This window comes from Pristiophorus japonicus, chromosome 9, assembly GCF_044704955.1.
Source record: "Pristiophorus japonicus isolate sPriJap1 chromosome 9, sPriJap1.hap1, whole genome shotgun sequence".
Lineage (NCBI taxonomy): Eukaryota > Metazoa > Chordata > Chondrichthyes > Pristiophoridae > Pristiophorus > Pristiophorus japonicus.
The window spans coordinates 41,842,798-42,861,980 of record NC_091985.1 but is presented as its reverse complement, the minus strand read 5'-3'; the positions used below and the strand labels follow the sequence as shown (position 1 = coordinate 42,861,980).

Sequence of the window (1,019,183 nt, the reverse complement as noted above, 5' to 3'; positions counted from 1 at the left end):
CCATCGATTTGCCCCAAAAGTCATTCTGCCTCAAAGGACCCTCTTCTAGTCCCTCTGCCTCATATTAGTCTGGTTGCAGGCTTCCTGCACATTCGAGCTAAATGGCCACTGAGATTGCAGTTTCTGCAGACAAACTGTTAAAATCTGCAAGATCTGGCTGAGTGTTTTCCCCCACACCTCCAGCATGAGTTAAAGTTTCCATTGTTGGGAACAAAGGGACTATGGCCAGGAATTCCGCACTAACTGTCCCTTTGACTGCTCTTACGTACCCTATTAGTGGGTGTCATTGGCCCCATCTCGGGCCACATTGTCCGCTGTGATTGCGTGAATGTCCGTTCAGCCTGCTATTGTCTCTGTTGGAGTCCTATTCTGGGGTCTATTGCTGCCTGGGGAATGTCGGACTGCCCCTGCCAGCCTGCGGGGCTGTGAGTCGCCTTGATGATGTTGACTCCCTGATCCTTGGTTTCAATTAATTTGCGGTAAATTCCCGCATGACCTATGCCCTCGATAAAGAAGTCCCTTAGCATCTCCCCCCTGCAGGCGTCTGTGAACTTAGAGGCTGGCCAAACGCCGGAGGTCCGCTACAAGGTCCGGTATGCTCTGTCCTTCACGACATCGGTGGGTGTAGAATCTGTGTCGGACCACATTATGCTACTCGCCGGTTTGATGTGCTCCCCGATCAGTTTGCTAAGTTCTTCAAAGGTTTTGTCCGACGGCTTTTCGAGTGCTAGTAAGTTCTTCATGAGCGCGTAAATCTTTGGTCCGCAGCTGGTCAAAAGATGAGCCCTTCGCTTGTCGGCCGCTGCATCCCCCAGCCATTCTTTCGTAATGAAGCTTTGCTGAAGCCTCTCGACAAAATCATCCCAGTCTTCCCCAACACAGTACCATTCCTCTGCACTCCCGGTGGCCATTCTCGTGAATTCCTGTTTCTCGTTGCCAATGTAAAGTCCTTACTCTACAGCATGAAACCACATGAGGCACATTCTGGGGACAAGGTCACTCTGTGACCTCCGCTCTTTATTCACAGCACTCCACAAGTGATGACCCTGCCGGGGACCTCCCTTTATAGGAGGGCAGGAAAAAGAGTGGGAGAGCAATAGTGATAGGGGATTCGATTGCAAGGGGAATAGATAGGCGTTTCTGCTTCCGCAACCAAGACTCCAGGATGGTATGTTGCCTCCCCGGTGCAAGGGTCAAGGATGTCTCGGAGCGGGTGCAGGACAGTACGAAAAGGGAGGGTGAACAGCCAGTTGTCGTGGTGCATATAGGTACCAACGACATAGGTAAAAAACGGGATGATGTCCTACGAGACAAATTTAGGGAGCTAGGAGTTAAATTAAAAAGTAGGACCTCAAAAGTAGTAATCTCAGGATTGCTACCAGTGCCACGTGCTAGTCAGAGTATGAATCGCAGGATAGCTCAGATGAATACGTGGCTTGAGCAGTGGTGCAGCAGGGAGGGATTCAAATTCCTGGGGCATTGGAACCGGTTCTGGGGGAGGTGGGATCAGTACAAACCGGACGGTCTGCACCTGGGCAGGACCGGAACCAATATCCTAGGGGGAGTGTTTGCTAGTGCTGTTGGGGAGGAGTTAAACTAATATGGCAGGGGGATGGGAACCAATGCAGGGAGACAGAGGGAAACAAAATGGAGACAGAAGCGAAAGACAAAAAAAAGAACAGTAAAAGTAGAGGGCAGAGAAACCCAAGGCAAAAAAGGGACACTTTACAGCAAAATTCTAAAGGGTCAAAGTGTATTACAAAGGCAAGCCTGAAGGCTCTGTGCCTCAATGAGAGGAGTATTCGGAATAAGGTGGACGAATTAACTGTGCAGATATCAGTTAACGGATACGAGATGGTAGGCATGATGAAGACATGGCCCCAGGGTGACCAAGGCTGGGAACTCAACATTTTAGGAAGGATAGACAGAAAGGAAAAAAAGAGACGGGGTGGCGTTGCTGGTTAAACAGGAAATTAATGCAATTGTAAGGAAAGACATTAGCTTGGATGATGTGGAATCGGTATGGGTGGAGCTACAGAATACCAAAGGGCAGAAAACGCTAGTGGGAGTTGTGTGCAGACCTCCAATCAGTAGTAGTGATGTTGGGGAGGGCATCAAACAGCAAATTAGGGGTGCATGCAATAAAGGTGCAGCAGTTATCATGGGTGACTTTAATATGCATATAGATTGGGCTAACCAAACTGGAAGCAATACGGTGGAGGGGGATTTCCTGGAGTGCATAAGGGATAGTTTTCTAGACCAATATGTCGAGGAACCAACTAGGGGGGCAGGCCATCTTAGACTGGGTGTTGTGTAATGAGAGGGGATTAATTAGCAATCTCATTGTGCGAGGCCCCTTGGGGAAGAGTGACCACAATAAAGTGGAATTCTACATTAGGATGGAGAATGAAACAGTTAATTCAGAGACCATGGTCCAGAACTTAAAGAAGGGTAACTTTGAAGGTATGAGGCGTGAATTGGCTAGGATAGATTGGCGAATGATACTTAAGGGGTTGACAGTGGATGGCAGACATTTAGAGACCGCATGGATGAACTACAACAATTGTACATCCCTGTCTGGCGTAAAAATAAAAAAGGGAAGGTGGCTCAACCGTGGCTATCAAGGGAAATCAGGGATAGTATTAAAGCCAAGGAAGTGGCATACAAATTGGCCAGAAATAGCAGCGAACCCAGGGACTGGGAGAAATTTAGAACTCAGCAGAGGAGGACAAAGGGTTTGATTAGGGCAGGGAAAATAGAGTACGAGAGGAAGCTTGCAGGGAACATTAAGACGGACTGCAAAAGCTTCGATAGATATGTAAAGAGAAAAAGGTTAGTAAAGACAAACGTAGGTCCCCTGCAGTCAGAATCAGGGGAAGTCATAACGGGGAACAAGGAAATGGCAGACCAATTGAACAAGTACTTTGGTTCGTTATTCACTAAGGAGGACACAAACAATCTTCCGGATATAAAAGGTGTCAGAGGGTCTAGTAAGAAGGAGGAACTGAGGGAAATCCTTATTAGTTAGGAAATTGTGTTGGGGAAATTGATGGGATTGAAGGGCGAAGGGCCAAATGACCTACTCCTGCACCTATTTTCTATGTTTCTATGAGAGAGAGAGAGAGAGAGAGAGAGAGAGAGAGAGAGAGAGAGAGAGAGAGAGAGAGAGAGAGAGAGAGAAATGGAGTGAGAGAGAGAGAGAGAGAGAGAGAGAGAAATGGAGGTGAGAGAGAGAGAGAGAGAGAGAAATGGAGGTGAGAGAGAGAGAGAGAGAGAGAAATGGAGGTGAGAGAGAGAGAGAGAGAGAGAGAGAGAGAGAGAGAGAGAGAGAGAGAGAGAGAGAGAGAGAGATTTTATATATCAAAAATCATAATATAATATAAATATAATGGGAATGCAGAAAAAATCAAAATGCAGGAACATCAAGGAGGGCGGGAGGTAGATGGTGCCCACCTTCGACAAGACAGCGCTATCTGCCCGTGTGAGTGTGAACCTATGTGTCTGCGATGTTAAATGGATTGAAGACTTTTTACTTTCATTTACTTCACTTTCTGTAGAAGACATCTGCAATAGCAGCGGATCAGCGGCGCATACGGGGGGAAGGAAAAAGAGGACCCCCCCCCACGCAAGAACCATTGAGGGAGATCCATGCCCGGTCGTTGGTCGGGATAGCAACCGTGCTACCATCGGCGTTGGAGCTGACCCACCCAAACTGGATGGTCAGTTCAAAACAATCCCCAGTCTGTGTTGCGGTCCTGTAATGTAACTGTAACCTTGGCCTCATGTAATGCAATGCAAGTTCATCACACTGTACTGTTGGGCTCGTGATGAACTGCAATGTTGGGAGCATGTAACGCAATGGATATGTATATATTGTCTGTCTGCGATATGTAAGGCAGTAATGCAGCAGTGGTGGACATTTAAGTAAGACTGTGCTACATCATTGTACTCATCATCATAGGCAGTCCCTCGAACTAAGGATGACTTGCTTCCACGCCAAAAAGTTCACAGGTGTTTCAATGATGGACCTAAAATTCCACGTCTGAACTAAATCTTGAAGGGTGGAAGATGCCTGTGCTTGGATTTTTTTTAAACATGTGGTGACCGTTGCTCACCAGCCACCACACGGACTTGACAGAGCTCGGTCTTGGTTCAGTAGCAAGGATTAACCAAGACGACTGGAGACCTGCTCTGCTGCACAGACCTCGTGCGCACACATAATCGCAGTGTGGGCTGGCCCGTGCTGCCCCTGGGGCCTCGCCTGTTCTGGGCCCTGAACTCTCGCCTCTCCTGGGCCCCAATCACGTCTCTCTGCGCTCCTTCGCCCTGATCTCACTGCTCCTGATGTAGCTGCCCATGCTCCAATCACCGACCTGGAGCTTGGTGACGTCCCTTTTCACTGCCGTTGCTCTCCTGCTCCAGCATGTGCTGCTCCCTGGAGTGGTATGCCTCCACGCAGCTCCTTCCACTCCCAGTCACTGTACTATGTTCTAATGTAACCCTGACCCCTCCCCTGGTGCCAAGCACTTTTAAATGTTGTTTTGTACTTCGACTCGGAGGATTCAGAACAGACCTCCGCAGAGAGACCAGACGACAGGCCCACTGCCTCCACCTCTGGTGTCACCGAGCCCTCTCCCGACTTCACCCCTGCCAGAGATGAAGAAGAGGAAGAGGAAGAGCAGCTGATCCTGGAGCCAGTGGAGGTGGAGGATACACCAGTTCCGTGTGGGCTAGCTGGAACATCCTCCACCACCGACTCTATATTCAGGGGATTCCCCCATGCCGCCTCTGATTCTGCGGGGCCAAGCAGTGCGCAGTAACACACCTCCAGCGTTGCAGTGCCTTTGCCGCAGCGAGAGATTGGTGCAGAAAAGGTCCGTTGCTGCAAGACAGATGGGCGCGTACCAGGACAGGGTGCGTCTATCACAGGCCAACATTGACAAGGCCATGGCAACAATAGCCAGAAACATCGCGGCGCTATCAAAACGTGTCGGAGGACATGTCACATCTGATCACTGCGATGCAGCAAACCGCCGACTCCGTTGATGCCCTGTGGTAATCAACGGGATTGGGACATGGCACGGAATCCCCCAGTGCCATAGAAGTCAGGTCAACAGCACCCAAGGGTGGGGAGCTGCCAGCAGCTTCCAGCCCTGAAGCCGTGCCTTCCGGATCACAAACTCCTCAAGGCCCCATTCATTGCGCCTTCAATGTCTCATCCCCAACGACAATAACAGCACTTGGGGTGCACTGCTGCACGCCGGCTTGGTACTACCACGGGGAGGTCCGGGCTCAGGGGCAATCGGAAAGGGAAGGGCGGGAGGGGGAAAATAAGAGTCCGAAGGGTGGTGGAGTACGTGGTCGAGGACAGTAAAGGGTGCTTTGTTGTAGTTAAGTGTTCATTTAAAATAGTTGAAATTTGATTTTTTTTAAAGTTTATTTCAAGTTGTTAAAGTTTTAGGGCCGAAATTGGTGAAAGCCAAGTTCCGCCCAAGAACCGTCCAAAAGGACCACTGAGATCCTGACAGTACTTCGGGGCGGATGTTTCATGAAAAAAATCTGGGAAAGACCAACCGGCAGTAAAAATGGGCTTTGCACACCGAATCTGGGCAGCAGCTCCCATTCTCAACGGCAAATGCGATCCTCGGCAAAGGACTAAGTTGGGCCCAGGGAGCTGGGGGGTGGAGGGGTGGCGGCAGGGTGAAACTGTTAAAACAAAAAAAATTCCAAAAACAAAAAGGCATAAATCCTTCAGGGGATCCCATCCATCAGAACATAAGAACATATGAATTAGGAACAGGAGTAGGCCATCTAGCCCCTCGAGCCTGCTCTCCCATTCAACAAGATCATGGCTGATCTGGCCGTGGACTCAGCTCCACTTACCCGCCCGCTCCCCATAACGCTTAATTTCCTTATTGGTTAAAAATCTATCTATCTGTGATTTGAATACATTCAATGAGCTAGCCTCAACTGCTTCCTTGGGCAGAGAATTCCACAGATTCACTACCCTCTGGGAGAAGAAATTCTTTCTCAGCTCGATTTGAAATTGGCTCCCTAGTTCTAGTCTCCCCGACCAGTGGAAACAACCTCTCTGCCTCTATCTTGTCTATCCCTTTCATTATTTTAAATGTTTCTATAAGATCACCCCTCATCCTTCTGAACTCCAATGAGTAAAGACCCGGTCTACTCAATCTATCATCATAAGGTAACCCCCCTCATCTCCGAAATCAGTCTAGTAAATCGTCTCTGTACCCCCTCCAAAGCTAGTATATCCTTCCTTAAGTAAGGTGACCAAAACTGCACGCAGTACTCCAGGTGCGGCCTCACCAATACCCTGTACAGTAGCAGCAGGACCTCCCTGCTTTTGTACTCCATCCCTCTCGCAATGAAGGCCAACATTCCATTTGCCTTCCTGATTACCTGCTGCACCTGTAAACTAACTTTTTGGGATTCATGCACAGGACCCCCAGGTCCCTCTGCACCGCAGCATGTTGTAATTTCTCCCCATTCAAATAATATTCCCTTTTATTGTTTTTTTTCCCCAAGGTGGATGACCTCACATTTTCCGACATTGTATTCCATCTGCCAAACCTTAGCCCATTCGCTTAACCTATCTAAATCTCTTTGCAACCTCTCTGTGTCCTCTACCCACTAACCTTTGTGTCATCTGCAAATTTTGTTACACTACACTCTGTCCCCTCTTCCAGGTCATCTATGTATATTGTAAACAGTTGTGGTCCCAGCACCGATCCCTGTGGCACACCACTAACCACCGATTTCCAACCTGAAAAGGACCCATTTATCCCGACTCTCTGCTTTCTGTTAGCCAGCCAATTCTCGATCCATGCTAATACATATCCTCTGACTCCGCGTACCTTTATCTTCTGCAGTAACCTTTTGTGTGGCACTTTATCGAATGCCACCTAAAGCCCTGCAAAAGAAATAAAGAAAAGTGGACTAACCTTTTTTTGCATGTCTTCATACTTACCATTGAGGTCAGACCTGCCTCCACGCGGCGGTCTTTTCCCCTGCTGGAGCGGAGAACCGCCCGGAACAAACTGCCAGCTTGGCGGGCGGAAGGACTCTTCTGGGTGTTGCACACCGGCACACAGTACCCAGCGGTCTTCTTTCCCCGCCTGCAGGAGGAATCGCTCGGAGGGGAGACCGCCCAGAAACCAGGGAGACCACCGAGAAAACTCGGCAGCAGCAAGCGGTAAGTCCACCAATTTTGGGCCCTTAAAGTTGTTAGTTGTTTAAAGTTAATTATAAGTTTTGCAAACTTTTACAATTGAGAGGTCATGCAATTTGTCAGAAAAAAAATCAAAAAAGAGCAAGTTATTATTTAAGTGGAGAGTGCCACAGTACAGCGGGACCTGAGGGTACTTGTGCATGAAACAAAGAAACGATAGTATGCAGGTGCAGCAAGTGATCAGGAAGGCCAATGGAATCTTGGCCTTTATTGCAAAGGTGATGAAGTATAAAACCAGGGACGTCTTGCTACAGTTGTACAGGGTATTGGTGAGGCCACACCTGGAATACTGCGTGCAGTTTTGGTTTCCATATTTACGAAAGGATGTATTTGCTTTGGAGGCAGTTCAAAGAAGGTTCACTAGGTTGATCCCGCGGATGAGGGGGTTGACTTATGAGGAAAGGTTGAGTAGGTTGGGCCTCTACTCATTGGAATTCAAAAGATTGAGGTGATCTTATTGTTATACATGTAGACTTGTATTTATTCTGTATAGCCACCAGAGGGCATATCCCCTGGAGTCCCAAGGGATTCCATAATCCCTTGGGAGCACAGGTATTTAAGGAGGCTTCACCGCTTGGAGAGGCACACTGGAGACCTGCAATAAAAGACTAATGTCACTGTGTTCAGTCTGACTCTTTCTCCATACACAACCACTAGCGACGAGATACAGATAGCGAACCCAAAGATGCAGAGAACAGTGGGTATCCAGGAGAAATTCTCGGAGGGAGATGATTGGGAAACTTTTGTGGAGTGACTCGACCAATACTTCGTGGCCAACGAGCTAGATGGGGAAGAGAGCGCTGCCAAACGAAGGGCGATTCTCTTCACCATCTGTGGGGCACCAACGTATGGTCTCATGATGAATCTGCTCACTCCAGCAAAACCCACAAAGAAATCATACGACGATTTGTGCACACTGGTCCGAGAGCATTTGAACCCAAAGGAAAGCGTTCTGATGGCGAGGTAACGGTTCTACACCTACAAAAGGTCTGAAGACCAGGAAGTGGCAAGTTATGTCGCTGAGCTAAGACGCCTTGCAGCACATTGCGAATTTGAAGGACATTTGGAGCACATGTTCAGAGACTTTTTCGTACTTGGCATTGGCCACGAAACCATACTTCGCAAACTTTTGACTGTAGACAACCCAACCTTGAGTAAGGCCATAGCGATAGCCAGACATTCATTGCCACCAGTGACAATACAAAGCAAATCTCTCAGCACACAAGTGCTGCTACAAGTACTGTGAACAAAGCAATGTTGTTTTCAAATCGTAACATAGAGGGCAGGTCACACGTACCGGCAGCTACACGTCCGCAGATGTCTCAGAGTCCACCATCAAGGGTGATGAATGCAAGGCCATTAACAGTTTGTTGGCATTGCGGGGGTGATCATCATTTCCATTCATGCCGATTCAAAGAGTACGTTTGCAAGGGCTGCTCTGGAACAATGGGACACCTCCAACGAGTGTGCAGGCGAGCTGCTAAGCCTGTTAATCCTGCAAACCACCATGTTGCAGAGGAGGACAGATCCACGGAGAATCACGACGAACCAGAGCCTCAGATAGAGGAGACAGAGGTATATGGGGTGCACATATTCACCACAAATTGTCCCTCGATAATGCTGAATGTTTAACTAAATGGACTCCCGGTGTCAATGGTGCAAGCCAGTCCATCATGGGCAAAAAGACTTTCGAAAGGTTGTGGTGCAACAAGGCCTCAAGGCCAGTCTTAACTCCAGTTCACATGAGATTAAGACCTTACACAAAAGAACTGATTCCTGTAATCGGCAGTGCTACCATAAAGGCCTCCTACGATGGAGCGGTGCACAAGCTACCACTCTGGGTGATACCGGGCGATGGTCCCACGCTGCTCGGCAGGAGCTGGCTGGGAAAGTTACGCTGGAACTGGGACAATGTCCGAACACTATCGCCCGCTGATGACACTTCGTGTGCCCAGGTCTTAAACAAATTTCCTTCGCTGTTCGAACCAGGCATCGGGAAATTTCAAGGAGCAAAAGTGCAGATCCACCTAATTCCGGGGGCGCGACTCATCCATCACAAGGCGAGAGCAGTACTGTACATGAGAGAAAGGGTAGAGATCGAGCTAGACCAGCTGCAAAGAGAGGGCAACATTTCACCGATCGAGTTCAGCGAATGGGCCAGTTCTATTGTCCCAGTCCTCAAGGGAGACGGCACTGTCAGAATCTGTGGCGATTATAAAGTAACTATCAATCGTTCCTTCCTGCAGGACCAATACCCACTACCAAAGGCCGACAACCTCTTTGCAATGCTGGCAGGAGGAAAGACGTTCACAAAACTGGATCTGACTTCAGCCTACATAACGCAGGAATTGGAGGAATCATCGAAGGCCCTCACCTGCATCATCACGCACAAAGGTCTTTTTGTTTATAACAGATGCCAGTTTGGAATCCGATCAGCGGTGGTGATATTCCAGAGAAAGATGAAAAATTTACTGAAGTCAGTCCCACACACCGTGGTCTTCCAGGACGACATCTTGGTCACAGGTCGGAACACAGTCGAGCACGTGCAGAACCTGGAGGAGGTTCTTAGTCGACTCAACTGGGTGGGGTTCAGGTTAAAATGCTCGAAGTGCATTTTCCTGGCACCTGAAGTGGAGTTCTTGGGAAGGAGGATTGCGGCAGATGGCACCAGGCCCACCAACGCGAAGACGGATGCAATCGAGAACGCACCCAGGCCACAGAACGTAACGGAGCTGTGGTCGTTTCTGGGACTTTTGAACCACTTTGGTAACTTCTTACTGGGTCTCAGCACACTGTTAGAACCACTGCATGTCTTACTATGAAAAGGGGGCGAATGGGTTTGGGGCAAAAGCCAAGAAAATGCCTTTGTAAAAGCGAGAAAATTGTTATGCTCAAACAAATTGCTTGTGTTGTACGATCCATGTAAGCGTTTGGTACTAGCATGTGATGCATTGTCATATGGCGTCGGGTGTGTATTGCAACAAGCTAATGATTTCGGGAAACTAAAACCGGTTGCTTGCTTATGCATCCAGGAGTCTGTCTAAGGCTGAGAGAGCCTATAGCATGATTGAAAAAGAAGCATTAGCGTGTGTCTATGGGGTAAAGAAAATGTATCAATACCTGTTTGGGCTAAAATTCGAATTGGAAACTGACCATAAGCCACTTATATCCTGGTTTTGCGAGAGTAAAAGGATAAATACCAACACATCGGCCCGCATCCAGAGATGGGCGCTCACGATGTCTGCATACAACTACGCCATCCACCACAGGCCAGGCACAGAAAACTGCGCTGATGCTCTCAGTAGGCTGCCATTGCCCACCACGGGGGTGGAAATGGCACAGCCCGCAGATCTAGCCATGGTTATGGAAGCATTTGAGAGTGAGCAAGCACCCGTCACTGACTGGCAGATCAAAACCTGGACAAGCCAGGACCCCTTATTATCTCTAGTGAAAAGGTGTGTGCTTCATGGGAGCTGGTCCAGTGTCCCATTGGAAATGCAGGAAGAGATAAAGCCGCTCCAGCGGCGCAAAGATGAAATGTCTATACAGGCAGACTGCCTTCTGTGGGGAAATCGAGTAGTGGTCCCCAAGAAGGGCAGAGACATCTTCATCAATGACCTCCACAGTACCAACCCAGGCATCGTAATGATGAAAGCGATAGCCAGATCCCACATGTGGTGGCCCGGTATCGATGCGGGCTTAGAGTCCTGCGTTCACAGATGTAATACATGCTCGCAGTTAAGCAATGTACCCATGGAGGCGCTGCTAAGTTTATGGTCTTGACCCTCCAAATGAGAGGTTATCCACTTTGGTGGCAAAAACACGAAGGCAGAATATTATCTGAATGGTGGCAGATTAGGAAAAGGGGAGGTGGAACGAGACCTGGGTGTCATGGTACATCAGTCATTGAAAGATGGCATACAGGTACAGCAGGCGGTGAAGGAGGCAAATGGTATGTTGGCCTTCATAGCTAGGGGATTTATGTATAGGAGCAGGGAGGTCTTACTGCAGTTGTACAGGGCCTTAGTGAGGCCTCACCTGGAATATTGTGTTCAGTTTTGGTCTCCTAATCTGAGGAAGGACATTCTTGCTATTGAGGGAGTGCAGCGAAGGTTCACCAGAATGATTCCCGGGATGGCAGGACTGACATATGAGGAGAGACTGGGTTGACTGGGCCTGTATTCACTGGAGTTTAAGGATGAGAGGGGATCTCATAGAAACATATTACATTCTGACAGGACTGGACAGGTTCGATGCGGGAAGAATGTTCCCGATGTTGAGGAAGTCCAGAACCAGGGGACATAGATAAGGGGTAGGCCATTTAGGACTGAGATGAGGAGAAACTTCTTCACTCAGGAGTTGTTAACCTGTGGAATTCCCTACTGCAGAGAGTTGTTGATGCCAGTTCATTGGATATATTCGAGAGAGTTAGATATGTCCCTTACGGCTAAAGGGATCAAGGGGTATGGAGAAAAAGCAGGAAAGGGGTACTGAGGTGAATGATCCATCATAATCTTATTAAATGGTGGTGCAGGCTCGAATGGCCTACTCCTGCACCTATTTTCTATGTTTCTAGGTTTCTAAACCGTGGTCTAGGGTACACGTTGACTATGCAGGCCCGTTCTTGGGTAAAATATTCCTTGTGGTTGTAGACGCGTACTCCAAGTAGGATGAATGTGAGATAGTGTCGGCTCACACGTCCACTGCCACTACTGAAAGCCTGCGGGCCATGTTTGCCACTCACAGCTTACCCGATGTCTTGGTGAGTGACAACGGGCCATGTTTTACCAGTGCTGAGTTCAAAGAATTCATGACCCATAACGGGATCAAACATGTCACATCTACCTGTTTAAACCAGAGTCCAATGGTCAGGCGGAGAGAGCAGTGCAAACCATCAAGCAAGGCTTGAAGAGGGTAACTGAAGGCTCACTGCAGACTCGCCTATCCCGAGTCCTGTTTAGCTACCGCACGAGACCCCACTCACTCACTGGGATCACACCTGCTGAACTGCTCATGAAAAGAGCACTTAAGACAAGGCTCTCGTTAGTTCACCCTGATCTACATGAACAGGTAGAGAGCAGGTGGCATCAACAAAGTGCATACCATGATAGCGCAAATCTGTCATGCGAGATTGAAATCAATGATCCTGTATTTGTATTAAATTATGGACAAGATCACAAGTGGCTTCCCGACACTGTCATGGCCAAAGAGGGGAGCAGGGTGTTTTGGGTCAAACTTTCAAATGGACTCATTCATCGGAAACACTTGGACCAAATCAAACTCAGATTCACGGACTATCCTGAGCAACCCACCTTGGACCCTACCTTTTGTGATCCCCCAACGTACACACCAGTGGCAATTGGCACCACGGTTGACCACGAAGCAGAACCCATCATCCACAGCAGCCCAGCACACCAGGCAGCCCAGTACGGCCAGCTGTACAGCAGCCCAGCGAGGACCCAACAAATGATTCAACAACACCAGCTTTCACACCGAGACGACCAACCAGGACAAGGGGGGCCCCAGATCGACTCACATTGTAAATAGTTACACTATTCACTTTTGGGGGGGGGGGGGGGAGGGGTGGAGTGTTATATATGTGGACTTGTATTTACTCTGTACAGCCACCAGAGGGCTCATCCCCTGGAGTCTGAAGGGATCCCATAATTCCTTGGGAGCACAGATATTTAAGGAGGCTTCACAGGTTGGAGAGGCACTCTGGAGACCTGCAATAAAAGACTACGGTCACATTTTACTTTGAGCTCACAGTGTTCAGTCTGACTCTTTCTTCATACCCAACAGGTGAAGGATACTCCATGTGCTCAAGTGCTGAGCAAGTTCTCTCGCTGTTTGAACCGGGCCTCGGCAATTTCACGGGAGCCAAGATGCAGATCCACGTGGACTCGGATGCAAGACCCATCCATCATAAAGCTCAGGCAGTTCCGTACATGATGAGAGAGAAGGTCGAAATTGAACTGGACGGATTCCAGCGTGAAGGGATCATATCAACGGTCGAATTTAACGAATGGGCCAGCTCCATTTTTCCCATGTTGAACTGAGATGAGGAGAAATTTCTTCGGAGGGTTGTGAATCTGTGGAATTCGCTGCCTCTGGAGAGCTGTGGAAGCTGGGTCATTAAATAAATTTAAGACTGAAATAGACAGTTTCTTGAGCGAATGGGGGTGGAAGTGGAGCTGAGTCCATGATCAGATCAGCCATGATCTTATTGAATGGCGGTGCAGACTCGAAGGGCCGAATGGCCTACTCCTGCACCTATTTTCTATGTTTCTATGTTTCTAATGGTGTAAATCATACTGGGTTCATCACCATCGGTGTTATCCACAGGTCGAATATGCTGCAATGAGCAACAGACACTAGCAAAATGGTTCATTTTACCACATGCAGAGCATGTCTTCCCATATGCAGGGCAGTTAGGACACTTTGCAGAGTATGATTTGTCCCCACAGTTAAAGCAGTGGAAGTTAAGCCCGTGATCCGTATTGGGTGGCTAATTACTAGCCCTGGGTCTCTGCTGTAATTTCTGCTTTGGACAAATGCCTTGCACGTGGGCTGTAGCTGCAGTCTGCTGCACAGGGGGAGCAGAGGATCTGATCACTTTTGTCAATTTGTCATCCTCCATCCGCAAGCGTCCCAGATGCAGGGATCGTGTTTTCTCAATAATTTGATCCCTGTTCATTTCCTCTGTAAGTGCTCCAAAGTTACACGTAGCAGCCAGTTCAGTTAATGAAATGATGCACTGTTTGATTGGTTCACCATTCTCTTGCCCCATTTGACGGAATTGCTATCTCTCCATTACGATACTTTTCTTTGGCCCAAAATAGTTCTCTATGGCGCTTTGTTGTAGGACTCCGTGTCTTTGATTTGGCCAAAGCTGCGTTGGCCTTCAGTGGGTAAGTACTGCACGGCGGCGAGCTGGTGTTACGTTGTCACCATCTAACCCACTCACCGGTGATGTATGTAAAAAAGCTTTTTATCCATCTCGGCCACGGAATTGGAGGGTCCCCGCATGTGAAGATGAAAGGTGGGGGTGGGGGGGGGGGGCGGGAAGGAAGGTTCATGTAAGTCATCCTCATCGCCATATTATGTTGTGTATGCGTAAATAACTAACAAACTGCACCAGGAGTAAAATAATTTAACTTAACTGTTTTTATACAACCCAAAATGGAAGCATGTGTAGAGCAACTGTGAATAGCTCCCACAGGGTCCGAAGTGAGCTGTAACAAATAAAGAATGTATGAACACAACACTTCTCCCCCTCATTTTCCTCCTCAGTCTCCTGCACTCTCTCCTCAGGTGGTCCCACAGTCCCCTGTGGCAATTCCTGTCACTGCATGATTGCTAAATTATGCAACATGCAGCACACCACTGTGAACTGAGCAACCTGCCCAGCGTGGTCCAAGCATCGAAAGCGCTGCTTCAGCACTCCAATTGTCTCTGATATTACGTGTGGCCACATGGCTCTTATTATATTGTTGCCCAGCTTCGGTCTGAGGGTTCCGCAGAAGTGTCAAGAGCCAGGGAGTGAGGCCGTGCCCTTTGTTCCCCAGCATTCAGCATTTACCTTGAGGCTCAGACTTGAATAGGTCAGACACAGTGCTTTCACGCAAGATATGCGCATCATGGATGCTCCCTGAAAAGTTGGCATTCACTGCCATTATGCACTGTGTATGGTCGCATACAAGCTGCACGTTGAGGGAGTGGAATCCCTTGCGGTTTCGGTATACCTCCGCCTCCTGTAATGGTGCTCGCAGGGCAATGTGAGTACAGTCAACAGCACCCTGCACCTTGGGGAAGCCGGCATTGCGTGTAAATCCCAAAGCCCTCTCACTCTGTGCCTCCCTGGTCATTGGGAAGTTTATAAATTCCATCCGGCGTGCATACAGTGCTTCAGCTACCTATCAAATGCAGCAATGAGTGGCGTGCTAAGAAATACAGCACGTGTCCCCAGCCGATGCCTGCAAAGAGCCGCATGCATAAAGTGCCGCAGTCATCGCGACAGAGAGTGCAGTAATGTTGGTGGTACTAGGTTGCAGGTCTGCCTTAATGAGCTGGCAAATCTCTTTTTGGAAGCGCAGCCTTCGAACGCACTGTCGATCGGTCAGGTCCAAGTATGAGCGCTTCTCCCTGAAAATCCTTTGGGAGCAAGGCATCCTCTTCAATTACCCTGATAACTCCGCTCAATAAACCTTCTCCCATCTGGATCCTACATTAGACAGGTAGTCAGCAATACAGGCTGAGATAGTACAGGCCCCATTCTTTTGAGATTCTGCAGATTTAAAATGATTGTTCAATGAAAAAAAATATATAACTTAAATGCCTTCCATCTTAATAATGTACTCAGCACCAATAAAAATACCTTTCCCACTATAAAGTCACTTCACCTCAAATACTGAGGTGCTGCTTTTGCTGACCTGAACTTAACAGGAACAAATAACTCCACGAGACTGTGACTGTGTTGTAAGCTCAAACCAGTGTGACCTTGGTCTCTTTAATATAACTCCAAAGTGAGGCAGCAGCATGGTGGACTGCCTTTTATACCTGCTTGCTCCAGGGTACACAGGTGACCTATCGATCTCCCACAGGTGTGCCCCCTACTGGCAAGTCTTACACATATAGGTTAGGTTCACATACATAACAGTTCCCAATTTCAAAATGGCATTACCGAGCACTACTGCCCACTTAAGATCGAATAAAACCTCCTTTTCCAGGACAGTATGCAGCTCTGGTAGTACGTCAAGAAACTTGTGTTAAGCGGGCAGTTCTACATGGCGGACGGTGCATACCGTTCGGGGGTATATCAATGATAAATCTTCCGCCAAGCGGTATGTACCTGTTTTTTGACAAAACTTGCATGTTTTGGTGGTAAGCAGGCGGTATGTCAATGAATTTCAGGCCCTATATGTGTACTCTCTGGGTAGTTGTGATTGAAGCTTGTGCAGAACGGTGTGGATAAAGACTAGCACCATGTGTGATGTGCTTAAAAGGGAACAGGCTTTGAAAGTTTAGTATTTTTTATTTTTTAAAGTAGTACTTTATCTTTATATTTACAATTGTTTCAATGTTTATATTAATATATCTATTGTTGAATTCAGATTTAGCTACATTACCAAATAATGGCTTCATCTCCATATTAAGACAGGGCAAGATTCTTGCCTCATCTTGTATTGCCTCAGTGTCTTTTTTAAAAAAAAAACTTTGATACTTCTTGTAAACCTTCTCCCAGGTCCTCAGTGTTCAACTCAGTTGTGTGCAATAGTGTCATTCTCTGTTTTTTGCATGCTTGTAGGCTGTTCCCATGGCCAAATATGTTCTCTGCACTTTTCTAAAATGCAGTCCATCACAAACTTCAGGTCAGTGAAACAAGCTTTTCTAACATTTTGGTTGACCATTTCTCTACATATTTGCCAGATAATTATATTGGTTAAATGTCTTGTTAGCTGTAGTGTAGAAGGAGCATTATGATTAGCTGACTTTCTTTACTTCCTAATATGGAATTCATGCAGCAGGAAATTGTTTGCATCTAAATTGCAAGAACCCACTATTTTAATCTTGGGTTTGGCACAATGTATACAAACAGGACATTTAGACCTAAAAATTCCATATTACCCACTTTGAGGCGGTGATGGCGCAGGGCGCTACCTTTAGCGCCGGCTGATGTCTACCGCCTCAACATGGGATGTTCAGGTGTATTGCCTCAAGAGGAGAGTGGAGTGCTAAGAAAAGTACTCTACTCCTCTTCGAGCGCTAATGGAGCGATAGCGCAGGAGGCCGACTCAAGCGTCAAAAGATGAAAAAAAAAACCATGTTGAAAAATTCAATAAACCTCACCCACACTTCCCCATTACTGCAAACTGTCAGCGCTGTCACTAAACCGTCACTGAAGTTCGCGGCAGGCGCAGACAGCGTGGTGCTCGGGCGGGAGTTACTTAATGCCCCAACTGAATTTCTAGCCCTTAATTTTTTATTTGAAATAAAAGAGGGAAATGTGCACCAGATTATTTATTTCTGTCAACTTCATGGGGAAATGGATAGATCCTCCATACCTGGTCTTCTATTCCAATAGCTTTTAGAGCCTGCCGTCCTCTGTGAGATAAAGCAAGATTGATGCTTCTTCCCTTTACATCTTTAGCAGTTCGAATATCTATCAAAAAGGTAATGGGAAATGTCAAATGTGTTTTGATATATTCTTCCCTTAAATACTTCATAGTCCATTAGCCACATCCAACCAGAAGTGCAAATTCCTCAAGCAATGCACTACCTGAAAAGGGTGGTGGAAGCAGATTCAATAGTAATTTCAAAAAAGAGAATTGGATATATTCATCAAAAAGGAGAATTTTTCAGGGCTGTGGGGAAAAGTAGGATTAATTGAATAGCTCTTTCAAAGAGCCAGCACATTACGATGGGCTGAATGGCTTCTTTCTGTGCTGTATCATTCCACGAATACCAGTGAGTTCAATAGCAGCAGTTAGGGTTTTATTTCCCTATTCTCTTCCAAACACTGGTGACTCGAGCTGGAGTTCGGTTCCATGATCCCTGGGAACCTTCCATCGCTTCATCTCAGATGATCATTTGTTATCTTTGAACTCAGACAGTGAGCATTGCTGGGCTATTCAACTGTGACAGTATCACTGCCAAGCCAAATTTCACCCTCATGGGATATGCAAACATGCACTTCCCTGGGATAGGAACCAAGGTTCATTTGTCTCCACCTTAGCACAGGGGCCATTGAGGCCAGTTGCAACATCCCCATTACTGGCTTGGTCATTCAATAAACGATTAGATTTGAATCTGGGACCTTTCTGCTATAATTCAGTACTATGAGGTAATACAAGCAATCAGTCTTGGGAGGTATTTATCAAAATTAGTCAGCATATTGCATTCCTTTTATAACCAAAAGATTTGATACCTATGCAGAATACCTCACGGTCTTCACTGCACAACATAAAAGTTCACGGGGTTGGGGGTAATATATTAGCATGGATAGAGGATTGGCTAACTAACAGAAAACAGAGAAATCGGGATAAATGGTTCATTAGTTGGCAACCAGTAACTAGTGGGGTGCCGGAGGGACCCCAACTATTTACAATCTATATTAACGACTTGGAAGGGGGGACGCAGTGTAACGTAGCCAAGTTTGCTGATGATACAAAGATGGGAGGAAAAGCAATGTGTGAGGAGGGCACAAAAAAATCTGCAAAACGACAGACAGGCTAAGTGAGTGGGCAAAAATTTGGCAGATGGAGTATAATGTTGGAAATAGAGAGGTCATGCACTTTGACAGAAAAAAAAATCAAAGAGCAAGTTATTAGTTAAATGGAGAAAGATTGCAAAGTGCCGCAGTACATTGGGACCTGGGGGTACTTGTGCATGAAACACAAAAGGATAGTATCCAGGTACAGCAAGTGGTCAGGAAGGCCAATGATAACTTGGCCTTTATTGCAAAGGGGATGGAGTATAAAAGCAGGGAAGTCTTGCTACAGCTATACAAGGTATTGGTTCAGGCCACAGCTGGAATACTGCATGCAGTTTTGGTTTCCATATTTACAAAAGGATATACTTGCTTTGGATGCAGTTCAGAACGTTCATGAGGTTGATCCCAGGGATGAGGGGGTTGACTTATGAGGAAAGGTTGAGTAGGTTGGTCCTCTACTCATTGGAATTCAGAAGAATGAGAGGTGATCTTATCGAAACGTATAAGATTGAGGGGGCTTGACAAGGTGGATGCAGAGAGGATGTTTCCGCTGATGGGGGAAGACTAGAACTAGGGGGCATGATCTTAGAATAAGGGGCCACCCATTTAAAACAGAGATGAGGAGGAATTTCTTCTCTCGGGGGTTGTAAATCTGTGGAATTTGCTGCCTCAGAAAGCTGTGGAAGCTGAGACATTGAACAAATTTAAGACAGAAATAGACAGTTTCTTGAGCGATGAGATAAGGGGTTATGGGAAGCGGGCGGGGAAGTGGAGCAGAGTTCATGAGCAGATCAGCAGTGATCTTATTGAATGGCGGAGCAGGCTCAAGGGGCCGTATGGCCTACTCCTGCTCCCATTTATGTTCTTATAATTGCATTCCTGATATTGTTTGGCATAAAAAGTACTTTTGTTTTTTAAAAAAAGTAAACATTTATTCCCCTAAAATGTATTGACTTTTGCTGACATGGAGATTCTCAAGCAGGGTCTTCTTCTTCCGAAGCCATTTGTGATGTAGTGATGTTAGTTATGGAGAGTGTCCCAGAGCAGTTCTATTTCAAAAAGTAGAATTGGGAATTTGAACCAACCTTAGAGTCACTCTGGTGACACCAAATGTGGAAACCACAGCAACAGTGCAAACTAGAACACAAATTTCCCAGCCTGGAGCACGGTTTCCAGCTCTGGGTGGCTCCAAAGTGGCACTCTTTAACTTCCTTCTCTTTGAAGGTATAGCAAGGTTCCATGTTATAACCTCTCCCATCAGCTTTCCATCCAAGCCATAGATCTGAATTAGTCATATCAAAAAAAAGGTACAAAAGGCATCCTCGAGGACTATGACTATGGTGCATTTTCCCTCCTGAGCCTCCTCAAACTCGCTATAGCTTCTGATATGGTCGCTTTCACCATCCTCTTCTAATGCCCTTGTTCCATTGTCCAGCTCAGCACCCTTGCTTGGTTTGCTCCATGGCTTCTCCTCTTAGATGTATTCTTGGCCCCCCTCCTCTTCAGCAACTACATGCTGCCCCTTGCCAGCATTGTCCAAAGATATGGGGTCAGCTTCTAAATGTGCACTGATGTCACCTAGCTCTAATCTTTCCACCACTTTTCTTGACCCTTCCACTGCCTGTGATGTCAGATGACTTGTCTGACATCCAGTCTAGAAATTGCAGTGATTCCCCCAAATTAAACATTGGGATACTGAAGACATTGTCCTCAGCACCACCGCAAACTCCATACCATTGCCACAGATACCATCCTGTCCCCAGCCACTTTCTCAGTTTGAACCAGAATGTGCACAACCTCAGTTTCCTACCCAACGGTGAGTGGAGATTCTGACCATATATTCTCTCCATCACAAAGACCACATACTTTCACCTCTTAATGTCTCCTGCCTCAGTTCATCTGCTACTAAAACTCTCATTCATGCCAGTGTCACTTCCAGACTTGACTATTCCAGGCCTCCCATCCTCCATAAATTACAGCTCATCCAAACTATCCTATCCCTCACCAAAACCTACTCATCCATCATCTGTCCTCTTTGACCGACCATGGCTACCAGTTACCAAACTTAAAATTCTTAATGTTTAAATTCCTTCATGGCCTTGCGCCCCCCTCCCCCACCCCCACCCCACCAGTCTCGGTCATCCCCTCAACCCCTGCAAATTCCCATTTCTCAGATTCTAGTTGCTTGTTCATCCCAATTTTTCCCCCCTACCAATGTGGGGCCGGGGGGGGGGGGGGGGGGGGGGAAGGGGAGGAAAGAACTTTTTGACTAAAATACTGACAATTTCTTCTGCTAAAAAAAAAGTATGTCAAGTACAAAAGTAGAAATATGTAAATGATTTTACATTTGGTTTGCATATGAATACACGTGGCCTATTAGATTTAAATGATTCACATGGGGCAGTTTTAACTATTGGGTGACTGCAGACAGGAGTTATCATTCGATCCCTATGCCGGGATGCCTGGTGAATTTTGAGGGCCAGGCCACAATACCATCCTGCCAGCAAACTGTGCGCCCTGAACAGTCCTCTCGCTGCAGCTCACTGGAAGGCAGCCCAGATGTCGGAATAGGTCCTGAGGGGGCGGCGATTGAGAAGTGGGGGCGTGCAGGACAGCAGAGGCCCATGTTATTCTTGTGGAGCCTAGAATAGTATTCTGGCTCCTCACAGTTCCACAGGAGGATTTTAGAGATTTACCTTTTGGGGCCTTTTCCCGCTCAACAACCAGGCTTTACTCAGCAGTGTGGTCAGGGGGCCTCCACCAAGCAGGTAGCAGTCCTATTGACATTATAGGACTCCTATTTGCATAGATTAATAGGGCTGGCGAGCAGAAGGCCCAACTTAAAACAGTACTAGAGCTGGAATGGGACAGTAAATCAGCCAATTTGATTTTAACTGCTACTCAAAAAAAATAATGTGGGAGTCATTGGCAAGGCCAGCATTTATTGCCCATCCCTAGTTGCCCTTGAGAAGGTGGTGGTGGTGAGCTGTCTTCTTGAATCGCTGCAGTCCGTATGGTGATAGTATTCCAACAGCGCTGTTTGGGTCAAAATTCTGGAACTCCCTGTGACAATAAAGGAACGGCGATGTATTTCCAAGTCAGGATGATGTGTGACTATGGGAGGGGAATGTGCAGGTGATGGTGTTACCATGCGTCTGCCGCCCTTGTCCTTCTAAGTGGTAGAGGTTTTGTTTTTGGGAGGTGCTGCCGAAGAAGCCTTGGCAAGTTGGTACAATGCAACTTGTAGATGGTACAGACTGTAGCCACGGTGTGCCGGTGATGGAGGGAGTGACTGTTGAAGGTGGCGGATGGGGTGCCAATCAAGCGGCTGCTTTGTCCTGGATGGTGTTGAGCTTTGAGTGTTGTTGGAGCAGCACTCATCCAGACAAGTGGAGAGTATTCCATCACACTCCTGACTTAGGCTTTGTAGATGGTGGAAAGGCTTTGGGGAGTCAGGAGGTAAGACACTCGCTGCAGAATACCCAGCCTCGGATTGTTCTTGTAGCCACAGTATGTCTGTGACTGGTCCATTTAAGTTTCTGGTCAATGGTGACCCCCCCACCTCAGGGTGTTGTTGATGGGGGAATTCGGTGATGGTAATGCCATTGAATGTCAAGGGGCAGTGGTTAGACTCTCGCTTGTTAGAGATAGTCATTGCCTGGCACTTAAGTGGCAAGTAACAAGTAACATTCACGCCACACATCAGCCCAAGCCTGAAATGTTGTCCAGGTCTTGCTGCATGTGGGCATGGACTGCTCCATTATCTGAAGAGTTGCGAATGGTGCTGAACACGATTGCACTCAGTGAACATCCCCACTTCTGACCTTATGGAGGGAAGGTCATTGATGAAGCAGCTGAAGATGATTGGGCCTAGGACACTGCCCTGATGAACTCCTGCAGCAATGTCCTGGGGCTGGGATGATTGACCTCCAATAACCTCAACCATCTTCCTTTGTGTTAGATATGACGCCAACCAATGGAGAGTTTTTCTCCCGATTCCCATTGACTTCAGTTTTACTAGGGCTCTTTGATGTCACACTCAGTCAAATGCTGCCTTGTTGTCAAGAGCAGTCACACTTACTTCTGGACTTCAGCTCTTTTGTCCACGTTCATTTCAGTGATTGAGCAAAGGAAATGTGTACATCTTGTAGATAGGATTTTCCAATGAATAATGTTAAATGTTCATATAAATAGTGTAACATAACACAGGAAGCAAGGTATGTTAACAGGAATTGCACAGCTTACCATTTTTTTTAATGCAATACAGTTAGATAAATTCAGGTACTTAGATCAAGTTTAACAATTGGAGTACCACATATACTCTTAACTACATGAGTAACTAAGGGCTAGACTTTCCACTAGGGGCCATCACCCCAAAAAATGGGCCTTGTTCCAGCGATGTAGGATGTCTCAGCCTTAATGATTGCTGGCCATTTTTTTGGTGCAATTTTCCACTCTGCCTTAGGCCGGCAATGTGATTGTCGGCAAAGTTGCATTTGCCCACCGAAAGAGGAAGTCAAAAAGCTTCCCTAGCAACAGGCTTTTGGAAGTGTGTGGGAGGTCAGGGGTCATCCACACATGGAGGGGAAGAGGAAGGGGAGGGCAGAGACAGAGGGGAAGAGAAGAGAGATCATTGTTAAAAATGTCCATAGTTGGGGGTGGGGAGGGTTTGAAAATAATTATGTTTGCAATAAATTTTGTTAATGATTGTAACAATTATGCATTCTGATAAGTTTAGTTAACTTAGGCATTTTGAATAATTTAACATCTTTATTCTCTTGTAACAACATTACTTAAGTTAAGCATCAATGCAAATGCTGCACTACAAAGGCCAGGCCAATGCAGGCAAGGCTAAAATGCAACTAAACCCATATGCAACTTTTGTATAAACGCAATTGATAATCTAAATGTAAATGTGACGATCCCCAAAGTAAGTTCATGCAAAGCGTTCCTTTATCAGCTGTTCACGCAACAGCTTTGCAGCCACGTAACTCCCATGGGGTACTGTTCTTCTGGGGGTGGGGGGGTGGTAGGACCATGGCTACAATCGCCAGGCTGGTCCTCACCAGCCTCTTCTTCCTCTTAATCGCCAGCTGGCTCTTCAGTCTCCCCTCCTTCTGGAGGTGGACCTGCAGCCCCATCTGACAATAGTTGTTCTCTCCTTATAGCTAGGTTTATGCAACATGCAATGCACTACAATAAACTCAGCGACCTGGTCAGGGTGGTACTGTAGGCTGCCACCAGAATGGTCCAGGCATCTGAAGTGCTGCTTTAGGACTCCAATTGTCTTTTTGATGATGTTGCGTGTTGCTATGTGGCTTTCATTGTAACGTTTATCTGCTTCAGTGATGGGATTACACAGTGGGGTCATCAACCAACTGGAAAGGCCATATCCCTTATCTCCCAGCATCCAACCATGACCTTCTGGCTTCAAAATGGGCAATAGAGATCAGTTTTGGGCAATATATATTGGCCATAGATGGGCGATATGAAGTGGAAAGTCTAGCCCGAAGAAGACTATAAATGCAAATTGAAAAAAAAAAGTGTTCATCTGAAAATGTCAAATCAGAAAAATAAATGACCGAACCCTACCTTCTCGTGCTTCATAAACCTCCACTTGAAAACCTCTCTTTGCGAAGAAGCATGCATTTAAAGCACCAACCTGGAGGACAGGAAAAAAAAAAAAAAAATTGATCTTCGGAAATTAAAGTGCACATTTATCCATCACCTATGCTCACTGACCTACACTGGCTCCCAGTTAAGCAACATCTCAATTTCAAAATACTCATCCTCGTTTTCAAATCCCTCCATGGCGTCACCCCTCCCCACCTCTAATCCCACAACCACCAGAGATATCTGCAATCCTCTAATTCTGCCGTCTTGAGCATCCCGGATTATAAAATCACTCAACCATTGGTGCCGTGCCTTCTGTTGCCTTGGTCCCAAGCTCTGAAATGCCCTGCCTAAACCTCTCTGCTTCTCTTTCCTCCTTTAAGACGGTCATGTATGTATGCTTGGGGTTACTAGCCACCAGGGGGCACCACTGTCGGAGGTCATTGGATTGTACGCACGTGTGGCGGGCCAGGTATATAAAGGAAGCCATCATGTAATGCGGGCACCTTGGGCCCGAATAAAGTTGAGCTAGGTTTGCACCTGAGTGAGTTTACAGTATTCAGTCTATTGTAACATTTGGCAACAAGGTAACTCAAGAATCGTTGCATGCAAAATGAGCACCATTGGAATTCTGGAGAGATTCGTGGAGGGAGAGGACTGGTCGGATTTTATCGATCGGATGGACCAGTACTTCGTGGCCAACAAAATGGAGGAAGCTACTGACGCAGTTAGGCTCAGGACAGTTTTCCTCACTGTTTGCGGTCCAAAAATCTATGGCCTTAAAGAATCTCCTCTCCTCGCGCCTGCACATCCAATGGACAAGGACTATGAGGAATTGTGTGCTCTGGTACGTGACCATCTCAAACCAAAAGGCGGCATCATCTCACACTATCTATTCTACACGCATGTTCGTTCTGAAGGGCCAAGATGTGTCGGAATTCGTCACCTACCAAAGACATCTGGCTGGGCCATGTAAGTTCGAAGACACGTTGGGAGACATGTTGCGAGATGTATTCATAATGGCAACCACGAGGTAATCCTCAGGAAGTTATTGACTGCAGAGACGCTGGATTTGAGCAAGGCAATCGTGATTCCCAGGCATGCATGACGACGGATGATAATTTAAGGCAGATATCAAAGAGTCGGAGCTCCACAACAAGTACTGTAAAGAAGATGGTGTCGTCGTCTGGCAGAGCAATTTATGGCAGGGCCTACTCGACTGCGTATGCGAAACCTGTACTTGCTCAAAGTCCGCCAACGGGTTTCACCCTGTTGGCATTGTGGGGGCAGTCATCGGCCTCATCAGTGTAGTTTTAAACAGTACATTTGTAAAGCCTGTTCGAAAGTGGGGCATCTTCAATGAATGTGTCCACAACTGAGTAAGCATGCTGCGACTCACCATGTGGAGGACGATGACCAGTCCAACGCAGACCTGGATACCAGAGGAAGCGTATGGACTGTATTTGTTCCTGACAAAGTCAACCCATAATAGTTAACGTGAAACTAAATAGTGTGCCGGTATCAATGGAATTGGACATGGGTGCGAGTCAGTTGATGAGTTAAAGGACATTTGACAAGCTTTGGAACACTAAGGCTGTGAAGCCTAAGCCAAGTCCAGTACGTAAACCAAAGAACTCATACCGGTGATTGGCAGTGCAGTAGTCAAGGTGTCGTATGATGTGGTTCATGATCTACCATTATGGATCGTTCCAGGAAATGGTTTGGCAGGAATTGGCCTGAAAAAAATATCAAATGGAATTGGAACGATATCAAAGCGTTGTCAATCGGTGGATGACACTTCGTGTGCTCAAGTGCTGGGCAAGTTTCCCCTCGCTGTTTGAACTGGGCATCGGCAATTTCATGGGAGCCAAGGTGCAGATTCACCTGGACTCGGGTGCAAGACCCATCCATCACAAAGCTCGGGCTGTTCCGTACATGAGGAAGAAGGTCGAAATCGAACTGGACAGACTCAAACGTGAAGGGGTCATATCACTGGTTGAATTTAATGAATGGGACTGGCCCATTGTTCCTGTGTTGAAGAGTGATGGCACTGTCAGGATTTGTGGAGTCTACAAGGTTACGATCAACCGATTTTTGAAACAGGATCAGTACCCATTACCGAAGGCTGATGACCTGTTTGCAACGCTAGCCAGTGGGAAGTCATTCACTAAACTGGATCGGACATCGGCCTATGTGACATAGGAGCTCGTCGATATGTCGAAGAAACTTACATGCGTCAACGAGCGAATTCTGAAAGGACTGTTTATCTACAACAGGTGTCCTTTCGGAATTCGCTCGGCTGCAGCCATATTTCAGAGGAACATGGAGAGTCTACTGAAGTCCGTCCCTAGAACTGTTGTGTTTCAAAATGACATCCTGGTCACAGGCCGTGACACTGCCGAACATCTGAACAACCTTGAAGAGGTTCTACATCGTCTGGACAAAGTGGGACTCAGTGCATCTTCATGGCACCGGAAGTTGAATTTCTGGGGAGGAAGATTGCTGCTGATGGCATCAGGCCTACGGACTTGAAAACCAAGGCCATCAAAAATGCACCCAAGCCTCAGAATGTGATGGAGCTGCGTTCGTTCCTTGAACTACTCAACTACTTCAGTAATTTCTTACCTAGATTGAGCACTTTATTAGAGCCACTGCACATGCTGCTCAGAAAAGGTGACAACTGAGTTTGGGGTGTGTTTCAAGATAGTGCTTTTGAGAAAGCTACAAATCTGCTTTGCTCTAACAAGTTGCTGATACATTATGATCCGTGCAAGCGTCTAGTATTGGCCTGTGACGCTTCATCATATGGGGTTGGCTGCGTGCTCCAACAAGCTAATGAGTCGGGTAAACTTCAACTTGTTGTGTATGCTTCGAAAAGTTTGTCAAAGGCGGAAAGAGCCTACAGCATAGTAGAAAAAGCTTTAGCCTGCGTGTATGGGGTTAAAAAGATGCATCAGTACCCGTTTGGTCTTCGGTTTGAACTCGAAATGGATCACAAGCCACTCATTTCATTTTGTTTTCCGAAAACAAGGCATCAATACCAATGTATCGTCCCGCATCCAGAGGTGGGTGCTGACATTATCTACCTATGATTGTGTCATTCGCCATAGACCTGGCACCGAGAATTATGCAGATGCACTGAGCCATCTGCCTTTGCCCTTGCTCACACCGGAGGTGGAGATGCCACAGCTTGCAGATCTACTATTAGTTGTGGATGCTTTTGAGAGTGAAGGAACCCATGTCACTGCTCAACAAGTTGGGACCTGGACCAGACAGGACCCGATTTTATCGGTTGTAAAACGTTGTGTCCTTAGTGGTGATTGGTCTGCTATACCTATGGAAATGTGTAACGAGACCAAACCTTACAACTGTCACAAAGACAAACTATCCATTCAGTCAGATTGTTTACTGCGGGGTAATCGTGTTATTATGCCTAAAAAAGGCAGAGAGAAATTTATACGTGATCTACACAGCACTCATCCTGGTATTGTCATGATGAAAGCCATCGCCAGTTCTCACGTATGGTGGCCTGGAATTAATTCTGTTCTGGAATCATGTGTGCATCAGTGAATCACATGCATGCAGTTAAGCAATATACCAGTAGAATTTCCAGAGGCTGTGATCATGGCAATCCAAACCATGGTCGAGGATCCACATCGACTTTGCGGGTCCTTTCCTATGCAAGATGTTTTTTGTCATGGTAGATGCAGATTCCAAGTGGATAGAGTGTATAATCATGTTATCCAGCACATCCACAGCTACCATTGAGCGCCTCCGTGTCATGTTTGCTACTCATGGTCTGCCTAACATCGTTGTGAGCGACAACAAATCTTGCCTCACAAGTCTGGAGTTACAAGAGTTCATGGGACTCAAATGGAATTAAACAACATGAGTTCAACACCATTCAAACCCACATCTAATGGTCAAGCAGAGCATGCTGTCCAATCAAGCAGGGTATGAAACGTGTAACTCAAGGTTCACTGCAGACTCGCTTGTCATGCATATTGCTTAGTTACAGGACAAGACCCCACATGCTTACCGGGGTCTCCCCTGCTGAACTATTGATGGCGAGGTCTCAAGACCAAGCTCTCTCTTGTCCATCCTGACTTGAACGATCGTGTTGAAAACAGACGTCAAAATCAGCAGTGATATCATGATCATGCTGCTGTGTCACGCAACATCTCTTAACGATCTTGTGTATGTGCTAAATTATGGTCAAGGTCCCAAGTGGGTCACTGGTACTGGTATGGCCAAGGATGTTTGTCAGGCTCAAGAACGGGCAAACATGTTGATCAGATAAAGCTGCAGCACACGGATGAACTGGAATAAGTTGAGGAAGATACGATCAATGACCAACCAACATTTATTCATCAGGAGGACTCCGCCATCAATGAATCTGGACTTTTAATCCGGGACATGGTCATTGCCACTCCCATCAGATCGGCTACCCAGCCTCCAGTCATAACTGACTCAGAACGCTCGCCCAGAACTAGAGCTGAACTGAGACGATCAATTAGTGAGCGGAAAGCCCCGGACCGTCTTAACTTGTAAAAAGACTGATAGTGAGATCAAGGGGAATGTCATCATGTATGTATGCTTGCGGTTACTAGCCATCAAGGGGCACCACTGGCGGAGGTCATTAGACTGTACGCACCTGTGGCGGGCCAGGTATAGAAAGGAAGCCATCATGTAATGCGGGCACTTTGGGCCCGAATAAAGTAGAGCCAGGTTTGTGCCCAAGTAAGTTTACAGTATTCAGTCTATCAAGTTGTTACATATGTAACAAAGATGCTCCTCAAAACCTACCTCTTTGGCTAAGCATTTGGTTTCCTGTCCTAATTTCTCCTTATGTGACTCACTGTCAATTTTGTTGTCTAACAATACTCCTGTGAAGTGCCTTGGGACTTAGTGGTTATTGTTGACATGAGTTTTCATTACCACTTTCCTTTGAAGGAGCAATGGATTTATGGGGAAAATAGTTAGTTTTCCACTGTATTTAGTTTTGAACAAAAAAAAAAAAAAAAAAGTGAAAAAATAAATGAGAACGCTAATTAAAATGACTTAAGTGACAGAGTACATCATCCAATGCATGATCCCTGGGAATAATGGAACTTGGAGTTTGAGTTTGGCTGTCCTTCGTGCCACTTCTAGATCTCAGCCATATTGTTAACTGATTGCACAGAGCCTGAACACTTCCCCACAGATGAGGGAATTTATATAAAAAGGAAGTCATTACTGGACTATTTTCAAATATCATCTATCAGGCAGTATGAAATGCTATTGACAAAAGCCAGGGACAGCTCACCTACCTGTGTTCTCACTACAGTTGGTATATGACATGGAGAGGGCGATATCAGGGAAAGCAATGGAAGAACATAAAACAGGAGCTTAGACTCGCTAAAAAACAAAACTTACATAGGATATATAGCACAGAAACAGGCCATTCGGCCCAACCAGTCCATGTCGACATTTATACTCCACTCTAGCCTCCTCCTGTCTTTCCTCATCTAAATCTATAAACCAAGCCCTCTATTCCCTTCTCCCTCATGTTTGTCTAGCCTCCCCTTAAAATGCATCTATACTATTCGCTTCAACCACTCCCTGTGGTAGCGAGTTCCACATTCTCACCACTCTTTGGGCAAATAATTTTCTTCTGAATTCCCTATTGGATTTCTTGGGGATTATCTTATATTGATGGCCTCCAATTATGCTCTTTTTTTCTCCCCCCCCCGCATAAGTGGAAACATTCTCTGTATCCACTATCAAAACCTTTCATAATTTTAATGACCTCTATTCGGTCACACCTCAGCTTTTAAAAAAAAAAAAAGAGACACCCCTAGTCTGATATTTTTACCCTTGCATTTCTGGTATAATCCAGGTAAATCTTCTCTACATCCTCTCCAGTGCCACTATATCCTCATTACAATATGGCGAGGAAGTACTCTCAAGTGTGATCTAACCAAGGTTCAATACAGTGCAAGATGGCTACTATTATTACACTGGAAAACTGTAGGAGCTAAACTAGACAAAAAAAATGCTTAGAAAAGCAAAAGATAAGAACCTTGCAAAACAAAGTTGTAAAACCTAAACAAGACAATGCAAGGCCACAACGCCCCCCAAGAACTGCTGTGGGGCAGACTGATTAAATGAGAGAATGTGCCTTGAGAGTTCTGTAAAAACAACAAGTGAGCTCTGGCCTGGAAGCCCACTGATCAAGCGAGATTAGCACACAATTGATCATCTGGTTGTAGCCACGGTAATTCAGTACATAAATAAATATGAGGGTAGAGAGAGATAAAGTTTTACTGCAGTCAAGAACGAGTCCTTGGTTTGATCACCAAGTTAAGGCACCCAGAGCAAGGCAAGCCTGACCAGCACTTGGGTCTGGATAGCATAAAAAAGGGGAGCCTGTACAGTATTTACTCTGTATATGTTGTGCTGAATTGTATTTAGTCAAGTATAATCATTGCCTCAGTGCAAGATTTAACTTTAGTTATACAAATAAAAGTCTTCAGTTAATCCGACATTGTGTGCATGTGTCTATAATTCCCGGAGTCACGCTGTAATGGAGGGTAAAGGCACATTCCTTTTATCTACAACAGGTTTAGCATAACTTCCCTACTTTTCAATTTTACACCTCTAGAAATAAACCCTAGTGCTTGGTTTGCTTTTTTTATGACCTTGCTAACCTGTGTCGCAACTTTTAGGTGATGTGTATCTGTACTCCAAGATCCATTTGTTCCTCTATCCCACCTAGATGCACACCCGCCATGTAATAAATGACCTCCCTATTCTTCCTACCAAAATGTAATACCTCACATTTATGTGTTGAATTTAATTTGCCAATTATATGCCCATTCTACAAGTTTATTAATGTCCACCTGGAGTTGTTGCAGTCCTTCTCAGTATTGACTATTGCCTCCAATTTGGTATCAGCAAATGTAGAAATTGTGTTTTTGATGCCAAATTCTAAATCGTTAATATAAATTGCAAATAGTGGTCCCAACACTGATCCTTGTGGAATACCACTGCCCACCTTCTGCCACAGTGAATAGCTACATTTTACCTCTATTCTCTGCTTTCTGTCTTGAAGCCAGCTAGCTATTCATTCTGCTCCTCTAACTCCTCATTCTCTGACCTGGTTCATCAGTCTATTATGGGGTACTTTATCAAAGGCCTTCTGAAAATCTAGATAAAATTACATCTACTACATTACTATTGTCTACACTCTAACCTCTTCAAAAAATTCAATTAAGTTGGTCAAGCAAGACTTTCCCTTTTGACTCTGGATCCGTTCCTATGGATATGAGGGTAGCTAATGTAACCTCTCTTTTTAAAAAAAGGAGGGAGAGAAAAAAGAAGGAATTATAGACTGGTTAGCCCGACATCGGTAGTGGGGAAAATGCTGGAATCAATTATTAAAGATGTAATAACAGCGCATTTGGAAAGCAGTAACCGGATCGGTCCAAGTCAGCATGGATTTATGAAAGGGAAATCATGCTTGACAAATCTTCTAGTTACACCCTCAAAAAAATTCTAGTAGAGTGGATAAGGGAGAATCAGTGGATGTGGTGTATTTGGACTTTCAAAAGGCTTTTGACAAGGTCCCACACAAGAGATTGGTGTGCAAAATTAAGGCACATGGATTGGGAGTAATGTATTGACGTGGATAGAGAACTGGTTGGCAGACAGGAAGCAAAGAGTGGGAATAAACAGGTCCTTTTCAGAATGGCAGGCAGTGACTAGTGGGGTACTGCAAGTTTCAGTGCTGGGACCCCAGCTATTTACAATATACATTAATGATTAAACAAAGGAATTGAATGTAATATCTCCAAGTTTGCAGATGACACTAAGCTGGGTGGCAGTGTGAGCTGTGAGGAAGATGGTAAGAGGCTGCAGGGTGACTTGGACAGGTTAGGTGAGTGGGCAAATGCATGGCAGATGCAGTATAATGTGGATAAATGTGAGGTTATCCACTTGTGGCAAAAACAGGAAGGCAGATTATCTGAATGGTGACTGACTGAGGTATCATGACACACAGCTCATTGCACCTCCCCTTTTACTAATCTTTGAAAGTAGGCATGCAAGTACAGCAGGCAGTAAAGAAAGCAAATGGCACGTTGGCCTTCATAGCGAGATGATTTGAGGTCTTGCTGCAGTTGTACAGGGCCTTGATGAGACCACATCTTGAGTATTGTGTGCAGTTTTGGTCTCGATCGGCGGAAGGACATTCTTGCTATTGAGGGTGTTCAGCAAAAGGTTCACTCGACTGATTTCTGGGATGGCAGGACTGACATATGAAGGAAGACTGAATCGACTAGGCTTATATTCACTGGAATTTAGATGAATGAGGGGATCTCAGAAGCATATCAAATTCTGATGAAATTGGACAGGTTAGATGCAGGAGGAATGTTCCCGACGTTGGGGAAGTCTGGAACCAGGAATCACAGTCCAAGGCTAAGGGGTAAGCCATCGAGGATGAAGATGAGAAAAAACTTTTTCACCCAGAGAGTGGTGAACCTATGGAATTCTCTACAACAGAAAGTTGGTGAGGCCAATTTGTTAGATATATTCAAAAGGCCCTTATGGCTGAAGGGATCAGAAGGTATGGAGAGAAGGCAAGAGTGGGGTACTGAAGTTGCATGATCAGCCTTGATCATATTGAATGATCGTGCAGGCTCAAAGGGCTGAAAGGCCTACTCCTGCACTTATTTTCTAGGTTTATGAAATCCATGCTAACTATTCATTATTATATTTTTGGTTTCTAGATAATCTATTTTCTTCTTTAGTAGGGAGTCCATTATTTTTCCTGCCACCGATGTTAAGCAGACTGGTCTATAATACCCTGGACATGTTCTAGCCCCCTTCTTAAAAATATAGGTATTATGTTAGCTATCCACCAGTCCTCTGGCACTACACCTTTTTCCAACAAATTATTAAATATGTGTAGTAATGCCTCAGCTATCTCTTCTCTGGATTCTTTTAAAATATGTGGATGCAATCCACCCGGACCAGGTGTTTTCTCAGAGTTGGATTAGTTTATTTAATATGAGAACACAAGAACTAGGAGCAGGAGCAGGACCACCTGGCCCCTCGAGCCTGCTCCACCATTTAATAAGATTGTCATGTATGCTTGGGGTTACTAGCCACCAGGTGGCACGACTGTCGGAGGTCATTGGGTTGTATGGATGTGTACGGCCCAAATATAAAAGGCAAGCCATCATGTAATGTAATCACTTTGGGCCTGAATAAAGCAGAGCCAGGTTCGTACATGTGTTAGTTTACAGTATTCAGTCTATCGAGTTATTACATGCATAACATTTGGCGACGAGGTAACTCAAGAACCTTCACATGAAAAAATGAGCACAATTGGAATTCTGGAGAAATTCGTGGAGGGAGGACTGGGCAGATTTTGTAGCTCACCTGGACCAGTATTTTGTGGCCAACAAAATGGATAAACCCACTGACGCAGTTAGGTGCAGGGCGGTCTAAAATTTATGGACTCATGGACTTGCAGGTGAGAAGATTCTAATGGACAAGGGCTATGAGGAATTGTGTGCTCTGGTACATGACCATCTCAAAACTAGAAGGCGGCATCATTATCTCACAATATCGATTCTACAAGCACGTTCGCGCCGAGGGCCAGGATGTGTCGGAATTCGTTGCCGACCGAAGACATCTAGCTGGACCGTGTAAGTTCAGAAACTCACTGGGAGGCATGCTGTGGGACTTTTGTAATTGGCATCAACCACGAGGTGATCCTGCGTAAGCTACTGACGGTGGAGACGTTGGATTTGAGCAAGGCTATCACGATTGCCCAGGCATGCATGACGACGGACAAACACTTAAAGCAGATATCATTGAAAAATCGGAACTCGGCAAATACTGTAAACAAGATTGTATCATCGTTTGGCAGAGCCTACTCGACTGCATATGCGAAACCTGTGGCTGCCCAAAGTCAGTCAACGGGAATGAATCCGATTTCACTGTGTTGACGTTGTGGGGGCAATCGGCCTCATTTGTGTCGGGTTAAACAGTACATTTGTAAAGGCTGTGCGAGACTGGGGCATCTCCAGCACATGTCCGCAACTGAGCAAGCGTGCTGCGACACACCACGTCGAGGATGATGACCAGTATAGCATGGATCCAGATATGCAATCCGAGATACCAGAGGAGGAAGTGCATAGACTGTATTCGTTCCTAACAAAGAGCCAACCGATAATGATTAATGTAAAACTGGTAAGTATAACTCTCTTTTAGACTGATTTAATTGGCAGCGAACGACAAAGTAGCTGTTTAAGTAAATTTTAGTAAGTAAATTAATTTAAGGGTTAAGTCATGGCAGGAGAGCTCGGACCCGTGTCATGCTCTTCCAGTGTCCCTGACTACTATGTGTGCGGGAAGTGTGTCCAGCTGCAGCTCCTGACAGACTGCATGATGGCACTGGAGCTGCGGATGGACTCACTCTGGAGCATGCGCGATGCTGAGAACGTTGTGGATAGCACATTTAGTGAGTTGGTCACACCACAGCTAAGGGTTAGGACAGATAGTGAATGGGTGACCAAGAGACAAGGCAAAAGCAGGAAGGTAGTGCAGGAGTCCCCTGCGGTCATCTCCCTCCAAAACAGATATACCATTCTGGATACTGTTGGGGGAGATGACTTACCAGGGGAAGGCACGAGCAGCCAGGTTCATGGCACCATGGGTGGCTCTGTTGCACAGAAGGGCGGGGAAAAAAAAAAAAAAAGTGGGAGAGCTATAGTGATAGGGGACACTATTGTAAGGGGAATAGATAGGAGTTTCTGCAGCCGCAACCGAGACTCCAGGATGGTATGTTGCCTCCCTGGTGCAAGGGTCAAGGATGTCTCGGAGCAGCTGCAGGGCATTCTGGAGAGAGAGGGTGAATAGCCAGTTTATTGTGGTACATGTAGGTACCAACAATATAGGTAAGAAGTCAGACAAGCTGAATTTAGGGAGCTAGGAGTTAAATTAAAAAGTAGGACCTCAAAAAAGGTAGTAATCTCTGGATTGCTACCAGTGCCATGTGCTAATCAGAGTAGAGGGAGCAGGATAGTTAGAATAAATACGTGGCTTCAGCAGTGGTGCAAGAGGGAGGGATTCAAATTCCTGGGACATTGGAACCAGTTCTGGGGGAAGTGGGACCTGTACAAAAGGGACAGTCTGCACTCGAGCAGGACTGGAACTGATGTCCTGGGGGTAACATTTGCTAATGCAGTTCAGGAGTGTTTAAACTAATATGGCAGGGGGATGGGAACCTATGCAGTGAGACAGGGCAAAGTAATATGGAGTCAGAAACAGATAGTAGAAAGGTAAAAAGCAGTAGTGGAAGGCCGAATAAACAAAGGCAAGAAACAAAAAGGGCCACACTACATCATAATTCTAAAAAGGACAAAGGGTGTTAAAAAAACACAAGCCTGAAGGCTTTGTGTCTTAATGAGAGTATCCATAATAAGGTGGATGAATTAACTGTGCAAATAGATGTTGCTAGATATGATGTGATTGGGATTACAGAGACGTGGCTTCAGGATGATCAGGGCTGGGAACTCAACATCCATTGGTATTCAACATTCAGAAAGGATAGAATAAAAAGGAAAAAGGTGGGGTAGCATTGCTGGTTAAAGGACGAGATTAATGCAATAGTTAGGAAGGACATTAGCTTGGATGATGTGGAATCTATATGGGTAGAGCTGCAGAACACCAAAGGGCAAAAAACATTAGTGGGAGTTGTGTACAGACCTCCAAACAGTGGTAGTGATGTTGGGAAGGGCAAACAGGAAATTAGGGGTGCATGCAATAAAGGTGCAGCAGTTATCATAGGTGACTTTAATATGCATATAGATTGGGCTAACCAAACTGGAAGCAATACGGTTGAGGAGGATTTCCTGGAGTGCATAATGAATGGTTTTCTAGACCAATATGTCGAGGAACCAACTAGCGGGGAGGCCATCTTAGACTGGGTGTTGTGTAATGAGAGAGGATTAATTAGCACTCTCGTTGTGCGAGGCCCCTTGGGGAAGAGTGACCATAATATAGTGGAATTCTACATTAGGATGGAGAATGAAAGTTAATTCAGAGACCATGGTCCAGAACTTAAAGAAGGGTAACTTTGAAGTTATGAGGCGTGAATTGGCTAGGATAGATTGGCAATAGATACTTAAAGGATTGACAGTGGATGGGCAATGGCAGAAATTTAGAGACCGTATGGATAAACTACAACAATTGTACATCCCTGTCTGGCGTAAAAATAAAAAAGGGAAGGTGGCTCAACCGTGGCTATCAAGGGAAATCAGGGATAGTATTATAGCCAAGGAAGTGGCATACAAATTGGCCAGAAATAGCAGTGAACCCAGGGACTGGGAGAAATTTAGAACTCCGCAGAGGAGGACAAAGGGTTTGATTAGGGCAGGGAAAATAGAGTACGAGAGAAAGCTTGCAGGGAACATTAAGACGGACTGCAAAAGCTTCGATAGATATGTAAAGAGAAAAAGGTTAGTAAAGATAAACGTAGGTCCCCTGCAGTCAGAATCAGGGGAAGTCATAACAGGGAACAAAGAAATGGCAGCCCAATTGAACAAGTACTTTGGTTCGGTATTCACTAAGGAGGACACAAACAACTTTCCAGATATAAAAGGGGTCAGAGGGTCTAGTAAGAAGGAGGAACTGAGGGAAATCCTTTAGTCAGGAAATTGTGTTGGGGAAATTGATGGGATTGAAGGCGGATAAATCCCTAGGGCCTGATGGTCTGCATCCCAGAATACTTGGAAATAGCGGATGCATTGACAGTCATTTTCCAACATTCCATAGACTCTGGATCAGTTCTTATGGAGTGGAGGGTAGCCAATGTAACCCCACTTTTTAAAAAAGGAGGGAGAGAAAACATGGAATTATAGACTGTCAGCCAGACATCAGTAGTGGGCAAAATGATGGAATCAATTAAGGATGTCATAGCAGCACATTTGGAAAGAGGTGACATGATAAGTCCAAGTTAGCATGGATTTGTGAAAGGGAAATCATGCTTGACAAATCTTCTGGAATTTTTTGAGTATGTTTCCAATAGAGTAGACAAGGGAGAGCCAGTTGATGTGGTGTATTTGGACTTTCAGAAGGCTTTCGACAAGGTCCCACACAAGAGATTAATGTGCAAAATTAAACCACATGGGATTGGGGGTAGTGTGCTGATGTGGATTGAGAACTGTTTGGCAGATAGGAAGCAAAGAATAGGAGTAAATGGGGACTTTTCAGAATGGCAGGCAGTGACTAGTGGGGTACCGCAAGGTTCTGTGGCTGGGGCCCCAGCTGTTTACACTGTACATTAATGATTTAGACAAGGGGATTAAATGTAATATCTCCAAATTTGCAGATGACACCAAGTTGGGTGGCAGTGTGAGCTGTGAGGAGGATGCTATGAGGCTGCAGAGTGACTTGGATAGGTTAGGTGAGTGGGCAAATGCATGGCAGATGAAGTATAATGTGGATAAATGTGAGGTTATCCACTTTGGTGGTTAAAAACAGAGAGACAGACTATTATCTGAATGGTGTCAGATTAGGAAAAGGGGAGGTGCAACGAGACCTGGGTGTCATGGTACATCAGTCATTGAAGGTTGGCATGCAGGTACAGCAGGTGGTTAAGAAAGCAAATGGCATGTTGGCCTTCATAGCGAGGGGATTGGAGTACAGGGGCAGGGAGGTGTTACTACAGTTGTACAGGGCCTTGGCGAGGCCTCACCTGGAGTATGGTGTACAGTTTTGGTCTCCTAACTGGAGGAAGGACATTCTTGCTATTGAGGGAGTGCGGCAAAGGTTCACCAGACTGATTCCCGGGATGGCGGGACTGACATCAAGAAAGACTGGATCAACTGGGCTTGTATTCACTGGAGTTCAGAAGAATGAGAGGGGATCTCATAGAAACGTTTAAAATTCTGACGGGTTTAAGACAAGTTCGATGCAGGAAGAATGTTTTCAATGTTGGGGAAGTCCAGAACCAGGGGTCACAATCTAAGGATAAGGGGTAAGCCATTTAGGACCGAGATGAGGAGAAACTTCACCCAGAGAGTGGTGAACCTGTGGAATTCTCTACCACAGAAAGTTGTTGAGGCTAATTCACTAAATATATTCAAAAAGGAGTTAGATGTAGTCCTTACTACTAGGGGGATCAAGGGGTATGGCGAGAAAGCAGGAATTGGGTACTGAAGTTGCATGTTCAGCCATGAACTCATTGAATGGCGGTGCAGGCTCGAAGGGCTGAATGGCTCCTGCACCTATTTTCTATGTTTCTATGTTTATGGTGTGCCAGTAATGATGGAATTGGACACGAGTGCGAGTCAATCAATAATGAGCCGGAGGCCATTCGACAAGCTGTGAGGCCTAAGCTGAGTTCAGTCAATGCCAAGTTGCATACGTACACTAAAGAACTCAATGGTGATTGGCAGTGCAGTAGTCAAGGTGTCATATGATGGTGCAGTTCATGATTTACCATTATGGATTGTTCCAAGCAATGGTCAAATGTTGTTCGGCAGGAATTGGCTAGAAATGAAAAATAAAATTGGAATTGGAATAATATCAAAGCATTGTCGTCGGAGGATGATACTCCATGTGCTCAAGTGTTGAGCAAGTTCCCCTCGCTGTTTGAACCAGGCATCAGCAATTTTACTGGAGCCAAGGTGCAGATCCACGTGGATTCGAATGAAAGACCCGTCCATCATAAAGCTCAGATGGTTCCATACATGATGAGGGAGGTGGTCAAAATCAAAATCAAACTGGACAGACTCCAGCATGAAGGGGTCATATCACTGGTCGAATTTAATGAATGGGCCAGCCACAGTGTTCCGGTGTTGAAGAATGATGGTGCTGTCAAGATTTGTGGAGATTACAAGGTTACGATCAACCAAGTTTCAAAACAGGATCAATACCCGTTACCGAAGGCTGATGACCTGTTTGCAACACTAGCCAGGGGTGAAATCATTCACTAAAATGGATCCAACATTGGCCTACATGACAAAGGAGCTGGTCGAGACGTCGAAGAAACTTATGTGCGTCAATACTCAAAGGACTGTTTATCTACAACAGGTGCCCTTTCGGAATTCGCTCGGCTGCAGCCATATTTCAGAGGAACATGGAGATTCTACTGAAGTCCGCCCCTAGAACTGTCATGTTCCAAGATGACATCCCGGTCACAGCTCGTGACATCGCCAAACATCTGAACAACCTGGAAGAGGTTCTACATTGTCTGGACAAAGTGGGATTCCGAACACTTCAGTCTAAGTGCATCTTCATGGAAGTCAAATTCCTGGGGAGGAAAATTGCTGCTGACGGCATCAGGCCTATGGACTCGAAAACCACGGCCATCAAAAATGCACCCAAGCCTCAAATGTGACGGAGCTGCGTTCGTTCCTGGGTCTACTCAACTACTTCGGTAATTTCCTTCCTAGATTGAGCACTTTTAGAGCCACTGGATATGCTGCTAAGAAAATGCGACAACTGGGTTTGGGGTGCGTCCCAAGACAGAGCTTTAGAGAAAGCTACAAATCTGCTTTGCTCTAACCAGCTGCTGGTACATTATGATCCGTGTAAGCATCTAGTATTGGCCTGTGATGCTTAGTCATATGGAGTTGGTTGCATGCTCCAACAAGCTAATGAGTCGGGTAAACTACAACCTGTTGCGTATGCTTCTAAAAGTTTGTCAAAGGTGGAAAGAGCCTGCGGCGTGGTAGGAAAAGCAGCATTAGCCTGTGTATGGTGTTAAAAAGATGCATCAGTACCTGTTTGGTCTTCGGTTTGACCTGGAAACAGATCACAAGCCACTCATTTCATTTTGTTTTCGGAAAACAAAAAAGGTTTCAATACCAATGCATTGTCCCGCATCTAGAGGGGAGTGCTGACATTATCTGCCTATGATGATGTCATTCGCCATAGACCTGGCACCGAGAATTGTGCCGATGCACTGAGCCGTCTGCCGTTGCCCACACCGGAGGTGGAGATGCCACAACCTGCAGACCTACTGTTAGTTATGGATGCTTTTGAAAGTGAAGGAACCCCTGTCACGGCTCAACAAGACAAGACCTGGACCATCCAGGACCCGATATTATCAGTTGCGAAATGCTGTGTCCTTAGTGGCGATTGGTCTGCCATACCCAAGCAAATGGGTGATGAGACCAAACCTTACAACTAGCGCAAAGACTAACTATCCATTCAATCAGATTGTTTACTGCAGGGTAATCGTGTTGTTATGCCCAAGAAAGGTAGAGAGAAATTTGTACATCATCTATATAGCACTCATCCCGCTATTGTCATAAAAGCCATTGCCAGGTCTCATGTATGGTGGCCTGGAATCGACTCGGATCTGGAATCGTGTGTGCATCAGTGTAACACTTGCATGTGCTAAGTAAAGTACCAGCGGAATCGCCACTGAGGCTGTGGTCGTGGCCATCTAAACCATGGTCCAGGATCCACATCGACTTTGCAGGTCCCTTCCTGGGAAAGATGTTTTTAGTTATGGTGGATGCATATTCCAAGTGGATAGAGTGTATAATCATGTCATCCAGTACATCCACAGCTACCATCGAGAGCCTTCATGTCATGTTTGCTACTCATGGTCTGCCCGACATCATTGTAAGCATCAACGGACCTTGCTTCACTAGTCTGGATTTTCAAGAGTTCATGAAACTTAATGGCATCAAACATGAGGTTAGCACCATTCAATCCCACATGTAATGGTCAAGCAGAGCATGATGTCCAAACCATCAAGCAGAGTATGAAACGTGTAACTCAAGGTTCACTGCAGACTCGCTTGTCATACATATTGCTTAGTTACAGGACAAGAACCCCAACGCTTACCGGGGACCCCCCCTTATGGAGAAGTATTGATGGAGAGGTCTGAAGGCCAGGCTCTCTATTGTCCACCCTGACTTGAACCATCATGTTGAATACAGACGTCAAAGTCAGCAGTGGTATCATGATCGCTTGCTGCGCCACGCAACATTTTTGTTAGCGATCCTGTGTATGTACTAAATTATGGTCAAGGTCCCAAGTGGATCACCAGTACTGTTACAGCCAAAGAGGGCAGCAGAGTGTTTATCGTCAAGCTCAAGAATGGGCAAGCATGCAGGAAACATGTTGATCAGATAAAGCTGTGGCATATAGATGAACTGGAACAGTCTGAGGAAGACACAATCAGTGACCAACCAACGTACCCACAGTCATCAGAGGACTCCGTTGAAATCAATGAATCTGGACTTTCAATCCCTGACATGGTCATTGCCACTCCCATCAGATCGGCTACCCAGCCCCCAGTCATAACAGAACGCTCGCCCAAAGCTGAAGTTGAACTGAGACAATCAACTCAGGAGCGGAAAGCCCCAGACCGTCTCAATTTGTAAAAACTGTTACTAATATCTTAAAAAGGGGGATATCGTCATGTATGTATGCTTGGAGTTACTAGCCACCAGGTGGTGTGACTGTCGGAGGTCATTGGGCTGTGCCCACGTGTGCAGCCCAGATATAAAAGGCAAGCCATCATGTAATGTATTCACTTTGGGCCCCCGAATAAAGCAGAGCCAGGATCGTACCTGTGTTAGTTTACAGTATTCAGTCTATCAAGTTATTACATACATAACAAAGATCATGGCTGATCTGATCATGGACTCAGCTCTACTTCCCTGCCCACTCCCCATGACCCCTTAAAATCACTCAAGAAACTGTCTATTTCTCACTCAAAAAGTTATTCAATGTCCCAGCTTGCACAGCTCGCCAAGGCAGCAAATTCCACAGATGAAATTCCTCCTCATCTGTTTTAAATGGGCGGCCCCTTATTTAACCTACAGTTACCTGTGGTATTATTCTCTCTGTACCTTAATGGCCTTATTCCCATCCCAACCTTCCTTTTTTTTTTTTTAAATTGATAAGCCTTTAAAATATTTTACTATTTTGCTTTATGTTCCTCAACGATTTAATTTCATAGTTCCTCTTTGCCTTCCCAATTGTTCTCTACTAATCTCTTCGTATTCTCCAGTATCAAATCCCTTAAATCCATGCTCAAGTACTCCGGTTAATTATTGCCAATAATGTAGATTATGGATGTCCTATTATCCAGCTCAGCTGGTCCTGCTAGATGTTGGTGAGTCAATGATTAGTCTGTCTGAGAGATGGCTGGAATTTTTCAGCGGCCTTCTGAGTTAATATAGTATAATGATACTCTAAATTTTCATGAAATGATAATTTTGACTGGAAAAACCAGTCCCATGGTCACTTAAAAACATGCGTACCTACCATAAATTTAGCTGAACTATGAGCTTTTTAAATTGAAGAAATCATTTTTTCAGCAACTTTATAAAAATGACTTATTGATACAAAGAAGTGAATCGCTGTGGTGGAATAAGAAAGCTGTGTGAAGTAATGTTTCCAAAATAACAGGAATGGCAAAATCAGGCATTGAGCAAATAAATGGAAATCAGTTTAAAAAAAACTGCAGCATTAAAAAAATTTTAAATCGTAACAAATTATTCTAGTTTTGGCTTGATTAAAAAGGAATGGGACAAAAGAAAGTGTATATGGTTGCCAACTCTGGTTGGACCTATTTCTTGAGGTATAGTCACCCGACAGTCGATCACACGGCAGTAAGCAGAATCTTAAAAATTAGAGCTAGCCCATTTTAGGAGGGACTTTTTCCACAAAGGGTAGTCGAGATTTGGAACTCTCGCCACAAAAGGCTGTGGATGCTGGGTCAATCACAATGTTCAAGACTGAGATTGATAAACTTTTGTCAGGTAAGTGTAACAAGGGATATGGAGAACAGGTGAATAAATGGAGTTAAGGCACAGATCAGCCACGATCTAATTGAATGGTGGAACAGGCTCGAGGGGCTGTTCCTATCTGTGTGGTCCCTCAGCTTCCAGTTAAAAAGGGGCAGGCAGCGCCTGGCCTGTGACAGCAGGTGCAAAGGAAAATAAGTCACAGGTCAGTCAGTAAGAGGTCACTGGGTCATGATATAAACAAGAATGTCTGACCCCACCACAGAAAGAACACAGGCAGTGCAATTGGTGCTGGGGTGGAAAATAGGCCTCCACCCATTTCCTCCTGCAATGCAGCCATGAATAGGTGCATATGCCAAGAAAACCAACTCAAACTGCACATTCAGCAGCACTTTGAGCATCTGAAGAAATAGCATGCCGCCCAGCACACCCGTTGGGGGCTAATCTTGCAAATCTGCTCCCCGTCCAACTCACTCCTCCAAGTGCTGACCCAGTGGACGCAGGCAGTGGGGCAGCCATCATCAACCCTCTCTGCATCTCCATCCAGAACGTCCGTTCATTTGCAAACATGGCCCTAGCCATCCACGAGCTTATTGTGGATGGTGGCATTGACATCATGGCCCTGACGAAACTTTGGCTGAGGGATGATGAAACTTTACCCTTAAAATGAAGCCTCCCCGCCCGGCTGTACCTTCCACCACTTAGACCACCGTGGCGGCAGTGCAGCTCTCATCACCAAACCACAACTTGTCTGTCCCCTTACTCTTCTGCCATTTATTCCTCCTTTGAGCATAGAAATCAGAGAAATTTACAGCATGGAAGGTGGTCATTTCAGCCCAACATGTCCGCGCCGGCCGACAAAGAGCTATCTATCCTAATCCCACTTTCTAGTCCTTGGTCCGTAGCCCTGTAGGTTATGGCACTAAGTGAACATCCAAATACTTTTTAAATGTGGTGAGGGTTTCTGCCTTTACCACCTTTTCAGGCAGCGAGTGCCAGACCCCACCATCCTCTGGGCGAAGGAATTCCGCCTCAACTCCCCTCCAAACCTTCTACCAATTACTTTAAATCTATGCCCCCTGGTTTTTGTCCCCTCTGCTAAGGGAAATAGGTATGTTCTATCCACTCTCTCGGCCCCTCATAATTTTATTCACCTCAGTATAAGGTCTCCCCTCAGCCTCCTCCATTGCAAAGCAAACCCAGCCTATCCAATCTTTCCTCATAGCTAATATTCTCAGTCCAGGCAACATCCTCGTAAGTCTCCTCTGCACCCGCTCTATTGCAATCACATCTTTCCTGTAATGTGGTGACTAGAATTGTACACAGTACTCTAGCTGTGGCCTAATGTTTTATACAGTTCAAGCATAACCTCCCTGCTCTTGTATTCTATGCATCAGCTAATAAAGGCAAGTATTCAGTATACCTTCCTAACCACTTTATCTTCCTGGCCTGCTACCTTCAGGGATCCATGGATGTGCACTCCAAGGTCCCTCTATGCTTCTCAGTGTCCTACCATTTATTGTGTATTCCCTTACCTTGTTAGTCTTCCCCAAATGCATTACCTCACACTTCTCTGGATTGAATTTCATTTACCACTGTTCTGCCCATCTGACCAATTCATCAATATCTTCCTGCAGTCGATAGTTTTCCTCTTCATTATCAACCACACAGCCGATTTTAGTGTTATCTGCAAATTTCTTAATCATACACAGTCATGTATGTACTTTTGGAATCACTAGCCACTAGATGGCGTCACTGTTGGATGCCATTGGGCTGGACGCACATGTGTGCAGCCCAAGTATAAAAGGCCAGTCATTTGTATATTAGTCACTTTGGGCCTTAATAAAACAGAGCCAAGGTCATACCTCTTGGAGTTAGTTATTGCATACACAACACATACCACCTACATTCAAGCCTTCTCCCCAATTGCAATGTCTGCATCGCCCCTCTCATGAAAACAGATGTAAAGTATTCATTAAGAACCATACCCACATCTTACGCATCCACACACAGATTACCTTATGGTCACTAATAGGCCCTACACGGTCTTATTCCCTGGTTCTTAAAATGCATTTATAAAACACCTTTAGTTTCCTTGCCAAAATGTTTTCATGCTCTCTTTGCTTTCCTAATTCCCTTTTTAATTTCACCCCTGCACTTTCTATATTTCTCTGCAGTATTTAGCCCTCAGTATCTGTCATAAGCCCCCCATTTTCTTTACCTACCTCGTATGTCCCTTGATACCAGGGGGCTCTAGATTGGTTAGTCCCACCCTTTTCTTTAAGGGAACATACATGCTCTGGATCCTCCACGAACATCTTCCACTGATTACCTTCAAGTAGCTGCTTCCAGTCCACTATGGCTAAAATCACCTCTCAGCTTATCAAAATTGTCTTTTCCCCAAATTGAGAACTTTTATTCCTGGTTTATTGTTCTTTTCCATAACTACCCTAAATCTAACTGAATTATGATCACTAGCACCAAAATGCTCTCCCACCGATACGTCTTCCACCTACCCAGCTTTATTCCCTGGAACAAAGCCCAGAACTACCGCTTCCCTTGCTACATACTGGCTAAAAAAAATTTCTCCTGAATGCATTTTTAGGAATTCCACATCCTCTATACCTTTCACACTAATTTTACCCCAGTTAATATTGGGGTAGTTGAAATCTCCTATTACTGCCTTATAGTTTTTGCACTTCGCAGAAATTTGCCCACATATTTGTTCATCTATCTCCCTCTGACTGTTTGGGGGTCTATAGTACACTACCCGCAGTGTGATCACCCCTTCGTTGTTCTTCAATTCAACCCATATGGCCTCATTTGATGATCCTTCCAACATGTCATCCCTCCTCACAGCTGTAATTGTTTCTTTAATCAATACTGCAACCCCCACCCCCCCCTGCTTTTGTACCCCCTTCTCTATCCTATCTGAAAACCCTGCAACTAGGAATGTTTAGCTGCCATACCTGCCCTTCTTTTAGCCAAATCTCAATATCATACTCCCAAATGTCTATCTGTGCTCAGCTCATTTCCCTTATTCCCTATACTCCTTGTATTGAAATATATAGCATTTGGCACTGCCAAACTTCCTTGTTGTCTATTTTCTAGCCCTGGTTTCCAGTCTTCCAAATTCACTTTTTACTTTATTGCTTTCCAATTCCAGATTTGCTTCTCTCCCTACTGAATCTATTCTCAGGTTCCTATTCCCCCTGCTAAGCTAGTTTAAACCCTCCCCAACAGCATTAGCAAACTCTACTGTGAGGATATTGGTCCCGGCTCTGTTGAGGTGCAACCCGTCTGGCTTGTACACGTCCCACCTCCCCCAGAAATAGTCCCAATGCCTCAGGAATCTAAAGCTGACCCTCCTGCACCATCCTTCCATCCACGCGTTCATTGGCCTACCCTATTTCTGTACTCAGTAGCACCTCACCTTAGTCCACCCCTCAAACCTATCAATTAAAATTCTCATTCTCTGCTGCCCATCCAAGTACTATAAAAGTTATATCACAATATATCCTCACTGCTTTCCTCCCTCAGCCTCTGTATGAAATGACTTCTCATCCTCAGTGATTTCAACCTTCATCTCAATTCATCATGTTCACCACCCTCCCTTAAATCGCTGCCTCCATTTCCCAACCCATATACACAGCCACCTCCTCAACCTGCTTCTCGCGTGACCTCATTATTCCAATTGTGTTAAATCGCAGATAAGGCCACCTCTGACCACTTTCTTGTATCGCTCTCCACCCACATCCCCCTCCTACTCCCCCACCCCCAACACTTGTCCACCCCGGAAAAAAACTTCCCAACTTTCTTACAATAACACAAGAACGTAAGAAATAGGAGTAGTAGTAGGCCATATGGCCCCTCGAGCCTGCTTTGGCATTTAATACGATCATGGCCGATCCGATCAGACTCAGCTCCACTTCCCTACCTGCTCCCCATAACCCCTTAATCCCTGCACTTATGAAATCTCAACTGTCCAGCCTTTAGCCCTCCATTCACCACAACATTTCCGCAGCTACCAATCTGCTCAATCACACCCTCACCGCTACCTTTGATGCCCTAGTCCCCATTAACTCTCTCGCTCACCTTGGCTGTTCCATCTGGTACAGCCCTCATCTTCGCTCCCTTAAGTCTAATTGATACAGACTTGAACAGATAAGGTGGACAACTGGTTTAGCCATTCACCACCAGATCCGACTGGGTCACAAAGCATGATCAGATCTTACTCTCATCTGCCAAAACTGCTCACTATTCCAGAATCAATCATTCTGGAATGCAAAGATAACCCCCCGGCTTCTATTCTCTACCGTTAGCAGTCTTCTTAAACCTCTCTCACCTGTCTCCTCCAGCAAGTGAGAGGAGCTCATGGACAACTTTGTCTCCAAGATTAAGACCATCCAATCAGCTGTCTCTGCCACTCTCCCCCAGACCATCAGGATCCCCCCTGCACTAGCCCTGAACTCGCATCTTTCTCCAGTTTCTTGTCGATCTCCCCACACATCTTGTCCATGAGACTCACTTCCTACTCCCTTGACCCTATTCCCAAACTGCTAACCACCCAATTTCCTTTTCGGTCTTCCATGTTAGCTGACATTGTTAACGGTTCTCTCTCTCTCCTCAGGTACCACCCCCACCCTTCAAAACTGCCATCATCAGCCCCTCAAAAAAAACAACCCTTGACCCAGCCGTTCCTGCAAACTACCACCTCATCTCCAACCTCCCTTTTCTCTCTAAAGTCCTTGAACATGTCACCTCCCGAATCTGTGCCCAACTTTGAATGCCTCCAATCAGGTTTGCGCCTCGCCACAGCACCGAAATGGCTCTCAGTCACAAATTACATCCTTTGTGACTGCAACAAAGGTAAACCATCCCTCCTCATTCTTCGACTTGTCTTCAGCCTATGACATGGTTGACCACTCCATCCTCCTCCAATACCTCGCCACTGTCATCCAGCTGGGTGGGACTGCACTCACCTGGTTCCATTCTTACCTATCCAATAGCCAGAGAATATCCTGTAATGGCTTCTCTTCCCACTCCCACATCATTACCTCTGATGTATCCTTGGCCCCCTCCTATTTCTCATCTACGTGCTGCCCCTTGGCAACATCATCTGAAAACACTATCAATTTCCACATGTACGCGAAAGACACCCAGCTCTACTTCACCGCCACTTCTCTCGACCCTCCATGGTCTCTAAATTGCCAGACTGCTTGTCCGACATCCAGTTCTGGATGAGCACAAATTTTCTCAAAATAAATATTAGGAAGACTGAAGCCATTGTTTTCAGGCCCCGCTACAAACTCCGTTCCTTAGCCACTGACTCCATCGCTGTCCCTCATCTGTCTGAGCCTGAATCACTGTTCACAACCTTGATGTCATATCTGACCCTGAAATGAACTTCCGACCACACATCCATGACATAACTAAGACTGCCTATTTCCACCTCCAATATCGCCCGTCTCCACCCCTGCCTTAGCTCTTCTGCTGAAACCCTTTGTTACCTCTATACTTGGACTATTCCCATGCACTCCTGGCTGGCCTCCCACTTTCTACCCTATGTAAACTGGAGGTCATCCAAATCTCAGATGCACGTATCCGAACTCACACCAAGTCCCACTCATCCATTACCCCTGTGCTTGCTGACTACATTGGCTCACGGTTAAGCAACACCTTGACCCTCTCTATCTCATCGAGCCCACAACCCTCTCCCCCCACACCAAGATATCCACGTTCCTCTATTTCTGCCCTCTTGAGCATCCCTGATATAATCATTCAACCATTGGCAGCCATGTCTTTTGTTGCACAGGCCCTAAGCCGAGTAATCTCAACTGCTCCACCTTCCTTTAAGACGCTCATTAAAACCTACCTTTTTGACAAAGCATCTGACCCAATATCTCCTCTGAGAACAGGGGTAGGCCATCTAGCCCCTCGAGCCCTCATCCTTCTGAACTCCAACGAGTAAAGACATAAGGTAACCCTCTCATCTCCGGAATCAGCCTAGTGAATCGTCTCTGTACCTCCTCCAAAGCTAGTATATCCTTCTTTAAGTAAGGTGATCAAAACTGCATGCAGTACTCCAGTTGCGTCCTCACCAATACCCTGTACAGTTGCAGCAGGACCTCCCTGCTTTTGTCCTCCATCCCTCTCGCAATGAAGGCCAACATTCCATTTGCCTTCCCGATTACCTGCTGCACCTGCAAACTAACTTTTTGGGATTCATGCACAAGCACCCCCAGGTCCCTCTGCACCACAGCATGTTGTAATTTCTCCCCATTCAAATAATATTCCCTTTTACTGTTTCCCCCCCCCCGCCCCCAGGTGGATGACCTCACATTTTCCGACATTGTATTCCATCTGCCAAACCTTAGCCCATTCACTTAACCTATCTAAAATCTCTTTGCAGCCTCTCGGTGTCCTCTACACAACCCGCTTTCCCACTAATCTTTGTGTCATCTGCAAATTTTGTTACACTACACTCTCTCCCCTCTTCCAGGTCATCTATTGTAAACAGTTGTGGTCACAGCACCGATCCCTGTGGCACACCACTCACCACCGATTTCCAACCTGAAAAAGGACCCATTTATCCCGACTCTCTGCTTTCTGTTAGCCAGCCAATTCTCGATCCATGCCAATACATTTCCTCTGACTCTGCCTACCTTTATCTTCTGCAGTAACCTTTTGTGTGGCACCTTATCGAATGCCTTTTGGAAATCTAAATACACCACATCCATCAGTACACCTCTATCCACCATGCTCGTTGTATCCTTAAAGAATTCTAGTAAATTACTTAAACATGATTTCGCCTTCATGAATCCATGTTGCATCGGCTTGATTGCACTATTCCCATCTAGATGTCCCGCTATTTCTTCCTTAATGATAGCTTCAAGCATTTTCCCCACTGCAGATGTTAAACTAACTGGCCTATAGTTACCTGCCTTTTGTCTGCCCCCTTTTTCTTTTAAAAAAAAAACAGAGGCATTACATTAGCTGCTTTCCAATCTGCTGGTACCTCCCCAGAGTCCAGAGAATTTTGGTAGATTATAACGAATGCATCTGTTATAACTTCCGCCATCTCTTAATACCCTGGGATGCATTTCATCAGGACCAGGGGACTCGTCTACCTCAAGTCCCATTAGCCTGTCCAGCACTACTCCCTTAGTGATAGCGATTATCTCAAAGTCCTCCCTTCCCACATTCCCGTGACCAGCAATTTTTGGCATGGTTTTTGTGTCTTCCACTGTGAAGACCGAAGCAAAATAATTGTTTAAGGTCTCAGCCATTTCCATCCCCCTTCTCTTCTAAAAAGGGACCAACATTTACTTGAGTCACTCTTTTCCGTTATAAAGCTTTTACTATCTGTTTTTATGTTTTGCGCAAGTTTACTTTCGTAATCTATCTTTCCTTTCTTTATTGATTTCTTGGTCATTCTTTGCTGTCGTTTAAAATTTTCCCAATCTTCTAGTTTCCCACTAACCTTGGCCACCTTATACGCATTGGTTTTTAATTTGATACTCTCCTTTATTTCCTTGGTTATCCACGGCTGGTTATCCCTTCTCTTACCGCCCTTCTTTTTCACTGGAATATATTTTTGTTGAGCACTATGAAAGAGCTCCTTAAAAGTCCTCCACTGTGCCACCGTTTAATCTGCGTTCCCATTCCACTTTAGCCAACTCTGCCCTCATCCCACTGTAGTCCCCTTTGTTTAAGCATAGTACACTCGTTTGAGACACTACTTCCTCACCCTCAATCTGTATTACAAATTCAACCATACGGTGATCACTCATTCCGAGAGGATCTTTTACTAGATCGTTTATTATTCCTGTCTCATTACACAGGACCAGATCCAAGATCGCTTGCTCCCTTGTAGGTTCTGTAACATACTGTTCTAAGAAACAATCCCATCTGCATTATATGAATTCCTCCTCAAGGCTACCCCGTGCGATTTGATCAATTGATATGTAGGTTAAAATCCCCCATGATTACTGCCAGTCCTTTTTCACATGCCTCCATTATTCCCTTGATTATTGCCCGCCCCACCGTGAAGTTATTATTTGGGGGCCTATAAACTGCACCCACCAGTGACTTTTTCCCCCACTTACTATCTTTAGTCTCCACCCACAGTGATTCAACATTTTGTTCATTTGAGCCAATATCGTGTCTCACAACTGCCCTGATATCATCCTTTATTAATAAAGCTACCCCACCTCGTTTCCCTTCTTGTCTATCTTTCCGAATTGTCAAATACCCTTGTATGTTTAATTCCCAGTCTTGGCCACCCTGCAAACACATTTCTGTAATGGCCACCAAATTATACTCATTTGTAATGATTTGTGCCGTCAAATTATTTACTTTATTTCGAATGCTGCGTGCGTTTAGGTAGAGTGTTTTAATACTAGTTTTTAAAACCATGATTTTTAGTTTTGACCCCTCCTGCAGCCCCTTTATATTCATACATATTGTCCCTTCCTATCACCTTGTGGTTTACCCTTACCCCAGTGCTACTCTGGTCTGTTGCCTCCTGCATTCTTTCTTGGGGTTCTGTTCATCTGAGCTCTCACCCACTCTAACTAGCTCAGAGCCCTCTCCTGGGTTCCAAATAATGCTTGCATTGAGGCACCAAGCTTTCATGCTTGCCTTTTTATTACACTTTGACCCCTTAGAATTTTGCTGTACAGTGGCCCTTTTTGTTTGTTGCCTTGGTTTCTCTGCCCTCCACTTTTACTCATCTCCTTTCTGTCTTTTGCTTTTGTCTCCATTTTGTTTCCCTCTGTCTCCTTGCATTGGTTCCCAACCCCCTGCAATATTAGTTTAACTCCCCCCCCCCCAACAGCACTAGCAAACACTCCCCCTACGACATTGGTTCCAGTCCTGCCCAGGTGCAGACCGTCCGCTTTGTACTGGTCCCACCTCCCCAGAAGCGGTTCCAATGCCCCAGGAATTTGAAGCCCTCCCTGCTGCACCACTGCTCAAGCCACGTATTCATCTGAGCTATCCTGCGATTCCTACTCTGACTAGCTCGTGGCACTGGTAGCAATCCCAAAATTACTACTTTTGAGGTCTTATGTTTTAATTTAGCTCCTAGCTCCTTAAATTCATCTCGTAGGACTTCATCCCTTTTTTTAAAACCGATATCATTGGTACCAATGTGCACCACATCAACTGGCTATTCATCCTCCCTTTTCAGAATGTCCTGCACCTGCTCCGAGAGATCCTCGACCCTTGTACTAGGGAGGCAACATACCATCCTGGAGTCTCGGTTGCAGCCGCAGAAACGCCTATCTATTCCCCTTACCATTGAATCCCCTATCACTATTGCTCTCCCACTCTTTTTCTGCCCTCCTGTGCAGCAGAGCCAGCCACAGTGCCTTGAACTTGGCTGCTGCTGCCCTCCCCTGATGAGTCATCCCCCTCAACAGTACTCAAAAGCAGTGTATCTGTTTTGCAGGGGGATGACCACAGGGGACCCCTACACTACCTTCCTTGCACTGCTCTTCCTGCTGGTCTTCCACTCCTTATCTGGCTGTGGACTCTTTACCTGCGGTAAGACCAACTCACTACACGTGCTACCCACGTCATTCTCAGCATCGTGGATGCTCCAGAGTAAATCCACCCTCAGTTCCAATTCCGCAACGCGGCCCGTCAGGAGCTAGAGGTAGATACAATTCCCACACACGTAGTCGTCAGGGACACTGGAAGTGTCCAAGTTCCCACATGGTACAGGAGGAGCATATCATGTGACCAAGCTCTCCTGCCATGACTTAACCCTTAGATTAACTTAAATTGGCAACATACATACATACATACATACATGACTAATAAGATATGACCTGTAACCACCAGCATACCTTATCACCAGGGGTGCACTTGCAAGAGACAGGTATATAAGGACAGGTCTCAGGCAAGTGCAGCATTCTAGAGCTGTGAAATAAAGGTGCAGGTCCAGAGTGACCTTGACTTCACTACATGCCTCGTGTGAATCTGTACTGAGGGGACAGGACTTTATACTATATAAAATATAAGTTGTTGTTGAAGCATGTCCATGTGGGTTCAAATCCAACTACTGGTAAAATTGTGATTGGGTGTGCGATTGCTATTAGTCCTGGTCCTGTGGTGCAGCATTTATCATACTCGACTCACAGGAGAAAGATTCCTAGTTTAAAAAACAGATAAGCAGTTCAGAATGCAGGCTTTCAATCACACATTTCAAACTGTTGTCTCTGCAACGCGTTATGCTTTAATCCTTTGAGACTGCAATAGCAGTTTGCAACATTTATAAGTTTTTCTCAAAGTACATACTTTAATTCTAAACAGTGGTCGGCTCTGAAGTACAAGATCGATTTCCACGGAGTTCAATCGGAGTTCATGTTTAGTGCTGTGTTGGTAGAGTTGAAGTTTGGCATTAAAGTTTTCATGTTCTTCAGCACTTAAATGCAGTTACACAACCCGCAGGAAATCATTTACTGACTGCAAGTAGATATTTTCATTTTTTTTAAAGTCGGAACCTTACCAAGCCACCGCCAACAATCGCCACTTTCTTCGCCTTTTCCCTATCGGAAGTGCTGGAAGTGGGTCGTGAGGTCATCTTGCAGACACAGAACGGATTTTATTTCCCTTACATTAATCGCACAGATCACTCTGAATCTGACTACGATTTACAACCCCGTCGCTTTTAATTGCGGAGGAGAGTGCGTAATCTCAAACTCCAAACGTCATTGGCTAAAAGTTGAATTCCCCAATCTTTCTCTTGGCAGGTGCTCGGTGTTTACCTTTAATGAGGTGCTGCATTCAAATAACTAAACAGAATGAAAAGTTAGGAACCAATGCACATCAATTCAGTCCTCACTCAAACAAACCTGCAGAGCTGGGTGCTCCTTTGCTATCCCAACTAGTGGGAGTTGTGTATAGACCACCAAACAGTAGTAGTGAGGTTGGGGACCGCATCAAACAAAAAATAAGGGATGTGTGCAATAAAGGTACAGCAGTAATCACAGGCGACTTTAATCTACATATTGATTGGGTGAACCAAACTGGTAGCAATGCGGTAGAGGAGGATTTCCTGGAGTGTATTAGGGATGGTTTTCTAGACCAATATGTCGAGGAACCAACTAGGGAGCTGGCCATCCTAGACTGGGTGATGTGTAATGAGAAGGGACTAATTAGCAATCTTGATGTGCGAGGCCCCTTGGGGAAAAGTGACCATAATATGGTAGAATTCCTTATTAAGATGGAGAGTGACAAAGTTAATTCGGAAACTAGGGTCCTGAACTTAAGGAAAGGTAACTTCGACGGTATGAGGTGTGAATTGGCTAGAATAGACTGTCAAAGGATACTCAAAGGGTTGGCGGTAGAAAAGCAGTGGCAAACATTTAAAGATCATATGGATGAACTTCAGCAATTGTTCAACCCTGCCTGAAGTAAAAATAAAACTAGGAAGGTGGCTCAACCATGGCTAACAAAGGAAATTAAGGATAGTGTTAAAGCCAAGGAAGAGGCATATAAATTGGCTCGAAAAAGCAACAAATCTGAGGACTGGGAGAAATTTAGAATTCAACAGAGAAGGACTAAGGGTTTAATTAGGAGGGGGAAAATAGAGTATGAGAGGAAGCTTGCAGGGAATATAAAAACTGATTGCAAAAGCTTCTATAAATATGTGAACAGAAAAAGATTAGTAAAGACAAATGTAGGTCCCTTGCAGTCAGATTCAGGTGAATTTATAGTGGGGATCAAAGAAATGGCAGACCAATTGAACCAATACTTTGGTTCTGTCTTCACGAAGGAAGATACAAATAACCTTCCGAAGGTACTAGGGGACAGTGGGTCTAGTGAGAAGGAGGAACTGAAGGATATCTTTATTAGGCGGGAAATTGTGTTGGGGAAATTGATGGGATTGAAGGCCGATAAATCCCCGGGGCCTGATAGTCTGCATCCCAGAGTACTCAAGGAAGTGGCCCTAGAAATAGTGGATGCATTGGTGATCATTTTCCAACAGTCTATCGACTCTGGATCAGTTCCTATGGACTGGAGGGTAGCTAATGTAACACCACTTTTTAAAAAAGAAGGGAGAGAGAAAACGGGTAATTATAGACCGGTTAGCCTGACATCAGTAGTGGGGAAAATGTTGGAATCAATCATTAAGGATGAAATAGCAGCGCATTTGGAAAGCAGTGACAGGATCGAACCAAGTCAGCAGGGATTTATGAAAGGGAAATCATGCTTGACGAATCTTCTGGAATTTTTTGAGGATGTAACTAGCAGAGTGGACAAGGGAGAACCAGTGGATGTGGTGTATTTGGACTTTCAAAAGGCTTTTGACAAGGTCCCGCAAAATCAAAGCACATGGTATTGGGGGTAATATACTGACGTGGATAGGGAACTGGTTGGCAGACAGGAAGCAGAGAGTCGGGATAAACGGGTCCTTTTCAGAATGGCAGGCAGTGACGAGTGGAGTGCCGCAGGGCTCAGTGCTGGGACCCCAGCTCTTTACAATGTACATTAACGATTTAAATGCAGGAATAGAGTGTAATATCTCCAAGTTTGCGGATGACACTAAACTGGGTGGTGGTGTGAGCTGTGAGGAGGACGCCAAGAGGCTACAAGTGACTTGGACAGGTTAGGTATAATGTGGGCAAATACATGGCAGATGCAGTATAATGTGGATAAATGGCCTACCCCTTAGCCTAAGACTGTGTCCCCTGGTTCTGGACTTCCCCATCATCGGGAACATTCTTCCCGCATCGAACCTGTCCAGTCCCGACAGAATCTTGTAAGTTTCTATGAGATCCCCTCTCATCCTTCTAAACTCCAGTACATAAAGGCCCAGTTGATACAGTCTCTCCTCATATGTCAGTCCTGCCATCCCGGGAATCAGTCTGGTGAACCTTCGCTCCACTCCCTTAATAGCAAGAATGTCCTTCCTCAGATTAGGAGACCAAAACTGAACACAATATTCCAGGTGAGGCCTCACTAAGACCCTGTACAACTGCAGTAAGACCTCGCTGCTCCTATACTCAAATCCCCTAGCTATGAAGGCCAACATACCATTTGCCTTCTTCACCGCCTGCTGTACCTGCATGCCAACTTTCAATGACTGATGAACCATGACACCCAGGTCTCGTTGCACCTCCCTCTTTCCGAATCTGCCGCCATTCAGCTAATATTCTGCCTTCGTGCTTTTGCCACCATAGTGGATAACCTCACATTTATCCACATTATACTGCATCTGCCATGCAGTTGCCCACTCACCTAACCTGTCCAAGTCACCCTGCAGCCTTTTAGCGTCCGCCTCACAGCTCACACTGCCACCCAGTTTAGTGTCATCTGCAAACTTGGAGATATTACACTCAATTCCTTCATCTGAATCAGAGTTAACGTTTCAGGTCGACGACAGTATTATATACTGTGAAATTGTGTTCATTATTGAGGAGAGTATTTCTTGTATCTACGTGGAACGGAAGCAAATGGTCAAAACTTCCATCTCCCAGAAGTTCACCTTGGATAAAACATTCTTATATTGAAGAAATAGCCCAGTATTGTTCAAACATGTCAACCTTCCTGAGCTTTGCTAAGCCTGAGAGAAATAATTAGTAAATGTGAGCACAATGCGAGGACAAATACACCTGTCATTTCAGGAATCAAAGGGTGGGAGGAGGCTGGTGTGGAACATAAACAGCGACATGGACCTGTTGGGCCGGATGGCCTGTCAATACTATGTCATATGTATGTAACGCTGTGGAAAAAAGTGTAACCCTGGTCTCATATCAAAAAAAACCTGAGTTCCATTGACATCAGCAGTATTTTGACTTTGTAAACTTTACTTTGGAGTTTTGTCAATACTGCAGTGAGGCAATATATCAAAGTTCGGGTTTCAACATGTAAACACACAATTGAGATTTCAACAAGAAAAAATAGATCATGTTTTAAACTTTATTTAAAAAAAAAGCAAATCTTCCGGTTTCCCTTAGAGACGTTGAATAAGACTGCCAGTACTAAGATGAATTGCGATTGTTGCGTGTGTTCTTGCCCCTGTCTACAGCTCCATCTGGCGGCCTCTCCCCAGCCTGCCCTTGGTCCCTCCCCAGCCCGGCCTCCACTTCACCATGTTCCGCTTTCTCCCGAACCTCCAGCGGTTCCACGGCAAACTCCAAGTGTCAACGACCTCGCAACTGTTCGGCAGAAGCCCGCAGCCGACCGCTGTTGCTGCAGTCAGCAGGAGGATGGTGAGTGCAACCACACAGACCCATGCACCGCGAGAGACACACACACATACCGAGCGGCCTCTCCCGCACTGCGGCTTGAGCTCCGCAATCAGCACACGGCCTGCTGCGGACACGCCGGCTCTCTGCTGGTAAAAAAAAGTTACTGGTCTTTCCAACTTTTCTTTTGCCACTTTATTGGTTCCTGCAACAGTGAGGCGCGCGCTGCCCGGGACACGTTCCATTGGGCAAGGTCACTGGAGCCGAGCCATCGGGGTCACTTTGAGGGCACTTTTTTCTCTCCTGCTTTTATTTTATATTTTCATGTTAATGCCCCAAATTATTTGGTCTCGCTGGCATTGCAGCCTTCCCCTGCTGTTGTTGTTCGTGTTTGCATTGCAGATTCCTTCCCCTGTTGTTGCTGCTCCTAGTGTTTGCTGTGTTCCCTGTTACTGGTGCACATAGATCAGGGAAGTATCCAGCACAGAGCAGGCCTCAGATCTGTTTATCTACGTTCTTTAAATAAGAACTGTACACAACAGAAACATCGGGTTAGCTTCCCCGCCCCACCGGTTGTGAGCAAATGTATTGCAGCTTTCGTTCTCCTGTTCATGGAAAAGGCTCCTTTGGAACCGGTGAAGGAGTTCATGTAGAAAGTACAGCAGGCAGACATCTTTCTTTTATAGTAGGTTTTCTGAAATTAGTGTCATTGTTAATAGATATTTGTAGAATTACAGGATATTATTATGGAGGAGTGAAGGATATTTACTATTTTTAAAATTCATGCTGAATCACAATTATACATTTATATAAAATTTTACAGAATTACAAAAAAGCCTTTTGTGCCCGTAGCTGCTCTTTGTAAGTGCTATCCACTTGAGTCTCATTCCCCAAACCATTAAACAAAATTAAAACACATTTACAACCTACAATATTTATTCACTTCCTGATTTAAAGTTATGGATTCTGTTTCCACCATTGCTCTTGGCAGGACATTCTGTGAAGGGATAACTGTCTTGAAACCAACGTTTTTATCCTGAGGATTGGAGCACCAAAATATTTGTAACATATTCCAATGTTTTACAAAATGGAGGCAGATAGTTTGAAAAAAAGTTAGAACTTGGTCAAGGAAAGGCAGGCGTTTGAATGGTGAAATGTGTTGCGAGACAGAAGGCAGGGCACAAAGGGTGGGACTCCTCCCAGGAGAAGATAAGTGACAGCCACAAATGCTGGAGAGTTGCCAGCTTGAACCAGTGTATATATAGTGGGCTCAAGACTGACTTCTGGAGCAGATCCAGGATCTGTGTTGCTACCACCAATCAGAAATGAAGAACTGATGACAGGTTATAAAATTAGTTCAAAAATCAATCTATCAGATTTGCATTGTCTGCTAAATGGTCATTTAACATAGTTAACTGCGGGAAAGGCTTTGAGTATTGCAGCTGCTTTTTCAGCTATTGTAGTGCAAACCTTTGCAACATGGATTTCTTATTTTGTCATTTTAACTTTACATAAAATTACAAAATGTTAATGGAACACTTGATTAACGATGCAATGCTAATCGCTTTGGTAGGAAGGATAGAAAAACAGAATATTTTTTAAATGGTGAGAAACTATTACATTTAGGTGTCCTCGTACAGAAAACACGGAGTTAGCATGCAAGTATAGCAAACAATTAGGAAGTCATATGGCATGTTTGCCTTTATTGCAAGGAGTTGGAGTACAAGAATAAGGAAGTCTTGTTATAATTGTACAGGGCCTTGGTGAGACCACACCTGGAGTACTGTGCACATTTTTGGCCTCCTTATCTGAGGAAGGACATAAATGCCTTCGAGGCGGTGCAACAAAGGTTCACTAGACTAATTCCTGCGATGAGAAGGTTGTCCTATGAGGAGAAATTGAATAAATTGGGCCTATAATCCGGAGTTTAGAAGAATCAGAGGTGATCTCATTGAAACATAAGATTCTGAGGGGAACTGACAGGGTAGGTGCTGAGAGGTTGTTTCCCCTGACTGGAGAGTCTAGAACTAGGGGGCTTAGTCTCAGGATAAGGGTTCCGGCATTTAAGACTGAGATGAGGAGAAATTTCTTCACTCAGAGGGTTGTGAATCTTTGGAATTATCTGCCCCATAGGGCTATGGATGCTGAGTTGTTGAGTACATTCAAGGCTGAGATAGATAGATTTTTGGGGCCCAAATTTTCCCCCATGCCTGGTGCGCCGACTTTTTAGAACAAAAATCGCGCCTAAAAGTTACCTTGCTATTCTCCCCGCAGCTGGAACGATGAAGCCCCTCGGCACGGCGCAGCACAAGGGACGGGGGCGGGTCATCGCCGGGACCTCTTCACATGCATGCTAGAGTGTGCGCCCACGTGCAGTAGCTCCTCACCACCGAATCTCTGCAGGTTGTGTGGGAGGGGCCCGAAGCACGCCATCCCTAGCCCTGGCCGAATGGGCTCCCCACCGCGACCTGCGCGAACAGTGCCTGCCGCGTTCAGCCGGGAGTAATATAAAGAACATAAAGTCTCGAATGAGAGAGGGCCATTTGAATCATCAAGCCTGCACCATCCAGAATCCATGCCTTATTATTGTATCATGTAACAAGGAGGGAAGTCAGTGAGCATTTATTTACACAAAGAGTAATGACGTTGTGGAAGAAGTTGCTCGAGAGAGAGAGAGAGAGCGCAATAGAGAGTAATAATATAAAGGAGTTTAAGGTAAGTTTCTGAAGAGAAAATGATTGAAGGGTATGGGGAAAAGCTGGGCTTCTGGGGTTGAGATTATTTAAAAAGGGATGGGCTTGTTCCTAAACATGTATCTGTTCTCGATCACCCCATGAAGTTGTGTGTTTTTGCATTAATTTCTGAAGAAGCAATTACAATGAGCTTTCTCATAGTGGCTCAGTTATTTGGGGGTTTACAAAGACAAAGTTAAAAATGTATTGTTGTGCAGACAGCTTGAAATAATTTGATAAATTATACAAAAATCACTTGAGCGTGTAAAGATCCTGTGTTACTGGATGTTTTAAAGTACTTTATGCAGCTTTTATCTCCACCTGCCTGTTGCGTGTAGATTTGTTAGTTTACCTAGGATTCTGTAAAAGCAATCAATATGGTAAAGGAGGGGCAGTTCCGAAACACGTCTGATTTAGCAACGCAGGAAGCAGTAAGCTTGTAATCCAAGACGTATTTTCGGAGGAACTGGCTGAGATAGTCGGTTTTGATTAGGCATGCCAACAGTTAATTAGCAGATTTACGACGTCAAAAAATAGTTATGGTGTGGGATGGTGTAATCATTTTCAAAACATTATAGTGATTGATTTATTTATCATTTATTATTGCTGATGGCTCTTTATTTGTAAAAGTGAAGTGTTTAATGCTTGTAAACTCTCCCCCCCGCCCACCCATCTCTCGTTCCCTGCGCCTAATTTATAAAGTGTAGGCAAGGTTTTTCTGAGCGTACAAAAATCTACACTTATTCCATTCTAAGTTAGTTTGGAGTAAGTTTTCGCTGCCTAAACTTACAAAACAGGCGTAAGTGGCTGGATATGCCCCCTTTTGAAAAAAAATTTGAAAACAAAACTATTCTAACTCAATAGAATTAGAGCAAACTAAATGCCGAGAATTGCAATTGCTAAGATACTCCATTCTAAACTAGTTGCTCCAAAAAAACAGGAGCAACTCGAGCCGAAACTTGAGCCCTTGGACTCTAGGGGAATCGAGGGATATGGGGATCGGGTTGGAAAATGGAGTTGCGTTTGAAGAGTGGCCACAAAAATGTCTGGTCACAAAAGTAAAAGCCCATGGGATCCAGGGCAAAGTGGCAAGTTGGATCCAAAATTGGCTCAGAGGCAGGAAGCAAATGGTAATGGTGGATGGGTGTTTTTGCGACTGGAAGGATGTTTCCAGTGGGGCTCCGCAGGGCTCAGTACTAGGTACCTTACTTTTTGTGATGTACATCAATGATCTAGACTTGAATATAGGGGGTATGATTAAGAAGTTTGCAGATGATACTAAAATAGGCTGTGTGCTTGATAATGAAGAAAGCTGCGAACTGCAGGAAGATATCAATCAACTGGTCAGGTGGGCAGAACAGTGGCAAATGGAATTTAATCCAGAGAAGTGTGAGGTAATGCATGGGGAGGGCTAACAAGGAAAGGGAATACACATTAAATGGTAGGATACTGAGAAGTGTAGAGGAACAAAGGGACCTTGGAGTGCATGTCCACAGATCCCTGAAAGTAGCAGGCTAGGTAGTTAAGGTGGTTAAGAAGGCAGACGGAAGGCTTGCCTTTACTAGCCGAGGCATAGAATACAAGAGCAGGTGGGTTATGCTTGAACTGTATAAAACACTGGTTGGGCCACAGCTGGAGTACTGCGTGCAGTTCTGGTCACCGCATTACAGGAGGGACGTGATTGCACTGGAGAGGGTACCGAGGAGATTTACGAGGATGTTGCCGGGAGTGGAGAATCTAAGCTATGAGGACAGATTAGATAGGCTGGATTTATTTTCCTTAGAACAGAGGAGGCTGAGAGGAGACCTCATTGAGGTGTTTAAAATGAGGAGGGGCCTAGATATAGTGGATATAAAGGGCTTATTTCCATTAACAAAAGGGTCAACAACCAGGGGGCATAAATTTCAGTAATTGATAGAAGGTTTAGAGGGGATTTGAGGGGAAATTTCTTCACGCAGAGGGTTGTGGGTATCTGGAACTCACTGCCTGAAAGGGTGTGGTAGAGGCAGAAACCTTCACCACATTTAAAAAGCACCTGAAGTGCTGTAACCTGCAGGGTTACAGGCCTAGAGCTGGAAAATGGGAATAGGCTGGATAGCCTCTTGTTGGCCGGCACAGACTCGATGGGCCGAAATGGCCTCCTTCCATGCTGCAAACCTCTATGATTCTATCGAGGGGCCATATGGTCAACTCCCCCTAATTCTTATGTTCTTATGTTGTCACTGTGTTCCTCTATGAACAAATCCAGTAAACAGATAATAGTCTCTTATTTTTCAGTTCTGATGAAGAGTACCCACTTGGAGCATTGATTGTTTGTTCTCCCCACAGATGCTGTCCCCTTAAGGGATGGTTTTTTGGTTTTATACACTTAAATTCCAATTAATAAATGAGTGAAATGCACAGAAATGCCCTTTTGCAACTGTTGTGGAAGTGAAAGGATGTTCAGTATTTATTTTTAAAATCTGCTATTCAACATATGTTACTCAAAAGGCACTGGCATTTGTTGCTTGTTATCCCAATAGATAACAACAATTATGCAATTTTGCATTAAGTTTTCAGAGTGTAGAATTTTCTGGGCATTAGAATATCTAATAATTAATAAAGGAGCCTTTGGTTGCTGCCTGTTTATACTAGGACCACCCTAGCCTGGAACCAGTGCGGTACAGTCTTCAGCACGTACGCCCCAACACTGGAAGCTACAGACGAGACCAAAGAGGAATTCTACTCCAGCTTCAAACAATACCTATCCCGAGTCCCAACCGACAACAAGCTGATCCTTCTGGATGACTTTAAGGGGAGAGTTAGAAAGGACACTGACCTCTGGTGAGGTGTGATCAGCAGAGAGGGGGTAGCCTCCTCCTGACTAAATGCTTAGAACATGGCCTTATCGTAACCAACACCCTGTTCCATCAGAAAGACACGTATAAGGCTTCATGGCAGCACCCTCGTTCCAAGCACTGGCATCTGCTAGACTATGTCATTGTCCGAGTTAGGGACCATAAGGACGTGCGCGTCACCCGTGCCATGACAGGAGCTGACGACTGCTGGACGGACCACCATCACTGCTCTGTCATCGGCATTAACGTAGTTCCAAAACAGCGACGGCAACAGAAACAATGCCGCAGGAAAATCAACATTGGAGCACTCGAAGAAGACCCTGTTCAGCCATCGCCTCGCTACCAACCTGACGACTCCCAGTGACCCAGAGACAGTGTCCTCAGTGACTGGTCTGCCCTCGAGGCCTCCATAATTAGCATCTGTCACTCGACCAAGAAACACCAAAACTGGTTCGACGTGAACGACCAGGAGCTAATAAGCCGCAAGCATAAGGCATTCTTGGACTGGAAACAGCAACACAACTCAAGAGCAAGAAAGCAGCTCTACAGACATCTGAAGGTCCAACAAAAATCATCAATCAATCAATCAATCATAGGCAGTCCCTCGAATCGAGAATGACTTGCTTTCACAGGTGTTTCAATGATGGACCTAAAATTCCAGGTCCGAACTAAATCTTGAAGGGTGGAAGATGCCTGTACTTGGATTTTTTTTAACCTGTGGTGACCATTGCACACCAGCCACCACACGGGCTTGACCGAGCTAAGTCTTGGCCCAGTAGCAAGGGTTAACCAAGACAACTGGAGACCTGCTCTGCTGCACGGACCTAGTGCGCACACCTATCGCAGTGTGGGCTGGCCCGTGCTGCCCCTGGGCGCTCGCCTCTTCTGGGCCCCGAACTCGCGCCTCTCCTGGGCTCAACAAAAAACTCGCGACCTAAAGAACAGATGGTGGGTGGAGAAAGGGTAGGAGATCCAGCGGCTAGCCAACAACCACGACGTGCGTGGATTATTTAGCGTAGTCAAGACCACCTACGGCCCAAGGTCCGACCCCACTGCTGACCAAGGACGGAGAGGTATTTATCAAGGAGAGAGATGCAGTCAGTGCTCGCTGGAAGGAGCACTTCGAAGATCCCCTCAACGGAGATTCTGTCTTCGATGTGAGTGTCCTCGACTTCACCCCACAGCATGCTACCCGCTAACCATCTCAGCACAACCCCAGCCCGGCACCATCTCAGCACAACCCCAGCCCGGCACGATAGAGAATTTCTTCTGAGGGTTGTAAATCTGTGGAATTCACTGTCTCAGAGAGCTGTGGAAACTGGGACAATGAATAAATTTAAGACAGAAATACAGTTTCTTAACCGCTAAGGGAATAAGGGTTTATGGGGAGCGGGCAGGGAAGTGGACCTGAGTCCATGATCAGATCAGCCATGATCATATTAAATGGTGGAGCAGGCTCGAGGGGATGTATGGCCTACTACTCCTCCTATTTCTTACGTTCTTATGAGGTAGAAAAGGCCATCCGACAACTGAAAAACAACAAGGCTTCAGGAACAGATGGAATCTCTGCCGAAGCACTAAAACATGGCGGAGAAGCACTTTTGGCGCGAATAGACAATCTCATTTCTCTCATCTGGAAGGAGGAGAGCATGCCATAGGACCTCAGATGCGAAATAGTGACCACCTTCAAGAAAGGCGACAAGTCCGATTGTGGTAACTACAGAGGAATTGCTCTGCTGTCTGCCACAGGGAAAGTCATCGCAAGAATCCTCCTCAATCGCCTTCTCCCAGTGGCGGAAGAGCTCCTCCCAGAGTCGCAATGCCGATTCCGCCCACTAAGGGGCAGAATGGACATGATCTTCACCGCACGGCAAATTCAAGAGAAATGCAGGAAATAGCACCAACCCCTGTACATGGCCTTCTTCACAAAGGCCTTCGACACTGTCAACTGTGAGGGATTATGGAGTGTCCCCCTTAAATTCGGCAGGCCCCAAAAGTTTGGTTGCCATTCTCCGCCTGCTGCACGATAACAGGCATGCCATGATCCTGTCCAACGCATCCCCCGCAGGCCCATTCCACGTTCGGACTGGGGTCAAGCAGGGCTCTGTCATTGCACCAACGCTCTTCTCGATCTTCCTTGCTGCAATGCTCCATCACACCCTCAGTAAGCTGGAGTGGAGCTAATCTACAGAACAAACGGAAAACCGTTCAACCTCCGTCGCCTCCAGGCCAGATCCAAGGCCGTCCCATCTTCTGTCATTGAATACTGTACACAGACGATGCCTGCCTCTGCGCACACTCAGAGGCCGAACTCCAAAGCATCGTTACCACCTTCACCGACGCGTATGAGAGCATAGACCGTACACTAAACATCCATGAGACAAAGGTCCTCTACCAACCTGCCCCCGCACGCAGCACTGCTTCCCAATGATCAAAATCCACGACGTGGCCTTGGACAACATGGACCATTTTCCATACCTTGGGAGCCTACTGTCAACAAGGGCAGATGTCGATGACTAAGTCCAACACCGCCTTCAGTGTGCCAGTGCAGCCTTCAGTTGCCTGAAGACCAGGACCTCAAACCCGGCACCAAGCTCATGGTATACAGAGCAGGAGTGATGCCCGCACTCCTATATGCTTCAGAGACATGGACTATGTACAGCAGGCACCTCAAAGCACTGGAGAAGTACCACCACCGCTGCCTCCACAAGATCCTACAGATCCATTGGCAGGATAGGCGCACCAACGCCGGTGTTCTCGTTCAGGCCAACATCCCCAGCATTGAAGCACTGACCATGCTCGGCCAACTCCGTTGGGCGGGCCATGTCGTCCACATGCCTGACATGAGACTCCCAAAACAAGCGCTCTACTCTGAGCTCCGACATGGCAAGCGAGTCCCAGGTGGGCAGAGGAAATGCTTCAAGGACACCCTCAAAGCCTCCTTGAAAAAGTGCAACATCCCCACCGATACCTGGGAATCCCTGGCCCAAGACTGCTCAAAGTGGAGGAAAAGCATTCGCGAAGGTGCCGAACACCTTGCTGAGAGCAAGCTGAAGCCAAGCGTAAACAGCGGAAGGAGCGAATGACAACCCAAGCACCCCACTCACCCGTTCCTTCAACCATCTTCTGCCCCACGTGTGACCGAAACTAGGTCCCACATAGGACTCATCAGTCACATGAGAGCTCATTTTTAGTGTGGAAGTAAGTCAACCTCGACTCTGAAGGACTGCCTAAGAAGGACTAGCAGTCATACCGTGAAGTGGAGATGTTGGATCTGGACATTGAGTTGGAACAATGGGTTCAACCTGTAAAGAAGAGCTTGAAGCTGATCCAAGCAAGTCAAAGACAACAGCTTTTGTGAGCCAGCAAGTGATTTTGTTTTTTTTCTGCAGTATGCTGTGGATTGAGGGAAATGGAGGGAATGTACAAGAGGATATTTATTTCCAGGACACAGAGATCATTGAAGGTTAGTCTTCAATGTTTTGAGTCATGCCTGTTCTGGAGATGGCAAAGAAAACCTAATAACTCCAGGACCTGCTGGACTATGAGCATCCAGTGTCATAGCTGACTTGGCTAGGGGAGCAGTTAGCTCTGGCACACAGGCTTCAGCCCTCCTGCCAGGATGTTGTCAGGCTCCACAGCCTGTCCAATGCACTCCGCTGTTTTTTAATGTCATGTGGAGCTAACCAAATTGGGGTTTTGGTTTGCATCGCACTGGAATTGGGTATATCTTTATGCAATACAGTGGCACTTTATTATCTGAACTGCGATGGGCATCCAGTTGTGCTGGGATTAATGCTTGACCGTGGGTCTGCATTTGATTCAAGATTGCAACATCCATATTTGAGAGCTACTTATTTACTATAATCATGCAGCAGGTCAGAAATTGGTCCAATAGATTTGCTTAGCACTGCTGTCATTGAACCATCTCAAAGGTTCAATTTCAGCAAAAAACATCATTCTGCTTGGTCAGCAGTCACACAATTCTACACCTATTCGTTTTAAGGTCATGATAAAGAACAGCAGGTGCCATGTTTTGCCCTTTAAAGCTCACACTGAAGCAGTTTGAAAAAGTTGTTTCCTCCAATCCATATGTATTTTTAATTTTTCAAATATTTAATTACGCATATGCCTATTTTCAGTGAAATATTTAAGTATTGTGATGTCACTGAAAAGCTCCAACTGATGTTTAGGAATTATTTATTTCACATAACAAGTGCTCATAAAGATCCAATTAAACCGTGGCAAAATGAGTACTGGTTCAGACACTCCAAAATGTTAGCGGGCACAGTAGTAATAATATTTAAACTCTTTGGGGGGAGGGAACGATTGAAAACGGCCATTCTAAGGTGCAATGTTACCCTAATTTTGTTAATTACTGCCAGACACGTCTGTACTGGAATTCCCTCCCCAAACCCCTCTACCTCTCTGCCTCATCTCCTTTAAAACACTCCTCCCTCTAACCAAGCCTTTGGTCACCTGTCCTAATATCAGCTTATGTGGCTCGGTGTCATATAACGCTCCTGTGAAGCGCCTTGGGGTGTCTTACTATGTTAAAGGCACTACATAAATGCAAGTTGTTGTTTGTGTGGAGAGGGAAACCACTTTCTCTAAACAGACAATGTTCGCAATCGATTGAAGATTTAAAAAGATTGTTTAATTTTTGTTCATGATTTCTAGGCCTGCTTCACCTCCTAATGGAGTTTTAGATTTAATTTGGAAATGGCACACAACATTTTTATGCGATTTACTGAAGAGACTGAAACAATTGACATTCTGTTTGTTTTCCCAGGAAAGCTCTGAAGGCTACAGAATTGAATATGATACCTTTGGTGAGCTGAAGGTGCCAAATAACAAGTACTATGGAGCTCAGACAGTCCGATCAATGATGAACTTTAAAATCGGAGGGGAATCTGAGAGGATGCCAGTAAGTAATTGGCAAAGTTTTAATTTTAAAGAATCAGATGACAACTGATTTTTTTAAGCGTCATAATTTTTCCCCACATTCCTTGTCCCACCTCCTATTGCAGTGAAATTTTATTTTATTTTTTTTTCTAATTCACTTGGTGAAAAGGTCAGGAAAATGGTTGCTTTGTTGTTCTCCTCTGGACGTGCACTAATTGGTCGGGATTATAACTGATTTAAAGAAAATAGCAGGATCGCGTCATTGCAGCTTCAGGCAAAAATCTTGGGAATTGAAACTGACATCTTGGTGAGACAATTTTTCCAACGACATAGTGGGCCAGAATTTGCGGCCCCTACGGGTGTGTACAATGTGCGCACGGGCGTGCATGTTCCGGGTTTTTGCGCACAAAGCGCATACGTGAAAACCCAGAACTTGATTGTACAAAGCCCCAGGAAAAGGGTATCCATGTGCGCAGAGTTGGGCTATTTGCCCTATCTGTGAAATTCACTGCTTTTACCAGCGTAAGAGTTTAAAAAAGCAGAAAAATAAAATTTATCAATAATTTATACATTAAAAAAACCTATGAAATAAGATGAGTTTATTTTTAGCCCCTTTAAAACATGTATATTTATTTTTCAAAAAATTAAATAAACTATTTATTTAAATGTCATTTTAATTAATTTTAAATATGTGATGGGTTTTATTTTGAAGTGCAGAGGTATTTTTGGGTTAATCCCATTCATACGGGATTCCGTTTCCCCATAAGCATGAATGGGGATTTCCTCCTTTTATTGGTTGGGCTGGTCCATGTGATCCCAAGGACGCTCGCGAGCTTTGTGCGCCGCTGGGATATATGGGCCTCTACCCGTGGGTACCCGGAGAGGCCCAGGGCTGCGAATCACCGTACCTTCCAGACCACCAGGTTCTCAGGAATTTTATTTGCGGATCAGAGGCATTTCTCCGCGGGAAGCCTCCGACTGCAAATTGAGGGTCACTGTAATTAAATGCCTTTTTTTTTTACAAAAAGAGAGGATTGTTGACCAGCATTTTTATCACTGATGCACCAAAGATAGTGATGTGGCACTGAAATTGACTTAGTTTTCATGGCGACTGTGCAGGCAAATCATTCCGCATAAGTGTTAATCAAAATACAGTTAGACCTCTCTGGTCAGGCACCCTTGGGACCTGACTGGTGCCGGATCAGAGAATTTTCCAAACCACGGGAGGTCAACTGATGACGACGCTGCTGACAACAACCCGTACATGTTCTGCACATGCGCTGCACAGAAACTTACTGTGCAGTATTTAGTCATCCAGAATCACACTTTTTAAAAAAAAATTCTCAGGCCCAGCTTCGGCGCCTCAGTCACTCACCTGCCCTTCCATTCTCTTTCCTTGCCCGGCCCGCTTAACTCAATGAACACCAACACCTCAAAAAAAACATACCTACACACAACAAAAATCGGAGATAAAGTGGAGGATAAAGTCAAGGAGACACGCTGACCTTTACCCATGATCCTACTCCCGGCGCCAGTTCGTGTAAGCCGTGAGCAGAGCCTGACTGGTGGAAGCGGCAGCCTCCTTGCACCAAGACACACACACACACGCGCGCACACAATAACCCCCCGGGGGAGGAGAAAATGTCGGCTCAGCCGGCGCTGCAGCCTTCAGAGCATGCGCGCCTGCCACCAATCAGGCAAGGAGAGGCGGCCTCAGCAGCGAGGAGTACGTGTCAAACTGCAGCACCAGCCAGTGTGTAAAACCTCCAGCTGGCCAGGGCAAGGCGGTCAGGATTTGTCATCCAAAATGCATCACACATACATTTAACACAATGGACGCCACCCAGGCCGGACCAGGGATGTTTCCGGACTAAAGAGTCCCGGACTGGAGAAGTATAACCTGTAATGCTGATTGAGAATCATTTTAATTTTTTTTTTAAATGCAAATAATTGTAGAATTTTCAAGAGATCTTGTATAACAATTTTCTTCCCACTAAAAAATAGATCACAAGATAAAACCCGTTTTACAGTATAAATGGTATTAGTGCATGACAGTCTGAAATAAAAATGCAGTGAAGCACACAGTATAAAATCTGCATAAATTGTACTTCACGTGTCCGAGATTGAGAACCCGGTGGTGCGAGGTTCCCCCGAAGGGACGCGGCTGCGCAGTAATTTCAAAAATCCCGTGCAGGCCGCTCACCTGCTTTTACATTGTAAATATTGCGCAGCGCAGAACTTTAAAGGAACCGTGCATTAAAATAAATAGGCTACACTGAACAAAGTGCAGCCTACAGGGAACATCGACCACAGGTACAGCCCCACGTCTCAGCACTCTGTGGTGCTTCACCGAATCCACTGCTCAGTACTGCAGTGGTAGGAAATTTAGGTTCATTCTGGATGGATGGGCTGAATTACCTTCCTTATCTGTAATTATCTTGAGGTACGAGGGCTGTTGTGCATTTCTTTTTCTTGCTGCTGAATTTGGTCCTTCAACTTGGAAATTCTGCCACATTTATTCTCGTGGCAGTGATGGTCCATGGTCCTTTTTTTGATCATCTACTCACAAGCAGCGCAGACGTGCACTGATTTGCAGCACTTCAAAGAAAGAAAGAATCTTCATTTCTCAGCATGTCCCAAAGTACTTGACGGCCAATGAATTACTTTTGAAGTCTAGTCACTGTTTTATAGGCACATGTGGAAGCCAATTTGCGCACAGAAATGGCCAAATAGCGTTTTAACCATGTTGGTTTAGGGGTGAATGTCGGCCAGGCCACCGGGAGAAATCCCCTGCTCTTTGAAGTGTATATTAGCTTTTTGAAATCATCTAAAACATAGAAAATAGGTGCAGAAGTAGGCCATTCGGCCCTTCAAGCCTGCACCACCATTCAATATGATCATGGCTGATCATGCAACTTAAGTACCCCATTCCTGCTTTCTCTCCACACCCCTTGATCCCTTTAGCCGTAAGGGCCACATCTAACTCCTTTTTGAATATATCTAACGAACTGGCCTCAACTTTCTGTGGTAGAGAATTCCACAGGTTCATAATTCTCTGAGTGAAGAAGTTTCTCCTCATCTTGGTCCTAAATGGCTTACCCCTTATCCTTAGATTGTGACCCCTGGTTCTGGACTTCCGCAACATCGGGAACATTCTTCCTGCATCTTACCTGTCCAATCCCGTCAGAATTTTACATGTTTTTATGAGCTCCCCTCTCATTCTTCTAAATTCCAGTGAATATAAGCCTAATCGATCCAGTCTTTCTTCATATGTCAGTCTTGCCATCCCGAGAATCAGTCTGGTGAACCTTCACTGCACTCCCTCAATAGCAAGAATGTCCTTCCTCAGATTAGGAGACCAAAACTGAACACAATATTCAAGGTGTGGCCTCACCAAGGCCCTGTACAACTGCCGTAAGACCTCCCTGCTCCTATACTCAAATCCTCTTGCTATGAAGACCAACATGCCATTTGCCGCCTTCACCGCCTGCTGAACCTGCATGCCAACTTTTAATGACTGATGTACCATGACACCCAGGTCTCGTTGCACCTCCCCTTTTCCTAATCTGTCACCATTCAGATAATCTGCCTTCCTGTTTTTGCCACCAAAATGGATAACGTCACATTTATCCACATTATACTGCATCTACTGTGCATTTACCCACTCATCTAACCTGTCCAAGTCACCCTGCAGCCTCTTAGCATCTTCCTCACAGCTCTCACTGCCACCCAGCTTAGTGTCATCTGCCAACATGGAGATATTACATTCAATTCTTGTTAAATCATCATTAATGTATATTGTAAGTAGCTGGGGTCCCAGCACTGAACCTTGCAGCACCCCACTAGTCATTGCCTGCCATTCTGAAAAGGACCCGTTTATTCCTGCTCTTTGCTTCCTGTCTGCCAACCAGTTCTCTATCCACGTCAATACATTACCCCCAATACCATGTGTTTTAATTTTGCACACTAATCTCTTGTGGGACCTTGTCAAAAGCCTTTTGAAAGTCCAAATACACCACATTCATTGGTTCTCTCTTGTCCACTCTACGAGTTACATCTTCAAAAAATTCTAGATTTGTCAAGCATGATTTCCCTTTCATAAATTAACCAGCAGATTTAAACTTGTTTAAATCTGGAAAACCCTTTAATTTTTTTTTAATGCTGTTCAATTTCTGACGACTGAAAAGAGCTGACTGTGCCATCAATGAATTGTTGGAAGTTTTACTAGTTGTTGGAGCCCAGCAGGTATGATTTTGTGTGTGATTCAGTAAGCACATTTGGACTCCGTCTTTCCCCAATGCACAGGGATGCAAGTGAGCAGTGTAATTGCAGTTCCCCCAACTGTAGCATTCAACTGGTTCTGTTTGAATAACAGCCATAAGTGAAATAGATAACAGATCATCTGTCACTAAACTAAAACTAAACCAGGAGGAAATTACATTCTTTACTAATCCAATCAACATGCACTTTCCAGGCACATTATTTTAATAAAAGCCTTCTGTGAAGGAGAGAGAGATGTTTCATGTTGCTTCATCTTTGTTTTTGTTCACAGATCCAAGTGATAAAAGCCTTTGGCATTCTGAAGCGAGCTGCTGCAGAAGTGAACGTGGAATATGGTTTGGATGCGAAGATTGCAGATAGTATTGCGAAGGCAGCAAACGAGGTATGAACAGCCTGAAGGGTAATGGTTTATAATTTGTGTCATGGTGCATTCTGAGGTATAAGCCAAGATAGCTGAATCAGGAGGCAGGGAGAAAAGACAGGAGCAGCTGGTTGGGATGAGAGAAAGCAGCCTTAATAGCCATGGTCAATGGCAGCTGCAGGATCGGGGGAATCTAAAATGTCCAGGGGAGAGGGGGAATGGCATTGTTGGAGCTCCAGGAAACTTATAAGGGGGAAAAACTTTAAAAATAGATTAAAAGGAAAAGTTAACCGTTAGTTCTTTCTTTGTTACTTACCTTTACCAAGATGGCTGACTTACCAGAGGCTGAGAAATTCAGCTGCTCTACAGTGATGCCCGTTGGTCAGATTGTGTAATTGCATACTGACTCAAAGCTGTTTATTTTAAACTATACTTTCACTATAAAACAACAGGTATTGTGTGATAGGAAATACTGGAAATACTCAGCAGGACAGGCAGCATCTGTGGAGCGAGAAACAGTTAAAGTTTCAGGTCGGCAGAACTAGGAAAAGTTAGAGATTTAACAGGTTTTTAAGCAAGTGGAGGGGCAGGGAAAGGGGGGAGAGGAGGAAAGGACACAAGGGAAGGTCTGTGATCGGGTGGGAGGCAGAAGAGATTAAGGGACAAAAGGGATTATGCTGTAAGGCTAAATGAGATGGTAATGGGACAAGTTAAGATGAAACACAAGAAGGGAAACAAAGCAAAAGAAACAAACAGAAATCCTGTCTAAGGGAAGAGCAGAACTTCTTCAAGGTGGGCATTCCTAGAAGAGAAGTGGCAGTGAATTAAACACAAAATACTGCAAATGCTGGAATCTGAAATAAAAACAGAAAATGCTGGAAATACTCAGCAGGTTGTGTATTATTAGGCATTATGTGACAGTGACGTTGTGATACCAGAAGAACTAGCAGCAAGAGTAGGCCATTTGACCCTTCGATCCTGCTCCGCCATTTAATAAGATCATGGCTGATCTGATCATGGACCCACTTCCCTGCCTGCTCCCCATAACCCTTTATTACCTAATCGCTCAAAAATCTGTCGATCTCCGCCTTAAATATATTCAATGACCCAGCCTCCACAGCTCTCTGGGGCAGAGAATTCCACAGATTTACAACCCTCTGAGAGAAGAAATTCCTCCTCATCTCAGTTTTAAATGGGCGGCCCCTTATTCTGAGATTTTGCCCCCTAGTTTTAGTTTCCCCCGTGAGTGGAAATTCCTCTCTGCATCCACCTTTACTTTTATAAATCCTACAGGTATAACTATTGCAGGTAAATGTGGATACTTTTATAATGGAATCTCTTCAGAGGAGGTTGACATAGAAGCTTTCAATGGAAAAAAAGAAAAAGAAAGACTTGCATTTATATAGCGCTTTTCACGACGACCGGACGTCTCGAAGCGTTTTACAGTGTAGTCACTGTTTTAACTTAATTGAACTGAATTTAATGTATAATAAATCTCAAATACATCATTTTAATAGTATGGGTGGGGTGGGGGGGGTGGGGTTATATGTGTTTCTACACCCATTTCCAATTTTGTTATGAATAGCAAATAGTGGTATCTTCACCTTCTCCCCACTCCCCCTCCCTCCACCAACAACCTCCTGTTGTGTGTGTGCATAGGTCCAATTTTCATTGTATTGGGGTGGGGAACCCTCACAGTGGGCTTAACCTGTAGTATTTATTGTTAGAAAGGAAATAGGCAAAGCACTTTCTGTTCAAAATACGGCTTCTATCCTTGAATAAAAAAATCTGAAGATCAATAAGTTATTACTTATTACAACAACTGTGATTTTTCCACCGCATGAAGGCCACTTTGTTTGTGCCTCCTTCCCTCAGAGAGGGGGGCCTTTTCGGAGCAGCTTGGTTTGTCGCTGTATATGATCAGATTAAATCAGACCGTTGATAATACAAATTATTTTTCATTGCCGTTCTGGCTCACTAAACATGAATTTCAGAAAATTACATTACCAAGAAAAGATACAGAACACAATTGCAACATAAGTTTTCATCCGTATCACAACTAATGTCAATGTAGTGCCTTGCTGGAGCCAAAGGACCGAGTAAAGAAAACATTGATTATATTATTCTGGCAAAAAGTGTTGATAATTCCACTCTTATTAAAAAGACCTTGAAATCTTTTGTGTTTAGGTGTTGTAATGCTAATCAAGTCACTCTGCAATCCTTGCGACAATATTTTCAGAAACACATGAATCACATTCCTTGAAAATATTAAATTTGTGTAATAGGTGTTTTGGAGTTTTGGGTTTATATTTCATTGGAAATTAGCCCCAGCATTCAGTGCACACTGGAAACTACTCGTACTGACTTCCAAGTCACTGGTCCAGATATTATAGTCTCAAAGAAGCAATGAATATGTCCATTTCCTGCTGCAATTGTGGAGCATAAACACATGGGTCCCGATGTTGGTGGCCTAACTGCCTGCTGCCGCCAGCTGACACCAAGTTTTGCTGCCGTTTTCTTCTCGCCATTTTCCACCTGGGCTGGAGCGGGTGGGTGGTGTGTACCGCCGGGAACCGCCCGCTGACGCCCTCTGGTGGCCAATAGCGCAAGTGGCCTTCCTCCCGCCGAGCTGCCAGATTGGTGCGGGCGGGAGTCGGCGCCAGCGGTGGGGGGGGAGGAGGTTCGCCACGAGGAGGCTGTTCTAACCCCGACGGTAAGTACGAAGAAGGGGGAAAAAAAGGTTAATGAAAATATTGAAACTTTTTTTTTTACAGCGACTTACTTGGATGGAGTCCCCTGAAGGTGTTCCGGTGTCTTTTTTTTGTTTCCTATGATTTTTATTTTCAGGTCTTCCACCCTCCCTGGACCCAACTCCATCCTCGGCGGCATTTGGGTGGCAAAAGCCTTTGCCGCCGAGATTGACAGCTCCCGCCTGCTGCCGCCCAGATTGACGGCATAAGCCGCCGGGCGGTATTGCCACCTCTTTTATAGGAATCTTCCAGGCAAAGTACCGCCCAGTCTCTCGGCCATCGGCGGTCCTTTGGGCAGGCCTTGGCCTTCACCAATTTCGGCCCCGAGGACTGGTTCTGCCTATAGGCCTATTTCTGTGTTGTAATTTTAATGTTATTCTATGCAATCTCTCGCCCCCGCCCCCCCCACCATTCTTTTTCTGCCTGCCCTCCCAAGAAAAATTCCCAATACTACAAATCTCATAGGAGAAGATAATAATTGGTTCATGGTAGCACAGCTAGAGCAAAATGTAGTATTTTAAGAATCAAAGATGAGTGTAATTATGAACATATTTTTTTTCCCCCTAAAATCTCAATTTTACTCCCTTTCCCCTCCCTTTTGGAAAATTCCCAGTAGTATTTGTTGTAATACTGTAATCTACACAACATAAGAACATAAAAATTAGGAACAGGAGTAGGCCATCTAGCCCCTCGAGCCTGCTCCGCCATTCAAAAAGATCATGGCTGATCTGGCCGTGGACTCAGCTCCACTTACCCGCCCGCTCCCCATAACCCTTAATTCCCTTATTGGTTAAAAATCTATCAATCTGTGATTTGAATACATTCAATGAGCTAGCCTCAACTGCTTCCTTGGGCAGAGAATTCCACAGATTCACAACCCTCTGGGAGAAGAAATTCCTTCTCAGCTCGGTTTTAAATTGGCTCCCCCGTATTTTGAGGCTGTGCCCCCTAGTTCTAGTCTCCCCGACCAGTGAAAACAACCACTCTGCCTCTATCTTGTCTATCCCTTTCATTATTTTAAATGTTTCTATGTCTCATCCTTCTGAACTCCCAACGAGTAAAGACCCGGTCTAATCAATCTATCATCATAAGGTAACCCCCATCATCTCCGGAATCAGCCTAGTGAATCGTCTCTGTACCCCCTCCAAGGCTAGTATATCCTTCCTTAAGTAAGGTGACCAAAACTGCACGCAGTACTCCAGGTGCGGCCTCACCAATACCCTGTACAGTTGTAGCAGGACCTCCCTGCTTTTATACTCCATCCCTCTCGCAATGAAGGCCAACATTGCATTCGCCTTCCTGATTACCTGCTGCACCTGCAAACTAACTTTTTGGGATTCATGCACAAGGACCCCCAGGTCCCTCTGCACTGCAGCATGTTGTAATTTCTCCCCATTCAAATAATATTCCCTTTTACTGTTTTTTTTTTTCCAAGGTGGATGACCTCACATTTTCCAACATTGTATCCCATCTGCCAAACCTTAGCCCATTCGCTTAACCTATCTCAATCTCTTTGCAGCCTCTCTGTGTCCTCTACACAACCCGCTTTCCCACTAATCTTTGTGTCATCTGCAAATTTTGTTACACTACACTCTGTCCCCTCTTCCAGGTCATCGATGTATATTGTAAACAGTTGTGGTCCCAGCACCGATCCCTGTGGCACACCACTAACCACCGATTTCCAACCTGAAAAGGACCCATTTATCCCGACTCTCTGCTTTCTGTTAGCCAGCCAATTCTCGACCCATGCTGATACATTTCCTCTGATTCCGCGTACCTTTATCTTCTGCAGTAACATTTTGTGTGGCACCTTATCGAATGCTTTTTGGAAATCTAAATACACCATATCCATCGGTACACCTCCATCCACCATGCTCGTTATATCCTCAAAGAATTCCAGTAAATTAGTTAAACATGACTTCCCCTTCATGAATCCATGTTGCTTCTGCTTGATTGCACTATTCCTATCTAGATGTCCCGCTATTTCTTCCTTAATGATAGCTTCAAGCATTTTCCCCACTACAGATGTTAAACTAACCGGTCTATAGTTACCTGCCTTTTGTCTGCCCCCTTTTTTAAACAGAGGCGTTACATTAGCTGCTTTCCAATCCGATGGCACCTCCCCAGAGTCCAGAGAATTTTGGTAGATTATAACGAATACATCTGCTATAACTTCCGCCATTTCTTTTAATACCCTGGGATGCATTTCATCAGGACCAGGGGACTTGTCTACCTTGAGTCCCATTAGCCTGTCCAGCACTACCTCCCTAGTGATAGTGATTGTCTTAAGGTCCTCCCTTCCCACATTCCCGTGACCAGCAATTTTTGGCATGGTTTTTGTGTCTTCCACTGTGAAGACCGAAGCAAAATAATTGTTTAAGGTCTCAGCCATTTCCACATTTCCCATTATTAAATCCCCCTTCTCACCTTCTGAAGGACCAACATTTACTTTAGTCACTCTCTTCCGTTTTATATATCGGTAAAAGCTTTTACTATCTGTTTTTATGTTTTGCGCAAGTTTACTTTCGTAATCTATCTTTCCTTTCTTTATTGCTTTCTTAGTCATTCTTTGCTGTCGTTTAAAATTTTCCCAATCTTCTAGTTTCCCACTAACCTTGGCCACCTTATACGCATTGGTTTTTAATTTGATACTCTCCTTTATTTCCTTGGTTATCCACGGCTGGTTATCCCTTCTCTTACCGCCCTTCTTTTTCACTGGAATATATTTTTGTTGAGCACTATGAAAGAGCTTCTTAAAAGTCCTCCACTGTTCCTCAATTGTGCCGCCGTTTAGTCTGTGTTCCCAGTCTACTTTAGCTAACTCTGCCCTCTAGCCAATGGGTGGTGTTTTGCTACTGTATAGCAGTACTTTGCAGTGCTGGTCCAGTGGAGTCAGTAAGTTACAATTGCATAACTTAGTTTATTAAAGAAGTTTGATTAATACCACGAAATATCAGTGTTCGATTATTATAGCACAACAAAACTTTACCATTCCACTTACCAACCCCAATATTCTTTGACTCGTGCATCATCCTATACGTTGTGTATTATTATCTCAAGAACTAATTTATTCTGTTTCTGTTTTTCTTTGACAGTAAAAGTGAATAAAAGTTGGTGCTGTCATGTCCGCGGTGCAAGGATTTGAAAATGAGGTTTGCTATGTGTTTATTGCGCAGGTGATTGCTGGGAAGTTGGATGATCACTTTCCGCTGGTGGTATGGCAGACAGGTTCTGGAACACAAACTAACATGAATGTGAATGAAGTGATCAGCAACAGGGCAATTCAGATTCTTGGAGGTAAACTGGGCAGCAAGGATCCTGTACATCCCAATGATCATGTAAACAAGAGCCAGGTACTGGTCTAGGCCTCAGTTCTGTCCCCTTGACGTTTAAAACCTCTTTTACCCTTTCATGGTCCAGGGAAAGAGCAATGGTGATTTGCAGTTTTATCTTTGTTCTGTGTGAACATCATTTGTTTTCTCGTACGTAACAGGAAATGTATATCTTTCAGAAATGCACTAAAAGGTTTAATTTTAATTTGATTTGCAGTTATTTAAAAACAAAGTTGAAATTTTGCATGTGGTCCATAGTTTTAAGTTGTTTTAAAATGCAGCTTGTAAAAAATAATTTTATATTGATGGTGCATTTATTGATTCTAAGTTCAGTACTGAGTCAGTTTTGATCTGTGGTTTCCCCTCTTTCCCTCATTTCCAGAGTTCCAATGATACCTTCCCAACCGCCATGCACATTGCTGCTGCAAAAGAGGTGCATGAGGTGCTGCTGCCCGGACTGCAGAAGCTCCATGATGCACTTGAGGCCAAGGCCAACGAGTTTGCTGACATCATTAAGATTGGCCGCACTCATACACAAGATGCTGTGCCTCTATCATTAGGGCAGGTGGGTTAAAAGAAAACTTCATCTATTGTGCCATGAAATATCATAATAATAATAATTTTAAAAAGATAAATAGAGGAAAAACGTGAATGTTTGAAATCTGTCCCAAAAAGGAGAAACTGCTTGAAATGCACAGTAGGGCATCTTAAAGGAGGACAGTGAGATGGAGAAGTTTAGGGAGGGAATGCCAGAGCTTAGGGCCAAGGCAGTTGAAGGCACGGTCGCCAATGGTGGAGCAATTAAAATCGCGGATGCTCAATGGCCAGAGTTGGAGGAGCGCACATATCTTGGAGGGTTGTGGGGCTGGAGGAGGCTACAGAGTTGGGGAGAGACGAGGCCACGGAAGGATTTGAATACAAGAATGAGAATTTTAAAATTGAGGCATTGCTTAATCAGGAGCCAGTGTGGATCAGCGAGCACAGGAGTGATGGGTGAATAGGACTTGATGTGAGTTAGGACACGGGCAGCAGAGTTTTAGATTACTTGAAGTTTCCGGAGGATTGAAGATGGGAGGCCGGCCAGGAGTGCTTTGGAATAGTTAAGTCTACAGGTAACTAAGACATGGAATTGGGTTTCGGCAGCAGATGAGCTGAGGTAGGGGCGGAGTTGGGCGATGTTACGGAGATGGAAATGAGAGGGCTTAGTGATGGCATGGATATGTGGTCGGAAGCTCATCTTTGGGTCACCAAGGTTACAAACCGTCTGGTTCAGCCTCAGACATTTGCCAGGGAGAAGGGATGGAGTCGGTGGCTAGGGAACGGAGTTTGTGGTGGGGACCAAAGACAATGGCTTCAGTCTTCCCAATATTTTTAGTTGGAGGAAATTCCAGTACTGGGTGTCAGACAAGCAGTGTGAAAATGTAGAGACAGTGGTGGGGTTACGAGAAGTGGTAGGAAGTGGTAGAGCTGGATGTCGTCAGCATACATGTGCTAACTGATCCTGTGTTTTCGGATGATGTCACGAAGGGGAAGAATGTAAATGAGAAATAGGAGGGGTCCAAGGATAGATCCTTGGAGGACTTCAGAGGTAATGGTGTGGAACCAGGAAGAGAGGCCATTGCAGGTGATTCTCTGGCTACGACTGAATATATAGGAATGGAACCAGGCGAGTGCAGTCCCACCCAGCTGAAGGAGTGTGTTGGAGGAGGATGGTGTGGTCATCTGTGCCAAAGGCTGCAGACAGGTCAAGAAGGGATAGTTTACCATCGTCATAGTCACATAAGATTTCATTTGTGACTTTGATAAGAGCCATTTCAGTACTGTGGCGGGGTGGAAACCTGATTGGAGGAATTCAAACATGGAGTTCCGGCCAAGATGGGCACGGATTTGGGAGCAGTTGTTGTTGAAGCTGCTCGTTATTGTTTGGGCTTATCTTCTGGCCTGGAGCAGTTATTCTGATTGATCAAGCTGGCCACGGTGACAGCACTCTTCTGCATATAATGTTGCTGATGTTTCCATGGTGCTGAAGTCTGGCATTTTAGCAGATAACCAATGAGCAGTAACCAAAGAAGTAAAGCACACAATGATCAAAATACTCTCTCACACACTGCTTTTTATTTTACCAACAAACACACAAAAGTCAAGCAAATGTGAGTATTACGATCACATGCCCAATAATGGTGTTCATTAATCATTTTTTATTTACTAATCAAAAGTGCTATTATCCATATCTGGATTCCCAATTAGCTACATGTGGCCAGTGGCTAGTTTGTTAGAGAACACTGCTCTGAAGTGAAATATGGCTATTGGTACCTACTTTTCATCCTAGCAAAATGATTTGATGCATGTGTTTATAGGTGTGGCTGCCACTGTAAAGCTACAAACTAAGTTTGTGTTGGAAAGAAAGTATTTGTAATTTTTTGTGTTCATCAAGCAAGGGATATTCGTGCTGGGGAATAGAACATCTTCCAATTCTACCACAGTGTCAGTATCAAACATTCACTCATGAGGTTTAGGTCAGGTATAAAACTCCCTCTACTCTAACATTGTGCAAGGGGGAGGGGGATTGTCCTATGAGGAGAGATTGAGTAGACTAGGCCTATAGTCTCTAGAGTTTAGAAGAATGAGAGGTGATCTCATTGTAACGTACAAAATTCTTATCAGGCTAGATCAGGTAGATGCAGGGAGGATGTTTCCCCAGGCTGAAGAGTCTAGAACCAGGGGTCACAGCCTCAGAATAAGGGGTCGGCCATTTAGAACGGAGATGAGAAGAAATTTCTTCACTTGGAGATTGGTGAATTTTTGGAATTCTCTATCCAAGAGGACTGGAGATTCAGTCATTGAGTATATTCAAGACAGATATCGATAGATTTTTGGATATTCAGAGAATCGAGGGATATGGGGAGAGTGCAGGAAAGTGGAGTTGAGGTAGAAGATCAGCCATAATCTTATTGAATGGTGGAGCAGGTTCTAGGGACTGAATGACCTCCTTCTGCTCCTAATTCTTATGCATTAGCTCTAAATTCAGGAGAGTTCTGCTATGGTAGCAGTGTTTTTTTCTCTCTTTCCCACACTAGCAGTTCTTGCAGCTTCCTCAAGCAAAATTGCTAATTCGTCAAAAGTTGTGCCCACTTTTGTGCAGTGTCCTATACCAAGAACTGGATTGAAATTGCCTAAGTGCAAGGAAATCTTCATCTCATCAATCTAGATTGATTTGGAACAAAGGTGTTCAAGATAAAAGGCTAGCTTGCTAACCTAGTCTCTGGAAAACCATTTTTTTTTAAAATACTGTGTCCACGGTATCCTGGTGTGAAATATTTTTTCAAATTCGCTGAGTTACATTGTATTAGGTTTTTGTTTTGAAGTATTGATTTGAAATTCACAGTCTGTTGTGTTTATTCCTGTGTAGGAATTTAGTGGCTATGTACAGCAGATAAAATATAGCATGGAACGAATTAAGGCTGCAATGCCAAGAATATATCAGCTCGCAGCTGGCGGGACGGCAGTGGGAACAGGATTGAACACGAGGATAGGGTTCGCCGAGAAGGTGGCTGCCAAAGTTTCCGAGCTGACAGGTCAGGCGAAGCATTAAACAGTATCTGTGCAACAGCTATTATTGGTGATAATTCAGTTCTGTCTTGGAAGTTTTCAAATGTTACCATCTTTTACTGATAAACACAGTCCCGTGAGGTGAACAAACCCAATGTGTACCATTGCACAGAAAAGAAAAAACAATAATGCTGGAGATCTGAAATCTGATCATGATTTTCCAAAACATTAAACCCTCTTTCTCTGTTTTGGATAGCGACTGACCTATGCATCTTGTATGAGGACTCCCTTCCTCCCTTGTACAGTACATATTGGGGAATATATGCCATAGCAATATAATTACTCATAGTAGGAACACTCTGCCACAGCACCTTGCCTCGTATATTTTGGAAATAATGGTGTTTAACAAGATTAGAAAAGCACGCTGAATTTTGGCTTGTTATTAGGCATCTCCTTTTTAGGGTATTCTAAGCAATCCCTTTTACTTGTCTTTTCTATTTTTCCCATTCCTTGTCTCCGGTAGTCTTGCATTTAAAAAAGAATCTAGCTCACAGCAGAACAAAACCAATCTTGCTTTGATTAGTGTATGGTATTCCTGAGTTCAGTGGGATTGAACTGTTAAATGCTGGGCAGGACCATCATTACCTTTTGCACAGAGAAATGTTTATATATTGGCAGTAGGTGGCATTCAGCACACACCAGAGCGTGCATCCACAGACCAACTGGGAGGTGAAAAGCTGCAGCAGATGCAGAGTGACCACAGGAAATAATGTTGCCTTTGTTTTCAGGTTTACCATTTGTAACCGCGCCTAATAAGTTTGAAGCCCTTGCTGCGCACGATGCCTTGGTGGAACTGAGTGGTGCCATGAATGTTGTTGCCTGCAGTCTGATGAAGGTGGCCAATGATATTCGTTTTCTGGGCTCTGGCCCTCGCTCTGGTTTGGGTGAGCTCATTTTGCCTGAAAATGAGCCAGGGAGCAGCATCATGCCAGGTAATCCTGCAATCTGTGTTCGAACTAAGTACAGAAAAGTGTCTGTTAGAAGTTGCTGTATGTTGCTACCCGGTCTTGTGGGATGGATGCATGCAATAGAAATCCATAACTTGTGGCTTAAACTTTATTACAACACATTTTCAGTTTTACAAAGTGATGCTATGGAGCAAAAGAGCAGATATACTCACAAGACCAAGCTTTCCCCTGCAAAGATCTTAGTTGGTTCACAGAATGTTTGTGGTTTAAAGCCCTTCAGTAGAACAATACTAGGAAAGTTAGACTGATGTATTCCTGTCGGGGAAAGGTACAGTATGTGCTGTAGGCCCATATTTCTGGGCTTTAAAAGAACTACTGCTTATGTTGGTATATAAATGCCTACCATCGTCACATAACATCTTTGCTATTTTAGTGGCGTCACTAATCCATTTAAATGTATTAATGCTTGCATTAAAGTAATAGATAAATATTTTGTGAATCTGCTAAAAACCTAGAAAATAGAGCTGCTGATATGGTGGTTTGCTGTTAAGAGTTTCCTGTTGTGAGTTTAACTGCTATTAATTAGGTTTAAATGTGATTTCCTCATCTTTGCAATAAATTGTTTAGCAAGTTAGTTAGAATTGTGTAGTGTATTTTGTTGTGCTTATTTTTAATTCCTGTTTTCTTTTCTCTCTCTCACGGCCCATTTACCATGTAACATTCCTCAACCAACAGCCCAGATAGGTGACCTACACTTGTGCTTCTGAGAGTTTCTTCTGTTTCTGATGTTAATCACTTTACTCTTTTATTGGTTCCTGGGGCAGTGGTGCTCAACCTCTCCATCATTTTCCCCTTTAGCTTTAGCTGGTGCTACAGTTTGTAATCGAGTCATGTTGGAGGCCAAAGAGTTGCAATTTCCAGGACTAAATTTGTGGTTATTTGACTCTGTGGGATTAGAGGTAAATGGAGCCATGACAGCAGCTCGCAAAATACATAAAAATTTGTCTCTCTGACACCATTGTGTCCTTTGCTTTCAATAGCACAAGTACCACAACTTGCACTTCTTCATGTAAAAGTTTGTTATGAGATGAGTGAGGACCAGCTGAAGTCAGCTGTACCCTGATTTTTTTTTTAAATATCCGGGTGAGTATTGACCCCACTGCCATGAGTTGGAGGCAGGGCAGGACATATGGCAGGGCTTGCAGCAAACAGTGTCTATTTTACAATAAACAAAGTCTATTTAAACACAGGTCTCTACGAATTACAGCAAGAAAGAAAGACTTGCATTTTATATAGCGCATTTCACGACCTCTGGACATCCCAAAATGCTTTACAGCCAATGACGTACTTTTGAATTGTAATCACTGTAGGAAACACGGCCAATTTGCACACAGCAAGCTCCCACAAAACAGTAATGATAACGACCAGATAATTTTTTTTAGTGATGTTGATTGAGGGATAAATATTGGCTAGGACACCAAGGAGAACTCCCCTGCTCTTCAAAATAATGCCATGGGATCTTTTACATCCACCTGAGTTGGTTTAACTTCTCATTTGAATGACAGCACCTCCAACAGTGCAACTGTCCCTCGGTGCGGCCCTGTAGTATCAGCCTAGATTTTGTGGTCAAGTCTCTGGAGTGGGACTTGAATCCACAACCTTCTGACTCAGGCGAGAGTGCTACCCACTGAGCCACGGCTGACAATGTCATGACAAACCAAACTCATGGCTGATAAAAGCAGGATTATCTCTCCAGCAAAATGCCGTGAGTGGAGTATAGTTATATTAATTATGTGTAAAATCAATTCCAGTCACTTACTGCAGTGATTGATGAGGAAATTACCCAATCATCTCCATTCTGGCCGGGACTTGTGTCGCTATGTGCAGCCGTTTTTATTTTCTTTTTTCCATCAGGAAGGGCTTAGCCCGAGCTCAGCACTCCCCTGATAAGCTGCTGTTTGGGAAACTGTGAATGTGAACCTGATTGTCCTTTGTGTTAGCACTCCCACGAAACTGCACTACCTGGTTTTAGGGACCCACAGCTGACTGAGACAATGTTAGGACTAGACAGGATAATTGCTAAACTTGGGGGAGGCAGTTTCACTTCTTTTAGTTGTTAAAAGCATTTTCTTTTGCTGTCGTGTTTTTGTAGTTTTAAAAAAAAAGTAAACATTTTAACTCAAATCACAATTTCTGTGAATATGTGATTTAATTGTCACACAGTACTAATTGCGTTTTCTGTGTTTTGAAAGGCAAGGTGAACCCCACCCAGTGTGAAGCTGTTACCATGGTAGCAGCGCAGGTCATGGGAAATCATGTTGCTGTTACTGTTGGAGGAAGTAATGGCCACTTTGAGCTGAATGTTTTCAAACCCATGATTGTAAGTACTAAGAAACCTGTTTTTTTTTAAAGGAATTAGTAGTGATAAGTGTATGTTCCTTGGCAGATTGCTACTTATAAAGTGGTATAACATTATGAAGAAATGCACTGAGTGGCTGTAAAATGTTCATGATTTTTTTCTAACTACAACTGTGTTTGATGCACGGACCTTCACAAACGTGTGTGTTTTAAATAATATATCAATCCTCAAACGTTATTGCCAGTTACATTGTAGTGTGAGTCTTGTATTGATTTCTGGAACTGTAGAGCATGATACATTGCTAATTCTAAGATGGTGCAGAGCAAGGCCAGCATTAACTTTTGATTGGGAGGGAGAGGAGGAGGCCACAATGCCAAACAGAAAGTTCAAATGGCGGCTGGTTGTCACCAGGACTTTATTAATAAAGCCAAATAGCTTTATTGTCTGATGCTTCCTGTCAGCCATCTCTCTCAGATGTTGAACTGAGGTCCCAGCTGCCCTCTGAGGTGCATGTAAAAGAGCTGTGGCAAAGAACAGCGAAGATTTCTCCCAGGGTCCTAGCCAACATTATCGTTCAACCAACATCACGGAAAGAAACAGTTTAACATCTGTAATGGGGAAAATGCTTGAGGCTATCATTAAGGAAGAAATAGCGGGACATCTAGGTAGGAATAATGCAATCAAGCAGACGCAACATGGATTCATGAAGGGGAAATCATGTTTAACTAATTTACTGGAATTCTTTGAGGATATAACGAGCATGGTGGATCGAGGTGTACCGATGGATGTGGTGTATTTAGATTTCCAAAAGGCATTCGATAAGGTGCCACACAAAAGGTTACTGCAGAAGATAAAGGTACGCGGGGTCAGGAAATGTATTAGCATGGATCGAGAATTGGCTGGCTAACAGGAAGCAGAGAGTCTGGATAAATGGGTCCTTTTCGGGTTGGAAATCGGTGGTTAGTGGTGTGCCACAGGGATCGGTGCTGGGATCACAACTGTTTACAATATACATAGATGACCTGGAAGAGGGGAGAGAGTGTAGTGTAACAAAATTTGCAGATGACACAAAGATTAGTGGGAAAGCGGGTTGTGTAGAGTACACAGAGAGGTGGCAAAGAGATTGAGATAGGTTAAGCGAATGGGCTAAGGTTTGGCAGATGGAATACAATGTTGGAAAATGTGAGGTCATCCACCTTGGAAAAAAAAAACAGTTAAAAAGGAATATTATTTGAATGGGGAGAAATTACAACATGCTGTGGTGCAGAGGGACCTGGGGGTCCTTGTGCATGAAAACTCTTTTGGAGTTTACCTGAAAAAACATAAACATTAAACCGTGCCACCCGCCCTGGATGACACACCATAAAACGTCGAGGATGGGTTTCGAACCCACGCGTGTAGAACACAATAGATTAGCAGTGCATCGCCTTAATCACTCGGCCAACGCGTGTCAGGCCTCCTTGTGCATGAATCCCAAAAAGTTAGTTTGCAGGTGCAGCAGGTAATCAGGAAGGCGAATGGAATGTTGGCCTTCATTGCGAGAGGGATGGAGTACAAAAGCAGGGAGGTCCTGCTGCAACTGTATAGGGTATTGGTGAGGCCGCACCTGGAGTACTGCGTGCAGTTTTGGTCACCGTACTTAAGGAAGGATATACCAGCCTTGGAGGGGGTACAGAGACGATTCACCAGGCTGATTCCGGAGATGAGGGGGTTACCTTATGATGATAGATTGAGTAGACTGGGTCTTTACTCATTGGAGTTCAGAAGGATGAGGGGTGAACTTATAGAAGCATTCAAAATAATGAAAAGGATAGACAAGATAGAGGCAGAGAGATTGTTTCCACTGGTCGGGGAGACTAGAACTAGGGGGCACAGCCTCAAAATACGGGGGAGCCAATTTAAAACCGAGCTGAGAAGGAATTTCTTCTCCCAGAGTTTTGTGAATCTGTGGAATTCTCTGCCCAAGGAAGCAGTTGAGGCTAGCTCATTGAATGTATTCAAATCGCAGATGGATAGATTTTTAACCAATAAGGGAATTAAGGGTAATGGGGAGCGGCCAGGTAAGTGGAGCTGAGTCCACGGCCAGATCAGCCATGATCTTTTTGAATGATGGAGCAGGCTCGAGGGGCTAGATGGCCTACTCCTGTTCCTAATTCTTATGTTCTTATCTCACAGCTGTATGTGGGACCTTGCATTTTCCTACATTACAACACTGACTACACTTCAGAAGTACTACTTTGGCTATGAAGTGTTTTGGGATGTTCTGAGGTCATAAATGCAAGTTCTTCCTTCCTTTCTTTATTTAATTTCCTCTTCATCTCCTGCCCTCAAAGTGTCTTCTATTAAAGGCGCTATATAAATGCAAGTTGTTGAGACTAGTTATTTGAAATGCAATAATGATGAAAAGATTTGTGTACTCACCCAAATTTGCCGATGTTAGAATTTGTTGTCTGCACAGCCCTTCTCACTTTTTGGAAAATAACCAATTCATAGAATTTACAGCACAGAAACAGGATATTTGATCTATGCTGCTATTTCTGCTTCACAAGAGCCTCCTCCCACGCTTCACCTCATCTCACTCCATTACTATATCCCTCATGTATTTATCTAGCTTCCCCTTAAATGCATCTATACTAATATTGGGAAGACCGAAGCCATTATCTTTGGATCCCGCCACAAACTGCGTTCCCTAACTACTGACTCCATCCCTCTCCCTAGCATCAATCTCAGGGTGAACAAGTCTGTTCGAAACCTAGGTGTCATATTTGACCCTGAAATGAGCTTCCAGCCACATATCCGCGGCATAACTAAAACCGTCTTTTTCTACCTCCGTAACATTGCCCGCCTCCGCCCTGCCTCAGCTCTTCTGCTACTGAAACCCTCATTTATGCCTTTGTTACCTCTAGACTTGACTGCTCCAACTCACTCCTGGCCAGCCTTCCACATTCTACACTACATAAAATTGAAGTCATCCAAAACTCAGCAGCCCATGTACTAACCTGCACCAAGTCACAATCACCCATCACCCCTGTGCTTTCTGACCGACATTGGCTCCCAGTTAAACAACACCTCGATTTCAAAATTCTCATCTTTGTTTACAAATCACTCCATGGACTTGCCCCTCCCTATCTCTGTAATCTTTTTCAGTCTCACAATCCCACAAGATGTCTGCGCTCCTCAAATTCTGGCCTCTTGAACATCCCTCATTATAACTGTTCAACCATCGGCGGACGTGCCTTCAGCTGCCTGGGTCTTAAGCTCTGGAACGCTCTCCCTAAATCTCTCCGTCTCTCTACCTCTCTTTCCTCATTTAAGATGCTTGTCAAAACCTACCTCTTCAAACAAGCTTTTGATTATCTGCCTTAATTTCTTCTGTGGCTCAGTGTCAAATTTATCTGTTTGTCTGTAACACTGTTGTGAAGCGCCTTGGGATGTTTTACTACGTTAAAGGCACTATATAAATAAAAGTTATTATTACGGGGAAGTTGGCGAACAAGAGAAATTAGGGATAGTGTTAAATCCAAGAAAGAAGCATCTAAATTGGCCAGAAAAAGCAGCAAACCTGAAGACTGGGAGAAATTTAGAATTCAGCAGAGGAGGACAAAGGGTTTAAGTAGGAGGGGGGAAATAGAGTATGAGAGGAAGCTTGCAGGGAACATAAAAGCTTCGAGAGATATGTGAAGAGTAATGTAGATCCCTTGCAGTCAGAATCAGGTGAATTCATAATGGGGAACAAGGAAATGGCAGACCAAATGAACAAATACCTTGGTTCTGTCTTCACTAAGGAAGTCACAAATAACCTCCGAAAATACTAGGGGACCAAGGGTCTAGCGAGAAGGGGGAACTGAGGGAAATCCTTATTAGTCAGGAAATGGTGTTAGGGAAATTGAAGGGACTGAAGGCCGATAAATCCCCAGGGCCTGATAGTCTGCATCCCAGAGTACTTAAGGAAGAAGCCCTAGAAATAGTAGATGCATTGGCGGTCATTTTCCAACATTCCATGGACTCTGGATCAGTTTCTATAGATTGGAGGGTAGCTAATGTAACCCCACTTTTTAAAAAAGGAGGAGAGAGAAAACTGGTAATTATAGACCAGTTAGCCTGACATCAGTAGTGGGGAAAATGCTAGAATCAGTTATGAAAGATGTAATAGCGCATATGGAAAGCAGTGACAGGATCGGTCCAAGTCAGCTTGGAATTTTGAAAGGGAAATCATGCTTGACAAATCTTCTAGAATTTTTTGAGGAAGTAACTAGTAGAGTGGACAAGGGAGAACCAGTGGATGTGGTGTATTTGGACTTTCAAAAGGCTATTGACATGGTCCCATACAAGAGATTAGTGTGCAAAATTAAGGCACATGGGATTGGGGTTAATGTATTGACGTGGATAGAGAACTGGTTGGCAGACAGGCAGCAAAGAGTGAGAATAAACGGGTTCTTTTCAGAATGACAGGCAGTGACTAGTGGGGTACAGCAAGGTTCAGTGCTGGAACCCCAACTATTTACTATATATATTAATGATTTAGACAAAGGAATTGAATGTAATATCTCCAAGTTTGCAGATGACACAAAGCTGGGTGGCAGTGTGAGCTGTGAGGAGGATGCTAAGAGGCTGCAGGGTGACTTGGACAGGTTAGGTGAGTGGGCAAATACATGACACATGCAGTATAATGTGGATGAGTGTGAGGTTATCCACTTTGGTGGCAAAAACAGGAAGGCAGATTATTATCTGAATGGTGACAGATTAGGAAAAGGGGAGGTGCAACGAGACCTGGGTGTCATGGTACATCAGTCATTGAAAGTAGGCGTGCAGGTATAGCAGGCAGTTAAGAAAGCAAATGGCATATTGGCCTTCATAGCGAGAGGATTTGAGTATAGGAGCAGGGAGGTCTTGCTGCAGTTGTACAGGGCCTTGGTGGGGCCACACCTTGAGTATTATGTGCAGATTTGGTTTCCTAATCTGAGGAAGGACATTCTTGCTATTGAGGGAGTGCAGCGAAGGTTCACCAGACTGATTCCCAGGATGGCAGGACTGACATATAAAGAAAGACTGGATCGACTAGGCTTATATTCACTGGAATTTAGAAGAATGAAAGGGGATCTCATAGAAGCATATAAAATTCTGACGGGATTAGACAGGTTAGATGCAGGAAGAATGTTCCCAATGTTGGGGAAGTCCAGAACCAGGGGTCAGTCTAAGGATAAGGGGTCAGCCATTTAGGACCGAGATGAGAAGAAACATTTTCACCCAGAGAATTGTGAACCTGTGGAATTCTCTACCACAGAAAGTTGTTGAGTCTAGTTCGTTGGATATATTCAAAAGGGAGTTAGATGTGGCCCTTACGGTTAAAGGGATCAGGGGGTATGGAGAGAAAGCAGGAATGGGGTACTGAAGCTGCATGATCAGCCATGATCATATTGAATGGTGGTGCAGGCTTGAAGGGCCGAATGGCCTGCTCCTGCACTTATTTTCTGTGTTTCTATTAATATTCTCCACAACCATTCCTTGTGGTAGCGAGTTGCACATTCTCACCATTCTCTGAATTGTATGTCTGGTTTTGTTATGGAGCTTTAAAAATGCACGAGGCCTACAATATTGAACAATTTTCAGGAAACTGTGTGCTGGAGTGGGTAACAAAACAATCTAACTTCGGTGGATCTTAAAGATCTTAATGAGAATGAGGCATGTTCTCCCCACACACATACTTGTTATTCCAATGCACAGCAACTTTGCAGTCAGCTGTTTTAGTTTATGAGAGGTCTGATATAAGGTTTGGTGAATGCTACAATTTCCTGATGCAGAAGAAAGCTTTTTTTAAAGACTGCAGTGATGGGCCATCATTAGGTTGGGGGAAAGAGGAGTTTACATTGCTATTAATCCTCATCATTCCTGATTTGGATACATTCGATATGATCATAAACATTGAGAAATGTTCAGCTTTTCATATTAACTGCATTTTCTAATCACCAACATGATTTAATGTATTTTGTTTTTCTCTTCCAGATTAAAAATGTGCTGAATTCTGCACAATTGATTGGAGATTCGTGTGTCTCCTTCACAGACAACTGTGCGGTTGGAATTCAGGCTAACACAGAAAGAATTAACAAGTTAATGAATGAGTCACTGATGCTGGTGACAGCACTTAACCCACATATTGGTAAGAGAGTAGACAGTAAATGGTGTATTTTATTGCTTTTTGAATTTACTTTGGGAAACCGCTGACTGCCAGTAGGAAGCAGAGCGATGAAATACTTGGGATCAATATTCCTACTGTGATTGACAATCACTGCATGATAAAATTCCTGCTGTATCCGAGTACTGATTTTTGAATGTTTTTTGCTCCTCTGTGCTTCTTTGTATAAAGATTCTATAAGTGCTTCCCCAAAACTTAGTGTGTCAGCATGTAATGATGAGTAAGACAAAACAAAAGACGAAGCCATCTCTTATCTTTGAACGGAAGCCCCTACCTTCACAGAAAACAACCTCTTATGGCTGGAATCAGGAGAGCTAGTGGAATATTGCTAACCGTTCCTGAATGGAATTGTTGACTCAAAAATACAAATGTTCAGTCTGCAGTGTGCAACACTTTCAGCGGAGGAACTATGACCTTGTGGGGACTGCTGTTGTGTCCAGCATAGTAAAAGAACAGATTGCTGATTCAGAAGAGGGCTCAAGACAGCTGACTTGGATGCTAAACCAGTTTGTTAACTGTAAAGTGAGTCTCGGAGGCTCCAGCTAGTACCAAATAAATCATTGAGTAAAACTTAGTGGATTGGGATAATTGGCAGTGCAGTGATTGGTGCTTCAGTGCCAGTTTGTTGACTTCTATACTGGTCAGTACTGCACTCTCCACTTCTCAGTCTAAAATAAAGGAATCCACAGCAGGTTAAGGTACTCGTTATCAAGTGACTTGGTACTTTGGAGCATCCATCACTGAATACGCACGAGTAGAGACGCAAGGAACTTGTGTGGCTGGCTACCAATGATTTGGATTGACTGCAATCGCAATACTTTGCATTTATATAGCAACTTTAACATAGTACAGCATCCCAAGTTGTAGCACAGAGGCGTGAGGAAGCTGGATGCTGAGCCAAGGAAGGAGAAATTAGGAGGGATGGCCCAAAAGCTTGGTCGAAGATGTAACTTTTAGGGAGGGTCTTAAGAGGAGCGAGATAGAGGGTTTAGGAAAAGATTCCAGACAGTGATCCCTAGATGGCTTCAGACATGGCTGCCAGTGTTGGAGCCAGGAGAGAAGGAATGGCCAAGTAATTAAACTCTGCTGAGGTGGATGGGACTGACCTTGGATGAGTTGAAGACTGGTGCTTGTGGACGTGTGTACTGCCCTGATAGTGGAATGCTCAGTGGCACTGGCACCAACTTATGCAGTATCCTTTGACCTTGACTTGAGTCATTGAGGAGAATCTGAAACATAACTGACCAGCATTCAGATCCTGCGCCAGTGACAAACACCTCGGGCATTTGCTGTGTCCACCAGAACAGGTGAAGACACTTCATTGTATTTAAAATGAAATAAGAAATGCGAAGTACATTTTTAAAAAATGATTATTTGTTTTTGGTATGCGGGGGTCGCTGGCAGCAGCGGCATTTAATAACCCGAGATGGTGGTGGTGGCTCCTCTTTTTGAACCACTGCAGTCTGTGTTGTGAACGTGCTCCCAAAATACTATTAGGCAGGGAGTTCCAAGATTTCGACCCAGCGATATATGTCCAAGTTAGTATGGTGTGTAATTTGGAGGGGAAGTGGAGGGCAGTAATTGGCCAGGTTGGAATTGTGCTGTTTGTGGACTGGGCGTACCTGAATAATTTTCCACAATGATAGTTAGATCTGTACTTAATTTAATCGCACTTAGCACGATGGTAATGCCAAATGGCAAGATGGAGGGTGTCCAAGGTATAAAGATGGGACTTGGTCTCCACGAGGACTGTGCGAAGGTCACTGCTACCAATGCTGTCATGGACAGATTTTAACACGACAGGCCCATTGGTTAGTGGGTTTTTCCCTCGTGTTGGTTCTCTCACCACCTGCTGCAGGCTCAGTCTGGCAGCTATGTCCTTCAGGACTCGGCCAGCTCAGTCAGTGGTGGTAAAACCGAGCCACTCAGTGATGGATATTGGCATCCTCCACTCAGAAAGTACATTCTGTGTCATTCATACCTTCAGTGCATCCTCCAAATGGTGCTCAACATGGAGGAGTTCTGATTCATCAGCTCAGAGAGGGCAATAGGTGGTAATCAGCAGGAGATTTCCTTGCCCAAGTTTGATCTGAAGCCATGAGACTTCATGGGGTCCGGAGTCACTGTTGAGAACTCCCAGGGCCACTCCACTGCCACCAACTGCATAATACTGTGCCAGCACCTTATGGTGGGTCTGCCCTGCTAGTGAGCCAGGATATACCCAGGGATGGTGAGAGAGGAGTCTGGAACTTTGATTAATTGGCATAATAAGGTGCGGCTAAGTCAGGCTGCTGTTTGACTAATCTGTACAACAGCTCTCCCAACTTTGGCATCAGTCCTCAGATGTTAGTGAGGAGGACTTTGCTAGGTTGATTGGGCTGGATGTGCCTTCTTCACGCCCTAATTCAGTGGTCTTGTTCTGCATGTGTATTGAGTAATACAGGTATTCTGTCAAGTTAGATTCATCCAGCAGATGCTAATGCACATTTTTGATCAATAATGGCACATCTAGTTTTTCATTGCCGTTTCAGCAGGCTTCATGTGCAGACAGCTGAGAATGAACTACAGTTACATGGATTGCTCTTGGAGTGATGTGAAACGCTACCTGCCATGAAATTGCTGGAAGCAGTCTGGGTTGTTTGTAACCAAGGAATGATGGTTTTTATTTCTCGTCATAAACAGGTTATGATAAAGCAGCGAAGATTGCCAAGACAGCTCACAAGGAAGGCACAACACTAAAAGAAATGGCCGTCAAGCTGGGATTTGTTACACCGGAGCAATTTGAAGAGTGGGTCAAACCCCATGAAATGTTGGGCCCCAAGTAACTTTTGACAGTACTTCAGCCCCAATTGTTCTACAATAATGGAAAATAAATGTTTTGTGAAACTGCTAACTGCAATCCTTCTGTGCAGTCTTTATTATTTAGCATGAAGAATACATTGGTAGTGCACAAAGTTTACACTCGCCAGTGTTCCGTTCTAAAGAGGAGGAACACAGCACTTGAGCTCATGAATAATGCTCTATATTTCTTTCTACCACTGCAATCTGTGCAGCTAAATGATTGGCTGCGCCTGAACTTGAGACTTTTGTCCATGTTTTTGAGACAAACTTGCAATGCATTTCATAACAGCCACAGTCCGATAACAACGAGGTGGTATTGTCCATGATTCACCTGATCAGAAAGAATCTGTTGCAGCCACCTAAACTTGTGATTTTTTTTCAGATTTTAATCTAACAGATTAAAATAGTTTTCGGAATATTTTGGGAGCAGCAAACCAAGCTGCCTAAAACTGGCTTTGTTGCAGCGAGCTGCGGATGGAGCACTCACGCACATGCTTGCAATGTCCTTGGAGTTTGGAGCGTGGAAAGAAGACCGCTGATGTTGAATATAATGTAGGATGATGCTAACTGGTACTTTTTATTTCTATAGCAATTTTCAATGTGCCTTGTACTTACCAAGATCATAGCAATGTTAAGAAAAAGAAAAAATACCCATTTTTTTTCCTTGCCTTGAGATAATCTGAAGAGGCTGTTGCCTCTCTTTTTTTAAAAAAAAAAAGGAGGGAGAAAGAAAACACGGGATTATAGACCAGCTAGCCTGACATCGGTAGTGGGGAAAATGTTGAAATCAATTATTAAAGATGTAATAGCAGCGCATTTGGAAAGCAGTGGCAGGATCAGTCCAAGTCAGCATGGATTTATGTAACTAGTAAAGTGGACAAGGGATGTGGTGTATTTGGACTTTCAAAAGGCTTTTGACAAGATCCCACACGAGATTAGTGTGCAAAATTAAAGCACATGTTATTGGGGGTAATGTATTGACGTGGCTAGAGAACTGGTTGGCAGCAAGGAAGCAAAAAGTAGGAATAAACGGGTCCTTTTCAGAATGGCAGGCAATGACTAGTGGGGTACCGCAAGGTTCAGTGCTGGGACCCCAGCTATTTACAATATACATTAATGATTTAGACAAAGGAATTGAATGTAATATCTCCAAGCTTGCAGATGCTAAGCTGGGTGGCAGTGTGAGCTGTGAGGAAGATGCTAGAAGGCTGCAGGGTAACTTGGACAGGTTAGCTGAGTGGGCAAATGCAGTATGATGTAGATAAATGTGAGGTTATCCACTTTGGTGGCAAAAACAGGAAGGCAGAATATTATCTGAATGGTGACAGATTAGGAAAAGGGGAGGTGCAATGAGACCTAGGTGTCATGGTACATCAGTCATTGAAAGTCATTGGCATGCGGTGAAGAAGGCAAATGGCATGTTGGCCTTCATAGTGAGAGGATTTGAGTATAGGAGCAGGGAGGTCTTACTGCAGTTGTACAGGGCCTTGGTGAGGCCACACTTGGAATATTGTGTACAGTTTTGGTCTCCTAATCTGAGGAAGGACATTCTTGCCATTGAGGGAGTGCAGCGAAGGATCACCAGACTGATTCCCGGGATGGCAGGACTGACATATGAAGAAAGACTGGATCGACTAGGCTTATATTCACTGGAATTTAGAAGAATGAGAGGGGATTTCATAGAAACATATAAAATTCTGACAGGATTGGACAGGTTAGAATGTTCCCGATGTTGGGGAAGTCCAGAATCAGGGGTCACAGTCTAAGGATAAGGGGTAAGCCATTTAGGACTGAGATGAGGAGAAACTTCTTCACTGAGAGTTGTGAACCTGTGGAACTCTCTACCACAGAAAGTTGTTGACGCCAGTTTGTTAGGTATATTCAAAAGGGAGTTAGATGTGGCCCTTACAGCTAAAGGGATCAAGGGGTACGGAGAGAAAGCAGGAATGGGGTACTGAAGTTGCACGATCAGCCTTGATCATATTGAATGGTGGTGCAGGCTCGAAGGGCCGAATGGCCTACTCCTGCACCTATTTTCTATGTATCTATACCAAGGACACTAGATAGTATTTATAAAATAAACACCATCATAGAATCATTTAGCACGGAAGGCGTGCCTGTGCCAATTCTATGAAAGAGCTGTCCAATTAGTTCCATTCTCTTTCTCCATTGTCCTGCAAAACCATCAAATAAAGTGTAAAGTGCTATAAACTGTTCATCCTTGCGGTCTGCCACCACATCTCGATCTCTTATCTCCCGTGTATTACTGATGTCTGCTTTCCACTTATTTCTGACTGGCTGCCACCTTGCTCTGTTCTTTCTGTTCTTTCTCTGACCACCCTTAACACCTAGTTTGCATCCTAAATGCCACAGCAACCACATACATGGCCTTTTTTTGGCTGCTGCTTCAGAACAATTTAACAGTTCTCCCAATCTCTCTCACACTTTCACAATTCAAAGACAATCTCTATAATCATGGGAATACTATACTGGTTCTGATGCAGTATGATACGTAACTGCTTGGTCTGACTGAACGTAACAGATTTGTGTTATGTGCTCAACCCTATGCGTTGCTGAATCATTCTGGGACTTCTGATATGCTCTATTCAGTGCTCTTGTGTGCTTAGGAATTGAATATTTTCCATCTATTATTATTAAATGTTCTATAATGGAGCTTAATGTAAAATATCATAGGCCAGTAATTATATAACTGATAAATTGTTATAACGGACCTTACTGAAAAACCTGGGTATATTCATTAAGTGAGTTTTTATTGACTTTTGGAAAGAAGTGTCCAATATATTTGCTGAAAATATTTATAAAACAGATTAGGCTATTTAAGAAAGTGTGCAAGAACTGAGACAGACTGGCATAGCAATGTGTCGTACACAGCATGTGCAAACAGTGTGATGACTGAATTTGATGGTTATCTTTAGAGAAATAAAGTTTTGATAAATTAGCTAGTTTGATTATGTTTCTCTGTTAGTTCCACACTTCCGCCCCCCCCCCCCCCAATCTCCCTGTGCTGTACACCTTACGTAGACGAGAGGGAGATTTGGTCCTAAAACTCTGAATGCCATTCTAGCTGATAACTAGAAGTGTAAGAGTGACTAAGATAACTAGCCATACAGTTTTTCACTCCCAAATGAGGAGCTCACAGTGTAGAAGGAACTCAACACATGAAGAAAATCATGGGTACGGACCAGTATCCTACCACACCATAGCATCCCATTCTGGAACTCCTACACACTGTGCCGCACCATCAAAATGGCATAATTTCAAGCTGCTTGCATTGCTTTTGCAGGACATAGTAATTTTGAACTAATATATGTATTTACAGACTGCAACCATAGCCGGGCCCCAGGGTTGTTCAGAGTCAGCGCAGAGTGATGGGAGTAGAGTTCATTCACTTAGTCTGTACAAATTATTGACCTATTTTTTTCACACTGGAATAATTATTAGGCTGTTATCCAAGTGGCTGAGTCATTTTTAAAAGAAAGCAATGATCGATTTCTCCATGAGAGATGTACGTCACAGTGCACTGCAGTGAAAAAGCATCACAAATCAGTGTGACAGCACAGTTCCATAGCAACAGGTAGCAATTTTGATAACATGATCGGACTGCTCTCTAGGAGATTGAGTATGCTTATTGCGTTTGCGTAAAACATACTGGGGTATAATATTTAATTTGGGGGAAATAAGGATGAATGGGCTGGATTTTAGACTTCTATTTTTGGGGCGAAAACGGAGGTGGGGCGGGAAAATTACCATCCGGGAATAGTCTGCACTTTGGAAAGGAATTTTTGCCATCTTGGCCCTACGTCAGGGGGCACAGTGCGAAGGGGGGCGTTGTACACTTTTGAGGCACAAAAATGGGAAACTCGTGAACTAAAGTGCCAGACTATGTGTGCTCTGAGAGGGGCCTGGGGAGGGGAGGGGTGGGGAATAAAACTTTAAAAGCACAAAAACATTCCCAAAACATTGCCCCCACTACCACAACACAAATCATTGAAAAAATTAAAAGAACAAACGCTCTCACTTACCTTCGGAGTATTTTACTTTCCTCACCACTGCCGGCATGGCTGGACCGCACTGATTTCCCAGGCGATCATTGCTGGCATACTTCCGGGCGAACGGATCGGGAAAATGGCCAAACTATTGCCTGTATCGCAACCAGAGGTGTTGCACACCCAGCGCAGCTCTTCCCGGCGGTGCTGCTGAGCGCTGCTGCATAAATGGACTGGAGGGTCGCGAAGGGGCATAGGAGACCTGAACGCCGCCTTCCACGTCGCTCTGCGGCGAAACCCGGACGCAAAGGACCGGAAAATCCAGCCCAATACTTTATATGTATTTGCTTTTCACTATCTTAGGACATTCCAGCCAATTAAGTACTTTTGAAGTGATACTGGTTGAGGGATAAATATTGGCCAGAACTCCCCTGCTCTTCAAATAGTTCCAAGGGATCTTGTACATCTACTGAGAGGGCTGTGGTCTAATGCCTGATCCAAAAGACAGCACATCCGTCAGTGCAGCATTACACTCATCCTTTCCTGGGTGCAGATATCACAATCGTGTGCTTCTATTTTTACAGGGGTAAGGCAGAGAGAGATAGAATAAATCAAATTAAATTGATTAGCTATGATTATACCATTAATATGATTAATTCGCTTCGAAGTGGCTCCATTTAGCACAGGTCTGGGAGCTATTGAAGACAGCATCATTAATATTTTTGAATTATTCAGCAACACTAACTTGATTTACAAAGGCGTCATTAATCACAGAATTAAAAAGCTGAAAACTGCATGCTATTGCTAAAATGACTCCAGCAACGGTGCTATATTAATTTTCTGCATTAGTTCTAGTGACTGAATAATTCAAAATATTTAACGTGATTTTGAGCTGCTTCTGAGTTTAAATCAGTGCTGTACAATTATGACAGTTATGACTGAATAATGTAATCCGGTATTAATTTAAATTTTCAAGTAGTGAATCTTTTCCACTATCAAAATTCAGGAGGCAGCTATGGGGATATAATCCGGCTTGTCAAAATTATTACCAATGTGATTCCCACCCACCACCCCAATACAGATAAATTTTAAATATTTGTACATTAAGTATCCTACTGTTTCCACCAGTTTAGGGAGTCATTGACGAACAATGTGAAGAAAGAGGTTGAGATTTTTTTTACACAATGTTGCTGGAGCACAGGCTGATTTACGACAGGGCGAGACCATTTCACCTTCAAAGGATCCGTGGATAAATATTTGAAACTGAGAACGACACAGGATTTGAGGAAAAAGCAGGGCGATGGATTAGTTTTCAATTATTCTAGCAAAGAGGTGGCACAGACATGTACTTATCAGCAGGAATCACCAAATTGTGATCAGGGTGGGAAGCATGAGTGATTTTGTGCCTTAACTGGGACAGAGATTAATTATGGTGTAGTACTCAGTCTGGCATTGACCAGTGGTGAAACCTGAAATGAGACTCAGTACCACACAAGTGGTACATTTTGCCACTAAGGAATTGTGAGAGCTCAAATTACATAAGTACTACGTAAGAAATAGGAGCAGGAATAGGCTATTTTACCCCTCGAGCCTACTCTGCCACGTAATAAGACCATGGCTAATCTGATCATGGACTCAGCTCCACTTCACTGCCCGCTCCCCATAACCTTTGCTCCCCATAACCCTTTACTCCCTTATCGCTCAAAAATCTGCCCATCTCTGCCTTAAACATATTCAATGTCTCAGCCTCCACAGCTCTCTGGGGCAGAGAATTCCATAGATTTATGACCCTCTGAGAAGAAATTCCTCCTCATCTCAGTTTTAAATGGGCGACCCTTTATTCTAAAACAATGCCCCCTAGTTCTAGATTCCCCCATGAGTGGAAACATCCTCTCTGCATCTATCTTGTCGAGCCCCCTCATTATCTTATATGTCTCAATAAGATCACCTCTCATTCTTTTCAACTCTAATGAGTACAGGTCTAACCTGCTCAACCTTGCTTCATAAGTCAACCCCTTCATCTCAGGAATCAACCGAGTGAACCTTCTCTGAACTGCCTCCAATGCAAGTATATCCCTCCTTAAATAAAGAGACCAAAACTATGCAGTACTCCAAGTGTGGCCTCACCAATACCCTGTACAGTTGTAGCAGGACTTCTCTGCTTTTATACTCTATCCCCCTTGCAATAAAGGCCATCATTCCATTTGCCTTCCTGATTACTTGCTGTACCTGCATACTAACTTTGTGTTTCATGCACAAGGACCCCCAGGTCTCTCTGTACTGCAGCACTTTGCAAATTTTCTCCATTTAAATTATAATTTGCTTTTCTGTTATTTCTGCCAAAGTGGATAACCTTACATTTTCCCACATTATACTCCATCTGCCAAATTTAGCTTATCTATATCCCTTTGCAGATTTTTTGTGTCCTCACAATTTGCTTTCCACCCATCTTTGTTTCATCACCAAATTTGGCTACATTACACTCGGTCCCTTCATCCAAATCATTAATGTAGATTGTAAATAGTTGAGGACCCAGCACCAATCCCTGCAGCACCCCACTAGTCACTGTTTGCCAACCGAAAAATAACCCATTTATCCTGACTCTCTGTTTTCTGTTAGTTAGTCAATTCTCTATCCATGCTAATATATTATCCCCAACCCCATGAGCTTTTATCTTGTGCAGTAACCTCTAATGTGGCACCCTATCGAATGCCTTCTGGAAATCCAAATACACCACATTCACTGGTTCCCCCTTATTCACCCTGCTCGTTGCATTCTCAAAGAACTCCAGAAAATTTATCAAACATGATTTCCCTTTCATAGTGGCACTCGATGAGGCCAGCATCGCGAGAGTGGAGCAGCACGGGAGGATAAAGGGCAGTGGCACCAGCTTAGAGCGGTGGCTGATTGGGAGGCCAGCATCACGAGAGCGGAGCGGCACGGGAGGATAAAGGGCGGCGGCAGCAGCTTGGAGCAGTCTGCAAGGCCAACATCACGAGAGCGGAGCGGCACGGGAGGATAAAGGGCAGTGGCACCAGCTTAGAGCGGTGGCTGATTGGGAGGCCAACATCACGAGAGCGGAGCGGCACGGGAGGATAAAGGGCAGTGGCACCAGCTTAGAGCGGTGGCTGATTGGGAGGCCAACATCACGAGAACGGAGCGGCGCGGGAGGATAAAGGGCAGTGGCAGCAGCTTGGAGCAGCGACAGTAGGAGAGGCTAGCTGGTACAGGGGGCAGAAAGTAAACAAAGAAGTAAAAATAAATTGGTGTGACCTCACAGCCAAGCGGGTAAGTGATTGGCTGGTGGATTGGTGAGTATTTTATCTTTTCCTTTTTCTTTTCTTATCAGTAGGTAACCTTTGGCATTGTTGCCAAATTATGTTTATTTAAGGGTTATGTCATGCCAGGAGAGCCCGTGTCATGCTCCTCCAGTGTCCCTAACTACTATGTGTGCAGGAAGTGTATCCAGCTGAAGCTCCTGACAGACCGCATTGCAGCACTGGAGCTGTGCATGGATTAACTCTGGAGCATCCGCAATGTTGAGGATGTCATGAATAGCACGTTTAGTGAGTTGTTCACACTGTGGGTAAAGGTTACACAGGCAGAGAGGGAATGGATGGCCATCAGGAATAGCAGTGGAAGGAAGGTCGTGCAGGGGTCCTCTGTGGGCCCCCCTCCATTTTGGGTACTGTTGGGGGAGATGGCCCATCAGGGGAAGGCAGCAGCAGTCAAGTTCATGGCACCATGGGGGGCTCTGCTGCACAGGAGGGCAAGAAAAAGAGTGGGAGAGCTATAGTGGTGGTGGATTCTATTGTAAGGGGAATAGATAGGCGTTTCTGCGGCCGCAATCGAGACTCCAGGATGGTATGTTGCCTCCCTGGTGCAAGGGTCAAGGATGTTTCAGAGCGGCTGCAGGGCATTCTGGAGGGAGAGGGTGAACAGCCAGTTGTCGTGGTGCATATAGGTACCAGCGATATAGGTAAAAAATGGGATGAGGTCCTACAAGCTGAATTTAGGGAGCGAGGAGTTAAATTTAAAAAGTAGGACCCCAAAGATAGTAATCTCAGGATTGCTACCAGTGCCACGTAATTGTCAGAGTAGAAATACCAGGATAGTTAAGATGAATACGTGGCTTGAGGAATGGTGCAAGAGGGAGGGATTCAAATTCCTGGGACTTTGGAACCATTTCTGGGGGAGGTGGGACCAGTACAAACCGAACGGTCTGCACCTGGGCAGGACCGGAACCAATGTCCTAGGGGGAGTGTTTGCTAGTTCTGATGGGAAGGGTTTAAACTAATATGGCAGGGGAATGGGAATCTATGCAGAGAGACAGAAGGAAGTAAAATGGGAGCAGAAGCATAAGGTAGAAAGGAGATAAGCAAAAGTGGAGGGCAGAGAAATCGAAGGCAAAAATCAAAAAGGGCCACATTACAGCATAATTCTAAAAGGACAAAGAGTGTTAAAAAAACAAGCCTGAGGCTCTGTGTCTCAATGCGAGGAGCATTCGTAATAAGGTGGATGAATTAACTGCGCAGATAACTGTTAATGGATATGATGTAATTGGGATTACGGAGGCATAGCTCCAGGGTGACCAAGGCTGGGAACTCAACATCCAGGGGTATTCAATATTCAGGAAAGATAGACAGAAAGGAAAAGGAGGTGAGGTAGCATTGCTGGTTAAAGAGGAGATTAACGCAATAGTAAGGAAGGACATTAGCATGGATGATGTGGAATCTGTATGGGTAGAGCTGTGAAACACTAAAGGGCAGAAAACGCTAGTACAGACCACCAACAGTAGTCGTGAGGTTGGGGATTGCATCAAACAGGAAATTAAGGATGCATGCAATCCCGGTACAGCAGTTATCATGGGTGACTTTAATCTACATATAGATTGGGCTAACCAAATTGGTAGCAATACGGTGGAGGAGGATTTCCTGGAGTGTATAAGGGATGGTTTTCTAGAGCAATATATCGAGGAACCAACTAGAGAGCTGGCCATCCTAGATAGGGTGTTGTGTAAGAAGAGAGGATTAGTTAGCAATCTTGTTGTGCGAGGCCCCTTGGGGAAGAGTGACCATAATATGATCGAATTCTTCATTAAGATGGAGAGTGACACAGTTAATTCAGAGACGAGGGGTCCTGAACTTAAAGAAAGGTAACTTCGATGATATGAGATGTGAATTGGCTAGGATAGACTGGCGAATGATACTTAAAGGGTTGACGGTGGATAGGTAATGGCAGACTTTTAAGGATCACATGGATGAACTGCAACAATTGTACATCCCTGTCTGGAGTAAAAATAAAACGGGAAGTTGGCTCAACCGTGGCTAACAAGGGAAATTAGGGATAGTGTTAACTCCAAGGAAGAGGCATATAAATTGGCCAGAAAAAGCAGCAAACCTGAGGACTGGGAGAAATTTAGAATTCTGCAGAGGAGGACAAAAGATTTAATTAGGAGGGGGAAAATAGAGTATGAGAATAAGCTTGCAGGGAACATAAAAACTGATTGTAAAAGCTTCTATAGATATGTGAAGAGAAAAAGATTAGTGAAGACAAATATAGGTCCCTTGCAGTCAGAATCAGGTGAATTTACAATGGGGAACAAAAACTTTGGTTCTGTCTTCACTAAGGAAGACACAAATAACCTTCCGGAAATACTAGGGGACAGAGGATTTAGCGAGAAGGAGGAACTGAAGGAAATCCTTATTGGTCAGGAAATTGTGTTAGGGAAATTGATGGGATTGAATGCCGATAAATCCCCATGGCCTGATAGTCTGCAACCCAGAGTTCTTAAGGAAGTGGCCCTAGAAATAGTGGATGCATTGGTAGTCATTTTCCAACATTCTATAGACTCTGGATCAGTTGCTATGAATTGGAGGGTAGCTAATGTGACCCCACTTGTTTAAAAAAGGAGGGAGAGAGAAAACAGGGACTTATAGACTGGTTAGCCTGACATCAGTCGTGGGGAAAATGTTGGAATCAATTATTAAAGATGTAATAATAGCGCATTTGGAAAGCAGTGACAGGATCGGTCCAAATCAGCATGGATTTATGAAGGGGAAATCATGCTTGACAAATCTTCTAGAATTTTTTGAGGATGTAACTAGCAGAGTGGACAAGAGAGAACCAGTGGATGTGGTGTATTTGGACTTTCAAAAGGCTTTTGACAAGGTCCCACATGAGATTAGTGTGCAAAATTAAAGCACATGGTATTGGGGGTAATGTATTGATGTGGATAGAGAACTGGTTGGCAGACAGGAAGCAAAGAGTAGGAATAAACGGGTCCTTTTCAGAATGGCAGGCAGTGACTAATGGGGGTACTGCAAGGTTCAGTGCTGGGACCCCAGCTATTTACAATATACATTAATGATTTAGACAAAGGAATTGAATGTAATATCTCCAAGTTTGCAGATGACACAAAGCTGGGTGGCAGTGTGAGCTGTGAGGAGGATGCTAAGAAGCTGCAGGGTGACTTGGACAGGTTAGGTGAGTGGGCAAATGCATCGTAGATGCAGTATAATGTAGACAAATGTGAGGTTATCCACTTTGGTGGTAAAAACAGGAAGGCAGAATATTATCTGAATGGTGACAGATTAGGAAAAGGCGAGGTGCAATGAGACCTGGGTGTCATGGTACATCAGTCATTGAAAGTTGGCATGCAGGTACAGCAGGCGATGAAGAAGGCAAATGGCATGTTGGCCTTCATAGCAAGAGGATTTGAGTATAGGAGCAGAGAGGTCTTACTGCAGTTCTACAGGGCCGTGGTGAGGCCACACCTTGAATGTTGTGTACAGTTTTGGTCTTCTAATCTGTGGAAGGACCTTCTTGCTATTGAGGGAGTGCAGCGTAGGTTCACCAGACTGATTCCCGGGATGGCAGGACTGACATATGAAGAAAGACTGGATCGACTAGGCTTATATTCACTGGAATTTAGAAGAATGAGCGGGGACCTCATAGAAACATATAAAATTCTGACGGGATTAGGCAGGTTAGATGCAGGAAGAATGTTCCCGATGTTGGGGACGTCCAGAATCAGGGATCACAGTCTAAGGATAAGGGGTAAGCCATTTTAGGACCAAGATGAGGAGAAACTTCTTCACTCAGAGAATTGTGAACCTGTGGAATTCTCTACCACAGAAAGTTGTTGAGGCTAGTTCGTTAGATATATCCAAAAAGGAGTTAAATTTGGCCATTACAACCAAAGGGATCAAGGGGTATGGAGAGAAAGCAGGAATGGGGTACTAAAGTTGCATGATCAGCCATGCTAATACTGAATGGTGGTGCAGGCTCGAAGCACCTATTTTCTATATTTCTATAAAACCTTGCTGACACTGCTTGAATTATGCTTTTCCAAATGTCCAGCTACTGCTTCCTTAGTCATGGATTCCAGCATTTTTCCAACGACAGATATTAGGCTAACTAGTGTATAGTTTCCTGCTTTTTGTCTGCCTCCTTTTTTAAATAGGGGCATTATATTTGTGGTTTTCCAATCTGCTGGGATCGCCCCAGAATCCAGGGAATTTTGATAGATTACAACCACTATCTCTGCAGCCACTGCTTTTAAGGATGTAAGGCATCAGGTCCAGGGGATTTGTCTGCCTTTAGTCCCATTATTTTACCTAGTACTACTACATAAATGATAGTGATAGTATTACGTTCCTACCTACCTATAGCCCCTTAATTATCCCAATGGGATGTTTTTAGTGTCTTCTACTGTGAAGACCGATACAAAATATTTGTTCAACATTTCTGCCATTTCCCTGTTTTCCATTATTAATTCCACAGTCTCATCCTCCAGGGGACCAACATTTACTTTAGTCACTCTTTTCCTTTTTATGTACCTGCAGAAACTCTTACTATCTGTTTTTATATTTTGTGCTAGTTTACTTTCATAATCTATCTTCCCTCTCTTAATCATTTCTTTAGTCGTTCTCTGCTGGCTTTTAAACATTTCCCAATCCTCTGGCCTCCCACTAGTTGCATTTAACTGCAGTTTAGAGAATTTCACTGGTTGTTAAACACTGGTACAAAATACTTTGCAATGTGAGCAGTTACAATCAAAAACATCAATTTAAAAAAAATACAAATCTTACAGAAGAAATAAAACCTCCTGTCAGTGAAGAAAATCCTAACTAAAAAATTGTATCAATTATTTCTGCCAATTCAAACCACTGTAAAAATAACTGAAAACATATACAACTGAATTCTGCTGTGCATTTTACAACCTGTTGTCCAAAATTATAGGGTAAAATGAATTGAGCAGAGCTACCTCAAACTGACATGCACATTACTGATTAGAGTTCCTTGCTGGTGATCAGTAAGTCACACCCTTAGTGATTAAGTACAACAAATACAAGTAACCCATAACTGGAAAACAGGAAGCGATTAAATAATTTAGCTTGAGTGACAGCAATTCTTACTCTAAACCTCGAATATGTTTTGCAGTTTATTTACTTAAAATAATAATAAAAAGTGTGGATAGTCAGAGTGAACAATGGTTTATGCAAAATAAACCACCAACAGGGGTGGCTGCATAATCCACAAGTAGTCGAATAACACTTTTTTTGGTGGTAGCAACTAAAGGTTTTTGAATAAACCCCTGTGTAAGCCCTCTATGTAAGCAACATGTTTAGGCCAAGATTTTACACTTTGGGTGCAATTGGTGATCCGAGCTAGTTTTGTAAACAGAATTTTTGGCTCAAACTCATTTCCATCTTGCCAAACTTGAATCATAGAATGGCTACAGCACAGAAAGGAGGTCATTTGGCCCGTCGAGTCTGTGCCGGCTCTCTGCAAGAGCACTTCAGCTAGTCCCACTCCCCTGCCCTTTTCCCCGTAGCCCTGCAAATCTTTTTCCTTCAGGTACTTATCCAATTCCCTTTTGAAAGCCACAATTGTTTCTGCCTCCATCAGGCAGATCCTAACCACTCGCTGTGTAAAAAGGTTTTCCCTCATGTTGCCTTTGGTTCTTCTGCTAATCATCTTAAATCCGTTTCCTCTGGTTCTCGACCGTTCAGCCGATGGGAACAGTTTCTCTCTACTCTGTCTACACCCCTCATGATTTTGAACATCTCTATCAAATCTCCTCTCAACCTTCTCTGCTCTAAGAAGAACAATCCAGTTTATCCAGTCTATCTACGTAGTTGAAGTCCCTCATTCCTGGAACCAATCTTGTAAATCTTTTCTGCACCCTCCCTAAGGCCTTCATATCCTTCCTAAAGTGCGATGCCCAGAATTGGACACAATACTCCAGTTGAGGCTGAACCAGTGTTTTATAAAGTTTCATCATAACTTCTTGCTTTTGTACTCTATAGCTCTATTTATGAAACCCAGGATCCCATGTGCTTTTTTAACGACTTTTTCAACCTGACCTGCCACCTTCAATGATTTGTCGAACATACCCACGCGTAGAGGTCTCGGTTCATGCATTCCCTATAGTTTATATTGCGCCTCCTTGTTCTTCCTACCCAAATTCCTACAACTTTGCACTTTTCTGCAATAAATTTCATCTGCCACGTGTCTGCCCACTCCACCAGCCAGTCTATGTCTTCTTGCTGTCTATTATAATCCTCCTCACTGTTCACTATACTTCCAAGTTTTGTGTCATCTGCAAATTTTGAAATTGTGCCCTGTACACCCAAGTCCAAGTCATTGATATACATCAAGAAAAGTAGTGGTTCTAGTACCGACCCCTGGGAAACATCACTGTATACCTTCCTCCAGTCCAAAAACAACCGTTCACCACTACTGTTTCCTGTCACTTAGCCAATTTTGTATTCATGTTGTCCCTTTTATTTCATGGGCTTCATCTTTGCTGGCAAGCCGATTATGTGGCACTTTATCAAACCCCTTTTGGAAATCCATCAACTGCATATCCCTTATCAACCCTCTCTGTTACCTCATCAAAAAACTCAATCCAATTAGTTAAACACGATTTGCCTTCAACAAATGAAAACAGAAAATGCTGGAAATACTCAGCAGCCCAGGCAGCATCTGTGGAGAGAGTCACAGAGTTAACGGTTCAAGTCCATGATCCTTTGTCGGAACTGGAAAAAGTTCGAGATGTAACAGGTTTATAAGCAATTGTAGGGGCATGTAAAGGGGGGAGGGGAGGAAAGAACAAAAGGGAAGATCTGTGATAGGGTGGAAGGCAGAAGAGGCAAAAGGGACGACGGTGCGAGGCAAAAGAAGATGGTAATGGGACAAGTTAAGAAACAAAAGATGAGTATAGATGGGATGTAAATGGAGATGGCAAAATTATCAACAGCTGCTGTGGGAAGAGAAAAAATCGGAGTGGAGGTTTCTCTGCAAATTTGTCCCTCTATACCCTTCCAATAGTTGGTGGCGTATAAAATAGGATGTGTTTATTTGCACTAGCAAAATGCTCTGATTGGCTCTCCATGATCACATGACCTGATTGGTCCCCTTGGAGGATAAGAGACACCCAGCAGTTTTTCTGGAATATATAATTAGAACCGCCCAACCCAAGTTCTGAGTGACTTTGCAAAGTGTAATTCGAGCCATTCTGACTGCCATCTCCAGACAGGATAGAGCTAACCCATCCCAGCCCAAGTTCCTGCACCCACAGCTCAAGTTCATGCCCCGCCCAGCCCAAGTTCCTGATCTTGCGCGTCTCCCCCCCACACCCACCCCCCCTCCCCCCCCCCACCTGCCTCCACCCACCATAAATGGCACATGGTGTTTGGGTCTCGGATTGTTAACATATTTATTGGGTATGAGGTGAATAGTGACAGTGTCGTGACTTCCGGATTTCAACCACTCCAATGATGTCCCTTGTTACACACGCACTGAGCTTTACAAGAAATCGGGAGTGGGTGTAAAGGGGGTGGGGTTGGAAGAACGTGATCCATCTTCCAAGAGTTCCCTCTCCTCCGATCCCCTTTCTCGCATCCCCTCTCTCTCCCTCAGCCTCTCTCACTCTCCTCCCAGTCTCTCTCTCTCTCTCTCTCTGTCCCACTCTCTCCCCACAGTCTCTCTCACTCTCCCCCCATCTCTCTCCCTCTCTCTTTCTCTCTCCCCACAGTCTCGCTCACTCTCTCCCCAGTCTCACTCCACCCCAGTCCCCCTCTCTCTCTCTCTCTCTCTCTCTCTCTCTCTCTCTCTCTCTCTCTCTCTCTCTCTCTCTCTCTCTCTCTCTCCCCCAGATTCTCTCACTCTCCCCCCAGTCTCTCTCTCCGCTATCTCTCTCTCCGCTATCTCTCTCTCGTGCTCTCTCTCACCAGTCTCTCTCTCTCCGGTCTCTCCCCCAGTCTCTCTCTCTCTTCCCCAGTCTTCTCTCTCTCTCTCTCTCTCTCTCTCTCTCTCTCTCTCTCTCTCTCTCTCTCTTCCCCCCCCTTCAAATTTCTCTCTCTCTTCCCCCTCTCTCTCTCTCTTTCCCCCCCCCTTCAAATTTCTCTCTCTTCCCCCTCCGTAGCCTCTATCTCTCTACCCCTCCCCAGTTCCTTCCTTCTCTCTTCCCCTCCCCCCGTCTCTCTCTACCCCCTAGTCTCTCTCCTCCCAGCCTCTTTCTCTCCCCCACCCCCCCTCTCTCTCTTTCTCTCTCTTTCTCTCTCTCTCTCTCTCTCTCTCTCTCTCTCTCTCTCTCTCTCTCTCTCTCTCTCTCTCTCTCTCTCCCTCCGCCCCAGTCTCTCTCTCCCAGTCTCTTTCTCTTCCCCCCCCACCCCATCTCTCTCCCCACCTCCCCTCGTCTCTCTCTCTCTTTCCCCCCCCCCCCCAGTCTCTAGCTCTCTCTCTCTCTTCCCCTTCCAGTCTCTCGCTCTCTCCCCCACCTCCAAGGTATCTCTCTCCCCCTCCCCCCTCAGTCTCTCTCCCCCGCCGCAGTCTCTCTCTTCCCCCGCCCCCAGTCTCTCTGGTTGTGTAATGGCTCCTGTATTGTTTCTCAACTCTAACCAAACATATTCTGTCGTTGACCCCTCCAGGACATCCTCTCTCTCTAGCACTGTAATATTATCCTTAATCAATACTGCCACCCCACCTCCTGTCCTCCCTTCCTATCTTTCCAGAACACTTGAATCCAGGAATATCTAGTACCTAATGCAGCCCTCTTTTGAGCCAGGTCTCCATTATCGCCATAACATCATATTCCCATGTGGCTATTTGTGCCTGCACCTCACCAAACTTATTTACCACACTTTGTGCATTTACACACATGCACTGCAAACCTATCTTAGACCTTCTTGTATTCTCTCTTAGTCTGACCCCACCTAATACCGTGAGCCAGCGCCATCGGGCAGCAATTTAGAACATAATTTTTAAAAAATCTGTAATAAAAAATATTCCTTGATATATCAAGCTGAAAATGGGTTTATCACAAAAAATAAGCATTTTAATCGGAGTGTTTAGTCCACCACCTGTGAGTAACCAATCTTAATTAACTGAAAATGACTTTAAAAAAAACTATTCAGAATCATTTACTAGTTACAATGTCACTAGTCAGTTTCTTAGAAGAAGTTCCCTAGTAAATTAAAATAAAAATTAAAAGCTTTTAAAAGGTGCCAATTAGAGCCGCTAGGGGCGAAATTGCTCCTTTTTATAGCCCCGTTAGCACCTCCGAGGGTGCAAGACACTTTTCACCCAGGGGAGGGGGGAGCTACCGACTCCCGTGAAATTGCCCGGGAGTTTGCGGAGGTGCTTTCATGGCAGTGCCGCGCCCCGCAGTTAGTGCCCCAGGCCACCGCGTAACCGTCAATGACGGACCCTCACCACCCCGCACCGATCCCTTAACGCCCCGTGAAGGAAATTGCACTGTGATCCGTGAGGCTGGCATCGGCGGATGTCAACGCCAGCTTCGTGGGTCGTGATCCTGGCGGACATCCGCTCTCGGGGTGCTCATTAAAGGGGAGGGTGCCATCTTTTTCTGTCAGCTGATTCTCGGGTATGTTCAGTGATGGTGGCCCGAACGTGGTCTGGGCCGCCATTGTGCAGCCCGGCACTCCGCCTTGGGTTGCAGGTCCGCTCACACGCTGTCCTGGTGGCCTAATGGAGGCCATCAGAGGCCGTGCAGATAGCGCAGCGGAACCTTCCCTTTAGCGTCCCAGTAGCCCCCCCCCCCCCCCCCGGTTACTGCCCCCGAGGAAGTGGCGCGCGAGATTACACTCCGCTGCCTTTGAGGGGCGGTAAGGGCAATTCTGCGGTGGGAGCAGGACGTCTGCACCGGACGCTAAATGCTCCGGCCCCAGAAGGTTACCGTCCCCAGTCGGTGCTCAGGGCAATTTCGCTTCCCTTGTGCCTAAAAACCAGCTTCATTTTAAGTTAGCGGAAGCTCACATGATGATTAATTCGATCTGGGGGCGCGGCCAGTTTTATGGGTGGGGCCGGCTTCCAACGGGATATTTTTTAAACCAGCGTAAAAATCGCAGAAACTCAATTTGCACTGAACATGATTTGTGCTTGAAATTCCTCGATCTTTTGTGTTGGTTTGGCCGATTCTGGACAAATTGCGCTGGAAATACCAGTGCAACATAATAGAAACTCCATATTTTTCTTTTGTTTGATAGTATGTGAAGTAGTTGAAATGAAGAAAAAAAATACTTAAAATTCTTTTTCAAAAATTCTAACAAATATATTAAAATACAGTAAACATCACAGTCAGTTGTTGATGAAAAATGAAAACACTCATGTCCTGAAGATTTGAAGAACAAAAAATGTTCTGCTGACAACTCAACGTAGGTAAAATCATTGAGGTAAGCCAAGAACCATAAAGGATGTGAGCTCTGGTTTAAGTTCCTTGGTATGCTCTGAAGAGGCTTTTTATGATTATATTTTCAAATGGAAATGCTGTTCATCCATATATTGTCGAGGCCACAAGTAGAAATCGATTTGGACAACATTGCTGTTAATTGATTTTACAGTTTGTTACCAATATGGTGCAAGTTCACTTTAGAACTGTAATTGAAGGATCATCGAGAGTGCATTGTTTATTTTGTAATCTCCTTTGAACTAATTGGGTTATATTCCAGAAATCTGATGCGTGATGTGTACCTTTTAGTGTATTTCTGCTACAACACACAAAAAATACTTAAGTGCTTTGAATAATTCAGAAGAATGCAGGAAGCTGTTGTCTGGATGTTGTTGCTGGTAGAGTAGAAATGAACTTGCCTTGTATAATTCAAATGAATCCCCATTGCTTACTATTATTAGCATTTTCCTTTTTATTCCTAGTTGGATTGCAAAAATGTCTAAGAGAATTTGCTCAGTGTTGGACTTCATGCTATTGCCATGCTAGTAAAGTACAGTGGATAAGATAGTTCATCAAGAACAGATTGCTTTCTCAATACCTTTCAATGCCTTCAATCTTCTATTAATGAAAACAGTACCACTTCCTGAAGGCCACTCTAATGGAGACATTTAGTTATTTTTTTTGTTGTTCAGTCTCATTCCCTTAAAGTACAAAATCAAGAAGCCTTTTGCTGCCTTTTTATAACCTGAAAGTGTTGTAAGAAATTTATTGATAAATGTGTTTCGAGTTAACAAAAAGTGGAAGTTGCACTGACCAGTTCATTTGGATGTAATTAACGACTAAAATTTCAGTCAATAATAACACTGTCGAACCTTGATCCAGCGACTGATTCTGAAATCTTCTTATCATGTCTGTTTGTTTAAAAAAAAGTTTGGACCAGCGGTTTTGTTTGTTATTTTTGTGCTATGTTAAATATAAAGCACAGTGTCATAAAACTATTTTGTAGGTGCACAAAGTTTGGATTCGATTTGTATAGATGTGTGCTTCCAGTACAAAATAACAGTATTCAGGGCTTTAAGGACATTGTAGATATCTGTTTGGTTCACAATACTCCGAATACTATCAGAATTTAAAAAAATGAACATGAGTAAGACCAATTTATGGCTCCACTATGATATATATATATATAGTGGTTGATTTCAAAACCGTGGGGCCGAAATTGCCCCTTTCATTAAGGCCTCTGGCCGCCGGAAAGCGCAGCCAGGGTTCGATGCAGAATGGCCGCCGATTTCTCGTAGAATGGCCGCCGTTCACGCAATTGCCCTCAAGCGTTTTTCTGGCGGCAACCATATCCGCCCCACTCCCCCACTTCCGCCCCGCTGCTACCGAAGCCTCCTAAGTGTGTCATCAGAGTGCGCAACGCCGATGTCCCACCTCGGAAGCAAAATTCAGCTGGAAAAGTCTTCCGGCCGCCGGCCGGTGCCCCTGACAGCTTTTTCTGTCAGTGCACTGTGCTTGAAATGGCAGTGCAACTGCCATTAAAGGGGAGGACACGCTGCTGCAGCCGGCATCTTATTTTTTTTGTGTCAGCCGACTGCCAGGTCGGCTCGACAAATATGCCCCCTTGTTCGGCCGGGCCGCCAACAGGCAGCCTGGCACCCCCTCTTGGGTGCCAGGCAGCTGGCCCGGCCGAAACCCTCCCTGGTGGCAATGTGGAGCAAACTAAATAAATGCAGAGTTTACAGCGGCCTTCCCCTTTAACTGAAGGGAAGAGACATTGTGACGTGCCAACGTGATGACGTCACCATCCCGGCACTGATGACTGACAGCGGCGGAGGCTTCATCCCACCCCCACTATGACCAACTTCTCCGTTCTGCCCCCATTTCTGCTCCCGTTATGACCGACTTCTCCGTTCTGCCCGCACTTCTGCTCCCATTATGACTGACTTCTCCATTCTGCCCCCACTTCTGCTCCCATTATGACTGACTTCTGCCCCAAAAAAACGACAAAGAGCTGAATTTCGCGAGGTAGCTCGCCCCATCCATCGCGGCGGCCAAAACATATCAAAAACGGCAGGTGCGCCCCGTTTCCAGCGGAGGTGAATTTCTGCCCCCTTGCCTCTTACAAAATCCTAATAACATGGATCAAATAGGTAGTGCTTTACTGGAGAGAATGATTTATTTTTCAAATTTTTCACCCACCAAAGAAACTGCAGCCACTGATTTCATTCTAGTGGAAGATATTTATGAGCAACAAATAGAAGCAGGCCACATGAGCTTGCCTGGGGATAGATTTAATTATATCTCCACTGATAGCCCATGAGACAAGATATAATTTCTAATGCACACTCACTTGATCTGTATTAATCACATGCGATTCTTCAGGCCTTGATAGATGCACAGTTACACACATACACACACGTACACTTGCACATTTACATAGAAACAAATCTATAGGGACAAATAGGGTTCCTATTCTCTGCAACATGACTTCCTTTACATTAAAGTACTTTATACAAGAACAAACCTATTAAAAATAAGGTCTCCGTTGTTCCTCAAATATGTCATCTTCCATATAACGTGAGATTGAACTCAGAAATGAGGAAAAATTATAGAACTAATATCCCTTTAGAAACATAGAAACATAGAAAATAGGTGCAGGAGTAGGCCATTCGGCCCCTTGAGCCTGCACCACCATTCAATGAGTTCATGGCTGATCATTCATCTCAGTACCCCTTTCCTGCTTTCTCTCCATACCCTTTGATCCATTTAGCTGTAAGGGCCATATCTAACTCCCTCTTTGTTGCACTAAACTGAGAAGCATCTAATGAACTGGCACCAACAACTGTCTGCGGTAGAGAATTACACAGGTTAACAACTCTCTGAGTGAAGAAGTTTCTCCTCATCTCGGTCCTAAATGGCTTACCCCTTATCCTTAGACTGTGACCCTTGGTTCTGGACTTCCCCAACATCGGGAACATTCTTTCTGCATCTAACCTGTTCAATCCCATCAAAATTTTATATGTTTCTATGAGATCCCCTCTCATTCATCTAAACTCCAGTGAATACAGGCCCAGTTGATCCAGTCTCTCCTCATATGTCAATCCTGCCATCCCTGGAATCAGTCTGGTGAACCTTCGCTGCACTCCCTCAATAGCAAGAATGTCCTTCCTCAGATTAGGAGACCAAAACTGAACACAATATTCCAGGTGAGGCCTCACCAAGGCCCTGTACAACTGCAGTAAGACCTCCATGCTCCTATATGCAAATCCCCTAGCTATGAAGGCCAACATGCCATTTGCCGCCTTCATCGCCTGCTGTACCTGCATGCCAACTTTCAATGACTGATGTACCATGACACCCAGGTCTCGTTGCAACTCCCCTTTTCCTAATCTACCGCCATTTAGATAATATACTGCCTTCATGTTTTTGCCACCAAAGTGGATAATTTCACATTTATCCACATTATACTGCATTTGCCATGCATTTGCTCACTCATCTAACCTGTCCGAGTCACCCTGCAGCCTCTTAGCATCCTCCTCACAGCTCACACCACCACCCAGCTTAGTGTCATCTGCAAACTTGGATATATTACACTCAATTCCTTCATCCAAATCATTGATGTATATTGTAAATAGCTGGGGTCCCAGCACTGAACCCTGCGGCACCTCAGTAGTCACTGCCTGCCATTCTGAAAAGGACGCGTTTGTCCCGACTCTCTGCTTCCTGTCTGCCAACCAGTTCTCTAGCCACATCAATACTTTACCCCCAATACCATGTGCTTCAATTTTGCACAACAATCTCTTGTGTGGGACCTTGTCAAAAGCCTTTTGAAAGTCCAAATACACCACATCCATTGGTTCTCCCTTGTCCACTCTGCTAGTTACATCCTCAAAAAATTCTCGAAGATTTGTCAAGCAGGATTTCCCTTTCATAAATTCATGCTGACTTGGACCGATCCTGTCACTGCTTTCCAAATGCGCTGCTATTTCATCTTTAATAATTGATTCCAACATTTTCCCCACTACTGATGTCAGGTTAACCGGTTTATAATTTCCCGTTTTCTCTCTCCCTCCTTTTTTAAAAAGTGGTGTTACATTAGCTACCCTCCAGTCCATAGGAACTGATCCAGAGCCGATAGACTGTTGGAACATGAACACCAATGCATCCACTATTTCTAGGGCCACTTCCTTAAGTACTCTGGGTTGCAGACTATCTGGCCCCGGGGATTTATCGGCCTTCAATCCCATCAATCTCCCGAACACAATTTCCTGACCAATAAGGATTTCCTTCAGTTCCTCATTCTCACTAGACCCTCGGTCCCCTAGTATTTCCGGAAGGTTACTTGAATCTTCGTTAGTGAAGACAGAATCAAAGTATTTGGTCAACTTGTCTGCCATTTCTGTGTTTCCCATTATAAATTCACCTGATTCTGACTGCAAGGGACCTACGTTTGTCTTCACTAATCTTTTTCTCTTCACATATCTATAGAAGCTTTTGCAGTCAGTTTTTATGTTCCCAGCAAGCTTCCTCTCATACTCTATTTTCCCCCTTCTAATTAAACCCTTTGTCTTCCTCTGCAGAATTCTAAATTTCTCCTCGACCTCAGGTTTGCTGCCTTTTCTGGCCAATTTATATGCCTCTTCCTTGGATTTAACGCTATCCCTAATTTCCCATGTTAGCCACGGTTGAGCCACCTTCCCCGTTTTATTTTTACTCCAGACAGGGATGTACAATTGTTGAAGTTCATCCATGTGATCTTTAAATATTTGCCATTGCCTATCCACCATCAACCCTTTAAGTATCATTTGCCAGTCTATTCTAGCTAATTCACAAAGTTCATACCATCGAAGTTACCTTTCCTTCAGTTCAGGACCCAATCTGTGAATTAACTGTGTCACTCTCCATCTTAATAAAGAATTCTACCATATTATGGTCACTCTTCCCCAAGGGGCCCCGCACGACCAGATTGCTAATTAATCCCCTCTCATTGCACAAGACCCAGTCTAGGATGGCCTGTTCTCTAGTTGGTTCCTCGACATATTAGTCTAGAAAATCATCCCTTATACACTCCAGGAAATCCTCTTCCACCGTATTGCTACCAGTTTAGTTAGCCAAATCTATATGTAGATTAAAGTCGCCCATGATAACTGCTGTACCTTTATTGCACGCATCCCTAATTTCTTGTTTGATGCTGTCCCCAACCTCACTACCACTGTTTAGTGATCTGTACACAACTCCCACGAGCGTTTTCTGTCCTTTGATATTCCGCAGCTTTATCCATACATATTCCACATCATCCAAGCTAATGTCCTTCCTTACTATTGCGTTAATTTCCTCTTTAACCAGCAACGCTACCCCACCTCCTTTTCCTTTCTGTCTATCCTTCCTGAATGTTGAATACCCCTGGATGTTGAGTATCTGGATGTTTAATATCAATAATATTCTAATTTTTTGTTGAATTCATTCTGGGATGTGGGCGTCGCTGGCAATGCCAACATTTATTGCCCATCCCTAACTGCCCTAGAGAAGGTGGTGCTCAGTCGCCTTCTTGAACCGCTACAGTCCGTGGGCTGAAGCTACTATCACGATGCTGCACTGCTTCATCTAACCTCCAACAAGCACCCCGCTGGAGTGGAGCTAATCTGCAGGATGAACGTGAAATTGTTCAACCTCCGTCGCCTCCAGTCGAGTATCAAGGTTGTCCCAACCTCTGCTTTTGAATTACAATATGCAGACGACGCTTACATTTGTGCACACTCAGGCCGAACTTCAAACCATCGTTGACATCTTCACTGAAGCGCACGAGAGTCTGGAACTTACATGAAACTTCCATAAGACAAAGGTTCTCTACCAAGCTGCCCTCGCCTCACAGTACTGTCCCATGATCATCACGATCCACGACAAGACCTTGGACAGCGTGGACTACTTTCCATACCTTGGTGTTATGTCTTGTATAAAGAATCAGACGAGATACTGCAAGCTGAAAGTAAGTGTGACCGTAGTCCTTTATTACAGATCTGAGTGTCTCTCCAGCCTGTGGGGCCTCCTTATATACAGGTGCTCCCAAGGGATTGTGGGATCCCTTGGGACTCCAGAGGATAAGCCCTCTAGTGGTTAGACATGGTAATTACAGGTTTACATACATAACAACACTTCCCCACCCCCCCCCCCCCCCCCAAAGTCAATAGTGTAACTATTTTTAATGTGTCAATCTGGGGCCTTCCTTTCCCTGGTTGATCATCTCGGGGCAAATACTGGTGTTGGTCAGTCGTTTGTTTGGCCTTCGCTGTGCTACTGCGCAGCCGGCCTTGCTGGGCTGCTGAGGGTGGTGAGTCTTGATGGGCTGCTGCGGGTGATGGGTTCTGCTTCGTGGTCAACCGCTGGGTCAGTTACCACTTGTGTGTGTGTTGGAGGGTCAATAAAGATAGAGCCTATTGTGGGTTGTTCTGGATAGTCCATAAATCTGAATTTGATTTGGTCCAAGTGTTTTCTGCAGGTGAGTCCATTTGCGAGCTTGACCACAAACACCCTACTCCCCTCTTTGGCCAAAACAGTGCCAGCAATCCACTTGTTACCTTGTCCATAGTTCAATACAAATACAGGATCTTTCACTTCAATTTCGCATGACACATTTTGGCAATCATGATATGTATTCTGTTGAAGCCGTCTGCTCTCTACCTGTTTATGTAGATCAGGGTGAACTAACGAGAGCTTTATCTTAAGTGCCGTTTTCATGAGCAGTTCAGCGGGTTGGACCCCGGTGAGCGAGTGGGGCCTTGTGCGGTAACTAAGCAGGACTCGGGATAAGCGAGTCTGCAGTGAGCTGTCAGTTACCCTTTTCAAGCTCTGCTTGATTGTTTGAACTGCTCGTTCTGCCTGACCATTCAACGCTGGCTTAAACGGGGCAGACATGACATGTTTGACCCCATTGTGGGTCATCAATTCCTTGAATTCGGCACTGGTAAAGCACGGCCCATTGTCACTTACAGGGATATCAGGCAGGCCGTGCGTGGCAAACGTGGCCCGCAGGCTTTCAATGGTGGCAGTGGACAAGCTTGCCGACATTATCACACATTCAATCCATTTGGAGTACGCACCTACAACCACTAAAAACATTTTTCACAAGAATAGGCCTGCATAGTCGACATGAACCCTAGACCACGGTTTGGAGGGTCAAGATCATAAACTTAGTGGCGCCTCCCTGGGTGCATTGGTTAACTGAGAACATGTATTACATTTGTGCACAGGACGCTAAGTCTGCATTGATACCGGACCACCACATGTGGGATCTGGCTATCGCTTTCATCATTACAATGCCTGGGTGTGTACTGTGGAGATCACTAATGAAAGTGTCCCTGCCCTTTTTTGGCACAACTACCCGATTACCCCATAGAAGGCAGTCTGCCTGTATAGACATTTCATCTTTGCGCCACTGGTACGACTTTATTTCTTCCTGCATCTCTAACGGGACACTAGACTAACTCCCGGTGGAGCGCACAGTTTTTTACTAAGGACAGTAAGGGGTCCTGGCTCGTCCAGGTTCTAATCTGTTGGGCGGAAACAGGTGATTGCTCACTCTTGAATGCTTCCATTACCATAACTAAATCTGCGGGCTGTGCCATCTCCACCCCGGTAGTGGGCAATGGCAGCCTACTGAGAGCATCGGCACAGTTTTCTGTGACTGGCCTGTGGCGGATGGCGTAGTTGTATGCGGACAACGTGAGCGCCCATCTCTGGATGCGGGCCGATGCATTCGTATTTATCCCCTTATTTTCAGAAAAGAGGAATATAAGCGGCTTATGGTCAGACTCCAATTCAAATTTGAGCCTGAACAGATATTGATGCATTTTCTTTACCCCGTAAACACACGCTAACGCTTCTTTTTCGATCATACTGTAGGCTCTCTTGGCCTTAGACAAACTTCTGGATGCATAAGCAACCGGTTGCAATTTCCCAAATTCATTAGCTTGTTGCAATACAAACCCGACTCCGTACGACGACGCATCACATGCTAGTACCAAACGTTTACATGGATCGTACAACACAAGCAATTTGTTTGAACATAACAGCTTCCTAGCTTTCTCAAAGGCATTTTCTTGGCTTTTACCCCATACCCATTCATCTCCTTTACGCAGTAAAGAGTGCAGGGGTTCTAACAATGTGCTAGGATCCAGTAAGAAGTTACCAAAATAGTTCAGGAGTCCTAAAAACACCGCAGCTCTGTCACGTTCTGTGGTCTCGGTGTGTTCTTGATTGCCTCCGTCTTCGAATCGGTGGGCCTGATGCCATCCGCCACGATTCTTCTTCCCAGGAACTCCACTTCAGGTGCCAGGAAAATACACCGAGCATTTTAGCCTGAGCCCCACACGATTAAGCCGACTAAAAACCTCCTACAGGTTCTGCAGGTGTCCCGACCTGTAACCAAGATGTTGTCCTGGAAGACCACGGTGCCCGGGACCAACTTCAGCAAGCTTTCCATGTTCCTCTGGAATATCACCGCGGCTGATCGAACCCCAAACGGGCATCTGTTGTAGACGAAAAGACCTTTGTGCGTGTTGATGCAGGTGAGGCCTTCAAAGATTCCTCCAGCTCCTGCGTCATGTAGGCCGAGGTCAAGTCCAGCTTCATGAACGTTTTCCCTTCTGTCAGCATCGCAAATAGGTTGTCTGCCTTTGGTCGTGGGTATTGATCCTGCAGCGAGAAACGATTGATAGTTACTTTGTAATCACCACAGATTCTGATGGTGCCGTCCCCCTTGAGGACTGGAACAAATTGGACTTGGCCCACTCATTGAATTCGATCGACGAAATGATGCTCTCTTGTTGCAGCCTGTCCAGCTCGATCTCCACCCTTTCTCTCATCACGTAAGGTACCACTCTCGCCTTGTGATGGATGGGTCACGTCCCCGGAATCAAATGGATCTGCACTTTTTTTCCTTGGAACTTCCTGATGCCTGGTTTGAACAGCAAGGGGAACTTGCTTAGGACCTGGGCAAATGAGGTGTCGTGATGGACGAAAGTACTCGGACATCGTCCCAGTTCCAGCGTATCTTTCCCAGCCAGCTCCTGCCGAACAGCGTGGGGCTATCACCCAGTACCACCTAGAATGGTAAATCATGCACCACTCCATCGTAGGAGACCTTTACAGTAGCACTGCCAATTAAGGGAATCAGTTCCTTTGTGTACGTTCTAAGTTTAGTACGAATGGGACTCGGGACTCTCCTTGAAGTCTTGTTGCACCACAACTTATCGAAAGTCTTTTTACTCATTATGGACTGGCTTGCGCCCATGTCCAGCTCCAAAGACACCGGGAGTCCATTTAATTCAACCTTCAGCATTATCGGGAGACACTTTGTGGTAAATGTGTGCACCCCATATAACTCTGCCTCCTCAGTCCGAGGCTCTGGTTCGTCATGATCCACCATGGATCTGTCCTCCTCTGCAACATGGTGGTTTGCAGGATTAGCAGGGTTGCAGCTTGCCTGCACATACGTTGGAGGTGTCCCATTGTTCAACAGCCCTTGCAAATGTATCCTTTGAAGCAGCATGAATGGAATCGATGATCACCCCCGCAGCGCCAACAAGGTGTTAATTGCCTTGTATTTACCATCCTTGATGGCGGACTCTGAGTCATCTGCGGATGTGCAACTACAGGCCTGCCATGTACATTTTGATTCGTTAAAACAACGTTACTTTGTTCACAGTACTTTCCGCAGTACTAGTGTGCTGGGAAATTTGTTTGGTATTGTCACTGGTGGAGATAAACGCCTGGGCTATCACTATGGCTTTACTCAAGGTTGGGGTCTCTACAGTCAAAAGTTTGCAAAGTACTAATTCATGGCCAATGCCAAGTACAAAGAAGTTCCTGAGCATATGCTCCAAGTGTCCTTCAAATTCGCAATGTCCTGCAAGGCGGTTTAGCTCGGCGACGTAGTTCGCCACTTCCTGGCCTTCAGACCTCTTGTACGTGTAGAGCCAATACCTTGCCATCAGAACACTTTCCTTCAGATTTAGGTGCTCCCGGACCAGTGTGCACAACTCATCATACGACTTGTCTGTGGGTTTTGCTGGAGCGAGCAGGTTTTTCATGAGGCCATACATTGATGCGCCGCAAATGGTGAGGAGGATCGCCCTTCATTTAGCAGCGTTCCCTTCTCCTTCTAGCTCGTTGGCCACAAAGTATTGGTCAAGTCACTCCACAAAGGTTTCCCAATCATCTCCCTCTGAAAATTTCTCCGGGATACCCACAGTTTTCTGCATTGTTGCGTTGGGGTTTGTCATCTGTATCTCGTCGCCAGTTGTTATGTCTTGGATATAGAATCAGACTAGATACTGCAAGCTGAAAGTAAGTGTGACTGTAGCCCTTTATTTCAGATCTCAGAGTGCCTCTCCAGCTTGTGAGGCCTCCTTATATACAGGTGCTCCCAAGGGATTGTGGGATCCCTTGGGACTCCAGGGGATAAGCCCTCTGGTGGTTAGACATGGTAATTACAGGTTTACATACATAACACTTGGGAGCCTCCTGTCAGCGAAGGCAGACATTGATGTCGAAACCCAGCACTGCCTTCAGTGTGCCAATGCAGCCTTCGGTCGTCTGAGGAAGAGGGTGTTCGAAGACCTGGATCTCAAACCCGGCACCAAGCTCATGGTCTACAGAGCAGTAGTGATTCCCACCCTCCTTTATGCTTCAGAGACATGGACAATGTACAGTAAACACCTCAAAACACTGGAGAAGTACCACCAATGCTGCCTCCACAAAATCTTGCAAACCCATTGGCAGGATAAGCGTACCAAGGTAAGTATTCTCTCTCAGGCCAACCTCCCCAGCATCAAAGCATTGGCCACATTGCATGCCTGATACAAGACTCCTGAAACAAGACTCCTGAAACAGGCTCTCTACTCCAAGTTCTGTCTCGGCAAGCAAGTACCAGGAGGGCAGACAAAACACATCATGGACACCCTTAAAGCCTCCTTGAAAAAATGTAACATCCCCACCGACTCTTGGGAATCCCTGGCCCATGACCGCTCAAAGTGGAGAAAAAGCATTCAGGAAGGCACAGAACACTCTGAGTCTCTTCGTCAGGAGCATGCAGTAGTCAAGTACGGCAAACCAAGAACTCTACCCACCCATCCCTTCAACCACCACCTGCCCCCACCTGTGACAGAGTCTGTACATTGGAATTATTGGCCACCTTAGAGCTCATGCTAGGGACTGCCTAAGAAGAAGAAGAAGGGAATTCCAGGATTTTGGCCCAGCGACATTGAAGGAACGGCAATATATTTCCAAGTCAGGATGGATTGTTGGAATGGTCATTGCCTGCCACTTGGGCGCAATTGGTGATCCGGGTGCAAATTGCGCTCAAAATTACACTAGTTTTGCAAACTGAATTTTCCGCTCAAACTCAGAACCACTGTTACAATAATATGAAAAGGAGAGTACTATTTTGCAATCATTTTAAAATTAGATGAATGGAAAATCTAAATTGGTGGATATTATGGCCAGGAATTTCTTTGGATATTTTCCTAATCGCTCACCGTAACTTTTGCGTAAGATTGGAATTTCTGCGATCGTCCGCCAAAGTTAGGGCGAGAGTTTGGGAGGACCTCCAGATGGAATTCGGGGCGATTATTTTTATGAAGAGCAACATTTAGATTATACGTACATGCCAATGGATAAGATTAAACTTCCAAGCTCCATGCATAAAATGTTAAGTTAAAGGATGGTACCCTGCAGAAGGATTGTCAATAGAAATGTGGTATATAATCAGCGGAGCTTTTATAATGCTGTCTGAACTTGAGTTTATACCTAGGTTTAGTGGGAATGATTTCCTCTTTTCACTCTGTGTGGTGCATTGTAAAACAAATTTGAGAATATGTCACACGTCAGTACTTCAGTGAAATTGTAAATACATCAAAAAAGAACCTACAATACCATCTTGCTGGAGATGATGTTGGTACTCCAGAAAGCGACTGGATGGCAGAAATAATCTGACCGTCAAAGTGAACTTTTATTTATTGTTATAAGCATTGTTCATGGAAGGTAAAGAAAGAACTTGATTTATATAGCACCTTATTATGTCCTCAGGATTCCCCAGTGGATTACTTTCAAAGTGCAGTACTGTTAAATGTGGAAGGTTATTTGTGCACAGAGAGGTCCACCAAATCGTAACTGAAGGAATGAATGAATGACCAGATAATGGAGGTAGCTAATAACTGGCGGGAGGTAGCTGGAGAAAGTGCAGCGAGGGGCTGGTGGGGGGCCATCCCAGTTTGCATAGTGGAGGTGAGCTGCCAGCACAAGCAGGAGGTGGAAAATCGGGAGCAGCTGCATGTTCTTAAGGGTCTGCAACAGCTTAAAGGGAAATGCTTTTTATGTGCAGAAGAGGGCAGCAATGTCATGGAGCTGCAGGAAGACATCTGTGCGCAACTTAAGTTCCAGCAGGGTCCCAAGGCTTTCGGATTCAGCCATGAGGATGATGGTGGAGCAACTGAACAACAGAAAGGAGGTGCTTTTCCCCATGGTCAAAAGACGGGTGCAACAACAACTTTGTGAGCAGCAGATTCAATATTAACTTTCAAAAAGGAATTGGATATATACTTGAAAAGGATTAATTTGCAGGGCTATGGGGAAAGAGTAGGGAAGTGGGACTAATTGGATAACTCTTTTAAAGAGCTGGCTCAAGCATGATTGGCCGAATGGCGGCCTCCTGTACTGTATGATTCTACGTAATGAGAGATAGCATTCATGTGTTGTGCTATCAGCATTTTTGCCAGGATCCGGCTGCAGTGCTGAAAAAAATTTAATAATCTTACTATTGGTGCCAAGATAAGATTCATACATTCTACACAGTCCATCAAGGACTCTGCCTTAGCCTCAACACAATAAGTAGCCATAAGTCAAAAGAAAGAAGAACTTGCATTTATATAGTACCTTTCATAACCTCAGAATGTCCCAAAATGCTTTACAGCCAATGAAACACTTTTGAAGTGTTGTCACTGTTTTAATGTAGGAAACATGGCAGCCAATTTGTGTGCAGCAAGGTCCCACAAACAGCAATAACATAAAGACCAGATAATATGTTTTCGTGATACAAAACCAAAATACTGCAGATTCTGGAAATCTGAAATAAAAACGGAAAATGCTGGCAATACTCAGCGGGTCAGGCAGCATCTGTGGAGAGAGAAACAGAGTTAACTTTTCAGGTAGCTGACCTTTCGTCAGAACTGGAAAAAGTTAGAGGTGTGCAAGGGAGTGACCCTCAGTTGCCTGAGACGCCACATTCAACAATACAGTGTTTGCAGCATACATTTATAGTACACAAGTTACTGTAACTTTTTGCGACAGTCATAAATCAGTACACACTATTTCAACACTTACATCACATGACGAGCTTCGCAACCCAGTTAATCAATGGAGTTATTTAGGTCCAGCAAGTGTCTCCCATTATTTTAACTCCTCCTAGCCTTGGGTCTCCCATTCCCATGGCAACTCCTTTTTGGCCTTCATTCTCCCTATCTTGTTCTGAACATAACAATGAGTAATTTTCCCAAGCTTTTAAATGAGCTAGCTATCTATAAAGGTACTCTTGGTCAAGTATCCCATCATGCCTAGTGAAGAACCATTACCATCTACAGTGTTTATTTCAAAGATGCACTTTACTAACAATTCAAGCATTGTTAGTATAATATTAGCCTAGCTCCACTTATCCCACTTCACATTCCACTTACACCTCATCTAGACTCATCTTTTGTTTCTTAATTTGTCCCGTTACCATCTTGTTTGCCTTGCACCATCACGCATTTTGCCTTTTAATCTCTCCTGCCTTCCACCTTATCACAGACTTCCCTTTTATTCTTTCTTCCCCTCCCCCGTTACTTGCCCCTACATCTCTCCACAGATGCTGCCTGGCCTGCAGAGCATTTCCAACATTCTCTGTCATCGAATTTAGTGATGTTGCTTGAGGGATAAATCCCCTGCTCTTCTTCGAATAGTGCCATGGGATCTTTTACATCCACCTGATAGGACAGACAGTTTAAGGTCTCATTGGAAAGGTGGCAACTTCAACAGTGCAGCACTCCCTTACTGCTGCACTAGAGTGTCAGCCGAGATCTTGTGCTCAAGTCTCTGGAGTAGGAATTGAACTGATAATTGTCTGACTTGAGGAGAGAATGCAAACACTGAACCACAGCTCAAACTGAGTCATCGGGGAAGGTTACACTGCATCTCCTTTCTCATTGCACTAACACCTTCAAAAGTTGCGATTGCCCTTGGAACTTCTTCTCCCTGTTGGCCACAGTGGCTATTTCCTCCTATCGATGTGCGATGGCTCAGACATGTTGCCATATTTATTCTTTTTCCAGGAGATGCTAGCACACACAGGAGGAGGTTCTGCTGCACTGCAAACATTGACATCTATGAAAGAGGATGCCATCAACCTCTTTAGAAAACGCACGGCAGTTGAGATCAGAGATGGTGAGGCAAGAGGTTTGACATAGTAGGATGCATTGGCATCTTCACTTCCTTTTCACTTTTACTTAACTCTTAGTCACTCATTCACCCAGTCACAAACTGAGCGTGACAACTTGCTGTATTTTGCTGCAACTGATCTTCTAATGCTTAGTCTCACAACTACATTCTAATCCTTTTTTCTAGTTTAATCAGACCACTCAATTGCTACTGCCAGATAGACTGATGAGGATAATCATTAGTCACGTTTAATACAAGCATGGACTGCGGACTAACTGATGTTGCGGATTGTTAGAAGAGGGGTCCTTATTTATAATTTACTCCTCAAATCAATAAGGTTCTTGTACATTGACTATTAGGTAACTCAATTTAATTAAGTATACAGCACATGTGATAGTGGTTAAACAGTCTTTCGAATGAAGATGTTAAACCGAGGCCCCGTCTGCCCTCTCAGGTGTACATAAAAGATCCCATGTCACTATTTCGAAGAAGAGCAGGGGAGTTATCCCTGGTGTCCTGGCCAATATTTATCCCTCAATGAACATAACATAAACAGAATTATCTGGTCATTATCACATTGCTGTTTGTGGGAGTTTAATGTGCGCAAGTTGACTGCCTTGTTTCCCACAGAACAGTGACTACACTCCAAAAGTACTTCATTGGCCGTAAAGCACTTTGAGACATCTGGTGGTCATGAAAGGTGCTATATAAATGCATGTCTTTCTTTTTTAAAAGCTAATACTTACAACCAGAACTAATGATGATCGGTTTGGGATTTAAACTTGCTCCATTTCTGAGCTCCGTATCTTAAGCTTTTGCGAATCTAAATATTAATTACAAACTGCTCGTTTTTATACATTTTTCTTGCTCCTTCCATCCATACAATTCTGTATTACATCATTATATAAAAGTTAAAAGACAACTCCATATAAGGAGAATTCAAATGACTTATCCCTTGTCAATAGTTTTTCTTACTAAACCATTTATTTTTCTGTCGACCGGTACAGCTCCCCAACTTTGTTATTTTATCGATAGTTTCACGCGTTGCATATAGAAAATAGGTGCACGAGTAGGCCATTCGGCCCTTCGAGCCTGCACCACCATTCAATATGATCATGGCTGATCATGCAACTTCAGTACCCCATTCCTGGTTTCCCTCCATATCCCTTGATCCCTTTAGCTGTAAGGGCCACATCTAACTCTCTTTTGAATATATCTAACGAACTAGCCTCAACAACTTTCTGTGGTAGACAATTCCACAGCTTCACAATTATCTGAGTGAAGAAGTTTCTCCTCATCTCGGTCCTAAATGGCTTTACCCTTATCCTTAGACTGTGACCCCTGGTTCTAGACTACCCCAACATCGGGAACATTCTTCCTGCATCTAACCTGTCCAATCCCGTCAGAATTTTATATGTTTCTCAGAGATCCCCTCTCATTCTTCTAAATTCCAGTGAATATAAGCCTAGTCGATCCAATCTTTCTTCATATGTCAGTCCTGCCATCTCGGGAATCAGTCTGGTGAACCTTCGCTGCACTCCCTCAATAGCAAGAATGTCCTTCCTCAGATTAGGAAACCAAAACAGTACACAATATTCAAGGTGTGGCCTCACCAAGGCCTTGTAGAACTGCAGTAAGACCTCCCTGCTCCTATACTTAAATCCTCTCGCTAAGAAGACCAACATGCTATTTGCCGCCTTCACCGCCTGCTGTGCCTGCATGCCAACTTTCAATGACTCTTGTACCATGACACCCAGGTCTCGTTGCACCTCCCCTTTTCCTAATCTGTCACCATTCAGATAATATTCTGTCTTTCTGTTTTTGCCACCAAAGTGGATAACCTCAAATTTATCTACATTATACTGCATCTGCCATGCATTTGCCCGCTCACATAACCTGTCCAAATCACCCTGCAGCCTCTTAGCATCCTCCTCACAACTCTCACTGTCTCCCAGCTTAGTGTCATCTGCAAACTTGGAGATATTACACTCAATTCCTTTGTCTAAATCATTAATGTATATTGTAAATAGTTGGGGTCCCAGCACTGAACCTTGCGGTACCCCACTAGTCACTGCCTGCCATTCTGAAAAGGACCCGTTTATTCCTACTCTTTGCTTCCTGTCTGTCAACCAGTTCTCTATCCACATCAGTACATTACCCCCAATACCATGTGCTTCAATTTTGCATACTAATCTCTTGTGTGGGACCTTGTCAAAAGCCTTTTGAAAGTCCAAATACACCACATCCACTGGTTCTTCTTTGTCCACTCTGCTAGTTACATCCTCAAAAAATTCTAGAAGATTTGTCAAGCATGATTTCCCTTTCATAAATCCATGCTGACTTGGACCGATCCTGTCACTGCTTTCCAAATGCGCTGCTATTATATCTTTAATAATTGATTCTAGCATTTTCCCCACGAGCGATGTCAGGCTAACCGGTCTATAATTCCCTGTTTTCTCTCTCCATCCTTTATAATTGCTATTCCACCAAGTGAAATTTTTAATTATAACTCTCTCTTTGATTCAGTACCATTTTGTACTAGTCAATCTCTTGCTTCTACATAATTCCCAATTAAAAAGGATGGTGTATACCCCAATGTTTCCTTTGCAGAGCTAACTGCTTTTCCTGCTCTTGTTATCAGTATGCACTGGTATGTCTTTTAATTAGGTTTACAGAAGTGACTAAACTGACTGTAGCTTTTCGTTCAACAGTTCAGTGGTCACTGCATCTAAATTGACTTATACTACTCTGCTTAATAGGCAAAGCTAAAGGTTACTATTACTACACTATAAAGAGAACACCAGCGGCAGGTTGGGGCCATAAAAGCAGCAGCGTGGAGGCATACTACTACAGGGAGCAGCGCGAGCTGGTGCAGGAGGGCGACGGCAGTGAAGGGTGACGTCATCAAGGTCCAGGTCGGTGATTGGAGCGTGGGCAGATGCAGCAGAGGGGTGAGACCGGGGCGAAGGAGCAGCGAGAGACTGTAGAGGGATGTGATCAGGGCCCAGGAGAGGTGTGAGTTCAGGGCCAGGGGCCCAGGGGCAGCACAGGCCAGCCCAGACTGCGATATGTGTGTGCACTCGGTCCATGCAGCAGAGCAGGTCTCCAGTCGTTTGGATAACCCTTGCCACTGGACCAAGACCCAGCTCTGTCAAGCATGTGTGGTAGCTGGTACATAACGGCCGCCACACATTAAAAAAACTAGGCATCGTATCGAGGATGACCCGCTTCCACACCAAAAAGAGATGAGTTCACAGGTGTTTTAATGAGGGACCTGACAATCTAGGCCCCGAACTACATATTGAAGGGTGGAAGATGCCTGTGCGTGGATTCTTTTAACGTGGGGTGGCCGTTGCACACCAGCCACCACATGGGCTTGACAGAGCTAGGTCTTGATCCAGTGGCGAGGATTAACCAAGACGACTGGAGACCAAGCTCTGCTGCATGGACCTAGTGCGCACACATGCTCCTACTATCCATAGATCGCAGTATGGGTTGGCCTGTGCTGCCCCTGGGCCCTTGCCTCAGGTAATTCTGTGCTAGCTGCAGCAATTGGTTACAGGTCTTCTTGTTTGATTTGGCAAAACTCACCATGTCCCCAGAGAATCAAAGCCTTCTTGTACAGTGGTCCTCAGAGAACTGCAGGGATGTTGTTCTGGGCCTAGATGCTCTTTTGGGAGCGAAAGGATTCATCTGAGCATTACTCCAGCTGCGACTGTTTGCTCCTTCCTCCTGCTTCTCCCCGCCCTGAGCGGGATAATAAGAAGGATCCTATTAAGAAATAACTGCAATGCCAGAATCCCCACAAGAGTTTGGAAAGTACAGCAGCAGCTACAAGCACTTTCAAATCCTCTGAGGTCAAAAAACCCCACAATCTACTGGAAGAAAAAGCATCTCCAGAAGCTCTATCCAGCTTTACCTGAGAGTAGTTGAGGATTCCTTTGAATAGCATTTGAAATGGGCACCTCAAGACATCTGCCGCTTATGATTGTGAGAAGGAACAGCAAATGGCATTAGTTCGGTGGTGAGGTTGGAAAAAGGCTTTTGGCATCATAATGACATCACTTGACCCCAATCTGAATTTATTCATGAGGCTTCCACCTGTTTCAAATGGGAGTGCTGGCCACCAGATTAACGTGTCCTTATTTTTTGAGTGCAAATGGCATAGTAAAGAGACAAAATTGCATCTTGTTTTTGGTGGTGTTGACTGAGCAGGGAATTTATGGCCAAGACACCAAGAGAATGCTCAAATAGTACTTTGTATCATTAACATCCACCTGCCAGACAGGGTTGTACTTCAATGGCCTAGATTGTTCTGTAATAATAATGGCAAGGTTATCGGCGCAAGCTGTTATTAAAGGATAAAACTGACAGCAATTTCTGGTGTCCCCACATGCACAGTTAAACACAGAAATCCAGAAGTTTCTGACAGAGATACCCTGCTCCTCCTCAGGGTGCGCTGTTACAGTCCTTGTCGACAAACTCTGCATTGAAATCAATGTAATGGCATGAACCTGTGGTACTTACTACTTCTGCACTAAAGAGGGCTGAAAAATTTAGTAATAGTGCATTCAGGAGAAAGTGAATTGCTAACGGCATAATAAGTGATAATTACTGCTGAACAACCTCTCTGGCCCTGAAAAATGAATTTTACAAGTGTGGAGTCTCATTCACTCAGAAGAAAATTAATGTTGCAAATTTTTTTAAATTGTTTTTTCTGTTTGTCCCTTTTATCTCTCTCCTTAAATCTATCTGTATGCCCCAATCTTTATTTTACTTCCTGTACATGGTTTAAATTTCATTTATATTTCCTGATTTTTACTTCCTGGTTTGCAGCCCGCATGTCTTGGTGAGGCTACTTCAATCTGACTGGTTGAAGAGTCTTGCTGTTACTTGACCTGCTCACAGATGCCACAGATCCCCTGAACAGGACACCGCACTGACACAGATGCCCGATTAGTAGAAATCCCCACTTACAAGCCTGCAAAAAGTCTCTGGGCAACTGTATGCAAGGTGAACAGTGAAAGCCATTCCTTTGCTGCTGAGAGCAAAATCCGGGCCATTGTTTCACCCAAAAGACAGCACTTCCAGCAATGCAGCCATCCCTCAGTACTGCACTGAAATGTTCGTCTAGATTATATGAAGAAATTTGTAGTAGGCTTTGAATTCATAACCTTCTGACTCAGAAGCAAGAGTGCTACCAACTGAGAAGAGCTGACATGTCATCAGGAACTTACAGCAGAAGATGGTACTGTATATCTTTAACTCTTATTCTATTTTAATAGATAAGTTCATAGGATATGGATACTAAAACTGGGACTGTCACCTGGGACATGAAATCCTTCGATAAATTCACCAAACCTTTGCTCCAAGTGGAGAACTCTTGAAGAAAGTGTGGGCGAAAGAATCAGTGCTACATTCCTGCTCTGATCCGCACTTCCTTCGAGAATGACTGCTCACTGTGAGCAACTGATTGGTAAATTTACCTTGCTATGCTGAGGAGGCATGGTCAATTGTAAAATGTTAGAAGATCAGAATAATCAGTATTGATGGAATCGATTTGGCTCTTCACTTGAATCTTCTGAAGAATCTGAGGAGTAACTCAAGTCAAATGTATTCCACTGGAGAAGTACCACTAATGCTGCCTCCGCAAGATCCTGCAAATCCATTGGCAGGATAGACGCACCAACGTCAGTGACCTCGCTCAGGCCAACATCCCCAGCATCGAAGCACTGACCGTGCTTGATCAGCTCTGTTGGACGAGCCACATCGTCCACATGCCTGACACGAGACTCCCAAACCACTCAGAGCTCCGACACGGCAAGCGCGCGCCCCAGGTGGGCAGAGGAAAGGCTTCAAAACCTCCTTGAAAAAGTGCAACATCCCATTGACACCTGAGAATCCCTGGCCCAAGACTGCTCGAAGTGGAGGAAAACCATCCGGGAAGGCACCGGACACCTCGAGTCTCTTCACCGGGAGAAAGCTGAAGCCAAGCGTAAACAGCGGAAGGAGTGCATGACAATCAAAGCACCCCACCCACCCGTTCCTTCAACCATCATCTGCTCCACCTGTGACAGAGACTGTAGGTCCCGCTTTGGACTCATCAGTCACCTGAGAGTTCATTTTTAATGTGGAAGCATGTCATCCTCGATTCCGAGGGACTGCCTAAGAAAAAGATTTCCTCTGTACTGTTGCCACAAGGTGATGGTTTTGAGCAAGTTACTTATCAGTAGAAAGACATTTCCCCAAATGGACCAAGGCAATGGACTAAATATGGATCGCTGACTTATGAGCCAGTCTTTTACAGTAAATTTGGTGACAAGCCATCTTCTTTTGAAATCTGTCCTTGGAGTCAACCAAGGAATCCAGCTGATGGAGGAAAAGGGATCTTATCCGAGAGAGGCAGTATGCTGTGTTTCTGCTGTATGTAGAAAACCACAGGAGTCTGCTCCTTGTGTTACAGAGGGTGAAGATAATCTGATTCAACTTGTAACCAAATGCCCTTCAAATGTATCCTAGTATTTGATTAGCCCAGTTGATAAGGGCTTCACACGGAATGATACTGTCATCGGTCAAGAACTGCAGCCAATTCCTTTTTCTTTCCCACCTTTGCTAATGAGGTATCCACGCAAAAATATAACCACGAGTTCTAAATACTATACTTGTGGAAAAATGTCTAGTGCAAGTCACAAGTAACAGTCAAAAGGGAGTTACCGAATGAACATAATCTAAACTTGAATAAGATTCATCATGTCAGATATTATCCAAATGCCTCGGTAACATTATCACTCCCTTCTATCTGTCAGGTTTAAATCTGGAAAAGATGTATATACTAGTGTCAGGATAAGAGTAGTGTTTTAATCGAATCGTTAAAACGAGGCAAGGTATGAATACTGAAATAGAACTAGCTCTTAGAAAGATGCATTCTGTGGAGCCTGTCCTACATTTGTCATTGCTGTAATAGTTCCTTCACAAATAGTTCAACTGATGGGATGTATTAAAACCATAAATCACAGTGGCTCAGTCAAAGCAGTCTTAATAATACATAGAATTCAAATTATGAAAAGCACATTCTGAGTCCCACAAGATATAGCAATAAAATATCCGTATAAAACAGTCAGACAGTTCAGGATCCAAGTGACACAATGAATAGCTTGAAATTTGTGTTAATTAAAACTATACAGAACCCGGGCTACCGAAGATCACTTTGACTGTCAGATAGTAGTAACCAACTGATAAGTTTGTATTCCATACAAATGTCAAATAAATCATAGCCACTGATTATGATGCAAAACTTGCAAGTTGGAAGTCATGAAATGACTTCTTTTTCAAAACGTCATTTACTGATTGCAGGGAAATTAATTAAGTAGCTCCGGCATACATTTGCAGGTCAAATAACAATGGCCTGGCCTAGAATTTCTCTGTTGTCACCAAGTATGCAAGCAATTTTCATTAACTGAGATCTATATTTCACAAAGATATAAAGCAACTGCATATCTAGAGACATTATTTATGGTTGACCTATTTGAACTTGAATTCAAGCATGATCATTGGCATAGTACAGTGAAACTCACATGTCTGGCAACTATGATTTAAATGGATGCCTGTTCTAAAGAGAGTCTGTTTAAAACTGAATGGATACCACCTGGATTAAACATCTACCTAATACCACATTCTTATAAAGCAATGGATGTTAAGTGCTTTGGGATATCCTGAGGATGTAGTAAGGTAGAGTAGAGTCTAGCTTCATCCAAGGAATAACCTGCAGAAAATTAAAAGGAAAAATTGATTTACAATGTATCCCCAAAATAATGGGGTCGATTTTACACAATGCCGTTTTTTAGCGTATTGCCCATTTTTTTTCTGGCCCCAACTATTCCAAAAAAATAAGTAGCAAGTTTTCCCATTCTATTTTTTGAAATTGGCACCATGCAGCCTGTCCTGTAGTTTCGAGGCTGGAGCCTAATGTCTGCACCGAAAAAAAAGATGCCACCCCCCCCCCCCTTCTACGCATGCGCAGAAAAAAAGGGACATTTTTGACGTTGCGATGGGTACATATGCCCAGTACAGCTCCAGGTCTGCATTCGGCCATTTTCAAAGAGCCAGTTGTGTGTGAAAACTTTAATTCTCATTGGAAAAATCAGAGCTGCAATACAAGATGCAACGTGGCTCAAGGACCAAGAATTTCTTACAGGATGAAGTGGAGACACTAGTTACTGTAATTGAGGCCAGGTGGCAGGAGCTGGTTACACAAAAGTTTCACCAAAAGAAATGAAGAAATGCTGGAACCAACTTGCAGAAGATCACTGTGCAATGGTGACCACCCCTTGGTCTGGAGGCCAGTGCAAAAAGAAGTGGCAGGACCTTGATCAAGTAGTTAGTGTAAGTAATATTTGCATTCATTCAATGGAAGTGCAATTGTAAATGTGACTGGCTATATATGTCCCACCCAGCAGAAAGACACCCTCTCTAAAAAGTTATATTTTCATCTTTGCAGAGGAAGGTGGCACACAACAAATGGGAAAGAACTCGAACAGGAGGAGGCCCGGCAAATCTGCACCCAATGACACCCTTGGAAGAGAGGGCCGCTGCTTTGATGGGTCCTGCCTGAAGAAAAGCAACCACCACTGCACAATCTGGGCCCACACTCGAGGGGGAGGGTAAGTCCTGCAAATTCCACAGTCTGGCTTTGCTCAATGTTAAGTATTGCGTGGGCCATGCTTCGGTTCATGGGGTTGTATTCATCAGCTACGCTTCAGTTGATACAATATGCTGTCATTCATCATGGTCCTTCAAATCAGCCTGCTGCCTGTGCTGTGTGAGTCAACTCATGCCACCCACCCTACCCCCTCCTCTGCTAACCATTTGTCTGTTCTGTTATATTTTGCAGAACTTGAGGCCAACCCTGATGATGCAGAAGAAGATTCAGATGCGGAAGAGCCTGAAGAGGAGAACATCTTCCAATTCCACCTTCCAGACCAATAGCATGGGGGTAACAGGGAGGGGGAGATGATGGATGAAGCCCCTACTATTATACTAACTTTGGAGGAGGTGTAGGTGTCGCCCATTGAGGTTCCAGCTCCTTTCCTGAGTGGTACGAATGCTGCTGGGACTTTCCATGGTTTCTCATAGTCCGGGCTTGGGATTCCAGTGGGGTGCAGCGAGGCACACCCAGGGCCCCACCGTCTGAGGCTGAAGGTCCCAGTGGGATGCAGCAAGCCACACCAAGGGTGAGGAGGGGAAGGAGAGCTCGAGATGCAGGATCTAACATAGATGGTTCAGATGATGGCAATGTGTGCGGAGAGAATTGACCTTACACGATCACTCCTGGACACTATCAGTAGGGTGGGGTGATGAGATATCGGGACTGTCGGGAGAAGTAACAACACACTCACGAGAAATGGGAATGATGTCCGGGAACATGAGGGAGAGAATGTCTCAGGCAGCGGATAAAATGACGAAACACATGAGGGAGGGAAAGTCGCAGATAGTTGACACACTGTTGCTCAATATGAGGGAGGGAATGTTGCAGGTAGCTAAGACACAGTCGGCGAACATGAGGTAGTTGTCACATTATCAGGCCACATGAGGGAGGGAATGTTGGAATTAGCTGTCTGCAATAAGGGAACACGCCCAGACCCCGCACTCATTGACAGAACCAACTGCCACTCCCACTTCAATCCCCAGACCAGCCCCTGAAGAGGCACAAGCCTGGCCCTCCACATTACCAGCTGCCCCCCACTCCCATCAAGAAGTGCGCATTACCCAAGATGTTTGAAAGAATAAGCTTAGTACCAACCCAAGATATGCTGTGCCACCGCCTGCGGGCAGGGGTGGAATCAACAAGACCAAGCGTAGTGGGCGGTCTGAGAATAAGATGGAGGAGAGATGGGTGCAGCCTTTGTTTGCTGCTGTTGTTGTTGTTATTATTGTTAATGTTGTAACTGTTCTCAAATTAAAAGTTTTTTGTAAGTTATGTAAATTTACAAGTTTAAAAGTTTTTAAGTGATCTTAGAGTTTGTAAGCTATGTTAAAGTTTGTAAGTGATCTTAACTGAAAATGTTAAAGTTTGATACATGAATTTTTTATTAAAGTTAAGTTAAGTACAAACAAATGTTAAACTTTTGAATAAAATGTATTTTAAATTATAACTGAATAATTTCCATTATTTGTTCCATTAACACAACACAACATTACGGAACAGGTCCAAACAGCAAAACGTGATCCATTTGGAATAGTTGTCGCTGAGCCTTCAGGCAGCAAAGCGTTCACAGATGAACTGCTGGCACAAGGCTCAAGCAATCGTTAAATGGGCACGACGGCCCGCCTTCCTCCGCCGTCGTGCTCCGGGTTCAGGTAGTTGCATGGCTTCCTCGTCCTCCTCCTCCTCCTCCTCATTTGCATCTATCTCCTCATCATCTGCCACTCCCACCTCCGGTGGGTCTTCTACTACCAGTGGCTGCTGCCTCATGATGGCTAATTTATGCAGCATGCGGCACACAACAGTGAACTGACCAACAATCTCAGGGGAGTATTGTAAGTCGCCTCCTGAATGGTCCAGACATTGGAAACGCTGTTTCAAGATGCCAATGGTCTTCTCTATTAAGCTGTGCTTCGCAATGTGTGAAATGTTTTATTCCCAGTCAGTTTCTATCTGGGTTACGCATCATCACACACTAGTTTCACATTATCGGAGTGGAAATCTTTTCTGTTCCTGTACATCTCGGAAACCTCCAAAGATGATCACAAGGTGATGTGGGTACAATCAATGCAGCCCTGTACCTTTGGGAAGCCAGCAATCCTGGAGAAGCCCACAACCCTTTCACGCATTGGCTGGGCGGTCATGGGGAACTTTATGTAGTCACCTGCCAAATGCAGATATGTGTTGCATGTTGAGAAATGGCACACACATCTCCAGTTGTGGCCTGGAATGATCCAGATGCACAAAATGAAAGTGCAGCTGTAACCTTCACTTCAACTGACAAAGCAGTCCTCCTGACGCTTCGCGGTTGCAGGTCTGCATTTACTAACTCACAGATCTCGGTTACAAATTCTTTGCAGAAATGCAGCCTTCTGACACAGTCTGCATCACTCAGATGCAGGTATGAATGCCTGTCTCGATATACCCGATGTGGGTAAGGCCTCCTGCCCATCATCGTATGTGCTTTGAGGTTCCTCATGCGATGACATGCAATGATTAAAAAGGGAAGATAGACTATGAAAGTAAACTAGCACGAAATATAAAAACAGATAGTAAGAGTTTCTATAAGTATATAAAAAGGAAAAGAGTGGTTAAAGTAAATGTTGGTCCCTTAGAGTAAGAGACCGGGGAATTCGTAATGGGGAACATGGAGATGGCAGAAACTTTGAACAAATATTTTCTATCAGTCTTTACGGTAGAGGACACTAACAATATCCCAACAGTGGATAGTCAAGGGGCTATAGACAATCACAATCACTAAGGAGGTGGTACTCAGTAAGATAATGAGACTAAAGGTGGATAACTCTCCTGGACCTGATGGCTTGCATCCTAGGGTCTTAAGTGAAGTAGCGACAGGGATAGTGGTTGTAATTTACCAAAATTCCCTGGATTCTGGGGAGGTCCCAGCAGATTGGAAAACTGCAAATATAACACCCCTATTTAAAAAAGGAGGCAGACAAAAAGCAGGAGACTATACACCAGTTAGCTTAACATCTATGGTTGGGAAAATGTTGGAGTCCATTATTAAAGAAGCAGTAGCAGGACATTTGGAAAAATGTAATTCAGTCAGACAGAGTCAGCATGGATTTATGAAAGGGAAGTCATGTTTGACAAATTTGCTGGAATTCTTTGAGGATGTAACGAGCAGGATGGATAAAGGGGAACCAGTGGATGTGGTGTATTTGGGCTTCCAGAAGGCATTTGACTAGGTGCCACATAAAAGGTTACTGCACAAGATAAAAGTTCGCAGGGTTGGGGGTAATATATTAACATGGATAGAGGATTGGCTAACTAACAGAAAACAGAGAGTTGGTATAAATGGTTCATTCTCGGGTTGGCAATCAATAACATGGGTTGCCACAGGGATCCGTGCTGGGGCCTCAACTTTTTATATTAATGACTAGGAAGAAGGGATTGAGTGTAACGTTGCCAAGTTTGCTGACGATACAAAGATGGGAGGAAAAGCAATGTGTGAGGAGGACACACAAAATCTGCAAAAGGACATAGACAGGCTAAGTGAGTGGGCAAAAATTTGGCAGATGGAGTATAATGTTGGAAAGTGTGAGGTTATGCACTTGGCAGAAAAAAAAATCAAAGAGCAAGTTATTATTTAAATGGAGAAAGATTGCAAAGTTCTACAGTACAGCGTGACCTGGGGGCACTTGTGCATGAAACACAAAATGTTAGTATGCAGGTACAGCAAGTGATAGAAACATAGAAACATAGAAAATAGGTGCACGAGTAGGCCATTCGGCCCTTCGAGCCTGCACCACCATTCAATAAGATCATGGCTGATCATTCACCTCAGTACCCCTTTCCTGCTTTCTCTCCATACCCCTTGATCCCTTTAGCCGTAAGGGCCATATCTAACTCCGTCTTGAATATATCCAATGAACTGGCATCAACAACTCTCTGCGGTAGGGAATTCCACAGGTTAACAACTCTCTGAGTGAAGAGGTTTCTCCTCATCTCAGTCCTAAATGGCTTACCCCTTATCTTTAGACTATGTCCCCTGATTCTGGACTTCCCCAACATCAGGAACATTCTTCATGCATCTAACCTGTCCAGTCCCATCAGAATTTTATATGTTTCTATGAGATCTCCTCTCATCCTTCTAGACTCCAGTGAATACAGGCCCAGTCGATCCAATCTCTCCTCATATATCAGTCCTGTCATTCCGGGAATCAGTCTGGTGAACTTTCGCTGCACTCCCTCAATAGCAAGAACGTCCTTCCTCAGATTAGGAGACCAAAACTGAACACAATATTCCAAGTGAGGTCTCACTAAGGCCCTGTACAACTGCTCCTATACTCAAATCCCCTAGCTATGAAGGCCAACATACCATTTGCCTTCTTCACCGCCTGCTGTACCTGCATGCCAGCTTTCAATGATTGATGTACCATGACACCCAGGCCTCGTTGTACCTCCCCTTTTCCTAATCTGCTGCCATTCAGATAATATTCTGCCTTCATGTTTTTGCCACCAAAGTGGATAACCTCACATTTATCCACATTATACTGCATCTGCCATGCATTTGCCCACTCACCTAACCTGTCCAAGTCACCCTGCAGCCTCTCAGCGTCCTCCTCACAGCTCACACCGCCACCCAGTTTAATGTCATCTGCAAACTTAGAGATATTACACTCAATTCCTTCATCTAAATCATTAATGTATATTGTAAAGAGCTGGGATCCCAGCACTGAGCCCTGCGGCACTCCACTAGTCACTGCCTGCCATTCTGAAAAGGACCTGTTTATCCCGACTCTCTGCTTCCTGTCTGCCAACCAGTTTCTATCCACGTCAGTACATTACCCCCAATACCATGTGCTTTAATTTTGCACACTAATCTCTTATGTGGGACCTTGTCAAAAGCTTTTTTAAAGTCCAAATACACCACATCCACTGGTTCTCCCTTGTCCACTCTACCAGTTACATTCTCAAAACATTCTAGAAGATTTGTCAAGCATGATTTCCCTTTCAATGACTTGGACCGATCCTGTCACTGCTTTTCAAATATGCTGCTATTTCATCTTTAATAATTGATTCCAACATTTTCCCCACTACTGATGTCTATAATTACCCATTTTCTCTCTCCCTCCTTTCTTAAAAAGTAGTATTACATTAGCTACCCTTCAGTCCATTGGAACTGATCGAGAGTCGATAGACTGTTGGAAAATAATCACCAATGCATCCACTATTTTTAGGGCTACTTCCTTAAGTACTCTGGGATGCAGACTATCGGGATTTATCGGCCTTCAATCCTATCAATTTCCCTAACACAATTGCCCACCTAATAAGGATTTCTTTCCGTTCCTCCTTCTCACTAGACCCTGGGTCCCCTAGTATTTCCAGAAGGTTATTTGTGTCTTCCTTCGTGAAAACAGAACCAAACTATTTGTTCAACTGGTCCACCATTTTTTTGTTCCCCATTATAAATTCACCTGAATCTGACTGCAAGGGACCTATGTTTGTCTTCACTAATCTTTTTATCTTCACATATCTATAGAAGCTTTTGCAGTTTTTATGTTCCCAGCAAGCTTCCTCTCATACTCTATTTTCCCCGTCCTAATTAAACCCTTTGTACTCCTCTGCTGAATTATAAAATTCTCCTAGTCCTCAGGTTTGCCGCTTTTTCTGGCCAGTTTACATGCCTCTTCCTTGGATTTAACACTATCCTTAATTTCCCTTGTTAGCCACGGTTGAGCCACCTTCCCTGTTTTATTTTTACTCATTCAGGAAGGCCAATGGAATCTTGGCCTTTATTGCAAAGGGAATGGAGTATAAAAGCAAGGAAGTCTTGCTGCAGTTATACAGGGTATTGGTGAGGCTACACCTGGAATACTGCATACAGTTTTGGTTTCCATATTGAAGAAAGGATATACTTGCTTTGGTGGCAGTTCAGAGAAGGTTCACTAGGTTGATTCCGGAGATGAGGGGGTTGACTTATGAGGAAAGGTTGAGTAGGTTGGGCCTCTACTCATTGGAATTCAGAAGAATGAAAGGTGATCTTATCGAAATGTATAAGATTATGAGGGGGCTTGACAAGGTGGATGCAGCGAGGATGTTTCCACTGATCGAGGGGACTAGAGCTAGGGGGCATAATCTTAGAGTAAGGGGCCACCCAGTTAAAACTGAGATGAGGAGAAATTTCTTCTCTCGGAGGGTTGTAAATCTGTGTATATTCGCTGCCTCAGAGAGCTGTGGATGCTGGGTCATTGAATAACTTTAAGACAGAAATAGACAGTTTCTTAACCGATAAGGGAATAAGGGGTTATGGGGAGCGGGCAGGGAAGTGGACCTGAGTCCATGATCGGATCAGCCATGATCTTATTAAATGGCGGAGCAGGCTCGAGGGACCGTATGGCTACTCCTATTCCTATTTCTTATGTTCTTATGTTCTTATGACGTCGAATCAATTGTCTTCTCCGCAGCACCAACATGCAGAAGGCTTGCGCAAGATATGACATTATTAGTATTGCCCCCATGATTAAATTGTACCTTTGCAAGAAGCTCAAAACGGCAGGCAGGACAAGCTTCTTTGTTGTCTCTCTCCTCAAGATCAACGCCCTACAATGGATCACATCCAGATCTGACCATGCGCAGTGGGCTTGCTTAGATCGGGAATTGCATGAAACTTCCATGTTCTGCGTTTTCAGTTGGAAAAATTTAAGCTTGATGATGCATATTTATGTGTTCTTGACTCCCTCCAAAACTTCACCTAAAAACAATGGCGTCTTTCTATGCTGATTTTTTGATGTGCACTTGTTTTTCTCAGTGCCCAGAAGTTTTTCTGGGAGTGGTCACATACGCCGTCCTAGGAGAATTGTAAGTTGGTCAGACTTATATAATTGTGAAAAACTCGCGCAGACATCAGGTTACACCCCCATGACGCAAAAAAAAAATTAACCTAAAAAAGTTGTAATTAACTGAGTTACGCTGGCTCACAATCTTTGGGGAAACTTGGATATTTTAATTTAATCCCAAAAAAGCAGTGCGCAACAAAAAAATGTTGCAAATCACTGGGGTAAATTGAGGAATAAATTGAAAGCTGTCAGATCAGAAGACATTTTGTGTGGCATGCAGTGTAGCTCCTGGAAAAAGATTTAAAAAGGGAGTAAGGCTTGGATCAAAACAAATACTTGTTATGTGGTGGCACCAAGTCTCCAAACTCACTCTCACCAATTCATTCCATAGCTTTTTAGCAAAACAAAGGCAAAGTCAAGGACAAGAGCTATCACAGAATCATAGAATGGTTGCAGCATGGAAGAAGGCCATTCGTCCCATTGAGCTTGTGCCGGTTCTCTGCAAGAGCACTTCAGCTAGTCCCACTCCACTACCCTTTCCCCGTAGCCCTGCAATTTTTTCCTTCAGGCATTTATCCAATTCCCTTTTGAAAGCCGTGATTGAGTCTGCCTCCACCATCCTTTCAGGCAGTGCATTCCAGATCCTATCCACTCGCTGCGTAAAAAAGTTTTTTCTTCTGTCGCCTTTGGTTCTTTTGCCAATCACCTTAAATCTCTGTCCTCTGGTTCTCGACCCTTCTACTAATCTCTTCTTAGTCAGTGAACTGCCCTCATCCTTTCTCTGTGATTCTGCGTACCCTTGGCCTGTAAGTAAGCACAAGACATTTAAGAAGATGATAGAGGCATGGTAGCATAGTGGTTATGTTACTGGAGTAATAATCCAGAAGCCTGGATCCAGAGATTGTGATATCAAGTCTCACTCATGGCAGTTGACAACTTGAATTCAGTTTAAAAAGATGAAAAGTAAATTTAGTCACTCAACATCCTTATTCCCATTGACAGAACACTACTGGAGTGCTCAGACTTGATCCTGAATATTATCTCGGTCACTAAATCACCATTCCATCATTCCTAATTTACAATAGAAAATGCTATAAATACACAGTTGGTTAGTCAGCATCTGAATGAGATCGACTAATGCTTCACATGGGATTCCATGAATTCCGTTGAGTGGTCCTGCCTAAATTGTTAGCCTATCTTTCTCTTTAAGGTTCTGTCTGTCTTGCTTTACATTTCTAGCTTTTTTTCTTTTTATTTCAGGTTTTAAGTTTCTGTTTTCTTCATTTCATCTTTCACAGAAATCTGAAATCGATCGAGAAGGATCAACATTTTTTTAAAGAAGGATTTATATTTTCAGCATGATTTATTACAAAGCATAAAGTGTCATAAAAGAATCTAAACCTACTGCTGTGTGATATGTGATTAAAGTAAGTACACCAATTTATCTTTGCCATCATGAAAGGGGAAGAGTGGTTTCATAAGTGCAGTGAGCATACTCCTTTTCCACCAGTCAATGACCTTCACTCTGTCTTCTTTCCTTCTCTCCACCATTGTAATTCGGACCCTGTATTTACCTAATTGTGTGATTGCATTTGGAACTGTAAAGGAAGGAGAAAAGCTGCATTTACATAGCACCATACCATGTCCTCAAGACCAATTAAAAAGTGTTGCATCCAATGAGTTACTAAAGTGCTGTGATTGTTGTTATGGTACCACAATCAGAAAGTGAGATGATCAGTCAGTCATTTTTTTTAATGATTTTGTCTTGGGGAAAAATTGTGGTCAAGACTCTGGAGAAGTTCTATGAATAGTCTGATGGGATCTTTTACATCTACAGGCAGATAGGGGTTTTATCCAACATCACATCTGAAAGACAATGGGGCCGAAATTACCCGCGCTGGGTTGGGGCAGTCATTTCGCTGAAAGTAATTTATTTGCGGCGGCCCTGTCTTGGATTTGGGCTCATTGATGAAAACAAATGTTGCCTGTGATAACGGAGCGTTCCCTGGGTGTTTGCACGGCGCTCGTGGGGCGCAGCGCTCAGCACATCAGCACTGCGTTCATTATGTCATCGCGACGCAGACATGCCACGTCACACTGACGCCTCACAATGTCCCTCCCCTTCTTTTAAAGAATGAAAAATTGGCCGACAGAAGAAATATGGCGGCCGCCACGCTACCATCTCCCCTTTAAGGGTGGCTGGGGCACCACAATCACCATAGCTTCTCGCACTGAGAAGCTGTCGGTGGCATTGCTCCTCACCATCCTCACGTCCTGCGAGTTAATTTCCTCCGAGGGGCACAAAGGGCTCGGCACAGGGTGATAAGAGGTTGCCGCGCATGTTGATGATGTCATCACCGTGCGTGCGCCGCACTGGTGCGGTAATCGTGGGTCACGGCACAAACCACTTTTCGCCGCCGGAGCTTCACGGGCAATTCCACGTGGGTCGATGTGACCACCGCGCCCACCGCTAACTCATTAGCGCTCCGTTAGCACCGGCAGGCAGCACTAACTGACCCTGCGCAAAGGGGCAATTTCGGCCCCAACATCTCCAACAAATCAATGTCTCTCAGTATTGTGTTGAAGTTTCAGCCTAGATCGTGACCTTGAATTTGTTTGGGTTGTAATTGCAGCATTAATGCCTATCGTGCCCTCCAGTACTGACCCCACCTGAATTAGCATGGTCCGTGGGAGAGCACCCGTTAACACAAGGTAGGTGGGCACAAGTGCCACTTTGGGTGCTCTCTTGTGCCTGTTGTCCCATGCTACTGGAAACTCAGGCCTTGTTTGCCTTTTGGATGGGGGCTGCACAGGTCTCCCATCCAATGCTGGAACTGGTCCAATCTGCCTCGTGAGTTAAAGCAGGAGACAGAGTGAGACCCTTACAGAATTCCAGGCACTATGGGCCCGAATTTGGTCAACCTACCGCCGCCTGCCGCCAAGTTTTCTCGGCAGTCTCCCTGTTTTTTCGGCGCTCTCCCCTCCGGGTGAGTTTGGTGAGGCCCTCACGCTGGCGGTCTGAAAGGACCGCTAGGGAGCGTCTGCTGGCGTGCAACGCCGAAAAAAGTCCTCCCGCCCAAGATTCATCTGAGCTGTCCTCCCCTCCAGCAAGAGAAAAGACTGCCACATGGAAGCAGGTCTTACCTGAACCATATGTATGAAGACCTGCAAGAAAAGGTTAGTGATATGTTTTGCTTTATTTCTTTTGCAGCGATTTTGTTTGAAAGGGTCCTCTGAAGGTTTCGTCATGTTTTGTTTTTTATTTGTTGAAGATTTTTTTTCATTGCCCCCTCCCTGGGCTTGATTCTATCCTCGCCGTTTATTTTGCCGGGGATTGCATTTGCTGCCCAGAATCTGATCCTCTGCCCGCTGCCACCCAGAATCGATGTGTAAGGCCCATTTTTTCAACGGCGTTTTTTTTCTCCATTTTTTCATCAAACTTCCACCCAAAGTACCATCAGGATCTTAGTGGTCCTTTCGACGGTACATGGGTGGAACTTAGGTTTGACCGAATTCGGGCCCCAGGTGTTTAAGTTCTGAAGTGCAGATTGGAGCTGTGACTTCCTGATTCAGTGGTGTTAAAGTGCTTCCAATTGAAGCAAGCGGACACAAGTCACTTTATGATGTTGACAACAAATTAAATGCATGGCTTTCTTTCAAAATTTAGACTTCATACAGAATAAATGTGATCGTTCTGGGCTTCATAATCCTTGAACCATGATCCTTGCAATTTTGCTGGTATTGCAGCAATGTTGATCTCCAGTGCTAACCCCATAGGAGTAGTTGGAGTTAATGGGAGACTGTTTCACTTAAGTAGGGGTGTCTAGCACCAGTGCCACCATGTGCCGATTATTGGTGGCCACCGACTGAGGATAGTTCAAAATATGGCCTTACTGTCCAGGTCGGGAGGTGTCAGGACTCCCCTGGAAATAGATATTGCTGGCCCTCAGTGGTTCTCTTTATAAGGGGATCACATTAAAATTGTACGTTAGATTCCCAATGACCCTGTTATTAGGGAGACTATGAGAACAAACATTGCAAGGGGGATAGAGTATAAAAACAATGAAGTCCTGCTACAACTGTACAGGGTATTGGTGCACACAGTTTTGGTCTCAGTATTTAAGGAAGGATATACTTGCATTGGAGGCTGTTCAGAGAAGGTTCACTAGGTTGATTCCAGAGATGAGGGGGTTGACTTATGAAGATAGGATGAGTAGGTTGGGCCTATACTCATTGGAGTTTTGAAGAATGAGAGGTGATCTTATCAAAACATATAGGATGATGAGGGGGCTTGACAAGGTAGATGCAGAGAAGATATTTCCACTCATAGGGGAAACTAAAACTAGGGGACATAGACTCAGAATAAGGGGCCGCCCATTTAAAACTGAGATGAGGAGGAATTTCTTCTCTCAGAGGGTTGTAAACCTATGGAATTCTCTGCCCCAGTGAGCTGTGGAGGCTGGGTCATTGAATATATTTAAGGCGGAGTGCAAGGGTTAACTTCAAACCACCACTCAGAGTCCATTTAGCCGTAAAGTAAATGCAGTTTAATACAAGTCGACAGGAGAGCTATTCCATAAAAGAATGCTCAATGAGGACTGGAGACATTGTCCTTTATACAGTTTCAGATTAAGTCATTACGTAATTATGCAAATTACAATTAATACATGATGATGATTGATTAGTACAGCGCTGGCCAATCTGGCTTCTACATGCCTTAAATGGTGATTCCGGATACAGTTACTGTAGTTCATTCTATTCTATGGTTCATTCTATTCTATCCTTATCTTGTTATTCAGTTTTTTATGTCTGACTGCACAACTTGTTATCTTGTCTGTGTCTTGCCTCCCAAGGACTTTAGTCTATAAATTGGAAGGTTTGCTGTTCCTGTGGAATGTTCCCACATTTTTGCCAATAGTATCCATTTTACAATAAGTTAGTGTGCTCAGTTTCAAAATGGCACAATGTTTTACTATTTTAAAGATTTGTAATTCCCTTCTTCACAGAGATAGACAGATTTTTGAGCGATAAGGGAATAAAGAGTTATGGGGAGCGGGCAGGGAAGAGGAGCTGAGTCCATGATCAGATCAGCCATGATCTTATTAAATGATGGGGCTGGCTCAAGGGGCCAGGTGGCCTACTCCTGCTCCTATTTCTTATGTTCTTATGTTCTTATTGCAACAATTTATTGGGATAAGCCTGGTACAAGATTCTGGTTTAGCTGGCTGCTAAATTCCCAAAGCACAATGACGGATTGATGACACAAAATCAAAACTTAGACAAAACACATAACTTTTGACATAGTAGGGTAATGGGAGCAAAAATCCCAGAATTGTTTCAGAAACAGTTGGATTCTGTGGTGGCTTTCTGGATGGTCCAAATGGCTTTCCTCATTTGTATCGATCTTGTGATATTGTGCATAGTGTTTGCAAATATACCTTGAGTATGAAACAGAATGTGCTACAATCATTTTCTTCGTACTTTATAGCACTGCAATTAATGTCCAGATACAATCTATGTCCTTCTCAATGAATGCAAGTGATGTATGTTTGTAAATGGGTTGTTCACCATGGCACATTTTATTCATCAAATGGATTTATGACGATGTTATACCAAATATGGGGAAAGATCAATGTTACACATAGCAAGTTCATCAATTGTTTCACACTTTCTAAAAAACACAAAGTGATTCAAAGTACTTTTACTTAAAAATCAATAATATAGATTCAATTAATTCATTCGGTTAGGTGTTTTGTGTTTTTTTTCCCTTTTAACGGTTTCTTTAACTGCGAAAAAATCCATAATTAAAATAGTTTGGATTTCCAATACTCCATTAATCATTTAGTCCAAAGAATATTGCTCTTCTCATCTAAACAGGAACCAAGTGGAGTTAAACAGAGAGGAAGGGAGGAATTTTACTTTTCAAATGCTAATGTTGTACACCTTCTAGTGACTGATTACAGGACAGATTTTAAAAAAAATTGTTCTTGGGATATGTGTGATATTGGCAAGACCACATTTATTGGTTGTCCTGAAAAAAATCTCTTTGGACCACTGCAGTTCTTGTGGTGACGGTGTTAGATAGGGAATTCTTGCCTTGCCCCACATCATTCATTCTGCACATAACCTGCCAGTGCTGAAAACATTCTAAGGAAAACAAATTTTTGTGCCTTCCGACTGTTCTTTTCTAACCACCTTGCCTCCCCTTGCCGCCTTTAATTGTGTGTCCTTTCATCCTAAATTTTTACTCTTTCTCTGCGTTCTCTCAGTGGCAGGAGTTTTTGAAGTGGTTGTCTGATGCTTTTCAGCAGAAGCTTTGGGACACTGAAGTGACACTCCCTTTCTTTGGTTATGGACTGTTATCCCCTTTATCAAGAAAGCAGAGAATGTGCAGGTAATCCATGTACCATCAAATGGAATGCAACGCACGTATCAGGGCGTATGCTTTAATAGGGGTGACAACAGGTGCAGGGAATGAGATAATACATGTTGTGTACGCGTAAATAACTGACAAACTGAGCCAGGAGTAACGTCACTTAACATAACTGTGCATTATACGACCCAAAATGGAGTCTCAAAACCGGCATGAACAGCAATTGTGAATAGCTCCCGCAGGGTCCTAATGCCCATCCTATGAGCTGTAACAAATAGAGTGTGAACACAACATATTCCCCCCCTTTTTAAAACCACATTCTATGTATAGACAAAGTCCTTGAGATAGCCAGGCCGTATTCTGATACGCTGAGACCGGCGTGGAGCTTGCGGTGTTTGATCGAGGTTATCGGTTGGGAAACAAAACGGTACCTCTGTTCCATCCTGCTGGTCTGTTGGCCTGTGAGTTGGGATCAGTCTACAAGCGTTCCATCGAGTTCCATCATTGAACTCGTAGGTGTGAGGGCTGAATTTTCGCCCGATCTGTTTTGGAGGCAAAAGTGAAGATGCGAGCTTATGACTACTGTTTGGGCGCTTAACTCTGACCCAATCTCCGTTCTTCAGTTGGGGCTTTTAAGCGCGTCGTTTTGTGTCAGTGTACAACTTCGCTTTTCATTGCCATTCCGAAATCTAGGATGCGAGTGTGGTTATCCTCACGCTAGGTTTGGCTGGGGGGATTTGAGAATGTCCAGTAGCCAGCGAAGATTCCTCCCAATCATGAGCTCAGAGGGTGTCTTACCCTTTAGCGGGTGCTTTGTTGAACGGTATGTGCGGAGAATGGTCTGAACTGCTTTGTCGAATGTTTGGCCTGCTGTGAGGTTGGCTTTCAAACCCTCTTTAATGATGCGGTTAAAATGTTCAACACCTCTATTGCTTTGAGGATTGTACCGAGCAGTAAGGTGAAGCTCGATAGCATGACGAGTGAGGAAATCTGCGAACTGTTCGGACACAAACTGTGGTCTATTGTCAGTGATTATGACCTCTGGGAGGCCCCACTTTGTGAACATAGGCTGCAGAATAGTGACGATGGTTGATGAGGTCAATGAACTTGTTGTAGCAATTTCTGGCCATTTGGAATGCAGGTCATGTACTAAAACAAGAATACGCTGGTGCTGTGGAGCTGCTTCAACTGGACCGAAGATATCCAACTGAAGTTGTTGCCATGGTCTTTGTGGCCATGGAATGGGCTTCAATGGCGTTGGTCGGATGTTTGTGGCCTTTTCGCTCAGACTGCATGCTTCGCAGTGTGAGATGAACTTCTCGATGCGAGTGTCAATCCCAGGCCACCATACTGAATCGCAACATCTCTGCTTCATGCGGACAATGCCAGGGTGTCCATCGTGTGCCAATGAGAGAATGCGCTGTTGAAGCGACTTGGGAATTACTGCTCTATCACCACGAGCTAGGCAGCCATCGTTCCAAACGGAAAATTCATCGCAAAGTCAGTGGAATGTTTTCAGCTTTCCGGAATTTGCTTCTGCCACTCAGTCTGGAGGAAGTGGCACATGAGCTGGAGTATAGCATCACTCTGTGATTCGGTTTTGAGTTCATCGCAGGAGATGAGGTTTCTGATGGACTGAGTGATGGTCAACGTGACATACGTGTCGTCATCTGTGAACAAGTCAGCACCAGAGTCTGAAACAGGTGTCGAGTGGCTGAACATGTCAGCTACGTGGTTGTGACTGCCAGCGATGTACTGTACATCAAAGTTATACTGATGAAGGCGATCTGACCATCGGCTGATTCGTGGTGGTCTTTGCCCAGATCCAGTTGTAGCGAGTAGCGTAGTTAGCGCTTGGTGATCCGTACGGAGGGTAAATTTCCTGCCATAGAGGTAGATGTGCCAGCGTTCACATGCGTAGATGCAAGCAAGTGCTTCACGTTCCCCTGTACAGTATTTATGTTCTGCAGATGAGTGTGTGCGAGAGGCGAGGGCGACTGGGCATTCCAGGACATCAATCCATTGCGAGAGCACAGCACACATGGCAGTGCCTGATGCATCCGTGGTGACGTACATAGTGGCATTCGGAACAAAATCTGCGAGGATAGGAGGGGATGTGATTTTCTCCTTAAGCATGGTGCATGCCTGAGCCTGGGAATCTGTCCATTCCCAAGGGACGTCCTTACGCAGCAACTTACGAAGTGGTTCGGCAATGTGCACATAGTGTGGGACGAACTTCAGATAGAAGTTGCAAGTGCCGAGGAATGATGAAAGTTCTTTGACGTTGGTACCCTCCTGCATTCGCTGCATCACGTCAATGTTGTCAAGCGTCAGGTTGACAACTTGTGCTGTGACTCTGCAGCCCAGAAAGTTTATTTCTCCAGCAGCGAATATACACTTATCGGCATTAAGTGTAATACAAACATAGAAACATAGAAAATAGGTGCAGGAGTAGGCCATTCGGCCCTTCGAGCCTGCAGCACCATTCAATAAGATCATGGCTGATCATCCACCTCAGTACCCCTTTTCTGCTTTCTCTTCATACCCCTCGATCCCTTTAGCCGTAAGGGCCATATCTAACTCCCTCTTGAATATATCCAATGAACTGGCATCAACAACTCTCTGCGGTAGAGAATTCCACAGGTTAACAACTCTCTGAATGAAGACGTTTCTCCTCATCTCAGTCCTAAATGGCTTACCCTTTCTCCTTGGGCTATGTCCCCTGATTCTGGACTTCCCCAACATCGGGAACTTTATTCCTGCATCTAACCTGTCCAGTCCCGTCATAATTTTATATGTCTCTATGAGATCCCCTCTCAGCCTTCTAAACTCCAGTGAATACAGGCCCAGTTGATCCAGTCTCTCATCATATGTCAGTCCTGCCATCCCGGGAATCAGTCTGGTGAACCTTCGCTGCACTCTCTCAATAGCAAGAGCGTTCTTCCTCAGATTAGGAGACCAAAACTAACACAATATTCCAGGTGAGGTCTCATTTAGGCCCTGTACAACTGCAGTAAGACCTCCCTGCTCCTATACTCAAATCCCCTAGCTATGAAGGCCAACAAATAGCATTTGCCTTCTTCACCACCTGCTGTACCTGCATGCCAACTTTCAATGATTGATGTACCATGACACTCAGGTCTCGTTGCACCTCCCCTTTTCCTAATCTGCCGCCATTCAGATAATATTCTGCCTTCGTGTTTTTGCTACCAAAGTGGATAACCTCACATTTATCCACATTATACTGCATCTGCCATGCGTTTGCCCATTCACCTAACCTATCCAAGTCCCACCCTGCAGCCTCTTAGCATCCTCCTCACAGCTCACACTGCCACCCAGCTTCGTGTCATCTGCAAACTTGAAGATATTACACTTAGTTCCTTCATCCAATCATTAATGTATATTGTAAAGAGCTGGGGTCCTAGCACTGAGCCCTGCGGCATCCCACTAGTCACTATCTGCTATCCTGAAAAGGACCTGTTTATCCCGACTCTCTGCTTCCTGTCTGCCAACCAGTTCTCTATCCACGTCAGCACATTACTCCCAATATCATGTGCTTTAATTTTGCACATAAATCTCTTGTGTGGGACCTTGTCAAAAGCCTTTTGAAAGTCCAAGTACACCACATCCACTGGTTCTCCCTTGTCCACTCTACCAGTTATATCCTCAAAAAAATTCTCGAAGATTTGTCAAGCATGATTTCCCTTTCATAAAGCCATGCTGACTTGGACCGATCCTGTCACTGCTTTCCAAATGCACTGCTATTTCATCTTTAATAATTGATTCCAATATTTTCCCCACTACTGATGTCAAGCTAACTGGTCTAAAATTACCGATTTTCTCTCTCACTCCTTTCTTAAAAAGTGGTGTTACATTAGCTACCTTCCAGTCCATAGGAACTGATCCAGAGTCGATAGATTGTTGGAAAATGATTACCAATGCATCCACTATTTCTAGGGCCACTTCCTTAAGTACTCTGGGATGCAGACGATCAGGCCCCGAGGATTTATTGGCCTTCAATCCCATCAATTTCCCTAATACAATTTCCTGACTAATAAGGATTTCCTTCAGTTCCTCCTTCTCACGAGACCCTCGGTCCCCTAGTATTTCCGGAAGGTTATTTGTATCTTCCTTCGTGAAGACAGAACCAAAGTATTTGTTCAATTGGGCTGCCATTTCTTTGATCCCCATTATAAATTCACCTGAATCTGACTGCAAGGGACCTACGTTTGTCTTCACTAATCTTTTTCTCTTCACATATCTATAGAAGTTTTTGCAGTCAGTTTTTATGATCCCAGCAAGCTTCCTCTCAAACTCTATTTCCCCCCTCCTAATTAAACCCTTTGTCCTCCTCTGCTGAATTACAAAATTCTCCCAGTCCTCAGGTTTGCTGCTTTTTCTGGCCAATTTATATGCCTCTTCCTTGAATTTAACACTATCTTTAATTTCCCTTGTTAGCCACGGTTGAGCCACCTTCCCCGTTTTATTTTTACTCTAGACAGGGATGTACAATTGTTGAAGTTCATCCATGTGATCTTTAAATGTTTGCCATTGCCTATCCACCGTCAACCCTTTAAGTATCATTCTCCAGTCTATTCTAGCCAATTCATGTCTCATACCATCGAAGTTACCTTTCCTTAAGTTCAGGACCCTAGTCTCTGAACTAACTCTGTCACTCTCTTAATAAAGAATTCTACCATATTATGGTCACTCTTCCCTAATGGGCCTCATACAACAAGATTGCTAATTAGTCCTTTCTCATTACACATCACCCAGTCTAGGATGGCCAGCCCTCTAGTTGGTTCCTCGACATATTGGTCTAGAAAACCATCCCTAATACAATTTAGGAAATCCTCCTTCACCGCATTGTCACCAGTTTGGTTAGAACAATCAATATGTCGATTAAAGTCGCCCATGATAACTGCTGTACCTTTATTGCACGCATCTCTAATTTCTTGTTTGATGATGTCCCCAACCTCTCTACTACTGTTTGGTGGTCTGTACACAACTGCCACTAGCGTTTTCTGCCCTTTGGAATTCCATAGCTCCACCCATAACCATTCCACATCATCCAAGCTGATGTCCTTCCTTACTATTGCGTTAATTTCCTCTTTAACCAGCTACACAACTCCACCTCCTTTTCCTTTCTGTCTATCCTTCTTGAATGTTGAATACCCCTGGACGTTGAGTTCCCAGCCTTGGTTATCCTGGAGCCATGTCTCCGTGATGCCAATTATATCATATTCATTACTTGCTGCCTGCGCAGTTAATTTGTCCACCTAATTATGAATACTCCTTGCATTGAGGCAATGTTATGTGTGGCAATTCTAGCCATAACTGCGTGACGTCGCTGGTCATGTTCTTCCATTGTCCGTCCATGGACAACGATATCATCAAGCAGATTGAGGGCTCCCTCTATGCCTGCTAGCATCGTAGTGACAATCTTCTGACATGCACTTGGTGCAAAAGATAGTCCGTAGGGCATGCGTCGATACTGATACAGACCATCATGCATTATGAATGCTGTGAGTTGTTTGCTGTCCTCTGCTAGAGGTATTTGCAGGTAACTGTGGCGCATGTCAAGTTTCGTAAAAACTGTTGAGCCGTGGAATTCTGAAGACGGCTCGTCGATGGTAGGAAGAGGGTACTTGTCGGGGATGATGGCCTTGTTGACCTCTTTCAGGTCGATGCATTGGCGGATCTCCCCATTTTTACGCCAAGCAATGGCTAAGTTTGATATCCATGGTGAGGAGTCGATGCTCTCAATGATTCCCTGAGATTCGAGTCGCATTAATTCTGCGGATACTTGGTTGCGAACTGCGAAGTCACTGCGTAATCGGTTTGATGGAAGGGTCAACGCGGGGATGATGGCAGATTTTGTTGTCACTCCAAACCTTGTGAAAATTGAGGGATACTGTTTGTCAAAGTCCACCATGTACACAGGTGTGCCAATTGGGTCAAAAACTTTGAACCCAAGCTTGTCAAAAAGGTCAACATCCATGAGGCTTCGTCCCTTCGCGACATAAAAGGAAAAGTTCTCTAGTGTTATGTCCTTGTGGTATATCGGGACAGATATGACCCCAATACCTCAATTTTGAAGTCGGAGTATGTATGTAGAGTGGAAGTTGCGGGCTGCAGTTAACAGTGCGTGAAGTGGGTTTTGTACTAAGCCTCACTCAACATGGAGACTTTGGCTCCAAGGTCAATGAGGAGGCAGCAGGGCACGCCGTCAATGTTTACCTCACAGTCCTTGAATTTGCCTGAACCAATGTGCAAAATGTCAACTAACGTTGTAAACCATACTGGGTTCATCACTATCAAATATGCTGTGATGAGCGACAGACACGAGCAAAATGGTTCATTTTACCACATGCAGAGCATTTCTTCCCACGTGTAGGGCAGTTAGGACTCTCTGCTGAGTGTGATTTGTTCCCACAAATAAAGCAGTGGAAGTTAAGCCCGTGATCCGTAGTGGGTGGCTTATTACTAGCCCTGGGTCTCTGCTGTGATTTCCACTTTGGGCGAACGCCTTGCACATGGGGAGCAGGGGATCTGATCGCTTTTGTATCGGAAGGCACTGATTGGATTTGGATGGCCAAATTAGTTGTTTTATCCAATGTCAATTTGTCATCCTCTATTAGCAAGCGTTCCTGAATGCAGGGATCATTGTTTCCTTAATCATTTGATCCCTGTTCATTTCCTCTGTAACTGCTCCAAAGTTACACGTAGTGGCCATTTCAGTTAGTGAAATGATGTACTGTTTGATTGGTTCACTGTTCCCTTGCCCCTTTTACAAACTTGGTATCTCTCCATCTCTAGGACGCTTACCGTTTTGTCATAGGACTCCGTGTCTTCGATTTCTCCAAAGATGCGTTGGCCTTCGGTGCCGAGGCAGTGGGTAAGTATTGCACGCCGGTGAGCTGGTGTTACATTGTCACCGTCTAACCCACTCGCCGTGATGTACGTAGAAAAACTTTTTATCCATCTCGGCCACGGAATTGGAGGGTCCTCAGGTGTGGAGAGGAAAGGTGGGGTGATAGGAAGGTTAATTTAAGTCATCCTCATCGCCACATTATGTTGTATATGCATAAATAACTGACAACCTGATCCAGGAGTAATGTAACTTAACTTAACTGTGCTTTGATACAATCCAAAATGGAGTCCCCAAACCGGCATGAACCAGCAGGAGTACAGCAACTGTGAAGAGCTCCCGCAGGGTCCTAATGCCTGTGCTGTGAGCTGAATATAAACACAACAATTCATATCATGCAAGTCTTCAATTGCTGCCACATGTTGGGTTAAGATTGAAGAAACACTTGCAGAAGAACAGGTGGCTTTCTCGCAGCTCTTCCAAATTCTAACATTTTTACATGTTGTCTATGCTTTCAGGAGAAGCCACAGCATAACTATCAGGAAAGAATATAGATTAGATAGAACTTTCCAACTAGAAACAGTTCACAATGGTTGAGGACACTTGGGGGCCAAAATTGCCCCTCTGAGAAAGGCCCGTTTGAACCTCAACCAGGCGACCATGCTGCCGAGTCCAGTGGGCGCCGAGGTTTCGTGAAATGGATGCCGCCATAGGTATTGCCCTGACGCGACTTAGCCGCCGTGTGCAGCACTGCACCTCTTCCCTCCCCACTTCCGCGGTGGTGATTGATAGCACTCTTAAGTGCGTCATCATGCCGCGCACTGCCAAGGTCTCGGACCGGAAGCGCAATTACCCTTCAAAAGTTGTCCGGCCGCACGGCGGTGCAAAGAGTTGGATTTTTGAAGTGGTACATCGTTGGAGATTCGGACCGCCGGAGTGGATTGAAGGGTTGGTGCTTTAGATAGATTTATTTTCGGCCACTTTGTTGCATTCTTTAAGTAGCAGTGTAAGGCCACTTCGAGGAGACTGCGTTTGTCGAGGGTCTTGAGCTGGGGGCAGTGCTTGCAGGCCAACGCCTCCTGTACATTGTGCATGCCACCGAGGCTTGGAGGGGAAGGCGGCGCCAGGGACAATGGCTGCAGAGTCAGCGGGCAAGGGCCGCAGACATCATAGCGGACAAGCGTGGAGACGGCCAGCGGGATGGCCACAGAGGGCAAGCAAGAGAGGTGCCACACGAAGGCCCTCAGCAAAGGCCTTCACCAAGAAGGAGAGTCCGTTCGACGACCCCCCCCCACCAGATAATTGGCAAGCAGCCCAGGAAACATCCTGCAGCGGAGACAAATGCTCGGCAGCCGCAGCCTGCAGAGGAACCAGATGCTGGGCAGCAGCAGCCTGTAGAGTTGGAGGAGGCACAACAGCAGCAAGGAGCAGTGAATGAGCCACCTCACATAGAAAGACGGCCACATAGAAGTGGGGGCAAGAGGGTATATCGCGAAAGGGTCTTCCGGCAGCAATTTGCATACACTCATATGAGTGATGATCAGTGCCTTCACAGACTGCGATTCCGGAAGGACGTCGTCACTGAGATCTGTACTCTCCTGCAGCCAGAATTGGAGCCACAGACATGGGTGAGGACACCCCTGAGTGTGGCATCAAAGGTCACCATAGCCCTCAACCTCAATGCCACAAGCTCGTTCCAAGCTGCCATTGCGGACATCTGCAACATTTCCCAGTTTGCAACCCACACAGCGATATGTGAGGTCACAGATGCTCTTTATGGGAGGAGGGCCGACTACATCTTCTTCTCCATGACCAGGGAGCAGCAGTTGGAGCGTCAGACTGGATTCATGCGCATTGCGTGCTTCCCCAGGGTCCAGGGGTGAATGACTGCACCCATGTAGCTCTCAGGGCACCACACCAGGCTGCTGAGCAATTCAGGAATTGCAAGGACTTCCTGTCCCTCAATGTGCAACTAGTTTGTGACCACAACCACAAGATAATGCCCAATAACCTTGCAGAGCTCACGACTCATTCATACTGTGCCAGAGTGGTGTGCCACGCGTCTTTACTGATCCCAATGAACATAGCGACTGGCTGCTGGGTGACAAGGGCTACGCGCTGAGCACTTGGCTCATGACTCCTCTGCACAACCCGAGAACTGATGGGCAGATCATCTACAATGAGAGTCTGATGGCCACCAGGGTCATAATCGAACACACTATAGGCATCCTGAAGCAGAGGTTCCGGTGCCTCGACCACTCAGGGGGTGTGCTGCAGTACTTGCCTGAGCATGTCTCCAGATTTGTGGTGGTCTGCTGCATGCTCCACAACCTCACCATCATGAGGGCACAGCCATTAGAGGACGACACAGCAGTGGCACCTGTGCAGGAGGAGGAGCAGGAGGAGGAGGAGCAGGAGGAGGAGCAGGAAGCGAGTTGGCAGCCATGCAGGAGGCGGCGTCCCCATCCTAACCCTGCAAAGGAAGCACAACACCGTCTCATAGCTGCCTGGTTCACGTAAATAAATGCTCACTTAAGCCTGCATCTGGCCATGTCCATGGACCAATCTGTGAGCCCTCTCACAAACCATTCCCACACACTGAAATGTCCCACACCTGATCACAAATTCCAAACACTAAATAAAGATTTATTACAACCCAAACAATGAGCCTCCAAAACACTCACATCATCCATTATCACCCTTGTCCAACTCCTTATTACCCCTCTTACGCAGACCTATCCTTACAGTACGCCGCAGTGTCTCCCCTGTGGCTGCCTCATGGCTTTGGGAAGACGGCTGTGTGTGTAGAGGAAGCTGCAGATGTCCTTCTCGGATGCCCTCGACCAGCTGTGGCCCTTGAAGGGCCAGATGAAGATTGGGCCGCATCCTCCTGTTCGCCTTCAGTGGGAAGTGGCTGGGGCGAAGCCATGGCTGGCAGCAATTGCGCACTGCCAGCTCTTGGCTCAGGGCTGATGTGAACTGGAGACAACATCAGTATTCTAGTCCGAGGAGCCAGCACCACTCCCCCGGGGCAGCTCCCCAGGTCCTCAGCAAGCTGCTGGAGCACAGATCGGCGGGGTGTGGTGGCACCGCTAGGCCCCCGGAGGACCCAGCCGCGATGGCAGCAGTAAGATGTTGCTTAGCCTCTAGCTGACACTGCATGACAGCAGCCACACTCTGTAAGCCATCAAAGATGAAAGCAGTCAGAGGCAATCAAAGAAATGAAGAAGTTCCAAGTAATGGGCTTGCGCTTGCAACCATTGGGGCCGAAATTCAGTAGCGCAAGAAAGTTGGCGCACCTGTGATTTTTTTTCTGTACTTACCACACGGATCCATGATGCGGTCGGAAAAGGGATTTTCAGGACTTTGAAAAAAAAAAAATCCCACGTCAGCAAAGTTTGCAGACAGGTTTCTGCTACATTCACTGGAACGGAAGTCCTCAGCAGAGTCCAGTTGACACGAGATGCTGTGCAACTGTATCACCACGTTCTCTCCCCTCCGTTGTAGGGGGGCGAATCAGTCATTTTGAAGGGTCGCTGTGCTGCCGGGTCGCACTCACTGGGGATAAGATACACCGACACAGAAAGCTGTCGGGGGCATCACGCGGCGGGGGATCAATTTTTCAACCAGAATTTCGGTCGGTACATTTTTAATGTGAGGGAAAGTGGTGGTCCACATTCTGATGACACGGGTCTCGGGTCCAGGCCAAAAAATCCCCGGCCTGAATTTGGGTCGGGGCGGCCAGTTGACCACAAAGCGGCGGCCACAGGATTCCGAAGCATGGCCACCACTAACGGACAGTAATGGGTCTTTCTGAGACCCTGAAGTTTGACCCCATTGACTTCTCTGGGGTGATGTCCATTATTGCAGGCCCAAATCATGATGCAGTCACCAGAGTGACAAGGCCACCTGCCTCCCACGCGGCCCTCATTGCACAATAGGAATCTACCACCAGATTTGCTTTGCCCCCCTCAGGAGGCACGTAGATGTACCACAATGTTAAGAAATAGAAGCTTGGTGGTTATCATTAATTTCACATGCTCATTGCATTAATAGGTTTATAGATTTGATGCACTTTATTCCATCATTCGCCAGAGTTTTTTTGGCGAAGGGCCATTTAAAGGTAACAGCAGATGCCAGGATGGACAACTATAGTACATAAGTCATAATAGATGGAAATAGATGGCATGGTGTGTATTGGGCCTTTGGTGCCATTGTTGGTTAGGACTTGTTCTGTGTGCCGCAGATGTACAAATTAATGAAAGCAGTTTTCAAGCCAGACAGAAAATCATCTACCCATTTTATATGGACGAGCACTGCTAGAGAGAAGGCGTTGGTGCAAACAACGTGAAATCCAGCACAGGATCTATGGAAATAAATATAATAACTATAATAATGCTAGTCCTGTGTTTCAGCACAATCTCCACAAACCAAAACATTTACCTCAATGCAAAATGTGCACTGGGTGCATGGATCTGTGCACCCCAATTTCATGACCAGTGTCCACATGGGATTAGGACTGTTTGTGTGGAGATTAAACACCAACATGGATTGGTTTAACTGTAGTCGGTTTCTCTGTTGTAATTTCTGTGTAAATCTCAAATGTTATTTAAGACTTATTAAGTTGGTACTCGACTTCTTCAATCTGTACTCACAATATAACTTAAATCAATTGCTGACATCTACATTATTCATGTTTTTCACCACATTGACTTCCATCATATTTCTTTTCAGTTCTGCAAGACTCTCTTCATAATGTACATCTCTAAATCACAGGAACATCCTTATTGTCCTTTTCTGGAAACATAGAAACATAGAAAATAGGTGCAGGAGTAGGCCATTCGGCCCTTCGAGCCTGCACCGCCATTCAATAAGATCATGGCTGATCATTCCCTCAGTACCCCTTTCCTGCTTTCTCTTCATACTCTTTGATCCCCTTAGCCATAAGGGCCATATCTAACTCCCTCTTGAATAGATCCAACGAACTGGCATCAACAACTCTCTGCGGCAGGGAATTCCATAGGTTAACAACTCTCTGAGTGAAGAAGTTTCTCCTCATCTCAGTCCTAAATGGCCTACCCCTTATCCTAAGACTATGTCCCCTGGTTCTGGACTTCCCCAACATCGGGAACATTCTTCCTGCATCTAACCTGTCCAGTCCCATCAGAATCTTAAACATTTCTATGAGATCCCCTCTCATCCTTCTAAACTCCAGTGAATAAAGGCCCAGTTGATCCAGTCTCTCCTCATATGACAGTCCCGCCATCCCCGGAATCAGTCTGGTGAACCTTCGCTGCAATCCCTCAATAGCAAGAACGTCCTTCCTCAGATTAGGAGACCAAAACTGTACACAATATTCCAGGTGAGGCCTCACTAAGGCCCTGTACAACTGCAGTAAGACCTCCCTGCTCCTATACTCAAATCCCCTAACTATAAAGGCCAACATACCATTTGCCTTCTTCACCGCCTGCTGTACCTGCATGCCAAACTTTCAATGACTGATGAACCATGACACCCAGGTCTCGTTGCACCTCCCCTTTTCCGAATCTGCCGCCATCCAGATAATATTCTGCCTTCGTGTTTTTGCCCCCAAAATAAATAACCTCACATTTATCCACATTATACTGCATCTGCCATGCATTTGCCCACTCACCTAATCTGTCCAAGTCATCCTGCAGCCTCTTAACGTCCTCCTCACAGCTCACACTGCCACACAGTTTAGTGTCATCTGCAAACTTGGAGATATTACACTCAATTCCTTCATCTAAATCGTTAATGTATATTGTAAAGAGCTGGGGTCCCAGCACTGAGCCCTGCGGCACTCCACTAGTCACTGCCTGCCATTCTGAAAAGGACCCATTTATCCCTACTCTCTGCTTCCTGTCTGCCAACCAGTTCTCTATCCACATCAGTATATTACCCCCAATACCATGTGCTTTGATTTTGCACACCAATCTCTGATGTGGGACCTTGTCAAAGGCCGTTTGAAAGTCCAAATACACCACATCCACTGGTTCTCCCTTGTCCACTCTATTAGTTACATCCTCAAAAAAGTCCAGAAGATTCGTCAAGCATGATTTCCCTGTCGTAAATCCATGCTGACTTGGACCGATCCTGTCACTGCTTTCCAAATGCGCTGCTATTTCACCCTTAATGATTGATTCCAACATTTTCCCCACTACTGATGTCAGGCTAACCCGCTTTCTCTCTCCCTCCCTTTTTAAAAAGTGGTGTTACATTAGCTACCCTCCAGTCTATAGGAACTGATCCAGAGTCGATAGACTGTTGGAAAATGATCACCAATGCATCCACTATTTCTAGGACCACTTGCTTAAGCACTCTGGGATGCAGACTATCAGGCCTCGGGGATTTATCGGCCTTCAATCCCATCAGTTTCCCTAACACAATTTCCCGCCTAATAAGGATATCCTTCAGTTCCTCCTTCTCACTAGACCTACTGTCCCCTAGTACAATCGGAAAGTTATTTGTATCTTCCTTCGTGGCTCTGCATCAATGTCCCCTTGAAAGCAATACTGCACATAATTATAGGATTAAACTAATCTTTCAATTCATAATGAAATGTCCTTGATAACCATTTCATACTAACTGGATATTCTCAGTGATCAATGTGTCATTCTAAATCCTTTACCTTTACTATCTTTGCGAATGGAATTTCAAAACAGGATCCATTCATTGAATATTCCTTTCCATTCCCAGTGTCCACTATGTTAAATATACAATTCAGAAAAACAAGAACAATGCTGGCAGTTGAAAATAAAAAAGATATTAGATAATTTAAAGATAAATCATATGTAGTACTGATACAGTGGTTAAATATTGTGCACATAGAATGCTTTTAACAAAGTGCAATTTGTGAAGTTTAATTTAGAGAAATAGATTCAGAACTTATTCTGAAAAGGAGTTATCATTTGGAAAGCAATTTTACTTCAATTATTTAGTATTATGAATGGTAAAAGTAGGTATGGGTATTCCTCCATTAATGAGTCCACATTATTCTAATGACATGCTCTGCAGATGGAAGTAAGTGTTATTGGTGATGGAAGGAAAGTAGGGTTTGAAGCTCAGTTTAGGATTCAATAGGATACAGAAGTTGTGCACTTGCCGGTTCAATCTGAGTGAGTGGAGTTAGCCCAGGTGCTGGTGCTGGGGGTGGGCAGGGGCGGGGTGGGGGCAGGAGCGATGGGATTGGCTCCTGATGCGTCACATTTTTGGTATAAGCTGAATGGGGTGGCTTCAGTCTTTCCGATGTTGAGCTGGACAACATTCTGGCTCATCTTGATGTCAAATCATACTCATATGTACAATAATTCATGCGATCTTATTTCTCCGTGATACATTTCAATAACAAAGCCCACAACATATTACATTTATTATCTTGATTTTTGATATAATTTACGCCCATTCCAAAGATCTCATGTCTTCTCTTTTCTTTGTCCATTGTCCACCCACCTAACCCAACTGAGACTGTGTTGTGTATGCAATAACTCAATCAACTGAGTACTCTAAACTCCGAACTCCGTACAAACCTGGATCTACTTTATTAGGTCCCAAAGTGATTACATTACAAGATGGCTGGCCTTTTATACCTGGGCCGCACACACGTGCGCACAGCCCAATGACCTCCAACAGTGGCGCCACCTGGTGGCTAGTTATCCCTAGCATACATACCTGACAATATCCCCCTTTAAGATATTAGTAACGATCTTTTTACAAATTGAGACGGTCCGGGGTTTTCCGCTCCCGAGTTGAACGTCTCAGTTTAACTCCAGCCTTAGGCAAGTGTTCTGAGTCTGTTGTGACTGATCTGATGGGAGTGGAAATGACCACGTCAGGAATTGAAAGTCCAGATTCATTGACCATGTCAGTGATTGAAAGTCCAGATTCATTGATGACAGCGGAGTCCTCTGATGACTGAGGGTAGGTCGGTTGGTCACTGGTTGTGTCTTCCTCTGACTATTCCGGTTCATTCATGTGCTGCAGCTTTATCTGATCGACATGTTTCCTGCATGTCTGCCCATTCTTGAGCTTAACAATAAACACTGTGTTACCCTCCTTGGCTGTAACAGTACCGGCGATCCATTTGGGACCTTGACTATAATTCAGTACATACACAGGATCATTGATAGAAATGACGCGTGACACAGTAGCGTGATCATGATACCCTTGCTGACTTTGATGTCTGTATTCAACACGATTATTCAAGTCAGGGTGGACAAGAGAGAGCCTGGTCTTGAGAACTCTCTTCATCAATAGTTCAGCAGGGGAGACCCCGGTAAGCGTATGGGTCTTGTCCTGTAACTAAGCAATATGCGTGACAAGCAAGTTTGCAGTGAACCTTGAGTTACACGTTTCATACTCTGCTTGATGGTTTGGACTGCACACTCTGCTTGTCCATTGGATGCGGGTTTGAATGGTGCTGATCTCACATGTTTGATACCATTGAGTTTCATGAACTCTTGAAACTCCATACTGGTGAAGCAAGATCCGTTGTCGCTTATAACGATGTCAGACAGACCATGCGTAGCAAACATGACACGAAGGCTCTCAATGGTAGCTGTGGATGCGCTGGATGACATGATTGTACACTCTATCCACTTGGAATAAGCATCCATCACAACTAAGAACGTCTTTCCCAGGAAGGGACCTGCAAAGTCGATGTGGATCCTGGACCATGGTTTAGATGGACACGACCACAGACTCAGTGGACATTCCGCTGGTGCTTTACTCAGCTGCATGCAAGTGTTACACTGATGCACACATGATTCCAGATCAGAGTCAATTCCAGGCCACCATACATGAGACCTGGCAATGGCTTTCATCATGACAATACCGGGATGCGTGCTTTGAAGATCATGCACAAATTTCTCTCTGCCTTTCTTGGGCATAACAACACGCTTACCCCACAGTATACAATCTGATTGAATGGATAGTTCATCTTTGCGACGGATTTGGTCTCCTCACACATTTGCTTGGGTATGGCAGACCAATCACCACTAAGGATACAATGTTTCACAACTGATAATATCGGGTTCTGGCTGATTCAGGTCTTAACTTGTTGGGCTGTGACACGGGTTCTTTCACTTTCAAAAGCATCCATGACTAACAGTAGGTCTGCCGGTTGTGGCGCTTCCACCTCCGGTGTGGGCAACGGCAGACGGCTCAATGCATCGGCACAATTCTCAATGCCAGGTCTATGGCGAAAGACAAAATCACTGGAAGATAATGTCAGCGCCCACCTCTGGATGCAGGACGATGCATTGGTATTGATACCTTTGTTTTCAGAAAACTATGAAATGAGTGGCTTGTGATCTGTTTCCAGTTCAAACCGAAGACCAAACAGGTACAGATACATCTTTTTAACCCCATACACACAGGCTAGTGCTTCTTTCTCTACCATGATGTAGCCTCTTTCCACCTTCGACAAACTTTTTGAAGCAGATGCAACTGGTTGTAATTTGCCCGATTCATTAGTTTGTTGGAGCACACAACCAACTCCATATGACGAAGCATCACAGGCCTATACTAGACGCTTGCACGGATCATAATGTACAAGCAGTTTGTTAGAGCAAAGCAGATTAGTAGCTTTCTCAAAAGCTCTATCTTGAGATGCACCCTAAACTCAGTTGTCGCCTTTTCTTAGCAGCATTTGCAGTGGCTCTAATAAGGTGCTCAATCTAGGTAAGAAATTACTGAAGTAGTTGAGTAGACCAAGGAATAAATCAGCTCCGTCACATTCTGAGGCTTGAGTGCATTTTTGATGACCTTGGTTTTCGAGTCGTAGGCCTGATACCGTCAGCAGCAATTTTCCTCACCAGGAATTTGACTTCCCGTGCCATGAAGACGCACTTCGAGCGTTTCAGTCCGAGTCCCACTTTGTCCAGACGATGTAGAACCTCTTCCAGGTTGTTCAGATGTTCGACGGAGTCATGACCAGTATGTCATCTTGGAACATGATGGTTCTGGGGACAGACTTCAGTAGACACTCCACATTCCTCTGAAATATGGCTGCTGCCTAGCGAATTCCAAAAGGGCACCTATTGTAGATGAACAGTCCTTTATGAGTGTTGATGCACGTAAGTTTCTTCGACGTGTTGACCAGCTCCTGTGTCATGTAGGCCGACGTCAGATCCAGTTTTGTGAACGACTTCCCCCTGGCTAGCGTTGCAAACAGGTCATCGGCCATGAGTAACGGGTATTGATCCTGTTACAAAACTCAGTTGAAAGTAACCTTGTAGTCTCCATAAATCATGGGAAAAATGGAGCTGGCCCATTCGTTAAATTCGACCGTTGATATGATTCCTTCACGCTGGAATCCGTCCAGTTCAATTTCAACCTTCTCCCTCATCATGTACGGAACTGCCCAAGCTTTATGATGGACGGGTCTTGCATCCGACTCCACGTGGATCTGCACCTTGGCTCCCATGAAATTGCCGAGGCCCGGTTCAAACAGCGAGAGAATTTGCTCAGCACTTGAGCACATGGAATATCCTCCACGCATTGGGTATGAAGAAAGAGTCAGACTGAACACTGAGCTCAAAGTAAAGTGTGAACTGAGTCTTTTATTGCAGGTCTCCAGAGTGCCTCTCCAACCTGTGAAGCCTCCTTAAATACCTGTGCTCCCATGGGATTATGGGATCCATTGTGACTCCAGGGGATGAGCCCTCTGGTGGCTGTACAGAGTAAAAGCAAGTATACATATATAACACTCCCCCCCCCCCCCAAAGTGTAACTATTTACAATGTGAGTCGAACTGGGGCACTTCTTGCCCTGGTTGATCGTCTCGGTGTGAAAGCTGGTGTTGTTGAATCATTTGTTGGGCCCTCGCTGGGCCGCTGTATAGCAAGCCTTGCTGGGCTGTCTGGTGTGTTGGGCCCTGCAGGGCTGCTGTGGATGATGGCTTCTGCTTTGTGGTCAATCGTGGTGCCGGTTGCCACTGGTGTGTATGTTGGGGGATCAAAAAAGGTAGGATCCAAGTTGGGTTGCTCAGGATAGTCCATGAATCTCAGTTTGATTTGGTCCAAGTGTTTCCGGTGAATGAGTCCATTTGAAAGTTTGACCTGAAACACCCTGCTCCCCTCTTTGGCCACGACAGTGTCAGGAAGCCATTTGGGACCTTGTCCATAATTTAAAACAAATACAGGATCGTTGATTTCAATCTCGCGTGACACATTTGCACTATTTTGGTATGCATTTTGTTGAAGCCGCCTGCTCTCTACCTGTTCATGTAGATCAGGGTGAACTAACGTGAGCCTTGTCTTGTGCCCTTTTCATGAGCAGTTCAGTAGGTGGGATCCCAGTGAGTGAGTGAGGTCTCGTGCGGTAGCTAAACAGGACTCGGGATAGGCGAGTCTGCAGTGAGCCTTCAGTTACCCTCTTCAAGCCATGCTTGATGGTTTGCACTGCACTCTCTGCCTGATCATTGGACGCTGGTTTAAATGGGGCAGATGTGACATGTTTGATCCCGTTACGGGTCATGGATTCTTTGAACTCAGCACAGGTAAAACATGGTCCGTTGTCGCTCATCAGGACATCGGGTAAGCCGTGTGTGGCAAACATGGGCCGCAGGCTTTCGGCAGCGGTAGCGGACGTGCTAGCCGACATTATCTCACATTCAATCCACGTGGAGTACGCGTTTACAACTACAAGGAACATTTTACCCAATAACGGGCCTGTATAGTTAACGTGTACCCTGGACCACGGTTTGGAGGGCCAAGACCATAAACTTAGCGCCGCCTCCCTGGGTGCATTGCTTAACTGCGAGCATGTATTACATCTGTGAACGCAGGACTCTAAGTCCGGATCGATACCAGGCCACCACACATGGGATCTGGCTATCGCTTTCATCATTACGATGCCTGGGTGGGTACTGTGGAGGTCATTGATGAAGGTGTCGCTGCCCTTCTTGGGGACCACTACTCGATTGCCCCACAGAAAGCAGTCTGCCTGTATAGACATTTCACCTTTCGCCGCTGGAATGGTTTTATCTCTTCCTGGGACACTGGACCAACTCCCGTGAAGCACACAGCTTTTGACTAGAAATAATAAGGGGTCCTGGCTTGTCCACGTTTTGATCTGCTGGGCACGGGTGAGTGCTCACTCTCAAATGCTTCCATAACCATGGCTAGATCAGCGGGCTGCGCCATTTCCACCCCTGTGGTGGGCAATGGCAGCCTACTGAGAGCACCGGCGCAGTTTTCTGTGCCTGGCCTGTGACGGATGGCGTAGTTATATGTGGACAACGTGAGCGCCCATCTTTGGATGCGGGCCGATGTGTTGGTATTTATCCCTTTACTCTTGGAAAACAGGGATATAAGTGGCTTATGGTCAGTTTCCAATTCGAGTTTTAGCCCAAACAGGTATTGATGCATTTTCTTTACCCCATAGACACACGCTAACGCTTCTTTTTCAATCATGCTGTAGGTTCTCTCAGCCTTAGACAGACTCCTGGATGCATAAGCAACCGGTTGCAGTTTCCCGAAATCATTAGCTTGTTGCAATACACACCCGACGCCATATGACGACGCATCACATGCTGGTACCAAACACTTACATGGATCACACAACACAAGCAATTTGTTTGAGCACAACAATTTTCTCGCTTTTACAAAGGCATTTTCTTGGCTTTTGCCCAAACCCATTTGCCCCTTTTCGTAGTAAGACATGTAGTGGTTCTGGCAGTGTGCTGAGACCTGGAAAGAAGTTATCAAAGTAGTTCAAGTGTCCCAGAAATGACCGCAGCTCCGTTACGTTCTATAGCCTCGGTGCATTCTCGACTGCCTCCGTCTTCGCGTTGGTGGGCCTGATGCCATCCGCCACAATCCTCCTTCCCAAGAAGTCCACTTCAGGCACCAGGAAAATGCACTTCGAGCATTTCAACCTGAGCCCCATGCGGTTGAGTCGACTAAGAACCTCCTCCTGCAGGTGCTCGACTGTATTCCGACCTGTGACCAAGATGTCGTCCTGGAAGTGCAGGACCGACTTCAGTAAACTTTCCATGTTTCTCTGGAATATCGCCACTGCTGATCAGATTTCAAACGGGCATCTGTTATAAACAAAAAGACCTTTGTGTGTGTTGATGGCCTTCGATGATTCCTCCAGTTCCTGCGTCATGTAGGCTGAAGTCAGATCCAGCTTCGTGAACGTCTTTCCTCCCGCCAGCGTTGCAAAGAGGTCGTCGGCTTTTGGTAGTGGGTATTGTTCCTGCAGGGAGAAATGATTGATATTTACTTTGTAGTCGCCACAGATTCTGACGGTGCCATCTCCCTTGAGGACTGGGACAATAGGACTGGCCCACTCGTTGAATTCAATCGGCGAAATGATGCCCTCTTGTTGCAGCCGGTCTAGCTCGATCTCTACCCTTTCTCTCATCATGTACGGTACTGCTCTCGCCTTGTGATGGATGGGCCACGCCCCCAGAATTAGGTGGATCTGCACTTTTGCTCCTTGGAATTTCCCGATGCCTGGTTCGAACAGCAAAGGAAATTTGTTTAAGACCTGGGCACACGAAGTGTCGTCAGCGGGCGATAGCGCTCGGACGTCGTCCCAGTTCCAGCGTATCTTTCCCAGCCAGCTCCTGCCGAGCAGCGTGGGACCATCGCCCGGTACCACCCAGAGTGGTAGCTTGTGCATCGCTCCATCGTAGGAGACCTTTATGGTAGCACTGCTGATTACAGGAATCAGTTCTTTTGTGTAAGTTCTTAGTTTCGTGCGAACTGAAGTTAAGACTGACCTTGAGGCCTTGTTGCACCACAACCTTTCAAAGGTCTTTTTTGCCCATGATGGACTGGCTCGCACCCATGTCCAGCTGCATTGACACTGGGAATCTATTTAGTTCAACATTCAGCATTATCGGGGGACAATTCGTGGTGAATGTGTGCACCCCATGTACCTCTGCCTCCTCTATCTGAGGCTCTGTTTCGTTGTGATCCTCCGTGGATCTATCCTCCTCTGCAACATGGTGGTTTGCAGGTTTAACAGGCTTAGCAGCTCGCTGGCTTCAGGTGGTCTCTTATTAGTGTGCTCAACTCCTCAAACGACTTGCTTGCTGGTTTCTCGGGTGCCAGCAGGTCCTTCATTAAGGTGTATGTTTTCGTGCTACAGCTGGTCAAGAGATGGGCTCTTCTCTTGACTGCCTTGTCGTCGCCTAACCAGTCTTTGGTTACGAAGCTTTGCTGGAGCCTTTCTATAAAGTCCTCCCAATTATCTCCAGCATTGTATTTTTCATCTGAACCGTTGGTCGCCATTCTGTGGATTCTGTAATCCCGTAACTCGTCACCACTGTAAAGTCCTGTCCCTGCAGTACAGACTCACACGAGGCACATATTGAAGTCAAGGTCACTCAGGACCTGCACCTTTATTGCACAGCTCTCGAATGCCACACTTGTCTGAGACCTGTTCTTATATACCTGTCTGGGACAGGTATCCAGTGTCTCCTGCAAGTGCACCCTTGGTGGTAAGGTAAGCTTGTAGTTACAGTCATGTATAGCATGGTAAGATACAGTTGTGTACAATAGTGTGAGATACATGACAAAAACAACATCATTTTGTTCACAGTACTTGTGGCAGCACTTGTATACTGAGAGATTTGCTTAGTATTGTTCACTGGTGGCAATGAACACCTGGGCTATTGCTGTGCCTTACTCAAGGTTGGGGACTCTACAATCAAAAGTTTGCGAATTATGGTTTCATGGCCAATGCCAAGTATGAAAAAGTTTCTGAGCATGTGCTCCAAATGTCCTTCAAATTCGCAATGTCCTGCAAGGCATCTTAGCTCGGTGACATAACTCACCACTTCCTGGCCTTCAGACCTTTTGTAGGTGTAGAACCGGTACCTCGCCATCAGAACGCTTTCCTTCAGGTTCAAATGCTCTCGGACAAGTGTGCACAAATCGTCATACGACTTCTCCGTGGGTTTCGCTGGAGTGAGCAGATTCTTCACGTGACTATACATTGTTGCCCCACAGACGGTGAGGAGGATTTCCCTTCGTTTGGCAGTGCTCTCTTCCCCATCTAGCTCATTGGCCACGAAGTATTGGTCGAGTCGCTCCACAAAAGTTTCCCAATCATCGCCCTCCGAAATTTCTCCAGGATGCCCACTGTTCTCTGCATCTTTGGGTTCACGATCTGTATCTTGTCGCCAGTTATTGGGTATGGAGAAAGAGTCAGACTGAACACTGTGAGCTAAAAATAAAGTGTGACGTTAGTCTTTTATTGCAGGTCTCCAGAGTGCCTCTCCAACCTGTGAAGCCTCCTTAAATACTTGTGTTCCCAAGGGATAATGGGATCCCTTGGGACTCCAGGGGATGAGCCCTCTGGTGGCTGTACAGAGTAAATGCAAGTATACATATATAACACCACCGACGACAACGCTTTGATCTCGTTCCAGTTCCATTTGATTTTTTCTAATCAATTCCTGCCGTACAGCGTTGGACCATTGTCTGGAACAATCCGTAACGGTAAATCGTGAACCGCACCATCATACGACACTTTGATTACTGCACTGCCAATCAACGTTATGAGTTCTTTAGTGTATGTACGCAACTTGGCATTGACTGGACTCAGCTTAGGCCTCACAGCCTTCGTATCCCACAGCCTGTCGAATGTCCTCTGGCTCATTATTGATTGACTCACACATGTGTCCAATTCCATCGATACCGGCACACCATTAAGAACATAAGAACATAAGAATTAGGAACAGGAGTAGGCCATCTAGCCCCTTGAGCCTGCTCCGCCATTCAACAAGATCATGGCTGATCTGGCCGTGGACTCAGCTCCACTTACCCGTCCGCTCCCCGTAACCCTTAATTCCCTTATTGGTTAAAAATCTATCTATCTGTGATTTGAATACATTCAATGAGCTAGCCTCAACTGCTTCCTTGGGCAGAGAATTTCACAGATTCACAACCCTCTGGGAGAAAAAATTACTTCTCAGCTCGGTTTTAAATTGGCTCCCCCGTATTTTGAGGCTGTGCCCCCTAGTTCGAGTCTCCCCGACCAGTGGAAACAACCTCTCTGCCTCTATCTTGTCTATCCCTTTCATTATCTTAAATGTTTCTATAAGATCACCCCTCATCCTTCTGAACTCCAACGAGTAAAGACCCAGTCTACTCAATCTATCATCATAAGGTAACCCCCTCATCTCCGAAATCAGCCTAGTGAATCGTCTCTGTACCCCCTCCAAAGCTAGTATATCCTTCCTTAAGTAAGGTGACCAAAACTGCACGCAGTCCTCCAGGTGCAGCCTCACCAATACCCTATACAGTTGCAGCAGGACCTCCCTGCTTTTGTACTCCATCCCTCTCGCAATGAAGGCCAACATTCCATTCGCCTTCCTGATTACCTGCTGCACCTGCAAACTAACTTTTTGGGATTCATGCACAAGGACCCCCAGGTCCCTCTGCACCACAGCATGTTGTAATTTCTCCCCATTCAAATAATATTCCCTTTTACTGGGTTTTTTTCCAAGGTGGATGTCCTCACACTTTCCGACATTGTATTCCATCTGCCAAACCTTAGCCCATTCGCTTAACCTATCTAAATCTCGTTGCCACCTCTCTGTGTCCTTTTGTGTGGCACCTTATCGAATGCCTTTTGGAAATCTAAATACACCACATCCATCGGTACACCTCTATCCACCATGCTCGTTATATCCTTAAAGAATTCCAGTAAATTAGTTAAACATGATTTCCCCTTCATGAATCCATGTTGCGTCTGCTTGATTTCACTATTCCTATCTAGATGTCCCGCTATTTCTTCCTTAATGATAGCTTCAAGCATTTTCCCCACTACAGATGTTAAACTAACTGGCCTATAGTTACCTGCCTTTTGTCTGCCCCCTTTTTTAAACAGAGACATTACATTAGCTGCTTTCCAATTCGCTGGTACCTCCCCAGAGTCCAGAGAATTTTGGTAGATTATAACGAATGCATCTGCTATAACTTCTCCTAACTTGAGGAAGGACATTCTTGCTATTGAGGGAGTGCAGCGAAGATTCACCAGACTGATTCCCGGGATGGCGGGACTGACCTATCAAGAAAGACTGGATCAACTGGGCTTGTATTCACTGGAGTTCAGAAGAATGAGAGGGGACCTCATAGAAACGTTTAAAATTCTGACGGGTTTAGACAGGTTAGATGCAGGAAGAATGTTCCCAATGTTGGGGAAGTCCAGAACCAGGGGTCACAGTCTAAGGATAAGGGGTAAGCCATTTAGGACCGAGATGAGGAGAAACTTCTTCACCCAGAGAGTGGTGAACCTGTGGAATTCTCTACCACAGAAAGTAGTTGAGGCCAATTCACTAAATATATTCAAAAGGGAGTTAGATGAAGTCCTTACTACTAGGGGGATCAAGGGGTATGGCGAGAAAGCAGGAAGTGGGTACTGAAGTTGCATGTTCAGCCATGAACTCATTGAATGGCGGTGCAGGCTAGAAGGGCTGAATGGCCTACTCTTGCACCTATTTTCTATGTTTCTATGTTTCTATGTTTCTACCATCTCTTTTAATACCCTGGGATGCATTTCATCAGGACCAGGGGACTTGTCTACCTTGAGTCCCATTAGCCTGTCCAGCACTATCCCCTTAGTGATAGTGATTGTCTCGAGGTCCTCCCTTCCCACATTCCTGTGACCAGCAATTTTTGGCATGGTTTTTGTGTCTTCCACTGTGAAGACCGAAGGAAAATAATTGTTTAAGGTCTCAGCCATTTCCACATCTCCCATTATTAAATCCCCCTTCTCATCTTCTAAGGGACCAATATTTACTTTCGTCACTCTTTTCCGTTTTATATATCGGTAAAAGCTTTTACTGTCTGTTTTTATGTTTTGCGCAAGTTTACTTTCGTAATCTATCTTTCCTTTCTTTATTGCTTTCTTCGTCATTCTTTGCTGTCGTTTAAAATTTTCCCAATCTTCTAGTTTCCCACTAACCTTGGCCACCTTATACGCATTGGTTTTTAATTTGATACTCTCCTTTATTTCCTTGGTTATCCACGGCTGGTTATCCCTTCTCTTACCGCCCTTTTACATTAATCATTATCAGTTGGCTCTTCGTTAGGAACGAATACAGTCCATATACTTTCTCCTCTGGTATCTCGGATTGCATATCTGAATCCACGCTAGTCTGGTCATCATCCTCCACGTGGTGCGTCACAGCATGCTTGCTCAGTTGCGGACACATATGCTGGAGATGCCCCACTCTCGAACAGCCTTTACAAATTTACTGTTTAAACCGACACCAATGATGCCGATGATTTACCCCACAATGTCAACACGGTGATATCGGATTCATTCCCGTTGGTGGACTTTGAGCAGCCACAGGTTTCATGTATGCAGTCGGGTAGGTCCTGCCATATGCAGCTCTGCCAAACGACGATACTGTCTTGTTTACAGTACTTGCCGAATTCTGATTTTTCAATGCTTTAAGCTTTTGCCCGTTGTCATGCATGATTGTGCAATCATGATGACCGTGCTCAAATCCAGCGCCTCTGCCGCCAGTAGCTTACGCAGGATCACCTCGTGGTTGATGCTGATTACAAAGAAGTCCTGCAGCATGTCTGGCAATGCAATTTTGAACTAATACAGTCCAGCTAGACATCTTAGGTCGGCAACGAATTCTGATACATCCTGGTCCTCAGAACGAACGTGCATATACCATCGCTATCTTGAGCTGATGATGCCTTCATCTGGTTTGAGATGGTCATGTACCAGAACACACAATGTTTCATAGTCATTGTCCGTTGGATTTAAGGGTGAGAGGAGATTCTTTATGGGTCCATAGATTTTCGGACCGCAAACTGTGAGGAGGGCCGCCCGGCGCCAAACTGCGTCTGCCTCTTTCTCCATTTTGTTGGCCACGAATTACTGGTTCAAGCGGGCTACAAAGTCTGCCCAATCTTCTCCCTCCACGAATCGCTCCAGAATTCCAATTGTGCTCATTTTTGCATGCCAAGGTTCTTGTTACCTCATCGCCAAATGTTGTGTATGCACTAACTCAATAGACTAAATACTGTAAACTCTGAACAGATACAAACCTGGCTCTACTTTATTGGGGCCCAAAGTGATTGCATTACAAGATGGCTGGCCTTTTATACCTGGGCTGCACACACGTGCGCACAGCCCAATGACCTCTGACAGTGGTGCCACCTGGTGGCTAGTAAACCCAAGCATACATACATGACAGACTGGTATGAGCAAGTTCATTTGATTCCCTTGTGAAGATCTGATAGTGGAATCAAATTCTGTGTCATATTTTGAGCTGAAATGGAGTCTCATATCATTTGTTATCTACTTCTAAAAATTAGAATCAGTTTCTCTACCTGGATTTGTTAAGCTACAGCCTACACATGAGAATGACCCTCTTCTTTCAGCAACAAATTATGTTTCATCCCCCAGCACAGATTTTAATTAAATAGAGAAAGAATCAGCAGGGATATCCTCTTTGGACAGCTGTTATGGACAGCAGAACGGTGGCTAAACCTGTTTGTTTTTGAGGTATCCAGTCTGTTTCTGGGTATGTGACTAATATATTGGGAAATAAAGATTTCAATAGCATCATGGGTGTGCTGTGCGACCTAAAAGAAAAAAATTAGACTCAGCCAATCAGGAGAGGTCTGAAGAAAAAATATAATTAAAAACTTTAACATTATACCAAAATAAACCTATAAAAATAGAATACAAAGTCATTATACAGTTAAAAATCTGAGCTACATGTTATATATGAAAACCTTAATTATGCTCATGTGCTCAGTGCAATAGAATTGTTCAGTATATTAATTATAGATTTTTATGGAAACAGGATGATATGAGTTGCTAATTAACAGATAGTGTTATTTTGGCAGACCTTCTGTTGTGTCTTTATTCATCATCATCATAGGCAGTCCCTCGAAATCGAGGAAGACTTGCTTCCACTCCAAAAGTGAGCTTTCAGGTGACTGTATAGTCCAATACGGGAATTATAGTCTCTGTCACAGGTAGGACAGATAGTTGTTGAAGGAAAAGGTGGGTGGGTAGTCTGGTTTGCCGCACGCTCCTTCCGCTGCCTGCGCTTGTTTTCTGCATGCTCTCAGCGACGAGACTCAAGGTGCTCAGAGCCCTCCCGGATGCACTTCCTCCATTTTGAGTGATCTTGGGCCAGGGATTCCCAGAAGCCGGTGGGGATGTTACACTTTATCAAGGAGGCTTTGAAGGTGTCCTTGAAACGTTTCCTCTGCCCACCTGGGGCTCGCTTTCTGTGTAGGAGATCCGAGTAGAGCACTTGCTTTGGGAGTCTCGTGTCGGGCATGCGGACGATGTGGCCTGCCCAACGGAGCTGGTCGAGCATGGTCAATGCTTCGATGCTGGGGATGTTGGTCTGATCGTTGGTGCGTCTATCCAGTGGATTTGCAGGATCTTGCGGAGGCAGCGCTGGTGGTATTTCTCCAGCGCTTTGAGGTATCTACTGTATATGCTCCATGTCTCTGAGCCATATTTTGTTGATAAATTTTATTCCCATTATGTCTCTATTATGGCGATATTGATAACATTTGGATTAACAAATTATTAAAAATATTAGCAGATCTACTGTGACATTGCTTACAGTGAGTTGGAGGTTTTATAAGAACAGGAATGTTATGTATTATAATGTATTATGTATTTTGCTGATAAATATTACTCCCATTTATAGGAAGGCTCTTCTAACTCTCCACTCCTGGACTGGATACAGGTCAAAGCTTGTTGTTAGATAGTTGACCCTTCTCTCACTAGCCTGCAAACTCTGTCTCCCTGTTGTTACTTTGCCTGCCACTATTTACTGAAACTGCTGCCATCAGTTCGCCATTGAACAGCCCCCTCTTGTTTTTTCTGAGTTTCCACAATAGAGCCAATGTTTTTTCTCCTACCTATATCCTCAAGACTCATTGCCCTGTCCTACTACAACCTATTCTTACTCAGGATCTCAGAACCCCTTACCACCTCCAGTTTTTTTACATCCAACAGTCATCGCTTGCTTATATACTTGCTTTGGAGGCAGTTCAGAGAAGGTTCACTAGGGTGATTCCAGAGATGAGGGGGTTGACTTATGGGGAAAGGTTGAGGAGGTTGGGCAGCTACTCATTAGAATTCAGAAGAATGAGAGGTAATCTTATCGAAACATATAAGATTATGAGAGGGCTTGACAAGGTGGATGCAGAGAGGATGTTTTCACTGATAGGGGAGACTAGAACCAGGGGGCATAATCTTTGAATAAGCGGCTGCCCATTTAAAACTGAGATGAGGAGGAATTTCTTCTCTCAGAGGGTTGTAAATCTGGAATTCGCTGCCTCAGAGAGCTGTGGAAGCTGGGACATTGAATAAATTTAAGACAGAGATAGACAGTTTCTTAACCGTTAAGGGATTAAGGGATTAAGGAATTATGGGGAGCAGGCAAGGAAGTGGAGCTGAGTTCATGATCGGATCAGCCATGATCGTATTAAATGGCGGAGCAGGCTCGAGGGGCTGTATAGTCTACTCCTCCTCCTATTCCTTATGTTCTTATGTTCTTATTAGGCTTTTACACTATTTTGTATGAAACAGTAAATCAAGTGCCCCCTTATTAAAGGGGCATTAAAACCAACAAATTAAACAAATTAAACTTTTGACGTTAATGGACCAAATTAAAATTTAGTTGCCGGGGGTGATGATGCACTCTAGTCCCTCCGGTGCCCAACTCTCGCGGAAGGCCGCACGCTCCATCTCCAGGGACACCCAGGCGCGAACGTAACCACGGAAGAAAGGCAGGCACGCGGGCTGAACGACCCCCTCAACCGTCCGCTGCCTGGACCGGTTAATGGCCACCTTGGCCATGCCCAGGAGCAGTCCTACGAGGAGGCCTTCCGACCTGCCCACTCCCCTCCGCACAGGAGACCCAAAGATCAGGAGTGAGACTGAAGTGCAACCAGAATTTGAGGAGCAGTCCCTTTAAATATTGGAACAGGGGCTGCAACCTGACACACTCCATATAAACATGGAATACAGACTCTTCCAGACCGCAGAAATTACAGGCGGCCTGTAATTTACAACCCAAGCTTGGTGTCACCTAACTGCTATTTGATTTATTTCATCTTTTCTTTTAATTTTTTCAACAATGGTGTTCCCTGAATTGGTTTTGGCCATTTACGCAGTTTTCTCAGTTAAAAATAACGGGCAAAGATAGAAGGTGCTGCAACTATGGAATGAAAATATTCATCATTGACTTCACAAAAGTGAAACAGAATACAAAAAAATCGTATGATCGATCACATGTGTGGTGTCCCTGCACCGTACTACAAACTCACACGAGGTATGTAGTGCAGACACAGTCACTATGTGACCTTAACCTTTATTCCCAGGACCAAGGAGTGCTGACCCTGGGTGTGACCTCCCCTTTTATACCTGGAAACCCAGGTGAGGAGTGTCTCCCACAAGTTCACCCTCTGTGGTCAGGGTGTGCATTTCTAGGGTATAAGTACAGTGTACAGGAGTTGCATGAAGGTTACAGTTACATGAAGATTACCGTTGCATGATGGTTACATACATGACAACATGGACAGCTACTGACCCTTCAATATGCAGCAGAGCATATAGGAGAAGGATAATGGGCGGATATCTCATGATATCCAAAATGTTGTAGTCTTGTAGAACTTCACTGTTCTGTAGATACCTCAGAATACTAATCTGCAGCATTGTCAGTTCACTATCAACTTTGATTATTGTGTTGAAGAAGACAGTGTCATGTATTAATTTACATAATGAATAATTACGGACACAGGAGATTACACCCATGTATTTAGAAGATTTTACTAAATATTGCTGGCATTCATATGAGAGAAGACTGCAGATACTGCTGTGCTGATATTTATTTGCAATTACAACAGATAACAGGCATTACTTACTTAGCAGTGAATTCTGATATTGAGGTTCTGTCATCCTCAATCTAGTGCTTGAACACTTTGGCTAAATCCTCGATTGTGAGAGATTATGTCCTAGTTGCAATGTTCTCCTGTTTCTCTAATGTTCTGGCCACTTTGGTATATTAATGGTCTTTTTTAACACTTTCTTTTGACAGCCTTTTGCAGTTGACAGTGTTGTTTCTTTACAATGAATAAAAACTTCATTGTGTACTGCATTTGCACCGTATGAACTCCCATTCCTCTGAATGTGTCATTATCCATTCTTTATTAAGTTAGGTAAAGGGGCTCATTTCAGCCATCAACATGGCAATATCCAATCATTTCAAATGAGCTCTGATTAAGTGGCTTATTTTAAAGTTGACAGTAAATAAAAATCCATTGCAGTTGAAAGTGGGCGTGACTGGTTTTCTTGTAAGCATGTACCACTGCAAATCTGTCGAAGGGTCTTTATGCCCAACAGTTAGGAATAGGGTCCGAATAATTATCTGTGCAGCTGCAGCAATTGCTTTTTTGACTCTATAATGCTTATGAAGTGCTTATACATGAATATCTTCAATACTTATAACTGATTAGCAAAAGCACTAGATCAGCCAATGTCATTGTTTGATTCTTGCCATGTGCTGGGTGTCTTCTATCATCAAAATAAATGAAGAGTGCTGCCTACCAAAACTCAGGAAAGGTCCAAGAAAGCAAATTTTATTGTGGTCTGAAAACTCTTACTGGGTAAGATATTCCAATAAGAGATATCAGATGGCTACCTTGTCCATGCATCGTGGATTACATTGTTATTCCTATTTCAATGTAATAGTCATCTATTTTCCCTAAAGTTGAAATGGGTTACATTGCAATTGTTATGTTCGGTATGTATTGTGTCATCCCACGTTTCTCCACACGGAATAAATGTAATTGATTCCATTTATTAACAGTCTCATGTACAAACATTGGGGGCGAAATTGCCCTGGGGGCGGTAACCATCTGGGGCCTGGATTTTTAGTGCCTGGCGCAGAAGTCCCGCCCCTGCCGCGGAATTGCCTTTACTGCCCCTCAAAGGAAGCAGAGCACAATCTCGTGCGCTCCACTTCCTTTGAGGGTGGTAATTGGGGTGCTACTGGGCCGCTGACGGAGGTGCTACGCGGATGGTCCACGTAGCGCTGATGCGCTTCAAGGTCCCTCCCCTTCAATTAAGCTGGCATTGACACCCGCCCACGCCAGCCTCGCGGCCTGCGGGGCAATTTCTCCCATGGGACATTAAGGGGTTGGCGCTGGGCGTTCAAGGGCCACCGCGCACGGCAATGACATCATCGGCAGTTGCGCAGCAGCTCTTGGCGCTAACCGTGGGGCATGGTGTTGCCAGTACAGCACATCCCAAAACTCCGGGGCAATTTCCCGGGAGGCGGTAGCGAAAATGTCCCCCCCTCCTCAGAGGTGCTCAACGGGGCTATAAAAAGGATCAATTTCACCCCCTAAGAGTCTCATCAGCATTGTTAAAATGTCTTAGTAGGAACTGTACCAAACAGATAGACTCAGAATATATTTTTGGCCGAGCATCTCATTGATTTATCTGCTCTCCACAATTGTGCTATTATGCCAGATGGGATGAAAGCAGCCTCTTGTCTTTCTCCATGAAGATTTACATTATTCTAATCATTTGAGCTGTGCGTTTCAATAACTAATTCAGTTTTTCTTTTCTTGATTTGAAAAAGTTTGTCAGTAACTGAGATTTTTTTTATTTTTTAAACATTCCTATTCACTTCTAACCTTAAACTACAGAGGGATCAGGACAAGATTTGGGAATTGAGAAAAGCCATGACACATTGGAAGATGAAATGGGGGACATACTTCCTCAATGTTGATGCCAGTTCATTGGATATATTCAAGAGGGAGTTAGATGTGGTCCTTATGGCTAAAGGGATCAAGGGATATGGAGAGAAAGCAGGAAGATGGTACTGAGGTGAATGATCAGCCATGATCTTATTGAATGGTGGTGCAGGCTCGAAGGGCCGAATGGCCTAATCCTGCAACTATTTTCTATGTTTCTAATGATGGTATTGAACGAGTTCAAGGAGAAGTTGGTAGAGTGGATTTTCTATGTTAAGTGCACTCGTTGTGGGAACGGAATGCAGTGAGTTATCTAACCTCCACACTCCATGCTCCACATAGCCATTCCCACCAAAACTTACAGAATCTTCCTAATTATCTTTTGATACTTCTGGCATCAAATCCAGCAATCATTGGGAACTCTCTCGTTCATAGGTGAACTTTCATGCTACTACAGCAATATGAAGTACTGTACTTTTGCAGCTATTTAAAGGTGAACAGTCACTTAAAGGGAAGTGGCTGAATGTGGAAGGCACACAATTTGATTGATAAAAATGGCTGACAAAAAGGTTTAACTGCCACAAATATTTGGATAGCAAAAATAAAAATAGAGGCAGGTAAGCAGCATCTCTGGGAAAGTGATGGGGTGCCATAAGATGCAAACTGCTTTTGGTGGAAGGCAAAGTGGAGATACTGCTTAATGGGATGCCTAGTAGAGGGTTGCCTCATTTCCCATTCCAGGGCACCCTTACCAAAGGAGAGCAGTGAAGCGTGCCTAGCAGGATGTGACACCTGGAGACAACACTGTGTACAATGCCTCTAGGACTAGAAACAGATGGAGACTTTAAGAAAACTGCTAAGATAAGGCTACCGACAGCATCGTATACCAAGCAGATACCGCAAGTATGCATGCCCTAGGGAAATCTTACAGCTCTATCGTTGCTCACATATCCTAGCTCCAGCAAGATACACACACATAGGGATGGAGGGTAGGTACTTGGGTGTCGCTGTATGTGCTCTTGAAACTTTCAACATTACAGCACTGTTTCTATGGGGCCATGTTTCCACCGACCCTTAGAACGCGCACCTCCATGAACAAAAGTGCGCCCAATCCTTACCGTGGTATTCTCCACGCTCCAGGCCTCCTTCGGACTCGGCGGAGCACAGCAGAACCAGCGGGGGGGTGGGGGGGGGCGGAGCCAGGCCCCGGTGCTGAAAACAGTGCCGGGACCTCTGCACATGCACGCTTGAGTGTACGCGCATGTGCAGTAGCTCCTCGCCCCCAGATTCTGTGTGCGTGTGCTGCAGGCTGTGTGGGAGGGGCCCAAAACACACCACCCCTAGTCCTGGCTGAAAGGGCTTCCCCGATGCCGCGTTCATGTGAGCAGGCCCCCAATGGCCCTAGCAGCATTATTTCAGTGGTTGTGCCTATGTGTGGGCACATGCTTTGATTTTAAAGTATTTTGAATATTTTATGACAAGATTGGGATCTTTACAGCATAACTTACCGAAGGCATTATTGTCAACCAGCAAGTCAAAGGCAGGAGATGCTTGGCAACAGGGCTAATGTGCGTGTGGGGCACATGAAGCATTCAGAGAGCGGGGACGGCTTCATGTAGCGTGTGAAAGCGAAGGAACAGGCCAAGAGGTGGTGAGGCAGATGGGGACCTGGCTCGAGCTGAATTACCAAGCTGGTTGAGGCCAGAAAATCAAACTTTGAACGAACCAAGGCAATAGCTGCTGGCACCAATCCAATATCGGTTCGTGGCATTATTTTGTTGACCAAATCGAATACATTTCGTGCATCTGTGTCCCTCTCTAACTCAAAAAATCCCCCCTCCCCCTCTCCCCCCCCACTCCCCTTCTTCCCTCTTCCCCCCCACACCCCCATCCCAACCACCCCCTCTCCCCACTCCTCACACAGAGAGACACTGACAGAGAGACACTGACAGAGACACTGACAGAAACATAAAGAGAGACATGGACAGAAACACAGAGAGAGGCTGACAGAAACATCTTCCCTTCACATAAAGATAAGACTTCTATTTTTTATTTGTTATTGATTAGTTGCTTATTACCTTGGTCTTGGTGCTTTAAATGCAGGGTTCCTTCTATTTTTTATTTGTTAATTAATTGCTCATTACTTTTTGTGCTTTGTTGAGTGCTTTGTAAGTCTTGGTGCTTTCCTTGTATTTTTTATATGTTATTGAATGCTTATTTTTGTGCTTTGTTTAGTGCTTGGTGCTTTAAATGTATTGCTTTGTTTAGTCCTTAGTGCTTTAAATGTACTTATGCTTCTTTAATGTTGTTGTGAAGGTGTTTAGTGCTTTGGAAAATCCACTAACTTCCCTTACCCGCCCCCTTCCCCGCCCTGCAATCTCTGGCTACCTGCTCCTGATTTCTAAAGTGGCCGCAAGATTTTTCTGAGCGTACAAAAGTGGACTCATACACTGGCCAAAGTTAGTTTGGAGTAACTATTGGCTGTCTAAACTTGCTTAAATGGCCAAAACAGACATAAGTGGCTGGTAACGCCCCCTTTTGAAAATCAACCGAACTAAAAAGAAATTGAACTAACTCACTGAAACTGGAGCAAACTAAATGTGGAGAATTGCAATTTTTAAGATACTCTAAAAAAAACTAGTTGCTCCAAAAATATAGGAGCAACTCCTGTGGAAACTTGGCCCCTATGTTTCCAGGATAAGTTCGCTCGTAACCTGATGGAGCAGATCTGCATGGAAAGAAAGCCTCATGATTACAAACCCTACAGTCCCGTTGAAAAAGCAATGCTGGACAGTACTCGTTATGCCAGCATACAGGGAATGGAGAAATAACTAGTCAGACAACTCTCCCTAAACTCTGGATTAGTATCTTCCTGCTCTTGTTCTCTTTGTTCGCACTCACTCACATACTCAATGTAAGCACTCAAGTGCAAAACCATTAAACACAATATAATGTCCTGGAAGTACTGTTTGAGGGGGTGTCTTGCGGGTAGCATTTCAACATGATCTTTTCAGTTTTTGAAGATCTTCAAGAATATCAGCGAATAGCACCTTTGGCAGAAAACAGAACAGCAGCCTACCTAGACCTTTTACTAAGGAAGCACTGAGAAGGTGTAGCAGAATAAGATAGAAATCATTAAGGGTAATTATCATTAAGGGTAAACAATGGGCCAAGAAACTCTCAACTCACATACACATACCAAAGATAGAGGAAAAAATGGTTGCACTTAATTTAAACTTTGCCCAGAGTTTCTCTGTGATGGTGCAGAATAAGGTAACAGCACAGTAAAGGATGGATATCGAGGTCATGTTGGAGATATTCTGGGCCACTTGATTATGTACATATGAACAGGATGGTTACTTGAAGGGAAAGCTCAGGTAATTAGATTGTGATCACTTAGATAAGCACATGACATACTACCTTTTCTGGCTACATTCTTGAACATGTTGCCTTCTCCCAAATCCATGCCCATCTTTTCCGCAATTCCATGTTTGAATCCCTCCAATCAGGTTTCCGCCCCATCGTGGTACTGAAATGGCCCTTATCAAAGTCACAAATGACATCCTATGTGACTGTGACCATGTTAAACTATCTCTCCTCATTCTTCTCGACCTGTCTGCCGCCTTTGACACGGTTGACCACACCATCTCCTCCAACGCCTCTGCTCCATCATCTAGGCATTGTCGGACTGCTGGGTAGGACTGCTCTTGCCTGGTTTCATTCTTATCTATCCAGTCTTAGCTAGAGAATCATCTCCCTGCTCCCAGACTGTTACCTCCGGACCTCTGTTCCCCTCCTTTTTCTCATCTACATTCTTCCCCTTGGCGATATCATCGGAAAACATATTAGGTTTCACATGTACTCTGATGACACCCAGCTCCACCTCACCACCTACTCTCTCGACCCCTCCACTATCTCTGATTTGTCGTCTGACATCCAGTACTGGATGGGGAGAAATTTCCTCCAACTAAATATTGGAAAAACAAAGCCATTGTCTAGCCACCGAGTCCATCCCTCTCCCTGGCTGAACCAGTCTGTTTGCAACCTTGTTGTCATATTTGAACTTGAGATGAGCTTCTGACCACATATCCACTCCATCACCAAAACCACTTACTTCCATCTCCATAATATTGCCTGACTCTGCCCCCTGCCTCAGTTCATCTGCTGCTTAAACCCTCATCCATGCCTTTGTTACCTCTAGACAAGACTATTCCAACGCTCTCCTGGCCAGCCTCCCATCTTCCATAAACTTGAATTCATCCAAACTTGCACCAACTCCTGTTCACTCTTGTGCTCAATGACCTACATTGGTTCCCGGTCTGGCAATACCTTGATTTTAAAATTATCATCCTTGTTTCCAAATCTCTCCATGGCCTGGCCTCTCCCTATCTCACATGGATGAACTTCAGCAATTGTACATCCCTGTCTGGAGTAAAAATAAAACGGGGAAGGTGGCTCAACCGTGGCTAACAAGAGAAATTAAGGATAGTGTTAAAACCAAGGAAGAGGTATATAAATTGGCTCGAAAAAGTAACAAACCTGAGGACTGGGAGAAATTTAGAATTCAACAGAGGAGGACTAAGGGTTTAATTAAGAGGGGGAAAATAGAGTACGAGAGGAAGCTTTCATGGAACATAAAAACTGACTGCAAAAGCTTCTATGAATATGTGAAGAGAAAAAGATTAGTGAAGACAAATGTAGATCCCTTGCAGTCGGATTCAGGTGAATTTATAATGGGGAACAAAGAAATGGCAGACCAATTGAACAAATACTTTGGTTCTGTCTTCACAAAGGAAGACACGAATAACCTTCCGAATGTAGTAGGGGATAGTTGGTCTAGTGAGAAGGAGGAACTGAGGGATATCCTGATTAGGCAGGAAATTGTGTTAGCAAAATTGATGGGATTGAAGGCCAATAAATTCCCGGGACCTGATAGTCTGCATCCCAGAGTACTTAAGGAAGTGGCCCTAGAAATAGTGGATGCATTGGTGATCATTTTCCAACAGTCTATCAAGTCTGGATCAGTTCCTATGAACTGGAGGGTAGCTAATGTACACCACTTTTTAAAAAAGGAGGGAGAAAAAACGGGTAATTATAGATTGGTTAGCCTGACATCAGTAGTGGGGAAAATGTTGGAATCAATCATTAAGGATGAAATAGCAGTGCATTTGGAAAGCAGTGACAGGATCGATCCAAGTCAGCATGGATTTATGAAAGGGAAATCATGCTTGACGAATCTTCTGGAATTTTTGAGAATGTAACTAGCAGAGTGGACAAGGGAGAACTAGTGGATGTGGTGTATTTGGACTTTCAAAAGGCTTTTGACGAGGTCCCGCACAAGAGATTGGTGTGCAAAGCCAAAGTGCATGGTATTGGGGGTAATGTACTGATGTGGATAGAGAACTGGTTGGCAGACAGGAAGCAGAGAGTCGGGATAAATGGGTCCTTTTCAGAATGGCAGGCAGTGACTAGTGGAGTGCCGCAGTGTTCAGTGCTGGGACCCCAGCTCTTTACAATATACATTAAGGATTTGGATGAAGGAATTGAGTGTAATATCTCCAAGTTTGCAGGTGACACTAAACTGGGTGGCAGTGTGAGTTATGAGGGGGATGCTAAGAGGCTGCAGGGTGACTTGGACAGGTTAGGTGAGTGGGTAAATGCATGGCCGATGAAGTATAATGTGGATAAATGTGAGGTTATCCATTTTGGGGCAAAAACACGAAGGCAGAATATTATCTGAATAGCGGTAGTTTAGGAAAAGGGGAGGTGCAATGAGACCTGGGTGTCATGGTTCATCAGTCATTAAAGGTTGGCATGCAGGTACAACAGGCGGTGAAGAAGGCAAATGGTATGTTGGCCTTCAAAGCTAGGGGATTTGAGTATAGGAGCAGGGAGGTCTTACTGCAGTTGTACAGGGCCTTAGTGAGGCCTCACCTGGAATATTGTGTTCAGTTTTGGTCTCCTAATCTGAGGAAGGACGTTCTTGTTATTGAGGGAGTGGAGCGAAGGTTCACCAACTAATTCCAGGGATGGCTGGACTGTCATATGAGGAGAGTCTGGATCAACTGGGCCTTTATTCACTGGAGTTTAGAAGGATGAGAGGGGATCTCATAGAAACGTATAAGATTCTGACGGGATTGGACTGATTCGATGCGGGAAGAATGTTCCTGATGTTGGGGAGGTCCAGAACCAGGGGACATAGTCTTAGGATAAGGGTAGGCCATTTAGGACTGAGATGAGGAGAAACTTCTTCACTCAGAGAGTTGTTAACCTGTGGAATTCCCTGCTGCAGAGAGTTGTTGATGCCAGTTCATTGGATATATTAAAGAGGGAGTTAGATCTGGCCCTTACGGCTAAGGGGATCAAGGGGTATGGAGAGAAAGCAGGAAAGGGGTACTGAGGGAATGATCAGCCATGATCTTATTGAATGGTGGTGCATGCTCGAAGGGCCGAATGGCCTACTCCAGCACCTATTTTCTATGTTTCTATGTTTCTATGTTAACCTCCCCCAGTTCTACAACCCTTCAAGATCTCTGTACTCCTCCAATTCTTGCCTCTTGTGCATCCCCGGTTTTAACTGCTCCATGATTGGCGGCTGTTCCTTCAGCTACCTAGGCACTAAGCTCCGGAATTCCCTTCCTAAACCTTGCCACCTCGCTACCTCGCTCTCCTCCTTTAAGACGCTCCTTAAAACCTACCTCTGACCAAGCTTTAGGTCATCTATCCTAATAACTTCTTACATGGCTCGGTGTCAGATTTTGTTTGATAATGGTCCTGCAAAGTGCCTTGGAAGGTTTTAGTCCATTAAAGGTGCTTTCTGGTCATATAGACAATGGCTTTTACCTAGTAGCCTGCATGGTCCAATCGATGACCCTGGGTTTTGCTGAAACTAGGCAGCCATATCATGCTGCTGTTGCTCTTCAGTTGGAAAGTAACTCTCTAAGTGCTTTGCCTAGTTAACAATAAATCAATCACTTGGTTGATACATCACTGGTCAGAAAATTGGCTGAGATTATAGATCAACCCTACTGTGATATATTCACAGAGCACAGCACACACAACTTTCTATAATGGCAGACAGCATCTCAGAAGTTCCGGAAGCTTCATTTATTCACCTTTAGTGGCAGTAACACAATACGTCCACATCCACAGTGTGGAGCTACAACATTACAAGCTTACAGACATTACACTTCTCCCTCCTTAGTGAAGAATTTCTTATAACAAATATCATACATAACTTGCATGTTTATACATAACAAAGGATATGGACTTATTTTGCCATATTTACAAATTTAACTTAACCACTTGTTTTCTGTTTCCAAGAGGATACCTTCGCTCTTGAACCTTCCAAACATGGTGTCAAATTTAAACTCATTCGAGGCTCATCCTGAGGAATGTTTTCCTCCAAGGGATGCCCTTGATTTTCATTTGAACTCACTCTAACTTCAGACTGTTTGTTTCCCTGACTCGGACTCAGAACTTAAATTCTGATTTTCTCTTGGATATGTTTCCAGTGCATTAGATGTAGCATATGCTACTGGTGTATCAAAACTCTGATGAGTCAGAAATAATTGAATCATTCCCACCTTCAATTCCTTCCTTGTCCGTAGGTAAAATATGATCAATATGAACAACCTAACCTGTCCATGATCAAACATCTTGACCAAATATGTGTGAGGACCACATATCTTCACCACTCTACCGAGTAACCACTTTACCCATTTATGGTGATGGTTCTTCACTCTCACCTTCTGATTTAATTTCACACTTCTCTCTTTTACTCTATTTCTATCATGATTCTCTTTCTGTCTTAATTGTGTCTCTTCTACGGACTGTGCCAAATTTGGTTTTAACAACGAGAATCTGGTTCGTGGCTGTCGTTTTAGGAACAACTCTGCTGGTGTTCTACCAGTAGTTGTGTGAGGAGTATTACGATACATAATTAGAAAATTAGCCAATTTGTGATCCAATGACAACTGTTGTTCCTTTGGATTTGGATCTAACATTTGTTTTATGAGGGCACGTTTTACAATTTGTACAGTGCGCTCTGCTGCACCATTCGAAGCAGGGTGGTACGGTGGAACATTGATATGTTTCAGACCATTTTTGCTCGTGAACTGCAAATTCTTCTGAATGAAATTGTGGTCCATTATCCGAAACAATTTCTTCTGGGAGGCCAAATGAAGAAAATAAACTTTGCAAAATGTCTAATGTTTTACTTGTTGTTATTTTCCACATTGGGAACACCTCGACCCAATTCGAATGGCTATCAATCGCAATGAACAATTGTTGTCTTTCTAGCTCAGCAAAATTGATATGCAGCCTTTGCCACACCCTGGGAGGCCATTTCCATGGCTGTAATGGTACTGATGGTGGTTGCTTGCTTACCGATTGACATGTCGTACACTGACTCACGATGTACTCTATATCTTCATCAAGACCTGGCCACCATAAGTAACTACGTGCAAAACTCTTGGTCAAGCACATTCCCAGGTGCTGGTCATGGAGGTCTCCAAATAATTTGGACCTGAATTTATTTGGTATAACCACTCTTGCACCCCACATGATACAATCTTTATTGACTGATAATTCATTCCTACGAATGAAGAATGGATGAATATTTTTGTCTGTTACCTGGTTTGGCCATCCATTTGCAATATAATCATACACCTTTGACATCACTGGGTCACATTTGGTTGCTCTACCAATCTCTTCAGCTGTGACTGGCAGTTCATCAATGTATGAAAAATAAAGCACTTCTTCCCTATCCGGTGTAACTTGTGAAGGCAATCTAGACATTGCATCAGCATTACTGTGATCTGCTGATCGTCTGTATTCAATATCATATGTATATGCTGACAAAATCAAAGCCCATCTCTGCATTCGGGCTGCAGCTAATGTTGGAACTAGGGACTTTGGATGGAGGATTGATGTTAGGGGCTTTTGGTCCATAACTAAAAAGGCAGATTATAAATCGTAATTACAATTAATAGTAATTGGGATGTTTTAAAATGGAGTTAACAGGTTTTTAAAATGGATCCCACAGCCTGTTTTTCAGACTGTAGGAAGCATGTGTGGGATGCCTTTCACAAAGAAGCAGATGTTCCAATTCATAGACCAAAGGCCTTGGGAGCCGGGCACAGACACAGATAACATAGAATTTGAATTGTACAACAAGATAAGAGTTAAATAAAAAGAATCATGACAACATATATCTAGAATTACCAATTAAGTCATATAGATGCCAGATTGGAGGAAGCACCCTACCAATCAATCATGTATTAATCAATCAGCATGTATTAATTGTAACTTGCGTAATTACGTAATGCTATAATCTGAAACTGTATAAAATAAGATGTCTCTGGCAGTTTCTTTGAGCATTCCTTCAAGGATAGCTCCCCTGCCCAGCTTGAATCTTTTATTAATAAAAACTGCATTTACTTTAAGGCCAACGGACTCCGATTGGTGGTTTGAAGTTAACCCTAACAGTAACAATGGTAAACTTGCGACCATACAAGTATTTGTGAAACGTCTTGACCCCAAATATTAATGCCAAAGCTTCCCTTTCGATTTGCACATAATTACTCTCACTGACACTGAGAGTGTGTGAAGCAAAAGCAATTCGTCTCTCCTCCCTACTACATAATACATGAGAGATTACTGCCCCAACTCCATATGGAGAGGCATCACATGCTAGCTTAATCTCCTTAGATATGTCATAGTGAACTAACACGGTGCTCTCTACCAATTCGCTTTTACACTCCTTGAATGCTGTGTCGCATTCTTTTGACCACTTCCAATGGACCTGTTTTTTCAAAAGTTAATTCAGTGGATGTAATACTGTAGCCAAATTTGGTAGCAACTTCCCATAATAGTTCAAAAGATCCAAGAATGAACGAAGTTCAGTGACATTCCTGAGAGTGGGTGCATTTCTGATTGCATCCAATTTTTCCATGGTTGGATGTAAACCATCTTTGTCTACTCTGTACACTAAGTACTCCACTGAGTTTTGAAATAACTCACACTTACGAGCAGACACTCGTACTCTGTGCTTCTCTAGCCGTTTGAGGACTTCATTCAATATGTTATTATGAATTTGCCTATTTGGTGCTGAAATTAGTATTTCATCCAAATAACATACTACCCCTTCAATACCTTGCAAAATCTGGTTCATCACCCCTTGGAACATGGCAGGGGCGGAAGACACTCCAAACAGTAGCTTATTAAATTGATATAGGCCTAGATGAGTATTTATAGTCAAACATGTCTTGGACTCCTCATCTAGTTCAAGCTATAAGTAGGCATTTGTAAGATCCAGTTTGAGAAAATCTGACCACCTGTCAGTGTTGTGAACAAATCTTCTATATTTGGCAATGTATTGGGAATATTACCCTCTAGAACCTGGTTTACGGTTACTTTATAATCACCACACAATCTTACCTTACAATCGGACTTAGGTACAACAGCAATGGGTGTAGCTCAATTACATCGATCTATCTTAGAAATAATGTTCTCAGTCTCTAGATTTTTAAATTCTTGCTCAACTTTCTCCTTGAGTGCATATAGTATGGAATGTGGCTTGCAGTAAACATAGAAACATAGAAACATAGAAAATAGGTGCAGGAGCAGGCCATTCAGCCCTTCTAGCCTGCACCGCCATTCAATGAGTTCATGGCTGAACATGAAACTTCAGTACCCCCTTCCTGCTTTCTCGCCATAACCCTTGATCCCCCTAGTAGTAAGGACTTCATCTAACTCCCTTTTGAATATATTTAGTGAATTGGCCTCAACTACTTTCTGTGGTAGAGAATTCCACAGGTTCACCACTCTCTGGGTGAAGAAGTTTCTCCTCATCTCGGTCCTAAATGGCTTACCCCTTATCCTCAGACTGTGACCCCTGGTTCTGGACTTCCCCAACATTGGGAACATTCTTCCTGCATCTAACCTGTCTAAACCCATCAGAATTTTAAACGTTTCCATGAGGTCCCCTCTCATTCTTCTGAACTCCAGTGAATACAAGCCCAGTTGATCCAGTCTTTCTTGATAGGTCAGTCCCGCCATCCCGGGAATCAGTCTGGTGAATCTTCGCTGCACTCCCTCAATAGCAAGAATGTTCTTCCTCAAGTTAGGAGACCAAAACTGTACACAATACTCCAGGTGTGGCCTCACCAAGGCCCTGTACAACTGTAGCAACACCTCCCTGCCCCTGTATTCAAATCCCCTCGCTATGAAGGCCAACATACCATTTGCTTTCTTAACCGCCTGCTGTACCTGCATGCTAACCTTCAATGACTGATGTACCATGACACCCAGGTCTCGTTGCACCTTCCCTTTTCCTAATCTGTCACCATTCAGATAATAGTCTGTCTCTCTGTTTTTACCACCAAAGTGGATAACCTCACATTTATCCACATTATACTTCATCTGCCATGCATTTGCCCACTCACCTAACCTATCCAAGTCACTCTGCAGCCTAATAACATCCTCCTCGCAGCTCACACTGCCACCCAACTTAGTGTCATCCGCAAATTTGGAGATACTGCATTTAATCCCCTCGTCTAAATCATTAATGTACAATGTAAACAGCTGGGGCCCCAGCACAGAACCTTGCGGCACCCCACTAGTCACTGCCTGCCATTCTGAAAAGTACCCGTTTACTCCTACTCTTTGCTTCCTGTCTGACAACCAGTTCTCAACCGATCTAGCATCCTTCTGTACCCTGACACTCGCCTTGAAGCCTTGGATCGGACTGCCCGTTTCACAGAACACCTTCGGATAACTCTTGATAACATCATCCATTGATGCAAATCTCATTTCAACATGAAAAATCTCACTCCAATCCAGCTTCAGTGACCTCAACCAATTTCTTCCTAGTAAGGCAGGCTTGTCTCCTTTCACTACTATTAGAGGCAAGTTCTGAAGTTGATCCTTGTATTTCACCAGTACGGTGATACGACCTACCATATCTCCCAAGTATCCTCGCAGCTCCAGCTTGGACTTCTCCAATGGGAAATCACGCAATTTGTCGAGGTACAGCGACTCCGGTACTACACTCACAGATGCACCAGTGTCGATTTCCATTGGTATCTTGAATCCCACATCATCTATGTGGATGTTGATACTTTTCGAATTGCTGTCCGTTAACCTCGTGTTCCTGATGATGTGTAACTCTAACATCTCCTCGTCCTGTTGTTGTTCTTCCATGCTATGTAGTCTCTTGGGATTTCTACTCATAGTTTTTAAAGCTGAACTCATAGCTTTTAAAGCTGGTTTACTCTTCAGTCGGCATGCCTTCGCAAGATGCCCAGTCTTTCTGCAGAAGAAACACTCTGTCATGATCTTATTGAATGGTGGTGCAGGCTCGAAGGGCCAAATGGCATACTCCTGCACCTATTTTCTATGTTTCTATGTTTCTATGTTTCACATATGGACAACTTTGAGCAATGTGTTGTCCCAGGCACAGACTTTGGGCCCCCACCACCTTTTACTTTGAATCTGCAGGCGATTCATCTCAGTTGACTGATGACCGTAATTATTCTGAAATTCTCGGGAATATTGATCGGCCATGCCCATCGACCTCGCTGTCTGACAAGCAATCTCAAAAGTCAAGTCATCCGTCGTCAATAACTTCTGATTGCATCATTTTTCACCCCTCAAACAAAACGGTCCCGCAATGCTCGGTTTTGAAAGTTTCCAAAATTATAGTGAATAGATAGCTCTTTTAATGCTACAATGTACTCACTGATATTTTCATCAGTCTTTTGATTTCGTATACCGAAACAATAGCTTTCAGCAATTTCTAACGGTTTGGGGTTGTAGTGCTGCTCCAGCTTCACTAAAATCACTTTAAGCATTATGTCCTTTGGCTCGTCGGGCACAAGCAGATTTATTAAGGTTTCGTACAATTCAGGACCCGCTTCCGATAAGTAGATAGCTCACTTCCATTCTAACACAGCACGGTTCTGATCTGCATTCTCTGCAACTTCGATTATATTATTTACAGTGAAATACATTTCTAGTCGGTCCACATACGCCTTAAACCTTTTCTGGTTGCGTTTATATTCACCTAAGTGTCCCATTACTGCTATGGGTGCCGCCATTTTGTCTCTTCAGTTTAAACTAGTGTGCTCATTCTTTTTTACTCAGATTTTGTAGCTTTTTCCAAAGACAGAGAAGCTTCCAACATCTCTCTGTCAGCTGGCTGAATCCTTCACCAACAAAATTTCAGCTTTAAATCCTCCGAAAAATCCCATCTCGTCGCCAAATGTTATATACTCATAGAGCACAGTTCACACACCTTTCTGTAATGGCAGACAGCATCTCAGAAGTTCCGGAAGCTTCTGGTCAGCTGACTCATTTATTCACCTTTAGTTGCAGTAACACAATACATCCATATCCACAGTGTGGAGCTACAACATTATAAGCTTACAGACATTACACCTACGTTAGCTTAGAAGTAGGCATAGGCATAGCAGTTCATAGCAGTGATGAGCTTGACTGAAATTGACAGTGCATTCCTGTGGTGAATTATATACTGGGACTTACAGATAATGTAGGGTGTAGGCAATCCAATTTCTGCTAGTTGATTCCCCCAGTATGCGCTCTTTCATCTTGTATCAATTCAATCATTTAATACTGTGACTGGGACGTTTTAAAAGTCAACCCATCATTAATGAAAAATGGACTTGGCAAAAGATGTCTGTTCCCATTCAGAGCTCTTTCTGCATACATTTTACATTTAATTCTCATTGTGAATAGGCAGAATTATCACGAGGCAGAAGGCTTTCCAAAGATCAGGAAATTGTGATTTTAAGATAAAGGCGGAATGCAAGCTTAATGAAACTCTGTGTGACAATACTAGCATGGAATGATGAACGGAAGTTTGCACGGAGAAAGTTCCAAGCAGAATCTCAGCAAGATCCTTGTCCTGTTCTCACTAAACAGAAATTCTGCCCCACCATATCTTATTTATACTGGCCTTTATATCTAGAGGACTAGAATACAAGATAGAAGTTATGCTGTAGCTATACAAAGCCCTAGTTAGATCACACCTAGTATACTGTGTTCAGTTCTGGGCACCACACCTCAGGAAGGATATACTAGCCTTGGAGCATCGGTTTACCAAAATGATACCTGAACTCCAAGGGCTAAATTACGAGGAGAGACAACACAAACTAAGGTTGTATTTGTTGTGTATGGAGAAAGAGTCAGACTGAATACTGTGAGCTCAAAGTAAAGTGTGACCATAGTTTTTTATTGCAGGTCTCCAGAGCGCCTCTCTAACCTGTGAATACCTCCTTAAATACCTGTGCTCCCAAGGGATTATGGGATCCCTTGGGACTCCGGGGAATGAGCAGGGTGGCTGTACAGAGTAAATACAAGTCCACATATATAACAACATTCCCCCCCAAAGTCAATAGTGTAACTATTTACAATGTGAGTCGATCTGGGGCCCTTCTTGCCCTGGTTGATCGTCTCGGTGTGAATGCTGGTGATGTTGAATCATTTGTTGGGCACTCGCTGGGTTGCTGTGCAGCTGGCCTCGCTGGGCCGCCTAGTGTGCTGGGCCCTGCAGGGCTGCTGTGGATGATGGGTTCTGCTTCATGGCCAACCATGATGTCAGTTGCCACTGGTGTGTGTGTTGGGGGATTAAAAAAAGTAGGGTCCAAGGTGGGTTGCTCGGGGTAGTCCATGAATCTGAGTTTGATTTGGTCCAAGTGTTTCCGGTGAATGAGTCCATTTGAAAGTTTGACCTGAAACACCCTGCTCCCCTCTTTGGCCAAGACAGTGACAAGCCACTTGGGACCTTGTCCATAATTTAATGCAAATACAGGATCATTGACTTCAATCTTGCGCGACACATTTGCACTATCATGGTATGCACTTAGTTGAAGTGGCCTGCTCGCCACCTGTTCATGTAGATCAGGGTGAACTAACGAGAGCCTTGTCTTCGTGCTCTTTTCATGAGCAGTTCAGCAGGTGGGATCCCAGTGAGTGAGTGTGGTCTCGTGCGGTAACTAAGCAGGACTCGGGAGAGGCGAGTCGAGAGTGAGCCTTCAGTTACCCTCTTCAAGCCTTGCTTGATGGTTTGCACTGCTCTCTCTGCCTGACCATTGGATGCTGGTTTAAATGAGCAGATGTGACATGTTTAATACCGTTACGGGTCATGAATTCTTTGTAATCAGCACTGGTAAAACATGGCCCGTTGTCGCTCACCAGGACATCGGGTAAGCCATGTGTGGGAAACATGGCCCGCAGGCTTTCGGTAGTGGCAGCGGACGTGCTAGCCGCCATTATCTCACATTCAATCCACTTGGAGTACGCGTCTACAACCACAAGGAACATTTTACCCAAGAACGGGCCTGCATAGTCGACGTGTACCCTAGACCACGGTTTTGAGGGCCAAGACCATAAACCAAGATCATAGCGGCGCCTCCCTGGGGACATTGCTTAATTGCGAGCATGTATTACATCTGTGAACGCAGGACTCTAAGTCCGCATCGATACCGGGCCACCACATGTGGGATCTGGCTATCGCTTTCATCATTACGATGCGTGAGTGCGTATTGTGGCGGTCATTGATGAAGGTATCTCTCCCCTTCTTGGGGACCACTACTCGATTGCCCCACAGAAGGCAGTCTGCCTGTATAGACATTTCATCTTTGCGCCACTGGAACGGCTTTATCTCTTCCTGCATTTCCACTGGGACAATGGACCAGCTCCCGTGAAGCACACAACTTTTGACTAGGGATAATAAGGGGTTCTGGCTTGTCCAGGTTTTGATCTGCCGGGCAGTGATGGATGACTGCTCACTCTCAAATGCTTCCATAACCATGGCTAGATCTGCGGGCTGCGCCATTTCCACCTCCGTGGTGGGCAATGGCAGCCTACTGAGAGCATCAGCGCAGTTTTCTGTGCCTGGCCTATGGCGGATGGTGTAGTTGTATGCGGACAATGTGAGCGCTCATCTCTGGATGCGGGCCGATGTGTTGATATTTATCCCTTTACTCTTGGAAAACAGGGATATAAGTGCTTATGGTCAGTTTCTAATTCGAATTTTACCCAAACAGGTATTGATGCATTTTCTTTACCCCATAGACACACGCTAATGCTTCTTTCTCAATCATGCTGTAGGCTCTCTCAGCCTTAGACAGACGCCTGGATGCAAAAGTAACCGGTTGCAGTTTCCCGAAATCATTAGCTTGTTGCAATACACACCCGATGCCATATGACGACGCATCACATGCTAGTACCAAACGCTTACATGGATCATACAACACAAGCAATTTGTTTGAGCATAATAATTTTCTCGCTTTTACAAAGGCATTTTCTTGGCTTTTGCCCCAACCCATTTGCCCCCTTTTCGTAGTAAGACATGTAGTGGTTCTAGCAGTATGCTGAGACCCGGTAAGAAGTTACCAAAGTAGTTCAAGAGTCCCAGAAACGACCGCAGCTCCGTCACGTTCTGTGGCCTCGGTGCATTCTCGATTGCCTCCATCTTCGCGTTGGTGGGTCTGATGCCGCCCGTCGCAATCCTCCTTCCCAGGAACTCCACTTCAGGCACCAGAAAAATGCACTTCGAGCGTTTTAATCTGAGCCCCATGCGGTTGAGTCGACTAAGAACCTCCTCCAGGTTCTGCAGGTGCTCGACTGTGTTCCGACCTGTGACCAAGATATTGTCCTGGAAGAACACGGTGTGCGGGGCCGACTTCAGTAAACTTTCCATGTTTCTCTGCAATATCGCCGCCACTGATCAGATTCCAAACGGGCATCTGTTACAAACAAAAAGACCTTTGTGCGTGTTGATGCAGGTGAAGGCCTTCGATGATTCCTCCAGTTCCTGCGTCATGTAGGCTGAAGTCAGATCCAGCTTTGTAAACGTCTTTCCTCCCACCAGCGTTGCAAAGAGGTTGTCGGCTTTTGGTAATGGGTATTGTTCCTGCAGGGAGAAACGATTAATAGTTACTTTGTAGTCGCCACAGATTCTGACGGTGCCATCTCCCTTGAGGACTGGGACAATAGGACTTGCCCACTCGCTGAACTCGATCGGTGAAATGATGCCCTCTTGTTGCCGCAGGTCTAGCTCGATCTCTACCCTTTCTCTCATCATGTACGGTACTGCTCTCGTCTTGTGATGGATGGGTCGTGCCCCCGGAATTAGGTGGATCTGCACTTTTGCTCCTTGGAATTTCCCGATGCCTGGTTTGAACAGCGAAGGAAATTTGTTTAAGACCTGGGCACACGAAGTGTCGTCAGCAGGCGATAGCACTCGGACGTCGTCCCAGTTCCAAGGTATCTTTCTCAGCCAACTCCTGCCAAGCAGCGTGGAACCATCGCCCGGTACCACCCAGAGTGGTAGCTTGTGCACCGCTCCATCGTAGGAGACCTTTACGGTAGCACTGCTGATGACAGGAATCAGTTCTTTAGTGTAAGTTCTTAGTCTCGTGTGAACTGGAGTTAAGACTGGCCTTGAGGCCTTGTTGCACCACAACCTTTTGAAGTCCTTTTGTCCATGATGGACTGGCTCGCGCCCGTGACCAGTTCCATTGACACCGGGAGTCCATTTAGTTCAACATTCAGCATTATCGGGGGACAATTCGTGGTGAATGTGTGCACCACCTCATGTACCTCTGCCTCCTCTATCTGAGGCTCTGGTTCGTAGTGATCCTCCGTGGTTCTGTCCTCCTCTGCAATGTGGTGGTTTGTAGGTTTAACAGGCTTAGCAGCTCGCTTGCACACTCGTTGGAGGTGTCCCATTGTTTCACAGCCCTTGCAAACGTATCCCTTGAATCGGCATGAATGGAAATGATGATCACCCCCGCAGCGCCAACAAGGTGTTACTGGCCTTGCATTCATCATCCTTGATGGTGGACTCTGAGACATCTGCGGACATGTAGCTGCAAAATATGTGTGACCTGCTCTGTACGTTACAATTCGAAAACAACATCACTTTGTTCACAGTACTTGTAGCAGCACTTGAGAGATTTGCTTCGTATTGTCATTTGTGGCAATGAACGCCTGGGCTATCGCTATGGCCTTACTCAAGTTTGGGGTCTCTACAGTCAAAAGCTTGCGAAGTATGGTTTCGTGGCCAATGCCAAGTACGAAAAAGTCTCTGAGCATGTGCTCCAAATGTCCTTCAAATTCGCAATGTCCTGCAAGGCGTCTCAGCTCAGCGACATAACTCGCCACTTCCTGGCCTTCAGATGTTTTGTAGGTATAGAACCGGTACCTCGCCATCAGAACGCTTTCCTTCGGGTTCAATTGCTCTTGGACCAGTCTGTACAAATCGTCGTACTATTTCTCTGTGGGTTTCGCTGGAGTGAGCAGATTCTTCATGAGGCCATACGTCGGTGCCCCACAGACGGTGAGGAGGATCGCTCTACGTTTGGAAGCGCTCTCTTCCCCATCTAGCTTGTTGGCCACGAAGTATTGGTCGAGTCGCTCCACAAAGGTTTCCCAATCATCTCCTTCCGAAAATTTCTCCAGGATGCCCACTGTTCTCTGCATCTTTCGGTTCGCTATCTGTATCTCATTGCCAGTTGTAGTGTATGGAGAAAGAGTCAGACTGAACACTGTGAGCTCAAAGTAAAGTGTGACTTTAGTCTTTTATTGCAGGTGTCCAGACTGCCTCTCCAACCTGTGAAACCTTCTTAAATACCTGTGCTCCTAAGGGATTATGGGATCCCTTGGGACTCTGGGGAATGAGCCCTCTGGTGGCTGTACAGAGTAAATACAAGTCCACATGTATAACAGTATTCCCTGGAATTTAGAAGGTTAAGGGGTGATTTGATCTATGTTTTCAAGATATTAAAGGGAACAGATAGGGTATAATGAGAGAAACTATTTCTGCTGTTTGGTGAGTCTAAGATTAGGGGGCCAAAATTCACCGCCCGCTGCCGCTGACTGCCGCCCACTGCCGCCGACATTGCTCTTCTTGATCTGCTCAGTGCCACTTTTGAGGTGGGCTGGAGCAGGCGGGAGGGGAGAGCTGCCGGGAACCACCCGCCGATGTCAGTGGACGGCCGAGTAGCGCAACTGAGCTCCCACCTGGCGAGCTCCCAGATTCTTGCGGGCAGGAGTTGGCGGGACTCGGCGGCAGAACGGGGGGTGGACCGCTGGCTGGAGGCTGGTCTGTCTCCGACGGTGAGTATGAAGAACCTGAAAAAAAGGTAAGTGTACATTTTTTTTAAAAATGCTCACAGCGACTTACCTGCATGGGGTCCCCGGAGGGCTTCCGATAATTTTAAAATTTTTATTGCTGCATTTTTTTTCCAGTTCTTCGACCCTCCGTGGGTCCTACTCTATCCTCGGCGGCACTAGGGCAGCAAGCGCCTCTGCTGCCGAGAATGAGACCTCCTGCCTACTGCTGCCCAGATTGGCTGCGTACGTCATCCATTTTCTGAACCTCGAGGGACCTCGGTGATGAATATCCCGCCGAAAGTATCGTCTGGTACATTGCCGGCCATCGGCGGCACTTTGGGTAACACTTGGGCGGGCGGAGGCCTTGATGAAAATCGGCTCCCTAGGGGACAAGGCCTAAAATTTAGAGCCAGATCTTTCAGGAGTGAAGTTAGGAAGTTTGGAACTCTCTTCCACAATGCTACGTCAATTGTTAATTTTAAATCTGAGATTGATAGATTTTTGTTAACAAAAGATTTTAAGGGATATGGGCCAAAAGCCGGTATATGGAGTTAGGTCACAGATCAACCATGATCTCATTGAATGGCGGAACAGGCTCGAGGGACTAAATAGCATAATCCAGTTCCTACGTTTTTAATTGTTGTGGACCATCACTGAACAGAGGATACAGAATGGTGAACTATGTTGCCAGCTAAGTCTCACACTGCAATGCTGAAGCTGTAGGATGCGCTGGTCACTGAGGCACAACAACAAAAACTTGTATTTATATAGCGCTTTTAACATAGTGAAACATCCCAAGGCGCTTCACAGGAGTATTATGAGATAAAAACGATTTGACCCCAAGTTGCATTAGTAGAAATTAGCACAGGTGACGAAAAGCTTGGTCAAAGAGGTATGTTTTTCAGGAGCGTCTTGAAGGAGCAAAGAGGTAGAGAGGTGGAAAGGTTTTGGCAGGGAGTTCCAGAGCTTGGGCCCTAGGCAACAGAAGGCACAGCCACCAATGGTTGAGCAATTATAATTAGGGATGCTCAAGAGGGCCGAATTAGAGGAGCACAGACATCTGGGGGGGTTGTGGGGCTGGAGGAGATTACAAAGATAGGGAGGGGCAAGGCCATGGAGGGTTTTGAAAATAAGGATGAGAATTTTGAAATTGAGGCGAAGCTTAACAGGAAGCCAATGTAGGTCTCTGAGCACAGGGGTGATGGGTGAGCAGGACTTGGTGTGAGTTAGGACATGGGCAGCTGAGTTTTGGATCACCTCCAGTTTACGTAGGGTAGAATGTGGGAGGCCAGCCAGGAATATGTGGGAATAGTCAAGTCTAGAGATAATAAAGGCATGGATGAGGGTTTCAGCAGCGGATGAGCTGAGGCAGGGGCAGAGACGGGCAATGTTACCGAGGTGGAAATAGGTGGTCTTCGTTATGCTGCGGAAATGTGGTCGAAAGTTCATTTCAGGGTTAAATGTGACACCAAGGTTGCGAACAGCCTGGTTCAGCCTCAGACAGAAGTTGGGGAGAGGGATGGAGTCAGTGGCTAGGGAACGGAAACAATGGCTTCGGTCTTCCCAATATTCAATTGGACAAAATTTCTGCTCATCCAGAACTGGATGTCGGACAAGCAGTCTGACAATTTAGAAACCGTGGAGGAGTCGAGAGAAGTGGTATTGAGGTAGGGCTGAGTGTCAAGGTACATGTGGAAACTGTCTGTGTTTTCGGATGATGTCGCCAAGGGGCAACATGTAGATGAGAAATAGGAAGGGGCCAAGGACAGATCCTTGGAGGACACCAGAGATAACGATGCAGGGGTGGGAAGAGAAGCCATTGCAAGTGATTCTCTGGCTACAATTAGATAGGTAAGAATGGAACCAGGCATGTGCAGTCCCACCCAGCTGGACGACGGTGGAGAGGTGAAGAAGAGGGATAGAGTGGTCAACCATGTCAAAGGCTGCAGACAAGTCAAGAAGGACAAGGAGGGATAGTTTGGCCTTTGTCACAGTCACAAAGGATGTCATTTGTGACTTTGATAAGAGCCGTTTTGGTACTGTGGCAGGCATGGAATCCGGATAGGAGGGATTTGAACATGGAAATGCGGGAAAGATGGGCACGGATTTGGGAGTTGACCACATGTTCAAGGACTTTGGAGAGGAAAAGGAGGTTTGAGATGGGGCCGTAGATTGCAAGGACGGAGAGGTCGAGGGTTGGTTTTTCGAAGAGAAGAGTGATGACAGCATATTTGAGGGAGAGAGGGATAGTCCCTGAGGAGAGAGAACCATTAACAATGTCAGCTAACATGGGAGCCAGAATAGGAAGTTGGGCAGTCAGCAGTTTGGTGGGAATAGGATCAAGGGAGCAGGAAGTGGGTCTCATGGACAGGATGAGCTTGGAAAGGTCATGAGGGGAGATTGGAGAGAAGCGGGAGAAGGCTGTGAGGTCAGGGCTAGAGCAGGGGGGATCCTTAGAGGAAGTTTGGGTGGAGAACGATATGAGGAAGTAGTCAGAGATGGCCTTATCTGTGATTGACACGATGGGAGTAGCAACACCACGATCAAGGGCGGTCATGAATATGGGTTGGTGAGTTTACATGGAGGGAGAGATAAAAGGAGGATAGGGGGCTAGTGAAAGAGGAGAGAGAGCATGATGAATCGAGATGGAGGTTGAAATCACCAAGGATGAGAAGTCGTTCGGTGCAGAGGCAGAGGGAGGAAAGTAGTGAAGAAATATCAGTAATAACATTTTTATGGTACTTGGGTGGGTAGTAAGAGAATGAGAATTTTAAATGAGAGGTGAGAGGGGTGGAATAAAGTGAGATTCTGAAAGGAGGAGAAAGTACCGGAGGAGTAGAAGGACAGATCAAGGTGTGATTTGCTGATGAGAGCCACACCGCCACCATGGCAGTCTGAGCGGGGCAAGTGGTGGAAGGTATGGCCAGGCTGGGAGGCTTCATTTAAAGGTAAGGTGTCATTGCCCTTCAACCAGGTTTCTGTCAGGGCCATGATGTTGATGCCATCATCCACGATAAGCTCATGGATAGGAAAGGCCTTGTTCGCAAGTGAATGGACGTTCTGGAGGGAGATGCGGAAAGGGTCGGTGATGGCTGCCCCACTGCCTGCGTCCATTGGGTCAGTACAGCGGGGGAGTGGGGGAGATGCCCGGGGAGGTGATTGACAAGATTAGCCCCCAGTAGGCGCACTGGGTGGAAAGGTCAATGAGAGAGTAGGATGGGACAGTTGGGGTTGCTGCTCATAAGGAGGCAGCGATGAGCTCCTTGATGTGCGCTTCGTAGGATGCCAAGAGAGGCTCAAAGGTAAGCTGTGGGTTTATCTAAGAGGGAGTCAAGCCTAGGACGGCAGCAGGAGAGTAGGAAGGTCAAAGAGTAATGAAGGATTGGGGTAGAGATTTGGGAGGGCAGAGTATCCGAGAGATGAAAGAAGACACGATGACTGGGGAGAACATCAGGGAGGGAGAAAGAGAAAAGGAAAGAGGGGGAAAAGTGGAAAAGTATTGAATGGCTTGGGTCCGGAGCGGCAGCCAAAGTGCACATGAAAATGGACAGGGGAAAAGCTCGGGCCTGTTTACACTTCCGACATAATCCTTGCCCCCTTGCAGCCGTGTTGTCACCTGGGAAAAGCACAAAACCAGAAAAAACACATGTTTCGAATGGATCAAAAAATTGCTACATCCAGTACATTCGGTACCCAAATGTTACAATAAAAAGTTACAATATATATAATTCGCTAACTGTCAGCCCAGAGGTGCAAACTTAAATGGAACAAGCTGACCGCCTCAAAACAAGTACCATCAAACCAACAAAAACTGTTCTTCTATTTAAGTGGTTGTCCCTTCACAGGTTCAGTGAGCATAGGCACTGAACCCCTGGTCTCTTGATTCCCAGAACGTTTACAGGATTAGGGCATCTCGGTGTGTAGATCCCTCCCTCTCTTTCCCTCATTTGGTGTAGCTCTCGTTGACAAGTAGCAAGATGAAGGTTCTCTTCAACTCTGCCCGCTCCAAAGCTTTGTTTTAAAGTCAAAAACAAAGGGTAACAAAGGGCTGAAATGGCACTTAAAAGGCTGCTGGCCAGGCCCAGGAGGTTGGCTGGTTATTGGCAAGATTAAATACCCTTCTTCCACCAAGGTACTCAATGTTTTATCAACTATACTATGCCTTTAACTACAACAGAAATGATTACGGATTGCCGTTTATGGTACAAGGGAAATAGCCAAGCCCTGGAAGTGTTTTTTTTTGCTATGATTTTTATTTTCTGGTCTTCCACCCTCCCTGGGCCTGACTCAATCCTCGACGACACTTGGGCAGCAAGTGCATTTGCCGGCGAGATTGAGAACTCCTGCCTGCTGCCGCCCAGATTGATGGCGTAAACCGTTGTTTGGCCGCCGGGCGGTATTACCACCTCTTTTAGAGGAATCTTCCAGGTAAAGTACCACCCAGTCTCTCGGCGGCCATTGGCGGTCCCTTGGCGGCAGCAGATGGGAGCTCTCAATCTCGCCGGCAAATGCGCTTGCTGCCCAAGTGCCGCCGAGGATTGAGTCAGGCCTAGGGAGGGTGGAAGACCTGAAAATAAAAATCATAGCAAAAAAAACCACTTCCAGGGCTTGGATATTTCCCTTGTACCATAAACGGCAATCCGTAATCATTTCTGTTGTAGTAAAAGGCATAGTATAGAAACATAGAAACATAGAAAATAGGTGCAGGAGCAGGCCATTCAGCCCTTCTAGCCTGCACCGCCATTCAACGAGTTCATGGCTGAACATGAAACTTCAGCACCCACTTCCTGCTTTCACGCCATACCCCTTGATCCCCCGAGTAGTAAGGACTTCATCTAACTCCCTTTTGAATATATTTAGTGAATTGGCCTCAACTACTTCCTGTGGTAGAGAATTCCACAGGTTCACCACTCTCTGGGTGAAGAAGTTTCTCCTTATCTCGGTCCTAAATGGCTTACCCCTTATCCTTAGACTGTGACCCCTGGTTCTGGACTTCCCCAACATTGGGAACATTCTTCCTGCATCCAACCTGTCCAAACCCGTCAGAATTTTAAACGTTTCTATGAGGTCCCCTCTCACTCTTCTGAACTCCAGTGAATACAAGCCCAGTTGATTCAGTCTTTCTTGATAGGTCAGTCCCACCATCCCGGGAATCAGTCTGGTGAATCTTCGCTGCACTCCCTCAACAGCAAGTATGTCCTTCCTCAAGTTAGGAGACCAAAACTGTACACAATACTCCAGGTGTGGCCTCACCAAGGCCCTGTACAACTGTAGCAACACCTCCCTGCCCCTGTACTCAAATCCCCTCGCTATGAAGGCCAACATGCCATTTGCTTTCTTAACCGCCTGCTGTACCTGCATGCCAACCTTCAATGACTGATGTACCATGACACCCAGGTCTCGTTGCACCTTCCCTTTTCCTAATCTGTCACCATTCAGATAATAGTCTGTCTCTCTGTTTTTACCACCAAAGTGGATAACCTCACATTTATCCACATTATACTTCATCTGCCACGCATTTGCCCACTCACCTAATCTATCCAAGTCACTCTGTAGCCTCATAGCATCCTCCTCGCAGCTCACACTGCCACCCAACTTAGTGTCATCCGCAAATTTGGAGATACTACATTTAATCCCCTCGTCTAAATCATTAATGTACAATGTAAACAGCTGGGGCCCCAGCACAGAACCCTGCGGTACCCCACTAGTCACTGCCTGCCATTCCGAAAAGTACCCATTTACTCCTACTCTTTGCTTCCTGTCTGACAACCAGTTCTCAATCCACGTCAGCACACTACCCCCAATCCCATGTGCTTTAACTTTGCACATTAATCTCCTGTGTGGGACCTTGTCGAAAGCCTTCTGAAAGTCCAAATATACCACATCAACTGGTACTCCTTTGTCCACTTTATTGGAAACATCCTCAAAAAATTCCAGAAGATTTGTCAAGCATGATCTCCCTTTTACAAATCCATGCTGACTTGGACCTATCATGTCACCATTTTCCAAATGCGCTGCTATGACATCCTTAATAATTGATTCCATCATTTTACCCACTACTGAGGTCAGGCTGACCGGTCTATAATTCCCTGCTTTCTCTCTCCCTCCTTTTTTAAAAAGTGGGGTTACATTGGCTACCCTCCACTCGATAGGAACTGATCCAGAGTGCATGGAATGTTGGAAAATGACTGTCAATGCATCCGCTATTTCCAAGGCCACCTCCTTAAGTACTCTGGGATGCAGTCCATCAGGCCCTGGGGATTTATCGGCCTTCAATCCCATCAATTTCCCCAACACAATTTCCCGACTAATAAAGATTTCCCTCAGTTCCTCCTCCTTAATAGACCCTCTGACCACTTTTATATCCGGAAGGTTGTTTGTGTCCTCCTTAGTGAATACTGAACCAAAGTACTTGTTCAATTGGTCTGCCATTTCTTTGTTCCCCGTTATGACTTCCCCTGATTCTGACTGCAGGGGACCTACGTTTGTCTTTACTAACCTCTTTCTCTTTACATACCTATAGAAACTTTTGCAATCCGCCTTAATGTTCCCTGCAAGCTTCTTCTCGTACTCCATTTTCCCTACCCTAATCAAACCCTTTGTCCTCCTCTGCTGAGTTCTAAATTTCTCCCAGTCCCCAGGTTCGCTGCTATTTCTGGCCAATTTGTATGCCACTTCCTTGGCTTTAATACTATCCCTGATTTCCCTAGATAGCCACGGTTGAGCCACCTTCCCTTTTTTATTTTTACGCCAGACAGGAATGTACAATTGTTGTAATTCATCCATGCGTTCTCTAAATGTCTGCCATTGCCCATCCACAGTCAACCCCTTAAGTATCATTAGCCAATCTATCTTAGCCAATTCATGCCTCATACCTTCAAAGTTACCCTTCTTTAAGTTCTGGACCATGGTCTCTGAATTAACTGTTTCATTCTCCATCCTAATGCAGAATTCCACCATATTATGGTCACTCTTCCCCAAGGGGCCTCGCACAATGAGATTGCTAATTAATCCTCTCTCATTACACAACACCCAGTCTAAGATGGCCTCCCCCCTAGTTGGTACCTCGACATATTGGTCTAGAAAACCATCCCTTATGCATTCCAGGAAATCCTCCTCCACCGTATTGCTTCCAGTTTGGCTAGCCCAATCTATGTGCATATTAAAGTCACCCATTATAACTGCTGCACCTTTATTGCATGCACTCCTAATTTCCTGTTTGATGCCCTCCCCAACATCACTACTACTGTTTGGAGGTCTGCACACAACTCCCACTAACGATTTTTGCCCTTTAGTGTTCTGCAGCTCTACCCATATAGATTCCACATCATCCAAGCTAATGTCTTTCCTAACTATTGCATTAATCTCCTCTTTAACCAGCAATGCTACCCCACCTCCTTTTCCTTTTATTCTATCCTTCCTGAATGTTGAATACCCCTGGATGTTGAGTTCCCAGCCCTGATCATCCTGGAGCCACGTCTCCGTAATCCCAATCACATCATATTTGTTAACATCTATTTGCACAATTAATTCATCCACCTTATTGCGGATACTCCTTGCATTAAGACACAAAGCCTTCAGGCTTGCTTTTTTAACACCCTTTGTCCTTTTAGAATTTTGCTGTACAGTGGCCCTTTTTGTTCTTTGCCTTGGGTTTCTCTGCCCTCCACTTTTCCTCATCTCCTTTCTGTCTTTTGCTTTTGCCTCCTTTTTGTCTCCCTCTGTCTCCCTGTATAGGTTCCCATCCCCCTGCAATATTAGTTTAACTCCTCCCCAACAGCACTAGCAAACACTCCCCCTAGGACACAAACAATATCCCAACAGTGGATAGTCAAGGGGCTATGGGGGGGGGGGGGGGGGCGGGGGAGGAACTTAACACAATCATAATCACTAAAGAGGTGGTACTCAGTAAGATAATGGGACTAAAGTCTGATAAATCCCCTGGACCTGATGGCTTGCATTCTAGGGTCTTAAGAGAAGTAACAGCAGGGATTGTGGATGCATTGGTTGTAATTTACCAAAATTCCCTGGATTCTGGGGAGGTTCCAGCAGATTGGAAAACTGCAAATGTAATGCCCCTATTTAAAAAAGGAGGCAGACAAAAAGCAGGAAACTATAGACCAGTCAGCCTAACATCTGTGGTTGGGAAAATGTTGGAGTCCATTATTAAAGAAGCAGTAGCAGGACATTTGGAAAAGCATAATTCGGTCAGGCAGAGTCAGCATGGATTTATGAAGGGGAAGTCATATTTGACAAATTTGCTGGAATTCTTTGAGGATGTAACAAACAGGGTGGATAAAGGGGAACCAGTGGATGCGGTGTATTTGGACTTCCAGAAGGCAAGGTGCCACATAAAAGGTTACTGCACAAGATAAAAGTTCACGGGGTTGGAAGTAATATATTAGCATGGATAGACGATTGACTAACTAACAGAAAACAGTTAGGATAAATGGTTCATTCTCCGGTTGGCAATCAGTAACTGGTGGGGTGCTGCAGGGATCAGTGCTGGGACCCCAACTATTTACAATCCATATTAACGATGTGGAAGAATGGACCGAGTGTAAAGTAGCCAAGTTTGCTGTCGATACAAAGATGGGAGGAAAAGCAATGTGTGAGGAGGACAGAAAAAATCTGCAAAAGGACATAGACAGGCTCAGTGATTGGGCAAAAATTTGCCAGATGGAGTATAATGTTGGAAATTGTGAGGTAATGCACTTTGGCAGAAAAAATCAAGAGCAAATTGTTATTTAAATGGAGAAAAATTGCAAAGTGCTGCAGTACAGCGGGACCTGGGGGTACTTGTGCATGAAACACAAAAGGTTAGTATGCAGGTACAGGAAGTGATCAGGAAGGCCAATGGAATCTTGCCTTTATTGCAAAGGGGATGGAGTTTAAAGGCAGGGAAGTCTTGCTACAGTTATACAGGGTATTGGTGAGGCCACACCTGGAATACCATGTACAGTTTTGGTTTCTATATTTACGAAAGGATATACTTGCTTTGGAGGCAGTTCAGAGAAGGTTCACTAGGTTGATTCCGGAGATTAGGGGGTTGACTTATGAGGAAAGGTTGAGTAGGTTGGGCCTCTACTCATTGGAATTCAGAAGAATGAGAGGTGATCTTATCAAAATGTATAAGATTATGAGGGGGCTTGACAAGGTGGATGCAGAGAGGATGTTTCCACTGATAGGGGAGACTAGAACTAGGGGGCATGATGTTAGAATAAGGGGCTGCCCATTTAAAACTGAGATGAGGAGGAATTTCTTCTCTGAGGGTTATAAATCTGTGGAATTCACTGCCTCAGAGAGCTGTGGAAGCCGGGACATTGAATAAATTTAAGACCGAGATGAACAGTTTCTTAACCGATAAAGGATTAAGGGGTTATGGGGAGCGGGCAGGGAAGTGGACCTGAGTCCATGATCGGATCAGCCATGATTGTATTAAATGACGGAGCAGGCTCGAGGGGTCGTATGGCCTACTCCTGCTCCTATTTCTTATGTTCTTATGAAGGACAAAAAAGAGAAAGCAGAATTGCAAGCCCTGATATAGAGGGCCAATAAAAATGATAAACCTTTTAGAATTGTTCCACTTGCTTTATCTTGTATAATTGTGAATTCTTCTCGAATATAAATCCTATAAATGGGAAAATTTATAGTTGGGCGGGCCTTGGCTTCAACCAAGTTCGGGCCCAATGTAAGATACAAATTAAAAATAAAGATGAACCAGAGCTCTGGTTCAGGTTAAATCAGAAGGAAAGACTACATAGTAAAAGGCAAGTTCAGAACTGATGTCAGGAAGAACTTCCTGCAAAGAGTGATTAATACCTGACATGGGCCTAGAAATTGGATTACCCTGAGTTGGTTTTACAAGTTTAAAACAAGCATCTAAGGGCCCAATATGGTGGTTGCCGATCCAATTGGGTGAAATCCAGTTTCGAGGTCATGATCTTTGGTAGGGTAGTGGACATAAAAACTTTGGAATCCTTCAGAATGCAGTCAGATACTGTGATGCGTGCATTGAAAGGGATAGATTTTGATTAAATTTGGTCAGGCCTTGGACTACTTCCATCATCATCATCATCATCATCATCATAGGCAGTCCCTCGGAATCGAGAAAGACTTGCTTCCACTCTTAAAATGAGTCCTTAGGTGGCTGAACAGTCCAATACGAGAGCCACAGTCCCTGTCACAGGTGGGACAGACAATCGTTGAGGGAAAGGATGGGTGATGACTACTTCCATCGAGTGGACGGCAGACTCACTCCTCCCGCCTCCCACCTGATGCAAACGGTCACACAAATATCTACACCACTGTGTATGGAATTATGTGAATTTAACACGTCTGTTACAATATATTGCACTCTGCTGACACCAGTTCAACTCTGAATGTCATTATGGTGCATATACATTGGGATCGACATCAGGAACAGCAGTGGAAGCTTTTCAATACAAGAATTTTAAAACACATTGAATGCGCAGTGTTGACATCATAATAAGATTTGCACTTATTTTGTCAATTCCTTGTTTTTCCATTTTCACGTCAATTTAAATAGCTCAATTTTGATGTTTTGGTCTGAAGGAAATTGATTAAAAAGGGGCAATGAAAATCAGATACAAAACAGCTAATGCGATATAAACAATTTCTCCCTTTCCTCATACCCTGTTTTTCTGTATGATATCTGTGTCCAATGAAAGAAATAAGAGAGGCTAGAATCATCCAATTCAACATAATCAAACATTCATTACAAACAAGAATCTAGAGTGTGGCCTGAACCCTTGAAGAAAAATAGCTTTAAAAAAATGATTGTAAAGTGACCCCCTTACTAAGGGACACTGGGACACCTTTTACATTTTTTCTAGGGGTGAGACCTGGCACCTTCCCCGGAACCGTTAAATTGTATGTTGAGGCAGGTGGGTGACCTAAATGCACCCCTAGCATCACAGTCATCTGCCATTCACATGCAAAATATCGGGCCTCCCAATATCTATGCAGCTTTGCTATTGAACACCACACAATTATGTACAACTTTTCCAATGAGTTATCTGTCAATTACCTATTAAAGATTGCTGTAATGTTTTAAAAGTTGCAAGACTATGGAGCCGATTTGTTCTTCTGGCAATGCATATTGGGAAATCGCAAATATGCTCCTAATGGTTTTCCACTCACTAATTTCTTTTGGTATAATTTTGCAAAATTATCTCTATATATTTATATGCGCAAATCTTTGAAGGTGACAGGACACGTTAACAAAGGATGTGGGATCCTGGGCTTTATAAGTAGAGGCATAGAGTACAAAAGCCAAGAAGTTATGCTAAGTCTATATAAAACACTAGTTTGTCCCCAGCTGGAGTATTGTGTCCAATTCTGGGCACTGCACTTTAGGAAGGACTTGAAGGTTTTGGAGAGGGTACAGAAGAGATTTACAAGAATGGTTTCAGGGTTGAGCGATTGCAGTTATGTGGCTAGACTAGAGAAGCTGGGGTTGTTCTCCTTGGAGCAGAGAAAGCTAAAAGAAGATTTGATAGAGATGTTTAAAATCATGAAGAATTTAGATAAGGTAAATAACAAGAAACTGTTTCCAATGGCTGAAGGGTCAATAACGAGAGGGCATATAGATTTAAGGTGATTGGCAAAAGAACCAGAGGCGACATGAGGGAAATCTTTTTTATGCAACAAGTGTTAGGATTTGGAATGCACTGCCTGATAGGTTAGGGTTGTGGATATAGATTCAATAGTAGCCTTCAAAAGGGAATTAGATAAATACTTGAAGGAGAATAAATTGCAGGGATATGGAAGAGGACGGGGGAATGGGACTAACTGGATTGCTCTTCGAAAGAGCTGACACAGACTTGAAAGACCGAATGGCCTCCTTCTGTGGTGTAAAACATAGAAAATAGGTGCAGGAGTAGGAAATTCAACCCTTCGAGCCTGCACCACCATTCAATATGATCTTGGCTGATCATGCAACTTCAGTATCCCATTCCTGCTTTCTCTCCGTATCCCTTGATCCCTTTAGCTGTGAGGGACACATCTAACTTCCTTTTGAATATATCTAACGAACTGGCCTCAACAACGTTCTGTGGTAGAGAATTCCACAGGTTCACAACTCTCTGAGTGAAGAAGTTTCTCCTCATCTCGGTCCTAAATAGCTTAACCCTTATCCTTAGACTGTGATCCCTAGTTCTGGACTTCCCCAACATCAGGAACATTCTTCCTGCATTTAACCTATCCAATCCTGTCAGAATTTTATATGTTTCTATGAGATTCCCTCTCATTCTTCAAAATTCCAGTGAATATAAGCCTAGTCGATCCAATCTTTCTTCATATGTCAGTCCTGCCATCCCGGGAATCAATCTGGCGAACCTTCGCTGCACTCCCTCAATAGCAAGAATGTCCTTCCTCAGATTAGGAGACCAAAACTGTACACAATATTCAAGGTGTGGCCTCACCAAGGCCCTGTACAACTGTAGTAAGACCTCCCTGCTCCTATACGCAAATCCTCTCGCTATGAAGGCCAACATGCCATTTGCCTTCTTCACCGTCTGCTGTACCTGCATGCCAACTTTCAATGACTGATGTACCATGACTCGTTGAACCTCCCTTTTTCCTAATCTGTCACCATTCAGATAATATTTTGCCTTCCTGTTTTTTCCCCCAAAGTGGATAACGTCATAGTTATCTACATTATACTGCATCTGCCATGCATTTGCCCACTCACCTAACCTGTCCAAGTCACCCTGCAGCCTCTTAGCATCCTACTCACCGCTCACACTGCCATCCAGCTTAGTGCCATCTGCAAACTTGGAGATATTACATTCAATTCCTTTGTCTAAATCATTAATGTATATTGTAAATAGCTGGGGTCCCAGCACTGAACCTTGTCATGCCCCACTAGTCACTACCTGCCATTCTGAAAAGGTCCCGTTTATTCCCACTCTTTGCTTCCTGTCTGCCAACCAGTTCTCTATCCACATCAATACATTATCCCCAATACCATGTGCTTTAATTTTGCACACTAATCTCTTGTGTGGGACCTTGTCAAAAGCCTTTTGAAAGTCCAAATACACCACATCCACTGGTTCTCCCTTGTCTACTCTATTAGTTACATCCTCAAAAAATTCTAAAAGATTTGTCAAGCATGATATCCCTATCATAAATCCATGCTGACTTGGACCAATCCTGTCACTGCTTTCCAAATGTGCTGCTACTACATCTTTAATAATTGATTCCAACATTTTCCCCACTACCAATGTCAGGCTAACTGGTCTATAATTCCCTGTTTTCTCTCTCCCTCCTTTTTAAAAAAATGGGGTGACATTAGCTACCCTCCAATCCATAGGAACTGATCCAGAGTCTATAGAATGTTGGAAAATGACTACCAATGCATCCACTATTTCTAGGGCCTATTCTATGTAGGTACTATTCTATGATTTTGTTGCCTATGTTTCCTATATCCAAATCCAAATTTACTATATATACCGAGAACAAAAGTGGACACAGCCCTGACCCCTGGGTACTCCACTTCCAACCGTTCTCCAATCAAAGCGACTATCCTGTTTCTTTCCTATCCATCAATCAACTTTCTAGCCATGCTGCTACATTTCCTAATATAACATGAATTTTCCCAACAAAACTCTTTTGGACTCATCAATGCTTCTGAAAATCTCTATACATTTCATTTCATAAAAGGACAAAGGGTTTTAAAAAAACAAGCCTGAAGGCTTTGTGTCTTAATGCAAGGGGTATCTGTAATAAGGTGGATGAATTAACTGTGCAAATAGATGTTAAGAATATGATGTGATTGGGATTACGGAGACATGGCTCCAGGATGATCAGGGCTGGGAACTCCACATCCATGGGTATTCAAAAGTCAGGAAGGATAGAATAAAAGGAAAAGGAGGTGGGGTAGCATTGCTGGTTAAAGAGGAGATTAATGCAGTAGAGAGGAAGGACATTAGCTTGGATGATGTGGAATCTATATGGGGAGAGCTGCAGAACACCAAAGGGCAAAAAACGTTAGTGGGAGTTCTGTACAGACCTCCAGACAGTAGTAGTGATGTTGGGGAGGGCATCAAACAGGAAATTAGGGGTGCATGCAATAAAGGTGCAGCAGTTATCATGGGTGACTTTAATATGCTAACCAAACTGGAAGCAATACGGTGGAGGAGGATTTCCTGGAGTGCATAAGGGATGGTTTTCTAGACCAATATGTCGAGGAACCAACTAGGGGGGAGGCCATCTTAGACTGGGTGTTGTGTAACGAGAGAGAATTAATTAGCAATCTCGTTGTGCGAGGCCCCTTGGGGAAGAGTGACCATAATATGGTGGAATTCTACATTAGGATGGAGAATGAAACAGTTAGTTCAGAGACCATGGTCCAGAACTTAAAGAAGGGTAACTTTGAAGGTATGAGGCGTGAATTGGCTAGGATAGATTGGCGAATGATACTTAAGGGATTGACAGTGGATGGGCAATGGCAGACATTTAGAGACCGCATGGATGAACTACAACAATTGTACATCCCTGTCTGGCGTAAAAATAAAAAAGGGAAGGTGGCTCAACCGTGGCTATCAAGGGAAATCAGGGATAGTATTAAAGCCAAGGAAGTGGCATACAAATTGGCCAGAAATAGCAGTGAACCTGAGGACTGGGAGAAATTTAGAACTCAGCAGAGGAGGACAAAGGGTTTGATTAGGGCAGGGAAAATAAAGTACGAGAGGAAGCTTGTAGGGAACATTAAGACGGACTGCAAAAGTTTCTATAGATATGTAAAGAGAAAAAGGTTAGTAAAGACAAACATAGGTCCCCTGAAGTCAGAATCAGGGGAAGTCATAATGGGGAACAAAGAAATGGCAGACCAATTGAACAAGTACTTTGGTTCGGTATTCACTAAGGAGGACACAAACAACCTTCCGGATATAAAAGGGGTCAGAGGGTCTAGTAAGAAGGAAGAACTGAGGGAAATCCTTATTAGTCGGGAAATTGTGTTGGGGAAACTGATGGGATTGAAGGCCGATAAATCCACAGGGCCTGATGGACTGCACCCAGAGTACTTAAGGAGCTGGCCTTGGAAATAGCGGATGCATTGACAGTCATTTTCCAACATTCCATGCACTCTGGATCAGTTCCTATCGAGTGGAGGGTAGCCAATGTAACTCCACTTTTTAAAAAAGGAGGGAGAGAGAAAACAGGGAATTATAGGCCGGTCAGCCTGACATCAGTAGTGGGTAAAATGATGGAATCAATTATTAAGGATGTAATAGCAGCGCATTTGGGAAGAGCTGACATGATAGGTCCAAGTCAGCATGGATTTGTGAAAGGGAAATCATGCTTGACAAATCTTCTGGAATTTTTTGAGAATGTTTCCAGTGGAGTGGACAAGGGAGAACCAGTTGATGTGGTGTATTTGGACTTTCAGAAGGCTTTCGACAAGGTCCCACACAAGAGATTAATGTGCAAAGTTAAAGCACATGGGATTGGGGGTAGTGTGCTGACATGGATTGAGAACTGGTTGGCAGACAGGAAGCAAAGAGTAGGAGTAAATGGATACTTTTCAGAATGGCAGGCAGTGACTAGTGGGGTACCGCAAGGTTCTGTGCTGGGGCCCCAGCTGTTTATATTGTACATTAATGATTTGGACGAGGGGATTAAATGTAGTATCTCCAAAGTTGGGTGGCAGTGTGAGCTGCGAGGAGGATGCTATGAGGCTGCAGAGTGACTTGGATAGGTTAGGTGAGTGGGCAAATGCATGGCAGCTGAAGTATAATGTGGATAAATGTGAGGTTATCCACTTTGGTGGTAAAAACAGAGAGACAGACTATTATCTGAACGGTGACAGATTAGGAAAAGGGGAGGTGCAATGAGACCTGGGTGTCATGGTACATCAGACATTGAAGGTTGGCATGCAGGTACAGCAGGCGGTTAAGAAGGCAAATGGCATGTTGGCATTCATAGCGAGGGGATTTGAGTACAGGGGCAGGGAGGTGTTGCTGCAGTTTTACAGGGCCTTGGTGAGGCCACACCTGGAGTATTGTGTACAGTTTTGGTCTCCTAACTTGAGGAAGGACATTCTTGCTATTGAGGGAGTGCAGCGAAGGTTCACCAGACTGATTCCCGGGATGGCGGGACTGACATATCAAGAAAGACTGGATCAACTGGGCTTGTATTCACTGGAGTTCAGAAGAATGAGAGGGGATCTCATGGAAAAGTTTAAAATTCTTACGGGTTTAGACAGGTTAGATGCAGGAAGAATGTTCCCAATGTTGGGGAAGTCCAGAACCAGGGGTCACAGTCTAAGGATAAGGGGTAAGCCATTTAGGACCGAGATGAGGAGAAACTTCTTCACCCAGAGAGTGGTGAACCTGTGGAATTCTCTACCACAGAAAGTTGTTGAGGCCAATTCACTAAATATATTCAAAAGGGAGATAGATGTAGTCCTTACTACTAGGGGGATCAAGGTGTATGGCAAGAAAGCAGGAATGGGGTACTGAAGTTGCATGTTCAGCCATGAATTCATTGAATGGCGGTACAGGCTCGAAGGCACTTATTTTCTATGTTTCTATGTTTCTATTTACTGCATGCCCTTTGCTATCTAATCAGTCACTTCATCAGTCACCCTGTGCTGGCTGCGTTCAGGGCAACCCGCTTTCAGGAAGGAGGCCTCAAATAGGCGTTGGGACCCCTATTTACATATGTTTCAGGTGTGAGCCCGGGACACAGATTCTGCACCCTTTACCAATATGACAGGCGGCACACGTCTGGTGTGGAATGTGTGCGTGCACACCAACAGCCATATTGGATGCTTGGCTGTCTGTTTTATGCCTGTAAAAGGGGCATGGCATCAATGGATTTCTAGGCCATGACTTTTCATTATTGATGGGTATGGAAGAGAACAAGATCTTTTGTTTCAACCAACACACTGTGAGAAGGTGGAGATAGTTTGCACTAAGAACATGTAATTTGAGGAAGTTATTGACTGTAGAATGAAGTAATCAGCAAAAGGAGTGGATGGGGTTGAATTGTGATTGGAGGAAGTCATTGATTTGAAGCTTTAGAACTCCAGGGACCCTCTGAAATAATGGAAAACAAGTTACAGGATAAGCCATTAACTACAGCCCACAGGGACCAATTAAAGGGAAAACTACATAAGTCATGCATCATCATAGACATCGAGGAAGCTTCCACTCCAAAAATGAGTTTTTACGTGACTGAACAGTCCAATACGAGAATTATAGTCTCTGTCACAGGTGGGACAGACAGTCGTTGAGGGAAAGGGTGGGTGGGACTGGTTTGTCGCTGCCTGCCACTGCTTGCGCTTGGTTTTTGCATACTTTCGGCGATAAGACTCGAGGTGCTCAGCTCCCTCCCGGATGCACTTCTTCCACTTAGGACGGTCTTTGGCCAGGGACTCCCAGGTGTCGGTAGGGATGTTGCATTTTATCTCGGAGGCTTTGAGGGTGTCCTTGAAACGTTTCCTTTGCCCACCTTGGGCTCGTTTGCCGTGAAGGAGTTCCGAGTAAGTGCTTGCTTTGGGAGTCTTGTGTCAGGCATGCGAACAATGTGGCCCGCCCAGCAGAGCTGATCGAGTGTGGTCAGTGTTTCAATGCTGGGGATATTGGCCTGGTCGAGGACGTTAACATTGGTGCGTCTGTCCTCCCAGGGGATTGGCAGGATCTTGTGAAGACATTGTTGGTGGTATTTCTCCAGCGATTTGAGGTGTCTACTGCATATGGTCCATGTCTCTGAGCTATACAGGAGGGCGGGTATCACTACAGCCCTGTAGACCATGAGCTTGGCGACAGATTTGAGGGCCTAATCTTTGAACACTCTTTTTCTGAGGCGGCCAAAAGCTGCACTGGAGGCAGTGTTGAACCTTGTCGTCAATGTCTGCCCTTGTTGATAAGAGGCTTCCGGGGGATGTCATGCATATAGCTTCAGTGGCTGACCATGTGATGGAAACTGGTTTAGAAGTGCACAAAGTAGATTATAAATAAAGCAACAGAGAACAATAAGTTATTTCAGACAACTGAAGTGATTTCAGACAAAATCTAACCTCATGGATGGTTGTAAATTGCTATAGTGTGTGTACCTTATGATATTATCTGAATTCTCAGATGTGAGGTATCCCAGGTTTCTATTATTCTGTATGCTTTTCTTTAATATTTACAAAATGTTCCATTTAAACACAAGTTGATTGAGAACAATTTAACACGTTATCAAGTTTTGGATCAATTGGTATAATCAGATTTTTGATTTAATTAAATTAATCTTAGTTCAAGGAGCATTCCTTCATAATTTCATATAATCAGTAGTATAACACTTGGGTAGGAAATTATAAATATAACTTAGAAGTAATGCTTTTCCTGCAAGGTATTAGTTCCTCTCTGTACCAGCAGTTCCATCATTCTAAGTAAACCATCATGGGCTGGGAGTATAAATGAGAAAATGCTGAAACATTATTCACCAAATGACAGAAAAAAGATTTGAGATGTATCATATATGAATTGTTTTTTTAATTATATTAATATATACATTTTTTCATACTTTCTCCTGTGGTGGTATTTATGGTAATGACATACTGTTTTATAAGTAGAGTAGTATTATATCATTTCATGTACAATGCATTAGTAACTGCTACTAATGTGAATCAGTCTATAACTTGGTTTGTCTCTTTATTGCTACAAGATCTAATTGCTGAACGTAGATACAGCTTGAGATCAGTTAGAAAACAACCGTTTCTCTGTAGACTGTCAGCTGCTTGTAAATCACTAGTTTCTCCCTAAGGTTAAATGGTTGTTGTACTCACCCTTGCTACTCTTGTGAGATCATTTAAGCACTTCTTCACTGCATCCAGGTCCTGAGAAGTCCTGGAACTGACAATCTCAGCAAACTCTCTCCATGCCTGGCTCACTAGGCGCTTAGGTGTCCTACGCCCACTGGCTGGGAAGAGAACTTCCCTCCTTACCCTGACCTCCTCCAGCAAGACTTCCAGGGTGGCTTCAGAGAATCTGAGGGCTTGTTTGTGACTTATGCTGAATCAGTTTCTTGCTCCACCATTCCAACTGTGAAATCTGGCAGAAAGGAATGCAACCTTGTTTTAAGAGGTGCATTCCTACTTTAAATAGGCTTCTGGCAAAGTATTGGGAAATGTGCCTGCGATTCCAGGAGCTAAAATACCCTGGGCCTGTTTTCTGGGCCAGCGGATAAGTTTTCAACTCACCCTGCTACCCAACTGCCCAAAACCCACCTGGAATTAAAATCGGGGTCCATGTTTCTTTTTTTCCTTTCTATCTGTTACATTCCTGGTGCATTTCTGGAATGCACTACCTGAAAGGATGCTGGAAGCAGATTCAATAGTAACTTGGATATAGACTTGAAAAGGAAAAATTTGCAGGGCAATGAAGAAAGAGCAGACAAGTGGGATTAATTGGATACTCTTTCAAAGAGCCGGCACAGGAAGAATGGGCCAAATAGCCCCCTTTGTACTGTATGATTCTATGATTCCTGTGATGCAAAAATGACTTCAGCTCTGTTGGCATTTCTCTGGCTCACTCCCTCTCATAGCACTTAGCCGCTTCAGTTCCCTCTCCAATCCAGGTCTAAGAGGGAGTCAAAGCAAATTACAATGTTAAAAATAAAAACTGCTCCATCCTGTCACTACTGTATATGGCTGCAATTCAACACCACACACCTACTCATTCCAGATATTCTTTGCTTCTATCTCATCCCATTTTTTTTATGAGCACTAGAAAACTGATAGATTAAAGAATCTCAGGAATTTCTTGCTCATATCTGTATTCTCATTGGGAATCCATAATCACTGGAGAGATGTCTGATGTCAATGGCACATTGAGCAAATAATGGGGTAGCTTTTGTAAATCAGTGCCCTCAACACAAAACTTTCCAGGAATTTGGGCTGGGAGACCAGCGAGTCCTGCATAATTTTCTATCCATTACTATTCTAAATGCATCCTTAGACATAAGGGGTAAAATTTCTGTGGCGGTTCTCTCACTGTGCCACTGTAACTTCGGTAAGAAGATTGGCAGGAACAGCATAAATGTCCATTTTGGTGTTTCTGCAGATCCTCCAGCAGACTTATGGTGGGAGATCGGAAGAATCCCTCTAGAAACTACAGGTGCATAATCATCACTGCATCATATTGTACATGGGCAACTCTTGAGTCAGAATCCTATATCTAACATGCTTTTGGATATACTAGCCTTTAGCAACTCTTTCTCTCTTTATTGTACAAATATATCTATTGTCTTGTATTAATCATATAAATGCAAAAATTATACTAATTATACAATGCATCAACTTGGTTATGAAGAGATTATTTGTTTATTTGTGAAGCTCTCATTTATTTAGAAAACCTCATTGCTGTTTGTCAAATAATGGAGAGACTCAAAAACTGTATATTTGATTCCGTCACACCTACCAGTTTATTTTGGAAACAGTTGAATAATTCATACATTATTAAACTGATTATGTAACATCAACATGCAAGCATAGAAAAAAGGACATAAAAATATCAGATGTTGGTAGGGTTCTTAACGAATACTTTGCATCTGTTTTCACAAAGGAAAGGGGTATTGCAGATACTGCTATCGAGGAGGAGTGTGATATTCTGGATGAAATAAATATAGTGAGAGAGGAAGTATTAAGGGGTTTAGCAGCTTTGAAAGTAGATAAGTCCCCAGACCCGGATGAAATGCATCCCAGGCTGTTGAGCAAAGTAAAGGAGGAAATAGCAGAGGCCTTGACCATCATTTTCCAGTCCTCTTTGGATCTGGGCATGGTGCCAGAGGATTCGAGGACTGTTAATGTAATACCCTTGTTTAAGAAGGGAAAAAGGGATAGGCCAAATAATTACAGGCCTGTCAGCCTAACCTCAGTGGTGGGAAAATTATTGGAAAAAATCCTGAAAGACAGGATCAATCTGCATTTGGAAAGGCAAGGATTAATTAGGGACAGCCAGCACGGATTTGTTAAGGGAAGATAGTGTTTGACTAGCCTGATTGAGGAGGTAACTAAGAGGATCGATGAGGGTAGTGCATATGATGTAGTATATATGGACTTTAGCAAGGCTTTTGATAAGGTCCCACATGGTAGACTGGTCATGAAGGTTAAAGCCCATGGGATACAGGGCAAAGTGGCAAGTTGGATCCAAAATTAGCATGGAGGTAGGAAGCAAAGGGTAATGATTGATGGATGTTTTTCTGACTGGAAGGATGTTTCCAGTGGGGTTCCGCAGGGCTCAGTATTGGGTCCCTTGCTTTTTGTGGTATATATCAACAATTTAGTTTTGAATATAGGGAGTATGATTAAGAAGTTTGCAGACAACATTAAAATTGGCTCTGTGGTTGATAATGAAGAGGAAAGTCATGGGCTGCAGGGGGATATCAATCTACTGGTCAGGTGGGCAGAGCAGTGGCAAATGGAATTTAATTCAAGAAGTGTGAGGTGATGCACTTTGGGAGGGCTAATCAGGAAAAGGTATACACATTAAGCGGTAGGCCACTTAATAGTGTAGATGAACAAAGGGACCTTGAAGTGCTTGTCCACAGATCCCTGAAAGTAGTAGGCCAAGTGGATAAGGTGGTTAAGAAGGCATGCGGAATGCTTGCCTTTATTGGCCGAGGCATAGAATATAAGAGTAGGGAGGTTATGTTTAAATTGTATAATACTTTGGTTGGGCCACAGCTAGAGTATTGCGTGCAGTTCTGGTCGCCGTGTTATAGGAAGGACGTGATTGCACTCGAGAGAGTGCAGAGGAGATTTACTAGGATGCTGCCTGGAATGGAGAATCTTAGCTATGAGGACAGATTGGATAGGCTGGATTTGTTCTCATTGGAACAGAGGAGGTTGAGAGGAACCTCATCGAGGTGTACAAAATATTGAAGGGCCTGGACATAGTGGATAGTAAGGGTCTATTTCCATTGGTGGAGGGGGTCTATTATGAGGGGACATAGTTTTAAGATGGTTGGTGGAAGGTTTAGAGGGGATTTGGGGGCAGGGGTTGCTTTATTTGGGGGCAGAGGGTTGTGGGGAATCCTGAACTCGCTGCCTGGAAGAGTGGTGGATGCAGAAACCCTCACCACTTTTAAGAGATGGTTGGATGGGCACTTAAAGTGCAGTAACCTGCAGAGTTACGGACCTAGAGCTGGTAATTGGGATTAGACTGGATGACCTTTTGTTGGAAGGCGCAGATATAATGGTAAGTACTGCAGGGAATAGAATACAGCCAGGGTGATCTCCTGGACTAATGTCGATCGCCTGGATGGGTCGGAGAGAAATTTTTCCACATTTTTTCTCCTTAAATTCGCCTGGGTTTTTATCTGTTTTTTGCCTCTCCCAGGCGATCACATGGCTCCGGTTGGGGTGGATTGTAGAATGTTTCATTATAAGGGATGTCGCAGTTGTGTGAGGTGGACTGGTTGCGCTGGGTGCTCTTTGCCTTTCCGTCATTGTTCATAGGTTTATATGTAACCTTTAGGATTGCTGACCAAGGGCCGTACAGCTCTTTGTCGGCCGGCGTGGACACAATCGGCCAAAATTGGCTCCTTCTGCGCTATAAATTTCTATGTTTCTATGGTCTATTAGCCTGTCCAATCAGACATGGTGTAGCCTGCATGCACCATTAATCCCCCCTCCCACCCCGAGTCATGCACTTTCTTTGGTGAGGCAAAGGAAAGAGAAAAAACACAAGGTCAATTTAAGATAAGTCTCTGGGAAGTTTATCTCGAACCCTCGAAGACAATCAAGCAAGCTGCAAGTGATTGATATAACCAGCCATAGCTAACCACAACTACGTTCTATAACCCGAGATGTCTTTCATACACACAAACTTGGCAGTTCCCTTTTTGAATGCCCATAGTGAATCCATACTCATGACATGTTCTGGCACTCTATTCTGACTCTCTGTGAAGTATCATAGAAGTTCTGACATGATGAATCCTGCATCAGTATAGTTTTAAGCAATCATGACCTTTAATTTAATCATTTAATCCCTTTTCATTTAGTAATATCTCTATGGCCCATTTTCACTCTTTTCTTTTCATTTTTAAAGTTATTTTTCTATCAGTAATAATAAATACAATAGAAAAATAAATAAAGCAATATTTAACATAAATGTCATATTTTGAATAATATCAATTTGACTGGCAAAGTTAAAAATCATATTGCAGACTCCACTAGAGGCAACAGTCATTATATAAATTAAAGTATTAAGAACTATTTAATCTTGATGCAGTCAGAATTTGTGAAGGGGCAGAGAATGATTTGCAATAAATTAACAAAAGTGTATCATTTATTGCTAATCTTGCATTGAAATCCGATGATTCTTGGCATGAGATGTATTACAAGTGAGAAAACACCTAGCTGTTTTACACGAATGGACAATAGTCTTCAGTACTTTATGTTGAAGGTGCCCACTATCGCCTGTACAAAGTAAGTGAGAAACATAAACAAAATTTAAATACAAGGGCAAAATAATAATGGCAATTGTCAGGAATGAACTGAAAACATAAAAAACAAGATTTTCCAAAGGCAAAATCCCAAAAACTAAAGGGTAAATTCACTTGCGCCACATGTTCTCAGTGGGGAGCCATGCACAAAGATAATACAGGTCAGAGATAGAGATGCAACACTGTAATAGTGATTCTCCCACACACACACACACGCTTCCAGTGCGGCTCCCAACCAGAACTGTGGGATTGGTGAATTTAACCTTCTAGCTATATATTTATTAAAGATTTTGCATATAGCATTAACTTACTATCCACAAAAGTTATTTCCTATTGTCATGTGATACTTTTCATCTTAACATTTACAATATCAATTCCCTATGTAAATATTTAAAATGGGAGTTCCTTTATAAACATGTATAATATGAAAATATTTCATCATTACAGTTTGTTAATGAACTGATCAAAACACTCACAATACTTTTTTTAAAAATTGCATTTTTTTCTATATTACTAATATCTCAAATAAGGCCTTAATTCAAAAAAAGTTGCATCTTTCACAACAATGTGATTGCATATATCCATGTTCACTTCAAGGTCTATCAAAAGCCTATGCTTGAACTTGATGTTTTTGCTCAAAGCAATGATCTGTCAGCTGAAGGCATACCCTGTAGTCAGAGCATGTACTAGTGCAGTTCCCCATGAATATCAATAGAATTTAGCTAGCCAAATGATAGAATACAAAAGCAAAATACTGCAGATACTGGAAATCTGAAATAAAAACAGAAAATGCTGGTAATACTCAGCAGGTCAGGCACCATTTGTGGAAAACAGAGCTAGCATTTCAGGTCGATGACCTTTCGTCAGATAGAATATTTCTCTTTCAGTCTTTAAAAGAAAAGCTATTTTACTGTTTTATAATGACATAAAGAAAAGCTAGTGGATAAATGCTAAAAGCTTTATTCAGGAAAATGTAAATTGATTTTTTTATTAACTAATCTCTATATGTGTATGTGTGTGTAAGCAAGAGAGGGACACAGAATCATGGACTGTACTTATTAGATACCTATTACTGCTTATGTTGCATTTCAATTCTGAATACCTGTACTCTAAAACTTCAGTAAATGTATTAAGCTGAGAGAATAACAATGGGGGTGAAATTGGTCTTCACCAGTAGCACCAAATGGGCTAATAGTGTTTCAGCAGCCTGTTTTACATCATGCCCAATTTTATTTTCTATTGATTTCCATTTCACCCATCTTTTATTTGCCAATCAAATGTAAATGAGACCGGCCTCAAAATGGCACCATCTGCCGCCCGCCTGATACCCACACAAAGTAAAAGTCAAGTCCCGGCATATCATCCAACTTACCATGAGTCACGTTAGGGGAGATCCGCTAGTCTCATTAATATTTTACAACAGGTTGTTTTAATTACATTAGAGGCCCTTTTGGCTTGGCCTTAACTGGCCTCCTGAAAGCCAGAAATGTTGTTGATTGAATATATCAATTTATGTTTTGTTAGAAGGAGTTCTGGTTCATGACCTCTGCTGATGAATAGTCATTTCTAAGCATTACAACTCTTTCACCAAAACAAATTCTACATCATCGCATTCTATCAAAATAATTATCAGAGATATAACTACCATGACAGTTTTTCACCCATCTCATGTTATATTCTTAAAATTAAATGACATATAAATTAACAAAAATGACAAGCTTAACCATAAACTTGGCTCCAATTTCCCCCTTTGTTCCACAAACACCACCAGGATAAATCACGTCTGTCCTCTAAGCAAATAGGTACCCTCCCCAGGATAGCTGATGAGCCATGTTCAGAGGGCCAATGTAGTATGTGCAGGGATCCATCTCTGATGTAAAAGACTACTGTTATCAGAGGCTATATTTTGGCCCAGACTCTAATGCATGTACATTCTTCATGTTATCAAGACAGCCCTATTGCATGTGCAGGAGGAGTCCATCGCCAATGAGCAATCTCCCAACTTCATTCATTTCAGCAGTATTAAGCCCTGGAAATGGGGAGATAAGAGAGGGGGAGATGATGTAGGTAGGGGAAGAGAGACATACTTTGACGAGGGAAAGATCAGACACCATCTTGAAGAAGGGCAGGATGCAGTCCGCTTGGGGAGCTGATGGAGGTAGAGAGAGACCTGATGAGGAGGGGGAGAAAGACATCTTGTTAAGCAACGCCTCGATTTCAAAATTCTCATCTTTGTTTTCAAATCCCTCCATGGCCTCACCCCTTCCTATCTCTGTAATCTCCTCTAGCCCCACAACCCCCTGAGATGTCTGTGCTCATCTAATTCTGCCCTCTTGAGCATCCCTGATTATAATCGCTCAGCCATTGGTGGCCGTGCCTTCTGTTGCCTCGGCCCGAAGCTCTGGAACTCCCTGCCTAAACCTCTCTGCCTCTCTTTTCTCCTTCAAGACGCTCCTTAAAACCTATCTCTTTGACCAAGCTTTTGGCCACCTGCGCTAATTTTTCCTTATGCGACTTGGTATCAATTTTTTTTGTCTCATAATACTCCTGTAAAGCGCATAGGGACGTTTCACCAAAAGGCACTATATAAATAAAAGTTGATTCTTTTGTAATGTGGAGTGGGTGGTGGTGGGGGGGGGGGGTGGGAAATCTCTGGCTTGTTTGCGATCAGCCTTACTGGGCCCACCTTACAAAACACATCGTCTGTATATCACCGCCAGAAATGCCACCAGAAGATTAAAAATATGTATTTTTTTAAACAAGAAACATTATTTGCAGGTTTTCCATGAACAACAGCAACTTGCATTTATATGGCGCCTTCAACAGTCATTGCCTCGAAGCTGAGTGACTGCAGCTTTAAGCAATGCGACGCAAGTCAGTGCCTGCCCTTTTGCAAGCCTTGACGTCTGATGTGTGAAGCTTGGGGCTGTTGCTGAGTCCGAGTTCCTGGAGCGCGCATGCGCGTCAGTCGGCGGTTGGAGCACCGCGCGCGCCCGAACACGCGGCCCTCGTGTCTTCCACAGAACGCGCGCGAGGGAGGAAGGGGGGGGGGGGCGCGCGTGGGAGAGGGGGAGCGAGCGCGAGAGCAACTGCCAAGGAGCGCGAGCTGGAGCTGGCTCTGCAACACATTCCCAGGAACACAGAGAGAGGGAGAGAGGAAGAAAGCTCAGGCCCGCTGCACAGCCGCAAGCCTCTCTCTCAATGAATTATCTGAGGCCAGGACCTGGAACGGACAAAAACACTGCAGAAATCACAACCTTTCGCTCTTGTCGTGCAGTGCGCCGTGCTTGAGGTAAATGGAAGTGGTTGAAAGCTTGCAACCCCCCGGCCACCCTCCCCAAAAAAAGGAGGACGAGAGAGGGAAGCAAAGCTTTTTTGCGAGGCGCGCTGCTGTATTTGCCGGGGCTCGGTCGCTGTCCGTGGTGCTGAGCGTGTTTCAAACGGCTCGGGGCTGGCTGCGGTTCGAAGCCACCGCTCTCTGTGTGTGTGTGCAAAGAACCAGCCCCAAGTGCCTCCTTGTTACTGCACTCGGAGAGAGCACCCGAAGGCAAACGACGGGCTGCATCCGCAACCTTTACTGGAAAATCCTGTCCCGAGGACCAGTGTGGGCACTGGGCGGCACGCACTGAGGCAGTGTGAACGGCAGCACTCGCAGCATTGCAAAAAGGCACAACGACAACACGGGGCACCGTGCATGGACACTTAACAGGGCGAGTTGGACGGATATTTTGCTTCTGTTACCGTGCATGTTTGTACGGCTCTGATGGCGAATCCCCTCGCGTTTTCCATCCCTGCCAGCAAGCAGTGCCACTCTCACGGGCATTCTGGCATGAAGCGGGGCAAAGATCGTCTGCTTTCGCGCGCTGGTATAATCTTCTCAATCCGCGGTCATAAAATCAGAAATGATTTGGGATCGAAGTTTATCTAAAGTGGTGTGTCTCCCCGCCCTTGTGTTGGTACGCACACATTGCCCCGCGCGGTGTCTGGATTTGACATCTGCTGCTACATCATTTATTTTCTGGCGCCTCACTTAATGATTTTTAAAAACATTTCTCCTCCTCCACCCCCTTTAGTGAAAATTCAGGAATCCGAGAGCAGCTGGGGCAGATCCTGCTATGGCGCAAGGAAATAATTATGGACAGAACGCCAGTAACAACGGTACGGCGGACGAATCGCCCAACATGCTGGTGTACAGGAAGGTAGGCAAGTGTGTGTGACTTGTGGCGGAAGATGCAACGCCTTCCTTAAAGCTGCGACGTCCAGCGCAGTTGCTTGGGTCCGAGGATGTGTCTTGTTTCTGACACTGCCTATCATTTAGATTGTAGCTGGGAGACAAGGGGTGGGAATGCAGCCGAGGGCAATGAGATTCCTGCCTGCATTCCCAGCATGTGCCGGTGCTTCATGGATCAGTTTAAGCTGCATGCCAATTATTGTCATTCTGGACAGCTGCAGAGAACCTTTTTTTTTAAAAAAAGAGGCTATTTATAGGTACGCCGCTGTGTGTGCAGAGGTTTGTGAGCGTGGATCGGTGGCTGCAGCCCTGGGGTCAAAAATGGACCACTTTCTGGTGACATTATTGGAGTGACAGGTGGCCACTCTGCAAAGCCAGTCTGAGTCAGATCTGAGCTGGCATGGCATACCTGTCCCAACCTCGCCATATGCCCAAAAGTAGTGGCCGATTTCATGTGTGCTGCTGAAATAAACGGTGAGCTTGGACAAGTGTTGCTTTAATCGAGAATTGAACTGATGGAAGCTTGTGATAAAGGAATTGCTTTTTTTGTGCTGGTGAATTACATAGTCTGATGTACAGTTACATTTTTGGAGCAAGGTTATGCACAACTGCCGTTTCTGCCACAGGCTTACTGTTAGGATGAATAGAAACATCTCCTCTATCATTGGCAAGATACTCTGCCTAGGTGTTTTAAAGTAGAAAAGGGACTTATATTCCCCACTGCGCATTTTTATTTGATTAACTTACATTTCTGAGCTTTAGATTTTAAGTACCAACTGAGGGAAATCATTTGTAGATGACTTAAATGAACTGAAATGTAATTTTAACAACTTACATTTACATAGACAAATGCCCCAGAGCTACGGGGAAGAGTTGGATGCTAGGAAATGAAGGAATTGGGGAAGGAAGGACTAAAGAGCAATATTTTTTAGAAAGCTTTTAAATACAGGGAGAGATGTAGCAAAGTGAAGTAAGTTTTGGAAAAGAATTTTAGAAGGCAGTGGCTGAAAGATCAGCCTCCCAGGGAGAAGCATAGAACAAGTAGTTTCCCAACATGTCAAATATTATGCTTCATTACTGTAATTGTGCTTCTGTTGTCTTAAAACTTATCAATAATTAGGCTTAAGCCCCAATTTTGCGGGGCCCATTTTGCCGTGTGTTGAGTGCAGACAGTCTTGAGAATCAACTACCTGTCCTGGTGGAGTGGCAGTCTTCCCAAGGCCAAAGTGCTCACCGGTTAATTGACCAGAAATTATGCAGAATTGAGCTGCAAATCATAAGTAAATCATAGGAAAAATGTCAGTGCCGCTTTAGAAAGAAAACACTCACTAGTGAACACAGCTGTTATGTGGCTTTTTGCATTTCTTTATAAAATGAGTTGCACTCATTTATTGATGTGTAGTTTGCATTCATCTGTAAAGGCAATAGAAACAGAAATATTTGTATCTCAAAAGAGCACTGTACTGCATAATTTGCCAAGTGCTTCTGTTTTAACATGTGACTGTACTAATGATTCTCTAGTGACGAATACAGAGTGACATTCCACTAAACAGAAACCAGGTTTCCACATATCAATCACTAAAATAAAACCCAATATCCCTGCTTGCAATACCAGGTGACTCATTTGTAGCTATGCTGCCTGTCGATGACTGGCATGAAACCTGTGTTGATAAAAACAGAGAACATTAAGAGGGATATTTTCTTTTGATAAGTCATTAATAACACTTTCTTTGTAGAATTTCATGACTGTCAACCAAAAAGGTGCGTTCCTGCAATTTTCCTGCCAATGGTTTTGAGAAGCCTAATATCATTAGCAATAACACTAGAAAAGAGGCAAATCACAATGCATGTGTAATACTGCTTTTACACTTCTCAAGCAGTTGAAAAGCTGCTTAACTGGTGTAAATGACTAACGTTTTGCTAATCCAGCTGTGACGTGCATAAAACTACACTGTTTACAATTGGATAAAATATTTGGAAAGCCCACTTTCCTGCCAGGACCATGGAGGTCCCAGCAGATGGCATCATGGAGATGCTGTAGTCATACTGAGGATCAAATGAATGAATTTTCGTGACTGACAAATAACCTTCATGACTCACAAATAACCTTATTTCATAGTGAAATGGTCATATATGGGAATGTATCTGTGTTTGTTGTTGGAGCTTTTTATAATACATCTTTAAATATTTATGTTTATAATTCTCGAATTACAATTTCAAATATGCATACAGTGAAAGGTGTTAATAATACATTAGAATTGAAACTGATAATTCATCAGTAGTTTCCTGTAGATCTGTGTGTAGTGTAGCTATTGGTATTCAGGTAAACCATGTGATATTTTCAATTTAACAACATTTACTAAATGATGTAATCAAATGAAAGTATACATAATTGAAACAATGTAAGTCAATGAGAATTTCAAGTAGGACACTAATGTTTATTTTTTAATACTGTACAATACTTCCCATATTATAAGTAGTGTAAAGTATCCGGTGCACTTTCCTGTTAGCACTGATTTAACACAGCTCATCCTCTCTTCTTCTGAAGGTATTGACACATGCTCATTTCTAAGAGCACTCAAATTGAGAAATGATGAATTAACTTTGAAATGTTTTTTGGGGACATCCAGTGAGAGAGTTGTAGGAGAACTTTCCTAAGGATTGTTTTAAATGTGTCCTCAAAAGGGAGCTTGTAGTCAAATTGAATGCTAGGAGGAGAACGGGCAAATGCTAATTAAACCACAAAGGCTTAAATAAACAAAACATTCCTTAACAGGGATAGAAAACAAACCATTAAAACAGAGGCCCAAAGATGGCATGTTAAAAGGGGCATAAAGATGTCTTACCTTATCCTACCTGTATGCAACCAATTGTTAGCAAAGACCCGAGATGGTAGGCAGTAAATAAGTGACTGGTATGTCTAGGTGCCAGTGCTTCATTCATTTGGAGGTCATCAAGCATACCAACAAGGCTGTGTGAGATGATTGACAACAGAAAGGCTGAATTATCCAATACATGTCTCATTCAGGTTATTCAATAGAATTGAGTCGGTTTCTTTGGAAATGAATGATATACAGGATAGTATTTTTGACACTAAAGTTCAGTCTTCAGTGCTCCGTCTTCAATCCTTAGTTCTTAGTTTAGCTCTAGTTCTTTTAGTAGTTCTTATAGTAGACTTTGTAGCAGAAGTCACAGGAGACTTTGTCTAGTATATGTAGAAGGGTGTCTGTAAAGTCAAAAAGTGCATCTCCATTACAGAGAGAGAAAGGTTACAGAAGTTAAAGTTGTACAGTTATACCAGCCAGTTAGAGGCAGATATAAGTGTGTTACTTAGATGTACAAGTTTCCTTGAGGGAGGAGAGGTTTAAATCACCTAGTCCAGATACAGCTACCAGCAGGGAAGGTGAATTTACTTGGGTGAAACCGATTCCACCTCTACTAATGGAGGTTAATCACTCTGACATCTCAGAAGAAGATGAGGTAATCAGCTCTCCCACATCAGCTCATAAGGCTGAGATCAAATAAGTTCAAGAAACATAGCTAACTACAAGCAAATAGATTTTAATATACTTGATAGACAATATATAATGTTGTTAACCTGTCTTCTATCTAATGAATCTAATCCTAAATTAATCTGAGCACTTTATAGCAATCTCAGACATTGATCTCAACTGTAAATTTATAGTCAGCAACCAGTTAATGTTGAATAACTGAACTGTGTCGTAACTTCTGTTATTTATTTCATTTATTAACCCTATCTACTAGCTATTTGCAAATTCAGTGGTTAAGTTCTGCTAACTTTGATTCTAAGATTAATAAACAATTGTTAGTTCATCATTTTGTTGTCTGATTTAATGTTGATAGTTGCAAGAAAGGGTTAATTCATTCACTCAGTAGCTTGTGTAAATCCTGATGGGTGGCTAATAGTGTAAATGCTAATAGAATCTGAATTGATTGATGTAAAACAGTTTGGTGAACCAAACTTGGGCATCATTAAATCCTAGGCATAGACTGAGCGATATAACCACAACGGTTCCTGGGCACGGAGTTATGGTGAAGGAGTTCAGGATGCCCTTGGTGAATATTTTTGTTACGGTATCGAGCTCACTTACAGTTAGGTTGGGACTTCTAGCAAGAGTCAGTTCGGTGCTGCTGGCAGGATTCAGATTGGAGTTACCAGCAGGAGCCAAAGGTGGCTGCATCCTGCAATCCCCTTCAATCTTCCACTAAGCATTTTCAATGATTGCTACTAGCTGTGTAGACTTTGGCCTTCCTTTCAGTGACTAATCCCTGTTCTGAATGAAAGGACACACTTTTCATTTCTATTCTTCAGTCTCAAAACTGTACAACCAGATAATGATTGGCCTTTAAGAAGATTTTCACAATCCTCAATCATTTCTCAACAAGTAAATGTTTCTTCTTTTTCACCATTTCCCTTTCATTAATTTCTGGCTACGAAGCAGACTTCAGAGTAACAGTAATAATGATCAAAAAGGTCTGTTACCACTTTCCACTAGTCTTTATGCGCATCATATTTTTCAGGAAAATTAGCATCCAAATACAATATCAATTATCCACCCCTCCCACAGATATATTCATTTGATTCTTTAGCAATTCCTATCACACCACAGGCTAAATGTCCTCCAGCATTTCCTGTTCGAGAGCTCTCATCAGAGGAAAATATATCCCAACTTCTATAAGTTATGCAGGATTACACATCATGAAGGAAATAATAACTCCACATTGAGGTGACATTAGTAATCTGCTAATGTTCAATTCCATGGATTTTGGTTTTCTCTCAGCCCCTCAATGTGTTGTTGCCTGGTAACACACAGCAGGCTATGCATTACTCTACATATACACCAGAGTCACAATAAATTATCTGCTGAAACAACAACCATTTTTATTTCTTGGAAAACAATTTAAACATTTTTCCCTTAACACTAGATACTTGCACCTTGTAACCTAAAGATGACCTCAGTCAGGCTATGGTTCTGTTCAAGATGTCAATGCTTTAACAACAATGAATTGATTTTTTTATAACATATACTTGGGTGAAATATAGCAGTTCATAAATATCTGTTACAGTTTGGACATACTACATACTGTGTGGTACTCTTGTGTGCAAAGTATATTGACGCTGTAAGCTGTATGTCCATCTGAACAGGGAAGTTGTTAAATGAGATTTGTTCAAACTGTCTTGGTAGAGCAATAGATAAAAGAGAGAGATATATTACTTTCACGATGAAGGAGCGAGTATTTTACTCATGTTCCTGATCAATTAAAGCAGCTATTTAAACTATTGTTGGTTGTGCAGTGTCAAGTCTGGGTCCAAGTATGTGTCCAGACTCACTTCCACCCCATTGTGTCTCACCGTGTATGTATTCAACGAATATCTATATTAACTGCTACACTGTGTAAACTATTATGAGTAAGTCTGTTGCCATCAGGGCAGGGGGATAGGGCTTGTGCACCCCAGTTACACTGCACTCTGTTCTTGGTAGCCTCCCTTTTATCAACTCAGAACAGTGCAGTTAATATCAAATCCTGCTGTTACATTATGCTATGTCTCGCATTGACCACTAGGAGACCTCTTCCCTCAGTGATGCAAGACGATTATCGGTCAAGTACTTTCTCATTAATTTGTCTCACAAACCATGCAGTGCAGCCAGCATACAGTTTAGTCCTTTCATCAATTCCTAGTCAGTAGCTCTGTTCCTGTTTTCTCATCTTCATTTTGTGGTTCAGACATCCTCTGTCAAACTCATTCAGTCTCCTGTTAGAAGCCTTCTAAACATCAAGATTTCATCCAGCATCACTGTGAATTAGTATTGAAGTAAAGATTTTAACAAAACACTTGGCACGAAAGCAAAATTTATATTAAATCAGTTTTTTGCAGTTTTGCTACTTTATTGTAATTGAGGTTTGTTGCATAAAAACTGGGCTCCGAAAATTAAAACTTAGCGAAGTGGACTTTGAACATAAGAAAAAGGAGCAGGAGTAGGCCACACAGCCCCTCAAGCCTGCTCTGTCATTCAGTAAGATCATGGCTGATCTGATCTGACCCGATATAAATTTTCAGGTTTAAAATGTTTAAGCAAGAGCACAGCTGTGAAAGAAAAACTTGCATTTGTGAAGCACCTTTCGCAACCTTAGGACGTCCCAAAACGCTTTACAGCCAATGAAGTACTTTTGAAGTGTAGTCACTGTTGTAATGTAGGAAAGGTGACAGCCAATTTGGGCACAGCAAGCTCCTTCAAACAGCGATGTGATAATGAGCAGATAATCTGTATTTTTTAGTGACGTTGATTGAGGGATAAATATTAGCCAGGACACCAGGGATTACTTCCCTACACTTCTCTGAAATAGTGCCATGGGATCTTTTACGCCCCACTGGTTCTATAACCTGATCAGACTTGTGTTGTCCAACAGGAATCACTGACCAGCTACAGGGGTGGCCACATTTCTTTTTAGCCATAAACACTAATTTTAGTGGAAAATGTCCGACGGAATAAAGGTAAATGTGTGTATATTTACTTAACAAATATCCACCAGCATTCATTGTAAAACTTTGCAGTCTTTCCTTTTCAATAAAATTTGGAATTCTGGAATAAATTTATCAGGCACAGCACATCTTAGTGCAGCTTCTAGGTTTGGTCCAGCAGTTGCAAGTGCTGGTTGGATTTTGTTAGATAAATTGGTAAGAATGTTAACTCCCACAACGAGACATCCCAGACCCACTCCTGCTCTCCATACGCGGTTGGATGCTGCTTGCGCTTTGACATGACATGCCCTGTTGGAGCAGCGTGTTATTGGTTGGGCTTGCCTTCTGCTTGGAGTGGTAATTCTGATTGATCAAGTTGACCACGATGACAGCTCCCTTCTCCATATAATGCTGTTGAAGTCTGGTGTTTTCACCCGTGTTACACATCACCTTAGCAGATAACCAATGAGCAGCAATCAAAGAAGTTAAAGCACACACTATGATGAAAAAAAAAACACTTGCACGCTCTGCTTTGCGTCTTACCATTTTAACAACAAACGCCCAAGTAGGTTAAAGCACATATGCATACACCATGTGAATATGAGTAGGAGATCACATGCCCAAAGCTGGTGTCTATTACTCATTTTTTTGTTTATGAATCAAAAGTGTAATTAGCCATATCAGGATTCCCAATTAGCCACCTTTGTCTAGTGCCCAACCAATTGGACAAACCATTCTACATCATGCTCCTTCTATTCCTGTATTTTCATTCTACTTTCCGGTATATATACAAATCTGATTCCTAGTGGAATTATAGATACAGGCAAGGAATTTCTAAATTTCCACAATCTCTGGGAACTCCAAAGTCAGTGGAGACTACAGAAATTGGCAGATCTCTAATGATCTTGAAGCTAATCTTGGAGACTATCAATGGGCATTTTGTTGTAGTATGGACTCGTCTGCTGTATATCTCATATGGTAGATCAGCAAGGATGCTTAGAAATTCTATATGAGTAGAGGCAAAAATTTCATATCAGTTACCGCGTGTGTATGTACATAAGGTACAGAGTTGTATCTTGATAGCAGGTATAATTGCTTGAAAGTAGCAAAGGTATGTAGATACAGCCAAATAATGGAATGAACTGATTTTTTAATTAATAATCAGACAAATCAATAGCATAATCTGGTTATTACAATAACGTTCTAAACATCAACAAACCTTAATGGTGGTGTACCATTAAACAACTAACAGGAGGAGGAGACTCCAAAAATATCCTCATTCCCAATGATGGCGGAGCCCAGCACGGGAGTGCAAAAGACAAGGCTGAAACGTTTGCAACCATCTTCAGCCAGAAGTGTTGAGTAGATGATCTATATTGGCCTCCTGAGGTCCCCACCATCACAAAAATCAGTCTTCAGCCAATTTGATTCACTCCACGTGATTTCAAGAAAAGGCTGAACACACTGGATACAGCAAAGGCAGTGGGCCATGACAACACCTCAGCTGTCGTGCTGAACACTTGTGCTCGAGAACTAGCCAAGCTGTTCCAGTACAGCTACAACACTGGCATCTATCTGACAATGTGGAAAACTACCTAGTCCTGTCCACAAAAAGAAAGACAAATCCAAACCTGCCAATTACCGCCCCATCAGTTTACCCTCAATCATCAGCAAAGTGATGGCAGGTGAAGTCGACAGTGCTATCAAGCAGCACTTGCTGATCAATAACAACCTGCTCATTGATGTCCAGTGTGGGTTCTGCCAGGACAGCCTTGGTCCAAACATGGACAAAAGAGCTGAATTCCAGAGGTGAGGTGAGAGTGACTGCCCTTGACATCAAGGCAGCATTTGACCTAGTGTGACATCAAGGAGCCCTAGTAAAACTGAAGTCAATATGAATCAGGGGGAAAACTCTCCACTGGCTGGAGTCATACCTAACACAAAGGAGGATGGTTGCGGTGGTTGGAGGTCAATCATCACAGCCCCAGGACATCACTGCAGGAGTTCCTCAGGGGAGTGTCCTAGGCTCAGCCATCTTGACCTGCTTCATCAATGACCTTCCCTCCATCATAAGGTCAGAAATTGGAATGTTCACTGATGACTGCACAGTGTTCAGTACCATTCGCAATCCCTCAGATAATGAAACAGTCCATGCCCACATGCAGCAAGACCTGGCTGACATTCAGACTTGCGTTTGATAAGTGGCAAGTAACATTCAACCACAACAACAACAACTTGTATTTATATAGCGCTTTTAACATAGTGAAACGTCCCAAGGCGCTTCACTGGAGTATTATGAGAGAAAATATTTGACACCAAAATTCGCACCACACAAGTGCCAGGCAATGACTATCTCCAACAAGCGAGAGTCTAACCACTGCCCCTTGACATTCAACGTCATTACCATCGCCAAATCCCCCACCATCAACATCCTGGGGGTCACCATTGACCAGAAATTTAACAGGACTACCCACATAAATACTGTGGCTACAAGAACAGGTCAGAGGCTGGGTATCCTGCGGCTCGTGTCTCACTTCCTGACTCCCCAAAGCCTTTTCACCATCTCCAAGACACAAGTAAGGAGTGTGGTGCAATACTCTCCACTTTCCTGGTCCTTACTACTAGGGGGATCAAGGGGTATGGCGAGAAAGCAGGAATGGGGTACTGAAGTTGAATGTTCAGCCATGAACTCATTGAATGGCCTACTCCTGCACCTATTTTCTATGTTTCTATGTTTCTATGAGTGCAGTTTCAACAACACTCAAGAAGCTCAACACCATCCAGGACATAAGAAAATAAGCACATAAGAAATAGGAGCAGGAGTAGGCTATTTGGCCCCTCGGGTCTGCTCCGCCATTTAATAAGATCATGGCTGATCTGATCATTGACTCAGCTCCACTTATCTGCCCGCTCCCCATAACGCTTTATTCCCTTATCGCTCAATAATCTGTCTATCTCCGTCTTAAATATATTCAATGACCCAGCCTACGCAGCTCTCTGGGGCAGAGAATTCCATAGATTTATGACCCTCTGAGAGAAGAAATTCCTCCTCATCTCAGTTTTAAATGGGTGGTCACTTATTCTGACGGGGAGGGTAAACAGCCAGTTGTCGTGGTGCATAGAGGTACCAACGATATAGGTAAAAAAGGGGATGAGGTCCTACAAGACGAATTTAGCGAGCTAGGAATTAAATTTAAAAAGTAGGACCTCAAAAGTAGTAATCTCAGGATTGCTACCAGTGCCACGTGCTAGTCAGAGTAGGAATCGCAGGATAGCTCAGCTGAATACGTGGCTTGAGGAGTGGTGCAGAAGGGAGGGATTCAAATTCCTGGGACATTGGGACCGGTTCTGGGGGAGGTGGGACCAGTACAAACTGGACGGTCTGCACCTGGGCAGGACCGGAACCAATGTCTTAGGGGGAGTGTTTGCTAGTGCTGTTGGGGAATGGTTAAAGTAATATGGCAGGGGAATGGGAACCTATGCAGGGAGACAGAGGGAAGTAGAATGGGGCCAGAAGCAAAAGATAGAAAGAAGAAAAGTAAAAGTGGAGGGCAGAGAAACCCAAGGCAAAAAGCAAAAAGGGCCACATTACAGCAAAATCCTAAAGGGGCAAAGGGTGTTAAAAAGACAAACCTGAAGGCTCTGCCTCAATGCGAGGAGTATTCGGAATAAGGTGGACGAATTAACTGTGCAGATAGCAGTTAATGGATATGATGTAATTGGCATCACGGAGACATGGCTCCAGGGTGACCAAGGCTGGGAACTCAACATCCAGGGGTATTCAACATTTAGGAAGGATAGACAGAAAGGAAAAGGAGGTGGGGTGGTGTTGCTGGTGAAAGAGGAAATTAATGCAATAGTAAGGAAGGACATTAGCTTGGATGATGTGGAATCTGTATGGGTGGAGCTACGGAGTACCAAAGGGCAGAAAACGCTAGTGGGAGTTGTGTACAGACCACCAAACAGTAGTAATGAGGATGGGGACAGCATCAAACAAGAAATTAGGAATGCGTGCAATAATGGTACAGCAGATCATGGGCGACTTTAATCTACATATTGACTGGGCTAACCAAACTGGTAGCAATGCAGTGGAGGAGGATCTCCTGGAGTGTATTCGGGATGGTTTTCTAGACCAATATGCCGAGGAACCAATTAGAGGGCTGGCCATCCTAGACTGGGTGATGTGCAATGAGAAAGGACTAATTAACAAACTTGTTGTGCGAGGCCCCTTGGGGAAGAGTGACCATAATATGGTAGAATTCTTTATTAAGATGGAGAGTGACACAGTTAATTCAGAGACTAGGGTCTTGAACTTGGGGAAAGGTAACTTCGATGGTATGAGATTTGAATTGGCTAGAATAGACTAGCGAGAGATACTTAAAGGGTTGACAGTGGATAGGCAATGGCAAACATTTAAAGATCACATGGATGAACTTCAACAATTGCACATCCCTGTCTGGAGTAAAAATAAAACGGGGAAGGTGGCTTAACCGTGGCTAACAAGGGAAATTAAGGATAGTGTTAAATCCAAGGAAGAGGCATATAAATTGGCCAGAAAAAGCAGCTAACCTGAGGACTGGGAGAAATTTAGAATTCAGCAGAGGAGGACAAAGGGTTTAATTAGGAAGGGGGAAATAGAGTATGAGAGGAAGCTTGCTGGGAACATAAACACTGACTGCAAAAGCTTCTATAGATATGTGAAGAGAAAAAGATTAGTGAAGACAAACGTAGGTCCCTTGCAGTCAGATTCAGGTGAATTTATAATGGGGAATCAAAGAAATGGCGGACTAGTTAAACAAATACTTCGATTCTGTTTTCACGAAGGAAGACACAAATAACCTTCTGGAAATACTAGGGGACCGAGTGTCTAGTGAGAAGGAGGAACTGAAGAATATCCTTATAAAGCGGGAAATTGTGTTCGGGAAATTGATGGGATTGAAGGCCGATAAATCCCCGGGGCCTGATAGTCTGCATCCCAGAGTACTTAAGGAAGTGGCCCTAGAAATAGTGGATGCATTGGTGATCATTTTCCAACAGTCTATCGACTCTGGATCAGTTCGTATGGACTGGAGGGTAGCTAATGTAACACCACTTTTTAAAAAAGGAGGGAGAGAGAAAACGGGTAATTATAGGCCGGTTAGCCTGACATCAGTAGTGGGGAAAATGTTGGAATCAATTATTAAAGATGAAATAGCAGCGCATTTGGAAAGCAGTGACCGGATCAGTCCAAGTCAGCATGGATTTATGAAAGGGAAATCATGCTTGACAAATCTTCTAGAATTTTTTGAGGATGTAACTAGTAGCGTGGACACGAGAGAACTAGTGGATGTGGTGTATTTGGACTTTCAAAAGGCTCTTGACAAGGTCCCACACAAGAAATTAGTGAGCAAAATTAAAGCACATCATATTGGGGGTAATGTACTGACATGGATAGAGAACTGGTTGGCAGACAGGAAGCAGAGAGTCGGGATAAACGGGTCCTTTTCAGATGGCAGGCAGTGACTAGAGAAGTGCCGCAGGGCTCAGTGCTGGAACCCCAGCTATTTACAATATACATTAATGATTTAGATGAAGGAATTGAGTGTAATATCTCCAAGTTTGCCGATGACACTAAACTGGATGGTGGTGTGAACTGTGAGGAGGATGCTAAAAGGCTGAAGTGTAATTTGGACAGGTTAGGTGAGTGGGCAAATGCATGGCAGATGCAGTATAATGTGGATAAATGTGAGGTTATCCACTTTGGGGGCAAAAACATGAAGGCAGAATATTACCTGAATGGCAGCAGATTAGGAAAGGGGGAGGTGCAGTGAGAACTGGGTGTCATGGTACATCAGTCATTGAAAGTTGGCATACAGTTGCAGCAGGCAGTGAAGAAGGCAAATGGTATATTGGCCTTCATAGCTAGGGGATTTGAGTATAGGAGCAGGGAGGTCTTACTGCAGTTGTACAGGGCCTTGGTTAGGCCACACCTTGAACATTGTGTACAGTTTTGGTCTCCTAATCTGAGGAAGGACATTCTTGCTATTGAGGGAGTGCAGCGAAGGTTCAACCAGTCTGATTCTGGGATGGCAGGACTGACATATAAAGAAAGACTGGATCGACTAGGCTTATATTCACTGGAATTTCAAAGAATGAGAGGGGATCTCATAGAAACATATAAAATTCTGACAGGATTGGACAGGTTCGATGCAGGAAGAATGTTCCCGATGTTGGGGCAGTCCAGAACCAGGGGTCACAGTCTAAGGATAAGGGGTAAGCCATTTAAGACCGAGATGAAGAGAAACTTCTTCACTCAGAGAATTGTGAACCTGTGGAATTCTCTACCACAGAAAGTTGTCCAGGCCAGGTCGTTAGATATATTCAAAAGGGAGTTAGATGTGGCCCTTGTGGCTGAAGAGATCAAAGGGTCTGGAGAGAAAGGGGTACTGAAGTTGAATGATCAGCCATGATCATATTGAATGGTGGTGCAGGCTCGAAGGGCCTCCTGCACCTATTTTCTATGTTTCTATGCTGTCGGCTCTTCCCGCCTTTGACAAACTTTTTGAAACATATGCAACAGGTTGTAATTTGCCCGACTCATTAACTTGTTGGAGCACGCAACCAACTCCATATGACGAAGCATCACAGGCCAATACTAGACGCGTACACGGATCATAATATACCAGCAGCTTGTTAGAGCAAAGCAGATTAGTAGCTTTCTCAAAAGCTCGATCTTGAGATGCACCCCAAACCTAGTTGTCATCTTTTCTTAGCAGCATGTGCAGTGGCTCTAATAAGGTGCTTAATCTAGGTAAGAAATTACCGAAGTAGTTGAGTAGACCAAGGAACGAACGCAGCTCTGTCACATTCTTTGTGCATTTTTGATGCACTTAGTTTTCAAGTCCGTAGGCCTGATACCGTCAGCAACAATTTTCCTCACCAGGAATTCGACTTCCCATGCCATGAAGACGCACTTCGAGCGTTTCAGTCTGAGTTCCACTTTGTTCAGACGATGTCGAACCTCTTCCAGGTTGTTCAAATGTTCGACGGAGTCACGACCTGTGACCAGTATGTCATCTTGGAACACGACGGTTCTGGGGACGGACTTCAGTAGACTCTCCATGTTCCTCTGAAATATGGCTGCAGTCGAGTGAATTCCAAAAGGGCACCTGTTGTTGATAAACAGTCCTTTGAGTGTTGTTGCACGTAAGTTTCTTCGACGTGTCGACCAGCTCGTGTGTCATGTAGGCCGACATCAGATCCAGTTTTGTGAACGACCTCCCTCCCCGGCTAGCATTGCAAAGAGGTCATCAGCCTTCGGTAACGGGTATTGATCCTGTTTCGAAATTGGTTGATCGTAACCTTGTAGTCTCCACAAATCCGAACAGTGCCATCATTTTTCAACACGGGACCAATGAGGCTGGCCCATTCGTTAAATTTGACCGGTGATATGATCCCTTCACGGTGGAGTCTGTCCAGTTCGATTTCGACCTTCTCCCTCATCATGTACGGAACTGCCCGAGCTTTATGATGGACGGATCTTGCATCCGAGTCCATGTGGATCTGTACCTTCGCTCCCGTGAAATTACCGATACCTGGTTCAAACAGCGAGGGGAACTTGCTCAGCACTTGAGCACATGGAGTATCTTCCTCCGACGACAACGCTTTGATCTCGTTCCAGTTCTATTTGATTTTTTCTAACCAGTTCCTACCGAACAGCATTGGACCATTGCCTGGAACCATCCATAATGGTAAATCGTGAACTGCACCATCATACGACACCTTGATTACTGCACTGCCAATCACCATTATGAGTTATTTAGTGTTTGTACGCATCTTGGCATTGACTGGACTCAGCTTAGGCCTCACAGCCTTAGTATCCCACAGCCTGTCGAATGTCCTCTGGCTTATTATTGATTGACTTGTACCCGTGTCCAATTCCATCGATACAGGCACACCATTAAGTTTTAAATTGATCATTATCGGTTGGCTCTTTGTTAGGAACGAATACATTCCATACATTTCCTCCTCTGGTATCTCAGATTGCATATCCGGATCCGCGCTAGACTGGTCATCATCCGCCACGTGGTGTGTCGCAGCACGCTTGCTCAATTATGGACACATGCGCTGGAGTTGCCCCACTCTCGAACAGCCTTTACAGCCTTTAAACCGACACTGATGATGCCGATGATTTCCCCCACAATGCCAACATGGTGATATCGGATTCATTCCCGTTGGCGGACTTTGAGCAGCCACAGGTTTCACGTACGCAGTCGGGTTGGCCCTGCCAGAAGCAGCTTTGCCAAACGACAATACTATCTTGTTTACAGTACTTGCCAAATTCCGATTTTTCAATTATATCTGCTTTAAGCCTTTGCCCGTCGTCATGCATGGTTGGGCAATCGTGATGGACTTGCTCAAATCCAACGTCTCCGCCGCCAGTAGCTTATGCAGGATCACCTTGTGGTTGATGCCAATTACAAAGAAATCCCGCAGCATGTCTGCCAATGCAGTTTCTAACTTACACGGTCCAGCTAGACGTCTTAGTTCGGCAACGAATTCCGATACATCCTGGCCCTCAGAACAAATGTGCGAATAGAATCGATATCTTGAGATGATGATGTCTTCATCTGGTTTGAGATGGGCATGTACCAGAGCACACAATGTTTCATAGTCCTTGTCCGTTGGATTTAAGGGCGAGAGGAGATTCCTTATGAGTCCATAGATTTTCGGAGTGCAAACTGTGAGGAGGGCCGCCCTTTCTCCATTTTGTTGGTCACTAAGTACTGGTTCAAGCGGGCTACAAAGTCTGTCCAATCTTCTCCCTCCACGAATCACTCCAGAATTCCAACTGTGCTCATTTTTGCTTGCAAAGGTTCTTGTTACCTCATCGCCAAATTTTGTGTATGCCCTAACTCAATAGACTAAATACTGTAAACTCCAAACAGGTACAAACCTGGCTCTACTTTATTAGGGCCCAAAGTGATTACATTACAAGATGGCTGGCCTTTTATACCTGGGCCACACACACACGTGCGCACAGCCCAATGACCTCCGACAGTAGCGCCACCTAGTGGCTAGTAAAACCAAGCATACATACATGACAGCTACCCTGGCCAATTTGCTTTGTCCAATCAATATGAAGGTTAAAATCGCTCATGATTATTGCCATTTCTCTTTTACATACCATCATTATTTCTTGATTTATACTCTGTCAAACAGTGTCGCTAGTTAGGGGGCCTGTAGACTACGCCAACCAGCAACTTTTTCCCTTCTTATTCCTTATCTCCACGCAAAGTAATTCAACATCTTGATCTTCTAAGCCAATATCGTTTCTCACTAACGCACTGATCTCATCCTTTATTAACCGTGCTACCCCACCTCCTTTTCCTTCTGTCTGTCCTGAATTGTCAAATACCCCTGAATATTTCGTTCCCAATACTGGTCACCTTGCAACAATGTCTCGATAATGGCTATTAGATCATACCCATTTGGATCTATTTGTGTCGTCAACTCATCTATTTTGTTATGAATCCTAAGTGCATTCAGATTAAGAGCTTTTAAATTTGTTTTTTTTCAATTTTTTCCTGCTTTGATCCCACTTTCTGATTCACTTTATGTTTATACATTCAGTCCCTTCCTGACCCGCTTTGGTTTTCATTTCCCCCAGTGCTACTCTACTCTGTTGCCTTCTTATTCTTTGACTTTTTAAATTTTCGCTCACATGAATCTTCCCACCCACTAATTCGTTTAAACCCCTCTCTACAGCCCTAGTTATTTGATTCGCCAGGACCCTAGTCCCAGCACAGTGTAAGTGGAGCCCGTCCGAACGGAACAGCTCCCTCTTACCCAGTACTGGTGTCAGTGTCCCATGAACCAAAACCCATTTCTCCCACCCCAGTGTTACCCTATGCAAATTTGCTCATGGCTCGGGTAGTATTCTAGAGATTATTAGCTTTGTGGTTCTGCTTTTTAATTTGGCCCCTAGCTGCTCATAATCCCTCAGCAGAACTTCTTTATTTGTCCTACCTATGTCGTTGGTACCCACGTGGACCATGACAACTGGATCTTCCCGCTCCCACTCCAAGTTCCTCTCCAGCCCAGAGGAGATGTCCTTAACACTGGCAACGGGTCGGCAAGACTGCCTTCGGGACTCACACTCTCAGCTGCAGAGAACAGTATCTATCCCCCTAATGATACTGTCCCCTACCACTACAATGTTTCTTTTTACTCCCCCCAATTGAATAGCCCCTTGTACTATGGTGCTGTGGTCAGTTTGCTCATCCTCCCTGCAGTCCCTGCTCTCGTCCACACAGGGGGCAAGAGCCTCGAACCTATTGGACGAGGGCAAGTGCTGAGGCTCCTCCATCACTCCATCCTGAGTCCCCATACTTTCCTCACTCATAGTCACACCCTGCTGTTCCTGACCACGGATCGAATTTGAATTAATTAATCTAATTAGTGTGACTAGCTCCTGGATCGTAGCTTCCAAGTAACTCTTCCCCTCCCTGATGTGTCGTAGTGTCCGCAGCTCGGATTCCAGCTCAAGAACGCAGAGCCGAAGTTCCTCGAGCTGCAGACACTTGGTGCAGATGTGGTCGCCGTGAACGTCAATGGCGTCCACTAACTTCCACATATTGCAGCAGTGACACATCGTCTGCCCTGCCATCTCTATTATATTTAATTAATTAGATTTAGTATTTAGTTATTAATCCTGGCCCCTAATTTAAGGCCCTTAATTTAAAGCAAGAAAAGAGAGAAAAACTCACCAACCAATCACTTCCCCACCTTTCTGCGACATCGAATGTAGTCGCCCTGTTTTTCTCTCTGAGCTGCTCCCGCTGCTCCCTGTGGTGGCTGCTGCTGTTCTCTGTTCCCACCCAGGTCGGGTCGGGTCTCCTGCTAGGACAAAGCAGCCCACTTGATCGGCACCCCACCCACCACCTTAAACATTCACTCCCTCCACCACTGGCGTACCGTGATTGCAGTGTGTACCATCTACAAAATGCAACTCAAAAAGAAAGGTAGAAAGTGTTGCATTTATATAGCTCCCTTCATGACCGCCGGACATCTCGAAGTGTTTTACAATGAAGTAGCTTTGGACTGTAGTTACTGTTGTTAGGCCAGCAGGCACATAGGAACAACACCACCACCACCATGTCACACACTATCCTGACTTGGAAGTATATCGGGAAGTATATCGCCGTTCCTTCATCGCCGCTGGGTCAAAATCCTGGAACTCCCTCCCTACGAGCGCTGTGGGAGTACCTTCACCACACAGACTGCAGCTGTTCCAGAAGGCGGCTCACCACCACCTTCTCCAGGGCAATTAGGGACAGGCAATAAATGCTGGCCTTGCCAGCGATGCCCACCTCCCATGAACTAATTAAAAAAAAATAGTGCCTTATAATTTATCCCGTTTTGTTCCACAATAAATCGTTTCAGACTTTTAAAAAAAAAACTCTGGTTGCCACATCAAACCCAACGGTATATTTGGATTTCCAGAAGGCATTTGATAAGGTGCACATACTGCACAAGATAAAAGTTCATGGGGTTGAGGGTAATATATTAGCATGGATAGAGGATTGGCTAACTAACAGAAAACAGAGAGTCGGGATAAATGGGTCATTTTTCGGTTGGTAAACAATAACTAGTGGGATGCTGCAGGGATCGGTGTTGGTGTCTCAACTATTTACAATCTATATTAATGACTTGGATGAAGGGATCAAGTGTAATGTAGCCAAGCGCAGTAGCTCCTTGCCCTCCCAGCGTATCCTGCAGGCTGTAAGCCGGTCCCGATGCTCGCCGCCCCTATCCCTGGCCAAATGGTCTCCCGCACCAGTCGGGGCGGGCCCGCTGTGGATCTCTCTCTTTCCCCCACCCGCCCACCGCCTCCCCCCCCTTCACCGATGCTGCTGTGGATCTCTCTTTCCCCCCCCCCCCACCTTCACCGATGCCGCTGTAGATCCCTTTTCCCTCCTCCCTTCACCGATGCCGCTGTGGAGCTCTCTTTCCCCTTGCCTTCACCGATGCCGCATTCAGCCTCTTCCCCCCGCCCCCCTCCCCCCGTTCACAGATGCCGCGTTAAGCCTAGCCTCCCGGTGTGCGTCTTGCCGCCCCTATCCCAGACCAAATGACCTCCGCACTGGCCGGCCGCTGCTGAGTTTAGTTGAAGGTAGGATCTACTTCAGTTTTTTATTTGTTAATTGAATTATTTACTTCTGTTCTTTATTTTTTATTGCATTCTTATTACTTTTTGTGCTGTGTTTAGTGCTTTGTAAGTCTTGGTGCTTTAGGTGCAGGTCTTCTCCGTTTCCTTCTATTTTTTCTTTGTTAATTCATTGCTTATTACTTTTTGGGCTTTGTTTAGTGCTTTGTAAGTCTTGGTGCAGGTCCTCTCAGCTTCCTTGTATTTTTTATTTGTTATTGAATGCTTATTTTCTTGCTTTGTTTAGTGCTTTGTAAGTCTTGGTGCTTTAGAATGTACCAACCTGCACTGATTTCGTAACTCTCCGCAAGGGTTTTCTCAAGTGGCCACATACGCTGGCCTACGTTAGTTTGGCGCAACCTGGCTTAAATGGCCAAAACGGCTAGTAACGCCCCTTTTTGAAAAAAAAACGAAACAAAAAAAAATCCTAGCTAACTCACTTATACTGGCGCAAATTAAATGTGCAGAATGGGGATTTTTAAGATACTCCAGAAAAATCAAGTTGCTCCAAAAAAAATGGAGCAACTCCTGGGCACATTTGGGCCCAATGAGAAGGCTCGACAAGGTGGATGCAGAGGGGAATCTAAAACTAGGGGGTATAGTCTCAGAATAAGGAGCCGCCCATTTAAAACTGAGATGAGGAGGAATTTCTTCTCAGAGGTTTGTAAATCTGTGGAATTCTGTGCCCCAGAGAGCTGTGGAGGCTGGGTCATTGATTATATTTAAGGCGGAGATAGACAGATTTTTGAGTGATAATAGAATAAAGGGTTATGGGGAATGGGTAGGGAAGTGGAACTGAGTCCATGATCCGATCAGCCATGATCTTATTAAATGGCGGAGCAGGCTCAAGGGGTCAAATGGCTTACTCCTGCTCCTATTTCTTGTGTTACTATGCAAACATATTTAAACTGACATGAATTGTTCTGTGATTATTTCTGAATGACTGTGATGAATATTCCTGATCCTTGAATTAATTTTTTAATCTTTTCAGACATGTAACCATGCTCTTTCTCACTTTAATTTACATAATTACAGGGCATCTGCCTTTCTCCTCGTCTTTGCTTTTATGTATAAAAATATTTCCTTACAATTATTCCCTACCCTCCTAAGTCTAATTCGGGTTTAGTTTACAGATGACAGCAGACTTCCTGTGAGAGCCTAGTAGTCTATATTCCTTTTTTTTCTCTTATTAGTTATCAACGACATTCCTACATATGGCAGATCACCCTTTCTGATGACATGGCCTGTCCATATCAATTATGCATTGGATCAGCATAGATTTGATGCCAGGAGCCGAGACATTGCTTATAACTGTACGCCTGACTAAGCTATTCCCCCTTGCAGGTCATTACAGCTGAGCCTGATCTGTTCTTCACCCAATGTCCACAAAGTAGCCCTTACGAGCATTCTCTCATTGGATGGTAGTCTGGATCAAGATTGGAAGCCATTGGCTGATTTTCTTTTTACCTTCCTTAAGCCAGTGGGGCTGAGTCCAAATGGGACTGAGTCCAAATGAAGTGCCCAAACTGCTGACACCAGCTAACCCAGGGCAGCTTGGCAATTGACCCTGTGACCTTGTGATCAGTATGATTTCATGCCACATTGCACAGTGGCATTGTACACTGGGCCATTGGGAATGTTTGCTGTGATCTTTTTTAATGCTGTTTCTACCTTTCTCTATTTTAAATAAATTATCTTTTGATGATTCAATTCTTAAATACCAACATTTGAATGTATTCAACCGTGAGTGATAATATCATGTACATATTTACTAATGAGTAGTTTGCAAGCATGAATGCAAGTACTGAAAAATGAGCTCACTTCAAACTCCCATTTGGTCACCTTGATTAATGTTTAATCAGACATCTCCCTTAACCCTTAAGGCCCGAAATGAATTGACATACCGCCCATTTATTGCCAAAAAATGCAAGCTTTGTCAAAAAGCAAGTACATACCGCCGACATACCGCTCGGCGGAAGATTCATCGTTGACATACCGCCGAGCGGTATGCACACTGTCCACCATGTAGAACCGCTCGCACACCGCCCAAAAAGTGCAAGTTTCAAGACATACCGCCGACATACCACCAGAACTGCATACCGTTCTGGAAAAGGTGGTTTTACTTGATCTGAAGTGGGCAGGAATGGGTGGTAGTGCTCTGTATCGCCATTTTGAAATCGGGAACAGTTAGCAAAAGCAGCACTTCAGTATTTCTGAGGTGAGCAGTGACTTTACAGTGCGATTTACAGTGGGAAAGGTATTTTTATTGGAACTAAGTACATTATTAAGATAGAAGGCATTTGTTAATATTTTTTTCATTGAAAAATCATTTGAGTTTATCTCAGGATATTTGAGGAGATTGTGGAGATTTAAAAAGAATGGGGCCTGTACTGTCTCGGCCTGTATTGCGGACTACTTGTCAAATGCCGGATCCAGATGGGAGAAGGTTTATTGAGTAGAGTTATCAGGGTAATGGAGGAGGTCGCAGACTGATGAGGAGGAGGAGGAGGCCTTGCCCCCAAGGGATTTTTAGGGAGAAGTGTTCATACTTGGACCTGACCGATCGACAGTGCATTCGAAGCCTGCGCTTCCGAAAAGAGGTGATCAATGAGATTTGCCAGCTCATTAAGGCAGACCTGCAGCTCAGTACCACCAACATTACTGCACTCTCTGTCGAGATGAAGGTGACTGCGGCACTTTCCTTTTATGCATGTGGCTCTTTCAGCTGGTAACCGAAGCACTGTATGCATGCCGGAATTTATAAACTTCCCAATGACCAGGGAGGCTTTGGGATTTGCATGCATAGCCAGCTTCCCCAAGGTGCAGGGTGATGTTGACTGTATCCATATTGCCCGCGAGCACCATTACAGGAGGCGAACGTGTACTGAAACCGTAAGGGATTCCACTCTCTCAACATGCAGCTCGTCTGTGACCATACACAGCGCATAATGGCAATGAATGCCGACTTTCCAGGGAGCATCCGTGTTGCGCACATCTTGCCTGAGCGCACTGTGTTTGACCTGTTGAAGTCTGAGCCACAAGGTAAATGCTGGATACTGGGGGACACAGGATACGGCCTCGCCACCTGGCTCTTGACCCCCTTGCAGAACCCTCAGGCAGAAGCCGAGCATCGGTATAATAAGAGCCATATAGCACACATAATATTATCAAAAATACAATTGGAGTGCTGAAGCAGCGCTTTTGATCCTTGGACCACTTGAGAGGCAGGCTGCAATACCACCCTGAGCAGGTTGCTCAGTTCACAGTGGTGTGCTGCATGTTGCATAATTTAGCAATCATGCGGAGACAGGAATTGCAACAGGGGACTGCGGGACCACCTGAGGAGAGACTGCAGGAGACGGAGGAGGAAGAAGAGGAACATGAGGGGGAGGAGGATGAGGATGAGGAGGAGCTTCCAGATGAACCCATGGCAGCAACCCCCCCAAACAACACAGCAGAGGGCAAGCGGAGCGTATGCCACTGCAAAATTGTTATGTCAGCAGCTCATAAATGAATACTTTGCTTGAATGTGGAGATCTGTATTTTGGGACCCTGATGACTGTTATCCCAAAAGTTTGACACTGTACAAGAGTGCTTAAATTCAATTGAAATGTTTATGTAAAAATATAAAAAATATACAGTTGTAAAACTTTGTAAAACTTATAACGAAAAATTTGAACAACTGTAACAACTGTAACAACTTGAAATAAACTTTTAAAAATTAAACTTCAACTATTTTAAATGAACAATGAACACTTGACTACAACAAACAAAGCACCCTTTACTGACCTCGACCGCATACTCCATCAACTTTTGGACTCACCCCTCCCTTTCTTACTCCTGCCCTTCACTTTTCCATTGCCCGAGCCCGGACCTCCCCTTGGTGGTACCAAGCCGGCGTGCAGCAGTGCAGTCCGAGTGCTGTTGCTGTCTTTGGGGGTGGGAAATGGCAGGCGCAATGAATGGTGCCTCAGGAGAAGCTCGTGATCCGGAAGGCATGGCTTCAGGGCTGGAAGCTGCTGGCAGCTCCCCACCTTCAGGTGCTGTCGACCCGACTACTATGGCACGGGGGGATTCCGTGCCATGTCCCTATCCTGTCAATTGCCACATGGCATAGACGGATTCGGTGGTTCGCTCCATCGCGGTGATCAGACGCGACATACCCTCCGACTGTTGTTCTGATAGCGCCACGATGTTTCCAGCTATCGTAGCCATGGCCTTGAGCAGCTCTCGACCTATGACGATGCTGGCCTGTGACAACCTCCATCGCTGCGGCAAAGGCGCTGCAACGCTGGGGGTGCGCACCGCTTGGTCCCGTAGAATCAGGAGGCATGGGGGAATCCCATGAATATAGAGTCAGTGGTGGAGGATGTTGCAGCTGACCCACATGGAACTGGCGTATCCTCCTCCGTCTCCATCCCCATGTCCACTGGCTCCAGGGCTCCAGGATCAGCTGCTCTTCCTCTTCCTCTTCATCATCTCTGGCAGGGGTGAAGTCGGGAGAGGGCTCGGTGACGCCAGAGGTGGAGGCAGTGGGCCTGTCGTCTGGTCTCTCTGCGGAGGTCTGGTCTGAATCCTCCGAGTCTGGAAGTACAAAATAACATTTAAAAATGCTTGGCACCAGGGGAGGGGTCAGGGTTACATGAGTACATAGTACAGTGACATAGCGCAGTTTTACTTAAATGTCCACCTTACATATCGCAGACAGGCAATATGTATATATATATACACATATGCATTGTGTTACATGCCCCAAGCATTGCAGTACATCACGTGAGCCCAACATTACAGTGCAATAAACTTACATTACATTACATGAGGCCAAGATTACAGTTACAGTTACATTACATGACATTACAGGACCGCAACACAGACTGGGGATTGTTTTGAACTGACCATCCTGTGTGAGTGGGTCAGCTCCAACGGTGGTGATGGCATGGTTGCTATCCCTGACCAGCGACAGGGCATGGATCTCAATCTCCGTCAATGGTTCTTGCATGGGGGTCCTCCCCGGCACCCGCCCCCCCCCCCCCGTAAGCTGCTGATCCGCTGCAATTGCAGATGTGTTCTTCTGCAGAAAGTGAAGTAAATGAAAATAAAAATCTTCAATCCATTTAACATCGCAGACACACAGATTCACACACGAAAACACACACCAAAACACTGCATTGATCCGCTTGTCATTGCCTGAAAGCACCCATACGTCACCGTAACCTTGGGATAAATAACATCATCCGTGTGACACTGAACCTACATTAAATGGTACGTAGCACATGGCACATGGCGGGTGCATAAATAAAATCATTTCTTACTCTTGCTACCCTCACCAGGTCGTTCCACCTCTTACGACACCTTTCCCCAGTGCATACCATTGTAATTGTGGAGGGGACAGCCTCCTCAATCTTGTCCCATATTCTGTTGTACTCCTTTGGGGGGGGCTTTCCACGACCACCCTTCGTTAAGTCGGAGTATCGCTCCGTAATATTCTCTGACAAGACGGGTGCCCTTATCCTCCCGTCCTGCGCTTCGACTTCTTTTTCAGTATTTCCATTATATTTATATTATATGATTTTTGATTCATAAAATATGTATTATTATTATTGATCTTGTACATTATTATTTGTTAATATTATTTGACTCTGGAATCTCTAATAAATATAACTGACCCTTGAAGACTTTGCTGCTCCTTCTCACACTCTCTCCCTTGACTAACTCTCTGCGCATGCGCAGGTGACCCCTGACCCCTGAAATCACGGAGAAAAAGCATCTATGGAGAAAGAAAAACAACAAAAATTTGCGCATGCGCAGTGCATTGCCGCATCATCCATCGACAAGAAAGTCAATCTTAATCGACTATAATAATGCATGCCGCCCGCTGCACACTGCTTGCATACCGGCAAAAGAAAATTCACCAAACTTGCGCTCTTCGGTCTCAGCGGTATTCCGGCGGTTTTAAATGACGCACCGCCGGAATACTGCTGAGAAATGGGCGGACCTTACATCCTGATGAATTTCTGGCCCTTAGACTGCTGATAACTGCTGGGCCAACCATTTAAAAAAATATTTTAACCCTTGCACTGTGTTACTGGAGCACACCCCATTTTAGTAAAAAGCTATTCAGTTGTTCTGAGTATTTTTATTGCTGTAACAATATGCTCACACTACTAAAATAAGCACTTGAAGTGTATAAATAATAGTCAAATGTTTCAAGAGCGTTATTTCAGTTTTCTTTGTCTTCCTTTTCCCATTATGTCCCTTTTATTTTTTTATTATTTTATATTTTGTTTCACGTTTCTTTTCACACCACATTCTAACTTTGAAAATATTTTCTTCCCTTTTAAAATGTTTTTTAAATACTTCACTTATGGACCAGATTCTTTTCATCCATTCTGAAGGCAAGACCTACATTGTTCTGGGCCATTGAAGGGCTTCAAACTGGTTCAATTGTGCAGTTTTTCAACCAGTTCACGGAAGTTGGAAGATCGGCGTGTGATCGACCTGGTCAGCTTTTGACATTAGTGTGTGTTGGCCATAATATGAGCTTTCTTAGAACCCTTGGGGGTGCAAATATATCCTGCTGAGATTGTCATTGGTGCTCTAAGAGTTAAGAAATAATTTTTTTTTAAAAAAGGATGTGCATTTGAGTTACACAATTACCAACTAACGTGGCCATACTCAAAGGTAAAAATCACATTAAGGTTATTCCCAGTGAGCCAGAAGTTAAATGCGTCAGTATGCAATAGTTCATTTTAATTCTTACCTCATTAGATACTATGGGAGAGAAATTCGGTCCCACATCTGTGTGACGTTAATTGAGGTGGAGCGCCTTGAAAAGGTTTGTGCCTCCCGTCCAGAAATTCGTCAGAATCGGTCGAAGAGCTGACTGGGATGCTAAATCAGCCGTTGCACACCAGAGCTGGGAGGACGCTAACAAAAATGCCGGTGCTAAATTTAGCCATTGCGCATGCGCAGAACTCCAATTCAGATCCCGGGAAAAGCCGAGTCTTAAAAGCACGGCATAGTAATGCACCCATTAAAATTTTCAAAATCACTTTTTCTCAAGCTGAACTCTTATTTCTGTCTGCCGCTGCAAAATTGGAGGCTCACTACCGTGCTGTGTGTAAACGTTGCACTGACTGTAACCTCCGAGGGAAGCTCTTTAAGTAGCCACCAGTTAACGGTTTTGCAAGCCTGTACCGACTGTTTTTTCAGACATTGTTCTGGGTGGCCGCTAAATGAGGCAGTCGTGCCTAATTTTATGACCAGTGCGCAAGCAGCAGGAATATGTCATGATCGGAGTGATCGTCAGCAGCCAGGCGCTATTGGTTTGTGCCCCATTTGATTAATTTTCGGTCAGGCATGAAAGGCTGTGCTCCCGGTCGGTAACCTCTTACGCTCCCATTAATGCCGCTAACTGAGGTGTTAGACAACCGCATCTTACTTCTGTTTCTAATCTCAAGATTCCTGGCCTGGTCCCAGTCCCACTCCCAAAAGTGTCATTTAAAACCCAGTCCTGCTCCTAATTATTAAAGCAGCTCACAGTCTGGTTCCACTTGCGTGCATTTACAGTTTGAAGACCTCACTACAGTTGATGTCTTTCACAGATAGTTCGACTCATCAGAAAATGAATTAAATATAAAGTTTTCTTTGGATTAGTACGTGCTTTTGGGTTGTTGCTACTATTTTCCTGAGACAACATTCTCAATCTCTACATAATTTTGTGGCGCAGTTTCCAAAAGCAGCCTCGATCATTGGCTGCAAACTTGTCCAAAAACACTTACGGCTCATAATGAGTATGTGCTTCCTGCCCGCTATATTGGAGGCTTAAGAGGCGGTTTAGAGGTGCGATTGAATTTCTAGACCTATGACATTTTTGTGAATTATTTTTGGCCATCAAGGTGAGAGATATCCATTTTGTGCATCCACTGTCAGCACCAAGCATTCCCAATTCAGGTATACTTGGCCCTAAAATTAATTGACTTATGAGAGCTGAACCCTTATGACAGCCTGGAAAGTCACCTCTGCTGCTGGTAAGGATGCAGAATTAAGTAACAGTCTTAACCCTATTGCTCCTGGGTTCAAAACAGCCTATAATTTGGTATAATTCTAGACCGAATTGGCAGTCTCATAGGGATAGTTAGCGTACAAAATAATGATATCACACTGGTACAATAGAAGACACTCATCTGAGGCTGAAGATGTATTAGTTGGGATTTTTGTCTGCGTCTGGCCAGTACTGATTTATACGTACTTGATGCTGACATTGGGTGGAAAAGCCCAATTCTATATTGTCGCAGTTTGGTGGGTACAACATTCCCCTGCCATGTGCAACACTTTATTTTTTTTAAACATATATGTTAGGAAAAACTTAAAAAGTACTTTGATGAAATGTTGCCATGGAAACTAGTTGAGAAAACATGTTCCAGACACCTGTTTATTCATGAGTGTTTTCTGATGTCAAGAAATGGCACTTCTGACTGATCAAGAGCAGCTTGATGATTTGTAAGGGTTGGTGTAATACAAGAATAAATTCATTTGCAGAAATTCTGTTTCATATTAAGATACAAATAGCTCCATATTATCAGTATCTTCTGACCCCAACCTCCCAGCTCTAATTTCACCGTAACACACAGCGAATGATGGTCCAAAAACTGCTGTCAAAATAACGGCAAGGCTAATAGCACTCGCAGTTATTTATGTGCAAATGCCACAGCAACTTTAGGCGAGGGCAGATGCAGAAATTGAAAATTCACTAACGGAAATGGCATCTTGCTGTCTGGCTTCCCATTCAAATGCATTGAGCGGCATGAAGTTCCTATAATTGCATAGTAGATATGCTGTAAACTCACCACAGAAAGTTAAGTCAAGTTATTTTAAGTCAAATGTTCTTTTAATGATGTGATAAGTGGTAGTTACTAACAGTCAACCTATCTGGCACTGAAAATTAACTATTACAAGTGTGGAGTCTCATTCCTTCAGCTTTTAAATGTTAGGAGATGTAAAGATTAAAAAAAAAAACTTTTTCTTTCTATCTCTTTTGTCTTTTTCTCTTAATCCAATCTTTCTTTTCCTCTCCTTATTTTTCTTTCTGTATCTGATTTGACATAGAATTCACCATTCTAAATTACACTTCCTTCTCAGTCTTTGTGCTGTTAATCTCATTTGATAGCACTCTTGCCTCTGAGTCAGAAGGTTGTTGGTTCAAGTCCCACTCCAGAGACTTGAGCACAAAAATCTAGGTTGACACTGCAGTGCAGTATTGAGGGAGTGCTGCACTGTCGGATTTTTGGACAAGACATTAAACTGAGGCTCCTTCTGCTCTCTCAGGTGACCGTAAAAGATCCTCTGCCACTATTTCAAAGAAGAGCAGGGGAGTTATCCCCGCTGTTCTGGCCAGTATTTATTCCTCAATCAACAAACATAGTTGCTTATTTCATTGCTGTTTCTGGGAGCTTGCTGTGCACAAATATTACCTCTATGACCTCACTGTCACTTGTTGAGCCTGCTTCTCAGCTTAGCCGGCAAGGATGGGCTCAGTGGATTGCTGAGAGGCATGAGCAATGCTTGAGGTGGCCTCTGCCACACTCACAGCAAGTGCATCCATGCTCTGTGGCACCCTCTCTAATGCACCCATAGGCTCACAGTGCATCTGCATGGACTCTGGGTAGGACTCCTGGGCCAACTTACCCTCCGGAGAGCTGGCCCCTGAGCTTCCCCTTGCACTGTGCGTTGCTGCAAGCCACTGGGGACGAGAGCATCAGGATCAGCAAACTCCAGGAACGTGGTGGTCCCGTCCACTGAGCTGGCCTCCCCACTCGCTGGCACTGAGGATAGGTCCTGCTCTGTGGCCACGCTGATTTCGATTTCCTCCTCATCATCCCCTTTGTGTGACAATGGTGGCTGACAGACAGGCTGCGGCTTGTCTGTAAGTGTAAAGCGACACAATAGTGGGTAGCAGTTGGGGAGGGGGCAAGAAGGAGGGCGAATCGTTATTTTGGAGCTACATGTTGTAAGGCATGTGGGCTCAAGGGTGAGAGGTCTCACAGAAAACGGGCGTCTCATTCACAAACCGTCACTGTCGAGCGGGGCCATCACCCTGACTGGTGCGCCGATGAGGGCGGGCACTCGCTCCTCGACAACGGTGAGGTCCTGGAGGTCTGGCTCCCCTCCTCCCGTCAGCTGCCGCTCTCTCCTGCAATGATCAAAACAAGAAGTTGTCAGTGGGTCTGTAGCTACTCGTGTGCCACATGTGTCTGCAGTAAGTGCCTCGCTACTAATGTCGCGAGGTCTGCATCTCTGCATCTCAGCCTGCGTGGTAGCGCACAGTGGATGTGTCAAAGGTGGGATTTGGGGACAAAGAGCTATGAGTAAGTATGAGGCTGAAGGCCTGTGACTGCATATGAAAAATTAAAAGGTGTTGGTAGGTGCCCTCGGGCTGAGTCGGGACCTAGAAGGTGAGAGACGCTTGGATGGGCAGGGCATGTCTGGTGAGGCGATAGAGAGCTTTTAGGGTGCCTCCATCAACAAGGAGCATGGCCTGGTACACATAGAGAAGGGATGGGCAGTATAAAGCCTTTACATTTGTAAGACAGTGGGGCTCACATGTACGCATCTCAAGGTAAAAGGTACTCACTCTGACTACCCTAATGTGGTCGTTGAATTTTTTGTGACATTGTGTCACTGTCCTGGCCACCGTGACGCGGACAGAGATGTGCTGGCCCACTTCCCTACACAGCCTCCTGAAGACCCTTGATGATGGCCTTCGTCCCCCTCCAGGATATAGCACACTGTTGCGCCTCTGAACAGCCTCAAGCAAGGTCCCAAGGGGATACACGGGGATAAATTCATTGTCGCCCAGAAAGCAATTGGTGTCCTTGTCAATTCCCGTTAACGGCCGCCCGAAATGGCTGCTGCGCTAAACAAAGTAAATTGTTGGGGGCAAGGTGGTAAGTGGCACAGCACTTGGGTGCAATGCCGTCCTGGTGTTGCACGAGGGATCCGGGACCAATTTGTAGTCCTCGTGCGGCGTTGCTGCTTCTCCTAGTGTCTCGCAGGCAGCTCTCTAGCTTTGTGCAGGGAGTCAACACTGCAAGACTGGCCCTCTACCCACAGGGGCCAGGAAACCCTCCAGAAAGAACAATGTGGGAGTACATTACCAAAACCGTCTGTTATGTATGTAACTATGTAATACTTGCCACCAGAAGGCGCGACTGTTAGAGTTCTAATGGTCACCTGCACACACGTGCAGGGCCAATATAAAAGGTTGGCTGCCATGTTGTTTAGGCACTCTGGAGTTGTAATAAAGAAAACTAAAGTCACACTAAGATTAACTCACAGTACTCAGCCTCGTGGAGTTCTTCTATACACTACACCGTCACTGCCAGCAGTGTCGCTTCCACCACCAGGCTCCAGTGCCCAAAGAAGCTTTATGACATCAGACCACTGGTCAAGGTAAGTGAATGTATCTTCAAAAGAATTCACCAACCAACTGAAGCACTAGCCTCACACACTGCTCAATGCAGGATCCCCAATCACTCACCTACCAACAATCTGCACCAATGACGAGGCACATCACCCATTCCTAGCATCACCTCACCCTCTTGGAGGAGACGGTGCAGGCCATTCTTGGCAGAAGCATGGCTGAGCCCTTCCTTGGCCAGCGGCGGAGCTGAAAGGATGCAAGATGCGTGTATCCTTGTACATTATCCTCCTTCTGGCATGCACTTCTAGGCTTCCCACCTTCTCATCAGCACAACTCCATCCTTGTGACTTCCTCATTTCACACACCCAAGAAATGATTGCTCCTCTTCTGCTTCCTCCTCTTCTGTGCCTTCCTCTTCTGTAACTTCCTCTTCCCTCTGCAAGCAAATGCTGTTAATGTGAAATTTCTATGAAATGACAGTCTCAAATGCTGTAAATACTCAGTTGATCAGATAGCATGTTGACCTGAGACATGGGCTAGACTTTCCACTTCACATCGCCCATCTATCGCCCATCTATGGCCCATATATCGCCAAAAACGGACCTCTATCGCCCATTTTGAACAAAAAGTGGAAACTGAGCCAGAAAGATCGCCGGTAAAATAAGCCCCCAAATTTCTGCTTATTTTGCTGAACTGATCGCCGATCTGATCGGCCACACAAGGCCCATCCCAACTTTCGGCACATCGCCATCACAAGGCCGGGCTGATGGAAGGCTAAAACATTGCTGTGAAATAGTTGCTTTTCCCGGGCTTTACAGAAGGAAATGGGCACTACGGGCGCCATTTTGAAGATCGGAGGAAGGGGGGAGACAACCAAAAAATTGTGCTTAGATGGTTGTGAGTGATTTATGGGTCCTGTATAGATAGATCTACTCAGATTTTTAATTATATTTAATTTTACTAATAGTAGCCTAGTGGATTAGGCATTTTTTAGTGAAAAGTTCATTTATACCTGGTGAAAATAATTATTTAAAGTGAAGGGGGCCTAGTGTTAGACTGGGGCTGGAATAGATAGAGGAGTTTAATAGATTCACATTCTTTAGTGAAAAGTTCATTTATAGCAATTGAAAATAATTATTGATAGTGATGGGGCCTATGCTTTCTGCGACATTACTCGTAACTGCTCACAAGCTGGTTTCTGAAAGGATCAATCGAAGAGGTGGCAGAGAAATGTGCAGACAGAGACAGAGGAGACGAGTGGACAGCCAACGAAGGTACAAAGAAACGCAATCTTACCTAAACTTGTCTGAAAATGCGTGTCTAAGGAGGCTGCGCTTCCGGAAGGAGGTCATCGATGAGATTTGCCAGCTCATCATGGGGGATCTTCAGTCTTCCAGCACCATCATAGCTGCACTGTCTGTTGAGGTGAAGGTTACTGCAGCCCTAGCCTTCTATGCTTCGGGATCTTTTTAGGCTTCAACTGGCGACATCTGTCATATTGCTCAGCACGCCACACACTGCTGTATTCGGCAGGTGACTGAAGTCCTTTACGCTCGCAGGATGGACTTTATAAGCTTTCCTATGACCAGGGAGGCACAGACCGGGAGGGCTTTGGGTTTCTCCACAATAGCAGACTTCCCCAAGGTGCAGGGAGCAATAGACTGCACGCACATCGCCCTGAAAGTTCCCTTAAAGAACGCGGAGGTGTTTCGTAACAGAAAGGGATTCCACTCCCGAAATGTGCAGCTTGTTGTCGACCTCAATCAAATAATCATGACAGTAAATGCTACATTTCCTGGCAGCATCCATGATGTGCACATCCTACGTGAGAGTGCTATCCCTCAGCCAGAAGGTCACAGTTGGATGCTGGGGGATAAGGGATATGGCCTTGCCAGTTGGCTGATGACCCCACTGCGTAATCCCGTCACTGAAGCAGAGAAACATTACAATGAAAGCCACATAGCGAAATGCAACATCGTCGCAAAGACAATTGGAGTCCTAAAGCAGCGCTTCAGATGCCTGGACCATTCTGGTAGCAGCCTACAGTACCACCCTCACCAGGTCGCTGAGTTTATTGTGGTGTGTTGTATGCTGCATAACCTAGCTATAAGGAGGACAACTAATGCCAGATGGGGCTGCAGGTCCACCTCCAGAAGGAGGGGAGATGGAAGTGCCAGCCAGCAAGGAGGAAGAGGCGGAGGAAGAGGCTTGTGAGGACCTAGGGGAGGGCAATCAGCTAGGCGATGTAGCACTGGTCTCCCCCCCCCCCCCCCCACCCCCGAAGACCAGTACTCAGTGGCAGTTACGCGGCTGCTAAGCTATTGCGTCAGCAGCTCATTTACGAATGCATTTTCATGACCTTTCATTGTGGATAGCCACATTTACATTTACATTTATAGTTAAGCAAAAGTTGCATTTGCGTAGAGTTACGTTTCTGCCTTGCCTGCAGTGGCCTGGCATGTTCATTAATGCTTAAGTTTAGTAAACTTTTGTAACAATAATACAATGCTCAACTAATGCAGAACAAGTGTTAAAATGTTATGCTTAACATAACTGAGAGAAGGCACAACAATTGTTAAACTCAATAAAAAAAATTTATTTAACAAAACAAATTATTCAAAATATTTTATCAACACCCCCCCCCCCCCACCCCAAACAACAATGAAAAAACTAACTTTAAAAAAATTAACAATTAATTTGAAAAACCAACCCCCCTCCCTACCTGCGGCCACGTTTCCCTCCAGGTCCTTTCCCACCCCGTGTTTTAACTCCACTCGCCCGTTTTGGTCTCTGCAGACCGAGACGAAGCTGACGTGCAGCGAGCAACGGCAAGACTTCCTGCCGTGGTGGAAGTGATGAGTGGAAGGCGAAGCCTGAGGCTTGTCTTCCAAGTCAAGAGGAACTGTATCCTCCAAACTCGCTTGAGTGCTAGGGGTCAAACTCTGAGACGACACGACACCTTGGGGTGCAGCGCTGTGTCCAGCCAGCAAGGCATGCCGAAGGGCATTGGTTGCGGCGATCTGCTCTCTGATCCCCTTCAAGGTCTGTCGTGCTAACTCAGTTTGATTGACAGACCAGTTGGAGAAGGTCGTGGAGAACTGGCTCCAGTTCGTGGAGAACTGATTGAACCCCTGGATAAGCTCACGACCTATTGCGACCGTCTCCCTGTACATGGAGATCAAGCACTCTGTCTGCCCATCCAAGGTAGGCGATTGCTCACCTCGCTGACCCGACCTCCGTGGGGTTGGCGTGTGCAATATGTCGTGCCTTGGCGTCACCAGCTGCACACCGCTTGGTCCCGGTGCCTCATCGCTCTCAATTGAGATGATTGCAGATTCATCCCTCCCCACATGAACAGCCTCCTCGTGCTGGAGTTCCAGCTCCTCTTCATCCTCCTGCTCTTCCTTCTCATATGCCATGCGAGGAAATAGATCTGCCTCAAGCTCTTCATCAGGTTCCTCCTGCTCCACCGATGCAGATGGTGACGGACCTGGTGCCAACTGCACCTCTACCAGTGTAACAGGTTTACCTTAAAAACACACATGATGACATTTTTACATAGCTCATTAGAACATAACGATGAACAATACTAAGAGACGTTACATATCAATACTTTTCACTACCCCAGAAAGCTGTAACTGCTCCAATCCCTGCTTCATAAGCCGTGCTTCTTATGCATGCATGAACTGACATGACATCCTTAGTACATCATAAGCACATTACCAGTATATTGCATTTCACATTTTAATTACAGGACATTAGATCAGTTACATGCTTAAGTTTTTAATACTGTTTTTAATACAGTGCGACAAATTACAAATTACTTACGAGACGCATGGCTGCGTTCAGCCAGACCACGGGTAGTGGCCGAATGGCTTTCACGGCCAACCAGCGCGGCCGCACGCTCCTCAATCTCGCTCAAGAGCTGCAGCTGAGCAATGCTGCCCTGTCGGCCTTTGCATGGCATTATTGATAGATATCTTCTGCAAACAAGAAAAGAGCATGGCATGGCATGGCATAAGCTACTGGACTAGGTAGTAGCTTGACGTTACAACAGTTTAAAATGTTTAAAATGTTACATGCTGCTGGTTCACGTAACATAATTTCAGTCAAGGGTTATTTAATACAATATAGAATGTCCAAGTTGAACTAAATGCAGGACATTCATTGCTATAAAAAAAATTTACATGCAAAAGTAAAACATTACATATTAATTTTTAAATTATTATTTGCAATTTACTGTTAACCTGATTTCACTAAAACATTAAAGAATTACATGCAATGCAGGAGATTCATTGCTCTAATAAAAATTTGCCTGCATCAGTAAAATATAAAATGCAACTTACTCTTGCTGCAGCCCCCAAGCTATTCACTGTTCGTATGGTTTAACTAAAACATTCAAGAATTACATGCAATGCAGGAGATTCATTGCTCTAATAAAAATTTGCATGTATCAGTAAAATATAAAATATAAGCAGTAAAACATAAAATATAAAATGCAACTTGCTCTTGCTGCAGCCACCAAGCTATTCCAGTGTTTTCGGCACTGGTCAGATCCCCTCGCCTCATGGGATGCCGAGGACACCACTGCAGCGATCACCGCCCATATTTTCCTATAAACACGGAGTGGGGGCTTTCCGTGTACACCCTGAGTCAAATCGTCCCACCGGGACTTGACCATGTTCACCAGGGCCTCATTAGCCTCGTCACTAAAAGGCTTCGCCCTTTTCCTCTCAGATTCTATTTCCGATATTTTTAATATTATATTTGATAAATTTAAATTCAAATTTAGATTATGTAAATTCTTTTAGTGCTCTGTAAGCACAATTCGATTATCAACTATCCCCTTTACTCATACTGTCTTCCTCCTCTCTCTCTCTCCAGCCCCTCTCTCTGCGTTCTGCCTTCTGAGCATGTGTGATGACCCCTGACCTCTCGATACGCAGTAAAACCAATCGGCCGGAAAAAAAACTCACACATGCGCACAAGGCCGTTGCTAGGGAAACCTTTTGACTTCCTCTTTCGGTGGGCGAACGTGACTTCGTGAAAATGAGATCGCTCATTCCACATCGCCGGCCTAAGGCTGAGTGGAAAATCACAAAAAAAAAATGGGCCATGTACCAGCGATCAGTAAGGATGAGACGTCCTACATCGCTGAAACAAGGCCCATTTTTTGGGGCGATGGCCCCCTAGTGGAAAATCTAGTCATGAACTCCATAGATGTTGCGTGACTTACTGAGTACTCGCAGCATATTCTCTCTTTAGAAAGGTGTTCATTCACCATCCGAGTCCCTACAAGGGTCCAGCAACTCTCCCAAAACACTTAAAAAAAACCTTTCATATATATTACAGCAAGCCACCTCAAAAAAACAAGGCCAAACCCTTCCATTCAAACTTACCTGATTGATGTGTGTGCCCCTTTAAGCTGCAGATATCGCCCCTGTCAGTGTCTGTCAGTGTGCTTGCGTGTCAGGTTAACCTGGTGTGCTATGGACCCAGCGCTGAATTGAGTGCTAGGATTGAAGTTTACGTAGGTGACGTTGCCATTTTTTTTTTTACAGGGCGCCGCCGTTTACCAGCAGCGCAAAGGGACCCACGATAATGGCAGTCGCTGTGGGGACTGCCTCTAGCTGGCCGCCATTTTTTTCAAGAATCTCTGATGCTAACAGGGGGCGATAAGTATATGAATTTCTCGCCCCTAGTCCCTAAAAGGTTTACACAAAGAAGTTTCTCATGGAAAAGACATGTTCCTTACCTCTAAACTAAAGTACCTTCATATAGGACACAGATATGCTACATATCAAAAGATAATAATGAGGCAATCTAGTTCTGCTCAATGAGCAACAGGATTCTAGTAGCCAGCTGAACAATAAACATAGAAACATAGAAAATAGGTGCAGGAGTAGGCCATTCGGTCCTTCGAGCCTGCACCACCATTCAATAAGATCATGGCTGATCATTCACCTCAGTACCTCTTTCCTGCTTTCTCTCCATACCCCTTGATCCCTTTAGCCATAAGGGCCATATCTAACTTCCTCTTGAATATATCCAATGAACTGGCATCAACAACACATTTTCATTTACCGTACTGAAATGAGAAAGGGGATACCTTCAGAAAAGAAAATATCTCTTATGCTACACCAATTACAGCAGCCTTATTTGTTTTAATTGAGAAGGCTAGGTAAAGGGTCAAGGCCCATATTGCAGTAAGCTATCATGCCTGAAAAGAATAGGAGAGAAGGGAGCCAAAATTCAACTCCCCAATAAGGCCCGTTACCGCCCGTTTGCGGCGGCCATGAGGCGGAGTCAAGCGGCCGCCAATTTCTGGTCAAATGGCCGCCGCAAGCTAAATTCAACTCGGTGGGGGGGGGGGTTTCTGGTTGTCCTCACTTCTGCCTCGCTGCTGCCAACCAGTCGTGCGTGTGTCATCAGTGCACGCACCGCTGGGACCCCCCCACCTCCTGCGAAATTTAGTGAGCAAAATCTTACAGAAGCAGAGAGTCGGGATAAATGGGTCCTTTTCGGGTTGGAAATCGGTGGTTAGTGGTGTGCCACAGTGATCGGTGCTGGGACCACAACTGTTTACAATATACGTAGATGACCTGGAAGAGGAGACCGAGTGTAGTGTAACAAAATTTGCAGATGACACAAAGATTAGTGGGAAAGCGGGTTGTGTAGAGGACACACAGAGGCTGCAAAGAGATTTGGATAGGTTAAGCGAATGGGCTAAGGTTTGGCAGATGGAATACAATGTCGGAAAGTGTGAGGTCATCCACCTTGGGGGAAAAAAAACAGTAAAAGGGAATATTATTTGAATGGGGAGAAATTACAACATGCTGAGGTGCAGAGGGACCTGGAGGTCCTTGTGCATGAATCCCAAAAAGTTAGTTTGCAGGTGCAGCAGGTAATCAGGAAGGCGAATGGAATGTTGGCCTTCATTGCGAGAGGGATGGAGTACAAAAGCAGGGAGGTCCTGCTGCAACTGTATAGGGTATTGGTGAGGCCGCACCAGGAGTACTGCATGCAGTTTTGGTCACCTTACTTAAGGAAGGATATACTGGCTTTGGAGGGGCTCCATAGACGATTCACTAGACTGATTCTGGAGATGAAGGGGTTACCTTATGATGATAGATTGAGTTCAGAAGGATAAGGGGTGATCTTATAGAAACATTTAAAATAATGAAAGGGATAGACAAGATAGAGGCAGAGAGGTTGTTTCCACTGGTAGGGGAGACTAGAACTAGGGGGCACAGCCTCAAAATACGGGGGAGCCAATTTAAAACCGAGTTGAGAAGGAATTTCTTCTCCCATAGGGTTGTGAATCTGTGGAATTCTCTGCCCAAGGAAGCAGTTGAGGCTAGCTCATTGAATGTATTCAAGTCACAGATCGATAGATTTTTAACCAATAAGGGAATTAAGGGTTACGGGGAACGGGCGGGTAAGTGGAGCTGAGTCCACGGCCAGATCAGCCATGATCTTGTTGAATGGCAGAGCAGGCTCGAGGGGCTGGATGGCCTACTCCTGTTCCTAATTCTTATGTTCTTATGTTCTTATGTTTTTACTGCCACCAAGCAGTGCCCCCAACAGCTTTTTTTTGTCGGTGTACCTTGTATGCTCTCTCTCTGCCCTGGCTGTGCGGTGACCATTAAAGACGAGGGCCCAATGCTGTGGCCACAATTTTTTTTTTTGCCAGCCGACTTCCATGTCGGCCGGACTATTGTGCTCCCGGGTTCGGCCGGGCCGCCAACAGGCAAACTGGCACCCCCTCTTGGGTGCCAGGCCGCTGGCCCAGCTGAAACACTCCCTGGTGGTCCAGTGTCCGATCGCGACTGATGGCCAATTCTCTCCCCTTTAACGGAGGCGAGATACGTGGTGATGCAGATGCGCAATGACGTCACCATTGCTCCGCTGCTGAGTGACAGCGGCGGAGAATCCATCCCGCCTCCACTTCCGCCCCTCACCACCACTTACCGCCGTACCTCCGCCCTCTTTATGACCGACTTCCTGGCCGATTGGAAAAAAAGACAGCTGAATTTCGTGAAAGAGGGGACCTCTTCTGAAACGGCGGTTAAAAAAATGTTAGCTGCGCCAGCTTTCAGGCGGAATTGAATTTCGTCCCCAAGATGTGGTTTAAAAAAAAAAGTCAATAGATAATAGTTTGATGATAGTAAGATTGGGTTTGAGCAGTTTGTAGATAGCACTGAAATGCTAGGAATGTATAAGTTAGAGTAGGAGACATTGTCTTGATTTCAAAACAATAAGGATGTAGGGAGGAAGAGATGCATATAGGATGGCATATTTGGAGATAAGAGGAATGCAAAAGGATCAATATCCATAATAGTATTGATTAAATAGAGAAAGATAGGAAAGATTATGGTGCAGAGAGGTTAGAGAAAGATCATGTGCCAGACAATAGGCTTTTACCTGTATCTTGTCTAGCGAGTGTGAGCGAGGTGTTAGGAGAACATCCCTACGTGTGAAAACAGTATTCAACTCTTAGATGGATTTAGGCTTTATTGAGAATTCAAAGTTGTTGCAGTGAAAGATGTATTTGGCGAAAAGAGGCAACTGAACTTCTTTAATGCAGTTTCAGCATTAGATGCAGGAGTTCCATTTCTAATCAGAGGAAACGAAGATGATGATAAGATGTTGCTTGGACCAGCAAGAAACCTGGAGAAGCCGGCTTTCAACTAATTGAACAAAATTATGTTATTGCTTTATTGAAGTGCATGGGGCGGGAGATGGTGGTGGTGGGGCCGGGGGGAGGGTAAGATTTCTAAACTGCTGTGAAAACGTTTTTTTGAAATTGGGGAGCATGCAGATCCCAGAATTTTGTGATCTGAAAAAACAGTTCAAATGCTACTATGTTGACCGTTAAAGATAGTTTCTGTTGCAGCAGGTACTAAATCTGCAGCTGCACAACCTTTTCCATTATTATGTTTTTATTCCACTTTAGCTCAGAATCACAGAATTATAAACTGTACTGCACAGAAGAAGACCATTCAGCCCATTGTGCTTATGCCAGCTTTGAAAGAGCTATTCATTTCGTCCCATTCCCAATCCTTATTACATCCCCTTTCTAATTTTTTCCCAAATATTTATCCACTTCCCGTTTAAAAGTTATGATAGACTGTGCTTGTTTTTGGTCGGGCAAAAAAAAAATCTCCTAACTTGTACATTTACTCTTTGGTGAGGCTCTTAAATTTAAGTCCTCTACTTACATAGGGCTCAATTTTCCCCAGTTACCTGTGCCGTTTTTTGGCACGCGATGCTTTTTTTGGCCTAAATTAAAATATCTAAGTTTCCCCAAAGATTGTGTGCCAGCGTAATTCAGTTACGATTTTTTTAGGTTCGTTTTTTTTTCACGTCATAGATGGCGTAACCAGATGTCTGCGCCAGTTTTTCACATTTATGCAAGTTTGGCCAACTTACATTTTTCCGAAGACGGCGTGTATAACCACTCCCAAAAATCCTTCTGGTCACTTAAGAAATACCACGCACATTAAAAAATCGGTGCAGAAAGACGCCAGTGTTTTTATGCAAAGTTTTGGAGGGTGTCAAGAACACATATGCAGTGGGGTACCGCAAGGTTCTGTGCTGGGGCCCCAGCTGTTTACACTGTACATTAATGATTTAGACGAGGGGATTAAATGTAGTATCTCCAAATTTGCGGATGACACTAAGTTGGGTGGCAGTGTGAGCTGCAAGGAGGATGCTATGAGGCTGCAGAGTGACTTGGATAGGTTAGGTGAGTGGGCAAATGCATGGCAGATGGAGTATAATGTGGATAAATGTGAGGTTATCCACTTTGGTGGTAAAAACAGAGAGACAGACTATTATCTGAATGGTGACAGATTAGGAAAAGGGGAGGTGCAAAGAGACCTGGGTGTCATGGTACATCAGTCATTGAAGGTTGGCATGCAGGTACAGCAGGCGGTTAAGAAAGCAAATGGCATGTTGGCCTTCACAGCGAGGGGATTTGAGTACAGGGGCAGGGAGGTGTTGCTACAATTGTACAGGGCCTTGGTGAGGCCACACCTGGAGTATTGTGTACAGTTTTGGTCTCCTAACCTGAGGAAGGACATTCTTGCTATTGAGGGAGTGCAGCGAAGGTTCACCAGACTGATTCCCGGGATGGCGGGACTGACCTATCAAGAAAGACTGGATCAACTGGGCTTGTATTCACTGGAGTTCAGAAGAATGAGAGGGGACCTCATAGAAACGTTTAAAATTCTGACGGGGTTAGACAGGTTAGATGCAGGAAGAATGTTCCCAATGTTGTGGAAGTCCAGAACCAGGAGACACAGTCTAAGGATAAGGGGGAAGCCATTTAGGACCGAGATGAGGAGGAATTTCTTCACCCAGAGAGTGGTGAACCTGTGGAATTCTCTACCACAGAAAGTTGTTGAGGCCAATTCACTAAATATATTCAAAAAGGAGTTAGATGAAGTCCTTACTACTAGGGAAATCAGGGGGTATGGTGAGAAAGCAGGAATGGGGTACTGAAGTTGCATGTTCAGCCATGAACTCATTGAATGGCGGTGCAGGCTCGAAGGGCCGAGTGGCCTACTCCTGCACCTATTTTCTATGTTTCTATGTTTCTATGTTTCTATCATGAAGCTTAATTTTTTCAAACTTAAAATGCAGAAAATGCAATTCTTTAATGTTGCATTTCTTTCAAAGTGCCATGCCAGCACCAAGCGTCTCCAAACCGAGGTCGGAGCGCGGCTGGCAGAATCGGTCCCTCGTCCAGACACGGGCTTGGGGCACAGCTTCAGAAGAAGCCTGGGGGGTGTGGGGGCGGGTGTGGAAGCGGAACTGAAGGGATGAGAAACCTTACACTATGCAGCAGCATCAAAAGAGGCCTGGGGCGGGGGGGGGAGGGGGTGGGAGGGTCAGTGTTTGCCAAGCCCCTGGCGAGGGAGCGATTCTGCCGGCTGACCCTCATGTCCGGAGAGGAGGCATTCAGTTGGTGGTGGGGTGGTACTTTGAAAAAAAATCTAAAATTAAAGAATTGCATTAGACTTCGTTGCCCCAAATGTCCTCATTTGAATGCCTAGCTTCCCATTCCAAGCAAGCCTACTGCGCATGCGCAGACCAGGGTGTGGTCCATACTAGGGCATTGACCTTGGGGAGAGAGAGAACAAAGAAGCTTTAACTCCTTGTCCTGCTGTTTTGAGCTTCTTGCAAAGGTACAGTTTAATCATGCAATACTGACAATGCCATACCTCGTGCAAGCTTTCTGCATGATGGTGCTGCGGAGGAGACAATTGATTTGACGTCATCACATGAGGAACCTCAGAGCATGTAGGCTGATGGGCAGGAGGCCTTACCCACTTTGGGTATATCGAGACAGGCGTTCGTACCTGCACCTAAGTGATGTAGACTGTGTGAGAAAGCTATGTTTCCACAAAGAAGTTGTAACTGAGATCTGTGAGTTAGTAAAAGCAGACCTGCAACCTAGAAGTGTCAGGAGGACTGATTTGTCAGTTGAAGTGAAGGTTACAGCTGCACTTTCATTCTATGCATCTGGATATTCTATGCACCAGGCCACAACTGGGGATATATGCGCCATTTCTCAACATGCAACACACATCTGCATTCGGCAGGTGACTGCTGCACTATATGCCCAGAGGAATGTCGACATAAAGTTCTCCATGACCGTCCAGACAATGTGAGAAAGGGATATAGACTTCTCCAGGATTACTGTTTCCCAAAGGAACAGGGCTGCATTGATTGTATCCACATCACCTTGCGAGCACCTTTGGAGGATTCCGAGATGTACAGGAACAGAAAAGGTTTCCACTCCGTTATTGTGCAGCTCGTGTGTGATGACACACATTGCATCATGTCAGTTGATGCGAGATACCCTGGGAGCACCCATCATGCGTTCATCCGACGCGAGAGCGCTATATCTGCCATGTTTCAGCAGCAGCCAGAAGGGCAGAACTGGCTGCTGGGATACAAAGGGTATGGCTTCGCCACCAGGCTCATGACACCCCTACGCGTAACCCGGACGGAAACTGACCGGGAATACAACATGTCGCCGTTGTGATGCGCAGCATAATACAAAGGACCATTGGCAACTTGAAACAGCGTTTCCGATGCCTGGACCATTCCTGAGGCTACTTGCAATACTCCCCTGAGATTGTCGTTCAGTTCACTTAGCCATCATGAGGCAGCAGCAGCTGGTAGTAGAAGACCCACCTGAGGTGAGAGTGGCTGACGATGCGGACGAAGATGCAGCACGAGGACAAGGACAAGGAAGCCATGCAACTACCTGAACCTGCAGCATGACGGCGGAGGAGAGCGGGCCGTCGTGCCCCTTTAATGATTGCTCGAGTCTTGTGCCAGCAGCTCATCTGTGAAAGCTTTGCTGCCTGAAGGCTCAGCGGCAACTATTCCAAATGGACCTATGTTTAATGTTTGGACCTGTTCCGTAATGTTGTGTTGTGTTAATGGAACAAATAATGGAAATGATTCAGTTATAATTTAAAATATATTTTATTCAAAAGTTTAACAGATACTTGTTTGTAGTTAACTTAACTTTAATAAAAATATTCTTGTATCAAACTTTAAAGTTTTCAGTTAAGATCATTTACAAACTCTAAGATCACTGAAAAACTTTAAGATTACTTACAAACTTTTAAACTTGTAAATTTACATAACTTACAAAAAACTTTTAAGTTGAGAACAGTTACAACAGTAACAACAATAATAATACCAACAACAACAACAGCAGCAAAGAAAGACTGCACCCATCTCTCCTCCACCTTATTCTAAGACCACCCACTGCGCTAGGTCTTGTTGACTCCACCCCTGCCCGCAGGCGGTGGCGCAGCGTTTCGCGGGTTGGTACCAAGCTTATTTTTACGAACATCTCTGGTAATGCGCACTTCTTGATGGGGGAGGGGGTGGGTGCAGGCGGTAATGTCGAAGGTCCGGCTTGGGCCTCTTCACAGGCTGGTCTGAGGATTGGAGTTGAAGTGACAGTTGATTCTGTCAATGGACGCGGGGTCTGGGCGTGTTCCCTTATTGCAGCAGCTAACTCCGACATTCCCTCCCTTGTGTCCTTGACAGTGTCTCAACTACCTGCGACATTCCCTCCCTCATGTTCATTGACGGTGTTTGAACTACCTGAAACATTCCCTCCCTCATGTTCACTGACAGAGCAGCAGCTACCTGCGACATTCCCTCCCTGATGTGCCAGGACAGTGTTCCCATTTCTCGTGAGAGTATTGTTACTTCTCCCAACAGTTCCGATACCTCATCACCCACCCCAGGAGTGATCATGCAAGGTCAATGCTCTCATCACTCATTGCCATCATCTGAACCACATCTGTTAGATCTGCACCTCAGGAGAGCGCTGTCGAGCTCTCCTTCCTCTCCTCACCTTGGGTGTGGCTCACTGTATCCCACTGGGAACCGCAGCCTCGGACAGTGGGGCTCTGGGTGTGCCTTGCTGCATCCCACTGGGACCCGCAGCCTCAGATGGTGGGGCCCTGGGTGTGCCTTGCTGCACCCCACTGTAATCCCCAGCCTCGGACTGTGAGGAACTGTGGAATGTCCCAACGCTCGTACCACTCAGGCAAGGGGCTGGCATCTCAATGGGCGGCATCTGTAGCTCCTCCACAGTGAGTACAATAGTGTGAGCTTCATCCATCACCTCCCTCTCCCCCTCAACCCCATGCTCTTGGTCTGGAAAGTGGGATTGGAAGATGTTCTCCTCTTTAGGCTCGTCCGCATCTGAATCTTCAGCATCGGCTTCAGCCTCATGAGGGTTGGCCTCAAGTTCTGCAAAATATAACAGAACAGAAAAATGGTTAGCCATTTTTTCCTAATGCCTAATTAAGAGGATGGGGCAGGGTGGCATGAGTAGGCTCACACAGCATAGCGCAGCAGGCTCATTTGAAGGACCACGATGAATGATAGCTATGCTTCAGTTGATGCAATGTGCTGACGGAGACATCCCCATGAACGGTAGCATGCTAACCTGCACATTACTTAAAATTTAGCAAAGCCAGACTGTGGAATTTGCAGGACCTAACCTCTCCCTCGAGTGTGGGCCCAGCTTGTGCAGTGGTGGTTGCTTTTCTCCAGGCAGGACCCATCAAAGCAGCAACCTCTTCCAAGGGTGTCAGTGGGTACAGATTTGCCAGGCCTCCTCCTGTTCCAGTTCATTCCCTTTTGTTGTATGCCACCTTCCTCTGCAAAGATGAAAGTATAACTTTTTAGAGAGGGTGTCTTTCTGCTGGGTGGGACATACACAGATGGTCACATTTACAATTGTAATTCCATTGCACTGTCCTTGAGACCTCGGGGTGGTCACCATTGCACAGTAATCTTCTGCAAGTTGGTTCCAGCATTTCTTCATTTCTTTTGGTGAAACTTTTATGTGACCTCTGCTGGTGTCCAGCTCGTGCCATCTGGCCTCAATTACAGTAACTAGTGCTTCCACTTCATCCTGTAAGAAATTCATGGTCCGTGAGCTGCGTTGCATATTGTATTGCAGCTCCTATTTTTCCACTGAGAATTCAAGTTCTCACACACAACTGGTTCTTTAAAAATGGCAGAATGCAGACTGGGAGCTGTACTGGGCATACGCGCCCATAGCAATCATATTAAAAACATCCTTTTTTTTTGCGCATGCGCAGAAGGGGGTCATTGTTTTTTCAGCGCAGACATTAGGCTCCACCTCCTGAAGCTACAGGACAAGCTGCGCGGCGCCAATTTCAAAAAATAGAACGGGGAAACTTGCTAGTTAATTTTTTGGAGTATTCGGGGCCAAAAGAAAACGGGCGTAACTCTTGCAATACGCCAAAAAACGGCATTAGCAAAAATTGAGCCCATTGTCACTAACTATAGGAAATATTTTTCTCTATTTGCCTCATCATAATCCTTCATTATTTTAGAGCTTAATCCTTTTTTTTAATGAAAAGAGCCCCAGTTTCTCCAGTCTCATAACTGAAGTCTCTTATCCCTGGTATTATTTTAGTGAATCTCAATGGTACCCTCTCTATAGCCTTGACATCGTTGCTAAAGTAAGGTGTCAAAAACTGGGCTCTATTCTAATTGGAGCCTAACCAGTAATTTGCAAAGGATTAGAATTACCCCTTTGTTTTTGTACTCTATTTTACCTTTAAATTAGAGTTGGAAATATCAGAGATGGATGTGATCGATTGATTGCATTGACATCATTATTGACAGGTTCATTGCACAATCTATTGTTTACAGCAAATCAGGCACTCAAATCTTGCCCTTGTCACTAGCTGCTTAAAAAATTGTGCAATGCACTTCAACTGCTGTCAATACTCCTTTAATCAGGGTAGATGCCATTAACTAGAAGTGATTGTGTAAGCAAACAGAAACAGTCTTGTTTAACTTGTTACAGGTACAGTGTCGAGAATCCGGAAGCCTCGGGACTTAGGCCGCTCCGGATTCTGTGTATTTCTGGACTGCGGAATATTTTTATGACGTCTCGAATCCGGAAACGCCTGAGCCCAGGTTTGTGTATTTCTGGACTGCGGAACGGCTTTACGACATCCCGAGTCTGGAAACACCTGGGCCAAGGTAGGTAGGTAGGAGAGGGGAGGGGGTTGGTTGAACGGCGGCAGCGGGGGGATTGAGTGGCGGGGGGGATTCGAACGGCGACAGTGGGGCTCGGCCCGAGGCGGGAAGAGGTCGGTGGCGGGTAAGAGGTTAGTGGGGGAGAGTGCGGCAGCGGCCCGAAGCACGTAAGAGGTCGGCGGGAGAGAGGTTGGCGGCAGCCCGTGGCGGGGGAGAGGTCGGCGGGAGAGAGGTTGGCGGCGGCCCGAGGCGGGGGAGAGGTCGGCAGTGGCCTGAGACGGGTCCAGATTCCGGAACATTTTCCGGATTCCGGACAACCCCACCACGGATTGTCCTGGTGTCTGAATTCTGGAGCAGTACGGATTCTGGAACTCCGGATTCTCGACGTTGTACCTGTATTAAGTGCATTATTTTAATTTTTGATGGTGAGACCCCTCTTTTTAAAAAAAAAATGCTCCTTGGTGTCCTTGTACCGTACACAACCTGTAGCATCATTTACTTGGACTTTGCCGGTTTTGGTTCCGAGCCAGTAACAAGAAATTATACAAAAGTGTCTTGGGGTAACTCAGCTCCTGATTTCCTCCATCATTTTCTCTGTGAGGAAACGGCCACCTTCACTATGTAGCTCCATATGACAAATTGATTAAGATCAAGAACTCACTTATGAGAGATTGTGGTGATGAACTGATTTCCTTCCATTCTGTTCTATAACGTGCTGTGGTTTTAGAACACTGCTCCACCTTCATAACTATTAACCAGTGTTGAAAATTATTATTTTAGTTAGATATTTCTACTTTATGACCTTCAGCGACTCTCTCTGGTTTTTGTTTGTGCTGTTGTCCTGTTTTAACTCAGCAATAAAACATCAGCATAGCATTTTATAAATTAGTTACAAATAAACCAATTCACTCCAATACAATTTTTAGCAAAATTATTTTAAAATAATTAAGTGTAACAATTAGTAAAAAATAAATTTATAACATTAAAAACAAATCTTAGAACCATGCTAAAAGCATCCACAGAATCACAACTGGTCAGCAAATAAAGGTCTATCTTTAAGAACCCCTGATTATCAATTAAAAGTAGGACATTAAGCTTGTTAAAAATAAGGTATCAATCATGTCAAACTCTAGTTGTTAGTTGTACATATTTTATAGGTATCGGGGCCGAAATTGCCCCTTTCTGAAAGGCCCGTTAGTGCCTCCAGGAGGTTTGCGCCACGCCCCTGAGGTCATCGGCGTGTGCGCTGACCCCTTATCGCCCCGCGCCGATCCCTATATGCCCCAGGCCCTTAAAGGGGAGGGCCTTGCAGTCGGCACAATAATGGCGGCTGACGATTTGACTGGGCCACCAACAGGCAGCCTGGCACCTCCTCTTGAGTACTGGGCTGCTGGCCTGGCCGAAACTCTCCCTGGCGGCCCAGTGGGCACCAAGGAAATAGCTGCAGAGTGCACAGGGACGTCTGTGTCGCGCTGAGTGACATCGCTGCACTTCCGCCTCTCTCTTGCCCCGCTACCGTCCCGCGGAGGCGCAGAGCACCGCTCCGACAATTTTTCTCAGTTAAAGACCCGAATTCAGAGTCAGTTACCTCTTCTTCCCGCTGTCCGATAAACATTTATTTAATTCAAATTATGCACCCTGAACCAGGCGCGGGGCAATTTCTCCCCATAGTGTTTGAAACATTTGGTCCACATCTTTAGGGTTCTGGTTCTGTTACCTTTTCAGGGAATGTAAATAACCACATACATTGTGAATCATCATAACACATGTATGTCAACACAGATTTATTCCGTAAAGTCCTATAAGAGGCATTTATAAGCGCAGGCAAATAACCTTACTATCTGGCATTTCATGGCATGGTGAGATTATATTAGAAAATAACAACTATAATGCTATTGTGACTATTTTCTTAATAATAAAATCGGTAAATCTTAATGAAAATATTTGTTTATAGAGGATATCGACTAGAAATTACTGCTGGTGATATCAGAAATGACTCACAGGGATGTCACTATGATTTTTAGACAATACAGTAATTATTTTTTAAAGTATCATAATGTGATAGTTATAACAATACCGTGAAATAAATTATATTTTGTCTTTTTGCCCTAGGATACTGATTCTTCACTATCCAAGTGAACCATTAATTATGGTCCTTTAATCCATTATCTTGTTCCACATGATGATTATTATATTGTGGTTCTGATTAGCATGACAGTGAGAGACAATATAATAATCATGGATTTTATCTCCTAGTGTACTGTATATCATAATATCAATTCTCATCTTTTTACTACCTGTAATATTTAACTGGAATGTCAACTGTTGGGTTAATGGCAAGATGTAGCTCCCTGGGGTCATTTAGTGAAAATTGACCTCTGTTGTTGGGCTTACCGTCACCAACCAGTTCTTTACCAAAATATTTTAAATACTTTCCTATTCATTGTCTGTGCACTGTCAGAAGTTAAATGTGCATTTTTCAGTATGTTGTCAGCTGTCAAAAACTTAAATGCTAAACACAGTCAAAAATAATAAATGATTCTGTTGAGTATTTTACAAGCAACTATTCCTCAGTTCATTTAACTATTCCTACCCTTAAACGAGGATTTCTTTATTTTTAATGCTGAATTTAAAATTAAATTATTGTAGTGATTTGACTTTTATTTTTTGAATGTATTTGTATCCCATTAAAAAAGACATAGATTTAATGCAAACAAAATCATTTTATATGCACTTAAGTACTAGAAATTGCAGAAAACGTTTGACTTGGGTTATATTTTTTGTTGATAGCTTCTCAGTCGGATGTACTTCCCAAAATATATTTACTTATAAAATGCTTTATGAAGTTTAATTTCGTTAATTAATAATTGCTGATCCTTTGAAAATATTTACTTGCATATCAACTATTAAGAAGGATTATCAAAAGATTGCTTCACTAACCATTGTACTTGCCTGTTGACACACATTTACATTTGTAATATATGCCAAAATACATCTTTGCGGTGAATGCACTGTAACCGTATATTCTACTCAAATGGATGCCTTGCCTTCTTTTCACGAACACAACCTATATTCGTGGCTGAATACATTTCCTTCTGAATGTCAAAAAGCTTAATTATCAGTCTTTACAATTTTTTTTTTGCTTTATCGAATGGATCTTAAATCAATGCTTCATGTACCTGTTCGACTGATTCAGGTGGACATTAAAGGTGTCATGGCACTAGTTGAAGTAGAGCAGGGAGTTCTGCTGGTGTCCCAGCTGACATTCTTCCCTTTACCAATACTATCAAAAACAAAATGCAGATTAATTGATTGTGGGATCTTGCTATGTACAATGGTTTTCAGACATACTGAGAGAGGTGGTGATGCACTATATAATTGCATACCTTGCTTTTATATGGCACTTTATATCTGTTGGATATTGTAAACAAGGAGCATATGGCATGGACAGATCTTCACATGGAAAGCACATAGTGGATATGAGCTCTTGATTCTCACAAGGTAAGTTCTTGAAGCCAACTACGTTATCAATTGGAACATGGCCATCCATCCCCACGAGCCTGTTCAGCCATTCATTTCGATTGTGGCTGATCTGTACCTCAACTCTATTTACCTACCGTTGCTCTATATCCTTTAATACCCTTACCTAACAAAAATATCTCCATTTAAAAATGTTCAATTAACCTAGCCTCAACAGGTCAGAGAGCATTCCAGATTTCCACTACTCTTTGTGCTTTCTCACATCACCCCTGAATGGCCTAGCACTCATTTCTAGGTTATGCCCCCTTGTTCTGGTCTCCCCCACAAGAGGAAATCATTTCTCTCTATCTACCCTATCAAATCCTTCAATCAACTTAAATTGGACAGTACTATAGGTAGGGAAGGAAAATTGGGGGACCAACCACTTTGCGTTCAAGAGGTCGAATCCAGGGTTGCATTGACACGAGACCTGGAAATAGGCTCCTGTTTTCTCAGACTGTTTGGGGGAGCCAAGATATTAGTTTTTTTTTAATACCAGTATAAAATATTTCATCCTAGTTCCCCAGGACTTCCTGGCATCTACAGTGTCCACCACTTAAACTGTCCACACTTATCACAGCAACCACCTATATCAGGCAAATGGCACTAACCATTTGCCATTTCCACTGGTCAATTACAAATGCACCACTTAAAACAAATTAAGCACACCAGTTATTTTAGGCAGCGGCCGGATCAGAATTGTCATTTTACGTGGCCTATCAAATAACATACCTGGACCATGTGTCTCAAAATATTCATCCCATAAAAGGTTTTCGATGACATCCTGCTGCTTCTGGCACCACTTGAGCCCTTTGATGGGTTTAAACTGTTGCAGTCCCCAGACACCTTGCCTCAGTGGAGAGCCATCATAAGACCATTCTTAAAAGGGATGCGACAGGATGTGCTGATTAACTCTCTTGCAGCCACCAACTTTCTTTTGTAGCCTCTCTGCTGAACAAAACATTAACTGTACTCGGTGCCTGCCGCTAGCTACCAGTGTTATCGTTGTAATAACCAGCAGCAAAGATGCATTTTTACTATCCACTTCTTACAGTGGGCAGATTGTGTTAACTCCAACGCACCCATAAGTGACAGGGACAGTGCTTAGTATCGCCTATAGGGCAGGCAGGTGGCACATTCCTAGTTTTCTCCAGTACCAATCTTGACCAGGGCAGCTGAGATCAAGAATTCTGCAGAGTGGGAAGTTTGAACCACATTTAATGCTTCATGTTGTTATCTTGTGTGTAATGTTTCACAAAAAGATTGGTAAATGTTTGACCTTTGACAGTGGAATGCTGATGAAACCATAAGTATAAGTTAAAAACATTTACAAAAAATTGTGATCAACTTTAATATCTATTTGTTTTTTTTTCTGCAATTCATTCCTGTTTATATGGTGAATCCAGTTGACATTATTAGAGGGAGCAGATTACGGGATTTGTTGAGTGTGTGGAATCTGAATTTGATCGGAGTACGTTATAGAATCATAGAAATTTACAACACAGAAGGAGGCCATTCGACCCATCGTGTCCGTGCTGGCCAAAAAAGAGCAATCCAGCCTAATCGCACTTTCCAGTTCTTGGTCCGTAGCCTTGAAGGTTGCGGCACCAAGTGCATATCCAGGTACTTTTTAAAGGCTATGAGGGTTTCTGCCTCTACCACCCTTTCAGGCAGTGAGTTCCAGTCCCCCACAACCCTCTGGGTGAAAATAATTCTCCTCATATCCCCTCTAAACCTCCTACCACTTACTTTAAATCTATGCCCCCCTGGTTATTGACCCCTCTGCTAAGGGGAATAGGTCCTTATCTATTCTATCTAGGCCCCTCATAATTTTATACACCTCAATTAGGTCTCCCTTTGGCCTCCGTTGTTCCAAAGAAAACAACCCCAGCCTATCCAATCTTTCCTCATAGCTAAAATTCTCCAGTCCAGGCAACATCCTCATAAATCTCCTCTGTACCCTCTAGTGCAATCACATGTTTCCTGTAATGTGGTGACCAGAACTGCACACAATACTCTATCTGTGGCCTAACTAATATTTTATACAGTTAAAAGCATAACCTCTCTGCTCTTATATTCTATGCATCGGCTAATAAAGGCAAGTATCCCGTATGCCTTCTTAACCACCTTATCTACCTGTTCTGCTACCTTCAGGGATCTGTGGACATGCACTCCAAGGTCCCTCTGTTCCTCTATACTTCTCAGTGTCCTACCATTTATTGTGTATCCCCTTGCCTTGTTAGCCCTTCCCAAATGCATTATTTCACACTTCTCCAGATTGAATTCCATTTGCCACGGTTCTGTCCACCTGATCAGCCCATTGATATCTTCCTGCAGTCTACAGCTTTCTTTTCATTATCAACCACACGGCCAATTTTTGTATCCTCTGCAAACTTCTTAATCATATCCCCTACATTCAAGTCCAAATCATTGATATATACCACAAAAAGCAAGGGACCTAATACTGAGCCCCGGGGTACCCCACTGGAATCAGCCTTCCAGTCACAAAAACACCCATCGACCATTACCCTTTGCTTTGTGCCTCAGAACCAATTTTAGATCCAACTTGCCACTTTGCCTTGGATCCCATGGGCTTTTGCTTTTGTGACCAGTCTGCCAAGAGGGACCTTATCAAAAGCCTTGCTAAAATCCATATAGACTACATCAAATGCATTTCCCTCATTGACCCTCCTTGTTACCCCCTCAAAAAATTCAATCAAGTTAGTCAGACATGACCTTCCCTTAATAAATCCATGCTGACTGTCCTTGATTAATCCGTGTCTTTCTGAATGAAGATTTATCCTGTCCCTCAGAATTTTTTCCAATAATTTTCCCACCACCGAGTTTAGGCTGACTGGCCTGTAATTACTCGGTTTATCTCTTGCTCCCTTTTTAAACAACGGTACAATGTTAGCAGTCCTCCTATAGCCAGAGAGGATTGAAAAATGATGGTCAGAGCTACTGCTATTTCCTCTCTTTCATCTCTTAACAGCCTGGGATACATTTCATATAGGCCTGGGAATTTACCTACTTTCAAAGATTCTAAACCCCTTAATACTTCCTCTCTCACTGTTTATTTCATCTCATATTTCACACTCCTCCTCCCTGATTGCAATTTCCACATCATCCCTCTCTTTTGTGAAATCAGACACAAAGTATTCATTTAGAACCATACCTATGTCTTCCGTTATGCATGCGTATAACACGATTGCACATCCTAATTTTTCAGGCTATATTTTCAAACAGTATGTGAAGGTTTCATACATAATACAGTATTTTAATATGAAAATAATCCACACACATAAATTCAAAATAGTGATTCATGATTCAAAACATGACTGATCTGTTAAAGATTTATTGTGACACAGTTAAATACAGGTTGAACCTCCCTTATCCAGAACTCCCTTATCCGGAACCACCCTCATCCAGAACCATTCCCGGCCATCGGGTGGCACATGTTCAGAACTCCGACATGAACAAATTGAAGTCCTTCCTCGTTGCCGACTCCCGTAATCACTGGCCTCATCCTGCAATTGGTCTGTCATTTCTTTGTTCCCCATTATAAATTCACCTGAATCCGACTGCAAGGGACCTACATTTGTCTTCACTAATCTTTTTCTCTTCACATATCTATAGAAACTTTTGCAGTCAGTTTTTATGTTCCCTGCAAGCTTCCTCTCGTACTCTATTTTCCCCCTCTTAATTAAACCCTTAGTCCTCCTCTGTTGAATTCTAAATTTCTCCCAGTCCTCAGGTTTGTTACTTTTTCGAGCCAATTTATATGCCTCTTCCTTGGTTTTAACACTATCCTTAATTTCCCTTGTTAGCCACGGTTGAGCCACCTTCCCCGTTTTATTTTTACTCCAGACAGGGATGTACAATTGCTGAAGTTCATCCATGTGATCTTTAAATGTTTGCCATTGCTTATCCACCGTCAACCCTTTTAAGTATCCTTTACCAGTCTATTCTAGCCAATTCACGCCTCATACCATCGAAGTTACCTTTCCTTAAGTTCAGGACCCGAGTTTCCGAATTAACTGTGTCACTCTCCATCTTAATAAAGAATTCCACCATATTATGGTCACTCTTCCCCAAGGGGCCTCGCACAACAAGATTGCTAATTAGTCCCTTCTCATTGCACATCACCCAGTCTAGGATGGCCAACTCTCTAGTTGGTTCCTCGACATATTGGTCAAGCAAACCAACCCTAATAAACTCCAGGAAATCCTCCTCCACCGCATTGCTACCAGTTCGGTTAGCCCAATCAATATGTAGATTAAAGTCGCCCATGATTACTGCTGTACCTTTATTGCACACATCCCTTATTTCTTGTTTGATGCTGTCCCCAACCTCACTATTACTGTTTGGTGGTCTGTACACCACTCCCACTAGCGTTTTCTGCCCTTTGATATTCTGCAGCTCCACCCATACCGATTCCACATCATCCAGGCTTAATGCCCCTCTTTACTATTGCATTAATTTCCTCTTTAACCAGCAACGCCACCCCGCCTCCTTTTCCTTTCTGCCTATCCTTCCTAAATGTTGAATACCCCTGGATGTTGAGTTCCCAGCCTTGGTCACCCTGGAGCCATGTCTCCATGATGCCAATTACATCATATCATGAAGAAAGACTGGATCGACTAGGTTATATTCAATGGAATTTAGAAGAATGAGAGGGGATCTCATAGAAACATATAAAATTCTGACGGGACTGGACAGGTTAGATGCAGGAAGAATGTTCCCGATGTTGGGGAAGTCCAGAACCAGGGGTCACAGTCTAAGGATAAGGGGTAAGCCATTTAGGACCGCGATGAGGAGAAACTTCTTCACTCAGAGAATTGTGAACCTGTGGAATTCTCTTCCACAGAAAGCTGTTCAGGCCAGTTCGTTAAATATATTCAAAAGGGAGTTAGATGTCGCCCTTACGCCTAAAGGGATCAAGGCGTATGTAGAGAAAGCAGCAATGGGATACTGAAGTGCAGGATCAGCCATGATCATATTGAATGGTGGTGCAGGCTCAAAGAGCCGAATGGTCTACTCCTGCACCTATTTTCTATGTTTCTATGATAGAGTGGTCAACCATGTCAAAGGCTGCAAACAAGCCAAGTAGGACAAGGAGGGATAGTTTGCCTTTGTCACAGTCACAAAGGATATAATTTGTGACTTGGATGAGTGCCATTTCGGTACTGTGGCAGGCGCAGAAACCGGATTGGAGGGTTTCAAACATGGAATTGCGGGAAAGATGGGCATGGATTTGGGAGGTGACAACATGTTCAAGGACTTTGGAGAGGAAAGGGAGGTTAGAGATTGGGTGCTAACTTGCAAGCAAGGTGGGTTGATTTTTTGAGGAAAGGGGTGTGTTGTGCATCTGTAAAACATGCACTCCCATGTTCCGCCACCAGGGAGCTCATCCCCTGAAGTCCCAAGGGATTCCAGCATCCCTTGGGAGCACCTTATATAAGCAGGCCCCTAAGACCTGTTCCTCACTCTGGAGTGTCTTATTAAAGACTGAGGTCACTGTTATTTTAACCTCTCTGTGTGCAGCCTCGTCTGTGTTAGGAACACAATAACTGGTGATGAGAATACGAATTGGTAAGGCCGCACTGGAGTACTGCGTGCAGTTTTGGCCACCTTACTTAAGGAAGGATATATTATCTTTGGAAGGGGTACAGAGACGATTCACTAGGCTGATTCCAGAAATGAGGGGGTTACCTTATGATGATAGATTGAGTAGACTGGATCTTTACTCGTTGGAGTTCAGAAGGATGAGGGATGATATAGAAACATTTAAAATCATGAAAGGGATAGACAAGATAGAGGCAGAGAAGTAGGGGAGACTAGAACTAGGGGGCACAGCCTCAAAATACGGAGGAGCCAATTTAAAACCGAGTTGAGAAGGAATTTCTTCTCCCAGAGGGTTGTGAATCTGTGGAATTCTCTGCCCAAGGAAGCAGTTGAGGCTAGCTCATTGAATGTATTCAAGTCACAGATAGATAGATTTTTAACCAATAAGGGAATTAAGGGTTACGGGGAGAGGGTGGGTAAGTGGAGCTGAGTCCACCGCCAGATCAGCCATGAGCTTATTGAATGGCGGAGCAGGCTCGAGGGGCTAGATGGCCTACTCCTGTTCCTAATTCTTATGTTCTTATGAATCCAACGCAAAGATGCAGCAAACTGTGGGCATCCTGGAGAAGTTCTCAGAGGGTGAGGACTGGGAAGCCTATGTTGAACGGCTAGACCAGTACTTTGTAGCCAACGAGCTGGACAGAGAAGGAAGCGCTGCAAAAAGGAGAGGGGTCCTCCTCACAGTCTGCGGGGCACCGACCTACAGCCTCATGAAGAATCGTCTGGCTTTGGTGAAACCCACAGATAAGTCGTATGAGGAGCTGTGAACACTGGTTCGGGAGCATCTTAACCCGAGGGAGAGTGTGCTGATGGCAAGGTATTTGTTCTACACGTGCCAGCGATCTGAAGGTCAGGAACTGGTGAGCTACGTCGCCGAGCTCAGGCGACTTGCAGGACAATGTGAGTTTGATGGCTACCTGGAACAAATGCTCAGAGACTTTTTTGTACTGGGCATTGGCCACGCGATCTTACGAAAACGTTTGACTGTAGAGACACCGACCCTCAGTAAGGCCATTGCGATAGCACAGGCTTTTATCACTCCACCAGTGATAACACCAAACAAATCTCTCAGCACACAAGTGCTAGCAATGTTCATAAATTAACTGCAACTGTGTTTGCGAGCAGAAGTGTACAGGGCAGAACCCACGAGTTTGCAACTGCCAGCAGGCCTCAGGTGACCCGGATGACTGAGTCCCCAACAAAGGATGAATGTAAGGCAATTCACACCTTGTTGGCGTTGTGGAGGCTTCTATTCAGCATATTCATGCTGCTTCAAAGGTATGTTTGCAAGATCCGTGGAACAGTGGTGCACCTCCAACGAGCTTGCAAATGAGCTGCAAGCTCTGCAAAACCTGTTAACCACCAAGTGGCAGAGGAAGATCGGTCCATGGTGGATCAAAGCAATTTCGAGCCTCAGAGAGAGGAGGCAGATGCTGAAGTACATGGGGTGCACGTATTTTCGATGAAATGTCCACCTATAATGCAAAAGGTAAAATTGAATGCCTTACCCGTAGCCATGGAACTGGACACTGGCGCTAGCCAATCCATCATGAGTAAAAAGATGTTTGAGAGACTGTGGTGCAACAAGGCACTCAGACCAGCCCTGAGCCCTATCCACACGAAACTGAGAACGTACACCAAAGAGCTTATCACTGTCCTGGGCAGTGCCATGGACAAGGTCACCTACGAGGGCATGGTGCATGAACTGCCACTCTGGATTGTCCCTGGTGATGGCCCCACACTGCTTGGAAGGAGCTGGCTGGGCAAAATCCGCTGGAACTGGGATGACATCTGAGCGCCATCACATGTCGATGAGACCTCATGTACCCAGGTTCTTAACAAATTTCCTTTCCTTTTTGAGCCAGGCATTGGAAACTTTTCCGGGCCGAAGGTGTGGATCCACTTGGTCCCAGAGGCACGACCCATTCACCACAAGGCGTGAGCGGTACCTCACATGATGAGGAAGAGAGTGGAAATCGAGCTGGACAGGCTGCAATGCGAGGGCATCATCTCCCCAGTGGAATTCAGCAAGTGGGCCAGCCCGATTGTTCCAGTACTCAAAAGTGATGGCACGGTCAGGATTTGCGGCGATTATAAAGTAACTATTAATCGTTTCTCGCTACAGGACCAATACCTGCTAACTGAACCTATTTGCGATGCTGGCAGGAGGCAAGACGTTCACCAAGCTCGACCTGACTTCGGCCTACATGACGCAGGAGCTGGAGGAGTCTTCGAAGGGCCTCACCTACATCAACATGCACAAGGAACTGTTCATCTCCAATAGAACAGATGCCCGTTTGGAATTCGGTTGGCTGCAGCGATCTTCCAGAGAAACATGGAGAGCCTACTCAAGTCGGTACCACACACAGTGGTCTTTCAGGACCACATATTGGTCACGGATTGGGACACCGCCGAGCACCTACAAAACCTGGATGAGGTCCTCGAGCGACTGGATCGCGTAGGGCTGCAGCTGAAGAGGTCAAAATGTGTCTTCATGGCAATGGAAGTGGAATTTTTGGGGAGAAAGATCGCGGCATTCGGCCCACAGTTGCCAAGACAGAGGCTATCAGGAATGGGCCCAGGCCACAGAACGTCACAGAGCTGTGGTTATTCCTGGGACTCCTCAACTATTTTGGTAACTTCCTACTGGGGTTACCCTCTTATAGCCCCTACATGTGTTATTGCGCAAAGGTGAGAACTGGGTATGGGGAAAAAACCAAGTAATTGCTTTTGAGAAAGCCAGAAACATTTTATGCTCCAACAAGCTGCTTGTATTGTATAACCCGTGTAAAAGACTTGTGCTAGCATGTGACGCGTCGTCGTACAGAGTCGGGTGTGTATCTCAACAAGCTAACGTTGCGGGGAAGTTGCAACCTGTCGCCTATGCTTCCCGGAGCTTGTCTAAGGCCGAGAGAGCCTACAGCATGATTGAGAAAGAGGCATTCGCATGTGTGTTCGGGGTAAAGAAAATGCATCAGTACCTGTTTGTCCTCAAATTTGAGCTGGAAACCGATCACAAGCCCCTCACATCCCTGTTCGCTGAAAACAAAGGGATAAATACTAATGCCTCAGCCCGCATACAAAGGTGGACATTCGCGCTATCAGCGTATAACTAAACCATCCGCCGCAGGCCAGGCACCGAGAACTGTACGGATGCTCTCAGTCGGCTACCATTGCCCACCACGGGGGTGGAAATGGCGCAGCCTGCAAACTTGTTGATGGTGGCGCAGCCCGCAGACTTGTTGATGGTCATGAAAGTGTTTGAAAATGATAAATCACCTGTCAAGGCCCGCCAGATTAGGACTTGGACCAGCCAAGATCCTTTGCTGTCCCTAATAAAAAACTGTGTACTGCATGGGAGCTGGGCCAGCATCCCCGTGGAAATGTAAGAGCTAATCATGCTGTTCCAGCGGTGAAAGGACGAGCTGTGCATTCAGGCAGACTGCCTATTGTGGGGTAACCGAATTCTCTACCACAGAAAATTGTTGAGGCCAATTCACTAAATATATTCAAAAAGGAGTTTGATGAAGTCCTTACTACTAGGGGGATCAAGGAGCATGGCGAGAAAGCAGGAATGGGGTCCTGAAGTTGCATGTTCAGCCATGAACTTATTGAATGGCGGTGCAGGCTAGAAGGGCCGAATGGCCTACTCCTGCACCTATTTTCTATGTTTCTATGTTTTTTTCTCTGTTTACCAAAAAAGGGCAGGGTGACATTCATCTCGGATCTCGACAACACATAACCGGGTATAGTAATGATAGCCAGATCCCATGTGTGGTGGCCCGGCATCGACTCTGACTTCGAGTCCTGTGTACGGCAATGCAGTGTATGTGCTCAGTTGAGCAACGGGCCCAGAGAGGCACCACTAAGTTTGTGGTCCTGGCCCTTCAGACCATGGTCGAGGATCCATGCCGACTATGCGGGCCCGTTTCTCGGTAAAATGTTCCTGGTGGTGATGGATGCTTTTTCAAAATGGATTGAATGTGAAATAATGTCGGGAAGCATCACCACCGCCACCATTGAAAGCGTGAGGGCCATGTTTGCCACCCACGGCTGGCTGGACCATGTTTCACCAGTGCCGAATTTAAAGAATTCATGACCCGCAATGGGATCAAACATGTCACCTCGGCCCCGTTTAAACCAACCTCCAATGGGCAGGCAGAGCGGGCAGTACACACCATCAAACAGAAGGCTCACTCCAAACCCGCCTGTCCCGAGTACTGCTCAGCTACCGCACGAGACCCCACTCGCTCACAGGGGTGCCCCCGGCTGAGCTACTCATGCAAAGGACACTTGAAATCAGACTCACGCTGGTTCACCCCAACCTGCATGATCAGGTAGAGAGCAGGCGGCAGCAACAAAATGTAAACGATGGTCGCGCCACTGTGTCACTGTGTATGTGCTAGACTATGGACATGGTCCCAAGTGGTTCGTGGGCACGGTGATAGCTAAAGAAGGGAATAGGGTGTTTGTAGTCAAACTAGACAATGGACAAATTTGCAGAAAGCACCTGGACCAAACGAGGCTGCGGTTCACAGACTGCCCTGAACAACCCAATGCAGACACCACCTTTTTTGAGCCCACAACACACACCCAAAGGATCAACGACACCACGCCGGACCAGGAAATCGAACCCATCACGCCCAACAGCCCAGCAAGGCCAGGCTCACCTAGCAGCCCTGCAGGGCCAACAACACACGCCAGCCCAGCGAGGGCACAGCCAACACACCAGAACAGACATTTGTACCGAGGCGGTCCACCAGGGAAAGAAAGGCTCCCGACCGCCTCACCTTGTAAATAGTTTTCACTTTGACTTTGGTGGCGGGCGGGGGACGGGGGCGGAGTGATGTTGTGTATCTGTAAAGCATGCACTCCCATGTTCCGCCACCAGCGAACTCATCCCCTTAAGTCCCAAGAGATCCCAGCATCCCTTGGGAGCACTGTATATAAGCCAGCCCCTAAGACCTGTTCATCACTCTGGAGTGTCCTATTTAAGACTGAAGTCACTGTTACTTTAACCTCCCTGTGTGCAGCCTCATCTGTGTTAGGAACACAATAGGGTGATGATGGCAGATTTGAGGGAGAGGGGGACAATACCTGAGGAGAGAGAACCGTTAACAATGTCAGCTAACATGGGAGCCAGAAAATAAAGTTGGGTGAACAGCACTTTGGTGGGAATAGGTTCAAGGGAGCAGGAAGTGGGTCTCATAGACAGGATGAGCTCAGAAAGGTCATGAGGGGAGATCAATAACACTCGTGAAGCCACAGCTTGAGTACTGCATACGGTTCTAGTCACCACATTGCAGGAAAGATGTGATTGCACTAGAGATGGTACAGAGGGGATTTACGAGGATGTTGCCAGGACTGGAAAATTTTAGCTATGAGGAAAGATTGGATAGAGTGAAGTTGTTTTCTTTGGAACAGAGGAGGCTGAGTGGAGATTTAATTGAGATGTATAAAATTATGAGGGGCCTGGACAGAGTGGATAGGAAGGAGCTGTTTCCCTTAGCAGATGGGGGCATAGATTTAAAGTAGTTGGTACAAGGATTAGAGGGGAGGTGAGGGAAAAAAAAATCACCCAGAGGGTGGTGGGGATCTGAAACTCACTGCCTGAAAGGGTAGTAGAGGCAGAAACCCTCATCACATTTAAAAAGTACTTGGATGTGCACTTAAAGAACCTTAACCTACATGGCTACGGACCTAGTGCTGGAAGGTGGGATTAGGCTTGTAACTCTTTTTCGACCGACACGGACACGATGGGCTGAATGGCCTCCTGTGTTGTAATTTTTTCTATGATTCTATGATTAGATTGGTAATTGGTTATATATTATGGACACAATGGTTTGCTTATATATTGCGTTGAAAGTTGCGGTCAGAGGTTTCCTTTGTAGAACGCATCCAACCCGAAAAAAATCTACAAAACTACCTGTTGGTCCCGGAGAAACGTAGGATCCCGGTCTGAGGCCTTCATTCGCTGCGCAGCTTATGGGATCTGTCTTCCACCTACGGACGTATATGTTGCAATGACGTGGGCCTGGAGCACCAAACACTAGGTAGTATTCTCATTGATAATAATGGGAACTCTGTTTGTACGAGCGACCTATTTAAAAAAAAAAATTACTTCATCCTCGTGCAAGGCCGAGAATACCGTTTATAATAGAAATTAGTGCCTGATTATCGTCGAGTGCTACTTTTTCCATTTCGCCAATAATTCGCCGAAATGATCGCTGGCCCAAAAAGACGCTCAAGAAAAGCTGAACTCATCTGACCTTAACTCGGCACTACTGACGCCATTTTAGAACTCGGAGGATCTTTAATAAAAGGCTGCTTGAAGTGGTTGTCAGTAGAAGCAATTTGTGAGTGATTTTAAGGGCATTTTTGACTCTTGCTGAGGACAAATGAAGAAGAGAGATTAAAGGCATTTATAGTGATGGGGCCTGTAATTTCTCAACCAGTATTGATGACTAATCACATGCTGCAGAATAGAGATGGGAGAAGGTTTATTGAAGAGCATTATATGCCCAATCAAAGGGGTGGCAGACTGTTCACGAGGAGGAGACGTTACACCCAACGCATTTGCAGGGATAAGCGATCTTACCTGGACTTGTCCGATAACACGTGCGTTAGAAGGCTGCGATTCCAAAAGGAGGTCATCAGTGAGATATGCCAGCTAAGTAAGGGAGATCTGCAGCCTACCAGCACCATCAGGACCGCACTGCCCGTTGAGGTTAAGATTACTGCGGCACTTTCCTTCTATGCATCAGGCTCCTTTCTCAGCTGGCGACATTTGCGGTATCTCTTAGCATGTCTCACATTGCTGCATTCTACAGGTGGCTGAAGCCCTTTACCACGCAGGATGGACTTTATAAACTTTATACACTGGGTTTCTCAAGAATAGAAAACTTTGCTAAGGTGCAGGGAGCAATAGATTATGCGCACATCACCCTGTGAGCACCTTTACAGAATGCAGAGGTGTTTTGGAACCGAAAGGGATTCCACTCCCTGAATGAGCAGCTCGTTGTTGACCACAAGCAAATAATCATGGCAATAAATGAAAATTTTCCAGGGAGCATCCATGATGCATGCGCACATCTTGCATGAGAGCACTGTCTCTGACTGGATGCTGGGGGATAAAGCATATGGCCTTCCCAAATGGCTCATGACCCCCCTGCGTAAGCCCCAGACAGAAGTCGAGAAGCGCTACAACGAAAGCCATATAGCTACACGAAATATCGTCGAAAAGACAATTGGAGTTCTGAAGCAGCGCTTCAGATGCCTGGACAACTCAGAAGGCAACCTGCAATACCACCCTGAGCAGGTCGCTGAGTTCATTGTGGTGTGCTGCATGTTGCATAAGCTAGCTATCAGGAGAGGACAACAATTGCCAGATGGGACTGCCGGTCCACCTCAGGAGAGAGGGGAGGCGGATGAGGAGGAGGATGAGGACCTCATGGAGGACAATCAGCCTGGCGATGAACCCATGCCCCCACGTTCCCCCCACATCAGTGCACAAGCCCCGTGGTAGTTACACAGTTGCAAAACGTTTGCGTCAACAGCTCATAAATGAACGCTTTGTGTGAAGTTACGTTGGTGACAGTTACAGTTGTTAAGTTTCATCCTTGCCAGGCCTGGCCATTGTTTGCAACCCTTGTATTGATGTTTTACCTTGTGGTATTAGAAGACACTTCACAACAATTGTAAACTTAAATACAAAAATTTCATAATTTAACAACTACTTTTAAACTTTTTTAACAAACATGTATGACACCTGTTCCCCCCTCTCCTAATCCCCAACAGTGAACAACATTTTTAACACAACAATATAACAAGAACACCCTCCTGCCAACCCCAACAGTCAACATTCAACAATTTATTTTGAATAACAACAAAACTATAATATATGCCCCACACCTGCGGCCACACTTCCCTCCTTTACCTTGACCCTCCTCCCTTGTAACCCCCTATAGTTTCCCACATAATTCCTGAGTAACGGGACCAAGACGTCTTGCAGCAGGGCATCTCAAGGGCTGCTGCTGTGGGGGGTGGTGACGTTGACACAATGACCTAATTGGATCGAGGAGAAGACATTTGTGGAGAAACATCTTCCGAGTCAATAGGATGTTCTTCCTCGTGTCTCACATCTGTCGTGCTGGTTGGTGGTACGGCAGCTTGGGGTGCAGTGCCATATCTTGAAACTGTCGCGTGCCGCAAGGCATCGACAGAGTCGGTCGTTCACTCCATTGCCACAACTACCTGCTCCATGCCCTCCGTTATTCTGGCAGACAGTGTGGCAATGTTGCCGGTCAACCCACCAACCGCCTGGAGGAGCTCTCGACCTATGTCGACGCTCGCCCTCGATAGTGACGCCATGTCCTCATTGACATCTGCCCATCGCAGCGCGTGCCTACCTCACTGACTCAACCTCAGCGGGGTCGGCATGGGCACTGGACGACTTGGAGTGGCCTGCTACAAGCCGCTTGGCCCCGCTTCTTCATCCATTGAGGATGACGTGGCCACAGGTACCATAGATGACACTTCTTGTTCGGATTCATCCTCCTCCTCCTCGGTTTGCTGTTCGTCACCCGTGGTGAGCACGACCTTCAGCGGTACCGGTGTTGCTGCAGGGGCCTCCCGTTGCACCTGAGGAGCTGGAAAACATAATTGAGGTTAGTAGAAGAGAAGGGGAGACATGAGAATGCTTGCACTGCGCTGGCATATGTACGAGGAGCAACACTACTGCAATAAATGTAAACGAGCGGTTTTATATATGATTAACATGAGAGTACAGAAGAGTACAGAGACTGCATGCATAACATTACATCATTCATATATTCTAATTAAATTACTTTAAATTACCACTGGTTTACCACTGCTTTACACATAACTCATGTGGTGCAACAACGGGATCTGCACCACCACGGGTGGCAGAACGATTATGGGTGCCCACTAAGGCTGCGGCATATTCCTTGAGATCGGTCAGAGGGTGCAGCTCAGCAAGCCCTCCTCCGGTCCTCCTCTGCTCTGCATGATTCTTAGATATCATCTTCTGCAAATGTGACCAGAGCAAGGCATAAGCTAATTGACTACGTACTATTACGGAAACACAACAGATATTGTAATCCACAATTAGTCACCCCACATGCTATTCATCGTTAAGGTTAATGTTATACGCTAATACGGTTTGTATCCAATGGATGCACATAACATTCAGAGAAAATATTTAATAAGATCGTGTTCAGGAACTAAGGCTTGACACCAAACATCTCGTGTACAATCTCCAGGAAAGGCACCATCCACGGGCCATGCCATTCGGTGCGTGAGGGGAGGTAAGCGGTTTATTTGAATCTATGGCGGTCCTCCGGGGAGGGAATCTGGACCGCTGGTGAGCTCGGCAATGACAGGACTGAAATGGGAGGGGGCAACGTGTCCATGGGCTGTGCTCGGAGACCTCCGTGTGGCCAGAGCTAATGTCCCAAAGTGTCCCAGGGCAGACAGGGAGCCAGGGCAGCTCTGCCGCTGTCCATGCCGGATCACTGTGTGAGTGACAGCAGCCGGAGAGACTCACACAGTCTGGGTAAAGCTGACCAGACCCCTCAGTACTCAGTCGTGCCCCATCCACCAATGTAACCAAAAAGGAGACGGTGCCAAAGAGTTGCTCACAGCACACAAGCAGTTATATAATTTAATAATTCTCCTTCTAAACTAAAGTGGTAGAAATGCCGAATATTTGCGGTCTGTCTGTTTCCAGTCATTTCTTTGGCCACAATTTTCGATCAAAGCCTTTAAATAATAATTAATACTGTTGATTAAATGTAAGGCATCTCAGCAAAATTAGACTTAAAGGGTGCAGGTTCCGACCCCAGTCCAAATCTAAGCAGGGAAACTACCCAAGATTACCCAGCTTAATTACAATCCGGCAGATTTAAATTCGAATTAATGAGTCAGTAATTCATTACAATTTTAAATGTAATAATTTAATACTTACTCTTGCCGATGCGACAAGACTGTTCCATCGCTTGCGGCACTGATCTGCCTCATGCCTATCGTGGGCCACTGATACGAGGGTGGCGATATCATAGAAACATAGACATAGAAAATAGGTGCAGGAGTAGGCCATTCAGCCCTTCTAGCCTGCACCGCCATTCAATGAGTTCATGGCTGAACATGCAACTTCAGTACCCCATTCCTGCTTTCTCGCCATACCCCTTGATCCCCCTAGTAGTAAGGACTTCATCTAACTCCCTTTTGAATATATTTAGTGAATTGGCCTCAACAACTTTCTGTGGTAGAGAATTCCACAGATTCACCACTCTCTGGGTGAAGAAGTTTCTCCTCATCTCGGTCCTAAATGGCTTACCCCTTATCCTTAGACTGTGACCCCTGATTCTGGACTTCCCCAACATTGGGAACATTCTTCCTGAATCTAACCTGTCGAAACCCGTCAGAATTTTAAACGTTTCTATGAGGTCCCCTCTCATTCTTCTGAACTCCAGTGAATACAAGCCCAGTTGATCCAATCTTTCTTGAAAGGTCAGTCCCACCATCCCGGGAATCAGTCTGGTGAATCTTCGCTGCACTCCCTCAATAGCAAGAATATCCTTCCTCAAGTTAGGAGACCAAAACTGTACACAATACTCCAGGTGTGGCCTCACCAAGGCCCTGTACAACTGTAGCAACACCTCCCTGCCCCTGTACTCAAATCCCCTCGCTATGAAGGCCAACATGCCATTTGCTTTCTTAACCGCCTGCTGTACCTGCATGCCAACCTTCAATGACTGATGTACCATGACACCCAGGTCTCGTTGCACCTCCCCTTTTCCTAATCTGTCACCATTCAGATAATAGTCTGTCTCTCTGTTTTTACCACCAAAGTGGATAACCTCACATTTATCCACATTAAACTTCATCTGCCATGCATTTGCCCACTCACCTAACCTATCCAAGTCACTCTGCAGCCTCATAGCATCCTCCTCGCAGCTCACACTGCCACCCAACTTAGTGTCATCCGCAAATTTGGAGATACAACATTTAATCCCCTCGTCTAAATCATTAATGTACAATGTAAACAGCTATATCGCCCTATATTTTTTGATAAATCTGGGGTGGAGGTTTCCCACGCCCACCCCAGGTTAATTGGCCCCTCTGATTCTCCACTTCGTTAACTAAGGCCTCATTAGCCTCATCTGAAAAGGCTTTCGCCCTCCTCCCTGAAACCTCCTCTATACTATGTCCCGAATCTTGCGACATTTTGAGCACTCCTTCAAAAATCACCTTCCTTCAAAACCTTCCTTCTCTCTCTCCCTCCCTTTGCCTTCCGAGCATGCGCAGATGACCTCTGACCTCCCGAATCGCGGAAAAAGTTCTTTGCTCAAGAAAAAACGTGCAAGCGCAGAACGGCCGTTGCTATGGACACCAGCCTTGCATGACTGAATACATCGCTATTGCCCATTTCACATCGCTAAGGCTAATTAAAAAGGCGAAACTAGCGTTTTTTAAAATGGACAATATTCCAGCGATCCTGAAAAATAAAAAATGCACTAAGGCCGGAAATATCGCCCATTTTTGGGCGATCGCGATCATGGTGGAAAGTCTAGCCCAAACTGTTTTAATTTGATTAAAAATAAACTTACCTTAATGAACAGGGTTTTTAAAAATAAAAATGATTGATTAAATTAAATTTTTTTTTTGTTTTAAGAGCGTTACGCTGCTTTTACCAGACGTAAAAGTTTGAAGGACATAAGTTGGGCAAATAGCCCAGTCTCTGCCGTGCGGATGTCCTTCCTGCGGGGACACGTAGAATTTGTCTGAAGAAATTTTGACCGATCGGAAAAGCCGGTTTTCGGTGCATGCGCATCGCACCCTAAGAACCGGCTTTTGCGGGGCCTTGCTGGGCCCATGCGCACTTCGTACGCACCTGGCGAGGCCTCAATTTTCAGCCCATTATGTACACAATGGTTTGCTAAGACACTTAAATGTAAATTTCATTGTGGGGCAAGTTTTTATTTCCATTGAAGTCAATCAGGAGAGATATAAAACAGACTGACAATTTCTGTCACCCATTTTACACTGTCATACAAAGTCAAGATTATCCCTGTTGACTCATCATCATAGGCGGTCCCTCGAAACGAGGATGACTTGCTTCCACGCCAAAAAAGGATAAGTTCACAGGTGTTCCAATGAAGGACCTAAAGTTCCAGATCCTGAACTACATCCTGAAGGGTGGAAGATGTCTGTGCGTGGATTTTTTTTAATGTGTGGTGACCGTTGCACACCAGCCACCTCACGGGCTTGACAGATAACTGTTGTTGACTCATAACTGTTTTCTGAAGTGGCCGAGCAAGCCACTCAGTTGTATCAAATGGTTACAAACAATGCGGTTCTTCAAGAAGTTAGCTCACCACCACCTACGAGGGATAGACAATAAATGCCGACCTTACCAGCAATGCTCACATCTCAAGAATAAATAATTTAAAAAAGCTTAGAAGATAATAAAATATTTTAAAATTAGAAATAATTGAGGCTAACTTTCCATGGATGCGGGACAGGAATATCATTAGGAAATTTCATTAGGAAATATTTATAAAAACAATTTGCAGAAAAATGATGATGCCATTTGCATATTTAGACTGTGACTGCAGTTCTGGTTTCAGTATTTTTGCAAATGTGTTCAGCATTTATAAGGAAGGAAAAGATTCTGTCAAAGTTGTTTTGTGTCTATTGTTACATTGCAGCTGAAAATCAACACTGACTCCTTACTCTGCCCTGTAATTCACCTCAGTTACCAAGCTGAAACAAAGCTGAATTACCATCTGTGTATGACTGGGGCTGAAAGAATATGTAGTACCAGTCTGGAACAGTTGTGGGTGAAAGAAATAGCGAATGAGGTTTTGTTTTGAACAGTGACTAGAGAGCTAAAATATTTTGTACTTTGCATTTAACAGCTTGAGAATCAGAACAAATACGCCAGCTAGCACAGAATGAGCCCATTCAATCTATTTGCTTGGCCAGTTCTTTGGCACACCTATCCAATTAATCTCAGTTCCCCATAGCCCTGTAAATATTTTTCCTTCAAATATTTATTCAATTCTCTTTTGAATGTTACAATTGAATCTGCTTCCAGCACCTTTTCAGGCAGCTTAACTCAAATGCAAGTCTTCAAATTAACATTCACTGAGATTTCATGCATTGCACATTTTGTTTTCCAGTTTTCTTTCATCCTCTTCTCAGTAGTGCATGCTGATCTTTAGTTCTGGAGGCATTGACTTTCATAATCTCAACAAAGTGCACATTTTTTTGTGCTGGCAACTCATTCAACCATACGAGTATTACAGCTGAGTTCGATCCTGTATTCAATTTTGTGTTGTTACCACCAGCAATGTATGTGTGTGTTCCTTGGTATATATTGTAACATATAATGGACCTCTTTCGGGCTATGGTTTTGAATAGTGAGAGCTAACTTTCTGCTAATTATAAATAAAGGAATTTACTTGCAGAATTTTGCTCCTTTTCTGCGCAAACTGCAATTGTGATGTATAACTTCTGACTGTTTCCTAATGTCCAATTATTGGGCTCAATTTTCCCCAATGGCGTTTTTTTGTGTATTGGCAGAGTTACGCCCGTTTTTTTTGCCCCAACTACTCCAAAAAAATAAGTACCAAGTATCCCCATTCTATTTTTTGAAAATAGCGCTATGCAGCCTGTCCTGTAGCTTTGGGGGATGGAGCCTAATGTCTGCGTCGAAAAAAGCCTCTGCCCCCCCCCCCTTCTGCACATAAGTGGAAAAAATAGGACGTTTTTGACGTGATTGCTATGGGTGCGCATGCCCAGTGCAGCTCCTAGTCTGCATTCGGCCATTTTTAAAGAGCCAGTTGTGTGTGAGAACTTTAATTCTCATTGGAAAAATGGAAGCTGCAATACAAGCTGCAACGTGGCTCAAGGATCAAGAATTTCCTACAGGATGAATTAGAGGCACTAGTTACTGTAATTGCGGCCAGATGGCATGAGCTGGACACCAGCAGAGGTCACACAAAAGTTTCACCAAAAGAAATGAAGAAACGCTGGAACCAACTTGCAGAAGATTATTGTGCAAAGGTGACCACCCAGAGGTCTCCAGGCCAATGCAAAAAGAAGTTGCAGGACCTTGGTCAAGTAGTTAGTGTAAGTAATATTTTCATTTATTCACTGGAATTGCAATTGTAAATGTGACCATCTGTTTATGTCACACCCAGCAGAAAGACACCCTCTCTAAAAAGTTACATTTTCATCTTTGCATTGGATGCATTGGTGATCATTTTCCAACAATCTATCGACTCTGGATCACTTCCTATGGACTGGAGAGTAGCTAATATAACACCACTTTTTAAAAAAGGAGGGAGAGAGAAAACGGGTAATTATAGACCGGTTAGCCTGACATCAGTAGTGGGGAAAATGTTGGAATCAATCATTACGGATGAAATAGCGCATTTGGAAAGCAGTGACAGGATCGGTCCAAGTCAGCAGGGATTTATGAAAGGAAAATCATGCTTGATGAATCTTCTGGAGTTTTTTGAGGATGTAACGAGCAGAGTGGACAAGGGAGAACCAGTGGATGTGGTGTATTTGGACTTTCAAAAGGCTCTTGACAAGGTCCCACACAAGAGATTGGTGTGCAAAATCAAAGCACATGGTATTGGGGGTAATGTACTGACGTGGATAGAGAACTGGTTGGCAGATAGGAAGCAGAGAGTCGGGATAAACAGGTCCTTTTCAGAATGGCAGGCAGTGACTAGTGGAGTGCCGCAGGGCTCAGTGCTGGGACCCCAGCTCTTTACAACATACACTCAATTCCTTCATCTAAATCATTAATGTAATATCTCCAAGTTTGCAGATGACACTAAACTGGATGGCGGTGTGAGCTGTGAGGAGGACGCTAAGAGGCTGCAGGGTGACTTGGACAGATTAGGTGAGTGGGCAAATGCATGGCAGATGCAGTATAATGTGGATAAATGTGAGGTTATCTACTTTGGTGGCAAAAACACAAAGGTAGAATATTATCTGAATGGTGGCAGATTAGGAAAAGGGGAGGTGCAACGAGACCTGGGTGTCATGGTTCATCAGTCATTGAAAGTTGGCACTCAGGTACAGCAGGCGGTGAAGAAGGCAAATAGTATGTTGGCCTTCATAGCTAGGGGATCTGAGTATAGGAGCAGGGAGGTCTTACTGCAGTTGTACAGGGCCTTGGTGTGGCCTCACCTGGAATATGGTGTTCAGTTTTGGTCTCCTAATCTGAGGAAGGACGTTCTTGCTATTGAGGGAGTGCAGCGAAAGTTCACCAGATTGATTCCAGGGATGGCTGGACTGACATATGAGGAGGGACTGGATCAACTGGGCCTTTATACACTGGAGTTTAGAAGGATGAGAGGGGATCTCATAGAAACATATAAGATTCTGATGGGACTGGATAGGTTAGATGCGGGAAGAATGTTCCCGATGTTGGGGAAGTCCAGAACCAGGGGACACAGTCTTAGGATATGGGGTATGCCATTTAGGACTGAGATGAGGAGAAACTTCTTCACTCAGAGAGTTGTTAACCTGTGAAATTCCCTGCCGCAGAGAATTGTTGATGCCAGTTCATTCGATATATTCAAGAGGGAGTTAGATACGGCCCTTAGGGCTAAAGGGATCAAGGGGTATGGAGAGAAAGTGGGAAAGGGGTACTGAGGGAATGATCAGCCATGATCTTATTGAATGGTGGTGCAGGCTCGAAGGGCCGAATGGCCTACTCCTGCACCTATTTTCTATGTTTCTATGTTTTGCAGAGGAAGGTGGCACACAACAAACGGGAAAGAACTCGAACAGGATTAGGCCCGTCAAATCTGCAAATCTGCACCCACTGACACCCTTGAAAGAGAGGGTCGCTGCCTGGAGAAAAGCAACCACCACTGCACAAGCTGGGCCCATACTTGAAGGAGAGGGTAAGTCCTGCAAATTCCACAGTCTGGCTTTGCTAAATGTTAAGCACTGCGCGGGCTAGCCATGCTTCGGTTCATGGGGGTGTCTCTGTCAGCCACGCTTCAGTTGATGCAATGTGCTATCATTCATTGTGGTCCTTCAAATGAGCCTACTGCCTGAGCTGTGTGAGCCTACTCATGCCACTCTGCCCCCTCCTCTGTTGCTGACCATTTGTCTGTTCTGTTATATTTTGCAGAACTTGAGGCCAACCCTGACGATGCAGAAAAAGATTCAGATGCAGACGAGCCTGAAGAGGAGAACATCTTCCAATCCCACCTTCCAGACCAAGAGGGTGAGGGTGAGGGGGAGCGGGAGGGGGAGGTGATGGATGAAGCAGCCACTGTTATACTCACTTTGGAGGAGGAGCAGGTGCCGCCCATTGAAGTGCCAGCCCCTTTCCTGAGTGGTCGATGTGTTGCAGGGGCATTTCACGGTTTCCCACCGTCCCAGGCTGCAGGTCCCAGTGGGATGCAGCAAGGCACACCCAGGGCCCCACCGTCCCAGGCTGCGGGTCCCAGTGGGGTGCAGTGAGGCACACCCAGTGCCCCACCATCCGAGGCTGCGGGTCCTAGTGGGGTGCAGTGAGCCACACCCAGGGTGAGGAGGGGAAGGAGAGTTCGCCAGCATTCCCCTGAGGTGCAGGATCTAACAGATGTGGTTCAGATGATGGCAATGAGTGTGCGGAGCATTGACCTTAGGCGATCGCCCCTGGACACCATGAGTGGGGTGGATGATGAGGTATCGGGACTGTCAGGAGAAGTAATAACACACGAGAAATGGGAATACTGTCCAGGTACATGAGGGAAGGAATATCAGGCAGCGGATACAATTTCGGTGCACATGAGGGAGGGAATGTCGCAGGTAGCTGATGCGCTGTCAGGGCACATGAGGGAGGGAATGTTGCAGTTAGTTGTCACGCTGTCATGGCACATGAGGGAGGGAATGTCGGAGTTAGCTGCTGCAATAAGGGAACACGTCCAAACCCCGCGCCCATTGACAGAATCAGCTGTCACTCCCGCTCCAATCCCCAGACCAGCCTCTGAAGAGGCCCAATCCGGGTCTCCCACATTACCGGCTGCCCCCCCATCAAGAAGTGCGCATTACTCGAGATGTTCAAAAGAATAAGCTTGGTACCAACCCAAGAAACGCCGCGCCACCGCCTGCGGGAAGGGGTGGAGTCAACAAGCCCAAGTGCAGCGGGCGGTCTTAGAATAAGGTGGAGGAGAGATGGATGCAGCCTTTCTTTGCTGCTGTTATTATTATTGTTACTGTTGTAACTGTTCTCAAATTAAAAGTTTTCAGAATTTATGTAAATTTACAAGTTTAAAAGTTTGTAAGTGATCTTAGAGTTTCTAAGTGATAAAGTTTGTAAGTGATCTTAACTAAAAACTTTAACGTTTGATACATGAATATTTTTATTAAAGTTAAGTACAAACAAATATTTGCTAAACTTTTGAATAAAATATATTTTAAATTATAACTGAATCATTTCCATAATTTGTTCCATTATTAACACAACTTTTTGAGGTAAAGAAGAATCATTTCCATTATTTGTTCCATTAACACAACACAACATTACAGAACAGGTCCAAACAGTAAACATAGGTCCATTTTGAATAGTTGCCGCTGAGCCTTCAGGCAGCAAAGCGTTCACAGATGAGCTGCTGGCGCAAGGCTCGAGCAATTGTCAAATGGGCACGATGACCCGCCCCCCCTCCGCCGTCGTGCTCCGAGTTCAGGTATGGATGGCTTCCTCATCCTCTTCCTCCTCCTCATCATCATCATCATCATCATCATCATCATCATCATCATCATCATCTGCATCTTCCTCCTCCTCATCAGCCACTCGTGCCTCAGATGGGTCTTCTACTATCAGCTGCTGCTGCCTCATGAATGGCTAAGTTATGCAGCATGCAGCACACAACAGTGAACTGCCTGACACTCTCAGGGGAGTATTGCAAGTAGCCTCCAGAATGGTCCAGCCATCGGAACTGCTGTTTCAAGATGCCAATGGTGCTCTCTATTGGACTTGTGACACGTTGTATTCCCGGCTAGCTTTCATCCGGGTTACGTATAGGGGCATCATAAGCCAGGTGGCGAGGCCGTACCATTTGTTTCCCAGTAGCCAGCTCTGCCCTTCTGGCTGCTGCTGAAACATGGCAGCTATAGCGCTCTCGTGTAGGATGATTGCATCATGGGTGCTCCCAGGGTATCTTGCATCAGCTGACATGATGTGATGCATGTCGTCAAACACGAGTTGCACATTAACGGAGTGGAAACCTTTTCTATTCCTGTACATCTCTGAATTCTCCAAAGGTGCTCGCAAGGCGATGTGGGTACAGTCAATGCCGCCCTGTACCTTTGGGAAGTCAGCAATCCTGGAGAAGCCCACAGCCCTTTCACGCATTGCCTTGGCGGTCATAGAGAACTTTTTGTAGTCATCCCTCCGGGCATACAGTGCAGCAGTCACCTGCCGAAAGCAGATAGGTGTTGCATGTTGAGAAATGGCTCACAGATCCCCAGTTGTGACCTGGAACGATCCAGATGCGTAGAATGAAAGTGCAGCTGTAACCTTCACTTCAACTGACAAAGCAGTTCTCCTGACGCTTCGAAGTTGCAGGTCTGTTTTTACTAACTCACAGATCTCAGTTACAACTTCTTTGTGGAAACGCAGCCTTCTGACACAGTCTGCATCACTCGGGTGCAGGTGTGAACGCCTGTCTCGATATATTCAACATGGGAAAGACATCCAGCCCATCATCGTACGTGCTCTGAGGTTCCTCATGCGATGACGTCAAATCAATTGCCTGCCCTGCAGCACCATCATGCAAAAGGCTTGCACGAGGTGTGGCATTGTCAGTATTGCCCCCATGATTAAATGGTACCTTTGCAAGAAGCTCAAAACAGCAGGCAGGGCAAGCTTTTTTGTTGTCTTTCTCCCCAAGATCGACGCCCTAATATGGACCACACCCAGGTCTGAGCATGTGCAATGGGCTTGCTTAGATCGGGAAACCTCCCCACCCCGGGTTTCATTTGATGCTATTTCCTGCATAGTGGCATAGTGTAAAGGTTCTCATCCCTTCAGTTCGGCTTCCACACACACCCACCCCGCCAGGCCTCTTTTTAAGCTGAGCCCATGTCCGGGCGATGGACCGATTATGCCGGCGGACGCTCCAACCCTCGAGCCCGGTTTGGAGACGTTCGATGGTGGTGTGGCACTTTTAAAAAAAAAATCCAAACTTAAAGAATTGCATGAAACTTCCATTTTCAGTTGGAAAAATTTAAGCTTCATGATGCATAATAACGAGTTCTTGACTCCCTCCAAAACTTGCCGAAAAGCAATGGCGTCTTTCTGCGCAGACTTTTTGATGTGCACTGGCTTTTCTTAAGTGCCCAGAAGGTTGTTTGGGAGTGGTCACATATGCCGTCCTAGGAACAATGTAAGTTGGCCAAACTTGCTTAAATGTCAAAAAGTGGCGCAGACATCAGATTACGCCTCCTATGACGCAAAAAAAAACCTAAAAAAATCGTAACTAACTGAGTTACGCTTTGGGGAAGCTTGGATTTTTAAAATTTAGGCCAAAAAAAACGGCACGCGCCAAAAAAATGCGCAAATCACTGGGGGAAATTAAACTCATAACTTTTTTACTCCCATATGTTTTCACGTGATTGAATTGCATTGTAATGCCTTTTTTCTACTCCATTTATAATGTTTCCAAATTGAAACAAATTAATGAACCTAAAACAAATTAATCTTTCAAAATAGCACATACTTACAAAAAGGGACACCCTATGTTGTGCCTCAAAAAATCAAAAGAACTTGAAAAATAATAAAATTAGAATTAAGAAACAATTGTAATGCTAAGGTAGCACAGAAATTATGCACCCATTAATATAATTTGGAGCCATACATAAAAATTGCTAACAGAAACCTTTTAACTGTGGGAAAATGCATGGCAGATGCAGTATAATGTAGATAAATGTGAGGTTATCCACTTTGGCAAAAACAGGAAGACAGAATATTATCTGAATGGTGACAGATTAGGAAAAGGGGAGGTGCAACGAGACCTGGGTGTCATGGTACATCAGTCATTGAAAGTTGGCATGCAGGTACAGCAGGCAGAGAAGAAGGCAAATGGCATGTTGGCCTTCATAGCGAGAGGATTTGAGTATAGGAGCAGTGAGGTCTTACTGCAGTTGTACAGGGCCTTGGTGAGGCCACACCTTGAATATTGTGTACCGTTTTGGTCTCCTAATCTGAGGAACGACGTTCTTGCTATTGAGGGAGTGCAGCGAAGGTTCACCAGACTGATTCCCGGGATGGCAGGACTGACATATGAAGAAAGACTGGATCGACTAGGCTTATATTCACTGGAATTTAGAAGAATGAGAGGGGATCTCATAGAAACATACAAAATTCTGACGGGATTGGACAGGTTAGATGCAGGAAGAATGTTCTCGATGTTGGGGAAGTCCAGAACCAGGGGTCACAGTCTAAGGATAAGGGGTAAGCCATTTAAGACCGAGATGAGGAGAAACTTCTTCACTCAGAGAATTGTGAGCCTGTGGTATTCTCTACCACAAAGTTGTTGAGGCCAGTTTGTTAGATATATTCAAAAGGGAGTTAGATGTGGCCCTTACAGCTGAAGAGATCAAGGGGTATGGAGAGAAAGCAGGAATGGGGTACTGAAGTTGCATGATCAGCCATGATCATATTGAATGGTGGTGCATGCTCGAAGGGCCGAATGGCCTGCTCCTGCACCTATTTTCTGTTTCTATGATTCTTTATATTCTGAAATCATTTTGCCTTGATGAATGATGTAAAGCCTTATTTAAATTATAAGCATAGCCATTGAGTTTTGGTGACAGAATAAATCAAAATCAGTTTTCCCTCCATCGGATTCTGGAAATTTTGAAAGTGTTTTGCAGATTGCATTCTACAATTCCACTTGTTTACAATTGGGGCCAGTGATTTATAGTGAAACAACAACATTAATCTTTTATGTGTAGAAATACATCCCACATGCTTCATAGAGGCGTAATCAGTCAAAAATTGATACGGAGCAAAAGAAGGAGATATTAGTAGGGGTGACTAATAGCTTGGTCAAAGAGGTGGGTTAAAGGAGAAGAGGGTGCAGAGATTGAGGGGCTTCCAGAGCATGAGCCTAGATGGCTAAAGACACTGGAGGGAGGCCAGGTCAGAGTTCAGGGGAGGGGAACCTTGTAGAGTTGGGGTGAGATAGAAATCTTCTTCTTAGGCAGTCCCTCGGAGTCGAGGATGACTTCCACACTAATATGAATTCTCAGGTGACTGATGAGTCCAATGCAGGACCTGTAGTCTCTGTCACAGGTGAGGCAGACAGTGATTGAAGGGACAGGTGTTTGGGTTGTCATGGACTCCTTCCACTGTTTGCGCTTGGCTTCCGCTTGCTCCCCGCAAAGAAACTCAAGGTGTTGGGCATCTTCCCGGATGCTTCTCCTTCACTTTGAGCGGTCTTGGTTCAGGGATTCGAAGGTGTCAGTGGGGATGTCGCACTTTTTCAAGAAGGCTTTGAGGGTGGCCTTGAATTGTTTCCTCTGCCCACCTGGGACTCGCTTGCCATGTTGGAGCTCTGAGTAGAGCACTTGTTTTGGGAGACTAGCATTGGTCATGCGGACGATGTGGCCTGTCCATCGGAGCTGATCGAATGTGGTCAATGCTTTGATGCTGGGAATGTTGGCCTGAATGAGAACACTGACAATGGATTTGCAGGATCTTGCGGAGGCAGCATTGGTGGTATTTCTCCAGTGCTTTGAGGTGCCTGCTGTACATAGTCCATGTCTCAAGCATATAGGAAGGTGGGTATCACTACTGCTCTGTAGACCATGAGCTTGATGCCGGGTTTGAGGTCCTGGTCTTCAAACACTCTCTTCCTCAGGCGACCGAAGGCTGCACTGGCACACTGAAGGTGGCGTTGGACTTCGTCATCGACGTCTGCCCTTGTTGACAGTAGGCTCCTGAGGTATGGAAAATGGTCCATGTTGTCCAAGGCCTAGTCATGGATCTTGGTAATCGGAGGGGCAGTACTGTGTGGCAGATGCAGGTGGGCAGAGGTCCTTTGTCTTATGGATATTTAGTGTAAGCCCCATACTCTGGTACGCTTTGGTGAAGGTGTTGATGATGGCTTGGAGTTCGGCATCCAAATGTGTGCAAACACAAGCGTCGTCTGCATAGTGTAATTCAATGACAGAGGATGGGACGACCTTGGATCTGGACTGGAGGTGACGGAGGTTGAACAATTTCCCATTTGTTCTGTAGATTAGCTCTACGCCAGCGGAGAGCTTATTGAGGGTGAGATGGAGCATTGCAGCAAGGAAGATTGAGAAAGCGTTATGATGACACAACCTTGCTTGACCCCGGTCTGTACATGCATTGGGTCTGTGGTGGATCAATTCTTCAGGATCAAGGCTTGCATGTCATCTTGGAGCAGGCGGAGGATGATGACAAACTTTTGAGGACAGCTGAATTTGAGGAGGACACTCCATAATCCCTCATGGTTGACTGTGTCGAAGGCCTTTGTGAGGTCAAAGAAGGCCATTTACAAAGGTTGGTGCTGTTCCCTGCATTTCTCTTGTATCTGACGCACGGTGAAGATCATGTCCATTCTGCCCCTTAGTGGGCGGAATCCGCATTGCGACTCTGGGAGGAGCTCTTCAGCCACTGGGAGAAAGAGATAGAGGAGGATTCTTGCGATGACTTTCCCTCTGGCAGACAGCAGGGAAACTCCTCTAATTACCGCAATCAGACCTTTCTTGAAGATGGTCACAATTATGGCTTCTGAGATCCCCTGGCATGGTCTCCTCCTTCCAAATAAGAGAAATGAATTGATAGATTTGCGCCAATAGTGCTTCTCCACCATGCTTTAGTTATTCGGCGAGGATTCGGCGATGGAATCAGTGGCAAGAGTACAACGTTTGTTTCAGAGATAGAAATAGGGAGATATGAGGCCATCAACACAAGGCTGAGAATTTTAAGAGAGCCAATGTTGGTCAGCGAGAACAAGTGTGAGTGGGACTTGATGTGGGATATGATACGGACAGCAGAGTTTTGGATGAGCTGAAGTTTTCGGAGGGTGGAGGATGGGAGCCAGACTGGGAGAGCCTTGGAATAGTTGAGTCTGGTTAGTGTCAAAAGCATGGATAAGTGTTTCAGCAGCAAATTAGCTAACTTATGGGTGGAGGCTGATAATGTTACAGAAAAGAAAGAATTGGAAGACCGGAGTTTTTGTCATGGAGAGGTTATGGGATTGGAAACTCAGCTCGGGGTCGAATAGGGTGCCAAGGTTGCAAACTGTCTGGTTTAGCCTGAGACATGGCAGGGGAGGGGATGGAATCGGTGGCAAGAGTACAACGTTTGCTTCAGGTGCTGAAAATGATGCTTAGATGGACGAAACTGCTGCTTGTCTGAGATTGGACATCAAATAAAAAGGACTGACAACAGAGGCAGTGGCGGGTCGAGAGGTGTCGTGGACAAGTAGAGGTAGGTGGCGTTGGCGTACATAGGGAAGCTGACCCCATGTCTTTGGATGATGTCACCAAGGGGCAATATTTTGATGAGGAAGAGGAGTAAGGATAAGTCATTAGATGACTCCAGAGGTAACTGTGGAGATGGGAAGGGAAGCCATTGCTGGAGATGCTCTGGATATGATTAGATAGTTAAGTGTAAAACAAAGCACAAGTAGCTCTACTGAGCTGGACAATGGAAGAGAGATGTTGGAGAAGGTTGGTGTGGTTGACCATGTCAAAGATTTGTAGAGAGATAAAGGATAAGGCAAAATCCAATTTTATTACATTTTTACTGGTCTTTTGGGATCAAAAAATCTGCAATTCCAATAATTTTTCGATAATAACAGTAAATCAATGACTTGATTATTTAAGTGGCTGAGTCTATGAATCCTTTAAGGTGATCAGTTTCTATCATCTTTATGCAAAGTTATTGGAGATTTTGAGTGTTCCCTATTAATGCCTATATTTCTATGTTGCAAAAAAACATCAAATTACAACTGTATTCATATAAACAAAACTGACAAAATTAGTATCCTCGCCTTTAGAAGATTTCATGCTAAGCCTTTCATGCCTTCAAGGTCAAAAATCCTTTTTTACAACTTTGATACATAAAATTGCCTATTCCCCAAAATATTTTTTTTGGTCTTTAAGTGGATTTAAAACTTAACATACTAGGCCAGCTAATGAAAATAGAAATCAAATGTAAATAGCTTTCGAAGTGGAAAAGAGAAAATCAAAGAACAAGGCAATCTGGGCCATTCTCACATGCCTCTGAGTAACCAACAACAACAACTTGTTTTTATATAATGTCTATAATGTAGTGAAATGTCCCAAGGTGCTTCACAGAACTATTATGAGATAGAGGAGGATTCTAGCAAAGACTTTCCCAGTGGCTAATAACAGGGAGATTCCTCTGTAGTTCCAGCAGTTGGACTTGTCCCCTTTTTTAAAGATGGTCACGATTACAGCATCTCTGAGATCTCCCGGCATGCGCTCCTCCTTCCAGATGAGAGAGATGAGGTCATGCATTCATGCCAATAGTGCCTCTCCACCATACTTTAGTGCCTCAGCAGGGATTCCATCCGCTCCCGTTGCCTTGGTGTTCTTGAGCTGGCGGATAGCCTTTTCGACTTCGTGCAGGGCTGGGGTTTTGTTGAGATGGTGGCGGGTAGCATGCTGCGGGATGGAGTCGAGAACACTTGAGTCAAAGGCAGAGCCTCGGTTAAGGAGATCTTCGAAGTGCTCCTTCCAGCGGGTCCTGATTGCCTCGGTGTCCTTGATGAGTGTCTCCCCATTCTTGACCAGCAGTGGGGTGTGTCATGTATTCAACCAGCATTGTAACCCATGTATAATCTGACCTAAGTTATACACTGTAAGAACAATGACCACTAGGTGGTGAACTTGTCGGAGACACTCCTAACCTGGACCTTCAGGTATAAAATGGGAAGCTCCACCCACTTCCATCACTTGAGTGCTAAGGAATCAAGGACAAGTCACAGACTGACCTCTCAAGCATGGGCCTCATGTGCATTTATACTGTATAGTAAGGACGTATCAATGGCGACAAGAAACTGGGATTTAAACCAAGCATGGCCACTAGCAGAACAGACGAGAGGTACTGTGTTTAAGGAATGGTTGGGACAGAGATTCAACATTGTTAAAGCAGCACACAGTTCTCCAGGCAGACAGGGGCAATCGGGCATGCCCCAACATGTAGTCGAACGCAGAGGGGGAGTTCGACAGAGACAATGGCAAGCTGAACGGCGATTCACGCCATTGCAAGGGACAATGCGGCCAGTAATGGAGCCATCAACACCTGTTAATGGCGCACTCAAGGACAGTCACAGGGGCAGTCAGGGACGATTGACTGGCAAGGGACCTTTTGTTTCCAACAACAGCTCATGTTGGAGGTGTGGAGGCACACACTCAGCCGGAGTTTGCAGAGATGAGCAAAATACCTGCAGAAATTGCAGAAATGAATGCTGGGGGAAATTGCTGGAAGTTGAAGTTCAGCGAGTTCATGTGGAGCAAGTATACAGTTCATACACCAGGACGCCACCGATAATGATGAAAGTGCTCCTCAATGGCATCCCAGTATCAATGGAGCTAGACACGGGGCCAGCCAGACCCTGATGGGTATCAAACAGTTCGAAAGGTTGTGGGTGTCCAAGGCCAGGAGGCCAAAATTATCGGCGATTGACGCACAGCTACGGACATACACAAAGGAGATCATTCCGGTGCTAGGCAGCACCATGGCAGTCGTGACCCACAAAGATTCGGAGAACAAGTTGCCACTCTGGGTTGTACCGGGGGACGGTCCCGCACTAGTGGGGAGGAGTTGGCTTGCTGTCATGAACTGGAAATGGGCGATGTCAATGCAATTTTCTCTGTGGACCGATCATGCTCACAGAGCCTGGACAAATTTGACTCATTATTTCAACCTGGCATTGGCACTTTCATGGGGGCCAAGATAGCGATTCACATAAACCCGGATGCCAGGCCAGTACACAACAAGGCCAGAGCTGTGCCATACGTGATGCGGGAAAAGATAGAAGGCGAATTGGACCGCCTGCTGAGGAAAGGCATCATCTCGCCAGTCGAATTCAGTGACTGGGCGAGCCCGATTGTGCCGGTGCTCAAGGCGGATGGGTCGGTCAGGATATGTGGTGATTACAAGGCCACCATCAATCGGGTGTCACTCCAAGACCAGTACCCACTACCGAGAGCGGAGGACCTCTTTACGACGCTATCCGGTGGCAAACTTTTTTCAAAATTGGACCTCACCTCAGCTTACATGACCCAGGAGCTGGCAATTGAGTTGAAGAAGCTGACCACCATCACGACACACAAGGGGTTGTTTGAGTACAACAGATGTCCGCCGCGATCTTCCAACGAAACATGAAAAGCCTCCTCAAGTCGATTCCAGGGACGGTGGTTTTTCAGGACGACATCCTCATCACGGGTTACGATACTGAAGAACACCTCCACAACCTGGAGATGGTGCTACGCAGACTGGACCGGGTAGGGCTGCGACTGAAAAAGGCGAAGTGCGTCTTCCTAACTCCAGTGGTAGAATTCTTGGGGATGAGGGTAGCAGCAGACGGGATCAGCCCTATTGCGTCCAAACTGAAGCGATCCAGAGAGCACCCAGACACCGTAACACGACGGAGCTGCGTTCGTTCCTGGAGCTCCTGAACTATTTTGATAACTTTCTTCCCAAATTGAGCACGCTGCTAGAGCCGCTACACATGCTCCTTCGCAAAGGTCATGAATGGGTCTGGGGGGACAGCCAGGAAAGGGCTTTTAATAGAGCACGCAATTTGTTATGTTCCAACAATCTGTTAACGCTATACGACCCATGTAAGAAACTTGTGTTAACGTGCGATGCGTCGTCCTATGGTGTTGGGTGTGTGTTGCAGCATGTCAATGCCAAGGGTCAGTTACAGCCGGTAGCTTATGCCTCCAGGAGTCTGTCCCAGGCAGAAAGGGGCTACGGGATGGTAAAAAAGGAGGCGCTCGCATGTGTATATGAGAATGTGTAAAAGGGTTGCGAAAGTGGTCGATGACTAGAGAAGGTGGCAAAAGGATGGAGATAGGGAATCATGGGAAAATAGCTAAAGAAATGGTCAAGATACAGACAACTGCAGAATCAACAGAAAAAAAAGGGGTTACCAAGAGTTGAAGTTGAGGTTAGACACGGGTCATGAGAAAGCCCAAGGCAGCACAAAGAAAGAAAGCAATTCTAGATAGGAAGGGAAAAGTAATAGCTTCTACTGATAAGGAGGAAGAGAAACTAATTGGGTTCTTTACTGATAAGGGAAGACAGTGTAGCAAAGCTATAACTAACCTACCTGACACCAGCCCTAATTGGGAGACTTTCTTGCCTGCCATTGGACGCACTCGGGGGGTGGGGAGGCAGAAAGGGATTGGATAGACCAAGTGCTAATCAAATGTGTTCTGTTTTGAAAATGTATATCTACTGTGCTTTTCGCGCTGAAAAGGGGCTTGTCCAGGGGAAGGTAAACAGGCTCTGATTGAGAGTGTTCCTTTGTCTTGACCAGTCCCGGCCAGAGAATCTTCAATAAAGGTCTTTTACAGAAAAGGCAAAAGGTGTTCGTGTATTCGCTGAAACAGATTGAGGGAAAAAGAATCCGTATCAACATTTGGTGTCAGAAGTGGGATCTCAACGGACGTCTGCTGAAAGCTTGCGAATTAAGAGCCAGACTAGCCTTGGACGAGACGGGAGGAAAGTGGCCACTGGAGTGAGTACCCTTTAAAATACCACTTCAGTTTCCTTCAGTTCCCAAAGTCTGAGGAACGTTTGGCTACTCGCTGGTTCTCAGATAGCGTCTGAACGAGATCCAGGCCAATCTGGCGAATACCTTTTAACTTAGGAAATAAGTGTCCAAGTCAGGTACGACGTCGACTTTGTATATCACTTAGTCCGTCTAAAACCGCGCGGCGACGTGGAGAGATAGGGAAATAGATAATCGCGCGGCGACGCGAACCGCGCGGCAACACGGAGGGATAGGGAAATAGACAATTGCGCGGCGACGCGGAGGGATAGGGAAATAGACTATAGCGCGGTGACGCGAATAGGAAAACCGCGGGGCATCGCGGAAGAAAAGGGAAATTGTGTAAAACTAAATCGCGGGGTGACGCGAGGAATTGTGTAAGGATAAAAGGAATTGTTTAAGGATAAAATTGGGCAATCATGGATCCAAAAATAAAGCCGGCCAAACAAAAAAAATTTTAATTAATAAGCTTTGTTGAATGAAGGGAGACTTTTGTGAGTGTCTGTTTTTGAATGAGAGTACTTGTGTGATTTTTTGACTGCGGAATGAATTTTTATCTTTTCATGTTTTTTAAAAGCCTGTTTGGAGAGGTGATGCAGCTGTCTATTAATTTAGGCTCCTCCCACTTCTCCAAACAGAGTGAAAGTTTTTTTCAACCCTTTGTGGTGTTGTCCTGTATGTGGGAAGTTTTAAGATATTTTAAGTTGGGAACGCAGGTGTGAATATATTCGGATGATAAGTTACGGAGCTAGGAAATGCACAAAGGATAAATTTAATTTGTTGAGTAAAAGATAAAAAAATAATTTATTTGACACGCTCACTTACTTGTCGAAAGAAAACATGCAATGATTGATTACATTGGGTTGAAAGACATAAATTTAGTCTAGGAATGAGATAAAGAATGCCTTTTTAAAAAAAAAGCTCCTAGCTCAAAAAAAAAGTTTTAAATAAAGATTGAAATTACAAAATTTGAATTGGGATTTTGAGATATTAAGAGAAGGCACAGCAAAATACTGAGGTGGATTCAAAAAAAAATTATTATATTAAATCTGATCTCTTAAAGAAAATAGGAGATATAAAACTACAAGGTTTGGAAACAATCTAGAAATACTTTCAGGGATCAGGTCAAACTCCTGGGCGAGTGTCAAGCTATCTGTGAAGGTGTAAAAGGGACTTTTGAAAAATGTTAAAAACAGCAAGCTTTAGCAGTTTAGAAGAGACATTGTAACGACCTTGAAACTGGAACAATTGAGATAACGAAAAGCAACCCTCTCAGCCTACGTGCCAGATTCCCCTCTAGTTATGGAAAAGACGGAAAAAAAGACGCAACCTTGAAAGAAAACAAATTGAACGAATTTGAAAGAAAAAGTGTCTTCGATTGTCTGATGATTTAAAATTAACAAATTTACCGAGACACGAGCCCTCTGTGTAAAATACAAAACCTAATTTGAAGAAAGGAGATCTTTAAAAAAAAAATAACGTACTAAATTGGTGCTGAAAGGAAAAAAAAGTGTTCTGAGATGGAAAAGGACATAACTTACTAAATACTAGCTGATATTTGCTGTGAAAAAGATATTGGCTTAATTGAAAAAATTTTGGAAGAGGTAAAAGACACTCTCCATTGATAATGATTTTAAATTATGAGAAAGTTCCACTGCAGTTTGAAAAGATGAATCACTTCTGTCAAGTTGGCAGGAAAATGCCACTAAGTGAGGATTCTCATTAATGGAAGGAGGACATGTTAAACCCCTAGATGTATTAAAGAAAGAGTGCGCGCATGAAAAACGTACCAAGAGCTCCACTTGGACCTCTGAAAAGGGTATTGATAGACTACGTAGTCAAATGGTTGGCCTTGCATTGACCGAGGCTGATGACGAAATTGAATTTCAGTAAACAAAATAGCTATTATAAATGTGTGGTCTCGTTTTAAATCAATTTAAAAAGAAATCTTTGGCAAGTACTTGAATTAGAAGTTAAAAAAAATTGGAGTTTAATCTAAAATGCTGTCTTCCCTGATGAGAAGACTTTTATTATGACTGCTTTACTAATGATTTCTGCTGTTTTAATGGATTCCTAATTTCTAAGCAAGTTTTGAAGGCACAAAGACTTAAAAAAAAAGAATTTTTCGGATGATTACGTGAAGTCACGTAATGACATCAGGCTTTTTTACAAACCTGTAAAGGAGTTAACCCTTTCCATTGACAGCTGTTTTATACTGGACATTATTAATTTGGATTTCTTAATAGAATAAAAAAGACTCACCTAACAGAGGAAATGGTGCGACAGTCAGAATAAAAATAAAAACAGAACTAGCCTATGTAATAATACTCGCCTGATACAAATAAAAGAAAGATACTCAAACAAAACAAATTCAAGAGTTAAAAGCTAAGATAAATAAGCTGGAAGAGGTTTAAAAAAAAACAGGGCCAGACGGATAGTGCAGTGCGCAGCCATAGCACCATCACCTATGGCAATAGAGCCAATGTACCCCACGGTGGGTAAGTGTAGTCTACAAACCCAACCTAACTTTACCTCCGATTTCACAGAGTGACCGCAACATGCATGGATAAAAGATGAGTAGACCAGAACCTAACACCTGGTGACGACCAGGCTATCTGTTTAAAATTTGCAGATAAAACACTCACCGAGATGGGACCGCAGCGGCTATTTCGACTCTGGAGACTCAGGATACTGGGGATCTTGAGGCCCACGCAGGCACTGGATAATACAGATGGACTACGAGAGATATAGCACACGCAGGAAAGACACAACTACATGAACTAGCTTTGTTTAATTTGACTGCCCAAATATGCAACCCAGCAGCCAAGGACTGGAGCAAGGACAGAACTTATTTTAACGCATGGCTATGTATAGTGTATTAAGTAAGGTTGTAATGCAGCAGGCTGCCGATGCCATGGGCGCCAGTAGATTCCGAGGACAGGAGCAAAAGGGGAAGGGCGCAGAAATCCAACTGGATGGAATTTCAGTTCTAGAAGCTCATGCCTGGGAGGACGAAGCTGCAAACAAGCAGCCAAATCCACCCCACAAGAAACAGAAGGGTGGGAACAGAATGGAGCAAAGGGGGGGGCTAGTAATAAAAGAATCTAAAGAAAGGATATAATTTGGGTGCGTCAGCGACTACTTATCCTAAACCTAATGGATATCATTTTTCCTAGCTTCTGTGGGAATGAAACTATAAGTCTATACCCGAACCTGGCACAACGGATCCTCGAAGGCCTGGAACCCACTACCCTGAGATTTAATGTCAGAAATGGAACAGGGCAAGGTCGAAAATAAAGGGGAATACTGGAAACACTAGGCACGGGTTATGCGGCAGGGGTTATGACGATGAATTCCATAGGCCTGTCGGCAATATACGACCGGGTTAACAACTTAATGGCGTAGTCTTGAGTGGTTTAGTGGGGAGGGACTTGGATAACCAAGCCCTACATGCGCGGTGGGGAGATGGCGTGGAAGGGGAACTGTTACAAGTGGCCCATACATTGCCGAAATGCCAAGACAATAAAATTGATCCACGCAATGGGGAAAGATATAAGTAAACGATTACAGGCTGAGATAGTTTGCTCCGGGTATGGGGCCTGGATATTAAGCGAGGTACAACATAATTTGGAGCAACTCCAGAATGGAGACATACCAGATTGGATTCCGAACAGCATACTTAACAATTGGACTCTAGATAAAAAAATGAATAACACATGCGAGGTACGAAGAAATAGTCACGCATGCGTGCCGAAATTCAGATGTATTACTGGGCGGGTGAATATGATTGGATTTGTGTTGTCCATACCACAGTATGATGTAACAAAGGGAGACCCCTTATATCAGATCGATAATATTGGTGAAGTGAGAAACCAAACTCGGTTACGTTACCATCAGCCTGCCAGACGGGTGATTAAAATTAACAGTAGTACCAAAGGCATTGATATAACTGCTATAAAATTAACCAAGTGGTTTTATGTCGAGGTACGCCATGAATGACGAATGATGATTGCAGATTCCACCAAACAAACGGATGCATGCTGAGTATCACTCCTCTCGAACACGATCTTGAGACCATCGCTGCCCCGCAAGGGAACTGAGAGTGATGCGTGAGCACGGGGGCAGCCAACTTAACCATTAAGACCAGGGGAGGAGTCACCCCCTGTGTCCTCATTACTCCTAACTTCTGCTTCAGACCCAAGGGAGAAATAGACATAGACGGATATCATATACATCCCGAGACAATGGAAATCATCGACGGAACAATCACGGATACCCTCCGAGAGGGGTACGAAGAGGCGGTATGGGAACCGCAAGGCAAACAGATACCGGAACTAAATGAGGAACAATTACGTTTGGTGCAAGGAATCCAGAATCAAAGACGACAGTATGTCCGGCTGATGGAAGAAATAGACAACTTACAGAAAGACACTAACGCAATGCTGGCTGATCAGCCCTGGTACTCAAAGCTGTGGGACATTGGACTTAATATTCAAATTCACCCATGGATAAGAATAATATCACATGTACTTGTAGTAATACAGGGTCTGGTTCTGATGGTCATGATGGGATTAACATGTGCACGAATTAAACAGGCCAAACAATAAGTCAGGGCACGCACTATGATTAAGGCCATAAGGGATGAAAATTTAAGCAGTCCTACAGGAAGGACTTACCTTATATAACTCTGTGGGAAGGTTTCAGGAGGTCCCGAAGCTTGGGAGATGGCCACCCAGGTGAACGAACCTATCTAGAACTTGCCTACAGGGAGATAGTTATTGGGAAATATGGCCAGCTTGGCGTATAGCCAAGGCCAAAAGGGGGGAAATGTAAGAGAAAGATTTGGCATTAAGGGTACCAGTGGGACAAGGGTTAAAGTGCTGGTTCCTGCACTGGCCCATAAGGAGGTAAAAGGCCCCTCTTCGGCCTTGTACCAAGGCTCCAGAAGTTATCAAGTCAATAGTATTCCGACAGGATACAATGTGAGAACCTAAACAGACATCGATAAGACCTTGCGAAGAGGCTCGAGGCGGACTCACAGACAACAAGTAGGATCAGGAAAGAGAGTGCGCACGGCTAAACGCGATACTCCTGGAATAAGCACCAGGGTTATCATGGAATGATAAAAGGGGGGAATGAGAATGTGTAAAAGAGTTGCGAAAGTGGTAGATGACTAGAGAAGGTGGCAAAAGGATGGAGATAGGGAATCATGGGAAAATAGCTAAAGAAATGGTCAAGGTACAGACAACTGCAGAATCAACAGGAAAAAAAGGGGTTACCAAGAGTTGAAGTTGAGGTTAGACACGGGTCATAAGAAAGCCCAAGGCAGCACAAAGAAAGAAAGCAATTCTAGATAGGAAGGGAAAAGTAAAAGCTTCTACTGATAAGGAGGAAGAGAAACTAATTGGATTCTTTACTGATAAGGGAAGACAGTGTAGCAAAGCTATAACTAACCTACCTGACACCAGCCCTAATTGGGAGACTTTCTTGCCTGCCGTTGGACGTACTCGGGGGGGGGGGGGGGGAGGCAGAAAGGGATTGGATAGACCAAGTGCTAATCAAATGTGTTCTGTTTTGAAAATGTATATCTACTGTGCTTTTCGCACTAAAAAAGGGGCTAGTCCAGGGGAAGGTAAACAGGCTCTGATTGAGAGTGTTCCTTTGTCTTGACCAGTCCCGGCCAGAGAATCTTCAATAAAGGTCTTTTACAGAAAAGGCAAAAGGTGTTCGTGTGTCAGTGTATTCGCTGAAACAGATTGAAGGAAAAAGAATCCGTATCAACATTTGGTGTCAGAAGTGGGATCTCAACGGACGTCTGCTGAAAGCTTGCGAATTAAGAGCCAGACTAGCCTTGGACGAGACGGGAGGAAAGTGGCCACTGGAGTGAGTACCCTTTAAAATACCACTTCAGTTTCCTTCAGTTCCCAAAGTCTGAGGAACGTTTGGCAACTCGCTGGTTCTCAGGTAGCGTCTGAACGAGATCCAGGCCATGATGAGCAGTGCAGATAATCAAACAGGGGATGCTCAGAATCCAAGGGGGTTTCCTACAAAGCCGCTTATCACGCTTCCTGTTGGCCTACAGATCCCGACCACACTCACAGGGGTTCCACCCGCAGAGCTGCTAATGAAAAGGATGCTCAAAACCCGGTTATCCCTTATATACCCCACCATGAAAGAAATTGTCGAGATCAGGCGCCAGTCACAATATGACTACCATGACAGGAATGCGAGGGTGCGATGTATTGATGGAAATTACCCTGCTTTTGTCCTCAACTACGCTGCAGGGCCCAAATGGCTCGCAGGCACTGTGACTGGCAAAGAGGAAAATAGGATTCTGGTAGTTAAACTTACCAATGGACAAATCTGCCGCAAACACGTGGATCAAACAAAAAGGAGGTTCAGCAACCCCATAGAAGAAGCAGAAGAAGAACACGATATAGAGTTCACTCCACCACAGGTGACCGAACACCGGAACCAAAGGGAGGAGAGCCCAGTCACTGGGGCAGTCTGGATAGGCCTGAGGCACCGCAAACAGCAGACACTCAGCGCCCAACAACCGGAGCCCCAACTCAGGCGCTCTACAAGAGAGCGTAAACCACCAGAGAGACTTAACCTGTGATCCCAATAAAACTTTGTGGGGGAGGTGATGTCATGTATTCAACCAGCATTGTAACCCATGTATAATCTAACCTAAGTTGTATGTGAGAATAATGACCACGAGGTGGTGAACTTGTGGGAGACCCTCCTAACCTGGACCATCAGGTATAAAAAGGGACGCTCCACCCACTTCCATCACTTGAGTGCCCTCTCAAGCATGGGCCTCGTGTGCATTTATACTGTATAGTAAGGATGTATCAGGGTGGGGCCTTTGGTGTTTGGTGTTTGGTGTTTGGGCCGTAGATGGCCTTGATTGCGGTGAAGAATCCTCACACATCATGGCTGTTGGCCAGCTGCTGAATCTCCTGTGCTTTCTCCATCCGCCATCTATTCTTTAGGTCGCAGGTTTTTTGTTGGACCTTGGCCTTAAGCCGTCTGTAATGCTGCTTTGCTGCTCCCAAGTTGGGTTGTTGTTTTAGGTTCAAAGCATGGGCCTTACACCAAACATCCGTAAGGCAAAGGTCCTCCGCCAACCTGACCCGGCTACATTGCACTACCCCCCCAGTCATCAAGATCCAGGGTGCGACCCTGGACAACGTGGACCACTTTCCATACCTCGGGAGCCTATTATCAGCAAGAGCAGACATCGACGACGAGATTCAACAATGCCTCCAGTGCCAGCCCAGCCTTTGGCCGCCTGAGGAAAAGAGTGTTTGAAGATCAGGCCCTCAAATCTGCCACCAAGCTCATGATCTACTGGGCTGTAGTGATACCCGCTCTCCTGTACGGCTCAGAGACGTGGACCATATACAGTAGACACCTCAAATCGCTGGAGAAATGCCACCAACGATGTCGCTGCAAGATCCTGCAAATCCCCTGGGAGGACAGACGCACCACCGTTAGCGTCCTCAACCAGGCCAACATCCCAGCATCAAAGCACTGATTACACTAGACCAGCTCCGCTGGGCGGGCCACATTGTTTGCATGCCTGACACAAGACTCCCAAAGCAAGTGATCTACTCAGGAGGGCAGAGGAAAAGTTTCAAGGACATCCTCAAAGCCTCCTTGATAAAATGCAACATCCCCACAGACACCTGGGAGTCCCTGGCCAAAGACCGCCCTGTGGAGGAAGTACATCCGGGAGGGAGCTTAGCACCTCGAGTCTCATCGGCGAGAGCAAGCAGAAATCAAGCGCAGGTAGCGGAAGGAGTGTGCGGCAAACCAGTCCCACCCACCCTTTCCTTTATCGACTGTCCGTCCCACCTGTGACGGAGACTATAATTCCCGTATTGGACTGTTCAGTCACCTAAGAACTCACTTTTAGAGTGGAAGCAAGTCTTCCTTGATCACCGAGCTGCATAAGTAAAAATTAACGCAGATGACCAAAAGCTTGGTTAAAGAGGTATGTTTTAAGGAGCGTCTTGAAGGAGGAAAGAGAGGTGGAGAGTTTTAGGCGGAGAGTTCCAAAGCTCAGGACCTAGGCAGCAGAAGGCACGGCCACTAATGGTTGAGCGATTTTAATCTGCTCAAGAGGGCAGAGGGCAGAATTAGAGGAGCGCAGACATCTTGCGGGCGCGGGGGGGGGGGTGGGGAAGGGGGGAGGGGGTTGTGGGGCTGGAGGAGATTACAGAGATAGGGTGGGGCGAGGCCATGGAGGGATTTGAAAATAAGGATGAGAATTTTGAATCGAGGCTTTGCTTAACCGGAAGTTAATGCAAGTCAGCGAGCACAGGAGCTATGGGTGAATGGAACTTGGTTAAAGAGCAGCCTGACTGGAAGACTGGGACAGGTCTGGAAATGCTGAAACAAAAGGGGAAATATAAATAAATAAAACAAGATGCATGTACGGAGCTTATTTGATTAATACATTTATTAGAGGAATTAGTTTGAGTCTCAGGACTATATTTTGCTCTGTTCGTTAATTATATGAAAATACAGCTGTAAAATTCCTTTGGTTGCCATGCGTTATAAATGCATTTGCGAAATTTGCAGTTAACATAGGGTTAAACTGAATCCAGATTCACACCGGTGGGAGCACAGCAAAGTCGCCAGGCCAGAAAATGTAGGTTGCACAGTGTAGCGAGGCAAATATTTTCTTTTGCAGCCTATATTTTCATCATCATTATCATCATCATAGGCAGTCCCTTGGAATCGAGGAAGACTTACTTCCACTGCTAAAGTGAGTCCTTTGGTGGCTGAACAGTCCAATGAGAGAGCCGCAGACTTTGTCACAGGTGGGACAGACATTCGTCAGGGGCAGGGGTGGGTGGGTGGGGCTGGTTTGTCGCACGCTCCTTCCGCTGCCTGCACCTGACCTCTTCATGCTCGCGGCGTTGAGATTCGAAGAGCTCAACGCCCTCCCGGATGCACTTTCTCCACCTTGAGCGGTCTTTGGCCAGGGACTCCCAGGTGTCAGTGGTGATGTCGCACTTTACCAGGGAGGCTTTGAGGGTGTCCTTGTAATGTTTCCGATGCCCACCTTTGGCTCATTTGCCGTGAAGGAGCCCCGCATAGAGCAATTGCTTAGGGAGCCTCATGTCTGGCATGCGAACTTTGTGCCCTGCCCAGGGAAGCTGATCGAGTGTGGTCAGTGCTTCAATACTGGGGATGTTAGCCTGGGTGAAGACACTGATGTTGGTGCATCTGTCCTCCCAGAGGATTTGCAGGATCTTGTGGAGACATCGTTGGTGATATATCTCCAGCGACTTGAGGTGTCTTCTGTACATCGTCCATGCCTCTGATCCATACAGGAGGGCAGGTATTACTACAGCCCTGTAAACCATGAGCTTGGTGGTAGATTTGAGGGCCTGGTCTTCGAACACTCTTTTCCTCAGGCGGCCACCTATATTTTAACAGTTGCACATATACACTACAAATGCAAAACAAATGTGGATATTATTACCGTGGATGTGACGTCACACCATTGAAGTGCATTCTTTAGGAACATTAGTATTTTGTACCCACTGTTTATACGGCCTATTCAGAAAATCTTTCTTCACATCACTGCCCATGTCATTTATTTTTCACAGATTTATTGATGATTGCTGTGCTATCTCCATGTTTCAAGAAAACCGTGGAATATGTGTAGAGATTAACCTGCATCAACCATCGCGCAGTCAATGATGATGTGGATATAATGAGTGTTATAATTTTAATGAGAATTAACAGAAATGACATCTGTCACCTCGTGGTGCATTATAGAACATAAGAACATAAGAATTAGGAACAGGAGTAGGCCATACAGCCCCTCGAGCTTGCTCCACCATTCAATCAGACCTTGGCTGATCTTTGACCTCAACTCCACTTTCCTGCCCTATCACTAATAGCTGGAGTACTTAGACCAGCAGAGTATTCTAACTCTAGGCAAAAGGTTGTATCAGCTCATACGCTGAAATCTTACCTCTGAATGGTCAACAATTACGAATCCATTGGCTGAAGTGGCATGATATCAAGAAAGCAAAAAATGGAATTAAAAAAAAATCTATAGCTGGTGTATCTTGGTGTAAAGCTCAAAATGCGCTCACTCCTGAGAAGCTAAGAAATTAACAGCAATATAACTATATTAATATTGTAATATTTTGATTTTTTCCTTAATAGCCCTGTGATATCTTCTTTACGACATCACAAATGCACACATACAAGATACCGCTACAGGAACTTGTCAGGTGACCTTGTCACATGATGCTTTTATTGAATTTACATGCGTAGTCACATTACCACAGTAGTCCACCAGGTGGAGCAGTGATCCACTAGGTGGAGCTCTATATTATAGTTCTTCCTCCTTTATTAAGAATTAATCATAACAAATAATCATCATACATAATTTGCATGGTTATACACTATAAAAGATATCGACGTATTTTGCCATATTTACAAATCATACTTAACCACTGGTTTTCTGTTTCGAAGAGGATAACTTTGCTCTTGAACAGAACTTTCCAAACTTGGTGTCGAACTTAGACTCACTCGAGGCTGAGCCTGAGGAGAATTTTTCTCCAAGGGTAACCCCTGATTTACATTTGGACTTTCTTCAACTTCAGACTGTTTGTCTACCTGACTCGGACTCAGACTTAAATTCTGACTTTCTCTTGGACTTGTTTCTAGTACATCTGATGTAGGATTTGCTACTGCTACTCTACTTGTAACAAGACTATCTGATTCATCAGAAATAATCGAATCATTCCAACTTTCAACTCCTTCCACATCTGTAGGTAAAATATGATCAATGTGAACAAACCTAACCATTCCATGATCAAACATCTTGACCAAATATGTGCGAGGGTCACATATCTTCACTACTCTTCCTGGTAATCACTTTAACCATTTATGGTGATGGTTCTTCATTCTACCCTTCTGATTTAATTTCACACTTCTCTCTCTTACTCTACCTCTTTCATGATTCTATTTCTGTCTAAATTGTTTCTCTTCGATTGCCTGTGCCATGTTTGGCTTTAACCACGAGAACCTGGTTTGTGGCTGTCGTTTGAGAAACAACTCTGTTGGTGTTCTACCAATAGTTGTATGAAGAGTATTACACTTAGTAATCAGAAAGTTTGCCAGTTTGTGGTCCAACGACAAGTGTCGTTTCCTTGGATTTGGATCCAACATTTGCTTGATGAGAGCACGTTTTACAATTTGTACGATGCGCTCTGCTGCACTATTTGAAGCAGGGTGGTATGGTGGAACTTTGGTATGCTTCACACCATTTCTGCTCATGAACTGTGCAAATTCTATTGAACAAAATTGCGGCCCATTATCAGACACAATTTATTCTGGGAGACCATATGAAGAAAACAATCTTCGCAAATTGTCTAGTGTTTTACTTGTTATTTTCCGCATCGGAAACACCTCTACCCCCTTCAAATGATTATCAATCACAATGAACAATTGTCCTTCTAGATCAGCAAAATTTACATGTAACCTTTGTCACACTTTGGGAGACAATTTCCATGGCTGTAATGGTACTGGTAGTGTTTCTTGCTTAACAATTGACATGTTGTACACTGATTAACGATGTACTCTATATCTTTAGCTAGACCTGGCCACCATAAGTAACTGCATGCAAAACTCTTGGTCAAGCACATTCCCAGGTGCTAGTCATAAGAACATAAGAAATAGGAGCAGGAGACCATTTGGCCTCTCGAGCCTGCTCTGCCATTCAATAAGATCATGGCTGATCTGATCCTGGCCTCAACTCCACTTCCTGCCCACTCCCCATAACCCTTGACCACCTTATATAAGAATCTGTCTATCTCCACCTTAAATATATTCAAAGACCCAGCCTTCACAGCTCTCTGGGTAGAGAATTCCAAAGATTCACGACCGTCTGAGAAAAGAAATTCCTCCTCATTCCACCTCTCATTCTTCTAAACTCCAAGGAGTATAGCCCAACCTGTTCAACCTTTCTTCATATGACAACTCCTTAATTTCAGGAATCAACCTCGTGAACCTTCCCTGAACTGCCTCCACCTTCCTTAAATAGAGACCAAAACTGTACGTAGTGCTCCAGGTGTGGTCTCACCAACGACCTGTACAGTTGTAGCAGGACTTCCCTACTTTTATACTCCATTCCCCTTGCAATAAAGGCCAGCATTCAATTTGCCTTCCTGATTACTCGCTGTACCTGCATGCTAACTTTTTGCGTTTCATGTACAAGAACCCCCAGATCCCTCTGTATTACAGCATTTTCGCTCCCCATTTATATAATAATTTGCTTTTTTATTTCTCCTATCAAAGTGGATAACCTCACATTTTCCCACATGGTCATGAAGATCTCCAAACAATTTGGACCTGAACTTATTTGGAATAATTACTCTTGCACCCCACATGATACAATCTTTAGCCACTGATAATTCACTCCTACGAGCAAAGTATGACTGAATATCTTTCTCTCATACCTCATTTGGCCAGCCATTTACTATGTAATCATACATAGGCAAGGGTTAACCGTGGCCCCCCGACCTGTGAAAGAACAGCTCCGCAGATTGCGAGATAAAAGAGCTGGAGCAGCATACCACTTCAACCTCCAATACGAGCTGCTCCAAGTATGCCACGATTTTGAGATCGACGACTGGGTGACGTCATCCTGGTCGCCGCTTTGGCGCGTGGGCAGGAACATTGGCAGGGCCCAGGTACAGAGGAGTGGGAAGGTCGGGGCGGTTGAACGGTGAGTGTTTGTGGCGAGATGTGGTGTATATTTATGGCGGAGGAGCGGCAGATGAGGGTATGGGGCCCAGAAGAGCCGAGGGCCCGGGGCAGCACAGGCTATATATGTGCACTGCGATATATGTGCACGTTAGGTCCATGCAGCAGAACAGGTCTCCAGGTGTCCTGGTTAACCCTTGCCACTGGATAAAGGCCTAGCTCTGTCAAGCCTGTGTGGTGGCTGGTGTGCAACGGTCACCACACGTTAAAAAAATTCATGCACAGGCATCTTCCACCCCCTCAATTGGAGTTCAGGACTGGAACATCGGGTCCTTCATTGAAACACCTGTGAACTCTTGGAAGCAAGTCATCCTCGTTCGGGGGACCGTCTATGATGATGAATCATACATCTTTGACATAACTGTGTCCCGTTTCGTTGCTCTACAAATCTCTTCAGCTGTGACTGGCAGTTCATCAATGTATGAAAAATAGAACACTTCTTCTCTATTGGATGAGCATGGCAACCTGGACATAGCATCAGCATTACTGTGATCAGCTGATCATCTGTATTCAATGTCTTACATATATGCTGACAAAATTAAAGTCCATCTCTGCATTTGGGCTGCAATTAAGGTAGGAACTGGGGACTTTGGATGGAGGATTGCTGTCAGGGGCTTATGGTCAGTAACAATGGTAAACATACGACCATACAAGTATTTGTGGGACTTTTTGATCCCAAAAATCAATCCGAAGCTTCTCTTTCAATCTGCGCATAATTACGCTCATTGGTACTGAGTGTGCGTGAAGCAAAAACAATTAGTCTCTCCTCCCCACTAACTCATCCATGAGAGATCACTGCCCCAACTCCATATGGAGTGGTGTCACATGCTAGCTTGATCTCCTTAGATAGTTCATTACGAAGTAACATGGTACTCTCTGCCAACTAGCTTTTACACTCCTTGAATGCAGCGTCGCATCCTTCTGACCACTTCCAATAGACCTGTTTTTTCAAAAGCTCATTCAGTGGATTGAATCCACTGTAACACTGCAGCCAAATTTGATGGGAACTATTCATAATAGTTCATAAAACCCAAACATGATCGAAGTTCAGTGACATTCTTGGGAGTGGGTGCATTTCTGATTGCATCCAGCTTTCACTTGGTTGGGTGTAAACCATCTTTGTTTACTCTGTGCCCTAAGTACTCCACTGAACTTTGAAATAATTCACACTTGCAAGCAGTCACTCGTACTCTGTGCTTCGCTAGCCGTTTGAGCACTTCATTCAACATGTTATTATGGATTTGCCTGTTTGGTGCTGAAATGAGTATGCCATCTAAATAACATAATGTCCTTTCAATGCCTTGCAAAGACACCCCTTGGAATATGGCGGGGGCGAAAGACACTCCAAATGGTAGCCTATTATATTGATATAGGCCTAGATGAGTATTTATAGTCAAGCATAGTCCTCATCTAGTTTAAGTTATAAGTAGGCATTTGTGAGATCTAACTTTGAGAATATCTGACCATCTGTCTTCTACATTTGGTAATGTATTGGGTAGATTACTCGCTAGATCCTGGTTTACAGTTACTTTATAATCACCACACAACCTTATCTTACCATCTGGCTTAGGTACAAAAACAATGGGTGCAGCCCAATTACTTAGATTTATCTTGGAGAAAATGTTTTCAGTTTCTAGTCTTTTGAGTTCTTGCTCAACTTTCTCCTTGAGTGCGTATGATATGGTATAGAGGTGCAACGAGACCTGGGTGTTATGGTACATCAATCATTGAAAGTTGGCATGCAGGTACAGCAAGCGGTGAAGAAGGCAAATGGCATGTTGGCCTTCATAGCGAGAGGATTTGAGTATAGGAGCAGGGAGGTCTCACTGCAGTTGTACAGGGCCTTGGTGTAGAATTTACCAATATTTTTCAAATATTCCTGGTACCTTTCCCAAGCAGAGTAGAAGAATTCCTTTCTGGACTTTCAAAATGGAAGGAAAAACTTCGGGACACAAATGAGTTTAAAGGGGCAGACGAGGCCTGCAGGGGATAAAAGGGGATGCATTCATGGAGACCCCCCCCCCCCATTTGGACTCAGAGGAAAGGGAATTTAATTTGGAACTATCTACCAGAAAGTTTGAAATCCTAAAGTGCACATGGAAGAACCTACGAACTTTAATCGAATTTGGGATTTTTAAAAGGTGAATGTTGGGTCTGCAAGAAAAGGGGTGGGGTCAATCTCTAAAGGGCCAGTTTGGACATTGGGGCTAATCAAATTGCCTGGGAACTGTTTACCCTCGAAGCCTGTCCCTAGAAGACATTTACATTTTAACAATCGACCATGGAAGAAACATTATCCACCCTACCCAGAGGACCCAAATGTCACATACATGTTCCAACATCTTTTCAACAGGCATAGAAATATCTGGCTCAGGCTAGACTATCACAGTGGACAAGAGCTCATTAACTCAGAAAAGCCTATCAACGCCAGATTAAAACCACTTAATCAAGTTTCAGTTAGCTGGCTGCAAAATTGAAACAAAGAGCTGGGCCAGATTTGGTGGTCGATAAGAAAGCCTTTTTGGGGTATATCTATTCCCAGTTTTACAAGGAAAAGAACACACACAAGCAGCCAGAGGTGGTGAGTGAAGAAATGGAGCAGTGAAGAAAACTACAAGAAATCATCAAGGACTGACTAAGCATGAGGCCCACGAAACGGAAGGTTGTCAGCAACCAAATTGACAACCCGGGCCACCACAACCAGCGAAACGACCAACCGAAACCAACTCAGCAAAAACCGAAGAATCGACATTTATTCCCACTCTACAATCTACTTCTGAACGATCAACGGGTGAGAAATTACCAAAAAGGACTAACTAAAACTATTCCTAACCAAAGAAAGTGAGTACTTACCCCATACATCCAAAACGCAACTTAACGCAAAAACGGACTCACCCCAACTGAAGACTATGCAGTCTGAAGTCCTCTCCTCCGTCTGGGGTACTGCTCGCCTAGAAGGCCAAGTGCAGCGAACCCCGAAACCGCGATTCACCGACAATTGTCAAAGGGATTGGTGAGCATAGCCCCTGAACCCCCCAGATCTATAACTTAGTTAGTTAGGGGAATTGGGAGGGGGAGGCTGGGATAACTTGTGTAAATGTATCTGCATTCTCCTCTTTACCCCATTTAGAGTTTAAGCGGTATTCTTTTCCCCACAGGCTGTATGTTGCCAATTTATTCAATGTGTTGTACCCCTCAGTGTGTATTGGTATTACTCTTCTGTGTGTGTTATTAAAGGTGTGCCTTTTACTTCCTTTTAAACACAATAAAGCCATACCTGCTTCCTACCTTGAAACCGATTGTCTGTCCAAGTCTGTCACAGTCCCGAGAACCAGGGGTGTGGGAGCGATTCGAAACCGCTCATATAAGGTCAGAAGGGAAAGCTGACCCCGCCCCCCCCGCGAAAACCACCCCTTACATAATGGCGACCATGAAGGGACACTGGTACAAAGGACATGATAAGAGAGAGAGACTGGTTTCAGGAAAAGAAGCAAAATGGAAGAGGAGATTTCCTCGTATGTGTTTAAGAGGGTAAATGTGGCTAAGGAGTGGGTACTTGATCTATTGTATGCTGAGCGTCCAGAAGATGCTGCAGCTCAATGGACCGAGAGCAAGGACCATAAAAGGTCGATAGAGAAGGCCATTTGGCTAATTTGCCTTCAGCGACAGATCCGGCTTCTAGATAAGGAGAATGAGAAATTAAAGGGAGTATTGAGGCAGGCAGAAGAGAGGTCCAGTGCAAGGGCCACAGTCAGGGAAAGGCTGTGGACAGAGGTGGGGCAGTTAAAGGAAAGTAGAGAGCTCACTAAGGAAAGGCACAAAACCCAATTGGACCTTTTACAGTGTCAGATTATTGAAGCCAAGAATAGCGAACTGGCGTTGCGGGAAGAGAATTCCTGCCTCGCCAAGCAAGTTAAAGAGTACGGGGAGAGGGTGAGAGACATTCAGATAGCCTATAAGGTGGCCAGTACCAGGGAATTTGAGGCAGGAGACCACGGCCCCTGCCAGCAGCAAATCCAAAGCTTGAACCTTGCTCTATCCCGGGCTAAAGGCATGGTGTGCCTGATAAACCCGGGTAGAGCAAGGAGAAGCCCCTCAGTCACCGCCTGCAGCTCCCGGGAACAGCCCGGAGCAGCAGGGGTGTCAGCCAGAGTGTGGCGCAGGCAAGGATTGCGAACTACCAACACCGGCGGCCCCGAGTTTTAACTTGGCTTGGCAGCAGGGGGAAGCGGGCGAGCCAACAAGGAGGGCCGGAACCTGGGCCAATGCACCCGGTCCGGCAGCAGAAGTTTGGCCCGCCTGGCGCCAATGGAAAGCAACTTTGTAGTCCCCCACGACACCCAAAAACTGAGGGCTCTGATAGGCCACCTAAGTAAGCTCACCCAACAGGGGGATCCCTCGGTACACTTCCTGGAAGTGGAACACACGGGATATTAGCTGTTGCTCTTCTCGCTAGACACCAAGCTGTGCCATTCCCTCTCTGCAGACAGCAGAAAGGGGCGAAACACGTACGCTACGGTTAAGGAGGAGGTTCTAGAGTCCATGGGTATGAACGACGGGAGTCCTTTTTCCCGAGTGGAGAAAACAGTGCAGCTCTATGGGGAGACTCCACAGGCTTTCGCCGCCAGGTTGTGGCCGGTCTACGAAAGGGCCTGCAGTGGGGTTCTTGACCGGGCCCACCTGAACCCTAACGAGCTGGCTCACTGGCTCCGCAGCCTGGTGGCAAACAGCTTACCTGGAGTAAAGGCAAAAGCCGAGGTCTGGTTCGATCCAAGAGATCCCAGAACCACCGAGGAGACAGTGGTCAGACAGTTGACCCTGGCTTACCGGAACGGTGGAGGGACAGAGGCGCCCTCCTCTAAAGGGAAGGTCCATGAGATTAAACCCAGCCAAGGCAAGAGAGAGAGTGGCATCAGGAAGGTGGAAACCCTCCCCACAAAGGGGGCGAGTGTTTTGGGTGTGGGAAAAGTGGGCACTGGACGAAGGACTGTAGGAACCCGTGGAAAGAGACTAAGGGAAAGGCCACTCCAGTCCTAGTCCGTAAGGCCGGGGTAGGAACACCCGACTCAAATGAGACACTCGTAGCCGCCGTACAGATACTCATAAACGGACAGGGAGCAGTAGCTATCGCAACCGGTGCAGTAGCCGGTACGGTAAAACCGTCTGCTCCAACCAACCCAGATGCATGACTAAAGCCAGCGCAGCCTGTGTACCTCTGTTCCCTAGAGTACGATGCCTGGAAGAGACCGTGCGTTACGATGCAGGTGGAGAAAGTGAAAGGGACCTACCTGCTAGATACTGGTGCTTCCAGCACCCTTGTATATGCAGATAACCCAGCTACCTCACCTCTATCGAACAGGGTCCCGTACAGTCCAGTGGGGTTCACAAGCAATGAGCAAACTAGTTTGTTTCCATCCCACTCACCATTCAGTTAAGGACACTCAAAACCAATTGGAAGTGTGCCCTAATGAAATGGGAGCAGGAGGGAAAAGGGATCCTGGGGGCTGATTTTATCATTGGCCATCAGATCCTAGTGGAACTCAGGAACCAATGTCTATGGGGAGCCATAGGGATAGACAGGGAAAGTGAGGTGGCGGTGATCCCAGAAAAAGGGGCCAAGGGAACGTTGTGTACCGTGAAGCCAAAGAAGGGTTACGACTTGGAATTACTGGTCAATAACACCCCAGTGGAGTACCAGGCATATGTACGGGCACACCTTGCAGCATTCCCCACCCACAAACATGACTGTGGTAGGGTAACGGGGGTAGAAGTTAGTATAAAAGGGGACCCCATGACCCGACCACAGAAGCAATATAACTTCCCCAGGAAGGCAGAGGCAGACCTGACAACGGCGCTGGGATCACTGGTAGAGCAAGGGGTGTTAAGACCGATAGCTACCCATGTGAACTCTCCACTGTGGCCGGTTAAGAAACCGGACAACTCATGGAGGGCCACCATGGACTATCGAGTACTAAATAAGAATATCCCTGCCTGTGCACCCACTGTAGCAGCCGTAGCGGACCTCATAGGAAGTATTCCAGCATCCGCGACCACTTTCACGGTGCTGGACATTTCAAATGGGTTCTGGTCCATTCCTTTAAAACGGGAGGACCAGTACAAGTTCGCCTTTACCTTCAAGGGCCAACAATACACATGGAACTGTCTTCCCCAAGGCTTATAGCCCCAGCATTTTTCACCAATGCATAGCGAACTGTTTAAAGGGCGTTAGCAGACCCCAGCAGTTGGTGCAGTATGTGGATGACCTGCTCTTGTTTACCGATCAGGGGGTGGAGCATGGCCCACTGCTGGCTGTGCTGCTGGAGCTGCTAAAAGAAGGGTTTAAAGTAAATCCCAAGAAGGCACAGATGGGCCAGAAGGAAATCAAATTCCTGGGGCTGACTGTGCGCGCTGGGGAAAGGGCCATAGACAAGGCTAGAAGGGAGGCAGTACAGGAGTTACCAGCCCCCAAGTGACAGGGGTAAGATCCTTTCTGGGACTCACCGGGTATTGCAGAGATTTTATTGAGAATTATGCAGCCACCGCAGCTGCTCTGCTCAGGCTCCTACACAAGGATGTAGAGTGGAACTGGGATGAGGGTTGTGAGGCAGCATTTAATCAGCTCAAGAAGGACTTGCAGACCGCGCCAGCCTTAGGAGCGATAGATGTAGGAAAGGAGTTTTTCCTGGAGGGGGCAGCCAGCGGGGACAGTTTGAGCTCAGTGCTGCTTCAAGAGCGGCACGGCCAGCTGAGACCAGTGGTTTACTCCTCCAGGATCCTCACAGATGTGGAGAAGGGGTACTCCAACTGTGAGAGACACCTCCTAGCCACACATTAGGCAGTGAAAAGATCCTTGATCTTCACGGGAGGGTCTCCTCTAACACTCCTAACCCACCACACACCTACTCAGATGCTCCTAGATGGGAGGATTAAGGACGGGACGGTGAGCAGTGCCAGCATTGCTCGCTGGACCCTGCTCCTCTCCTAGATGGACCTCAGAGTAGAAGGCCCCCGCGAGCCAAGGCTCGCAGCCAACCTAATCTACCAGGGAAAGCCCACAGGTGCTCCATAGAAGGGGTATGGGAAGTGAACATAAAACTTTGGGCTGGGTTACACCCTACAGGCCGGGACATCTACGTGGACGGGTCCAGCACGGTATCTGCTGGCGAGCGACTCACTGGGTGCGGAGTCTATGACCCAAGGGCAGGTATTGCCCTGGCAATTAAGCTCCATAGCACCATGAGCGCCCAGCATGCTGAACTGTCCGCCGTAATGTACGTGGTGACCCATCCCGAGGAATTCCCTACCCTGTACACGATTTGCTCGGACAGTATGTTCACCTGCAATTCGTGTACGGAGTACCTGGCTATCTGGTCCCGTCGCGGATACACGTCCGCTGACGGGAGACCCCTGGCAATCAAGCCCCTGCTGGAGAAAATCATGACAGCGGTGGGGGAAGAGGGAAAGGTCTACATACGTAAGGTGAAGGCCCATTCAAAAACCGAACCCCGTGCAGAGGGAAACCAACAGGCTGACAAACTGGCCAAAGAAGGTGCCCACATGGGAAAGTTCTGGGACCCATATGACACCGGCCGCATAGCAGCGGTCAAGAATAAGAACAGGGCGGCAGAGAGAACAGGGATAGCTTTGGCCCCGGACTTAAAAACAGTTCAGGTCCAGGACCCGGTCCTGAAAGCTGTCCTGAGCACGCTAGCTAGAGGAGAAAGAGTAGAAGGTCCATACGGCACAGCAGTCATTACCGTTAAGGAAGCTGTTTAAAGAGGGTCAATGGGTCAAGCCACAGCAGCACCAGAGGGAATTCCTAAATCTGGTCCATGAGGGTCCAGGAGTGGCACACCCCGGGCCTGAGACCACTTGGCAACGGGTGGAACAGGCAGGATGGTGGCCAGGACTCGGAGAGGATGTCCGTGAGTTCTGTGCAAACTGCCTGGTGTGTGCTGCGAACAACCCTGACCCCCAGAAAAGGAAGGTGTCCCTAGGACACGTCAGGAGGGTAGAGGGACCATGGCAGTCAATCCAAATTGACTACATCGGGGGTTTGACTATAGGAGCAGGGAGGTCTTACTGCAGTTGTACAGGGCCTTGCTGAGGCCCCACCTGGAAAATTGTGTTCAGTTTTGGTCTCCTAATCTGAGGAAGGACGTTCTTGCTATTGAGGGGGTGCAGCGAAGGTTCACCAGACTGATTCCAGGGATGGCTGGACTGTCATATGAGGAGAGACTGGATCAATTGGGCCTTTATTCACTGGAGTTTAGAAGGATGAGAGAGGATCTCATAGAAACGTATAAGATTCTGACGGGACTGGACAGGTTAGATGCGGGAAGAATGTTCCTGATGTTGGGGAAGTCCAGAACCAGGGGACATAGTCTTAGGATAAGGGGTAGGCCATTTAGAACTGAGATGAGGAGAAACTTCTTCACTCAGAGAGTTGTTAACCTATGGAATTCCCTGCCGCAGAGAGTTGTTGATGCCAGTTCATTGGATATATTCAAGAGGGAGTTAGATATGGCCCTTATAGCTAAGGGGATCAAGGGGTATGGAGAGAAAGCAGGAAAGGGGTACTGAAGGAATGATCAACCATGATCTTATTGAATGGCGGTGCAGGCCCGATAGGCTGAATGGCCTACTCCTGCTATGTTTCTATGTCAATGCTCGTTATCCTGGAGGCACACATGATGCCTTTATCCTGTGGGATGAAGATCCGCAAGATCCTGCAAATCTATTGACAGGATAGACGCACCAACGTCAGTGTTCTTGCTCAGGCCAACATCCCCAGCGTCGAAGCATTGACCATGCTCGATCATCTCCGTTGGGCGGGCCACATCGTCTGCACGCCCGACACAAGACTCCAAAAGCAAGCGCTCTACGCAGAGCTTCGACACAGTAAGCGAACCTCAGGTGGGCAGAGGAAATGCTTCAAGGACATCTTCAAAGCCTCCTTGATAAATTCCAACATCCACACCTACTCCTGGGAATTCCTGGCCGACGACCGCCCAAAATGGAGGAAGAGCATCCGGGAGGGCGCTGAGCACCTCGCGTCTCATCGCCGGGATCAAGCAGAAACCAAGCGTAGACAGCGGAAGGAGCGTGCATCAATTCAGGCTTCCCACCCACCCTTTCCTTTAACCAGTGTCTGTTTCACCTGTGACAGAGACTGTAGTTCCCGCATTGGACTCCTCAGTCACCTGAGAACTCACTTTTAGAGTGGAAGCAAGTCATCCTTGACTCCGAGGGACTGCCTATGACGATGATGATCTTGCGGTAGAGCACTGTGCCTCGACAGTTTCAGCCACCACAGCAAGGCCGAGGCTGGCAGCACAAGGACAAGGGATATGGCCTGGTCACCTGGCTAATGACCCTCCTCAGCAAGACCACCACAGAGCCAGAGGAATGCAACAATACCGCCACGCGTAACATCATAGAGCAGACGAGAGGGTTGCTGAAGCAGCGATTCCAATTCCTGGACTGCTTTGGAGGCACCTTTTAATACGCCCCTCAACAGGTCTCGCTCTTCATTGTGGTGTGCTGCATGCTGCACAACTTGGTCATCATGAGGGCCCAGGCCGTGCCAGTGGGGATCGCAGGTTCACCTCAAGAGAACGGGGAGGAGGAGGATCAGGAGCCTGCCGATGCCCTGAATGTTCAGCAAGAGGGCAACGACTAGCAGTAGCCATGGAGGAGGCAGCGTGCCAATGTTGGCGGCAGCAGGGCTATTCATCGGCGGCTCATAAGGGAATACAGCAGATGAATAACCTTTACAACATCTGTACATAGACCCCACCTCCTGAAAAAAACCGAAATGGGGCACCTGCTCCTTCAAAGAATACAACAGATGAATAACATTTAGACGGACTCAACATAGGGCCCATGGCCACATCTTTGATCAGTGGGTCTTGCGTAGACATTCCCCACCCCTCTGCCTCACCGCCATCCCTCGCCTACTGCTCCTCAATGGGTCCTCAGTGCCTGCAGCAAGGTTGCTTGAGGCCTGCTGTGTGTGTGTAAGGGAGAGAGGACAGTTGGCCGAGCACAACGCCCTGGACCAGTTCTGGGCCTGGAAGGCCCGGCTGCTGACAGCCCCTGCTGAGAATGGGCGCTAGCAGTGTGGGATGGCTGGGCTGCAATCCGCAGCAGGTGCAAAGGTAGAATGGCAGTGTTGGGAGACCGAATGATATCCTCCTGAGAGAAGACATCACATTCCATCTCAACTGATGTCCTGCTATTCCCTCGGGGCAGAGTCTCAGCATCCGGAGTAATCTGATAGAGCGCAGGTTGCTGGCCTACTTCGGCACTGTTACCTTCCCGTTGAACTGATGGGGCCCCAGACATGATAGCAGCAGTCAGTGCTTGTGTAACATGATTTTGACCCTGCATCAGAGCAGACAGTGCATTGATGCCTGCACTCACTGACGACATGGCAGAATGCAGGTGTTGTGTGGTCTCGGCCTGCCGCTCAATGGCTACTGCCACGTCAGCCATGGCCTGCGCCATCATGTCTTGGACCCTATGGTCACTTGTGGCAGTGAGCATCCTGCAATCGACCAAGAATGGGCTCGACGGGCTCCCGACCCGCAAATACCAAGGTTAAGGCGGCTGCACCACATTCAACGCAAGTGCATCGACACTTGCCGAGATTCTCGCCAATGCACTGATGAGCTCGCGGTACATTTGCATTCACTCCCTGGATATAGCTTCCAAGTCCAGGTGCTCATCTGTGTTGTCTATGAGTAGGACACATGGGCCGACATACCCTCCGGAGAACCGGCCCCTGAGCTTTCCCTCGCATCCGGCGTAGCTGCAGGCCACTGGGGCCAGGAGCCTCAGGTTCAGCCAATCCCGGGAAGATGGCCTGTTCGACTGAGGTGCTATCCCCACTCTCCTCCTCCTCACCTTCGACTGTCGTCTGAAAACGTAGGTTGATGGGCAGGCTGGTGCTTTTATGGCTCATCATCTGTAAACACAAAACAACAGAAGTGCGGTTATCAGCTGGGGAGGGGGCAGTAAGGCAAGGAGGAGGGCATCGTTATTTTGGTTGCTACATCTTGCAATGCATGTAGCCTCAAGGCTAAGGGGACTCACGCAAAACGGCCATCTCATTCACATACCGTCAGTGTTGAGCAGGGGCTCTGCCTCCCTGCCCTCCACCACCATGACTGCAGATCCCATGAGGCTGGACACTTGCTCCTCCTGGTCAGTCAGGTCCAGCAGGTAGGACTGGCCCTCTCCCCGACGATCCAACTCACGCAGATTATGTGCGAGTTTGTCCTGCAATGACAAAAGCAAAAAGTCATTAGTTGCTGTGTAGGTGCTGGTGTGTCACATATGTCTGGGTACTTGTGAGTAAGGTGGAGAAGTGTGCATATTGGCACTTCATACTGTATGGCATCACACAGTGTGTGTGTGAATTGTGGGTCTGGGGTACAAGCAAATACCAGTATATATGAGAGTTGAAAGTCACTGGTAGGTGGACTCAGGCTGAGTAAGGCGCTAGAAGGTGAGAGATGCTGGGATCGGTAGGGCATGATTGATGAGGCGATGGAGCGGTCTCAGGCTGGCTTCAGCAATGAGGAGCAGGGCCTGGTACACACAGAGAAAGGGGTAGGCAGTGAAAAGTGTTTACATTTTGTGAGACAGTGAGGTTCACATGAAAGCATTGGAAGGTGAATGGAAAGGGTACTCACCCTGATGACCGTACTAAGGCTGTTTCAAATATTGCAACATTGGGTCGCTGTTGTTGGCATCGTACTCCGAGCCGCCACCTCCCTTCGGCAATCCCGTGGCACTTGCTTCCAGCAAGGCATCAAGGGCGGTGAGTGAGAAGAGGGTAGAAAGCTGGCGTCCTTCTTGCTCCTCCATTTTTGCGCTCTGAAGACCCTGTGGAACTTCAACAGCGTATGTGTAAACTTCAGTTGCCGCGCCTTTAAGACTCGGCTGTTCCCGGGGTCTGACTCGGAGTTGCGTGCATGCACAATGGGTCCACCAAATTTACCAACCAAACATTCGTTATGGCCCCCCCAAGCTCTAGTGTGCAACGGCTGATTTAACACCCATGTTAGCTCCTCGCCTGATTCTGCCGAATTTCTGGGTGGAGGGTGCAAACTTTTTCAAGGTGATAAAATTACCACTCCGTCTGGGTTACCGTCCCAAATGAGGCGCAACTGAATTTTCACCTGTTATATATGTAAACCTGTGTATACCTTGTGGAGCCACCAGAGTTCTCATCCCCTGGAGTCCCAAGGGATCCCACAATCCCTTGGAAGCACAGGTACTTCAGGAGGCCTCACAGGCTGGAGAGGCACTCTGGAGACCTGCAATAAAAGACTAAGGTCATACTTTACTTTGAGCTCACAGTATCCAGTCAGACTCTTTATTCATACATAACAACTGGTGAAGAGATACAGATGACGAACCCAACGATGCAGAGAACAGTGGACATCCTGGAGAAATTTTCGGAGGGAGATGATTGGGAAACTTTCGTGGAGCGACTCGACCGATACTTCGTGACCAACGAGCTGGAAGGAGAAGCGAATGCTGCCAAACGAAGGGCGATTCTCCTCACCGTCTGCAAGGCACCAATGTATGGCCTCATGAAAAATCTGCTTGCTCCAGCGAAACCCACAGAGAAATCGTACGATGATTTGTGCACACTGGTCCGGGAGCATCTGAACCTGAAGGAAAACGTTCTGATGGCAAGGTACCAGTTCTACATCTAAAAAAGATCTGAAGGCCAGGAAGTGGCGAGTTATGTCGCCTTGCAGGACATTGCGAATTTGAAGGACATTTGGAGCACATGCTCAGAGACTTTTTCGTACTTGGCATTGGCCATGAAGTGATACTTCGCAAACTTTTTGACTTTAGAGACCCCAACCTTGAGTAAAGCCATAGCGATAGCCCAGGCGTTCTGTTTGGGCTTAAATTTGAATTGAAAACTGACCATAAGCCACTGATATCCCTTTTCTCCGAAAGTAAGAGAATAAATACGAATGCATTGGCCCGCATCCAGAGATGGGCGCTCACGTTGTCCGCATACAACTACATCACCCGCCACAGGCCTGGCACAGAAAACTGTGCCGATGCTCCCAGTCGGTTGCCATTGCCTACCACGGGGGTGGAAATGGCACAGCGCGCAGATTTAGTCATGGATATGGAAGCATTCGAGAGTGAGCAATCACCCGTCACAGCCCGACAGATTAGAAACTGGACGAGCCAGGACCCCTTACTGTCCCCAGTAAAAAATTGTGTGCTTCACTGGGTCCAGTGTCCCAGTGGAAATGCAGGAAGAGATAAAGCTGTACCAGCAGCGCAAAGATGAAATGTCCATACAGGCAGACTACCTTCTGTGGGGTAATCGGGTAGTGGTCCCCAAGAAGGGCAGAGACACCTTCATCAATGACCTCCACAGTACTCACCCAGGCATCGTAATGATGAAAGCGATAGCCAGATCCCACGTGTGGTGGCCCGGTATTGATGCGGACTTAGAGTCCTGCGTGCACAAATGTAACACATGCTCGCAGTTAAGCAATGCACCCAGGGAGGCGCCACTAAGTTTATGGTCGTGGTCCAGGGTTCATGTCGACTATGCAGGCCCGTTTTTGGGTAAAATGTTCCTAGTGGTTGTAGATGCGTACTCCAAATGGATTGAATGTGAGATAATGTTCGCAAGCACGTCCGCTGCCACCACTGAAAGCCTGCGGGCCATGTTTGCCATGCACGGACTGCCTGATATCCTTGTGAGTGACAACGGGCCATGTTTCACCAGTGCCGAGTTCAAAGAGTTCATGACCCGTAATGAGATCAAACATGTTATATCTGCCCCGTTTAAGCCAGCGTCCAATGATCAGGCAGAACGAACAGTTCAAACAATCAAGCAGGGCTTGAAAAGGGTAACTGAAGGCTCACTGCAGACTCGCCTATCCGAAGTCCTGCTTAGCTACCGCCCGAGACCCCATTCGCTCACTGGGATTCCACCTGCTGAACTGCTCATGAAAAGGGCACTTAAGACAAGGCTCTCGTTAGTTCACCCTGATCTACATGAACAGGTAGAGAGCAGGCGGCTTCAACAAAGTACATATCATGATAGCGCAAATGTGTCACGCGAAATTGAAATCAATGATCCTGTATTTGTGTTGCACTATGGACAAGGTCCAAAGTGGCTTCCCGGCACTGTTGTGGCCAAAGAGGCGAGCAGGGTGTTTCGGGTCAAACTTTCAAATGGACTCATTCACCGGAAACACTTGGACCAAATCAAACTCAGATTCACGGATTATCCTGAGCTACCCACTTCGGGCCCTACCTTCTTTGACCCCCCCCAACATACACACCAGTGGCAACCGACACCGCGGTTGGCCACGAAGCAGAACCCATCACCCGCCATAGCCCAGCAGGACTCACCACACCAGGCAGCCCAACAAGGCCAGCTGCACAGTGAGGGCCCAACAAACGACTCATCAAAACCAGCATTTGTACCGAGACGATCAACCAGGGAAAGAAAGGCCACAGATCGACTCACCTTGTAAATAGCTACACTGTTGACTTTGGGGGTAAGTGTTGTTATATATGTAAACCTGTATATTCCTTGTGTAGCCACCAGAGGGCTCATCCCCTGGGGTCTCAAGGGATCCCACAATCCCTTGGGAGCACAGGTACTTAAGGAGGCCTCACAGACTGGAGAGATACTCTGGAGACCTACAATAAAAGACTAAAGTCACACTTTACTTTGAGCTCACAGTATCCAGTCAGACTCTTTATTCATACATAACATCACCCCAACGTATTTAAAACAATTATTTGCATGTTTTAAACTGGGAAGCATAATTAGCAATTGCATTGCATCAGAGAGACACTTCAAATAGCAATAGATTGAGATGTAGGTCATCACAGGTCAAGCATGGACTGAAAAAGACATTGCGTAAATCTAATCAAAAGCATCTGTGAGTGTGGCATTATCTGGCTTCCATTCTAATCGCAGTGCTGACAGCCACAATCAGAACACTGTAATTATTTTGGGAAAAGGCACAATATCGTCAGTAAGAGATTAATTAGCAGTGGCTAAAACCTTTATCAATCAAATTTTGCAGAGGGTAAAGCTTCAGGAATGAATCACTTACAGTCAGTTGTTGAATCAATTTATCCAGAGATAACAGCAGTGTTTGTGATGTTCTTGCAGTGCTCATGGCACTTGTCATTACTTCTTCCCAGCAGCGGTATTCGTGAGTGTGTATCGGGATAATCAGATTATAGTGAGCTGTCTCTACTTTCAAATAATGTCTGAAAGAGGTTGCTTCGTAAGATATAGGTTAGCTAATGATTTCTCTGCTAAATGTACTTCTATTTCACCAGAAGGAAGGTATAGACAGGCAGAGCTGTCAAGACTGGGCTAATCCGAGGAATGAGATTATCAGCATAAGAACATAAGAAATAGGAGCAGGACTAGGCCATACAGCCCCTCGAGCCTGCTCCGCCATTTAATACGATCATGGCAGATCCGATCATGGATTCAGCTCCACTTCCCTGCCCGCTCCCCATAACCCCTTAATCCTTTATCGGTTAAGAAACTGTCTATCTCTGTCTTAAATGTATTCAATGTCCCGGCTTCCACAGCTCTCTGAGGCAGTGAGTTCCACAGATTTACAACCCTCTGAGAGAAGAAATTCCTCCTCATCTCAGTTTTAAATGGGCAGCCCCTTATTCTAAGATTATGCCCCCTAGTTCTAGTCTCCCCTGTCAGTGGAAACATCCTCTTTGCATCCACCTTGTCAAGCCCCCTCAATCTTATACGTTTCGATAAGATCACCTCTCATTCTTCTGAATTCCAATGAGTAGAGGCCCAACCTACTCAACCTTTCCTCATAAGTCCACCCCCTCATCTCCAGAATCAACTTAGTGAACCTTGTCTGAACTGACTCCAAAGCAAGTATATCCTTTCGTAAATATGGAAACCAAAACTGTACGCAGTATTCCAGGTGTGGCCTCACCAATACCCTGTATAACTGTAGCAAGACTTTCTATTCATGTACTCCATCCCCTTTGCAATAACGGCCCAGATTCCAATGGTCTTCCTGATCACTTGCTCTACCTGCATACTACCCTTTTGTGTTTCATGCATGAGTACCCCAGGTCCCGCTGTACTGCAGCACTTTGCAATTTTTCCCCATTCAAATAATAACTTGTTCCTGGATGTTTTTCTGCCAAAGTGCACAACCTCACACTTTCCAACATTATACTCCATCTGCCAAATTTTTGCCTACTCACTTAGCCTGTCTATGTCCTTTTGCAGATTTTTTTTGTCCACACACATTGCTTTTCCTCCCATCTTTGTATTGTCAGCAAACGTGGCTTTGTTACACTTGGTCCTTTCTTCCAAGTCATTACTATAGATTGTAAATAGTTGGGGTCCCAGCATTGATCCCTGCGGCACCCCACTAGCTACTGATTGCTAACCCGAGAATGAACCATTTATCCCGACTCTCTGTTTTCTGTTGGTTAGCCAATCCTCTATCCATGCTAATATATTACCCCCAACCCCGTGAACTTTTCTCTTGTGCAGTAACCAAGCATACTTGATGCACTGACTCAGGCCAAAAAGCTAAACATGGTTAAAAATGACAAGCTGCACCAATCATGTAGGCTGCAATAGAGAACAGAGTTCACAGTTTCTGTTTCAGTTACTGCTAACAGAGCTGTTGTGTATGGAATAACTGTTAGACTGAATACTGTTTAACTCCAAGAGGTATGACCTTGGCTCTGCTTTATTAAGGCCTAAAGTGATTAATATACAAAATGGCTGGCCTTTTATACTTGGGCTGCACTCACGTGCGTGCAGCCCAATGGCCTTCAACAGTGATGCCATCTAGTGGCTAGTGATCCCAACAGTACATACATGATAAGAGCCATATCATGTGACTTGATTTTAATTCAGTTATCATTTGAATGACAGTAGTTGTACTTTCTGGGAGCCACTGCCAAAAGCGCAATGGCCTTGGTTGCCGCTTGTAGTTCTGTTGCCTTCTGAAGGATTTTAACGCACAACTGGAGCAAAGTTTTCACTCGGTGCAGAACAACAAAGACTTGCATCGATATCGCGCATTAACCGTAGGAAAACATCTCAAGGATCGCCACATAAGGAGATATTAGGACAGATGGAAGTAGGTTTTAAGGAGCGTCTTAAAAGAGGAGAGGGAGGTAGAGAGGTTTAGGGAGGCAATCTCCAGAGCTTAGGGCCTATGCTCTGAAGGCACTGCCATCAATGGTGGAGCGATTAAATAGAGGATGTGCAAGAGGCCAGAATTTGAGGAGGGCAGATTTCCCGCAGTGTTGTAGGGCTGGAGGAACTTACAAAGTTAGGTAGGGTGAGGCCATGGAGAGATTTGAAAACAAAGGAAGGCAGCACTACCTTTGTGCCACTTTACACTGAGGGAAATGGGCCTTTTAGTGTCATGAGATCACAGTTGTCAGACAGGAAAATGTGAGATTGTGATCTCTTGCTTGAGATTCTTGCCAAGTATGAGAGTGTCAGTAAAGCTGTAGATAGTAGCCGAGATTTTCCTACCTTTACCACACAATTTTGGGCCACATCACAGCAGAAAGAAGGAGAAAGAATCACGCCTGCTGAAAAATGTGCTAAATTTGCATTCCGCCACATTTTACAGTGGGTTGTAGAAGCACTTACCTCAGATCGGCTGGCACTTCATTTTAATATTAATGTGGGACATGTTACTCCTGCACAGCATTTCCAACCATTCTGACCTGCTAGACATCTAGCATAAAGAATACATATTTAAAATGGACATCCAGGATTGCTAGGAAGCGTAAGTATCCTGGGATATTGTGGAAAGCAGACAATAGTACAATGGTTAAGAATATTTTATCCACTTCTTCATTGTTTTTCTTATTTTTGTTTTTTTCCTTTTGGAAATTGATGTAAATTATTTATTTTCCCCAGCTTCAGTATTGCAATGATGGTATTCCAATGGTAATTTCCCTGTCTGATATGTTCAGAACACGAGGAGGATCTACGGAGGAGGATCTACGGAGGGATACGAGGTGAAAGACCTTGCTTTGGTACACAAGTAATACAGTTGGCGACTTCTCTTCCTAAAGGAAGCCCAGACAATAGTTCCAATGGTATCGTTAAGTAACGTGAATGCCCGATTAACCATAATGTTGTTGGTTTCCTTGTTCATTTTATTAGTTTTTTTTGACAAAAGCTAATGAAAGACCTACTAATAATGTGGGAAGCTATCAGAAATCTGCCATCATTGGTAAGGAAACAACAGCATGGGTTTATATTTCTCTACGCTTACAGGAAGATGTCTCAGACCACGTTGGATGCGGATGCTGAACAGGAGGGAAAAAAGAGGATAATGGAAAGATTGGAGGTGCTGAAAACATGGTTGGCGATGAGGGTTTTTAGGAGGCTTTTGAAAGTGTGAAGCAGATGGCAAGACATAGTGACTGGGATGGGGGAGGCAAGGACCCAAAGAGCAGAAGCATAGTGGCTGAAAAATGTTTAATGGAGTAGCAGGGAACAAGAAGTAAGCCAGTAAGAGAGAGGTGAAGGATGTAATTGGTGATATATACCTAATGGAGTTTCAGTCAGATAGACCAGACTTTTCACTGCAATGTGCACTACACCAGTACAGAATATACATCAAGTGTTACATATGCAAATTTTTGTGACACATTTTACTTGATTGGCTCAAACTGCAACAAATCACAATCGAACAATTAAGAGATATACAAATCAAAAGTGACAATAGAAACTACCAATCAGGATATAGAAAAACTAACAGAGCGGCAGTCCCAACCCGACCTGGGTGGGAACAGAGGAGGAGGAGCGGGAGCGGGAGCGGGAGCGGGAGCGGGAGCAGGAGCAGGAGCAGGAGCAGGAGCAGGAGCAGGAGCAGGAAGCCACCGACCGCAGGGAGAAGAGCGAGCAAGTAAGAGAGGCTAACAAAGGAGAACAGGACAACTACATTCGACATCACAGGAAGGCAGGGAAGTGATTGGTTGGTGAGTTTTTCTCTCTCTCTACTTGCTTTAAATTAAGGGCTGGAATTAATAACTAAAAACTAAATCTAATTAATTAAATACATTAGAGATGGCAGGGCAGACGATGTGTCACTGCTCCAACATGTGGAAGCTGGTGAACGCCATTGAAGTCCACGCCGACCACATCCGCACCAAGTGTCTGCAGCTCGAGGAACTTCGGCTCCACGTTGATGAGCTGGAATCCGAGCTGCAAACACTACAACACACCAGGGAGGGGGAGAGTTACCTGGACGCCTCGATTCAGGAGCTAGTCACACTAATTAGATTAATTAATTCAAATTCGATCCGTGGTCAGGGACAGGAGAGTGTGACTATCTGTGAGGAAGGTATGGGGACTCAGGATGGAGTGATGGAGGAGTCTCAGCCCTTGCTCTTGTCCAACAGGTTTGAGGCTCTTGCTCCCTGTTGACGATGAGCAAACTGACCACAGCACTGTGGTATAGGGGGCCATTCAAGTGGTGGAAGTAAAAAGAAACATAGTGGTAGGGGACAGTATCATTAGGGGGATAGATACTGTTCTCTGCAGCCGAGAGCGTGAGTCCCGAAGGCTGTGTTGCCTCCCCGGTGCCAGTGTTAAGGCCATCTCCTCTGAGCTGGAAAGGAACTTGGAATGGGAGGGGGAAGATCCAGTTGTCGTGGTCCACGTGGGTATCAACGACATAGGTAGGACAAATAAAGAGGTTCTGCTGAGGGATTATGAGTAGCTAGGGGCCAAATTAAAAAGCAGAACCACAAAGGTAATAATCTCTGGATTACTACCTGAGCCACGAGCAAATTTGCATAGGGTAAATGAGATGAGTGAGTTAAACATGTGGCTCAAAGACTGGTGTGGGAGAAATGGGTTTTGGTTCTTGGGAGACTGGCACCAGTACTGGGGCAAGAGGGAGTTGTTCCATTCCGAAGGGTCCTGGCGAATCAAATAACTAAGGCTGTAGAGAGGGCTTTAAACTAATTAGTTGGGCGGGGGGTGGGGGTGGAGGATTCATGTGAGTGAAAATGTAAAAAGTCAAAGAATAAGGAGAAGGCAATAGAGCAGGGTCGCACTGGGGGAAATGAAAACCAGAGCATGCCAGGAAGGGATAGAATGTATAAACATAAAGCTGAATCAGAAAGTAGGGTCAAAGCAGGAAAAAATGGTTAAAAAAACAAATTTAAAAGCTCTTTACCTGAATGCACGGAGCATTCATAACAAAATAGATGGGTTGACAGCACACATAGATACATAGAAATATAGAAACATAGAAAATAGCTGCAGGAGTAGATCATTCGGCCCTTTGAGCCTGCATCACCATTCAATAAGATCATGGCTGATCATTCACCTCAGTACCCCTTTCCCGCTTTCTCTCCATACCCCTTGATCCCTTTAGCCGTAAGGGACCTATCTAACTCCCTCTTGAATATATCTAACGAACTGGCATCAACAACTCTCTGTGGTAGAGAATCCCACAGGTTAACAGCTCTCTGAGTGAAGAAGTTTCTCCTCATCTCGGTCCGAAATGACTTACCCCTTATCCTTAGATTGCGACCCCTAGTTCTGGACCTCCCCAATATCGGGAACATTCTTCCTGCATCTAACCTGTCCAATCCCGTCAGAATTTTATATGTTTCTATGAGATCCCCTCTCATTCTTCTAAACTCCAGTGAATACAGGCCCAGTTGATCCAGTCTCTCCTCATATGTCAGTCCTGCCATCCCGGGAATCAGTCTGGTGAAACTTTGCTGCACTCCCTCAATAGCAAGAACGTCCGTCCTCAGATTAGGAGACCAAAACTGTACACAATACTCCAGGTGTGGCCTCACCAAGACCCTGTACAACTGTAGTCTTTCTGCTGGGTGGGACATATGCAGCTATTATTTACAATTGCAATTCCATTACTTACACTAACTACTTGACCAAGGTCCTGACACTTCTATTTGCACTGGCCTCCAGACCTCGGGGTGGTCCCTGTGGCACAATAATCTTCTGCAAGTTGGTTCCAGTGTTTCTTCATTTCTTTTAGTGGAACTTTTATGCGACCTCTGCTGGTGTCCAGCTCGTGCCATCTGTCCTCAATCACAGTAACTAGTGCCTCCACTTTATCCTGTAAGAAATTCTTGGTCCTTGAGCCGTGTTGCATCTTGTATTGCAGCTCCAATTTTTCCAATGAGAATTAAAGTTCTCACACACAACAGGCTCTTTAAAAATGGCTGAATGCAGACCGGGATCTGTATTGGGCATGCGCGCACATAGGAATCACGTCAAAAACGTCCTTTTTTTTTGCGCATGCGTAGAAATTAACCTCCACCCCCACCCCGGTGCTACAGGACAGGCTGCGTGGCGCCAATTTCAAAAAATAGAACGGGGAAACTTGCAACTTTTTTTGGGAGCAGTTGGGGCCAAGAAAAACGGGCGTAACTCTGGCATTATGCCAAAAAACGGCATGGGAAAAATTGAGTCCAACATCTCAGAATAAGGGGCCACCTATTTAAAACTGAGGTGAGGACGAATTACTTCTCTTAGAGGGTTGTAAATCTATGGAATTCTCTGTACCAGAGAGCTGTGGAGGCTGGGTTCATTAAATATATTTAAGACGGAGATAGACAGAGTTTTGAATGATAAGGGAATAAAGGGTTATGGGGAGCGGGCAGGGAAGTGGAGCTGAGTCCATGATCAGATCAACCATGATCTTATTGAATGGCGGAGCAGGCTCGAGGAGCCAAATGGCCTACTCCTGCTCCTATTGCTTATGTACTTATATAAACAAACTGCCAAACAAACCGGATGAAGGAGAAGAGGAACCAATTAAATAATTTAAAATATTGTTTTGGAAAATATTTTTGGTGCTCTCCACTCTCCTGTCCTGTGATTGTATTTAAAGGGAGGCTGGAGAATCTTATATCGCAGTTGTCAGTGACTGCCACGGTTGCGTGCAGAATGCTGCATTAGTGGACACTTTAAAGTGCCACTTTTTTGTTACTTAACCCTTTGTTTTCAAGGTCAGTAAGAGAGTTCAATGGGGGCAATGCTAGTTAGGCAGCAAGTCATAGAAACATAGAAAATAGCTGCAGGAGTAGACCATTCGGCCATTCGAGCCTGCAACACCATTCAATAAGATCATGGCTGATCATTCACCTCAGTGCCCCTTTCCTGCTTTCTCTCCATACCCCTTGATTCCTTTAGCCGTAAGGGCCATATCTAACTCCCTCTTGAATATATCCAATGAACTGGCATCAACAACTCTCTGGTAGAGAATTCCACAGGTCAACAACTCTGAGTGAAGAAGTTTCTCCTCATCTCAGTCCTAAATGGCTTACCCCTTATCCTTAGACTGTGTCCCCTGGTTCTGGACTTCCCCAACATCGGGAACATTCTTTCTGCATCTAACCTGTCCAGTCCCGTCAGAATTTTATATGTTTCTATGAAATCCCCTCTCATCCTTCTAAACTCCAGTGAATACAGGCCCAGTCGATCCAGTTTCTCCTCATACGTCAGCCCTGCCATCCCGGGAATCAGTCTGGTAAACCTTCGCTGCACTCCCTCAATAGCAAGAATGTCCTTCCTCAGATCATATTCCAGCTGAGGCCTCACCAAGGCCCTGTACAACTGCAGTAAGACCTCCATGCTGGTTGTTATTGGCAGGCGGCTTCAAGCTGGAAGAAGGCTTATTGTCCATGGTTTGCAACGTAATTGAAGAGTTCGCAGACGTTTGGTTTACAGGGAACATCGCTCATGCCTACACATTTCTGATGCACAGTATGTTCGAAGGCTGCGCTGTGTTGACAGCGATATGCCAGCTCCTACAGGCAGACCTACAGTCTGCCAGCGGCAACAGGACTGCGCTGCCCGTTGAGGTGAAGGTGACTTCGGCGCTGGCCTAATATGCCTCCGGCTCCTTCCAGGTAGCAGCAGGGGACATATGCTGCATCTAGCAGCATGCTACACATTGCTGCATTCATCAGGTGACAAGGCAGGATGCACTTTATAAAGTTCCCAGAATGAGAGGGCTATAGATTTTTCACGATTTGTAGGCTTTCCCAAGGTTCAGGGTGCGATTGAGTGTACGCACGTTGCCCTGCGAGCACCAACACAGAATGCAGAGGTCTTCCAAAACAGAAAGGGATACCACTCCCTAAATGTTCAGCTGGTCTGCGACCACACTCAGCGCATCCTCATAGTCAATGCCCGCTATCCAGGGATCATACATGATGCTTTCATCTTGACATATTTTTGCATATTTCAGCAACAAAGGCAAGGTCAGAGCTGACTGATCGGGGACAAAGGATATGGCCTGGCCACCTGGCTCATGACCCCCCTCGAGAACCCTGCCACAGAAGCCGAGCAGCGCTATAATGATAGCCATGCAGCCACCTGCAACATCATTGAACAGACAATTGGCCTGCTGAAGCAGCGCTTCCGATGCCTGGACTGTTCTGGAGGCAGCCATGCAGGTCTCTGAGTTCATTGTCTTGTGCTGCGTGCTACACAACTTAGCCATTATGAGGGGATAGGCATTGCCAATGGGAATTGCAGGACCACCTCAGGAGGAGGAGCCTGGTGAGGAGCCCATACTGCAACCACCATGACCACAGGGGAGGCAGCGTGGAGATGTGGCCACTGCAAGTGCTTTACATAGGCAGCTCATCATTGACTGATTTGCTTGAACAGGGAACGGGAGGTTTGAGCGTTGCCTCGCCACTCTGTGCATCATGCTGCCTAATGTACAACTGATTGTGCAAATGAGACACAAGACAGCAATGTCAAATATCAAAGAATTTTTACCAACATTTAACACACACAATATCCCCCCAACCCCCCACAGAACCCTACATAGTAGAATGGTTGAACATTTATGGACACATCACTGATCCTGGCAATGAACAACATATTAACAAAAGAATAACTGCATCCTGCAGTGCACAAAATTGAAAGTAAAAAAGACTGCTTCCTGCAATTCACATCACATAAAGAAAAGAATACCTGCATCCTGTAGTGCACAAAATTGAACGAAAAAAAGGACTGCTTCCTGCAGAGCACAAGATTGCAAGGCTCCATGATTTTTTTTGCCAGACATTAGTACATCTTGGACTGACTTTTCCCATTCCTTCCCTTCAACCCACTCCCATGCCTGCTGCTTCTCCTCAATGAGGCCTCAGGGTGTACAGCAAAACTGCAAGAGGGCTGCTATGTTGCGGGCGTGGGGGGGTGGGGGAGTGGACGGGGAACGGTCAGTCAATGGAGACCGCGTCTGAGGACGCACTGGACCAGCTCCTGGCCTGGAAGGCCCAGCTTTCAACTGGGGCGCCTCTTCCTCGTTGTTACCAATCACAGATTGGGAGGCGTGTCAACTGTCTATGGTGCATGGTTGGTGAGTGAGTGGTGGGATCCGGAATGCTGTCATCCTGAGTAATGACACCACCTCCTATTTCCCTGGAGCCACTCACTCTCTGATGGGGCTGGGCCTTAGAAACCGGAGCACGATGTCTCCCACACCTTGGTAGCCTGCTTTGGCAGTGCCACTTCCCCGTTGGACAGTGGGGAATGCAGAGAGTATGGATGCAGACATGGACTGCATCACCTGCCCAAGCTCAAGCAAGATTTGTGCCTGTGATGCGCCCGAGTCTGCAGCGTGATCAGTGGCACGCGCCATACAACCTGGAACTCCACTGTCGCTTCTAGAGGCCACCAGCCTCTGAATGTGGACAATGATGGCCTCGCTGGACTCCCGACTCGCGATGACAATCTGCGACGCTGCCTCTGCAACAGTCGCAGTGAGCTTATCAGTGCTTGCTGGGAATCCTCTCAGTGCATCAGTAAGATCATGGTTCATCACTGCGCTCTCCCTGGATATTTCCACCAGGTCCACTTCAAGGTCTGCCTGTCTGTTAACAAACCGACTTTGCCGAGTCACCCTTCGTAGAGATGGCCTGCAGGATTCCACCCCGGCACTGCATTGCTGTACGCCACTGGGCCGTCTCTGATTCCTCAAACCCCGTGAATTTCACCTCGTCCTCAGAAGAGCTTAATCCGGAGGGTGCAACTGGTGGGCTCCGATGCTCCGCCGGAGCAGTGTCCTCCAGTGCCTCATCATCATCTGCATGGCCTGAAGTGGAGGCCTCCCTCGAGGGATGCTGCACCCTGGTCATCTGGAAGTAGAAAACAGCAGACGAATGGTTAGCGGCAGGGGAGAGGGCAGGGTGGCATGAGAAATGTGGCATAGCACAGGTTCATTTGAGGGCCCTTCGCTACTCCATTATATCTTGCAGTGCAGTGGATTCAGTAGTGCAATCCATTTACATACCCTCACTACCTGAAAGGGGCTCAGCATCGTCCCTGACAACTGTCCGATCTGGGACCCCGATGAGAGCAGATACCCTCTCCCACCTGTCCGCAGCTGCTCCCTCCGGTTGTGGGAGTGATTTGACTGCAAAGAGAAAAGTAGGTAGGGTTCAAAAACGGTCTCTCTGCTGTTGTGCCACATATGCCTACCACAGTGGAATAGCTGATACTGTGTTAATGTTGTAGAAACATAGAAATTTACAGCGCAGAAGGAGGCCATTTCAGCCCATCGTGTCCACGTCGGCCGTAAAAGAGCCACACGGCCCTCATTCAGCAGCCCATATGAAGGATACATATAAACCTACGAACAGTGAACAATGGCGGAAAGGTAAAGGTAAAGATCACTCCACCCCAACCAGAGCCATGTGATCTCCTGGGAGAGGCAAAACCCAGATAAAAACCCAGGCCAATTTAGGGAGAAAAAAAATCTGGGAAAATTCCTCTTCGACCCATCCAGGCGATCAAAACTAGTCCAGGAGACCACCCTGGATGTATTTGATTCCCTGCAGTACTTACCATTATATCTGCGCCGGCCAACAAAGGTTATCCAGTCTAATCCCAATTACTAGCTCTAGGTCCGTAACCCTGCAGTTAGAGGCCTCCGTTCAATCTGTTGCGATCTTGCATGTGCTTCATCAGTATGTATTCGCTGTTTAGAGGCATCTACCATGGGAGAGGTAACTGATCTTTCAGAAAGCGACAGGAGCAGTTGGAGTGCATTGCGAGGGACGATTTAATGAAATAAATTATGAGCATAGATCATTAAAAGCCAATGGTTACCGATGTAAGCCTTCATCTTTGTTATGCAATGTGAAAGCACCCCAATGAGTGATGAGAGGGACCAGATAAATGAAAGACTTCACATAGTGTGTGAGATTAATGTTACAAGTAATGGAGGCATGCATAGATGCAAATGGTACTCACCCCAACGACTCTCGTGAGGTCGTTGAATTTTTTTCAGCACTGCATGCCAGTCCTGGGCACAGAGTCTGCAGCAGAGACCTCCTGTGCTATCTCCCTCCATATTCTTTTGAACACAAGAGGGAGTGGTCTGGCTCCTCCAGCAAGATGGAGTGAGGCCCACCTTCTCTCTACCACACTGACTAAGGCCTCACTAGCCTCCCAGTTGATGTGCCTAGCACACTGCCTCCCCTCCTGATCCTCCATCTCAGCTGAAGTGGGTCGGTTTAAATGCAGGAAGTTGGCGCGGCCTGCATTTGCATTTGCGCCTGGAAAAGAAAGCAAGAGGGGGAAAAATACAATGCGCATGCACAAAATGGTCGCCTCCATCACCGACAAAAGTTTCGGCTCCGGCACACACAGTCAGTCGTGCAATGCCTGACTTTACACCAACGCTCCTCCAGATGACGTTTTGGCCGAAAATGCATGATGAGGGCGCAAACTATTTCTAGGCGCAAGCTTTTGCGCTCCACCCCGATTGGCACCCCGAAATGCTAAAAGCCGAAAATCCAGCCCCAGACTGTATAACTGTGATATCTGCCAGTCTGATAATTCCAGCTTGCACAATAGAGATTATGACTGCCACTTTTAACTCTTAACGTAGCATTGGACAGATAGAACAGGATGTGTAGCTGGAAGTTGTGCTTTCTCTATGAGAGCCACTTTTGTTGCCAATAGGGAAAAGACACATCCCAATTTTCTGGTGGAATAAATACAAAATACTGCCTTCTGTTATGTAATCAAATCCAGAAAAAAAACACCTGATATTCGCAGTTTACCACGTTCCCAAAGCTATTGCATGAACATGTCCTCGTTCTTCACCTGGTACTTGAACCTCTCCCTGCCCATTTCTCCACGCGGTGCATCATTCCCCACCCCCTGTGCTGTGTTCTCCCGAGCCACCTGCTACGTGTCCTTCCCTAGCTAAGAATGACAACTGCACTTGAGATCCCAGACTCCAGTATATACAAAAACAAAAAGAAAGGCTGTGTTAGCACATCACATTTTTAGTAGCAAGGCACACACCTTTATGCTGAATTAACACTGTAGCACCTGCACTACACTGCAAAGACTGATAACTCTCTATTGAATCTGCAAATTGGAAATTAAGATTTGAGCAAGGCACAAAGATTGAAAGATACTGGAACGCTATCTTGAATAGGTGTAAACAGCTTCTTCACAGATTCTCCATCATCAACATCTGTGACTTTGACAGGGAATTATACAATGCATGTACAAAGCTATGCTCCCCACTTTTCCAGGTTGAATGTTGGTGCTTGTTAATTGTTCATGTTTCATAATTCTACCAATGCAATTGATAACTGGATATGTTAGTGAAACTATATTCAAAGAATAGAATAATTTTCCAGTGACCTAGTTTATTTACTATGACCATGTGACTTAATGGAATGATATTGGTGTTCTGATTTCCTTTATGCTACAGACATCTTTGTAATAATGCAATATGTTGTGGTTCTCATGGCTCTGGGACGAATCCCATTTACATAGTAGGTCACAGTCCACAGCACCAGTGATTCACAGAAAACTAACTGCACAAACACAAACGTGACTGCTCAGTCGTTTAAAAGTTTATAATGATGACTTTTATTTTCTATCTCTACATCTTTGTTACTACCAGGGTAAAAAATCTCCAAAGGCCAGCAATGTAAACACTAACGTTTGGGGACGGTATTAGCTGCGTGGCGGGACTTCCTGCACCAGGCGCAGAAGTTCCGTCACACGAGCTATTTTGGGCATACTGCCGCCGACAGGAACTGCAGCACAAAATGTTGCGCTGCAGTTCCTATTGGGGGCAGGACCGGGGCGCCATGGGATGCGAATTTTCCAGCGCCACGTGAGGGACATGTAGTGCTGGCGGGAATACAGGACCCTCCCCTTCCATTAAAGCTACACCAACGTGGCAGCAGCCCGGCACACAGGCGGAGTGCTGGGCTGCAACACCGGGGCACAGAACATGCGATCTGCATTGAAGAAGACTGCGACTGGTAAGTCGGCCATTTTTTAATTTTTCACCGCCGCACCTCTCCTTTAAATTTTGCCCCGCGAGTGGCCTACAGCCTGGTATGCACTCCGCAAAGCTTATGCGGGTATCGTCCGCGGCAGCTTTGTGGGACGTTACCGAATTTTCGCTACAGGGCAAAAAAGGGTCGCTACGCACAATGATGACATCGTCATCGCCGGTGCAGCAGCTCAGGGCTCTACTGGTAAGAGCGTGGCGCTATCGGTTAGCGCCGCTGCTAACTCCCGCGGAATTTTGCAGGAGTTGGTAGTGGCGCCGCACACGGGTGATAAGGCGTTTGCGCAAACGACTTGAATTTTTCCTCCTAAGATGCCTTATGAACAGGAAATACAGGAACTGTGCTGCGCTTGTTATACCGTTGCAGTATTTCCCAGTTATTGAACAATGGAATTGGGGATCAGTGCTGCATCCATTAGATATTTCGGCTAGGATTTTCATCTTTGAGCTGGAGTTTCAGCAGCATAGGATTTCTGCCCATCCCTCCAGATCCGCCTCAACTTCAACCTATTTTCTTAGATCAGGAGTAATTAGAGACCCACCCATCACTAGGAGGGGGCCAGCCAGTGCAAAGAGGACAGTCCCAAAGGTACTGAAGCACAGAAAACAATGTAGCATCAGAAGAGCTGACGAGGGACCTTAAATAAGGCAGAAGCGCCTCGAAGGTTGGAATGAATATCCCACCAAAGGCCTTCAATAACTGGTGGTGCAATGGAGGGAGAGGAGGCTGCTACAAAATCCTTTCTCCATGGGGGCATCTCGGGGCCATTACTGTTGCTTCCGGGCCTGCCAGCACCCTCAACATGCCAGTTCCGGGAATTAGCAGTAAAGAGTCGGGCGGGAAGAAGAACTTTCGGGGGTCTTGCCTGTCTACCCTCTGTGCCATGTGCATGCGGCATGTGGGGAAGGAGAGCCGAGCTATGGTTCTCGGTTGTGAGGAGGGTGGGGCGAGGGAGAGGGGGGTGGAATACAGGTCAGACAGTGAGACAGTAAACCTGACGACCTGCATCCTTCGCTGGCTATCTCAGCTGTTTTCATGGAGAATCATGGCCAGTTTGTTAAATTGCAACTGACCTCTGTAGCCAATCGTACGCTCTCTCTCTCTCTATTTTAAAATAAAGCACTGCTCCTGTGGATTAGTCTCCAAATTACCTTTAGGAAATGTAAATTAACTGAAATAAATCAAGGTGGCAATGGATATGTGTATCTAAGATCTTCGAATTAATGGTATGTACAGCACAGAAATGGCCCTACTGGTCTATGTCGGCGTTTATACTCCACAAGAGCCCCATCCATTCTAATTACCTCTTACCATCCTGGCCCGTATCTTTCTCTTCCTTTCTCTCTCATGTATGCATCAAACCTCCCCTAAATTCCACAATGCTATTTGCTTCAACCATTCACCACTCTGTGTAGAAATTCCTCCTAATCAGTCAGTGGTTTTCTTACATTTATTCCCCCTAGTTCAGGACTCACCCATATGTGGAAACAGTATTTTCACATCCACCTTATCAAACTCCTTCATAATTGTAAAGAGCTCTATCACTTGAGAAAAGAGAGTCAGCCTACTCAATCTTTCCTAATAGTTGCACCCTCTAATTCTGATAAATCTTTGTAAATCTTGTCTGTACTTTCTCCAGTGCTTCTGCATACTTTTTGTAGTGTGGTCTAAGCATAGTTCTATATAAATTTGACATTACCTCCATGCTTTTGTATTCTGTTCCTCTAGAAATTAACCCCAGTACTTTTTTGTACTCTTTAAGGTATTATTAGCATGTGCTGTTACTTTTAGTGATTTACACATCTGTAACCCCAAATATATTTGCTCTACTACCCTGTTTAGTTTCTTACCTTCCAAGGAATCCGTGGCCTCATTATCCTCCAACCAAAATGAGACGCCTCACACTTTGCGGTATTGAATTTCATTTTGCCTGTTATCCACTCACTCTGCAAGCCTGTTTATGTCTGCCTGTATTTTGGTGCAGTGCTCCACATTATTAGCTATACCCCCCCAATTTGGTATCATGTGCAGAATCTGACACCATACCTCCAATTTCTGAGTGTAAATGATTGCACACCGGTGAACAGTGGTCCCAGCACAGATCACTGCGGGACGCCACTTCCCACTTTCTGCCAGGCCAAGAAACTTCCCTTAACTCTTATCGTTTTCTGTTTTGTAGCATCTTTCAATATATTATGCTTCTTTGTCCCTGAGACTCCTACACCCTGACCTTTATCATGAGTCCCTTATGTGACAACTTACTGAAGGCCTTCTGGAAGTCTGTGTAGACCACATCCACTGCACTGGCCTTGTCTACTGTTGCTGTTAATTCTTCAAAGAATTCAACAAGGTTGGTGAAATATGACCTTCATTTTATAAATCCATGCTGACTATATTTTCTTTATTATATTCTTCATCATTAGATGTTCTGATCTTTTAGCAGAGATTCTAGTATCTTTCCTACTACTGATAATGTTTCTCTAGTTCCCTGAGTTAGTTCCATCTGCTTTTTTGAAAATAGTAATTACATTTGCTGTTCGTCAGTCCTTTTTTTAATTGAACTTTTATATATGTAAATGTATTTATCGGTTACGGTAGCATATTGGTTATGTTACTAGATTAGTAACCCAGAGGCCTGGACTAATGATCCCGAGACCATGGCAGCTGGGGAATTTAAATTTAGTTAATTAAATAAAAATCTGGAATAAAAATCCAGTATCAGTAATGGTGACCATGAAACTTGATTGTCATAAAAATCCATCTGGTTCACTAATATCCTTTAGGGAAGAAAACTGCCATCCTTCCCTGGTCTGGCCTATATGTGACTCCAAACCCACAGAAAAGTGGTTGACTTTCACTGCTCTCTGAAATGGCCTAGCAAGCCGCTTACTCAGTTGTACCAAATTGCTACAGAAAACAATAATAAGAATAAAACCAGCCACAGGGACTGCAGCGGTTCAAGAAGAAGGCTCACTACCACCTTCTCAAGTGCAATTAGGGATGGGCAATAAATACAGGCCTTGGCAGCGACGCGCACATCCCAGGAATTAATTTTTAAAAATGCCTCTGCTGTCTCCTTCCCAGTTTCTTTGAGTATTCATGGACGCAATTCATCTGAACCTGGGGTGTTGTACTCCTTAGATTTAGATAGTTTGGCGAGTATCTCTTTCCAGCTTAACTGTTGTAATATCATCTTTTGACTTCTACTGTTGTCATGTCCTCTTTGTTAGCCTCCTCAGTGAAAACTGAGTCTAAATATCTGTTCAGTATCCCTGCATTTTAATATCATCTCCTGTGAGTTTATCCTGCTCATCCCTTAGTGGTCCTAGCCCTATCTTAATTCTCCTTTTGTTACAATAGAATACAATATAGTTGGCTTTTTTCCAATTTATTACTTTTCTCTTTGTACTATCTATATATATCTCAATCATTTTCTTAAACCTTAATATACTGTAACTACTATTCTCCTGTGCTTCTCTTATCTGTTCCGGTTCATTTCACCTTCCTAGATCTAGCAACGTTTCCTCCCTTGTTGAGCTTCCTACCTATTGGGTCAGAAAGGAATATTGCGTACATGGTAAAAACTCCATCCCCTTGTATGGTGGGTAAATTAGCTGAAGCATTTGTGGATACAATTTAATTTTTACGATTATTTATTAACTTAACATTTTAGTGATGTGACAAGGGAGTTCTCAAATTCTTACCTAGGGGTTGAAATTGCCCCGAGCCCCGTTTGGGGGTGGTAACCTTCCGGGCCCAGGACTTTTACCACAAGTCCCGCCCCCGGCGTGCAATTGGGCTTTGCGCCCCTCAAACGAGGCAGAGCGCTGTCTCAGGCACTCTGCCTAGTTGGAGGGGCGCTTCCGAAGCATCAGTGCGGTGCTGAGTGCAGTGCTGTGCTGAAGAGGTCAGCACTACGTGGAAGCACCGCATAGCGCAACTGCGCTACAATGCCCCTCCCTTCAGTTAAAGGGGAGGGCCGCTGTGCACTCTGCAGGTCCATTAGTGGCTACCAGGGATGCACTTGACCGGGCCCGTGGCCTGGCACCCAAAAGAGAGTGCGGGGCTACATAATAGTGGCCCGGTCGAGGCGAGGGCCGCCATTGTCGGGAAGAGACGGCCAGCAAAATAAAATGGTGACCTGGGGCACAAATGGTCTCCCCTTTAAGAGGCGCCCTGGATAGATGTCAGCGTCTTGCAGTCCGCGAGCCAATTTCCCCTGCGCGCCGCAAAGGGGTCGGCAAGGGGTGCAAATTGGTCGACTCGCACGGCGATAATGTAATCGGCTGTTGTGCGCCGACCTAGGGAGCTAACCGTGGTGGGGGGGGTGGGAGGACAGCGACATTACCAGCAAATCGCCCCCAAAATCTCCAGGGCAATTTCAACCGAGGCGCTACTACCTCATTAGCATCTCCCGGAGTTGCTAACTGGGCGCAAAAAGGGGCACCCTGCAGTTGTATTGCAACTCCATGTGGGAGAACACCTGGGCAGCAGTGATCATAACATAATTAGATTAAATCTTATGAGCCAAGCATAGGCTATTAACAGTTTAATATCGGTTCCTGGCTTCAGGTGGGCTAATTTCAATAAACTGGATAAAGATGTTGGAAGAAGTTGATTGGTTCTGCTTCCTGTTTTTTTTCTTTCTGCTTCCTGTTTTATATCTAAGGGCTAACTAATTATACTCACGGCAAATCACAAATTCATAACCTGTTTTAACAACATTTATGATTCCTGCAACTTGTATTTGATAAGATAAATGATGATGAACCAATTTTAAGACTGATAAGTGGCAAACCCTGAGGCCTGCATAACCATTGGAATTTTCCACATAATAATTGCACTGTGGGAAGAATGCCTTGTATGCATGTACAGTCATCATGCTAGCAACAACAACTTACATTTATATAGCACCTGTAATGTAAACAAATGTCCAAGGCACTTCACAGAGGTGTAATTGGATAAAAATGGATGCCAAGCTAAAGAAGGAGATATTACAAGGGGTAACCAAAAGCTTAGAAAAAATAGTCAGTTTTATGGAAAGTCCTAAAAGAGAGAGGTGGAGAGCAGAGGGGTTTAAGAAGGGAATTCCAGAGCGTGGGGCCTATGATAGTGCTAATGATAGGACAAAAGGCCAGAACCAGAGGAATGGAGAGTTGTGTGGGGTGGGGCAGGAGGGGATTGTATGGCGGAGACGGTTATAGATAGAGGGAGGGGCAAGGCCATGAAAGGATTTGAGCACAGGAAGAAGTAATAAAGCTCCCTTAAAGTAGCTTAGCTGTTTCTTATCTGTTTGGAGGCTACAGATGTGAAGTAAGTACTAAATATTTTGTAGCTTTCAAAGTGCTTTTAGTTAAATGTTCTGAAAACAAAGCAAATCACACTTTTAAAAAGTATCTTCAAATTGCAAAAATGCATCTGTGGGAGTATAACAGGGTGTAATTGAAGATGGCAGTTTGATTGAGATAATTGACCTATAGTTTCATCCTTCAATCTGCTGTCTCCAATTGCAACCTAATGCACTCCTCCAGATCCATTACTCCTTAAACTGAAGCAACATGTAATCTTAATGTACACTGTATTGAATTTTGATAAATGTTACAGCGTGGAAAAGGGGAACTGAATAAATACTTGAAGAAGAAAAATTTGCTGGTCAATGGGGAAAGAGCAGTGTAATAGGACTAATTGGATAGCTCTTTCAAAGAGCCAGCACAGGCATGATGGGCCGAATGGCCTCCTCCTGTGCTGTATCATTCAATGATTCTATATATCGCTATTATATCAGCATCCTTTGTGTCAACTGCAATGAGACTTGAAATTTGAATAAAAGTCCAATGTTAGCTTTTAAAATAACGTGAAGGAATGGGATAGTTATTTCAAATGTTGTTACCTAACATAAAAGTTTTCGCTCAAAATTTAGGCAGTTGAAAAATTCTTCCTTATTTCTCTTTAGATAATTTTAATCATCATTCTTCAACGAGTTAAATCTCCCCCGAGCACATACCATTCGCAGGCAAATGAATACTGCTTCCAAATCACTGGCAGTTTCGAACTGGCTGTTATGAGGTACAGAACTGTGATCTTGTGAGACTTGCCTTTAAAAAATGTTTTTCCCTCTTGTTGAGTTCCCAGATTTTTTCCCCCAAGCTGGCCTGGGTTTTTTATCTTTTTTTTTGCCTCGCCCAGGAGATCACATGGTTTTGGGCGGGGTGGAAGTGTATAAGTTGTGATACACAAGGTATCGCAATTGTGTGGGACAGGCTCGATGGACCAAATGGTCTTTACCTGTCTGCCATTATTCATATGTTCGTATGTTATCATCATCATCATAGGCAGTCCCTCGGAATCGAGGAAGACTTGTTTCCACTCTTAGCATGAGTTCTTAGGTGGCTGTACAATCCAATACAAGAACCACAGTCTCTGTCACAGGTGGGACAGATGGTCGTTGAGGGAAAGGGTGGGCAGGGAGCCTGGTTTGCCGCACGTTCCTTCCGCTGCCTGCGCTTGATTTCTGCATGCTCTCGGCGACGAGACTCGAGGTGCTCAGCGCCCTCCCGAATGCACTTCCTCCACTTAAGGCGGTCTATGGCCAGGGACTCCCAGGTGTCAGTGGGGATGTCGCACTTTATCAGGGAGGCTTTCAGGGTGTCCCTTGTAACATTTCCTCTGCCCTTCTTTTGGCTCATTTGCCGTGGATGAGTTCCGAGTAGAGCGCTTGCTTTGGGAGTCTGGTGTCTGGCATGCGAAATACGTGGCCTGCCCAGCGGAGCTGATCAAGTGTGCTCAGTGCTTCAATGCTGGGGATGTTGGCCTGGACGAGGATGCTAATGTTGGTGCGTCTGACCTCCAGGGGATTTGCAGGATCTTGCAGAGACATCGCTGGTGGTATTTCTCCAGTGACTTGAGGTGTCTACTGTACATGGTCCACGTCTCTGAGCCATACAGGAGGGCGGGTATTACTACGGCCTTGTAGACCATGAGCTTGGTGACAGTTTTGAGAGACTGGTTTTCAAACACTCTTTTCCTCAGGTGGCTGAAGTCTGCACTGGCACACTGGAGGCGGTGTTGGATCTCGTCGTCAATGCTTGCTCTTGTTGATAGTATATGGTATATGGCTAACAATGGTACATTCAAAATTTGACCTGGGACAAGTGCAGGTACAAGTCACTCAGTACCAAGGCATATTGAGCACTGAGGTGCTGTGTAACGTTGTTGTCACTTTTCTATGTAAAATTTAAATTTCCTATTCCTAGCTCATTGATATTGAATGCATTGATTTTGTCTTTCATTTTTATTAGTATGCTGACTTGAACGTGACACTATCCACTGTAGTTTTGCGATAGCAAATCTGAAGAAGGATGTTGATATTTTAAAATACCACTGCTGTAATTTGAAAAAAAATGATAAAAGGATTAAAATGATTAATAATATATATTGGCTCTGTAATTCCTTGGCTTCATTAAAGGGGAGGGCTGATTGGGGAGATGGACATGAAATGTAATATTTGGGAAGGTTTTTAGTGAGGCGCAGCTCCTCCTGCTGTGAAAAATGCCTCACTAAATCATTATTTTCACTTTTTCAGTTCTGCTTCCCATCATCCCTTTTGTAATGTCTGTAAGCTTATAATGTTGTAGCGCCACACTGTGGACGTGGATGTATTGTGTACTGCACTGCAGAGTTAATAATTAAACAGAACCAGGCAGATTCCGGAGGCTTCCGAGAGAGCTGCCTGCCATGTAGGAAGCTGTGTGTGTTGTGCTCTGTGAATATATCACACCTTTAAGGGATGCTGACTGCGGCTAAACTCAGGGCAGGTCCCAGCTGTGTGGCTGTTGTGCATTCCTGGATGCAAATGGCGTTGTTGTCCTATCTGTGTCAGGATTGCTAGCCACCTTGTTCAAGGCCCACTCAAAAATAGCAGTGGGCAGGCCTCGGGTAGGAAGATGTCAGTAGGTCCATTTTTGAAAAAAAAATGATCTCTTTAGCATCCTACTTCCTGATGAAAAAAGGGGCAATAGGACCTTCACAATTCCCTTCCACCATGTTCCAACACCATGAGAGATTCACTGTTTTATTATGGAATGCATCGTAGGACATTTCCCGTCCATAAACCTTTTCTCTTGTCATCGTGAATTTTGGTCGCACTTTTTTATGAAAATTGCTATGTTAACCTTCCCCATTCATGTTTACGATATTAACTGTCACGATATAGTTGTAGGTTCTGGTCACTAGATGGCTACATGGAGTGATTTTCTGCAGTCTCTCTCCCAACTTCATCACTAATCTTGTACTTAAATATATATATATAAATTTACGTTAATGAACTGACTGAAAAATTTATTTGTATGTATTAATTTTTTGGACTAGTTTACATAGAATGGTTAAAAGTGAGCTGACTTGGACATCTCTGTAAACCTTAAACATGAATGGTAAATCTGGTACTTTGTGGGCTGGCATCAAAAAGTAACCATTAGTGCGACTGGATTATTACAACATCACAGCTGGTTTGTTAATGTCCTTCAGAGAAGGGAACCTGCTACCCCTACCTGGTCTGGTCTATATGTGACTCCAGGCCCACCCAGCTCCAAATACCTTCAAGGTAACTACGGATGGACAATGAAATTGCCTTTCCAATATTGCCCATATCCCAAGAAATAATGAATGACTTCACAGTACGGACACTTAGAGTAGAATTTTGTTTATGAGCAAACTAAAGGTTTTAATATTTAGGCATAAGCTGCAGTCTCTTTTTGACAAGAATACTGCAATTTCATCATAAAATATATCATGTCAAAATTCTGAGTTTTTCATTTCAGTGACACAGCATCCACAACTGGTAAGAAATAGATATTGGATATGACCAGTAAATAAAGGTTGGCAATGATATTTGAGTGTAATTTGGCAATGTGCACTGACCTTTTTTCCCCAAAACTCTGTCAGCATCAGTGAATGATTACTTAGCCATGACATCATAAATGCGTACCTGCTTCCACAGCAATGCAGCAAAAACAAATATTTTAATGTCAGTGTTCTAAATTTCTTTGTACTCATTGCTCTAGTGTGTGACTCTGAATGTCACAGAAAAGGCCACAGAAACAAACTCATATGTGTTGCTGCATTAGTCATACTTCAATCAAATTCTGACTTTTATTCTTTTGCATTTGATTACAGGGAAAATAATAAAAAATGACGAGCGAGTTTGTTTAGAGCTGTAAAAATATAACTGAACCGTTTTGAATTTTCTTTCATGTATTTTTTCTTGCCAGTTTTTTCCTCTTCCATTATTCATTGATAGCAATGCCGACAGATTATGTGGCTGCAGGTGACTTCACAGTTGATCTCATCCTGTCCTCATCTGATCTCCACACGTTCACTTACAGCAGGAAGGCAATCAGGAGTGGACCCTTGACTGAGTTCCCCTCCTCAAACCCTGGGACGCTACATCCTCTCTTTCCACTGGTGTCTTGACTGAGCGTGGATGAGGGATTGAGCCGAGGTTCTTCTTGCTTTGTGTGGCTCAGCTCCTCACCGTAAACCCATGGAACTGTCAAGTAGGTTGGAAGAAGGAAACTAACTTAACTAAGGATTAATTAAACTTTTAACAGACAACATTGGCACTCCACAGAAGAGTCTGCAGTTAAAAAGCAAATTAAATGATTTAAAAACTCAAATGTATTATCTAAGTGATAGAAGCAGTCATAAAAGTCTGTTCTATCAGGGCCACTCAAAAACAGTAATGTCTAAAAAGCTAATGTAATGTAGATTTTTTTTAAATTTACACCTTTTGGGCCATGTACTGTTGCAATGAACTTGCAGTGATCTGTTATCTTGTATCTAAAAAGGTAAATATGCATCAGATTGTAGTTCAGATTGTAGATCAGATAGCAGTTGAGGCTAGCTCATTGAATGTATTCAAATCACAGATAGATTTTTAACCAATAAGGGAATTAAGGGTTATGGGGAGCGGGCGGGTAAGTGGAGCTGAGTCCACGGCTAGATCAGTCATGATCTTGTTGAATGGCGGAGCTGGCTCGAGGGGCTAGATGGCCTACTCCTGTTCCTAATTCTTATGTTTTTATGTTCTTGTGTTCAAAACCTTAAAACTTTCTTGATGTAAGTTTGCTAATGACCTCAGGTCATGCCAAAGTATTTCATGGCCAGTTAAGTACTTTCGAAGTGTTCTCAGTGTTGTATTGTAGTGATGTTGATTGAGAGATAGATATTGGGTAGGACGCCAGGAGAACTCCAGTGCTTTTCTTTGAATAGTGACTGTGGGATCTTTTGTGTCCACCTGAGAGGGCAGATTTAACATTGCATCCGAAAGATGGCACCTCTGACAGTGTAGCACTCCCTCAGTACTGCACTGAAGTGTCAGCCTAGATTATATGCCCAAATCCTGGAGTGGGACTTGAACCCATGGCTCAGAGGTGAGAGTGCTGCAACACTCCATGTGCAATGCCACAGGAGATCGACTAGTAATAAGTATGATTTGGGGGATTCTTTGGAATTCTCATGGAAAAGGCAGGCAATGAATGCACCGCTATGGAACCATTCATGGGAGCACTTGGGAAATATCCTGATAACCTATGTGGTCATTCTACCCCGTTTTTAATAAAGGTTTTCTGTGAAGATTGTGACCTGGGATTTCCATCTCAGTACAGCCGATTTCAGACATTGGTGGATGGGTTGGGAACAGCAGATGTGGGGGAAGTATTCCACCTGGCATTCTCTGCCACTTCTGGGATTTTGCCACAGAAGTGACGATCGATTTTGAATAAACCCATTGATATTTGAGCAGGTGTATCAAATGATGTGTTATTGTGGGAATACATCATTTGACTTATTGCCCGTCATATTTCCCACTAATAACACCTTAGCATTTCTGGGTGAGGTAAGTGCAGGGCGTTTAATTGTATCAGGCCAGATCTACCGGTCACAGAACATTACAGCAACAACCATTTCCCTATCCCCACTGTTCGAGATGCCAAAAATATTGAGATAAACTTGAATTGCCAACGCTCCACTGGGGCCAGCACTGAGGAAGATGAATGTGTGGAAAACCCACTCATCACCGAAAATCTAGCCCTGCAATCCTAAAATATTTCTACCTGTTGCCCTGTATATGAGTAATCTCACAAGAAATAATTGATGAATAAATTGATAGATTTTTGATATCATGAAATCTTTAACATTTCTTAGAATCATAGAAGTTTACTGCACGGAAGGAGGCCATTTTGGCCCATCGAGCCCGCGCCGGCCGACCTAGAGCTATCCAGCCTAATTAATCCCACTTTCCAACTCTTGGTCCATAGCCCTGTAGGTTACGGCACTTTAAGTGCACATGCAAGTATTTTTTAAATGTGGTGAGGGTTTCTTCCTCTACCACTCTTTTCAGGCAGTGAATTTCAGACCCTCTCAACCCTCTGGGTGAAGAAATTTCCCCTCATATCCCCTCTAAACCTTCCCCCAATTACCTTAAATCTATGTCCCCTGGTTGTTGACCCCTCTGCCACTCTATCCAGGCCCCTCATAATTTTATATACCTCAATCAGGTTTCCCCTCAGCCTCCTCTGTTCCAAAGAAAACAGACCCAGCATCTCCAATCTTTCGTCATAGTCAAAATTCTCCAGTCCAGGCAACATTCTTGTAACTCTCCTCTGCAGCCTTTCCAGTGCAATCACATTTTTCCTGTAATATGGTGACCAGAACCGCACACGGTACTCCAGCTGCGGCCTAACCAGGTTTTATACAGTTCAAGCTGTATGTGGTGATTTAGTTTAGATGGTCTTTTGGATCACGCATTAATGTTTGTTCATCTGCTCTTAAAGGTACTCATCTGAGAATATTAAAATATGTCCATTATGATATTGCAATCCCTTTATATTATATTTTCCAGTCAGTTAAATGTGCAGATCGAAACAGCAATGCTGTTTTAATTACTATTCTAATTTCAGTATTGTATAACAAATAATTAAATAGGCATGTGAATTAGGGAGGTGAAAAATGCATTAAAAAATCTTGAGGTTTATTTCAAAAAAAATATACAGACTCCAAAGTCAGTATGTGGGTAGATGGTGGGAGGGAGGGGGAGACCAAGAAAAAGGGATGAGAGACTTCTAATGTTCACTGTTTCAAATTTTATTCTGCAGGTCTGCCTGTTGTTGAGAGTGGAAGATCACTTGCTTCATGAAAAAAAATCAGTGGGGAAATTAAAACCATCATTCAGAATAGAATTGATCAGTGATAAAATGGCATCACAAAGCAACTTCAGCTGATTTTCTTGCTCAACCAAAATGCTCACTAAAATTCAGCTGTTACTACAAACACTATCCAGGATATGTCACAGATTGCTGTGTAATATGACAAATATCTCCACTTCTGAGGGGATTGAATTATCTGGTCAGTTTCACATGTGGCGATATCAAACACATATACGAGTGCAACAAAAATTTTGGTAGCCGTATATCATGAAGATGCCCAAGGATGGGATAGTGGTGCCTAGTCAGTACATCATAACCTTAATGCAGCCACACTTGAAGAGGAAAAATTGAGCTGGATTTTCAGCTTATTTGCACCCCATCTAGCACCTGGCAGGGGCGCAAAAATGATTTTTTTTTTGCCGTGAAACGAGGCACATAAGCTTTTGCGCCCAGGCGGAACTTTCAGCAATGGTTTTGCAGTGGCACTAAAACTTAGTGCCCACTGCTGTTTTCACCATTTGGGTGACGTAAATCGACGTGCAGCGCTGCGCTAGCGCCCCGGGTGGAACTTTCAAGCATATCGTCTAATTTAGCGCCCACCCGGGAAACTGCCAGCAAAAAGCAGTCACACGCTGGGCGCATCTAACGCTAAGGAAATAAGGGATGGCATCAAATTGAAAACAAGGGCATACAAAGTGGCCAATACTAGTGGGAAGCCAGAGGATTGGGACACTTTTAAAAGCCAGCAAGTAATGACTTAAAAAATTAATCAAGAGAAGAAAGATAGATTATAAAAGTAAACTAACATGCAATATAAAAACAGATCGTATGAGTTTCTACAGATACATAAAAAGGAAAAGGGTGGCTAAAGTAAATGTTGGTCCCTTAGAGGATGAGACTGGGGAAATAATAATGGGGAACAGGAAAATGGCAGAGACTTTGAACAAACATTTTGTATCGGTCTTCACGGTAGAAGACATTAAAAACATCCCACTAGTGGATAATTAAGTGGCTAAAGGGAGGGAGGAATCACTATCACTAAAGAATTAATACAAGATAAAATAATGGGATTAAGGCGGACAAGTCCCCTGGACCTGATGGCTTACATCCTAGGGTCTTAAAAGAAGTGGCTGCAGAGATAGTGCATGCATTGGTTGTAATCTACCAAAATTCCCTGAATTCTGGGGAGGTCCCAGCGGATTGGAAAACCGCAAATGTAATGCCCCTATTTAAAAAAGGAGGCAGACAGAAAGCAGGAAACTATAGACCAATTAGCCTCACATCTGCCTTTGGGAAAATGCTGGAGCGCATTATTAAGGAAGCAGTAGCAGGACATTTGGAAAAGCATAATTAATCAAACAGAGTCAGCATGGTTTTATGAAAGGGAAATCATGTTTGATTAGTTTGCTGGAATTCTTTGAGGATGTAATGAGCAAGGTGGATAAGGGAGAACCAGTGGATGTGGTGTATTTGGATTTCCAGAAGGCATTCAATAAGGTGCCACATAAAAGGTCACTGCACAAGATAAAAGTTCACAGAGTTGGGGGTAATATTTCAGCATGGATAGAGAATTGGCTAACTAACAGAAAACAGAGAATTGGGATAAATGGCTCATTTTCCGGTTGGCAAACAGTAACTAGTGGGGTGCCACAGGGATCGGTGCTGGGGCCTCAACTATTTACAATCTATATTAATGACTTGGATGAAGGGACCAAGTGTAATGTAGCCAAGTTTGCTGCTGATAAAAAGATGGGTGGGAAAGCAAATTGTGAGGAGGACACACAAAATTTGCAAAGGGCTATAGACAGTCTAAGTGAGTGGACAAAAGTTTGGCACATGGAGTATAATGTGGGAAAATGTGAGGTTATCCACTTTGGCAGAAAAAATAGAAAAGCAAATTATAATTTAAATGGAGAAAAATTGCAAAGTGCTGCAGTACAGAGGGACCGGGGTGTCCTTATGAATGAAACACAAAAAGTTAGTATGTAGGTACAGCAAGTAATCAGGAAGACAAATGGAATGTTGGCCTTTATTGCAACGGGGATGTATTATAAAAGCAGACCAGTCCTGTTACAACTGTATAGGATATTGGTGAGGCCACACCTAAAGTACTGCGTACAGTTTTGGTCTCCGTATTTAAGGAAGGATATACTTGCATTGGAGGCTGTTCAGAGAAGGTTCACTAGGTTGATTCTGGAGATGAGGGGGTTGACTTATGAAGATAGGTTGAGTAGGTTGGGTCTATACTCATTAGAGTTCAGAGGAATGAGAGGAGAACATAAGAACATAATATATAGGAACAGGGGTAGGCCATTTGGCCCCTCGAGCCTGCTCCACCATTCAATAAGATCATGGCTGATCTGATCATGGACTCAGCTCCACTTCCCTGCCTGCTCCCCATAACCCTTTACTCCCTTATCGCTCAAAAATCTGTCTATCTCTGTCTTAAATATATTCAATGACCCAGCCTCCACAGCTCTCTGGGGCAGAAAATTCCATAGATTTACAACCCTCTGAGAGAAGAAATTTCTCCGGATGTTTTAAATGGGCGGCCCCTTATTCTAAGACTGTGGGCTAGACTTTCCATAAAGGCCCTCAACGGCCAATTGACCACTGAGAAGGACTGCTAACGTTCGGCGAAAAAAGCTGGCGAGAATTTCCATCTTGAAGGTAAAAGTAAGTAGAACTGATCGCCTGGTGAGAAACTGCACACTCATTCTTGACGGTTTTCTCGGCGGGTAAGTGCAAAGTTAGACAAATGGGCAGTCGTTACCGGAATGGACGGTAAGTAGTGAAATTTAGTCCGAAGCTGTGGTTGGGCCTACGGAGGGGGGAAAATGTAAAAAAAAAAATTTTCATTAAAAAAAATAAATACATACAAATTATTCCCAAGACAGTTTTAACCATAATCACCATGTTAAAATTTTAAACAAATAATCAAATAACCTTTAACTTACCTTTCTTTGCAGGATCCCCTGTTACTGCCGTGTAAAAGCAGCTTTTACATGGCGGGTCTCTCGGCGATCTGGACGTCGGCGGTTGAGCCCAAATTTACGCCTTGGCGGTTGTTCTTGGCGTTGCACGTGGGTGGTTTGGTCCCGGTGGGCGACTTCAGATGTGGGTGATAACGTTCAAAAATTACCTGGAAGCTCTCGCCGGGTGAAAAACCAGCTGTAACGCCGAGAAAATTGCCGACAATGAAGCCGAAAGTCTGGCCTTATGTTTTAATTTCCCTTATGAGTGGAAATATCCTCAATGCATCCACCTTGTCGAGAACTCCTCATTATCTTTTAAGTTTCAAGAAGATCACCTCTCATTTTTATCGAAACATATACAATGATGAAAATGGTAATGGTTACCAGAGTGTCCATCTGCTCTTGTGGCACACACAGATAGCCACCAAAGCACTTATACCATACTGTCTGAATGTAATAGAGTCCTCTGTTTAATGGCCTTGGAAGTTGCATGTGGTTCATCAAGAGGACATTGAAGTGCGGAAACATCTTATGAGCTCTCAGAACGCAATCTTAATAATGCGTAAAGATCATTCATGGCAAATAGGGTGCCAAACTAAGCCTATCTATGTGTCATGCATTTTAGGAGGCAACCCACAGAGTGCTGAGAGGTATCAAAAGCATGAGAACAAATAGTGTGTCAGATTTATAATTTAAGTAGAATCAGTCTGGTTGGAGCTAAGGAGCACCAAGGGGCAAAAAACATTGGTGGGAGTTGTCTATAGGCCTCCAAACAGTAGTAGTAATGTAGGGGACGGCATCAAACAGGAAATTAGAGATTCATGTAACAAGGGTACTACAGTAATCGTAGGTGACTTTAATCTACATATAGACTGGCCAAACCAAATTAGTAATAATACTGTGGAGGATGAATTCCTGGAGTGTGTGCGAGATGGTTTTTTAGACCAGTACGTTGAAGAGCCTACTAGGGAACAGGCTATCCTGGATTGGGTGTTGTGCAATGAAAAAGGGTTAATTCATAGTCTTGTTGTGCGGGGTGCTTTAGGGAAGAGTGACCATAACATGTTTTAATTCTTTATTAAGGTGGAAGGTGAAGTAGTCCAATCCAAAACTTGGGTCCTAAATCTAAACAAAGGAAACTACGAAAGTATAAGGAATGAATTGGCTATGATAGATTAGGAAGATTCATTAAAAGGCATGACGATGGATAGGCTATGGCTAAAATTTAAGGAACGAATGCATGAATTGCAACAATTATACATTCCTTTCTGGTGCAAAAATACAAAAGGAAAAGTGGCCCAACCATGGCTAACAAAATAAATTGAGGATAATATTAGATCCAAAGAGGAGTCATACAAAGTTGGCAGAAAAAGTAGTAAGCCTGAGGATTGGGAGCAGTTTAGAATTCAGCAAAAAAGGACCAAGAGATTGATTTAAGAGGGGAAAAATAGAGTATGAGTAAACTTGCAAGGAACATAAAAATCGACTGCAAAAGTTTCTACAAGTATGTAAAAAGAAAAAGATTAGTGAAGACAAATGTAGGTCCTTTACAGTCAGAAATGGGAGAATTTATAATGGGGTACAAGGAAATAGCAGAACAATTAAATAAATACTTTGGTTCTGTCTTCACGGAAGAGGACATAAATAACGTCCCAGAAATGCGAGGGAACCAGGGGTCAAGTGAGCAAGAGGAATTAAAGGAAATGATTATTAGTAAGAAAATAGTGCTGGAGAAACTAATGGGACTGAAAGCCGATTAGTCCCCAGGGCCTGATAATCGGCATCCCAGAGTACTAAAAGGGATAGTTGTGGAAATTGTGAATGCATTGGTTGTCATCTTCCAAAATTCTATAGATTATAGAATAGTTCCTGAAGATTGGAGGGTGGCAAATGTAACCCCACTATTTAAAAAAGGAAGGAGAGAGAAAACAGGGAACTACAGACCGGTTAGTCAAACAGCGCTGGTAGGAAAAATGCTAGAGTCCATGATAAAGGATGTGATAACGGGACACTTAGATAATATCAACGGGATTAGACAAAGTCAACATGGATTTATGGAAAGGAAAATCATGTTTGACAAACCTACTGGAGTTTTTTGAGAATGTAACTGATAGAATAGATAAGGGAGAATCAGTAGATGTAATGTATTTGGATTTGCAGAAGGCCTTTGATAAAGTCCCACATAAGTTAGTGCACACAGAGGTTAGTGTGCAAAATTAAAGCACATAGGATTGGGGGTAATACACTGGCATGGATTGAAAATTGGTTAACTGACAGGAAACAGAGTAGGAATAAACAGGTCTTTTTTGGTGTGGCGGGCAGTGACTAGTGGGGTACCACAGGAAGGCACTGCTATATGGGCCTAGTTGCCGAGCTACAGTACGTGGACGACGCCTGCGTCTGTGCACATACTGAGGCTGAACTCCAGGACATAGTCGACGTATTTCTGAGGCGTACGAAAGCATAGGCCTTACACTAAACATCAGTAAGACAAGGTCCTCCACCAGCCTGTCCTCGCCGCACAGCACTGCCCCCCAGACATCAAGATCCACGGTGCGGCCCTGGACAGTGTGGACCACTTCCCTTATCTCGGGAGCCTCCTATCAACAAGAGCAGGCATTGACGACGAGATCCAACACTGCCCCCAGTGTGCCAATGTAGGCTTCGGCAGCCTGAGGAAAACAGTGTTTGAAGACCAAGTCCTCAAAGCTACCACGAAGCTCATGGTCTACAGGGCTGAATCGGGAGCAGTGTCGAGGAGGTGCGTGGAGAGGCGTGAGTTCCGGGGTCGGCGAGAGACCTACAAAAGGCCCAACGCAGCGGCAGTCGGGAGCAGCGTGAGGAGGTGCGTCACTGAGTCGGGAGCAGTGTCGAGGAGGTGCGTGGAGAGGCGTGAGTTCCGGGGTCGGCGAGAGGCCTACAAAAGGCCCAACGCGGCGGCAGTCGGGAGCAGCGTGAGGAGGTGTGTCGCTGAGGTGCGTGGAGAGGTGTGGCCGGTGCAGCTACAGGGAGAAGGCAAAAAAGAAGTAGAAAGAAACAGAAAGGTGACGTCACAGCCAAGGGGGTAAGTGATTGGCTGGTGATTGGTGAGTAGTTTTTCTTTTTTCTCTTCTATAACAGTGAGTAAACTTTAGCATTGTTGTTGCTTATCTAAGGGTTAAGCAATGGCAGGACAGCTCCTCCTGTACCATGTGGGAACTCGGGGATGACTCCAGTGTTCCTGACGACTACGTGTGCGAGAAATGTATCCGCCTCCAGCTCCTGACGGACCGCGTTGCGGAGTTGGAGCTGAGGGTGGATTCATTCTGGAGCATCCACGATGCTGAGAATGACGTGAGTAGCACGTGTAGCGAGTTGGTCGTACCGCAGGTAAATGGTCCACAGCCAGATAGGGAATGGAAGACCAGCAGGAAGAGCAGTGCAAGGAAGGTAGTGCAGGGGTCCCCTGTGGTCATCCCCCTGCAAAACAGATACACTGCTTTGAGTACTGTTGAGGGGGATGACTCATCAGGAGAGGGCAGCAGCAGCCAAGTTCATGGCACCGTGGCTGGCTCTGTTGCACAGGAGGGCAGGAAAAAGAGTGGGAGAGCGATAGTGATAGGGGATTCAATTGTAAGGGGAGTAGTTAGGCGTTTCTGCGGCCGCAACCGCGACTCCAGGATGGTATGTTGCCTCCCTGGTGCAAGGGTCAAGGATGTCTCAGAGCGGGTGCAGGACATTCTAAAAAGGGAGGGAGAACAGCCAGTTGTCGTGGTGCACATTGGTACCAACGACAGGTGAAAAAAGGGATGAGGTCCTGCGAAACGAATTTAAGGAGCTAGGAGCTAAATTAAAAAGTAGGACCTCAAAAGTAGTAATCTCGGGATTGCTACCAGTGCCACGTGCTAGTCAGAGTAGGAATCGCAGGATAGCGCAGATGAATACGTGGCTTGAGCAGTGGTGCAGCAGGGAGGGATTCAAATTCCTGGGGCATTGGAACCGGTTCTGGGGGAGGTGGGACCAGTACAAACCGGACGGTCTGCACCTGGGCAGGATCAGAACCAATGTCCTAGGGAGAGTGTTTGCTAGTGCTGTTGGGGAGGAGTTAAACTAATATGGCAGGAGGATGGGAATCAATGCAGGGAGACAGAGGGAAACAAAAAGGAGACAAAAGCAAAAGACAGAAAGGAGATGAGGAAAAGTGGAGGGCAGAGAAACCCAAGGCAAAGAACAAAAAGGGCCACTGTACAGCAAAATTCTAAAAAGAAAAAGGATGTTAAAAAAACAAGCCTGAAGGCTTTGTGTCTTAATGCAAGGAGTATCCGTAATAAGGTGGATGAATTAACTGTGCAAATAGATGTTAACAAATATGATGTGATTGGGATTACAGAGACGTGGCTGCCGGATGATCAGGGCTGGGAACTCAACATCCAGGGATATTCAACATTCAGGAAGGATAGAATAAAAGGAAAAGGAGGTGGGGTAGCATTGCTGGTTAAGGAGGAGATTAATGCAACAGTTAGGAAGGACATTAGCTTGGATGATGTGGAATCTATATGGGGAGAGCTGCAGAACACCAAAGGGCAAAAAACGTTAGTGGGAGTTGTGTACAGACCTCCAAACAGTAGTAGTGATGTTGGGGAGGGCATCAAACAGGAAATTAGGGGTGCATGCAATAAAGGTGCAGCAGTTATAATGGGGGTTAACGAAACTGGAAGCAATACGGTGGAGGAGGATTTCCTGGAGTGCATAAGGGATGGTTTTCTAGACCAATATGTCGAGGAACCAACTAGGGGGGAGGCCATCTTAGACTGGGTGTTGTGTAATGAGAGAGGATTAATTAGCAATCTCGTTGTGCGAGGCCCCTTGGGGAAGAGTGACCATAATATGGTGGAATTCTGCATTAGGATGGAGAATGAAACAGTTAATTCAGAGACCATAGTCCAAAACTTAAAGAAGGGTAACTTTGAAGGTATGAGGCGTGAATTGGCTAGGATAGATTGGCGAATGATACTTAAGGGGTTGACTGTGGATGGGCAATGGCAGACATTTAGAGACTGCATGGATGAACTACAACAATTGTACATTCCTGTCTGGTGTAAAAATTAAAAAGGGAAGGTGGCTCAACCGTGGCTATCAAGGGAAATCAGGGATAGTATTAAAGCCAAGGAAGTGGCATACAAATTGGCCAGAAATAGCAGCGAACCTGGGGACTGGGAGAAATTTAGAACTCAGCAGAGGAGGACAAAGGGTTTGATTAGGGCAGCGAAAATGGAGTACGAGAAGAAGCTTGCAGGGAACATTAAGACGGATTGCAAAAGTTTCCATAGATATGTAAAGAGAAAAAGGTTAGTAAAGACAATCGTAGGTCCCCTGCAGTCAGAATCAGGGGAAGTCATAACGGGGAACAAAGAAATGCTGGACCAATTGAACAAGTACTTTGGTTCGGTATTCACTAAGAAGGACACAAACAACCTTCCGGATATAAAAGGGGTCAGAGGGTCTAGTAAGGAGGAGGAACTGAGGGAAATTGTGTTGGGGAAATTGATGGGATTGAAGGCCGATAAATCTCCAGGGCCTGATGGACTGCATCCCGGAGTACTTAAGGAAGTGGCCTTGGAAATAGCGGATGCATTGACAGTCATTTTCCAACATTCCATTGACTCTGGATCAGTTCCTATCGAGTGGAGGGTAGCCAATGTAACCCCACTTTTTAAAAAAGGAGGGAGAGAGAAAACATGGAATTATAGACCGGTCAGCCTGACATCGGTAGTGGGTAAAATGATGGAATCAATTATTAAGGATGTCATAGCAGCGCATTTGGAAAGAGGTGACATGATAGGTCCAAGTCAGCATGGATTTGTGAAAGGGAAATCATGTTTGACAAATCTTCTGGAATTTTTTGAGGATGTTTCCAGTAGAGTGGACAAGGGAGAACCAGTTGATATTTGGACTTTCAGAAGGCTTTCGACAAGGTCCCACACAAGAGATTAATGTGCAAAGTTAACGCACATGGGATTGGGGGTAGTGTGCTGACATGGATTGAGAACTGGTTGTCAGACAGGAAGCAAAGAGTAGGAGTAAATGGGTACTTTTCAGAATGGCAGGCAGTGACTAGTGGGGTACCGCAAGGTTCTGTGCTGGGGCCCCAGCTGTTTACACTGTACATTAATGATTTAGACGAGGGGATTAAATGCAGTATCTCCAAATTTGCGGATGACACTAAGTTGGGTGGCAGTGTGAGCTGCGAGGAGGATGCTATGAGGCTGTAGAGCGACTTGGATAGGTTAGGTGAGTGGGCAAATGCATGGCAGATGAAGTATAATGTGGATAAATGTGACGTTATCCACTTTGGTGGTAAAAACAGAGAGACAGACTATTATCAGAATGGTGACAGATTAGGAAAAGAGGAGGTGCAATGAGACCTGGGTGTCATGGTACATCAGTCATTGAAGGTTGGCATACAGGTACAGCAGGCGGTTAAGAAAGCAAATGGCATGTTGGCCTTTATAGCTCGGGGATTTGAGTACAGGGGCAGGGAGGTGTTGCTACAGTTGTACAGGGCCTTGGTGAGGCCACACCTGGAGTATTGTGTACAGTTTTGGTCTCCTAACCTGAGGAAGGACATTCTTGCTATTGAGGGAGTGCAGCGAAGGTTCACCAGACTGATTCCCGGGATGGCGGGACAGACCTATCAAGAAAGACTGGATCAACTGGGCTTGTATTCACTGGAGTTCAGAAGAATGAGAGGGGACCTCATAGAAATGTTTAAAATTCTGATGGGTTTAGACAGGTTAGATGCAGGAAGAATGTTCCCAATGTTGGGGAAGTCCAGAACCAGGGGTCACAGTCTAAGGATAAGGGGTAAGCCATTGAGGACCGAGATGAGGAAAAACTTCTTCACCCAGAGAGTGGTGAACCTGTGGAATTCTCTACCACAGAAAGTTGTTGAGGCCAATTCACTAAATGTATTCAAAAAGGAGTTAGATGAAGTCCTTGCTACTCGGGGGATCAAGGGGTATGGCGAGAAAGCAGGAATGGGGTACTGAAGTTGCATGTTCAGCCATGAACTCATTGAATGGCGGTGCAGGCTAGAAGGGCCGAATGGCCTACTCTTGCACCTATTTTCTTTGTTTCTAATACCCGCCCTCCTGTATGGCTCAGAAACATGGACCATGTACAGTAGACACCAACGATGTCTCCGCAAGATCCTACAAATCCCCTGAGAGGACAGATGCACCAACAGCGTCCTCGTCCAGGCCAACATCCCCAGCACTGACCACACTTGATCAGCTCCGCTGGGCAGGCCACATAGTTCGCATGCCAGACATGAGACTCCCAAAGCAAGCGCTCTACTCTGAACTCTTTCACGGCAAACGAACCAAAGGAGGGCAGCGGAAACGTTACAAGGACACCCTGAAAGCCACCCTGATAAAGTGCAACATCCCCACTGACACCTGGGAGTCCCTGGCCAAAGACCGCCCTAAGTGGAGGAATTGCATCCAGGAGAGCGTTGAGCACCTCGAGTCTCGTCGTCGAGAGCATGCAGAAATCAAGTGCAGGCAGTGGAAAGAGCATGCGGCAATCCAGTCCCTCCCACCCCTTCCCTCGGCAACTGTTTGTCCCACCTGTGACAGAGACTGTGGTTCTTGTATTGGATTGTACAGCCAGCTAAGAACTCAGGCTAAGAGTGGAAGCAAGTCTTCCTCGATTCCGAGGGACTGCCTATGATGATGATGACCACAGGGATCAGTGTTAGGGCCCCAGATATTCACAATATATAAATGATTTGAATGAGGGAATCAAATGTAATAATTCCAAGTTTGCTGACGATACAAAACTAGATGGAATTGTGAGTTAGGAGGATGCAAAGATGCTTCAAGGCGATTTAGATAGGTTGAGTGAGTGGGCAAATACATGGCAGATGCAGAATAACGTGGATAAATGTGAAGTTCTCCACTTTGGTAGGAAAAACGTAAAGACAAAATATCATTTCAATGGTGATAGCTTGGGAAATATCGATGTACAAAACCTGGGTGTCCTTGTACACCAATCATTGAAAGCAAACATGCGGGCGCAGCAAGCAGTTAGGAAGGCAAATGGTATGTTGGCCTTCATTGCAAGAGGATTTGAGTACAGGAGCAAGGATGTCTTACTACAGATATACTGGGCTTTGGTGAGACCACACCTGGAGTATTGTGTGCAGTTTTAGTCTCCATACCTAAGAAAGGATATACTTGTCATAAAGGGAATGCAGTGAAGGTTCACCAGACCGATTCCTGGGATGGCAGGACTGTCATATGAGGAGAGATTGGGTCGACTAGGCCTGTATTCACTAGAATTTAGAAGAATGAGAGGGGAACTCATTGAAACGTATAAATTCTGACGGGGTTGGACAGATTGGATGCAGGAAGGATGTTTCCCCTGGCTTGGAAGTCTAGAACAAAGGGTCACAGTCTCAGGATACAGGGTAGGAAATTTAGGACTGAGATGAGGATACATTTCTTCACTCAGAGGGTGGTGAACCTGTGGAATTCTCTACCACAGAAGGCTGTGGAGGCAAAGTCACTGAATATATTTAAGAAGGAGATAGATAAATTTCTAGACACAAAAGGCATCAAGGGGTATGGGGAGAAAGCGGGAATATGGTGTTGAGATAGAGGATATTAAATGACAGTGCAGGCTTGAAGGGCCGAATGGTCTACAACTGCTCCTATTTTCTATGTTTCTATGTAATGAAGGTGTGCATCAATACAAATTGTATTCTAACGCCCCTCGAAAGATCGTTGAATTTTTTTCGGCACTGTGTTGCACTCTTAACGACAGTCTCTGAGGAAGAGACCTCCTCAACAATTTACCTGCATATTCTATTGAAAATGGATGGCAGGGGTCTAGATCCATCCCTGCAGGATAATCCTTGCCATCTCCGCTCCACAGCCCCCACTAGAGCTTCGTTAGCCTCTTGGCTAAATCGCCTGGCATGCTGTCTGCTATCCTTCTCCTACATGCTCAAAATCAAATTATAAAATGGCTGATTCAGCCCCAGATGTACTGCGCATGCGCCCGGCCGCGCCCTGCATTAGCATTTGCAATCGGACAGCAGATCAGAAGCGCGGGAAGAAAAAAAAACTCGCGTGTACGCAAAACGGCCTAATTTTTTAGGGCCGGAACTTTCGGCTCTGGTGCACAAATTCTGTGGTGCAATGCCGAGTTAGCGCTAACGCTCATTGTGAACTTTCACTTGGCGAAAGTTGTATGCTCTAGCGCTAAAAAAAGTTGTATGCTCATTGCGACCGGAAAAGGAATAAGAACATAAGCAATAGGAACAGAAGTAGGCCATACGACACCTCGAGTCTGCTCCGCAATTCAATAAGATCATGGCTGATCTGATCTTAACCTCAACTCCACTTTCCTACCTGTACCGCATAACCCTTGACTAAGAGTAATAAAGAGTAATAAAGACAACCCTGACACTTGGGGCTTTGAGTTTTGAAAAGAGAGTCACAGAACTGAGCTTGTTTTTCATTTGATAAAATAAGATTTGGAGGAGGCATATTCTAGAGCTTTAAAATGATGAGGGCATGGGTACTGTGGATTATAAAAGGCTATTTAATTTGGATTGTGGTTGCAAAGCTGAAGAACAAGATAATAAAATGAACAAGTCTTAAGTGAGATTAAAAGAAAGTTTTCCTCCTATGCGGCTTAGTTCCTTTGTTAAACAACTGGGTGAATGTCTGGTGAAGAATATTATTAAACATTGCAAGCAGTAGACAAATTAAGTGATCAAATTAATTGTGGAGCATTCTGGTTCTGATGCTGCTTGGAGAATAGAAGAATAATCAGTGGGTTTGAATTGAATAGTGTCAGTTAATATGGTTGGATTCATATTTTAGAGTTTTTTGTGAATGCCTTTGGGTTAAAACTGCATGGAACTTTATCTTCAGAGAAATGTTATCTGTCAGTTGTTTTCCAAAAGAAGTTGAGTGGATTGGGTTGTCTGTGCCAGACAATCAAATGTTTTTGTTTCATTCTACACTAATGTTCTAATTGTGGTCAAAAAGTCCCCAATAGTATTGTGGGAGAGTGCTAAGGCATTCCACAGAGCCTAAATTATTGCCTTTATGGGACAAAAGAGTCCAAATTTCTACCCTGTCCAGCTCCATTCACAACTCCTTCAAATGAAGCAACCCATGTCAGCCGACAGAGCAACTTGGACAACATCCAGTCTTGGGCTGAGAAGTGGCACGTAAGATTTGCACAACAAATACCTGATAATGATCGCCTCCAACCATCTTCCCCTGACCTTCAGCAGCATCACTATTGCTGAGACCCCCACCATCAATATCTTGGAGTCCCCATGGACCAGGCACGTAACTGAACCATCCACATTAGCACCATTGCCACAAGAGTAGGTTGACACTTCAGTAACTGTGATGAATAATTCATGACCTGACCCCACAAAGCCTCTCCACCGCCGACGAGGCTCAAGTCAGCAGTGTGATGGAGTACTCAGCAATCGTCTGAATTGAAGCCGCAACTCAAGAAGCTCGACACCATCAAGACGAAAGCAGTTAACGTTCGGCATCCTTGCCACTGGATTCAATATTCAGCCATCCACCACTGGTGCACTGTGGCTGTAGTATGTATACCATGTATTGGAGCAACTGTTGGTTCATAGGAGCAGTTTAAACAGAAGTGGGTATCTGATTTCTAGGTACAATTAATTTTTCGGCACCTCAGTAACTGAACTGCTGCTAGAGTTGTAAAGTCCTGTCCCCTCAGTACAGATTCACACGAGACATGTAGTGAAGTCAAGGTCACTCTGGACCTGCACCTTTATTTCACAGCTCTGGAATGCTGCACTTGCCTGAGACCTGTCCTTATATACCTGTCTCTTGCAAGTGCACCCCTGGTGGTAAGGTATGCTGGTGGTTACAGGTCATACCTTATTACAGTCATGTATAGCATGTTAGGATACAGGTATATATAATAATGTAAGATACATGACATCACCCTCCCCCAAGGTCTTATTGTCTTTATAGACTCAGTCTCTCAGATGGGCTACGCTCTCGCGTGGAGCGTCTGAGTTGTGGCTCAGTTGTTTGCCTTGGTGTCTGTTTTTCTTTGGGTGTGGTTGCTGGTATCTCACCTGGGCTGTCTGTTTTGATTGGTGTGATTGTTGTTGACTCGCCTGGGCAGTCTGTTGGGATTGCCCTTTCCTCAGGTTGTTCCCTCTGTCTGTCCACCAGGTGTGGTGCGAGTTCCACATTGTAGTCTGCCTCTGGTTCCGCAGTGTTGTTGGTAAATATGCTTTTGACTTGATCTACATGCCTCCGGCAGGTTTTGCCATTGTCCATTTGTACTACCAGTAGCCTGTTTCCTTCCTTGCCCGTTACTGTCCCTGCAAGCCATTTGGGACCCCTGCCATAGTTTAGTACAAACACTTTGTCCCCGATCTCATTCCATCTCCACCTCGAATTTCTGTCATGGTACTCGGTCAGCTTACGGCGCTTTGCCTCAACGATTTTGTGCATGTCTGGGAGGATTAATGAGAGCCTTGTTTTTAAAGTCCTTTTGATCAACAGTTGCGCTGGGAGGATCCCGGTCAATGAGTGCGGACGAGATCTGTATGCCAGCAGCAGTCACAACAGGCGACCCTGCAGCATGGCACGTTGGATTTTAAGCATGCCTTGTTTAATGATTTGCACTGCTCTCTCCGACTGGCCGTTGGAGGCCGGCTTGAACGGTGCCGTCTTGCCGTGATTGACGTGGTCAATTATAAAATCTTGGAATTCTGCGCTGGTGAAGCATGGACCATTGTCACTGACCAATATGTCAGGGATTCCGTGCGTTGCAAACATGATTGCGAGGCTCTCCACAGTGGTGGAGGTTGTGCTCGAGTTTAAAATGGTGCATTCGATCCACTTTGAAAATGCATCTACAACTACGAGGAACATTTTGCCCATGAATGGGCCCGCATAGTCTACGTGCACCCGCAACCACGGTTTGGTAGGCCAAGGACAGGGGCTCAGAGGAGCCTCCCTGGGGGCATTGCTGAGTTGGGCACAAATGATGCACCTTCGGACGCAGAGCTCCAAGTCCGCGTCAATACCAGGCCACCAGATGTGGGATCTGACTATGGCCTTCATGAGAACGATCCCTGGGTGATCGCGGTGGAGCTCCCGGACAAATGCCTCTCTGCCTCGCAGAGGCTTGACTACTCGGCTGCCTCACATCAGGCAGTCTGCTTGTAGTGATAGCTCATCCATGTGCCTGTGAAAGGGTTTTAATTCCTCGGGGCAGGCATCGCGAGCCTCTGCCCAGTCACCGGTTAGGACACATCTTTTTACTAAGGATAACGTGGGGTCGCTGGCCGTCCAGGCTCTGATTTGGCGAGCCGTCATGGGCGAACCTGTGGACTCAAAGGCATTGATTGCCATTACTATCTCACAGTCCTGTTCGTCAGACCCTTCCATGGTCACCAGGGGTAGCCTGCTGAGCGCGTCGGCACAGTTGTCTGTGCCTGGTCTGTGGCTTATGGTATAGTCGTAGGATGCCAGCATGAGTGCCCACCATTGAATTCACGCCGAGGCGTTGGCGTTTATTGCCTTGCTCTCGGATAGGAGGGACGTGAGGGGCTTGTGGTGTGTTTCTAATGCGAACTTGGCCCTGAAAAGGTATTGGTGCATCTTTTTGACACAGTACACGCCCGCGAGTGGCTCCTTCTCTACCATTCTGTACCTGCGCTCCGCCCGCGAAAGTGACCTGGAGGCATAAGCTATGGGTTGTAATTTGCCCACACTATTAACATGTTGCAAAACGTACCCAACCCCATACGCTGACGCATCGCATGTGAGAACTAGCTTTTTACCTGGATCAAAGAAAGTCAAAACACTGTTGGAACACAGAAGGTTGCGTGCCTTATTGAAGGCGCGTTCCTGGGCGTTCCCCCAAAACCAATCACACCCCTTCCTGAGTAGCACGTGGAGAGGCTCCAGCAGCGTGCTTAAGTTCTGCATAAAGTTCCCAAAGTAATTGAGTAGCCCGAGTAAGGCGCGCAGTTCTGAGACATTCCGGAGCCTGGGTGTCAGGCGAATTGCTTTTGTTTTGGACTCTGTTGGGCGGATTCCATCAGCGGCAATCCTTCTGCCCAAAAATTCAACCTCGGGTGCGAGAAACAGGCACTTGGATTTCTTGACTCGTAGGCCTACCCGATCCAACCGCTTTAGTACTTCCTCCAAATTACGGAAATGGGAGTTGGTGTCCTTGCCCGTGATAAGTATGTCCTCTTGAAATACAACCGTCCCCGGGATAGACTTGAGCAGACTCTCCATGTTGCGCTGGAATATGGCAGCTGCTGACCTGATGCCGAATGGGCATCGATTGTACATGAAAAGGCCTCGATGTGTGTTGATGGTGGTGAGTAGCTTGGATTCCTCGGTCAATTCTTGCGTCATATACGCAGATGTGAAGTCTAATTTTGAGAAAAGTTTACCTCCAGCCAATGTGGCAAATAAGTCCTCCGCTCTGGGAAGCGGGTACTGGTCCTGTAGGGAGACTCTGTTTATGGTAGATTTGTAGTCCCCACAGATTCGTACGGATCCATCAGGCTTCATGACTGGGACGATGGGGCTTGCCCAGTCGCTAAATTCCACAGGTGATATAATGCTTTCCCGCAGAAGCCTGTCTAGTTCGTGTTCAATCTTTTCCCTCATTACATAGGGTACAGCTCTGGCCTTGTGATGGACCGGTCTAGCATCCTGTGTGATGTAGATTTTGACTTTGGCCCCTTTCAAAGTGCCCACACCTGGCTGAAAGAGCTGCTGAAAGAGCTGTTAAAATCGCTTTATAACTGTTGAGCAGGAGGTCCGTTCCTCTAATGACATGGCATGGACATCATCTCATTTCCAGTTTAGTTTTGCCAGCCAGCTTCTCCCCAACAGTGCTGGGGGGTCTCCGGGGACAATCCACAGGGGAAGTCGGTTCACTGTCCCTTTGTGTGTGACAGAGAGCATGGCGCTGCCGAGGACTGGTACGATTTCTTTGGTATAGGTCCTTAGTTTGGTGTCGACCCTTGTGAGTTTTGGTCTGTCTCTTTTATGCGGCCACAGTTGTTCAAATTGTTGAGCGCCCATGAGAGATTGACTCGCTCCCGTATCCAGCTCCATGTTGACAGGTATCCCGTTGAGTAGGACCCTCATCATTATAGGAGGCGTCCTGTTGTAGGAGCAGCGGCCATTGATCGTGTTGACCCGCTGTACATTGGTGTTCCGGGTACTGTCCCCACCATCTTCTGGTCCGCTTTCCGACCCAGCCGAGCTGCCGTTTTTTTGCACATGCGGGCCAAATGCCCTGTATATTAACAGTTCCTGCAAACAGCCTGCTGAAATCGACATTCCCTTGATGAGTGCCCACCCCCACACCTCCAGCACAGACTGCTTTCATTGTTCCCAAAGAATGAGCTGCGTCTGGCTGATCTCTCTTGAGCTTCTCTCAGTTTGTAGTTGATTGCTCGCATTGTGGGTTGATGAGGTGTGAACGGCCGTTCCTGGGGCCCTTGATGGCTTCTGGCACCACTGCCTACTGTCGTGAGCCTGTTCTCCCGGTTTTGTCTGTGTGTGGGGGTAGCAGCTTGTCTAATGCTGTGAACTCCTTGTTCCATTATTTCGTTAGTTGTCGTACCTGCATTGTAAATCAACCTCGTTTCTTCTTCCCCTACCAAGAATGTCTGTGCAACCAGTGCTGCTGCCTCTAAGGTCAGGTTCTTGGTCTCTATGAGCTTTCGAAATATGCCTGCGTGGCCTATTCCTTCAATGAAAAAGTCTCTCAGCATTTCTCTCCTCAGTTCATCGGAGAATTCACATAAACTAGCCAACCTCCGAAGTTCCACCACGAAGTCGGGTATGCTCTGGCCCACACAGCGTCTGTAGTTGTAGAACCTATGTCTGGCCATGTGTAGGCTGCTCGCTGGCTTCAGGTGGTCTCTTACCAGTGTGCTCAATTCTTCAAACGACTTGCTTGCTGGTTTCTCGGGTGCCAGCTGATCTTTCATTAAAGCGTATATTTTCGAGCCACAGCTGGTCAAGAGATGGGCTGTTCTCTTGTCTGCTTTATCATCGCCTAACCAGTCTTTGGTTACAAAGCTTTGCTGGACCCTTTCTATAAAGTCCTCCCAATTGTCTCCCGCATTGTACTTTTCATCTGATCCGTTGTTCGCCATTCTGTGGATTCTGTAATCCCATAACTCATCGCCACTGTAAAGTCCTGTCCCCTCAGTACAGATTCACACGAGGCATGTAGTGAAGTCAAGGTCACTCTGGACCTGCACCTTTATTTCACAGCTCTGGAATGCTGCACTTGCCTGAGACCTGTCCTTATCTACCTGTCTCTTGCAAGTGCACCCCTGGTGGTAAGGTATGATGGTGGTTACAGGTCATATCTTATTACAGTCATGTATAGCATGTTAGGATACAGTTATATATAATAATGTAAGATACATGACAAGAGTGCACGACATAGCTTTACCTGTGATGCACTTTAAAAAATTAAAATAATCCAAGGGTAATTTACACAGACGATCCATTATAAAGACCCATAGGATATGATTCATATTGTGAGTGATCTGACATGATAACTCACGAAATGAAGTCGTGAGTAGTTTATGATCCGTGCTATGAGCTGACTGTAAAGTATCCCACTGGTCTTCATAATGTATTTCTGTTTTTGCCTTGTATTACAAATTAATCTAGCAAACACTTGGGTGAAGAAATAAAAAAGATCGATTTAATGGTACACTGATTTCCTTTGACGATTGGTTGCAGTGAAACTGAAGACAGGACAAGCGCTAATTAATCTGTTGCATGTGGCAGGGTTTAGAAATGTTCATACAACTTTGAACAGTATCTATAAATTATTTTAGAAGGAAAAATAGATCCAACAATTAGAATGTAATTAGTCACATTTCACAGAGATATCATTATCTAGTATTCATGTAGTGGCAGTTAATCAGGTACCACAACTATTAATGATGTATGCTGATTAGGTTTGCCATAAATAAATGGAAGTAAAGGTAGCAGAAGAATCTGGGATGATTAGCTTTTTTCTATTACTGTGCGTTAGAGCCAACCCTCAGGAACTCAATGGGCCACAGGGGATTGCTGTGCTCTGTACTAAATCAGGCAATGCTAATAAGTGATGTTCAAGGGAACTGTGACACATTCATGTTTATTATATAGTGTACGGTATGTTCCCCAGTAATCTGATGCTGATAATAAACCTTTTGTATATTGTAATATACTAGCCAATAAAATCACATGATGCCATGTGCTTTCAGGTCGTAACTCACCATCATCTGTATTACTCTTTCACCTTTGTCAATCTCCTATAATACCATATGATAAAATGTCAACAATAAATATTTTTTTTATTGAGGCCAGTCTGTGGGGCCTGGAGGAGCACGTCATCTGGCCACGCTCCTATTTCCCCCAGGTTTCACTGGCAGATCCAGTACTAGGTGCCACTACTGTCATCGGCAGTTAAAATTCCTTTGGGGTCCTACTTGCTTCATAGGACCCTGACATTTAAATATTAATGAGATCCCCGCTCTTCTGCTTGTAGTGGGTGGACCCGATGCTGCTGAAAACCCGGCAGATAACATGGTGCTGGGCGGGAGTGCATTGGGAAAGAAGAGTGAAGCTTGCTGCCAGCAATTTAGCCACTCTTCTGCCCCTTTCCTGCTGGGCGGCCATGGTTAAAATTGGCCTTCATGATGAGTTGACTGAGAAGAATGAGAGGGGATCTCATAGAAACATATAAAATTATGATGGGACTGGACAGGTTAGATGCAGGAAGAATATTCCCGATGTTGGGGAAGTCAAGAACCAGGGGTTACAGTCTAAGGATAAGGGGTTAGCCATATAGGACCGAGATGAGGAGAATCTTTTTCACCCAGAGAGTGGTGAACCTGTGAAATTCTCTACCACAGAAAGTTGTTGAGTCCAGTTTGTTGGATATATTCAAAAGGGAGTTCGATGTGGCCCTTATGGCTAAGGGGATCGCGTTATGGAGATAAGGCGGGAGTGGGGTACTGAAGTTGCATGATCAGCCATGATCATATTGAATGGTGATGCAGGCTTGAAGGGCCAAATGGCCTGCTCCTGCACCTATTTTCTATGTTTCTTGATTGATTACTGCTTTGTGATTTTGCTCATAGCTATTCCACTCCAGCTATCGCTCATCCAAGACCCATTGTCCTTGCAGCCTAAATTGGTTCTCAGGTCTCCAATTTAAAATTCTCATCCTAATGTTTAAATCCCTTCATGGTCTTGCCCCTCCTTCTCTCTGCGTAATCCTGCAGCACTACAACCATGCCCTCCCTCAAACTCTCTGTTTGTCTCACTGTGGCCTTTTGTGGATATCTCCTCCTCCATTCACCCCACCATTGTCGGCCATGCCTTCAGCCATTTTGGTCCCACACTCTGGAATTTGCTCTGTTTTAGAAAGAACAAGGACATAGAAACAGGAGTAGGCCTTGAGCCTTTTCCGCTATTCAGTGAGATCATGGCTGATCTGTGACCGAACTCCATATACCCACCTTTGCCCCAAAGCCTTTAATACCTTTAGTTAACAAAATCTATCAATCTCAGATTTAAAATTAACAATTGATCTCGTATCAATTGCCATTTGCAGAAGTTCAAAACTTCTGCCACCATTTGCGTGTAGAAGTGTTTCCTAACTTCATTCCTGAAAGGCCTGGCTCTAATAGAACCTTAAAATAGATAGGACTGCCGGCACAGATGATAATCAGCCAAGGGTCCTCAAGGAAATAATATAGGTGCTATGCGAGTTCCTTGTCTGTATCTTTAATAGCTCGTTGGAGTGTGAGACTGTTTCTTAGACTGGAAGGAGGCTAATGTAGTTTCAATCTTTAAAACGGGTGATAAGGTAGACAAAGTAACAATAATCTATTAAATTGATGTCAGTAATAGGTAGTGCTTGGGGGAATCATTAGCGATTCTCTATATGACTACTTAGACAGAGAAGGCGATACCAGGGACACACAATACGGGTTTTGAAAAAGAACGTTGCGCTAGAAATTCATTATAGCCCAGGAATGGGGGTATCATTAGAAAAGTTGGAGATTTAGTACCAGATGTTAATGCTTTAGACTGCACGCAAAATTTGTGCTCACTGCTCAAAGAAATGATTGGAACGCTAATTCAAGGCCTAGTTCATTGGTCACTTAAATGGTGGACCAATAGCACGTGCAGTCTAATCGCAATTCATCATTGCCACAGTCTCTTCCCAGTACTTAAAGGTTCACTGATGCTGCAGAACCTCATTCTCAGCATTGCTGGCTGTGCAGCTGCCTCAGCAAGGAGAAACACAACAAGGAGCTGGAGCTGGAGCTGGAGCTGGAGCTGGAGCTGGAGCTGGAGCTGGAGCTGGAGCTGGAGCTGGAGCTGGAGCTGGAGCTGGAGCTGGAGCTGGAGCTGGAGCTGGAGCTGGAGCTGGAGCTGGAGCTGGAGCTGGAGCTGGAGCTGGAGCTGGAGGACTGAAGCAGGTGTGCTCATTGCAGATCCACCTCAGTTGGGTGGTCAGGATGATTGAATGCTTCAACAAATGCTACACACCACCATCTGTAACACAAGCTTCACACATTGCCCAAAGCACTACACCCCCAGCACTCACCCACCAACAATCTCTACCTACCAACACCCACATCTCACACCCTGCACACAATGATAGCTATGGCAAGCACAAGGGTCACTAGTTATTGGAATGAATGTGATATGTGTGCTATGTTTATGCATAAAATTATTCATGGAGTTTGGAATATTTTGTGGTCTCATTTAACCTTTGCACCCAGGAGGATGCTGTGATATGGCATGATACTGGAATCGTATGATGGGGATGTGGTGAGCAAAAGGGATCTGGGTTTAAGTCATCCTGGTGTGAGGCTGGAGGTCTGTTTGGAAAAGGTGGCAGAGCTCTGTGTTCCACCACCTTGGTGATGCGGAGCTGTCTAACAGACTTCTTGCTTAATTGAAGATAGAAGTGCTGTCAGAATTACCCTCGGAGGGTAAGACCTGCTGATGAGATCCCTGACGTCCCTCCTCATCCCTCTACTTACATGTTCCCATATTTCCCGCTACCTACGTTCCCTCTGCCGTAGATCCTGGAGGGTGAGGAGGCAAGCTAGTACAGCCCCATTAAAGTTGCCAAGTGTAGCAGTTTGAACAATAAATGTAGATACTTTGTAATATAAATGTAGCTATTTTGTGGTTGCCAGACTGCTGATACAGAATAAGCTGTTCGAGTGGATGAAACTCATAAGAAACCACTGGAACTAACCTACCCTGACAGCTGGGAGTGATTAATGCTGATGCCTTTAAATAACGTTGCTGGAGCCAGCTTGCAGGGAACATAAAAACTGACTGCAAAAGCTTGTACAGATACGTGAAGAGAAAAAGATTAGGGAAGACAAATGTGGGTCCCTTATCGTCAGAATCAGGAGAATTTATAATGGGGAACAAAGAAATGGCAGACCAATTGAACAAATACTTTGGTTCACTCTTCACTAAGGAAGACATACATATTCTAACATTTTCCCCACTACTGATGTCAGGTCTATAATTACCCGTTTTCTCTCCCTCCTTTTTTAAAAAGTGGTGTTACATTAGCAGCCCTCCAGTCCATAGGAACTGATCCAGAGTCGATAGACTGTTGGAAAATTATCACCAATGCATCCACTATTTCTCGGGCCACTTCCTTAAGTACTCTGGGATGTAGACTATCAGGCCCTGGGGATTTATCGGCCTTCAATCCCATCAATTTCCCTAACACAATTTCCCGTCTAATAAGGATATCCTTCAGTTCCTCCTATTCACTCGACCTTCGGTCCCCTAGTACATCTGGAAGGTTATTTGTGTCTTCCTTTGTGAAGACAGAACCAAAGTACTTGTTCAATTGGTCTGCCATTTCTTTGTTCCCCATTTTAAATTCACCCGAATCCAACTGCAAGGGCCCTACGTTTGTCTTTACTAATCTTTTTCTCTTCACATATCTATAGAAGCTTTTGCAGTCATTTTTTATGTTTCCGACAAGCTTCCTCTCGTACTCTATTTTCCCCCTCTTAATTAAACCCTTTGTCCTCCTCTGCTGCATTCTAAATTTCTCCCAGTCCTCTGGTTTGCTGCTTTTTCTGGCTAATTTATATGCCTCTTATTTGGATTTAACACTATCCTTAATTTCCCTTGTTAGCCACGGTTGAGCCACCTTCCCCATTTTATTTTTACTCCAGACAGGGATGTACAATTGTTGAAGTTCGTCCATATGATCTTTAAAGGTTTGCCATTGCCTATCCACCGTCAACCCTCATTTGCCAGTCTAATCTAGCCAATTCATGTCTCATACCATCAAAGTTACCTATCCTTAAGTTCAGGACCCTAGTTTCTGAATTAACTTTGTCACTCTCCATCTTAATAAAGAATTCTACCATATAATGATCACTCTTCCCCAAGGGGCCTTGCACAACAAGATTGCTAATTAGTCCCTTCTCATTACACATCACCCAGTCTAGGATGGCCAGCTCGCTGGTTGGTTTCTCAACATATTAATCTAGAAAACCATCCCTAATACACTCCAGGAAATCCTCCTCCACCGCATTTCTACCAGTTAGGTTAGCCCAATCAATATGTAGATTAAAGTCGCCAATGGTAACTGCTGTATCTTTATTGCACACATCCCTTATTTCTTGTTTGTTGTTTGATGCTGTCCCCAACCTCACTACTACTATTTGGTGGCCTGTACACAACTCACACTAGCGTTTTCTGTCCTTTGGTATTCCGTAGCTCCACCCAAACCAATTCCACATCATCCAAGCTAATGTCCTTCCTTACAATTGCATTAATTTTCTCTTTAACCAGTAACACCACCGCGCCTCCTTTTCCTTTCTGTCTATCCTTCCTAAATGTTGAATAACTTTGGATGTTGAGTTCCCAGCCTTGGTCACCCTGGAGCCATGTCTCCGTGATGCCAATCACATCGTATCCATTAACTGCTATCTGCACAGTTAATTCGGCCACCTTATTCCGAATACTCCTCGCATTGAGGCACAGAGCCTTCAGGCTTGTCTTTTTGCATTGACAGTCATTTTCCAACATTCCATAGACTCTGGATCAGTTCCTATGGAGCAGAGGGTAACCAATGTAACCCCACTTTTTAAAAAAGGAGGGAGAGAGAAAACAGGGAATTATAGACCGGTCAGCCTGACATCGATGGTGGGGAAAATGTTGGAATCAATTATAAAAGATATAATAGCAGTGCATTTGGAAAGCAGTGACAGGATCGGTCCAAGTCAGCATGGATTCATGAAAGGGAAACTATGCTTGACAAATCTTCTAAATTTGAGGATGTAACTAGTAAAGTGGACAAGGGGGAGCCAGTGGATGTGGTGTATTTAGACTTTCAAAAGGCTTTTGACAAGGTCCCACACGAGAGATTGGTGTGCAAAATTAAAGCACATGGTATTGGGAGTAATGGACTGACGTGCATAGAGAACTGGTTGGCAGATAGTAGGCAAAGAGTAGGAATAAATGGGTCCTTTTCAGAATGGCAGGCAGTGACTAGTGGGGTACCACAAGGTTCAGTGCTGGAACCCCAGCTATTTACAATATACATTAATGATTTAGACGAAGGAATTGAATGTAATATTTCCAAGTTTGCAGATGACACTAAGCTGGGTGGCAATGTGAGCTGTGAGGAGGACGCTAAGAGGTTGCAGAGTAACTTGGACAGGTTAGGTGAGTGGGCAAATACATGGCAGATGCAGTATAATGTAGATAAGTGTGAGGTTATCCACTTTGGTGGTAAAAGCAGGAAGGCAGATTATTATCTGAATGGTGACAGATTAGTAAAAGTGGAGATGCAACAAGACCTGGGTGTCATGGTACATCAGTCATTGAAAGTTGGCATACAGGTACAGCAGGTGGTAAAGAAGGCAAATGGCATGTTAGCCTTCATAGCGAGAGGATTTGAGTATAGGAGCAGGGAGGTCTTACTACAATTGTACAGGGCCTTGGTGAGACCACACCTTGAATATTGTGTTCAGTTTTGGTCTCCTAATCTGAGGAAGGACATTCTTGCTATTGAGGGAGTGCAGCGAAGGTTCACCAGACTGATTCCAGGGATGGCTGGACTGTCATATGAGGAGAGACTGGATCAACTGGGCCTTTATTCACTGGAGTTTAGAAGGATGAGAGGGGATCTCATAGAAATGTATAAGATTCTGACAGGATTGGACAGGTTAGATGCAGGAAGAATGTTCCCAATGTTGGGGAAGTCCAGAACCAGGGGTCACAGTCTAAGGATAAGGGGTAAGCCATTTAGGACCGAGATGAGGAGAAACTTCTTCACTCAGAGAGTTGTGAGCATGTGAAATTCTCTACCACAGAAAGTTGTTGAGGCCAGTTCGTTAGATATATTCAAAAGGGAGTTAAAGGATCAAGGTGTATGGAGAGAAAGCAGGAATGGGGTACTTAAGTGCATGATCAGCCATGATCATATTGAATGGTGGTGCAGGCTCGAAGGGCCGAATGGCCTACTCCTGCACCTATTTTCTATGTTTCTATGTTTCCTGGAGCTGCACACCAACTCTCCCTGTCGCTGTCTGGTCAAGGCGCTAAGGTAAGTGGTGACAATCAATTTTCCAGATCAGACAGCCAGTGAGTGTTGCTTGCTCACTGATGTCATGATCTGCATGCTGTTGAAGTCCCCGGCGGCACCTCGTACAGGCAGCACAGCGGTGGGCGGCGGGGGGGAGGAGGGCAGATTTTCCGGGCAGTGCTGGATGCACCTCGGACCGGCGCTACTGCATCAGTGCCCCGTTACCGCCATCTGTTGACACTAGCAGGAAGCGCTACGGGATCAAAATGTTCCTCTGTTGTGCCTTACCAATTTGAGTGTATTTTTTGATGAAGTCACCAGGATAGTGGATTGAGAGTTGGCTGATAGTGTTTATTGATGAATTTGGATCGAGCTGGAGACCAATCACCAGCGGTGTCCTTCAAGGACCGGTTCGGCAATGTCACAATTTAAAAATTCTCATTCTTTGTCATTGAAAGTTGGCATGCAGGTACAGCAGGCAGTGAAGAAGGCAAATGGCATGTTGGCCTTCATAGCTAGGGGATTTGAGTATAGAAGTAGGGATGTATTACTGGAGTTGTACAGGGCCTTGGTGAGGCCTCACATGGAATATTGTGTTCAGTTTTGGTCTCCTAATCTGAGGAAGGACGTTCTTGCTATTGAGGGAGTGCAGTGAAGGTTCACCAGACTGATTCCCGGGATGGCAGGACTGACATATGAGGAGAGACTGGGTCGACTGGGCCTGTATTCACTCGAGTTTAGAAGGATAAGAGGGGATCTCATAGAAACATATAAAATTCTGATGGAACTGGACATGTTAAATGCAGGAAGAATGTTCCCGATGTTGGGGAAGTCCAGAACCAGGGGACATAGTCTAAAGATAAGGGGTAAGGCATTTAGGACCGAGATGAGGAGAAACTTCTTCACTCAGAGAATTGTTAACCTGTGGAATTCTCTACCGCAGAGAGTTGTTGATGCCAGTTCGTTGGATATATTCAAGAGGGAATTCGATGTGCCCCTTCTGGCCAAAGGGATCAAGGGATATGAAGAGAAAGCAGGAAAGTGGTACTGAGGTGATGATCAGCCATGGTCTTGTTGAATGGTGGTGCAGACTCGAAGGGCTGAATGGCCTACTCCTGCACCTATTTTCTATGTAAATCCCTCCAGTTCCTTGTCCCTCCCTATCTCTCTAACCTCCTCCAGCACTACAACCCTCCAAGATATCTGCGCTCCTCCAATTCTGGCCTCTTGTGCATCCCCTATTTTAATTGCACCACCACTGGTGGCCATGCTTTCAGCTGCCTAGGCTCTTAAACTCTGGAATTTCCTCCCTAAACCTCACCACCTCGCTTCCTCTCTCTCCTCCTTTAAGACGCTCCTTAAAACCGACCTCTTTCATCTGTCCTAATATCTCCTTATGTAGCGCGGTGTCAAATTTTGTTTGATAATGCTCCTGTGGAGCGCCTTGTGATGTTTTACTACATAAAGGCACTATATAAGCTCTGGAACTCCCTCCCTAAACCTCTCCGCCTCTCTTTGCTCTTTTAAGATGCTCCTTAAAACCTACCTCTCATCTGCCGTAATTTCTTCTTATTTGGCTTGGTGTCAAATTTATTTGTTTTGTCTTATAACACTGCTGTGAAGCGCCTTGGGACATTTTACTACATTAAAGGTGCTATATAAATAAAAATTGTTATATAAATGCAAGTTGTTAAAACCGTTGCTATTTAGTATTTTCATTAATGATCCAAATGTCGATGTTGGGAGAATGATATGCAAGTTTGCTGATAATACCAAGATTATGTGCAAGAGTTAAGACAGTAGAGGATGCTCGATTACTACAAGCAAATCTATATGCGCTGGGGGATTGGGCCCATGTCTGTCAAATGATGTTTAAGTTTGCTAATTGTAGTGTTATGCATGTAAGCAGATCAAATGCTGAACATATAATACAGTCTTTAGAGAAAAGAACTAAAGCCAGTGGTGAAAGAAAGAGATCTGGGCATTTTAATGCATCAATCCCTAAAGGTTTATGAACAAAGCCGTGAAACTATAGCTAAAGCGAATACGGTGTTGGGTGTACTTATAGGACAATTCATTGTTAAACAAAGCACATCATGTTGTGCTAGTACAAGACCTTGGTTAGGCCTGAGTTAGAATACTGTGTTCAGTTTTGATGATCTCACATGTTGGGAGATGTTGAGGTTTTGGAAAGAGTGTAGAGGAGGGCCACAAGATTAATTCTTAGTTTAAAGCATCTTGGTTACCCAGATAGATTCAAAGAGCTGGGTCTCTATACTTTAAAGAAGCGTAGACTTAGGGATGGTTTGACCTAGGTTATTAAGATGATAAAGGGCTAGGTTGCGGTTGTGTTGATCAATTGTTTCAACTGAATAGGTTATGGAGGATTTTTATCTGATTTTATGCCTCTCCAGGGAGATCACATGGCTCTGTTTGAGGTGTGGAGTGTACATATTGTGTATGCACAAGGCATCACAACTGTATGGGACGGGGAATTGGATGGACCCGTAGATCTTTTCCTGCCCGTCAATTTTTATATACGAACACTGGCGGACAAGAAAAGACCCTCTAGTCCATCCAGTCTGTCCCACACAATTGTGATATCTTGTGTATCACAATATATGCACTCTCCACCCCACCCAAAACCACGTGATCTCCTGGGAGAGGCGAAACAGCAGATAAAAAACAGGCCAATTTGGGGGGGAAAATCTGGAAGTTCCTCACTGATGCCCCTGATTGAAACTAGTCCAGGAGATCATGCTGGTCCTGATAATTCTATGCAGTACCTAATCTTTTTGTACGAGGTGATCTCTGCCTCATATGTCAGCCATTCCATCTCGCCACTTCCAGCTCCTCCTTTAAGACCTATCCAAGGAATTACACACTTCCATCACTGGGCCAATGGAAAATAGGTGTGCATAACACCTGTGGCTGGCCTTTGATGAAGGGCTGGCTGCAAGCAATATTTGCCATTCATTATTTCTTTAGTTATTTTATCCAAGTAATAATGGGGGGGGAAATTGCGGTCGGAGGCTCCCTTCGTATGAACGCCTCCGACCCAAAATTTTTTAACGAAAATACTTGGTGGTCCCGGAGGAACGTAGAGATTCCGGTCGGAGGCCTAGATTCGCTGTGCAGTGCATGGGAAGATGTCTTTCATGTAAGCTGTAATCACGTGGGCCTAGACCACCAATCACTATGCACTATTCTCATTGATAAAAATGGGAGCTCTGTTTGTACAGACTCCCATTACTATCAATGAGGAAAACCCTATAAACACCAAAACACAACATAATAACTAAATAAAACACCTCACATATTTAAAATTAATTGAAATTAAATGTTTTAGAAAAAGAAAATAAATTTTTTTAATATGTTTTAATAGTGTTAAAAATAAACTTACCTTAATGGATAGGGTTTTTAATATAAAAATGAGTCATTAAATGTAATTTTTATATGTTTTAAAACTCTTACGCTGGTAAAAGTAAGCTATGAGCCTGCTTTTACCAGGCATAAAAGTTTGAAGGATATTCGCTGGGCAAATAGCCCAATCTCTTCTTTGCGAATGTCCTTCTCCCGGGAATGCAGAGGATATCGGAAAAGTTGGTTTTTAGCGCATGCGCATCGCGCTCCGAAAACTTGCTTTTGCGAGGCCTCGCCGGGTCCATGCGCACTTCGTACGGAGCCGGCGAGGCCGGAATTTTCGGCCCAATATTATCAAGGGTTTACATGGGAGGGTATGTGTGAACTGGACCTAATTGTAATTCAGGTTAATTTGTTAATGTGACTGAAATGTATTTCAGTTGTACTTACAGATTTATTGGACTGTATTTTAGCTCCCAAAAATGGGTGGGTTGGGGTCAGGTCAGCGGTTAAAATTTAAAAAATCTCCACCCTGCCTCTAACTGACCCACTTCCAGGTTTAATGGAGGAAGGACAAGGGGCGGGCAGCCAACCCAATCCCCGGAAAATATTTTATTGAGGCTGGCAGCCTCTGATAATCTGATTTACATGTTTATCTGTGACCTGCTGGGTTTCCAAGGCCTCGGGAAGCCCAGCAGCTGAAGGGAGCTGAGGACAGCTTTGGGGAGAAGGTAAGTGCCTTTACAGTGCTGCCTGCAGATCAATTGAAGCAGGAGTGCTTCCCCCCCAGCCCCCAAGCTCCCCCCCCCCCCTCATCAGACCCCGCCCCCCGGGGTCTTGGATCGGAACTGACTGCTCCTGGTGCTTGCTCCTAACTCCTCTCCGCCTGACTGGAAGCCAAGCCTGTCGATCAGGTTGACTTCCGGGTGGTGTCAAGAACAAAAGACAAACGCTGTGGAGTTAGAACTCCAGAACATGTGAGGAAACCCAGACTTCTGGGTTTCAGGTCTGAAACTCTGCTCCCTCCACCCTCCAGCCGATGTAACCTGCTCCTTTTAATATCCAGCCTAATATTTCAGGCTGAATGCTGCGTTGTTGCTCCTTATTTAAACTTACAAATTCTTTGCAACCTTCAGAACCTCATGGGAAATTTAAGGGGCTTCTTTTGGTCAAAGGGTGCAGTACCAATTAGACTAGCGTGTTTGAAAGTCCAAAATTAGCACAGTTTTGGTCCAAATTGCTGAACTTAACTGGAGGTGCTAAAACAGAAACCTGCAGGTTTAGTGCTCAAGTGCTGATTAGATGCAATTTTCGTGGAGCAGTATAATATGAGCTCCTCGCACCCACTTCCACTGGTGCGCTGTGGTTGGCACACAGTGGCACTTTGCAGGATGGCTCATGGACCAAGTGAGAGGGCGATCAGGTTCTCGGACATGGCACTGGAGGTCCTGGTGGAGGAGGCCCAGAGAAGGAGTGATTTCCTGTACTCGCAGAAGAGGAGGGTGCCACCTCACCCTTCTCACCCTCCTGTTCCTCTCTCCTGTGGCAGCTGGTGCGACTCTGCCTGGCCACATGTTCTCCTCCCATTCCTTGTCCAGACCAAGGGGGACCCTACAAGATGGCCATGACCAAGTACTGCCTTTCTCCTGGTGACACCTATAAGATGGAGTAGCACAGCACTTTTTTTTAGGTGAAGTCCTTGGAGAATTTCCAGAATAAATATCACTGGAGTGTTGGTGAAGCCTTGGCAAAGTGTCTCAGAAAGTCTCCTGATGTGTTTCAGAGGTCGTCTTCACAGTTCCAGCAGCAATGAACAGGCCATGAATTTGTAAATATCCCTTTTTATTTTCGCTTGAAATTGACATCAACTCTGTGTTTACTCCCAAATAGCTGGTCACTGTTGAGAGAGGATGTTAGTTGAAGTGCTAGCCACCAAAATGCCATGTAGCCTCTTAATTGAGCGCTAACAGGCATTTTTAAGTGGCAATCCAGGCGGCCGTTCATAGCGCTGCCTTCAACTCCTTTACCAAGGTGTGTCTTGCGCTAAATGCAGGGTAAACTGGCGTTTCAGCTCAAAACTCCATCTTGGCCACCTCACAGGATTATTGGTGCCTGAATGCTCTGTCGAAAATCACTCCCAAAGTTACTTCGCAAGAATTGCAGGAAAGGGGATTGAAATGAAGTTAAAAATGTGGTATGTCTCAATGAAAAAACATGGACATCCATCCATTTTTATTGCCCTGTTGAAAAGCTCTGCAATTCATCCCCTCAGATACTCCACTGAGGTCTCTAAGCTGACGCTGACATTATTCATTTATGGTCAATGTGATCCCAAGGTGTTATTATAGTGTTCTGGACTTACACCACTTCATAATGAGACCTCTTTCTGTGGACTTTTTTTGCCTGTCTCACGTACATTCTTTGTTCTTTTCCATCTCCGGGCTCTGTCCCTATAATGAGGACATACATCAACTTCCATTCACACATCACCTTTAAAGTACAAAACGTCCCAAAGCATTTTATAGGGAAGTAGATGAATGGTTTCTGAGTTATGGAAGAGAGATTAGGAAAATATAACTGAATGTTAGGTTAAAAAGGTGGGTGTGCGAAGGATGGGTTCCATTTCATGGGACACTGGCTCCAGTACTGGACCAGGAGGAAACTTTACTATTGGGCACATCTGAACCAGGCTGGGACCAAGTTCCCAGCGGAAAGGATAAATAGGGTGGTGATAAGGACTTTAAACTTGTTATGTATGTTAACTGGGTTTTACCTGCCACCGGAGGGCACAACTGTCGGAGTCCTAATGGTCACTGGCAGACATGTGCAAGCCGTGTATACAATGTTGGCAGCCATGTTGAATCCTCTCTTTGAGAATAAATAAACTGGATTAAGGTCATGCCTGAACTAGCTCACCGTACTTAGCCTCGTGGAGTTATTCGATACTTAACAATTGGCGACGAGTTTAAAAATATGAACTTGCATGCAACCATGTCTGTTGGAATTTTGGAGAGTTTCGTGGAAGGGGAAGACTGGGAGGATTTCACTGATCGCCTCGACCAGTACTTCGTAGCCAACGGATTGGAAGGAACCAATAACGCACTGAAGCACAGGGCGGTTCTCCTCACCATTTGTGGGTCAAAAATTTTGGGCTTATCAAGAATCTACTCTCACCGACTCGACCAACGGATAAGACTTACGATAAATTGTGTACGCTGGTTCGGAACCACTTTAAACCGAGGGAAAGCATCATCATGGTGAGGTATAGTTTCTATATGCACAATCGCTCCAAGGGCCAGGACGTGGCGAAATTTGTTGCCGAGCTGAGACGTCTCGCTGGGCTGTGCAACTTCGGAGCTGCGTTGGAGGAAATGCTGCGGGACTTTTTCGTGCTTGGCATTGGCCACGAGGTCATCCTTCGAAAGCTGCTGGCTGCTGAATCTCTAGACCTGAGCAGGGCCATCACGATTGCCCAGGCATGCGTGTCCACAGACAAAAACTCGAAATAGATATCTTCCACCATTGAAACTCACTGGCAAGTACTGTGCATAAAATAATATTGTCGGCAGGCAGAGCTGCAAATGTCAGGGCCTACTCGTCCGCATTCGTACGAACTGTAACTGCTCAAAGTTCGCCATCGGGGCTGAATCAAATCTCGCCTTGTTGGCATTGCGGGAGCTATCATCGGGCCCATCAATACCGATTCAAGCAATACGTGTGCAAAGGCTGTGCAACAATGGGGCACCTTCAGCGAATATGTCCGCAACCGAGCAAGCGTACTGCGACATACCACGTGGCTGAGGATGATCGATCCAGCGTGGATCAAGCGGCACAGGCAACTCAACCCGAAGAAGTGTACGGGGTATATTCTTTTACCAAAAGTCCTCCGATAATGCTGGAAGTTAAATTAAATGGGGTTCCAGTATCCATGGAATTGGACACGGGTGCGAGTCAGTCAATAATGAGCCAGAGGGTTTTCGAAAAAGCTGTGGGACACTAAGGCAAAAAGACCCAAACTGAGCCCAATCAATGCGAATACACCAGTCATTGGCAGCATGGCAGTAACGGTATCGTACGATGGAGCTGTGCATAATTTATCATTATGGATCGTTCCAGGCAATGGCCCAACGCTGTTCAGCAGGAGTTGGTTTGAGAAAATTAAATGGAACTGGAACGATATTAAAGCCTTATCATCAGTGGATGACGCTTCATGTGCTCAAATGCTGAGCAAGTTTCCCTCGTTGTTCAAACCAGGCATCGGCAACTTCACGGGAGCCAAGGTGCAGATCCACCGAGGCCCGGGTGCAAGACCGTCCATCACAAGGCTCGGGCAGTTCCGTACATGATGAGGGAGAAGGTCGCGATCGAACTAGACAGACTTTAACGGGAAGGAATCATATCAGCAGTCGAGTTCAGCAAATGGGCCAGTCCAATTGTCCTGGTGTTGAAAAGTAATGTCACGGTCAGGATCTGCGGCGACTACAAGGTAACGATCAACCGAGTCTCGATACAGAATCAGTACCCGTGACCGAAGACTGACGACCTGTTTGCAACGCTAGCGGGGAGGAAGTCGTTCACCAAATTGGACCTGACCTCCGCTTGCATGACACAGGAGCTGGTTGAATCTTCGAAAAAACTAATGTGCATCATCACGCACAAAGGACTGTTTATATACCACAGATGCCCTTTCGGAATTCGCTTGGCGGCAGCCATATTTCAAAGAAACATGGAGAGTTTGCTGAAGTCCGTCCCGAGAACTGTTGTGTTCCAAGATGACATCCTGATCACCAGTTGCGACACCACCGAACACCTGCACAACCTGGAAGAGGTTCTGCGCCGTCTGGACAGAATGGGACTCAGGCTAAAATGCTCCAAGTGCGTTTTCATGGCACCAGAAGTCGAATTCTTGAGGAAAAAGATTGCAGTAGACGGCATCAGGCCTACGGACTTGAAGACAGAGGCCATCAAGAATGCACCCAGACCCCAGAGTGTGATGGAGCTGCGTTCGTTCCTGGGTCTTCTCAACTATTTCGGTAACTTTCTACCTAGTTTGAGCACATTGCTAGAGCCCTTGCACATGTTGCTGAGAAAGGGTAATGACTGGGTTTGGGGCAAATCTCAAGACAATCCTTTGAGAAGGCCAGGAACCTGCTATGTTCCAATAAATTACTGGTACACTATGACCCACGTAAGCGGTTAGTGCTGGCCTGCGACGCCTCATCATATGGGGTCGGTTGTATGCTCCAGCAAGTCAATGGGTATCTGGCAAACTTCAACCAGTTGCATACGCGTCCAGAAGTCTGTCTAAGGCTGAAAGAGCCTATTGTATGGTAGAGAAAGAAGCTTTAGCATGCGTATATGGGGTTAGGAAAATGCACCAATACCTGTTTGGGCTTCGGTTTGAGCTTGAAACTGACCACAAGCCGCTCATTTCATATTTTTCTGAGAGCAAAGATGGGCACTGACATTATCAGCTTATGATTATGTCATCCGCCACAGACCAGGCACTGAAAACTGTGCTGATGCGCTTAGCAGGCTACCATTGCCCACAACCGAGGTGGAAATGCCGCAGACCGCAGACTTGCTGCTGGTTATGGATGCCTTCACGAGCGAGGGATCACCCATCACGGCTCACCAAATTGGGACTTGGACAAGCCAGGATCCTGTACTGTCAAGCGTAAAAAGGTGTGTCCTAAATGGAAATTGGTCTGCCATTCCCAGGGAAATGCAGGATGAAATTAAGCCTTATCGCTGCCGCAAAGATGAATTGTCTATTCAGTCTGATTGTCTGTTATGGGGTAATCGTGTTGTTATGCCAAAAAAAGGCAGGGAAACTTTTGTGCGAGATTTACACAGTACCCACCCAGGCATTGTCCTGATGAAGGCCATTGCCAGGTCTCACGTTTGGTGGCCCGGCATTGACTCGGACTTGGAGTCATGCGTGCATCAGTGAAACACTTGCATGCAACTGAGTAACGCATCTGCGGAGGCTCCGCTGAGTCTGTGGTCATGGCCATCCAAACCGTGGTCAAGGATCCACATAGACTTTGCCGGCCCCTTTCTCGGCAAAATACTTTTAGTGGTAGTGGACGCTTACTCCAAATGGATTGAATGCGTAATCATGTCATCCAGCACGTCCACAGCCACTATTGAAAGCCTCCGGGCCATGTTTGCCACCCATGGCCTGCCCGACGTCCTTGTCAGCGACAGTGGACCGTGTTTCACAAGTTCCACGAGTTTATGACCCAAAATGGCATCAAGCATGTCAGGTCTGTCCCTTTCAAACCCATGTCTAACGGTCAAGCGGAGTGGGCTGTCCAAACTATTAAGCAGAGCCTGAAACGCGTGACTCACAAGTTACCGGGTGAGACCCCACTCGCTCATCGGGGTCTCTCCTGCCGAGCTGTTAATGAAGAGAGGCCTCAAAACTAGGCTTTCCCTTGTACACCCCGGATCTCAATGATCATGTCGAAACAAGAAGGCAACGGCAGCAATGGTACCACGATCGCGCAGCCGTATCACGTGACATTGCTGTTCATGACCCTGTGTTTGTCCTAAATTATGGTCATGATCCAAAGTGGGTTGCTGGCACAGTTTTGGCCAAGGAGGGGAACAGGGTGTTTGTAGTCAAACTGTTAAATGGCCAAACGTGCAAGAGGCACATCGACCAAACCAAACTGCGATGCACAGACAACCCAGAACAAATTGAAGATGACATCATCATCGACCAACCAACACACATCCAACCATCAGTTGACCCTTGTGTCATTCACGATGACGGACCTACCATCCCCAACAGTCCTGTCAGACCGACTGCTCTACAATGCAGCAATGGTCCTACTAACTCACCCAAGCTTGGGTTCGATCTGAGAAGATCAACCAGGGAGCAGAAGGCCCTGGACCGTCTCAACTTGTAAATACAACCTATACCAAAGACTTTGGGGGGAATAATGTTATGTATGTTAACTGGGTTTTACCTGCCACCGGAGGGCGCAACTGTCAGAGTCCTAATGGTCACTGGCAGACATATGCAAGCCGTATATATAATGTTGGCATGCATGTTGAATTCTCTCTTTGAGAATAAATAAACTGGAGCAAGGTCATGCCTGAACTAGCTCACCGTACTTAATCTCGTGGAGTTATTCGATACTTAACAAAACTAATATATGGAGGGGACGGTTCAGTCATTGGAACATAGGAATAGAAGTAGGCCATTCAGCCCTTCCAAGTCTGTTCTGCCATTCAATTATTTTATACACTTATCTCAGATTTAAAGTTATTAATTGAGCTACAGCTTTTTGTGGGAGTGAGGTCCACATATCTACCACCCATTGCGTGAAGAAGTGTTTCCTAATTTCTCTCTTGAATGGCCTGGCTCTGATTTTAAAGTTATGTCCCCTTGTCCCAGTTTCCCCACAAGCAGAAAATGTTTCTCTCTGTCTAACCTAACAAATTATTCTAAAATCCTCAATCAAATCATCCCTTAACCTTCTATATTCCAGAGAATTCAAGTCTGGTTTATGTAATCTCTCCTCATAATCTGACCCTTGGAGCCCTGGTAACATTCTGGTGAATCTGTACTGCACTCTTTCCAAGGCCATTATATCCTTTCTAGTACACTGTACTCCAGATGTGGTCTAACCAGGGTTTTGTATAGATGTAGCATAACTTTCTCCCCTTTATAATTCTAAACCTCTAGTTATAAAGGATATCATTCCATTAGCCTTTTTGATATTTTTTTGGTACCTGTCTGTTACATTTTAGTGATCTGTTTACATGGACTCGTAAAATCTATTTGGACCTCCACTGTTACTAGCTTTTCACCATTTAAATAATACTCAGATCTATCCTTTTTTGCTCCAAAATGGATAACCTCACACTTACCTGCGTTGAAATCCATCTGCCACAGTTTTGCCCGATCACTTAATCTATCTGTGTCTCTTTGTAATTTTATGCTGAATAAGTGAGTGTTCGAAACTGTGGCAAATGGATTTCAACGAAGGCAAGTGTGAGGTTATTCATGGTTGCAGATTGGAATTAACCATGTAGTGGGGGGATGTGAAGTGTGAGGGGCAGCTCAGAGTTAAACATGGCACTGCGGTTGTGATCTATTTCATGCAGCCTAAGTGAGTATGAGAGGATTGTCCTATCAGGAGAGATTGAGTAGATTGGGCCTATATTCTCTAAAGTTTAGAAGAATGAAAGGTGATCTCATTGAAATGTATACATTTTTAGAGAGCTTGACAGGCAGGGATGATGTTTCCCCTAGCTGGGGTATCTAGAACTAGGGGTCATAATTTCAGGATAAGGGGTCGGCCATTTAGGACTGAGGTGAGGAGAAATTTCTTCACTCAGTGTTGTAAATCTTTGGATTTCTCTACCCCAGAGGGCTGTGGAGGCTCGGTCGATGAGTATATTCAAAACTATCGACAGATTTTTGGGCACTAAGGGAATCAAGTGATATGCGGATATGGGGATTGAACAGGAAAGTGGAGATGATGTTGAAGTTCATCCATGATCTTATCGAATGCCTCGAGGGGCCGAATGGCCTACATAGAAACATAGAAAATAGGTGCAGGAGCAGGCCATTCAGCCCTTCTAGCCTGCACCGCCATTCAATGAGTTCATGGCTGAACATGAAACTTCAGTACCCCCTTCCTGCTTTCTCGCCATACCCCTTGATCCCCCGAGTAGTAAGGACTTCATCTAACTCCCTTTTGAATATATTTAGTGAATTGGCCTCAACAACTTTCTGTGGTAGAGAATTCCACAGGTTCACCACTCTGGGTGAAGAAGTTTCTCCTCATCTCGGTCCTAAATGGCTTACCCCTTATCCTTAGACTGTGACCCCTGGTTCTGGACTTCCCCAACATTGGGAACATTCTTCTTGCATCCAACCTGTCCAAACCCGTCAGAATTTTAAAAGTTTCTATGAGGTCCCCTCTCACTCTTCTGAACTCCAGTGAATACAAGCCCAGTTGATCCAGTCTTTCTTGGTAGGTCAGTCCCACCATCCCGGGAATCAGTCTGGTGAATCTTCGCTGCACTCCCTCAATAGCAAGAACGTCCTTCCTCAAGTTAGGAGACCAAAACTGTACGCAATACTCCAGGTGTGGCCTCACCAAGGCCCTGTACAACTGTAGCAACACCTCCCTGCCCCTGTACTCAAATCCCCTCGCTATGAAGGCCAACATGCCATTTGCTTTCTTAACCGCCTGCTGTACCTGCATGCCAACCTTCAATGACTGATGTACCATGACACCCAGGTCTCGCTGCACCTTCCCCCTTCCTAATCTGTCACCATTCAGATAATAGTCTGTCTCTCTGTTTTTACCACCAAAGTGGATAACCTCACATTTATCCACATTATACTTCATCTGCCACGCATTTGCCCACTCACCTAACCTATCCAAGTCACTCTGCAGCCTCATAGCATCCTCCTCGCAGCTCACACTGCCACCCAACTTAGTGTCATCCGCAAATTTGGAGATACTACATTTAATCCCCTCGTCTAAATCATTAATGTACAATGTAAACAGCTGGGGCCCCAGCACAGAACCTTGCGGTACCCCACTAGTCACTGCCTGCCATTCTGAAAAGTACCCATTTACTCCTACTCTTTGCTTCCTGTCTGACAACCAGTTCTCAATCCACGTCAGCACACTACCCCCAATCCCATGTGCTTTAACTTTGCACATTAATCTCCTGTGCGGGACCTTGTCGAAAGCCTTCTGAAAGTCCAAATATACCACATCAACTGGTTCTCCTTTGTCCACTTTACTGGAAACATCCTCAAAAAATTCCAGAAGATTTGTCAAGCATGATCTCCCTTTCACAAATCCATGCTGACTTGGACCTATCATGTCACCATTTTCCAAATGCGCTGCTATGACATCCTTAATAATTGATTCCATCATTTTACCCACTACTAAGGTCAGGCTGATTCCCTGCTTTCTCTCTCCCTCCTTTTTTAAAAAGTGGGATTACATTGGCTACCCTCCACTCGATAGGAACTGATCCAGAGTCAATGGAATGTTGGAAAATGACTGCCAATGCATCCGCTATTTCCAAGGCCACCTCCTTAAGTACTCTGGGATGCAGTCCATCAGGCCCTGGGGATTTATCGGCCTTCAATCCCATCAATTTCCCCAACACAATTTCCCGACTAATAAAGATTTCCCTCAGTTCCTCCTCCTTACTAGACCCTCTGACCCCTTTTATATCCGGAAGGTTGTTTGTGTCCTCCTTAGTGAATACTGAACCAAAGTACTTGTTCAATTGGTCTGCCATTTCTTTGTTCCCCGTTATGACTTCCCCTGATTCTGACTGCAGGGGACCTATGTTTGTCTTTACTAACCTTTTTCTCTTTACATACCTATAGAAACTTTTGAATGGCCTACTCCTGCTCCTATTCCTTATGTTCTTATAGTAGCTGGGAAGGGGGATGACATCACTAGCAAAGGAGTGGAATTTATGGTGGATGGCAAAAATTATTACTTCAGTCTTACCATGACTAAAACTATAAGAATATGGGAATAAATAAAGGCCTTTCAGCCTGCTCCATTATCCAGATCCTTTAGAGGACCTTTCAACTCACATTGTAACTCTGGGTGGGAATCGGGGATGTGGTGGAGAACCCAGGAAAGTGAGGCCCAGGAGACTTTAACTCGTGACACTGTTCCCGAATGAATGGTGTCACCATCGGCTTTGTGTGGGAGTCAAAATTCGTAGTGGGTCATGCTGGTGCTGGGAAAATGTACCCTAATATATTTCTCTCAGGTAATGACATGAATAAATTAGAGCCTGTAATACAATATGTAGTACATGGCCTGTGATACAAGTAGGCTTAATGTGCTGAATGCCGTTTACTTGTTCCATGCTTTCGGTTTAATGGTGGTACGTGTTTTCAAACCAACCTTTGTGACATGCATATCGATTGCTGACAAGCTGTTGTTTTATATTTCATGCTACACAGAAAATGAATGCTGTTTCAGAGAGAATACAGTAAATGGCAGGAAAAGTAACAGCACAAATTGAATGTGGGAACAATCCAAATGCTGATCTGTTGAAAGGTCCTTCAAGATCCAAAACATTGTGTTATCTCAATGTCATATTGCTGCAGTGAATGTAATCATGACTTGCAGCCAGTTGTTCTAGGTCTAATGCTCATTTAGCTGAGATCACAGTACTTCATGTCTGCCATTGTTTATGGTTGGTTTACAACTTTGTAATGTAATAAAACATAACTGGAAGTGCGATTAGAGGAGTGATATGCCTAAGGCATGATTTAGGACTGTTAGAATCTCCAATAATGCAATTTTCTGCTATTAAGCTGATGGATGTTTCTGCTCCCATTCATTTGCTTCTTCTCCAGGAGACACTGGGTCAGATTTTGAGGCTTCCTGTCTCATGGAAACAGGATGGTAATGCCACGAAAATGCTGAGGAATGATTTACCGGCTCATTCCCTCTAATGGTGTGGTCATCCCTGTTTCTCCCAGTGGCCTACTGACCCAAGTGAGATGGTAGCTTCTTTTAATTTACAAATCGGCCTCCTGTGATGTACACAGGGTACGGTGGTAGGAAAGATAATGAAATTCTTAATTAAAGATGGAGTAGAAAAAAATCTAGGAACTGAAAATGTAATAAAGAATAGCCAACATGGATTTCAAAAGGGAAAGATGTGCTTGACCAATCTTATTGAATTTTTTGAAGAAGTAGCATAAAGAGTAGACAAGGATAATGCAACAGATGTAATATATTTGGATTTTGAAAAGGCCTTCTAAGGTCAGAATATGTGGAGTTAGGGGACAAGTAGCAGAATAGATAGCAAACTGGCTACAAAACAGAAAACAAACAGTAGGGATTAAAGGTAGTCAGGGCCCAGTTTCCCTAAAAAAATAATGATGCTCACTTACCTGGACGCCCGTTTTTATTTGGCCCTTCAGCACTGAAAATAAAAAAATTATGTCTCCTTCCACCATGTGCATCTTCTGGCGCCGGCACTACCTGAGCAGAACTCGCAGGTCGTGGCTTCTAGTGTGCACCGGAACCGCTCCAGAAAAAAAAATGGGCAAGTAAAGAGAAAAAAACCCAATTTTTTTAAAGACACACGGCTGGGAGCTAGCAGCGGCAGCAGTCGAGGAGGAGAAACGGCAGAAGGCTGCCTTTGCTGCTCACAGAAGAAAACTTCATTTTTCCAGCTTCTTTGAAAAACCTGGTGGATGACTTGGAAGATGGAGCCTGGTGGATTAACTTTGAAGAATTTTTGAAGATTTTGGTTGATTTTGGAACCCAGAAACATCGATGAAAAAAGGTTACAGTTTTTTTATTTTATGTCCTGAATGCAGTTTAACATCGCAGGAGCAGCGTTATTGGTAAGTTTTCATTTAACATTTTTATTTTTATACTTACTTACAGGTAATGTAGTATTTTTAATTGTGCTAAAGGCTAAAGTATTAGCGAGGAGTCCATTCGGCCGGGGATAGGAGCGGGCCAGCGCGGATTTCTCCAACTGAAGGTAAGGCTTTTTCCTGTGGTGATTTTAGGGTCTGTGTGCCGGCTTAAAAATTTTCGTAGGGTGGAAGTTTGGCCTTAAGCCCAGAAATGTCACGGGAACCTGCTTCACAGGTACACTGGCGCCAGAATGTATGACGCCAAACATTCTGGTGCTGGTAATACACGCCGCACCCCGCTACTGGGGAATCTTTGAGCTGCGCTTCGGCGCCAAAAACCTCACTGGGAGCCGAATAAACGGTGCCCAGTGCTGGGGAAAATTTGGGCCTCAGACTGGCAAAAGGTGTTTCACAAGGATTGATGCTTATCACTGTTGTTCACGTTTACGTAAACGATTTGGATTCCAGAATCAGAAGTGCAATATTTTTTTATTCGTTCATGGGATGTGGGCGTCACTGGCAAGGCCAGCATTTATTGCCCATGAGAAGTTGGTGGTGAGATGCCTTCTTGAACTGCTGGTCTTTGTAGCGGTTTGGTACAACTGAGTGGCTTGCTAGGTCATTTCAGAGGGCAGTTAAGAGTCAACCACATTGCTGTCATATATAAGAACATAAGAAATAGGAGCAGGAGCAGGCCATTTGGCCTCGAACCTGCTCCGCCATTCAATAAGATCATGGCTGATCTGATCTTACCTGCCCACTACCTTATCTTTCAAAAATCTGTCTATCTCCACCTTAAATATATTCAATGACCCAGCCTCCACAGTTCTCTGGAGCAGAGAATTCCACAGATTTACAATCCTCTGAGAGAAGAAATTCCTCCTCATCTCAGTTTTAAATGGGCGACCCCTTATTCTGAAACTCTCTCCCCTAGTTCTAGATTCCCCCACGAGGCCAGACCAAGTAAGGATGGGAGATTTCCTTCTCTGAAGACATTAGAACCAGATTGATTTTTACATCATGGTCACCATTACTGATGTGAGCTTTTTATTCCAGATTTATTTATTTAACTGAATTTAAATTCCCCTGCTACCGTGGTGGGATTTGAACTCATGTCTCAGGATCATTAATCCAGACCTCTGGATTACTAGTCCAGTAACATAACCACTATGCTAATGTTCCTGTAGTTAATAATTAATACAGAGGAGGAGTGCGGCAAAATACAGGAAGACATTAATAAACCTGCAGAATGGGTGTGTAATTGGCAAATGAACTTCAATATAGATAAGTGTGAGGTGATACATTTTGGTAGGAAGAATAAGGAGGCTACATACTCCTTGGAAAATATGTGTCTCAATGGGGTAAAGGAGCAGAGGGATCTGCTGTCATTGAGAGCAGCGACAGAGGCTAATAAGGCTATAAAAAAAGCAGTCAAAGCACTGGGGTTCATTTCTAGAGGGATAGAATTGAAAAGCAGAAAAGTTATGTTAAATTTTTATAGAAGCTTGGTTAGACCACACTTGGAGTACTGTGAACAATTCTGGTCTCCACATTATAAAAAGGATATAGAGATACTGGAGAAGATGCAAAAAAAATTTATTAGGATGTCACCAGAACTGAGGTTATACCTGTCAGGAAAGATTGAACAAGCTGGGGCTCTTTTCTTTAGACCTCATAGAGCTTTTTAAGATTATGAAATGGTTTGATAGGGTAGAGGTAGAGAAGATATTTCCACTTGCGAAGGAGACCAGGGACATTGAACTAATCACTAATAAATCCAGTATGGAATTCAGGAGAAACTTCTTACCCAAACTCGCTACCACATGGTAGCAGGCATCTAGCATAGATGCACTTAAAGGTAAGCGAGCTAAACACATGAAGGAGAAAGGAATAGAAGGATACGTTAATGGGGTGAGATGAAGAAGGGTGGGAGGAGGCTAGTGTGGAGCATGGACCTGTTGGGCCGAAAGGCCTGCTTCTGTGCTGTAAAAACGATGTAATACTATGTAATTACCAGTACTGGGCGGAGCATGTAAGATGCATGTTCTGCACAGGATCAGCTGGTGGTCCAGCTGAAGAGGAGTGCTCCTCCAAGCTCCACATAAAGAACCTGGGCTGCTACCACCCTGGGCCATCTCCAATCCTGAGAACCGACCCCCCACCCCCCCCCCCTCCCCACCCCAACCAATCCTACCTTTTTCCAGTCCAAAGACTGGATGGGCCTCAGGATGCCCTTGGACGCATGCAGGCTGCCCACACCAGACTAACGAGGCCTGGGCCTCCTGTCGGGACTATCGGCTGTTGGCTGGTGCATTCCTCCAAAAACCTCCTCCACACCTGCAACGCTCCGAGATCTCTACGATCCACCATTAGCAGTCATGCCTTCCACTGTCCAGGCCCTAAGCTCAAGAATTCCCTCCCTAGGCTTCTCTACCTCTTTTTCCTCTTCTTAAAACTTATCTCTTTGATCAAACTTTTGGCAACCTGTCCTAATATCTCCTTATTTGGCTCCGTGTCAAATTTTGTTTGGTAATCATTACTGTGAAGCGCCATGGGACATCTTACTACATTAAAGGCACTATATAAATACAAGTTGTTGTTGTCAAAATCTAGCCCACTGACTCAAGCTGGAACAGGGGCCTACTAGGTCGACAGTTTCACTCGTCTCTGTGGAATTGCACACCAGCAGTAGGCCAGTGGCTTCCGAAGATGATGCAAAGGAAAAGGCGAAGAAGTGGTTAATCAGGTGTATGTTGGCAGGCTATTCCACTGTCGGGATCATTGCAGCTGAGTACAATTCCGTGCTCACCGTCGGTCTTTACTAATTGAACCATTGGGAAACTCCTACTAGATTTTTTTCAAATAATTTTTAACATTTCTAACATATTCTTACATTTTTAGCAAAGATATATAGGTAAGATGCCTCTTCAGTGTTTCTGGCTCAGGGCTTCACATGATTTTTATTTTGGACGATAGAGTGAAACATGCAATATCGGCTCAGCCATTTGTTAAACACCTCTCCTGATTTTCGTTTCAAATGCTCTATGCTGCTGAGTCTTTTTAAATGACTGCATCCCGTTAAATTTTGCTAATAATGAAAAAAAAAGAAAGACTTGCGTTTATATAGAGCCTTTCATGACCACCAGATGTCTCCAAGCGCTTTATAGCCTATGAAGTACTTTTGGACTGTAGTTACTGTTGCAATGTGGAAAAAATGGCAACCAATTAGCGCACAGCAAGCTCCCACAGAGAATAATGTGATAATGACCAGATAGGCTGTTTTTGTTATGTTGATTGAGGGATAAATATTGGCCAGGGCACAGGGACTAATAGCCCTTGTAAGCAGCCGAGTGTCCTCCCAGCCCCAGGTTTGCCGTGGGCCATTATTATAATTAGGTTGGCCCCAGAAATTGTACTAGGGTTAGTTCTCCCACAATCAGACAAGCACAAAGCCTGGTGCACCCCTACTGCTACACACATCTCATGAAAACCGAGCCTCATATATTTGCCTCCAAACATGCATTCAACTTAAAACATTTAGCAGCAAGAATCTTTTTTCCCTTTTGTATAAAGCCACTCTTAGAAACTTCAAAATGTGTTTCTAGCCATATAAGTATGTGTATTTACTTTGGATCTTTGACATAATCCATTGTTATCCTGTCCAAGTTGAGCCCATTCAGAACAAGTCTAATTTGTAGCAATTTTATATAATTATGGTTAAACAATATCACATGGGCTATGTCAGTAATGCTGGCTGCACTTCCATCGCAAAATCATCCATCATGAACAAGTCAAAACAAACAAAAAAAGATCTCAAATTGGGGGAGCAATAAAAAGATATCTGTAATAATCACTGCTCAACATGATTTGATGTACGATTATATCATTACTAGCAGTGATGGTAAGATTTCAAAGTACATTAAAATCAAGGCATGTAAAGTACTTTATGTTATCCAAATTGATCTCGTTATAATAAAAATAAAGATTTGCATTTATATAGCGTTTTTCATGACCTCAGAACATCCCAAAGCGCTTTACAATCAATGGAGTACTTTTGAAGTGTACAAACTGTTGTAATGTAGGAAATGCGGCAGCCAAGTTGCACACAGCAAGATCCTACAAACAGCAATGTGACAATGACAAGATAATCTGTTTTTTTTAAAGGTTGGTGGTTGAAGGATAAATATTGGCCAGGACACTGGGTAGAATGCCCTGCTCGCCTTTGAAATAGTGCCATCTGAGAGGGTAGACAGGGTCTCGGCTTAACGTCTCATCCAAAAGACGGTATAATATAGTAAACAATAACAAATAGAAGATTTTTTATGCAAGACTGGTTTCATTTTTTATAATGTGTACTCAGAACTTAAATCATATACAGAGGACACTACAGTGTGGATCAATCTCAAAGTGTTCATGTAGATTAATGATACTTACAGTAAGTCGGCTGAATTATGAACAAATACTATCAGCACAGGAGAGTTGCCAGCCATTATACCACCTTAAACTTACAGAGCCAGTAATATTTTTTCTTTGAGAACCATGAGAATATTAATAGAACATTCACTCAAAATTTGTTTTGATTACAACTATTCTGTACAGTATGAGTGGTTTATTTCCTGTAGAGGCTGAACTGTTGAAAGTTCCAGTAACTTTGCCCCTACGCTGAAATAAAATGTTTATTCAGTCAGTGAAAAAGGAAATCTACGTAAATGAATTGTATCTTTTGTTTTAATTTTCTTCTAAAAGGTCCAATCCAGGTGAATGAATTTCTAATTATAATGGCCTAATTGTCTGCTTTTAGCATCTAGATATGAAAAATCTGTGCTAACATCTGTTAGACCAGAGCATGTGACAGAATTAATGAGAGGCTTTGGTGGATCTATTCTAGCTGTATATTTGCAGGAAAGCTTAACAACAATGGACAATTATTGATTATTTATTGAACATTACAATAAATTTTCAAGATATGGTGATTTGTGACTACTTTTGATTTAGGTAAAATGATTGTAGAGAAATGCAGCTTTCAAATGAGCACACAAACATGTGCAAGATTTTCTTTTAACAACCTCAATCATAATTTATTTCCATTCCAGGATCTAATAGTCTTCATTACAAAAATAGCCTTGTTGAAATAACTTGTGCAGTGTAGGACGTTGTATTCATCAAAGTAGTTTTCAGTTTATTTTAAGGTAATTTTTGGTAAGTTCTCAAAAGTATTCAGAAATACAGATCGGATTGTGGGAGGGATGGTGGGTCGGCTGATCGCAGGGATGGAAGCAGGTTTGCTTGTGCGGCCGGGGGGTGGGAGGAAGCACACTTGCTCCCCTGGGCCTCATGACGAAGCCTTGGCCCTCCCTTGCGCCATGCTCCCCCCCGATCACTGCCGGTGACTGTTCCCGCTGGTCTCCGGCTGTGGTCTCTAGCCGCTGAATTCCCTCTCCTGCCCACTGGCCAAGTAGTGGATCAGGCCGGGTTCGGGCAGGACTCCCCGATGATTCATGCAAATGAGGCCACGCCTCCACATTCACGGGTTTGTAGCCCGCACCTGGGCTCGAGCACACCATTCACACACGGCCAGTATTTTGTTTTTGCACTAAAATGTGCTCCAATTTTTAATATAATAAGCACCGTACTCAATGTCAGGTGATTGTGGACAACTCTTAGCGGACAACCCCAACTAAAGCTGGATTATTCTGAAAGGCCACTTAACAGTATAATGAGATTTTGTAGCACACTAATGGGATTCTGTTTGTGTCTGATTGAAAACATCACTTACTGATGTCGGTAAGTGGAAGCATCCCTCCTGAGTTCCTTATGATTGGAATGATGCCATTTTCCAATCATCGTTTTCTTAATTAGTCCCAGAAAGTTCTTTCTTGCAGTAGGAAGGCAATGATAAAAACATGCATACATGTACATAAGGTTCCTGACTGAGTCATAGCGTTCACCCCTACAGTCCCTCACATAACGAGCTAGATCCCAGGCAATGTGCTGTCAGTTCATTATTTTTTTCGTACCACTGTTCTGCAGTCTGTGCGGAGGTGGCACATGGAGAGTATGTGACAGTAGGTGAAATCCCAGGTATAAATTATTTGTTATCGATGCTGGTCCAAGCTTAGTGTTACTAAGAGTTAGAAAAGCATTGAGTCTTATTATTTTTATATTTGCGGAGGTGTATGTTAGAAATTCTGTAATTAAGTAACATCCGCTGTATTGATGCTAGTTTTAATTTAATACATTTACATCTACCTTTACATTTAATAAACCTGATCTGTAGTTTGTAGCCTAAGCCATATGGTATGTTTATTCATCTGTTATCCAAAGGCTAAGAGACCACTAGAGCGAATGTAAATTCAGTAAACTATTATTGTAACAAAAGTTTCTGTTTGATGGTTGGTCAACACTACATTGCGAGAAATAAAAACAGAAAATGTTGGAAACTCAGCAGAGAGAAACAGAGTTAACGTATCAGGTCGATGACCCTTCGACGACCGACTGATTACATTACCAATTATTGGGCTTATGAAGTCACACTCCAGCTTGTAGGAATGACGGTTTGCTCACGTAAGTAGCTTTTGGCACAAAGCATGGGGGGAACATCTGGTGGAAGCCTAAAAATGTCACAAGCGTCACATGTGATGTAGTTTAATGGTACGATGGTAATTAGTTAATTCTACCAGAGATCTACATCTACATAGAATGGGCTTTTGGTTTAGTGGTAGCATTCCCACCTCTGAGCCAGAGAGTGCAGGGTTGGAACCCCAGTCCAGTCAGTCCCGATAAGTGGAGACCGGATCTCTGGCTTTGAATTTTGGGCAAATACTCACATCCAGTGGATATTGGTGCCCCCCCCACCCCACAAGTCATACACCTCCCGCTGTATAGGACGGAGCCACTGTATCTGCTGGTGTAAAGATGGTGACCGCCTTGGAAGAAGCATGTACATCACAGCCTGTCAGAGTATTTTATCTCATGTGGCTTGGTGTCAAATTTTGTTTGATAACGCTTCTGTGAAGTGCCATGGGATGTTTTACTACGTTAAAGGTGCTATAGAAATGCATGTTGTTGTAATCAGTCTGCGAATCCTTCCACTACTTCACACGATTTTCCAAGGGACGATGCGAAGGTACAAAAGCAAAAAATTTGTTTTCTGCTGCATCACCCACCAGAGTTGGGTGGAACGGAACGGAAGGGATTGGGGTGGGAGGGCAGGGAGGTGGGCAAGGGGACCATCTGGGCTGACTGGGACCTCATGATACAGACTTTTTAAACATTTGTTCTTGGAATGTGGGCAACAGTGCCAAAATAGTGCAGGTTGACTCTCCCTTATCTGGAACCACCCCTTGTCCGTAACCATTCCCGGCCACTGGGTGGCGCATGTGCAGAATTCCGACATGAACAAATTGAAGTCCTTCCTCGCTGCCGATTCCCGCAATCGCTGGCCTGACCCTGTGATCCACCGCCCCCCCCACCCTCCCCCATGATCTGTCTGCCGCACTCCCAGCCCCAAATCAGCCAGCCCCGATATCTCCTTGCTCAGTACCTGTACCATCCAATTTAATGTGACCACCCCTCATCCGGAAAAATCCCTTATTGAGAACAGGCCAGGTCTCGAGGGTTTCAGATAAGGGAGGTTCAACCTGTATTTATTTCCCATCCCTATTTGCCTTGAGGATATTAATAGTCAACCACATAGTGTGGGATTGGAGTCACATGTAGTCCAGAATAGAATGAATAAAATTAATGTACGTCTCCCAATTTTTCATTTTGGATTTTGGCTGAATTACTTACATTACATTTTGAAAAGAATAAAAGACAGCATTGAAAGTTGAAATCCACATTTATTTATAACTGCATGAGTAGTGTCTAATAATAGATTCATGATAAACCAGTAGAAAAACAAAGGAAGAGATAGCGGAGGTGGAATCATTTGAGAAATATAACACTTCTCTTCACCGGCAGCACTGGAGACTACTGTTTTGAGAGATGCAGAACAAATACAGAGTGAATTGCACTGTGGGAAAAATACCAAGGGATATTTTTATGATCTGAAGAGCACTGCTTATACAGACACTAAAGGGTTTTTATACAGTGGAGGTACAGTAGTTCAGACCAGAAACATGGAAGTGCATTTTTACAGAAGTAAAAATATGGAAAGTGTTGTATATGCTGACTATGGATAGTCACTGTGAGATTGTATAAGATGGAGACTAGTTTACCTGATGTACTATCAATAAGGTTCACACCATGTACATACATGCTGGCACCACTAGAGGGTGCAACTGGCAGAGACTGGGGTTTCCTGCCCTGGTGGCAGGGTCCTTTATAAAAGGCTGCATACCATGCTTGCACGGCACTCTGGAGTTTGGAATAAAGGACCAAGGTCACTAAAGTTCAAGTACAACACATTGCCTTGTGGAGTCATTCATAAGTACACTATAGACATAACAACTGGTGACGAGAATAAGGACTTTCACGCGATCATGGCTACCTTTGGCACACTAAAAGACTTTGCAGAGGGTGATGATTGGGATGCCTTCATGAAAAGACTCGAGCAATATCTTGTGGCAAATGACCTGGCAGGGGAGACGGACACATTGGCGGAGAAGCGCAAGGCTATACTGCTGTGGGCCCGAGGTCTACCGCTTCGTCAGGGACTTGCTGGCACCCACGAAGGCCAAGGATAAGGCATACAATGAGCTGACTGAATTAATTTGCGACCAACTTAAACCAAAGAAGAACATCCTCACGACCAGGCACAGATTCTACACATACCGCAGACCTGAAGGCCAGGAGATTGCAGAATATGCTGCCGACCTCAGAAGACTTGCAGCACCGTGTGATTTTGGCATGCACCTCAACGAAGCATTGCGAGACATCTTCGTTCTAGGAATTGGCCACGCGGGCCTCCTTCACAAGCTACTATCGGCTGACACCACAGTCAACCTGCAGAAAGCCATTGGCATCAGTCAGGCATTCATGACCTCGACCTGCAGCACCAAGCATATCAATCAGCCTGTGGAATCAAACCCGGCAAGTACTGTACACAGAATGGTGCCTTTCACAGGCAAGACTGTAGAACGTGGCTCTGCCTAGGGCAGAGAGCACAGACCTCAGGGTTCCAGAACTCAGAGTATGCCGAGTGGTGCTAATCGAGTAGCACCATGCTGGCATTGCAGAGGAAACCATACGGCTCACCAGTGTCAGTTTGCGGAGTACGTATGCAAAGCCTATAACATGAAGGGCCACCTCCAGCGCATGTGTAATAGAAATACGACTCACCGTCTAGCAGAGGAGTCGGTAGATTACTTTGAATCCAGCGGGGTGTATGATGATTTGGCCAGGCAGCTCAGCCCCAAGAAGAAGTGTATGGAGTGTATACCTGCACCACCAATTGTCCTCTAGTGAAGATGGAAGTAGAGATAAACGGCGTCCCAGTCTTCATGGAAGTGGACACGGGAGCGAGCCAGTCAGTGATGAGCCAGGGTACCTTCGAGAGGCTGTGGAACGAAAAACGACCCGAGCTGGTTCCAGTGCAGGAAAGGTTGCGCACCTACACCAAGGAGCCGATCCCAGTCCTTGCTAGTGCGGATGTAAGTTTAATCCATAATGACGTGATGCATAAGTTACCTCTAAGGATTGTTGCAGGTGATGGCCCAATGCTACTCAGAAGAAGGTGGATGGGGAAGATCCAGTGGAAATGGGAAGACCTCTTCACTCCAGCAATCGATGTCCCCCATGCTCAGAGGCAGAGCAAAACCTCACCTTCGCTTGGGCCGGGCACCAAAGAACAGACCAGCGCAGCACCTGAGGCACAGACCGTCCATCAAGGCTGCGTGGCAATGATCCGACCGGAACGATCTAAAAATACCTTCTCGGCTCCAGTGGCAGGACTCCTGGGGAGGAAGATCGAATTCACAGGTACCCTTCCAGCGTTTGTGGGAGAATCGTGGGAGAGAAGGATCAAGGCAGTCGACCTCGAGGACCGAAGCAAAATGGCGTCCCTGCTGCAGCGAGGTGCAGCGTGGCTGAAAAAAAAGATGGCCACGGCAACATCACGAGGTGCAACGCTGAGGGACCAACACATGGGGTCCAACAAAGGATCTGATTGGGGTAAAGCCAGCAGGGTTCTCTTAAAGGTGACCTGCAACCAACTGAACTTAAAGAAACATTGTATGCATGGCAATCAATGTAACAAATCGATTAAGATTGTGAACAGAATGTTGTTGCGAGATATCGGCACTGTAAAGAACAGAATGTTGTTGCGAGGTGTTGGTACCAGTCCTAATATAAAGAACAAAATGTTGTTGCGAGATGCCGGGAATAGAGAGTCTCCTAGAGTAGCAAGCGAGCGAATTAGGGAGGGTAAAGGCGCGGCGCCTGATACCCTGCCCCAGGTCTATCCCAGGCTGCAGATACCCGATGGCACCATTTGCCACGGACCTGGAAATGAAAACGGTGCCAATACGCGCAGTCTGCTGCCATTGCCCACCACCCGGGTGGAGACGGCGCAGCCCCCAGACCCAGTCACTACCTCGGCCATGTCTGGGAGCGAAAGGTCAGGACCAATGAGTTCCCCAAATGGGACCTGGAACAGCCAGGTTCCCAACACCGTGAGAGAGCAGGCAGAAGACTCTGCAGCCCTCAAAGGAGGACAGGGAGGCCACACACATCTGTGGCTCTGCCCACCACTAGGCAACAGCAAAGGCCCTGAGTCCTGACTCGGTGAGCAAACCAAGCCCACCCTGTTAGCAGGGGGCGTAGCGCCGCCATCAGACGACTAGGACCCCATCTGGTTGCTCTGGAACTAGCGTCCTCGCACACCTGTACTGCTACCTTAGTACTGACCATGACTAAACCATGAATGCAATCTACCCAATCCTGGCACACGACCGTAAAACGTAACAAATGTAAGTCACGGAACCTAGGTGCCATGATACAAACTGGAAAAAAAAAATTTTTTCTTCCTTTCTTTGTACTTGCACTGTGTCTGATCCTGTATGTTAATGTAACGGGCCAGCTGCATGATCTCGCTTTGGGGGGAGGGGCGGTGGGAAATGTATGTATGTAGCCATGGACACATACATGGATCACACCCAGAACCCACTGGGACCTCCACCGCATCATCAAATCATCCAATCTAATAACCACTACCCAACGTTGTGGCAAAAGGACTTGGGGGTTAACAGGGAGAGGGCCAAGCCAAAGCACAGCTATGGTATAAGGGCTATTGGCACTTAAGGCTGGGGAGAGCTAAGCCAGAGCACATAGTGCAAAGGTAATTGGCACAAAGGACTTGGGGGAGAGTGATGTTGTATATGCTAACTATGGATGTACTTTATGTGTAGTCACTGTGAGATTGTATAAGATGAAGACTAGTTTACCTGATGTGCTATCAATAAGGTTCATACATGCTGGCACCACTAGAGGGTGCAACTAGTGGAGACCGGGGTTTTCCTGCCCTGGTGACGACGCCCTGTATAAAAAGCTGCACACTCTGCTTGCACGGCACTCTGGAGTTTGGAATAAAGGACCAAGGTCACTACAGTTCAAGCACAACACATTGCCTTGTGGAGTCATTCATAAGTACACTACAGACATAACAGAAAGAAAATCACATAGCAATAAATTACTGTTTTACAAAGATTTAATGTTCAAGTTGTTTCTCGATAGAATAACCTTTTCCTCTTGGTTCTGTTACCGTATTCATAAACAGCAATTTTTAAAGTATATGGGCTAGAAATGTGTTAATAGTCACCTGAAAATCATCTAGGCGGCACACAAAACTCGGCCTCCTCATTAAAATGATTGCCGTCATGATTCACGTCTAAAGACCCAAGCTCATTGGCGTTACACTGAAAAGATGGACCAATATTTGGGGCTTTCTAAACGCAAGTTATGATTGCCACAGGCTTTTTTCACTGCTTAAAGGGAAGGTTCATCGATGCTCGATGGTATGAGGCGTGAATTGGCTAGAATAGACTGGCAAAGGATACTTAAAGGATTGACGGCGGATAAGCAATGGCAAACATTTAAAGATCACATGGATGCACTTCAGCAATTGTACATCCCTGTCTGGAGTAAAAATAAAACGGGGAAGGTGGCTCAACCGTGGCTTACAAGGAAAATTAAGGATAGTGTTAAAATCCAGGAAGAGGCATGTAAATTGGCTAGAAAAAGCAACAAACCTGAGGACTGGGAGAAATTTCAACAGAGGAGGTCTAAGGGTTTAATTAAGAGGGCAAAAATAGAGTACGAGAGGAAGCTTACCGGGAACATAAAAACTGACTGCAAAAACTTCTATAAATATGTGAACAGAAAAAGATTAGTGAAGACAAACGTAGGTCCCTTGCAGTCGGATTCAGGTGAATTTATAATGGGGAACAAAGAAATGGCAGACCAATTGAACAAATACTTCGGTTCTGTCTTCACGAAGGAAGACACAAATAACCTTCCGAATGCAGTAGGGGATAGTGGGTCTAGTGAGAAGGAGGAACTGAAGGATATCCTTATAAAGCGAGAAATTGTGTTAGGGAAATTGATGGGATTGAAGGCCGATAAATCCCCGGGGCCTGATAATCTGCATCCTAGAGTACTTAAGGAAGTGGCCCTAGAAATAGTGGATGCATTGGTGATCATTTACCAACAGTCTATCGACTCTGGATCAGTTCCTATGAACTAGAGGGTAGCTAATGTAACACCACTTTTTAAAAAAGGAGGGAGAGAGAAAACGGGTAATTATAGACCGGTTAGCCTGACATCAGTAGTGGGGAAAATGTTGGAATCAATCATTAAGGATGAAATAGCGGCGCATTTGGAAAGCAGTGACAGGATCGGTCCAAGTCAGCATGGATTTATGAAAGGGAAATCATGCTTGATGAATCCTCTGGAATTTTTTGAGGATGTAACTAGCAGAGTGGACAAGGGAGAACCAGTGGATGTGGTGTATTTGGACTTTCAAAAGGCTTTTGACAAGGTCCCGCACAAGAGATTGGTGTGCAAAATCAAAGCACATGGCATGGGGGTAATGTACTGACGTGGATAGAGAACTGGTTGGCAGACAGGAAGCAGAGAGTCGGGATAAACGGGTCCTTTTCAGAATGGCAGGCAGTGACTAGTGGAATGCCGCAGGGCTCAGTGCTGGGATCCCAGCTCTTTACAATGTACATTAACGATTTAGAATAAGGAATTCAGTGTGATATCTCCAAGTTTGCAGATGACACTAAATTGGGTGGTGGTGTGAGCTGTGAGGAGGATGCTAAGAGGCTGCAGAGTGACTTGGACAGGTTAGGTGAGTGGGCAAATGCATGGCAGATGCAGTATAATGTGGATAAATGTGCGGTTATCCATTTTGGGGGCAAAAACACGAAGGCAGAATATTATCTGAATTGCGGCAGATTAGGAAAAGGGGAGGTGCAACGAGACCTGGGTGTCATCGTTCATCCGTCATTGAAAGTTGGCATGCAGGTACAGCAGGCGGTGAAGAAGGCAAATGATCTGTTGGCCTTCATAGCTAGGGGATTTGAGTATAGGAGCAGGGAAGTCTTACTGCAGTTGTACAGGGCCTTTGGTGAGGCCTCACCTAGAATATTGTGTTCAGTTTTGGTCGTCTAATCTGAGGAAGGACGTTCTTGCTATTGAGGGAGTGCAGCGAAGTTTCATCAGACTGATTCCAGGGATGGCTGGACTGACATATGAGAGGAGACTGGATCAACTGGGCCTTTATTCACTGGAGTTTAGAAGGATGAGAGGGGATCTCATAGAAACATATAAGATTCCAGCTGTTTACATTGTACATTAATGATTTGGACGAGGGGATTAAATGTAGTATCTCCAAATTTGCGGATGACACTAAGTTGGGTGGCAGTGTGAGCTGCGAGGAGGATGCTATGAGGCTGCAGAGTGACTTGGATAGGTTAGGTGAGTGGGCAAATGCATGGCAGATGAAGTATAATGTGGATAAATGTGAGGTTATCCACTTTGGTGGTAAAAACAGAGAGACAGACTATTATCCGAATGGTGACAGATTAGGAAAAGGGGAGGTGCAACGAGACTTGGGTGTCATGGTACATCAGTCATTGAAGGTTGGCATGCAGGTACAGCAGGCGGTTAAGAAAGCAAATGGCATGTTGGCCTTCATAGCGAGGGGATTTGAGTACAGGGGCAGGGAGGTGTTGCTACAGTTGTACAGGGCCTTGGTGAGGCCACACCTGGAGTATTGTGTACAGTTTTGGTCTCCTAACTTGAGGAAGGACATTCTTGCTATTGAGGGAGTGCAGCAAAGGTTCACCAGACTGATTCCCGGGATGGCGGGACTGACATATCAAGAAAGACTGGATCAACTGGGCTTGTATTCACTGGAGTTCAGAAGAATGAGAGGGGATCTCATAGAAATGTTTAAAATTCTGACGGGTTTAGACAGGTTAGATGCAGGAAGAATGTTCCCAATGTTGGGGAAGTCCAGAACCAGGGGTCACAGTCTAAGGATAAGGGGTAAGCCATTTAGGACCGAGATGAGGAGAAACTTCTTCACCCAGAGAGTGGTGAACCTGTGGAATTCTCTACCACAGGAAGTAGTTGAGGCCAATTCACTAAATATATTCAAAAAGGAGTTAGATGTAGTCCTTACTACTAGGGGGATCAAGGCGTATGGCGAGAAAGCAGGAATGGGGTACTGAGGTTGCATGTTCAGCCATGAACTCATTGAATGGTGGTGCAGGCTCGAAGGGCCGAATGGCCTACTCTTGCACCTATTTTCTATGTTTCTATGTTTCTATTCTGTCGGGACTGGACAGGTTCGACCCGGGAAGAATGTTCCCGATGTTGGGGAAGTCCAGAACCAGGGGACATAATCTAAGGATAAGGGGTAAGCTATTTAGGACTGAGATGAGGAGAAACTTTTTCACTCAGAGTTGTTAACCTGTGGAATTCCCTGCCGCAGAGAGTTGTTGATGCCAGTTCGTTGGATATATTCAAGAGGGAGTTAGATATGGCCTTTACGGCTAAAGAGATCAAGGGGTATGGAGAGAAAGCAGGAAAGGGGTACTGAGGGAATGATCAGCCATGATCTTATTGAATGGCGGTGCAGGCTCGAAGGGCCGAATGGTCTACTCTGCACCTATTTTCTATGTTTCTATGCAACCATAAGAAGGGGGACAAGGAGAAGTAGAATTTAATTACAAATCCTGATGGCCATCCCAAGGAGAGAGCCCGGAGGTTTTTCGATGAAGCTTTGGAGGCAAGGCAGGGTGTCCTGTACCCGGCAACTGGCAGGAGGCCCTCGTCATAAGTTCTCTGGACTATGTGGTGGGAGGTGGCACACTATGTTCTGGACACCACTGTGCTCCCCAGGATCCACACCCAGTGCAGGAGGAAGGTTAATGACGTCACATGGTTGGTCAAGGTAAGTGAAGGCTTCAACAAATTCTGCATACCACCATCTGTACCACAAGCTTCACACTCAGCTCACTGCACCACACCCCCAGCACTCACCCACCAACAATCTCTACCTAGCAACACTCACCCATATCTCAAACCTTGCACATGATGACAACTATTCAACTATGGCAGGCACAAGGGTCATTAGTTATTAGAATTCGAGTGATATGTTTATAGATAAATTTAATAATTATGTTTAGTATATTTTGTGGTCTCATTTCAGCTTTGCGCCCAGGATGATGCTGTGATATTGCCTGCGAGAGGGATAGTATGTTAGGGATGTGGTGAGTAACGGGAATCTAGCGTTTCATTTATTGGAATCTGAGTCTGATGAGCCAGTCACGGACTGCCTGTCTGAAAGGCCGATTATTTGGCTGCCTATTCCTCCCTCCTCATCCTCCTCTCCCTCGTCCTCCCTGGTGGCAAGGGCTGTGCCCTCATGATTGTGCATGCAGCAGACTACCATGAAATGGGGCACCTGCTCTGGCTACTACTGGAGGGGTCCTTCTGAGCTGTCAAGGAAGCGGAACCATTGCTTCAATAGGCTGATGGTCTACTCGATGATGTTCCTGGTTACAGCATGGCTCTCATTATATAAGTGCTGGGCATGAGTGTTGAGGTTGTGGAGGGGAGTCACCAAGCCAGGTGGAGAGCGGATAGTCCTTGTCTCTGAGCACTCATCCTTGAACTTGATGTAGTGGCTGGAAGAGTGCTGGCACAGGATGCAGGCATCGTGGCTCCTGCCAGCATAGCGGGCATTGACATTGAGGATTCATTGTGTGTGGTCGCACACTGACTGCACATTAAATGAGTGGTAGTCTTTGCGGTTACAGAAGATCTCCGGATTGTTATGCAGCTTCTGCAGAGCCATATGGGTGCAGTCGATGATGCCCTGCATCATGGGGAAGCCCGCTATCCTGGCAAAACTACATGCATGCTCGTCCTGTTTCTCTCTGATGATCGGGAAGCCAATGTAGTCCCTTCTCCTGGTGTAGAAAGCCTCAGTGATCTCCCGGATGCAGCGATGGACAGCGAACTGGGAGATGTTAGCTTTGTCTCCTGTTGCAGTCTGGAAGGATCCGATGGCAAAGAAATTGAGGGTCACGGTGACCTTGACTGCCATTGAGAGAACTGTGGTCACCCTGGTCTGAGGCTGGAGGTCTGGTTGCAGAAGGTGTCAGAGTTCGGTGACCACCTCCTTGGTGAAGTGACGCCTCCTAATACACTGCTCCTCACTTAATTGAAGGTAGGAGAAGTGCCATCTGAAGACACTCGGAACGTAAGGCCTCTTGTTGAGATCCCTGATGGTCCTACTCCTCTATGCACATGTTCCTATCTTTCTCGATGCCTTTGCTCCCTCTACCGTAGATCCTGGAGGGCAAGGTCGACTGCCCGTACAGCCCCCATGACTTTTAGCAAGTATTGTCGTTTGAAGTGTTTCAAAAATAATGAGGGGAGTTTTGTACTTGCCAGAACACTCCCTGATAACATAACCTTGAAATAACTAAAGAAAACTCTTGCAGTAGCAGGAATTAGTACACAGCCACTCAAACTTCTTCAAAACCCTGTCAGGTGTGAGTGATTAGGGTGAGGAACTCTTTAAATAGCTTGGCTGGAGCCGACTTTTTGCTGCTGCATGCCACCTCAACTTGTCGTGAACATTACATACTAGCTGATGTGATGATCTCTGATTGCGAAGTCCCTAGCGATCGAGTTTACCGGAAAGATGGATATGGCTGGAACCGCCATCAGCTGCGGTAGTGCTCCGAATGGTGTTTTAGTGCCATCTTGTGGCGCTAACATGTGGCGTTAAACACACAAATTTCTCCCCTTATGGATTTATATTTATTTTTGCAAGTTTTCCCCCTTTTTATTGTATTTTTTGTTCAATTTATTCATTGACGCTGGTGGCTACGTTCAGCGAGGCTGCACTCCAAATGAGTAGTTTGCTGGATATGAACGTGAATTGAAGATCGGGCTGTAACACTATGGTCTCAATTTTTTGACCCATGCATGTGCCTAATGAGGCTGTTGCCCAGTAAGGTAACCTTGCTGAGTTTACCCTTTGATCCCAAGAGGATAGCTCCCAGATGACCGCCGATGACATACTTGTCCACCAGAAAATCCTCTGGTGTAATTTTCACTTTTGTTTTTCTCTCTGTTGGGAGATGAGGCAGCCTTCATTTGGCAACGCTTGCTTGATGTAGCTCAAATTTGGAACCGAGCGGAACAGGGCTTGAAAAAACCGACCACACTTCTTGACTAACAACCAGTTGTGAAATCGGAGTTTTATTGCAAGTTATTTGCAGGAGGGTATGTTGGCATATTATGTTGTTGGTAGTTAAGCACATGTTGAGACCCACATGCTCACAGGGACCACAGTTTCCCTTCACAGTTTCCCTCAGCCTGGTTAGATGAGGGAGGATCTTACCCAGATAGAGAAGGATATGTAGGATTTGAGCTATTGCATAATACGGGGCTTTAAGAGTCTAGCCTAACAGTAAACATCCTTTGTTGTCTTGTGGCAGTGTTCAAGTTGCTGGGCAGTCTGTCGGCTTATGTGCATGTGTGGGGGAAGAGGGGTGCAGTCTGGGGGATGCCTGGGTTGTGTAGGCTACTAAGCAAAAGGTCCATGTTGACCTGTACTTCAATAGTCCATACATTGCCATTTTAAGTGATGTCTTCAGGGATTTCAGATGATGCTTTGAAGAAGATTTGCCAGTCCGTCAGGGAGATTCTGTTATTCTGCAGGTGTGGTTAAATCCCCACCTTTTATTTAACTGTAATTTGAAAGTCACATCTCTACTTTGGATCAGTCTTTTGATTCTGCCACGCTTTTTTTAAATTCAACTTTATTTGACTTCAAAAATTGGAACTGTCTTAGCAAATAACTGTAGAAAAATAGAAATTAGTCCTGATGTCGTTATTTTTAAGAAGGCATGGTGAAGTGTCAAGGATCATAGACACAGTAAATCACTAAGCTGTGATCAGCTATTTAAAAGCCAAAAGGTTATAGAAGGAAGGCAGGCTTGTGGAGGTAAGAAATTTCAAACTTATGAGCTCCTGGGAAAGGATGTTCGAGTAGGAGATTGTCCATGGAGTCTTGATTTCAATACAGTGAGGATGTAAGGAGGAGGAATGTTTTGTAGGACAGTAGAACGATAGAACTTAAAAAAAAAGGTTAAGGCTAACAAATCTAGAGCCCCCTGGATGTCAAGGGACATGCAGGGTAAGATGAACATAAGAACATAAAAAATAGGAGCAGGCTATTTGGCCCCTCGAACCTGCTCTGCCATTCAATAAGATCATGACTGATCTGATCATGGACTCAGCTCCACTTCCCTGCCTGCTCCCAATAACCCTTTACTCCCTTATCGCTCAAAAATCTGTCTATCCCTGCCTTAAATATATTCAAAGACCCAGCCTCCACTACTCTCTGGGGCAGAGAATTCCATAGATCTACAATCCTTTGAGAGAAGAAATTTCTCCTCATCTCAGTTTTAAATGGGCGGCCCCTTATTCTAAGACCATGTCCCCTTGTTTTAGTTTCCCCTATGAGTGGAAATATCCCCTCGCCATCCACCTTGTCGAGCCCCCTCATTATCTTATAAGTTTCAATTAGATCACCTCTCATTCTTCTGAACTCCAATGTATATAGGCCCAACCTACTCAACCTATCCTCATACGTCAACCCCCTCATCTCCGGAATCAACCTAGTGAACCTTCTCTGAACAGCCTCCAATGCGAGTATAGCCTTCCTTAAATACGGAGACCAAAACTGTATGCAGTACTCCAGGTGTGGCCTCACCGATACCCTGTACAATTGTAGCAGGACTTCTCTGCTTTTATATTCCACCCCCCTTGCAATAAAGGCCAACATTTCCATTTGCCTTCCTGATTACTTGCTGTACCTGCATACTAACTTTTTGTGTTTCATGCACAAGGACCCCAGGTCTCTTTGTACTGCAGCACTTCGCCATTTAAATTATAATTTGCTTTTCTATTTTTTTCTGCGAAAGTGGATAACCTCACATTTTCCCACATTATACTCCATCTGTCAAATTTTTGACAACTCACTTAGCCTGTCTATATCCCTTTGCAGATTTTTTGTGTCCTCACAATTTGCTTTCCCACCCATCTTTGTATCATCAGTAAACTTGTCTACATTACACTCAGCCCCTTCATCCAAGTCATTAATATAGATTGTAAATAGTTGAGGACCCAGCACTGATCAATGTGGCACCCCACTAGACACTGTTTGCCAACCAGAAAATGACCCATTTATCCCAACTCTCTGTTTTCTGTTAGTTAACCAATCCTCTATCCAAATCTATAAAGAAAAACAGGGAAGCTTATGACAGATACAGAGAACTCAACACTGCAGAAACTCGAGAGGAGTATAAAAAGTGCAGATGTGCAATTAAAACAGATATCAGGAAAGCAAAGAGAGAGCATGAAAGAATTTCGGCAAGTAAAATCAGGGACAACCCAAAGATGTTTTATAAATACATTAAGAGCAAGAGGACAACTAGATAAAGAGTGGGGCCTATTAGAGATCATAAAGGAAATCTGTGTATGGCGGCGGAAGACGTGGGTAGGATTCTTAATGAATACTTTGTCTCCATTTTCACAAAAGCAGGGGCGATGCAGACTTTACAATGAGGGAGGAGATAAATACAGAGAGAGAGGAAGTATTAAGGGGCTTAGCAGCTTTGAAAGTAGATAAATCCCCAGGCCTGGATGAAATGTATCCCAGCTATTAAGAGAAGCAAAAGACGAAATAGCCCAAGCTCTGACCATCATTTTCCAATCCTCTCTGGCTACAGGTGCGGTGCCAGACGACTGGAGGACTGTTAATATTGTACCTTTGTTTAAAAAGGAAGAAAGGGATAGACCGAGTAATTACAGGCCAGTCAGCCTAACTTCGGTGGTGGGAAAACTATTGGAAAAAGTCCTGAGGGACAGGATAAATCTTCATTTGGAAAGACATGGATTAATCCAGGAGAATCAGCATGGATTTGTCAAGGGAAGGTCGAGTCTGATTAACTTGATTGACCCTCCTGGTTACCTCCTCGAAAAATTCAATGAGCGCAGTGCGTATGATGTCGTGTATATGGATTTTAGCAAAGGTTTTGAGAAGGTCCCACATGGCAGACTGGTCACGAAAGTAATAGCCCATGGGATCCAGGACAAAGTTGGATCCAAAATTGGCTCGGAGGCAGGAAGCAAAGGGAAATGGTTGCTGGGTGTTTTTGTGACTGGAGGGCTGTATACAGTGGGGTTCTGCAGGGTTCAGTGCTGGGTCCCTTGCTTTTTGTGGTATATATCAATGACTTGGTTACTTAAATGTTGGAGGTATGATTAAGAAGTTTGCAGATGACATTAAAATAGGCCGTGTGGTTGATAATGAAGAAGAAAGCTGCGGACTGCAGGAAGATATGCAGGCAGAACAGTGGCAAATGGCATTCAATCCGGATAAGTGTGAGGTAATGCATTTGGGGAGGTCTAACCAGACAAGGGAATACACATTAAATGGTATGACACTGAAAAGTGTAGTGGAACAAAGGGACCTTGGAGTGCAGGTCCACAGATCTCTGAAGGTAGCAAACCAGGTAGATAAGGTGGTTAAGAAGGCATGTGGAATACTTGCCTTTAATAAGTCGAGGCATGGAATACAAGAGCTAGGAGGTTATGCTTGAACTGTATAAAACACTGGTTAGACCGCAGCTGGAGTACGGTGTGCAGTTCTGGTCACCACATTACAGAAAATATGTAATTGCACTGGAAAGGCTGCAGAGGAGATTTACGTATGTAGCCTGGACTAGAGAATTATGGCTATGAGGAAAGATTGGAGATGCTGGGTCTGTTTTCTTTGGAATAGTGGAGGCTATGGGGAGACCTGATTGAGATGTATAAAATTATGAGGGGCCTGAATAGAGTGGATAGGAAGGACTTGTTTCGCTTGACAGAGAGGTCAACAACCAGGGGGCATAGATTTAAAGTAATTGGGGGGAGGTTTAGAGGAGATATGAGGGGAATTTCTTCACCCAGAAGGTGGTGGGGGTCTGGAACTCACTGCCTGAAAGGGTGGTAGAGGCAGAAACCTTCACCACATTTAAAAGATACTTGAATGTGCACTTAAAGTGCTGCAACCTACAGGGTTATGGACCAAGAGCTGGAAAGTGGGATTAGGTTGGATAGCGCTTGGTCGGCCGGCGCGAATACGATGAGCCAAAATGTCCTCCTTCCATGCTGTAAATTTCTATGATTCTATGAACAAGAGAAGAAAGTTCAGACTAAAAATTGACCCGAAAATCCAGTATGGTTTTATGAAAGGGAAATCATGTTTGACAAATTTGCTCGAGTTCCTTGAGGATGTAACGGGCAGGGTCGATAAAGGGGAACCAGTAGATGTCGTATATTTGGATTTTCAGAAAGCATTTGATAAGGTGCCACATAAAAGGTTACTGCACAAGATAAGAGCTGACGGAGTTGGGGGTAATATATTAGCGTGGATAGATAATTGGATAACTATCAGAAAGCAGACTGTCGTGATAAATGGGTCATTTTCAGGTTGGCAAACTGTAACTAGTGGGGTTCCACAGGGATCGGTGCTGGGGCCTCAACTATTTACAATTTATATTAATGACTTGGATGAAGGGACCGAGTGTAATGTAGCCAAATTTGCTGATGATACAAAGATCATTTTGAGTACGCAAAGAATCTACAAAGGGATATAGATAGGCTAAGTGAGTGGGCAAAAATTTGGCAGATGGAGTATAACATGGGAAAATGTGAGGTTATCCACTTTGGTAGGAAAAATAAAAAAGCAAATTATTATTTAAATGGGGAGAGATTATAAAATACGGTGGTACAGAGAGATCTTGGGGTCCTTGTACATGAAATACAAAAGTTAGTATGCAGGTACAGCAAGTAATTGGGAAGGCAATGGAATGTTGGCCTTTATTGCAAGCGGGATGGAGTGAGGGAAGTCCTGCTACAACTGTACAGGGCATTGGTAAGACCACACCAGGAGAACTGGAGGCAGTTCAGAGAAGGTTCAAGGGGTTGCCATATGAAGAAAGGTTGAGCAGGTTGGGCCTATATGCATTGGAGTTTATAAGACTTAGGGGTGATCTTAATGAAACGTAGAAGATTCTGAGGGGGCTTGGCAGGGTAGATGCAGAGAGGATGTTTCCCCTCATAAAAGAATCTAGAACTAGGGGGCATAGGTTCAGAATAAGGGGTCGCCCATTTAAAACGGAAATGAGGAGGAATTTCTTCTCTCAGAGGGTCATGAATCTTTGGAATTCTCTACCTCAGAGAGCTGAGGAGGCTGAGTCATTGAATATTTTTAAGGTGGAGATAGACAGATTTTTGAAAGATAAGGGAGTCAAGGGTTATGGGGAGTGGGCGGGGAAGTGGATTTGAGGCCAGGATCAGATCAGCCATGATCTTATTGAATGGTGGAGCAGGCTCGAGGGGCCAAATGGCCTACTCCTGCTCCTATTTCTTGTTCTTATGTTCAAAGAAAGAATTAATGAAATCAGAGCAGAACAGATAGTGATTGTGTGAATGGGTGAGAAATCTCTCCAGAGTTTAAATTCTAACACAGTCTCAAATTGCTGCCAATCGGGTTCATGCTGTCTATTTAACAGAAACGAGTTGTTGGAAGGAACATTTTCTCTCCCCACAGGCTGTTTCTGTTAGAAGCCTTCCACTGTGCTAATATTTTTACATAAATAATAGTTCACAGTGCAGTGCTTCAGGATATTTTTAAACTGAAATTGTGAAGAATGAACAGCTGCCAAAGCACGGTAAAATATTTAAATGTGGGATTCAGTAGTTATTATAATCTCGATTGTAATAGAAAAAAGTAGGATTTCTTTTCCTGCATGATCATAAGTCTACCACTCTTAACATGAGTTCATAGGTGGCTGTACAGTTCAATACAAGGACCACAGTCTGTGTCACAGGTGGCACAAATGGTGCTTTCAGATAGCATTGAGGACATCTTATTTTGCAATGCAGAGGGACTCAAGTTGTGATCGGCCATTTGCAATTCAATACTACTCATCATGGGGCACTGTGCTGCAGTCAGTTTCTTCAGGCTCTCATCAGCCAAACTAGCAGTTTTAAAGGGACTACTGGAGGCTAGCACCTGAAAGGTACGTTTTTGGACTGCTGCCCACCACTTGCCCCAAGCCCCTATTGACTCTCCCCCCTCACCCCCCCAAGACTCATCTCAGCCTCTCTGCTGGAGTCTGAGCCGGTCAGTTTTGTTGCCACTGCCACCAACGAGCTGCCTCTGGGGCTGCGAATGGCGCCCACAGCTCTTCACCGTTCATCATAGGCAGTCCCTCGGAATCGAGGAAGACTTGCTTCCACTCTTAACATGAGTTCATAGGTGGCTGTACAGTTCAATACAAGGACCACAGTCTCTGTCACAGGTGGGACAGATAGTCGTTGAGGGAAGGGATGGGTGGGACCGGTCTGCCGCACACTCTTTCCGCAGCCTCCGCTTGATTTCTGCATGGTCTCAGCGATGAGACTTGAGGAGCTCAGTGCCCTCCCGGATGCACTTCCTCCACTTAGACTTAGGGCGGTCTTTGGCCAGGGACTCACAGATGTCATTGGGGATGTTGCACTTTAACAGGGAGGCTTTGAGGGTGTCCCTGTAACGCCTCCGCTGCCCACCATTGGCTCGCTTGCTGTGAAGGCTTTGGGAATCTCGTGTCCAGCATGTGAATTATTACGCTAATTATGCTAACCGTTACACTAATGAGGAAGGCGGCAGTGGTCATGCCATCGGCCTCAGTGGCGCAAGGATGGCACTAGGCATTCACTCCAATTTAGGCGAGATCCAATTCCCAGGCCTAAGTGTTGATTAAGAACAATAAAAATGTTTGTGCATTGTACACCTGTAGTTCCAACAACATATATGTTTAATTTTTTCCCCCTGTGCACAGAGTTTAAGCTGATTTAAAACAAATTTGATGTATAGATGGTACAGTCATGGGGTTAATGATTAAAACCATTAGCAATATGCTTAATTATCATTCCTTTTAATAATTGATGAAATCGAGGCAAATTTACAACAGCTTACACATTTACATATTCTTTCACCTAATGAAATGTTACAAGGTGCTTTACCTGCCGACTGTATCGGCAGGGCCCAGGTACAGAGGAGTGAGAAGGTCGGGGCGGATGAGCAGCGACTGTTTGTGGCGAGAAGCGGTGAATATTTATGGCGTAGAAACGGCAAGAGATCGTGGCGGAGGTACGAGAGATGAGGGTACGGGGTCCAGAAGAGCCGAGGGCTCGGGCAGCACGGTTCAGCCCACACTGCGATATGTGTGCGCGCTAGGTCCGTGCAGCAGAGCAGGTCTCCAGTCGTCTTGGTTAATCCTTGCCACTGGACCCGTGTGGTGGCTGGTGTGCAACGGTCACCACACGTTAAAAAAATTCACGCACAGGCATCTTCCACCCCCTCAATTGTTGTTCAGGACTGGAACATCTGGTCTTTCATCGAAACACTTGTGAACTCGTGGAAGCAAGTCATCCTTGTTTGAGGGACCACCTATGATGATGATGATGTATCATTCTTGTTGTCTTTTGTCTAATTATTAGATAAATATTTCAGGTAATGATCATAGTACTATATCTATTTTTTATATATATATATAAAAAAAAATATAATATACAAAATACATCACAAACTCCTAGTCAGGCTTTGTCAATATACAAACCCATTATAAAAGTGTCAACATTTATCTGCAGTAGTTGTTACACCGGTAGATGGTACTGTGATTAGCAATTATAATGGTAAAAAAATAGCTCCAAACTCAGCACCATATCGTATTATTGTTGTTAAAGTGCAGCTCCAATGGGTGGATGCAGAATTAAGGTTAACCTAAATGTTTATGTAAAAAGCATCTAATCCTTACAGCACTAATCCTTACTCCAAGGCATCTGTACCTAGAGTCACTTTCTGCCTCCCTTCCCTGAAGAAATTGTTGCAGTAGTTTTTGAACCCCAACATTAATGGCCCTGTGGTTAGATAAGACCCACATTGGTGACCCTCTCCCAACACACAGCGGAGAGTGTTTAAGGTACAGTATTGAGATCCTGGATGCCGAAGTTTTGTGAAAACTTGATTGCCTCTCAAACCACATGCCATCCTCCCAGGAAATCATCCACAAAATTACCACACAGCTCTATGCCACTGCTGCTGTCTCAACCAATAGCCCCCAACATCCCTATGACCATATGTCATATTCCCATGCTGATTTACCGCAATATCCACAGATGATCAACACCCCCAAGTCCACTGTATCGCAGCTCAGCCATGCTACTCCTCTCGAGTACTTCCCCTAGGGAAGGAGGGGAAAGCAGAAAGAGATTCATCCCTGTACAGTTCTCAGGCACCTCCCAACAGCTGGTCGACAGCACTGGAAGACTGGGGACAAGTTATCTGTCCTCTCACCTCAGGTAACGGGCGACCTCGAGAGACATGAGAGGGTAAAAGGTAGGAGAAGAAGACATTTTAAAATATAAATCTATTTGGAAAACTAGAAACCATGGAAAAAATTGATTTATTTTGCAACATTTTTAATAGTAAAATTGGGACTTTTTTGACAGTCCTTCTTGTTTAAGGTCATTTTCTCCTCCCATCCATTCCTGAATTATCCTGCACCATTCACCACCTCCAGCAAGAAGGAAGGTAGTCTATTTTCGGGCATCTTCTAGGGCTACTATAAACAAAAGTGTGAAGTGAGCCTGTGACCTTTCTAACTTCCCATCCCTCACTCCCTCCTCACTCTGGGGAAGAAGCTGCTCTTTGCAACTACACTGTCCCATGAATAGGGAGGGCATTTTGTGAATTCTTCATTGCTACTAGTTAAAATGACAAACTATTTTTTCAGTAGGCAGTATGCTTACTAACAAAGTTAGCTTAGTCCATTTTGTGACTTTTGACTGGTGTAGGATATGAGCTGATATTGTACTATTTCCTAGTTACAAATGGAATAATCAGCAATATATCAGAGAACAGCTGATCTGCTCTGTATATTATTTCTAGGTCTAATCTGTTTGAGTTGGACTGGAGTTTAATCTGTTTTGACAAAGCAAATTGGTCAGGGTAGCCTTGAGGAGGAGCTCATAGAGTGTATCCAGGATAGTTTCCTTCAACAGTACGTTGTGGAACCAACCAGTGAGCAGGCTATCTTCGATCTAGTACTGTGTAATGAGGAAGGATTAATAAATGATCTCGTAGTGAAAGATCCTCTAGGATTGAGTGACCATAATATGGTTGAATTTCAAATTCAGTTGGAGGGTGAGAAAGTTGATTCTCAAACCAGGGTTCTACGCTTAAATAAAGGAGACTACAAAGGTATGAGGGCAGAGTTGGCTAAAATGGACTGGGAAAATAGACTAAAGAATGGGACGGTTGATGAGCAGTGGTAGACATTTAAGGAGATATTTCATAACATAGAAACATAGAAAATAGGTGCAGGAGTAGGCCATTCGGCCCTTCGAGCATGCACCACCATTCAATAAGATCATGGCTGATCATTCCCTCAGTAGCCCTTCCCTGCTTTTTCTCCATACCCCTTGATCCCCTTAGCCATAAGGGCCACATCTAACTCCATCTTGAATATATCCAATGGACTGGCATCAACAACTCTCTGCGGCAGGGAATTCCACAGGTTAACAACTCTCTGAGTGAAGAAGTTTCTCCTCATCTCAGTCCTAAATGGCCTATCCCTTATCCTAAGACTGTGTCCCCTGGTTCTGGACTTCCCCAACATAGGGAACATTCTACTCGCATCTTACCTGTCCAGTCCCGTCAGAATCTTATATGTTTCTATGAGATCCCCTCTCATCCTTCTAAACTCCAGTGTATAAAGGCCCAGTTGATCCAGTCTCTCCTCAATATGTCAGTCCTGCCATCCCGGGAATCAGTCTGGTGAACCTTCGCTGCACTCCCTCAATAGCAATAACACTCAACAAAAATATATCCCAATGAGAACAAAAGACTGTAAGAGAAGGGATAACCATCCGTGGCTAACTAAGGAAATAAGGGAGGGTATCAAATTGAAAACAAAGGCATAGAATGTGGCCAGCACTAGTGGGAGGCCAGAGAATTGGGAAATTTTTAAAAGCCAGCAGAGAACGACGAAAAAAATAATAACGAGAGGGAAGATAGATTATGAAAGTAAACTAGCACAAAATATAAAGATACTAAGAGTTTCTACGGGTACATAAAAAGGAAAAGAGTGGCTAAAGTAAATGTTGATCCCCTGGAGGATGAGACTGGGCAATTAATAATGGAGAGCAGGGAAATGACAGAGACGTTGAACAAATATTTTATATCTGTCTTCATGGTAGAAGACACTAAAAACATCCCAATAGTGGATAATCAAGGAGCTATGGTAGGGAGCAACTTAATACAATCACTATCACTAATGAAGTAGAACTCGGTAAAATAATGGGACTAAAGGCGGACAAGTTCCCTGGACCTGATGCCTTACATCCTAGGGTCTTAAGAGAAGTGGCTGCAGAGATAGTGCATGCATTGGTTGTAATCTACCAAAATTCCCTGGATTCTGGGGTGGTCCCAGCAGATTGGAAAACCGCAAATGTAATGCCCCTATTTAAAAAAAGGAGTCAGACAAAAAGCAGGAAACTATAGACCAGTTGGCCTAACATCTGTCGTTGCGAAAATGTTGGAGTCCCTTATTAAAGAAGCAGTGGCAGGACATTTGGAAAAGCATGATTCAATCAAGCAGAGTCAGCATGGTTTTATGAAAGGGAAATCATGTTTGACAAATTTGCTGCCGTTCTTTGAGAATGTAACGAGCAGGGTGGATAAGGGGGAACCAGTGGATGTGGTGTATTTGGATTTCCAGAAGGCATTCGATAAAGTGCCACATAAGAGGTTACTGCACAAGATAAAAGCTCATGGGGTTAGGGGTGATATGTTAACATGGATAGAGGATTGGCTAACTAACAGAAAACAGAGAGTTGGGATAAATGGGTCATTTTCCAATTGGCAAACAGTGATTAGTGTGGTACCGCAGAGATCGGTGCTGGGTCCTCAACTATTTACAATCTATATTAATGACTTGGATGAAGGGACTGAGTGTAATGTAGACACGTTTGCTGATGATACAAAGATGGGTGGGAAAGCAAATTGTGAGGAGGATACAAAAAATCTGCAAAGGGATATAGTAAGGCTAAGTGAGTGGGCAAAAATCCTCCGTATTTGGTCTCCGTATTTAAGGAAGGATGTACTTGCATTGGAGGCTGTTCTGAGAAGGTTCACGAAGTTGATTTCGGAGATGAGGGGGTTGACTTATGAGGATAGGTTGAGTAGGTTGGGCCTATACACATTGGAGTTCAGAAAAATGAGAGGTGATCTTATTGAAACTTATGATAATGAGGGGGCTCGACAAAGTAGATCCAGAGAGTATATTTCCACTCGTAGGGGACACTAAAACAAGGGGACACAGTCTTAGAATAAGGGGCCGCCCATTTAAAACTGAGATGAGGGGGAATTTCTTCTCTCAAACGGTTGTAAATCTATGGAATTCTCTGCCCCAGAGAGCTGTAGAGGCTGGGTCATTGAATATATTTAAGGGGGAGATCGACAGATTTTTGAGCAATAAGGGAGTAAAGGGTTATGGGGAGCGGGCAGGGAAGTGGAGCTGAGTCCATGATCAGATCAGCCATGAACTTATTGAATGGCCTACTCCTGCTCCTATTTCTTTTGTTCTTATGTTCTTATGAGTGTGATTGGCTCTAATGAAAACATAGAGATGTGACACTTAATTCCCCAGTGATTAGTTGGAGTGAGAGGGTGATAACTTCAAGTGGTCATGTAAATTTATAACACCAAATGATGTGACTGAATAATGCCATACTTTGCTTACAGTGGTGTTAGCAGTCATATGCTTAATCAGTGTTCACTTCCTAACATAATCCGTTGTTCTGAGATGGAAATTTCTGTGAATTATTATCAGTGCTGTATTTAAATGTCTAGCATTGATGTGACACTTCCACCTGTGCGATTCCATAATTTTGCCACCTTTCAACATAATTCTCATGGGTCACTGTCTGTCCTGTCATTTTTATGACCCTGTACATTTTAAATAATTCAGTGCATTGTGATTAGAATACATGGTCGTGTCTGTTTGCAACACCAAATTTCTGATTGGTCCCCTTGGAGGACAAGACATAGTTTACCTAGAATGTGTAGTGGCTCCGCCGCAGCTCCTCCAGCTGCTTTCGCCTCCGCAGATTGGGCCGCCGGCTGAAGGGACTCCGGGGTCGCCGCTGAGGCCGGCTCCGAGTTGGCCGAAGGGACTACAAGGCCAGCGTTGAAGCGGTCAAAGGGACTCCGGGGTGTGAGTAATGGCGGCGGCCACACTGATTTCTCTCACGACCCCTCAAGAAACTAAAATGGAGCAGGGCCCCAGCGTCCCTCATCCCCACCCCTCATCACACCTCAGATCTCCTACCACCTCTCCTGAATGCGCTGCCCAGTGCCAAGCTTATGGCTCACATCCCACCATTGCCAACTCGATCCATACAGAGCCTGGTCTCCAGTTGTCTCGGATCTCCTTGCCACTGGACCAAGACCGTGCTCTGCTAAGCCCGTGTAGTAGCTAGTGTGCAATGGCCACCCCACCACCCCACGTTAAAAGAACTCACGCACAGGCATCTTCCACCCTTCAAGATGAAGTTCAGGACCCTCTTGAACAACCGCAACAGCGACAGACCGGAATGCCGCACAGCTATTGTTGCCCGGGAGCTAAGTCGCTTCGATGTCGACATCACCGCCCTAAATGAGATCCGGTAGACAGGGGAAGGCCAGCTCAAAGAACAAGGTGGTGGTTATGCCTCTTTCTGGAAAGGCAAGCCAGAAGAAGAATGCCGCCTTCATGGAGTTGGCTTCGCCATCAAGAATGAGCTGGTGGGCCGTCTCCCGAGACTCCCCCTGCGGGATAAGCGAACATCTCAAGACTCTCCGACACCCTTGCTTGGAACCAGTGTGCCACGGTCTTCAGCTCGTACGCCCCAACACTTGACGCAACAGATGAGCTACCCCACCTGTGATAGAGACTGTAATCCCCGTATTGGACTGTACAGCACCTGAGAACTCATTTTTAGAGTGGAAGCAAGTCTTCCTCAATTCCGAGGGACTGCGTATGATGATGATGAGAATGTGTAATTTGATCCTGCCTGCTGGAGTAATCAAGGTCTTTGCAATGTGTAATTTGATCCATCAGCTGTGGCAGCCAGGTTCGAGACCTCACCGTGCTAACACTACAGCTTTCAGAGAACAGACAGGGCTCACCCTCTCGAGTTAGGAGCACTCACAGTGCTCACACTGCTGAGTTCAGATAGGAAGGGGTGAGGCCATGGAGGAAATTTTAACATGAGGATGAGAATTTTAAAATCAAGGTGTCCATGTTGGACAATGTTGCCACTAATTTTTGACGGGCTGCACGGCCCATTCAAGATTTCATGCATGCGAATCCCATTCAAAAACAGGTAAACGGCCTGCGCAAGACCTCCAGATAGCTGTGCGGCTGCGTAGCTTAGCGGGAATGTTGTTGGTGGACCATGAGCCAATTTAGGTCAACGACCACAGTGGTGATGGGTGAATGGGACTTGGTGCGTGTTAGGATACGTGCAGCAGAGTTTTGGATGAGCACAAGTTCATTGAGGGTGGAAGACAGGAGGCTGGCCAGGTGAACATTGGAATAGACGAGCCGGCAAATAATACATAAATCATAGATCATAGAAAAATTATGACACAGAAGGAGTCTATTCGGTCCATCGTGTCCATGCTGATCGAAAAACAGCTACCCGGCCTAATTCCACCTTCCAGCACTAGGTCCGTCGCTCTGTAGATTATGGCTCTTTCAGTGCACATCCAAGTACTTTTTACATGTGATGAAGGTTTCTGCCTCTACCACCCTTTCAGACAGTGAGTTCCAGGCTCCCATCACCCTCTGGGTGAAGAAATGTTTCCTCAACCTACCTCTAATCCATCGACCAACTACTTTAAATCTATGCCCCTTGGTTATTGACCCCTCTGCTAAGGGAATTGGTCATAGAAAATAGGTGCAGGAGTAGGCCATTTGGCCCTTTGAGCCTGCACCACCATTCAACAAGATCATGGCTGATCATTCACCTCAATACCCTTTCCTGCTTTCTCTCCATACCCCTTGATCCATTTAGCCGTAAGTGCCATATCTAACTCCTTCTTAAATATATCCAATGAACTGTCATCTACAACTCTCTGTGGTAGGGAATTCCACATGTTAACAACTCTCTGAATGAAGAAGTTTCTCCTCATCTCAGTCTTAAATGGCTTACCCCTTATCTTTAGACTATGTCCCCTGGTTCTGGACTTCCCCAACATTGGGAACATTCTTCCTGCATCTAACCTTTCCAGTCCCATCAGAATTATATTTGTTTCTATGAGATCCCCTCTCATCCTTCTAAACTCCAATGAATATAGGCTCAGTCGTAACAGTCTCTCCTCATATGTCAGTCCTGCCATCCCGGGAATCAGTCTGGTGAACCTTCGCTGCACTCCCTCAATAGCAAGAATGTCCTTCCTCAGATTAGGAGATCAGAACTGAACACAATATTCCAGGTGAGGCCTCACTAAGGCCCTGTACAACTGCAGTAAGACCTCCTTGCTCCTATACTCAAATCCCCTAGCTATGAAGGCCAACATACCATTTGCCTTCTTCACCGTCTGCTGAACTTGCATGCCAACTATCAATGACACCCAGGTCTCGCTGCACCTCCCCTTTTCCTAATCTGCCGCCATTCAGATAATATGGTGCCTTCGTGTTTTTGCCACCAAAGTGGATAGCTTCACATTTATCCACATTATACTGCATCTGCCACGCGTTTGCCCACTCACCTACCCTGACCAAGTCACCCTGCAGCCTCTGAGCGTCCTCCTCACAGCTCACTGCCACCCAGCTTAGTGTCATCTGCAAACTTGGAGATATTACACTCAATTCCCTCATCCAAATCATTAATGTATATTGTAAATAGCTGGGGTCCCAGCACTGAGCCCTGTGGTACCCCACTTGTCACTGCCTGCCATGTTGAAAAGGACCCGTTTATCCCGACTCACTGCTTCCTGTCTGCCAACCAGTTCTCTATCCACGTCAGTACATGACCCCCAATACCATGTGCTTTAATTTTGCACACCAATCTCTTGTGTGGGACCTTGTCCAAAGCCTGTTGAAAGTCCAAATACACCTTTTCCACTGGTTCTCCCTTGTCCACTCTACCAGTTACATCCTCAAAAAATTCTCGAAGATTTGTCAAGCATGACTTCCCTTTCATAAATCCATGCTGACTTGGATCGATTCCGTCACTGCTTTCCAAATGTGCTGCTATTTCATTTTTAATAATTGCTTCCAACATTTTCCCCATTACTGATGTCAGGCTAACCGGTCTATAATTATCCGTTTTCTCTCTTTCTCCTTTCTGAAAAAGTGGTGTTACATTAGCTACCCTCCAGTCCACAGGAACCGATCCAGAGTCGATCCACTCTATCTAGGCCTCTCATAATTTTATACACCTCAATTAAATTTCCCCTCAGCCTCCTCTGTTCCAAGGAAGACAACCCCAGCCTACCCAATCTTTCCTCATTGCTAAAGTTTTCCAGTCCTGGCAACATTCTCGTAAATTTCCTCTGCACCCTTTCCAGTGCAATCACATCCTTCCTGTAATGTGGTGACCAGAACTGCACACAGTACTCAAGCTGTGGCCTAACTAGTGTTGTATACAGTTCTAGCAGAACTTTCCTACACTTGTATTCTATGCCTCGACTAATAAAGGAAAGCATTCCGTATGCTTTTTTAAATACCTTAATGATTTGTTCTGCTACCTTTAAGGATCTGTTGACATATATTCCACGGTCCCTCTGTTCCTTCACACCTCTCACTATCCTCCTATTTATTGTGTATTCCCTTGCCATGTTGCCCCTCCCCAAATGCAATACCTTACACTTTTACGGATTGAATTCCATTTGCCACCTTTCTGCCCAGCTGACCAGTTCATCAATATCTTCCTGTAGTCTCGAACTTTCCTCCTCACTGTCAACCACACAGCCAATTTTTGTAACCTCGGCAAATTTCTTTACCATGCCCCCTACATTTAATTCTAAACCATTAATATGTACAGGTAGAGCGTCCGAAATACGGAAACCTCAGGACTGAGGCCATTCTGGATTTTGGGTATTTCTGGATTTCAGAACATCTTTCCGACGTCCCGAATCCGGAAACACCTAGGCTGAGGTCCGGGGCGGCGGAGGTGGGGGGAGGGGGCGGTGGCAGGGGTGGCAAAGGGTCCGAGTGTTGTGGGTCTAGGGTGGTGGAGGGTGTGGCAGCAGGCCTGGGGCGGCAGCGGGTCTGGGTGCTGCGGGTCCGGGGCAGCGGAGGGTCCAGGTGCTGCGGATCCGGGGCAGCGGAGGAGGAGAGCTGCAGGTCCAGGGCGGTGAGTCCGGGTGCTATGAGTCCAGGTACAGCGGAGGGTCCGGGTGTTGCTGGTCCGGGTGTAGCGGAGGAGGGGAGCTGCAGGTCCGGGACACCGGGTCCGGGTGCTATGTGTCATGTATTCAACCAGCATTGTAATCCATGTATAAACTGACCTAAGTTGTACACCGTGAGAACACTGACCACTAGGTGGGAGACACTCCTAACCTGGACCTTCAGGTATAAAAGGGGAAGCTCCACCCACTTTCATCACTTGAGTGCTAAGGAATAAAGGACAGGTCACAGACTGACCTTCTCTCAAGCATGGGCCTCGTGTGCATTTATACTGTGTAGTAAGGACGTATCAATGGCGACAAGAAACTGGGATTTAAACCACGCGAGCATGGCCACGAGCAGAACAGACGAGAGGTACTATGTTAAGGAATGGTTGGGACAGAGATTCAACATTGTTAAAGCAGCACACAGTTCTCCAGGCAGACAAGGGCAGTCAGGCATGCCCCAACATGTAGTCGAACCCAGAGGGGGAGTTCGACAGAGACAATGGCAAGCTGAACAGCGATTCATGCCATTGCAAGGGACAATGCGGCCAGTAATGGGGCCATCAACACCTGTTAATGGTGCACTCAAGGACAATAACGGGGGCAGTCAGGGACGATCGACTGGCAAGGGACCTTTTGTTTCAAACCGCAACTCATGCTGGAGGCGTGGAGGCACACATTCAGCCGGAGTTTGCAGAGATGAGCAAAATACCTGCAGAAATGGACACTGGGGGAATTCGCTGGAAGCTAAAGTTCAGCGAGTTCATGTGGAGCACGTATACAGTTCATACACCAGGACGCCACCGATAATGATGAAAGTGCTCCTCAATGGCATCCCAGTATCAATGGAGTTAGACATGGGTGCCAGCCAGTCCCTGATGGGTATCAAACAGTTCGAAAAGTTGTGGGCATCCAAGGCCAGGAGGCCAAAATTATCGCCGATTGACGCACAGCTACGGACTTACACAAAGCAGATCATTCCGGTGCTAGGCAGCGCCACGGTAGTCGTGACCCACAAAGATTCGGAGAACAGGTTGCCACTCTGGATTGTCCCAGGGGACGGTCTAGCACTACTGGGGAGGAGTTGGCTTGCTGTCATGAACTGGAAATGGGGCGATGTCAATGCAATTTCCTCTGTGGAGCGAGTATCATGCTCACAGGTCCTGGACAAATTTGACTCATTATTTCAACCCGGCATTGGCACTTTCATGGGGGCCAAGGTTGTGATTCACATAAACCCGGATGCCAGACCAGTACACCACAAGGCCAGAGCGGTGCCGTACGTGATGCGGGAAAAGATAGAAGGTGAATTGGACCGCCTGTTGAGGGAAGGCATCATCTCGCCAGTCGAATTCAGTGACTGGGCGAGCCCGATTGTGCCGGTGCTCAAGGCGGATGGGTCGGTCAGGATATGTGGCGATTACAAGGCCACCATCAATCGGGTGTCACTCCAAGACCAGTACCCGTTACCGAGAGCGGAGGACCTCTTTGCGACGCTATCCGGTGGCAAACCTTTTTCAAAATTGGACCTGACCTCAGCTTACATGACCCAGGAGCTGGCGAGTGAGTCGAAGAAGCTGACCACCATCACGACACACAAGGGGCTGTTTGAGTACAACAGATGTCCGTTCGGGATTCGCTCGGCCGCCGCGATCTTCCAACGAAATATGGAAAGCCTCCTCAAGTCGATTCCAGGAACGGTGGTTTTTCAGGACGACATCCTCATTACGGGTTACGATACTGAAGAACACCTCCACAACCTGGAGGAGGTGCTATGTAGACTGGACCATTTCACAGGCGCAAGGATGAACTCTCGATTCAGGCCGATTGCCTACTGTGGGGAAACCGCGTAGTTAGGCCCCAGATGGGCAGAGAGGTGTTCATCAGAGAACTCCACAATGGGCACCCGGGCATTGTCACTATGAAGGCAATTGCCAGGTCACACGTTTGGTGGCCAGGGATAGACGCAGATCTGGAACTTTGTGTTCGCAGGTGTAACACGTGTGCCCAGCTGGGCCATGCGCCCAGGGAAGCCCCCCTTAGCCCCTGGCCATGGCCCGCCAAGCCTTGGTCACGCATCCATGTGGACTACGCAGGTCCTTTCATGGGGAAAATGTTTTTGGTTGTTGTAGACGCCTACTCCAAATGGATCGAGTGTGACATTTTAAATTCAAGCACATCCTCTGCCACGGTAGAAAGTCTACGGGCAATGTTCGCCGCCCACGGTCTACCGGACATCTTGGTCAGCGACAATGGCCCGTGCTTCACAAGCACTGAATTCCAGAACTTCATGGCAGGCAATGGAATTAACCATGTTAGAACGGCCAGGCAGAACGAGCAGTGCAGATAATCAAACAGGGGATGCTCAGATTCCAAGGGGGTTCCCTACAAACCCGCTTATCACGCCTCCTGTTGGCCTATAGATCCCGACCACACTCGCTCACAGGGGTTCCACCCGCAGAGCTACTAATGAAAAGGACGCTCAAAACCCGATTATCCCTTATACACCCCATCATGAAAGAAATTGTCGAGAGCAGGCGCCAGTCACAATATCACTACCATGATAGGAATGCGAGGGCGTGATGTATTGATGCAAATTATCCTGTTTTTGTCCTCAACTACGCTGCAGGGCCCAAATGGCTCGCAGGCACTGTGGTTGCCAAAGAGGGAAATAGGATTCTGGTAGTTAAACTTACCAATGGACAAATCTGCCGCAAACATGTGGATCAAACAAAAAGGAGGTTCAGCAACCCCATAGAAGAAGCAGAGGAAGAACACTATATAGAGTTCACTCCACCACAGGTGACCGAACACCGGAACCAAAGGGAGGAGAGCCCAGTCACTGGGGCAGTCCGGACAGGCCTGAGGCACTGCAAACAGCAGACACTCAGGCCAGCGCCCAACAACCGGAGCCCCAACTCAGGCGCTCTACAAGGGAGTGTAAACCACCAGAGAGACTCAACCTGTGATCCCAATAAGACTTTGGGGGGGGGAGGTGATGTCATGTATTCAACCAGCATTGTAACCCATGTATAAACTGAGCTAAGTTGTACACTGTGAGAACACTGACCACTAGGTGGGAGACCCTCCTAACCTGGACCTTCAGGTATAAAAGGGGAAGCTCCACCCACCTTCATCACTTGAGTGCGAAGGAATAAAGGACAGGTCACAGACTGACCTTCTCTCAAGCATAGGCCTCGTGTGCATTTATACTGTGTAGTAAGGACATATCATTGAGCTGCAGAACACGAAAGGGCAAAAAACGTTAGTGGGAGTTGTGTACAGACCTCCAAACAGTAGTAGTGATGTTGGGGAGGGCATCAAACAGGAAATTAGGGGTGCGTGCAATAAAGGTGCAGCAGTTATAATGGGTGACTTTAATATGCACATAGATTGGGCTAACCAAACTGGAAGCAATACGGTGGAGGAGGATTTTCTGGAGTGCATAAGGGATGGTTTTTTAGACCAATATGTCGAGGAACCAACTAGGGGGGAGGCCATCTTAGACTGGGTGTTATGTAATGAGAAAGGATTAATTAGCAATCTCGTTGTGCGAGGCCCCTTGGGGAAGAGTGACCATAATATGGTGGAATTCTGCATTAGGATGGAGAAGGAAACAGTTAATTCAGAGACCATGGTCCAGAACTTAAAGAAGGCTAACTTTGAAGGTATGAGGCGTGAATTGGCTGAGATGGATTGGCGAATGATACTTAAGGGGTTGACTGTGGATGGGCAATGGCAGACATTTAGAGACCGCATGGATGAACTACAACAATTGTACATTCCTGTCTGGCATAGAAATAAAAAAGGGAAGGTGGCTCAACCGTGGCTATCAAGGGAAATCAGGGATAGTATTAAAGCCAAGGAAGTGGCATACAAATTGGCCAGAAATAGCAGCGAACCTGGGGACTGGGAGAAATTTAGAACTCAGCAGAGGAGGACAAAGGGTTTGATTAGGGCAGGGAAAATGGAGTATGAGAAGAAGCTTGCAGGGAACATTAAGACGGATTGCAAAAGTTTCTATAGATATGTAAAGAGAAAAAGGTTAGTAAAGACAAATGTAGGTCCCCTGCAGTCAGAATCAGGGGAAGTCATAACGGGGAACAAAGAAATGGCGGACCAATTGAACAAGTACTTTGGTTCGGTATTCACGAAGGAGGACACGAACAACCTTCCGGTTATAAAAGGGGTCGGGGGGTCTAGTAAGGAGGAGGAACTGAGGGAAATCCTTATTAGCCGGGAAATTGTGTTGGGGAAATTGATGGGATTGAAGGCCGATAAATCCCCAGGGCCTGATGGACTGCATCCCAGAGTACTTAAGGAGGTGGCCTTGGGAATAGTGGATGCGTTGACAGTCATTTTCCAACATTCCATTGACTCTGGATCAGTTCCTATGGAGTGGAGGGTAGCCAATGTAACCCCACTTTTTAAAAAAGGAGGGAGAGAGAAAACAGGGAATTATAGACCGGTCAGCCTGACATCGGTAGTGGGTAAAATGATGGAATCAATTATTAAGGATGTCATAGCAGTGCATTTGGAAAGAGGTGACATGATAGGTCCAAGTCAGCATGGATTTGTGAAAGGGAAATCATGCTTGACAAATCTTCTGGAATTTTTTGAGGATGTTTCCAGTAGAGTGGATAAGGGAGAACCAGTTGATGTGGTATATTTGGACTTTCAGAAGGCGTTCGACAAGGTCCCACACAAGAGATTGATGTGCAAAGTTAGAGCACATGAGATTGGGGGTAGTGTACTGACATGGATTGAGAACTGGTTGTCAGACAGGAAGCAAAGAGTAGGAGTAAATGGGTACTTTTCAGAATGGCAGGCAGTGACTAGTGGGGTACCGCAAGGTTCTGTGCTGGGGCCTCAGCTGTTTACACTGTACATTAATGATTTAGATGAGGGGATTAAATGTAGTATCTCCAAATTTGCGGATGACACTAAGTTGGGTGGCAGTGTGAGCTGCGAGGAGGATGCTGTGAGGCTGCAGAGCGACTTGGATAGGTTAGGTGAGTGGGCAAATGCATGGCAGATGAAGTATAATGTGGATAAATGTGAGGTTATCCACTTTGGTGGTAAAAACAGAGAGACAGACTATTATCTGAATGGTGACAGATTAGGAAAAGGGGAGGTGCAAAGAGACCTGGGTGTCATGGTACATCAGTCATTGAAGGTTGGCATGCAGGTGCAGCAGGCGGTTAAGAAAGCAAATGGCATGTTGGCCTTCATAGCGAGGGGATTTGAGTACAGGGGCATGGAGGTGTTACTACAGTTGTACAGGACCTTGGTGAGGCCACACCTGGAGTATTGTGTACAGTTTTGGTCTCCTAACCTGAGGAAGGACATTCTTGCTATTGAGGGAGTGCAGCGAAGGTTCACCAGACTGATTCCCGGGATGGAGGGACTGACCTATCAACTGGGCTTGTATTCACTGGAGTTCAGAAGAATGAGAGGGGACCTCATAGAAACATATAAAATTCTGACGGGGTTAGACAGGTTAGATGCAGGAAGAATGTTCCCAATGTTGGGGAAGTCCAGAACCAGGGGTCACAGTCTAAGGATAAGGGGTAAGCCATTTAGGACCGAGATGCGGAGGAACTTCTTCACCCAGAGAGTGGTGAACCTGTGGAATTCTCTACCACAGAAAGTTGTTGAGGCCAATTCACTAAATATATTCAAAAAGGAGTTAGATGAGGTCCTTACTGCTAGGGGGATCAAGGGGTATGGCGAGAAAGCAGGAATGGGGTACTGAAGTTGAATGTTCAGCCATGAACTCATTGAATGGCGGTGCAGGCTAGAAGGGCCGAATGGCCTACTCCTGCACCTATTTTCTATGTTTCTATGTTTCTATTATGGGTCCGGGTTCGGCAGCGGCCGGGTGAACCCTGTGTTGCAGCCTTTGGGACAGCGGTCGGTATGAAGACCTGCAAAAAAGGTAAGTTAAAGTTTTTGTTTTTTAATTCTTTTGTGAGTTTTTATTTTTTGCAATTTTTTTAGGTGTGTCTGTGCGAGTGGGGGGTGGCGGGGGGTGGAGGGATTATTTACTGCTTCGGAAAAACCTATTTGGCTCAGCGGTGACCCGTAGTTAGAAAAAAAACGCCCGCCAAAAACCTGCGTTGCAGCCATTGGGACAGCGGGGTAGGTATGAGGACCTGCAAAAAAATTAAGTTAAAGTTTTTATTTTTTTATTATTTTGCAGCGATTCGCTAGAAAAGGGTAGGGGGTGTTTTCCCCCCTCCCTAAGGCCAACCCGCAGCGGTAATCAGCCTCGGACTAAAGTTGGTGAGGACCGCGGACTCCGCTGACTTTTACCGCTGGGCCTTTAAAAAAAATAGCGGAGTAATTAGTATTTTTGGTAAACAATTACCGCTATCGCCGTTTTGAAAAATGTCCAGATTTCAGAACATTTTCCAAATTCCGGATAACCCCTCCACGAATCAGGGCCCTGTCCGGATTTCTGAACATTCCGAATTTTGGAACTCCGGATTTTGGAATTTTATCTGACTACAAAAAGTGAGGGACCGAGTATTGAGCCCTGTAAAACTCCACTGGAAACAGCCTTCCAGTTACAAAAACTCCCATCAACCATTATCTTTTGCTTCCTGCCACTGAGCTAATTTTGGATCCAATTTGTCACTCTCCCATCGATCCCATGGCTTTTACTTTTTGGATCAGCCTACCATGTGGGAACTTGTCAAAAGCCTTGCTAAAATCCATGTAAACTATTTCAAATGTACTGCCCTCATCGACTCTCCTTGTTACCTCCTTAAATTAATCAGACACGACCTTCCTTTAACAAATCCATGCTCAGTCTTTGATTAATCTGTGTCTTTCTAAATTAAGATTTATACTGTCCCTCAGAATTGATTCAAGTCATTTGCCCACCACTGAGGTTAAACTAACTGGCCTGTAATTGTCAGTTTATCCCTTCCTCCCTTTTTGAACAATGGTACAATGTTAGCAGTTCTCCAATCTCCTGGCACAACTCCTGTAGCCATGAAAAATGATGATCAGAACCTCCGCAATTTCCTCCCTTGCTTCTTTTAATAGCTTCGAATATATTTTATCTGGTCCTGGCGATTTATCTACTTTCAAGGATGCTAAACCCCTTAATACTTCCTCTCTCACTATGTTTATCCCCTCCAATATTTCACTATCTTCAATGTCGGCATCGTCCCCCTCTTTTGTGAAGACAGCCACAAAGTATTCATTTCCTACCTTACCCACATCCTCCGCTTCCATGCATAGATCACCATTTTAGTCCTTAGTAGGTCCTACTCTTTCATTAGTTATCCTCTTGCTCTTTATGTCATTGTAAAACATCTTTGGATTTTCTTTGATTCTACTTGCCAGTATTTTTTCATGCCCTCTTTTTGCTTTTCAATTTCCTTCTTAATTTCACCCCAGCACCCTCTATACTCTTCTAGGCTTTCTGCAGTATTGAGCCCACAATATCTGATATAGGCTTCACTTTTTTGCCTTATTTTACCCTATATGCACCTTGTCATCCAGGGGGTTCTAAATTTGGCAGTTCTACCCTTTTTCTTTGTGGGAATGGGAACATGTTTCCTCTGAACTCCATGTACCTCCCTCTTGACTGCCTCCCATTGCTCTGGCACTGATTTACCTTTACCTAACTGTTTCCAGTCCATTTTTGCTAAATCACTTTTCAGCACAGTAAAATTGGCCTTCCCCTAATTTAGAGCCTGTTTTTTCTTTGTCCTTATCCATATTTATGCCAAAGCTAACTGAATTAGGATCACTACCCATCATCATCATAGGCAGTCCCTCGAAATCAAGGGAGACTTGCTTCCACTCCCAAAGTGAGTTCTCTGGTGGCTGTACAGTCCAATACGAGAGCCACAGACCCTGTCACAGGTGGGGCAGACATTCGTCGAGGGAAGGGGTGGGTGGGGCTGGTTTGCCGCGCGTTCCTTCCGCTGTCTGCGCTTGACCTCTTCACGCTCTTTGCGTTGAGACTCGAAGAGCTCAACGCCCTCCCGGATGCACTTTCTCCACCTCGCGCAGTCTTCGGCCAGGGTCTCCCAGGTGTCAGTGGTGATGTCGCACTTTACCAGGGAGGCTTTGAGGGTGCCCTTGTAACGCTTCCGCTGCCCACCTTTGGCTCGTTTACCATGAAAGAGCTCCGCATAAAGCATTTGCTTCAAGAGTCTCGTATCTGGCATGCGAACTATGTGGCCTGCCCAGCGAAGCTGATTGAGTGTGGTCAGTGCTTCAATACTGGGGATGTTAGCTTGGTGAGCCTGTCCTCCCAGGGGATTTGCAGGATCTTGCGGAGACATCATTGATGATATATCTCCATGCCTCAGATCCATACAGGAGGGCAGGTATTACTACAGCCCTGTAGACCATGAGCTTGGTGGTAGATTTGAGTGCCTGGTCTTCAAACACTCTTTTCCTCAGACGGCCGAAGGCTACACTAACGCACTGGAGGCGATGTTGAATCTCCGCATCACTGTCTGCCTTTGTTGATAAGAGGCTCCAGAGATATGGGAAATGGTCCACGTTGTTGAGGCTGCGCCGTGAATCTTGATGATTGGAGGGCAGTGCTGTGCGGCAGGGACAGGCTGGTGGAAGACCTTTGCCTTACGGATGCAAAGCGTAAGGCCCATGCTTTCATATGCCTCAGTGAATACATTGACTATATCCTGGAGTTCAGCCTCAGAATGTGCGCAGACACAGGCATCATCCGCGTCCTGCAGCTCAACGACAGAGGTTGGGGTGATCTTGGATCTGGCCTGGAGGCGGCGTAGGTTAAACAGCTTCCCACTGGATCTGTAGTTTAGTTCCACTCAGCGGGGAGCTTGTTGATTGTGAGGTGGAGCATGGCGGCGAGGAAGATTGAGAATAGGGTTGGACCGATGACGCAGCCCTGTTTGACCCCGGTCCGGACGTGAATTGGGTCTGTAGTGGATCCGTTGGTAAGGATCATGGCCTGCATGCCATCTAGAAGCAGGCGAAGGATGTTGACAAACTTTTGGGGCATCCGAAATGGAGGAGGACGCTCCATAGACCCTCACGGTTGACACTGTCAAAGGCCTTTGTAAGATCGAAGAAGGCAATATATAAGGGCTGGCGCTGCTCCCTGCATTTTTCCTGCAGCTGTCGCGCTACAAAGATCATGTCTGTTGTGCCCCGTAGGGGACGAAATCCACACTGTGATTCTGGGAGGAGCTCTTCGGCCACGGAGGCACTACCACAGAAAGGCTCTCCCACTGATGCTCCTTCCACCTGCCCAGCTTCATTCCCGAACACTAAATTCAGAACATACAGATGTCCTTCTAGGACGCCCTCGACCAGCTCTGGCCCTGAAAGGGCCTGCTGCAGACTGGGCCGCATCCACCTCGGTGCAACCTCGTTGGTGGCTGAGGCGATTCCATGCTTGGCAGCAATGGTGGAGTGCAAGGTCTTGGCTTAGGACTGCTGTGATCTTGATAGAGCATATCAGGATCCTGGTCCGAGGAGCCTGCGTCATTCCCCTAGTGCAGCACCTCACCATCCCCACCAATGTGCTGGAGCACAATCGGTGGGGTGGCGCGACACCGGAAGGTCCCCCATGGACCATGGTGGACCCAACCGTGATGGCAGCAGTCAGATCTTGTGTGGCATCCAGCTGAGATTGCATGAGAGCAGACACAGTCCCGATGCCACCAGAGACATCGGGTGCATGAGAGCATTCTGAGTTTCCAGAGCAGCGGCCACCCTCCAAAGCAGCACTTAGACGTTCGTTCCCTTGCGCCTGTGCTGTAATGGCAGTTGCCACATCGCCCACAACATGTGGCATCACAGCTGGATCCGCACAGTCACTCTGGGTGTCCACCATCGTCTGCACACTGGCAATGATGGGCTCCATGGCGTGCGCAGAGCTGTCCAAATGCGATAGGCGGACTCCTCCATGCTCCTGACCACGAGCGACAGACTATCGGGTCACCCTTGCCATTGCCCCCTACACCTGGGAATGCGTGATCCTCCATTCTTCTTTCATAAGCCCCAACATCGAGTAAAGTCCTCTGCTGCAGAACTCACGTGCGACCTCGACCCCCCCACCCCTCGGAGAGATGGCACCCGAGGTTGCCTTGGCCCATCACCATGCTGCAGCCAGCTAGACCCCGGTGCATCACCCAGTGCAGACCCCTCTGCTAATTCTAACTGTCCTGACTGCGTACTCCCAGTATCTGAGCTGGCACATGCGAGTGTAGGAAGCAGTGACATGGTGCTGCCAGCAGTGTCCCCCTCTTCCTCGGTCTCATCGGACATACTGGCAATATCTGGAATGGGCTCAAGGGTGTCCTCCTGACTTTGGCTCCCAGTTGACTTCAGAGTCTCCTTCTGACTTTGGCTCCCATTTGCCACAAGGGTATCAGTCTCGCTGTGACTCACACTTGGGGTCTCATCTGCAATCATAAATGGCACAAGGGGTTCCATGCGGGTGAGCTAGGGCATTGGACCATGCAGCCAGAAACTTGCACACAATCATAAGCAATTGCGTGGTAGGCGCTTGGGGCTGGAATTTAGGCTTTTCTGTTTTCAGGGTGAAAACGGAGGCGGGGCGGGAAAGTTAACGTCCAGGAATAATTTGCGCTTTGGTAAGGAAGTTTCGGCATCTGGGCCCTGCGTCAGGGGGTGCAGTGCGAAGGGAGGCGTTGTACACATTTTGTGGCACAAGGATGGGAAACTCGCAAACTAAAGTGTCGGGCCGCGTGCGCTCCGAGAGAGGCCTGGGCGGGGGGTGGGGGGAACCCTAAAAAAAAACCACAAACATTCCCAAAACATTGCCCACACCACCACAACACAAAACGCTAAAAAAATTAAAAGAGCAAACACTCGCACTTAACTTTACCTTCCCCTGCACTGCCCGCTATGCTGGACCGTACTGATTTCCCAGGCTGTCATTGTGGGCGCACTTCCGGGCGGACGGATCGGGAAAGAGTCAAAACTACTGCTGGTGTCACAACCAGAGGCGTTGCAAACCCGGCGCTACTCAGTGCTGATGCAAAACCGGACTGGAGGATCGCACTGGGGCGCAGGAGACCTGAATGCCGCATTTCATGCCGCACCGGGGTGAAACCCGGAGCGCAAAGGACCGGAAAATTCAGCCCTTGGACTTTGGAAGGCACTGTATAAATGCATGTTATTTCTTTACATATGAAATCTACAGTACTCAAACAGAAATTGCTGAAGGAATGCAAAAACAACAGGAAACTGAATGATTAAACAAAGAAAATAGCAAGTCTGATTATTCTTTGCCTGCTACGGTTGATTTTATACTTGCAACTGACAGATGACTATTCATAATGCAGTAGGTATCTTGAACAGTATATAATGTATGTGGGATAAAGCTTGACATGGTCCTGGAGTATATCACATGAAAAGGTGAGACTTCAACAGCAACTTTAGTTCCACCAGGGTAGATTCATCAATCCTACCTCAAAAGCGTGTAGATAGTTAATAACTGTAGATTTAAATTAGCCTCTTGAAATATCTAAAAGTACCTGCTGAGCTTCTAAAAACAAAATCAAAATGCCTGAGATGTAATTCAACAGAATTTATCACTCAGTTGGGTTTACAAGAGTTTCTGATGAAACAGAAAATTCTGGACATGCAGGTCTATTAGTTCAGATAAATAGTCAATCCGAAAACATTAATTGTACTTTCTCTTCCATGTATTCCACCAACTAGTGGGAAGGATATAGAAGAGCAAATTTGTAATAAAATTACAGAGAGGTGCAAGAACTATAAGAGGAGTGATAATGGGGGACTTCAACTATCCTAATATAGACTGGGATAATAGTGTAAAGGGCAGAGAGGGGCAAAAATTTCTGAAGTGTGTTCAGGAGAACTGTAAGGGGTGATCCCGGGGGTCAGGTTCACCTCTGATCTACTTGAGCGGTTCGAATCGCTCCCACTCCATTGGGTTCTAGATTCTGGATTTATTTGGGGGATGTGATAAAATGCAAAAGACCACTGGTTTGGTGCAAAAGAACTTTGATTTTATTAAGAACATAAGAACATAAGAATTAGGAACAGGAGTAGGCCATCTAGCCCCTCGAGCCTGCTCCGCCATTCAATAAGATCATGGCTGATCTGGTCATGGACTCAGCTCCACTTACCCGCCCTCTCCCCGTAACCCTTAATTCCCTTATTGCTTAAAAATCTATCTATCTTTGACTTGAAAACATTCAATGAGCCAGCCTCAACTGCTTCCTTGGGCAGAGAATTCCACAGATTCACAATCCTCTGGGAGAACAAATTATTTCTCAACTCGGTTTTAAATTGGCTCCTCTGTATTTTGAGGCTGTGCCCCCTAGTTCTAGTCTCCCCCACCAATGGAAGCAACCTCTCTGCCTCTATCTTGTCTATCCCTTTCATGATTTTAAATGTTTCTATAAGATCACCCCTCATCCTTCTGAACTCCAAGGAGTAAAGACCCAGTCTACTCAATCTATCATCATAAGGTAACCCCCTCATTTCTCGAATCAGCCTAGTGAATCGTCTCTGTACCCCTTCCAAAGCTAGTATATCCTTCCTTAAGTAAGGTGACCAAAACTGCATGCAGTACTCCAGGTGCGGCCTTACCAATACCTTATACAGTTGCAGCAACACCTCCCTGCTTTTGTACTCCATCCCTTTCGCAATGAAGGCCAACATTCCATTTGCCTTCCTGATTACCTGCTGCACCTGCAAACTAACTTTTTGGGATTCATGCACAAGGACCGTGCACGGTGTGACCGGTTAGCTCAGTTGGTTTGAGCATGGGGCTATTAGCGCCAAAGTAGCGGGTTTGGCACTGTTCGAATGTTGTTCATAATTTTAGGCAGAGGCCGCGTGGCCTAATGGTTAAAGCGTTTGATTTCGATTGTAACCACGAAGTTATCAGATTACAGATTCGAGCCCTGCCTCGGTCAATTCGCTTGGCCTGGAGGGTGGTGCACGGAGCAGTGCCGTGCAACAAATTTTTAAGCCGGTTCACGGACTCCCAGGCCGCCTGCAATTTCTGCGGTCTGGAGGAGTCCGTGTTCCATGTTTTTATGGAATGCACGAGGTTGCAGCCCCTGTTTTATTATTTGAAGGGGCTGCTCCTGAAATTCTGGCTGCACTTCAGTCCCACTCTCCTGATCTTTGGGCACCCTGTGCGGAGGGGAGCGGGTAGGTCCGAGGGCCTCCTCGTAGGACTGCTCCTGGGCACGGCCAAGGGTGCCATCAGCCGGTCCAGGCAGCGGGCGGTCGAGGGGGTCGTTCAACCTGACTGCCTGCCTCTCTTCCGCTCTTACATCCGGTCCAGGGTGTCCTTGGAGATGGAGCACGCGGTGTCCACCGGTACGCTCGCGGCCTTCCGCGAGAGGTGGGCACCGGAGGGACTGGAGTGCATCATCACGCCCGGCAACCAAATTTTAATTTGATTTTACGTTTTAAAGTTAATTTGTTTTAATTGCCGGTGCTTTTAGTGTCCCCTTCCCTTTTATAGGGGGCACTGGAAAAATTTGATTTTAGCGCCCCAAAAAAAAACCAAAAACCAAAAAAAAAAAGGGGCTTGAAAATGTCTGCTGTGTCACCCAGGTCGGGTGGCACAGTTTAATGTTGTTTATGTTTTGCAGGTAGACTCCTAAAAGAGTTTCATGCACAAGGACCCCCAGGTCCCTCTGCACCACAGCATGTTGTAATTTCCCCCCATTCAAATAATATTCCCTTTTACTGTTTTTTTTCCCAAGGTGGATGACCTCACACTTTCCGACATTGTATTCCATCTGCCAAACCTTAGCCCATTCGCTAAACCTATCCAAATCTCCTTGCAGTCTCTCTGAGTCCTCTACACAACCCGCTTTCCTACTAATCTTAGTGTCATCTGCAAATTTTGTTGCACTACACTCTGTCCCCTCCTCTAGGTCATCTATGTATATTGTAAACAGTTGTGGTCCCAGCACTGATCCCTGTGGCACACCACTAACCACTGATTTCCAACCGGAAAAGGACCCATTTATCCCGACTCTCTGCTTTCTGATCGCCAGCCAATTCTCTATCCATGCTAATACATTTCCTCTGACTCCGCGTACCTTTATCTTCTGCAGTAACCTTTTGTGTGGCACCTTATCGAAAGCCTTTTGGAAATCTAAATACACCACATCCATCGGTACAGCTCTATCCACCATGCTCGTTATATCCTCAAAGAATTCCAGTAAGTTAGTTAAACATGATTTCCCTTTCATGAATCCATGCTGCGTCTGCTTGATTGCACTATTCCTATCCAGATGTCCCGCTATTTCTTCCTTAATGATAGTTTCAAGCATTTTCTCCACTACAGATGTTAAACTAACCGGCCTATAGTTACCTGCCTTTTGCCTGCCCCCTTTTTTAAACAGAGGTGTTACATTAGCTGCTTTCCAATCCGCTGGTACCTCCCCAGATTCCAGAGAATTTTGGTAGATTATAACAAATACATCTGCTATAACTTCCGCCATCTCTTTTAATACCCTGGGATGCATTTCATCAGGACCAGGGGACTTGTCTACCTTCAGTCCCATTAGTCTGTCCAGCACTACCTCCCTAGTGATAGTGATCATCTCAAGGTCCTCCCTTCCCACATTCCTATGACCAGCAATTTTTGGCATGGTTTTTGTGTCTTCCACTGTGAAGACGGAAGCAAAATAATTGTTTAAGGTCTCAGCCATTTCCACATTTCCCATTATTAAATCCCCCCTTTCATCTTCTAAGGGACCAACATTTACTTTAGTCACTCTTTTCCGTTTTATATATCTGTAAAAGCTTTTACTATCTGTTTTTATGTTTTGCGCAAGTTTACCTTCGTAATCTATCTTCCCTTTCTTTATTGCTTTTTTAGTCATTCTTTGCTGTTGCTTAAAATCTTCCCAATCCTCTAGTTTCCCACTAACCTTGGCCACCTTAGTCTTTGATTTGATACTTTCATTTATTTCCTTAGTTATCCACGGCTGGTTATCTCTTCTCTTGCCGCCCTTCTTTTTCACTGGAATATATTTTTGTTGCGCATTATGAAAGAGCTCCTTAAAAGTCCTCCACTGTTCCTCAATTGTGCCACCGTTTAGTCCTTGTCTCCAGTCTACTTTAGCCAACTCTGCCCTCATCCCACTGTAGTCCCCTTTGTTTAAGCATAGTACGCTCGTTTCTGACACAACTTCCTCATCCTCAATCTGTATTGCAAATTCAACCATATTGTGATCACTCATTCCGAGAGGATCTTTTACTAGGAGATCGTTTATTTTTCCTGTCTCGTTACACAGGACCAGATCCAAAATGGCTTGCTCCCTTGTAGGCTCTGTTACATACTGTTCTAAGAAACAATCCCGTATGCATTCTATGAATTCCTCCTCCAGGCTACCCCATGCGATTTGATTTGACCAATCGATATGTAGGTTAAAATCCCCCATAACTACTGCCGTTCCTTTTTCACATGCCTCCATTATTCCCTTGATTATTGCCCGCCCCACCATGAAGTTATTATTTGGGGGCATATAAACTACGCCGACCAGTGACTTTTTCCCCTTACTATCTCTAATCTCCACCCACAATGATTCAACATTTTGTTCATTGGGGCCAATATCATCCCTCACAACTGCCCTGATATCATCCCTTATTAACAGAGCTACCCCACCTCCCTTCCCTTCCTGCCTATCTTTCCGAATCGTCAGATACCCCTGTACGTTTAATTCCCAGTCCTGGCCACCTTGCAACCATGTCTCTGTAATGGCCACCAAATCATACCCATTTATAATGATTTGTGCCGTCAGCTCATTTACTTTATTTCTAATGCTGCGTGCATTTAGGTAGAGTGTTTTCATCCTAGTTTTTAAACCATGATTTTTAGTTTTTACCCCTCCTGCAGCCCTTTTATATTCAGTGGCCCTTTTATTATTAAGGATAAGAAAATACAATGTCACACTTATAATTACACTAATAAAGAACAGTGCATCACACATTCAAAGGGGTTGCAGTGAAAATTACACCTCCCACCTCCCAAATATCTAATGCTGGCTAGGTTAGACTCCAGGGCAGACAAGGACTATGCTTACCAATCCTTTATGGTCAGTTAGCGGTAGTTCGCGATTTAGGGGTTCGTTGGATTCTGTCGGTTCTGCTTGCCATACCCCAAACGTCGGAGAGGACCTCTTACTGCGCAATCTTCAGTTGGATTGAGTCCGCTGATGCAGTAGGCGCGTTTTGGACTTGTGGGGTAAGTACCTGTTTTCTTTCGTTAGAAATAGGTTTTAAAGTCCTTTTAGGTAACGTTTTCACCTGTTGGTAGTGAGGCCTAGATTGTAGAATGGAAACTTTCGATTCTTCGGTTTCTTCCTTGTGAAGTTTTGTTTCGAGGTTGGTCGATCGGGGTGGTTTTAATGGTACCACGTTGGCTTTGGTCGGTTGCTGCCGCGATGATGATGTTCTTCCTTTTTGATTTCAGGACGTCGAGGCTGGAGAAGTTAGTTTACAACTGTCGCGTTGGTTTCTCTCCCTTCCTGACAGCATAGGCATAGTATGGCACTAGCACTAGCACAAGCAGTGTCTCTCGAGGCAGTAGCAAAAGCAGCAGCATACCCTTTGTTAAAACATGCGGCCAGTTATACTGTTTTGAGCTGTCCTATTCTTCGCGCCAAATTAGTCCAGAATTCATTGTTTAATGTTGGCAGGCCCGAGAATTCTTTGTCATATTTTACGGGCTCGTTAAAAGTTAATATGTCTCGGGTGGGCTGATCTTCTAAATCTGTTTCTTGATGGAAATATTAGCTTGGTAATCGCAATGTTCTTTGTGCTTGATTTATGCATGCAGGCTGGAGTGGGCCTTTTGTTTTCATGCATAGGCTGAAAATGGCTTTCCAGGTTCAGGTTGATGGCTGGCCATCTCTGAGTTAATTGTTGCAATGTTAATGTCTCTTGTGGAGAAGGGTTTTCGAGTATCCATTTTCCAGACAATTTACTTTAGTCTCAATGCCCCAGGCAGTTTCAATAATCAAACTGGCTTCTTTAGTTCTCTAGTCCTGCCCACAGACTGAATTTGTCTTGTAAAATCCCAAATTCGATTAAAGTTCGTAGTTTCTTCCATAAGCACTTTAGGATTTCAAACTTTCTGGTAGATAGTTCCAAATTAAATGTCCTTTCCAATGAGTGCAAACACTGGGGGCGGGGGGTGGGAGGGAGGGTTCCCATGAATTTTGCCCTTCTACAGAACTTTTTTGATCAGTATGTTTCCGACCCAACGAGGAAGGAGGCATTGCTGGATCTGGTTCTGGGGAATGAGGTGGAGCAACTGTCAGTATGGACTGCCTATCATGATGATGATGATTTAGGGAACAGTGATCATAGTATCATAAGCTTTAGATTAGCTATGGAAAAGGACAAAGAGCAATTTAGAGTAAAAATACTTAATTGGAGGAGGGCCAATTGCAGTGGGTTCAGAATGGATCTGGCACAGGTAAATTGGAATCAAAGATTGGCAGGCAAAACTGTAATCGAACAATAGGCTGTCTTTAGAGAGGAGATGATTCGGGTACACTCGAGGTCTATTCCCACGAGGGGGACAGGAAGAGCAACTAAAGTCAGAGTTTCCTGGATGACAAAAGAGATAGAGAGTAAGATGAAGCAGTAAAAGGGCATACATGACAGATGCCAGGTTGAGAATACAAGTGAGAACCAGGCTGAATATAGAACGTTCAGAGGGGAAGTGGAAAAAGAAAATAAGGGAGGCAAAGAGAGAGTATGAGAATAGATTGGCAGCTAACATAAAAGTTAATTCAAAAATCTTCTATAGTCATATAAATAGTAAACGGGTAGTAAGAGGAGATGGTGGGGCCGAATAGGGATCAAAAAGGAGTCAAAGGGCATGGCTGAGATACTAAATGAGTACTTTTGTATATCTTTACCAAGGAACATGATATTGCCAAACTCTTAGTGAAAGAGGATGTAGTGGACATACTGGATGGGATAAAAATTGATATAGAGGAGGTACTAGAAAGGCTGGCTGTAATTAACGTCGATAAATCACCAGGACCAGATGGGATGAATCCGAGGATGCTGAGGGAAGTTAAGGTGGAAATTGCGGAGGTACTGGCCATAACCTTCCAATCCTCCTTAGATATGGGGGTGGTGCCAGAGGACTGGAGAATTGCAATTGTTACACCCTTGTTCAAAAAAAGTCTATAAGGATAAACCCAGCAACTACAGGCCAGTCATTTCAACCTTGGTAATGGGGAAGCTATTAGAACCGATAATCAGGGACAAAATTAACAGTCACTTGGACAAGTGCAGATTAATTAAGGAAAGCCAGTACTGATTTGTTAAAGGCAAATCATGTTTAACTAACTTGATTGAGTTTTTTGATGATGCAGTACAGAGGGTTGATGAGAGCAATGCAGTTGATGTGGTGTACATGGACTTCCAAAAGGCGTTGATAATGCGCCACATAATAGGCTTGGCAGCAAAGTTGAAACCCATTGAATAAAGGGAGCAGTGGCAACATGGATACACATTTCGTGCCAGGAAACAAAGGAGGCAAAATTACCCTGCGCCCCATTTGGAGGCGGTAACCTTCCGGACTGAGACATTTATCACCCGGCTCGGAGTTCTGCCCTCGGCCTGGAATTCAGCCCTTCCGCCCATCAACGGAGACGGTGTCCGTGGATTGGGGGCTCCTGGAGCGCTAGTGCGGTGCTGAGTCCAGCGCCCTGCCGGCAGCATCAGTGCTCCGTGGATGCTCCGTGTAGCGCTGACGCTTCAATTAAAGGGGAGGGACGCTGCGCGCTCTGCAGTCCCTTTGGCGGCCGCCACTGGACCACCAGTGTGCCCTTGACCGAGCCAACAGCCCATAACGGAGTACCGGGCTGCACAATAGCGGCTGGGTCGAGGTGAGAGCTGCCATCGTCAGGCCAACAGATGAGTCGGCTGACAGAAAAATATGGCGGGCCACGGCGCAAACGGCCTCGTCTTTAAAGGACGCCCTGGCGGCAGATGTCCACCAGTTTCGCGACTTGCCGGCTACTGTTTAACTGTAGTTGGTACAAAAACATTTCAAAGTTTCAAAATAAGCTGGGGAATCTCCTGAAATACCTCTTATGTTTCTATTGTTATGAAAGAGCTTGGCTGAGGAGTCTAGAACTAGGGATCACAGTCTCAGAATAAGGGGTGGCCATTTAGGACTGAGATGACGAGAACATTGGTAAGTTCATTGACAGTCAGAGGCCAGTGAGCAAATCAATCACACAGGTTGGGCCCTGTATTTTGCTGATTCGCATTTTGTACAGGCATGACCCCAAGCTGCTGATGCAGCCTTGAAAAATTAGGGCTTTAAGGAACATAAATCTGCTAATTAATAATGGATCCAAATTGGGATCAGAAGGCAACTACTCCAGTCTACACTACTCATATAGGCTGCCAGTTATTGTTTACATTTGAATTAGTAATAAATTGGTGCCTAAAGACATGTCCTTCTCAAACAAATGTTCACAATGATACTTGTGTCCTATCAACTGGAATTTGTACATGTGTACTGTGGTAAATATGTTTATTTTGAACCACAACTCAATTAAGTCAAATTGGAGGTGTTTACAGTGCAGTACTCCATCAAATAAAAGAAACAGTGTAATAAAGGAACAGTAGGAAAGATGGCATCTTGAGAAGAACATCAATGCATAAAAGCATGGCAAATGATATTTGAATCAACAATATTGGTATTTTCTATGATGAATTCAGTAGATGCTACTTGAGAGAGCCATTTTTTTTGCAGAGAAAAAAAATCATATCTGTTAAGAACATAAGAAATAGGAGCAGGAGTAGGCCATTCGGCCCTTCGAGCCTGCTCCACCATTCAATAAGAGCATGGCTGATCTCCAACCTCAACTCTACCCATATCCCTTGATTCCCTTAGGATCCAAAAATCTATCGATCTCTGTCTTGAATATACTCCACAACTCAGCATCCACAGCTCCATGGGGTAGAGAATTCCAAAGATTCACATCCATTTTAAGTAAAGAAATTTCTCGTCATCTCAGTCCTAAATGGTCGCCCCTTATTCTGAGACTGTGATCCCTAGTTCTAGACTTCCCAGCCAAGGGAATCATCATCCCAATATTTACCCTGTCATGCCGCTTAAGAATTTTATATATTTCATCTCTCATTCTTCTGAACCCTAGAGAATGTAAGCCTAGTCTAAATTTCTCTTCACAGGACAATCCCCTCATCCCAGGAATGACTCTAGTAAAACCTACTTTGCACTCCCACTGAGGCAAGTATATACTTCCTTAGGTAAGGAGACCAAAACTGAACACAGTACTCCAGGTGTGGTCTCACCAAGGACCTATATAATTGTCGTAAGACTTCATGGGGCCGAAATTGCCCCTTTCCTAAAGGCCCGTTACCACTGCAAATCAGCGGCGATGCTGCGGAGTTGAGTGGCCGCCGACTTTTGATAGCCCAATTGCTTTCCCAAGTTTTCCCGGCAGTGCCCCAATCCCTTCCCTTATCACTCCGCTGCCGCCCATCCACGGTATGCGCGTCATCACTGTGCGCACCGCCAATCTAACCCCCCCGACAGCGACATTCCCCTCAAAAGCTCTTCAGCCCGCCCGGCGGTGCCAAAACAAGCTTTCACCCGATGGTCCAGTGAGGCTGTGGCCTTCTACAGCGGTGGTGCGGCTTCCCTTTAAGGGGAGGGCCTACTGCTGCCAAGTTTTTTTTATTTGTCAGCCAACTGCCAGGTTCAGCCAGGCCACCAACAGGCAGACAGCCTGGCAGCCTGGCACCTCCTCTTGGGTGCCAGGCCGCTGGCCCGGCCGAAACCCTCCCTGGTGGCTCAGTGGCTCGAAATGTTAAAGGTGTAGAGGCTCTCGCCTTTAAGTGAAGGGGAGAGCCGTGGCGCTGTGATGATGTTATCATGGCGGTGACTCCACACACCCCCCCCCAACTTCCACCCCATAGTTGGTGTCACTGTCACGTTTTAGCCCCTCAGGTGTAGTCACCGCCCTCATTATGACCGACTTCCGGATTAAAACAAACAAAAAACAAAGTGCAATTTCGTGAGTCGACCTGAATCGCAGCTGTGGTAAAAACCACTGAAACGGCCTGTTTCGGGCGGGGGGCAATTTCTACCTCCTTTACTCTTATACTTCAATCCCTTTGTAATAAAGGCTAACGTACCATTTGCTTTCCTAATTGCTTGCTGTAACTGCATGTTAACTTTCAGTGATTCGTGTACAAGGACACCCAGGTCCCTCTGAATATCAACATTTCCCAATCTCTCACCATTTAAAAAATATTCTGCTTTTCTATTTTTTTCTACCAAATAGGATCATTTTGCACTTCTCCACATAATATTCCCTCTGCTATATTCTTGCCCACTCATGTAACTGGTCTATATCCCTTTGCAGCCTCCTTGCATCCTCCTCATAGCTTACTTTCCCACCTAGCTTTAGCAAACTTGGATACATTACACTCGGTCCCCTCATACAAGTCATTTATGTACCGAAAATGGCCCTTTATTCCTACTCTCTCTTTTCTGTCCCTTAACCAAACCTCAATCCATGCTAATTTATTACCTCCAATCCCATGAGCTGTAATTATATGTAATAATCCCTTGTGTGGCACCTTATTGAATGCTTTTTTAAAAATCCAAATACACTACATCCACTGGTTCCCCCGTATCTTTCCTGCTAATTACAATGTCAAAAAACTCTAACAGATTTGTCAAAGATGATTTCCCTTTCATAAATCCATGTTGACTCTGCACAATCATATTATGATTTTCTAAGTGTCCTGTTATCATATCCTTAATAATAGCTTCTAGCATTTTCCCTACTACTGATTTCAAGCTAATTGGTCTATATAGTTCCCTGTTTTCTCTATCCTTTCTTGAATAGCGGGGTTACGTTTCTATGTTTCTTACCAACGGATCCATCACAAACCCAATTCATGTCCGGACCGGGGTCAAGCATGGCTGCGTCATCGCCCCAACCGCCTCCCTGGTGCAAGGGTCAAGGATGTCTCGGAGCGGGTGCAGGACATTCTAAAAAGGGAGGATGAACAGCCAGTTGTCATGGTGCCAATGATATAGGTAAAAAACAGGATGAGGTCCTACGAGATGAATTTCGGGAGCGAGGAGCTAAATTAAAAAGTAGAACCTCAAAAGTAGTAATCTCAGGATTGCGACCAGTGCCACATGCTAGTCAGAGTAGGAACTGCAGGATAGCTCAGATGAATACGTGGCTTGAGCAGTGGTGCAGAAGGGAGGGATTCAAATTCCTGGGGCATTGGAACCAGGTGGGACCAGTGCAAACCGGATGGTCTGCACCTGGACAGGACTGGAACCAATGTCCTAGGGGGAGTGTTTGCTAGTGCTATTGGGGAGGAATTAAACTAATATGGCAGGGGAATGGGAACCTATGCAGGGAGACAGAGGGAAATGAAATGGAGTCAGAAGCAAAAGATAGAAAGGAGAATAGTAAAAGTGGAGGGCCGAGAAACTCAAGGCAAAAAACAAAAAGGGCCACGTTACAGCAAAATTCTAAAGGAGCAAAGTGTGTTAAAAAGTCAAGCCTGAAGGCTCTGTGCTTCAATGATAGGAATATTCAGAATAAGGTGGATGAATTAACTGCGCAGATAGCATTTAACGGATACGATGTGATTGGCATCACGGAGACATGGCTCCAGGGTGACCAAGGCTGGGAACTCAACATCCAAGTGTATTCAGCATTTCGGAAGGATAGACAAAAAGGAAAAGGAGGTGGGGTGACGTTGCTGGTTAAAGAGGAAATTAATGCAATTGTAAGGAAGGACATTAGCTTGGATGATGTGGAATCGGTATGGGTGGAGCTACGGAATAACAAAGGGCAGAAAACGCTAGTGGGAGTTGAGTACAGGCCACCAAATAGGAGTAGTGAGGTTGGGGACAGCATCAAACAAGAAATAAGGGATGTGTGTAATAAAGGTACAGCAGTAATCATGGGCAACTTTAATCTACATATAGATTGGGCTAACCAAACTGGTAGCAATGCAGTGGAGGAGGATTTCCTGGAGTGTATTAGGGATGGTTTTCCAGACCAATATGTCGAGGAACCAACCAGAGAGCTGGCCATCCTAGACTGGGTGATGTGTAATGAGAAGGGACTAATTAGCAATCTTGTTGTGAAAGGCCCCTTGGGGAAGAGTGACCATAATATGGTAAAATTCTTTATTAAGATGGAGAGTGACAAAGTTAATTTGGAAACTAGGGTCCTGAACTTAAGGAAAGGTAGCTTCGACGGTATGAGGCGTGAAGTGGCTAGCATAGACAAGCAAAGGATACTTAAAGGGTTGACGGTGGATAAGCAATGGCAAACATTTAAAGATCACGTGGATGAACTTCAGCAATTGTACATCCCTGTCTGGAGTAAAAATAAAACTGGGAAAGTGGCTCAACCATGGCTAACAAGGGAAATTAAGGATAGTGTTAAAGCCAAAGAAGAGGCATATAAATTGGCTAGAAAAAGCAACAAACCTGAGGACTGGGAGAAATTTAGAATTCAGCAAAAGAGGACTAAGGGTTTAATTAAGAGGAGGAAAATAGAGTACGAGATGAAGCTTGCAGGGAACATAAAAACTGACTGCAAAAGCTTCTACAAATATGTGAAGAGAAAAAGATTAGTGAAGACAAACGTAGGTCCCTTGCAGTCAGATTCAAGTGAATTTATAATGGGGAACAAAGAAATGGCAGACCAATTGAACCAATACTTCGGTTCTGTCTTCATGAAGGAAGACACAAATAACCTTCCGAAGGTACGAGGGGACAGTGGGTCTAGTGAGAAGGAGGAACTGAAGGATATCCTTATTCGGCGGGAAATTGTGTTCGGGAAATTGATGGGATTGAAGGCCGACAATAGTATGCATCCCAGAGTACTTAAGGAAGTGGCCCTAGAAATAGTGGATGCATTGGTGATCATTTTCCAACAGTCTGTCGACTCTGGATCAGTTCCTATGAATTGGAGGGTAGCTAATGTAACACCACTCTTTAAAAAAGGAGGGAGAGAGAAAACGGGTAATTATAGACTGGTTATCCTGACATCAGTAGTGGGGAAAATGTTGGAATCAATTATTAAGGATGAAGTAGCAGCGCATTTGGAAAGCAGTGACAGGATCGGACCAAGTCAGCATGGATTTATGAAAGGGAAATCATGCTTGACGAATCTTCTGGAATTTTTTGACGACGTAACTTGCAGAGTGGTTAAGGGAGAACCAGTGGATGTGATGTATTTGGACTTTCAAAAGGCTTTTGATAAGGTCCCGCACAAGAGATTGGTGTGCAAAATCAAAGCGCATGGTATTGGGGATAATGTACTGATGTGGATAGAGAACTGGTTGGCAGACAGGAAGCAGAGAGTCGGGATAAACGGGTCCTTTTCAGAATGGCAGGCAGTGACTAGTGGAGTCCTGCAGGGCTCAGTGCTGGGACCCCAGCTATTTACAATATACATTAATGATTTAGATGAACGAATTGAGTGTAATATCTCCAAGTTTGCGGATGGCACTAAACTGGGTGGTAGTGTGAGCTATGAGGAAGATGCTAAGAGGCTGCAGGGTGACTTGGACAGGTTAGGTGAGTGGGCAAATGCATGGCAGATGTCGTATAATGTGGATTAATGTGAGGTTATCCATTTTGGGGGCAAAAACGCGAAGGCAGAATATTATCTGAATGGCGGCAGATTAGGAAAAGGGGAGATGCAACGAGACCTGGGTGTCATCGTTCATCAGTCATTGAAAGTTGGCATGCAGGTACAGCAGGTGATGAAGAAGGCAAATGGTATGTTGGCCTTCATAGCTAGGGAATTTGAGTATAGGAGCAGGGAGGTCTTACTGCAGTTGTACAGGGCCTTAGTGAGGCCTCACCTGGAATATTGTGTTCAGTTTTGATCTCCTAATCTGAGGAAGGACGTTTTTGCTATTGAGGGAGTGCAATGAAGGTTCACCAGACTGGTTCCCGGGATGGCAGGACTGACATATGAGGAGAGACTGGATCAACTGGGCCAATATTCACTGGCGTTTAGCAGGATGAGAGGGGATTTCATAGAAACAAATAAAATTCTGACGGGACTGGACAGGTTAGATGCAGGAAGAATGTTCCCGATGTTGGGGAAGTCCAGAACCAGGGGACACAGTCTAAGGATAAGGGGTAGGCCATTTAGGACTGAGATGAGGAGAAACTTCTTCATTCATAGAGTTGTTAATCTGTGGAATTCCCTGCCACATAGAGTTGTTGATGCCAGTTCATTGGATATATTCAAGAGGGAGTTAGATATGGCCCTTACGGCTAAGGGGATCAAGGGCTATGGAGAGAAAGCTGGAAAGGGGTACTGAGGGAATGATCAGCCATGATCTTATTGAATGGTGGTGCAGCCTCGAAGGGCCGAATGGCCTACTCCTGCATCTATTTTCTATGTTTCTATGTTACGTTTGCTGCCTTCCAATCCACAGGGACCATTTTAGAATCTAGAGAATTCTAGAAGATCAAAGCCAATGCATCCACTATCTCTGTAGCTACCCTTTTTAAAACCCTAGCATATATCTTTTTTTTCAATTGGAATAATGGGGCAAATAGGATCTTAGGGTGGACAACCAGAGCTATAGAACATAAGTTCCAGGAAGTGATAATGACCTGGTACGAAGCAATTGAGTACTGTGTGCAGTTCTGACCAACATACCACAGAGGGGCATAGAGCTTTGGAGAGAGTGAAACAACGGGCAACTAAATTAACTATCTTGGATTAGACACGCCAATTACATGGAGAAGTAGTCACAATTCTAGGTTGTAGAAAGATTGAACCTTAATGATATTTTGGACATAAAAACAGGGCAAAGATTAACAGCGGGATTTTCCTTTTCGATCCTGCTTAAAATCAGGTAGGCTAGTGGCAGAAAAGGGAACAAAATCGGGTGGTAAGGCTTACTGCTGTATTCCAGCCCCAAGTGAAAATTTCCTCCCAACCCAGAAAAATGGCTTGTAGTCCTAAGGCAGTAGGAGAGATGGTCAGAGGTCCTGCCCATCACTCCCTTGTCTCGAAGCGGTGGGGCGGGGGAAGCCAACACCAAGTTTAAAAGGGGGAGGGTGAACATTTAGTTTACATTAAACTACTGTACACTGCTGATGTTGATTATATGATGGAGGGGCATAGTGTTGGCAAATTCCAGAGGGAATTGGATAGATATTTGGCAGAGAAAATGATTAAGTAGCAAGAGAGTATGACATTGTTTAAACTTTAGGACCAGCCAGATGGACTGCAATGGCCTCTTCTCATCCTATGTTCTGATTTGATAAATAGAATGATTTACTTTCCCAACACAGAAATACATTTAATCGACAGTATTGAATTGCATGGTTTTTTTTTTGCATAGTTGGTCTGCTTTAAAGGCCTCGTTGGCTAAAAGACATTTTGATTATATTTTTATTTTTTATTTTCTGTGCAACCAATGCTGTTAAGCAGCAAGTTGAATTTTTCAGATGCTCCAAAGTGTAAAACTAGGCAGATGCCTCATATCGCTTATACAAGTGAGGTTTTGAAACTTATGTTCATCTTTCACCGATTTGAAATTATGAGTTTTTATTGTGGGCAGAATGGAATGGCAAACATCTTTTTGTTCATAATTTCCCCTACCTTCACCTCTGTAGTCTTATCTTAGTGCTGCAGCCTGCTCTACACGTCCTTGAATATACAGCAGTGACGTCTATCATTGTGCTCTGTGGACTATCATTAATACATGGCTACTGTTAAACCGTGGTGTGCTGGTTCACGTAAAGGTTGTTGTATAAATGCAAGTTCTTTCTTTCTATTTTCTTTCTTTCCTACCAACAGAGCTGAGCATTTTCAGACGTATGGGAGAGGAATTAAAATTTTTATAATTTTTAACTCATTGTATCAAAAGAAGGAAGATGAGCTATGGTACACCATACAACATCAGTGACAGATCTTCTGGTGTGAAAGTTTCACAAACAAGCCGATTCTTTTCTTAAAGCTCTTTTATTGCATAAATCTTCTGTGAGCAGGTGCTAGGACTTGTGTAAAGTCCATTACATATTTTTATTAACAGCTTCACAAGTGCTTCAGTAGGACTAGATACCATTGTTCTTAAGGAATCAATTTACTTTATGAAACAAAGCACTTCATGTCCTAACAGTTATTGCAAAGTGCTATGTGAATGAAGATGCATTTGATAGTTGGCGGGCTAACCCAACTAAACGCACTTTCTGTTAATTTGATTTTATGGGTGTTTCTTCTGATCTTCATTTCTGCTCCAGTATTGGGTATCTTCATTCTAGAAATATAATTTAATTATTGCTTCTGGCACTTCAACACTGTTGATGAATCTCTCATCAACGGAGGCAATGAAGAATTTTTCCACAAAAGATTTTGTTGTAGTTTTCAAGAACCTTTCATCACCTAAACACAATTGCTAGAAAGTGAAACCACTCCAGCAATATTAAAGAATAATCAACTACTAAGTTTAAGTTATGAAGATGTAAGAAGGTGCTGTATAAATACATGTATTTCCTTATTTTGATAATCATTACACCTACAACCATGAGAATTTGCAAATAGATAGCAATTACAATGATTGGCAACACAAACTAAAGGGTACAATTCTAAAAGGGGTGCATGAACAGAGAGACCTGAGGGTAAATGTGTACAAATCATTGAAGGTGGCAGGGCAGGTTGAGAAAACGGTTTAAAAAAGCATACTGGATCCTGGGCTTCATAAATATAAGCATTAAGGGAAAAATTGGGTGTATTTGTGCCTCCCGTTAGCATCCCCAGGGGGGGGTGATAACAGGGCGCTAAATTCGGCGGGAGTTTAGCAGCAGCGTTATGCTCCGATCTCCTGCGCCCAGAGATCGTGACGTCATCGCCCCATTAACGTCCCGGACCTGAAATTAGGATTCGCCCCTTGAAGCTGCACCAGGTGATAACAGCGATGGCATCAGGGGATGCGTATCAGGCGGCCGGCCGATACCCAGTTGAAATTTAAAGTGGAGGTAGCTGGGTGCTGTGGAACAAAATCTGCAGTTATCATTGCAGCTTCAGTCATGCTTCAATTGTGGGGTCGGTGCCTTGATCGCTCAGCCCAGCACTCTGCTTGAGTGCTTGGTTGATCGCGCGGAACTCCCGCTCCCCGGTGGTCCAGGAAGGTGGGTTCTTCTTATGCAGAGTGCGTAGCTTGCGCCCTTCCCTTTATTTGAAGGAAGAGCTCCTCATACGCGGGAGCACCATGCGGCCTAATACATTGCGCAGCTGAGGTGTGTACCCCATTACCGCCCCAGGAAGGAAGAGGAACGCTTGAGCGCTCCACTTCCTTCCGGGGTGGTAATCCGAATTTAGCGAGCGGGGCGGGACTTCCGCGCCTGGAGCAAAATATTCTGCCTCCCGGATATTACCGCCCCCAAAAGGGAAGATAATGAATTTCTAGCCGAGTACAAAAGCAAGGAAGTTATGAACCTTTATGAAACATTAGTTCGTCCTTAACTGGAGTATTGTGTCCAATTCTGGGCACCGCACTGTAGGAAAGATGTGAACGCCTTGGAGAGAGTGCAGAAAAGATTTACGAGAATGATTCCAGTGATGAGGAACTTCAGTTACGTGGATAGACTGGAGAAGCTGGAATTGTTCTCCTTAGAGCAGAGACGGTTTGAGAGGAGATTTGATAGAGGTGTTCAAAATCATGAGGGGTTGATTCAGAATAGATAGAAAGAAACTGTTCCCATTGGAGGAAGGGTCGAGAACCAGAGAACACAGATTGAAGATCCAAAGGCGACATAAGGAAAAACTTTTACGCAGCAAGTGGTTGTGATCTCTAATACACTGCCTGTAAGGGTGGTGGAGGCAGATTCAATTGTGGCTTTCAAAAAAGATTAGATAAGTACCTGAAGGAAACAAAATTGCAGGGTTATGGGGAAAGGGCGGGGGAGTGGGACTTCTCTTCTTAGGCGGTCCCCCGGAGTCGAAGATGACTTGTTCCACACTAAAATGAGTTCTAAGGTGACTGATGAGATCAATGCGGGATCTACAATCTCTTGTCACTTGTGGGGCAGATGGTGATTGGAGGGACGGGTGGTTCGGGTGCTTGACTTGTCGTACGCATCTTCCACTGTTTGTACTTGGCTTCCGCGTGCTCCCGGCAAAGAGACTCCAAATGTTCGGCGCCTTCTCGGATGCTTCTCCAGTTTAAGCGGTCTTGGGCCAGGGATTCCCATGAGTCAGTGGCTTTGAGGGTGTCCTTGAAGTGTTTTCTCTGCCCACCTGGGGCTCGCCTGCCGTGACATAACTTGGAGTAGAGTGCATGTTTCGGGAGTCTAGTATCGAGCATGCGGACAATGTGGCTCGCCCATCGAAGTTGATTGAGCGTGGTCAATGCCTCGATGCTGGGGATGTTGGCTTGTGAGAGAACGCTGACATTGGTGCGCCTATCCTGCTAATGAATTTACAGGTTTTTGCGGAGGCAGCATTAGTGGTACTTCTCCAGTGTTTTGAGGTGCCTACATAGTCCATGTCTCTGAAGCATATAGGAGGGCGGGTATCACTACTGCTCTGTAGACCATGAACTTGGTGCCGGGTTTGAGGTCCTGGTCTTCGAACACTCTATCTTTCAGGCGGTCGAAGGCTGCACTGGCACACTGAAGGTGGTGCTGGACTTTGTCATCGATGTCTGTCCTTACTGATAGTAGACTCTCAAGGTATGGGCAGTGGTCCATATTGTCCAATGTCTCGTCATGGATCTTGATAATTGGGAAGCAGTACTATGTGGTGAGGATAAGTTGGAAGAGAACCTTTGCCTTACTGATGTTTAATGTGAGACCCAAACTCTCGTACACTTCAGTGAAGATGTCAACAATGGTTTGGAGTTCGGACTCCGAGTGTGCACAAACACAAGTATCATCTGCATTCTGTAATTCAATGATGGAGGTTGGAACAACCTTGGATCTAGACTGGAGGCGTCGGAGGTTGAACAATTTCCCACTTGTCCTGTAGATTAACTCCACTCCAGCGGGGAGCTTGTTAAAGGTGAGATAAAGCATTGCAGCGAGGAAGATTGAGAAGAGCATTGCTGCGATGACACAGCCTTGCTTGACCCCAGTCTGCACTTGTATTGGGTCTGTGGTGGATCCGTTGGTAAGAATCTTACCAACGACGTAGGATTATCTGAAGTGCTCTTGCAGAGCGCCGGCACGGGCTCGACAGGCCGAATGGCCTCCTTCAGTGCTGCAACCATTCTATGATTCACTTGTGGATGTAAGACATGTGCTGGTTTGATATCCTGGTGTGGTTGCTTACAACAGAGAAAAACAGGAGCAACAACATCATGGAAACGCCACCACCAACAAGTTCCCCTACAACTCACACACACTGTTCGTCGTTATTACCCCTTTTAAACTGACCGCAACTTCAGGATGAAGCGCATGCACATCTAAACGTGGAAATCCTGAAGTTGCGGTCAGTCATTCACTGCTCCGACACTGCTGCGCTGTGACCCCCCGCCTATAGCCGGCAATCAATGAAATCAGTGAAACTGACGAAAACCTGGGCTCTTCCGTGGTAATATCCCTATTAAATACCCCATTAAATGTTCAACCTTGTTGGATTAGGTATTACTGGGGTTTGAATCATGTATTGACTGCTGAGCAAATGTTATGGCCCTGAAAATCTAATTTTAATTTTGTGGAGTGTCAAATTTCTCCATTTTCATAAAAATTACAATTTAAAAAAAAACGTAAAACATTTTTTTTAACTTTGTTCATGATAGTTCAGGTTCTACCTTATCTCCATGTGGGAGCCACAATCTTTGTTTTACTCTCTAACATTTTTTAAAAGTCCGGATAAAAGCAGCTTTCCATGTCTGTGAGAATTCTGTAATGTGATTGGCTATTTAGACAGCTTGTTGCCATCACAGCAGCATGCACTAAGGAATTACTACTACACTGCGCTGACATCACTTGAACGTCGAAAAAGGCAAACTTCTCTCCACAGAGATCGCAACATTTGTGGGCAGCTTTCTTCGGGGCCAGCGGCGAGCACCTTTGCTCTGGCGCTGACTGCAAATTCCATGCCAATCTGTCAAACCTTCATTCATGCTGGGACAAAGTTTTGGATTTCCCTATTGCAGGAGCACCATTTGCACAAGGACTTCCAACAGTTCAAGAACAAGGCCCACCATCACCTTCTCTGGGAAACCAGGGACGGACAATACATATGGCCTTGCCAAGATCTTGCACATTCTGAGAACAATTTTTTTTTAAATCGTGACTTCAGACGTTCTGGAAGAAATTTTTAGAGTTCTAACATAAAAAGAAACATACAAAAAGAATGACAAGAAAAAAAAACAAAGCAAATTCAGTTTTGCTTAGCCTAGTCCTTGTGTGTTAAAATCACACATCCCAGTTTGGTGCTGTTTTCTGAAATGTATTTGTGCTTTTTAATAAAGATTAACTAGTAGTAAGCAATTGATGCTATCTTTCATATACGTGTAAGTATACAGTATATTTCAAGAACAAATGGAAATAATTGAATTGAAAAATAAATGCCCTCAAGCCTCAAAAGCTATCTGAAAATACACAGTTTATTGTGGATACCTTGGCACAGCAGGAAGCAATCTTTACGTATCTGCATGTGTAAATGTCAAATGATGGAAAAAGGAAAGTTAGCTGTTGTTTATTTTGATGTGAGACAGTACAAATATCATACATTTCAGTTCTTATTATGTGTAGGCTGGAGAAACAGCTTTTCAATAAAAAGAACCAAGGAAACTGAGGGCAATAAGCCGTGGGTCAAACCATGTTTCCAATTGTTTTCCTCTTCATCATTCTGTCTAAAGATTTCTCAGAATTACCAGTTTATGCCTATTGTGTTCCGAACACAGATGAGGCTGCACACAGGGAGGTTAAAGTAACAGTGACCTCAGTCTTTAATAAGACACTCCAGAGTGAGGAACAGGCCTTAGGGGCCGGCTTATATACAGTGCTCCCAAGGGATGCTGGGATCCCTTGGGACTTCAGGGGATGAGCTCTCTGGTGGCGGAACATGGGAGTGCATGCTTTACAGATACACAACATCACTCCCCCCCCGCCACTGCCCCCAAAGTCAAAGTAAAAACTATTTACAAGGTGAGGCGGTCAGGAGCCTTTCTTTCCCTGGTGGACCGCCTCGGTACAAATGTCTGTAATGGTTTGTTGGCTGTGCCCTCGCTGGGCTGGCATGTTGTTGGCCCTGCAGGGCTGCTAGGTGAGCCTGGCCTTGCTGGGCTGCTGGGCGTGATGGGTTTGATTTCCTGGTCTGGCGTGGTGTCGTTGATCCTTTGGGTGTGTGTTGTGGGCTTGAAAAAGGTGGTGTCTGCTGAGGGTTGTTCAGGGCAGTCTGTGAACCGCAGCCTCGTTTGGTCCAGGTGCTTTCTGCAAATTTGTCCATTGTCTAGTTTGACTACAAACTCTCTATTCCCTTCTTTAGCTATCACCGTGCCCGCAATCCACTTGGGACCATGTCCATAGTTTAGCACATACACAGGGTCGTTCAGATCAATTTCCCGTGACACAGTAGCGCGACCATCGTTTACATTTTGTTGCTGCCGCCTGCTCTCTACCTGATCATGCAGGTTGGGGTGAACCAGCGAGATTCTAGTTTTAAGTGTCCTTTTCACGAGTAGCTCAGCCGGGGGCACCCCTGTGAGCGAGTGGGGTCTCGTGCAGTAGCTGAGCAGTAAGGACAGGCAGGTTTGGAGTGAGCCTTCTGTGACTTGTTAGGCTCTGTTTGATGGTTTGTACTGCCCGCTCTGCCTGCCCATTGAAGGCTGGTTTAAACGGGGCCGAGGTGACATGTTTGATCCCATTGCGGGTCATGAATTCTTTAAATTCGGCACTGGTGAAACATGGCCCGTTATCACCGACCAGTATGTCAGGCAGACCGTGGGTGGCAAACATGGCCCTCAGGCTTTCAATGGTGGCAGTGGCGGTGCTTCCCGACATTAATTCACTTTCATTCCATTTTGAAAAAGCATCCACCATCACCAGGAACATTTTACTGAGAAACGGGCCCGCATAGTCGACATGGATCCTCGACCATGGTCTGGAGGGCCAGGACCACAAACTTAGTGGTGCCTCTCTGGGCGCATTGCTCAACTGAGCAAATACGCTGCATTGCCGTACACAGGACTCTAAGTCAGCGTCGATACCGGACCATCACACGTGGGATCTGGCTATCGCTTTCATCATTACTATACCCAGGTGTGTGCTGTGGAGATCCGAGATGAATGTCTCCCTGCCCTTTTTTGGTAGCACTGTGTGGTTACCCCACAACAGACAGTCTGCCTGAATGGACAGCTCGTCCTTTCGCCGCTGGAATGGCTTGATTGGCTCTTGCATTTCAACGGGGATGCTGGCCCAGCTCCCATGCTGTACACAGTTTTTTATTAGGGACAACAGAGGATCTTGCCTATCTAAGGGTTAAGTCATGACAGGACAGCTCGGTCACGTGTTATGCTCCTCCTGTACCATGTGGGAACTCAGGAACGACTCCAGTGTTCCTGACGACTACGTGTGCGAGAAGTGTATCCGCCTCCAGCTCCTGACGGACCGCGTTGCGGAGTTGGAACTGAGGGTGGATTCACTCTGGAGCATCCACGATGCTGAGAATGACGTGAGTAGCATGTGTAGTGAGTTGGTCTTACCGCAGGTGAAGGGTCCACAGCCAGATAGGGAATGGAAGACCAGCAGGAAGAGCAGTGCAAGGAAGGTAGTGCAGGGGTCCCCTGTGGTCATCCCCCTGCAAAACAGATACACTGTTTTGAGTACTGTTGAGGGGGATGACTCATCAGGGGAGGGCAGCAGCAGCCAAGTTCATGGCACCGTGGCTGGCTCTGTTGAACAGGAGGGGAGGAAAAAGAGTGGGAGAGCGATAGTGATAGGGGATTCAATTGTAAGGGGAATAGATGGGCGTTTCTGCAGCCGCAACCGAGACTCCAGGATGGTATGTTGCCTCCCTGGTGCAAGGGTCAAGGATGTCTCAGAGCGGGTGCAGGACATTCTAAAAAGGGAGGGAGAACAGCCAGTTGACGTGTTGCACATTGGTACCAACGACAAAGGTAAAAAAAGGGATGAGATCCTACGAAACCAATTTAAGGAGCGAGGAGCTAAATTAAAAAGTAGGACTTCAAAAGTAGTAATTTCGGGATTGCTACCAGTGCCACATGCTAGTCAGAGTAGGAATCGCAGGATAGCGCAGATGAATACATGGCTTGAGCAGTGGTGCAGCAGGGAGGGATTCAAATTCCTGGGGCATTGGAACCGCTTCTGTGGGAGGTGGGACCAGTACAAAGCGGACGGTCTGCACCTGGGCAGGACCGGAACCAATGTCCTAGGGGGAATGTTTGCTAGTGCTGTTGGGGAGGAGTTAAACTAATATGGCAGGGGGATGGGAATCAATGCAGGGAGACAGAGGGAAACAAAAAGGAGACAAAATCAAAAGACAGAAAGGAGATGAGGAGAAGTGGAGGGCAGAGAAACCCAAGACAAAAAACAAAAAGGGCCACTGTACAGCAAAATTCTAAAAGGAAAAAGGGTGTTAAAAAAACAAGCCTGAAGGCTTTGTGTCGTAATGCAAGGAGTATCCGTAATAAGGTGGATGAATTAACTGTGCAAATATATGTTAACAAATATGATGTGATTGGGATTACGGAGACGTGGCTCCAGGATGATCAGGGCTGGGAATTCAACATCCAGGGGTATTCAACATCCAGGAAGGATAGAATAAAAGGAAAAGGAGGTGGGGTAGCATTGCTGGTTAAAGAAGAGATTAATGCAATAGTTAGAATGGACATTAGCTTGGTTGATGTGGAATCTATATGGGTAGAACTGCAGAACACCAAAGGGCAAAAAACGTTAGTGGGAGTTGTGTACAGACCTCCAAACAGTAGTAGTGATGTTGGGGAGGGCATCAAACAGGAAATTAGGGGTGCATGCAATAAGGGTGCATCAGTTATAATGGGTGACTTTAATATTCACATAGATTGGGCTAACCAAACTGGAAGCAATACGGTGGAGGAGGATTTCCTGGAGTGCATAAGGGATGGTTTTCTAGACCAATATGTCGAGGAACCAACTAGGGAAGAGGCCATCTTAGGCTGGGTGTTGTGTAATGAGAGAGGATTAATTAGCAATCTCGTTGTGCGAGGCCCCTTGGGGAAGAGTGACCATAATATGGTGGAATTCTGCATTAGGATGGAGAATGAAACAGTTAATTCAGAGACCATGGTCCAGAAATTAAAGAAGGGTAACTTTGAAGATATGAGGCGTGAATTCGCTAGGATTGATTGGCGAATGATACTTAAGGGGTTGACTGTGGATGGGCAATGGCAGACATTTAGAGACCGCATGGATGAACTACAACAATTGTACATTCCTGTCTGTCATAAAAATAAAAAAGGGAAGGTGGATCAACCGTGGCTATCAAGGGAAATCAGGAATAGTATTAAAGCCAAGGAAGTGGCATACAAATTGGCCAGAAATAGCAGTGAACCCGGAGACTGGGAGAAATTTAGAACTCAGCAGAGGAGGACAAAGGGTTTGATTAGGGCAGGGAAAATGGAGTACGAGAAGAAGCTTGCAGAGAACATTAAGATGGATTGCAAAAGTTTCTATAGATATGTAAAGAGAAAAAGGTTAGTAAAGACAAACGTTGTTCCCCTGCAGTCAGAATCAGGGGAAGTCATAACAGGGAACAAAGAAATGGCGGACCAATTGAACAAGTACTTTGGTTCGGTATTCATTAAGGAGGACACTAACAACCTTCCGGATATAAGAGGGGTCAGAGGGTCTGGTAAGGAGGAGGAACTGAGGGAAATCCTTATTAGTCGGGAAATTGTGTTGGAGAAATTAATGGAATTGAAGGCCGATAAATCCCCAGGGACTGATGGACTGCATCCCAGAGTACTTAAGGAGGTGGTCTTGGAAATAGCGGATGCATTGACAGTCATTTTCCAACATTCCATTGACTCTGGATCAGATCCTATCGAGTGGAGGGTAGCCAATGTAACCCCACTTTTTAAAAAAGGAGGGAGAGAGAAAACAGGGAATTATGGACCGGTAAGCCTGACATCGGTAGTGGCTAAGATGATGGAATCAATTATTAAGGATGTCATAGCAGTGCATTTGGAAAGAGGTGACATGATAGGTCCAAGTCAGCATGGATTTGTGAAAGGGAAATCATGTTTGACAAATCTGCTGGAATTTTTTGAGGATGTTTCCAGTAGAGTGGACAAGGGAGAACCAGTTGATGTGGTATATTTGGACTTTCAGAAGGCTTTCGACAAGGTCCCACACAAAAGATTAATGTGCAAAGTTAAAGCACATGGGATTGGGGGTAGTGTGCTGACATGGATTGAGAACTGGTTGTCAGACAGGAAGCAAAGAGTAGGAGTAAATGGGTACTTTTCAGAATGGCAGGCAGTGACTAGTGGGGTACCGCAAGGTTCTGTGCTGGGGCCCCAGCTGTTTACACTGTACATTAATGATTTAGACGAGGGGATTAAATGTAGTATCTCCAAATTTGCGGATGACACTAAGTTAGGTGGCAGTGTGAGCTGCGAGGAGGATGCTATGAGGCTGCAGAGCGACTTGGATAGGTTGGGTGAGTGGGCAAATGCATGGCAGATGAAGTATAATGTGGATAAATGTGAGGTTATCCACTTTGGTGGTAGAAACAGAGAGACAGACTATTATCAGAATGGTGACAGATTAGGAAAAGGGGAGGTGCAAAGAGACCTGGGTGTCATGGTACATCAGTCATTGAAGGTTGGCATGCAGGTACAGCAGGCGGTTAAGAAAGCAAATGGCATGTTGGCCTTCATAGCGAGGGGATTTGAATACAGGGGCAGGGAAGTGTTGCTACAGTTATACAGGGCATTGGTGAGGCCACACCTGGAGTATGGTGTACCGTTTTGGTCTCCTAACCTGCGGAAGGACATTCTTGCTATTGAGGGAGTGCAGCGAAGGTTCACCAGACTGATTCCCGGGATGGCGGGACTGACCTATCAAGAAAGACTGAATCAACTGTGCTTATATTCACTGGAGTTCAGAAGAATGAGAGGGGACCTCATAGAAACGTTTAAAATTCTGATGGGTTTATACAGGTTAGATGCAGGAAGAATGTTCCCAATGTTGGGGAAGTCCAGAACCAGGGGTCACAGTCGAAGGATAAGGGGTAAGCCATTTAGGACCGAGATGAGGAGAAACTTCTTCACCCAGAGAGTGGTGAACCTGTGGAATTCTCTACCACAGAAAGTTGTTGAGGCCAATTCACTAAATATATTCAAAAAAGAGTTAGATGTAGTCGTTACTACTAAGGGGATCAAGGGGTATGGTGAGAAAGCAGGAATGTTGTACTGAAGTTGCATGTTCAGCCATGAACTCATTGAATGGCGGTGCAGGCTAGAAGGGCCGAATGGCCTACTCCTGCACCTATTTTCTATGTTTCTATGTTTCTAATCTGGCAGGCCGTGACAGGTGATTTATCATTTTCAAACGCTTCCATGACCATCAACAAGTCTGCGGGCTACGCCACCGTCAACAAGTTTGCAGGCTGCGCCATTTCCACCCCCGTGGTAGGCAATGGTAGCCGACTGAGAGCATCCGTACAGTTCTCGGTGCCTGGCCTGTGGCGGATGGTATAGTTAGATGCTGATAGTGCAAGTGCCCACCTTTGTTTGCGGGCTGAGACATTAGTATTTATCCCCTTGTTTTCAGCGAACTGGGATGTGAGGGGCTTGTGATCGGTTTCCAGCTCAAATTTGAGGCCAAACAGGTACTGATGCATTTTCTTTACCCCGAACACACACGCTAATGCCTCTTTCTCAATCATGCTGTAGGCCCTCTCGGCCTTCGCCAAGCTCCTGGAAGCATAAGCGACAGGTTGCAACTTCCCCACAACGTTAGCTTGTTGTAATACACACTCGACTCCGTATGTCGACGCGTCACATGCTAGCACAAGTCTTTTACACGGGTTATACAATACAAGCAGCTTGTTGGAGCATAAAATGTTTCTGGCTTTCTCAAAAGCAATTACTTGTTTTTTTTCCCCATAACCAGTTCTCACCTTTGCGCAATGTAGGGGCTCCAAAAGGGTGCTTAACCCCGGTAGGAAGTTACCAAAATAGTTGAGAAGTCCCAGGAACAACCGCAGCTCCGTGACGTTCTGTGGCCTGAGCACGTTCCTGATAGCCTCTGTCTTGGCGTCTGTGGGCCGAATGCCGCTTGCCGCGATCTTTCTCCCCAAAAAATCCACTTCTGTTGCCATGAAGACGCATTACGACCTCTTCAGCCGCAGCCCTACGCGATCCAGTCGCTGGAGGACCTCCTCCAGGTTTTGTAGGTGCTCGACGGTGTCCCGACCCGTGACCAATATGTCGTCCTGAAAAACCACTGTGCGTGGTACCGACTTGAGTAGGCTCTCCATGTTTCTCTGGAAGATCGCTGCAGCCAACCGAATTCCAAACGGGCATCTGTTGTAGATGAACAGTCCCTTGTGCGTGTTGATGCAGGTGAGGCCCTTCGAAGACTCCTCCAGCTCCTGCATCATGTAGGCCGAAGTCAGGTCGAGCTTGGTGAACGTCTTGCCTCCTGCCAACGTCGCAAATAGGTTGTCTGCCTTAGGTAGCGGGCATTGGTCCTGTAGCGAGAAACGATTAATAGTTACTTTATAATTGCTGCAAATCCTGACCGTGCCATCACTTTTGAGTACTGGAACAATCGGGCTCGCCCACTTGCTGAATTCCACTGGGGAGTTGATGCCCTCGCGTTGCAGCCTGTCCAGCTCGATTTCCACTCTCTTCCTCATCATGTGAGGTACCGCTCGCGCCTTGTGGTGAATGGGTCGTGCCTCTGAGACCAAGTGGATCTGCACCTTCACCCCGGAAAAGTTTCCAATGCCTGGCTCAAAAAGGGAAGGAAATTTGTTGAGAACCTGGGTACATGAGGCCTCATCGACATGTGATGGCGCTCAGATGTCATCCCAGTTCCAGCGGATTTTGCCCAGCCAGCTCCTTCCAAGTTGTGTTGGGCCATCACCTGGGTCAATCCAGAGTGGCACTGCCCAGGACAGTGATAAGCTCTTTGGTGTACATTCTCAGTTTTGTGTGGATGGGGCTCAGGGCTGATCTGAATGCCTTGTTGCACCACAGTCTCTCAAACATCTTTTTACTCATGATGGATTGGCTAGCGCCAGTGTCCAGTTCCATGGCTACGGGTAAGCCATTCAATTTTACGTTTAGCATTATAGGTGGACCTTTCGTCGAAAATGTTTGCACCCCGCGTACTTCAGCATCTGCCTCCTCTCTCTCAGGCTCGAAATGGCTTTGATCCACCATGGACCGATCTTCCTCTGCCACTTGGTAGTTAGCAGGTTTTGCAGAGCTTGCAGCTCGTTTGCAAGTTCGTTGGAGGTGCCCCATTGTTCCACAGCTCTTGCAAACATACCCTTTGAAGCGGCATGAATAGGCTGAATGGAAGCCTCCACAACGCCAACAAGGTGTGAATTGCCTTGCATTCATCCTTTGTTGGGGACTCTGAGTCATCTGGCTTACCTGAGGCCTGCTGGCTGTTGCAGACTCGTGGGTTCTGCCCTGTATATTTCTGCTCGCAAACACAGTTCCAGTTAATTTATGAACATTGCTCGCACTTGTGTGCTGAGAGATTTGTTTGGTGTTATCACTGGTGGACATAAACGCCTGTGCTATCGCAATGGCCTTACTGAGGGTCGGTGTCTCTACAGTCAAAAGTTTTCGTAGGATGGTCTCTTGGCCAATGCCCAGTACAAAAAAGTCTCTGAGCATTTGCTCCAGGTAGCCATTAAACTCACATTGTCCTGCAAGTCGCCTTAGCTCGGCGACGTAGCTCGCCACTGCCTGACCTTCGGATCGCTGGCACGTGTAAAACCCGATACCTCGCCATCAGCACGCTCTCCCTGGGGTTAAGATGCTCCCGAACCAGTGTACACAGTTCCTCATACAAGTTATCTGTGGGTTTCATTTGAGCCAGAAGATTCTTTGAGGCTGTAGGTCGGTGCCCCGCAGACTGTGAGGAGGACCGCTCTCCTTTTTGCAGCGCTTCCTTCTCCGTCCAGCTTGTTGGCTACAAAGTACTGGTCTAGCCGTTTGACATAGGCTTCCCAGTCCTCACCCTCCTGAGAACTTCTCCAGGATGCCCACAGTTTGCTGCATCTTTGCGTTGGATTCGTATTCTCGTCGCCAGTTATTGTGTTCCTAACACAGATGAGGCTGCACAGAGGGAGGTTAAAGTAACAGTGACCTCAGTCTTTAATAAGACATTCCAGAGTGAGGAACATGCCTTAGGGGCCGGCTTATATACAGTCCCCTAAGGCATGTTCCTCACTCTGGAGTCCCAAGGGATGCTGGGATCCCTTGGGACTTCAGGGGATGAGTTCCCTGGTGGCGGAACATGGGAGTGCATACACAACAATGCCTTTCCTGATCACTACAAAAACTTGAAGATTTATTTCATTTTTTAAATTTTCCCTTCAGGCTAGCCAATTTTTTAAATTGTTTTTTATTATTCCTTCGTGCACTTGTTTGCATAAGAGTGAGATTACCTGTTTTAAATATTATTTACCGTTCCTTGGCTCATCTGTTGCCAATTTCTGCTCCGAGACATGAAGTGGACAATTAGCCACACCAAATATGTACTAAAGTTTCTCTCTAATCAATATTCACTTTCCATGGGGAAGTGCGTTGGTTGTCAGCAGTGAAGGGCTAAGCTAAGGTGGACAACTGAGTATTTGAAGGATTGTGGGTGTTATGCCGATCTACTTTGTGGGAAAGCATATTGGGGGTTTGAACAAACAGGGTCAACATGCTGCTCTATTTGTATTTGAACTAAATAAGCCTTATATTGATCATTTGAAAACATTTCATTTTGTTTGATCTTGGGATGTGGGCATAAGTATTATGGGTATTTTTTATTACCCATCCCTAATTGCTTTAGGCCAGACCAGATAGAGTGGCAGAGTCCTTTTCTTGAAGGACATTAGTGAGTCAGTTAGGGTTTTACAGCAATCCAGAAGCTTTCATGGTTATTTTCTGCTGCCAGCCCACAAAGTACCAGGTTTTGGTTCAACTTTCTAAAACAGAAGATGCTTGTCCTTGATGTGTAGCTGGTATAGTAACAAGTTTTACAGGGAAATTGAATATAATGGTGGAGCATGCCCCATTACTACTGGAAATTCCATGAATCCTAAACTAATGCTACATAGAAAATCTCGACAATTATTTTACCCTTGTGAGTAATTTTAACTTAACCTGCCCGGTGACTAGTCCTGGAGAGGAGCTGCGCTAGTGTCCTCCCTGAAAAATTGAACCGGTACATTTACAGGCAAAGCTTTTTGGGCCTTACTAGGGCAGGACTTAAATTAACTCTCAGCTGGCTTAGGTCCCACTGGGCCGATTGATGTTCTACTGGGAAGAATGCCCAGGATAGCTCAGGAATGTCCCCAGACACACCTCCAAAGCAGTGCCATATGGGGCTGGCAGGCAGAAGAACCACTTACTGTCCCCATCTGGAATTTATGCTGATTTTTACACAGGCTAGATCTGGGTACTGCCACAATTTGCAGGTCCCAAAGGGCAATCTGACCAACTACTGCCCTCGTACCTCACAGGAATTTCAGGGCCATATCCTTCAGATTACATTTCTATCAAAAAGAAGGGCCACTGCCAATTTCTCAGGGCAACTAATAATGGGCAATAAATGTACCTTGCTGCACATCCTGAGGACAAATATTTCAAAGAAAGAAAAATTTGGTCTATTATCTTCAAATAATGGATTAGTTATTTAAAGGGTTAAAGTAAATGTAAAATAATACTATGGGGGGGGGGGGAAATTGGATGTATTTGCGTCTACCGTTAGCGCCTCCGCCCCCGGGTGCAAATGTATTTGTGACCGGGTGCGGGGCAGACATCGACTCCCACCATATTCGGCGGGAGTTTAGTGATGGCGCAACGCCCATTCTCCTGCACCTGGAGATTGTGACGTCATCACTGTGCGCATCGCCCCGGTAGACCCAGGACCCGAAAGTCACTTCCGCCCCCTGCAGCAGTGCCAGCAGAAAGCACCGACAGCTGCAGCTGGTGTGGATCGGGCAGCTGGCCGCTAAGGGGGTGATGATTAAAGGTGAGGTGGTCGAGATAAGTAAAAAAAAATTATCTTGTTTTTTTCGGGGCTTCCTGCCCATGATCGTTCAGCCCGGCACTGATCGCTCGGGATCGCCACTCCCAGGTAGTCTAGGTAGGTCCCTTTCATATTGCAGAACCTACAGGAAGGGAAGGACCCTTTGAACACGGCAGCACTGCATGGCCCAGTGTGCAGCGCTGCTGAGGTCTCCGCCCCGACTGCTGCCGTTAGTGCTCCAAGAAGGAAGTGGAGAGCTTGATGTAATTTTTTCAAAGTTTTAAATCTTTAGCGCCTGACGCTAACTTTTCAAACGTTTAAGAATTAACGCACCGAATGGGTCGATAGTGGATTTCTTCCCATTTTGTTCGCTATTTAATGATAATGCTCTTGTGATTCCTGTCCTGGATCTGCACAGCAAGGCTAGATTTAGAACAGAGGAACAAAGTAGTCATTCATTCTGCAACATTTCACCTTGTCCTAGATACCTAGAGGTTCTTCTGAGCTATCATTAAAACAAAACTCCTGGGATCATGGCTGAGTGAGGAGAAATGATTTGCCATTTCAACCTAGAAAATTGTTCTGTCAGTAATTATCACCATCTCAATAGTCATTAGCCAGGATTTCAAATGTAAAATCCTACATTTTGACTTTTATGTATATCTTTTAACACAACCTTTTAGAAATCACATAATAAGTTGAGATTGCACAGTGTGTCCGCATCCGAAAAAGAGAGACAGGTTAAATTTTATGAGGCTCTGTTGGAGGTGCCGATGCTTGCGGATGGTGGGCATGGGTTCGAAAATAGGGTCCCTAAACTCACGCATCTGATTTGTAATGTGCCCATTGTACAAGGCATGATTCTGGAGGGAGAAACGAGAAAGCACTGAAGGCAAGCTGAACCAAAATGAACATACACAAATTATGGAAAAGGGGTTCCATGGTGAATTTAGCAATTTCGGCCGAGAGTCTGTCACTTGTACAAACACCACTCATTTAAAATGGGTGCATAGCAACACGCTGAACCTGACCTAGTTAGAGTAATTCTTGCAAGGTCTTGTGTAAGTTCAGCATTAGACCCTTGATTTTGTATTTTATGTCTCTATATTGAAAACCAAAGATCCTATTTGCCATCTGTTCCTCAGCTACTTGTATTGCCATCTTGATAACCTGTGTATCTGTGTACTGAGATCCCTCTGCTCCTCTACTTCATTTAAAACCTTACCATTTAAGGTGTACTTCCTTCTCCTAATCCAACGTATGTATTACTTCCCAATTTGTCTGCACTGAACTAAAACTGCCAACAAAATTGCCACCTACCGGCCCATCATCCAGGACAAAGCAGCCCGCTTGATCGGCACCCCGTCCACCATCTTAAACATTCACTCCCTCTACCACCAGCGCACCATGGCTGCAGTGTGTACCATCTACGAGATGCACTGCGGCAACTCGCCAAGGCTTCTTCGGCAGTACCTGCCAAACTCGCGATTTCTGCCACCTAGAAGGACAAGGACAGCAGGCGCATGGGAACACCATCACATGCAGGTTCCCCTCCATGTTACACACTATCCTGACTTAGAAGTATATCGCCGTTCATTCATCGTCGCTGGGTCAAAATCCTGGATCTCCCTCCCTAATAGCACACTGGGAGTACCTTCACCACACGGACTGGAGCGGTTCAAGAAGGCGGCTCACTACCATCTTCTCAAGGGCAATCAGGGATGGGCAATAAATGCTAGCATTGCCAGTGACGCCCATGTCCCATGAATGAATAATAATAACCTTGCAAGCCTTGTAAGTCCTCCTGCAGTTCTCTTTGGAATTTCCCACATTTCCCCAGTTTGGTGTCATCAGAAAATGTATTTCAATTCCTATTTACCTGTTTAGTAAATAAGGGTAGCCCCTAACATAGAACACCACTCGCCACACCTTTCCAGTCTGAGAGACTTCCCTTTACCACTACCCTTTGCTTTTTGCCCTCCAAACATCTCTCCATCCATGTCACCATATAGGAGCACCCATCTCGGGGCAACATGGATTGGCAGTAAATGCAGCCTTGTCAGCAATGTCCATATATTGAGAACAAATAATGAACAGTCTCAATAATTTTTATCTCCACTGAAAACTGAGGCAAAATGCTATTTGTTCAAATTAAACAAATACATCATTTGCACTAAACACAAAACAAGATTAATTATTTTTCACTCTATGTTCACTCTTGGACAAAGGGTTTAAGTAGGAGGGGGAAAATAGAGTATGAGAGGAAGCTTGCTGGGAACATAAAAACTGACTGCAAAAGTTTCTATAGATATGTGAAGAGAAAAAGATTAGTGAAGACAAATGAAGGTCCCTTGCAGTCAGATTCAGGTGAATTTATAATGGGAACAAAGAAATGGCAGACCAGTTAAACAAATACTTTGGTTCTGTCTTCACGAAGGAAGACACAAATAATCTTCCGGAAATACTAGGGGACCGAGGGTCTAGTGAGAAGAAGGAACTGAAGGAAATCCTTATGAGGCGGGAATTTGTGTTAGGGAAATTGGGATTGAAGGCCGATAAATCCCCGGGGCCTGATAGTCTGCATCCCAGAGTACTTAAGGAAGTGTCCCTAGAAATAGTGGATGCATTGGTGATCAGTTTCCAACAGTCTATCGACTCTGGATCAGTTCCTATGGACTGGAGGGTAGCTAATGTAACACCACTTTTTAAGAAAGGAGGAAGAGAGAAAACGGGTAATGATAGATCGGTTATCCTGACATCAGTAGTGGGGAAAATGTTGGAATCAATTATTAAAGATGAAATAGCAGCGCATTTGGAAAACAGTGACAGGATCGGTTCAAATCAGCATGGATTTATGAAGGGGAAATCATGCTTGACAAATCTTCTAGAATTTTTTGAGGATGTAACTGGTGGAGTGGACAAGGGAGAACCAGTGGATGTGGTGTATTTGGACTTTCAAAAGGCTCTTGACAAGGTCCCACACAAGAGATTAGTGGGCAAAATTAAAGCACATGGTTTTGGGGGTAATGTACTGACATGGATAGAGAACTGGTTGGCAGACAAGAAGCAGAGAGTCGGGATAAACGGGTCCTTTTCAGAATGGCAGGTCGTGACTAGTGGGGTGCCGCAGGGCTCAGTGCTGGGACCCCAGCTATTTACAATATACATTAATGATTTAGATATAGGAATTGAGTGTAATATCTCCAAGTTTGCAGATGACACTAAGCTGGGCAGCGGTGTGAGCTGTGAGGAGGACGCTAAAAGGCTGCAGGGTGACTTGGACAGATTAAGTGAGTGAGCAAACGCATGGCAGATGCAGTATAATGTGGATAACTGTGAGGTTATCCACTTTGGTGGCAAAAACACGAAGGCAGAATATTATCTGAATGGCGTCAGATTAGGAAAAGGGGAGGTGCAACAAGACTTGGGTGTCATGGTACACCAGTCATTGAAAGTTGGCATGCAGGTACAGCAGGCGGTGAAGAAGGCAAATAGTATGTTAGCCTTCACAGCTAGGGGATTTAAGTATAGGAGCGGGAGGCCTTACTGCAGTTGTACAGGGCCTTAGTGAGGCCTCACCTAGAATATTGTGTTCAGTTTTGGTCTCCTAATCTGAGGAAGGACGTTCTTGCTATTGAGGGAGTGCAGCGAAGGTTCACCAGACTGATTCCCGAGATGGCAGGACTGACATATGAGGAGAGACTGGATCGACTGGGCCTGTATTCACTGGAGTTTAGAAGGATGAGAGGGGATCTCATAGAAACATATAAAATTCTGACGGGACTAGACAGGTTAGATGCAGGAAGAATGTTCCCGATGTTGGGGAAGTCCAGAACCAGAGGACATAGTCTAAGGATAAGGGGTAAGCCATTCAGGACTGAGATGAGGAGAAACTTCTTCACTCAAGAGAGTTGTTAACCTGTGGAATTCTCTACCACAGGTTGTTGATGCCAGTTCATTGGATATATTCAAGAGGGAGTTAGATATGGCCCTTACGGCTAAAGGGATCAAGGGGTATGGAGAGAAAGCAGGAAAGGGATACTGAGGTGAGTGATCAGCCATGATCTTATTGAATGGTGGTGCAGGCTCGAAGGGCCGAATGGCCTACTCCTGTACCTATTTTCTATGTTTCTATGTGACCACATTCTGCTCGGGACAGTGAGTGGGACCTGCGGAAGAAAATAGACTGGGGTCACACCTTCGTGATAGCACCTCGATTTGCATTGCCCAGTGAGTCTTATGCCTGTTTCTGGGGGGAGTGCTGGCTGTATATATCAAGGCCCACTTGAAAATGGCAGCGATTGGGCCTTGGGCAGCACCACATCCCTGCTAAAAAACATGGCAGGGCAGAGACGAAAATTGCCCTCCATATTTCAGGAAAATGTTTCAGTTGTATCTTTTTTTAATTAGTTCCGGTATGTATGCGTCGCTGGGAAGGCCAGCATTTATTAATCATCCCTGATTGCTCTTGAGAAGGTGGTGGTGAGCCGCCTTCTTGAACCACTGCAGTACTTGAAGGTAGTTCCACAGTGCTGTTTGGGAGGGAGTTCCAGGATTTTGACCCAACGAAGATGAAGGAACGGCAGTATATTTCCAAGTCAAGATTGTGTGTAACTTAGAGGGAAACTTGCAGGTGATAGTGTTCCCATGTGCCTGCTGCCCTTGTCCTTCTAGGTGGTAGAGTTAACGGGTTTGGGAGGTGCTGCCGAAGAAGCCTTGGCGAGTTGCTGCAGTGCATCTTGTAGATGGTACACACTGCAGCCACAGTACGCCGGTGGTGGAGGGAGTTAATGTTTAAGTTGGTGGATGGGGTGCCAATCAAGCGGGCTGCTTTGTCCTAGATGGTGTCGAACTTCTTGAATGTGTTTGGAGCTGCACTCATCCAGGCAAATGGAGAGTATTTCATCACACTCCTAATTTGTGCCTTGTAGATAGTGGAAAGGCTTTGGGAGTCAGGAGGTGAGATACTCGCCACAGAATACCGAGCCTCTGATCCGCTCTTGTTGCCACAGTATTTATGTGGCTGGTCCAGTTAAGTTTCTGGTCAATGGTGACTCCCAGGATGTTGATGGTGGGGGATTCAGCAATGGTAATGTAATCGAATAACAAGGGGAGGTGATTAGACTCTCGTTTCTTGGTTATTGCCTGGCACTTGTGTGGCGTGACTGTTATTTGCCAGTTATCAGCCCAAGCCTAAATGTCACCCAGGTCTTGCTGCATGCGGGCATGGACTGCTTCATTTCCTGAGGAGTTGTGAATGAAACTGAACACTGCAATCATCAGGAAAGATCCCCACTTCTGACATGATGGAGGGAAGGACATTGATGAAGCAGCTGAAGATGGTTGAGCAGAGGACACTGCTCTGAGGAACTCCTACTCCTGGGACTGTGATGATTGACTTTGAACAGCCACAACTATTTTCCTTTGTGCTAGGTATAACTCCAGCCACTGGAGAGTTTTCCCCCTGATTCCCATTGACTTCAATTTTATTAGGGCTCCTTGATGCCACACTCGGTCAATTGCTGCCTTGATATCAAGGGCAGTCATTCTCACCTCACCCCTGGAATTCAGCTTTTTCAGCCAAGGCTGTAATGAGGTCTGGAGCCGAATGGTCCTGGCGGAACCTAAACCGAGCAGTGCCACTTGATAGAACTGTCAACGACACCTTCCATCACTTTGCTGATGATTGAGACTGATGGGGCGGTAATTGGCCAGATTAGATTTATCCTGCTTTTTGTGGAAAGGGCATATCTGGACAATTTTCCACAATGTCGGGTAGATGCCAGTGTTGTAGCTATACTGAAACAGCTTGGCTAGAGGCGCGGCTAGTTCTGGAGCACAAATCTTCAGTTCGACGGCCAGGATGTTGTCAGATCCAGTGCACTCAACCGTTTCTTGATATCACGTGGAGTGCATCATATTGGCTGAAGACTGCTTTCTGAGATGGTGGGAACGTCAGGTGGAGGCCTGTATGGATCACCCACTCGACACTTCTGGCTGAAGAAGGTTGCAAACGCTTCAGCCTTGTGTTTTGCACTCACGTGCTGGGCTCCGCCATCATTGAGAATGGGGATATTCTTGGAGCCTCCTCCTCCCATTTGTTGTTTAATTGTCCACTACTATTCATGACTGGATGCGACAGGATTGCAGAGCATTGATCTGATCCGTTGATTGTGGGATCGCTTAGCCCTGTTTATAGCATACGGCACCAAATAGTGCTCTGTCTGTTCTATTATCTTGCTGGTATTGCCACCTTTTGAAGGACTTGGTGTGAGCAGCCCAGCTAGAACGTCTTCAGCACATGTGGCAATTTTATTTTCTTGTTCATACAATCATGGAAAATTACGACATGGAAGGAGGCCATTCGGCCCATCATATCCGTGTCGATTGAAAAAGAGCTATCCAGCCTAATCCCCCACCCAGCATTAGGTCTGTAGCCTTGTAGGTCATGGCTCTTTAAGTGCATATCCAAGTACTTTTTAAATGTGATGAGGGTTCTGTCATGTTTGTAACTACAATGTAACACCACTGTATTACTGTATACACTCAACTTAGATGCACACCTTGACCACAGGGGGTGAACTGGTGGGAGACACTCCTTACCTGATCACACAAGTATATAAAGGAGGTCGCACGCAGGTTCATCAATTCTGGAGTCCTGTAATAAAGAGCTAAGGTCACAGAGTGGCCTTGTCCCTGGAATGTGCCTCGTGTGGTTTCATGCTGTAGAGTAACGATTTTACATTGGCGACGAGAAACGGGAATTCACGACCCACGAGAATGGCCACCGGTAGCACAGAGGAATGGTACTGTGTTGGGGAAGACTGGGATGATTTTGTCGCGAGGCTTCAGCAAAGCTTCGGTACCAAAGACTGGCTGGGGGGAGCAGCGGCCGACAAGCGACGGGCTCATCTCCTGACCAGCTGCGGGCCAAAGACTTATGCGCTCATGAAGGACTTACTGGCACCCGAAAAGCTGTCGGACAAAACCTTTGAAGAGCTCAGCAAATTAATCGGGGAGCATCTCCAACCGACGAGCAGCATACACAGATGCTCGACACAGATTCTACACCCACCGACGTAGTGAAGGACAGAGCATAGCGGACTCCGGCGTTTGGCCAGCCCCTGTAAGTTCACAGACGCCTGCAGTGGGGAGATGCTAAGGGACTTCTTCATCGAGGGTATCAGTCATGCGGGAATTTTTCGCAAGTTAATTGAGACCAAGGACTTGACCTTGGAAGCGGCAGCATTGTTAGCTCAAACTTTCATGGCGGGGGAGGAAGAGACGAAAATGATATACGCGCGCAATTCTGCCTCTAACGCGGTGATGGATCAGGGAGTCAACATCATAAATTCTACTCAGAGCCCCGCAGGCAGGCAGGGGCAGTCCGACATTTACCAGGCAGCAATAGATCCCAGAGCAGGATCTCAACAGAGACAATGCAGGCTGAACGGACGTTCACGCCATCACAGTGGACAATGTGGCCCGGGATGGGGCCATTGACACCAACTAATAGGGTACTTAAAAGCAGTCAAAGGGACAGTCAGCGTGGAATTCCTGACCATAGTCCCTTTGTCCCCAACAATGGAAACTTTAACTCATGCTGGAGGTGTGGGGAAAAACACTCAGCCAGATCTTGCAGATTCTAACATTTTGTCTGCAGAAACTGCAATCTCAGTGGCCATTTAGTTCGATTGTGTAGAAAACCTGCAACCAGACTAATATATGAGACAGATGGACCAGAAGAGGGCTCTGTGAGGCAGGATGACTTTTGGGGCAAATCGATGGACGCCGAGGTTCAGCGGGTCCATGCGGCGAATATTCACAGTTCATACGCCAAAACGCCACCAATGATGATGAGGGTTTTGTTGAACGGTATCCCAGTACGCATGGAGCTGGACACTGGGGCCAGCCAGTCACTCATGGGCGTTCAGCAATTCGAGAAGCTATGGCCACTCAAAGCCTGTAGACCCAAATTAGAACGCATTGAGACACAATTACGGACTTACACCAAGGAAATCATTCCGGTGCTAGGCAGTGCGATGATGGCTGTCACCCACAATGGGTCAGTGAACCGGCTACTCTGGATTGTCCCGGGCAATGGTCCTGCAGTGTTGGGGAGGAGCTGGTTAGCCGAGATGAACTGGAAATGGGAGGATGTTCACGCAATGTCCTCGGTGGAGCGAAGTTCGTGCTCACAAGTCCTACAACAATTCGAGTCACCATTCCAAGGGGCGTCGAGACTTTCAAAGGCACTAAAGTTGTGATACACATCACCCCGGATGCCAGGCCAGTGCACCACAAAGCCAGAGCGATGCCGTATGTGATGCGGGAAAAAATTGAGAGCGAATTGGACCGGCTTTTGTGAGAGGGCATCATCTCGCCTGTTGAATTCAGCGACTGAGCGAGCCCCATTGTTCCCGTTCTAAAAGCGGATGGCTCTGTCAGGATCTGTGTCGACTACAAGGCCACCATCAATCGGGTGTCACCACAAGACCAATACCCGCTCCCAAGAGCGGAGGACCTCTTCATCATGCTGGCAGGCGGCAAGCTGTTCACCAAGTTGGACCTCACTTCAGCCTATATGACCCAGAAACTGGCCGACGAATCCAAACTACTGACCACTATCACCACGCACAAGGGACTGTTTGCGTATAACAGGTGCCCGTTTTGCATTCGATCAGCGGCCGTGATTTTTCAACGTAACATGGAAAGCCTGTTTAAATCCATTTCGGGAACGATCGTATTCCAGGACGACATCCTCATCACGGGTCGAGATACCGAGGAACACCTCCACAACCTGGAGGAGGTGCTATGCCGACTGGACCGGGGAGGCCTGCGACTCAAGAAGTCTAAATGTGTGTTTTTAGCTCCTGAGGTTGAGTTTCTGGGCAGGAGGGTTGCTGCTGATGGGATTCGGCCCACCGAATCCAAAACAGAGGCGATTCGACGAGCCTGCAACACATCGGAGCTGTGTTCATTCCTGGGACTGTTGAACTATATCTGGAAATATCTGCCGAACTTGAGCACGTTGTTGGAGACGCTACACGTGCTCCTGCATAAGGGTTGAGATTGGTTTTGGGGGGATTGTCAGGAACGGGCTTTTGATCGGGCGTGGAACCTACTGTGTTCAATCAAGTTGTTGATCCTGTACGACCCCTGTAAATGTTTGGTTCTGACTTGTGATGCATTGTCCTGTTAGCGTGAATGTTTTCCTGCAAGAATCACTCGACACTCTGGGTCGGTTCCAACGCCAAAACAGCTTTTATTACGCCGGCGGGGAGAGAGCCTCTGGTTAACTCCAGGCACTCTACTCCACCGAACAAAGAAATCCATCGATATTTATATGTTTTACAACAGTTCATTACAGTTACTCAGCCCACTTCAGCTGGACACAATCCAATCATAACGATTATAGATTACATATAGGTTTCTTTAATCCAATAGATTTCCCCTGATACCTCAGGGGCTATATGTTCGGTTCTTGTCAGCTCGGGCTGATTAATGACCTCGTTATGTGAGGTAGGCCCCCCCTGATCTCTGTTCCTCGGGGCTCTGCTGTGCGAAGTCCTTGATTAAGAACATTCCATACCAGGTACTATAATGGTTCGTTATAGTTATCTTGTCTCAAGCGGATGATCCAAGGCATTCCCGGTAGTGGGCCTCACTAGGTCATTGCTCGGTCAGCCTCAGTCAACAGTTCATTGCTTGACTAACTGAGTTCCCATCATGCTTGGGCAGCCATTTTATATGTGGCCACTTTAAACCTATATGAGTTTAGATATATTTAGCAGGTGCCTAATGCCTAGTGTTTTGATATATTCAGCAGGTGCCTAACGCCTACAACAATTCCCCCCTTTCGGTAAAGGGACTAGTCCTAGTCCCCCTTTAACCGACCGCCCTACCTTTATTAGATTTTGTGCACGGCCCGGTACTCCCTGCCTCAACGTGCTGGCCAGTCACGTGGTTTCAGAAGTCCCGGTTGCTTAAATCAAATTGACAAAGGCCAAATCCTCCAGCCCCTTTATTAGACAGGCTTGTTTAGTATCCGGGGACCGGTCATGGGTCCCTCTTTGTTGTGCGTGGTGCCTGCATGCCTGGCAGGCCATTATGCCCCATGTTATTGCTAAGATCAATTGTATCCCGACCAGTATGTGTGAAATTATTCGAATCCAAGGATGGATGTTCACATTTATTCCCCAGTCCCAGACCTTTCTCCACCAACTCTGACTTTGTAAGTCTACATCGATATCTTCTTCCAGTACTTTGATTTTAGTTTGCAGTTGGTGGTAGAGCTTTACGGATTGACCCACCCTGAGCCTCAATTCCCGTAATACTTCGGTTAGATGTGGGATAGGGACCTGATCTGGCTCAGCATAATCCTGCAAATGATCGTGGAGCTGATCGGTTACATTAATAACTTCGGGTTTCCGGCGCCTAACCTGGGTGATATGCGCTTGCCCAATCGTGACAGGTCGTAGCGGCGCAAAGCAAATGTTCGGCTGCGGTATCGGGCACTGCAGGTCATTATACTGGTATGAACGCTCGGTAGTAGAGACGCAGTACCTTCCCTTCCCTCCATAGCCTGCCCTCGCAAAGTGCCTGTGTGCGGGCACTATTTCTAGTACACATCCGTCGGTTCGGTTAAACCCGCACTCGTCTAGCTCCCCTCGGCCCACCGGGTGAGGACATACTGTGATCTCCCCCCTTTGCTTGCATTCTGTTAGGGAAATCCCGGTAAGTATGTCGTTTCGGCGAACGGCGGAGGTGGTGGCCAGATAGTAACGTATGGAGACATTTACCGTATTACTCCGATATTCTCTAGTTGGTACAGGGGAACGGCCCTGAGTCCGGAGTGGCTATAGGGATCATCAGGACTATCCCTATACCAGTATTCCTACTCATCTGGCAATCTGGAATCGCAGGGTATACTCGGGTCAGTCCCTTCAGAGTGCAATTATCCAGTGTCCCCCTCTGGTTAGCCAACTGAGCTAAATGTGAACTGTCTATCCAATCGGGTACCTCCCCGCGTTGGATCTGATCGAGATTGAGGCGGATCTGTCCCACCATCCACAGACCATAAGCGTGACAGAGTTGCCCCTGTCTTTGCTTTCCGCTATCTTCTCTTTCTCCATCAATGAGGCGATTGATGGTTTTGGCGTGAGCTTCCAGGAATGAGATGCCATCCAACTGGATTTCGGCACCCTCCTTTCCTAGGTTGGCTTGGTCTTCTTGGTTTTGTTCCACCCTTTCTAATAACCCCTTCATCACCCCTCTAAGTTGTTCCACCCTCTCGTTTAAAACTTGTATGTCTATCGAGTTTACTACGGAGGTCCCTGTATTGAAGCCGGTAGCAACATCATTAACTATTCCCCTCTTTATCCTGGGGGCTGACTCCTGTCCTCGGAATCTACTGGCACCCATTGCATCGGCAGCCTGCTGCATTACAACTTTACTTAATACATTGTACATATTTCTTGCCTGCTCTGTACAATATTCTGGCATTCGTATGCCTGAGACATTGATCAGGACAGGCACAATTTCATGTTTGACATTATCATTTAATAGTTCACCCTCGTTGAACAGTACAATCCCATTTTCTGGTCCCTTAGTAGTTATGGGGCATGGCAATTCCTCAGGCTGTGTGGTGGTTCTTATGGGGCCCGGTGTCGGAGTGCGTGAGAAGCATACATACAACGATATTGCGGCAGCCTCTACCTCCTCGTAGTATCCACACAGCCCCACCCCCTTTTTGTGGGTGACTAACGGTTGTGGTTGGGCAGGGGGCGCACAAATTATCCCAAATACATTTATCGAGCCTCCTGGCCTCCCTTCGCCCAATGCAACTGCTCCTTGTACCCGTGGAGCATTGCACGCATACTTTGTCCTTATTCAGGTTCACTTGCAGCCATGCATTAAAATAAGTCCCGTCCTTGCTCCAGTCCTTGGCTGCTGGGATGCACATTCCATCCGTTAAATTAAACAAGACTCCATAGTTCATGTAGTTGTTTATTTCCTGAGTGCGCTGCAATCCGTTGGTATCATCCAGTGTTTGCGTGGGTCTTAAGGTTCCCAGTATTATGAGTTGAATCAGTCGTCGCGGTCCCATCTCGGTGAGTTTTATCTGCAATTTTAAATAGACAGCCTGGTCGTCACCAGGTGTTAGGTTCTGGTCTACTTGTGGAATCACTCTGTGGAATCGGAGGTAAGGATTAAGTTATCCATATTCTTTATAGTCGTACCATCTCTATCACTTCATGTCCCTGTCTGGGCTGCCGTCGGTTTTGTATTTGAGCCTGCTGTGCTCGAGCCTGCACGATGATCCATCTAAATATTATCCAAACTCCAATCAACACCAATGCCACCACTATTCCTTCAAACATCCCAGTCTGCTTTACTGTTAGGTTGGGTTTGTGGACTACACCTACCCCCTGTGGGGTACATTGGCTCGATTGCCATAGGTGATGGTGCTATGGCTGCACACTGCACTATCCGCCTGGTCCCGTTTTTAAAAATCTCTTCCAGCCTGTTTATCTTAACTTTTAATTCTTGACCAGCTAGTTCTGTTTTATTTTTATTCTGACTATCCCACCATTTCCTCTGTCTGTCAGGTGAGTCTTCTTTATTTTAGTAAGAAATTCAAATTAGTAAGGTCCAGTGTAAAACAGCTGTCAATGGAAAGGGTTAACTCCTTTACAGGTTTGTAAGAAGGCCTGATGTCATTACGTGACTTTGCGTAATCATCCAAATCTTTGTGCCTTCAAAACTTGCTTAGAAATTAGGAATCCGTTAAAACAGCAGAAATCATTAGTAAAGTGGTCATAATAAAAATCTTCTCATCGGGAAAGACAGCATTTTAGATTAAACTCCAAATTTTCTAAACTTCTAATTCAAGTACTTGCCAAAGATTTTTTTTTAAATGAGAGACTGAAATCCAATTTTCTCACAAGCTGTATATATTCCAACATTTCTGGTTTTTTGAACGGTTCCGTTCACTGGGCAAATCTTGTGTTTTATTTCTCTCTCTGCTGAGTTCGCATAGCTTAGATCTTTTCTCCTTGGTTATTTTCAAAACCCTCCTGCTTGTTTAGACTGTTCGTGATTTTTCTTGATAAACACCGTCTATTCTGGAAATCTTTTCAAACTGCAGTGAAACTTTCTCGTAATTTAAAATCATTATCAATGTAGAGTGTCTTTTACCTCTTCCAAATTTTTTTTTTCCTTTTCCCAATTAAACCAATATCTTTTTCACAGCAAACATCAACTAGTATTTAGTAAATTATGTCTTTTTCCATTGCAAACATATTTTTTTTTCAGCACTTATTCAGTACTTTACATCTTTTTTCAAACCTTTTAGTTTTATTTCTTTTTTTTAAAGAGATCAGATTTAACTTTTTGTTTTAAATGTATCGCATTTTGTTGTGCCTTTTCTTAACCAGTGGTACTTGAAACCTTCACAACAAAATTAATTCTTCACTGTTCCCATCCTAATTTCTGTTTTAGAAGCTGATCAAAAACTTTAATCTTTTGCTCTGTAACTTCAATTTTATGATACAGTATCTCATAAATTAATTTTTTTTTAAGCTTTAGCTTCTGACGCAGCATGTGTAAAAATCTCTTTCCTGAGCTAGAAGCTTTCGCGTCAAGGTTTTACACAAAGGAAAAATGACACCTTACTTCCCCAGCCTGCAGCCTCGACACACCCACAGAGGCTTATTTTTTTTTTAACAGTTTCCCTTCTCTGTTCTTTATCTTATTCCTAGACAGACATTCACAAAAGTCTCTTTTCATTCAACAAAGTTTATTGTTTAGCTGGCTCTATTCTTGGATCCATACTTCACTTAAGATAATCACTATCCGGTTTTTAAAAAAATTTCTTACATATTGATTTACTTCCTCTGTTAATTTTACATGGGCTCGCAGTATCAAGACCACAGCCTTTTCATCTTTATCTTTCTTTTCCTTCTCCCACCATTCCCGCTGATTTGCTGGTGGGTCCTGGGGGTCCTATCCTGACTTAATCATCTTCTCAATTAGTTTTTTTTTTGTTTTTCCGCCAGGTGGCGGGTAAGGGACCCTTCCAGTCCCCACTCAAGGTTATTTGCTTTATTGGCCATTCCTGGGTAGGACTAGAACCGTTAGGAATCTACTCTCAGAGGTTTGCCTTTTACCTCGCACAACTTGTAGTAGACCGTCTCTGGGCTGCTGTCAGGTCACAGGTCTGTTTTTACACAAACTTATACAATTCTTACAACGCGGTTAAGCAATTCCTGACAGCGCTCTACGTATCCTTAACGACTACCTACCACCGCTCTGCACGTTGGTCCGACCCTGTTCACAGGTTTGGATTCCGTTAGTCGCTGTACACCGCCTGGTTCTACCCCGGGGTATATTTCAAATTATACTACTGGGTCCGGAAGATGTCTTTCGGTATCACGATCCCACGGTCCAAGTGTGTTCCCGACACCTACTTAGTTCCTGGCCATCACGTGGGACTAAAGTCCTCTTAATTCAGGCTCAGGCTAGATGCTTGAGATATTGGACCGTCTCCTTGTGTCGATCAACCAGCATCCACCTTCGGCACCCGTTATAAAATTTTTGTTTAAGGTATACTCACCCGGTTTTATCTAAGGGCGTTTAGTGACTTTGAAATCCTGTTCGTGACGCCACTGTTAGCGCGAATGTTTTCCTACAAGAATCACTCGACACTCTGGGTCGGTTCCAACACCAAAACGGCTTTTATTACGCCGGCGGGGAGAGAGCCTCTGGTTAACTCCAGGCACTCTACTCCACCGAACAAAGAAATCGATCAATATTTATATGTTTTACAACAGTTCATTACAGTTACTCAGCCCACTTCAGCTGGACACAATCCAATCATAATGATTATAGATTACATATAGGTTTCTTTAATCCAATAGATTTCCCCTGATACCTCAGGGGCTATATGTTCGGTTCTTGTCAGCTCGGGCTGATTAATGACCTCGTTATGTGAGGTAGGCCCCCCCTGATCTCTGTTCCTCGGGGCTCTGCTGTGCGAAGTCCTTGATTAAGAACATTCCATACCAGGTACTATAATGGTTCGTTATAGTTATCTTGTCTCAAGCGGATGATCCAAGGCATTCCCGGTAGTGGGCCTCACTAGGTCATTGCTCGGTCAGCCTCAGTCAACAGTTCATTGCTTGACTAACTGAGTTCCCATCATGCTTGGGCAGCCATTTTATATGTGGCCACTTTAAACCTATATGAGTTTAGATATATTTAGCAGGTGCCTAATGCCTAGTGTTTTGATATATTCAGCAGGTGCCTAATGCCTACAACAGTCCTAGGGGGTTGGATGCGTGTTGCAGCAGGATAACGCTGAGGGTCAGCTACAACCTTGGCTTCTGCCTCCAGGTCGCTCTCTCAAGCAGAATGGGGATATGGCATTGTCGAGAAGGAAACGCTTACATGTGTCTATGGTGTAAAAGAAATGCATCAGTACTTCTTCGGTAGGAAGTTTGAATTAGAGACAGACCACAAGCCACTCACATCCCTGTTGTCAGACAGCAAGGCTGTCAATGCCAACGCATCAGCTCCCATACAGCGGTGGGCCCTCACGCTAGCTGCTTATGACTACTCCATCCGGCACCGGTAAAGCGCCGAGATGATTATGGCTGTCGATGCCTTTGACAGTGCAGGCTCCCCGATCACAGCCCGCCAGATCAAAATCTGGACAAACAGAGATCCCCTCCTATCCTTGATTAAGAAATGTGTCCTGACTGGGGATTGGGCGCCAGCACACGGAGCATGCCCTGAGGAGGTCAGACCGTTCCACAGGCGGATGGATGAGCTCTCCATCCAAGCCGACTGCCTACTATGGGGTAGCCGGGTAGTCATGCCCCAGAAGGGCAGGGAGACATTCATCAGGGAACTCCACAGCGAGCACCCAGGCATTGTGATGATGAAGGCCATTGCCCGGTCACACGTTTGGTGGCCTGGAATTGATTCAGACCTGGAACTTTATGTTCGCAGGTGCACGACCTGTGCCCAGCTAGGTAATGCCCCCAGGGAGGCCCCGCTCAGCCCGTGACCCTGGCCCACCAAGCCATGGTAACGCATTCACGTTGACTGCGCGGGCCCGTTCATGGTGAAGATGTTCCTCATTGTAGTAGATGCGTACTCGAAATGGATCGAGTGCATCATCCTGAAATCATGCACGTCATCCACCACGGTGGAAAGCCTACATGCGATCTTTGCAACCCATGGCTTGCCGGACATCCTGGTTCGTGTTTCACGAGCTATGAATTCCAGGAGTTTATGTCGGGCAATGGCATCAACCATGTCAGGACTGCGCTGTTCAAGCCGGCCTCCAATGGCCAGGCGGAACGGGCAGTCCAAATCATTAAGCAAGGTATGCTCAGGATTCAAGGACCCTCCCTACAATGCCGCCTATCACACCTCCTGCTGAGCCCCGCCCGCACTTGCTCACGGGGGTCCCGCCCGCAGAGCTACTTATGAAACGGACACTCAAAACTCAGTTGCCCCTCATCCACCCAGTCCTGACCGACATAGTTGAGGGCAAGCGCAAGTCAGAAAACGAGTACCATGACCGTAATTCAAGGGGGAGATGTATAGAAATAAATGATCCTGTATTCGTCCTCAGTCACGCCATGGGGCCCAAATGGCTTGAGAGTACCGTAATTGGCAAAGAGGGGAATAGGATCATTGTGGTAAAACTCAACAATGGCCAGGTAAGCATCTGGATCAAGTAAAAAAAAGGTTCAGCATCGACACGGAGGAACCTGAAGAAGACCATGAGATGGAGCTCACACTACCGCCAGCGAACGTGCAACAAGAGCAATCGGAATAATGCACAGTCCCTGAGGTCAGCCCGGACAGGCCGGAATCACCACAGGTGACAGACACTCACATCAGCGTCCAACAACCAGAGCCCCAACTGCGGCGCTCCACGAGGGAGCGCAGACCACCTAAAACACTGAACCTATGATCCCAGTAAGACTTTGGGGGAAGGAAGGTGATGTCATATTTGTATCTACAATGTAACACCACTGTATTACTGTAAAGTCCTGTCCCCTCAGTATAGATTCACACGAGGCATGTAGTGAAGTCAAGGTCACTCTGGACCTGCACCTTTATTTCACAGCTCTGGAATGCTGCACTTGCCTGAGACCTGTCCTTATATAGCTGTCTCTTGCAAGTGCACCCCTGGTGGTAAGGTATGCTAGTGGTTACAGGTCATATTTTATTACAGTCATGCATAGCATGTTAGGAGACAGTTATATATAATAATGTAAGATACATGACATCACCCTCCCCCAAGGTCTTATTGTCTTCATAGGTTCAGTCTCTCAGATGGTCTACGCTCTCGCATGGAGCGTCTGAGTTGTGGTTCAGTTGTTTGCCTTGGTGTCAGTTTTCTTTGGGTGTGGTTGCTGGTATCTCGCCTGGGCTGTCTGTTTTGATTGGTGTGATTGTTGTTGACTCGCCTGGGCTGTCTGTTGGGATTGCCCTTTCCTCAGGTTGTTCCCTCTGTCTGTCCACCAGGTGTGGTGCGAGTTCCACATTGTAGTCTGTCTCTGGTTCTGCAGTGTTGTTGGTAAATCTGCTTTTGACTTGGTCTACATGCCTCCGGCAGGTTTTGCCATTGTCCATTTGTACCACCAGTAGCCTGTTTCCTTCCTTGCCCGTTACTGTCCCTGCAAGCCTTTTGGGACCCCTGCCATAGTTTAGTACGAACACTTTGTCCCCTATCTCATTCCATCTCCTCCTCGAATTTCTGTCATGGTACTCAGTCAGCTTACGGCGCTTTGCCTCAACGATTTCGTGCATGTCTGGGAGGATTAATGAGAGCCTTGTCTTTAAAGTCCTTTTGATCAACAGTTGCGCGGGGGGGATCCCAGTCAGTGAGTGCGGACGAGATCTGTATGCCAACAGCAGCCGCGACAGGCGACCCTGCAGCGTGGGACCTTGGATTTTAAGCATGCTTTGTGTAATGATTTGCACTGCTCTCTCCGCCTGGCCATTGGAGGCCGGCTTGAACGGTGCCGTCTTGACGTGATTTATGCCGTGGTCAATTATAAAATCTTGGAATTCTGCGCTGGTGAAGCACGGACCATTGTCACTGACCAATATGTCAGGGATTCCGTGCGTTGCAAACATGGTTGCGAGGCTCTCCACAGTGGTGGAGGTTGTGCTCGAGTTTAAAATGGTGCATTCGATCCACTTTGAAAATGCATCTATAACTACAAGGAACATTTTGCCCATGAATAATCTACGTGCACCCACGATCATGGTTTGGTAGGCCAGGGCCAGGGGCTTAGTGGAGCCTCCCTGGGGGCATTGCTGAGTTGGGCACAAATGGTGCACCTTCAGACGCAGAGCTCCAAGTCCGTGTCAATACCAGGCCACCAGATGTGGGATCTGGCCATGGCCTTCATGAGAATGATCCCCGGGTGCTCGCGGTGGAGCTCCCGGAAAAATGCCTTTCTGCCTCGCAGAGGCATGACTACTCGGCTGCCCCACATCAGGCAGTCTGCTTGTAGTGATAGCTCATGCATGCGCCTGTGAAAGCGTTTTAATTCCTCTGGGCAGGCATCGCGAACCTCTGCCCAGTCACCAGTTAGGACACATCTTTTTACGAAGGATAACGTGGGGTCGCTAGCCGTCCAGGCTCTGATTTGGCGAGCCATCATGGGCGAACCTGTGTACTCAAAGGCATTGATTGCCATGACTGTCTCACAGTCCTGTTCGTCAGACCCTTCCGTGGTCGCCAGGGGTAGCCTGCTGAGCGCGTCGGCACAGTTGTCTGTGCCTGGTCTGTGCCTTATGGTATAGTCGTAGGACGCCAGCATGAGTGGCCACCATTGAATTCATGCCGAGGCAATGGCGTTTATTGCCTTGCTCTCAGATAGGAGGGACGTGAGGGGCTTGTGGTCGGTTTCTAACGCGAACTTGGCCCCGAAAAGATATTGGTGCATCTTTTTGACACCGTACACGCACGCGAGCGCCTCCTTCTCTACCATTCCGTACCCGCGCTCCGCCCGCAAAAGTGACCTGGAGGCATAAGCTATGGGTTGTAATTTACCCGCACTATTGACATGTTGCAAAACGCACCCGACCCCATACGCTGACGCATCACATGTGTGAACTAGCTTTTACCTGGATCAAAGAAAGTCAAAACACTGTTATAACACAGAAGGTTGCGTGCCTTATTGAAGGCGCGTTCCTGGGCATCCCCCCAAAACCAATCGCACCCCTTCCTGAGTAGCATGTGGAGAGGCTCCAGCAGCGTGCTTAAGTTCTGCATAAAGTTCCCAAAGTAATTGAGTAGCCCGAGAAAGACGTGCAGTTCTGAGACATTCTGGGGCCTGGGTGCCAGGCGAATTGCTTCTGTTTTGGACTCTGTTGGGCGGATTCCATCAGCGGCAATCCTTCTGCCCAAAAATTCAACCTCGGGTGCGAGAAACAGGCACTTGGATTTCTTGACTCGCAGGCCTACCCGATCCAACCGCTTTACTACTTCCTCCAAATTACGGAGATGGGAGTTGGTGTCCCTGCCCGTGATAAGTATTGGAATACAACCGTCCCCGGGATGGACTTGAGCAGACTCTCCATGTTGCGCTGGAATATGGCAGCTGTCGACCTGATGCCGAATGGGCATCGATTGTACATGAAAAGGCCCCGATGTGTGTTGATGGTGGTGAGTAGCTTGGATTCCTCGGTCAATTCTTGTGTCATATACGCAGATGTGAAGTCTAGTTTTGAGAAAAGTTTACCTCCAGCCAATGTGGCAAATAAGTCCTCCGCTCTGGGCAACGCGTACTGGTCCTGTAGGGAGACTCTGTTTATGGTAGATTTGTAGTCCCCACAAATTCATATGGATCCATCAGGCTTCATGACTGGGACGATGGGACTTGCCCAGTCGCTAAATTCCACAGGTGATATAATGCCTTCCCGCAGAAGCCTGTCTAGTTCGTGTTCAATCTTTTCCCTCATCACATAGGGTACAGCTCTGGCCTTGTGATGGACCGGTCTAGCATCCTGTGTGATGTAGATTTTGACTTTGGCCCCTTTCAAAGTGCCCACACCTGGCTGAAAGAGATGTTCAAATCGCTTTATAACTGTTGAGCAGGAGGTCCGTTCCTCTAATGACATGGCATGGACATCATCCCATTTCCAGTTTAGTTTTGCCAGCCAGCGTCTCCGGGGACAATCCACAGGGGAAGTCAGTTCACTGTCCCTTTTGTGTGTGACAGAGAGCGTGGCGCTGCCGAGGACTGGTACGATTTCTTTGGTATAGGTCCTTAGTGTGGTGTCGACCCTTGTGAGTTTTGGTCTGTCTCTTTTATGCGGCCACAGTTGTTCAAATTGTTGAGCGCCCATGAGAGATTGACTCGCTCCCGTATCCAGTTCCATGTTGACAGATATCCCGTTGAGTAGGACCCTCATCATTATAGGAGGCATCCTGTTGTAGGAGCAGCGGCCATTTATCGTGTTGACCCTCTGTACATCGGTGTCCCGTGTATTGTCTCCACCGTCTTCTGGTCCGCTTTCCGACCCATCCGATTCGTATCCAAGCCGAGCTGCCGTTTTTTTGCACATGTCGGCCAAATGCCCTGTTTATTCACAGTTCCTGCAAACAGCCTGCTGAAATTGACATCCCCTTGACAAGTGCCCACCCCCACACCTCCAGCACAGACTGCTTGCAAAGAATGAGCTGCGTCTGGCTGATCTCTCTTGAGCTTCTCTCAGTTTGTAGTTGATTGCTCGCATTGTGGGTTGATGAGGTGTGAACGGCCATTCCTGTGGCCCTTGATGGCTTCTGGTGCCACTGCCTGCTGTCAAGAGCCTGTTCTCCCGGTTTTGTCTGTGTGTGGGGGTAGCAGCTTGTTTAATGCTGTGAACTTCTTGTTCCGATATTTCGTTAGTTGTCGTACCTGCATTGTAAATCAACCTCGTTTCTTCTTCCCCGACCAAGAATGTCTGTGCAATCAGTGCTGCTGCCTCTAAGGTCAGGTTCTTGGTCTCTAAGAGCTTTCGGAATATGCCTGTGTGGCCTATTACTTCAATGAAAAAGTCTCTCAGCATTTCTCTCCTCAGTTCATCGGAGAACTCACATAAACTAGCCAACCTCTGAAGTTCCGCCACAAAGTGAGGTATGCTCTGGCCCACACAGCGTCTGTAGTTGTAGAACCTGTGTCTGGCCATGTGTCGGCTGCTCGCTGGCTTCAGGTGGTCTTTTACCAGTGTGCTCAATTCTTCAAACGACTTGCTTGCTGGTTTCTCGGGTGCCAGCAGATCCTTCATTAAAGCGTATGTTTTCGAGCCACAGCTGGTCAAGAGATGGGCTCTTCTCTTGTCTGCTTTGTCATCTCCTAACCAGTCTTTGGTTACGAAGCTTTGCTGGAGCCTTTCTATAAAGTCCTCACAATTGTCTCCAGCATTGTACTTTTCATCTGATCCGTTGTTCGCCATTCTGTGGATTCTGTAATCCCGTAACTCGTCGCCATTGTAAAGTCCTGTCCACTCAGTACAGATTCACATGAGGCATGTAGTGAAGTCAAGGTCACTCTAGACCTGCACCTTTATTTCACAACTCTGGAATGCTGCACTTGCCTGAGACCTGTCTTTATATACCTGTCTCTTGCAAGTGCACTCCTGGTGGTAAGGTATGCTGGTGGTTACAGGTCATATCTTATTAGAGTCATGCATAGCATGTTAGGATACAGTTATATATAATAAGAACATAAGAACATAAGAATTAGGAACAGGAATAGGCCATCTAGCCCCTTGAGCCTGCTCCGCCATTCAACAAAATCATGGCTGATCTGGCCGTGGACTCAACTCCACTTACCCGCCTGCTCCCCGTAACCTTTAATTCCCTTATTGGTTAAAAATCTATCTATCTGTGATTTGAATACATTCAATAAGCTAGCCTCAACTGCTTCCTTGGGCAGAGAATTCCATAGATTCACAACTCTCAGGGAGAAGAAATTTCATTATTTTAAATGTTTCTATAAGATCACCCCTCATCCTTCTGAACTCCAACGAGTAAAGACCCAGTCTACTCAATCTATCATCATAAGGTAATCCTCTCATCTCCAGAATCAGTCTAGTGAATTGTCTCTGTACCCACTCCAAAGCTCGTATATCCTTCCTTAAGTAAGGTGACCAAAACTGCACGCAGTACTCCAGGTGCGGCCTCACTAATATCCTATACAGTTGCAGCAGGACCTCCCTGCTTTTGTACTCCATCCCTCTCGCAATGAAGGCCAACATTCCACTCGCCTTCCTGATTACCTGCTGCACCTGCAAACTAACTTTTTGCGATTCATGCATAAGGACCAATTGTGGAGCAGTGGAGGCGTGGCGTAAACAGTTGGAGCCCTGCTGCTGTGAGGGAAGGAGCTACCAACTTTGCTCCTGCCTAGGAAGGCCTTGAAAGCCCTGAGAACAGCCCAGGAAGAGAAGGAAAGGGCTAGCTTGCTACCCATTCAACATCCGGAGGGAGAGGAGGAGCGCAGGAAAATTGACCAACTTTACTACAACTACAGAGAGTTGGAGAGAGGGGGAAAAAACAACAACCTGTGTGGAAGGAGGGAGTTTCTACAACGTTCTACAGGTGGGTGTTGGTGCATTTCCCCGAAAGACATTGTTTTATTGGTGGGGGGAGGAAAGAAGACTTTTCGAGGGCCGGAACATCGCGGGGGGTGTATGTGTGTGGAAGTGTGTGTGGGGGCCTTGCTTACAACTAGGCCCCACACACAATTGAAGCACCCCTCCCCCATTGCCTAGCCTGGGATAGCTGGAGCTACCTGGCTGAACATTCATTAATCACCCTATTGAACATCGTTGGGACTGTGTGCCTGTGTGGCTCCAGCTGCCCCAGGTGAAGACATCTTCTCCCCCCACCCGAAGACCACCCCAAAGACTGTGCTTTTGTTTTTGCCATCTGGGGAGTGCACCCACCCATTTGCTGTGAGGGGAGACCTGCCCTCGCAGCCTCCCTCTTTCCCACACCCCCTTTGCTCTATCTCTCTCTCTCTGAGAGCCCTTCCTCCTAATTTTTTAAAACAATTAAAACAACTGAGCAGAGGGAGCAAGGCCCCTCCCCAATTGCCAACTAGGGGAGAGGTGTGCCTCGTTAAGAGCTCCTCTGCTCAGTCTTATTAAACGAGGCCAATTAAGAGCATTAAGGCCTGTGACTTTGGGGTGGGTGTAGCCCTTAAAGGGACCCCGTGATGGTGACCCCATCCACGCCGGTGGCAGGGCCAGCAAGGACATATGCGCAGGTGGCATCCACATCCACGGCACCTCCTGCGCCACCTGCTGCCCTGCCACCTTTCAGACTTATCACCAAGAAACACGGGGTCAAGAGCTACACTCACCCTACAATGAGCATCGAGGAGTGTGTGCGGGCGATGGCTGGGGTAGTCGGCCCCTCGGCCATTGTCGCGGCCTCCAAGATGTCTGGGAAGGCTGTGTTCTTCCTGGGGTTGGAGCGGGCGGTGTCCCTGGCCCTTGAAAAGGGGCTCACGGTGGGCGGGACGTTCCTGCCGGTGGACCCTCTCGAGGCCACTGCACAGAGGGTCATCATTTCAAACATCCCGCCCTTTGTTCCCGCTGAGCTCCTCCTCCCTCACCTACACCAACTGGGGGAGGTAAGGTCGGGGATCAACCCCATACCGCTCGGCCTCAGGGAGAACAGCCTGCGCCACGGTGTTCTCCTTCCGCCGCCAGCCCTTTGTCCGGCTGGCGCAGGAAGAGACGACAGAGGGCAATTTTAATGTGGTGCACGAGGGGACTGCCTACCGCGTCTTTTGGACGTCGGACGGCGTGCGGTGCCATGCCTGCAGGGAGGTGGGGCACGTTCACAAGAACTGCCCCGCCTCCAAAGCCATCAAAACACCGAGGGCGGCCAAGGCTGGCGCCGCCGCCACCCCTCCCCCTAATAGCGTCCGCGTGCCGGGAGCCGTAGGTGCGCGGGCATCGCCGGGGGCCTTTGCTTTCATGGCCTCTGGCGGGGGGGAGGGAGAGAGTCCGATCGGAAGGAAGGCGCGGAAGAGGGCGAAACATCTCGAGGCGTGTCCCCTCGGTGCGCCAGACAGCTTGAACACCGCGCTCAGCCCAACCCAGTCACCGGCGAGCACGGGGTGCCCTGAGCCCGTGCCCGAGCCCTTGACCAATACCGCAGAGGGGCTCGGGCGCGGGCAAGAAAAGAAAAAGGGGGGGTTGGAGCGGGAGGCCTCGGCAGACATGGAGGTTTCCCTGCCTCCGCGCACCCCCAGGAACAAAAGGAGGCGCCGCTCCGATGAGGCGGAGGGGGAACAACATCCCTCCGCGGAGGAGTCGGTGCCCGCCGCGTGTCCCGCGTCCCTCACTAGCGCCCCCAAGCTGCGCTGTAGGCGAGAGGAGTCTGTCCCCGGGGAGGATGAGACAGTCGAGGCTGCCCAGCCTCTGCCTCCTGGGGATGGCGTGGAAGATCTGCCTGTCGTGGGGGGCGTGGGGCCAGCGGAGGAATGCATTGCCGCTGGGCCGAGCGTCCCGGGGACTGAGGCCGAACCTGAGCCCGCCCAGCTATTAATCAACTTCCCCCGGGACTCGCTCAACCCGGCAGAAACTGTAATTAAGAATTTTAATGACACTGTCCATGCTGGGCCGGGGGTGGCAGCGGGGAGGGGGAGGAACACCCACCCTCGCCCCCTACTTTGGAGCTGGAGCACTTGGAGGGCCTGGGGATTTCCTATGGCCGGGTCTCTCCTTGTTCCCCGGTTCCTGGGGCGGAGGGGGAACCACTTCCGCTGTCGTTTCCCGACCCAGCACCATTTTTAAAAGAGCCCAGTGGGGTCTCCTCTGCCGACGATCCTGGGGGTGGGATCGGGGCAGAGCCAGGGCCGGTTGGAGCGGCCGGGTCGTTTGCCGTACCTTGTGCGGTCGATGGGCCGGTTGCTGGCGGCTACCTCCTGGAGGAGGACGGAGACTCGGTGGGGGACGCGGGAGAAGATCTAGAGACCACCGCCAGTGAGGCGGTGGATCTGCTCGCGACCGCCGCTGAGACCCTCCTCATTCCTGCAAAGGAACTCCGGGACTTTTTGGCCCAGAGCCGGGGTCGCTGCAACCAAGCCCGACTGGCCCTGGAAAAATGGTCCGAGCCAGAGCTGATCAAGGTGTCCGTCCGCGCCGCCACTAAAACCTTGGCCGCGGGCGGGCCCTTGACAAAGGCGCAACACCTTGAGCAGCGCGAGCTCGAGGGACTCCTCGCTAGGCTGCAGTGGGAGTGGAGCTCAACAAAAGAATCCGCTCCCTCCCTCACAATAGGTTAAGGTAGAGGTTGCACTATGCTTTTGCCATGAAGATAACCATAGCCAGCCTCAACATCAACGGCGGCAGATGGGCACGCCGTAGATTTGACAATTTTTCGCTCCTGCGTGAGGGGAAATATGCGGTGTGCTTCCTGCAAGAAACCCACACCGTTCCTGGAGACGAAGCCACGTGGCTCCTGGAATGGCAAGGAGAGGTCCGCATGAGCCACCTCACCGCCACTTCTAGTGGGGTGGCCATCTTGCTGGGCCCGCATTTTCAGCCGGAGATCTTGGGGGTCGAGGAGCCCGTGCCAGGCCGCTTGCTGCACGTAACGGTTCGCCTGGGGGACGTGCCGCTCCATCTCGTGAACGTGTACGCCCCTCAGCCCGGCCCGCAGCAAGCGCGCTTCTTCGAAGAAGTGTCCGCTCTTCTTGGCTCCGTCGACGTCGGCGACTGCATTGTCCTCGGGGGGGATTTTAACTGCACCCTCGAGGCGAGGGACCGCTCCGGTGCCCCGCAGAGCATGACGGCGATCGAGAAGTTGAGGGACCTGGTCGGGTCCTTCGACTTGGTGGACGTCTGGCGAAATCTCCACCCCGACTCCAGCGCCTTTACTTGGGTGAGGCCTGGAGTAGGATGGTCCAGAGTTGACCGCCTTTACGTGTCTCGGGCGTACGTTTCCTGCGTCCCGGCGGCCTCCATGCGGCTGGTGCCGTGTTCGGACCACCACCTGGTGTGGGCGGAACTCGCTTCGCTCCGCGCGAGGACGGTGTCCGCGTACTGGCACTTTAACAACCGGCTGCTGGAGGACGAGCGGTTCCAGGACTCGTTCCGCCGATTCTGGGTCGACTGGAGAAGGAAGCAGGGGGGCTTCCCCTCCTTGAGGCTATGGTGGGACGTGGGCAAGGCTCACGCCCGCGTCTTCTGTCAAGAGTACGCGAGGGGGTCGACCAAGAGGTGGGCGGCCAGGGTCGGGCGCCTAGAAAAAGAGGTGCTCGACCTGGAATCCCGTCTCGGTCAAGTCGTCGAGGACCCGGCCCTGCGGACGGTGTACGAAGCTAAGAAGGCCGCGATGAAGGACCTGCAGCTCGTCGGGTCCCGAGGCGCGTTCGTGAGGTCGCGGATCCGGTTCCTGCGGGATCTGGACCGCGGCTCCCCCTTCTTCTACTCGCTGGAAAAAAGGCAGAGTGTCCGTAAGCAGCTCTTGACGCTGCTGGCCGACGACGGCTCTCTCGTCTCGGATCCGGAGGGCGTCAACAACAGGGCCCGTGAATATTACGGGGCTTTGTTCTCTCCGGATCCGTCCAGCGAGGAAGCGCGTAGAGTTTTGTACGAGGACCTGCCGAAAGTCAGCCCGGAGGGCGGTGAAAATTTGGAAGCTCCGCTAAGCCTGGCGGAGCTGACCGGTGCCCTCGACCGGCTCTCGAGGGGAAAAACCCCGGGGCTGGATGGGCTGACCGTGGAGTTCCACAGGGCGTTCTGGGACGTCCTGGGGAGCGACTACGCGCGGGTCCTGGGGGAAAGTTTGGTGACCGGGGAGATGCCCCTCTCTTGGCGCAGGGCAGTCATCGTCCTGCTGCCTAAGAAGGGCGATCTCCGCCTCCTTAAGAACTGCCGCCCGGTCTCCCTCCTCAGCACGGACTACAAAATCTTCGCCAGGGCGATGTCTGCTCGCCTTGGTGCCGTGCTGGATCACATGATCCACCCCGACCAGTCCTACACGGTCCCGGGCCGGACAATCCACGACAACATCCATCTGGTCCGGGACCTCATCCATCATTCCCAGGAGGCTGGTCTGTCGGTCGCCTTCCTATCTCTCGACCAAGAGAAGGCGTTCGACAGGGTGGATCATGACTATCTGCTCGGAACTTTGCGCGCTTTCGGGTTCGGGACGCATTTCGTCGCCCGGATCCGACTTTTGTACGCCGCCGCGGAGTGTCTGATTAAGGTTAACGGGTCCTTGACGGCGCCCCTTCGCTTTAGGAGAGGGGTGCGCCAGGGATGCCCCATGTCCGGCCAGTTATATGCCATCTGCGTGGAGCCTTTCCTGCGCCTCCTGCGGACGAGGTTGACGGGACTGGCTCTGCAAGGGCCGGGCGTGGAGGTCGTCCTCTCGGCTTACGCCGATGACGTGCTCCTCGCGGTAGAGGATCCCGCCGACCTGCGGAGGATGCGTGAGTGCCAGGAGATTTACTCGGCCGCATCCTCCGCCAGAATAAACTGGGAGAAATGTTCCGGACTCCTGGTGGGTCAGTGGCGGGTGGACTCCCTGCCGGAGGAGCTCAGGCCTTTTGCCTGGAGCACGACCCATCTCCTCTATCTGGGAGTCTACCTTAGCCCCGACGAGGAAGCCTGGCCGGCGAACTGGCAGGAGCTGGAGGCCAAGGTCGCCGCTCGCCTAGGGCGCTGGACAGGACTGCTCCGAGTGCTGTCCTACAGGGGTCGAGCGCTAGTCATAAACCAGCTGGTGGCCGCAATGTTGTGGTACCGGCTGGTCACTTTGACCCCTCCCCCTGCGTTTGTCGCCAAGATACAGAAGAAGCTGGTGGACTTCTTCTGGAACAACTGGAAGCACTGGGTCTCTGCCGCGGTCTTGAGTCTCCCGCTTGAGGAGGGCGGTCAGTCGTTGGTGTGCGTCAGCGCCCAGCTCGTGACTTTCCGTCTTCAGACCCTGCAGAGATACCTTTACGTCGAGCCCCCTCCTAGGTGGTGTGCTCTGGCGACGTATTTCTTCCGCCAGCAGCGCGACCTCAATTACGACACGCAGCTCCTATTTGTGAACTTGGGGGGTGTCAGGACCGCCCTCCAGGAGCTGCCTGTCTTTTACAAGGAACTCAACAGGGTCTGGAACAAAGTCTCCACCAAGCGCAGCTCTCCGCCGGCTGGAGTGGCGGCTGTCCTGCAGGAGCCGCTGCTCGGGAATCCGTACCTCCACGACCGAGGTTTTATGTGGCGGTCGGAAGAGAGGGCTGTGGCTGGTGAGGTGACCAAGGTCAGGGATCTGCTCAATGGCGGAGGAGCGGGCTGGATGGCGCCAGGCACGCTGGCGCGGCGCCTAAATTCAGCCAACGTCCGCCACGCGGCCGAAGCCATCGAGTCACTAAAAACAGCTTTGGGCCCTGACTCTGTTAGGTGCATCGAGGAAGCTCAAGACGTGGCGAGATCCCGTCCGAACTGACCCACGTCCGGACGGAATTCCTCATTGGCGCCAAACCCCGGAACCTCCCTCAGGGGCCGGCGCCTCACAACTTGAGCCGCCTCGGGGAAATCCCCTCCGTGTCTTTCATTTCCGCGCGGAGGGGTTTCCTGTACGGGCTGCTCCTGCACACTCTCAACTTTGCCATCCTCGCCGGCCGTCCGGACACGCCATGGCGTACCATCTTGCCGTCCGGAGGAGGCGGGGTTCCCCGATGGAGGGCACTCTATGCGGGAGTCCTCCCACTATTCATCGGGGACTTGGCCTGGAGGGTGGTGCACGGAGCAGTGCCGTGCAACAAATTTTTAAGCCGGTTCACGGACTCCCAGGCCGCCTGCAATTTCTGCGGTCTGGAGGAGTCCGTGTTCCATGTTTTTATTGAGTGCACGAGGTTGCACTGTTTCATTATTTAAAGGGGCTGTTCCTGAAATTCTGGCTGCACTTCAGTCCCACTCTCCTGATCTTTGGGCACCCTGTGCGGAGGGGAGCGGGTAGGTCCGAGGGCCTCCTCGTAGGACTGCTCCTGGGCACGGCCAAGGGTGCCATCAGCCGGTCCAGACAGCGGGCGGTCGAGGGGGTCGTTCAACCTGACTGCCTGCCTCTCTTCCGCTCTTACATCCGGTCCAAGGTGTCCTTGGAGATGGAGCACGCGGTGTCCACCGGTACGCTCGCGGCCTTCCGCGAGAGGTGGGCACCGGAGGGACTGGAGTGCATCATCACGCCCGGCAACCAAATTTTAATTTGATTTTACATTTTAAAGTTTAATTTGTTTTAATTGCCGGTGCTTTTAGTGTCCCCCTCCCCTTTTATAGGGGGCACTGGAGGAAAAAAATGTGATTTTAGTGCCCAAAAAAAAACCCCAAAAAAAGAAAAAAAAAGGGGCCTTGTAAATGTCTGGTGTGTCATCCAGGTCGGGTGGCACCGATTAATGTTTATGTTTTACAGGTAAACTCCAAAAGAGTTTCATGCACAAGGACCCCCAGGTCCCTCTGCACCGCAGCATGTTGTAATTTCTCCCCATTCAAATAATATTCCCTTTTACTGTTTTTTTCCCCAAGGTGGATGACCTCATATTTTCCGACATTGTATTCCATCTGCCAAACCTTAGCCCATTCGCTTAACCTATCTAAATCTCTTTGCAGCCTCTCTGTGTCCTCTGCACAACCCGCTTTCACACTAATCTTTGTGTCATCTACAAATTTTGTTACACTACACTCTGTCCCCTCTTCCAGGTCATCTATGTATATTGTAAACAGTTGTGGTCCCAGCACCGATCCTTGTGGCACACCACTAACCACCGATTTCCAACCCGAAAAGGACCCATTTATCCCGACTCTCTGCTTTCTGTTAGCCAGTCAATTCTCTATCCATGCTAATAATGTAAGATACATGACAATTACTGTATACACTCAACTTCGATGCACACCTTGACCACAGGGGGTGAACTTGTGGGAGACACTCCTTACCTGATCACACAGGTATCTAAAGGGAGGTCCCACGCAGGGTCATCACTTCTGGAGTCCTGTAATAAAGAGTTAAGGTCACAGAGTGGCCTTGTCCCTGGAATGTGCCTCGTGTGGTTTCATGCTGTAGAGTAAGGACTTTACAGGTTCTGCCTCTACCACCCTTTCAGGCAGTGAGTTCCAGACCCCCACCACCCTCTGGGTGAAAATGTTTTTCCTTATCTCCCTTCTACCAACTACTTTAAATCTATGACCCCTAGTTATTGGCCTCTTTGGTAAGGGAAACAGGTCGTTCCTATCCATTCTATCTCGGCCTCTCAAAATTTATACACCTCAATTAAATCTTCCCTCAGTCTCCTCTATTCCAAGGAGAACAACCCCAGCCTATCCAATCGCTCCTCGTAACAAACATTTTTCTGGCAACATCCTCGTAAACCTCTACAGCCTCACTTGTGCAATCGCATCTTTCCTGTAATGTGATGTCCAGTATTGTACGCAGTACTCAAGCTGTGGCCTAACTAGTGTTGTGTGTAGTTCTAGCCTAACTTCCCTGCTCTTATATTCAATGCTCGGCTAATAAAGGAAAGCATTCCGTATGACTTTTTAACTACCTTATCGACCTAAAATCCATGTAGACTACATGAATTGCACTGCCCTCATTGACCCTCCTTATTACGTCCTCAAAAAATTCAATCAAGTTAGTCAGACATGACCTGACTAGAATGCTGAGAGGTTGTTTCCCCTGGCTGGAGTGTCCAGAACTAGGGGGCACAGTCTCAGGATAAAGGGGTAGGCTATTTCAAACAGAGATGAGGAGGAATTTCTTCACTCAGAGGGTTGTGAATCTTTGGAATTCTCTGCCCCAGAGGGCTGTGGATGCTCAGTCTCTGCATATATTCAAGGCTGAGATGGATAGATTTTTGGAGTCCTAGGGGAATCAAGGGATATGTAGATCGGGCGGGAAAGTGGAGTTGAGGTCGATGATCAGCCATGATCTTATTGAATTGCAGAGCAAGCTCAAGGGACCATAGTGCCTACTCCTGCTCCTATTTATTATCTTTTCATGACCTTCCCTTAACAAATCCATGCTGACTGTTCTTGATTTATCTGTGTCTTTCTAAATAAAGGTTTATACTGTCCCTCAGAATTGATTCCAATAATTTGCCCACCACCGAGGTTAAACTAACTGGCCTGTAATTACTCGGTTTATCCCTTCCTCCCTTTTATAAACTTGTTTGATGTCAAGTTCCTCGGGATGAGAAAAGAGCATCAACAATGCACGTCTTCAGAGTGGTGGATTGAGACTAACCTTCATCTTACTGACTATGCTACCGATTACGTTCTGTTTCCATTCTGTGCAATATCATGCTAAATCAAAGTGCTATTTAAATAAAGCTTTTGTTTATGTTTGCCGATCACCTGTCAGGTCTGAGCATGGCAGATGGCAGCAGAAACACTATAATTATTCAAGCTAAGTCTCTTTCTACACCGCCCCCACAACACCACCCCCCCCTGCCACACACACACACAAATTATTTATGTAATACTGTTGTGTATGAATAGATAACATTTAATCTGTCAGTTTCTTTTCTGCTGAAACTCCACTGACTTTTAAAATTGTTCATTTACAACTTGGCAAAGTGAGCTAAAAATAAAGTGTACGGTCAAAATCAGTTTAATTTATCTTTAATTGAGTGGTGAGAGGTCAGAAGATTAAAATAGATCGGAGTGAATTTTCACATGGTGATTTTGCACTGCTTTTACGCCAATGGAAAAAAGATTTGCGCCGGCTGGTGATCTGGAGAGGTATTTACATGAGAGTTTCCTGCATCCATTTATTGGAGTAGCGATTGTCGTAAAACACATGTAATCTGTTGGGGTGCATAGAAATTCGAGTGCAGCCTTTAACAAAGCACCTCTGGCTGAAAACTGCAGCAGCAGACTGGGGAGCGGGAGGGGGCAAGCAGATAAGAAAGGAACAGTGCTCGACTCCCTCACTTGACTCTCAGCTAAACTTCACTGCATCTCTCATCAATCTTTTTCTCATACTTTTCAAGAACATCTATGACAGGAGCAGCTGCCGCTTGCAGTCAGGCAATCAGCAGCGTCTCGCACACAGGAAGAGAAGATGTCATTACTTCACTGACTGAGCGGTGAACCACCCCGAGGAACGTGACTGCTGGGTGTTCGTGACAGAAAACCTGCCAGAAATGTCACTGGTACAGCCAGGAGTGAGGTGTCCAGGAACAGAATGCCAACTTACCCCCAGAGCTGCAGATCATTACCGCAAGAAGTCCAGTGACCTCATCAGCACAGGCAAAGTAACATACCAAACAATCTCCCATATCCACCCTGGACACACTCTCTACCCTTCACAAAAGGACACTTGTACAATTGGATCACCACAGAAGGATATTGCAAGTGTGTTCTAGTTTTGCTGGCAGCTGCCACAATGCTTTCATTTTGTGACACTCATCCACTGCCCCCCCCACTTTGTCATTCATCCAGGAACGTGAGAGGGTAGCTGCTAGCGGACAAGGGATACTCCCTACACTGATGACTGATCACACCTCTGCACAACCTTAGCACACCTGAGAAACACAGATGCAATCAGAGCCATGGGAACATCTTAGAGCATACGCATTGGCATTTTGAAGTGAAGGTTCAGGTGCCTTGATTGTTCTTTCTCCCTACAGTATGGCCCAGAGAAAGTGGGCTGCATTATTGTAGTTTCTGCATTCGGCACAACTTGGCAATGCTAGGAGGATTGATGCTGGAGGTGGCACAGCTACAAGAAGAGGAAGAATGAGGATGAAGGCAAGAGTGAATCACAAGAAGAAGGGCTAGCATAATGCATTGCAGCTAGACGGACCAAGTTAGTAAACCTTTTAAGCAAAACACTGTAGGTTGATCACATAGGTGATAAAAGAATTCACTACAATATTGTGTTTGCTATTAAATGGATGACCTTAATCACATTTGAAACTTTGGTCTATAATTGGTAGAGCAGTGCTTTTGGTGACCTCCTCAATCCCCTTACACGAATAGTCCTTGTTACCCCTTTACAACTCCCTTGATTCTGCAACCAACCTCCATGTCAATGACTTCCTGACAATACAGACAAAGAGGCTGCAATGATAAGAAACTGTAGACCAAAGATTCAAATGTGATCAAGGTCATCCATTTAATGGCAACCACAATATTGCAGTGAATTCTTTTGTCACCTATATAATCAACCTACAGTGTTTTTCTTCAAAGGTTTCCTAACTTTACTACTTCTATGAAGCGCAACCCCAGTGGCTTCAGCAGAGTTGGTGGAAGGCTACTGTTAATGTGAGGACCCTTGAGATGCTTGTGGCTGGCATCTTCTGGGAGCTTGAGTCTCTGAGGACCCAGCTGCAGACTGCAGCACTTTGGCTGCAGCTGGGGCAGGTTGGCCCAGCTGGCACTGTGGTTGGCATTGGTACAAATTGGCTGCAGCAGTTTTCAACTCAAAGGAATCATTCTGCCTGAAAATAGAAAATAATCGATTTCCTTCAGGATAGATTACCTTAGTTTTGTTGCCTTTGCAGCTCTCAACTGCCAAGAGTTCCACTGTAGCCTTAAAAGGGTGGAATGGGTGGAATTCTCAAGGTATCCTGGGAACTCCCCTCGATACCAGAGATGAGGGGGTTGACTTATGAGGAAAGGTTGAGTAGGTTGGGCCTCTACTCATTGGAATTCAGAAGAATGAAAGGTGATCTTATCGAACTGTATAAGATTATGAGGGGGCTTGACAAGGTGGATGCAAAGAGGATGTTTCCACTGATAGGTGAGATTAGAACTAAACGGCATAATCTTAGAATAAGGGGCCGCCCATTTAGAGGGTTGTGGATCTGTGGAATTCGCTGTCTCAGAGAGCTGTGGAAGCTGGGACATTGAATAAATTTAAGACAGAAATAGACAGCTTCTTAAACGATAAGGGGATAAGGGGTTATGGAGAGCGGGCAGAGAAGTGATCTGAGTCCATGACCGGATCAGCCATGGTCGTATTAAATGGTGGAGCAGACTCGAGGGACCGTATGGCCTACTCCTGCTCCTATTTCTTATGTTCTTACACACACACACACACAAGGCATGTATGTGTGTGTGTGTATGTGGGGTGGGGGTGGGGGGGAGCGGGGGGGCGTGGCAGGATAGAAGACATGATGCAGGATGCAGGTGGAACTAGGTACTTCCCCATTTCCACGCCCCCACCCCGGTGCAGAGAGCCAGCCTTCTCTAAGATTCTTTCTTGGTCCAGACTGGAATTTCATGGTTAAAAACTGGAGGTGGCTTGGGAATTGGGAAAGAGAGGAAGCAGCAGGTAGTAGCTGCTGTTGGGTTAGGGAGATATACTGATAGAGTGCCACAAGGATCGTTGCTGGAACCCTTACTATTTCTAAACAGCCAAAATTCAGAAACAACTGATACAGAAAATAGATTTGACAACATAAGCACTGGGTGCTCCCAACAATTCATGGGGCTTTATCCACTATTTAAATCTAAACTAAGAGCTTCTATAAAATAAGATTTGTAGTAAATTCATTGAGGGCATAAAAAACATTGAAGATGTACATGAGTTATTCCTGCCCATTATTCAAATTTTTGGAATTATTGCTCTACAACAAATTTTGCCAAAACATATTTCTTTAACAACTGGAAGTTTGCAGAGAGAGAGCTGGTAGGCTATTGCTTGTTGTATGTTACAACAGACAAACCTAAAAATTAAACAAAAGTAATAATTAGGCATTCAGCATTTGAAAGAACGAATTCAGTTTGCACAGTACTCTGATAAATAAATTAATTAATCTCTAACAGCTGCCACTTAGATTGAATAGCAACTCGATGATTTGCATCTGATCAAATTATGACATTACACACCTTTTCAGAGACAAACATAAGAACATAAGAAATAGGAGCAGGAGTAGGCCATTTGGCCCCTCGAGCCTGCTCCGCCATTTAATAAGATCATGGCTGATCTGATCATGGACTCAGCTCCACTTCCCTCCCCGTTCCCCATAACCCTTTATACCCTTATCGCTCAAAAATCTGTCGATCGCCACCTTAAATATATTCAATGACCCAGCCTCCACAGCTCTCGGGCAAAGAGAATTCCATAGATTTGCAACCCTTTGAGAGAAGAAATGGGCGGCCCCTTATTCTGAGACTATGTCCCCTCATTTTAGTTTCCCCTATGAGTTGAAATATCCTCTCTGCATCCACCTTGTCGAACACCCTCATTATCTTATTTGTTTCAATAAGATCACCTCTCATTCTTCTGAACGCCAATGTGTATAGGTCTAACCTACTCAACCTATCTTTATAAATCAACCTCCTCATCTCCGGAATCAACCTGGTCAGCCTTCTCTGAATAGCCTCCAATGCTTAAATATGGAGACCAAAACAGTACGCAGTACTCCAGGTGTGGCCTCACCAATACCCTGTACAGTTGTAGCAGGACTTCTCTGCTTTTATATTCCATCCCCCTTGCAATAAAGGCCAACATTCCATTTGCCTTCCTGATTACTTGCTGTACCTGCATACTAACTTTTTGTGTTTCATGCACAAGGACTCCCAGGTCCCTCTGCACTGCAGCACCTTGCAATTTTTTCCCATTTAAATTATAATTTGCTTTTCTATTTTTTCCGCCAAAGTGGATAACCTCACATTTTCCCACATTATACTCCATCTGCTAAATTTTTACCCACTCACTTAGCCTGTCTAAATTTAAATTCTTGGGGCATTGGGACCGCTTCTGGGGGAGATGGGACCTGTACAAACAGGATGGGTTACACCTCAACAGCGCCGGGACCTTGCGGGGAGTTTTGCTAGTGCTGTTGGGAGAGTTTAAACTAGCTTGGCAGGGGGATGGGAACCTGAGAACGAATTCAAAAGGGAAGGAAGTAAAGCAGAAATTGGAGAGCAAGAATCTAGAAAGCGAATCTGTAAGACAAAGGAAATGGGGCTTAATATATAGTAAGCAAGGAGTTCTTCCCGTGCTGAATGGTATATACTTTAATGCAAGGAGTATTGCGAATAAGGCGGATGAGCTAAGAGCACAGGTAGACACTTGGGAGTACGACATTATAGCCATTACAGAAACATGGCTGAAAGAGGGGCAGGTTTGGCAGATCAATATTCCTGGCTGCAGGATTTTTAGACAAGATAGAGAGGGGGATAAAAAAGGTGGGGGGTTGCGGTACTGATTAAATAAACTATTACAGCGTTGAGGAGGGATGATATGATAGAGGGATCATCAAATGAGGCCATATGGGTGGAATTGAAAAATAAAAAAGGGGCAATCACACTGCTGGGCATGTATTATAGACCCCCAAACAGTGGGAGGGAGATAGAGGAGCAAATACGCAGGCAAATTGCTGTGAAGTCCAAAACCATAGGATAGTAATAGTAGGGGATTTTAACTATCCAAATATTGATTGGGACAAATTTAGTGTGTATGGTATAGAGGGTGCGGAATACTTGAAATGCATTCAAGAGAACTTTTTTAGTCAGTATGTAGCAAGCCCAACACGAGGGGGGGCTGTCTTGGATTTCGTTTTGGGAAATGAAGCTGGGCAGGTTGAAGGGATATCAGTGGGAGAACACTTGGGTGCCAGTGACCATAATTCAGACAGATTCAAGTTGGTTATGGATAAGGACAAGAATAGGCCTGGAATAAAAGTTCCGACTTGGGGAAAAGCTAACTTTGCTAAGTTAAGGAGTGATTTGGCCATAGTGGACTGGAAACAGCTACTTGTGGCTAAATTAATGTCGGATAGTGGGAGGCATTCAAGGGGGAGATCCGGAAGGCTCAGGCCAAACATGTGCCCTTAAAGAAAAAGGCTGGGAAAAATAATTCTAGAGCCCTCTGGATGTCTCGGGACTTACAGGGGAGGATTAAGAAAAAAAGGGATGCTTATGCCATATACCAATGGCTAAATACTTTAGAATCTTTAGAGGAATATAGAAAGTTAAGAGACAAAATTAAAAAGGATATTAGAAATGCTAAGAGAGAGCACGAGAAATTCCTGGCCAGTAAAATTAAGGAAAATCCTAAGATGTTCTTTAAATATATTAAGAGTAAGAGGGTAACTAAAGAAAGGGTAGGGCCTATTAAAGACTAATCTTTGTGTGGAGGCGGAAGATGTTGGTAGGGTTCTTAATAAATACTTCGCATCTGTTTTCACAAAGGAAAGGGGTAATGCAGATACTGCTATCGAGGAGGAGTGTGATATTCTGGATGAAATAAATATAGTGAGAGAGGAAGTATTAAGGGGTTTGGCAGCTTTGAAAGTAGATAAGTCCGCAGGCCCGAATGAAATGCATCCCAGGCTGTTGAGCGAAGTAAAGGAGGAAATAGCAGAGGCCTTGACCATCATTTTCCAGTCCTCTTTGGATCTGGGCATGGTGCCGGAGGATTGAAGGACTGCTAATGTAGTACCCTTGTTTAAGAAGGAAAAAAGGGGTAGGCTGAGTAATTACAGGCCTGTCAGCCTAACCTCAGTGGTGGGAAAATTATTGGAAAAAATCCTGAAAGACAGGATAAATCTGCTTTTGGAAAGGCAAGGATTAATTAGGGACAGTCAGCATGGATTTGTTAAGGGAAGATCATGTCTGACTAACCCGATTGAATTTTTTGAGGAGGTAACCAAGAGAACCGATGAGGGTAGTGCGTACGATGTAGTATATATGGACTTTAGCAAGGCTTTTGATAAGGTCCCACATGTTAGACTGGTCATGAAAGTTAAAGCCCATGGGATACAGGGCAAAGTGGCAAGTTGGATCCAAAATTGGCTTGGAGGAAGGAAGTAAAGGGTAATGATTGATAGATATTTCTGTGACTGGAATGATGTTTCCAGTGGGGTTCCACAAGATTCAGTACTGGGTCCCTTGCTTTTTGTGGTATATATCAATGAATTAGATTTGAATATAGGGAGTATGATTAAGAAGTTTGCAGATGCCACTAAAATTGGTTGTGTGGTTGATAACGAAGAGGAAAGTCATGGGCTGCAGGAGGATATCAATCTACTGGTCAGGTGGGCAGAGCAGTGGCAAATGGAGTTTAATTCAGAGAAATGTGAGGTGATGCACTTTGGGAGGGCTAATAAGGAAAGGGTATATACATTAAGCGGTAGGCCACTTAATAGTGTAGATGAACAAAGGGATCTTGGAATGCTTGTCCACAGATCCCTGAAAGTAGCAGGCCAGGTGGATAAGGTGGTTAAGGCATACGGAATGCTTGCCTTTATTGGCCGGGGCATAGAATATAAGAGTAGGGAGGTTATGCTTAAATTGTATAATACTTTGGTTAGGCCACAGCTGGAGTACTGCGTGCAGTTCTGGTATTATAGGAAGGACGTGATTGCACGAGAGAGGGTGCAGAGGAGATTTACTAGGATGCTGTCTGGAATGGAGAATCTTAGTTATGAGGACAGATTGGATAGGCTGGGTTTGTTCTCATTAGAACAGAGGAGGTTGAGAGGAGACCTCATTGAGGTGTACAAAATATTTAGGGGCCTGGACATAGTGGATAGTAAGGGTCTATTTCCATTGGTGGAGGGATCTATTACAAGGGGGCATAGTTTTAAGATGGTGGGTGGAAGGTTTAGAGGGGATTTGAGGAGGGGCTTCTTTACGCAGAGATTTGTGGGGACCTGGAATTCACTGCCTGGAAGAGTGGTAGATGCAGAAACACTCTCCATTTTTAAGAGATGGTTGGATGGACACTTAAAGTGCAGTAACCTGCAGGATTACAGAACTAGAGCTGATAGTTGGGATTAGACTGCATGACCTTTTGTTGGACGGCGCAGATATAATGGTAAGTACTGCAGGGAATAGAATACGGCCAGGGTGATCTCCTGGACTAGTTTTGATCGCCTGGATGGGTCGGAGATGAATTTTCCCAGATTTTTTCTCCCTAATTGGCCTGTGTTTTTATCTGGTTTTTGCCTCTCCCAGGAGATCACATGGCTCCGGTTGGTGAGGAGTGTCGAATGTTTCAGTATCGGGGTGTTGCAGTTGTGTGAGGCAGACTGGTTGGGCTGGGTGCTCTTTGCCTTTCCATCATTGTTCATAGGTTTATATGTAACCTTTAGGGTTGCTGACCAAGGGCTGTGTGGCTCTTGTCGGCCGGCGTGGACACGATGGGCTGAAATGGCCTCCTTCTGTGCTGTAAATTTCTATGTTTCTATATCCCTTTGCAGATTTTTTGTGTGCTCACAATTTGCTTCCCCAACCTTTTTTGTATGATCAGCAAACTTGGCTACATTGCACTTGGTCCCTTCATCCAAGTCATTAATATAAATTGTAAATAGTTGATGCCCCAGCACCGGTCCCTGCGGCATCCCATTAGTTACTGTTTGCCAACTGGAAATTGACCCATTTATCCCGACTCTCTGTTTTCTGTTAGTTAGTCAATCCTTTATCCATGTTACTAAATTACCCCCAACCCTGTGAACTTTTATCTTGTGCAGTAATCTTTTATGTGGCACCTTATCAAATGTCTTCTGGAAATCCAAATACACCACATCCACTGGTTCCCCTTTATCCACACTGCTCGTTACATCCTCAAAGAACTCTAGCAAATTTGTCAAACATGATTTCCCTTTCATAAAACCATGCTGACTCTGCTTGATTGAATTATGCTTTTCCAAATGTCCGCTACTGCTTCCTTAATAATGGACTCCAGCATTTTCCCAACAACAGATGTTAGGTTCACTGGTCTGTAGTTTCCTGCTTTTTGTCTGCCTCCTTTGTTAAATAGGGGCGTTACATTTGCGGTTTTCCAATCCGCTGGGACCGCCCCAGAATCCAGGGAATTTTGGTAGATTACAGCCAATGCATCCACTATCTCTGCAGCCACTTCTTTAAGGATCCTAGAATGTAAGCCATCAGGTCCAGAGGACTTGTCTGTCTTTAGTCCCATTATTTTACCAAGTACTACTTCCTCAGTGATTGTATTAAGTTCCTCCCTTGATTATCCACTATTGGGATGTTTTTAATGTCTTCTACGGTGAAGACCGATACAAAATATTTGTTCAACGTCTCTGCCATTTCCCTGTTCTCCATTATTAGTTCCCCAGTCTCATCCTCTAGTGGACCAACATTTACTTTAGCCACTCTTTTCCTTTTTATGTACCTGTAGAAACTCTTACTATCTTTTTTTATATTTCGTGCTAGTTTACTTTCATCATCTATCTTCCCTCTATTTATCATTTTTTTAGTCGTTCTTTGTTGGCTTTTAAAAGTTACCCAATCCTTTGGCCTCTCACTAGTCTTTGCCACATTGTATGCCCTTGTTTTCAATTTGATATGATCCCTTATTTCCTTAGTTAACCATGGATGGTCATCCCTTCTCTTTCAGTCTTTCCTTCTCATTGGAATATATTTTTGTTGCGAGTTATGAAATATCTCCTTAAATATCTGCCACTGCTCATCCACCATCCCAAACAAAGGGAGAATTTGATAGATGACATTTGTGCAAAGAAACAGAATAGAAACATAGATAGAAACATAGAAAATAGGTGCAGGAGTAGGCCATTCGGCCCTTCTAGCCTGCACCGCCATTCAATGAGTTCATGGCTGAACATTCAACTTCAGTACCCCATTCCTGCTTTCTCGCCATACCCCTTGATCCCCCTAGCAGTAAGGACCTCATCTAACTCCTTTTTGAATATATTTAGTGAATTGGCCTCAACAACTTTCTGTGGTAGAGAATTCCACAGGTTCACCACTCTCTGGGTGAAGAAGTTCCTCCGCATCTCGGTCCTAAATGGCTTACCCCTTATCCTTAGACTGTGACCCCTGGTTCTGGACTTCCCCAACATTGGGAACATTCTTCCTGCATCTAACCTGTCTAACCCCGTCAGAATTTTATATGTTTCTATGAGGTCCCCTCTCATTCTTCTGAACTCCAGTGAATACAAGCCCAGTTGATCCAGTCTTTCTTGATAGGTCAGTCCCGCCATCCCGGGAATCAGTCTGGTGAACCTTCGCTGCACTCCCTCAATAGCAAGAATGTCCTTCCTCAGGTTAGGAGACCAAAACTGTACACAATACTCCAGGTGTGGCCTCACCAATGCCCTGTACAACTGTAGCAACACCTCCCTGCCCCTGTACTCAAATCCCCTTGCTATGAAGGCCAACATGCCATTTGCTTTCTTAACCGCCTGCTGCACCTGCATGCCAACCTTCAATGACTGATGTACCATGACACCCAGGTCTCTTTGCACCTCCCCTTTTCCTAATCTGTCACCATTCAGATAATAGTCTGTCTCTCTGTTTTTACCACCAAAGTGGATAACCTCACATTTATCCACATTATACTTCATCTGCCATGCATTTGCCCACTCACCTAACCTATCCAAGTCGCTCTGCAGCCTCACAGCATCCTCCTCGCAGCTCACAATGCCACCCAACTTAGTGTCATCCACAAATTTGGAGATACTACATTTAATCCCCTCATCTAAATCATTAATGTACAGTGTAAACAGCTGGGGCCCCAGCACAGAACCTTGCGGTACCCCACTAGTCACTGCCTGCCATTCTGAAAAGTACCCATTTACTCCTACTCTTTGCTTCCTGTCTGACAACCAGTTCTCAATCCATGTCAGTACACTACCCCCAATCCCATGTGCTCTAACTTTGCACATCAATCTCTTGTGTGGGACCTTGTCGAACGCCTTCTGAAAGTCCAAATATACCACATCAACTGGTTCTCCCTTATCCACTCTACTGGAAACATCCTCAAAAAATTCCAGAAGATTTGTCAAGCATGATTTCCCTTTCACAAATCCATGCTGACTTGGACCTATCATGTCACCTCTTTCCAAATGCACTGCTATGACATCCTTAATAATTGATTCCATCATTTTACCCACTACCGATGTCAGGCTGACCGGTCTATAATTCCCTGTTTTCTCTCTCCCTCCTTTTTTAAAAAGTGGGGTTACATTGGCTACCCTCCACTCCATAGGAACTGATCCAGAGTCAATGGAATGTTGGAAAATGACTGTCAACGCATCCACTATTTCCAAGGCCACCTCCTTAAGTACTCTGGGATGCAGTCCATCAGGCCCTGGGGATTTATCGGCCTTCAATCCCATCAATTTCCCCAACACAATTTCCCGGCTAATAAGGATTTCCCTCAGTTCCTCCTCCTTACTAGACCCCCCGACCCCTTTTATAACCGGAAGGTTGTTCGTGTCCTCCTTCGTGAATACCGAACCAAAGTACTTGTTCAATTGGTCCGCCATTTCTTTGTTCCCCGTTATGACTTCCCCTGATTCTGACTGCAGGGGACCTACATTTCTCTTTACATATCTATAGAAACTTTTGCAATCCGTCTTAATGTTCCCTGCAAGCTTCTTCTCATACTCCATTTTCCCTGCCCTAATCAAACCCTTTGTCCTCCTCTGCTGAGTTCTAAATTTCTCCCAGTCCCCAGGTTCGCTGCTATTTCTGGCCAATTTGTATGCCACTTCCTTGGCTTTAATACTATCCCTGATTTCCCTTGATAGCCACGGTTGAGCCACCTTCCCTTTTTTATTTTTACGCCAGACAGGGATGTACAATTGTTGTAGTTCATCCATGCGGTCTCTAAATGTCTGCCATTGCCCTTCCACAGTCAACCCCTTAAGTATCATTCACCAATCCATCTCAGCCAATTCACGCCTCATACCTTCAAAGTTAGCCTTCTTTAAGTTCTGGACCATGGTCTCTGAATTAACTGTTTCATTCACCATCCTAATGCAGAATTCCACCATATTATGGTCACTCTTCCCCAAGGGGCCTCGCACAACGAGATTGCTAATTAATCCTTTCTCATTACATAACACCCAGTCTAAGATGGCCTCCCCCCTAGTTGGTTCCTCGACATATTGGTCTAAAAAACCATCCCTTATGCACTCCAGAAAATCCTCCTCCACCGTATTGCTTCCAGTTTGGTTAGCCCAATCTATGTGCATATTAAAGTCACCCATTATAACTGCTGCACCTTTATTGCACGCACCCCTAATTTCCTGTTTGATGCCCTCCCCAACATCACTACTACTGTTTGGAGGTCTGTACACAACTCCCACTAACGTTTTTTGCCCTTTGGTGTTCTGCAGCTCTACCCATATAGATTCCACATCATCCAAGCTAATGTCCTTCCTAACTATTGCCTTAATCTCCTCCTTAACCAGCAATGCTACCCCACCTCCTTTTCCTTTTATTCTATCCTTCCTGAATGTTGAATACCCCTGGATGTTGAGTTCCCAGCTCTGCTCATCCTGGAGCCACGTCTCCGTAATCCTAATCACATCATATTTGTTAACATCTATTTGCACAGTTAATTCATCCACCTTATTGCGGATACTCCTTGCATTAAGACACAAAGCCTTTAGGCTTGTTTTTTTAACACCCTCTGTCCTTTTAGAATTTTGCTGTACAATGGCCCTTTTTGTTCTTTGCCTTGGGTTTCTCTGCCCTCCACTTTTCCTCATCTCCTTTCTGTCTTTTGTTTTTGCCTCCTTTTTGTTTCCCTCTATCTCCCTGCATTGGTTCCCATCCCCCTGCCATATTAGTTTAACTCCTCCCCAACAGCACTAGCAAACACTCCCCCGAGGACATTGGTTCCGATTCTGCCCAGGTGCAGACCGTCCGGATTGTACTGGTCCCACCTCCCCCAGAACCGGTTCCAATGCCCCAGGAATTTGAATCCCTCCCTGCTGCACTATTGCTCAAGCCACGTATTCATCTGAGCTATCCTGCGATTCCTACTCTGACTAGCACGTGGCACTGGTAGCAATCCTGAGATTACTACTTTTGAGGTCCTACTTTTTAATTTAGCTCCTAGCTCCTTAAATTCATTTCGTAGGAACTCATCCCTTTTTTTACCTATGTCATTGGTACCAACGTGCACCACGACAACTGGCTGTTCTCCCTCCCTTTTTAGAATGTCCTCCACCCGCTCCGAGACATCCTTGACCCTTGCACCAGGGAGGCAACATACCATCCTGGAGTCTCGGTTGCGGCCGCAGAAACGCCTATCTATTCCCCTTACAATTGAATCCCCTATCACTATCGCTCGCCCACTCTTTTTCCTGCCCTCCTGTGCAACAGAGCCAGCCACGGTGTCATGAACTTGGCTGCTGCTGCCCACTCCTGATGAGTCATCCCCCTCAACAGCACTCAAAGCAGTGTATCTGTTTTGCAGTGGGATGACCACAGGGGACCCCTGCACTACCTTCCTTGCACTACTCTTCCTGCTGGTCTTCCATTCCCTCGCTGGCTGTGGACCCTTCTCCTGCAGTAAGACCAACTCGCTACACGTGATACTCACGTCATTCTCAGCATCGTGGATGCTCCAGAGTGAATCCACCTTCAGCTCCAACTCCGCAACGCGGACCGTCAGTAGCCGGAGAATGGTCAGGCAACGGCTGAAAACTGAAGCAATTTAGGTCATTTCAAAGTAGATTTAATTCATTTCTTTGAGGTGGAATGCGGGTTATTCACAATTCTTGCAGATTCCTATCCAGCTGAGTAGCTGGATTGGGCACACAAGTAAAACTCACAAGTCAATCTTTTGGTTAAATTGGTATTTGTCAGCTTAGGATTTGCAGTACTGCCAACTGCTACAGAGTCGAAAACATGAATCAAACATTTAAAAAGAATCGTCAGTCTATGATAACAATCGTATGGTTTCTTGTGGGAAAAACATCTGTGGTCATGTTTTCCATTGGTTATTAAATTTGATGAAGTAATAAAAGTGCGCAAATGGGCGCAAGAAAGCAGTAATGAGTGGCTAGCATGGTTTACGGCTACTCTGTTGCCACTACTGTTGTTATTACTCTGAGGCTTGTTCTCAACCTAAAATATGCATTTCTGGAGAGATCCACGGTCCTCAGCTGTTCTAATTTATACACCACCAGCAGATCCCTTATGCCACACAGCTCACAGTCCGAGTGATGAAACATTATTTTATAAGGAGAAGACCATTATAACATGCAATGCTAAATGTATTATTTTGCTGATAAGTTACAGCTGTCCCTTGAAAGTCTAATTTTTACAGACAATCGCATTCTGAGGTGAAGTAGAGGACAATTCCTCTACTTGCAGCTTCCCAAGCTAATTCAAGAACTGAGGTTATATCAGTTAAGAAAGACTGAGCAGGCTGCGACTCTTTTCTCTAGAAAAGAGAAGTACCAATAGAGGTCTTTAAAATTATGAAGGGGTTTGATAGGGTAGACATAGAGATGTGTCCACTTGTGGGGGAGTCCAAAACTCGGGACCCTGAATCTAAGATAGTCACTAATAAATCCAATAGGGAATTCAGGAGGAACTTATTTACCCATAGAGTGGTTAGCATGTGGAATTCATTACCACGTGGAGTAGTTGGGGCAAATGGAATAGATGCGTTTAAGGGGAATCTAGATAAACATATGAGGGAGAAATGAATAGAAGGATCTACTGATAGGATGAGATGAAGCAGGGTGTAAGGGAGCGAAAGTCCGTATTATCCGAATACCTCACTGTTCGCTCTGTGCAGGCTGTGAAATCAGCTGGGTTAAAACTTTAAACAGCTTTCTAATGAGCACGGGTTGTAAATTGGCTGACAGGATTTGGGGCAAAGGATGTCTTAAGGGGAAAGATAATCATAGGATGTGTAAGAGTCATTCAGCCATTTCTGACTGTGTCAACTTGATAACTCTGTTTAGGTTTTATTGCATATCATAAAACAATTAGAAGAGTTGGATGCCTGGTTGTTTAGTTTAAGTTGTTATACTGTTAGCATTTGTATGTACCTTTGATGTACCATGATTTATTGGTAGTATGCATGGAATGTAGTGATCAAAGGCAAAACTTAGTATTAGAAATGTAAGTGAACACTGTTTTAGTAGCATACAATGGAATCGGATCGTGTGTGACTCATACAGCAACTAGCATACACTGGAATCATGAACAGAGTGATGTCTCAGCAGCTAGTATACACTGGTTTTGTTAAGCGTGTGTCTCAGTAACTCACTCATACTGGAATGGTATAGTATGAAAAAGACTCGAGTTCTGGTTTTGTGCAGTATGAAGTTACAATAAAGACCTGATCCTGCATTACTACAATTGAAGCTGTGTGTAATCTGATGTTTAAAGCAACAAAACAAAAAAGAACAAGCAGGCAGTCCAACAGGGTGAATGGCCCGTGTTATGCATGCAATAAAGGCACAAACTGAGTACTGTTTAACTGAACAAGGTACAACCTTGTTTCTGCTTTATTACGATCCAAAGTGCCTGACTCACAAAATGGCTGGCCTTTTATACCACAGCAGCACCATGTGTGTGTTGCTCAGTGGCCTCCAACAATGACACCATTTGGTGGCTACAAACAGCATGTACATACATGACAATACCCTCCTCTGAGATCTTATCACAGTCTTTCACAGGTTGAGACGGTCCGGTGCTTTATGCTCCCGGGTTGACCGTCTCAGTTCGATTCCGGCCTTGGGTGATTGTGCGGAGTCTGTTGTGGCTGGTGGCTGGATGGTTGACTTGTTGGGGATGGCGGTGGCCATGTCAGGAATTGCAAGTCCATTTTTATTGAACAAGTCCGTGATGGAAATACCGGGTTCACTGATAACCCTTGAGTCCACTGAAGGCTGCTGGTAGGTTGGTTGGTCGTCGACGCTTTCTTCGTCCAACTGCTCTGGCTCGTCTGTGTGCCTCAGCTTTGTTTGATCCATGTGTTTCCTGCAAGTTTGCCCATTCTTGAGCTTAATAACAAATACTTTGTTGCCCTCCTTGGTTATGACCATACCAGCGATCCATTTGGGACCCTGACCATAATTCAACACATCTACAGGATCATTAACAGAAATCTCGTGTGACACAGTTGCGCAATTGTGGTACCCTTGTTGACTCTGTCTTCTGTATTCAACATGATTACTTAAATCCGGGTATACAAGAGATAACTTGGTCTTAAGATCTCTTTTCATCATGAGTTCAGCAGGCGAGACCCCTGTGAGTGTGTGGGGTCTTGTCCTGTAACTCAGCAGTATGTAAGACAAGCGGGTCTGCAGTGACCCTTGGGTTACTCTCCTCATGCTTTGCTTGATAATTTGTACTGCACATTCTGCTTGCCCATTGGACGCAGGCTTGAACGGTGCTGACCTTGCATGTTTTATGCCGTTAAGTTTTACAAACTCCTGAAACTCCTGACTGGTGAAGCACAACCAATTGTCACTCACCACTATGTCAGGCAGACCATGTGTTGCGAACATGACATTGAGATTCTCTACGGTTGCCGTGGACGTACTGGATGACATAATTATGCATTCTATCCACTTCGAATAAGCATCCACCACCACTAAAAACATCTTGCCCAGGAAGGGACCTGCAAAATCTACATGGATCCTGGACCAAGGTTTGGATGGCTATGACCACAGACTCAGCGGTGATTCCACTGGTGCTTTGCTGAGCTGCATGCAGGTGTTGCGTTGATGCATGCATGCTTCCAGCTCAGAATCAATTCCTGGCCACCATACATGGGACCTGGTGATGGCCTTCATCATCACTATACCAGGATGTGTGCTGTGTAACTCACGCATAAACTTCTCTCCCTTTCTTAGGCATTACAACTCGATTGCCCCACAATATGCAATCTGCTTGAATAGATAGTTCGTCCTTGCGACGAATGTACGGTTTGGCCTCCTCGCACATTTGCTTGGTTATGGCAGACCAATCCCCTTTGAGGATGCAACCCTTTACCACCAATAATATCGGGTCCTGGCTGGTCCAGGTCTTAACCTGTTGAGCCGTGACAGGGGTACCTTCATTTTCAATAATGTCAGCGCCCACCTTTGGATGTGGGATGAAGCATTGGTATTGATACCTCTGCTCTCGGAAAACAACAAAATGAGCGGCTTGTGATCGGTCTCTAATTGATGCATCTTTTTAACACCGTACACACACGCTAAAGCTTTTTTCTACCATACTGTGGGCTCTTTCTGCTTTAGACAAACTTTTGGATGCATACACGACAGGTTAAAGTTTCCCTGACTCATTGGCTTGTTGTAACATGCAACCAATTCCATATGACGATGCGTCACAGGCCAAAACTAAATGTTTCCATGGGTCATAATGTACCAACATGTTGTTCGAGCAAAGCAGATTGGTGGCTTTCTTGAAAGCTCTGTTTTGCAATGCGTCCCACATCCAGTTGTTGCTTTTTCTCAATAGCATGTGCAGTGGTTCAAGTAAGGTGCTCAATTTAGGTAGGAAGTTACCAAAGTAGTTGAGTAGACCCAGGAACAAACGCAACTCCGTCACGTTCTGCGGCTTGGGTGCATTCTTGATGGTTTTCACATCAGTAGGTCTGATGCCATCGGCGGCGATTTTCCTTCCGAGGAATTCGACCTCCGGTGCCATGAAGTCGCACTTCGAGCATTTAAGTCTGAGTCCCACTCTGTCCAAACGCAGTGGATCCTCTTCCAGGTGGCTACAAACAGCATGTACATACATGACAGCCTGTTTCTGTGCTGTAATACTAACTAATGTCCTGAGGTCAGCACACTGTGTGCTAGAAATTGATCAGCCTTGCGGCCGTTTTTTTGGCAATGCAGGTAACTCTCGTTTATCCGGATATGGATCTAACGTAACGGAATGTAAAATATTGCATCGCCACTTCTCACCAGCTGTTTTGATTAGCATGGAGTTCATTTTAACCAATGAATAGGTTTAATTTTCTACTTTGCCACCTGAACAGTAACCTGGAAGAGCAAATCACCCACTTGTTGTAGATCCTTCTGTTACAAAATCGCTCCTCTGCCCTTGCTTTACTGTGAGTGTGCGTGCACGCTGTCTCTTGCGGCCGCCGCTGACGTTGGGAATGGGGACAGTGCCGGCACCGGGTTCCAGGCACAGAACGCAGCCCAGAGAGCGTGCTCCGGAATCCCGGAGCTAGACAATCTCCTCCTCGAGGCCACCTGCAGCCACTCCCAGTGCAGCATTCATCCCTCCGCGACTACAGTCCGGTGGAAGTACATGCATGCTGGTAAGGTGCATCTTTTGTAAACTTAACTGCCTTGTTACTGTTTGTAGCTGATTGTATTTATTCATTAAAGTTTTAACTTTAAAATGTAAACTCGCCCGAACAGAAAATTTGTTTCCCGGAATTGCTGAATCCCCGAGCGATCCGGATAAATGAGAGTTCCCTGTATTTTGCCTTTTTTGACGTTAAAAGGTGCACCGGCGGTTTTGAAATACCGCTGAAAAGCGGACCGCCGTTGTGCAATGCCAAAAAACGCGATACTGCTTTAAATTGGCCATTCCGTGCACCCATACTCTTCTTGGGAAAAAAAACGGCAGGTAAAAAGCTGCATTGCAGCCCCAGAAACAGCGTTAAGTACGAAGACCTGCAAAAAAGGTAAGTTAAAGTTTTTATTTTTTAATTCTTTTGCAGCCGATTTTTACCATCGGCGCATTTTGTTGCCAATTTCACCCCTTTAAAAAATAGCGGTATTTGTAACGGTATTTTTGCACAAAAATGCCGATATCACCAAAAGTTCAATTTCTAGCCCTTTAAGATTCATTTGCGGGTGATTTTTTCTGAGTAGATCAGCAGCAAAAGGAAAGAAGTGGCCTTCTTTCTATATTTTCATATTTTTTTAAGGCATGACAAATGTGACCATTAGCATCATGTGATGGATAGTTGTTTCTGTCATACAGAAGGGGCATATGATATATTCCATTGATTCAGGTAACCACTGGACCAGAACTATTTTCTTGTCAGCCACAAGCAGCCACGACAAAAAAGAGCTGTCAGCAATAGTGAAAGCTAGCTGTAACCATAACAACTCTCGGTTTTGGTTTCATCGGCTCGCTCCCAGCTTCATAAATACCTAAATAAATAGGATCCCTTCTGTCTTTGATACTAAATTCACTGATCTAATAAACAAGTAATTTGCTCACTCTCTTTGTTCCCTCTCTATAAATTGCTGAATTATTAGGACCCCTTCTGTTCTTCACGCCAAACTTCCTGATTTGATGAACAATTTAGTTTTCACACTCTTCAGACCCACTCCCTCTAATTTATTGACTAAATGACTACTATGCTTCACACCAAGCTCATTGAACCAAATTCTGGTGCTAACCATTATTTTGCATTATAATATACTACACATATACATACATTGTGTTTGTTGTGTATGCCTAGAATAATTTATCTAAGATTTATTCTCGTGATGTGGGCATCGCTGGCAAAGCTGCATTTATTACCACTCCTTAGTGGCCTGAGAAGGTTCTCCTTGAACCGCTGCAGTCCTTGTTGCAATTGCGCTCCCACAATGGTGCTAAATAGGGAATTCCAGGATATTGATCCAACAGTGATGAAGAAATGGTGATACATCCAAGTCAGGGTGGTATGTGACTTGGAGAGGAAGTTGGAGGTGATGGTGTTCCCACAACCTTGCTACTCTTGCCCTTCTCAGCAGTAGAGGTCATTGGAGAGGGAGTTACTACAAAGTATTACTACAAAGTATCCCCAAGGATCTGTCCTTGGTCTCCTCTTATTTCTCATCTATATGCTTCCCCTTGGCGATATCATTCGAAAACACAGAGTCAGTTTCCACATGTACGCAGACGACACCCAGCTCTACCTCTCCACCACTTCTGTCAACCCCTGCTTGGTATCTAAATTGTCAGATTGCTTATCTGACATACAGTACTGGATGAGCAGAAATTTTCTCCAGTTCAATATTGGGAAGGCTGAAGCCATTATCTTTGGTCCCCGCCACAAACTGTGTTCCTTAACTACTGACCACAGATTGTTCGCAACCTAGGTGTCATAATTGACCCTGAAATGAATTTCCAGCCACATATCCACGGCATAACTAAAACTGCCTTTTTCCACCTCCGTAACATTGCCTGCCTCCGCCCCTGCCTCAGCTGTTCTGCTGCTAAAACCCTCATTTATGTCTTTATTACCTCTAGATTTGACTACTCCAACTCACTCCTGGCCGGCCTTCCACATTCCACACTACGTAAACTTGAAGTCATCCAAAACTCAGCAGTCCGTGTACTAACCCGCACCAAGTCAAGATCACCCATCACTCCTGTGCTTTCTGACCTACATTGGCTCCCAGTTAAACAATGTCTCGATTTCAAAATTCTCATCCTTGTTTACAAATCACTCCATGGACTTGCCTCGCTCTACCTTTGTAATCTTTTTCAGCCTCACAATCCCACAAGATGTCTGCGCCCCTCAAATTCTGGCCTCTTGAACATCTCTCATTATAACAACTCAACCATCGGACATGCCTTCAGCTGCCTGGGCCCTAAGCTCTGGAACTCCCTCCCTAAACCTCCACGCCTCTCTACTTCTCTTTCCTCATTGAAGACGCTCGTTAAAACCTACCTCTTTAAACAAGCTTTTGATCATCTGCCTTAATTTCATCTGTGGCTCAGTGTCAAATTTATCTGTGGTCTGTAACACTATCGTGAAGCGCCATGAGACGTTTTACTACGTTAAAGGCGCTATATAAATAAAAGTTATTATTATTATTACAGCAACAAAGTTTATAGCACAGAAACAGGCTATTTGCCTGCCTCCTCCCACCCATCTTCATCTAACCCCATCAACATATCCTTCTATACCTTTCACCCTCATGTGTTTATCTAGAAGTTACTGTTAAATAACTTTAATGAACGGCTGGAATGCATTCTGTAGATCTTCTACGCTGCAGCCACAGTGCGATGGTGTTGAAAAGGGTAGAGATGGGGGCCGAAATCGCCAGGGTGGTTGAGGTCGCATCTTGACTGAAATTTTTTTATTCGGATCCGGAACTTGCTCTTAATGGGGGTGGTTATGTGGCAGTGGCAACACTAGAGGTGCGGAAGTTGGGGGCGGTGTGGAGTGGCCGCTGCGATGATGTCATCACGGCACCGTGTCACCACGGCTCTCCCCTTCACTTAAAGGGGAGATCCTCAGCGATCTTTAAACTTCGATGAACTGGGCAACCAGGGAGGGTTGCGGCCGGGCCAGCCGCCTGGCATCCAAGAGAGGGTGCCAGGCTGCCTGTTGGCAGCCCGGCCGAACCTGGGGGCATGATTGTCGGGCTGACATGGCAGTTGGCCGACAATAAAACATGGCGGCAGCGGCAGTGCATCCTCCCCTTTAAGGGAAGCCTCACTGCCATTGCAGAAGGCCTCAACCTCACTGGAACACCGGGAAAAAATAGGTTTTGGCACTGCCGGGCAGGCCGAAGATTTTCAGAGCGAAATTTCGCCGTTGGGCGGGTAGATCAACGGTGCGGTGGTGATGACACACTTAACACGGATTGACAGTAGTGGAGCGGTGGGGGGGAGGGGGTCACTGCTGGGATAAAACAGGAGCGGAATTTTGATAATGGCAGCCATTACACGAAAAGTCGGTGGCCATTGCACTCTGCAGCGTGGCTGCTGCTTTCCGGTGTTAAGAGGCCTTCAGGAAAGGGGCAATTTTGGCCCCATGGAGTCCAGTGATAGGGATGATGATTAAGTGAACAGCTCTAATAGACATCTGAATCCCTTCCTGCTTTTTATTTTTCCAGGATAAATTAATTGGGGAGGAAAAAAAGTAACAAAAATGTAATAATACCTTTTCAGTTGTATTTTAGACATTTACCCTGGGCCGCTTCATTAATGTTTTCTTTTTCATAAATGTGCGGCATTTTTTTTTTGCTTAACCCATCCTAAAAGTCTACTGTAAAATTGCTTTCTCTATTCAAGTGAAAATATTGACACTCTTTGTACTGGGATCTCTTACATTATAAAGACCATAAACATATTAGAAACTACAAGGGATCATTAAATGGTGTGTAAACCCTCTTGCCAAATAAGATTTTAGTTCTTCGATTTGTTGTCATGGAAACTGGTGTTGTAGAAATGCCATCACATTTTAAGGATGACGAACACACAGTAGTTTATCTGCGCTGTTACCAGCTTGAAAAAAATTCCATCAATAAACTAAAGTCCTGTAACACCCCTTTTCTGTGTGTGAGCCTTCATAGTGAGTACATTTCAGCAGGATATTTACTGTCGATAACATTGCAGTTGAACCCTCTCTGAACTTCACCCGATGTCCACAGGCATGCAATTTGCAGAAAGGTTCATTAGATAGCACGTGGCGGCATTATCTTTGTCTTATTTTCTCCCCTCCAGACCAGAGGCTATGATACCAGTTGTGTAGGTATCAGCTGTGGCTCAGTGGTACCATGCTCGGCTGAGTCAGAAGGTTGTGTGTTCAAGCGCCACTCCAGAGGTTTGAGCAGAAAATCTTGGCACAAAATCTAGTGCAGATCTGAGGGAATGCTGCACAGTCGGAGGTGCTGTCTTTCGGATGAGACATTAAACCGTGGGCCCGTCTGCCGTCTCAGGTTGACGTAAAAGATCCCACGTCACTATTTTGAAGAAAAGCTGGTATCCTGGCCAATATTTATCCCTCAACCAACATCAGTAAAGACAGATTATCTGGCCATTATTCCATTGTTGTTTGTGGGTGCTTACTGGGCAGGAATTAACTGCCAAGTTTTCTACATCACAACAGTGACTACATTTCAAAAAGTGCTTTATTGGCTGCAAAGCACTTTGGGACATCCTGAGGTCGTGAAAGGCACTATAGAAGTGCAAGTCTTCTTCTTTAACGGCCCCATAACTTTTGTACAAACTAAGATCAGATCGGGGCGGAAACTTGCATCTTTGCAGGATTCACTAGCAAAGCAGGTGGTGCATTTATCTACGAAAGCATGGGATAGAGCTAGGAGCTTGTGCATTTGAACTTTTACTATTATCTTTACTTTAATATCAAATTATAAACCCTAGTTTAATGATTATATACTTTAATATCCAGTGATTATTGAATAATTTTAAAACCAAAATTAGTTTATTACATTGATCCTTAAAGCCAGTCCTTAAAAATTAAAGCAGCGTGCCTGTTAAACTTTGCATCTGCCCTTGTTTTGTTATCCCATTGACAGGAAACAGTTTTCCTCAGGAAATGTTGTTACTTCATTAGTAACCAGGACGATATTGTTCGTCACAGACCTACTGTTTGCTCATGTCTGCCTCGGAGAGTCAGTCTTCGGGTCACTGGAACTCTAAGGCAACATTTTGAAGATTCTACTTTACTGCTGCAGATTTATTGGTTCCACTGACACTGAAAAATACAAATTTAATTGCTAATTGTTTGCTGTTTGACCTCTTCCTTTTTCTCTCTCTATCTCTATATATAGAATCATATAATAGTGCAGTACAGAAGGAGACCATTCGGCCCATCGAGTCTGCGCCAGCTCTTTCGAAGAGCAATCCATTTAGTCCCTCTCCCCTGCTCTTTTCCCATATCCCTGCAATTTTTTCTCCTTCAGTATTTATCCAATTCCCTTTTAAAGGCTACTATTGAATCTATATCCAACACCCTATCAGGCAATGCATTCCAAATCCTAACCATTCGTTGCGTAAAAATGTTTTCCCTCCTGTCGCCTCTGGTTCTTACATACAAAAGATCTATTTTTTTAAATTCATGTTTGAGATGTGTGTGTCAGTGACGAGGCCAGCTTTTATTGCCAATCCCTTGTTTCCTTAAGAAGGTGGTGGTGGGCCTTCTTTTTGAGCTGCTGCAGACTGTGTGATGAAGGTGCTTCTACCATGCTGCTTCCTATTATTTTTGGTGGCTTGTTAAGCTATTTCAGAGAGCAGTTAAGGGTTAACCACGTTTGTGTGGGACTGGAGTCATAATAGGTCAGGCAAGTTTCCTTCCCTAAAGGACATGATTGAACCAGTTGGGTTTTAATGGCTTTCCAACCGCTCATATTTTAAAAAGTTAGCAGGATAGATCAGCAAATAGACTTCTAGACATTACATTATTAGGAAAATAAAATGGCAGAGTATGCCAAGGTTTTAGAATGCATCTGATGATAAAGGTCTGTATTACTGATTGAATTTGCTGTTATGTCCAAATTATCCTTCCTCTTGGACGTCTTGACAAATGAACCTGTTTGGTCTTGGACTAAATACTGAATAACATAAATTGTTTATGCTAAACCCTATAGTTGTAAAATAGATCTAGGAGGGGAAATTATCCCCTTCTTTAAGGCCCGTTACTGCCTGGCAGTAATGGGGTGCTAAGGCCTTTCTGACCGGGGGCAGGCGGCGGCGTCAACCCATCCGCAATTGCTCCTGAACGGGGGGTGGCGGGAACGGGTTTCCGCTGTGCCCCATGTTTCCGCCCCACCCAGCACGCCGACCTCTTACCGCCTTGTAACATTTCCTCTGCCCTTCTTTGGCTCGTTTGCCGTGGACGTGTACGAGTAGAGTGCTTGCTTTGGGAATCTCGTGTCTGGCATGCGGACTATGTGGCCTGTCCAGCAGAGCTGATCAAGTGTGGTCAGTGCTTCAATGCTGGTGATGTTGGCCTGGCCGAGGACGCTAATGTTTGTGCGTCTGTCCTCCCAGGGGATTTGTAGGATCTTTCGGAGACATCGCTGGTGGTATTTCTCCAGCGACTTGAGGTGTCTACTGTACATAGCCCACGTCTCTGAGCCATACAGGAGGGCGGGTATTACTACGACCTTGTAGACCATGAGCTTGGTGACAGTTTTGAGGGACTGATCTTCAAACACTCTTTTCCTCAGGCGGCCGAAGGCTGCACTGGCGCGCTGGAGGCGGTGTTGGGTCTCATCATCAATGCTTGCTCTTGTTGATTGAAGGCTCCAGAGATAGGGGAAGTAGTCCACGTTGTCCAGGGCCACGCCGTGGATCTTGATGTTTGGGGGGCAGTGCTGTGCGGCGAGGACAGGCTGGTGGAGGACCTTTGTCTTACTAATGTTTAGCGTAAGGCCCATGCTTTCATACGCCTCGGTAAATACGTTGACTATGTCCTGGAGTTCAGCCTCTGTGTGTGCACAGACGCAGGCGTCGTCCGCGTACTGTAGCTCGACGACAGAGGTTGGAATGATCTTGGACCTGGCCTGGAGATGGCGAAGGTTGAACAGCTTCCCACTGGTTCTGTAGTTTAACTCCACTCCAGCAGGGAGCTTATCAACTGTGAGGTGGAGCATGGCAGCGAGAAAGATTGAGAAGAGGGTTGGGGCGATGACGCAGTCCTGCTTGACTGTCACTGGTCTACCAGCCTCCAACAACTCTCAATTCCCATCTTACTTAACTGAGTGAGAAGAGCTGTGTAATAGTATGGAAGTAGAGCTTTACCCAACAAGAGAGAGAGAAGAAGACACTTGGGAGGAGGTGGTACAATGTGATGCATCAGTTGTTTCTTGTTCAATTATTTGTATTATTTACTGCCATTAGATCTCCAGTTTTGACTTCTCCCCAATCAATGTTTGCTGTAGTGACCCTTCTATTATATATTGTGTTGAAACAGTATTCACTTGCTGAAGTGAAGTCAGCTTGCTGTTTAAGACTTCAAGAAATGGGTTTATAGGGGTCAAGTTTCGGCCTGAGTTGCTCCAATTTTTTTGGAGCAACTGGTTTAGAATGGAGTATCTTAGAAATTGCAATTCTCGGCATTTAGTTTGCTCCAGTTCTAGTCAGTTCGAACAGTTTCATTTTGGAACAGCTTTTTTTTTCAAAAGGGGGCGTGTCCGGCAACTTCCGCATGTTTTGAAAGTTTAGGTAGTGAAAACTTATTCCAAACTAACTTAGAATGGAGTAAGTCTAGATTTTTGTTCGCTCAGAAAAACCTTGCCTACACTTTAGAAATCAGGCGTGGGTTACAAATCAGGCATAGGGAACAAGGGGGGGGAAGGGAAGTAATTAAATTTTACAAGCATTCAACAGTCTTACTTATACAAATAAAGAGCCATCCTGAATAAAAAATTATAAACAAAGCAAATACAAAATATTGAATATTCCTACCTGTGTGAAGCAGCAGCAGCCTTCGAGCTGCGGTGCTTCAGGCAGGCCTTCCATGTAGGAGACAGGGGCGGCGCCAGTGACTCGACAGCAGCCCAACAACAACGGCAGCAAGCAGCCTTAGAGCTGCGGTGCATCAGGCAGGTCTTCCTTCTATGTAGGAGACAGGGCGGCGTCAGTGGCTCGATGGCAGCCGAAGACACAGCAAGCAGCCTTCGAGCTGCGAGGGTAACTGAGGCCATTCGGCCACGGGATAGGGGCTGCGGCAAGGCTGACGGCGGCCGAAGACACAGGAAGCAGCCTTCAAGCTGCGAGGGAAGCTGAAGCCATTCGGCCACGGGATAGGGGCGGCGGCAGTGGCTGACGGCGGCCGAAGACACAGGAAGCAGCCTTCGAGCTGCGAGGGAAGCTGAGGCCATTCGGCCAGGGACAGGGAGAGGCAACCAGATAGCCAGTTTGAAACTTTAAATTTGTAATTGCAGAATGGGTGCTGCATTGTCAACATCACGGATTATGCAATGGTTCGCCAGCAATTCACTGCATAGGAGAGAATTGATTAGAGCTCACTGCATCAGGAACGTCATAGCCCATAGGCTGATGGGCAGGAGACCTTACCCATGTCAGCAATATCGAGCCAGGCGCTCATACCTGGACATGAGCGAGGCTGATTGTGTCAAAAGGCTGCGTTTCCACAGAGAAGTTGTCGTTGAGATCTGTGATATGCTGAGAGCAGATTTGCAGCCCAGAAGCAGAACTCCAACTGCCTTGTCTGTTGAAGTGAAGGTAACAGCTACACTTGCCTTCTATGCCTCGGGATAGTTTCAGGCTACAACTGGAGATGTGTGCGCCATCTCTCAACGTGCAATACATGCCTGCATTTACCAGGTCACGGCTGCACTGTATGCACGGAGGAATGACTTCATCAATTTCCCAATGACCGCACAAGCAATCCATGAGAGGGCTGTGGGCTTCTTCAGGATTGCTGGCTTCCCAAAGGTACAGGGCTGCATTGATTGTACCCACATAGCCATGCAAGCACCTGTGGAGGATTCCGAGCAGTACAGGAATAGAAAAGGTTTCCACTCCATCAATGTGCAGCTCGTATGTGACGACAAGCAGCGCATCATGTCAGTCGATGCGAGATACCCTGGCAGCACCCACGATGCGTTCATCCTACGCGACAGTGTTCTATCTGACCTGTTTGAGCAGCAGCCAGAAGGGCAGAGCTGGCTACTGGGAGACAAAGGGTACGGCCTGACCACCTGGCTCATGACGCCCCTATGCGTGACACGGACAGAAACTGACCGTCAATACAACATGGCGCATATTGCGACGCGCAGCATCATTGAGAGGACCATTGGCATATTGAAACAGCGTTTCTGATGCCTGGACCATTCCGGAGGTCACTTGCAATACTCTGCTCATTTTGTCGGTCACTTCACTGTTGTGTGCTGCATGCTCCATAACTTAGCCATCATGAGGCAGCAGGAGCTGGTAGTGGAACCAGAAGACCCACGTGAGGGTCCAGTGCCTGATGCTAGTATTTTGGAAGAGCAGGATGAGGATGATGACGACGATCAGGAAAGCATGTAAGTGCCTGATGCCGGAGCACGAGGTCTGAGGAGGGCCGTCCATCGAGCTCCTTTAACAATTGCTCGAGCCCTGCGCCAGCATTCTCATCCGTGAATGCTTCAATTACTGATGCCTGAGGGCTCTGCGACCACTGTTGCGCATGGACATGTTTATTCTTTGGAGTTGTTCCTACGTTGTGTTGTGTTAATGGAACATGATTCAGTTTTAATGAAAAAATATTTTATTGAAAAGTTAACGTCACTGTAATAAAATATTTGTTGTATCAAACTTTACTTTTTAATATGACTCTTGAAGATCACTTAAAAACTTTAAGATCACTTAGAAGTTGTAAAGTTACAAAACTTACAAAACAGTTTCAATTTGAAAAACGCTACTACAGCTACATCAAGAACAAGAACAAAAGCAGCAAAGAAAGGCTGCAACCATCTCTCATCCACATCTCAGTGAATGTTCACTTCTTCATGGGTGTGTCATTTGATTGGCGAGGCTGTGTGCCCTTTTTGCAGCAGCTACCTCCATGAGGCCCTGTGCCACCACTTGCATCACCTCCCTGATGGCCTGTGCCGACACTTGCATGCCCTCCCTGATGGCCTGTGCCGTCATTTGCATGCCCTCCCTGATGGCCTGTGCTGTCGATTGCACTCCCTCGGACATTCCCTCCCTAAGTTCCCGTGTCATTACTGCTGTTTCTCCCGTCAGGACCGTCACCTCTTCACCCACTGCACTGACGCTACCGATGAGTGATCGGGTAAGCTCATTGGTCTCCATACCCAATGCCACAACCTGAGCCGCATCTGTTGCACACTGCATCTCAGGAGAGCGTGTCTCCAATCTCCTTCTCCTCTGCCTGGGTCTGCCTCGTGGCATCACTGCATTGGGAGGCGCGGGCAGGTACGGTGGGACGCTCGATGTTCCAAACGGCACCACTACACAAGGAGGTGCGGGCTGGGACGGTGGGACACTCGGTGTTCCAGACGACAGCGAGCCGTGGGCTGGGATGGTGGGTGATTGGGTGATATAATGGTCCATTATATCATCAGCACCACTGGGACCCACAACGTCGGAATCAAAACCATGGAAGCTGGAACCAGAACCTATGCGAGTGGGAAGCGCAGGTTCGGACGGTGGTGCACTGGCTGTAAACTGCTGCATTACACCAGCAGCACCATGGGACCCGCAACATCGGAATCAAAACCATGGAAAGTGGAACCAGAACCTATGCAAGGGGTTGAAACTCTGATCCCCCTTAATGGAGGCTCATAAACATTAATTTGGAAGCTCTCCCCTGTAGCCATTTCAGTCATCGCCGCCATCATCCAGTCTGGATCATCCGCATCTGGTTGTACTGGTTCTAGTTCTGTATCTTCAGGGTTGGCAGCAGCATCATCATCATCATCATCATGTTCTGCAAAATACATCAGAACAATCAAATGTTTAACAGCAAGGGAGGGGACAGGATGGGTGGCATGAGTACTCTCACACATAGCACGCCAAGCAGCAGGTTGATTTGAAGGGCCACGATGCATTTTCAGGACTTACCCTCTTCCTCGCGTGCGGGCCCAGCTTGTGCTGTACTGATTGCTTTTCTCCATGTATGACTCATCATAGCAGCTACCCTCTGTTCCAAGGGTGTCAGTGGATGCAGATTGGGCGTGCCTTCTCCTGTTCGAGTTGCTTCCCTTTTGTTGTGGGCCAATTTCTTCTGCAAAGAGTAAATATAATTTTTTACAGAGTGCGTCTTTCTGCAGGGTGGGACATACAGATAGTCACGTTACAATTATGATTACATTAAAAAATGAAAATATTACTTACACTAACTACTTGATCAAGATCATGTCATTTCTTTTTACACTGGCTTCCAGATCTCATGGTGTGCACCACTGCGCAGTAATCTTCTGCAACTTGGTTCCACCGTTTCTTCATTTCTTTAGGTGCCACTTTTATGCGACCTCTGTTGCTGGTATCTAGCTTCTGCTATCTCTGCTCAATGATGTTGATTAATATCTCCACTTCCTCATGCAAGAAATTATTTGTTCTTGGTGGACTTTGTTCCATTGCTGTATTGAATTGACACTCTTATTTTTAAAAACACACAGTCCTTAATTTGCGTGCACCTATGCAGCACCTGTTCTAGTAGTTTAGCAGGGAAAAGCAGCACTCACTGATTTCAGCAGGTGATTTATTTAACAGTGCTGTTAAAAGCACTCCTTCAGACACCAAAAAATCACCAAAATTCAACCCCAAGGTCCAGAGGTCCACGAGACAAATCAGCACTTTTCTTTAAGTTCCCTTAAAAATGGGCGAGTGCTAATGTTTCTGGGCTACTGCGCATGCGTGCGCTCCAATGCGCATGCGCAGGGCTGCCGGCACGACGTTCCCTCATTTGACTTAGCCCCGACCCCCTCCACTTGCAGAATCGGCGTGCCTCTGTGGCTCCGTCCCCCGCTGTTGTCTGCGCGCCGCGCCGAGCTCCCAGGGACCAGCAAGGAGCCCGAGAATTACAAGGTAGATTTTTGTCGTGCTTTTAGGCGCGAAAAATGGGCGTCCATGTCGGGGCTGCGCCGTTCTAGGCGTGGCCTGAAACTTGACCCCACTATTTCCAAAGTAAAATATATAATTATAGATGATGATAGCCCAGCAGGTAAAGGGACTGTCCAGTGCTAAAGACACAAGGATGGTCGCATATTTGCTAACCACTTCTGCACTGAGTTATCTTCAGCAGTAACATTCCTGGGCTTGGAAGGGATGTGGGGGGAACATAAGCCAGGATTCTTGTTCCTGATCACTATCTAGTTATTTTTGCTGGAAAGTGCTCATGTGTAGTTGTGGAATGAGGACAGGAGAGGGCCTAGTTTTGATGCCTTCCATGTTTATATGGTCTGCCATTATCCATTATCTAGGCATAAAGAAGCGCTAGTAAGTGAGGTACCAGAGGGTAGCCTGAGGCTTTGGAACTGTAGCCAACATGAGTCAGTGGGGCCGAAATTGACCCCCAATGAAAAAGTGGGACACTCACTGGTGTTGCCATTTTTTCTCCTCCCCAATCCATGGAGCGGAGACTCGAGCGACATTTGGTTCTTGTTTATTTTTTTTGGTGGGAGCAGTGTTGCTGTCGTCAGCGGGGCAAAACTGCCAGTGGGTCGAGCAGCTGTCACTCCGAGTCATTAGTGTCGCACTGGTGCGTCACAACATCCTGCCCCTTCAGTTAAAGGGGAGGGCCGTTGCAAACTTTGCATGGGGTTTAGTTAGGCCCACTGGGCCACCAGGGGGGGTTTCAGCCAGGCCAGCGGCCCGGTACCGAAGAGGGGAGGCCAAACCCGCGGTCACCATTGTCGGGCTGACATTGGAGTCGGTCGACAATTATAATAGAATGGAGGCACCGGCAGTGCACCCTCCCCTTTAAGGGCGGATGCGCCACCCAGGCACACACAGCTTCCCGTAGGGGAAAGCCGTCAGTGGCACCGACCGGTGGCCGATCCGCTCCTGCGGAGCAATTTCCCACGGGGATCGGAAAGGAGGTCGCCGCTGGTCAGTTGGTGCATACCCCATGGGGCGGCAGCACGGCCGGCGTGGAAACCCATTCCCACCACTCCCAGCCTGGGGGGCAATTTAGGATGGGTCGGCCCATCTGTCTGCCTCCGGTCGGTAAGGCCTATCTGCTCCATTGCCGCCTCTTAGTGGCGATAATGGGCCTTAAAGAAGGAGGCAATTTCTGCCCCAGTGTCTTTAGGAGAGGCAGAACAAAAGGTGGAGGGTGTGGGGCAGGATGGGGTAATGATTAGTTTCTGTTCAGAGTAACAGGACCAAATGCATAAATTGTTATGGAATGAACAGAAATCTGGAAGAAGGATACCATTCCATTCAGTAGAAATGTCATAATCATAAACACTAATTAATTGCATAATAATCAGTCATTCTGATATTATGAATAACAACTGTATTTATACAGTGCCTTATCATGTTGAAATATCTTAAAGTGCTTCAGATAATAATTTACTTTTGAAGTACAGTGACTTGTTATACAAACACAGCAGCCATTTTGCATCAGCAATGCCTCACAAACAGCCATGGATTGAATGACCAATTAATTAATTTTACTTTGATGTTATTAGTTGAGGGATGTTGCAGCAATATAAAGGATCCAGTTAAGAGCTAGATGTTAGCTTTACGGCCTAGTTGCTAGATAGTTAAAATGGGTTGCCGTGAGCTTTGCTGCTGTCAGTAAAATAATTTTAAGTAAATATACCTTCTTTGTTGATCACCAAGTAACAATATCAACCTTAGAGTTGTATAGGAGAGTTACTGAAGCTGAAAGTATGAGGCAACTGAATGAATACACATTGATGAAATTAAATCACTTCAGGTTAGTGACTTACTCAGGATCAGTAACTCCCTCAGACTAATTGCCCCAGTGATGTCTTCAACATTCACCATTTAAATACATATCTTTTAGAAAAACAGAATTATGCAGAAAGAAAAATGAAAGGATGGTACAGGTAATTAATATTATTTGTAGCTGTTTGATTTTTGCAATGGTGAAACCATCTCTTTAAATCTTTTATTAGATAATTGGACAGCCATTTTGTGTAATGTGTCTAATATTTACCACCTGGAACTTCAAATATATGTTAAAGGAAGCTGTAATATGTGAAAAAATGTGCATGGATTTAAGAACAAACACTGTGCACCCATCAAAATAGCAGTTGGTTTCAGAAGTTTTCAGGTCACTGGACTCAAGATAATTAAAATGACTCAACTAATTATTCTACTCTGCAATACTTATGCTCTGAAAAGATTTAAATAGACCTTTGCCCCGCAGGTACACAGCACTGACCACCTGGAACCTCTTTATATTGATGTAGATAATTAAGGAGATAAGCTTTCTCTGAAACATTAATAAGTCTATAAAACAAAACAAGCAAAACAGGATAAAGTACAAAAATAAGAATACCTTCTTTGTTTTTGAGCACTTTTTGTTCAAGCTATTTTCTGGTTACTCTGGCAGAGTTTTGCGTGGTTGAAATGATTATTAACACTAACCGGAAGAAAATACTGAACAGATAGGCCTTAACACAGTGGACTAATAATGGGATAATAAAACTTAATCTTGCATAGTGTAATGAAATCATAAAATATATAGTCAATTTACATAACATAAGAACAGATTTTAATTCCCAGTGGAAAGCCGCCAGGATTGGATGGTAATCCTGTGTTGGTGTGAGTAGGAGGCCCTGCATTTGGTATCAGGCAGGCCTTGGGCATCAGTCAAGTGTCTGAGGTGCCCACCTTCCTCCAATCTTCAACTCCTGGCCACCCATTTTTTAAGTGCAAAATGGATGGCCGTGAGTTGAATTTCTCCCACATTGAGTTGTGTTGTACAGTTAACAATATGTATGTAACCAGTGTGACTCTTAATAGCCCTCTGAAGTGGCCTAGCAAGCCACTCCGTTGTATTGAACTGCTACCCAATTCGAGAAGGCCTACCACCATCTTCTCAGGGAAGTTAGGGTTGGGCAATACATTTCCAGCGAGGCCCACTTCCTGAGAATAAGTTAAAAATGAACTGTTTCACTTTTTGACTAATTCAATATCCGATTTATAAATTGGCAGCTCCCCTGATGTCCCAGCTGGTTAAAACAGAGAATAGTTGAGACAAACAAGGTTCCATCTTGGTGAGTTGGCTTAGTTGATCACAGGTGAGGAGGTGGTAGGAGTGCTAAAATTAGGCTCAGTGCTCCCGTGTTAGGGAAGAGGAAACAGGCCAGGAATCTTTGCTCCCTTTTGCTATCCAGTAAGAGGATGGTGCTTCACTGTGAGGAATGGCAAAGTACCAGAGAATGATTGGCATCTGTGGAACCCCAGCAATGAGTCAGTGCTTTCAGGAAACGAATCATTGAATAGTACAGCACATTCGGGCCATCGAGTCTGCACCAGCTGTTTCAAGAACAATCCAGTTAATCCCACTAAAGGAGAGAAAGTTGTATGAAAAAAGGTATAAAATGCTAAATCACATGTAATTGTAGCTAAATTGTGTGTTATTGGCTGAATAATGTTTAATAATTGTACTTGCCATTTTCAATTTAAATAGTGAATTATGAAGGAGACTTTTTTAATGTTGACCTCCTTTGTGTTCACAATTATCTGAATATCTCAAGATTTAGTGGGAGTACGGCCCTCGAGGTTGTGAAAGTAGGGTTATATTAGGATAAACTATAAATGGAGCACATCAATCAACATATGTTAAAATCAAAATGAGAATAATGTATGCATCTCCCCTCGTTTAGTGCAGGTCTTATGGATGCACACTTCAGTGTGTAGAGCGTAGTCTTTTGATCTTTGTGCTCACATAAAGGTTGAATTGAGTAGTGTTGGGACCGCAGAAGAAAGCAGATTTGAAATTCAAAAGAAGTATTTACCTGCTTTCCTCTAAACTGAACCTGCAGTTTATTTGTAGTCCAGGAGAAGCTCGCACTGCGTTAAATGTGACATTTATATTGCATAGATTTACAGTGCAGCACAGAAACTGCCTAACTGGTCCATGCCAGTATTTATGCTCCACGCGAGCCTCCTCCCACCCCTCTTCATCTAACCCTATCAACATAACCTTCTATTCCTTTCTCCCTCATGTACTTATCTAGCTTGCCCTGAAATGCATTAAAGCTGTTCACCTCACCTACTCCTTGTGGTAGCGAGTTCCACATTCCAACCACTCTCTGGGTAATGAATATTATAGCACTGCCTCAGATAATATAAACAAGGTGATATAATGTTTCCAAGGGCAGGCAACATCGCCTCACATGGTGGTTTTGTTCCTTGCTTTTGCTGTAATGTCCCAGTGGTAGCAACGGTTGCCAGAGACCACCATTTTATTCAAAGTTCTAAGCCCACCTATATAACAATCACAACATACCTTACAGAAAAATAATAAAAAACAATTATGAACAGATAAGAAATGGATGTTGAGCCAAGGTTACTGAGAGCTTGGTCAAAAGAATGGGTTTTGGGAAGGATTCAACAGTGGGGAGAGAAGAGGAGAGGTTTAGGGAAATGGTTTCGGATAGTAGGACTGACGGAGCTGAAGGCTCTGCCACAAATGAGTGTGGAGCCAATGAAAGGAGCAGGAGATGAGTTTCATGGAAGAGATGAGGTTGGAGAGAGAGGGAGGAAGATGGCAGAGAAATTGCAGAGTGACAGGGATGGAACTAGAATGGGTGGGAGGTGGGGGGAGCAGGAATGGAGAAGATGGGAAGGTAACAACCCCAAGGTCAGAAACGTGAATTTTTAACTGTGGTAATTTGCAATGTCCTCGATTTCATTATATTCTGAAAGTGGAGTTGAGGTCGAAGATCAGCCATGATCTTATTGAATGGCGCAGCAAACTCCAGGGACTGTATGGCCTGTTCCTGCTCCCAATTCTTATGTTCTTATTGCTTGTGAAGCAAACTCCTATTTTAATTTCCATTTTTACACATATAAAAGTTAACTTTTAAAATCTTTTTAATTGAAGATTTTCTAAATGAAAGATTGTTTTTGCCACTTATGGTTTGAGTTTTAAAAATAATAGTTGCTTGGAGTTTCACACAGGACTAATTCCTTCCCCCATGTTCATGATTTCAATAGCTTTACTTTCTTAATATATGTGATCGAAAGGAGGTGTGGCTGATGACAATTAAATTATTAAATGTTGTTTTGTGCAAAGAATCACGTTAAGTGGTGTCAGTGCACCTTTAAATCAAGTGCATCTTACACTAATATTTTATTTTGAAAAATTATTCATTCTTTAAAATAATGAATATGGCGGTATTGTATATAGTGAAGAGTAGTGTGACCCTATAGCTACTCATTTTGGATGCATATTTTCCAATCAATGAACAAATATTTGTAAAAGACTGGTATAAGTTATTTGCCTTAGCAAATTTTAAGACCTCCATGAAAGCAAGACAGTTACAGTCTGGCTTACTCAAGTGAGATCAACTCGCAAATCATTGCCAACCTGCGCTAATCTATTAAAACCATGATTAATATTATGCAAACAAATTGTGGCATAACCGCCAGTGGCAACATACTGCAATTGATAATTGTGCAGTTGTGTTATCCCACACAGATGGTCCAGTCTGTGAAGCCATGTGGTTTCCAGTGACATCATTCAGGTACTGTTACACAACACAGCACAACAACTTCGTCCTTGCTCTCTATTGGATCTTTACAGGGACCTATTTTAAAACAACAACTTGCATTATAGGAGACCTTTAACATAGTCCCAAGGGGGCTTCACAGGAGCATTATCAAACAAAATTTGATACTGAGCCATATAAGGTGATATTAGGACAGATGATCAAAAAGCTTGCTCAAAGAGGTAGGTTTTAAGGAATGACAGTGTTCTCACTCAGGCCAACATTCCCAGCATTGAAGCACTGACCACGCTCGATCATCTCCGTTCGACGGGCCGCATTGTCCGCATGCCTGACACGAGACTCCCAAAGCAAGCGCTCCACTTGGAGTTTCGATAAGGCAAGTGAGCTCCAGGGGGGCAGAGGAATCGCTTCAAGGACACCCTCAAAACCCCCTTGGAAAAAGTGCAACATCCCCACCGACATCTGGGAATCCCTGGCCCAAGACTGTCCAAAGTGGAGGAAGAGCATCCGAGAAGGCTCTGAGCACCTCGAGTCTCTGCGCTGAGAGCAAGCTGAAGCCAAGTGTAGACAGCGGAAGGAGCGTGCGGCAACCCAGGCACCCCACCCACCCATTCCTTCAACCACTGTCTCCCCCACCTGTGACAGAGACTGTGGATCCTGCATTGGACTCTTCAATCACCTGAGAACACATTTTTAGTGTGGAAGCAAGTCATCCTCGAATCAGAGGGACTGCCTAAGAAGGAGAAAGGAGGGGAGAGAGGCGGAGAGGTTTAAGGAGGGAATTTCAGAGTTTAATGCCTAGGCAGCTGAAGGCGTGGCCACCAAAGGTAGAGCAATCAAAATTGGGGATGTGCAAGAGGTCAGAATTGGAGGAGCGCTGAGATCTCAGAGGGTTGTTGGGCTGGAGGAGGCTACAGAGCTAGAGAGGGGCGAGGTCATGGAGGGATTTGAAAACAAGGATGAGAATTATAGGCTTAGGTGGTTGTGAATCTCCAAGTCTGTAGAAAATTCAGTCTCTACATTTGCAACATAGGTCATAAATACTAAGATTGGTAGGGTAAAGTTTTTTGAATGACTTTAAACCTTGCCGTATGATACACCAAAAGACGAAGGAGTCAGAGGTATTCCAGCATATCTCTTCTAAACCAAACAGAAAACCAGCTTTTTTTCTGGCAGCCTTGCCTTTTACAATTTTAGTGCGATGTTCTCTAGCTTCTTGCTCCATTTCCCAGAGGTAACTTGCTACAATTTACATTATTAGATAGTTCTAGAGACTCATTATCGACCAGAATCTGTCTAGCCACTCTCACCGCACAATAAATTACTGTAAGGCTTTTGAAAACTCTGCAAGGAATTACCTCCATCAGAACTGAGTGACCCAGAAAATAACTTGATTTTCAACTTCTCAGAGCTGCCACAGATGATCTCAACTGGAATATTTTAAAGGTAATAACCCTTACATCTTCCATAATTTGCTCTTTAGATAGGCAAGCAGCTTGTAATAATCTTTACTGTTGTACAACTACAAGCAAATTAGTTATGTAACTATTTCTAATCACTGTTGGGCCCCAAATATGGAAGCTTAAATTGGTATAGTGATGTGTCAGTTATTTTAAATTAGAAGTAAATAGACGGACCCAATCCTATTCAAAAAAGGAGACAGACAAAAAGCAGGAAACTTTAGAACAGTTAACCTAACATCTGTGGTTGGAAAAATGTTGGAGTCCGTTATTAAAGAAGCAGTAACAGGACATTTGGTCAGGCAGAGTCACCATGGATTTATGAAGGGGAAGTCATGTTTGACAAATTTGCTGGAATTCTTTGAGGATGTAATGAACAAGGTGGATAAAGGGGAACCAGTGGATGTGGTATATTTGGCCAGAAGGCATTTGACAAGGTGCCACATAAAAGGTTACTGCACAAGAAAAAAGTTATCTTTTGGGGGTAATATATTAACATGGATAGAAGATTGGCTAACAAACAGAAAACAGAGTGTCGGGATAAATGGTTCATTCTCTGGTTGGCAATCAGTAATGAGTGGGGTGCTGCAGGGATCAGTGCTGGGAGCCCAACTATTTACAATCTATATTAACAACTTGGAAGAAGGGACTGAGTGTAACGTAGCCAAGTTTGCTGATGATACAAAGATGGGAGGAAAAGCAATGTGAGAGGAGGACATAAAAAAGCTGCAAAAGGACATAGACAGGCTAAGTGAGTGGGCAAACATTTGGCAGATGGATTATAATGTTGGAAAGTGTGAGGTCATGCACTTTGGCAGAAAAAATCAAAGAGCAAGTTATTATTTAAATGGAGAAAGATTGCAAAGTGCTGCAGTACAGCGGACCTGAGGGTACTTGTGCATGAAACACAGAAGGATAGTATGCAGGTACAGCAAGTGATCAGGAAGGCCAATGGATTCTTGGATTTTATTGCAAAGGGATGGAGTATAAAAGCAGGGAAGTCTTGTTACAGCTGTACAGGGTATTGGTGAGGCCACACCTGGAATACTGCGTGCAGTTTTGGTTTCCACATTTACGAAGGGATGTGCTTGCTTTGGAGACAGTTCAGAGAAGGTTCACTAGGTTGACTCTGGGGATGAGGTGGTTGACTTATGAGGAAAGGTTGAGTAGGTTGGGCCTCTACTCATTGGAATTCATAAGAGGTGATCTTATCGAAACGTATAAGATTATGAGGGGGCTTGACAAGATGGATGCAGAGAGGATGTTTTCACTGGTGGGGGAGACTAGAACTAGAGAGCATGATCTTAGAATAAGGAGCCGGCCATTTAGAACTGAGATGAGGAGAAATTTCTTCTCTCAGAGGGTTGTGAATCTGTGGAATTTGCTGCCTCAGAGAGCTGTGGAAGCTGGGACATTAAATAAATTTAAGACAGAAATAGACAGTTTCTTATCGATAAGGGGATAAGGGCTAATGGGGATCGGGTAGGGAAGTGGAGCTGAGTTCATGATCAGATCAGCCATGTTCTTATTGAATGGCAGAGCAGGCTCGAGGGAGTGTATGGCCTACTTCTGCACCTATTTCTATGTTCTTATGTTCTTATGTTGCTCCATTTCCCAGAGGTAACTTGCTACAATTTACATTATTGGATAGTTCTAGAGACTCATTATTGACCAGAATCTATCGAGCCACTCTCACTGCACAATAAATTACTGTAAGGCTTTTGAAAACTGCAAAGAATTACCTCCATCAGAACTGAGTGACCCAGAAAATAACTTGATTTTCAACTTCTCAGAGCTGCCACAGATGATCTCAACTGGAATATTTTAAAGGTAATAACCCTTACATCTTCCATAATTTGCTCTTTAGATAGGCAAGCAGCTTGTAATAATCTTTACTGTTGTGCAACTACAAGCAGATTAGTTATGTAACTATTTCTAATCACTGTTGGGCCCCAAACATGGAAGCTTAAATTGGTATAATGATGTGTCAGTTATTTTAAATTAGTAAATAGACAGACACAGTAGCCTCAGGAACACATTTTGTTATTTTAGTTGCCTTAAAGGGGATCTTCACAACAAAAAAAATTCACAAGTGATTAAAATTGGCATTAAACTTGAAGGGAGGGGGGGAGGGGGAAATTGCTCTTGGGCAGTTGTACAAAACGAGCAATTAGCCTGCCTGACTCAGTATACCCATTGTTATCCCTTTCAATTTTTGCCCTTGACATATTACTTGAATTGAGCATCAGTGATCACACAACCAACCAGACTGTGGAGTCGAAATTGCCCCTTTTTGCGGCGCCCATTAGCGCCCCGGATTGCCGCATAACCAGCAATGACGTCATCGGCGTGCACAGCAGCCCCTTAGCGCTGCACGCTGACCCCTTTCAGCCCCGCGGCAGATATTGCCCCACTGCCCCTGAGGCTGGCGCGAGCAGGTTTCAACTCTAGCCTCGCGGGTTGCAAAGCGGGCCGACATCCGTTCGCAGGGGGGAAGTTAAAGGGGAGGTTGCCAGCGCCCATGCTGCCATATTTGCGATTTTGCCGACTTTCCAGTCGGCTCCAAGACTTGCAATCTAGCGTGGTCCAGGCCGCTATCATGCAACCCGACACTCTGTTTTGGGTGCTGGGCTGCAGGACATCAGAGCCTTTGCAGAGTCCGCAGCGGCCCTCCTCTATAAGCGAAGGGGATGGGTGGTAAGAAACATTCAGCGGCTGGGGCGGGACTTCCATGCTTGTCTTTCGCCATCATCATCGTAGGCAGTCCCTCGGAGTCGAGGATGACTTGCTTCCACTCTAAAAGTGAGTTCTCAGGTGACTGAGGAGTCCAATGCAGGAATTACAGTCTCTGTCACAGGAGGGGCAGACAGTGGTTGAAGGAAAGGATGAGTGCGTAGCCTGGGTTGACGCACGCTCCTTCCGTTGTCTCTGCTTGGTTTCTGCTTGTTCTTGGCAATGGGACTCGAGGCGCTCAGTGCCCTCCCGGATGCTCTTCCTCCATTTTGGGCGGTCATGGGCCAGGGATTCCCAGGAGTTGGTGGGGATGTTGCACTTTATCAAGGAGTCTTTGAAGCATTTCTTCTGCCCACCTGGGGCTTGCTTACCGTGTCGAAGCTCCGCGTAGAGCGCTTGCTTTGAGAGTCTCGTGTCAGGCTTGCGGACGATGTGGCCTGCCCAATGGAGCTGATCGAGCGTGGTCAATGCTTTGATACTGAGGATGTTGGCCTAACCGAGAACACTGACGTTGGTGTGTCTATCCTGCCAATCGATTTGCGGGATCTTGCGGAGACAGCACTGGTGGTTCTTCTCCAGCGTTTTTAGGTGTCTGCTGTATATAGTCCACTTTTCTGAACCATATAGGAAAGCAGGTATCACTACTGCTCTGTAGACCATAAACTTGTTGCCGGATTTGAGGTCCTGGTCTTCAAACACTCTCCTCCTCAGGCGACCGAAGGTTACGCTCGCGCACTGAAGGCGATGTTGGACCTCGTCGTCAATGTTTGCTCTTGCTGACAATAGGCTCCCGAGTTATGAAATATGGTCCACGTTGTCCAAGGCCTCATCGGCGATTTTGATAATCGGGGGGCAGTGCTGTGTGGCAGGGTCAGGTTGGTGGAGGACCTTTGTCTTAGAAACATAGAAAATAGATGCAGGAGTAGGCCATTCGGCCCTTCTAGCCTGCACCGCCATTCAATGAGTTCATGGCTGAACATGCAACTTCAGAACCCCATTCCTGCTTTCTCATCATACCCCTTGATTCCCCTAGTAGTAAGGACTCCATCTAACTCCTTTTTGAATATATTTAGTGAAGCCTCAACAACTTTCTGTGGTAGAGAATTTCACAGGTTCACCACTCTCTGGGTGAAGAAGTTTCTCCTCATCTCGGTCCTAAATGGCTTACCCCTTATCCTTAGACTGTGACCCCTGGTTCTGGACTTCCCCAACATTGGGAACATTCTTCCTGCATCTAACCTGTCTAACCCCGTCAGAATTTTAAACGTTTCTATGAGGTCCCCTCTCATTCTTCTGAACTCCAGTGAATACAAGCCCAGTTGATCCAGTCTTTCTTGATAGGTCAGTCCCGCCATCCCGGGAATCAGTCTGGTGAACCTTCGCTGCACTCCTTCAATAGCAAGAATGTCCTTCCTCAGGGTAGGAGACCAAAACTGTACACAATACTCCAGGTGTGGCATCACCAAGGCCCTGTACAACTGTAGCAACACCTCCCTGCCCCTGTACTCAAATCCCCTCGCTATGAAGGCCAACATGCCATTTGCTTTCTTAACCGCCTGCTGTACCTGCATGCCAACCTTCAATGACTGATGTACCATGACACCCAGGTCTCGTTGCACCTCCCCTTTTCCTAATCTGTCACCATTCAGATAATAGTCTGTCTCTCTGTTTTTACCACCAAAGTGGATAACCTCACATTTATCCACATTATACTTCATCTGCCATGCATTTGCCCACTCACCTAACCTATCCAAGTCGCTCTGCAGCCTCATAGCATCCTCCTCGCAGCTCACACTGCCACCCAACTTAGTGTCATCCGCAAATTTGGAGATACTACATTTAATCCCCTCGTCTAAATCATTAATATACAGTGTAAACAGCTGGGGCCCCAGCACAGAACCTTGTGGTACCCCACTAGTCACTGCCTGCCATTCTGAAAAGTCCCCATTTACTCCTACTCTTTGCTTTCTGTCTGACAACCAGTTCTCAATCCATGTCAGCACACTACCCCCAATCCCATGTGCTTTAACTTTGCACATTAATCTCTTGTGTGGGACCTTGTCGAAAGCCTTCTGAAAGTCCAAATATACCACATCAACTGGTTCTCCCTTGTCCACTCTACTGGAAACATCCTCAAAAAATTCCAGAAGATTTGTCAAGCATGATTTCCCTTTCACAAATCCATGCTGACTTGGACCTATCATATCACCTCTTTCCAAATGCACTGCTATGACATCCTTAATAATTGATTCCATCATTTTACCCACTACCGATGTCAGGCTGACCGGTCTATAATTCCCTGTTATCTCTCTCCCTCCTTTTTTAAAAAGTGGGGTTACATTGGCTACCCTCCACTCCATAGGAACTGATTCAGAGTAAATGGAATGTTGGAAAATGACTGTCAATGCATCCACTATTTCCAAGGCCACCTCCTTAAGTACTCTGGGATGCAGTCCATCAGGCCCTGGGGATTTATCAGCCTTCAATCCCATCAATTTCCCCAACACAATTTCCCGACTAATAAGGATTTCCCTCAGTTCCTCCTCCTTACTAGACCCTCCGACCCCTTTTATATCCTCCTCAGTGAATACCGAACCAAAGTACTTGTTCAATTGGTCCGCCATTTCTTTGTTCCCCGTTATGACTTCCCCTGATTCTGACTGCAGGGGACCTACGTTTGTCTTTACTAACCTTTTTCTCTTTACATATCTATAGAAACTTTTGCAATCCGTCTTAATGTTCCCTGCAAGCTTCTTCTCGTACTCCATTTTCCCTGCCCTAATTAAACCCTTTGTCCTCCTCTGCTGAGTTCTAAATTTCTCCCAGTCCCCGGGTTCGCTGCTATTTCTGGCCAATTTGTATGCCACTTCCTTGGCTTTAATACTATCCCTGATTTCCCTTGATAGCCACGGTTGAGCCACCTTTTTTATTTTTACGCCAGACAGGGATGTACAATTGTTGTAGTTCATCCATGCGGTCTCTAAATGTCTGCCATTGCCCTTCCACAGTCAACCCTTATGGATGTTTAGCGTAAGACCCAAGCTCTCGTACGCCTCAGTGAAGGGTTATCAATGGTTTGGAATTCGGCCTGCAAGTGTGCGCAGATGCAAGCATCGTCTGTAGTTCAATGACAGAGGATGGGATAACCTTGGATCTGGCCTGGAGGTGGCGGAGGTTGAACAGATTCCCATTTGTTCTATAATTTAGCTTCACTCCAGCGGGGAACTTGCTAAGGGTGAGATGAAGCATTGCAACAAGGAAGATTGAAAAATGCATTGGTATGATGATGCAGCCTTGCTTGACTCCTGTCCGTACGTGGGTTGGGTCTGTGGTGGATCAATTGGTCAGGATGTTGGCTTGCATGTCATCGTGGAGCAGATGGAGGATGATGACAAACTTTTGAGGGCAGCTGAAACGGAGGAGGACGCTCCATAATCTCTCACTGTTAACAGTGTCAAAGGCCTTTGTGGTATCAAAGAAGGCCATGTACAAGGGTTGGTGCTTTTCCCTGCATTTCTCTTATAGTTGTCGCGCGGTGAAGATCATGTCCGTTGTACCCCTTAATGGACGGAATCCGTATTGCAATTCTGGGAGGAGTTCTTCAACCACAGGGAGAAGATGATTGAGGAGGATTCTTGCGATGACTTTCCCTGTGGACGACAGCAGGGAGATTCCTCTATTTACTGCAGTCGGACTTGTCCCCTTTTTTGAAGATGGTCACGATTACGGCGTCACTGAGATTTCCTGGCATGCTCTCCTCCTTCCAGAGGTGAGTAATGGACCAGTGGGTAGCTGCGGTGGCTTCACAATCAACTGGCGCAATCTGCAAGCCTGGAATAACTGCCTGAAGGTCGGTGTTTGCAGCTTTGGGGCCTTCTCCGGGTCACCTGTCTTTAGCTGCTCAATATCTAAATAAATGCAATGAGACGCAGGATCAAACAGAGAACCTTTGCCTCTGTGCTCTAATTTACACATGTTCCCACCAGATCTCTTTGCCTTCAGTAGGCAGATGTCTGACATTCTGTCAGACTGATGCTCGGGCTATAATTTCACAAAACAAATTTAGTACAAATAGTGTGTCCAAATTTGGCCACTCGCCTTCCAATGTCACAATGAAAAACAATGCTTCCCTTGAGCTAACTCTTAATATAAAATTAATCATTCAAACAGGGTCAGTTGCTTCTTACATGGCGAAATGCTGCAAGAGTCAGTGATGTAGCTCAGTCTGACTGACCGGCATAAAGTCAGCCAGAGGCAAGTCATTCAAAATCCTTTGAAGATATACTGAAACAACGAAACATCGAAGAAAAATTCATCCCTCATAACTGAAATGGATTGTCAGCAACTTACACTATCGTGGAAACATAGAAAATAGGTGCAGGAGTAGGCCATTCGGCCCTTCGAGCCTGCACCATCATTCAATATGATCAAGGCAGTGTTTGTAGATGAAATCAGTACCTCCTGTGGGCCGATAGTTTTCAACTGAACAGCTTGCCCATTTAAATGTTAATCGTGCCAGCAGTGGCGGTTGGTGACTTTTTTGACAGGTGAGGCACGCACTACACATAAATGAATATGACCAAATAGGATCGCCAGTTCTCGACTGTCCCACGCCTAGTCTGAAAGAATATCCATCGTATCCAAAGCAATTTTAACAGTTTAACACACACACAATGCCACCAGGACGAAGAAATAATAAGCAGCATTCCAGCTCAAATCCCACAAATTCTTGTCTAGGCGGACACAATTGCACACTTCCTCCTTAGGCAGTCTATGAATTTGCCTCACTAAGCTATTTTGTTACCATGGCAATGGACCCTGCTAGCATCCTCAATGTCCTTAGTTTGAATGAACTACATATTTCCATATTTAGAAATAAAAAATTCATGATTTAAACATGTCGCAATGAATTAATGCTCTATTACATTCTCAGTTTGTTATTAATAAAACTTAACTAATACAAAGATGCAGTTGGTTAAAGTGTTTAGATTAGGGAAGTCCATGACAATCCTAGGTGAGACCACCTGACGAGCTGTTACTGCATGCCAGTACTGTTGGATGAATCTGTATCCAAGTACAATGATAACAATGGAAAAATGCACACTAAGGCCATGCTAAACTGTACAAGAGGTTGCTGGAAGGCTGATAATTAACTGGAATGCATTCATATAACTTGCAGAAAGAGCGAGCAGTAACTGATCTTAACCGAGTATGTGCTGGATTCTTTTCCCTCAATCTGTTCAGTGAAATCACTGAGTCGAATACCGATTGTGCTTTAAACAAAGCAAGCTTTTATTTTAAAAAGCAAATCCCGATTGGGGACCTTATCAGACAGAAGGGATGCAACTCTGATAGATCGCACCCACTTCCTACGGACAAAGTGACGTTACATTGTAAAGGGACGACGGTTATGCATTTTCGGCAAAAGATAACAAGATAGGGCTAGAGTGACATCCTAGTTCAGCCTATCCCTTTTGATCCCTCTTTCCCTTTGTCCACTCATAAGCCGACCTAAGTATGGTCTGATTTTAAACAAAGACCTTCTGTTAATGTTTCAGGTTAATAACATGATTTAATAAGACCTTGAGGTTTTTCTGCAAGCTGTGGGTTTTGTTTCAATATGTGTTAGTGTTGTAACATTTCGCAGTCTCGAGTCTGAGATGTCATGGCTATTCCTCCATGAATTCTTTGTTAGCTTATACTGTCCCTATACAATTCCCACGTTCTCAACTTCAATGTCTCTATACATTTTTAAACATTCAAATTCCCCCCTTTTATCATTCCATGATAACCCTGGTGACTATTCCAGGAGTATCGCATTCAGCCGTTCGCACTCTCTTTCCTGATCCATATTGTTGTTATTGTCGAGTAGTTCTTTAGTTCGTTGGATCATAACCCGGGAGCCCTTGACCACAAGAGGGTTTGCTAATCTTGCAATCATGACTTTACCACAAAGGTTAAAGCAACCAATAATCAAGCAACAGGTAATTATTATTATGATGAGAGTAATTGCTCCATGCATTAGATACAATCCCCAAGATCCACCTAACAGCCAATCAAACCAGCTAGATCCTTCTGCTGGTGTGGATAACTTCTTCACCTCCCTTCTTATGTGATCAGCGAGATTGGTTATGTTTTCTGAACTATCAGGAATGTAAGTGCAACATTCAGATCCGATCAGGGCACACGTTCCCCCTTTCTCAGCTAACAGGTAATCGAGGGTCATTCGGTTTTGTAATGCTACGGTCCTTATTGCTACCATTTCAGCTGTGATGCCCTCCAGAGCTTCAGCAGTATTGTTAGCTATCTGTTCCAATATCTTCTCTAGGTTCTGTACTTCATCCATGAGACGTCCTATCCTGATTGGGAACATCATGACCCCAAAGAACTTGTCGGCGGGGGTGATGGCTCGCTTGTATCGGCTGGAGGGGCATGTGCTTCCGCCAGGATACGTACTTGCCGCACAAATGGCACCACATATCCCAGATAACAGGACCCTGTCCATCTTCCGGGTCCCTGGACTGGGCCCACAAACCTCCACCTGTTTTATTCGGAAGGTGAGAGAGGATGGTGACTCGTGCACCTGTGGTGATGTTGAGACTGTTTGGGCATTTGCTGTACCCTATGATATGTCCCTTGTTACTGGTGTCATTTCGGGTTAGACATATGTCCCCGGTTGGCCTCCCAATCCCCGAGGTATTGGTCAGGGCTAAGAATTGGGGTTCCTTTCCACGGTCGTAGGTTGGTTGGTACCATCCCTGGAACGTCTGACTAATTGTATTGGCCCCCCTCCTCTCGTGATAGTTTGGCTCTGAATCCATCTGACAGTCTCAGTTAGGGTTAGTGGAACGGGGCGCAAAGGAATTCCCCCTTTGGAATGTATAGGGATATGTGAACACACCCAACATCTAGAAAAGTTCCCATTTTGCGCATAAACATAAGACATGTACAAAAAGGTGTTTACATGGAGCTCTCGTCTCTGTCTCCCCTCTCATGCGCCGAAACTGTCATATATCAACACTATTATACAGACTGTGGTGTACAGACACAGTTTCATCTTATGGCTCAGGATTCAGATAAATAGTCCAATTATTTTGCTGATTAAAAGAGTTCAGTTTCCCGTCTCTCTTCTCAGGTCACCATCGGTGTAGCTGGCTGTCTATCACTACGGGTAAAAGTTCAAACTGGTCCACGTTCCAATTAGGATGCCAACGGCCTTGCTCAGCTATGGAGAAGAGGAAGTCTGGAACAGAAACAGGAGTTAGAATAACCAGTAAAATAGGTTCGTTAGAGGGTGGTGAGCTTGCAGTGGTGCAGGTGAACCCAGGCACTTTTCCCCTCAACCTTGGCTGCAGTGGGGGTAGTGAGTGACACCTGAAAAGGCCCCTCCCATTGTGGCTCTAATCCCTTCCGAATCCATACTTCCCTGGTGCCACGAGGGACAATTCGGGTAAAACTGGGAGGTCGAGGTGAGCATCTTGAACCTGGTTGTGAGCTAGTCACAGAGCCTGAGTCAGAGAAAGAACATAGGTGGTCATCAGTCGAGCTGAGATACCATATCTAGGAACAATTTCCCTCATTAACACCTTAACAACAGTTTGAGCCTTATTGTCCAGGGTAGGGTAGGCTTCAATCCATCTGCTAAACACATCTACTATTACTAACACATATTTGTAACACTGAACTTTTTGCAACTCAATGTAGTCCAACTGAAATGTCTCAAAGGGACCTTCGGGTAGGGGCGTTTTACCCCAATCACAGGGGACTCCCTTCCCTGGATTATGTTGCTGGCAAACCAGGCAACGACTACTGATGTTCTGGGCGAGCGCCTGGAGTCTAGGGTGCCACCAAGTAGCCAAAAGTGTATCACTCGTGGTCCTTGCTCCACAATGAGTAGCAAAATGCATACATTCAATAACCCATAGAGCCAACTCGTCAGACATGCAAGTCTGTTCCGCGGGAGTGGTCCAGAGTTTAGAAACATTGTCATAAGAACATCCATAATTTTTCCACAGCAGTTTTTCTTTTTCAGGAGCGTCCTCCTGTGCTTTAATAACATCTTGGATGGTTGGCATTGGTTTTTCCGAGGCTAACTTATCCTTTGCAGGATTTTTAGTCTGACTCATCATCAACTGGGGATTTTCCGGTGGTGTGGGCGGTACATTTAACAATGGCAATGTGCTTGGGGAGCATGAGGGCTTGCAACAAATCAGATACTAGTTGCTTATGGGATATCTCATTCCCCTGTGAGGTTAGGAATCCCCTATTTTTCCATAATTGTCCGAAATCATGGGCCACCCCAAAGACATACCTAGAGTCGATATAGATATTGACTTTGAGGTCTTTGGCCAAGATACAGGCTCGGGTGGGGGAGAATAGTTCAGCTTGTTGGGCAGAATAGGCGGTTTCAAAGGCGGTAGATTCCAAGACCTGGTTCTCCTGGTTTACTATGGCGTATCCTGAGATTCGTGTACCTTCTGGATTAATAGAAGAACTTCCGTCAACATACATAATACAGTCTGGATCTTCCATTGGTACATCAACTAAATCTTCCCTGACTGATGAGGCCACTTGAATTAAAGATAAACAATCATGACTGGGTTCTTCCTCATCTTGGGGTGGCTCAGTAAGAAAACAGGCCGGATTAATTGCAGCACAGTGCCGAAAGGTCAGCTTAGGATTGTTTCGTAAGTAGATCTCATATAGAATTTCCTTCACTTCCCCTTCGTGATCCTGATAAAAGTTCTGCAGGTCCTGATTCTTTCCACTGGGATCGTATGCTAGGATCACGTGATAGGGTGCCTGCGGCAGGTCCAGAGACCACCACTGAGGGGCTCTAGTGGTATAATACTGCAGCTTAAGGGTTCCCTGTTTTACAATAATCCCATCATCTCCACACTCCAAATGCAACTAGAATTTGCAGAGGAGGTCTCTAGCCATCAAGTTACAGTCCAGATTGGTTGTGATAACAAATCGATGTTCCACCAATTCTTCCTGGTAACCCATTTTAACCGGTTCTGACACTGGGAATGTAGAGACTTGTCCCAGGAATCCTGACAGTCCCTGTGTTTCAGTGAAGGCGGGGAGTTTAAGCTTTGATTGTACAGAAGACATGAAGGCTCCCATATCTATCAAGAAGGGTTGCCACTCATTCCGAATTTTTAACAATATCATCGGTTCGTCATCCGGGGAGGGTCCCTGCACAATCAAGCTGCGTAGTCAATACGAATCGGGGGACGGTTGGCCAAAGGGGTTGTTCTGGGAGAAGTTAGTGTAAGATCCCCGTCCTCTTCCCCCCTTGCCCCCCTCCTCTTCCTCCTCTTTCTTTTTCGTGCTGACGGGAGGGACAATTTCTATTCCAATGTCCTTCTTGCCCACAAATAAAGCATCCATCTCGTCTTTCCCAGCCCCGACCTCTTCCCATACCAGGCCGGGGACAGTAGGGCGGTCTGTAATTAGCAGGGCCCGGGCCGTTTGGGTGTTTGATATAACTGTATCCCTGTTTATCCACCCAACCCTGCACGCAATACTGCGGTTCCATCTGGTATCCCCTTGGGTCTGGTTTTGGTCCTTCCACCCGAGGTGGCTCTTCCTTTCTAGTCACGTATTTTGTCTTGACCCGGGTTGGGGGCGCACCTCCCCCCTCTCATTTCTTTTCCTGCCAATAATATTTAACCGCCCTTTCCATCTGGGCTTTACTGTTATCTGCCCAATTCATATTATTTGTCCGGATAGCGTGAGCAATCGAATAGGGCAGGCACTGAAGTAGGATAGCGCAGAATTGAGGAGAATCCTCTCCTGCCCTGAAGGCATTATCTCCTGATTGACTTCCGTATATTTCAATAAATCTTTCCATGAATTCATCGGCAGTTTCTTCTCGTTTGGGTTTAGTTTCTAATACTGCGGCCATACTGATGGGCTTCTGAAGGGTCGTGGTGAGAGCATTAAAGATAGCATTTAGGCGATCCTGGACATCATTAGGGTGAGCAACCAACAATGCATCATGAGTAGCACGTCCTAGGTGAGTTAGAAATCGGGCATGCTCAGTTGGGCTCAGGGTTTGCTTTACCAGGGCCCACAGGTCCCTTGATTCTGCATTATATCCATGCATGTCGAGGTCACTCCATGAAATCGGAGGTCAGGGTTAAGTTGGGTTTGTGGATCCCTTTCAGCTTATTAATCTTAGCCTTTTAACTCTTCAATTTGTTTTGTTTGAGTATCTATTTCTTTATTGTATCAGGCAAGTATTATTACATAAGCTTGTTCTGTTTTTATTTTTATTCTGACTATCGCACCATTCCTCTGTTAGGTGAGTCTTTTTTCTATTAAGAAATCCAAATTGATAATGTTCAGTATGAAACGGCTGTCAATGGAAAGGGTTAACTCCTTTACAGGTTTGTAAGAAGACCTGATGTAATTACGTGACTTCACGTAACCATCTGAAAAAAAAATATTTTCATCAGGAAAGGCAGCATTTGATTAAACTCCAATATTTTTTAACTTCTTATTCAAGTACTTGCCAAAGATATTTGTTAAATTGATTTAAAACGAGACCACACATTTTTTTTAGCTATTTGTTTACTGAAATTCAATTTTCGTCATCAGCCTCGGTCGATGCAAAGCCAACCATTTTAACTCCGTAGTCTATCGATACCTTTCTCAGAGGTCCCAGCGGATCTCTTAGTACGTTTTTCGTGCGCGCATCTTTTTCTTTAAGACGTCTACGGTTTTTAATATGTCCTCTTTCTGTCAATGAAAGCCCTAATTTAATGGAGTTTTTCTGCCAAATCAACAGAAGTGATGCATTTATTCTTCCAGACCGCAATGGAACTTTTCTCATAATTTAAAATCTCAGAACACATTTTTTTTTTCTTTCAGCACCTATTTAGTACGTTACATCTTTTTTTTCGTCTTTTCCATAACTAGAGGGAAGTCTGGCATGTAGGCTGTGGACTGCTTTTCGTTATCTCAATTGTTCCAGCCTCAAAGTCGTGTTATACTATCTCTTCTAAACTGCAGATTTAATATAATAATAATTTTTTTTGAATCCATCTCAGTATTTTCTGTGCCTTCTCTGAATATCTCAAAATCCCGATTCAAACTTTGTAATTCAATAAGGTTCACACTCTTAAACTTCCCACATACAGGACAACACTACGAAGGGTTAAAAAAACTTTCATTCTGTTTGAAAAAGTGGGTGGAGCTAAAACAAACCATAACTCCCCGGCTTTTTTTTTTCACAGTAAAAATCACACAAGCATTTCTCATTTAAAACAGACGTTCACAAGAGTCTCTCTTCTTTCCTATTAATTTTTGGATCCATGACCTTTCAGGGAATTCATAGTTTTATCTAAATTACCCATCCTGTGTCGCCGCACGTTGGATCAGGGTCCTAATTAGACTTGATTGTCTCCACGTTGCCCCGTGGTGGTTTCAGTTATCTTACCCAGAGCCTAGGCGGACCAAGTGATATACAAGATCGACGCTGTACCTGGCGTAAGTACAATTTAAAATTTACACAGTCCCGGGTAGTCCCGCAGTTTAATTTTATGTAATTCCCTAACCTACGCGTTTCCCTAAGCGGTTCGCGCGATTCTCTCTCTCTCTCTCCGCGTTGCCGCGCGGTTTTACTTGGGCCTCGAACCCACACAGACACTGGGCCTCGAACCCAGGCAGGCTCTGGGCCTCGAACCCAGGCAGACTTACCTATTCTAACCTATCTTTCCGAGTCGCCGCTTGGTTTGCGTCACCGCGCAATTTCCCTATCTCTATCCCTATTCTAAGTTTGATAGGTATTCACCAGATTGTCCTGGATCTCGTTCAGACACTACCTGAGAACCAGCGAGTGGCTAAACTTTCCTCAGACTTTTGAAACCGGGGGAAACTGGAGCAGTATTGAAATCATACTCACTCCAGTGGCCACTTTCCCCTCGTCTCGTCCAAGGCTAGTCTGGCTCTTAATTCGCAAGTTTTCGGCAGTCGTCCGTTGAGATCCCACTTCTGACACCAAATGTTGATTACTGGATTCTTTTCCCTCAATCTGGTTCAGTGAAATCACTGAGTCGAATACCGATTGTGCTTTAAACAAAGCAAGCTTTTATTTTAAAAAGCAAATCCCGATCGGGGACCTTATCAGACAGAAGGAATGCAACTCTGATAGATCGCACCCACTTCCTACGGACAAAGTGACGTTACATTGTAAAGGGACGACGGTTATACATTTTCGGCAAAAGATAACAAGATAGGGCTAGAGTGACATCCTAGTTCAGCCTATCCCTTTTGATCCCTCTTTCCCTTTGTCCACTCATAAGCCAACCTAAGTATGGTCTGATTTTAAACAAAGACCTTCTGTTAATGTTTCAGGTTAATAACATGATTTAATAAGACCTTGAGGTTTTTCTGCAAGCTGTGGGTTTTGTTTCAATATGTGTTAGTGTTGTAACATTTCGCAGTCTCGAGTCTGAGATGTCATGGCTATTCCTCCATGAATTCTTTGTTAGCTTATACTGTCCCTATACAATTCCCACGTTCTCAACTTCAATGTCTCTATACATTTTTAAACATTCACACTGTGTTCAGCATATTCGATGACAATCTTAGACCTAAAGCAGCCAAACCAGTGGTCCTTAAAGGAACCACAAAAAGTAAGTAAAAGAAAATGTCTTACCTGAATGTGGAGCCAGAAGGAGCAAGAGTACTCCTCCAATATTGAAACTGCAGCCAGCTACTGCTCGGTCCTCTCCCAGTTTGCTCCCCCCATGGACTCGCCATGAGCCAGTGCCGGTGTCGCCGCCAGCCAACTTTTTGTTCTCATTGGTCCTGCCTCCTTAATGTCCCCAGCACGCCAGTCGTGTCCTGATGTCGCATGTGGACCAATTTCAGGTGGTACTCTGACGAATCAATTTTGGCTTGTCAGACGTTGCCTCTGTTGGTTTTCACGCACTAATTTCTACCCCATAATATATATAATTTTTTTAAATTGCAGTTAAAGACTATAAATGAACTTTTGAATAAGTTTGGAATCTGAATTGTCTAAACTAGGTTGATTTACATTGGATCATTGTGGTCGGTTGAAGGTGAATGCCTTCGATCCGCATGAAAAGTACGCACCTACCTGGTGTCTCCGTATCTTCGGACTCGTGCGATCCAGGGCCTGCAGGCACATGCCTGCGGAAAAATCCATGTAACCCAGGGACGCATGTGGTTTGCAAGCGTCCTTGGGGTCACGTGGGCCGGCCCAACCAATCACAAAGGGGGATTCCCATTATGCTTATAGGGATTCCATATACGTATGGAATCCCCATAAGCATAATACGAATCACTTAAAAATATATTTTCACACAAATAAAAATAAATCATCATGTTTAAAATCAATTACAATCCAATTTGGGCCGAAAATTGCAGCCTTGCTGTATGAAGTGCGCACAGACCTGGCGAGGCCTCGCAAAAAACTGTTTTTGGGCCGCGATGTGCGTGCGCCGAGATCCAGCTTTTCTGATCTGTCAAGATTTCTCCGAACAGATCCTCCTCATCTCCGGGGGAAGGACATCCGCACGAGAGAGATTGGGCTATTTGTCCAACTCATGCCCAGCGAATGTCCTTCAAACTTTTACATCTGCTAAAAGCAGGCAATTAGGTTACTTTTATCAGTGTAACACTTTTAAAATCTATAAAAATTAAATTTAAACATTCATTTTTATATTAAAAACCCTGTCCATTAAAGTAAGTTTATTTTTAACCATATTAAAAAAAAATTTCTAGAACATTTAATTACATTTAATTTCAATTAATTTTAAATATGTGAGGTGCTTTATTTATTATGCTGTCTTTCAATGTTTTAGGTTTATTTTCTCAATTGATAGTAATGGGAACTCGTACAAACAAAGTTGCCATTTTTATCAATGAGACTACTACCTAGTGATTGGTGGTCCAGGCTGACTCCAGCATGTATGTTACGTACCTGAAAGACCTCTTCCCATGCGCTGTGCAACAAATCTAGACCTCCGACCAGGATCCTACGTTCGTCCGGGACCATCAAGTAGTTTCGTAGATTTTTTTTGGGTTGGAGGCGCTTGTACGAAGGAAGCCTCCGGCCGCAATTTCCCCCTCTTAAAATTAAAATGTTGTTTTCAATGTTTAATTATTGAAAAATAAATAATTTTTTAATATTTAAAGGGACCAAAAATAACCTAAACTAATTTTAAAGTTTTTGAATGGTTAAATGATTTTTATAAATGTATTTTAATATTTATTTAAACCCATATGCTAGTAAAAGACCCTAGGCCTGCTTTTACCAGGCATAAGAGCTTTGTGGACATTTGCTAGGCAGTAGTTGGGCAAATAGCCCAATTCTTTGCCAGCAAATGTCCATTTCTTATGCATGCAGATGATCTGTCAAGCTGAAACTTGACAACTCGCAAGTTCCAGGTTTTCGCGCATGCGCAGTGGACACGGAAACCCGGAACTTGTGGGGCATTTACGATTATGTAGTCATAGGCCCTGTAAAATCCGGGCCATTAATTTCCAACCATCCAAATCTTGCCTTGGTTAAGGTTGGGGTATTCCTTGGAACACTTGCAGCCCTTGCAACCTCACTGACTATTGAAATTGCACCTGAGTTTACTTCCCCAGCACATATTCAAGCATCAAATATGGCATTTCTTACACGGGAGATTCTTATGGAATTGATTCAATCTGTCACTTTCAATTTGTCACTTTCAATCTGTACTGGATGTCATCACTGCCATTCCAAGTTCCTAGGAAACATAAACCTATAAGGCTGGATTTTCGGCTTTGCCGTTTTCGCGGCGAAAACTGAGGCGGGGTGGAAAATTTACCGCCCGATTAACGTTTGCGCTTTGTGGAGCAACTTTCGTCATTTGGGCCTTGCACCGGGTGCGCAGCGCAAAGGGAGGCGTTGTACTAGTTTTGCGGCGCAAAAACAGGATCCTCGCCAACTTTAGTGCGGGGCCGGGAGCGCTCTGAGAGTGGCCTTGGGAGGGGAAATTTATCCAGCATTTCCTTATACTATTTTGCTACTAATGTTACACTACAACAAAACTTTAACATTGATAAAACCTCTCAAAGGTAATTCACAGAGCCAAAGAAGAAGATATTCAGAGTAGTGACAAAAAACTTGGTTAAACAGATGAGTTTTAACAAGCTCCTGGAATGAGACGAGGAAGGTGGAGTGAGTTCCAGATTATGGCAGCTGAAGGAACGGCGGCCAATGGTGGCTTGAAGAGGAAGTGGTTGCATAAGAGGAACGGACAGTTCAGGGGTAGGGATTGTCGGGCTGAAGGAGGTTAGAGATAGGAAGAGGCGAACACATGAAAGGGTTTGAATATGAAGCTGAGAATGTGGTCAGTGAGTTCATGGGTGATAGATGAGTAGAACTTGATGCGGGATGCGACATGGGCAACAGATTTTTGGATGCAATAAAGTTTACCAAGGGGTGGAAAATAGGAAGCGGGCCAGGAGATCATTAGGATAGTAGAGTCTGGAGCAGACGAATGGTCTACATATTACAAAAAGGATGTAGATGTACTGTAGAAGAAGCAAAAAGATTTCCAAGGATGATAATACCAGAACTGAGAGATTATAACTCTCAAGAAAGGCTGAACAGGCTGGAGCTCTATTCTCTAGACAAGAGAAGGCTGAGGAAGTGACCTAATGTGGGTGTTTAAAATTGTAAAGGGGTATGATCGGATAGACGTAGAGAAAATGTTTCTGCTTGTGGGGGGAATATAAGATAGTCACTAATAAATCCAATAGGGAATTCAGGAAAAACTTCTTTACACAGAGAGTAGTTAGAATTTGGAACATACTACCACAGGGAGTAGTTGATGTGAATAGCATAAATGCATTTAAGAGGAAGCTAGATAGATACATGAAGGAGAAAGGAATAGAAGGTTATGCTGATAGAGTTAAATGAAGTAGGGTGGGAGAAGGCTTATGTGGAGCATAAACATAGACAGGGCTAGATTTTGCACTTTTGTGCAGATCACCCAACAATTGGCGTTATTTCCGGCGTGGGTGGTAGAAATGGGGTTTCAGATCGCCGGCTTGTCACCCATTTTCAAAGCCTCTAGTCTCCGTTTTTAAAATTGGGCGTTACCGCGAGCGATCTGAAACGGGCGTTAGCGTTAAATCTCTCTGATCTTCTGCCGGCATGGTAATGCTCAGTTCTCACGATTCAGAGGTCAGGAGTCATCATTACATGCGCAGAAGAGGAGACAGAGAGAGAGGGAGCAGAGAGGGACTGAAAGCGTGTGTGGGTGTGGTGTGTGCTTGTTTGGCTGTTGTGGGAGGCACGAGGGAGATTCACCAGCAGCAAAAAGCTTACTAAGCACTAAGAACGTAGTTGGCACCGAGTTTTTGTCCAACAAATAATCGATAACCTGGAAGGGATGGAGGAGGCCCTGGAGCTGTTAGCCAGGAACACTGGTGTCAGAGGGCTCCCAGTGGTCCCTGAGCACGCCACTGCACCCCAAGGTGCCGCATCCCCATTGCCAACGACACGAGAGCCAGAAGGAACAGTGCTTCTGGCTCGGAGCACTTTCCCACCTCAGGACCGTCCTCTCCCATATCCGTCCAAGCAGCGGTCCCGCTGTCATTCCCCCCCCCCCCCCCGCCTCCCCACCCCAATGAAGCATCGCCTCAGGAGGTCCTTGGCCAGGCGGCTTGGAGTCAGGAGGGGAAGGGGAAGAGAGGTGGGGAGGAGAAGCCGATAGGGGGAAGGCTGCAGGTGTTGTCTAGGGCATATTTTTAGGTTCCTGCTGCTATTTTGGTGAGAGGGTCGGGGGAAAGGGGTGAGAGGGCTACCTTGTTGGTTTGCATTTGTGTTCTGTTTTGCGGGAAATGGGAACCATCGTAATGATGTAAATGTGCTAAATTTGTTGTGGGCTGGGGCGCCCGGAAATTTAGCATTCACTGCCATAATAATTTGCTGTTGTTCGACAATGAGTTGCACATTCAGGGAGTAGAATCCCTTGCGGTTCCTGAAAACTTCTGCATTCTGAAAAAGTGCCCGCATCACGATGTGCGTAACGTCTATTGCCCCCTGCACCTTGGGGAAGTTAGCAATTCGGTAGAATCCTAAAGCCCTCTCAGTCTGAGCCTCCCTGGTTATAGGGAAGCTGATAAAGTCCCTCCTGCGTGCGTACAGGGCTTCAGTGACCTATCTAATGCAGCAATGTGTGGCCTGCTGAGATCTAGCGCAAATGTCGCCGGCTGAGGCCTGAAAGGAACCCGATGCGTAGAACGACAGCGCCGCGGTGACCTTGACCTCGACGGAGAGTGCAGTCCTGATGGTGCTGGCAGGCTGCAGATCTCCCCTGATGAGCTGGCATATCTCACTGATAACCTCCTTGTGGAAGCGCAGTCTCTGAAGGCAGGTGATGTCGCACAAGTTGAGGTAAGACCGCTTCTCCCTGTACTTGCAGGGGGTGTAACGTCTGGTCCTCCTCATCAGTCTGGCACATCTTACACTGGGCACATGATGCTGTCGAATGTACCTTATGCCATCTCTAGTCTGCAGCATGCGCGTGGTCATCAAGAGAGGGTGAGAAATGACAGGCCCCATTCCAATAGCTATCTGTTTTACACCAATTATTCACAAAGAATGAATGTCCCCACTAAGACACCTAGCAAATTCCAATTGTCCACAGTATGATGAGATGTTTGATAAGATGTTCACATCACCTCAAAACACCTCCAGAGTACATCCAAACTCCCCGAGGTTGAAGCAGAGCAGCCTTTTAAATGATGCGACCTGCGATTTAGAACATGGTGTCTATACCGCTGTGAGTAGTTCCGGTCAGTTCAACTTTTTCACAGCGTTTTTGTTGGCAAGCGATATTGTCGGTGAGATGTGTGCGAGGTGCCGAAAGTAAGAATGGACGATATACTGGGCGTTAGTTTCGGCAAATGTGATCTTTACGACAAAAAACAGTGGGCGGTAGGTATTATTAAATCTCGGCATTAATTACGTGCCGAAAGTAACGCTGGCGATATTATGGGCGTTGGGTTCGCCCGTTCTGATGATTCCGCCCCAAAAAAGTGGGTGGGCGGTATTATTTTTTCTCGCCGTTACGCACATGCCGAAAGTAACGCTCGCCGATAAGTGACTGAGAAATAGGCGTCAGTTTCCATTTTGTGCCTAAATGGGCGATATATGGGCGTTAAACCTCATTTCAGCGTTAAAATGGATGTTAAGTGGGCGGTATGCAGGCAAAAATAATGGAAAATCTAGCCCATTGACTTGTTGGGCACCTGTTTCTGTGCTGTAAATTCTATGTAATTCTATGTAAAAGCATGGATGAGGGTTTCAATAGCTGAGGTAGGGATGGAAATAGCCGAGGTTAGAATTTGAAGTAGGTGGTCTTTGTGATGGATTGAATATGTAGTTTAAAGCTCCGAAGTTGAATAGGATGCTGTGGTTGCAAACAGTCTGGTTCAGCTGAAGACAGTGGCTGGAAAGGGGGATGGAATCAGTAACAAGAGCACAAAGTTTGTGGCAGGAGTAAAGACAGTAGGCTAGATTTTACACTTTTTTTGCATGCATAACGCCCAGTTAAAGTCCATTTTACCGCTGAAATGAGGTATAACGCCCAGATATCGCCCATTTAGCTACAAAATGGAAACTGATGCCAATTTTTCGGACACTTATTGGCGAGCGTTACTTTCCCCATGTGCAAAACCAACGGCCATAATATCGCCCAGCGTTATTTTCTGCATGTAATTAACGGCGAGATTCAATAATACCGACCGCCCACTTTTTTTTGTCGTAAAGATCACATTTGCCGAAACTAATGCCCAGGAGATCGGCCAGCATCGCTTTCACCACCTCACACACATCTCGCCCACAATATCGCTCGCCCAAAACACCGCTCAGAAAAGGTGGAACTGTTCTGAACGAATCACAGCGGTGTGGGCGCCATTTTTACAATTGCAGGTCGCTTCATTCAAAAGGCCGCTTCAACTTTGGGGGAGTTTGGATTGATTCTGGAGTTCTTCTCAGGTGAAGTGACCATCTCAACAGACATATTTTCAGACTCTGGACTATTGGGGGTTTACTGTAGGTGTATTTTAGTGAGGAAATTATTGCTTCTGATCAATCGCTATTATACTTTCATTGCAATGGGGCCAGTCATTTCTCAGCCTGCATCGATTAATATGCAGATGCTGCAGAGTGCAAATGGCTCAATGTCTAATGCACATCATTACGTGCCCAATTTAAGACATGCCAGAATGCGGAGGAGGTCCAGACCATATACACCCCGCACTTACAAGGGGAAGAGGTCTTACCTCGACGTGTCCGAGCACACCTGCCTTTGGAGACTCTGCTTCCACAAGATGGTGATCAATGAAATATGCAAGCTCATCAGGCCACATATGCAGCCTGCCATCAGGACATCAGTGTCGGTCGAGGTCAAGGTCACTGTCTTTCTACGCGTCCGGTTTCTTTCGGGCCTCCGTGGTCGAGATTTCCCCTTTGTCTCACCGTGCCACCCATCGCTGCATTAGACAGTCACGGAGGCTCTGTATGCGCGTAGGATGGACTTCATCAGCTTTCCCATGACCACAGCGGCTCAGACTAACAGGGCTGGAGCATTCTACCACATTGCTAAGTTCCCAGGGTGCAGGGAGCAATACAGTGCACTCACATCACCATGCGGCACCTTCTCAGGACCCAGAGCTTTTTCGTAACAGAAAAGGATTTCAATTCCCTGAAGGTCTAACTAGTTGTCGACCACAACCAGATCATAATGGCAGTGAATGCCACATGTCCGGGCAGCTTCGATGAAGGTCACATCCTGCGTAAGAGTGCTTTCTCTGACATGTTTAAGAGTCAGCCACAAGGACAATGTTGGATGCTTGGTGACAACCGATATGGCCTAGCGACCTGGCTGATGACCCCCCTGCATGACACCCACACCGAGGCCGAGAAGTGATACAACCAGAGCCACAGAGATACAAGCAATGTGGCCCAGAAACAATAACTGTGCTTAAGCAGCGCTTTAGATGCCTGGACCACTCAGGAGGGGAGCTACAATACAACCCTAAGTAAGTGGCTAAATTCGTGGTTGTGTGCTCCATGCCGCACAACCTGGCTAACAGGAGGGGACAAGAATTGCCAGAAGGGACTGATGCTCCACCTCAGGAGAGGGAGGAAGAGGAGGACGAGGGGCTGGCCACTGACCTAGGGCCAGACAATCAGGCTGGTTATACAACTCTCATGTATGTAACCACAATGTAACACCATTGTGTTACTGTATACACTCAACCTAGATGCACACCTTGACCACAAGAGGTGAACTTGTGGGAGACATTCCTTACCTGATCTCACAGGTATAAAAAGGGAGGACCCATGCAGGGTCATCACTTGGAGTCCTGTGAATAAAGAGTTAAGGTCACAGAGTGACCTTGTTCCCAGAATGTGCCTCGTGTGGTTTCATGCTGTAGAGTAAGGACTTTACAGCAACCATGCCTACGCCTCCCTCCAGACCGCAGGAAAGGGCCCATGGTGGCTACATAGCTGCAAGACTCTTACGTCAGGAGCTGATAACTGAACGATTTGCCAGAAAGAACGTTGCTGTGAGTGACAACGCTGACGCACTGCTGTGTGTGTGCAGCTCAGAAATCAATGGTGGGCATCACCTTGGTGTCAGTTAAAGCTTAAGTTGATTGAAGTTAAGTTTTATTTAACCCTTTCATGTTAAGGAATCACCAGTGTGTTAACGGTCCAGCTATCTGAGACAATGCGCAATAAGGTTATGTTGAACAACATTTTTTTATACGAACATTGGTCTGAAATCATAAGTATCAGGGCCAAAAACACCCCACCCCCACCCACACCCCACTTTTTCCACCATTGACATCAATCAAATGGTCAACATGTCAAGCAACACAGAATACAAATGCAAAGCAGGAGGGTGGCCGCCTCCCCCATACATTACAACAAATTGCATACACCCAGATGGAGATAAAGCACAGCCATCACCTGCGCACATGCACCTCACTTTCCTTCCCCTCTCCCCTTCTTCTCCCCACCTCTACCCCTTTCCCTCTTCGCTCCACGCTGCCTGGCCGAAGAGCTACTCAGACGCTGCCTCATTGGGGGGGGATGAAGGTAGAGGTAGTGGTTGGACGGGTACGGGAGCGGGGGTTGCCGAGGGAGGAACATTCCCTGATCCAGAAGCAGGATCTTGGTCCTGCCTCTCATCTGTTGTTTGCAATGGTTGTGTGGAACCTAGGGGTGGAGTGCTGCGCTCCGGGACCACTGGGAGGCCTGTGCCAACAGAGTTCCTGGCTATCGCCTCCAGGGTCTCCACTATCCGTGGAAAGTACTCAGTCATGGTGGCCAGCTGTCGGGATATGCTCCCCATGCATCGAGGATCTGGTCACCAATGTCTACACTCCTCCTGGACAACTGTACCATCTGTCCGCTCTCATGTGTCGCTTGTGGATCAGACCTGCCGCATCCACGAAACCTCCGCGGGGTCAGCGCCGTTCTGGGGACAAATGGGATGGAATAGAAACATTGAAAATTGGTGCAGGAGTAGGCCATTCGGCCCATGGAGCCTGCACCACCATTCAATAAGATCATGGCTGATCATTCACCTCATTACCCATTTCCTGCTTTCTCTCCATACCCCTTGATCCCTTTAGCTGTAAGGGCCATATCTAACTCCCGCTTAAATACATCCAATGAACTGGCATCAAGAACTCTCTGTGGTAGGGAATTCCACAGGTTAACAACTCTGAGTGAAGAAGTTTCTCCTCATCTCAGTCCGAAATGGCTTACCCTTATCCTTCGACTGTGTCCCCTGGTTCTGGACATCCCCAACATCGGGAACATTTTTCCAGCATCTAACCTGTCCAGTCCCATCAGAATTTTATAAGTTTCTATGAGATCCCCTCTCATCCTTCCAAACTCCAATGAATACAGGTCTAGTCGATCCAGTCTCTCCTCATATGTCAGTCCTGCCATCCCGGGAATCAGTCTGATGAACCTTCGCTGCACTCCCTCAATAGCAAGAATGTCCTTCCTCAGATTAGGAGACTAAAACTGAACACAATATTCCAGGTGAGGCCTCACCAAGGAAGGCCCTGTACAATTGCAGTAAGACCTCCTTTCTCCTATACTCAAATTCCCTAGCTATAAAGGCCAACATACCATTTGCCTTCTTCACCGCCTGCTGTACCTGCATGCCAACTTTCAATGACTGATGTACCATGACACCCAGGTCTCGTTGCACCACCCCTTTTCCTAATCTGCCGCCATTCAGATAATATTCTGCCTTCCTGTTTTTGCCACCAAAGTGGATAACCTCACATTTATCCACATTATACTGCATTTGCCATGCATTTCCGCACTCACCTAACCTGTCCAAGTCACCCTGCAGCTGCTTAGCATCCTCCTCACAGCTCACTCCGCCACCCGTCGTAGTGTCATCTGCAAACGTGGAGCTATTACACTCAATTCCTTCATCTAAATCATTAATGTATATTGTAAATAGCTGGGGTCCCAGCACTGAGCCCTGCGGCACCCCACTAGTCACTGCCTGCCATTCTGAAAAGGAGCCGTTTATCCCGACTCTCTGCTTCCTGTCTGCCAACCAGTTCTCTATCTACGTCAGTACATTACCCCCAATACCATGTGCTTTAATTTTGCACACGAATCTCTTGTGTGGAACCATGTCAAAAGCCTTTTGAAAGTCCAAATACACCACATCCACTGGTTCTCCCTTGTCCACTCTGCTAGTTACATCCTCAAAAAATTCTAGAAGATTTGTCAAGCATGATTTACCTTTCATAAATCCATGCTGACTTGGACCGATCCTATCACTGCTTTCCAAATTCGCTGCTATTTCATCTTTAAGAATTGATTCCAACATTTTCCCCACTACTGGTGTCAGGCTAACTGGTCTCTAATTCCCCGTTTTCTCTCTCCTTTTTTAAAAAGTGGGGTTACATTAGCTACCCTCCAGTCCATAGGAACTGATCCAGAGTCGATAGAATGTTGGAAAATGATCACCAATGCATCCACTACTTCTACGGCCACTTCCTTAAGTACTCTGGAATGCAGACTATCAGGCCCCGGGGATTTATCGGCCTTCAATCGCATCAATTTCCCAAACACAATTTCCCGCCTAATAAGGATTTCCTTCAATTCCTCCTTCTCACTCGACCCTCGGTCCCCTAGTATTTCCAGAAGGTTATTTGTGTCTTACTTTGTGAAGACAGAACCAAAGTATTTGTTCAACTGGTCTGCCATTTCTTTGTTCCCCATTATATATTCACCTGAATCTGACTGCAAGGAGCCCACGTTTGTCTTCACTAATCTTTTTCTCTTCGTGTATCTATAGAAACTTTTGCAGTCAGTTTTTATGTTCCCAGCAAGCTTCCTCTCATACTCTATTTTCCCCCTCCTAATTAAACCCTTTGTCCTCCTCTGCTGAATTACAAAATTCCCTTAGTCCTCAGGTTTGCTGCTTTTTCTGGCCAATTTATATGCCACTTCCTTGGATTTAGCACTATCCTTAATTTCCCTTGTTAGCCACGGTTGAGTCACCTTCCCCGTTTTATTTTTACTCCAGACAGGGATGTACAATTGTTGAAGTTCATCCATGTGATCTTTAAATGTTTGCCATTGCCTATCCACCATCAACCCTTTAAGTATCACTCGCAAGTCTATTCTAGCCAATTCACGTCTCATACCATTGAAGTTACCTTTCCCCAAGTTCAGGACCCTAGTCTCTGAATTAACTGTGTCACTCTTCATCTTAATAAAGAATTCTACCATATTATGGTCACTCTTACACAAGGGACCTCGCACAACAAGATTGTTAATTAGTCCTTTCTCATTACCATCACCCAGTCTAGGATGGCCAGCCCTCTAGTTGGTTTCTCGACATATTGGTCTAGAAAACCATCCCTAAAACACTCCAGGAAATCCTCCTCCATCGCATTGCTACCAGTTTGGTTAGCCCAGTCAATATGTAGATTACAGTCGCCCATGATAACTGCTGAACCTTTATTGCACGCATCCCTAATTTCTTGTTTAATGCTGTCCCAATCCTCATTACTACTGTTTGTACACAACTCCCACTCGCGTTTTCTGCCTTTTGGTATTCCGTAGCTCCACCCATACAGATTCCACATCATCCAAGCTAATGTCCTTCCTTACTATTGCATTAATTTCCTCTTTAACCAGCAACGCCACTCCACCTCCTTTTCCTTTCTGTCTATCCTTCCTAAATGTTGAATACCTCTGGATATTGAGTTCCCAGCCTTGGTCTCCCTGGAGACATGTCTCCGTGCTGCCAATTACATCATATCCCTTAACTGCTATCTGTGCAGTTAATTCGTCCACCTTATTCCGAATACTCCTCGCATTGAGGCACAGAACATTCAGGCTTGTCTTTTTAACACCCTTTGCCACTTTAGAATTTTGCTGTAATGAGGCCCTTTTTGCTTTTTGCCTTAAGTTTCTCTGCCCTCCACTTTTACTTTTCTTCTTTCTATCTTTTTCTTCTGCCCCCATTCTACTTCCCTCTGTCTCCCTGCATAGGTTCCCATCCCCCTGCCATATTAGTTTAACCCCTCCCCAACAGCACTAGCAAACACTCCCCATAACACATTGGTTCCGGTCCTGCCCAGGTGCAGACCGTCGGTTTGTACTGGTCCCACCTCCCCCAGAACCGGTTCCAATGTCCCAGGAATTTGAATCCCTCCCTTCTGCACCACTCCTCAAACCACATATTAATCTGAGCTATCCTGCAATTCCTACTCTGACTAGCACGTGGCACTGGTAGAGATTACTACTTTTGAGGTCCTACTTTTTAATTTAGCTCCTAGCTCCCTAAATTCGTCTTGAAGGACCTCATCCCATTTTTTACCTGTATCATTGGCACCTATATGCACCACGACAACTGGCTGTTTACCCTCCCCCTTCAAAATGTCCTGCACCTGCTCCGAGACATCCTTGACACTTGCACCAGGGAGGCAACATACCATCCTGGAGTCTCGGTTGCGGCCGCAGAAACGTCTATCTATTCCCCTTACAATAGAATCCCCTATCACTATAGCTCTCCCACTCGTTTTCCTGCCCTCCTGTGCAGCAAAGCCACCCACGGTGCCATGGACTTGGCTGCTACTGCCCTCCCCTGACGAGTCTTAATTAAATTCTTTGTCCTCCTCTGCTGAAGTCTGAATTTCTCCCAGTCCTCAGGTTTTCTGCTTTTTCTGGCCAATTTATATGCCTCCTCCTTGGATCTAACACTATCCTTAATTTCCCTTGTTAGCCACGGTTGAGCCATCTTCCCCATTTTATTTTTACTCCAGACAGGGATGTACAATTGTTGAAGTTCATCCATGTGATCTTTAAGTGTTTGTCATTGCCTATCCACCGTCAACCCTTTCAGTATCATTTGCCAGTCTGTTCCTCATACCGTCGAATTTACCTTTCCTTAAGTTCAGGACCCTAATTTCTGAATTAACTATGTCACTCTCCATCTTAATAAAGAATTCTACCATATTATGGTCACTCTTCCCCAAGGGGCCTCGCACAACAAGATTGCTAATTAGTCCCTTCTCATTTCACATCACCCAGTCTAGGATGGCTAATTCTCTAGTTGGTTCCTCGACATATTGGTCTCGAAAACCATCCTTAATACACTCCAGGAAATCCTCCTCCACCGCATTGCTACCGGTTTGGTTAGCCCAATCAATATGTCGATTAAAGTCACCCATGATAACTGCTGTACCTTTATTGCACACATCCATTATTTCTTGTTTGATGCTGTCCCCAACCTCACTACTACTGTTTGGTGGTCTGTACACAACTCCCACTAGCGTTTTCTGCCCTTTGGTATTCCGCAGCTCCACCCATACCGACTCCACATCATCCAAGCTGATGTCCCTCCTTACTATTGCATTAAATTCCTCTTTAACCAGCAACGCCACCCCGCCTCCTTTTCCTTTCTGTCTATCCTTCCTAAATGTTGAATACCACTGGATGTTGAGTTCCCAGCCTTGGTCACCCTGGGGCCATGTCTCCGTGATGCCAATTATATCATATTCCTTAGTTGCTGCCTGTGCAGTTAATTCATCCACCTTATTACGAATGCTCCTCGCATTGAGGCACAGAGCCCTCAGGCTTGTCTTTTTAATACACCTTGCCCCTTTAGAATTTTGCTGCAAGGTGGCCCTTTTTGATTTTTACCTCGGGTTTCTGTGCCCTCCACTTTTACTTTTCTTCTTTCTATCTTTTGCTTCTGCCCCCATTCTGCTTCCCTCTGTCTCCCTGCATAGGTTCCCATCCCCCTGACACATCAGTTTGACCCCTCCCCAACTGTGCTAGCAAACACTCGCCCTAGGACACTGGTTCCGGTCCTGCCCAGGTGCAGAATGTCCAGTTTGTACTGGTCCCATCTCTCCCAGAACCGGTTCCAATGTCCCAGGAATTTGAATCCCTCCCTTCTGCAGCACTCGTAAAGCCACGTATTCATCTGAGCTATCCTGCGATTCCAGCTCTGACTCGTACATGGCACTGGTAGCAATCCTGAGATTACTACCTTTGCGGTCCTACTTTTTAATTTAACTCCTAGTTCCCTAAATTCAGTTTGTCGGACCTCATCCCATTTTTAACCTATATCGTTGGTACCTATTTGCACCATGACAACTGGCTGTTCACCCTCCCCCTCCAAAATGTCCTGCAACCGCTCCGAGACATCCTTGACTCTTGCACCAGGGAGGCAACATACCATCCTAGAGTCTTGATTGCGGCCGCAGAAATGTCTATCTATTCCCCTTACAATAGAATCCCCTACCACTATAGCTCTCCCACTCTTTTTCCTGCCCTCCTGTGCAGCAGAGCCACCCATGGTGCCATGAACTTGGCTGCTGCTGCTTTCCCCTGATGAGTCATCCCCAACAACAGTATCCAGAGCGGTGTATCTGTTTTGGAGGGGGATGACCGCAGGGGACCCCTGCACTACCTTCCTTCCACCGCTCTTCCTGTTGGTTACCCATCTGCTATCTGTCTGTGTAACCTTTACCTGCGGTATGACCAACTCACTAATCATACTATTCACGGCATCCTCAGCATCGTGGATGCTCCAGAGTGAATCCACGTGCAGCTCCGGTGCCGCAATGCATCTGTAAGGAACTGCAGCAGGATACACTTCCCGCACATGTAGTTGTCAGGGGCACTGGAAGCTTCCCTGAGTTCCCACATAGCATAGGATGAGCATGCCACGTGTCCGAGCTCTCCTGCCATGACTTAACCCCTAGATTAACTTAATTAGACAACAACAATGATAAAAGTTACCTACTGATAAAGAAAAGAAAAAGAAAAACTACTCACCAATCACCAGTCAATCACTTACCCCCTTGGCTGTGATGTCACCCACCCTTCGATTTCTTTCTACTTTTTTTGCCTTCTCACCCTGCAGCTGCACCAGCCGGCCTCCTGATGACGTTGGGCCTTTTATAGGCCTCCCGACGCGTCTGGAGCGTGGCGATGCAGGTTCCTTGAAGTCTGTGCTCTCATCCGTCAAGAACTGACCCAGTGGATTGATGGGTGACAATTGGTGCTCCTCAGCACCAGATGTAGGATCATCCGGCGAGTCCGGCCCCGCGCCCCCACCTTCTGGCCTCTATGGTCTTGCCTGGGGCTGCGCTGCTGGCTGAGCTGCAAAACACAAATGAGGTTATTAGAGGAGAAGGGGGTGCTGGGGTCGCAAGGTGATTCCAGCGCTACACACAGCATATGCACGACAAAAGCACCACCGCTATCAGAATCATCACAGACATCACATTTCATGACCATCAACACATTCTGCATTGCAGTGATTTTCATTCGGCCAGCATTATTTATAGGACAATTTTAGAAATCATCTATCATATATGATTGTTTGGATATAAATGGTTGTGGCATCTATTGACTTTACATCACGCAATGGTGTAAACTTTACTCACGTCTCATCACTTCAGGGTCTGCAGATGCTTGCGTGGCCGTCTGGGGGTGCTTCCCCAGGAGTGTGAGCACCCGCTCCTCCATCTCAGTGATGTCGCTGGGAACTGGTGTCCCCTCACCCGTTTGCCTATGCACGGACCTCATCGTTGATAGCTTCTTCTGTAAAAGGTAACAGGACGACATGGCATGAGATCATTGCGTGATATCATTGCTAGGTACTGTCACAGAGACTGATACAACACATAACCGACACATGTAATCATGAATATAAAGATAATTATCATTCTTTATCTAAAGATGTGCACCGTGACCATAGGCTTGACTGCAACATTCCTGGTAAAAGTGAAAGACCTCACATCTGCTGATAGTCACTCATGACTGTTACAAATCAAATTATATATATACATACGTACAGGTAAATAAATGTAATACTTACTCTTGCGGGTCTGACAAGGTAGTTCCATCATTTGCAGCATTGGTTGCCCTCACGCACCTCATTTGTCGCCAACGAGACCACCTCTGCTATTTCGGCCCATATCTTCTGGTAGGCCTTTGGGGTGGGCTTCCCACGCCCTCCGTGTGTCAAATCACCCCGGCGTAACTCGACCTCCTGCAGAAGGGAGGCATTTGCCTCGTCCGAGAACCTCCTGGCTCTTTTGCGCCCTATGGTGTGCTCCTCTCCTCGCTCACTGCTCTCGCCAGCGTCAGTCTCCACAGCATGCTGTGACGCCTCCTCCTCTCCCTCCATTATAATCATCAAATTTGGGCAAATATCTGGCTGGTAACAGCTAATTTTTCTTTTCCTATTTGCTCTAATGCTCTAAACTCTCCCTCCTTCCACCCAAAGCAGCCACACCACACCCACACATGCCTTCACTCCCTCTCTCTCTGTCTCCTCTTCTGCGCATGTCATGATGCCCCTTGACCTCCTGAATCGCGGGAATCGAGCATTGCCATGCTGTTGCTAAGGACAGCGACACTTTACATAAAAACATAAGAAATAGGAACAGAAGTAGGTCATACGGCCCCTCGGCCTGCTCCGACATTCAATAAGATCATGGCTGATCTGATCATGGACTCAGCTCCACTTCCCTGCCCACTCCCCATAACCCCTTATCCCCTTATCGTTTAAGAAACTGTCTATTTCTGTCTTAAATTTATTCCATGTCCCAGCTTCCACAGCTCAAATTCCACAGATTTACAATCCTCAGAGAAGAAATTTCTCCTCATCTATGTTTTAAATAGGCGGTCCCTTATTCTAAGATCATGCCCTCTAGTTCTAGTCTCCCCCATCAGTGAAAACATCCTCTCTCTATCCACCTTGTCCAGCCCCTCATAATCTTATACGTTTCGATAAGATCACCTCTCATTCTTATGAATTCCAATGAGTAGAGGCCCAACCTACTCAACCTTTCCTCATAAGTCAACCCCCTCATCTCCGGAATCAACCTAGTGAACCTTCTCTGGACTGCCTCCAAAGCAAGTATATCCTTTCGTAAATATGGAAACCAAAACTGCACGCAGTATTCCAGGTGTGGCCTCACCAATACCCTGTACAGCTGTAACAAGACTTCCCTGCTTTTATACTCCATCCCCTTTGCAATAAAGGCCAAGATTGCATTGGCCTTCCTGATCACTTGCTGTACCTGCATACTAACCTTTTGTGTTTCATGCACAAGTACCCCCAGGTCCCGCTGCTCTGCAGCACTTTGCAATCTTTCTCCATTTAAATAATAACTTGCTCTTTGATTTTTTCTGTCAATGTGCATGACCTCACACTTTCCAACATTATACTCCATCTGCCAAATGTTTGCCCACTCACTTAGCCTGTCTATGTCCTTTTGCAGATTTTTTGTGCCCTCCTCACACATTGCTTTTCCTCCCATCTTTGTATCATCAGCAAACTTGGCTACGTTGCACTCTGTCCCTTCTTCCAACTCGTTAATATAGATTGTAAATCTACGGCAGAAGGTCAGAGAGATTTAATGCTACCGCCCATTTCATATCGCTCGCGGTAACACCCAATTTCAAAAATGGAGAGACTAGGGGCTTTGAGAATCGGCGACAAGCCGGCGATCTGAAAACCCATTTTTACCACCCCCGCCAAAAATATTGCACATTTTTGGGTGATCTGCACAAAAGTGTAAAATCTAGCCCAATGGCTTTGGCTTTCCCAATGTTTAGTTGAAGGAAATTGTGGCTCATCCAAGATCGGGTATTGGATAAGTAATCTGATAACATAGATACAGTGACAGGTTGAGAGAGGTGGTGGGGAGGTTGAGCTCCAACTTAAATTTCACCCTTCTTGTTTTAGATCCAGCCATAATCACCACTGTCTCTGTAATAGTCAATGTTACTCCAACCACTTCGAGAAATCCCCCCATCCACCATGTTCCACCACATGCATGCTCTGGACATTTCTTTTCAGCAACACCGACTCATTTTATTTCAGAGCTGTCCTGGTCCTCTGTTCCAATTTATCCTTCATCTCATCAGGCACTTTAACAAAAACATATTTTTCTTCCTTTTAGGTGGCAAAGACCACAAATTTCAACAACTATTGGATGCTAGCTGTCTGGTCCTTCTTCCTCTTCACTTTTTTTCCAAGCCCATCTTGCCATCTAATCTTACCCCTTGCTGTATTTTCACTATTGCCTCTGACCTTCCCTACTGCATCTCTGAAGGATCTGTCCTTAGTTTCCTTTATTTTAGAAGTTCTGGCAAAGGGCCCATACCTGAACCATTAACTTGCCTGTTCATTCTATGGATGCTGCCTGACCCGCTGAGTGTTTCCAGCATTTGCTGTTCATATGCTTTTACTATTGCACTTACTATGTGGATTTTGAAGGAACGTTTAAGATGTCCCAACTGCATGGGACATCACCCCCACCATGGTTTCAAGAATAATCGTCCTCTACTGCACGGCCTGTAGCATCATCTCGCAAAGCAGCCTTTTAACATACAGGTCAATAACCTGAATGGAATAGCTATGTCCGAGCAAGATAATGGCAACAGGAAATGAGCGATAAAATCAGCAGTGTAGGGGGGGAAACTATGCCAGACATTTATTCAAGATGCCTTCCAATAGTGCCACAGTATAGCCCATTCTTAACGTTGCAAACCATATCTGTATGCAACTATACCCATACTACCTTCTTCTACACATTCGTGGTCAGTTCTTCCAATGCCATCTATTCTGCTTTGTTGTAACTGATGAAAACAAATACTTAGTACAATGTTCAAATCAAATTTGGTGCATTTGTTTAATCCAATGTTTGGTTTGTGAATGTTGCTAGCTTAATTTGGTATGTTTCCAACATCTGATAGCTAATTTCCTTCTAAGCGAGTCCCTTGTGCATAGCAAAAGTATGTCGGCTAGCTGCAGGGTTTTACTGGGAGCTGACTGAAATTCATTTTCTCAGTCTTTGTCTTCTGCCTACTTGTGTCTACACCTCTTCTGCCAGCTGACCAATTTGCATGATTATAATTTCATCCTGGTTCTATTCATAGTACTCTCACCTCTATATCAAAACATTATGGGCCCGAAATTAGCCCTCTCAAAAAGACCTGTTCACGCATTTGGGATGTGCTAACGGAGCGCTAAAGGGTTTTCGACTGGCGCGACGGCCAGAGCATCCCCCCCCCTGGAATTTCCCCCGGGCCTCCGCAGGCGAAAAGTGGTTTGCGAAGCGCCCTGCGATTAGTGGCACTGGTGCAGCGCACGCACGACAATGTGGAGTAACAAGACACGGAGGCCAAAACTGAGCCCGATTCACACTACACTGCGTACTTACACCAAAGAACTCATACCTGTTATCAGCCGTGCGGCAGTGAAAGTATCGTATGATGAATGGTGCATGATTTACCACTATGGATTGTACCAGGCAATGGCCCAACGTTGTTCGCCAGGAGCTGGCTAGGCAAGATCCGGTGGAACTGGGACGACAGCAAAGCCCTGTCCTCGGCGGATGACGCCCCATGCGCCCAGGTGCTAAACAATTTCCCGGCGTTATTTGAGCCAGGCATTGGCAACTTCACAGGCGCCAAAGTGCAGATCCACCTTGTTCCTGGGGCATGGCCCGTTCATCACAAGGCCCGAGCAGTCCCATATATGATGCGAGAGAAAGTCTAAATCGAGCTGGACAGACTTCAACGAGAAGGAATCATATCACCAGTTGAGTTCAACGAGTGGGCCAGTCCAATCGTGCCAGTGCTAAAGAGCGATGGGACGGTCAGAACTTGCATGGAATTTGCAAGGTGACAATCAATCGAGTCTCGTTACAGGACCAGTACCCACTACCCAAAGTGGAGAATTTATTCGCAACGCTAGCAGGGGGAAAGTCATTCACCAAGCTAGACCTCACCTCCGCTTACGTGACACAGGAGCTGGCTGAACCGTCAAAGAAGTTGACATGCATCAACACGCACATCATCATCATCATCATCATAGGAGTCCCTCGAAATGAGGATGACTTGTTCCACGCCAAAAAGGGATGAGGTCACAGGTGTTTCAATTATATTCCAGGTCCCGAACTACATCTTGAAGGGTGGAAGATGCCTGTGCGTGGATTTTTTTTAAACGTGTGGTGGCCGTTGCACCCCAGCCACCACACGAGCTTGGCAGAGCTAGGTCTTGGTCCAGTGGCAAAGATTAACCAAGATGACTGGAGACCTGCTCTGCTGCACGGACCTAGTGCGCACACATATCGCAGTGTGGACTGGCCCGTGCTGCCCCTGGCCCCTCGCTTCTTCTGGGTCCCGATCTCTTGCCTCTCCTGGGTCCCAATCACATCCCTCGATGAACCCTTGTCGCTCCTTCGCCCTGACCTCGCTGCTCCTGCTGTACCTGCCCGCATTGCAGTCAGCCGTTGCCCTCTGCATCGACGAATTCTTATTGCTTTTTTTTCACAGGGAATTATTTTTGGAGCAAGGGAAGAAGATTTCCGGGCCAAAAGGACTGTTCGTGTATCACAGATACCCCTTTGGGATTCGCTCTGCGGCGGCCATATTCCTGAGGAACATGGAGAGTCTGCTGAAATTGGTTCCATGTACAGTGATGTTCCAGGATGACATCTTGATCACTGGTCGAAACACCACCGAACACTTGCATAACCTGGAAGAGGTTCTGAAGCGACTGGACAGAGTGGGACTCAGGCTGAAACGCTCCAAGTGTGTTTTCCTGGCGCCAGAGGTCAAGTTTCTGGGGAGAAAGATTGCGGCGGACGGCATCAGACCCACGGACTCCAAGACGGAGGCCATCAAGAATGCACCCAGACCACAAAACGTGACTGAGCTGCGTTCGTTCCTGGGACTCCTCAACTATTTTAGTAACTTTCTACCGGGGTTGAGCACTGCTGAACCCTTGCATTTGTTGCTACACAACGGTGACGACTGGGTTTGGGGTAAATCTCAAGAAACAGCCTTTAACAAGGCCAGAAACCTGCTATGTTCCAACAAATTATTTGTATTGTATGACCCATGTAAACATTTGGTACTAGCATGTGATGTGTCATCATACGGGGTCGGGTGTGTGTTACAACAAGCAAATGTGTCAGGCAAACTGCAACCTGTTGCGTATGCGTCCAGAAGTTTGTCCAAGGCTGAGAGAGCCTATAGTATGGTTGAGAAAAGCACTGGCTTTTGTATACGGGGTTAAGAAAATGCACCAATATCTATTTGGCCTCCGGTTCGAGCTTGAAACCAACCACAAACCGCTCACATCACTGCTCTCAGAAAGCAAAGGTATCAACACCAATGCTTCATCCCGCATCCAAAGATGGGCGCTAACGTTATCTGCATATGATTATGTAATCCGCCACAGACCAGGCACGGAGAACTGTGCTGACGCCCTCAGTCGGTTGCCATTGCCCACAACCAGGGTGAAAGTAGCGCAACCCGCAGACTTGCTTCTGGTAATGGACGCCTTTGAGAGCGAGGGGTCGCCCGTTACGGCTTGCCAGGTCAGATCCTGGACCAGCCAAGACTGCCTGTTATCACTAGTAAAAAGATGCATCCTCAATGGGAGCTGGTCAAGGGTTCCCGGGGAAATGCAAAGGAAATATTAAGCCTTTTCACCGAAGCAAAGGACGAACTGTCAGTCCAGTCGGATTGCCTCCTATGGGGAAATCGCATGATTTTGCCCAAAAAGGGCAGGGAAACATTTATACGCGACCTACACAGTACCCACCCAAGCATCGTCATGATGAAGGCTATCGCCAGGTCGCACGTCTGGTGGCCCGGCATCAACTCCGAATTAGAGTCATGCGTACACCAATGCGACACTTGTTCACAGCTGAGCATTGCACCCAGGGAGGCTCCACTGAGTCTGTGGTCATGGCCCGCCACGTAAACTTCGCTGGCCCCTTTCTATGGAAGATGTTTCTAGTAGCAGTGGACGCTTACTCTAAATGGATTGAATGTATAATAATATCATCATGTACATCCACTGCCACCATTGAAAGCCTCAGGGCCATGTTCATCACCTATGGTTTGCCCGATGGCCTTGGCAGTGACAATGGACTATGTTTCACCAGCTCGGAATTCAACGAATTCATGACCCGCAGTGGCATCAAGCATGTTACGTCTGCCCCATTTAAATCCACATCCAACGGCCAAGCGGAATGGACAGTCCAAACCATCATGCAAAGCTTGAGACGCGTAACGGGCGGCTCCTTGCAGACCCGGTTATCTTGGGTCCTGCTCAGCTACCTGACGCGCCCCCACTCGCTCACCGGGGTTTCCCCTGCAGAATTGTTAATGAAGAGAGCACTCAAAACCAGGTTCTCCTTAGTCCACCCGGACCTCAATGATCATGTAGAAACCCGGCGGCACAGGCATAATGTGTACCATGATCGCGCGGCGGCCTCGAGTGCCATTGAAGTCAATGACCCGGTGTTTGTTCTAAATTATGGATACGGTCCCAAGTGGATTGCTGCCACTGTCTTAGCCAAGGAGGGGAATAGAGTGTTTGTTGTAAAATTGTTGAATGGGCAAACGTGCAGAAAGCACCTGGATCAGACCAAACTGCGATTCATGGACTACCAAGAACAGTTTGAGGAAGACCCCACCATCTATGATCTACCAACACACACCCAATCAGCAAGTGACTCCGCTGTCAACCACGAAAATGAACCCACCTTGCCCGACAGTCCGACCAGACCAGCCGAGCTGCCGTGCAACGATGACCCGACCAACTCACCCATGCCAGGGTGTCAACTCAGGCGATCGACCAGGGAACGCAGACCGCCAGATCGCCTCAACATGTAAATAACTTGTACTCAAGACTTTGGGGGGGAAGTGATGTTATGTATGTGAACCTCACCCTGTGTGTAAGACTTGCCACCAGAGGACACACCTTGAGAGACCTATGGGTCACCTGTGTGCACCCTGGTGCAAGCAGGTATAAAAGGCAGGCCACCACATTGCTGCCTCACTTTGGAGTTATATTAAAGAGACTAAGGTCACAATGGTTTAAATTTACAACACAGTTATTCTAAACATAACACCATCCGCTCTCGTAGCCTTGTTCTTAAGATGTCTTATGGCTTTTTTACCTCGTGCAGGGCTGGGGTTTTACTGAGGTGATGGCGGGTAGCATGCTGCGGGATGGAGTCGAGAACACTTGAGTCAAAGGCAGAGTCTTGATTGAGGAGATTTTCGAAGTGCTCCTTCCAGCGGGCCCTGACTGCCTCGGTGTCCTTGATGAGTGTTTCCACGTTCTTGGCCAGCAGTGGGGTGGGGCCTTGGATGTTTGGGCCGTAGGTGGCCTTGACTACGGTGAAGAATCCTCGCACATCATGGCTGTCGGCCAGCTGGTGTATCTCCTGTGCTTTCTCCATCCACCATCTGTTCTTTAGGTCCCGAGCTTTTTATTGGACCTCGGGCTTTAAGCTGTCTGTAATGCTGTCTTGCTGTTCCTTGGGTTGTTGTTTAAGGCTCAGAAATGCCCTGCGCTTGCGATCTATTTGCTCTTGGATCTCCTGGTCATTCTCATCAAACCAGTCCTGGTGTTTCCTGGTTGAGTGACCGAGCGTCTCTTCACAGGCACTGGTTATGGAGGCCTGGAGGGCAGACTAAGCGCTGTAGGCATTCTGTGTCTCAGGGTCATCAAGGCACGCCAAGTTAGCTGGGAGGCGCTGACTGTATAGGTCTCTCTTAGCTGGGTCTTTGAGTGCCCCGGCATTGACTTTTTTGCAGCACTGCTTCTGCTGCCCTGATCGCTTTGGGGCTATGTTGATGTCAATGATGGATCAGATTAGGCGGTATTCTGTCTAGCAGTCGTCAGCTCTTGTCATGGTGCGGATGATGCGCACATCCTTGCAATCCCTGGCTCGGACGATGACATAGTCAAGCAGGTGCCAGTGTTTAGAGCAAGGGTGTTGCCACGATGCCTTGTACTTGTCCCTCTGGCGGAACAAGGTGTTGGTGATGACAAGGTCATGTTCTAGATATTTTGTCAGGAGTAGGGTAGTGCTGGAGTTGGTTTTCCCTACCCCCTCTCTGCTGATCACGCCTCCCCAGAGGGTTGTGTCCTTGCCGACCCTGGCGTTGAAGATACCAAGGAGGATCAGTTTGTCGTCCGCAGACGCGGGACAGAGATTTTTTGAGGCTGGAGTAAAAACCCTCTTTGGTCTCATCTGTCGCATTGAGTGTTGGGGCGTATGCACTGATGACTGTAGCGCATTGATTCCGGGATAGAGTGAGTCGGAGAATCATGAGAAGTTCGTTAATCCCACAGGAGGAGTCTTTGAGGAGGTCGACCAGCTCGTTTTTGATGGCGAAACCAAATCTGTGGAGACGGTGTTCTTCCTATGATTTCCCTTTCCAGAAGAAGGTGTAACCTCCACCATGTTCCTTGAGCTGGCCTTCCCCTACCCGCCGGGTCTCGCTTAGGGTGGCGATGTCGACATCGAAGCAGCTAAGTTCCCGGGCAACTATGGCGGTGCGGCGTTCCGGCCTGTCGCTGTTGGGGTTGTCCATGAGGCTCCTGACGTTCCAGGTCCCGAACTTTATGTTAAAGGGGTGGAAGATACCTGTGCGTGAGTTCTTTTAACGTGGAGTTGTCATTGCACACAGGCTACCACACGGGCTTAGCTGAGCAAGGTCTTGGTCCAGTGGCAAGGGGGTCCAAGAGGATTGGAGACCAGGCACTGCAGTATGAATCTAGTTGCCTACGGCAAGATGTTGGCGCAAGCTCGGCACTGAGTAGCCCCCTTCGTTCCCCTTCGTTGAGATGGTAACTTCTTGATAACTAAATGGAGAAGAGGGAAACATGAACGTGAGAAAAAGAAAAGTGAAATGAAACAATTCAAACCAAAAAGGGAAAAATACAGGCATTTGGGGTAGGGGAAGCAACAGGGAAAAAAAGTATAAAAACATAACAGAACAGCAAGAAGGGAAAAATGAAATGTTAAATAGGCATGGTTTGATAGGAATTAACTCTTGGGAAATACTTCCATTTTAATAGCATTCATGTCCCCAAAATGCTGGGAGCACTGCTCCACCAGTGGAAGTGCAATTGAGTGCAATTTTTGTCCATCCATGACCAATGATGTAAACCCAATCCCAAATCACGGGGACAGCGTCATTATTGTAATTGGGTCAGGTGAGCTGCACCTGTACAAGAACCTCAGAGGTGCAGCAGTCTGGAAAATCAGAGCAGCACCACGGAAGGCTAACCTTGTAATTTATTTTACTGAACCTGTTTTGCAAAACAGTGAAAGAAAGAACCGAAGGAAAATTAAATGATGAACAGTAAAGTTTTTAGAGAGCTAGAGAGAATGTCAGTTTTCCAGATCTTCCACCAGTGGTTATTCAATAAATCGTGAAGCATCAGTGATGGTATAAATGTTACATGATCTGTTGAATGGGGCTGGTTTGATGGGCTAAATGGCCTTTTCTTGCTCCTGCGATTTTAATCAGTTGGTGCCATATTTTAGGGCTTTTACACTAGATAGATTCAGCATCACTGGCCACTCCCATAAGTGGACCCAGTGTCCTTTATGCCCAGAGTGCATATTTTTCCACCCAATATTTGGGTAAATGATAGCACGACCCAGGTATCATAATGTGGAACCTTTTCTCTATACATAATGTACTCTCACTTTGTTATTTGTAAACCATTTTTTCTTTTTAGTTAATAACCATGTTTTATATATAATATATATATATTTTATATATTAACAACTGATAACAATGATAAGTCATAGATCTCTTGACCACAAATCACTTAAAACAGCAAGACATTTACCAGAAATTTCCTTGGGATTTCTCCTACTTCGGTGCCGTAACCTTGCCAGAAGTTTGATGGAAAGTCCATTTATCGCGTAAGCTGGGCTTCCGCCAAACTTCCACCAAAGTGACAGAGCAGAGTTTAAGAAACCTTGAAGATTCACCCCCATTGTCAATGGTGAAGAGATACATCTTTAAAACTGGGCATTCTTTGTTTGCTTGTACTAGTGTTATATAATTCACTGAATGTTAGTGGATTAGTTGAAAACATACCCTAAAATTCAGATATAAAAAATCAAAGAAGTCCAATGTTTCAAGCATCCAGAAGAGATCTGTTACCATACGTTTACCTTGAAATAACATCCATTAACAGAAAAAATGATGAGATTGGGGCAATTGTTAAACATATGCCAACTGTTTTTTTTAATAGCACTTTTGCAGCTATTTTTTCTCAACACTTTCATACTTGTCACATCCTTGAAGCTACTAAAATCTTGTGTTGGTGCCGGAACAGCCAATTAGGTATGCATGGTGTTGGATATAGTTTGTGTCATGTTGTTGTCTTGGGAAATACTCAAATTGGTGCTCGCTCTTGTTTGAAGTCTGGCACTTGAATTATTGCACTGTTGCTCATCTACATTTTTAATTGGACTTGAGTAGTTAAACTTTAAGAAAATTGATAAAATCTTTGGCACTGAGTGTATCTCTTCTAGTAAATTAACACTGAGCTTAGTTTTATAGTGAAATGGTTTTGGTTTCACACCAACGCTAATATTGTAGAGTGTAAATTGGTTGTCAAAACCCAAACTAAATCCAATGCAAAGCTCCGCTTTAATGTCACTGGCATTGAATTACCTACAATTTCGGATAGGGTCAATGGCTTTGGCATAAGGCAGACAGGGATTTTGCTCCACTGCACTGGCATTGGCAGAGTAGGCTCACAGGAATTTCAGGGTCTAAGACTGCAAGGAGAGTAATATCGAGCATGGTGTAAAACCGCTGTTCCACCCTATCCCATGGGTTTCCCTTAACTCCTACTTTCTGTTTTCTCCCTTCTTTCAATTTTAACGCAGTTTGCTATCCTCCCCCTAATTCCATACTCCTTAATCTTCTCGAATAATCTCCACTGCGGTAGCTTGTCAAAGGCCTTCCAAAAGTCCTTGCCCATCCACTACATTCACTACCTCCTCAAAGAATGCTTTGAGATTTGTCAAGCATGATTGTCCCTTATGAAATCAATCCCGGCTACTTCTAACACTTTTCTCTTTTTCGAGATATGTGGAAATTTAATTAAAGATTCTAAAATTTTACCACAGATATTAAACTTCTTCTTAGGCAGTCCCCCGGAGTTGAGGATGACTTGCTTCCACACTAAAATGAGTTTTAAGGTGACTGGTGAGTTCAATGCGGGTTCTACAGTCTCTGTCACAGGTGGGGCAAATGGTGGTTGGAGGGATGCATGGATGGGGTGTTTGATTTGTTGTATGCTCCTTCCGCTTTTTATGCTTGGCTTCCGTGTGCTCCCGCAAAGAAACTTGAAGTGTTCGATGCCTTCTTGGATGCTCCTGTTCCACTTTGAGCGATCTTGGGCCAAGGATTCTCAAGAGTCGGTGGGGTTATTGCATTTTTTCAAGGAGATTTTGAGGGTGTCCTTGAAGCATTTTCTCTGCCCTCCTGGGGCTTGCCTGCCATGACGTAGCTTGGAATAGAGTGCTTGTTTCAGGAATCAAGCATCGGGCATGCGGACAATGTGGCCCGCCCACTGGAGCTGGTCGAGCGTGGTCAACTACAACGAGCACGAAATTAAACTAGCTGGCCTGTAATTAACTCCAATAACTCTGTCTCCCTTTTTAAAAATGGATACGGCATTGGCCAGTCCTCTGGCACATTCCACACTGGATAAAGCCCTGAAATATTATTTTTAGGATCCTGGCAATTTCTTCACGCCTCTCCCTCAGAATCCTATGGAAGAGCATGTCTGTGGAATGCCAAATCTTTCTGTTTCTATCCAATTCAACCATTTGTTTTCGTCTCCTTATTGGGGAGTGAGTGCTGTATAATTAATTAAAAATAAATCATTAACCTAATATAAAGTTACATCTCCCACCATCATTAGCAAACTCCCGAAATTCCACTGGGAAATACTGGACACTGGGTCAATTGGAAACATCAATCAATAAGAAGGAAAACATAATCTTTATTTATGAGCTAAATGCATCATTTTACTATCAATTTAAACCATAGTGCAAGAAGGTTAATAAACCCGTAACCCTGTTGCTCAATGGGATCAGTCAACAGGCAAAATTCATGACAGAAATAAGGCCGAAGTCCTTAAAAGCATTTAAATGAAACCTATTTTAAATACCGATTTACTGAGTTGTGGAGGGGTCACTGTGAAACAGTCGTAGAACATAGAACATAGAAAATAGGTGCAGGAGTAGGCCATTCGGCCCTTTGGGCCTGCACCACCATTCAATATGATCATGGCTGATCATTCACCTCAGTACCCCTTTCCCGCTTTCTCTCCATACCCCTTGATCCCGACATCCGTAAGAGCCATATCTAACTCCCTCTTGAATATATCCAATGAACTGGCATCAACGACTTTCTGTGGCAGGAAATTCCACAAGTTAACAACTCTGAGTGAAGAAGTTTCTCCTCATCTCTGTCCTAAATGGCCTACCCCTTATCCTAAGACTGTGTCCCCTGGTTCTGGACTTCCCCAACATCGGGAACATTCTTCCTGCATCTAACCTGTCCCGTCCCATCAGAATCTTATATGTTTCTATGAGATCCCCTCTCATCCTTCTAAACTCCAGTGTATAAAGGCCCAGTTGATTCAGTCTCTCCTCATATGTCAGTCCAGTCATCCCTGGAATCAGTCTGGTGAACCTTCGCTGCACTCCCTCAATAGCAAGAACGTCCTTCCTCAGATTAGGAGACTAAAACGGAGCACAATATTCCAGGTGAGGCCTCACCAAGGCCCTGTACTACTGCAGTAAGACCTCCCTGCTCCTATACTCAAATCCCCAAGCTATGAAGGCCAACATGCCATTTGCGTTCTTCACCGCCTGCTGTACCTGCATGCCAACTTTCAATGACTGATGAACCATGACACCCAGGTCTCGTTGCACCTCCCCTTTTCCTAAACTGCCACCATTCAGATAATATTCTGCCTTCGTGTTTTTGCCACCAAAGTGGATAACCTCACATTTATCCACATTATACTGCATCTGCCATGCATTTGCCCACTCACCTAACCTGTCCAAATCAATCTGCAGCCTCTTAGCGTCCTCCTCACAGCTCACACCGCCACCTAGTTTAGTGTCATCTGCAAACTTGGAGATATTACACTCAATTCCTGCATCCAAATCATTAATGTATATTGTAAAGAGCTGGGGTCCCAGCACTGAGCCCCGCGGCACTCCACTAGTCACTGCCTCCCATTCCGAAAAGGACCCGTTTATCCCGACTCTCTGCTTCCTGTCTGTCAACCAATTCTCTATCCACGCCGGTACATTACCCCCAATACCATGTGCTTTGATTTTGCACACCAATCTCTTATGTGGGACCTTGTCAAAGGTCTTTTGAAAGTCCAAATAAACCACATCCACTGGTTCTTCCTTGTCCAATCTACTAGTTACATCCTCAAAAAATTCCAGAAGATTTGTCAAGCATGATTTCCCTTTCACAAATCCATGCTGACTTGGACCGATCCTGTCACACTTTCCAAATGTGCTGCTATTTCATCCTTAATAAATTGATTCCAACATTTTCCCCACTACTGATGTCAGGCTAACCGGTCTATAATTTCCCATTATCTCTCTCCCTCCTTTTTTAAAAAGTGGTGTTATGTTAGCTACCCTCCAGTCCATAGGAACTAATCCAGAGTCGATAGACTGTTGGAAAATGATCACCAATGCATCCACTATTTCTAGGGCCACCTCCTTAAGTACTCTGGGATGCAGACAATCGGGCCCCGGGGATTTGTCGGCCTTCAATCCCATCAATTTCCCCAACACAATTTCCCGCCTAATAAAGATATCCTTCAGTTTCTCCTTATCTCTAGACCCTTGGACCCCAAGTACATCCGGAAGGTTATTTGTGTCTTCCTTCGTGAAGATAGAACCAAAGTATTTGTTCAATTGGTCTGCCATTTCTTTGTTCCCCATTATTAATTCACCTGAGTCTGACTGCAAGGGACCTACGTTTGTCTTCACTAATCTTTTTCTCTTCACGTATCTATCGAAGCTTTTGCAGTCAGTTTTTATGTTCCCGGCAAGCTTCCTCTCGTACTCTATTTTCCCCCTCCTCATTAAACCCTTTGTCCTCCTCTGCTGAATTCTAAATTTCTCCCAGTCCTCAGGTTTGTTGCCAATTTATATGCCTCTTCTTTGGATCTAACACTATCCTTAATTTCCCTTGTTAGCCACGTTTGAGCCACCTTCCCTGTTTTATTTTTACTCCAGACAGGGATGTACAACTGTTGAAGTTCATCCATGTGATCTATAAATGTTTGCCATTGCCTATCCACCGTCAACCCTTTAAGTATCATTTGCCACTCATTTCTAGTCAATTCACGCCTCATGCCGTCGAAATTAGCTTTCCTTAAGTTTAGGACCTTAGTTTCTGAATTAACTGTGTCACTCTCCATCTTAATAAAGAATTCTACCATATTATGGTCACTCTTCCCCAAGGGGCCTCGCACAACAAGATTGCTAATTAGTCCCTTCTCATTTCACGTCACCCAGTCTAGGATGGCCAGCTCTCTAGTTGGTTCCTCGACATATTGGTCTAGAAAACCATCCTTAATACACTCCAGGAAATCCTCCTCTACCGCATTGCACCAGTTTGGTTAGCCCAATCTATATGTAAATTAAAGTCGCTGATGATAACTGCTGTACCTTTATTGCACATATCCCCGTGACCCATGTTGTGTCTCCCCACTCCCTGCTGCTGCAGCAAAGGAGGCTGAACGTACTCAATCTCATCAGTGATGAAGTGGTGAATGATGCAGCCTTCCTGAGAGTGATGTCAGTGGCAAATAGCTGATGTAGGAACTGGTTCGTGCATCATGTTTTTGTTTGCTTTCCTTTATTTCTTTCTAAAAATACAGATGATTTACTTTGATAACCATAATCTTTTGAATGCCAAAAATTGTCATCGAATGACTAGGAGTCATACCTTTGCCACAATAGGAGCAAGACTACCATCCGCAATCATCAAATTTCCCACTACGTGGTGACCTTATTTATTATTACTGCTAAGCTTTTCAAATACCTCTCTTTCCATTGGCAGCGATAGGATGCTCCCATTGGCACTTGGGACAAGGGGTGGGTTAGTTCTGTCTTCAAATGCGATGTTCAGCCTATCAATGCTGTCCTGTTCAACAACTGTCATGTAAAAGAGATGGGGATAGAAATTCAGTTGCACCCATTTTTGAGTGTGCCATACATTATCTGCGCTTGACTGGTGAGGTCCAAGGCGCCCCGATTTTGGGCCTCAGGCCTCATCTCGACGGAGCCAGCGTGGCGCCAAAAGCCAGATGGTGATGAGTAAACCAAGATTGGGCTACTGGTCACAGCAGCATCAGGTAAGTGAAAGCTGGGGATCAGAAGTTAGGAGGCCGGGGACAGGGATCATAGATCCCGGGTCAGGAGATCAGAGGCCGAGGCGGGTGATAGGAGACTGGAGAGGGGAGAGCCGTGGCGATCAGAGAGGAGGAGCAACAGCCCATGTTCTTTAAATATAGGGTTGGGAGGGGCACTCCTGCTCCACATTCCAGTAAATAAATTTGAAATGCTTATCTTTTTGGTAGCAAGTGGGTACAAGGTCTGGTTTTACTGAGTGCAGCCAGTGCTAGCATCAGGGCAAACCAATCTTGCAGTGAGAGCCTCAAACAGGTATAAAAGCCCAAACACCTGGACACCAGTATATTTTCCTTCAACAATATGGCGAGCACTTCCAGCCTGCCATTTTGGGGTTTAGTTGGCTGGGTAGCACCCACGACTCTAAATTTTTAAGCCAGAATCTCTTGCCTTGTGGTCGCCACTTTACACTTTTTGGGCTCAATTTTCCCCAGTTACCTACGCCGTTTTTTTAGCGCGCCACTTTTTTTTGGCCTAAATTAAAATATCCAAGTTTCCTCAAAGTTTGTGTGCCAACGTAACTCAGTTAGTTACGATTTTTTTAGGTTAGTTTTTTTTTGCGTTATGGGGGTATAACCTGATGTCTGCGGCAGTTTTTCAGAATTATGCAAGTTTTGCCAACTTACATTTTTCCTAGGACGGCGCATGTGACCTTCTGGGCACTTAAGAAAAACCAGCGCACATTAAAAAATCAGCGCAGAAAGACGCCATTGGTTTTAGGTGAAGTTTTGCAGGGAGTCAAGAAGACATTTAAATATGCATTATGAAGCTTAATATTTTCAAACTTAAAATGGAGAAAATGGAAGTCAAATGCAATTCTTTAATTTTAGATTCTTTTCAAAGTACCACGCCACCACCGATCCTTTCCTCACCGGACTCGAGGGTCGGAACGTCGGCCGGCAGAATTGCTCCCTTGCCCGGACACAGGCTTGGGGCTCAGCTTCAAAAGAAGCCCGGTGGGGGGAGGGATGGGGGTTGTGGAAGCCGAACTGAAGGGATGAGAAGCCTTACACTATGCAGCAGCTTCAAAAGAAGCCCGGGATGGGCGGTGGCGGGGTGGGGGGGGGTGGTGGTTTACCAAGCCCCTGTGTCCGGGTGAGGAAGCGATTCTGCTGGCCGACCCTCGAGCCCAATGAGGAGATATTCGGTCGGTGATGGGGTGATACTTTGAAAAAAATCCATAATTAAAAAATTGCATTAGACTTCGTTGCCCTAAATGTACTCAATTGAATGCCTAGCTTCCCATTCTAAGCAAGCACATGCGCAGACCAGGGCATCGACCTTGGGGAGAGAGAAAGCAGTGAAGCTTTAACTCCTTGTCCTGCTGTTTTGAGCTTCTTGCAAAGTTATAATTTAATTATGGAGGCAATATTGACAATGCCATACCTCGTGCAAGCCTTCTGCTGCGGAGGAGACGATTGATTTGATGTAATTGCATGAGGAACCTCAGAGCACCTATGATGATGGGCAGGAGGCCTTACCCACGTCGGGTATATCGAGACAGGCGTTCATAACTGCACCTGAGTGATGCAGACTGTGTGAGAAGGCTGTGTTTCCACAAAGAAGTTGTAACCGAGATCTGTGAGTTAGTAAAAGCAGACCTGCAACCTAGAAGTGTCAGGAGGACTGCTTTGTCAGTTGAAGTAAAAGTTACAGCTGCACTTTCATTCTATGCATCTGGATCATTCCAGGCCAGAACTGGGGATGTGTGTGCCATTTCTCAACATGCAATACATATCTGCATTCGGCAGGTGACGGCTGCATTATATGCCCGAAGGAATGACTACATAAAGTTCCCCATGACCGCCCAGTCAATGTGCGAACGAGCTGTGGGCTTCTCCAGGATTGCTGGCTTCCCAAAGGTACAGGGATGCATTGATTGTATCCACATCGCCTTGCGAGCACCTTTGGAGGATTCTGAGATGTACAGGAACAGAAAAGGCTTCCACTCCGTTAATGTGCAGCTCGTGTGTGACGATATGCATCGCATCATGACAGTTGATGCGAGATACCCTGGGAGCACCCTGATGCATTCATCCTATGCAAGAGCACTATATCTGCCATGTTTCAGCAGCAGCCAGAAGGGCAGAGCTGGCTGCTGGGAGACAGAGGGTACGGCCTCGCCACCTAGCTCATGACACCCCTACGCGTAACCCGGACTGGGAATATAACATGTCGCACACGCAGCATAATAGCGAGGACCATTGAAACAGCATTTCCAATGCCTGGACCATTCCGGAAGCTACTTACAATACTCCCCTGAGATTGTCGGTCAGTTCACTGTTGTGTGCTGCATGCTGTATCACTTAGCCATCATGAGGCAGCAGCAGCCTTGCGCCAGCATCTCATCGGTGAACGCTATGCTGCCTGAAGGCTCAGCGGCAATTAATCAATGTGGACCATGTTTACTGTTTGGACCTGTTCTGTAATGTTGTGTTGTGTTAATGGAACAAATAATGGAAATGATTCTTCTTCAGTTCAAAAAGTTGTTAATAATGGAACAAATAATGGAAATAATTCAGTTATAATTTAAAATATATTTTATTCAAAAGTTTAACACTTGTTTATACTTAACTTTAATAAAAATATTCTTGTATTAAACTATAAAGTTTTCAGTTAAGATCACTTACAAACTTTTAAACTTGTAAATTTTCATAACTTACAAAAAACTTTTAATTTGAGAACAGTTACAACAGTAACAACAATAATAATAACAACAGCAGCAGCAAACAAAGGCTGCAACCATCTCTCCTCCACCTTATTCAAAGACCGCCCACTGCGTTTGGTCTTGTTGACTTCACCTCTGCCCGCAGGCGGTGGCGCAGTATTTCTCGGGTTGGTACCAAGCTTATTCTTTCATATGATGCGCACTTCTTGAAGGGGGCATGGGCAGGCAGAAATGTGCAACACCTGGCTTGGGCCTCTTCAGAGGCTGGTCTGGGGATTGGAGTGGGAGTGGCAGTTGATTCTGTCAATGGGCGTGGGGTCTGGGCGTGTTCCCTTATTGCAGCTGCTAACGACATTCCCTCCCTCATGTGCCCTAACAGTGTCTCAACTACCTGCGACATTCCCTCCCTCATTGCACCGACATTGTATCAGCTGCCTACGACATTCCCTCTCTCATGTGCCCGGACAGTGTTCGCATTTCTCGTGAGAGTGTTGTTACTTCTCCCGACAGTCCCGATACCTCATCACCCGCCCCACTGATGGTGTGCAGCGGCCACTCCACATTAAAAGAACTCACGCACAGGCATCTACCACTTCACTAATATGAATTTCGGGACCTGGAACGTCAGGATCCTCATGGACATTTCCAACAGCAACAGGCCGGAATGGCGCACTGCCATTGTTGCCCGGGAACTTAGATGTTCTGACATTGACATCGGCGCCCTAAGCGAGACCCGGTGGGCAGGGGAAGGCCAGCTCAAGGAACATGGTAGACATTACACCTTTTTCTGGAAAGGAAAACCAGAGGAAGAACGCCGCCTTCATGGAGTCTGCTTCACCGTCAAAAATGAACTGGTCGACCGCCTCAAAGACTCCCCCTGTGGGGTTAACGAACGTCTGATGACTCTTCGCCTCACCCTATCCCAGAACCAATGCGCCACAGTCATCAGTGCGTACGCCCCAACACTTGATGCAACGGATGAGGCTAAAGAGGGTTTTTATTCCAACCTCGAGACATCCCTGTCCCGCGTCCCCACGGGCGACAAATTGATCCTTCTAGGTGACTTTAATGCCAGGGTCGGCAAAGACACAGCCCTCTGAAGAGGCGTGATTGGCAGAGAGGGGGTAGGGAAAGCCAACTCCAGCGGTACCCTACTCCTGACAAAATGTCTAGAACACGAACTCCTCATCACCAACACCCTGTTCCAAACAAATACAAGGCATCGTGACAACACTCTCGCTCCAAACACTGGCACCTGCTCGACTACGTCATCATCTGAGCCAGAGATTACAAGGATATGCGCATCACCCACACAGGAGCTGACGACTGCTAGACGGACCATCGCCTAATCCGATCCATCATCAATATAAGCAAAGCAGAGGGGACAGCAGAAGCAGTACTGCAAAAAAGTTAATACCAGGGCACTTAAAGACCCAGCTAAGAGAGCCCTATACAGCCAGTGCTTCACAACTAATCTGACGTGCCTTGATGACCTTGAGATGCTGAATGCCCACAGCGCTTGGTCTGCCCTTCAGATCTCCATAACCAGTGCCTGTGAAGAGACACTTGGTTACTCAACCAGAAAACACCAGGATCGGTTTGATGAAAATGATCAGGAGATCAAAAAACTAATAGATCGTAAGCGCAGCGCATTTCTGAGCCTCAAGCAACAACCCAACTCGGAAGCTGCAAAGCAATGTTACAGACGGCTCAAGGCTGAGGTCCAACAAAAAACCTGGGACCTAAAGAACAAGTGGTGGATGGAGAAAGTGCAGGAGATACAACAACTGGCCGACAGCCACGATATACGAGGATTCTTCATTGCAGTCAAGGCCACCTATGGTCCAAACTCCCAAGGCCCCACCCCACTCCTGGCCAAGAACGGGGAACCACTCATCACCGAGGCTGTCAGGGCCCGCTGATAGGAGCACTTTGAAGATCTCCTCAATCGAGACTCTGCCTTTGACTCGAGTGTTCTCAACTCCATTCCGCAGCTTGCTACCCGCCATCACCTCAGTAAAACTCCAACACTGCACGAGGTAGGCAAAGCCATAAAACAGCTCAAGAATAATAAGGCTACGGGTGTGGATGGAATTTCTGCTGAGGCGCTAAAGTATGGCGGAGAGGTACTGTTGGCGCAGATACATGACCTCATCTCTCTCATTTGTAGGGAGGAAAGCATGCTGGGAGATCTCAGAGATGCAGTGATCGTGACCATCTTTAAAAAGGGGAACAAGTCCGACTGCAGCAACTACAGGGGAATCTCCCTGCTATCAGCCACTGGGAAGGTTATCGCTAGAATTCTCCTCAACCGTCTTCTCCCTGTGGCCGAGGAGCTCTTCCCAGAATCACAGTGCGGATTTCATCCCCTACGGGGCACAACGGACATGATCTTTACAGCGCGACAGCTGCAGGACAAATGCCGGGAGCAGCCCAGCCCTTATACCTGGCCTTTTTCAATCTTACAAAGGCCTTTGACACTGTCAACCGTGAGGGCTTATGGAGCGTCCTCCTCTGTTTTGGATGCCCCCAAAAGTTTGTCAACATCCTTCGCCTGCTCCACGACGATGTCCTTGCCAGTGGTTCCATTACAGACCCAATCCACGTCCGGACCGGGGTCAAACGGAGCTGCGTCATCGCTCCAACCCTCTTCTCAATCTTCCTCGCTGCCATGCTCCACCTCATAGTCAACAAGCTCCCCGCTGGAGTGGAACTAAACTACAGAACCGGAGGGAAGCTGTTTAACCTACACCGCCTCCAGGCCAGGTCTAAGATCACCCCAACCTCTGTCGTTGAGCTGTAGTACGCGGACAACGCCTGCGTCTGCGCACATTCTGAGGCTGAACGCCAGGATATAGTCGATGTATTCACCGAGGCATATGAAAGCATGGGCCTTACACTTAACATTCGTAAGACAAAGATCCTCCACCAGCCTGTCCTTGCTGCGCAGCACTGCCCTCCAATCGTCAAGATTCACGGCGCGGCCTTGACAACGTGGACCACTTTCCATACCTCGGGAGCCTTTTATCAACAAAGGCAGACATTGATGCGGAGATTCAACATCGCCTCCAGTGCGCTATTGCAGCCTTTGGCCGCCTGAGGAAAAGAGTGTTCGAAGACCAGGCCCTCAAATCTACCACCAAGCTGATGGTCTACAGGGCTGTAGTAATTGCTGCCCTCTTGTATGGATCAGAGGCATGGGTGATGTACAGAAGACACCTCAAGTCGCTGGAGATATATCACCAACGATGTCTCCGCAAGATCCTGCAAATTCCCTGGGAAGACAGGCGCACCAACATCAGTGTCCTCGCCCAGGCTAATATCCCCAGCATTGAAGCACTGACCACACTCGATCAGCTTCGCTGGGCAGGCCACATGGTTCGCATAGGTATTCTGGATATTTGACCAATTAATCAACGGGAAAATGGTCAGACAAAAATAATGCTGATTGTGTTTGCATCCATAATTCACCCTTTAAAAAAACATAAATAGGAGCAGGAGTAGGCCATTGGCCACTCAAGCCTGCTCTGCCATTTAATAAGATCATCACTGATCTGATCTTGGGCACAGCTCCACTTCTCTGCCTGCTCACCATAACCCTTCACTCCCTTATCGTTCAGGGGCCCAGAAGAGGCGAGGGCCCAGGAGCTGCGATATGTGTGCGCACTAGGTCCGTGCAGCAGAGCTGGTCTGCAGTCGTCTTGGTTAATCCTTGCTACTGGGCCAAGACCTAGCTCTGTCAAACGAGATTCAACACCGCCTCCAAATCCCCTGGGAGGACAGATGTTAGCGTCCTCGACCAGGCCAACATCCGCAGCATTGAAGCATTGACCACACTTGATCAGCTCCGTTGGACAGGCCACATTGTTCGCATGTCAGGTACGAGACTCCCAAAGCAAGGATTCTACTCGGAACTCCTTCACGGCAAACGAGCCAAAGAGGAAACTTTACAAGGACACCCTCAAAGCCTCCCTGATAAAGTGCAACATCCCCACTGACACCTGGGAGTCCCTGGCCGAAGACCGCCCTAGGTGGAGAAAGTGCATCCGGGAGGGCGTTGAGCTCTTCGAATGTCAACGCCGCGAGCGTGAAGAGGTCAGGTGCAGGCAGTGGAAGGAGTGTGCGGCAAATCAGTCCCACCCACCCCTTCCCCCGATGAACGTCTGTTCCACCTGTGACAGGGTCTGTGGCTCTCGCATTGGACTGTTCAGCCACCAGAGGACTCACTTTAGGAGTGGAAGCAAGTGTTCCTCGATTCCAAGGGACTGCCTATGATAATGATTCCATCCTTTATCAAGAGCTAACCCACCTCCTTTTCTTTTCTGTCTGTCCTTGTGGATTGTCAAATACCCCAGAATATTTAGTTCCGAGTTGTGGTCACCTTGCAACCATGGCTCTGAAATGGCTATCAGATCATACCCACTTGTATCTATTTGTGTCGTCAACTCATCTATTTTGTTACGAATGCTACGTGCATTTAGACAAAGAGCCTTTAAATTTGTTTTTTTTACCTTATTTTCCTGCTTGTTTCCTCCTGTCCTTCAAACTCACTTTCTTCATTTTTGCTTTCTAATTCAAGCTTTACTCCCCTGCCTACTGAATCTATTCTCAGGTTCCCATCTGCCTGCCGAGTTAGTTTAAACCCTCCCCAACATCACTAGCAACGCACCCACCCAAGCGAGGATATTGATCCCGGCTCTGTTGAGGTGCAACCCGTCCAGCGTGTATAGGTCCCACCTCCCCCAGAAGCGGTCCCAATGCCTCAGGAAACTAAAGTCCTCCCTCCTGCACCATCTCTCCAGCCATGCATTCATCTGCTCTATCCTCCTGTCTCTGTACTTACTAGCTCGTGGCACCGGGAGTAATCTGGAGATTACTACCTTTGAGGTTCTGCTTTTTAATCTCTCTCCTAGCTCCCTAAACTCTGCCTGCAGGACCTCATCCCTCTTTCTACCTATGTCATTGGTCCCGATCTGGACCACAATCTCTAGCTGTTCACCCTCTCCACCCAGAATGCCCTGCAGCCACTCGGTGACAACCTTGACCCTGGCACCAGGGAGGCAACATATCATCCTGGAGTCACGCCTGCGGCCCCAGAACCACCTATCTATTGAATCCCCTACCACTATAGCTCTTTGATTCTTCTTCCTCCCCCCCCCCCACCCGTACAGCTGAGCCAACCATGGCGCCATGGATTTGGCTCCGGCTGCACTCCCAGAGGCACCCTCACCCTCAGAACAGAGTACCAGTTGGAGAGCAAGATGAACTCAGTGGACTCCTGCACTACCTGCCTGGTCATTCTTTTCTGTCCGGCGGTCACCCACTCTCTCTCTCTCTCTCTACCTGCACACTCTTAAGCTGCGGGGTGACCACCTCTAGAAACGTGCTATTCACGTAACTCTCAGTCTCGCGGATGCACCGCAGTGACTCCAGCCGCTACTCAAGCTCCAAAACACGGAGCTCGTGTTGGTGCAGCTGGAGACACCTGCTGCACACGTGGTTGTCTCGGCTGCATGAAGCGTCCAGGATTTGCCACATGCCACAGTATGTGCTATCCACAGGACTGAGCTGCCCTGCCATCCCTCTAGTTACACTCAGAACTATCAAGTAGAACTAAACTCTAAATCTTTGCAAAACACACCCAGCCGCTACTCAGTAAATAGCTGATTTAATTAATTAGTTTTCCTTCGATAATAAAGATCGCTTATCTATTTAATTGCAGCTCCTAACTTACACCAATGCCCAAGGCTTTTTAAAAAAAGAAAAGAATACTCACCAATCAACCAGCCAATCACTTACCTGCTTGGCTTTGACATCATATTTCGATTCTTTTTACTTTTTGTCCCTTACTGTTGTCGTTGCTCCCGAACTCAGGCTCCTCCGACTGCCGCTGCCCTTTAGTAGTCCCGTGCTCGCGCGATGCTGGCCGCTCCTCCCGATCTCATTTAATAAAAAGAAACATTTTAATGTTGAACGTGTGAAACAAAGCACAAAATGCTGGAAATACATAGTAGGTTAGTCAATATCTAAAAAGAGAAAAGACAGATTTTGGATGGAGACCTAGGGCCTGAAATTTCTAACTCAAACCAGAAACCAGCATAACCCCAGGGAAATGGTGTAAACCTGGTTATGCTGGATATCCGTTGTTTTGGAGTGTATCCTTACTTCCTGAAGGTTGGAACTTCCATCTGCCGCACACAAAGCAAATGACAGGGCAGGGACTCCCAAAGCCGAGAATTATCGCACTTGCTCCGCAGCATTGCAGTTGGAGGCGGGTAAGTCATGTGAGGTGAGGCTTACTGGTCCCCGCAAGCAAACAGCATGGATTACTGAAGAGGGAAACAATGGAAAAAAATAATGTAAGGATTGGCTGCCTTATTCGGGAGCCAATCGGAACAGTGCTGGAGTAAGGGGGTGTGGTGGTGTGCCTGGGCATCCCTCCCCTATGGGCAGGAGAATGGCCACCTTTCCAGTAACATGGGACAGGAAGGTGCCAAAAGGGTGCTTATTGTATGCCCCCTCATAATGACATGCCGCTCCCCCGCCTCCACCTCCACTGTCTGGCTAACTCGAGAAGGGACTGTTTGGGGCTCTAGACAAGATATGAACCTTTCTTTTTTCAGATGTTGATGGACCTTTTTGTGTATTGCCTGAATTTTCTGATTTTATACTTTGTATAATATTAACCATAACCAACGTGGAAGCCCCGACCTGCGGGAGAACACCAATGGAAGGTCAGGGCCATAAAAGGAGCGGCATGCGGAGGCCCAGGAGGCATGCAACTTCAGGGAGCAGCGCGAGCTGCGAAGGCAGCGAAGAGTAAAGGTCGGTGATTGGAGCATGGGCAGATACAGCAGGAGCGGCGAGGTCGGGGCGAAGGAGCGGTGAGGCCGGGGCAAAGGAGCGGTGAGAGACTGTAGAGGGATGTGATCGGGGTCCAGGGGAGGCGTGAGTTCGGGGCCAGGGGCCCAGGGGCAACGCGGTCCAGCCCACACTGCGATATGTGTGCGCGCTAGATCCGTGCAGCAGAGCAGGTCTCCAGTCGTCTTGGGTAATCCTTGCCACTGGACCAAGCCCGTGTGGTGGCTGGTGTGCAACAGTCACCACACGTTAAAAAGATTCACGCACTGGCATCTTTCACCCTTCAGGATGTAGTTCAGGACCTGGAACTTTAGGTCCTTCATTGGAACACCTGTGAACTTATCCTTTTTTGACGTGGAAGCAAGTCATCCATGTTTTGAGGGACTGCCTATGATGATGATGATAAATATTAACCATAGCTCCCTACTTCAGAAAGTTTGTGGAAAAAAGTCAGTTGTTGGCTCTGTGAATGTTTTTAATACTTTCCTCCTTTTTTGTTGTTCTTGGTTTAAATACTTCGCCTCTGGGATATTTACATCCTCCATGATTATCACCTTATGATTGCCTGCAGCCTCTTAACTTGCCTAAACACTTTCTTGCCTATGTGTTCATCTTGAGCTTTGATTGCAGCTGCCAATTATCACTTTGTTGTCCTTTCATGCTAATTTCTAACCATGTTGTTTTTGACTTCTAATTTTACTCCCACTCTTTCATTAGGTGTTATGTTGGGTTTTCAGAATCCAACAACCTGATATCCCAACAGTTAGGAGAAAAAAGACAGCAGAGAGATTGTAGTCACCATATACTGACTGACTATGAGTAATGGTGCTAATAAAATCTTTATCTTTGTTCATAATACAACCATCCTTTTCATTACAGAATATAAGCTCGACCCACCATTTTCCCACTGACCTAGGAGTGGTTCAGCCCCATACACACTCCAGCCCTGACCAAATACACAGCTAGGAAAACAGCCATTCTGCGATCTGTAAAATCAAGCCCAGACTTAAAATATAAATAAGTGAAAACTGATTACAAACTGAATATGAAGAAGACTCGAAATTAGCAAAACAGCCAACAACAACATTAACTTGTACTTATATAGCGCCTTTAACTTTAGTAAAATATCCCAAGACACTTCACAGGAGTGTTATAAAATAAAATTTGACAACGAGATTAAGGCAGAAGACCAAAAGCTTGGTCAAAGAGGTAGGTTTTAAAGAGAGTCTTAAAGGAGGGAATGCCAGAGCTTAGGGCCCAGCCAGCTGAAGGCACAGCCACCAATGGTGGAGCGATAAAAATCGGGGATACTCAAGAGGCCAGAATTACAGGAACTCGGATATCCTGTAGGGTTGTGGGGCTGGAGGAGATTACAGATAGGGAGGGGCATGGCCATGGATAGATTTGAAAACAAGGGTGAGAATTTTAAAATTGAGGCGTTGCTTAACCGGGAGCCAATGTAGGTAAGCGAACACAGAGGTGATGGGCGAGTTCGGACATGGGCAGCAGTTTTGGATGACCTAAAGTTTACAGAGAGTGGCCAAGAGTGCATTGGAATAGTCAAGTCTCGAGGTAACAAGGGCATGAATGAGGATTTCAGCAGCAGATGAGCTGAGGTGTAAATAGGCGATCTTAGTGAAAGCGCGGATATGTGGTCAGAAGCTCATTTCTGATCAAATAGGACACCACGGTTGCGAACAGTCTGGTTCAGCCTCAGCCATCATGTAAATACAATATTTAGCAAGTACCTACCGAATCTAAGCGATGCTTCAATTGTGATCTGTCTGTTATTCACTCTGAGTTGTAGTTCTTGGGTTTCTATGTTGGCTCACTCCTTCAATATTTATTCAATATTGTAGTTTGATACTATATATCTTTATGATATCAGCATTCCAATTCACGCCAGGTAAGTGTGTCGGGTTCTCAGTGACTCTCCATTGATTTGGCTAGTTGACAGCTGCAGAAGTGGTATAAAAGCTACCATTTCACAGCTATTCACTTTCCAATGTCAGAAGCTAAAGCCTTCAGGATTTGGAAGAAATCTTTGAGCTGTATGCAGTTTGGAAGAGTTTGCAGTGAACTTTCTATCCACTGTCACCTTCTTGGAGCAACCTCTCTCACCATTGACAGATCGTTTCTGTCATCTCAACCTCACTTGCCATCTATTCCAGCAGCATCGGTGCCCTTGAAAAAATCTTACCTTGGTCCTCACAATCGACCACGATTAGCCCCAACACCAGCATCACTAAACACACCAGCATCACCAACAACAACACCAACCTTCTCCGCAATCACGTGAGGCTGCACAGTACACAGGGCCTCTGCACCTGACCACATTGCTGCCCGGGAGGCCAGGGATGGCCTCACCATGGCCAGATTTACTTCATTTGATGCTGTACACCCTGACTGCCACATGATGTGCCAGGTTGGCACCACCCCACATCAGCATCATACAGCATCCCTGCAATGCCCAAGCCATTCCTTTCGCACTCATCACCATTGTGCAGGGTAACCTTATGTCTCGCCATTCACTACAACTCACAAATTTGTCCATGAACACAAAGTGTTCACAATAAAGATTTCAATGTTTGACAACCCATTAGCAAAAACATTACATGAACATTGGCTAAAACACCCAAGTGCCTATCCTTGTGTGTAGTTAGTTGGTATAATTGGACAAGGATGAAGGTGTGTGTGAGGGGTGGCTAGTGAGATGGGGATGTGATAATGTAGATAGAGAGCGAGGGATGGGTGGAGGTGCAAGGTAAGTTGGTGTGCAGGAGTAGGATAGGAAAGGCAGCGTGATGGGGATGTAATGAGTGGCACAGCAGGATGAGGTTGAGTGTGGCTTTGCAGTAACATTTCATGATCTACTGGGATAATTGAAAGGTTTTTGCCACTGCAACCAGGTCCTCCTGACGACATCCCTGCTTGTGCCCTTCTCTGCAGTGTGCAACCAGGCTGTGTTGGTGTCCTGGGGAGGTCTCTTCTGCCCATTAGTAGGGAAGAGAACCTCCCTGCATGCTGTGACCCTCCATAAGCATATGGAGGGAGTCATGGGGGAGTCTGGGTGCAGCCTTTTACACCATTTTGCAATGCTTATCAGTGTTTGTAGCACCTCAATGCTGCGGAACACTGACAGTACAATTGTCAAAATAAAGTTGGCCATGGTCACTTTAAGGAAACCGGCTGATGACACGTCACCAGAAGATGTCATCAGACCCGCTTTCTGTTAATTGACCGGGAACCTCGTGGGGCAGGCTTAACAAGCCCCATCAATGTAAAATCAGATCAACAGAGCTCCATGGAAGCGGAAGCAGGGTTGCAGCCCGCATCTTACCTCGGCCGCACTTAACCTGCCTTGGTAAGTAAAATTGCAGCCATCGTTTCTACGAGATGCAGTTCTCAGGGTCAGTTTATGTTGTTTCTAGATTGATATGGAAGATTAACGGGTGTTATTAGAACGATATACTAAATGTTTGGATGCAACAAGAAATTCAAAAGAATTTGACTTCTGAATGCTCCCTGTGCTGCTGCCTGTGGGGAAAAAATATGTTCTAATTCAGAAAAGATTTTTTATTTATAAAGTAAGAAGGAATTTGCAATTATATAGTGCCTTTTGTGACATCCAGATGTCCCAAAGCACTTTAATAATAATAACTTTTATTTATATAGTGCCTTTAACGTAGTAAAACGTCATAAGGCACTTCACAACAGTGTTACAGACAAACAGATAAATTTGACACCGAGCCACAGAAGAAATTAAAGCAGATGATCAAAAGCTTGTTTAAAGAGGTAGATTTTAATGAGCGTCTTAAAGGAGGAGAGAGGCGTAGAGGTTTAGGGAGGGAGTTCCAGAGCTTAGGGCCCAGGCAGCTGAAGGCACGTCCATCGATGGTTGAGCAATTATAATGAGGGATGTTCAAGAGGCCAGAATTTGAGGAGCGCAGACATCTTGTGGGATTGTGAGACTAAAAAAGATTAGAGATAGGGAGGGGCAAGTCCATGGAGTGATTTGTAAACAAGGATGAGAATTTTGACATCGAGGCATTGTTTAACTGGGAGCCAATGTAGGTCAGAAAGGACAGGGGTGGTGGGTGATCTTGACTTGGTGCGGGTTATTACATGGACTGTTGAGTTTTGGATAACTTTAAGTTTACGTCGTGTGGAATGTGGAAGTGGAAAAAGGCGGTTTTAGTTATGCTACGGAAATGTGGCTAGAAACTCATTTCAGGGTCAAGTATGACACCTAGATTGTGAACAGTCTTGTTCACCCTCAGATTCAGCTTTACAGCCAATGAAGTACTTTTGAAGTGTAGTCACTGTGTGCTGTAGGAATGTTGGATTTATCTGCAGTATCCGTGGCGTGGTATGAATAGTACAGCCTTTGTAGCTGTAGCAGTAGAGTGTTGGTCTTCAAATGACTTTGAATATTAATCTTAATTGATCTTTACACTTGACGACCCTCAGAAGGTAAGCTTTTCAAGTTACTCAGTGCTGTCATTTTGGTGGTCCATTTCTGGGCAGGGAGGAATATTCATGGACATGTATTGAGCAACAGAGATTGATTGATTGGGAGATGCATTTACAGCAGTCAGGGAAGAGTCTGCATTTATACTATTTCCCCCCCCCCCACCACATTGTTTCTATTTGAATAAAGACACGATAGATCTGGTAAAACAGGAAGGGCACTGGAAAGGAGAGGACCTTGACTTACCACACACATGTTTATTTTACTCCCTAAAGGACTGTGCTACAAAATATATCTTCACAGAGGTTATTTGTAGCTTGTGTATTTATAATGACTCAAGAGTCTGGTTACTGTAAACTCACTCAGGTGCAATCTTTATTCCAGCCCAAGAGTGCCAGCTTGACAAAGACACACAGCTTATATACAGGTGACCAAGCACACATGCCACATGCATACAGCCCGATGACCTCGGACCGCGGTGCCCTCTGGTGTCTGGTTACCCCCAACCATTAATACATAACAACATCCCCCTTTTAAAATCTTAATTTGTAAAAAGACTGTTGTTAAGATGGTCTGGGGCTTTCCTCTCACGAGTTGATCGTCTCAGTTCAACTTTGGCTCTGGGCGAGCGTTCTGAGTCCGTTGAGACTGAGGGCTGAGTAGCCGATTTGATGGGAGTGGTCATGACCACATCAGAGACTGAAGGTTCAGAGTCAGTAATGTCAGCAGCGTCTTCTGATGAGTGAGCAATGATTGGTTGGTCACTAACTGCATCTTCCTCACTCGGTTCCTGTTCATCCATGTGCCACAGTTTAACCTGGTCAAGGCGTTTCCTACATGTTTGCCCATTTTCGAGCACGACAATAAACACTCAGTTACCCTCCTTGGCTGTAACAGTGCCGGCGATCCACTTTGGACCTTGACCATAGTTCAGTACATAAACCGGATCATTAACTGAGATGTCACGTGACACGGCAACACAATCATGACACCATTGCTGACTTTGACGTCTGTTTTCAACACGATCATTCAAATCAGGATGAACAAGAGAAAGCCTGGTTTTGAGATGTCTCTTCATCAGTAGTTCACCAGGAGGAACCCCAGTAAGCGTATGAGGTCTTGACCTGTAACTGAGCAATATACATGACAACCGTCTCTGCAGTGAACCCTGAGTTACACGTTTCATACTTTGCTTGATTGTTTGAACGGCACGCTCTGCTTGACCATTAGAAGCAGGCTTGAATGGAGCTGATCTCACATGTCTGATGCCATTGAGTTTCATGAACTCCTGGAACTCAAGACTAGTGAAGCAATTTCCGTTATCACTCACTACAATGTCAGGCAAACCATGAGTAGCAAACATGATACGAAGGCTCTCAATGGTAGTTGTAGATGTGCTGGATGACATAATAACACACTCTATCCACTTAGAATATGCATCCATTACGACAAAAAACATCTTTCCTTGGAACGGGCCCGCAAATTCAATGTGGATCCTCGACCATGGTTTGGATGGCCACGACCAAAGACTCAGCGGAGATTCCGCTGGTACTTTACTTAGCTGCATGCAAGAATTGCACTGATGCACACATGATTCCAGATCAGAGTCAATTCCAGGCCACCATACATGAGACCTAGCATTGGACTTCATCATGACAATACCAGGATGAGTGCTATGAAGTTCACGTACAAATTTTTCACTACCTTTCTTAGGCATGATTACATGATTACCCCACAGTAAACAATCTAACTGAATAGACAGCTCATCCTTGCGATGGTTGTAAGGTTTGGTCTCCTCACGCATCTCCATAGGTATGGCAGACCAATCACCACTGAGTACACACCGTTTCACAACCAATAAAATAGGGTCATGGCTGGTCCAGATCCTAACTTGTTGAGCACTGATAGGGGTTCCTTCACTCTCAAAAGCATCCATTACTAACAGTGGATCTGCAGGTTGAGGCATCTCTATCTCAATTGTGGGTAAGGGCAGACGACTCAGTACAATTCTCAGTACCAGGTATATGACGGATGACGGATGACGGATGACATAATCATCATCATCATATGCAGTCCCTCGGAATCTAGGAAGACTTGCTTCCACTCTTAGCATGAGTTCTTAGGTGGCTGTACAGTCCAATACGAGAACCACAGTCTCTGTCACAGGTGGGACAGATAGTCGTCGAAGGAAAGGGTGGGCAGAAAGCCTGATTTGCCGCACGCTCCTTCCGCTGCCTGCGCTTGATTTGTGCATGCTCTCGGCGACAATACTCGAGCTCAGCGCCCTCCTGAATGCACTTCCTCCACTTAGGGCGGTCTATGGCCTGGGACTCCCAGGTGTCAGTGGGGATGTCGCACTTTATCAGGGAAGCTTTGAGGGTGTCCTTGTAACGTTTCCTCTGCCCGTTTTTGGCTTGTTTGCCGTGGATGAGTTCCGAGTAGAGCGCTTGCTTTGGGAGTCTCGTGTCTCGCATGCGAACTATGTGGCCTGCCCAGCGGAGCTGATCAAGTGTGGTCAGTGCTTCAATGCTGGGGATGTTGGCCTGGACGAGGACGCTAAGGTTTGTGCGTCTGTCATCCCAGAGGATTTGCAGGATCTTGCGGAGACATTGCTGGTGGTATTTCTCCAGAGACTTGAGTCCAGTACATGGTCCACGTCTCTGAGCCATACAGGAGGGCGGGTATTACTATGGCCCTGTAGACCACGAGCTTGGTGACAGTTTTGAGGGACTGATCTTCAAACACTCTTTTCCTCAGGTGGCCGAAGGCTGCACTGGCGCACTGGAGGTGGTGTTGAATCTCGTCGTCAATGCCTGCTCTTGTTGATAGGAGGCTCCCGAGATAGGGGAAGTGGTCCACGTTGTCCAGGGCCATGCCATGGATCTTGGTGTCTGGGGGGCAGTGCTGTGCGGGGAGGACAGGCTGGTGGAGGACCTTTGTCTTACTAATGTTTAGCGTAAGGCCCATGCTTTCATATGCCTCGCTAAATACGTCGACTATGTCCTGGAGTTCAGCCTCTGTGTGCACAGATGCAGGCGTCGTCTGCATACTGTAGCTCGACGACAGAGGTTGGAGTGGCCTTGGACCTGGCCAGGAGATGGCGAAGGTTGAACAGCTTCCCACTGGTTCTGTGGTTTAGTTCCATTCCAGCGGGGAGCTTGTCAACTGTGAGGTGGAGTATGGCAGCGAGGAAAATTGAGAAGAGGGTTGGGGTGATGATGCAGCCCTGCTTGACCTCTGTCCGGACGTGAATTGGGTCTGTGATGGATCCATTGGTAAGGATCATGGCTTGCATGTCGTCGTGGAGCAGGCAGAGGATGGTGACGTATTTTTGGGGGCATTCGAAATGGAGGAGGACCCTCCATAGACCCTCGCAGTTGACAATGTCAAAGGCCTTTGTAAGGTCGAAGAAGGCCATGTATAAGGGCTGGCGCTATTCCCTACATTTTCCCTGCAGCTGTTGCGCTGCAAAAATCATGTCCGTTGTGCCCCGGAGGGGACAAAATCCGCAATGCGACTCCGGGAGGAGCTCCTCGGCCACGGGGAGAAGACTGTTGAGGAGGACTCTAGTGACGACTTTCCCAGTGGTTGATAGCAGGGAGATTCCTCTGTAGTTGCCGCAGTCGGACTTGTCCTCTTTTTTTAAAGATGGTCACGATCACTGCATCTCTGAGATCTCCCGGCATGCTCTCCTCCTTCCAGATGAGAGAGATGAGGTCGTGTATTCGCGCCAGTAGTGCCTCTCCGCCATACTTCAGTGCCTCAGCAGGGATTCCATTCGCTCCCGTAACCTTTTTTTTTTAGCTGTCTTATGGCCTTTTCTACCTTGTGCCTACTTAATCATAGGTAGACAATGTCAGCGCCCACCTTTGAATACGGGACGATGCATTGGTATTAATACCTTTGTTTTCCGCAAACAATGAAATGAGTGGCTTGTGATCCGTTTCTAGTTCAAAACGAAGACCAAACAGGTACTGGTGCATTTTTTTTTATCCCATACACACAGGCCAAAGCTTCTTTCTCTACTGTACTGTAAGCTCATTCCGCTTTAGACAGACTTCTCGAAGCATATGCAACAGGTTGTAGCTTGCCCGATTCATTTGCTTGTTGGAGTACGCAGCCAACCCCATTTGATGAAACATCACAGGCCAATGTTATTTACACGGATCATAATGAACAAGCGACTTGTTTGAACATAGCAGATTCTTGGCTTTCTCAAAGGCTTTATCTTGAGACGCACCCCAGACCCAGTTGTCGCCTTTTCTTAGTAACACATGCAGTGGCTCTAGTAAAGTGCTCAATCTGGGTAAGAAATTACCAAAGTAGTTGAGTAACCCAAGGAACGAACGCAGCCCCGTCACATTTTGCGGCCTGGGTGCATTTCTGATGGCCTCGGTTTTCGAATCATGGGCTGATGCCATCAGCAGCAATCTTCCTCCCAAGGAATTCGACTTCAGGTGCCATGAATACACACTTCGAGCATTTCAGCCTGAGTCCCACTTTGTCCAGACGCTGTAGAACTTCTTCAAGATTGTTCAGATGTTCAGCAATGTCGCGACCTGTGACCAGAATGTCATCTTGAAACACGACAGTTCTAGGAATGGACTTCAGTAAACTCTCCATATTCCTCTGAAATATGGCTGCAGCCGAACGAATCCCAAAAGGACACCTGTTGTAGACGAACAGTCCTTTATGGGTGTTGATGCAGGTGAGTTTCTTCGAAGTATCGACAAGCTCCTGTGTCATATAGGCCGACGTCAGATCCAGTTTCGTGAATGACTTTCCACCAGCTGGAAAGCTGGTGCTCCCCCCACCTTTTTGTGGCCATCAGCGCTGAAAGTGAACAAATGGGTTCCAGCGTAAATGAACCCTTCCAAAGTGGACTTTTCAGCGGTATGGCTGTCTTAATTTGAGCATTATGACCACTGAGAAATTTAGCATGCAGGTAAGGGTTTCTAATGAGCCAGCTGCTCCCTGACCTTTTAAAGGCCAGGGTTTGCAGCAAGGCCCTGAGGTTGGAAAGAGGTTGGAAGGAGTTTGGAAGGATGGCTGGTGTAAGAGGTGCAAGGAGAGCCAACAGTTTCACTGATATGGAGCTGGAGACACTGATGAATGGTGTAGATGACAGAAGAATATTGTTTCCTGACGTGGGGAGACCTGGCAGGCAGACAGTACATAATGCCTGGAGGAAGATTGCAGGGGAGGTGTCAGGCACCTCCATGTATGTGAGGACGGGAGGGTGCTGGCCAGTCTGCACCTGGCCCTTCCAGGGTGGTAATGGGTCGACACCTCCTAGCTCTGGGGCGACGGGAATCCTCCTCCTCCACATGCGCCACCTCCTCCTCCTCAGGTGGTACTGCTGGCTCAACCTCCAGTGGCTGTCCCCTCATGATGGCCAGGTTGTGCAGCATGCAGCAGGCCATGACGATGATGGAGACCCGTTGAGAGTACTGCAAGGTGCCACCAGAGCGGTGCAGGCACCGGAATCTCTGTTTAAGGATGCCTATGCAGTGCTCGATGATGCACCTGGTGGCACAATGAGCGTCATTGTATGCATGCTCTGGCGCTGTCCTGGGGTTCCGCAGAGGAGTGAGCAGCCAAGTGGACAGGAGATATCCCTTGTCCCCAAGCAGCCAACCACAGCCAATCCTGATTCGGGCCGCTGAAGACGGGCATACTGGTCTGGCGCAGAATGAATGAATCATGGCAGCTGCCTCGCTTGACCGCTGCCTGTCTGCACGGTGCTGACGGCGATGCCTTCTGTGTGCCACCCAGCTTCTGCATAGGTGTACCAGGTGTCGCCCTCCCAACACTCCTCCCATCCTTAGGGCAAACCCTGCCAAGCAGGTCTCTGCAGCCCTGAGTCAGACCTGAAAGTTGTACAAAAGTACAGGGGTATGTGCAAACCTCTGAGCAGCACTCAGCAGGTTTAATGGAGCCAAAACAATTAATAAAACTATATCAAGAGATAAATACTGCGGATCATGAAAAATAAAATAAAAGCAATAATAAGTAATAAAACTATATCAAAAGATAAATACTGCGGATGCATGCTGAAAAATGAAATAAAAACAATAATAAGTAATAAAACTTTTTACCTACCAGAGGGCCCCAGCGGTGTTGCATTCGAGCACTGCATCAAAAACCTTGCGGGGGCACTGCTGGGAATAGTCCTACCTTTTCCTTGGTGAATTTCGCCGTGGTAGTCCCTTTCCAGTGGCCCGCACGCTGCACAGCTCACCACTGGAAACCCTCCTTTACTGTGGCTTCACCGTGCCATTTCTGTTGGAAGTGAACACCGCTGAAATCCTCCCTGAGCTGACTATGGCTCAAGAAGGGAAAAGTACCCGACCGCGGCAAATGATCGATGTTTTCCAGTCGACCACCCAAACTCCGTGGTAGCTGTCCCTTCGGGGACAGTGAATTTCGGCCTCCACATCTCAACAGTCCCTGGTTTGACCAATACGTAAGAGAAACATGATGAACTTCTTGGTTTCGAGGAGGTTACATTGGTGGCAGATTTTGTGCTTGGAGAGAGGGAGGCTGAACTTTGGGGCAGAACCAGGATGTAGTCATAATGTTACAATTTACTTTTAAGGAATCAGAATCATACAGCACAGAAGGAGGCCATTCAGCCTATCGTGCCTGTGCCGGCTCTTTGAAAGAGCTATGCAATTAGTCCCATGCCGCTGCTCTTTCCCTATTGCCCTGCAGATTTTTCCTTTTCAAGTATTTATCCAATTCCCATTCAAAAGTTATTATTGAAGCTGTTTCCACCACCCTTTAAAACAGTGAGGAGGATAATGATAGACTTCAAGAAGATATAGACAAGCTGGTGAAATGGGCAGGCACATGGCAGATGAAATTTAACGCAGGAAAGTGTGACGTAATACATTTTTGTAGGAAGAACGAGGAGAGGCAATATAACCTAAAGACCTTGTGCATGAAACACAAAAAGTTAGTATGCAGGTACAACAAGTAATCTGGAAGGCTAATGGAATGTTGGCCTTTATTGCAAGGGGGATAGAGTATAAAAGCAGAGCAGTCCTGCTACAACTGTACAGGGTATTGGTGAGACCACACCCAGAGTACTGCGTACAATTTTGGTCTCCTGATTTAAGGAGGGATATAATTGCAATGGAGGCAATTCAGAGAAGGTTCATTAGGTTGATTCCTGAGATGAAGGGGTTTAGAAGAATGGGAGGTGATCTTATTGAAACATATAAGATACTGAGGGGACTCGACAAGGTAGATGCAGAGAGGATATTTCCCTTCGTAGGGGAATCTAGAACTAGGGGGCATAGTTTCAGAATAAGGGGTTGCCCATTTAGAACTGAGATGAGGAGGAATTTCTTCTTTGAGGGTCGTAAATCTGTGGAATTCTCTGCCCCAGAAAGCTGTGGAAGCTGGGTTATTAAATATATTTAAGATGGAGATAGTCAGATTTTTGAACGATAAGAGAGTGAAGGTGTTATGTATGGAGAAAGAGGCAGGCTGAACACAGTGAGCTCAAAGAAAAGTGTGACCTTAGTCTTTTATTGCAGGTCTCCAGAGTGCCTCTCCAACCTGTGAGGCCTCCTTAAATACCTATGCTCCCAAGGGAATGTGGGATTCCTTGGGACTCCAGGGGATAAGCCCTCTGGTGGCTGTACAGAGTATATACAAATTTCCATATATAACAACACTCCCCACCCCCTGCCCCGCCCCCCAAAGTCAATCGTGTAACTATTTACAATGGGAGTCGATCTGGGGCGCTTCCTGCCCTGGTTGATTGTCTTGGTGTGAAAGCTGGTCAATTGTTGGGCCCTCGCTGGGCTGCTGTGCAGCTGGCCATGCTGGTCTGCCTGATGTGGTGGGTCCTGCTGGATTGCTGTGGATGATGGGTTCTGCTTCGTGGCCAACCATGGTGCCGGTTGCTACTGGTGTGTATGTTGGGGGGATCAAAGAAGGTAGGGTCCCAAGTGGCTTGCTCAGGATAGTCCGTTAATCTGAGTTTGATTTGGTCCAAGTGTTTCTGGTGAATGAGTCCATTTGAAAGTTTGACCTGAAACACCCTGCTCCCCTCTTTGGCTACGACAGTGCCGGGAAGCCTTGCCCATAATTCAATACAAATATAGGATCATTGATTTCAATCTTGCATGACACGTTTGTGCAATCATGGTATGTACTTTGTTGAAACCGCCTGCTCTCTACCTGTTCATGTAGATCACGGTGAACTAACGAGAGCCTTGTCTTAAGTGCTCTTTTCATGAGCAGTACAGCAGGTAGGATCCCGAGAGCGAATGGGGTCTCGTGCGGTAGCTAAGCGGGACTCGGGATAGGCGAGTCTGCGGTGAGCCTTCCGTTATCCTCTTCAAGCCCTGCTTGATGGTTTACACTGCTCTCTCTGCCTGACATTGGACGCTAGTTTAAACGGGGCAGATGTGACATGTTTGATCCCGTTGCAGGTCATGAATTCTTTGAACTCAGCACTGGTAAAACATGGCCCGTTGTCGCTCACCAGGACATCGGGAAGGCCGTGTGTAGTAAACATGGCCCGCAGGCTTTCAGTAGTGGCAGCGGACGTGCTAGCCGACATTATATCACATTCAATCCATTTGGAGTACGCATTTACAACCACAAGGAATATTTTGCCCAAGAACGGGCCTGCATAGTCGACATATACCCCAGACCACGGTTTTGAGGGCCAAGACCATAAACTTAGTGGCGCCTCCCTGGGTGCATTGCTTAACTGCGAGCATGTATTACATCTGCTCACGCAAGACTCTAAGTCCGCATCGATACCGGGCCACCACACGTGGGATCTGGCTATCGCTTTCATCATTACGATGCCTGGGTGGGTACTGTGGAGGTCATTGACGAAGGTGTCTCTGCCCTTCTTGGGGACTGCAACCCAATTGCCCCACAGAAGGCAGTCTGCCTGTATAGATATTTCATCTTTGCACCGCTGGAATGGCTTTATCTCTTCCTGCGTTTTCACTGGGACACTGGACCAGCTCCCGTGAAGCACACAGTTTTTGACTAGGGACAATAAGGGGTCCTGGCTCGTCCAGGTTTTGATCTGCTGGGCAGTGACGGATGATTGCTCGCTCTCAAATGCTTCCATAACCATGCGGGCTGTGCCATTTTCACCCCCGTGGTGGGCAATGGCAGCCTACTGAGAGCATCGGTGCAGTTTTCTGTGCCTGGCCTGTGGCGGATGGCGTAGTTGTATGCAGACAACGTGAGCGCCCATCTCTGGATGCGGGCCGATGCATAGGTATTTATTCCCTTACTCTCGGAAAACAGGGATATAAGTGGCTTATGGTCAGTTTCCAATTCGAATTTTAGCCCAAACAGATATTGATGCATTTTCTTTACCCCATAGACACACGCTAACGCTTCTTTTTCAATCATGCTGCAGGCTCTCAGCCTTAGACAGACTCCTGGATGCATAAGCAACCGGTTGCAATTTCCCAAAATCATTAGCTTGTTGCAATACACACCCGACGCCATATGACGACGCATCACATGCTAGTACCAAACGCTTACATGGATCATACAACATAAGCAATTTGTTTGAGCATAACAATTTTCGAGGTTTTACAAAGGCATTTTCTTGGCTTTTGCCCTATGCCCATTCGTCCCTTTTACGCAGTAAGACGTGCAGTGTGCTGAGGCTCGATAAGAAGTTACCAAAGTAGTTCAGGAGTCCTAGAAATGACCGCAGCTCCGTCACGTTCTGTGGCCTCGGTGCGTTCTCGATTGCCTACGTCTTCGAATCGGTGGGCCTGATGCCGTCCGCCGCGATTCCCCTTCCCAGGAACTCCACTTCAGGCACCAGGAAAACGCGATTTGAACGTTTTAACCTGAGCCCCACGCGGTTGAGTCGACTAAGAACCTCCTCCAGGTTCTGCAGATGCTCGACTGTGTCCCGACCTGTGACCAAGATGTCGTCTTGGAAGACCATGGTGCGTGGACCGACTTCAGTAAGCGTTCCATGTTTCTCTGGAAAATCGCCGCCGCTGATCCAATTCCAAACAGGCACCTGTTATAAATAAAAAGAACTTTGTGCGTATTGATGCAGGTGAGGCCCTTCGATGATTCCTCCAGTTCCTCCGTCATGTGGGCTGAAGTCAAATCCAGCTTCGTGAATGTCTTTCCTTCCGCCAGCGTTGCAAAGAGGTCGTCGGCCTTTGGCAGTGGGTAATGGTCCTGCAGGGAGAAACGATTGATAGTTACTTTGTAATCGATTCTGATGGTGCCGTCTCCCTTGAGGACTGGGACAATAGGACTGGCCCACTCGTTGAACTCAATCAGTGAAATGATGCCCTCTCGTTGCAGCCGGTCTAGCTCGATCTCTACCCTTTCTCTCATTATGAACGGTACTGCTCTTGCCTTGTGATGGATGGGTCGCGCCCCCGGAATTAGGTGGATCTGCACTTTTGCTCCTTGGAATTTTCCGTTGCCTGGATCGAACAGCGAAGGGCACTTGTTTAAGACCTGGGCACACGAAGTGTCGTCAGCGGCTCATAGCGCTCGGACATCGCCCCAGTTCCAGCGTATCTTTCCCAGCCAGCTCCTGTCGAGCAGCGTGGGACCATCGCCCGGTACCACCCAGAGTGGTAGTTTGTGCACCGCTCCATCGTAGGAAACCTTTACGGTAGCACTGCCGATTACAGGAATCAGTTCTTTTGTGTAAGTTCTTAGTTTCGTACAAACTGGAGTTAAGACTGGCCTTGAGGCCTTGCTGCACCACAATCTTTCGAAAGTCTTTTTGCCCATGATGGACTATCTCGCGCCGTGTCCAGCTCCATTGACATGGGAGTCCATTTAGTTCAACATTCAGCATTATCGGGGGACACATTGTGGTGAATTTGTGCACCCCATGTACCTCTGCCTCCTCAGTCTGAGGCTCTGCTTCGTCGTGATCCTCCGTGGATCTGTCCTTTGCAACATGGTGGTTTGCAGGATTAACAGGATTTGCAGCTCACCTGCACATATGTTGGAGGTGTCCCATTGTTCCACAGCCCTTTCAAACGTACCCTTTGAAGCAGCATGAATGGAAGCGATGATCACCCCCGCAGCGCCAACAAGGTGTTAATGGCCTTGCATTCATCACTCTTGATGGTGGACTCTGAGACATCTACGGATGTGCGGCTGCAGGCATGTTGACCTGCCCTGTACGTTGCGATTTGAAAACAACATCACTTTGTTCACGGTACTTGTAGCAGCACTTGTCTGCTGAGAGATTTGCTTAGTATTGTGGTGGCAATGAACGCCTGGGCTATCGCTATGGCCTTATTCAAGATTGGGGTCTCTACAATCAGAATTTTGTGAAGTATGGTTTCGTGGCCAGTGCCAAGAACGAAAAAGTCTCTGAACATGTGCTCCAAATGTCATTCAAATTCGCAATGTCCTGCAAGGAGTCTTAGCTCGCCGACATAATTCGCCACTTCCTGGCCTTCAGACCTCTTGTAGGTGTAGAACTGGTACCTCGTCATCAAACGCTTTCCTTCAGGTTCAAATGCTCCTGGACCAGTGTACACAAATCATCGTATGATTTCTCTGTGGATTTTGCTGGAGTAAGCAGATTTTTCATGAGGTCATACGTTAGTGCCCCACAGACGGTGAGGAGGATCGCCCTTCGTTTGGCAGCGTTCCCTTCTCCACCCAGCTCGTTGGCTACGAAGTACTGGTTGAGTCGCTTCACAAAGGTTTCCCAATCATCCCCCTCCGAGAATTTCTCCAGGATGCCCACTGTTCTCTGTCCCTTTGGGTTCGCTATCTGTATCTCGTTGCCAGTTATTATGTATGGAGAAAGAGTCAGACTGAACACTGTGAGCTCAAAGTAGTGTGACCTTAGTCTTTAATTGCAGGTCTGCAGAGTGCCTCTCCAGCCTGTGAGACCTCCTTAAATACCTGTGCTCCCAAGGGATTGTGGGATCCCTTGGAACTCCAGGGGATGAGGCCTCTGGTGGCTGTACAGTGTATATACAAGTTTACATATATAACAGAAGGGTTATGGGGAGCAAGCGAGGAAGTGGTGTTGAGGCCAAGATCAGATCAGCCATGATGTTATTAGCAGGCTCGAAGAGCCAAATGGCCTATCCTGCTCCTATTTCTTATGTAAAAGCTTTTTTACCCAGCGAGTGATTAGGATCTGGAATGCACTGACTGTAAGGGTGGTGGAGGCAGACTGAATCATGGCTTTCAAAAGGGAATTGGATAAGTACCTGATGGAAAAAACATTTGCAAGGCTTCAGGGAAAGGGCAAGAGAGTGGAGTTACCTGAACTGCTCTTGCAGTGAGCTGGCTCGGGACCAATGGCCTCCTTCGTGCTGTAACCGTTCTATGATTCCAGATCATAACAACTTGCTGTGTAAAACTATTTTTCCTCATGTCTCTTATTCTTTCTTCATTCAACTCTCCTGTTGCTTTCCACAAATAGTGTTCCTGAGGTTCCAACAGGGTGGTACCATTAAATTGTGTGGAGGATGTCATCAAATATCCCTCTGCTTATCATAATGACCATCAAAATTATTTCATAATCAGATGTCTGATGTCTTTAAAAAGAAGTAACTAATGGGTGCCGCAGGGACTGGTGCTGGGGCCTCAACTATTTACAATCTATATTAATGACTTGGATGAAGGGACCGAGTGTAATGTAGCCAAGTTTGCTGATGAAACAAAGATGGGTGGGAAAGCAAATTGTGAGGAGGACACTAAAAATCTGCAAATAGACAGGCCAAGTGAGTGGGCAAAAATTTGGCAGCTGCAGTATAATGTGGGAAAATGTGAGGTTATCCATGTTGTCTATCAGTAAAGCATGCACTCCCATGTTCCGCCTCCACGGAGTGCATCCCCTGAAGTCCCAAGGGATCCCAGCATCCCTTGGGAGCGTTGTATATAAGCCGGCCCCTAAGGCCTGTTCCTCACTCTGGAATGTCTTAATAAAGACTGAGGTCACTGTTACTTTAACCTCCCTGTGTGCAGTCTCATCTGTGTTAGGAACACAATAATCCACTTTGGCAGAAAAAATAGAAAAGCAAATTATAATTTAAATGGAGAAAAATTGCAAAGTGTTGCAGTACAGAGGGATCTGAGGGTCCTTGTGTATGAAACACAAAAAGTTAGTATGCAGGTACAGCAAGTAATCAGGAAGGCAAATGGAATGTCGACCTTTATTGCAAGGCGGATAGAGTATAAAAGCAGAGAAGTCCTGCTACAACTGTACAGGGTATTGGTGAGGCCACACCTAGAGTACTGTGTGTAGTTTTGGTGTCCGTATTTAAGGAAGGATATACTTGCATTGTAGGCTGTTCAGAGAAGGTTCACTAGGTTGATTCTGGAGATGAGGGGGTTGATTATGAAGATAAGTTGAGTAGGTTGGGACTATACTCATTGGAGTTCAGAAGAATGAGAGGTGATCTTATCGAAACACGTAAGATAATTGTTGTATATGCAAACTATGGACTCTCTGTGTAGTCACTGTGTGGTTGCATAAGATGGAGACCTGTTTACCTGATGTACTCTCAATAAGGTTTACACTGTGTATATACATGCTGGCACCACTAGAGGGTGCAATTGGTGGAGACCGGGGGGTTCCTGCCCTGGTGGCAGGGCCCAGTATAAAAGGCTGCACACCATGCTTGTGCCTCACTCTGGAGTTTGGAATAAAGGACCAAGGTCACTAAAGTTTGAGTGCTACACATTGCCTCGTGAAGTCATTCATAAGTACATCATAGACATAATAATGAGGGAGCTCGACAAGATGGATGCAGAGAGGATATTTCCACTCATAGAGGAAACTAAAACTAGGGGACGTAGTCTCAGAATAAGGGGCCGCCCATTTAAAACTGAGATAAGGAGGAATTTCTTCTCTGAGGGTTGTAAATCTATGGAATTCTCTGCCCCAGAGAGCTGTGAAGGCTGGGTCATTGAATATATTTAAGGCGGAGATAGGCAGATTTTTGAGCGAAAAGGGAATAAAGGGTTATAGGGAGCGGGCAGGGAAGTGGAGCTGAGTCCATGATCAGATCAGCCATGATCTTATCAAATGATGGAGCAGGCTCGAGGGGCCAAATGGCCCCCTCCTGCTCCTATTTCTTATGTTCTTATGTTCTTAAGCTGAATCACTATTAATACTTTTTCCCATATATCTACTACTCTACAGCAAAATAAGCTCTCGTCTCATTTGAGGGTTAGTAATTTGTAATCATATCTACTGTTCTGTGATCGTGGTTAAAGTGAAATATTTTGCTTTCATTATTGAAAAAACTAGTTGAAGGTCCAAGACCATAGTGCAGGATATCAGCAAGGTGAAAAACAACAGGCGAGAAGATAGTTTGAATCAGAATGTAGTGTTTAGGGAACACCACCCTTGGTGTTTTAGAAGCTGCAAAATTGTAGGAAGAAGAAAAGTCTGAGAGAAGTCAGTTGACTTCCATGTCCATTAGGCGTCATTTGTCTGGTGGGTGATGTGGAAGTCTGATCTATCTGGTCCTGGCCCTGAAATTCCACGGGGATTCTGTCGGACTGCTGCTGTAACTCCAGCAGGAGACCTGTAGAATCCCCGCAGAATTTCAAGGCCACATGTCTTTCTTCTTTCAAAATTTGCCGGCAGATATCTCGGGTTCCCACTGCAAGATTGATGTGTACCACTGAAGATTATTCCACTAACAGAGGAAGTGTCACACTGCTCCCAATCTGACTTGACAGTGCAACTTTCCTTTAGTAGTGCCAGACAAAGTACTGTAGATCCATGGCTTTCATCATTTTAAAGATATGGATTATGTTCTTTCTCACTCTTCTGTTCTCCAACAAGAATAGCTTCAATTTTGTGAGCTTCTGTTGATAACTCAGTGCATTATTTTATGAATGATACTTAATTACTTCTCCCTGATCCCTCGCCAGTCTATCCATTTCTATTTAAATAACACTTTGAATTGCCATGAAGTCTGCTACTGCTCACCATGTTCATGATTCCTTTAATATTAAAGAGTCCATGTCAAGCACCACTTTCATAGAATTCTTTTGAGGTGTCAGTCTTGGCTGAGTGGTGGTACTCTTATCTCTGAATCAGAAGGTTCAAGGCCCATTCTAAAGACTTGAGTATATCATCTCAGCTGACACTCCAGTGCAGTAGTGAGTGAGTGCTGTATAGTTGTAAGTGCCGTCTTCTAGATGAGATGTTAAACCGAGGTCCCATCTGCCTTCTCGGGTGAATGTAAAAGATCTGTGGTACACAGGAGTGACACAGTTAATTCAGAGACTAGGATCCTGAACTTGGATAAAGGTAACTTTGATGGTATGAGATGTGAATTGGCTAGAATAGACTGGCGAGTGATACTTAAAGGGTTGACGGTGGATAGGCAATGGCAAACATTTAAAGATCACATGGATGAACTTCAACAATTGTATATCCCTGTCTGGAGTAAAAATAAAACGGGGAAGGTGGCTCAACTGTGGCTAACAAGGGAAATTAAGGATAGTGATGAATCCAAGGAAGAGGCATATAAATTGGCCAGAAAAAGCAGCAAATTTGAGGACTGGGAGAATTTTGTAATTCAGCAGAGGAGGAGAAAGGGTTTAATTAGGAGGGGGAAAATAGAGTATGAGAGGAAGCTTGCTTGGAACATAAAAACTGACTGCAAAAGCTTCTATAGCTATGTGAAGAGAAAAAGATTAGTGAAAACAAACGTAGGTGCCTTTCAGTCAGTTTCAGGTGAATTTATAATGGGGAACAAAGAAATAGCGGACCAGTGGAACAAATACTTTGGTTCTGTCTTCATGAAGAAAGACATAAATAACCTTCCGGAAATTCTAGGGGACCGAGGGTCTAGTGAGAAGGAGGAACTGAAAGATATCCTTATAAAGCGGGAAATTATGTTAGGGAAATTGATGGGATTGAAGGCCGACAAATCCCCAGGGCCTGATAGTCTGCATCCCAGAGTATTTAAGGAAGTGGCCATAGAAATAGTGGATGCATTGGTGATCATTTTCCAACAGTCTATCGACTCTGGATCAGTTCCTATAGACTGGAGGGTAGCTAATGTACCACCACTGTTTAAAAAAAGGAGGGAGAGAGAAAACAGGTAATTATAGACCGGTTAGCCTGACATCAGTAGTAGAGAAAATGTTGGAATCAATTATTAAAAATGAATTGGAACGCATTTGGAAAGCAGTGACAGGATCGGTCCAAGTCAGCATGGATTTATGAAAGAGAAGTCATGCTTGACAAATCTTCTGGAATTTTTTGAGGATGTAACTAGTTGAGTGGACAAGGGAGAACCAGTGGATGTGGTGTATTTGGACTTTCAAAAGGCTTTTGACACAGTCCCACACAAGAGATTGGTGTGCAAAATCAAAGCATATGGTATTGGGGGTAATGTACTGATGTGGATAGAGAACTGGTTGGCAGACAGGAAGCAGAGGGTCGAGATAAACGGGTCCTTTTCAGAATGGAAGGCAGTGACTAGTGGAGTGCCACAGGGCTCAGTGCTGGGACCCCAGCTCTTTACAATATACATTAATGATTTAGATGAAGGAATTGAATGTAATATCTCCAAGTTTGCAGATGACACTAAACTGGGTGGCGACGTGAGCTGTGAGGAGGACGCTAAAAGGCTGCAGGGTGACTTGGACAGGTTAGGTGAGTGGGCAAATGCATGGCAGATGCAATATAATGTGGATAAATGTGAGGTTATCCACTTTGGTGGCAAAAACAGAAAGGCAGAATATTATCTGAATGGTGGCAGATTAGGAAAGGGGGAGATGCAACGAGACCTGGGTGTCATGGTTCATCAGTCATTGAAAGTTGGCATGCAGGTACAGCAGGCGGTGAAGAAGGCAAATGGTATGTTGGCCTTCATAGCTATGGGATTTGAGTATAGGAGCAGGGAGGTCTTAATGCAGTTGTACAGGGCCTTGGTGAGGCCATACCTGGAATATTGTGTTCAGTATTGGTCTCCTAATCTGAGGAAGGACGTTCTTGCTTTTGAGGGAGTGCAGCGAAGGTCCACCAGACTGATTCCCGGGATGGCAGGACTGACACATGAGGGGAGACTGGATCAACTGGGCCTTTATACACTGGAGTTTAGAAGGATGAGAGGGGATCTCATAGAAACTTACAAGATTCTGACGGGACTGGACAGGTTAGATGCGGGAAGAATGTTTCCGATGATGGGGAAGTCCAGAACCAGGGGACACAGTCTTAGGATAAGGGGTAGGCCACTTAGGACAGAGATGAGGAGAAACTTCTTCACTCAGAGAGTTGTCAACCTGTGGAATCCCCTATCGCAGAAAGTTGTTGATGCCAGTTCATTGGATATATTCAAGAGGGAGTTAGATATGGCCCTTACGGTTGAAGGGATCAAGGGGTATGGAGAGAAAGCAGGGAAGGGCTACTGAGGGAATGATCAGCCATGATCTTATTGAATGGTGATGCAGGCTTGAAGGGCCGAATGGCCTACTCCTGCACTTATTTTCTATGTTTCTGTGTACTATTCCAAAAAGAGCAGGTGAGACCTCTCAGTGTCCTGGCCAACATTTATGCCTCAACCAACATCACTAAACCAGTTTAATTTGTCATTTATTTCATTGCTATTTGTGTGACCTTGCTTTGTGCAAAATTGGCTGCTGTGTTTCCTTATATTGAAATGGTGATTACACTACAAAAGTACTTCATTGCGGTATATAAATGCAAATTCTTTCTTTGCATGGCTCCCCAAGTTACACCTGCTGACCTGCATGTAATTGTCTTTATTGAATTATGTTTAATAAATGAACTGAAACAAATTTTGTCTTTTGAATTTGGCATAATAGTTTTGGTTTACTAGACAGTTATAGTAAAACAACCATAAGGCTGCTAACAATTATAATGAGGCCCTTCCTAAATCAGTTCTTGATATAAAAGTGGTTCCATACTATCTGATCCATTACAATTGTGAATCTACATGACTTGATAAAGGCATAAGCATTTAGATTTCTTGACATGGATAAAACACTCGTGAGGCCACATCCTTTTGAAACGCTGTCCAGTTGGACATGACAAATTTATAGTGAAATCGGTTCCTTTGTGACTTGGATACACTGACACCCAGTGGCATAAATAGGCCTTAACATTTCAATCTGTGCAAGTGAATTGATTTGAAGTTGACTCAATTGTATTGCTGGCTCTCAGCGAGGCAGTGCCCCAGCAGAAACCTGTGTTTTTGTTGTACGTTTATGCTCATGCGGGCTATGTATTTCTATAAGGGCAAACTGTTTGCATTGAGGAGGCCAACAGCAGTCATAATAGATATCATTGCGTAAAGGGTTGGATGCTGTCAGGAGAGCTGGAGAAATGTGTCAGGCAGAACGTGAGCATGCAGAAAGCTAATTTGTTCATGTGTCCACTGCCTGAATTTATGTCATCTGTCTAACTAAGTACCATAAATGAAAGTCACCCTGAAGAGGCTGCAATTTAAACAGCCCTGATTCAGCACATGCAAGTTAGCTATGATGTATTGCTTTCAGAGATTAGCGGCTGGATTTTCCACTGGCCGCCTCTGTTTTCGCCCCGGAGGGGTGGCAATGGCAGTGGCGAGTTGTTCTGGGCAGGTGGCCAGTTTCCAGCGTCCCGCCGGGGTTGTCGGGGCCAGTTTTGGCAGGGCATGGAGCATTACCGCCCAGAAGAGGAGAGCAACGCCCCTGATTGCGACACCAGCTCGATTTTTGCCACCTGCCCGACCCAATTTGGTCAGGCAGAGTCAGCATGGATTTATGAAGGGGAAGTCAAGTTTGACAAAATTGCTGGAATTCTTTGAGGATGTAACGAACAGGGTGGATAAAGGAGAATCAGTGGATGTCGTGTATTTACACTTCCAGAAGGCATTTGACAAGGTGCCACATAAAAGATTACTGCACAAGAAAAAAGTTCACAGGGTTGGGGGTAATATATTAGCATGGACAGAGGATTGACTAACTAACAGAAAACAGAGAGTCGGGATAAATGGTTCCATCTCGGGTTGGCAATCAGTAACTAGGGGGGTGCCGCAGGGATCAGTGCTGGGGCCTCAACTATTTACAATCTATACTGACGACTTGGAAGAAGGGACCGAGTGTAATGTAGCCAAGTTTGCTGACGATACAAAGATGGGAGGAAAAGCAATGTGTGAGGAGGACACAAAAAATCTGCAAAAGGACATTGACAGGCTCAGTGTGTGGGCAAAAATTTGGCAGATGGAGTATAATGTTGGAAAGTGTGAGGTCATGCACTTTGGCAGAAAAAAAAAATCAAAGAACAAGTTATTATTTAATTGGAGAAAGATTGCAAAGTGCTGCAGTACAGTGGGACCTGGGGGTACATGTGCATGAAACACAAAAGGATAGTATGCAGGTACAGCAAGTGATCAGGAAGGCCAATGGAATCTTAGCCTTTATTGCAAAAGGGATGGAGTATAAAAGCAGAGAAGTCTTGCTACAGTTATACAGGGTATTGGTGAGGCCACACCTGGAATACTGCATACAGTTTTGGTTTCCATATTTATGAAAGCATATACTTGCTTTGGAGGCAGTTCAGATAAGGTTCATAAGGTTGATTCCGGAGATGAGGGGGTTGACTTATGAGCAAAGGTTGAGTAGGTAGGGCCTCTACTCATTGGAATTCAGAAGAATGAGAGGTGATCTTATTGAAATGTATAAGATTATGAGGGGGCTTGACAAGGTGGATGCAGAGAAGATGTTTCCACTGATAGGGGAGTCTAGAACTAGAGGGCATAATCTTAAAATAAGGGGCTGCCCATTTAACACGAGATGAGGAGGATTTTCTTTTCTCAGAGGGTTGTATATCTGTAGAATTCGCTGCCTCAGAGAGCTGTGGAAGCTGGGTCATTGAATAAATTTAAGACAGAGATAAACAGTTTCTTAACTATAAGGGAATAAGGGGTTATGGGGAGCGGGCAGTAAAGTGGAGCTGAGTCCATGATCGGATCAGCCAAGATCGTATTAAATGGCGGAACAGGCTCGAGGGACCGTATGGCCTTCTCCTGTTCCTATTTCTTATGTTCTTATGTTCTTATAGCGCTACGTAAAGCAACGTGCTGGGACCACCTGTGAAAACGGGCAGTCCGAGCTGTAGCGGCTGCAGAGAGGTAAGTAATGTCAACCTCGCTGTCAGCACCTGGGGTTAACAGGGCGGTAACCTTAAACTTGTTCATCCCACCTGCTGACACACCAAAGAGTTCATACTGGGGAGAGACCGTTCACCTGCTCTGAGTGTGGGAAGGGATTCACTCAGTCACCCACCCTGTTCACAAGTTCACAAGTGATTGCAGGGTTTGGATTCTGCTGTTATTGCTGCTGTTATTCACATCCTTCTGAACTGTTTGTTTCTGCTGATGTTAATAACCCTTCAACTAGGCTGGAATTTAATATTTTGATATTTCAAATAATAGTGTCGATATTTGATATCTCCAAGGTAAGAGGAGACTAATTGATGTCCTGTTTCTGACTGCTCCATTTTTGATTGGGGCGGAGGAACAGTGAGAGATCAGGGCCCAGGGGCAGCACGGGCCAACCCACACTGCGATCTATGGATAGTAGAAACATACATGTGCACTAGGTCTTGGTTAACCCTTGCCACTGGATCAAGACCTAGCTCTGGTCAAGCCCGTGTGGTGGCTGGTGTGCAACAGCCACCCCACGTTAAAAGAATCCATGCACAGGCATCTTCCACCCTTCAGTATGTTGTTCGGGACCTAGAATGTCAGGTCCCTCATTGAAACACCTGTGAACGCATCCCTTTTTGGTGTGGAAGCAGGTCATCCTCACTAGGAGGGACTGCCTAATATTACTAATACTAACCTTAAAGTGCGTTAGAGAAGAACAGATTAAAAATTATAAGACTATAAATGGGAAAAATTGCATTGTCGGAGTGAGGCTGAATACAGCACAATTCATGTGTGTTATCCAGTGACTCTTGCATAAAAGCTAATCTAGAAAACTAGCAAAAACTGATCAATAGTTTCAGAAACACTGACAACCTTAAAGAGTTGACAAATAAATACAGCCTCGAATTTGGTTATATCACGCTTGAAAACAGAGGGGTAATTTTAACCTCCCCCACCCGGCGGAAACTAATGGGATTGAATTGGCCATCCGTTTTACACCTTGCCTGATTTTACTGATTTGTGTCTGTAAAATGGTTTATTTTCTCATAAATCATTACCCACCGCAGTCATTTTTTAAAAAGTTTTGTGCTTTTACTGTACATGGACTTGACTACTTCCAGTCTAAATTTGCAATGTGTTATTCTCTCATTGATTATTAATGTTGTTTCTCCCATTTTCTGATGGATGTCAACCACTCTGCTCCAGTTAGAATGGGCTATTTCCGAGATTACTGCGTGGTAACAAAAGGAGATGCAGCATCATCATCATCATAGGCGATCCTTCGAACGAGGATGACTTGCTTCCACGAGTACACAGGCGTTTCGATGAAGAACCCGATGTTCCAGTCCTGAACTCCAATTGAGGAGATGGAAGATGCCCGTGCGTGAATTTTTTTAACATGTGGTGACCGTTGCACACCAGCCACCACACTGGGCTCGACAGAGCTAGGTCTTGGTCCAGTGACAAGGATTAACCAAGACGACTGGAGACCTGCTCTGCTGCACGGACCCAGCACGCACACATATCGCAGTGTGGGCTGGCCTGTGCTGCTCCTGGGCCCTCGGCTCTTCTGGGCCCGGTACTCTCATCTGTTGCACCTCCACTACGATCTCTTGCCGCTCCTCCGCCATAAAAATTCACCGCATCTAGCCACAAACACTCGCCGCTCATCCGCCCCGACCTTCCCACTCCTCTATACCTGGGCCCTCCGATGCACCAAGGGCTCATAAACAATCTGAAAATAGCTTTCCAAGTTAAAGAACATATTGAATGCTATACTTTATCCACAAATAGCTCAGAAATTTGCATCACACATCACATTAATACACTAGTAAAATCATTAATATGGGAATTTTTTTTGAAGACAGTAAAACTCATCACCATGCCAACCACACTCCTTATTTTCTTTCCAATATCTGGCAGTTCCTCAAGTGACAGAAATGCTTAGATAAAGTCAGTTAATGCTGTCACATCAGTGAACACTCTCCTTATCTCAAATAAATCAGCTATAACCAACCTTGAGGAAAATAAATCTTCACCAAAGGCAACCTCCAGCATGCCTCAAAGTTTAGAAAGGGAAAAATATAGGGGCTAAAACTCCTGGCGTAGGAAATGGCATAACTGGGACACGAGGTTGCCCACAAGGGAACAAGAATTTGGTCAGAATCTAGATCTGCTTGGTTTCTGCCTCAGGAATGCTGCATTCAAAACTCAGCTGGAGCTCTGCCTCGCTGAGAGCCAGCAATATAATTGGGTCAACTCCAAACTCGGAACAGCTGATTGGGGGGAAGGGGATTAGATTTCTTCCCATTCCCATCACTTCTAGAAAAGACCTTTGGGAAGTATCTAGGTGTGTTCTTGGAGTAACTCAGAAATTCTGCCCATTTCACCCTCCTTAGGCCCACTGGAAGCCGCACCTGTTGAGAGCTAGTGTAGGTTCTGTAAGGGCCTTCCCAAGGATGAAAATGTTTCAGGAAGCAATGGTAATCGATTCCAGAGAGGATCAATTACATTACAATTCAGAGCATGGTTTCACTTGGTGAACCATTAACATTTTTAATGAACTGTTTCAGCCCATTAAGGGTTTCTAGCTCTTGCAATTGGGGCGGCTCTGATTGACATGAGACACCTCCCCAAACTATTGAAATGATCACATTGCGCAATTTGAGAAAGGGTCAACTCAGAACTTTTGGAACTGCAGCTATCAAATCATCCTCTCATCGTAAAGCTTTACCTCTCCTAATTCATGTGCAACCAACAATGGGAGAGCAGTAATATCTGATTTATTCTGGCATCCAATCTGATTGTTGGTACTAACTTTCAATCCCAGTAAAACTTCTTGCTGTCATCTTAAAACACTGACAATTAACATGTGTGTTCTTGTTGGGAAAAAGTGTGGATGTTCGGATTAGGTTCGGATATAGTGCTCTTTACAGTGAACCAAACCTCACAATTTCTCTGTTTTTCTACTCTCTTGCCACCGTTGGACTCTCTTAGTGGAACAACAATCACCACCCCTCTCTATATTTCCCTCCAGAATGTAACTTTCAAACATTTGTCCATGACTTTATTATGGATCATTGTATTGACATCATGGCTTTGATGGAAACTTGGCTTAATGGTGGCACTACCTTGACCCTTACTGAAGTCTCCCTTGCTGGTTGTACCTTTGACCTAAGCCCCGGTCAGTGGTGGTGTGGCACTTATCACCAAATCAGACCTTGGTCTCTGCCTACTCCTTTGGCACCTCCTCCTTCGAGAACCTTACCTTGTTCCACCCCTCTTGCCTCCTTTTAAAATCCTTGTTCTCTGCTGCTCCCTAAGCTCCACCTCCAGTTTCTCACTGAGATATCCTCACTCCTTTCCTCTCTCAGCCTTTGCACTGAGTGACTCATTATTCTCAGTGATTTCAACCTCCATCTCAACTCACCTTGCCCTTATTTCCTCTAATTTCACTTCCATAAGAACATAACAAATAGGAGCACGAGTAGGCCATTTGGCCTCTAGAGCCTACTCCGCCATTCAATAAGATCATGGCTGATCTGATCATGGACTTGGCTCCACTTCCCTGCCCGCTCCCCATAACCCTTTATTCCCTTATTGCTCAAAAATCTGTCTATCTCCGCCTTAAATATATTCAATGACACAGCCTCCACAGCTGTCTGGGGCAGAGAATTCCATAGATTTACAACCCTCTGAGAGAAGAAGAGCCTGTCCTCCCTTTCCTCTCCCTCTATCTTCATATAAACTCTCCCACCCATATTCACAATACTCCTGATCTTGGTATCTCATGTGACCTCTCTCCTCCCATTGTCTCGATCACAGACAAGAAAATCTCTGATTACTTGCTTATATTCCTCACCACTCACGTACCCCTATCTCATTCAACCCCACTTCCTTCTGCCTCTGTTCTGGAAAAATATTCTATTCCAAGTCATTTACAATTGCCTTTTCAAACTCTCAACTGTCTAGCCTTTGGACCTCCATTTTCCATTAAACTTCTGCAGCTGCTGATTCCAACATTCTATGGACTCTGGATCATTTCCTATGGATTGGAAGGTAGCTAATGTAACCCCACTTTTTAAAAAAGGAGGGAGAGAGAAAAGAAGAAATTATGGACCGGTTAGCCTGACATCAGTAGTGGGGAAAATGTTGGAATCAATTATTAAAGATGTAATTTGGAAAGCAGTGACAGGATCAGTCCAAGTCAGCATGGATTTATGAAAGGGAAATCATGCTTGACAAATCTTCTAGAATTTTTTGAGGATGTAACTAGTAGAGTGGACAAGGGAGAACCAGTGGATGTATTTGGACTTTCAAAAGGCTTTTGACACGGTCCCACACAAGAGATTGGTGTGCAAAATTAAAGCACATGGTATTGGGGGTAATGTATTGACGTGGATTGAGAACTGGTTGGTAGACAGGAAGCAAAGAGTAGGAATAAACTGCTCTTTTCAGCATGGCAGTCAGTGACTAGTGGGGTGCCGCAAGATTCAGTGCTGGCACCCCAGCTATTTACAATATACATTAATGATTTAGACAAAGTAATTGAATGTAATATCTCCAAGTTGGCAGATGACACTAAGCTGGGTGGCAGTGTGAACTGTGAGGAGGATGCTCAGAGGCTGCAGAGTGGCTTGGACAGGTTAGATAGGTGGGCAAATGCACGGCAGATGTAGATAAATGTGAGGTTATCCACTTTGGTGGCAAAAACAGAAAGGCAGAATATTATCTGAATGGTGACAGATTAGGGAAAGGGGAGGTGCAACAAGACCTGGGTGTCATGGTACATCAGTCATTGAAAGTTGGCATGCAGGTACAGCAGGCGATGAAGAAGGCAAAATGGCATGTTGGCCTTCATAGCGAGAGAATTTGAGTATAGGAGCAGGGAGGTCTTACTGTAGTTGTACAGGGCCTTGGTGAGGCCACACTTTGAATATTGTGGACAGTATTGGTCTACTAATCTGAGGAAGGACATTCTTGCTATTGAGGGAGTGCACCGAAGGTTCATCAGACTGATTCCTGGGCAGGACTGACATATGAAGGAAGACTGGATCGATTAGGCTTATATTCACTGGAATTTAGAAGAATGAGAGGGAATCTCATAGAAACATATAAAATTCTGATGGGATTGGACAGGTTAGATGCAGGAAGAATGTTCCCGATGTTGGGGAAGTCCAGAACCAGGAGTCACAGTCTAAGGGTAAGGGGTAAGCCATTTAGTACCGAGATGAGGAGAAACTTCTTCACTCAGAGAATTGTGAACCTGTGGAATTCTCTACCACAGAAAGTTGTTGAGGCCAGTTCATTAGATATATTCAAAAGGGAGTTAGATGTGGCCCTTACAGCTAAAGGGATTATTGTGTCTGTAAGCACTCTAGTAATGACTCCACGAGGTAAGGTATTGCACTTGAACTGTTGTGACATTAGTTCATTTATTGCAGCTCCTGAATGAGGGTACAGTAAGGTGAGCTCTCTTTTATATTTGGTTACCTGAAGTGTGCAGGTGACCCTTAGGTCTCCACCAGTTGCACCCTCTGGTGGTAGAGGCATAGTGTATACAGTGTGAAGATACATTCAGTGGTCTTATGTAACTGTACATTGAGTGTACAGGGTATTTACATATATTTTACATACACAACAGGAATCAAGGGGTATGGAGAGAAAGTAGGAATGGGGTACTGAAGTTGCATGATCAGCCATGATCATATTGAGTGGTGGTGCAGGCTCGAAAGGCCGAATGGCCTACTCCTGCACCTATTTTCTATGTTCCTATGTTCAATCACTCCTTCACCTCAGCGTTTGATGGCCTTGCACCCAGTAAAACACTTAGGGGCCAAAATTGCCCTCCACCTGAAACGGGGCGTATTCCGTTTCTTTTTCTTTTTTCTCCATCCCAAAATTGAGCACTTAGTTTTTTTTTCCGTTGGTGTGATGTTCTGGGCGGCTGCGGTGCGGAAGTAGCCTTTGATCGGCCACCCCAATGAGTCATAAGCGCCGCTTTGAGGTGGAAACGGCTCTTTTAAAAAGTGGCAATTTCGGTCTCTTACTCTCTCCCATCCTGGTATGGCTTTCACTTTTGCTCCCTCAAGTCCAAGAGGTACTGACTTGAATGTACCTGGTACACAATTGGTTCAACTGTCTCTCGCCAGAGCTGGCTGGCCCACATCAAACATTATCGGTCTTTGCTCTCTTCTGCCAAAATTACTCACTATCCCAGGATCATCCTGGAATGCCAAGTTAAGCTATGACTTATTTTCTCCGCTACCAACCATCTCCTTAAACCCTTTTCTACCCTATTCTACAACATTAAGTGTGTGGAGCTCATGAACTTCTTTGTTAATAGGATTTAGTCCATCTGTTCAGCTGCCTCTGCCACATCATCCCCTTCCACATCAAGTAAAGTTTCCCTCAAGGTTGACCCCTGCCACAGCCCTGAACCTGCACCTTTGTCCTACCTCTCTCCTATCTCCCATGCCCTCTTTGAACATCATGTCCATTAGATCCACCCCATGCTCTCTTGACTCTATTCCCACTAAACTGCTGTCCTTTTCTAGCCCTCATGCTATCTGACATTGTAAATGGTCCATCTATTCAGGTACTGTTTCCCTCCCTTCCAAAACTGCCATCACCCCGCTCCATAAAAAATCCACCCTCTGTCTGTAAACTACCCTCCCATCTTCAGCCTTCCTTTTTGCCTCCCAAATCTGTGCCCATCTTTCCTAACATTTCTTTCTTTGGCTCTGTGTTAATTGCTGTCTGGTTACGCTTCCGTGAAGCCCCCTTGGGCTGCTTTCTTATGTTAAAGGGGATAAAAGCCTGTTATTGTTGAAATAGATTACTAAGCTCACATGTGATGAATGGTCAATTGTCAAGATTCAGGACTGCTGGCACCATTAGTTATATTCAGGAAAAGCTGCGGGTGGGGGCAGAATTAGAGTAGATAAAAGGAGCACTTGCTCTCTCCCTGCTATCTGCGTGTTGCCAGATGAATTGCACTGAGCCTGCATGAACAGGTAGTGCGAGGTGGTGCTGCAGTTCAGTTTTGTTTGCTTGGCATTCACTTTCACAGCTAATTAAAGTAAGTCCCAGTGGAAGCAATCAGACCCAGCTTATTATCTCCACTGGGTGCAGATAGCACACTAACTTCCTCTTCTGTCATTAAAAAAGGAAATTAGGAGGATGCGATTGCTGCGGGGACATTGCAGCACAGTAGCTGGTAAAACAAGATTTCACCAAATGTAATTTTAGCTTTCTCTCTGTAATTAATATGCAAAATCAAACAGCATCTATATTTAAACTAATTGTTTATTTCGCCTTTTGTCAGTTCCAATCAGGTTCAGATATGGAATTAAAAATATATATGTTTTGATTGGATGAGGAATTTCATTGCTAAGGAAACCAACATTTTAAAACTTAGTCATTTCCAGGCTAATTAATGCATCGGTTCGCTGCAAACTTTGATTTTCCACACCAGTAATTCTGACCGGATTATTCAGCAGCAATAATTATACATTCTAGCCCCAGTTGAAACTCAGCTCCCAATTAGAATATAAGAACATTAGAATTAGGAGTAGAAGTAGGCCATATGGCCCTTTTGAGCCTGCTCCACCATTCAGTAAGATCATGGCCAATTTTCAACCTCAACTCTACTTTCCTGCCCGATCCCCATATTCCTTGAAGCCCCTGTGTTTTATAATATCCTGCATAGAGCAGCTTCCTGTGTATTAGAGCTAATTAGGCCATTCCCACTGGTGACTGTAACAGACAAATTGTACTGTACCTTTTTTCTCCCTTTTATAAAAACCATTAAAAAAAATCTAATAATGGGAAAAAAAATAATAATTGATTTCAATAATTGAACCTTTGTGAAAACTGATTCTCTAAATAAAACAACTGGAACTTAATGCAGTTTATAACTTTTAAAAGTTTAAATATTATTAATGATATGGAAAAAACAAATCAGCTGTTTGATTCAGTTATTAAAGGAATGCTTGAACTTAAAGCCTGACAGTGACTAAATCCATGAGTATTGAAAGATAGGAGGAGGCTCGAGTGGAGTATAAGCGCCGGCATGGACTGGTTGGGCTGAATGGCCTGTTTCTGTGCCGTATATCCTATGTAATCCTATTGTGTGTGAAAAATACACAGAGAAATTTGATGGCATCACGCCCATTTTTTAGTCACGAAACGGGCAAGAAACATTGCTGCTCAGACATCGTCCTTCTTTAAATGCTGGCCTCGTGAGATCCAGATCCATGGGCTTTGCAACTGAGGAAAGACATAAGATGAATCTTCTGTCTCAGCCACCATCATTTGCTCCTGTGTACTTGTGCCTTGTGTCTTATGTGATGTGATGCATCCTCTTCATCCACTCCGTGACATTAGCGCTCAGCCGGTGAAGAAGAGAACTGATCCCTATATTTGTAAGTCCATTAATACGAGAAGGAATAATAACAGAAAAGGGATAATACCATCTATGAACTTTAGGGAGACCTCTAGCTTCAATTGGTGTACTTCCTCTATGCTTTCTATCCTCAGGATGTTCAACATGGCCTGTTCAAACTGACTCAAATGAGGAAACTGTCCTCCATTTTGACATTACTCCTCTCCTGTTATGCTTTGTCTTGTCCTGCAAGCAGAGAAATTGTTTGCAATGTTGGAAGTCTGACGATCACATGAAGAACTGGAATCAAGTATTCGTTCTGCACCCTAACTTATTTCCGAGAGAATGAATATATATCATGGAGGTAAGTTATATTGTAAATTGTATAGATTGGGCCTATACTCTCTGGACTTTAGCAGAATGAGGGGTGATCTCATTAAAACATATGGGCCGGAATTTTGCCGGCGCTGAGAGAGCGGTTTTGGAGGCGGGTCCACTGTCAAAATAGAAAAAATTAACAGCTGATCGATAACCCGCTGTCAACCCATCTCCATGTTAGTCTCCCACGTGTCGGGTCTGCCAGTGCTTTACAGACCCGACACCAAGCGGCGGAGGAGGCAATTGCCATCATTGACAGCTTGTTAAAAGGTACTTTAGCAGCATTTCACCACGTACTTACCATTTTTCCAGCTTTTTGACAAGGTTCACTCGTTCGGGTAAGTAGGTCGGGTTTTCAATGAGTAAGCATTCTTCTGAATAGTTGATATCTGCAAAAGTGGTATAAAAGCAACCATTTCACAACTGTTCATTTGCCAACCTTAGAAGCTGGAGCTTTCAGGATTTGGAATAGACTTTTGAGCTTTATGAACGCCTGCCACAGTACCGAAATGGCTCTCATCAAAAGGGTGGGACTGCACTCGCCTGGTTCCATTCTTATCAATCTAATCGTAGCCAGAGAATCATCTGCAACGACTTTTCTTCTCGCCTCCGCATCGTTATTTCTGGTGTCTCCCAAGGATCTACCCTTGGCCCCCTCCTATTTCTCATCTACATGTTTCCCTTGGCGACAACATCTGAAAACACCCAGTCAGTTTCCACTTGTACGCTGATGAAACCCAGCTCTACCTCACTACCACTTCTCCTTAAACCTACCTCTTTGACCAAGCTTTTGGTCACCTGCCCTAATTTCTCCTTATGCGGCTCAGTGTCAATTTTTTTATCTCATAATATTCCTGTGAAGCGCCTTGGGACATTTCATTATGTTAAAAGCGCTATATAAATACAAGTGTCGTTGTTTATGCAGGTTGGAAGTGTTTGGAGTAAACTCTCTATCCAGTGCCACCTCCTTGGAACAACCTCTCGCCATTGACAGATTGCTTTTGACATCTCAACTTCAGTTGCCATCTATTCCATCAACATCAGTGCCCTTGATAAAATCTCACCTTGGTCTTCAGAATCCCACCATGATCAGCCCCAACACCAACACCAGCAGCACCAACAATAACACCAACCTTCTCCGCAATCACCTGATGCTGTACAGGACACAGAGCATCAGCACATGACCACATTGCTGCCTGGAAAGCCAGGGATTTACTTCACTTGACGCTGTACACCCTGGCTGCCACATGATGAGTCAGGTTGGCAACACCCCACACCAGCACCATAAAACATCCCTGCAATGTCCAAGCCATTCCTTTCACACTCATCACATTCACTGCAACTCACTAAGCCACTTCCAAATATGCACACAAATCTGTCCAAGAAGGCAAAGTGTTAAAAATGTTTCAATGTTTGACAACTCATTAACAGAAACTTTACATGAACATTGGATAAAACACCCAAGTACCTTCCCTTGTGTATTGTTAGTTAGTACGATTGGACTAGAATGAGTGTGAGGGGTGGGGAAGTGATAATGTAGATAGAGAGAGAGGGATAGGTGGAGGTGCAAGGTAGGTTGGTGTGAGTAAGGATGTGCAGGAGTAGGGTAGGAAAGGCAGAGTGATGGGGATGTGATAAGTGGCACAGCCGGATGAGGTTGAGCGTGGCTTTGCAGTTATCTTTCGTGATCTCCTGAGATCATTGAAAGGTGCCAATGCAGCCAGGTCCTCCTGACCACATCCCTGCTTGTGCCCTCCTGTGCAATGTGCAACCAGGCGGCGTTGGTGTCCTGGGGAGGTCTCCGCCCATTGGAAGGGAAGAGAACCTCCTTGCGTGCTGTGACTCCCTGTCATGGAAGAGCCTGGGTGCAGCCGTGCACCTCTGTGCAGTGCTTGTCAGTGTTTGCAGCACCTCAATGCTGTAGAACACTGACAGTACAACTGTCAAAATCAATTTGGCCATGATCCCTTTTAGGAAACCGGCTGATGATGCATCATCAAATGACATTTTCAGACCGGCTTCCTTTTAATTGGCTGGGAACTTCGCTGAGTGGGCTTAACAATCCCAATCAGGTGAAAGTCATGGGGGAAGCCGGCATAGAGACAGGAGCGGGGTCGGAACTCGCCACCGATATTGCCTGCCTCGCTCCCAACCCGGTAGGCGAAATTGCAGTTGTAAGATTCTTTGGGGGATTGACAGGGTAGATGCTGAGAGGTTATTTCCCCTGGCTGGGGAGTCTAGAATTAAGGGTTATCGGGGCCGAAATTGCCCTTCCGCTGTAAACACGGCGCAGTTAGCCTGTTTCAGTTGTTTTTACCGGCGCTGTGGATGCCTCTTGAGCGAAACTTGGTTCTTTTGCTTTTTTTTTCCAGCAGCCCTGCAGTCGGTCATAATGGGGGCGGAAGTGCAGTGCGGAGCGGACGTTCTCACACTAGAGGAGCGGAAATGGGAGGCGGGCGGAGTGTCTGTCGCTGTCACTCATTAGAATCGCGCTGATCATGCTGGCGCGTCACCACATCTCTCCCCTTCACTTAAAGGGGAGAGCCATTGCAATTCTTTAAGTTAGGCCCACTGGGCCACCAAGGAGGGTTTCGGCCAGGCCAGCAGCTTGGCACCCAAGAGGGGTGCCAGGCTGCCTGTTGGTGGCCCAACTGAACCCAGGGGCATAATTGTCGGCCAGAAAAAAAAGATTGCGGCCACGGCAGTGCGCCCTCCCCTTTAATGGCAGCCGCACCGCCATTTTATAAGGACTGCAAGCACAGTGCACCGACAGAAAAAGCTGCTGGTGGCATCGAGCGGCGAGAGCAAGATTTTCTCCGTGGAATTTCGCGTTCGGGGGCGGGGGGGAAACATGCTCTGATGACACACTTAGGACGGTTCTGCAGCAGCGGAGTGGTAGTTGGGGGAGCGGGTCACCGCTGGGATACTGCAGGAGCGGAATTTTCAAAATGCCTGCCATTTCACGAAAAATCGACGGCCATTCCACACATCGGCGTGACCGTCGATTTCCGGTGGTAACAGGCCTTAAGGGAAGGGACAATTGTGGCCCCATAGTCTCAGGAGGAGGAGTTGGCCATTTAAGACTGAAATAAAGAAGAATTTCTTCAATCATGGTTCTAAATCCAAAGGACTGTAGATGCTGAGTTGTTGAGTATATTCAAGGCTGAGACAGATAGATTTTTGGATCTCGGTATAAGGATCCAAGGTATAAGGAAATCAGGCGGGAAAGTGGAGTTGAGGTTGAAGATCAGCCACAATCTTATTGAATGATGGAGCAGGCTCAAGGAGCAGTATGGCCTACTTCTGCTCCTAATTCTTCATTCTTATGTAAAATTGTTTGTGGGCTTACCTTTACAAATGACAGTGGATAGTCGATACAATTTAAGTGGCAGTAATAAAGAGTGCTGCAAGTCGGGCATGCATGTGAAATTTGGAAAGAATGGTTTTGACATGCAAACCTCAGTTATGGTTTAATGGTGTGAGAGGAAACTCTTTGTGGCAGGCTTCATTTGCCCTTTGATAAAGTAAAAATATTAGCTAGCTTTACCATGGCAAACATCTTTAATCTGCTCCCACATCCGTTGGCTTTTGAACACAGTATTGACTCCGTGTGACCTCATCCCAAACAATTTGGGTGAAGCCTCTTATTGGGAGCTCTACCCGGGGTCTGAAAGATGGTGCTTCACTATGCTGCTTTTATTTCTTCCCCGGTGAAGTTGCTCTGCATCCTTACTGTAATATATATAGCTCCACCCAGTGGACTACTGTGGCATTGCAGCCATTGAAGTTTTACAAGAATAAACAGGTCAGGTCACCTGAAAGGTTTCCTACAGCCTGTGTGTTTGTGATGTCATACCGAAAACATAACATTGGCGATAAGGATAGCATAATCGGATAACAAAGCTGAAATTTTTGTTGGTGGATGATTCAGCCAACTGACAGAGAGACTTTGAGAGCTTCTCTGTTTTGAGTAACAGCTAAAAATTCAAGGTAAATTAGAAGCACACTTGGCTGAACTGACAGAGTCCAGATGACTGCATCTATAGGAATAATAAGGCGCTTGGGGGAGTTTCAACGGGCCCAAGTTTCCACATGATTTGCGCCTGATTTTTAGGAGCAACTGGTGGAGAACGGACTATCTTAGAAATCGCAATTCTCCACATTTTTTTTTCTGCAGTTCTAGTCAGGTAGAACAGTTCCACTTTGGAACAGAATTTTTTCTTCAAAAGGGGGCGTGACCGGCCACTGACGCCTGATTTGAAAGTTTCCACAGTGAAAACGTACTCCAAACTAACTAAGAATGGAGCAAGTGAAGATTTTTGTAGAACTGAAAAAACCTTGTCTACACATTAAAAAATCAGGCGCAGGTTACAAATTAGGCGTCCAGAACGAGGTGGGGGGGGGGGAGGGGGGGGAAGGCAAGTCATTAAATTCTACAATAAATCCTTATTTATACTTCTACAAATATTATACAAATAAATCCAACCTGAATAAACATTTATAAGCAAAGAAAAGATTAAATAAACCATCTTCCTACCTGTGTGAAAGTGCCAGGGAGAATGCTGCAGGAAGCCTCACAAGTTGAGGCAGCCGTTCGTTCCCACGGGGGGGGCGGGAGGAGGGAAACGGCTGCCTCAACTTTCTGAGGCTTCCTGCAGCCTTCTCACTGCTGCAAGAAGCCTCTGTGCTGATGGCAATGTGCTTTTATTAAAAAATGTTCAAAAATTAAACAGCTACAAAGAACTACAAAAATGGCCGAGTGCCAATGTTTCCTTCACACTGCGCGTGCGCGAACGCTCCAACGCGCACGCGCAGCGTTGCCGGCAGGAAAAAAACTAATTTAAATGGTACCCGCCCCCTCCCACTTACAAAATCGGTGCGAGTGTAGGCTCCGCCCCCCCTGGGCGCCGCGCCAAGCAGACATGGAGCTGCAGGGCACTCCAGAATCGCGAGGTTTTTTTTCGGCGCGAAAAACGGGCGCCCAGCTCGGAGGGGCGCCCGTTTTTTATCGTGTGGAAACTTGGGCCCATGATGACCGTGAAAGTTTCGGAGCATATGCAGAATGGCTCGAAATGTTTTTCAACGCAAATAGTATCATCGAAGTCCCGATGATGAAAACCATAACCGGGTGTTGTTGGAAAGAAAATGGGCTATTTGCTTAAGCAGGGCCCGAGGTGTTTGAAACCCTTTAAAAAATGTGCTTGTGCCTGTCAAACCAGAGGACACATCACTTAAGCAGATTAGAACAGCACTACAGTCCTGAGCCTCTGGAAATTGCTGAAAATTATAGTTTCGGAATATGAGATCAGTTAATCGACGAAAGTATCAGTGAATACCTTGTAGCATTAAAAAAGCTATCTATTCACTGTAATTTCGGAAACTTTCAGGACCGAGCATTGCGTGACTGCTTTATTTGTGGGATGTCGGGAGGCGGGAGTCGAGAGAGGCAGCGGCCTATAAAAGGCTCAGCAGTCCGGGGAGCGTCGAGAGAGGCAGCGGCCTATAAAAGGCTCAGCAGTCCGGGGAGCGTCGAGAGAGGCGGGAGTCGAGAGAGGCAGCGGCCTATAAAAGGCTCAGCAGTCCGGGGAGCGTCGAGAGAGGCGGGAGTCGAGAGAGGCAGCGGCCTATAAAAGGCTCAGCAGTCCGGGGAGCGTCGAGAGAGGCGGGAGTCGAGAGAGGCAGCGGCCTATAAAAGGCTCAGCAGTCCGGGGAGCGTCGAGAGAGGCAGCGGCCTATAAAAGGCTCAGCAGTCCGGGGAGTGTTGAGAGAGGCGGGAGTCGAGAGAGGCAGCGGCCTATAAAAGGCTCAGCAGTCCGGGGAGCGTCGAGAGAGGCGGGAGTCGAGAGAGGCGTACTTGTGCAGCTCCAGCTGAGAGAAGTCAAAAAAGAAGCAGAAAGAAATCAAAAGGTGACGTCACAGCCAACGTGGTAAGTGATTGGCTGCTGATTGGTGAGTAGTTTTTCTTTTTCTTTATTAGTCAGTAACTTTTAACATTGTTGTCGGCAATTTAAGTGTATCTAAGGGTTAAGTCATGGCAGGACAGCTCGGTCACGTGATATGCTCCTCCTGTACCATGTGGGAACACGGGGACAACACCAGTGTCCCTGACGACTACATGTGCGGGAAGTGTGTCCACCTCCGGCTACTGACGGTCCGCGTTGCGGAGTTGGAGCTGAAGGTGGATTCACTCTGGAGCATCCACGATGCTGAGAATGACGTGAGTATCACGTGTAGCGAGTTGGTCTTACCGCAGGAGAAGGGTCCACAGCCAGCGAGGGAATGGAAGACCAGCAGGAAGAGTAGTGCAAGGAAGGTAGTGCAGGGGTCCCCTGTGGTCATCCCACTGCAAAACAGATACACTGCTTTGAGTGCTGTTGAGGGGGATGACTCATCAGGAGTGGGCAGCAGCAGCCAAGTTCATGGCACCGTGGCTGGCTCTGTTGCACAGGAGGGCAGGAAAAAGAGTGGGCGAGCGATAGTGATAGGGGATTCAATTGTAAGGGGAATAGATAGGCGTTTCTGCGGCCGCAACCGAGACTCCAGAATGGTATGTTGCCTCCCTGGTGCAAGGGTCAAGGATGTCTCGGAGCGGGTGCAGGACATTCTAAAAAGGGAGGGAGAACAGCCAGTTGTCGTGGTGCACATTGGTACCAATGACATAGGTAAAAAAAGGGATGAGTTCCTACGAAATGAATTTAAGGAGCTAGGAGCTAAATTAAAAAGTAGGACCTCAAAAATAGTAATCTCGGGATTGCTACCAGTGCCACGTGCTAGTCAGAGTAGGAATCGCAGGATAGCTCAGATGAATACGTGGCTTGAGCAATGGTGCAGCAGGGAGGGATTCAAATTCCTGGGGCATTGGAACCGGTTCTGGGGGAGGTGGGACCAGTACAATCCGGACGGTCTGCACCTGGGCAGAATCTTAACCAATGTCCTCGAGGGAGTGTTTGCTAGTGCTGTTGGGGAGGAGTTAAACTAATATGGCAGGGGGATGGGAACCAATGCAGGGAGATAGAGGGAAACAAAAAGGAGGCAAAAACAAAAGACAGAAAGGAGATGAGGAAAAGTGGAGGGCAGAGAAACCCAAGGCAAAGAACAAAAAGGGCCATTGTACAGCAAAATTCTAAAAGGACAGAGGGTGTTAAAAAAACAAGCCTAAAGGCTTTGTGTCTTAATGCAAGGAGTATCCGCAATAAGGTGGATGAATTAACTGTGCAAATAGATGTTAACAAATATGATGTGATTGGGATTATGGAGACGTGGCTCCAGGATGATCAGGGCTGGGAACTCAACATCCAGGGGTATTCAACATTCAGGAAGGATAGAATAAAAGGAAAAGGAGGTGGGGTAGCATTGCTGGTTAAGGAGGAGATTAAGGCAATAGTTAGGAAGGACATTAGCTTGGATGATGTGGAATCTATATGGGTAGAGCTGCAGAACACCAAAGGGCAAAAAACGTTAGTGGGAGTTGTGTACAGACCTCCAAACAGTAGTAGTGATGTTGGGGAGGGCATCAAACAGGAAATTAGGGGTGCGTGCAATAAAGGTGCAGCAGTTATAATGGGTGACTTTAATATGCACATAGATTGGGCTAACCAAACTGGAAGCAATACAGTGGAGGAGGATTTTCTGGAGTGCATAAGGGATGGTTTTTTAGACCAATATGTCGAGGAACCAACTAGGGGGGAGGCCATCTTAGACTGGGTGTTATGTAATGAGAGAGGATTAATTAGCAATCTCGTTGTGCGAGGCCCCTTGGGGAAGAGTGACCATAATATGGTGGAATTCTGCATTGGGATGGAGAATGAAACAGTTAATTCAGAGACCATGGTCCAGAACTTAAAGAAGGGTAACTTTGAAGGTATGAGGCGTGAATTGGCTGGGATGGATTGGCGAATGATACTTAAGGGGTTGACTGTGGATGGGCAATGGCAGACATTTAGAGACCGCATGGATGAACTACAACAATTGAACATTCCTGTCTGGCATAAAAATAAAAAAGGGAAGGTGGCTCAACCGTGGCTATCAAGGGAAATCAGGGACAGTATTAAAGCCAAGGAAGTGGCATACAAATTGGCCAGAAATAGCAGCGAACCTGGGGACTGGGAGAAATTTAGAACTCAGCAGAGGAGGACAAAGGGTTTGATTAGGGCAGGGAAAATGGAGTATGAGAAGAAGCTTGCAGGGAACATTAAGACGGATTGCAAAAGTTTCTATAGATATGTAAACAGAAAAAGGTTAGTAAAGACAAACGTAGGTCCTCTGCAGTCAGAATCAGGGGAAGTCATAACGGGGAACAAAGAAATGGCGGACCAATTGAACAAGTACTTTGGTTCGGTATTCACGAAGGAGGACACGAACAACCTTCCGGTTATAAAAGGGGTCGGGGGGTCTAGTAAGGAGGAGGAACTGAGGGAAATCCTTATTAGCCGGGAAATTGTGTTGGGGAAATTGATGGGATTGAAGGCCGATAAATCCCCAGGGCCTGATGGACTGCATCCCAGAGTACTTAAGGAGGTGGCCTTGGAAATAGTGGATGCGTTGACAGTCATTTTCCAACATTCCATTGACTCTGGATCAGTTCCTATGGAGTGGAGGGTAGCCAATGTAACCCCACTTTTTAAAAAAGGAGGGAGAGAGAAAACAGGGAATTATAGACCGGTCAGCCTGACATCGGTAGTGGGTAAAATGATGGAATCAATTATTAAGGATGTCATAGCAGTGCATTTGGAAAGAGGTGACATGATAGGTCCAAGTCAGCATGGATTTGTGAAAGGGAAATCATGCTTGACAAATCTTCTGGAATTTTTTGAGGATGTTTCCAGTAGAGTGGATAAGGGAGAACCAGTTGATGTGGTATATTTGGACTTTCAGAAGGCGTTCGACAAGGTCCCATACAAGAGATTGATGTGCAAAGTTAGAGCACATGGGATTGGGGGTAGTGTACTGACATGGATTGAGAACTGGTTGTCAGACAGGAAGCAAAGAGTAGGAGTAAATGGGTACTTTTCAGAATGGCAAGCAGTGACTAGTGGGGTACCGCAAGGTTCTGTGCTGGGGCCCCAGCTGTTTACACTGTACATTAATGATTTAGATGAGGGGATTAAATGTAGTATCTCCAAATTTGCGGATGACACTAAGTTGGGTGGCAGTGTGAGCTGCGAGGAGGATGCTGTGAGGCTGCAGAGCGACTTGGATAGGTTAGGTGAGTGGGCAAATGCATGGCAGATGAAGTATAATGTGGATAAATGTGAGGTTATCCACTTTGGTGGTAAAAACAGAGTGACAGACTATTATCTGAATGGTGACAGATTAGGAAAAGGGGAGGTGCAAAGAGACCTGGGTGTCATGGTACATCAGTCATTGAAGGTTGGCATGCAGGTGCAGCAGGCGGTTAAGAAAGCAAATGGCATGTTGGCCTTCATAGCAAGGGGATTTGAGTACAGGGGCAGGGAGGTGTTGCTACAGTTGTACAGGGCATTGGTGAGGCCACACCTGGAGTATTGTGTACAGTTTTGGTCTCCTAACCTGAGGAAGGACATTCTTGCTATTGAGGGAGTGCAGCGAAGGTTCACCAGACTGATTCCCGGGATGGCGGGACTGACCTATCAAGAAAGACTGGATCAACTGGGCTTGTATTCACTGGAGTTCAGAAGAATGAGAGGGGACCTCATAGAAACATATAAAATTCTGACGGGGTTAGATAGGTTAGATGCAGGAAGAATGTTCCCAATGTTGGGGAAGTCCAGAACCAGAGGTCACAGTCTAAGGATAAGGGGTAAGCCATTTAGGACCGAGATGCGGAGGAACTTCTTCACCCAGAGAGTGGTGAACCTGTGGAATTCTCTACCACAGAAAGTTGTTGAGGCCAATTCACTAAATATATTCAAAAAGGAGTTAGATGAGGTCCTTACTACTAGGGGGATCAAGGGGTATGGCGAGAAAGCAGGAATGGGGTACTGAAGTTGAATGTTCAGCCATGAACTCATTGAATGGCGGTGCAGGCTAGAAGGGCCGAATGGCCTACTCCTGCACCTATTTTCTATGTTTCTATGTTTCTATGAAAAATGATGCGATCAGAAAAAAGTTATTGACAACTCCTAACTTGACTTTTGATTTAGCTTGTCAAACAGTTATGTCAATGGACATGGCCGACCAATATTCCCGAGAATTTCGTACCATTTCCAGTCGTCAGACAACCGAGGTGAATCACCTGCAGGTTAAAAGTAAAAGGCAGTTGGCCCCAAGGTCGCAGCAATTGGTAAGGGTAACAGAGCATTGAAGTCACGCTATTGGTGCCTGGGACAACACATTGCTCAAAGTTGTCCACATTTGAAGATAGAGTGTTTCTCCTGCAGGAAAACTGGGCAGCTTGCGAGGCATGCCAACTGAAGAGTAAACCAACTTTCAAAGCTATAAGTAGAAATTCCCAGAGACTATATAGCATGGAAGAAAAACAACAGGACGAGGAGGTTTTAGAGCTACACATCATCAGGAGCACGAGGGTATCTAACAGTGATTCGAAAAGTATCATTATCCACGTAGATGTTGCAGGAAACAAAATACCCACGGAAATCGACACTGGTGCATCCGTGAGTGTTGTACTGGAATCGCTGTACCTCGACAAATTGCGTGATTTCCTGTTGGAGAAATCCAAGATGGAGCTGCGAGGCTACTTGGGAGAGAACATTCCTGTGGTAGGTCATATTACCGTGCCGGTGAAATACAAGGATCAATTTCAGAGCTTGCCTCTCTTAGTAGTGGCAGGAGACAAGCCTGCCTTACTAGGAAGAAATTGGTTGGGATCACAGAAGCTGGATTGGAGTGAGATTTTTCATGTTGAAACGAGATTTGCATCAAAGGATGATGTCATCAAGAAGTATCTGAAGGTGTTCTGTGAAACAAGCAGTCCGATCCAAGCCTTGAAGGCTAGTGTCAGGGTGAAGAAGGACGCTAGACCAGTTTATTGCAAGCCACGTCCTGTACCATATGCACTCAAGGAGAAGGTTGAGCATGAACTCAAAAACCTAGAGACTGAGACCATTATCTCAAAGATAGATCTACGTAATTGGGCTACACCCATTGTTGTTGTACCTAAGTCCGATGGTAAGGTAAGGTTGTGTGGTGATTATAAAGTAACCGTAAACCAGGTTCTAGAGGGTAATCTCCCCATACATTGCTAAATGTAGGAGATTTGTTCACAACACTGACAGGTGGTCAGATCTTCTCAAAGTTAGATCTCACAAATGCCTACTTACAACTTGAACGAGATGAGGAGTCCAAGCCATGCTTGATTATAAATACTCATTGTTATGTATGCAACCCTATGTAACCAGCAGTCTACCATCACCAGAGGGCATATCTGTTGGAGTCTCAAGGGATCCCAGCATCTCTTGGGAGCACTATATATAAGCAGGCCTCCCGTGCTGTACCAGTACTCTGGAGTTAGAATAAAGAGACTAAGGTCACACTTACTCATGTCTACAGTACTCAGTCACATTGCTTTATTCAAGACTTAACAACTGAGATAACGAACTATCACGCGAAAATGAGACAACTGATGGTATCCTGGAGAAATTCTCAGAAGGGGACGATTGGGAGGCCTTCGTGGAGTGACTCGACCGATACTTCGTGGCCAACAAGTTGGAAGGGAGTGTGAACGCTGCCAAACGAAGGGCGATCCTCCTTACCGTGTGCAGGGCAACAACCTATGGCCTCATGAAGAATCTTCTTGCTCCGGTGAAACTAACAACCAAATTGTATGAAGAACTGTGTACGCTGGTCTGGGAGCACCTAAATCCGAAGGAGAGCGTTCTGATGGCAAAGTATCGATTTTACACAAGTCAACGGTCTGAAGGCCAGGAAGTGCCGAGCTATGTTGCCAATCTAAAGCGCCTTGTAGGACATTGCGAATTCGATGGATTCCTGGAGCAAATGCTAAGAGATTTTTTTGTGCTTGGCATTGGCCATGAGGTTATCCTTCGCAAACTATTGACTGTTAAAGCACCGAACTTGAGCAAAGCCATAACGATAGCCCAGGCATTTATGTCCACCAGCGATAACACCAAACAAATTTCGCAGCATAAAGATGTTTCGGCAAGTACTGCACGCAAAGTAATGTCGTTTTCAGGCACGAATGCATATGGCAGAACGTACAAGCCTGCAGCTGCACGACCTCAGATGACTCAGAGTCCGCCATCAAGCGTTAATGAGAGGCAATTGCCATCTTGTTGATGCTGCGGAAGTGATCATCAAGCCCATCAATGCCGCTTCAAACACTATGCGTGCAAAGGCTGTGGAACAATGGGACACCTCCAGCGAATGTGCAGACGAGCGCAAACCCTGCAGACCACCACATTGCAGAGGAAGACTGATCCATGGTGGATCAAACTGAACTAGAGACTCAAACCGAGGAGGCAGAAGTGTACGGGATACACACCTTCACCACGAAATGTCCACCGATCATGTTAAAAGTTGAACTGAACGGAATTCCAGTATCCATGGAATTGGACACGGGCGCAAGTCAGTACATCATGAGTAAAAAGGCCTTCGACAGGCTGTGGAGCAACAAGGCACAAAGGCCCAAGCTGAGCCCTATTCATACCAAGCTGAGAACTTGCACTAAAAAGCTGATCCCTGTAATTGGCAGATTGGCAGCGCAGCAGGAAAAATCTCATATGATGGAGCAGTGCACAAACTACCACTATGGATTGTACCAGGAGATGGTCCCACACTGTTTGGCAGAAGCTGGCTGGGAAAAATCCGCTGGAACTGGGACGACATCCGAGTTCTTTCGTCCATCGACAACGCCTGCAAGTTTCCAGCGTTGTTTGAGCCAGGCATCGGAAGTTTCTCGGGGGCGAAGGTGCAGATCCACTTGATTCCCGGTACATGACCCATCCACCACAAGGCACGTGCGGTGCCATATATGATGCGAGAGAAAGTGGAGATCGCGCTAGACAGGCTGCAACGAGAAGGCATAATCACGCCGGTGGAGTTAAACGAGTGGGCCAGTCCGATTGTTCCAGTTCTCAAGGGCGATGGCACGGTCAGAATTTGTGGGGACTATAAAGTAACGATTAACCGTTTTTCGCTGCAGGAGAAGTACCCACTACCCAAGGCAGATGACCTATTTGTGACGCTGGCAGGAGGAAAGACGTTCACCAAGTTGGACCTGACTTGGCCTACATGATGTAGGAGCTGGCGGAATCTTCAAAAGGCCTTACCTGCATCAACATGCACAAAGGTCTGTCATCAACTATAGATGCCCGTTTGGGATTCGATCGGCCGCGGCTATTTTTTAAAGGAACATGGAGAGTCTGCTAAAGTCGGTTCCGTGGTTTTCAGGACGACATATTGATCATAGGTCGGGACACCATCGAACACTTGCAGAACCTGGAAGAGGTTCTAAGTCGGCTAGATCGTGTAGGACTCCGGTTAAAACGCTCGGTGTGTTTTCCAGGCGCCAGAGGTCGAGTTCTTACGGAGAAGAATTGTGGCAGATGGCATCAGACCCACCGACGCCAAGACAGAGGCTATCAAGAACGTGCCGAGACCACAGAACGTGATGGAGCTGCGGTCGTTCCTGGGACTCCTCAATTATTTTTCTACCCAGGTTAAGCACCCTGCTAGAACCCCTACACATGTTGCTTCGCAAGGGAGATGACTGGGTATGGGGGAAATCACAAGAGACAGCTTTTGAGAAAGCCCGAAATCTGTATTGTTCCAACAAATTTGTTGTCCTGTATGATCCTTGTAAACGTTTAGTGCTAGCTTGCGATGCGTCTTCGTACAGGGTCGGGTATGTGTTACAACAAGCAAACGAATGGGAACATTGCAATCAGTCGCTTATGTGTCCAGGAGCTTGTCCAAGGCCAAAAGGGCCTACAGCATGATTGCAAAAGAAACTCTGGCATGCGTTTACGGGATTAAAAAAATGCATCAGTATCTGTTTGGGCTTAAGTTCGAGTTAGAAACTGACCATAAGCCGCTCATATCGCTATTAGCGAACAAAGGTATCAATACCAATACCTCTGCTAGCATCCAAAGATCGGCGCTCACGCTGCCTGCATATAACTATGTAATTCGCCACAGGCCAGGCATAGAGAACTGCATTGACGCCCTCAGTCGACTACCATTGCCCACCACCGAGGTGGAAATGGCACAGCCTGCAGACTTGCTCTTGGTGATGGATGCATTTGAAAATGAAAAGTCACCCGTTGTGGCCCGCCAGATCAAGACATGGACCAGCCAGGATCCTTTACTGTCCCTTGTAAAAAACTGTGTCCTCCATGGGAGCTGGTCCAGCATCCCAGCGGAGATGCATGAAGAGATCAAGCCATTCCAGCGGCGTAAAGACGAAATGTCCATACAGGCGGACTGTCTTTTGTGGGGTAGTTGCATGGTTTTGCCCAAGAGAAGCACGGAAATGTTCATACGCGACCTACACAGCACCCAGGCAGAGTAATGATGAAAGCTATAGCCAGATCCCATGTGTGGTGGCCCGGCATCGACTCAGATTTGGAGTCTTGCATGTGCCAATGCAACACTTGCTCTCAACTGGCCAATGCACCCAGGGAGGCACCGCTAAGGTTTTGGTCATGACCCTCCAAACCGTGGTCTAGAATCCACGTTGACTTCGCTGGCCCATTTCTAGGCAAAATGTTTTTGGTTGTTGTGGATTCTTATTCAAAGTGGATTGAGTGTGAAATAATGTATGTAAGCACGTCCACTGCCACCATCGAAAACCTACAAGCCATGTTTGCCTGATGTCCTTGTCAGCGACAACGGGCCGTGCTTCACCAGCACTGAATTCAAGGAATTCATGACCCGCAATGGGATCAAGCACATCACATCTGCCCCGTTCAAGCCCGCATCCAACGGCCAGGCAGAACGGGCAGTCCAAACCATCAAGCAAAACTTGAAACGCGTATCGGAAGGCTCCCTGCAGACCCGCCTGTCCCGAGTCCTGCTCAGCTACCGCACTAGACCCCACTCGCTCAACGGGGTTCCCGCAGCCAAGCTGCTCATGAAAAGGGCACTCAAAACAAGGCTGTCTCTAGTCCACCCTGATCTCCATGATCACGTCGAGGGCAGCTGGCATCAGCAAAGCATGTACCATGATTGCGCAAATTTGTCACGCGATATTAAAGTCAATGACCCCGTATTTGTACTCAACTATGGACATGGTCCCAAATAGCTTGCTGGCACTGTGATAGCCAAAGAAGGGAGTAGGATGTTTCAGGTCAAACTCGCAAATGGACTAACTTGCAGAAGAAATTTGGACCAAACCAAACTGCGATTCACAGACAGCCACGAGCAACCTGAAGAGGACACCACCAACTTCGACCCTCCGACACACAAACAAGTGGCAACCGACTTTACGGTTGACCACGAAGCTGAACTCATCATCCCCAGCAGCAGCCTAGCGAAGAACCAACCAACTCACCTGCACCTGCATTTGTCCCGAGACAATCGACGAGGGAGCGGAAAGCCTCAGATCGTCTCACCCTGTAAATAAGTGTACTATTGACTTTGGGAGGGAGTGATATGTATGCAACCCTATGTAACCAGCATTCTACCATCACCAGAGGACGTATCTGTTGGAGTCCCAAGGGATCCCAGCATCCCTTGGGAGCACTTTATATAAGCAGGCCTCCTATGCTGTACCAATACTCTGGAGTTAGAATAAAGAGACTAAGGTCACACTTATTCACGTCTACAGTACTCAATTACATTGCTTTATTCAAGACTTAACACTTATCTGGGCCTATATCAATTTAATAGGCTACCATTTGGAGTGTCTTCCGCCCCCGCCATATTCCAATAGGCGATGAATCAGATTTTGCAAGGTATTGAAGGGGTAGTATGTTATTCAGATGACATACTAATTTCAGCATCAAACAGGAAAATTCATAATAACATATTGAATGAAGTCCTCAAACGGCTAGAGAAGCACTGAGTACAAGTGACTGCTCGCAAGTGTGAGTTATTTCAAAACTCAGTGTGGAGTACTTAGGGTACAGAATAGACAAAGATGGTTTACATCCAACCAAGGGAAAGCTGGATGCAAGGAGAAATGCACCTACTCCCAAGAATGTCACCGAACTTCGATCATTTTTGGGTCTTTTGAATTATTATGGGAAATTCCTACCAAATTTAGCTGCAGTGTTACATCGACTGAATGAACTTTTGAAAAAACAGGTCCATTGGAAGTGGTCAAAAGAATGCGAGACAGCATTCAAGGAGTGTAAAAGCAAATTGGTAGAGAGCACCATGTTAGTTCACTATGATGTATCTAAGACAATCAAGCTAGCATGTGATGTCTCTCTGTATAGAATTGGGGCAGTGATTTCTCATGTACTACGTAGTGGGGAGGAGAGACCAATTGCTTTTGCTTCATGCACTCTCAGTGCCAGTGAGCGTAATTATGCGCAAATCGAAAGGGAAGCTTTGGCATTCATTTTTGAGGTCAAGAAGTTCCACAAATATTTGTATGGTCGTAAGTTTACCATCGTTACGGACCATAAGTCCCTGACAGCAATTCTTCATCCAAAGTCCCCAGTTCCAACATTAGCTGCAGCCCAAATGCAGAGATGGGCTTTGATTTTGTCAGTATATAAATATGATAATGAATACAGACAATCAGCTGATCTCAGTAATGCTGATGCTATGTCTAGATTCTCTTCCCCGTCACAAGTTACACCCGATAGAGAAGATGTGTTCTATTTTTCATACATTAATGAACTGCCACAGTCACAGCTGAAGAGATTGGTAGAGCAACCAAACGTGACCCAGTTATGTCAAAGGTGTATGATTAATCGCAAATGGCTGGCCAAACCAGGTAACAGATAAAGATATTCATCCATACTTCATTCGTAGTATGGATCATGTGGGGTGCAAGAGTGGTTATACCAAATAAATTCGGGTCCAAGTTATTAGGAGATCTTCATGATCAGCACCTGGGAATGTGCTTGACCAAGAGTTTTGCACGCAGTTACCTTATAGTGGCCAGGTCTAGATAAAGATATAGAGTACATCGTCAGTCAGTGTACGACATGTCAATTGTTAAGCAAGAAACCACCATCAGTACCATTACAGCCATGGAAATGGCCTCCCAGGGTGTGGCAAAGGCTACATATCAATTTTGCTGAGCTAGAAGGACAACAATTGTTCATTGTAATTGATAGCCATTCGAAGTGGGTCGAGGTGTTTCCAATGCGGAAAATAACAAGTAAAACATTAGACAATTTGTGAAGATTATTTTCTTCATTTGGCCTCCCAGAAGAAATTGTTTCTGATAATGGAACACAATTTTGTTCAGAAGAATTTGCACAGTTCACGAGCAAAATTGGTGTGAAACATACCAAGGTTCCACTGTACCACCCTGCTTCAAATAATGCAGCAGAGCACACAGTCCAAATTGTAAAATGTGCCCTCATCTAACAGATGTTGGATCCAAATCCAAAGAAACAACAGTTGTCGTTGGACCACAAATTGGCTAATTTTCTAATTGCATATCGTAATACTCCTCATACAACTACTGGCAAAACACCAGCAGAATTGTTTCTCAAACGACAGCCACGAACCAGATTCTCGTTGTTAAAACCAAACTTGGCACAGTCCGTAGAAGAGAAACAATCAAGACAGAAAGAGGATCATGATAGAGATAGAGTAAAAGAGAGGTGTAAAACTAAATCAGAAAGTGAGAGTGAAGAACCAGCACCATAAATGGTTAAAGTGGTTACCAGAAAGAGTGGTGAAGATATTTGGCCTTCGCACATATTTGGTCAAGATGTTTGATCATGGACAGGTTAAGTTTGTTCACATTGATCATATTTTACCTACATGGAAGGAGTTGAAGGTTGGAATGATTCAATTCTTTCTGACTCATCAGATAGTTTTGATACAAATAAAGTACCAGTAGCATATCCTACATCAAATGTACTCGAAACAAGTTCAAGAGAATGTCATAATTTAAGTCTGAGCCTGTGTCAGGCAGACAAACAGTCTGAAATTATAGAGAGTTCAAATGTAAATCAAGGGCAACCCTTGAAGGAAAACTCTTCTCAGGATCAGCCTCGAATGAGTCTAAGTTCGACAACATGTTTGGAAGGTTCTGTTTGAGAGCGAAGATATCCTCTTCGAAACAGAAAACAAGTGGTTAAGTTTGATTTGTAAATATGGCAAAATAGGTCCATATCTTTTGTTATGTTTAGCCATGCAAGTTATGTATGATGATTGTTTGTTATAAATGTTTTTTCATAAAGGAGGGAGAAGTATAATATATATATAACTCCACCTAGTGGAGTACTGTGGCAATGCAGTCATTGCTGTTTTACAAGAATAAACAGGTCAGGTCACCTGACAGGCTTCCTGAAGTTATCAGCCATCTTACAGCCTGTGTGTTTGTGATGTCGTACCAAAAACATAACACTTACCAAGCCATTTGCAGGTTTGTGCCGAGGAAAAATTAAACTGTCCATTTAAATAGCCGTTACAACCTTTAACAGTTGCCAGGAAGCTCATGCTGACTGGACCAATACAGACTGAAGAGCTTATGATGCATAATTAATTAAGCTGCACGCCAAGGTCAGCCAAATGTGACTGCAGCGAGCATGAAGGTGATTGTGTTACAATCCCAGCGCTTCAACACAGCAACTGGCAAATTTACACTAAAGTCCCACCTCACTGAAACTTGCGTGATGGGTTGGCCGGTCATCATTTTTTGCTTTAACCACCACCGGTATAGCAAGTCACTCTGTTTGCATGCCCTGTTTCTGCTGTGAATGTGCTCAATCCAAACAATTTAATTTTGAATCTGAATGGTTGGCTTCAGTTACCCCTGGCTGCAAAACAAAATCAAGTGTAGCTGAAAATAGTGCAGTAGAAACTTAGCAGTGACCGCCCGCAGTTGGTGTTGCATGATTAATTAGTCCACAAATAAAACACCATTGTGTTTCTCCTCCCTTTGGGAGCTCATTATTTTACGGCACGCTCCTGAAATTAAAAAAAAGAGGGAGGGTCATGCAGCTTTAATGGTTTTAACAGCTGCATGGTGCCATTCTGCTCATTAATGCCACAGTGTGTGTGATGCAATTAACATTAGCTGAATCTATGCATTTATCAGTAATACACGAGACGGGAATAGTCTTAAAGCTACAGTGTCCACGATGACACTTGACGCAATTAACAATCCACGGCTTGCATTTATGTTGTACCTTTAACACAAGAAGGGCCGAATGGCCTACTCCTACACCTATTTTCTATTTTCTAAGTGCTTTGGGAAGTTTTCTTGTGTTAAAGGTACAACATAAATGCAAGCCGTGGATTGTTAATTGCGTCAAGTGTCATCGTGGACACTAGCTTTAAGACTATTCCCGTCTCGTGTATTACTGATAAATGCATAGATTCAGCTAATGTTAATCGCATCACACACACTGTGGCATTAATGAGCAGAATGGCATCATGCAGCTGTTAAAACCATTAAAGCTGCATGACCCTCCCTCTTTTTTTTTTACTTCTCAAATAGGTGCAAGGAAAATGGATGAAAAGCCAAGAAGAGAGAGAAATGGGTCTTGAGGGGGGTTTTGAAGGTGGAGAGTGCGGGGAAGTGTAGGAAAGGAGTTCCAAAGGCAAATGAAAAGAAACAATTGATCGCAGTGTTTTGGTGGGGATATATTTTTCTTTCCGTGGCGGCTAATCTTCTACCAACCATTTTGCACCCCCTTCTGAAGTTGATTTGCATCCCCTAAGTGTTGAGTTAAGCATGAGTCACCAAAGCAGGATTGTTGGAGCATGTATTAAAATTGTGGAAATGTCCAACTTGTCATTGTCTTCCTAGTCTTTCTGTGCCCCAGCAACAACTAGGTTGTGAGACAAAATGTCTCTACCCCCCAACTTTAGCACATTGCTAACTATCTTTCACATCACCACTAAAAACTTTTCCAGCAATTAATATATAAATGCAAATAATAACATTCTGTGCAGTTTAGAACTCCTCATGTTAGAAGCAGCAAAAAAGTAGGGTGAACCTTTGCTAGAATCTTTAAAATCAGTTCTTACTGATTTCCACTCGCAAAAAAGTGATTTCCGATTTGAGAACTGCCCCACCTCCATCGAAGTTTCCTGTTGAATTCTGAACAAAAATAACGGTTGAATTGAACCCCCTCGGTCACGGGAATGCTGTTCACTTCAGAGGAGTGGGGGGTGAATTTCAGTGGCAAAGTCACTTCCCGATTTCGCCATCAGGACTCACACGGCATTGTAACCGTGGTCCCGACTAAGAACCGCACAGTGTCTAAAATGTTAGTAAAAGCTGGTAGCAGCAAGGATCCTGGCTATAGGAGGCCGAGGAGCAGGAGTGCTTCTTCTGGGCCCTGCTTTCCCGGGCTTCCCCCCTCCTGATCGCAGACTTGCTGACCACCCTACTTTGATGGAGACTGTTTTCATTGTTAGCTGGCTGTGGCCTCACCCACCCCTTCCATCCCTAATTTCGACTCTCACATGCCATCGGCTTCAAGTGGGAGTCAGTGTTGGTGCATGTAAATGAGGACCGAGTGTTAAAATCTCCCAGCCCTCGAAGTCACGTTGTGCTAGTGGTAAGCACTACTATGTTAAAATTGAGCTGTGAATTTTTAGTTTTGGAATATTTTGGTATTTCTTGTTCGCAGGAAAACCTGTAAATTTGAATATAGCTTATACAGGTACATTCAAACTCGGTGATGTTTTCAGCCCTATGCTATGCGATTGTAAATGGGGACAGCCATGATCTTATTGAATAGTGGTGCAGGCTCGAAGGGCCGAATGGCCTACTCCTGCACCTATTTTCTATGTTTCTATGACATCAGCAATATGCAGCATCATTTAAGAGGCTGATTGTAAGCATGGTTTTACGACGAACCGACTGTATAGTATAAATGGACGCTTGGGAATTAATTGAGGTCAGCTTACAGGAGCACTTATCTTTATGGATTTTACATGATTTAATTCAGTCTTTAAGCTTGAACCCCAGGAAGATGGTTGCATGATATGTTATCACTACAGTGCACATTTCAATGCTAAATCCTTAATTTGAAATGATTATCTGGCAGGAACAGTCTAATATAGCCCTTTACAGATTTGCCTGTATGTATGATAGCCATTGTATTGTATCATCTTTCTTTCAACCTTTACACATAAATCAACTAACGCTCTTTCATGTTGGAAGGAAACTCTTGGGCATTTTCCCTTAAAGAGATTCATGCCATCTTGGTTAGTTGCTTTTTAACAATCTCATTGTGTTTAAAGGCCTTATTCTGAGCCACACCTCATTTCTTTTTCTCCCATCATCAGCAGGGTATTAACTGTGACATAGGAAGATGTCCTTTTGTGTATTTAACTGCTGAATTTATGCTTCTGATATTTTTTTACACCTTTGGTGCTCTTTTACAAAAAGTTTAGAAATTTTATATTTCTTTTTTTTAGGCTTTTGGGTAAGTTTCTATTTCCAATTCTTTAATGGTGTAACTCCAATAGTGATGCATTTCTTCTGTTTATGTTTTCAATATTGAAAGTGACATCCTTAAGTCCAAAACTTAAATAAAGCCAATTATGTAGGTATATGGTAGATTGGGAAACTAGATTAAAAGGTATGATAGTAGATAAGCAGTGAAAAACATTTAAACAAATATTCCAAAATTCTCAACAAATATACATTCCATTGAGAAATAAAAAATCTATGGCAAAAGTGATCCAACTAACTAAAAAAGTTAAGGATAGTATTAGATTAAAAGAAAAGGCGAAGAATGGTACTAAGTCTGATGATTGGGAGAGCTTTAGAAACCAGCAAAGGATGACCAAAAAATTGATGATAATGGAGAAAATGGAATATGAGAGTAAATTAGCAAGAAATATACAGACAGATTGTAAGAGCTTATACAAGTACCCCTATATGTAAAAAAGGAAGAGAGTAGCAAAAGTAAGCGTTGGTCCCTTAGAGGCTGAGACAGGTGTACTTATATTGGGGAAGAAGGAAATGGCAGTGACCTGAAATAAATTTTTTTATATCTGCCTTCACAGTAGAAGACACAAAATGTATACCAAAAATAGTGGGGAACCAAGAGGGCTAATGAGAGTGAGGAACTTAAGTGATTAACATCAGTAGAGAAAAAATACTTGGGAAACTAATGGGACTTAAAGCTACCAAATCCTCTAGACCTGATGGCCTACATCCTAGGATTCTACAAGAGGTGGCTGCAGAGATAGGGGATGAATTGGTTGTGATCTTTCAAAATTCCCTAGATTCTGGAAAGGTCCTAGCAGATTGGAAGGTAGCTAATGTACATCTCAATTCAAGAAAGGAGGGAGAGAGAAAACGGAACTACAGGCCAGTTAACCTGACATGAGTCATCGGGAATATGCTGGAATCCATTATTAAGGAAGTGGTAACAGGGCACTTAGAAAATCATATTATGATTAGACAGAGTCATCATGGTTTTCTGAAAGGGAAATAGCGTTTGACAAATTTATTTGAGTTTTTTGAGGATGTAACTAGCAGGGTAGATAAAGGGGAATCATTAGGTGCAGTATATTTGGACAAAAGGCATTCAATAAGGTGCCACGTAAAAGGTTGTTACACAAGATAAGGGCTCATGGGATTTGAGGTAATGTATTAGCTTGGATAGAGGATTGGTTAATGAACAGAAAGCAGAGAGTTGGGATAAATGGGTCATTTTCAGATTGGCAGGCATTAACTAGTGAGGTGCCGCAAGGATCAGTGCTGGGATCTCAGCTAGTTGCAATCTATATTAATGACTTAGACAAAGGGACAGAATGTAATATATCCAAGTTTGCTAATGATCCAAAGCTAGGTGAGAAAGTAAACTGAGGAAGACGCAAGGAGTCTGCAATGAGATATAGACAAGTTAGGTGAGTGGGCAATAACGTGGCAGATGGAGTATACTGTGGGGAAATGTGAGGTTATTACTTTGGTAGGAAGAATAGAAAAACCGAATTTTTTTTTTAAATGGTGAGAAACTATTAAATGTTGGCATTCAGAGAGATTTAGGTGTCCTCGTCAAGGAAACACAGAGAGTTAGCATTCAGGTATAGCAAGCAATTAGGAAGACAAATTACATATTGGCCTTTACTGCTAGGGTGTTAGAGTACAAGAGTAAGGAAGTCTTGCTACAATTGTACAGGGCTTTGGTGAGACCACACCTGGAGTACTGTGTACAGTTTTGGTCTCCTATCTAAGGAAGGATATACTGTGGATATCTGAACGGAATATATGGAATTAAGGACAGTAAAGTAAACGGGATATATGAAAATGTATAAGCCATGGAAGAATAGCTGGGAGAATGTCAGATTGCAAATAATGCAACATCAGCATAGCTAACAGTCTTTCTCAAGGTTTCAAGTCACTAATCCTGCCAATAACATCTAATTGTAACATGAATAGTCACACCACTAGATTGGAACATTTAGAGGCAATGCTTGAGCTTTCAAGAAAAACATCTCATATAGATTGACTAATGAGTGGCTGAGTTAGACTGTCAATCCATTTGTATTTTGTTATCTGATTTCAAAACTGTATAACTGTTAACGCTTTACGATGTAACTTCACCTATCTGTAGGGAGTGTGTACGCTCTATCCAGAGAGTATATCTTCTGTCTGATAGGTCTTACTGGCCGGTAATAAAGACTGCTTTGTTCAAAGCACAAGAGGTATTCGACTCAGTAATTTTACTGAACCAGATTGAGGTAAAAGAATCCAGGAATTTAGAGGTAGTTCAACAAAGGTTCACCAAACCAATTCCTGGGATGCGAAGGTTGTCGTAAGAGGAGAGATTGAGTAGATTAGGTGTACAGGGCTGGATTTTCGTTTTTTTGATTTCGCCTGTTTTTGGTTGCTAACTCTGGCGTTGCACAAGAGATTTTGTGCACTGGAGCCGAAAGTTCCACCGCCGAGAAAAAATTGTCACTTATGTATATGCGCGAATTTCAATTTTGTTTCTTCTTCCCGCGCTTGTGGTCAACTGTCCGATCGTAAACGATATAATGCAGACAAGGAGCGCCAGCGTGCATGTGCAGTACACCCGAGGCTAAATCAGCCATTTTACTTTTGATTTCAACAATGGAGCAACAGAGAGAGTTGGAGGAAGATAGGCAACGGGCCAGAAGGTTAACTTTGGTGGCAAATGGTGCACTGGTCAATGCAGTGGAGAGTAGATGGGAAGATCTACGTAGGAAGGCGGAAGTAGAACCCTCCCAGCAACATTTAGAAGAATCTGGGGGGAGATCGCTGAGGAGGTCTCTGTCTCTTTGGAATTTAGAAGAATGAGAGGTGATTTCACTGAAACATATAAGATTTTGAGGGGGATTGACAGGGCAGATGCTGAGAGATTGTTTCCCATGGTTGAAGAGTCCAGAACTAGGGGGCATAGTCTCAGGATAAGGGGTTGGCCTTTTAAGACTGAGACGAGGAGGAACATTAGCCTGGATGATGTGGAATCGGTATGGGTGGAGCTGCGGAATTCCAAAGGGCAGAAAACGCTAGTGGGGGTTGTGTACAGACCACCAAACAGTAGTAGTGAGGTTGGGGACAGCATCAAACAAGAAATAAGGGATGTGTGCAATAAAGGTACAGCAGTTATGGGCGACTTTAATCGACATATTGATTGGGCAAACCAAACTGGTAGCAATGCGGTGGAAGAGGATTTCCTGGATTGTATTATGGATGGTTTTCTAGAGCAATATGTCAAGGAACCAACTAGAGAGCAGGCCATCCTAGAATGGGTGATGTGTAATGAGAAGGGACTAATTAGCAATCTTGTTGTGCGAGGTCCCTTGGGGAAGAGTGACCATAATATGGTAGAATTCTTTATTAAGATGGAGAGTGACACAGTTAATTTGGAAACTAGGGTCCTGAACTTAAGGAAAGGTAACTTTGACGGTATGAGCGTGAATTAGCTAGAATAGACTGACAAAGGATACTTAAAGGGTTGACGGTGGATAAGCAATGGCAAACATTTAAAGATCACATGGATGAACTTCAGCAATTGTACATTCCTGTCTGGAGTAAAAATAAAATGGGGAAGATGGCTCAACCGTGGCTAACAAGGGAAATTAAGGATAGTGTTAAAGCCAAGGAAAAGGCATATAAATTGGCTAGAAAAAGCAACAAACCTGAGGACTAGGAGAAATTTAGAATTCAACACAGGAGGACTAAGGGTTTAATTAAGAAGGGGAAAATTGAGTACGAGAGGAAGCTTGCAGGGAACATAAAAACGGACTGCAAAAGCTTCTATAAATATGTGAAGAGAAAAAGATTAGTGAAGACAAACGTAGGTCCCTTGCAGTCGGATTCAGGTGAATTTATAATGGTGAACAAAGAAATGGCAGACCAATTTAACCAATACTTTGGTTCTGCCTTCACGAAGGAAGACACAAATAACCTTCCGAATGTACTAGGGGACCGAGGGTCTAGTGAGAAGGAAGAACTGAAGGATATCCTTATTAGGCGGGAAATTGTGTTAGGGAAATTGATGGAATTGAAGGCCGATAAATCCCTGGGGCCTGATAGTCTGCATCCCAGAGTACTTAAGGAAGTGGCCCCAGAAATAGTGGATGCTTTGGTGATCATTTTCCAACAGTCTATTGACTCTGGATCAGTTCCTGTGGACTGGAGGGTAGCTAATGTAACACCACTTTTTAAAAAAGGAGGGAGAGAGAAAACGGGTAATTATAGACCAGTTAGCCTGACATCAGTAGTGGGGAAAATGTTGGAATCAATTATTAAAGATGAAATAGCAGCGCATTTGGAAAGAAGTGACAGGATCGGACCAAGTCAGCATGGTTTTATGAAAGTGAAATCATGCTTGACAAATCTTCTGGAATTTTTTGAGGATGTAACTAGTAGAGTGGACAAGGGAGAACCAGTGGATGTGGTGTATTTGGACTTTCAAAAGGCTTTTGACAAGGTCCTGCACAAGAGATTGGTTTGCAAAATCAAAGCGCATGGTATTGGGGGTAATGTACTGACGTGGATAGAGAACTGGTTGGCAGACAGGAAGCAGAGAGTCGGGATAAACGGGTCCTTTTCAGAATGGCAGGCAGTGACTAGTGGAGTGCTGCAATATACATTAACGATTTAGATGAAGGAATTGAGTGTAATATCTCCAAGTTTGCGGATGACACTAAACTGGGTGGCAGTGTGAGCTGTGAGGAGGCTGCAGGGTGACTTGGACAGGTTAGGTGAATGGGCAAATGCATGGCAGATGCAGTATAATGTGGATAAATGTGAGGTTATTCACTTTGGGGGCAAAAACACGAAGGCAGAATATTATCTGAATGGCGGCAGATTAGGAAAAGGGGAGGTGCAACGAGACCTGGGTGTCATGGTTCATCAGTCACTGAAAGTGGGCATGCAGGCTCAGCAGGCGGTGTAGAAGGCAAATGGTATGTTGGCCTTCATAGCTCGGTTATTTGAGTATAGGAGCAGGGAGGTCTTACTGCAGTTGTACAGAGCCTTAGTGAGGCCTCACTTGGAATATTGTGTTCAGTTTTGGTCTCGTAATCTGAGGAAGGACGTTCTTGCTATTGAGAGAGTGCAGCAAAGGTTCACCAGACTGATTTCAGGGATGGCTGGACAGTCATATGAGGAGAGACTGGATCAACTGGGCCTTTATTCACTGGAGTTTAGAAGGATGAGAGGGGATCTCCTAAAAACATATAAGCTTCTGACGGGACTGGACAGGTTAGATGCGGGAAGAATGTTCCCGATGTTGGGGAAGTCCAGAACCAGGGGACATAGTCTTAGGATAAGGGGTGGGACTGAGATGAAGAGAAACTTCTTTACTCAGAGAGTTGTTAACCTATGAAATTCTCTGCCGCAGAGAGATGTTGATGCCAGTTCATTGGATATATTTAAGAGGGAGTTAGATATGGCCCTTATGGCTAAGGGGATCAAGGGGTATGGAGAGAAAGCAGGAGAGATGTATTGAGGGAATGATCAGCCATGATCTTATTGAATGGCGGTGCAGGCTCGAAGGGCGGAATGGCCTACTCCTGCACCTATTTTCTATGTTTGCATGAACTTCTTCACTCTGAGGGTTGTGATTCAATGGAATTCTCTGCCACACAGGGCTGTGGATGCTGAGTCGTTGAGCATATTCAAGGCTGAGATAGATAGATTTTTGGACTTTAGGAGAATCAAGGGACATGAGGATAAGGCAGTAAAGGGGTGTTGAGGGCATAGATCAGCCATTATCGTATTGAATGGCGGAGCAGGCTTGAGGAGCCGTATGGCCTGCTCCTGCTCCTAATTCTTATGTTTTTATGTTCTAATATCAATCAGTTAAAGTAAACTACAAAGTAGATTATCTCTCGTTGAATTGTCTTTGGCAATGGTTGATGCCAGAATTCACCTTTAAGATCTCAAATTGTTGTGGATCCTTCCCAATAGCTAAAACCCACAAGTTTAACAAATATTGCATGATTTCAAGATGTGTGAGGCTTGCTCAACCAAAGTTCATCTTACACAAGAAAAAAGCCAGGACAAATACCAAGAACATGGGAAAGTTACAAGAAAAAGGAATAGTGAGAAATTAGTAAAAATAGGGATAGCGGGGCTAAGAGATGAAGGATGCAAGCTTGCCGTGGAGAGTGAAGATGTAGCTGAGATACTAAATAAGAACTTTGCCTCAGTTTTCACCGAAGAAGTAAGTATTAGGACTGTAGAATCATTGGAGGTGAGTGTGGAGCAGATAGTGAAGGCTACGATTCAAGGAGAAATTGTACTAAAGAAATTAATTAGACTTAAATCACTGGGACCTGATGCCTTACACTTAAGGAATATGAGGGAAGCTAGGGAAGAAATAGTAAAGGCTCTGACTATAATTTTCCAACATTTTGTGGAAAGGAAAATTGTTCCAGTGGACTGGAGAGTGGCAAAGCTGACACCTCCTCTTCAAAGTAATGTAGGCAGGAGGGTAAATATTATGAGGTTCTGTGCTACTGGAGGAGCAAATGGCCAGAGGAGGGTCTGAAATTGAGTACATGGCCTCCTGTGCCTTAATGTTAAAGGATGGTTAGAATGTGGAATTCTCTGCCACTAACCATTATTGAGGTCCAAAAGTCCTTTAAAATGGGAATTAGATAGTTAAGCAGAATTTACAGCACAGAAACGGGCCATTTGGCCCAACTGGTTTATGCTGGTGTTTATGCGCCACACGCACATCTTTCCACCCTACTTCATCTCACCCTATCAGCATAACCTTCTATTCCTTTCTCCTTGATGTGTTTATTCCATAATCTAACCTCTTTCTGGGTAAATAAGTTTCTTTTGAATTCCCTATTGGATTTATTAGTGACTAACTTATATTGATGGCCCGTCATTTTGGACCCCCCCACTAGGAGGAATTTTGAAGGATTTAACTGGGATTAGACTATGGCCGGAATTTTCCCACTGCCGCGCATGCGGGTTTGGAAGCAGACAGGCAGTAAAAGTTGCAAAAAATGGGAATGCGTCGGGAGCATGCCGTCATCCCACCGCCTTGCATCTTTAACTCAGGCACGTTTACCTGTCCGCCACAGACCCGAATGGCAAAGGCGGACGACCTAATTAATCTCATTAAATCCTTGTTGTGAGACCTTTAACAGGGATTTTAACCAGAGCTTTTGCATTTCACTGGATGACCATGGGAATCACGCAGCTTGGGAACCACGTCTGGTCAACCTGAGGCAGAAGCTCACTGGCCGTTGGGCAAGGTCATTAGTGGAGAGCATGGAAACCCTAATAAATACTTCCACATGAATCTGCTTACTTGCCTAAGGGAAAGGCTCTTGCTGACTCCATTTTGAGCTCAGATTTAGGTGTCTAGAGTTTGCAAGTCTTTTCTACAACCTTGGAATCTACTCTCACCACATTGCTTGTAACTATCACATCATTAAAGAAAGACTTGGATTTATAAAGTGCCTTTCATGACCACCGGATGTCCCAAAGCACTTTACAGCCAATGAAGTACTTTTGGAGTGTAGTCACTGTTGTAATTGACTTCAAAAAATTGACTTCAAAGCTGCAAAATGTTAAAAGACTCAACCTGACACATTGAGTCTTTTAACATTTTGTAGCTTTGAAGTCAATTTCTTCCTTGGGAAGGCTGAGCGTGATGCCACTCACAGCAATTACAACACCTCTGATTTCAAAACAAGGCACTGATAGCAGCTGTGACCCTGTTCAATAGAATATGGCAAAATTAACATTTTATCCAGGAAACATCTTTTTCATCTATGGATGTGGAAAATCTCCCACTTTATTCAATTTTCTATATCTAAAGTATGGGTCTGGAAATTCAAAGATAGAATGACTTGCATTTATATAGCGCCTTTCATGACCTCGGGACATCCAAAAGCGCTTTACAGCCAATGAAGTACTTTTGAAGTGTAGTCACTGTTGTAATGTAGGAAATTTGCACACAGACAGTTAGCAATGTGATCAGACAGTTTTTGGGTGTGGGGTGGGGGTGGGAGATGGGATGGGGGGGTGCAGGGATCAATTAAATTAGGTTTCCACCGGTTTCCTCGCACTCCCCATTTCTGCCCCTTTAGTGATCTTTTGGTGTCATCCCCTCCTCATTTCTTAACTGCCTCTTCTCCATGCTACCTCCCTCACTATCACTAATCCCTCCTTTACTGATAACCCCTCTCTCTCCCGATCATTTACCTTCTTACTCTGGTCATCACCACCCCTCCCGATCACTTTCCCCCCTCCTTCCGAGACCCACCTGAGGGCTGCTACCTCTCAAGTTCAAATTGATTTTTCCGGTGAGCTGCTTGGGGCGTCTGGAGTCTGATATAAATGAGGACGGAGGCCAAATATAGAGTGGGCCTCGAGCCTACCCTGCCAATTTCTAGGCCACTGTGTTTTCGACCCAAGCTGAATTCCCCCTTTTTACATGATCTTGGTCACCCTGGTCACTCCTCAGAACACATTCTGATTCTGAATTTAATGCAACTAACCAACACTGACTGTCTCAGCACAGAATCTTGGCATCAGACAATCCGACAGCCTCAGGTAGACTTTTTCTAGTCAATTTTAATTCCCTGCACCTAACGGAAACCTGTCTTGATTGGGCCGACTGCAATATTAAATTGCAGGCAGCAAAGACCTGCCCCAAACCGGCGGGGGCGGGGTGTGGGGTGGGGGGGCACTTTAAATATGCAAATTAGGCTCTGATGACATCATCGGTGTCTGAGCTGCTATTTTAACCTGAAGTTTGAGGGGAGGAGCAAGGATGGCTATCCCACAGGCTAGACCGACCGGGAAGAAATCCAATTGAATCCAATCTGACCAATTACCGCCCCTTCAGCCATTCTCAATCATCAGCAAAGTGATGGAAGATGTCGTCAATAGTGCTATCAAACGGCACTTACTCACCAATAACCTGCTCACCGATGCGCAATTTGGGTTCCGCCAGGACCACTTGGCTCCAGACCTCATTACAGTCTTGGTCCAAACATGAACAAAAGAGCTCAATTCCAAAAGTGAGGTGAGAGTGATTGCTCTGGATATCAAGGCAGCAATTGAGCGAGTGTGGCATCAAGGAGCCGTAGTAAAACTGAAGTCAGTGGGAATCGGGGTGGGGTTGGCGGGGGGAGGGAACGGACTCTCTAGAGTCATACCTAGCACAAAGGAAGATGGTTGTAGTTGTTGAAGGTCAATTATCTTAGCCCCATGACATCGCTGTAGGAGATCCTCAGAGCTATGTCCTAAGCCCAACCATCTTCAGCTGCTTCATCAATGACCTTCCCTCCATCATAAGGTCAGAAATGGGGATGTGCCAGTGACACCTACATCCCATGAATTAATTTTTAAAAAGACCCAGGGCGAGAAGAGTTCAAACAATGTAAGTTTTCTTTTAAAACATAATTTCCTTGATAATGGCTGGTGTGGCCTTTATCATAACTTGATTCTAAGGTTTTGTTCTGATGATCATATTCCTCCTGCAGCTACTTAAAAAATATTAATTGTTTATCTAAAATGATTAGATCAGCATGCCCTTAATCTCCAGTAATCCTCTACCTGCTCTGGGACAGATGTAATAGTAAGACAGTTGGTGTCTAGTGAAGGTAGAATGCACACCTGGTTGGCATTATTGTAGATGTGTGGTGTAAAACACTTCAATTCTCAAATCAACAGGATGCATCTGCTGCTGGATTCAATTGGCTAACTGTAACATCAGCAGAAAATCAGGAGAAAGTCCGTTTACACGTCAATGTGCGCATTTATGCTGAAGCTACGACAGCTGATCGTGAAAACGCTCAAGGAATTTCCAGATGTTACTGAAAGGAGCTGGATCCTGTAAAGTAGTATTGAAGAACTTACAATTACTTTAGTTTTGATATCTGTAACCCTTCTAGAGCAATTAGTTTGTGACTTGAAGGGCAGAATTACATTGGTTTCAAAATGCCAGAAAATATGCAAAATGAAGTATCAAAAACATCCACAATTTCTGAGGGGGTGTAGGAAAGATCGCTCTAGAAAATAATCCAGGACTCATAATTACCTTCAGTCATTTTGAAATCCCCACTGATGCAAAGTAGACATTTATGTACTTTTCGGATTTTTTTGCTCCGCAGTACAGGTTAGGTGTAACTGCAGTTTACGTTATGACAAGCAGTGACCCTCTGCAATTTCAGTCTAACTCTCTGGGGCCGAAATTCCCCTGTTGTGCACCTCCCGTTAGCACCCCCGGAGGCGCAAACGGGGCCGAAAATGTTTTTGCCCGGGGGAGGGCGCTACCGGCTCCCGTGAAATTGCGCGAGAGTTAGCGGAGGTGTGAATGCATTAACACCGCGTCCCGCTGGTAGCGTCCCGGGCCACTGCCGGCGATGATGACATCCTCGATATGCGCGGCAACTCCTTTTTACCCCACGGCTGCACACGCATCGCGAGGCAAAACTTAAAGGAGCGGTGCGCATGTGCCGCACGCTGCCATCTTTTTTTTTACCCCCCCTTATCAGTCGATCCGTTGTTTGCTCCTTTAGCGGGGTCCGGCCCACAATTGTGCGGCCCGGCACTCCGTTTCGGTGCTGGGCTGTGACCACAGCACCCCTTAGCACTGGTGTCCCAGTGGAGGCCATCAAAGGGCCTGCAGAGCTCGCAGCGTCCTTCCCCTTTTATGGAAGGAGAAATGCGTTGAAACGTGTCAGCGCTACGCGCTCCACGATGCGTCAGGATAGGGCCCACGATCCCACCTCAAAAGGAAGTGGAGTGCAATACGTTAATGGCCGTAACTATAATTCTGCTTCCGGGGTGGGATTTCTGCGCCGGGCACAGAATGTTCGGCCCTGGAGCGGTTTCAATCCCCAACAGGGTCGTTAGGGAATTTCAGCCCCTTTGTCTTCTCAGCTCACAAGGTCTATACACAGGGGTGTTTTGGAGCATTGTGCCAGTTTTTTGGGGGTATTGTGCCACTTTTTCAGAAGTTCTTGGTCAGATTTTGCTAGTTTTCTACGCTGGCACATATGAAACGGAGCTTGATTCTGTCACTAATTGATGCCCACACACATGTACATTTTCTCGAAGGGATAACTGGATAGCAATCAGGAGCAATAACCCTGGCTGATATTTTTCCCCCTTGCCTACACCAGGGCCGTTAAAGCTAGTTAAGGTGTTGATTCACACCCTGAGGTCATCTAACTGAACAATAATTGGGAATGCAACTGTAGTGTATGGAGAAAGAGTCAGAACACTGTGAGCTCAAAGTGTGACCTTAGTCTTTTATTGCAGGTCTCCAGAGTGCCTCTCCAACCTGTGAAGCCTTGTCAAATACCTGTGCACCCAAGGGATTATGGGATCCCTTGGGACTCCAGGGAATTAGCCCTCTGGTGGCTGTACAGAGTAAATACAAGTCAACATATATAACAACATTCACCCCCAAAGTCAGTAGGGTAACTATTTACAATGTGAGTCGATCTGGGGCCGTTCTTGCCTTGGTTGATCGTCTCGGTGTGAAAACTGGTGTTGTTGAATCATTTGTTGGGCCCTCGCTGGGCTGCCTGGTGAGTTGGGCCCTGCAGGGCATGCTGTCGATGATAGATTCTGCTTCGTGGTCATCCGTGGTGTCGGTTGCCACTGGTGTGTATGTTGGGGGATCAAAAAAAGTAGGGTCCAAAGTGGGTTGCTCAGGGTAGTCCGTGAATCTGAGTTTGATTTGGTCCAAGTGTTTCCGGTGAATGAGTCCATTTGAAAGTTTGACCCGAAACACTCTGCTCCCCTTTTTGGCCACGACAGTGCTGGGAGGCCACTTGGGACCTTGTCCATAATTTAGTACAAATACAGGATCATTGATTTCAATCTCACGTGACACATTTGCGCTATCATGGTATGTACTTTGTTGAAGCCGCCTGCTCTCTACCTCTTCATGTAGATCAGGGTGAACTAACGAGAGCCTTGTCTTAAGTGCTCTTTTCATGAGCAGTTCAGCAGGTGGGATCCCAATGAATAAGTGGGGTCTCGTGCGGTAGCTAAGCAGGACTCGGGATAGGCGAGTCTGCAGTGAGCCTTCAGTTACCCTCTTCAAGCCTTGCATGATGGTTTGCACTGCTCTCTCTGCCTGACCATTGGACGCTGGTTTAAACGGGGCAGATGTGACATGTTTGATCCCGTTATGGGTCATGAATTCTTTGAACTCAGCATTGGTAAAACATGGCCCGTTGTCGCTAACCAGTAAGCCGTGAGTGGCAAACATGGCCCGCAGGCTTTCAGCGGTGGCAGCGGACGTGCTAGCCACATTATCTCACATTCAATCCACTTGGAGTACGCGATTACAACCAGAAGGAACATTTTACCCAAGAACGGACCTGCATAGTCGACGTATATCCTAGACCACGGTTTGGAGGGCAAAGACTATAAACTTAGCAGCGCCTCCCTGGGTACATTGCTTAACTGCAAGCATGTATTACATCTATAAACGCAGGACTCTTAAGTCCGCATCGATACCGGGTCACCACATGTGGGATCTGGCTATTGCTTTCATCATTACGATGCCTGGATGGATACTGTGGCGGTCATTGATGAAGGTGTCTCTGCCCTTCTTGGGGACCACTACTCGATTGCCCCACAGAAGGCAGTTTGCCTGTATAGACATTTCATCATTGCACCGCTGGAACGGCTTTATCTCTTCCTGCGTTTCCAATGGGACACTGGACTGGCTCCCGTGAAGCACACAGCTTTTGACTAGAGATAATAAGGGGTCCTGGCTTGTCCAGGTTTTGATCTGCCGGTCAGTGACGGGTGATTGCTCACTCTCAAATGCTTCCATAACCATGGTTAGATCTGCGGGCTGTGCCACTTCCACCACCGTGGTGGGCAATGGCAGCCTACTGAGAGCATCGGCGTAGTTTTCTGTGCCTGGCCTGTGGCGGATGGCGTAGTTGTATGCGGACAATGTGAGCGCCCATCTCTGGATGCGGGCCGATGCATTGGTATTTATCCCTTTACTCTCGGAAAACAGGGATATAAGTGGCTTATGGTCAGTTTCCAATTCGAATTTGAGCCCAAACAGGTATTGATGCATTTTCTTTACCCCATAAACACAAGCTAACGTTTATTTTTCAATCATGCTGTAGGTTCTCTCGGCCTTAGACAGACTCCTGGATACATAAGCAACCAGTTGCAGTTTCCCGAAATCATTAGCTTGTTGCAATACATACCCGACGACATATGACGACGCTTCACATGCTGGTACCAAACGCTTACATGGATCATACAACACAAGCAATTTGTTTGAGCATAACAATTTTCTCGCTTTTACAAAGGCATTTTCTTGGCTTTTGCCCCAAACCCATTCGTCCCCTCTTCGTAGTAAGACATGCAATGGTTCTAACAGTGTGCTGAGACCCGATAAGAAGTTACCAAAGTAGTTCAGGAGTCCCAGAAATGACCGCAGTTCCGTCACATTCTGTGGCCTCGGTGCGTTCTCGATTGCCTCTGCCTTCGCGTTGGTGGGCCTGATGCCGTCAGCCGCAATTCTCCTTCCCGGGAACTCCACTTCAGGCGCCAGGAAAATGCACTTCGAGCATTTTAACCTGAGCCCCACTCGGTTGAGTCGACTAAGAACCTCCTCCAGGTTCTGCAGATGCTCGACTGTGTTCCGACCTGTGACCAAGATGTCGTCCTGGAAGACCACGGTGTGCGGGACTGACTTCAGTAAACTTTCCATGTTTCTCTGGAATATCGCTGCCGCTGATTGGATTCCAAACATCTGTTATAAACAAAAAGATCTTGGTGCATGTTGATGCAGGTGAGGGCCTTCGATGATTCCTCCAGTTCCTGCGTCTTGTAGGCTGAAGTCAGATCCTGCTTCGTGAACGTCTTTCCTCCCACCAGCATTGTAAAGAGGTCTTCGGCTTTTGGTAATGGGTATTGGTCCTGCAGGGAGAAACGATTGATAGTTACTTTGTAATTGCCACAGATTCTGACGGTGCCGTCTCCCTTGAGGACTGGGACAATAGGACGAGCCAACTCGCTGAACTCGATCAGTGACATGATGCCCTCTCTTTGTAGCTGGTCCAGCTTGATCTCTACCCTTTCTCTCATCATGTACGGTACTGCTCTCGCCTTGTGATGGATGGGTCGCGCCCCCGGAATTAGGTGGATCTGCACTTTTTCTCCTTGGAATTTCCCGATGCCTGGTTCGAACAGCGAAGGAAATTTGTTTAAGACCTGGGCACATGAAGTTTTGTCAGCGGGCGATAGCGCTCGGATGTCGTCCCAGTTCCAGCGTATCCTTCCCAGCCAGCTCCTGCCGAGCAGCGTGGGACCATCGCCCGGTACCACCCAGAGTGGTAGCTTGTGCACCGCTCCATCGTAGGAGACCTTTATGGTAGCACTGCTGATTACAGGAATCAGTTCTTTTGTGTAAGTTCTTAGTTTCATGCGAATTGGAGTTAAGACGGGCCTTGAGGCCTTGTTGCACCGAAAGTCTTTTTGTCCATGATGGACTGGCTTGCACCCGTGTCCAGCTCCATTGACTCCGGGAGTCCATTTAGTTCAACATTCAGCATTATCGAGGGACAATTTGTGGTGAATGTGTGTACCCCATGTACCTCTGCCTCCTCTGTCTGAGGCTCTGGTTCGTAGTGATCCTCCGTGGATCTGTCCTCCTCTGCAATGTGGTGATTTGTAGGTTTAACAGGCTTAGCAGCTTGCCTGCACACTCGGTGGTGTTCCATTGTTCCACAGCCCTTGCAAACGTATCCTTTGAATCGGCATGAATGGAAACGATGATCACCCCCCGCAGCGCCAACAAGGTGTTAATGGCCTTGCATTCATCTCGCTTGATGGTGGACTCTGAGACATCTGCGGACGTGTAGCTGCAGGTAAGTGTGACCTGCCCTGTACATTACGATTCGGAAACAACATCACTTTGTTCACAGTACTTGTAGCAGCACTTGTGTGCTAAGAGATTTGCTTAGTATTGTCACTGGTGGCAATGAACGTCTGGGTTATCGCTATGGCCTTACTCAAGGTTGGGGTCTCTACAGTCAAAAGTTTGCGAAGTATGGTTTCGTGGCCAATGCCAAGGACGAAAAAGTCTCTGAGCATGTGCTCCAAATGTCCTTCAAATTCGCAATGTCCTGCAAGGCGTCTCAGCTCGGCGACATAACTCGTCACTTCCTTGCCTTCAGACCTTTTGTCGGTGTAGAACCGGTACCTCGCCAACAGAACACTTTCCTTCGGGTTCAAATGCTCTCGGACCAGTGTGCACAAATCGTCGTACGATTTCTCCGTAGGTTTCGCTGGAGTGAGCAGATTCTTCATGAGGCGATACGTTGGTGCCCCACAGGCGGTGAGGAGGATCGCCCTTCATTTGGCAGCGCTCTCTTCCCCATCGAGCTCATTGGCCATGAAATATTGGTCGAGTCGCTCCACAAAAGTTTCCCAATCATTTCCCTTCGAAAATTTCTCGAGGATGCCCACTGTTCTCTGCATCTTTGGGTTCGCTATCTGTATCTCGTCGCCAGTTGTTGTGAATGGAGAAAGAGTCAGACTAAACACTGTGAGCTCAAAGTAAAGTGTGACCTTAGCCTTTTATTACAGGTCTCCAGAGTGCCTCTCCAATCTGTGAAGCCTCTTTAAATATCTGTGCTCCCAAGAGATTATGGGATCCCTTGGGACTCCAGGGGATGAACCCTCTGGTGGCTGTACAGAGCAAATGCAAGTATACATATATAACAGGGAAAAAACGGGAATATGATGTTGAGATAGAGGATCAGCCATGATCATATTGAATGGCGGTGCAGATTCGAAAGGCCGAATGGCCTACTACTGCTCCTATTTTCTATGTTCCTATAAGATTTCAAGCCTCAACATTTTCATTTTCAGCTGGAAAAGATTTCCAAAAATGCTAATTTGTATTACAAATATCCAGAAAAGCAGGTGAAAATATATCATCCAAGATTTTTCATCAATGGCACAAATAAGTTGAAACAACATATAGAAATAATATTCAAACCTGCATCAACGTGTCTTGAATAATATTCCAATAGGTAATCCATTTTTGACAAAATTATATATAAGTACGATGAACAGGATAATCTCATTCTGCCGAATAACATTATTTTGGATAATTTGAGGGTAGGCTCAAATCCTGCAACAGCCACAAACGGCTTGTGTTGAATCACCACCATACTGGCCATTTGAGGGAATTACACGTTGTAGTAGATACTCTGGCTGTTGCAACAAAAAATGGATTTCAGTTTTGTTATCATTGAAAAAACTGATTAGAATTGTGCATGAAATGGCACCCTTACCTCAACACACATTTGAGAGGTTAATGCTTCTGTTGAAATAATGGAAAGAGGAATATCTTACAAACCTGTTAAGCTATTATTGTTGCTCATACCTTCTAGCTTCTAATATTACATAACTCTGCTAGAAATGTGCTTGATTGCCTTGGGGAGCAGTGAGAAACTTTGTGCGAACGTTTCTGCAAGAGAGGAAATTGTTCAAGTAGAATCTATGATAAAGCATATTACAAAAGGAATAGGCCAAATAACATTTTCCCATTCTAAGCTTTCTTATGTTCTGGTTTATTTCATGGGAATTTGTCTTTCGGTTTAAACTACTGAGTCCAATCTCATAATAGATGATTAGGGAGTGCACATTTGCAAAATGTTGTACAATTTTGGTAGACTTAGCTTCAAAATTGCATTGATTTATTGAAGAGAGTTAAGCATGGAGCAACATGATGACTCTGAAACTTAGAGCTCCAAGTCATCATCATTATCATAGGCAGTCCCTCGGAATCGAAGAAGACTTGCTTCCATTCTAAAAGAGAGTTCTCAGGAGGCTGTCCAGTCCAATGCAGGAATTACAGTTTCTGTCACAGGTGGGGCAGACAGTGGTTGAAAGAAAAGGTGGGTGGAGAGCCTGGTTTGCCGCATGCTCCTTCCGCTGTCTGCGCTTGATTTCTGCATGCTCTCGGCGACGAGACTCGAGGTGCTCAGCGCCCTCCCAGATGCTCTTCCACCATTTTGGGTGGTCCTGAGCCAGAGATTCCCAGTTGCTGGTGGGGATGTTGCACTTTATCAAGGAGGCTTTGAGGGTGTCTTTGAAATGTTTCCTCTGCCCACCTGGGGCTCGCTTGCCATGTAGGAGATCCGAGTAGAGCGCTTGCTTAGGGAGTCTCGTGTCGGGCATGCCAAAGAATGAAACTGAACTTAGAATCATTGGGGAAAAGAAATTGAAAAAGATATAATTCAGGTAGTCGAGAAGTAGGGATAATGTAAGCAGGTTATTCGACTTGGGAATGTAGTACAGAATAAAGGTTCAAGATGTAGTAAAAATACATAAGATAAACAAAACAAAAGCTTTATGTGAAAGAATAAAATCGGCTCCAAACAGACTGAACGAAAAAGGACTATTGATTTGCACATTGTTAAAGACACCGAAAGAAGGACAGATCACCATAGCAACTTGCAAAACCTGGCTTCAGACCGGCTGAACACCTATGTAACTGGGCTACATTACAAGACACTTGAAGGAAAACAAATGGAGTGCCAATCAATCCAGGGGCTGTACTTGAAGAAGTCCATTGTTAGCAAGCAACTGACTCAGAGGTGTAGTTCCAACAAATTAAGGTCTTTAAAAGCCCTGGATCTCACTGGTTTCTTCCTCATGGTCACTGTCTACCTGGATGCAGGCTTACAGTTTGCTTCTAGAATGTCTGACTGACCATGAGAGAAAAACGAGTCCCTAAAGATATTTAGAGAGCCTTGACAAGCCTGAGAAAAACAATGCGTATATATAAAAGTATATAGTCTGAGAGATCTTTGTTTTCCAAAATTTGAGGAGTCAGGTTTTTAAAAAATTGTTAAAGCAATTCTAAATCATGCATGAACCAAAGATGTTGTTTAATTCTAATGCTGATTTTTTTTCTAATATATAATAAATGATTGCTTTCTTTACAAAGTCATAGTTTATGCTGACATTTCCTTAGAAAAAGGAGAGCATTAATGTAAATATAAATTAAATCACATGGAGAGGAAAAGGCATTTCCCCAAATTAAAGAATAACAAATCATTGCATTTTTAGTCCCTACAAAGAACAAAATTGACAAGCCTCTGTCTCTTTAAGAAAGGACATTTAACAGTATGGCATGCAAAAATAACATATTGAACATTTTCTCTTTTTTTCAGATGGAGGATGTCATAGCACGAATGCAAGAAGAGAAAAATGGGATTCCTATCCGCACAGTCAAAAGCTTTTTGTCAAAGATCCCTAGTGTGTTTTCTGGTAAGATATTAACTTTACATGGTAAGAAGTGGTGATGCCAGTTTAACATCAGTTGTGGAGAAATTACTGGAATCTATCATCAGAGACAGAGTAACTGAGCACCTGGACAATTATGAGCTAATCAAAGAGAATCAACATGGATTTGGGAAGGGCGGCGCTGATGACTCGGAGCAACAGCCGCTCCGACCCACTGGCACTTCCGCTGACGACAGCAACACTGCCCCGACCGCAAAAAAATCAACTAAAACCTGAAAATTGCCAGATTCTCTGCCCCATGGATTGGGGTGGAGAAAAATCTTAAATAACGGTAGGTTGAGGGCAATTTCGACCCTAGAACTTTTGTTATAAAGTCCCAATGGTCTGCTCTATTAGAGTTCTGGTGGAGGCATGGCTAATTGTAGCTCTCCTCAGCTTCTGTACCTGGGTTTCTGGCAGGACTCATGAGCCAGATGATATGGGGATGTCCCTCTTCCCAAGTAGCCAGCATGAGACATGATGGGATTGGGGACAGGTGCAGGATGAAAAGCGTCATCATTACTGCCAGGAAACGGACACAGACCTGCGTAGTGCTCTGCCTGTGGCCACAGACAAGTTGCACTTGCATGGAATGGAAGCCCTTCTTGTTGTACTGCATTGCTGGGTGCTCATAGCCGTGGGTGCAGCCTATGAGTTTGCAGATGATGCAAAAATTGGCCGTGTGGTTGATGAAGAAGAAAGCTGTAGACTGCAGGAAGATATCAATGGACTGGTCAGGTGGGAAGAACAGTGGCAAATGGAATTCAACCCTGGGAAGTGTGAGGTAATGCATTTGGTGAGGGCTAACAAGGCAAGGGAATACACAATAAATGGTAGGACACTGAGAAGTGTAGAGGAATAGAGGGACATTGGAGTGCATGTCCACAGATCCTTGAAGGTAGCAGGACAGGTAGATAGGGTGGTTAAGAAGGCATTCAGGATATTTGCCTTTATTCACCAAGACATCGAAGGTAAGAGCAGGGAGGTTATGCTTGAACTATATGAAACACTAGTGTACTGCGTATAGTTCTGATCACCACATTACAGGAAAGATGTAATTGCGCTAGAAAGGGTACAGAGGAGATTTACGAGGATGTTGCCTGGACTGGATAATTTTAGCTATGAGGAAAGATTGGATAGGCTGGGGTTGTTTTCTTTGGAGCAAAGGAGGCTGAGGGAAGACCTAATTGAGGTGTATAAAATTATGAGGGGCCTCGCTAGAGTGGTTATGAAGAACCTATTTTCCGTGGGGTGTGGGCAGGTACAGCAAGAGAGGCGGCAAGCAGCAGAGGAGTGGGGAGGTCGGGGTGAAGCAGCGACAAGTGATCAGAGCCCAGGAGAGGCGTGAGTTCGAGACCCAGAAGAGACAAGGGCCCTGAGGCAGCACAGGCCAGCCCATACTGTGATATGTGTGCGCACTAGGTCTGTGCAGCAGAGCTGGTCTCCAGTCGTCTTGGTTAACCCTTGCCACTGTCAAGCCCGTGTGGTGGCTGGTGTGCAACGGCCACCACACGTTAAAAAAATCCACGCACAGGCATCTTCCACCCTTCAATATGTAGTTTGGGACCTGGAATGTCAGGTCCTTTATTGAAACACTTGTGAACTAATCCCTGTTTGGTGTGGAAGCAAGTCATCCTCAATACGAGGAACCGCCGAAGAAGAGCCTATGATCTCCAGGCACCTGAGGGAATCCAGCAATTCGGTAAAAATCCCATAACTCTTTCCTCTTGCTTGGAGATTTTGAAAATAAATATTTTTTGTAAGTCAACAAATGGACAGAACAAAACAAAATATGTTAATTTTAAGTACAATTCATTGTAACTATGAATTAAATGTGAAAGTAAGACGGTTTTCTATACATGTTGTGTAACTGCCACCCTCCAAAATGTTTTTGATAACTCTGGGAATCTGGTTTGTGCTTATGGCTCAGATTGATTTTAGTGATCTTGAAGGAAATACATTGACTTTTAGCAGTTTGAAAATATTAATTATGATGTGTGATATGTCTAATTAAAACATTTAACTTTTGGGGTCTCAGAGGACTAAACAACCAACCCAAGGATGTGAGTTATATAAGTGCCAATTTTCTGATTAACTGAAACAGTACACAGTACACTTTGAAGCATGCTTCTGCATTTGTTACTGCGTTAGTGTTGTTTCATGGTTAATCTTTAAATTAGTTTTGCATATCACAGAGTACACTGAGCTATCTGTATAACCTCCTCCATCCCTACAATCATCCGAGATCTCTGTGCTCCTCGAATTCTGGCCTCTTGCGCATCTCTGATTTCCTTGGCTTCACCATTGAGGACGTAGGGTTGCCAATGCTGGTTTGACATATTCCTGGAAATTTGATCATATGACATTTTGCCAGTACTTGCATTTATCTTCGTTGAGTGTCGCAGTCATCAAACCCCGAATGAAATATTAGAATTTTTGTTCTATAGTGAGATGAATAACATAATTTATAAATCCAAGAAAGAACACAAAAGAATAGAAAAATTTAAGGATAAGTACTGTTTGGATGAAAACTGCTTCTGTAATGTTTCTACAGTATCGACCGCAATGAGAAACAGCAAGTAAATATCGCTGATTCAATAGAAACATCATCGCTATAAGTAACTTGTAACTAAAGTTTCCGGACAATTTTATGACTTTTTATAATACACAGCAAGTTATAAAACTAAGAAATAAAACCAAATTCAATTCACTTGGCTGAATATTCGGAACAGCCACGAGACGGGACTTCCTGTGCTTACCGCCCCCAGGAACTGCAGCCCAGATCTTGCGCTGAAGTTCCTGTTGTGACTGGGACCGGGAGGCAATGGGACGCAAATTTTTCAGTGCTACATGGAGGGACGCATAGTGGCGGCGGGAAGACAGGGCCCTCCCCTTCCATTAAAGGAGGGGGTCAAGCTGCCAACTCTGCAGGAGGGAGAAGGGGCCACCGCTTGACCACCAGGGAGCAGGGTGCCGTGGCAGCAGCGCGGCACACAGGCAGAGTGCCGGGCTGCAATATTGTGGCACGGACCCCGCGATCTGCTTTGAAGAAGATCACGACTGGTAGGTTGGACATTTTTTTTATTTTTCACATCCGCAACTCCCTTTTAATTTTCGCCCCAAGAGCGGCCCGGGGTGCTAACGGGAGACGCAAACAACCCGAATTTTCCCCCACAGAATCCCACATCACACCACTGAAGGCCAGCTTCACGGAAGTAAGGCTCAGTCCTCAGAGAGAAGAATGAAAGCTGCCTGACTCCCGGAACCAAACACATTATACAACAGCACACATCACAGACTGACATAAACTCTCCCTCCCACAGTTTGTATGTGTCTCTCTCTCCCTCCCCAGTTTGTGTTGCTCTCTCCCTCGCCCAGGTTGTGTTGCTCTCTCTCTCTCTCTCTCCCTCCCCTAGTTACTCTCTCTCTCTCTCCCTCTCCAGTTTGTGTTGCTCTCTCTCTCCATCCATCCAGTTTTTATTTCTCTCTCTCGCTCCCCAGTTTCTGTTGCTCTCTCTCTCGCTCCCCAGTTTCTGTTGCTCTCTCTCTCCCTCCCTCCCCAGTTTGTGTTGCTCTATCTCTCTCTCCCCCAGTTGCTTTCTCTCTTCCTCCCCAGTTTCTGTTGCTCTCTCTCTCCTTCCCCAGTTTCTGCTGTTCTCTCTCTCTCTCTCCTTCCCTAGTTTATTGCTCACTCACTCTCCTTCCCCAGTTTGTGTTCTCTCTCTCGCTCCCTCCCCAGTTTGTGTTGCTCACTCTCTCCCTCCCCAGTTTGTGTTGCTTTCTCTCTCTCCCTCCCCCCCCCTCTCTTGCAGAGAGCCGACACAGGCTCGACAGGCCAAATGGCCGCCTTCCATGCTGTAACCATTCTATGATTCCATGGAAAAGAATGATAAAAGAGATAAAATGAGAGACAGAAACTGAATCAAGGAAATAGACAAAAACAGCAACATGAAAATAGAGTGAGGAAAGCGAGGCCATATTCTCAGAGGTACTGTTTACAATGCTATGGAAGATGGAGTAGTAACATATTAAAAATCTTACATCTACACACACTTGCCATATCAAATCTTTACACTAGAATTTCCTAATTCCCATTTATTATGGTAAATTGCTGATGCCAACTTGTCCTGCTGTAATTATATTCTCCCATACTGCAGAGATGCTCCAATGCTTCAACTCCACTTCTCTGCTTACCACATCGATGTAAGTTTTGTAACTTAATTAGCACTAATATGAAATTAAATATGATGTAAAATTAAGGATAGAATGACTTTAAAATGAGGAGTGAATTATGTCTGTACACCCTGTCCAGTTATCCTTAGCTCTCTCCCCTTGCTTCACCTGATGAGTACACTTGCTCTCTGCTCTCCTTGTGCAACATCACAGGAGAGTTACTCATATATTAAAAGAAGTTGCCTATTGTCAGTTGATAAATATAATTCATTATATGCAAGATGGCAACAAAGTTAGGAGAGACACTTCAGAAACTTGCTCAACAACATCATCGACTGGTCAGAGTTTGCAACTACATTCTTGCAGGAGACTGTTTACATACAGAATTTCTATTCTAAATGTTGACGCATACAGTTGCAATGTTAAATGTCAATGTTTTGTGACTTAATTAGCAATGACAATGGCTTACAAAAGGGAATTGGATAAGCACCTGAAGGAAAAAATGCAGGGCTACGGAGAAAGGGCGGGGGAGTGGGACTAACTGAAATGCTCTTGCAGAGAGCTGGCACAGGCTCGATGGGCCGAATGGCCTCCTTTTCTGCTGTAACTATTTTATGATTCTATTCTATGATTCGAAAAGTATAATCAAAAATCATGAAAATGGTTGGACAGGAAGTGTCATGCATACATAAGATTTTAAATGACATGTATATATAAAAGTGTTGCATATTATATGTGCCTGTATCTCCCACACTTTGTTCTTTATTTCAGCATCACACCTGTGTTGCATCTTTTTACAGACATTGTTTTTGCATCACATTTGCACCTGATGGGCTCAAAACTCATTCATAAAACAGCAAGAAATCAGAAGTGAAGAAGTAGGGAACATGCAAACCCAATGCAAGGAAAGTGTCTAGAAAAATCTATTAGTGAGGAATTACTAAATACAGGAGTACACCGAATCAAACAGGAGCAGCCTGCAAAATCTACCAATTAAAAAAAAAAGGAGGTGAAGTAATGAAAGCACTACAAATATTTTTGGAAGCTCTTTTTGGTCACCATTCTGTGCTCAGAATGCCTATAAAAATATCCTGATGGAACCCTGAGTCTATGTAAGAAGTCTCAGACTGGAGCTTCTGCCAGATCCCAAATGTACAACTGTCAGCTTTAGAGATTTATCGAAGCATTACTATACAGCTCCCAGCATGCACCTGGCCTGCCACTTCTAGCTGTTGTTACAATTGACAGTAAGATAATGCTCTCAAATAATGTTAAACCTCGGACCATCAACTCCAGTCTAACAGGATTGACTTCTTGTTTGTTTTCAGGTAACGTATTGGATGCTGAATATAATGCCACTGTTCCAGTAATAAAGCTACTCAAACATTAGGGATATGTATATGACTTTAATACGAACACAAAACGACCAAATTAGAAAATTGTTGTGTATCTGTAAAGCATGCACTCCCATGTTCCGCCACCTGGGAGAGCATCCCCTGAAGTCCCAAGGGATCCCAGTATCCCTTGGGAGCATTGTATATAAGCCGGCCCCTAAGGCCTGTTCCTCACTCTGGAGTGTCTTAATAAAGACTGAGGTCACTGTTACTTTAACCTCCCTGTCTCCCTGTGTGCAGTCTCATCTGTGTTAGGGACACAATAACTGGCGACAAGTATACGAATCTAACGCCAAGATGCAGCAAACTGTGGGCATCCTGGAGAAGTTCTCAGAGGGTGAGTACTGGGAAGCCTATGTCGAATGGCTTTGTACTTTGTAGCCAACGAGCTGGATGGAGAAGGAAGCGCTGCAAAAAGGAGAGCGGTCTTCCTCACGGTCTGCGGGGCACTGACCTACAGCCTCATGAAGAATCTTCTGGCTCCAGTGAAACCCACAGTTAAGTCATATGACGAGCTGTGTACACTGGTTCGGGAGCATCATAACCTGAGGGAGAGCGTGCTGATGGCGAGGTATCGGTTCTATACGTGACAGCGATCTGAAGGTCAGGAAGTGGCGAGCTACGTCGGCGAGCTAAGGCACTTGCAGGACAATGTGAGTTTGATGGCTACCTGGAGCAAATGCTCAGAGACTTTTTTGTACTGGGCATTGGCCACGAGACCATTCTACGAAAACTTTTGACTGTAGAGACACCGACCCTCAGTAAGGCCATTGCGATAGCACAGGCTTTTATGTCCACCAGTGATAACACCAAACAAATCTCTCAGCACACAAGTGCTAGCAATGTTCATAAATTAACTGGAACTGTGTTTGCGAGCAGAAATGTACAGGGCAGAACCCACGAGTCTGCAATTGCCAGCAGGCCTCAGGTGACCCAGATGACTCAGAGTCCGCAACAAAGGATGAATGCAAGGCAATTCACACCTTGTTGGTGTTGTGGAGGCTTCCATTCGTCCTATTCATGCCGCTTCAAAGGGTATGTTTGCAAGAGCTGTGGAACAATGGGGCACCTCCAACGAAAACCTGCTAACCACCACGTGGCAGAGGAAGATTGGTCCATGGTGGATCAAAACAATTTCGAGCGTCAGAGAGGAGGCAGATGCTGAACTACATTTTCGACGAAGTGTCCACCTATAATGCTAAATGTAAAATTGAATGGATTACCCGTAGCCATAGAACTGGACACTGGCGCTAGCCAATCCATCAAAGCCTGAAGGCTTTGTGTCTTAATGCAAGGAGTATCCGTAATAAGGTGGATGAATTAACTGTGCAAATAGATGTTCACAAATATGATGTGATTGGGATTACAGAGACGTGGCTCCAGGATGATCAGGGCTGGGAACTCAACTTCCAGGGGTATTCAACATTCAGGAAGGATAGAACAAAAGGAAAAGGAGGTGGGGTAGCATTGCTGGTTAAAGAGGAGATTAATGCAATAGTTAGGAAGGACATTAGCTTGGATGATGTGGAATCTATATGGGTAGAGCTGCAGAACACCAAAGGGCAAAAAACGTTAGTGGGAGTTGTGTACAGACCTCCAAACAGTAGTAGTGATGTTGGGGAGGGCATCAAACAGGAAATTAGGGGTGCATACAATAAAGGTGCAGCAGTTATAATGGGTGACTTTAATATGCACATAGATTGGGCTAACCAAACTGGAGGATTTCCTGGAGTGCATAAGGGATGGTTTTCTAGACCAATATGTTGAGGAACCAACTAGGGGGGAGGCCATCTTAGACTGGGTGTTGTGTAATGAGAGAGGATTAATTAGCAATCTCGTTGTGCGAGGCCCTTTGGGGAAGAGTGACCATAATATGGTGGAATTCTGCATTAGGATGGAGAATGAAACAGTTAATTCAGAGACCATGGTCCAGAACTTAAAGAAGGGTAACTTTGAAGATATGAGGCGTGAATTGGCTAGTATAGATTGGCGAATGATACTTAAGGGGTTGACTGTGGATGGGCAATGGCAGACATTTAGAGACCGCATGGATGAACTACAACAATTGTACATTCCTGTCTGGCGTAAAAATAAAAAAGGGAAGGTGGCTCAACCGTTGCTATCAAGGGAAATCAGGGATAGTATTAAAGCCAAGGAAGTGGCATACAAATTGGCCAAAAATAGCAGCGCACCAGGGACTGGGAGAAATTTAGAACTCAGCAGAGGAGGACAAAGGGTTTGATTAGAGCAGGGAAAATGGAGTACGAGAAGAAGCTTGCAGGGAACATTAAGACAGACTGCAAAGGTTTCTATAGATATGTAAAGAGAAAAATGTTAGTAAAGACAAACGTAGGTCCACTGCAGTCAGAATCAGGGGAAGTCATAACGGGGAACAAAGAAATGGCACACCAATTGAACAAGTACTTTGGTTCGGTATTCACTAAGGAGAATACAAACAAACGTCCGGAGATAAAAGGGGTCAGAGGGTCTTGTAAGGAGGACGAACTGAGGGAAATCATTATTAGTCGGGAAATTGTGTTGGGGAAATTGATGGGATTGAAGGCCGATAAATCCCCAGGGCCTGATGGACTGCATCCCAGAGTACTTAAGGAGGTGGCCTTGGAAATAGCGGATGCATTGACAGTCATTTTCCAACATTCCATAGACTCTGGATCAGTTCCTGTCGAGTATGTAACCCCACTTTTTAAAAAAGGAGGAAGAGAGAAAACAGGGAATTATAGACCGGTCAGCCTGATCTCAGTAGTGGGTAAAATGATGGGATCAATTATTAAGGATGTCATAGCAGCGCATTTGGAAAGAGGTGACATGATAGGTCCAAGTCAGCATGGATTTGTGAAAGGGAAATCATGCTTGACAAATCTTCTGGAATTTTTTGAGGATGTTTCCAGTAGAGTGGACAAGGGAGAACCAGTTGATGTGGTATATTTGGACTTTCAGAAGGCTTTCGACAAGGTCCCACACAAGAGATTAATGTGCAAAGTTAAAGCACATGGGATTGGGGATAGTATGGTGACGTGGATTGAGATCTGGTTGTCAGACAGGAAGCAAAGAGTAGGAGTAAATGGGTACTTTTCAGAATGGCAGGCAGTGACTAGTGGGGTACCGCAAGGTTCTGTGCTGGGGCCCCAGCTGTTTACACTGTACATTAATGATTTAGACGAGGGGATTAAATGTAGTATCTCCAAATTTGCGGATGACATTAAATTGGGTGGCAGTGTGAGCTGCGAGGAGGATGCTATGAGGCTGCAGAGTGACTTGGATAGGTTAGGTGAGTGGGCAAATGCATGGCAGATGAAGTATAATGTGGATAAATGTGAGGTTATCCACTTTGGTGGTAAAAACAGAGAGACAGATTATTATCTGAATGATGACAGATTAGGAAAAGGGGAGGTGCAACGAGACCTGGGTGTCATGGTACATCAGTAATTGAAGGTTGGCATGCAGGTACAACAGGCGGTTAAGAAAGCAAATGGCATGTTGGCCTTCATAGTGAGGGGATTTGAGTACAGGGGCAGGGAGGTGTTGCTACAGTTGTACAGGGCCTTGGTGAGGCCACACCTGGAGTATTGTGTTCAGTTTTGGTCTCCTAACTTGAGGAAGGACATTCTTGCTATTGAGGGAGTGCAGTGAAGGTTCACCAGACTGATTCCCGGGATGGCGGGACTGACCTATCAAGAAAGACTGGATCAAATGGGCTTGTATTCACTGGAGTTCAGAAAAATGAGAGGGGACCTCATAGAAACGTTTAAAATTCTGATGGGTTTAGACAGGTTAGATGCAGTAAGAATGTTCCCAATGTTGGGAAAGTCCAGAACCAGGGGTCACAGTCTAAGGATAAGGGGTAAGCCATTAGGACCGAGATGAGGAGAAACTTCTTCACCCAGAGAGTGGTGAGCCTGTGGAATTCTCTACCACAGAAAGTTGTTGAGGCCAATTCACTAAATGTATTCAAAAAGGGATTAGATGAAGTCCTTACTACTAGGGGGATCAAGGGGTATGGCGAGAAAGCAGGAATGGGGTACTGAAGTTGCATGTTCAGCCATGAACTCATTGAATGGCGGTGCAGGCTAGAAGGGCCGAATGGCCTACTTCTGCACGTATTTTCTCTGTTTCTATGTTTCTATCATGAGTAAAAAGATGTTTGAGAGACTGTGGTGCAACAAGGCACTCAGACCAGCCCTGAGCCCCATCCATATGAAACTGAGAATGTACACCAAAGAGCTTATCACTGTCCTGGGCAGCGCCATGGTCAAGGTCACCTACGAGGGCACGGTGCATGAACTGCCACTCTGGATTGTTCCGGGAGATGGCTCCACACTGCTTGGAAGGCACTGGCTGGGCAAAATCCGCTGGAACTGGGATGACATCTGAGCGCTATCACATGTCGATGAGGCCTCAAGTACCCAGGTTCTTAAAAATTTCCTTCCCTTTTTGAGCCAGGAATTGGAAACTTTTCCAGGGCGAAGGTGCGGATCCACTTGGTCCCAGAGGCACGAGCGGTACCTCACATGATGAGGGAGAGAGTGGAAATCGAGCTGGACAGGCTGCAACGCGAGGGCATCATCTTCCCAGTGGAATTCAGCGAGTGGGCCAGCTCGATTGTTCCACTACTCAAAAGTGATGGCACGGTCAGGATTTGTGGCGATTAAAAAGTAAATATTAATCGTTTCTCGCTACAGGACCAATACCTGCTACCGAAGGCAGACGACCCATTTGCGATGCTGGCAGGAGGCAAGATGTTCACCAAGCTCGACCTTACTTCGGCCTACATGATGCAGCAGCTGGAGGAGTCTTCGAAGGGCTTCACCTGCATCAACACGCACAAGGGACTGTTCATTTACAACAGATGCCCGTTTGGAATTCGGTCGGCTGTAGCGATCTTCCAGAGAGACATGGAGAGCCTACTCAAGTCGCTTCCACGCATGGTGCTTTTTCAGGACGAGATATTGGTCCCGGGTCGGGACACCGTCGAGCACCTACAAAACCTGGAGGAGGTCCTCCAGCGACTGGATCGCGTAGGGCTGCGGCTGAAGAGGTCGAAATGCGTCTTCATGGCAACAGAAGTGGAGTTTTTGGGGAGAAAGATCGCGGCGGATGGCATTCGGCCCACAGATGCCAAGACAGAGGGTTTCAGGAATGCGTCCAAGCCACAGAATGTCACAGAGTTGCGGTCGTTCCTGGGACTACTCAACTATTTTGGTAACTTCCTACCGGGGTTAAGCACCCACTTCGAGCCCCTGCATGTGTTATTGCGTAAAGGTGAGAACTGGGTATGGGGAAAAAAACAAGTAATTGCTTTTAAGAAAGCCAGAGACATTTTATGCTCCAACAAGCTGCTTGTATTGTATAACCTGTGTAAAAGACTTGTGCTAGCATGTGATGCGTCATCGTACGTAGTCGGGTGTGTATTACAACAAGCTAACATTGCGGGGAGGTTGCAACCTGTCGCCTATGCCTCCAGGAGCTTGTATAAGGCCGAGAGTGCCAACTGAATGATTGAGAAAGAGGCATTAGCGTGTGTGTTTGGGGTAAAAAAAAATGTATCAGTACCTGTTTGGCCTCAAATTTGAGCTGGAAATCGATCACAAGCCCCTCATATCCCTGTTCGCTGAAAACAAGGGGATAAATACTAATGCCTCAGCCCGCATATTAAGGTAGGCACTCGCGCTATCAGCGTATAACTATACCATCCGCCACAGGCCAGGCACCAAGAATGATACGGATGCTCTCAGTCGGCTACCATTGCCCACCACGGGGATGGAAATGGCGCAGCCTGCAAACTTGTTGATGGTGGCGCAGCCTGCAGACTTGTTGGTCATGGAAGCGTTTGAAAATGATAAATCACCTGTCACGGCCTGCCAGATTAGGACTTGGACCAGCCAAGATCCTCTGCTGTCCCTAGTAAAAAAACTGTGTACTGCATGGGAGCTGGGCCAGCATCTCCGTTGAAATGCAAGAGCTAATCAAGCCGTTCCAGCGGCGAAAGGACGAGCTGTCCATTCAGGCAGACTGCCTGCTGTGGGGTAACCGCGTAATGCTACCCAAAAAGTGCAGGGAGACGTTCATTTCGGATCTCCACAGCACACACCCGGGTATAGTAATGATGAAAGTGATAGCCAGATCCTATGTGTGGTGGCCCGGTATCGACTCTGACTTTGAGTCCTGTGTACGGCAATGCAGCGTGTGTGCTCAGTTGAGCAACGCGCCCAGAGAGGCACCACTAAGTTTGTGGTCCTGGCCCTCCAGACCATAGTCGAGGATCCATGTCGACTATGCAGGCCGGTTTCTCGGTAAAATGTTCCTGGTGGTGGTGGATGCTTTTTCAAAATGGATTGAATGTGAAATAATGTCGGGAAGCACCGCCACCACCACCATTGAAAACCTGAGGGCCATGTTTGCCACCCACGACCTGCCTGACATACTGGTCAGTGACAACGGGCCATGTTTCACCAGTGCCGAATTTAAAGAATTCATGACCCGCAATGGGATCAAACATGTCACCTTGGCCCCGTTCAAACCAGCCTCCAATGGGCAGGCAGAGCGGGCAGTACAAACAATCAAACAGAGCCTTAAACGAGTCACAGAAGGCTCACTCCAAACCCGCCTGTCCCGAGTACTGCTCAGCTGCCACACGAGAGCTCACTTGCTCACAGGGGTGCCCCAAGCTGAGCTACTCATGAAAAGGACACTTAAAACCAGACTCTCACTGGTTCACCCCAACCTGCATGATCAGGTAGAGAGTAGGCGGCAGCAACAAAATTAAATGATGGTCGCGCCACTGTGTCACGGGAAATTGATCTGAATGACCCTGTGTATGTGCTAGACTATGGACATGGTCCCAAGTGGATCGTGGGCACGGTGATAGCTAAAAAAGGGAGTAGGGTGTTTGTAGTCAAACTAGACAATGGACAAATTTGCAGAAAGCACCTGGACCAAACGAGGCTGTGGTTCACAGACTGCCCTGATCAACCCACAGCAGACACCACCTTTTTTGAGCCCACAACACACACCCAAAGGATCAACAACACCACCCCGGACCAGGAAATCGAACCCATCACGCCCAACAGCCCAGTAAGGCCAGGTTCGCCCAGCAGCCCTGCAGGGCCAACAACACGCCAGCCCAGCAAGGGCACAGCCAACACACCAGAATAGACATTTGTACCGAGGTGGTCCACCAGGGAAAGAAAGGCTCCCGACCGCCTCACCTTGCAAATAGTTTTCACTTTGACTTTGTGGGGGAGCGATATTGTGTATCTGTAAAGCATCACTCCCATGTTCCGCCACTAGGGAGCGCATCCCCTGAAGTCCCAAGGGATCCCAGCATCCCTTGGGAGCACTGTTTATAAGCCGGCCCCTAAGGCCTGTTCCTCACTCTAGAGTGTCTTAATAAAGACTGAGGTCACTGTTACTTTAACCTCCCTATGTGCAATCTCATCTGTGTTCGGAACACAATAAAAATAATTTACATAAAAATAAAAAACGTTTTCCCATTATTCCTGCCACACACTCCTATTTTCACTCAACTATCTCTTTAATTTTAATCTTATTTTGTCATAATTTGATTTTACAGCTCAATAAGTGCTATACTTGCCTTTCTTCTGATTCTCACCATCAAGTAAGGAGCTGGTAGCTGAGCGCTACACGAGATGGTAGCTAACCATTTAGCTGAGAGTGAACGGTCTAGAAATTCAGGGTGTTAGTTCCTCCCGTTAGCGCCTCCAGGGGGTGCTAACGGGGCACAAACGACTTTTCGCCTGAGCAAGTCGTCGTTAAATTCCACGGGAGTTGAGCGGCAGCATTAACCCGTAGCGCCCACTCAGCTGCACCAGCGATAACGACGTTATCACCATGTGCTGGATCCAGAAAGTCCCGGCCTCAGCTGGTTACCGCCGCCAATCAGGACAATTTCACTCTCTGAAAATCAGCCACTAATTGGACTCAAAAACTGCAGCCACAGTTGCGAAATGAACACGTGAATTGGGCTTTTTAATTTTACTGTTTAACTGCAAAATCACTTTCTTGCCTTACTTTGCTGTGATTTATTTGATAGAGGGCCCCCTTATAAGCCCCTCCACGCTCAATTTTCCTGTATTTGTTGTCCCCAGGCGATCCAGTGCACCCCATGCATTTTTAATTAATTTCTTTAAGGAAACCCTGGACCCGGGCACCCCTAATATGATGTAAAAATATGAGATGACAGCAAAAATGTGTGGGGCTTAGGGAGCCAGGTTGAACACATCATCACAGAGTTCTGTACAAAATGCATGTACAGTAAGAAATAAAACAGATGAGTTTGAAACACAAATTCAAATTAAAGGGAAACAATGGATGTGGCATATTTGGATTTTCAGAAGATATTCGATAAGGTGCCACACAAGAGGTATTAAACAAAATTAGGGTTCATGGGTTTGGGGGTAATATACAAGCATGGATTAAGGATTGGTTAACGGACAGAAAATAAAGAGTAGGAATAAATGGATAATTTTCAGGTTGGCAGACTGTAACTAGTGGAGTACCGCAAGGATCAGTTCTTGGGCCTCAGCTATTCACATAAGGACATAAGAAATAGGAGCAGGAGTAGTCCGTACGGCCCCTCGAGCCTGCTCCGCCATTTAATACGATCATGGCTAATCCGATCATGGACTCAGGTCCACTTCCCTGCCCGCTCCCCATAACCCCTTAATCCCTTATCGATTAAGAAACTGTCTATTTCTGTCTTAAATTTATTCATTGTCCCAGCTTCCACAGCTCTCTGAGGCAGTGAATTCCACAGATTTACAACCCTCTGAGAGAAGAAATTTCTCCTCATCTCAGTTTTAAACGGGCGGCTCCTTATTCTAAGATTATGCCCCCTAGTTCTAGTCTCCCCTATCAGCGGAAACATCCTCTCTGCATCCACCTTGTCAAATCCCCTCATAATCTGATACGTTTCGATAAGATTACCTCTCATTCTTCTGAATTCCAATGAGTAGAGGCCCAACTTACTCAGCCTTTCCTCATAAGTCAACCCCCTCATCTCCGGAATCAACCTAGTCACAATTTATATCAATGATTTGGATGAGAGGACCAAATATAATATATCCAAGATTGCTGATGATACAAAGCTAGGTGGGAATGTAAGTTGCCAGGAGGATGAAAAGAGACTTCAAAGGGATATAGACTGGCTAAGTGAGTGGGCAAGAATGTGGTAAGTGGAATATACTATTGAGAAATGTGAAGTTATCCACTTTGGATGAGGAGAAATTTCTTCACTCAGAAGGTGGTGAATCTTTGGAATTCTCTACCCCAGAATATATTCAAGACAGAGATCGATAGATTGTTGGATATTAAAGGAATCAAGAGATATGGGGATAGTACAGGAAAGTGCAGTTGAGGTAGAAGACCAACCATGATCTTATTGAATGGCGGAGCAGGCTCGAGGGGCCGAATGGCCTACTCCTGCTCCTAATTTTTATGTTCTTAAATGGTATGAGGTAGTAGCCATTACCTGGCTACAAGCTGGGCATGACTGGAAGATAAATATTCCAGGCTATAGGATCTTTAGAAAGGACAGGGAAGTTGCGAAAGTAGCAGTTCAAAAGACAGAATTTGAGAAAAAGTGAACAGGCAGTGGGAACACTGGTTATAACTAAGGAACGGCAAAGGGTGCAAGACTGGTGCGAGTTGTCTACAGACCTCCTGACAGCAGTGATTTCATGGGGAGATGTATAAAGACAGAGATCAGGGAAGCATGTAGCAGAAACAATGTGGTTATAATGGGAGATTTTAATTTTAACTTGGACTGGGAGAAGCAAAACATCTCGAGGTGTAAAGGCAATGGATTCCTATCATGTATTCAGGGCCAAATAAAATCAGAATGGCACTCCAAGACCAGAAAGGGCCATAGAGGAGGAGCTGAGGCAGTTGCAAAGTGGCTATATGGGAGCAAACCAAACCTTTTTTGAAGGTAATTAATCCCCTTTGGGATCAATTACCTTCATCCTGTGTATTTTCGGAGCTTTATTGAGGTTCTCAGTGGAACTCTTGCTAGCTGTCAGTCGGAATTTGAGCTGCACTTTGTGAGAAAGGAACTGGGTGATTCTGCCTCTCACAGCCTTCAGTTTATGTATCTATCATTAGCATCGCTTTAATTTTATTGAGTCAGTATGTATATTAGAAAAAAGATTAAAGCTTATATAAAGCAAATATAGGGCTGCAACTTAATCACATAATGTTGATAAACTACTTACCATCACTCTTGTTCGTTCATTGAATTGCAGCCTCTGTAATCACCACCAACCAGCCATTGTCATCAAAACAGCACATTCACTTATACAGTACCTTGACCATAACAAAACACAAAAGGTTAGTATGCAGGTACAGCAAGTGATCAGGAAGACCAATGGAAGCTTGGCCTTTATTGCAAAGGGGATGGAGTAGAAAAGCAGGGAAGTCTTGCTGCAGTTATACAGGGTATTGGTGAAGCCACACCTGGAATACTGCGTACAGTTTTGGTCTCCATATTTAAGAAAGGATATAGTTGCTTTGGAGGCAGTTCAGAGAAGATTCACTAAGTTGATTCCGGAGATGAGGAGCTTGACTTTTGAGGAAAGGTTGAGTAGGTTGGGCCTCTACTCATTGGAATTCAGAAGAATGAGAGGCGATCTTACCGAAATGTCGAAGATTATGAGGGGGCTTGACAAGGTGAATGCAGAGAGAATGTTTCCACTGATGGGGAGACTAGAACTAGAGGGCATGATCTTAGAATAAGGGGCCGCCCATTTAAAACTGAGATGAGGAGAAATTTCTTTTCTCAGAGGGTTATGGATCTGTGGAATTCGTTACCTCAGAGAGCTGTGGAAGCTGGGACATTGAATAAATTTAAGACAGAGATAGACAGTTTCTTAACCGATATGGGAATAAGGGGTTATGGGGAGCAGGCAGGAAAGTGGACCTGAGCCCATGATCAGATCAGCCATGATCGTATTAAATGGCGGAGCAGGCTCGAGGGGCCGTATGGTTTACTCCTGCTCCTATTTCTTATGTTCTTATGTTCTTATTATACTTTCCCGGGTTAACTGGAGCGGGCCTTTATGGGGAGGCGATTGAACATATTATCAAAAGGGATATGGTTTGAGAAGCTTTGGAAGGTGAGGGGGATGTAAAAGACAGATATTTAAAAAGAGAATAGCAGACTGCAGTGGGTGATGATTGAATGCCATATTTAAAAAAAAAATCTCTGCACATCTTCAATGGATGATAATGAAAATAAGATTAAGGAAACATGCAAAGGGATTTTAAAGGGTGAGAAATGCATTCATAAATTAAAACAAAATTCATGAAGAAAAGGTAGAAAGCAAATCTTGAATACAGAAAATCTGAAATAAAAACAGAAAATGCTGGAAATATACAATATGTTGATTCTCATCTGAAACAGAAAGATAGGTTATTGCCTGAAGTAAAGATGCTTCATCATAACCCAGCCCTGATAAATGGCTACACCCGAATTGCTAACCTATCTTTCTCCTTCAGATCCATAAAGGATTGCCATAATAATTGATATTGTTAATTATGATTGATGTGAGGATAGATCGTTACTAAATTCCACAAATAAATTATTAACTGACATAGAGAACTCAACAAGCGAGATGATGAAATAATTTCACACATGATTTACAGTGCCAACTACTATCAGATACTGACTGGAATGAATAAACGTCATGACAAAAATGAAAGTGAATAATTTTCTGGTACATAGAAACATAGAAAATAGGTGCAGGAGTAGGCCATTCGGCCCTTCGAGCCTGCACCACCATTCAATAAGATCATGGCTGATCATTCACCTCAGTACCCCTTTCCTGCTTTCTCTCCATACCCCTCGATCCCTTTAGCCGTAAGGGCCATATCTAACTCCCTCTTGAATATATCCAATGAACTGGCATCAACAACTCTCTGCGGCAGGGAATTCCACAGGTTAACAACTCTCTGAGTGAAGACGTTTCTCCTCATCTCAGTTCTACATGGCCTGCTCCTTATCCTAAGATTGTGTCCCCTGGCTCTGGACTTCCCCAACATCGGGAACATTCTTCCCGCATCTAACCTGTCCCGTCCCGTCAGAATCTTATATGTTTCTATGAGATCCCCTCTCATCCTTCTAAACTCCAGTGCATAAAGACCCAGTTGATCCGGTCTCTCCTCATACATCAATCCCGCCATCCCTGGAATCAGTCTGGTGAACCTTCGCTGCACTCCCTCAATAGCAACAACGTCCTTCCTCAGATTAGGAGACCAAAACTGAACACAATATTCCAGGTGAGGCCTCACCAAGGCCCTGAAAAATTGCAGTAAAACCTCCCTGCTCCTATACTCAAATCCCCTAGCTATGAAGGCCAACATGCCATTTGCCTTCTTCACCGCCTGCTGTACCTGTATGCCAACTTTCAATGACTGATGAACCATGATACTCAGGTCTCGTTGCACCTTCCCTTTTCCTAATCTTCCGCCATTTAGATAATATTCTGCCTTCGTGTTATTGCCTCCAAAGTGGATAACCTCACATTTATCTACATTATACTGTGTCTGCCATGCATTTGCCCACTCACCTAACCTGTCCAAATCACCCTGCAGCCTCTTAGCACCCTCCTCACAGCTCACATCGCCACCCAGTTTAGTGTCATCTGCAAACTTGGGAGATATTACATTCAATTCCTTCATCCAAATCATTAATGTATATTGTAAAGAGCTGGGGTCCCAGCACTGAGCCCTGCGGCACTCCACTAGTCACTGCCTGCCATTCTGAAAAAGACCCGTTTATCCCAACTCTCTACTTCCTGTCTGCCAATCAATTCTCTATTCACGCCAGTACATTACCCCCAATACAATGTGCTTTGATTTTGCACACCAATCTCTTATGTGGGACCTTGTCAAAGCCCTTTTGAAAGTCCAAATACACCACATCCACCGGTTCTCCCTTGTCCACTCTACTAGTTACATCCTCAAAAAATTCCAGAAGATTTGTCAAGCATGATTTCCCCTTCATAAATCCATGCTGACTTGGACTGATCCTGTCACTGCTTTCCAAATGCACTGCTATTTCATCCTCAGCAATTGATTCCAACATTTTCCCCACTACTGATGTCAGGCTAACCAGTCTATAATTACGTTTTCTCTCTCCCTCCTTTTTTAAAAAGTGGTGTTACATTAGCTATGCTCCAGTCCACAGGAACTGATCCCGTGTTGATAGACGGTTGGAAAATGATCACCAATGGATCCACTATTTCTAGGGCCATTTCCTTAAGTACTCTGGGATGCAGACAATCAGGCCCCAAGGATTTATCGGCCTTCAATCCCATCAATTTCCCGAACACAATTTCTCACCTAATAAGGATATCTTTCAGTTCCTCCTACTCTCCAGACCCTCGGACCCCTAGCACATCCGGAAGGTTATTTGTGTCATCTTTAGTGAGGACAGAACCAAAGTATTTGTTCAATTGGTCTGCCATTTCTTTGTTCCCCATTATAAATTCACCTGAGTCTGACTGCAAGGGACCTACGTTTGTCTTCACTAATCTTTTTCTCTTCACATATCTATAGAAGCTTTTGCAGTCAGTTTTTATGTTCCCGGCAAGCTTCCTCTCGTACTCTATTTTCCCCCTCCTAATCAAACCCTTTGTCCTCCTCTGCTGAATTCTAAATTTCTCCCAGTCCTCAGGTTTGCTGCTTTTTTTGGTCAATTTATATTCCTCTTCCTTGGATCTAACACTTTCCTTAATTTCCCTTGTTAGCCACGGTTGAGCCATCTTCCCTGTTTTATTTTTACTCCAGACAGGGATGTACAATTGTTGAAGTTAATCCATGTGATCTATAAATGTTTGCCATTGCCTATCCACCATCAACCCTTTACGTATCATTTGCCAGTCTATTCTAGCCGATTCAAGCCTCATGCCGTCGAAGTTACCTTTCCTTAAGTTCAGGACCCTAGTTTCTGAATTAACTGTGTCACTCTCCATCTTAATAAAGAATTCTACTATATTATGGTCACTCTTCCCCAAGGGGCCTCGCACAACAAGATTGCTAATTAGTCCCTTCTCATTACACATCACCCAGCTCCCTAGTTGGTTCCTCGACATATAGGTCAAGAAAACCATCCCTAATACACTCCAGGAAATCCTCCTCCACTGCATTGCTACCAGTTTGGTTCGCCCAATCTATATGTAAAAAGTCACCCATGATAACTGCTGAACCTTTATTGCAAACATCCCTTATTTCTTGTTTGATGCTGTCCCCAACCTCACTATTACTGTTTGGTGGTCTGTACACAACTCCCACCAGGGTTTTCTGCCCTTTGGTATTCCGTAGCTCCACCCATACTGATTCCACATCATCCAAGCCAATGTCCTTCCTTACTATTGCATTAATTTCCTCTTTAACCAGTAATGCCACCCCACCTCCTTTTCCTTTCCGTCTATCCTTCCTAAATATTGAATACCCCTGGATGTTGAGTTCCCATCCCTGGTCATCCTGGAGCTATGTCTCCATGATGCCAATTACATCATATCCATTAACTGCTATCTATGCAGTTAATTCATCCACCTTATTCTGAATGCTCCTCGCATTGAGGCACAGAGTCTTCAGGCTTATCTTTTTAGCACACTTTGCCCCTTTAGAATTTTGCTGTAATGTGGGCCTTTTTATTTTTTGCCTTGGATTTCTCTGCCCTCCACTTTTATTATTCTCCTTTCTATCTTTTGCTTCTGTCTCCCTTTTATTTCCCTCCGCCTCCCTGCATAGGTTTCCATCCCCCTGCCATATAAGTTTAACTCCTCCCCAACAGCACGAGCAAACACTCCCCCGAGGACATTGGTTCTCGTCCTGCCCAAGTGCAGACCGTCCGGTTTGTACTGTTCCCACCTATCCCAGAACCCGAGGCCTCAGCTGGAAGATTGTGTTCAGTTTTGGTCTCCTAATCTGAGGAAGGATGTTCTTGCTAGGGAGTGCAGTGAAGGTTCACCAGACTGATTCCCGGGATGGCGGGACTGACGTATGAGGAGAGACTGGATCGACTGCGCCTTTATGCACTGGAGTTTAAAAGGATGAGAGGGGATCTCATAGAAACATATAAAATTCTGACGGGACTGGACAGGTTAGATGCAGGAAGAATGTTCCCGATGTTGGGGAAGTCCAGAACCAGGGGACACAGTCTAAAGATAAGGGGTGTAAACCATTTAAGACTGAGATGAGGAGAAACTTCTTCACTCAGAGAGTTGTTAACCTGTGGAATTCTCTCCCGCAGAGAGTTGTTCATTGGATATATTCAAGAGGGAGTTAGATACGGCCCTTATGGCTAAAGGGATCAACGGGTATGGAGAGAAAGCAGGAAAGGGGTATTGAGATGAATGATCAGCCATGATCTCATTGAATGGTGGTGCAGGCTCGAATGGCCGAATGGCCTACACCTGCACCTATTTTCTCTGTTTTTATTATGTTTTTCCCCAAACTGCTATATGAACCTTTATGGAACAATTGAACACTGCACTCTCCAGTGATAATGGGGTTAATTGTAACCCCCCCGCCCCCCCAAAACAGGTGGATTTGGGCTGGGTGCGAAGTTAAACATTTCAAACTTGACCCCAACCCACCTCGATTCCGCCCACTTCTAGTTTAATGGGGGCGGTACGAGAGGGTGGTCAACCAATCCGCTCTCGGGGGCGAGTTGGTCAGTTACAGCTTTTCAGGAGGTTTCATGCCTCCATTTTTACAAGGCTTCTAATTTTAACACATTTTGGCAGGTAAAAGGAGGCGACAAGGGCTGGATCCATAAGGTATGGGCCTTTACAGCACTGCTTGTGCGCCAGGAGGAGCAGGACTGTTCCCCTCAGCCTAACAAGCTTGCCTGCTTCCAATTCCACGATCGCTGATTAGCCCCGCGATATCCCCCCACCTCCATGCAGTCTACCTGCCCGCCCGCCTGACCACGCGACATCCCCCACCGCGAGACCACCATCTACATCCCCAACCAAGTTATTCCTGCACCGCTCCCATGATCTCTCCTCTCCCCCAAACCACGATCCTCTCTACCGCGATCTCTTCCTCACTAACTCAGCTGCAATCTTACACTGCATTCTTTCCTCCACAACAGGCTGTCAGGCAGGTGGGAAACCAGCATAAGAAAATCTAAAAGATTTCTTGCAGTAAATATCTGCTGGATGTCCAGGACACCTGTACTTCTGGGTTTCCCATCCCTAAGTCCCCCCTCCCCCGCTCCAAAAGAATCTCGCCATAAATGTATGGGCCAATGGAAATAGTACACAAGCTATGGATTGTGCATGTTCATTTTTACAACTGTTTCAAAAGTGACCTCCTTTCTCCATGATTTGTAACTTGCTGCTAAATCAATAGGACGCTATTATTGGTAAATAGTTTAGACGTATGTGAAATGTCTTTTCCTTTTTGTTCTAGATAGCTTTCTTATATAATTTGACATTGTTGTGATATAAGAAAAATGGGGCAAAATACAGGTATTGCTCCTCCAAGTCTCGCAAGTAGTCCCTGGGCTTCCCAGCCCCAGCTTCACCCCTACCCCCCACCTGAGCGTGCTGGAACCCCCCGATCGCCTTCAGACCCCTCCTCCCACTGGCCGCCGGGGACTGTTCCCATGGTTTAGGCCTCCTACCACCAAATTCTCCCAGAGAGTGGATTTGGCTGGGTGTTGGGCGAGACTCTGGGAACTTTTATTTCAATATGTGCGTGCCATTTATATCAACCTGTCTTCCACGCCCTCAATCTCTCCGGGTGGGACTCGCGCGCATCATTCCCCCCATCCCTCCCCTTTCAAATCTGGACCAGAATCTCTGTTACTTGGCAAAATTGGAAATCTGTGGAATTGTCTGTTTTGAGCAATATACTAATTTGTGTTCAGTTCAGACAAAATTACAAAAGTTTTGTATTCACAAATTCAAAATAATAAAATGCTTAGATTTTAATCTGTTTTATCCAGCTACATATTTCAGTCCACTAGTTTGATGCTTTGAAGGTTAGTTTTGTGTTTGAGTGCACCAAAATCTACTCGCAAAGAAGTGTTAATTCTGTGCCTAAGTGAAAATATTAATTTCTGTTTAGTTGCCGCTGAGTAAACTGAGAACATAAGAAAGTTATGGGAAGAAAAGTCAATTTCTTTCTGTCTTTCTTGAGGCTTTCATTCTGAAAGTCAGGAGATACATTTCCAATAGCATTTCCTTCCTCCAGTAACTCGACCTAATCTTCAAACATTTCTCTCAGATTTGTTACTTATAAGCTGCCTTCCCTAAATTCCTACCAACCTGAGTTTATTTTCTTAAGCTCCACTAGATAATCCTAAATTGTTTATGTCTCATGTAATAAAAGACAAAAAATAGAAAATACATGAAAAACACAGCAGTGTGAACTTTGATGGGTGGGTGGGGGGCTGGGGGAATCTGCTGAACCTCCTGCCCAGGATCTAAGCGGAAGACCCATCTAGGCTTTATTAATATCCTGCCGACCATCTGCCTGCCCGAATGGGGTGTAAAGAGGCAGTTGTCTGGCTGCCAGCCTGGAAACCATCTGGCAATACTCAGGTAAATTGCGGTGTGGCGGGAGGGTGGGGGGGGGTGGTAGTTGGTGTGGCGTTCAACAGCGTTCGCTGGGTAGGTAGTGGGGGAAGTGGGATGCTGGGGCAACAGAAGCCCAGATTTGCTTTGCGGGGCAGTCATACTCCTCCTGGTCTCACAAAGAATAGTTCATCAGTTACCTTTCAGGGCTTCTGCTGGATATCTGGCAAGTTTTACTGGTTGAAACAACCATGATGGTCACTCAGGCCAGAAGGCCGTTAAAATTTCCTCAGAATCCTATACAAGTGACAGGACCCCACTTAGCGTCCTTAACTGATTGGCATTAAAACTGCCACGGCATTGGAGGGGGACAGAAGAGACTCATTCTGACAGGTTTCTGCCAAGCAGAGGGAGTTAAAATCCCCCATAGCAGATCCCCCATGTGAACTGTGGCTTAATGGGTAACACACTTGTCTCTGAGTCAGAAGGTTGTGGGTTCAAGTCTCACTCCAGGGTCTTAAGCACAAAAATCTAGGCTGACACTCCAATGGAGTGCTGCACTGTCTGAGGTGCCATCTTTTGGATGATGTTAAACCGAGGCCCCATCTGCTTCCTCAGGTGGACGGAAAAAATCCCATGGCACTATTTCGAAGAAGAGCAAGAAAGTTATCCCTGGTGCCCTGGCCAATATTTATCCCTCAATCAACATTAAAAAAAAACAGATTATCTGGTCATTATCACATTGCTGTTTGTGGGAGCTTGCTGTGCGCAAATTGGCTGCCGAGTTTCCTACATTACAACAGTGACTACCCTTCAAAAGTACTTCATTGACAGTAAAGTGCTTTGAGACATCCGGTGGTCGTGAAAGATGCTATATAAATGTAAGTCTTTCTTTTTCTTCATTAGTCAGCAACTGAAATGATAAATGATAGGTTAACATTGACTAACTTGTTCAAATGAAGGGTACTCACTGGATTGTTGACCTTTTCAAATATCCGCTGACGTACTGTGTATCTTTTTCTATTTATGTCCTGTACATATTCCACTGTCACTATCAAGCTTACTGATCTGTAGTTTCCACTTCTACTTTTATAAAGGTTGAAATCACTTGAGCTATTTTTCAATCTTCTGAATTACTTTCAATGCAGAATGGGAAATGTCTTTGTTTTTTCTTGCAGTTCCATAAAAATACAGCTGTGTGCATTGAATGAGGGACAACTGGTTTATGAATCTTTAATTACCGGCAATTAATAGCGACAAAAAATTGTTCAAGTCAGCCATACTATTCTCTTCAGTCTCCAGTAATTGCTTTCATTCTCACAAGGCTGAATTTATTCCTCTTTGCTGCAGACATAGCAGAGAGGTTTCTTTTATGCCCTCTACAGTTTGATTTTCACTTTTCTGTAAACTTTTCTCGAAACTTTGCAGTATCTCATTTTATGTTGGTATATATTCCAGTCTCATTCCATCCTGTTATTTGTAAGTTATTGACATAGTGAACATGCGATAAAGAGTATCAATTTCACCATGGCACCAATTTAGAAGGAGTGCTCCGAGGAGCATTGGGTGACAGTGCAAACCAGGCGATAATGGATCAGTTGCCCATTAAACATCTCTCCTGATTTTCATTTTCATGGAAGTCAATGGGTTGCCTTGCATTCCAGGCGCTTGGCAGCCTGACTCACCACCTCTTATTCATCCAAACCAACCTGGCAGATGTGACGCCATCATGGTCTGTCAGTGGCTGTGTTTTCGAAGGTGTTGAGGTTAATATTGAAAGCTTTTAAGGTGGCCTTTAGTGTGCCTGTACAACGCTTCATCTGCCCACTCTCTGACTTGCCATAGAAGATGGTTTTGAGAATTCCATAATCAGGGATACGAATTACTTGTCCAAACCACAACTGGACCTTTTGGATCATAAAAAATATTAATAACTTTTATTTATATAGCACCTTTAACATAGTAAAACGTCCCAAAGCGTTTCACAACAGTGTTACAAGACAAACAGATAAATTTGACATCGAGCCACAGAAGAATTAAGGCAGATGACCAAAAGCTTGTTTAAAGGGATGGGTTTTAAGGAGCGTCTTAAAGGAGGAAAGAGTGGTGTAGTGATTTAGGGAGGGAATTCCAGAGCTTAAGGCCCAGGCAGCTGAAGGTACGTCCACCGATGGTTGAGCAGTTATAATGAGGGATGTCCAAGAGGCCAGAATTTGAGGAGCATAGACATCTTGTGGGCTGTGAGGCTGAAAAAGATTACAGAGATAGAGAGGGGCAAGGACATGGAGTGATTTGTAAACAAGGATGAGAATTTTGAAATCCAGGCCAATGTAGGTCAGAAAGCACAGGGGTGATGGGTGATCTAGGAGCGGGTCATGGTCTCAATTTTAGTTATATTGCAGCATTTGAGGACATCCGTGTTAGGCACGCTGTCCTGCCACTTTATTCTAGTGATGTATCGTAGACAGCGCATGTGGAAATAGTCACATTGCTTGGTGTGACAGAGGTCGCAGATCCACGACTCTGATCCCTATAGCAGGGTGGTAATGGAGACAGCTTGTTAAAGAAGACAGTTGCCTATTGGGCTGTCACTAGTTATCAATCTTTTTTTAAAACACATCCTCTAGTGCCTTGACTCCCATGATTTGAAGGGCAACCTTTTCATGCACTTCTGGATGTGGGGGTTAGCATGCCCACCAGCAGTCCAAAATATGCAGCTTTTTAGCACTTGGAGGATCATGGAGTGACATCCCTGGTGCTCAGCCTACATCACATTTGTGTGAAGTGATGACTAACCAGTATGCAAGTAGTTTCAGGTGGAATTTTGACTTGGTGCCACGATACGCAATAGCTATGAGTGTCAGTAAAGTATTTTAAATGCCAGCCACAACATTCAAGCTGAAACATTTTTTAAACAGAAAGTGCAGGTGTGAAATTTACAAAAGTTTGTGCCAATACTTTCCATGCTCCATCGCTGATGTTCAGGATACTGGGGGAGAAACTTGCATCGTTGGTGTCTCTCGTGAGTGCCCGGCGCAAAAGATTTCTTGGCCGGGGCACGGAGCCGCTATCTCCTCACGGGAAATTCCGTGGGTGTTAACGGAGGCGCAGTGAAAATTAAAGGGGAGGTGCGTCACGCCATTTTTTTTTCCCTGGCCAACTAACCGGTCGCGGCCTTGCCTTGTGGAATTTGAGGAATCCGTGCTGCCATGTTGCAGCCCGGCACTCTGCTTTTGTGCCGGGCTGCTGCCACAGCACCCCGCTCCCCAGTGGAGAAGTTCGCATTGCAGAGTTCGCAGTGTGCCCTCCTCTTTAACGGAAGGGGAGGGCCCTGTGCTTCCGCCAGTGCTCCATGTGCTCCGCTTACCGCTGATAAATTCCTGCGGTTAGCGACCCAGTCCCGCCCCCAAGAGGAAGTGGAGCGCGCGATATTGCGCTCCACTTCCCTTCGGGGTCGGTAACCCCAATTTCGCTGCTGGGGCGGGACTTCCGTGCCTGCCGCAGGAAATCCTGCCTCGCCTCAGTTACCGCCCCCAAACAGGGCACTACCAAATTTCGGCCCCACTGTTTGTGGCATGTATCCGATAGGCATAGACTTAGGGTAAGGTGCTAAACTGTAGGCAGCCTTACCTTGGCATTCTTCCTCAGGCCTAATAATTTAATTCTAATCTGCTCCCACAGCCTAAGGATGTGGGAGATAACATTCACTCATTCAGCCACCTTCTGCCATTGCAGCATCACATGGGTTCCTCATTGCCCAAAATATAGATCTTTCTCTGTTGTACATCTTTTAGCAGAATATTTGAACTGCCATTATTGAAGGGAGCTGTTGTGGCCACATTCTGTTTCTGACCTTCCACAACTATTCTTCAATGCACCCAAAGCAATCGGCTATGTTCAAATGCAGCATTGGCCCTTTTAAAGCTGCTGCTCTCAGTAGGAGAGGGAGCTGGAGAGGCAGAGAGGTTTATGGAAGGAATTCTAGGGCTTAGGACCTGGACAGTTGAAGTCACAGGCATCAATGGTGGGGTGAAGGGCGTGAGCATGCAGAAGAGGCGAGGGTTGGAGATACTCAGAGTTTTTAAAGAGGGTTGTAGGGCTGGAGAAGATTACGAGGCCAGTCAGAGATTTAAATTGGAGGCATTGGGGGACTGGGAGTCAATGCAGATCAGCGAGCACGGGATGATAGTTGAGGACTTGGAGCGGGATAGGATATGGACAACAGAGTTTTGGATGACTTGAAGTTTACGGAGAGTGAAGGATGGGAGGCCAGCCAGGAGAGCATTGGAATGGTTGAGTCTGGAGGTGACAAAGACATCAATGAGGGATTTGGCAGCAGATGAGCTGTGGCGGGGTGAAGACAGGTGATATTATGGAGAGGATATGGGGTCAGAAGTTCAGCTTGTGGTCAAAAAAGAAGCCGAGATTACGAACAATCTGGTTCAATGTAAGACAGTGTCCAGGGAGGAGGATGGAATCTGTGCAAGAGTACAGAGTTTGTGGCAGGGCCAAAGAGGCTGGCATCGATCTTACCAATGTTTAATTGGAGGAAACTGTGGCACATCCAGACCTGGATGTTGGGCAAGTAGTCTGACAACACACCGGCAGTGGAGGTGTTTCGAGAGGTGGTGGAGAGGTAGAGCTGTGTGCCTTCAGCATTCATGTGGAACCTGCCCCCATGTCCTGGGATGATGAAGTCAGAAATTGAGGTAGAGCAGAGTGAAATGATGAGTATAAGAATACAGAGCTGGGACAGGAACATGGGATTAGAGTAGGGGGTCTAGTTGAAGAGCTAGCAGTGACAAATGTATGATGGACTTAATGGCCAACTCCATGATTTTAACGTTTTGTTTAATCTACTTCAGTTCTGAGTAACAAAGTTATTACATAGTTACTACTCACCATTCCACAATTAGGCCATTGCTTTAGTCCAAATTTTGACTCCATTTCCATGTGTATTTCATTGCTTTATCCAATTATCTATAAAATTTCCCTGTTATTTCTGTGATTGTAACGGTGTAAGTTTCAATCCAAACCAACTGTCAGCCTCCCCTGTGAGAATATTCATTGACAGTCAGCTCATTCCTGGCCAGCAGCTCTACTTGTCATTCACATTAAATTTATTCTGTCTCTTCTGAACGTTTTGAACCCTGATAGGGAACTCAAGTCCATTGTTAGAATCCACCAAGGCATCAGTTGGACTGATTATGCCAATCTTTTCTTTCCATGAATTACTTTCAAGCCCCAGTATTTTACTCCACATATTTCTATTTCTATAACAGCATGTTAGTGTATTCATTTTGTGTAGACCTCTATAACTAGATTCAAACAAGTGGAAATCAGAGCACAGTGGTAGGCCAGAGGTCTTCAGCTGCACTTTAGGCCACTGCGATCAAGGCTTTCTGACTGCTACTTGAGAACAGCAGCCTAAAGATGACAAGTGCCTCCTGGGGAGGAGCCATTGATATAGTTCTGGACTTGCCTTTAATGTCTTTGGCCTGTGGGAGTCTGCGGCAGAACACTGCACCACTTCTGCTCCTCCCGGCTTCATAGTCAGCTAAGTAGTTTCTTTTTTAAACTTGCATTGTTTGCGGTTTAAAGAAATACTTGGATTTTTAAAGCACCTTTCATGACCTCAGGACCTCCCAAAGCATTTCAACAGCCAATGAAGTACTTTTGAAGTGTAGTCACTGTTGTAATGTAGGAGATGTTCCCTTAAGGACATCCTGTTTGCCCACATGTAGACCTGGTTTCCCTGTGCCGACTGCCTCAGGGCAAATCAATTTTACAATCTACATATCCAGAGGGCCCTATAACCGTTTCAGGTGTGGGCATTGCATGCCGATTATTTTACCTTTACCAATATGGTGGGTGGTGCACTTCCAACTCTTAATGAGCGTGTGCTTCCTGCCCTCTTAGAAGCTTAAGAGGCCGCTTATTACCTGAAAAACGGGCGCTATGCAGATAGATTTCTAGGCCAGAGAGTATGGGTTATATTTTAAGCTTGTAGATGGAAAGGGAGTGTGTGGGGGTGGGGCGGGGGGAGGGGGTAGTGGGAGGTGATTTTAGGTCGGGAAACCCAGACGTACCGTCTTAAAACAATATCTGTAGGTTTCTCGCCCACAGCCAGCCTGATTGACATGTGCCTGCTTGTCATGCAGCAAATCCTGCAGCACAAGGCCGCAGTCGAGCTGGGCTGAGAGCAGTAGGTACAGTAGGGGGGGTGGGAGCGGGGCGGGAATGCATGTTCGATAGTGGGGGCGGGGGGATGGTGGTCAGGGGAAGTAGACAGATCGTAGGAGGGTGGGACGGGAGGGAAGGCCATTTACTGGGAAGCTTGTTGGTCCTGGAGGAAACACTCATTCTCCTCCCCACATTACTTCATGGATTCAGTCCTTTTTAATTCCTGTCACCTGTTGGGTTTTCCGAGGCCTGGGAAAACCGGTCTCCTCTGGTTAAAAATAGAATCACTGTTAAACTGAAGACGCGCAGCCTCATTAATATATTTAAATGACCAATCCACCACCTGCGAGCAGATTGGTTGCCCATCCCTCGTGCCGCCTCCATTAACATAAGGACATAAGAACATAAGAATTAGGAACAGGAGTAGACCATCTAGCCCCTCGAGCCTGCTCCGCCATTCAACAAGATCATGGCTGATCTGGCCGTGGACTCAGCTCCACTTACCAGCCCGCTCCCCATAACCCTTAATTCCCTTATTGGTTAAAAATCTATCTATCTGTGACTTGAATACATTCAATGAGCTTGCCTCAACTGCTTCCTTGGGCAGAGAATTCCACAGATTCACAACCCCCTGGGAGAAGAAATTCCTTCTCAACTCGGTTTTAAATTGGCTCCCCCGTATTTTGAAGCTGTGCCCCCTAGTTCTAGTCTCCCCGACCAGTGGAAACAACCTCTCTGCCTCTATCTTGTCTATCCCTTTCATTATTTTGAATGCTTCTGTAAGATCACCCCTCATCCTTCTGAACTCCAACGAGTAAAGACCCAGTCTACTCAATCTATTCGGAAATAAATCCGGAAAAGGCCGGGTTCGATGCGGGTTAGGTTCCTGTTTCAGATTTCTGTCTTTTTAAACTCCCACCCGAACCAAACCCACCTGTTTCTGGGGGTTAAAATTCCCCCCATACCTTCATGTGTGGAATGTGACTAAGGAAAGATAAGTAAACTACCTTAATCAATGAGTATAAATACCACAATAGAATAATAAAGTGTATTATGTGTATTATACGCTCTGCATAAAAACAATAAAAGTAATTTTATTAAACATTAAACTAAAAGATTGCTAATATACTCTTGCGTGAATTTGACTCACTCAACACAGAATTCTGTCATCTTTCAGATTTTCCCCTTCTTACTATCTCTACAGGTTGCAAGCTACTACTAAGTTTCAAGGCAGGGGTAGTCATTTTAATCAGGGTAAGACAGTGGAACTACAACAACAACTTGGATTTATATAGCGCCTTTAACATAGTAAAAATGTCCCAAGGCATTTTACAGGAGAAATATTAAGACAGATGACCAGAAGCTTGATCTAAGAGGTAGGTTTTAAGGAGCGACTTAGGAGAGAGAGGAAGAAAGGAAATTCTAGAGCTTAGGGCCTACTAACTAACTACTAACCTACTACTAATCTGTTAAATCATTTATCTTTAACCAGTTTTTTTCACTAATGACACTGGAGATACATTGAACAGGGAAATGGTCTTCGCTCTGCCAAGATACAGATTTTTTCTCCCAAGGGTTCTGGCCTCTGCAGGGTAGGATGCAAACTATGTGAGGCCAGAAAAAAGTTTGTTTAAAACTTTAAACCCTGTCTCTTCACATGTTCCAGTCAGGTAGAATTTCCAGCAACCCCCAGCCAATGACAAAGCAAAATGGCCTGTGGAATGCAAAAGCCAGCTGGGCAGACACTTAAATATTTAATTTATAGTAGTCATCGGTAGAGAAAAATATAGGAAAATGGGCTGAATTATTTGGAAACCTACTACTGTCTGCCAAAAGAGAATAATCTAGCTCTATATTAGGCATATTCAGAACTGGAAAGAATATTTGAAAGTTACTTTTCACTTGCCAAATAGAAATGTTTTCAACTGACTGAAGTTAACATTTACTTACCAGAAACGCTTTGGATTTCAGAGAAAGGATTTTGTTTAATTCCTAACAAGGAAATAAAATACCACTTTTCGTATGGAATGGGGAGAGTGCGCACGTGAGCATTGGAGATGCAATGGGCTACATAAGATCAAAGTTACCACTGGATAAATACACTGATACTATGCTCCCAGAGAGGAGCCACACCAAAGAGAGCGAATATCGGAAATAGCGCTACGATGCAGCAGTTGCAGACGCTCCGACCCACTTTCCCTTCAACCACTCTAGCAACACGAGATTGGTGAATTTTCCAAAGGGAAAGCAGAGAAAGAAGCCCTGAAGATTTAGAGATGTAAGATGAAACACAAAGTGCCAAGTTGCTTTGTGCTTTAGCTTAGCCTACGTTAGATTTGAAGAATTTTCAAGTATAATTTTCCAGTCTTGAGCAAGCTGTTTGATGGGCTGGGAGTTAGGCACATTGTGGTTCTTAGGGTTTTCTCTGTGTACTGATTAGCGCACGGGTCTAACATTCCTTTATGTACTATTTCAATGCATTTGTTGTCTTGTTTAAATTAAATGGGTGAAGCATTTTGTTAAAATTTTACCCAAAAGGATTTTATACAGATGCGTCAACCATTGCGTATTCAGTGCAAATCAATCTCTCATATGTGATCACTGCAATGTAACATGCAGTTTGTACTGGAGCTACACATTCATATTGTAAAAATACAGCTGAATTGCTGCAATTGGCCAAGTATATTCTAACAGTCACTGAATATAATGTTTCTCAGATATCATTTCAATTTGACTTTGAGACATGGGCTAATTTAATAGCTTCTGGGATATCAATTGAACTAGGGGGGTGTTGAGTATCAACCTGAACATCACATTTTCTTATCTCTATGTGGCTCCAGCAATGAACAGAATTTGAATATCTTAACTATTCTGGCACTGGAAAAATAATAGTTCTCATTTTCTAAACCACAATTCATGAAAGGCTTTCAAGCACTGAAAATGAATTGATGTAAAATTAATGAAAATTACTTTGTACCATGATTTTAATTTAATCACTTAAACCAAACAAATAAAGCTGTAATCAAATAATAATCATTAATAAGATTACACAGATTAAAATGACTTGTTGTATTCCAGGGAATCTTAGCTGTACAATGCAAAGCATCTCTAAGTGATCAAGTAGCAGGGGTTGCTAAATGAAGTTTGCAGTTACACTTGACAGTTTTTAACAGCTGATGCAGTAATGCAAATTGTGTTGAAATGCCACTTGCCTGTGGCATCATTTTATCCAAAATTATCTTAATTTCTCCATCGCTCCTCCAAAAACAGAAGGCAGTGCCTCTTACATTCTTAATTTTTTGGAGACGGGAGACAATTTCTGCCCTGGTGCTTTTGCACAAATTTCCTCTGGCTATATGGGTGTGCTGCTCTGTCTGGCATTGAGGCTGGAGGAGCAAGCAAGAGTCTGGAGACTTGCAGCTGCAGGGAGCAGAAGGTGAAGGAGGAGAAGTTACAGGAGTCTACAGGACAAGAACATTGTACCTCAAGTTCTTCTTCTTAGGCAGTCCCTCAGAGTCGAGAATGACATGCTTCCACACTAATGTGAGTTCTCAGGTGACTGATGAATCCAAGCGTTTCCTCTGCCCACCTGGGACTCGCTTGCTATGTCGGAGCTCTGAGTAGAGCGCTTGTTTCGGAAGCCTAGTATCGGGCATGTGGATGATGTGACCCGGGCATGCGGCCAACGTGGCTTGTCCATTGGAACTATTGAGCGTGGTCAATAATTTGATGCTGGGGACGTTGGCCTGAGCGAGAACACTGATGTTGGTGTGCCTATTCTGCCAATGGATTTGCAGGATCTTATGGAGGCAGGTTCGGTGGTACTTCTCCAGTGCTTTGAGGTGCCTGCTGTACGTCGTCCATGTCTCTGAAGCATATAGGAGGATGCGTATCACTACTACTCTATAGACCATGAGTTTAGTGCTGGGTTTGAGGTCCTGGTCTTCAAACACCCTCTTCCTCAGGCGACCGAAGGCTGCACTGGCACACTCAAGGCGGTGTTGGACTTCGACATCAATGTCTGCCCTTGTTGACATTGGGCTCCCGAGGTATGGAAAATGGTCCACATTGTCCAAGGCCTCGTCATGGATCTTGATATTCGGGGTAGTACTCTGTGGCGGGGCAGGTTGGTAGAGAACCTTTGTCTTACGGATGTTTAGTGTAAGGCCCATGTGTAAGGCCCATACTCTTGTATGCTTTGGTGAAGGTGTTGACGATGGTTTGGAGTTCGACCTCTGAGTGTGCGCAAATGCAAGCGTCGTCTGCATATTGTAATTCAATGACAGAGAATGGGACGACCTTGGATCTAGACTGGAGGCAATGGAGGTTGAACAATTTCCTGTTTGTTCTGTAGATTAGCTCCACTCCAGTGGGGAGCTTATTGAGGCAGAGATGGAGCATTGCAGCAAGGAAGATCGAGAAGAGCGTTGGCGCGATGAAACAGCCTTGCTTGACCCCAATCCGCACGTGTATTGGGTCTGTGGTGGATCTATTGGTTAGGATCATGGCTTGCATGTCATCGTGAAGCAGGCGGAGCTGGTGATAAACGTTTGAGGGCAGCTGAATTTGAGGAGGCCACTCCATAATCCCTCACAGTTGACAATGTCGAAGGCATTTGTGAGGTTAAAGAAGGCCATGTACAGAGGTTGGTGCTACTCCCTGCATTTTTATTGAATTTGATGTGCGGTGAAGATCATGTCCATTGTGCCTCTTAGTGGGCAGAATCCGCATTGCAACTCTGGGAAAAGCTCTTCAGCCACTGGGAGAAGGCGATTGAGGAGGATTCTTGTGATAACTTTCCCTGTGGCAAACAGCAGGGAAACACTTCTGTAATTACCGCAATTAGACTTGTCACCTTTCTTGAAGATGGACACGATTACCTCAAGTTAAGTGACCAGTGACTCTTCTTCACCAAAGAGGCTGTGCCAGAGCTACGTCACCTGTTGCAGCACCAACTGTAGCCCAGCACCAGGTCACACATTGCATTGCCTTGTTGTTCAGAAGGTGATTGGTTCCTGAATTACAACACCTCAGGGTCATTCCAGAGTGCAACAGGTGACATAAGCAACGTTAATCAATTTGTGATGCATACTGATATGCTCTTCACCAAAGTAAATGACTTGGGGGGAAAAATTCCCCAGCGCCTCAATTGGGGGCGGTAACCTGCTTGGGATGCGATTTCCTGTGCTCGGCGCGGAACTCCCGCCCCCGCCTCAAAATTGCCCTTACCACACCTCACAGGAAGTTCAGTGCAATCTTGCCTGCTCCACTTTCTCTCGGGGCGGGTCTAGCGGCGTTAATGGGGCGCGATCACAGTGCTACGCGGATGCGCGCATAGCGTTGACGTGTTTCAACGCCACTCCCTTCGCTTAAAGGGCAGGGCCACTGTGCACTCTGCACTCCAAAATGGATGGCAGCCTGGACCACGCAAGGGGCCAAGAATTCGGGCTGACTGATGACGATGATGTCATCGCCAGTTGTGCGGTGGCCCAGGGCGCCACCATGGCAGTGCCTCCACTAACTCCCATGCAATCTTGTGGGATCCAGTAGCGCCCCCCTCCCCCCGCCCAATCATGCAGATCTGTGACTGGTATTCTGGCATTTGTCATGATGTCTTTATCCTGTACCAGCTCACAATCACCCCACTCTTCCACCCAAACCATTGGACACCAGGCAGGCTGCTTGGGGGGTATCCCTGAATATATGGCTCATGATGCAGTCAGAAACCCGCACACGCACATAGAGGACTGGCAATTAAAGCCACAGCCCAGGTCTCTGATTGAGAAAACCATTGGCATCTTGAACCAAAGGTTCCGCTGCTTGGGTAGTTCTGGAGGCGTCCTGCAATTTCGCCGAGAGAGAGTCTCCAGAATTTGCTATAGTCTGCTTCATGACTTTGCCCTGCAAAGGGAGCAACCCTTAAAACCATCTGTGGAGGAAAATGTAGAGGAGGAAGAACAGCAGTTTGCGACTAATCTTGCCACCTGCCAGAGCTGTACGCCAGCCGATCATCACTGAACGCTTTCGTTGAATCATCTCTCTGCATCAACTTCTACCATCAACCCAGTCCTTCTGCCCTCCAAATGAACGCTGTCAATCATAAGCATCAGCATGGGTATTTCTATCATATTACTTGGACCAGTCAACAAACACCAATCCATAGAAACTACACAACAGGAATTTGATGCACAATGGTGATTTTAAATTGTCATCAAATAAATACAAAAACAAAAGGTACCCTGGTATAAAACCCTAGTGCCTGTATTAAGTACTTTTTTTACCTAGTCTAATGCTTCTACAAGCTGTTATCCCAGTGACTACAACATGAGAAGTGGAAGGCTGTCTAGCCAATGAGGGAACTTGAGATGGCTGAGGTGGGCCACCTTGAGGATGTCTGGCCTGAGAGGGCTTGGCTGCATTTCAGCTATGGCTAGGTTGGTCTGGCCCAGCTGGCTTCCTGACACCAACATGGGCACTAGTTGAGGAGCTAGTACGATAGCAGGCGTGATGTCTTGCTAAGAGAGAACAGCATATGCTTCTCTCATGATGCCACTGTCACTCACATCGTGCCTCAGCACTCTTCTTGGGAACGGTGCAGGAGTGATCTGACAGTTTTGATGCCACAATCCGTGCTTACCTTCCTGCTTAGCAAGCTGGAGGAGATGGTAGAACCCACAGCCTCAATGGCAGTAGTCTGAGCTTCCATCAGAGCTGTCACCACAGGCTCCATAACTAAGGCAAAAGCAAAATACTGTGGATGCTGGAATCTGAAATAAAAACAGACCATAACCTCTGCCCATATTTTGTTCCCTTTCCTCCCTTTTTCTTTTTACAAAACCCCCTGTCCCTTTTATTTTTTTTCTCTGTTTCTCACAGAAACATATAAAATTCTGACAGAAATGGACAGGTAAGATGCAAGAATAATGTTCCCGATGTTGGGGAAGTCCAGAACCAGGGGTCACATTATAAGGATAAGGGGTAAGCCATTTAGGACCGAGATGAGGAGAAACATAGAAACATAGAGACATAGAAAATAGGTGCAGGAGTAGGCCATTCGGCCCTTCGAGTCTGCACCACCATTCAATAAGATCATGGCTGTTCATTCCTTCATTACCCCTTTCCTGCTTTCTCTCCATACCCCTTGATCTCTTTAGCTGTAAGGACCATATCTAACTCCCTCTTCAATATATCCAATGAACTGGCATCAACAACTCTCTGCAGCAGGGAATTCCACAGGTTAACAACTCTCTGAATGAAGAAGTTTCTCCTCATCTCAGTCCTAAATGGCCTGCCCTTTATCCTAAGACTGTGTCCCCTGGTTCTGGACTTCCCCACTCAGAGAGTGGTGAACCTGTGGAATTCTCTACCGCAGAGAGTTATTGAGGCCAGTTCGTTAGATATATTCAACAGGGAGTTATATGTGGCCCTTATGGTTAAAGGGATCAATGGGGTATGGAGAGAAAGCAGGAAAGGGGTACTGAAGTTGCATGATCAGCCATGATCATATTGAATGGTGGTGCAGGCTCGAAGGGCCGAATGGCCTGCTCCTGCACCTATTTTCTATATTTCTATGTTTCATGGCAACTGGTAATCATTCTGCCATTCACACCCTATCTAGACTCATCTTTCGTTTCCTAACTTGGCCCATTACTATCTCAATTTGGCCCATCATCCCTTTTGTCACTCAAATCTCTCCTGCCTTCCCTTTTATTCTTTCCTCCCTTCCCCCTTTCAGTGCCCCTGGCACTTCCTTAAGACTCCGTTACATTTCGAACTTTTGCCAGTTCTGATGAAAGGTCATTGACCTGAAGCATTAACTCTGTTTCTCTCCACAGATGCTGCCTGATCCTTCATAACTAAGGGCCCTTCTGCTGTGACCACACATTCCATGGTTGACTGCATATATTTGGTGCCATGTGCGATGATCTCACACATTGTGCGCTGGTTCTCTGGCAGGCAGTTCAATGCATCGAATCGTTGGTGGTGCGTAGCCATTATCTTCTTTTATAGGTTGTACCCTACAGGACTTCATCTGTTCCCTCTACGGCAAGGCTAGGGCAAGCTAGTCATCTGATGATCTAGTTCCTGCTCCATACTTTCCTCTCACCCTTGTTCCTCTGCATGTGCTTGGTGAATCTTCCAGTACAGACATCTCTTACTGCCTCTCTAAAGTAAGCAAGGTGCTGATTTCTGACCTGGTGCCTGCATGGTAAGAATTATTGATGGTGCATCATTGAGAAGGCTTTCCCTCTGCTCCAACTAGGCCTGCTACATGCAACGGACCTGAAAAGAGGCGTAAAGGCCTAGGATCGGTGGAAAGGGTTAGCAGAAACAAATGACTACCAACTCAATGCAGCACCAGGTTGTCATGGAGGGTTTGTGAGGGAGAGAGTCCAGTGAGAAGATAAACAGAGGGTAAGACGGTCAAGCACCCTGTGGAACATATCCTCCAGCCTCGCCATTTGTCCAGCTTGTCCTGCAAGAAGATAGGGAGTGTGTGGCCTGCTGAAGGGATGTGAAGATATGTTTATCAGGGTAGCATTATTTGGATGATGCATGAATGAAGCCCCAGATATGAGGACGTGACGGGAGAAATTGTGAGGTTAGTAGCAGATGCAGAATGTGTAAATAGCTGCAGAAAGAAGTTCAGTGAAGTGTGTTGCTATATTTAAAGGAAAGTGATAGGAAGCAGGGGAGGATAGGCTTCTATGTGCTGGGGCTACAAGAGATCCACAGCTGAGGATAGAGTAAGAGTTGTGAGTAGGAATCTTACCTTAGCAGCTCTAGTGAAATCATTGATTTTTTTTCCGGCATTGTTGCCAAGTCCTTGACGCAATGTGCATTCGACTGGTCAGCCGCTTCTGCCCAATGTTGTCGGGCTATTTGCCTTGGCCATTGTCTTCCATCAGCTAGAAACAGGATCTTCTTCCTCCTGCTGATCTCCTCTCCAAGTACTTTCATGCGTTGTTCAAAAATTGAAGGACCTTTGCAGGACTCATTGATTGTGTGTTCCATCTTTGAATTCTTAAGCATGTAGCACAGGTAAAATGCCTCTCCCTTTTAAGAGGTGCAGACTGCCTTTAAATGTTGAAATCTCCGCCCCCCCCCCCCACCCAATGGGCGAGCTATCAGTTCCCAGCATGAGTGATGCTAACAACTTGCCCATCATATAGAAATAAGGCACAAATCTGAAAATTCAATGGAAACAACTTATTTTTTACTCTAGCATAACCCTTCATAATATTGAAAACTTCTATCAGGTCATCTCTTAAACTTCTCAACTCTAACATCTCAAGTCTGCCTTAATTACTGGAGTCTCTCATCCTTGGTAGCATCTTCGTGACCCTACATTGCACCTTTCAAATTGCCTTTGTATCCTTTTTATAATGAGTTGGCCAATAAAGTATAAGCACTTATTTCCCTCCACACTACCTAACGGGGGCATCAACCCATTCAAAATGAACAATTCAATGGCTCTATTAAAATAGTGGAAAGAGAAATTTGATTCCATTTCTTTAAATTTCAGATAACATAATTTACAGTAACTTTGAGGCTTTAATGTTTTTCGTACAGAGTCGAACTTCCCTTTAAAACGTGACTTATGAATTACCAAACATTAAGTGTAAATAATTTGTACTTGTGATAACAAAGTCATAATGCATCACAGTTACATATCTTAGTTGGGCAGTTACAGCATGTTTAGTGCTTACTTTGCACACCAAACTCCACTGTGAAAATCAGTCATTGGTTGTGACTATTTGCGTGAAGTGTTGAACAAGCATGTAATATTAGACTGATTCACTTTGTGCATAATCAAATGGGAATGTGAAAATTAAATATCTGCCGATTTTAAAAAGGATTTGTAATTAATTGTTGTCAAGTTTTAATAAGCTTCCAACTGAGGTGGGCATCTGCTGTTGTGATTATATCTGTAAAGTTAGAAATTCTAACTGGTCCTGTGCCAAGCGCAGACTTTACTTTACCATCAAGATACCTTTAACATTTTCAATCAGAAGTGTAGCAAGGAATAACAACTAAACATACTTACAAAGCTGTTGTCATTTAATTTCATATTTTTTATTGGATGTTATTTCAAAAACAATCAAAAAGTCCTGACCCATACAAAGAAAAAGATGGAAGGTAAAGACTGGGAAAAGACCACGGCAGTCTATCTGGCTGGTCTCAAAGTTAAAAAAATACTATAACAAACAATAACATACACTGACCATAGATTTTCCTGGCAACAAACTGAGAATTGCTTCTGTATAAATTTGTGGTGATGAGATCACAGTCATTAATCTTGCAGCATGAATGTCATTCTGCAAGACCTGGGCCTTTAAGGCAGTGCTTTATAATTGGGTCATTAAAGAGTTCAATCTAGAAACCTGCAACAGAGCTACTAACTGTTCTATGCACCAAAAAATTAATTGATCTTTCTTTACTAAATTAAACCTCCCGAGCAGAGATTCCGCTCTCAGACATTCTTCTGAGCTGTATGTGCACTGCATGCATATCAGTATTGTTTGAAAACGAGAGGCACAGGCAGTGCTGCGGCTGTAACATTGAGGACGAGTCTGTTTTCTTGGCTGGGGAATGATACTCTGTGTGCAAACCTTCAGAAAAGGGAGGGGTGAAAATAACCTTAAAAAAGAAGCCTATCAATTTTCTTCATCCTTGAGCCATTAATTATCTGTACTGGGTTAATCTTCAATATACACGTTGCTGCGCTCTGTACTATTACTGTCTTCTTCTTGGGCAGTCCCTCGGAGTCAAAGATGACTTACTTCCACACTAATATGAGTTCTCAGGTGACTGATGAGACCAATGCGGGATCTACAGTCTCTGTCACAGGTGGGGAAGACAGTGGTTGAAGGGACGGGTGGGTGGTTGGGGTGCTTTGGTTGTCGGCGCTCCTTCCGCTGTTTGCGTTGGCTTCCATGTGCTCCCGGCGAAGAGACTCGAGGTGTTTGGCGCCTTCCCGGATGCTTCTCCTCCACTTTGAGCGGTCTTGGGCCAGGGATTCCAAGGTGTCGGTGGGGATGTTGCACTTTTTCAAGGTTTTGAGGGTATCCTTGAAGCATTTCCTCTGCCCACCTGGGACTCGCTTGCCGTGTCAGAGCGCCGAGGAGAGCACTTGTTTTGGGAATCTAGTATCGGGCATGCGGTGTTGGCCCGTCCATCGGAGCTGATCTAGCGTGGTCAATGCTTCGATGCTGGGGATGTTGGCCTGAGCGAGAACACTGACGTTGGTGCGCCTATCCTGTCAATGGATTAATGTTTGAACAAGTTAACACATTCCGAAATTGCTCTCCTATTACTTTAACAAAGACAATTCGAGCCCATCAGAGAATTTGTTCATTACCACAAAATGTATTTAGAGAATTAAGTCATGGAGTCAGAAGTTATTTAACTATCTGTTTCAGTCCAAACTTCACAAAGTACATAATTACTAAATCTTCCATCTGCATTTTGCAATTACATTTTCAGAAAGGTGTGCAGCATTTGTTCAGTGACACTTGATAATTAGGTATTCAAATAAAACATACAAATGTTAAAAATTGATTGGTGGATCGAAGAATATCTTAAAATTCTGGTAACAGATTCAAAAACAAAATTCTTTAAATGTCCTTCCAATCCTGAAGGCACTTGCATCTAGATTAAATGATGTTGGCAAATTGAGTGTAACATAGCCAAGATTGCTGACGATACAAAGATGGGAGGAAAAGCAATGTTTGAGGAGGGCACAAAAAACCTGCAAAAGGACATAGACAGGCTAAGTGACTGGTCAAAAATTTGGCAGATGGAGTATAATGTTGGAAAGTGTGAGGTCATGCACTTTGGCAGAAAAAAAATCAAAGAGCAAGTTATTATTTAAATGGAGAAAGATTGCAAAGTGCCGCAGTGCAGCGGGACCTGGGGGTACTTGTGCATGAAACACAAAAGGATAGTATGCAGGTACAGCAAGTGATCAGGAAGGCCAATGGTATCTTGGCCTTTATTGCAAAGGGGATGGAGTATAAAAGCAGGGAAGTCTTGCAACAGCTATATAAGGTATTGGTGAGGCCACACCTGGAATACTGCATGCAGTTTTGGTTTCCATATTTACTTGCTTTGGAGGCAGTTCAGAGAAGGTTGACGAGTTTGATTCCGGGGATGAGGGGGTTGACTTATGAGGAAAGGTTGAGTAGGTTGGGTCTCTACTCATTGGAATTCAGAAGAATGAGAGGTGATCTTATTGAAATGTATAAGATTATGAGGGGGTTTGACAAGGTGGATGCAGAGAGGATGTTTCCACTGATAGGTGAGATTAGAACTAGGCGGCATAATCTTAGAATAAGGGGCCGCAGATTTAAAACTGAGATGAGGAGGAATTTCTTCTCTCAGAGGGTTTTAAATCTGTGGAATTCGCTGCCTCAGAGAGCTGTGGAAGCTGGGACATTAAATAAATTTAAGACAGAATAGACAGTTTCTTAAAACGATAAGGGAATAAGGGATAATGGGGAGCAGGCAGGAAAGTGGAGCTGAGTCCATGATTAGATCAGCCATGATCTTATTGAATGGCGGAGCAGGCTCGAGGGGCCATATGGCCTACTCCTGTTACTATTTCTTATGTTCTTATTACTCGACAACGGGGATCACCACAACTGAGTCCAATTCTCTCCACGTGAGACATTTATGCGTGCACACTTTCAGCAGGCATCATTGCTTAGTGAACTGGAATGAGAACTTCCTAGCCATGGAAATAAAAATGATGTGCTCCGGGATGTAGGCATTGCTGGCAAGGCCAACATTTATTGCCCATCCCTAATTGCCCTTGAGGTGGTGGTGAACTGCCGCCTTGAACTGCTGCAGTCCCTTTGGTAAAGGTACTCCCACAGTGCTGTTCGGGAGGGAGTTCCAGGATTTTGACCCATCGACGATGAAGGAACGGCGATGCAAATTGTTCAAGAAAATTGGTTTGTGGTTTTGCTAGTAAAGGCAACCAGAGGAAATCTTCTCCCAAATATTTATAATTCCGCTGCACATAGTCACAGGAGGAATACATTCCCACTGAAGGAGTACATGGAGTAAATTAATTACAGTCAGAAATGTATTCTCACTATTTTCTAGTGCACTCGTTTAATGTTTAAAAACCCAGCTTAAAAGACTTTTATAATCAATGTCTGCCCTCTGAAAGGAATTCTACTTTAAGTGTGACATTGTTGGCAGCTGAATTGCTAAAATTGTGTTTCTGCCACAGATGATCTGCCAAACAGATGTATTTTTCAAATTAGTTACAAGTGGAGTTGCATTCCTACTACCCACTAGGGTCAGTGCTTTGAAAACAGGTAATTTGAGTACATTGCAGCTAATAGCTCCTGCATACCTGTACTCAGAGCACAATTTCCCAATATATGGTCCAGAGACTGTTCAGTTCAGTAATGTGCTTTGTTGCTACAGCTGACCAAGAGATGGGAGGGGTGGGGGGCAGGAGATAGAGGAATGATCAATTATCTTGCATATACTCCGTTTAAAAAAAAAAGTTCAAGTTGAAGAAACAACTCTACCTTCATAAGGGTAGCTCAAAATTGCATTTCAAAATGGTTTTTTAAAAAAGAGGTGGGGTTCTTTAATATCTGTACCCCTAAAATAACTTCTGTAAAGAATAGTAAAGTTTAATTTTGTGAGATTTATCCTATTACCTCTATGCAATGTACAAGGTCTGTTGAGTAATATTTCCTCATTAGTTTTTATTTTTTATAGTTTAGATTAGATAGCAGGAAAAGGGTTTCCAATATTCACTGCACCTTATTCAGCTAGTGCACCTGGGCACTGACCCCAGAGATTCTGCCTTATTTAGTGCCCTCCATTGTTCTATAAGCCTGGCACAGGCATTTTCAGTTATGTTATTGCCCTCTAATGTCTGGTCACTTATATTTCAATGGCTTTGTCCCAATTTCTCAAGTGCCATATTTTCCTCTTTTTGATAATTGTAATGCAAAGGTAGATAGAAACAGAAATTGGATCTCGATGAAAAGAGCTAAAGGGACAATTCATCAATCTTTACTTCTACTCTGAGCATTCCCAGTCCTCCAAAAATGGACGAATGAACATTGGGGAAAACATCGAAACATAGAAAATAGGTGCAGGAGTAGGCCATTCGGTCCTTCGAGCCTGCACCACCATTCAATAAGATCATGGCTGATCATGCCCTCACTACCCCTTTCCTACTTTCTCTCCATACCCCTTGATCCCCCTAGCCGTCAGGGCCATATCTAACTCCCTCTTGAATATATCCAATGAACTGGCATCAACAACTCTCTGCGGCAGGGAATTCCACAGGTTAACAACTCTCTGAGTGAAGAAGTTTCTCCTCATCTCAGTCCTAAATGGCCTACCCCTTATCCTAAGACCGTGTCCCCTGGTTCTAGACTTCCCCAACATCGGGAACATTCTACCTGCATCTAACCTGTCCCGTCCCGTCAGAATCTTATATGTTTCCATGAAATTCTCTCTCATCCTTTTAAACTCCAATGTATAAAGGCCCAGTTAATCCAGTCTCTCCTTATATGTCAGTCCTGCCATCCCAGGAATCAGTCTGGTGAACCTTCGCTGCACTCCCTCAATAGCAAGAATGTCTTTCCTCAGATTAGGAGACCAAAACTGAACACAATATTCTAGGTGAGGCCTCACCAAGGCCCTGCACAACTGCAGTAAGACCCCCCTGCTCCTGTACTCAAATCTCCTAGCTATGAAGGCCAACATACCATTTGCCGCCTTCACCGCCTGCTGTACCTGTATGCCAACTTTCAATGACTGATGAACCATGACACTCAGGTCTTGTTGCACCTCCCCTTTTCCTAATCTGCCACCATTCAGATAATATTCTGCCTTTGTGTTTTTGCCACCAACGTGGATAACCTCACATTTATCCACATTATGCTGCATCTGCCATGCGTTTGCCCACTCACCCTGCAGCCTCTTAGCGTCCTCCTCACAGCTCACACCGCCACCCAGCTTAGTGTCATCTGCAAACTTGGAGCTATTACACTCAATTCCTTCATCTAAATCATTAATGTATATTGTAAATAGCTGGGCTCCAGCGCTGAGCCCTGCGGCACCCCACTAGTCACTGCCTGCCATTCTGAAAAGGACTCGTTTATCCCGACTCTTTGCTTCCTGTCTGCCAACCAGTTCTCTATCCACATCAGTACATTACCCCCAATACCATGTGCTTTAATTTTGCACACCAATCTCTTGTGTGGGACCTTGTCAAAAGCCTTTTGAAAGTCCAAATACACCACATCCACTGGTTCTCCCTTGTCCACTCTACTAGTTATATCCTCAAAAAATTCCAGAAGATTTGTCAAGCATGATTTCCCCTTCATAAATCCATGCTGACTTGGACCGATCCTGTCACTGCTTTGCAAATGCGCTGCTATTTCATCCTTAATAATTGATTCCAACATTTCCCCCACTACTGATGTCAGGCTAAACGGTCTATAATTACCCGTTTTCTCTCTCCCTCCCTTTTTAAAAAGTGGTGTTACATTAGCTACCCTCCAGTCCATAGGAACTGATCCAGAGTCGATAGACTGTTGGAAAATGATCAGCAATGCATCCACTATTTCTATGGCCACTTCCATAAGTACTCTGGGATGCAGACTATCAGGCCCTGGGGATTTATCGGCCTTCATTCCCATCAATTTCCCTAACACAATTTCCCGCCTAATAAGGATATCCTTCAGTTCCTCCTTCTCACTAGACCCTCGGTCCCCTTGTATTTCCGGAAGGTTATTTGTGTCTCCCTTCGTGAAGACAGAACCAAAGTATTTGTTCAATTGGTCTGCCATTTCTTTGTTTCCCATTATAAATTCACCTGAATCCGACTGCAAGGGACCTACGTTTGTCTTCACTAATCTTTTTCTCTTCACATATCTATAGAAGCTTTTGCAGACAGTTTTTATGTTCTGTGCAAGCTTCTTCTCGAACTCTATTTCCCCCCTTTTAATTAAACCCTTGTCCTCCTCTGCCGAATTCTAAATTTCTCCCAGTCCTCAGGCTTGTTGCTTTTTCTGGACACTTTATATGCCTCTTCCTTGGATTTAACACTATCCTTAATTTCCCTTGTAAGCCACGGTTGAGCCATCTTCCCTGTTTTATTTTTACTCCAGACAGGGATGTACAATTGCTGAAGTTCATCCACGTGATCTTTAAATGTTTGCTATTGCCTATCCACCGTCAACCCTTTAAGGAACATTTGTCAGTCTATTCTAGCCAATTCACGCCTCAAACCATCAAAGTTTCTGTCATGTACGTAACCTTTATGTAACACAACTACAAAACTGTATATACTCAAACATAGGTCCCCTGCAGTCAGAATCAGGGGAAGTCATAACGGGGAACAAAGAAATGGCGGACCAATTGAACAAGTACTTTGGTTCGGTATTCACTGAGGAGGACACAAACAACCTTCCGGATATAAAAGGGGTCGGAGGGTCTAGTAAGGAGGAGGAACTGAGGGAAATCCTTATTAGTCGGGAAATTGTGTTGGGGAAATTGATGGGATTGAAGGCCGATAAATCCCCAGGGCCTGATGGACTGCATCCCAGAGTACTTAAGGAGGTGGCCTTGGAAATAGTGGATGCATTGACAGTCATTTTCCAACATTCCATTGACTCTGGATCAGTTCCTATGGAGTGGAGGGTAGCCAATGTAACACCACTTTTTAAAAAAGGAGGGAGAGAGAAAACAGGGAATTACAGACCGGTCAGCCTGACATCGGTAGTGGGTAAAATGATGGAATCAATTATTAAGGATGTCATCGCAGTGCATTTGGAAAGAGGTAATATGATAGGTCCAAGTCAGCATGGATTTGTGAAAGGGAAATCATGCTTGACAAATCTTCTGGAATTTTTTGAGGATGTTTCCAGTAGAGTGGACAAGGGAGAACCAGTTGATGTGGTATATTTGGACTTTCAGAAGGCTTTCGACAAGGTCCCACACAAGAGATTAATGTGCAAAGTTAATGCACATGGGATTGGGGGTAGTGTGCTGACATGGATTGAGAACTGGTTGTCAGACAGGAAGCAAAGAGTAGGAGTAAATGGGGACTTTTCAGAATGGCAGGCAGTGACTAGTGGGGTACCGCAAGGTTCTGTGCTGGGGCCCCAGCTGTTTACACTGTACATTAATGATTTAGACGAGGGGATTAAATGTAGTATCTCCAAATTTGCGGATGACACTAAGTTGGGTGGCAGTGTGAGCTGCAAGGAGGATTCTATGAGGCTGCAGAGCGACTTGGATAGGTTAGGTGAGTGGGCAAATGCATGGCAGATGAAGTATAATGTGGATAAATGTGAGGTTATCCACTTTGGTGGTAAAAACAGAGAGACAGACTATTATCTGAATGGTGACAGATTAGGAAAAGGGCAGGTGCAAAGAGACCTGGGTGTCATGGTACATCAGTCATTGAAGGTTGGCATGCAGGTACAGCAGGCGGTTAAGAAAGCAAATGGCATGTTGGCCTTCATAGCGAGGGGATTTGAGTACAAGGGCAGGGAGGTGTTGCTACAATTGTACAGGGCCTTGGTGAGGCCACACCTGGAGTATTGTGTACAGTTTTGGTCTCCTAACCTGAGGAAGGACATTCTTGTTATTGAGGGAGTGCAGCGAAGGTTCACCAGACTGATTCCCGGGATGGCGGGACTGACCTATCAAGAAAGACTGGATCAACTGGGCTTGTATTCACTGGAGTTCAGAAGAATGAGAGGGGACCTCATAGAAACGTTTAAAATTCTGACGGGGTTAGACAGGTTAGATGCAGGAAGAATGTTCCCAATGTTGGGGAATCCAGAACCAGGGGACACAGTCTAAGAATAAGGGGGAAGCCATTTAGGACCGAGATGAGGAGGAATTTCTTCACCCAGAGAGTGGTGAACCTGTGGAATTCTCTACCACAGAAAGTTGTTGAGGCCAATTCACTAAATATATTCAAAAAGGAGTTAGATGAAGTCCTTACTACTAGGGGAATCAAGGGGTATGGTGAGAAAGCAGGAATGGGGTACTGAAGTTGCATGTTCAGCCATGAACTCATTGAATGGCGGTGCAGGCTAGAAGGGCCGAATGGCCTACTCCTGCACCTATTTTCTATGTTTCTAAGCAATGCACACCTTGATCACAGGGGGTCAACTTGTGGGAGACACTCCTTATCTGGTCATCCAGGTATATAAAGGGAGGTCCCACGCAGGGTCATCACTTCTTGGTCCTGTGAATAAAGTTCAGGTCATAGAGTGACCTTGTCCATAGAATGTGCCTCGTGTGGGTTTTGTGCCATTGAGTAAGGACTTTACATTGGCGACGAGAAGCGGGAATCAACGACCCACAAGAATGGCCACCGGTAGCACATAGGAATGGTACTGTGTTGGTGAGGACTGGGACGATTTCATTGAGAGGCTCCAGCAAAGCTTTGTCATGAAAGAATGGCTGGGAGATACAGCGGCCGACAAGCGAAGGGCACATATGCTGACCAGTTGCGGACCTAAGACTCGCTCATGAAGGACCTACTAGCATCTGAAAAGCCGGCGGACAAAACCTTTGAAGAGCTCAGCAAACTAATCGGTGAGCACCTCAAACCGGCGAGCAGCATACACATGGCTCGACACAGACTCTATACCCACCAACGTCGTGAAGGACAGAGCATACCGGACTTCGTTGCGGACCTCCGGCGTTTGGCCAGCCTCTGTAAGTTCACAGACATCTTCAGGGGGAGATGTTAAGGGATTTCTTTATTGAGGGCATCGGTCATGCGGGGATTTTCCGAAAGTTAATTGAGACCAAGGACTTGACTTTGGAAGCGGCGGCGTTGCTGGCTCAGACTTTCATGGCGGGGGAGGAGGAAACCAAAATAATATACGCGTGCAATTCTGCCTCTAACATGGCGGGGGATCAGGGAGTCAATATCATAAATGCGACTCAGAGCCCTGCAGGCAGGCAGTTCAACGCACCCCAGGCAGCAATAGACCCCAGAGCAGGTTTTCAACAGAGACAATGGCAGGCTGAACGGACATTTACGCCATCACAGTGGACAATGAGGTCCAGGATGGGGCCATTGACACCCACTAACAGGGTACTCAAGGGCAGTCAAAGGGACAATCAGCGAGGAATGCCGGGTCATAGCTCCTTTGTTCACAACAATGAGAATCTCAGCTCATGCTGGACGTGTGGGGACAAACACTCTGCCAGGACTTGCAGGTTTCAACAATTCGATCTGCAGAAGTTGAAACCACAGTGGCCATTTAGCTCGAATGTGCAGGAAGCCTGTAACCAGGTTAATTTACGAGGCGGATGGACCAGAAGAGGGGTCTGTGATACAGGATGACTCTTGGGGCAAATCAATGGATGCTAAAGTTCAGCGGGTTCATGTGGCAAACATTCACAGCTCATAAACCAAAATGTCACCAATGATGATGAAGGTTTTATTAAACGGCATCCATGTATGCATGGAGCTGGACACGGGGGCCAGCCAGTCACTCATGAGCGTTCAAAAATTCGAAAAGCTATGGCCTCACAAAGCCAGTAGACCCAAACTAGAACGCATTGAGACACAACTACGGACGTATACCAAAGAAATCATTCCAATTCCAGTACTAGGCAGTGCAATGTTGGCGGTCACACACAATGGATCAGTGAACTGGCTGTCATTCTGGATTGTCCCGGACAATGGTCCCGCACTGTTGGGAAGGAGCTGGTGAGTTGAGATGAACTGGAAATGGGGGGATGTGCACGCAATGTCATCTGTGGAGCGAAGTTCGTGCTCACAAGTCCTACGACAATTTGAGTCACTATTTCAACCTGGCGTCGGGACGTTCAAAGGTACCAAAGTAGTGATGCGCATCACCCCGGACGCCAGACCAGTTCACCACAAAGCCAGAGCGGTGCCGTATATGATGTGGGAGAAAATTGAGAGCGAATTGGACCGTTTGCTGAGAGAGGGCATCATCTCGCCCGTTGAATTCAGCGACTGGGCGAGCCCCATCGTTCCCGTCCTAAAAGCGGATGGTTCTGTCAGAATCTGTGGCGACTACAAGGCCACTATCAATCGGGTGTCCCTCCAAAACCAATACCCGCTCCCGAGAGCGGAGGATCTTCTCACCACGCTGGCAGGCGGCAAGCTGTTTACCAAGTTGGATCTCACTTCAGCCTACATGACCCAAGAACTGGCCGACGAATCTAAACGACTGACCACCATCACCACGCACAAGGGACTTTCGTTTACAACAAGTGCCCGTTTGGCATTCGATCAGTGGCCGCGATTTTTAAAAGTAACATGGAAAGCCTGCTTAAATCCATTCCTGGAACAATCATATTTCAGGACGACATCCTCATCACGGGTCGTGACATCAAGGAACATCTCCACAACCTGGAGGAGGTGCTACGCCGACTGGACCGGGTAAGCCTGCGACTCAAGAAGTCTGAATGTGTGTTTTTGGCTCCTGAGGTTGAGTTCCTGGGCAGGAGGGTTGCTGCAGATGGGATTCGGCCCACTGAATCCAAAACAGAGGCGATTCGATGAGCGCACAGACCCGGCAACACATCGGAGTTGCGTTCATTTTTGGGACTCTTGAACTATTTCCGGAACTTTCTCCCGAACTTAAGCACGTTGTTGGAGCCGCTTCATGTGCTCCTGCATAAGGGTTGTGATTGGTTTTGAGGGGTCTGTCAAGAACGGGCTTTCAATCGGGCGCGGAACCTACTTTGTTCAAATAAGTTATTGACCCTGTACGACCCCTGTAAGAAATTGATTCTGACATGTGATGCCTATGGGGTCGGGTGCGTGTTGCAACAGAGTAATGCCGAGGGTCAACTACAATCTGTGGCTTATGCTTCCAGGTCGCTCTCTGAAGCAGAACGGGGATATGGGATGGTTGAGAAGGAGGCACTCGTGTGTGTCTATGGTGTAAAAAAAAATGCAACAGTACCTTTTTGGCAGGAGGTTCGAATTAGAAACGGACCACAAGCCGTTAACATCCATGTTGTCAGACAGCAAGGCTGTCAATGCCAACGCGTCAGCCTGCATACAGCGATGGGCTCTCATGCTAGCTGCTTATGCCTGCTCCATCCGGCACCGGCCGGGCACCGAAAATAGCACTGACGCGCTCAGCAGGCTTCCACTGGCCACCACCGAGGGGGCAACGGAACAAAGCACTGAGATGGTCATGGCCGTTGGTGCCTTTGACAGCGCAGGCTCCCCCATCACAGCCCGCAAGATCAAAATCTGGACAAACAGAGATCCCCTCCTATCTCTGATTAAGAAATGTGTCCTGACTGGGGATTGGGCGCCCGCACACAGAGCATGCCCTGAGGAGGTCAGATCGTTTCACAGGCGGATGCATGAGCTCTCCACCCAAGCTGACTGCCTACAATGGGGCAGCCGGATAGTCATGCTCCAGAGGGGCAGGGAGGCATTCATCAGGGAACTCCACAGTGAGCATCCTGGCATCGTTCTGATAAAGGCCAGTGCCCGGTCACATGTTTGGTGGCCGGGAATTGGTTCAGACTTGGAACACCAGGGATCGGTGCTGGGACCACAACTGTTTACAATATACATAGATGACCTGGAAGAGGGGACAGAGTGTCGTGTAACAAAATTTGCAGATGAGACAAAGATTAGTGGGAAAGCGGGTTGTGTAGAGGACACAGAGAGGCTGCAAAGAGATTTAGATAGGTTAAGCGAATGGGCTAAGGCTTGGCAGATGGAATACAATGTCGGAAAATGTGAGGTCATCCACCTTGGAAAAAAAACAGTAAAAGGGAATATTATTTGAATGGGGAGAAATTACAACATGCTGCGGTGCAGAGGGACCTGGGGGTCCTTGTGCATGAATCCCAAAAAGTTAGTTTGCAGGTGCAGCAGGTAATCAGGAAGGCGAATGAAATGTTGGCCTTCATTGCGAAAGGGATGGAGTACAAAAGCAGGGAGGTCCTGTTGCAGCTGTATAGGGTATTAGTGAGGCCGCACCTGGAGTACTGCATGCAGTTTTGGTCACCTTACTTAAGGAAGGATATACTAGCTTTGGAGGGGGTACAGAGACGATTCACTTGGCTGATTCCGGAGATGAGAGGGTTACCTTATAATAATAGATTGAGCAGACTGGGTCTTTACTCGTTGGAGTTCAGAAGGATGAGGGATGATCTTACTTTTACTCAAAAGTAGTAATCTCGGGATTGCTACCAGTGCCATGTGCTAGTCAGAGTAGGAATTGCAGGATAGCGCAGATGAATACGTGGCTTGAACAGTGGTGCAGCAGGGAGGGATTCAAATTCGTGGGGCATTGGAACCGGTTCTGGGGGTGGTGGGACCAGTACAAAGCAGATGGTCTGCACCTGGGCAGGACCGGAACCAATGTCCTAGGGGGAGTGTTTGCTAGTGCTGTTGGGGAGGAGTTAAACTAATATGGCAGGGGGATGGGAACCAATGCAGGGAGACAGGGGGAAACAAAAAGGAGACAAAAGAAAAAGACAGAAAGGAGATGAGGAGAAGTGGAGGGCAGAGAAACCCAAGACAAAAAACAAAAAGGGCCACGTTACAGCAAAATTCTAAAAGGACAAAGGGTGTTAAAAAAACAAGCCTGAAGGCTTTGTGTCTTAATGCAAGGAGTATCCGTAATAAGGTGGATGAATTAACTGTGCAAATAGATGTTAACAAATATGATGTGATTGGGATTATGGAGACGTGGCTCCAGGATGATCAGGGCTGGGAACTCAACATCCAGCGGTATTCAACATTCAGGAAAGATAGAATAAGAGGAAAAGGAGGTGGGGTAACATTGCTGGTTAAAGAGGAGATTAATGCAATAGTTAGAATAGACATTAGCTTGGATGATGTGGAATCTATATGGGTAGAGCTGCAGAACACCAAAGGGCAAAAAACGTTTGTGGGGGTTGTGTACAGACCTCCAAACAGTAGCAGTGATGTTGGGGAGGGCATCAAACAGGAAATTAGGGGTGCATGCAATAAGGGTACAACAGTTGTAATGGGTGACTTTAATATGCACATAGATTGGGCTAACCAAACTGGAAGCAATACGGTGGAGGAGGATTTCCTGGAGTGCATAAGGGATGGTTTTCTAGACCAATATGTCGAGGAACCAACTAGGGAGGAGGCCATCTTAGACAGGGTGTTGTGTAATGAGAGAGGATTAATTAGCAATCCCGTTGTGCGAGGCCCCTTGGGGAAGAGTGACCATAATATGGTGGAATTCTGCATTAGGATGGAGAATGAAACAGTTAATTCAGAGACCATGGTCCAGAACTTAAAGAAGGGTAACTTTGAAGGTATGAGGCGTGAATTGGCTAGGATTGATTGACGAATGATACTTAAGGGGTTGACTGTGGATGGGCAATGGCAGACATTTAGAGACCGCATGGATGAACTACAACAATTGTACATTCCTGTCTGTCGTAAAAATAAAAAAGGGAAGGTGGCTCAACCGTGGTTATCAAGGGAAATCAGGGATAGTATTAAAGCCAAGGAAGTGGCATACAAATTGGGCAGAAATAGCAGTGAAACTGGAGACAGGGAGAAATTTAGAACTCAGCAGAGGAGGACAAAGGGTTTGATTAGGGCAGGGAAAATGGAGTACGAGAAGAAGCTTGCAGGGAACATTAAGACGGATTGCAAAAGTTTCTATAGATATGTAAAGAGAAAAAGGTTAGTAAAGACAAACATAGGTCCCCTGCAGTCAGAATCAGGGGAAGTCATAACGGGGAACAAAGAAATGGCGGACCAATTGAACAAGTACTTTGGTTCGGTATTCACTAAGGAGGACATAAGAGGGGTCAGAGGGTCTCGTAAGGAGAAGGAACTGAGGGAAATCCTTATTAGTCGGGAAATTGTGTTGGGGAAATTAATGGGATTGAAGGCCGATAAATCCCCAGGGCCTGATGGACTGCATCCCAGAGTACTTAAGGAGGTGGCCTTGGAAATAGCGGATGCATTGACAGTCATTTTCCAACATTCCATTGACTCTGGATCAGTTCCTATCGAGTGGAGGGTAGCCAATGTAACCCCACTTTTTAAAAAAGGAGGGAGAGAGAAAACAGGGAATTATAGAACGGTCAGCTTGACATCGGTCGTGGGTAAGATGATGGAATCAATTATTAAGGATGTCATAGCAGCGCATTTGGAAAGAGGTGACATGATAGGTCCAAGTCAACATGGATTTGTGAAAGGTAAATCACGCTTGACAAATCTTCTGGAATTTTTTGAGGATGTTTCCAGTAGAGTGGACAAGGGGGAACCAGTTGATGTGATATATTTGGACTTTCAGAAGGCTTTCGACAAGGTCCCACACAAGAGCTTAATGTGCAAAGTTAAAGCACATGGGATTGGGGGTAGTGTGCTGACATGGATTGAGAACTGGTTGTCAGACAGGAAGCAAAGAGTAGGAGTAAATGGGTACTTTTCAGAATGGCAGGCAGTGACTAGTGGGGTACTGCAAGGTTCTGTGCTGGGGCCCCAGCTGTTTACGCTGTACATTAATGATTTAGACGAGGGGATTAAATGTAGTATCTCCAAATTTGCGGATGACACTAAGTTATGTGGCAGTGTGAGCTGTGAGGAGGATGCTATGAGGCTGCAGAGCGACTTGGATCGGTTAGGTGAGTGGGCAAATGCATGGCAGATGAAGTATAATGTGGATAAATGTGAGGTTATCCACTTTGGTGGTAAAAACAGAGAGACAGACTATTATCTGAATGGTGACAGATTAGGAAAAAGGGAGGTGCAATGAGACCTGGGTGTCATGGTACATCAGTCACTGAAGGTTGGCATGCAGGTACAGCAGGCGGTTAAGAAAGCAAATGGCACGTTGGCCTTCATAGCGAGGGGATTTGAGTACAGGGGCAGGGAGGTGTTGCTACAGTTGTACAGGGCATTGGTGAGGCCACACCTGGAGTATTGTGTACAGTTTTGGTCTCCTAACCTGAGGAAGGACATTCTTGCTCTTGAGGAAGTGCAGCGAAGGTTCACCAGACTGATTCCCGGGATGGCGGGACTGACATATCAAGAAAGACTGGATCAACTGGGCTTGTATTCACTGGAGTTCAGAAGAATGAGAGGGGACTTAATAGAAACGTTTAAAATCCTGACGGGTTTAGACAGGTTAGATGCAGGAAGAATGTTCCCAATGTTGGGGAAGTCCAGAACCAGGGGTCACAGTCTAAGGATAAGGGGTAAGCCATTTAGGACCGAGATGAGGAGGAACTTCTTCACCCAGAGAGTGGTGAACCTGTGGAATTCTCTACCACAGAAAGTTGTTGAGGCCAATTCACTAAATATATTCAAAAAGGAGTTAGATGTAGTCCTTATTACTAGGGGGATCAAGGGGTATGGTGAGAAAGCAGGAGTGGGGTACTGAGGTTGCATGTTCAGCCATGAACTCATTGAATGGCGGTGCAGGCTAGAAGGGCCGAATGGCCTACTCCTGCACCTATTTTCTATGTTTCTATCTTATAGAAACATTTAAAATAATGAAAGGGATAGACAAGATAGAGGCAGAGAAGTTGTTTCCACTGGTCGGGGAGACTAGAACTCGGGGGCACAGCCTCAAAATACGGGGGAGCCAATTTAAAACCGAGTTGAGAAGGAATTTCTTCTCCCAGAGGATTGTGAATCTGTGGAATTCTCTGCCCAAGGAAGCAGTTGAGGCTAGCTCATTAAATGTATTCAAGTCACAGATAGATAGATTTTTAACCAATACGGGAATTAATGGTTACGGGGAGCGGGCGGGTAAGTGGAGCTGAGTCCACGGCCAGATCAGCCATGATCTTGTTGAATGGCGGAGCAGGCTCGAGGGGCTAGATGGCCTACTCCTGTTCCTAATTCTTATGTTCTTATGTTCACTGTGTTCGCAGGTGCAAGACGTGTGCACAGCTGGGGAATGCCTCCAGGGAAGCCCCGCTCAGCCCGTGGCCCTGGCCCACCAGGCCATGGTCAAGTATTCATGTAGACTGCGCAGGTCCGTTCATTGGAAAAATGTTTCTCATTGTGGTAGATGTGTACTCGAAATGGATCGAGTGCATCATTTTGAATTCATGCACGACATCCACCACTGTGGAGAGTCTACATGCGGTCTTTGCAACCCACGGCTTGCCGGTCATCCTTGTTAGCGATAATGGCCCATGTTTGACGAACTATGAATTCCGGAAGTTCATGTCGGTCAGTGGCATCAACCATGTCAGGACAGCCGGCCTCCAATGGCCAGGCGTAACGCGCGGTCCAAATCATTCAATAAGACATGCTCAGGATTGAAGGACCCTCCCTCCAATGCCGCCTATCGCGCCTCCTGCTGGCCTATGGGTCCCGACCGCACTCACTCACGGGGATCCCGCCCGCTGAGCTACTTATGAAACGAAGACTTAAAACTCGGTTGTCCCTCATTCACCCAGTCCTGACCAACATAGTTGAGGGCAATTGCCAGTCCCAAAACGAGTACCATGACTGAAACTCAAGGGAGAGATGTATAGAAATAAATGACCCTGTATTTGTCCTCAATCATGCCGTGGGGCCCAAATGGCTTGAGGGTACTGTAATAGACAAAGAGGGGAACAGGGTCATCGTGGTTAAACTTAACAATGGGCAGATAAGCATCTGGACCAAGTTTAAAAAAAGGTTCAGCACAGACACTGAGGAACCCGTGGAAGATCATGAGATTGTACTCACACCACCGCCAGTGAACGAGCAACAAGAACATTCAGCAGCATGCACAGTCCCGGCGATCAGCCCGGACAGGCCGGAATCACCACAGGTGACATACACTCACGCCAAGGCTCAACAACCAGAGCCCCAACTGCAGCGCTCCACGAGGGAGCGTAGACCACCTGAAAGACTTAACCTATGATCCCAATAAGACTTTGGGGGGGAGGTGATGTCATGTATGTAACCTCTATGTAACACCACTGCAATACTGTATATAGTCAAGCAATGCACACCTTGACCACAGGGGGTGAACTTGTGGGAGACACTCCTTACCTGATCATCCACGTATATAAAGGGAGGTCCCACGCAGGGTCATCACTTCTTGGTCCTGTGAATAAAGTTCAGGTCATAGAGTGACCTTGTCCATAGAATGTGCCTCGTCTGGGTTTTGTGTCATTGAGTAAGGACTTTACAGTTACCTTTCCTTAAGTTCAGGACCCTATTTTCTGAATTAACTGTGTCATTCTCCATCTTAATAAAGAATTCTACCATGTTATGGTCACTCTTCCCCAAGGGGCCTCGCACAACAAGATTGCTAATTAGTCCTTTCTCATTACACATCACCATCAAGGATGGCCAGCTCCCGAGTTGGTTCCTTGACATATTGGTCTAGAAAACCATCCCTTATACACTCCAGGAAATCCTCCTCCACCGCATTGCTACCAGTTTGATTATCCCAATCAATATGTAGATTAAAGTCCCCCGTGATAACAGCTGCACCTTTATTGCATACATCCCTAATTTCTTGTTTGATGCTGTCCCCAACCTTACTACGACTGTTTGGTGGTCTGCGCATAACTCCCACCAGCGTTTTCTGCCCCTTGGTATTCCGTAGCTCCACCCATACCGATTCCACATCATCCAAGCTAATGTCCTTTCTTACTATTGCATTAATTTCCTCTTTAACCAGCAATGCCACCCCACCTCCATTTCCTTTCTGTCTATCCTTCCTAAATGTTGAATACCCCTGGATGTTGAGTTCCCAGCCTTGGTCACCCTGGAGCCATGTCTCCGTGATGCCAATCACATCGTATCCGTTAACTACTATCTGCGCAGTTAATTCATCCACCTTATTCTGAATACTCCTCACATTGAGGCACAGAGCCTTCAGGCTTGTCTTTCTAACACACTTTGCCCCTTTATAATTTTGCTGTAATGTGGCCCTTTTTGCTTTTTGCCTTAGGTTTCTCTGCCCTCCACTTTTACTTTTCTTCTTTCTATCTTTTGCTTCTGCCCCCATTCTACTTCCCACAGTCTCCCTGCATAGGTTCCCATCCCCCTGCCATATTAGTTTAACTCCTCCCCAACAGCACTAGCAAACACTCCCCCTCGGACATTGGTTCCGATCCTGCCCAGGTGCAGGCTGTACTGTTTGTAGTGGTCCCACCTCCTCCAGAACCAGTTCCAATGTCCCAGGAATTTGAATCCCTCCCTTGTGCACCACTCCTCAAGCCACGTATTCATCTGAGCTATCCTGCGATTCCTACTCTGACTAGCACGTGGCACTGGTAGCAATCCTGAGATTACTACTTTTGAGGTCCTACTTTTTAATTTAGCTCCTAGCTCCCTAAATTCGTCTTGTAGGACCTCATCCCGTTTTTTACCTATATCGTTGGTACCTATATGCACCACGACAACTGGCTGTTCACTCTCCCTTTTCAGAATGCCCTGCACCCACTCTGAGACATCCTTGACCCTTGCAACATACCATCCTGGAGTCTCGGTTGCGGCCGCAGAAACGCCTGTCTATTCCCCTTACAATTGAATCCCCTATCACTATAGCTCTCCCACTCTTTTTCCTGCCCTCCTGTGCAGCACAACCACCCACGGTGGCATGAACTTGGCCGCTGTTGTCTTCCCCTGATGATTCATCCCCCTCAACAGTACCCAAAGCGGTGTATCTGTTTTGCAGGGGGATGACCGCAGGGGACCTCTGCACTACCTTCCTTGCACTGTTCTTCCTGTTGGTCATCCATTCGCTATCTGGCTGTGTACCCTTTACCTGCGGTAAGATTAACTCGCTAAACGTGCTATTCACGTCATTCTCAGCATCGTGGATACTCCAGAGTGAATCCAGTGCCGCAATGCACTGCAGGCGGATGCACTTCCCGCACACGTAGTCGTCAGGGACATCGGAAGCGTCCTTGACTTCCCACATAGTACAGGAGGAGCATAACACGTGTCTGAGTTGTCCTGCCATGACTTAACACTTAGATACACTTAAATTGGCAACAACAATGCTAAAGGTTACTTATTCATGTAGAAAAGAAAAAGAAAAACTACTTACCAATCACCAGCCAAGCACTTATCCCCTTGGCTGTGACGTCACCTTTCGATTTCTTTCTACTTTTTTGCCTCCCTGCTGGCCTTTATAGACCGCTGCCTCTCGATGAACTCCTGCCTCTCTGAACTCCCCGGACACCCGACTGCTGGGCCTTTATAGGCCGCTGCCTCTCGACGAACTCCCGCCTCTCACGAACTCCCCGGACACCCGACTGCTGGGCCTTTATAGGCCGCTGCCTCTCGCCGAACTCCCGGCTCTCACGAACTCCCCGGACACCCGACTGCTGGGCCTTTATAGGCCGCTGCCTCTCGACGAACTCCTGCCTCTCACAATCTTCCCGGACACCCGACTGCTGGGCCTTTATAGGCCACTGCCTCTTGACGAACTCCCGCCTCTCACAAACTCCCCGGACACCCGACTGCTGGGCCTTTATAAGCTGCTGTCCCTTGACGAACTCCCGCCTCTCATGAACTCCCCGGACACCCGACTGCTGGGCCTTTATAGACCGCTGCCTCTCGACGAACTCCCGCCTCTCACGAACTCCAAAGAAAATATGGTTTTTGCATGTAAGGTCATGTTAAGATCATTCATTAGGAACCGGTGCAGCATCTCACAGTCAAGTTGAAAAGTGAGCGCTTCAGGTCAGACTTTTCGTGGTCGTGACTTTTCACTGTATTCCACCTGGTTTTTGAGCGGCAATCAGTCAGACAGGGGCGGAAAATAAGTTGGGGAAATCTGGATTCCTGTCCACTTTTACGCCGCCCAATTTGCTTCCTGTCATTTCTGGGGTGCAAGTCCCTACCTATTTTAGGGTAGACATGTGTAAATGAGGGAGTAATGATGTGGTGAGGTCGCATTTTCCATCATTTATGTCTCATTTACATTGACTCATATTCAGGCCAGTCTAAGTTGGTGTTCAGGATTGTTCGGCACTAATCTGAAGGTGGAGGTCAATTCAAAGGGAGCTGTAAAAATATTGTTGCTGAGACATATTTGTTGTTTTTTGGGGGTTATTTGTTGATGTGATCTACTTTGCCATTTGCTTCTGTGGAGGATTATCTGTTGCTAGCTACAGCAGATATTCATGCCAGAAAGACTACTTGACTGGCTAGAGCATGAACAGTCCTACCTCTTTCCCCTCTTCCCACTGCAAAATTTCCATTAGCTGCAGACCATTGTCTGTGCACAGGTCCCAGTCCTGCCATCTCACTAAAGATCTTCCAAACAGGGCCAAGAACAATGGCCCTGAACTTCCACTCGAGCAGGATCCCAATGGAACACTCCAGGAGATGATGTAATTGGTCATTTTCAGCCATTTGCAATGTCTCCCTGGAGGTTCTGCCATCTCCCACCCGAATTACAACAGAACACTGGGAGAAACTTCAGAATTTCAAGACCAGCATCTGTATATACAACTTTATGGCAACTGTAATTTTAATCAAATCCCATACAGTGTGTGTGTGTGTGTGTGTGTGTGTGTGTGTGTGTGTCAGTTTAAATGTGTGCCTAGTGCTACATTACTACTGTGCTTCCCCTTGGTGCCAGTGTGTGATGTGGGAGTTCTTAAACCTTAGCACAATGCATTCTTGTAAGATGTGGCTGGCTGCTCTTACCTTCCCAGATCTGGTAAAGAAGAAAGAACTTGCATTTATATAGTGCCTTTCACATCCTCAGTGCCTTGTAGCTTGTGAAATAATGGGTTTAGTAACCTATTGGTATGGAATGGTACTGGACTATCAACCCGGATTTCTTGAGTTTAAATCCTACCGTAGAAATGCATTTCATTCAATAAATCTTGTAATTTGTAAGCTAACACCAGAAAAATGATCATGAAAGTTGTCATCTATACCTGGCCTGGCTGACATGTAATTCCAGTCCCACACTATGTGGTTGACACTTAGGGCAACGAGGGATTAGCAATAAATACTCCTATTCAGGTGTCACCTGTATCCCAAAGCAAATAACAACAAAAAAATTAGTATACTTGTAGGCAAATGCAGCAGCTAATTTGCACATAACAAGGTCCCACAAACAGTGAGGTAAAATACTGTCTGATTCTGGTTGGTCAAGGGATTAGTGTTGGCCAGGATACTGGGACAAAATTTTGTTCCATTTGTGCCATGGGATCTTTTATGCCCACCTGAGTTTGCAGATAGGACCTTGGTTTGATTTTCATCAGAAAGAGGGCACCTCCGACAACACTACTGCGCCAAAGTGTCAGCCTAGATCATGTGCTCATGTCCTGATCAGGGTTTGAACCCACAACATTCTAACTAAAAGGTGAATATGCTAATCCCCAAAAGGGCTAGCACTCAGTTGCCATGTGTGCAGTGTTAGAGTTGTCACTGCCTGATGACCTGATGACCTTCTGTTATTGGTGCTTCTTGTGGGTCTGAGTTGGTCTGTGCCAAACAATGCTTCCCTCTTGGACATCAAGAAAAAGTACTTCTACAGCTTTATTTGTGAACTAAGAAGCCCTGAGCCCTTCTCCAGATTGCGCTGATCTCATGACATTCTTCAAGGAAGCAAACTTTTTCTCTGCATTTTAAAAAAAAATTATGGTCCCTTTAAAAGGCTATAGGCCTTAGACTATTGTGGCTGTTCCTATCTAAGCGGGAAAAGGATACCAGTAAAGTCTGTGGAGCTGAAATTGGGCTCATGTCATGACTCCGCAATCCAACACTCCAGCAAACAATAAGAGCCATGCCGCCACCAGGAACATAATTGAGCAGACCATCGGAGTGCTGAAACAAGAGTTCCGCTGCCTTGACCACTCGAGAGGAGTCCTCCAGTACTCGCCTGAGCGGGTGTCCCTATTCGTCATCGTCTGCTGTATGTTGCATAGCCTGGTTATCATGAGGGCACGGCTATTGTCACCAGGCATAGCTGCACCACCTGAGGAGGAGCAGCAACAACAGCGACAGAGGATGCAGCCAGTCAATTGCGATTCTGCAAGGGCGGTCCACGACCATCTCATCAGACTTCAGTTCCAATGAATTCCATCCCACTTCCCAGTTCCTCTGGACGTCCCCATTACTACATCAATTTTCCCTTCAATACCAAGCCCCAAAACTGAAGTGAGAGACAACAGCAAAAATGAAACATTCCAATCAAAATTTATATAACAACAATAAACGGTATCATAATGTTTTTAAGAATCACCCTTGTACATTTCTTTATATCCTCTCTTTGCTTTACCTATTCTAGTGCTCCTCCACAGTGTGTCCCCTGTGGCTGGTAGAAGGCTGCTGTGTGTCGGGGTCAGAGATTACAGATGGCCTTGCAGGACGCCCTCGATCAACTTTGGGCCTGGAAGGCGGCAGTCTGGACTGGCTGGGTGACAGGCAGCAACAAGTGCAGTGGCAGTGGTGGGGTCAGGAATGCTGTCCTCGTGAGTGCTACTCCCCTGGGGCAGCACCTCAGCAGCCCCACTAATCTGCTGGAGCACAGATTGCTGGGCTGCTGAGACACCGTGAGATCCCCGGTGGACCGGTGGTGGATCCAGCAGCGATGGCAGCAGTCAGAGCACGCGTGACATCCAGCTGAGACTGCATGAGAGCAGTCTGAGACTCGATGGCACCAACTATTCTCTGCATGTCAGCACGAAGATGTTGTGTTGCTTCCACTTGTCCTTCAGGAAACTGCGTGTCATGAGGTCTGGATCCGCACGATCTCTCTGGGAGACCGCCATGGTCTGCAAACACGCAATGATGGGCTCCATGGTGTGTGCAGAGCTCTGTGCAATGCTAGAGGCGGACTCCTCCACGCTCCTTACCACTGCCGAGAGGCTCTCGGGCACCTTTGCCATTGCACCTATGATGTCAGTGTGCATGGCTATCACCCTTTGCCTCCCCATCAAGGTCCTTATCTGAGTTCTGTGGAGCAGAACTTGTGCACGAACTTGCCCTCCGTGGAGATGGCTCCCGAGGTTCCCTTTTCACTTGGCCTTTCTGCAGTCCACTCATCCCCCAGTGCAGACCCCTCTACTAACCATATCTCTAATGAATGTGTAGTGTTAGTATCTGAGCTGATGCCTGCGGAAGCAATGACTCAGTGCTCAGCTCCTCCTCCTCCTGCTCTTCCTCCACTTCCTCTCCCTCCAAACTGTTGGCGGGGGGGGTGGGGAGGTGGGGGGAGTTCAGGTGCAGGCTCCCCATCTGCTGCCTGGTTATCTGAAAGCATAAATGGCACAAGACTCACATTAAGATGAGGGCAGTGGGGCAGGCTAGGAGCAAGGAAAGCAGACAATATCAGGAGCTGGAAAGTGATAAAGTCTTCGGGTGTGAGGGGGAAGTGGGATGCAAAAAGGAGAGGGAGCAGCAGTGGACTGGAGGAGGGGAACCTGAACTACGCGAGCTGAGTGACTGAGGAGCGAGTGCTGGTCTCCGCCAGCCACGGTGCCCACTACCTGCGGGTCAAGAGCCGCAGCATTCACTCCTCAAGGTCACTCAGCTCACAGCTTCCCCCTCCTCAAGTCCACTGCTGCTCCCTCCTGTTATGTGCCATCTTGGCCTGCAAAAGAAAAGAAGTTGTATGAGTAAGAGTCCAGCTATGTATGTGGTAGATATGCCTGCTGTGGTTGAAAGTCTGTGAATGTAGGCAAAGCGTGAGGTGAGAATGTGAGTGTGAGTAGCTGCAGATGCCTGGTGATTGAATGGTGTGAAAGGGATGATTTGCACAGTGTGCACAGACAAAGATTCAGAGGATGGTATAGAAACATAGAAAATAGGTGCAGGAGTAGGCCATTCGGCCCTTCTAGCCTGCACCGCCATTCAATGAGTTCATGGCTGAACATGCAACTTCAGTACCCCATTCCTGCTTTCTCACCATACCCCTTGATCCCCCTAGTAGTAAGGACTTCATCTAACTCCTTTTTGAATATATTTAGTGAATTGGCCTCAACAACTTTCTGTGGTAGAGAATTCCACAGGTTCACCACTCTCTGGCTGAAAAAATTCCTCCTCATCTCGGTCCTAAATGGCTTCCCCCTTATCCTTAGACTGTGTCCCCTGGTTCTGGACTTCCCCAACATTGGGAACATTCTTCCTGCACCTAACCTGTCTAACCCCGTCAGAATTTTAAACGTTTCTATGAGGTCCCCTCTCATTCTTCTGAATTCCAGTGAATACAAGCCCAGTTGATCCAGTCTTTCTTGATAGGTCAGTCCCGCCATCCCGGGAATCAGTCTGGTGAACCTTCGCTGCACTCCCTCAATAGCAAGAATGTCCTTCCTCAGGTTAGGAGACCAAAACTGTACACAATACTCCCGGTGTGGCCTCACCAAGGCCCTGTACAACTGTAGCAACACCTCCCTGCCTCTGTACTCAAATCCCCTTGCTATGAAGGCCAACATGCCATTTGCTTTCTTAACCGCCTGCTGTACCTGCATGTCAACCTTCAATGACTGATGTACCATGACACCCAGGTCTCATTGCACCTCCCTTTTTCCTAATCTGTCACCATTCAGATAATAGTCTGTCTCTCTGTTTTTACCACCAAAGTGGATAACCTCACATTTATCCACACTATACTTCATCTGCCATGCATTTGCCCACTCACCCATCCTATCCAAGTCGCTCTGCAGCCTCATAGCATCCTCCTCGCAGCTCACACAGCCACCCAACTTAGTGTCATCCGCAAATTTGGAGATACTACATTTAATCCCTTCGTCTAAATCATTAATGTACAGTGTAAACAGCTGGGGCCCGAGAGGCGGGAGTTCCTGGCGTTGGTGAGGCCTATAAAGGCTCAGCAGCAGCGAGAGGCGACGGCAATCGAGAGGCGGGAGTTCCTGGCGTTGGTGAGGCCTATAAAGGCTCAGCGGCAGTGAGAGGCGGCAGCACTCCGAGAGGCGGGAGTTCCTGGCGTTGGTGAGGCCAAAAAAGGCTCAGCGGCAGCGAGAGGCGGCGGCAGTCCGAGAAGCGGGAGTTCCTGGCGTTGGTGAGGCCTATAAAGGCTCAGCGGCAGGGAGAGGCGTCGGCAGTCCGAGAGGCGGGAGTTCCTGGCGTTGGTGAGGCCTATAAAGGCTCAGCGGCAGCGAGAGGCGGCGGCAGTCCGAGAGGCGGGAGTTCCTGGCGTTGGTGAGGCCTATAAAGGCTCAACGGCAGCGAGAGGCGGCGGCAGTCTGAGAGGCGGGAGTTCCTGGCGTTGGTGAGGCCTATAAAGGCTCAGCGGCAGCGAGAGGCGGCGGCAGTCCGAGAGGCGGGAGTTCCTGGCGTTGGTGAGGCCTATAAAGGCTCAGCGGCAACGAGAGGCGTACCAGTACAGCTGCAGCGGGGAGAGAAGGCAAAAAAGAAGTAGAAAGAAATCAAAAGGTGACGTCACAGCCAAGAGGGTAAGTGATTGGCTGGTGATTGGTGAGTAGTTTTTCTTTTTTCTCTTCTATAACAGTGAGTAAACTTTAACATTGTTGTTGCCAATTTAAGTGTATCTAAGGGTTAAGTCATGGCAGGAGAGCTCGGTCGGGTGTTATGCTCCTCCTGTACCATGTGGGAACTCAGGGACGACACCAGTGTTCCTGATGACTACGTGTGCGGGAAGTGTATCCTCCTCCAGCTCCTGACGGTCCGCGTTGCGAAGTTGGAGCTGAGGGTGGATACACTCTGGAGCATCCACGATGCTGAGAATGACGTGAGTATCACGTGTAGCGAGTTGGTCGTACCGCAGGGAAAGGGTCCACAGCCAGATAGGGAATGGAAGACCAACAGGAAGAGCAGTGCAAGGAAGGTAGTGCAGGAGTCCCCTGTGGTCATCCCCCTGCAAAACAGATACACTGCTTTGGGTACTGTTGAGGGGGATGACTCATCAGGGGAGGGCAACAGCAGCCAAGTTCATGGCACCGTGGCTGGCTCTGTTGCACAGGAGGGCAGGAAAAAGAGTGGGAGAGCGATAGTGATAGGGGATTCAATTGTAAGGGGAATAGATAGGCGTTTCTGCAGCCGCAACCGAGACTCCAGGATGGTATGTTGCCTCCCTGGTGCAAGGGTCAAGGATGTCTCTGAGCGGGTGCAGGACATTCTAAAAAGGGAGGGAGATCAGCCAGTTGTCGTGGTGCACATTGGTACCAACGACATAGGTAGAAAAAGGGATGAGGTCCTATGAAACGAATTTAAGGAGCTAGGAGCTAAATTTAAAAAGTAGGACCTCAAAAGTAGTAATCTCGGGATTGCTACCAGTGCCACATGATAGTCAGAGTAGGAATCGCAGGATAGCGCAGATGAATACGTGGCTTGAGCAGTGGTGCAGCAGGGAGGGATTCAAATTCCTGGGGCATTGGAACCGGTTCTGGGAGAGGTGGGACCAGTACAAAGCGGACGGTCTGCACCTGGGCAGGACCGGAACCAATGTCGTAGGGGAAGTCTTTGCTAGTGCTGTTGGGGAGGAGTTAAACTAATATGGCAGGGGGATGGGAACCAATGCAGGGAGACAGAGGGAAACAAAAAGGAGGCAAAAACAAAAGACAGAAAGGAGATGAGGAAAAGTGGAGGGCAGAGAAACCCAAGGCAAAGAACAAAAAGGGCCATTGTACAGCAAAATTCTAAAAGGACAAAGGGTGTTAAAAAAACAAGCCTGAAGGCTTTGTATCTTAATGCAAGGAGTATCCGCAATAAGGTGGATGAATTAACTGTGCAAATAGATGTTAACAAATATGATGTGATTGGGATTACGGAGACATGGCTCCAGGATGATCAGGGCTGGGAACTCAACATCCAGGGGTATTCAACATTCAGGAAAGATAGAATAAAAGGAAAAGGAGGTGGGGTAGCATTGCTGGTTAAGGAGGAAATTAAGGCAATAGTTCTGAAGGACATTAGCTTGGATGATGTGGAATCTATATGGGTAGAACTGCAGAACACCAAAGGGCAAAAAACGTTAGTGGGAGTTGTGTACAGACCTCCAAACAGTAGTAGTGATGTTGGGGAGGGCATCAAACATGAAATTATGGGTGCGTGCAATAAAGGTGCAGCAGTTATAATGGGTGACTTTAATATGCACATAGATTGGGTTAACCAAACTGAAAGCAATACGGTGGAGGAGGATTTCCTGGAGTGCATAAGGGATAGTTTTTTAGACCAATATGTCGAGGAACCAACTAGGGGGGAGGCCATCTTAGACTGGGTGTTGTGTAATGAGAGAGGATTAATTAGCAATCTCGTTGTGCGAGGCCCCTTGGGGAAGAGTGACCATAATATGGTGGAATTCTGCATTAGGATGGAGAATGAAACAGTTAATTCAGAGACCATGGTCCAGAACTTAAAGAAGGGTAACTTTGAAGGTGTGAGGCGTTAATTGACAAGGACAGATTGGCGAATGATACTTAAGGGATTGACTGTGGATGGGCAATGGCAGACATTTAGAGACCGCATGGATGAACTACAACAATTGTACATTCCTGTCTGTCGTAAAAATAAAAAAGGGAAGGTGGCTCAACCGTGGCTATCAAGGGAAATCAGGGATAGTATTAAAGCCAAGGAAGTGGCATATAAATTGGCCAGAAATAGCAGCGAACCCGGGGACTGGGAGAAATTTAGAACTCAGCAGAGGAGGACAAAGGGTTTGATTAGGGCAGGGAAAATGGAGTACGAGAAGAAGCTTGCAGGGAACATTAAGACGGATTGCAAAAGTTTCTATAGATATGTAAAGAGAAAAAGGTTAGTAAAGACAAACGTAGGTCCCCTGCAGTCAGAATCAGGGGAAGTCATAACGGGGAACAAAGAAATGGCGGACCAATTGAACAAGTACTTTGGTTCGGTATTCACTGAGGAGGACACAAACAACCTTCCGGATATAAAAGGGGTCGGAGGGTCTAGTAAGGAGGAGGAACTGAGGGAAATCCTCATTAGTTGGGAAATTGTGTTGGGGAAATTGATGGGATTGAAGGCCGATAAATCCCCAGGGCCTGATGGACTGCATCCCAGAGTACTTAAGGAGGTGGCCTTGGAAATAGTGGATGCATTGACAGTCATTTTCCAACATTCCATTGACTCTGGATCAGTTCCTATGGAGGGTAGCCAATGTAACCCCACTTTTTAAAAAAGGAGGGAGAGAGATAACAGGGAATTTTTGACCGGTCAGCCTGACATCGGTCGTGGGTAAAATGATGGAATCAATTATTAAGGATGTCATAGCAATGCATTTGGAAAGAGGTGATATGATAGGTCCAAGTCAGCATGGATTTGTGAAAGGGAAATCATGCTTGACAAATCTTCTGGAATTTTTTGAGGATGTTTCCAGTAGAGTGGACAAGGGAGAACCAGTTGATGTGGTATATTTGGACTTTCAGAAGGTTTTCGACAAAGTCCCACACAAGAGATTAATGTGCAAAGTTAAAGCACATGAGATTGGGGGTAGTGTGCTGATGTGGATTGAGAACTGGTTGGCAGACAGGAAGCAAAGAGTAGGAGTAAATGGGTACTTTTCAGAATGGCAGGCAGTGACTAGTGGGATACCGCAAGGTATGTTGGAAGCAGGTACTCATCTTCACCACCCGACAGAGGTCGTTGAATTTCTTTCGGCATTGTGTGAGGGTTCTGTCCATCATTGTACTGGCCGACACCTCCTCGGCCACCTCTTGCCACATGGCCCTAAAAACGTTCGGAGATGGCCTCCTTCCAGATGGAGGGAACGACGACTCCCTCCTTCTCTCCCTCCACTGCCCCCACCAATGTCTCCAGCGCCACGTCATTGAACCGTGTAGCCCTCTCCCTTGAAGTGGGATTCACAACAGCCATTTCACAAAAGGTGACGACTCAAATGCGGAGATGCTGAGATGTCTGACTCAAGTGCAGCAATGCCGAAAATGAGCAGCAGCAGGTTGAAATTACCTCCCTTTTAAGAGCTAGATCAAACTAGAGGCAAGGATTGAAGGCTGATTGCGGAATGCAAGTCATCTGAAATTTGGATAATGGCGCCCTACTGAGGCCATAGTGCCTCATTTACTGCCCCCTTTCACTCCTGGGCGAAATTGCCCAATTTCATGCGATTTTGCAAGCCATTTCGCCGGGCGCTAAATTTTCGAAAAGTTACAAGTTATCGCCCCGTGAATTTCGCCCCTGTATATCCTTTGTTATATTGAGAAATCTAGATGAAGGATCAGGGCTATCGGGTATTATAACACCAAGATAGGAAAGAAATTGCATTTATCAAAATCGATTGATTTTGGTTACACAGTGTCAGGCTTGGGTTTTGAAAATCTGTCGATTCAACTTGGTGTAACTGTTCAAACTTCTGAGGACAGTGGCATGCTAACAAATCTTGTTTTGTGATGAAACTATAGGAAACGAAGTATTGATTGATTGTTTCTTTGAATCATGTAGTTTTACAGCATTGATATTGAGCTAGTACTTACCATTTAGGACCAATTAAAAGAAGCGAGTTACAAAGAGACTGTTAGAATATATGACAAAAATTAAAATGTGAACCAGAAAGGAAAGGTGAAGCAAAATAATAGAGGTGAAAGATTTCAGGCCAATATTGCCACCTTTCCAGTGATTAGCATATTCTTTAAAATGCACTTTTGTACTTCTCATTGTATTTCTGCTGCAGTAACGTGGGTACATATCATCTTCAAAGCTGCAGATTAATGTCTAATGCAAATGTAAACAATTGCAAGAATATGTGTAAGTGTGAAGCTGCAGTTTTGATGAATGTTCACTCTCTGGCATCCCTGGACAGAAAACAAGGTTCATGGAGAATGAGAGAGATCTGGGGTCCTGATTGACAGTGCCGAGTGGCAATGAGTAAAGCAAATCAGATGTTGGGATGTATTAAAAGATCAATATTGAGCCAAAACTGCCACTTTATGGGCCCAAGTTTCGGCCTCAGTTGCTCCTGATTTTTTGGAGCATTTAGTTTGCTCCAGTTCTAGTCAGTTAAAATAGTTTCACTTTGGAACAGAATTTTCTTTTCAAAAGGGGGCGTGTCCGGCCACTGACACCTGTTTTCAAAGTTTCGGCAGTGAAAACTTACTCCAAACTAACTTAGAATGAAGTAAGTGAAGATTTTTGTATGCTCGAAAAAACCTTGTCTACACTTTAGAAAATCAGGCGTAGGTTACAAATCAGGCGTAGGGAATTGGGGGGGGGGGGTGGGGTTTAAAGGGAAGTTTACAAACATTAAACACTTCAGTTTTACAAATAAAGAGCCAACATCAATAATAAATGATAAAAACATCAATAAATCAACCAATAAATCAATCAAAAAAAATTAATTAGAAATAATTTTTTTTAAATCAATAAATAAAAGATTTTCTACTTACCGACTGCAGCACCGGGAGCCCTCCAACAGCGTGCTGGGATGCCAGCCCCCCCGCCAGTGTGTCTCTGTCAGTGTCTCTATCTCTTTGTCTGTCTGTGTGTGTCTCTCACTCTCTGTCTGTCAGTGTCTGTGTTTCTGACAGCGAGGAGAGGGGGAGGAGGGGGTAGAGGGAGAGAGTGAGGAGCAGGGAGAGGGGAGGAAGGGAGGCAGAGGTGGAGGGAGGGATGGGGGAGAAGGGGGAGGGGGGAGAGAAGGGAAGGGGGAAGGAGAAGGGGGGGAGGAGAGAAGGGGGGGAGGAGAGAAGGGGGGGAGGAGGGGAAGGGGGGGAGGAGGGGAAGGGGGGAGGAGGGGAAGGGGGGAGGAGAAGGGGAAAGGGGGGAGAGGAGAAGGGGAAATCCTGCTGCACAGGAGGGCAGGAAAAAGAGTGGGAGAGCAATAGTGATTGGGGATTCAATGGTGAGGGGAATAGATAGGCGTTTCTGCGGCCGCAACCGAGACTCCAGGATGGCACGTTGCCTCCCTGGTGCAAGGGTCAAGGATGTCTCCGAGCGGGTGCAGGACATTCTAAAAAGGGAGGGAGAACAGCCAGTTGTCGTGGTGCACATTGGTACCAATGACATAGGTAAAAAGAGGGATGAGGTCCTACGAAACGAATTTAAGGAGCTAGGAGCTAAATTAAAAAGTAGGACCTCAAAAGTAGTAATCTCGGGATTGCTACCAGTGCCACGTGATAGTCAGAGTAGGAATCGCAGGATAGCGCAGATGAATACGTGGCTTGAGCAGTGGTGCAACAGGGAGGGATTCAAATTCCTGGGGCATTGGAACCGGTTCTGGGGGAGGTGGGACCAGTACAAACCGGACGGTCTGCACCTGGGCAGGACCGGAACCAATGTCCTAGGGGGAGTGTTTGCTAGTGCTGTTGGGGAGGATTTAAACTGATATGGCAGGGGGATGGGAACCAATGCAGGGAGACAGAGGAAAACAAAAAGGAGGCAAAAGCAAAAGACAGAAAGGAGATGAGGAAAAGTGGAGGGCAGAGAAACCCAAGGCAAAGAACAAAAAGGGCCACTGTACAGCAAAATTCTAAAAGGACAAAGGGTGTTAAAAGAACAAGCCTGAAGGCTTTGTGTCTTAATGCAAGGAGTATCCGCAATAAAGTGAATGAATTAACTGTGCAAATAGATGTTAACAAATATGATGTGATTGGGATTACGGAGACGTGGCTCCAGGATGATCAGGGCTGGGAACTCAACATCCAAGGGTATTCAACATTCAGGAAAGATAGAATAAAAGGAAAAGGAGGTGGGGTAGCATTGCTGGTTAAGGAGCAAATTAAGGCAATACTTCGGAAGGACATTAGCTTGGATGATGTGGAATCTATATGGGTAGAGCTGCAGAATACCAAAGGACAAAAAACGTTAGTGGGAGTTGTGTACAGACCTCCAAACAGTAGTAGTGATGTTGGGGAGGGCATCAAACATGAAATTAGGGGTGCGTGCAATAAAGGTGCAGCAGTTAGAATGGGTGACTTTAATATGCACATAGATTGGGTTAACCAAACTGGAAGCAATACGGTAGAGGAGGATTTCCTGGAGTGCATAAGGGATGGTTTTCTAGACCAATATGTTGAGGAACCAACTAGGGGGGAGGCCATCTTCGACTGGGTGTTGTGTAATGAGAGAGGATTAATTAGCAATCTCGTTGTGCGAGGCCCCTTGGGGAAGAGTGACCATAATATGGTGGAATTCTGCATTAGGATGGAGAATGAAACAGTTAATTCAGAGACCATGGTCCAGAACTTAAAGAAGGGTAACTTTGAAGGTATGAGGCGTGAATTGGCTGGGATAGATTGGCGAATGATACTGAAGGGGTTGACTGTGGATGGGCAATGGCAGACATTTAGAGACCGCATGGATGAACTACAACAATTGTACATTCCTGTCTGTCGTAAAAATAAAAAAGGGAAGGTGGCTCAACTGTGGCTATCAAGGGAAATCAGGGATAGCATTAAAGCCAAGGAAGTGGCATACAAATTGGCCAGAAATAGCAGAGAACCCGGGGACTGGGAGAAATTTAGAACTCAGCAGAGGAGGACAAAGGGTTTGATTAGGGCAGGGAAAATGGAGTACGAGAAGAAGCTTGCAGGGAACATTAAGACGGATTGCAAAAGTTTCTATAGATATGTAAAGAGAAAAAGGTTAGTAAAGACAAACGTAGGTCCCCTGCAGTCAGAATCAGGGGAAGTCATAACGGGGAACAAAGAAATGGCGGACCAATTGAACAAGTACTTTGGTTCGGTATTCACTGAGGAGGACACAAACAACCTTCCGGATATAAAAGGGGTCGGAGGGTCTAGTAAGGAGGAGGAACTGAGGGAAATCCTTATTAGTCGGGAAATTGTGTTGGGGAAATTGATGGGATTGAAGGCCGATAAATCCCCAGGGCCTGATGGACTGCATCCCAGAGTACTTAAGGAGGTGGCCTTGGAAATAGTGGATGCATTGACAGTCATTTTCCAACATTCCATTGACTCTGGATCAGTTCCTATGGAGTGGAGGGTAGCCAATGTAACCCCACTTTTTAAAAAAGGAGGGAGAGAGAAAACAGGGAATTACAGACCGGTCAGCCTGACATCGGTAGTGGGTAAAATGATGGAATCAATTATTAAGGATGTCATCGCAGTGCATTTGGAAAGAGGTAATATGATAGGTCCAAGTCAGCATGGATTTGTGAAAGGGAAATCATGCTTGACAAATCTTCTGGAATTTTTTGAGGATGTTTCCAGTAGAGTGGACAAGGGAGAACCAGTCGATGTGGTATATTTGGACTTTCAGAAGGCTTTCGACAAGGTCCCACACAAGAGATTAATGTGCAAAGTTAAAGCACATGGGATTGGGGGTAGTGTGCTGACATGGATTGAGAACTGGTTGTCAGACAGGAAGCAAAGAGTAGGAGTAAATGGGTACTTTTCAGAATGGCAGGCAGTGACTAGTGGGGTACCGCAAGGTTCTGTGCTGGGGCCCCAGCTGTTTACACTGTACATTAATGATTTAGACGAGGGGATTAAATGTAGTATCTCCAAATTTGCGGATGACACTAAGTTGGGTGGCAGTGTGAGCTGCAAGGAGGATTCTATGAGGCTGCAGAGCGACTTGGATAGGTTAGGTGAGTGGGCAAATGCATGGCAGATGAAGTATAATGTGGATAAATGTGAGGTTATCCACTTTGGTGGTAAAAACAGAGAGACAGACTATTATCTGAATGGTGACAGATTAGGAAAAGGAGAGGTGCAACGAGACCTGGGTGTCATGGTACATCAGTCATTGAAGGTTGGCATGCAGGTACAGCAGGCGGTTAAGAAAGCAAATGGCATGTTGGCCTTCATAGCGAGGGGATTTGAGTACAAGGGCAGGGAGGTGTTGCTACAATTGTACAGGGCCTTGGTGAGGCCACACCTGGAGTATTGTGTACAGTTTTGGTCTCCTAACCTGAGGAAGGACATTCTTGCTATTGAGGGAGTGCAGCGAAGGTTCACCAGACTGATTCCCGGGATGGCGGGACTGACCTATCAAGAAAGACTGGATCAACTGGGCTTGTATTCACTGGAATTCAGAAGAATGAGAGGGGACCTCATAGAAACGTTTAAAATTCTGACGGGGTTAGACAGGTTAGATGCAGGAAGAATGTTCCCAATGTTGGGGAAGTTCAGAACCAGGGGACACAGTCTAAGGATAAGGGGGAAGCCATTTAGGACTGAGATGAGGAGGAATTTCTTCACCCAGAGAGTGGTGAACCTGTGGAATTCTCTACCACAGAAAGTTGTTGAGGCCAATTCACTAAATATATTCAAAAAGGAGTTAGATGAAGTCCTTACTACTCGGGGAATCAAGGGGTATGGTGAGAAAGCAGGAATGGGGTACTGAAGTTGCATGTTCAGCCATGAACTCATTGAATGGCGGTGCAGGCTAGAAGGGCCGAATGGCCTACTCCTGCACCTATTTTCTATGTTTCTATGAAGGGGGGGAGAGGAGAAGAGGAAAGGGGGGGAGAGGAGAAGAGGAAAGGGGGGTGAGAGGAGAAGCGGGGGAAAAGGAGAAGGGGGGGAAAGGAGAATGGTGGGAAGGAGAAGGGGGGAAGGAGAAGGGGGGAAGGAGAAGGTGGGGGGGAAAGGAGAAGGGGGGGGAAGGAGAAGGGGGAGGGAGGCTGAATGGGCTGGGCCCGGCCAGGCCCAAGACTTCGAGCAGGGCCCGTCCCCAGCACCAGATTTACAGGTAGGTGGCATTGGGTCGGGTCGGGTCCGGGGTCCGGGGTCGGGAGCGCGGGTCGGGTCGGGTCGGGGTGAGCGCGGGTCGGGGTCGGGAGCGCAGGTCGGGTCGGGGAGGGCGGAGGGAGGTCAAGTCGGGTCGGGTCCGGTCCTGGGGGTGGGGGAGGTGCGGTTGGGAGCACGGGTCGGGTCGGGGGGGAGGAGGGAGATAGAGTTAGTTCGATTCGTGTCGGGGGCGGGGAGAGGGAGGTCAGGTTGGGTCGGGTCGGGTCCGGGTGGTGGGGGGGTCGGGAGCGCGGGTCGGGTCGGGGGGGTGTTGGGAGGTCGGTCGGTTCGGTTCGGATCGGGGGTCGGGGGGGGAGGGAGGGAGGGAGAGGCAGGTCAGGTCGAGTGTGGGGGAGAGGGGAGCGCGGGTCGGGTCCAGTCCGTCGGGTCGGGTCGGGTCCGGGGGCAGGAGGGGGGTAAAGCGGGAGTCGGGTCGGTATCGGGGTCAGGTCCGGTCCGGGGGCGGCGGGGCGTGGGGGGAAGCGGGAGTCAAGTCGGGTCGGGAGGAAGCAGAAGCTGGCCGTTGGAGGCAGCCTTATGCACGCAGCCCCAGTGAGGCCATTCAGCCAGGGCTAGGGGTGCATGCTTCGGGCCCCTCCCACACAGTTTTGGGCGCCTGGAGCTACTGTACATGCGCGCCCACTGTAGCACGCATGTGCAGAGGTCCTGGCACTGTTTTCAGCGAAGGGACCTCGCTCCGCCCCCCACAGCTCGTGCTGCGCCATGCCCGGCTCCAGAGGACCAGCAGGGAGCCGGAGAATCGGTAAGTTTTTTTTAGGCGCACTTTGTGGCGCGAAAAACGGGCGTCCAGGTCGGGGCTGTTCCGTTCCAGGCGCAGCCCGAAACTTGGGCCCTATAAATCATTGGTGCAACCGCACTTAGAATACTGTACTGGTCGCCACAGTACGAAAAGAGTATTGCGACTACTGAAAGGATATACGAGGGAGCAGAATGATTGAGGGGATGGAGGGATTGGATTATGAGGACTGATTATGTAAATTGGGGATGTCTATCTGGGAACGAGAAGGCCAGCAGGTGTATTTAGGATTCTGAAGGAACTGGACAATGTGGACCACGATGAGCTGTTTCACCTTGTCCAGAACAGTAGAACCAGGGGACACAGCCTGCGCTTGAAGGGAGGTTAAATTCAAAGCTAATCTGCGGAAGCATTGGCCCCGATTTTAAAAGGGGCATGGTGATGTTGCGCGCAAACTCCAAAGCGGGCGGGGAACCCAGGGAGTCCGGGGGGACATGGAGGTCCTATTAAGACATCATGCATAAAAGTTCTCGGAATCTGGTGGCCGGAGGCCGCAGCAGGAGACCCATAGGAATGGTTCCCGGCAGGATGAAGATGCGATTGGGGGATGTAGATGCAATTAGGGGCGCAGAAGTTCCCCTCTTGGGCATACATTACTTCATTGTAACTAAGTCAGCATGCTGGAATTCTCTACCTTACCGCTATTGTGGGAGCACTAGCACCCAAATGACTGGTTCAAAGCCTGACCACTGGCGTGGTCCAAAAAAGGACAACCCCCAACTCCCACCTTTGCATCTTTGATCTCGAGATTATTAGTAGATCATACATGGGAGTTTCACAGCAAACCTTGAACTTCTGTGAACCTTGATTTTTTTTTTTTGTCAATCAAGGTCCAAAAGATTGTACACCACTGACTAGTTGACTGCCTTTGTTGGATAAGTTTTTTTTGAATTTCATGGTCAGAGTGGAAATGTCAACCTTGGCCATACATTTGTATTCAGAAGATAATTAACACTCACCATTTTGTTTAATGAATTCAACACTGTCAATACTTGAAGATGAAACAGCAGCACAATCAATATGGACTAGATTACCTTAAGATCCACTAATCCTCTAAGATTACTGATAAGATTGATAAGATTTCATTCTCATTCACGAGAGGCAAAACCCAGCTATGTCTGGAATAGTGGTGATTGTTACAGACTGGAATTTTAAATCAGAACAATCAATTCTTTGTTGCATGAAGCAACCACAATCAATAAATTTATAAAGTTAGAAATACAAAAGTAGCAGAATTCAAAGAAAACAAAATCCAATAAGTTCTCAAACATAAAAATAATCAATAAAAAATGTCTAGGCCATTTGGCCCAGTAAACATTAATCCTTCAGTACCCTAGCTCTCCTGATTATATTATCTAACTGCATTCTGATTGGCATTTATTCAAAATATTTATCAGCCTTTGAGTAGAGATGGTCTTAATATTTGTTTTAGATTTACTTTTCACTAATTTATATTACCGTCTCTGGGAAGAAAAAAGAAAGGTTTGTGTTTATGTAGCGCCTTTCACGACATCCTAAAGCGCTTTACAACCAATTAAATACTTTTTTTCCAAGTGTAGCCATTGTGGTAATGTAGGAAACATAGCAACCTATTTGCACACAACAAGCTCCCATGAATAGCAATATGATAAGGACCAGAAAATCTGATTTTAGTGATGTTGATTGAGGGATACATATTGGTCAGGACACCAGGGAGAACTCCCCTGCTCTTCTTTAAAATAGTGCCATAGGATCTTTTCATAGAATCATAGAATGTTTAAAGCATAGAATGAGGCCATTTGGCCCATCGATCCCACTCCTACCCATCCTTTCCCTGTAGCCCTGCAATGTTTTTTTTCAGGTATTTATCTAATTCTCTTTTGAAAACCACAATTGAATTTACCTCCACCATCCTCTTAGGCAGTGAATTCCAGATCCTAACCATTCACTGCGTGAAAAAGTTAGTCCTTATGTCGCCTTTGGTTCTTTTGCCAATTACCTTAAATCTGTGTCCACTGATTCTCAACCCTTCCACCAATAGGAACAGTTTGGCTAGAATTTCCCCCTGAACAAACGGGTGGGTTTGAAGCATGGGGGCAGTTAAAGTGTTAAAAATGGGATACCCAACCTGATCCTGCCTCCAACCCGTCCACTACCGGTTTCACTGAAGACGGGACGGGATCTGACATCCAACCCTCTCCCAGGGGGTCCGCCTCAATTTAAACATTGTAATGAGGCTGGAAGCCTTTTTCCCCTCCATTTTGTGTTTAACTGCCTGTGGATGGGTTTCACTAAGGCAGTTAAACAGAGGCTGCATCCAGGAGGTAAGTGGCTTTATACCTATCTCCTAGACCCAGGGTCCCGACTATACCCACCCCTGCAATCAGCGACCCCCCCGCCCCCCCGCCACGAGGCCTGTGATCGTCTCTCCAGGCCTTTCCCCCCCGCCATGATGATGATGAGGCCAGTCCTGATCCTTTCTTCTTCCCTCCCTCCCTCCTCGCCCTCCGCCGCCCACGATCCCTGGCCGATCCTCTCCCTGCCCCCTCCTCCAGCCAAACCTCTCCAGCCCCTGTCTTCCCCCCCCGATTCCCGGCCGATTGTCAACCCCGTTCTTGCGATCCCTCCCCTGAAGCGGCCTCTCGCTTCTGAGGCCTACCAGCCGGCAGCCAGCCAGTCTCTCAAACTGGCTGGCTGTGGATGGGAATCCGAGGCCTCGCATTCAAATCAGGCCCTGCTGTTAAAGTCGGAGCCCCCGGCCCCCAACCTGCCTCCGTTGAGAAAATTCCGGTATCATCTCTATCTACTCTGTCAAGACTGCTCATGATTTTGAACACCTCTATCAACTGTTGGGGAGGAGTTAAACTAATATGGCAGGGGGATGGGAACCAATGGAGGGAGACAGAGGGAATCAAAAAGGAGATAAAAGCAAAAAACAGAAAGGAGATGAGAACAAGTGGAGGGCAGAGAAACGCAAGACAAAGAACAAAAAGGGCCACTGTACAACAAAATTCTAAAAGGACAAAGGATGTTAGAAAACAAGCCTGAAGGCTTTGTGTCTTAATGCAAGGAGTATCCGTAATAAGGTGGATGAATTAACTGTGCAAATAGATGTTAACAAATATGATGTGATTGGGATTACGGAGACGTGGCTCCAGGATGATCAGGGCTGGGAACTCAACATCCAGGGGTATTCAACATTCAGGAAAGATAGAATAAAAGGAAAAGGAGGTGGGGTAGCATTGCTGGTTAAAGAGGAGATTAATACAATAATTAGCAATGACATTAGCTTGAATGATGTGGAATCTATATGGGTAGAGCTGCAGAACACCAAAGGGCAAAAAATGTTAGTGGGAGTTGTGTACAGACCTCCAAACAGTAGTAGTGATGTTGGGGAGGGCATCAAACAGGAAATTATGGGTGCATGCAATAAGGGTGCAGTAGTTATAATGGGTGACTTTAATATGCACATAGATTGGGCTAACCAAACTGGGAGCAATACGGTGGAAGAGGATTTCCTGGAGTGCATAAGGGATGGTTTTCTAGACCAATATGTTGAGGAACCAACTAGGGGGGAAGCCATCTTAGACTGGGTGTTGTGTAATGAGAGAGGATTAATTAGCAATCTCGTTGTGCGAGGCCCCTTGGGGAAGAGTGACCATAATATGGTGGAATTCTGCATTAGGATGGAGAATGAAACAGTTAATTCAGAGACCATGGTCCAGAACTTAAAGAAGGGTAACTTTGAAGGTATGAGGCGTGAATTGGCTAGGATTGATTGGCGAATGATACTTGAACGGTTGACTGTGGATGGGCAATGGCAGACATTTAGAGACTGCATGGTTGAGCTACAACAATTGTACATTCCTGTCTGGCATAAATAAAAAAGGGAAGGTAGCTCAACCATGGCTATCAAGGGAAATCAGGGATAGTATTAAAGCCAAGGAAGTGGCATACAAATTGGCCAGAAATAGCAGCGAACCCGGGGACTGGGAGAAATTTAGAACTCAGCAGAGGAGGACAAAGGGTTTGATTAGGGCAGGGAAAATGGAGTACGAGAAGAAGCTTGCAGGGAACATTAAGACGGATTGCAAAAGTTTCTATAGATATGTAAAGAGAAAAAGGTTAGTAAAGACAAACGTAGGTCCCCTGCAGTCAGAATCAGGGGAAGTCATAACGGGGAACAAAGAAATGGCGGACCAATTGAACAAGTACTTTGGTTCGGTATTCACTAAGGAGGACACTAACAACATTCCGGATATAAGAAAGGTCAGAGGGTCTCGTAAGGAGGAGGAACTGAGGGAAATCATTATTAGTTGGGAAATTGTGTTGGGGAAATTGATGGGATTGAAGGCTGATAAATCTCCAGGGCCTGATGGACTGCAACCCAGAGTACTTAAGGAGGTGGCCTTGGAAATAGCGGATGCATTGACAGTCATTTTCAAACATTCCATTGACTCTGGATCAGTTCCTATGGAGTGGAGGGTAGCCAATGTAACCCCACTTTTTAAAAAAGGAGGGAGAGAGAAAACAGGGAATTATAGACCGGTCAGCCTGACATCGGTAGTGGGAAAGATGATGGAATCAATTATTAAGGATGTCATAGCAGCGCATTTGGAAAGAGGTGACATGATAGGTCCAAGTCAGCATGGATTTGTGAAAGGGAAATCATGCTTGACAAATCTTCTGGAATTTTTTGAGGATGTTTCCAGTAGAGTGGACAAGAGAGAACCATTTGATGTGGTATATTTGGACTTTCAGAAGGTTTTCGACAAGGTTCCACACAAGAGATTAATGTGCAAAGTTAAAGCACATGGGATTGGGGTAGTGTGCTGACATGGATTGAGAAATGGTTGTCAGACAGGAAGCAAAGAGTAGGAGTAAATGGGTACTTTTCAGAATGGCAGGCGGTGACTAGTGGGGTACCGCAAGGTTCTGTGCTGGGGCCCCAGCTGTTTACACTGTATATTAATGATTTAGACGAGGGGATTAAATGTAGTATCTCCAAATTTGCGGATGACACTAAGTTAGGTGGCAGCGTGAGCTGCGAGGAGGATGCTATGAGGCTGCAGAGCGACTTGGATAGGTTAGGTGAGTGGGCAAATGCATGGCAGATGAAGTATAATGTGGATAAATGTGAGGTTATCCACTTTGGTGGTAAAAACAGAGAGACAGACTATTATCTGAATGGTGACAGATTAGGAAAAGGGGAGGTGCAACGAGACCTGGGTGTCATGGTACATCAGTCATTGAAGGTTGGCATGCAAGTACAGCATGCAGTTAAGAAAACAAATGGCATGTTGGCCTTCATAGCGAGGGGATTTGAGTACAGGGGCAGGGAGGTGTTGCTACAGTTGTACAGGGACTTGGTAAGGCCACACCTGGAGTATTGTGTACAGTTTTGGTCTCCTAACCTGAGGAAGGACATTCTTATTATTGAGGGAGTGCAGCGAAGGTTCACCAGACTGATTCCCGGGATGCGGGATTGACCTATCAAGAAAGACTGAATCAACTGGGCTTGTATTCACTGGAGTTCAGAAGAATGAGAGGGGACCTTACAGAAACGTTTAAAATTCTGATGGGTTTAGACAGGTTAGATGCAGGAAGAATGTTCACAATGTTGGGGAAGTCCAGAACCAGGGGTCACAGTCTAAGGATAAGGGGTAAGCCATTTAGGACCGAGATGAAGAGAAACATCTTCACCCAGAGAGTGGTGAACCTGTGGAATTCTCTACCACAGAAAGTTGTTGAGGCCAATTCATTAAATATATTCAAAAAGGAGTTAGATGTAGTCCTTACTACTAGGGGGATCAAGGGGTATGGCAAGAAAGCAGGAATGGGGTACTGAAGTTGCATGTTCAGCCATGAACTCATTGAATGGCGGTGCAGGCTCGAAGGGCCGAATGGCCTACTCCTGCACCTATTTTCTATGTTTCTATGTTTAACTCTCCTTTCAGCCTTCTCTGCTCGAAGGAGAACCACCCCAGCTTCTCCAGTTTATCCACATAACTAAAGTCCCTCATCCCTGGAACCATTCTTGTAAAGCTTTTCTGCACCCTCTCTGAGGCCTTCACATCTTCAAGGGTCCTTGGTTTAATGTCTCATCTGAAAGATGGCACCTCTCTCAGTGCCACATTACCATTTTAATTGTGTTAACGCCCAGTTCCCAATTCAGAGGGGTGGGGTATTGAAATGTGGCCCTATTCTTTCTGTAATGGGGTGCCACAAAACTGCACTCAATACTCTAATTATGGCAAACCATTGCCTTGTACAAGTTTATCATTATTTGTATCCCTATTTATAAATTCCAAAATGCTGTTGATTTCATAACTTTTTGCTGCTAAAAATGTTTCAATTAATTTTGTATTGTTGTAGTATATTTGGAATCAGACTCCCAGATTATGCAAGACATGTTAGATCTAGATAAACTATTCCAGAGTGACCTCTGTGTCCAGTTTTAATACCTAATGCAGTTAGCTTGTTTAAATTCCTATAGAATATCGATTATGTACACCATTTTAGCAGACTGGTATACCACTTCATCCAAAGCTAATCACCACAACAGTGACAGAGTAGAAGTGAACCCGTTTCCAGCTTTGACATTGCAGAGTTGCAAGTGATGGGTATCTAATTAGCTCCTTAGCCTCTCTTGTGATAAAGAGGTCGATAAAGAGATATTTTTCCTTTGTCAGTGTGCACCTTGCCTACTGGTCTATGCAACGCATTTTTGATTCTTGACCTTCCTCCCCTCTGTGAACAGATTAATTGACACCACTGCCATTTTTAAATGCTCCCTTTCTTCCAATCTGAACATTTGCTTTCCATAGTATTTTGCAATAGTCAAAGATGACACTTGCTGTATTTAATATGGAAACTTATAAAAAATTCTTGCATTTGTAGAAGTTGTACTTTTGCTCCATAATGATACAATAGTTAGAGAGATACATGGTCATGAACTCCTGTGTTACACTTAAAACAACTTTAGTTATATAAATGTTTAAAGATGACAATTGCATCAATTAGTTGAGATCACCAGTGACAGCTTTTTAGTGACTGTGAGAAAGGCACAGAATTCAAGGGCATCGCAGAAGCAAAGTAGTCATGTTATTTTACTTGCTCTAGACTGTTTCAACATAACTTCTGCTTTGTCTATTAGTACTCGGATTATCTGACAATTGATGTATTTGTTAAGCTAGAAAGCATCAAAATCTCTTCATTGTTCAGTTTTTATTGCCAACTGATCCTGAGAAATTACAATCTTCCTGGGCTGAGTTTTCACCTGACACTCCATGACGATGAAACAGACTCTAAATTTGAAAGCTGTTCATACATTAGAAGTAGCTTTAATCATCATCATTATAGGCAGTCCCTTGCAATCGAGGAAGACTTGCTTCCACTTTAAAAATGAGTCCTTAGGTGACTGAACAGTCCAATACCAGGACCACAGTCACAGGTGGGACAGACAGTCATTGAGGTGTGGGTGGGACTGGTTTGTCACACGTTCTTTCCGCTGCCTGCGCTTGTTTTCTGCATGCTCTCGTCGATGAGACTCGAGGTGCTCAGCGCCCTCCCGGATGCTCTTCTTCCACTTAGGGCGGTCTTTAGCCAGGGACTCCCAGGTGTCGGTGGGGATGTTGCACTTTATCAGGGAGGCTTTGAGGGTGTCCTTGAAACGTTTCCTCTGCCCACCTCGGAACTCCTTCGTTTGCCATGAAGGAGTTCCGAGTAGAGCGCTTGCTTTGGGAGTCTCGTATCAGGCATACAAAGAATGTGGCCTGCCCAGCGGAGCTGATCGAGTTTGGTCAGTGCTTCAATGCTAGGGATGTCGGCCTGGTCGAGGACGCTAATGTTGGTGCGTCTGACCTCCCAGGGGATTTGCAGGATCTTGAGGAGACATCGTTGGTGGTACTTCTCCAGCGATTTGAGGTGTCTACTGTGCTTGGTCCAAGTCTCTGAGCCATACAGGAGGGCGGGTATTACTAAAGTAGCTTTAATATGCTGGAAATAAATTAACTAAACGTTGAAAAAACAAATATTTAAAACACAATTTTTAAAATTTAAAAAATAAATCCTTTACCCTCTGGAGCATTTGAGCATTAACAACCTGCAAACTTTCCTTACCAACAGCAATTAATCTTTAGTTGACCTGAGGCAATTAAACTTGGTGGCCTTAAAGAGACAGGCTAACCTAAACACAGTTGCAGCTTAGCAATGAAAAACACCTTAGGCTGGATTTTTGGTTTTCGGCAAAATCGGTAGTTTTACACCAAAATTACCGTTTTCGCTGCACTACAGTTTTTAGGACTAACTTTCTGCCTTAACATCTGCGGTAAGGTCGGCATTGCACGAGGATTCACAGCGCAAACCTCGAGTTTCGGCAACTTTAGACCTGGGCCGGTAGCGCTGCGAGAGAGGCCTTGGGAGGGGGGAAAAACAAGAAAAGTTTGCAAAAAACATTCAAAAAAACCCTTACCGACTAAATCTCTGAAAAATAATTAAAAATAAAAACTTTAACTTATCTTTTTGCAGGTCTTCATACATACTGCTGCTGGTAGGGCTGCACCGACACGTTTGACCCTGTTGGTATTCTGGGTGTGGCGTATGGTTTGGGAAAGAGTCAAAAGTCTGACGGTAACGCAATCTGCGTCGTTGCACATCTGCGCACCTCTCCCCAGTGATACGTGGAAACATATAAATATAGAAACATAGAAAATAGGTGCAGGAGTGGGCCATTCGGCCCGTCGAGCCTGCACCACCATTCAATAAGATCAGGGCTGATCATTCACATCAGTACCCCTTTCCTGCTTTCTCTCCATACCCCTTGATCCCTTTAGCCATAACGGCCATATCTAGCTCCCTCTTGAATATATCCAACAAACTGGCATCAACAACTCTCTGCGGTAGAGAATTCCACAGGTTCACAACTCTCTGAATGAAGAAGTTTCTCCTCATCTCGGTCCTAAATGGCTTACCCCTTATCCTTAGACTGTGACCCCTGGTTCTGGACTTCCCCAACATCGGGAACATTCTTCCTGCATCTAACCTGTCCAGTCCCATCAGAATTTTATATGTTTCTATGAGATCCCCTCTCATTCTTCTAAACTCCGGTAAATACAGGCCCAGTCGATCCAGTCTCTCCTCATATGTCAGTCCTGCCATCCCGGGAATCAGTCTGGTGAACCTTCGCTGCACTCCCTCAATAGCAAGAATGTCCTTCCTCAGATTAGGAGACCAAAACTGAACACAATATTCCAGGTGAGGCCTTACCAAGACTCTGTACAATTGCAATAAGACCTCCCTGCTCCTATACTCAAATCCCCTAGCTATGAAGGCCAACATGCCATTTGTCTTCTTCACCGCCTGCTGTACCTGCATGCCAACTTTCAATGACTGATGTACCATGACACCCAGGTCTCGTTGCACCTCCCCTTTTCCTAATCTGCCGCCATTCAGATAATATTCTGCCTTCACGTTTTTGTCACCAAAGTGGATAACCTCACATTTATCCACATTATACTGCATCTGCCATGCATTTGCCCACTCACCTAACTTGTCCAAGTCACCCTGCAGCCTCTGAGCATCCTTCTCACAGCTCACACCGCCACCCAGCTTAGTTTGATCTGCAAACTTGGAGATATTACTGTCAAATCCTTCATCTAAATCATTGATGTATATTGTAAATAGCTGGGGTCCCAGCACTGAGCCCTGCGGCACCCACTAGTCACTGCCTGCCAATCTGAAAAGGAGCCGTTTATCCCGACTCTCTGCTTCCTGACTGCCAACCAGTTCTCTATCCATGTCAGTACATTACCCCCAATACCATGTGCTTTACTTTTGCACCACAATCTCTTGTGTGAGACCTTATCAAAAGCTTTTTGAAAGTCCAAATACACTACATCCACTGGTTCTCCCTTTTCCACTCTACTAGTTACATCCTCAAAAGATTCTAGAAGATTTGTCAAGCGTGATTTCCCTTTCATAAATCCACGCTGACTTCGACCGATCCTGTCACTGCTTTCCAAATGCGCTGCTATTTCATCTTTAATAATTGATTCCAACATTTTCCCCATTACCGATGTCAGGCTAATCGGTCTATAATTCCCCGTTTTCTCTCTCCCTCATTTTTTAAAAAGTGGTGTTACATTAGCTACCCTCCAGTCCATAGGACCTGATCCAGAGTCGATAGACTGTTGGAAAATGATCACCAATGCATCCACTATTTCTAGGGCCACTTCCTTAAGTACTCTGGGATGCAGACTATGAGGCCCTGGGAATTTATCGGCCTTCAATCCCATCAATTTCCCTAACACAATTTCCTGACTAATAAGGATTTCCTTCAGTTCTCCCTTCTCACTAGATCCTTTGTCTCCTAGTATTTCTGGAAGGTTATTCGTGTGTTCCTTCATGGAGACAGAACCAAAGTATTTGTTCAATTTGTCTGCCATTTCTCTGTTCCTCATTATAAATTCACCTGATTTTGACTGCAAGGGACCGACGTTTGCCTTCACTAATCTCGTTCTCTTCACATATCTATAGAAGCGCCACCTCAAAGAGGTGCCTGAGGATCCCGCCGACCAGGTTTTCGCCACAGTGAGTCAAATCCCGGCGAAAACCCGGTCGCAAAGTTGGCGAAAATCCAGCTCAAGTTACATGGTATAACGCTTCTGGCACTATAAGGCTGCGTATCCTAGGGCTTAATGTGATCAATGACATGCGAGGTCCAGTAGTATTTATAAATTGGTTAATATTAATTCAAGCATTTTTTTCTGGTCTTTTTGCAGGTGCAGATATTGTCCAGTGGCTATTGAAGAATCTGAACATTGAAGACCAAGGTACAATTACTGAGATTCAAATTGGTAAATCCATGCACAATCTGATAAGTAAAAAAAACATTTATTTTACAAAAGGATGAAGTAACTAAAATAAATTGAAGTTGGATGTTTTTTACATACCTCTAAACAACGCAGTACAGGGTATAATTAAATAAAATTTCACTGAGCTGTGTCAGCTGCTGTAGCCACAACTGGAGCCCCAAACCATGGGAATGGGCATGGACAGCATTGCCTGTGGCTGTCAAGGTCACCGTGGCCCGTAAACCTTGCAGCACGGGTCGTTGCAGACTGTTTGCAGGTGATATCTATGATATATCACAGTTTGCTGTGCAGCACTCTATCAGGGAGTTGACCAAGGCTCTCTACGCCAAGAGGAACACATGCACCACTTTCCCCATCGACAGAGCAAAATAGGACAAGAGGGCACTAGGCTTCATCAGCATTGCACACATCTCCATGGTCCAAGGTAACATAGGGTGCTCCCACATTGCCTGAGCCTGGCATCTTTGTCATTAGAGAAGGATACCACTCCAAGAATGTCTAGTTGCTTTGTGACCACAGGCAGCCCATCATGCACATCTATGCCTGGTTTCCTGGCAGCAGTCATGATTCATTCATCCTGTGCCAGCTATCTGTGCTGCTTTTAGTCCAACCAGGCCATCAGGTCACAGGCTGCCTAATTAGGGATATCCCCTGCGGACATGGTACGTAACTCCTGTCAGGAACCTGGAGCATGCCTAAAATGAGAAACAGCCGCCAATAGAAATAATGTTTAGCAGACCATTGGCACACTTAAATCAACATCTCTTCCGGCCATTCGAAAGGAGCTGTGCAGTGCACCCCTGAGCAAGTATCCTGATGTGTGGTTATTTGCTTCATGATCCATAACTTTGCGACACAAACTTTGTCCCAGTGATACACCACCACCTGGACAGCAAGAAGTAAAGGAGGAGGAGAAACAGGAGCAACATTGGCCAGCAGTGCCCCTCCCTTCCAGAACTCTCAGGCACCTGGACCACCTCCTTATCTTAATACACCAACAGCACCGCCATCCTTATAACTGCTGTCCTCACAACCGCCATCGGATTGCCTTCCTGCAGTCCAACATCTTGGGTATTGCCCTCAATTGACTACAAATATTAACACCAAGACCAAATCGAGAACATAAAACTCCAGCAAATCAATTCATATTTGTGTAACAGTTAATTGCTAAATTAAGAATCACCATGTGCAAACCCTTGTTGCCTGTCTTCTGTGCCAATTTTTCTATCTGAGTGTTTCTCCAGTGCCAACAGCTTGGGAGGTGAAAGGCTACTGAGTTTCCATTGTTGAGTGACCTTGGACAGCTATGGGCCTTGAGCTCTGGCTCCTGGCTACAGACTGTAGCATTTCAGCATGGGCTGGGCCACTTTGGCCCACTTAGTGGGCCCAAGTTTCCACAAGAAAAAAAACGGGCGCCCCTCCGAGCTGGGCGCCCGTTTTTCGCGCCTAAAACGGCGCCTAAAAAAATCCTCGGTATTCTCCACCTACTTACAGGTCCTGTGGCCCTCGGCACAGCCAGCACGAGCTATGGGGGGGCGGAGCCAGGTCCCGGCGCTGAAAACAGTGCCGGGACCTCTGCACATGCGCGCTACAGTCGGCACGCAAGTGCAGTAGCTCCAGGCGCCGAACTGTGTGGGAGGGGCCCGAAGCACGCAGCCCCTAGCCCTGGCCCAATGGCCTCACTGGGGCTGCGTGAATGAGGCTCCTCCCACGGCCAGCTCCTGCTCCCCCCCGAGCAGACCCGACACTCGCTCCCCCACCCCCCCGCCGACCAGACCCGACCCGACACCCGCTCCGACCCGACACCCGCTCCACCCCCCCCGCCCCGACACCCGCTACACCCCCCCCGCCCCGACCCGAGACCCGACACCCGCTCCCTCCCCCCCCCGCCTCGACCCCCGACACCCGCTCCCCCCCCCCGACCCGACACTCGACACACGCTCCCCCCCCCCCGACCCGAGACCCGACACCCGACACCCGCTCCCCCCGCCCCGACACCCGCTCCCCCGACCCCCGCTCCCCGACCCGACACCCGTTCCCCCGCCCGCCCCGACCCGAGACCCGAGACCCGCTCCCCGCCCCGACCCGACCCGAGACCCGAGACCCGCTCCCCGCCCGGACACCCGCTCCCCTACCCGAGACCCGACACCCGCTCCCTCCCCCACCCCCGACCCGACCCGACCCGAGACCCACTCCCCCCCCCCCCCCGATTGACCCGACCCGTGCTCCTGTTCCCCGACCCCCCCCCGGTTCTCTCCCTCCCTCCCTCCGCTCTCTCCCTCCCTCCCTCCCTCTCTCTCTCCCTCCCTCTCTCTCTCCCTCCCTCCCTCTCTCTCCCCCCCTCTCTCTCCCCCCCTCTCTCTCCCTCCCTCCCTTCCTCCCTCCCCTCTCTCTCTCTCCCTCCCCTCTCTCTCTCTCTCCCTCCCCCTCTCTCTCTCTCTCCCTCCCTCCCCCCTCTCTCTCCCTCCCTCCCTCCCCCCCTCTCTCTCTCTCCCTCCCCCCCTCTTTCTCTCTCCCTCCCCCCCCTCTCTCTCTCTCCCTCCCCCCCCTCTCTCTCTCTCCCCCTCCCCCCCTCTCTCTCTCTCTCCCCCTCCCGCTCCCCCCCCTCTCTCTCTCTCTCCCCCTCCCGCTCAGCGGCACGAACGGCTGCAGAATTCTCCCTGGCTGAAGCACTTTCACACAGGTAGGAAGATGGTTTATTTAATCTTTTCTTGGCTTATAAATGTTTATTCAGGTTGGATTTATTTGTATAATATTTGTAGAAGTATAAATAAGGATTTATTGTCGAATTTAATGAGTTCCCTTCCCCCCCCACCTCGTTCTGGACGCCTAATTTGTAACCTGCGCCTGATTTTTTAATGTGTAGAACAGGTTTTTTCAGTTCTACAAAAATCTTCACTGGCTCCATTCTACTTTAGTTTGGAGTACATTTTCACTGTGGAAACTTTCAAATTAGGCGTCAGTGGCCGGACACGCCCCCTTTTGAAGAAAAAATTCTGTTCTAAACTAGAACTGTTCTACCTGACTAGAACTGCAGAAAAAAAAATGTGGAGAATTGCAATTTCTAAAATAGTCCGTTCTCCACCAGTTGCTCCTAAAAATCAGGCGCGAATCATGTGGAAACTTGGGCCCAGTAAGTGGAACTGAAAAGGACACTGGTGGAATGGGTGGCGGGGTTACAGATATGCTGTCGTTCTGAGGGAGAACATCAGGTGCCCCTCCCATGGAACTGGTGCCACTCTTCTGGGCACTTTTATGGCTCTGCCCAAGAACAGAGTGCAGGAGTGATGTGATGCTCTGGAAGCCTCTGTCAACATTGATTACCAGGCCCCCCTCCTCTTCTTCCACTGGCACAGTGGCCTTGACATTTTCAGCACCTAAAATTAAAGAGAACAACAAGGGTGAAAGGAGAGCAGAGAGAGATGAGTGGCTTCTGAAAGCAACTGTGGTTTGTCATGTCACGTGTGTCCATGACTCGCCTCCTGCCCGTAATGTCCAGCACGTCATCCTCAAGTGGGGACAGGGTGTGCAGGGGGTTCTGGCTTTTCCCTTCGCCGTCTTCTGCCTCATGTTGTGTGCAACTTCTGCAAGAAAGAAGGGAGTGTTGGCCTTGTCGATTGTTTTGAGAATGTGCTCATCATGGTGGAATAGTGCAGAAGTTGTGTGAAAGATGTGAGCCGTGGGAAAATGAGAATTGCTAAAGTAGTTAGAGTAGGAGTAAAAGGAAATGTAGTGAAGTGCTTGTAAGATAGCAAAGAGAAGTGGGGAGGTGAAGGCTTATTGTGAGTAGTGGGGCTGCAGGTGGGAGGAGTGAGTAATTGAGGTGAGAAGTAGTATTCTTTCCTTGAAAACTCTGGTGAGGTCATTAATATTCTATTGGCATTGCAGCCATGTCCTGAGAGCTAAGCTCCTCACATTGACCTTTTCAGCGACATCTTCCTACTGTCAGTGGAGGTGTTGCCTGGAGGGCTTTCTGCGCCTTGGTGGGGGGAACAGGATCTCTTGCACACCGCTGAGACCAGGGCCTCTAATACTGCATCAGAGTTTCTGGGTACCCTCACTGGACCACCTGATAGCCATTTTCCATCTTTCTGAATCTTTCCTGACAACTGCAGCCACAGTGCACCTCCCCTTTAGTAAGAACATAAGAATAAAATAAATAGGAGCAGGAGTAGGCCACCCGGCTCCTCGAGCCTGCTCTGCCATTCAACAAGATCATGGCTGATCTGATCATGGACTCAGCTCCACTTCCCTGCCTGCTCTCCATAACCCTTTATTTCCTATCGCACAAAAATCTGTCTATCTCCGCTTTAAATATATTCAATGACCCAGCCTCCACAGCTCTCTGGGACAAAGAATTCCATAGATTTCATAGACCCTCAGAGAGAAGAAATTCCTCCTCATCTCCGTTTTAAATGGGCGGCCCCTTATTCTCAGACTATGTCCCTCAGTTTTAGTTTCCCCAATGAGGGGAAATATCCTCTCTGCATCCACCTTGTCGAGCCCCCTCATTATCTTACATGTTTCGATAAAATCACCTCTCATTCTTCTGAACTCCAGTGAGCATAGGCCCAACCTACTCAATCTGTCTTCATAAGTCAACCCCCTGATCTCCGGAATCAACCTAGTGAACTTTCTCTGAACAGCCTCCAATGCAAGTATATCCTTCCTTAAATACGGAGACCAAAACTGTACACAGTACTCCAGGTGTGGCCTCACCAATACCCTGTACAGTTGTAGCAGAACTTCTCTGCTTTTATACTCTTCCCCCTTGCAATAAAGGACAACATTCCATTTGCCTTCCTGATTACTTGCTGTACCTGCATACTAACTTTTTGTGTTTCATGCACAAGGACCCCCAGGTCTCTCTGTACTGCAGCACTTTGCAATTTTTCTCCATTTAAATTATAATTTGCTTTTCTATTATTTCTGTCAAAGTGGATAACCTCACATTTTCCCACATTATACTCCATCTGCCAAATTTTTTCCACTCACTTAGCCTTACTATATCACTTGCAGATTTTTTGTGTCCTCATCACAATTGCTTTCCCAGCAAACTTGGCTACATTACATTCGGTCCCTTCATCCAAGTCATTAATATAGATTGTAAATAGTTGAGGCCCCAGCACCGATCCCTGCAGCATCCCACTAGTTACTGTTTGCCAACCGGAAAATGACCCATTTATCCCAATTCTTTGTTTTCTGTTAGTTAGCCAATCCTCTATCCATGCTAATATATTACCCCCAACCCTGTGAACTTTTATCTTGTGCAGTAACCTTTTATATGGCACCTTATCGAATGCCTTCTGGAAATCCAAATACACCACATCCACTGGTTCCCCCTTATCCAACCTGCTTGTTACATCCTTAAAGAACTCCAGCAAATTTGTCAAACATGATTTCCCTTTCATAAAACCATGCTGACTCTGTTTGATTGAATTATGCTTTTCCAAATGTCCCGTTACTACTTCCTTAATAATGGACTCTAGCATTTCACCAACAACAGATGTTAGGCTAACTGGTGTATAGTTTCCTGCTTTTTGTCTGCCTCCTTTTTTAAATAGGGGTGTTACATGTGCTGGCTGCCTTTAATTGACATCAGTTGAGCCTGATTTCACAACTCCCCCCCCCCCCCGCCCCCCACCCCCAAAAGTAGGCACACAGCCAATAAGCAGCACTTGGGTAGCGCTGGCTACATGCCTGACCCAGGCTGATTAGCACAAATTCCGCGTGGTCCCTGCGCCCATTGGAACAAGCTCGTACAGCGCGCATCCCACCTCCTCCGTTATCAGGCGTGATCAAATTTTTAGGCCTTTGTGTGTTGGCTTCACTTACTCTCCTTTGTGGATTAGAATGTTATGAGTGAGCAGTATATCAGCTTTAAAGCTCGCTATCTAGGTTGACATTCCAGTGAGGGACTGAGGGCAAATTACATTGAAAGCAGTGTCTTCCGACACATAAAAGAAAAAGAAAGACTTGCATTTCTATAGCGCCTTTCACGACCTCAGGGCGTCCCAAAGCACTTTACAGCCAATGACGTTCTTTTGGAGTGTAGTCACTGTTATAATGTAGGAAACACAACAGCCAATTTGCGCACAGCAAGCTCCACAAACAGCAATGTGATAATGACCAGATAATCTGTTTTAGTGATGTTGATTATGATGTTGAAGCATTAAACCAGAATCCCCTTGTGGGTTTCAGGTGGACCTTAATAATACGGTGGCATTAATCAAAGGAGTTCTTTCTGTGTCCTTGCCAACATTCCTCCCTCAACAAGTACATAAAAAAAGATTAATTGGGCCACCATCTCATGGCTGTGTGTAGGATGATCCAGATGCAGAATTCATGCCATATTTACCCACCCACATAATAACAATTGCTGCACTTCAGAAAATAATTCAAAGTCTAAAGTGCTCTTCAAACTGATACGGCATTTTATAAATGCAAGTATATCAGTATTACTAGAAACCTCTTATCTTAGCTGCCACAGATTTCTAATAAAGTGGATTATGGTGAGGGTTCTTTTCTTAACAAGCGTTGCCCTAGTAACAGGTTGTTTAAGTACTGTACTTAATGTAGCTTTGCCGATAACTGTTGTTTTGTTACAATACTGTCTCTTGGAAAGCAGTAACATTTAAAAAAACATTTTTGTTAATAAGAATACATACAGCTGTTAGGCCCAATGAATCCAGCCCTTTTTGATTGAAGTGAATTCCACCCAAAACAATACAATAAAGAGATCAGGGAACCTCCACATGTAATTACATTGTCCCTTTCCCCACCTTGGACAAAATTGCATCAGAAATTATTTCCAATGGGATCTTTTGATTAAACAGATCAAGCAATTGCTATGCTACACCTCTTGGAGAACGGTTTTCACTTGCAATATTTAGAGGGATAAACATATTGGCCCGGAATTTGCGGTGGAGATGATGGCAAAACTCCTCTGAAATTGACAGCAACTTCAGGATTTAGTAGATAAATACGGAAATCCTGAAGTTGCGGTCAGTCATTCCCTGCTCTGCCACATTTTGCACTATGGAACTTCCCACAGCCGGCAATCAATTCAAAACACACTGAAGGACGAAGACTTCCCCTATTATGTTGGAATATCGCTCCGATGGGTATTATCCCTCGGTGATTTTCGGGACCTGCTCACCCCAGGATGTGAAGTCTGTTGCGGTGGATTGGGCGGAGGAAATCAAGTTTGATCCAGCGGCCATGAAGGTGGAACAGCAATGCACTGTGGAGTGTATAGGGCATGGCAGAGCATGAAAGACGTCATGGCCATCCACTGCAGCCAACGAAGTCTTCAGTTGTACCAAATTTTGGGCCACTGAAACCTGGCTTCTGCGGAGGAGAGAGTGGGACCGCCCCTGTGCACCGGCCTTCCCACTTTAAAAGCATCTATGCACAGGTTTGTGCTAACCATCATGATGATTAGCACATCAACGTCTTTGTTGGATACGACAGACTACCAAGATCGCTGATGACTCCCCCGCCCAACCCCGAGAAAAAGTTAAGCCTCGTAGAAAGAGGTGTAACTGGGTTTTCAACAATGTATTGACTGCTGAACAAATGTTTTTCCCCTGAAAAACTAATTTTATATTTTTGGAATGTCAAATTTTTCCATTAATATTATTGAGAGTTACATGGTTTATAATATAACTTTTTTTAATGTTTGTTTCTATTTCAGTTTCAACCTTAATCATATGTGTATGTCCCAATCTTTATTCTGTTCTCTGTAAAATTTATAAAAAGTATATTAGAATCTGTACATTTTACATCCTGGCGTGCTGTCTGTGAGAATTCTTCAATGTGATTGGCTTCTCATCCTGCTTGATGACATCGCTGTCGCTGGAAATTCGCTTGATTTGGCGCCAGATTCAAACAAAGGTCAGGAGAGCTGAAATTCACCTCACAGAGATCACTTTGTGGGCAGCTTTCTTTGAGGTCAGCGGCGAGCACCATCACTTCGCCGTTGACCGCAAACTGGGCCAATAATACATTTAGAACCCATGCAGCCTATTCATTTAAATTTAATCTGCATTTTCTGTAAGGGACAATATAATTTATACATAGGTTGTGTTCAATACATTCTAGAATTATGGCATTTCTGCCACTCATGGTGCTCCATTTAATCTTGTCAAAATAAAACTTGCATTTATATGGTACCTTATCATGACCCTCAAACATATCAAATGTACATAGAATGAATAACTTTGAAGTGCAGTGACTATTGTTATGTTGAAAATATAACAATCAAACATTAATGAAATGAATGACCACACACGAACGCTTGGTTTAAGGAGGAGTGTTTGCCAGGACACCAGGAGAATGCCCAGCTGTTTTTCAAATAATCCCATGGGATCTTTAATGAACAAGAAACACTGGAACAGTGAAATCGGACCTGTGTTTAATATCTCCTCCAAAGATCAGCTTACATTGGTTCAGTATAAATTATTGATGCAATGAGGGAATGATGCTATATGATATTAGCAGTCAAACACATCAAATTCCCCTGTATGATATTTTAGTAGAGGGGTTAATTTATCTATTTTAAATGTGTTATTACCTCTGTTAAAATAGTGAACAGAGGAATTACACAATTTACAGCACGGAAACAGGCCATTTGGCCCAATTGGTCTATGTCGGTGTTTATGCTTCACGTCAGCATATTCTTGTATTTCTTTCTCCCTCATGTACTTATCTAATTTCCCCTTAAATGCATCTATTCTATTCGCCTCAACTACTCCCTGTGGTAGCAATATCCACATTCTCTGGGCAAAGAAGTTTCTTCTGAAGTCCTTATTGGATTTATTAGTGACTTTCTTACATTTGTGACCCCTAGTTTTGCATTCCCCCACAAGCGGAAACATTTCTATATGTCTACCCTATCAAGCCCCTTCATAACTTTTTGATACGTAAATTTATATAAATGCAATTTTGCTGTCTTGGCTATTGGTCGGTCAGCTTCGCTGGGCAGGTCACATAGTACGCATGCCAGATATGAGACTCCCAGCAAATGCTTTATGTGGAGCTCCTTCATGGTAAACGAGCCAAAGGAGGACAGTGGAAACATTATAAGGACACCCTCAAAGCCTCCCTGGTAAAGTGGGACATCACCACTGACACCTGGGAGACCCTGGCCGCAGACCGCCCGAGGTGGAGAAAGTGCATCCGGGAGGGCGTTGAGCTCTTTGAGGCTCGATGCAAGGAGCATGAAGAGGCCAGGCGCAGGCAGCGGAAGGAGCCCCATGTGGCAAACCAGCCCCACCGACCCCTTCCCCCGACGAATGTCTGTCCCACCTGTAACAGGGTCTGCTCGTATCAGCCATCAAAGAACTCACTTTGGGAGTGGAAGCAAGTCCTCCTCGATTTCGAGGGACTGCCTATGATGATGAGGATGATATTGGTGTTTTACAAATATCTTTACATTCTGTTGCCTGAAAATATGTTATCAAATTGTCTGCCCTGACAGAAGCATTCAGCTGATGTTAGTTCTTGCTCTCCAGCTGAGACTATGGAACATTTCAGTTGTCTCCAGGACAGCTTTCATCACTGAGCCATCTGGAATCAGAATAAGTTGCGAACAGCAGTCTTTCCTGGTGACACAAACACCTGGTGACAAAAGCATTCAGATGCCTTGTTGAGAGGCATTTTTGTCCCATCTTCTAACTTTACGGATCAGCGTTGTTTGTATATGTATATAAGATGGTTTCAAATAATTCTTCCACTAGATAGTTAGCATAAACAAATTTAACAACTTGGCCTTTGAAGTCAGAATCAATCAGGATTAAAATTCAAACCTTAGTATGACAGTAGAACCCTTGCTGTGTTTTTATCAGGCATTTATCAGATCAGAGTGAGAACCTGACACCAAAGGTAAACTGGGAACAGCAGAAAGATATTGAAAATAAAAAGTACATTCCTGCAGATATTCGTAGGGCGACCCTGAGCGAAACCAAGGACGTGCCCTATATAAACAAATAAAAATAGTACATGATGTCCTTTCAAGTCTAGAAAGCTTTGAATCCCACTGAGGTCACCACAGCGACACAAACTCCACCCTCCTGACACATCCGAAGGCAACAAAGAGAAGCTGCAGACAGCGTTCTGTACTGTTCCTGAGCTGTTGTCTATCAAACAGACTGGATTATGCTTTTCAGTGAATCTACTTCCAGCCCCAATATGAAAAAAGCAAAGCAATAAACAAAAATGCTATGGACAGAAGATTGCATTTGTCACAGGGACAAATTGAAGTCCATGGAAATGAAAATGGGGAGAGATGTATAACGGGCGGCTGAATCGATATCGCACGTTTTACACTATCATCCAAAGACAAAATTACCCCTGTGTGGGAATAAACTGCCTGTAACAGTGAATTAACTTTTGTTTCTATCCATTATTTGCAGCAGTCCTACTCCATGCTACCCTGCCAGACGGTCACCCATGTTACACTACTTGTCTTTGCCTGCAGTAAAATGCATGGGGGGGCGGAGGGGGCGATTTTCGCTGAATACTTTAGGCGCTAAAGAGGTGGCCAAGATAGAGTCTTAAGCTGAAACACCAGTTTAGCCTACGTTTAGCACAAGACACCATCTTGGTAAAGGAGTTAAATTCAGCACTACGAACAGCCGTTTGTTAAACAGCTGATCGTCACTTAAAATGCCAGTTAGAGCTCATTAAAGAGGCAGCATGGCATTTTGGTGGCTAGCGCTTAAAGTAATGCCCTCTCCTGACAGCGACCAGCTGTTTGGGAGTAAACACGGCGTTGATTTTGATTTGAAGCGCTTCTTAAAGGGATACTCACCATTCCATGGTCATTGCTGCTGGAGCTATGAAGAGGACCTCTAAAACTCAACGGGAGATGTTCTGAGATGCTTTGTCAAGATTGCACCAACACTCAAGCAACATTTATTTCAGAAATTCTCTGAGGTTTTCACCTAAAAAGAGTAAGCGTTGTGCTACTCCACCTTATTGGACACCTTACAGGAGTCACCAGGAGAAAGGGAATGCTTGGTCATGGGCATCTTGCCAGGGGTCCCCTTTGGTGTGGACGAGGAATGGGAGGAGGGCATGACGCCCAGTAGAGCAGCATCAGCTGCTGGAGGAGATAGGGACAAGAAGGCTGTTGTATACACATAAATAACTGACAAAATGAGCCAGGAGAAATGTAACTTAACTTAACTGTGCTTTGATACAACCCAAAATGGTGTCCCCCAAACCGGCATGAACCAGCACGAGTACAGCAACTGTGAATAGCTCCCGCAGGGTCCTAATACTCGTCCAGTGAACTGCAACAAATAAATAGAGTATGAACACAACACATTTCCCCCCTTTTTAAAACCACAGTCTATGTATAGAAGGCATCTCAAGTCCCTGGAGATATGTCACCAACGATGTCTCCGCAAGATCCTGCGGACCTCCTGGGAGGATAGGCGCACCAACATCAGTGTCCTTGTCCAGGCTAACATCCCCAGTATTGAATCACTGACCACACTCGATCAGCTTCGCTGGGCAAGCCACATAGTTCGCATGCCAGATACGAGACTCCCTAAGCAAATGCTTTATGTGGAGCTCCGTCATGGTAAGCGAGCCAAAGGTGGGCAGCGGAAGCGTTACAAGGACACCCTCAAAGCCTCCCTGGTAAAGTGCGACATCACCACTGACACCTAGGAGACCCTGGCCAAAGACTGCCCGAGGTGGAGAAAGTGCATCTGGGCATTCTTCAAGTCTCAACGCAAAGAGCATGAAGAGGTCAAGTGCAGACAGCGGAAGGAGCGTGCGGCAAACCAGCCCCACCCACCCCTTCCCTCGACGAATGTCTGTCCCATGTGTGACAGGGTCTGTGGCTCTCTAATTGGAGTGTTCAGCCACCAGAGAACTCACTTTGGGAGTGGAAGCAAGTATTCCTCAATTCCGAGGGACTGCCTATGATGATGTATAGACAAAGTCCTTGAGATAGCCAAGTCGTGTTCTGATACGCTGAGACCAGTGTGGAGCTTGTGGTGTTTGATTGAGCTTTTCAATTGGGAAACAGAACGCTGCCTCTGTTCCATCCTGCTGGTCTGTTGGCCTGTGAGTTGGGATCAATCTATGAGCATTCCATCGAGTTCCATCATTGAGCGTGTAGGTGTGAGGGCTGAACTTTCGCCCGATCTGTTTTGGAGGCAAAAGTGAAGATGCGAGCTTATGATTGCGGTTTGGGCGCTTAACTCTGACCCACTCTCCTTTCTTCAGTTGGGGCTATTGAGCGCGTCGTTTTGTGTCAGTGTACACTTCGCTTTTCGCTGGTGTTCCGAAATCTGGGATGCGAGTGTGGTTATCTTCACACTAGGTTTGGCTGGGGATTTGAGAATGTCCAGTAGCCAGCGAAGATTCCGCCCAATCATGAGCTCAGCGGGTGCCTCCCCCATTAGCGAGTGCTTTGTCGAACGGTATGTGCGGAGAATGGTTTGAACCACTTCGGCGAATGTTTGGCCTGCTGCGAGGTTGGCTTTCAAACCCTCTTTGATAAAATGCACAACACCTCTGTTACTTTGAGGATTGTACCGAGCAGTAAGGCGATGCTCGATAGCATGACGAATGAAGAAATCCGCAAACTGGTCAGACACAAACTGTGGTCCATTGTCAGTGATTATGACCTCTGGGAGGTCCACTTCGTGAACATACGCTGCAGAATAGTGACGATCGTTGATGAGGTCACGGAACATGTAGCGATTTCTGCCCATTTCAAATGCAGGTCATGTACCACAACAAGCTGGTGCTGTAGAGCTGCTTCAACTGGACTGAAGATAGCCAACTGAAGTTGTTGCCATGGTTTTTGTGGCCATGGAATGGGCTTCATTGGCGCTGGTCGGATGTTTGTGGCCTTTTCGCTCAAACTGCATGCTTCACAGTATGCGACGAACTCCTCCTAAGCAAATGCTTTATGCGGAGCTCTGTCATGGTAAACGAGCCAAAGGTGGGCAGCGGAAGCGTTACAAGGACACCCTCAAAGCCTCCCTGGTAAAGTATGACATCACCACTGACACCTTGGAGACCCTGGCCGAAGACTGCCCGAGGTGGAGAAAGTGCATCTGGGAGGGCGTTGAGTTCTTCAAGTCTCAACGCAAAGAGCGTGAAGAGTGTCAATCCCAGGCCAATATACTGAATCACGGCATCTCTGCTTCATGTGGACAATGCCAGAGTGTCCATCGTGTGCCAATGTGAGAATGCGCTGTTGAAGTGACTTCGGAATTACTGCTCTATCACCACGAGCTAGGCAGCCACCGTTCCAAACGGCAAATTCATCGTGAAGTCTGTGGAATGTTTTCAGGTCTCCCGGAATTTACGTAGGCCACTCCATCTGGAGGAAGTGGCGCATGTGCTGGAGCGTAGCATCACTCTGTGATTCGGTTTTGAGTTCGTCGCAGGAGACAAGGTTTCTGATGGACTGAGTGAAGATCGACGTGGCATATGTGTCGTCATCTGTGAACAAGTCAGCACCAGAGTCCAAAACAGGTGTCGAGCGGCTGAGCATGTCAGCTACATGGTTGTGACTGCCAGCGATGTACTGTACATCAAAGTTATACTGATGAAGGCAATCTGACCATAGGCTGATTCGTAGTGGTCTTTGCCCAGATCCAGTTGTAGTGAGTAGCGTAGTTAGCGCTTGGTGATCCGTACGGAGGGTAAATTTCCTGCCATAGAGGTAGATGTGCCAGCATTCACATGCATAGATGCAAGCGAGTGCTTCATGTTCCTCTGTAGAGTATTTATGATCTGCAGATGAGAGTGTGCGAGAGGCGAAGGTTACTGGGAATTCCAGGCCGTCAATCCATTGCGAGAGCACAGCACCCATGGCGGTGCCAGATTCATCCGTGGTGACGTACGTAGTGGCATTCGGATCAAAGTGCATGAAGATAGGAGGTTATGTGATTTTCTCCTTAAGCATGGTGCATGCCTGAGCCTGGGAATCTGTCCATTCCCAAGGGACGTCCTTACGCAGCAACTTGCAAAGTGGTTCGGCAATGTGCACATAGTGTGGGACAGATAGAAGTTGCAAGTGCCAAGGAATGATGAAAGTTCTTTGACGTTGGTGGCCTCCTGCATTCGCTGGATTGCGTAAATACCTTGTGCTGTGACTGTAGTCCAGAAAGTTTATTTCTCCAGCAGCAAATATACATTTATCGGCATTAAGTGTACTGTTATGTGTAGCAAGTCTTGCCATAACTGCGTGAAGTTGCTGGTCATGTTCTTCCATTGTCCGTCCATGGATGATGATATCGTCAAGCAGATTGAGGACTCCCTCTATGCCTGCTAGCACAAGTAGTAACTTGGTGCAGAAGATAGTCCGTAGGGCATGCGTCGATACTGATACAGACCATCATGCGTCGTGAATGTCGTGAGCGGTTTTCTGTCCTCCACTGGGGCTATTTGCAAGTAATTGCATGTCGAGTTTCGTAAAAACTGTTGAGCCGTGGAATTCTGAAGACAGTTCGCCAATAGTAGGAAGAGGGTACTTGTCGGGGATGTTGGCCTTGTTGATCTCTTTCAGGTCGATGCATAGGCGGATCTCCCCATTTTTACGCCAAGCAATGACTAAGTTTGGGATCCAGGGTGAGGAGTCGATGCTCTCAATGATTCCCTGAGATACGAGTTGCATTAATTTTGCAGATACTTGGTCACGAACCACGAATGGGAGACTGCGAAGTCGCTGTGTAATCGGTTTGATGGAAGGATCAACACAGGGACGATGGCAGAATTTTGTTGTCACTCCAAACCCTGTGAAAATTGAGGGATACTGCTTGTCAAAGTCCACCGTGTACACAGGTGTGCCAGTTGGGTCGTAAACTTTGAACCCAAGCTTGTCAAAAAGGTCAACACCCATGAGGCTTCGTCCCTTCGCGACGTAAAAGGAAAAGTTCTCCAATGTTATGTCCTTGTAGTATATCGAGATAGATATGACCCCAAGTACCTCAATTTTGGAGTCGGAGTACACACGTAGAATGGAAGTTGTGGGCTGCAGTTGACAGTGCGTGAAGTGGGTTTTGTACACAGCCTCGCTTAATATGGAGACTTTGGCTCCAAGGTCAATGAGGAGGCAGCAGGGCATGCCATCAATGTTTACCTCACAGTACTTGAATTTGCCCGAACCGATGTGCGAAATGTCACTAATGATGTAAACCATACTGGGTTTATCACTATCGGGGTTGTCCACGTATCGAATATGCTGCGATGAGCGACAGACACTAGCAAAATGGTTCATTTTACCACATGCAGAGCATTTATTCCCACGTGCAGGGCAGTTAGGACTCTTTGCTGAGTGTGATTTGTCCCCACAGTTAAAGCAGTGGAAGTTGGGCCTGCGAACCATAGTGGGTGGCTTATTACTAGCCCTGGGTCCACTTTGGACGAACGCCTTGCACATGGACTGTAGCTGCAGTTTGTAGCACAGGGGGAGCAGGGGATCTGATGGCTTTTGAATCGGAAAGCACTGATTCGATTTGGATGGCCAAATTAGTTGCTTTGTCTAATGTCAATTTATCATCCTCCATTAGCAAGCATTCCCGAATGCGGTGATCGTTGTTTTCTCAATAAATTGATCCCTGATCATTTCCTCTGTAAGTGCTCCAAAGTTACACGTAGCGGCCAGTTCAGTTAATGTAATGATGTACTGTGTGATTGCTTCACCGTTCCCTTGCCCCCTTTAACGAAATTGCTATCTCTCCATCATGATACTTTTCTTTGGCCCAAAATAGTTCTCTAGGGCGCTTCGCGTTTTGTCATAGGACTCCGTGTCTTCGATTTGGCAAAGATGCGTTAGTCTTTGGTGCCGAAGCAGTGAATAAGTATTGCACCGTCTAATCCACTCACTGTGATGTAAGTAGAAAAACTTTTTATCCATCTCGGCCACGGAATTGGAGGGTCCCCAGGTGTGGAGAGGAAAGGTGGAGTGAGAGAGCGGTGGTGGTGGGGGGAGGTGTGGTAGGAAGGTTAATTTGATTAATCCTCGTCGCCAAATCATGTTGTGTACGCGTAAATAACTGACCAACTGAGCCAGGAGAAATGTAACTTAGCTTAACTGTGCTTTTATATAACCCAAAATTGTGTCCCCAAACCGGCATGAACCAGCATGAGTACAGCAACTGTGAATAGCTCCCGCAGGGTCCTAATGCCTGTCCAGTGAGCTGTAATAAATAAATAGAATATGAACGCAACAAAGGTGAGGAGGTGTTCTTCACCTCCTGTGGGTACAGGACATCCCTCCTCCTCTGGACATCCTGCACCAGGGCCACCAGTGCCACACCCCAGAACCTGTGCATCCTCTCCCTCGGTCCCTGATCTATCTTGCAATGTGTGCCAACCAGACCTTTTCACACTTTCAGTGGGAGTGGGTATGAGGAGCCCACATATGAAAATTGCATCGAATCAGTACTTGGTGCTAAACCTGCAGGTTTCTGGTTTAACAGCTCTAGGCAAGCTCAAATTATGCAATTAGGGCCAAAATTGTGTGCTAAATCCAGACTTTCGAAAAGGCGTGCCTTAATAGCATTGTACGCATTTATGCCTTTCTGTATGGCTCAGAGACATGGACCATGTAAAGTAGACAAGTCAAGTTGCTGGAGAAATATTACCAACGATATCGCCGCAAGATCCTACAAATCCCCTGGGAGGACAGACGCACCAACATCAGCGTCCTCGTCCAGGCTAACATCCCCAGCATTGAAGCACTGACCACACTCGATCAGCTCCACATAGTCCACATGCCAGACATGAGACTCCCAAAGCAAGTGCTCTACTCAGAGCTCCTTCACGGCAAACGAGCCAAAGGTGGGCAGTGGAAACGCTACAAGGACACCCTCAAAACCTTGATAAAGTGCAACATCCCCACTGACACCTGGGAGTCCCTGGCCTAAGACCGCCCTAGGTGGAGGAAGTGCATCCGAGAGGGCGCTGAGCACCTCGAGTCTCCACGCCGAGAGCATGCAGAAATCAAGCGCAGGCAGCGGAAAGAACGTGCGGCAAACCAGTCCCACCCACCCCTTCCCTCAAGGCCTATCTGTCCCACCTGTGACAGAGTCTGTGGCTCTCGTATTGAACTGTTCAGCCACCAAAGAACTCACTTCAGCAATGGAAGCAAGTCTTTCTCGATTCCGAGGGACTGCCTATGATGATGATGACGCAATTAGTGCCTGTTTTCACCCTTTGGCCAAAATAACCCTTTGGCCAAATGGCTCAGGTTCTTTTGGTTCCTTGATCGTCCGCTTCAACTGAAGCATGTTTGCTTTATGGCTAATGCAGTGATGTATCTTTCATTTAACCTCATATAAATGTGAGGTTATCCACTTTGGGGGCAAAAACACAAAGGCAGAATATTATCTGAATGGCGGCAGATTAGGAAAAAGGGAGGTGCAGCGAGACCTGGGTATCATGGTTCATCAGTCAATGAAAGTTGGCATGCAGGTACAGCAGGCAGTGAAGAAGGCAAATGGTATGTTGGCCTTCATAGCTAGGGGATTTGAGTATAGGAGCAGGGAAGTCTTGCTGCAGTTGTACAGAGCCTTGGTGAGGCTCCACCTGGAATATTGTGTTCAGTTTTGGTCTCCTAATCAGAGGAAGGACGTTCTTGCTATTGAGGGAGTGCAGCGAAGGTTCACCAGACTGATTCCCAGGATGGCAGGACTGACATATGAGGAGAGACTGGATCAACTGGGCCTTTATTCACTGGAGTTTAGAAGGATGAGAGGGGATCTCATAGAAACATATAAGATTCTGACTGGACTGGACAGGTTAGATGCGGGAAGAATGTTCCCGATGTTGGGGAAGTCCAGAACCAGGGGATAAGGGGCAGGCCGTTTTGGACTGAGATGAGGAGAAACTTCTTCACTCAGAGAGTTGTTAACCTGTAGAATTCCCTGCCGCAGAGAGTTGTTGATGCCAGTTCATTGGATATATTCAAGAGGGAGTTAGATATGACCCTTACGGCTAAAGGGATCAAGGGGTATGGAGAGAAAGCAGGAAAAGGGACTGAAGGAATGATCAGCCATGATCTTATTGAATGGTGGTGCAGGCTCGAAGGGCCGAATGTCCTACTTCTGAACCTATTTTCTATGTTTCTATGTCAGCTAAAACAGGAGTCGGACATGTTATGAGAAGCAAAATGCTATATATAGTACAGGAGAATGTATTTTTAAGTCAAAGCTATTGCTGTATCCACATGCAGAAAATTGAAAACAGGTTCTGAAAAATATGAAACAGTTTATTTGATACACATAAGGAAATACCAGAAAATTAGACGGTAAAAAATGTAGTATAAAAGTCTGATCATGTTCTGGCAAAACAGCTTCAAAAATGGAACAAAAACAGAAAATGCTGGAAACATTCAGCAGGAGGGAACAGATAAGTTAACATCTCATCATGTTTATAAACTTGATTACTGCAAATGTTGTATCATTCTTGAGCACTGTGCTACATTAAATATTCCTGATTTGAACCCAATACATTTTTGCAAAATAGTGTGGGGCAGCGTTTCCTCTTACAATGCTTGGGTGCAGAGGATTGCCTGGGCACAGCACACAGAGAAAAATCAGACAGGGACATAAATGGAGCTTGCCCAATCAACTTGTTATAATTATCTGACAAATGCTCTTGTTGCTAGATGGTTTATCGTTCAGTACTAAAGCTTGTTGTTTAAAGCAAAATTTCTACTTTTTTTTGGCTGATTTAAAAACTACCTTCAGCTGAACATGACTCTAGAAACATAGAAACATAGAAAATAGGTGCAGGAGTAGGCCATCCGGTCCTTCGAGCCTGCACCACCATTCAATAAGATCATGGCTGATCATTCCTTCAGTACTCCGTTCCTGTTTTCTCTCTATACCCCTTGATCCCTTTAGCCGCAAGGGCCATATCTAACTCCCTCTTGAATATATCCAACGTTAATTCCGAGAGTAGTAGTGAACTAATTAGAAGTAAGGTAGAGTAGATCTGGGGGTAGTTTGTGATAAACAATTATCTCTCACTCAGTACCTTGTTAGGAAAGCTTATTACACGGGTAGTGCTTCCTGCGACCTCAACCCCCCTGCTGACCACCTGCAAGTCTCTCCACAGCAGGCTGTTGAAGCAACTGATGGTCATCTTGCTCCTCATCTGAGGTCCAATCTCAGGCAGCCATGGAGCCACCCACCCTGATCTTGCGTCTCAGTACCTCCAAACTGCACAAATTAGCTTCCCCAGTGGGAGGTAAGAAAGCAGCTGTGAGCAGTGAGTGCTTATTAGTGCCGTATGCCTGACTTTTAATTGCAATCCATCCAGACCAGGGGTTTTACCCTCTTTGAGTTTGATTAATTTATTTAATATTTTAAATGCATTTGTCTCATTACTAATCTCATCATTCAATTCGTGTTCACATGTTCTATCGCCCTGGTAAATACCGAAGCAAAATAATGATTTAATATTTCAGCCATCTCTCTATCGTTACCTGTAGTATTATCCTGTCTATCCCCTAATGGCCCTATTCCCATCCCAACCTTTCTTGTTTTATTGATGTGCCTGTAAAATATTTGTTTTATGCTCCTTAATAATTTAATTTCATAGTTCCTCTTTGTCTTCCTAATTATTTTTTTGACTTCTCTCTGAATACCAAAGGGCAGAAAACACTAGTGGAGTTGTGTACAGACCTCCAAACAGTAGTAGTGATGTTGGGGAGGGCATCAAACAGGAAATTAGGGGTGCATGCAATAAAGATGCAGCCGTTATCATGGGTGACTTTAATATGCATATAGATTGGGCTAACCAAACTGGAAACAATACGGTGGGGGAGGATTTCCTGGCGTGCATAAGGGTTGGTTTTCTAGACCAATATGTCGAGGAACCAACTAGGGGGGAGGCCATCTTAGACTGGGCGTGGCTATCTAGGGAAATCAGGGATAGTATTAAAGCCAAGGAAGTGGCATACAAATTGGCCAGAAATAGCAGCGAACCTGGGGACTGGGAGAAATTTAGAACTCAGCAGAGGAGGACAAAGGGTTTGATTAGGGCAGGGAAAATGGAGTACGAGAAGAAGCTTGCAGGGAACATTAAGGCGGATTGCAAAAGTTTCTATAGGTATGTAAAGAGAAAAAGGTTGGTGAAGACAAACGTAGGTCCCCTGCAGTCAGAATCAGGGGAAGTCATAACGGGGAACAAAGAAATGGCAGACCAATTGAACAAGTGGGGGTGGGTGGGGGTTAGAGGAACAAAGAGATCTCGGAGTACAAATGCACAAAGCACTAAAAGTTGCGACACAGGTTAGCAAGGCCATAAAAAAGCACTAGGGTATATTTCTGGAGGTATAGAATTGAAAAGTAGGGAAGTTATGCTAAACCTGTATCGAACCACACTTGGAGTACTGCGTACAGTTCTGGTCACCATGTTATAAAAAAGGATATAGAGGCACTGGAGAGGGTGCAGAGAAGATATACAAGGATGATACCAGGAAAGGATGTACAGGCTGGGTCTCTTTTCTCTTGAAAAAAGAAGGCTGAGGGGTGACCGAATAGAGGTCTTTAAAATTATGAAAGGTTTTGATAGAGTGGATACAGAGAGAATGTTTTCACTTGTGAAGAAGAGCATAACTGGAGACCATCAATATTGGATAGTCACCAAGAAATCCAATAGGGAATTCAGAAGGAAATTCTTTACCCAAAGAATGGCAAGAATATGGAACTCACTACCACAGGGAGGGGTTGAAGCGAACAGTATAGATGCGTTTAAGGGGAGGCTAGATAAGCATATGAGGAAGAAGGGAATAGAGGGTTATGATCGAGTTAGATAAGGAAAGACAGGAGGAGGCTTGAGTGGAACATATACGCCGGCATGGACTGGTTAGGCCGAATGGCCTGTTTCTGTGTCGTATATCCTATGTAATCCTGTGTAAGAATTGATCAAGTGATTAAGGGAATCGCAATTTAACGAGGTTAATAAAGCTTATTGCCCGAAATAGCTGGTGTGCTTAATACACTGTAGGCGACACCTTTATAATTGATTGAAAATGGATGTGGAATATTTCCCAGTATAAACTGTATCCCGCCATAAGCTTGGGCGTATAACTGGTAGGGACTACCAGTTAGTTTGTTGAGATGTGTGACATTCATCTTTCCTTTCCATCTGCTGTGTCATTATTTGGAAGAATGAGCTGATGAATTAATCATTGTGTTTGGTTCTTAAAGCAATTTATTTTGTGCCTGTGAAAATTTACAATTTCCGGGCTGACCACCATTCTCTTAGATGCTTCAGGCCTTTTAACTGCGTTTTTTTTTTAAAAGAGAAGTGACCATGACTGTAACACAGGTGACAACTTTCAATTTTTCTTTTCATCATTTACTCCTGAATATAAAATAGAGAAGTCCAATTTATTTCTCAGCATCATATTGCCTTTGTGATTGGTATCACATTTTAGAATAGAATAAATAATCTGAATGATATTGAGAGTGGAGAGTTTAAGAAGAAAATCACACAGTGCAAATGTGGCTTTAGGTTCTTTCACGCCTAGATTTCTTTGTGCCGTGTGGGATTAAAATAATCCATTGTACAGATGACATGTGCTATTTGGTTTTCCAGTTTAAGATGGGTGTGAGTTAATGTCTTCAATCTATTGCCTTTCTAAAAATGTCCAATCTATAAATTCTGATTTTGAATGGATGTTCCTCGGCCGCTGGTAGCATGGGCATTGTGCATTTTGTAAAGCTAATGGAAGGCAAGGTGATTCGTGTGGAGAATATTTGCTATGAAGCACTGAGTTTGATGTCTCCCTGCTGATGGGACCTACGTTTTGGTTCAGCAGAGAGGCAGCGACGGAGTTGTGTCGTATGCTGCAGTGTAACCTGCAGCCAAACAAAGGGTAGAGCCAGCAATACTACTGATGGTCAATGTCACTGCAGCTCCTCAAGCTCATTCCTGGCTGCTACAGTGGACAGAAACAACAGAAGTCAATATGCAATGCCCAGATGTACCAAACAGGTGACTAATACTTTGTTTGTCAGAGATAGGAACCCAATCATTTTCCCAAGGACAACAATATGAGGAAGCACTTCCGTCTTTTTAAAGTCAGGTTCCTCAAAAGTCCAACGGATTGTAGATAAAAATAGAAACAGCTGCAAATACTCAGCATGTCAGGCAGAATCTACAGATAAAGCAGCAATCGATGTTTCAGGTCTGAAAACTTTCCTGTGGACTAGACTGACCTGCTGAGTGTTTCCAGCTTGTTTTAATTTTAATTTTCAGATTTCCAGCATCTACAGTATTTTGCTTTTAGTCATTGATTATTCCCTTGTGATTCTTTGTGCTCCTGCAAACAATAACTATGGATTCATGAAGCGCAAACACAATTACTCCATAAGGGTCCAGCTTGTTTGTGATCATTGTTATAGGATGATGCTTGGCAAAGTCGCCAAAGACTGCCGACATTACCCTTATTTTAAAAGCAGTCCCCTTGAGGCCTAGTCCTCTGACCTCATCAGTTGAGGATGATAGGTTCCTGCTGCTCCTCTGCCACAGTAATCTGCTCCTGTTCACTTGTGCACTGAATATTCAAAGTGGATGTCACGTTTCAGGATTTTGTTGACCATTTTTTTTCCACAGAAAAGATTTGAAAGTAAGTGTTACTTTACATGTTTTTTTTTGCAAAGTGTGTTCCCACAAGTTTTTAAGAAAAGGCGCCTGGGTAATGGGTTATTAATATGCTGGATGGAAGTCATGCTTTAGAAATAGAGAAGCTGTGAGGTACAGAGGCCGCAGAAAAGGCAGGCACTGAAAAAGACCGAAGAGTGCAGGGAGAGGAAGTTGTGCCCTGGGCTGTGGGCAGGAATGCAGAGGAGGTACTCTGTTTAAGTAAGATGACCCACTGATGTGGGGAAGCATACAATGTTCATTATTTTGCAAAGATAACGTTGTATTCCTCGAAATAAGTGAACCCCATCATAACTGTGATCCTCAATGTCAAGCATTGATATAAAGCAGCTTGATGATTTGTACCATGCCTCATCTAATCAAGTGATCGATCAGTCCGCTTTCAGAGAGATTGAAGAAATGCACGTGTCAAATATCTGTTTCTGGTCACAGGGGGTGTTACACCCCCAGAGCATGCTATTGCACAAGTAAACACATGACAATGTGAGACAACACCCATAAATGTAAGATGCATAGACCACTTAAGGGAACAAGTGACGCCACTGAATTCAAGAAGGTATGTATGGCAGACCAACATTTGTAATAGTGGAAATACCTGTTATAAGGGGACTGTAAGATGTGGCTTCTTCTAGTTGCATGGGGCCTGACTTTGCTTAATAGGTAATAAGTTGAAGGGGCAAAAAGGAGGAATGTGTGCTACAAATGGGGTCTTGATACGAAGCCATCACAAACAGCTTCCAACAGAATGACTGCAATGAAATTGTGTTTCAGTGTATGCCTGGGTGCCGGTGACTGAGTGTAAATAGAATGAGAAAAAAGAGCAAGAGAAATTTACTGCAAATCCTGAGTCCCATCCCTCCTACTTCCCCATCCCTCCTACTTCCCCATCCCTCCTCCAATTTTCCATCCCTCCTCCAATTCTCCATCCCTCCTCCACTTCCCCATCCCTCCTCCACTTCCCCATCCCTCCTCCACTTCCCCATCCCTCCTCCACTTCCCCATCCTCTGCTTCTTCAATTATATCGACTGGGCTGCCTACTCAAAGGAGGTAGAGGTTGAAGGTTCCTCCTCCCATCGGTGTTCGCTTCCTCTTGTTATGTCTTCTTCTACAAACAAAGTATAAGAGCTGTAAAATGAAATTGACAGGAGGACATACAGGGATACCCATGTGTCAGTGTGCACTTCATTGTGGATGTGATTATATAAACATGAATCATGTAACTGTGACACATGCAAGGATTTGTCAGGGAGCAATGTATTTAAGGATGTGAGAGGAGGAGCACTTCCAAGGGAGGGTTGCTGCCATATAATGGGCTTGTACAGGAAGTAATCAAAATGCTGTAAGACTACGTAAGGCAGAGACAGCTCTATGGGCCAAGTATGATTAGTATGTAGTGTTATAGACGATTATTCTGGAGTCTTCGATCTTGGTGGACCAGGTGAGGTCATCAAACATTTTTCAGCATTAGACAGCTCCGCTAAATGGGGCATTCACATTAATTCCCAGACATCGTAAGACACTCATCTTGAGATCTGTAGCCATTAGTCAGAAACAGGGTCTCTTTCATAGAAACATAGAAAATAGGTGCAGGAGTAGGCCATTCGGCCCTTCGAGACTGCACCACCATTTGATAAGATCATGGCTGATCATTCCCTCAGTACCCCCTTCCTGCTTTCTCTTCATACCCCTTGATATCCTTAGCCATAAGGGCCATATCTAACTCCCTCTTGAATATATCCAATGATCTGGCATCAACAACTTTCTGCGGCAGGGAATTCCACAGGTTAACAACTCTCTGAGTGAAAAGTTTCTTCTCATCTCAGTCCTAAATGGCCTACCCCTTATCCTAAGACTGTGTCCCCTGGTTCTGGACTTCCCCAACATCGGGACCAATCTACCCGCATCTAACCTATCCCGTCCCGTCAGAATCTTGTATGTTTCTATGAGTTCCCCTCTCATCCTTCTAAACTCCAATGTATAAAGGCTTAGTTGATCCAGTCTCTCCTCATAGGTCAGTACTGCCATCCCTGGAATCAATCTGGTGAACCTTCACTGCACTCCCTCAATAGCAAGAACGGCCTTCCTCAGATTAGGAGACCAAAATTGAACATAGTATTCCAGGTGAGGCCTCACCACGGCCCTGTACAACTGCAGTAAGACCTCCCTGCTCCTATACTCAAATCCCCTAGCTATGAAGGTCAACATACCATTTGCCTTCTTTACCGCCTGCTGCACCTATATGCCAACTTTCAATGACTGATGAACCATGACACCCAGGTCTTGTTGCACTTCCCCTTTTCCTAATCTGCCAACATTCAGACAATATTCTGTCTTCGCGTTTTTGCCCCCAAAGTGGATAACCTCACATTTATCCACATTATACTGCATCTGCCATGCATTTGCCCACTCATCTAACCTGTCCAAGTCACCCTGCAGCCTCCTAGCGTCCCCCTCACAGCTCACACCGCCACCCAGTTTACTGTCATCTGTAAACTTGGAGATATTACACTCAATTCCTTCATCCAAATCATCGATGTATATTGCAAATATCTGGGGCCCCAGCACTGAGCCCTGCGGCACTCCACTAGTCACTGCCTGCCATTCTGAAAAGGACCCGTTTATCCCGATTCTCTGCTTCTTGTCTGCCAACCAGTTGTCTATCCATATCAGTATATTACCCCCAATACCATGTGCTTTGATTTTGCACACCAATCTCTTGTGTGGGACCTTGTCAAAAGCCTTTTGAAAGTCCAAATACACCACATCCACTGGTTCTCCCTTGTCCACTCTACTGGTTACATCCTCAAAAAATTCCAGAAGATTTGTCAAGCATGATTTCCCCTTCATAAATCCATGCTGACTTGTACCGATCCTGTCACTGCTTTCCAAATGCACTGCTATTTCATCCTTAATAATTGATTCCAACATTTTCCCCACCACTGATGTCAGGCTAACCGGTCTATAATTACCTGCTTTCTCTCTCCCTCCCTGTTTTAAAAAGTGGTGTTCGATTAGCTACTCTCCAGTCCATAGGAACTAATCCCGAGTCGATATTCTGTTGGAAAATGATCACCAATGCGTTCACTATTTCGAGGGCCACTTCCTTAAGTACTCTGGGATGCAGACTAACAGGCCCTGGGGATTTATCGGCCTTCAATCCCATCAATTTCCCTAACACAATTTTCCGCCTAATAAGGATATCCTTCAGTTCCCCCTTCTGACTCGAGTTCCCCCTTCTCACTTTCCTCCGACATACCTGATCTCTATTGCCTTATCTGAAAATTGGGGTGTTTTATGGCTGTATCAACTTGATGTCATTCCTGTAAGTCAGTATACATTCTTTTCTATCAAACAGCTAAGCCCCTTTACACTGTTGAAGGAGATAATGGGTGACTTCCCAATTAAACTAGGAGACGGGGTCGGCAACATTGGGGCCAAGTTTCGGCCTCAGTTGCTCCTGTTTTTTTTGAGCAACTGGTGTAGAACGGAGTATCTTAGAAATTCAAATTCTCGGCATTTAGTTTGCTCCAGTTCTAGTCAGTTAGAACAATTTCACTTTGGAACAGAATTTTTTTTTCAAAAGGGGGCATGTTCGGCCACTTACGCCTGTTTTCAAAGTTTCGGCAGTGAAAACTTACTCCAAACTAACTTAGATTGGAGTAAGTGAAGATTTTTGTACGCTCGAAAAAACCTTGTCTACACTTTAGAAAATCAGGCATTGGTTACAAATCAGGCGTAGGGAATGGGGGTGGGGGGTTTAAAGGGAAGTTTGCAAACATTAAACACTTCAATTTTACAAAAAGAGTCATCATCAATAATAAATGATAAATACATCAATAAATCAACCAATAAATCAATCAAAAAAAATTAATAAAAAATAAATTTAAAAACAAATCAATAAATAAAACATTTTCTACTTACTGACTGCAGCACCGGGAGTCCTCCAACAGCGTGCTGGGATGCCCCCCCCCCAGTGTGTCTCTGTTAATGTCTCTATCTCTCTGTCTGTCTGTGTTTGTCTCTCTCACTCTCTGTCTTTCAGTGTCTGTGTTTCTGACAGCGAGGGGTGGAGGGGAGGGGGAGGAGGGGTGGTGGAGTGGGGGAGAGGGGGTGTAGTGGGGGAGAGGGGGTGGGGGGGGAGGGGGGTGACAAGGGTGGGAGGGGAGGGGAGTGAGAAGGGAGGGGGGGTGAGAAAGGAGGGAGGGGAGGGGGGAGGAGAGGTAGGAGGAGGGAGGGGAGGGGGGAGGAGAGGTAGGAGGAGGGAGGGGAGGGAGGGAGGGAGGGAGGGGGAGAGGGGGAAGAGAAGGGAGGGAGGGGAAGGGGGGAGAGAAGGGAGGACGAGAGAGAGAGAGAGAAAGAAAGGAGAGGGAGGCTGAACGGGCCGGGCCCGGCCGGGCCCAAGACTTTGAGCTTGGACTTACCAGATTGACAGGTAGGTGGCGTCAGGTCCGGGGTCCGGGGCGGGTCGGGAGCGCGGATCGGGGCGGAGGGGAGCGGAGATTGGTCAGGGGCGGGGGGGAGATCGGTCGGGGAGGGGGGGGAAGGTCGGGAGCGGGGGAAGCGGAGGTCGGGTCGGGGGGGAAGCAGGAGTCAAGTCGGGTCGGGTCCGGTCCGGAGGAAGCAGGAGCTGGGCGTGGGAGGCAGCCTTATGCACGCAGCCCCAGTGAGGCCATTCGGCCAGGGCTAGTGGCTGCGTGCTTCGGCCCCTCCCACACAGTTTTGGGCGCCTCGAGCTACTGCACATGCGCGCCCACTGTAGCGCGCATATGCAGAGGTCCCGGCACTGTTTTCAGCGCAGGGACCTAGCTCCGACCCCTACAGCTCGTGCTGCGCCGCGCCGCGCTGCAAACGGCCTGCAGGTCGCCGGAGAATCTGGAAGTTTTTTTAGGCGCACTTTGTGGCGCGAAAATCGGGCGTCCAGGTCGGGGCTGCGCCGTTCTAGGTGTGGCCCGAAACTTGGGCCCATTAATGGGCAGTCATGTGATAATGCACCACCCGAGTGGAGGCTGCTGCCAAAAATCTTCGCCAGTGCCTCAGCCACAGCTAACTGATGTAAGTTTGAAATTCACATGATTTTCTAGCTCTGAAAATCTGTAATGGGACACACATTTCGGCAAAAAGGGCAAGATGCAACCACTGGGAATCTCGCCATTCAGGGTCAGGGAAGAGCTCCCTAATCTTGTTCCCTAGAGCTCTCACACCACTAGGGGCGTGCATTTGCCAACGAAGCCAGAAAGCCGAACTGATAACTACCGGACTGGTGTTAGCCCTTTCTGAAAAGAATAATTTGTTGCCCTTTGATCTCTCTTGTTTGCGGGGGGGCGGGGGGAATGTTCCCTGTAATTTTTTTTGGGGGGCCACATTCAAAATACCGCGCATCTGTTTTTTATATTTAAATGTTGGCTGCGCGGGACCCCTGGAGGGCTGTGCGGCCACGCAGCTTACAAGGAACATTGCCGGGCGGGGATTTGGGGGGATGCAGCGGGGAGTCACTTTTAATTTGTTCTTTTCTTTGGGGACCTAGACCATGATCCCAGCCTGAACCTCGAGTTGTTCCGCACAATCTCCGGTGGTCTGGGAAGCATGCTGGTACCTCTGCCGACCATACACTGGGGTCCGCTGAAGTCCCGGTACATGGGATCTCCTAACGTAGGGATTCTGGTCTAGTTACCAGCCGTTGTGGTGGAGTCCTGTTGAAGTTATGGTGGGATTTCATCAGAATGGCTGTGGATTTTCAGGGCTTTCATATCTAAAGTAATATCAGAAATGATGTACTGCAGAAATTTTATTGTTTGAGGCATGCTTTGCCTCCAACACAGGAATGATTCTTGTCATCAAATCTAATAACCACCGAGCAGTGTACCTTTAAGAAAAGTTCAGTTTCAGGTTTTGAGGGCCATATTTGCAAGGGACTTTGATTCTATTGAAAATCAGACAATTTCTGGAAGAAACGTATTCCTTCAATCAAAACATGAATCTTGATGTACATGATTAAGGCAGAAGTTGAATACTCAGGTTGTAAATAATTGGGTTTTAATGTTGAAAGCTTTTGAAGTCCGTTTGTTTGAATCAGCAAGAACCTCTGCTATATAAGAATATGTTGTGATTACACTGTTTGGCTCTGGAATTCTATGTTGAATAATAATACAAATCCTCATAACTCCTTACTGTACCAAGAGCTCAGAAGGCAGAAGTCACATCAAGTTGCTGGTGGCACTCATGGGATGACCTTGGTTTACATCATATAAAATCACCAAATCTTATTTAATATAAATCACAAGTAATAGTGTTGTCCATTTGGCAGCTGGCGCAGATTTCAATTTAGAAATCCCTTTTCAGAATCAAACTGACAGTCAGTTTCATTCATGGAGTATTCATCTAAGCGCTTGATCTAGCACAGAAAGTTATGTGCCCGGATAAAGACAATCAAAAAATCAATCTAGCATTTCTCAGTGACTTGACCTTGCTGTGATTTGAGGCACAGTTGATCATTGCAGGTAAGGACAGTTTTACAAGAAACTTCAGGCACTATGCAATATTAACAGAAGCATATACAAGCAAATTCCTATAAGCTTTTTCTTTAATGTGGCATCTACCAGCATTACAGTATCCAATAGCAAGAAGATGTTAATTTTGACCTGTCAGATATTCTGAAATGTCAATATTCTAATTTTAGATTTTATTGCCAAGCTTGAAAAACTGCACAGGAGAGAGGGTTTCTACAACTTGATTTAAAAAAGGTACAACTTGATTTAAAAAAAGATATGGCTAGAAATTGCCCTCCGCCCCAAAGGGGGCGGATAATTGAAATTAAATTAATATTCTCCGTCCAATCCATGAATAGAGGGAAATTGGCCTCTTTAACATTTAAAAATCGTTGTGGTGGTGTTTTGGGTGGCTGAGGGGCGGAAGTGCGTTGGGAGCGGGGCTGCGCTGATAAAGGGGAGGGCCACTGCAAGGTCTGCAGCCACTTTAGTGGCGCCCACTGGGCCACCAGGGAGGGCTTCGGCCTAACCTGTGGCCGCCATTGTCGGGCCGACTCAGGAGTCAGCCGACAATTAAAATAAAATGGCGGTCACGGCGGTGCGCCCTCCCCTTTAAGGGCGGATGCGCCACCCAGGTCCTGGCAACTTCCTGCCAGGAAAAGCTGTTGGGGGCACCGAGCGGTGGCGGCTCCGCTCTCTGGGGCAATTTCCCTTGCGGAGGTGGAAAGGGGTCGCTGCCGGGGGTAAGGGATCGACGCGTCCCCGACGGGGCAGGAACCTGTTTCTGCCTGCCCCCAGCGGTAATGGACCTTAAAAGGGGGGCAATTTCGGCCCCGATATATATCATATATATATCATTGATTGTGTTATTCATTTTGCTGACTCCCACATTACATAGACGGTTGAAATGACCTTATCTAAATAGTCTCCAGCTTTCAAACTTGATGTCACTGAAAACTAAAGGTGAGCAAGATCAGAATATTAATTTAAATCAGAAAGTACATACATTCAAAATGAGATTCAAAGCAGCGTGGGCAGGTACTGCAGGAGCGGCAGGGTCGGGGCGAAGGAGCGGCGAGAGATTGTAGATGGACATGATCGGGCCAAGGAGAGGCGTGAGTTTGGGGCTGAGAAGAGGCGAGGGCTCAGGGGCAGCACGGACCGGCCCACACTGTGGTATGTGTGCGCACTAGGTCCGTGCAGCAGAGCTGGTCTCCAGTCGTCTTGGTTAACCCTTGCCACTGGACCAAGACCTAGCTCTGTCAAGCCCGTGTGGTGGCTGGTGTGCAATGGCCACCACACGTTTAAAAAAAAATACACACACAGGCATCTTCCACCCTTCAAGATTTAGTTTGGGGCCTGGAATATTCGGTCTTTCATTGAAACACCTGTGAACTTTTTGGCGTGGACGCAAGTCATCCTCGACTTGAGGGACTGCCTATGATGATGATGATGATAGTGCAGTCACTGAAAGTATTTTGGCTTGTGCTGGGTCAGCAGGAGGCCATACTATTTGCATTTGTCCAGCGGACGCATCTCTGGTGCCTGCTTGCCCTGTGCAACTGAGAAACCTGGTAGCTGCCCTCCATTTGGTGGGTGGGGGTGTGGATGCCCAAGCCTGCTCCCCAAGACTCCAAAGTGCCCTCACTCTGTTTAATAGGGCTGATTCAGTGCTCTTTTAAAAATAACACATTTACTTTGAGAGGCCAGACACTCTCCTCACCACCTATGCCCATCTGGAGGCAAGTCATATAAACCTGCTCTCCTAGGTTAAGTGCAATTTTTTCAAGTGTAGCAGTAGTGTAGCTGGGATTGTTTTCCTCAGAGCAGAAAAGGTTAAGGGGAGACTTAATCGAGATGTTCAAAATCATGAAAGGTTTTGGGAGAGTAATTAAGGAGAAACTTTCCACTGACAGAAGGGGTCAGTAACCAGAGGTAATTGGCAAAAGAGCCAGAGGTGTGATGAGGAATTTTTATTTACCCAGCACGTTGTTATGATGGGCTGAATGGCCTCCTTCTGTGCCATAAATTTCTATGATTGTATGATCTGGAATGCACTACCTGAAAGTGTGATGGAAGCACATTCAATAGTAACTTTCAAAAGGGAATTGGATAAATACTTGAAGGGGAGAAATCTGTATGGCAATGGGGAAAGAGCCGGGGAGTGGGACTAATAGGAAAGCACTCTCAAAGTGCCGGCATGGGCACAATGGGCTGAATGGCATACATGGTGCTGTATTCTATAAAAACTCACTAGGCCTCCAGTCCTATGCCAGGTCCCAAATGAGCCAGGGAAGCTGGAACCCCCAGCTTGGGGAGGCAATGCGATCTATTCCTTCGCCGGCTGCAGGGTTTCCCCCTGAAGTCACTGGTCTTGTGAGGAGTGAGAGGAACTTCCATCCCTTACAAGGTCTACCTGAAAATCCCAGGAAACAGGGTCCCTGGCATTTTCTGGTTGGTTCCTTTGGACTCCTGCTGAGGTTATGGTGGGAGTCTTGTTAGAACCCCCAGGGACATTATTGGGCCTTTGGGTTGCTCTGTAATGCGCTATCAAAGAATAGTACAAAAGCAAAAGGAAAGAATTACATGCTGGCTGACAAGTCGATTGTGGGCAATAGATAGCAAAGGCACGGTAACAGTTATGTGGCACATTTGAATAAGGTTACAAAATGATCATTTTTTTCAACAGAAGTACTGTGGCAGTTTTCGAATTGAGAACTTGCCACAGTTTTAATACATTATTGTAAGAGAATATCAGTCTGCGAGCTCTGTTTGGTTGTTGGGCAATAAAACAAATTGCAAATTGACATAATTCCATCTCGGTCACCTTAACGCGAATCGACCCATGTCCTTCCCTGTCTTGAGTAATGAGTAATGACAATTTATTTTATTCTTCTGTCACAGATCACACATCAACTGTAACTGAGAGGTTGGGCAGGTCAGTCTGCTTCCAGTCTTCTGCCAACGTTGCCAGGAGGTGCTTGAAACGAAGCCTCTGATTTTCCCTTCCGTCTGTAGGCATGGCTTCTGCTTGGCTTGGCTCTCCTCACCTGCTCCAACTGATTCCAGGAGTTCAGCGCAGTGGGAGATCGAACTAGTATTGTGTGGCACTGCAAATGGACAAACTAGCAATCAGCGCCACTTCACTGCTTTTGTATATTCAAAACCACCGAGCCTTAAAAAGTGTCCTGAATCCATTTTGGGTCGGACAGATTTCAGGCATCTTTGAGGTACAGGATGGTGGTCCCGAAATTGGTCCTCATTTCGGCCATTTTACGGCTTAGCAAAGTCGAATTTCTATCCCTCAGATTATTCTGTTTATATGGCAGATTGCAAATTACAGTGGTACAGTGACAATGGGGCTCTGCGGTTAATAACAGTCAAAGGCTATCTGTCATCTATGTATGCTTGGATTTACTAGACACCAGGTGGCGCCACTGTTGGATGTCATTGGGCTGTGTGCACGTGTGTGCGGCCCAGGTATAAAAGGCCAGCCATCTTGTAATGTAATCACTTTGGGCCCTAATAAAGTAGAGCCAGGTTTGTACCTGTTCGGAGTATACAGCATATACAACATTTGGCGACAAGGTAACAAGAACCTTCGCATGCAAAAATGAGCACAATTGGAATTCTGGAGCGATTTGTGGAGGGAGAAGATTGGGAAGACTTTGTAGCCCGCTTGAACCAGTACTTCGTGGCCAACAAAATGAAGAAAGAGGCAGACGCAGTTCGGCGCCGGGCGGTCCTCTTCACAGTTTGCAGTCCGAAAATCTATGGACCCATAAAGAATCTCCTCTCGCCCTTAAGTCCAATGGACAAGGACTATGAAACATTGTGTGCTCTGGTACGTGGCCATCTCAAACCAGATGAAAGCATCATCAGCTCAAGATATCGATTCTGTACGCACATTCAATCTGAGGGCCACGATGTATCAGAATTCAATGCCGACCTAAGATGTCTAGCTGGACTGTGTAAGTTCGAATCTGCGTTGGCAGACATGCTGCGGGACTTCTTTGTAATCGACATCAACCACAAGGTGATCCTGCGTAAGCTACTGGCGGCGGAGACGCCGGATTTGAGCAAGGCCATCCTGATTGGCCAATCATGCATGATGATGGACAAAAGCTTAAAGCAGGTATTGAAAAATCGGAACTCGGCAAGTACTGTAAACAAGATAGTATCATCATTTGGCAGAGCTACATATGGCAGAGCCTACCCAACTGCGCACGCGAAACCTGTGGCTGCTCAAAGTCCGCCAACGGGAATTAATCTGATATCACCATGTTGGCGTTATGGGGGAAATCATCGGTGTCGATTTAAACAGTATATTTGTAAAGGCTGTTCGAGAGTGGGGCAGTTCCATCGCACGTGTCCGCAACTGAGCAAGTGTGCTGCAACACACCACGTGGAGGATGATGACCAATCCAGCGCGGATCCGATATGTAATCCGATCTATCAGAGGAGGAAGTGTATGGACTGTATTCATTCCTAACAAAGATTAATGTTAAACTTAATGGTGTGCTGGTATCGATGGCATTGGACACGGGTGCGAGTCAATCAATAATGAGCCAGAGGACATTCGACAGTCTGTGGGATACTAAGGCTATGAAGCCTAAGCTGAGTCCAGTCAATGCCAAGTTACGTACATACACTAAAGAACTCATAACGGTGATTGGCAGTGTCGTATGATGGTGTGGTTCACGATTTGTCGTTATGGATTGATCCAGGCAGTGGTCCAACGCTGTTCAGCAGGAAATGGTTAGACAAAATCAAATGGAATGGGAACAAGATCAAAGTGTTGTCGTCGGAGGAGGATACTCCATGTGCTCAAGTGATGAGCAAGTTCCTCTCGCTGTTTGAGCTAGGCATCGGCAATTTCACGGGAGCCAAGATGCAGATCCATGTGGACTCGGATGCAAGACCCGTCCATCATAAAGCTCGGGCAGTTCCGTACATAATGAGGGAGAAGGTCGAAATCGAACTGGACAGACTCCAGCATAAAGGGATCATATCACCGGTCGAATTTAACGAATGGGCCAGCCCCATTGTTCCCATGTTGAAAAGTGATGGCACTGTCAGGATTTGTGGAGACGACAAGGTTACGATCAACCGAGTTTCGAAACAGGATCAATACCCGTTACCGAAAGCTGATGACCTGTGTGCAATGCTAGCCGGGGGGTAAGTCATTCACAAAACTGGATCTGACGTCGGCCTTCATGACACAGGAGCTGGTCGACATGTCGAAGAAACTTACGTGCATCAACACTCATTAAAGGACTGTTTATCTACAACAGGTGCTCTTTGGGAATTCGCTCGGCTGCAGCCATATTTCAGAGGAACACTACTGAAGTCTGTCCCCAGAACCGTCATGTTACAAGATGACATACTGGTCACAGGTTGTGACTCCGCCGAACATCTGAACAACCTGGAAAAGGTTCTGCATTGTCTGGACAAAGTGGGACTCAGACTGAAACACTAGAAGTGCATCTTCATGGCACCTCAGAATGTGACGGAGCTGCGTTCGTTCCTTGGTCTACTCAACTACTTCGGTAATTTCTTACCTAGATTGAGCACCTTATTAGATCCACTACACATGCTGCTAATAAAAGGCGACAACTGGGTTTGGGGTGCATCTCAAGGTAGAGCTTTTGAGAAAACTACTAATTTGCTTTGCTCCAACAAGCTGCTGGTACATTATGATCCATGTAAGCGTCTAGTATTGACCTGTAATGCTTCATCATATGGAGTTGGTTGCGTGCTCCAACAAGCTAATGTCGGGCAAATTACAATCTGTTGCATATGCTTCAAAAAGTTTGTCAAAGGTGGAAAGAGCCTACAGCATGGTAGAGAAAGAAGCACTAGCCTATGTGTATGGGGTTAAAAAGATGCATCAGTACCTGTTTGGTCTTCGGTTTGAACTGGAAACAGATCACAAGCCACTCATTTCATTGTTTTCGGAAAACAAAGGCATCAATACCAATGCATCATCCCGCATCCAGAGGTGGATGCTGACATTATCTGCCTGAGATTATGTCATTCGCCATAGACCTGGCACTGAGAATTGTGCCAATGCATTGAGCCATCTGCCGTTGTCCACACCGGAGGTGGAAACGCCACAACCGGCGAACCTACTGTTAGTCATGGATGCTTTTGAAAGAGAAGGAACCCCTGTCACGGCCCAACAAGTTAAGACCTGGATCAGCCAGGACCCGATATTATCGGTTGTGAAACGTTGTATCCTTAGTGGTGATTGGTCTGCCATACCCAAGCAAATGTGTGAGGAGACCAAACCTTACATCCGTCGCAAAGATGAACTATCCATTCAATCAGATTGTATATTGTGGGGTAATCGTGTTGTTATGCCCAAGAAAGGCAGAGAGAATTTTATGCATGATCTACATAGCACGCATCCTGGTATTGTCATGATGAAAGCCATTGCCAGGTCTCATGCATGGTGGCCTGGAATTGACTCTGATCTGGAATCACGTGTGCATCAGCGCAACACTTGCATGCAGCTTAGTAAAGCACCAGCGGAATCGCCGCTGAGTCTGCAGTCGTGGCCATCCAAACCATGGTGCAGGATCCACATCGACTTTGCAGGTCCCTTCCTGGGAAAGATATTCTTAGTTGTGGTGGATGCTTATTCCAAGTGGATAGAGTGTACAATCCTGTCATCCAGCACATCCACAGCTACCATTGAGAGCCTTCGTGTCATGTTTGCTACGCATGGTCTGCCTGACATCGTTGTAATTGACAACGGATCTTGCTTCACCAGTATGGAGTTTCAAGAGTTCATGAAACTCAATGGTATCAAACATGTGAGGTCAGCACCATTCAAACCCGCATCCAATGGATAAGCAGAGCGTGCAGTCCAAACCATGAAGCAGAGTATGAAACGTGTAACTCAAGGTTCACTGCAAACTCGCTTGTCATGCATATTGCTCAGTTACAGGACAAGACCCCATACGCTTACCGGGGTCTCCCCTGCTGAACTATTGATGGAGAGGTCTCAAGACCAGGCTCTCTCTTGTCCAACCTGATTTGAATAATCGTGTCGAATACAGACGTCAAAGTCAGCAAGAATATAAGAACATAAGAATTAGGAACAGGAGTAGGCCACCTAGCCCCTCGGGCCTGCTCCGCCATTCAACAAGATCATGGCTGATCTGGCCGTGGACTCGGCTCCACTTACCCGCCCGCTTCCCATAACCCTTAATTCCCTTATTGGTTAAAAATCTATCTATCTGTGATTTGAATACATTCAATGAGCAAGCCTCAACTGCTTCCTTGGGCAGAGAATTCCACAGATTCACAACCCTCTGGGAGAAGAAATTCCTTCTCAGCTCGGTTTTAAATTGGCTCCCCCATATTTTGAGGCTGTGCCCCCTAGTTCTAGTCTCCCCGACCAGTGGAAACAATCTCTCTGCCTCGATCTTGTCTATCCCTTTCATTATTTTAAATGTTTCTATAAGATCACCCCTCATCCTTCTGAACTCCAACGAGTAAAGACCCAGTCTACTCAATCTATCATCATAAGGTAACCCCCTCATCTCCGGAATCAGCCTAGTAAAGCGTCTCTGTACCCCCTCCAAAGCTAGTATATCCTTCCTTAAGTAAGGTGACCAAAACTGCACGCAGTACTCCAGGTGCGGCCTCACCAATACCCTGTACAGTTGCAGCAGGATCTCCCTGCTTTTGTACTCAATCCCTCTCACAATGAAGGCCAACATTCCATTCGCCTTCCTGATTACCTGCTGCACCTGCAAACTAACTTTTTGGGATTCATGCACAAGGACCCCCAGGTCCCTCTGCACCGCAGCATGTTGTAATTTCTCCCCATTCAAATAATATTCCCTTTTACTGTTTTTTTTTTCCAAGGTGGATGACCTTACATTTTCCGACATTGTATTCCATCTGCCAAACCGTAGCCCATTCGCTTAACCTATCTAAATCTCTTTGCAGCCTCTCTGTGTCCTCTACACAACCCGCTTTCCCACTAATCTTTGTGTCATCTGCAAATTTTGTTACACTACACTCTGTCCCCTCTTCCAGGTCATCTATGTATATTGTAAACAGTTGTGGTCCCAGCACCAATCCCTGTGGCACACCACTAACCACCGATTTCCAACCCGAAAAGGACCCATTTATCCCGACTCTCTGCTTTCTGTTCGCCAGCCAATTCTCGATCCATGCTAATACATTTCCTCTGACTCCGCGTACCTTTATCTTCTGCAGTAACCTTTTGTGTGGCACTTTATCGAATGCCTTTTGGAAATCTAAATACACCACATCCATCGGTACACCTCTATCCACCATGCTCGTTATATCCTCAAAGAATTCCAGTAAATTAGTTAAACATGATTTCCCCTTCATGAATCCATGTTGCGCCTACTTGATTGCACTATTCCTATCTAGATGTCCTGCTATTTCTTCCTTAATGATAGCTTCAAGCATTTTCCCCACTACAGATGTTAACCTAACCGGCCTATAGTTACCTGCCTTTTGTCTGCCCCCTTTTTTAAACAGAGGCGTTACATTAGCTGCTTTCCAATCCGCTGGTACCTCCCCAGAGTCCAGAGAATTTTGGTAGATTATAACGAATGCATTTGCTATAACTTCCGCCATCTCTTTTAATACCCTGGGATACATTTCATCAGGACCAGGGGACTTGTCTACCTGGAGTCCCATTAGCCTGTCCAGCACTATCTCCCTAGTGATAGTGATTATCTCAAGGTCCTCCCTTCCCACATTCCCATGACCAGCAATTTTTGGCATGGTTTTTGTGTCTTCCACTGTGAAGACCGAAACAAAATAATTGTTTAAGGTCTCAGCCATTTCCACATTTCCCATTATTAAATCCCCCTTCTCATCTTCTAAGGGACCAACATTTACTTTAGTCACTCTTTTCCGTTTTATATATCGGTAAAAGCTTTTACTATCTGTTTTTATGTTTTGCGCAAGTTTACTTTCGTAATCTATCTTTCCTTTCTTTATTGCTTTCTTAGTCATTCTTTGCTGTCGTTTAAAATTTTCCCAATCTTCTAGTTTCCCATTAACCTTGGCCACCTTATACGCATTGGTTTTTAATTTGATACTCTCCTTTATTTCCTTGGTTATCTACGGCTGGTTATCCCTTCTTTTACTGCCCTTCATTTTCACTGGAATATATTTTAGTTGAGCACCATGAAAGAGCTCCTTAAAAGTCCTCCACTGTTCCTCAATTGTGCCACCGTTTAGTCTGTGTTCCCAGTCTACTTTAGCCAACTCTGCCCTCATCCCACTGTCGTCCCCTTTGTTTAAGCATAGTACGCTCGTTTGAGACACTACTTCCTCACCCTCAATCTGTATTACAAATTCAGCCATACTGTGATCACCCATACTGTGATCACTCATTCCGAGAGGATCTTTTATTAGGAGATCGTTTATTATTCCTGTCTGATTACACAGGACCAGATCTAAGATAGCTTGCTCCCTTGTAGGTTCTGTAACATACTGTTCTAAGAAACAATCCCGTATGCATTCTATGAATTCCTCCTCAAGGCTACCCCGTGCGATTTGGTTTGACCAATCGATATGTAGGTTAAAATCCCCCATGATTACTGCCGTTCCTTTTTCACATACCTCCATTATTCCCTTGATTATTGTCCGCCCCACCGTGAAGTTATTATTTGGGGGCCTATAAACTACGCCCACCAGTGACTTTTTCCCCTTACTATCTCTAATCTCCACCCACAATGATTCAACATTTTGTTCATTAGAGCCAATATCGTCTCTCACAACTGCCCTGATATCATCCTTTATTAACAGAGCTAGCCCACCTCCTTTCCCTTCTTGTCTATCTTTCCGAATTGTCAGATACCCCTGTATGTTTAATTCCCAGTCTTGGCCACCCTGCAACCACGTTTCTGTAATGGCCACCAAATCATACCCATTTGTAATGATTTGTGTCGTCAACTCATTTACTTTATTTCGAATGCTGCGTGCGTTTAGGTAGAGTGTTTTAATTCTAGTTTTTAAACCATGATTTTTAGTTTTGACCCCTCCTGCAGTCCCTTTATATTCATACATATTGTCCCTTCCTATCACCTTGTGGTTTACACTTACCCCAGTGCTACTCTGCTCTGTTGCCTCCTGCCTTTTGCATTCTTTCTTGGGGTCCTATTCATCTGAGCTCTCACCCACTCTGATTAGCTCAGAGCCCTCTCCTGGGTTCCGAATACTCCTCACATTGAGGCACCGAGCTTTCAGGCTTGCCTTTTTATTACACTTTGACCCTTTAGAATTTTGCTGCACAGTGGCCCTTTTTGTTTTTTGCCTTGGGTTTCTCTGCTCTCCACTTTTACTCATCTCCTTTCTGTCTTTTGCTTCTGGTCATAATCGTACTACTGTGGCACATGGCATTTCTATCAATGATCCTGTGCATGTACTGAATTATGGTCAAGATCTCAAATGGATCGCCGATACTGTTATGGCCAAGGAGGGTAGCAGAGTGTTTATCGTTTAGCTCAAGAATTGACAGACATGCAGGAAACGTCGATCAGATAAAGCTGCAACACACGGATGGACCAGAACAGTCTGAGGAAGACGCAATCAGTGACGAACCAACCTACCCTCAGTCATCAGAGGACTCTGCTGTCATCAATGAATCTGGACTTTCAATCACTGATATGGTCAATAATCCAAACTTTCAATCCCTGACGTGGTCATTGTCACTCCCATCAGATCGGCTGCCCAGCCCTCAGTCATAACAGACTCAGAACGCTCGCCCAAGGCTGGAGTTGAACTGAGACGTTCGACTCAGGAGCGGAATGCCCCGGACCATCTCAATTTGTCAGAAGATCATTACTAATATCTTAAAAGGGGATAGTGTCATGTGTGTATGTTTGGGTTTACAAGCCACCAGGTGGCGCCACAGTCGGAGGTCATTGGGCTGTACGCACGTGTAATGTGATCACTTTGGGCCCTAATAAAGTAGAGCCAGGTCTGTACCTGTTCGGAGTTTACAGTATTCAGTCTTGAATTATTGCATACACAACACTATCAAAGACAATTTTTGAGAGAACAAGGTTTGTATTATAGTTGGCTAACTCTCTGGTTATTATAAAGTACCACTGGCAGTGCGAAAGAAAGAAAGATTTGCATTTATGTCGTGCCTTTCACGCTACAGCCAGTGAAGCACTTTTGAAGTATCGCAACTGTTGTCTTGTAGGAGTAGAAATTGGGTGCAAAACGGACCAATTTAGTAGTGAGACGGCCACTTCCCAATCTGCGCTGGCATTGGTTCCACTGCTAAATTTGTGGGGTCTATTTTTTAGGCATCTTAGTCTTGCATGTGTAAATTAGCGCCCGACACCTGTTAAGGATCCCTTTCGAAAATTCGGCGGCAATAAGTGGCGCTGACGTCGGACTAGATTCTCAGCAGCCCCTGTGGTCACCAACGAGAGGTAAGTTATTGAAACATGTATTTTTTGAAAACCTTCTAGGGGAGCCAGGATGAGCAAGCAGTCCCCATTGCAGGCCCCAACTTGGTCTCTTCCCGCTTGTTTCCCGTCTCTCCCGATCTGCTCCTCCCATGACATACCTGAGTGGCGCTGGTGGCGTAGTTGCAGCCCGAAACTGATACCAGTTTCATCAGCGAGCGGCCAGAGGACATGCAACAGGCCTCCACATCCTGCCCTTTAATTTAAATGAGGCGCAAGTTCAGCATTGGTGCAAAGCTGAAACTGCTATTGCATACCCATCGCAGGCTGCAAAAACATTACCCTTACTGATCTGGTTAATAGCTGTTGGAACCCTTTCTGCCAATTTGAGAGTACATGGGGATTGTTTCTCTTTTGGCTCCTCCTAATCCTTACACTGCTTCCCTCATGATGGTGCTGTCAGCTCCTTAACTTAGCCTTGCGCTGTTGATCCTTTCCTTCAGGTTGTTTCTTGCACTGCTCCTCCTCATGCTGGCGCTGTCACTCCTTTTGTCCAACCTTGTGCCTGCACTGATCTTTCACCTCTCCTACTGCCTGTCTTGCATTTCAGGTTTGTCTCAGGACTAACTCGCCCCTGCAACCCCGTGCACAACTGCTAACTCTCTACCCACCTCTTCTTGAGATCTCGTGTGCATAGTATTTGCCGTTTGTTCCTGATAATTTACTTTCGTTTAAGCCACAAATACTTGTTTGGTCCGTGTCTGGTATTTATCCCACTGTAGCTGGCACCAATTGTTAAGGTTTGGGCTTTTATCTTTCACGTTTGAGCTTGACAGCAATTTCAATAAGCTTAAGCAGACTGAGTTACTGCTGAACTGAAGGTTGTGTCTTCATTTGCTGCCACATATGGGATAGCATGTCCAGGTTTAACAATCTAAACTGCTGTAAGCCACATCTTGAAGGCCTGTGAAAGAGACAGACCTAATTATACCAATCTGTGGTTTGTCAGGAATTATAAAAGGTACTGTTGTAAATGTTAAACCGATTATGGATTTAATCTAGTTGTGTTAGGAATATGTGGGATGGCTACCATGTCTGACTTATTTGCAAGTGGAATAATACATGGAAAGAAAGAATGTTGTCATTTATATAGCGCCTTTCATGACCACCGGATGTCTCAAAGCGCTTTACAGCCAATTAAATACTTTTGAAGTGCAGTCATTGTTGTAATGTGGGAACAGTGACTACACTTCAAAAGTACTTCATTGGCTGTGGAAGGAAAAAGACATGGGGCTAGAACCTCCACTTTTATGGTTATCGCCCAGAAATGGGCGTTATTTCCGGCGCTGGCGATAAAGGGTTTTCAGATCGCTGGCTTCTCGCCCATTCTCAAACCACCTAGTCTCCACTTTTGAAAATGGGCGTTAGCGTGAGTGATATAAAATGGGCGGTAGCGTTAAATTTTTTTGACCTTCTGTCATAAAGTGTGGCCGTCCTTAGCAACGGTATGGCAATGCTCGATTCCTGCGATTCTGGAGGTCAAGGGCCACCATGACATGCGCAGAAGAGGAGATAGAGAGAGAGGGAGCTCAGAGGGACTGAAGGCATGGCTTGGTGTGATGTGCTGCTTTCGGAGGAAGGAGGGAGACTTTAGAGCTTCACAGCAAGTAGGCAAACAAAAAGTAGGTGTTACCAGTCACATATGTGACCGAATTTGGCCTATAATGGAGGGAGAGGAGGAGGCATCACAGCACACTGTGGAGACTGACGCTGGAGAGAGCAGCAAGCTGGGAGGGGAGCACATTGGAGGACACAAAGGACCAGGTGGTTCTTGGACGAGGCAAATACCTCCCTCCTGTAGGAGATCGAGTTATGCTGGGGTGATTTGACACAGTGAGGGCACCCCAAATGCATACCAGAAGATACGGACCGAGATAGCAGAGGTGGTCTCGTCGGCGACCAACGAGGTGCGTGAGGGCAACCAATGCTGCAAACGATGAAACAACCTTGTGGGACCTGCAAGAGTAAGTATTACATTGATTTACATGTACCTATGTATTTATATAATTTTATTTGTAACAGTCACTCATGACTATCATCAGATTTGAGGTCTTGCACTTTTACCGGGAATGTTTTACTCAAAGCCTGCGGTCACGGTGTACATCTTTAGGTAAAGAATGATAATTATAATAATAATCATGATTACATCTGTCAGTTATGTGTTGGAACAGTGTCTGTGACAGTACCTAGCAATGATATCACGCAATGATCTCATGCCATGTCGTCCTGTCACCTTTTACAGAAGAAGCTATCGACGATGAGGTCTGTGCAGAGGCGAACAGGCGGGGGGGCCACCAGTCCCCCCCCAGCGACATCACTGACATGAAGGAGTGTGTGCTCGCACTTGTGGGGAAACACCTCCGGACACATCTGCAGACCCTGAAGTAATGCCACGTGAGTAAAGCTTACACCATTGTGTGATGTAAAGTCTATAGATGTCACACCCATTCATATCCGAACAATCATATATGATAATTTCTAAAATTGTCATAGAAATAATGCTGGCCTAATGAAAATCATTGCAATGCACAATGTGTTGATGGTCATGAAATATGATGCCTGTGATGATTTTGATAGCGGTGGTGCTTTTGTCATGCATATGCTGTCTGTAGCGCTGGACTCACCTTGTCACCCTAGCACCCCCTTCTCCTCTAATAACCTTATTTATGTTTTGCAGCTCAGCCAGCAGCGCGGCCCCAGGAAAGACCACAGAGGCCAGAAGGTGGGGGCACGGGGCAGGAGCCGGCGGACAATCCTACTACATCTGGTGCTGAGGAGCTCCGAATCTCAGCCGTCAATCCGCTGGGTCTGTTCTCGATGGATGAGAGCAGGGACTTCGAAGAACCTGCATCGCCACACTCCAGAAGCCATTCCACCCCAAGGCCATCTCGTGGTCCTCCGGTCATTCCCGCCTCCACTCTGGAGGTACCAGCCCCAAGCACCTCGCCACAGGGCACCCCATTTGTCCCCAGGACGGCGCCGACCCCGCGGAGGCCTCATGGACATGGCAGGTTTGTTCCACGAGCGTGACATGAGAGCGGAGAGATAGTACAGTTGTCTAGGAGGACTGTAGAAATTGGTGACCAGCTCATCGAAGCATTGGGGGGCATATCCCGACAGCTGCCCACCATGACTGAGCACATTCCGCGCATGGCGGATATTGTGTCTGTAAGCATTCTAATAATGACTCCACGAGGTAGGGTATTGTACTTGAACTGTTGTGCCCTTAGTCCATTTATTGCAGCTCCTGAGTGAGGGTACAGCATGGTGAGCTCCTTTTTATACTTGGTTACCTGTAGTGTACAGGTGACCCCCTAGGTCTCCACCAGTTGCATCCTCTGATGGTACAGGCATAGTGTATACAGGGTGAAGATACATCCAGTGGTTTTATGTAACTGTACATTGAGTGTACAGGGTATATACTTATGTTATACATACACAACATCACTCCCCCCTAAGTCTTGTGCCACTGGCCTTTGCACTGTGTGCTCTGGCCCAAGACTTGAGTGTCCAAAGCCCTTGTACCTTGTCTATGCTTTGGTTTGGCTCTCTCCCTGTAGACCCCCAAGTCCTTATTGCCACAACATTGGGAAATAGTCAGCAGTGGACGGTTGGAGTTTGTAGTGGGGCTTGTGTGGGTTCTGGGTGTGATCTATGTGTGTCCATGGCTACATACATCCATTTCCTCCCCCACCCCCCCCCATACATAGACTGTGTGTGGCTCAACACCTGCATGTGCATACGTGTACAGAAGGAAAGAAACAAAAAAAAGGAACATAGGATTAATTGCATCACTGTTTGGGTTTTGCAGTAGTGAAACAAGTACTTTTTACAGATAAGGTACATTCGTGTATCACAATCTTGTTCTTGGGGTGCAGATGCAGGTGGGTGAGGACGCTAGTTCCAGAGTAACCGGACTGTGTCCAGGTTGTCTGATGGCATCGTTGTGCCAGCTGGGTGGGCTCGGATCGCTCACCTGGCTGAGTCTCAGGGCCTTTGCCGTTGCCTAGTGGTGGGCAGAGCCACAGGAATGTGTGGCCTCCCTGTCCTTCTTTGAGGGCTGCATTGTCTCCCTGCTGCCCTTCAGCGGTAGTGAGAACCTGGTCATCCCAGGTCCCGTTGGGAGGGCTGGAGGGTGCCAGCCTCTTGCTCCCGGTACTGGCCCTGGTGGCTAGAGTGGTAGAGCCGATCTGGGGCAGGATACCAGTAGTGGTGCCTTTGCCGTCCGCTGATCGCTGGCCCTGCAGCTGGTATGCTCCCAATCAACAATCCCTGGGGCATCACATTGGTCCTGGAGGTGCAGGATACATGATCGGGTAGCCTGCTGGACTTGGTTGCTTCCGATGGGAAGTTGCCTTTGGTTTTGTCGACGTACATGTAGAACCCGGCAACGCACATCATTTCTTCATTTACTGTCATTATACATTGGCTCCGACCGCAATCGCCCGACTCGACATTGTTAGTTGCCTTTACATACTCGCATTTGTCAATTACATCTTTTCCATGTGTATTACCGGCATCGCTGTACAAAGAGTGGAACTGTCCCTTTAATAGTGATGGGTTGCCGGTCTCCTTTAAGAGGGCCTTGCAGTCTTTACCCCAATCCGGTTCGCTGCTCGGCATCATGTGTTGCTCCCTCAATGCTGCCCCTCGTGGTCTGGCCGCCACCATCTTTACTTCAGGCGCTTCACCTCGTGGTGTGGGCGCCATCTTCTTTCTCTCCATGAGGTAGGCTGCGGTAATCCATTTCTCCCCAGGTTCTGCCACGGAAACAGGGAAGTTACCTTCTGCGCCGATTTTCGTCCTCCGGAGTACTGCTATTAGAGCCTAGAAGGTGAGATTGGGTCGTTTGGGCTGGATCAGCTCGCAGTTGGGTTGAGCGGTCTGTGTCATCTCCGTGCAGTCGAGTTGGATGGTAGGATCTTCAGGTGTTGTGCTGGATCCAAATTTGGGGCCGCATAGGACATCGATCGCCGGGGCCTGAAGGTTTTCCCGGCTCCAACAGATTTGGATTTGTTTCATCCATCTTCTTCCGAGCAGCGTTAGACCATCACCAGCAACGATCCACAAAGGTAACTTGTGCATTGCGCTGCCATGGGACACCTGGATATCCACGCTGCCGATGACTGGGATGGTGTGTAGGTGAGCAGCTTCATTTGGATCGAGATGATTTTAGGTCGTTCGATTGGACTGTCCCAGAGTTTCTCAAAGGCCGCCTGATTCATCAGCGATTGGCTCGCCCTGTGTCCACCTCCATCGAGACTAGAACACCGTTAATCTCAACTTCCATTTTCAACGGGGAACTTTTGGTGGAGCAGGTAAACACTCCGTACACCTCTTCGTGGGGCTGAGCTGCCTCATGGACTCTCTTCCTCTTCATCAGCGCTGGAATCCGGATGATCGGCCAACTCTTCAGCAACTCGGTGAGTAAAATTTCTCTTGCACATTCGCTGGAGGTGGCTCTTTGTGTTACAGCCTTTGTAAGTATAGTCTTTATAATGGCACTGGTGGGCCCTGTGATGCCCTCCACAGCGCCAGCATGGGGCTGGCCGGTTGGCCCCATGTGGTGGACTCAGGGTTGCGGGACTCGGGGTTCTGTTCTCTCTACCCTGAGAGAGACCGCTTGCAGCAGCCTTGCCTCTAAAAGGCACCAGTCGGTTCACAGTACTTGCCGCGTTAGAGTCCTGGGGATGAGTCATCATCCGCTTGGAATCACAGGCCGAGATCATGAACGCCTGGATCGCGTTAATTGCCTTCTGCAGGGTGACCGTGTTGTCCGCAGAAAGCAGCCTGTGGAGAAGGCCCTCGTGGCCGATTCCAATAACGAAGATGTCCTGCAGCGCTTTGGTGAGGTGGTTGCCAAAATCACACGGTGCAGCCAATCGTCTGAAGTCTGCAGCATATTTTGCAATTTCTTGGCCTTCGTGTGTAGAACCGGTGTCTGGCTGTGAGGATGCTCTCTTTAGGTTTGAGCTGTTCCTGTATCATCGTTATGAGCTCCGCTTACGTTTTGGTTGTAGTCTTCTCTGGGTCCTTGACAAGGCCATAGACAAGGGTGGGTCTACCACTGCTGAGCAGGATAGCTCTGCGCTTATTAGCCAGTGAGGTTGGTGTATCTCCCGCCATGTCGTTCGCAATGAAAAAGTGTTCGAGCCTTTCCACAAAGGCATCCCAATCTTTCTCTTCGGCGAATTGTTGAAAGTTGCCAAGGTTAGCCATTTTTCGCATGGAAATTCGTAATCTTGTCGCCAGTTATTGTGTCTGTGGACACTCTAGTAATGACTCCACGAGGTAGGGTATTGTACTTGAACTGTTGTGCCCTTAGTCCATTTATTGCAGCTCCTGAGTGAGGGTACAGCATGGTGAGCTCCCTTTTATATTTGGTTACCTGTAGTGTACAGGTGACTCCTAGGTCTCCACCACTTGCACCCTCTGGTGGTACAGGCATAGTGTCGACAGTGTGAAGATACATCCCGTAGTCTTATGTAACTGTACATTGAGTGTACAGGGTATATACTTATGTTATACATACACAACAACGGAGGCCCTGGATGCGATAGCCAGGAACACTGCTGCCACAGGCCTCCCAGTGGTCCTCGAGCGGGGCACTCCACCCCTAGGTTCCGCATCACCACTGCGAACGACAGATGAGAGCAAAGACCAAGATTCTGCTTCTGCACCAGAGAATAGAAACATAGAAACATAGAAAATAGGTGCAGGAGTAGGCCATTCGGCCCTTCGCGCCTGCACCGCCATTCAATGAGTTCATGGCTGAACATGTAACTTCAGTACCCCATTCCTGCTTTCTCGCCATACCCCTTGATCCCCTTAGTAGTAAGGACTACATCTAACTCCTTTTTGAATATATTTAGTGAATTGGCCTCAACAACTTTCTGTGGTAGAGAATTCCACAGGTTCACCACTCTCTGGGTGAAGAAGTTTCTCCTCATCTCGGTCTTAAATGGCTTACCCCTTATCCTTAGACTGTGACCCCTGGTTCTGGAATTCCCCAGCATTGGGAACATTCTTCCTGCATCTAACCTGTCTAAACCGGTCAGAATTTTAAACGTTTCTATGAGATCCCCTCTCATTCTTCTGAACTCCAGTGAATACAAGCACAGTTGATCCAGTCTTTCTTGATATGTCAGTCCCGCCATCCCGGGAATCAGTCTGGTGAACCTTCGCTGCACTCCCTCAATAGCAAGAATATCCTTCCTCAAGTTAGGAGACCAAAACTGTACACAATACTCCAGGTGTGGCCTCACCAAGGTCCTGTACAACTGTAGTAACACCTCCATGCCCCTGTACTCAAATCCCCTCGCTATGAAGGCCAACATGCCATTTGCTTTCTTAACCGCCTACTGTACCTGCATGCCAACCTTCAATGACTGATGTACCATGACATCCAGGTCTCATTGCACCTCCCCTTTTCCTAATCTGTCACCATTCGGATAATAGTCTGTCTCTCTGTTTTTACCACCAAAGTGGATAACCTCACATTTATCCACATTATACTTCATCTGCCAAGCATTTGCCCACTCACCTAACCTATCCAAGTCACCCTGCAGCCTCATAGCATCCTCCTCGCAGCTCACACTGCCACCCAACTTAGTGTCATCCGCAAATTTGGAGATACTACATTTAATCCCCTCGTCTAAATCATTAATGTACAATGTAAACAGCTGGGGCTCCAGCACAGAACCTTGCGGTACCCCACTAGTCACTGCTTGCCATTCTGAAAAGTACCCATTTACTCCTATTCTTTGCTTCCTGTCTGCCAACCAGTTCTCAATCCACATCAGCACACTACCCCCAATCCCATGTGCTTTAACTTTGAACATTAATCTCTTGTGTGGGACCTTGTCGAAAGCCTTCTGAAAGTCCAAATACATCAACTGGTTCGCCCTTGTCCACTCTACTGGAAACATCCTCAAAAAATTCCAGAAGATTTGTCAAGCATGATTTCCCTTTCACAAATCCATGCTGACTTGGACCTATCATGTCACCTCTTTCTAAATGCGCTGCTATGACATCCTTAATAATTGATTCCATCATTTTACCCACTACCGATGTCAAGCTGACCGGTCGATAATTCCCTGTTTTCTCTCTCCCTCCTTTTTTAAAAAGTGGGGTTACATTGGCTACCCTCCACTCCATAGGAACTGATCCAGAGTCTATGGAATGTTGGAAATTGACTGTCAATGCATCTGCTATTTCCAAGGCCATCTGCTTAAGTACTCTGGGATGCAGTCTGTCAGGCCCTGGGGATTTAGCGGCCTTCAATCCCATCAATTTCCCCAACACAATTTCCCGACTAATAAGGATTTCCCTCAGTTCCTCCTTCTTACTAGACCCTCTGACCTCTTTTAAACCCGAAAGGTTGTTTGTGTCCTCCTTAGTGAATACCGAACCAAAGTACTTGTTCAATTGGTCTGCTATTTCTTTGTTCCCCTTTATGACTTCCCCTGATTCTGACTGCAGGGGACCCTCGGCACCCGCCCCCCCCCCCACCGCCTCGCTCCCGTACCTGTGCAACCACAGCATCTGCCTTCATCCACCCCAATGAGGCACCGCCTGAGGAGCTCCTCGACCAGGTGCCATGGAGCGAGGAGGGTAAGGGATAGTGGTGGGAAGAATAAGGGGAGGGGGGGAAGGAAATTGAGGTGCATGTGCGCAGGTGATGGCTATGTTATATCTCCATCTGGGTGTATGCAATTTGTTGCAATGTATTGGGGCTGGGGACCACACTCCTGCTTTGCCTTTGTATTCTGTGTTGGTGGACATGATGAACCTGTGATTTATGTCAATGCTGGAAAAAGTGGGGTGTGGGCGGTGGTTGGGTGTTATTGGCTGTGATACTTATGATTTCAATGTTGGTAATAAATTTTTGTTATTGAACATAACCTTGTTGCGCATTGTCTTAGATAGCTGGACCGTTACACACTGGTGATTCCTTACCATGAAAGGGTTAAATAAAACTTAACATCAATCAACATAAACTTTAACTGGCACCACGATGATGGGCACCATTGATGTCTGAGCTGCACACACACAGCAGTGTGTCAGCGTTGTCACTCACATCAGTACTCTTTCAGGCAAATCTTTCAGATATCAGCTCCTCATGTAAGAGTGCCAGCCACACCGCTGGCATTCGTTCCGGTTAGTTCCACTTTTTGTGGGCGATTTTTTTTGGGTGAGCGATATTGTGGGCGATATGTGTGCGAGGTGATGAAATTGATACTGAGTGACCTCATGGCCGCTAGTTTGGGTAAATATGCTCTTTACGACAAAAAACAGTGGGCGGGCGTTAAAATTGAATCTCGGCGTTATTTCCGTGCGGAAAGTAACGGTGGCCGATATTATAGGCGGGCGGTAATATTTTTTCCCGGCGTTAAGCACATGGGAAAAGTAACGTTTGGCGATAAGTTTCCTAAAAGTGCCCGAAAGTTTCCATTTTGTGCCAAAATTGGCGTTATATGGGCAATATACGTCATTTCAACGGTAAAATGGGCGTTAAGTGGGCGTTAAGCGTGCAAAATAAGTGGAGGTTCTAGCCCTTGGAAATATAAAAACAGATAGTAAGAGTTTCTACAGGTACATAAAAAGGAAAAGATTGGCTAAAGTAAATGTTGGTCCCCTGGAGAATGAGACTGAAGAATTAATAATGGAGAACAGGGAAATGGCAGAGACATTGAACAAATATTTTGTATTGGTCTTCATGGTAGAAGACACTAAGAACATCCTAATAGTGGATAATCAAAGGGCTATAGGTAAGGAGGAACTTAATACAATCACTATCACTAATGAAGCAGTACTAGGTAAAATAATGGGACTAAAGGCAGACAAGTCCCCTGGACCTGATGGCTTACATCCGAGAGTCTTAAGAGCAGTAGCTACAGAGATAGTGGATGCATTGGTTGTAATCTATCAAAATTTCTTGGATTCTGGGGCGGTCCCAGCAGATTGGAAAATCGCAAATGTAACGCCCCTATTTAAAAAAGGAGGCAGACAAAAAGCAGGAAACTATAGGCCAGTTAGCCTAACATCTGTTGTTGGAAAAATGCTGGAGTCCATTATTAAGGAAGCAGTAGCGGGACTTTTGGAAAAGCATGATTCAGTCAAGCAGAGTCAGCATGGTTTTATGAAAGGGAAATCATGTTTGACAAATTTGCTGGAGTTCTTTGAGGATGTAATGAGCAGGGTGGATAAGGTGGAACCACTGGTTGTGGTGTATTTGGATTTCCAGAAGGCATTTGATAAAATGCCACATAAGAGGTTACTGCACAATATAAAAGCTCACGGGGTTTGGGGTAATATATTAGCATGGATAGAGGAGTGGTTAACTAACAGAAAACAGAGAGTCGGGATAAATGGGTCATTTTACGGTTGGTAAACAGTGACTAGTGGGGTTCTGCAGGGATCGGTGCTGGGTCCGCAACTATTTACAATCTATATTAATGACTTGGATGAAGGGACCGAGTGTAATGTAGCCACGTTTGCTGATACAAAGATGGGTGGGAAAGCAAACTGTGAGGAAGACATAAAAAATCTGCAAAGGGATACAGACAGGTTAAGTGAGTGGGCACAATTTGGCAGATGGCTTATAATGTGGGAAATGTGAGGTTAACTACTTTGGCAGAAATAATAGAAAAGCAAATTATAATTTAAATGGAGAAAAATTGTAAAGTGCTGCAGTACAGAGAGACCTGGGGTCCTTGTGTATGAAACACAAAAAGTTAGTATGCAGGTACAGTAAGTAATCAGGAAGGCAAATGAAATGTTGGCCTTTATTGCAAGGGGAAGAGAGTATAAAAGCAGAGAAGTCCTGCTACAACTGTACAGGGTATTGGTGAGGCCACACCTGGAGTACTGCGTACAGTTTTGGTCTCTGTATTTAAGGAAGGATATACTTGAATTGGAGGCTGTTCAGAGAAGGTTCAGTAGGTTGATTCCGGAGATAAGGGGGTTGACTTATGAGGATAGGTTGAGTAGGTTGGGAACACTTTGGAGGTCAGAAGAATGAGAGCTGATCTTATTGAAACTAATAAGATAATGGGGCTCGACAAGGTGGATGCAGAGAGGATATTTCCACTCATAGGGGAAACTTAAACTAGGGGACATAGTCTTAGAATAAGGGGCCGCCCATTTAAAACTGAGATGAGGAGGAATTTCTTCTCTGAGGGTTGTACATCGATGGAATTCTCTGGCCTAGAGAGCTGTGGAGGTTGGATCATTGAATATATTTAAGGCAGAGGTAGACAGATTTTTGAGCAATAAGGGAGTAAAGGGTTATGGGGAGTGGGCAGGGAAGTGGAGCTGTGTCCATGATCAGATCAGCCATGATCTTGTTGAATGGTGGAGCAGGCTTGAGGAGCCAAATGGCCTACTCCTGCTCCTATTTCTTATGTTCTTATAAAGAGTACAATGTTTCAAAATCAACACAACTAGAATAAATCCATTAAAGGTTAATATATCATTATTCCTACGCCAGAACTAAAGACTACAAGAGAATCCCACAGTTTTATAAAGGCTTCCGAAGGCAGTGCTATCAAGATCAAATCCACTATACACAGGGGGTAAATTTTCATCTTTAATGCTCCTGGCATGGAGCATATTTAAAGGGATCTGCACCTAATTCATAGGCCCATATTAAATTTATTGAATGGAAAATCATGAGTCCACAAATAAAGATAAAAATTTACCCTGAGCAGTGCTGCATGGAATGCTAACAAGCATTTAATTGCAGATCTTCTGGGTTACTATTACCCTAACAATTTAATTTATGCTTACAACAGAGCCCCTTCATCTTGACTAATTTCCAGATCAATTAATCTCGCCTGCTTCTCACAGACAGCCTGTCTTCCATCCTTCATTTTGAAACCTAGTGATAACAAAACTGGCTCCACTTTGAACTTGATATTAAAAAAAACATATCAAATAAAGACAAGAGATTCCCATATTTCTCACACATACCTCTGGTGGAACATGCATTAGCAAAATGTGTTATCACCTTGTCACATGAGCTTCCTCTTTCACAAGATTTTGCACCATTTTTTCCCCTCAGAGATATACATGTCTTCCTCTTTGTAATTGGAAAACAACATTCTTCATAAAATGGCTTGAAAGATTGATTTCAAGTGTCAGAGGCGTGCTGGTTATGTGGCACATTAATGGACTGCTCACTTCACACCTCTGTGGACACAGTACTATCACCAGAGGCTATTGTTAACTTTCAGTTGTAGGTGTGATGGGTTGACAGGTTCTTCTGGTGCTAATGTTGCAGCCTTAGTTTGGCACCCTGTTGATGGTGATGCTTGCCTGACAGGATGCACACAAACCTTGTTGATTGAATATGTCTGTGCCGGTAATGCAGCAAAGCACCTGCAATGCCCTCTTCAGGACTTAAGCACATAAATCTAGGCTGACAGCCCAGTGCATTGCTGAAGGAGTCGCCGTCATCATCATCATCATTATCATCATAGGCAGTCCCTCGGAATCAAGGAAGACTTGCTTCCACTCCTGAAAGGAGTGCTGTGCTGTCGGAGGTGCCGTCTTTTGGATGAGACATTAAACCGAGGCCCCGTCTGCCCTCTCAGGTGCCCTCCATGTCACTATTTCGAAGAAGAGCAGGGGAATTATCCCCGGTGTCCTGGCCAATATTTATCCCTCAACCAACATAACAAAAAACAGTTTATCTGGTCATTATCACATTGCTGTTTGTGGGAGTTGCTGTGTACAAATTACTGCCACGTTTCCCACATTACAACAGTGACTACACTCCAAAAGTACTTCATTGGCTGTAAAGTGCTTTGAGACGTCTTGTGGTCGCGAAATTCAAGTCTTTCTTTCTCTTCTCCGTATATTGAATAAAAGCGCATGTTCTCAGTTTGAGTGTAGATACTTGAAATTACATATTTTGTAAAGGGGATTGTGCTCAATGAAATGCGAGTGCTCTTGATTCCAATCTCCAGATTTAGATGTTTTAAAACATTGTGGAGGCTAAAGTGGCCTGTGTAGCACCCATTTGTTAGGGGCTATGTGGCACCTAATGCTTGAAAATGGGATCCGAGATGTTCGCGCGCACTTCCGACGAAGAGTGCGCAGGGCACCATCTTGATAAAAGGGTTTTGCGCGTGCATCTAATGACTGGCGGCAGCATGCAGAGCAGGCAGATCACAATGTGAATCAATGTGCAACACTGATTTGACGCCAGTGCTGCCATTTTCCAATTCCATGCTCCAGCCTACACTAACCTCACACAGCTGAAGTTGACATTAAATGTGCAATTTAAAGAGATCATGAACTACTTACAAATTAGTTGCTGGATTATTTCTTCTGGCTGCTGGTGCAATTGTATATGTTTTTTGAGCTTTCCTATCCTTGGCTAAAGTTTGAATAGTCTACAGGGAATGGCTTAGCTGGTGCTGAAGTAACCTTTTGCTCATTTAAAAGCTTGTATGGAAACAAGTTGCTTGCAGACATGGGTAGCCTAGTAGGGCTTCCTCTGGGAATTGAGCATGACTGGGAGAGGCCATGCAGAGCAGGATAAGCTGTTGAAGAGGAGGAGGGTGAGAAGGGTTCTCAGCAGGATGTCATATCCGCCATAGGTCTTTAAGGAGCAATTCTCTTACCTCAACTTCAGGAGGACCAATGCCTGAGACATCTTCGCTTCACAAAAGAGGTCGTGACTGAAATCTGCCAACTGCTGCAGGTTCAACTGCAACCTCAAAGCAGGACAAGGACAGCATTGGATATAACTGCCAGTCGGTGCAAGCTGTGAGTTGTGGGTGCGAGGCTTACAACAGTGCTAAGTGTGTGAGGGTGAGACAAAGCATATGAATTTAACGTGCTGCCTGAAATGCAATGAATGGACGCGTGTTAATCACGTACCACGATTGGTGTTAGTCAATTTAGCCCCCGTGTGTCTGTTGCAACTAGTCTGCTAAAATCCTGTAAACCTCACTATATTTCGTACTTGGCAGATTCTAGAGTTAGTTAGCACTGAAGCTTGAACTGGTAATCTTGAAGTGCACTGATAATGCCATTATCACTGTGCTACTGGGTGCTTTCTTTCTTACGCAGTTTTATTATGAGAATAAAGGGGAGTTTGAGTTTGGGGAAGGCGTTGTATTTTGTGGTGAGAGGTGTCACTCTAGAGAATGGAACATGTTTCTAGCTTTTGTACCAAGTGTCTGAGAAATGTGCTTCCAAGTCAGGCACGAGTGTAGAGTTGGCTACTGACTTATGTGCTTGTTACACTAAATCTTCATCATGCATTTGCACACGTAGCAGCACAAATATGCTATGTATAGAGCTACTGTCAGCTGTGGTTCAGTGGGTAACACACTTGTCTCTGAGTCAGAAGGTTGTGGGTTCAAGTCCCACTCCAGAGACTTGAGCACATAAATCTAGGCTGTCACTCCAGTGCAGTACTGAGGGACTGCACTTTGGAGGTGCCATCTTTTGGATCAGATGTTAAACCGAGGCCCCAATTGCTCTCTCAGGTGGATGTAAAAGATCCCATGGCATTGTTTCAAAGAAGAGCAGGAGAGTTATCCCTGGTGTCCTGGCCAATATTTATCCCCCAATCAACAAAGCAAAAACAGATTATCTGGTCATTATCACATTGCTGTTTGTGGGAGCATGCTATGTGCAAATTGGCTGCCACGTTTCCCACATTAGAACTACACTCCAAAAGTACTTCATCGGCTGTAAAATGCTTTGAGATGTCCGGTGGTCATGAAAGGCGCTATATAAATGCAAGTCTTTCTTTTACTGAATCCAAAGTGGCTCTTACTGTGTCAACTTTGCCAATATTGCAAGAAACAAACTAAATGGAAGCTGACTCAATATGGGAAAATACAAATGCACGCGATAACTTTATGCATTGGTGCCACCCTATCTCTAGCTATCAGTATAATCTATTGCTGAATTGCTAAGTCAGGTGTTGGTAGGTAGATGTCCAGGCTATATGACCTGAACAGTCTGGGTCCTCTGGCTTCCTCTGAAATTTGGAGTACCACTGACCTGTCCATGGATGCTGCGTAGTTATACTTACAACACATGATGCCCCAAAACCATGCTTTTACTTGTGTAATCGTGATCTGAGTTTCAAGGAAAGCTGGGATGCCTACTTGTCATGCAACCTGAGAGGGCGAAATGAGGTGATCTTCTTGAATGATCCTTGTTCATACCAACTGGTTTGATAAGACATGGGGAGCAAGCTTCCTCTGCACTGCTCCACAATGCATCCCAATTCCAGTCTCAGAAGAATGCCCCCTAATGGCTCGACAGTTCCCATTTTCCATAGCAGCTATCTCAGCAGTTTCCCTGCATGACACTCCCAACTTAGTGTTAATTAGTGGTGAATTCTAAAGTGTGAACTCACTCCCAATAGGAACCCTGTGAGATTGCCCAAAACTCATTTTACTTAGGAGTTATACAGCAAGTGGAGAGAAGAGATTCTGTTACCATCTGTCTAGGCTGGATATGCAACAAAATTCCAGAGCTAAGAGTACAGTGTTCTAACCTGATGCTCCTTTACTCTTCTTTTATGTCAGTTACTTTAATGGCCCATCTGCCTCACTGTTATCTCCACTCTGTGGTTATCATGATTAAAAGCCCTGGCTGATTTCTATGCTGTGATCATAGATGCATACCAGTAGCTGTAAGATTTCTAAATCTCTGGCATTAAATCGACAGTAAGACCGGTTCTTTTAACAACATTTTGGAATAGTTTATTAAACACACACACATGCACATCTATCAGAAAAACAGCAGTCGTCAGCTAACCTACGGATCTACTTAGTTACAACAGATACAATGATGTTACAATAATACTTTACAAAAAGGTACAAAAAGGTATATTTCACTTCCCTCTGGTAAAGCATACGGCCTGTTTCTTGGTCTGTAGAGAAAGGTCCTGCTTTTGCCGTGTGCTAAAGAAAAGAGAGACGCAGCAATCTTTTCGCTTGAGTTTTTATATCCCTTAAGTCCATTGTTTCTCAGAAAGCCCCAGGATTGGGTCTTGGTTCCAGGGCCGTTCCTAATTGGCTTTTCCTCATACATGTGTCTGTCTGGAGGGCCGGTGCCGTTTCTTGATTAGGTTAATGACTTTCCGGACGTCCGAGTCATCGCCGATGGGTTGCTTGGAGCGAGGCCTGAGATAGGCCCGGATTTTGGGATTCGCAGGATTAGGGGTTTAAGGCAGGGATTTATGCACCCTCTATTAGGGTCTGTTAGGTCTAGGGGGAGTTCAGACAGCGGGAGGGGGGAGGTTGAGGATGGATAGTTGTCGAATGGCAAGGTAAAGTTGATTCGGCAGGGGAGCTCCCGAGGGAACTGCCACCCCGGCAGCCATCTTGAATAATAGGCGTACGAAAGCATGGACCTTACGCTAAACATCAGTAAGACAAAGGTCCTCCACAGCACTGCCCCCCAGTCATCAAGATCCATGGTGCGGTCCTGGACAACGTGACCACTTCCCTTATCTCGGGAGCCTCCTATCAACAAGAGCAGGCATCGACGACAAGATCCAACACCGCCTCCAGTGCCCCAGTGCAACCTTCGGCCGCCTGAGGAAAAGAGTGTTTGAAGATCAGGCCCTCAAAACTGCCATCAAGCTCATGGTCTACAGGGCTGTCGTAATACCCGCCCTCCTGTATGGCTCAGAAACATGGACCATGTACAGTAGACACCTCACATCGCTGGAGAAATACCACCAATGATGTCTCCGCAAGATCCTACAAATCCCCTGGGAAGACAAATGCACCAACGTTAACGTCCTCGTTCAGGTCAACATCCCCAGCATTGAAGCACTGACCACACTTGACCAGCTCTGCTGGGCAGGCCAGACACGAAACTCCCAAAGCAAACTCTCTACTCAGAACTCCTTCACAGCAAACGAGCCAAAGGAGGGCAGCGGAAACGTTACAAGGACACTCTCAAAGCCTCCCTGATAAAGTGCAACATCCCCACTGACACCTGGGAGTCCCTGGCCAAAGATCACCCTAAATGGAGGAAGTGCATCCAAGAGGGCGCTGAGCACCTCGAGTCTCGTCGTCGAGAAAATGCAGAAATCAAGCGCAGGCAGCAGAAAGAGCGTGCGGCAAACCAGTCCCACCCACCCTTTCCTTCAACCATTGTCTGTTCCACCTGTGACAGAGACTGTGGTTCTCGTATTGGACTGTACAGCCACCTAAGAACTCATGCTAAGAGTGGAAGCAAGTTTTCCTGACTATGTTAATGGCTTTCCAATTAACACCTTTTCTAGTTTGATGAGTTTTAAAGCCATGTTTCCTTTGTTCCTTGGGTCTGCCCAGCCAGAGAACACATAGGCTTGGGGAAGTTTTCCATTTTGTTTCTTCAAACTTGTCTTTTCGTATAATCTACACTTTTAACATTTATATATACAGAATCAATGTTATCATTACTAAACACTTTTATTCTTACATAGCTGGTGAACTGAGAAAAGTGTTCACTAATGAGACAAAACTGAGTTAGAAAAGAAGCCGATTTAAGAGGAGGAAAATACATGTTTAAAAAATCAGATTAAGTACATCTGAGATAAATGAAAACACATAGGGGTCGATTTTAACTCGCGAAAACCACAAAATGGAGCAAGAGATTTATCCACTCCTTTCCCACCTTGATCTGGCCAACTGCAATTTTAAATTGTAGACGGCAAGGACAATCGCTCCAAACTGGAAGGGGACCTTTTTAAATAAGCAGATCAGGCGGCAATTATATCATTGGCTATTTTAAGCTGAGGGAGGGGGGGAAAGAGTTATGGCTTTTCGCCTCCACCTCCCCTGAGGCCAAACGTACTCCTCTGGCCCCACAAGAAAATGGACTTCCCCTGCCCCGGGCTTCCCCCCCACCCCCCTCCCCTAACTGGGATTCCCCTCCTGAAGCATTTACCTGTTCCAGAGACCCTTCCTGGCAGTGGCCTCCTGCCATTTAACAGAAGGGCAGCTGCTTCCCACCAACTTCCCTGCTGTTTTGGTCAGGAAGTTAGCAAGCAGGGTGCTAAGGAGGCCCAAACTTTAAAATCAGCCAAGCCTCCCTGATGGTCGTTCTTTGCACGTGCTTTGTCGCATTCCAGTCCAGGAGTTAAAATGATGCTGCAGACAAGATGAAAGGTTATGAATGCATAAGATCAAATAATTGGTTTATTTCTACTGCCAGAGCTGAATCATGAATATTATCAAAAAATTCATCGGACCATCAAGATAGATTGCCTTTTGAATATTGCTTGTGCATGAGTGATGAGTTGGCATGTGCTCCGCAAAGATTTTAATGAATGCAGAAGAATGTAAGAGGACATATAGTTAGCAAAGTGCGCAGATAAATAGAAGATACAGTTCATTGTAGACAGATGTGAAAAACCATTGTTAGTGAAAAAGAACAATGAAAGCAGTATATTCTCAATGTGGGCATTCTTAACTGGAAGGAGGAACGGAAAGATCAAGGATACATATACACAGGGTGGGGCGGGGGTGCAATATGAGTGGTAGCTGATGTGCCACCTACTGTACATCCTGCCTGAATTTCCTTTCCATAGAAAGCTATTCGACTGTGACATTCATTCGGGCAAAGCCCCGTCTATCCTGCTGTGATGTCTGCGTACACAATCTTTCTGACATGAGTTGCTGGATAGTGACCAGGTTCAGGAACACGGAGTGATTTTCCAAGCCCTGAAGGTGAAAGCAACAATCTTGAAATCAATTCACTGGAACACAAAGAGTCTGTGGACTTTGGATAGATCAAGGGTGATGAGTGAGCAGGACTTTGGTGTTGAAAAGGACTTGCCAAAGAGTTGTGGATTAGCTGGGCTGCTGAGGCTAATTATAGCTCTCTAACTGCCATCCAACACCTCAGCTAAGATCCTAACAGTACAGATTGGGATTCAATCCTGCGACTGTCCTGGTCTGTCTGGCTCAGTTGAGCCATTGTGGTAGCCATAGGATTTGATCGCTTATGCCTAGAATTGTTTTCTTAACTGGTTATTCATATGGATCTTTTTAAAATGAGTTAATCATCATTGCTTTCATTACTTTCTATTAGAATCTATTCCACAGATTTACTGTTCCTTATTAAAAATAATTTCCAATTTCTACCTGTATCTCCTTCCATCTGTCTCCTTGTGGTTTCTCAAACAGTACTCTTCCAGTCTTCCAAACTCCACCATCACAAACTTCAGCTAATCCACAACTCTTCCACCTAAATCTTTTTTCAACACCAAATCCTGCTCACTTGTCGCCCTTGTTCTATCCAGAGTCCACAGAGTCCCTGTGTTCTGGTGAATTGATTTCACGATTGTTGCTTTCATCTTCAAATCCCTCCATGGCCTCACTCCGCTGTTCCTCCAATCTGGGGAACATTTTCCAACCATACATGCCAGATCACATGCTCTATTCCTCTGACTCTGGATTACTGCTTGCTCTGCAGCACCAATAGTGTAATGTATGCACCTCTGGGTATACTCACAGGTTTGTAGAGCTGTTGCGCTGTCGGGCCGTACTAGCTCAGTTGGGAGAGCTTTAGACTGAAGAGCTAAAACTCCCTGGTTCAATCGCGGATTTAAATTTGTTTAATTTGCCGGTTTTAGTGCCCCCCTCCCCTGCTTTTAGCCAGGGTGCACTTGTATAATTTGTGTTTCAGTGCCCTCAAAAAAACCCTCCCAGAAAAACAAAAAAACAAGGGGGCACTTGTTTGAAAATGTTTGGTGTGTCCCCCGCTTTAATCAGGGGGCACTTGATTTATTGTTTTCCAATGAAAGTAGTTGTAGAGCTGTTGCTGCTCCTGCACACTCTCCACGTTGCCTTCCTCGTCTGCCATCTGGACGCGCCATGGCGCACCATCTTGCCGTCCGGAGGAGGCGGGGGTCCCCGATGGAGTGCACTCTACGCAGGAGTCCTCCCACTATTTATCAGGGACTTGGCCTGGAGGGTGGTGCACGGAGCAGTCCCGTGCAATAAATTTTTAAGTCGGTTCACGGGCTCCCAGGCCACCTGCAATTTCTGCGGTCTGGAGGAGTCCGTGTTCCACGTTTTTATGGAGTATGCGAGGTTGCAGCCCCTGTTTCATTATTTAAAGGGGCTGCTCCTCAATTTCTGGTTACACTTCAGTCCCACACTCCTGATCTTTGGGCACCCTGTGCGGAGGGGAGCGGGTAGGTCCGAGGGCCTCCTCGTAGGACTGCTCCTGGGCACGGCCAAGGGTGCCATCAGCCGGTCCAGGCAGCGGGTGGTCGAGGGGGTCGTTCAGCTCGACTGCCTGCCTCTCTTCTGCTCTTACATCCGGTCCAGGGTGTCCTTGGAGATGGAGCACGCGGTGTCCACCGGTACGCTCGCGGCCTTCCGCGAGAGGTGGGCACCGGAGGGACTGGAGTGCATCATCACCCCCGGCAACCAAATTTTAATTTGATTTTACATGTTTTAAAGTTTAATTTGTTTAATTGCCGGATTTTTAGTGTCCTCCTCCCCTTTTATAGGGGGCACTTGAAAAATTATGATTTTAATGCCCCAAAAAACCCCACAAAAATCACCAAAAAAAAAAACAAAAAAAGGGCACATGAAAAGTGTTTGGAGTGTCCCCCAGATCGGGGGGCACTTGATTTAATTTATTATGTTTTCCCCAAAAGAGCTGTAGAGCTGTTGCGCTGTCGGGCCGGACTAGCTCAGTTGGAAGAGCTTTAGACTGAAGAGCTAAAGCTCCCTGGTTCAATCGCGGATTTAAATTTGTTTAATTTGCCGGTATTAGTCCCCCCCCCCTCCTGCTTTTAGCCAGGGTGCACTTGTATAATTTGTGTTTCAGTGTCCTCAAAAAAACCCTCCCAAAAAAACAAAAAAAACAAGGGGGCACTTGTTTGAAAATGTTTGGTGTGTCCCCCCCTTTAATCAGGGGGCACTTGATTTATTGTTTTCCAATGAAAGTAGTTGTAGAGCTGTTGCTGCTCTTGCACACTCTCCATGTTGCCTTCCTCGTCTGCCATCTGGACGCGCCATGGCGCACCATCTTGCCGTCCGGAGGAGGCGGGGGTCCCCAACGGAGTGCACTCTACACGGAAGTCCTCCTTTATTTATTGGGAACTTGGCCTGGAGGCTGTTGCACGGAGCAGTCCCGTCCAATAAGTTTTTAAGTCTGTTCACAGACTCCCAGGCCGCCTGCAATTTCTGCGGTCTGGAAGAGTCCGTGTTCCACATTTTTATTGAATGTGTGAGGTTGCAGCCCATATTCCAATATTTGAAGGAGCTGCTCCACAAATTCTGGTTGCACATCACTCCCACCCTCCTGATCTTTGGGCACCCTGTGCGGAGGGGAGCGGGCAGGTCGGAAAGCCTCCTCGTAGGACTGCTCCTGGGCACAGCCAAGGGGGCCATCAGCCGGTCCAGGCAGCGGGCGGTCGAGGGGGTCGTTCAGCTCGACTGACTGCCTCTCTTCCACGGTTACATCCGAGCCAGGGTGTCCCTGGAGATGGAGCACGCGGTGTCCACCGGTACGCTCGCGGCCTTCCGCGAGAGGTGGGTGCCGGAGGGACTGGAGTGCATCATCAACCCCGGCAACCAAATTTTGATTTGAATTAATGTCCAAAATTTAATTTGTTTATTGTGTCAGTTTTAGTGCTCCCCTCCCCCCCCCCCCTTTAGCCAGGGGGCACTTGTATAAATTGTGTGTTGGTGTCCTCAAAACAAAACAAAAATAAACAAAAAACAAGGGGGCACTTGTTTGAAAGTTTCTGTTTTAGTACCCCCCCCCCCCCACTTTAATCAGGGGGCATTTGAGTTAACGATTTATGTTTTACAGATTACAACAAAATAGTTGTAGAGCTATTGCATTGTGAGTGGCTTAGCCAGGCACATGGTGTTCACAAAACTCAATAAAACCCCAGTCAGTTGGGCCTAGGTCATCCACGATGAGGTATGCCTAGTGGATGAACTGCTAATGAGTAGTGTGATTGTTAAACCGTTATTAATAAACCAACTAGTTCTTAATAGCAATGTGTTGCTATGAATTCTTAAGCAAAGAACCCGTGAAGCAAATAAAAACATAGAAAATAGGTGCAGGAGTAGGCCATTCGGCCCTTCGAGCCTGCACCACCATTCAATAAGATCATGGCTAATCATTCATCTCAGTACCCCTTTCCTGCTTTCTCTCCATACCCCTTGATCCCTTTAGCCGTAAGGGCCATATCTAACTCCCTCTTGAATATATCCAGTGAACTGACATCAACAACTCTCTGCGGTGGAGAATTCCACAGGTTAACAACTCTCTGAGTGAAGAAGTTTCTCCTCATCTCAGTTCTAAATGGCTTACCCCTTATCCTTAGACTATGTCCCCTGGTTCTGGACTTCCCCAACATCGGGAACCTTCTTCCTGCATCTAACCTGTCCACTCCCGTCAGAATTTTATATGTTCTATGAGATCCCCTCTCATCCTTCTAAACTCCAGTCAATACAAGCCCAGTCGATCCAGTCTCTCCTCATATGTCAGTTCTGCCATCCTGGGAATCAGTCTGGTGAACCTTCACTGCACTCCCTCAATAGCAAGAACATCCTTCCTCAGATTAGGAGACCAAAACTGAACACAATATTCTAGGTGAGGCCTCACTAAGGCCCTGTACAACTGCAGTAAGACCTCCCTGCTCCTATACTCAAATCCCCTGGTTATGAAGGCCAACACACCATTTGCCTTCTTCATTGTCTGCTGTACCTGCATGCCAACTTTCAATGACTGATGTACCATGACACCCAGGTCTCGTTGCACCTCCACTTTTCCTAATCTGCTGCCATTCAGATAATATTCTGCCTTCCTGTTTTTGCCACCAAAGTGGATAACCTCAAATTTATCCACATTATACTGCATCTGCCATGCGTTTGCCTGCTCACCTAACCTGTCCAAGTCACCCTGCAGCCTCTTAGCGTCCTCCTCACAGCTCACACCGTCACCCAGTTTGGTGTCATCTGCAAACTTGGAGATATTACACTCAATTCCTTCATCTAAATCATTGATGTATATTGTAAATAGCTGGGGTCCCAGCACTGAGCCCTGCGGCACCCCACTAGTCACTACTTGCCATTCTGAAAAGGACCCGTTTATCCCGACTCTCTGCTTCCTGTTTGCCAACCAGTTCTCTATCCACGTCAGTACATTACCCCCAATACCATGTGCTTTAATTTTGCACACCAATCTCTTGAGTGGGACCTTGTCAAAAGCCTTTTGAAAGTCCAAATACACCACATCCACTGGTTCCTCCTTGTCCACTCTACTAGTTACATTCTCAAAAATTCCAGAAGATTTGTCAAGCATGATTTCCTTTTCAGAAATCCATGCTGACTTGGACCGATCCTGTCACTGCTTTCCAAATGCGCTGCTATTTCATCTTTAATAATTGACTCCAACATTTTCCCCACTACTGGTGTCAGGCTAACCAGTCTATAATTACCCGTTTTCTCTCTCCCTCCTTTCTTAAAAAGTCGTGTTACATTAGCTACCCTCCAGTCCATAGGAACTGATCCAGAGTCGATAGACTGTTGGAAAATGATCATCAATGCATCCACTATTTCTAGGGCCACTTCCTTAAGTACTCTGGGATGCAGGCTATCAAAAAAGATACATTACAAAAAGTTATATTTCATAGCAGAGTTTTCAACAATTGCACTCATAATTGAGGGAGATTTCAGCAGAAAAAAAACACTTTTGTCAATATTCAGTGTCAAATTTCAGTGTTCATCCCAAGTGGTAAGGAATCCAAATTGAAGCTAACTTCATACCCAAAGCACTGGAGAAGCATATCCCTCTCAAATTGCATATGCAGCAAAAGATGATGATAAAGCAAAAGGAGAAGGGAGGCTTTTGAGGGCAAGTAGATTTTATAAAATTTTTTTAAAGAACTAGATCCCACAAAAATGTAAGTTTTTCCTTCACCACTATGGCGGATGATGCACTTCCGGCCAGGAATACGCAAGTGCTTCCAGCCTGCCATATTGGGGGCTCAGTAGGCCAGTTTGTGCCTGATAAAACAGGTGCAGTGCGGCTGTATTTTATAAGCCTTAGTGCCAAAGTAAGGCAGTTTTGCCCATACTCGGTGGAAGCTGGATTTAGACTGGCCAAATTAATCTTTACTGCCTTCGGACAGAGCATGCTTTTGTCTCATCAATTTAGGCATTATTCAGACACAGGTCAGAGGATGTAAACCAACCCACTGAGGTAATAAATCTCACCAATTTGGTGCTAAATAGTACAGAATTATAAACGTTTTTAGATGTAGACTGATGCCAATGATCTGACTATCTAAAGTCATTTTACAGAGGATGCTTGCGGCTGTCAGAGAGAGGATATTTTCATCCATCAGTTTCAGATAGATCCATAACAGGTCTGACAAGTGATGGAGCGAGGCAAGCAGCATCTCTTCGGGATTAAAATAGCTCTAAACTGTCGCTCCTGGCAGTGAAAGATTGGAGTTGAGACTACCCTCTGTAGCAGACTTGGTAATCTGATAATGTATCTGTGGCAGGCACTTCTGCAGCACTCCAGAGCACTATCGTGACTGGTCAGTCATGCTGGTTCCTTAATAAGAACTGAAGGGGTAGACCTATCACCGGAGACTGGGAATCCTTCCCACTGACTCCAGATAACCCTGTAAGCTAATGCTTCAGCAGGTTGGGTGGTCCTAACTGGAAGAAACAGTGCATGTTTACCAATGATCTGTGCTGATAAGCTCAATGGTTTGAACTAGTTAAAGCCAAGCAGTGGCCCCACAAAGACTGAGAACTCCCTGAGCCTTGGCTCTTGCTAACCTGCATCTAAGCTACCTGGATTTCGGTAAGTAGGGTGAGTTCTTACAAGGGAGCGAATTGGCACTCCATTTCAGGCAAATAGAGGGGATGATTTTCATCTTTGGCCGGGGTGAAAAACAGGCAGTAACGGATTCACTGGCAGTTATACACTCACCCGTTATACATCCCGCCCAATTTTCCTTGCCATTGAATTCATACCACATGAATGAAGCACATCCGAAAATTACTATGATATTTTTCTAGCTAACCTGTGTCTTCAGGATCCTTAAACTTAAACTCATCCAAACTCTACCTTACTTGCACCTAGTCCTGTTCACCCATCACCCCTGTGCTCCCTGAGCTACATTGGCTCCCGGTTAAGCCACGCTTCGATTTTAAAATTTTCATCCTTGTTTTCAAATCCCTCCACGACATCGCCTTTCCCTATCGCTGTAATCGCCTCCAGCCCCACAACCCCCCGAGAAATCGATGGCCATGTCTTCAGCTGCTGAGGCCCTAGGCTCTGGAATTCCCTCCCTGAATCTCTGTCTCTCTATCTCTCTTTCCTCTTTAAGACGCTCCTTAAAACTTACCTTTTTGACCAAGCTTTCGGTCATCTGTCCTAATATCTCCTTACATGACTTGGTGTCAGATTTTGTTAAATGTTTCAGTGAAGTGCCTTGGGATGTTTTACTACATTAAGGGCACTATATAAGTGTAAGTTACAGCTGGTGTTACTGCCTCAGAACAAACACTGATTTATATGCAGATTGTTACAACATTCTTAAAAGTATCTATCTTATATCTCATTTGATTTGCATAAATGTAACCTGGTCTTTGAGAATCTTAAAGTGAAATCCTCGGACGGGGTTATTTTGGCCAACAGGTGAAAAAAGGCGCTAAGTGGGTGCTGTGCTAATAAGACACACCTGTTTGAAAGTCTGGTTTTAGCACACAATGTTGGTCCTAATTGGTGATTACCATAAATTGAACTTTCCCGGAGGTGCTAAAACAGGGACCTGCAGGTTTAGCACTCAAGTGCTGATTAGACACACTTTTCGTGGAGCAGTATGTGTGCGCTCTACTGAAGGTGTGTAGTGTGCTGGCTGACACACAAACAGGTTTCAGGATGGCTCGGACCAAGTGAGAGGGCACACAGTTTCTCGGACGTGGTACTGGATGTCCTGGTGGAGGAGGTCAAGAGGAGGAGGGAAGGTGTCCACTTCGTCCTCCTGTCCCTCTTTCCTGCAGCAGCTGATGCTGCTCTGCCTGACCTCATGTCCTCCCCCCATTCCTCCTGCAGACCAAGGGTGACCCCTAGCAAGATGCTCATGACCAAGCGCTCTCTTTCTCCTGGTGATTCCTTTAAGGTAGACTAACAAAGTATTTACTCTTTTTAGGAGACGTGCTCAGAAAATTTCCAGAGTAAATGTTGATAGATTGGTATTGAAGTCTTGACAAACTGTCCCAGAAGTGTTTTAAAAATGTTCTTCAAACCTCCAGCAGCAAGGTGAAGAATCAAATGTGAAATACCTTTAAGTGGCACTCGAAATCCTCAGCAACAACTAGTTTGTACTCCCAATCAGCTGGTCACTGTTAGGAGGGGGCGTTAGGTCAAATGCCATGCAGCTTTGTTAATGAGCATGGCAGGTAATTTAATTGCCAATCAGCCCCTTAATAATCCTCCGATGGCCGTTCCTAGCGCAAGCTTCAACTCCTGTACCAAGATGGCGTTTTGCGCTAAATGCAGGCTAAACCATCTTGACCACCTCGGAGGCTCTTTATCCCCTAAAGTATCTGGGAGAAATCATCCTACAAAGCCTTATTAAAGATTACGTACAGTAAAGCATTTAACATTCCTGTTTTCAGACAGTTTCTGCCCTTAGTTTTTCATTCTGTTTGTTCCAGCAAGCAATCTTTCCACCTCCATGTTACTTACCGTGGAGCAGAACCAGCTGTGAAGCAAGGTTTGTCCAGCAGTGGAAATCTCAGCAGGCTCGTGTTCATGGAACTTTTCATCGTGCTGACACAGTGCCACCAGCTGTCAATGGGCAATTTATTATTCATTCTTTTCCTTCAGAATTGTCATCAGTCATGTTTGATAGTTTCCACCTCTGGCTGCTGCCATTAATACTGTCAGGTTGTTCTGTTATTTTTGGACACCTGCCAGCCAACGCCAAGCATTTCCAGTTAGATGCATACCTCTTCTCCATACGGGAAGCTTCTAGGCCCTGGTAACTTCAGACCTCATCCTTTACAAGTGACAATCTTCCATTTGTCTGTAGACTTGTTTCAACTCAGAACTATTGAACCAGAGCCCATCGTGCAAGAATTAATTTTTGTCCCCCCGCAGAATATTGCGTGTGTGGAGCCCAGAAAAAGCAGTTCATGTTGTATTGATTAACTCCATCAAGAAAGGTCTATGTAAATATCTGCTTAGGAACAGAATTGCAGGTCGTATGGGTAAGTGCAATCAGAGGTGATGAAATACTCCACAGGCTCTGATGGTTTCTGTGCACTGGGGAGACGTTCTCATCTCTGGAAAGCAGCAGGGCAAGATCGAAGAGCTGACATATAAGAATGAATTCTAAATATTCTGCTTAATTACCTTTGAGGGATCAGGAAGTATTTATACAGAACTTTCCCTTAGGGAATTAATTTGATTAGGTAGAGTCTATGTTAAGATTATAAGGCCTTTGGAGGCATATCCTTGATGGACTGAGTGGATTTTTTTTGTTCTGCGCTTTCCTCCATTTGCACTTGTCTTACAGTCTGCTTCACCAAAAGCAGTTTAAATGGGAGAATTGAAGACATGAATCTGTACTCTTGACGTCCTGTTGAGTACCTAATCTAGACCTGCGTAAGGAGCCAAAACTCTTGCTGCCAGTTATGAATCTTTACCTGCTCCTATTGAAATAAACATTTGAATTTGAGGATAGTGGGCAGTGCATAATAATATGGGAACATAAAATGGTGTTGAATAAATTCTGACCACAGAGATCTTTAAATGCTGCAGCACTTCTATTGTCTTAACACTCTTAAAATATAATCACGTCCAATCATTGACATTATCCTGGCAACCATATATAGCCAGCATTATCTTGTCTGACTTGGTTTCAGAGGCTGGTGCCAGTGGTGAAACCGGAAAAGAAATGAAGATCTGCATTTACTTCACTTTTTACTTAAAATAACCTTGTACGTCAAATGGCAATGACTGGAGATTATTGCCAAACATTTTGCATCATCGGTTATACCACAAGTAATGACTATCAAAGTTTGTGGAAGTTCATTCCAGAACTGGAACAGCACAGTTTGACATTTGCTCCATCAGAACTAAATCCAACTGCATTCTACCTTAGCTTGTAAATGATGCAGTAAAATATTTCAGTGTTTAATATACTGCCAGATGATGATAGTCGACTTGTTACTTTGGAAAGTTTATAGAAGTAACCATAGAGATTCAGCACCAGCAATACCTTCCTCCACTAAGCACATAAAAAAGTTGTTTTTGATAGAGAATGATTGTTCAGATTCCTTAACAAAGTCACTGCAACTAAATGTATTTTTCTGTGGCTGATATTTTTACAGGCTTGTTGCAGCCATCAAAGACAAAGCAAAATGAAGTTTTCATGGGAACATACTGAAAATAATTAATACAGAAACAATGGCATATTGGGTTTTACCCAGCTTTACAAAATAATATGTGAACAAAGGATCGACATATAAGATGAGCATTAGTAAAGTAATGCAGAGCGAGTTGGGGGAGTCTTTTTTCAACTTGTGTCTGGAGAGTGTAAAACTGACATTACGGGCCGGCCGCCCGTTATAGAAACCACCCAATTTTCCTTTCAGGTTATTAATTTGTGTCTGCACCTTTGACCCAGATCAAAATGTGCCGTAAATTTCTATCAAAGGCCTAGAAATTCATCTCTGGCGGTGGCGCAAAACAGGCGGAATCGGATCGGCTGCCCATTATACGCAGCGCCTGATACTCAGTTGCATTGTCGTCAATCTGAGATGGTTTTCTAAGCCCTAATGTCTACTGCTGCAGAATAAAAATGGCTGCCAGAACACAACAGTAGCCATGTAGTTTAAATATATTTAAAAATGGCAGTCGGGCGACATTGCCGATTCCCAGTACAAATGCAGATCTTTAGTATTGTGCTTGTACTTGAGACGTATTGCAAAAGGGGATTTTGTTTGTGAGCTAGGGCCAACACTCAACACAAAATGTTCCATTATCTGAAATGTATAATTAGCATTGACACTTTGCCAATGTTTTGTTCAGGGCATTTAACATCTGATGAAGACTGTGAACCTTCCATTTTCTCTCTCAGATGGCAAGTCAGCTGCCTTATTTTAGACTTCCACCCATGTCTTCTTTGTTTGGCCATTGGAAAACTAACAATGGCCAACGAGTGGTGAAATCCCGAGGGTGAGACCAAACCAGCATCATCCTACTGATTCTGCACCATAGATTTCCAACGTGCATTATCACCAAACTGACCCCATCTACAGTCATTCTTATGTTTCTTAGCTATAAACTAGCCGCGCCACAAGTTGCGATACTATTTTCATTGGTTTATAGATTACGGTGTTGTCAGATATTGAATTTAATTATGCGCCTTTTGTATCTCTGTATCAATACCACTGAATAACCAGCAAATGGAATGTCAAACATGACTGATGTATTGACAAATATTAAGAAATAGAATTTTGAATGGTATTCAGTTATAAAAGTGCATGTTTTCAGCTAGTTTCACAGTCATTTAGACAGAAAAATAAACTTGTCAAAGTTGCTTTTTATTATTCTGTCCTGTAATTCTTTGTCTGAGAATGAATCCCAGCCAGGTGCACAGCGCCAGTGAATTTATCATTACATCCCGAGATCGACAACACAAAATCATGGGTGGAAAGGAGTACTGCGTTAATATCAGGAATGCTGCAGCAACTGTGCCAATGCATTCCTGCTCAATACCATCCAATACATTGATGAAGATATGGAATAGAATAGTTAACAATGAACAACTTTGCCTCATTCTTTTTTCAAGAGTAAAGCTGTATTGAGTCTTTCAGCTACCCTTACACAGATCTTGAAGCTGAAGTACATGTCCCAGATAAAATATCGGATTTGTCCATGTGCTTCTTTGGCTACAGCTTCTTAATGAGTGGGTTTCCCCTGAGCCGTGCATTGCTTCACAATGTCATATAAAAGCCACAAACCGCCCTACATATTCCTTAGAAGAACAAAATGTAGCCTGTCATTTCCTGAAATATTCTGCGGGCCTCCAAAACAGCTGAGTGTGCCCTGTCAATTCAACCAGCCACCTTAAAAGCCAGTGATATCTCCAAAATTTCTATTTGGTCTCAGTTCGCCTTCCTTGTGGGTAGAAACTATGCTTGCATTCTGGAACTCCAAGAGTATGCATGCTTTAAACAGAATATGAGATACCAATCTCGGACGGGCAGCTCCAAGACAAAAGTCGGTCTTCCCTGCTACTGATTCCAATTACTGTTCTCTCTCGCCTCCTCTGGCTTAGAGCAGCTTTTAGGAATTCTCATTCATATTATATACCAGAGGTATTTGAATTTAACCTGATTATTTGTTTCACCTAACTCACTATGCTACATTTGCGATTCATTACTACAGGTACAACGTCTGAAATCCGGCAACCTCGGGATTGAGACCGTGCCGATTTTTGGATTTTTCCGGATGTCGGACAAGAAAATCAATACGTCCGAAATCCAGAAACCTCGGGACCGAGATTGTGTCGGCTTTGGATTTTTCCGGATTTCAGATCTTGCTGTTGGCGCTCCTGGCCGCCCGCCGACCTTCCGCTTCTCGCCGTCCACCGATCCTCACCAGCCGCAGCCCCCCGGCGTTGCGGTTTTTACCATTTCCTTGTCCCTCGCTGCCCGATGTCGCCATCTTTGCCGCCGCAAAAATGTCCAGTTTTCGGACAATTCCGGTTTTCGGACAGCCGGATTTTGTACGTTGTACCTGTATTATATAATATGGATTCTCATAAAAGATGATGTAGACTCTTTTGCTTCTATGAAAATGTAATGTTTGGCAAGTCAATCATAATGTAACACAGTCTTTTAGCATGCTAAAGAAATTAAATACCTCTTGTATTGTTCTCTGTTTCCTTTGAACAGTAGAAGCACTGCATCTTGGAACACTGATGGCAGCTCATGGCTATTTCTTTCCAATCTCAGACCATGTATTGACATTAAAAGATGATGGAACTTTCTACAGATTTCAGGTAGACTAAATGCAAACGAATTGTTGAAATGCAAAATTGTCAATTTTATTTCTTTTTTCATTTGGGTATTAACCTATGTCTGTTAAACCTGTCGCTCCATCATTTACCTGCAGAATCATGCCTAAACCTCAGGTTTCCTTTCCCTTTTTTGCCTGTCTCTTATAGTCCTTTTCCCCTTCAGCATGGCAAAGTGTAATAATGGATTGAGGTATTTTTTGATGGTCTTCCAAAGGCTTTCAGAACCATTTTGACACATCTATTTAATTGTCCCCTTCCCGTTAAATTTCAGTTGAACCCGACACTCGTATGCTTCAAAATGAGTCTAATTTTGCCCTGAAATTATGTGAATGAGTTGTCAATTGGAAACTTGGGTACAAGCACATTTAATGTCTAAACCCACCACTTAGTGTCTAAACCCACCAATAGTTATATATAGAAAGGATTTAAAAAAATGTGTTCATGGGATGTGGGTGTCGCTGGCCAGCATTTATGCCCCATCCCTAACTGCCCTTGAGAAGGTGGTGGTGAGCCGCCATTTCAGAGGGAAGAATCAACCACTTTGCTAGGGTCACATATCGGCCAGCCGAGTAAGGAAGGCAGATTTCCTTCCCTAAAGGATATCAGTGTTTTAAGTAATTTGGGGATGGTTTAGAGGAAATATGAGGGGAAATTTCTTCACCCAGACAGTAGTGGGGGTCTGGAACTCACTGCCTGAAAGGGTGATAGAGGCAGAAACCCTCACCACATTTAAAAAATACTTGGATGTGCACTTAAAGTGACCTACAGGGCTACGACCCAAGAGCTGGAAAGTGTGATTAGGCTGGATAGCTCTTGGTCAGCCGACACGGACACGATGGGCCGAAATGGCCTCCTTCCGTACTGTAAATTTCTATGATTCTATGTATTATGTATGTAGGCACCTTGTTAATGACTTCACGAAGCAGTGGTATGGTACTCAAACTGTGTAGACTGTAGTCCTTTATTTGCAGCTCCTTGAGTGAGGATACCTAGAGGTGAGCTCCCTTGTGCAGGTAACCCTTAGGTCTCCAGCAGCAGCACCCTCTGGTGTACAGGTAAGGTGTGTACAGTGTAAAGGTACATTCAGTGTTACAGACATCATATAACAATACAAGCATGCATACATAACACTGATCCATGATGAGGCAGGTGGTTGTGAGCCTGGTGAATGAACTGGTAATGTGTAGTGTGATTGTTAAACCTTTGCTAATAAACCAACTAGTTCTTAATAGCAATGTGTTGCTATGAATTCTTAAGCAAAGGACCCATGAAGCAAATACATTACAAATTTACTGTACAATTAATCTTGTTTGCTGTTCGAGATACCTTGCTCTGCACAAATTGGTTGCTGTGTTTCTCTATATAACAGCGACTACACTTTCAAAGTACTTCATTGGCTGTGAAGTATTTTGGGATGTCCTGATTGTGTAAAAGGTATCCTTGTGTAAAAGGTAACTGCAAGTCGGTATGGTAGCATAGTGGTTATGTTACTGGACTAGTAAATCAGAGGTCTAGACTAATTATCCGCGACATGAGTTCAAATCCTAATTAATTCAATTAACTAAATCTGGAATTAAAAAGCTAGTATCAGTAATGGTGACCATGGGCTCGATTTTGGCCAGGAGTTGCTCCGTTTTTTTTGGAGCAACTTGATTTTTCTGGAGTATCTTAAAAATCCCCATTTTGCACATTCAGTTTGCGCCAGTGTAAGTGAGTTCGTTAGGATTTTTTTAGTTTTGTTTTTTTTCCTCAAAAGGGGACGTTACCAGCCACCTACGCCAGTTGTGGCCATTTAGGCCACTTTGGTCAGCTAATAGTTGCTCCAAATCTACTTCGGCCAATGTATATGGCCACTTCAGAAAACCCTTGTGGAGAGTTAAGAAATCAGCGCAGATAAGTACATCGGGGGAGGCCATTCTGCCTGGGATAGGGGCGGGAAGGGAAGTGGAGAAGACCTTGCCCCAAGACTTATAAAGCACTAAACAAAGCACAAAAAGTAATAAGCATTCAAGAAGAAATAAAAAATAGAACTAAGTCCTATCTTCATCTGAAAACTCGGCCCGGGTAGGCAGCGGGCCGGCCGGTGCGGGATAGGTACGGGACGACAATGCACTGGAAGAACACTCGGCCGTGGATAGGGGCGGGAGCGATTGAACTGCTGACATCGGAGAACACACAGGCTGCAGGAAGCAAACTCACCAGACAGGCTGCAACAGGCTGCAGTAAATAAATGGAAAGGCTGGGGGTGTGGGGGGCAGGGGGGGGTGGCGGAGGAGGAGGAGGAGGAGGGAGAGAGAGAGTCACATGACTCTCAAGGGGGGAGGGGGAGAGGACAAAAGACCTTTGGGTGCGTTCCATATACATACCTTGGGGGAAGGGAGAGAGAGAGACACACAGAACTCCGAACCTGTGCTGTGCTGCCTGCTTTCCTGCCGTTTTGACCTTTGAAAGTTTAACTTTAACTATGGGGGCAATAATATCAATGTCACACCTTTTGCAAGTGTTTTGCATCATTGTGTTATGTAGGAGACAATTGATTAGAGCTCATCACATCAGGAACATCAGAGCCTGTAGGCTGCTGGGCAGGAGGCCTTGCCCATCTCGGCAATTTCGAGTCAGACGTTCGTACCTGGACCTGAGAGATGCACATTGTGTCAGAAGGCTGCGTTTCCGCAGAGAAGTTGTCCGTGAGATCTGTGAGTTGCTGAGACCAGACTTACAGCCGAGCAGCGGCAGGTGGGCTGCTTTGTCAGTTGAAGTGAAAGTTACAGCTGCACTTTCCTTCTATGCCTCAGGATCGTTTCAAGCTACAATTGGAGATGGGTGTGCCATCTCTCAACATGCAATATATGTCTCCATTCGCCAGGTCACAGCTGCACTGTATGCACGGAGGAATGACTTCATCAAGTTCACAATGAGCGCCCAAGCAGTCCAAGACAGGGCTGTGGGGTTCTCCAGGATTGCTAGCTTCCCAAAGGTACAGGGCTGCATTGATTGTACTCACATCACCTTGTGAGCATCTTTGGAGGATGCCGAGCTGTTCAGGAATAGAAAAGGCTTCCATCCGTGAATGTGCAGCTCGTGTGTGACAACATGCATCGCATCATGTCAGTCGATGCAAGATACCCTGGCAGCACCCACGATGCGTTCATCCTACGCGACAGCGTTATATCTGACATGATTGAGCAGCAGCCAGAAGGGCAGAGCTGGCTACTGGGAGACAAAGGGTACGGCCTCACCACCTGGCTCATGACGCCCCTACACGTAACCTGGACGGAAGCTGACCATCAATACAACTTGTCGCACATTACGACATGCAGAATCATAGAGAGGGCCATTGGCATCTTGAAACAGCGTTTCTGATGCCTGGACCATTCCGGAGGCTACTTGCAATACTCCCCTGAGATTGTCGGTCAGTTCACTGTTGTGTGCTGCATGCTGCATAACTTAGCCATCATGAAGCAGCAGCAGCTGATAGTGGAAAAAGAAGACCCACCTGTGGTGAGAGTGGCTGATGATAATGATTTGGAAGATGCAGGTGATGAGCAGGAGGAGGTGGTGGAGGAGGATGAGGATGAGGAAACCATGCAAGTACCTGAGGTCGGAGGAGGGCTGGCCATCGTGCTCCTTTAACGATTGCTCGAGCCTTGTGCCAGCAGTTCATCCGTGAACACTTTACTAATGCCTGAGGATTCAGCGACAACTATTCTGCATGGTCATGTTTAATTTTTGGAGCTATTCCTAAATGTTGTGTTGTGTTAATGGAATATGATTCAGTTTTAATGTAAAATATATTTTTTCAAAAGTTTACAATGTACTTAACTTTAGTGTAATAAAATAATTATTGTATTAAACTTTACTTTAATATCACTTAAAAACTTTAAGATTACTTATAAAGTTGTAAATTTACATAACTTACAAAAAACATTCAATTTGAAAACAGTTACAGCAGCAAAGAAAGGCTGCATCCATCTCTCATCCCCTTTAGTCTAACACTACCCGCTGCGCTTGGTCTTTGACTCTCCACCATCCCTGCCCGCATTTGGGCTTGATACCAAGCTTAGTCCTTCTAACATCTCGGTGAATGTGCACTTCTTCATTGGGGGAGGTGTCAAGTGTTAATGTGGAGGGCCCGGCTTGGGTCTCTTCAGTGGCTGGCTGGTGTGGGGATTGCAGTGGGAGTGGCAGTTGATTCTGTCAATGGTGCATGGCCGGGATGTGTTTCCTTATTGCAGCAGCTAACTCACACATGCTCTCCCTCATTGCCAGTGTCATTGCCAGTGTCGTCCTTTCCACTATCTCTGACATTCCCTCCCTCATGGACACTATTCCCTCACTGATGTTCCCGGACATCTTTCCTATTTCCCGTGTGATTACTGTTACTTCTCCCGACAGTCCCGCTGCCTCATCACTCACCTCACTGATGGTGTCCATGAGTGATCGGGTAAGGCCAATGCTCTCCCCACTCAATGCCATGATCTGAACCACATCTGTTGCATCCTGCATCTCAGGACAGCGTGGTCGATTTCTCCTTCCCCTCACCCTGGGTCTGCCTCGCGGCACCCCAGTGGGATGTGCAGGCTGGGACGGTGGGGCCCTGGATGTTCCATGCTACATCCCACCACCACTATGAGGCGCAACCTCGGACGGTGGGGCCCTGGGTGTTCCATGCTGCGTCCCACCACCACTGGGAGGGAGGCTAGGACGGTGCGGCCCTGGGTGTTCCATGCTGCATTCCACCACCTCTGGGACCTGCAACCTCAGACGGTGGGAAACCATGGAATGTCGCATCAGAACTGAAACCACTAATCATGGACTGGCTGAAACCAGGGAATGTCACACCAGAACTTATGGAAGGGGCTGCCAATGCCAAGTCCATATTCAGTACAACATTGTCCACTTCATCCATCTCCATTCCCTCCACCCCATGAAATTACCGGATTGTCATAAAAACCCATCTGGGAAATCAGGATGTCCCAAAATGCTTCACAGCCAATGAAGTACTTTGAAAGTGTAGTCGCTGTTATATAGAGAAACACAGCAGCCAATTTGCACAGCAAGGTATCTCGAACAGCAAACAAGATTAATTGTACAGTAAATTTGTTTTTGATGGTATTTGTAATGTATTTGCTTCATGGATTCTTTGCTTAAGAATTCATAGCAACACATTGCTATTAAGAACTAGTTGGTTTATTAGCAAAGGTTTAACAATCACTACACATTACTAGTTCATTCACCAGGCTCACAACCACGTACCTCATCGTGGATCATAGAATCATAGAAATTTACAGCACGGAAGGAGATTTATTTTGGCCCATCGTGTCCGCGCCGGCCGACCAAGAGCTATCCAGCCTAATCCCACTTTCCAGCTCTTGGCCCTTAGCCCTGTAGATCACTAAATGCACATCCAAGTAATTTTTAAATGTGATGAGGGTTTCTGCCTCTACCACCCTTTCAGGCAATGAGTTCCAGACTCCCATTACCCTCTGGGTGAAAACATTTCCCCTCGTATCTCCTCTATACCTCCCCCCAATTACTTAAAATCTATGCCCCTGGTTGTTGACTCCTCCGCCAAGGGAAACAGGTCCTTCCTATGCACTCTATCCAGGCCCCTCATAATTTTATACACCTCAATCAGGTCTCCCTTTAGCCTCCTCTATTTCACCGAAAACAGACTCCATAGCCAAAATTCTCCAGTCCTGGCAACATTCTTATAAATCTCCTCTGCACCCTTTCCAGTGCAATCACATCTTTCCTGTAATGTGGTGACCAGAACTGCACACAGTACTCAGCTGCGGCCTAACCAGTGTTTTATGCAGTTCAAGCATAACCTCCTTGCTCTTGTATTCCATGCCTCAACGAATAAAGACAAGGATTCCATATGCCTTCTTAACCACTTTATCTACCTGGCCTGCTACCCTTAGGGATCTGTGGGCCTGCACTCCAAGGTTCCTTTGTTTCTCTACACTTTTCAGTGTTGTACCATTTAATGTGTATTCCCTTGCCTTGCTAGACCTCCACAAATGCATTACCTCACACTTAACTGGATTGAATTCCATTTGCCACTGTTCTGCCCACTGACCAGTACATTGATATCTTCTTGCAATCTTTCTTCTTCATTATCAACCACATAGCCTATTTTAGTGTCATCTGCAAACTTCTTAATTATACCCCCAACATTCAAGTACAAGTCATTGATATATACCACAAAAAACAAGAGACCCAGCAGTGAGCTCTTTGGAACCCACGGGATACAGCCTTCCAGTCACAAAAACACCCATCAACCATTGCCCTTTGCTTCCTGCCTCTGAGCCAATTTTGGATCCAACTTGCCACTTTGCCCTGGCCCACATGGGCTTTTTTGCTTTTGCGACCAGTCTGCCATGTGGGACCTTATCAAAATCTTTGCTAAAATCCATATATACTACATCATACGCACTGCCCTCATCGACCCTCCTAGTTACCTCCTTCAAAAATGCAATCAAGTTAGTCAGACACGACCTTCCCTTAACAAGTCCATGCTGACTGTCCTTGATTAATCCATGTCTTTCCAATTAAAGATTTATCCTGTCCCTCAGGATTTTTTCTAATAATTTTCCCACCACTGAGGTTAGGCTGACTGGCCTGTAGTTACTTGGTCTATCCCTTTCTCCCTTTTTAAACAAAGGTACAACATTAGCAGTCCTCCAGTCCTCTGCACCACACCTGTAGCCAGAGAGGACTGGAAAATGATGGTCAGAGCCTGTGCTATTTCCTCTTTTGCTTCTCTTAATAGCCTGGGATACATTTCATCCGGGCCTGGGGATTTATCCACTTTCAAAGCTGCTAAGCCCCTTAATACTTCCTCTCTCACAATGTTAGCTCCTTTAATATTTCACACACCTCCTCCTTCAATGCAAAGTCTGCATCGCCCCTCTCTTTTGTGAAAACAGATGCAAAGTATTCATTAAGAATCATACCCACATCTTCTGCCTCCACACACAGATTTCCTTTGTGGTCTCGAATAGGCCCCACTCTTTCTCTAGTTATCCTCTGACTCTTAATGTATTTATAAAACATATTTGGGTTTTCCCTGATTTTACTTGCCAACATTCTTTCAAATTCTTTTTTTCTTTTTCTCTTTTTTTTTATCTTACCCTGTATGTCCCTAGACATCAAAGATTTGTTAACCCCACCCTTTTTTTTAAGGGAACATACTTGCTCTGTACCCTCAGGATCTCCTCCTTGAATGCCTCCCACTGCTCTGACATTGATTTACCATCAAGTAACTATCTCCAGTCCACTTTGGCCAAATCCCATCTCAGCTCAGCAAAATTGGCTTTATCCCGATTGAGAACTTTTTTTCCTGGTCCATCTTTGTCCTGTTCCATAACTACCTTAAATCTTACTGAATTATGATCACTAGCATCAAAATGCTCTCTCACTGATACCCCTTCCATTTGCCCCTCTTCATTCCCCAAAAGCAAGTCCAGAACCGTCCTCCCTCTTGTTGGGCTTGTTACATACTGGCTAAAGAAGTTTTCCTGAATGCATTTTAGGAATTCCGCACCCTCTGTACCATTCATACTCCTTTTTTCCCAGTTAATATTAGGGTAGTTGAAATCCCCCCACTATTACAGCTCTATAGTTTTTGCACATCGCAGCAATTTGCCCACATATTTGTTCATCTATCTCCCTCTGACTATAATATACTCCCAATAGTGTGATCACCCCTTTTTTGTTCTTCAATTCAACCCATATGGCCTTGTTTGATGACTCCTCTAACATATCATCCCTTCTCACAGCTTTAATTATTTCTTTAATTAATCCTTTCTTACCCCCCTCTCTATCCCATGTAAACCCTGTAACCAGGAATGTTGAGCTGTCATACTCTTCCGCGGTTACATCCGAACCAGGGTGTACCTGTCTCAGTAATGGCTATAATATCGTACTCCCAAGTGTCTATCTGTGCTCTCAGCTCATCTGCCTTATTCCCTATACTCCTTGCATTGAAGTATATACCATTTAGTGGTGTCAAACTCCCCTGTTGTCCCTGAACGACCCCCTCGACTGCTAGCTGCCTGGACCGGCTGATGGCACCCTTGGCCGTGCCCAGGAGCAGTCCTACGAGGAGGCCTTCGGACCTACCCGCTCCCCTCCGCACAGGGTGCCCAAAGATCAGGATTGTGGGACTGAAGTGGAACCAGAATTTCAGGAGCAGCCCCTTTAAATAATGAAACAGGGGCTGCAACCTCGCACACTCCATAAAAACGTGGAACACGGACTCCTCCAGACCGCAGAAATTGCAGGAGGCCTGGTAGCCCGTGAACCGGCTTAAAAATTTATTGCACGGAACTGCTCCATGCACTACCCTCCAGGCCAAGTCCCCGATAAATAATGGGAGGACTCCCGCGTAGAGTGCACTCCATCAGGGACTCCCGCCTCCTCCGGACGGCAAGATGGTGCGTCAACAGCTCTACAACTCTTTTGGAGTAACCAAAATTAAACATTAAATCAAGTGCCCCCCGATCTGGGGGACACTCCAGACACTTTCCAACTGCCCTTTTTTTTCCCTTTTTTTTCAACAGCTCTGCAACTCTTTTTGAGGGAGACAAAACAAACATTAAATCAAGTGCCCCCCGATCTGGGGGACACTCCAAACATTTTTAGAGGCCCTTTTTTGTGTGTTTCTTTTTGTTTTTTTTTAAATATTTGTTTTGGTTTTTTTGGGCATTAAATCATATTTTTTTCAAGTGCCCCCTATAAAAGGGGAGGGGGACACTAAAATCGGCATTTAAAATAAATTAGACTTTAAAACATATAAAATCAAATTAAAATTTGATTGCCGGGGGTAACAATGCACTCCAGTCCCTCCGGCGTCCACCTCTCGCGGAAGGCCGCGAGCGTACCGGTGGACACCGCGTGCTCCATCTCCAAGGACACCCTGGCGCAGATGTACGCGCGGAAGAGAGGCAGGCAGTCGGACTGAACGACCCCCTCGACCGCCTGCCGCCTGGACCGCCTGATGGCAGCCTTGGCCGTGCCCAGGAGCAGTCCTACGAGGAGGCCTTCGGACCTACCCGCTCCCCTCCGCACAGGGTGCCCAAAGATCAGGAGTGTGGGATTGAAGTGCAACCAGAATTTGAGGAGCAGCCCTTTTAAATAATGGAACAAAAGCTGCAACCTCGCACATTCTATAAAAACATGGAACACGGACTCTTCCAGACCACAGAAATTGCAGGCAGCCTGGGAGCCCTTGAACCGACTTAAAAATTGATTGCACGGGACTGCTCCGTGCAACATACACCAGGCCAAGTCCCAAATAATTAAAGGGAGGACTCCCACATCAATAGCTCTACAACTCTTTTTGTTGTAAACAAATTAACAAATTAAATCAAAGTGTCCCCTTATTAAAGGGAGGCGGGGGGACACTCCAAACACTTTTCAAGTGCCCTTTTTTTGAGGCGGATTTTGTGGGGTTTTTTTGTGTTTTTTTTTTGGTTTTTTGGGGGTTTTTTTTAGGGCACCGAGAGGCAAATTATACAAGTGCCCCCTAACTGGGGAGACACTAAAAACCCCGGCAATTAAAACAAATTAAACTTTAAAACATAAAATCAAATTAAAATTTTGTTGCCGGTGGTAACGATGCACACCAGTCCCTCCGGCGCCCACCTCTCGCGGAAGGCCGCGAGCGTACCGGTGGACACCGCGTGCTCCATCTCTAGGGACACACTGGCCCGGATGTAAGCAAGGAAGAGAGGCAGGCAGTCAGGCTGAACAACCCCCTCGACCGCCCGCTGCCTAGACCGGCTGATGGCACCCTTGGCCGTGCCCAGGAGCAGTTCTACGAGGAGGCCTTCGGACCTACCCGCTCCCCTCCGCACAGGGTGCCCAAAGATCAGGAGTGTGGGACTGAAGTGGAACCAGAATTTCAGGAGCAGCCCCTTTAAATAATGAAACAGGGGCTGCAACCTCGCACACTCCATAAAAACGTGGAACACGGACTCCTCCAGACCGCAGAAATTGCAGGAGGCCTGGTAGCCCGTGAACCGGCTTAAAAATTTATTGCACGGAACTGCTCCATGCACTACCCTCCAGGCCAAGTCCCCGATAAATAATGGGAGGACTCCTGCTTAGAGTGCACTCCATCAGGGACCCCCGCCTCCTCCGGACCGCAAGATGGTGCGTCAACAGCTCTACAACTCTTTTGGAGTAACCAAAATTAAACATTAAATCAAGTGCCCCCCGATCTGGGGGACACTCCAGACACTTTCCAACTGCCCTTTTTTCCCCCTTTTTTTTCAACAGCTCTACAACTCTGTGAGCATACTCACAAGTGCATAAATTACAGTATTGATTGAGGGATAAATGTCAGCCAGGACACCAGGAGAACTGTCTTGTTCTTCAAATAGTGCATTGTGACTTTTTATGTTCAAATCAACAGGCAGACAGTGCCCTGCTTTAACGTCTGTCCTGAAAAACTGCACCTGTGACAATGCAATGAAGTGTTAGCCTAGATGATATGCTCAAATTCATAGTTTGAACTGGCAGCCTCTCTCCTCAGAGATGAAAGCACTACCACTGAGCCAAGCTGACACTTAGAGGAACATGGGAACAGAAATAGGCCATTCAGCCCTCGAGCCTGTCCCGCCATTGAATGAGATCATGAATGTATTCTAACTCCATCCAGCCACCTTGGCTCCATGACCCTTAATACCCTTGGTGAGCAAAAATCTATTGATCCTAGATTTAAAATTATTATTTAAACTAGCATCTACTGCTTATTGTGGGAGAGAATTCCACATTTCTGTCACTCTTTGAGTGAAGAAGTGTTTCCTAATTTCTCTCCTTAACAGCTTGGCTCTGATTTTAAGGTTATATCCTCTTGTGTTAGAATCCCCCACCAGCAGAAAAAACTTTCTCTATCTACCCTATCAATTCCTTTCAAAATCCTGAAAAACTTCAATCAAATCACCCCTCAGCCTTTTATATTCCAAGGTTTACAAGTCTGGTTTTTGTAATCTCTCCTCATAATCTAATCATTGAAGCCTTGGTAACATTTAATCTTAGATTTAGCACTCATCGACTAGCCACATCTGAATCTAATTTTGTTCTCCTTTGTTCTCTTAAATGTATCCTAATTGGGCCATTAGGACTACTAGCAGTTTCTCCTTGTCAAAGAACATTTGAACATTTCAAGAAACAGGCAAATGGGCCAAATAGTCTCCTTCTGTACTTTAAACTATACTTCAAAATTTAAGATTTATTAAATGTATTTGTGATCTGTCTAGTTCACAACCCACTGAAAAACTAAAAACAAGCCATTTAATTGGTCACATGACAAAGTGTGCAGTCATCAGTGAACAACTTATCAGCAAGACTCTGCAGGCAACTCTGTAACTATGGCAGCGCAAGCCTTCACTCTTCTGCCCTATCTGTAGTCCTTCTCTCCATTTAAAACCAAAGTTACAATTCCACTGTGGTCTAGTTTGGTGTTTTGAATGTCTCATTTCTTTCTGGTCGGGATTGATTGCCATACTTTGTTTCACTGATTATCAGAGTTATGCTGGCTTACTGTTGCCTTCCATGGCCTTTTCTCAGTCAAGAATTCTTTTAGTTTCTGGTTTGAATCAATAATGCGCCTTTCAGAACTGCTTTAGGGAAGGAGGATAGAGGTTGGGAAAAATGTGAGGAGGCAAGATAATGGAAAGTGGTATTTAAATTTACATCTGTTTAATAAAGTCAAGCCAAAAATATAATATTTTATATATATATATATATATATATATATATTATATTTATTGCCTGTCATGTAAAAATGTCTCATAGTGCCTGGCACTGTGAATTAAGTTTTGAAATACAGGGACTTCCTATGTAGGCAAGCAGCATTAAATCATAGTTTCAGGCAATGTGCACAGAACCAAGGGGCACATTTTTAACTTCCGGGCTCTCAGTGCATAGCTTTGTGGACCAGGAACACTATGGGGGATTCAGGCATGCCACTATTATGATTTTCTATCCATTATTTTTTATCTCATCTCCAGTCAGAATTCACTTCATATCAACGCAATCTGGACGATAAATGTCACCAATATTATTCTGTTGATTTTTGACGGCAACATGGCTAGTGCATCACCGTATACTCCGCGAAGGAGTGGAGCTTTGGTGACATCCAGAATGCTTTGTTCCTTACCCTTCAGTTAAAAATTTACCTGATCCTCATAGTGCCCAAACATACACAAGCTTTTGTTTAATTTTTATATCCATTCTCCCTTTTCATGTCGGGAGTAAATCTCTGTGTCACGTGAAGTAATGTTGACCCTGCTGGAAATTTGTGTGCCAGTGTGAAAGTGCATTGAAAATTCATGTAAATTAAGTCATGACATTGTTTTGAAAGCAAAGCAGAATGAACGAGACAGCCACCAAAGCTCATGCTAAATATTGACTTAAGCCTTGAGTATCCCAAGCAAAGGGATTGCAATCTTTTTTTAGCTGACACAAATTTTTTGAGAGCTCAGGCTTTGTGATTATGTTAGAGAGAATAAATAGCTAATATTTACCTCTTTCTAATTAGTTTAATCTTTCCAGCTAGTTTAATATTGCTAACTAATTTAATAATATTTTTTTAACTATCTTAAAAAAAACTTGCACTTTACACACTGGCTGTGTTTTTCTCCATGAAAATCCTGCAGTAAGAGTGAACACATCCTTTGACTACCAACAATGACAGGAGATACAGCAAGGAAAATCACAAAGGCAGTACCTAGTGAATGAGTCAATCCCAACTGAACATGTAGGTTGTAATAGCGACATGCTATATTAGTAACACACACATGAATGCATCTGTATGAAATTCCTTCATGATCTATTTTAACAAAAATGTTAGTTCATTTAAAGTAATGCATTACTTATAATATCGCACAGCATGATTTCAACCCCATTATTATTCTCTCACTTTACACCATGTGAGGCACAGGAAGAACTGAGTGATCCCGATAGAGACGGGCAATGGGATTAGTTTCAGATTAATTTAGCATAGACCTCTTCTGTGCTGTAAACTTTAATGGTTCCATTTACAATTGGAGGGTGGTGCCTCCAGAGGATGATATGGCAACATTGCCACCACTAGTCTATCAATTTTTGATATGTTTGCTAATTTATTCCTGTGCAGTGTTGGAAGGAGCTGCAGAGAAATGACTGTCAATCACATTTATTATTCTGCTCCCAAATATTACATATTATGAGTTACACTTTCCCTTGTTTGCTAATGTTACTGAAAATGTAGATGTACCTATTTAGTGATGCGTTAATGGGTTGTTCATCTATGTTAAGTGCTATTCTGAAGCTTGCCCCTATTAACAATTGCACTTGAAAAATATAATGGAAAAAAGCAATTTTTTTGGGGCCTGTAAAAGCCAGTCATAGAGTTGAATTACTCTGGAGGAGATCGAAATGAAAAGTTCGTATTGAACTGCGAGTCATATCTGCAGTTAGTCAGCTAAATAAAGGGCAAGATTATGAAGTATAACTACAGCTTGAGCAGCGGTGAATAGCACAGAGGATTTTTCTGGCCTGCAGTATGGGCGCTGCAGCCATTGCCGGGGGTCTCAGTGCAGCAGGCGCAGGACTCACAGGTCGAGTTACCCGAGACAGCAGAACTACCATCACAGAGTCAGTTACTTGGACATGATGAAGGACAAATGAATAATGAGGCTCAGGCTCATCGGAGATCGTAAATGAGATCAGCATCTAGTCCACAGAAACCTCCAGAGATGGTCACCTATCTGCTCAGCTATATGCTTGTTGCACATTTGTACAGTGAAATCACTCGCGATAATTTCCAAGTCATTGTATTTTATTCGCCAGGTTACCTTAGCTAGTCAAGAGACATTGTGGCAGTTGTTAGGGCACAGTCATTTTTTTGCCAATGACAACGGTAGTGACAGTGGAATCCCCCTATACTTGTGTTTTTTGGAACAAAGGTAAGTACATTTATTTATTTTTAAATCATGTGGAAAAAGGAGGATCAGGAGTGCTCCTCCCAGCTCCATGTCACTCCTGTCATCCGTGATCGATCCCCCCTTCCGCTGTCCTCCATTTCCCTCCCCCCCAACTCCTCTCCGCTACTTATCTGAGGGGCACTGCCAACATGGAATGCGGCCCAAAATTCAATTTTGATGATGAAAAAGCTGCTTGTAGAGGCACCGCCAGCTCTCCCAAAGTATTGAAATCAGCCAATTTTGGGCCGGTCTCGGGACTTCCAGTTCGGGCTGCCAACATGCATGATATTCCAATCAAATATCAGGTTGTATTAACAGCTGATTTTAATAGAGGTTTTGTTAAATGCTAAATTACTTGAAAATAAAAAGGAACAATTATTTGATACTTTCAAAAGGAACCAATGAATATGTTGTCCTTCACTATTTTGTTTTCTACAGACACCATACTTTTGGCCATCCAACTGTTGGGAGCCAGAAAACACTGACTATGGTTAGTCCCTGTGTAAGGTATTTCCTCAATATATGCACAAGAGACATGATAACTGAAGGCTATGTAGGAGGTATACAAATGCATGGTTTCATTTCAGTAGACTAGATTATAGCATTTATCTGAATATGCTATAACTAATTATTTACAATTTTATAGAGAAATAAGTCGGAGAATTTTTAATTCAACATGGCAATTTTTAAAACCTGTAACCTGTCTTGGCATTCTAGACCCTGAAGAAAGCTACAGTCTAAAAACCAGGTAGCTGAATGGAGAGTAAGAAGTAAACTGTGATGTTACAGACATCAGTTTTTACTAGTGTAATTGTGCAGCAATTAAAGGGGGAGAAATTCCCCAGCGCTCCGATTGGGGGCGGTAACCGGCTCGGGCGGGACTTCTGGCTGCAAAATTGTGGTTAATGTCCCTCACAGGAAGTGGAGCGCAATCTCACGTACTCGATTTCCTAATGGGGTTGGTTCCGGGGCAATAATGGGGCGCGATCGGCAGCGCTACGTGGATGCTCTGCGTAGTGCTGGCGTGATTTAATGCCCCTCCCCTTCGCTTAAAGAGGAGGGATGCTGCCGGGCCTCTGAAGGCCTCCACTGGGCCACCAGGGCGGCATGGTGCCATGGCTGCGGCCGGGCACCCAAAACAGAGTGTCGGGCTGCACGATGGCAGCCTAGACCACGCCAGAGAAGTAAAGAAAGGGCCGACCAGTGAGTCCCGACCTCCACTTTAACTTCTGCCCTGCGAGCGGATGTCGGCCTGGTTCGCAACCCGCGAGGCAATATCCGCCGTGGGGCAACGGGGGTCGATGACGGTGCTAAGGGCTTGCCGCCCATGATGATGATGTCATCAGCAGTTGTGCAACTCCCACACAATTTCGCGGGAGCCAGTGACGCCCCCGGCCAACCCCCCACCACCCGGGCGAAAACTGTTTTGCGCCCATTAGCGCCCCCCTGCAAAAAGGGGAAAATTGTTTTTCATTTATCTCTAATGGTAGAAATAAAGTAATAGCCACATAAGAAGGTAAGGATGACCACAACAATATTTACTATGTGCCTGGTGTTCCCCGAGGAACGAACATTGCATTACGAGGCCTCCATGCGCAGCCCAGTGCAGAGGCCCACATATTCCAGGAACATATGGGCAGCCTGGGCTCACGTGGGCTGGACCAACCGATAAAAATGACGTATCCCCATTCACAGTAATGGTGAGTTCAAAGATCACCATTTCTATGACTAGGGATACCCCCAAAAACACAAACATTTTAAATAAATAAAACACTTCACATATTTAAAATTAATTGAAATTGAAATTAATTAAATATTTTAGACAAAAAACATTTTTTTGAAATTTTTTATATATGATTTAATAGGGGTAAAATATACGTACCTTAATGGACAGGGTTTTTAATATAAATATTATTGATAACATTTTATTTTTCTATTTTTTAAAACTTGCGGTGCCTCTATGGATGCCCAGTATTACAATTTGCCAAGGAGGTCTGTGGGTTTTGAACATACAAGAATTATTTCATCCCCTCCTATAAATGTAAAACAATTCTCTTAAGCCCGAACACACCTGAATTACTTTGGTGGTGCACAGATGCTGAAAAGTCCTGAGTCCGTTTTGAAGGTGTTAACTGAAATAAATTTTTCATACTTCATAATTAGCATAAGTCCATGGCATTGCTAATTCATAGCTTGCCTAAGTAATTTCCTTTACACCCCATGGTCCTGTTTCTCCAGGATGGTGCATGAAAATTCCTGTGTGATCATTATTAATAAATGAGTTCTCTTGTTTCTAATGGATCCACATGACTATCCTGTTACATTCGCTGTTTCTAATACTACTTAATAATTCTCAGAGTGGAGATCTGAAATTAAAGCATAACGATGATTATGTACTAAAGTAAATTTGAAGAAAGAAAACATAACAGCCTTCTGCTGAAATGGAAGTGGGGGAAGAAATTGGAGTAGTTTACGACGGGGCACAAATGACTATTTGCCCTGGCGTGGCGCTGCTAACGACTCCCGCTAAGTTCGGTGGGAGTATAGCGGCGGCGGTAACTGGTAGCGCCACTCACGGGGCGCTAGTTAAAGGGGAGGTGGCATGTGCAAAAAAAATATTCGACCCGTTGCATCGTTGAACACGTGTTCCGTGCAGTGATCTGGCAGCCCGGCATTCTGCTTGATGCCACGGCACCCCGCTGCCCGGTGGTCCAGGTTATGTAGAAACAATTAAAACCAAATTAATTGCCTGACTTCAATAGTGTTATATTTCCGTAAATCCAGGGCCGTGTGTGCTTCACCATTATGAAATGCACAGATATATATTAGTGCTGTTTTTCAGAAACAAGGCAGGTGATTTATTCAACATAATTTAAGGTGGTAGGGGTAGTATTCTTGCCCCTGCGTCTGAAGGTCGTGGAGCACATAATCTAGGTTGACACTCCAGTGTATTACTGAGGGAGTACTCCACTATTGGTAGGTGTCGTCTTTCAAATGAGACATTAAACCAAGGTTCTATCTGCCCTCTCAGGTGCCATAAAAGATCCCATCTGAAGAAAGAATTCCCCTGGTGTCCTGGCCAACATGTTTTTAATTCATTAACCCACTGTGGGTATTGCTGGTAAGGCTAGCAATTATTGCCCATGAGAAGGTGAGCTGCCTTCTTGACAACTTAATAAAGAGTGGTTTGCTCGGCCATTTCAGAGGGCAGTTAAGAGTCACTCACATTGCTGTGGGTCTGGAGTCACATATAGGCCAGACCAGGTAAGGACAGCTGATTTCCTTCCCTAAAGGGCATTAATAAACCAGACAATCCAGTAATTACATGGTCATCATTACTGATACGGATTTTATTCCAGATTTATTTAACTGAATTTAAATTCCCTAACTGCCATGATGGGATTTGAACTCTTGTCTCCAGATCATTCATCCAGGTCTACCGTTATCCTTATTCTTAGAGGGACAAGTGGTGTATAGCCACACGAGAAGCGAAGGTTCACCAGACTTATTCCTGGGATGGCAGGACTGTCGTATAAGGAGAGATTGGTCAACTAGGCCTGTATTCACTAGAGTTTAGAAGAATGAGAGGGGATCTCATTGAAACGTATAAAATTCTGACTGGGTTGCATAGACTGAATGCGGGGGAGATGTTTCCCCTGGATGGGAAGTCTAGAACAAAGGGTCGCAGTCTCAGGATACGGGGTAAGAAATTTAGGACCGAGATGAGGAGAAATGTTTTCACTCAGAGGGTGGTGAACCTGTGGAATTCTCTACCACAGAAGGCTATGGAGGCCAAGTCACTGAATATATTTAAGAGGGAGATAGATGGATTTCTAAAAACAAAAGGCATCAAGGGATATGGGGAAAAAGCAGGAACATGGTGTTCAGATACAGGATCAACCATGATCATATTGAATGGTGGTGCAGACTCGAAGGGCCGTGGTCTACTACTGCTCCTATTTTCTATGTTTCTATCCCTCAGTAAATACTGGACATTTATCTCATTGTCATTTGTTATGTACCTTTTTGACTGCTGCATTTTCCTACATTAAAGCAGTGACAGCACTTCAAAAGTACTTCATTGACTGTGAAGTGTTTTGGGGCATCCTGAGGTTGTGAAAGGCACTATATAAATGCAAAAAATGCTTGTTGTTAAAGTCATTCACAGATGATTAATTTAAGACAATAAAAGCTTTTTTTAAATGGAATAGTTTTGTGGCTGTGACATCCATCTCCGTCTTTTGTTTCTCATCAACTTTTTCCTTCCCCTCCTCTCTTGAATGCATTAACTGGGATACAGCTCCACATGTCCTGGAATCCCACTGGTACTTCACCCATATGGCCATTTGCCCACATGGGCATGATTCACATATAGGCTTTGACAATTAGCATCGCAGGCGATTCAGCTGTAGGGAACAGAATAGATAAACCCAGTCTGTCTTCACCCTACAGCTGTTCACTTGCAGTTCCAAAGTTCCCATCGCACATCAGTCAGGAGTAGGAACCCTGGCTGTTTTGTCCTCTTGCGAATCTGGTGGCAGAGGCCCAATGTGGTGCCCCTGCCATCTCAGCAAATTCAGCACATACTTTGAATTGAACCTTGCGAACACGCTGGTCTGTTGAGCCTGGCCACTCGCTGTGTAAACCTGCTGAGCTATCAGAGAAGCCTGATGACGTCCGGAATGGAAAACTCTTCACCCAATGATCTGCCGTTGACAAATTTTATAATTTGTTGACAGTCGATGGGCCTCGTTGACAAAACACCAAGCTTGTCAACAGTAAGGTGATGATAGGTGGGATTTTGAAAAAGTAGTGCTTATGTGATACAGTTTGCAAATTGTGCTATTTGTGTGATCACCTTTCAGTTGCACAATTGCAGAGACAATGGCATGGGACTAAGTCAACAGAAAATATGGTAGTGCAAAGATTAATTTATAGCGAAGGAAATTAGTATAAATAAATCATTGATAAGTAGAGAAAAATTTTAAATATTAGCAAACACCCAAATTATAATTGTTAATTTTGGATATAGAAGCACCACAGTCCCTATCTTCAGCACAGTACTCCGAAGCACAGTTGGGCATCAAGCCTAAGCTGCACCTAAGCTATCTGAATTTAGGTCAGTGGGTGTGTCCCTATGGGAAGAGAGTGTACATTACATGTGACAAACAGAAACTCTACTTGTGTGGCTTTCCCCAATATAGAGACTTACCGTTGTCTGGAGACTCTTAAACATGGTGATGTGTTTCTGCACGCGTCAGTCAGTCAGAATCCAAACTGATCGTTCCATTCATCAGAATTTCTGCTCCAATGGTGGAAGAAGGTTTATTATGACACCATGCCAATGAGGGAAATACATAATACAATGTGCTCGTCTCCATTTGTGTCCTAGCAACGCTGGGTGAAAGAGATGCCTGTGCAGCCCTCATGTAAAGTATTGCTAAAAGCCGTTTGGGGGATTTAAAATTTAGAAGGATTGCAGTGATTGATTGTAGGTCTATTTAAAAAAAGGAATGTTTTTACAAATTTAAATATCAGAGTTGGACCACTTCCCATCTCAGGTGGGTGCACTATGAATTAGGAAGTATGTAAATGAGCAGGGTGTAGTTAGAGACACATCCATAGTGCTGTTAGATGTTTGCCCTGCCCAAAAAGCCCTTTAGTGGATTTTCTCACTTAAGATAATCTCCACTTATGTAGCTTGATCTCGTTGGCTGGAAATTTCACTTCTGCGTTGGGCTGGGTGCGTGCGTGCGGCGTAGTACGTCCGGAACGCTCGACTTTCACTTAATGGCACCAATTGAAATGGTGCCATTAAATGGTGCAGGTCTGATGATGTCATCAATGATTTGTTGCCAGCGTCCATATTTAAAGCAGCCTTGCACAACTCACTTGAATGTTGCCGGAGGAAGGTGAAAGGTGTGAAAGAAAGGCTACAGTGCAGCTAAAACTTTAGACGGATGGATAGTCAACGGCAGAGGGCTGCACCACGGTTCTCTGATTCTTCGCTGCATACTCTTGTGGAGACTGTCAGAGTACGCAGGGAGGTCCTCTTCCCTGCTGACAGGCAAAGGAGACCTCCACAAGCAACAAAAAAAGCCTGGCTAGATATAGCTGAGGAGGTGAGAAAAACCTGGATCCAGTGCAGGAAGTGCTTCAATCATCTCATGAGGTCTGGAAAGGTAAGTGCAATGCTACACTCACCTACATCCTGATGTGCCTATCACCACATCCTCATCACTCTGCCTTCCCAAGCCCTACTCCTGCACATCATTACACCAACCTACTTTGATCGTCCACCCATCCCTCTCTCTATGTACATACTCGCATCCCCATCTGACTAACCACCACTGACATGCACCCTCATCCTAATGCAATCATAGCAAGTAACACCACAGGAGGAGGCCTTTTGGCATTGGCACCCCACTCCCTCATAGTCACCCTCTAACGATGTAATGCATCCATTCCTTACACTCATTGCATCACTTCTCTTCTTTCCCTCCTTGAAGGAGAAGAGAGCCCACAACAACAGGGAGAGAGAGAGAACCAGAGGTGGCCCACCAGTAATTGCATGTCTCACAGCAACAGAGGAGGCGGCCCTGGAAATTTCAGGAGCTCAAGATGGGAGACGGAGACAGAATTACATCTTATTCAGCCACATGGCATACAACAATCACTCATATGGTGACTGATGTCAGCAGCCATTGAAATGTCATCACGTGCATAATGGTAATGTTACCCATTCTGATTATAGCCCTTCTAATTAATCTCTTTACTCTCCCACAGGTCCATCAACTGCAACCCCCCCCCCCCCCGCCGCCCAACCACACTGTCCAGTCGGAGGAGGAAGCCGACTCCTTAGAGGAAACTCCAGCTTTTGAAGATGCAGCGTCAGCAGACCCAAGCAGATACTCACACCTCGGTGGGTCCTGGTGTCACCTGGTGTCTCACAATTCACAAGTGAGCAAGAGCTGAGGAGTTGACAGGGACAGCAGTGGAGCCTCCTCACAGGATGCTCCAAGCTCTGCTGAGCTGCATGCAGACTGAGTCTCGGGGGCCATCGAGAAAGAGGGTGATCCTGGAGGGGCAGCAACAATTGCATGAGGCTTTCATTGCCACGATGTCTGCAAATGTGCAGAGAATGGAGGAGTCCATCTCCAACATGAGCAGCACCATGTCGCAGGTGATGATGACAAAATTCTCCTCCATGGTGAGGATGGCCAGCTGCATCGATCAGTAAATGTGCCAGTCACATGAGCACATGCTAGCTGTGGACAACAGATGGCAGGCACTCATAGACATCACCTCTTGGAGGGAGGTAAACGTTGACTTGGGTGCTCATTGCCCCACTGCTGTGCAGCAAGATGCTCTCAAGTGCGGGTGGCCCATGAGAGGGATGATGATGAGAGGCGACATGGAAGTGGGGTTCTTCTTAAAGCGTTCCCACTTCTCCAACGTTGCCCCCCTCAGTCAGAGCCCAGATGCTCTTCGGATTGCGATGGCCGAGTCTGTCCCTGCATATTCGCAGGAGGAACAGACTTTGGCGGGGCCCTCACAGGCTCCAAAACCCAGAGGACATCTGCCAAAAGTGTGTATGCAGCCGCTGCAGGGAAGTGAGCAGCCTCCAACAACCTCTGCTGAAGCCACAGGGGTTGCACCTCATGGAAGCACTCACAAAAGAAAATTGACACAAAAGTAGATGCATAATGGTATTTTTTTTTAATTCGTTCCTGGGATGTGGGCGTCGCTGGTAGGGCCAGCATTTATTGCCCATCTCAAATTGCCCCTGAGAAGGTGGTGGTAAGCCATCTTCTTGAACCGCTGCCATCCGTGTGGTGAAGGTACTCCCTTATATTTACAAGTCAGGATGGTATGTGACTTGGAGGGGAACTTGGAGGTGGTGATGTTCCCATGCGCCTGCTACTCTTCTAGGTGGTAGAGGTCATGGGTTTGGGAGGTGCTGCTGAAGAGGCCTTGGCGAGTTGCTGCAATGCATCTTGTAGATGGTACAGACTGCAGCCACGGTACGCCGGTGGTGCAGGGAGTGAATGTTTAAGGTGGTGGACGGCGTGCCAATCAAGCGGGCTGCTTTGTCCTGGATGGTGTCGAGCTTCTTGAGTGTTGTTGGAGCAGCACTCATACAGGAAAGTGGAGAGTATTCCATCACGCTCCTGACTTGTGCTACAAGTGGAAAGGGTTTGGGGAGTCAGGAGGTGAGATGCTCGCCACAGGATACCCAGCCTCTGACATGCTCTTGTTGCCACAGTATTTATGTGGCTGGTCCAGTTCAGTTTCTGGTCAATGGTGACCCCCGGAATGTTGATGATGGGGGACTTGGCAATGGTAATGCCATTGAATGTCAAGGGATCTGGTTAGACTCTCGCTTGTTGCAGATAGTCATTGCCTGGCACTTGTGTGTTGCAAATGTTAGATGCACTTGCACTTGTCTAGGTCTTACTGCATGCAGGCATGCTGCCTTGATGTCAAGGGCAGTTACTCTCACCTCATCTCTGGAATTCAGCTCTTTTGTCCATGTTTGGACCAAGGCTGTAATGAGGCCTGGAGCCGAATGTTCCTGGCGGAGCCCAAACTGGGCACTGGTGAGCAGGTTATTGGTGAGCAAGTGCCACTTGATAGCACTGTTGATGACACCTTCCTTCGCTTTGCTGATGATTGAGAATATACTGATGGGGCGGTAATTTGTCGGATTGGATTTGACCTGCTGTTTGTGGACAGGACATACCTGGGCAGTTTTCCACATTATCGGATAGATGCCAGTGTTGTTGCTGTACTGGAACAGCCTGGCTAGAGGCACAGCTAGTTCTGGAGCACAAGTCTTCAGTACGACAACTGGGATTTGCCAGGGCCCATAGCCTTTGCTGCATCCAGTGTGCTCAACTGTTTCTTGATAACACGTGAAATGAATCGAATTGGCTGAAGACTGCCTTCTGTGATGGTGGGGACCTCAGGAAGAGGCCGAGATGGATCATCCATTCGGCACTTCTGGCTGAAGATTGTTGCAAATGCTTCAGCCTTGTCTTTTGCACTCACGTGCTGGGCTCCGCCATCATTGAGGATGGGATATCCATGGAGCCTCCTCCTGCCGTTAGTTGTTTAATGATCCATTACCATTCACGACAGGATGTGGCAGAACTGCACAGCTTTGATCTGATCCATTAATTGTGGGATCGCTTAGCCCTGCCTATAGCATTCTGCTTCTGCTGTTTAGCATGCATGTCCTGTGTTGCAGCTTCCCCAGGTTGGCACCTCATCTTTTGGTATGCCTGGTGCTGCTCCTGGCATACTCTTCTATGCTCCTTATTGAACCATGGTTGTTCTCCTGGCTTGATGGTAATGGTAGAGTGAGGGATATGCTGGGCCATTAGGTTACAGATTGTGATGGAATACAATTCTGCTGCTGCTGCTGATGGCCCACAGCTAGATCTGTTCTGTGTCTATCCCATTTAGCATGGTGGTAGTGCCACACAACACGATGGAGAGTGTGTTCATAATGACTGTGCGGTGATCATTGCTATCAATGCTCCCATGAACAGATACGACAGGTAGATTGGTGAGGATGAGGTCAAGTCGGTTTTTCCCTCGTGTTGGTTCTCTCACCACTTTTCGCAGGCCCAGTCTAGCAGCTATGTCCTTCAGAACTTGGCCAGCTCAGTCAGCAGTGGTGCTATCTGACTGATGGATATTGAAGTCCTTTACCCAGAGTATATTCTGAGGCCTTGCTACTCTCAGTAGTGCTTCTTCCAAGTGGTGTTCAACAAGGAGGAGTGCTGATTCATTAGCTGAGGGAGGGCGGTAGGTGGTAATCGGTAGGAGGTTCCCTTGCCCATGCTTAACCTGAATCCATGAGACTTCATGGGGTCCGGAGTCAATGTTGAGGACTCCCGAATGTATACCACTGTGCCGCCACCCCTGGGACATACCCAGGGATGGTGATGGAGGAGTCACCATTACTGATGTTAGATTTTTATTCCAGATTTATTTAATTAACTGAATTTAAATTCCCCAGCTGCCGTGGTGGGGTTTGAATTCACATCTCTGGATTACTAGTCCAGTAACATAACCACTATGCTACAATTCCTGGGTGTGCACACGGGTGTATCAAAAAATATTAGTGCTAAGATTCAGTTGTTTTGATTGCACACATGTAGCTCTCATTATAGCGCTCCTCGGCCTCTGTACTTTTCCTCCTCAGGGGTGTCATGAGTCGCGGTCTTCAGTGGATAACCCTTGCCTTCAAGTGAGTCTGTTTGGAGGTGCGAAGAGCTGAGGGAGGATGGACTGGCGCAGAATGGAAGAGTCATGACAGTTGCCAGGCAACATGTATAATCACCTTTTTATGGTTGGCAAGCTGCACATTGAGGCAATGGAAGCCTTTTCGGTTCACAAACACTGCTGGATGATGATGGCGTGTCTTCATGGCAAAATTGGCTGTGTGGTTGATAATGAAGAGGAAAGTCATGGGCTGCAGGAGGATATCAATCTACTGGTCAGGTGGGCAGAACAGTGGCAAACGGAATTTAATTCAGAGAAGTGTGAGGTGATGCACTTTGGGAGGGCTAATAAGGAAAAGGTATACACATTAAGCGGTAGGCCACTTAATAGTGTAGATGAACAAAGGGACCTTGGAGTACTTGTCCACAGATCCCTGAAAGTAGCAGGCCCGGTGGATAAGGTGGTTAAGAAGGCATACGGAATGCTTGTCTTTATTGGCCCAAGGCATAGAATATAAGAGCAGGGAGGTTATGCTTAAATTGTATAATACTTTGGTTAGGCCACAGCTGGAGTACCACACACAGTTCTGGTCCCGTATTATAGGAAGGACGTGATTGCACTCGAGAGGGTGCAGAGGAGATTTACTAGGATGCTGCTTGGAATGAAGAATCTTAGTTATGAGGATAGATTGGATAGGCTGGGTTTGTTCTTATTGGAACAGAGGAGGTTGAGAGGAGACCTCATTGAGGTGTACAAAATATTGAGGGGCCTGGACATAGTGGATAGTAAAGGTCTATTTTCATTGGTGGAGGGGTCTATTACAAGGGGGCATAGTTTTAAGGTGGTTGGTGGAAGGTTTAGAGGGGATTTGAGCGGGGAGAGGTGCTTCTTTATGCAGAGGGTTGTGGGGATCTGGAACTCGCTGCCTGGAAGAGTGGTGGATGCAGAAACCCTCACCACTTTTAAGAGATGGTTGGATGGGCACTTAAAGTGCAGTAATCTGCAGGGTTACGGACCTAGAGCTGGTAATTGGGATTAGACTGGATGACCTTTTGTTGGACGGAGCAGATATAATGGTAAGTACTTCAGGGAATAGAGTACAGCTCGGGTGATTTCATGGACTAGTTTCGATCATCTGGGTGGGTCGGAGACGAATTTTCCCAGATTTTTTCTCCCTAAATTGGCCTGGGTTTTTATCTGGTTTTTGCCTCTCCCAGGAGATCACATGGCTCCGGTTGGGATGGAGTGTAGAATGTTTTAGTATAAGGGGTGTCGCAGTTGTGTGAGGTGGACTGGTTGGGCTGGTGCTATTTGTCTTTCCGTCATTGTTCATAGATTTATATGTAACCTTTAGGGTTGCTGACCAAGGGCCGTGTGGCTCTTTGTCGGCTGACGCGGACACGACGGGCCAAAATGGCCTCCTTTTGCGCTGTAAGTTTCTATGTGAGCAGTCGATGATGCCCTGCACCCGTGGGAAGCCAGCCAGAGCTACAAAATGCAGCGCCCGCTCAGTAACACTGACCTCATCAGTGGCAAAGTTCACATAATTGGCTGACTGGTGAAACATGGCATCGGTCACCTGGATGATGCATCTGTGCGCGGACGACTGCGAGATCCTGTAAATGTCTGCTGCAGATCCCTGGAAGGAGCCTGAGGTGAAGAAGTTGAGGGCAGCAGTGACTTTGACAGCCACTGGTAAGGAGTGTTCACCAGGTCCTCTGGGCAACAGGTCTTGTTCCAGCAAGCTACAAATGTCTGCGATGACCTGGTGCGATAGCCTGAGCTTTCTGAAACACAGCTGCTCGGTCATGTTGAGGAAGCTTATCCTCTGCATGTATACCCTGTGTTGGGGGTATCGATTCTGGTGCGCTGCAGTCCTGTGCTGCCCCCCTCTCTGCTATGGAGCATCAGGTCGTTGAATGGGTGATGTTCTCGCTGCTGCTGGTGTGCCTGGTGTTGTTTGTGGTGTGGCTCATCTTGATCCGATTCTGATGCCAAGGTGAGATAGTATAAGCAGGTCAAGTAGCGATCAGAGGGCCAATGTTCTAATACTGACCAGCAATGCGGTGAGAGTGGCTCCCAAGGCTGCTGAAATGACTTGCAAACTCTAGAAACCTAAATCTGTGCACAAAATGGAGTCAGCCACAGCCTTTCCCTTAGGCAACTAATGAGATGTAAGGTGTGTGTATTTACCTGATATTCCCAGCTGTCATTTATTGCCCCCGCACAATGGCCATTGAGCTTCCACCTTCCCTTCACAGGCGAGGTTCCTGAGCTGCGTGTTTCCCGTGCTCATGCCATTAAAGTAACAAGCATTTAATCAGTTGAATTAGGTCGCTCGCACCTGCGGATCGGGTCCGTGGCGCACTGGGAAACAGGCCCGAGGAAGCGGGATGACGGTGGGTTTCCGACGCGCTTCCTATTTCCACAATTTTTACAGCCGATCTGCCTCCAAACCCGCATGCACGGCAACAGGAATAGCCCATCCGTTGTCCTTTTCCATCTGTGATATCTGGTACAGTGACAGTTTAAAAAAAGTAAATGTAGTGTCAATAGGAATTACAAGATATTAGGTGATCTACCCAGTTGACCTGCATCTAATCAACTATCTAGTAGAGTACCTCATTGCTAGACACCAGAGTGTGGCTGTCTGGTAAATTAGGTCAATCATGCATCCAGTAGCACAAACCTCTTTTGCACCCAGTTTGCCAGTTCCAAAACAGTTTCAGAACATACTGTTCCTAGCATTGAAACTATCATTAAGCTCCATGATGCTTTTTTTTAACGAAGAAATAACTTGCATTTTATATAGCACTTTCACATCCACAGGACATTCCAATATGCTTCACAACCAATGAATTACTTTTGAAGTGGAGTCATTAGTATTTTGTAGGCAAATGCAGCAGCCAATTTGTACACAGTAAGGTCCCGCGTGCAGCAAATGAATGAATGAGCATATAATCTGCGTTTGAAAACTTTGGTCGAGGGAGCAATGATGACTAAGACAGAGAATTTCCTGCTTTTCTTTGATTAATGCCGTGGGATTTTTTACAGGGCCTCAATAGCACCTCCAACATTGCAGCACTTCCTCAGTATTACACTAAAGATTATGGCTCTGAAAATAAGCAAGCAGGTAAACTTCACTCCTGATATCACTAGAGTAACTTGGATCAGGGGAGCTTACCACAGTAAAATCTTAGCAATGGGTGTCCTTATGACTATGGATACATCTTGGCATCAGTCAGGGAGGGTCTGGGGTAAGTGGCACTGGTCATCCGCTCTTACATCAGCCTGCACTGGCGGCAAAGAATTCAAAAGAAATATGCCCAAGTGGACCCCTTTATAAGATCGCTATCTGTGATTGAGCCATGATTTTCATTGGGGTTCCAGACCAGGATCCTCGGGTGGGCCCCACTTCTGCCGCTGAAAGTTACTATTTAATCTGCTTCCACCACCCTTCCAGTCAGTGCATTCCAGATCGTAACAACTTGCTGTGTAAAAAAAAAACATTCTCCAAGGCTGCAATAATTATTTTGCTTATGTTCACAGCGGTTTACCTCTGCAAGCGAACAATGCAAAATAAAGCACGGCTCGAATTAGCAGACTACGAAGCCGTGAGTATCCTCTTGATTTATTTATCTTGAAGGACAGCATTTACTGACTGTTTAGATAAGCTTTGAGTGATTCACCAAACATACGAGTATCATCATCATCGGGTACTTAAAAATATCTCACCTGCTTCAGCTTTTAGAAAATGCCTCTCAAGCTTTAAAATAGTTTTGAGTTTGAATTTCAAATTGCAATGAACTGACTAATGCTCAAATTATGAAGCACATGTTAAATGAGTCACAGACTAATTATTTTAGGACTGTTTCTCATCTGGGAATGTCATAATGCGATTGAATGAGAACCACAAACAAAGCCTTGAAATTGTTACAAAAGCCGGTCAGACATAGCACATGTCAAACCACTTTCAGCAGAGAACAAGACCCCATTTGAAACATTAACAATTAAAAATTGTGACTCTGCTTTGCATGCAAAAAGCTCAATCCACACTCCAAAAGCTGAGAAATTGTGACAACCCTTCATTTTAAATATTTTAGTATGTATTTTGGGACCTTAATGAGGTTATGTCATGAGATGCCCACCAAAACATTAGCACACAAATCGCGAGTAGAAGGAAGCAGGCACAAAACATACCTAATACCTGCTCCCCTGATTTTCTAATCTCACTGTGCCTGTTCTGCACCTGCACAACCATATTGACTGAGGGGAAAATCTGCCGTACAGCCTTAACTTTATTGCAATTAATGTCAGCTTCCTCCACTGGCAGGCTAACAAAGATTTAACAGGAGCAAGTCTATTGAACATGCACTTCTGATGCTTGAGATTGTGTACGATATAGTCTCGTTAACAGCACAAGAGGAGGCCTTTTGGCTCATCATGTATGAGGTCGGTCTTTACTAGAGCAGCGTGAAACTAGTGCCGCTGCCATGCTCTTTCCCCATAGCCCTGTATCTTCCTCTGCTTCAAATATTTATCCAATTCTCCCTTAACAATTGCCTCAATCAATCCCTGTGACGGAGAATGCCATGATCCAACAACCCTCTGTTTAAAGAAGTTTCATTGACCACTTGCCTCATTCTCTTAGTGGCAATTTTAAATTGATGACCTCTCATCACTGACATTCCAACCGGAGGAAAATCCCTAATAAATCTCCCATTAGCCTTCTCTGTTCTGCTGGAAACAGTCCGAGTGTCTCAAATCTTTCCTTATAATTACAGCTTCCCATTCCCTTCCAAAATACCAACTCGCCTCCTGGCAGCAGATTGGCTGGAGCAGGAGTGCTTCCTCCTGGCCCCCAAGTTCAGCCACCAGCAACCCCTGCTCCACCCCCGGGATGGGAATAGGACCCTTCCCTGCCCCACCCGGGCTTGGAACCCCCTCCCCCACCTCCCCCCCACGGACCTGGCACCAACCTGTTGCTGCAGCATCCTGGTCAGCCAGCGATCCCTGCCCAACTTGAAGGCAGCCTGTCAGTCAGATTGGTTTCCAGGCGGGAAACCCACCCATTACATCATTAAGCTCCACAGCGTGTCAGGAAAGCCGGCAATTCTGTAGGCATTCAGATATGAGGGTCGGCTGGGGGGAGTGGTGGATGAAATTGAAGATGAGCTTGGAAAGGGCACGAGGGAAGTTACGATTGAAACTGGAGAAAGATCAAGGATAGGGCGAAGGAAGCCGGAGAGGAGGTTTAGCTTGGGAGGAAGGAGAAAGAGGGGATATGAAAGAGGCAGCTGAATGCATGGTCCTAATCTTAGTGACAGAAAGTCCATGAGTTCCTAGCACGCTGTTGGAGGTGAGGCTTTAGGGAGAGCAGTTTAAGGGGTAATTAAAGAAAGAAAGCAGGACCTATCTTTGCTTGTTCTGTACAGGGCAATGGTAAGACCACACCTAGAGTGCTGCATTAGAACATAAGAATTAGGAACAGGAGTAGGCCATCTAGCCCCTCGAGCCTGCTCCGCCATTCAACAAGATCATGGCTGATCTGGCCGTGGACTCAGCTCCACTTACCCGCCCGCTCCCCGTAACCCTTAATTCCCTTATTGGTTAAAAAATCTATCTATCTGTGACTTGAATACATTCAATGAGCTAGCCTCAACTGCTTCCTTGGGCAGAGAATTCCACAGATTCACAACCCTCTGGGAGAAGAAATTCCTTCTCAACTCGGTTTTAAATTGGCTCCCCCGTATTTTGAGGCTGTGCCCCCTAGTTCTAGTCTCACCGACCAGTGGAAACAACCTCTCTGCCTCTATCTTGTCTATCTCTTTCATTATTTTAAATGTTTCTATAAGATCACCCCTCATCCTTCTGAACTCCAACGAGTAAAGACCAAGTCTACTTAATCTATCATCATAAGGTAATTGTCTCTGTACCCATACAGTTTTGATCTCTTTATTTTAGGAAGGATATACCTGCATTGGGGGCAGTTCAGAGAAGGTTCACTCGGTTGATTCCGGAGATGAAGGGGTTGTCATATGAAGAAAGGTTGAGCAGGTTGGGCCTATACTCAGAGTTTAGAAGAATGAGAGGTGATCTTATTGAAATATATATGATTCTGAAGGGGCTTGACAAAGTAGATGCAGAGAGGATGTTCCCCTCATGGGGGAATCTAGAACTAGGGGTATAGTTTCAGAATAAGGGGTCCCCCATTTAAAACAGAAATGCGGAGGAATTTCTTCTCTGAGGGTCGTGAATCTTTGGAATTCCCTACCCCAGAGAGCTGTGGAGGCTGGGACTTTGAATATATTTAAGGTGGAGAGAGACAGATTTTGGAACGATAAGGGAGTCAAGGGTAATGGGGAGCGGGCGGGGAAGTGGAGTTGAGCCCAGGATCAGATCAGCCATGATCTTAATGAATAGCGGAGCAGGCTCGAGGGGCCAAATGGCCTACTCCTGCTCCTATTTCTTATGTTCTTATGTTCTTTCCAGGATGATCCTAGAGTAGTGTATGATTTTGGGAGAGGAGACTGAGGCCTGATGGTGCTTGATGTGATCCAGCCAGATCTGGTGACTGATGGCTAAACCTGTTGTGCGCCAGATATCCTCAAATCTGTGCCTCTTGGACTTCAGGGAGCAATGATGGGAGCCATAGCAGAGGAAACGACCAGGATGGGAGATGGTTACAATTTCCTGGTCATAAGGGCATCAAAGGTGAAGGTGCGGGTGTAGTTCTGCAGATCGACAGCTGCAGACGTTGTGGCAAATGAAAGGCCAAAGGCTAGACAATTGAGAATTTGAAAGTGCAATTGTAAGTGGCTTGCGGGAGATTTTTTTGCAGTCGCGGATGTAGAAGGAAGTGGGGTTAGTAGGGGGATGTGGGTGGTTAGAGATACAAGGAAGTGATCAGAGATGGCCTTGTCTGTGATCAAGACCATGGAAGTAGAGAGGTCACGTGTCATAGCAAGGTTGAGGGGTGGTCGTGAATATGGGAAGGAGAGTTTACATGGGGGAAGAGGTTTAGGGAGGTCAGAGTTAGTCTTAATTCTATGTCAGAGGTGAATACCTTAATATTGCTGGGATTTGTGGTAAATTAATGTTCACTTTAATACTTATAGAAACTAATGGAAATGTTGCTTTACCCTTGGATGAGTTGTAACTAGAAACATTAACACTCACTCCAGAATTTGGTATTGCCAGGGGACGTTGTGTTGCTTTGTGATAACATTCAGACTATAGGAACAGTGACTAACTGTCATTATTGTGACTTTATCAGCAGTGTGGCTGATATACAGATGGTTGTTATGAGTTTGTTACATAACTTCGTATTAAAAAAATGGTCACAGCGCAAATATCAATCTAACACCATGCGACTTGACATTGTCTTGTTCATTACCAAGATCTGAAGCATGTCAGTAAAAACAACTGGTACAACACACTGATGGATAGGTATGTTCCCTTGGCTGCAGTAAAGTGACAGATAGTTAAGAGGTTTACTAACAGCAGTAACTTGCCATGAATACAAATACTTTTAGGCTGCTTATAGTGGCAGCACAAGACCGCACTGCTGTAAGTGACTGGGATTGATTTAATGCACATAATTTGTATGTAACTAACTCACTACATTTTGCTGGAGAAATTATCCTGCTTTTATCGGTAGATGTTGCTGAATTTTCGGTCATAAGTTCCATTTGCTATAGTTTGTAGAGCCACTGTTTAAATAGACTCTGTTTGCTGATTTAATTGACTCTAATTGCTGCAAAGTAAACTCTGTTTACTGTCAGCCATGACATTAGTCCCATCCGCCTCCAACTCATTAGCTGACACAGTGGTGCCAATACTCACTCTGCTATTATTATGGTGTCAGCTCTGCTGATCATACCTTTAATATAGGCTGTTAATTTCTAGGAAAGCTTGGCCCGGCTACAGAGAGCATTTGCTCGAAAATGGGAATTTATCTTTATGCAAGCAGAAGCACAAGCAAAGTGAGTATGAGAGAGTTTATTTTATTTTTGTCATGTTTATGACCCTGTTCAATTCTCGCCAGATCTGTACATTTGTTTGGCCCCACCTCCGTCAACCCCCTTGCTGCAAATTCAGTGGTGTGCAACCTTAGCATTCTAAGATGGAATTTCAGCCCCGCAACTGACCTATCACCAATACTGCCTTCTTCCACATTATCCGCCATACTGAAACCACATCCACATCTTCATCACCTCAAAGATAGATTTCCCTGTACCTCTCCTTGCTAGCCTCCCATCTCCACTCTTCACACACACCAGCTAGTCTAGAACTCTGTATCATGTGCCTATGCCCAGGCAAATTTCTGCCCACCGATCACCCTTGTGCTCACTAATTTCTGCCACAGAAAATTGATTTCAAGATCCTCCTACTCATTTTCGAATCCAAGCATGTGTCTGGACCCTTACCCTCTGAATCTGGATTACTGTTTGTTCTGCTAGCCAATCATCAGAGGTTGATCTTTGAGTTAGTACACCCGTGCCCTGTGGAAATACCTTCCAAAAACCGCCCTGCTTTTCAAAAGCCTCCTAAAAATTTGTCTGCTTACCTGTGTATTTGATCTCCCCCATCCCCCCACCAAAATAAAAATCCATTAATTCCTACTTAATGTCCATTCTTCCCATTTTTAAAGAGCTCTGAGAGTGCTCTTTTCTTTCAGAGTGCTGTCTATAAGTGTAAATTGTTGATGGTCTTTCAACTGGCCAAGATGAATAGATCAAATTATCACATTGTTAATTTTCAGAGTTGATAAGAAAAGGGACAAAATTGAACGAAAAATTCTTGATAGTCAGGAAAGAGCATTCTGGGATGTACACAGACCTGTGGTAAGTAACCTTTGGAGATAAAAATGAGTCATTTGATAATTCATGGAAGGATTTTCATAGTTTTGGGCTGGGCGGTGGATATTGGAAAAGGCTCACTCTCTTGAAAATCCATTTCCAAAACTGTTGTTTCCGGCTGAAACATTTGCACTGTTGTAGTGTGTATTGTTGCAGTGTAGATTGCCATGCTGTAATTATACTGTAATTTTAAAATAAATGTAATGTAACTATCTGAATCGGTGGGCACAATGACTACTCATGTTGTTGTTTCATTGTGCATTTGTGTTTACAAACCTGTTAAACTGCCTTGCCGATCTCTTTACCAAGACAAGGATACTCCTCTGATTTAAAGCAAGCTCGATCATGTAAAATTGAAAGATTTGTCGTCAAGTTTTGAGAATGTACTCAAAATGTAAATGTAACAATATAATAAAATAATTAAGGGGCATCAAAAAGATTGGGTTGTAAAAACTGTTATGATGAAGTGCTCCCTGCCAAACACAATACACCACGACACAAATGATCAAGGTGACCATGAGGCCACCTCTAACTGTTATACCATAAAGGACTTTTTCTGGTCACCATTGTTTGTGGTGCTTTAGCAGAAGAGGCACGGGAGGAGGAAGATTGGACAGAGACCCACATTGCTGGATCTCTGCCCATTCTGCCACACATCAACTTCTGGTGCGACCTTAAGGTGGGCATTTGAGTTCTTGTCCAAAACAAATAAAAGTTTCATTTTAATATTATTGTATTGCAATATTAGGCTTATTAGCACACACAATTTCTCTGTGGAATGCGCTGTGCCTTGAGCTTGCCCTCTATAATGGGCCTTGGAAGCAAGGTATCTGCGTTAAAAAGAAATCAATATTTAAAGTGGAAGCTACTGTTTTAAAGAAGATTATCTGAAAATACAATTTGTCTTTAGCTTTGAGCTATGTGCTATTTTTAATGGTTAGTTTGCCAGTTTATCCTTAGTGATTTTCGCCCAACAATGTTGGCCGTGAGAGTTGAGTTGCTGCAATTATAATTTTGAAAATTGAAATTCCAATGGGAATTCTTGTCCTTTTTGCATTATTTGACGAATGAAGAAGAGATGAAAAAGGATTGTATTGTAAATGAAAACAGAATATGCTGGAAATACTCAGCAGGTCAGGCAGCATCTGTGGAGAGAGAATCAGAGTAAACGTTTCATAGAAACATAGAAACATAGAAAATAGGTGCAGGAGTAGGCCATTCAGCCCTTCGAGACTACACCACCATTCAATAAGATCATGGCTGATCATTCTCTCAGTACCCCTTTCCTGCTTTCTCTCCATACCCCTTGATCCCCTTAGCCATAAGGGCCATATCCAACTCCCTCTTGAATATATCCAATGAACTGGCATCAACCACTCTCTGCGGCAGGGAATTCCACAGGTTAACAACTCTCTGAGTGAAGAAGTTTCACCTCATCTCAGTCCTAAATGGCCTACCCATTATCCTAAGGTCCCCTGGTTCTGGACTTCCCCAACATCGGGAACAATCTACCCGCATCTAACCTGTCCCCTCCCGTCAGAATCTTATATGTTTCTATGAGATCCCCTCTCATCCTTCTAAACTCCAGTGTATAAAGGCCCAGTTGATCCAGTCTCTCCTCATATGTCAGTCCAGCCATCCCGAGAATCAGTCTGGTGAACCTTCACTGCACTTCCTCAATAGCAAGAACATCCTTCCTCAGATTAGGAGACCAAATCTGAACACAATATTCCAGGTGAGGCTTCACCAAGGCCCTGTACAACTGCAGTAAGACCTCCCTGCTCCTATACTCAAATCCCCTAGCTATGAAAGCCAACATACCATTTGCCTGTTTTACCGCCTGCTGTACCTGTATGCCAACTTTCAATGATTGATGAACCATGACACCCAGATCTCGTTGCACCTCCCCTTTTCCTCATCTGTCACCATTCAGGTAATATTCTGTCTTCGTGCTTTTGCCCCCAAAGTGGATAACCTCACATTTATCCACATTATACTGCATCTGCCATGCATTTGCCCACTCACCTAACCTGTCCAAGTCACCCTGCAGTCTCTTAGCATTCCCCTCACAGCTCACACTGCCACCCAGTTTAGTGTCATCTGCAAACTTGGAGATATTACACTCAATTTCTTCATCCAAATCATTGATATATATTGTAAAGAGCTGGGGTCCCAGCACTGAACCCTGCGGCACTCCACTAGTCATTATCTGCCATTCTGAAAAGTACCCGTTTATCCCGATTCTCTGCTTCCTGTCTGCCAACCAGTTCTCTATCCACGTCAGTATATTACCCCCAATACCATGTGCTTTGATTTTGCACACCAATCTCTTATGTGGGACATTGTCAAAAGCCTTTTGAAAGCCCAAATACACCACATCCACTGGCTCTCCCTTGTCCACTCTGCTAGTTACATCCTCAAAAAATTCCAGAAGATTTGTCAAGCATGATTTCCCCTTCATAAATCCATGCTGACTTGGACCGATCCTGTCACTGCTTTCCAAATGTGCTGCTAATTCATCCTTAATAATTGATTTCTACATTTTCCCCACCACTGATGTCAGGCTAACCGGTCTATAATTACCCGCTTTCTCTCTCCCTTCTTTTTTAAAAAGTGGTGTTACATTAGCTACCCTCCAGTCCATAGGAACTGATCCAAAGTTGATAGACTGTTGGAAAATGATCACCAATGCATCCACTATTTCTAGGGCCACTTCCTTAAGTACTCTGGGATGCAGACTATCAGGCCCCGGGGATTTATCGGCCTTCAATCCCATCAATTTCCCTAACACAATTTCCCGCCTAATAAGGATATCCTTTAGTTCCTCCTTCTCACTAGACTCTCAGTCCCCTAGTACTTCCGGGAGGTTATTTGTGTCTTCCTTCGTGAAGACCGAACCAAAGTATTTGTTCAATTCGTCTGCCATTTCTATGTTCCCCATTATAAATTCACCTGAATCCGACTGCAAGGGACCTACGTTTGTCTTCACTAATCTTTTTCTCTTCACATATCTATAGAAGCTTTTGCAGTCAGTTTTTATGTTCCTGGCAAGCTTCTTCTCGTACTCTCTTTTTCCCCTCTTAATTTAACCCTTTGTCCTCCGCTGAATTCTAAATTTCTCCCAGTCCTCAGGTTTGCTCATTTAACACTATCCTTAATTTCCCTTGTTAGCCAGGGTTGAGCCACCTTCCCCATTTTATTTTCACTCCAGACAGGGATGTACAATTGCTGAAGTTCATCCATGTGATCTTTAAATGTTTGCCATTGCCTATCCACCGTCAACCCTTTAAGAATCATTTGCCAGTCTATTCTAGCCAATTCATGCCTCAAACCATCGAAGTTACCTTTCCTTAAGTTCAGGTGTTTCTGAATTAACTGTGTCACTCTCCATCCTAATAAAGAATTCTACCATATTATGGTCACTCTTCCCCAAGGGGTCTCGCACAACAAGATTGCTAATTAATCATTTCTCATTACACATCACTCAGTCGAGGATGACCAGCTTCCTGGTTGGTTCCTTGACATATTGGTCTCGAAAACCATCCCTAATACACTCCAGGAAATCCTCCTCCACTGCATTTCTACCAGTTTGGTTAGCCCAGTCAATATGTAGATTAAAGTCATCCATGATAACTGCTGTACCTTTATTGCAAACATCCCTAATTTCTTGTTTGATGCTGTCCCCAACCTTACTACTACTGTTTGGTGGTCTGTACACAACTCCCACTAGCGTTTTCTGCCCCTTGGTATTCTGTAGCTTCACCCATACCGATTCCACATCATCCAAGCTAATGTCCTTTCTTACTATTGCATTAATTTCCTCTTTAACCAGCAATGCCACCCCGCCTCCATTTCCTTTCTGTCTATCCTTCCTAAATGTTGAATACCCCTGGATGTTGAGCTCCCAGCCTTGGTCACCCTGAAGCCATGTCTCCGTGATGCCAATTACATCATACCCATTAACTGCTATCTGCGCAGTTAATTCGTCCACCTTATTCCGAATACTCCTCGCATTGAGGCACAGAGCCTTCAGGCTTGTCTTTCCAACACACTTTGCCCCTTTAGAATTTTTCTGTAATGTGGCCCTTTTTGCTTTTTGCCTTAGGTTTCTCTGCCCTCCACTTTTACTTTTCTTCTTTCTATCTTTTGCTTCTGCCCCCATTCTACTTCCCTCTGTCTCCCTGCATAGGTTCCCATCCTCCTGCCATATTAGTTTAACTCCTCCCCAACAGCACTAGCGAACACTCCCCCTTGGACATTGGTTCCGGTCCTGCCCAGGTGCAGACCATCCGGTTTGTACTGGTCCCACCTCCCCCAGAACCAGTTCCAATGTCCCAGGAATTTGAATCCCTCCCTTCTGCACCACTCCTGAAGCCACGTATTCATCTGAGCTATCCTGCGATTCCTAATATGACTAGCATGTGGCACTGGTAGCAATCCTGAGATTACTACTTTTGAGGACCTACTTTTTAATTTAGCTCCTAGCTCCCTAAATTCGTCTTGTAGGACCTCATCACGTTTTTTACCTATATTGTTGGTACCTATATGCACCACGACAACTGGCTGTTCACCCTCCCTTTTCAGAATGCCCTGCACCCGCTCCGAGACATCCTTGACCCTTGCACCAGGGAGGCAACATACCATCCTGGAGTCTCGGTTGCATAGAAACATAGAAAATAGGAGCAGGAATAGGCCATTCAATATGATCATGGCTGATCTCAGATCAATGACCCTTCCAGCATCTGCAGTATTTTGCTTTTGCATTTGTGTTGTCTGCCCTTACTTGTCCTGTAACTGGAAAAATAGTGCTTATGGGCTCAAAATTGGCCATGACTTGCTCCAATTTTTTTGGAGTAAGTTGGTTTTTATGCCATAAGTTAAAAAAACGGCACTTTCCCTAGTCAACTTGCTCCAGAGTAACTCAGTTAGGAACAATTTTTTTTAGTTGATTTTTTTTTCAAAAGGTGCCATTCCCAGACACTTATGCCAGTTTTGGCCATATATGCCACTTTCGCCAGCTAAAACTTACTCCAAATCTTCTTAGGTCAGCGTATGTGGCCAGCTCTGAAAAACCTTGCGGGCAGTTAAGAAATCGGTGCACATTAGTACATCGGCGGACATTCAGCCTGGGGTAGGGGTGGGAAAGGAACCGGAGAGGACCTGAAACTAAACAACCAAGCACCAAACATTGCAAGGAAAAGCTCAAACAATTAAAATACTAATAGAAATCAAGTAAATCCTACCTTAATCTTTAAAATCGGCCCAGGCAGGCAGCGGGCCGGCCTGTGTGTGAGGCCATTCGGCCTGGGATAGGGGCGGCTGCAAATGAACAGGGGGGTGCGGAAGCAGGGCAACCGAATGTGGCATTGGTGGCGGGCAGGGCGGGGCGGGGGGGAGGAGAGAGTGAGCGAGAGATACTGGCCTCTATCAATGGGGAGGGCGGGCAAAGCACCGCGACCGAACGCGGCATCGGTGGGGGGTCGAGAGAGCGAGAGATGCTGCCCTTTAAATCAACGGGGTCGGGGGTGGGGGGGGGAGGTCACAAGACTCAATTCGGTTCACAGCTCTCCTAGCACGAAAACAAAACCACCTGCGATTACCTTTTAAAATGGCCGAGTGGCAAGTTTCGGCGCTACTGTGCAGCGCGCACATCGGACCCGACACCAATGCGCATGCGGAGAGGTGCCGGCAGAGTTTCTGGTGCAGGGCCTTAGGTCCGTCCCCCCAATCGACAGGATAAGGGCACATTTTTTTCGGCGCCGTTTTCAGCGCACAAAGTCAGCACATCTCGGGTGAGTGCACCAAAAAGAGGGGTTGGGGAAAATTGAGCCCAAAATGTTGGAAGTTTGAAGATCATATACAGCGACACCTAAATGCGCATCCTGCATTGCAGTGTGTGTGTGTGTGTGTGTGTGTATGTGTGTGTATGTGTGTGTGTGTGTGTGTGTGTGAATAAATGAACATCATGCAGCTAGGTTGAGTTCGAATGAGAAGACTCACCTTGACGATATTGCACACATCCCGAGAACAAATTAAAAGAAACAATGATTTACTCTGTGAAGCCCTTTTTTAAGATGCCAGTGTGCCAAGGAGTACTTTATAAGTTACAGATGAATGTGTGCCCTGCAGGAATAGGAACATAGCAAATGGTGAAAGGTGTGTAAGTGATCAGCACTAAATGTGGATCAGGTTGATTGCCAACACTCTGTGACTGCCGAGCCCAGTTGACCCTGCAAAGTCCTCCTCACTATCATCTGGAGACTTGTTCCAAAATTGAGAGAGCTGTCCCACAAAAAACAGTCTGACATAGTCATACTCACAGAATCATACCTTTCAGCCAATGTCCCAGACTCCTCCATCACCATCCCTGGGTATGTCCTGTCCCACCAGCAGGACAGACCCACCAGAGGTGACGGCATAGTAGTATACAATCTGGGGGTGGGGAGTGGCCCTGGGAGTTCTCAACATTGACTCTGGACCCCATGAAGTCTTATGGTTTCAGATCAAGCATGGGCAAGGAAACCGCCTGCTGATTCCAACCTACCGCCTTCCCTCAGCTGATGAATCAGTGCTCATCCATGTTGAACACCACTTGGAGAAGCATTGAGAGTAGCAAGGGCACAGAATGTACTCTCGGTGGGGGACTTCAATGCCCATCACCAAGAGTGGCTCGGTAACACCACTACTGACTAAGCTGGCCGAGTCCTGAAGGACATAGCTTTCAGACTGGGCCTATAACAGATGGTGAGAGAACCAACACAAAGGACAAAACTACTTGACCTCGCCTTCACCCAACTACCTGTTGCAGATTCATCAGTCTATGATGGTACAGGTTGGATCTCTCTGGTCCAGCACCCTGACCGGTGCCGGAACAGAGAATTTGCCGAACCATGGGAGGTCATGTCTAGCCTAGGCTTCCTGGTACCTGAAGACAGCGCCTGGGCTCCTCAATGCCTCTGCCACAACCCGGCTGCGAAACTCGAGCCTTGCTTTCTCTCTCCGTGCTGGTTTGCTGCTCTTTTTTTTAAGGTCGTATCCCCACACCTCCGGAGCCACTACCGCCCCCGGACCTGCAGCCACCCCAGGACCCAGACCCGCCACCGCCCTGGACCCGCCGCCACCCCCGGACCCACCGCTGCCGCTCACGCTCCAGGTACGGGACTGATGCCGAACCACGGGTGGTGCCGGATCAGAGCATCCTGGACTGGAGAGGCACAACCTGTGTTAGTAGCAGTGACCACCGCACAGTCCTTGTGGAGACGAAGTCCCGTCTTCACACTGAGGACACCCTCCATCGTGTTGTGTGGCATTAATGGGATACATTCAGAACAGATCAAGCAGCTCAAAACAGGGCAGCAGCAGGATTGTAGTCCACCTCAATCTGCAACCTCCTGGCTCAGCATATTCCTCCCTCTACCGTTACCATCAAGCCAGGGGAACAACCTTGGTTCAATAAGGAAAGTAGAAGAGCATGCCAAGAGCAGGACCAGGCATACCTAAAAATGAGATGCCAACCTGGGGAAGCTGCAACACAGGACTACATGCTAAACAGCGAATGCAGCATGCTATAGACAGAGCTAAACGATCCAACAGTCAGTGCATCAAAGCTCTGCAGTCCTGCTATATCCAATTGTGAATGGTGGTGAACAATTAAACAACTAATGGGAGGAGGAAGCAGCACCATGAATATCTCCATCCTCAATGGTGGCAGAGCCTAGCACGTGCGTGCAAAAGCCAAGCCTGAAGCGTTGCAACCATCTTTAGCCAGAAGTGCCGAGTGAATAATCCATCTCGGCCTCCTCCTCAGGTCCCCCCCATCACAGCAGGTAGTCTTCAAGTCAATTCGATTCACTCCAAGTGACATCAAGAAACGGCTGAGCGCACTGGTTACAGCAAAGACTAAGGGCCCCGACAACGTCCAGGCTGTCGTGCTGAAGACTTGTGCTCCAGAACTAGACGCGCCTCTAGCCAAGCTGTTCCAGTACAGCTACAACACTGCCATCTACCCAACATTGTGGAAAACTGCCCAGGTATGTCCTATCCACAAAAAGCAGGTCAAATCCAATCCAGCCAATTACCGCTCCATCAGTCAGTGATGGAAGGAGTCATCGACCTTGCTATCATGCGACATTTACTTACTAATAACCTGCTCACCGATGCACAGTTTGGGATCCGCCAGGACCACTCGGCTCCAGCCCTCATTATAGTCTTGGTGCAAACATGGACAAAATAGCTGAATTCCAGAGGTGAAGTGAGAGTGACTGCCATCAAGGCAGCATTTGATCAAAGTGGCATCAAGGAGCCCTAGTAAAATTGAAGTAAATGGGAATCATAGGGAAACTCTCCACTGGCTTGAGTCATACCTAGCACAAAGGAAGATGGTTGTGGCTGTTGGAGGCCAATCATCTCCGCTCCGACATCGCTGCAGGAGTCCCTCAGGGCAGTGTCCTAGGCCCAACCATCAATGACCTTCCCTCCATCATAAGGTCAGTAGTGGGGATGTTCGCTGATGATTGCACAGTGTTCAGTTCCATTCAGAATTCCTCAGATAATGAAGCAGTCCGTGCCCACATGCAGCAAGACCCGGACAGCATTCAGGCTTGAGCCGATAAGTGGCAAGTAACATCCGTGCCATACATGTGCCAGGCAATGAATATCTCCAACACACCATCCTCACTTGGAAATATATCACCGCTCCTTCATCGTCGCTGGGTCAAAATCCTGGAACTCCCTCCCTGACAGCACTATGGGAGTACCTTCACCATACTGACTACAGCAGTTCAAGCTAACCACCATCTTCTCAAGGGCAATTAGGGATGGGCAATAAATGCTGGCCTTGCCAGTGACGGCCACATCCCATGAATAAAAAAAAAGGCATGCACACTCTGCCACCCAATTAGTATATTAAGTAGCCTTAACTTGGCAGCTTCCTTAAGGTCTGCATTTCCTTCTGCTGTTTTTCCCTGGAAACTGTGCAAAATATTGACACTGGACGCTGCTTGTTGCTAGCCGTGTTGTACTTCTCTCCTCTAGACAGGACACTCTGAAATTCCAAAGCCAGAAGCCTTCTAGCATCCACCTTATGCAGCAGCACCTCCACTTTGCGAGTAGGGTACTTTGAGTCCTATGCCTCTCCATCACTTACCTCGAGATTCGTTTGCTGCCTTCACATTTTTTACCTAAAATGTGGGTATTAATTGTCAGTCCTAAACTTATTTATATTGAAATATATGTTCGGTATAAATAAAAAATTAACTTTAATAAAGTTGTACAGTTTATTTTGCAATGTTCGGCATGGTGAAGGAACTCATAAATCACTGATCAATTTTCATGGGATCTTGCACATTTTATCTATTTCTCTTTTATTTATTTTTTTATATTGATGAATTTCTACTTGCAAAGGTAAGCAATATCTATACTGTGGAATGGAGAGCTTTTCCACTGTTTGCACCCAGTGTCAGCATCAAGCACTTCCAAGTTAGGTATTGTGTATCCTATAGGCATTGTAAAGCTCACCTAGATTACAAACAACATACCTTAACTCCAACCAGAAAAGAGGACCACCTTACTGCACCAGATAAGTATTACCATTATAATCAGGGTCTGTCTGAATGCTGTTTCTAGGTTAGCACTAGTTAATGGAGGATTACGGGTAGTTTTGTTCTATGTACTTGTTCCCACCCGGATCTGGATGGAGCATGCTGAATTTCCATTTAGGTCACCTACAGCTAGGAAGGAAAGATTTTCATTTCGTCAATCTGGACTACATTAGAAAATTAGTCCTGGCAGAATTCAAACACATGTCATCATCTTGTTCAACCCGTCCACATTTGCTAATTGTAGTCTGCCAAGGTTACTGTGAGTCACCTAATCAGAGCGACTCCTATTCTTAACTTTTTCCATTTAAAATTAGAAATATTTAAGTTATGATAATAAGATTGCAGTAACATTAATTACTATAATTATTAGTGAAATTTCTCTATTTAAAAAGGCTGCTTAATAACTTCTAAATTACATTATAAACACAATTTGATCAACAGACACGGGGCAAAATTCGCTATCGCCCTTTTTGGGGTCGGTAACCGAGGCAAAATTGGTACCACGGCCGCGAAATTGGGGTTACCACCCCCAAGAGGAAGTGAAGCGCAATGTCGGACGCTCCACTTTCTCTCGGGGGCGGGAGTGGATCGGTAAGCGTGCAAATTTTCCTGCGCTACGCGGCCTCTCCACATAGCGCTGGTGCGAGCACAGAGCCCTCCCCTTCCATTAAAGGGCAGGGCACGCTGCGAGCTCTGCAGTGGGGCAATGAGCCTGCACTATGCCACCGAGGATGCGGGGTGCTGTGGTCATTGCCTGGCACAGAAGCGGAGTGCCGGGCTGCACCATCGCGGCAAGGACCCCACAAAATAGACAACGAAGGACCAGGGAGAAAAAATGGCGCCACACACCTCCCCTCTACTTTTCATCCCGCAAGCAGAGTGCGCCCCGGTTCATGACCCGTGAGGCTGATGCTGACATCGCCCGTGGCAGCCTCACGGGTTGCTACCCAGTTTCCGCTGCAGAGCAAAAAGCATTAACGGAAGGCGCAAAAAATTTGAATTTCTCCCCCACAGACTTTAGCAAACTGGAATAACTATTTTGCTGTTTCAAGGGCTAGATTGAATCCAGAAATGAAAGCCAGCGATGAATAATTGAGCTTGTTGATCTATGTCTAGCACCTACTGCAATATTATTGACAAAACACAACTTAAAACAAGATCACATTTCCATTATGAATAAAAATCCCTTTCATTAAACAATACTTAATACTCCTCTTCTGGCTACTGGGCAGTTTACCTAAGGTGAAACCTGATTGATAACTATGATTACAGCCGGTAATCTCTTTCTTTTTTTAAAAACAATATTATTACTGATTCTGGAAATGTATGTACTAAGTTGAAATGTTTCGTCTCAAAAGCAAAAGCAGTAAGAAAGACTCAGATTACAATGTTCTTGCAAGCAATTTATCTACCCATGGGAGGAATGAGCAATGTGGACTTGGAAATAGGGATAATAACCAATGCTAAAAGCTTAGAAGTATAGCCAAAGATTCTTAATTCCCTTTCATAACATAATTTCAAGACTTACTATTGCAGTATTTGAAGGCAATGTGTTACCAGCTCCATCACAAAGTCAAGTGTATGAATGCAGAAATAAGAACTTTTGATCACACTTAGAAATAAATGTTACGATTAATTTTGGAGTCTTTCTTAAAGAATAGATGAACATATTGCTATTAAATTGATTTCTCCCTTTTGTATGCAATGTATGATATATTCCTTTGCACCAATGGGAAGTTGCTAGGGTTACAAGATACATGGGACACATTCCAATATATATTAGTAATTTCCTCACAGTACATACTTTTATAACCTATTCTCATGCTTCTAGTTGTTGCATCCATTGGGAAGGAGCAACATAATGATTTATGATGTAAACATGGAAATTGTACATCTCCGAACAATATGTTAATTGGCAATATTTTTTAAGATGGACCAGCAAAACAGCAAAGAATTACTTTTCTGAAGTGCAGATTGGTGCTAGTGATCTGCTGGTTCAAGCAGCCCATAAAGTGTCATTAAATGATCTTATCTTAGTTGAGAGCACATTTCTGCATGATTGAAGATGGTCAGAAAATCAGAGCAAATTGAAGAATTCAGTGCGTAACCCGGTAACTTTGACTGTCTAAGAATCAAATGATTAATTAGTTGTGGTAGTCTTTTATGAATTGCTGAATTACATGCTCATTTTGTAGGTATTTTGAATGAATTATTCTTCAAGTCATGTTACAAGCAAGGCTGAAACATTATAAAATGTCATGTTATGATAGTTAATGACAGATTGAATTATAGCTTACATGGTTATAAGTAACATTGAATTGGATGAATTGCCAGCTTGCCTTATCTACAATGCAAAGTCTTTGTATGATATAATGTCCCACTGTTGTATACATTTTATATGATTTAAATTATATCATATGTGCTAACAACATTGGTGAACATAAATGGTACTTCTTGTCAGTGATTTAAGTGTTAAGGTCATTAGCATTTACAGGAGTACTTGCTGGACCGTAAACATTTAATTGTGTGCTTTCGTCACTTTCAGTTCTCTTCGTACCTCCTTTTCTCATGAATATAACATTAGAAAGCTACATGAATTAATTAAAAGTCTGACAACTTGCCCTTGATGATGCAGTGCCTGGATTAATAACTTGATGCTACCACATAGCGCAGTGCAATGATTGGATTCTATTTCTAGAAATGCTAGATGAATTGCTTGACATTGGTTCCATTAAGGCTCAATAAAGTCATAAAACCAAATGGCATGGCAGCATGTAAATGCTTTGTCGCTGGAAAATGTTAAATTTATAAAGCTGTTAAAGTTAATTGTGTTATACTGTTGCTCTAATTAATAGAAGATTGGCTTAAGAAAATAATTTATTTAGAAGGTTATTTCTGTTTAGTTTAAAATGTTCATTATGTTCTTTGAGGTCATTTTAGCAAATTATGCAGTGCAGTATATAAACATAGTTGAGAAGGACAAATCAAATAATTAAAGATGATGTTTAATATTCATTTTGTCACACCCAAGCAAACATATAGACACTGGAAGTAATAGGGGTCAGTGATTTCCTTTATCAAAAATGTAGTCACAAGGCAAGTGAATGCTTAGCTGGCTGAAGGGACCCTGGAGTGCGTCGTTGGGCTGGGCCGGTTGGCCGAAGGAACCCGGAGTACATCTCACCCGCTGCCTCAGACACAGCCGCCTGCAGCCCAATGATGTACTCCGGGCCCCTTCGGCCAGCCAGCCCGGCCCAACGACGCACTTGGATTCCTTCGGCCAGCCAGCCCGGCCCAACGACGCACTCTGGGTCCCTTTGGCCAGCCAGCCTGACCCAGCCTCGCATTCCAGATCCCTTCGGCCAGAGGGCCCGGCCCAGCCTCACACTCCGGGCCCAACGACGGGCTGTATCTGCCCTAGGTTGCTAGCGGTGAACTCTAACTTTTAAACAACTTGATTTATATTTTAGACTTTTTTAATCAACTTTTAATCAACTCTTAATCTATTTATTAAACCTTCAATTAACCTGTGCAACTTTAAAAAAAAAATAATAATTTGGAAATACTTTTAAACTCTTAAACTTTTAAAACAACTTGGAAACCTTTGGGGAAATTTTTAACCTTGGAAGAAACTCTCCAAAACATCCCTCGGAACCCCAGCGGACAGCTGACCTTCCTAATGCCTGCCCCCCAACCAAGCCTCGGGCCATCTACCATCAGTGGCGCTACACGGAGCCGTGCTTGCAGCCAACACCTCGCCGTAGGCAATTAGACTCATACAGCAGTGCCTGGTCTCCAGTCGTCTTGGACCCCCTTGCCACTGGACCAAGACCTTGCTCAGCTAAGCCTCTGTGGCTGCCGATGAGCAGCGGCCACCCACGTTAAAAGAACTCACACACAGGTATCTTTCACTTCATTAATATGAAGTTCGGGACCTCAAACGTCAGGACCCTCATGGATAATTCCAACAGCAACAGGCCAAAACGCCGCACCGCCATAGTTGCCCGGGAACTTAGACATTTTGACATCGACATCGCCACCCTAAGCGAGATCCGGCAGGCAAGGGAAGGCCAGCTCAAGGATCATGGTGGAGGTTACACCTTTTTCTGGAAAGGAAAACCAGAGGAAGAATGCCACCTTCATGGAGTTGGCTTCGCCATCAAAAAAGAACTGGTCAACCGCCTCAAAGACTCCCCCTGTGGGGTTAACAAATGCCTCATGACTCTTCGCCTCACCCTATCCCGGAATCAATGCGCCACAGTCATCAGTGCGTACACCCCAACACTCGATGCAATGGATGAGGCTAAAGAGCGTTTTTATTCCAACCTCGAGACATCCCTGTCCCGCGTCCCCACGGGCAACAAATTGATCCTCCTCGGTCACTTTAATGCCAGGGTCAGCAAAACACAGCCCTCTGAGGAGGCATGATTGGCAGAGAGGGGGTAGGGAAAGCCAACTCCAGCAGCACCCTACTCCTGACAAAATGTCTAGAACATGAACTCCTCATCAGCAACACCATGTTCCGCCAGAGGGACAAATACAAGGCATCGTGGCAACACCCTCGCTCCAAACACTGGCACCTGCTCGACTATGTCATCGTCGGAGCCAGGGATTGCAAGGATGTGCGCATTACCCGCGCCATGACAGGAGCTGACGACTGCTAGACGGACCATCCCCTAATCCGATCCATCATCGATACTAACATAGCCCCAAAGCAGAGGGGACAGCAGAAGCAGTGCCGCAAATAAATTAATGCCGGGGCACTTAAAAGACCCAGCTAAGAGAGCTCTATACAGCCAGCGCCTCACAGCTAATCTGACGTGCCTTGATGACCCTGAGATGCTGAATGCCCACAGCACTTGGTCTGCCCTCCAGGCCTCCAAAACCAGTGCCTGTGAAGAGACATTTGGTTACTCAACCAGAAAACACCAGGACTGGTTTGATGAGAATGATCAGGAGATCCAAGAACTAATAGATCGTAAGCGCAGAGCATTTCTGAGCCTCAAACAACAACCCAACTCGAGAACTGCAAAGCAACATTACAGATGGCTCAAGGCTGAGGTCCAACAAAAAACCCGGGACCTGAAAAACAGGTGGTGGATGGAGAAAGCACAGGAGACACAACAATGACCGACAGCCACGATATGCGAGGATTCTTCATTGCAGTCAAGGCCACCTATGGTCCAAACTCCCAAGGCCCCATCCCACTCCTGGCCAAGAACAGGAAAACACTCATCAAGGACACCGAGGCTGTCCAGTCCCGCTAGAAGGAGCACTTTAAAGATCTCCTCAATCGAGACTCTGCCTTTGACTCGAGTGTTCTCAACCCCATCCCGCAGCATGCGACCTGCCACCACCTCAGTGAAACCTCAACGTTGCACTAGGTAGACAAAGCCATAAAACAGCTCAAGAATAACAAGGCTATAGGTGCGGATGGAATTCCTGCTGAGGCGCTAAAGTATGGCAGAGAGGCGCTGTTGGCGTGGATACATGACCTCATCTCTCATTTGGAGGGAGGCGAGCATGCCGGGAGATCTGAGAGATGCAGTGATCATGACCATCTTTAAAAAGGGGGACAAGTCCAACTGCGGCAACTACAAGGGAATCTCCCTGTTTTCAGCCACTGGGAAGGTTGTCGCTAGAATTCTCCTCAACCGTCTTCTCCCAGTCGCCGAGGAGCTCTTCCCGGAATCACAGTACGGATTTCGTCCCCTATGGGGTACAACGGACTTGATCTTTGCAGCGTGACAGCTGCAGGAAAAATGCAGGGAGCAGCACCAGCCCTTATACATGGCCTTTTTCGATCTTACAAAGGAGACATGGCTCCAGGGTGACCAAGGCTGGGAACATAACATCCAACGGTATTCAACATTTAGGAAGGATAGACAGAAAGGAAAAGGAGATGGGGTGGCGTTGCTGGTTAAAGAGGAAATTAAAGCAATTGTAAGGAAAGACATTAGCTTGGATGATGTGGAATCGGTATGGGTGGAGCTACGGAATACCAAAGGGGAGAAAACGCTAGTGGGAGTGGTGTACAGACCACCAAACAGTAGTAGTGATGTTGGGGAGGGCATCAAACAGGAAATTAGATGTGCATGCAATAAAGGTGCAGCAGTTATCATGGGTGACTTTAATATGCATATAGATTGGGCTGACCAAACTGGAAACAATACAGTGGAGGAGGATTTCGTGGAGTGCATAAGGGATGGTTTTCTCGACCAATATGTCGAGGAACCAACTAGGGGGGAGGCCATCTTAGACTGGGTGTTGTGTAATGAGAGAGGATTAATTAGCAATCTCGTTGTGCGAGGCCCCTTGGGGAAGAGTGACCATAATATGGTGGAATTCTACATTAGGATGGAGAATGAAATAGTTAATTCAGAGACCATGGTCCAGAACTTAAAGAAGGGTAACTTTGAAGGTATGAGGCGTGAATTGGCTAGGATAGATTGGCGAATGATACTTAAGGAGTTGACAGTGGATGGGCAATGGTGGACATTTAGAGACCGCATGGATGAACTACAAGAATTGTACATCCCTGTCTGGCATAAAATAAAAAAGGGAAGGTGGCTCAGCCGTGGCTATCAAGAGAAATCAGGGATAGTATTAAAGCCAAGGAAGGGGCATACAAATTGGCCAGAAATAGCAGCGAACCCGGGGACTGGGAGAAATTTAGAACTCAGCAGAGGAGGACAAAGGGTTTGATTAGAGCAGGGAAAATAGAGTACGAGAGGAAGCTTGCAGGGAACATTAAAACGGACTGCAAAAGCTTCTATAGATATGTAAAGAGAAAAAGGTTAGTAAAGACAAACGTAGGTCCCCTGCAGTCAGAATCAGGGGAAGTCATAACGGGGAACAAAGAAATGGCAGACCAATTGAACAAGTACTTTGGTTCGGTATTCACTAAGGAGGACACAAACAACCTTCCGGATATAAAAGGGGTCAGAGGGTCCAGTAAGAAGGATGAACTGAGGGAAATCCTTATTAGTCAGGAAATCGTGTTGGGGAAATTGATGGGATTGAAGGCCATCAATCTCCAGCGCCTGATGGCCTGCATCCCAGAGTACTTAAGGAGGTGGCCTTGGAAATAGCGGATGCATTGACAGTCATTTTCCAATATTCCATAGACTCTGGGTCAGTTCCTATGGAGTGGAGGGTAGCCAATGTAACCCCACTTTTTAAAAAAGGAGGGAGAGAGAAAACAGGGAATTATCGACCGGTCAGCCTGACATTGGTAGTGGGTAAAATGATGGAATCAATTGTTAAGGATGTCATTGCAGCGCATTTGGAAAGAGGTGACATGATAGGTCCAAGTTAGCATGGATTTGTGAAAGGGAAATCATGCTTGACAAATCTTCTGGAATTTTTTGAGGATGTTTCCAGTAGAGTGGACAAGGGAGAACCAGTTGATGTGGTGTATTTGGACTTTCAGAAGGCTTTCGACAAGGTCCCACACAAGAGCTTAATGTGCAAAGTTAAAGCACATGGGATTGGGGGTAGTGTGCTGACATGGATTGAGAACTGGTTGGCAGACAGGAAGCAAAGAGCAGGAGTAAATGGGTACTTTTCAGAATGGCAGGCAGTGACTAGAGGAATACCGCAAGGTTCTGTGCTGGGGCCCCAGCTGTTTACATTGTCCATTAATGATTTAGACGAGGGGATTAAATGTAGTATTTGCGGATAACACTAAGTTGGGTGGCAGTGTGGGCTGCGAGGAGGATGTTATGAGGCTGCAGAGTGACTTGGATAGGTTAGGTGAGTGGGCAAATGCATGGCAGATGAAGTATAATGTGGATAAATGTGAGGTTATCCACTTTGGTGGTAAAAACAGAGAGACAGACTATTATCTGAATGGTGACAGATTAGGAAAAGGGGAGGTGCAACGAGACCTGGGTGTCATAGTACATCAGTCATTGAAGGTTGGCATGCAGGTACAGCAGGCAGTTAAGAAAGTAAATGGCATATTGGCCTTCATAGCGAGGGGATTTCAATACAGGGGCAGGGAGGTGTTACTACTGTTGTACAGGGCCTTGGTGAGGCCACACCTGGAGTATTGTGTACAGTTTTGATCTCTTAACTTGAGGAAGGACATTCTTGCTATTGAGGGAGTGCAGCGAAGGTTCACCAGACTGATTCCCGGGATGGCGGGACTGACATATCAAGAAAGACTGGATCAACTGGGCTTGTATTCACTGGAGTTCAGAAGAATGAGAGGGGATCTCATAGAAACGTTTAAAATTCTGACGGGTTTCGATAGGTTAGATGCAGGAAGAATGTTCCCAATGTTGGGGAAGTCCAGAACCAGGGGTCACAGTCTAAGGATAAGGGGTAAGCCATTTAAGACCGAGATGAGGAGAAACTTCTTCACCCAGAGAGTGGTGAACCTGCAGAATTCTCTACCACAGAAAGTTGTTGAGGCCAATTCACTAAAGATATTCAAAAAGGAGTTTGATGTCGTCCTTACTACTAAGGGGATCAAGGGGTATGGTGAGAAAGCAGGAATGGGGTACTGGAGTTGCATGTTCAGCCATGAACTCATTGAATGGCAGTGCAGGCTCGAAGGGCCGAATGGCTTACTCCTGCACCTATTTTCTATGTTTCTATGTTTGACACTGTCAACCATGAAGGTTTATGGAGCATCCTCCTCCGTTTTGGATGTCCCCAAAAGTTTATCGACATCCTTCGCCTGCTCCACAACGACATGCAGGCCGTGATTCTTACTGGTGGATCCATTACAGACCCAATCCACGTCCGGACCAGGGTCAAACAGGGCTGCGTCATCGCTTCAACCCTCTTCTCAATCTTCCTCGCTGCCATGCTCCACTTACAGTTGGCAAGCTCCCCGCTGGAGTGGAACTAAACTACAGAACCAGTGGGAAGCTGTTTAACCTACGCCGCCTCCAGGTCAGGTCCAAGATCACCCCAACTTCTGTCATTGAGCTACAGCACGCGGACGACGCCTGCGTCTGCGCACATTCTGAGGCTGAACTCTAGGAAATAGTCGATGTATTCACCGAGGCATATGAAAGCATGGGCCTTACACTTAACATCCGGAAGACAAAGGTCCTCCATCAGCCTGTCTTCGCTGCACAGCACTGCCCCCCAGTCATCAAGATACACGGCGTGGCCCTTGACAACGTGGACTACTTCCCATACCTCGGGAGCATCTTATCAACAAAGGCAGACATTGATGCGGAGATTCAACATCACCTCCAGTGCGCCAGTGCAGCCTTCAGCTGCCTGAGGAAAAGAGTGTTCGAAGACCAGACCCTCAAATCTACCACCAAGCTCATGGTCTACAGTGCTGTAGTAATACCCGCTCTCCTGTATGGATCAGAGGCATGGATGATGTACAGAAGACATCTCAAGTCACTGGAGATATACCACCAACGATATCTCTGCAAGATCCTGCAAATCCCCTGGGAGGACAGGTGCACCAACATCAGTGTCCTCGCCCAGGCTAAAATCCCTAGCATTGAAGTACTGACCACACTCGATCAGCTTCGCTGGGCAGGCCACATAGTTCGCATGCCAGACACGAGACAACCTCAGCAATTGTTCTATGCAGAGCTTCTTCACGGCAAATGAGCCAAAGGTGGGCAGCGGAAACGTTACAAGGACACCCTCAAAGCTTCCCTGGTAAAGTGCGACATCACCACTGACACCTGGTAGTCCCTGACTGAAGACCGTGCTAGGTGGAGAAAGTGCATCCGGAAGGGCGTTGAGCTCTTCAAATCTCAATGCCGCAAGGGTGAAGAGGTCAGGCGCAGGAAGTGGAAGGAACGTGCGGCAAATCAGTCCCAACCCCCCCCCTGCCTTTCCCCGGACGAATGTCTGTCCCACCTGTGACACGGTCTGTGGCTCTCGTATTGGACTGTTCAGCCACCAAAGAACTCACTTTAGGAGCGGAAGCAAGTCTTTCTCGATTCCGAGGGATGGCCTATGATGATGATGGATGAATTTCTAGCTTTAAAACAATAATTTCCATGGGGGTTATCCGATCGATCACTGAAACTTCAGCAGAAATCCTGGTGGAATGGCATACACCATCCTTTACATTGTTTCTCCAGGGTTTTCACTGACATTACGGCAAGAAATCAGACATCCCCTGTGGAAATTCTACCCCTTCGAATTTTCTTCCATAAAGGCAAAGCAGTCGTGACCACATGTGCCCTGACAACTGGCCTCTCAATCACCAAACACACTATTATTTTCTATTAAACATCATCTACGAGGCATGCCCATCTGTTCAACAGCTGGTGCCTAAATCTGCCCCACTACTAATAGAAATTGTATTCAAACAATTTACTTATATACAAGTACTTTGTGTACTTGTGTTCACCCTTTTTTAACTCGTGCTTCCCCTTGATTCCTGTACAGGGAAGGCTGGATTCTCATTCCAATTGCAATGTAGTAGGGAGGTGGGACTTTAGCTTACTCCTCCAACTCCCTTATTTTTCTAGATCAAGTGTCATTGGCCATGCAGGATGGGATCGTAACAGGATTCCCACTGAAAAGAGAGAGTCTGCTAGGGCCGAAGAGATAAATCTGGTGGTGCCACAGCAGAGGCAGCACTATAATGGAATCTTCAAGGGGCAGAAGATCTCGAAGATAAAAGAAGTTTTAAGATAGTGGATGGAAGGCTGGCCGAGGAAAGAGTGGCCTGCAATGGTCTCGGGGCAGGGAGGGAGGTGGTGGCGGGGGAATGGTTTGTGGTGATGGGCCTCACCGCTTCATTTTCCTGCCGTTACCACCATTTTCTGGCATGATTTCAGCAGTGGAGGAGGGTCCAGCCCTGAGTATCTTATATCACCTAATCTAATGATCCTTTTGGGCACCATCCCAGTGGCAGAATGCAGTGAGGTGACCATCTGCTGGCTGTTAATGAATGCCTCTTGCGCTGAAGGAGGCTCTTTGCTTCCTTGTGCTGGGTTACGAGATGGTTCTGCAACTGTTGGCCTTACATCCAATGCTGCCTTGTTTCTGGTTCAGCCTGGGTTATTTGGCTGTGTACCTTATCTTGGTTGTCCCTCCTCAATTTCAAAATCGAAAACCCCTGAAGTGACTGTATTAATGCAGGTGCTTGTGACAAGTACTGTGAGTGTCAGTGCTGTGAGGTGATAGCATGTGCATCCTCAGAGGCTGTGAATGGCAGCATCTTGAGGACACTTATGAGAACACACAAGAGGAAGAAATATTATAATGGTATTAGCAACACAATCCTTCTAGCAAACTTGACTTTCTAATACAAAGCATACTATGTTGCATGCTAAGTTAGTGGACGACAGAATATGCAAATGATTTGGAAGAGGAAGCAAAAACAACAATGATGTGTCATAGCCTGGAGCTTGCTTGGAGCCTGCTGCATCACCCTCTCCAATTGCCTTGATCATTTTCTGGCTGCATCAGCTGCATGGTCATTTCCTTAATGGTTAGGGACTTGAGATTGGGGTGGCCACTGCCCACTCTTGGCCTCACCCTCCCTTTATGTGCTTCCTTTAAACAAAAGCATGCTGTAAGTGGAATAAAAACAGAAAATGCTGGAAATCTCAATAGGTCAGGCAGCATCTGTGGAGGGGAAGCAGAGTTAACGTTTTAGGTCGATGACCCTTCGTCAGAACTGGAGAGTGTACATAAGGAGTGTACATAAGATTTTTAACGAGCACTGAAAGGAGGAGGGGAAGAAAGAACAAAAGGGAAGGTCTGATAGGGTCGAAGACAGGAGAGATTGGAGAGACAAAAGGGATGATAGCCCAAATTCAAATGGTAATGCCAGGAGTTAGAAAAACATCAGTTAAGATAGGGTGGGAATGGTAGGATAATGACCAACTGCCATTCGAGACAAGGAAAAAAAAAGAAACAGGCTCTGAGGGGGTGGGGGGGGGGCGGTGGAGGGAACCAAAGATTGGCAGGGGTTACACTCTGAAATTGTTGAACTCAATGTTGAGTCCAGAAGGCTGTAAAGTGCCTAAACGAAAGATGAGGTGCTGTTCCTCAAGCTTATGTTGAGCTTTGTTGGAACACTGTAGAGACCGAGGACAGAGAGGTCAGAGTGAGAATGGAGTGGAGAATTAAAGTGACAGGCGACCGGAAGCTCAGGGTCACACTTGCGGACTGTACGGAGGTACTCTGCAAAGCGGTCACCCAATCTGCGCTTGGTCTCCCCAATGTAAAGGAGACCACATTGTGAGCATTCCAAAATCAAAATTAACATATCTGAGAGCATTCTGTGAATGGTGATTGGATGAGAAATCTGCATGTTTTCATTCAGTAGGCACTTGCCATTGTAAAAGGCAATAAAACACTAAAGGGTAAATTCAGCATGCCCATCCTTCCAATGGGGAGTTGAGCACAAAAGGAGCAGGATTTGTCCCTGATTCTCTGACCTGCACTCCCTTAAACTGTATTGCTCAGCTTTGACTTTCACTTTGGAATTTAAAGTAAATAATGTTGTGGAGGTACATAGAGGCCCGGAAATTCTGCAAGACTTCCCACTGTAAGTCCGGTGGTCGCTGTTTGGAGCGTGGGCAGGAACGTCGGCAGGGGCCAGGTACAGTGGAGGAGCGATGAGAGATCGTGGCAAAGGTGCTGCGAGTGATTGTAGCAGAGGTTCAGTGAATGTTTGATATGGAGGTGCGGTGAGAGATCATGGCGGAGATGAGGCGAATGTTTGTGGCAGAGGAGCGGTGAGAGATCGTGGGGGGAGAGCAGTGAGAGATCGTGGCAGAGGTGCAGTGAATGTTTTTGTGATGGAGGAGCGGCGAGAGATCATGGTGGAGGAGCGGTGAAGGATCATGGCGGAGGTGCGGCGAAGGAGGGTACGGGGCCCAGAGGAGCTGAGGGCCCAGCGGCAACATGGGCCAGCCCACACACTGTGATATGTGTGCACACTGGGCCCGTGCAGCAGAGCAAGTCTCCAGTCGTCCTGGTTAACCCTTGCCACTAGATAAAGGCCTAGCTCTGTCAAGCCCGTGTGGTGGCTGATGTGCAACGGTCACCACATGTTAAAAAAATCCACACACAGGCATTTTCCACCCCCTTAATTGAAGTTCAGGACTGGAACATCGGGTCCTTCATTGAAACATCTGTGAACTCATGTGGAAGCAAGTCATCCTCGTTTGAGGGACCACCTATGATGATGCTGGATTGCTCAGCCCATGATATTAGCTGGCACAAAACAGAGCATGCTCGATATTTAATGCTCAACATCTAATGCTCCCTAAACCGCTACCAATCAGCTGGAGACCAAAACTTAGCAAATAATCACTGCTGTTACAATATGATCACAGCTGCGGAACCCATTGTGCTGGGGTCTGAGGTCACATAGCCATCATCATCAGAGGCAGTCCCTCAAAATCGAGGAAAGCTTGTTTCCACTCTACATGAGTTCTTAGGTGACTGAACAGTCCAAAATGGGAATTACAGTCTCTGTCACAGGTGGGACGGACAGTCGTTGAAGGAAAGGGTGGATGGGGAGTCTGGTTTGCCGCAAGCTCTTTCCGCTGCCTGCGCTTGTTTTCTGCACGCTCTCGGCGACGAGACTTGAGGTGCTCAGCGCCCTCTTAGATCCACTTCCTTCACTTAGGGTGGTCTTCGACCAGGTACACCAGGTGTCGGTGGGGATGTTGCATTTTATCAAGGAGGTTTGAGGGTGTCCTTGAAACATTTCCTCTGCCCACCTTGGACTTGCTTGCCTGAAGCCACATAGCCATCTGGAGCAGCTGAATAGGTCGGTCAGATGTTCCTCTTATTCCGCCTCGATATAAAGAATCATCGTGTGCAGATCATAGATGAAAATCAGGCATGGTGAACTGAACACGTATAATGGAGCATGCCCGTTTAATTTAATGAGGGAAAATCAGGTGGGTTCTGTTGTGCTCCTAACACAGATGAGACTGCACACAGGGAGGTTAAAGTAACAGTGACCTCAGTCTTTATTAAGACACTCCAGAGTGAGTAATAGGCCTTAGGAGCCGACTTATATAAAGTGCTCCAAAGGGATGCTGGGATCCCTTGGGACTTCAGGGGATGTGCTCCTTGGTGGCGGAACATGGGAGTGCATGCTTTACAGATACACAACATCACTCCCCCCTCAAAGTCAAAGTGAAAACTATTTACAAGGTGAGGCGGTCGGGAGCCTTTCTTTCCCTGGTGGACCACCTCAGTACAAATGTCTGTTCTGGTGTGTTGGCTATGCCCTCACTGGGCTGGCATGTTGTTGGCCCTGCAGGGCTGCTGGGTGAGCTTGGCCTTGCTGGGCTGTTGGGCGTGATGGGTTCGATTTCCTGGTCCGGGGTGGTGTCGTTGATCCTTTGGGTGTGTGTTGTGGGCTTGAAAAAGGTGGTGTCTGCTGTGGGTTGTTCAGGGCAGTCTGTGAACCGCAGCCTCGTTTGGTCTAGGTGCTTTCTGCAAATTTGTCCATTGTCTAGTTTGACGACAAACACCCTAGTCTCTTCTTTAGCTATCACCGTGCCCGCGATCCACTTGGGACCATGTCCATAGTTTAGCACATACACAAGGTCATTCAGATCAATTTCCCGTGACACAGTGGCGCGACCATCGTTTACATTGTGTTGATGCTGCCTGCTCTCTACCTGATCATGCAGGTTGGGGTGAACCAGCGAGAGTCTGGTTTTAAGTGTCCTTTTCATGAGTCGCTCAGCCGGGGGCACCCCTGTGAGCGAGTGGGGTCTCGTGCGGTAAGCTGAGCAGTACTCGGAACAGGCGGGTTTGGAGTGAGCCTTCTTTGACTCGTTTGAGGCTCTGTTTGATTGTTTGCCCCGCTCTGCCTGCCCATTGGAGGCCGGTTTAAACAGGGCCGAGTTGACATGTTTGATCCCATTGCGGGTCATGAATTCTTTAAATTCGGCACTGGTGAAACATGGCCCGTTGTCACTGACCAGCATGTCAGGCAGGCCGTGGGTGGCAAACATGGCCCTCAGGCTTTCAATGGTGGCGGTGCTTCCCGACATTATTTCACATTCAATCCATTTTGAAAAAGCATTCACCACCACCAGGAACATTTTACCGAGAAACGGGCCCGCATAGCCGACATGGATCCTCGACCATGGTCTGGAGTGCCAGGACCACAAACTTAGTGGTGCCTCTCTGGGCGCGTTGCTCAACTGAGCACTTACGCTGCATTGCCGTACACAGGACTCTAAGTCAGAGTCGATACTGGGCCACTGCACGTGGGATCTGGCTATCGCTTTCATCATTACTATATCCGGGTGTGTGCTGTGGAGATCCAAGATGATTGTCTCCCTGCCCTTTTTGGGTAGCACTATGCAGTTACCCCACAACAGGCATTCTGCTTGAATGGACAGCTCGTCCCTTCGCCGCTGGAACGTATTGATTAGCTCTTGCATTTCAACGGGGATGCTGGCCCAGCTCCCATGCAGTACACAGTTTTTTTACTAGGGACAGCAGAGGATCTTGGCTGGTCCAAGTCCTAATCTGGCGGGCCGTGACAGGTGATTTATCATTTTCAAACAATTCCATGACCATCAACAAGTCTGCGGGCTGCGCCACCATCAACAAGTTTGCAGGCTGCGCCATTTCCACCCCGTGGTGGGCAATGGTAGCTGACTGAGAGCATCCGCACAGTTCTCGGTGCCTAGCCTGTGGCGGATGGTATAGTTATATGCTGATAGCGCGGGTGCCCACCTTTGTATGCGGGCTGAGGCACTAGTATTTATCCCCTTGTTTTCAGCGAAGAGAGATATGAGGGTCTTGTGATCGATTTCCAGCTCAAATTTGAGACCAAACAGGTACTGATGCATTTTCTTTACCCCGAACACACACGCTAATGCATCTTTCTCAATCATGCTGTAGGCCCTCTCGGCCTTAGACAAGCTCCTGGAAGCATAGGCGACAGGTTGCAACTTCCCCGCAACGTTAGCTTGTTGTAATACACACCCGGCTCCGTACGATGACGCATCACATGCTTGTACAAGTCTTTTACATGGGTTATACAATACAAGCAGCTTGTTGGAGCATAAAATGTTTCTGGCTTTCTCAAAAGCAATTACTTGTTTTTTTTTCCCATACCCAGTTCTCACCTTTATGCAATAACACATGTAGGGGCTCTAAGAGGGTGCTTGACCCCAGTAGGAAGTTACCAAAATAGTTGAGGAGTCCCAGGAACGACCGCAGCTCTGTAATGTTCTGTGGCCTGGGCGCGTTCCTGATAGCCTCTGTCTTGGCGTCTGTGGGCCAAATGCCGTCCGTCGCGATCTTTCTCCCCAAAAACTCCACTTCTGTTGCCATGAAGACGCATTTCAACCTCTTCAGCCGCAGCCCTACGCAATCCAGTCGCTGGAGGATCTCCTCCAGGTTTTGTAGGTGCTCGACGGTGTTCCAACCCGTGACCAATATGTCGTCCTGAAAAACCACCGTGCGTGGTACGACTTGAGTAGGCTCTCCATGTTTCTCTGGAAGATCGCTACAGCAGACCGAATTCCAAACGGGCATCTGTTGTCGATGAACAGTCCCTTGTGTGTGTTGATGCAGGTGAGGCCCTTCAAAGACTCCTCCAGCTCCTGCGTCATGTAGGCCGAAGTCAGGTCGAGCTTGGTGAACGTCTTGCCTCCTGCCAGTGCTGCAAATAGATTGTCTGCCTTAGGTAGCGGGTATTGGTCCTGTAGCGAGAAACGCTTAATAGTTACTTTATAATTGCCGCAAATCCTGACCGTGCCATCACTTTTGAGTACTGGGACAATCGGGCTGGCCCACTTGCTGAATTCCACTGGGGAGATGGTTCCCTCGCGTTGCAGCCTGTCCAGCTCGATTTCCACTCTCTCCCTCATCATGTGATGTACCGCTCGCGCCTTGTTGTGAATGGGCCAGTCCTCTGGGACCAAGTGGATCCGCACCTTCGCCTCGAAAAAGTTTCCAATGCCTGGCTCAAAAAGGGAAGGAAATTTGTTAAGAACCTGGGTACATGAGGCCTCATCGACATGTGATAGCGCTCGGATGTCATCCCAGTTCCAGCGGATTTTGCCCAGCCAGCTCCTTCCAAGCAGTGTGGGTCCATCGCCCGGGACAATCCAGAGTGGCAGTTTGTGCACTGTGCCCTCGTAGTTGACCTTGACCATGGCGCTACCCAGGACAGTGATCAGCTCTTTGGTGTACGTTCTCAGTTTCGTGTGGATGGGGCTCAGGGCTGGTCTGAGTGCCTTGTTGCACCACAGTCTCTCAAACCTCTTTTTACTCATGATGGATTGGCTAGCGCCAGTTCCATGGCTACGGGTAAGCCATTCAATTTTATGTTTAGCATTATAGGTGGACATTTCGTCGAAAATGTGTGCACCCCGTGTACTTCAGCATCTGCCTCCTCTCTCTGAGGCTCAAAATTGCTTTGGTCCATCATGGACCGATCTTCCTCTGCCATGTGGTGATGTGGTTAGCAGGTTTTGTAGAGCTTGCAGCTCATCTGCAAGCTCGTTGGAGGTGCCCCATTGTTCCACAGCTCCTGCAAAAACGTACCCTTTGAAGCGGCATGAATAGGCTGAATGCACACCTCCACAACGCCAACAAGGTGTGAATTGCCTTGCATTCATCCTTTGTTGCGGACTCTGTGTCATCTGGGTCACCTGAGGCCTGCAGGCAGTAGCAGACTCGTGGTTTCTGCTTTGTACATGTCTGCGCGCTAACACAGTTCCAGTTAATTTATGAACATTGCTAGCACTTGTGTGCTGAGAGATTTGTTTGGTGTTGTCACTGATGGACATAAACGCCTGTGCTATCGCAATGGCCTTACTGAGGGTCGGTGTCTCTACAGTCAAAAGTTTTCGTAAGATGGTCTCGTGGCCAATGCCCAGTACAAAAAAGTCTCTGAGCATTTGCTCCAGGTAGCCATCAAACTCACTTTGTCCTGCAAGTCGCCTTAGCTTGGCGACATAGCTCGCCACTTCCTGACCTTCAGATCGCTGGTACGTGTAGAACCGATATCTCGCCATCAGCACCTTCTCCCTCGGGTTAAGATACTCCCGAACCAGTGTACACAGCTCCTCATACGACTTATCTGTGGGTTTCACCGGAGCCAGAAGATTCTTCATGAGGCTGAAGGTCGGTGCCCCGCATACCGTGAGGAGGACCGCTCTCCTTTTTGCAGCGCTTCCTTCTCCGTCCAGCTAGGCTACAAAGTACTGGTCTAGCCATTCGACATAGGCTTCCCAGTCCTCACCCTCTGAGAACTTCTCCAGGATGCCCACAGTTTGCTGCATGTCTGCGTTGGATTCGTGTACTTGTTGCCAGTTGTTGTGTTCCTAACACAGATGAGACTGCACACAGGGAGGTTAAAGTAACAGTGACCTCAGTCTTTATTCAGACACTCTAGAGTGAGCAACAGGCCTTTGGGGCCGGCTTATATATAGTGCTCCCAAGGGATGCTGGGATCCCTTGGGACTTCAGGGGATACGCTCCCTGGTGGCGGAACATGGGAGTGCATGCTTTACAGATACACCTCAGGTTCCTTTTTGGCATGCAATCCTCACTTACCTGATTTTTTTTTCTGTTGCCCATATCGGATGATCCTTTACACCAGGTGCAATAAGGAAAAAATCTGCTGCATTATTTTCTACAACATTGTGAGATCACCTTAGTTTGCTGTAATACATTTACTTTTTTTATTTTCCTTAACTTTTTGCATCCGTTGGGGACCTGTTGGATATGATTTTTCTCTGGGTAAACTTGACATCATAGCACCCTTGTAGTCCATTATCTACTTCGGTCAAGCCATTGGATAAATACTGCACACAAAAGGTCCCAATGTGTATCCTGTGTCTCTCGTGAGCACAGTTTTTTTTATGGACGTGCTTATTTGAACTGCAACCATGCTCCACCCTTTGTTTCTAATTGGTCCCCTTGGAGGATAAGCCACACCCTGAAGTTTCACAGCAATTGTAACTGGAACCGCCCATCCCAAGGTCTCACTGACTTTGCAAATTGCAACTCGATCCACTTTGACTTCCTGAAGTGACAAGAGGACAGAGCTCCCCAGAAGACAGCAAGGGCCAGCCAAAGTGTCTAGTCCAACTGCATGCCTCCCCCAGCTAAAGTTTCTTACCCCAGTCCAAGTGTATGCCTCCCTCAGCCAAAGTGCCTTACCCTAGTCCAAGTGCATGCCTCCCCTAGCCGAAGCGCCTATCGCCCCCCCCCCCCCCCCCTCACCCCAGATAGGGCAGGCATTGTGTATGGATTGTTAACAGGTTTATTGGATATGAAGTGAATAGTGACAGTGTTGTGACTTCTGGATATCATCCACTCGAACGATGTCCCTTGTAGGAGGTTGGAAGAATGTGACGATTCAGTACAGGCCCAGGCTCCATCCCCGGCCTAGTGCTGAGTTAGCCTGATCTCACATCCGGTGAGGGACTGAGCCCGCACGCACGCACGCGCACACACCCCGCACACACACACACACACACACACCCCTACACACCCCTGGCCTGTGCTGAGTTAGCCTGACCTCACCCCTCCCCACACCTGTGTCTTTCCCCCCCCCACCACCACCTGTGTCTTCCCCCCCCCCCCGCCACCTGTATCTTTTCCCACCCCACCCCGCCACCTATGTCTTCCCCCCCCCCCCCCGCCACCTATGTCTTCCCCCCACCCCTCCGACACCTCTGTCTTCCCCCCCCCCCGTGTCTCTCACTCTCCCCGCAGCCTCTCTCTCCCCCCCGCAGCCTCTCTCATTCTCCCCCGGCCTCTCTCTCACTCTCCTCGCAGCCTCTCTCTCACTCTCCCCCAGCCTCTCTCTCACTCTCCTCGCAGCCTCTCTCTCACTCTCCCCCAGCCTCTCTCTCACTCTCCCCCAGCCTCTCTCTCACTCTCCTCGCAGCCTCTCTCTCACTCTCCTCGCAGCCTCTCTCACTCTCCCCCAGCCTCTCTCTCTCTCTCCTCGCAGCCTCTCTCTCACTCTCCCCCAGCCTCTCTCTCACTCTCCCCAGCCTCTCTCTCACTCTCCTCGCAGCCTCTCTCTCTCTCTCCTCGCAGCCTCTCTCTCACTCTCCCCCAGCCTCTCTCTCACTCTCCCCCAGCCTCTCTCTCACTCTCCTCGCAGCCTCTCTCTCACTCTCCTCGCAGCCTCTCTCTCACTCTCCCCCAGCCTCTCTCTCTCTCTCTCGGCCTCAGGCCGACCGGGGGTGGGCAGAGAGCCGGAGCCTCAGGTCCTGCTTCTCGGCACCACGTACATGGAATGATTCGGGCTGGGGGGGGCAGGCGGGGGGCTTGACCGGGGGCGGGGCTTGCCACATGTCTGTCAAAAAAAGTGCAGTACGGGCATGGGGGGCGGGGGAGGGGCTGGTCAGACATCTGTCTGTCAAAAAAAGTGCAGTTCAAAGAGTTACATTGTTTTTATTCGTTCACGGGATGTGGGCGTTGCTGGCAAGGACAGCATTTATTGTTTATCTCTAATTGCCCTCGAGAAGGTGGTGGTGAGCCACCTTCTTGAACATGTGTAGTTCATAATATTTTATAGCGCTTTTTTGTTACAACTGAGTGGCTTGTTAGGCAATTTCAGAGGGCAGTTAAGAGTCAACCACATTGCTGTGGGTCTGGAGTCACATGTAGGCCAGACCAAATAAGGACGGCAGATTTCCTTCCCTAAATGAGATTAGTGAACCAAATGGGTCTTTATGACAATCCGGCAGTTTCATGGGCATCATTATAGTTTGATGTATAGTTCCACACTGTGACCAAACAGTGTTTTATGTGTCTCAATGCCTCTCAATTGATTGTCTTTCATTTTTACTGTGTAATTTAACAAATATTTTAAGAATATTTGAAATCTTAGGGGCCAAAATTGGTGAAGTCCCTGCCCGCCCAAGTGCTGCCCAAAGGACCGCCGATGACCACTGAGGTACCTGACTGTACTTTGGACGGGGTTTTCATCGAAAAGGTTCTTCAAAGGTCGACAGGCGGCAAAAAAGGGACTTACGCTTCCAATCTGGGCGGCCGCCGGCGGGAGCTCCCAATCTCAGCGACAAAGGCGCTTGCAGCCAAAGTGCCGCCGTGGATGGAGTCGGGCCCACGGAGGGTGGAGTATGGCCCACGGAGGGTGGAGTTGGGCCCACGGAGGGTGGTGTATGGCCCACGGAGGGTCGAAGACCTGAAAAAGAAAAGCATTAAAAAAAACTATCGGAAGACCTTCAGGGGACCCCATGCAGGTAAGTCCTTCTAAAGAAAAAAATTATAAAATGTTTACTCACCTTTTTTTCAGATCATCATACTCACCGTCGGGGACAGACCAGCCTCCAGGCAGCGGTCCACCCCCATTTTGGCGCCAACTGCCGCCGACTCCAGCCCGCATCAATATGGCATCTCGGTGGGCAGGAGTCCACTTACGCCACTCGGCCGTCCGCTGATGTCAGTCGGCGGTTCTCCCCTCCCGCCCGCTCCAGCCCAAATCAAAAGTGGCACTGGGTGCAACTTGAGGAGGAATGTTGGCGGCAGTGGGCAGTAAGGCCATCAATTTCGGGCTTTTAGATTATTAATATCAATTTTGAGGAGGTTTTACTGTTTGGGTGTTCTCTACAGATTTGAGATCAACACTTTCTAACACTGTTTTGTGCAGTATACCATGTAGGAGTGAATTTATACATAGAAAGTTGAGATATGTATTTAAAATTATGTTATCCTTGTTTTTAGCCAGGCTGTGTAAATACTACAGAAGTGGATATCAAGAAATCATCCCGAATGAGAAATCCTCACAAAACAAGAAAGGTAAAACATATTTTCAGCAAATCAGTTTGGGATACTGACAAAATATTGTGGAACCCAAAATATTGTGGAACCCATGGGATGCAATATATTGACAGAGCATGTGGGATCCAATATATTGACTGAACATGAGGGACCCAGTGTATTTACAAAACAGTGTGGAACCCAATGTATTGGCACAACATTGTGCAACACAATATTGACAGAGCATGTGGGACCAGTGCATTGGTAGAACAATGATGAACCTAATGTCATGGCAGAACAATATGGAACCCAATGTATTGGTAGAGCAATGGGAAACAATATTGTGAATACCCCCCATTGCATCGAGGCAGTTTTCCTGGTAGGGAACTTTGAGTCAGGCTAACGATGTAGAGCACGATCTACTGGATGGAATGTAGTGCAAGAAATGGTTTGTGAGATTTTTAGAACATTTCATTAAATTAGTGACATCATAAAATTGTAAGTTATTGTACTAACCACCTTGGTAAAATTAGAAACAATAATGGATGTCAGCTGTCAGGTCCCTGCAGTATGAGGCATTGACACCTGAGGCCTGCAGAGCACCCGATGCTCACAGTGCACAATAATGCCACTAGGAAGTGCCTTGCCGCTTGCAATCTGTGCACCAATTGTGTACCAGGCTCATTAAGGCCTTAACTTTGATGGAAATGTGGGGTGGTCCCATATAAAATTAATGTTGCAAATGAGAGCTGTTCCAGTCAGTTGACTCCTTGCTCCTTCAGGTACAGTGTTTTTATTGGACCAAGGAAGGTAGTAAAACTTCTTGCAGCTTTACTGCCAACTTCTTAAAGCTGTACTCTGTCTGTCATCTGTGTCTGCTTTGCTGGATATAGTTATAGATTGCTAAAAGGAAAAATGCCCTTCTAGTCGGTAGCTTTTTATAGCCTTTATTCTGTGCTACGAACGAGCTGATATTAGGGGAACACTTTCCTCAATCCAGAAGCAAATATCTTGCAGCTTTCCGTGCCAATCATATGACCGGATAACACCTGAAAATATAAAAAATATTATTTATCATTTCTTATTACAGTTTTGTTAGAGAAATTAATATTTTACTTCCAAATATACTGGCCCGATTTTGTGGTAGGAATAGCGGTGAGCCTGTCAGCACTCACCTTTATTAAGGAGTAAATTGGACAGCAACTTCCGATATGCGCACATGCGCAGAAAAATGTGAAATAAGAAAGTTGCTGTCCAGTTTTCCCTGCCCCTCCACAAGCTCCGATACACCAGTATCTTGCAGAGAGATTCGGCATTGAAATCCATGAAGGGCATAAGGTTGCGGTATTTACCCGCTAGATACCCACTAAACAGCCAGAGAAAGCTATGGTTGTCCATTCAAATGTAAGTGAAGTTTTTTAAAGTGTGATACGTCTTAATTACTGCCAAACAACATCTTTGACACTGAAAATTTACTTTTAAAAATGTGGAGTCTTATTCCTTCAGATTTTAAATTTGTTAAAAAATTTTAAAAATTAAAAAATAATGTTTTTAAATTTTTATTTCATAGAAACATAGAAACATACAAAATAGGTGCAGGAGTAGGCCATTCGGCCCTTTGAGCCTGCACCGCCATTCAATGAGTTCATGGCTGAACATGCAACTTCAGTACCCCATTCCTGCTTTCTCGCCATACCCCTTGATCCCCCTAGTAGTAAGGACTACATCTAACTCCTTTTTGAATATCTTTAGTGAATTGGCCTCAACAACTTTCTGTGGTAGAGAATTCCACAGGTTCACCTCTCTCTGGGTGAAGAAGTTTCTCTTCATCTCGGTCCTAAATGGCTTACCCCTTATCCTTAGACTGTGACCCCTGGTTCTGGACTTCCCCAACATTGGGAACATTCTTCCTGCATCTAACCTGTCTAAACCCGTCAGAATTTTAAACGTTTCTATACACTCCCTCTCATTCTTCTGAACTCCAGTGAATACAAGCACAGTTGATCCAGTCTTTCTTGATATATCAGTCTGGTGAACCTTCGCTGCACTCCCTCAATAGCAAGAATGTCCTTCCTCAAGTTAGGAGACCAAAACTGTACACAATACTCCAGGTGTGGCCTCACCAAGGCCCTATACAACTGCAGTAACACCTCCCTGCCCATGTACTCAAATCCCCTCGCTATGAAGGCCAACATGCCATTTGCTTTCTTAACCGCCTGCTGTACCTGCATGCCAACCTTCAATGACTGATGTACCATGACACCCAGGTCTCTTTGCACCTCCCCTTTTCCTAATCTGTCACCAGTCAGATAATAGTCTATCTCTCTGTTTTTACCACCAAAGTGTATAACCTCACATTTATCCACATTATACTTCATCTGCCATGCATTTGCCCACTCACCTAACCTATCCAAGTCACCCTGCAGCCTAATAGCATCCTCCTCGCAGTTCACGCTGCCACCCAACTTAGTGTCATCCGCAAATTTGGAGATACTACATTTAATCCCCTCGTCTAAATCATTAATGTACAATGTAAACAGCTGGGGCCCCAGCACAGAACCTTGCGGTACCCCACTAGTCACTGCCTGCCATTCTGAAAAGTACCCATTTACTCCTACTCTTTGCTTCCTGTCTGCCAACCAGTTCTCAATCCACGTCAGCACACTACCCCCAATCCCATGTGCTTTAACTTTGCACATTAATCTCTTGTGTGGGACCATGTCGAAAGCCGTCTGAAAGGCCAAATACACCACATCAACTGGTTCCCCCTTGTCCACTCTACTGGAAACATCCTCAAAAAATTCCAGAAGATTTGTCAAGCATGATTTCCCTTTCACAAATCCATGCTGACTTGGACCTATCATGTCATCTCTTTCCAAATGCGCTGCAATGACATCCTTAATAATTGATTCCATCATTTTACCCACTACCGATGTCAGGCTGACCGGTCGATAATTCCCTGTTTTCTCTCTCCTTTTTTAAAAAGTGGGGTTACATTGGCTACCTCCACTCCATGGGAACTGATCCAGAGTCTATGGAATGTTGGAAAATGACAGTCAATGCATCCGCTATTTCCAAGGCCACCTCCTTAAGTACTCTGGGATGCAGACCATCAGGCCCTGGAGATTTATCGGCCTTCAAACCCATCAATTTCCCCAACACAATTTCCCGACTAATAAGGATTTCCCTCAGTTCCTCCTTCTTACTCGACCCTCTGACCCCTTTTATATCTGGAAGGTTGTTTGTGTCCTCCTTAGTGAATACCGAACCAAAGTATTTGTTCAATTGGTCTGCCATTTCTTTGTTCCCAGTTATGACTTCCCCTGATTCTGACTGCAGGGGACCTACATTTGTCTTTACTAACCTTTTTCTCTTTACATATCTATAGAAGCTTTTGCAGTCCATTTTAATGTTCCCTGCAAGCTTCCTCTCGTACTCTATTTTCGCTGCCCTAATCAAACCCTTTGTCCTCCTCTGCTGAGTTCTAAATTTCTCCCAGTTCCTGGGTTCGCTGCTACTTCTGACCAATTTGTATGCCACTTCCTTGGCTTTAATACTATCCCTGATTTCTCTTGATAGCCACAGTTGAGCCACCTTCCCTTTTTTATTTTTACGCCAGACAGAGATGTACAATTGTTGTAGTTCATCCATGCGGTCTCTAAATGTCCGCCATTGCCCATCCACTGTCAACCCCTGAAGTATCATTCGCCAATCTATCCTAGCCAATTCACGCCTCATACCTTCAAAGTTACCCTTCTTTAAGTTCTGGACCATGGTCTCTGAATTAACTGTTTCATTCTCCATCCTAATGCAGAATTCCACCATATTATGGTCACTCTTCCCCAAGGGGCCTCGCACAACAAGATTGCTAATTAATCCTCTCTCATTACACAACACCCAGTCTAAGATGGCCTCCCCGCTAGTTGGTTCCTCGACATATTGGTCTAGAAAACCATCCCTTATGCACTTCAGGAAATTCTCCTCCACCGTATTGTTTCCAGTTTGGTTAGCCCAATCTTTATGCATATTAAAGTCACCCATGATAACTGCTGCACCTTTATTGCATGCATGCCTAATTTCCTGTTTGATGCCCTCCCCAACATCACTACCACTGTTTGGAGGTCTGTACACAACTCCCACTCGCGTTTTCTGCCCTTTGGTATTCCGCAGCTCCACCCATACCGATTCCACATCATCCAAGCTAATGTCTTTCCTTACAATTGCATTAATTTCCTCTTTAACCAGCAACGCCACCCCGCCTCCTTTTCCTTTCTGTCTATCCTTCCTAAATGTTGAATACCCTTGGATGTTGAGTTCCCAGCCTTGGTCACCCTGGAGCCATGTCTCCGTGATGCCAACCACATCGTATCCGTTAACTGCTATCTGCACAGTTAATTCGTCCACCTTATTCCGAATACTCCTCGCATTGAGGCACAGAGCCTTCAGACTTGCCTTTTTAACACACTTTGACCCTTTAGAATTTTGTTGCAAAGTGGCCCTTTTTGTTTTTTGCCACAGGGAGGGTTTCTCTGCCCTCCACTTTTACTGATCTCCTTTCTGTCTTTTGCTTCTGTCTCCATTTTGTTTCCCTCTGTCTCCCTGCATTGGTTCCCATTCCCCTGCCATATTAGTTTAACTCCTCCCCAACAGCACTGGCAAACACTCCTCCTAGGACATTGGTTCCGGTCCTGCCCAGGTGCAGACCGTCTGGTTTGTACTGGTCCCACCTCCCCCAGAACCGGTTCCAATGCCCCAGGAATTTGAATCCCTCCCTGCTGCACCACTGCTCAAGCCACATATTCATCTGAGCTATCCTGCGATTCCTACTCTGACTACTGGTGGCACTGGTCGCAATCCTGAAATTACTACTTTTGAGGTCCGACTTTGAGATCCTACCAGAATCCAGGGATGTCGTGTAGATCCGCATGATTCAATGTGGATTTTAGACAAACGCAGATGAAAGGAAGCTATTTGCACCCAATTTTCAATGGTCACCTCATTATCGCAGCTCCAGGTGCTCGATCTCTTTTATCTCTCTTTCTATTCTGCTATTCACTCCAATTGTCTACATTCCTATAAATTTTACTAACACGCAGTTTTCCATTGCCACCACTCGTGTGCTTCCTGATTAGTCCAAATCTGCACCTGGAGCTGCGATAATAATCTGACCATTGAAAATTGGGTGCAAATAGCTTCCTTTCATTTGCATTTGTCTAAAATCCATAGAAACATAGAAAATAGGTGCAGGAGTAGGTCATTCAGCCCTTCGAGCCTGCACCGCCATTCAATGAGTTCATGGCTGAACATGCAACTTCAGTACCCCATTCCTGCTTTCTCGCCATACCCCTTGATCCCCCTAGTAGTAAGGACTACATCTAACTCCTTTTTGAATATCTTTAGTGAATTGGCCTCAACAACTTTCTGTGGTAGAGAATTCTGCAGGTTCACCACTCTCTGGGTGAAGAAGTTTCTCCTCATCTCAGTCCTAAATGGCTTACCCCTTATCCTTAGACTGTGACCCCTGGTTCTGGACTTCCCCAACATTGGGAACATTCTTCCTGCATCTAACCTGTCTAAACCCGTCGGAATTTTAAACGTTTCTATGAGATCCCCTCTCATTCTTCTGAACTCCAGTGAATATAAGCCCAGTTGATCCAGTCTTTCTTGATATGTCAGTCCCGCCATCCCAGGAATCAGTCTGGTGAACCTTCGCTGCACTCCCTCAATAGCAAGAATGTCCTTCCTCAAGTTAGGAGACCAAAACTGTACACAATACTCCAGGTGTGGCCTCACCAAGGCCCTGTACAACTGTAGTAACACCTCCCTGCCCCTGTACTCAAATCCCCTCGCTATGAAGGCCAACATGCCATTTGCTTTCTTAACCGCCTGCTGTACCTGCATGCCAACCTTCAATGACTGATGTACCATGACACCCAGGTCTCGTTGCACCTCCCCTTTTACTAATCTGTCACCATTCAGATAATAGTCTGTCTCTCTGTTTTTACCACCAAAGTGGATGACCTCACATTTATCCACATTATACTTCATCTGCCATGCATTTGCCCACTCACCTAACCTATCCAAGTCACTCTGCAGCCTAATAGCATCCTCCTCGCAGCTCACACTGCCACCCAACTTAGTGTCATCCGCAAATTTGGAGATCCACATTGAATCATGCAGGTCTAACCTACATCCTTGAATTCTGGTCCCAGCTGATTGGAAAACCGCAAATGTAATGCCTCTATTTAAAAAAGGAGGCAGACAAAAAGCTGGAAACTATAGACCAGTTAGCCTAACATCTGTCGTTGGGAAAATGCTGGAGTCCATTATTAAGAAAGCAGAAGCGGGACATTTGGAAAGGCATAATTCAATCAAGCAGAGTCAGCCTGGTTTTATGAAAGGGAAATCATGTTTGACAAATTTGCTGGAGTTCTTTTGAGGATGTAACAAGCAGGGTGTAGAAGGGGGACCAGTGGATGTGGTGTATTTGGATTTTCAGAAGGCATTTGACAAGGTGCCACATTAAAGGTTACTGCGCAAGATAAATGTTCATGGGGTTGGGGGTAATATATTAGCATGGATAGAGGATTGGCTAACTAACAGAAAACAAAGTGTTCGGATAAGTAGGCCATTTTCCGGTTGGCAAACAGTAACTAGTGGTGTGCCGCAGGGATCAGTGCTGGGGCCTCAGCTATTTACAATCTATATTAATGACTTGGATGAAGGGAGCAAGTGTAATGTAGCCAAGTTTGCTGATGATACAAAGATTGGTGGGAAAGCAAATTGTGAGGAGGACGCAAAAAATCTGCAAAGGGATATAGTAAGACTAAGTCAGTGGCCACAAATTTGGCAGATGGAGTATAATGTGGGAAAATGTGAGGTTATCCACTTCGGCAGAAAAAATAAAAGCAAATTATAATTTAAATGGCGAAAAATTGCAAAGTGCCGCAGTACAGAGGGACCTGGGGGTCCTTGTGCATGAAACACAAAAAGTTAGTATGCAGATACAGCAAGTAATCAGGAAGGCAAATGGAATGTTGGCATTTATTGCAAGGGGGATAGAGTATAAAAGCAGAGAAGTCCTGCTACAACTGTACAGGGTATTGGTGAGGCCACACCTAGGGTAATGCGTACAGTTTTGGTCTCCATATTTAAGGAAGGATATACTTGCATTGGAGGCTGTTCAGAGAAGGTTCACTAGGTTGATACCGGAGATGAGCGGGTTGACATATCTTGAGTAGGTTGGGCCTATACACATTGGAGTTCAGAAGAATGAGAGGTAATTTTATTGAAACATATAAGATAATGTGGGGGCTTGACAAGGTGGATGCAGAGAGGATATTTCCACTTATAGGGGAAATTAAAACATGGACTCAGAATAAGGGGCCGTCTATTTAAAACTGAGATGAGGAGGAATTTCTTCTCTGAGGGTTGTAAATCTACGGGATTCTCTGCCCCAGAGAGCTCTGGAGACTGGGTCATTGAATATATTTAAGGCGGAGATAGACAGATTTTTGAGCGATAAGGGAATAAAGGGTTATGGGAAGCGGGCAGGGAAGTAGAGCTGAGTCCATGATCAGATCAGCTCATCATCATAAGCGGTCCCTCAAACGAGGATGACTTGCTTCCATACCAAAAGGGATGAGTTCACAGATGTTTCAATGGAGGATCTGATATTCCAGTCCTGAACTCCAGGGATGGAAGATGCCTGTGTGTGGATTTTTTTAACTTGTGGTGACCGTTGCACATCAGCCACCAAACGGGCTTGACAGAGCTAGGCCTTTATCCAGTGGCAAAGGTAAACCAGGAAGACTGGAGACCTGCTCTCCTGCACGGGCCTAGTGCGCACACTTTTCACAGTGTGGGCTGGCCTGTGCTACCCCTGGGCCCTCGTCTCTTCTGGGCCCTGCACCCTCATTTCCCGCATCTTCGCCACGATCTCGCGCCTCTCCTCCACTACAAACGTTCACCGCACCTCCGCCATGATCTCTCAATGTTCTTCCGCCATGATCTCTCACCGTAGATCACTCATCGCTCCTCTGCCACGATCTCTCGCCGCTCCTCCACCACAAAACATTCGCCACACTTCTGCCAAGATCTCTCACCGCACCTCCGCACCAAACATTTGCCGCCCCTTCGCCATGATCTTTTGCCGCTCACCTCTTGCCACATCTCAGCTATGATCGCTCACCGCTCCTCCGCCTCAATCATTCGATGCACCTCTGCCACGATCTCTTGCCGCTCATCCGCCCCGTCTTTCCCACACCACCGCTGTGCCTGGGCCCCGCTGATGTTCCAGCCCACACTTTAACCGGCGACCTGAGCATTGATGACGTCACCCAGTCACCCACCTCGAAGTCGTTGCACACTTGAGTTAACTCGCGCTGGAAGTTGTAGTGGTATGCCCACGATGTTTCAGGGCTCGCGCTCCCACCACCCCGACCTGCGAGAGGACACCGCCGCAGATCAGCTATGATCTTATTAAATGGCGGAGCAGGCTCGAGGGGCCAAATGGCCTACTCCTGCTCCTATTTTTTATGGTCTTACACCCATAGTGACAAACGTAAGCTAATATAAAAGTTGATTATTCATCAAAGAAGATGCTTTTACTCAAAAAGCCCAAGGAGCTGGCGGGCCATCAGTGTTATCTTTTGAATGAATTAACAAATTAAATGACTTATTAAAGCCACCTTGTGAATTTCACAGTGCATATTGCAAGAATAGCAAATACCCTGAACTGATTTCGAGACTGTAATCTCATTCCAGGACTCAGTTGATGATTATAATTACTCAAGCTTCTCTCTGAGTTTATCACATTACCTTGACCCTTCAATTAGATTACTGCTTTGTAATCGCTCCCAGGTACCCATTGCTCAGCAAATACTATGTACTGTTAAACAACAACAAGTAATTTCCCAATAAACATGTAATAAGTGGAACTAAGCATGAATAAAATCCTATCAAATAGACAGTGTATGTAGTATTAGGAAAATAATGCACTTACCTTTTACTGCAGAGTCAGGGGAGATTTCCCTTGGGCAGATGGCTGCAGGTTTTTCACTCAGCATTACAAAATAAGATTTATAATATTCATATTGTTGGTGGAAAGCCAAGATTTAAAGAACCAATGGTTTGTCAGGTCGTTTTCGTATCATGATCTCAAACTTTTTCTTTGCAATTCAGTACACATAAGTGAAACAAAAAGCTGCTTTTCTTCATTGTCATTTCTCAGGTTCTCTCTCTTTCTTCTGTGTCACTGGTTCCTTTTTCGTAAATTATATGGAGGAGTATTTCTCCAAATATTGCAAGATTTGTGTTGATGAGACCAAGCTAAATGGCCAGGTATAAAGGAGACCAATAGCATTTAAAGGGATTTGGACAATTTCGATGGATAGGCCTGCAGAATGGCAGATTGATTTTAAGGTGGATAATCGCAAGGCTACACACATTGGAAAAGAACACTTGAAACATGTGTAAACAATGAAACAAATATCTCCTCATGTGGATCGGTGTCAAGTTTTGTTTGATAATGCTCCTATGAAGCGCCTTGGGACTTTTTACTACGTTAAAGATGCTATATAAATGCAAGTTGTTGTACACAATGAAAGGGTCCTACTCTGTCTCGGGGCACTGGAATTGGTAAAGTCAAACCCGTGGGGATAACATATAGGAGAGGCAGCACTTGAGATTCAGGGAGGATTCAGCCTACCAAAAATATCAGTTTAAAAAATGACAAAATAAGTAACAGAAATAAATTAAAATGGTATGGTCAGGAAAATGAAACAAAATGTTTTCTGCAGTGTCCACATGAAGTGGCCCAAAGCTTGCACACCCTAGATTTCAGTCATCAAGCCATCAAATGTGCTGAAACTTGGCATTTCTGTAATAATAGTAATATTTGAACCTGTGCACGGAAAACCCCACTCAATGCTTAACTCATCGCCTTAACCACTGGCTGATGACTACTGAGCACACAGCAAAGGGGTGTCCAATAACAAGTAGAAAAAGAAAAGGGATTGACTGATTATTGACCATTTATTGGACACATGCAATTAAAGAGAAGCTGTTATTTATTGGCGCTGTATGCAGCTACTCTGTCTCAGCACTGCAGTACCCCAGAAAGTCTGTAGTGGTGCATAAGGTATTAAAGGTAAATGCATAGGGGAAGAAATTCTGTTTCTGTCTCCCCAGCTTGTGTTTTTAACCTACATTAATGTGAATGGGATGAAAGTTATGGGCTGGCGAGCACAGAGGTGGAAAACAATGGTCATGAACAAAAAATTGAAATATACAAAGCAGCTCATTTGGAAAAGTCAAACTGCCTAACAAAAACTTGTTTTGTGCCATGGAATCCTGGATCACAACTAGCATTATGTAAGAGCCAATGTTAATTGTGAATGCAAATTCCAGCTTCACATTTCTCAAAAAAGAGGCAAATATATTTACACGTATGCTTTGAAGTTGCAGTCTTGCACTAAATTGTCTTATTCACCATCAATAAGATTGAAAATGGTTGTAAATTAAAAGGACAATGAAGTAACTTTAAAACAAGCCTTCCAGTAAGAGTTCCTAATAGATCTCTTTTGCATCCTGTTCCTCAGTCTGTCTATGGACTACAAAACGATGTTCGAAGTCACAGTCCCACCCACGCGCCAGCACCAGAAGCAAAGCAACCGACAGTAGAAGAGTTACATCAACAGGTTGATAATATTAATCAAATGTGATTTATCCAGTAGAACCAATCCTTTCCAGCTTGGTGAGTTTGATTTGATGTTCTTTCCTTCTACAGATAAAGCTCTTGCAAATGCAGCTAGGTAGGCATCGGTTAAAAATGTCCAAAGTTGCCGAGAGGTAAGTTTCTATTTTTCTGTTTGATGGCTTTGCTGCATTATTTTCTGCTTTTTCCCTTGCTCTTCCTCTTTAGTCCTCTCTGTACCAGACACCATCTCCTAATCCAGATGCACCGTCGCTAATGATGCTGTGTGATTGTCCAGTCAAAAGTGCTTTACAGGGTAGATGCAGGGAGGATGTTTCCCCTGGCTGGAGAGTCTAGAACCAGGAGTCAGAGTCTCAGAATAAGTGGTCGACCATTTAGGACTGAGATTAGGAGAAATTTCTTCACTCAGAGGGTTATGAATCTTTAGAATTCTCTACTCCAGAGGGCTGGGGAAGCTCAGTCGTTGAGTATATTCAAGGCAGAGATCGATAGATTGTTGGATATGAAGGGGATCAAGAGATATGGGGATAGTGCAGGCAAGTGGAGTTGAGGTCGAAGATCAGCCATAATCTCATTGAATGGCGGAGCAGGCTCGAGGGGCCAAATGGCCTACGCCCACTTCTATTTCTTATGGAACATTTAGCCTCTGCTGTGACACTCTTCCACCACCCAGTTAGGTTTGGGATGTTTTTGTGGGAGGATCTCAAACAAGAACCTGCATTCTGCCACTTTGTGGCATGGCATATTAGCAATCCAACACTCTGTCTCACCCGAGTAGATCATAATTAAGAGTCATATTTATATCTATAGGCATAGTTTAAAACATGGAAGCAAGACAGGTAGAATGATTTTAGCGTTTCCCTGCTAAAAAATGGTTGAGAAAGTTAGCTCATAAGAAAAAGACTATTATGCTTTGCTAAAGTCCAATCTGACAAAATTGCTCGGGGAATTGATGATAGAAACATGCTTGTCATAGATCTGTCATACAGATATTAGAAAACCGCTCAATAGTTAGAGGTCCGGTCCTCACAAATATACTTCTTTCTTCCTAATACATCTGCATGCTGACATTTTCAAGCAGGCAAGTGGAACTTTTCTACTCTGCCAACTTGGCTGCTGTTAAGTCAATAGCGCTATTATGAGTTTAAGCAAGGAATTGTTACTTATATTTAAAAAAATGAAAGCTGTCACTTTATATTGTGGTTAGTTCTGTCTTAATTATAGAAAAGCTGAATATTTTGTTTCATTTAAAATGCACCAAAAATTATCAAATGCCAAACTGTCTGGTGGTGTTTAAACTCAAACTAAATTGCATAATATGATCCCAAAGTACCAATATAAACCTTGAAAATCATTGTAATAAAATGGAATTTAACTTATTCCGCCACCGTGAAGTAGTGGCCTTGGTCATAGCCCTTTTTGCAGGGCTATTTTTCGATTGTATGTTGCTTTTCAGTTGTCAGGCTTTTGAGAGCTACCGATGTTTGAGAGCACGTGGTGTTTGCCGAGTCCCTGTGTCTGGGCGAGGGAGCAATTCTACTGGCCGATCCTCGAGCCTGCTGAGGAGACGTTCGGTCGGTGGTGGGGTGGTACTTTGAAAAAACTCTAAAATTAAAGAATTGCATTAGACTTCGTTGTCCCAAATGTCCTCATTGAATGCCTAGCTTCCCGTTCTAAGCAAGCCTAGAGCGCATGCGTAGACCAGGGTGTGGTCCATAGGGTGCCGACCTTAGGGAGAGAGAGAGAGGAGAGAAGCTTTAACTTTGTCCTGCTGTTTTTAGCTTCTTGAAAAGGTACAATTTAATTATGGGGGCAATATTGAAAGTGTCATACCTCATGCAAGCCTTCTGCATGATGCTGTGGACGAGACGATTGATTCAATGTCATCGCATGAGGAACCTCAGAGCACGGAGGATGATGGGCAGGAGGCCTTTCCCACATTGGGTTCATACCTGCTCCTGAGTGATGTAGACTGTGTGAGAAGGCTGTGTTTCCACAAAGAAGTTGTGACCGAGATCTGTGATTAAGTAAAAGCAGACCTGCAACCTAGAAGCATCAAGAGGACAGCTTTGTCAGTTGAAGTGAAGGTTACAGCTGCACTTTCAGTCTATGCATCTGGATAATTCCAGGCCACAACTGGGGATGTGTGCACCATTTATCAACATACAACACATATCTGCATTAGGCAGGTGACTGCTGCACTATATGCCCGGAGGAATGACTACATAAAGTTCCCCATGACCACCCAGGCAATGCGTGGCAGGGCTGTGGGCTTCTCCAGGATTGCTGGCTTTCCAAAGGTACAGGGCTGCATTGATTGTACCCACATTGGCTTGTGAGCACCTTTTGGAGGATTCCGAGATATACAGGAACAGAAAAGGCTTCCACTCCATTAATGTGCAGCTCGTGTGTGACGACATGCATCGCATCATGTCAGTTGATGCGCGATACCCTGGGAGCACCCATGATGCATTCATCCTACGCGAGAGCACTATATCTGCCATGTTTCAGCAGCAGCCAGAAAGGCAGAGCTGGCTGCTGGGAGAAAAAGGGTACGGCCTCGCCACCTGGCTCATGACGCCCCTACATGTAACCCGGATGGAAGCAGATCGGGAATACAACATGTCGCACATTGCGATGCACAGCATAATAGAGAGGACCAACAGCGTTTCTGATGCCTGGACTATTCCGGAGACTACTTGCAATACTCCCCTGAGACTATCGGTCAGTTCACTGTTGTGTGCTGCACGCTGCAGAACTTAACCATCATGAGGCAGCAGCAGCGAGTAGTAGAAGACCCATCTGAGGTGAGAGTGGCTGATGAGGAGGAGGCAGATGCAGATGATGAGGAGGAGGAGGAGGAGGACGAGGAAGCCATGCAACTACCTGAACCCGGAGCACGATGGCGGAGGAGGGCAGGCCGTCATGTCCCTTTAATGATTACTTGAGCCTTGCACCAGCAGTTCATCCGTGAATGCTTTGCTGCCTGAAGGCTCATCTATTCCAAATGGACCATGTTTACTGTTTGGACCTGTTCCGTATGTTGTGTTGTGTTAATGGAATAAATAATGGAAATGATTCATCTTTAGTTGAAAAAAGTTGTGCTGATAATGGAACAAATAATAGAAATGATTCAGTTATAATTTAAAATATATTTTATTCAAAAGTTTAACATTTGTTTGTACTTAACTTTAATAAAAATATTCTCGTATCAAACTTGAAAGTTTTCAGTTAAGATCACTTACAAAATTTAAGATCACTTCCAAACTCCAAAATCACTTACATACTCAAAGATCACTTAAAATCTTTAAGATCACTTACAAACTTTTAAACTTGTAAATTTCCATAACTTAACAAGAAACTTTTAATTTGAGAACAGTTACAACAGTAACAACAATAATAATAATAACAGCAGCAAAGAAAGACTGCACCCATCTCTCCTCCACCTTATTCTAAGACCGCCCACTGCGCTTGTTGACTTCACCCCTGCCCGCAGGCGGTGGCGTGGCGTTTCTCGGGTTGGTATCAAGCTTATTCTTTTTAACATCTCGAGTAATGCGCACTTCTTAATGGGGGCGGGGGCAGCCGGTAATGTGGAAGACCCGGATTGGGCCTCGTCAGAGGCTAGTCTGGGGATTGGAGTCGGAGTGGCAGTTGATTCTGTCAATGGGCGCGGGGTCTGGGTGTGATCCTTTATTGCAGCAGCTAACTCTGATATTTCCTCCCTCATGTGCCCTGACAGTGTCTCAACTACCTGCAACATTCCCTCCCTCATGTTCGCCGACAGTGTATCAGCTACTTGCGTCATTCCCGCCCTCATGTTCACCAAAATTGTATCAGCTGTCTGCGACATTCCCTCCCTCATGTGTCCGGACAGTGTTCTCATTTCTCGTGAGAGTGTTGTTACTTCTCCCGAAAGTCCCGATACCTCATCACCCACCCCACTGATTGTGTCTATGAGTGATTGTGTAAGCACAGTGCTCTCCGCATTCATTGCCATCATCTGAACCACATCTGTTAGATCCTACACCTCAGGAGAGCGCTGTTGAGCTCTCCTTCCCCTGCTCACCCTGGGTGTGGCTCGCTGCATCCCACTGGGACCCGCAGCCTTGGACGGTGCGGCCCTGGGTTTGCCTTGCTGCATCCCATTGGGACCTGTAGCCTCGTACGGTGGGGCCCAGGGTGTGCCTCGCGGCATCCCACTGGGACCCGCAGCCTCGGACGGTGGGGCCCGACGTGTGCTTTGCTGCACCCCACTAGAATCCCCAGCCTCCGACTGTGAGAAACCATGAAATGTCCCAACACTCGCACCACTCAGGAAAGGGCCTGACACCTCAATGGGCGGCTCCTCCAGACTGAGTACAACAATGGGGGCTTCATCCTCCCCCTCCCCTGCCCCTCCCCATCTCGTTCCCCCTCACCCCCATGCTCTTGGTGTGGAAGATGGGATTGGAAGATGTTGTCCTCTTCAGGCTCGTCCGCATCTGAATCTTCTTCTGCATCGGCTTCAGCCTCGTCAGGGTTTGCCTCAAGTTCTGCAAAATATAACAGAACCGACTAAGAGTTAGCAGCAGAGGAGGGGACAGGTTGGCATTAGTTGGCTCTCACAACACAGGCAGCAGGCTCATTTGAAGGACCAAGATGAATGATAGCACATTGCATCAACCGAAGCGTAGTTGACAGAGACATCCCCATGAACAGAAGCATGGCCAGCCCGCGTAGTACTTAACATTTAGCAAGGCCAGACTTTGGAATTTGCAGGACTTACCCTCTCCCTCGAGTGTGGAGTGGTGGTTGCTTTTCTCCAGGCAGGATCCATCAAAGCAGCGACCCTGTCTTCCAAGGTTGTCAGTGGGTGCAGATTTGCCGGGCCTCCTGCTGTTCGAGTTCTTTCCCTTTTGTTGTGTGCCACCTTCGTCTGCAAAGATGAAAATATAACTTTTTAGTGAGGGTCTCTTTCTGCCGGGTGAGATATATACAGATGGTCACATTTACAATTGAAATTCCAGTGAATAAATGAAAATATTATTTACACTGACAACTTGACCAAGGTCCTACCACTTTTTGCACCTCAGGGTGGTCACCATTGCACAGTAATCTTCTGCAAGTTGGTTCCAGCGTTTCTTCATTTCATTTATGTGACCTCTGCTGGTGTCCAGCTCGTGCCATCTGGCCTCAATTACAGTAACCAGTGCCACCACTTCATCTTGTGAGAAATTCTTGGTCCTTGAGCCGGGTTGCATATTGTATTGCAGCTCCGATTTTTCCACTGAGAATCAAGGTTCTCACACACAACTGGCTCTTTAAAAATGGCGGAATGCAGACCGGGCGTTGTACTGGGCATGCACGCCCATAACAGTCACGTCAAAAACGTCATTTTTTTTTTTCCTTGCATGTGCAGAACGGGAGGGGGGACATCATTTTTTCAGCGCAGACATTAGGCTCCACCCCTCGAAGTTAAAGGACAGGCTGCGCAGCGCCAATTTAAAAAAATAGAAACTTGCTAGTTATTTTTTGGCGTAGTCGGGGGCAAAAAAAAGGGCGTAACTCTTGCAATGCGCCAAAAAACGACATTGGGGAAAATTGAGTACTTGTGCTGTTTGTTTGAGTGCTTATTGCGTTTATTTGAGACTTTGGTGTTTGAGAGCTCGTGGTGTTTCGGAGGTGAAAGAAGGGCAGGAATCAACATTCCTGGTTACAGGATTTTCAGACAGGATAGAGAGGGGGATAAAAAAGAATGGGGGTTCACAGTATTGATTAAAGAAACAGTTACAGCTGTGAGAAGGGATGATATGTTAGAAGGATCATCAAATGAAGCCATATTCGTTGAGCAGAAGAACCGAAAAGGGGCAATCACACTGCTGGGAGTGTACTATAGACCCCCAAACAGTCAGAGGGAGATAAAAGAGCAAATATGTAGGAAAATTTCTGTGAAGTGCAAAATCTATAGGGCAGTAATGCTAGGGGATTTCAAGTACCCTATTAACTGGGATAAAATTAGTGTGAAAGGTATAGAGGGTGCAGAATTCCTAAAATGGAGAACTTTTTTAACTAGCAAGCCCAACAAGGGAGGTGGTGGTTCTGGACTTAGTTTTAGGGAATGAAACTGGGCAGGTGGAAGAGCTATCAGTGGGAGAGCATTTTGGTGCTCGTGATCATAATTCAGGTAGATTTAGGGTAATTATGGAAGACGATAAAGATACACCAGGAATAAAAGTTCTCAATTCAGGAAAAGCCAATTTTACTAAGCTGAGAAGCGATTTAGCCAAAGTGGACTGGAAACAGTTACTTGAAGGTAAATCAGTGTCAGAGCAATAGGAAGCATTAAATGAGGAAATTGTGAGGGTTCAGAGCACGTATGTTCCCTTAAAGAAAAAGGGTGGGCTAACAAATCTAGAGCCCCTGGATGTCAAGGGGCATACAGGGTAGGATAAAGAAAAAAAGGGAAGCTTATGACAGATACAAAGAACTCAATACTGCAGAAACCCTAGAGAAAGTGCAGGGGTGAAATTAAAAAGGAAATTAGGAAAGTAAAGAGAGAGCATGTAAAAATATTGTCAAGTAAAATCAAGGAAAACATAAAGATGTTTTATAAATACATTAAAAGTAAGAGGATAACAAAAGAAACAGTAAGGCCTATCAGAGAGCATAACGGTTATGTGTGTGTGGAGGCAGAAGATGTGGGTATGGTTCTTAATGAATACTTGCGTCTGTTTTCATAAAAGAGAGGGTCAATGCAGACATTGGAATCAGGGAGGAGAAGTGTGAAATATTAGATGAAATTAACACAGTGCGAGAGGAAGAAGAGGTTTAGCAAGTGGATAAATCCCCAGGCCCAGATAAAATGTATCCCATACTGTTAAGAGAAGCAAGAGAGGAAAAAGCAGATGCTCTTACCATCATTTTCCAATCCTCTCTGGCTACCTGTGTGTTGCCGGAGCACTGGAGAACTGCTAATGTTGTACCGTTGTTTAGAAAGGGAGAAAGGGATAGACTGAGTAATTACAGGCCAGTTAGCCTAACCTCGATGGTGGGAAGATTATTGGAAAAAGTTCTGAGGGACAAGACAAGACACAAATTAATCAAGGACAGTCAACATGGATTTGTTAAGGCAAGGTTGTATCTGACTAGTTTGATTGAATTTTTTGAGGGGGTAACAAGGAGGATCGATGAGGGAAGTACATTTGATGTAGTGTATATGGATTTTAGCAAGGCCTTTGATAAGGTCCCACATGGTAGACTGGTCATGAAAGTAAAAACCCATGGGATCCAAGGCAAAGTGGCAAGTTGGATTCAAAATTGGCTCAGAGGCAGGAAGCAAAGGGTAATGGTTGTTTTTGTGACTGGAAGGCTGTTTCCAGTGGGGTTCCGCAGGGCTCAGTACTAGGTCCCTTACTTTTTGTGGTAGATATCATTGATTTAGACTTGAATGTAGGGGGTATGATTAAGACGTTTGCAGATGATACAAAAATTGGCCGTGTGGTTGAAGAAAGCTATAGGGCTGGAAATTCAGCAGCCTTCCGCCGCGTTTTTCGGTGGTATTTCACCGTTTTGGGCAGAAAATGATGCAGAGGGAAATTCCCTGAAGTCTTCTGCAGACGATTTAGAAATACCGCTGGGGAGCGGACCGCCGGCGTGCAAGATTGGACCCGTAAATAGCATTTAAAAAAATGCTGAAGAAAAGCATGTCGGTGAAGCTCTTGGAAACAGTGATACGTATGAAAACCTGCAAAAAAGATAAGTTAAAATGTAGTTTTTAATTCTTTTGCGGTGATTCACTAGAAGAGTCTTGTGAATGTTTTCCGATTTTTAATTTTTTTATTTTTAGTTTTTTGGAAAAATATTTTTTGTGTTTTCCCCCCTTTCGAGGCCCAACTCGCAGCGGTATCAGTCTCGGAGAAAAGTTGCAGAAAATTCATGGTTTACGCTGCGAATCTTCGTGCAACGTCAATTTTTCCTGCTGGGTGGATTTTTTTTCCATTTTCCCTGAATTTTCCATCTCGAAATCATAGTGGAGTCATAGCGTTTTATTTGGTGAAAAAACGGTGATAGCGGTATTTTACGAATTTCCAGCCCATAGACTTCGCAATACAAATCGCAAAAAAAATGTAAAGAAAAAACAATCACACTTACTTTAGGAGTCCAGCTCCGTTGCGTGGGCCACATCATCCGCATGCCCAACATGAGACTCCCAAAGCAAGTGGAACTCCTACACGGCAAGCGAGCCCTAGGTGGGCAGAGGAAACATTTCAAGGGCATCCTCAAAGCCTCCTTGATAAAATGCAACATCCCCACCGGTACCTGGGAATTCCTGGCCCAAGACCGCCCAAAGTGGAGGAAAAGCATCCGGGAAGGCGCTGAGCACTTCTACTCTCGTCGCCGAGAGCATGCAGAAATCAAACGCAGATAGTGGAAGGAGCGTGCGGAAAACCAGGCTCCCCACCCACCCTTTCCTTTAACCACTGTCTGTCCCAGCTGTGTCAGAGACTATAATTCCCAAATTGGACTGTACAGTCACCAGAGAACTCACTTTTAGAGTAGAAGCAAATCTTCCTCGTTTTCGAGGGACTGCCTATGATGATGATGATTGCCTACCTCTCCACCGACGGGCTCGTTGGACTGCCCTGATTTCCCAGGCGGTCATGGTGAGACGCTCTTCCAGGCGGATGGGTCAGGCAAGACTCAAAACCTCTGCCAGTGACATAACTAGGGGCGTTGCAGCTCTTCCGGATGGTTGCAAAACCAGACCGGAGGATCGCTGCAGGGCGCTGGAGACCTCACCGCCGCCTTTCACGCCGTTCTGGGGCAAAAAACGGAGGGCAAAGGACAGGAATATCCAGCCCGTGGGTGTTTGAGAGCTTATGGTGTGATATAATGTGTGTGGTGAACCTGTGATGTTTAATTGCGTGCTTGTTGCGTTTGTTTGAGCGCATGTGTTTTTTGAGAGCTTGTGGTGTTTAAATGCAGATGGTATTTGAGTGTGTGGTAAAAGACTTCAAGGCATTTTTTCTCATGTGCTTTGAATTGTTCTTTGTGATTGATGTATATGTAGTTGTTGTCCTACTCCTCAATATTTCTCCAGCTCAGTGATTCAGCCTGTGAGTCAGAATGCCTGCCACTTGCATCTGTAATTAACTCTGATTTATATGGATCAGGGCTCGGAGTGTTGGGTACTGTACGTGCTCAGGTCACATTGCTTTCTGACCTAATGCTACAGCAACTTGTGCAGATCAATGGAGTGACCCAGAACTGCTGCTGATCACGTTCACTTGACTGCTCCGGTGCTTTTGCATGCATGCCACTCCTGGATATCATCTTTTTACAAGGTCCAGTAATCTTAAGTTTCGACAGTATGCCTCTACAAAGTCTTCCGTAGTGCTTATCTTTAAGCCTTGTACAAGTGGGTGAAAGCCAGCTTTTATTGCTTCTAGAATCTGGGATCCCAAAGTAGCCACAGCAGCGGTGAGAGGATTTGTGAGAGATGCTCCTATTGTTGTATTTCAAAGTCAGACATCAGTAGAGATGACCAGTTGTCCAATCTTTGCACAGCCATGAATATGAAGCCAAATGTTTGCTCATCATAATGCTGGAGTTCGAACATTCTCTGTTGGAAAGTATTCCCACAGCTTTTTGGGACATCCTGAGGGTGTGAAAGATGCTATGTAAATGCCATCCACCCCAGTCCAAAAAAATCAACATATATTCCAAAATACTGGTAATCATGACCTCAGTGTCCCAGCTCAGGAAATAGATGTTTTGACTTCCTCCTTTAGCCATTCTTACAAATCTTTACACGCTTCACATTTGGGTGGATGAAATATTCACCATTCATAGCTATAACGTGATAATTTTAGCACTTAAAAAATGTGAAAGCAGTATTGCTGCAAGTGCATCGTGATGCCAGGTTTCTTTTGTTCCTGCTATCAGATTGCACAGAAACTCCAGGAGAGAAATGGCGTACAGCTGCCATCTTGATTTGAATTTGTTATTTGCCATAAAATGAGACTAATTAGCCCTATTTTCAGAAAATATAGCCCATGGTCTTATATCACATGTAGAGCATGTTTTTTTAATCTCACAAGCTGTCTATTTTATCTTTAGTTTGATAGGGTACTCAGAGCAGTATATGGAATTTGACCCATTCCTTATAACTCCTGAACCCTCAAACCCATGGACGTCAGATGACATTTCCTTCTGGGAGCTAGAAGCAAGGTCAGTCTTTAAAGTAGTTGTCTTTTTCTTCTTTCCCTAGAAAATGTATCACACATTCCTTAATTTTCACAGCTATTAATGCTAAAAGCTTGACATCTACTCTCGAATACTTGATCAGTTAAAGGAGCAGTATGCTTTTTATGTTGTTAAATATATATATATAATTGCTCACCCTCATTTTACCGTAAAGCATTAAACAACATTTAAAATGACTGAGCCAATACACGTTTGACCCGATGCATTCTTCATTAGTTGCAATAGTCTGTCTCGTCATTCCCTGTATTGCACACTGTCTGGGCAAACTGGGTCAGACTGCCGATGAGCAGGGAGGTTCAGCCATGGTTCCTTCAGTCTGCCTGCATAGAAAGTCAGCGACAGACTGCTTCAGTTTTTATAAAACAGTAACAACTTATAAAAATAGAACTTTGACTTGACAGATTCTTGTGGGCGAATCACATTCTTAACTCTACTCCAAACAAATCCTTCCAAAGATAAACAGCTCCCTTACACTTGTGCTATTATTAGAGCAGGAATTTGATTTCTTTGGTGATATAGAGGAAGATCTGATACAAGTAAGTAAATTAAGAGCTCTTATTACTAAATATTGATTATACAATATTCTTTATTGTATATGCATATTGAAGTATTTGGTAATTCAATATGTTGATTGCAAGCCATGATGATCTATTCTACTTTCACAGTAGTGCACAGTAATGTTTTGCACTCATTTAAGTTGATGTACAATCTGGAGAAATTAAGAACAAATGTTGAATTGTCACAGGTAGAAACTGACCTCCATTTCCAGCAACATTTAAATGTCTCTCTATAGTGCCCTCCACTGGAACTATGCAGCTAATATGTGCAATTATGTCAGACTGGATTGTGTGTGTATATATATACACATGAGTTGACAGGTGTTAAACTGGTCAATTTGGCTTGACAATTTAACTGCAAAATGTATAAAATGAATCAAAGTCTTGCTGTATTATATTGAGTTAACTATATTGTTTGCAGTATTTCAAATCAGGGACTTTTTAAAAAGGAAACAAAATGGCCTGGATTTTGCAGTCAATGGCGAAGCGATAGCGCTAGCCACTGACCTCGAAATGAGCTGCCTACAAAGATTTAAACAGGTCTGTGGTGTTGATTTCCCCTATTATGACATCAGTTTCATTCTGGCGCACCTGTAGGGGATCTGTGTTGTCCAGAAGCAGGGAAGTCATCAAGCAGGCTGAGCAACCAATCAGATTGAAGAATTCTCACAGACAGCTAATCATTTTACAGACAGTGAAATAAAGATATGACATACACATGGGATTAAGGTAGAAGCTGAAATATCATAAACAATCTTTTAAAAAGATAATAATTATGTGTTTTTGGGTCTCTAATTTGCTTGTTTAGAAATGGAGTTCTAAACACTGCATATGGTGTTATAGACCAGGATCTAAATGTATCAGAGATTCTTCAATTTCCCCAAATTGTAATGTAAAGAAAAAGAACAAACAAATTAGTGGTGTCATTGGAATGCAGAAATGTTTAATCTTGAGAATAAGACTCCAAAGACTCATTGAGAGCCACAGTTGTCTCACTGAGTATCCCAATGAAATTCCAAAATACAGATGCTTTAGTTCTGGCGTTTTAATTTCAGATGGGTTGTAAAATAACAGAGAGAGCTTGCAATGGCTCCAAGAGTGTAGTTATACTAATTTGTAGATAAAGAATCTGTGCCAATCTGATGTACAGCCTCCGTTTACAACTAAGGAATATCAGACTGCCGCTTCCTGAAGAGCTGCTTGATGCAAGGGATAACCCACTGGCCCTTAAAAGGGGAAGATGAATGTTTGCCTCCAGAATTCTCTCCATGCTTGCTCTGTTACCTCAGGGCCTAACCCTTGGCTAGAGTTTGTGGAATGTTTCTGGGACTTAGTTGACATTCAAATAATAAAAGTAGTTAACATGGATCCATGCGAATCTTAACCATAACTGATTTTGTACCTGCTTATACTTTAACTGTAACCAGGATTTAAAAAAAAATCTATTACATTAAAATCCATTGAAATGCATGGAGACAAGACCATCATCATAGGCGGTCCCTCAAACGAGGATGACTTGCTTCCACAAGAGTTCACAGATGTTTCAATGAAGGACCCGATGTTCCAGTCCTGAACTCCAATTGAGAGGGGTGGAAGATGCCTGTGCATGGATTTTTTTAACGTGTGGTGATCATTGCACATCAACCACCACACGGGCTCGACAGAGCTAGGCCTTTATCCAGTGGCAAGGGTTGAACCAGGACGACTGGAGATCTGCTCTACTGCTGGAAACAAGAAGCAGGATGTTAAATGGGACAATAAACATAGAAACATAGAAAATAGGTGCAGGAGCAGGCCATTCAGCTCTTCTAGCCTGCACCGCCATTCAATGAGTTCATGGCAGAACATGAAACTTCAGTACCCCATTCCTGCTTTCTCGCCATACCCCTTGATCCCCCGAGTAGTAAGGACTTCATCTAACTCCCTTTTGAATATATTTAGTGAATTGGCCCCAACCACTTTCTGTGGCAGAGAATTCCACAGGTTCAACACTCTCTGGGTGAAGAAGTCTCTCCTCATCTCGGTCCTAAATGGCTTACCCCTTATCCTTAGACTGTGACCCCTGGTTCTGGACTTCCCCAACATTGGGACCATTCTTCCTACATCTAACCTGTCTAAACCCATCAGGATTTTAAACTTTTCTATGAGGTCCCCTCTCATTCTTCTGAACTCCAGTGAATACAAGCCCAGTTGATCCAGTCTTTCTTGATAGGTCAGTCCCACCATCCCGGGAATCAGTCTGGTGAATCTTCGCTGCACTCCCTCAATATCAAGAATGTCCTTCCTCAAGTTAGGAGACCAAAATTATACACAATACTCCAGGTGTGGCCTCACCAAGGCCCTGTACAACTGTAGCAACACCTCCCTGCCCCTGTACTCAAATCCCCTCACTATGAAGACCAACATGCCATTTGCTTTCTTAACCGCCTGCTGTACCTGCATGCCAACCTTCAATGACTGATGTACCATGACACCCAGGTCTCGTTGCACCTTCCCTTTTCCTAATCTGTCACCATTCAGATAATAGTCTGTCTCTCTGTTTTTACCACCAAAGTGGATAACCTCACATTTATCCACATTATACTTCATCTGCCATGCATTTGCCCACTCACCTAACCTATCCAAGTCACTCTGCAGCCTCATAGCATCCTCCTCGCAGCTCACACTGCCACCCAACTTAGTGTCATCCGCAAATTTGGAAATACTACATTTAATCCCCTCGTCTAAATCATTAATGTACAATGTAAACAGCTGGGGCCCCAGCACAGAACCTTGCGGTACCCCACTAGTCACTGCCTGCCATTCTGAAAAGTACCCATTTACTCCTACTCTTTGCTTCCTGTCTGACAACCAGTTCTCAATCCACGTCAGCACACTACCCCCAATCCCATGTGCTTTAACTTTGCACATTAATCTCTTGTGTGGGACCTTGTCAAAAGCCTTCTGAAAGTCCAAATATACCACATCAACTGGTTCTCCTTTGTCCACTTTACTGGAAACATCCTCAAAAAATTCCAGAAGATTTGTCAAACATGATTTCCCCTTCACAAATCCATGCTGACTTGGACCTATCATGTCACCATTTTCCAAATGCGCTGCTATGACATCCTTAATAATTGATTCCATCATTTTACCCACGACTGAGGTCAGGCCTATAATTCCCTGTTTTCTCTCTCCCTCCTTTTTTAAAAAGTGGGGTTACATTGGCTACCCTCCACTCGATAGGAACTGATCCAGAGTCAATGGATTGTTGGAAAATGACTGTCAATGCATCCGCTATTTCCAAGGCCACCTCCTTAAGTACTCTGGGATGCAGTCCATCAGGCCCTGGGGATTTATCGGCCTTCAACCCCATCAATTTCCCCAACACAATTTCCCGACTGATAAAGATTTCCCTCAGTTCCTCCTCCCTACTAGACCCTCTGACCCCTTTTATATCCGGAAGGTTGTTAGTGTCCTCCTTAGTGAATACTGAACCAAAGTACTTGTTCAATTGGTCTGCCATTTCTTTGTTCCCCGTTATGACTTCCCCTGAATCTGACTGCAGGGGACCTACGTTTGTCTTTGCTAACCTTTTTCTCTTTACATACCTATAGAAACTTTTGCAATCCGCCTTAATGTTCCCTGCAAGATTCTTCTCGTACTCCATTTTCCCTGCCCTAATCAAACCCTTTGTCCTCCTCTGCTGAGTTCTAAATTTCTCCCAGTCCCAAGGTTCGCTGCTATTTCTGGCCAATTTGTATGCCACTTCCTTGGTTTTAATACTATCCCTGATTTCCCTAGATAGCCACGGTTGAGCCACCTTCCCTTTTTTATTTTTATGCCAGACAGGAATGTACAATTGTTGTAATTCATCCATGCGGTCTCTAAATGTCTGCCATTGCCCATCCACAGTCAATCCCTTAAGTATCATTCGCCAATCTATCCTAGCCAATTCACGCCTCATACCTTCAAAGTTACCCTTCTTTAAGTTCTGGACCATGGTCTCTGAATTAACTGTATCATTCTCCATCCTAATGCAGAATTCCACCATATTATGGTCACTCTTCCCCAAGGGGCCTCGCACAATGAGATTGCTAATTAGTCCTCTCTCATTACACAACACTCAGTCTAAGATGGCCTCCCCCCTAGTTGGTTCCTCGACATATTGGTCTAGAAAATCATCCCTTATGCACTCCAGGAAATCCTCCTCCACCGTATTGCTTCCAGTTTGGCGAGCCCAATCTATGTGCATATTAAAGTCACCCATTATAACTGCTGCACCTTTATTGCATGCACCCCTAATTTCCTGTTTGATGCCCTCCCCAACATCACTACTACTGTTTGGAGGTCTGTTCACAACTCCCACTAACGTTTTTTGCCCTTTGGTGTTCTGCAGCTCTACCCATATAGATTCCACATCATCCAAGCTAATGTCTTTCCTAACTATTGCATTAATCTCCTCTTTAACCAGCAATGCTACCCCACCTCCTTTTCCTTTTATTCTATCCTTCCTGAATGTTGAATACCCCTGGATGTTGAGTTCCCAGCCCTGATCATCCTGGAGCCACGTCTCCGTAATCCCAATCACATCATATTTGTTAACATCTATTTGCACAGTTAATTCATTCACCTTATTGCGGATACTCCTTGCATTAAGACACAAAGCCTTCAGGCTTGTTTTTTTAACACCCTTTGTCCTTTTAGAATTCTGCCACACAGTGGCCCTTCCTGTTCCCCGTCCCGGGCCTCTCCGCCCCCACCCCCCCCATCTCCCCTCCGTCTCCTGCCTCTGCCTCCCTTTTGTCTGCCTCTGTCTCCCTGCATTGGTTCCCATCCCCCTGCCATGTTAGTTTAACTCCTCCCCAACAGCACTAGCAAACACTCCCCCTAGGACATTGGTTCCGGTCCTGCCCAGGTGCAGACCGTCCTGTTTGTACTGGTCCCACCTCCCCCAGAACCGGTTCCACTGCCCCAGGAATTCTGAATCCCTCCCTGCTGCACCACTGCTCAAGCCACGTATTCATCTGCGCTATCCTGCGATTCCTACTCTGACTAGCATGTGGCACTGGTAGCAATCCCGAGATTACTACTTTTGAGGTCCTACTTTTTAATTTAGCTCCTAGCTCCTTAAATTCGTTTCGTAGGACCTCATCCCTTTTTTTTTACCTATGTCGTTGGTACCAATGTGCACCACGACAACTGGCTGTTCTCCCTCCCATTTCAGAATGTCCTTCACCCGCTCCGAGACATCCTTGACCCTTGCACCAGGGAGGCAACATACCATCCTGGAGTCTCGGTTGCGGCCGCAGAAACGCCTATCTATTCCCATCACAATTGAATCCCCTATCACTATCGCGCTCCCACTCTTTTTCTTGCCCTCCTGTGCAGCAGCGCCAGCCACGGTGCCATGAACTTGTCTGCTGCTGCCCTCCTCCGATGAGTCATCCCCCCCAACAGTACTCAAAACGGTGTATCTGTTTTGCAGGGGGATGACCACAGGGGACCCCTGCACTACCTTCCTTGCACTGCTCTTCCTGCTGGTCTTCCATTCCCTATCTGGCTGTGGACCCTTCTCCTGCGGTAAGACCAACTCACTACACGTGATACTCACGTCATTCTCAGCATCGTGGATGCTCCAGAGTGAATCCACCCTCAGCTCCAATTCCGTAACGCGGACCGTCAGGAGCTCGAGGCGGACACACTTCTCACAAACGTAGTCCTTTATATGTTTAGGTAGTATGACCAGTTTGTTAAACATGTATTTACAATCATGTAGATAGCACAAAGTTGTTGATTATTCAATGCATACACCTGATATAATGAATAGGTTACATTTCTAGATAAAATAAATTTATAGACGTGTTTGAGGGATAATATTTATTGCATAAAAATGCTGTCAGTTTGTTGGGTCCAATTAATGGCCGGATTTTGTGATGGAATGACAGCAAAATGACAGCGTTTGCTGTCATTACCCCTCTGAAACTAACCATAACTTCAAGATTTAGCGCATGCGCAGATAAGTGCGGAAATCCTGAAGTTGCGGTCAGTCATTCACTTTGACACAGGCTGCGCTGTAGAACTCCCCATAGCTGGCAACAGTGAAAACAGTTGAACTGGCACAAACTCCCCCTTTTCCGTTCTCATATCGTTGTTAAACACCTCATTAAAAGTTAAGCCTTGTTGGAATAGGTGTAACTAGGGTTTTACCTGCTGAACAACTGTTCTGGCCCTGAACAATGAGTTTTATATTTGTGAAATGTCAAATTTCTCCTTATTATAGAAAATTGCTCGATTTTTAAAGTAATAAAAACATGTATATGTTTTTTTTTAAGTTTGTTTATGATATTTCAGTTTCTACCTTAACCCCTTGTTTATGTCTCAATCTTTATTTTGTTCCCTGTAAAAACATTTAAAAAGTGAATTGAATCAGTGGTTTTTATTTCCTGGTTTGCTGTCTGTGAGAATTCTTCAATGTGATTGGCTGTTTAGAGTGCTCGATGACATCACTGCTGCTCTACGCTCAGAATCCCCTTTTGACAGCGCAACAATCAAGTTAACGTCGAGACAACTAAAGTTTTTGCACAGATATCATGAGATCTTTGAGGGCAGCTTTCTTAAAGGTCAGCGGCCATCATCGTCACTTTGCTGCTGACCACAAATTCTGGGCCTTGTTTAAAAATTGTACATCCACCAATGTGAACTGGGAAATGGAGCTCAGGAGAAGTTAGCCCTTTTATCAAGCCTCACACCTCTTACTCGCTTCCTGGTAGTCTGGATTTCTGTTATATTAAACCACACTGGTTCTCTGGCCTCTTGAAAGCGACCCTTTGCCTATTCTAGTCCCAAAGAACTAGGAATGAGAGGGATTAGCAATGAGGAGAGACTAGAAAAACTGGGGCTCTTTCATCACAGCAAAGATTTGATAGAATTGTTCTAAATTATAAGATGCTTTGATGAAATAGGGAAATTAAAATCTCCACTGCTCAGTGAGTCAGTAACTTGTGGGTATAAATTGAAGATCAGCACCAAAAAACAAAGGGAGACGTTAGGAGATTTATTTTTGATCAGAGTTGTTGGGTCACGGGTTGTTCTATCCGAAGCACTGATGGAAACAGAATCGGTAAAGGCTTTTAAAAGAGAAATGGATAATTATTTGAAAGGCAAGAGGAATGAGCTCCGTGCTGTAAAAGTCTGTGATTCTATGATTCTACACAGGCTGTCGTCCTCCTCTTCCATTCATAGGAAGTGATGCATTGGCTTTTTCTGATCATATCACTGAAAGGAACACAAAATGGTGTCGCTCTACATTTATTAACCCCAAATGAATTACTTACAGTTTTACTAGTGATAACTATTGGATAAAAACAGTGAGTAAATATAACTGTATTTTTAAACTATCTAGCAATGACTACCACTGTGAGAAATAAATATTGACAGGATTGTTCAATTCATAGCTGTTTGCAAGACATTGCTGGTACAGAATGGTTATAGTATTTAACAACATAACAAGTCACCACATTTTAAAGTAATATATTGACTGAGGTTCTTTGAGATATTACAGTGTGATACCTATTATTTAGTGCAATCCATATACACAAATGAAACCTACTGTTACTGGATTTTAAACTTCTTCACTCCTTATGTTTGCAGTAAAGAACCATATGCACAGAGGGTAAAGCGATGGGGTTTTTGCATCGACGAAGTTTTGAAAGATCCTGTAGGAAGGGAACAGTTCCTTAAGTTTGTGGAGTCTGAATTCAGCTCTGAAAACCTACGGTATGTACTGCGTGCAGAATGATGCAGAAAGTTGGAGCAACAGGATTCTTCCTATGTAGAAATTAAAGGGCCGAATTTGGTCAAGACCTCCGCCCACCCAAGTGCCACCCAAAGTGCCGCTGATGGCCGCTGAGGTACTTTGGGTGGGTTATTCTTCACCCTGAGGTCCCTCGAAGGTCAGTGGGTGGCAAATGGACGATGTACATTGCCAAATTGGGCGGCAGCGGGCGGGAGGTCTCATTCTCGGCAGCAGAGGCATTTGCCGCCCATGTGCCACCGAGGATGGAGTCGGGCCCAGAGAGGGTTGAACAGCTGAAAAAAAACATCAGGAAAAACTTTAAAAACTATTGGAAGACCTTCAGGGGACCCCATCCAGGTAAGTCGCTGTGGAAAAAAATATATAAAATGTTCACTAACCTTTTTTTCAGGATCTTCATGCTTACCGTTGGCGACAGACCAACCTCCAGCCAGCGGTCCACCCCCGTTCTGGCGCCGAATCCCGCCCGCATCAATATGGAAGCTCGGCGGACGGGAGGTCAGTTGCGCCACTCGGCCATCCGCTGACGTCAGCGGGCGGTTCCCGGCAGCTCTCCCCTCCTGCCTGTTCCAGACCACATCGAAAGTGGCGCTGGGCAGATGTTGCAGAGGAATGTCTAGGGCAGTAGGCGGCAGTAAGTTGATCAATTTCGGCCCCTAACACACTAACACTGAAACTGCTCACAAACTGGTAAAATTTACATTCAGGCCACGTGCTGCTATTAACCAATACCGAGAAATTCTGGTATTACACTTACATTTTCTAGAAGTTCAATTTAGAATTTACCTCAGCATTTTTAGTATAAAACACGAAACAATTTTTCTGTATCACTAGCCTTTACTTTTACACAACTTAATATGCTGGAGATGTATGACCATGAGCCCTATTGTGCTCCCTCTTGCTGTCGTGTGAGGTCAATACTTCTAGTACCTTCATTGCACCAGTATTTGCTACCAAAATTTAAAGAAGATTCCTTTATAGAAGAAATAAAGATAACACAACAAATCATATATGCATGCTAAAACCAGAAATGTTGGTTGCAACTACTCTACCGAGGTAATCTTCTGACTTTACAATCACAGTGGGGTGTCTTGCCGGCCAGAAGTACACAGCAATGAAAACAGAATTGTTAGGTGTGAGGTGGGGCCCCTAAGAGGAGAGAATAATGAGTTAGTAGTGGATAATTAAGAACATAAGATTTAGGAGCAAGTGTAGGCCATTCGGCACCTCGAGCCTGCTCTGCCATTTAATAAGATCATGGCTGATCTTCTACCTCAACTCCACTTCCCTGCACTATCCCCACATCCTTTAATATCCAAAAATCTATTGATCTAAGTCTTGAATATACTCAAAGCCTGATCCTCCACGGCCCTCTGGGGTAGAGAATTCCAAAGATTCATCGCCCTCTGAGTGAAGAAGTTTCTCCTCACCTCAGTCCTACATGGCCGACCCCTTATTCTGAGACTGTGACCCCTGGTTCTAGACTCCCCAGCCAGAGGAAACATCCTCCCTGCATCTACCCTGTCAAGCCCTGTAAGAATTTTGTATGTTTCAATGAGATCACCTCTCATTCTTCTAAACTCCAGAGAATATAGGCCTAGTCCACTCAACCTCTCCTCATAGGACAATCCCCCCATCCCAGGAATCAGTCTGGTGAACCTTCGTTGAAAATTGACTGCGATGCTTTACAGATATTGGGAATGAGGTAAATCCAAATTGGTTAAAAATGAGCTGAGAGGTATAATGCATAAAAGGAAAGTATTAATAAAGTTAATCAAGCTAAAAAATCAACAGTGGCGGGATCTGACAAAATACATCCAAGGATCCTGAGAGAAGTGAGGAAACGTAGTGGAGACCCAAGAAATTGTATTTCAAGGTTCTATTGAAAGTGGATGTGTGCCAGAGGACGAGAGAGTGGCAACTTTTTAAGAGAGACAGAATTATCCCCGGGTAGTTACAGGCCAGTTCCTTTATTATTTATTGTAGGGAAAACGCTGCATTTTTTATTGAAGGTGAAATTACTAAATATCTAGTTTGAAGTGAAAATAATAAGCAGCCAACACAGATTTCAGACAGGAAGATTGGTGGTTGACAAACTTCATGAGAGTTCTTTGAGGAGGACATAATAACATAAGAATTCAGACCAGGACTAGGCCATACAGCCCTTCGAGCCTGCTCCTTCATTCAATAAGATCATGGCTGATCTTCGACCTCAACTCCACTTTCCAACCTGATCCCCATATACCTTGATTCCCCTAGAGTCCAAATATCTATCTATCTCAGCCTTGAATATACGCAACGACTCAGCATCCACAGCCCTTTGGGGTAGAGAATTACAAAGATTCCCAACCCTCTGAGTGAAGAAATTCTTCCTCATCTCTGTCTTAAATGGCCGACCCCTTATCCTGAGACTGTCCCCCCTGGTTCTAGACTCCAAGATGGGAAAACAACCTTTCAGCATCTACTCTGTCAATCCCCCTCATAATCTTACATGTTTCAATGAGATCACTTCTCAGCCTTCTCAACTCCAGAGATTATAGGCCCAAACTTCTTAGGGGCCAAAATTGCCATCGCCCCCCCGACTGGAACGGGGCACACCTACCGATCTTGAAGATTTTTCTCTGCCCCAATCCATGGGGCGGAGAGTAGAGCGAAATTCAGCTCTTTGTACTTTTTTTTTGTTCCGGGCAATGAACTCGGGTTGCGGCGAGGCGGAAGTGCGTGGGGAGCGGGGCGGACGTCGGTATTTGTCATCAGGGCCGTGCTGATAATGTCAGTATCACGCAGACATCCCGTGTCACGGTGACATGTAGCAACAACCCTCCCCTTCAGTTAAAGGAGAGAGCCGCTGCGAACTTTGCAGTCAAGTTAGTGGCACCCACTGGGCCACCAGGAAGGGTTTCGGCCAAGCTAGTGGTCCGACACGCAAAAAGGGGTGCCGGGCTGCCTGTTAGCGGCCCGGCCGAACCTGTGGCCACCTTTGTGGAGCCGACCTCGGAGTCAGCCTTCAATTAAAATAAAATGGCGGCCGCGGCAGTGCACCCTCCTCTTTAAGTGCAGATGCGCCGCCCAGCCACAGGCAACTTCCCACAAGGAAAAGCTGTCGGGCGCCAGCCAATTCGTTCCCGCGGGGCAATTTCCCACACAGGGCGGAAAGGGGATCACCGCCAGTTGGTAAGGGGTCGATGGGGCGGGAACGTCCATCACCCCCCCAAAAAAATGAGGGCAGTGTTGCGATTGTCGGCGACTTCGCGCCGACCGAGCAGTGAGTGCTTTCGGTACGTGCTCTTTAAAAAAAAGAGCAATTTCGGTCCCGTAATCTCTCATCCCAGGGCTCAATCTAGTGGATCTTCGTTGCACCGCCTCTAAGGCATGTATGGTAGCAGATATGGTGGATGAGGGATGTGGTGTACTTGGGCTTTGACAAGGTACTACAGTAGAGAAGACTAAGAAGTATGGAATTAGGGAAACATAGAAACATAGAAACTAGATGCAGGAGCAGGCCATTTGGCCCTTCGAGCCTACAGCGCCATTCATTTTGGTCATGGCTGATCATGCAACCTCAGTACCCCACCCCTGCCTTCTCTCCATACCCGCTGATCCCTTTAGCCGTGAGGTCCACATCTAATTCCCTTTTGAATATGTCCAATGAACTGGACGCAACAACTTTCTGTGGCAGAGAATTCCACAGGTTCACATCTCTCTGGGTGAAAAAGTTTCTCCTCATCTTGATCCTATATGGCTTACCCCTTATCTTTAGACTGTGACCCCTGGTTCTGGACTTCCCCAACATCGGGAACATTCTACCTGCATCTAACCTATCCAATCCCGGCAGAATTTTATGAGTTCCCCTCTCATTCTTCTAAATTCCAGTGAATATAAGCCTAGCCAATCCAGTCTTTTCTCATATGTCAGTCCTGCCATCCCAGGAATCAGTCTGGTGAACCTTCGCTGCACTCCGTCAATAGCAAGCACGTTCTTCCTCAGATTAGGAGACCAAAACTGCACACAATATTCCAGGGGTCTCACCAAGGCCCTGTACAACTGCAGTAAGACCTCCATGTTCCTATACTCAAATCCCCTCACTATGAAGACCAGCATGCCATTTGCTTTCTTCACTGCCTGCTGTACCCTGCATGCCTACCTTCAATGACTGATGTACCATGACAGCCAGGTCTCTTTGCACCTCCCCTTTTACTACCATTCAGATAATCTGCCTTCCTGTTTTTGTCACCAAAGTGGTTAACCTCACATTTATCCACATTATACTGCATCTGCCATGCCCATTTGCCCATTCACCTAACCTGTCCAAGTCCCCCTGCAGTCTCTTAGCATCCTCCTCGCAGCTCGCACTGCCACCCAGCTTAGTGTCATCTGCAGTCTTGGAGCTTATCACCTTCAATTCCTTCGTCTAAATCATTAATGTACATTGTAAATAACTGGGGTCCCAGCACTGAACCCTGCGGCACGCCACTAGTCACTGCCTGCCATTCTTTGCTTCCTGTTTGCCAACCAGTTCTCTATCCACGTCAATGTATCATGCCCAATACCATGTGCCTTAACTCTTGTTGTGTATCTGTAAAGGATGCACTCCCATGTTCCGCCACCAGGGAGCACATCCCCTGCAGTTCCAAGGGATTCCAGCATCCCTTGGGAACACTGTATATAAGCTGGCCCCTAAGGCCTGTTACTCACGCTGGAGTGTCTTAATAAAGACTGAGGTCACTGTTATTTTAACCTCCCTGTGTGCAGTCTCATCTGTGTTAGGAACACAACAACTGCCGACGAGTACATGAATCCAACGCAAAGATGCAGCAATCTAAAGGCATCCTGGAGAAGTTCTCGGAGGGTGTGGACTGGGAAGCCTATGTCGAACGGCTAGACCAGTACTTTGTAGCCAACGAGCTGGATGGAGAAGGAAGCACTGCTAAAAGGAGAGCGGTCCTCCTCACGGTCTGCGGGGCACCGACCTACAGTCTCATGAAGAATCTTCTGGCTCCGGTGAAACCCACAGATAAGTCGTATGAGGAGCTGTGTACACTGGTTTGGGAGCATCTTAACCCGAGGGAGAGCGTGCTGATGGCGAGGTATCGGTTCTACACGTACCAGCGATCTGAAGGTCAGGAAGTGGCGAGCTATGTCGCCAAGCTAAGGCGACTTGCAGGACAATGTGAGTTTGATGGCTACCTGGAGCAAATGCTCAGAGACTTTTTTGTACTGGGCATTGGCCACGAGACCATCTTACGAAAACTTTTGACTGTAGAGACACCGACCCTCAGTAAGGTCATTGCGATAGCACAGGCGTTTATGTCCACCAGTGATAACACCAAACAAATCTCTCAGCACACAAGTGCTAGCAATGTTCATAAATTAACTGGAACTGTGTTTGCGAGCAGAAATGTACAAGGCAGAAACCACGAGTCTGCAACTGCCTGCAGTCCTCAGGAGACCCAGATGACTCAGAGTCCGCAACAAAGGATGAATGCAAGGCAATTCACACCTTGTTGGCGTTTTGGAGGCGTCCATTTAGCCTATTCATGCCGCTTCAAAGGGTATGTTTGCAAGAGCTGTGGAACAATGGGGCACCTCCAATGAGCTTGCAGACGAGCTGCTAAACCTGCTAACCACCACGTGGCAGAGGAAGATCAGTCCATGGTGGATCAAAGCAATTTTGAGCCTCGGAGAGAGGAGGCAGATGCTGAAGTACATGGGGTGCACACATTTTTGACGAAATGTCCACCTATAATGCGAAATGTAAAATTGAATGGCTTACCCATAGCCATGGAACTGGACACTGGTGCTAGCCAATCCATCATGAGTAAAAAGATGTTTGAGAGACTGTGGTGCGACAAGGCACTCAGACCAGCCCTGAGCCCCATCCACACGAAACTGAGAACGTACACCAAAGAGCTTATCACTGTCCTGGGCAGCACCATACTGCTTGGAAGGAGCTGGCTGGGCAAAATCTGCTGGAACTGGGATGACATCCAAGCGCTTTCACATGTCGATGAGGCCTCATGTACCCAGGTTCTTAACAAATTTCCTCCCCTTTTTGAGCCAGGCATTGGAAACTTTTCCGGAGCGAAGGTGCGAATCCACTTGGTCCCAGAGGCACGACCCATTCACCACAAGGTGCGAGCGGTACCTCAAATCATGAGGGTGAGAGTGGAAATTGGGCTGGACAGGCTGCAACGTGAAGATTTGTGGCGATTATAAAGTAACTATTCATCGTTTCTCGCTACAGGACCAATACCCGCTACTTAAGGCAGACGACCTATTTGCGACGCTGGCAGGAGGCAAGACGTTCATCAAGCTCGACCTGACTTCGGCCTACATGACGCAGGAGCTGGAGGGGTCTTCAAAGGGCCTCATCTGCATCAACACACACAAGGGACAGTTCATCTACAACAGATGCCCGTTTGGAATTCGGTCGGCTGCAGCGATCTTCCAGAAAAACATGGAGAACCTACTCACGTCGGTACCACGCACAGTGGTTTTTCAGGACGACATATTGGTCACGGGTCGGGACACCGTCGAGCACCTACAAAACCTGGAGGAGGTCCTCCAATGACTGGATCGCATAGGGCTGCGGCTGAAGAGGTCGAAATGGGTCTTCATTGCAACAGAAGTGGAATTTTTGGGAAGAAAGATCGCGGCGGACGGCATTCGGCCCACAGATGCCAAGACAGAGGCTATCAGGAACACGCCTAGGCTACAGAATGTTATGGAGCTGCGGTCGTTCCTGGGACTCCTCAACTATTTTGTTAACTTCCTACCGGAACTAAGCACCCTCTTCGAGCCCCTACATGTGTTATTGCGTAAAGGTGAGAACTGGATTTGGGGACAAAAAAACAAGTAATTGCTTTTGAGAAAGCCAGAAACATTTTATGCTCCAACAAGCTGCTTGTATTGTATAACCCGTGTAAAAGACTCGTGCTAGCATGTGATGTGTCGTCTTATGGAGTCAGGTGTGTATGACAACAAGCTAACGTTGCGGGGAAGTTGCAACCTGTCACCTATGCTTCCAGGAGCTTGTCTAAGGCCGAGAGGACCTTCAGCATGATTGAGAAAGAGGCATTAGCGTGTGTGTTCGGGGTAAAGAAAATGCATCAGTACCTGTTTGGCCTCAAATTTGAGCTGGAAACCAATCACAAGCCCCTCATATTCCCATTCGCTGAAAACAAGGGGATAAGTACTAATGCCTCAGCCCGCATACAAAGGTGGGCACTCGCGCTATCAGCGTATAACTATACCATCCATCACAGTCCAGGCACCGAGAACTGTGCGGATGCTCTCAGTCGGCTACCATTGCCCACCACGGGGTTGGAAATGGCGCAGCCTGCAAACTTGTTGATGGTGGCGCAGCCCGCAGACTTGTTGATGGTCATGGAAGCGTTTGAAAATGATAAATCACCTGTCACGGCCCTAAGATTATGACTTGGACCAGCCAAGATCCTTTGCTGTCCCAAGTAAAAAACTGTGTAATGCATGGGAGCTGGGCCAGCATCCCGGTTGAAATGCAAGAGCTAATCAAGCCGTTTCAGCGGCGAAGGGACAAGTTGTCCATTCAAGCAGACTGCCTGTTGTGGGGTAACTGCATAGTGCTACCCAAAAAGGGCAGGGAGACGTTCATCTCGGATCTCCACAGAACACACCCAGGTATAGTAATGATGAAAGCAATACCCAGACCCCACGTGTGATGACCCGGTATCGACTCTGACTTAGAGTCCTGTGTACGGCAATGCAGCGTGTGTGCTCAATTGAGCAACGCGCCCAGAGAGGCACCACTAAGTTTGTGGACCTGGCCCTCCATGGTCGAGGATCCATCTTGACTATGCGGGCCAGTTTCTCGGTAAAATGTTCCTGGTGGTGGTGGATGCTTTTTCAAAATGGATTGAATATGAAATAATGTCAGGAAGCACCGCCATTGCCACCATTGAAAGCCTGAGGGTCATGTTTGCCACCCATGGCCTGCCTGACATACTGGTCAGTGACAACGGGCCATGTTTCACTAGTGCCGAATTTAAAGAATTAATGACCCGCAATGGGATCAAACATGGCACCTCGGTTCCGTTTAAACCAGCCTCCAATGGGCAGGCAAAGCGGGCAGTACAAACCATCAAACAGAGCCTTAAACGAGTCACAGAAGGCTCACTCCAAACCCGCCTGTCCCGAGTACTGCTCAGCTACCGCACGAGACCCCACTCACTCACAGGGGTGCCCCTGGCTGAACTACTCATGAAAAGGACACTTAAAACCAGACTCTCGCTGGTTCACCCCAACCTGCATGATCAGGTAGAGTGCAGGCGGCAGCAACAAAATGTAAACGATGGTCGCGCCATTGTGTCACGGGAAATTGATCTGAATGACCCTGTGTATATGCTAAACTATGGACATGGTCCCAAGTGGATCGCGGGCACGGTGATAGCTAAAGAAGGGAGTAGGGTGTTTGTAGTCAAACTAGACAATGGACAAATTTGCAGAAAGCACCTGGACCAAACGAGGCTGCAGTTCACAGACTGCCCTGAACAACCCACAGCAGACATCACCTTTTTCGAGCCCACAACTCACACCCGGCGGACCAGGAAATCAAACCCATCACGCCCAGCAAGGCCAAGCTCACTCAGCAGCCCTGCAGGGCCAACAACACACCAGCCCAGCGAGGGCACAGCCAACACACCAGAACAGACATTTGTACCGAGGCGGTCCACCAGGGAAAGAAAGACTCCCGACCGCCTCACCTTGTAAATAGTTTTCACTTTGACTTTGAGCGGGAGTGATGTTGTGTATCTGTAAAGCATGCACTCCCATGTTCCGCCACCTGGGAGCCCATCCCCTCAAGTCCCAAGGGATCCCAGCATTCCTTGGGAAGACTGTATATAAGCCAGCTCCTAAGGCCTGTTACTCACTCTGGAGTGTCTTAATAAAGACTGAGGTCACTGTTACTTTAACCTCCCTGTGTGCAGTCTCATCTGTGTTAGGAACACAACAAATCTCTTGTGTGGGACCTTGTCAAAAGCCTTTTGAAAGACCAAATACACCACATCCACTGGTTCTCCCTTATCCACTCTGCTAGTTACATCCTCAAAAAACTCTAGAAGATTCGTCAAGCATGATTTCCCTTTCATAAATCCATGCTGACTTGGATCGATCCTGTCACTGCTTTCCAGATGCGATGCTATTACATCTTTAATAATTGATTCCAGCATTTTCCCCACCACCGATGTCAGGCTAACCGGTCTATAATTCCCTGTTTTCTCTCCCTCCTTTTTTAAAAAGTGGGGTTACATTAGCTACCCTCCAATCCATAGGAACTGATCCAGAGTCCATGGAATGTTGGAAAATGACCACCAATGCATCAGCTATTTCTAGGGCCACTTCCTTAAGTGCTCTGGGATGCAGACTATCAGGCCCTGGGGATTTATTGGCCTTCAGTCCCTTCAATTTCTCTAACACCATTTTCTGACAGATGAGGATTTCCCTCAGTTCCTCCTTCTCGCTAGACTCTCGGTTCCCTCGTATTTTCGTGAGGTTATTCATGTCTTCCTTCGTGAAGACAGAACCAAAGTATTTGTTCAATTTGTCTGCCATTTCCTTGTTCCCCATTATGAATTCACCTAATTCTGACTGCAAGGGACCTACATTAGTCTTCACTAATCTTTTTCTGTTCACATATCTATAGAAGCTTTTGCAGTCAGTTTTTATGTTCCCTGCAAGCTTACTCTCATACTCTATTTACCCCCTCCTAATTAAACCCTTAGTCCTCCTCTGCTGAGTTCTAAATTTCTCCCAGTCTTCAGGTTTGCTGCTTTTTCTGGCCAATTTATATGCCTCTTCCTTGGATTTAACACTTTCCTTAATTTCCCTTGTTAGCCCCAGTTGAGCCACCTTCCCTTTTTTATTCTTATACCACACATAGATGTACAATTGTTGCAGTTCATCCATGTGATCTTTAAATGTCTGCCATTGTCTATCCACCGTCAGCCCTTTAAGTATCATTCTCCAGTCTATCCTAGCCACTTCACGTCTCATACCGTCGAAGTTTCCTTTTTTTAAGTTCAGGACCATAGTCTCTGAATTAATTGTGTCACTCTCCATCTTAATGAAGAATTCTACCATATTATGGTCACTCTTCCCCAAGGGGCCTCGCACGACCAGATTGCTAATTAATCCTCTCTCGTTACACAAGACCCAGTCTAGGATGGCCTGCTCTCTAGTTGGTTCCTCGACATATTGGTCTAGAAAACCATCCCTTATACATCCAGGAAATCCTCCTCCACAGTATTACTACCTGTTTGGTTAGCCCAATCAATACGTAGATTAAAGTCACCCATGATAACTGCTGTACCCTTATTGCACGCGTCCCTAATTTCCTGTTTGGTGGTCTGTACACAACTCCCACTAACATTTTCTGCATTTTGGTATTTCGCAGCTCTACCCATATAGATTCCACATCATTCACGCTAATGTTCTTCCTTGCTATTGCGTTAATCTCCTCTTTAACCAGTAACGCTACCACACCTCCTTTTCCTTCCTGTCTGTACTTCCTGGATGTTGAGTTCCCAGCCTTGGTTACTCTGGAGCCATGTCTTCGTAATCCCAATTACATCATAGCTATCTGCACAGTCAATTCATCCACCTTAGTACGAATGCTCCTTGCATTGAGACTCAGAGCCTTCAGGCTTATTTTTTTAACTGTCCTTTTTGAATTATGTTGTAATGTGGCCCTTTTTGATTTTTGCCCTTGATTTTTCTGCCCTGCACTCTTGCTTTTCTCCTTCCTACCTTTTGCTTCTGCCCCCTTTTTACTTCTCTCTGTCTCCCTGCATAGATTTCCATCCCCCTGCCATTTTAGTTTAAACTCTCCCCAACAGCACTAGCAGACACTCTGCCTAGGACATCGGTTCCGGTCAGGTGCAGACCATCCAGTTTGTACTGGTCCCACCTTCCCCAGAACCGGTTCCAATGTCCCAGGAATTTGAATCCCTCCCCCTTGCACCATTCCTCAAGTCACGTATTCATCTGAGCTATCCTGCAATTCCTACTCTGACTAGCACGTGGCACTGGTAGCAATCCTGAGATTACTACCTTTGAGGTCCTACTTTTTAATTTAACTCCTAGCTCCCTAAATTCAGTTTGTCAGACCTCATCCTGTTTTTTTACCTATATCGTTGGTACCTATATGTACCACGACAGCTGGCTGTTCACCCTCCCTCTCCAGAATGCGCTGCAGCCGCTCCGAGAAAGGGAAGTAAATTGGATGAAAGACTGGTTAGAAGGGAAGAAACGGAAATAGGACTTTTGGATGGACGTGCATAGGAGTGTCCCACGGGGTTCTATTCTGGGATCCTTGTGTTCACTAGGTACATCAATGATTCGGATATAGGTCCGGAAAGAGTAGTGTCAAAACCTTCAGATAATACTAACATTTAGAGACGTAGCAAATAATCCTGAGGACCAAAGGATGCTGCAAGGGATTATTGATAAGAGAGTGCAATGGGCAAAAAAGTGGCAGAAAGAATTCAAGCCATTGTGAGATGGTACAAAATAAAAGTAAGAATTCTTCTTTGAATGGGGGAAGCTGGGTGAAGTGGAGAGCAGAGCGATTTGGGAGTTCAGGTCATAAGATATTAAAAACAGCACCTCAATTGGAGAAAATCATTAGGAATGGAATAATGGGTTTTGTGGCAAGAGGTTTTGGACTGGATTTTCGTGAAGTTTGCAACTGGGTTTTCACCGCAATTTGACCTGCGCGGCGAAAACCCGGTCGCAAAGCCCGGGCGGGATCCTCGGCGTGTTGTTGGTGGCGGAATTGGAATGCACTGCCGGAGAGGGAAGCGCCGACGTGCAATGCCGCAGATTGCGTTACCGTCGGACTTTTGGCTCTCTACCGACCCGTCTGCCACGCCCAGAATACCAACCGGACAAACCTGTTGGTGCAACCCTGCCTGCAGCAGTAAGTATGAAAACCTGCCAAAAAGGTAAGTTAAAGTTGTTATCTTTTAATTTTTTTTCAGTGATTCGATAGATAAGTGTCTTGTAAATGTTTTTTGGAATTTTTTTTTCCCTCTCCCAAGGCAGGGCTCCTGACCCCGGACCAAATTTGGCGAAACTCACGTTTTTGAGCCACAAATCCTCGTGCAACGCCGCCCCCCCTCCTTCCCGATACGCCCCTGGTACAAACATAAAACCCAAAAGTTCGGCCTAAAAACGGGAGCGCAACGTAAAGTCTCATGTATTGCTACCGTTTTAGCCAAAAAAACCTGAAAGCCAAAAACCAGGCCCTATATATAAAAGTTGAAATATAATGGTGAACCTATATAAAATCTTAGTAAGACCACAGTGGGTGTACTGTGTGTAGTTTTGGTCTCCACACTGTCGGAAGAATGTTGAGGCATTTGAGAAAGTACAGTGCAAACTAATTAAGATGTTGCTGCGTTGTGGGATGATTTAATAGAGAAATATTACATTATGAAAGAATGGAACAAAGTGGATAGAAACAGACTGTTTCCGGTAATATTTGTCCAATTAAACTCCTGTGAAGCACATTGGGACATTTTACTACATTAAAGGCACTATATAAATGTAAGTTGTTGTTGCAAACGAGAGGGCTAGAATGGTGGCTATACATATAAGATTAGGTATAAGATTAAATGTAAAATATTTAGGACAGAGCAGGATAAGCTTTTTTGAACAGAGGGTTGTGAAACTGGAATGTATTACCAGAGTTAGCAATTGAAGCAGAGATCTTGTCAAAGTTTAAGAATAGGTTAGATAGGTGTTCGAAGGAAGGGGAACAAAAGGATATAAGGAGAGGGTAGGCACATGGGATTAGGACTACTGCATGTGTGGAGGCCCGTCAGCCTGTTTCCATGTTGGAATATCTGTGTAATACTATATAAAATTGGAGTTTGTGCGCATTTTATTTTCTGACCATTTATGCACTATGCATGAACAAATTACTGAAATGCAAACGAGGCATCCCACTGGTAGAATTAAGTCAGAAAATTACCTCTTGAGTCTATACTGTTCTTGATCTGTCTACTGACAGTTCTTTCTAATTTTATATTGCTGATTATCTCTTAATACCATTCTCTATCTACCTTGTTAGATCCAACTAACTCTACTCTTCACTTTTTGTACGTAACTGTCTCTGTCTATGTTTCAAACTATCCCCACACTATCTATTATTATCTGTAAGTCTCTATTACCACTATTTATCGCTTCCTCCTGAAGTCTTGTTCTCTTTCAGGGCTTCTTGATGTTTTCAGGATTAGGCAATGGCCCCCGTCAACCAGCTTTTGGTCTGACATCACTGAGTGGTCTATTTTCGGTCCACTCTCCACAGGATTTGTTCACTCAAGCTTTTTCTCTCTTTCTCTGTCTCTCTCCTCGCTTTCCATGAAAGCAAATTATACAACAGGAGCAGAAATCGAATTTCATCATGTGATTTGAACAGAAGAAGAATTAAGCAGGGGCGCAGGAGTTTAAGAGCTCTGTATTGGTCTTTTGTTACGAGTCAATCTTTCATGGTTGGGGGGAAGGGGGGTGGTCAGGCAATCAGGGAGGCAGGGAAAGAAACATTTTTGCGAGCAGCTGAAATTTCGATGAAGAAGAGCGCAGCCTGAGAACAGGCCCTGAAATTGGAAAAACAGCAAAATAAAACAGAGAGAGGGGCCTGAGAACAGTCCCAAGAGTCTAACAAAAAGGGGAGCATAATGGACAGAAGGGGGGTTCTGAGTATAGTCCTAGCAGTCAAAAAAATGTTTAAGTTAGGGAAAAAGGGTATTGCGGAGATGGAGACGCAGACTGGTGCCACCAGCTATGGGGCCGATTAGTAGTGGTGGGGGGAGGGGGATGGTTGTGCGGCTGGGTTGAAAGCACTGGAGGCCTCCAGTGACCAAAAAAAGGTACAAGCACAAATGGAGGCTCATACATCAAGGCAGGAGACAGTGGGAGCGGGTAAGGTTGGCTCCAGGCTAGGTATGGGAAAGAAAAGCTCTGTAGCCACACAGAGAAAAAAATCAGGGTGAAACATGATCTGTTGGAGGTGGTGGGGCAGGGGGGAAATAACAAAAGACAAGTAAGTGTATAAAGTTAAAGGTGAAATTAAAACTTCAAAACTAAAAGAACTCACCTACCACAGTAGAAATCCATCATGGCAGCACTTCAGATTTGAGAAAAGGACTCTACTGCTCCACAGTGCTACTTAGTGGCCAGAGTAGGAAACTGCAGGCAGATTCAAACTAAGCCTTTTAATTGGACTAAGCAGCTTTGGTGTGAAATAAAAACAGAAAATGCTGGAAACACTCAGCAGGCCAGGCAGCATCTATGGAGCGAGAAACAGAGTTAACGGTTCAGGTCGAGGACTGGGGGTACTGAGGGAATGATCAGCCATGATCTTATTGAATGGTGGTGCAGGCTCGAAGGGCCGAATGGCCTACTCCTGCACCTATTTTCTATGCTTCTGTGTTTCATTGGAATGTCAGCTATGGTCTTCTTCTTGGGCAGTCCCACATACAGCAATGGTGTGATGTAGTTTGCTAACAATTGCTAACACTTAACGTTGCAAACACTTATAACAGTGCCACCCACAGATATAATGGATGTTGCAAGCAATGGAGTGCCCAAAATCAATTTCAATATAGTATAGGTGTTGAGTTTTTGGCTCTGAATCTATTAAAACCCAAGGGAACCTCTCTATATGCTCAATAAATTTGGAATTAAAAAGCTAGGCCTAGAAATTCACCTCCTTTGCGCCTCGGGGGGGGGGGGGGGTGCGGGGCGATAACGGGGTGCGACCAGGCACGGTGAGAGTATCGACGTCCGTGAAATTCCTGTCGAGGTTTGCGACGGCGGTAACCCCTAGCGCCATGATCGTGATGTCATCGTGCAGCATAGCGCCCCAGACCTAAATTTTGGTTTCACCCCCTGCAGCATCGCCGGGCCACAACACTGACAGCTGCAGGAAGCATTGTTGTGAAGGCCAGATGCTTGGCGAGCGCTGTTTAAAGGGAATGAAGGATTCCGTGGGAAAAAACATTTTCTTAATGTCTACCGTGCATTTTTCTGGATTTTCTTGGGTCACAATCGATCAGCCCTGCACCCTCCCTGCTCACACCACTCTTGTGAGGAAAAATCCATTCGCTGGGCAGAAAGGGGTCAGCACGTGGCACTGAGCAGCCGCCACACATGTCGATGACGTCGTCGCCGGTTGCGCAGTGGCCTGGGGCACTACCCATGGGCAACATCTTCACTAATTCCCTCGCAATTTCACGGAAGCCAGTCGTGCCCCCCCCCCCCACTCCCCCAAGGCAAAAAGTGTTTCACGCCTGGTTAACACCCCCCGGAGGCGTTAACGGACGTCGCAAAAAGGAGCAATTTTGACCCCCTGGATTTTAATCAACTAGTGCAGCCTACATTATTCAGGTCTGACTAGTTGAATGTCACAAATCTTTCCAAAATCCCAACAGCACAAAAATAATTGTGTTATATAATGTAATAGACTGTACAAACAGCACAAGTATCATGCTTTAGTCTGCAGCACTACAGAGTAATTTATAATAAATTGTATGTACAATAACAATTCCTGATTTTATTCTTGACTTGGAGTATTTTGGCCTGCTTTTTTGATAAATTGCAATCTTTTGAACTTTAGACTATATAAGTTAGTAGAAAAAACATATCTATTGACACTGCCCTGTGAATCTAAACAGGTTCTGGTTAGCAGTTCTGGATCTGAAGAAAAGGCCAATTCGTGAGGTGCCATCTCGCGTTCAAGAAATCTGGCAAGAGTTTTTAGCCCCAGGAGCCCCCAGTGCCATTAATGTAGACTCCAAAAGCTACGATAAGACCACACAAAATGTGAAAGACCCAGGAAGATATGCATTTGAAGATGCTCAGGTGAGCAAGTTATATCGCTAAAGAGAAACAGCTTATATTAGCACTGCTATGTGAAGTGTGCATTCACATAAGTAGCATGTGTCCAGTGAAAATATTATAAGACCTCACACTATACATAATAAGGCACATAGCTATTTTTGTATTACTGGAAACCTATAACAAATTCCAACTGTACCATTAAACTAACTATAAACTGTGAGGGGGGCAATGATGGCACAGCATAGTGCTGTAATAATGAACTGTTCCATCGAGTGGTAGGGTCAATGCACACCTCCATTGATTTCCCCACTTGGGCAATTAAATGGTGAGTCATCTCAAGTTGCTTCTCAGATTAATTTTCCAGCAGCCAGTTCAAAAAGCCCGAGAGAAGGTTGCCAACTTATTATTTTGGCTGGAGATTGGGGGGCCCAAAATTCAGTACCGCTGGAAAGCTGGTACTCCCTCCAACCTTTTGTGGCCATTCGCCACAAAATTTTTGAGTGGCTGGGCCACTCCATATTCAGCTCCAAAAGTGAACAAATGGGTTCCAGCGCTAATGAACCCTTCCAAAGTGGATTTTTCAGCGGTGTGGCTATCATAATTTGAGCGTTATCCCCACTGAGAAATTCAGCATGCAGGTAAGGGTTTCTAATGAGCCAAAGGCCAGGGTTTGCAACAAGGCCCTGAAGGGGGAAGGAAGTTGGAAGAAGCGGTGCAAAGAGAGCCAACAGGTTCACTGAAATGGAACTGGAGACACTGATGGATGGTGTGGAGGACAAAAGAAGAGACCTGGCAGACAGGCAGTACATAATGCATGGAGGGAGATTGCAGGGGAGGTGTCAGGCACCTCCATATATGTGATGACGCACCCTCCCAGGAGAGTGCTGGCCAGCATGCACCCGGCCCTTCCAGGGTGGTGATGGGTCGACGCCTCCTAGCTCTGGGGCGACGGCGATCCACCTCCTCCTCCTCAGGTGGTACTGCTGGCTCGATCTCCAGCGGCTGTCCCCTCATGTTGGCCAGGTTGTGCAGCATGCAGCAGACCATGATGATTATGGAGACCCATTGAGGAGAGTACTGTAAGATGCCACCAGAGTGGTCCATGCACTGGAATCTCTGCTTAAGGGTGTCTGTGCATTGCTCAATGATGCACCTGGTGGCACAATGAGCATCATTGTATGCATGCTCTTTCGCTGTCCTGGGGTTCCGCAGAGATGTGAGCAGCCAAGTGTACAGGGGATATCCCTTGTCCCCAAGCAGCCAATCACAATCCTGATTCGGGCCGCTGAAGATGGCGGGCACACTGGTCTGGCGCAGAATGAACGAATCATGGCTGCTGCCTCCCTTGCCCGCTGCCTGTCTGCACGGTGCTGACGGCGTGCCTTCTCATGTGTGCCGCCCTGCTTCTTACCAGGTGTACCTGGTATTGACCTCCCATCCTCAGGGTGAGCCCTGCCATGCAGGTCTCTACAGCCCACAGGACACCACTAAAGAGTCAGACCTGAAAATTGTACAAAACAATGTGCAAACCTCTGAGCAGCACTCAGCAGGTTTAATGGAGCCAAAACAATTAATAAAACTATTATCAAAAGCTAAATACTGCGGATCCTAGAAAATGAAATAAAAACATCAATAATTAATAAAACTATATCAAAAGATAAATACTGCGGATACTGGAAAATGAACTAAAAACACTAATAATTAATAAAACTATATCAAAAGATAAATACTGCAGATGCTGGAAAATGAAATAAAAACACTAAATGTAATAAAACTATTTACCTACCAAAGGCCCCCAGCGGTGTCGCATTCGAGCACCGCATCGAAAACCTCGTGGGGGCACTGCCAGGAAAAGTCCTACCTTTTCCTCGGTGAATTTCGCTGTCCTGGGGGCTTTCCAGCGGCTTGCACGCTGCAAAGCTCACCGCTGGAAACTTACCTTTACAGCAGTTTCACCGCGCCGTTTCCGGCGGAAGTGAACATCGCTTAAATCTTTCCCGAGCTGAATATGGCTCAGGGGAAAAATACCCGACCGTCCAAACTCCGCAGTAGCCGTCCCTTCGGGGACGGTGAATTTCAGGCCCTGGCACTAATTACATGGAAGACTCGAGGACTGAGACAATGCTTGATCCAAAAATGGAGAAAACAAAGGGCCTGTAGAGCAATGAATCGTACAGAGTGAGCATTACATTTACTTTTGTTAATGTATTTGTACTAACAGCAACAATTAACCACAGTGGCCTAACTTTTCAGTCTAATATAAAAGTTTAAAGTAAGAAGGAAAGCTCTTAGTAGGTCATTGATATTTCACCACGTACTTTCATCTGATCTTCTGCCCCTTAATTCCATCGGCCACCCCCCTTTTATTTTGTATCAGCCTTTTATTTAAAAGCTCTCATAGTGCTAATGCCACACAACCACGACTTTCTGCTTTAGCAAAAACACAATTATCTGCATGGAATGTATGAAAAATTTGTTTGGATCATTCATAATCTTTAGTGCAATTTGCACAAAAAGGACACAGGCGAGAAACCTTTGAGGCTCATCATGGACACAGGAGAAACATTTTTGAGGCTACATATAGAGTGGAGTCCCATTTCAGACATTCAGTGCCAAGAAGTTCCAGGTCAGATGTAGCACAGCCAGATGCAGGGGAAAGCTCTACCGTTAGACTATATTATAATGTGAATACACATCGCTTTAGGTACACTTCCATAATGTAGCCTGCTCATGTTTACAGTTGACAACTTGTTCTTTTAGGAGCACATTTACAAACTGATGAAAAGTGATTCCTACCCTCGTTTCATACGTTCCAGTGCCTATCAGGAGCTGCTCCAGGCTAAAAAAAAGGTACTCGTTCATAGTTGTCTTTTGTTTGTACCTTAGTCATCAAACCTCTCATGATCTGCTGGAGATACAGGACACATGGTAGGTATTGGAGCAGAAAAAAGGCAATAAAAATCACTTTTTCGTCTTTTGAACTTACATTATCACACACAACATTGACTAGTGATTATATCAGATTCATAGTTTTGTGTTTATCGATTTAAATAGCATTGCACTTTCACTGCAACGTATTTAGGTTTTATGTTACTGTTTATACAGTATTTAGTGACATAGCTTTCAACTTATGGCAGTTTTATTTTCAATATCCAATAACGTTCATATCACTAAACAGCAATTATGATACTATGGATCTTTAGCAATATTGTATTAAAAAACAAAATCTAAAAGCTTTTTGTCCATGGCATTTAACCTTGTTCACTGAGAACGCATATTGCAGCCACTCTCCCCACAACTCTTCATCAGTGGACGCAACAAAATGGGGAGTGCACCCGCAATCTCCTACAATGTGCTCCCAATGGGCAAGGCTCCTTGCTGGGAGAGTGATTTTGTAAAATTAGCCCTAAAGAATTCCCTGTTAAAGAATAAAAATCATATTTCAGAGCATGCATTTAACAAATTTGCACACATTTTTCGAGTATACAATTATTGTGCAGATCTCAAAGTATTACATCTTGGATATGTTGCCCTTTAGATCCCAAAGACCACAGAGTAAAAATTGCTCTGGTCACTACACATACATAAAAGTTACAACATGGGAATAGGCCTTTTGACCCAACCACTCCGTGTTGATATTTACCCTCCATGTGAACACATTGTTCTAACCACATCTACGCACCCTGTTGCCATATTGCTTCAACTGTTTTTCCTTCATCTGCCTATCCAAACTTATCTTGGATGTTGACATAACTTCTGCCTCAACCACTAACCCTGGAAATGAATTCCACAGCCTCACAATTCTCTGCGTGAAGAAGTTTCTCCTGCCCTCTCTTCTAAATCTCTTACATTTAATCCCGTATCATTCTTAATCCCTCAAAAATTGGAAACATTTTGCTTCTAACTATCCTATCCCAATCTTCCATAATTATAAACAATTATATCACCCCAAAACCGGTGTTGTTCTAATGGCTAAAGACTCAATTTTTTGCATATTTCTTTGTTGTATTTCCTCATACCAGGCAGCATCCCACTCTATTCTCTCTAAAGCCTCAATATCCTTGCTATAGTGCGGAGCTCAATACTGCACACAGTACTCTGACTGCGGTCTTTTTAAGGTTTATTATTGACTCATCATTAATGCTTGGCTTTTATATTTTATACTTCCTGAGATGAAGCGTAGAATTCTGTTAGTTTTTTTTTACAGCCTTATCAACCTGAGGTGGTGCCATTAATGTTCTGTAGGGTCGACTGCTGTGGAGTCCAGGACTTGCAGGAAATGTGTCTCTGGAAATTGGAAGTATCCAGGCTGTGATGTTCCCTGCATTCATTTTAGTGGACAGAAAATCATGAAATGTGATCGTGGAATCAGCCATTAGGTGTAGTGACATTGTAAATGTGTTCATGAACATTTCTTCTGATACGTCTGGTGCAAATGTAAAAGTATATTTTTTTAGAAAGTGTCTTAAGATTTAATTAGAAATAGCAAACAGGAAACCTTTGCAAACCCATCTACAACATTACTACACATCACAAACCAGAATTTAAAAAAAAAACTTAAAACCTGTTATTGGAAACAATTGGCCCTGATCTTGACATGGGGCTGGATTTCTGTGAATTTCGGGAAACCCAGAGGTCCCGGTGGCATGGGGGAGGGGATTGGCGATCCTGGGAGGAAATCCGCAATCTGAGGGGGAAGACCGGGGAGTGAGTACTCCTGCTTCTCCTGGCCCACGCAGCAGTCCTCGCATTCCTTTAGCTGCCGGGTTTGCCCGAGGCCCGAGAAATCCAGCCAGCCAGCGTTAAACCGGGAAGACAGATAAAATGTGATGCACACAGCCTCATTATAACATTTAAATTACCAACTCGCCTCCTACATAAGAACATAAGAAATAGGACCAGGAGTAGGCCATTTTGTCCCTTGAGCCTGCTCCGCCATTCAGTAAGATCATGGCTGATCTGATCTTGGCCTCAATTCCACTTCCTCACCCGCTCTCCATAATCCTTGACTCCCTTATCGATCAAAAATCTGTCTATCTCTACCTTAACTATATTCAATGACCCAGGCACAGCTCTCTGGGGTAGAGAATTCCAAAGATTCACGACCTTCTGAGAAGAATTTCCTCCTCATTTGTTTTAAATGGGTGACCTCTTCTTCTGAAACTATGCCCCCGAGTTCTAGATTCCCCCACGAGGGGAAACATCCTCTCTGCATCTACCATATCAAGCCCCCTCAGAACCTTATATGTTTTATAAGATCACCTCTCAGTCTTCTAAACTCCAATGAGTATAGGCATAACCTGCTCAACCTACCTTCATATGACAACCCCTTCATCTCAGGAATCAACCTCGTGAACCTTCTCTGAACTGCCTCCAATGCAAGTATATCCATCCTTAAATTAGGAGACCAAAACTGTACGCAGTACTCCAGGTGTGGTCTTACCAACGCCCTGTACAGTTGTAGCAGGATTTCCCTACTTTTATACTCTATCCCCCTTGCAATCATTGCCAACATGCCATTTGTCTTCCTAATTACTTGCTGTACCTGCATGCTAACTTTTTATGTTTCATGTACAAGGACCCCCCAGATTCCTCTGTACTGCAGCATTTTGTAATCTCTTCCCATATAAATAATAATTAGCTTTTTTATTTTTTCTACCAAAGTGGATAACCTTACATTTTCCCACATTATACTCATTCTGTGAATTTTTTGCCGACTCACTTAGCCTTTCTATATTCCTTTGTAGATTCTTTGCGTCCTCCTCATAACTTGCTTTCCCACCTATCTTTGTATCATCAGCAAATTTAGCTACATTACACTCGGTCCCTTCATCCAAGTCATTAATACAGATTGCAAATAGTTGAGGCCCCAGCACCGATCCCTGCGGCACCCCACTAGTTACAGTTTGCCAACCTGAAAATGACCCATTTATCCTGACTCTCAGTTTTCTATTAGTTAGTCAATCGTCTATCCATGCTAATATATTATCCCCAACCCTGTGAGCTTTTATATTGTTCAGTAACCTTTTATGTGGCACCTTATCGAATGCTTTCTGGAAATCCAAATACACGACATATACTGGCTCCCCTTTATCCACCTTGCTCGTTACATCCTCAAACAACTCCAGCAAATTAGTCAAACATGATTTCACTTTCGTAAAACCATGATGACTCTGCTTGCATGCATTATAATTTTCTAAATGTCCTGCTACTACTTCCTTAATGATGGACTCCAACATTTTCCCAATGACAGATGTAAGGCTAACTGGTCTATAGTTTCTTGCTTTCAGTTTCCCTCCTTTCTTAAATAGGGATGTTTGCAGTTTTCCAGTCCGCTGGGACCTCTCCAGAATCCAGGGGATTCTGAATCATCTATAAAATTTGAAAGCAAAAAAAATATTTTGCTTTCTCTATATATTTTATGTATATGTTGGCTCTCTCTCTCTCTCTCTTCTTTCCTTCTGATGATCCTTTCCCACTTAATAAAACATTTTTATCTCATCGCTTTTGGTAATTTCTATCCCTGCTCTATAGTAGACTCTTTGCCAAAAATATTCTTGTTTAGTTTGAAAGACAAGCAAAAGGTTTATAGGCTCTACCATGACCACTGACACCAATTACACTATTATAAGATGACAGAAGAAATGTTTGATGTAAGCAATGAAAGTGCAGATCAATTCATTCTTGAATTAAGATGCTGTATTTCTGTAGGGCATGCCAACCCTTGTACACTAGTACAGACCAAAAAAAATTCATCTCATTTATGGCTGATGGATTCAAGTGTCTGGCAACACTGCAACCTAAATATTTGGAGCATATACTCTAGCAATGAGCAAAACTACATCTGAATTAAACAGACGTGTAACATGCTATAGCTTCTTTTTGAGTACAAACTTGCGATTTCAAATTTTGTTCAGGATACCGAAGTCAGGCCAAACTAGGCCAACTCAAGATAGTTTAGTGGAATATTTCAGAATGGTTGGCAGCAGGGAATATTAATTTATGTTTTCGGTTTACAGAAATGTGCAATCTTGTAGAACTGGGAAAATAGCTGTCATTTATCAATACCCAAACTGTAATTTTACACCAACCCGGCTCAGACCAGATCAGTTTAAAGCCCAAGAAAATTCCTGAAACTGAAGTTTTGAACCTTGCTGGCACACATATTATATTTCATGCCAACAATGATCTGATTTGGATTATACGTCTCTATTACCTTGTAACATTGTGGTGATATTTTGTTAGCTTTTAACTACAAAATGATATAAGGCTTAATCTGTATTCTTGAAAATCTGTAAACAATTAAAGGTAGTATAGTTAATAGTAGCGGATTTGGAGCAGTATTGTATGAAGTTCTGAAGGGTTTACTGCTTTATGCTTCAACTTCACGTCAGAATACTTACCAATATATCCTATGGCATTACTCAGTAGTTTTCATTCCTGCAGTCTATTATTTTGCCATTCCTTCAGCTCTTTTGTTTGCCTTGTTTGTTTCTTCTTTATGTTTCTTTATCTTCATTGAAGTCGAGAATCATTGAGGATCAATTTGAGAAATTCCCTCACAATATGGTAAGTTGATATTTTGAGATCGAGTGACAACTCCACAGGACAGACCCGGGCAGTGAAGTTGTTGCAAATTTTTATACTGATTGATAACTTCATGTAGAAATGGAAGTGCTAGATTTCAATTTCATATTTGTTCCTTTAGACATACTGTGGTTCTTATTTTATGTGGAGACCATTATAAAGCGAGTACTGTCAAGTCCTTTGTGCATTTCCTCTAGTCTCGAGTGTTACTGCTAAGACTTGGGAATAACAGCATGAGGACTGTGTAGGCGAAAAGGTAGTCTGAACGGTTAACCTTATTGAACTTAACTATAAAACATTGCTTGAAATTAACCATCCCCAAGCATTCTAAATTTTTGACATGTGCTGGCTTATTTCTACCATGAGCTCTTTTATTCGCTCTTCCATCCTGAGTTGCTTGAGGCCTCACTGCATTAGCCGATTGTAGCCAGCCCTCAAAGATGTTTCAATGGGCTGAGAGTTCATCAAGCAATGTATGCAAAGCATTCTTGTTTTGCGTGGATGTCATTTTGGTGATATCATTTCAGAAGCCAAAATGCCAATAATACATCCTCAACTTTGCTTTCTCCTTGTTCACAGAAAAGTATGAACTTATTTTGAAGGATTTTCACAAAGGTAATAAAAAAGAAAAATGGCTTTTTTTCTGTCGATGTTTAATGTCAGCTGTAACATTTTTTGTGGTGTCCTTAATGTTTTAAATTATTGGCAAGACTGCAGAAATAATTCATACTTACATGCTCACATACTCAGTACATTTATTTTCAAGCGCTCGAACACTGGCCACTTACACCAACATTTTTCACACCGCATAGAGGATAGATACCTGATTCAGGGAGCTATAGATAAATCCAATCATCTCAGGATTGTTCGTATTGTCTTTTAAAGCGGATAGAAGAGGACAAATCTTAATACAATTAGCATGGCATAAAATATCTCCAATTTTAATGATCACGAACCACCAACGTATCAAGATCGGTCACTCGGGGTAATGCTACTGTAGCTAAAGCTCCACAGGAAGTGTCCCATTACTCTTCATCCTCAATGCTTTGCTTGCTTTTCATTTCATTTTTAATTTCCATCAATTGTTATGTTGCTACTTATCATCCATTTTACACTTCCTTCATAACTTCTTCTCCCCACATGCATTTTACACTCCCCAGTTGACAGGTAGGGACATAGTATAACTCACAAAATCTCACTCCATATCACCGCTGCGCTTGAACTGTCCTTCCAAAAAGGATGTCCGCACTGTGCAGAAAGGATTACAAACCTCCCCACCCCCACTTCTTGCCCAGTTTCTCACTCAATGTGGCTGAGCTCTCCCCTCCAGAAGCAAATAAACCATAAATGTTAGTGAAGGTTGGGATTTGAACAGGACCCTTAGCAATTGGGCCCTTTTAATTGCATTTTGTTTAATCATTTTTCCTTTCATTTTCCAGCTGTTGTTCATTTTTGTTTATTGCTCTATATTATCTATCATTTTTTTAAATGATCTTTCGATTCCCTTTTTTGTTTATATTTTCCCCTCTTTCATCTTAATTGGTTTATTTTTCTCCTGTCTTGCTGTGCTTGTCTCTCCAGTCACGTCTCTGCTATATTTTGCCTTCTCTCTTGATTCCCATTATCACACCAGTTATCCTGCAAGTGACTGGTGTCTTTTTATATTCCAGCAGTCATCAGCACCCTGGAGGGAAGCCATTCTGTGTCTCTTATATGCATCATAAAATGTGATTGCCCTCATGATCAGAATCACTTCATTCCTCAATTGTACCACTTAGCAGGGAAACGACTTGCCAGTGATTTATAATTCTGATGGGATATCCCTAAAGTCTTAATCTAATGCAATAGAAAACATGTAGATACTTCTTTGATAGAAAAATGAATCTAAAAGACTGCCGCCGCTGCTTGAATTCCTTCCAACACACTATGACAGGCCCAATATGCTGCTGGCTCCATAGCTCGGGAAAAGTAGAGCTCTGCAATGCAGACCTATACACATGGGTAGAACTCTGCTTACTAGCCTCCAAACGATGACAGTCTGCCCTTTTCCAACTTTGAAACAAATTTGAAAACATTCCCAATAGTCTAACATTGGATTCTGTTACATTGCAGCCAATGTGAAAGCAAAGGGGTGTGGGAGGTCTGCCATGTTTCTGTTAGACCAAATCATGCCAAGATCACTGCAGTTTTACTTCACAGTCTGCATCAATTCAGTATGATTTCAGTGTCAAATTGATACAAAATCTGCAGGAATCTTGCATTTATGTTATTCAGATCTGGAGAAATAATTCCAAGTTTTGGCAGAAGCATCATTCTCTCATCTGATGACAGTGTAATTCTGATTTTAAAACTTCCTTGTAGGACTTCATCAAATAATCTACCAGTGAAGATGTCTGACATTTTAATAAGTAAGAAAATTGATGATATATTTGAAATTGCAAAATGAATCCATCCCAAATGAGCTTATTGGGCTGGATTTGCTCTCCATTTAGTCAATTGTTGAACAATCAAACTCAATGTTAACACCGTTTCTTTTTAGTTTCTTGCTGTTTAAGTTCAATCCATGATGTATTTTCTATGACTCCAGCCTTTGCTTGCCAAAACATTACACTATTATTGATTGATGGCTGACCAGGGGTACATCCATATTCCACATACTCACAAAGAGCTCAGGTTGGAGAATCAGGGCTACAGTGTTGTAACTGAATCTCCACCACCCTCCCTACAAGGGCAGCTCCTGACTGGGAGCAATCCTTATGTAGGATCTTGTAAAGGACTAAATGCTTTATAGTGTTATTTAGAAAACAAAATACATTAGCCTGCCAGCTCTTGTCTTATAGAAAAGTGGATTTTACTTGTTCAGATGTTTCAATATTTCTGTTTTTAAAAAAAAAAAGTACATTTGAAAGTAATGCTATTGAGGTCAAATTTTACTCCTACTATACAACTGGAATTGATGCCAGCAATTGCAGGAGAGCTCACAGTCATGTAGTTTCTTATAAGAACATAAGAATTAGGAGTAGGAGTAAGCCATTTGGCCCTTCGAGCATGCTCCGCCATTCAATAAGATCATGGCTGATTTTCGACCTCAACTCCACTTTCACCTCTTATATTTCTAAACTCAGTGTTTCCTCATAGGAGAACCCTCTCATACCAGGGATCAATCTAGTGAACCTTAGTTGCACTGCCTCTAAGGCAAGCATGTGCTTCCTCAGAGAAGGAGACCAAAACTGTGCACAGTAATCCAGGTGTGGTCTCACCAAAGCCCTGTACAATTGTAGTAAGACTTCCTCACTCTTGTACTCCAACCCCCTTGCAATAAAGGCCAACGTGCCATTTGCCTTCCTAATTGCTTGCTGTACCTGCATGCTAACTTTCTGTGTTTCCTGTACAAGGACACCTAAATCTCTGAACACCAACACAGGATCAAAAAAGATCATGCAGTCCATCTGACCAGTCCTAACAAGCGCTGAAGTACAAAGGGGGACTTAGTGGTCTTCAGGGAACTCCCATGGGAACTCACAAGTATCTGTAATTTTATTAGCAACTAAAACACTCTTGTGATAGTTTAATTGCAACTGACCTTGCAACTGAGTTGGATCTCTCGAAAATCATTAGCTGCTGAATTACATTTCCTTCCTGCAAACCCATACCAGATTAATAATAAAAGTCCCTGTAAAAACAAAGGCTTGAACCAATATAGTAAATAGACTGGATTATGGAAATGGTAAAGGAGAAGTCTAGTTGGAAAAGAGTCATTGCCAAATGATACACTCACAATCATATATTGTTCTGATCTGCATCAGTGTAGCTCATCTGAAATCTCCAGGATTACAGGCAGGTATTGAAAAGAAAATTCTAAAATATATGATAAGCTAATCACTGTGCATGTATCAACATTCAAATGGAATTGAGAAGTCAAAACATGATCAAAGAGGGAATGGTCAGTTATTTTATCCGGTGAATTACGAAGCCATACAAACCAGGAAATTCCTTGGCCTGTGCTGAGTTCCTGTTTTCAGCTGGGGCAGGTTTTTGTCTCTGTGCCCTTGGGTTAGGGAGAGACAATGGCCAGGATTCCTGTTGCCAGTTGCTATCCAGTCACCCCTGCTTGTGGTAATCCACATTGTATATACACTGAAATCCAAAATAAAGAGAGACCAGTAGGAAGATTTTACCTTTTACTGCACTTCAGTGTAAAGGATCACCTTGGTGCTGCACATGGAGGGAGAATTACACACACATAATGGATCTCACCCGCTTTTCCATCTATTTCAATTCATGGATAGAAATTTGGGTGGACCCCGTTCAAGGCATGTGATCCTCCTCAACAAATGTTCCTTCATGGGTGTCCCAGATGATCATTTACGCTCACGTGCAATAAGTGAAAACCCTTCCCCGCATGTGTGAGGCCCTGGGTTTTACTTGGGAAAATGTTAAAGTATGCAGATTTTAAAATAACTTCTTGTGCTTATTATGACAAGGATATTAGTGGTGGAGAATGGAAGACGCTAGTGTCTGGTTTCAGCATCAACTATTCTGAGCTCCGGAATAACACAGTCCTTGCGCAAAATATTCTGCTCCCATAAAATGCTTTAAACCAGCTTCAGTAGCGCTTATTCCACTCCATAACTGTGACATTTCTTACTGAAATGAGGAGCATTATTGCTAGAAAAAGGTACACATTCCACTTCAGGTTTCCAGTGTCAGCACAGCCAATGCAGAGGAAACCTTCCTCCACTCCAACAATCTGGTTCCGCCTAAACCTGAGAATAGAATCCCCTAGTGCACCAATGTACCATTTTTCCCACTTAACTTATCAGCAACCTGTGGCCTCGCTAAGTGAGATTGCCAATTAAAAGAAGAAAGACTTGCATTTATATAGTGCCTTTCATGACCTTAGGACATCACAAAGCGCTTTACAGCCAATGAAGTACTTTTGAACTGCAGTCACTGTTGTAATTAGTAATGCAGATCCTGATATTCTGTTAAGTTTCTGTATGGGTTAGTTACATATGCACTATGCAAGGTTACACTTCAGGATAAATGTAATAAGCAGTAGAATGATAAACCAGAGGAGCATTACAAACCTACCTAATAATCTGATCGTAGATGGAATCACCATTACTAAGCTGTAATGTCAATAGTTTTGTACCATAATCCTTTTAAGTTATTATGGTTTTGTTTCCCACCATATTATGCATTGTTTATTTTCTTATTCCATCAATCTGTTTTACCTCTGCACTGGAGCATTGTTGCTGCAGTCTGTATGATCATAGAAAATCAATCTGAAAATGACACGATTTGTGGATTTGTAACTCTTTCCATTCATTGGCAGAAATGTTTGATACAAATGCTATTCCAGTTCTGGATGTGGTGTGTAGATCTACTGATCTGGAAATAAGAACACGAACTGATTGTCAGCCCATTTTTAAATTTATGCAAAGCTATTCTTCCAACCTAGCAAGTGTACAGAGGCTTCTTCACTTTGAACCCTGTGATTTACAAATTGAAGGAACTGTTACATTTATATTTACACAAGTAGTAATAGATGTAAACAATTTTAAAAAGTGAACTTCACTGGCCTGGGATAATCCTCCTTTCATAAATCGGCCGTTGTATTCTCATTTCTCCAACCCAACTTCAATATCAGAATTAATTACTTTCACAATATCCATTTATCGTTTTGCAAGTTAGTAGAAACTGGGTATTTCTTTGTGTACATGTTTCATGGTTTGATATATGCATTTCATTAAACAGTGCAAGTATATTTACAGTATGGCGCATACAGCTGTAAATTTCAGTGTTTCAATTCCCTCACAGTTCTTTTAGTTGCCGGTCTTTGTACTCTCCTTACGTTCTAGAGGAGGTTAAAACAGCACAGAGTAATAAACATGCAAATCTATCATGTGGAGCAAAACAAATCTGAAAATATTACCTCAGGAGGATATGGGACAGAGAACTGAAGTAAATGGTTTCAGGTAATAAGAATTGCACCATAGCTTTTTACATAACTACTTGAAAGGTTTCCAATTTCCCAACTCTGTTGCACACGAACATGCTCCGTAGGATGCATTTATGAAAATAATGGAACCACAAATGCCCTTGAGATGTCACATCGCTTTGGAAAATCGGATGCTGCGTGTACTGCTCATAGAGCAACAGGAAACATTTGGTGTGTTGCATAAACGACTTTCATATCTGAATGGAGCTCAGCCCATACAGTGTACCTTATTTATATTGTATCGTTTTGACAGCTGTTAATTTATTTTCAAGCTTTTTGATAAATAGGTCTTTATCATTTTTTTTGAACATCTATATATTTCAAAAATCATTGTCAGTAAAACTAAAGAGTCAATGAATAACAGATGATAAAATCATACCAAACAACACCAATTTCTGCTGCAATATTTGATATGGTAAGGGTAGATAAGTCACAAGCCTCCACCTATAAGAAACAAACTCAGCAAACTCTCACGAGCCATTGGTGATTTTCAGAAATTAGTACAGCCTGAGGACAGGAGGAGTGACATTTTGGTTAATTTAGTAATCAATCGTCATGCTGGAAAAGCATCATGAACAAGAAACTAAATATTAAAATTAATGTTAGTCTTACTCGTGTGTATACATGGTGCCCTGCTGTGTGGCAGGAGATATTTAAGAAAACATAGTTTCTGTCTCATTGGTTCAGAGTCCCCATTGTACTACTTATTTTCTGTCACTTAGTGTGGAGCCATCCTAGACAGAAAGCACACAAGGAATATACCACTGTGCATCTTCTGATAATGTAAATATTTCTTCAATATGCAGAGATGGTGATTCTTTAGCTTTCTCATGAAAACGATGTCATTTTTGGAGAGAATTTTGGTCTAATTCATTATTAAGGGGGGAGGAGGATTAGTGAACTACAGTAATAGGAATGTGGAATATCCTTTGTGCAGACTGTAAATGTAGGCATTTATCATTCTGTCGCCATATGTGTCTTTCATGTATGTCATGGATAATGTTTAATTGTGCTATTGTCTTATATTTATGGTAAAGTAGTCAAAGGTAATACTGGTCTGTAGGTTTTTGAAATTATTTTTCTGGAAGCGAATAAATGCTATTGGCAGTGCCCTAATTCCATAATTCTCTTTTGCTTTTCTTGTGCAGGGGAAGTCACTTACTTCGAAGAGGCTGACGAGTCTAGTGCAATCTTACTGATATATTCACTCACACTTCAGCTGAGGAGCGGGCCAATTCAATTGTTCAAAGCTATAATTCACTGTTTACCCTGGACCCAGAGGACATTGTAATATTCTTTGCATGAATGAGGATCTGACCATTTTTTGTGTGCGTGTATACAAATACATTGCTGACATGTATGGAGAGGGCGGGGAGGGAGGGAGGATCGTTCCACATATTTTTATGTTTACTTCATCCAGCTCAATATCAGCCAGGCTTTTGCGTGTTGAATCTCCACCGATAATAAGTTAAAGTTCATCGTAACAATAAAGCTCTAGCTCAGAACATCATTAAGTGGTTATCATTCATGCACTGAAAAATTAGAAAGGTTTATGATGTGCATATAATGAAATGTCCCTCAATCCATTATTACGTTGCACCATAAGAGACCATGAGCACAGAAAGAATCCATAACAAGGGTTTATTAGTGCATCCTTATCGGAAGTAGCCTGTGTTTCTGCTTTAGTGTTTTTAACGTCTTATTTTTATACAATATTGAAGTCACTATTTATTCCAAATGTATTAAAGTTTATCCTTTTCTCTTTATTTTTCCATGTTCATTTATTTTCAGAGGGTTTTATTTATATTATGGGTTATTCACCACGTGTCATATTTTGATATTATTTCAGAAGACGGAAGCAATCGTGCTAATTAAAGCAGTGAGTTTCGATTCTTAAAATTTAAAGCAGATGTATATCTCAATCATATGACTAGTCAATCTTGCTCTAAGAATATTAATAAAACACTTAGCTTCATATAGATATTTTGTAAATGACAGTTTTATTTCTCTATATCTAGTAAGGCAAAATAAAATTGATGTAATGAGTTTAATGTAGTTCAGAGTTTTTTTTTATTTTTCTTTTGTAAGAAAATTTGAGTATGTTGCAGATAATACTGATAAGCAGCTATACATTTTAAATCACTGAGTTGTGACAATCACTGGAAAGGGTTCATGCAGGAATCAGATTATCTCAAGGATAGTACTTTCACTTTCACATGTACATCCTAATTCCATATTCTGAGGGAAGAAAGGTCCAGGACCAGCTCAAGACGATATAGGGTGCAAGCCTGAAATCTCTGCTCTTAAAGGGAAATGCTACTATTGAGCTGCAGCAGCCCCTTATAGGTAATGATTACAGTGCTTCTTAAAATCATCAGCTCTTAAGCTTGAAAGGAAAGTGTCCCCGCTAAAGTACATTTAATTATCTCTCCATTCCTATCCGCAAGTTGCAAGTAGACACTGTCTTACTTGCAAACAGAGAGAGCGAAATAGTGAAGAACTATTGTAATAATTCTATGCAATGGACAGTCAGCAGACAACAAAGATCACTGTATAGACCAAATGACTGCACCGTGAAAGAACTCCATCTCTACAATAGAGTGCAGAAGACATTTACATAAGTAATAAGAAATTCCAACCCTGCCATAAAACAAGAGAGGCTCATACCTAATATTCTGGGAGAGAAAAGCAGTTTCCTCCCAGGAGAAAAAGATCTTCTGAGTCATCTAAGTAACCCAGCTGAAGTTCTTAATAGCAACCTGCAACTGGCATGAAGAGATAAGTGACCTTGATAACTTCAGATAGAGAGAGGATAATTAGCTGAGAAAAGAGGCACAGAAATGTTTTCTTGTCTAAGTAAGGTGCAGGCCATCCAAAGCCAACAATGACACTCCAAAATGAGATACCTGTACCCACTGTTAGAAGTTCAACAGAGGAAAATCATAAATAGTCAAAACAGGAACAAAAACACAGTGGGGGTGGGAAGGGGTGAAGACATAGATAAGGAAAAGAATACTAGACCGAAAATAAAATGAGCAGGGATGAGGACTATCTCTCATAGTCCAGGAAAACATTCTCTATAAGATGAACAAAAGCAATCTCTGTTCGACTGGTCAAAATCCTACTTCCAATGTTACTGGTCACCAGCACTGCAGCTCCACCGAACTCTGCACCTTATGGACCAGCCTATTTTTATATGCTTCACTTCACACACTGAAGCTCAAGGGTCACTTACTATTACAGTAATAATGCTACTAAACAATAATAGTTTTATTATTGTAACATCATTAAATTATACCTTTAGAAATCCTAAATAAAAATGATGTTATAAAAACATTAACTTTCATTCTGTCTGCTTCTTTTCCCATAGTCTTTCTTCTTTATTTCATTCTCTATTTCTCAGTTATTTTGTCTTAATTTACTAACCCAGTCCATTTTTCTCTACCTCCATTGACCCATTGTCCTTTTTCGGTGATGGCATCATATCATTTAAAATCCCTGCCTGATTGGCTAAAATCAATCTTCAAAGTCTGTTTTGTTTTCAGTCAGGGAATGGATTGGTGAAGTTCGAATTAATCAGAATTGCAGGTCAAAATTCATAAGATATTTATAGCCAATCTGATCATTTCAAGAAAGTCAAAAGCACAGGACAAGATTACTCATCAGTGACCCAGATAACAGGATTTGCCATAACCAGTGATTCTGCTAGCAGTGCTCATGTTGCGAGTTCAGAATTAATTTTAGATGCACAGTTCTCCTAAGTGTTACAATCGGAATAGAGGAGGAAGAGTGACTGCATAGTAGGTTAGCCCTCGGTGCCTTTTTGCCCGTGGGACTTGGGTTTGAATCAGAATAGACTAATGGGATGAAAAGGGCCATTTCTGCACTCGCAGGGAGTGGATCAAAGGACAATGCAGGCACGCAGTCCATCATTTTCCATCTGTTCATTTATGTGGATAGAAAACTGTGCTGCGTGCAAACAATGCACTCTGCAAGCACAGAATCATACAATTGGCCCTTTATGTGTCCTATCAGGCTCCTACATAAAATTTAAGTTGAACAGTCTCAACCCAACTCCTACTGTGTGGGCAAATAACTGATTAGCTTCAAATGATTAATAGAAACATAGAAAATAGGTGCAGGAGTAGGCCATTCGGCCCTTCAAGCCTGCACCACCATTCAGTAAGATCATGGCTGATCATTCACCTCAGTACTCCTTTCCTGCTTTCTCTCCATACCCCTTGATTCCTTTAGCCATAAGGGCCATATCTAACTCCCTTTTGAATATATCCAATGTAGGAAACTGAATAAAATCGCCTATCTATGCCAATCAAACGAAAGTAAATTCTGATAATTCTATCAATCATTCCTATTGTTCCAATCAGTAATTCAGCTTCCATTCATGCCAGCCCATTATTTGTAAAATCATCTGCCAATTAATGCATTGAACACTAATGACTATTCAAGTCATAACCAATCCAGATCAATAGGAAATTATTTTGGTTAATTATTATTATTTTCAATTATTCCCCTTGATAGGCTCCTCACACTGACAGTAAAGTGACAAGTGACTTGCTCCTAAGTATCTTCCTCTGCCAATGTCACTCTTGATCTAGTAGATGTGAGAGTGGCCTCTACTCGAATTATGGTGGCAAATGTGCACCCAAGTATCGTTTTGGTACAGTGTGCTGAGTGGCATTGCAGCCCTCTCAGAGTCGATTTCCAGACAGTGTCACGCCTTCTGCAAGTGTCAGTGCTTGATTTAAGTACTACGAAGTACATTTCCTCTGACTCACTAATAGTAGCAAAAAAGGTTGGCATGGAGACAAAGTGTGGAAGGTCCATTTTATACTTATACTGTCTTTTCCCCTAACATAGGATTACAAACACCTCCATGTCTGCATTATTGTCTTATTGTGATATATAGAAATTGGAATGGGTTCATGTTGATGAGGATAATGTTCCACAGCTTCCATTCTCCAGACTCTGAATTTAATATCGATTTGGAATGATTGATGAGTATGGAATAATGTCTTTTTATTAGAACAGCAGTCTTCTCTCCTTCATGTAACACTCGGAAACATCAGGCCCTAAAAATACCCATTGCAAAAGCATTTAAACCAAATTGCTTTGAGGTTGGCCACATTTGTTTAATATTTACGTGAAAAGTAACATGCAACTTTCTTATGAATTGTGTAGCAGATTATACTTGTAGAAGTAGCCTGGTTTAACAGGGGTGTTCGTCATTAGAACATCTTTCAAGAAGTGTAAAACAATAATTAACTCAGAACTATATTTAAACCTTCACTGACCAAACATATAGAGAGCCTGAACCATTTCCATATCTTTAAAACTCTTTAGGAGATGTGATTACTCTTTATATAACAATATGAAAACAGTAGAAATTTCTTGTCTTTGTGGTTGTAGTGGATTAAGGTAAAATTTAACTTTTGTTTTCCATGCCACAAAGTTATGGGTTATCAAAATGCCAATTGCTCTTTTGCCGACAACACGTTTTCATCCAGTTGTAAATCATTTTTGCCACCTTCGTGAGCGTAGATGCAAAAATAAATGCAGACATATTCCTTCAGTTTAAAGCAATCTTAGCAGTTCTATGTACAGCAATGGCATTGTAGCAATCTTATCTATGCAGACTATTTCACACTTTGCAAGTTCACTGTCTTTCACAATTTAGTTTAGGAAACCACAGCAATTGCATTTTTGTTCAGGCATTTAGGGTCATTACAAGGCTTTCGGGTTGGTAAGCGACCACAAGATCCCGAAGCAAACAATGTTGTCACTATTATTATCAATCTGTCTGGCCTCATTCAGACTGCTGTGCTGCAGATGTGCTGTATTTTGAGGGTTTTAAGTAACTCCTAATGTGCTCTTTTGTAGTTTCCAGGGCTTACCTGACAACATTGTCAGCACTCCAGCAATGCTCCTTTTGAATTCTTTGTGATCTGGTGTTGAGTCATTCGATGGGATAAAATTCCTCTTCTAGTGAAAAATTTGAGGAATACCTGTTTTTCTCCATAATTAACAGTCTGCTAACAACCGTGCCACGGGTGGCTTTGAAATGTGTGATTTCTGAGAATGTGATTGTGTTAGCCATTAATTAGAGAGAAAAAATGGTCATTCTCCCATATTTTGTAAAAAGAGATGTTTCAGCCCCATAGGTCTGCACTTGATATTTATAAGTTATTTGAATGTCTGCTTGGCTGTGATTACATATGAACCAAATTCTCTAGATTATTCCATTCTTTTGTTTCCTGGTTAAATCTTGGCCATATAGATTGATCATAATATCCTTTATCCTTGACTAACGAGTTTTGAAGTATTTGTGTATTATGGTATCTGACTGTATTTTTTTTTTAATCTGTACACAGACCTGGTGCTATGCTCCAAAAAGTATAGTGATAATAAAGATTAAACAATGTTCCTTCATTTGTCCATTTCAAATGTTAATGACTCGAAAAATTTGCTTTATTATAATAAAAAGTCATCACAAGAATGTCAGATAATAATCTTTGCCTTCGCCTTCCGGAAATGTCCCCATTCAGGCATCTAACAATTTAATTAAAAAAAGAAATCAAATGTAAAAAAATTTTTATTCTATATAATCTATAATGTTTAACCCATTATTTATTAGCAAGGGAAAAAGAAAACAATAGCAACATCAATCAATATTTTCTTTGCATGACTAAATGACCATTTTACAATAATGTTCTGCTTTGATGCTGCCTTAAATGTTGAACATAAGAACATAAGAAATAGGTGCAGGAATAGGCCATTCGGCTCCTCGAGCCTGCTCCGCCATTCAATGAGATCATGGCTGATCTTAGACCTTAACTCCACTTACCTGCACTATCCCCATATCCCTTGATTCCCTTAATAGCCAAAAATCTATCGATTTCTGTCTTGAGTATGCTCAACGTCTGAGCTCCCACAGCCCTCTGGGGTAAAGAATTCCAAAGAGTCACACCCCTCTGAGTGAAGAAATTTCTCTTCATCTCAGTCCTAAATGGCCAACCCCTTATTCTGAGACTGTGACCCTTGGTTCTAGACTCCCCAGACGGGAAACATCCTCCCTGTATCTATCCTGTCAATCCCTGTAAGAATGTTGTATGTTTCAATGAGATCATCTCTCATTCTTCCAAACTATGGAGAATATAGGCCTAGTCTACTCAATCTTTCCTCATAGGACAATTCCCCCATCCCAGGAATCAGTCTGCTGAAGCTTTGTTGCACTCCCTCTATGGCAAGTATATCCTTAGGTAAGGAGACCAAAACTGTACTCAATACTCCAGGTGTGGTCCCACCAGGCCCCCATATAATTGTAGTAAGACATATTTACTCATACTCAAAGCCTCTTGTAATAAAAGCCAACATGCCATTTGCTCTCTTAATTGCTTGCTGTATCTGCATGTTAACTTTCAGTGATTCATGTACAAGGACACCCAGAGCCCTCTGAACACCAACATTTCCCACTCTCCCACCATTTAAAAAAACCTCTGCTTTTCTATTTTTCCTACCAAAGTGGATAACTTCACATTTCTCCATATTATATTCCATTCGCCATGTTCTTGTCCACTCACTTAGCCTGTCTATATCCCCTTGAAGCCTCTTTGCATCCTCCTCACAACTTACATTCCCTCCTAGCTTTGTATCATCAGCAAACTTGGTCCCATCAGCCAAATCATTGATATATATTGTGAAAAGCTTGGGCCCAAGCACCAATCTTTGCGGCACCCCACTAATTATAGCCTGCCAACCTGAAAATGACCTGTTTACGCCTACTCTCTGTTTTCTGTCTGTTAACAAATCCTCAATCCATGCTAGTATATTACCCCCAATTCTATGAGCCCTAATTTGTTTAATAACCTCTTGTGTGGCACCTTATCGAATGCCTTCTGAAAATCTAAATACACCACATCCACTGGTTCCCCCCTTATGTATTCTGCTAGTTCCAACCTCAAAAAACTCAGATTTGTTAAACATGATTTCCTTTTCATAAATCCGTGTTGACTCTGCCCAATCTTATTATTATTTTCTAAGTGCTTTGTTACGACATCCTTAATAATAGATTCTAGCATTTTCGCTACTACTGATGTCAGGCTAATTGGTCTGTAGTTCCCCGTTTCCTCTCTCCCTTCTTTCTTAAATAGTGGGGTTACATTGTTAATATCGCCATGAGCACATTTAGAATTGTAAAGTGCAGGAGGCTATCCATACCCCTGCTCTTTTTAAGGGAATAACACCAGTAAAACTGAGCCGATGATGAACAGAATATTATCATTGAAGCTTTCAATTTATAGCAGAAAAAGTTATTATAAAAGAATGTGCTTTGGTAAGAACATATGCAACAGAAGATCACATGGATGAACTTCAGCAATTGTACATCCCTGTCTGGAGTAAAAATAAAACGGGGAAGGTGGCTCAACCATGGCTAACAAGGGAAATTAAGGATAGTGTTAAATCCAAGGAAGAGGCAAATAAATTGGCCAGAAAAAGCAGCAAACCTGAGGACTGGGATCAACTTAGAATTCAGCAGAGGAGGACAAAGGGTTTAATTAAGACGGGGAAAATAGAGTACGAGAAGAAGCTTGCCGGGAACATAAAAACTGACTGCAAAAGCTTCTATAGATATGTGAAGAGAAAAAGATTAGTGAAGACAAACGTAGGTCCCTTGCAGTCGGATTCAGGTGAATTTATAATGGGGAACAAAGAAATGGCACACCAATTTAACAAATACTTTGGTTCTGTCTTCACGAAGGAAGACACAAATAACATTCCGAAAGTACGAGGGGACCGAAGGTCTAGTGAGAAGAAGGAACTGAAGGATATCCTTATTAGGCGGGAAATTGTATTAGGGAAATTGATGGGATTGAAGTCTGATAAATCTCCGGGGCCTGATAGTCTGCATCCCAGACTAGGGCCACTGTGGATGCATTGGTGATCATTTTCCAACAGTCTACCGACTCGGGATCAGTTCCTGTGGACTGGAGGGTAGCTAATGTAACACCACTTTTTAAAAGGGGAGGGAGAGAGAAAGCGGGTAATTATAGACCGGTTAGCCTGACATCAGTGGTGGGGAAAATGTTGGAATCAATTATTAAGGATGAAATAGCAGTGCATTTGGAAAGCAGTGACAGGATCGGTCAATGTCAGCATGGATTTATGAAGGGGAAATCATGCTTGATAAATCTTCTGGAATTTTTTGAGGATGTAACTAGTAGAGTGGACAAGGGAGAACTAGTGGATCTGGTGTATTTGGACTTTCAAAAGTCTTTTGACAAGGTCCCACACACAAGATTGGTGTGCAAAATCAAAGCACATGGTATTGGGGTTAATATACTGACGTGGATAGAGAACTGGTTGGCAGACAGGAAGCAGAGAGTCGGGATAAACGGGTCCTTTTCACAATGGCAGGCAATGACTAGTGGAGTGCCGCAGGGCTCAGTGCTGGGACCCCAGCTCTTTACAATATACATCAATGATTTGGATGAAAGAATTGAGTGTAATATCTCCAAGTTTGCAGATGACACTTAACTGGGTGTCGGTGTGAGCTGTGAGGAGGCCGCAAAGAGGCTGCAGGGTGACTTAGACAGGTTAGGTGAGTGGGCAAATGCCTGGCAGATGCAGTATAATGTGGATAAATGTGAGGTTATCCACTTTGGGGGCAAAAACGCGAAGACAGAATATTATCTGTGTCATGTATCTCACACCACTGTATATAACTGTATCTTACCATGCTATACATGACTGTAACTAGATATGACCTGTAACCACAAGCATACCTTACCACCAGGGGTGCACTTGCAGGAGACACTGCACACCTGTCCCACACAGGTATATAAAGGCAGATCTAAGGCAAGTGAGGCATTCCAGAGCTGTGAAATAAAGGTGCAGGTCCTGAGTGACCTTGACTTCAGCATGTGCCTCATGTAAGTCTGTACTGCAGGGTCAGGACTTTACAGTGGCGACGAGTTACGGGATCACAGAATCCACAGAATGGCTACCAACGGCTCAGATGAGAAATGCAATGCTGGAGATAATTGGGAGGACTTTATAGAAAGGCTCCAGCAAAGCTTTGTAACCAAAGACTGGTTGGGCGACGATAAGGCAGACAAGAGAAGAGCCCATCTCTTGACCAGCTGTGGCTCGAAAACATACACTTTAATGAAGGACCTGCTGGCACCCGAGAAACCAGCAAGCAAGTTGTTTGAAGAGTCGAGCACACTGGTGAGAGACCACTTGAAGCCAGCGAGCAGCCTACACATGGCCAGGCACAGGTTCTACAACTACAGACGCTGTGTGGGCCAGAGCATATTCGACTTTGTGGCAGAACTTCGGAGGCTGGCTAGTTTATGTGAGTTCTCCGATGAACTAAGGAGAGAAGTACTGAGAGACTTTTTTATTGAAGGAATAGGCTATGCAGGCATATTCCGAAAGCTCATAGAGACCAAGAACTTGACCCTAGAGGCAGCAGCACTGGCCGCACAGACATTCTTGACAGGAGAAGAAGAAATGAGGTTGATCTATACTGCGGGTACTACAACTAACGAAACATCGGAACAAGAGGTTCACAGCGTAAAACAAGCTGCTACCCCCACACACAGACAAAGGCAGGAGAACAGGCCTTCAACAGCAGGCAGTGGCGCCAGAAGCCATCAAGGGCCACATGAACGGCCGTTCACACCTCATCAACCCACAACGCGAGCAATCAACTACAAACTGAGAGCAGCTCAAGAGAGATCAGCCAGACGCAGCTCATCCTTCGGAAACAATGGAAGCGCTCTGTGCTGGAGATGTGGGGGAAGGCACTCATCAAGGGGGTGTCGATTTCAGCATGCCGTTTGCAGAAGCTGCAACTATACAGGGCATCTGGCCCGCATGTGCAGAAAAACAGCAGCTCGGCTGGTATACGAATCGGAAGGGTCGGAAAGCAGACCAGAAGACGGTGGGGACAGTGCCCGGGACACCGAGGTACAGCGGGTCAACACGATCAATGTCTACTGTTCTTACAACAAGATGCCTCCAATAATGATGAGGGTCCTACTCAACGGGATACCCGTCAACATGGAACTGGACATGGGATCGAGTCAATCTCTCACGAGCATCCAACAATTTGAACAGCTGTGGCCGCATAAAAGCAACAGACCAAAACTCACAAGGGTCGACACCAAACTAAGGACCTATACCAAAGAAATCATCCCAGTCCTTGGCAGTGCCATGCTCTCTGTCACACACAAAGGGACGGTGAACCAACTTCCCCTGTGGATTGTCCCCGGAGATCGCCCAGCACTGCTGGGGAGAAGCTGGCTGGCAAAACAAAATTGGAAATGGGATGATGTTCACGCCATGTCGTCAGAGGAACGGACCTCCTGCTCAACAGTTCTAAGTTGATTTGAACATCTCTTTCAGCCAGGTGTGGGCACCTTCAAAGGGGCTAAAGTTAAAATCTACATCACACAGGATGCTAGACCGGTCCATCACAAGGCTAGAGCTGTGCCTTATGTGACGAGGGAAAAGATTGAACATGAACTGGACAGGCTTCTGCGGGAAGGCATTATCTCACCCATGGAATTTAGCGACTGGGCAAGTCCCATCGTCCCCATCATGAAGCCTGATGGATCCGTACGAATCTGTGGGGATTACAAATCTACCATAAACAGAGTCTCCCTACAGGACCAATACCCGCTGCCCAGAGCGGAGGACCTATTTGCCACATTGGCTGGAGGAAAACCTTTCTCGAAACTAGATCTCACATCTGCGTATATGACGCAAGAACTGACCGAAGAGTCTAAGCTACTCACCACCATCAACACACATCGAGGCCTTTTCATGTACAATCGATGCCCATTCGGCATCAAGTCAGCAGCTGCTATATTCCAGCGCAACATGGAGAATCTGCTCAAGTCTATCCCGGGGACGGTTGTGTTTCAGGACGACATACTCATCACGGGCAGGGACACCGACTCCCATCTCCACAATTTGGAGGAAATACTAAAGCGATTGGATTGGGTAGGCCTAAGAGTTAAGAAATCCAAGTGTCTGTTTCTCGCGCCCGAGGTTGAATTTTTGGGCAGAAGGATTGCCGCTGATGGAATCCGCCCAACAGAATCCAAAACCAAAGCAATTCATCTGGCACCCAGGCCCCGGAATGTCTCGGAACTGCACGCCTTTCTCGTGCTCCTCAATTACTTTTGGAACTTTATGCAGAACGCTGCTGGAGCCTCTCCATGTGCTACTCAGAAAGGGGTGCGATTGGTTTTGGGGGGACACCCAAGAACGCGCCTTCAATAAGGCACGCAACCTTCTATGTTCCAACAGTGTTTTGACTTTTTTTGACCCAGGTAAAAAGCTAGTTCTTACATGTGATGCGTCAGTGTACGGGGTCAGGTGCGTTTTACAACATGTCAATGGTGCGGGTAAATTACAACCCATTGCTTATGCCTCCAGGTTACTTTCATGGGCGGAGCGCGGGTACGGTATGGTGGAGAAGGAGGCGCTCGCCTGCGTCTACGGTGTCAAAATGATGCACCAATACCTTTTCGGGGCCAAGTTCACATTAGAAACCGACCACAAACCCCTCACGTCCCTGCTATCCGAGAGCAAGGCAATAAACGCCAACGCCTCAGCGCGCATTCAACAGTGGGCACTCATGCTGGCGTCTTACAACTACACAATAAGGCACAGACCAGGCACAAACAACTGTGCCGAAGCGCTTAGCAGGCTACCCCTGGCAACCACGGAAGGGTCCGACGAACAGGACTGTGAGATGGCCATGGCAATCAATGCCTTTGAGTCCACATGGCGGCTCGCCAAATCAGAGCCTGGATGACCAGTGACCCCACGTTATCCTTAGTCAAAAGATGTGTTTTAACTGGTGACTGGGCAGAGGCTCGCGATGCCTGCCCCGAGGAGATCAAACCTTTCTATAGGCGCATGCATGAACTATCACTACAGGCAGACTGCCTGATGTGGGGCAGCCAAGTAGTCATGCCTTGGTGAGGCAGAGAGGCGTTTGTCCCGGAGCTCCACCGCGAGCACCCGGGGATCGTTCTCATGAAGACCATAGCCAGATCCCACGTCTGGTGGCCTGGCATTGACGTGGACTTGGAGCTCTGCATCTGACGGTGCACCATTTGTGCCCAACTCAGCAATGCCCCCAGGGAGGCCCCCCTAAGCCCCTGGCCCTGGCCCACCAAACCGTGGTCGCGGGTGCATGTAGACTATGCTGGCCCATTTATGGGCAAAATGTTCCTCGTGGTCGTCGATGCATTTTCAAAATGGATCGAATGCACCATTTTAAACTCAAGCACCACCTCCACCACTGTGGAGAGCCTTAGAATCATGTTTGCAACACTCGGAATTCCTGACATATTGGTCAGTGATAATGGTCCGTGCTTCACCAGCGCAGAATTCCAAGGTTTTATAGTTGACCACGGCATAAATCACGTTAAGACGGCACCGTTCAAGCCGGCCTCCAATGACCAGGCGGAGCAAGCAGTGCAAATCATTAAACAAGGCATGCTTAAAATCCAAGGTCCCACACTGCAGAGCCGCCTGTCGCGACTGCTACTGGCATACAGATCTCATCCGCATTCGTTGACTGGGGTTCCCCCCGCGCAACTATTGATGAAACAGACCTTAAAGACTAGGCTCTCGTTAATCCTCCCAGACCTGCATGGAATTGTTGAGGCAAAGCGCCGGAAGCTAACTGAGTGCCATGACCGAAATTCGAGGGGGAGGTGGAATGAGATAGGGGACAAAGTGTTTGTGCTAAACTATGGCAGGGGTCCAAAATGGCTTGCAGGGACAGTAACAGGCAAGGAAGGAAACAAGCTACTAGTTGTAAAAATGGACAATGGCCAAACCTGCCGGAGGCATGTAGACCAAGTAAAAAGTAGATTCACCAACAACACTGCAGAACCAGAGACAGACTACAATGTGGAACTCACACCACACCTGGTGGACAGACAGAGGGAACAACCTGAGGAAAGGGCAGTCTCAACAGACAGCCCAGGCGAGATACCAGCAATCATACTGAACGAAACAGACAGCCCAGGCGAGATACCAGCAATCACACCGAAAGAAAAACAGGCACCAAGGCAAACAACTGAACCAGAACTAAGACGCTCCATGCGTAGACCACCTGAGAGACTGAATCTATAAAGACAATAAGACCTTGGGGGAGGGTGATGTCATGTATCTCACACCACTGTATATAATTATCTTACCATGCTATACATGACTGTAACTAGATATGACCTGTAATCACAAGCTTACCTTACCACCAAGGGTGCACTTGCAGGAGACACTGCATACCTGTTCCACACAGGTATATAAAGGCAGGTCTCAGGCAAGTGTGGCACTCGAGAGCTGTGAAATAAAGGTGCAGGACCTGAGTGAGCTTGACTTCAGCATGTGCCTCGTGTAAGTCTGTACTGCAGGGTTAGGACTTTACAATCTGAATGGTGGCAGATTAGAAAAAGGGGAAGTGCAACTAGACCTGGGTGTCATGGTTCATCAGTCATTGAAAATTGGCATACAGGTACAGCAAGTGGCAAAGAAGGCAAATGCTATGTTGGCCTTCATAGCTAGGGGATTTGAGTATAAGAGCAGGGAGGTCTTACTGCAGTTGTACAGAGCCTTAGTGAAGCCTCACCTGGAATATTATATTTAATTTTGGTCTCCTAATCTGAGGAAGGACGTTCTTGCTATTGAGGGAGTGCAGGGAAGTAGGGATCTCATAAAAACATACAAGATTCTGACGGGACGGGACAGGACAGGTTAGATGTGGGTAGATTGTTCCCGATGTTGGGGTAGTCCAGAACCAGGGGACACAGTCTTAGGATAAAAGGTAGGCCATTTAGGACTGAGATGAGGAGAAACTTCTTCACTCAGAGAGTTGTTAACCTGTGGAATTCCCTGCCGCAGAGAGTTGTTGATGCCAGTTCATTGGATATATTCAAGAGGGAATTAGATATGGCCCTTACGGCTAAAGGGATCAAGGGGTATGGAGAGAAAGCAGGAAAGGGGTACTGAGGGAATAATCAGCCATGATCTTATCGAATGGTGTTGCAGGTTTGAAGGGCCGAATGGCCTACTCCTGCACCTATTTTCTATGTTTCTATATGAAATTCACTCCTGTGATCCAGACTTTTCTTCAAGTGCTCTGCTCATGATTAGATCTTCTATTTCTAAAACTTTACCATAATCTTATTGCATGTCATATTTGTCCTCTTGCAAATTCTAGACTTGTCCCTCATTTATACCAATACTATCCCAGTTCATATTTAAATATACCAATTTTGGTTCTTTAGCCACATATTTGACAGCCCACTGCAAGAAATGCATCGTCCAGAGCTCGCAATCATACTATTTTTTTTACTCCCGTATTGCTGAGGGATAACCAGAGTGGACCAGGCAGGGAGCAGTATTGTTAACAGCATCCAAGGAGACGTCCCCAGGCTTGACCATTCTTCTTTCCTAACCCATGGAGATTTTCAAACTGAATAGCAGAGAAATAAACGGAGAGAAAACTACAGATTGAAAGTTCTGACAGAAAACTCCTGTGAAACCTTAGCTATTGTTCCAACTATAAACAGCTGGCTAACTTAAGGTGTCTTACCTTGCTGATCCCATCGCTCCAGAATTAGTGGTTAATGAAATACAGCAAGTGGGTTCCATGAAAGAATACAGATGTTCCGGTGTCCTTAATAACAGCTTTTGTTGCAACAAAGAACATTAAAGAAATGTCAAGATCACAAAGCTTGTTTCCTGGTTTCAACATTGAATGGCAATAGAGTTATATCATTTACACAATGCTGGCTAAAATAAAAATGCGCTGAAGACATGGATACTGCAGACATTCTAGGGCACAAATTCAACATTGCTATGCTCATTTTATGGGTAAACATAGAAACATAGAAAATAGGTGCAGGAGTAGGCCATTCGGCCCTTCTAGCCTGCACCGCCATTCAATGAGTTCATGGCTGAACATTCAACTTCAGTACCCCATTCCTGCTTTCTCGCCATAACCGTTGATCCCCCTAGTAGTAAGGACCTCATCTAACTCCTTTTTGAATATATTTAGTGAATTGGCCTCAACAACTTTCTGTGGTAGAGAATTCCACAGGTTCACCACTCTCTGGGTGAAGAAGTTCCTCCGCATCTCGGTCCTAAATGGCTTACCCCTTATCCTTAGACTGTGACCTCTGGTTCTGGACTTCCCCAACATTGGGAACATTCTTCCTGCATCTAACCTGTCTAACCCCGTCAGAATTTTAAATGTTTCTATGAGGTCCCCTCTCATTCTTCTGAACTCCAGTGAATACAAGCCCAGTTGATCCAGTCTTTCTTGATAGGTCAGTCCCGCCATCCCGGGAATCAGTCTGGTGAACCTTCGCTGCACTCCCTCAATAGCAAGAATGTCCTTCCTCAGGTTAGGAGACCAAAACTGTACACAATACTCCAGGTGTGGCCTCACCAATGCCCTGTACAACTGTAGCAACACCTCCCTGTCCCTGTACTCAAATCCCCTTGCTATGAAGGCCAACATGCCATTTGCTTTCTTAACCGCCTGCTGCACCTGCATGCCAACCTTCAATGACTGATGTACCATGACACTCAGGTCTCTTTGCACCTCCCCTTTTCCTAATCTGTCACCATTCAGATAATAGTCTGTCTCTCTGTTTTTACCACCTAAGTGGATAACCTCACATTTATCCACATTATACTTCATCTGCCATGCATTTGCCCACTCACCTAACCTATCCAAGTCACTCTGCAGCCTCACAGCATCCTCCTCGCAGCTCACACTGCCACCCAACTTAGTGTCATCCGCAAATTTGGAGATACTACATTTAATCCCCTCATCTAAATCATTAATGTACAGTGTAAACAGCTGGGGCCCCAGCACAGAACCTTGCGGTACCCCACTAGTCACTGCCTGCCATTCTGAAAAGTACCCATTTACTCCTACTCTTTGCTTCCTGTCTGACAACCAGTTCTCAATCCATGTCAGTACACTACCCCCAATACCATGTGCTCTAACTTTGCACATCAATCTCTTGTGTGGGACCTTGTCGAACGCCTTCTGAAAGTCCAAATATACCACATCAACTGGTCCTCCCTTATCCACTCTACTGGAAACATCCTCAAAAAATTCCAGAAGATTTTTCAAGCATGATTTCCCTTTCACAAATCCATGCTGACTTGGACCTATCATGTCACCTCTTTCCAAATGCACTGCTATGACATCCTTAATAATTGATTCCATCATTTTACCCACTACCGATGTCAGGCTGACCGGTCTATAATTCCCTGTTTTCTCTCTCCCTCCTTTTTTAAAAAGTGGGGTTACATTGGCTACCCTCCACTCCATAGGAACTGATCCAGAGTCAATGGAATGTTGGAAAATGACTGTCAACGCATCCACTATTTCCAAGGCCACCTCCTTAAGTACTCTGGGATGCAGTCCATCAGGCCCTGGGGATTTATCGGCCTTCAATCCCATCAATTTCCCCAACACAATTTCCCGGCTAATAAGGATTTCCCTCAGTTCCTCCTCCTTACTAGACCCCCCGACCCCTTTTATAACCGGAAGGTTGTTCGTGTCCTCCTTCGTGAATACCGAACCAAAGTACTTGTTCAATTGGTCCGCCATTTCTTTGTTCCCCGTTATGACTTCCCCTGATTCTGACTGCAGGGGACCTACGTTTGTCTTTACTAACCTTTTTCTCTTTACATATCTATAGAAACTTTTGAAATCCGTCTTAATGTTCCCTGCAAGCTTCTTCTCATACTCCATTTTCCCTGCCCTAATCAAACCCTTTGTCCTCCTCTGCTGAGTTCTAAATTTCTCCCAGTCCCCAGGTTCGCTGCTATTTCTGGCCAATTTGTATGCCACTTCCTTGGCTTTAATACTATCCCTGATTTCCCTTGATAGCCATGGTTGAGCCACCTTCCCTTTTTTATTTTTATGCCAGACAGGAATGTTCAATTGTTGTAGTTCATCCATGCGGTCTCTAAATGTCTGCCATTGCCCATCCACAGTCAACCCCTTAAGTATCATTCGCCAATCCATCCCAGCCAATTCACGCCTCATACCTTCAAAGTTAGCCTTCTTTAAGTTCTGGACCATGGTCTCTGAATTAACTGTTTCATTCTCCATCCCAATGCAGAATTCCACCATATTAGTCACATGAATTCGCAGAGCGGAGGCCCACGTCTGATCTGCAACACATTCGGGCCACAGCTAATTTGGTCAGGGCCTTGTTTCAGGCAGCCCTGGTGGCCACCGGAAATGACCACAGGCCTGAAGACCTGTCCTCTAGCCTAGCCATTAAGGTATGTGTTATGTATTTAACCCTTTGTAACTTGCATTGCACCTTACCACCAGAGGGCCCACCTGTCGGAGTTCCAAGGGATCCCAGCATCCCTTGGGAGCACAGTATATATGCAGGCCACCCATGAAGTACTGGCACTCTGGAACCTTAATAAAGGAGCTAAGGTCACACATGCTCATTACACACAGTACTCAGTCTCACCTTTTATTATGAGTATAACAATTGGTAACGAGGTAGCGAACAACCGCGCGAAAATGCAAAGAACAGTCGGAATCTTGGAGAAGTTTTCAGAGGGGAAGTGGCAAGCTATGTCGCCGAACTAAGGCGCCTTGCAGGACATTGTGAGTTTGAGGGATTCCTAGAACAAATGCTCAGAGACTTTTTTGTACTGGGCATCAGACATGAGACAATCCTTTGCAAATTGTTGACTGTAGAAACTCCGAATCTGAGTAAAGCCATAACGATAGCCCAGGCATTTATGTCCACCAGCGACAACACCAAGCAGATTTCGCAGGACAAAGAAGTTTCAGCCAGTACTGTGCATAAAGTAACGTCGGTTTTGAGCAGAAATGTACATGGCAGAACGTATACGCCGGTTGCTGTGGCTTGACATCAATTGACTCAGAGTCCGCCATCATCTGTTAATGTGAGGCAGTTAACACCCTGTTGGCGTTATGGAGGTGATCATCGGCCCCATCAATGCTGCTTTAAGCACTATGCGTGCAATGGTTGCAGAACAATGGGACACCTCCAACGAATGTGCAGGCGAGCTGCAAACCCTGCAAACCACCACGTTGCAGAGGAAGATCGATCCACAGTGGATCAGACTGTGTTGGAAACTCGTACGGAGGAGGCAGAAGTGTACGTGGTACACACATTCACGATGAAATGCCCACCAATAATGTTGAAAGTTGAACTGAACAGCATTCCAATATCTATGGAGCTGGACACGGGGTCAGACATGCTGCAAAAACCTGTAGGTTTCAATAATTGATCTGCAGAAATTGTAACTTCAATAGTCATTTAGCCAGAATGTGCATGAAGGCCACAGCAAGGCTAATTTATGAGGCAAATGAACCAGAAGAGGGGTCTGCAAGGCAGGTTGATGCTTGGGACAAAGCAATGGATGCTGAAGTTCAGCGGGTTCATGTGGCAAATATCCACAGCTCATATACCAAAAGGCCACCTATGATGATGAAAGTCTGATTAAACGGCATCCCGGTATGCATGCAGCTGGACACAAGGACCAACCAGTCACTTATGAGTGTCCAACAATTCGAGAAACTATGGCCACTCAGAGCTAGCAGACCCAAACTGAGGGGGCAGCGGAGCAAAGCGCTGAGATGGTCATGGCCACTGAAGCCTTTGACAGTGCAGGCTCCCCCATCACAGCCCGCCAGATCAAAATCTGGACCAACAGAGATTCCCTCCTATCCTTGATTAAGAAGTGTGTCCTGACTGGGGATTGGGCGCCCGCACACGGCGCATGCCCTGAGGAGGTCAGACCGTTTCACAGACGGATGGATGAGCTCTCCATCGAAGCCGACTGCCTACTATGGGGCAGCCAGGTAGTCATGCCCCAGAAGGGAAGGGAAGCATTCATCAGGGAACTCCACAGCGAGCACCCAGGCATCGTGCTAATGAAGGCCATTGCCCAGTCACATGTATGGTGGTCGGGAATTGACTCAGGCCTGGAACACTGTGTTCGCAAGTGCACGACGTGTGCCCAGCTGGGCAATGCCCCCAGGGAGGCCCCACTCAGCCTGTGGCCCTGGCCCACCAGGCCATGGTCACGTATTCACGTAGACTACGCGTTCATGGGAAAAATGTTCCTCATTGTTGCTGATGCGTACTCAAAATGGATTAAGTGCATCATATTGAATTCATGCACGACATCCACCACTTTGGAGAGTCTGCGTGTGGTCTTTGTGACACACGGCTTGCCGGACATCCTGATTAGCGACAACGGCCTGTGTTTCACTAGCTATAAATTCTGAGAGTTCATGTCGGGTAACAGCATCAAATATGTCAGGACGGCACCGTTCAAGTCGGCTTCCAATGGTCAGGCGGAAAGTGCGGTCCAAATCATAAAACAGGGCATGCTCCGGATTCAAGGACCCTCCCTTCAATGCCGTCTATCGCGCCTCCTGCTGGCCTATAGATCCCGACCGAATTCGCTCACGGGAGTCCCGCCCGCGGAACTACTCATGAAACGTACACTTAAAACTCGGCTGTCCCTCATTCATCCAGTTCTGTCAGACACTGTTGAGGGCAAGCACCAGTCCCAAAATGAGTGCCATGACCGTAACTCAAAGGGGAGATGTATAGAAATCGATGACCCTGTATTTGTTCTTAATCACGCTTTTGGCCCCAAGTGGCTCAAGGGTACTGTAATTAGCAAAGAGGGGAATAGGGTCATAGTGGTCAGACTTAACAATGGACAGATATGCCGCAAGCATCTGGACCAAGTAAAAAAAAGGTTCAGCGTGGACACTGAGGAACCCGAGGAAGATCAGGAGATGTTGCCCACACCACTGCCAGTGAACGAGCAACAAGAACATTCAGCAACATGCACAGTCCCTGCGGCCAGCCCGGACAAGCCAGAATCACCACAGGTGACAGAGACGCCTGCCAAGGCACAACAACCAGAGCCCCAACTGCGGCGCTCCACGAGAGAGTGTCGACCCCCTGAAAGACTTCATCTTTGACCCCATAAGATGTTGGGGGGGAGGTGATGTCATGTATGTAACCTTCATGTAACTGTAACCTTCATGTAACAACACTGCATAGTGTATACACCTAAGAAATGCACACCTTGACCACAGGGGGTGAACTTGTGGGAGACACTCCTCACCTGGTCATCCAGGTATATAAAGGGAGGTCCCACGTAGGGTCATCACTTCTTGATCCTGTGAATAAAGGTTCAGCTCAGATAGTGACCTTGTCTGCACAATGTGCCTCGTGTGAATTTATAGTAGTGTGTAAGGACATTACATTTTCTTAGGTGTATACAGTATGCAGTGTTGTTATGAAGGTTACAGTTACATGAAGGTTACATACATGACAGTGGTTTTTCAGGATGACATATTGGTTACAGGTCGGAACAGCATGGAGCACTTGAAGAAACTGGAGGAGGTTCTTAGTCGGTTGGATCGCGTGGGGCTCAGGTTGAAACACTCGAAGTCTGTTTTCCTGACACAGGACATCGAATTCTTAAAAGGAGAATCGCGGCAGACGGCATCAGACTCACCGACGCCAAGTCGGAGGCCATCAAGAACGCGCCGCGACCACGGAACGTGATGGAGCTGCGGTCGTTGCTGGGACTCCTTAACTATTTCGGTAATTTCCTACCTGGGTTAAGCACCCTGCTAGAACCCCTACATGTGCTACTGCACAAGGGAGACGACTGGGTATGGGGGAATTCACAAGAGGCTGCCTTTAAGAAAGCCAGAAATTTATTGTGTTCTAACAAACTGCTTGTCCTGTGTAATCCATGTAAACGATTAGTGTTAGCTTGCGACGCATCGACATACGGGGTCGGATTTGTGTTACAACAGGCTAATGAATCGGGAATTTTGCAACCAGTTGCATATGCATCCAGGAGTTTGTCCAAGGCTTAAAGGGCCTACAGCATGGTTGAAAAAGAGGCTGTGGTGTGCGTTTACGGGGTTAAAAAAATGCACTAGTACTTATTTCGCCTCAAGTTCGAGCTTGAAACTGACCACAAGCCGCTCTTATCACTGTTCTCTGAGAGCAAAGGGATTAATACCAGTGCCTCTGCCCGCATCCAAAGATGGGCGCTCACGCTATTGGCATGCAACTATATAATCCGCCACAGACCGGGCACAGAGAACTGCGCAGATGCTCTCAGTCGGCTACCATTGCCCACCACCGGGGTGGAAATGGCACAGCCAGCAGACTTGCTCATGGTCATGGAGGCATTTGAGAATGAGAAGTCCCTCGTTACGGCCCGCCAGATCAGGACCTGGACTAGCCAGGATCCTTTACTGTCCTTGGTAAAAAAACTGTGTCCTCCATGGGAGCTGGTCCAGTGTCTCAGTGGAGATGCTGGAAGCGATTCAGCCATTCCACAGATGCAAAGACGAGTTGTTCCTGCAGGTGGACTGTCTTTTGTGGGGCAATTACATGGTCTTGCCCAAGAAAGGTAGAGACACATTTATTTGCGAACTGCACAACACCCACCCAGGCATCGTGATGATGAAAGCCATAGCCTGATCTCACGTGTGGTGGCCTGGCATCGACTCAGATTTAGAGTCATGGTGTGGCAGTGCAACACTTGCTCTCATTTGAGCAAACCATCCAGAGAGGCACCGCTAAGTTTGTGGTCATGGCCATCCAAACTGTGGTCGAGGATCCATGTAAACTATGCGGCCCATTCCTAGGCAAAATGTTTTTGGTTGTTGTGGACGCTTACTCAAAATGGATTGAATGTACAATAATGTCTGTAAGCACATCCACGGCCACCACTGAAAGCCTACGAGCCATGTTTGCCACGCACGGCTTGCCTGATGTCCTAGTCAACGACAATGGGCTGTGCTTCACCAGTGCTGAATTCAAGGAATTCATGACTCGCAACGGGATCAAACATGTCACATCTGCCCCGTTCACGCCCGCATCCAACGGCCAGGCAGAACGGGCAGTTCAGACCATCAAGCAAAGCTTGATATGTATTTCGGAAAGCTCCCTGCAGACCTGGCTGTCCCGAGTACTGCTCAGCTACCGCACCAAACTCCACTCACTCACCGGGATTTCCCCAGCTGAGCTGCTCATGAAAAGGACACTTAAAACAAGGCTCTCTCTTGTCCACCCTGATCTCCATGATCACGTGGAAGGCAAGCGGCATCAACAAAGTATGTACCATGACCACGCAAATTTGTCACGCGATATTGAGATCAATGATCCTGTGTTTGTGCTTAATTATGGACATGGTCCCAAATGGCTCGCTGGCACAGTCACAGCCAAAGAGGGGAGTAGGGTGTTTCAGGTCAAACTGACCAATGGACAAATGCACAGAAAACATTTGGACCAAATCAAATTGCGGTTCACCAATAGTTACGAGCAACCCGAAGAGGACACCACCAACTTTGACGCACAAGTGGCAACTGACATCATAGTTGACCACGAAACAGAACTCATCATCCCCAGCAACCCGGTAAGCCCAGCTGCCCAACAGCCCAGTGAAGAACTGACCAACCCACCAGCATTTGTTTTGAGACGATCGACAAGGGAGCGCAAAGCCCCAGATCGTCTCACCTTGCAAATAAGTATACTGTTGACTTCACGGGGGAGTGATGTTATGTATTTAACCCTTTGTAACTTGCATTACACTTGACCACCAGAGAGCCCACCTGTCGGAGTCCCAAGGAATCCCAGCATCCCTTGGGAGCACAGTATTTAAGCAGGCCACCCACGAGGTACCTGCACTCAGGAACCTTAATAAAGGAGCTAAGGTCACACTTGCTCATTAGACACAGTACTCGGTCTCACCATTTATTATGAGTATAACAGTATGCATTGTGAGTTGGTGCTTGTGAATGCCAGATCAAGTGACAATCCATCTTCAGGAAGACTTGCCTCCTCTTCCTCCACTGGCAGAGGCACGTTCACATCTTCAGCACCTGAAATGAAAGGGAGAGTCAAGGGTTAGCTGTTCAGTGTGAAGGGAGAGCAAAGAGAAATGAGTGCTGTGAGAGAAAATTGGCATTATGGGTATAAGCAAAATAAGGGTTAAAGTGCCGGCTTCTACATCGGCTCAGCAAAAGGGGCAAAAGGTCTGTAGCAGACCTCACACATTCTAACATATTCCAGTACCAAGGACCCAGAGGCCTCTGATTCAACATTGATGTACTAGGACACTAGATAACATTAAGGTATGTCCAGCCTGACAAGATAAGACACCATGGAAGACTCTAAACAGATACTGATAAGACTTTGTGAAATGACTCTAAACAGACTTTTAGGCGCCATGTACGATCAGCAAATTCGAACCCAATGAGGTCATCCCAGTTAAGGGCTAAGGTTGCCTTGAGATCCTGGTCTGTCAATCCAAAATATTACTGATAAGGTAACCCAATTAGAGATTGAGGGAGGTCGTACCGGGGAGCGAAGGGGTTTATGAAATGTATAAATGATGTACGATTTTGCTATTCGGGGAACATCTCCACTCAAAGGCGGCTGTAATGAGAAGTATTCTCGGATGTCCGCAATTAAAGATCATTATACCTTGCCATCCATCTCCATCTACTAACTTCGAGGGCTGCTTTGCAGGTTGGGACGAGAATCGACCCTTTATATCAGAGGGCCCGCTTGTGGGAAGAGAAGCCTTCCCATTTTTCCCCTTCAATTCGGCGCTGCAAGCAGGGTATAAGAACTTCCTGAACGGAACAATGATCCAGCTGTTGGGGTGAGTATGTTTAATTTACCACCTTCAAGTTAGAGCTGTGGCTTATGTAAACCGGGAGGGAAGGACATCTGTACAAAGAACCATCTGTAGTGGGTCCCGGAGGGACGGAGACAGAGTACAGGGACGATCTAGGGGTGGGAGGGGGTTAAAAGGCATACTCTGAGCCGCGCGCGTGTAGGAAGCGCGGCAGTACGAGGGTACACCGCAAGGGAAGACATATGGACGAGACCTATTGACCCAAGCGGTACGAGTGCACAGCGCAGGGATGAGACATATTGACCTGGAAACGTGGCAGTATGCGTGTACGGCGCAAAAGGAAGACATGTAGACGACGACGCCGCAGAGACGAGACATATTGACCCAGAAGCGTGGCAGTATGCGTGTACGGCGCCAAAGGGAGACATATAGATGATGTCCTGCATTCCCAAACAAGAATTAAAGTGAATGCCCAAGCCCCCTACACCTTCCCCAAAGTAAGATGGGTAACCCGGCTAGTAAAAAGGTGAATAAAACCAATGAGGGAACAGGAACCCAGGCCAGTAAAAAAAAGGAGGAAGAATGTAACTGGGGACCAAAAGGGTCTCTACTAAACTTGTTGGGCAAAAAATACGCAACATTAATGGAAGAAATGAAGCAGAAAGTGTGGCAGCTCATGGATACCCCAATAGACAGAAACAATGGTGGGATAGTCAGACCAAACACAAGGTTGAAATGGCCCAAGTAATTATCCTTACCTGTTATCGGGAACAGGTAAAAGAAATCGATACCCACACTGAATTGATTCAGGAATTAAAAACTAAAATAACGGAATTAGAAAAGACTGTAAAGGAGAATGAACAATCCCTACAGCGCACATCAGCAACACCCGACCAAACCCTCCCCCCCCAGTACCACAAATATACCCCTGCCTGAAAGAGATACAGGTGGGGGAGCCCAAAGATAATAACGGGACCCAGGAAGGGCCCCCGGCATATGATGGGCATGTACAAACAGCTCCCATACGTACTACCACTGTCCCTGCACGTGGGCAGCAACCCCGTCACATCACCATACAAGAAGTTCCCCATACCCTGCATGTGAGACAGGCACTGCTAAAAGATTTACCCACCCCAAAACCAAATAGCAGAAATACAGAATTCTGGCAAAAGGTTGAGGAAATGTTCGCTGCACATAACCTAACCCTCGGAGATGTACACAGTCTGGTAAAGGCCAAAACCGGTAATGTAAGCTGGCAAAGGGCTACCCAAGCCATGCAAAATGGCGACTGGATGAAGATAGGAAACCTGCTGCGAACTAAGGCACAGCTGATACTAGACCTCAAGCACGGGATGGATGAATGTTGGGGACCAATAAGAACTAATTGGAGCAGGATATTAAAAGTAATCCTAAAACCGAACGAAACTGTAGGGGAATATGGAGAGCGTAAATAGCTCAAGTACAAGGACCACTCCGGTGCTAACAACCCCGATAAAGAGGACGGGCATTTTTAGAAATGTTTAAGAATGGACTGTGGGAGGTGCATCAAAAAATAATTAAGCTGGGATTCAAGATAGGAGATGATTATGATGAAATCTTAGAATGGGCACAAAACGTGGAGGAATTAAAGGCCGAGCAAAAGGAAAAGGTAGCCAAGATCGTGGCGGCAGCATTAGTGATGGGAGAAAAGGAAGATGGGGGGAACTCCGCACAGCCCCCTTGAACTGTTACACATGTCATCAGGATGGGCATTTTAGCAGCGATTGCCCGCAAAGGGAGGCTGAAAAAGGGACGGATAGACCCAGGTGCCGTAATTGCAACAAACTGGGACACGTAGCAAAACAATGCTGGGCAGCGGGAGGCGGGGCGGCAGGAAAGGGCCCCCAGCAAACCGGAAAACAAACAGGGATGCCCATCACGCATGAGGAACTGATGGAAATTTTCCGACAAACAACATTGCCAGTCCCACCCCCACCGGAGCCGCCCTCTAACGAGGAGCTCATCAACTTACTTAAATTAGCCAGTACCCGTTAGGGGTTACCGGCCCCCGAGGGAAGGTTGGGATGGCCCGTATGTTTATTAGTGCATTGTTAGGGCGCCGGCAGTGCAACATGCCAGTCGACAGAGAGCGCCGGTATCCATAACTAATCTAGATCTCCCTCTTACAAGAACCATGGTTAATATTCAAGGGATAGGAGGAGGATCCAAAAAAGCAACATTAAGCGAAGTAGTACTATTAGAGATACAGGGAATAATGATACCCACCCAATTTTGGTGCTGCCCTAACCCGGAAGGCACCATACTAGGGATAGACACCCTGAGGAAAGTAGGGGCACTTATAGACCCCCAGCGTAATCGGATAATATGGGGAGAGAAATATCAGACCAAACAGAAGTTCGATTGTCTGGGACATCATCAGCAACGAGTAGCAAAGATTGTCCCAATATAGCCCGAGTGGGAAACGAAGGGCGTGTGGGGCAGCATATGCCGACTATACCCGGCTTTGTGGGCACAGCACAAATAGGATTGCGGGCTGGCCCGAGTTGACCCGGTCAAAATTCCCAGGCCGGAACATATGGCCCACGGACAATATCCTTTAAAATCCGAGGCTGAAGCAGCCGTCCACCAAGTAGTGCAAGAATTAGAAGCACAAGGGGTGGTAAAGCTAGTAACTGCTACCACTAATTCACCGGTGTGGCCGGTAAAGAAACCTGACGGAACCTACAGGTTCACTGTCAACCACACGGCCCTGAACAAGGTCACCCCAAGGGAACATCCGATTGTGGCGAGCCCATCCACTATTTTCAACGGCCTGAACCCAAAACATAAAATCTTTACTCGACAGAGCGAACGGGTTCTGGGCTATACCTTTGAATGAGGAGTCACAGCGGAAGTTTGCCTTCACTGTAAAGGGGAAACAGTATACCTGGACCAGGGTGCCGCAAGGGTTTCACAATAGCCCGGGCATTTTCCACTGGGCATTGTCAGTAATCCTGGAACCCCTGGATGTAGGAGAAGGAAGCACTATACTACAGTACGTGACAATATTCTTATCGCTTCAGGTACTGAGCAACAACACATGTTGGCCCTAACTACAGTATTAGGGACCTTACAGCTCTCGGGGTTGAAGGCAAATCCTAGGAAAGCCCAGGTGGGAAAGGAGGAGGTTATGTACTTGGGATACATAGTAGCCCAAGGGAATTGACGGATGCCCGCAGATCAGAAGGAGGCTATTAGAACAATGCCTAGACCAGGAATGGTAAAAGGGGTCCGACAGGTCGTGGGACTATTTAACTATTGCCGGAACTTTATTCTGGAGTATGCGGAGATGGTCAAACCGATACAGGACCTATTAAAAGGAGGAAAGCCCTCCCAGGAGCCCATCGACTAGGGTAGCCCCCAGGAGGCAGCATTTATACAACTGAAGCAAGCCCTTATGAGTGCACCTGCCTTGGGATTGCCGAATCAGAATAGACCCTTCCACATGTATATGTACCATAGTGAGACCTATTACAATGGTAACCCAGGAACACGAGGATAGGCAAAGGCCCGTGGCATACTATTCCACGAAACAAGGACCGGTGGCCGCAGGGCAGCTCTCGATTGTGCGGCATGGGCCGTGAGGGCCAGCGAGCCTATAGTGATGACCGGGCAGATCATCTTACATAGTAATTCCACAGACCCTCGTGGAATTACTTAACACAGGAAGGTTGAGAACTGTATCCGACGCACGGTGCGCCAATTGGGAAGCGATGCTCTTACCCCCAAACGGCGCCATGGCTATAATATAATAATCCCGCAGGATGGATAGTCACCGAAGGTAAAGAACACCAGTGTGGTCTCACGGGAAATGAGGAGGAAGGGAGTCAGATTAGCGAAACCCCACTTGAAAAGGCAGATATGGACCTCTATGTGGATGGATCCCGTCGATATGTAGACACAACCCCACGAACAAGATGGGCAGTGGTGGATAACAATGGACAAGTCAGGAAAAGGGGACCCTTAGAGGAAACCTATCAGCTCAGGTAGCGGAATTGGTAGCCCTCACCGAAGCATTAAAATTAGCAGCAGTGAAAAGGGTCAACATATACACCGATAGCCATTACGCCTTCGAGATGGTACATGATTATATGACTGCTTGGAAGAGGCGGGGGTACGTGATATTGGGCGGAGGACCCATTAGGCACGAAGAGATAGTTAAGGAATTGGTAGAAGCATCTCTCCTCCCTCAGGAATGTGCAGTGATAAAAATTAAAGCGCATCTGAAGATCACGGACAGGCACCAGCAGGGAAATGCCTGGGCAGACGAAGCTGCCAAACAGGCAGCCGAATTAGATATGACTAGTAACGCCCCGATTGGCTCATGTATTACCCAAACAGAGGAAGTAAACATACTCAAGCTACAGGGAGAATCCACCCCGCAAGAAACAGAAGGGTAGGAACAGAACAGAGCTAAAAGAGGGGGGCAGATGGAGTTTGGAGGAAAAATGACAATGTAGTGGCCCCGGAATGTATCCAACAGAATCTATTGAGTCTCTATCACGGATACACCCATACCGATAGGACCAGCATGATGAATTCCATGTCACGATGTTGGTGGTGGAAAGGAATGGGTAGAGACATAGAAAACCATTGTACGAAATGTATAACATGCGCTAAACACAACCCGGGGAAAAAGATAAAGGTCCGGCTGGGACACCAAACTCGTCCAAAGGGACCCTGGGAAGCCTTACAAATAGACTTTTTGGCCACTGCCTAGCCAAAAGGGAAAAATGTACTGGCTGGTAATAATAGACCAATTTACAAAATGGGTAGAAGCCTTCGCCACTGGAAACTGCACCGCTGATACGGTAGCTAAGATCCTGGATGGGGAAATAATACCCAAATGGGGAATGCCACTACAGTTGGACTCAGACCAGGGTACACACTTTACGGGAAAAATCATGAGGCAAGTGATTAAACAAAAATTCCACATCCCATACCACCCGGAGTCTTCCGGATTGGTAGAGCGAATGAATAGGACCTTAAAAACAGCACCGGCTAAGGCAATCGAGGAGACCGGACAGGGGTGAGTTGAGTTACTACCACGATTCCTAATGAAATTAAGAGCTACCCCTAACCGGACTGCCAGACTGACCCCCTTTGAACTAATGACAGGAAGAACCATGATGCTGCCATAAGTGCTGGTTACTGGAAGTGATGACTTAGGGCCCTACAAGGATAAGATACAGAGGTTCATGATGGAACTCTGTAAACAATCACACAAATTACGAGCACAAGCCAGAGACCAACAAATTATTAGGGATCTAGAAAAGGACACGAAGGAACAAAGGGTTCAGGTACCCCAAATAGGGAGCCGGGTCATGGTAAAGATAAATCCTGAAAGACCCGGTATCTCACCAAAATGGACCTGACCCCACCAGGTGATTATGGTTAGTGACACATGCGCTTGCATAGACATGGGAGGTGTTGGCAAATGGAAACACTGGACCTAGTTGAAACGATTTGGATCCTAACCAACAGGTGGCCACCGGAAAACGTGTTTTTCAGGATCCTATTCCTCCTTGGAGCCGGAACATCCACTGACGAAGAAAGTAATGGACCTCAAGGCCTATATTATAAAATGTCGGAAAACTGTGTTGTGATCCCGATTCAAAAACCCGAATGGTGGTAGTTGGCATTGGACTAACGGGCATAAAACAACTTAACAGAGTTTCTAACCGACAGTGGGGGTGGACCAATAACAAGGGCATAACATTAGCAGCAAATGAGACCGCAGTATGCTTCGAGATAGAATTAGAACGAGGAAGTTGCACTCGTCAGGAGGGGATACAGATAAGGTTCACGCCCGTCTTCACTCAATTCTCGGGAAGGCCACGACAAGGGGATACCAGGTGGAAGTTATGTACGGCCTTCCTGTGCGTGGGTATGGACCAGTGGTGTTGGGACATCCTTGTCCAAGATAGGCCCCCCACCGCTGCCCTGACAACCACCCTGGGGACAACAACGCTTCCCAGCACAATCACGCAAGCCCCCCCACCATATGCCCATCCATAAAGACTGGAGCCAAAGGGGGGCTAGTAATAAAGGAACCGAAGGAAAGGATATATTACTTATGGTAGTCCTAAACCTAACGGATATCATCCTGTGGGAATGAAACTATGGGGTCAAGTTTCGGCCTGAGTTGCTCCTATTTTTTTGGAGCAACTGGTTTAGAATGGAGTATCTTAGAAATTGCAATTCTCGGCATTTAGTTTGCTCCAGTTCTAGTCAGTTAGAACAGTTTCATTTTGGAACAGATTTTTTTTTCAAAAGGGGGTGTGTCCAGCCACTTATGCCTGTTTTGAAAGTTTAGGCAGTGAAAACTTACTCCAAACTAACTTAGAATGGAGTAAGTGTAGATTTTTGTACGCTCAGAAAAACCTTGCCTACACTTAGAAAATCAGGCGTAGGTTACAAATCAGGCATAGTGAGCGGGGGGGGGGGGGCGGGGCAAAGGGAAGTTTACAAACATGAAACACATCACTTTTACAAATAAAGAGCCATCATCAATAATAAATGATAAATAAATCAATAAATCAACCAATAAATCAATCAAAAAAAATTAAAAAAATTAAAAATGTTAAAAATTAAAAAATCAATAAATAAAAAATTAAGTTTCTATTCACCGACTGCAGCACTGGGAGCTCCCCAACAACGTACTGGGATGGGGCCCCCCCAGTGTGTCTCTCTCTGTCTCTGTCAGTGTCTCTCTGTCTGTCTGTCAGTGTCAGTCTCTCTCTCTCTGTCTGTCAGTGTCAGTCTCTCTCTCTCTGTCTGTCAGTGTCTATGTGTTTGACAGCGAGGGGAGGGGGGGAGGAGGAGTGGGGGGAGGAGGGGGGGAGGAGAGGGAAGGGGGAGAGGGGAGGGAGGAGAGGAGGGGGGAGGAGAGGAATGGGGGAGGGGAGAGGGAGGGGGGGGAAGGGGAGAGGGAGGGAGCGGAGGGAAGAGGAGAGGGAGGGAGGGGGGGAAGAGGAGAAGGAGGGAGCGGAGGGAAGAGGAGAGGGAGGGAGGTTGGAGGCTGAACGGGCCCCGCCGATGTGAAAAAGCCGGGCCGAAGACTTTGGGCGGGGTCTGCCTCCAGCCAGATGCCTGGCGGGCGGGCCCCGCCAAAGGAAGAGGGAGCGGACCGGAGTTGAAGGAGGGGGGGGGGGCCGGGGGAGCCGGAGCGGAGCGGAAGCTGGGGTGGGGGGGAGGCGCGGATGGCAGCGGAGCGGGGGGGGGGAGTGGCAGGCAGCGGAGTGGGAGCTGGGGGGAGGGGGAAGCGGCAGGAAGCGGCAGGCAGCGGAGCAGGAGCTGGGGTGGGGGGAAGCGGCAGGCAGCGGAGTGGGAGCTGGGGGGGTGGGAGAACGGCAGGCACCGGAGCGGGAGCTGGGGGGGGGAGAGGGGTGGGTGGCGTGAGAGAGCCAGAGGGAGCATGAGCTGAACAGGGGGGGAAGCCAGAACCAGGGCAGGAGCTGGAGGAGGGAGGTGCAGTCCGATCTTCGCCGCCCCAGTGAGCCCATTCGGCCAGGGCTAGGGGCGGCATGCTTCGGGCCCCTCCCACACAGCCTCGGGCGCCTGGAGCTACTGCACGTGCGCACACACTGTAGCGCGCCTGTGCAAAGGTCCCAGCACTGATTTCAGCGCAGGGACCTGGCTCCGCCCCCTACAGCTTGTGCTGCACCGCGCCGAGGGCCTGGATCAACCTGAGGGAGTGGAGAATACTGAGGTAAGTTTTTGAGCGCGAAATCAGGCATGGCTCGCGGGGCTGCGCTGTTCTAGGCGCAGCCCGAAACTTGACCAGAACCTGACACAACGAATCCTCGAAGGCCCGGAATCCACTACCCTGAGATTTAATGTCAGAAAGTGAACAGAACAAGGTCGAACAAAAAGGGGAATACTGGAAACACTAGGCACGGGTTATGCGACGGGGGTTGCGACGGTGAATTCTATAGACCTGAATGCAATAGACAACTGGGTTAACACCTTAAGGCAAATCTTAAGGGGTTTATTGGGGAGGGAAATAGATAGCCAAGCCCTACAAGCGCAATTGGGAGATGGCGCAGAAGGGGAGCTGTTACAAGTGGCCCACACATTACAGGAACATGCCAAGACCATAAATTTGATCCACGCAATGGGGAACAACCTAAGTAAATGATTACAAGCTGAGATAGTTTGTTCTGGGTATGGGGCCAGGATACTGAGTGAGGTACAACATAATCTGGAGCAACTCCAGAATGGGTACGTACCAGATTGGATCCCGAACGGCATATTTAATAATTGGACTCTAGACAAAAATGAATAACACGTGCGAGGTACGGAAAAATAGTCACGCATGGGTGCCAAAATTTAGATGTATTACTGGACATATGAATATGATTGGATTCGTGTTATCAATGCCACAGTATGACATTACAAAGGGAGACCCCTTATACCAAACCGACAATATCGGTGAAGTAAGAAACCAAACACGGTTACGTTATCATCAACCCTCCAAGCAGGTGATTAAAATTAACAATAGTACCAAAGGCATTGACATAACCGACTGCTATAAAAATAACCAAGTGGTTTTATGTCGAGATACGCTAAGAATGACGGATGATGATTGCGGATTCCACCAAACAAATGGATGCATGCTGAGTATCACTCCTCTCGAACGCGTTTCCGAAACAATTGCTGCTCCACAAGGGAATGGAGATTGGTGCGTGAGCACAGGAGCAGCCAACCCAATGATTAAGACCAGGGGAGGAGTCACCCCTGTGTCATCACCAACCCTAACTTCTGTTTCAGGCCCATGGGAAAAATAGACATAAATGGATACCACATACATCCCGAGACAACGGAAATTATCCACGGAACGGTCATGGATACCTCCAAGAAGGGTACAAGGAGGCAGTATGGGAACCGCAAGAAAAACAGATACCCGAATTAAGTGAGGAACAATTACAATTGGTGCAAGGAATCCAAAACCAAAGACGACAGTATATCTGGCTAATGGAAGAAATAGACAATCTACAAAGAGACTCTAACGCGATGCTGGCCAACCAGCCCTGGCACTCAAAACTGTGGATCATTGGACTTAATATTCAGATCCACCCATGGATAAGGATTATATCACATGTATTTGTAATAATACAGGGCCTGGTCCTGATGGTGCTGGTAGGGATAACCTGTGCACAAATTAAACAGGCCAAATGACACATTAGGGCACTCACTATGATTAAGACAATAAGGGATGAAAATTTAAACAGTCCTGTAGGAAGGACTTACCTTATATAGCCCTGCGGGAGAAGTCACAGGAGGTCCTGAAGTTTGGCCACCCAGGCGAATGGACATATCTGGAAATTAGGAAATAACTTCCGGGGAATATGGCCTGCTTGGCATATAGCCAAGGGCCAAAGGGGGTAATTGTAAGAGAAAATTGGCCATAGGGATATAAGCGAAATAAGGTTTAAAGTGCCGGCTTCTACATCGGCTCAGCAAAAGGGGCAAAAGGTCTGTAGCAGACCTCACACATTCTAACATATTCCAGTACCAAGGACCTGGAGGCCTCTGATTCAACATTGATGTACTAGGACACTAGATAACATTAAGGTACGTCCAGTCTGACAAGATAAGACACCATGGAAGACTCTAAACAGATACTGATAAGACTCTGTGAAAAGACTCTAAACAGACATTTAGGCGCCATGTACGATCAGCAAATTCGAACCCAATGAGGTCATCCCAGTTAAGTGCTAAGGTTGCCTTGAGATCCTGGTCTGTCAATCCAAAATATTACTGATAAGGTAACCCAATTAGAGATTGAGGGAGGTCGTACCGGGGAGCAAAGGGGTCTATGAAAAGTATAAATGATGTATGATTTTGCTATTCGGGGAACATCTCCACTCACAGGCGGCTGTGATGAGAAGTGTTCCCGGATGTCCGCAATTAAAGATCGTTATACCTTGCCATCCGTCTCTGTCTACTAACTTTGAGGGCTGCTACGCGGGTTAGGACGAGCGTCGACCCTTTATATCAGAGGGCCCGCTCGTGGGAAGAGAAGCCTTCCCATTTTTCCCCTTCAAGTGCCTAGTGAAAATATATAGGGGAAGAATTGGCTACTTTATTCCTCCTGTTAGTGCCCCCGGGAGGAATAAATGAGTTTCCCCCCGGGCACGGCGAGAACAGCACCTTCTGCTAAATTCGGCGGGGCAGTTACCACCCCGGAAGAAGAATTGTCCCTCGCCCCTTGTTTTAGCACCTGGTGCTGACAACAACAGCTTCAGTTGTCATGTTTCATTCAGCTGGAGGAACACTATTTAAAAGTGCCAACATCGGGTAAAGTTTTGGTCGGCCAATAATGGTTATTCTGGCTGTTAAAGATTCATGATTTTCATTGAGGGGAGATTTGAAATTCCAACCTTTATATTGTTTCATGTGGGCTGTGTTGGCACTGGACCTTGTGCTCTGACTTCACCATCGGAGGTAACTTAGGTAAAGAGAAAGACAGCAAAATGTGGCCAGAGGGAGGAGGGCCAACAGGAGACCTTATCCTCCCAGGATATTCTAGCAGCAATTTCACTGAGCAACAGTGTGTTCGAAGGCTGCGCTTCAGCAAGGACGTGGTGACAGAGCACTGCCATCTCCTGCAACTAGACCTCGAGCCTCAGACCAGGGTGAGGACAGCTCTCTCAGTGGCAGTCAATTTCTATGTCAGCGATGTTATATATGTATACTTGTATTTACTCTGTACAGCCATCAGAGGGCTCATCCCCTGGAGTTCCAAGGGATACCATAATCCCTTGGGAGCACAGGTATTTAAGGAGCCTTCATAGGTTGGAGAGGCACTCTGGAGACCTACAATAAAAGACTACAGTCACACTTTACTTTGAGCTCACAGTGTTCAGTCTGACTCTTTCTCCATACACAACAACTGGCGATGAGATATAGATAGCGAACCCAAAGATGCAGAGAACAGTGGGCACCCTGAAGAAATTCTCGGAGGGAGATGATTGGGAAACTTTTGTGGAGCGACTCGACCAATACTTCGTGGCCAACGAGCTAGATGGGGAAGAGTGCGCTGCTAAACGAAGGGCGATCCTCCTCACCGTGGGTGTGGCACCAACGTATGGCCTCATGAAGAATCTGCTTACTCCAGCGAAACCCACGGAGAAATCGTACGACGATTTGTGCACATTGGTCCGAGAGCATTTGAACCCAAAGGAAAGCGTTCTGATGGCGAGGTACCAGTTCTTCACCTACAAACGGTCTGAAGGCCAGGAAGTGGCGAGTTATGTCGCTGAGCTAAGTCGCCTTGCAGGACATTGCGAATTTGAAGGTCATTTGGAGCACATGCTCAGAGACTTTTTTGTACTTGGCACTGGCCATGAAACCATACTTCGCAAACTTTTGACTGTAGGGAACCCAACCTTGAGTAAGTCCATAGCGACAGCCCAGGCGTTCATTGCCACCAGTGACAATACGAAGCAAATCTCTCAGCACACGAGTCCTGCTACAAGTACTGTGAACAAAGTGATGTTGTTTTCAAATCATAATGTACAGGGCAGGTCACACATAACTGCAGTTACACGTCTGCAGATGTCTCAGAGTCCACCATCAAGGGTGATGAATGCAAGGCCATTAACATCTTGTTGGTGCTGCAGGGGTGATCATCGTTTCCATTCATGCCGATTCAAAGAGTACATTTGCAAGGGCCGTGGAACAATGGGACACCTCCAACAAGTGTGCAGGTGAGCTGCAAAGCCTGTTAAACCTGCAAATCACCATGTTGCAGAAGAGGATAGATCCACAGTGGATCACGATAAACCAGAGCCTCACATCGAAGAGGCAGAGGTACATGGGGTGCACACATTCACCACGAATTGTTCCCCAATAATGCTGAATGTTGAACTAAATGGAATCCCGGTGTCAATGGAGCTGGACATGGGCGCAAGCCAGTCCATCATGGGCAAAAAGACTTTCGAAAGGTTGTGGTGCAACAAAGTCTCAAGGCCGGTTTTAACTCCAATTCACACGAAATTAGTGTAATAAGAACTTACACGAAAGAACTGATTCCTGTAATTTGCAGTGCTACCGTAAAAGTCTCCTACGATGGAGCAGTGCACAAGCTACCACTCTGGGTGGTACCGGGTGATGGTCCCACGCTGCTTGGCAGGAGCTGGCTGGGAAAGATACGCTGGAACTGGGACGACATCCGAACACTATCGCCCGCTGATGACACTTCGTGTGCCCAGGTCTTAAACAAATTTCCTTCGCTGTTCAAACCAGGCATCGGGAAATTCCAAGGAGCAAAAGTGCAGATCCACCAAATTCCGGAGGCGTGACCCATCCATCACAAGGTGAGAGCAGTACCGTACATGATGAGAGAAAGGGTAGAGATCGAGCTAGACCGCCTGCAAAGAGAGGGCATCATTTCCCCGATTGAGTTCAATGAGTGGGCCAGTCCTATTGTCCCAGTCCTCAAGGGAGACGGCACCGTCAGAATCTGTGGTGATTACAAAGTAACTATCAATCGTTTCTCCCTGCAGGACCAGTACCCACTACCAAAGGCCGACGACCTCTTTGCAACGCTGGCGGGAGGAAAAACATTCACGAAGCTGGATCTGACTTCAGCCTACATGACGCAGGAACTGGAGGAATCATTGAAGGCCGTCACCTGCATCAACACGCTCAAAGGTCTTTTTGTTTATAACAGATGCCTGTTTGGAATCCGATCGGCGGCGGCGATATTCCAGAGAAACATGGAAAGCTTATTGAAGTCGGTCCCGCGCATCGTGGTCTTCCAGGACGACATCTTGGTCACAGGTCGGGACACAGTTAAACGTCTGCAGAACCTGGAGGAGGTTCTTAGTCGATTCAACTGCGTGGGGCTCAGGTTAAAATGCTCGGTGCGTTTTCCTGGCACCTGAAGTGGAGTTTCTGGGAAGGAGGATTGCGGCGGACGGCATCAGGCCCACCAACACGAAGACGGAGGCAATCGAAAATGCATCGAGACCACAGAACTTGATGGAGCTGCGGTTATTTCTGGGACTCCTGAACTACTTTGGTAACTTCTTACCGGGTCCCAACACACTGTTAGAACCACTACATGTCTTACTACGAAAAGGGGACAAATGGGTTTGGGGCAAAAGCCAAGAAAATGCCTTTGTAAAAACGAGAAAATTGTTATGCTCAAACAAATTGCTTGTGTTGTATGATCCATGTAAACGTTTGGTACGAGCATGTGATGCGCGTCATATGGAGTCGGGTGTCTATTGCAGCAAGATTTCGGGAAACTGCAACCAGTTGCTTATGCATCCAGGAGTCTGTCTAAGGCTGAGAGAGCCTACAGCATGATTGAGAAAGAAGCGTTAGCGTGTGTCTATGGGGTAAAATAAATGCATCATTACCTGTTTGGGCTAAAATTCGAATTGGAAACTGACCATAAGCCACTTATATGCCTGTTTTCCGAGAGTAAAGGGATAAATACCAACGCATCGGCGCACATCCGGAGATGGGCGCTCACATTGTCCACATACAACTATGCCATCCTCCACAGGCCAGGCACAGAGAACTGCGCCGATGCTCTCAGTAGGCTGCCATTGCCCACCACGGGGGTGGAAATGGTGCAGCCCGCAGATCTAGCCATGGTTATGGAAGCATTTGAGAGTCAGCAATCACCCATCACTACCCGGCAGATCAAAACCTGGACAAGCCTGGACCCCTTATTATCTCTAGTCAAAAGCTGTGTGCTTCACGGGAGATGGTCCAGTGTCCCAGTGGAAATGCAGGAAGAGATAAAGCCGTTCCACTGGCGCAAAGATGAAATGTCTAGACAGGCAGACTGCCTTCTATGGGGCAATCGAGTAGTGGTCCCCAAGAAGGGCAGAGACACCTTCATCAATGACCTCCACAGTACCCACCCAGGCATCGTAATGATGAAAGCGATAGACAGATCCCACGTGTGGTGGCCCGGTGTTAGCGCGAATGTACCCTCTAAGAATCACTCGTCATTCAGGGTCAGTCCATACATCAAAACGGTTTATTACGCCGGCAGGGAGATGAAGCAACTGATGGGTCCAGGTACCTCTCGCTGCCGAACAAAGGGTTTCATGGATTTTTATATGTTTTACAACAGTTTACTACAGTTACATCAGCCCATTTCGGCCAGACACTATCCAATCATATTGATTATAGATTACATATAGATTCAACTAGACCAATAGAGTTAGTCTTCAAATATTAGGTGGCTGTGTGATTGCCTGATGTGTTGCTAAGGGTTATTCATGGTCTTGTGACATGGTCCGGGTCTCCCTTATCTTACTGTCCTTGGGTGCTGTCTTTGGGCAGTCTCCTTCTCTTAGTCCTGTTACAGAGTCGTATTGTTCTAACATGAACCAGGACATCTTGTCTGAGGCCTGTTAGCCAGTTGATTAGGAACATCTGCAGAGCTCATGTGTATTCCTGTGTGAGAAACAGCAGTTATCAGTAACTAGGAACATAAGAACATAAGAACATAAGAATTAGGAACAGGAGTAGGCCATCTAGCCCCTCGAGCCTGCTCCGCCATTCAAAAAGATCATGGCTGATCTGGCCGTGGACTCAGCTCCACTTACCCGCCCTCTCCCCATAACCCTTAATCCGCTTATCGGTTAAAAATCTATCGATCTGTGATTTGAATACATTCAATGAGCTAGCCTCAACTGCTTCCTTGGGCAGATAATTCCACAGATTCACAACCCTCTGGGAGAAGAAATTCCTTCTCAACTCGGTTTTAAATTGGCTCCCCCGTATTTTGAGGCTGTGCCCCCTAGTTCTAGTCTCCCCGACCAGTGGAAACAACCTCTCTGCCTCTATCTTGTCCATCCCTTTCATTATTTTAAATGTTTCTATAAGATCACCCCTCATCCTTCTGAACTCCAACGAGTAAAGACCCAGTCTACTCAATCTATCATCATAAGGTAACCTCCTCATCTCCAGTATCAGCCTAGTGAATCGTCTCTGTACCCCCTCCAAGGCTAGTATATCCTTCCTTAAGTAAGGTGACCAAAACTGCAAGCAGTACTCCAGGTGCGGCCTCACCAATACCATGTATATTTGCAGCAGGACCTCCCTGCTTTTGTACTCCATCCCTTTCGCAATGAAGGCCAACATTCCATTCGCCTTCCTGATTACCTGCTGCACCTGCAAACTAACTTTTTGGGATTCATGCACAAGGACCCCCAGGTCCCTCTGCACCGCAGCATGTTGTAATTTCTCCCCATTAAAATAATATTCTCTTTTACTGTTTTTTTTTCCAAGGTGGATGACCTCACACTTTCCGACATTGTATTCCATCTGCCAAACCTTAGCCCATTCGCTTAACCTATCTAAATCTCTTTGCAGCCTCTCTGTGTACTCTACACAAGCCGCTTTCCCACTAATCTTTGTGTCATCTGCAAATGTTGTTACACTACACTCTGTCCCCTCTTCCAGGTCATCTATGTATATTGTAAACAGTTGTGGTTCCAGCACCGATCCCTGTGGTACACCACTAACCACCGATTTCCAACCCGAAAAGGAACCATTTATCCCGACTCTCTACTTCCTGTTGGCCAGCCAATTCTCGATCCATGCTAATACATTTCCTCTGACTCCGCGTACCTTTATCTTCTGCAGTAACCTTTTATGTGGCACCTTATCGAATGCCTTTTGGAAATCTAAATACACCACATCCATCGGTACACCTCTATCCACCATGCTCATTATATCCTCAAAGAATTCCAGTAAATTAGTTAAACATGATTTCCCCTTCATGAATCCATATTGCATCTGCTTGATCGCACTATTCCTATCTAGATGTCCCGCTATTTCTTCCTTAATGATAGCTTCAAGCATTTTCCCCACTACAGATGTTAAACTAACCGGCCTATAGTTACCTGCCTTTTGTCTGCCCCCTTTTTTAAACAGAGGCGTTACATTAGCTGCTTTCCAATCCGCTGGTACTGCCCCAGAGTCCAGAGAATTTTGGTAGATTATAACGAATGCATCTGCTATAACTTGCGCCATCTCTTTTAATACCCTGGGATGCATTTCATCAGGACCAGGGGACTTGTCTACCTTGAGTCCCATTAGCCTGTCCAGCACTACCTCCCTAGTGATAGTGATTGTCTCAAGGTCCTCCCTTCCCACATTCCCGTGACCAGCAATTTTTGGCATGGTTTTTGTGTCTTCCACTGTGAAGACCGAAGCAAAATAATTGTTTCAGCCATTTCCACATTTCCCATTATTAAATCCCCCTTCTCATCTTCTAAGGGACCAACATTTACTTTAGTCACTCTCATCCGTTGTATCTATCGGTAAAAGCTTTTACTATCTGTTTTTATGTTTTGCGCAAGTTTACTTTCGGAATCTATCTTTCCTTTCTTTATTGCTTTCTTGGTCATTCTTTGCTGTCGTTTAAAATTTTCCCAATCTTCTAGTTTCCCACTAACTTTGGCCACTTTATACGCATTGGTTTTTAATTTGATACTCTCCTTTATTTCCTTGGTTATCCACGGCTGGTTATCCCTTCTCTTACCGCCCTTCTTTTTCACTGGAATATATTTTTGTTGAGCATTATGAAAGAGCTCCTTAAAAGTCCTCCACTGTTCCTCAATTGTGCCACCGTTTAGTCTGTGTTTCCAATCTACTTTAGCTAACTCTGCCCTCATCCCACTGTAGTCCCCTTTGTTTAAGCATGGTACACTCGTTTGAGACACTACTTCCTCACCCTCAATCTATATTACAAATTCAACCATACTGTGATCACTCATTCCGAGAGGATCTTTACTCGGAGATCGTTTATTGTTCCTGTTTCATTACACTGGACCAGATCTAAGATAGCTTGCTCCCTTGTAGGTTCTGTAACATACTGTTCTCAGAAACAATCCCGCATGCATTCTATGAATTCCTTCTCAAGGCTACCCCGTGCGATTTGATTTGACCAATCGATATGTAGGTTAAAATCCCCCATGATTACTGCCGTTCCTTTTTCACATACCTCTATTATTCCCTTGATTATTGTTCGCCCCACCATGAAGTTATTATTTGGGGGCCTGTAAACTACGCCCACCAGTGACTTTTTCCCCTTACTATCTCTAATCTCCACCCACAATGATTCAACATTTTGTTCATTCGAGCCAATATCGTCTCTCACAACTGCCCTGATATCATCCTTTATTAACAGAGCTACCCCACCTCCTTTCCCTTTTTGTCTATCCTTCCGAATTGTCAGATACCCTGTATGTTTAATTCCCAGTCTTGGCCACCCTGCAACCACGTTTCTGTAATGGCCACCAAATCATACCCATTTGTAATGATTTGTGCCGTCAACTCATTTACTTTATTTCGAATGCTGCGTGCGTTTAGGTAGAGTGTTTTAATACTAGTTTTTAAACCATGATTTTTAGTTTTGACCCCTCCTGCAGCTCCTTTATATTCATACATATTGTCCCTTCCTATCACCTTCTGGTTTACACTTACCCCAGTGCTACTCTGCTCTGTTGCCTCCTGCCTTTTGCATTCTTCCTTGGGGTCCTGTCCATCTGCGCTCTCACCCACTCTAACTAGCTCAGAGCCCTCTCCTGGGTTCCAAATACTCCTCGCATTGAGGCACTGAGCTTTCAGGCTTGCCTTTTTATTACACTTTGACCGTTTAGAATTTTGCTGTACATTGGCTCTTTTTGTTTTTTGCCTTGGGTTTCTCTGCCCTCTACTTTTACGCATCTCCTTTCTGTATTTTGTTTCTATCTCTATTTTGTTTCCCTCTGTCTCCCTGCATTGGTTCCCATCCCCCTGCAATATTAGTTTAACTCCCCCCCCCAACAGCACTAGCAAACACTCCCCCTAGGACATTGGTTCCGGTCCTGCCCAGGTGCAGACCGTCCGGTTTATACTGTCCCACCTCCCCCAGAACTGGTTCCAATGCCCCAGGAATTTGAATCCCTCCCCGCACCACTGCTCAAGCCACGTATTCATCTGCGCTATCCTGCGATTCCTACTCTGGCTAGCACTGGTAGCAATCCCGAGATTACTAATTTTGAGGTCCTACTTTTTAATTTAGCTCCTAGCTCCTTAAATTCGTCTCGTAGGACCTCATCCCTTTTTTTACCTATGTCATTGGTACCAATGTGCACCACGACAACTGGCTGTTCGCCCTCCCTTTTCAGAATGTCCTTCACCCGCTCCGAGACATCCTTGACCCTTGCACCAGGGGGGCAACATACCATCCTGGAGTCTCGGTTGCAGCCGCAGGAACACCTATCTATTCCCCTTACAATTGAATCCCCTATCACTATCGCTCTCCCATTCTTTTTCCTGCCCTCTTGTGCAACAGAGCCAGCCACAGTGCCATGAACTTGGCTGCTGCTGCCCTCCCCTGATAAGTCATCCCCCTCAACAGTAACTCAAAGCGGTGTATCTGTTTTGCAGGGGGATGACTGCAGAGAACCTCTGCACTACCTTCCTTGCACTGCTCTTCCTGCTGGTCTTCCATTCCCTATCTGGCTGTGGACCCTTCACCTGCGGTAAGACCAACTCGCTAAACGTACTACTCACGTCATTCTTAGAATCGTGGATGCTCCAGAGTGAATCCACCCTCAGCACCAGGGCCACAACGCGGTCCGTCAGAAGCTGGAGGCGGATACACTTCCCGCACACGTAGTTGTCAGGGACACCGGAAGTGTCCCTGAATTCCCACATGGTACAGGAGGAGCATATCACGTGACCGAGCTCTCCTGCCATGACTTAACCCTTAGATATACTTAATTTGGCGAGAACAATGTTAACAGGTTACTTACTGATATAAAAAAGAAAAAGAAAAGCTACTCACCAATCACCAGCCAATCACTTATCTTTTGGCTGTGACATCACCTTTTGATTTCTTTCTACTTCTTTTTTGCTTTTTCTCCTGGCTGGAGCTGTACAAGCTGGGCCTTTATAGGCCTCACCAATGCCACGAACTCCCGCCTCCGATCTACCGCCGCCTCTCGCAGCCGCTGGGCCTTTATTGGCCTCTCCACGCACCTCGAGTTCCCGCCTCCGATTTGCCACCGCCTCTCGCAGCCGCTGGGCCTTTATAGGCCTCTCCACGCAGTCTCTTTCTGCTGGCTGAAATCCCTTGGGGCTTTGCTGAACCACAAACAGCCATCTTTATACATTTTACACACACATTTAATACAACAGTTACATATTTAGTTCTAACATTATGCTACAGGTGCCGTTGCTCGAGGGGAAAATCTTTCTCTTTAACAATCCCCCCTTTCGGTAAAGGGGCTAGTCCTAGCCCCCTGAAACCGACACTAATTTATATTATGTTCTATTTTTGTATCACCTGGTACTCCCTGCTTCGAATTGCTGGCCAGTCTCGCGATTTCAGGAGTCCAGTTGTTTTAGATCAAATTAATATAGTTCGAATCGCCCCTTTCGCCTGTCACGCGAACTTCCTTGCTTATCTGAGCTCTGGTGTTAAACCTCCGTTGTTGTGCATAATATCTGCAGGACCGGCAAGCCATGACTCCCCATGCTAATGCTAGGACTAGCTGTATTCTGACCAGTATATGTGATATAATTCGAATCCAAGGGTGGATGTTGACATTCATCCCCCAGTTCCTAACCCTCCTCCACCAACTCTCATCCTGCAGCTCTGTGTCGGTGTCTTTCTCCAGTATCTCAATCTTTGTCCGTAGTTGGTGGTAGAGTTTAACAGACTGGCTGACTCTGAGTCTTAGTTCCCTTAGTACTTCCGCTAACTGGGGAATAGGGGCCTGTTCTGGCTCATCATAGTCCTGCAGGTGATCATGGAGCTGATCGATAGCGTTAATGATTTCGGTACCTCGCTGTCTAACTTGGATAATGCGGGCTTGCCCTATAGTAACGGGTCATAGGGATGTAAAGCAGAAGTTTGGTTGTGGTATCTGGCATTGCAAGCCATTATACTGATATGAGTGTTCCGTGGTGGAGACACAGTATCTCCCTTTGCCTCCGTACCCGGCCCGGACAAAATGTGTAGGGGCAGGTACTATTTCCAGAACGCATCCATCGGTTCGATTCAAACCACACTCATCTAATTCTCCCTGTCCCACTGGGTGGGGGCACACTGTGATCTCGCCCCTCTGTTTGCACCCTGTCAGGGAGATATGGTATAGCGTGTTATCTCTACGGATAGCGGAGTCTGCGGATAAATAGTAACGGAGGGAGGCATTGGCCCGTACGACCTTGATATTCTCCAGTTGACAAAGGGAGCTGAGTCTCGTGTGACTATAGGGATCATCAAGACAATCCCCACTCCCGCAGCTGTGCCCATTTGGCAGTTTGGGATCGCTGGGTATACTCTGGTTAGTCCCTTTAGAGTGCAGTTGTCCAGTGTCCCCATCAGCTTGGCTAGCTGAGCCAGATGTGAGCTGTCTATCCAGTCCAGTACCTCTCCCTTTGGATCTGATCGAGGTTGTGTCGTATAGGTCCCACCATCCATAAACCATAAGCGTGACAGAGTTGCCCCTGTCGGAGCTTTCCGGCATCTTCCTTTTCTCTGTCAATTAGACAATTAATTGTTTTGGCATGTGTCTCGATAACTGAAATTCCATCTAACTGTATCTCCATGCCTTCCCTTCCTAAGTCGGCTTGGTCTTTCTGATTCTGCTCTGCCCGCTCTAACAGTTCCCTCATCAGCTCTTTAAGTTGTTCCACCTTTTCATTCAGCCCTTGTACATCCAGTGAGTTTACTATGGAGGACCCGGTGTTAAAGCCGGGAGCAGCGTCATTAATTATTCCCCTCTTATGCCTCTGCACCTGCTCTTGTCCTCGGAACCTACTGACACCCATGGCATCGGCAGCCTGCTGCATTACAACCTTACTTAATACATTATACATATTCCTTGCCTGTTCCGTACAATATTCCGGCATTTATATGCCTGAAATATTGATCAGAACAGGCACAATTTCATGCTTAACATTATTGTCATGTTTGTAACCTTCACATATGTAACCCTTATGTAACAATACTGTACACTGTATACACCTGAGTAATGCACACCTTGACCACAGGGGGTGAACTTGTGAGGACACTCCTCACCTGGTCATCCAACTATATAAAGGGAGGTCCCACGCAGGGTCAGCACTTCTTGGTCCTGGGAATAAAGGTTCAGGTCATGTGGTGACTTTGACTGCAGTTCATGCCTTGTGTGATTCTATAGTAAGGTGTAAGGACACCATATTTGGCGACGAGAAACGGGAATCAACGACCCACGAGGATGGCCACTGGTGGCACAGAGGAACGGTACTGTGTTGGTGAGGACTGGGACGATTTCGTTGAGAGGCTCCAGCAGAGCTTTGTCATGAAGGACTGGCTGGGAGAGGAAGCGGCTTGCAAGCGGAAGGCGCATCTACTGACCAGCTGTGGATCCAAGATGTATGCACTGATGAAAGACCTGCTCGCACCCGAGAAGCCGGTGGACAAGTCTTTTGAAGAGTTCAGCACTCTGATCGGTGAGCACCTCAAACCGGTGAGCAGTATACACATGGCCTGGCACCGGCGTCGGGAGGGACAAAGCATATCGGACTTCGTTGTGGACCTTCGGCGTTTGGCCAGCCTCTGTAAGTTCACAGACACTTGCAGGGGGGAGATGCTAAGGGATTTCTTCATTGAGGGCATTGGTCATGCTGGGATTTTCAGGAAGCTTATTGAGACCAAGGACTTGACTTTGGAAAGGGCAACGTTGATAGCTCAGACCTTCATGGCAGGGGAAGAGGAGACCAAGATAATTTACGCACGCAGCCCTGGTTCCAACATGGCGATGGTCCAGGAAGTTAACATTGTAAATGAGATTCAGAACCCCGCAGGCAGGCAAGGGCAATTCGACACCGCCCAGGCTGCAACAGGCTCTAGGGTGGGCCAGCAACAGAGACAATGGCAGGGGGATCGGCAATTCACACCATCACAAGGGACAATGTGTCCCGGGATGGGACCATTAATTCTCAGCAATAGAGTGCTCAGGAGTAATCAAAGAGACAATCAGAGAGGAATGCCTGGTAACAGTTCCTTTGTTCACAACAATCTCTGCTCATGCTGAAGGTGCGGTGGCAAACATGCTGCGAGAACCTGGAGGTTTCAGCAATTTATCTGCAGAAACTGTAACTTCAGTGGACATCTGGCCAGAATGTGCAGAACGCCCATAGCGAGGCTAGTTTACGAGGCAGAGGAACCAGACGAGGGGTCTGTAAGGCAGGGTGAGGCTTGGGGTCAAAGCTATGGACGCTGAAGTCCAGCGGGTTCATGTGGCAGACGTCCACAGTTCGTATACCAAAACGCCACCTATGATGATGAAAGTTCTATTAAATGGCATCCCGGTACGCATGGAGCTGGACACAGGAGTCAGCCAGTCACTTATGAGTGCCCAACAATTTGAAAAACTATGGCCACTCAAAGCTAACAGGCCTAAACTGGAACGCATTGACACATAGTTACGGACGTACACCAGAGGGATCATCCCAGAACTAGGCAGTGCAAACTTGGTGGTCGCACACAATGGATCAGAGAACTGGCTGCCACTCTGGATTGTCCCGGGGAATGGTCCCGCGCTCTTGAGGAGGAGCTGGTTAGCCAAGATGAACTGGAAATGGGGGGATGTGCACGTCATTTCATCTGTGGAGCGAAGTTCATGCTCACAGGTCCTACAGAAATTCGAGCCACTTTTTCAACCAGGTGTTGGGACTTTTAAGGGCACCAAAGTAGTGATATGCATCACCCGGATGCCAGACCAGTGCACTACAAAGCCAGAGGCGTGCCTTATGTGATGCGTGAGAGAATTGAGAGTGAGTTGGACAATCTGCTAAGAGAGGGCATAATTTCCCCTGTTGAATTCAGTGACTGGGCAAGCCCCATCGTTCCTGTCCTTAAAGCGGATGGCTCGGTCAGGATTTGTGGCGACTACAAGTGTCACACCTGAGTGTCACTACAGGACCAATACCCACTCCTGAGAGCAGAGGATCTTTTTGCCACGCTGGCAGGTGGCAAGCTGTTCACCAAGTTGGACCTCACTTCAGCCTACATGACCCAGGAACTGGCCGAAGAATCCAAGCTTCTGACCACCATCACTACGCTCAAGGGGCTATTCGTTTACAACAGGTGTCCGTTTGGCGTTGGTTCAGCGGCCGCTATCTTCCAGAGGAACATGGAAAGCTTGCTTAAATCCAGCCCTGGATCAATCATATTCCAAGATGACATCCTAATCACGGGTCGAGACACCGAGGAACACCCCCACAACCTGGAGGAGGTGCTATGCCGACTGGACCGGGTAGGCTTGCGACTAAAGAAGTCCAAGTATGTGTTTTTGGCCCCAGAGGTCGAGTTTTTGGGCAGGAGAGTTGCCGCAGATGGGATCCAGCCTACCGAGTCCAAAATGGAAGCAATCCGTCGTGCGCCCAGGCCCGGCAACACATCGGAGTTCCAGTCATTTCTGGGACTATTGAACTATTTCGGGAACTTTCTGCTGAACTTAAGCACATTGTTGGAGCCGCTGCACGTGTGTAAGGGTTGCGAATGGTTTTGGGGGGACTGTCAAGAACGGGCTTTCAATCGGGCGTGGAATCTGCTTTGTTCTAACAAGCTGTTGACCTTGTACAACCCCTGTAAGAAACTGGTTTTAACGTGTGATGCATCATCCTATGGGGTTGGGTGCATGTTGCAGCAGAGTAATGATGAGGGCCAACTCCAACCTGTGGCTGATGCGTCCAGGTCGCTCTCCCAGGCAGAATGGGGATATGGGATGGTTGAAAAGGAAGCACTCACATGTGTCTACGGGGTGAAAAAGATGCACCAGTACCTTTTCGGCAGAAGGTTCGAGTTAGAAACGGACCACAAACCGTTAACATCCCTGTTGTCAGACAGCAAGGCTGTCAATGCCAATGCGTCAGCTCGCATACAACGGTGGGCCCTCATGTTGGCTGCGTATGATTATACCATATGGCACCGGCCAGGCACCGAAAATTGCGCTGACGCGCTCAGCAGGCTCCCACTGGGACCACCGAGGGGTCGTCGGAGCAAAGCGTGGAGATGGTCATGGCCGTTAAGGCTTTCGACACCGCAGGCTCCCCCATCACAGCCCGCCAGATCAAAATCTGGACCAACAGAGATCCCCTCCTATCCCTGATAAAGAGATATGTCCTGACCGGGGATTGGGTGCCCGCACACAGGGCGTGCCCCGAGGAGGTCAGACCGTTTCACAGACGGATGGACGAGCTCACCATCCAAGCCGACTGCCTGCTATGGAGCAGCTGGGTAGTCATGCCCCAGAAAGGAAGGGAAGCATTCATCAGGGAACTCCACAGCGAGCACCCAGGCATCGTGCTAATGAAGGCCATTGCCCGGTCACATGTATGGTGGCCAGGAATTGATTCAGACCTGGAACACTGGGTTCACAGGTGCACGACGTGTGCCCAGCTGGGCAATGCCCCCAGGGAGGCCCCACTCAGCCTGTGGCTCAGGCCCACCAGGCCATGGTCACGTATTCACGTGGATTACGCGGGCCCGTTCATGGGGGAAATGTTCCTGATTGTTGTCGATGCGTACTCGAAATGGATCGAGTGCATCATATTGAATTTTTGCACGACATCCACCACCGTCCAGAGTCTGCGTACGGTGTTTGCGACCCACGGCTTGCCGGACATCCTGGTTAGTGACAATAGCCCGTGTTTCACTAGCTAGGAATTCCAGGAGTTTATGTCGGATAATGGTATCAAACACTTCAGGACAGCACGGTTCAAGTCGGCTTCCAATGGCCAGGCAGAACATGTGGTTCAAATCATAAAACAGGTCCCAGCCGCATTCGCTCACAGGAGTCCTGCCCCCGGAACTACCAATGAAACGCATGCTGAATTCGCGGCTGTCCCTCATCATCCAGCCCTGTCAGACATTGTTGAGGGCAAGCGCCAGTCCCAAATCGAGTGCCATGATCACAACTCAGTGGGGAGATGCATAGAAATTGATGACCCTGTATTCATTCTCAATCAGGCTTTGGGACCCAAGATGCTTGAGGGTACAGTAATTGGCAAAGAGGGGAATAGGGTCATAGTGGTCAGACTTAACAATGGGCAGATACGCCGCAAACATCTGGACCAAGTAAAGAAAAGGTTCAGCATGGACACTGAGGAACCTGAGGAAGATCATGAGATGTCACCCACACCACTGCCAGTGAGCGAGCAACAAGGACATTCACCAGCATGCACAGTCCCTGCGGCCAGACCGGACAGGCCGGAATCACCTCAGGCGACAGAGACGCATGCCGAGGCTCAGACACCAGAGCCCCAACTGCGGCGCTCCACGAGAGAGTGTCGACCACCTGAAAGACTCAATCATTGACCCAAAGACGTTGGGGGGAGGTGATGTCATGTTTGTAACCTTCACATAACTGTAACCCTTATGTAACAACACTGTACACTGTATACACCTGAGTAATGCACACCTTGACCACAGGGGGTGAACTTGTGCGAGAGACACTCTTCACCTGGTCATCTAGGTATATAAAGGGAGGTCCCACGCAGGGTCAGCACTTCTTGGTCCTGGGAATAAAGGTTCAGGTCATGTAGTGACTTTGTCTGCAGTACTTGCCTCATGTGATTCTATAGTAAGGTGTAAGGACACCACAATTATCATATAATAATTCACCTTCGTTAAGTAATACCATCCCGTTCTGCGGTCCCGTTGTGATTAACAGACATGGCAAGAGTCCGGGTGAGGTGGAGGTCGCTATGGGGCGCCGTGTCGTAGGTGGTGAAAAACATACGTACAAAGACACAGCGGCTGCTCCCACCTCTTCATATTACCCACATATTCCCACCCCTTTTTGGTACGTGCTCGCCAGTTGGGGCTTAACGGGGCGCGCAAATTATCCCGAAAGTACACTTATCAGGTTCCCGGGCCTCTTCCCTTCTGATGCAGTTGACCCTGATATCAGTGGAGCAGTGTACGCATACCGTATTCTTGCTCAAGTGTACCTGCAGCCAGGCATTAAAATAAGTTCTGTCTTTGCTCCAGTCTTTGGCTGCTGGGATGCATATCCCATCAGTTAAATTAAACAAGATCCCATAGTTGGGGTAAATGTCCAGTGTTTGCTGTATTTCTCATAGTCCATCCGAGTTATCTGATGTTTGTATGAGTATCGAGATCCCTAGCATCATGCTGCAGAGCTGAAGTGGCTGCTGTAATTCCATCGCGGTGGGTGGTTTATCTAAAAACTTTAAACAGACTGCCTGGTCGTCACCAGGTGTTAGGTACTGATTTGCTCACACCAAAGTTGTTCTGTAAGATTACAGGTAAAGATTAGGTTATCCAAGTTTTTATAGCCGTACCATCTCTATCTCTACCTGTCCTGGTCTGTATAGTCGACGGTTCTGGACTACTACGGGTCGAGCTCGGGCTTGTTCGGTAACCCATCTAAATATTATCCATACTCCTACCAATATTAGGGCCCCCATTATGCCTGCAAACACTCCGTCCTTTAAGGTGTTTTGCCATTCCTGGTATTTAGCAGCATACCAGGCGGTCTCCCTGAAGGGTACTATCTCGGGGTCCGACATGGTCTTAGTTATATCTCTTCAACTGGGACCAGTGCTTCCACTGGCCCTTTCCTTTCATATCAATACATGCACAGGTGTCACTAGTTAAAATGATATCATAAGGTCCTATCCACCTTGGAGCAAATCCCGTGCGTTCAGGGGTGACTTGTACCAGGACTTTATCCCCTACCTGTGGCAGGTGAGGATCGGTCGTGCCCTGGTCTCTAGGTCTCGTATGGTCTGCTGGTCCCTCACCTCCTGTCGCAATACTTTTAACTGTGAATCTAATTGTTTAACATATTGTTTAATACAATCTCGGTTAAGAAAGCAAATGGCATGTTGGCCTTCATAGCGAGGGGATTTGAATACAGGGGCAGGGAGGTGTTGCTACACTTGTACAGGGCCTTGGTGAGGCCACACCTGGAGTATTGTGTACAGTTTTGGTCTCCTAACTTGAGGAAGGACATTCTTGCTATTGAGGGAGTGCAGCGAAGATTCACCAGACTGATTCCCGGGATGGCGGGACTGACATATCAAGAAAGACTGGATCAACTGGGCTTGTATTCACTGGAGTTCAGAAGAATGAGAGAGGATCTCATGGAAACGTTTAAAATTCTGATGGGCTTAGACAGGTTAGATGCAGGAAGAATGTTCCCAATGTTGGGGAAGTCCAGAACCAGGGGTCACAGTCTGAGGATAAGGGGTAAGCCATTTAGGACCGAGATGAGGAGAAACTTCTTCACCCAGAGAGTGGTGAACCTGTGGAATTCTCTACCACAGAAAGTAGTTGAGGCCAATTCACTAAATATATTCAAAAGGGAGTTAGATGAAGTCCTTACTACTCGGGGGAATCAAGGGTTATGGCGAGAAAGCAGGAAGGTAGTACTGAAGTTTCATGTTCAGCCATGAACTCATTGAATGGCAGTGCAGGCTAGAAGGGCTGAATGGCCTGCTCCTGCACCTATTTTCTATGTTTCTATGTTTCTATGTCTCAGCTATTGCCTTTGCAATTGCTGTTTTAAGAGTACGATTCATACGTTCTACCATTCCCTACTTTGGAGGTGATAGGGAATGTGGAACCGTTGCCGAATCCATAATAATCCGCAGGCCCGCTTCATGACCTGTCCTGTGAAGTGCGTGCCTTGGTCAGAATCAATCTGGAGGGGTACCCCCCCAGCGTGGGATTATGTCGAAGGCGAGGATACAGGCCACAGTGGTGGCCCCACAGTCCCGAGTGGAGAATACCTCCACCCATCTGGTAAACTGATCTATGATCACCAAACAATATTTCTTCCCTCTACTGTTGGGTAATGGTCCAGTGAAATCGATCTGTAAATTTTCCCACGGTCCTTTAGAGCGCGGCTGATGTCCCAATTTAAACTTTATAGGTTTTCTGGGGTTATGTTGCGTGCATCGCTGACAATGTTTCGCTACATCTCGCCCTATTCCCGCCCACCACCAGTTCTTTACAAGTCGGTTTAGAGTCTCATCCCTCCCGGCATGGTCCGGTTCGTGATGTAATTTCAGTAGCTCAGTCTGGATAGATGATGGGGCCACTACCTGTCTTCCCTTTTTCCACACACCGTCTCCCCTCTTTACCGCCCCCTTTTGTCCCCACTCGGACTGTTCTTCCGGGCTACTTTCCTCCTGTATGTTTTATATATTTAATTCCCCCAGCCCTATCGCGGCTACTTGGGTAGCCTGGGGTTCAGCCTCTTCCGCAGTGCTTCGGGCTGCTTGGTCTGCTAACATGTTTCCCCGTTGCTCTTTGCTCTCAATCTTCTGGTGGGCCTTAACTTTTATTACGGCTGTTGCGAGAGGATATTTGATGGCTTTTATTAATTCTCGGACTACATTCTCGTGTTTAATATGTCCCCCTCCGACGTTATAGATCCTCGTCTATTCCAAGCTGTCATATAGTCGTGAACCACCCCAAACACGTATCGACTATCCGTAAAGATTTCACACGTTTCTCTCTGTTAGTCTCAAGGCTTCTGTCAACGCTACCAGTTCGGCTCAGGAGTGTGGTCCCGTCCTGGTCTACCATGGCCCATCCAGTCCAGAACTGCCCGTTGACGTACCGACGGGATCCGTCGACGTAAAGGGTCAGGTCGGGGTTGACCAGGGGTTCATCGGCTATTTCTCCCTCCTCTCCTTGATCTATCTCTATCTGACACTGGTGGGGCTCGCCCTCAGTCACCATTCCTTTGGCTGGGTTAAACCCTACATCTCTTATTATCTGTACTGACTGATCTTTGGGTATTAATACAGCTTCCCACGTCGCCCGTCAGACATCTGACACCGTTTTTAACCTTCCCGTGTTCAGCAATTCCACTATAGTATACTTAGTGTGTATAATCAACTGTCCGGACATTGTCACAGGCTCACATATTCTCACAGCCCAGGCTGCACAATCGAGGACCGCTACGCATCGATGGAGCCCCTTTACTATCGGGGACTCCTGCGTGGAGTAATACGCAACAGGTCTCATTGCACCCCACTTTTCTTGGGTCACTACTGCCCTGTAAAAGCTCCCCTCCAGGTTGTAATACACGTGGAATGGTTTGGACATGTCTGGTAATTTTAGGGCAGAGGCTGACAGCAGCCCAGCCTTCAACCGGTCATAGGCTTTCTCCTGTTCCACTCCCCATTCTACTTGCTCTGTCCCGGGTTTTCCGCCCTTGACTAAGCGCTGAATGGGCTCTGCGATCGTCGCGAACTGGGAAATGAAATTCCTATAGTAGTTAAACAGTCCCATTACCCACCGTACGCCCCGCACTGTGGTGGGTCGAGGCATGTCGGCAATCGCTGTTTACCGATCTGTCGGGAGAGTATTGGTTCCCTGACTAATGTCATGCCCCAAGTATCGTACTCTAGCCTGTCCTATTTGTGCTTTCCTCGGATTTATCTTAAATCCTGCCTTCCCTAACGTTCTCAATACCACAGTTAGGGTGCCTAGATGCTCTCGGTCATTTGACGAGGCTATGAGAATGTCCTCCACGTATTGTACGATCATACTGTTGTACGGTGTTAGGTCGTATTCTTCCAGGGCCCTACTCATAACTCAATGGAAAATGTTTGGAATGTTGTGGAACCCTTGAGGGAGCCAGGTCCACATATACTGCTTGACCTGGGAAGTGAAAGCGAACCTTTCCTGAGACCCGGGATCCAATGGGATCGACCAGAATCCATTAGTGATGTTCAGGACGGTAAAAACCTTGTGTTCCGGACTCAGGCCGTTAAAGATCGTGGCAGGACTGGCTGCGATTGGGTATTCTTTGGGTGTTACTTTATTTAGGGCAGTATAGGCTATGGTTAATCGGTAACTATCATCGGGCTTTTTCACCGGCCACATTGGAGAGTTCGTGACTGATACTGTTTGTCTTAATATACCTTGTTCTTCCAAGGCTCTTATGATCGACTCCGTGGCCTGTCTGGCTTCAGGTTTAATCAGGTAATGCTTATGGGGAGGGTGAATAGGCCCTATGATCTTTTCTGGTAATATATTAATAAGTCCACAGTCCTGTTTGTCTTTTGCCCAGATATCAGGCAGGGCTTGACATATTAATTCCAACATCCCATCTTTAGTCCAGTCCCTATTTAACTTGGCCACATTACCCATGGTGGCTACATTCTTCACAGGGACCCATTTTCCGGTGATTTTGTTTTTATGTCCCTTTCTCGTCGTCCAATTTACTTGTTTATTTTGGGCGTCTACTATTGTGCCTAGCTCACTCAACACATCTATTCCTAATATGGTACTCTCTGGGTTAAGACATACCCAGAATTGTACCGGTAGCATAATGCCGCCTACTTCTAGTAATTGGTCTTCACTCTGATATGCAATGGCTTGGCTTCCTCCTACCCTTTGTACAATAATTGTTCGTCGGGTTGTGGGCAGGTCAAGGTTAGTCAGGGACACTGATGTACCCGTATCTATTAACATGTCGCACTGCCGGCCCCCTAACGATGCGTTGACCCACATACGAGGGTCACGTCCCTGACCGGGGGCCGATGCGATTCATTGGGGCTGCGCCTGTTGCCTGGTTAGCTGCTGTATAATATCCAACAGCTGCTGGTTCCCCAGTTTACTGGCGTCTACTGTTTTCTCGTCAGATCCCTGTTTCTTTCTTCGTACCGTGCGGGGTCCCTGGCTCTCCTTTCCGCCTCCCCTTGCCCAACAATCCTTCATCTCATGTCCCGGTTTATCGCAGTTCTGACACCTTTGGCGAAACTCCCGTGGTGGAGCTGCAATTTCTGCACGGCACTCCGCACAGCGGTGTCCCGGTTGTTTACACTTATAGCACACCTCCGGTGTCTTGGTGGCTGCTGCCCAGGTTTCTGTGGTGTTGGTTGCAGCTTTAGATTTCTGTTGATTATCTACCGCAGTGGCCCAGTTTTCCAGATCGTCATAATTGTTAAATGCCACGAGCCCTGTTTTCAGTATGATTTGGTGTAAGGGGCTTAACCCATCTTTATACAGCTGTATGAAAGCCGGGTTCTGCCTGTCTACGTTTGGTACTCCACTATGTGCTAAGAAGGCTTCAAATTTCCTCGTTCCATATTCCTGTGCTCCTTTGCCTTCCTTTTGGGTTACTCCTACTATCGAATTCCAATTCACAGGGACCTGTCCTAAAGCTGTTGTAACTTTTACTTTAAATGCTGCTATGTCTATTTCCTGCTGTTGCTGGTCAGTGGACAGGTCCTCACACCAAACCCCGTCCCCATAAGCCGCGGGTAACCGCGCCCAGTAGTTTTCAGGCATCTTGGTCCTAACTAATCCCGCTATGTCCCGACTGTGGAGTTGGTGGCAAATGCGCATTTCTTTAATTTTTTGCCAGAAAACTGCATTGCTACTCCGGGGTACCAGGATGGGTAATTTATCTAGCAGCTCCATTGTATCCCTGGGAGACAGGGATATGTATGTCATTTTTACTTGCAGGGGTCGAGCGGCTCGTCCCGGTCCTCCTTGTCCAGGGCGCCGCGCTGGGGTCCCTGGTATGTATTCTAGTTTTATCGGGGCTACTTTGGCTGAGTACGTCGGGGCATATGGAGGGCCAGGACATCTCCTTCGCCCCGATCATACCCATCTATCCCGCTTCTGGGAATCCCCAGTCAATGTCCTCTTCAATAGGGGGTGCATCCGCCCCCTTTGTTAGGGTAGACAAGACAGTCCGCCCGGACATGACCTTCACCTGCTCCTTTTTATTTTTTACATATTGGTTCACCTTTTCTGTCAGTATTACAAGGGCCCGGAGGATCAGGACCAAGGCCTTTTCATCTTTATCTTTCTTTTCCTGTTTCCACCACTCTCGCTGTTGCTCCGGCGAGTCGTGGGGTGTCCAACCTGATGTAATCATTTGCTCTATCATCCTTTTCTGTTTCTCCGCCAGGTGGCAGGTAAGGGACCCTTCGGGCCCCCACTCAAGTTCTGGTGTTACATTGGCCGTAATGTGAATTGGGGATGGTTAGTGATCTAACTCTCAGAGGTCCGCCTTCACCAGCATGACTTGTAGTAGGCTGTTTCTAACTCACAAATATTGGGGTGGGTAGCGCGTTCGGAATCTAGCTCTCAGAGGTCCTCCTTTTTTTTACCCGGAGCGACTTGTAGTAGACCATCTAACTCTCAGAGGTCCGCTTTCTTTTTCCAGCGCGACTTGTAGTAGACCGTTTCTAGCTACTGTCAGGACACACGTATGCTGTTCCCGCAGTGCCCTACGTCTCCTTACGACTACCTACCACCGTTTTGTCTGTTGGTCCGACCCTCCTTACAGGTTGGACATTGCGTCGGCCTCTGGACATCACCTGGTCCCTTACCCCCCGGGATCTATTGCCAATTCCCTTACTGGGTCCGGGAGGTATCGCTTGGTCTCATGACCCTATGGTCTCAGGGTGGTTCTCTATGCCTACTTGATCCTGGCCGTCACGTGGGACTAAGTCCTCTTAATTCAGGCTCAGGCTAGGTGTGTGAGATACTGGACCATCCACCCGTGTCAATCAACCTGTGCGTTCACCTCCAGCACCCCGCTATATTTTTTATCCTCGGACGTATACTCACCCGGATTCTCCAGGGGGTGTCCAAATGGCTTCCGCAATATCCTGCCAACTACGCCATTGTTAGCGCGAATTTACACTCCAAGAATCACTCGTCACTCAGGGTCGGTCCATACATCAAAACGGTTTATTACGCCGGCGGGGAGATGAAGCAACTGGTGGGTCCAGGTACCTCTCTCTGCCGAACAAAGTGTTTCATGGATTTTTATATGTTTTACAACAGTTTACTACAGTTATATCAGCCCATTTCGGCCGGACACTATGCAATCATATTGATTATAGATTACATATAGATTCAAATAGACCAATAGAAGTGGTCTCTAAACATTAGGTGACTGCGTGATTGCTCATGTGTTGCTAAGGGTTATTCATGGTCTTGTGACATGGTGCGGGTCCCCCTTATCTCACTGTCTTTGGGCAGTCTCCTTATCTTAGTCCTGTTACAGAGTCGTATTGTTCTAACAGGAACCAGGACATCTTGCCTGAAGCCTGAAAGCCCGTTGATTATGGACATCTGCAGAGCTCATGTGTATTCCTGTGTGAGAAACAGCAGTTATCAGTAACTAGAAATGCAGTCTCTTTCTGCAGGCTGAAATCCCTTGGGGCTTTGCTGAACCACGAACAGCCATCTTCATACATTTCACACACGCATTTAATACGACAGTTACATATTTAGTTCTAACATTATGCTACAAGTGCCGTTGCTCTCGGGGAAAATCTTTCTCTCTAACACTTGGTATCGATGCGGACTTAGAGTCCTGCGTTCACAGATGTAATACATGCTCGCAGTTAAGCAATGTACCCAGGGAGGCGCTACTAAGTTTATGGTCTTGGCCCTCCAAACCATGGTCTAGGGTACACGTCGACTATGCAGGCCCGCTCTTGGGTAAAATGGTCCTTGTGGTTGTAGACGCGTACTCCAAGTGGATTGAATGTGAGATAATGTTGGTGAGCACGTCCGCTGCCACTACTGAAAGCCTGCGGGCCATGTTTGCCACACACGGCCTACCCGATGTCCTGATGAGCGACAACGGGCCATGTTTTACCTGTGCTGAGTTCAAAGAATTCATGACCCGAAACGGAATCAAACATGTCACATCTGTCCCGTTTAAACCAGCGTCCAATGGTCAGGCAGAGAGAGCAGTGCAAACCATCAAGCAAGGCTTGAAGAAGGTAACTGAAGGCTCACTGCAGGCTCGCCTATCCCGACTCCTGCTTAGCTACTGCACGAGACCCCACTCACTCATTGGGATCCCACCTGCTGAACTGCTCATGAAAAGAACACTTAAGACAAGGCTCTCGTTAGTTCACCCTGATCTACATGAACAGGTAGAGAGCAGGCGGCTTCAACAAAGTGCATACCATGATAGTGCAAATGTGTCATGCGAGATTGAAATCAATGATCCTGTATTTGTATTAGATTATGGACAAGGTCCCAAGTGGCTTCCCAGTACTGTCGTGGCCAAAGAGAGGAGCAGGGTATTTCAGGTCAAACTTTCAAATGGACTCATTCATCAGAAAGACTTGGACCAAGTCAAACTCAGATTCATGGACTATCCCGAGCAACCCATCTTGGACCCTACCTTTTTTGATCCCCCAACATACACACCAGTGGCAATCGGTACCACGGTTGACCATGAAGCAGAACCCATCATCCACAGCAGCCCAGCAGGGCCCGACACACCAGACAGCCCAGCAAGGCCAGCTGCACAGCAGCCCAGCGAGGGCCCAACAAATGATGATTCAACAACACCAGCTTTCACACCTAGACGATCAACCAGGGCAAGAAGGGCCCCAGATCGACTCACATTGTAAATAGTTACACTATTGACTTTGGGGGGGGAGTGTTGTTATATATCTATACTTGTATTTACTTTGTACAGCCACCAGAGGGCTCATCCCCTGGAGTCCCAAGGGATCCCATAATCCCTTGGGAGCACAGGTATTTAAGGAGGCTTCACAGGTTGGAGAGGCACTCTGGAGACTTGCAACAAAAGAGGAAGGTCACACTTTACTTTGAGCTCACAGTTTTCAGTCTGACTCTTTCTCCATACACAACAAGTGGATCCTTCCAGTTTGTAACAGTAGACATCTCCAACATCTCCCAGTTTGACGTCCATTTCTGCAGAAGGAGAAGGGACTACATTTGCTTTCCCATGACCAGAGAGAAGCAGCTGGAGCATGCATGTGGGTTTGCCAGGATAGTGGGCTCCCCCATGGTGCAGGACACCATCGACTGCACCCACCTCGCTTAGCGGACACCGCATAACAATCCTGAGATATTCTGCAACTGCAAAGGCTGCCACTCACTGAATGGGCCTAAGTTTCGGGCCGCGCCTAGAACAGCGCAGCCCCGACCTGGACGTCCATTTTTCGCGCCACAAAGTGCGCCTAAAAAAAACTTACAGATTCTCCGGCTCCAGCGCAGCACAAGCTGTGGGGGGCGGAGCCAGGTCCCTGCGCTGAAAACAGTGCCGGGACCTCTGCACATGCGCGTTACAGTGGGCGCGCATGTGCAGTAGCTCCAGGCGCCCAAAACTGTGGGAGGGGCCTGAAGCACGCAGCCCCTAGCCCTGGCCGAATGGCCTCACTGGGGCTGCGTGCAAAAGGCTGCCTCCCACGCCCAGCTCCTGCTTCCTCCCGACCCGACTCTGGCTTCTCCCCCGCTTCCCCCCACCCCCGGACTGGACCCAACCCCGACCTGACCTCCCTGCCCCCCTCCGCGACCCAAACCGAACCGATCTCCCTCCGCGCCCCCACCCCCCGACCTGACCCGCGCTCCAGACCCCGGACCCGACCCGAGCCAACGCCACCTACCTGTGAATCTGGTGCTGGGGACGGGCCATGCCCAAAGTCTTGGGCCCGGACGGGCCCGGCCGGTTCAGTCTCCCCCCGGCCCCCACTGCTCCTTCCCCCCTCTTCGCCTTCCCCCCTTCTCCTTTCCCCCCCTCTCTCCTTCCTCCCTCCCCTCCCTCTCCGTCCCCCCCTCACCTTCCCCTTCTCCCCCCCTCTTCTTCCCCTTCTCCCCACCTTCCCCTTCTCCCCCTCCCTTTCCCCTTCTCCCCCTCTCCCCTCACCTCCCCTTCCCCATTCTCCCCCCTCCCCTTCCCCTTCTCCCCCTCCCCTCCCCTCCCCTTCCCCTTCTCCCCACCTTCCCCTTCTCCCCCTCCTTCTCCCCTTTTCCTTCCCCCTCCCCTTCCCCTTCTCCCCCCCTTCCCTTCCCCTTCTCCCCCCTCCCCTTCCCCTTCTCCCACTCCTCCCCTTCCCCTTCTCCACCTCCTCCCCTTCTCCCCCCTCCCCTTCTCCACCCCCTCCCCTTCTCCCCCCTCCCCTTCTCCCCCCTTCTCCCCCCTCTCCCCCCTCCCCTTCTCCCCCTCCTCTTCCCCTTCTCCCCACACCCCTTCTTCCCCCTCCCCTTTCCCTTCTCCCCCATCCCCTTCCCCTTCTCCCCATCCCCTTCCCCTTCTCCTCCCTCCCCTTCCCCCTCTCCCCCTCCCCTTCCCCATCTCCCCCTCCGCTTCTCCCCACTCCCCTTCCCCCTCTCCCACCTCCCCTTCCCCTTCTCCCACCTCCCTTTCCCCTTCTCCCCTGCCCTTCCACTTCTCCCCCTCCCCTTCCCCATCTCCCCCCGTCCCCTCCCCTCCCCTTCCCCATTCTCCCCCTCTCCTTCCCCTTCTCCCCCCCTTCCTTTCTCCCCCCCTCCCCTGTCCCTTCCCCCACTCCCCTTCCCCTTCTCCCCCCTTCTCCCCCTCCCCTTCCCCATCTCACCCCT

The 1,019,183-nt window shown here is 45.5% G+C and overlaps 3 protein-coding genes and 1 long non-coding RNA gene across 11 annotated transcripts in view; 2 read left to right on the top strand and 2 right to left on the bottom strand.

The window, feature by feature from the left end:
* kmo (kynurenine 3-monooxygenase) overlaps positions 1-24,272 on the bottom strand; it is a 65,364-nt gene extending 41,092 nt beyond the window's left edge. Inside the window, exons 1-3 of the mRNA XM_070890956.1 lie at positions 24,210-24,272; positions 24,054-24,123; positions 17,314-17,411 (exon numbers count right to left, since the gene is read on the bottom strand). Coding sequence (XP_070747057.1) covers positions 17,314-17,411; positions 24,054-24,123; positions 24,210-24,272 — 231 coding nt within the window. The remainder of the gene's footprint in view (positions 1-17,313; positions 17,412-24,053; positions 24,124-24,209) is intronic.
* A 32,613-nt stretch (positions 24,273-56,885) lies between these two features.
* Positions 56,886-94,202, top strand: fh (fumarate hydratase). Of its 2 annotated transcripts, XM_070889306.1 has the most exons (11): positions 56,990-57,066; positions 59,317-59,757; positions 67,404-67,538; positions 72,069-72,179; positions 78,085-78,261; positions 78,623-78,805; positions 81,650-81,815; positions 82,578-82,781; positions 85,010-85,137; positions 91,120-91,273; positions 93,992-94,202. In XM_070889306.1, the coding sequence occupies exons 2-11, from the start codon at positions 59,683-59,685 to the stop codon at positions 94,132-94,134; spliced, it is 1,476 nt and encodes a 491-aa protein (XP_070745407.1). In that variant the 5' UTR covers positions 56,990-57,066; positions 59,317-59,682; the 3' UTR covers positions 94,135-94,202. The 2 variants fall into 2 exon arrangements, with proteins under 2 accessions (XP_070745406.1, XP_070745407.1); XM_070889305.1 differs by lacking the exon at positions 59,317-59,757 and having other exon boundaries at positions 56,886-57,066.
* A 128,078-nt stretch (positions 94,203-222,280) lies between these two features.
* On the bottom strand, positions 222,281-225,307 carry LOC139272596 (uncharacterized). Its single transcript, XR_011594897.1, has 3 exons — positions 225,224-225,307; positions 224,507-224,589; positions 222,281-222,393 (listed from the first exon to the last, which is right to left on the bottom strand). It is a non-coding gene; the product is annotated as an uncharacterized lncRNA (long non-coding RNA).
* Positions 225,308-225,470: 163 nt separating this feature from the next.
* LOC139272595 (regulator of G-protein signaling 7) lies at positions 225,471-959,391 on the top strand. 7 transcript variants are annotated; one of them, XM_070888671.1, is made up of 17 exons: positions 225,471-225,711; positions 226,493-226,618; positions 677,503-677,599; positions 763,098-763,148; positions 834,751-834,857; positions 849,293-849,344; positions 862,637-862,701; positions 866,996-867,072; positions 867,852-867,933; positions 899,199-899,273; positions 909,836-909,934; positions 910,024-910,085; positions 920,053-920,163; positions 928,389-928,514; positions 944,268-944,454; positions 947,194-947,283; positions 959,173-959,391. In XM_070888671.1, the coding sequence occupies exons 2-17, from the start codon at positions 226,535-226,537 to the stop codon at positions 959,221-959,223; spliced, it is 1,416 nt and encodes a 471-aa protein (XP_070744772.1). In that variant the 5' UTR covers positions 225,471-225,711; positions 226,493-226,534; the 3' UTR covers positions 959,224-959,391. The 7 variants fall into 7 exon arrangements, with proteins under 7 accessions (XP_070744772.1, XP_070744771.1, XP_070744773.1 ...); XM_070888670.1 differs by having other exon boundaries at positions 763,098-763,172; XM_070888672.1 differs by lacking the exon at positions 225,471-225,711 and adding an exon at positions 272,135-272,247 and having other exon boundaries at positions 226,540-226,618; positions 763,098-763,172.
* The last annotated feature ends 59,792 nt before the right edge of the window (positions 959,392-1,019,183 follow it).

Coding starts and splice junctions, on each gene's coding strand:
- LOC139272595 (XM_070888670.1), top strand. CDS start 226,535: ATGGCGCAAGGAAATAATTATGGACAGAACGCCAGTAACAACGGTACG. Junction 867,934..899,198: donor GGGATGTACACAGACCTGTG/GTAAGTAACCTT, acceptor CCTTGTTTTTAG/CCAGGCTGTGTAAATACTAC. Junction 909,935..910,023: donor TAGAAGAGTTACATCAACAG/GTTGATAATATT, acceptor TTCCTTCTACAG/ATAAAGCTCTTGCAAATGCA.
- fh (XM_070889305.1), top strand. CDS start 56,947: ATGTTCCGCTTTCTCCCGAACCTCCAGCGGTTCCACGGCAAACTCCAA. Junction 81,816..82,577: donor CAAAGTTTCCGAGCTGACAG/GTCAGGCGAAGC, acceptor CTTTGTTTTCAG/GTTTACCATTTGTAACCGCG. Junction 85,138..91,119: donor ATGTTTTCAAACCCATGATT/GTAAGTACTAAG, acceptor TTTCTCTTCCAG/ATTAAAAATGTGCTGAATTC.